General features: G+C 40.5%; 8 protein-coding genes and 1 long non-coding RNA gene across 24 annotated transcripts in view; 4 read left to right on the top strand and 5 right to left on the bottom strand.

The window, feature by feature from the left end:
* Window positions 1-50,925, top strand: part of LOC140492106 (uncharacterized) — a 54,410-nt gene extending 3,485 nt beyond the window's left edge. The window contains exons 2-3 of one of the 2 annotated variants that reach the window (XR_011963494.1): window positions 28,720-28,829; window positions 48,913-50,925. This is a non-coding gene — a long non-coding RNA (uncharacterized lncRNA). Of the gene's footprint in view, window positions 1-28,719; window positions 28,979-48,912 lie in introns of those variants that run through there. The other variant, XR_011963493.1, reaches the window with a different exon arrangement.
* LOC140492105 (DNA damage-inducible transcript 4-like protein) lies at window positions 21,308-23,873 on the bottom strand. The gene is made up of 2 exons (XM_072590855.1): window positions 23,544-23,873; window positions 21,308-22,525 (listed from the first exon to the last, which is right to left on the bottom strand). Exons 1-2 carry the CDS (start codon window positions 23,761-23,763, stop codon window positions 22,038-22,040), a joined length of 708 nt encoding a protein of 235 aa, XP_072446956.1. The 5' UTR covers window positions 23,764-23,873; the 3' UTR covers window positions 21,308-22,037.
* A 23,288-nt stretch (window positions 50,926-74,213) lies between the features above and the next one.
* LOC140492104 (uncharacterized) lies at window positions 74,214-116,272 on the bottom strand. Its single transcript, XM_072590854.1, has 10 exons — window positions 116,143-116,272; window positions 95,543-95,659; window positions 91,992-92,096; window positions 88,271-88,369; window positions 85,023-85,097; window positions 81,897-81,998; window positions 81,414-81,450; window positions 81,224-81,291; window positions 81,042-81,136; window positions 74,214-79,542 (listed from the first exon to the last, which is right to left on the bottom strand). Exons 1-10 carry the CDS (start codon window positions 116,198-116,200, stop codon window positions 79,525-79,527), a joined length of 774 nt encoding a protein of 257 aa, XP_072446955.1. The 5' UTR covers window positions 116,201-116,272; the 3' UTR covers window positions 74,214-79,524.
* A 41,487-nt stretch (window positions 116,273-157,759) lies between these two features.
* sting1 (stimulator of interferon response cGAMP interactor 1) lies at window positions 157,760-187,591 on the bottom strand. The gene is made up of 7 exons (XM_072590195.1): window positions 187,563-187,591; window positions 176,595-176,824; window positions 175,033-175,228; window positions 172,246-172,354; window positions 165,063-165,295; window positions 164,614-164,800; window positions 157,760-158,180 (listed from the first exon to the last, which is right to left on the bottom strand). The coding sequence occupies exons 2-7, from the start codon at window positions 176,822-176,824 to the stop codon at window positions 157,996-157,998; spliced, it is 1,140 nt and encodes a 379-aa protein (XP_072446296.1). The 5' UTR covers window positions 187,563-187,591; the 3' UTR covers window positions 157,760-157,995.
* Window positions 187,592-205,560: 17,969 nt separating this feature from the next.
* LOC140492103 (protein phosphatase 3 catalytic subunit alpha-like) lies at window positions 205,561-632,218 on the bottom strand. 5 transcript variants are annotated; one of them, XM_072590848.1, is made up of 16 exons: window positions 631,991-632,216; window positions 487,197-487,331; window positions 439,915-439,995; window positions 410,558-410,758; window positions 320,873-320,997; window positions 315,251-315,362; window positions 294,104-294,249; window positions 292,999-293,138; window positions 264,868-264,945; window positions 255,394-255,488; window positions 249,447-249,572; window positions 247,433-247,510; window positions 242,649-242,733; window positions 232,583-232,680; window positions 208,574-208,621; window positions 205,561-207,177 (listed from the first exon to the last, which is right to left on the bottom strand). In XM_072590848.1, exons 1-16 carry the CDS (start codon window positions 632,043-632,045, stop codon window positions 206,993-206,995), a joined length of 1,788 nt encoding a protein of 595 aa, XP_072446949.1. In that variant the 5' UTR covers window positions 632,046-632,216; the 3' UTR covers window positions 205,561-206,992. The 5 variants fall into 5 exon arrangements, with proteins under 5 accessions (XP_072446949.1, XP_072446951.1, XP_072446952.1 ...); XM_072590850.1 differs by lacking the exon at window positions 208,574-208,621 and having other exon boundaries at window positions 631,991-632,218; XM_072590851.1 differs by lacking the exon at window positions 439,915-439,995 and having other exon boundaries at window positions 631,991-632,214.
* On the top strand, window positions 632,057-784,569 carry LOC140492319 (nuclear factor NF-kappa-B p105 subunit-like). The gene is made up of 13 exons (XM_072591265.1): window positions 632,057-632,533; window positions 714,649-714,739; window positions 719,166-719,206; window positions 728,171-728,269; window positions 747,006-747,154; window positions 755,732-755,895; window positions 757,920-758,078; window positions 760,505-760,609; window positions 760,845-760,936; window positions 763,385-763,523; window positions 765,715-765,825; window positions 782,241-782,312; window positions 783,658-784,569. The coding sequence occupies exons 1-13, from the start codon at window positions 632,057-632,059 to the stop codon at window positions 783,792-783,794; spliced, it is 1,836 nt and encodes a 611-aa protein (XP_072447366.1). The 3' UTR covers window positions 783,795-784,569.
* Window positions 784,570-832,273: 47,704 nt separating this feature from the next.
* Window positions 832,274-877,791, bottom strand: ube2d2 (ubiquitin-conjugating enzyme E2D 2 (UBC4/5 homolog, yeast)). Of its 3 annotated transcripts, none has more exons than XM_072590845.1 (7): window positions 877,388-877,791; window positions 842,950-843,013; window positions 842,813-842,844; window positions 842,644-842,721; window positions 842,451-842,556; window positions 834,871-834,964; window positions 832,274-833,119 (listed from the first exon to the last, which is right to left on the bottom strand). In XM_072590845.1, the coding sequence occupies exons 1-7, from the start codon at window positions 877,409-877,411 to the stop codon at window positions 833,074-833,076; spliced, it is 444 nt and encodes a 147-aa protein (XP_072446946.1). In that variant the 5' UTR covers window positions 877,412-877,791; the 3' UTR covers window positions 832,274-833,073. The 3 variants fall into 3 exon arrangements, with proteins under 3 accessions (XP_072446946.1, XP_072446947.1, XP_072446948.1); XM_072590846.1 differs by lacking the exon at window positions 877,388-877,791 and adding an exon at window positions 876,583-876,603; XM_072590847.1 differs by lacking the exon at window positions 877,388-877,791 and having other exon boundaries at window positions 842,813-842,867.
* Window positions 877,792-965,493: 87,702 nt separating this feature from the next.
* Window positions 965,494-980,973, top strand: LOC140491791 (CDGSH iron-sulfur domain-containing protein 1-like). Its single transcript, XM_072590194.1, has 3 exons — window positions 965,494-965,572; window positions 966,692-966,891; window positions 980,887-980,973. Exons 1-3 carry the CDS (start codon window positions 965,494-965,496, stop codon window positions 980,971-980,973), a joined length of 366 nt encoding a protein of 121 aa, XP_072446295.1.
* Window positions 980,974-1,087,933: 106,960 nt separating this feature from the next.
* On the top strand, window positions 1,087,934-1,125,041 carry LOC140492100 (CXXC-type zinc finger protein 5-like). 9 transcript variants are annotated; one of them, XM_072590837.1, is made up of 6 exons: window positions 1,087,948-1,088,081; window positions 1,096,638-1,096,759; window positions 1,096,915-1,097,116; window positions 1,098,368-1,098,565; window positions 1,104,456-1,105,412; window positions 1,122,200-1,125,041. In XM_072590837.1, the coding sequence occupies exons 5-6, from the start codon at window positions 1,104,621-1,104,623 to the stop codon at window positions 1,122,242-1,122,244; spliced, it is 837 nt and encodes a 278-aa protein (XP_072446938.1). In that variant the 5' UTR covers window positions 1,087,948-1,088,081; window positions 1,096,638-1,096,759; window positions 1,096,915-1,097,116; window positions 1,098,368-1,098,565; window positions 1,104,456-1,104,620; the 3' UTR covers window positions 1,122,245-1,125,041. The 9 variants fall into 9 exon arrangements, with proteins under 9 accessions (XP_072446939.1, XP_072446943.1, XP_072446938.1 ...); XM_072590838.1 differs by lacking the exon at window positions 1,098,368-1,098,565 and having other exon boundaries at window positions 1,087,934-1,088,052; XM_072590836.1 differs by lacking the exon at window positions 1,098,368-1,098,565.
* The last annotated feature ends 28,392 nt before the right edge of the window (window positions 1,125,042-1,153,433 follow it).

Below are 1,153,433 nucleotides of genomic sequence, written 5' to 3'. Positions count from 1 at the left end.
AACCATTCTGTTTTTGTACCATTGTTGAAAAGTGTAGTGCTGGAAAAGCACAGCCGGTCAGACAGCATCAGGATAAATAGCTTATGTTCGAAACGTCGTCTCTCCTGAACCTCAGATGCAGTCTGACCAGCTGTGCTTTTCCAGCACCACACTTTTCAACATTGATTTTGAGCTTTCTCCTCTGTTTTGTACAATCATCAAGTTGACAACTCATTATCAGTTATGACTTGTTCTGGTGTTGGCATGCCCTCTTGCACTCTTCATTGAACCAGGGTTGATTCCCCTGGCCTAATGATAATGGTAGAGTTGGGGATATGTTGGGCGACGAGTTTGCAAATTGTTATGGAGCATGATTCTACCTGTGCTGATGGACTACAATGGATGCCCAGTTTTGAGTTACTAGATAGGTTTGAAATCTTCCCATTCACTACAGTAACCATGCCACATCATAACTATAGGGTATTTTGTGTGTGAAGTCAGGACTGTCTCCACAAGGAATGTGTGATGGTCATTCTTATTGATACATATCCCCTACATTTACATTGAAAAGGTTAATATATACAACCTGTATTTGCATAGACAATCGTCAATAATGATCCTTTGTTTCCTGCTACAGTCAATTTTGTGTACAGCTTGCTACATTCCCCAGGATCCAGGGGCTTTTACATCTTTAACCAATCTGCCCTATTGGACCTTGTTTAAAAAAAACTAGCTAAAATCCATGTAAATCACTTCAAGTACACTATCCTATGAATTATCCTTTTTATTTGCTCAGTCAATTAGGTTAGTCAGACTCTGCCAAGGGAACAAAGACACACTGTTCTCAATTAATCCCTGTCTTTATAAGCAACTATTTATTCCAATAACTTGCCCAGTACTGACATTAAACAGACTAGCCTGTAATTATTATTTGGTCCTTACCTTGCTCTTTCTTTTTTAAAGGTACAACAGTGCAATTTTTCAGGGGGCAAAAGTGAGGACTGCAGATGCTGGAAACCAGAGTCTAGGTTAGAGTGGTGCTGAAAAAGCACAGCAGGTCAGACCGCATCCGAGGAGCAGGAAAATCGACGTTTCGGGCAAAAGCCCTTCATCAGGAATGGAGGCAGGAAGCCTCCAGGATGGAGAGATAAATTGGGGGGGGTCGCACTGGGGAGAAGGTAGCAAAGAGTACAATAGGTGAATGGGGATGGAGGTGATATGTCAGAGGAGAGGATAGGTGGGAAGGGAGGTTGACAGGGACAGTGCTGAGCTGGTGCTTTTCCAGCACCACTCTAATCTAGTGCAGTTTTTCAGTCCCACAACACAACACCTATATCCAGTGAGATTAGAAAAATAATGGTTGGATCTTCCACTATTTCCTCCTTAGCTTTTTTGCATTTCATCCAACCCTGAGAATTTATGCACTTTTGTGGATGCTAGTATCATTAATCCCTCCACTCTTTCTGTTTATAAAGTCTGAAACTTCACATTCTATCTCTGTATTTACAATGTCTGCATCACCATGAAGACATTCAAAGAATTCTTGAACAACAACTTTTATCTGTGTCAAAAAGGACCTTTTTGGTCCTTTATGAACCCTACTCTTTCCTCAATTTTCTGTTCTCAATGAATTGAAATCACATCTTTGGATACTCCTTGATTTTAATTTACAATATTCTTTCATGCCATCTGTTTGCTTTCCTAATTTCCTGTTCTTCATGTGCCATACTCTTTTCAGCTTTCTTTTGCAGAGTTTTTATGTTGGACACAAGCTTTCCTTTTCTGCTTTACCATAAGCTACAAACTCCTTCATGATCAAGAATCTCTAGATTTTACAATTCCATCCTTTTTCTTTGTAGGAACATGTTTAGTCTAAGCCACTTGGTTCTCCCCATTGAATACTCTTTCACTGCTTTAGACTGAAATAGCTTTTTACTGCACTTTCATTAAATTACTCCAAATTTACTTACCAACACTCATTTTCATTAGTATTTACAAATTGAATGATTAAACTCTCCACTTATGAAATTTTCAGGGTTAGATACCTGGAAAAATATGGTCAACTTTTATGTAAAGTACAGATAGTGTCTAATGTCAAGCAATGCAAATTGGGCATTTATTCTTTCAGTGCTGCTCATGCAAATGCAGGAATGAAGAAACCACGCTTGAGCTATTGTGGAAGAGTGGAATCAGTGAGAGTTGTGAACAGCACATCTGACTCCATTGCAGTATTTTAGGACCTGCTTCCCTGGTCCTCCCTGTTGTCCAGATACACAGCTATTCTCCAGATACACAGATTTCACTGACAAGAACAATCCAATTGCAACATTCCCAGCTGCTTTCAAGGGAGAGTATCAGAAATTAATCATTTCTGTCTGTCCCTATTTTTGCTATTCAAGTGAATGCTCTTTCCTGCAAGAATCACTTCACTGTAAGATTAATAGACTCTTAGAAATGTTCCCATTTCAATTTTTAAAACTTTGTATTTCTGCTCATAACATGCACTTCCCATCCTGTGATCCACAGCAGAGTCATTTTTTATGACATCAATGTGCTTAGGAGCACATTGGATCCAAAATTTGGGAAAATCCAAATATTGTATGCTGTGGTCCTGAGAATACTAAATTTGGGACACCATATCTGTACAAAAAAACAATATTTTCTTAGGCCAGAAATCATAGGATTGACTTTTATGGGATTAAGGTTTACAAATTTTTGTGATAATTGCTGCAGAGAGATTCTGAAACTTAATATAGCCATACATTCAGTTGGATCAAGGCCTATGATGCGATGCCCTCTAACAGTAGTACACATGGTTATGATCAAGGCCTGCCAGTTGAGACACTCAGAAGCTGCAGTTCTGTGCCAAAACATAGCTCTGCACAAGTTATAATAGGTGTGACCTCTGAAAGCAATGATGTGTTTTGACACGGGGTAAACCCTCCTTAATGTAAAACCAGCAACACAGAAAAGATTTATCTCATGCAATAATCTGTCAAAATAGAGTGGCCAAGAACTACTTTAAGAAATAAAGTAATTAATTTTTACTTTAAGTATAACAGAAAGTAATTAACTAACCGCTATTTACAATTTCTTTCTCTAACCTATCTTTTAGCTTCCTTCTATAATACTAGTCCGATTAAAATTTACATAACAACACTTGCTTTCTCAAAACCAGGCAGCTGTAGATTCTTGTCTTCAGATCTTCCTGTGTCTTTTTTCCTTGTTAGGAATTTCTGCATTACAGGTTATTGATCGAAAAGCTACTTTTAAGAGAGAGCTATTTTCAAACTGTCTGGTCACATGCTGGGTCGCGGCAGTTCTACTCTCAACTGTTAAATTTCCACCAGTTTTATACGCTAGAGCATTGGATTTTGTCATTGGCTTTTAAGATTGCCAATATACTCAATTAAAACTTGATTAGAGTTTATTATATTTTGGATATCATTTAAACCGATTGGCTGAATTCAAATTTGTTTTTGTCTCCAAGCAACAAGCTAATCGAGTGATTCGACCCAGTGTTGCATTGTTACCATTAATGAGTACTCTTGGTGCTGGATCCGGTATACTCTCTCAAAGGTATACCCACATCTTAACAATGTATAACTACAGAAATAGAAATTAAAATTAATTTAGGTGAGAAGATTTAATCACGAAAACAGGTATCAGACTTTTGTGTTCCTTAGTACCATTGCACAAGTGAGTTAAATGAATCAACTTCTGTACCTTAAAGCTTCCACAGCTGCTTAATGTTTTTAAATGTGAAATCACTTATTTCTGTAAACCTCTTAATGAAATTAAGAAACAAAAATATAGTTTTTGATGTCCTGAAAATATGGCAAATCTTTCTGTAATACTAAGATTTTCCTGTAGAAGGTGCTAAATCATAGATCTTATTACATTACTGAACATAAAAGTACAAAACAGAGAAAGCTGAGAAAACTTTTTAATAATAGCCATAAAAAAAGGGGTTAGAAATTGTGCAATATTTCAGTGATGTTTGCATGCAATACAATTAAATAATTATCATATTATTTCATCAAATTTAATTTGTGATCTAATGCATAGTTGTCTATTTTTGCCAATTATTGTATCCTTACATTAGTATTAAATGAATCACATTAGAAAATCTCATGGTATGACTTAGTGTGGAGCTAATTTCTTAAGTTGATGCAATGTTGTCAAAATCTTAGTTAAGAAATATGTCATAATACAAAAGAATAATGCTTTTCCCATTCAGGTTTTGCTTCTCTATTTTTTTTTTTCTCCCAGTCTGCCTATTCTGTTGTTGAAGTAACCATGATAGATATATAAATATTAAACTTGGGTGACTGCCTCTCCACCCCTTCCCCCAGTGTCCACTTCTGTTTTGCACACACAATTTCTGGTCCTCACAAACAGTATCTCCATTTCATTCAGCAGCTTCTCCAAATGATTTACATTGGGGGAGCAAGCTGTGCATGGTCAAGGTGTGTGAATCCTACCTTCCTGTTTCTCTCTGGCATAGAAGGCTTATGGTATAACCACATAATCATGAGCAGCAACAGTAAGTGGTGAGGGTAGCTGGAGCAGTTGAACACACCCTCTTTGGAGGAAGGAGACCCAATGAAGAGAAGGATCACACAGACCAGGATTTCTTCAACTATATGTAGTTTTATTTATTTCTGAGAAACTTGAGTTTGTAGCTAATCTCTGATCATTAATAAGTTATGGGCGGCACGGTGGCACAGTGGTTAGCACTGCTGCGTCACAGCGCCAGAGATCCAGGTTCAATTCCCGACTCAGGCGACTGACTGTGGAGTTTGCACGTTCTCCCAGTGTCTGCGTGGGTTTCCTCCAGGTGCTCCGGTTTCCTCCCACACTCCAAACATGTGCAGGTCAGGTGAATTGGCCATGCTAAATTGCCCGTAGTGTTAGGTAAGATGTAGGGGTATGGGTGGGTTGCGCTTCGGCGGGTGCGGTGTGGACTTGTTGGGCCGAAGGGCCTGTTTCCACATTGTAAGTAATCTACTCTAAGTTCCTCATTCACTCTCCAGTGTGACAACAATCGTCTGAGCAACTGGCTGTGTATGTTATTCCAATAGAAAGCATAATATATGGGAATAAAATAACACTTGTTCCAGAAAATAAAATTGAAGGTAGGCCCGGTAATTACAGACCAGTAGTTTAAGTTTAGTGCTGGGGAAATTTCTGGAAACAATTATTTGGTAAAGAATTAATGGACATACGGAAAACATGTAGATAGATTCAGAGAGTCCGCATGGATTTAAGGGAAAATTTGTTTAATTTGCTTGAGTTTCTTGAAGAGAGGGTTGACTCAAACAAGACAATGATGTACATATGGATTTCCAAAAGGCATTTAATATAATACCACCTATAAGAAAATTTATAGTTCATAGGATAAAAGGGACTGTAGCAACATGAATAGAAAATTGCCTGGGTGATCAAAAACAGAGTAATAGTTAAGGCAGTATTTGCTGACACCCATAACTGCACACCAATCTAGAAACACGAATGCGCATGATTTCAAACCCAGTTTGTCATCATGTAGAATTTACATATGGCATCACACGTAAAGGCCACACTGCGCATGCACAGAAGCATGTGTTTTTTTCCAATGGCATTCAGCGGTGGGGTGTGAGGAAGTGGGACAGGATGAGACTGAGGATGTAGGAGTGAGTGCGGAACCAGGATGGGAAGAGGGAGGATGCAGAATGCAGGGTAGTGAGTACAGGGGTTGGGGTGGCAGTGAGTATACAGAACAGAGGGTAGTGAAGATGTGAAGGACACCTTACACTGATGGACAAGAGTGGGGTAGGAATGAGGGTGTCAGCTGTGGAACAGGGTGGGGAGAGTGGCAGTGAGAATGCAGGATATGAGTGGAGAATAGTGAAGATGGAGGTGAGGAAGGAAGTGAGAATATGGGACAGAAAGAGGATGGAAACAGAGGGGGGAGTGGGGATGAGGAAAGAATGGGAGAGTGAGGGCACCGTAACTAGGGAGGCCCCCTCCCAGGTCACCTCCAGTTTGGACCAAGCTAAACCCCTTCAAACATATCAAGGAAGTAGCCTAGACTCTAACTTTTATCTTTCTTAAAGGCAAGTGTAAGGCACTAAGTTCCTGATGTAATTCAATTGGTTATACTACTCTGCTTTAAGCAAAGTACATTTTATTCTTTCCCTGCATTTAAAATACAAATGAAAGAAGAGTTGGTATAGCTTAATTTATTGGAAAACTAAAAATAATAGATTAATAATAGAATAATATAGTAACATCCCATATACACATCATTTGGTAAAGGCAAATTCAATTAAATAGATTGTCTTGCATACATTTTTTCTCCAGTCCAGGAAGAAAGAATATCAAGAAAACATTCTGGCAGAGAGCAAGAATACTCGTGTTTTGCTGTAGCAGGGAGAGATGTATGGCAGCTTCAAAACCCCAACAACTACTGAAAGCTAAAACAAAACCCTGGTACTGTGGGAATCTGATTTCACCCATTCTTGCTGCTTCTAGTGTTCCAACTTTTTTTAAAAAAGCCCAAAGACCTCTCAAGCTGTTTACTTTATTGGGATGGAGGAGACAGCTTTGTTACTATGACTCAAAACCTCTCCTCAAAAAAAAATCATCTCTTAAAGCGACCCTACCTCTTTTAGGTCCCTCTGTGTACATCCTCACTTTTCCTGAATTCCTCTGCCTGACACCTTCCCCCACTTCCCTCTCTCCTGATCCTCTGCCCCCATATCCTCCTGAGTTATTTCTATTCCCCCAGTATCCCGTTTCTCCCATTCTACGATGCACCCACCCCCACCCTTCATCCCTGGGGCCAATGTCTTCCCCATTTCTCCCCTTCCTCCATCCCTTTCCCCATCCTCTCCCTCTCACTTCTTCCACTCTCCCTTCTTCCCCAACCTTCTCTCTTCCCTATCTTCCTTTCTCTTCCCCTCTGCTTCCTCACATTCCCTTCCCCCTTCCTTCTTTCCTCCCATCCACCATTCACCCCCCTACTCTCTCCCCTCTTCCCCACCTCTTGCCCCTTCCCTCACCTCACGCCCCTCTCTCCCTCACCTCAATCCCATTTCTCAAAACCATTTAAACGCATACACACTTAAACCAGCAAACATGTACAGTATTTTTCAGGCAAGAGGAAGTTTTGTAGTTGAGTTCTTCAGAGTTAATGTTGCTTTTCCTGATGGATATAAATGACCTAGATCATGGTGAACTGAGGATAACTTAAGTTTGGAGACAACAGAATATTTTCAACAGAGATGGAAGTAAAAAACTTCTAAATCACATTAACAAGTGGGTGAATAGGTGGTAGGTAAATGGTCATTGTGGAGAAATTATTACAATACAGAGTCATACAGAAAAGAAATAGACCGTTCAGAACAGAAATAGACCGTTCAGTCCAGTTCATCTGTGCTGACCAGACATCCCAATCTGACCTAGTCCCATTTGGCAGCTTTTAGCACATATCCCTCTAAGTCCTTCCTATTCATATGGCTATCCAGTTGCCTTTTAAATGTTGTAATTGTACACACCACCATCACTTCCTCTGGCAGCTCCCTCCATAAATGTGTTGAAAAATTATCCCTCAGGTCCTTTTTAAATCTGGCCCCTCTCACCTTAAACCTTTGCCTTCCAATTTTAGACTTCCCCACCCTAGAAAAAGAGACCTTGGCTATGTAAAGTGATACACTTTGATACAACGAATATGAAGAGACAGTCTAAGGTCTAATATTCCACAGGTTTTGCAGGAGCAGAGAAACCTGAGTGTATGAGTGCACAGATCATTGAATGTGGCAGGATGGGTAGTCAGAGCTGTTTACAAAAATCCATACAGTATTCTATGCTTCATAGTTAGGGACAGAGTATAAGAGGGAAGCAAGGCCAAGCCGAAATGGGACACTGGTTAGACTTGAGCCATAGTCTACAGTTGTGTCTGTCAGACTATAGGAAAGATGTGAATGCATTTTAAAGATCGCAGAAGATTACAAGAATGTTTCAAAGGATGATAAACTTTGGTTGTGAGGATAGACGAGAGATGTTGGGACAATTTTATTTGAAGAGGAGAAGGTTTTGGGGAGATTAGATGGAACTTCTCAATCACCAGGAGCCTGGACAGCATTGGTAGGAAGAATGTGTTCTTGCTCAAATACAGATTAAGAACTAGAGGGCATTAATTTGAAATATTTTGCAAAAACAGCAACTGAGAAATTGGAAAAAAAATTTTGTCATACAATATAGTTTGATTTGGAATGCACTGCCTGCAAGTATACTGGGGTCAGTTCAATTAAGGCATTCAAGAGAGCATTGTTTCAGTTTAAATATCCAATGTGCAAGGCTATGGGAAAAGGCAAGTGTTTGGCATTAAGTTAAATTGATCAGAGAGTTGATGCTGCCATGATGGGCTGAATGACCTCTTGCACTGTATGATTCTGTGAAGAACTAAAAGCAGGAAATGCTGGAAATAGTCAGCAGTTCAAGTTTAAATGGTTCTACAAATAATGATGTAACAATCTGCTACTAAACTTCTCGGTTTGCACCTCTTCAGTTTAGTCTGTTCACTTTTTATGGTGTGTTTCTGAAGGTTACTGGGCCCATACTGACATAGTGTTCTGGAATGTAATACATAGAGTTATAGAGATGTACATGCTTAAAATGCCTTTCTCATCAGAAATGACTGTTAAATCTTTTGCTTAATTGGGTGATACTTGTCCAAGTTCTGAGGCACTGTAGCTTAAATATTAACTCCCAGTGTGAGTGACAAAGGACCTAAGGGTTTAACATTTGATTCGGGGGAAGATTTCCCTAACATGCCATTCACATGCTCTCTGCCTTTTTTTTAAACAGCACCCGATATCGTGATATCCAAGTGTTCTGTTGTGGAAAGGCAGACTACCAAATTATTGTGGGTGCAATTGAAGCTCAATTTGTAAAATTCAGCGCTGCTGAATGTTTTCCACGGATTAAGAATTGGGAGAATAAAAAGTGTCTCTCTTCCCCATAATGTCAGGATAGTTGAACTTCCCTGTTTATTTAGCTGTATCAAATTTCCCTCCTGTCCTCCCCCCACCCCCACGTCATAATGTCTGATCTCTTCTTTCTCTCCTCCTACCTCACAATAACCACAATGACTGTACTCAACTTCTGATCGCCAGCAGCCCATTTCCAATTGCCTCTATACCCTTTCCGTCACCCTCCCAGCCCAAATACCACTCCACCACCCATCAAGGCCTTTTTCTCTGCCAATAAGTTTCAATTATTTCTTCACAGTTGATCCTACTATGTAGTTATACATTACCCATTTCTATTCTTTATGGAATAATACTTACGAATTTCCAATCATGCTTTGAAACTCAACCACTGATCAATCTATTTAATCAAATTTATGTGAAGGAGAATGGCAACAGGAAACCAAGGTTTAAAAAAAAGTCACGTCATAATACCATCTCTTTTTCCATAATAATCTTTTCGAAACTACTAATAGTTCTAACCAAACATGTCAATAAGGCAATTTAGCAACATTGATCAGAAAGGTTGATTCCCTTCACATATTTTTAAAAAAACTAAATTTGTGCATCAACACATTTCAACCATCAGTCTTTCACTGCCTTCTTCCTTATGGTTGCAGATTCTAATATGTAATATCATCTAAGAAATTATTTGAGAAAATGCAGCATATTGTTATTTGTAACTGAGTGAAACTGCTCCACCTGAATACAAACCTACAAAGTTGCAACTTAAAAAATGTTCTTAAAAAATGTTAAACATAATTACACCCTGATTAGTCTGTGCATTTATAAATGGGATGAAACCTCTCCAGGTCAACTGATGAAGGATTTGATTCTTAACGATCCTCATCCTTCTTCAGATGGGTTCTTGTAAACATTACCAAAGATTGAAACTATTTTAATAGTCATATTTAGATTATGATTAACACTGCTCTTAACAATTTTGTCATATTTTAAGATATAATGAATTTCTTGTAATCACTGCCAGATAATCATAGTTCTTTCTGTCTAAGAAACAAATTTGTTTGATAACATATAAACTCAATTATCGTTGAACTTTGCATTTCACACTCATAGGGTACCCCAGAGAGCTTAAAGGTTTTTTTTTGTGAGTAGTCACTGTTTTAGCAGTAGCTGTTGGTTAATTTACACAAGCAAGCACCCCGCAAACAGCAATTATAAAAGTATCTAACTAAGTGCATTGCATACCTACCAAATTAGTAAAATGGAAACTATCATTGCTTCGTAATTATAAAAATTCCATGTTGAAACTCTCTATTTAACTTTCACATCATTTTGGATATAACTTAAAAAGTGGACATACATCTACTTTGGGAAGTGCATGATGTTTTGATGATCATACACAGGAATTTACACCTCTCGTATACTTTATGTCAAATTAGTAGTGTTTAGAATGGAAATTACAGCTTTCATTTGTATAAAATGGAAGTTGGACAACTACTAAGCTACAAGAAAGGGCAATTGTCAATTGATCAGCTTCCTGTTAACAGAGTTTCTTTGACCTTAAAGGATTGTTATGTTATTATGAGGGTTATAGTGAATCTATTCAACCAATGTACATCTAATTTTTTTTATTAATAGTTATTCCATTAGGTTAATCTGTGAATAATTGTGTGATTGTGGGTAAGTTTTAGAACTGGACAATGCAAATTGTATGTGCCAAGAAAAATTACACAGAATTTAACGTTGTACTTACAGAAACTGTTATCTGAACAATTAGGCAATTAACCAAAGCAAAAGGCTGCTTTCAGACAAATGATTAATACATCTTGTTTGATTCTGATGCTTGTCCTATAAAGTTAAGCCGATGCAAAAATACTTCGGAGACATATGGGCTACATTTCTCCGAAATAGCTCATCAGCCCTGATCAGCTGATTGCATCCTAGTGGCTTGTGGGATTGTTTACTACATATTTTCCAGTCTGTGAAAAGAGAAGCTGAATACAGATTAGATGAAGATTTATCCTGCTTTTGGCTTTGTTCAGTATTGTAATGCCTGTCGGACCCATGAGATCTGATGTGGTTTCACTGGACCAATCAGCAAGATAGCCTCTAAACACTTATTCCTTTTGAGGATTATTTTAGCCATGGTTTGTTCAATATGTGGGAAGGTAAAAATACCATTTTTTTGTGCTGGATCAATGGCTTTGCTGAAGGTGGTATCACAATTATAAAACAAAAGTGTGAATCATAAAATCATGAAATAAAAGCCACATTTATATTATAATGTCCAGTGTTTGAATAGATTTGTTAATATTTGCAGAACAGTTTATGAATTATAATGGTTAATTATATAATTGTGATTTTTAATTGATCACTGGAATGATTTGTGATCCACTTTTTATGAATGTGGCTTTATTATAAAGTATGACAGTAATGACAAAAGATTTCCAAATGGCTCTTCAGAAACAAATAAAAATGCTTGACAGTTCACAAATATTGTCTACTTTAGAAGTTTGAAAAGGCTTGCATACATTATAATATTCTTTTGTAGCTCAATGAATCCTAACGTTTCATCTTGCAAAAATGTGTTATATAAAGATGTTTATACTAAGATGAATTACATAACAAATTAAGGGACATCTCTAAAGAAATTTTATTTCTCTTTTATTGCATTTTATAAGAGAAAATGCCTCTGCTTCAGAGTTAGTGACACACTCTCAAAAGCCCAGAGAATAGATGTTAAAATACAAAGTATCCATTTGATGGCAAAATATACGTTGTCAACTCCCTAAAGGGCCGAAACACAAACAAAGTCCTGGAGAAACTTAAGCAGGTTTGGTAGTATTGGTCGAGAGAGAAGAAGCAGAGTTAAATTAGTTTATCAGTAAGTTCTGATGAATCATCACAGGACTTTAAACATTATCTCCACTTCTCTTTGTACAGATTCAAGGAACTATGAACCTGCACTCCAAGGTCTTTTTGTTCAGCAACACTCCCTAGGAATTTACCATTAAGTGTATAAGTCCTGCTCTGATTTGCTTTTCCAAAATGCAACACCTTGCATTTATCTAAATTAAAGTCCACCTGCCACTCCTCAGCCCATTGGCCAATCTGATCAAAACCCATTGTATTCTGAGATAACCTTCTTCGCTGTTCACTACACCTCCAATTTTGGTGTCATCTGCAAACTTACTAACTGTATCTCCTATGTTCACATCCGAATCATTTATATAAATAACAAAATGTAGTGGACCCAGCACCAATCCTTTTGGCACTCCACTGGTCACAGGCCTCCAGTCTGGAAAGGCAACCCTCCACCACCACCCTCCGTCTTCTACCTTTGAGCCAGTTCTGTATCCAACTGGCTAGTACACCCCGTATTCCATGAGATCTAACCTCGCTAACCAGTCTCCCATGAAGAACCTTGTCGAACGCTTTACTGAGGTCTATATGGATTACGTCCACTACTCTGCCATCATCAATCCACTTTGGAAGACTCAGTCAAGTTCGTGAGACATGATTTCCCATGCACAAAGCCATGCTGACTATCCCTAATTAATCCTTTCCTTTCCAAATACATATAAATCCTATTCCTCAGCATTCCCTCCAACAACTTGCCCACAACCGATGTCAGGCTCACTGGCATACAGGTCCTTTGCTTTTCTTTATCACCTTTCTTAAATAGTGGCACCATGTTAGCTAATCCCCAGTCTTCTGGCACCTCATCTGTGACTATCGATGATACAAACATCACAGCAAGAGGCCCAACAATCACTTTCCTATCTTCCCACAGAGTTCTAGAATACATCTGAACAGGTCCTGGCGATTTGTTCACTTTTATACATTTCAAAACATCCAGCACCACCTCCTCTGTGATATAGACATTTTTCAAGATGTCATCATTTATTTCCCCACATTCTACATCTTCCATATCTTTCTCCACAGTAAACACTGATACAAAATACTCATTTACTATCTCCCCCATCTCTTGTGACTCGACACATAGGCTGCCTTTCTGATCTTTGAGGGGCCCTATTCTCTCCCTTACCATTTTGTCCTTAATATATTTATAAAAACCCTTTGGATTGTCCGTAAGTCTATTTGCTAAAGCTATCTCATGTCCCCTTTTGGCCCTCTTAAGTATATTCCGGCTGCATGTTACTCTTAAGGATTCTCTCTATCTCTCTTGTCTATACCTTAGAAATGCTTCCTTCTTTTTCTGAACCAAAACCTCAATTTCTTCAGTCATCCAGCATTCCCTACATCTACCAGCCTGTCCTTTCACCCTAACAAAAATATATTGTCTCTGGACTATTGTTATCTCATGTTTGAAGGCTTCCCATTTTCCAGCTATCCCTTTACCTGTGAATAACTGCCCCCAGTCAGCTTTTCAAGGTTCCTCCGAACACTGTCAAAATTAGCCTTCCTCCAATTTAAAACTTCAACTTTTAGATCTGGTCTATCTTTTTCCATCACTATTTTAAAACTAATAGAATTATGGTCGCTTGCCTCTCGGTGCTCCCCCACTGACACCTCAGTCACCTGCCCTTATTGCCCAAGAGTTTTGCACACTCTCGTAGGAACATCCACATACTGAATCAGAAAGTTTTCTTCTACATACATAACAAATTCCTCTCCATCTTAAACCCTTAACACTATGGCAGTCCCAGTCTATGTTGTAAAGTTAAAATCCCCTACCATAACCACCCTATACTCTTACATATAACTGAAATCTCCTTACAAATTTGTTTCTCAATTTCTCTATGATTATTCGGGGGTCTATAATACAATCCCAATATGGTGAGCATCCCTTTCTTATTTCTCAGTTCCACCCAAATAACTTCCCTGGATGTATTTCCAGGTATATTCTCCCTCAGTACAGCTTTAATGCTATCCCTTATCAAAAATGACCCCCCCCACACACCCTCTATCCTTCCTATCGCATTTGTATCCTGGAGCATTAAGCTGCAAGTCCTGTCCTTCCCTGAGCCTCATTTCTGTAATTGCTATGATATCCCAGTCCTAACCATACTCTGTGTTCACCTGTCTTCTTTGTTAGGCCTCTTGCATTGAAGTAAATGCAGTTTAATTTATCAGTCCTAAATTTGTTCTTTCTGCCTTCCTACCTACCCTGACTGTTTGACTCACTCCCTTTACCAACTGTACCAGTCTCAGATTGATTTCTTTCCTCACTATTTCCCTGGCTCCCACCACCCTCCACCCCACCTCACCTCACTCATTTAAATCCTCTCGAGTAGCTCTAACAAATCTCTCTGCCAGTATATTTAGTCCCTTTCCAATTCAGGTGCAACCCATCCTTTTTGTTCAGGTCACTGTACCCCAGAAGAGATTCCAATGATCCAAAAATGTGAACCCTTCTCCCATACACCAGCTCCTCAACCATGCATTCATCTGTTCTATCCTCCTATTCCTTCCCTCAATAGCTCGTAGCACCAGGAGCAATCCAGATATTACTGCCGTCAAGGACCTTATTTTTAGTTTCCTGCCTAGCCTTTTATATTCTCCTTTCAGAATCTCATTCTTTCCCCTTCCTATGTCATTGGTTCCAATGTGTACAATGACCTCCTACTGGTCCCTCTCCCCTTTGAGAACATTCTGCACCCTCAGAGATCTTTCATCCTGGTACCAGGTAGGCAGCACACCATTCTGATTTTTTGCTGCTGGCTGCAGATGTGTCTGTCTGTGCCTCTGACTAGAGAGTCCCCTATCACAATCGATCGCTTGGAACCCGATGTACCCCATTACATTAGGGCCCGTCTCAATACCAGAAGCTTGGCTGTTCGTGCTACATTCCCCTGAGAATACATCACCCCCTACATTTTCTAAGACAGCATACTTGTTTGAAATGGGATATCCACAAAAAACTCCTGCACTACCTGCCTACCTTTCCTGGAGTTAACCCATCTATCTGACTGTATCTGCAGCTTTTTTCCCTTCCTATAATGGCCATCCATCACATCCGTGAGCCCTTGTAAATTCCTCATTGCCTAACTGTTGCTCCAACCAATCCAGTTGATCTGATAGGATTCACAACCAAAAACACTTCCTGCAGACATAATCCTCAGTAACATGTAAACTTTTCCTAAACTCCCACATCCAACAAGAACAACATATCACTCTACTAAAGGCCAACTTTGTTCCTTCACAATCTACAGACCCAGAAAATAGCACCACTCATTTGTTCTAAAACAAACGTGCTTCAGGGTAACTTAGTACGTATGGTTTGTATTTTTAAAATTTTTAATCGAGACAGATTTCAATAAAACATATACTCAGGAAAGAACCCACGATACTTACTAATGTAGATTTACGGCAAGGTTTCACATTAAACACTATGCACTTATCTGTTCCTATGTTGTGACTGCCCCTACAGATTCCTCCAAGATCAGTTGTGAATTTTCCTGTTTGGTATGTTTTCCTAGATGCACTCTGATGTCCAGAGTTACATTAATTCAAATAGCAAAGGCAGTAACTGCGCAGATTCAGTTAGCAATGTAGGCTTCTTTCTCTTCCCTCCACCCCCCCTTGCTAACCACATGCTCACTGTCTTCATTTGGTTTTTTCCCTTTTAGAAGTGCCGTTGGATCTAGATGGGTATATGAATAGGAAGGGTTTAGGGGGATATGGGTCAAATGCTGGCAAACGGGACTAGATTAGGTTAGGATATCTGGTCGTCCTGGACAAGTTGGATCGAAAGGTCTGTTTCCGTGCTGTACATCTCTGATTCTAGATGCTGCAGACTTGCTGAGTTTCTCCAGCATTTTTTTTTGCATTTCAGATTTTCAGCATCTATAGTTGTTTCCCTTTGCCTTAAGGGATCGGTGTTGTTTTCTAAGCAATCAGCCACAGTGATGTGTAAATTTTTGTTATTGGCCTTTTAACTTCCCACAGCAAGTGTTATTAAATTTTTTAAAATTGATTTGAAAATAAGTTATAAATTGTCAAAGTAGGATAAATGTCAAAAATCTTGGGGAGGCAATAGGATGTCGCTGTATCGTATTCCATTCACGCACTTGGGGAGGGACAGGCCTTCCCTGCATCAAGGACTTCTGGGATTTGGTCCCACTCACTGAGAGCAACCAAAAGGCCAGCTTCACTATTGAACAATGGGAATCAGTCGAAGGGGGCAAGTTTCACAGCAAAGGCAGGGTGTTGGCTCTTAGTGAATAAAGGTAAAGTTACCATTGTCCCAAAGGATCATCTGGCTACTCTCTCATTAGAGAGATAACTGGTGATGAGTTTATGGTAAGAGGGTCATCACATTTCAGGACAGTAGCAAGGCTGGGAAGTTGGGACCTTCATGGTAACCTTATTAGAATTGAACGCATGCTGTAGGTATCACTCTGCTTTGCAAACCAACCTGCAGCCAACTGAGCTAACCAACCTCCAGCAGGACCAATGGTAGTCCAAAAGTCAGACATTGAATGGGTTCGAATGAGTGAATCCCCACCTCACAAGTTTTATTGTTGTGTTGTGTTCCATATGCCATTAAATTGATACCACGCGTGATGGGATAAGCTGTCTAAGTGTGCATTATTTTCCAACTTAAGGGCCTCAATTGACAACAGGAAAGAAGGTATCCATTGACCTTCCTGCCATAGGCTAAGTTCAGGCGAAGGCCAGAAACCCAATACCCTCATACTTGATTAAGGAATTCAGCCCAGACAGACTCATCACAGGGAAAGCTACAAGATTCCAGCCAATGAAAACATAACAAAAAGGAAAGATTCTAATAGTAGTAAAATTTTGTCAATATATTAACAATTTCTTTGATTAGGTTTAACCAAAAATGATTTGGCGAAGATATCTGGAATTGTATTTGCATTGCTGAAGTATGAATTTCTACAGCTTGAACAGTTAGTAAAGTTTTTTGAAGAAATGGTAACTGCAGTAATGATTGACATAAGGCCCACCAGTTTGAGGCTGAAGGACCATCACACAGCAAGTATCTACTTAGATACAACGAAAAGTGCTCTGGATAAATCAAGTTTAATTTAGCCATGACATGATCATAAATCTGAGTTATATCACATAAAAATAATAATGTTCAAATTTGCATCAGCCTCCCGTTAGTAGCATAATCAACAATTTGCATTGATAGTGTGCCTTTAACATAAGGCACATATTATCTTCAAGGAGTATAAATTGGAGAAAATGCACTCCCAGCTGAAATGAATGGGATTAAATACAGATGACAGTTTTCTTTTATATTCTCTGCATTTGTGCTAATATAATTAAATCACAAGATCATTGAGAATCAATCCCAGTAACCTTCGAACTGTGAAGATGAAAATATGGTTTATTTACAACAGTCGGGTGTTAAGCAATCAATCAGGCATGATACGGCTGGACTTGATCATGGTTGTAAATGGGAGCGATATATGTTTGGAAAAAGCACATCAGTACCCCAAATCAATATTCTTCTGAAATAACGTTATTACTTTACATTTCTCAGTCTTCATTTTTAGCTAAGGGGGTTAGAATGGCTGCTTTGTCATCATTCCAATCTTTGATCAAATATATCAAACTGAATTCACTGGAACCTCCCTACCATCCGAAGTCATCTCAAGTTCAAAGAACATGATTGTTAAAGTGGTGCTGGAAAAGCACAACAGGTCAGGCAGCATCCAAGGAGTAGAAAAAAAAATCAATGGGCAAAAGCCCTTCATCAGGAATAGGGGTAGGGAACCTGCAGGTTGGAGAGATAAATGAGAGAGGGGTGGGGGTGGGGGTGGGGAGAGGAGAAAGTAGCATACATTACAATAGGGGAATGGGGGTGGGGATGGAGGCGATAGATCAGAGAGGAGGGTGGAGTGGATAGGTGGAAAGGAAGATAGGCAGGTAAGGACAGGTCATGAGGACAGTGCTGAGCTGGAAGGTTGGAACTGGCGTAAGGTTGGTGGAGGGAGGTGGCAAGGGGAAATGAGGAAACTGGTAAAGTCTACATTGATGCCCTGGGGTTGAAGTGTTAATGGGCAGAAAATGAGGCGTTCTTCTTCCAGGCGTTGGGTGGTGAGGGAGAGGCAGTGGAGGCGGCCCAGGGCCTACATGTCCTCGGCAGGGGGGGGGGTGTGCAGTTGAAATGTTGGGCCACAGGGCAGTGGGGTTGATGGGAGCCTTCCACATCCTCCTTCCTCACCTCCATCCAAGGCCCCAAAGGAGCCTTCCACATCCAAAGTTTTACCTGCACATCCAATGTCATTTATTGTATCGGTTACTCCTGACGCGGTCTCTTCTACATTGGGGAGACTGGACACCTCCTCGCAGAGCACTTCAGGGAACATCTCCAGGACACCCGCACCTATCAACCCCACCGCTCTGTGGCCCAACATTTCAACTTCCCCTCCCACTCTGCCAAGGACATGCAGGTCCTAGGCCTCCTCCAGTGCTGCCCCCTCACCACCCAGAGGAAGAACACCTCATCTTCCACCTCAGAACACTTCACCCCAGGGCATCAATGTGGACTTCACTAGTTTCTTTATTTCCCCTCCCCTCCACCTTACCCCAGTTCCAGCCTTCCAGCTCAGCACTGTCCTCATTACCTGTCCTACCTTCCTTTCCACTCCACACTCCTCTCTGACCTATCACCTTCATCCCCACTCCCATTCACCTATTATATTCTATGCTACTTTCTCCCCCTCCCCACCCCCACCCCACTCTTATTTTTCTCTCCACCCTGCAGGCTCCCTGCCTGTATTCCTGATGAAGGGCTTTTGCCCGAAACATCGATTTTCCTACTCCTTGGATGGTGCCTGACCTACTGTGTTTTTCCAGCACCACTCTAATCCAGACTCTGGTTTCCAGGATCTGCAGTCCTCGTTTTAACCTATATGATTTTTAAAGGTTAGTTGTCGAAGCCCCAGGCTACAAGTCCATGAGGATCTCAGGGCTATATCTTAGGCTTTTTTTAAAAAAAGCTGCTTCATCAGTGGCCTTGACATTCTCATTTCTGAATTTTGTGATGATGTTTACAAACGATTGAATGAATATTCAACTCCATTCAGTTTTAAAACAGCTGTTTAAGATTGGCTAATGACCCTCAAGATATTCAATTATATGGTTTCTTGGTGGGGGAAGAGGAAGAAGAAGGTGGAGAAAAAGAGAGGTTTCACAGTATGAATCACATCATCCAATCTCTAGGGTTTAGTCTGTGTCTAGTGCACTCAAACAATATCTACACAAGAACTTACCATTGTTTGATATCCATTTTGCCTCAGGACCCAAAGGATGAAAGTTGTCAGAGCTAGGAGCCTCACCAACCTTGAACTTTAGCATCATCTTTTGTACTTTCAAAAATGCATGTTGTTTACTTCAAAAATTTACTCCATTCTAATATTTCTTAACACCAACAACTTGGATTTTATAGCAATTTCAAATCTACCTGTTGGGATATGTTACAATACTTGTCTGGCAGATGGGACTTTAACTTGATACGACAACTGTGGCAAGATCCCAATTTACAATTATTTATTTTAATCAACCCATTCAGATGTGTTATGACATCACTGAAGTAGATGAAACTTGGACCCAAGCCTTTGTACTCCAAGATGGGGCACTATTAGTGCCACAAGACCCCGACATACATTTGTACTTATTTTGAAGTCTCAAGAAAGTTTCATGAAAGTAATCAAATACAAAATAGAGACTGATTTTTGTAAACATTGAATGATACTTTCATAAAGTACTAAACTCTTTATTCAGACAATATTTCCATTGTCATTGTTGAGTTGGTTAAATCTACTTCATAACTTGTTTTTCCTGACATATTTGAAGAATGTAGGATTTGTTTTATATAAACAGTAGGAAATCCAAAATTAAAAAAACAGGAAGTGCTGAAAATACACTGCAAACATCTGTTGAGAGAAAAATAGTGGGTAGAATTTACGGTCCTCTCCAGGAAGAGGCTAGGCACAGGTAGGCTGTAAGATGGAATAAGCAGAGAAGATAGAGAGAATTCAGGAAAGGCAATGGACTCAAACAGGAAGGATCAAGGATAGTCTTCTCATTTGATGTTCAGTTGAGGTCCTTAAATGATTTTTAAAACTAACACCGCTGGTACTTTCCTGCAGTAAAGGAAAGGGACCCTTTCCACTCAAACTCCAGAGATCCCCTTGATAGCAAGAGGGGGAAATTTCTTTAATTGAAAAAGTCTTCCCCTTGAAAATACCTGTGCCCTTTAAACTGACTTATGTTCCTCCCTATTCTTCAGGGCATACCTGCCTCACCCTAATAAGTTTACCCCCTGATCTCTGGGTTCCAATGCTCCATTGATGGAGCTGTGGCCTACAGTAGTACTGGCAATGGTGCAACCATTTCCACAAGTTCCAATATGGTTAAAAACTGGGTTGCAACTATGTAATTAGTCATGAGACCAGCCCCTGCACCCCCACCCAGTATTTACATTGCCCCATCATGTGATTTTTGTTTTAGGCTAGCTTTTCCTTCTCTGCAACAGTTTACATTTGTTTACATTTAAAAGCCACCTGCTTTTTGGTATTGCTTTCAAAGCTTTGTTACTGAACCAAGCCTGTTGATTATACCTCTCTGCCAGCTAGATTTCCCAATCACAGTCCATTTCTTTCCATGCCGCTCAACTGCATTTCCATATTATTTCTCCTTATTCCACCTATTCTGAGTTTTGTCAATAATCCTAACTTTCATTGTAATGCTTTCGACAATAACTACAAGAAACAGATATACATTGAGGAGATTTATGTCACTATTTGTATTCTAAAGTGGGAAGTTAGGGGCAATATGATTTTAATACCTTTGAAAAAGCATAGGTTACACAAATTTAGTCTAGTTCTGAGAGTTTTGTCTGAGGGCTTTAGACAAAAAGGTGCATTAAATTCTAGAGGTTTATAAAAGAGGCAAAGAGGAACTTTATTACACAAACTTGATAGGTTTTGGAACTCACTTCCAGGTTCCTTGAAGCACTAAGTGTCAATATGAAAGCTAGATTCAATAGTTAGCTGGAAGAAATGGAGACAAAGGGAAATGAGAGTGTACTGAGTAAATGAAATTAGGGTCATTTGTTTACATGGAAGGTAAATGCTGACTAGGACTAAATGCATTGAATGGGCTCTTCATCTTGTAACTTGTATACATGTTGGCAAGTGAATGACACAGAAGCACACCACTTTAAACATTTGGTGATCTGACCTAAAATTATTTTGCAAATTCATTTTGCAACATTATGTTGTAACTCATTATGGTCTGGATGAGCAGCAGTTTTGGCAATAGTCAGAATTATCCTTGTGGTATAAAATTGGTTGGGAGATTTTATATTTAAAAATAAATTGTTCACAATGTGAAACCAATGGAGAAAGTGTTTATTTTATAAAAAAGGTTTATTGACAATCTCTTACACTTCAAAACCAGACATAATCATAGCACTGCAGTAGATAAAAGGTAGCAATTAACTACCCTGCATCCACTACAGGAAGCTTGCACTGTTTGTATAAATGCAAGGTACTATGTTAGAGCAAGTCCAGCATGCCCATACAAATACAAAAATGGTTCAACTGATCAGTGCAAAAATGTGCAAACATTTAACAATACTGAACATCAGTAAAATAAATATCACAACTTTTAAACTCTATTTTAATCTAGTACCACTTGCAACTAAACATTAATGTAGAGTACCTTCACCTTCCAAAAAAAAAGTTTACAGACTTGTTTCATGCTTTCATTTCCTTTCCCTCAGACCCATACCCCCATGCATTTTGCTCACTATACCATCACTACATGTTTTTAATTGTCCTCATCCATAACCAAAAAAGTCTACTTCTAACAGTGGTATCAGTAAAAAGACAATAGGAAAACTGCATGAAAGTGTCCATTGTGGATCCTCTGCCTACTGCACTACCAACTTAATATGTTGGATGCTAAAGTAGGCATTATATACACACACAATATTCTGAATCCAAAATAATTAGTGAACTTCAAGTTATTAACAGTTGTATTTTAGAGAAACACTTCTATTGCTGGCTTAATAGCACTTAAGTCTTAATCTTAATAGTACAAAAATTACCCTTGAAGAGCAAGTTTGGCATTCAATCAGCATTCTTCAACAATTGGTCCCACAGAAGAATATAACTTTCTTTTGACTAATCTAAAGCCTGGACTAAGTTTCAGCACCCTTCTTGATGAATGAGAGAAACAGGCCCCTATAGCGAAGAAGTCACTCAGACTTGGCCAGCTATTATCATCTTGTTTAAAGACTAGAGTCAGTTCAAAGGTAGGAATGACACTGCTGTCATATACAATTTTGCCCAGCTTCTTACTTGTGTTCTCATGCTCCAGATTGATATAGATCACTGCACCACGCAGTCCACAAGGCTCATTGGCAGCCATTCGGAGTACATCTCGGGCTATTCTCCTACTCATGTACTGAGGGATCAAGAGCTCTTGGCAGTGCAGCTGAGATTTTTTTGAATTAGACAAGCAATGCTCTATCTGCTTAGCAAGATTTTGGCATGTCCTTTCTTCTAAGAATTCCTCCAGAAAAATAAAGTCATTACTAGACTGATTCAAGAAACAGGAATCTGTAAAAAAAAAAGTAATATGTGAAGACCTTTGAAATGAACTTTTAGGTAATGTATACTGACAAATATGATTGGAGATGATCTTATCCAAATCTGAAGTTCACATCCTATGCCCAAAACTAAGAGAATGTGGTACATTATCAGGTTCAATATTAGATATTCCAGCATTCAGGACATCTGAATGTTTTTCAAATAATATTCTCAGAGCCAAAAGTCTGATTGACTTGGAGTTACCATTTTAAAACAACTATTATTCCACATACAAGGGTGCATCTATTATACTTGTTTTTTTTTTAAATCTCTTCACTAAGCAAGAGTTTATTTAAAGTTAATTTGTTGCACAAGTGCACTTACTGGTAATAGTGATACTGCAGTATTAATATTCATGAAAATAAAATGCAATACATTTTAATAGGGTATTACCATATTTAGTTTCAAGTTTGTGATTTCTGCTATGGACCATCCATTTAACTCCACTGAAATCTTTATCCCCTATGTGTTGCTCGTCAAAGCAACTAAAAATGGAGCTTTTAATGCCATCACCTGAACTTAATATTGCAGTTTTACAACATTTAGAATGGTTCTGTTCAATGCTTGAGAGGGGTAAGCGGTTACTATTTATTATTATGCAATTGCTATATCTTTATTCTGAATTCTCGATTCTAGAATAGCGATGATGTAACTGATTAGTTTGAATCGGAATTCAGATGGAAGATATTTTACAGAAGAAATGTGAAACAAAAACGCATGTTACTTCATAGGTTTGAGAGAGAAACAAAACCTCATTTGAAAGGAAACACGTCAGGGTTTGGTCAGAAAAAAAATCCCATAATTCAGTTTTAAGATTGCAGCAGTTTATCTAATTATTAATTTGGACCAATTTAGGAAAAGTTTATATGAATTGAGAAAATTTAGAAAGAACCCCGAGTACTGAAAATGCCAAGACTTTAGTCACTTAGTATCGACTTGTTGCAATCAGCCCCAAGAACAAAGCGACCGAGCGACCCCATCAGCTCACCTGATCCAGGAATAAGGCTTTCGTCATCTGCGTTATGTCTCTCAAAAGGGATGTCACCATGTTTTATCTTCTTTGAACTTGTCACCGCTTCGCCTGCGAAACTGTGCTGAATGAGTTTCTTCACCAACTGGACTACACTATCCCCTTCATCGTCTGTAGGGCTTGTCCTTTTACTGTAAATAGTCGTGCCCCCAAAAGTCTGAACATACATCATCACCATCACTGCTAAGTGATGTGTCCCACCGTGTCCGGCCAGCTCTTCGTCTTCGTTAGCAGTACCGAATACAGATCAGAGCCGACTGCAGCCACCGCTTTCTACTCGAACGTTGCATCAGCTGTTGAGAGGCACATGATCTGATGTCAAAAGACTAGGGCCCAGCCCATCACACTCATTGGCTGTCGTACCAGAATTGATACATTGTAAAACCAATGAGAGAATTGTTACTATGTGCCGCGGGGAGTCCTAGATACAGAGGCGGAGCCTTTGTGACTCACTTTGACTGCAAGACGAGGTGGTAGAACTTTACTGCCTTTTCCCCCTGCTTTAAACCAATCAACTAAGGTTTTATTTTAATACAATTTTGTCCTGAAACAGTCTCCTTTGTACTCTTCTTCTTTGGGATAAAAGTAACTTTCTCTTCAATTGTTCACTATTTTTGTTTTCGTTATTCCATGGATATCGATTATTATTGATCAGGTCCAAAATAGCGAATACATTGATGGTGCTGTTAACATTGATTAATAACGATATCCAATTTCTGACTTAAGGGGCATGTCTTTTGGAGGGTATATTTGTGGATTGTGCCTAACGCATAACAAAGACACATAGAGCATGTGGAGATCTGAAATTCATAATACTTGGTGGTGGTCGTCATAGAGGAAGGGTGGGGAGATGTGGAGACTAGAATGGGTGTAGAAGAAAATTGGAGAATGGGTGCCCAACAACAAATTCCTTTGGCTATATGGGTTGTTTCACGAATAATGGAATTGATGGGAAGTTCAGGGATGGTAAAAGTGAAATGGAACTGACCTGGGAATTAGGGGTAAAATGCCAGGCTCATACAACTACATGGATGGGTATATGAATTGGAATAGTTTAGAGGGATATGGGCCGAATGTTAGTTAATGGGACTAGATTAATTTAGGATATCTGGTCAGCATGGACATATTGGACCTAAGGGCCTAATTCCATGCTGTACACCTCAAACTGTAAGTGTGACAAAATGATGGGAACAATTGATATAATGTGTTCTTCAGAAGCTATTCTAAAAATTAAAGATTCACTAGATTTGAAAGAGAAAGGTTTTTAAAAAGTGTGTTGAATTAAAAACATAAATTAGCATTGATTCTATTGACAAAGAAGATGACAGTAGTCTATATCCTCTAGAAATTCTGTGCAGCCTAACTCCAGTAGACTTGCAATTGCGTAAGCCTAGACTTACTGTGACTATTAAAGAAGAAGGAATTATGGCATTGCTGCAAACCTTGAATCCTGAACAAAACTTTAACATGGAACAAGTTGGTAGATAGGAAACCATTTTACTCAATGGTAGATGATGCAAGTAAAACAGATAGATTTACAAATTCCTAAAATAACATTGAGCCTGTTCCCAATTAACTTTTGATATTCTATGTTGATGGACATGTAAGAAGGGCTCGTGCCTGAAACATCAATTCTCCTGCTCCTTGGATGCTGCCTGACCTGCTGCGCTTTTCCAACAACACATATTCAGGACATGTAAGAAGGCCAAAGTTTTGAAAAAAAAAGTTTATCTGTGTTCTTATGTGTATGTTTGCATATGACTAGCTTAATGTAGATTTTTCAATGTGAGAAGTTTTGATTTTGTTAAAAGTTTTTAGTGAAAGAATAACTAGGCATCCTGTATTTAAAGAGGTACTGTTGCAATAACGATACCAATTTCAGAATCAGCTTAGTGTTATCATGGAGAAGGACATTCAGTCCATCACATCTGTACAGGCTCTCTTAATTAACATTCTCGTTTCATGCTATTCTCCTGCCTTTCCCCCATATCCTTGCATTTGTTTCTATTTAGGTATTCATCCAATGCCTGCTTGAAAGCGTCAATTGAACCTGTCTCCAATATACGTGCAGGTGGTACATTCCAGATCCACACCACCTTTTGTATGAAAAATACACTTTGCATTTGCTTCTTTGCAAATTACTTTAAATCTGTGTCATTTCATTCTTGATCCTTCGACGAGCAGAAACAATTCCTCACTATCTATTCTATCCAGTCCCCTCATGATTTTGAAAATGCTATCAGTTTTATTTTAGCCTTCTTCTCTCCAGCTGTTCCAGTATCTTCATTCTATCATCCCAACTTATCCCTGGAACCATTCTTATCAATTTCTTTTGCACTCTCTCCATAATATTTACATCTTTCCTATAGTGTTGCACGCAGAACTGTACACAATGCTCTAACTGAGGTCTAACATTGCCTTACATAAGTTCAGCATCACCTCATGTACTTTAAATTCTATTATGGCAGCAGGAAGGAGAAGTCACTGGGCAGCAGGAAGAAGGGCAGAATCACCAGTGACCGGAGGAAGATGACCAAAGGAATTAAGGTCCAGATGCCTGGAGGGCAGATTTGGGTGCCTCAGAAAGCAGCCAAGGAGTGCTGAGCTGCTATCTGGGGGGCAGGAAACCCAGCCAAAGTTGGGAGGAGGAGGCAGTGGTCCTGTGGGCTCTGGGCCAGTGGCAGGGAAATGCTGAGGGAGCAGAGGAAATTAATTGACCTGTCAAGTAAAAATAAAAAATAAAAAAAACCCAGGATACTTTTTATTAATTGCTCTCTCAATCTGTCCTGCCACCTTCAGTGCCCGTGCACATATCCACCCAGGTCCCTCTATCTCTGCATCTATTTTAGAATTGTACCCCTTTTTTCTACTGTCTGCCAACATTCGTCCTACCAAAATGCATCAGCACACACTTCTCTGCATTGAATGTCTCTTTTAACTACCTGTACACTCTACCAACTTGTCTTTGTCCCTAGGTAATTCTACACTGTCTCCCTTACAGTTGATAATGCTTCCAAATTTCATATCATTTGCAATCTTTGAAATTGTACCCTGCATACCAAGATTTAGATCATTAATATTTATCAGAAAAAGCAAAGCTGCCAATTTTGACCCCTGGGAAGTTCCATTACAATCCTTCCAACAACACAAAAAAGATCCATTGACCATTACTCACTTTTTCTAATACTCAACCAATTTTTTATCCATGTTTCTACTGCCCCATTTATTCATGAGCTACAACTTTTCACTCAAGGATGTTTTGTGGCACTACATCGAACACCTGGAGCTCAGTATCTATCATGTCAACATTACCCTCATCAATCCTTTCTGTTCTGTCTTCAAAAAACTCCCAAGTTAGTTAAAATGATTTCCTCTTTAAAAGCTTATGCTTGCTCTTCCAAATTAATCCACATTTTTTTCTCATGTGACTATTAACTCTACCCTGAATAATTGTTTTTAGAAACTTCCCCACCATTGATGTTAAGCTGACTAGTTTGTAATTGCTGGGATTAATCTAAAAGTTTTGTTTAATGAACCGGGGTGTGATATTTGCAATTCTGCAGTCTTCTGGCACCTCCATTAAGTTTAGGGAAAGATTATGGCGAGTGCCCCTTCAATTTCCAGTTTAACTTGCATCAATATTTTGGGATACATTTCATCTAGTGCTTTTTCAACTGAAAGAACCAACCAGTAATCCAATGCTTCTAATTAAATTTAAATACTTTTAGTGATAAATAGGGAATGTTTCTCCTGATTTGCCTTTTTATGTCCCTCAGAACATTTGCAGATCCCCCTTCAACCTTCCCTCTCTAAGGAAAATTACTCCAACCTACCTAGTCTCTCTTCATGGCTGAATCATGAAAACAACATCCTGGTGAATTTCATCTGTACCCTCCCTAGTGTAACCACCTTCTTCATAAAATATGGTGACCAAAACTGCACACAGTACTCTAGTTGTTATTTAACTGAGGTAATACACAGCTCATCATAAAATGCTTGCTCTTGTTTTCAATGCTTTGACTAATTATGGCACCTATCCCATATGCCTAGATGTCTTTACCATCTTATATATCTGTCCTGATGCCTTCAAGGACCTATGAACATGCACACCAAGGTCCCTATGATCGTCTGGACTTGCTTGGATCCTATCATTCTGTGTATGCCTTAGCCCTCCCAAAATGCATCACCTCTTGGTGAAATGTATCACCCTCTAATACTCTCTCTTACTTCACACACAAGTTTAGATTAGATTAGATTACTTACAGTGCGGAAACAGGCCCTTCGGCCCAACAAGTCCACACCGACCTGCTGAAGCGCAACCCACCCAGACCCTTTCACTAACACTTCGGGCAATTTAGCCTCGCCAATTCACAATGTTGCTCCTTCGGTCTCTTTTAAATTTCTCCCCCTCTCACCCTAAACTTATGCCTTCTAGTTCTTGATTCCACCACCCCAGGGAAAAGACCTAATCTATTTACTCTATCCATGTCCCTCATGATTTTATAAATCTCTATGAGGTCACCCCTCAGTCTCCAATGCTCCAGGGAAAATAGCCCCAGCCTATTCAGCCTCTCCCTGTAGCTCAAATCCTCCAACCCTGGCAACATCCTTGTAAATCTTTCCTGAACACTTTCAAGTTTCACAACATCCTTCCGATAAAAGGGAGAACAGAATTGCACACAATATTCCAAAAGTGACCTAACCAATGTCCTGTACAGCCGCAATATGTCTTCCCAACTCCTATACTCAATGCTCTGTCCAATGAAGGAAAGCATACCAACCGCCTTCTTCATTATTCTATCTATCTGCGACTCCACTTTCGAGGAACTATAAACTGCACTCCAAGTTCTCTTTGTTCAACAACACTCCCCAGGACTTTACCATTAAGTGTATAGGTCCTGGTCCAATTTGCCTTTCCAAAATGCAGCACCTCACATTTATTTGAATTAAACTCCATCTGCACTCCTCAGCCCATTGGCCCATCTAAAGATGTTGTTTTATATCTTCCTGCTGGTTAACAAGACAGAAACAATATTTTGATGCTAGAAGAGTGGTTGTCAAGTTAAAGGCAGGATTCTAATTAAAAAGAGTTCTCTGTCTCGGATAATGTCAAGTTTCATTCATATTCTAACAGGTGGTAGTATTCTCAAATGTTGGAGGTGGTGGTTCAGTATTAAGGAGTCTCAAGTTGAACTCCTCAGACTCCCCAGCTTCATCAGTGAACAGCCACATGAAGATGACAAGGTATTATTCCAGCTACCAAGACGCTTTACCTTTTGTGAATCAAATTGGCTTTGGACAAAACTAAGTCTCTGTATTTCGATGCACATACCATTTGGAACAAAACAGATTAACCAAAAGCGCAAATAGAAATAAATAAGAATGATCTGATACCCACTACTGTACAGATGAATGTTTGAATATTGAAGAATATAGAACACCAAGAATGGACAGGAAGCCAAGAAAGGTTGGAGGCTGATTCTGTTAATTAATGATGGTGTTTGCAAAATACAGAGAGATGGCCTGAGCTTATGAAACTAGAAAATAGAAACAGTTTAGACCAAAATTAGACCTAAAAGAAAGAAGCCACTTTGGAAGTAGTGTACAGGCTCCCTAACATCAACCAAGCAGTAGGATTGAGTATAAGGGAAGAAACAATGGGAACTTGTCAGGAGAGTATGATGGTAATCATGGAGGATTTTAATCTACATAAAGATTGGAAAAATCAGCTGGATGAAAATAGCATAATTTCTTTGATCAACATGCTCTGAAGCTGACCAGTGAGCAGGCTATACTCAACCTGGTATTTTGCAATGAGAAGAATTAAATAATGACCTCATTGTGTAGATGCCCCTCGGTTGAAAGGAATATAATATGATTGAATTTAGTTTTCATATTAAGGGGAAACAGAGTACACAAAGTCCAAGATTAGACTTTTAAACTTAAAGAAAAGGGCAATTATGAGGCATGAAAGCAAAGTTAGATAAAATAACCTGGCAAATTATATTAAGGGATTGATCAATAGAAATACAGTGGCAGACATTTAATGATACATTTCAGAAGATACAAAACAGATAAATTTTAATGAGAAAGAAAGGTTCCAAGGGAATGACTAACCATGCATTGTTAACTAAAAATAAGTCAAAAATAGTATCAGACTTAAGGAAAAGATTTATAATTGTGCAAAGTTTGGTGGAGAGTCAGAAGATTTAATAATATATACTTAAAAACTAAGAGATGAATAAGAGGGGAAAAATTAAGAGTACGAGAGAGATCAAGCTAAATTAAATAATTGATAAAGAAAAAAGAGAGAACAAAGTAAACGTTGGTCCCTTGGAAAGGAAATCTGGCAAATTAATAATGAAAAGAAAGGAGATGACTGATGAATTCAACAGAGATTTTGTGTCAGCCTTAAGTGTAGGACCTAAAGAAAATTACAATCACCAGGGAAGTGATAACTAAGGAAATTGTTGGAGGTACTTGCTAACAGTCCCCTAAAGTCATTTAGCATCTTAAAAGAAGTGACTAATGAGATACTTGACTCCTTGTTCCTAATTTTCCAAAATTCCCTTGACTGAGGGAAGATTTCATTATATCAGAAAATAGCAGATATAGTTTCTTTATTAAAAAGGAATGGAGACAGAAAGCAGGAATTTATAGGCCAGTTAATTTAACACCTGCCATAGGTAAGATGTTAATGTGTTGAAAGTAGTTCAGAGAAGGTTTACAGGGCTAATACCCAGAATGAGCAAATTGGCTAGAAAGGCAACGTCTTTTTCCTCTGGAGTTTAGAAGAGTCAGATCTGAGGTAATTGAAACACATAAGGTTCCGAGGGGACTTGTCCATGTAGATATTGAAAGAATGTTTCTCTCTTTTGAGAAAGTCTAGAACTCAGAGTTATCATTTAAAATAAGGAGGCAGTCATATAAATTAGAGATAAGGAAACACTATTGAATGGCAGAGCAGGCTCAAAGGGGCCAAGTGGCTTATTCTTGTTCCTTATTTGAATGTTTGAAATATAATTGAATGGCAGAATAGGCCCAAGGAACTGAATAAATGACTCCTTTTCCTGTTGGATGAGGTAGTGCTTTGTAATGCAAATGTTTGTAATGGAAATAAATGCTTCTAAAAATTTGTAATAATTGGCTCCAATTCAATCCTTCACTGTCTGACTTTCTTGAATAGAATATTTGATTGGTTTGCCTTTAGATATACTAGGAAAGTGGACCTCATATTAAACCTTTGAAAGACTGAGGCATATTGATCAAACTGTCAAATGTAAGTGCAGATTGTTGGGAATATACATTATGCTCAGTTTTCCTGAATCTAAAAGGGTCATTCTGACAACAACCTTGCTAGTCTGCTTGAAATTAAAATGTTTGTTAAATAGATGGTGGTATTAATATCTGTTGGTATAACTGGCATGGTTGCTAAATATTTAATCATTTTTATCCTCTTCCTTTTTGGAAACTGGATGAATTTTCATTCCTGTAATTTAACCCAATCCACTACTATTTAGCTTATTTGCCATGTAAGCTTATATCCATGCTTTGTTACCTCTAAACTCAATTACTTAAATATTCTCCTGGATGCAAGTGATTTTGCAATTCGTCCAAGCTTGACTTCATTCAAACCTCTAATTTTGAATCCTACACACCACTACAATACCCAAGGTCTAGCATTGCTTCCCGGTCCAGCACCATTTCCTTTTTAAATTGCCATCATTGTTTTCAAAGCTGTCAACAACCTTGCTCAAGAAGTAGAATGCAGTATTAAATCTTATTGTCATGTGTACTCAATGTATGAGTACAGTAAAAAGTGTATAAAGTCACCGTTCTCCAGTACCATTGTGGTTACAAAGCCAGAATCTCAAAAAAGGGCAGCAGAAATAAAAGAAAACCAAAAGGTAAGAAAAATGTCCAGATCTCGCAAAGTCTAAGTCTTCTCTCCATAAAGATTTTTGGAATCACCAATGCAGGTACTCGGACCTATATACGGCTTGATGTCTCGGGTCATTGAGCAGTCTGACATTGATCGCTGCAATGAGCCATGTTCTCGCTACCGCTGATGCCGTCACCATCTCCGACCACTGGAGGGGCTTTGCCATCAGCGCTGCTGTCACCGACCCCCAAACAACGGGAGATGCCACCATTCCGCACACAGCCCACTCTCGCTACTGTGCTGATTAGCCCCCGCAAGAGGTTTGATCCTTTTGCTTGCCAGGACTTGTCTTTCCATGCCAGGTAGCTTTCACTTGCCGGGACACAGAATGACTTAGCTGATGCTGACTGAAAGTAGTCAGTAAGAAACTAGTCAGGTTCCTCTGATTCCTGCTTCCAAGTCCTTTTCAGTCATGGAGGGAGAGAGCAAGCAAACGTTTTGAGTCCAGATGACCCTTCATCAGAGCAGAAGTGAAGTGTGGAGGGGACAGCATTTATGCAATGGTTTGGCAGGGGGGGAGGGGGGTGGTCTGCGTGTCGGGTGCTAATGGAAAAAAGGATGTTGATAATTCAGATTAAGTGATTGGAATGTGAGAATGGCAGAACCATCCTGCCAGACATTAAAGGACAGATAATCTCTCTTGGGGTGGGGTTGGGGAGGGGGTTGGTGGGGAGATGGGGAGAGTGGATATAATAACAAGCTAAAAGAAAGGGAAGAAATGGGAGCTGGTTCACAATTTAAAGTTGTTGAAAGTCCTGCTCGCATACCCATATGTCTTTCCTCAGCATGCTGCAATGTTCCAGTGAATCGCAGCGCAACTGGAGGAACAACATCTCAGACTAGGCACTTTACAGTCTTCTGGACTTAACATTGAGCTCAACAAATGAATAAGTAGAGACCTTAATGTCTAGGCAAACCAGTTGACTCACAGTGATTGCAATTATTTTTCAGATTTTAACTGGTCTTAGTGTAGTCATTTTATTACACATTTTTATAGTCTTGAAACTTAGTTATATTTAGTTCAAGGTAACTTTAATTGAACAATTTATTATTGAACAGAAGAATTCAACACAGTGGGAATATAGTACTTGGTGTTTGGAACAATAATCAGATTCTGTGTTGGATAGATTTGCTTTCTCAGCACTAATAATGAGTATTGGCTTCTCCCAAGTAGTTTTACAAAGAACATATTGTGTCTTTATCTTTACACTACCACCATATTATTTTGGCAGATCATCCTGTTTTATTAGATTGTCTTTTCTGTGGATAAGTTGTAAATATTCCCAAATGTGCAGCAACACCTACAAGCAATGGTTTTGGTTATGTGAGCATTGTGTCACATAAACAGTGATGTACTGCAAAAAGTTACAAGAAGAACAAAACCAGATGGAGCACATGATGTTACCCTAGGGACTGGACATTACAAAGGCACACTCTAATCCTGCAAAGTTCGACACTCTAACTTTAGGTGATTTCTATCAGAGCTGTCTCACAGCCTATCAAGCAGCAACTGACTTCCCTATCAGACAATGTCCCAAATTATTCCATCAGTATCCCTAGGTATGTTCTGTCCTAAATGCAGAATAGACTTACTATAAGTGGTTGTACAGTGATATACAATTATGGAAGATTAGCCCTGGGCTTCCTCAATTTTGATTTAACATGAAGTTTCATAGCAACGCACCAGGCTACCTGCTGATGAGTCTGTACTTCACCAGATTGAATATCACTGGAAAAAGCAATGAAAGTAGAAATGTAACAGAACATACTTCCAACATGTCCATGACCAAGTGTGACACAGTAGCATCAATACTGACTGAATTGGTCTAGTCCTAAAGGATTTAACTGCCAAATTAGGTTGAAGCAACTGCTGAGAGAACAAACACTGGGGAAAACCAATTTTTATAAATTTGTTTGTTGCAGAGGTCTCTGTCTATGACTATATTGGTAGAAACATCTCTCTGTCCTTTCATGTCTTTTTGTGTTATGTGGAGTAGAATCAAAGCTGAACTAGCAGTTCCAAGCTAGGCGTTCATGCGGCACTGGAAGCTATCAGCAGCAGCAGAATTGTATTCTGTCACAATCTGTAACCTCATGGTCTGGGATATCCCCCACTTTACCACTGCCATCAAGCCAAGTAACTGTTCAATGATGAATGTAGAAGGGTTATGTCAGAAACAACACCAGGCATATCTAAAAATGAGGTGCTAAACTAGTGAAGCTACACTAGTAAAGTTACAATACAAACTCAGTGCATGTTAAATAGCAGAAGCAGTATGCTAGTCACAGAATTACATGAATAATAAAAGATTACTGCACAAGATAAGAGCTCATGATTCTAATATTAATGCATTAGCCTGGCTTGTGGATTGGTTAACACATGGAAAACAGAGAGTCAAATTAATAGGTGTTTTTCTAGGTTGGACAGACGGAACTAGTGGAGTGTCATAAAGATCAGTCCCTGAGTCCGCAATTATTTGCTATCTGTGTTAGTAGTTTGGAAGAGGGACTAGGGAATAATGTATCCCGATTTGTTGATCACACAAAAATAGTTGGGAGGGCAAGGAATAGTTGATGAGGAATAAGAAATCTGCAAAAGGATATAGATAGGTTGAGTAAGTGGGCAAAAACTTGACAGATGGAATTAAATGTAGAAAGTGTGAGGTCATGTTCTTCGGTAGAAAGAATTAAAAGGCAGACTATGACTCTAAAAAATGCAGCACAAAGGGATCTGTGTGGTTTGGACATGAAACACAATAGGCTAGCATTTGGTGCAGCAAGTAATTAGGAAGGCAAATGGAATTTTGACCTTGATTGCTTGGGAGTTGTAGTTTAATAATCGGTAAGTTTTGTTACAGCTGTACAACCATGTTAGTGAGGTAGCACCTGAATTGCTGTGTGCAGTTATGGTCACTCTATTAATGGAACCCTAACATCATACTTACCTTATATACTGTACTTACCACTTTATAGCAATGGTTAAAGTGTCCTTTGTGACCTTTAACTTTCTATGCTGAAAAAGACCTGTTAGCATAGAAGTCTGGTTCTGCATTTCTGAAGGAATTCTGATCAGAATCTTGTATCAGAAATGCGGAGCTCTTTTGTTACATATAAATCTGGGTGAGATTGCCATTCCTTGTAAAATACAGCCCATTGTTCCAAATTATTCTTCTGTGTGGACTAATACATCACTCAAGTAAAACTATCCACAGTCATTGCTCTTGTTGTAATTGGCTGAATGTTTTAAGATGTACTTCCAGTAAATCAAAACATCAAGTTTATGGATTTATCCATGCAGCAGTTGTATTCATTTGAAAATTTAAAAACACAATTAGATCATACTTTTGTATTGATGCATCAGTGTGAAACACGTGCTCATAAATAAATATGTTACATTCCAATTCAATACGCAAACACTTTAACAGCAAATAATGTGAGGCTCGTCAAAAAAGAAACAAGGTTGCTGCTTTGAGGTTGCTTCAGTTGGGGTGCAATATCAGGCTGTTAAAAAATCACATTTGAAATGTTTGAAGGAAATTATCCTGACAAAATCATGGAGAATGTTTTTATTGGTAGATGAAGCAAGCATTCTCATCCATTCTGCAAGCATTAAAAAAACAAGCTACCAGAAGATCAAAGCCCCACAACATGTCAAAACGGACAAACACAACATATCAGTGAAACAGCACCTCAGGGCCAGTTAGGCTGAGATCTGAGAGAGAATATAGTTCTCATATCAATAGTCAGACAATACTGTGATACAGTATTAAAAGCAAACATTGTACTTAGTTTGGTAAACACCAGTCTGAGCACCAGAGCCAAAATCCAGGCTGATAACTTATTTTGTAGTTCGTTACCATTGAAATTGTTAAGAAACATAGAAAATACTACAAATTCCTATATTGAGGTAGGGAAGGTGTACAGAACTGAATGTTCTTAAAAAAATACATACACATATCAATTAAAAACCAAAAGAACTGTGGATTCTGTAAATCAGAACCAAAACAAATTGCTGGGAAAGCTCAGCGGATGTGGTAGTATCTGTGGGGAGAAATCAGAGTTAATGTTTTGGGTCCAGTGTTCCTTCCTCATAACACACATTAATTGATGCTCACAAAACCTCCAATAGCCATAATATATTTCCCAGCTCCATGCTTGGAGTATTTGATGAGAACATCATATGAATGTGAAACAAAAATGAATGGGAAAAATGGATGTTAGGCAAAGGAATGGGCTTTTGGGTCAGGCAGTAAAAAATTTACCTTAATGAATCATTCAAGGAAAGAGCAACAGGGAAGAGGCAAAACATTTTATGACAAAAACTCAAAAGCATAGCGTCATTCTGGCTATAAGCATGGATATAGTTATCAATAGGACAGATCAAGTGAATCCTTAGAAGAGTATAAAGGCAGTAGGAGTATACTTAAGAATGAAATCAGGAGGGCTTGAGATAGGGGAAGAGGGGGACATGAGATAGCTTTGCCAAATAGAGTTAAAGAGAATACAAGTACATTAAGGACAAAAGGGTAACTAGGGAGAGAATAGGGCCCCTCAAAGATCAACAGGGTGGCCTTTATGTGGAGCCGCAGGAGATGGGGCAGATTCTAAATAAGTATTTTGCATCAGTATTTACTGTGGAAAAGGACATGGAATGTAAGGAAATAGATGGTGACATCTTGAAAAATGTCCATATTACAGAGGGCGAAGTGTTGGATGTCTTGAAATGCATGAAATTGGATAAATCCTCAGGACTAGATCAGGTGTGCCCTAGAACTCTGTGGGAAGCTAGTGCAGTGATTGCTGGGCCTTTTACTGAGATATTTGTATCATCGATAGTCACAGGTGACATGCCGGAAGACTGGAGGTTGACTAACGTGGTGCCACTGTTTAAGGAAGGTGGTAACGACAAGCCAAGGAACTATAGACCAGTGAGCTTGACGTCGGTGGTGGGCAAATTATTGGAGGGAATCCTGTATTTGGAAAGGCAGAGACTGATTAGGGATAGTCAACATGGCTTTGTGCGTGTGAAATCATGTCTTAGAAACTTGATTGAGTTTTTTGAAGAAATAACAAAGAGGATTGATGAGGGCAGAGTGGTAGATGTGATCTATATGGACTTCAGTAAGACTAGTTAGGAATGTTAGATCTCATGGAATACAGGAAGAACTAGCCTTTTGGATATAGAACTAGCTCAAAGGTAGAAGACAAAGAGTGGTGGTAGAGGGTTGTTTTTCAGACTGGAGGCCTGTGACCAGTAGAGTGCCACAAGGACCAGTGCTGGGTCCACTACCTTTCATCATTTATATAAACGATTTGGATGTGAGCATAAGAGGTATGGTTAGTAAGTTTGCAGATGAAACCAAGATTGGAGGTATAGTTGACAGCGAAGAAGATTACCTCAGATTCTATCCCTTGTTATTGACCCCACTACTAAAGACAAAAGTGCCACCTTATCCATCCTACATTTGCCCTTCATCACCTTGTACAGGTCTATCAGGTCTCTCTCAACCTTCACTCCCAAGAGTAAAACATTGCCAGTATATCTAATCTTTCCTCATCTCAGAGCCTTCAGCCCAGGCACCATCCTGCTAGATTTTCTTTATACTATTATAATCACATTCTTCCAATAATGTGGTGACCAGAACTTCACGCAGCACCCTAGTTGTGGCCTAACCAGCATTTTATACCGTTTCAGCATAACCTTCTTGATTTTGTATTCTGTACTTAGGCTAATAAAAGGAAGTATCACATATGCCTACTTGACTATCTTATTTACCTGGCCTACTGTCTTCAGCTATCTTAGGATATGCACACAAAAGTCTCTCAGATTTTCAGTACTTTCCAAAGTCCTGTTGTTCATATTGTCATTCTTTGCCTTGTTAATCCTTTCTAAATGTATTACCTCAAACCTTTCAAGTTTGTATTCAATTTGCCACTGCTCTGGCCATCTGACCAGTCTATTGATATCTTCCTGCACCTTATATCTATCTCATCACTATTAATCAGCCTACTAATGTTCATCAGGAATCCTGATGAAGGACTTTTGGTGGAAACTTCAAATCTCCTACTCCTTGGATGCTGCCTGACATGCTGTGCTTTTCCAACACCCCACTCTTGACTCTGATCTCCAGCATCTGTAGTCCTCACTTTCACCTACTAATGTTCATGTCAATCTCAAACATCTTGAACACCCCCCTACATTTAAATCCAAATCATTGGAAACAAATTGATCCTTGTAGAACTCCACTGGCAATAGACTTCAGATCACAGAAACATCCTTCTACAGTCACCCTCTGTTTCCTGCCTCTCAGTCAATTGTAGGATCCAATGTGCCACTTTGCCTTGGATCCCCTAGGCTCTTACTTTATTGACAAATCTGTCAAAAGCCTTTCTAAAGTCCATGTTGATCACACTAAATGCATTAACCTCATCAACACTCCTAGTTACCTCCTCAAAAAAAACAAATTTGTCAAACTCAATGTCCCTTTAATAACCCCACGCTGACTATTTCTGATTACTCCCTGTCTCTCCAAAGCACACATTCTGTCCCTCAGAATTCTTTCTAATAACTTTACCATCACCAGGATTAGACTGACTGGCCTGTGATTTCTTGGTCTATTCCTTCTCTTTTTAAATAATGGAATAACATAGCAGTCCTCACCTGTGGCCAGGGACAATTTGAAAATTGTTGCCCGAGCTCCAGGTAACTCCTCCCTTGTCTCCCTCAGTAGCCTGGGATATGTCTCATTGGGTCTGAGATTTATCCATTTTTAAGTTTGCTAAATCCACCAGTACTTCCCCTCTCTGTGTTAATTTCTTCTAATATTTCATAGTCCTTCACTCTGATGTCTGCATTATTCATTTCCAATGTGAAGACTGTCACAAAGTATTGATGACTGACTGACATTGACAACTATGCCCACATCTTTTGGGTCCACACATCAATCACATCTATTCTTTCCCTAGTTATTCATATGCATTTTATACATTTATAAAATAGGATTTGGGATTTTCGTCATTCTATCTGCATTTCTTTCTCATGCACTATCTTTCCTTCCTAATTTTGTGTTTATATTCCTCTAGTTAAGAATGGATGAGAATGCCTGCTTCACCAAGCAATAAAAACATTCTCCATAATTTTCTCAGGATCATTTCCTTCAAACTTTTCAAATGTGATTTCTTAACAGCCTGATATTGCACCCCAACTGAAGCAACCTCAAAGCAGCAAACTTGTTTCTTTTTCAAGGAGCCTCACATTATTTGCTGTTAGAGTGTTTGAGTGTTGAAATGGAATGCAGCAATTTATTTATGACCATGTGTTTATTTATGATCATATGTATTCACCCTACTGTATTGAGCCCACAGTGCCATAAGCCTCTTTTTTATTTAGTTAGCTGTCAATTAAGTGGAATTATAATTAATTGAACATATTGTTGACAACCCAACTCACCTCATTAATAATCAACTTCCAGTCTTACTAAACTTGTCAAACAAGCTAGACATCAAGAAACTCAGTATGGAAACCAGGACATCCTAGGCATTGGCCTGTGCCAATCTTGGCCATCACTGATACACTTAGGAAGCATAAATCATGTTGGAGGTGCACCAGAAAATAGCATTGAAAAGCTGTCGCTAGGACAAGCACCCAGATCACAGATTGGGATAGGCTGCATGCATCTCAGGGCTGCTTGCTTGCTCTCTTTGGGCTCGCTTAGTTAACGCTTTTCTGTAATGCATCCTTGCAGCATCCATGTCTTTCCATGCTATTAACAACATGCCTGTTAGTGCTTTGCACTTCAACCAGACCCAGAGGAGATTAATATTGTTGTACTGAATTGCTCTTTATTGTAGACAAGGGCAGGTTGGTTTGCTGTGGGAATCTGTCTGGGGATAGGGAGCATCTTGACAATACAACAAGAATCAATCTAACACCTAAAACATGTGCCAGCTGCCTCAGCACAAACGTACTGCATGTTCTTAATCAAAAGGCCATGTTAGAAAGTGGGTACAAGCTTTCCCATCACCTGGCTGGGGGAGGTGAAGGGGTGGGGCGGGGAGGGTGGTGGTTGTTGTTGTGCTGCCAATCGGGGCAGCTGTTAAGGCATAGCCTGCATATAGACCACAGTCAGTCATCAACTTGGGATGCTCATGATCCAGTGATCTGTGCCAGCACAGCTTGAGGCATGTGCAGTGGTCCATACTGTACAGCCTGCATAATCAGTCGAGGCATTATGTATCATCAGCTGCAATGACAGTGGTTAGGCATCTGGTCATTCTTGTCTAGGGGCTGTTCAGTGAAGTTAGTCAGAGATCTGGAGTGAATACAGTCCTGGGAGTCCTTCCATCATTCTTTCAGGAAGGTGCATGGAAGGCCTGTAGGGACATGGGGGGATTCATTGCCAGAAGGAGTGGGTGAATCAAGACTGAGGGAGGGAAACACAGGCATTTGTAGAAGTGGAGACAAGTATGGTAAAAGGGACAGCACAAGGTCTATGAAGGTGTGCAGCACAGCTTTGGAGGACATTGAAGTCTCGTGATCAAGAGCATCTTACCCCATCTTTTATACTTTTCACAAAGGTGTGGAGAAATTCTTGGAAAGCAGTAGCATGATGCCAATTAGTGGAGACTAACATTTGTCAAATGCCTCATTAATACCGAACTTACCTCACTAATCTTACCAAACTACCAAACAAACTAGATGTCGGTAAATCTCAACAAAGAAACTGGAGTGGGCATTCAACTTGCTACTTGCTCCAAATGATCAAATGTTGGAAAGTAGGCACAAACGTCTCAACGTGTACTGATTGGCACTCGCCACACACATATCTTTGTCCATGGATAATGGCATCCAACCATTAGGGCAAATTTCCAATGCATTTACAGGATGCTCCGTACTTCCATACTGCATGTAGGACTGCACCAGTCGCTCATTGCAATATTGTAGCAAGAACACTTTGTGCTCAAGGACTGGATCAGGCTTTGAATCTTTGACTGGTATGATAGACCTTACTCATTCACCTACCTGACTGCTCACACCATTGGCTTACATTACGTTTGTTATGCCATGCTATTTAGTGCAGACACAAAGCCAAGATATTCACATAGTTGTCAGAAGACTTCAGTCAAATCAAAGCGATAGCATTTTTTCAGAGGTTTCTGGCTTAGTAAATCAAGGGCAGCCTCTAATATGAGCATAGGGCCTGCTCAGGGCTGGTCAGTGTCGGCATTGTCCCCTTGTAAATAGTAATGAGCCAAAAGCGAGGCAGCACACCACTTGTTTTCACTCTTTCTGCTCTGATGTGGGCTCTTTTCTTCCTACAATGAAAGAATAGTAGGTCTACTGTGATATGAATTTGGCTGACACAGCTTTTACTTTTGAGGGAGACAGGGAGAATGAGCAGATGCATGATGTATCCATTAAGTTGTCTGAAATATTTAATTCAGGACATTAAATGCAAAAATAAAGTCATGCTAAACCTTTACAAATTTCTGGTTAGGCCTCAATTGTATAATTTGTACAATTCTTTATGCCACATTTGAAGAAATATATAAAATCTTTGGAGTGAGACAAGGGGTTTTAATGAACTAAGTCTCACACACACACAGAAATTAAAGAATCTGGGATCATGCTCCTTACGCAGGGAAGGTTAAGGGCAATCTTGTAGAAATATTCAGAATTATAAGAGATCCCATTCAAAGAGAAGCTACTTCCTCTGGCAAGTCTGTTTGAAATCAAAAGTCATGGATTTAAAATAAGTGGCAAGAAGATAGAGGGGAAATGAAGGAGTCTTTTCTACACAGAAGGTTGTTATGATTTATAACACACTACCTGAAAGTATGATGAAATCAGATTTTATTGGAACTTCCAAAAGGCAATTAGACACTCACTTGAAGATAACTGATGTGTAGAGATAAAAAAAAGGCTAATATGCAGGGTTATATAGAAAATGGTCAGATGAGGGATTAAATTGAAATTAAATGCTTTCAGTTGACCTAGCATTTGCTCAATAGCCGAATAGCCTGCTTCTGTGTTATAAGGTTTTAACCAGATTTTGGAATCTCCTGAATTCATTTCTAGAAGTTATTCCTAAATTTTTTTAGTTTAGTCTGGCTGAATTGGAAATCTGCATAGAGTCTTAGCTGTAAACAATTGTCAAGGTTGCAGATTTTTAATTACTGCAGAATTAAAGGCTGAACGTTATCCCTAATTATTGCCTAATCAAAGGTTGTCTGGATTTACTAAGCAGCCAATTTACAGCTATTTCCATTGTTTTAGTAAAATTGTCATTGAGAAAATGGCAACTTCTGATACATGATAGGCAGATTAAGTACTACAAATACTATGTTGGTCTTTATGAAACAAATGCTTGTACTTTACATGGTGTCTATATAACCTTGGGCCATCAAAGTGTTAATCAGCAAAATGAAAATTCATTAGTGTTGGAATGGAGAATATTAAGTAGAGTTGTAAATATGTGTTGAACAATTTTGGTGCAATTAATATTCCCATGATGGAACTACAACGTAGCACAAACAAAATGAGGATTGTTATACGATTGCATTAAATGGTTCTGACAACAAGCTAATTCCAAAATGGAATGAGCATTAAATACATTAAATGCAGGAAATAGCATGTGAAACAATTTTTTTGTAAAATCAAATCAAAAGGTATGGCTCAATTTCAAAGCAATACTTTAAAAATCATCAAGTAAAAGGTCAAAGAAATAGGCTCCAAGAGCACCTTCTAGCAATGTATTCTATACCAATTGGTAGCTCAGGAATTAGTTCATTTTCCTTTGACATTGAATAATTTCTCAATCTTCCTGTTCTTAATGCTGAGAACCCCCCACAAATAAAGTCAGGTAATTATACATTATTGTGGTATTGTAACAAGCATTTTTTTCAATGGTGATTAGTTGGATTGCTTAACTGTGCAGATTAAGACATAACCTTGTTTTAACTGAATTAATGCGCACATTAAAAAAAGACATATATGGCAGGATTTTATAGAGGCCTAAATGACATGGGCTGTGGTGAGATTGACCTTCTTTCTCCTTTGCTCTGCATTCCAACACTGGCTTAGACTGCATTGACTGGGTGTCAACCTTGGACCACATTGGCATGGTCTGGTGTTGTGATCTCTCCTGTTGGCCTTGAAGGAAGAGGATTCCCTGCATTTTCATTGTCCCATCCAGCAGGACTTCCAGATCCTTGCCTACAAAGCAGGGTACCTATATTTCTCTGTCCACCAAGCCCAGATCAAATGTTAGGAATCATGAACGGCAGGACCAGTGACAGTACATGCCCGGGTGCACAACAGGCTTTTAAAGGTGGTGCCAGTACCAGGGATGCCATCAATTTTAGAGTAGCACGTTGTTCTGGGAATTGCGTGAGGTAAAATGGGAATAGAATCAGATTAGAGTACCAATATAGCAGTGAGGTAAGTAGTTAATGACGTAAATTTAATATATCATGGTGAGAAAATAATGTGCCTTTCAAAACATTTGACTCAATTGGCACTTAACCAAAACACTGTAAGTTTCAGCCTATAGTAATTACGGTATGAAGCCACTTGGTTATTGTATGGAAATTTCACATCTAAAGTTTTGTGCGGTGCTTAGCTAATTGTACCTGTTAACTCTGAAACAGCAAACAGAGAATGCTAGAAATACTGAACATTAATAGAAGGAGAGACAAATATCAATCATTGGTCTTTGGTGGTGCAGAACTTGAACATTATTGAAAAGCAAACATTCTGTCAGGACAGATGCAAGAATGTCAATTTCAAATGAAGCAACAATTTATCCTGCATGAGAAAAAGGTACTGATTCATTGTTAAGTCAATTCTGACTGTTTAAAGTATTGCCATAGAGAACGCACCAGGAATCTATTGTCCTTCACAATCTTGTTCATGTTAAACAAAGTGCATTGCCTGGACTTATTTTGCCGATGTCACTTCCTCCCCATGGACACTGCTGTATGCCCCACTTCTGCCCCCATTGTGAGTGCACTTCTATTGGTGACGTCACTCCTGACCCTCTAATCATGCCCACTCAAGTGACTGTCTCTGCCTTTACACCCAGCTCCAGCCCCACTCCAGATCCTAGCTCCCAGCCCTGCCATGTCTTTACTATTCCCCCAGATCTCCCCCTCACTGAGGATGAAGATTTAGTCCTCACCTTCATCCCGCTACACTCTCAAATCAATGAGTTCGACATGCATCGCAACCTTGAACATTTCTTCCACCATCTCCAGACCCTCTTTTTTCAATCAAGACATCCCACCACCCTCCAAGGACCCCTTCTCTCATCTCCAACACACCCCATCCCTCTGGGCACCTCATGCTGGCCTGTTACCCACCCTTGACCTCTTCATTTCTAACTGCTACCATGACATTGACTGCCTCAACTGGTCCACCCCTCTCACCCACTCCAACCTCCCGCCCTCAAATGCGTAGCTCTCCACTCCCTCTGCTCCAACCCCAACCTCACCATCAAATCCACAGACAAGGGGGGAGAGCAGTGGTAGTTTGGCACACTGACCTCTACACTGCTGAAGCAAGGTGCCAACTCATAGACGCCTCCTCCAATTGTCCCCTCAACCATTACCTCACCTCCCTTCACCAAACCATCTTCGCCCAGACCATCCACAACCTCATCATTTCTGGGGATCTTTCATTCACAGCTTTCAACTTCATTGTCCGTGACCCCCACACTGCCTGATTCTATCTCCTACCGAAGATTCGCAAACCTTACTTCCCCGTCAACCCATTGTCTCAGCCTGCTCCTGTCCCATTGAACTCATCTCTGCCTACCTTGACACCGTCCTGCCCCATAGTCCAGGAACTCACCACCTATGTTCGGGACACCACCCATGCCTGTCACCTCCTCCAGGATTTTCATTTGCCCAGCCCCCAATGCCACATCTTCACCATGTACATCCAGTCCCTGTACACATCCTTCCACCACAATGAAGGCCTCCAATCCCCCCCCCCCCCTTTTCTTTCTCTCACGCCATCTCAACCAGTACCCTTCCACCGACACCCTCATCCGCCTGGCTGAACTGGTCCTCACCCTTAACAACTTCTCCTTTCAATTCTCCCACTTCCTCCAAACCAAAGGGGTAGTCATGGGCACCCGCATGGAACTCAGCTATGCCTGCCTCTTTATCAAGTACATGGAACAGTCTATCTTCCGCAGTTACACCAGCACCATGCCCCACCTGTTCCTCCACTACATTGGTGACTGTATTGACGTTACCTCATGCTCCCACGAGGAGGTTGAACAGTTCATCAGCTTCACTAACACTTTCCACCCTGACCTCAAATTCACCTAGACCATCCCAGCCACCTCCCTCCCCTTCCTGGACCTCTCCATCTCCATCTCCAGTGACCGACTAAACACAGACATCTACTACAAGCCTACTGACTCCTGTAGCTACCTACATTACACCTCCTCCCAACCTACCCCCTGTAAAAAACACTATCCCTCATTCCCAATTCCTTTGCCTCTGCCACATCTGTTTCCAGGATGACCAATTTTACCTTAGAAAATCCTAGATAGTCTCCTGCTCCAAGATCGCAATTTCACTTCCCACATCGTCAACGATGTCTGCCAGCACATCTCCTCCACTTCCCACACCTCCACCTTGAACCGCACCCCTCTGAATGCAACAAGGTCAGAGCTCACCTGGTCCTCACCTTCCACCCTACGAATCTCCATATACATCACACCTACAAACCGACCCCACCACCAGATATATTTTTTCCTCCCCACCCCTATCAGCATTCCGAGGAGACCATTTGCTCCGCAACTCCCTCATCAGATTCACAACCTGCACCAGCCCACACCCCATTCCCGGCACCTCCCCTTGCCACAGGAAGTGCAAAACCCACACCCACACTACTCCCCTTACCTCCGTCCAAGGCCCCAAAGGATCCAACAGAAATTTACCTGTACATCCACCAATGTCACCTACTGTATCCGTTGCACCCAATGTGGTCTCCCCTACATCAGGGAGACAGGATGCCTACTTATGGATCACTTCAGAGAACATCTCTGGGACACCCACACCAACCAACTTCACCGGCCCGTAGCTGAACACTTCAATTCCCCCTCCCACTCCACCAAGGACATGCTTGTCCTGGGCCTCCTCCGTCACCAAATCCTAACCATCCGATGTCTGGACGAGGAATGCTTCATGTTTTCCTTGGGACCCTGCAACCATAGGGGATCAATGTAGATTTCACCAGTTTCCTCATTTCCCCAGTCCCAAGCCTCCAACTCGGCACCACACTCATAGCCTTTTCATCACCTTTCCCAACTATCCACTTCACCCTCCTCTCCGACCTATCACCTTCTCCCTGACCTTCACCTATCTGTCACATTCTCAGCTACCTTCCCCCCAATCCCAACCCCCCTCCCTTTATCTCTCAGCCCCCCGGCCCACAAGCCTCATTTCTTATGAAGGGCTTATGCCCGAAACATTGATTCTCCTACTCCTCGGATGTTGTCTGACCTGCTGTGCTTTTCCAGCACCACACTCTCGACTCTGATCTCCAGCATCTGCAGTCCTCACTTTCTCCTATATCCTCACTTTTAAATACCATCTTGTAAGTGTAAGTGTGGCACATTTTGAGTGCAACAGAAAAATTGGATGTTAGTGTAAATGTGGCACAAGAATCTGGAAGGTCCCAGATGTGGTGAGTATTTCTGTTCCTCTCACCAAGTAATGTGCCCACACCGCACTTGCATAAATGATAAGATAAGATGATTCACCCTGGTCCATGGCAGATATAACAGCAAGAAAGTTGCTTGCCACAAATTTGGAAATTTAAAACATCAAATGGGAAAATCCCAGCCATAGTTTCATTTGCTATGTTGTTTGCTCCCATTTTACCATTTTTCATTCATGACCTATCATAATTCTTTCCCAGAAGCAATTGATGAGATCTCCTTCCTGTTAAATCAAAACCTTTCAGCCTTCTGGCAAGATATCACAGAATCAACACATCGAGAAAAGTCAAAAGCATCCAATAGGGAACTTGAAGTGTATAAAGAGTGAAGCTTGTCCTCCTCTGACAGAGGCTGGTTTTTGGCTACTGTGGAATGATTGTGTTTTTGTGATAATGACATACAGTACTTCTGAATCATATCCAAGTGTATGGTGAGATAGGTAATAACTTTTCATTTTCAACATAGTAACCCCAGAACGTGAAAGTACATCAGGGACAGGAAAGTACTATTCAGTCCATCAGAATTATAGTATTTTAGCCATTATGCTGTAGTACCTTTGTAAATGCTCAAAGTAAATCTTATCTCTTAGAACCTGTCTCATAGCTTTTCTATTTGAAGTTAGGCTCTGTCTCATTGAATTATATAGCACTTTTTAAAATACATTTATTTATTTTATTCTCAATTAAGTAATTATAAATAAAGGCAAAGATGGTATTGGGGAACTTGAGATGTGATGAAACAGACTGCTCTTGAACATAACATAGTGTTCAATTAAATAGTTAACAGTCTTTCAGACTCATTTGATTTCAATTGAATTACTAAAAGCATAAACAATGTTTTATATGTTGTAATCTTTGTTTTAAGAGGTGATATAAAAATTGTTAATAAATTCCTTATTTACTGATCTGATGGAAGTATAACCTTCCACATTACAGATGTACAGAAATTGAACCAAGCATATTTTTCCAAATCACTTACACAGGCCTACCCATTACGCCATTGTAAAGATTTGACATTTCATCTCTACATTTGAGTAAACCTCTTGTGGAAACATGATCAGCGGCAACAGCTCACACCAAGTATGCTGTTGAAACCTAAGGATGAATTTCCATTGATCCTTGAGCTTCTTGGCTCTGATGGTCCCGTGTCATTGAATGCTGAGTCTAATAATCTCAGAACAAATTATATCTGAAAGTGCAGTATTTTTAGATGAACTAAAAGTACAATGAGGTAATTGGTGCCATACACAGGTGTTGTTTGTTAGAACAGAATTAAATATGATGAGGTAATTGTCAGCATGTGCGAACATTGTTTGTTTGTGATAATTCAAGCTGTTATCTTTTAAAATTATGCAGTAATGTCAATATTCCTATTGATCTCAGTATTACATAAGTAAGAGATCATTGAAAAATGAAAAATAATGTAACAACTGATGTAGAAGCTTCATAATTTTATTTCCTTCGTGATTGAAACAAAAGTGTTTTATATAAGTACAAGTAATAAAAATGTGTTTGTATGAATTAAAAATTGAAAGGGTGAACCTAATCATGCAAATTATGTCTTGATCTTTAAATGTCTGTGTCCTATTGCTCTACAGAAGTGCTTGTTTCTTATATTAATTTGTTATCTCACCAGTTGTTTTCACATACTGAACTTTTCAGTTGAAATTGCAAATTACCAATATCTAGATGGCCAAAACTGATTGCAGCATCAGACGTATTGTCTCCAGGATCCTATGTGAACAATAATAACCACAAAAGGTTTGATAGCTTTTCATCCTAGTTCATCAAGATAGAATAATGAGCTAATTGCCTGTATATTAATAATTCATTACCTGAGTTTTATGACAATGGCTAAAGGTAAGGATAGCCTAATCCATTCCCTTTCTTCATTCGGATTATATAACTAACACAGAGAGAGGTCAAATGATACAACCTTTGATAATATGCTTGGATTTGAATTTGAACAGTGATACAAGCTGCTGAGCTCTCTCTCTCTCTCTCTCTCCAATTTAAAAGCTAAGCTTTGAGCCTTGTTTGCTGAGTTTTGAACCATGTTTACATCCCTGCAAGCAGACAAAGTTCCACAGGTAAAGCCGTTCAATTTCTACAACAATTTTCCAGAAGAAAAAGAGACATTCCAGTATATTTTAGGACATCATCTCAAAGGGAGAAAGGCAATGTCATGGTAGTAACATGGATTTGAGTCCTACTGTGGCAGATGGTGAAATTTGAAATCAATAAAGATTGGAATTAAAAGCTGACTAATGGTAACCATGTGACTATTGTTGATTATCTTTTTAAAAATCTGGTACATTTATGTGTTTTAGACAAGGATATCTATCATATGTTCTTGATTTAAACTACATATGACTCCAGACCTACGGCAATTTGGTTAACTCTTAATAGCTCCCTTAATAGCAACACCAATAATCAATGAACGAATATAATAAAAGGTTGAAAAACAAAAGCCTGTGAAATCTGCAGCCAGATCAGACTGCCAGCTATAAACTGTGAATTATTTCTTTTATTTTGTTCACGACTTTGCATTTGGCTAAATATACTGATCTCTACTTCGAATATGCGTTCGTGTGTGTGGATTTGCTTTTGCATTTTTGGGGCCTGTATTAACCTTTTAATTTTTTTTCCAGGTTGGCTTCAAAACAAAAACCTGACCTTGCACTTAAAAATGAAAAAAAAAACTGGTCGAATCTTCACAACTACCATGTAAACAGTCAATTATAAACACGCATTGGCAAATTTGTTTTCTTCAGAAGTTCAGTACATCTATTAAAACCAAATGAGAAGAAAAAGATAGGAAGCCATTCCACCCCTCCTTTCCTGGTCATAACACCGATATGTTTAACAACATGGAAATAAATGTGGGACTAGGTAGCACAAATACTGTTGTCAAGCACAGATGAAAAATAATTAGGTATTGCAGTTAAATAAGCAGAAAATGCCTTTGCAACTTAAGCCCATCATCAGTATTAGGTGTCTGTCTTGGCTTAGTGGCGTCTCCCTGATCTCTAAGTTAGAAATTTAAGTCGTTCTCCAGATAGATAATGCATAATCTAAATTGAGTGTTCAGTACCAAGGGAGTCTGACCTTTGGATGTTTGATCTGTTGGATGAGTTGTTAAACTCATTTGGCCATTCCTTTGGATATAAAATATCCCATGTGCAGAAGAGAAAATGAGTCCTCACCAATATTCACCCCTAAATGGATACAGCAAAAATCTATGCATTCTGCTAACATATCAGTTCTCTTACTGAAGACTTGACTTCTAGAATTAACTGTGCCTATTTTTAAGGTGTTCTAGCACAGCTACAACACATGCATTTACCCAACAACATGGAAAATTGACAAGCTATATCATGCCCACAAAAGACAAGACAAATCCAGTGTGACCCATCAGCACCTGTTCAATTTACTGCACAATAAATAGTACTCAGCAACAACCTACACATCAATGCTCAGGTTGAGTTCTGCCTTGGCCAGCCAACCAGATCTCATTGTGAAAGTGGACCATGTATGGACAAAAATGCAAATTATGAAGATGAGGTGAGAGTAATTATTCTTAACACCAAGGCATTTGAACAATTATGGAATCAAGACCCCTAGAAAAAATAGCCAAGACAAATTGAGGAAAATTCAATACTGGTTGGAATCGTATCTTGCACAAAGAAAATTGCTGTAATTGTTGAGGTCAATTATCTTACATCTCAAGGTTTAACCTTTGGTCCACTCATTTTTACATTTTTCAGCTATTTCATTAATAATCTTTTCACAGTTATAATATCAGAAGTGGGATGTTTGTCAATACTTTCACAGCATTCCATATTTAGATTTAGATTAGATTCCCTATATTATTTGCAACTTTTAGATGATGAAGCAGCAAAGGCCCAAATGAAGCTAGAACTGGACAACATTCAGGCTTAGCCTGATATGTAACAAGTGTCATGCAACTGCCAGAAAATGGTCATCGCTAACAAGAGAAAATCCCATTTTCTCCCCTTGATATTCAATACCAGTACCATTGCTGAATTCCCCACCATCGATATTCCAGGCACAACCATTGACCATAAGCTTAACTTGACCAACTATTTAATTGCTGTAACTGGAAGAGCAAGTCTGAGGCTGGGATTTCTGCAGTAATTAACTCATTTCCTAATTCCCCATAACATGTCCTCTATCCACATATCACAAATCAGGAATGTGATAGAATACTTTCTAGTTATCCGAAAGAGTGCAGCTCCAATCACTACATCAAAGCAGTTTTTAGCCACTATCATAAACATTCACTTCCTCTACCACCAGTGCACATTAGCAGCGGTGTGTACCATCTACAAATGAACTGCAGCAAGTGACCAAGTCTCTTTCGATCGCACCCTCCACACCTGTGACTTCTGCCATTTAGATGAACAAAGAGCAAACACATGAGAACATACCACCTACAAATTTCCTACCAAAGAAATATGTGCAGATATAAATTTTGATGTGGTGGATTTTGAGAATGCTACCGAGGATGTAGGAAATGATTTGTATGAATAGTTAAACTAGATAGAAACAAGTAAAATAAATAAAATACCTTTTTCTCAAATGATCTTTTTGTGGATAAACTTTTGTGTGAATTGAAGTATTTGTGCTTCATATTTGTGGGAAGATAATTGTTAATTAATGTAATTGTGTGAAAGAAATTAATCAAGTGAATTATTGAATGAAATCTAATGGAAATAAGAAACATTTCAAATAAATTATTATGGTCTGGTTTTATATCTACCTTTAATATCTACCTCTATCTAGCTTTAATATCTACCTTATTTTGTACACATGCTCATAGGGCAAATATCTTTGGCATAAGACTTCATTAAAACATTTTCTTTATCTTAATTTTTAGATCTTATTTTTAACCTCCATTTCTTTATTTCCCAGACATAGGATGGGTAGCCCAACTTGTATAATTGCCAGTATAAGAAATAGGGCTAAACAAATTAAAATTAATTGTTAATGAAATCCTACCCTAACTGAATGGATATTTCAAGATTGAAATCTTTTTGTTAGTTTTCCAGTTGCAGTGAGGAAGATATTTGAGACTCAATGGAACTGTAAGTAAGTGTGTTCAGAGCAACTGTCAGCCAGAAAATCTCATCTCCCTTGGTCCCAAGGCTCAAGAAATTAAAAGTTTTTCACTATCCAAGCCAAAAAATTAAATTATTTTCTTCAAATAGCATGCACAAGAATTTTGAATAAAATTCACCCTTTATTGTTTTTTGCTATATTATTACTAAGTTTCTGACTTATTAAAAGCAGCTCTCTCAATTATTTTATGCTAGATAGAAAGCTTAGATCTCTTAGTATGGCAGCACCCTTGCCAAAGTTGCAATTCCTCACAGTTTTTGCTGTACTTGAAAGGACATCTTTAGAACGAATGACAGCCCATTTTGCTGCTGCTGATTAAAACGTTTAGCTCTACAGGGAGTTCCTGTAAGCCCTAATCACATGAGTTCTGCAGCGGGTGTATTTTAGATTTAGATTTGGATTTAGATTCTTTATTTTGTTGGTGCTAACTCCACTGGCTGCTCTTTATTTGTGCTAGATATTTCACTCGGCGATACAACATGTATTTTTGTAATTTGCTGCCATTTCTCATCTGGGAATATCCTTCTTGAAGAGGTTCTGTTCTTCTTGGCACCAAGACTACCAATTGTCTCTTTTACCTTGATCACCTTCATTGTTTCTTGTTTCTTTTCTCACATGCAATCAGGTGTCTCCCAAAATGTTTTTCACAGTCACTTTTTTTCTCAGCAAATATCTCAAGCTTCAACTGAAATTCAACCTCTTATGTTTCAGATTTGCCCATGATCGCTGTTACCTGCAATGAAATTTCATGTTCCACAAACCACTGCACTTGATGCACTCGTATATTCATGCACAACATCACATGCTACGCATAACATCTCCATTTGCAGCATTGATTCATTCTATCTCCACGCTGTCATAGAGTCATAGAGATGTGCAACATGGAAACAAACCCTTCGGTCCAACTCATCCATGCCAACCAAATTTCCTAAATTAATCTACCCCCCTTTGATACCGTTTGGCCCATATCTCTCTCAACCTTTCCTATTCACATATCCATTCAGATGCCTTTGAAATGTAATTGTACCAGCTTCCACCACTTCTTCTGGCTGTGCATTCCATACATACACCACCATTTGTGTGAAAAAGCTGCCTTTTAGGTGCCTTTTAAATCTTTCCCCTCTCACCATAAACCTATGCCCTCTAGTTTTGGACTCCCTTGTCCTGGGGTAAAGAGCTTGACTATTCACTCTGTCCATGCCCCTCATGATTTTATAAACCTCAATAAAGTCACCAGACATTCCAGAGAAAATAGTACCAGCCTCTCCCTATGGCTCAAATCCTCCAACCCTGGCAACATTCTTATAAATCTTTTCTGAACCCTTTCAAGTTTAACAACATCTTTCCTATAGGAAGAAGACCAGAATTGAATACAGTATTCCAAAAGTGACCTAACCAACGTCCTGTATAGCCACAATATGACCTCCCAAATTCTGTACTCAACAATGCACTGACCAATAAAAGCAAGTGTACCAAACACTTTCGTCCTGTCTGGTCCACAGTTCCATTTCACCCTTTACATCACCTAACAAGTTAACAAAAACTTATTTCATCCATTCAGGTGCCAAAGTTTGCAAGCTTCAACAAATCTTACATACCAATATCTTCCAGATACTTTCCTTTGACCCCATCCAATTTCCCAACCTCACATTGTGAAATCTTTTCACTATCTGCTATGATCTTCTCACTCTAACTCTAATTTGCCAATGCTCAGCAAAGGTTCCACTTCATCTCCTACACGCCTCAATATATAGAGATCACATAATTTTTTTTCTTTAATTTGGATAGTGTAACAAAATGGGAAAACTATATTTCTGTAAACCAAGAGTTATGGAAGGAATTATTGCAAATTTAACACGTAAGTTACTAGAACTCATTATTAGTTGTGTTTACACAGTTGTCTTCTCAAGCAGTGAGGCAAGATATTTGAGACTCAATGGAACTGGAAGTAAGTGTGTTCAGAGCAACTGTCAGCCAGAAAATCTCATCTCCTCTGGTCCCAAGGCTCAAGAAATTAAAATTCTCCCTCCTGCACCATCTTCCATCTCTGCTATTCTCCTATTTCCATACCCCGATGCATGGCATTTAATGTAATCAAGAGATTACTATCTTTAAGTTCCTTTTTATCTAATTTCTTTCTTTGCTCCATAAGTGCTACTTAACGACACTTATCCCTCTTTCTACCTAAGTCAGTAGCACTGATATGGACTGTGAACTCTAAGTGGCAACCTTAAAATGCTTACCAGCTGTTCCAGGAGATCAGTGACCCTGGCACAGTGTGCCAAAATAAAACCCTGCTCTGTTCCCCTAAGTAGCTAACTCCCTATCGTTATTCCTTTTCAAACACTCGTCATCCTTTCTTATACAGCCAAACCACAATGAGTAATACCACGGACCTTCTTTGGTAGCATTATGAGTGACTTTGGGTGCAAAATAGCAGAATTGTGGAAGTGCTGCTTTGTTAGAGATGCTACTACCAGATGAGACATAAAACTGAGGTTGCATGTGCTCTCTTAGATTCATGCAGAAGATCCTTAATGTTTACCACAAAGTGCAGGGATCCCTACCAGTGTACTCACCATCAATAGCAACACAAAACAGATTAGTTGCATATTTATTTTATTGCTGTTTTGGGACCTTGATGTGCACCAACCAGATTGATGGTTACATTCCTACTTCACAACAGTGACGACACTTAAAATGTAATTCATTGGCTGTGAAGTGCTTTAGAATGTCCCGAGGTTGCGAAGAGGAAGACGTAAACTTATTTTTTAACAGCTGGAAGGAAATTTAGCTGGTGGTGTATAATCTCACATACTTGGAACTCTCTGCTGAGCAAAGAAGTAGCAATTGATCCAGGGAGGAGCCATGTAATATAACGAGGGTACTGCCTGGCCAGAACCATTCAAAGACCAACAGCTGCAATACAAATCCATTATAAAATTTTGCACTTACATCACACATTGGACTGGCACAAGTCAGCTATATTTGAGAATTACAAAATAAATTTCTCTCAGTAAATATTAATATCATTATTTCAAATGGAAGCTTCTAAGTCTCATCCTCTGATTTCAATATATTTTTGGCAAATCGTTAATGTTCTTCTGAAACAATTAAGTTCAAATCTGAAATAATGTGTGAAGTACTGAGGTGTAGCAAATGTAGAAATAGCCTCTTCCTAACGTGAGATCAAAAACTGTCACTGGAATTTTTCGGAAAGACGATCATATGATTCTCATTTTACTGCAGGTAATAATAGGCTGCATTTGATCTGGACTAGTCGCACGACAGAGTCAGGTGATTTGCACTGTGAATGACTCAGTGTAATTGAGAAGATGTATTGCATAAGCGGCAGCCAAACTCTCATTTCAATCAAAGTTACTCTACACCCCATTACATCCTTGTGTTTTAATAGAAATGTATCACATGCAGACTGGAAGGCACTATGCGTTCTTTTGCAATTTATGAATTGCTTTGCATTTATTAAACTACATAGGAGTGTGGAACCTAGAAAGAAAAAACATGGATTTTTATTCAGTTTTCGATTATAATATTACTGGACGACTAACCTCTATGCAAAAACATGTAATGTATTTGCATTAAATTTATGCCAACAATCACCTTATATTATGCTATTTGACATCATTAGAGCTTGATAGCAATTTTATTAGTGATTTTTTTCAAATTTAAGGTACTGAGACCAACATTATAACTAACCAAAGTGCTAACAGTCTCAATGCACTTGAAGCCTTTCAGGCCATTGAACTTCTAACATACTCAAAAAGGCTAAACAACTGGAATAGCTTCAAAGATCATTCCACTGTTTTGCATAACATGGAATTTGAAAACACAAATGGCTCAACGTTCAGGAAACATTTTTAATAATCATTTTACTATGTATTGTTAATTTATGGACAGCTATGCTTTAGATGCTTGACGGTACAGCGCCATATGAATTCTATCCCCAATAGCTTCAGTGGGCAGGTTACTGCTGAACTTTGCACGCACCACGTCATTGTTTCCATGATCACGGGTCACTTTACCCCAAATGATACCAGTCTTGTTTGGTTTACCAACAGGAGTAACAGTGTTGTTCTTTGCTTTGTAGACCTAATTAGATCTCTTGCCGAGGTAAAATTTTGTTTCCCTGTGGCAATAATTGCCTTCAATGTTCAGTAGGGCAGTGTCCTCTCTCTGGTTCAGTAAGCCAGGTTTACAGCTTGTAAACGCGGCTTTGCACCACAATTTTCTGGGCAATGCAAGCGCAATTCCTCGCAGTTCGAGGGATTTTTCTTATTTCACTGGCATTAGGTTATTACAGATATGAAGCAAAGTTAAGGTAAAACATGGAAGATACAGTACTTATATTGAATTATACCAATGGGTTGCATCTGATTGAGGAATGGAATAACAATTAATAACACTATATGTTACTGTGCATGTGTAGACACAGCCAGTGACATCATCTGGCCATGAAAGGCCTGGCGTATGCCGAGACATCACCATCAGCATACATGCCACTGATGAGGTGTTGGGGACAGAGTGGAGTAGAGAGGGGTGGGCCGTCTGGAAAGGCAGAGGCCATTAATGGGACAAGGAGGGAGGTTGACTACTCCAGAATTAAGAAGCCTCTTTGTCATTTGATGTTAATTTTATGCCTGCTAAGCACCACCTAGGGGTGCTGTGCATGGGATACACAGCTGACTGGCTGATCCTTCCACCCAAGAGGCTTTCTTCCCCCAGAGGTACCCTTTCTACCAGAAAGAGTCTGTTTCATTATGCTGCTTGATACCCTCTTTCACCATAATCACCTGCTGCTGGAGTTTCCATTACTCACTTCCCTTCTGGATGTTTGCATCCCAGCAGTTGCACACAATGACTATTTGTTAAGCAGTTGAGTGATTAGCAGGTTTAATTGCACAATTTTGGCGAGAAGGTGTGGCTCCACATTTTGGCAGGAATGACTTCTTGCGTCATCAATCTGTGCAGATACTGAGGGTTGAGGTGTTGTACAGCATTTGCTCACCAGGATCTCTCTTCTTATCTGTCCTTGTCCCTTCTAATAAGGGACCCAGTCTCAGTGGCAGATCTACCAGCTTTGGGCTCCAGGTCAATCAAGTTCACAAGAGTCATGTGATAGGTAGCTTCAGTTTCTGCCTCTCAGCAAGTCATCAATGCACTATTTACCAGGAGGAGGCTTCCCCACACTGAATGCATGCACCACATTTAAAACACCCAGGTCACTGAAAAATTCCTCACGGCTATTCGACTCCACTTCACTTGAGGCATTATGTAGCACTACCTCAGGCTCTACAACACCACTGAGGTGAGCTGCTTGTCTTTACATCATTCACCAGACTCTGGCCTCAAGAGCTCTCTGTGAACCATGTTCTAACGCTGTCCTCCAGCTATTAGTTCAGAAGCAGATCTGTGGTTACCTATGTGCAGCTGCTTGACATTTCTGGGGCGATCAGGGTCCCACATATTCTAAATTTTATTCTGACTCTGATATTCCAATTTCATAGGTCAGATTTGTCAACCTTACAATCATTCAATGATTTTCTTCTCAATGCGTCTCTCATAGTCATCTGGGTTGCCATCTCAAATGCCTGCCTTAGCCTCGTGTAATGCTTAATTATCCACTCATTGACCTGGCAGTCTCCATCAGAAAGTGTGACGAGCTCAGATAGATGGCCCATCACAATGATCGCATCTGATCCAAAGAAGTGATATTGTGAAGACTAGCTTTTGGATGAATACGGTGGGCTGTAATAAATATAAATCAGCTCCAAAAGTTGAACAACTTCTTGAATGTATTCTCAGGAAGAAAGGTGTGATGACAGGAATGTTGGCAATGCCATAGACCTTTTAAAGCTCATTAGAATAGATTACTTACAGTGTGGAAACAGGCCCTTCGGTCCAACAAGTCCACACCGACCCGCCGAAGCGCAACCCACCCATTCCCCAACATTTACCCCTTTACCTAACACCTAATTTAGCATGACCAATTCACCTAACCTGTACATCTTTGGACTGTGGGAGGAAACCGGAGCACCTGGAGGAAACCCACACAGACACAGGGAGAATGTGCAGACTCCACACAGTCAGTCACCTGAGTCAGGAATTGAACCGAGGTCTCTGGCACTGTGAGGCAGCAGTGCTAACCACTGTGCCACCGTGCCACCCCTAGAATATTACTCATCTAGAATATTACTTTTGAAGTTGCGTCCTGATCATTATGAATCCAACATGGCACACGGAAATAGACAAAGCAATGTCATATTAATAGTCTGGCTATAACAGTGGCCTTTTAGTCACTAATGGGAATGGCTTGTGAAGAATTGATGAAGACATCTATGAGCACAAGATGGTAGCCTGCTTGATCATGAACTTCCACAGTGCATAACACTGAGGCCGTCAGGAAGGATGAATTGCTTCACCTATTTGACCTCATAATGAACCAGTGGGTAGAGAATACCATCCTCTTTCCTGACACTCGTCCAGCACCTCAACAGTTTCTGTGTCTGATGGACTCCCTCTTCAGCTGATGTTGAGTTGGTTTTGGCCCATTCAGGAATGGTGCATCAATCAGCTAAAGTTGTCTGAGGTCCTCTTTTGCGATAGATGGCAAAAGTGAAACCAGACTTGGCTTGACATTATTGGACCTGGTTTGACTCTCACTCAAGTGCTTTGGTGACACTGAATCATAATACTAATATCATTGGAAATTGGAGTTGGAACGGTCCCTTTGAGTTGAGGATGGGCAAATGTATATCATCAGCCACAGCCCCTTCCATCCAGCCTCTTTTATGGTCAATCTTCTCACTACTTTTACCTAACCTGTACCAGATTTGGAGTCAACACTAATTGAGCTCAATGGCCTACTGGGTCTAGGTTGCTACGAACTTGGCATTCGTCTAAAAGTAGCCGAGCAGGTTGTTGTCTGTAAACATATCAAATTCTGCACCAATCAAAATGTCACTGAACTTCTGGAACATAGCTGAACTCAAAGATAGCAGATCGAGTTCCATACTTTAATAAATCTTCACTTTCTTGTTCAGCACCGTTGGTATGAAGAAAGCACTCTTTTATGTCCTTGAACCCATGGCAATACTTCTATTTAATATCTGGTTCAGCGATGGATAACTGATTAAAGCCATAGGCCAAAATCAAGACCACAGAAAGGTTTTGCACATTTGGGAACTTACAGTATTTCTTCAATCCTAGGCAGAGCATAAGCATCCTATGAGTCTTGTTGTTAAGTGCCCAATAACTAACACAGATTCTCAGTTTTACACCTTTCTTCTTCACGAGGACTATGGGGGACGCATATGGTCTAGACAACTTTTAGATGGCATTTTGCTTCAAGGACTTCTGCAGATAGTCCTGACCATGTCTCAGTAATGGGCTGGAATCTAACAAGAATCTTGTCTTTCATCTTTCTGCACACTTCTGTGTTATACCAAATCACAATACCCAGTGTCATTATCATAGTCACTAAAAGTGTCCCAGAATTATTAAAAAAAACAAACAATTTGCATCCTCTGGTATCCTTTAACTCACTAATGTCCATCATTGAATTAAGATTAGATGCGTCTCCTTTAATGGGCCATCTGACTATGCCTGTGGCAAGTTTAAGGACATAGAGTCATAGAGATGTACAGCATGGAAACTCTTGGTTAGAGGTAAACATCTTTGTCACTGAAATTGGCAACCTGCAATCTGATGACTTACATGAGCCTTCAAGAACAGTGATGACTTGGTCAGGTATGAGAATAGCCTGGTTGCCTGCTACTCCTTCAGTTCTAGAATACTGGCCAGACTGATTTATTTTGATTGAATGGAGCAAGGTCAAAGTCTCCTGAGCCCCATTTGCCAAGCTTGTAGCATTGTGCTCTTAACAGTCACAATTCATGCTTTTCAAGAATGGCTAGATATCACTTAGCGTGTTCAACCCTGACATTGAACATCATTTCTGTACTGTCCTACCAATTGGGTCACAAAGTATCAGAAACCCGAAGCTATGGAAAGTATGATTGAGGAAGAATAGGGGGAGCTCACTTTAGCCATAGTAAGGGGTGTCAACCCCTGCAAAACAGAGACCTGGATGAGGGAAGAGATGTTAATCAGGTCACATGCCTCTGTCAGATGATCCTAAAAGGAATGGTGAATAAGAGTTGACACATCTGCTCCTGTGTTAATTAAGCATCATGCTTCTACCTTGCCAAATTTTATGCTCACTATGGGCAAGTCTCTACCACTCTACATAAGATCCTATTTCTTCCTGAAGAACTTCACACCCCACTTGACTATCAGTAGGAGCCCCAACTGAATAGGGTATTTGTACCTCACAACAGTGAAGGCCATGATTTATAAGGGCTGTCATATCTGAAGTGCCCAGCCCTGTCACGATTCCAATATTTCCTTGGAGCATCCGAAGGGGAACTTGATTTATTGCAGTCCCATGTACTTGAGTACAGTGAAAAGCTTTGTTTTCCAAGCAGTACAGGCAGATCATAGCAAACAAGGACACACACATCATAAAATGCTCAGACAGAATGAGCCATACAAGATTATGGCTACACAGGAGGTGCACAAAGCAAGATCAACATAAGCAAGATCAGTTGGATGCTGCCTGAACTGCTGTGCTCTTCTAGCACCACTAATCCAATATAAGCAAGATCAGCTCTATTAGAAGTTAGAGAGATCCATTCAGTAGTCTAATAATAGCAAGAAAGAAACTGTTCTAGAACCTGTTGGGGACTGTGTCAAGCTTCTGTATCTTCGGCCTGATGGAAGAGATTGAAAGAAAGCATTCTGCACTGGGAGGGATCTGTGATGTTGTTGGGAGCCTTTCCATAGCAATGAGAGGTTGGTGTCTGTGATGGTCTGGGCTGCACACACTACTTTCTGTAGTTTCTCATGATCGTAGGCAGAGCAGTTAACATACCAGGCCATGATGAACATGGCTGGAATGCTTCCTATGGTGCATCTGTAAAAGTTGGTGAGGGTCCTTATGGACATATTGAATTTCCTAAGCCACCTGTTGTGCCTTCTTGACCTTCACATCTACTTGGGACATTAGGACAGATTGTCGGTTATCATCACTCCTAGGAATTTGGCACTCTCAACCCTCACCACCTTGATGTCGAGAGGAGCGTATCATTCTCCTTTTTTCCTGAAGTCAATGATCAGTTCTTTTGCTGACCTTGAGAGAGAAGTTGTTATCATTGCGACACGTCATCAAGCACACTATCTCCTTCTTGTATTCTGATTCATCGTTTAATATCCAGCCTACCGCAGTGGTGTGTCATCAGCAAACTTGTAGATGGCGTTCATAAAGAATTTGGCTACCCGGTCATGGGTGTACAGGGAGTACAGTAGGGGGCTGAGAATGCATCCTTGGGGGATTAGTGGAGGAGGTGCTGTTGTCTATTTTCAGTGATTAGAAGAAAGTGAGGACTACAGATGCTGGAGAGTCAAGAGTCAAAAATCAGGAATTTCTGATGAAGGACTTATGCCTGAAACATCAATTCTCCTGCTCCTCAGATGCTGCCCGACCTGCTGTGCTTTTCCAGCACCACAATCTTTGACTCTATCTTCAGTGATTGCAAGCTTTGGATCTGGAAGCTAAAGATTCAGCTACAGAGGGAGGAGGCAATACTTCAGTCTCGAAAGAGATTATGGAGTTGAAGGCTTAGCTGTAGTCGATGAGTAGGAGCCTGGCGTAGATGTCCTTGTTATCTAGAAGTTTCAGGGATGAGTGTAGGGATAGAGAACTGGTGTCTTCTATGGAACAGTTTCAATGATAGACAAAATGCAAGGGCTCAAGGCAGTCTGGGAGGTTCGAGTTGATGTGAGCCATGACCAGCCTTTTGAAGCACTTCATGATTATGGAGGTCAGAGCCCTTGGGTGGTAGTCATTGTTGCATGTTATTTCTTTGGTACTGGGATGATGGTGGCCTCCTTGAAGCAGATTGGGGCTTTGGTTTGTGGCGAGGAGAGATTGAAGATGTCAGCAAATAGCTCTGTCATTTGGTCCACACAAGATCTAAGTGCACAGCCAGGGATTCCATCTGGGTCTGTAATTTTCCTTGGGTTTTATCTCAGGAACACTGATCTGACATTTGCAGTGGTGTGTCTGGGGCTGTTGGGGCAGGTAACACCACACCACTGGCATTCTGCTTGAGCCAAGCATTGAAAGCATTATGCACATCAGGGAGAGACATGTTTCTGATCTTTCCCCCAATCCAGATGATGCAATCTCATGCATCTAAGGCAGACAATTGAGTTTGTCACTATTAAACCACCTTAATTCCATTTAGAGTTTCAAATCCTTCTATGCTTCCCTAGGCTCCTTCAGCTACCTATCTAAAAGGTGAACAAATTCATAGCTCCAGAGATAAGGAGACCGGCCCCTCCCGTTTGTTCGTCCTAATAAGATATTTACACTAGAAGTGTCAGACTACTGTTATTCCTCAAAACACTTGACATTATTTCAAAGATTTGTGGCAGACCTCTTTGCATGTTTGCATCACTTCCTAGTATTTCCTGACAGGCTTTCCGATCTTCCATTGTTAATGCTGTCTGCTTTCTGATGTTGAGGCTTTTGGATGCCCTCAGTCTTTAATTACTGGCTCATTAAATATTTCTGGTTATTGCTGAAATCTGTCCAGCTTCCCCTACGTTGGAAGAAAAATATTCAACCAGGTATACTGCTTCTTTTCTCCATAACATCATGGGGAGCCTATGCCCAGGTTAGGTTATAATATCTGATTTCCTTCACCTATGCCTCAGCTTGGAGCTTTTTAATTTCATCTGCCATGACTTGATGCCCATGCTATGGAGTCCTGCCAACAGTGCAAGAGATGTGGAGCTTTGAACATATGGATAGCCCAAAGATCATAAAGTAGGAATCCTTCATTCCGCTGCATCAAGTCATTCCAAACATGAAAGGAAATTCAGCTGAATCATGGAAGACACAGTAATTACGTGGACTTATACTTGTGCTTTGCTTTGTTTTTAAAAAATCGTCTGTTCCTCAAATTCTTGTAGTCAATATCTGCTTCCCCAAAGAATCCCTTTCATCGAAAAGTATCCTTTTGACTGTTTTCCTGATAGCCTCCCTCATAAGTTTCAGCTTCTGCTGGAGGTTCCAGTATAACTGTCTTAGCTGCCTTGCTCAGGATCCTTCCTCATTATCATGATCTGCTATTGAATGTTCTATTAGATTTACACAGTAATAGAACAGGAAAAGGAATGGCAGAGGCAAAACTGTCTAAGGGTGAGGCACCATATTGCAGAGAATAACAGCCCAAGAATTGTTATACGATACATTTCAGCTTTACCAAATAAACACTGCAAAAATATTGGTGCAAATTCCATCAGAAAGATAGGCATAAGCCTCGAAGTGCTTTATCTGTAATAGTGATCCAGAGAAAATGCAGAGAAAAGGCCTAATCTCAAAATTGAGAACAGTACATCGCCATTTTATTTTCTGTAAAACTGTAAAACCTCCTCCCTCAACTCTATCCAAGGCCCTAAAGGAGCCTTCCACATCCATCAAAATTTTACCTGCACATCCACTAATATCATTTATTGTATCCGTTGCTGCCGATGCGGTCTCCTCTACATTGGGGAGACTGGGCGCCTCCTAGCAGAGCGCTTTAGGGAACATCTCCGGGACACCCGCACCAATCAACCACACCGCCCCGTGGCCCAACATTTCAACCCACCCTCCCACTCTGCCGAGGACATGGAGGTCCTGGGCCTCCTTCACTGCCGCTCCCTCACCACCAGAAGCCTGGAGGAAGAACGCCTCATTTTCTGCCTCGGAACACTTCAACCCCAGGGCATCAATGTGGACTTCAACAATTTCCTCATTTCCCCTTCCCCCACCTCACCTTAGTTCCAAACTTCCAGCTCAGCACTGTCCCCATGACTTGTCCAGACTTGTCCTACCTGCCTATCTCCTTTTCTACCTATCCACTCCACCCTCTCCTCCTTGACCTATCACCTTCATCCCCTCCCCACTCACCTATTGTACTCTATGCTACTTTCTCCCCACCCCCACCCTCCTCTAGCTTATCTCTCCACGCTTCAGGCTCTCTGCCTTTATTCCTGATGAAGGGCTTTTGCCCAAAACGTCGATTTCGCTGCTCGTTGGATGCTGCCTGAACTGCTGTACTCTTCCAGCACCACTAATCCAGAATCTGGTTTCCAGCATCTGCAGTCATTGTTTTTACTTTAGTTTCTCACTGTCCAATGTACCATTCTCTCTACTTCTGACTGGTAAACTGTCATCAATTTTTCCATAACGTCTTTTCCACTGTTTAAGCTATCTCCATTCTATCCGCAATCTTGTTATGCACCAGTCTCATTTACACCCACTTTGTTTCATATAATGTGGTTTAATGGCTGCTCATTTGAAGTTACAGCAGAGATCATATAACCAAGGCATTAATTGTATGATGTACAAATGCGCTTCTCCAGACATCACTCTTATCAAAAAAATGCATGCACTATCTTTTGCCAGTATAAATAGATGATAATGTTAAACCATTCCTGAACAAAACTGTATGTCAGTTCAAGTCAGCCTTTCTTTCATTTGTCTTTGTTAAATTGATGATTTGCAGAACTTGCTGAGCCGTTGCTTCTCATTGAATCTGGAAAGTTTCACACTGTCTTAGTATCCTCAGCTTTCTTCATAGACAGTGCTGTTTCTGACAGCCTATATCCATTTACTTACCTTGTTTTAATATTAATTCCAAATTTTATCTCTGCAAACAGTCACCTTTGAGCAGATAGAGGTTGTTTGAGAAGGATGCTTTGATATGGGCAGTGGTCAGACTCTACTCTTATTTTGACTATTCCAAACAGAATTTGACTGGCATACTCATGAGGAAGGATACTCTTTTGCAATTTGTGCATCGCATCATTCAACTTAGGTTAACACCATGGATGGAAATGCAATTGATTGTCTTTGCTGAATAAGAGTTGATCCAAGACCAGTTTCTGCAAAGTGACTCAATCGTTGATGTTGTTATACCTCTGCGTTGGCATTGTCATCATTAGTTGCATGTTTCAAGTGAAAACTGCTTCTTGATCCTTACCCATATGCCACTGCTCATTCTTATCAATGAGCTTGCCGAGAGTTTCATAGTGACACATTATGTAAGAACGTTGCTAAATCATTCACAAATCCAACACTTTGTTAGATTGCATTTATAGCCAACATTCATCACATTGCTGCTACAGCTTTCACCATGTTAGAATATGGACTAAAACATTTTCACTGTCAGTAAATGACCTATATATTTGACTTAAGGTATCTTCAATTGCTTCTTTTTTGTTCTAGTTTCACTCTTTCTTATCATGGTTTTTCTTCTGCTGTTCGGTTAAGACTGCCTCTTTTACTTTCACTTTTGTATCATCAGTTGCAAGTTCCTCAAAGAATAATTTGGTTTTATTATCTTTGCTTTTCCCTTTTACTTTACTTCTTAGGGTAATAGAACCATTGATTCCTCTATTTTGTCTTTCATGCTGAACTTGAGGACAGAATTAGAATTAGAATTCCTACAGTGTGGAAACAAGTCCACACTGCCCCTTTGAAGAGTATCCCACTCAGACTGATTCCTCTACATTTCCCCTGAATACACCTAATCTATACATCCCTGAACACTGTGGGCAATTTAGCTTGGTCAATTCACCTAACTCTCACATCTTTGGACCGTGGGAGGAAACCGATGCACCCAGAGGAAGCCCATGCAGACACGGAGAGAATGTGCAAACTCCACACAGACAGTCATCCGAGGCTGGAATCAAACCCAGATTCGTGGAGCTGTGATGGGGCAGTGCTAACCACTGAGCCACCATGCTATACCCTAAGCTGTAACACTTCTTAGCAGATACTATGTTGTTTGCGCACTCACATCAACTTTGAGGTTATATTTGCCAGTAAGCCATCCAGTCATGTAAAAACATCTTTATCATTTTCTCAGATCTGTTCAGCAGCGAATGGCTTCGTTTGAACCATTACAGACCATTTATCATCTTTAGATGTGCCAGTGCCAAACTGTTGTATGGTGCAGATAGTTGTCGGAATCATCATTCAGCAGTCATTTTTGCAGATTGGCTTTGCTCCTTCCTACTTGAACACTTGCATGCAAACCGATTCAGCTTCTTGCAGTTCGAGATCTATTTATCTAATGCTGGGCATGTTTCCTATTCTTGTGTATGGTGTGTTTTCCAATACTTATCCCTGTACTCTGGCTTTGATGTTTCTGTTGGTACTTCTTTTCTCTTCAATATGTTGTTCTTACTTAGCCTGAAATGTCTCTCAGCAAAACGTAGAATCTCACCTGTTCTGTTAATATTGTCTAGCTAATGGCAACCTCAGATCTCTGCACATAACAAAAGCACAGCTAACAGAATTATTAATTTTATTGCCTTGTTCAATTTTGAAGCTTGTTCAGAATTTTGTTTCCAATTCTGACTTTCATTTCACTTTTCATTTCCACAACATTGGGACCTGGTAAATTCACAGCATCCTTACTCTCCCAGGGATTACAAAATTGCTGTTCTAATATTTCCTTGCTATGTCTTACAATAATTGTCACTCTCACAGCTCTGAAAGTGCTCACAATTTCAGCTGGACGCTTCCGATACCACATTTCATGTATATGTATTTTAGTGGCTGCTCATTCTAAAGTGAAAGCAAGTTACAGCAGAAGTTACATGACTATGGCACCCCACAGTTTTACAATGTTCAAACACATTTCTCCAAACACTTTAGAGTGTCCTTAAAGCTGCAAAATGCCTCTGTGATAAATGTGCACACTTGTGGGTGTGAATTGCATTTGATGCAATGTTGCAGTGGATGTGTACAGTCAATATCTGCCAAAATGGTACTACTGGTATCAACTCAGCATGATAACATCATGAATTATTTGCCCTCTATAGGTACAAATCCTGTCTCCAGAATCTCCTCATAGGATAGCATTTTTGCTGTTAAATGTTAAAAAGCCTTGACCTCTCATATTCAACTTTCTGTTGTAAAAATGCCTCTGCTGAGTTGTTGACACAGCTTGGAATCTACGCAGTGTTAGGAAAAATGTAGTGTTTGTGGAAGGTTGCCTTTAATTGCTTAATTATCTACCTTAAATTGTTTTCCTGCCATCAGACTCAGTAGCCAGAGGCAGGAACATGTTAGTAAACCAGCCCGATACATTTTCTATTTTGTTCACACCATGCTTCCAAATTCCCCTCCAAGCACAGGATCAAATTCCCCTAGTGTGCCTACATCTGCACTTCAGTGAGAAGGTCCTCACTGAAATCTGCTAGCTGCTATAAACAGAACTGCAATCTCTGAGCAATGCAAGGACCCAGTTGCCAGTGACTAGCATGGATGTGGCATTGAGCCTTTATGTGCCTGAGTCCTTCTAGGCTGGAAGTATAAATATTTGGAACATCTCACTGAGTGTCAACCAATGCTGCATAAGGGAAACTAATGGCACCCTCTATTCATAAAAAGTTATTAGATTCCATTCGCTCATCTGCGACACCCAGATGGACTGAGCAAATGATTGTACCATGATGACAGAAGTTTAAACTTCAGTCACAGCAAAATGAACTTCCTCTGTAGTATTCTGATGTTGGTGGTTATTGGATGTGCTGCAATGGCATTGCAATATTAGTCATCAAGTTGAGTCAACACATGTACTACATGAGTTACAGGGGACATCTATTTCATTTCAAAACTGCAGGATCAGTGCACAGAGTCTTGATGTGAACGAAAACCCACCAGCTTTGAGGACATCACTTGACTATCATCATAGGCTTTGTTGTTTTTCATCTATTTGATTTCTTGTTCAAAATCTCCCATCAATGGAGGACCACTCATTGATTCTACCACTAGGTATGGGGATGACATGAAAAGTATTAGCTATCACTGTGACTTCAATGTTGAGGAGTTCATCTAGAATCCCTATAATGTGGAAACAGGGCCTTCGACTCAACAGGTCCACACCAACCCTCCAAAGAGTAACCCACCCAGACCCATTCCCCCTATACTTATTCCAGACTAATGTACCTAACCTACGCATTCCTGAACACTATGGGCAATTTAGCATAGCCAATTTACCTGACCTGCACATCTTTGGACTGTGGGAGAAAACTGGAGCACCTGGAGGAAACCCACACAGACACCGGGAGAATGTGAAAACTCCACACTGACAGTCACCCAAAGCTGGAATTGAATTCAGGTCCCTGGCACTGTGAGGTAGCAGTGCTAGCCACTGAGCCACCGTGCCACTGCAATGTTGTTATCCTTTCCAACCTTGACAGGTGGTATTGTCATTCTCAAGAAAACACAATCCTGTGAGTGAAGGGGATTTTCATCATTTGAACTTGCTTTGTAGATCACCCTGGTGTTTCAAAAGGACTTCTCAAATCCTGATGGGCACCATAGTATTGGATTTCTTAGGTTTTCTTATTCCACCACTTATACTTTATGAATCAGATTTGCCTTTGGACATCAGCCCTCATCTGTTGTAATACTGCCTTCTTGACTCGTGGCCTTGGGTTGTTCTACAGGCACTAAAGGCTACTTGTTTTCATTCCAGACAGTTGCATATTTCTGCATCATTTTCACCGAAGCAGACCATGTGACAATGATGTTCAAACACAATGGCCTGTCTATTATATCTCGGCTTTATATAATACCACCATAGTGAATCTGTATGTGATGATTTTTCACATTGGCTATAAGCAGTTTTCCATTTAAATTTCACAATCCTCTCAAAATCTCGATATCTAACTTGACATTTTATGACATTTTAAAATTGTCTGCAGTCACTAGTTTACACATATCACTTTTATAACTCTTGTCCTTTCCTCTGTGAGATGGCAGATTTGGCACATTCCAGTAAGTTAACAAGATCAGATATGAAAAATGTATTTGAACATTCTGGTTGAGTGTTAACTTTCCACTGATAATACATTCAATCTAATCTGAAAACACAAGATTGTATTCATATCCTTCATCAGTTTTAGATCTTTCTACTTGCACAAAATGTTACAAATGACAAACAAGGATTTTTTTAACATGCAGGATAAGCATGTTTTCTCATTAAACTCATAGCAGTGCCTTATCACAGACTTCCCAGAAATTACTGCAAGGACTCACACAGCTCTTTGTCACCAACCACAGAAATTCCTGTAAGAATGGTAATTTTCTGAGCTGTCATGAGCTTCCTGTTTTTTGCTTTGTCAATGATGACAACTGTTATAACCTGCGTCAAACAATCACATGCATAGACACAGTAAAGGTATAAATTCCAGTCAGTCTTGTAGAATCCTACTCACTCAAGAAGGGATTTGCGTCAAAATTTGGAAAATTACCCTACAGGTTAGTCAAACAATAGCCTGATGGAGTCATGCTGAGAATTATACCTTTCAGCCAATATCCCAGACTCCCCCTTTACTCTTCTTATTTTCTGCTTTCAGATGTGTAAGTACAGTCACTTGCTGCGTAAGGAAGGATGAGAAGGATGTGCCAGGATTAAGAGAGGAAAGTGCTATTTAGTAGAATTACCTTCACAGGGTTTTCTGCAGATCTCAGAGTCCAAGGCGATAGCCTTCATCCTCCCATTGCAACACCATCAGTTGCCTTGCTCAATTGTCCAAAAATGGTCAGTCGGCTCAATGCCATCCCTGCCACTGGTATAGTTGTGATGACAGCAAAGGGAGATGGGTAGATGGCAGGAAGACTGCCAGCTTGATTTAACAAGCACCTTCCATCAAAGAGGAAGTGTAATATCCGCTTTGTGATTTGCTTCCACTTTGAATGGGATTGATTTCCCTTCAATTAATATGTGACCTATTCCAGATTGGGAGGGTTTCCTTTTATACACAAATTACTCAAATCTAACTTTTTCAATCTTCTTTATTTGTGCTGTAGGGCATTCAACATGTTGAGCCAAGTATACCTCTCTCGTGTAAACCATTCTATCCCCCTTCACAGTCTCTTACACATGACTATACATTTCATTGTTACAACATGACACACATCACAATCCCATTACTCAACAAAATGTAGCTCAAATTCTTTTAACTTTGACTTTGTATTGCTTATGACTCTGCCATGATGCACAGTAACATAAGCAAGTATTTGTCCATGAAAGGCAGCTGAGCTGGTGCTTCCCTTCAACAACGGTATATAAATGATTATGTTTAGATTTTCTTTTCACTTTACCAGAATATCTGATTGTTATTCACCAAATTGTGCAAGTTTAAAATAAAAAGGGAAGAGGGCTCTTGTGGTAGTGTCTTTACCTGGAGCTAGAAGGCTGAGATTCAAGTTCCATCTACTCCAGACTTCAACATTTCTGAACAGGTTGATTTGGAAAATATATACAGGTAAACATAGGTCTGTAATAATATAAAAATGAAAACCCTTGAAGAAATCAGCAGTTCTAGCATGTTTTATTTTTTACTTTTAGTTTTATTTATGATTATCAACATCCAAAGTAATTGGTTATTTTGCAATGGTATCCAAATTTAAAGTCTATTTGTTCTTCCATTTTCCAGAACTATCAAGCAAAAATGAAGTAAAGAAAAACAATCTTCTACTGTTACATGTTTCAAATTTTGGTTTTATTTACAGTGCAGAAATAAAATGTTTGATACATTCTACTGGTCCTTACCAAAAACATTAGCCAACAGTTCTTAAACTTTCATTCAGTTATCGCCACACTTTAAATTAAAAAGTGTGTATGGAGTCTTATAGGGCCATGAATGATATGAATTTTGGTGAGAAATCTGGAACAATTGTGTGAGAGGTCAAGGAAGGGTCGTTTTGAAACTCAGAAGCAATTAGTTGCATTTACCAATAAAATTCTGGATGTCAAGATGAGATCCTCACTAGAGAGCAGCAAGATGCCTATTAACACATAACTATATTAATTATTATAATTAATTATTAAAATCATCAATGCTGAGTCTTGCCTCATTTATATGCATCTTCATATTGTATCACAGAATGAGTGGATGCCCAGAATTCCTGCCATAAACACCAGAGAGGGTGCCTGGTGGTTCCAGTTTATTCCTCCAGGCTGCCATCTTGGATAGTACCAATGTTTCAATGCACACTGCACACTATGTCCACAAACATGGTGTCCAACATATGTCAACCTTTCAGCACCATCGTGGTACATGTTTACTCCACTTGCAGAATGTTTCTGGTATGTAATGCTGCCCAAAGGGACACACTGTCAACTATAATTGCAAAGCAACTGCAAGGGCACCCAGCCTCAAAGACTGGACCAGACTGTTCATGTGCTGTCTCAGTGCTCACTTACTTTGTGCCTACTTGCATGTTCACATTATCCCCGTTTTGTCTTACCATGCCTTGCTGTGTTATGCCTCTTAGCATATTGATGCAAAGATAGGCCAGATCTTAACTATAAGTCTGTCTTGACTTGCTGTTCAGTGCAGAGGATACAGAGCCAGGCTGCTGGTCATGCTTGACAGTTGTGATCAGAGTGAGGTGGGCAGCTTGCTGTAGAGCACTGAGCTACATCAAGCTCACACTTACAGCATTAACAACCTGCATGTGTGGGAAACGTATACAGGAATCTATCAAAAGGCCAAGTGTGAACTTCCAGAGACAGTAGTCCACAGTTGAGTCAAGTCGGACTGCTGTTAACCAGAGCGTCATGTTACAGTCAAGGGCAGCCACTGCACATAGTCCAGGGGCATGTGAACTGTCAATCAGACGCTTGGATGGCTCTGGGGTTTCGTCTTACAATAGGCTGATTAGTGGGACTGGGTCAATACTATAGGTTCAGTGCGGGAGTCAGATAACTTGCAGTATGTCAGTGAGGAAGCTGCAAGGAAAGTATTAAGGGGTCTGCTCAGTCATGCAGCAGGGCTGTCCACTGAAGATCGTAAAATTGGAAGCAGTCAGTCCTGGGACTTGCTGGTTGAGTGTTGTGGTAGGGGGAAATGGGGCAATAAGAAGGTGTTGTTTGGACACAGGGGATAGGAGGCAGAAACCTGGGTTGTGAAGAGGCCAAAGCCACTGATGGGGAGAAATTTGAAGCACTGGGGGCTGGAGCAGTAGTGAATAGGATGGCAGGAGATGCTGTGGAAGATGTGGGAGGAGGAGTCACTGCTACTGTGACCTGTACTGGCAAACAGTAGGACAATAGGCACTTCGAGATTGTAGCGGCAGGGCTCAAGGGGTAAGATGAAATGTTGTGGTTGTACAACAATGTGGTGGGTTTCTACAATGTGGAGATTTGGTAGAGATGGACTGTCCAGGGAGAGCAATCTAGAACATGACATGAAGGCTCCGTGAGATTGTGGGGAGGAGAGGGTGGAGATAGGAAGGGCTTTTACCCGAAACGTCAATTTTCCTGCTCCTTGGATACTGCCTGACCTGCTGTGCTTTTCCAGCACCACTCTAATCTAGACTCTGGTTTCCAGCATCTGCAGTCCTCACTTTCGCCTATAGGAATTTAATGACCAGGTCGAACCTTACCCTGACAGTGTCCAGCATGATCTATATTTCCGGTCATGATTTGCTGATTGCTGAAAGAGCTCTGCCATTAGAACATGCCCAGGGTGGATGCAATCCATGTCCGTGTTTGATAAGCAAAAGTGTGAGTTCCATTTCTGTGTGATAGGATGTCCTTCAATAGGCAAATACACCAATCATGCAACTGCAGAGCGCATGTTCATATAATTTGTAATCATATCTTGGTGAGTATGAAATGCATGCACACAGGTGGAATGCAAATACTGGTTGCAGTCACTAATCTTTGCAAATTGAAGATGGACTTCTCAATGTAGCAGAAGTAACCACAGCTGACATTAAAAGAGGCAGCCATGGGGCCACAATGAACACAGTCGATGTAAGGGTCCAAAGGGGCACTGAACTGAATCCTTCTGCACCTGAACTGTGAGTAAAGAACAAAAGGAAAAGAACAGTACAGCACAGGAATAGGTACTTCAGTCTGCCAAGCCTGCACTGACACATGAATATCTTTCTAAACTAAAAGTGTTTTACCTCCACATGGTCCATATCCCTTTATTCCTTGCCTATTAGACCATAGTGGAGAAGATGATAGACCTGCTGAAGGTGTAGTTTCACTCCTTGGACCTGTCTAATGGGCCTTCAATATATTCCAGCTAGAATGTGCTGCATCATCCTCGCATACTTGGCCTGCACAACTGGTGCAAGCAACAAAGAGATTTGATAGATGCTGAGGAACTAGGAGAGTGGAAGCGGTGTTTCAAAGATTGAGGGTGTTAAGCAGAAGGAACATTATTTTTTGCATGACTCAGTGCAGCTGCGTCAAATGGTACAAGTCAGATAGGAATTAATTGACAAACAGTAACAGTAAATGAAAGCTCAGTGATGACTCACTGACAGTAAAATTGGTGTTGTTCCACATGCAAGTAATCTGTTTGCATTCTAAGAGAGAAATGCAGTTCCTCTTCATTTCCTTTCTGTTTGCTTTTGGTGTTACAAGTAAAAGATTGTCATTTGAAGATTTGCCTGTATATGATGGCCCCTCACTGAATAATGATAAGAGACTAGTCTCCAATGGAAATTGAAGAAACAATAACAGTGATAGGGTGGTAAGATGCGATTTCTCTAAGGACAGGTGGGATGTGTGGCCTGGTGTTTAAGCAGTGATTGTCAGAGAATGGTATTGCTTATGCAAGGAAGTGTCAGCCATGTTAACTATGTGTTATGAGAGTGCTGATTTCTGGCTGTTGTGCCACTGTATTGCTTGGAAAAAGGCAGTTTTGAAGTGCCAGTGCATGTCTGAGTACACAGGATGCTGGTCTATTCGAGGGTATCACAGCAGGGATGGCTTCTTCTGGGTCTGGTGAGAGTTAGAATCCAGCTAACATCGAACAACAGGGGGTGTGACAGGGTCGGTAGTTAATGAGGCAAGTTCAGGGCAATAGCACAAGAAAACCCATTAGGACTCACAGTCAGAAACCCTTTGAGAAAATTGATGAAAATGGTACTTTGACAAAATATGGGAAAATTCAGCCTTTTTATTTAACTGCTGCTCACTTGATCAATGTAAATAAAGGAGAATAAACTGAATAAAATCCTCTTTAACAATAAGTATCTCTGAATGCATTTGTTGTGTTTGGGTACTAGGGACAATGCAATGATAACAGTTAACCCATTGATAATTAAAATGATAAAAATTCTTTTTTGCTTGAGATAATTGATCAATTTAGGCAAAAAGGGTAAATAATTTTTTCACTTGAATTCTGTGTTTTGTACGGAGAGTTGAAATCAACTTACTATCAATTAAGATGTTTTTGTTTGCAAATGTATCCATTTTTAATTGTTACCCACTGCTTAAAATGATCAAATATGTTATAATATCACAGAATCACCAAATTACTATGATGCAGAAGGAGGCCATTCACTCTACCATGTCTGCCCTATCTCCCTTCTCATCTCAGTGCAAATCTCCTGCCTTTTCCCTGTACCCTACACATCATTTCTATTTAAATAATCATCCAATGCCCTCTGAATGCCTTTTCCACATTACAGACTATGCATTCCAGACTCTAATTACTCACTGGGTGAAAAGAAATTTTCCATCTAACATCTGCTTCTTTTGCAAAACACTTTGAAACTGCGTTCCTTGGTTCTTGATTCATTTATGAATGGGGAATTTCTCCCTGTCTACTTTCTCCAGAACTCTCTCACCTAATAAACCCTTAAAATTAATATTTTATTTACAGAAAAAAATCACTTTACCCAACAAATAAGTGTGTTTATGGTTGTGGATTTTTATTCATAAGCACGAATCTATATTTTGTAACAGTAATGACAGCAAAAACAATCAGTATTTGTCATAATTATCCCACCAGAATTGATAGCAATTTTTTACATGAACTATTTGCACAATTGCTTTTTGTTATTTACATACTTAATTATGGCATAACTGATGAAATCAATGTAAAAGTGGTTCATAAACATCACCAATACAGATTTTAATGTTGAGCTGAACCAAATGAGTTGCTGCTTTGCTGTAAGATCTCAAATAATATTGTATGTAAGCGTATACTTTACTAAAATATTATTTTTCTTCAAGCTTATGTGAGACCTGATAGTATTAAAATAACCTCATAAAATTATTTACAATAATGACACTGCTTAAATAATTGGCTCTTATTGCCAGTTGTGATTTTATTCTATTCTGACAGATAGAAATATACAGCCTTAAAAAAAAACTTACTTAACATGCAATAACAGAATTTAGTGCCAAACAGGGATCTAGCAAGAGACTGTTGGTCTTACTCTAGGCAAACTAAATTTTTAAGAACTAAGTTTGGTAAGATTTTACATTCTTATTAAAAGACTAGATAGAAGCAGAAATGATCCTTACTGAGCAAATATGATAGATTGTGTTAAAATATAATGAGTGAGGATGTGAAGTCAAAATAGTATACATAGCACCCAAATTTGGACAGCTTGATGCCACAAATAGCAAAAGAGCTCCAGGAGTTGCTTGGGGTGGTGTCCTAAACCCAACCATCTTCAGGTGCTTCAATGACCTTCCCTCCATCATAAAGACAGAAGTGGATATGTTCACCGACGAATTCACGATGTTCAGCACCAATTGTGATCCCTCAGATACTGCAACAGTCTATGTTCAAATGTAACATGATATTGACAACATCCATGCTGCCATTGACAAGTGGCAAGTAACAGTTGTGCCACACAAATTTCAGGCAATGACCATCACCAATAAGAGACTATCTAACCACCACCCTTTGACATTTAATGGTGTTACCATCACTAAATCCCACTCTATCAACATCCTGGGGTTTACAACTGACCTGAAATTCAATTTGACTTGCCACATAAACACAATGGCTACAAAGCAGGTCAGAGGTTAGGAATACAGCAACAATTAACTCTCTTCATAATTCCCTAAAGCCTGCCAATCATCTACAAGGCACACAAGTCAGGAGTGTGATGGAATACTCCCTACCAGCCTGAATGGTGCAACTCCAACAACACTCAAAAAACATAACACCATCCAGGACAAAGCAGCCCACTTGATTGGCACCACATGCACAAGCATCCATTCCATCAACCTCCAATGCTTGGTAGCAGCAGTGTATACCATCTAAAAGATTTTCCTGCCCTTCGGATGCTGTGCTGCCTGACCTGCTGTGCTTTTCCAGCACCACTCTGATCTAGTCTCTGGTTTCCAGCATCAGCAGTCCTCACTTTTGCCATCTAAAAGATGCACTGCCGACATTCACCAGAGAACCTCAGAAAGCACCTTCAAAACCCATGACCAGTTCCATCTAAAAGGATAACAGTTATAGATACACGGGAACACCACCCCTCCAGCCACTCACCATCCTGACTTAGAAATATATCCTTCACTGAGGCTGGGATAAAATTCTGGAATTCCCTCCCTCATGGCATTTTGGGTCAACTCACAGCAGTTTGAGAAGACAGCTCACCACCACCTTCTCAAAGGCAACATGGGACAGGCAATAAATGCTGGCCCAGCCAGAGATGCCCATATCCCACAAGCGAATAATAAAAGGTAGCTAATTATTTAATCTGTATTTATTCTATCTGTTGGATGAATGTTAACCACCTCATTTGAAGAATTCTGTACTTCTCCTCAAGTACTACATGTACTTTTTACAGCCCTGAGACTGGGCAGATGGGGACTTTGTCTAATGCCCCCTCTATGATCGACACCTCGAATTCAACATTCTCTTGTCCTGAAATGTCATTATTTATTACATACATTATATGGTGATTTAATCAATAAACTAACTCAGAGATAAAAGTGTTCTATTTGAACTAAGTTGATAGATAACTGGTTGCTGAGAAAGGTCATTTAGGAAATCATTTGTTATTATAATAGAATGGTCAGAATGGTATTCTGGAAACATGAGATTAGCTGGCCTTGTTTCAAGCATCTTGTGTTCTTAGTCCAAAACCAAACTCTGAGTGACATTAGTGTTACAAATCTTAGATTGTGCTTTCTGATCTGGAGTGTGACACATCAAAATGATTGTTATGACCGGCTGTGTTCTTTAGGCTAATTAAAATTCAGCTATCATAATCCTCTGACCAAAGAGACAAGAAAACAAAACATGTGATACGGAAGTTTAAGGGCTTTCCAAAGGGGAGTGTGATATGTTAAACTGATCACCATGAGTTCCTACATTGATCAGACAAAATAAAATTTAGTTATCATAATTCCCCAACTAAGGGAATTTATTGTGTCAATTTCTTAACACCGCATCAATTATTACTGTACTTGGAGTAGTACTAGATGCAGTAATGGGTTAGGGGAGCAAAAATCAGACAAGTTTGAAATTATTGAAATGCAAGAAGGTGAGAAAGGAGTGCTTCATTTGCCAATGAACACAAATGGACCTTTGGGTCAACTAGTTACTATAAATAGAATAAGGTTTACAGCAGGCAAAGAAATGTATTATGAATCCATTAAGTATAGATATAACCTAGTGTTGCAAGTAGTGATTTCTATGTTCTTGAAATTTAATGAAATCTGACAATTACACCTTTCAAATTTTTATATTTTTAAGCATTTCAACATTTTATTTCAATCCAATGTAGAAGTCAGGAGAGGAGAGATTTGGTAAGTAATTTTGAAAATGTCATTTTACTTTGAAAATAAGAAATTAAATTAAAATGTAAATTATAAACTGTTTATTCATTTCTTTTAATTTCTTTCTTAAAAGAATGGATAGACTAAATTAGCTACCCAGGAAAACTACAGTTTACAAACATGAAAGTTACTCAAAGAGTTCTAGCGAAATAGAATTCAATGGAAATCAGGAGGAAAATGCTCCATCATTAGACCTAGCACAAAAAAAGATGGTTGTGGTTGTTGGAGGCCAATTATTTCAGCCCCAGGACATCTCTGCAGGAGTTCCTCAGTGTAGTGCACTAGGCCCAACCAACTTCAGCTGCTTTATAAAAGACTTTCCCAACATCATTATGTCTGAAGTGGAAATGTTCACTGATAACTGCACAATTTTCAGTAGTATTCATGACTCCTCAAACAGTGAACCCTTGTCCATATGTAGCATGATTTGGACAGCATCCACTCTCGGGCAGATAAGTGGCAAGTAACATTCATGTCACGCAAGCACCAGACACGTCTGAGAAGAGAGAATCTAACCTTCTCCTCTTGATATTCATTGCATTCCTACCTTTGAATCCTCTGCTCCGAACATCCTCTGGCAACCGAACTGAACCAATTATATAAATACTGTCATTATAAGAGCAGGTTGGGATGTGGGAATTCTGTGACAAGTAATTCAACTGCTGTAACCCCAAAGGCTGCCCACCTCCACCTAAAAGGTTCAAATCAGGAGAGTAATGGAATTGTCTGGGTGAGTAGAGGTCAAAAAATACTCAAGAAAGCTCACAACAATCCAGGACAAAACAGTCTGCCTGACTGGAACCCCATTCACTGCAAAGCACAATGGCATCAATGTGTACCATCTACAACTCACCAAGGCTTCTTCGGTGGCTTTGTCCAAACCCATAACCTCTTCCACCATGAAGGAAAAGGGAAGCAGGTGTATGGAGCCACCATTAATTGCAAGTTTCACTCTAAGCCACATAGCACCCAGACTTGGAATGCTATCACCATTGCTGTTCTGTCACTGGGTCAAAATCCTAGAATACCCTTCCTAACAGCGTTGTGGCCATACCTACATTCCTTGAACTGCAGTACCTTACAAAGGCAGTTCACCACCATGCTCCTAAAGGGCAATAAGGATTGGGTAATTAATGCTGCTCCAATCAAAAACTAGTCTTTAGTGCAGATTCCAGGATTCTAGTAAGATCAATATGAGGGGAGGTAATTTGTAATAGGGCCAATGCATTTAGATCACTGGACTCTTTCTATGTCAGAACTGGGAACTTCCATACCTGGCAGTCTTTGGGGGCTGCTTAGACTACTCCCCAAGAGATTCTATGTAGATCGCCTCTGATCTGTTTTGAATTGAACTGTACTAATATTTATTTTCAAGGATTCATTATGTATCTCTAACCTAAATCCCTCTTGATGACATCCACTGCCATCTTTCTGGAGTTAATATATCTCATCTTACTGGCTTACCACCCCCCATTTTACAAAAAAAAACTTTTGATAGGCCTGAGCCAATCCTGTCTGACAATCCCCAGACTGGCCTCTCACTCATGCATTATTTATTTCTAAGGTTTGGGTTGAAACGTTTCACAAGCAGTGATGTTCAAGCTCATCCACAAGACCTTGCACGTACTTTTGAACCTGTGTAGGACAAAATCTGGTCTGTAAGGGTCCTGTCACAAATTCAGGTTCTACTGCAGGTACATTCATCCCATTTACTTTTATGCATTTTTGCCAGAAAATAACTTTATACTTCCTAAAGGAACTGGAAATGATGCAATGGGGAGATAGAGTCATGAAGGAACTAAATATGTCCAAATGTATTAATTAAACATCTATAGTATTCCACTTCATGTATTTACCTACATGTATTTGTTGTATTGGAAGTTGTAGATAATTGTCTTTTCAACAACAGGACTGGCATTTTTGTGTATACAGATTTGAAAATTGGGTAAACAGAAGTTTAGAAGCAATGTTAAGCTCTATTTCCCTCTCTGAATCTAATCTTCTCAGAACAAATCAAAGTTTTGAATGGAGGACATGCCTCTGTAACATGTATAATAATCAAACAAATTCAAATATCATACATTTAAAATTCTCAGTGTTTCATCTTGTTTAGTCTTCATTATTCTTTACACATCTATTGACAGAAATGATAAGTAACAAAACAATAATTTACAAAGTTACAGCTTATATAAATGTTACTTTAGCTCCCAAAGTGGTGAAGCACTCTGGAATATAGTTCACTTATTAGTCCATAATAGCATGTAAAAATGTTTCAGATATTGCTTTATTTAAAATAAAAGGGAGAACCATGTACTAATAGGGAAGACGAACAGATTGAGTTGACCATGTTGCATTGTAAGATTCTCTCCATGCTTCTCCGCAGTTTATACCTATCTGCAGCATTGGCCTCTGTCAATTTCTTGATACCAACTGAAATAAAGTTCCAGAAGGGTTAATAAATAACAGCAACAGGAAACAGTTTATTGTAGTGACATAGCCACTGTGATTATGGATAGATCAATAATAAGAAGCAGAAAACATCACTCAGGATATGTATCGTTTTGGATCTCAAAACATTTCCAGTGGCATGTCTCCTAATTATGATAACATAGATTATTTTTAAAAGATAGTATCAGTTATATATTTAAAATGCTGAGTGATCACAGGATTTCAAAGCTGTTGCACTTGTAAAGACCCATGAATATAACATTATGTGATTGAGACTAATGAGACAACTGTTAAGTTCACATTCCTTACCCACTCTCACGCTTCAGTCACTCACTTTCCTGATGTTTAGAGTCATGGTTCTCAAAGTTTTAATGTTAGAGACTGCATTAATTTCTGCATAATCTGTTGAGATTAGATAGGGATAAACCAGAATTTTTTAGGATCTCATGGAGTGCAGATGTACATCCACAAGTCTCCTCAGTTGCCCAATAGTTGTCTAATGAACTAATGCAACTTATAACTGATTACCCTCATGTTAAAAACAAAAGCCATTTTTTCAATCTCAATAGTAGTTATTCCTCCACAACTATAAATCAATTAAGCCAATACCAGTAAAACAAAAGATTGTTGCCAATAACCTTTGATCCACAAATGCTTTTTAAGACCTTTCCTTTCTATCTATTTTCTCCATGCACCTCTATCTTCTCTATTTTCATTCACTATTCTTACTTTTAACCCTTGTCCCATCTTTCCTCCTTCTTTGCTTTGTCCTGCTCTTCCCTGTTTCTTTCAATCCCTTCCTCCTGCTTGTATTTATCTTTCACTTCCCTTCTTTCCCTCTCCTCAATTGTCTTCATTTCTCCCTGCTTTCCTCTTCCATTTATCTCCTCCTGCATTTCTCCCTACTATCCATTCAAGTTTTCCTTTTTCTCATTGCTCCTCCTCTCATCCTTGCTATCTTTTGCCATCCCTCTCTTGTTCTTGCTCCTTTCCCTCATCTGTTTTCCTCTCTTCTTCCCCTCTCCCAGCCATGAAAATTATACTTGGTTGCCAGTTTGATGGGTCCTCAATTAATTCTGTAAGGAGCAATTTATTATCATTTTTCTTCAAAATGAAAAGGCCAAATAACACCTAAGGAATAATTTACTTCCTTAATATTTTATATCATTAGATTTAATACCTCTCTCATATTGACCCAAATCTAGGTAAATGGAGAAGAGTTCTCTAAGGAAAGTGAAGTGATTTCTTTTACTATTGTGTACTTAGGCTTTTTTTTAATGAGATAGATTTGCACTAAATTTCAAGAATATGCTATTCTTATTTCAGTTGAAGAACAATTATGTGAGATGAGAAGATGAATTGAAAACAATATAGATTTTTCTTCACATGTAGAAAAGGTAAAACAAGTTGAATAATATGCAAGGGAGTCTTTTAATATGCACCTTATCCACAATGTATTTTGCTGTTAAAAAAACACACACCTTTGTATTATTTATTTGTTGGAAGTTTTTATCAGTCTCACCAGCTTCAACAGCATCATTCTGAAGAGACCTCTGCATTAATGGTTCTGGTCCTCCTGAAGTACAGCATAAAAATAATCACTGCAGAATCCAATTACAATAGGAACAAAATGTTCTGAATGATGTATTCTGTAATTACGCACCAGTTTCAGTACTTAGAGTTCGCATAGATACCAGAGTAATGCTCTCTTTTTCTCCATTAGCCTGAGAGCTGAGGGAAAATGCAGTTATATAGATTTTTAAAAAACAATATTATCTGTATCAATTATTACTTCTCAATTTTTAAGGAATTGTGAAATATAATATTGAATTGTCTAAATGTAACTTACTTACCTTTCTGATGGTGCAGCATTTCTTGCCTTCCTTGAATCTAAAGAATTTTTTAAAAAGATCAATCTATTAAAGAGTCACGAGCAAGATATAGAGTCATGGAGTCATACAGCATGGAAACAGATCCTTCAATCCAACCAATCCACACCGAACATAATCCCAAACTAAACTAGCCCCACCTGTCTGCTTGGTCCATCTCCCTCCAAATCTTTCTTGTTCACGTATGAACAAAATACTTTGCTGAATAGTTTCTTTTTATCTTTTTTCAGTATCTGCTCATATGTTTTTTTTGAAAGATGTAGTAAGTGTATTAACTGATTGTTTCTAATCATTATATAAACATGTTTTGAAATGGAAATGCTAGAAGATACAGTCATATTTTTTCATGACACATTTAAGTTTTTAAAACTGTTTTATCGCTATGTTACAATATTTGTTAACTTGCAGGAACTTTTAGCTAAAAAGTATTGTAAGTGCGTTGGATACCTATTGATGCATCCTGAACACCACGGCATTTAAACCGCAGGCTGATGACACAGACGAGGATCACCACAACTATTACAAGGATCAGGATCAGGATGATCACAGCTGAAAGCACATCCAAAACATCCATAAGGTGAAAATGCTACATCTCACAAGGATGAATTTTAAAATGACAACAAAGAAGATGAGGCTAATTTAGTAGGCAAGTAGGTAAGGTTAGAATAAACATTAAATTAATGGAGTTCCTAAAGATGTTTAACACACAACTGACTTTTGGGGAAAGTTATAGACAATGAAATAAAAGAGGTAGTAGTACATGGTTACACAATGGACTGACGGATAGAACACAATGAATGGTTAATGGACATTTTTCTTCTGGCTGGAGAAGGATTTGGAGTTGAGTTCTCCTGGGGCCAGTTTTGGGACCCTTGCTTTTCCCATTGTATAGATGATCTATATCTGGACAATTTCAATAACAGGAACAATTTCAAAGTTTGCAGGTGATAGAAAACATGGGAGAGTTGTAAAATTTGAGGAGGAGAGTGTAGAATACGGAAAGTAAATTGACAAGTTGGCGTGGTGAGAGAATGGGTTGCAGATGAAATTCAATGCAGGGAAGAGTAAAGCGATGAACTTTGGTACAGTGCATTTGGAGATACAATTATAAGAAAGGGTACATGCATAAAGGTTGTGGAGGAGCAGAAATACTTAGATGTGTACATGCATAAATCATTTGAAGTGGTAGGACTGGTTGAGAGAGCTGTTAATAACATTTATAGTATTCTAGGATTCATTAATAGGGCCATAGAGTATGAGAGCAAGGATTTTTATGCTGAACCTATATAAGACACAAGTTAGACCTCAGCTGTGTGCTATGTATTACGTACTGTTGTAGGTGCCACATGTTAGTAAACATACAAACGCATTACAGAGTGCATATGAAGTTTAGAAAAATGGTTCCAGGGATGTGAAATTTCAGTTATGAGGAAAGCTTGGAAAAGTTGGGATTATACATTTTGGATAGAAGAAGACTGAGGGGAGATTTATTGGAAGTGGGGTCTGGGCGGAGTAGATAGAGATAAACTATTCCAACTTGTAAAAGGACCCCTCAAAAGGAGAAGGGAGGGGACAGTTTTAAAACATTTTGCAGAAAAAAGAAATAAGAAGTGAAAAAGAACTTTTTCAGACAACAAGGAGTTAGGATAGAATTCATTGCATGGAAGTCTGGGGAAGCAGATTCAATTGAGGCATTAAGAGGGCATTATATGATTATTTAAATAGAAGCATTGTGCAAGGATATGGGAAAAGCAAGAGATTGGTGCTAAGGCAAAATGCTCAGAGAACTGATGCATACACAATGGGCTGAATGACTTCCTTTTTCACAATGAGAGTTCTGTGTTTCAGTAATTAATCTGCGACAACGTCCTTCAATATTAGATTTTCAGTACATTTAAATGTTTGTTTGCAAAATCTGGACTTTTATGTACACATCTCTGGAGACAGTATTTCATCCAGCGAGAATCAGGACTGGCAGACTTTTAAAAATAGTAGCCAGATTCAGTTGCAAAGATTCCATCTCTATTTTGACAGATAAAATTTTTGACAGTAGGGAAAAGGCATGATTAGATTAGATTAGTTACAGTGTGGAAACAGGCCCTTCGGCCCAACAAGTCAACACCGACCCTCTGAAGAGCGACCCATCCAGACCCATTCCTCTACATTTACCACTTCACCTAATACTATGGGCAATTTAGCATGGCCAATTCACCTGACCTGCACATCTTTGGACTGTGGGAGGAAACCAGAGCGCCCAGAGGAAACCCATGCAGATGGGGAGAATCTGCAAACTCCACACAGAGGTGGGAATTGAACCCAGGTCTCTGGCGCTGTGAGGCAGCAGTGCTAACCACTGTGCCACCATGCCACCCACAGAACCACAGATTCACACAGAAAAGAAACCTGAATTCTGTAGGGCCATTTGTACTTAGTGCTGAATTCAAAAAGACCCCATTTTGCTGTTGCAAGGGCTTTAATCTACAGTGTGGGAGTCACAAATTCATGGAGTAGACATAAACATACCTGAAGGATAGATAAGATCTATTTAGATTTTAAAAGGCCCACCCTTTAAATATTAAACAAAACTGCAGCTATCACTGAGACAAAAGTAGTAAATCTTATGTGGAACTGCTAGGTGTAGGTAAGAAAAAAAAGCATCTGGTCATGTTGATTCAATAGATTTCTTTTGAGAGTGTGGTGCTGGAAAACACCACCTCTGGCAGCATCCAAGGAGCAGGAGATTCGATGTTTCTGGCAAAAGTTCTTAATTGCCCCGAAATGTTGACTCTCCTGCTCCTTGGATACTGCCTCACCTGCTGTGCTTTTCTAGCACCACACTCTGGACTCTAATCGCCAGCATCTGCAGTCCTCACTTTACCTCAATAGATTTCTTTGTTGACATTTACCTAAGGGCGATTATTATGTCATGAGTGATGCTTGGCTGGGTTTCAAAAGCTACAATTATCTCAGCAGGAGGTTCTGAGTTCACATCTGATTTGCTTGCTAAAGAGGCAGTTCAAGCATTAACTGTCCTTGAACTGGCCTGAATAGAATGTTGGTGGTTTTTTAAGTGGAGACTAGACTAGAGGGCCTAATAGTTTACTTAAAAAAAACTGGAGTGAAGTCCCAGAGAATGGAGGTTGGCATTCTAACCAGTTCAACTTCACAGTTATCTGCTTTTGGTACTGCTTCCAGGGCTGATACATCCAGTTCATCAACCCTGCTCTCCCTAACCAAAGATTGCAAATAGTGGCACATTATTTACTGAAACAGCTTCAGTGAGTCAGGAAATTCCTGACTTGGGCTAATTACTTCATTACTGATAATTTGCTCCTTTGTGTCAGGAACTGAGCCCAGCAAGATTTACCCCGAGTTCTCTAATGCATAAAAAAAAGGTATGATCAAAATTGGGAACCATTTGGTATTCTTTATAAGTATCCATTTCCATTTTGCCCACCTCCATGTTTTTGCTTTTACCCTACCTTTGACAGCCACCCGTGAGAATTGAGCACAAACATAAAAGACAGTGTTAGGTTGACCAATCGAACTGTGTATTCAACAGCATAAAATTACCAAAGGCTAGTACAGACAAAGGACTGGATTCATTTGCAGAAGTAGTTAAAGTTGGCTGTAATGAAGACGCAGGATCTATCAAAAGGAATCAGTACAAAAAAATCAGTAGCATGTTAATTATTAAATGTGCAATTAAGATAAGATACTTTGATTTGAGCTAAGTTTATCAAATTTTGGGATGTTACTACAAACATACAATTGCATTGAATTATTATGCTTAGAAACATTTGTAAACTATTTTAATAGAAATGAGGATTTCACTGTCTCAATTAAGCATGAAAACCTGTTAGACAAATTCTGTATTAAATCCACATGATTATATTTAAACACAAGAAATACTGATAAAAAGAATGAAACTGGACACTGTCTGGCATTGACCAACAGACCAGAAATAACTACAATACGCATATACCTATCAACACTGAAAAGTTCCCCTTATTAATGTCAAGGGACTTGTTCCAAAATTAGGAGAGGTGTCCTACAGAATAATCAAGCAACAGCCTGACACAATCTTCTCATGGAATCATACCTTGCAGACAATGTTTCAGACAGCACCATCACCATCTCATCCCTAGGTAGATTATTTTTCACTGACAGGACAGACCCACGAGAGGTGGTGGAACAATATAAACAGTGGGGGTTGCCCCAATAATCCTCCATTATTAGCATGCTGGGGTTACCATTGCTAATTACTATAAACTGAAATGGACTAGCCATATGAATATGTGATTACAAAAGCAAATCAGAGTCTGGAAATTATGTCACAATTAAACTCCTAATTCCTGCAAGGCTATCTACCATCTATAAGGTATAAGTCAAGAGTGTGATTGAATACACTCCAAATGCTTGGATGCAACTGAACTGATGAAGTTTCACACCATCCAAGACAAAGCTGTCTGCTTGATTTGCACCTCAGTTAATGTCTTCAGCATTCATTCTATCGCTGATGCACAGTGCCAGCAGCAGACCAAACTGACCTTGAGCTATATTGCTATTCCTTCACTATTGCTGTGTCAAAATCCTACACTCCTTCCCTATCAGTATTATGTATGTAGTAGTTCAAGGAGGTGCCTCACCGTAACATTCTCAAGGGCAACTAGCAATAGACAATAAATGCTGGCCCAGCCAATGATGCCAACAATAAATTAACTTTTTAAAAAATAGTCACACTTGCAAATTGCATTGACAATAACTGATTGGATTCTGAGGCAGATTTTTTTCACAATGGAATCTGTATAAGTTTCTCTGCATGTAAATCTACCCACCTCTGATTCCTTAAGATATATTGATAATGCCTTTTGAGCGTTGTGAGAATGAGGAAACACAGAAAGTGAGGGAGATTGCATTACCAGTGTTGTGTCCAATCAACTGCATTATCAACAAAGTATTCAGCCAGGCACTATAAATCTGACAGCAGTTCCCTCAATACAATACATAGGTTTACCATCAGTTCTGAGAGCTGTGCCTTTGTGACACAATATAATTAGCATTAGGATGAGAATTTTCTGAAGCACAGGAACCATAACCAATTTGATGTTCTGACTGCAATTTAATAAGTTGATGAGGAAATTCAATAGGAAAGTTGTTGGCCCAGGCTGGGAGAAGAGAAGTCACGTTTACATTTCCAGAGATAAAAGTGAGGTGACCTGCAGGTGCTAGAGTGTGTAAACCTCAAGACCGTATTTCCTCTCAGGAGACCTGTTCTTTAATTTCATTTAGTAAACTGAGATGATCTCCTTGTCCTCTATTTGTCAAATCTGTAAATCTAATCTTGCCAGACTTTTGAGCTTTTATGTTAATATTTGGACAAGGTGAAGGTAGGAGAATTAAAGATAAAACTATGGGACACTAATAATCCACATATACCAGCTGTCTAGATTAGATTCCCTGCAGTATGGAGGCAGGCCCTTTGGCCCACCAAGTCCACACTGATCTTTCAAAGGGTAACTCACCCAGACCCATGCACCTAACACTATAAGCAATTTAGCATGGCCAATTTACCTGACCAGCACATTGCTGGATTGTGGAGAGGAAAATGGAGCACACCCACGCAGAACATGCAACCTTCACATAGGCAGTTGCCTGAGGTGGGAATTGAACCCCGGTCCCTGGCACTGTGAGGCAGCAGTGCTAGCCACTGTGCCATTCCTTTTTAAAATGACCCCTACGATGGAAAGGTGGGGCATTTAATTTATTTACTTAAATTAAACTTTTGCATTGCAATTGCCAGCCCAGTTTAAACCTCATTGGTATTTTGCCAGTGTTGGTAACTCGAGAAATAAAAACAAGATAGAATCAGTTGTTCCACACAGATATGTGCTATTTACAGAAGTTCTGCTAGGCCAGGAGGAGCAGTAGAACTTTGACTACTCATGAAAGCCCTCCACGTTCCCTTTGCTGATCACGATCACGTCTTTCTCAAATCGACTGAGGGAAATCTGATCCCTCATTGCCTGCCCTCAGACTCATTTAGCAAGCAACCTTCCCCTGGCTAAGATGGCCTCCTCTTCTGACCATTGGTCCCTGAACATTGAAGTCTCCCCTCCCATAACAGCCTCTCTCCTGGTTCACAAAGCACCAATCTGCAACTTCCTAAATTGACAAAGACCTTCCTGGCAATGGTAATTTGAAAGGTGAATCATAGAAAGCAAAAGGAAAGAGTACTATTTTGGCTGTGCCTTTAAGGTTCACAGAAATTGATGTGCCCTGCTTGATGAGGTTGACCATGTGTTCCTCTCCTATTAAATATCAGCGTCATTGCGTCACTCTGGTTTATGTTAGGAATTTCCCAGACTGGAACAATGATATTCCTTATACAATAACTTCTTACCCTTGACAATGCTTATTGTAGCCATTTTAGGTATAGGCTTTGGCTGACAAGAGATTAGCCAAGTCATTTATTTTCTTTATTCACAGAACTATGGTAGATGTTTATTAAATAAATAGACATGTTGGAAAAATATATTTTCATAAAGTGTTTGTTAAACTTAGTTCCTGAGACTGAAAGGATGTTGCTGCAACCCACACTTAAGTTGAGTCAGTGTAGTTGAGATATTTCAGTAAGGATGAAAGGTTTCATCATTTCCATGGTCATTTTTAAACATATTTCACCATCTGCCGTGGTGGAATTTGAATCCGGATCCCCAGACCATTAGTCTGGCTTTACTGGGTTACATATTACTTTATTTGGCCACTTGCCAAATATAGAGTTAATTTAATACGAGAATAAAACCAGTGACAGTCTTTACCTGTTAATTCAGCCTTGCTGATTGACATCATAGAGAGTGTAGCCGGTCTAGTAGATGCCACAGAGATAAATGTCGACTGAGTAGCAGTGGTTGTGTTAACTGTAAGGGAAAATCAAGAAAATTTAATTAATATTTGTAAATTATTAATTGTAATTAATAATTGTAAATATTAACAAATAAGAATGGCGACAAAGGACTTGAACAAGGGTCCATATTACCACAAATCCCCTGAATTCTATTGATTGAATCTTTTAGGCGATGTTCTAAATTGGAGCTCCAGAACAGATAACACCTCCTTCTTTAACTTTCCAGCTCCTCCTTCTTTCCACAAAAAGCACCAGTGCTAGATTTTGTCTGTAGCTTCTCCCTTTGTCATCTAATTTTACCAACTCTGTCCTCTTTAATAGTCTCCATTTTTTTTTCACCGTAATAAATTCCACCCTTAGCCCCCACATCCCAATTTTATTACATTCTGTTCTAATGTATGTTTCGTCAACATAAATTTGCTGTAACATGATTGACGAATTGAGGACACTGTTTCTAAAGCATAAACTTTTAAAATGTGTTTTGGCTGTAACATGATTACATCGCCTACACTCTAAATGCTCTTTCTAAAGCGCGATTTTTCTTTTACGCGGGGTTGTACAAGAACACAACCATCGTATTGTAGAAAACTGCCGAGTGTCTTTTGCTTTAAGAACAGACAGCAACAAAGTACAATACAGGAGCAGGCTTTTTGGCCCTTCAAGCCTGCGCTGACACATTTTTACCTTTCATAATAAAGCTGCCTTCACTTACAGGATCTGTATCTCTCTATTCCCTTCCTATTCATGTATTTATCCAGGTGCTTCCTGAATGCTGCTATTGTGTCTGCTTCCACCACCTCCCCTGGCAGCATGTTCCAGGCACTCACCACCCTTTATGTGTAAAACTTGTCTCACATATCTCTTTTAAACATTCCCCCCTCCGCCTTGAACCTGTGTCCCCTAGTAATTGACCCCTCCACTCTGGGAAAAAATCTCATACTTTCCCCTCTGTCTATGCCATTCATAATCTTATAAACTTTTGTCAGGTCGCCCATCAACCTCCTGTGTTCCAGCGAAAACAAACCCAGTCTAGCCAACCTTTCTTCATAACTAAAATTCCTGATACCAGACAACGTCCTTGTAAACCTTTTCTGTATCCTATCCAAAGCATCCACATCCTTCTGGTAATGTGGTGACTAGAATATTCCTACAATATTCCAAGCGTGACCTAACTAAAGTTCTATAAAGCAGCAGCATGACTTGCCTATCCTTATATTCAATGCCCCTTCCAATAAAGGCAAGCATGCCATAGGCTTTTTTTACTGTCTTATCCACCTGTGCTGCACCTTCAGTGATCTGTAGACCTGCACACACAGATCCCTCTGCATATCAATACACCTAAGGATTCTGCTATTCATTACATAATTCCCACTTGTACTTGAACATCTAAAATGCATCACCTCATTAGCCCGGATTAAACTTGATCTGCCATTTTTCTTCCTATACCTCCAACCTTCTTTTACTATTTTCCATGTTCCTTCTTGCTAACAGGCTTGCTCCCTTTCAGGGACATCAATGCCCCACTCCATTTCATTATTAGATGTTTCCTTTTAAGTAGTGCCATTATTTATTTTCATGTCTTGCGCAAAGCAAACTTCTATGGATGAAGTACTGGGAAGATCCCTTACAGTGGAGCATTAAGAAGCTCAGATTCAGGTGAACTAGCATGTATCACTGGAAGAAGTTGAAGATTAGATTAGATTACTTACAGTGTGGAAACAGGCCCTTCGGCCCAACAAGTCCACACCGACGCGCCACCCACCTAGACCCATTCCCCTACATTTCACCCCTTCACCTAACACTACGGGCAACTTAGCATGGTCAATTCACCTAACCTGCACATCTTTCGACTGTGAGAGGAAACTGGAGCACCCGGAGGAAACCCACACAGACACGGGGAGAATGTGCAAACTCCACACAGACAGTTGCCCGAGGCAGGTATTGAACCCAGGTCTCTGGCACTGTGAGGCAGCAGTGCTAACCACTGTGCCACTGTGCCGCCCCGAAGATGTAGGATGGAGAGAAAAGTTGAGACTAATTTTGTAATTGAGAAATTTAATATCAATTTATTGTGAATCAAGTATTGAATTCTAATTTGTACTAATGTTATTAGCACATTTTCAGCAATAATTTCTGCCGCATGCTGCAAAACCCCATTAACCCTTTCCTGTTCATTAACCAGATACTACCTTTCAAACCCATCTCTTCATGTTTTTCTCACTATATCAAGAACTGGGACCATTTTATGAATTTTCTGTCCTAATTTATAACAATTTTTATTTGATGAGATAGTTACTTAATAAAAATATGCACAAATACATATACAAATTATGTTGATTATTTTATTAGTGACACCTGTCCCTTAATTCAGTAATGATGTCCCCTCAGAGGTGTGAATTTCAATCATCGATCATTGATGTTTTGTATAGTTATAAGAGATGTATGAGTTAGATCTGCTATAGGGAGCTTGCAACGAGTTGCATAATGTTGGCGCTATGAACTTGGAATGAATAAGGCAGTTCTCGAACTGTATATCTTTGGGCACAAAAATCAGGATGCCCCATGAGATAGTGGGATCCAGAGTACAGAATCTGCTTATTCTTCTTTCCTCCTGGTCTTACTATTAAGACAGTGTGCCTTGAAGTGTGAAGCAGCTTGATCGGCATGTTGTTGTCATTCTGACCAATAGGTAAAAATTCCTTCCAATAATTATTATCAATACTACCCTGTTTCAAGGAGAGTTTGAGTATCTTTGAAAAGTTTTCTTTGCCCTCCCCTGGAATATTGACCATTTGAGAATTGAAAAAACAGGATCTGATGAAATTTTGACCATTCAGACATAGTGTCCAGTTTTCTGAAGTTGCAAGAGTTTCACCTCACTGCTCGTGGAGCTGGCTTCAAAGAGGGCTCCCAAATGTGTGTTTGATGTTCCTTACAATAAACCTGAAGGATATGGAAGAGCTTTGCTAATGAACCTTCTGTTTATCTCTTATACATCACTGATGCACAGTCTAAATTGGCCACCACAGTAGTAAGGAGATGACAACTGCTCTCTATACTAAGACTTTGTTTTTTTTATTGTAGTAGTTTGAAGAAAGCTAAACCAGAGCAACCAATTCAAGTGTTGGATCTTCTCACTTTTCAGAAAAGTGGCAGCTGAGGTCTGGGAAATGCTTAACATATTCCAGAGTTTCTCCTTCGACATATGTGAGAGGTAAAATATTAGGCTGACTATGTGTGGGTTGATATATGAGTTTTGTTTTAGCAACATTCAGGGTCAGGCTGGGTTTTGTGTGCAGAATTGAAGAGAGTGAGAGTGACTTTCAAGTCTGGTGGAGAATGCAAAACACCACGATCATCTGCAAACTGTTGATCGCAAATATCTGTTCTATAGTGCATTCCCTATGACTGAAAAAATCCTGCCTGAGGCAAATTGTGACTTTAGATATTCCATAAGAAGATGCAACAGCTCACCTCTTCAAGCATCAACTGTCCTCTTGTGTCACTGCTAAGAACAGTCACATGGAGAAATCTTTAATCTATGTCAAACCCTATCAAGCCTAAAATGACCAGTATAGATGGATTGTTTACACCACATTGAAGTACCAACATTTTAATGGAGTGACAGGTTTTACCTGTTGTTTCATTCTTCTGAGAGGTTATTGTTCCAAATGTTGTGTTTTTGCTTCCTGTAGATGGTACAATGGTGGAAGTGTCTGTCACTGAAGGAATACTTGACACTATAAAATGAAAAGTATTTCTGATTATGATACAAATATTCACAACAGTTCAAAGCAATTGTTTACAACACCATGTCAGAATCCCAAACACTATGGCGTTTTTAACTCTTAATTCCAAAATATTTTTTCAATAGGAAAAAGAGGAATGCAATAGACACAAAATACCCACAGGTATGAATTCAGTGGCTGGCTACCAAAAAAGATTCTGTGTGGAATCAATAGTATTTGACACATAAAGGTGCCAAAGAAAGTTCACACAGAAAGCAACTTGAGATAACGAAGGTAATGATCATCACTCCACCACTTTTCACCCCTTGGCAGTGAACCATCTCTTGCAGATACTTTTTGTGGTTTCCTCTTCCAGGAATATGCAAAAAAGGGGCTGAGTCAATGATTGAGTGTAGTGCTGGACTTCTAATCTGGAACCCTAAGTAATGTTCTAGGGACCTGCGTTCAAGTCCCATCATGGCAGAGACTGGAGTTTGAATTCAATTTAAAAATTGTGGAGTTAAAAGTATAATGATAACCACAAATCCATTGACAATTTTTGGAAAACCCACTTGCTTCACTAATGCCCTTTAGGGAAGGAAACTGTCATCCTTACCTTACTAGCTTACATGTGACTCCAGACACACACCAATGTGATTGACTCTTAACTACCCTCTGGGCAATTACAGATGGGTAATAAATGCTGGCCAGTCCAGTGGCAACCTTATTCTATGAATTTTTTTTTATAAAAAGCCTTAAAAGAAATTAACCACTAGTTAACAGTATTATTAAGCTGCTGTGGACTAGTGCATGCCTATTATGCTCTGGAAATCCCTGCACACAGTTAAAGAAATGAAGGACATATGTCTGTCTCTGACTGCCCACAAGCAATTATTTTTTAAAAAAGGAATCAGGAGAAAAGCATTTTAATCAACCTACAAAGCCTAGGATCTCAAAAATCAACTGTTCAACTGTCAACATCAACTTTACTGGTGTAACCAAATATTCCTGCAATATAGAACAATTCAGATACAACCAAATAACCTGGCTTTTATTCTTTTTTGGAGTAACCTCCTATTTCTAATCCAAGTGCAATTGGCCTGAACCTTACTAAAATTGTCATTTTCATTGAGCTCCATGGAGGAGTAAGTTTTCTCACAGGATTGTCCCTAAACCACCTCATTAACTATATCCCATGAATCCATGCACCCCAGTCACCTGATGCTATTTTAAATCTCCTAGTCATCGTAGGTAAAATCGTCATTGGTGCCAGGATATCCTGAAATCCCAGTGCTGTGACCATTTTTGAAAGGCCCTTGCACAACCAATCGAAAATTGGCAGTGCAGAGCCAGTCTGTACAATTTGCGACATTTACCCCAAACATGATAGACAAAGGGAAATTGTCGCACTATAAATTCTGCACGTCCCCTGCACTGTTAACTCACTTACTTGGGACAGCTTTATCCAACCTGCATGAGCACCAATAGCTGTGCCACCTACTTTCATCTCAATCCCTTCCTTTGTGTCATTCCTGCTAATGAGAGAAAGTGAGGATTGCAGATGCTGGAGAGTCAGAGTCAAAACGTGAAGTGCTGGAAAAGCACAGTAGGTCAGGCAGCATCTGAGGAGCAGGGGAGTTGACATTTCAGGCATAAGATCTTCATCAGGACTGTGGAAGGGGAAGAGGGCTGAAAGATAAACAAGATGGTGGGGGTGGGGCAGGAGGGAGGTAGCTAGAAAAGCAATAGGTGGATACAGGTGGGTGCTGATGATGATAGGTCGGAACAGAGGTTAGAACAAAGAGGTGGAAGGAGGATGGACAGGTAGGACAGTCCAAGAGGGTGGTGCCGAGTTGGCGGATTGGATGTGGGAGGAGGGGAGATGAGGAAACTGGTGAAATCAATGTTGATGCCATGTGGTTGAAGGGCCCCAAGGTGGAAGATGAGGCATTCTTCATCCAGTCGTCCAATGCCTTGGATCTGGTGGTGGAGAAGGCCCAGGATTTTCATATCCTTGGTGGAGTGGGAGGAGGTGTTGAACATGCAGCAGTGATGCATTTATGAACAAATTTTTAAAAAGTAAAAATACTAAGAACGATAATCTCAGTAATAACCTTTCACTGTTCACTAGCAAGAATCTCATCTGGACGGCCAGGATTTAGTTTGAAAACATGACTTTTCAGTGTTAATGTAGAGAAGGGCCCCACTGGACATCTCATCCAATATTTTTACACATAGCCCATTTCATTCATGCTCTGGGAAAATTCTACTGTGTGTGTGTGTTGTGGTAGTATTTCTTCTCATATTTTGTAAAAAAATAAATTCACTCCTTTTGTTAATCCAAAAAAGCCTTGTTAAATTGGCTCCTTTTTAAAGTTTAGATCTTGGAGAAGGTATGCAGAAGTGAAGGAATCCTTTCTAACTTAACCTTGTTGTAATCAATAAAGGGAATAAGTGAATTAAGGAAAGGAACAAGTTTTTCCTTGTCACCTGGGAGCTTAACTGTATGTGATATCCCTCTTGGAACCATATGAATGAGCAACTTTGCCAGCATCTAGTTGCAATATACTTATTAGCAAACAATAAAGTAATAGTTTTTACTGTTTCAATTTATGAGACAAAGATGCCTGCATTCTCAGTTGAGAAATGGAAATTATTTCAATTGATATGCATTCTTATTATCCAGTCGTACCCTGCATTATGATTAAAGGGGTCATTCTATGATCCTATTTTTCCAGCAGGGAGTATGCCATGCAGTGAGTGGCAGTCAGCGACAGGCCTGAAAATTGAACCTCTGACTTGTGCTCTCTGATAATAATGGCTCCCAACTGGGGAACTGCAAAATTACTGTTTTGTTGCAAGTCCCTTGTCATTTGCCTTGACAAAATCCTTCATGTTCTGTCAAATCTTTTATTTTTTTACACCAGCCAACATCTGACTGCCTAAGGTAATAAAAATCTGTACTTTGAAACATCTGTTACATGAACTTATTTTTTGTGTAATTATGATGTCTATTGTACTGTTTAGTGCACTGGGAGGCTCCTTAAAATTAATTATTATTGATCAGGAAAGGAATTTACACTCAGAGAAGCATACCTTTTGTCTCCAAAACATGGCTGCAGTATGGTTGCCTCTGGCTTTCTGGCTGCCAAACAGTAAGCCAAGGCACACCCGCAAAAAAAGCACAGAATCTGCTCACCTTCCTAATTACTAGCTGTACCCACATGCTGACTTCCTGTAATACATATAGAAGAACCCCAGAACCCTCTGTACTGCAGCAGTTTGTTGCCTCTCTGCTTCAAATAAGATTCGGCTTTACTATTCTTGCTGCTGAAGTGGACATTGCTAGAATGCATACAACCCTTTCTTTGGAGTCTTACTGGCCTTAAAGTTAATGACTTGTATTATTCCAAATTCATAAACCTTTGTGTTGAAAGCTGAAACATTAAAACACTTACCTGGAATTCTGGTAGTTTGCTGGCTACCTGCATCTTGTGTACTTGTGTTGCCCCATGTCACTGATGATTCTGATGTATTTGTTTTAACAGTTGTAGTCTCTTCTCTGGTTGTTATTCCTAGGGCATAACATTCATAGAATAGTTTTCTATTTTCTGTTAATAAAAGGTTAATGACCAGAGTCAATGGTAACACACTCAGTTCTTGAAGTTGAGGATGATCAGAGATAGGTACCATTAGCCTATGAAGTTTTTTGTTTTGCTTATCAACATTACACTGGACGATTGTTAATGTCTGGTGTTGATGCAATGAAAATTGTGGGTACGTGGAGAGGAGGTGCACGAGAAAATGGGCAAGGGCACTGATCGGGCATAAGGCACAGGTAATTTATTTTCCTTGAAATTTTACTGGTAAATTCTCTGATCAAATGTTCCACCAGAATATGGTGTAGTTGTCTAATTTGCAATGAAGGCAAGGTCTTAATTAGCTCTGTGAACACATATCATCATCCTTTTCTTCCAATCATTTCCCATTAGATTTCACTATATCCCTGGGACACATTGTGGCCTCCTTTTTGAGCAAGAAAAGGGATAGGCACTTCATCAGAAGTAGCAAAATAATAAACTGTCCATCCTAAAGCGTCACCTCTTCTTTCTCCTTTAGATGGTTATAGAACTGGAATATTTTACAAACTTTTTTCATCAAAATACTTAACAAAGTTGTTTCAATGTATTCATGGTGCAATCTTTATTGTTCACTGGAAATTGAATTAAATTGAATTGAATTTATTGTCATGTGTACTGAGGCACAGTGACCGACGGTAATAGATCATACTTTCATAAAGGAAGTGCTCAAGTTTAAAGGAGACCAATTATAGGGATGTGCTAGTTTACATCCAGAAGCCTAAGGCAAGCAGGAAAGCAATAAAAGGAGGTAAGGCTATAATTTTCCAAAATTCAGCAGATGTTGCACCATTACTAAACCCAAAAAAATGTGACTTATTTAAAATAGAAGATAGATATAAGTTAGGAAAATATTTAACAATTAACTTTGCTCAGAATTTTTTGTAAGTTATTAGAGTTAATAAAATAGAATCATTAAAAGCAATTTTTAAAAATTTGATAGAATTAAGCACGGTTAAACAGTTTGATTTTTCTAAATGACAGGCATGCTAAATCAATCTTTAAGAATTCCTTGTAATGACAATTAAGGATAGGTTTCAAATTAAAAGGATGACATTTTGGCAATACTCCCTTTAATGCCATGTAGAAAAAAACTTCATAAATGAATTTGAATATCTGTGCAACTATCATCCTTTAATTTCAAATCTATCCTAAAATTTTCTTACAAAGAATTCTTTAAGGTTGACTCAGATGTATAGATTGATGAATATCAAAAGGCAAATTAAAATGATAAGAGGAAATCTATAGGACTAGAAATCCAGAAAGTTGTAGACTGTGGTATTTCACAATGGTTTCTGTTAGCTTTGCTGTATATAAATAGTTGGATATAATGTTGGATCTGAGGGAACAATATTGGAATGATCTAGTGTCACTCAATTAGTGACACTAGGTGAGCAGATAAGGGTAAGGGTAAGATAAGGGTAAGAAAAATTTGATTGCTATTTTGGTTAAAAATACTGCAGGAAGACATAGGTGAAGCTTGAATGGATGAAGAAGTGGCAGATAGGGTGCAACATATGGACGACTTAGAAACAAGAGTACACCGTATGTGGCAACTATACCTTACATCATATGGTTTTAAATGTATGAGAAGAACATGATAAAAATGATATGTAAGAATATGCAGAAACAGATACAAGCATACAATAAGTCTATGATCCAAGTGTTATTTATTCTTGTATCAATCACTTTGAATCATGCAACCAGGCTTGTATTTTTTTATTTATTATTAATGAATGTTAGCTTGTTGTGGTGAAGTTCTCTGAGCTAGATTTGTTTTATGGTGGTGAAATGTTCAGTGAGGAAGTAATTGATAACCTGGATGTAGAACTGCAATTATGGGCATGAGGACAGGTATGCAGGATGCAAAAATATTGGTCAAACCACCAATTTTTATTGACAGTCTCTAGTAATTTTCTATGGTGTGTAAGCTGTGAAGGACATTTTTTTTCCGTGATTGGAAAACCGTGACCTGCACTTAATCATTGAGACATATTAGGGATACCATCTTAAACAATTGCTTGCATTTAGTCAAGAATTGCCTTGAAGAAAGGGTCCAGAGAAAATACAGGCTTCAAACACAATAGCAACATCATTGAAAATCACTTGGATGGGATAAAGACAATTGTTACCTTATGTGGCATGGTCGGAACAAGGAAAGGGGAATAAAGAAACAACTTTGTGAACAGTTCAGTCACCTACTTCAGAAGATATGCCAGGACAACTGTTGATGGGCTGACCACTTGAGACACACCATAGTTTGTAAGATGTCTCAGAAATCAGTGTTGTTGTGAGTAAGTAGTATTACTCAGAAATTTAGTAACAGGTAACTCATTAAGTGGAATGAAGTCTGAGTTGTTGTGTGCTATTAATATTTGGACCAGAAAATTTAGACCCAATGAGGAGATTTTACAGGTACAACACAAATTATCAAAGGTGGCAGCACACTTTGGTATATAAGATCATTCAAAGGATATGGGAAACACCAGCTTTGTATCTGGAGACATATAAGCCAAACGTGGAGACAAAATATTGAGCCTGGCTTAGATTTTAATTAAACCACAGCTACACTGTGTTGTATGTAATTTTGAGCAGTATTATTTGAAGTATCAAAAAGAGAGAAAATGTTGTTTATGTTCACTCAGGTATTATTAGGAATGAATACTTATACTAAGATATTTCATGTTAAATTGTTTCTACTTGTATATGATATATAATAAGGGGACAAATATTTAAGTGTATTAAAGAATTAAGGGTGATGCAGAAAAAATATCACTTATTAGAATTTGGAACTCTTTGTCACAAAGCTTTCTAATCATGTTGTGATTGTTAACACTAATTTTGTTTTATAATCTAAACTGGAAGTAACCACAAATTAAAATAATTGTAAGTCTGTATCTTAGGGGAATGAGGGATCAAGTCAATGCAATTTTGTTAATGCCAAAGTATTTGACTGTCTAGTGTAAACAGTGTTAAAAACAAACATAAAAACAAATAAATTAGGAGCAGGAGTGGCTCATTGAGGCCCTCATGCCTGCTCCAACATTTGATAAGATCATGGCTGATTTAACTATGGCCACAATTTTGACCTAACTCCAATAACCTTTGATTCCTTATAACAAATATGTGTTGAGGTTGTTGGATTTATTTCAGTAAATGTCACAGAAGTTGTGGAATTATTTTTGTATTACTTGAAAGAGGAATTGAAGAAAAATGTAACGAGATAATTTTAATAAAATTTAATAAAAGCTGCCCGGGATTCTGTTAATAATTTATTACAAACGGTCTGTTAATTTCATAATTTAAAATTACTTGCATTTACAGTCAGTTTTAACAGAGTTCCCAAAAAATGCCATAAACTAACAGTGTTTTTGATGCAAAAATACATTTGAAGTATTTAGATAATAATGAGATAAAATAATTTCAGTGTACTTCAAGCGATTGTGCTGAAAGCTTCATAAAACAGAAAGGGTCAGCAGAGGATGTTTAGAAATAGCTTTGTTCTGCAAATAGACTCTGGCTGGCTTAGCCAACAGGAACCAAACCCTGTTTCCTTGGGCATAGAGGAAGTTGTTGTATCACCAGCCAGTAGATTGAATCTTATTCATTGTTCAGTTTTGCTGTTTTGGAAGATGAATTTAATTTCATCAAAGCTTTGCATCTTTACAGAAACTCTGGTGAACAAACATTAGTAGGCAATGTGCCAACAGGTTTTGGTTCTGGCCAATAACAGCTTTGGCATGATCATTTTTATTTTGAAATATGAAAGATGCTGGGCAATTTGAATATAAGGGTATAGAGACAAGGCCACAACGAACAAAATCTTGACTCTTCAACAATTAGTTGCAAAGCATTTTTGCATTTTGATTTCTAACTTGTTTATTTGCAGCAATGCAGCAACCCCAAAGGAATCGGACCCATGTATTTAGTTTGCATGCATTACTTTAACTTTAAAGTATTGACCAAAGTAACTGCTATATTTCTTCATTCATTGTTCTGCTTTACACACAGCATTGTATTTGCATTGGCATGAAGACTCAATCCCAATAATTCCACATAAAGATGTTTGAAGGAATTAAGGAAGTTAAAAATTCACCTATGTCACCTATTCACAATGCAAAAGATTTAGTCCTTGCCATAGTCACTGGCTGTCTGTCTGGGTCTCTAGTTTGGATTGGTATTGGTCCTTGGCTGTCTTAATGGTCCTGCGAAGGTCATACTTGGATTCCTTATATTTGAGTAGCTCTCCTGATCTGAAGGCCTCACGCCTGGTTTTTAACAGGTTCTTTATGTCCTGATTCATCCAGGATTTTCTGTTGGGAAATACCCGGATTGACCTCCTCAGTATGCAGTCCCCCACACACTTGCTGATAAAGTCTATGATGGTGGTGGCATACCCGTCCAAGGTACCTGCGGACTGTTTTAACATGGCTCAATAAGCCGATTCCAGATAGCACCGGAGTTGATTCTCTGCCTCCTCCGATCAGCACTGGACCTGTATCCACGAGTTCCACCAGTTTCCTCATTTCGTCTCCCCCCACCTTCTCCCAGTTCCAACCTTCCAGCTCAGCACTGCTTCCATGACCTATCCTACCTGTCCATCTTCCTTCCCACCTATCCACTCCACCCTCCCCCCGACCTATCAAAAATACCCCCACCTTCATCTATCTATTGCACTCTCAGCTACCTTCCCTCTAGGCGAAAGTGAGGACTGCAGATGCTGGAGATTAGAGTCGAGATTAGAGTGGTGCTGGACATGCACAGCAGGTCAGACAGCACCTGAGGAACAGGAAAGGGAACCCATTCAATACAGTAGGGTGCAGGGATGTGATACTTATTATTCCCCGGTAATGATGCATGAGGCATTAAATAAATGTTATAGAAATATATAATTGGATCCTATGCTTAATGTAGGATAGTCATGAAAGTTTGCTCCTTGATTGAAATAAATGCGTTTGCAGATTAGGAAAATACTTAGCCTAAAAGGAGCGACTATACATTGTTAAAATCCCCAACTTCACCCACAACATCACCCTGCATCCACCTCTCCCCACCTCCTCCACCCACAAGCAAAGAAGAAATATTACAACACAGATATAGCAAGCCAACCAAATTAGCATCACTATCATTGGATTCGCAACACAGTGAAATTAAAACATTCAATAACTCTAAACATTTCACATTTCTTCCTAACCAGACTTTACAAATAAAAGAACATCAAGTTTATAACTTAAAAAAAATCAATTTATTATTAACAATGTAATTTTAGCAGAACAAAGATAAAACAAGTGATTGAAGCAATATTTGCAATCTTTGATCATAACTTTCAATCACACACAGACAGACACAGTTAAAGAATATGTTAAAGAGAAAATAAAGGAATTATAGCATGCCATTCAATGAAACAGTTTCAAATGATGAATGCCAAGTCTTCGTGAAACCTTTGGACAATGAGATGTTCACAGGCACAGAGAACTGGATAACTTGCTTGATTCTAAAGTCACAGATTAGTGCAAACAATTTCAGCAGATTCCTAGGAATATTTACTTTTTTTTAGCCAATGGGCTGAGACGTGGCAGATGGAGTTTAATTTAGATAAATGTGAGCTACTGCATTTTGGGAAAGCAAATCTTAGCAGGACTTATACACTTAGTGGTAAGGTCCTAGGAAGTGTTGCTGAATAAAGAGACCTTGGAGTGCAGGTTCATAGCTCCTTGAAAGTGGAGTCGCAGGTAGATAGGATAGTGAAGAAGGTATTTGGAATGCTTTCCTTTATGGGTCAGAGTATTGAGTACAGGAGTTGGGAGGTCATGTTATGGCTGTACAGGACATTAGTTAGGCCACTTTTGAAATATTGCGTGCAATTCTAGTCTCCTTCCTATCAGAAAGATATTGTGAAACTTGAATGGGTTCAGAAAAGATTTACAAGGATGTTGCCAGGGTTGGAGGATTTGAGCTATAGGGAGAGGTTGAATAGGCTGGGGCTGTTTTCCCTGGAGTGTCGGAGGCTGAGGGATGACCTTATAGAGGTTTATAAAATCATGAGGGGCATGGATAGGGTAAGTAGGCAAAGTCTTTTCTCTGAGGTGGGGGAGTCTAGAACTAGAGGGCATAGGTTTAGGGTGAGAGGGGAAAGATATAAAAGAGACCTAAGGGACAACTTTTTCACTCGAAAGGTGGCACATGTATAAAATGTGCTGCTAGAGGAAGTGGTGGAGGCGAGTACAATTGCACTATTTAAAAGGCATCTGGATGGGTATATGAATAGGAAGGGTTTGGACGGATATGGTATAGGTGCTGGCAGGTGGGACTGGATTGGATTGGGGTATCTGGTTGGCATGGATGAGTTGGACAGAAGGGTCTGTTTCATGCCGTACATCTCTATGACTCTATGACTAGGATCCTTTACTTAGATCACTCAAAAAATTGATAACTGGAGAATAAACTAGAGGTAAAAGCAGAACAGCAAGTTTAGAAATGTTTTCTCCACATACAGTTATAGAATCATTGGGTCATATAGCACGGAAACATGTTCTTCAGACCAACTCATACATGCTAACCTGGCTTCCTAAACGAAACTATTCTCATTTGCCTACATTTGGCTGAAATTCCGCTAATCCTTTCCTGTCCACATATCTATTCAAATGTATTTTAAATATTATAATTGCACTCATCCCTACCACTCCTGTAGCAGTTGTTCCATATATGCACCACCCTCTGTGTGATATAGATGCCCCTAAAGTCCCTTTTAAACCTTTCCTCTCTCGGCTTAAACCTATGTCCTTTGTTTTGGACTCCTCTATACTGAGGAGAAAAACTTGGCTATTCACTTTATATATGCCCCTTAGGATTTTATAATGTTCTTAAAGGTCACTCCCCTCAGTCTCCCATGCTCCAGGGAAAGAAAGTCCCAGCCTATCCAACCTTTCCTTGTCGATCTTTTATTCACCCTTTCCAGTTTAATAACATCCTTCTAATAGCAGGGCAACCACTATGTCGTACTCCAAATGTGGCCTTACCAACATCTTGTACAACTGTAACATGACGTCTCAACTCATGTGATCAATGCTCTGACCGATGAAGGCAAGTGTGCCAAATTCCTTTTCCACCACCCTATCTATCACCGATTCCACTTTCAAGGAGCTATCTACCGTCACCCCTAGGTCTGTCTGTTCAGGAACACTCCCCTGGGACCTACAATTAACTGTGTAAGTCTGATCTTGTACATCAACAGAGAGATAAAGAGTTAACATTTTGAGTCTTGTGTGACTCTCCTTCACATCTGTTTCCCTCTCCACAGATGCTGCCAGATTTCAGTTCCTCCAGTAATTTTTCTGTTTGTTTGACATTTCCAGCATCCACACTATTTTGTTATTATTCTTAACACCAGCTCTGTCAAGCCCCTTCAGAATCATATATTTGTTGATAAGATTACCTTCATCTTTCTAAACTCCAATGAGTCGAGGCCTTAACTAGTTTAGCCATTCTTGATAAGTGAATCCTTTCATCCCAGGGATCAGCCGAGTGAATCCCTTTGGATAGTTTCAGATACCAATGTATGATTTCTTTAAAACAGTGACCAAAACTGTACAGAGTCTCACCTCTGCGGCCTCACCTACACCTTGTAAACTTGTACCAAGACTGTCTATTTTTAAACTCCAGCCTGAAAGCGATAAAGGATAAACTTTTTTATATGCTGCACCTGCAAGCTAACATTACATGCTTCATGTATAAGAACACCCAAATCCCTCCTCTGTGCTATGCTTTGTTGGAGGTTCTTTGAACTTAAATAATAGTTCTGTCTTTAATCCTTTTTACAAAAGTGCATAACATCACAGTCTCCTACATTAAGCTCCAAATGTCAAGTTTTTGCCAGTCACTCAACTGGCATGTATCCCCTTGCAGATTCCTTATGTCCTTATTACAATATGCCCTCCCATCTATTTTTGTATCATCAGCAAATTTCGACACACTACATTTTGCTCCCTCCTCCAAGTTACTAATGTAAATGGTAAATAATTGAGGTCTTTAGGCTAATTATTATGGCACTCATTAGTTATAGATTTCCATCCTAAAAAAGACCCATTAATCCCAGATCTCTATCTAGTGTTTGTGTAATCAATTCCAATTCATGCTAATACATTACCATCAACACTGTGTGGTCCTACCTTGAGCAATAATTTTCTTTTTGGCATCTTATACAAAGACGTATGAAAATCCAAATCTGCTACATCTGCTGGTTCTTCTTTATCAATACTGCTTGTTATATCCACAAAGAAAAATGGGAAAATTGTTTTCAATTTTGAAATAACTCGACAGAGGCTGGTGTCCTATCACCTAGTCACACTTTACTTGTATATGTAAAGTACTGTGACGGTCTAGCTGCCTCAGAGCCAACTCTTGGAGTAAACAGTGCCTCTGACATTCCTGTTTATATCTGTCAGCCAGGACTCCCTGAAGGACCGACTGCACCTGAATTGGAATAGGACCAAAATGCTGGCAGGGAAATTTGCTAGAGCTGCTCGGGAGGACTTCAACTAGTAATTTGGTGGGGAGGGTTGGGGTTCACAAGGCAATAGTGAGGAAAGGGTTCAATATGAGACTGGTACAATTGAGAAAAGAAATGAGTCGAACAGTCAGGACAGGCAGGGACAAAGCAGAGAACAAGGTAGGACTGATAAATTAAACTGCATTTATTTCAATGCAAGAGGCCTAATAGGGAAGGCAATAAACTCAGGGCATAGTAAGGAACATGGGACTGGGGTATCATAGCAATTACAGAAATGTGACTCAGGGATGGACAGGACAGGGAGGTTAATATTTCAGGATACAAATGTGACAGGAAGGACAGAAAGGGAGGTAAGAGAGATGGGGAAGTGGCATTTTGATAAGGGATAGCATTACAGGTGTGCTGAGGAAGGATATTCCCAGAAATACATTAGGGAGGTTATTTGGTTGGAATTGAGAAATAAGAAAGGGATCATCACCTTATTGGGATTGTGTTATAGACTCCTAACAGTCAGCGGGAGATTGAGAAACAAATTTGTAAGGAAATATCAGTTATCTGTAAGAATAATAGGGTGGTTATGGTTGGGGATTTTAACTTTCCATACATAGACTGGAACTGCCATAGTGTTAAGGATTTAAATGGAGAGGAATATCTTAAGGGTGTACAAGAAAATTTTCTGATTTAGTCTGTGGATGTCCCGATGAAAGAAGGTGGAAAACTTGACCTTCTCTTGGGAAATAAGGCAGGGCAGGTGACTGAGGTGTCAGTGGGGGAGCACTTTGGGGCCAGCGACCTTAATTCTGTTAGTTTTAAAATAGTGATGGAAAAGGATAGACCAGATTTAAAAGTTGAATTTCTAAATTTGAGGAAGACTAATTTTGATGGTATTAGGCAAGAACTTTCAAAAGTGATTGGGGGCAGATGTTCACAGGTAAAAGGATGGCTGGAAAGTGGAAAGCCTTCAGAAATAAGATAACAAGAGTCCAGAGACATTATTGAAAGGGTGAAAGGAAAGGCTGGTAGATATACTGATTGTTGGACAATTAAAGAAATTGAGGGTTTGATTAAGAAAAAGAAGGAAGCATATGTCAGGTATAGATAGGATAGATCGAGTGAATACTTATAAGAGTATAAAGGCAGTAGGAGTATACTTAAGAGGGAAATCAGGAGGACAAAAAGGGGACATGAGATAATTTTGGCAAATAAGAGTCAAGGAGAATCCAAAGGGTATTTAAACATACATTAAGGACAAAAGGGTAACTAGGGAGCGAATAGGGCCCCTCAAAAATCAGCAAGGTGGCCTTTGTGTGGAGCTGCAGGAGATGGGGAGATAATAAATGAGTATTTTGGATCAGTGTTTACTGTGGAAAAGGACATGAGAGTTATAGAATGTCGGGAAATAGATGGTGACATCTTGAAAAATGTCCATATTACAGAGGAGGAAGTGCTGGATGTCTTGAAACACATAAAGTGAATAAAATCCCAGGACCCAATGGTGTGTACCCTAGAATTCTATGGGAAGCTAGGGAAGTGATTGCTGGGTCCTTTGCTGAGATATTTGTGTCATCGATAGTCACAGGTGAGGAGCCCGAAGACTAACAGAGATTGGCTAATGTGGTTCCATTGTTTAAGAAAGGTGATAAGGACAAGCCGGGAAACTATAGGCCTGTGAGCCTGACGTCGGTGGTGGGCAAATCTTTGGAGGGAATCCTGAGGGACAGGATGTACATGTATTTGGAAAGGCAAGGACTGATTAGGGATAGTCAGTATGGTTTTGTGCGTGGGAAATCATGTCTCACAAACTTGATTGAGTTTTTTGAGGAAGTAACAAAGAGGATTGATGAAGGCAGAATGGTAGGCATGATCTATGTGGACTTCAGTAAGGCGTTTGACAAGGTTGCCCATGGGAAACTCATTAGTAAGGTTAGATGTCATGGAATATAGGGAGAACTAGCCATTTTAATACAGAACTGGCTCAAAGGTAGAAGACAGAGGATGGTGATGGCGGGTTGCTTTTCAGTCTGGAGACCTGTGACCAGTGGAGTGCCACAAGGATCGGTGCTGGGTCCACTACTTTTCACCATTTATATAAATGATTTAGATGTGAGCATAAGAGGTACAGTTAGTAAGTTTTCAGACAACACCAAAATTGGAGGTGTAGTGGACAGCGAAGAAGGTTACCTCAGATTACAACAGGACCTTGATCGAATGGGCCAATGGCTGAGGAGTGGCAGGTGGAGTTTAATTTAGATAAATGCGAGGTGCTGCATCTTGGGAAAGCAAATCTTAGCAGGATTTATATATTTAAAGGTAAAGTTCTAGGGAGTGTTACTAAACAAAGAGAACTTGGAGTGCAGGTTCATAGCTCCTTGAAAGTGGAGTCACAGGTAGATAGGATAGTGAAGAAGGCATTTGGTATGCTTTCCTTTATTGATACAGGAGTTGGAAGGTCATATTGCAGTTGTACAGGACATTGATTAGGCCACTTTTGGAATATTGTGTGCAGTTCTGGTCTCTTTCCTATCGAAAGATGTTGTGAAACTTGAAAGAGTTCAGAAAAGATTTACAAGGATGTGGCCAGGTTTGGAGGATGTGTGCTATAGGGAGAGGTTGAGTAGGCTGGGGCTGTTTTCCCTGGTGCATCGGAAGCTGAGGGGTGTCCTCAATGAGGTTTAAAAAATCATGAGGGGTATGGATAGGATAAATAGACAAAATATTTTCCCTGGTATAAGGGAATCCAAAAGTAGAGGGCATAGGTTTAGGGTGAAAGGGGAAAGATATAAAAGGGACCTAAGGGGCAACTTTTTCACGCAGAGGGTGGTATGTGTATGGAATGAGCCACCACAGGAAGTGGTGGAGGCTAGTACAATTTCAACATTTAAAAGGCATCTGGATTGGTATATGAATAGGAAGGGTTTGGAGAGATATGAGCCGGGTGCTGGCAGGTGGGACTGAATTGGGTTGGGGTATCTGGTTGGCATGGATGAGTTGGACCGAAGGGTCTGTTTCCCTGCTGTACATCTCTTTGACTCTCTGATTCTGTGGACCGGATTAACAAGCCTATTCAGGGAGCTCATATTCCATGGAGTCCACTTGGCTGATCTCATTACATCACTGCATCTTTCACCCAGTCATGTGGGCTCTGGTTGTGCTAAGCTTTTCTCAATTTCTAGGTTTTCTATTCTAGATTTTCTGCTATTTCTAGGTTTTTTTTTCCAGTGATGGGTTTTAGGCTAACTGGCCAGGACTTGCTTGCTTGTGGGTGATCAGTTTACACTAAACAGCCAGGCATTTTATGCACCTATAGAGGATGTTTATTTCTGACATGGAACCAGGTATGTTCTGCCTCCTAGCCTATTTTGGAGACAGGCAGCTTCTCTCTTTTAGGCTGTTTTATAAGCAGGTACCCTCAATGTTTTAGTTTGCTTTTTACCACAGAAGGAATGGCAGGGTGGTGGGGAACATTGAAGAGTAAATCTTTCAGTCAGAGAGGGTGTGGAAATGTGTTACACAAAGTTACGTCAGGATCAGAGCTGCAGCATGTGCCAATAGCTGATTCAGGAAACAGTTTATGCGCTGGAAGGAAATGGTGATGCGTTAAAGCTGAAGGAGATGAATGCTTAGAGAGTGCGGATGAGCTTTAGCCAGTAAGTGGATACTGCCACAATTTGTTAGATATTGGTCCAGAGGTTCAGCCAGAGTCAGTCAGACACTTGGAGTTAGCTGAGTCTAGGAATCTATATCTTTGCAATCCAGTAATTGGGCCACGTGGTCAAGTGTAAACAGTCTAATGATTTACAGGGAGGTCAGTCAGCATCACTCATAGTCTGGGAGCCTATCAGGGTGACATCTTGGAGAAAGTGGGTAGATCAAGTCTGGAGATGAGCTTCGCTGTACTGGCTCACTGAGAGAAAGGTGATGATGAAAGGTTGTAGATATTAGAGTGAGATATCTTAGTGAATGGGACGGGGCTGGGACCTTTTGAAGGAAAGTTCATGTAGGTCATGGTTACTCAGGCTTCTACGCGTGGAGGTTGTGGGGCCAACAAGAACCTCCTGCATCATGGTTTCTGCAGGTAAAACATTCATGTTAAGTGATGTACAGAAGATCAACTGAAACTGTGGGAAGGCTGAAAATTCATCAGGGCCACAAAAACAACATAAAATAGAATTTGAAGAATAGGGGAATGCATGGGTCATAGGTAGTGTCTGCAATTCACATTCACAAACATAAGATGGAACCTCACAACATTGGACTGAAAGTCAACTGTGCAATAGGTTTACAAAATGATGGGATCACACATAAAGTAAAAGGAACAAGTTACTGTTTCCATCTACAGGGTGAAGTTTGGAATATTTGTTTTGTGGCCCTGCGAGAGGCAATTGTAGTTATCATGTCTTCATTGATGAAACAATATTATCTATCTGCCTTCAAATCACCATTCCTTTTGAGGTCAATAATTGTCAAAGATTAGATTAGATTCCTTACAGTATGAAAACAGGCCCTTCAGCCCAACAAGTCCATATAGTAACCTACCCAGACCCATTCCCCTACATTTACCCCTGATTAATGCACCTAACAGTATGGGGCAATTTAGCATAGCCAATTCACCTGACCTGCACATCTTTAGATTGTGGGAGGAAACCAGAGTGCCCAGAGGAAACCCACGCAGGCACAGGGAGAGCGTGCAAACTCCACACAGTCAGTTATCCAAGGCTGGAATTAAACCCGGGTCCTTGGTACTGTGAGGCAGCAGTGCTAACCACGGAGCCACCATGCCGCCCCTGCAGCTTATGATTATGGCTTCAAGCAGTCATGAGCGTAAAATTATTCCCATTGACTACTTCCTTGTTGTGTAAGTTCAACAAGTTCTATTGTAAGAAGGAACTTAAAAGTTAAATCTGACATTCCCATTTGATAGATGGGATTTGTCCCATTGACAATCTATAGCAAGAACTGGAAGACAACTTGTAGCAGCTTCCATAGCCTCACGCAGAAAAGTCAGCAAGTCTATTGTGATGTGAAAGGTACGGTTGCAAGTGAGGTGCATTTCAAGGTGTCTTCCTAGCAGAAGTCTGGGGGCATTGGTTGACAACTGTGCATTTGGAAAAGTCACACATCTTGGAGTTCTTTGTCACAGATTGATAGTTTCTATGCCTTAATATGTGAGAGTATAATAGTCAACATGATTATGATGTGAGGGGTCAGGCATCCCTTCAATAACACTGTGATTCCTCTGACTTTCCTCATAGATTATTTGCTAATGGATCTGATATGTCTGAAGTCCATCCTGCTATTCAGGTGGTCTTGCAACTACTGACAATTAATATGAGTAGAATGTAGCGTCCTTTAGAAAGCCCAGCATGATCAGCAATATCCAAAGAGAAAAGCAGCAGGACAGAATCCACTAAGAATGCACGCAGGAATGCTAAGAACTAGGGCTTATTGGCTTCACTCCAGATATGGACAAATGTTAAAATTGCAGTACTGCAGCAAATTAAGGAGATATGGAGGCTCCGGGGAAGGGGATGGTACCTGGTAACTTGACAGAATCTAGTGCTGACCATGTCTACTGCCATTACTGTCACTTGCTGTTCTCTAGATGTGAAATGCAACTGGAAAACACTGGGGACAATAAAATTGCATGATAAAAATACTGTTTCTTCCAGAGGTCCTCAGTCCATACAGAGATGGCTGTTGGGAGCAATATTCAGGACAGTAGGGTACATCAGGACCCATGGCTCTAGATGGTCTGTAATGTTCACATCAAGGACAGAACCACCGCACTCACATTGGGGTCAGCTAACTGTGCTGAGCTCAGGTTGGGCCCCTGTGCTCCAGTCAGGGGTGAGAGCAGCACTCAGGCTTGTTATTTCTGACTAGCAGACAGATGGTAACCTCTCTGAGACCAGATCATGGCAACTGTAGGAAAGGCACAGATTGCTGCAGTACTATGGGACAGTGCTGCTCTTGCTTCTTGCAGTACCATAGTTGAACAAGCCATAAACCATCTGATGATGAAGTTTTGATGCCTGGTCCACTCCAACATGACTTTATAGTATAACACAGATGTCATTGCAATATGCTGTGCCCTTTCCAATTTGTACAGACAATGGAGGATGTCTTGGATGCAAATTAAATTGAGGAACAAGAAAAATTGGTTCAATTCCAGCCTTGGGTGACTATCTGTGTGGAGTTTGCATATTGTCCCCGTGTCTGCGTGGGTTTTCTCCCACAGTCCAAAGATGTGCAGGTCAGGCGAATTGGCCATGCTAAATTGCCCATAGTGTTAGGTGCATTAGTCAGAGTGAAATGGGTCTGGGTGGGTTATTCTTCAGAGGGTCGGTGTGGATTGGTTGGGCCGAAGGGCCTTTTTCCACACTGTAGGGAATCTAATCTAATAAAAAGAAATCCTCTGAGGCTGAAGATGAAGCTCAGCATCAGGACAGTAACCAAGAGGGCTGTCCATGAGAGAAGGACACAGCAATGATTCAGAGAGATTGAGTGGCCAGATTGTATTTAGTACTGGATTAGTGGTGCTGGAAGAGCACAGCAGTTCAGGCAGCATCCAACGAGCAGCGAATAGTGTCTGCTACTTCCTGGATGACTTTTCTGGGTTCAGATTTTGATTGTTTTCATATCAGAGTGCTTATCTGAACAGTTAGCCCCTGTTTAGTACAAAGGACATGGCTAACTTATAAGTTTGCTGTTCCTCATTTTTCCTGCTGCATATTAAATGTTACGTGATCCATGTTCATATGGAAATTATTTCTTCAGTCTAGCCAAAGACAAAATAACAATGCAGAACCTGCCTTCATTAGGGAAAAGACAACAGTGAGACAGACAGTGGAGTTACATCTCAGTACACTAATGTGATTTAGGTCTGAAAGATATGTGCTGGCCCGACCTTGGAACATTCCCTGGATTTTGTCTTTAATCTCCATGTCTTTCAGATTAACAAGTAACACCTTGACTATAGCCCTTAAATTCAAGGCTCAAGGATTCTTGCAGCTATCTGCAGTCAATGACTCTGTTGCTTTGAGAGATGAACAATGCTAGGTGATTGCAATTTATTACATCTTTGGAACTTACTAAGATGTTCCTCATCATTCACAGGAGTGTAATTTAACCAGGTCCTAAAATGAAAATAATAGTACAGCAAAAATTGTAACAGTGCAAGTGAAAACATATTGACAAAAATAATGGTGCATGTACATTGATGTAGCACCCGTGCCACCTACATTTCCTCAGTTTGTTTTCTTTTTCCTCTTCTTCCCAGCACATCTGAGTGCATTTATGAATTCTGCAGCCAGGGTACTTTGTGATTGATCCTGCTGACTTGGAAGACGTGGGTATTCGTCCTTTAATGTCTTTGGGTTTTTCTCAGAAGGTTATGTGGCTTGGCAGGAAGGGCTGAGGGAAGGGGTTGGTGGTGATGTGAAGTGAACTGAAAGTGACACTTGGTTGGTTGGTTGGTGGACATATTCAATAACTCTGGTGCCTATAAGTATTGAATCATTTCTTTGTTCAGGCTATTTTTGTTAATCTGGCTCATTGCAATCTACAAAGTTGACTTTTATTCTGTGGGAGAAACCTCCATCTAGTGGAACTTAAAGAGCCGTTGCATTTCTGATATATTTTTAAGTTACTTACTTCTGTAAGCAAGTTTCTGGATCATATTTCACCATGATTTGTCATAAACCTATTCCTTGTCTTCTTCCCTTTATGAAGAGACCCCTCTGTGAGTACCATGGGGATGATATAGTATGATAGGACCACACTGTACCCCTTGTCTATAATAAAGCTATTGTAAAGCAGCATGACAGGGAACACATTATTATGTACTCTATCACAAACATACAACTGGAATCCTTAGCATGTCTCATTGGTAAGCATTTATTCTTCCCAGTTCTCCAGTTTAAAAGTCATCACAAGGCTGTGGTTTCCCCGAAAGAATGCTAATATTAGGCGCTGTAAAACTTAAGGGTTGTTATTGGCAGCCAAATGTGAATAAAATCTAACCTCTGAATATACAACTTATTAAACATTGTGCTATGCTGTTTTGTTTCATTGTTCATTGCAAAATTTAGCATACTATCCTCTATGTAGGACTTGTATAGGATTAAGAATTAGTGCATTGTAAATATAAAAGCCAATTATGAAGCAGATTCAAGTGTTCCTTTTTAACTGAAATACAATAACCAGTCCTTTTCTTCATTGTTGAAAATTTCCGACAAAAATACTTTAATAGTACGGTTCTAATGCTTCAAAGGTATGTAAAATAAATGTTGAAGTAACTGTATACTGAAGTTGCTTAGGATAAACAGTATCTCAGGACATGATCCATGGGCACCAACCATGCTCATCCTTTGACCATTACATTGGTACTTAACTTCTCTCTTTCAGACACCTAGTCACATTTTAATTGACCAAGTGGCTCAGGATACCAAGCAAGAGGTGATAACATAATATTACTGCCATATGCACTATTCAGCCATTAGTGAGTTTTGAGAAGATTTGTAGCTCAGGTTGAGGTTCTGGAAGGTTCCAGCTCAGCAAGCAAACTACATCCAGAACTATTCAGCCATCTTTGGCTACAATGCTGCAAAATATTTAAGGATCTTGCACATTGTACTGGACAGGAAACTCCAACATAACTTCATATTAATAATGCATTCCTTCATATGAGTAATATATATTACACCAGAATAGCATGTGGCTACTTTTCATTTACATTGTCAAGGAATATTTTGAATGTTTTGAAAAGAAGCACAGTACATTTGTACCAGTTTCCTCAAAACTAGGTATTCATTCCTTTATGTTTCTAATTATTAATCGCTGATACACTTTTCCATCTACTGTACCTATACTAGAGACTTGCACACCCTTTACATGTATTTCTATGTGTTCTGTCATAATAGGAGAGTACTATGAAAATATAATGCTAGAGATCCACAACAAAGAAGAAGTAGGACACTTGAGTTCAGTAGCCAAATCTCCAGTTCTCTTTTAATCTGAAGAAAGCAGAGCTAAGGCCACCATAGATCAGTTGTGATCTGATTTAATTACTGAGTGGGCTCAATGATCTATCCCTGCTCCTACTTCTTTTGGAATAAAACATACTTTGATGTCAGATATTTCCCCTTTCCCATTATCAGTTTCAATCTGGACAGACATCCAGTATTGAGATATCAACAAACATAGATGAATAGCTAATTACATTTATGTATATTCTCCTCAGACAGCATCTTCTAAACCCACAACAACAACCCTCTAGAAAGACAAGGACAGCAAATACTTGGGAACACCACAACCTACAAGTTCCCCGCAAGCTGTTTACCAACCTAATTTGGCGTCACTCGGTCAAAATCTTGGAACACCCTTCCTAATGGCATTGTGAGTTGACTTACACCAAATGGATTGCTGCGATTCAAGAAGACAGCTCACCATCCCCTTCTCAAGTGCAACCTGAGTGGGCAATGAATGCTAGCCCATCCAGTGATGCCCATATCCCATGACTGAATTGAAAACAAAAGCAAGTGAACAACTAAATGGCATTGATGTTTTTTTCACCATTATCAAAATAACTCATGGAAGACAATCATGGGATTAAGGTAAAAGCTGGTATACTACAAAGGTTTTTAATTTTTTTTAAAAATCATTAGTAAAATTTTTTCAAATCATAATGGCGAAATATGGCATTCCACAATCGAAAATTACTGTTTCAGGACCATAAGCATGTTCAATACTTATTAACTTAAAGGTATACCTCAAACAAAAATGTATAAGTTTTGTAAGGGTGACAAGACTAATTTTGTAAGCAAGACTAATAATGTGAAAGTGGGAGTTCTTACCAGCTCAGTAATTTCCATTTGAGGTTAGTCTGGAACTGAGGTAAGTGAATGTCTGGTGAAATGATTAAAATCAGGGATGATAGCGAGGTTAGCATTAGTTAAGATTCGATATTTCAGAGACCTGAGCTGTTGGAGGAGGTTACAGCAACAAAGGAAAGCCAAGCATGTGGAAATTATTTAAATGTCAAAATCAAAGTGCTGCCTAATCAGGAACCAATATGAGTCGGCAAGCATTGAGGTGGTAGATTGAACTTGTCTTGGTATAAGGGAAACTGGGAAAGGCAATAAAAAGCTTCTTGTCAGTCTTGGCTACACATAGAGTCATAGAGTCATAGAGATGTACAGCATGGAAACAGACTTTTCAGTCCAACCTGTCCATGCCAACCAGATATCCCAACCCAATCTAGTTCCACCTACCAGCACCCGGCCCATATCCCTCCAAATCCCTCTTGTTCATGCACCCATCCAAATGCCTCTTAAATGTTGCAGTTGTACCAGCCTTCATCACTTCCTCTGGCAGCTCATTCCATACTGCTACCACCCTCTGTGTGAAAAAGTTGCCCCTTAGGCCTCTTTCATATCTTTCCCCTCTCACCCTAAATCTATACCTCAAGAACAAATACAAAAAGGAAAGTGTATTTTACTGGCCTATGACAGTCAATCTAGTCAATATGGGAAGGGAAATATGTAATGGCAAGTCACAAAGGTGTCCAGAAGATTGCCTACATAAAAATGGCTTTCAAGGTATGTGTATTTCAATCTTTGCTGATATGATCAATGCATAGACATTCTCTGAAAGAACTTGCTGAGGTGCTTTCTATCCTTTTGGGCTTGGTGTCCCTTCAACATGAAAGCACCCAACAGTAAGAGTTCTCAGTGTGATTAGCAAGGAATAGTTGATCATTGAATGCAGACACATTTATGCTGTCGGCATTTCCCTTCATGAGACGTAAGTATTGGGAATAGTATTTAGCATATTTCCAGTCTGTCTGATATAGTTTGGCAGAGAGCTCAAGGACATGAAGCCAATCAGCAGAGATTGTCATTAGTCAGATGATGTATTGGCACAAGGCTCCAAGTCTTTAAAAGTTCTTGTACTTCTACTTGAAGAAGGGAAGTGAAATTTCCTGTTATCTGGCCATTATTGTTTCTTCAACCAGAATCATAAAATATGACAACTGGTTATTCTTCTCACTTGCTATTTTTGGAAACATCCCAAATGCCACTGGCTGCTAGAACAAGTAACCGTTTGTCAAAAAACAACTAATTGCAATGAGAGCAATTTAGGATGTCCTAATGATATGATAAAATACATTGCAGTCAAGACTTCTTTCCTCTGTCTTCAAAGGTCATTTGTTCCCCTTTATAATACCTACAATAAGGTGTTGTTCATTGTTGAGTAGTTAACAGGAGGTCATTTCAATGATCAATTTTCCAGCTTATATATCTGTAACTTCGATAGCCACAAATTCTCAACAATTCTAAAATGGTAGGTGCTTTGTAAAATTTGCCTGCTCAAGCACAACGACAAAACAATCAATATTCATAATAACTGCATTCAGTGATTTGTAATAAAATAGAAAATCACAATGTTCAGAGTATGAATATAGAGAAACAGTAGCATATTATTGCAGCTATATTGAGTGGCAGAAAACATCGTTTTTAAATATCTGAGTAATAGTATAAAAGTACACAAACAATGAACAGAAAATTACAATTATCTGAGGGAAACTTAAGAAAAAGTTCAGTTTTCTGATGAATGTTTTTGAAGGAACAAACTTAAAATTAATTTTCTCTGACCTTGGTTTGAGAGCAAGAAATATTAAACATGTTATAAGTATAGGATTTGTGGGGGGAAAAAAGTAATGCTTTTGGGAAGGCTGAACACCTTCTTTTGTTTTTTGCAAATACTTCACTAAGCTGTGGTCTGTAGACCTTTAGTAGTATGTGGATTAGCACCAAAACCAGCGTTGTCTCTAATTGAAATAGATTCTCATTAAACTAGCTATTTTAACCTAAAGCAGGACCAAAAGAAGCTAGACATAAGGCACTCCTACCTTTTTGAACCTGAAACAAGAAGAAAATCAGGAAGATGATGACTCTTAAATTTGCCATTTTTCTGTTGCTTTAATGCAGAAAGCAGGACTGAAATATATTTTCCCAACCTTGCTCTGCCTTGGAAGTGGAAAAGGTGTATAAGTGCATGGGTCTGTACTGATTATTCATGGTGTTTCCTTTAAAATAATAGGAGGAAGTAGCATGAGATCACATGGGAATGAAGACCACAGACTGTTTGCTTTTGTAATGCTCTAATCTGATTCAGAGGGTGTGAGAATCCGCATTTAAAAATTCACAAATAATTGACATCAATTTTATTTTAGTTGAAGCCCAGCTCCTAAAATCTTTTTTAAATTATCTATTATCATATAATTAAAATATCAATTCCAATTTTTAAGTGTATTTTTTCTTAAGTCTATTCGACAACAGAATACACACTATCACAAAGGAGCCATTTCTAAATTTGGGCAATATTGTTACATATGTTATAAATGACTTAAGTTTCCAACCCTTTGTTGGATGTTAGGCTTTTCTCTTTGTTCTTTCTCTTGCTGAAAACTACTCTATTCCAAGGCAGTATCTGATGTTGATTTCACTACTTTTCAAGACTTGTCCTTGTCAGCGTCTCTCTTCTAATGCTTACTTTACTTCTGTTTTCCATTTCCTAATGTGTTCAGATCAAAAGTGACCCACGCCTTCAGCTAAATTGCATTTTTTGGCCGTCTTGGCGAACAATTAAGCAAAGAGATGGAGATAGGTTATGTGAGTAGTAAACATTTCGGAGCTGGAGTATCGTATGGGAAAATTGTCTATAAATGTGAACTTGTCCATTTTGGCAGGGAGAATAGTTTATTATTTAAATGGACAGAGATTGCAAATAGAAGGGTGTCTGGCTATCCATCTATATGGATCACAAAACGTTAGCTTTCTGGTATATCAATTGACTTGGAAACCAAATGGAATGTTGGCATGTGCTGCAAGGGGAATAGAATGTAAGGGAAAGGAAATTGCTCTGCAGCTGTACAAGGCTTTGGTGAGACCACACCTGGTGTGTTATGGATAATCTTAGTCTCCTTACTTGAAAACAGATATAAGTGCATTGCATGCAGTTCAGAAAAGACTCACTTAACTCATTCTTTGGATGAAAATATTATTTTACAAAGAAAGGTTGAACTGGTTGAGCCTTTACCCATCGGAGTTTAGACAATAGACAATAAACAATAGGTGCAGGAATAGGCCATTCTGCCCTTCGAGTCTGCACCACTTATGAGTGGGCTTATTAGTGATAGGCAACATGGTTTTATGGAGGGCAGAACGTGAAAAAGGCGATATTACGGAAATTTGTAAGATGCCGAGAGGTCTAGACAGAATGAATTCTAAACTGTGGATGGCAGGAGAAATTGTACGACTAGCCAAGAGGAAAAGAGAAGTGTACTTAAGGTCTAGGCAGCTAAGAACAGAATGGGCCCTGGCGGAATATCAAAAGAGTAGGACAAGTCTTAAACGAGCAATCAAAAGGGCTAAAAAGGGTCATGAAATAGCTTTAGCGAGCAGAACTAAGGAGATTCCCAAAGCATTTTATTCCTGTATAAGAAGCAAGTGGGTAACTAGAGAAAGGATTGGTCCACTAAAGGATAACGAAGGAAGGCTGTGTGTTGACCCTGAGCGAATGGCAGAGATTCTGAATGATTAATTTGCATCAGTGTTCACTGAGGAGAGGAACATGATGAATGTTGTGATTGGAGATAGAAGTTTGATTAGTCTGGATCACATTGATAGAAGTAGGGAAGATGTGTTGGGTAGGCTAGAGGTTATTAAGGTGAACAAATCCCCAGAACTGGATGGGATCTATCCCAGGTTGCTGAGGGAGGTGAGAGAGGAAATGGCTGGGGCCTGACAGATATCTTTCTGGCATCCTTAAATACAGGTGAGGTGCCGGAGGACTGGTGGATTGCTTATGTTGTCCCCCTATACAAGAAGGGAAGTAGGGATATTCCGGGTAACTACAGACTAGTGAGCCTGATGTCAGTGATGGGGAAGTTGCTGGAGAAGGTACTGAGGGATAGGATCTATTTATATTTAGAAAAAAATGGGCTTATTAGTGATAGGCAACATGGTTTTGTGCGGGGGAGATCGTGCCTTACCAAATCAATAGAGTTCTTCGAGGAAGTGACCAAGTTGAAAGATGAAGGAAGGGCTGTTGATGTCATATACATGGACTTTAGTAAGGCATTTGATAAGGTTCTCCATGGTAGTCTAATGGAGAAAGTGAAGTCACATGGTGTGCAGGATATTCTAGCTAGGTGGATAAAGAACTGGTTGAGCAACAGGAAACAGAGAGTAATGGTTGAAGGGAGTTTCTTGAAATAGAGAAAGGTAACCACTGGTGTTCCACAGGGGTCAGTGTTGGGGCCACTGTTGTTTGTAATATTCATAAATGATCTGGAAGAGGGCACTGTTGGTATGATCAGCAAGTTTGCAGATGAAACGAAGATTGGTGGAATAGCAGAAATCATAAGGGACTGTCAGAGAATACAGGAGGATATAGATAGACTGGAGAGTTGGGCGGAAAAGTGGCAGATGGTTTTCAGTCCAGACAAATGTGAGGTGATGCATTAGGCAAGACTAATTCTAGAGCGAATTATAAAATGAACGGAAGAGCCTTGGGAAAAGTTGATGGGCAGAGAGATCTGGGAGTGCAAGTCAATTGTACCCTGAAGTTTGCTGCATAGCTGGATAGAGTGGTCAAGAAGGCATATAGTATGCTTGCCTTCATTGGACGGGGTATTGAGTATAAGAGCTGGCAAGTCATGTTAAAATTGTACAAGACATTGGTTCGGCCACATTTAGAATACTGTGTACAGTTCTGGTCACCACATTACCAAAAGGATGTGGAAGCTTTGGAGAAGGTGCAGAGGTTTATGAAAGGAAGGTGCTAGCTATGAAGAGAGGTCGAGTAGGTTAGGTTTATTTTCATGAGAAAAAAGGACCTGATAGAGGTTTACAAAATCATGAAGGGTAAAGACAGGTGAGAGAGGAAATGGCTGGGGGCCTGACAGATATCTTTGTGGCATCCTTAAGCACAGATGAGGTGCTGGAGGACTGGACGGTTGCTCATGTTGTCCTCCTGTACAAGAAGGGAAGTAGGGATATTCCAGGTAACTACAGACCAGTGAGCCTGATGTCAGTGGTGGGAAAGTTGCTGGAAAAGGTACTGAGGGATAGGGTCTATTTATGTTTAGAAAAGAATGGGCTTATTAGTGATAGGCAACATGGTTTTGTGCGGGGGAGATCGTGCCTTACCAAATCAATAGAGTTCTTCGAGGAAGTGACCAAGTTGACAGATGAAGGAAGGGCTGTTGATGTCATATACATGAATTTTAGTAAGCGTTTTCTCAGGGTGAAGGATTCAAAATCAAGAGGTTACGCTTTCAAGGTAAGGGGGGAAAGTTTAAGGGGGATACAAGCGGCAAGTACTTCATACAAAGGGTGGTGGGTGTTTGGAACGCATTGCCAGCAGACGTGGTAGAGGTAGGCACAGTTGATTCATTTACGGTGTGTCTGGACAGATGCATGAATAGATTAGATTAGATTACATTACAGTGTGGAAACAGGCCTTTCGGCCCAACAAGTCCACACTGACCCGCCGAAGCACAACCCACCCATACCCCTACATTTACCCCTTATCTAACACTATGGGCAATTCAGCATGGCCAATTCACCTGACCTGCACATCTTTGGACTGTGGGAGGAAACCGGAGCACCCGGAGGAAACCCATGCAGACACGGGGAGAACGTGAGGTGGGAATTGAACCCAGGTCTCTGGTGCTGTGAGGCAGCAGTGCTAACCACTGTGCCACCGTGCCACCGAATAGGTGGGGAGCGTAGGGACACAGATGCTTAGGAATTGACCGACAGGTTTAGACAGTACATTTGGATCGGCTCAGGTTTGGAAGGTCAAACTGCCTGTACCTGGGCTGTAACTTTTCTTTGTTTTTTTGTTCTTTGTTCTAAAGCATGTTTCCATGTAGAAGAGATTAGAACTAAGGATACATTTTACAAATAAGAGGTCTCACTTTTAAGATTAATAACAAGGAGAATACTTTTTTCCCCAAGAAGTTCGTTTGTATCTATATTACTCTTCTCCCAGAAAATAGTGGGTGTTGGGTCATTGAATTTATTCAAAGCTGAGTTATAGAGTTTTGATAAACATGGGAGTCAAGGGTGATGATGGGCACACAATAAAGCGGAATTGAGACCATAACAACATGAACCACGAAGTTATTGAATGGCAGAGTAGGCTCAATGGGATGATATTCCCACCTCCTTCATCCCAAGTTCCTATATTTCTGTATCACAAAAAAAATTTAATTCGATCATTGTTCCAAAACTCAGTGTAACTGTATGAATCTTATTTATTTTTCGCCGAAGTCTGAATTGTCTCAAGTTTTTGTTGTGAGGCCTAGTAAGTTTCATCACCTTAGCTTACCAAACTTGCCTCATTAATTGCCTATTACATCCTATGGCATCTCTTATGTTTGATTTCCATCTCATCTTATTACCTGCCACTCAGTGAATATCTGGAATTCACTGGCATCGCTTGTACTCATACCATCTTTAAAAGCTGGTAATGTACCTGAACAAACATTGCCAGTCCAAAGCTACCCTGCATGACTCTAGACAATTGTCTTGAACATGACAGCCGGGGGAGGCGGGGGGGGGGAGGGGGGAGGTTTGGTGCCCTACTCTACAGCAGGGTCCTGGAGACCCAAGGGAAGGTGGTGTGGGGATGGCTGACATCACACAATTTCCTCTTCCTCCAGGACAGGCAGTAGGCCATGCCATTCTGATCTGATGCTGCCAACCACAATATAGCACTCTTACTAACTGGAGGAATGCTGAACAATGCAAGAAGTAGGTCAGTGTCCTTATCTTCTCTGTCACTATAAGTGGCACCATCTTCTCTCCAATACCTTTCACCCCATCAATCTCTGCTAACGTACCCACCTTCCATCGAGGCTCATGCTCCATCACTCTCATTACAGCCTGCAACAACTCTGTCAATCGCTGTCGCCCACCCCAATTGCCAACATCATTATCCTTGCATGTCCTCTGTGTCCCCATTAAAAGTACTAATACTTTTGCAGATAGGTGATTTACTTGGATTTGGGTTTTATCTGCTCATTTCCTTACAAAATAGATAGACGTTTACACCTAGGAAGCAATTTTGAGACAAGCAGAAAAAGAAATCAGTTAGCAGCTGTAGACGAGAAGGAACAGCTGTCAAAAACTGAGTGTTGCCTGATTTTGGAGTTACTAAATAAGAGTGAATCCAATGCCTGAGCTATAGTGTCTATGACATTAAGGTTCTTAAGGCAATTTGGACAACTACCAAATCTGGAGAATGCATCTTTTTATTGGTTTTACTTTTTATTGGGGTCTAAAATTGGAAAAGGATTATTTTAAAACCAGAGACTAAGGAAGGATATCTGCACTTGTTAAAAAGAATGCTGGAACTCATTGTGAGTTATGTTTTCACTGTTGCTTTGCATACACTGGTGGAGGAGAGATAAAACAGCAAAGCACTAAGGTGTATGCGCAGATTCGGAAAGTATGGCACTGGAAAAGTACAGTAGGTCAGGCAGCATCCAAGGAGCAGGAGAATCAACGTTTTGGGCATAAGTCCTTCATCAGGACATTCTTTGACTTTTTGACTCTGATCTCCATCATCTGCAGTCCTCACTTTTTCCTGTATGTGCTCAGTGAGAGTTGTGAGTGTCATAGAGTCAGTGTCAGGTGTCATCAGCTTGTCAACAACTCACTGATTGGTTCTTGGGCAGCTAAAGACCTTATGTCACTCTTGCCTTTTATTACTTTAATCACTTTAATACCATTTCTTTAGGTTAATGACCTTTTACTCAATGGAAAGTGATTCTCTACCATGGTGGCTCAGTGGTTAGCACTGCTGCCTCACAGCAACAGGGCCCCAGGTTCAATTCCAGCCTTGGATGACCGCCTGTGTGGAGTTTGCACATTCTCCCTGTGTCTGCGTGGGTTTCCTCTGGGTGCTCTGGTTTCCTCCCACAGTCCAAAGATGTGCAGATCAGGTGAATTGGCTATGCTGAATTACCCATAGTGCTAGGTGCATTAGTCAGAGGGAAATGGGTCTGGGTGGGTTATTCTTCGGAGAGTCAGTGTGGACTAGTTGGGCTGAAGGGCCTGTTTCCACACTGTAGGGAATCTAACCTAATTTTAAACACATCTGTTATACCTCACTGGATTAATGCTGGAAATCATGCCAGTCATTCAACCCAGAGAATATTTTAAACCTACTTCCAGTGGGAAGCAACATTGCCTAAGTCATACCCTGCTTTTCTTTGGTAAGGACAGAGCACATGTCCACATTTCTACTTCATTCTTCCATTTATCATAGGGTTCAGCTGGGTAAAACACTGATGGGAAATTGTAAGTTAACAGTTAGTTTCAGCCATTTTTCTCTAATGTAACTTCAGTTATAATCTTCTGTCTGAAAAAAACTCAGGTTTGAATCTTCACTTTGGGGAATTATCATTTGCTCCTAATGTCAGTTCAGATTCAAGCCATTTGGTAAATCAGAAATCAAAATGCATATCATCTATCCAGTTTCACAGCTCCTTCCACACACCAGTCCTGCCTGTATCCCTGTTATATGTACACAGTCAATTGATTGATCAATTATATATGGAATGAGCTGCCAGAGGAAGTAGTGGAGGCTGGTAAAATTACAACATTTAAAAGGCATCTGGATAGGTAAATGAATAGGAAGGGTTTAGAGAGATATGGGCCAAGTGCTGGCAAATGGGACTAGATTATGATGTCTGGTCGGCATGGATGAGTTGGACCGAAGGGTCTGTTTCTGTGCTGTACATTTTTTTAACTTTTATGTGTTATTGTTGATTTGTATTCACCTTACTATTTGCCACACTTGGGAGATTTGTATCATGACTTTACAGCATATTTCATAATATGTGTGATTTATATAATTTAGAAGAAGTAGTGGTCCCTGCTCTACTCCTTGGGGGAGATCGCTGTCTACCATCCTCCAATCTGGAAAACAAACTTATCACAAATTTTATATTTTCTGTCCTTAAGGTAGTTTTTATGCAAGCTAAAACAAATTTTCTATTCTATGAGCCTTAGTTGTGTTAACCAACATCTTACGTGGTGCTTTATCAAATGGCTTTTCTCAATTTCAGATAGACATTGCATTCCCTTCCATCAGCGCGTTTTGCTACTTCATTGAAAAATTCACTTCGATTAATCAAACATATTCTGCTTTTTAGAAACCTGTTCTGGCTCTGTTTAATTAACTTTAACCTCTATATGCCCTGATGATTTTTTTTCTAATAATTACTTCTAAAATCTCACCCATTACTGCTGACAGTAAATGACTTTATACCTTCTGCTATTATATTACCACCCCTACTTCCTTTAACAATTGTCCACACCAGGCAATGTATCCACTCTAAGAATAATCAGTCTTTCCAGTACATCCTGCATATCAATTTTCACTCCATTCATCATATTCACCACCATTGTTCCTATCAATGTTCGTCAGTATCCTCTTCCTTAGTAAGCATTATTACAACATACTCATTAGGTTTCCAAGCCTTCTCATGCACTTTCATAATCATTATATCCTTTTTAACCAGATTAACTCCATTTCTTACTACCCACTTACTCTTCACATGCTAGTAGTTGATTTTTTTTGGGTTCACATTTATATAATAAGCTTTCTATTTTCATATTCTTTCTTTTGCAATTTTATTTTCCTCTTTACTTCCCATCCCGAACTATTGTATTTGACTTGGTTCTCAGCTGATGTACCTCACATTATCTCTTTGATTGTTTTATCATTTACACAAAATGCATGAAATGCTGAGAATGACAGAAGTTTTTTTACGAAGTAATCAAGCCAAACGCATTTTTATTTAAATGACGTGATCATTTAGTGCTGTTTTGTTTTAGAAAGGGATGTACCACTTCGATTGCCTAAATGAGATTAGTGACTACGCTTGTAAAATAGCACATTTTGGACAAAGTCCTTTTCCTTTAGTACAAGCTTTATGGATAATCACAAAAGAACATGAAAGTGGCTTAATGGAACTTCTCAGGCTGTTAAGGTCAACATCAAAAGCTAGTCCAGGAAACATTTTGTACAAGGTCAGTTCATTTGGTCAAAAACACTAGGTCAATACTTCAGTGGTCGCAGACAGTCTGAACCTAAAATGTATTATCGATCTGCATATTGGAGAACAATGCATAGAATTAAAATATGTTTAATCTGTGACTGTAATGAGTAAAATGAGATCATGCTGAGAATGTCGAAAGAGTTGGGTCTATCCTCATATTGACGAACAACAATCTATGTATACAATGGAAATAAATGAGGAGGGGAGAGCATTTTTAGAACATTGCAGGCTTAATCCTACTTCTAAGACTGTCCGTATGTCAGCAGGCATCATTGATTGCATATATTATTCATTAGCATAATGGAAACTACTAATTATCCAAAATTGAGCTCCCAGTTTGACTCATGCTGTTATAGAATGGAGTAGAATACTTTGCCACAAAATTAAAATTTTATTGGTAGAATGTTCTTATAGTACAATAGACGGAGTGGTTTATGTACCATAAATAACAAATTGAAACCCAATACTTGCAAGTTTATTAACTTGTAATGAACATATAATCATGCCCAGCACTGGGATTACAAGCTAATACATAAGCAATTTACTGCAAATGTTGGAAATCTGACAGAGTGCTGGAGTAACTCAGCAGTTCTAACAGCAGCTTGGAGAGAGAGAGTTAATATTTCATGTCTATGATCTTTCGTCAGAACAATTTGATGGTTATGATTGTACCCCATTTGTATATTTTTCCAAGCGTCAATCCCTATGCATCCTTCATGACCCTTACACACACTGTACTAATCTTTATCAAGATGTTCCAGGCTATATAAACATTATCTCTATCTGATGTCATATAGTACTAAAAGTTAGCAGGAAATATTGCTATTTATGATTAGAGTTAACAAGACTGTCTTGATGAAGGAAAAACAAAGCAGACTGCTATGTTTCACCGACAGCCACATTGGCAGGTTTCTTATTTTAAACCTGTAAATATTCAGCTTAGTATAAAGTGGATTCTTTCACAAACTGGATTCCTGTACTGTCTTTTTTATCTTGAGCTATAATTGCATGAGATGTCTCCATTTATCCGCCTTCAAGCTGTTTCATGAGTATCCATAAAGTATGTAATAACAAAAAAGGACTTCCTGTACTATACTTTATAAATGTAGTCAGTAATCTTACTCCTACAATCAAAATGGTACATGTTACATAAAATGTACTAAAATTAAGTTGTTAAGCAAGAACAGTCTAGCTAATTTTGGCTCACATTTCTTTTTTACATTACTATCAAGATAAAATGTAATCTCCCTACCAGATGACAGTGAGACACAATATGCTATCTGAAATAATAACTCACAAGAAACTGAATAAGATCTGTTTAATGTTAATCAATTTCCTTTCTAAATGCACCGTGATATCAGTATTCAGTAATATGAACTACGGAACAAGGAAATAAAAGATACTCAAGTAATATTACAAATATGATGGGAGGAATACATTGGCAATCAAGTCACACTTCACCAACAGTTGCACCATTAGTCTAAATGTTTTCATTCTATCATGAAATGGCCAAATAGAGTCATAGCATCATAGACTCACATAGCATGGGAACAGAATGTTCGGTCCGACCCCTCCCACCTGCCTGCCCCTGGCCCATTTCAATCCAAACGTCTCCTATTCCAATACCTATCCAAATGTTTTTTAAACGTTGTAATTGTACCCACATTCACCACTTGCTCAGGAAGTTCATTTCATGAGCGAGCCACACTCTGTGTAAAAAAAAATTGTATCTTATGTCTTTTTTACATTTCTTTCCTCTCACTTTAAAAATGTACCCCCTGGTCTTGAAATCCTCCATCCTAGGGAAAACACCACTACTTTTAATTCTATATATACCTCTCATTATTTTATAAACTTCGATAGGATCATTTAGAGTCATAGAGTCAGAGAGATATACAGCACAGAAACAGACCCTTTGGTCCAACTTGTCCATGCCGATCTGATATCCCAACCCAATCTAGCCCCACCTGCCAGTACCTGGCCCACATCCCTCCAAAGACCTCTTACTCATATAGCCATCCAGATGTATTTTAAATGTTGCAATTTTACCAGCTTCCACCACTCCCTCTTGAAGCTCATTCCATACTTGTACCACCCTCTGCATGAAAAGGTTGCCCTTTAGGTCTCTTTTATATCTTTCCCCTCTCACCCTAAACCTATGCCCTCTAGTTCTGGACTCCCCCACCACAGGGAAAAGACTTTGTGTATTTATCCTACCCATGTCCCCCATTATTTTGTAAACCTCTATAAGGTCACCCCTCAGCCTCCAACACTCCAGGGAAAACAGCCCCAGATTATTCAACCTCTCCCTATAGCTCAAATCCTCCAACCCTGGCAACATCCTTGTAAATCTTTTCTGAACCCTTTCAAGTTGCACAACATCTTTCCGATAGGAATGACACCAGAATTGCACACAATATTCCAACAGTGGCCAAACCAATGTCCTGTACAGCTGCAATATGATCTCCCAACTCCTGTACTCAATATTCTGACCAATAAAAGAAAGCATACCAAATGCCTTCTTCCCTATCCTATCTATGTGCAACTGCACTTTCAAGGAGCTATGAACCTGCACTCCAAGGTCTCTTTGTTCAGCAACAGTCGCTAAGACCTTACCATTAAGTGCATAAGTCCTGCTAATATTTGCTTTCCCAAAATGCAGCACCTCACATTTATCTAAGTAAAACTCCATCTGCCACTTCTCAGCCCATTGGGCCATCGGGTCAAGATCCTGTTGTAATCTGAGGCAACCTTCTTCGCTGTCGACTACACCTCCACTTTTGGTGTCATCTGCAAACTTACTAACTATACCTCTTATGCTTGCATCTAAATCATTTATATAAATGATGAAAAGTAGAGGACCCAGCACCAATCCTTGTAGCACTTCACTGGTCACAGGCCTCCAGTCTGAAAAGCAATCCTCCACCACCATCCTCTGTCTTCTACCTTTGAGCCAGTTCTGTATCCAACTGGCTAGGTCTCCCTGTATTCCATGAGATCTAACCTTGTTAACCAGTCTCTCATGGGGAACCTTGTCAAATGCCTTACTGAAATCCACATAGACCACATCCACCGCTCTGACCTCATTAATCCTCTTTGTTACTTCTTCAAAAAGCTCAATCAAGTTTGTGAAACATGATTTCCTACTCTCGACTATAAATATACATATGCAATCCCTGCACTAACTCAACTTTAAACGTTTTCACTCTCAGTTGGTATCTTCAAGTATTTTGAAGCAGCCAAGGGGAACTGTTCACTTTTGGTTAAAATTTACAGAATGAAATCCATTTAAAACTAAATAAAACCAGAAAGTGGCAGAATTCTCAGCAGACAGCAGCAATGATGAAAGAGAACGATGATGATGAAATGTATTTTATGGCACCATGGATCCCCATCCCCTAGATGATCTGTTTGAAGGTGGAAGGGCTCATAACCCACAGCGCATGGCTTTCCACGTGCCTTCCCAACAACCCTGACCGATTTTACAAAGGATGGAGTAAGTGTCAGATAGACAATTTACCCTTGGGATTAGTGAAGACTTTAAGTAGTCAATTACTCCACATTAAAATGCCTCCCTACCCCACTACTATTATCCATGTTATGGGAAAGCCAACACCAGCTAGATAGCCTGTTTTTTTGTTAGTGCATCAGTTGGTATCAGGCAAGAAAGGGGGTAACTCATTTTGTTGCCTGTGCCTGTCAAAAACATCCCCCAGAGTTTGCATTTGTTGAATGGCATGCAAGCTCACAATGCTGTACAAGCTGCTGCTCTGGACTTGGGTTCTTTTTTCACAGATGTAGGTGGTCACAAGGAAAGAATCATGGTGAAAGTTGGTACCATCATCCTTTTTTAAGTATTACAAAGTATTTTAAGTATGGTAGAGAAACCCACTTAGTGCTCTAACCAGTAGAGTCACTTAGATCGAACAAGATATGACATCTTTATATTTTCAATTAGCTTGTTTACCTTGACATGATAGACATTGCTCTAAAACCTTTGAGGAAGACCAAAGGGTTTCACTCTTTGAGATTCAAAGTCCATATGACACCATTATTGTGGATTTTGCTTTTGGCACTCCTTAGTATTAACCATTTCAGACACTCTCAGATAAATATTCCCTCTGCTAACTCATCCTTTTCCTCTCACTACCAGTGCCATTTTCTTCTTCACTTGCCTTACTGTTGTCTGACAATCAGCTCCTGCCAATATCTTAAACTTACATGAAATTTATTTGATTGCTTTATACTCATCCTTCTCTTTTGGGAATTGGTGTAGTTCCAATAGTGACCACCACTCAAACTTGGCGCTAGTGAGCCTAGCGATCTTACAGCCAATGAGGCTGGCCAACAACTTGCTCAGGCAATACAGGAGGCATCTCACCCTGAGCCAATTAACTGCCGATCAAAAGTTAAATGGCTACGAAGTTTGGATAGTTTGCTGATGGACGTTTTAGTTAGAGATGGATGCGGAGTGCAGGGAATACAGAGTTATGTGAAATCCAGCTCAATGTTTCAAGATAATGACCTTTCACCTGAATTTGAAAAGGTTAGACTGTAATAGACATTTGCATTTAATTTCCCCAATGTAAGGTAGTGAGCAGTGAACACTATCAACAAAACATTGCTTCACTCATTAGGACCAGGACATAAGAAACTAGACTTGGAAAAGTTTGTATGGCATATGAAGATATGCTAATTGGCTGGGCCATCATTGGAACTGGAACAATCAAATGAGCAATGTGTTCATTGAGTAATTCGCCAATGGGTTATTTTACTGAAATTCAATGTTCACTGTCATTGGGATTTCTATAGTTTCATGTGCAACAAGATTGATTTAATTACAGCCCTGTAAATAGGGCCCTAGGCATCTGCTCACCATGTAAGCTTGACACTGAGATAGGGCATATCAAACAAATCCTCCAGGATGTCTACTCTTGTAACATCGTCACTGACTGTATTTTGTGTAAACTCATGAAATGGCCAATGGCTATCTATCATTTTTGGCCCTGAATGGCGCCCAGTCTTCCTTAGATTAATCGGAAAAGGGAAAATGTCCCAAAAACTTGTACAACGGGTGATGCCAGCTGTCTTATGCTGCTACCTTGTCGTAAACTCATGACTGGTTTACTCCCCCAATAGGATGCTGCTGTTAAGTTAAAATGACATTCTGCTTTAAATGAATACATGATGTACGAGTTTCAGTGTTGATGCAATGTCAGGTTTATTGGCCATTTTTATTGGCCATATGTCCTAATAATTGGCAGATCATATCAAACAATCAAACCCATTGATCAAAAGCAGTAACAGCATTCCAGTTATGCTCAGCTATGTTTGTATGCCTCAGAACGGTATGTCCAAACATTCAATGTAATTTGCTATTAGTCAACATTTAATTAGTAATCCAGATCATGGCTGCATTTCCCACAACATTCAAGAAGGTCAACACTATTTCGGACAAAGCAGTTCACATGATTGGTATCCCAAACATTTATTCTTTCCATCATTATAAACAGTGTCAGCAGTATGTAAAATGTAAAAGATGACTGTGATAACTTGCAAAGCCCACGTCCAAATTGGTGACTTCTAACCCCTGGAAGATAAGAGGCATTAGTTGGACAGGAAGCCCACTATCTATCTCCAAGTTCTCCAAATGACTCACTGTCGTAACTTCAAAATATAATATAATTTCTTCGCCATTATTAGATTAATTATACTGGGCATCAAATTAAGTTCGTCAGCCGAGTTCATAGTGTGATGCATTTAGGTGTTCTGGTAGCTTCACATATTAACATACATATTTTACTTTGGTAAAGGTAAATTATACAGGTATTGCATCTTTTTAATCAGGAAAGGGATCATGGAGACTGATAATATCTGCTGAATTCCCTAGACAACTACTTCACCAATCAGATCCTACCTAACTCAGATAAAAACTAAGATTGACAGCTAATTGTCTTGTATATCTCCATGTCAACAAAGATCGACAACACAGCTCTTTTCATACTATACAAATTGGGGTTCTTTCTCAAGTCTATTTCTGTATTCTTGTCCTGTTGACTACTAAATGAAAAGCTTTGACCTTGTGTCTTCCTTTAGTAACATGCAGTATCCTAAATTGAAAACAATATAAATAAACCTGTAAAACAAACACAAAAAACCACAGATTCTGGGAATCTGAAACAAAAACAGAATGCTGAAGAAGCACAACAGGGCTGGCAGCATCTGTAGACAGAGAAATAGAGTCCAATGACCGTTTATCAGAATTTCTAGTCACTGGAATTGAAATGTTCACTCTGTTATTTTGTCTACGGATGCTGTCAAACTTGTTGCGTTTCTCTGGAATTTCTGTTTCTATTGTTGAGTAAGTCATTGTTTTCCCTGGAAAGAACTTTGTAGTTTTGCCATGCAAAGGGCAGAGATAAAAGAACAAGTCATAGAGTCATAGAGATGTACAGCACAGAAATAGACCCTTTGGTCCAATTCGTCTTTGCCGACCAGATATCCTAACCTAATCCAGTCCCATTTGCCAGCACTTGGCCCATATCCCTCTAAACCCTTCCTATTCATACATCCATCCAGATTCCTTTTAAATATTGCAATTGTACCAGCCTCCACCACTTCCTCTGGCAGCTCATCTAATACATGCACAATCCTCTGCATGAAAACGTTGCTCCTTATATCCCTTTTATATCTTTTTCCTCTCACCCTAACTTATGCTTTCTGGTTCTGGACTCCTACCATCCCAGGGAAAAGTATCCTATCCATGCCTCTCATGATTTTATAAACCTCTATAAGGTCACCCCTCAGCCTCTGATGCTCCAGGGAAAACTGCCCCAGCCTGTTCAGCCTCTCCCTAATGACGTCCTTCTGTGATGAATCATGTTCTACGTTTGATACTAATAAATCATATTGTCCCTACTTTCTACCAATAAAGCCAGTGTTAATGCAAGCTTTTCCAAACCCCCAAGCCTATAACATCTGAAATCAACAAAGAGCAAACATGAACAAACAAGGAGCTGAATTTCTTGGACTTTGTGGACTGATTTGCCTTGATTTGGAGGCTGATGTCCAACAAACACTTCATCAATCATTTGCTTTTTCAATAACTTCATACCTGTTTTAAGGAGATGGGGTTGTGTGAAGGGACTAAGCTGACCGAGGTAGCGAGGGGAAGGTTCTTCTGTACGGAAGGTGTAATGGAAAATCTCCTGTGGAAGCAGGTACTGCATCCTGAAGAATAGAAAATGCATTTAACATTAAAAACTGGAGAATCATAGTGTTGTACAGCACTTGCATCTCCTACGTCTTCCTTGGAAGGTACCATTAAAAGGGCAGTTCAGTAAATGTTTGTATTGTTAGTAAGGCCAGCATTATTGCCTATCCCTAACTGCCACTGATTAAACATCCTTTTGATTATAGGTAGGGAGTTCCAAGATTTTTGCTGAATGATGTTACATTTGAGGTTATGATGTTCTCACTTGGAGAACTTGGAGATTTGTGATGGTCTTCCTGTTCAACTAGTGAGCTTTTCTTCCAGATGGTAGAAGTCACTGATTTGGCAGTAGTCAGTTCAGGTTGGTTGGTAATTGGGTCAGGATGGAGAAATAATCAGGGACTCATGCAAGCTTGTTGTATGGTTGGCAGGGGTAGTTGGGTGGTCAGATGTAATGATGTTGTCCCTTTAACAAGGTTATGTTGTCCTTAGATTTTTTTCAAGAGGTGTCATAAGGCAGAGATTCCAATATGTTGGGAAATATATACTTTAAAACAATGCCAGGGGAGTGGCCAGTTATCCCAATTCAGGATTTTTATCTAATTTGGTCTGTTTTAGCAGGCAGTCAGAAATTGTCGAGGACCTAGAGATGCAGCTGCAGTGAAAAGCGATTCTATGCTTCAACAGAGGTCTTACCTGAAATTTCTCTCTAAAATCTCTCCGGCCTGTAAGAACCTGTGGATGTAAGTCTGCTTGCTGAGCTGGAAGGTTCGTTTTCAGACTTTCATTGCCATACTAGGTAACATCATCAGTGAGCCTCTGGTGAAACGCGGGTGTTATGACATGCTTTCTATTTATATGTTTAGGTTCCATGGATTGGTGATGTGATTTCCTGTGCTGGTGATGTGATTTCCTGTGCCGGTGATATAATTTCTAGTTCTTTTTCTCAGAGGGTGGTAGATGGGGTCCAATTCGATGTGTTTGTTGATAGAGTTCTGGTTGGAACGCTATGCTTCTAGGAAGTCTCCTGTGTGTCTCTGTTTGGCTTGGCCTAGGGTAGATGTGTTGTCCCAGGCAAAGTGGTGTCCTTCCTCCTCTGTACGTAAGAATACTAGTAATAATGGGTGATGTCTTTTTGTGGCTAATTGATGTTCATATATCCTGGTGGCTAGTTTTTTGCCTGTTTGTCCGAAGTAGTGTTTGTTACAGTTCTTGCAAAGTACTTTGTAAATGATGCTTGTTTTACTTTGTCTGTGCAGGGTCTTTCAAGTTCATTAGCTGCTGTTATAGTTTGTTGGTGAGTTTATGGGCTACCACGATGCCAAGAGGTCTAAGTAGTCTGGCAGTCATTTCCAAGATGTCTTCGATGTAGCGGAGAGTGGCCAGGGTTTCTGGGTGCATTTTGCCTGCTTGTTTGGGTTTGTTGCTGAGAAATCAGCGGATTGTGTTCATTGAGTTAAAATCAACTGGGAGAAAGTGAGGACTGCAGATGCTGGAGATCAGAGTCAAGAGTGCGGTGCTGGAAAATTACAATTTCGGGCAAGAATCCTTTATCAGGAAAGTTTCTGATGAAATGCTCTTGTGCAAAATGTTGATTCTCCTGCTCCTCGGATGCTGCCTGACCTGCTATGTTTTTCCAGAACCACACTCTAGACTAGGGTATTAAGTACCCTTTCTTTTTGAATACACAATATTGGTGATTTTCCTCTGTTCTTCCTAGTTCCTCTGTGCTGCAATGTGTGGTGGCTTGTTCATATAATGTTCTAATGCAGCTTCATTTGTGGTTTTGGGATGATTGCTTCTGTAGTTCAGTATTTGGTTTGTATGTGTTGTTTTCCTGTACTCACTGGTTTGAAAATCCCCATTGACTGTTCACTCTACAGCGACATCTAAGAATGGTAGTTAGCTGTGGTTTTCCTCCTCTTTTGTGAATCTTCTACCAATAAGGACATTATTGGTGGTCTAATTTGTTTCATTTAGTGATGGCAAATGTGTCATCCGTGTAGAAGACACAAAGTTTGGGTTGGATGGTTGTCAGAGCTGTTTGTTCAAGTCTCTGTATAACTGCCTCTGCTAAGAACCCTGATATCTGAGATCTGTTGCTTTGTCTGTAGGTTTTGTTTTTGAAAGTGAAGTGGGTGGTAAGGCATAGGTCCACTAGCTTGACGATGTTGTTCTTGCTGATGAAGTTGGCGCTGCCTGGTGTATGTGTATTTGGTTCTTCTAATAGTGTAGTCAGTGTTTCTTTGGCCAGGTTGATGTTGATGGATGTGAACAGAGCTGATATGTCAAAAGAGACCATTATTTCATCCTCTTCTATCTTGGTGTCTTTGATGGTGTTCAGGAATTCTTAGGTAGAGTGAATGAAGTGGAGTAAGCCTTCTACTAAATGTTTTAGTCTTTGGTGTAGTTCCTTGGCTAATCTTTAAGTTGGTGCTCCAGGTAGCGAGACGATGTATCTGAGGAGGGCTCCTGGTTTGTGAATTTTGGGTAATCCATAGAGGCATGGTGTATTGGATCTATCTGGGTTCATTTTTTGGACATCTGTCTTGTTTAATTCTCCAGATTTCTGAAGTTTTTTTGAGTAAGGCTGTGATTTGGTTTTCTAGTTGTTTTTGAACCTGTGTTTGAATTTACCATTTGCCAACGGGGTGCGTTTATGGGATGTTGTGGGAATTGGAACAGCTTTGTTAAATTGATAGAGTCGTTTGGGTTATCAAATAAGTTAAGTTATTCTAAATTCTGTTTTCTTTTGTTCTTGTTTAATCTGTAGTGTTTAAATAAATTCTGTTTTGTTTAACGCTGAGTAGTTTGACAAGCTGTATCACTCTATCCACTCTACATCTGCCTAAAATAAAGTTAGGGTCTGGGCTACCTTCTTAAAATGTTTTGTAGCAATGGCTCAGTGGTTAGCACTGCTGCCTCAAAGCACCAGTGTCCCAGGTTCGATTCCATCCTCGCGTGACTGTCTGTGTGGAGTTTGCACATTCTCCCCGTGTCTGTGTGGGTTTCCTCCGGGTACTCCGATTTCCTCCCACAGTCCAAAGATGTGCAGGTCAGGTGAATTGGCCTTGCTAAATTGCCCATAGTGTTAGGGGCATTAGTCAGAGGAAAATGGATCTGGGTGGGTTACTCTTCGGAGCGTTGGTGTGGACTGGTTGGGCCGAAGGACCTCTTTCCATACTGTAGGGAATCCAATCTAAACAACACTGCTGTGGGCCTGGAGTTAGGTCTCAATAGTATCTGCCACCTCGGGCTCTTGGAAGGGCTTTAGTATTCGAGTTGGGAGCCTGGGGCCCAAGCCAGGAGCAGCACTGGCAGCCTGCATTTCAGTCCCTGCTCCTGCCCAGAGTCACATGTCAACAAAAAAAGGACCTCAGATTGCTTCCCTATTATACAATACTGCAGGTATTTCTTTATATAATAATCTGGTAATTTTATGGTCATCACAACTGTTACCAGTTTTTTTTAAATTTGAGGTTTACTTAATTGACTGAAGTTAAATTCCTGAGCTTACATTGTGGAATTTGAACTTTAGCCTGGATCTTTAGTCCAAACTATTTGCTTATTAGTGTAGTTACATAATTATAATGTTACAGTACTTTGTGCTGAGAGCAATTGAAGTGTGGACCAGGCTGAAGGGAGAGAGCAGTCCCTTCAAAATACTGAAAAAGGAATACCATATGTGTTTAATGGCAGCAAGACCCTGGAGATAACAGAAATTGTGAAGGATGGTTCATTGAATGTGGAGGCTGTTGGGAAAATAAGGATGAGGAAAGCCTATTGTAATTCTGGGAGAGAAGTGACAAGGTGAGAGCAAGAGTGTAGGAATGGGATGTACGTGATTGAAGGCCCTGTCTTCTGTGGCTACCTGCTGGATATGGTAGACACAACAGCGCATGTGCCTCTCCTTGTGCAATCAATGAACCCAGTCACATGAGTCATTGAGTCATAGAATCAACAGCACAGAAATTCTTCAGTCAAACCATTCCATGCCGATCATAATCTTAAACTGAACTAGTCCCACGTGCCTGCGCTTGGCCCATCTCCCTCCAAGCATTTCCTATTCACAAACTTATTCAAATGTCTTTTGAACTTTGTTACTGTACCTTTTTCCACCACTTCATCAGTAAGTTCATTTTCACATGAACCACTCTCTGTGTAAAAAAGTTGCTCCTCATGTTCTTTTTGAATCTCTCCTCCCAACTTAAAAATATGTCTCCAGTCTTGAAATCCCCCAATATAGGGAAAAGACACTTGCCATTCACCTTATCTATAACCCTCATGATTTTTTAAACCTCTATAAAGTCACCCCTCAACCACCTCCACTCCAGTGAACACAGTTCCAGCCTCTCCAGCCTTTCTTTATAACTCAAACCTCCTAATTCCTAGCAGCATCCTGGGTAAATCTCTTTTGAATCCTCTCCAGCTTGATAATATCCTTTCTATAACTGGGCAACCCTAACTGGACACATTACTCCAGAAGAGGCCTCAGCTACATTGTGTAGAACGTCAATAAGTCTTTTCCAACTGCTATAATCAAAGGTCTTGCAATAAAGAAAATGCATGCGAAACACTATCTAAACCACCCTGTAAACATGTGATGCAAACTGCAAAGAATTGTGTATCTGAAGCCCTGGGTCTCTTTGTTCTACAGCAATGTCTATCATCGTACAAGTCCTGCGCTTGGTTGTTTTACCAAAATGCAATATCTCGCATTTATCTAAATTAAACTTCATCTGCCACTCCTCAGCCCATTGACCCAATTGATTAAGATCTCCTTGTAAGCTTATATAACACTCTTCACTCTCCACTATGCCACCAATTTTGGTCCATGATTTCGAGATACCGGTGTTGGACTGGGGTGTACAAAGTTAAAAATCACACAACACCAGGTTATAGTCCAACAGGTTTAATTGGAAGCACACTAGCTTTCGGAGCGACGCTCCTTGATCACCTGATGAAGGAACGTCGCTCTGAAAGCTAGTGTGCTTCCAATTAAACCTGTTGGACTATAACCTGGCGTTGTGTGATTTTTAACCAATTTTGGTGTCATCTGCAAACTTACTAATCATGCCTACTATATTCTTATCTAAATCATTTTTATAAATGACAAACAAAAGCCGACCCAGCACTGATCCCTGTGGAACACCATTGGTCACAGGTCTCCAATCTGAAAAGCAGCCCTCCATTATCCAACAGACAGAGCAAGGATCCCCTATGGCCATTCCCCTCAGCAACAAGTATACTGTTTTGGATGCTGCTGGCGGGGACAGCCTACCAGGGGAAAGCCATAGTGGTCAGTTATCTGGCACTGAGCCTGGCACTGTGGCTCAGAAGGGAACGGGTAGAATAGAAAAGCGCTAGTGGTAGGGGACTCAATAGTTAGACAGATTGACAGGAGATTTTGTGGTCAGGAATGGGACCCCTGGAAGGTATGTTGCCTTTCTGGTGCCAGGGTCCAGGATGTCGCCAATCGGGTTTACAAGTTTCTGAAGGGGGAGGGTGAGCAGCCAGAAATCGTGGTACATATTGGCACCAATGACATAGCCGGAAAGGGATTGAGGATCTGGAAAGTAACTCCAGACAGATAGATTAGAAACTGAAGAGTAGTGTTCTCAGGTTTGCTATTAGTGCCACGAGATAGTGAGGTGAGGAACAGTCAGCAAATGCAGCTTAACACATGGCTGCGCAGCTGGTGCAGGAGGGAGGGCTTCAGATACTTAGACCACTGGGATGCCTTCTGGGGAAGGTGGGACCTGTATATGAAGAGTGGGTTGCACCTGAACTGGAGAGGTACAAATGTCCTGTTTGGGAGATTTGCTTGTGTGGTTCAGGAGGGTTTAAACTCATTTGGCAGAGGGGTGAGAACCAGAGCTACATATCTGAGAGGGGGGCAGTTGTAGATGGGCAGTGACAAGATGTAGTGAATCGATCAGGGAGGTTTTTCATGTGATGAAACAAAGGAATTGGTTAAAGTGTGCCTGCTTTAATGCAAGGAATGTCAGAAATAAAAGTGATGAACTTAGAGCGTGGATCAATACTTGGGACTATGATTTATGGCCATAAAGAAGACATGGGTTTCACAGGGGCAGGAATGATTGCTTGATGTTCCAGGGTTTAGAACATTTAAAAAAACAGGGAGGGGGGCAAAAGAGGAGGGGGTGTAGCATTGCTAATCAAACAGTGCGTCACAACTACAGAAATGAAGGTTGTCGAGGAAGGTTTGTCTACTGAGTCAGTATGGGTGGAAGTTAGGAACAGCCACCTCATTGGGGGTTTTCTAAGACCCCCTAATAGCAATAGTGAGATCGAAGAACTCATAAGCTGGCAGATTTTGGAAAAATGCAGATGTAGCAGGGTTGTTGTTATGAGTGACTTCAATTTTCCCAATATTGACTGGAACCTCCTTAGTGCAGATGGTTGGATGGAGCCATTTTTGTCAGATGTGTTCAGAGGGATTTCCTTACTCAGTATGTAGACAGGTTGATGAGAGGAGAGGCCATTTCTGATTTGATGCTCGGCAAATGCTGGGCAGGTGTCAGATCTCGTGGTGGGAGAACACTTTGGTGACAGTGACCACAACTACCTCACATTTACCACAGTGATGGAGAGGGAAAAGAGCAGTAACCAAGGGAAAATATCTAACTGGGGAAAAGGGAATTATGCCACTCCATTTCAGAATGGCAGGCAGTGACCAGTGGGGTACCGCAGGGATCAGTGCTGGGACTGCAGCTTTTTACAATATATATTAATGATATAGAAGATGGTATTAGTAATAACATTAGCAAATTTGCTGATGATACTAAGCTGGGTGGCAGGGTGAAATGTGAGGAGGATGTTAGGAGATTACAGGGTGACCTGGACAGGTTAGGTGAGTGGTCAGATGCATGGCAGATGCAGTTTAATGTGGATAAATGTACGGTTATCCACTTTGGTGGCAAGAACAGGAAGGCAGATTACTACCTAAATGGAATCAAGTTAGGTAAAGGGGCAGTACAAAGAGATCTGGGTGTTCTTGTACACCAGTCAATGAAGGTAAGCATGCAGGTACAGCAGGTAGTGAAGAAGGCTAATAGCATGCTGGCCTTCATAACAAGAGGGATTGAGTATAGAAGCAAAGACATTCTTCTGCAGCTGTACAGGGCCCTGGTGAGACCGCACCTGGAGTATTGTGTGCAGTTCTGGTCTCCAAATTTGAGGAAAGACATTCTGGCTATTCAGGGAGTGCAGTGTAGGTTCACAAGGTCAATTCCTGGAATGGCAGGACTACCTTATGCTGAAAGACTGGAGCGACTGGGCTTGTATACCCTTGAGTTTAGAAGACTGAGAGGGGATCTGATTGAGACATATAAGATTATTAAAGGATTGGACAGTCTGGAGGCAGGAAACATGTTTCCGCTGATGGGAGTCCCGAACCAGAGGACACAGCTTAGAAACACGGGATAGACCATTTAGGACAGTGATGAGGAGAAACTTCTTCACCCAGAGAGTGGTGGCTGTGTGGAATGCTCTGCCCCAGAGGGCAGTGGAGGCCCAGTCTCTGGATTCATTTAAGAAAGAGTTGGATAGAGCTCTCAAGGATAGTGGAATCGAGGGTTATGGAGATAAAGCAGGAACAGGATACTGATTAAGGATGATCAGCCATGATCATATTGAATGGTGGTGCAGGCTCGAAGGGCAGAATGGCCTACTCCTGCACCTATTGTCTATTGTCTATTGTTGGGAAGTACAGATTGGGAGCAATTGTTCCACAGAAACACATATGTGGAAACTGTTTAAGGAGCAGTTGTTGTGAGTGATGCATAAATTTGTTCCTCTGAGACAGGCAAGAAGGGGTAAAATTAAGAAACCTTGGATGATGGGAACAGAGGAGGTTCTTGTCAAAAAGAAGAGACAGCTTATGTAAGATGGAGGAAGTAAGGATCTAGTACAGCTTTAGAGGATTACAGGCTGACTAGAAAGGAGCTCAAAAATGGACTCAGGAGAGCCAGGAGGAGGCACGAGAAAGGCTTGGCGGAAAGGTCTACGGAGAACCCAAAGGCATTTTACTCATACGTGAGGAATAAGAGAATGATCAGGGAGAAGGTAGGGTCAGTCAGGGATAGTGTAGGGAACTTGTGTGTGGAGTCTGAGCAGATAGGGGAAGCCCTAAATGAGTTTTTTGCTTTGGTTTTCACTGTGGAAAGTGACCTTGTTGTGAATGAGAACTTAGAGGAGCCGAGAAACAGGCTTGAACAGATCAAGATTGATGAAGTTGATGTGCTGGAAATTTTGGCAAACATTAAGATTAATAATTCCCAGGGCCAGGCCAGATTTATCCTTGGTTGCTCAGGGAAGAGAGTAAGGAGGTTGGTAAGCCGCTGGCGAAGATCTTTGTTTCCTCACTCTCCACAGGAGACATACCGGAGGATTGGAGGGAGGTGATTGTTGTTCCTCTTTTCAAGAAGGGTAAAAGGGAAATCCCTGGCAATTACAGACCAGTCAGTCTTATGTCTGTGGTCAACAAGGTTTTGGAAAGAATTCTGAAGGATAGGATTTATGACTATTTTGAAAAGCAGAGCATGATTAAAAGCAGTCAGCATGGCTTTGTGACGAGCAGGTCATGCCTCACAAATCTTATTGAGTGATTTGAGGAGGTGACAAGTCAGGTTGACAAAGGTTGAGCAGTGGATGTGGTGTATATGGACTTCAGCAAGGCATTTGATAAGGTTCCCCATGGTAGGCTCATTCATAATGTCAGGAGGTATGGGAAACAGGGAGATTTGGTTCTTTGGATTCAGAATGGTTGGTTGACAGAAGGCAGAGAGTGGTTATAGATGGAAAGTATTCTGCCTGGAGGTCAGTGGTGAGTGGTGTCCTGCAGGGCTTGTTTTGGAAGAATCAGTCAATATTCTGTAAAAAATTACCAGAGGACGCAGAAAATCCTTCACAAAATTAAACTTTATTCTTGCAAACTCAAAGCTGTGACAGCCAGAAAATGTCTTCGCTGTCAGCCCATGAGACCTTTGTTTCTCTGCAGTTTATATAGTTTTAGGTTCCCGTGCTTATCTGATAGCATTAGCATACCCAACCATACTGGCTTGCTTTGTATTCCTAACCTAATCATCTTCTGCCTCACTGGTTCACTACATTACACTTATCCTATTACATTACAACACCATCATCTTCAGTATTAGCTCATCCATCAGTGATTTAACTAGCCTATCACAGTGCACTACCATTATCTGTGACTGGAGCTCTGTAATATGATCCTGTGCATGCATTACAACACTAAGTTAGCCACATAACTGCCAAATTAACATGCATAGGCTCTGTTTTTGGGCCTCTGCTTTTTGTAGTTTTTATAAATGACTTGGATGAGGAGGTTGAGAGTGGGTGAGTAAATTTGCCAATGATACAAAAGTTGGAGGTGCCGTTGATTGTATTGAGGGCTGTTGCAGGCTGCAGTGTGACATTGACAGGATGCAAAGTCGGGCTGAGAAATGGCAGATGAAGTTCAACTTGGATAAATACAAAGGTCGAACTTGAATGCTGAATACAGGATTAAAGACAGGATTCTTGGCAGTGTGGAGGAATGGTGGGATCTTGGTGTTCAAGTGCACAGATCCCTCAAAGTTGCCACTCAAGTGGATAGGGTTGTTAAGAAAGCAGATGGTGTTTTGATTTCCATTCACAGGGGGATCAAGTTGAAGAGCTGTGAGGTTTTGCTGCAGCTCTACAAAACCTCAGTGAGACCACACTTGGAATATTGTGTCCAGTTCTGGTCGCCATCTTATAGGAAAGATATGGAGGCTTTGGAGAGGGTGCAAAGAAGGTTTGCCAGGATGCTGCCTGGACTGGAGGGCTTGTCTTATGAAGAGAGGTTGACTAAGCTCAGACTCTTCTCTCTGGAGAGAAGGAGGAAGAGAGGTGACCTGATCAAGGTATACAAGGTAATGAGAGGCATGGATTGAGTTGATAGCCAGAGACTTTTCCCCAGGGGAGAATTGACTGTCACGAGGGGTCATAGTTTTTTTTAAAAAAGATTTTAAATTGTTTACAAAGTTACAAAATCACTACAAAATAGTGTAACAATTTTATAGTATAATGACAATAACAGAAAACAAACTACAACTCTACTCCACCAACCACTGAAGAGAGAGAGAAAAAAAACAACAAAAATCGCAATTCAATAAATAACTAAGGAAAAAAAAATAAACTAAGTTATACCAGGGTAACTTAAGTTATATTCAACTAAATTACTACACTCAGCACAATCCCACAGAAGCTCCCCACCACCGGGAGCATTAGTAAGCAAACCCGTATTTGTTCAGGACTTTTACCCCCAGGGCCCCTGGACCACCAGACATAGTCCTCATGACTACACAAAGACCCTGATCAATATAGCCGACAGGTCTGCATCTATATAATTCAGAAAGGGCTGCCATGTTCCATAAAACAGTTCATAAGGAGGTCCAGGTGCTCCATAACTAATCCACACCAGCCCGAAAGTCCCGGAGGATTCTCCGACACCCAGCTCATTTGAATGTTCTTCCTCGCACAGCATGAAAGAATATTAAACAATTTCTTCCCATGCAGATTCAAAGAGGGGAGATATGGAAGACCCAAGAGGAGGACACCAGATCCAACTTAACCTCAGTTCCTGAAATCTCTTCCAAAACACTTGCAATGATTAAAAGTGCCAACATCTGTTTTACATTTGGAGCACATTGAGGACACTCCTGTCTTAAATTTCGTAAGCATCTCTGGTGTCAAATGAGCCCTGTGGAATACATTCAGTTGTATAGCCTGCGTCCTGTTACAGATCAAAATCTTCCTTACGTTCTCCCAAATATCCTTCCACACCTCTGACAAGATCTCCACCACCAGTTCCCAAGTCCACATTCCGTTCAGCTGCTCAATGTCCTTCAAAACATTACTTCCTAACCAATGATAGAGAACGCTAACCAAGAGGGCACCCGTAGACCAGAGGACTCTCCTCTCCATCTCCAACTTATAGGACTAACCATTGTTTGTAGACGTTTTTTGTATATAGTCCCTAACCTGAAAGTAATGAAAGAGATCCTTCCTAGATAGCTCATATTTCTGAATCAGCTGCTTGAAAGACATCATGACCTCCCTCAAATAAATCTCCCAAAGGAGACTCCTGTAGGCTCCCAGAACTTAGAGCCATCAACCCTGGTCGGAATCTTAACATTCCCACTATGGCAGTGAAAGGGGAAGTTTTTTGTAAGTTGCCCTCACCATGCCGCATCATTCTCCATGCTTTAACTGTGCTAAGGACAATCGGGTTTCTGCAATGGTCCATAGCGTCCTCATCTTGTCCATATGCAACAAATTGATGAGGGGGCATTTTGCCTGGGAGGCCTCAATGTCCAACAAAATTGTCGTAGGTCCAGGTAGGCTCAGTCAGCCACATAGGATAGTCAGGAACTCAATTGATATTTCTTAAAGTCCGGGAAATCCAAGCCTCCCATCCCATGCAGAAGCTGCAATTTGTCCAGCTTAATAAGAGGCCGCCTATGATGCCAGACGAAAGATCCAAGCCAACTGTAAAGCCTCAGTAGTGCTTGCCTTGGTAGCATCAAAGGGAGCATTCGCAAGGATAATAATAAGTGAGGAAGAACATTCATTTTGACCAGAGCTATTCTACCCAACCAAGATATCAGAAGATCCTCCCAGCACTGAAGGTCCTGCCTTATTTTCTCTAGCAGTTGCACAGAATTAGCTTTATATAATTGATCGAAGGCTGAGGTGATAAAAATGCCTAAATACAAGAAATCTCCCTGTGACCACCTGGAAGGGAAATGAGATCCATCCCCAAAATCGGATATTCTAGTACGGCTCCCCACAGGCATGGCCTCCAACTTCATAAAATTAATTTTGTACTTTGAGAACAAACCAAATAGGATAATCACTTGTATTAAATGGGGCACAGATGTCATCAGATCAGTTAAAAAGAGAAGAACGTCATCCACATTGAAGATGATCTTATGCCTGCCTGACCCTACCTCTGGGGCAATTATGTTGGGATCCCTCCAATGGCCTCGACCAGCAGCTCGAACACCAATAGTAAATAATACCGGCGAGAGAGGGCACCCTTATCGGCTGCCTTTGCCGATACTAAAATTATCTGACTGTATGCCATTAGTGAGAACCGCTGCTTTTGGATCACTGTATAACTCTGCCAACCACCTGGCAAAAACCCGTCCAAGACCAAACCATTCCAGAACATAAAAGAGGTACGGCCACTGCACCTGGTTAAATGCTTTCGCTGCATCCAGGGTGACTCCAAGCCCTTGCTAGCATACCTGGACCATGTTTAATACTCTTCCAATATTATTGGTCAACCTACGACCCTTAATAAAACCTGTCTGGTCCTCTACAATGAAAGGCAAAACCCTCTCCAACCTTAACACCAGCATTTTCAACAGAATTGTAAAATCTACGTTCAGTAACGATATGTGCCTGTGCGAAGTACAATCCTCTGGGGCTTTTCTTTTCTTAAGAATAAAAGCAATATTTGCTTCTCTCAAAGAGGATAGGAGGCAGTCCTGATTGTATGAGTAGTGGTACGTATCCAAGAGTGGCCTGGCCAGCATGTCTATAAACTCCTATAAAACTCACTTTGAAATCTGTCTGGGCCAGGCACTTTACCACTCTGGAGTAGTCTCACTGCCTCCTGTATTTCCTGCATTGTCAGGGGGGCATTCAGAAAGGACGCCTGCTCTGAAGTTACACCTGGAAGGTCTTAAAAAAGATTCCTTCACCAGTCTGTCCTCACAGCTCTCTGACTGGTACAGCTCAGAGTAAAACTTCCTAAATGCTGCATTAATCTTTTTTGTATTGCAAGTAAGAGTGCCAGCACTCTCTCTGATGGATGTGATAGATTGAGGGGCATTCTTCTTTCTGGCCAGGTATGCTAGATACTTACCCTGTTTATCACTGTACTCAAGTAAACACGGTTTCACCAAAGAGACTTCCCTCTTTGCTGTCTGGGTAAGCGCAGCATTCAAAGTAGCCCTGAGGGCTGTAATCCACTGCAATTTGGTTACAGACGGTCTGCCAAAGTATGCTGTCCCAGCTGCCATCGGGCGAGCCTTGAGCAAATGCTGCTGCTGTCCCCTCTGCCGCTTCCAGGTCGCAAAGTAAGAAATAATCAAACCTCGTGCATAGCCCTTGGCAGTCTCCCAGATGGATTATTGGCCCCACCCAAATTCCTGTCCCAAAAGCTTAAATTCCTGTGAAAAATACTCTACAACCTCGCTATCTTTCAAGCGGAAAGAGTCCATGCGCCAGTGCTGGGAGCCTATCCCGTTACCACCGGCCTTGAACTCCATGTGCACTGCTGCATGATCAGAATTGGCCATGTTCCCTATTCTGCAAGACAGCACCAAATTCACAAAGGTCGATGGGACAAAAAATTTGTCATTTATGTGGATTAGAGAAAAAGGTGAAATCCCTACCTTTAGGGTGAAGACATCTGCACACGTTCACCAAGTCCAGCTCCCTGTTCAGGTCCACCAAATGCCTGGATTGCAGGGACATACTTGCAAGACCCCTGGGGCATCCTGTCCACTTTGGGGTCAATAAGATGATTAAAGTCTCCCCCTATAATTGTATGATGGGGAGGCCATCAATCTGGAAAGCGCATCTGTTAAAAATTTAAGGGGTTTGCTGGGGTACAATAATATGTTCAAAATCATATTCTTCTCCATGTATTAAAGCTTTAAAAATTATGAATCACCCATATTCTTCCTTAATTTGGTCTAACATTTGAAATGGGAGATTCTTCCAGATGAGAATAGCAACTCATGTAGTTTTCGAATGAAAGGATGAGAAAAACACCTGTCCAAACCCTTCCTGCTACAACTTCAAATGTTCCTTGTCGGTTAAATGTGTTTCTTGCAGCAGGGCTATATCGACCCTCTCTTTTCTAAAGCTTGACAGTATCTTTTTTCTCTTAATTGGTGAATGACTCCCTTTAACATTTAAACGAATGGCTAGCCATAACCATCCGAAACAGTCCATGGCCTCCCCTCCCCCCACCGCCACCCCCCCCCCCCCCCCCGCCACCCCGCCCCGGGGAGGAAGAACCCCACTCATATCGAGCTTAGTGAAAACAATAATCAGTTCGTATAAATTTAAAAATACAACTTCCAAAACTACCAAATCAAAACTTCCAACAGCTACTTCTGCAACATACCAGCATATAATACAAATGAAAGGAGTCTCCTTTCCCCCTTGCCCACAGGGGGCGATCATAATACCCAGTAACCCCTCCATGGTTCCTTCTAGCTAAAGCAACGCCCTCGCCCCAGACAACACACAGTGAGAAAAAAATACATACATCTTATAACAAGGAAGTTAAAAGTGGGCACTGAACCCGTTCCCTCCATATTATAACCCTAGGAATTCCTGGTAGAACAAAAATATATAACCTCTCCCTGCTTCCCCAAACCACCCCCGCCCCTCCATCCATTCCAGAAAAGACGAACAAAAGGAAATGATAAGAAAAAAAGGAACAAAGGGTGAAGGGAGGGAAGAGAGAAGGGAGAAGAGAGAGAAGAAAATAAACAATCATGACCCTGACATAGATTAAAAAAAAATGCACCCCCAACAACCAGGTAAACCAGGCAAATAACAGAGAAAAACAAAGTAAACATTATTGTCCATATTATTCAGGCCAGCCAGACTATCTCAAAGCATCCAGGAAGTCCTTAGGCCTTTTTGAACACAGATCCTCCATGGCTGAAACATAATATCACCGAGTACCTTACAGAATGCTGGATATTCAAGTTGCTCAGCTGCCTTTTTACCTCATGAAAGGCCTTCCTCTTACGAATCACAACTGGAGAAAAGTCTTGGAAAAGCATAATTTTGTGATCCTTTATATATCAGAGCCAGTGGATCTTACCCCACTGTCTGGAGGCTTCCAACTTTGCTTATCTCTATAATGCAGGAGTTGCACTAGGACCGGGCGGGGGCACTGGTCCAATCCCGGCCTGTGCATTGCAACCCAGTGGGCCCACTCGACCCACATCCAACCTTCCTTGACTTCCAGCTTCAAAACCTGCAGGAACCATTGCTCCAAGAAGCTGATGAGCCGGCTTTCTTCCTCCCATTCAGGAAGCCCCACCAAATGGATGTTCTTCCAATGACCTTGATTTACGAGGTTGTCAACCTGCTCCTCCAAGGCCTGTACCCACTGTTCCAAGGCCTGGATCAGACCTACTGAGGATTCTGCTGCAGTTTCGGAGACTGCAGTCCATTGCTGCACCTCCCCGATATGCTGCCCAAGGCGCTGTATCTCCTGGGCATGCTTCTGCAGCATGACCAAGAACGGTTCAAGCCTGGCCTGGGTTTCCTCCATCAATGAATCAATCTTCTCTCAGAGTTTCCAAACTCTGAGATCAGGCTCTGTTCCATAGTTAAGTCCCCTGAGGCAACCGTGGAGGCAAATGCTGTGACCACAGATGTGTCTGTTGTTGAATGTGGAGAGTCCCTGCTTGTTGAGATCCTCTTGGTCCCTTCCCTTTGGTCATTTTCCTAATGATTTTAAACTGGCACTGAATAATTCTAGGGTCAAAAAATAACTATTTCTACCACATTGTGTAATAAAGGTAGGGTGAGTGCACTACATTGTCTGGGTTCAGGTGCAGAGCTCAGCCAGGCAGACCTACTGGGTTGCCACCATCTTGAATCCCCCGGGGCATAGTGTTAAGGTGTTAGGAGGAAGGTATAGAGGAGATGTCAGAGGTAGGTTCTTTATGCAGAGAGTTGTGAACACATGGAATGCATTGCCAGTGGTGGTGGTGGAAGCAGAGTCATGAGGGATATTTGAGCGATTGCTGGACATGCACATGGACGGCAGTGAATTGAGGGGTATGTAGGCTAGGTTATTTTATTTTAGAGTAGGATTAATCCTTGGAACAACATGGTGGGTCAAAGGGCCTGTTGTAATGGACTTCTCTATGTTCTATGTTCCAGTCATCTGGCACCTCACCCATAGTTACAGTTGATACAAATGTTTCTGAAAGGAGCCCTGAAATTTCCTCCCTAACATCCCACAGTGTTCTGGGATACACCAGATCAAGTCCTGGAGATTTATCCACCTATTTTCTAAGACCTCCATCACATCCTCTTCCGTACTGGGAACTGGTTTCAAAACATCAATATTTGTTTGCTGGAAAAACTCAGCAAGTCTGGCAGCATCTATGAAGAGAAATCAGAGTTAATGTTTCGGTCCAGTGACCCTTCCTCAGAACAGGAGAAGGGCCTGAAGAAGGGTCACCTGAGCTGAAACGGTAACTCTGGTTTCTCTTCACAGATGCTGCCAGACCTGCTGAGTTTTTCCGGCAACTTCTCTTTTTGTTTCTGATTTACAGCATCTGCAGCTCTTTTGCTTTTTAATCAATGTTTATTTCGCTGTGGTCTCTAGCCTCCCTTTCTTTCTCCAAGTAAAATCTGATGTGAAATATTCATTTGATATCACTCCTACCTCATGATGTTCAACACCTCTTTGATGTTAAAGTGGCACTACTCTCTCTGTAGTTGCTCTATTAATATCAAGAACAAAGAGCAAAGAACATTACAGTGCAGGAACAGGCCCTTCAGCCCTCCAAGCCTGTGCCGATCCATATCCTCTATTTAAATCTGCTGCCTCTATTTAGATCTATTTAGATCTAAGGATCTATATCCCTTTGCTCCCTGCCCATTCATATATCTGTCTAGATACATCTTAAATGACGTTATTGTTCCAGCCCCTACTACCTCTGCTGGCAACGTATTCCAGGCATCCACCGCCTTCTGCATGAAGAACTTTCCCCTTATTCTCCCCTAAACTTTTCCCCTCTCACTTTGAACTCATAACTCTTAGTAATTGAGTCCTCCATTCTGAGATAAATTTTCTTGCTATCCACCCTGTCTACACCTCTCGTGATTTTGTAGGCCTCAATCAGGTCCCCCCTCAGCCTCGTTCTTTCCAATGAAAATAATCCTAACCTACTCAATCTCTCCTCATAGCTAGCACCCTCCATACCTGGCAAACCTCCTCTGCACCGTCTACAAAGTATTGACATCTTTTTGGTAATGTGACGACCAGAACTGTACACAGTATTCCAAATGTGGCTGAACCAAAGTATTATGCAACTGTAACATGACCTGCCAACTCTTGTACTCAATACCCTGTTACATTGATAGACAAGACTATATAAATTGGGATTAATTGTCAAAAAAAAATTATATCCCAAATACTTTAATTGGTATTTGACTCAGTCATTTACAGCAGTTGTTTTTGAACTAAAGGCCAATGCCAGTATTTTGGTATTTCAAAGTGACCTGATTGAATGGAATCTCTCATTGTTTCAGAGTTGAACAATGGGCTAATCTTAGCAGTGCACTCAGCTTTTTCCAGAATGTGAGGCGGGAACACAGAGTCATCTGTATCCTGAAGCAAGTTTTCCTGTTCTGAATGCTGCCCTTTGACTATCTTTGCAACACACATCAACATTAATATTATATCCCACAGAGAAACGGATAAAAATAAATACAATTATAGTTAGTGCTGGGTGATACTCATGCTGAGAAAAGCAGTCCTATCATGTCGTAGCCACAGGCCGAGTGAAGCGTTCAGTGCTGAAATTGCACAAGTTCATTACAACTGTAATTCATTTCTAGTCTATATGCACTGGGAAAGTAAAATTGAGGTGAACGATGATCACTAGCAAGAAATAAAATAAGCTCTGTCTATTTGCAACATGAGTGGATTGGACCAGTTCTCTGCAATGTGTAATTTGATCCAGTCACTGACAGGCAGGCTTCAGAGTTTAGACATGGCATCCTGTTAACACTATTGCTTTCAGAGAGGAGACAGTGCTCACCACCACATGTTTAGTGAGTGCTTAGCACTAACACAACCAATTTCAGGGAACGCACAACACTCACAAGGTTAAGGATAAGGTTAAGGGTCATGCAAAGAGATTCTACAAGGGAATAGTGGGAGTAGTGATCACAGTTCCATAAGTTTTAGAATACTCATGGACAAAGACGAAAGTGGTCCTAAAGGAAGAGTGTTAAATTAGGGGAAGGCCAACTATATCAAAATTCAGCACGAGCTGGGAAATATAGTTTGGGAGCAGCTGTTTGATGGGAAATCCACATTCAATATATGGGAGGCTTTTAGAGAGAGGTTGATTAGGGTTCAGGAGAGGTATGTTCTTGTGAAAATAAGAGACAGAAATAGCAAGATTAGGGAACCATGGATGACATGTGAAATTGTGTGACTAGCTAAGATGAAAAAGGATGCATACATAAGGTCTAGGTGACTGAAGACAGACGAAGGTCTGGAAGAATATTGGGAATGCAGGACCAATCTGAACCGAGAAGTTAAGAGGGCTAAAAGGGGTCATGAGATATCCTTAGCAAACAGGGTTAGGGACTCCATTTGGTGGCACGGGAGCTAAGTGGTTAGCGTTGATGCTTAACAGCATCAGCGACCCAGGTTCAATTCCAGCCTCAGGCATCTGTCTGTGTGGAGTTTGCACATTCTCCCTGTGTCTGAGTGTGTTTCCTCCAGGTGCTCTGATTCGTTCCCTCAGTTCAAAAATGTGCAGGTCAGGTAAATTGGCCAAGCTAAATTGCCCATAGTGTTAGGTGCATTAGTCAATGGGGAGTGGGTCTGGGTAGATTGCGCTTCAGAGGGTTGGTGTGGACTTGTTGGGTCTAAGGGCCTGTTTCCACACTGTTGGGAATTTAATCTTAATCTGTCAAAATACTGTTTAGGAATCCATCAGATTATATTCACATGGAAAAACAGTATTTACCCGAATGCCAGTATATTGTGTCCATGTGATATATGATTTTTCTATCAGCTATAGCAACAAAAATATATTTCTAAAACATGTAATCATTATTATTTTGATAAGACCATATTTCAATTGCACATCGATGCTAGGTATATTGGAATAAAAACACAAAGTGTTGTAGATTAGGTTACTTACAGTGTGGAAGCAAGCCCTTCGGCCCATCAAGTCCACACCGACCCTGACCCATTCACCCCACACTACAGGCAATTTAGCATGGCCAATTCACCTAACCAGCACATTTTTTTGGACTGTGGGAAGAAACCAGAGCACCCAGAGGAAACCCACGCAGACACAGGGAGAATGTGCAAACTCTACACAGTCAGTCACCTGAGATGGGAATTGAACCGGGGTCTCTAGAGCTGTGAGGCAGCAGTGCTAACCACTGTGCCACCATGCCGCCCTTGTAACTCTTGTAATTCTGAATGTCCAGCAAAGCATTATGTTTGCATCTATATGGACTTCAGTAAGGCGTTCAACAAGGTTCCTTGTGGTAGATTAGTTAGCAAGGCTTAATCACATGGAATACAGGGAGAAATAGCCATTTAGATATAGAAATGGCTTGAAGGTAGAAGACAGAGAGTCGTGGTTGAGGGTTGCTTTTCAGACTGGAGGTCTGTGACCAACTGTGTGCCACAAGAATTTGTGCTGGGTCCACTGTTTTTTGTCATTTATGTAAGTCATTTGGATGTGAACATCGGAGTTTTGGTTAGTACGTTTACAGATGACACCAAAATTGGAAGTGTAATGGACAGTGAAGAAGGTGACCTCAGAGTACAATGGGACCTTGATCTGATGGGCCAATGGGCCAAGGAGTGGCAGATGGAGTTTAATTTCGATAAATATGAGGTGCTACATTTTGGAAAAGCAAATCAGGGCAGGAAATCTACATTTTATGATTAGGTCCTGGGGAGTGTTGCAGAATAGAGACCTTTGAAAAGCAAGTTCATAATTCCTTGCAAGTGGAATCGCAGGTAGATAGGACAGTGAAGAAAATGTTTGGTATGTTTATCTTTATTGGTCAGTACATTGAGTATAGGAGTTGGGAGGTCATTTTGTGGCTGTACAGGACATTGGTTAGGCCAGTTTGGAATACTGCATGTAATTCTGGTCTCCCTGCAATAGGACGGTATTGTGAAACTTGAAAGGGTTCAGAAAAGATTTTCAAGGTTGTTGCCAAGGTTGGAGAGTTTTAGTTCTGTGGAGAGGCTGAATAGACTGGGGCAGTTTTCCCTGGAGCATCAGATGCTAAGGGGTGACCTTATCGAAGTTTATAAAATCATGAGGGCATGGACTGGGTGAATAGCCAAGGTCTTTTCCCTATGGAGGCAGTCCAAAACTAGATGTCACAGGTTTAAAGTGAGAGGGGAAAGATTTAAAAGAGATCTAAGGAGCAACTTTTTCAAACAGAGGGTGGCATGTGTATGGAATGAGCTACTGGAGAATGATGGAAGCTGGTACAATTACAACATTTAAAAGGCATCGGGATGGGTATATGAATAGGAAGTGTTTAGAGGGATATGGGCCAAATGCTGCCAAATGGGACTAGATAAAGTTAGGATATCTGGTTGCCATGAACAAGCTGGACCAAAAAGTCTATTTCCATGCTATGCAGCTCTATGACTCCACGTTTTTCTGACAGTCTTTCTGCTTGCTGGAGGCATGTGGACTACACCTAATAATGTAATTGCACCCTTTTTGTTTCTTAGCTCTAGCTAAATTGATTATGTTTTTGAACCCTTTGAGGTTTTTTTTCTGCACTGCAAATAATTCCTTAACCAGTACTGCTACCCTCCTTTCTTTATTTTCCATCTTTTGTGAACACCTTGTATCCAGGACTATTTAATACCCAGTATTGGCCTTTTTTGATCCAGGTCCTTGTTATCCTCATTGCATCATATTTGCCTTTGGAAATCTGGGCCTGTAACTCTCAACCTTGTTTACTGCACTCTGCATTCACGTGCAGTAACCTTAATTTACCATCTTCACCTATGAACATGCTGCTCTCTCTCTCTCTCTCTCTCTCAGACAGTCAAATATTTTATGAATTTTATGAACCCTGGTATTCTGCTCTGCTATTCTCTCTTGGTTCCCACACACCTGCCAAATTAGTTTAAAGCCCTCCCAACAGCACTAGCAAAAGATCCCACAAGAAATTAAGCTAGAGCTCTGTACAAGTGCAACCATTCACTTTACACAAGTGGCATCTTCCTCAGAGGCGGTCCCAGTCTCTCAGGAAACTATATCCCTCCCAGCTGCACTGTCTTTCCAGCCACTTGTTCATCTGCCTTTTCTGGGAGCAATCTGAAGATTACTACATTTGAGGTACTGCAAGCTGAATTTCTACCCAACTCCCTAAATTCTGACAATGCTTAGCAAAATCAGGCCAGAATTATAGAGACAAATACCATAGGGCTGGAGAAGACAATTAATGAAGCAGGTTTGGTGAGATATGGTGTGAAAATTTACTAGACTGTGCCGCAAAATACCTAAAAAGACACAATTCAAAAGAAAAAAAACTCAAGGTTCCGCTTGTTGAGTTATTTTTGTTGGATTGTCAGTGTTTTTCAGATGTCTACTTCTGGTCTGCAAGTGTGATTATCTGTGCTTGATCCTCTTCTTAAAAAGTATAGTGTTCAAGGCGACCTTATTGGGAGAATATTCAATATTGATGGCAAATTTTCTTAATCCTGAAAAACGTTGGGATGAAACTGCAGTAATTTGATCTGTTTCTTCCACAAGAATGGAAATCTGGCGAGAATGCCAACCCATTTTGTCTTCGTGCTCCACTTACAATCCAATCACAACTGCTTTATTTTGAGCTTCGGAACAATTACTGCCACCTTCACACTGGGATATTGTCTGGAAGATCTCAAGCTGTGACTCAGAAAAATTCCAAATAATAAACCCTGCACCTGTGGCTAACAGAGATATTATAAAGCTAGTACAAAATTTAAAAGAGAAATAAAGCATAACTGTACCGATACAGGCAACAAGTCAGAAGATTAGACAGATTAGAAATAACAGCAAAGGGTTACCAAAAAACTAGTAAAAAGAGCAGTATGAGAAAAACTAGCCAGAAACACTAAAACAGATAGAGTTTCTATAAATATTTAAAGAAGAGTTATCAAAGTCTGCATCAATTAGTTGAAGGACTGTTTGAAGAATTAATAATAGAAAATAAGGAAATAGCAGATAAATTTAACGGTATATTCACCATTGAGGATACAAGTAATGTCCAAAAAGCAGCAATAAATCAGGAAATGGAAGGTAGCGAAGAACTCAAGATAGATTTCATCCTAGGGTCTTAAAAGTGCAAGTGAGTTCATTAATGCATTGGTTTAAATTTCTTAAACTCCTTGATTTAGGGATGTTCACCTTAGATTAGAAGAAAGCAATATGTCCTTTCTATAAAAAGAGACAAAAAGCATGAAACTACAGGCCAATTAATTTAGCAGCTGCTTTAAGTAAATATTAGAAGATATTCATTAAGACATTGTGGCAGGAAGAATGAAAATGAAGCATATTATCTAAATGGTGACAGATTGCATACCTGAGATGAAGAAGAATCTGCATGTTCTCATACATGAATCACAAGTGGTTACTATGCAGATACAGCAAGTGATGAGGAAAGCTCAGAAAAGATTATTATTTATTGTGAGGTGAATTTAATTCAAAAGCAGCAAGATAATGCTTCAGTAATACAGGGCACTGATAAGAATGCACCTGAAGTACCGTGTACAGTATTGGTCACCATATTTAAGGAAGAATCTAAATGAATTGAAGGTTTACTAGACTAACAGAGCAAACTGCTTTACAAGGAAGGCTTGTATCTGCTGGTTTAGCAAAGTAAGAAATGACTTGATAGAAACATATAAAATCCAGAGAGGTCTAGATTAGTTAATGTGGGAAGAATGTGTCCTCTTATGAGACAATCTAGAATTAGAGTGTATTGTTTAAAAATCACCAATGTAAAATGGAAATTCAGCGAAATTTTGTTTCTAATAATGAATCCTTGGAACTCTCTTCGTGAAAAGCTGGTGGATGCAGAATCCTTGAAAATGGTTAAAGCAGTGGGAGCTAGATTCTTGTTAAGGGGTCAAAATGTTATCAGGCATTTGTTTAATTTCATTTTTCTCAATTTCTTCAGGGGTCTTGTCTTGCCTTCGCACTTTTTGCTTAGCTGCACATTTTAAATCTTCTGAGGTCCTGTCCTGTCTTTGGAGTATTCCCTTTTCCTTTATCTCTCAAAGTCTGTTTCAGGTCCTGGCCCTGGAGGTTTCTTCCCTAGCTATCACTATGCTTTATCTTGCACTTATGTGAAAACTGCTGCCTGCACATTGAGGTACTGGTCTGGAGAAGCTCAGGCTGTGAATAATTGCACAGGCAATGTCCCTTAAACTGCTTGCTCCTTTTTGCTTAGCAAAGCTTTTTAGCTCTTTATATACAGTTGTTGACATGTGTGTGGTGGGTTAGGAAATAGAGCTGTCTAGTGTCAGACGACCTCCTTCACATAGTCATTCAGAATTGTATCTCATAACTTTGACATCAATAAGAGAGATGACCAGATACATCATTGTGATTTATGTGGACCTCATTATTTCACAACAATGAGCTGTTGTTCTCTGAAGTTTTAAGGAACAATTAGAAACCATCATCCAGCTTATAGGTTTTACTGACTTTGGCATGAATTCATTTTTCAATCTTAACATTGCAGTCTTTATAAAAATAAAGATGCTTTTTGTCAAAAATTCTGAAAACAGCAATTTTATTAAAATTGTCAGACTTTAGATAGGTTCTGCTGCTTATCAGTAAATGTCTATAAAATTAAAGCATCACAAGCTATTTTTGATCCAGTTCCTTTATTGCCAACATGGAATAGGAAAACAACAAAATGCTTAAAATATGTGGCAAAGATTTTGATTTGAAGACCTGAACAACATTTTATATTCAATAATAACATACAAGACAGAATTTTGCCAGCAGTTTCAGAGGCTTGGGAATGTCAAATTCTGTTAGTAAACAGCAGGGTGGTAATGCACCATGCCCTACTTCCTCCTTACTTATTCCTGTGGTCACAGTCATCTCACCCATACTGCCAGCAATGCAATCGAGCTAATTAAGAAGATACTTAATTGAACTTATTGTAAGCTTAGCAGCATGAGGCTTCCTCCTCTGTTTTTACCCTGACAAGTGAGAGCAGGCAACAATAGAACATAGAACATAGAACAATACAGCACAGAACAGGCCCTTCGGCCCACGATGTTGTGCCGAACATTTGACCTAGCTTAAGCACCCAGCCATGTACCTATTCAATTGCTGCTTAAAGGTCGCCAATGATTCTGACAATACACCAGCAGTTCTAGTGTACAGCTTAAAGAGATCTAAACACTTCCAGCAGAAAATTGCAAAGCTGCTGTGTTTTTATTCATAGCCTTGTTTTCAGTGACGAAGGGCTGGAGATGGATGTTTCTAAATTGTCATAATACTTGAGCCTCAGCAGAGTCATTCGTAAGGGCTGTTGGCTTCCTTTGGAGTGGGGTGAGCTGGTTGCAGCTTCCTCTGCCAGAACCAACCCACCATCCCTAATTAGATGGCATTGAGGGGACTTCTAATTGGCCACTTTGCATCCAATTGTGCCTGAAACTGTACAGCCACCTTGAGTGAGTTCACGACCTGGAAATTAATCGACAGTGGGTTCCCAATGCACATGGCAAAATTCCTCCCTACAGACTGGCGTCTCAGAATATTGGAAACGGGGACAACTGCCTTTATAAGAATTTGTTTGGAAAATTGAATGGGTAAAAATTCAAATATTTCAAAACACTTAGATTTGTCCCAATTTAAAATCTACCTCATAATATTAATATCTCTAGATTGTAGTTTTACAGCAAAGCACATAGTCCAGTAATAAAGTTTATGTAAGTACCTTAAAAACTCAAGTAATTTAATTCTTCATAGTTCCAATAGTTTCTACTCTGATTATTTATTCTTTATTTACAATAATATAATAATAATAATAAAATCTAGACATGAAAATGCTGCAGTAATGTAAAGCAATTTAACATCCCGATATAAATAGATAGTAATGACTATTTCAGGTTATTGTTTATAATTGAATTGGTTTGATTATTTAAGGTTATATAACTTGAAGAGTTTTGGTTTTCTCCAACATGCATAAAGTCTCTAGGAATTACACTTTGCCAGCAGCACAATCAAAAATAAATAATAAAGCAATGATCATTGGTGTGATGCTTGGAACAATTGCTGAGTACAACAGGTCAGAGGTTAGCACTGCTGCCTCACAGCACCAGGGTCGCAGATTCAATTTCAGCCTCGGGCAAATGTCTGTGTGGAGTTTGCACATTCTCCCTGTGTCTTCGTGGTTTTCCTCTAGGTGCTCCGGTTTCCTCCCACAGTCCAAAGATGTGCAGGTCAGATGAATTGGCCATGCTAAATTGCCCATAGTGTTAGGTGCATTAGTCAGAGGGAAATGGGTCTGGGTCGGTTACTCTTCGGAGGGTCGGTGTGGACTGGTTGGACTGAAGGGCCTGTTTCCACACTGTAGGGAATCTAATCTAATCTAATCTAATCTAATTGAAACACTATTCTCTTTAATTATACATAGTTCAGTTATAGGTGATATTAAGTTGTTACTCTTAGTAAGACTCAGACAGTTGGTTTGGAACATGGTAATATGACATTAGTGCTTCTCTCAGATTGAATAAAAACAGCACTGCTGGGAGTATGAAGTAAACTTAACATGTGTGATATCAAACTTAAGAGGCTAGATACTGAAAGTAAGGTGGAATAAGGAAGAAAACATTGCAGCACCCAGCACTTACATTACAAAATTACACACCAGAAATAAGCCATTCAGCCCAACTGATTCATCTGCTCTTTATGTTCCCCTGCACAATTTGCCTCGTACTCTGTTTCATCTCCCCAAATAAACATAACCTTCTTTTTCAGACATGCACTTACATAGATTTCCTTTAAATGCATCTAATATTTGCCTCAACTACAGCATGTAGTTGCTGGATGAATTTATTTTTTAGTAGCAACAATCTTATTTGTGACCCTCATTTTGGAATACCCTGAAAGCAGATAGCAAGCAAAACAAACTATACCCTAAATATTGTAGTAAATTGGGAATAAATTCAATTTTGAAGCTTGATTGGCTTGCACAATCATGACAGCTTCATGCATGAAGTTTATCGCTATTACAAAAAAGAATTGCCAGCCATTGACCAACCTTGTGCAGTATGATAAATATTTATTAATAATCTAATAAAGCACTCTTATTTTAGACAATATCTCACGCATAGTGGATAGGATAAGAGCTCCTGAGAATTGTACAGAAATTTGGCTGATATTTGTCACTTGAATTTGATATTCCATTTTAATCTCAAAAGGAATATGGACAATTTTTAAATCTAGTATAGGCATCTATAAATGTGTCAACACTGAATAGTGCAATATAATCTTGAAATAAGGCACTAGTAAAAATTACAGTAAAATATATAGATGAAGAAACACCACTTAGTGATTTATACTTTGTAAAGTCTGTGGATCATCACTTTTGCTGATCATTAATTGGTCTTCATTTAATAGTTCATTCCAAGTGGCTTGTTCTGGTACGGTATATTCTATTCTCTCCTGTGCCAGATGCTTCAGGATCAGGGTAGATAAAAAATGTGAGTCCATTTGTCCTTCCTCTAAGTCATCTGCAATGTAAAATATATAGATATGCGATTTGAAATACATATAAAATGCAATGTTATAAATATCAAAGAACTGTTGATTCAGGGACAATAATAGGAATTGTTTCTTCAATGGAAAACCACCTTCTGTTTAGTGCATTTTACAATGTTGATATCTACTGGTTGCTTCCAAGAAGTTTGCATCCTCACCGTCAAGTCTGTTGTTATCCATTGTGAATGAATTTACTGGCAATCAGTGGTATTATTCACTCCCGAATGAACATCTTGCTACGCATTCCATCAAATATTCCACCCATATTGTCACAACACTGTTAGACCATTTATTGCCAAATCCTAAACAGGCCCTACTTTTATTTTTGTTCAAGTTTTTCTGTTTTCCTCAGATATAAATGTATGGAATACAGCACAAGTGAGCCAACTGGCCATTTAGCTCACTGCACAATTTAATACAATCATGGCTGATTTAATTGTAACATCAACTCCACATGCCTGCCTACCCTCAAAGCATCTTCCACTTCACTTGCCAAATCTCTACCCACCTCTGCCTTAAAAAAATGAAAGGCTGTGCCTCCAACACCTTTCAGGAAGACTGCTGATGCTCTGTGAGAAATAAGTCTTCTCAGCTTTACCTTAAATAGCAAAGCTTTTAATTTAAAACAGACCACTAGTTTAGATTCTCCCACAAGCAGAAGCATCCTTTTCCTATCAAGTCACACAATGCCCCTCAAAACCTTTTATGTTTCAACCAGTTGCTTCTTCTTAATCTGGTTTATCAAACCTTTCCTCAAATGACAACATACCAATACAGGTCTAGTAAACCCTTTCTGAATTCATTCCAATGCATCTACTTTCTTCCTTCAAGAAAGAGACCAGTAATACTCTCCTTTTGTATGCATTTCCCTTTGCAGTAACAATAACATTTGATTAACTTTCCTATACTTGCCTTTTGCAATTCACCCTCTCCGAAAAATGTTCCTCTCCAGTCTTGAGCAGATGTCCTAAATCCTAGCATCTGGTATGCATTACAGCCTTCTGGACTCTTGTTCTTTGCTGGAGAGAACATTGTCAGTTCCCCTCACTGTACTGTCCCCTACTTCCACTACATTCCACTTCGCTGCCCCACTTGCTCATCGACCCTGCAACCCCAACTGTCAGCAAAACAAGCTGAACCTCAAACCTGTTGGACAATTCCAAAGACTGAGGTTTCTAGTGCATGCATCCTGGATCCCCTTACCTGCCTCACTTGCAGTCATACTCATCTGTTCAAATCAGAAGATCTTATTCTAAACGGTGTGACTGCCTCTTGGTCCAAAGCATCCAGGAAATTCTCTCCCACCCTGATATGTTACAATGTCTTAAGATCAGCTCCAACTCAAACTCTGAGCCCACACTCCTACAAATGCAAGTGCTTCCTATTGATGTTTTGCCCTGGGTCAGACTGGCATCCATGAGGTCCATATGCTGCAGCTGTGGCACATTGACACTCCTGCCACCTGTAAATTTATTTTAATTAACTGTTTAATCATTTTATTCACTTAGGTGTATTTTCTCAAAATAAATTTTATTAACCTTACCACCAATTCCCATACTATCCAGGTCTTAGGAATAGAACAGACTTTAACCAGTCACCAGATACTCAATAAACAGCTAGTTCCTTCCTCAGTAGTAGAGTAAGAACCAACCTGTAGAAGGTGAAAAAGGTGCTTTCCATAAGTATGTCATTTCAACTGCTTCTCAGTGGAGAATGTGTAAAATCTTAAGCTTTAGCATTTGAGAACTAAAATAGGAGATTTTAGTTAACTGCATACAAAATTAGATTTCTACAAAGAAGTTAAGGCTCTTTGACTCACAATTGCCAGCATCTAGGGCTGCTCATTTCAAAATCCTACTTGAATCCTATCCTTAAAGATGCAATCTCAAATTTTTCACAAAATCTCTCCTTTATTCTCTAATTCCTAATCAGTTGATGACTTCTATTTACACTGAACACTCCTAGTTCTCCTGTTATCCAAGCCACCTATTCTATTAGATTCTATGAGCACTGCCCCACAAGAAATCATCCAGCACCTGAAGATGACCCTGGAGCACCCACCCAACAGCATCCCATTCCCCCCATCACTGCATCCTATTTCCTGCATCCTCAATGTCAGGTTTCCACCTGCTCTGCAATACCCTCAGCAATGCCGTTTGGGACCATTTCTCTCTCATTCCTACATGGAATTAAGACCTTCATCCATCTTGAGGTGAACTATGCACATGATGACATTAAATCTCTTTCCTCTGCTAATATATGCTGCCTTCCTTTACATTGGACAGCCTTCTCCAGGCACCCTGCTTCACTTGGCCAGACTCTGTATCACCTTCAACTGGTGCCACCCAATCCCAATAATACCTGTTTTGGAAACACTTCCCTAAGAGTACAAATCAATGGCTACTCACTTTAAATCCAATTGACACACACTTGCTGCCTGTCACTTATATCCAGTCATGAATCTGAAGGCACGCATTGCATATGCACAGAAAATTTAATTGGGAAGAGAAATAATTCAGGTGACATGGCCTTTCATGAGAATACATGACATGCAAATGCATGCAAGAGGGCTTCATGATGTCTGTCATTTTAAAAATTGAAAGACTTGATTCCCAAGTTCCATGCTGATACCAGGAAGTTAATTTTGGGATTCTTACACAATTAAATTCCCTGACCCATCCTGCTACATTTTTCTGGTGGGATCACAAGATTTTATCCTGGATGTATGGCAAGGGACATAGATAGGGTAAGTGAATGAGTAAACATTTAGAATATGGAGTATAATGTGACAAGTTCTGAAGTTGTCCACTTTGGCAGACAAAAAGACAGAAATGCAGAGTGTAGTGATTGTAACAAGATCAGCCAGGTGGACATCATAGAACATGGTTCCCCGATTGCTGTTAACCTAGTCCAAGCAGGGAGCCCTGGCTGACAGATAAGAATAGGAGTGTCAGGCAGCTTGTTCACACTAAGAGCTAGCTCTGAGAGCTGGATCAAGGTCAAAGACTCTCCACGTGGGTGACTTGGTGAGAGGATATCGGCCTCTGTGGACGTATTTCACAGAGTATTATTTAAACTGAGTGAGATTGCAGAATGCTGCTGTACAGAAAGATTTGGGTGTTCTTTTGCATGAATCACAAAATGTTAGCATCCAGGTACAGCAAGTAATTAGAAGGAAAAATGAACATTGATTTTTCACTGCAAGGGGATGCAAAATGTAAATAAGGAAGTCTTGCTACAGCTTCCCAGGGCATTGGTGAGGCAATAACCTAGACTACTGTGCACAATGTCATGATAGCAATAAAATACAAGGCCATAAGATTTTGGAGCAGAATCAGGTATTTCGGCCCATCAATTCTGTTTCATCATTCAATGAAATCATGGCTGTTCTGATAGTCCTCAACTCCACTTTCCTGCTTTATCCCCATAACCCTTGATTCCTTCACTGGTTAAAAATCTATCTTAGCATTGAAAATACGCAGCCACTCAGCCTCTACAGTAAAGCATTCCACAGATTGATTGAGAAATGGAATTCCTCCTCATCTGTGTTTTAATGTGCAATCCCTTCATCTGAAATTGCGCCTTCTGCTCCTGTATTCTCCCACAAGGGGAAACAACCTCTCTGCATCAAAATATGGAACATTAGTTTTGAATTCCATCATCCGATTTTAATCCCTCTGACTTTAACGAACTGAGATGGTACAAGATCAGTTGACCACGTCACATATATTAGTTACAAGCTGCAAGAAACTAACATGAAATAACTAAAATCATCTAAACTTGAACTAACATTTTATCAAAAGACTCAAACTAGTCCACCCACTCAGGTATGAAAAGGTCCTCACTTATCTATATTTTACATGTTAGAGATGAAAGGCATCATCAAGTTTGGAAACAATGGACTCTGGCATTGAAGTACAGAAACCAGCTTGTATTTCAGGAAACTGCACTATGCAGAACAGGGGAGATGGATTTCTAACATCAGTACTTGAGAAATTTCTCTCACTTGGCATCTCAAGATTGGCTCAAGCTATCCAATAAACGTTCAACTGCATATTCCATTCATCTTCCTTTTGTATCAGGGTCGACTATCCAGCTGTTTGATTAATAACTGATAAAGGGAGTGAAGAGCTTAGGGTGGTCAGGTAGAAATTGAACTTAAGGCCACATAGTCGAGTCAAACATGATTTTATTGTATCGCAGAGCCAGACTGAGGGACTAAAGCAGCTACTCCTGCTCATTTTCTAATGTTTACATGATTTTTATTTGGACAATATTAGGAGACAGTAAGTAGATCAAACCATCTTATACTGAATATAAAGGAACATAGGAACGGGAGTAGGCCATGCTGCCCCTCAAGCCTGTTCTGCCATTCAATGAGATCATGACTGGAACCTTTGGCCCATATCCCTTTAAAACTTTGCTCAACAAAAAAATTATCTATCTCAGATTGAAGATTAACAAATGATCCAGCATCCACTGCCATTTGTAAGAGACCATTCCAAACATCTACCACCCTTCACGTGTAGGAGTACTTCCTCACATCTCTCCTGAACAGACTAGACCTAATTCTCATACAATGCCCCTTGTTCTAGAATCCCAAACACTAGAGACTAATTCTTTTTATCTGCTTTTTATCTACCCTATCTGAATGGCTGTGTTTTATTAATGCTTATACGAGTTAGTAAGAGTGCATCAAATGTTCAGCATTTATCAGCATTTTATACTAATGTGAAAATTGAACTACAGGATCTCTTACATACTGTAATATCTGATTCTCCATATCGAATGCAGAATACAGACAATTTTAATACACTGAATAACTTTCATGCTTACACAGTGTTAGTCAATTTAATGGTCTCTGACCTTTAACGGAGAGAACCCCATAATCATTCACAGTATTTATGACATTTCACTTTATAAGATAGTTGTAGTTAGCAACTGGGATTATACTTACCTTTGAAAAGATTCCCAAATCCTTGGAGCTCTACCCCAAGCACCATGAATTAACTTAGCTGGTGGTGTGCTTCCTACAGTTTTCGGGAATACACCCAGCTTAGTGAATGTAACAATCTAAAGGAAGGCTGTATTTGAACAAGCACTTAAAAGCAACCCTAATATGACTTTAAGTGTATGACTGTTATCTTCCTTATTTTATTTCTACACCATTTTGCAGTGAAAACCAATATTAAATCTGCCTTCTTAATTACTTGCTGTAACTGCAAGCTGACTTTTTGTGATTCATGTAAAAGAACATTTATATTGTTCTGTACTGCAACATTCTGCACTCTCTCTCTCTCTCTGCTAATAATGCTCAGCTAAGGATCCAAAAGATTTTCCCAGGTTTGGAAGGTTGTCTGAATAATGTTGGAGTATCGCATGCAATTCTGATTTCCCTGCTACAGGAAGGATATTATGAAACTTAAAAGGGTTCAGAAAAGATTTACAAGGATGTTGCCACAGTTAGAGGATTTGAGATACACGGAGAGCCTGAATAGACTGGGGATATTTTCCCTGGAGTGCCGGAAGCTGAGGGGTGACCATCTAGAGGTTTATAATATCATGACGGGCATGGATAGGGGGTATAGCTAAGGTTGTTGTTCCAGGGTAGGGGAGTTCAAAACTAGAGGACATAGGTTTAAAGTGAGAGGGGAAAGATTTAAAAGGGACCTAAGGGGTAACTTTTTCATGCAGAGGGTGGTGTGTGTATGGAATGAGCTGCCAGAGGTGGTGGTGGAGACTGGTAAAATTACAACATCAAAAAGGCATCTGGACAGGTATATGAATAGGAAGGTTTAGAGGGGTATGGGGCAAATTCTGGAAAATGGGACTGAATTAATTTGGGATATCTGGTTAGCATGGACAAGTTGGCTTGAAGGGTTGTTTCTCTGCTGTATATCTTTATGACTTTACTTAGTAAACTGCAGCCCCCCCATGCCTCTCATTTGGTTTACCTGGGTGTGTTTGCTCAGTGTCAGGAAGAAAAATCCAGCCCAGACTTCACAGGGAAGTTATCTGTCAGGTATGATTCAGAATCTGTGCCCTTTGATGGCTTTATTTTGATGTTAAAGGGTATGTCAGTGGTTGACAAATGCATGAATCAGAAATGGAGTGAACTCATGAGCATTCTTAAAAAAAGAGAACAGAAGAATAGCAATTTATTTGAATCATGAAACTCTGCATATATTATATAGTGAATTTAGAGTAATGTCTCTTTGCCACCTATGGAAATACATTTTGCTCATATGAAGACTGATGAAAAATTTGAGTTTTGCATCAATTTACATACTTGAATAGGAATTTGATGTAAATCATTTGATAATTGTCTCGATGGACTAAACTTGAGATTCTGTAACTCATATGAATTAGGACTAAACAAGTGCAGAAATAAATACTCATACATACCATCATATGGAATTAGTCTAAAGTAACCTGCACATTCTTGAGAGTTGTTCAGGATATTCACTAAGGTGATATAGAACAACTTGGCCTGCTCTAGGCGCTGTTCTTTGCTAAAGGCTGCAGTGGCATCATTCGACATTTCAAACAGTGACCCCAGTGGTGTGGCATATTCAAGGATACAATGATGAGGCTATGACAAGGAGGAAGGCACAATATTAGTGTTATGGTTAATAGCAAGTTGAAGGAGCGAGTTAATGAACTTATCTATTTTCATATCAATAGGTTAATATTTATTTATCTGAAGTATAATTTTTAGAATTAACGTCACCAAAAATTTTCAGTTTGTAAACAGCTCTTACGCATTCATATAAAATTTAGACCTTAAATATTCCACAGAATTCAACTCTAGAAGGTATAAGATAATCTTTAATTAATTGTAATGCATTCTGTACCCTGTTATTTTGATCATAAATGGTATAAATACTATTCTTGTAACTTCTTGCTTTTATTCCAGCTCTGTCAATACAGATCTCTGGCAGGTTTTGACAGAATTCAATCTTGCTGTCCATCTTCTCCAATTTGCCATAAATCTTACAGCTGAATGGGATTAGGATGTATAACTTCCAATTTTCTTTGCAATCTAGTACATTTTTAACATAGCATTTCTTTATTCTTTCTTCCAGATCTGATAAATAAAACAAAACATTGTTAACTTAAGCAGCAATACAAAATAAATAATGTGAAGTAATATTTTTAATTTCAAAGCATACAGGGAGGCGAGGTTTCAATTTGACTATTTTACTTCAGTTTTACAACTACTGTTAATAGTTTGAATGTTAATGCTTTCTATGTGATGTAAAATGTTACTGTAGTATTTTAATTAATACATCAATTTCATTATTGTTAGAGGTAAAGCAAATTATTTTAATTTTAGAGTAACTCTTAATAAAACAAAATGTAAATGGTCTGAGTAAGTAAATGTACAGTACTCTGTACTGTAAAAGTTAATAAAGTCAGTCCTTATGTAGCTCTGAAGTTAACCAACCTCCAAGTCAGAATTGAATTTGGTGAGGTTTCCTGTATATGATTACTGTGCAGTGCTTTCCAAAAACATTTTGTGTGGAATTTGGATTAGATATAATGATGGCGACTGTTGTATGTGCTGGAATGTCATGAACATTTCCAGCTAGATTCATAGATTTATACAGTGCAGAAAAGGTTCTTCCTATACCAATACAATCACCACTAAAAGTGCACTAATGCTAATTTCCTGCAATTGTTCAATATTCTTGAATGTTATGCTATTTGAAATAGTAAAACATTTTTAAAGGATGTAAGGTTTCCAGTCTTCACTATCTTCCCAGGGATTGCATTTCAGATTCACACCACCTGCTGCGTGAAATGAATCTCCTGCCCCTTACCCTCAAATTATGCCCTCTCATTATTGACCCCTCAACCAAGGGGAACAACTGCTCTCAATTCACTCTGTCCAAGCTCCTTATGTCTCCTCTGCTCTAAAGAAAACAATCCAAGCCTATCTAGTCTCTCCGTATGGCTCAATTTTCTCCAACCCAGGCAACATTGTGATGAACCTTCTCTGTACCCCCTCTAGTCGTATCACATCCTTACTGTAGTGAGGTGACCAATATTCCAGTTGTGGCCTGACCAATGCTCTATACAACTCCAACATTACCCCCTTGCTCTTATGCTCTGTGCCACAACTGATGAAAGCAAGTATCACATATTCCTTCCCGACTATCTTATTCTCGTGCTCTGCCGACTTCAGGGATCTGTGATCAATTACATCAAGATCTTTCTGTTCCTCTAAGCTACCCAGTTTTCAGCCATTCATTAAATATTTCCCTCATTTTTTTTCTTCCTCCAAAGTGCATCACCTCACACTTATCAGGGTTAAATACCATCTGCCACTGGTCTGCCATCTAACTTTTCCATGTATATCTTCCTGTAATCTACAACCATCTTCTTCACTATTAATCACTCTACTAATCTTGGTCTTGTCTGAAAATTTGCTTAACATTTTCATCTATATATTTATGTACATAACAAACAACAATGGTCCCAATTACTGATCCTTGTGGCACACTGACCTTCAGTCTCTCAAACAGTCTCTACCACTATGCTTTGTGTCCTCTCACTGGGACAGTTTCTAATCCATCTCCAGGTTTTCCTCAATTTTCCATGCCTTTTAATCTTCTCACTCAGTTTACCGTGTGGGACTTTCTCAAATGTTTTGATAAAATCCAGACAAACTATATCAACCAAACTTCTCTCATCAGCATATGTGATCACATTTTCAAAAAATTCGAACAAATTTTAATTTGCATAACCTCCCACTGACAAAATCATTCTGACTATCCCTAATTCATTCACGCCCTTCCAAGTGGGTGTTAATCTAGAATACCAAGGGTAACAAATAAACAGGAACAACACCATCTGGAACTTGCCCTCCAAGCCATTCACTATCCTGACTTGGAAATATATCACTATTCCTTCAGTGGCATTAAATCAAAATCCTGGAATTCCCTCCCTAATAATATAATGGGTCAGCCCATAGCATATAGACTGCAACAGTTCAAGAAGATCACTCACGACTACCTTTTCAAGAGCGATTAGAGCTGAGCAATAAATGCTGGTCCAGCAGCAACATGAATAAATAAAAACAAATTCCAACTACTACAAGTTTGTGGTTGGGATAATTTGCTATGATTCTCTTTCCTTTAAAAAGTCTAAGGGTCTACTTGATTAACAGTGGTAGAGGAAAATCACTTGTAAATCTTAACCAGAATATTGTTGTAAACAAAATGTAATTCATTGCATGACACCAATCAGGTAAAAGTTACATCAGGCAGTTGACCATTATTACAAGGATTATGAGAAGACCTAGCATAACAGGTCTGAGATCTGAAAATCTTCTGGCTTTTCCCCACCCAAGACTATATGATGTGAGATTAGGTAGAGCATAATGCAGTCTCCAACATCCTTTCAGGACCATTACCTTTAATAACAGTGACCTTGGAAAAGGTTCAGAGGAAAGCTACAATAAATTTTGTTGCAAAGGAACACCAGTTAATCAGAGATAGGTTGTCCTATGGATAATTGTTTTTATTTTTGCAGCTTGGGGTGAACCAGATGAGACACGGTTAAACAATAGGAACCAGAGTGGATCAGAAATTAGAGATTATTTTAAGTATTTGGAAATCATTGCCCAATGGTGTTCTGATTCTTTATAAATCTCAAGAAGGAGCTGGATCAGGTTCTAGACAGGCAGAGATTACATCCTGTAGAAGGTTTGGCTCAGATGATTTTGTGAAATGATTTTAACTGCCTGAGGGAGCTGTGAATCATTTTACACTTTTATTTGATTCCTTAATGACTCTGGGTATTCTGTTTCTTTTGCCTCTTCCAGGAACCTACAGACCTTGGGAATGCCTGTGGTGTGAAAGACTGTTGGAATGTAATGGTCAAACCATTTTGATGTGGGGTCACTTGAGGGACCAGCTAATCTTTTCCTGCTGCTAGTCTGTAACTAGGGATTGCTAATAAATCTTGGTCTTGCCAATGGAACTCATATTCTAAGAATGAATAGTAATAATAGTGAGTGAAAAAAAAAATCAAAAGAAAATGCAGATGTCAGAAATCAATCAAACCGTGAAAGGGTACATTGGATACTAAAAGTTATTGGTGTGCAAAAAAATATAAAAGGGAAGTACCATATAAAGACTTCAGGGAGAATATATTAACAAAGGGAGTATGAGGAAATGAGAGAAAAACATAACAATAAACTCTCAAGGAAACAAAGTAACTGAGAATCTAAGCAACCAAGGAAATCAAGACATTATGCAGTATAGCTTTTTTACAAGACTGGAAAGTCTATATCTCAATTTGAGCCACTTGGTCCTTCTCCACCATTTATGTTGATCTGATTGTTACCTCATCTATGCTCCAATCAAGTCATGTCTTTATCCTCAAAATTCCAGTGGATAAAGTCTAACCTATCCAATCTTTCCTCAAAAGGAAAAACACTCATTCAGGGAACTGTGCCCTAAACGGTCTCTATTTTGGTCTCTTTATTTGAGGAAGGAGGCTTTGGCTATGGAGGAAGTGGAATCATGGTTTATTAGATAACTCCAGTGATGAAGAACTGACATATGTAGAAAGCCTGGATCAGCGAGGACTATATTCACAGGAACTTCGAAGAATGAGGAGAAATCTCACGGAAACTGTTACAATTCTAACAGGACTAGGGTAGATGGGGGAAAGATGTTCATAATCACCAGTGAGTCCAGAACTAGGGATTACAGTCTAAGGATACTGGATAGGCCTTTAAGACTGAGATGAGAACTTACTTCACCCAGAGAGTGGAATTCTCTTCTATAGACAGCAGTTAAGGCCAAAGCATTGAATGTTTTCCATAAGGGAATTGATGTAGTTCTTAGGACTAAAGGGGAGCAAGGTACTACTTTGGGTGATCAGCCATGATCATATTGAATGGTAGTGCAGGTTTATAGGGCCAAATGGCCTACTCCTGCTTCTCTTTTCTGTGTTGCCCTATTTCCCTTACCCCTATCCACTCCCTGTTCATCCAAGTAAACCATCTCTGAACGATTTCATATGCAGTTACATCCTTTCTTAAATAAGGTGACTCATACTGTGCCCAGTGATCCAAATGAAGCAAAAACTCACTAATTTTATAATGAATTCACTTACAATAAGCAATAACATTCTATTAGTATTCATATCTAATCACTGTTTCTTTTGCAACTAATGCACTAGATCACTGCAACACAGTGCTCTGCTACTCCATACCATTTAGATAATATGCTTTTTTAAAATTCTTCCTGCCAAAATGGTCACATTGCATTCCTTTCCCAAATTTCCCAAATTGCATATCTTTGCCCACTCATTAAGCCTATCTATTTTCCTTTGTGGTCACCTTACTTTTAATTCACAATGTATTTTGTGACCTAACTTGGTATCTACAGCAAATTTGATAATTATAACTTCAATTCCTGCATCCAAGTCATTTATATAAATTGTCTGATTTTCTGTAGGATCAGTGCTCACTTTGTATTTTGTGCCACCTGTGATATACATTGTTCATCATTTTGCTGGTGAGACTGGGAATGGGGAACTTTGGCTGTTGCTGAGGCATGGTGGCATAAGGGAAATAAGACGGTGAGGGGACTTAATATTAATCATCTCAAGAAATGAGAGCAGAAGAAAGCAAACTTGCAATCTTCCAGCTTGCCTGCTCTCCCAAAGTGCTTGTTCCACCTTGTGGCTGACGGCAGGAGCACAGTGGAGCTACACGTGAAACAAGAATCTCAATCTACCAGAGAAGGAGATTTTGGACGCTGCCTATATTGCTGCAGCAGAAACACAAGAAAAACGGCATCCTGTGCAGATTTTAAAAATGGGACAAATAGCTACCTGGTGATCAGTGTGATCACACATCAATCTGGTAGCTGACCATTATTCTGTATTTACACCTGCTGTTTGGAATAGTGAATGCTGTGAGTCAAGCATCTTACACCCTCCCTCTTTCAAATGTTCTGGTGTGATAAAATGCTGCTCTAAGACTTTTAGTGGATTATAAATTGATAGTTTGTGCTGTCATTATGCTTATTTCCTTAATCTCTCAATATTGCTTTGTAATCATATGGTTCCAATTACACTACTTATGCTTAATACCACGTCATGGACAAATTTGCTCATTTGGCATTCTATTCCATGGTCTAAGTAATTCATTAATACACTGAAAAAGCACAGCTCCTTCACAAGATGCTACTTGTCATATTCTGCCAATTAGAGGGCCTGATTATTGTAGTTTTTCCTGGCTTTCAATCCATTTCTTAATCAGGGCAATAATTTGCCTTCATGTCTATTGCATCAACTTTAGCTATTTTTGTCTTATGAGAGCTTTCACCAGGTACTTTCTGCAGTCCTTATAAGTAAAATCCATAAATATTAATTTATCTACAAATTATTGGAGGTTAATGTATCATAAATGTCGAGTTTAGTGACATTCATTGTCAATGATATTTGGAATGCACTATCTGATGTTGAAAAGTTAGGATTCATTAACTTAGAACATATCTGTGAAGTCCTCATTCAATTCTCCTCTACCATGTCCTTAGTATTATCATTGATTGAGATATGAAGTCACAGACTGAGGTTTGCATAACACCTGCTGTTTGGGATAATATACGTCAGGAATTGAGCAATTCTTATGCCGTCAATCTTCTTGGATCCCCTTACTCCTCCCTGTTCTGTTGGGATAAACAGCTCAATAGTTTTTGGACTGTACCAAGTAATTGTCTAATCATTATTGTTCTGCTGGTCTTTTTTTGTTTTAAGGTCATATTGGCCAAGAATGAATTGATTACTTTGTACACATCTCAAACATCTTTTCCTTTTGCTTTGATGTTTCATTAAAATGGTCAATTCCTTCCTTAAAACATCAGAGAAAGGATTTTGATAAGAGCTACCAAATCCTTGCACAAGCTCAGTGCCAGCAATAATGTTTTTAAACAATAATGAATAACAATTCCCAAGGAATCAATCTGTTCATCATGAATGTTGCACATCTGCAAGAAGAACAAAGAATGTGGAATATTTTGTTGACGTCTGGGTATCGATAGACTTATTCTATCAAGTCCATCAACTAAACAGTGACTCATATGTATCATAATCACACTATACAAATTAGGAGCACAAGTAGGCCTCTCAGCCTCTTCAACCTTCTCTGTCATTCAATAAGGCCACAGTTGATCTAGTTACTTCACATTCCTGAGTACTCCTGGTAACTTTTCATGACCTTGCTCATCAAGAATCTATCCAACTCTGTCTTAAAAATACTTAATACTGTTGAGAGAATTTTTCTTGCCTCATTTGTTTTAAATGGATGACTCTTGATTTTTTTTAAACAGTAATCTTTCATTCTAGACTATTTCCAAAGAAGCAATATCCTCTCAATACCTGCCTTGTCAAGATCCCATGGTATCTTACATGATTCAATGAAGTTACCCTCTAAATCTTCTAAACTATGGTGGATGCAAATCTCATTCCTGATGAAGGGCTTTTGCCCAAAACATCGATTTCAAAGCTCCTTGGATGCTGCCTGAACTGCTGTGCTCTTCTACCACCACTAATCCAGAATCTGGATGCAAATCTAGTTTGTCCAACCTTTCCTCATAAGGCAACCTGTCCATTTCAGGTATTAGTCCAGCAGACCACTGAACTGCTTCCAGACAGACTTACATCTTGTCTTAAGTAAGGAATCCAATGCAGTACACAGTACTTCAGATATTATCTCAACAATGCATAATACAAAAGCCATAACCTCCCTACCTTTGTATTCAATTCTCCTCGCAATAAACAATAACATTCTATTAGCTTTCCTAATTACGTTCTATGAACATTGTGTGAATTATATCAGGACTTGTTATGGAATTAATTGATGAATCTAATTAGTTTTTAATATTTATGTATAAAATATACAAGCAAATAGGGTAGATTTTAAATAGTTCATAATGCAATATGGCCAGTGGTCATTGACTGGTATTATAATGGCATCAGTAGAAAACTTACAAAAGAAATGTTATTAATACTCACTTGGCAAAATTAATTTCAGGTAACCAACGTAATAGGACCAAGCCAATCCATGAGCAACATTAAATTTACTCTTCTCACAGATTTCTGAAATTTCAGCTGGAGTGAGATCCTGCAGAATAGTGTCAAAACATATTACTCAGGTAAATACACATATGTGTACTAAAAACAGAAAATATGTATTTCATAGGCACGGGCACATTTATTAGATTTAACACAATAGTGTTGCAATGTCTAAATTGAAAGAAAACATTGACAAAAGTATTCACTCCAAAACTTTAAACATATCAAATGTATTTTTGAGAATGTGAATTTTTTTTCATTCCTATTGAAAATCTACTGATCACCATCTATACCTTTCTGAAACTCACAATATGTCAGTCCAAATGGGCTGAAGTTCCTATATGAAGGTAGGAACAGTGGAGAATGTGTTGGATGGCATCATGTGTGTCGTGGTTCAGAGTGAGATATAATGCATGTGCTTCTCAGCTTTTTATCAACACAAGCAAGATGCTACACAATTCATTCAATACAGTGCACGTTGAATATGTTATGGACTGGACTGGGCCCCCTCAAAGAATATTAAGAAGTTAGCCTACACCCTAACTGTATTTTACTTTAAAGGTAAATATCACATGCAATTTGATTGGTCAAACTACCTGATATTAAGCAAAACACTATTTATTCAAACACTATAGTTAAAATGTAACAAAAGAAAGATGATGTTGGAATAACCGTCAGAAAACCTCACAGAATATGGGAAACGTGTAAAGCCCACAGGGCATAGGCACTTCAAGAGCTAGGAGCCTCAGGGATTGCAGCACATTGTGGGATATGAAGACTGGGGTTAAGTTGTGGATCACAGGCAGAGCTTTACCCTGGGGCCCATAGCTCTTGAGGTGCCTATACCCTGTCAGCTTTACATGCTTTCCATATTGGAACTCTTCCCATAGTGAATATGACTTGCCTTGAGGTCCCCCTACTTCAAGACTACACAGTCCCCAACTATACACTACCAGATCCCATCCATCCTAAGACCAACTGCCTCCCATAACTGTGATCATTCCCTCTGCAATCAAATATAATGAGGCCAATCCCCAGTTTTGAGTTGCCTGCAGCATTGACAACATCATGGATTATCCCTGAAATGCCCCAGATTATGTACATTCCACCCTGCCTGACTGACTGTGGCCTCTGAACTAAATTTAAACCTCAGGACCAGAGACTACTGACTACGCTTCCCAACAAAGCTGCCACAGCCTAACTGATATCATGTTGCCTGATGGACTGAAGCTGTTGTATTGTCCATTGGCCAGTTGTGTAGATTGTAGGATAAGGAGACACCATATCTGATGATCACAGAGATATGAGCCACAATTGTAGAAGTTCCATCTAAAGTAAAGAATAGATACCAAAACAATTGTGAAGTCACATGGACTTGAACCAGGGGAACTAACCCAATGCTTACCTCATTTTTACTGTCGAGTTTTGAAGCATCAAATTTCTCAACTGGGGCGGGAAGGAATTTATTTGGGAAGGGAAGTTAATAGGGTGCAATATTTAAGAAATGAGATACAAATTCATACAAATGGGTTTCCTGTCACCCTATAGTGTGAATTTGATCACACCATCTGAGAAGATAGGACTTATGTCTTCCCAACACACAAATCTGACTTTTGGACTCATTTGATTACACCATCCTGTTTGTCATTATTTTTATCACCTTAGGAAGGTGAAAATGACACCCTGTACTTCTACAGGGTCACAAATATTAACTTTACTTTTAATTAGATTCCTGACTGCAGGGTTTCACAAACTCCCATGTGGGTTGAGAGAACAATTTGTGTTTGAAAGCTCTGAGGCAGCAATGGCTACTGTAGAGCTTAGATTGACCCCAATAAGAACTAATGCCTACTCTAATACACTCAATGACTGAAATCTCTCCCTCCACCATACAATGACTGTCATTCTTTCAGTCCCATCAAAAGTTCATATTGGATAAGAACTCCAAGACATTAACATATAATATGGAGTAACATTGGATAAAAACTTTGGGAAACACTTTCCTACTGTTTCTTAATTAAATAGTTGGGTATTTTAGGAATTTTGTTACCCTTTAAATAAATCTAACTTTCTGCCTATATGTAAAAGCTGATATAAAATAAAACTAACTCACAAAATAACTGTATTACGAACTGTACGTCAAGCTGTTATTAGGGAAATTTTTTATTCACTCACTGGACGTGTGATTTGCTGGTCAGGTCAGATTATTGCCCATCTTTAATTGCCCTTGTATTGTGTGGCTTGCTGGGCCATTTCAGAGTAGACAAGCAGGAGCTGGAGGAACACCACCATTTCAGAGGGCAGTTCAGAATCAACAACATTGCTGTAGGTCTGGAGACGCATGTAGACCAGTCCAGATTTTCTTCCAAAAGGACATTAGTGAATCAGATGGGTTACCTCAACAATCATCAATGGTGGCATGGTCATCATAACTTTTAATTCCAAAGTTTTCACTGAAATCAAATTTCACCGTCTGTCATGGTGGGATTCAAACCCACATCCCAGCATATTAGACTAGGATTCTGGATTACCAGCCCAGTCACACCATCACTTCTCCACCCCATTCATACACTTCTTCTTAGATTCTACTTCAGCCTTAACTAAACATGCCATAGAATTCACCAGCCAATTAGTGTCAAAGAAAGAAAACCTGAAACAGACAAAGATTCCCGAAAATATCTGGGGATTAAGTATTACAAAATGTAGTTTTAGTAAAGAAATACTTACAAGGAATCCAAAAACCTTGAGGAAAGCACAGCAGAAACAGTAACTGCTTACATTCCATGCCAAAGAACTTGTAAAATGAACATCATTAATCCTACAGTGCTGAACAATGCAATAGAATAGTATAAATACTACTAATCGATAGCCATATCCGTTTTGATTAAATGATGCACTAAAAGCCTTCCAGCTATTTTTGTATCTGCAAAATAAGAGTATGATTGAAAGTTCATTATAAATATTAGTAAGAAAAATTAAACTACTTTACTCATACAAGAAATAATTAACCCAGTTTTTACAGTGTCATGCATTTAAATAGATTCTTAGCCAATTAGAAATTGTTCAATCATCAATTTCGATCTGTAGACAGCTATACAAATTAACCATCATCATGTGGAAGGAATTAAGAGGCTTGAAAGTAAAATATTTCTTGGGAGTGGGGTCAAGTCCTACCTGCTCCAGAGGTGTGAAATAGCACCTCTGAGGAGGTTGATTAGAAAATATTTTACAATATTTTTTGCTAACTCTTCAGCAGTTTTTCCATAGATAATGTTATAAGCCAAGGCTTCATGCTCATTTTTTGAGTATGACGAAACTATTGAACATGGTTAGAGAGTCAATGGTCAGAGACTAAGATGTTTCTTAATACTGAGAATTATTGTAGGTTAAAATACTTTATCATGAGCATTGAGTGAGACAGACTCTGTTGCATGTTTTGAAGGGGGTTCTAGATAAGTATTTACGGGAGTGGAAATTACAGGTATACAGAAAGAAAGCAGTTTAGTGGGATTGGTTTTAATTTCTGGGAGATAGACAGCACAGAGAGGATGATCTAATTGACTTCATTCTGTACAGAAAGGATCTCTTAGCATGGAATTGTAAATGACTGCCTAAACAATGTAATTGTCACGAAAGCTTTTGGTATACTTAAGTTTAATATGTTTGTTTGCATGTTACTACAGTGCATACCTAATATAATATCTATATACATTTTGTGACCAATTATTTAATTATGAATGGTATAGCAGTCATTTTATGTCAATATCAAACATGCAGCATTGAAATAGGATTACAGGATTTCTTTTTTAGTTACAGCCCTGTATTATGGCTTATATAATTGTTTTAGAACAGTTATGAGTGATCTCAAGCGGTGTTATTACAAGAACAGATAATTCTTTATCATTTGTAAAATCCGGATTCACTATTTCACAGAATTTATGTGTAAAAATATGAGCAATGTCTTAGTAATATTTTTCAGGCAACAATACTTGAATTAAAGAACAAAATATATTTATTTATATTTGATATCAATTCAAAATCAAGGACCTACCACCAAAGCCTTTATGGTTGGCAACAGAAACATGGACTTTATCTAAAGACCTAATGAAAATTTAACATTTTTTATACATTTATATCATTAATTTTACATTAGGAAACATCAAAAGTCAACAACATGATCCAGCAAATCAAACAGGGCACTATGAATTATAAAAAACTGCTTTGGAATGTTTGGTGCTTACATAACTGCTGATAATTACATTCTTTCTTTAACAACCGAATGTACATACCTGGAAGGAACGTGCCTGCATTCTTCCAGAAAATCACACAGCTTTAACATACTTTGAGCTAATAATGATATAAAAAGCTGAAATATGATTTGCTGTGCAACGATGTTTACTTCAGTGCAAATAAACATATAGCTGAAAGATGCAAGCATCACAAAGATGGATGACCATTTGGCTGCATTACCACGAGGCAGTGGTATGTCATCTGCGAACAGTTGTGATAAGACTACCATCTGTGAGAGTGAAAGAAATCACAAACCAGGAGTTATTGATGCAAATGGTCAAAATAGCCCATTTTACTTACACCATCCAGGAACGTCCTGTACATTCAATTGGTTCTTAAATGATACTAGGGTTTCCACTAGCTATTAACTCTATCTGAAACAGTTCTATTCGTTGATCATTATTTCTCACAAAATGTTTGATAGAAAATTTGCCGCTCATTTTACAGCTAATACAATATGTATAAAAACATGGGAGAGATAAGATGTTGTGAAACTTGAAAGGGTTGGAGGATCTGAGCTACAGGGAGAGGCTGAACAGGCTGGGGCTGTTTTCCCTGGAGCGTTGGAGGCTGAGGGGAGACCTTATAGAGGTTTACAAAATTACGAGGGCATGGATAGGATAAATAGACAATGTCTTTTCCCTGGAGTCGGGGAGTCCAGAACTAGAGGGCATAGGTTTAGGGTGAGAGGGGAAAGATATAAAAGAGACCTAAGGGGCAACTTTTTCACACAGAGGGTGGCACGCGTATGGAATGAGCTGCCAGAGGATGTGGTGGAGGCTGGTACAATTGCAACATTTAAGAGGCATTTGGATGGGTATATAAATAGGAAGGGTTTGGAGGGATATGGGCCAGGTGCTGGCAGGTGGCACTAGATTGGGTTGGGATATCTGGTTGGCATGGACGGGTTGGACCGAAGGGTCTGTTTTCATGCTGTACATCTCTATGACTCTATGTTGTCAACCTATTACTCATTTTACATTGTTGCACAAAGTCAAGATCAAACTCTCTATGTGAAGATAAATTTCTTGACCTCATTCTGAAACTTACATTTTGCTTGTGAACCTGTGTCCCCACCTCCTAATTACACAGATTAGTTTGAAGTGATTTCTTGCATTTTTTTCCTTCCATTAATTATCTGATATAATTATCCGAAATTATCACTTAGACATGGGTATCTTTTTATTGTAAAAGTCTAATGGAGCTAAACTACCTCAGGAATACAAAACTGAAACCAAGGTTAAGGAGCTGACGTATTACTGATGAGAAATTACTATACATCACTGAACCAATCAAGTCTGAAAGAGCAATCAAGAGCACCTAACAATAAAAGGAATGAAGTGAATCATTCAAAACTTTTTTGTATTAGAAATAAATCCTATACCATTTTCTCAGAAATTCAAACTTGTCGGAGGGAAACATTAATTAAATATATGATCGGTTGTGAGCAGATGGACAAGGTAAAAACAAGGGCTGCAGATGCTGGAAACCAGAGTCCAGATTAGAGTGGTGCTGGAGAAGCACAGCAGGTCAGGCAGCATCCAAGGAGCAGGAAAATCGACGTTTCAGGCAAAAGCCCTTCATCAGGAATCTGAAGGGCTTTTGCCCGAAACGTCGATTTTCCTGCTCCTCGGATGCTGCCTGACCTGCTGTGCTTCTCCAGCACCACTCTAATCTAGCAGATGGACAAGGGTGAGGTACAGTGGGAGAAGCCTAACTGTTGTGCACTTCCTTACTTTGCCCAGAAGCCAACCTAAGATGATAGGCTTGGCTTCCTAGTGAAGACGGGGTCATAGGACTAGGCAGGACCAATCTCTAACCCAGTAAGAAGGGGTGGTTGGAGATCTGGAGGGTAGGAGTCCAAGGGGGGATTTTCAGCTTCTGGGGCAATGGAAAGACAAGGGTTGTGTTAGGTGTCTAAATGCAGAAGTTGGTGAAATTGGCAGGCTGAACCCACCGGGTGAGTGAAAAGGTACCTACTGGTTGCAGAAGTTCTAATCCTGTAACTGTTAGATGTCGCAAAGCTTGAGAAATCCAGTTCCCCAGTTAAACTTGAAATACTGTCTAAAAATAAAACATGTAGTCTCACTTTCATATTGAAATTACCAAAGTGCCTCCAGTGAGAGGAACCAACGTTTGTCAAGTTAGGATTCAGATATTTAGATCTTTCATCTCTGATTGGGCCCAACCTCACCCACTTGTTGGAGTTAAAATTTTCTTTGTAAGATTGTATTTAAAATAGGATGTATTTCTTGATGACATTATTAAAAATAACCATCTAGTTGACACAAATTCAGGTATGCAAAACAAATTGTCTCAGGTTCAATGGTATTTATTTCTCCCTTAGAACTTATCCAATTAATGGTAGGGCCCTGGGGAGGGTTGCCAAACAAAGACACCTAGGGGTGCAAGTACATAGTTCCTTGAAAGTGGAGGCACAGTTTGATAGGATGCTGAAGAAGGCGTTTGGCACGCTTGCCTTTATTGGTCATAACATTCAGTATAGGATGTCATGTAGCAGCTGTACACAGCATTGGTGAGGCCACTTTTAAAATACTGTATAGAATTCTGATTGCTCTTCTATAGGAAGGATGTTGTTAAACTTGAGAGGGTGCAGAAAAGATTTACAAGGATATTGTTGGGACTGGAGGGTTTGAGTTACGGGATGAGGCTGAATAGGCTGGTGCTTTTTTCCTTGGAGTATCGAGGCTGAGGACTGACCTTATAAACATTTATAAAATCATTAGGATCGTGGATAGGGTGAAGCCCAAGGTCTTTTCCTAGGATGTGGAGTCCAAAACGAGAGGGCATAGGTTTAAGGTGAGACAGGAAAGATTTAAAAAATACCTATTGGATAATTTTTTCACACAGTGGGTGGTGCTTCTTTGGAATAAGCTGCTAGAGGAAGTGGTGGAGACAGGTACAATTACAACATTTAAAAGGCATCTGGATGGTTACGTGAATAGTTTAGAGAGATATGGGCCACATGCTGGCAAATGAGACTAGGTCAGGTGGGAATTCTGGTTGGCACGGACAAATTGGACCAAAGGGTTTGTTTCCACACTGTGTGACTCTATAATTCTATCTATGACTTTACATAGTAGTCTGATTCACTTCTGTCCAATAACAACATTTAGAATAGTCTCTCCCAGGAATGTTACAATAGCATCCCCTAGTGGTACAGAATGGATATTTGATATTTCTGTCTTCAAAAGGTTGAATCATGAGCAGACTGACACGAGACAAGAGTTTGGGAAAGGTTTCATAGAATCCCACAAACATGCAGTACAGAAGAGGATCTTTAGTCCACCAAATCTGTAATGCCGAAAATATACCACTATCTACACTAGTTCTGTTTAACCGCACTATGCCTACAGCCTTGAATTTTATGACATGTCACATCCTCATTCAAATACTTTTTTAAAGATTAGCGAGATTTCCCATTTCAACTACTCCTCCAGCAATGCATTCTGGACCCAACTCGACCCTCTGAGAGAAAAGTTTTCCTCAAATCCCCTCTAAACCTCCTCCCTTCCTCTTTAAAATTATGTCTCTTTATAGGTGAACAACTGCTTTCTATTTTCAAGGTTGGTATCTAGAGTCATAGAGATGTACAGCACGGAAACAGACCCTTCAGTCCAACTCGTCCATGTCAACCAGATATCCCAACCCAATCGAGTCCCACCTGCCAACACCTGGCCCATATCCCTCCAAATCTTTCCTAGTCATATACCCATCCAGATGCCTTTTAAATGCTGCAATTTCCTCTGGCAGCTCATTGCATATATGTACCACTATCTGCGTGAAAAAGTTGCCCCTTAGGTCTCTTTATTATCTTCCCCTCTCACCCTAAACCTATGCCCTCTAGTTCTGGACTCCATCACCCCAGGGAAAAGAGTTTGTCTATTTATCCTGCCCATGTCCCTCATGATTTTACAAACCTTTAAAGGTCACCCCTCAGCCTCCAATGCTCTCGGGAAAATAGCCCGAGCCTATTCAACCTCTCCCTATAGGTCAAATCCTCCAACCCTGGTAACACCCTTGTAAATCTTTTCTGAACCTTTCAAGTTTCACAACATCTTTCCAATAGGAAGGAGAACAGAATTGCATGCAATATTCCAACAGTGGCCTAACCAATGTCCTGTACATCCACAACATGACATTCCAACTCCTGTACTCAATACTCTGACCAATAAAGGAAAGCATACCAAATGCCTTCTTCACTATCCTATCTACCTATGACTCCACTTTCAAGGAGCTATGAATCTGCATTCCAAGGTCTCTTTGTTCAGCGACACTCACTAGAACCTTACCATTAAGTATATAAGTCCTGCTAAGATTGCTTTCATAAAGTGCAGCACCTCGCATTTGTCTAAATTAAATTCCATCTGTCACTTCTCAGCCCACTGGCCCATCTGATCAAAATCCCATTGTAATCTGAGGTAACCTTCTTCGCTGTCCACTACACCTCCAACTTTGGTGTCATCTGCAAACTTACTAGCTGTACCTCTAATGCTCGCATCCAAATCATTTATGTAAATTATGAAAAGTAGTGGACCCAGCACCGATTCTTGTGACACTCCACTGGTCACAGGCCTTCAGTCTGAAAAACAACCCTCCAGCACCACCCTCTGTCTTCTACCTTTGAACCAGTTCTGTGTCCAAATGGCTAGTTCTCCCTGTATTCCATGAGATCTAACCTTGCTAACCAGTCTCTCATGGGGAACCTTGTCGAACATCTTACTGAAGTCCATATAGGTCACATCTACAACTCTGTCCTCATCAATCCTCTTTGCTACTTCTTCAAAAAAACTCAATCAAGTTTGTGAGACATGATTCCCACACACAATGTCATGTTGACTATCCATAATCAGTCCTTGCCTTTCCAAATACATGTACATCCTGTCCCTCAGGATTCTCTCCAACAACTTGCTAACCACCGACATCAGTTTAACTGGTCTATAGTTCCCTGGCTTGTGTTCCGGCACCTCACCTGTGACTATCGATGATACAAATATCTCAGGAAGAGGCCAAGCAGTCATATCCCTAGCTTCCCACAGAGCTCTAGGATACACCTGATCAGGTTCTGGGGATTTATCCACTTTTATGCATTTCAAGACATCCAGCACTTCCTCCTCTGTAACATGGACATTTTTCAAGATGTCACCATGTATTTACCTGCATTCTATATCTCCCATGACCTTTTCCACCGTAAATACTGATGCAAAATACTCATTTAGTATCTCCCCTATCTCCTGTGGTTCCACACAAAGGCCGTCTTGCTGATTATTGAGGGGCCCTATTCTCTCCCTAGTTACCCTTTTGTTTTTAATGCATTTGTAAAAGCCCTTTGGATTCTCCTTAACTCTATTTGCCAACGCTATCTCATGTCCCCTTTTTGCCCTCCTGATTTCTCTCTTAAGTACACTCTTACTGCCTTTATACTCTTCTCAGGATTCACTTCCTATGGCTAAGACTAATCTACCATGATTGAAGAGTTAAAAATATGCAGATGAACACGTATAGAAATGATTTCCAGCAAATAAAAATATTAATTATGTAACATATGTTAACCACTGCACAATTCAAGGATTGTCAGAACAAACCTAGCATTTGGAAAAAAGCTGCATAGGTTTATTCTAATTAAACTAGGGTTAAGAACATATACTTATGAAAGAAGATTGCATAACCACCTCAGAGTTTACAGTACTAGAATTTCAATTTCCATTTATCCACCCTATCAGCAATCTTACTTATTCTGTTTGTGTTTGGCACACTGTCTTGCACCTTAAATGTTCACTTCGTCCATTACTGTTCAACAATGGCAGCAATGCACACTAACTGCAGCATGTACTGCATCAATTTTTCAAGGCTACATTAAACACACCTTCCACACCCATGGCCCCTACCACCTACAAGATCAAGATCTGCAAGCACATAGGAGCACCACCAGCTACAAGTTATTCTCCAAGTCACATGCCATTCTGACTTGGAAATAAATCACCATTCCTTCATTGTCACTGAGGCAAAAATCCTAGAAGTCCCCAGTGGCACTATTGGTGTACTTACCCTACATGGACTGCAGTAATTCGCAATGTCAAATCATCATAACCTTCTCAAGTAAGCAATGTTTGCTTTGTCAGCGATACTCACATCCCATGAATAAAATTAAAAAGATGTCTTTCTCCAAGTATACTGCCATGTAGCTAAGGGAGACATTTATAGATAAAGGATGGCAAATTAGCTAACACTTCATTGCTTGAATATCTGCTACCTTTACTTTCATTACAACAGTGGATTGAATACACTTCAAAGTCATTGTAGTCTTTGGCATTTCATTGATTCCAAGGAGATGAAAGTGTCAAGGTACAGATTTGAGAGGCCAAGGAAATCCCTTGTGGACGCAGACCTGTAAGCCTCTCTTGGTTCATCCTGGAGATTGTACTCTTTGGTAGTCTGGAATAAAAATCTCTTACAGACAGTTTAGTGTAATTTTAGTCTTTCCCTTTATTTACCAATAGCATCACTGTTAGAATACAACACTGATACCTATAAACCAGGCTAACTAGGTCCTAAAACCTAGTAGAGTAGGGTACCAGCTCTTCAAGAGCCCTCGCAGGCTACTCTCTCTTTCTGTCACAAGCAGGCTTCCTTTATACAAAACGTTTACAAAAACACTGCACGACCTTAATTAGACAGATAACAGTGGAAAGGCAATAACTTGTCAGGAAGGGAAGTAATTGACAGGTTAACTTTTTAGCCATCCATCAGGTGGAAAAACCAAATCCAGCCAAGTCAGGCACTTGTTGGCAAGATAAGTTCCTATCACAAAGCGGCACTAGTCTAAACTAAGTGGGAGATGTCATAAGGTAACCTTGCACAGTTCACATATCCGATACCATTGTTTTACAAAATGGCTTCTTAGCAAGGACAGCAAACTTTGACCATAAAATGGCTTCCTGACAAATTGTGTCAGAATCTCTTCAATATTAGGTTTAGAATAATGTTTAAGCTAGGAGCAGACTCCTCCTTTTTATCTTAAGCAGAGAATCATTCTGTACTCAAGGCTGAAATGTTACCAGAAGGTGGTATGTAAAATGATTTATTAGTCTCGAATTAAACATGCTTTCGTTTCAGAGTTGTGATTCAAATTCAAATAAGACATAAGATCTGACTAGTTAGAATTGAAAGTGAGGCAGTCAACCATCTGTAAGAATAGCAAGTAAGTTAAAATTTCATCAATATTACCTTTTACAGAGTTTGCATTTCATAACCAGCAAAGGCTACTCAAAATCATCGTAAAGTCTCAAAAGGCAATTAAATTCAATCCATTACAAGTAAGCAAGAAAAGTTAATTTTCTACTGGTTTCTGCCATATCAGCTCTAAAATGCTCTCTCTCTCTCTCTCTCTCTCTCTCTCTCTGTCACTGGTGTCTTTTTGAACTCTCAAGTCAGGGACTTGTAACAGAAAAGATGTTTTTCCATCTGATTCTGCCCAGCTTGCAAGGGTGATAAAGAATCCATTGTAATTGATAGGACCTGACCGTTAATTACAAGGCTTTTGATGATACTGAGTTTTGTTTCGAGGTCAGAATCAAACAGTCATTAATTTCACAGGGGAATAGCCGTGAATGTTATCACTCAGTGTCTTGTTTACACAGATTCATTGATGTTAAAGTAAATGTTCTTAATTGCCTTAGAGCATCATGTTATCACTTAATGAGGACAGATGTTTTTATCTTCTGCATATCCTGGGTCCCCCCTTTTTTGTGGCTTGACGCCTCCCTGCCTGTCCTATTTATTTTCTAGTGCGCTGCAAATGTGTTCTATATTCAGTATAACATTTGGTCTAAATGTTTAAGAACAAGTTCTAAGGCTGTAGACTTGCTCAAAAGAAGCTACACAAGTGCAAGTTATTTATTTAAATAATATGACAAATGCTTATTGCTGTGGTGATTTGGAGATGCTGGTGTTGGACTGGGATGTACAAAGTTAAAAATCACACAACACCAGGTTATAGTCCAACAGGTTTAATTGGAAGCACACTAGCTTTCGGAGCGATGGTCCTTCATCAAGTGATAACACAGAATTTATAGCAAAAATTTACAGTGTGATGTAACTGAAATTATACATTGAAAAATTGATTGTCTGTTAAGCCTTTCATCTGTTAGAATACAGTGATAGTTTCTTCAGCACAAGTGCTTACTATCTGTCATCATTTGCCCTTAAACAAGCACATTCCCCTCTGCCACATGCCATGGTAGACACAGCCTTCAATGTCTATTCCATTTCATGCACTCCTTTACCCACCCTTTCACCCCGCTTCCAGAACCACAATAGAGTTCACTTTGTCCTCAACTTCCACTACATCAGTCTCTGTATTAAAAAGATCATTGTCCAATATTTGCATCACCAACTGTGCTATGCTACTTTTAAACACATCTTCCTACCCCTTACCTATTTGGCATTCCAGCATGCTATTCCCTCTGTAATACCTTGATAGGTGCCTCCTTTCATCCCTTTAATTTCCCTGGCATCTTTCTATGCAAGTGCACCAGTCTTTATAACTTCACCCTTCTCACCATCCAATACTTTGAACACTACTTCCAGGTGAAGAAGTGATTTGCTCATATGTCTTGCAATTTAACATATGTATTTGTTGCTTCCCTTTACACTGAGGAGGCCTCATGGCATCTAGATGATTGTTGTGGAGCACAGTCATGCACAGTTTGCAAGAACGATCATGAGCTTTCAGGCATCTGCCCTTCACTTTGCTCTGTTCTGATCTGCTGCGGTCTCCCAATTAAATTCAAAGCATGCTCAAGGACATCATATCTATGTACCTTTGGAGCCTTCTGGACTCAATTTATCCTTGATAGTTTGCAATTTCTGATGCCCACCATTTCTGTTTCCTTCACCTCTGCTGATTTGTTTCTTTATTTCTTTGTTCTATCATTTATTGGCTTTCCCATGGCAACTATTCATGCCATTCACGCCACCTCAAGAACATGAACCGAAGAACATTGAAAGAGTTAATGAATAAAGGGCACAATTCTAAAGGGATGCAAGATTAGAACATCCTGGAATGTATGAGAACAGATCAGTGAAGGTGGCAGGACAAATAGAGAGCACAGTTAGTAAAGCATTTAGTGTCCTTGGCTTTATTAATAGAGGCATAGTTCAAGAGCAAGATGGTGATATTGAACTTATACAAGACACTAGATAGACCTCAGCTGAAATAATATGTACAGTTATGGGTGCTACATTACAGGAAATATGGGAATGCATTGAGGAGAGGGCAGAAGCATTTCACAGTTTTACAGAAATGAGAAACTTCAGTTCTGAGGATAGACTAAAGAAGTTGGGACTGTTCTGCTTGCAGACAAGAAGGCTGAATTAAATTTGATAGAGGTTTTCAAAATTATGAGTGGGCCAGATACAAAAAAATTGGGAGAACCTTTTTCATACAGGGAGTAGTTGATGCACTGCCTTGAGATGTTGTGGAGGCAGGTTCCATTGTGTCATTTAAGAGGGCATTGGATTATTATTTAGATAGAAATGGTGTGCAGGGATTTAGGGGGAAGGCAGGAGTTTAGCACTGGAAAACAGAATCAGAAAAGGCACGATTGGCCAAATGACTTCCTTCTGTGTGTGAATAATTCCAGACCCATCTTTGGTGCTTTATCTGTCCCATTACCACTGCCTTTGACCATGCATCATGAAATTTTTCAAATTTAATCCCTCTTGCCCTCCATCCAGTAACAGATTTCCCTTTTATAAAAGCAAATTACTGCGAAAGCTGGAATCTGAAACCAAAAGAGAAAATGCTGGAAAATCTCAGCAGGTCTGGCAGCATCTGTAAGGAGAGAAAAGAGCTGACGTTTGGAGTCTAACTGACCCTTTGTCAGCTTTGACAAAGGGTCAGTTAGATTCGAAACGTCAGCTTTTTTCTCTCCTTACAGATGCTGCCAGACCTGCTGAGATTTTCCAGCATTTTCTCTTTTGGTTTCAGATTTCCCTTTTACTTTTCCTTCACCACCCGTTTCGTTTGCTCAAAACCCTTCACATCTCGGTGACTTTTACCAGTTCTGAGGAAAGACCTGAAACATGAACTTTGGTTCTCTCTCCACCTGTCGCTGCCAATTTTTTTTACCGCGTTTTGGACCATTTCCTACTTTTATTGCAGACTTGCAACATCAGCAGCAATGACTTTCACCGTAGTACTACTGGCGATGCAGCAAAGAGATTTGCTTTGCTATAAAACACTGAAGTCATATCTTAAAGTTACTTTGCATGCAGGAATGTAATCGAAAAGAAACCACCACAGACACACCCTTAGTGCTCTATACAAACACACTGGCACTGGAGTGAGAGACCAGTATAGCAAGCAATTTTTCTGAAGACAGGATAACCGATCCGCAGTTCGGGGGTCTACAATTCGCACACTCCCCCGATTTACTAGTTTAAAAAGAAACATAGAACAATTACTTGGAAGTCTCTTACTTTCTATTGAAGGAAACTTCCCAATGAACAGGATATCGGTATCTAGCAGGCAACTATCTGCTATCGCTGGCCGCTTGAACGAGTTCACTCACTTCGCTGTCCGTGTTGATGGTTATAGTCCAACAGGTTTAATTGGAAGCACACTAGCTTTTGGAGCGATGCTCCTTCTTCAGGTGATAACCTCCAAATCGTGTTGGTACACAACTCCCTAAAGACCGGCAAGATCTTCCAGCCACTCCCATCCCCTAATCCACTTCTCAACCTGTCTTCAATTTCTGAGTCAGAGAAACAGGCTGGATTTCCGCAAACCCATTGAGAACGCCACGGAAAGATAGGGCAACCCCTTAATCCCAACTGGCGGAATTAAATAAAATAAGATCTAAGTTTCACTTTATACGTTTCTCAGGTGGCGCGAGTGCAGGCAGGAATTCAGTTTTGTTCAGGCCCGACCGCGCCTCTTTTACCTGTGATGTGAAGAAGCTCCCTCTTTGCGGAGAAAAAGTGTCTGAATTCTGCACACAAAGGAATACAGCTTCTACTGAGGTGTTACATGGATGTGGAGGCGGGTTCTTAAACTGCACGTTCAGCAAGCTAGTCCGGGGATTTCTGTTTTGGGATTTTTTTTCTTTGCCTTTATCTGCATATTTCAGTTTTGCAAATCTAAATATGTACAGTTCCCTGCATTTATGTACCTCGAATTCACGACGGAAAAATGTGGTTGAAATCTGTAGAAAACGCAAGTGTGCCTGCCTGCTGTCTAACTGGAACAACTAGAACAGTCAGTAAAGCTCTACAGGTATAATTTTGAACACAGCAACAGATCTCAGTTAGGTAAAAACAATGGACCTTCAGGGTAACCTTTTTCATGCAAAGGGTGGTGTTTGTATGGAATGAGCTACCCGAGAAAGTGGTGGAGGCTGGTACAATTATAACATTTAAGAGGCATCTGGATGGATACATAAATTAGCAGGGTTTCGAGGCATATTGGCCAAACGCTGGTAAATGGGACTTGATTAGGTTTGGATATCTGGTCGGTATGAATGAGTTGGATGGAAGGGTCTGTTTCCATGCTGTACATCTCTCTGACTCTATGTAGTCAAGTTGCCTTATTCTCATTGATTTGTCTGAGCAAATATGCATTTGTATCACTCAAATTCTGTTTTAAAACATCACTGGTTTCCAGTAAAGTTTTTTTTTCACTTACGTTTCATATTAATACCCATGAATGAAGAAAAAACTCAGTTTAAGGAAGTGGTTATATTTCCTCTCCGACAAATGAATCATGCATCAAACTATCAGGTGACATGCATCTGTTAGTTTAGTTTTCATTTGCATTTGACTCAATTGAATCCAATTGACTCATGTCCATACAAGCACCCATCAAAATGATCTTTCTTGGAATGAGTTCAACTTACAAAGAAAGATCTTAGCAAATTCTATTCAATTTGCTGAAACCCCCCCACACCAGTTCTACTGGCAAAGAAAAATCCTCCCATTTCACTGCCAGTTCAAACATCACCAGTGATACAATCACTTCAAGTCATCGTAGTGAGGGAACTGGATTTCTCTTCCCAATTGCTAACTTGTTCAGCATTCCGCTGGTGCCAGATCAAGGAAGTCCCATGAGACAAGAGTTATTCGCAAAATGTTGTTGATCAACTATTGACAGTGTCATGAAAAAAGGAAGCAAACAGGCTTGTTATTCTTCCCAACTATTTAAGAATAACTTAATTATAGTTATAGAATCACAGAGTCATAGAGAACTACAACATGGAAACAGACCCTTCGGTCCAACTTGTCCATGCCAACCAAATATCCCATCCTAGTCCCACCTGCCAGCAACCGGCCCTTATCCCTCTAAACCCTTCCTATTCATGTACCCATCCTGATGTCTTTTAAATGTGGCAATTGTACCAGCCTCCACCACTTCCTCTGGCAGCCCCTTTCGTACACGTACCACCCTCTGTGTGAAAATGTTGCCCTTTAGGTCTCTTTTATATTTTTTACCTCTCACCCTAAACCTATGCCCGCTAGTTCTAGACTCCCCCACCCCAGGGAAAAGACTTTGTCTATTTATCCTATCCATGCCCCTCATGATTTTATACACCTCTATAAGGTCACCCCCTTATTCCTGATGAAGGGCTTTTGCCCGAAACGTCGATTTCGCTGCTCGTTAGATGCTGCCTGAACTGCTGTGCTCTTCCAGCACCATTAATCCAGTAACAGATCTCAGTTGTCAGTTACCAGTTGAAAACGAAATACTGTGGGTGTAGGAAATCTGAAATAAAAACCAGAAAGTTCTGCAGAAACTCAGCCAGCCTTGTTTTGCATGCAGTACGGGCAGATCATACCATACAAAGTGCATAAAGGTAATAGAACAGAGTGAGGAATACAGTGTTGTGCTGCAGAGAAGGTGTACAAACACCAAGGTCAACGTTAAATTTAGAATTTGAGGGACATTCAGAAGTCTAATAACAGCAGACAAGAAGCTGTTGAATCTGTTGGTACATGTGTTTAAGCTTTTATACCATCTATTCAACGGAAGAGGCTAGAAGAGATCATAACCGGGTTGGGAGGTGTCTTTGATTGTGTTGACTGCTTTCCTCAGGCAGCAAGAAGTACTGATGGAGTCAGTGCATGGGAGGTTGGCTTACATGATGGATTACAACTCTCTGTAGTTTCTTATGGACCTGGGCAGAGCAATTGCCATACCAAGTCATGCTGGCTTTATGGACAGGCCAAATTTCCTTATCCTCCTGAGGAAATAGAGGCATTGTTGTGCATTCTTGACTATTGCATCAGCGTGTGTGGACCAGGACAGATTGTTAGTGATCGTCATTCCTGGGAACTTGAGTTCTCAACCATCTCCACCTCAGTACCATTGATGTAGACAGGGGCACGCCCTACACTAAGCTTCCTGAAGTCAATGACTAGCTCTTCAGTGTTGTTGAGGGTCTCGTAGCAACTGTGTAGAGAGAGAAACAGAAAAGCCCATGGGATCCAAAGAAACTTGGTTAATTGGATCCAAATTGGCTGAGCGGCAGGAAGAAATGGGTGATGGTTGAGAGGTGTATTTGTGACTGAAAGCTTGTTGCCAGTGGGGTTGCACAGGGATTACTGTTGGGACCCTAGCCATTTGTCATATAAGTAAATGAATCAGACTTGAATGCAAGAGGATAGATTAGTAAATTCACAGATAATATTAAAATGGAGGTGTTTGACAAGATTTTCCATGGGAGACTGGTTAGTAAGGTTAGATCTCATGGAATACAGGGAAAACTATCCATTTAAATACAGAACTGACTCAAAGGTAGAAGATCGAGGGTGGTGGTGGTGGAGGGTTGTTTTTCAGACTGGAGGCCTGTGACCAGTGGAGTGCTTCAAGGATTGGCGCTGAGTCCACTACATTTGTCAGTAATATAAATGATTTTGATGTGAACATAGGGGGTATAGTTAGTAAGTTTGCAGATGACACCAAAATTGGAGGTGCAGTGGACAGTGAAGAAGGTTACCTCAGATTACAATGGGATCTTGATCAGATGGGCCAACGGGCTGAGAAGTGGCAGATGGAGTTTAATTCAGATAAATATGAGGTGTTGCATTTTGGGAAAGCAAATCTTAGCAGGACTTATACACTTAATGGTAAGATCTTAGCGTGTGTTGCTGAACAAAGAGACCTTGGAGTGCAAGTTCATAGGTCCTTGGAAGTAGAGTCACAGATAGTGAAGAAGGCATTTGAGGGCTGTCAAGGTCCATTTTAAATCTTTCTCCTCTCACTTAAAATATGTGCCCTCCAATTTTTGACTCCTCCACCCCAGGGAAAACACCCTGTCGATTTACCCTATCCATGCCCATCATGATTTTATAAACGTCTATAAGGTCACCCCTCAGCCTCCAGCACTTCAGGGAAAACAATGCCAGTCTATTCATCCTCTGTCGCTAGCTCAAAAACACCAATCCTGGCAACATCCTTGTAAATATTTTCTGAATCCTTTCAAGCTTCACAACATCCTTCCTATAGTAGGGAGACCAGAATTGCACGCAATATTCCAACAATGTCCTGTATAGCCGTAACATGACCTCCCAACTCCTATACTCAATGCACTGACAAATAAAGGCAAGCATACCAAACATCTTCTTCACAATCCTATTTACCTGCGATTCCACTTTCAAGGAACTATGAACCTGTACTCCAATGTCTCTTTGTTCAGCAACGCCCCCCCAGGACCTTACCATTAAGTGTTTTAAGTTGGAAAGCCAGCCATTTGGGTACAGAGCTGGCTTGAAGGGAGAAGACAGGGGGTGGTGGAAAAGGGTAGCTTTTCAGACTGAAGGCCTATGACCAGTTGTTTGCCACATGAATTGGTGCTGGGGTCCACTGCTTCTTGTTATTTATACAAATGATTTGGATGTGAGTATAGGAGGTATGGTTACTAAGTTTGCAGATCACACCAAAATTGGAGGTGTCGGGGACAGCAAAGAAAGTTACCTCAGATTACAACAGGATCTTGATCAGATGGGCCAATGGACCAAGGAGTGGCAGATGGAGTTTAATTTAGATAAACATGAGGTACTGCATTTTGGATAGGCAAATCAGACTACAACTTCAGGAAATGCATTGTAGAAAAATACAAGCAATAATGAAAAGTGGTAAAAAGCAAATTACAGATACATCACCACAATTTAATGCTTAATTTATTGCTGGGCATATTTTGTGTCGATTTTAATTCAAATCTTGTTTTGTTTTTGATGTAATTGTAGACTTTGGAAAATTTTTTGGTACAGAATCCTCACTCAGCCCCTTCCTACAGAAGCAAGGACTTATTGAAACTTGTAAAATCACAATAGAAAGGGGACATCTAAAAACAGGTGAATGAACATATTTAAAAAGCCAGATCAGAAACCTTGGCATGTCTAATGGAGAAATTGAATGCAATTTAAAATAAAAAAGTGCTTGTCAATTGTTAGCTTTGGCAACACTTATCTTCCTTGGTCATTTTCGCACACAGAGGACAACTCTTTGTATTTATTAACTATCTGCACACTCCAATAGGTAGGAGTGTCCCTGAGCACAATGGAACCCTTGATGGGAATAGCTTAACTGGTTACTTAAAACTCTGTTGTTACTCAGGCGTTTCAATGTCACTCAGTGATTGCACCTCCAAGTAAATTCAGAGACGTATTCAGTATCCTACATGGTTTGGGGATTGAACGGATTAGGGGAGGTGATATTTCAGAGTCTCTTAATGGTTTAACAGTGGAAGCAAGTATAAGATTCCGAAAGTCACAAGAGCCAATATAAAATAAATAGTATAATGCAAACAGGGACAGAGTTACCTGAAATTAAAGTTTTATAAGCCATAGTTTTTTGAATGGTAAGCTTGGTCAGGGAAGTGTGTAACGAGGCATAAGGCATCCTGAGTTTTATAAGTAAAGACATAAAGAAAAGCAAGGAAGTCACATACTCTTAACAAGCATGATCAAGTTTTCTCTTAGTCTTCTAAACTCCAACAAATACAAGCCTGTCCAATCTTTCCTCATAAGAAAACACACCGTGCCAGATATTAGTCTGTGAATCATCTCGGAATTGCCTGCAATGTTTTTACATCCTTCCTTAATAAAAGTGAATAATACTGTAGATGCAAGGTCTCCAAATCACGGATTGTGAGCCTCTGGCCACTGGCCATTCAAACCCTCTCCATGATTCAAAAGATCATTGATGTAATTTTAACACTAACTTAAAATTCTTGCTTTCTGATTCCCACCCAAAGGGACGGCTGGAAAATGGGAAGCCTTCAGAAATGAGATAATGAGAGTCCCGAGAAACTATATTCCAGTTAGGGTGAAAGGAAAGGCTGGTAGGTATAGGGAATGCTGGATGACTAAAGAAATTGAGGGTTTGGTTGTGAAAAAGAAGGAAGCATATGTAAGGTATAGACAGGATAGATCGAGTGAATCCTTAGAAGAGTATAAAGGCAGTAGGAGTATACTTAAGAGAGAAATCAGGAAGGCAAGAAGGGGACATGAAATGGCTTTGGAGAATCCAAAGGGTTTTTACAAATACATTAAGGACAAAAGAGTAACTAGGGAGAGAACAGGGCCCCTCAAAGATCAGCAAGGCACCCTTTGTATGGAGCGGCAGGAAATGGGGGAGATACTAAATGACTATTTTGCATCAGCATTTCCTGTGGAAAAGGACATGAGTGAGATAGAATGTAGGGAAACAGATGGTGACATCTTAAAAAATGTTCATATTACAGAGGAGGAATTGCTGGATGTCTTGAAATGCGTAAAAGAGGATAAATCTCCAGGACCTGATTAGGTGTACCCTCGAACTCTGTGGGAAGCTAGAGAAGTGATTGCTGGGCTTCTTGCTGAGATATTTGTATTATCAATAGTCACAGGTGAGGTGCTAGAAGACTGGAGGTTGGCTAACATAGTGCTACTGTTTAAGAAAGGTGGTAAGGACATGCCAGGGAACTATAGACCAGTGAGCCTGATGTTGGTGGTGGGCAAGTCATTAGAGGGAATTCTGAGGGCCAGGATGGACATGTATTTGGAAAGGCAAGGACAGATTAGGGATAGTCAACATACCTTTGTGTATGGGAAATCATGTCTCACAAACTTGATTGAGTTTTTTGAAGAAGTAACAAAGAGGATTGATGAGGACATAGCAATATCTGTGATCAACATGGACTTCAGTAAGGCATTCAACAAGGTTCCCCATGGGAGACTCTTTAGTAAGGTTAGATCTCATGGAATATAGGGGGAACTAGTCATTTGGTGACCGAACTGGCTCAAAAGTAGAACACGGAGGGTGGTGGTGGAGGGTTTTTCAGACTGGAGGCCTGTGACCATTGGAGTGTCACAAGGATCAGTGCTGGGTCCACTACTTTTCATCATTTATATAAATGATTTGGATGTGACCATAAGAGGTACGGTTAGTAAGTTTGCTGATGACACCAAAATTGGAGGTGTAGTGGACAGCGAAGAAGGTTACCTCAGGTTACAACAGGATCTTGATCAGATGGGCCAATGGGCTGAGAAGTGGCAGATGGAGTTTAATTTAGATAAGTTCAAGGTGCTGCATTTTGGGAAGGCAAATCTTAGCAGGACTTAAACACTTAATGGTAAGGTCCTAAGGAGTCTTGCTGAACAAAGAGACCTTGGCATGCAGGTTCATAGCTCCTTGAAAGTGGAGTAACAGGTAAATAGGATCATGAGGAAGGCGGTTGGTATGCTTTCGTTTATTGGTCAGAGTATTGAATACAAGAGTTGGGAGGTCATGTTGTGGCTGTACAGGACATTAGTTAGGCCACTGTTGGAATATCACATGCAATTCTGGTCTCCTTCCTATTGGAAAGATGTTGTGAAACTTGAAAGGGTTCAGAAAAGATGTACAAGGATGTTGCCAAGGTTTGAGGATTTGAGCTAAGGGAGAGGTTGAATATGCTCGGGCTATTTTCCCTGGAGCGTCGGAGGCTAAGGGGTGACCTTATAGAGGTTTATAAAATCATGAGGGGCATGGGTAGGATAAATAGACACAGTCTTTTTCTTGGGGTGGGGGAGTCCACAACTAGAGGGCATAGGTTTAGGGTGAGAGGGGAAAGATATAAAAGATACCTAAGGGGGCAACATTTTCATGCAGAAGGTAGTACATGTATGGAATGAGCCGCCAGAGGAAGTGGTGGAAGGTAGTACAATTGCAGCATTTAAAAGGCATCTGGATGGGTATATGAATAGGAAGGGTTTGGAGAGATTTGGGCCGGGTGCTGGCAGGTGGGACTAGATTGGGTTGGAATATCTGGTCAGCATGGACGGGTTGGACCAAAGGGTCTGTTTCCGTGCTGTACATCTCTATGACTCTGTTTATTGAGACTGTACTAACGGTGTTGGTGTAGAGCAGTAGGATCCAGTTGCGAATGCCTTCCCCAAAGCCAATTTTGGACTCCGTATCCCACATGTAAGTGTGTGATTTCCTGCCAAAAGTCTTTCCTGATCCAGGCTGATCAGGCAGGTGTCCTCCCCATCCTGTTCTGCACGTAGGGGTGATCATATCACTGAGGAGCATGAGGCTCTCAGAGATCATTCTGCACAGTACAGGTCACAGTGAATTACTGATCCCACAGCAGAACTGACCTAGTTGATGATGACCTTTGGCATGATTTTGCAGTCTGCATTCAGCAGTGAGATTGGTTGCCAATTTCTAATTCCCTTCCTCTCTCCCTTCCACTTGTAATCGAGGGTAATGATGCCTTTTCTCATGGACTCACACGTGCTACCTGCTAGAAGCATACTGTTATTCATTGCCAGCAGGTCAGAGAACAGAATGGAATCCCTACAGTCTAGAAGCAGTCCAGTTAGCCCATTGAGTCCACACCAACCCTCTGAAGACCATCGGAGCCACCCCTATGCTATCCCTGCACTCTATGGGAAATTTAGCATGACCAATCCACCTAATCCACACGTTTCTGAACTGTGGGAGGAAGCCAGGGCACCAAGGGTGGTGCCCACAGAGAGAGAGAGAGCGAGAATGTGCAAACTCTACACAGTCACCCAAGCTGGAATCGAACCTGGATCCCTGGCACTGTGAGACAGCAGTGCTAAACACTGAGCTATCATTCCACATATAGAAGTCCTGACCAATAAAGTCCCATAAGGCTGAATGCAACTCAGCCAGTAATCAGTCATTTCTGAGAATTTTAGTTTTTTCTAAGGACTCAAGGGCCTTGGTCAGCTCATCTAGAGATAATGATTGGTTCAGCCTCTCCTGTGCGCTGTTGTCTAAGACGTCCATTACAGAAGACAGGAACAACTGGGTGGCTGCGCTGTCCGCGGGCTTTATGTTGTACAGATTAGTATAAAAGGATATGCTGATCCAGTATGTGTCAGACTGAGATGCTCCCCTTGTGCATCTTCTGCAAGTCTCATCCTGCTCTACAGTGCGGACCCTGGACTGGAAGATTAACTTGGCTTGCTGGTTCTTTACCTCCTGGATCCTCCGTCAAATTGACCACCAGTAGGTTCTGCATGGTTTCCTGGAGTTTGGATAGTTTTCTCCATCTCAGTTTCCTTCTGAACACCATTGAGGATAAAGAACATCTTGATGTTCCATTTGAATGTTTCTCAGCAGTCTGCTGGAGACTCAAAGAGGGGCTTCACCGTTCCCCAACCTGTGAAATCCCTGTTGGGCTCCGCAGTGTTTTCTGGGGTCAACAGTTTCACGTTGAACCTCCATGTCCCTTGCCAGTCTGCTGTCATCTTGACAGTTCACCAGCAGCACACAGTGGTCAGAAAAGAACACCAGCTTGACATTGGTGGACCTAACTGCGAACAGGTGGCACGCAAACAGGAAACCGATCCTTGAGTAGATAGACCCATTTGGCTGCGACCAAATGTATCAATGCTGTCCTCAGTCTGCAGGGGTGCTGATGACGTTGGTGACTTTAATTGTTTACATCAGAAATCTGGACATGGCTTTCTGTGTGCTGTCAGCCCTTCTGGACCATTGATCCGCATTGATGATGCAGTTGAATTCTAGGGCTGGAATGACCAGCCTGGCGTTGTCAGCAGAAGTGGGAACTACTTCAGGACGGGCAGCTGCTTACTCATTACCAATGGGACGTACCCATTAATTAGTCTCAGGGGAGCGTTTCTGTATGTAAAATTGCTATGAAGAGGTGCTAGTGTAATACCTCCTTAACCTCAGAAATGGTGAAGTTGCCTCCTCACAGCAGAATACCCAGGCTGCAGGAACAGCAATCGGCTTCCCCCCAGCCAAATTGAAGGCCCCTGTGTCCATTAGCTTGACCATTTCCTGTAGCTGCTGAGGTGGACTTCACCAGTTTCCTCATTTCCCTCCCCCCACTTATCCCAGTTCCAACCTTCCAACTCAACACCATCCCCATGACCTGTCTCACTTGTCAATCTCCGACCTATCACCTTCACCACCCCATTTCCATCCACCTATTGCATTCTCAGCTACCTTCTCCACCCCCCTTCCACTTATCTCTCCAACCCAGAGGCTCCCAGCCACATTCCTGATGAAGGGCTCCTGCCCGAAACATTGATTCTCCTGCTCCTCGGATGCTGCCTGACCTCCTGTGCTTTTCCAGCACACTCTTGGCTCTGATCTCTAGCATCTGCAGTCCTCACTTTCTTCCAGGCAGATGACTGGTAGTGAGTTTAACTTGAGGGTCACCACCTCAGGTGAGGGGAGAAGTTGAGAAAGTGGGACCTTTGTGGAGATTTGAGCCAGTGCTTTTGGCGCCACTGTCATTCAATCAACTGAGCTAATGGAGCCCCATATGCACTGCTTAACAAAGCTCTCTTTTTCTTAGCTGTCATTCTGGTTTTGAAGTAGTCCTGATATCTTGGATAACATCAAGTGCAAGATTTATTTCTTTATTATGCGGTGTCCCAGAGTGGTTTGTATACGGGCCTCTATATGACTACCAATGTCACCTGATCTGGCTCATTACAGTCTGGAACCTGGGTAAGCTCAAACTTCCTGGAGATGATTGGGTGTCCCTGAAGTAGAGGGAGAGTTAGGTGAGGCAGAGGGCTGGCAGTTTTCTTCTTGGGGGGATGAGCAAGGATTGTAGGTTGGATGAAAATGTCGATTGAAAATGGAGTCGGAGGCTGCATCCAATTTTTAATTGAAGGCTGAATAAGTGACTGCTGGAGGAGTGCAGAGGTAATTGCTGCTGTTTACACAGAAGATGGCGGAAATATAATATCAATGTGGATGAGGAGGAAACAATCGAATAGTCATTGGACCATCAGGGGCTGGATCTTATCTTGTCATCCTTTTCCTTGCTATGGTCTCAGTCTGCCAATGTTTCAAATCTAGCGTTCTCATCCTCTTCCTCAATTAGATTCACTAACATTTCTTAGATCTATGTTCTGTTAATTTCCTGTGTTCCTGTCGATTTTGGCCTCTTGTACATTTCTGATGTCTATCCCCCCTCATTGAGTGTCTATGCTTCAGCCCTAAACTCTACCTTGCCCTTGTTCTAAAAATGACACTTCTTGAGCCTGCGATTTGAACCAAAGCCTTTCCCGTCCCTCTTGATCTCATCTTTTTAGCTCAATGATTTGGTTCCCATACTATTTCATTGCACTTTTTAAAAATGTATCTTTCATAAAAAAAAATCTGAAGTGTATGTGAGAATTTTCAGGTCGACCTGAAATGGCAGATGGAGTTTAATCTAGATAAATGCAAGGTGCTGAATTTTGGAAGAGCACTTACACATTTAATGGTAAGATGCAAGGGAGTGTTGCTGAACAAAGAGATCTTGGAGTGCAGGTTCATAGCTCCTTGAAAGTAGAGTCGCAGATAGATTGGGTAGTGAAGAAAGCATTTGGTATGCTTTCCTTTATTGGTCAGAGCATTGAGTATAGGAGTTGGGAGGTCATATTGCTACTGTATAGGACATTGGTTAGGCTACTTTTGGAATATTGTGCGCGATTCTGGTCTCCTTCCTTTCGGAAGGATGTTTTGAAACTTGAACATGAAACAATGCAGCGCAGAACAGGATTGTCAGCACTTGATGTTGCACCGAATGGTGAACTAATCTAAGCCTATCCCTCTACACTACCCCATCATCATCCTATGTGCAATCTCCCTAATGTGGCTGAGTTAACTACATTGGCAGGCAGGGCATTCCATACCCTTACCACTCTCTGAGTAAAGAAACTGCCTTTGACATCTGTCTTAAATCTATCACCCCTCAATTTGTAGCTATGCCCCCTCATACAAGTTGATGTCATCATCCTAGGAAAAAGACTTTCACTGTCTACCCTATCTAATCCTCTGATCATCTTGTATGTCTCTATCAAATCCCCTCTTACCCTTCTTTCCAATGAGAAAAGACTCTGACAGCCTTTTCTCATAAGACCTTCTCTCCAGATCAGGCAGCATCCTGGTAAATCTCCTCTGCACCTTTTCCAATGTTTTCACATCCTTCCTGTAATGGGGCGACCAGAACTGTACATAATACTCCAAGTGCGGTTGCACTAGCGTTTTGTATAGTTGCAGCATGATATTGCGGCTCCGGAACTCAATCCTTCCACCAATAAAATCTAACACATCGTATGCCTTCTTAACAGCACTATCAACCTGGCTGGCCACTTTCAGGGATCTATGTACATGGACTTCAAGATCCCTCTGCACATCCACACTACCAAGAATCTTTCCCATTGACCCAGTATTCTGCATTCCTGTTATTCTTCCCAAAGTGAATCACCTCACATCTAGCTGCATTGAACTCCATTTGCCACCTCTCAGCCCAATTCTGCAGTTTATCCAAGTCCCCCTGCAACCTGCAATATTCTTCCATACTGTCCGCTACTCCACTGACTCTAGTGTCATCTGCAAACTTACTAACCCATCCACCTCTGCCTGCATCCAAGTTCATTTATAAAAATGACCAACAGCAGTGGTCCCCAAACAGATCCTTTTGGCACACCACTCATAACTGGACTCGAGGCTGAATGTTTTCCATCAACCACCACTTGCTGCCTTCTTACAGAAAGTCAGTTTCTAATCCAAATGCTAAATCACCCTCAATTCTATGCCTCTGCAGTTTCTCCAACAGCCTATCATGTGGAACCTCATCAAAGGCTTTACTGAAGTCCATGTACACCATGTCAACTGACCTACCCTCATCCACATGCTTGGTCATCTTCTCAAAAAACTCAATGAGATTTGTGAGAAATGACCTGCCCTTGACAAAACCATGTTGACTATTTGCAATCAACTTGTTGCTTGTTAGATGATTATAAATCTTATCTCTTATAATCCTCTCCAAAACTTTTCCTATAACAGACGTAAGGCTCACTGGTCTATAATTACCTGGGTCATCTCTACTGGCCTTCTTGAACAAGGGCACAACATTTGCAATCTTCAAGTCTCTGGTACTAAACCTGTAGACAATGATGATTCAAAGGTCAAAGTCAAAGGCTGCAACACCTCCTCCCTAGCTTCCCAGAGAATCCTCGGATAAATCCCATCCAGCCCAGGGAACCTACTTTCACTTCTTCTAGAATTGATAACAACTCTTCCTTACTCATTTCAATCTTTTCTAGTCTAATATCTCGTATCGCATTCTTCTCCTCTACAATATTCTCCTTTTACTGAGTGAAACCGATGAGAAAATTGGTTTAGCACTTCTTCGATCTCCACAGGGTCCACACACAACTTCCCACTTCTGTCTTTGACTGGCCCTATTCCTACCCCAGTCATCCTTTTATTCCTCACATCCAATAGAAAGCTTTAGGGTTCTTCTTTATTCTACCTGCTAAAGACCGCTCATGTCCTCTCTTTGATTTTCTTAACTCTCTCTTTAAATCTTTCTGAGCTAATCTCTAACTCTCCGTCGCCTCACCTGAACAATCTTGTCACATCGTCACATAAGCCCTCCTTCTTCCGCTTAACAAGAGGTGCAATGGTTCCCTTACCTTATCACTTCATCCCTGCCTGACAGGGACATACCTATCAAGGACATGCAATATCTATTCCATAAACTTGAAAGGGTTCAGAAAAGATTTACAAGGATTTTGCTGGGGTTGGAAGGTTTGATCTATAGTGAGAGGCTGAATAGGCTGGCGCTGGTTTCCCTGGAGTGTTGGAGGCTGAGGAGTGACCTTATAGAGGTTTATAAAATCATGAGGGGCATGGATAGGTACTCATGGGGATGGCCTCAACTGAAACCTTGGGTTCAGGTGACAGGTGACCCAACTGCACTACACACAGAAACACAGACATACATACACACGTCTACAGACCCATACACTCATGCAGACCTTCTCTCATACACAAGCTCTCTTTCATACACTCATACATACACTCCCACACTCACACATGCACCCTCTCACAGACTTATTCCCCTTTACACTCACACCCAGATACACATACACAAACTCTCTCTCAAACACTCATACTCTCCTGCACACACACGCACACGCGCACACGCACACACACACACACACGTAACTTTGCGGGGTGAATTTGTACTTGCAGAATTGCATTTTATTTTGCTCAAAAACTGCGTGAATCCATGTAAGATTCTTTAAATCCCTTTTTTAGATTAGAATCAGTCTGAACATTGGGACACAGACAGCCTCACACAGGACACCTCACACCTTCAAAGCATTATCTGGGCCAACATGCCACCTACTGTTAAAGTTCACTTGAGAATGTAACATTAAGAAAGTTATGGGATTTACATAAGAAAGAACTTAAACCAACATGCCCATTATAAAAGATGACAGGCTTAACAAACAGTCCAGGTCTTTTTCAACATATAATTTGCTACATCACACTATAAACTTCTGCTATAAATTTTGTGTCCTACGATCTTATACTCTACAACCACCTGATGAAGGAGCAGTGCTCCGAAAGCTAGTGCTTCCAAATAAACCTGTTGGATTATAACCTGGTGTTGGGTGATTTTTAACTATGGATAGGATAAATAGACAAAGTATTTTCCTTGGGGTGGGGGAGTGCAGAACTAGAGGGCATAGGTTTAGGATGAGAGGGGAAAGATATAAAAGAGACCTAAGGGGCAACTTTTTCACGCAGACAGTGGTGCGTATATGGAATGAGCTGCCAGAGGAAGTGGTGGAGGCTGGTACAATTGCAGCATTTAAAAGGCATCTGGATGGATATATGAATAGGAAGGGTTGAGAGAGATATGGGCCAAATGCTGTCAAATGGTTGGCATGGATGACTTGAACCAAAGGGTCTGTTTCCTTGCTGTTCATCTCTTGACTCTATTTGGACATTGCATTCGGTACAATCCTTTTAACCTTGCTGCAATTGCAATGACTGTTGAAGGAAAGAAATTGTTCTCAGCAAGCCCAGCAACCTCCAGAAGATACCATACAGTATCCAAAGGAAGAAACAGCAGGTGAAGATCCTACCAGGAAGCAGAAGAAAATGCTCTGACCTCACATATACAGACCTCACTGTCATTTGTACAGCTCACAGAAACATAGTGGAGGCAGAGATGGAGGATGTCCCAGGTGATTATCATAGAACTATATCATCTGCTGGAGCAGGGCTTGTGCTCCGAAGCAGTAGGCGGCCATCCCAACCCTGTGACTGTCAAGATTACAGCTGCCTTGAACTTTAGTGTCTGCAGCTTGATTCAGGGAGCAACTGGGAGTTGTGTGGCAACTCCCAACCCTTGATTCACAGATGTGCCCAGTATGTCACTAATGCTTTTACCGTGGTGAGGAGAGTCAAAGCAACTTGGGCACTGGGATTCCCCTCAATCGTTGGCTACCTCAGGGCAGGTCGCCATACCCTGCACTCAGATTGCTTTGAGAGCATCCTATCACCAACTCTGAAAGGTCATCAACAGAAAAACTGTTCCACTCAACAATGAACAACCTATCTGTGACTAGTTTAGAGATGTGTGATGTCCAAGAGCTGCCATGATGCATACATATTGGATAACTCATTGATTCCTCCCCACTTCCAAGGTCCTCATCCATGCAAGGATTGAGAGATCAGGAAGACCTCCTCCATACATGGCTGTTGAAACTTTTCTAAAACCCCCAGACAGCTGCAGAACTAGAGCACAACACTGTCAATGCTTTCAGCAGGTCATTAGTACAGCAGATCATAGGCCTCCTCAACATGAGATTTCAATGCCAAGGCCTCTCTCATGAGGCCTTGCCATGTTGCACAGAAAAGGTGCGCCATATTATTGTTGCCTGTTGTGCCCTTCACAAGTGGAATGTCAGGGGTACAGAGGAAATGAGGATTAACAGCAATGTTCTGACAAACAAGATGAGGATGAGCATGAAGACATTGACTGGGAGGGACATCAAAGACAGCAAGATGGAGCAATGCATCTGCAGGCACAAGAAGCCAGAGGGAACGTATTTGGAACCTGCATTCAGGATGAATGAGGTAGGTTGGATCTTCTTTCATTGCATAACGTTTGGTTGGTTTCATGGCAAGCAGCACCCCTTTAGTGCAAAGATTATGGTTATTTTGGTCATCCTTAATCTTTTCTGTTGCTGAAATTGATCCCACTTTCACATAACTACACGTTATAGCTCTGACTGTTCAGAAGAACGCAGTGGGGAGTGAGAAAGAGCAATAACATTGCATGGTGCGAAGGTCAGCATGAGTATTTGCAGTGATATCTCTCATGATAGGCAGCAGGTTGAGGACAAAGCTGAGGCACCTCCTTTTGAAACTTCCATCATGAGTTAGCCTTCAATATATCAGTGCTCGCACAGACTGAAAAATTGACCCAAAAATGCTTCAGCATCCTGTAGAACAGTGTTTAACCTCAAGAGATAGCCTTTTGTGCGGTTGGTGACAGAACACCACTGAGCTAAGAGGGAGAGTAGAGAGATGACCTTATCTCTCAACAATGCCAATATATGTTGTCTTGAAAATCTGAAAGGTAGAAAGAAACCTTGCCTCCAGCGACGTGTGGAATCATAGTGATTCCATCTTCTCACCTATTATAGGTGTAAGTATAGTTGATTTGTGTAGGGCAGGCACTAACACAATCTCTGCACATTGCTAGTCGCCTCAGTTATACCCACCTTGACTGCAGTGATTGACATCATGAATCAAGGATCTTTGACATTTGAGGCTATCTGTAGTCAACAGTGCTGATTTCCTGTGACTATAGTGATGGAGGTTCATGCATATATCTACTGAGACATGGAGCCAACCGGACTTGGGTCTCTATGTAGTGGCCAGCCAGTCCATGGAAACAGCCAGATGCACATGTCAGAGCCAGCACTGATAATGGTAGTGGACTCCTCCATCCTTCAATCCAGTTTATGACTAGCTCTGACAAACAATTTTGCTGTTCTTGTGCCAACCTGTGAATTTTAACAAAATCAATAATGGCCAAGACTATGGTATCATATTTTGCCTCGAGATGAGCAGGGGCATGGTCTCTGAAGTCTGAGTATTAGAGACCTGGGCTGTTTCTTCCTCAACTTGCTGTGGTGACTGATCTGTGATGTACTCACCAGAACATACTACTGAGCTTCATCTGGTTAGAGAATCCGCTGAGGTTCTCCCAGGAGGGCTGGTTTGAGGGCATCCAATCAAACTATAATTGCTGTTGGTGTGGAAAATCTGAGCAATTCCCAAAATGGAACACAAAATTCAAAATATAGTCTTAGCAATGATTTATGCAATATTTCAGCTGATAACCAAAGTGGGCATGAGAAATGACTTTATAAACGCCAAGATGAAATTGACATAATAGTTTCAGGAAATACTTCATAATTACATAAATCCATCATCGTTTATTAAAAGAACCTAATGAATTGTGCCATGTTTTCTTGCTGTTTAAATTCAAACACTTTAACACAATAATGAGTGATAATTGTGTTTTAAGATATTTTCAAACTAATTTTGGGGCATGGTAAAATTAAATATCAAAACAATTGTTGTAATGGCGAAGAAAGTGCTGCAATACAATCAACCTCATGGGTAAAAGCAGATATATTCATAAGGAAAATGGCACGAGCATTTGTGGAGTTTCACACCATAGTAAGAACTAAGCAAATACGTGATTTTGTTCATGTTATAATCTTGCATCCTGTAGTTTGTTGTAAATTTAAAATAACGTAATTTAAGCACCTTGCAAAACTATAAACATTTCTGGCTGAAATTATCAGGTTGTAAGCATTTTCTCACATTTCCAGTAATGATTTGATTTTCCTAGGGAACCATCCAGGCATTGCTTTTTGATGAGAAATTACAATTAGAATCCTTTTTTTTAAGCAATTTTCTCTTTTGTGTTACTGATGTTTTTCTAATGATAATTTTAGAATTCTATGATATTCTGACATACAGTGAGGTTAACACATCGTGAAGTAATATAGGGCTATACTTACTTTTATAGAGTCGAGGAGTCATACAGCATGGAAACAGACTCATCGGTCCAACTCGTCCATGCTGACCAGGTTTCCCAAACTAAACTAGCCCCATTTGCCGATATTTAGCCCATATCTTTCTAAACCTTTCCTATTCATGTACTTGTCCAAATGTCTCTTAAATGTTGTAACTGTACCTGCATCTACCATTTCCTCAGGCAATTCATCCAACATACGAACTACCCTCTGTGTGATAAAGTTGTCCCTTAGGTCCCTTTCAAATCTTTCTCCTCTCACCTTAAAATTATGTTCTCTAGTTTTGAAATTCCCAACCCTAGAGAAAAGATTTTGGCTTTTCATCTTATCTATGCCCCTCATGATTTTATTAGCCTTCAGTCTCCTGTGCTCCAATGAAGAAAGTTCCAGCCCATCCAGCCACTCGGAATAATTCAAACTCTTCAATCTAGATAACAACCTTATAAATCTTACCTATATAATAATATCCTTGCTATAGCAGGGTGACCAAAACTACCTACTTACTATTCTTCAGTTAGTAAACTTATGTTCATGATGTTACAAAATGGTATCTCCAAAAAATTGATGGGTTCATGCACATTTTATTGAATAGTAAAAAAAGTGTTTTTGAGTTTCCAGAGGGCATGCTCACAATGTCAGTGTTTCAAATAACAAGTTAAATATGAAGCCTCAGTTCCAGATGAGAAAATTACAAGAGGAATTACAAGATCATATCCATGAAAATCTTCAAAAAGTTTTCACGCTTTGACAAAACAAGAGTCAACAAAGAGTGGAAGTAAATGGATGGTATGCTTAATTTAGCTTTTAGTGAGGCACCACACTGTGCCTTAATTAATTTAATAGTTTTGATACCCATGCTATCATGCATTGGCAGCCAAACATGTTGCTTTGGACTAATCAACGTTTCACTGAATATGCTCATTCGTGCTATCAGCCACTCCTTTACATATAGAGAAATTAAAAAATACAAATAATTTTTAACTGTCAAATTAACTGCAATGTTTGTACATCAATTGCGATAACTCAAAAGCTTTACCAATTCTGCAGAGAGAAAGCAAGTAAGAATACAACACAGCCAGATTTTTTTTTAAACACCGCACACATATAGCTCCACATATTGTTAAGAAACTTAACCACATGCATAGTTGCATTCTATAGATGCTGTACAAATCCTAATTCTGGCACTATAGTGGTGCACGTTAAATACTTTACAAAAAATACTGTGCCATTTGTAACTGTTCATTACAGGCAAGTGACAAGCAAAACCTAGTTATTTTATGTCAGAACTTAGCAACAAAAAGATAAATACCAGTAAATTGGATTCCAGTTACAAGCAACATGATCGGATAGTAGGTTACCATCAAACAGACCTGATAGCATCCAAATACGCAGAAATTGGACAGGGGTCTTTATACAAAACAGAATTATCTGGTATTTGGCATTTAAAACATTTTGCAACTTCAAATTTGTTTTTCTAAGACTTACATAATTGCAGAATTTCAATACTAGTAGCAAAATCTTTATTTTAAATTAAGTTATATTAATCATATAACTATATTTATGCATGAAACATTTTTACTTTTAACAGTTTTGAAATGTTTGGTGCTACTCTGAAATGCACCACTGGATGTATCAATGTGAAACAATTTACTCAAGTTTACAAGAGACCTTTGTAAATGTCTACTCTTGTTTTCATTAGGGAAAACAAGTAAACAACTGAACAGCCTCAGATCACGCTTTAATACATAACCTGCATTTATTCTCACCTTGTCTATAAGCACTGATGGCAGTCCCTCTAAACAAGATGGCCAAGGTTTCCAGCTTTCTATCACTAATTTTCTGTGTGGAAATTATGGGATTTGTGTTTTCTTTTATAAATTTATTCAAACTGGTTGCTTCTCAACGAGCAATACACTGTCTTGGATATGAGAGGCTGGAACAACAAACAGTTGACATAGTACAACTGCAGAACTGTTGAAGTCTTATAAGCAGGTCACTGGATGTTGCTGTTGTCATCTGTTCCATTAGACTCTGATGTATTCATTTTCCCAGTTGAATGAAGACTGCCAGAATTGGATACTGCATCTCTTCGAGGAGGCATCCTCTCATTGATACGGTCCAGGCCTTTTGCTTCTTCAAAACTACTGATTTTATGCTGAGGTGTAAATCCTCGAATAGCTAGAATTGGATTATTGTTTTGTGGTTGTTGAGAAGTGAAAAAGAAGAGAAAAATGCAATTAACCACAGATTATATTGTTTCAAGCATATATTTGTTAAAAAAAAATAGAAGTCTTGTCTGATCAGCATTTAGTTTCATTTCCTAAAGCAAATTTGCGATTGAACTTCTGCAGAGGGTTAGTTCTATAAATAGCTGTAAGAAGACAATTTCCCTGTGGTTTTTGCAGATTTGGACATTGCAGAGGACATTTACCACATCCTTTGTTGAAATTTAGTGCAAAATGATTTGGAGTTTTAATTGCAAATTTTTGTTTTGTAACTCAACAACAGTTGCCTTAGTTTGTAAAGCTTGATTAATTGATTAATACCATATTTACTTATTGAATTTCTGTTACTAAATACCATCAGCTGAAGACTTTTCCCGAAACAGATTTTGTTTTCAACAATCTGACATTTTTTATGCATTAATGTTAGTAAGAGCTATAAAACGTGTTACTCTTTTCCATGTGAAACTATAACATGAAAAGCTGACAGAAATTACAACTATCAATTGAAGTAGAAGTCATTGCTGCATACCTCAGTAACTTAGTAATGTTTTCTTAGCATTTAGATGTAGACAAAAGGCCTATATATGAAAGAAATGACAATACACTTCGGCTGCCCTGAGAATTTTCAGTTTAGTAATGGAAATTCAAAACAAATATTATTTAGGATATTGTAAAACAAAGAAAAATCTCTCCATGGGGACAGGCAAAGGTTAATGTCATAAAACATGGAAATTTACAATAATCTTCAAAAGGAAATTAAAATCAAAATCAAAAGCAAACTCTTGCAACCTGCAAGGGTTTGAGGAGCACTTGCTGTTCCTTTGTACAACAAACATCACCAGTCACCAGACAGCCACTTAGTCAACAGTTGTTTTTGCTCTTGTGTATTTAAAACTTATGCTTAAAGAAAAAGAAACCACTACCTGTACAAATTGGTCAGCTGTATTTCTCAGCGATATACTGTTAAATTTAGAAGTAAACAAGAACAAACTGTGCAACTGCAGCTAAATAATGGAAAGGATCAAGACACAAAAATGATGGTGTTTGTTAAAACTGCAGTGTATATCATGGTTATGGCATGTAGCTCACTTTCTACTTTCATAGGCGTAAATACGGCAAATTGAAAACATTTCACGATCCTACATTTTCAATAGGAGATTAGTTATACTATAAATATATTGGCAAGTGGCAAATACATCAACTTTTCTTTCACATTGTGAGCTTGGTTCTCTCACATTAAGAAGCCTATTTACGCCCATGGCTCTTGAACCTGAAGAATGTATGTAAAAACAAAATAACAGCACTAAAGTCTATCACAACAAATACAGTGAACAAATGCCCCATATTACCTTCATGGGTTTCAACACCCTCAATGGCCTCAATAGCCTCAACAGTAGCTGAAGAGAAGAGAAGGGTTGCATGCAAAATGAATGAGAAAATTGAGTGGGTTTTCAGTGTAATAAATATTCAACATGTTGAAAACAGGAAGCCCCATGGAGCACAGTGTGGGAGTGGCAGTTGCATATACAGTACACTTGAAAGAAAGCATTAGCATAGTTTCAACAAAAATATAGCCAATTTTTCTGCATATAAAGAGATATGGAAAAAATAATGGGCAGATTAAATGACATGAAAATTTAATTTATTATCACAAAATGGATCATTTCAGAATTAAATGGTATTATGAAACAATATTATAAAATGATCTTTAGGCAATTCGTAGAGCAGAAGAGATGGCTGACTATAGCTACAAAATACAAAGTCTGTTTGCATGTTTTGAATATATATACTGTAAAACCAGACATTATTCAGAATTAATACTTGCGTATTCTGGTGATTAAACAGATATACACATAGTAATTGTGTTAGTTTTGTCTGATACATGTACACATACATTTTTTTGAGAAAACACCTGTGGTTTTCTTGTGAAATGTTTGTAACTCATTCTTCTCATGGATGAGTAATATTGGAAATTAATGTTTGAAAAATTAACACCAATTCTTATCTTTTGACATCCTTATAAATTCTCCATATTCTGTAGAATTACTATCAATAAGTGAACATATGCTATTTATTTTAAATGCAATCAGGCATCATATCAATTAGAAGCTCTGCTGCACAACATTAATTTAATCACACTACGTGACAGCTGAAACTGTCTATCTTGACCTGCAATTACATGAGACCATTTAAAAGAACATCCTATTGCATGATTTTTAAAAAAGTATTACAAGTGCAACATTAATAGAATATTCTATGTTTTTCATGTTCCTAGTTATATTGAAAAATATAACTGCAGTTAGAAAATAGCTTCCAGTATAATGTGCATGTGAAGCACTGTTGCAGCACCACTGTATTTGCTCTTGGTATTCATTGATCGCCACATTTTAGTAATAAGTTAAATTGTGAACTGTGAGAAGTATAGGGATTTTAATTTTGTTTAAGTAACTATTTTTATTAATTACAAATCTTGACTTGCAATTCGATGGAGTCATCATGAAGGGAAAGAAATATATAGCAGCCTTTATACTGGAGAATAGTCCAAAGTGCATCTTGATCATAATAAAAGCTGCAATTGGCTAATCAAGATGGTAAGATACAAGAATACCTCTATTAATACATTGTGAAGTGCTAGTTTTGTTTGAAAATGTTTATAACACCATATATACAGAATTTAGTTCCTTACTTGTAGACAGAGGTTTTCAGGTGTCTTCTCATAATCAAATGAAACCTTGTCATCCTTTAAAAAAACTGACAAAGGCTACAAAAGTTATGGAATTTCCATTAAAATGTCTAAACATGTGATTCAGGTTTCGAGGAGTCAAAAGTTGCTGAATAGATTATAGTAAATCAATTTTCAGAAATTGAAACTTGTGATCCAACGATCTTTAAATCAGCTGAGTTCTGTGATCAGTATTTTGTTTTTTAAATATGTAGATTATAAATTGGGTTAAAAAACTTTATGCCATACCTAAATTCTTTCACAAAATTGATTATTGAATGATATACAAAATATGAAGCTCACTGTGCAATACTATAACTATGTTTTCCATTTACAATATTAGATAACATTGCGGTCACCAACTTAATCACTCTTCAGCTGATTAATGCAAAAAAGAAGCTAATGATGGAGAACATTTATGTAAAACTTTAATTTAGCCATCAATATTTCTGCCATTATTTACTACACAAGTATTAATTGTTACATAATATATATATTATTTTTCTGAAATAATTGTTAGAAACTGTGGGCTGAATGTTTCCATTTCTGTCAGCAGGTTGCACACCTGCAGCAGTGGGGACTGAGTGCTGCAGGACTGAGTCCTTAAATCTGGGAATTTGCACAGTGAGGGAGAAGGTCTTTTATAAAATATAAGAGACGTGGAGTGGTAGCTGAAGATAGTTGACCTAAGAGCTAAAGTCCAGAGGCATTAATAGTGTGCAGATAGATATTTGAAGAGTTTGAGTGTGTTTTTTCTATTTAAACTGGGTTTCAAACAGTATAGGGCTCGTAAATAAATACTAGGTTACATTTACAGCATAACTAATTGTATAAAAAGCAATAGATGGGCATTGAGTGGCATTTTAATCTTAAAAGCTAATTAGTCAAATACAAATTAAAATCAAGATGATGTGTTGCTGGTGTAGCATGAGGGAACTGGTGGAATCCTGAGTGATTCACAGTAACTACATCTGTAGTCAGTGTCCGCAGTTCAAAGAACTTTGGCTCAGAGTTAATGAGCTCTAGGCAGAGCTTCAGACTCCGAGGTATATCAGGTAGTGGGGAAAAGTACCTGGATACTTTGTTCTAGAAGACAGTTATACTCTTTAAACTAGGCATTTCAGATTTGGTCTATGGTCAGAAACAAGGAGGCGTGCCTTCAACTATGACGGGTATACGTATCCAAAAAGGGAGCAATGGAGGACCCTCAGCCCTTACAAAATGTTCAACATGTTCAAAGTTCTTGCATCTTGTGGATAAGAGCAGGAATTGCAGGGAGTATGAGCAAATTGATCACAGCAACTAGGCGTACCATAGCTGGGGAGAATATTGTTTGGGGGGGGGGGGGGAAGTAGAAACTGTTGTCTGTGGCAAAAAACATGAGACCTGAAGATTGTGCTGCCTACCTCATGTCAGGGTTAATTACATTGCAGGACTAGAGAGGAAATTAGAATGGTTGGCATGGTCAATGTGGGTACTTAATAAATTTACCCTTCGCCATCTTCCACTGGAAAAAGGGTGCAAGCGATAGTCACATTAATTTACAGAAAAGCAACACGTTTTCCTCAAATAAATCTGCAGGGTCCAGGGTGGTGGCAGATATGGTGGTTAGAAGCCTTATGTTAGCAATATACAAATTGTCAAATATTGTGTTGCAGCTTTAAGGAGAGAGAAAAAGATCTTAGAAGTGAACTGAGGTTGAGGCTGGGATATATTTATTGCATTTGGGCTCCAATCTTTCTAGCATTAGGAATAAATAGAAGCAAATGTTTATGCTGATTATCTAGAAGAAAGCCTGAGGGCAAGAATTACATATAAAAGTAACAAGTGGTTGAGCTGCTGTAGGGAAGAATAAGCTCACTTTCCATTGGCCAATAGTTGTAAGTTTTCAGGACTATGTTATTAATTGCACTTAACAGATGCACAGCTTGGGCTGAATGTTGCAAGGGCTGTCTGCAAGAAAGGGTATACAAAGAGGCAGCCGTCCGTACATTAGCCGGGAGGTATCAACTGTCAACAGGACACTTGCTGGAGGGAGCTTTTGCCAGAAATGGAAGTTAAGAGTTCATAGTGGGCACATGACAGGGGTTTAACATCATCAAAAGGTAACTGTCATAGGTTCAAGATTTGACATAATATATCTTGAGACTTTCTGTATGAAACCCAGGTATAGGCAAAATGATTTGCCATTTAAAAAAATGTCCAGGTACAGGTCAAGTAAATAGGCCATAAGACATCTAGACATAGGAATTTGATTAGTGTTTTAATGCACTGTTGGGGCTAAAAGAATTGCCTTGAGAATGTGAAAGCAAAATGTCTTTGTTAGATCAGTTGACAACCTTCAATTGAAGTTTTAGAGAGAGAAGCATTCAGCAACTAGCAGTAGCTACATAGTTAAGGTACACTGGGATGTAGGCTATCAGGTCCTGGGGATTTGTCAGTTTTTAGTTCTAATGCCCCAAAACTTTATTCTTCCTGGTAAAGGTGAATCATTCAAGTTCTGCCTTCCCTTTGACTTCTTGGTTTTCAATTTACTTTTGAAGAGTTTACCTTAAGAGTTTCAATTGAAGAGTTTTGCACTGACTATGTTAAAACCTTGAAGGACATTGTGAGTCAAGAGACCAGGTTCAAGTACATTGTGAGACAAGAAACCAAGAGAAGACTTCAGCAGTTCCAGGATCCATAGAAATACAAGCCAACATGCACTGACCTTGAGAACTATGCCATTAGAGGTAACTGTTTGAATGTTAGGTATTAATCTTTGTTGGCCAATAAAACCTGTTATGTTGCATTCTAAATTACTGAGTAAGGTTATTCCCCAACAAGAATTCTCTTATTCTAGAGTTTAGCATAGAAGGGCTCCCCTCACTTTGGTTTAAGGCGATTTTGGGTGGCAAGCTCCAAAGCAGCAATAGTGGTCTGGAGCTTAGACTGATTCTTAACAGCTCCATGGGCCCTTTAAAAATCTAAGTTCTTTTTCTATTGGAGAGGATTGCTTAATTGCCTGCTCTCTCAGGCCCAATTCCTGCTATGTGACAGCCAGCATGAAAAGGTAGCTGTTCATTCTACTTGCTTTTTCATCAACCGCCTCACGAGGCTGAAGTGAGGAGGAACATAGAACATTACAGCGCAGTACAAGCCCTTCGATCCTCGATGTTATGCCAACCTGTCATACCAATGTGAAGCCCATCTAACCTACACTGTTCCATTTACGTCCATATGCTTGTCCAATGACGACTTAAATGTACTTAAAGTTGGCAAATCTACTACCGTTGCAGGCAAAGCATTCCATATCCTTACTACTCTCTGAGCTGGGGAGCTTGGTGAAGAAGGTATCTGTTGCTGTTTCTTTTAAAACCTGAGGATGTAGGCGATCAGGTCCTGGGGATTTGTCAGTTTTTAGTTCTAATGCCCCAAAACTTTATTCTTCCTGGTAAAGGTGAATCATTCAAGTTCTGCCTTCCCTTTGACTTCTTGGTTTTCAATTTACTTTTCAGTATATAGTCCATCTTTGTCTTTTCCCTTTCCTCCTTTACTTTTCTTTCTCCAACTCTATAGATAAGCAATTAACAAACATTCATTACAACTCTTCCACAATTACCTCAACTTCACTTACTCACATCTGCTTCCTGTGAGGACTTTATTCCATGGTCCCACTCCTCTTTCACCATTACACCTGTTCTCAGGATACAACCTTCCACTCCAATGCTTCAGACTTGGCTTCTATTTCCTGAACCAAGCTTTCTCCCATGACAGTGTCTGACCCATTTCCTGAAATTCTGTTCTCTGCCCCTCCTCTTTCTCTCAGGACCATCATTTCTTTACATCCAAAACCACAATCAATGGATCATTTTCTGACATGTCCATCACCTCATGTTTGATGGCACTACCATCTTTTCCTCTCCTCCCCCGCTTTCAGCTTTCCAAAGAGACTGTTATTTGTGCAACACCCTATTTAATAACTCAATTACCTCTAAAACTTCTTCCCTTTCTCACAACACCTTTCCATGCAAGCACAAGAAATACAACATCTGTCTTTTTAACTTCCTCTCTCCTCACTGTCTAAAGCTCCAAACATTCCTTCCATTTGAAACAATGATTTATGTGTATTCCTTACAACATATACTTGCTGCTCACAATGCAGTTTACTCGAAATCAGAACACCAAACATAAATTATGTAGTGCTTTGCTGAACACCTCTGTTCAGTTCGAGATAATGAGTTATTTTTCATTTTAATTCTCCACCTTATTCTCAGGCTGACTTCTCTGTCTTCAGCCAACAGAATTCCATTGAAACTCAACATAAACTCAAAACACAGCATCACATCTTTCGATTAGATATTTTTCAACTTACAAATACTACACTAATTTGAATAATCTCTGCTTCCATTTTGTTTCATTTCCTTTGAATGCTTCAGTCTGAGTCTTATTTTTGCCATTTTGCTCTCAAACAGAAGCTGTTAATTATTCTGTCAACTATTTTCCTCTGCATAGATCTTATGTTATATTACTTATTCCATGTGTCTCTGCACAACAGACTTTGATCGTATTCAATGTTTCCCAGCAGTAGACGTTTTAGCAATGGAGTGGGAGACTCTGTGCCCCAGTGACAGTTTTGATAGGTTTAAAGGCCTCAACTCATCCATTGTTACTGTTGCCAAGGGCTTTCTCCTCCAACATGATTGGCCATTTTGGCATACTGTCCTTTCTGCAGGGAACTGAAGGAAATCTTTATGTGAGGTACTGTCACATGATACCTGTCTCATCAATGTCCACCCTTTCTCCCAGAATGAAAACCAAGATGGTTCAATATTTAGTAATCTGTATTTAGTGTGATCCATTCTAATATGTTGCTGCTCTTAAAGAGTTAGTATACCTCCCCTAAAAGTGATTTCTTGCCTTTGTCGTTCTTCATTACTACCCAAACTTTTCCAGCACCTTGGTTTGCTGAACCAGAAGGTCATCTGTCTCTAATATGCTAATAACATAAAAAACGAACTGTACTTTTCAAGATTCAGGTCCCAATCCATTTTCATCTGCAACCATGTATCCATAATCGCTACCAGATTATAGTTATTCATTTCTATTTGGCTCAGTTCTGTTTTGTTTTGAATACTTTATGAATTCAGATATTCAGAAATCATCTCTTTATCTCTTTACTCTCTTTTTACATGATAATCTTAACTGTCAGCTGACTCTTAGATTCATACTTTCTATCCCAAGATTTAACACGTCTTCCCAAATTTGATCCCATGCTCACATTATCCAGTTTAAGATTCTCTCTAATTCCCTCATTGTGTACTTGGGAAGAACACCAGCTCCAGCTTACTTCAGATGGAAACTGTCCCATTGGTATAGATCCCACTTTCTGCCAGTACCACAGGAACTGGATATCACTTTTCCCACCTCTATCTTTGAGCTACATGTTTATTTCTTCATCTGATTTGCCCTATGACTTTTAAGATTCGTCTAATTTAGAATCTAGGTCATCATACTGCCTATGCAGAAGCTCCTTCTTTGTCCTACATTTATCATTGATACCTGCATTGACCACAATAACTGAATCCTCTCCCTCCCACTCTAAGTTGCTCTCCAGTGCTGAGTAGATGTCCCAAGCCCTGGTACTAGGCAGGCACTACAGTCATCTGAACTCTCTGACAGTGTCAGTCCCCCTCACTACACTGTCCTTTACTACTTCATTTATTTACAATTTCATTTCTTCATACTCCCTCCTCTTAAGCGGCTTCCTATAACTCAGTGTCATGGTCATCCTGTATGTATCATTTCATTTTTCCTCCTGCTGCACTGATCTCTGAGGTCTGTGTATTGCAGTGATTTCAGGAACTAAAATCAATGTATCTGTATATGCGAATGGTGTGTGAAGACTCTGCAATTGGCTACGTCATTGGTGATCACCCCTGTAGCCATGACTCACATCCAGACAAGCTGAAAATTACCTCAAACTCATGACATTTGCAAAGGCTGAGGTTCCTGTCCTCTGTTTCTCCATACCTGCCTCACTCACAATCACTCTCCTGTCCTTGCACACTGACCAAACTAGACAATGCAAACCTAACAGGTGTGATTGCCTTCTGGTACAAAGATTATTCATAACAGTTGAACTGTTTTTTTCCCTTCTGGACTGGTAATTCTGTCAGCCTGTATCATTGTAGTCCTTTTGACTGGGTCTCCTGACTCTTCCCCCCCCACCCCCCCACCCCCTCCCCACCCCCTGCCTCAGTCTGCTTGCCATCTTAAATGTTCAGAGCTTCTACAGTTAGCTGCTACTTTGCTCCTGCCAGATGTACCACAAATGAAACTCCAATGTTCCTAACATGGAGAAGATCTGCAAATGGACATGAACTAATGGGCCATGTACTGACCTGAATCAGCAGCTATTGCTGTGGCTGTTGTCTGTACTTGCTTTTCAAGAAATTAGAACATTTTCATCTTTAGAATGAGGAATGGGTAAATGGAGAGCTAGGACCAAGATACCTAGTTTGGATAGGAAAAGGCTGGCTAATATAATATAATTACTGCTTGGTAGCTCTTTGCCCAAACTTTCACTTTTTCACATTAAATTGTTTCACACTGTTAAACATGTTGCTGATGGTCAACCAGACTGAAGTCTTAATGGTTTTCCCACCCCCATAAAACTCTTGGAAGTTCAGAAAGTAAGCTCTTAATGATCAGCCTAATTAATGAGTTGTTTGTCTTCACTTCCCCATCTATCACTTACCCATCATGCTCTTACTTGGAAAAATGATCAGAGTTAGGAAAGGAGGTGGCAGACTGGCACATACGTTCCAGTGCCAGATTTTTGTTTTTCTATTCTAACCCACAAGTACCACATTCTCTCTGCTGGTGTAACTGCTGTAACATTCACCTAGTTGTTAGATAAGATTTCCCTTATTAATAAATGTCGAGATCCTTTTGATTTGTGTAACAGCTGCAACTTCCCTTGGAAATAGAGAGAACACTTCTTCCAGTTATTAACACTTGTACAACAATATTAAATGTCATTGCGTATCTATTGATGGTGTGGCTTCCCATTTTGAATCAGCTCAGGCTGTTTATGTGAATTATAACCTTTGAATAAGGTTGTGAAATTGAATATGCAGATTTAAAGTTAATTGTGATAATATGAGAATATTCAGGTTGATTGTTTTGGATGAAAATGAATAACTTTGTTACAGTTAATTTATTGATGTTGGAATGTAATCATTTCTCCACCTGTACCTTACAATGACTGGTATGCTTTTATAGTTAAACTGAAAACACCATTGCTGATTATACTGTGAACTTTTAATCTACTGTTATATCTACGACAAGCTACATTTAATCAAAAAAATTTCAAAAACTATAATCATTTCATATATCTAAGTGTAAGTACCACCACAATATATTAGAAGCATATTTACATTACGTCAATGAGTAATTGTACAAACGCAAGTAAACTTAATGAAGTCTGAATTAGAAAAAAATGTCAATTGTAATATAGTAAAACCACAGATATGTGAGGAATATAATAATTACTTTAATTCATAATAATGTTTGTGTATTTCCATCACTTGGCACAAGATGTTCTGATTTTACAGTATAATAATGAGTTACTCAATATTTGTATTTCAGTAATGTAAAACAATAATGAAATACAATGGTAATTTAAGTGAACATTGTGTCCCACCAGTTTCATTATTTTTGGTATTTTTGGCATCACATTTCCTTGATTAGTTGAGAACCTGGACAAGAAAACCACTGACTTGTCTGCATTCTGTCTTTCCAAGTATAGCTGACAGGTCTACAGCAGACTGCAGAAATGATTAGATGAGACCCTTCATGTTGCATATTGTTACCATCTAGTTGTTCAGTCAAGAATGGACAAAACTAATGAGCTACAAACTTTGGCTTGGCACAGTGAGTGCCATCTTTTCTCCAAACCAATCCCCCCAATGCACATTTCTAGTGCTAGGTTCACAGGCTCACATTCTTGTGATGGCATTAACATGCACACAGGGAGTGTCCAGAAGAAAGAAGTAGGCAGATCAAATTCCAGAGTTGCCATTCCAAAACTCAATTCTTCAGATATATAAAAAATTTAATTTTTCACAGTTGAACCTGCATTCAAGAACATGAAGAATCTTCCACCATCTTCAGCCCACCTTCTATGCTATTGGAAAGAGGACTTTCAGGTGATTTGCTGATTGATTTCTATTCACTGTTATTGTAATTATAACAGTGTTTGACAGTTTCCAGTGTTGTGTAAAGTTGCTCAAGTCCACAGAAATGCTGTGATGGATATTGAATGACTTTAGGAATTCTACACAAAACTCTCACTGGGCTACACCATCAAGGGAACACGCAAAGAGGAAACAAAGGGCAAGCTTCTAGAACAGGAGGCAAGGGAAGGGGGAAAGAAAAGGTCCTCTGGAAGCAGCTATATTTTCCTGGAAGCAATTCTCCAACCTCAGTTTCAGCAATAAACAATTTGTTCAATATTTCTGCTTCAGTCAGAATTTCCAATCTGAAATTTGATACTTACTACAGCCATAACTGCAACTGCTGAGCATGTCCAGTGCAACATTGCCAATAGCAGTATGGCCAGAAACCTTTATGCATCAGATTCATTCCTACTTGGAAATTGTAACTATTTCCAGTTCACTTGTAACATGAGATTTAACACACAGATAATCCGAAGGTCATGAAGCAGAGAATCTTTATTCCACTAGCATCAGGATTTTACAAAGTTATGAAATGAAATTAAACAAGGAAACAGTATTTACATGGAATTAAACCACTGGTTGACATTCGGTTGAGGAATTCATTTGTCTATCCCTCTCCCCATGGTGCCTCATGCGACAAAGATACCCTTTCTTCCAGAGAACTCAACAGCTCAAGCTCTCTGTTTGGCACCCTCTGTCACCACTGTCACCTTCTGCTGGAGGCCCTGTTATAAATAACCCTGCTTTAGCCTTGTGTGACGTTCAGCTATCCATTTGGCCATTCTCTAGTCTGATTTTCAGGATAAACTGTGACAAGCAGGCTAAAGTGATGTTTATTCTGTCTAGGGTCTCCTCAAATATTGAGCTCAAGATGAGCATATTGTTTAGAAACACAAGCAGGAACTGTAAATTAAGGCAGACAACAGTTTTATCTCTCAAATGCATGAAGGTAGCAGGGGAATGACAAAGCCCAGATGGTATTCTTGTATATTTCTAAAGACCCATGGTAACCATTCAGAATTCTGTCTTTTCAATATCTTGTTCCGCGATGGGTAGCTGCTTATAACATTAGGCCAAATCTAGACTGCAGAAATACTTTGCATACTTGAGAACTTGTAAAGCTTTCTTAATCCTAGGTAAAGAGTAAGCAACCTTAGATATCTTTTCATAGCATGCCTGGTAATCATCAGAGATCCTTAGTTTTCAGTTTTTCTTCCGGTCAAAGACTAAGGGGAGACATTGGACTTGATGACTCTTGGATGGCATCTCACTCCAAAGATGTCTGAAAGTAGTCCAAAGTTTCTTCCCTTTGAAGTGGGCGACATCCTTAACAAAGGAATCCTTAAAGCAGATGCGAGAAGTCTGGCCGGTTTTGAAGAAGAACCTGGGCATGAGATGTTCACTTTGCTTCTCTCTTCACAGGTGCTGCCTGACTTGCTGAGTTTCTCCAACGGTTTGATTTTATTTTAGGTAAGGAATTGGTACTGGATGGTCATTTACATTCATAATTCTGTGGCTTCAGCAGATCATAATACCCAATGTCAAATTTAGTTTTATTGAAAGTCATCCCATACTTGGTGACAGAAGCAATAAGTTACCTCCTCAGGGTCTTCTCAAACTCACTAACATCCATCTTTGAAATGAGATTAGAGAGATATTTCAAGCAGTGAGTCCACTGTCCACAACAGTAAGGATACGTTTGGGTTTTCTTGATGGGTTGTAATTGTCACTGGAAATCTGCACCCACCCACAGGATTACAGAGTGGGAGCCCTGCTAGATGTAGCATTCCAACAAAGCCTGATGTTGACCATTTGCAGAGGGCTGGTATGAGCCTTCAAGAACAGTGGTAGTGTGGGTGGGTGAGACAACATCCAGATTTCCTGTTTTTCAAACATTTCAGAGGTTCCATATAGGATGATACAACTGGAGTGTACAGCGCAAGGTCAAAGACTCCTCAGCCCTACTTGCTGAACTTGTAAGGTAGTAGCAGTCACCATTTATGCTTTCCAAGGATGCCTGGATTGTTCTCAACATATTTGACCCAAATACCACCGGTATGCTCAAACTCCTTCCTTCTACTCAAACATTTGCTGCAGACATTTGAATATTTGGACCTCACCCCAATATTTCCCAATGGCCTTCCCAAACAGATATTCTATTGTGAACTCCAATTCCTCTCACACCAAGGAAACTGGACACCATAACCAGTTGTGCACCCTGAGTCCAGTCTTCAGTCACTGGATCTTCGGGTATTTCAGGAATTCCTCACATCTGACCAGTTTCCTACCTATTGTCAAATATAAGCAGCAGCTTCTTTTCTTCATACTATCAAACAAATGCAACTGGGAACCTATTCCGGTTTTGTCTAAAGGTCCAATTTTCTCTGCCAATGCTCAAGCCTCTAATGATACCAGAGCACCATTGACCTTCCTTGAGGACACAACCCATTTCAGCTCTTCCATCATCCACTCCATCTAGGCCAGGTGCTTTTGGCTGCCAGGACCTGTTACCTGTACTGTGGAAATGGAATTGTATGGTCAGCCCATAGATCATGAAGCAGGGATTCTTATTCCAGTGGCAGCAAGTTTCATGAACATGAAGGGGAATTAAAGTTAAACAAGAAAACAAAAGTATTTATGTAGAATTAAGCCTGTACTTCACAACTTGTCAACACAATATTTTGTCTGGCTTTCCTTCTCTCCATGAGACCTCTTTCAGATAAAGGTACCCTTTGTTCCAGAGAGGTTCACACAACTGCTCAACTAATGTGCTTCCTCATTGTTTCCACCTTTTGCTGGAGTCACCATTACATACTGTTGCAAAATACAGACCACTATGGCTCCATATTCCAAGAAAACTGACATTTCCTCCTGTCTTGCCAGCAAGAAGCAGATGGAGTGAGTGAGCACACAGATTTATGAATTTGCTTTGTGGTGCCTGTATATGGCACTGAGATTTACTTCAGCCAAAGCAAATTCATGATCGTAACATCCTGTTAGTGTGTTGTTATAGCAAAGTGTCACACAGATCAAAGCCTGGTATTTTGGGAGCAGTCTTCATTCTGCTGTATCACTTCCATTGAGCCAGTATAACAAACCAGTGGGTTCCAGTGCACAACAAATGAACGTGTTTGCCTTGGGAGGATGCATATAACATTAACCATACTTCTATGGAACTATCAAGCTGTTTAAAAGGTGCATTTGCTCCTTGGACTGCTTTGCAGGTGGTATGTGGCATGCTTCACAACCTCGCCATCATGAGAGCACATCCCTATCACCAGCTACGCGACAAACAACAACGTAAAAGGAGCAGGAGGAAGGGAGGAAACAACCAACAGTTCCTTCCTGGCTTGACTCTATGCAATCATCTCACTTGACAACAGTACCAGGAAAAACAACTTGATCCTCATTCACCACAAGTCCGACACCTTATCTTCCCTCTATTACTGACCATCAGTGCGTTCTTCTGACTACAATGCAGAAGTCACCACAAACTACATGTTCCAAACAAAACTGTAAATCAAACATGCCATATTGCAAACAATCATCAACGCATCTTCCCCTTGCATTTTGCTGTATTCCACGTGTCTATGCCTCTTCTAGTGTTTCTGCATTCTCAGCTCACAGAGTTGATAGCTTTCAAAGGGACAGAGTACAGATTTGCCTTTGGAGAATGACCTCCAGCAACTCCAGTCTTTGATAGCCTAGCTTCAGGCTATATTACCTTTGCATACTTTGTTGCAATCTTGACTGTCAGATTGGCTGACAATAGTGTGGGCACTGGCAAAATGGCAATGGTGTCATCCTGAGAGAGGAAAGTAGATTGATGCTTCATGCCCATTCTGAGACAGCATCTCCAAAATCCAAGGGCAGTTTGCTGCTTGCTGTGATAGACCGCAATTCTCTTTGAACAGAGACTAGTCATACCATCAATCGAGTTTGCGTGACAACAAGTTGAACTTACTTGAGAAAAGTCTTTGCTTGTATGGCAACATATTTGGCTGCATTACTTCAGCCTTGAGTTATCACTGCAGCACCCAAATGTTGAGTGACTTTCACACTTGCTGCAATATAAGCTGATTCATCAGCCATTAGATGCTGCAAGTTGTTGGGATTTGCATGTGTGCAAATGGAGTAGGCCACGATTTCCATGATGGAAAGGATAGGCTAGATGCTCTGCACAATGCCTTGTTTCAAGTTTAAAATCACACAATACCAGGTTATAGTCCAACAGGTTTATTTGGAAGCACTTCATACTGAAATTGATTGCAGGCTTTCCAACAGATCTGCCAATGCAAAAAGCATTTAAATGCATTTATTGGCCTGCGACAGTAAACAGCCTTTTCAAAGCCCCCAGTTGAAAGTCCTGCAGTAGAACTCATGCCAACTTTGACCTCTGGTGAACTAACACATGGATGATGAACTCCCCAACCCTGGCTCTAGCCCAGTCATGCTGGAGCCTCACAACAGGCAAACCCCACCAACGAGTCCAGTATCAGTGTCTGAGCTAGAAGCTGCCAATATGAAAGAGAGTGACAATGTTTTTCTTCATTACTGTCTTCCTGTTGTACCTGACTGATGAGATTGCAGTTTTTTCATTAACTGAAGATGAAAAATACAAAGGTAGGTTGTAGAATGACGGAAATAAGATGTGAGAGAGATAATGATCTGATACAATGATGCCATTATTATCGATGATTTCAGACCCAGTGATTGGTATTTCCTCAGTCTTGGTTGTTCCTCCAACAGTGACTGGTGCATCCTGCAATGTTACAGAGAAGTGAAGTATTGCCAGTTTGGTGTTACTGCCTCTCGTTCTGCACTACCTTGACAGGGAAGTGTGTCAGTGAGTATGGTGTAAAATGATATGGACATGGTTAAACAGTTGACAGTGTTCACAGTGTGATATCTGCGTATGAAATATACAGCACTACTAAGTGTGTAAGGGTAAAGTGAAGGTATGAATGATAGGTATGAATTATGGTTGTTAGAGATTGTGTATAGGTGAGTGTTGGGCGTATGGAATATTTAGCAGTCTCTGAGGCAAATGGTGCAGCTGCCAGAATATTTTATTCCAAGATGCTGCACCATTTGCCTTTGTTAGGCCTTTGAACCTCTTTGGAACTACATCCATATCCTAGATTTTACTCTTGACATTGGCTGCCACAGCTCTTAAAACAGCTGTATAGAGTTTTCCTTCTGAACCTTGTATTCTTCTGTGGACAGATGACATTTTTCCCTTTCCCTCTCTCTCTGGCATCACTTACGGTCTCCTGTTCAGCTTGAGAAAACCTTTAAACAACTCTTTCTCATGGTTTGTCAATGTTCTATCCTTCCTCGGTCATAATCAATTGTGAATGACTTCCAACACCTATTGCAGCCATGAAACACTTCCCCTTTAAGATCTACAGAATCACTTCAGGTAGTGCAGGCTAGCTTTAGCTCTTGTTAGTTTCATAGAACTTGTACCCTCAGAGCAGGTGTACAGTCACTGAACAGCACATTGTTGGCTACATGCAGAATCATTTAAATTAAAAGGCAACACAAAGTTTGTGTATGGCCTCTATCCGAATTATTGAGCATGGGATAATGCCATATTGTGATACTCATCTATTTCTAGTCCTGTCCAATTTCATGCCCATCACTCTGTGGATAGCGAATTAGAGACCAGTGGTTTATTGCTTGTCCTTAAACTTCCAATGTCAGGGAACCCAAACTCTTTGTTTGATGAATATTAATTGCAATGGCAAAGCTACAAAACTAATAATACAGGAAATTCTGAATGGTTAATCAGACAGATGTGAGACTGTGACAAATTGAAGCAGAAAAGAGAGAATACCTGATTGTTCTAAAGGAAGAGATGACAGAAAAAAAAGAGAAACAGTTCAGAGAAATAGAAAGGAGGAAATATTACAGTTGTGACTAAAACAGCATAGAATGGAAGGTTAGCAGGAAGAAAGTTTTAACAAGTCAATAAAATTAGTAAAAGCTAATTAGAAAACATCTGTAACATAGGATTATAATTAACAAACACACACAAAGCAATTTTGACTAATACATTAAAAGAATGTCTGTTCATCAGGCCTATCGTTCTCTGATATTGTAGAAACACAAATTGTTCAAATATATCGGGGACATATTTGCTTTCAACTCTAATCATTCAAAACAAATAATAGAAAATGAGTCATTGTTGTTTTAGCACAAAAATAAAGAAATATTTTAAAAATGCAGTCACAGTTTACAGATCGTGTCATTCAACTACATGTTTTGCATATACACAGAAGTGTTTTTCAATATAAGAAGAAAAACACAAAAACAATTGTATAAATCAGAGCTGCGCCAGTAACGTAGCTTTGGATTGCAATGAAGCCTAAAGGTGCAAAACATTATAACTTCACTTCATGAAAAGCTACCAAGTGATCCATTGGCTGCTCTCGATTTATTTTCCATTGCTGTGAAAGAGCTCATACTCCTGCTCACATTCTCACTCTCAAAGCACTAACATTAAATTTGAAAGAGAATGGAGCAGTGTACATCTTTTTATTGTTGGACAGACAATAAATGAACTGACAAAACAATCCTGTTCTGCCAGCTCCACAACATATCAGACTCTTATTTGCAATTTAACAATGCCCCTAAATTACATGTATTCACTTTGTCCTAACAGTTAATTTTCCCAACGTTAAAAGCTTAATTATATTTGATTGATAATTTAGGATCTCACAGCTCCTTCCATGATCTTGTCATGAAAATTTTCCATCAAGTATCAGAAATGAAAATCAAATAACAGCATTTTTTTTAAGGATACTGTACCTTATAGATAAATTATAATAATTTCTTAACTGTCTCATGAAGTCAGTTTTAATAGGAAATTAAGTTAACCTTTACTTCAACATGAAAAATTTTCAGAAGTCAGTCTGATTTTAAACACAACGTGCATTTTTCATTAGGTGAACTAGCAAAGTATAGAATGGGTTAAAAAAAAATCAATATTTATTTTTACGTATCAATCATTAAAGCTAGAAACAGGCAAGAGTCATTCAGTTGTGTTATGGAGCTATATCACTATACAGTATAGTGGCCCTCGTATTCCAATGGTGCAATAGTCATTAACACAGAATGGACTGGGGTTACTTGTTAGGACCTTATGGAATATCAAACGTAACAGACCATAACTAAAAACGTTAGACAAAAAGAAACCTAATTCAACTCCTGGCTGATTATTAAGCTGAGCCATCAACTTACCACTCACCCCCACCCCCAACTACACCTTACCCAACACTTACATTCCCAGTCCTTGACAATTACACCTGCTCTCCCAACCCCAACTGACCCACCCCTGCCAACTTAATGCATTTCCACAAATGGGTTACAAAAAAAACCTTCATCCACCCACCACTCACCTCAACCATCGGGCAGAACATCCTCATTCCTGTCGGCCCCGCCACCCACTTCCTCCCCGCCTCTGCTCTGCTGGTGGCAACAACCACCTTGCACACTGAACCCCAACAGACACTAAACACTTCACTACTTACCTGGAATCCTAGTCACTAGTGACACAAGTACTTAAAGAACTGCAGCCCTAACCCCACAGTTACATTACACACCGACACAGGTTTGACCTCCCCCAAGTATCCTGCACAATAGATGGTGTGCTGATTTTACGTACAATCTGCGTGTCTGAAGTAACCAGGATCAGACTTCCTGACTAGAAATGCGCATCTCCATCCTAACAGCAAACAAATCTAACTGAGCGCTACTCCTCGGAATATCCAGACTATTATATCAAAATTAATATGAGATTTAAATATTTTGCTAGCTAGTTTTCTATGACTGCAGATAATCCATCCCTAATGGGAGTGCAAAACAGAAATAAACAATTAGCAAAAAGTTATTAATCATGTCTTAAAAGCACCTTTTCAAGTGAAGGGAAACCACAATGCTTTATGTATCCACAGGTAAATGGACATGACTTTTGCTTAATTACAAATATAATTTAATAATCCAATTCATACATCTGTTTAGGAATGGACATTATTTACTGAAATGAAGCTATGAATATTTTAGTTACTGATGATATTTTAACCATGACAGATGCCCAAACAGAATAGCTTTAAGTAAGAACACTTTCTATCAATAAACAATCAGTGTTTTACATATTTTCAGAGCAAACAGTAGCTGCTTTTGCAAGCATTATTAACTGTACTGTTATTCATTTGATTATTTTTCAAATACTTATTCAGCAAAAGACTAAAGAAAAATAGAAAACACTGATATTTCAGAACACAAAGCATAATGAGTCTTCAGAGTATTAATGTGTTACATTAATTATATTTGTCAAAATTAAAATAACTTTGGATACATTTTCTTCTGCTGTTTAAATTACCAGTAGCACAAAGTCAACAACACACATGCTTCATTTCAAATGAAAATTACATTGGGATTCTATGAAAACTTCATTGAAAAAAGTTTAGAAATTCCAATTTGGATCTTGAATTGTGATTACGCTGATTGCAAAGACAATGAGCTCTTTGATGAATTCTAATGGATTATCTCATTGCCTCAATGAAAGAGTGTTCAATAAAAATTAGGAAAAGAAAGAAAAACTGGCTCTGCTCCAGTATAGATCATAGCAGTGAGACCAAAGATCTAATGGCATTACCAAAATGTAACAAAGAATTAGAAATATCTTTGTTATTACATGGCAAAAAACAGCTGAGTGATATCATGGCAGAGAAGAATATTTATTGGTTTTTGGTGTTTCATGTACTCAACAAATGAAAAAAAAAGCCTCCTAAATTTTAAGTTATGCATGTGATACTACCTTCAGAAAATGGTGGTAATGTTTGAATTGTAATTGGTAAATGATTGTCCCTTTAGCTACAGAAATGGACATGAATCAATAATAAAAGTTTTATTCATTATAATTAATTTAACATACTAAGGTCCATTATATCAATAAATGCAAAAGGAACAACTGCAGTGATACACTAATGTTAATTTCAGCCACAAAAGACTATTATTATGTAATAATGACATCATGATATGTAATATGTGACATTCCAATATAAATTACTGGTGCAATGGAGTCAGTGTAGTGTGTTCAGTCAGTCAGTTATGAACATGAAAGTAAAATTACATCAGGAAGCATAGAATTCAGACTATATGTCTGAGCTATCATAATAGTGTGAACAGTGTTGGAAAAAAAGCTTAAGACATCTGTCTCAACAGGGACCCAGTCTTTGTGGTATATGTAACATGAGCTATCATATAGGGCTACACTCAGACCATATTATACTGGCAATGGTATCTGGCTCAAAAAAAATGTCAGCTTTAACTTCACAAAATGTAATAGGATGCATTCTTATAACTTCTAAGAATTTATAAGAAGTTATAACTTGATATCAAGTTCCAATGTTCTAATTTTGTAAAGGAATACAATGCATGATGAGAAGCTTTTAAACATTAAGTTAATAATTAACTCAATAAATAATCTGTGTTTCATCTTCTAAATTCAGGACAAAGGAAGAGAACATTATGCTTGAGATGCCCTGTCTATGATGGGATAGGTGAAAACTCAAATGACCATAATTCTACAAAATTGGAGATTCTGATAATGCAGGAGATGATTGGATTTAACATATCAAAGACTTGGAATAGTTGTCAATGATGATAAGGAATAAAGCACTTTAGATGCAATAACAGAGGAAGTCATCTCTGATCTTGGGTACAGTCTGTAGGTTTTGTGATGTGAAGGTGCCAGTGTTGGACTGGGATTGACAAAGTTAAAAATCTCACAACATCAGGTTATAGACCAACAGGTTTATTTGGAAGTACAAACTTCCATAGCACTGCTCCTTCGTCAGGTAGTCAAGATTAGAGTGGTGCTGGAAAAGCACCACAGGTCAGACAGCATCCAAGAAGCAGGAAAATTGACGTTTCGGGCAAAAGCCCTTCGTCTGATTCTTGATGAAGGGCTTTTGCCCAAAAAATCGATTCTCCTGCTCCTCGGATGCTGCCTGACCTGCTGTGCTTTTCCAGCACCACTCTAATCTTGACTCTAAAGCTGGGTAAGGCATTTCACCACAGGGATGTTGTAAAATGACAAATGCTGTAGCCTACTACTTCAATTTCAGCTCATTTTTATCATCTTTTGGAGAGTATTTAACAATCTGGGGTATCTTGCTTGCTGGGATATACTAGTTGTACTGTCCATCTTCACTCAAATGGCTATTTTTGGTGTGCAATACTAGGCAACTTGGAGTCGTTAAACTGTAACACAATAAGTTTTCAAAATCAAGCTGGGTACTATTCAACCAACATTTGAACACGTGTGCATGCAAGACCTGGATAATAATAAAGAACAGATTTTTTGTCATCTTAACCATGGATCAGTAGGGTAACTGTTATTTCCTCACCACCATTTAGTTAACTAAATGTCAATCAATCAGTTTCAAACATGGACTATTCCGAGCTTTATACTGGCTGAGGCCCATGCAGCACAGTGTAATCAATCACTGAGCTATCAGGAAAGTGTTAAGGAACTTTCTATTTCCAACAGATTCATATTCAATCATCAGAAGTATGGAACATGAATGGATTACTTTAAAACTAAACATAATAAAAACAATGAAATTACTAAAATAAATTTTACTTTGGACTTTAAATTGTAAAATCTAAACAAGTTTCAGTAAACTTCTACAATTATCTTGGAATGAAATATTCCAGCATGTCCTTCTTGGTTTAGACTTTGAAATTGCATTTAATAGTAGCCATTGTTTGAGTACCAAGGGTGGCCATTGGGAATCATAAGGAAATCTGATGCTCACTCATGCACTTCTGCAATAACAAATGCCAAATACCATCTTGGTATGGCCGTAAGCATCCATGCAGCTAACATCCTCCTGAAGTGTGATAGTGAGGCACATCAGGAAGTCACTAACAATATCATTTTGATCAGTATATCAATGGTCTAGCCAATGCCCTCTCCTTATGTCAATTAGCTGAATGCATTTCAAACAGCAAGGAGAATGGGGCATTGTCAAAAACTGTCAACCTGCCTTTTCTCCTGCAGAATAAATTGTTGTGAGATTGTGAAATTTGGCATTCTTACATTTGATCTGCAAATGAAAAGTTTCAGTGGCATGAGTCTGTTCAGCTATGAACTTTTCTTCTTTCAACAGATCATTAGTAGACAAGACCTCCTAACTTAGCATTTACAATGAACCTACATCTATACAGATAAGGAAATTGCATACATTAATATGTGCTGTCACCCACCTTCACAACATTCTCAGTCATGAGTATGATAAGTAGCTAGATTACACTTAGACCATAAAACCAAAAGACATAAGAACAGAATTAGGCTATTCGGTCATTATGTCTGCTCCACATTTCAATTATGGCCGAGATAATCCTCAATCCCATTCTCCTGTAACCCTTGCTAATTAAGAGCATATGTGCCTTCAAGATTTGCCTGCACATTCACTCTAAGAATTTCTACTAACTAAAATTTACCATTTACTAATCACTGCAGGATATTGTTACAGAAAGCAGGCAGAAACTTGTATGAATATTTATTTGCTGACAAATGAGTCTGTTTATAATAGAACATTTAATCACCCAGTCATTCACAAAAATGGGGCCATTATAACATTTAAATGTTAAACATTTGATTTCTATAGAGGAATTATAGAGGATCATAATGCCAGCAGAATTATAATTTTTTTCAGTTTGAGAACATAGAACAATACAGCACAGAACAGGCCCTTCAGCCCACGATGTTGTGCCGAACATTTGTCCTAGCTTAAGCAGCTATCCATATACCTATCCAATTGCCGCTTAAAGGTCACCAATGATTCTGACTCTGCCACTCCCACAGGCAGCGCATTCCATGCCCCCACCACTCTCTGGGTAAAGAACCTACCCCTGACATCCCCCCTATACCTTCCACCCTTCATCTTAAATTTATGTCTCCTTGTAACACTCTTGTACCTGGGGAAAAAGTCTCTGACTGTCTACTCTATCTATTCCCCTGATCATCTTATAAACCTCTATCAAGTCATCCCTCATCCTTCGCCGTTCCAATGAGAAAAGGCCTAGCACTCTCAACCTATCCTTGTACGACCTATTCTCCATTCCAGGCAACATCCTGGTAAATCTCCTCTGCACCCTCTCCAAAGCTTCCACATCTTTCCTAAAATGAGGCGACCAGAACTGCACACAGTACTCCAAATGTGGCCTTACCAAGGTCCTGTACAGCTGCAACATCACCTCACGACTCTTGAATTCAATTCCTCTGCTAGGGAAGTTGAAATGAAACAGGCAGGAGTCTATTCAATTACATTGTGTCTCAAACTACATCTTTTTAAAGCACAATATAAAATAGTGCTTGCCAATTTTTTTTCTGTACTGTTAACAATTTCATAGCTTAGAAATTGCTGGAAGCCCTTGGTGCCTCAGTAAGAACTAAGAAACTAGGATAGAGAGCTGTGGGGTGGGTGTGGATGTGTTAGAAGGTAAAAGGAATTTTTAAAAAACTTTTCACTGGCTCATTTGTGGCAGGCATTAGACCTCAAAGATTGATGAGTTAGGCCACACCTACCATTAAAAGATACTCAAGCACTTGAGGCCTTACAGGTGTAAACACTCAGTCATTGTTGCCTTGGCGCTCACAACTCTCGAACCTCATCTCGCTATCCCACAGGGGACCCCGTCCCAGTATACAACCTTTAAACAAAAATATATTCCTGCCACTAATGGCTCGAATGGAACAAAATTGACTGATTGTCTACATTTACAGCACTTTGAAAATACAATCTTGCAAGTCTTAATTTGTTTTATCTTCATGCTTGTGCAATTGTCCACATCATACACTTATGCCAGCTTAGTGATTGGACGAAGGTTGGCCAGGTGGATCTTGTTGAGAATGACATCCCTGATTGGGGCAATCAGGGTCTCTTCGCTGACAGATATATAAAGAGGAGTCTCGCTCGAGGGAGTGGCACTGAGCTAGCTGATCAGAGCTCATGTACTAGGCAAGTGTAAATAAAGGGTGACTTGGTGATGGGATACCGGCCTCTGTGCAGATATTTCATTTGCCAAAGCAAGAGCTATTCAGTTGGAAGGTTCACAGGAGGACCATGTCTGGCACTTGGGATCTTCCTACATGACGATGGGGCAAGCACCTTGCCTGTACTCACTGCCATCCAGCAGTTTTATGAGGATTTCAAATTCCCTGCACAAAATATTGCTGACACCGAACCAAATCAGGCCAATGATAAAACATATTGGAATTTCAATGCACCTATTTAATTCTTAATGCCCTATAACACTACCTCTCAAAACTGGTAAGTCAAAAAGTAACAGACTAGTCATTTACTGGCTCAATATTCATGTCTTAGATTTTTAATGCACAAGATACTGATGCCTATGAAGAACACAAGAGTAAATTTTAATTTAGCCATTTAAATTTTCAGTCAGGAAGAATAAATGGCATTTAAAGAAAGTATCATAGTTAAGACTTAATCAAAGGAGCAATGACTGAAGTCAGGACTTTAAGTTGCCTTTTTAAATATCTCAGCACTGAGAAACCAATTACACCAACAGTTAGTAGAATGAGCTCCACCCTGAAGTATTGATTATAAATTTTAAGCAAGTCATTAAACCTGGGAGACATCAATTATTGATCCGTCACATCTTCAATCCCAGGTGACTGTGACTAAACTTATAGTCCTAGTCTATAGTTCATTTCTAAGATCTAAAGGCATCCCATGTCTGACTTAAACTTGGAATTACTATAAAATAAGTTATTATTAGTTTATTACACCAACAGCTTTCATTAATAGAACATGTCCCTTTCAAAAGAATCAACCATTATCCAACCCAGAATAACTGGATTCTTACAAATACTTATGTCCTAGTCACATGAGAGCAGCCTAACTGCACCATACAGGAGTGTCCAATATCATGGAGTGACTAAACAGGATTTTATTTCTATAGTTCCTCATAAAGGGAATTCCCAATTTCTGCATGACTTTTGCAAAGGAAATGGTTGTATGTAATGTTCTTGCAGAAAGCAGGAAATAATTTTTAAATTGTCCAGAATTTGCAAGTTGCTTGCAATACTTCATGATTTGTATAACTATTATTGGCAATCAATACATCAAAAACATGTATATTTACCTCCTAGGTTTAACTTTGTTTGTATCATAAAAAATAACTGTGGACATTTTAATGTTAAGAAGTTTTAAAAAAATAACTATTTCTTCTCAGTAGAAGACAATCTGTAATAGAAATGTGTAAAACAGCTTAATAAGAACTGCTAGGGAATAACAGAAGGTTCTTGTCATCAGGGTACAACTGACGTAGGCACAGTAAAGGAATATGAAGGATGGACTGCAAAGCACACCAACCGCTTTGTAAGGTCTGTTTGCCTCCAGAGAGCACTCCACTGGGCAGCATACCGGTTGGAGTCAGGCCTTTTAAAGTTAAAACACTCTCACTCTCCTCTCTGAAAAAGAAACAAAATAGTTGTGATTCTTTTCCTGGTATTCATCAATACTTTGCTTTTTCAAGCTTCTTTCAATTATAAATTTGAAATGTAAAATTAAATACAGTGACAGCAGAGATTACATGCAACAAAAGTAGTGCCCATTCTGTTGGGTCCCACTCATGGAGCTGAATTGTATGATCATAAGCCAGGTGAGCCTCCCAACCATACGCTCACCACAACAAAATGAAATAAGATACGATAAAGGCAGGTCAGCATACACTGCTACAAGCCTCTTAAATTAAAATGATGATTGGGCCTGATAGACCACTTTGAAATGTTTATTTACTGAGCATGTTAATGATCCAATCACAGCAATTTTGCATTAATTTTTTCATGCGTTGATGTAGAAAAAATTGGCAATATTTTAAAATAACTATAATGAGGTAGGGCAATAGTGAGGGGAAAAACGGCCTGCCACTGGGAACATGTCTGAACGTAACAATATTTTCTTCTAGTGAAATGGCAGTACTTAAGATTAATTTTTAAAAAACATTTTGCAGCTTGCCAGAAGAAATAAAGGAAGTGCAAGTGGGATTCTTTGAATTTGTAGCCTTTATTGACATCCTGTTATAAAATTATCAGCCCATTTTTGCATGACACAAGCACACAGGAACTGGGAACAACAGTAGACCATTCAGCCCCTAGAGCCTGCTCTACTATTTACTAACATCATGACTGATTTCATTGCAGTCTCAACTCTATCTATGTCTACCTACCTCTTTATGTCCACCTCCCCAAATTACATTTGATTGTTGATCAACAATCTGACTCAGCATTGAATATTTTCAATGTCTAATGTCTACCACCCTCCACAAAAAAGAATTCCACAGATGAAAGACAATTTGAGAAAAGGAAAGATTCTCCTCCTTCCAGCCTTAAATAGGAGATCTCCAAAATTTTAGTTTGTGGCCCTTAGCTATAGGGATCTACACAAAGGACATACAAATCTATAAGATGTGCACGTTATCTCAGCATCCACCCTGTCAATTCCCCTCACAATTTGATATACTTCAATAAGATCATTCTTCATTCTTCTAAGTTCCAATTGCAGAAACTTCCTTCATAATCCTCTCATCTCAGGAATCAGTTGAGCAAACTGTCTCTGTTGCAATTTTATAATTTTTTAATTAAGGAGATCAAAACTGCACGCAACAACATCAGATGTAGAAGCATAAAGACACTAATCAGCTATAGCAACATTTTCCTACTTCTTTATTCAATTCCTCTTACAATGAATTAGCTGAGTTGGCTGGACAGCCAGTTGTGACGCAGAGTGATGCCAATAGCAGGTGTTCAATTTCTTCATTGGCTGATGTTACCGTGAAATCACTCTCCTTCTCAAACTCTCCCATCACCTGAAATGTGGTGACTCCCAGGTTTAACCCCCAATTGTCATTTCTCTCTAATGAGAGACCAGCCTTATGGCTGGTAGAATAATGGCGACTTTACCATTATCATGGAAGCAGCTGTTACTAAAAACACAAGCAATTTTCATTGCTGGGATTCCACAGGTACTTGCTGTGACCCTGAGAGCTATAATTTCTGCTTAACAGTTTCCAAAACCTTGTCATTGTCAAATTGGGGCACCTGTAAATTTGTTATTTGATTCACAGCTCCAAGTAGTTGTTAGGAGATTAGTTGCTTTGATGTGGAGCTAAGAATACAAATATTTGTTTTCAGAAGAAATTGAATATTTGGGAGACTTTAATGTACTGAATAGGCTTTCATAAACAAGAAATTTATAGACAGTGCCATCTGAAATAAATACTTTGAACTTTGTTTTATTTTGTTGTAGCATGGCTCTTCTGGTCTGCCCAGGGTGGAAACTGGATCAGTTAGTGAGGTGGTTCTGCACAAACCTTGCTTAGGTCTACAAAAGGCTATGAGGTGGTTGGGTGGCAGAGGTTTGTAAGGAAGGTGGTTGAGGGCATTGGTGGGTGTATAGTGTATGGAGGACCTTGGGAGTTGGTATGGAAGCATAGGTTGGCATGGAGGGTGTGTGGGATTATTAGGTGGGGGGGGGCAGTGGGTTAACAATTTTGAACCCTGGAAAGTGTGTCAGAAGGTGAGACAGGGGAGATGTGATTGCTAGAATGCTCTTTATATTTTTTGCTCTTATTGAAACAGGGATGAAGCAGAGAGCTAAGGTGGGCCTTTTAATTAGCCCTACTCCACCACCTATAGCTCCTTCTGCACTGTGTCTGGGATGTGTCAGACCCAACTTCAGTCAGCACCTGTCACCTTGCCAAACCACTTCCGTCCCAACCACCACCACCACCACCACCACCACCATCACCATCACCATCACCAGATCCAATCGAAAATCCCTGAGTCACTGTACTAACCCCAGTGTCAGGTTTGCTAAGTCAGAAATTTTCTTGACTCTGTATTTTCTATGTCTTCTTAACTATTTATTTATCTACCTTTCTTTGTTTCATCAGCAAACCAAGTTGCCATGTCATTGATATGGGGTGTAAATGGATGAAGCCCATGAACTGATGATATGGCACTTCACTATTCTAGGCTTACTAACCCAAAAATGATCCATTGTCCCTTTTATCTGCTTTCTGCTATGTTGATATGAGGAAGTTAGAAAGCTACAAAAGGATCAATTCCATGTTTTACTTCTCTTTCAAGGCATACTGGGGGCTCAAGGGTTAAACACTCCACTGCCAAAGAGACTCACTGCAGTATCAATTGTATGTCTGTCCTCTTACAATATAGACAGAACATCTCAGTAGGGGGGAGGCTGACTGTATCCCAGAAAAAGGATCCAGTGGAGCCACAGATGTGAATTCCTCTGCAGGCTCCTGTTCCCATTGTCTTACATCCCCTCCATATTAGCATAAATACTGTTTTAATCTCTTCCCATCAACACATGCTCATGAAAAATATGATAATCAGTCCCTGTAATCCATTCACAAGTTATCACAGGACATCGACATTCATTGGGTTTTGTAAATTCATAATTGCCTATTTTAAACTATGTAACGACAATCGACCATGTGACTGATGAACCTTTTGTTTTATTCCTTTAAAAAATACTGTCTTTGTGTGTAGGGCAGAGATTCATGAAGAGGTGTCACCACAAGTAGACGAATGACTATTTCTGGTCACATTGAAAATCTCTCACTGGCTGTCCGATAATAAAGCATCTGCTTTTGCGCAAAAATTTGTGTCATCCAGATTTGTGGAAAAAGAGTGGCTTTTCTTGATGTGGCACTTTGCTGAATGCCTTTGGAAACCCAGGTATACCATATGTGCAGGTTCCCCTTTATCTATATTGTTTGTTATCTCCTCAAAGAATTCTAATAAATTAGTCAAACTCAACTTCCCTTTCACAAAGCCATGTTGATTCTGACTAATCATATGATTTTCTAAATTTCCTGCTGTAGTTTGTTTAATAATGGATTTTAGCATTTTTGCTGAGGCAAATGTTAGGCTAACTGGCTGACAGAAAGCAGGAAACCGTCTCCCTCCTTTCTTGAATAGTTAGTTTGGTGATTTGCTAATTGGCTAGAACGTTTCCTTAATTGAGGACATTTTGGTGTATTGTAATGAATCTATCTCCTATTCCTGCAGCCACTTAAATTTTAAGATCCTAGGATGCAGCCAAGAAGATCCAGGAGATCAGCTTTCAGTTCTGATAGTTTTCTCAGCATCTTTTCCCTGGTAATTACAATTGCTTTGAGTACCTCCCTTCTTTTCACTTCTTGATTTTCATGGATTAGAGTCATAGAGATGTATAGCATGGAAACAGACCCTTCGGTCCAACCCATCCATGCCGACCAGATATCCCAACCCAATCTAGTCCCACCTGCCAGCACCCGTCCCATCTCCCTCCAAACCCTTCCTATTCATATACCCATCCAAATGCCTTTTAAATGTTGCAATTGTACCAGCTTCCACCACTTCCTCTGGCAGCTCATTCCATACACGTACCACCCTTTGCATGAAAAAGTTGCCCCGTAGGTCTCTTTTATATCTTTCCCCTCTCAACTAAACCTATGCCCTCTAGTTCTGGACTCCCCCGACCCCAGGGAAAAGACTTTGCCTATTTTTCCTATCCATACCCCTCATAAATTTTGTAAACCTCTATAAGGTCACCCCTCAGCCTCTGATGCTCCAGGGAAAACAGCCCCAGCCTGTTCAGCCTCTCCCTATAGCTCAAATCCTCCAACCCTGGCAACAACCTTGTCAACTTTTTCTGAACCCTTTCAAGTTTCACAACATCTTTCCGAGAGGAAGGAGACCAGAATCGTACGCACTATTAAAACAGTGACCTAACCAATGTCCTGTACAGCTGCAACATGACCTCCCAATACTCAATACTCTGACCAATATGTTTGACATTTGGTTGTGCCTTCTACAGTGAAGACAGATACATAATACCTATTCAATAATTCCAGAGAAATGATTGCTGGGCATCTTGCTGAGATATGTGTATCATCTATAGTCACAGGCGAGGTGCTGGAAGACTGGAGGTTGGCTAATGTGGTGCCACTCTTTATTAATTGCCCAGTCTAATTCTTTAGGGGATCAACAATTAGTTTAGCTACATTAATTTTCCTTTTAAATTCTTATAAAAATTCTTAATATCTGCTTTTATATTTCTAGTTAGTTTGCTCTTATACTCTTATTTCATTCTCTTTTTAAGTCATTTTTTGTTGGTGTCTAAAAACTATCAAATGTTTTGACCTACAAATAATCACTACAGTATTAAATGTTTTTTCTCTTAATTTGATACTAACTTTAACTTGCTTATTTAGCTATTCACAATGCTATTTTTTCATGTACTCTTTTTCTTAAAGGAATATAATTAAGCCATGAGTTATGAAATAGGTCTTTAAGTGGGTGGCACAGTGGCATCATGGTTAGCACTGCTGCCTCACAGCACCAGAGACCCCGGTTCAATTCCTGCCTCAGGCGACTGTCTGTGTGGAGTTTGCACGTTCTCCCCGTGTCTGTGTGGGTTTCTTCCGGGTGCTCCGGTTTCCTCCCACAGTCCAAAAATGTGCAGGTTAGGTGAACTGGCCATGCTAAATTGCCCGTAGTGTTAGATACAGGGGTAAATGTAGGGGAATGGGTCTGGGTGGGTGTGCTTCGGCGGGTCGGTGTAGACTTGTTGGGCCGAAGGGGCTGTTTCCACACTGTAAGTAACCCAAGTAAGTATCTCCCACCATTCTCTACATCCTACCTGTTTACCCAGTTATTTTCAGCCAAATCAGTTCTCAGACGTTTGCAATTCTGTTTACTTAAATTTAACATACTCTTTCAACCCACACTTCTCATCCTCAAACTGACTTTGAAATCTAAAATGTTAGAATCAGTTTTGCCTAGAAGCTCCTTCAACTAGGAGATCGTTAACACATTTAGTTTCATTATGTGATAGCAGGAAAGTAGGTCTAAACTTGTCTAGTCTTTGGTTGGCACTAGAATGTACTGCACTAATAAACTGTCCTAAATAAATACTATGAATTCATCTTCCAGAATAGCTTGGTCAGTCTGCTTGGTCAAATCTGTATGAAGACTAAAACCACCAATAACAATTACCATATCTTTCTTATAAAACTCCACATTTTGTCCCGTATATTCTGTCCTTCAGTGAATTTGTTAGTTGGCCTATAAACTACTCCCATTCATGGTTTTCCAGTCTAACCAAACTGATCCATATGCTAATCTTCTGAACTAAGATAATCTCCCACTGCTGGATAGATGCTTAACAGAGCTATTTCATTGCAATTTCCATCTAAATGGCCTATATTGAAATTCAACCTCATTGACATTGCACACCCATGCCTCAGAGTCACCCTTCACAACCATTTTACCTCCTTTTTCTAAACACAACAATTTCTCACACTCATAACTCTTTGTTTTCTCACCTTTCAGAAGAGAATTCAGAATTCCAGAGAGAGTCAGAGAACTGAGGTTTTCATTAGTGATAACCACCACGACAATAAATGAATGCCAACTGAGGCCAGAGTGAAGGAGGTCTTACTCCAGTAAGTGGCAAATGTCAGTACACGTTGCCTCGAAAGCCTGGCTCATGACACACTATGGTGCACACACACATCAAGAAAGCTTATCTCCAGCTTTTAGATTCTTTCTGTCGGGTATTTTCTCTTTTGATGGTATTAGGCAAAAGCTTTCAAAAGCTGATTGGGGGCAGATGTTCGCAGGTAAAGGGACGGCTGGAAAATGGGAAGCCTTCACAAATGAGATAACGAGAATCCAGAGAAAGTATATTCCTGTCAGGGTGAAAGGGAAGGCTGGTAGGTATAGGGAATGCTGGATGACTAAAGAAATTGAGGGTTTGGTTAAGGAAAAGAAGGAAGCATATGTAAGGTATAGACAGGATAGATCAAGGGAATCCTTAGAAGAGTACAAAGGCAGTATGAGTATACTTAAGAAAGAAATCAGGAGGGCAATAAGGGGACATGAAATAGCTTTGGCAAATAGAGTTAAGAAGAAACTAAAGGGGTTTTACAAATACATTAAGGACAAAAGGATAATTAGGGAGAAAATAGGGCCCCTCAAAGATCAGGAAGGCGGCCTTTGTGTGGAGCTGTAGAAAATGGGGGAGGTACTAAACGAGTATTCTGCATCAGCATTTACTGTGGAAAAGGATATGGAAGATATAGAAAGTCGTGAAATAGATGGTGACACCTTGCAAAATGTCCATATTACAGAGGAGGAAGTGCTGGATGTCTTGAAATGCATAAAGATGAATAGATCACCAGGGGGCCTGATCAGGTGTACCTGAGAACTCTGTGGGAAGCTAGAGAAGTGAATGCTGGACCTCTTGCTGAGATATTTGTATCATCGATACTCACAGGTGAGGTGCCGGAAGACTGGAGGTTAGCTAACGTGGTGCCACTCTTTAAAAAGGGTCGTAAGGACATGCCAGGGAACTGTAGACCAGTGAGCCTGATGTCGGTGGTGGGCAAATTGTTAGAGGGAATCCTGAGGGACAGGATGTACATGTATTTGGAAAGGCAAGGACAGATTAGGGATAGTCAACATGGCTTTGTGCGTGGGAAATCATTTCTCACAAACTTGATTGAGTTTTTTGAAGAAGTAACAAAGAGGATTGATGAGGGCAGAGTGGTAGATGTGGTCTATATGGACTTCAGTAAGGCGTTCCACAAGGTTCCCCATGGGAGATTGGTTAGCAAGGTTAGAACTCACGGAATACAGGGAGAACTAGCCATTTGGATACAGAACTGGCTCAAAGGTAGAAGACAGAGGGTGGTGGTGGAGGGTTGTTTTTCAGACTGGAGGCCTGTGACCAGTGGAGTGTCACAAGGATCGGTGCTGGGTCCTCTACATTTTGTCATTTACATAAATGATTTGGATGCGAGCATAAGAGGTACAGTTAGTACGTTTGCAGATGACACCAAAATTGGAAGTGTATTGGAGAGCGAAGAAGGTTACCTCAGATGACAACAGGATCTTGATCAGATGGACCAATGTGCTAAGAAGTGGCAGATGGAGTTTAATTCAGATAAATGTGAGGTACTGCATTTTGGGAAAGCAAATCTTAGCAGGACTTATACACTTAATGGTAAAGTGCTAGGGAGTGTTGGCGAACAAAGTGACCTTGGAGTGCAGGTTCATAGCTCCTTGAAAGTGGAGTCACAGCTAGATAGGATAGTGAAGGCAGCGTTTGGAATGCTTTCTTTTATTGGTCACAGTATTGAGTACAGGAGTTGGAATGTCATGTTGTGGCTGTACAGGACATTGGTTAGGCCACTGTTGGAATATTGCATGCAATTCTGGTCTCTTTCCTATCGGAAAGATGTTGTGATCCTTGAAAGGGTTCAGAAAAGATTTACAAGGATGTTGCCAGGGTTGGAAGATTTGAGCCATGGGGGGAGTCTGAACAGGCTGGGGTTATTTTCCCAGGAGCTTCGGAGGCTGAGGGGTGGCCTTATAGAGGTTTACAAAATTATGAGAGGCATGGATAGGATAAATAGACAAAGTCTTTTTTCCTGAGGTGGGGGAATCCAGAACTAGAGAGCATAGGTTTAGGGTGAGAGGGGAAAGATATAAAAGGGACCTAAGGGGCAACATTTTCACACAGAGGGTGGTACGTGTATGGAATGAGCTGCTGGAGGAAGTGGTGGAGGTTGGTACAATTGCAACATTTATAAGGCATTTGGATGGGTACATAAATAGGAAGGGTTTGGAGGGATATGGGCCAGGTGCTGACAGGTGGAACTAGATTGGGTTGGGATATCTGGTCTGCATGGACGAGTTGGACCGAAGGGTCTGTTTCCATGCTGTACATCTCTATGACTCTATCTATCTGATCTTTGTATCCATTGACTTTGTCCTGTGGAGAAGCATAAGCTGAGCAAATAGAGGCTGGTGTAGCTGCTGGCATTTCTCCAGCGTTGCTTCTCTTGCACTCACATTAAAGGTCTGCATTAAAGAGCTGCAAATCTCTTCACTTCCTGCTGTGAAGGCCAGCAGTAAAGAAGTACAAATCAAGGTGAGTAAAGTACAATGACTTTTAGAAGTTGGAGGTTATGCATGAAGCAGTGAAATCTTTAGCGAACAGATTTGTGTAGTGAGAATCTTTCATGTAACAGTTCAACTGTTACCTTGTTTCACTGTTCATAAGCAGGGCCGTTTCAACGAACCATATTGCCTCACTGTCCTCTCACCTGTTGACCTGGCTGAGTTCAAAATAACTTGCTGGCTCTTTGAGGTTCGATGGGCTGTATGAACTACTCCTGCTCACATTGCCTATGAATTCTCAATTAAATCACAATTAATTAGTCTACTTTCACACTGAAGTGACTGATTAACATGACAGTTTTCTGTATGCCTCCCAATGCATGTTGGTTAAACTTTGAAGTGGCACAACCACATTGGGTCCCAGACTTTATGTCATTTGTAATTTGCTGTCGATACTAGAACAAGCTTCCCATTGGCAGTTTTTGTTCTGCTACACATGTAAATTAAAATGGAATGAGGTAAGTACTTGAAGAAGAAAAATATAAATCAATATGGGAAAATGACAGGAAAATAGTAAATCGCTTCAGTTAAAGAGTCAATGCTGGATGCAGTAAGAAGAACAACTTCCTCCTGTTTTATAATTTCCATCATTGTATGCATCTCTGAGTTCTGCTTATTACACATATACAAATATATATACATACTGATTACACATAGGATATTGATTTGTGTGGTTTTTTTCGGTGCCTGCTGGAAGAATCTATGTGAAAAATCAGTTTAAATTCATAATTGCGTGCTAAAATTCAAGCTGTGCATTTTTACTTGCAACATTTTTAAAGATAAATTTGGGCGATTAATGGATATTGTACATTAATTATTTTTATGTTTTGTACATTATTAGCAAAATTGATACATAAATAATAACTATTGGATTACTTTTGAAGTAATTATTAAAATGATAGAACACATTTTAAATGATACTTTGTGAATTAATCTTTTTGTGCTTTTGAAGTCCTTTAAACAGTTACAATGAGGTATGGTGGCTCTGTGCCTCACTGCAACAGGAACCCAGGTTCTATTTCAGTCTGGAAATTGGATATTTTCCCCATGTCTGCACGATTTCATCCGGGTGCTCCGGTTTCCTCCCACAGTCCAAAAATGTGCAGGTTAGTTGGATTGACAGTGGTAAATTGTCCATAGAATCCAGGAATGTGCAGGTTGGATGGATTAGCCATGGTAAATATGAGGTCATGGGGATTTGGAGCAGGGGTTTGGGTCTGGGTGTGATGCTCTTCGGAGGGTCGCTGTGGACTCAATAGGTCAAATAGCCTCCTTTCATACTGGAAGGATTCTATAATTCTATACATCTTATGAACATCTTATACATTATTGAAAACAATTTGAGTAAGTACAAGAGATCAGTTAAAAAATCAGTGAAAAGAAAAAGCTTTGTAAACTCTTACCTGAGCACAGAAAATACTCTTGCCATTTTGCCAATGGCTCGAATTTTGTTCCTGATGACCTCTTTACGAGCGGCAGCTGCATTTGCTTGGAACAAAAAGCAGTATTTGATTCAGAAAAGAGAAGCCTAAATTCTCTTCACTTTTTTTTGAAATAACAAAATGGGAACATTTCGAATCAGGCTTCCACCTCGAATAAAGCATCAAAATAATGTATAGATTACCTCCTCGATTATCAAAACACATTAAGGTGTCTTAAACCTCTCTGCCACCCTTTGAGATAATTGTGCAGGTCATCCTCCGCCATTGTCTCATTGCTACTGCCTATCTCAATGGGACTGCTAGAAAAGGATTCTGGATAATCCAAGATGAAGGACGGGGAAAAAATGGTGGCTGTAAGAGCTGCTCCTTTTTTGAGGTATTTTCAGAGTTGGAGCTGATTTCCTTGAATTCTAGGAGCAGTAATTATTGTTTTATAAGCTGTTGCATTATTTTGGAACTTTGGGGAAATAAATCAAAACAATGGCAACTTTAAGAAGGAGGAAAACAAAGGGTAGTGACCACATGGGCATTAATTCAAACAGAGGAAGAAACCTACACTGCTTTCTGACACAGCAGCAATCTGCACAGCTTGTGCATTTGCTGTCTATTTTCAAGTATCTCTGGGCAGGTTCTAAGAAAAATAAACAAACTCTAATCAGTGACATTCACAGAAACCTGTATGTGGGAGCAGGAGCAGCTCAGTGGCTTTTCAAAGTGTAACCTTACTGCTTTTCTTTTGTAAATCTACAATAGTGAGTAGAGTGTTTTTTTATTTGATTACATGTTGTTATTGAGACCAGTCTCTTGATTAAAAATATAAAAACATAGGTACTAAGTTAGCCTGCAGTGGTGTTTTTAGAGTAGTAAGACTGTGGTATTTTCTGGGTCTGTAGATTGTTAAGATGCAAAAATGGCCTTTAGTAGAGTGATATGCTCTTCCTGTTGGATGTGGGAGATTAGGGAGAGTTCCCATGCTACTGATGATCACGTCTGCACCAAGATTGTGAATCCTATTTTATCGCATGGATCGATTGGAGTGGCAGGTAGAAACAATGAGGAATTTACAGTAGCTATCAGGAGTGATGGATGGCAGTTGCAGGGAGGGAGATAAACCGAAGATACAGTCAGGTAGATGGGTGACCTCCAGAAAAGGTAGGAGAGGGAGGCAGGTGATACAGAAGTCTCCTATGGATATTCCCATCTCAAACAAATATGCAATTTTGGAAAATGTAGAGGGTGATGGACTCTCAGGGGAATGTAGCACTGACAGCCAGGTTTCTGGTACCAAGACCAGCTCTTATGAAATGAGGGCCTAACAGGTAAGGCAGAAGAACTTAGGGTATGATTATGGAACTGGGATATCATAGCAATTACAGAGATGTAGTTTAGAGATGGATAGGACTGGCAGCTTAATGTTCCAGGTTACTATGCTATAGGACGGATTGAAAGTAAGGTGGGGGGGGGGTCGAGAGATGAGGAGGAGTGGCATTTTTGATTCGGAATAACATTATGGCTGTATTTAGGGTGGATATTCCTGGGAATACATCCAGGGAAGATATTTGGATGGAACTGAGAAACAAGAAAGGGATTATCACCTTACTGGAATTGTACTGTAGACCCCTCAATAATCAGAAAGAAATTGAGAAACAAATCTGTCAGGAGATCTCAATTTATCTGTAAGAATAATAAGGTGTTTATGGCAGGAGATTTTAACTTTCCAAATGTAGAATGGGACTGCCATAGTGTTAATGGCTTAGATGGAGAGGAATTTGTTAAGTGTGTACAAGAAAACTTTCTAATTCAGTATGTGGATGCACCGACTAGAGAAGGTGTAAATCTTGACCTATTCTTGGGAAATAAGGCAAGGCAGGTGACTGAGGTTCAGTGTGGGAGTACTTTGGGGCCAGTGACCATTATTCTATTAGCTTTAAAATAGTGATGGGAAAGGATAGACCAGATCTAAAAGTTAAAGTTCAAAATTGGAGCAAGGCTAATTTTGACGGTATCAGACAGGGGATTTGAAAAGTTGATTGAGGGCGGATGTTCACAGGTAAAGGGGGGGCTATAAAATGGGAAACCTTCAAAAATGAGATGAGATGAAAGTCCAGAGACAGTATGTTCCTGTTAGGGTGAAAGACAAAACTGGTAGTTGTAGTGAATGGTGGATGACGAGAGAAAGTTAGGTTTTAGTCAAGAATAAGAAGGAAGCAGGTATAGACAGCAGAAATCAAGTGATTCCCTGGAAGAGTATACTTATTAGGGAGATCAGGAGGGCATAAAGGGGACATGAGATAGCTTTGGCAAATAGGGTTAAGAAGAATCCAAAGGGATTCCAGGGACAAAAGGGTGACTAGGGAAGAGGATAGGGCCCCTTAAAGATCAGCAAGGCCATCTATGTGGGGAACCATAGGAGATAGTGGAGATACTAAATGATTATTTTGCTGGTGTTTACTATGGAGAAGGATATAAAAGATAAAGAACATGTGGAAATAAATAGCGACATCTTGAAAAATGTCCATATTACAGAGGGGGTGGTGCTAGATGTCTTAAAACACAAAGGTGATCAGGTGTACCCTAGAACTCTGTGGGAAGCTAGGAAAGAGGTACCTGGGCTCCTTACTGAGGTATGTGTATCATTGATAGCAACAGGCGAGGCACCGGAAGACTGGAGGTTGGCTATTTAAGAAAGGTGTTAAGGAAAAGCCAGGGAACTATAGACCGCTGAGCCTGACAACAGTGGTGGGTAAACTGTTAGAGGAAATTCTGAGGGACAGGATTTACATATATTTGGAAAGGCAAGGACTGATTAGAGACAGTCAACATGGCTTTGTGCATGGGAAACTGTGTCTCAAAAACTTGGTTGAGTTTTTTGAAGAAGTAACAAAGAGGATTGATGAAGACTGAGCAGTGGATATGATCCAAATGGACTTCAGTAAGGTAATCAACAAGGATCGTCATGGTAGACTGGTTAAGCCACATGGAATAGAGGGAGAACTAGCTATTTGGATGCAGAACTGGCTCAAATAGAAGTCAGAGGACTGTGATGGAGAGTTGCTTTTCAGACTGGAGTCCTGTGACCAGTGGTGTGCCACAAGGATCAGTGCTGGATCTACTGCTTTTCATTATTTATATAAATGATTTGGATGTGAACATAGGAATTATGGTTAGTAAGTTTGCAGATGACACTAAAATTGGAGGTGTCGTGGACAGCGAAGGTGGTTACCTCAGAATACAATGGGATCTTAATCAGATGGGCCAGTGGGCTGAGGAATGGCAGATGGAGTTTAAGTTAGATAAATGTGAGATGCTACACTTTGGAAAAGCAAATCAGGGTAGGTACACACTTAATGCTAAGGTCCTGGGGAGTGTTGCTGAACAGAGACCTTAGAGTGCATGTTCATAGTTCCTTGAAAGTGGAGTCACAGGTAGATACGATAGTGAAGAAGGTGTTTGTTATGCTTGCCATTATTTTTCAGTGCATAGTGTATAGGAGTTGGGAGGTCACGTTGCAGATGTACAGAACATTGGCTAGGCCACTATTGGAATACTGCATGTAATTCTGGTCAAACTTCAAAGGGTTCAGAAGAGATTTACAAGAATGCTGCCAGGGTTGGAGGATTTGAGTTGTCGGGAGAGGCTGAATAGGCTGGGGCTATTTTTCCTAAATCATCGGAGGCTGAAGGATGACTTTACAGAGGTTTGTAAAATCATGAGGGACATGGACAAGGTCTTTTCCCCAGAGTGGGCAAGTTCAAAAGTAGAGGGCATAGGTTTAAGTTGAGAAGGGAAAAATTTAAAAGGGACCTAAGAGACAACGTTTTCATGCAGAGGGTGATGTGTATATGGAATGAGCTGCTAGAGGAAGTGGTGGATGTACAATTATCCCATTGAAAAGACATCTGGATGGATATATGAGTAGGCAGGGTTTAGAGGGATATGGGCTAAATGCTGGCAAATGGGACTAGATTTATTTAGGATAGCCAGTCGGCAGGGATGAGTTGGATCGAAGGGTCTTCAAAGTTTGGGAGAAGAGTCTCTTTCTGTGCTGTATATCTCTGTGATTCTAATTTATATTACTTAATTATTTATAACCAGAACACACTGAATAATGATTTCCTTTTGTTTAGCTCCACCTTTACTTCAGCAGTTTGTCTGTTCTTGGCCTTCTTTGCTTTCTAGCTTATGTGCTGCACCTTAGTGACATTAGGTTACATGGGTTGAGTTTCCACATTTGCTGATAATGTTCAATTCAGTAGGTGTGGATCTTATTTGATCTTGTCATTTCCAACACAAAGATTATCTATTCTCACCCATGCCCCACCCACAACCATTTGATAAAATTCACATTTGTGCCGTTGTTATCTCTAGACTTAGCTATTCTGACTTCCCATCTTCCTGCTGCAAGACTTGTTCTCCCATTAGCCTGATCTTTACTGATATATATTGGACACATTCCTGCAACCCCTCCAATTCAAAGTTATCATCTTGATTAAATCTCATTATCTCTGTAACTTATTCTTGTCCCAAGTCTTATCTTCAGAAATCTGCATTTCTCCTGACTGTTAGCTATACACCTTTTTTTCCCCCCCATCATTTAAGATACTATACTTAAGTACCAGAGGTATTTCTATTCATTAGAAGTGTTTTCTAAAGAATTATGTATAGGCCAGAATCTTCACACCATGTCAGCTATATGAAGGCAACTCTTTTTCTATATATTGTAAATTGTAAAAATGTACTCCTACCATCAAATATCTCATCTCCATCTGTCATGAGTTCATCATCAGAGCAGATATTTAGAACATTCACCAACATTTCTGTCACTGAAACAAGAAAAGAATGAAATTAAATTTCAGAACAATGCCATCACCTTGCTAATCTTGACCATCATACCATCATCTTGATCACAACCTCTTTATTGGAAAAGATGCTGATGAGACTAATGAAAATCAGAGAGAGTGGGAAGAAGAAGGATACATCACTTTAGGGTGTTCTTGTGCACTTTCACATTACTGTCTCAAAGCAAATCAATTGATTATCTGTGAGTTGTGAAAACTCCAGAAAGACCAAGATCAAAGATTATAGAGTATGAAATGCATTTCCATGAAAAAGAATTTTTAAAAAAATTAATATTATTGGCAGATTTTCATGTATTGCATGATAATATGAATTAAACCTTCATTATCACAAACAACAGTATTGTTCAATCATTTGAAGTAATGGTCATGTTTTGCACAGTAAGTCAACTGAATTGTAAGACATAAAAAAAATCAAAACTTGTGTGAAATGGCATCTTATGTCTGCAGTTTAAATCTAGTTCATCAAAAAATGTTGTAGTTCTACAATCTTTTAAAGTTTGCTTCATATTTTTAAGAGTTAAGATTTTACTTAAACCTAAGTGAGAATTAAATTATTACAATATTGAATAGCAATTACGAAGGACAATCAAAATCGTATTGTCTGTTATAAATGTTCATTAGCTTCAGTCATGGGCCATTCCTTGCACCTACTGCATTGGTATTTGCAACTGTCTGGAAAGTTATTTGGCTCAACCTAAATGATCCAAATTTCCTTGGATATACCCTAGAAGCCACAAGTACAGAAAACGTCTGTTCAATCACGAATCTGCCATTTAGTCTTGGGACAAGCTTTGCTGTTTCCATGGTGATGATGTAACCAAGGATCTTGATGGCAGTCTGATTAAAATCTGTTTTGACATGCTTTGATCTAATTCTTCCAATTGGTAAAATAATAAAGATAAATATAAAATGAAAAATATAAAAGCTACAATGTGGCAATCTAAGTAATAAATTATAGAGATGACCGACAGTGGTTTAACCTGAAGGTCACTATACCCATGGTGAGAAGAAAGACCTTCATTGTAACCTCGGCTGTTGCAAGAACTGAACTCATGTTTTTAGTGTTACTCTGCATCACAAACCAGCTGCCCAGTGAACTGAGCTAATCAACTGCATTTCTAATAAGCAGGATAACCTAGATTGCTTTGAATCATATTATTTTAGTGAAAACTTAGCTATACTCTTAAATTTTAGGTAGCTTTCTCTTTGTGTGTTTGAAACAGAAGCTTACATTAATTTCCTTTCAAAGTGGAAGGAGACCCACATGTTTAACAAAGCTTATGATTACAGAACTAGAGAATATTTGTTTCTACGTAAAGTTTGAACCAAGGCAACAGATGAAAGAAAACATCCTTCTATAGTTGATAGACAGGATAGGCTTAGCCACATAAATTTATTTTTCCAAACGTATAAACAAACATAAACGATTGACCATTCAATACCAGCAATCACCATGCTACTGAATGACAAAGACATTATCCATAGTATGTGACTGATTACAGATTAAATACTGTGAATATTTAAGTTTTGCTCAAACACCTTTTACATCCCAGTAAAAAGTACTACCTTGGAATTATCCATAAGAATATCATGGAGAAGGAATACAACACAATATTCTCACTTTTCTGCACCCATCCACAATTAAGATTCACATGACACTATTTACAGACGAGTTTTTTTAAAATTATGAGAAAATTGGATTCTTTCTAAATTATTTCACTAAAATTTCAGAGGAGCACATTACTAAAATAATATAATTTGGATTAATCTAACACAACATTTAAAGTGACTCAAATTTAAATCCATGTAATTTACAGACTAAAATTACATTGGAAATTATATATAGTAGCCTTGAGAGTTGTCATCCTGTAAGCTGAAGCTTAAAAGTTTGTTCACATACCTTTCTCACCAACAAAAGGCAAGGACCAAGTAAAGACATCCATAAAATTTGGTAGCCAGTAAGGATGCGGAGAACAGTTGAACTGCCGAATGTTCATAACATTATTCTCGTATTTCAATACTGCAGCTAAAATGAAGTAGAGTAACAGCTTAGCACAGTATCAGTTACTTAGGTTATATACCACAATAGCAGCTGCAGAAACTTCCTTGACTAACTTTTGCAAGGATAATCTCGTGGTTTATTAAGTAACAAGCATTTATTAAGAAATTGCAAAGTAATTCAATGTAAATGAAGAACTTTTGAAGTGTAAACTTATTCAAGGCTCATTGACTTTGTTCCTGAGTTCTCTATTTCTTGGTTCACTGCAGATTAAATATTTGCTATTCAACAAATTTTGTTATCATAAAGCGAGGATCACTGTTATCTTAATTGTCTTTCATGCAAGCTCCTAGTACTCAAAATATATGCAATCTGTGAATTTAATGCCCACTCACCCATCTGGGACCAGGCTGGGAGATGGGGGAATGCATTAATCAGGTGGGTCATCAGAAGGCAAGACGATCCAATTGCATGGAAAAGCTGATGCCAATTGTTGCATTTGTGATCAATTAAGGGTCTCATCACATTAATACTGGTGTACCCTACACATCGATTGATTGGGAAGGAAGGGTTCACCTCTTTCAGTCACCTTTCGTCCCAGCCACCTCCTGACCCTACCACCCAAACAGAAGGCCCAATTGTGGCCAGGGTCACCAATGCAGCAGATCACCAACCCCTCCACTAGGCCTGCCTATCTAATTAATTGTTTCTCTAATTGACTGAACTTAAAGCCCACAGCTGTTTTTCTCTTGTTGAATCTTTCTTTGGACACTGGTTTGTAGGGGTTCCAATGGTGCAATGGGCTGTATCTCCACCTCTAGACCTGCAGGCCTGGGTTCAAGTCTCACCTGCTCCAGAGATGTGTAATAATGTCGCTGAACAGGTTGATGTGGAAATATCCAGACACTGGTTTATCAGAATTCTTATGACAGACTGGTGGTGCCAGAAGGCTTAGGTTCAGGCCTGACCTGCTCCAGAGGTGCAAAACAGCATCATGAGACAGGATGATGGTTAAAAAATATGGAGACTGGTTTGTTGTGCCTTGTTTCTCATGCAGAATCTTTGGGTGAGCAACTTCTGCTCAAACTTCTCGCAAAAACCAGCTGATATGTGATTTTCTTAATTTAAGGAAATGTGTTGCTATTCATGTTAGTGAAGGCCATGGACATTTTCGTCATGTCAATTATCCGAAGGACAAGGACAGGAGTATTTCATTTGGTTAATCAAATTCTGGATAATCGAATGCTGGATAACATAGTTTAGCCAAGCATCGGGACCTTGCGATCTTGCTGGATAATCTGATATTTGGATAATCGAATGTCGGATAATCAAGATTCCTCTGTATATCAATCCAGACTGCTGTGTTCTGAATTTGCAATCATTGAAATTTTGAACTCAGCAGCTTGTGGAGTTGAGTTCAATTTTTTACAAAACCATTTTAGCCAAATCTGAAAATGTGTTGCTAGAAAAGCGCAGCAGGTCAGGCAGCATCCAAGGAGCAGGAGAATCGACGTTTCGGGCATAAGCCCTTCTTCCTGAAGGGCTCTCATGTGGAACATCTACAAAAGTCTTTTCCAGCAACACATTTTCAGCTCTGATCTCCAGCATCTGCAGTCCTCACTTTCTCCTCGAAAATTTTAGCCAAATAGATGGTATTGCCATTGGACTTTCTCCAGTTAGTGATATGTTTGGTGTTTTCTACAAAAACTTGTTTTCTATGGAATGTCTCTCAAGGAGAGACATTTGCACCTTTCTAATAGATACATTTGCAATATTTGAATCTTTCAGCTGTATATAAGACTTTCTTTACACACTTTAATTTACCTCATCCTGTGCTCAAATTCACCTTTGAAATGGAGCAATCCAGTAAGCTCTTTTGTCTTGAAGTGTTGTATGATACATCTGATAATGTATTCCTTATTACTATCTACCACAAGCCTACTTCCATTGATCAATGCATGTGTTGGAAATTGTACAGCTCCATGTATTTTAAGATTGACCTATTCAGCAATCTCATCCATCGTGCACAAGTCATTTGCTCACTCTCCATGGCATATCCATGTCAGTACACAACTCCCAAACCCACAAGGTTTCATTGTACATACTAACCTCTCATGTGGAACATCTACAAAAGGCTTTGGAAAGTCCAAGTAAACCCCATCCCCTAGCTTCCCGTAATCAACTCTGATAGTTCCATCCTGAAAATTCCAGTAGATGTTTCAACCATGATTTCCCTTTTGTAAATTCATGCTGACTCTATCAAATCTGTCACCGTTTTCCAAGTATTCTCTATTAAAACTTTGGTAATGGGCTTGAGCAATTTCCTGACTATCAATGTCAGCCTGTTTTCTCTCTACCTCTTTTTTTAAATATTGGGATTACGTTAGCTACCCTCCAATTAAAGTTAACAGGACCTTGAAGGATGTCCATCAATGCACCCGTTAATTGTAGGGTCACCTGCTTAAGTACACTGGTGACTTTTTGATTTTTAATCCCATCAATTTCCTAACTGTGTGTGTAAAATCAGGGACCATAAAAAAAAGGAGCATGACTCAGTGGTAAGGAAAATAATTGAAACTTTGTATGGGGTTTGGGAGGGGTGGGGTACAAGGAGGGAGCTTGAGTTAATAGAAATGCAGTGGTAGGGGACAGGACAATAAGATGGACAGACACAATTCTCTGCAGCTGAAGTTGAAAAGGCTGTGCTGTCTACCAGTGCCAGGGTTTACATCTACTCTCAAAATTAACTAGTGATGAAAAGGTGAGGATTTTGTTGTCATGATTCATCTAGGTACTAATGACATAAGTAAGATAAGAAAGAGGCTCTACTCAGAGATTATGAGCAGCTAGGGCTACATTAAAAAGCAAAACCTTAAAGGTAACAATCAATAGATTAATAACTGAGTATTGAACAAATTTGAATGAGGTTAATACAATTAGACAGTGAAAGATTAGTGTATTAGAAATTGATTTTGGTTCGTGGAACCACGACTGGGAAAAATGCACAGTCTTCACCCAAACTCTGCTAAAAACAGTATTCCGATCAGTCATTTAATTGAAGGTATTAATTAAACTAAACTGTGGGAACAAGTGAGCCTATGAGGGAAGATGTGATCATTTAACGAGAGTGAAGGAGAAAAGGCAGTAAGGCAGCAATACAGGAATTGATAATCTGAGTGTGGTAGGATGGGACAAACATACAAGCTAAACAGTGGAACAGCAGATAAGGCTAGAGGTTGCAAAAATAATAAAAAGAAAAGATTAAAGGCACTCTATCTAAATTCACATTGTATTCACAACAAACAGGTATGATATAATTACCATTATGGAGATATGGCTGCAGGGCGACCAAGACTAGGAACCGAATCCTCAGGGGCATTTAACATTTTGGAATATTAGGCAAAAAGGAAAAAGGTTGTTTGTGCTCTTAATAAAGATTGAATTCAATCTATTAGTGAAAGAGGATCTTGGTTCAAATGCCAAGACATAGAAACAAAGGAGAAAGTGAGGACTGCAGATGCTGGAGATCAGAGCTGAAAATGTGTTGCTGGAAAAGCGCAGCAGGTCAGGCAGCATCCAAGGAACAGGAGAATCGACATTTCGGGCATAAGCCCTTCTTCACCCGAAACGTCGATTCTCCTGTTCCTTGGATGCTGCCTGACCTGCTGTGCTTTTTATAGAAACAAAGGAGCGAAGAAAGAGAAAAAGGGAAGAACCATTGGTGGGAGTGATGAATAGGACCACATAGTGATAGCAGTGAAAATATAGATCAAATAATTTGTGGTGTATATGTATCACAAAGTATAATATAGAAATCATGGGGACTTGAATCTACTTACAGACTAGGAAAACCAATTATCATAAATGTTGTGGAGGATAAATTCCTGGAATGTATGAGATGACTGTCAAGAACAATATTTTGAAGAACTAAATAGAGGAAATAATGCTTTAGAGCTAATATTGTGCAGGGAGAGAGAGAAAGAGAAAGGGGGAGAGAGAAAGAGACAGGGAGAGAGAAAGAAAAAGCAAGAGAGAGTTTTGAAAGGGGTAGGTAAACAAGTAGATTACGGATAGCAGGCCAACACAGAAAAGTTGAATAAATGATAATAAGAGCTAAAAGGAGAATGGGCAAGCTGGACTGGAAACAATCCACCTTTACATAATTAGGATGCTATCCTAGCTGTGTCACAAAGGGGAATTCCATTAGCATCACTAACTATGACGATAATATTTGTACTTGTAAGCAAAACAACTCAGGATCTCAAAGGAGTGAGACCTAACATCTAGTCATCCATGAAATGCCTATAACAATTCTAAATAATGTAATATTTTAAAATATTGCTTTTTAAAAGAAAATTGTGGACTCTTTGGGTAATAATTGCTTTACAAAAAGGAGGAAGGAATTGCTGCACTTTTAAGAAGCAAGTTGCTGAAACTGATTTTAATAAGCTATTCATCTACCCAGGAACCAGTTGTTGTTGTCAGCAGATGCTGAGTTCTGATGGAGAGTCAGTGGACTTGAATGTTAAGGCTGCTTTTTCCTGACAGGTACTGCAGATGCTGGAGATCTGAAACAAAAACAGAAATTGCTGGCAAAACTCAGCAGGCCTGGCAGTATCTGTCAGGAAAAAGCAGCCTTAACATTTCAAGTCCACTGACTCTCCATCAGAACTCAGCATCTGATGACAACAACAACAACAACTGGTTCCTGGGTAGATGAATGCCTTATGGGTGTGAGCATTACAGTGAGAAACCTCAGACCTCTAGAACAGGAGATGGTCTCTCTCTCTCCAGTAAAATAACTGAAGCTAAAGAAAACCATTTCTTTTCTCTAACCAATTGCTCTAAGCTATTGCTTTTGATTAATACATCAGAGACTTTATAATCTGTGAACTAGCAAATCTGTGCTTTCTGTGAAGTAGTGAAAGAATCTGAAGGAAAAGATTAGAGTACTGAAGGACATGGAAGCAAAAGAAACCCCGATATGGAATTCTGAAGACTAGTGTCATTTAACTGTTTTCCTGTGTGTGTGTGTGTGTGTGTGTGTTCAGAAGAGGGTTAAAATAGTTAAACAGTTCATAGTTATTTACTTATGATTAGATATTATTTATTTTTTAATTGTTAAGTACAGAAATCTGGTCTGAACTTTCTGTTAACTAGAGTCCAATAAACAGGTAAATTGAGGACTAGGTGAACTTTGATAAAATTTTCAACTTCTGTGATGATTCTGGAAATAGTGGGGCTTGATTTCCAGCATGCCATCCCAGTAATGCATGCCTATCATACCAGGAAGTGGTTTTCATTTACCGCACTCAATTAAGGAGGCCTGTAGCTCCCTACACTTAAAGGGGATAGTGTCAGCAATCATCATCATGAGCAGCAGCTCACAGTGAGCTGGCATGTCTAAATAATAGCTGCTTCAGGCTTTTCATTTACTTCCCATCTGTAAAACTGTCCACATTCGATCACCTTTTTTTTAACCTTTTAAGAGGTGTGCAGCTGCTGGATGACATGATTCAAACAATCTTGGGTGAGCAGCTGAGTGACCTGTAAATCAGGTCCAGGAATTATAGCTTTCCCCAGGACTTGATTTGAATCTGTCACCATTCAATTCCTCACCCCAACTCATGGCCATACAACACCTGCTCCCAGTTAAAATGGGTTTTTTTTGCCTCCTTTGCTACCTTATTGAAAAGAAGTAAGACTACTCATTCTTTGATGTTGGAGTAATGGTAATTGCTCACGTGCAACGTACTAAGTAACAGAGAAAGCATGCACCCTTTTAACAAGATTATGTTTTCAAGATTAATATTCATTTGTTGATTTAATTTACAGTTGAACTCCTTACCTTTGTTATTGTAAACATCAAGGTAATTTGGTGCTGAAAAGATTGTGATGAGTGAAGGGAAGCCTGTAGTTTGACTCTTTCTGTACATGCGATAGCTGAAAAGTAAATAAATCTAAGATTTTTATGCATTTACACTATATTATTTACACATGCTCCCTTATGTTTTCCCAGGCTTGCTAGCTATCAAGTCATAAATTTAATGAAACAAGCAAGAACATATTGACAACAGCAATGTTTTTTTTTAAGAATTGGAATCTTAGTAGGATTATATGATGAAGTTGTTTTGAAGCATGTAAAACAAAGCACATCACAGAATCACAGACATGTTGCAAGACAGACCATTCGGTCTACCATGCCTATATTAGTTCTCCAAATGAACATTACAACATATTGCCATTTTCCTATCATTTCACCATACCCTTGCACTTTGCTTCTTTTTATCTAAATATTCATTTAATGCTCTTTTGAATAGTTTAGTTGAATTTGCTTCCACTAGCTGTCAGTGTATTTTAGACCTAAACCATTTGTTGTGTGCAAAAATTATTTTTCACATCACATTTCCAAGTCACTATGTATAAATCACTTTAAATCTGCAGTTTCCTATTTTTGATCCTGTATGAGCAGGAACCTTTTCTCCGTATCTACCCTGCCAAGCCTCCTCACAATTTTGAAAAATTCTATCAGATATTCTCTTAATCTTACTTTCTCCAAAAAGAACAGTCCTAATTTCTCCATTTTTTCTTTGTAACATACATTTCTCATCTTTGGAACCATTCTCATAAACCTCTTATGTACCTTTTCTAATGCATTCCTATCCTTTCTATACTGTAAGGTCCAAAACCGAGCAATACATTCTTGCTGAGGTCCAGTAAAAGTCTTATACAAGTCCAGCATCACCTCCTTGCTCTTGTTCTTTATGTTGCTATTAATAAAACTCAGGGTACTTTATTAATGGCTCTCTTCACCTGTCCTGTCACTTTAAATTATCTGTGCACAAATATACACAGGTCCATTGATTCCTGTATCCCCTTTAGAATTGTATCCTTTCCTTAATATTGGCTGTCCATTCTTTCCTACAAAAAAAATCAGAGAATCACAGAATTGTTATAGCGCTGAAGGAGGCCATTTACCTGCACTGGTTCTATTTCCTACTGCCAATCCCCTGCCTCCTCTCCATATCCCTATGCATTGTTTCAATCCAAATAATCATCCACTACTCTCTTGAATGATCCAATTGAAACTGCCTCCATCGCATTCCCATGCAGTGAACTCTCTACCCTAATAGTTACTGTGAGAAGGTGTTTTTCTCACATTAGCCTTGCTCCATTTGCACTTCTCTTTAACTTTTAACCCTCTTTTTTTCTTCTTTTATGAGCCAGAACAGCTTCTCCCAATCTACTCTATCCAGCCTGCTCATGATTTTGAAAACCTTGATCAATTCTCCTCTCGGTCTTCTTCTCTCCAAGGTGAACAGTCCCAACTTTGTCAATCTATCCTCATAACTGAATTTCTCATTCCTGGAATTATTCTTGTAAATCATTTTTGCACTGTCTCCAATATATTCACATATTTCCTATCTTGTGGCAGCCACAACTGTACACAGTACTCCAGATGAGGTCTAAAATGTGTCTTGTACAAGTTCAACATCACCTTCTTTCTCTTGTATTCTATGGTTCTATTAATAAAGCCAAGAACAGTATGCATTATTAACTTGATTCTCCATCTGTCTTGCCATCTTCATTGGTCCCACAGTTTTGTCAAACTTACATTCCAACATTCTACTCAACGTGCATCCACCTGTTGCCATCCCATCTACCTTACCCCCAGCTCTACCCTCCTATTTATCTCTCAGGCCCCTTTCCCCTTCACATTCTTGATGAAGGGCTTATGCCTGAAACATCGACTCTACAGTTCCTCGGATGCTGCCTGACCTGCTACAGTTTTTCCAGCACCACACTTTTGAACTCGGTCTCTACAGAACCTGTTGTCCTCACTTTCTCCCAGGACTTAATACATAGTACTGCAGGAAATTCTTCTGAACACAATCTAGAAATGCTTGTCCCTTGCTTCCCCATATACTATGAGTATCTCAGTCTATATTTGGGTAATCAAAACCCTCTATTATTACTGCTCTATACTGCTGGTATCTCTCTGCAATTTTCCTGCAGATTTCTTCTTCCACATCCTTCTAGTCAGTGGTCCATAAACTACACTAAGCAATGTAATTGCATCCTTATTGTTCCTTCATTCTAGCCAAATTGATTCTGTCCATGAACTCTGTGGGACATCCTCTCTCTTTCGTGCTTCAATGTTCACTGTAAGCAAAACTGCTACTTCTCCTCCTTTCCTTCCCTTTTTACCTTTTCTAAACTCACTGTATACGGGAATATTTAAGACCCAGGCCTGCATTTCTTTGAGATAGTCTGATTTGCTAGAATATCATCTTTCCACATGCCAATCAGCTCCTTTATCTCCCTAATTTTATGTACTATAACCTGAGCATTCACACTCATACACAATAACCCGGATTTAAACTTCATTACTTTCTCCCTCATGTCGACTTCACCTATTATCTTACATTAGCACCAACAACACAGCTAGGAAAAGGGATAAGGATCTAAAAGGTGTTTTCAGGGAGTTAGGTTGGAAGCGAAAAATCAGGACCAGCAGAATAGTAATCTCAGGATTACTATCAATGCCACATGCTAGTGAGGCAAGGAACAGGGAGCAAATGCAGCAAAATACGTGGTTACAGGGCTGGTGCTGGAGAGAGAGCTTCAGACACGTAGCTCATTGGGGTACCTTCTGGGGAAGGTGGGACCTGTACAGGAAGGACGGATTGCACATAAACTGGACGGGAACCAATGTCCTGGGCAGGAGATTTGCTAGACCACTTTGGGAGGGTTTAAACTTATTTGGCAGGAGGATGCAAACCAGAGCTCCAGATCAGAGGACAGGATAGTTGTTGAACGGGCAGAAATTCAATGCAGAGAGTCTGTCAGGAAGGATACACAGCTGATAGGGCAAACGGATTGGTTAAAGTGTGTCTGTTTCAATGCAAGAAATGCGTTGGAGTCCTCATGAAGGGCTTATGTCTGAAACGTCGATTCTCCTGCTCCTTGGATGCGGCCTGTCCTCCTGTGCTTTTCCAGCACCACAGTCTCAACTCAATGCAAGGAATGTCAGGAATAAGAGTGATGAACTTAAAGCATGGATCAATACTTGGAATTACGACGTTGTGGCCATAACCGAGACATGGATTTCACAGGGGGAGAAATGGTTGCTGGATGTTCCAGGATTTAGATCTTTTAAAAAGAACAGGGAGGGGGGTAAAAGAGAGGGGGAGTAGCATTGTTAATTAAAAAGTGCATTACAGCTGCAGAAAAGGAGGTTGTTAAGGAGGGTTTGTCCACTGAGTCAGTATGGGTGGAAGTCAGTAACAGGGAAGGAGCAGTCACTTTTTTGGATGTTTTCTGTGGACCCCACCAATAGCAGAGAGACAGAAGAACAGATTGGACAGCAAATCTTGGAAAGGTGCAGATGTAACAGAGTTGTTGTCATAGGTGATTTCAACTTCCCCAATATTGATTGGAACCTCCTTAGTGTGGATGGTCTGGATGGAGCTGATTTTGTCAGGTCTGTCCAGGAAGGACTCCTAACTCAACATGTAGGTAGGCCGACTGGGAGGGAGGCCATATTGGATTTGGTGCTAGGCAACGAGCCAGGCCAGGTGTCAGAAATCTCAGTGAGACAGCATTTCTGTGACAGTGGCTATAAGTGCCTCATCTTTACCATAGCTATGGAGAGGGATAGGAACAGACAGTATAGGAAGGCATTTAATTGGGGGAGGGGAGATTACACTGCTATCAGACAGGAGCTGTGGAGTATAAATTGGCAACAACTATTCTCTTGGAAATGTACAACAGAAATATGGAGGCTGTTTAAGGAGCACTTGTCACGAGTGTTGGATAGCTTTGTCCATTGAGATAAGCAAGGAATGGTAAGGTGAAAGAGCCTTGGATGACAAGAGAAAAGGAGCTTCTTGTCAAGAGGAAGAAGGAAGCAAGGATCTAGCACAGATTTAAAGGATTACAGGGTAGCTCGGAAATAACTTAAAAATGGACTGAGAGCAAGGAGGGGGTACGAAAAGGCATTGGCCAGAAGGATTAGGGAAAACTCAAAGGCATTCTACACTTATTTGAGGAATAAGAGAATAATCAGAGAGAGGGTAGGGCCGATCAGGGATAGTGGAGGGAACTTATGCCTGGAGTCTGAAGGAGTAGAGGAGGCCCTAAATGAATTTTTTGCTTTAGTATTCACTAGAAAGACGGACATTGTTGATCATGAGAATACCATTTACCAGGTTAATAGGTTTTATCAGATTGATATTAAGAATGTGGATGTGCTGGAAATTCTGGGAAACATCAAGATAGATAAATTCCCAGGGCCAGACTATATATATCCAAGGTTACTACGGGAAATGAGGAATGAGATTGCTGCACCTCTGGCAATGATCTTTGCATCCTCACTCTCCAAGGGAGGCATACTGGATGGTTCAAGGGAGGTGAATGTTGTTCCTCTGTTCAAGAAAGGGAATAGGGAAATTCCTGGGAATTACAGACCAGTCAATCTTATGTCTGTGGTAAGCAAAGTACTGCAAAGGATTCTGAGAGATAGGATTTATGACTATTTGGAAAACATAGGTTCATTAAATATAGTAAGCATGGCTTCAAGAGGGGCAGGTCATGCTTCACAAGCCTTAGTGAGTTCTTTGAGAATGGGACAAGTTAATGAAGGTCGAGCAGTGGATGTGGTGTACATGGATTTCAATAAGGCATTTGATAAAGCTCCCCCTGGTAGGCTTATTCAGAAAGTCAGGAGGTATGGAATAAAGGAAATTGACTGTCTGAATACAGAATTGGCTGGGTGAAAGAAGACAGCGAGTGGCAGTGGATAGAAAGCATTCCGCCTGGAGGTCGGTGACCAGTAGTATACTGCAGGGATCTGTTCTTGGGCCTCTGCTCTTTGTAGTTTTTATAAATGACTTGGATGAAGAAGTGGAAGGATTGGTGAGTAAGTTTGCCAATGACACAAATGTCGGTGGTGTTGTAGATTGTGTCAAGGGCTGTTGCAGGCTATAATAAGGCATTGACAGAATACAGAGGCTGGGCTGAGAAGTGGCAGATGGAGTTCAACCTAGATAAATGCAAAGTGATTCATTTTGGAAGGTCAAATTTGAATGCTGAATACAGCATTAAAGGCAGGATTCTTGGTAGTGTGGAGGAACAGCAGGATCTTGGGGTCCACGTAGATCCCTCAAAGTTGCCACCCAAGTTACAGTCATAGAAATATACAGCACAGAAACAGACCATTCGATCCAACTTGTTCATGCCAACTTGATATCCTAATGCAATCTAGTCCCCACCGGCCAGTACCTGGCCCATATCCCTCCAAACCCTTCTTATTCATATACTCAACTAGATGCCCATTAAATGCAATCGTACCCACCTCCACCACTTCCTCTGGCACCTCATTCCATGCACGTACCATCCTTTGCGTGAAACCTTTGCCCCTTAGTGCCCTTTTTTACCTTTGACCTTTCACCCTAAACCTATGTCCTCTAGTTCTGGACTCCCCCAGACTGTCTATTTATCCTATCATGACCCTCATGATTATATAAACCTCTATAAGGTCACCCCTCAGCCTCTGACAGTCCAGGGAAAACAGCCCAAGCATATTCAACCTCTCCCTTTCGCTCATATCTTCCAACCCTGGCAACATCCTTGTAAATCTTTTCTGAACCCTTTCAAGTTTCACAGCATCCTTCCGATAGGAAGGAGACTAGAATTGCACGCAATATTCCAAAAGTGGTCTAACTAATGTCCTGTACAGCTGCAGCATGGCCTCCCAAAACCTGTACTCAATACTCTGATCAATAAAGGAAAGCTTACCAAATGCCTTCTTCACTATTCTATCTACCTGCGACTCCACTTTCAAGGAGCTATGAACCTGCACTCCAAGGTCTCTTTATTTAGCAACACTTCCTAGGGCCTTACCATTAAAGTGTATAAGTCCTGCTAAGATTTGCTTTCCCAAAATGCAGCACCTCGCATTTATCTGAATTAAACTCCATCTGCCACTTCTCAGTACATTGGCCTGTTATAATCTGAAATCCCATTATAATCTGAGGTAACTTTCTTTGATGTCCACTACACCTCCAATTTTGGTGTCATCTGCAAACTTACTAACTATACCTCTTATGCACACATCCAAATCATTTATATAAATGATGAAAAGTAGTAATTTCTTGTGGCACTTCACTGCTCACAGGCCTCCAGCCTGAAACACAACTCTCTACCACCACCCTCTGTCTTCACCTTTGAACCAGTTCTGTATCCAAATGGCTAGTTCTCCCAATATTCATGAGATCTAACCTTGCTAACTAATCTCCCATGGGGAATCTTGTCGAACGCCTTACTGAAGTCCATGCAGATCACATCCACCGCTCTGCCCTCATCAATCCTCTTTGTTACCTCTTCAAAAAATTCAATCAAGTTTGTCAGACATGATTTCCCACGCACAAAGCCATGTTGAGTATCCATAATCAGTCCTTGCCTTTTAAAATTCATGTACATCCTGTCTCTCAGGATTTCGTCCAACAACTTGCCTACCACTGACATCAGGATCACTGGTCTCTAGTTCCCTGGCTTGTCCTTGCCACCTTTCTTAAACAGTGGCACCACATTAGCCAACCTTCAGTCTTCGGACACCTCACCTGTGACTATCGATGATACAAATATCTCAACAAGGGGCCCAGCAATCACTTCCCTAGCTTCCCACAAAGTTCTAGGGTACTCCTGATCAGGTCCTAGGGATTTATCCACTTTTATGCATATCAAGACATCCAGCACTTCCTTTTCTCTAACATGGGCATTTTTCAAGATGTCACCATCTATTTCCCAACATTATATACATTCCATGTCCTTTTCCACAGTAAACACTGATGCAAAATACTTGTTTAGTATCTCCCCCATCTCCTGCGGTTCCACACAAAGGCTGTCTTGCTGATCTTTGAGGGGCTCTATTCTCTCCCTAGTTACCCTTTTGTCCTTAATGTATTTGTAAGTGATTCTCCTTAACCATATTTGCCCTCTTGATTTCCATCTTAACTATACTCCTACTGCCTTTATACTCTTCTAAGGATTCACTTGATCTATCTTGTCTATACCTGACATATGCTTCCTTCTTTTTCTTAACCAAACCCTCAATTTCTTTAGTCATCCAGCATTCCCTACACCTACCAGCCTTTCCTTTCACCCTAACAGGAATATACTGTCTCTTGTCTCTCATTATCTCATTTCTGAATGCTTCCCATTTTCCAGCCGCCCCTTTACCTGCGAACATCTGTCCCCCAACAGCTTTTGAAAGTTCTTTCCTAATACCGTTAAAATAAGCCTTCCTCCAATTTAGAACTTCAAGTTTTAGATCTGGTCTATCCTTTTCCATCACTATTTTAGAACTAATATTGTTAGGGTCACTGACCCCAAAGTGCTCCCTCACTGACACCTCAGTCACCTGCCCTGCCTTATTTCCAAAGAGTAAGTCAAGTTTTGCTACTTCTTCTAAAGTTGATAGGGTTGTTAAGAATGTGTATGGTGTCTTGGCGTTCATTAACAGGGGGATTGAGTTTAAGAGCCATGAGGTTTTGCTGGAGCTCTGGAAAACCCTGGTTAGACCACACTTGGGAGTATTGTGTGCAGTTCTGGTCACCTCATTATAGGAATGATGTAGATGCTTTAGAGAGGGTGCAGAGGACACTAACCAGGATGCTCCCTGGATTGGAGGGCTTATCTTAAGAAAGAGGTAGAGTGAGCTGTGGCTTTTCACGCCGGAAAGAAGAAGGAAGAGAAGTAACTTGATAGAGGAGTACAGGTAATAAAAGGTATAGATAGAGTAGATAGCCAGTGACTTTTCCCCAGGGCAGAAATGGCTGTCATGAGGGGTCATAATTTTAAGGAGATTGGAGGAAGGTATAGGGGAGATGTCAGAGGTTCTTTTGCAGAGAGTGGTGGTGGTGAAATGCACTGCCAGTGGTGGTAGTAGAGTCAGAGACATTAGGGACATGTAAACAACTACTGGACAAGCACATTGATGGCAATAAATTGAGGGGTGTGTAGGTTGATCTTAGAGTAAGATAAATGCTCGGCACAACATCATGGGCCAAAGGGCCCGTGCTATTCTATATTCTTTTCTTTATGCTAAGGCTATTTGTCTCATCAAGTATTTTGTGAACCTGGTATTCTTCTCTAATATTGTCCCTCAGTGCCTACATCCTGTCAAGTTAATTTCAAGTCCTCCCAACAGCCCTAGCTAAATACTCACAATGATTTCTGTCTCAGCTCTGTTCAGATGCAATCCATCCAGCTTGTAAAGGGGTCATCTTCCACGGAGTCTGTCCAGTGGCGAGGAATTTAAAGCCCTCCATCCTGCACCATCTTTCCGCTCAGCATTCATCCTCTGACCCTCCTATTTCTATATGCATTTACATGTGGTACGAGGAGTAATCTGAAAATTACTATGTTTGGAGTTTAGCTTGTTAATTTTCTACCTAGCTGCCTAAGTTGCAGGATCACTTTCCCCATCTCCTCCCACCCCCCCACCCCACTCCCTAAATCATCGATACCCAAGTCATTGGGTACTCTTTTATTATGCTATATTAAAATAGAGAATAATTTATCTGGATTCCATATTTTGTTCTAATACAAAGCTGTTATGCAGAAAGATTTCAGTTTCAATTTTACTTTCAGCCTTACTTGTTCTTGTTTTTGATCAAAGTGAAGTGCACTAAGCAGTAAAAAATTCAGTTTTTAATTCTTGACATGTTGCAAATTACTGCGACATTTTGAGTTCATTTTTAAAAAAAGCATAAGACAGGCATAAAGTACAAATTAGAAAGAAGGATAAGTTGACAGCTTGTAACTTTTAGCATCCTAAGCACATTTAGCACTTTTAAGCATATAATCTTTTTCCATAGACTGCATTTTAATGCTAGGTCATTTTATACTGAATAAAATCAAAAAAATTACTGAACTATAGCTGGTGCAGATGGCATAATTCATTTTACCCTAATTCAGGATGAAATACATGGCGCTCAAAATTTATGATTTGGAGAGATTATAAATATAATCAATCCCATATAGAGGAGAAGACGTCAGATTTCTGGGAATTCCAGCAGATTGTGTCTAGAGCAAGAAATATTGATCATGGAAACATAGGCAGATCTTCTGCCTGCTTATCTTGTACCAAAGTGTTAGATTGAGAGGGAAAGTGGGGAGTGGATATTTCTGGGTTACTGTGAATGCCATAGTTCTCTTGCACCAGGAGAAATGAGCGTTGTCCAGCATCAAACACAGGAAGTTCATCCAAGAATATCTAAAATAGCTATACTGAGTATGGGGAAGTTTTTAAACTCACCCTGCATCTTGTGCTTCATGAGCTCGAATAACCGATAATAAATTATTGTTCTGTAAGAATTCACAAACAGCAGGATAACTGAAAAACAGAACATGTACAGTAGTATCAGTAGAAGCCAGTTTTAACCAATTTCATAACAGAAATTGGAGAAATGGGGAGAGCATTAGAAACAGGCTGATATAATTTACTGAAGTCTTCTGCCCATGGATGTAACAAATGGCCTTGAGATAATACACTTTGGCACTATGTCCCCATTAATGCAAATATCTGATTGGATATTGCAGCCTAGATTTTTTTGGGGTATGTTATAGCTTAGACCAGAATGTTGCGTTCTAATACACATGCTAGATTTGGAACTTGTGAGCATAGAAATTGCAAGTTTCCTGAATGTAACAAGGTTCGGGATGATTAAATGGACATCTTGAAATTGAAAGACAACAATTCTGGAAAAACCTTTGTAGCAATTAAAAATCATTTCGATCCACTGGTGGCATTTAACAATACTGACAATTAGAAATTCAGAATGCAAAAAAAGACAAAATTAAACGGCAAGGAAACTTAAGGTTAAGATATATCTGAACACATTTGAGGAAACAGCTCAGCACCTAACAACACTTTGCATACCCATCGCATCATCTAAGATAGAACAAATTCTTGATGCATGACCAACATGTCTCAAACAGAGACATAATTAGTGCATTGTGGAGGGACATAAAACTAACTTGCTGCACAGGAGAATTTAATTTTGATTGATCCTGTGACTATTGAGAGCAGGGGTCAGTCAAGAGTTAGATGGTTTTCATGCACTGCTGAATTTTACAAATGTTAATAGAAAAATTATATTTGATTTAATTTTTTTTGACAATAGTATGCCCGAAACATTGATTCTCCTGCTCCTTGGATGCTGCCTGACCAGCTGTGCTTTTCTAGCGCCACATTTTTCAACTTTGATCTTCAGCATCTGCAGTCCTCTTCTAATAGTTTAGTGCAGCATGAATGAGCTAAATATGGTATCATACATTCAAACACGATACAGTCACTAACCTATACTGAAATGAAGCATCAATTACTTATCTCTATATAAAATAGACTCGATCTTCATTCATAAATATTGATCAAACGGTGGTCGTACTGACACATTTAGCCAAATCCTAAGTGTTTGGACAACTGAACTACAATCGCATTACGGACAGGAATGTCTTAGGGTGAAAAGGTCCTGCTATGACAGCACATTTTAGGGGAGTGGTTACTCTCAATAAGGCTATTGAATTTTGCAGAAGATCAAATTATCAATCATCAGTTACAGTGTATTAGTGTCATACAAACATGGTTTTGCATTAGGTTGAGAGACATTCTATGATGAGCAAACACCATATATTGAAAGAAAGGAAGAAATATTTTCAGAACAGTCTGCAGAAAGACCAAGACTTGAGGGCAGAATGTAAATATTGTGGAGAACACCAGATAAAAGAAATGATCCAATCTATGGAAATCTGTGCTCTAACTACTTGCATCACTTTGTGCACAAATGTCTAGTCAGAAAGAAACAAATCAAGCTAATAAAGATGACTGTTGTAGAGATTTCAGCTGAGTCTGATAAATGATCATTAAACCATAAACAGGTTGGCCCTGTCAGGTCCAAAGGTAATAAATGATTTGTGATGGTTAGAATGGTAACTGCAGAGGGAGAGCTTCAAAGCGTTGTGCAAAATTATGAACTGTGTAGACTTGTATGAAGAGGCTCATGAGATGAACCAAAACAAAGCGCTTGAAGGAAGGTTGAGGCCATTTGATGGAATGATATTTACTCCAAGACGACAAATAAAGTTGAGAGCCCAATGCAACAGGAAGAATAAAAGTCTGCAGTTCGAAGTGGGAGGTGCTCAACAAAGTTCACTCAAGAGCTCAAGCAAGGCTAAAGCTTGGAGTGGTAAACCCAAATTTACCAGAGAAATTTGAGGTACTGATCATTCAGCCATTAGCTGCTGAACAGAATCATAGAGTTGTTATGACAAAGAAGGAGGCCATTTAGCCCATTGTGTCTGTGATGGCCACTTAAATGAGGATTATTACTCAGTGCTAATCTCCTGCTTTCTCCCCATACTCATGCATACTACTTTAATCCAAATAATCTTCCAATGCTTTCGAGAATGCTTCAAATTGAACCTGCTCCCATCAAGTTTCCAGGTTGTGCATTCCAAACCCTAACTACTTTCTGTGTGAGAAAAATGTTTTCTCAAATCACCTTTGCTTCTTTTGCACATGACATTAAATCTCTGTCCTCTTATGCACAGTAAAGCTGGTGCCTGAAAAGCTCATCAGGGTGAGCTAACAAATACACACTTGTTTAAGCTATCACAATATAGGGAGCATGGCCTGGCTGTCTGCTAGATTGGGGTTTAAATGTGGAGATAAAACTGTTGTGAAATGGGTCATACATAATGGTATGTTAATAGGCATTGTGCTGGCAATTCTAGTTGTATCAGAGTTGACACACATTAAGGCATTACATTAATTAGAAATGATATGAGACATCATATGTGAGGAATCATAAGACACTGTCACATTCAGTGGTGATACAATTACATAATAAGCAGCACTTCAAATAAATGTAGAAACCTCTTTGGTAGTGTGTCCACATCTATACATGAGACAGAAGGAGGTACATGCAGGTTTACTGCAACAGCTAACTGTATGATGGAAGCTGTCTGGGCTGCAGTGGAACCTGACTCAAATTGCATATCCCAGTATAGGGAGATACTGCATTTCTATGTGAAAGAGGAGTCACACTTAGTCCTACAAACAGCCAAATTGTGTGTTCATGACCAGAGGTGCAAGTGCTCAAGAGGGCAGCTCACCACTATTTTCTCAAGGGTAGCTAAGGACAGACAATAAATGCTGATCACCACATCCCACTAGAGAATAAAAGAATTATTTTCTCACTTCTGAAAAGACAACCCTCTCATCGATTTCAGGGTGAAACTTTTATTATTTTGAAAGAATGATTGAAGAAACATCAAGAAATTGATTTCCTGACCAAAATGTATCTGCAAAGATTCAGAGACAAATGTGCATGAACAGTGACTTGACCACAACAACTAGTACATTAGTCCAGAAGATTCCACAGTGTTCTATGCTTTATCCTTTTCATCTTCAAGAATAATTGATTGGCTCAAGTGTTTTTTTTCAGAAAGCCAATCTCTGCAGAGAAATCCGTCTTGTGTTCTCTTTATTCGAAGAGTACATGTATTTGCCCATTAATGTTTTGGGGATATTTAGAGGGATAGGCATTTTTTTCTTCTTTAATACTATACATGTTAATCAATTACTGCATCTTTATTGAATACCTTTTGCTTTGATAATAAACCAATAATTGCATTTGTTAAGAAACTTGGTTGATAGATTTTGTTTAAACTCAGATATAGATAAGGTATTTAATTTGTCATCTTGGTAAAAGGAAAGGTTTCTTTGTATTTTTCATTGTGAATGTTGGAGTATTTGGACTTGAGTAATGGTGCATTCATCAGATTTGGTCATGATGCTACTAATTATTTCAAATTCAATCCAAAACCTCTTAGCTCACCATTTGGTCTCATAATATATGGTATCAATGATTTCTATATCTTTTATAAACAGTAATGAACTTTAGTATGATGCTTTTAATTTTGAAACTAAGTTCTCCTTGACCCTCAAGTCTAATTACAGCTCTCTAATATTAGATTGGAGGACTCAGAGGAGAAAAATTGTTTTGATCTTCTGTATCTCAATTCTTGTAGATAACTCTATAAATAGATAATACGGTCCATTGACATCTCGTGAAATAGGGTTAATACTCTGTCTTTTCAAAAATGTGTTGTATCCTTCTGACAGTAGGATATGCCTCGGAAACAGGAAATGTTAGCGATAAATCCCTGCACTTAAATCAGCAAGCCATTCCTTTTCTGTTGATTTCAGCCTACTTTCCTTCTCATTATCTCTCTCTCCATTTCTCTCAATTCCCCCAATTGTCTCTTGAATGTTTTATGTTTTCTGCCTCAGTGGCCTTCCCCTGCTGAAATTAACTCTTCCTGTGGTGTTTAGTTGCTATATTAAGAACTGGTTAATGCTGAAGTGAGTCGAAATTGCTTACAAGTTTTGCACAGGGTCATTATTTTAAAACTTACAGGAGACACCATACAAATTCTAAACAACATTCTGAACTTCTTAAAATACAGATTACAATTTAACGAAGTAGCTAATTAATATGCCAATATCAAAACTGCAGTAATCGAATTAATAATGAATGTCCTCCTCTTCAAACTTTTATGGGTGACTTAGCAAGATGGAGTTCATTTTCTGGCTTATCATGCCACAATATTTCAAATGTTTGGTTCAGATGGTGTCGCAAGACAAATCAATTGTCCATGTAATAAAAACATAACATTTCAGCTTCCTTATTCAGTGGACATTTATAGTCAAGTTGCACACTATATTTGGCATTATCACAGACATTCAGATGCCTGCCAAAATCAAGTCAGACATATTATTCTTGTCATTAGCATCCTGCATGACTGAAACATTATTTAACTAATGGTGGAAGTAAAAAAAAAACCAATGATTCCAGGTCCAATAAACTAAGGGGCAGATTTTGCAACAATAGTGTACCTAATACACTTGGCCATTAGTACAACTTCCCCATCAGCCTTCAGCTCAAAACCCTTTTGTCCACTCACTTCCTAAAAATGCAAGCAAATAGCAGTGTTATGAAAGAAACAGTTCCTAACCAATCAAGAGCATTGGGAAACCAACACGGAAAGGTTGAGAGGGAGGATGCGTTAAGGAATGTGGATTTATTGCCAAAGTGGAAATATAAAGGAGAAAAAGTTTGAAATAGATAAAAAAAAGGAAGAAACAACTGCCATCTTTTAAACTATCCTAAATTAATTCACAAACTAAAACACTAAGAGCCAACAATTATGATAGCTATTTGTAGTAGTGAAGAGGTTGATTGACTGCCATTAACATATTATGGCAGTACGTAAGCGGATATGCTGCCAGTCACTAGCCCTAAACAATCTGCTGCATAAATGCAGCAACGTTATGTATATTAATAGTATGGCTGAAACGAATATGTAATTTTCCCTCGGTTAAAAGTGGAATGGTGAAATCTGGATGCATGGGGTATAATTCAATTTCAGAAGATTTTCAAAAAGGCCCCACACAGTTCAATAAACAAAATGAGAGTATGTGGAATTGGGGGTAATATACCAGAATGGATTGAGAGGTGGTAGCTGGACAGAAAACAGTTAATAGGAATGAACAGGTCATTCTCAGGTTGGCAGGTGGTGACTAATGAGGTACTATAAGGATCAGTGCTTAGGCCATGGGTGCAAATAGTGGTGTGGACCAATTGTAACATTTCCAAGTTTGCAGATGACACAAAATTAGGTAGCGATGCAAGTTATGGGGAATATGCAATGAAGCTTCAACAGATTTGGCTAAGTGAATGGCCAAGAATATGGCAGATGGAATATAATATAAATAAGTCTGAAATTATCCACTTTCATAGAAATTAACTGGAAGACAAACTATGTTTTAAATGAGAAGATACTGTGAAATGTTGGTGTCCTTGTTCATGAGTCACTGTACAAAGCACCAAACTCTTGTAGAATTGACTGCTGATGGGAAGGGGGAGAAGTTGTTAAGCAGTGAAGGAAGGGATCCTAACTGCTGCTTAACATTTGTTCTGTGTGAGATTAAGTACTGCCATGAGGTGGAATGCAGAATGCTAAACTGACACCACTGGTGATTTTCTAAACTATCTGAGTTAAAGAGAATTTCTTATTAGTTTACATTGTTGAGAAGGACTAATTCATGTTTCAAACCTCTGGAATTATTCTGGAGTCAAAGGGACTCGTTTTGTTGATCGTTTGTAAATACGTTGGAGGTGGAAAATGTTGTTTGATTTGGTGAGATGATTGAAGGCAGAGATCATGTCAGAACGATGTCCAACTATATATGACAACCTTAATGTGGGAGGAGGGAAACAGGAAGGAAGCAGGCTGGAAAGGGAAGGGTATAGCATGAGACGGGAGGGGACAAATAGGGACTGGGGTGTCACTGGGGACGAATTCAAGTCCTAACTCTGAACTGGACACGTCTTGAATCCTGGCTCAATTTCTTTCTCTTCACCAATCAGCAGGCTCCAGATTTCTGAACAATTCTCCTAACAGAGTTTTAATTCTGCACACATCTTACTGGACAACAGCATTTTCAGATTGAACTGACTATGTGTCTGCTACCAACTCATTCATGCAGTTGGAAATGACAGAATGGGCCAAAATCTTAAGAAAAAAAAGCAAAAAATAAAATAGATCTTTCAGGATTGAAACCAGGGAGTAATGTTTCATATAAAATTTAGTGAAAATCCAGAATTTGTTATCCAAAATAGTGTGAATGATAGGTTAATTGAAGTGTTCAAATGCAAGGATCAATAGAGTTCAGTTACACACCGGTCATGATCTAATTTGTACGGTAAAGCAAGATCAAGAGACTGAATGGCTTATTCTTATTCCTAAGAACTTATTAAGGAGAACTTAATTGTAGCAAGATATTGTGACACAGTCAAACATATTCAACAAGACCACAACAGGCAACTAAAGCAGTACCAGCTGTGCTAAAAACCACATGACTGCTTATATCCGTTGAACATCAATTCCATCAGTTAATTTAACTTCTATATCTCTTCTATGCACTTCAAACATGTAAAATGTAAATTTAATGTTGTCATTAGATTATGTCTAACAGTAAATGACATGGTGGTATTTATACATTCTAAAAGCTGAGCAAGATGTTTTAAGATTGCAATTTAATAGCATCATAAACTTTATGCATTCCAACAAATCCCTAGTATTGAATTACCCTCAAGTTTAAATGCCACAGCAAACACTGATAATGTACATGTTAACATAGCTGGACCTTAAAACTGCTGAGACTGCAATGAGAAACAGTTTGAAAATTTACTATTTAAGATATGGTTTTGCTACATCAATAACAGGTAACAAGAGAACTGACTGCACCAAAAGAGTGTAACATGCTACTGCTGTTGCATGACTAACTGCAATAGTGTTGCTTGACCGATACAGCAGCATTTATACAGTCATTTATTGGAAACTATTCCTCACAGAAATTATTTCTGTTTCAAGGGCAAATAATTAGCATCCTTCTGCCATTCAAGACCGTTTGACTTAGAGCTAATGGTAGGACATTGGGAAGTGTTGGTGACCAGAGAGACTTAGGGATGAAGGTTCATAGCTCCTTAAAAGTGGTGTCACATCTAGACAGAGTGGTACAGATGGGTGTTTGGCATGGTTGCTTTCATTGGTCAAAGAATTGAATATAGAAGTTGGAACGTCACTTTACAGCTGTACAGGCACCACTCCCCAGCTCTTCCTCTGCTACATTGATGACTGCATTGGCGCCACCTCGTGCTCCCGCAAGGAGGTTGAGCAATTCATCAACTTCACCAACACATTCCACCCTGACCTTAAATTTACCTGGACCATCTCTGACACCTCCCTCCCCTTCCTGGATCTCTCCATCTACCTAATGAGGACCGACTTGACACTGACATTTTTTACAAACCCACCGACTCCCACAATTACCTGGATTACACCTCTTCCCACCCTACCTCTTGCAAAAATGCCATCCTGTATTCCCAATTCCTCCACCTCCCAGGAGGACCAGTTCCACCATACAACACACCAGATGGCCTCCTTCTTTAGAGATCGCAATTTCCCTTCCCACGTGGTTAAAGATGCCCTCCAACGCATCTCGTCTACATCCCGCACCTCTGCCCTCAGACGCCACCCCTCCAACCGTAACAAGGACAGAACGCCCCTGGTGCTCACCTTCCACCCTATCAACCTTTGCATAAACCAAATCATCCGCCGACATTTCCGCTCACCTCCAAACAGACCCCACTACCAGGGATATATTTCCCTCCCCACCCCTTTCCACCTTTCGCAAAGACCATTCCCTCCACGACTACCTGGTCAGGTCCACGCCCCCAAACAACCCACCCTCCAATCCTGGCACTTTCCCCTGCCACCGCAGGAACTGTAAAATCTGCGCCCACACCTCCTCCCTCACCTCTATCCAAGGCCCTAAAGGAGCCTTCCACATCCATCAAAGTTTTACTTGCACATCCACTAATATCATTTATTGTATCCGTTGCTCAAGATGCGGTCTCCTCTACATTGGGGAGACTGGGCACCTCCTAGCAGAGCGCTTTCGGGAACATCTCTGGGACACCAGCACCAATCAACCAAACCGCCCCGTGGCCCAACATTTCAACTCCCCCTCCCACTCTGCCGAGGACATGGAGGTCCTGGGCCTCCTTCACCGCCGCTCCCTCACCACCAGAAGCCTGGAGGAAGAACGCCTCATCTTCCGCCTTGGAACACTTCAACCCCAGGGCATCAATGTGGACTTCAACAGTTTTCTCATTTCCCCTTCCCCCACCTCACCCTAGTTCCAAACTGTCCCCATGACTTCGGGACTTGTCCTACCTGCCTATCTCCTTTTCGACCTATCCACTCCACCCTCTCCTCCCTGACCTATCACCTTCATCCCCTCCCCCACTCACCTATTGTACTCTATGCTACTTTCTCCCCACCCCCACCCTCCTCTAGCTTACCTCTCCACACTTCAGGCTCTCTGCCTTTATTCCTGATGAAGGGCTTTTGCCCGAAACGTCAATTTAGCTGCTCCTTGGATGCTGCCTGAACTGCTGTGCTCTTCCAGCACGACTAATCCAGAAACAAGACATTGGTTAGTCCACTTTTAGATATTGCGTACAATTCTGGTCATCCTGCTACAGGAAGGATGTTGTTAAACTAGAAATGGTGTAGAAAAAAATTACAAGTATGTTGCCAGGACTGGAGGGTTTGAGTTATAAGGAGAGGTTAGATAGGCTGGGGCTTCTTTCCCTGGAGCATCAGAGGCTAAGGGGTAACCTTGTTGAGGTTTAAAAAATCATGAGGAGCTTGAATAAGGTGAATAGCCAAGGTCTTTTTCCAAGGGTCCAAAGCTAGAGGGCATTGGTGAGAGGAGACAGATTTAAAAGGGACCTAAGGGGCAAGTTTTCTACATAGAGGGCAGTGCATTTATGCAATGAGCTGCTAGAGGAAGTGGTAGAGGCCATTACAATAACAACATTTAAAAGACATGATTTGGCGATGCTGGTGTTGGACTGGGGTGTACAAAGTTAAAAATCACACAACACCAGGTTATACTGGACATTGGTTAGGCCACTTTTGGAATAGTGTGTGCAATTCTGGTCTCCTTCCTATTGGAGGGATGTTGTGAAACTTGAAAAGGTTCAGAAAAGATTTACAAGGATGTTGCCAGGGTTGGTGGGTCAGGGAAAGGCTGAATAGGCTGGTGTATTTTCCCATCAGTGTCAGAGACTTTATAGTGGTTTATAAAATCATGAGGGGCGTGGATTGGATAAATAAACAAGGTCTTTTCCCTGGCATGGCAGAGTCACACAGAGGATGGTGAACATATGGAATGCACTGCCAGAGAAAGTGGTGGAGGCTAGTACAATTACAACATTTTTAGGTTAGAATAGATTCCTTACAGTGTTGAAACAGGCTGTTCGGCCCAACCAGTCCACACCGACCCTCTGAAGAGTAACCCAACCAGACCCATTTCCCTCTGACTAATTCAACTAACACTATGGGTAATTTAGCAAGGCCAATTTACCTGACCTGCACATCATTGGAGTGTGGGAGGAAACTGGAGCACCCAGAGGAAACCCACTCAGATATGGTGAAAATGTGCAACCTTCACACAGTCGCCCGAGGCTGGAATCGAACCTGGGTCCCTGGCATCGTGAGGCAGCAGCACTAACCACTGAGCCACCGTGCTGCCCTTTAAAATGCATCTGGATGGGTATATAAATAGGAAGGATTTAGAGAGATATGGGCCAAGTGCTGGCAAATGGGACTAGATCAGATCAGGATATCTGGTTGGCATGGGCAAGTTGAACTGAAGGGTCTTTTTCCATGCTGCACATCTACATTGACTTGGATGAAGGGGTGGGGTGGGGGGGGGGGGTGGGTGGTGCAGGAGGATACACAAAAAAAACTGCTTGAGGAACACAGAATTAGAATTAGAATAGAATCTCAACAGTGTGGATACAGGCCATTAGACCCAACAAGTCAACACTGACCCTCCGAACTGTAACACACCCAGACCCATTCCCCTAGTACTCTACATTTCCCCTGACTAATCCACCTAACCCACACATCCCTGAACACTATGGGCAATTTAGCATTGCCAATTCACCTAGACTGCACATCTTTGGACTGTGGGAGGAAATCTACGCAGACACAGGGAGAATGTGCAAACTCCACACAGACAGGCCCAGGCTGAAGGGCCCAGAGCGAGTGATGTTAGAATCAGAGTTGTGGGTGGAGGAATAGTGGCATTGAAACAAAGATCATAGGGCTGTTCTCAGTGAGACACCTTCTCAATGTTGGGTCCTGCAATCAGGCACAGTGTGCCTCTGAAGGAGAACCTACCTGGGTGTCTGCAAACAACCTGACATGCTAAAACCTCCAAATGGATTAATTACCACGAGTGGTGAGTGAAGCCTTAGGTCAATATCAATTTCTAATTTAACCATCTTAATTAGTTTTGGTGCATGAAAGCCTTTCAGCCATGGACTTGAATTAGGCAAAGGCAGGAAGGTGTGTTGTGTCTCGATTTACCACCCTCCAACCACCAAACTCACCAAGTGGGAGGCATAACATTCTGCTCAATCTTTATGATGGAAAGGATATGGAGTTGAAGGAACAGCCTACGGTCATATAGGTTCCATCCATGATCCTGATTGGAAATTGATGTTCTCTGGGAACAGGCTAGGACCCATTACCCTGATGTTGTATAATGGGATGGGAAAGTTTAGGATGGAAAGCTCATTGCCTTCTCAACTCCTCTCAATAAAGCATGATATTGATCTTAGCACTCCCACCCAAAAGCTAATTGAGTTCCTCAACTGGCCACTTAAGGAAATAATTCTGATGCATCATTGTTGAACCAGCACCAGTTAAGACCTTTGGGCAGTTTGATGCGGTGAGTATTTCCCCTCTCTTTGGCATCCCATGTCCAACAGATTGACCAGCTAGCAGCTAGGGTGGAAACACATCCCTAGTCCTTTATTCCAATCAAACACTGGTCCTGCACCATCATCCCTCTGACAGTAACAATTCTGGCCTATGTCTTTCTTCTTAGCAACTAATATTATTATATATTTGCTGTGTACAGAATTCTGTATGCATCTCCAAAATTTGTTTTCAATTTACATATACACTCACTTTCCAAAATGTAACAAAAGAATTTAAAACAGAAACCATGGTGATGTGTTTTAAAATTATAGATATTGCTCTCATGACTTTAGCCTTTATTTAGTATTTCCCTTCATATTAAAATTATCATGATAGTAACGCCTTGGGTTCAATAAACAGAAGAATGTTGTGTGAGGCAATACCACCAAGAATTGCCGGCATGTTATTCACTCTTAAATATATTTAGGTACTTGTTGTAAAACTTAAAAATGATATTCTCTAAACTGGTAGTTCATTACATCTTCTGTTTTACATTGGCACTTATGTTTTTATTTTTCAAGAACTACTTTTATTTAAATGGATCCTTCCACATTTTCAGGATTTCCTCATAATGCTAATTAATGATTTTAAAAGAGTACTCACTGTTCCTTTTATAGTCAAACAAAGTAGGACATTTGTACATAGGAAGCTTCCATGAAGTGTTGAATTAAATTGAATTTATTGTCACATGTACCAGGGCATAGTGAAAAGCTTTGTCTTGTGAGCAATTAAGGCAGATCACAAAGTTAAGTAGCATAGATAAATAAATAATAAGTAACAGCAGCAAAAACAAAAGCACAGGTACACGAGAATGTTAAGAGTCTGTGAGTCCATTCAGTATTCTAACAACAGTAAGGTAGAAACTGTTACGATTCTGGTGTGTTCTGTGGTGGAACTGGTCCTCCTGGGAGCAGTCCCGGCGGAGGCAGAGGAATTGGGAATACGGGATGGCATTTTTGCAAGAGGTAGGGTGGGAAGAGGTGTAATCCAGGTAGCTGTGGGAGTTGGTGGGTTTGTAAAAAATGTCAGTGTCAAGTCGGTCATCATTAATGGAGTTGGAGAGGTCCAGGAAGGGGAGGGAGGTGTCAGAGATGGTCCAGGTAAATTTAAGGTCAGGGTGGAATGTGTTGGTGAAGTTCCACCACAGAACACACCAGATGGCTTCCTTCTTTAGAGACCGCAATTTCCCTTCCCACGTGGTTAAAGATGCCCTCCAACGCATCTCGTCTACATCCCACACCTCCGCCCTCAGACGCCACCCCTCCAACCGTAACAAGGATAGAACGCCCCTGGTGCTCACCTTCCACCCTACCAACCTTCGCATAAACCAAATCATCCGCCGACATTTCCCCCACCTCCAAACAGACCCCACTACCAGGGATATATTTCCCTCCCCACCCCTTTCCACCTTTCGCAAAGACCATTCCCTCCGCGACTACCTGGTCAGGTCCACGCCCCCAAACAACCCACCCTCCAATCCTGGCACTTCCCCCTGCTACCGCGGGAACTGTAAAATCTGCACCCACACCTCCTCCCTCACCTCTATCCAAGGCCCTAAAGGAGCCTTCCACATCCATCAAAGTTTTACTTGCACATCCACTAATATCATTTATTGTATCCGTTGCTCCCGATGCGGTCTCCTCTACATTGGGGAGACTGGGCGCCTCCTAGCAGAGCGCTTTCGGGAACATCTCCGGGACACCAGCACCAATCAACCACACTGCCCCGTGGCCCAACATTTCAACTCCCCCTCCCACTCTGCCGAGAACATGGAGGTCCTGGGCCTCCTTCACTGCCGCTCCCTCACCACCAGATGCCTGGAGGAAGAACGCCTCATCTTCCGCCTTGGAACACTTCAACCCCAGGGCATTAATGTGGACTTCAACAGTTTCCTCATTTCCCCTTCCCCCACCTCACCCTAGTTCTAAACTTCCAGCTCAGTAACTGTCCCCACGACTTGTCCGGACTTGTCCTACCTCCCTATCTCCTTTTCCACCTATCCACTCCACCTTCTCCTCCCTGACCTATCACCTTCATCCCCTCCCCCACTCACCCATTGTACTCTATGCTACTTTCTCCCCACCCTCACCCTCCTCTAGCTTATCTCTCCACGCTTCAGGCTCTCTGCCTTTATTCCTGATGAAGGGCTTTTGCCCGAAACGTCGATTTCGAAGCTACTTGGATGCTGCCTGAACTGCTGTGCTCTTCCAGCACCACTAATCCAGAATCTGGTTTCCAGCATCTGCAGTCTTTGTTTTTACCCAGAAACTGTTACGAAACTGGCTGGTGCATGTGTTCAGGCTTCTGTACCTTATTCCCGACGGTAGAGGTTGTAGAAAAACTTTGCCAGGGTGGGATGGATCTTTGAGAATGCTGGCGGCCTTTCCTTGACAGTGGGCCTGGTAGATAGATTCTATAGATGGGAGGTAGGTCTTTGTGATTGTCCAGGCTGAGTTCACCACTCTCTGTAACCCATCTCTGATTTTGAATGGTACAGTTGCCATTCCAGGTAGTGATACATCCAGACAGAATGCTCTTGATGACACACCTATAAAAGTTGGCAAAAGCATTCGCTGTCATGCCAAATTTCCTCAGGCACCTGAGGAAGAGACATTGTTGGGCCTTTGTAACCAGTGCATCCACATGAGTTCAAGAAAACTTATTGTGGATGACTACTCCCAGGAGCTTGACACTCTCCACTCGTTCCACCTCTGAGCTGTTAATGTGTAGCGGGGCATGAGTAACATCCTGCCGAAAGTCAATAATGAGTTCCTTGGTTTTGTTGGCATTGAGAGCTAGGCTGTACTCAGTGCACCATTTTCTTCCAGGTCTTCCACCTCCCGTCTATAGTCTGTTACGTTGCCATCTGCGGTTCGACCACATCAGCGAACTTGTAAATGGCATTAGTTTGGTATTTGGCAACGCAGTGTGTACAGTAGGGGCTGAGTATGCACCCCTGGGGGCTCCAGTGTTGACTGTCAGTTCAGATGAAATATTGTCCCCAATCTTCACTGACTGTGGCCTGTGGGTCAGGAAACAGGATCGAGTTGCACATAGGAACCTTTGTACATAGGAAGGTTCCACGAAGTAATGAGGTGAATGATCCATTAACCTACTTTGCTGGATCCAAGATGGCGGCGACCCAGCAAGTCTGAGTCTACAGTGCTCATCCCGAGACTTGGGCAAAGTGGGTCACCAGCCCCCACCACACTCACCAAATCATTTAAAATAGTTTTTACTTAATGTAATTAGTTGCTTAGTATTGAATTTAAACAATTTAATCTCCAGTAAAAATGACTAAAGGGAAGGGAGCCCGCAGTTCTCAGCATCAGGAACCCCTCCCCCACCCTCTCCAGCTGCAGAAGAGGTGTCCGCAGCCGCCCCGGGGGACTTAGCTACGGTGGTGAGCCTTGTGGAAATAATCTCCAAACTCGATGTGAAGATCAACGCTTTCATTGAAGAGTCCCGAAACCGATGGGACTCACTCACGGCCGCGCTGCAAAAGCACGACCGAGACATCAAGGAAATTGAGCGCCGAGTCGGAGGGGCGGAGCTAAAGGCCGCCACCTCCGAAACTACAGCACAATTGGCTGTGGATCAGGTCTGGACTCTCGAACAGCGAGTCCGGTTCTTAGAGAATCACACTGACGACCTCGAGAATCGAGGTTCGTTGAAAAAATATTCGTTTGCTGGGCCTTCCCGAATGGGATGAGGAAGGCCAGCTTAGGGTGTTCCTTGAACAGTGGCTTCCACAGTTTTTAAATCTGGAGGCTGGATCAGGCCAGATAAGGGTGGAATGGGCCTACTGGGTTGCAATACGCGGGCCCGGCTCCAATCAGTGCCCCCGCCCCATCCTGTTCCGGTTGCAGAGCTACAAGAAGAGGCAGATACTCTTAGAAGCCTCCAGAAATCTTGGAAAAGATCCCCAAGCCATGATCTATAAGGGATCCAAAATCATGTTATTCCAGGACTTTTCCACAGCTCTGGTCAGAAAAAGGAATGCGTTTGATGAAGCGAAGAAGTATTTAAGGGACTTAAATATTCAGTACTCCTTGCACTATCCAGCGACGCTACGCTTTAACCATGAAGGGTTCATGTATAACTTCGGATCGCTGGAAAAGGCCAAGGAATGTTTGGACTCTCTTAGATAAATTGTAAGAGTTAATTGATGATGTTTTGCTTTTCCCCCACTCTGGTTTTACATCCCCCTTTTTAAAATATTTTAATCCCTTTTTTTTACTTTACTGTTTAATATAATCTTGGGGAGGGGGGTGGGGAGAGGGATTTATTTATTTGTTCTCTACCTAACGATTTTCTCCCACCTTTTTGGAGCGGGGTTGTTTTCCCTTGTTATTTTGTATTATTATATTTAATTATTACTTGTTGAGACTGTAATTTTATAGTTATATATGTTTATACATGGTATTAACATTACCAAATATATCCAAGTGTTGGTGTGGGTGGGGTAGGGTGCTCACTGTTAACTCTAGCTCTGTAGTATATTTGAATTTTCTTCATCCTATTGAGGAGTGCCTGGGTCAAGGGTGGGGCACTGGTTGGGAGAGGATATGATGGACTTTTGGAAACAAAGTGATATCCCTTGGGAACAAGGGGGAAAATCTCCATTTAAATACATTTTTTTTTAACATAGAAATAGTCTTGAATGTTCCCCTAACAATCCAAGGAATACTTGACGCAATCAGGCAACTTCAGAGCGGTAAGGCACCTGGCCCAGATGGCTTTCAAGCTGAATTCTATAAAGAATTTACAGGAATATTGGCTGGTCCACTTATGGACATGTATAACTACTCATACAGTCAGGGCTGTCTCCCACCCTCGCTGAAAGAGGCGAATATCTCTCTTATCCTTAAAAAAGGAAAGGACCCAGTAGATTGCGCATCATACAGACCAATATCCTTGCTAAATGTAGATTTTAAAATCCTCTCTAAAATGTTAGCATTGAGGCTAGAAAGGGTATTGCCACATATTATAAAGGAGGATTAGACGTGGTTTATTAAGGGGCTTAGATCATCCAATAATGTCAGAAGGGTTTTGAATATGGTTCAAGCCTGCCATCAGGGAAAGATACCAGGAGTAGTAGTCTCATTAGACGCGGAAAAGGCATTCGATAGGGTTGAATGGTCATATTTGTTTTGCACATTGGAAAGGTTTGGCATTGGAAAGGTGTTTACCAAATGGGTCTCAACATTATATAGTAATCCCAAGGCAGTTGTGATTACCAATGGATTAAGCTCGGATAGCTTCAGTGTGGATAGGGGCTGCCATCAGGGACGTCCTCTCTCGCCATTGCTATTTACGCTAATAATTGAGCCACTAGTAGAAGCTATACGGGCTGACCCTAATATAACAGCCCCGAGGATTGGTACAGGTAAACATAAAATTACCCTTTAAGCAGATGATGGTTTTCTATTTCTCGGTAATCCTTTGATGTCCGTACCTCGCTTAATCTAAGTTATTAATATATTTAGTGTATTTTCAGGCTATAAAATTAATTTCTAAAAATCAGAGGCTATGCCAATGGGTGGCCTTGTGAGTATATCCCACTTATTGGACAGATCCCACTTTCCCTTTCGGTGGTCCCTGGAGGGTTTCTTATATTTAGGCAATTTTATTACCCCAGTATTTCGTCAGTTGTACAAGGCTAACTTTGTGCATTTACTGGAAAGGATAAGGCAGGACCTCCAGGGATGGGGAGACCTTCCAATTTCCTGGCTGGGTAGAATAGCACTAATTAAAATGAATGTCCTGCCCCATCTCCTATACTCTATGAGAATGCTTCCGGTGATGCTGCTGAGGCTGGCACTATGTAAATTACATGGCTGGTTGGGTTCCTTTATCTGGAATCATAGACGGCCCCTCATTAAGCTGAAGAAGCTACAGCTTCCACAGGCAAGGGGAAGATTGGATTTCCCAGATTTTAGGAAATATCAGTTAAGTTCCCTATTAAGTTACATAGCCGATTGGGTCTTGTCTGACCCGCAATCAATCTGGCTGGACGTCAAGGCTTCTCAAGTAAAATGCCCACTTATTAACCTTTTATTTTCAGACAAGAGGAAAGTCATTACAGACCACTGTAAAAACCCTATAATACTAAACACAATTAAAGCTTGGAATATAATGCGGCAAATTGAAGGCAACTCACATAAAACATCCCCCTATGTTCCGATAATGGGAGCATAGGGATTTCGACTGGGGCTTACAGATGCCACTTTCAAACTCTGGAGATCCAGGGGTATCTCCTGTTTAGGGGATCTGTTTAAAGCAGGGGTCCTGATGTCATTTGAACAGCTGCGTCAGAAATTTGGATTACCTAATGGAGACCTCTTTCGATACTTTCAAATTCGAGATTACATGCAGAAGAAGACTACGTTATTAGATAGTTTTTATAAATCAGATGGAGAATGTAGAGTGCTATGGCCAATGGGAGTATCTTCAGTCAGAACTATTTATCATTTATTACATGATGAAGTATCGGGAGATATGGACAATCTGCTTAAAACATAGGATCAGGATTTGGGACTAGAAATCTCTATAGAAACGTGGAATGACATTTGCGAAAACGCCAGAAGAATCACCATCTGCAACAGAACTCAGGCCATTCAGTTGAAGATACTTCATAGGGCCCATATAGCACCAGATCGATTGGCAAAATTTAAGGCAGGAGCATCTCCAATGTGTCCCAAATGTAAAATAGAGGTGGGCACTCTTGTACATTGCTTATGGACCTGTCGTAAGATTCATAGATATTGGACTGAAGGAGCAAGTGCTCTGACAGAAATCTTAGGAATGGAAATTAGAGTGGACCCTGTATCTCTCCTTTTGGGCTTTTCGAACTTACTCTCCCTGGACATGTAAGGGAAGAGACTATTTTCTATTCTCCCTTTCTGTGCAAGGAAAACTATTTTGGTAAACTGGGTGGCTGAGGGCCCCCCTGGACTTTCAAATTGGCACAGATTAATTATGGAATGTATTCCCCTTGACTTCCTTACAAATATGGTGCACCAAAAGACCGCATTATTCCATAAAATATGGCAGCCCTTCTTGAATTATATAAATACAGATATTTCGGCCATTCTAACAAGGGCTTTTATTTAATTGAGATGGCGAACCTGGCTGGTCCGGGACCCCTTGGGAGAGGAATCCCGCACAAATACGGATTTTGTTACATTTGATGTTAATATGTTCCGAGCATGTATCGCACTATTTAATTTCTGTGTTATCCGTCGGTTTTTTTTTGTCTTATTTGAATAATGTAGAGACTTAATTATACACTCTGGTTAGTTGTAGGTTAGATTAGTAGTTAGTTGAGTTTTGTTTTTCTTTCTCGGTATTTTTCTTTTGTTAAATGTTGGTTATTATTTATTTAAGATTTAATTGTATATCAATGTTTATACTTGGGTTTTTCTTTGTTTGTAAACTTGTAAAAATATGTTAAATTTTCAATAAAAATATCTATTAAAAAAAACTTACTTTGCTGTGTTATTTTCCAAACTGGTGCTCACTGAAAAATAATTAGTGGCCAGCAAATCAGGAGAATTCCTTGTTGATAAACAGCAACTTCCACACAATCTGAAGAAGCAGACAGGCCTCCGTTTAATATCCCAGTTGGAACACACACAGAAACAACTGCCTAGAATTCATACTCATTTGCTATAATGCACAAACTCAGACCTGATTGTCTTGAAAGGTAGCATGCTATTCTTGAATTAACTGAAAATCCTAAACTGATGTTTTATTTGGAATTTTAAAAATGTTACTGCACGAAAGGAAACAAATAATAATGATACAGCTTGACAGGGTCTGCTTGTTGGTCACTGTTCAATTTCAGTGGAGGTGGGATGTGACCCTTCAGCCTGAAAGCCTTCCTGTACAGGACTAATCTGGGGAAATGGCAAACAGGGTTTCTATTTGCACTCTTCTGCCTTGGAACTAACTTCACTGAGACCAATAAATTATCCTCTAAATGTCAAATACAATCAGAAAATTTTATAATATTCAGTAGGTCTGGCAAGACCTTTGTAAAGAATAACGCAGTCAATATTTCAGGTCAATTCAGAACTTCCATCAAAATATGAAATATCATTAACCTGAAACATTCACTCTGTTTCTTTACACAGATGCTGCCAAACCAGATTACTCCTGGGATTTTCTACCTTTTTCTCCTGATTTCTAGCATCACCACTACTTTACGTTTTTTAAGAGCAATTGTCAGACATCTGGCAAATTCGCAGAACATTGGTTGTTTTGCAAGTTCAGCAGTTACTTTCTATTAATATTCTACTACGGTTACTAATAATTAATCCTACATGTAAAAATAACTTAGCAACAACCTGGAAATCTTTGCCCCTGGGCATCGTTGTCCTCCAGAAATTATGAAAGTAGGTTATAGTGACCATGTTATACAGAATTAGAAAAGACAAACATTTCCCACTGTGAAATAGAGCAGGCCAAGTGAGCGTGAAGAAAACCACTGAGGAATTGCTTTACAATTTCACAGAAAGAGAAGAACAAAGAAATCTGGTGTTTAACCCTTTTTAGTTGGTTGTATCCAATTCAAAATTTATTTTTAATTCAGTCACAGGATTGGATGGCTCTGGCTAGGCCAGCATTTATTGCCCATCCCTAATTGCCCAGAGGGCAGTTAAGAGTCAAACACATTGTTGTGGGTCTGAAGTCATATGTAGGCCTGATCAGGTAAGACAAGATTTTTTTCCCTAAAGGGCATTAGTGAACCAATTAGGGTTAGTCCAACAGTCGACAATAGATTTATGGTTAACATTATTCTTAATTCCAGATGTTTTTTAAAAATTGAATTCAAATCCTACACCTACCATGGTGAGGTTTGAATCTGGGTTTCCGGAACATAAGCTGAGTTTCTAGATGAATAGTTTAGCGTTAATGCTGCTAGGCCATTGAATTTGTATTCAGTTATAAATGACACAACACATTCTAAAAACATGAATAAAACTACCATATTCTGACGTATTTTATGTACAATATTTTAATTCTGGACAAGACTGCCAAATGTATGTTAAGGTTTGATTAGGGACAAATAAACCCTTCTTCTATGAAGATTAGATTCCCTACAATGTGGAAACAGGCCGTTCGGCCCAACCAGTCCACACCGACCCTCCGAAGAGTAACTCATCCAGACCCATTTCCCTCTGACCAATTCACCGAACACTATGGGTAATTTAACATGGCCAATTCACCTGAGACTGCATTTTAGTAATTCCTTAAGTTACACTCAAACACAATTCACCTGACCTGCACACCTTTGGAGTGTAGGAGGTAACTGCAACACCCAGAGGAAACCCACGCAAACATGGGGAGAATGTGCAAACTCCACACAGACAGTCGCCTGAGGATGGAATCAAACGTGGGGCCCTTGTGCTGTGAGGCAGCAGTGCTAACCTCTGAGCCACCGTGCCGCCCCTCAAAGTGAATAACTTTGAGATCCCAGGTATATACTGAGAGAGTAAAACCACAAAATTCACAGTTTTGTTCAAACAAAATCACCACTTTTACACTATTATCCAGAATTAATATAAAGCACACATGAGTTAGCAGACAAACTGTGGTCTAACACCCCATTAAGCATATTGAAGAGTAAACATGGTCAAGTCAGATCCCACATATTTCTCAGGAACCTACCCAAATATGAATGTCAGGATGGGTCACTTACAAGAGACTCTCATTCTTCACTCTACTCTTGAAACTTCCTGAAAAGTTACTTTTTCTTGGTCTGCCTCAATGACTTTCAACATCCTAGTACTGTAGTTCAATCTCTTTTCCCGAGACTGCATTTTAGTAATTCCTTAAGTTACACTTAAACACAATTCTAGCTTTCACAGGCTCAGCTGGCACTGGGTTTCTCCAAGTTACAATATTTCTCAGCTACAACAAGCAAATACTGCTTGGGTCTTCCTTCACCCACACTCTCAACTGCACTGCACTATCAATTGTTTTCAAGTCCTCTTCCAAGCCCCAAATGTTCTAGATGGATCTGAGAGTTTGTCCTGAAGCCTAGCCCCAACTTGCAACTGCACCTAATGGCTGCTATAGTTTTTGTGAACCGTAACTGCCTGGAATCTAGTATACCAGTGTATTTTTAGTATGGAGTTTCATCCCCTGTTTTTGCCCACCATGGGGTCAAGTGGCTTACCTTTTTCCCACTGCCATGGATTATGAAGTCAGGTTTTGACAGCACTTCTCATATGCAGATAGATTATTGTCCCTGGATCGGTCATCCAAGAATCCAGAATGCTGGTTTTGTGCATCCGTATCCTGTTCTGGGCATTAGGACTCTGATGGAAAGCTGGGAATTTGAGTTTGTAGCCTTTACCTAGAACCACATGCCTCAACAACTTCTTCTCCCTCACAGGAGAGACAAAGTAGGTCACTGGTTTTTAACAACAAGTATGTTGGACATGCATTATGTGTATTTTACTATTCTAGTGTCTAATACATTCTCCTTTAAAATGATGAAAGCTGAGTGAGACTCTATCATGAGCTCAAACTAGAGAATTGGGCCTACATTCTGAAGAAATGTCATACTGGACTCTAAATGTTAATTGTGTTCTTCTCTTAGCAGATGCTGCTAGACCACTTGTGTTTCTCCAGCATAATTTTGTTTGTTTCAGATCTTCAGCATTCACTGTATTTTGCTTTTATTTTCATATTCTTACTCCAAGTTCCCAATTTTCAACTCTTTCATTTTCAGAAATAGTTACATTCCCAAGACCTAATTATAAGATAATAAATTATAGCTATAAGCTGCCAAAATAAGTTTTAATATTAAGTAATCAACATAAAAATGTTAACTACAGCAATTTAAAATGCATTTGATATGGTGAAGAGATTATCACATAAAATTAGATTAAATTAGGGTTAATGCATTGGCCTGGATTGCAGAATTGCTCACAAACAAAGGTCCCGTGGAATAAATGGGTCAGTTTTTGGATTGACACACTGTGACTTTTGGATTGCCACAAGAATCACCATTTAAGTTATTTAACTACTTACAATCTATATCAATGACACAGATAAGAGAATTAAGTGAAATGTATCCAAACTTAACGATGATCACGTGGGAAGGCAAGCAGTGAGAGAAACAGGAAAAGGACCTCGATAAGTTCGTGGAGCATGTAAGAATGTGGCAACTGGGATATGATATAGAGATATGTGAAATGAAAAATACTTCTATAACATGATGGTTGCATTCTTGTGCAACTCTGCCTTATAGAAAAGTTGCACTTTAGAACCAGTACTTAAAATGTTGGTGATTGAATCGCATTACAGCCAACACACATTTTAAAAGTTCATACTTTAGAAACAGTGTCCCCAATTCATCAATTGCATTACAATGAATTTGCATTAATGAAACATGTGTTATAACAGAATGACCTGCAGAGCACTTTTTTTTTAAATGGTAAGAGTTTGGGAGATTTCGGTATTTGGGTACACCTGGATATCAATATACACAATAAAGTAAATGTGCATGCAATGTGGAAAACAGATAGCATATTAGCCTTTAATACTGCAAGTGGGCATCAGAGCCACCCCGCATTTGCCATGGGACTATGCCTACATCGGTAAAACTATAGGAATTCATTTTTGTGTTTTAAACGGCAGCCGCAGCTTAAACCCACAGAACTCAGCAGCTGCCGGTCCGCCCACGTGACCAGGAGATGGGAGCCAGAGGACAGATCAAATCCACACTAGGCCAGACACTAACCGTGACTCATAGACCGAAACTCCGGAGCTAATTAATATGGAAACCCATCTCCTAATCAAATCAAGAGACTGACTGAAACACACCCATATTCATCAATACAGAACCATCCTGACACAAAGGACAGGCTTCCACCAGACAGGAACGAACAGACTAATACACACCAGCACCCCAAGGGAACAAAGGGGGGTGCTAGCCCTCAGCCCTCACAGAGAGAGACAAGCAGAGAGTACCCGGATCCGTTTACATAATCCAATTAGCACCCTATTGTGTGTACACTGCAACTCTCCTGGGACGGCAGGAAACCCAACATTTGCACCTACTCCAACGATGATGGGGAGCTATCATCCCATTCATACTCAAAATCCTCACATCCTGACAAAGAAAGGTATATAATGTGTAGCAGCGCGCAGAAACAGCAGAACAGCCAAGATTCAGACCTCGGTTGGTCTCCGCCAGTGTTACTGTATCAATAAACGTTACCGATTGTTGAACTGCACTCTGGGCTCCTACTGATATCATTTCATCAGCGCTAATAATACAAAAAAATTTGAGAACATGAAAATAAAATAAAAGTTTATATAAAAATCACGCAAGGCCTTGGAGTGACCAAATTTAGAGAAATGTGTACAGTTTTGGTTTCCTTATCTAAAGGCAGTCCTTGGGTCATGAACAGGTTCTGTTCTGGAGTTTGTCTGCAAATTGATTGAAATGCAAGTTGGAATGCAATACAGGACAATATAAAACAGCCATTCATAAATGCAGGATATGTTTGTATGTCAGGTCTTTAAAATTACACTCTTGTTTGGGACTGCGTTCCTATGTATGAGTGTTAGTAAGTTGGATGTTTGTAAGAGGGGGATCTCTTGTGTTTAATTGTCTTGGAGGAATGTAACAAGGTTTCTTTGATCCTTGGGATGAGCAGACTGCTTCCAGGTGAATAGGCAATATTGCCCTAAATTTTAGAAGAATGAAAGGTGATCTCATTGAAGATTTAAAATATATCTTAAGAGATTTAACAGGTTAGGTGCAGAAGAATGTTTTTCCTGACGGGAAGTCTGGTTGCAGTCTCAGCAAAGGAGGTCAGCCTGAATGACTAAGATAAGGATAAATCTTTTCATTCAAAGGGTTGTAAATCTTTGGAATTTTCTATTCCAAAAAGCTGTGAATATTTAACCATTGAGTAGGTTCAAGACCAGGATTGTTAGATTTTGGGGTACGACTTTGGGTGTAGATGGGGCAGAACCTTAGCCATGATCTTATTGAATGGTGGAAAAAGCTCAAAAGGCTGAATGGCTTATTCTTTCTCTTTCTTTTATGCTCTTATGTGCTTACTCTATCAAAATGGATAGCAAATTCTGGAGTTTGCACATGACTGGAATAACATAGAAATCCATAAGTTGCCATTAGTGATTCTATGCCAGAGGGTGTGCTGTTGAGGTACACAGACAATGGAATCAATGGAAATCAGTTGAATTGACAAGAGCTTTTTCCTTACGCTGTTTGTCTCATTGCATAACACCCCAAGAGATGCATCTTGTCAAATAGTGACTGAATTTTTCCAGTCTATTAAGTTCTGCTAAACGCCCTTATGGTCCTGAAAAGCTATAGTTCTTTTTGTGGAATCTGAAATTTCTCCATAATTATAATGAAAATCCAATACCAAATAGTTTTTCCTTTAACTCAAACAGCAAACATACCCATATGAATTAAGTACAGGAGAAAGTCGTTTGGCCACAAGAGCCTGTTCATTTATTTTGCTACCTGAAAATGTATATTAAAAGAGTAGGATTTTAAGTTCTTTTAACTTTCTGGTTTTCTGCACGTGAATATTTTAATGTGATTTGCTACTTAGCTGTGTGTTGGCACTGTAGTTATTGCATTCCAATTTAAAGTGCTGTTGGAAAAGGAAAAAAGTCAGATCATAAAGATTGTTAGAAACAGTGAAGTCAAGGAAAGGAAGGGAAGGGTCACAGATGGAACAGGTGAAGGTGAGACAATGATGGAAGTTGGAAGCAAAATTGCTAAACTTTTCCATTTTTCGTGAGCAGGAGGCAACAATGAGATAATTAATATATGAGAAGAGGAGTTTTGGTTGAGTCCAGAGTAGGACTGGAATAAGAAATGTTCCACATACCCCATCAGGGAATAGGCAGAACTGGGACCCAAGTGAGCATCCATTACCATACCTTTGGTTTGAGAAAGTGGGATGAATTAAAGGAGAAGTTGTTCAATGTGAGAACAAAGTCATTCAGGTGAAGGAGATAGAGATAGATGGAAACTGTGCAGATCTCTTCAAGAAAGAAGAAGAAAACTATCCTGATGGGAAATAGATGCATAGAGGGATTGCACATCACTGGTGAAGAGGAAGCAGCTAGAGCCATGAAACTGGAAATTGTGGAACTAACATAAAGGATCAGAACAATTGCTAAGACAAAGTAAATGGGGCAAGCCTGATCAAGGGGCAATAATAGAGCCAAGGTAGCAAAAAAAACATTAATTAAGGTTAGGAACAAGCTGAAGAAATAGATCTGCCAATGTAATCCTATTTGTGGATTTTGTGAATAACAATAAATGCCGGCTGTGTGGGTTGAGGGACTATGAGGTGGGAAGCTACGGAGGGGAGATCGCCAGAGGGTATAAGTTCAGTGACATGCCTAGAAATAACAGTCTTATTTTCAGTGGTAGGGTCATGAGCTAGTAGAGGATGGAAAGAAATATATGACAGCTGGCACTCAGCCTCTGCAAGTTTGATGTCAGCACACTAGATAACACTATCACCTTATCAGCCAGTTTGATCACAGATTTATGGTTGGACCCAAGGAAATGGAGTGCTGGAAGTTCAGAGAGAGACAGGTAGACTGGACGATGGGAAGCACAGAAACCAAGGTGATCGATGTCAATTAGTAGTTCTTGATGAAACAATTAAGTGAAGTTACAAAGTTAGAGGGAAGAGTTCAGGTGGAGGAGTAGTTCTGGAAATGGGTAAAAAGGTCTGCATGGCAGAGATGATTCCTGTCCAAAGAAATAGGCACAAATGACAAGATAAAGTTAAATCTTTGGCTGAGCACAGTTCATTCAACAACAGAGAAGGAAAGGTCAGAGAATATAGTGGACATATGGCAAGAAGTAGGATTATATGAAGGGATGGAATCAAAGGGAACGGGAGGGGAAAAAGATCCAGAGGCATGTCGGTACCACTGCAATATATGGAGATTGCATTCCCGAACAAATAATTAGAACAAAAGAAAATTTGCATTATCATGTTTCACTAATATAGTCTCCATTAGATAATTTTCTTTTTTGATTTTAAAGGCATCAAGGGGTACAGGGAAAAGGTGGGGTATATGACATTTAGATAAAGGTTCAACCATGACTATAGCATCTAAGCCTGCTCCAAGTTTCTATTCGAAGGGAATTTTTTGATAAACTAAGAAAGACAGCTATTGAAAGAAATGCAATTATTCATCTGGATTTTAAAGAAGCATTTGACAAAATACCATACAAAAGGCAGTTTAACAGAATTATGCTTCATGGAAATAGGCAGATCATTAAGTTAGCTTTGTTCATCACTGAATTAAGGACATAAAATAGTGAGTTGAGTAAATAGTTGTTTTCAGAGTGAAACATGGTAGGCAGTAATATACTCCAAGGGTCAATTCTAGGACTTTATTATATATGTAAATGAATGACATGTATATAAAAATACAGAATAAAATTTCAAAATCTGGCAATGATACCATACTTGGTGATGTGACAAACAACTATTGTCACCTCTTGATGAAAATGATGATGCACATTTTTCCTCAGCTTATGAATAATATAATGTTTCTTTCATTTTAGGCTTTTAAAGTCATAACTTTTTTTAACTTTAAAACTAATTCTTAGTTTTTTTAATAATGCTGTTTTCAAATTTCTATTTCCTCAAGGTTCTTTCTCATTTATTTCCACACATGGTATTTTCATAAAATGATTAAAATTAATAAAATCATTAAAATGATAAATCACACTAATGCAAAATATCTTAAGACTTGTTTTGAGCTGTAATAAAATACTAATGAAGAAACAAATATATTGGCAGTCAGTAGATATTTGCATGCAAAGTAAATTTTCTACAAAAGTGCTTTTACTGTACAAACTTGTTTTTCTGCAGCTCTGAGATGGGTTGTGTTGACCTTACTATTAGGTTTAGCAACAGTGAATACTGAAATAAATTTAGTTAAGAAAATAATATTCAAGTTTGGAACTGGGGAAAACTATGATGGCATACACATTATATATCAAATGTTTTCCAGCCCAAGTGTGCAATTGTAAACTTGTAGCTTCATTCTTTACACAGAAATCCATTACAAGTATGTTTCTGTCATTTCCTCTTCTGTCATTGAATTATTTTAGCTGACATTTTGAAAGAGAGGCAATGATTTTTCTAATTTGTAAAGCAGCGTTCTCTATTATATTGAAGTGCTACTTGAAAACCTTTGAAAAGTTTCAACACAAAAAAATTTTACTTTTTACATTTCGCTACTGTTCCTCCCATCATGGAAGAATGGTCATATTGGACTTTGAATATTAACTCTGTTACTGTCTCCACAGAGTTGGCCTGCTGAATTTCTCTAGCACTTTCTTTTTATTTCAGATCTCCAGTATCTGAAGTACTTTGCTTTTTGACCGGTGAATATGGTTGAGCACACTATTGTGGAACTCTCAATGTAAGATTTTGTGGTTGAGGTAATTGGCCTCAACAACTACAAACATTTTTCTTTGTGCTAGCTATGACTTCAGTGAGTAAAAGACTATGACAGACTAACTGAGACTAGATCGAGTTAGTTTTAGTTGCAATGGCCAGAAAAAAACATGGGTGATAGTTTTCAAAATCTCCCATTGCCATTGTCAATCATCATAGTTGTTGCAAAACATTAAATATTTCAAAAAGTCTGCATGAATTTTTCTCCCAACTCAACTGGAATTAATACTTCACCAAGTTGGATTTCATAGAAGAGAAGATGTACCTTTAATTCTGAGATACAGCAACAAAGTTGCCTCTGAGTGAACACAAAGAACAAAGAAGGCGAATAGATTTGAAATGGTCCCTTATAAAAATTATACTTATGAGTTATTGGCATTTCACCTCACTCTTAATCATTGCTAAAATACAACTGTCCATCATAATCAGTTCTGTCACGTTTATAATGTAAACTGATAAATATAATTTCAAGGACTTACCTATAAAAATAAGAGCATCCTCTCACTGTATTATGACTGAAATATTCCTGTGTCTTTTCATTTCCAAAGTCTTCCAAAGGATCTGACCATAAGAGATCACACATTGGACCAAAAGCTGGTGGTTCTTTATATCTGTCTAACTGTGGAAAGAAACACATTGCATTTTCCTCCTGCTGCACCTAATGAGTATAAAACATCCTGATTTCGATGTCAGCACACTACTTATTTTTTTAAAAGCTCATTACATTTCCCAATCACAGAAAACACATTCTGGATGTACTCTAGATGTCTACACTTCATGAAAAATGAATAAATTGTGTTGATAGAGTAGCTTTAATATGATGCTTAATAGACACCTAAAAAGAAAAATGGATAGAAAGCCAATGAAGGAGGCGGCTTCAGAAATCATTGAGACTTGATTCAAGAATTGAGCTCTTCAGGATGATCTTAAAAGAAAAAAATGGTTTATGAAAGGAATTTCAGTCCCAACATTGTGAATGACTTGAACACTTCAGGAACACTTGCTGATTCAGCAATTATTTTTCCATGTCAATAAAGATACATGTTTCTGATTCTCTGCACACAGTTTTGCTGTTTATCAGCCACAAACTACAGCAGAGAGCATAGTGATTAAACAACTCATTTAATCAAAGATGATTAAACACTCCTAACATATTATTCCTCATTAAGACTACTAGCAAACATAGTGTGTGGAAGAGTCATACACCTAATGCATAATATACATAATGCAATTAAAGGTTTGCTCTCACATGTACTGAACCACTTGTCACCATCAGCACTTTTGGGGATGCAGGAAGCAGTGGATGCAGATTTCTCATTGAACACAACTGGTTGTTTGGTCTATACCACCAGACCTCTAGACTATTAGAGCAGTTTTTCTAGGCATCCTATCCCTCACTAATTTAGCAAACATACTTTAAATATCCAGCCACTATCAATCACGTATTTGCCAGTAAATTCTTCGATTTCTTTCATCATTGTTCCAATGATTTTCTTTTTTTTAGTTTTACAGCTTTTGAAAAGCAAAGAGAAAGGTAAGTTTACCACTTCGTAAAATATTAAACCATAACATTGAAAAACTCGCCTTCTTTATATCATCCAGGGTGTGTATTTCAGGGGAAAGACCTCCATGTACACAAAGAAACTGCTGGTTCATCAGTGCAGCAAGTGGAAGACAGTCAAAAGCTTCCATGCATGCATCATATATCTGTTCTGAATACTTGATTTTACCTGAGGAAAAAAAGAAATCCATGTTTATTTTTGTATACTGAAGGTCGAAATGTTTTGCATAATAAATCATGCAAGATTCTATTTAATTACATAACAAGAAAAGAATCATGGGTAAGACCTTTTTCAAAATAATTTCAACTTCAACTTGGACTATAACTTGGTAGTGGATTAACCATCTATTGTAAGACTGATCCAATTTACACAAAAGTTATGTGTGCAAATTAGGCAAAGTCCATGTCAAAAGTGGCATTTCAGACATTCAGCTATCTTACCCTAACAAATCTCAGGGATGAAACTCTACTTTTGGGGTAGAAGTGACCTGTACAAAAAGGACAGGTTGCACCTAAATTGGAAGGGGACTAATATACTGGCAGGGAGATTTGCTACAGCTGCTCGGGAGGATTTAAACTAGTAAGGTGGGACCCAAGGAGATAGTGAGGAAAGAGATCAATCTGAGACTGGTACAGTTGAAAACAGAAGTGAGTCAAACAGTCAGATTAGGAAGGGACAAGTTGGGACTAATAAATTAAACTGCATTTATTTCAATGCACGGGGCCTAGCAGTGAAGGCAGATGAACTCAGGGCATGGTTAGGAACATGGGACTGGGATCTCATAGCAATTACAGAAATGTGGCTCAGGGATGGGCAGGACTGACAGCTTAATGTAGGGGTGGGGGTGGCAATTTTGATTACAACAGTGCTGAGGGAGGATATTCCCAGAAATACACTCAGGGAAGTTATTTGGGTGGAACTGAGAAATAAAAAAGGAATTAGGATTATTAGGATTGTATTACAGACCCCCCAATAGTCAGATGGAAATTGAGAAACAACCTTGTAAGGAGAGCTCAGCTTTCTGTAAGAATAATAGGGTGGTTATGGTAGGGGATTTTAACTTTCCAAACATAGGCTGGGACTGCCATAGTGTTAAGGGTTTAGATGGAGAGGAATTTGTTAAGTGTGTACAACACAATATTCTGATTCAGTATGTGGATGTACCTACTAGAGAAGTGCAAAACTTGACTTACTCTTGGGAAATAAGGCAGGGCAGGGGACTGTGGTGTCAGTGGAGGAGTACTTTGGGGCCAGTGACCATTATTCTATTAGATTTAAAATAATGATGGAGAAGGATAGACCAGATCTAAAAGTTGAAGTTCTAAATTGAAGAAAGGCTAAGTTTGACGGTATTAGGCAAGAACATTTGAAAGCTGATTGGGGGCAGATGTTCGCAGGGAAAAGGATGGCTGGAAAATGGGAAGCCTTCAAAAATGAGATAACGAGAATCCAGAGAAAGTATATTCCTATTCGAGTGAAAGGAAAGGCTGCTAGGTATAGGGAATGCTGGATGATTAAAGAAATTGGGGGTTTGGTTAAGAAAAATAAGGAAGCAGATGTCAGGTATCGACAGGATAGGTCAAGTGAATCCTTAGAAGAGTATAAAGGAAGTAGGAGTATATTTAAGAGGGAAATTAGGAGGGCAAAACGAGGACATGAGATAGCTTTGGCAAATAGAATTAAGGAGAATCCAAAGAGTTTTTACAAATACATTCAGGACAAAAGGTAACTAGGGAGACAATAGGGCCCCTCAAAGATCAGCAAGGCGGCCTTTGTGTGGAGCCGCAGAAAATGGAGGAGATACTAAATGAGTATTTTGCATCAGTATTTACTGTGGAAAAGGATATGGAAGATATAGACTGTATGGAAATAGATGGTGACATCTTGAAAAATGTTCACATTACAGAGGAGGAAGTGCTGGATGTCTTGAAATGCATAAAAGTGGATAAATCCCCAGGACATGATCAGGTGTACCCGAGAACTCTGTGGGAAGCTAGAGAAGTGATTGCTGGGCCTCTTGCTGAGATATTTGTATCATCGATAGTCACAGGTGAGGTGCTGGAAGACTGGAGGTTGGCTAATGTGGCACCACTGTTTAAGAAGGGTAGTAAGGACAAGCCAGGGAATTATAGACCAGTGAACCTGACGTCAGTGGTGGGCAAATTGTTAAAGGGAATCCTGAGGGACAGGATGTACATGTATTTGGAAAGGCAAGGACTGATTAGGGATAGTCAACACGGCTTTATGGATGGAAAATCATGTCTCAAAACTTGATTGAGTTTGAGGGAGGAACAAAGAGAAGAACATTGATGAGGGCAGAGCAGTAGATGTGATCTATATGGACTTCAGTAAGGCATTCGACAAGGTTCCCCATGGGAGACTGATTAGCAAGGTTACATCTCACGGAATACAGGGAGAAATAGCCATTTGGATACAGAACTGACTCAAAGGTAGAAGACAGAGGGTGGTGGGGGTGGAGGGTTGTTTCTCAGACTGGAGGCCTCTGACAATTGGAGTACCACAAGGATCGGTGCTGGGTCCTCTATTTTTTGTCATTTACATAAATGATTTGGATGCGAGCATAAAAGGTACAGTTAGTAAGTTTGCAGATGACCCCAAAATTGGAGGTGTAGTGGACAGAGAAGAGGGTTAACCTCAGATTACAACAGGATCTTGACCAGATGGGCCAATGGGCTGAGAAGTGGCAGATGGAGTTTAATTCAGATAAATGTGGGGTGCTGCATTTTTGGAAAGCAAATCTTAGCAGGATTTATACACTTAATGGTAAGGTCCTAGGGAGTGTTGCTGAACAAAGAGACCTTGGAGTGCAGGTTCACAGCTCCTTGAAAGTGGAGATAGGATAGTGAAGAAGGTGTTTGGTATGCTTTCCTTCATTGGTCAGAGTATTGAGTACAGGAGTTGGGAGGTCATGTTGCAGCTGTACAGGAAATTGGTTAGGCCACTGTTAGAATATTGTGTTCAATTCTGGTCTCCTTCCTATCGGAAAGATGTTGTGAAACTTGAAAGGGTTCAAAAAAGATTTACAAGCATGTTGCCAGGGTTGGAGAATTTGAGCTATAGGAAGAGGCCGAACAGGCTAGGGATGTTTTCCCTGGAGCATCAGAGGCTGAGGGGTGACCTTATAGAGGTTTATAAAATCATGAGGGGCATGGATAGGGTAAGTAGGCAAAGTTTGTTCCCTGGAGTTGGGGAGTCCAGAACTAGAGGGCATAGATTTAGGGTGAGAGGGGAAAGATATAAAAGAGACCTACGGGGCAACTTTTTCACACAAAGGATGGTACGTGTATGGAATGAGCTGCCAGAGAAAGTGGTGGAGGCTGGTACAATTGCAACATTTAAGAGGCTTTTGGATGGGTATATGAATAGGAATGGTTTGGAGGGATATGGGCCGGGTGCTGGCAAATGGGACTAGATTGGGTTGGGATATCTGGTCGGCATGGACGGGTTGGACTGAAGGGTCTGTTTCCATGCTGTACCATCTCTATGACTCTGTAACAGATAGCAAGATCAGAGGGACACTGAAAATCAGTAGGTAAATACGGAATTGGTTGCAATGATATCCAAATGAAGCTGCATTCAGCCATTACGTTTCATATATCTCTAACTCTTCAGGCAATATTTTAAATGGTAGGTTAGGAGGCTTGGATGACAAGTAAAATAGCAGATAACTGCACCAGACATTTCTCAGCAGTGAGTTGTGAAGAACCATATGGAGGCAGACAGCCCATTTCAATAACTTCTCTAAGGAAGCATCTTTCAGGCCCACCTCCCCACCTCAGGGATATGCCCTTTCTGTGGCTATTCAGGGAGCCAGAAGTGGACGTTGTATCTCTGAGACCAGGAATGACAATCTGTGACTCCAATGCTCCCCTGGTGGGAAGTACCCTTCATCCCACATAGCCTTCTCCAACACTCACACATCTAAGGTTGCTACATTTTGAGGCATTACATTTTTAGATTTGCTGGCCCTCTGATTGGACTGGCAGCATTTGCCCAAACTCCTGAATATGATGGTAAGATCAAAGGTGGTCAATCAACTGGCTGCCTCCAAAAATATTGCTGAACTGGTCTTGCAGGCAACTGGCACTGATGGGGACATCCCAAGGCTTGTGGTCAAATCCAGCCCTTTAAAATCTCAGGGGTTGTCCTCACCTATTGTAGACTTCTTCACTGTGACTGATGAAGAGGAAGAAGAAATTGAGAACATGAGGAAAAAGGGAAATTGCTTTTCATGGATAATGCTGATGACATCAACAAGAGGATATTGAGGAAATGGTCACACGGTCATGCTGGAGCAAGATCCTGCCTCACATTCCACAGCCACATCTCTTCATTTGTAGCCCCTACATTACTTTCTTACTTCTATGGAGCAAATCATGCTCTTTAATGCAAAATAATTAAGACAGAATCAGTCAGGATGTGACTCCAGCTGGTTTATAGACCATGGGGGATGCGAGCTTCAGGAAATGTCAATTTTCTGTGGTGACAATTAAGAAACTTTTCTATAGCCTTGGAGTGTGGCACTTACTTGAAAGAAATTCATTTGATGAACATCAGACCAACCTGTAGGCTCTGTGGTCAGCTTCCAACGATGATGACCTCTGACGTCATCTTTCTCAAATCTTAAAACTAATAAATATTTTTCAACTGAATCCTTCTGTGACGTCTACATAGCAAATGTGGTTAATTAAATATTATATTTCTAAAACACAATACTAGCCTCAAAATTCAGTTGAAAAACAAACAACTCATTACAGTTTCAAATAACTATGCATACATTCGATATTGAACATAGAATCCCTACAGTGTGGAAACAGGCCATTCAGTCCAAACCAATCCATCCCCTACCCTATAATTCCCCTGGCTAATGCACCTATGGGGAAATTTAGCACAGCTAATCCACCTAACTTCCACATCTTTGGAACTGCTGGAGGAAACCAGAACAAACCAACATAGACTCAGGGAAACTCCACACGGACAGCCGCCCTTGGCTGGAATCAAACCATGGTCCCTGGCATTGTGAGACAGCAGTGCTAACCACTGAGCCACCATGACGCCTTTAAAAATACACATAGAAATACATAGTATATCAGACAAAATTAATATGGTTTTATAAAAGAAAAATTACACTTGATGTATTCATTGGAGTTTTGAAGGACACAACCAGGATGATAGATTAAAAAGGAACCAGTAAATGTAGCCGATTGGATTATCAAATTGCTTTTAATCAGATGCCATGGAACATTTAAATGCTGTTGGACTTGGGTTGACATGGTAGCATGGATAGAGGTTTGGTTACTAGACAAAAAGTGAAGGGGGCGGATAAATGGGATATTTCCAATTTAGCAAGCTGAATAGTGGAGTGCTGCATACATTGGTGACAGGACCTCAGCTGTTTGTATTCCATATTAATAATTTAAACCAAAGAGGCAGAGGGTAATGTATCTAAATTTGCTGATGATAGAAATCTAGGTGAAAATGTAAGTTGTGAATAGGACACAACAGTGCCAAAGAAATATAGACAGAGAGTGGGTAACAAAGTGACAGATGTTATATTATAAAGAGAAATGTTAGGTTATTCACTTTGGTTGTAAAAATAGCAAAATATTTTTTAAAAGGCATGAAACTTGCAAAGGTTGACTTTCAGAGAGACTTCGGTCTGCTTGTGCATACAGTGAATTCTCCTATGATTTTTGAGCGCTCAGCAAAAAAGTTTACAATCTGCCTGTAGGTTGCTGTTGTCTCTTGCATGACATCAGACCAAGGTTCTATTTGCATAAGCAATGATAAATCTGCTTATGAAGTCAGTGCTGGAGTAATGGATGGAAGTATTGGCTTTGCATTGCACACACTTGTTCAGAAAATATTGTCTCTGTCCTCCTAAAATATTGATGAGAGAGGCTACTCCATCTGGGTCTGTCCAGGCTTGTGTTGTCCCATGTAATGTGATCCAGCTTGCAAACTGAGGTTGGTTTTCAGATTATTCACTCATTGAATGTAGGCATCACTGGCAGGCCAGCATTTTCTGCTTGTTCTTAGTTTCACTTGAGAGGGTGGTGGTGAATTACCTTCTTGAACTGCAGTCGACGTGCTGTTGGTAAATGCACAATGCCATTAGAGAGGGAATTTCAGGATTTTGATACAGAGATAGTGAAGAAACGATGATATATTTCCAAGTCGGGATGATGAATAGCTTGTAGGTGGTGGTATTTCCATTTATCTCTCACTCTTGTCCTTTTAGAGTCAGTGGTCTTGGACTTTGAAAGCTGCTGTCTAATGATCTTTGGTGAATTTCTGCACTACATCTTTTAGATTATACGCACAGCTCCTCATGAGCATCAGTAGTATACGAAGTGGATATTTCTGTATGTGGTACCAATCAATTTGGGTGCTTTGTTGTGGATGGTTTCAAGCTTCTTGAGGGTTGTTGAAACTGCATCCATCCAGGCAAGTGGGCATATTCCACCACATTCCTGACTTGTGCCTTGTAGATGGATGACAGGTTTTGGGGCATTCAGGAAGTTAGTTACTAGCCTCTGACCTGCTCTCATAACCAATGTATTTGTATTGTGAATCCAGTTGAGTTTCTGGTTAATGGTAAGTACCAGGATGTTTATAGCAGGGAATGCAATGATGGCAATGTCGCTAAGTGTCAAGAAACAGTAGTCATAGGAGATCGTTATTGCTTGGCATTTGTGTGGTACAAATGTTGCTTGCCACTTGTCAGCCTAAACCTGAATATTGTCCAGATCCTGTTGCATTTGAACGTGGACTGCTTCAGTATTTGAGGAGTTGCAAATGATGCTGAAAGTTCTGCAATCATTGCTGAACATACCCACTTCTAACCTTTGATATAATTGTTTGCATACCTATTTTTGAGACATCTTCTGGTAAAGGCCACTGTCTTTGGTATCTAGGAATCCTTTATGTGAACCAAAGTTGAGTTCTGACAAAGCATACTTTCGACACCAGGTACACAACACTTTGCAACTATCTTGGAATTGGGAATTTTATCCTGCCATTTGATGTTGAAAATAGATCTCAGACAGCAAAGATGTAATGTTTCTGGTTGCCAATTTTACATGCATAAAGAAATTATGGAAGAACCACAGGTTGGTAGACTTTAGGATTTGTTCTGAGACAAATACCACATTTCTTCCAAAGTCTGTGAGGCAGCCTGTCAAATTGAGCTTTACTTTGTTAGATAATGATTAATTTTGCCATCCAATTGGTGCTAGTGGAGAAGATAGAAAGAAATCTGATGGAACAGGGAGGATATGGTGTTGATAGTGGCTGCAGGACCTTGGAGCATGTGGTCAAGGACTGGTTGATACATGATATTTCTTTTTCCAGACTTATTGTAATGTTCAAGTATTCTGAAACTGGGACAAAGCAATTAACAATAAGTTAAATGCCCTCTGGATTAATAGCAATCAGAGAGCAGTTATCTGAAGTAAGGTTGCACTCAGTCCCCGCTCATTACCTTTTATGCAAGCCTAGTACCTTTCTAAGTTGAAGAGGTTACCACCTGTCCTGAATCAAATACATATCCCATTGTCAAGATCTTTTGAGTGTTTACTCAGAATAGTAAACGAGTACATGACAAAAAAAGCTCAAGCCAATCACCTACTAACCTGTACAACTGTGCACTTCAGAATCCACTGGCCATACATTCTGTGGGTCCTTGTGGCTGATGAACCCAATTCTGAAGCTACGTTTCTGACAACACATTTGGCAGTTGTCTCCGGGAGGTGGAAGTGGTCCTTGGCCTTGATATGGTTCACATTCCTTTCTCCAGTTTCTTTTCCATACATCCACAATGTTAGTGCTCTTAACTGCTTCAGGGATGCTGACGCTATATGCCTGCCTTCCCATCTGAGGCAGAAAATCCATCTAAAAAAACGTTGATGGTATTTCTCAAGGGTCTTGAGGTGGCGTTTATAGGTATTCCAAATTTTGGAGCCATCAGAAGATGATTGCCTGGTACTCAACAATCTTGGTATCAGCACAGATGTCATAGTCTTTGAAGATGTTTATCTTTATATGTCTGGAGGTGGCACTCACTGAGCGGATGCGATACCTATGTCAGCCAGTAGAGGGAGCAGCTTTTCAGGTACGGGAAATATTCCACATTTGGGGGGATTTCTCTATGATTCTTAATGAAGAGATGGACTAGAAACCAAACTAGAGCAGATTGATTAAGGATTTGAGTCTTCTTGAACTCGAAGCTGAGACCAATTCTTTGTTATGCTTCCACGAAGGGATTAAGTAAGACTTGAAGATTCTCTTCCGAGAGAATTGCTATATTGTTATATGTTGACAAATCACTGTTTTCTTCATACTGAAGTTTCACGAGGCAGAATGGTGTTGTTTCCTTCTTGGATTTCAAATGGTTCATGTCAAAAAGTTTTTCATTCATTCTGTAGATAATGTCTGTACCATTGGGAAGCTTGTTCTTGAACAAGCCAATGGCTTCATTGACTTGTAAACGCTTGTACTTACAAATGCAATTCCACACAGAGATGTAACTTTCAAGACCGGACACACAAATATGCAAAAAGCTACTTGATATTGTCCTGCACTGTGTTCTGACTTGCATACAAATTGATTTGTGAACTTACTCAGGAATAGAACCCATTCACAACCTGGGGCCAAGTGAAGAATGAGAAAAGGGTGGGGGCTGATGACACATCTCTGTTTTACCCCTGTCTTTATCTCAAAGGATTCTATCATATTACCATCAGTGAGGACCATCACTGATATTTTGTGGAGAAAACAGAGGATGTTGATGAATTTCCACTGGACAGTTGGCTTTTGACAGGTCAATATACTTCCTTGGAGTTACTGGTGACAAGAAAAGCACCCAATGTTGTTACGTTTTGCATGTACTAACCATCATGCCATCATGAAATGAATGAATGGCGGTGATTATCTTTTCAGGGCAGACATACTTGGATAGAATCGTCCACAAAGCTCCCTATATCACAATGGAAGAACAGCAGATTCTTGTTTTAAGAGATTGAAACTTATCAATGTTGACGTTTAGTGAGACTTTGGTGTATAGGGTGTCCCCAACTTCTACATGTCTGACTTGTGATCCCATACAGGGGCGCAAGTGTAAAGAATTGACACATGAATATTTGCTATACTTGCAAACAGCTACTTTATATTGTCCTGCACAGTGTTCTGATTTGTGGACAAATTGATTTGTGAATGGACTCAGAAATAGAACTCATTCACAACCTGGGGACAGCCTGTATTCATATAAGGAACATACAACTTACTGTACAGATAAAACAAACAATTACAAAAGAAAAGTATTCTCTGGCCTTTACTGGAAAGTCATGAATAAGGATGCTTTGCTACAAATAAAGGATTTTAATGATGCCATCCCTGGACTTCTTTGTGCAATTTTTGTCTCCATACTTAAGGAAGGATACTCTTGCACTGGGGACAGTGCAGTGAAGGTTGACTAGACAGGACATGGGCCAGAAAATCTTTTCCTCTGATGAAAGGCTGGGTAAGTTGGGTCAATATTCAAACTTGTTATAGCCAACTAATGAAGTAGTAGTCTGGGATTCATTCCTTATTTGAATTTAGATGTATTAGCAACGTTAAACATTACAAATTATGATGAAAGGTGTATTATATCATAGTTTAGAAGCTGACGTTTAAAATGGAGACAGATGGATTTGGGTCAGTTCTGTGAAGATTTTTCTTTAAAGGTCAGAAAGTCAATTTGGAACAGTGACTGAAATATATCAGTTCTAACAACACATGTGATTCCAGTTGAGTGCTTGAGAGAATTCCTGTAGTGTTACTGGATAAAAACAAAATGTTTATATTGTCAGTCGAAAAGTGTAGCGCTGGAAAAGCACAGCAGGTCAGGCAGCATCAGAGGAGCAGGAAAGTCGATAATTCGGGCATAAGCCCTTCATCAGGAATGTAGGGGTAGTGGAATAGAGCTGAGTGATAAAGAGAAGAGAAGGTGGGGAGAAGGTAGCTGGGAAGGCAATAGGTTGATGCAAGTGGGGGGGTTGATGGTGATAGGTCAGAGGGGAGGGTGGAGGAGATAGGTGGGAAAGAAGATGGGCAGGTAGGACATTTCAAGAGGGTGATGCCAAGTTGGAGGGTTGGAACTGGGATAAGGTGGGGGTTGAAGTCAACTTTGATCTGTATAATTGGAGGGTCCCAAAGCATCCTTCCTTCAGTCGTCGGGTGTTTTGGATTTGGTGGTGGAGGCAGCCAGGACTTGCATGTCCTTGATGGAGTGGGAAGGGGAGGTGAAGTAGTCAGCCAAAGGGCAATGGGGTTGTTTAACGCCTGTGTCCCAAAGATGTTCCCTGAAACATTCCGCGAGTTGGCATCTTGTCTCCCCAATGTAGAAACCACATCGAAAGCAACAGACACAGTAGATGTGGTGTTTGTATGTGCAGGAAAATCTCTGTCGGGATGTAGAAGAAGAAAGGATGGATGTAAGGGGGAAGGTATGGGTACAGATTTTAGATCTCTTGTGGTGGCAAGGGATGGGGCTAGGAGTGAAGGGTGGGTTGGTGGTGGTGTGAACCTAACGAGAAAGTCATGGGAATGGTCACTGCAGAATGCAGGTAGGGATGGGGAGGGAAGTATATCTCTGGTGGTGGGGTCTGATTGTAGGTGGCGGAAATGGCAGAGGACAATGCACTGTATCTGGAGATTAGTGGGCTGGAAGGTGAGGACTGAGGGGGTCTTTATCCTTGTTGCGGTTGGAGGGGTGGGGTTCGGGAGAAATGTGCGGGAAGTGGAGGAGATGTACTGGAGGGTTTTGTTGATCACATGGGAGGGAAATTGTAAGGGATAGTATTTTTACAGGAGTGGGGGGTGGGAGGTGGTGTAGTCCAGGTAGCTATGGGAGTCAGTGGGTTTGAAGTAGATGTCTGTGTTGAATCAGATGCCAGAGATGGAGACAGAGAGATCCAGGAAGGGAAGGGAGATGCCCTAGATGGTCCAGATGAATTTGAGATTGGGGTGGAAGGTGTTCATGAAGTTGTTGAAGCTCCTCGTGGGAGCAGGAGGTAGCACCGATATAGTCATGAATGTATCAGAGCAAAAGGTGGGGGATGGTACCAGTGTAATTGCAGAAGATGGACTGTTCCATGTATCCAACAAAGAGGCAAGCATGACTGGGGCCCATGCAGGTGCCCATGGCAACCCCTTTGGTCTGAGGAAGTGGGAAGCTTCGAAGGAGAAGTTGTTGAGGGTGATGACAGTTCCACCAATTGAATGAGTGTGTTGGTGGAGGGGTATGGTTGGATTGGCAAGAGAGGAAGAAATGGTGGGCTTGGAGGTCTTTACCATGGAGGATAGATGTGTACAGGAACTGGATGTCCATGGTAAAAATGTCATGGAGGGAAACGGAAGTCATGGAGGAGGTGGAGGTCGTAGGTGGTTTCCCAAATTAATGTGGGGAGTTCCTGGATCAAGGGGGACAGGACAGTGTGAAGATATGAGGAGATAAGTTCGGTGGGGGAGGAACAAGCGGAGATGATGGGTTGCCGGTTTGTGTTTTTTGGGTAGGAGCTTGAACCGGGCAATATGGGGTTCAAGGACTATGAGGTTAGAGGCTGGGAATGGGAAGTCCTCTGAGGCGATGAGGTTGTGGATTGTCTGGGAGATGATGGTTTGGTGATGGGAGTTGAGGTCTTGTTTGAGGGGGAAGTAGGAGGAGGTGTCTGTGAGTTGTCACCTGGCTTCTGCGGCATAGAGGTTGGTGCACCAAACTACCATTGTGCACACACACCGCCACCCTCCCTCCACCCCCACCCAAAACACCTTTGTCCACTGGTTTGAAGGTGATGTTGGGGTTGGAGTAGAGTGGAGGGCTGCATGTTGCGGGGGTGAGAGGTGGGGGGTGAGAGGGGTGGACGGGTTGAGGTGGTCAATGTAAGGGTGGCAGTTGGAGATGAAGAGATCAAGGGCAGGTAACAGATTAGGAAGGGATGTCCAAGTGGATGGAGTATGTTGGAGATGGGAGAAGGGGTCCTTGGAGGTTGGGTGGGAGTCCCAATGGAAAACATAAGTGTGGAGGCAGAGGTGGCGGAAGAGAAGTTCAATGTCCCAGTTCTACTCCTTACTCAAAATCCACAAACCTGATTTCCCCGGCCAACCCATCATCTTTGCCTGCACCTCCCCCACCGAACATACCTCCTCATATCTTGAAACTGTCTTGTCCCCCTTGGTCCAGGAACTCTCCACATAATGTTCAGGACATCACCCATGCCCTCCATCTCCTCCCTGACTTTCGCTCCCCCATCCCCCAACGCCTTATGTTCACCATGAACATTCAGTCCCTATAGACGTCCACCTGCTATGGTGAAGGCCTCTATACTCATTCGATTGGCGGAAACGGTTCTCACCCTCAACAACATCTCCTTCAAATCCTCCCACTACCTTTAGACCAAAGGGGTATCCATGGGCATCCACATGGGCCCCAACTATGCCTGCCTCTTTGTCGGATACCCGTGGAACAGTCCATCTTCCGCAGTTAAGCTGGCACCATCCACCACCTTTTCCTCCGCTACGTTAATGACTGTATTGGTGACACCTCATGCTCCCATGAGGAGGTTGAACTGTTCATCAACTTCACAAACACCTTCAAGGTGACCTCAAGTTCATCTGCACCATCTTAGACACCTCCCTCCCCTTCCTGGACCTCTCCATCTCCATCTCTGGCGACCAACTCAACATGGAAATCTAGTACAAACCCACCGACTCCCACAGCTACCTGGACTACACCTCCTCTCACACCCCCCACCCTGTAAAAGACACTATCCCTTACTCCCAATTCTTCTGCCTCCGCCATATCTGCTCCTAGGAAGAGCAATTCCACTCCAGAACATCTCAGATGGCCTCCTATTTCAAGGACCGCAATTTCCCCTCCCACATGATCAACAATGTCCTCCAGTGTATCTCCTCCACTTCCTGCACCTTAGCCTTTGAACCTCACCCCTTCAACCATAACAAGGATAGAACCCCCACCGGTCCTCACCTTTCAGACCACTAATCTCCAGAAATAGCGCATTATCCTCTGTCATTTTCACTACCTACAATCAGGCCTCACCACCAGAGATATTATTCCCTCCCCACCCCTATCTGCATTCCACAGAGATTATCCCCTCCATGAATCCCTCGTTAGGTCCACACACCCTACCAACCCACTCTCTACCCCAGCATGTTCCCTTGCTGCCGCAAAAGGAGTAAAACCTGTGCCCACATCTTCCCCCTCACCTCTGTCCAAGGTCCCAAAGGATCTTTTCACATCTGGCAGAGACTTTCCTGCACATCCAAACACCACATCTATTGTGTCTGTCGCTCCTGATGTGGTCTCCTCTACTTTGGGGAGACAGGACACCAACTCGTTGAATGTATTAGGGAACATCTCAGGACACACACGCACCAAAAAACCTGACTGCCTTTTGGCTGATCACTCCAACTCCAACTCCCACTCTGCCAAGGAGATGCAAGTCCTGGGCCTCCTCCACCGCTAAATCCAAGACATCTGATGCCTGGAGGAAGAATGCCTCATCTTCCACCTTGGGACCCTTCAACCACATGGCATCAATATCGACTTGATCAGTTTCCTTATTAGATTAGATTACATTACATTACAGTGTGGAAACAGGCCCTTCGGCCCAACAAGTCCACACCGACCCGCAACCCACCCATACCCCTAACCTAACACTACAGGCAATTTCGCATGGCCAATTCACCTGACCTGCACATCTTTGGACTGTGGGAGGAAACCGGAGCACCCGGAGGAAACCCACGCAGACACGGGGAGAATGTGCAAACTCCACACAGTCAGTCACCTGGGGCGGGAATTGAACCCAGGTCTCTGGCGCTGTGAGGCAGCAGTGCTAACCACTGTGCCACCGTGCCGCCCTCCCCCCTCCCCTCCCCCCACCTCATCCTAGATCTAACCCTCCAACTCAACACTGCCCTCTTGAACTGTCCTACCTGGCCATCTTCCTTTGTGCCTATCCACTCTACCCTCCCTTCTGACCTATCACCATCAACCCCCCCCTGCATCTACCTATTGCCTTCCCAGCTACCTTTCCCCCACTCTCCTATTTATCTCTCAACCCCCTTCTCCCCCAACATTCCTGATGAAGAGCTTATATGTGAAATGGTGATTCTCCTGTTCCTCGGACGTTGCCTGACCTGTTGCGATTTTCTAGCGCCATACTTTTTGACTCTGATCTCCAGTGTCTGCAGTCCTCACTTTCCCTCAAGTTTATTATCAGCAGAATCAACAACATTAAGTCAATTATTTTTGTTCTAACAATCAAACAGAAAAGTCGATGCTTTAATTCTGAAGAATCCACAGTTCATTTCAGAAGATACAACAATTTCTCCTCATTGGAGACACAAGTTCAGAGGAACTAGTGTGATGAGGCTGTTACTTTAAAGGTTATTTTGCCCTGGCTTTTTTGAAGCAAGGTTGAAAGGCAGAAGCATAGAACTGGCTATTGAAGAAAGCTTAAGTAAAAAAATCATGTCTCACAAACTTAATTGAGTTTTTTGATGAAGTAACAAAGAGGATTGATGAGGGCACAGTGGTAGATGTGATCTGTATAGACTCCAGTAAGGCATTCAACAGGGTTCCCCATAGGAGACTGGTTAGCAAGGTTAGATCTCATGGAATATAGAGAGAACTAGCCATTTGGATACAGAACTGGCTCAAAGGTAGAAGACAGAGGGTGGTAGTCGAGGGTTGTTTTTCAAATTGGAGGCCTGTGACCAGTGGATTGCCCCAAGGATCAGTGCTGGGTCCACTACTTTTTGTCATCTATATGAATGAGTTGGATGTGAGCATAGGAAGTATAATTCGTAAGTTTGCAGATGACACCACAATTGGAGGTGTAGTGGACAGCGAAGAAGGTTACCTCAGATTACAACAGGATCTTGATCAGATGGGCCAATATGTTGAGAGTCGTAGATGGTGTTTAATTTATATAAATGTGAGGTGTTGCATTTTGAGAAAAAAATATTAGCAGGACTTATACACTTAATGGTAAGGTCCTTGGGAGTATTGCTGAACAAAGAGACATTGGAGTGCAGGTTCATAGCTCCTTGAAAGTAGATTCATAGGTAGATAGGATAGTGAAGAAGGCGTTTGGTATGTTTTCCTTTATTGGTCAGAGTGTTGAGTACAGGAGTTGGGAGGTCATGTTGCAGCTGTATAGGACAGTGGTTAGGCCACGTTTGGAATATTGCAGGCAATTCTGGTCTCACAATTCAATGTTGTGACACTTGAAAGGGTTCAGAAGAGATTTATAAGGATGTTGCTAGGGTTGGAAGATATGAGCTTTGGGAAAGGCTGAATAGGCTTGGGCTGTTTTCCCTGGAGTATCACAGGCTAAGGGGTGACCTTATAGAGGTTTATAAAATCATGAGGGGATGGATAGGATAAATAGGCAAAGTCTTTTCCCTGGGATGGGGGAGTCCAAGGCATAGGTTTAGCATGAGTGGAGAAATATATGAGACCTAAGGAGCAACGTTTTCATGCAAAGGGTAGTACATGTATGGAATGAACTGCCAGTGGAAATGATGGAGGCTTGTACAATTTACCATTTAAAATGAATAGGAAGGGTTTGGAAAGATATGGGCCGGGTTCTGGCAAGTGGGACTAGATTAGGTTGGGATATCTGGTTGGAATAGACAAGTTAAACCGAAGGGTCTGTTTCCTTGCTGTACATCTCTGAGACCATGACTATGTTTATGACTCTAAAAAGCTTAGGAGGCCTTGGGTTTTATTTAAACAGCTTGAATGGGTGCAGCTATCTCTTACAGATCAAGAGTTCTGGGTTTTGTTTTTTTCAGTAGCCTCAGAAGCTGTTTGGGGTCTTAGTTTTGCACTTCTTGCGGTTGCAGGGGAAGGTACCAGGAGTGGAGGTTGGGTTGGTGGGGGGTGTGGACCTGACGAGGGAGTCGCAGAGGGAGTGGTCTCTCTTGAATGCTGATAGGGGTGGAGAGAGAAACATATCCCTGGTGGTAGGGTCTGTCAGGAGGTGGCGGAAATGACGGAGAATGATACGATGTATCCGGAGGTTGGTGGGGTGGAATGTGAGGACCAGTGGGGTTCTGTCCTGGTGGCGATTGGAGGGGCGGGGTTCAAGGGTGAAAGTGCGGGAAGTGGAGAAGATGCAGTGGAGAGCGTCGTCGACCACGTCGGAGGGGAAATTGCAGTCTTTGAAGAAGAAGGCCATTTGAGTTGTTCGGTATTGGAATTGGTCCTCCTGGGAGCAGATGCTGCAGAGGCGGAGGAATTGGGAATACGGGATAGCGTTTTCACAGGGGGGCAGGGTGGGAGGAGGTGTATCCTAGGTAGCTGTGGGAGTCGGTCGATTTGTAGTAAATGTCTGTGTTGAGTCGTTCGCCCGAGATAGAAATGGAGAGGGCTAGGAAGGGGAGGGAGGAGTCTGAGACAGTGCAGGTAAATTTGAAGTCGTGGTGGAAGGTGTTAGTAATGTGGATGAACTGTTCAACCTCCTCGTGGGAGCATGAGGTAGCGCCAATACAAACATCGATGTAGCGGAGGAAAAGATGGGGGGTGATGCCAGTGTAGCTGCGGAAGATGGACTGTTCCACATATCCGACGAAGAGGCAGGCATAGCTGGGGCCCATGCGGGTGCTCATGGCTACTCCTTTGGTTTGGAGGAAGTGGGAGGATTGGAAGGAGAAGTTGTTAAGAGTGAGTTGAAGGAGGGTGTCAGTGGAAGGGTACTAGTTGGGTCAGCGGGAGAGGAAGAAGCAGAGGGCTTGGAGGCCTTCGTGATGGGGGATGGAAGTGTATAGGGACTGGATGTCCATCGTGAAGATAAGGCGTTGGGGGCCGGGGAAGCGAAAATCATGGAGGTGGAGGAGGGTGTGGGTGGTGTCCCGAACGTAGCTGGGGAGTTCTTGCACTAAGGGGGACAGGACAGTGTCGAGGTATGCAGAAATGAGTTCGGTGGGGCAGGAGCAGGCTGAGACAATGGGTCAGCCGGGTTTGTGAATTTTGGGTAGGAGGTAGAAACGGGCGGTGCGTGGTTGTGGGACTATGAGGTTGAAGGCAGTGGATGGGAGATCTCCTGAGGTGATGAGGTTATGGATGATTTGGGAGATGATAGTTTGGCGGTGTGAGGTGGGGTCATGGTCAAGGGGGCAGTAGGAGGAGGTGTCCGCGAGTTGGCATCTAGCTTCAGCGGTGTAAAGATCGGTGCGCCAAACACCACTGCGCCTCCCTTGTCTGCCGGTTCGATGGTGAGGTTGGGGTTGGAGTGGAGGGAGTGGAGGGCTGTGTGTTGTGAGAGTGAGAGGTTGGAGTGGGTGAGGGGGGTAGACAGGTTGAGGTGGTCAATGTCGCGGCGGCAGTTGGATGTGAAGAGATCGAGGGCGGGTAAGAGGCCAGTACGGGGTGTCCAGGTGGATGGGGTGTATTGGAGGCAGGAGAAGGGGGTCGTCAGAGGGTGGGCAAGAGTCCTTGTTGAAGAAGTAGGTGTGGATGCGAAGGCAGCGGAAGAAATGCTCGATATCTAGCCGCGTGTCGAACTCATAGATCCGGGAGCGTAGGGGGATGAAAGTGAGGCCTCTGCTGAGGACTGATTGTTCATCCTCAGAGAGGGGGAGGTCTGGAGGGATAGTAAAAATACAGCATGACTGGGAGCTAGGACCTGGTGTGGGGCTGGAGCTGAGAGTGGGGGAATTAGTCATGGGGGCAGAGTCGGTCATGGGGGCGGAGATCGATGTCAGGGCAGCGTGGTCCTGGAGCAGGTGAGTGACGTCATTGGGGGCAGAAGTGGCTGTGGCAACGGCCATTCCAGGGGCGGAAGTGGTGTGCCAGGCAGAAACAGCGCTGGTCTCGGTGGCCGAGGATCCTGCGGCAGTTGCGTATCTGTCGGCGATGGTCTTCCTGGCGATCGTGGAGGCGGTTGTCTGAGCGGCAATCGTGGAGGCTGCATGGTCAGTGGTGGCTGTTGTCCATGCGGCGGTGGGGGCGGAAGTGACGTCACCGTTCGCCGCGGTGGATGCAGCGGCCGCGTGGGTAATGGCGTCCAAGCTGTTCCGGAGGTCGCAAGAAGATTCTGGAATGGTCGAGGAATCCGGAGTATGGGGTTGGGTTCATGAAAGTTTTTTGTATTTACTTTCTTTGATGTTTGATATGGCTAGGAAAAAACGTTTGTTCAGTGTATGAATCCTTCTGAGGATGAAGAACAGCAAAGGTCCTTTGCAGGTCTGTGAGAGTGTTGTCCTGAGCTGGGGCAGGGCTGACTGCAGGGAGTGTAGGTGGCAGCGCATGGCTTGAAGCGTGGAGCGGAGGATCCGGAGGGAGGTCTGTTTTTGGAAGCTTCGGATTTGTTGTAGGTACAGGTTGTCCTGGTTGGTTCCAAATTGTTATGGTTTGAATGTAGTCCGGAGTCCATGCGGGGTCAGTCTGTTCCTTAGGCAGGTGCTGAGGAAAGAGATGTGGCTGTAGTAGCGAGTTTGTCTCAGGACGTGGCTGAAGAGCTTCAGGGCAGAGGAGATGACCCAGAGAGGGGGGTGGGGGGGGGGGGGATGGGGGGTGCAGTGAGAGAGGGACTCAGTGGAGCTGCAAGTTTCATTTTCAGACATTTCATCACCATACTAGGTAACATCATCAGTGAGCATCCGAATGAGGCACTGATAGCATGGCCCGCTTTCTATTTATGTGTTTAGGTTTCCTTGGGTTGGTGATGCCATTTCCTGTGATTATGCCATTTCCTGTTCTTTTCTCTGGGGGCGGTAAATGAGATCCAAGTCAATGTGTTTGTTGATAGAGTTCCGGTTGGAATGCCATGCTTCTAGGAATTCTTCTGTGTGTCTCTGTTTGGCTTGTCCTAGGATGGATATATTGTTCCAGTTGAAGCGGTGTTCTTCCTCATCTGTGTGTTAGTATACTGGTGAAAGTGGGTCATGTATTTTTGTGGCTAATTGATGTTCATGTATTCTGGTGGCTAGTTTTCTGCCTGTTTGTCCAATGTAGTGTTTGTTACAGTTCTTGCAAGGTATTTTGTAAATGACATTAATTTTGCTTGTTGTCTATATAGGGTCTTTCAAGTTCATTAGCTGTTGTTTTAGTGTGTTGGTGGGTTTGTGGGCTACCACGATGCCAAGAGGTCTGACTAATCTGACAGTCATTTCCGAGATATCTTTGTTGTCGGGGAGAGTGGCTAGAGTTTCTGGACATGTTTTGTCTGCTTGTTGAGAAATCAGTGGACTGTGTTCATTGGGTACCTGTTCTTTTTTGAATACACTGTATAGGTGACTTTCCTCTGCTCTACGTAGTTCCTCTGTGCTGCAGTATATGGTGGCTCATTGAAATAATGTTCTCATGCAGCTTCATTTGTGGGTGTTGGGACGATTGCTCCTGTAGTTCAATATTTGGTCAGTATGTATTATTTTCCTGTAGACGCTGGTTTGAAGATCCCCATTGGCTGTTCACTCTACTGCGCCACCTAGGAATGGCAGTTTGTTGTTGTCTTCCTCCTCTTTAATGAATTTTATGCCAGTAAGGGTATTATTGATGGTCTTGAAGGTTTTCTCTAATTTGTTTTGTTTAGTGATGACAAAAGTGTCATCCATGTAGCAGACCAAAATTTTGGGTTGGATGTTGGCAGACATGTTTGTTCAAGTCTCTGCATTACTGCCTCTGCTAAGAACCCTGATATCGAAGATCACATGGGTGTTCCATTGGTTTGTCTGTAGGTTTTGTTGAAGGTGAAGTGGGTGGCGAGGCATAGGTCCACTAGCTTGATGACATTGTCCTTGCTGGTGAAGTTGCTGTTTGGTGTATGTGTCTTTGGTTCTTCTAACAATGTAGTCAGTGCTTCATCCGGAGGCTTACTGATGATGTTACCCAGTATGGTGTCGAAACATCTGAAAATGAACCTTCCAGCTCCGTGAGCAAACCCACATCCAGAATCTGCGTTTGAATTTGCCTTTTTGCCAAGGGGTGTGTTTATGGCATGTTACTACATTGGAACATGTATTTAGTAACAGGACTGTATCTATTACTTGGTTAAGTGTTCCAGTAGCTAAGTTAATCTAAATTCCTCTTTCTTTTGTTTTTCTAACTATAGTGTTTAAATAAATTGTATTTTGCTTAACATTGAGCAGTTTGACCAGTCGCATCACATCTGGAACATGTCCTTCACATCTACCTTTAAAATAAGACAAAGTTAGGGTTTGGACTACTTTCTTAAAATATCATGAGAGGGTCTAGTCTGGTCCATAACACCAGCCACTCCAATGAAGGCTTTCAGTGCGGAGTTCCCAAGCTAAGACAGCATATATAGAAATGGTCTTGTTGTTAGAATTGGGAAAATTCAGGCCACCAGATTTGTGAAATGTTCATGCTAGTAAACTTGAAAAATAGTAACAAAGCATCTCAGGAGTGTAAGGGAAAGAAACTGGCAAGTGTCAGTTCAGTCAATAATTAAAAAGCTGAAATAGAAGTGATATTTTTCTTCGATTGAGTCTATGTAATGGATGGTGTTGAAAAACAGGTTGAAATTTTGTTTTGATGTTTGTGTTCAGACTTTTCTAAATATCTTCTATATATAGGTTTGTTTGTTTATTTCTTTTGTGTAATAAACTTACGTTCTGTTGTTTAAGAACATCTGCAGCCTTACAGGAATATTTTTTAGTATCTAACCACCACACTAACCAACTGTAATAATTAAATATGTGATGTATGTATAGCTCCTAACTCTACAACCCTTCATCAATGTCAGTAAGTGTCTCTTTAAATTGTACTGAAATTCAAATAAACAAATAAACTAATTAGCTCATGAATCACCCCTTATAGGGACAACGTAGCCAAAAATAACTCTAAAGGAAACATGTATTGAAATGAAAGTTTCACTTTTGCTGGAGGGCAAATTTGGATATGAAGCTTTCTATTCTATCATCCAGATTATTAATAAATATGGCCCCAGTATAAGTCCTGAAGATAGCATGAGTTAAATCTGCCACTTGGAGTTGTTGCCCATTTTCCCTAACTTCTATATCTCCTGCTCTTCAACCAATTTCTGAAACTAACTCGTCTTTAATTTCATGGGCTTCAACTTTTAGCTAAAAACCTTCGTTGTGGTGTTAAGGTACTTACATTCTTGTTTGAAAGTGAAATATTCTGTCAAATGTCTACACTCATGATTTCCACGGAGTAAAAACAGTGTCTTTGGATATAGGATTTTCAATGACCACAGGTATAAAACGCACTGCGAAGAAATAAATACAGGAATTAATTTTAGAATAGTAATAAAAACACCTATATAATATATATATATATTTAAAATTCTCTAATACCATGACAATAAACAAATGCATTCAATATCAATCAACATGCTAGCTTTTATTCACCCTCATTAATGCTCTTTGTATCTGAAAAGGTTCATTTATCAAATGTTATATCGCTACTAATTTTAATGTTTGTTAAATATTATTTGTAATGAGGCATTCACATGTTGAAACTACATTTTGAATTCACTCAATGTCTCATACAATGATAATTGCTTCACTATCACATACACCAAAAAGATCAGGTAGAAAGTCACAAAATTTGATTTTCAATGCAGTAAAGAAACAATTTAATACTGCAAATATGGTGTATATCTCTCTCCTTGTGAATAAAGCAGTCTCTTAGGTCAGTAGTTTAAAATCAAATATTAGGACTTCTACACTTTCCCCACAAGAGAGAGGAGAATGAGGGAGACCAGCCAGAACAACACAAGTATTTCAATTTGCATTTTGTCCTTTGACTATTTAACTGGAACAGGTTGACGTGGTTTAGATCATTATGTGCAGGTAGTCTATTTTTAAGTAGCACTTTCATGGTTATAGGATAGAAAATAAGTCTAAAAGAATCTTTGCTAAGTTATTACAATTTAACTTCAAGGTTACCTTAAAATAGCAGCAACTTCTCAGCTCTTATAATATAGAATAAAGAGAGGGAAGCAGTGTTCAATGTAATGAAAAATCACTTTAATTGTGCTATATGATGCCTATTTCTCACTGAATAATACAGTCTCCTAGATTAGCAGTTTGCAATCATAAAAATATTTATTAAAAATTATTTTCAAGCCCAGGAGCAACAATTTCAAGTTAAGGTTTTTGTGTGATAAAGGTAATGACAAAACCACACGCATTATCCATTTTTAGTGCCTCAAGGCAGCAGTTCAGCCTTCAATTTCAGCAGCTGAAGTCCTTGTGCTTGTGTTAGAAAGGAAATTTCAGGATATTGACCCAGAAACACTGAATAAGGTGCAGCATATCTCCAAGTCAGGATCCTGTGTGATTCAGTGAACGTAAAGATGTCTAAGTTCCTGTGACATTGCTGTCCTGCACTTGTCCCATCAAGGTCTCAAGCTTTTGTTTTTGTTCCAACTTGAAACTATATTTCCTAAGTTCCATCAATTTCATGCCACCTGTCTAAAATTTAACCAGTGTCATATTTGATCCTGAAATGAACTTGTGGTCTTATATTTGTGCTTTCAATAAGACAGCCAATTTCCAACTCCATTTCCCATCTTTGATCATCTGCTGTCATGATCCTCATTCATCCCTTCTTTGTTTCTAGCCTTTACTATTCCAATACAGTCCTGGCTGGTCTCCCACATTCTACTCTCCATGAACTGAGCTCATCTAAAGCTCACCTGCTCATGTCTCAACTCCAGCAAGTCTTGTTTACATATCACCTTGTGCTCAATTACTTACATTAACTTGCATTCAAACAGTGCCTTGATTTTAATATTTGCATCCTTGTTTTTAAACCCCTCCAAAACCTGACTATCCTTTCCACATCTCTGTCACTTTCTCCAAATCCTCAACCCTCCAAGATATCTGCTCTTCTCTAATTTTGGCTGCTTGGGCATTTCCATTGATAACTGCTCTAATATTGGTGCCTTCTGATGCTTTGGCCTCAAACTCTGAAATTCCCTTACTCCACCATGCCACTTTGCTCTCCTCCTCTGCATCACTCCTTAAGGCCTACCATGTTGACCAAGATCTTACCTAATACTATGCTGTCCCCCTTATGTGGCTTCTTTTCTTAGATTATTTTAAACTGTTTTGATGTTTCTAGAGATGTCTTATTATGCAAAAAGTGCTATGTAAATATAAGTTGCTGCTCACGTTGGATTTTCAAGAAATCTTGGCTAGTTAATCTTGCATAAGGTTATGAATTCTGCAGGCCACAGCATGTAAGGGCTGGAAGCCAAGGGAAGAGAAACAAATGAACTCCTACATTGTCCTGTACTGTGTTCAGTTTCTTGACAGTTATTGCACCTACACTCATCCAGATTATTGGCAATTATTCCATTCCAATCCTCCAATTCTGGAAGTTTCAAGGGGGCATCAAGTCAGCCATGTATTATAGGCTACGCAGTCTCTTTCATGACCTAAAGTTCAAACAGTTCGTACTGTTGTGTTTTCCCAGATGACCATCTGTGGGATACCTTGTGGCATTTGTCATCCTTACTAGTGAGAGGTACTGGGTAAGGATTCAGAAGTCATACTCAAAAAGTTAACTCTATTTTTCTCTATACAGATGCTGCCAGACTTTTGAGTTTCTTCACCATTGTGTTTGCTTCAGATTACTAGAACCCATAGTACTTTGCCTTTATCTGGGTAAAGGTTGTTTGAGGAAGTTCATTGCAACCAATCCTCTTCTGACTTTGCTTTGTCTTGGGCTGTCCAGTAATTATTCATAGAGAATACACTAATGCAGAGTATCTGCAGAGAGGGTACTGTTCTTAGATAACAAGAAGATTAATTGCATGATAGCATTGAATACAACTAGATTTGGTCAGGAATAATTACCATTCCCTAAGGGAGCTGGTACTAGGTGAACCTGCTCCCTCTGAAAGCTCCTAGTTTCCAGTCACAAACTTTGTGTGACATTAGATCATTAACTTATACAACAGACACTATTTGTCCAGTTAAGCTTCTGGTGAAACCCGAAGATATTCTTTTGCACTCACATACTGAGATCAATCTTGGCTGAGGATGGGGATGAACCAAGAGTCTCACCTTCCTTTTAGCTGTCCACTGCCAGCTTTGAGGTACAACTATAAGTCATTTCTCTTGAGTGGGATTGCCTGGCTCTGGGGATAGTGCACTGCTGATGCAAAACAATTCACTAAATTGTGATTGATCTTCCTGCTTCATGGTGTTAGAAGACCAAGAAATATGCTGATTCTGCTAGTAGCTCACCACCAGCTTCTCAAGGACAATCAGAAATGGGCAATAAATGCTGACCTTGTCAGTAGTTTACACATCAAATGAGTTTTAAAAAAAAAAAAAAAATCTTTAATTTGATTGATAGTTTATATAAATAAGGGTCAGTAGCTTCATTTTGAGATTGCTAGATCAGTTGTTAAATGCCCCTCAAGGCACAACAGTAACTTCACATTAAGCAATAGTGGGAAGCTAAACTGTGGAAAAAAAACAATCAACTTTCACGTACACTGTGTGATCAAATAAATGCTATCATGGACAAATCCTTCTGAAAAAGTATGTTTGTGAATATGAAGTTGGATTGGTCACTCTCCTGGATTAATCTATCTTCTGTTGAAGACTTATTATGGCAGCTATGTCCTTCAGGATTTAGTCAGTGGTGAAATTATCAAGCTGCTCGATGGTGAACACTGGAGGCCCACTTAGTACATGACCTACATTGTGACTTTCTGTACATTTCTGTTAAGTAGATCTCAACATTGAGAAATATCAATTCAGGAGTTGAGGAAAGGCAACCTGTGGCAGTCAGCAGATTTCATTAGCCTTGTTTGAAATAAGTCAAGGGACTTTGCAGGATCTAGAATCAAGATTTTAAAAACTTCCAAAGCTAATTCAGTGTAGTCTATCATAGCAACAAGGGATAGCCAGGTGTGTGCTGAGTAGTGCCAGTTGATAGGTAACAATTGTTGCTTGCTTGATCTGTGAAACAATTTTCCAAATGTCAAGTGCCATATGTCAGTGAGAATGTTTTGGAATGATTCAACTGTCCTTAACTCATTCCTTTTTTGTTGATCTAGACCTTTTCCTGTTACAGAATACAGAATTTAGTATTGATTATTTACAGCTGATGGTTTACCAGGTCAGTTCAGACACCATTGGTAGTTAGCCAGAGTGTGGGACTGCTGCTGTGTTTATTCTAGTCCAAGTTGGAGGTTTTGGTCTTTGGAGAACTAAACAACTTTAATGTATTTCAGGTTTTAATGACAATCTGACATTGAGATATCTTTTGTTAAACCAATGGCAGATTTACACTTTTGTGACAATCTGACAGATTTATTTTCTTTTTTGCTAACAGCCTATTGATTGCTAGACTTATTCAAGGCAATTTTATAATTTGTCATGATGACTTTGAACTCATGACTGTTGACTTGTTCTTCCTGGATCATTACCGTGACACTATTGTGCCTCTAAAGAGGAGGAAAAGTCATACTCTGAGCCATTAATATGACCTAGAGGCAGGGAGTTTGTTTTAATGTAAATAAGATATGAATGTGGAACAGATTATCATAATGGACAAAAAAAATGGAATGATTTGGTTGTGAATAACAGAGATATGGTTAGTAAATTGGTAATATCATGGACAGCGAAGGAATTACCTCAGAGTACTATTGATCGGATGGGCAAATGGGCTGAGGAGTGGCAGATGAAATTTAATTTAGATAAATGTGAGGAGCTGTGTTTTGGAAAAGCAAATCAGGGAGGCACTTATACACTTAATGGTAAGGTCCTGAGATGTATTGAGCATAGAAGTTGGGAGGTCATGTTACGCTGTACAGGACATTGATTAGGGTGATTCTGCCCTCTGTGCTATAGGAAGGACGTTGTGAAACCTGATATGGTTAAGAAAAGATTTACAAGAATGTTGCCAAAGTTGGACTGCTTGAGCTGTAAGGAGAGACTGAATAGTGCAGGGCTATTTTCCCTGGACCATCAGAGGATGAGGGAGAACCTTATAGAAGTTTATAAAATCACGAGGGGCATGGATAGCGTGAATAGTCAAGGTCTTTTCCCCAGGGTAAAGGAGTGCAGAATTAGAGGGCATAAAGACTTAAAAGGGACCTAAGGTGCAACTTTTTCAGACAGAGGGTGGTGCATATATGAAATGAGCCGGTGGTAGTGGAGGCTGGTAAAATTACAACATTTAAAAGGCATTTGGATGGGTATATGGATAGGAATGCTTCAGAGGGATATGGGCCAAATGCTGGCAAATGGGACTAGATTAATGTAGAATATCTGGTCAGCATGAACAAGTTGGACTGAAGGGTCTGTCTCCATGATGTACACCTCTATGATAGGATGCAAAAAGACTCTTCGCAAATTCTTGTCAATAGGGTCTGTTTCAGGAACCCAATGAGAAAATATAATCGGACACTAGGTTAGATGGATCATAGGACATTTTTACTGACTGATAAGTGTGACTGTGTTGCTATTCAACTTTTATGTTGATATAGAAGCATTAATATGTATTAACATAAAAGAAATCGTGTTGCTTCATCTAAAAATATAACTCCCATGAATTATTTGGATGTAAATTAGGTCATAACTTTCTTGATACTAAGATATAACTAAAAACAATAGAAACTGTATTTTGCCATATGACATAAAATTCTATCAAAAGAACATATTCACTTATGAAGTAAATTAATGTGTGTATATATGTGTGTGTAACAAATTCCACACTATTCAATGTTTTCTATACACATAGAGTACTTGCCTCAATACTGAAGTAGCCCCTGTCCACATAGTCTCCCAGAAAGAGGTAGCGAGTAGTGGCTGGTGACCCACCCACTTCAAAGAGCTTCATCAGGTCAAAGAACTGACCATGAATGTCTCCACAAACTAGGAAACAAAATACAGGAGTTTACTTAACTAGATGGCTTTGTAACTGTACTGTTTGTGAAATTAGGCTAAACTTAGATAAATTGTTCCACTCAAATGTTTACTTTATAAACACTAGCATCTATTATTCATATTTTGCTAAAAATGTTAGGATGCTTACATTTTATATCTACTTGTTTTTGATAAATGAACTTTCTATGAGCTTATAGCGTGTCAACAAAACCCAAATTTAGACTTCTTTAAATACTTTTCATGCACTGTTTCAGATTTTAGGGATGAATAATAATTCAATTGTTCACTAAAAGCCCAGTGATTAAACCAATTAAAATTTCAGTATATTTTATTTACAAAAAGCTGTCTCAAAGCTAATTCTGTTTCAGTGAGGATGCATGATGTCCTAGGATCACATCAAGTAGAAACTAGCACAACGTGCAGGTAAAATAAAATAAAGGCAAATGGGATCCTCAGGACTGATGTTATTGCTTTGGAGAGCCTGCAATGAAGTTTCACTACATTGTAACCTGGGGCAAGAACTGTCCTATGAGGAAGCACTGAGTAGAATGGACCTACATAATTTGCAGTACAGAGGAATGAGAAGTCGTTTCATTAATACTTATGAATTCTTAATGGGTTTGATAAGGAAGAATTTGAGATTGTTTCTTCTGCTGGACAGTCTAGACTAGAAATCATAGTCTCAGGATAACTGGTTAAACACACAGGGCTGAAATGAGGAGAAAGTCATTTCTTCAAGAGAGTTGTGAAACTTTGGCATTTTCTACACCATCGGACTGTGGACAGTCAGTTGTTGACTATATTCAAAACTGAGATTATAGGATTTTGGGCATCAATGGAATATGGGATTAGAATGAGAAAGTGGGGTAGAAGATCAGTCATGATCCTACGAAATAGTGTAGCAGGCTTGAGGGACCATGAGGCTTATTTCTGTTTGTACTTTATAAGTCCTTATTTTAACTCATCTGCTTTCGGTTTCTGACCAGCTATAGAATAGAGATCAATCATGCAAAGGATGAATTAAAGGCCGCATGATTAAAGATTTAAAAATAACAACCAAGATGTATGGGCCCAATTTCAAGAATGTTTAAAATATGTACAGAAGTTTAATTTACACACATCCAACAGGAAAACAATGCACATGCACTATTTTCAGCATAAATTGGAACATCTGCAATGCTGTAGAAACAAGTTCTGAAATATCACAGGAGAATTCCTGTATCCTGTACATATAATTTATGTAATAGCACAAGACTACAACAACATAATTAATGATTTAACCTATAAAGGATCATGAAAAAGGTCAGTATATCCAAGAAATTACATTTTTCTTTCTACAGGACTGTGAAACCTTGAAGGCCGCAATTTCCTTTACGAGGAATGGACTTGTCACAGATATGGTAAATATCTTCACAGCAGTTTAAACTCACCAGAAGAGGAGAAATTGATTCTCCATGATCTCTACACTCAATGTAGCTTTAAGGAAAACTCTCACAATAAGACCCAGTTAGGAAGACTTAGTGAATGGCATTGCAGAATACTTGTCAAATACCAAATTAAAGCATCATTATGTTAACTTGTCTTTGGAATTATTTACTAAATTTCAAACAGCATGACTGGCTAGGCAGAATTTAAAAACTTGTGAAACAAAACAAAAATCCAATTTTGCCCCAATTTGTCCATTATGATTTGGTTAGTAAACTTGGCAAAAAATGAACTAAGATGTTACATTATCAGCTGATTGTTATTGTTCCATTTTCCAACCATGTGGATACAGCTTGGCTGAGCTTTAGAAATTAATGTTTTCACTTCACACAAATACTAAGAGGCAAGAAAACATTTATATAGCACATTGTCACCAATACAGAGTTGAAAATTCCTTGAATATTTGAAGTGGGTGACTATCATTACACACCATAAGTAAAAGAGTACAGAAAATGTTATTCAGGCAAAATAATAGGGCAAAACTAAACATCTTTCAATTTACTCTCAAAGCCTGATCATTTACTTTTATATTCATATCATAAAAATTTGAGAACGTAGTTAGCAAAGGACTATTAATAAAAGGAACACTTTTGAAATATCAAAGTATATGGAATGAAGAGCCAAGCAAGAGTAGCATATAGTACAAGTGCTATTAGGTTATTAAAGGAGAATGAACATGAACCTTAATGTGCAGCTAATATATGTGATCACATCAGCCAAACACTCCTGGTGTGTTCTCAATATCAGGGATCTGTCAGGGCTCTTGCATTCTGGAGCATTCCTAGGTGGCTGACATTTTCATGCCCTGGTCATTTTCAGGACTGGATACTGAGAGACAGAGCATACCTCCAGAAGAGCTAACAGTGAGAAATCCTCATCATGACCTTAAGGAAAAGTACAAAGCTGCATATGCCTCCATCAAAGCCATCAAAATGAGTTTCAGATGCCTGGACCACTCATATGCTATACTAAAACACACCGCATAAAGATTTTTAACATTATTGTAGATTGTTGTGTTCTCTGCACCTCAATTGGCCAAGTGAAATATGCTTGGGAGAAGAAGAGATGGAGAACTAAGCCATCCCTTCCAGTGATGAAAGGGGAAGTGATACAGTGGTGAAGACCAGGATGTTGTTTTTGCTTACGAAGAAGCCAGGGCAATGCCCTAGAAAACCTTACTGTTATCAGATTCTAAGTTGAGTGAGTTAAGAATACTTGGTTTATAAAGATGGCTGGGAGCTTGTGCAACATCTTTGGGACATATGTTATTGAATGAATAACGTTCCAGTTTCATCAGTTGTATTAAATAAAGATAATCCCTTAAACACTTCACATTGCATATAGAATCAAGATTACAGTAGTGCTGGAAATGCACAGCAGGTCAGGAAGCACCCGAGGAGCAGGAAAATCGATGTCTCAGGCAGGAGCCATTCATCAGAATGAAGTCTAGCCTTTGCACTAATTGTGTTCAACTGTACCTGCAAAAGACAGCACACTCCTGGGACCTTCAGAGGAAAGCATGATTGTGGGCCCTGCCTCAGGCAAGACCATATGCACACTATTTTAAAAGCTACATACTGTCTTGGCTCAGCTTGGTTCCTTATAATCCACCATTTCAAATGTTCCACATATCCATCACACCTCACTCTCACCTCATCCAACATGACAACTGATCCCTAAATTGGCTCCTTTGATATGTCAATTCTTTGTTAGGTAAAGAGAACAATATTAAACTTGCACATTGCCGTTGATGCAAGACAATAAAAGGTGTGCTACTGAAAGGCCAGCAATTTCAGATGGAAAAGATGTTGAACTTTCATTTTAGCCAATAATGTAACACCTAGCAGAGTACAGTAATGAGACAACAGCGAGCTTACGTGTGAAGTGAAGATATTTACAGAAGTGCCGATTATATAAATTAAATGCATATCCACGCCACTCGTGCCCTCGAAACATGATCTGTCCTTCAGCACCACTGCATCCCAGTGCAGCTAGAGTGGAGGCATCCTGCTGACTTTGATGAATTTGGCAGATAGCCACTGGGATCTCATGGCCTAGAACGCTTCTGTCACTCTCAATGGCCTAACCTGCTGGAAGTAATGGGTTACAGGCAAAGGTCAAGTTGAGAGGCAGGGCACCTCTGGAATGTTCTGAGATGAAATTCTGGGATGGGCTACTGGTAGTTCCCCTCCTTTTTGGTGTCTGTGGAATCTCCATGACTCCTTGAAGAGAAGGAGCACCTGGAAGGTGAAAGTGGTGCTTCACAACTGCTTTGTCCTGCATTGATACTGTTAAAATAAGATTATAATGATGGAGTACTGGCTCCAAGCATTACTTAAATGGTGATGTATTTGTACATTCACATTTACAAAGGGTCTGAGTATCCTTTTACATCGGTTAATGAAAGTAAACGGACAGGTGCAGCAAGCAATTAGGAAGGGAAGTTATAGTCTGGCCTTAATTGCAAAAGGATTTGAGTTCATCAGTAGGGATGTCTTGTGAAGTTAATAAGAGTATTGATGGGACTGACCTGGACTATTGTGTGCATGTTTGGTCTCCATACCTAAGGATATACTTGCCTAAGAGGGAGTGCAGCAGAGGCTTACTAAGTTGATATCAAGGATGGCAGGACTGTCCTATGAAGAGAGATTGATTTGACTATGCCTGTATTCACGGGAGATGAGAGTCACAAAGTGTGGTGCTGGAAAAGCACAGCTGGTCAGGCAGCATCCGAGGAGCAGGAGGGTCGACGTTTCGAGCACAAGCTCTTCATCAGGAATGATGAATTCTCTTTCATAGAAGGAAGCTGGGACAATAAGTATATTCAACAGAGAGACTGATAAATATTTAGCTATTAAAGGCATCAAGTGAAAGCAGAAATATGGCACTAAGATAGCGGGATCAGCTATGATTATGTACAATGACAGAGTAGGTTTGAAAGACTAAGTGGCTTACTCTGCTCCTAGGAGAAAGTGAGGACTGCAGATGCTGGAGATCAGAGGTGCTGGAAAAAGCACAGCAGGTCAGGCAGCATCTGAGGAGCAGGAGAATCGATGTTTCGGGCATAAGCCCTTCATCAGGAATGAATACTCCTGCTCCTCGTTTTTATGTTTCTGCATGTATGTATTCTGCTGGACCTGGATTACCAATGTGGCTGTCATGCTTCCAATTAAGGCATACCAGAGCCATGACTTGCAAGGTTTCCTCCACCTGTTTAATTCATGGCCCTTGGCATCCATTGCTTGACATTCTGCTGCCTGTCTCTCTGCATATTCAATATATTTTTAATAGACAAATACACGGATTTGTCATCTGCATGGGACTGAGCAGGAGCCTCTGGCTGTTAGAGGTCTTAGGCATTGCTTCCTTCATCAGCCATGGATCCATGCCAACAATATGCTCACCAGATTGTGACCCTGAGCCTACCCTTGATAGTGCATTAATTGAGGTGAATGTCTCTCTGTTGGTGGACAGTGCAGACAATGCTGTGCAACGTTTCCTATGAGACTTCAGAGACATCCTCCTCGAAGATGGTGGTTGTGGTGCTGGGGTGGGGGGAGGTCATTTTCTCTTTTGCTTCCACCTCTTCTGGTATCCATTTGTAGACTGTAGAAGAGAAAGAATTATCTGCTAAACATACACAGTTACATATCTAAACAATGTGCCACTGTCTCCACATCACAGAACAGACAGACTGGCTTCTTGGGAGAGTCCCGGCTCTTCATCTGAATAGGCATTGTCATGTTCTGCTCTACCCCATCAGCTATGGAGCCTCCCTTGAAAAGCCACCCCTCCACTAGTCAAGGCCTGCTCCTTCATGTTGTGGTCAATCTTATCCTACAAACAGAGAAATAGGAGGATTGAATGTGTTGGTAATGGATTCATGAGCACTTTATGAACATCTGTAACCATACCAGCCAAACAATTAGATTTGTCATGTAACTGGTTCAATGCTGACAGCTTGAACTGACAGCTATTCACTGCGCATATCCAAGTGGTGCTGATTCTTGCAGATGATCATCCTGTGACATGCCTGTTCAATGACACAGTTTTGTTGAATGATGCCCTGTGAGTGTGAGCATGTGTTAAGTAGACTCTGCCGCTTATCTTTGCAGAGGACAGGAAATGTTCACCCTCTTCTTGCACTAGCCTCAAGTTCTTGTGAGGTCCATAGACACCAAGCTGTACTGCGACTTTGATCCAGGCTACCTTCAACTGATGGCAGGGTCTCCGAGGGAACATGACCTCTCCTCTTTTTTGAATAGCCTGGATGAGAACCTTTAGGGGTAATATTAAACCAGCGGTCAGGTTCTGCTTAGTGTCAGACCTCTCCAGGAGAGGAAAAGTCAGGGTGACTAACACAGGCTTGCACTGAATGAAGGGCTGTCTGGGTGGTCTTTTAATAGGATGCCTGGGCCTTTGACCCAGTGTAGGTGAGAACATCTTGCCTACTCCACCTCAGTTGCCTTTTGACTCATACTGCAACTCACATGCATATACAATAAACTGAAAACCACATGACTGCATGAGAAAACATGATCCATCCTCAAGCGTGATTGATGCCCAGTACCTGTCTGACTCAGATTACATAACAGAAGAATCCGCCCTCTGTTTCTTGTTGGCCAATCATATAGCATAGATTATAAATAGTTAAGCATTGGTTTTAACAGTGAGATAGTCCATCTCCAAATGGTTAGTACCATTGTGTTAGTATCACTGCCATCTTTGTCGGATCATTTCTAGGCCTCTTGAATACGTACAAACAGATGAATTAAGAAGCACAAATAATCAATTCAATCCCTCAAACATTCTCCGCTATTCAAAAATTATGGTTGATCTGATTGTAACCTCAAATGTTTCACTTCCCTGTTAACAATGATCTACCTACCATTGTAAATAAGGGCTTTGTGACCCTTTGCCAGACAGGGTAGTATCAACCAATGATTCTTTAGCAGCTCCTGCTGCTGTTTATCAAAGGACGGTTGTCAAGTTTTGTTTTGAGTTACCACTTACACTGAAGCAGAAGAAAGGGGGTATTTCCTTAACTCCACAAAACTCACAGTTAACTCCCCCTCCCAGACAACCCAGTTCTCCAATTCCCTCAGAACAAATCCACAACCATAATCCATGAACAATACCCAACTCAGATCTACCAACAAAGACAGCCTGAAACTGATGACTCAAATTGTCTGAGTTGCCTGTGGAGGAGTGACCAGTGATGACAACTCTCTTTAATTATTCAGATGAGGTCCGAGGATAAGAGTATTTCAATCCTCAAGTTTCTTGCTTCATGCGTGGGAACAGACTCAGACTAATTTTCACTCTTTATTGGAAACTTATTCCATTAGTTTTTCCATTAGGTTATAATTCTATCTGCTATTAATTTGCTGTGACTGTGGATGGCTTCTAAAGCAGCTGCTGCTTTTTTTCCCATCCAATTGGCACTGATTTTTGTTGCCCTTAGCTCTTTGTACTGGATTTAAAACAGAGTCTATTCGTTCAGTCAGACACAGTGCTGTTGTAAGATATTAATCAATTATGGTGCTATGCAATTACATTACAGTACATTAACCCTGGCTCAGAAAGCTAAGCAGGAACAACATAAATACCAGACAGTCTGTTCATATTTTTTAGTTAGATAAATAGACAGTCATAGAGCATAGAAACAGGCCCTTCAGCCCATCACATTAATGTTGACCAACAAATTATACTAATCCCATTTGCTTACACTTGGTCCATAGCCAGTGTGCCCTGGCATTTTACATGCTTGTCTAACATGTTAGACTAGCGGCCTCTACCACCCTCTCAAGTAACATGTTCCATATGTCTACTAACCTCTCGGTGAGAAATGTTTCCTCAAATTTCTCTAAACCACTTACTCCTCACCTTAAACCAGTCTTAGACACATCTGCTATGGGGAAAAGATACTCACAATCTACCCTATCTATGCCTCTCATAATGTTGTATAACTCAATTACATCCTCTTTCAGCTTCCTCTGCTCCAACCTATTCAGTCTCTCCTCATAACTCAGACTTTCCATCCCAGGCACATCCTGGTGAATTTCCTCTGCAATTATGTCTTCTGATAGTGTGGTGACCAGAACTGCACAGAGTATTCCATCTATGACTTAACCGTGCACTACAAATTTGCAACGAAATTCCTGCTCTCATATTCTAAGACCCAGCTAATGAAAGCAAGCATTCCATATATGTCTTCGCTATTTTATGTGTGTTGACACCTTCAAGATTCATGGACTTCTCTGCCAAGGTTCCTTTTGTTCCTCAATACTCCCTAGGAATCTACCATTCATTGCGTAAATTCTCTTCTTAACAGCACTCCCAAAGTGCATCACCTCACGCTTATTTGGATTAAACTGCATCTGGCATTACACTGTCGAATTTACTAGCTGATCAATATCGGACTGTAGCCTGACACCATCCTCCCCACTATCAACAACATTTTTCTATTTATCACTCAGAAGTGGTAACTTGGTAAACAGTTTACTGCACTCATGTGAGTACGTGACAATAAAGCTAATTCTATTAGCAATTTTTGCATCATCTGAAAGCTTATTAATTATACCTTCTACATTCACTTCCAAGTTGTTAATGTACATAGCAAACAGTAAGAGTCCTAATACTGATCCCTGTGGTACCACTTGTCACAGGCTTCCAATCACAAAAATAATGCTCCGCCCTACTATTTATAAGCTAATTTTGGATCCAGTTTGCTAACTTGTCTTGGATCCCACGGGCTCTTACCTTTTGAACCAGCCTTCCATGTGGGACCTTGTCAAAGGCCTTATTGCAGTAAATGTAAACCACATCAACTGCACCACCCTTATCAATACATTCAGTCACCTTTTCAAAAAACTCCACTAAATTATGGGCTAGGAACACCTCTAACAAATCCATACTAACTATCCCTGATAGTTAGTATGGATCCCTGCCTTTTCAAGTGCTGTTAATCCTGTCCCTCAGAATTTTTTCCAATAATTTCCCTCACACTGACATCAGATTAACTGGTCTGTAATTATCGGGCCTATCTCTGCTGCCCTGTTTAAACAAAGGAACCATGTCAGCTATCCTTCAGTCATCTAGCATGTCACCTGGGACAAGCAAAGTATTAAATATCTCTGCCATGGTACTAGCAATCTCCTCCTTAACCTCCCATTTCAGTCTGGATTACATCCTATCATACCATGGTAATTTATGCACCTACATGTCAGCTAAAACCTCTAATACCTTATTGATCTTACCAAGCTCTGGAACCTCACCAACCCAAATGAAATTTTCAACAACAACATTTTTCTCCTTTGTCAACACAGATGAGAAATGTTGATTTAAGACTTTACCCATGTCCTCTGGCTTCACACACAAATTGTCCCTTTGGTCTCTAATAGGCCCCACTCCTTCTCTGGAAATCCTCTTACCCTTAATATACTTGCAAAAGATGGCAATGGAGTAGGGCTCCTATGCCAGAGCTCATTCACTCTGAATGCATTTCTTTTTCTCTTTTTTCCCTTTTCTTAACTTACTTACTATGACTTGAGCTTGGATGACATCAGCAGCAGTGACAGCTCAGCATGCAGACCTCAAGCAGGCCCAGCACACAGAAGCATGAGCCCCTACGTACTTTCCCGTAACAGGCACAGAACCTGGAATTGGAAGCTACTATATCAACGCTGGTGAGGTCGGGCCACCGGGAAAATATGGTGCCTGAGGATCAAAAACTTTATTGTTGGTTGGATCCAGCGCTTGCAGCGGCAAAGTTCTGGTGGAAAGGCATCATGGCAACTTCGATGAGATGGGTCCAGTGGTAAGAGACATTAGTTGGCCTGGTGCAGGCAGCAACAAGGTGTGGGAGAGAAGTATTGGCCTAATGGCAAAGATGGCACCCGAAGATCAGCATCTTCAATGTTGGTTTGGGTCCGGTGTAGATGACGATGAAGCAGTGGTGGAGGGACAGAGGTGGAGACGTTGGTAATGGTGATGAGCTGGCTCAGGACTGATGGACTCTCTTCAAGTTATACCTTTCTTTTTTTTCTCTTTCTTTATTCTTAAATTACTCAAAATGGTGCAGTTATGTGCAACAAATGAAAGCTTTTCACTGAATTGTATCATATTCTTACTGTAAAATACATGTGACAAAATCAAAATACCTTGGAGCTTTCCTTAAATCTACCTGCCAAATATACTTAATTAGAGACAAAAAAAAACAGATGCAGGAATCCAAGGTAGACACATAGTAGGCAGGAAGAACACAGCAAGTCACGCTGCATCAGGAGATGGAGAAGTCAACATTTCGGGTGTAATTAATGGCATCTCTTTGCCCTTGTTTTTTTAAGCACCCCCTACATTCTCCATATTTGCAGCAAACATTGTAAATGTAATCATAGCTGCAAGTAGCTGCTCCCAGTCTACGTTTGCCCAATCCTCTCTCATGATGTTGAAATCAACTTTCCCTCAATTTAAACACAACTTCTGCATTATCCTTATCCCTTTCCATAATGACTTTGAAACTGAAGAGCTATCATTACTATCTGCAAAATGTTCACCCACTGACACTAAACTGACTGAACAGCTTCATTCCTGACAATCAATGGCATTTGATTATTGCCAATGAATACTAGTTCAAATTTAAAATCATAATTAAAATGATCAAAATGTTACTAGAAAAGGAAAGATACAGTGTTCCGATGATAAACATATTTTAAATCAATTCAGCTATTTCCCAATCCTAACTGCTTTCCTCAGTTTCTTTTCATTTTTTTTAAACCAGGTTGTGGTGGCAGTATCATTCATTATCAGAGGAAAGACAGTTAAACACAACCAAAATAATTAACCACCTCAGTAGAACTGAATAACATTAAGCTGTAAATAAATGATGTTTGAACATAACAGCCACAAAATTAGTCTCAAGGAGTCATGGACTTTGGCACTATGCATGTCAAGTAAAGAATAAAATGGAGGAAGCTGTTCCCAAAAGCTTGAGTAATGTCCTGCATTAATCACTATGTTGTGGGAAATGAGAGCACGGGAGTCCTGTGCACAGGCCAGAAGCAGCTAAGTAAGCAGACCATGACAACAATCAAGAAACTAACATCGGTTGGACCCCTGACTCACCATATTGGACCTTGTAAGAATTGCTAACACCCTCTCTCATACACACTGCCCATTTCTGGACCAGGCGACTGCAGGAAGAGCAGCAGTAGTTTGAGCTGACTGGCTGATCGGCCAAAGTAGAGGCCCTAGCAAGATGGCAATGATGAGAGGACAAATATTATCATCAAAAGACTGTAATCATCACTATTCCCTGGGCCGGTGTCTCAGGAATCCTAATGATCTGCCAGAACTACTGTGAAACCTTCCATATACCACTGATTATGCAATCTGCTGTGACTGATAGCAACAGTGTCTTTGTAAAGCATCAGGCTGGATATTTGTTAACCACCCTGTTCAGAGGCATTATCATGCACCTCAGAGCAGGTGAGACTGGAACTTGGGACCCCTCGTCCAAAGGTTGAGTTATCACCACTGCATCACAAAAGCCATTTAAAGCGTCATGCTAGGCTTGATGACTTGACCAGAGATCCCATGATTACAATCAGATTTCAATGTAACACTCCAATGCTTCTACCCATTTGCAATGGAAGCTGAGGTATTGATATTAGATGTTATATCAGAGTTGAATTCACATATTCTCAAGAAACTGACCGCTTGGGTTAGACTGCATAGAAAAAGACTCTTCGGTCCACAGAAACATTGAAACATACAGCGCAGTACAGACCCTTTGGCCCTCGATGTTGCGCTGATCCAAGCCCACCTAACCTACCCTAGCCCACTATCCTCCATATACCTATCCAATGCCCGCTTAAATGCCCATAAAGAGGGAGAGTCCACCACTGCTACTGGCAGGGCATTCCATGAACTCACGACTCGCTGAGTAAAGAATCTACCCCTAACATCTGTCCTATACCTACCACCCCTTAATTTAAAGCTATGCCCCCTCGTAATAGCTGACTCCATATGTGGAAAAAGGTTCTCATAGTCAACCCTATCTAAACCCCTAATCATCTTGTACACCTCTATCAAGTCACCCCTAAACCTTCTTTTCTCCAATGAAAACAGTCCCAAGTGCCTCAGCCTTTCCTCATACGATCTTCCTACCATACCAGGCAACATCCTGGTAAACCTCCTCTGCACCTGTTCCAGTGCCTCCACATCCTTCCTATAGTATGGCGACCAAAACTGCACACAATACTCCAAATGCGGCCACACCAGAGTCTTATACAACATAATCTGCCATTGGTTTATACAATTGTCTTATACAACTGCAACATGACCTCAGGACTCTGGAACTCAATTCCTTTACCAATAAAAGCCAGTACGCCATATGCCTTCTTCACAACACTATTTACCTGGGTGGCAACCTTCAGAGATCTGTGTACATGGACACCAAGATCCCTCTGCTCATCCACACTACCAAGTATCCGACCATTAGCCCAGTACCCCATTCTTCTTGTTACTCTTACCAAAGTGAATCACTTCACACTTAACGACATTGAACTCAATTTGCCACCTTTCTGCCCAGCTCTGCAGCTTATCTATATCCCGCTGTAACCTGCCACATCCTTCCTCACTGTCAACAACTCCACCGACTTTCGTATCATCCGCAAACTTGCTCACCCAACCTTCTAACCCCTCCTCCAGGTCATTTATAAAAATGACAAACAGCAATGATCCCAAAACAGATCCTTGCAGAACACCACTAGTAACTGCAGTTCAAGATGAACCTTTACCATCAACTACTACCCTCTGTCTTCTTCCAGCCAGCTAATTCCTAATCCAAACCTCCAACTCACCCTCAAGGCCATACCTCCGTATTTTTTGCAGTAGCCTACCATGGGGAACCTTATCAAACGCCTTACTAAAATCCATATAAACCACATCTACCGCTTTACCCTCGTCCACCTCCTTAGTCACCTTCTCAAAGAATTCAATAAGGTTTGTGAGGCACGACCTGCCCTTTACAAAACCATGCTGACTATCCTTGATCACATTATTCCTATCCAGATGTTCATAAATCCTATCCCTTATAATTCTCTCTAAGACTTTGCCCACAACAGAAGTGAGACTCACCAGCCTATAGTTACTCGGGTTATCCCTACTCCCCTTCTTGAACAAGGGAACCACATTTGCTATCCTCCAGTCTTCTGGCACTATTCCTGTAGACAACGAGAATATAAAAATCAAGGCCAATAGCTCTGCAATCTCCTCCCTTGCTTCCCAGAGAATCCTAGGATAAATTCCATCAGGCCCAGGGGACTTATCTATTTTCACCCTTTCCAGAATTTCCAACACCTCTTCCCTACATACCTCAAAGCCATCCATTCTAATTAATTGTGACTCAATATTCACATCGGCAACAATGTCCTGTTCCTGAGTGAATACTGACAAAAAGTATTCATTCAGTGTCTCCCCAATCTCTTCAGCCTCTACACGCAACTTCCCAACTACTATCCTTGACTGGTCCTATTCCTATCCTCGTCATTCTCTTATTCCTGACATACCTATAGAAAGCCTTTGGGTTTTCCCTAATCCTACCAACTAAGGACTTTTCATGTCCCCTCCTTGCTGCTCTTAGCTCTCTCTTCAGATCCTTCCTGGCTACCTTATAACTCTCACTCGCCCCAATTGAACCTTCACGCCTCATCTTTACATAGGCCGCCCTCATGATTTTCTAAATCTCTATATAAAGTCACTCCTCAACCTCCACCACTCCAGTCTCTCTCCTGAAAACTCAAATCCTCCAAACCTGGCAACACCTTGGTAAATATTTTCTGTAAACCATCTATAGCAGGGTGACCAGAACTGCATACAATACTCCAAAAGTGGCTCCACTAACATACTCTACAACTGGAAAAGATGTCCTGCATCAAGTAGTGTATGAAGTCTATTTCCAGGTTGGAGCTGGAACTCTATGATTCTTCCAAATGCTAATGAACCAAATGTTAGGGTTGTTATGCCTTTTTCTGTGTGCAGTCCATCAATTTCCTCATCTGAGCAAATGAGACTCAGCAAACCTTATTTACGATTTCATCCTGCAGGGACCTGGCACACAGTCTATTCCTTGACCTGGTTTGACTGCCCCCAATTATGCCCATTAACTCATCGCATGTATATCCAGTCACTGAAATAGCCTCTAAGGGATGTATAGTGACAGTATCTGAGCAGGTAGCTGTAAGTGTCAGATTTAATAATGGTGCTTCTTTCTCAGATCTATGCAGTTTTTCTGGGCCTGCATGCTCAGGATCCATGGCTAGCCAGCCAACAGATTTAGACATCTGAGAGCATAAATGGACAGGACTGCATAGGGATAAGGGAAATGCAAAAACATAGAAAAGAGGAGGTGTAGACCATTCGGCCTTTTGAACCTGCTCTTACATTCAGTCTGATAACTTTTGACCATCCAACTCAGTACCCTGTTCCCATTTTCTCCAGATCTTTTGATCTCTTTAGCCTAAATACTATATTTGCTGCTTCTTGAAAACACTCAATGTTTTGACATCAACAGCTTTCCGTGGCAGAGAATTCCACTGGCTCACCATTCTCTGGATAAATAAATTTTTCCTCATCTCAGTTCTAAATGGCTTACCCTGCATCCTTAAATCGTGACTCCTAGTTCTGGACTCACTGATCATCAGTAACATCCATCCGACACTTACTCTGTCTCGTCCTGCCAGAATTTCATAGCTTTCAATGAGATTTCCTCCTTATTCTTCTAAACTTCAGTTAATATAGTCCTAACTGATCTAGCTCGTTTTACATATCAGTTCTGACATCTCAGGAATCCCTTCATAGCCAGAACATCCTTCCTCAGAAAAGGAGACCAAAACTGCACACAATGCTGTAGATGTGATCTCACTAAGACCCTGTACAACTGTAAGAAGACATCCTTGCTTCTGTATTCAAATCATCTCACAATGGAGGCCAAAATATCATTGCTTTCTTCACTGTCTGCTGCATCTGCATGCTTATTTTCAGTGACTGGTGAATAAAGACTTGCTAATCTCGCAGAACCTCCCACTTTACCAATCTAACACCATTCACCAAATGGAGAAGTGAAAAGCAAAAAGTATATGTTTACAGTATCTGCAACTCATAAAACTTATCAGATTGCAGCTTGAGGGTCATTTCAGCAATAGACTCAGCAATAATGCTGAGCACTGTTTCATTGAAAGAGAGATGCAAATGAGCTCAAGGAGGTTAGTTTAATTTATCTTGCAGTGCAAGAGGGAAACAGCTTTCAGTAAATGTGTTGCAATGTTCCTACAGCAGGTTATCTCCCCAATGTTTCTTTAATTTAATCTTACAAAAGAAAAATCACTTTTGCCAAAGTTCTTTTAGGTCCTTCTGTAAAATCGAATGCATTCAAGGTGAGAGGGGGCACGTTCAAACAGATGTGAGGAGTACATTTTTTTACACAGAGAGTAGGAGTCTGGAATGCCCTGCTAGGGGTGATGATGGAGGCAGATATTATAGGGGGGTTAAAGGGAGTTTTAGATAAGCATATGAATATGCAAGGATGGACCATGGGCAGGCAGAAGGGATTAGTTTAATTTGGTGTTGTCGTGTTCGCCACAACATGTGGGTCAAAGGGCCCATTCCTGTGTTATACTGTTAATGTGTTCTAAATGCTGGCCACTTTCATTTGAATGCATAAAGTTTGCTGGTGGATAATAGTGTTTTTTGGAGTGCAAAGTACCATGGATTACTTTTTTGAAGTTAAAGTGGGCAGAGTAAGACAGAATATGTAAGAGGATTAAAAGGGAGAGGGAGGAGTACGCAGTGGGAGTAAATGTGAAATGAGAAAGGGGTGAGTGGGAAAGGGATAAAAGTGTGGGGGACAGACAGAGACACAGAGACAGAGACAGAGAGAGAGAGAGAGAAACAAGCCGTGCGAAGAGAAACTCCAGCTACAAAAGATGAACTACTTCTGACTCCCACTTACACATGAATTCTGCCAAGGCCACCAGAAGGAAACCAAGGTTAGTGTTAATTAAAGCTAACTACTTAGCTCAGCCCATTCACCAACTCCTTCCCTGATGATCATGAATTGAAGCTGATTTTTTTTTTCTCTCTCCTTGCTCTGCTTCTTAACCAAAAAGGATTTTAAAAAGTGGCACTAAAATTAAGCTTTGCTGTTTGACACTTACTAACGTTATTTCTACTGATGATTCATTTAAATTATGAATTTATAGTTTTTGAATATATTTTGAAGAAGTTTATGTTTACTACTGTGGCAACAATGATCTTTCTAAAGTTTTCTCATGAGCCAACCATGGAACAGAATATGCCCTCCCCATGTGAAATGAATTGCCAACTTGGTACAGGTACACTATCCTTTATCCGAAATCCTTGGGGCAAGTTGTTTTTTGGAATTTGAATTCTTCGGATTTCAGAATAAATGACATTTTCACAGTGAAATTTTTTTTAAAATTACCCATCAGCAGACCCGCCTGTGACTAGTATGAGTGCTGAGACACAGTTGACACCTGCCAGTGCTGGGCCACACTGCCACATCACATCTGAGTGACATGATTCGAGTGGGTGTGGAGTTGAGTCACTTGTTCGCACGCCAAAATGACACTACACACTCCATGGAAAATGTTTCAGATTTCTGAGCTTTTCATATTTCGAAATTTGGGATAAAGGATTGCATACCTGTATTATATTAACAAAGACCATTACAAATTCCTGAATTTTTCAGTCCAAGTGCAAATATTCACAAATATTGCGTACCAATTGAGCCCTTTAGTCAGTTCAGAAAATAATTACAAGACACGGATAGATTTTTGTGTTTGCCGGTCTAAGTAAGGAGGGGAAATTTCTGCTACACTCCCACTAGAAGCAATAAATTTTATTTTTAAAAGATGAGGTGATATTTCAAATGCTTTATATATATAAGTAGCAGAAACAAGTCAGCCAGACTCCTATAATTACAAGTAATAAACTAATTTACTTGAAACAAAACCACATACCTACCCACACAAATCTAGGGAGAAAAAAAAATACTCTGTGGATTTTATCTTCCAAGTACTTTTCTCAAGTAACAGTTACATTCAGGCAAAATAATTATTCACAAATTGTCCAGGTGTTTGTCTGTAACTGATGTCACTTTGTGCACAATTTGTTATCACCAGGAGTGTCTTCCTGGATCAGTTGTAATTCAATGAATTCTCTTTTTCTGGGATCAATGATGTAGGTTTGAGTTCTTCTCTGTGAATATTCCACTAATAAATAGTGTCCCAGTTAGTATTCAACTTGCAAACTTTAATAAAAAGGATTCCAGAGAAAGTGTGAACATCGTTAACTCCAGATGAGTTACATTTCTGACTGTAATAAAATTGTTGGATTTTAACACAATGTGTTATGTAATCCCACCCTGAAAGTTTTGTAGATTTTAAACCTCAAATCAAGCAGTTCATATTCTTTATAAATGCTACATTTTTCTTTGCTGTCTCCAGGATTCTTTGCAATGCAAAGTTTTCTTGCCAAAAAAAAATATACAGTTACATATCCAGTTAATAACATTCTAATTTAACACTTCAATAATATGTCTTCATAAAATTGGCTGAATAATATTCTGTAGAGAAGATCACATGTCCTTTATAGCAATTTCTCAGTTTTCATTTCAAAGCAGGTTCCATACAGGATAGCCATCTTTGTTTTCAGGTTATCACCAGGCAGTAAACTTCATGGTAAATGTCTTCAATACATAGTAGAGTTATAATGGAGTAAAAGCTGTAAATTCGACTAGAATTATATTCACCCAGTCTTTATGGTTCTATGACTGTCAGGAGTACAGGAAATAAACGGAGACATCCCTTAGTTGCTTTCAGTCTCGAGAATTATTTTACAAACGTTCACCTAATAATTTTTTGAAAGAGTTTGATTAGAAATGTATGTGATGAACAAGTTGTCATCATTTCCCTTTCCCCAATAATCAGTCATTAAACACGGAATTTAAAAATTCAAGTATTACTATTTACAGCACTAGTCAAACAGTGACAACTTGAAAGATACAATTGGAATGTGAAAATCTATTCATTCTATAAGTCAGGCAGCAGTTAATAATCATTTCATTGCCAGCTAAAAACAGTTTTATCTGTGCTAACAATTACATGGCATTACCTCACAGCTAAGATAGAATATTCTAGCATGCTCATTCCGTACTCAAACTATTAAGCCATAAAAGTTACAAAATTAAATTGTATCAAACTTGAAACATTTTGTACTATTTTGGAAATAATGGATTTTCCACATTAGTCAATCATTATAAATAAATTAGTCTGCTACAGGTGTTTTGTTTGTGTTAAAAAAAAAGAACTGATAGTCTCTAATGGAAGAAAGTGAGACATAAACAGAGCAATTGAAGTATTGTAGTGTATGTGTTTTATATGTGCCATGGAAATGTGTATTTTGCACAAATACTGGGCTTTCTCCTCTGTCATCTTTGGTGAGAGTCTCTTAAGTTATCAATAACTTTGCCACTCTTCTCTATTATGTTTTTAATATAGTACGTTTAACACATAAATATCTGCTTTTTCACATGATAAAAAAAATTCAATTACTAACTGATTTCTTTATGCTTTTATTTCTAGATATGAGTGAATTAAATAATATATTCCAAGACATTTCATACATTGAGCAAGACTAAAAGAAATACTCTCGTGTATTTAGCACTTTTCACAACCACTTGATGCTTCAGGGAGCTAACAGCTGTCAAAGTACTTTTTTGAAGGGTAGCCATTCTTTTAACAGGAAACACACTAAGGAAACTCTCACAATATAATGACTAGATTTTCTGTTGCTTGAGAAGTCAATTGAGGGATAAGTATTTTCCAGGACACGGGATAATTACTCTAGTCTTCTTTGAAATAAGGCCACAGGATCTTATACATCCTGCTGTGCTTACAGACAACGTCACCATTAAGTAGAGCAATTCGCATTTGCACAAAAATGCAGGGTTGCAATGAGAAGTCTGACAAATAGTTTCATGTATTTTATTTCAAACTAAAACTTCCTACAAACAGTACTCATTACCCCAGGCCTAACACCATACTCTAAGTGCATAGAATCTGTAGTGGGAAATTGTAAGACTGGCTTATACAAGTCTGCTCACATTTCCAGCTAGCCTTATAGCTCCCATTGGATTAGTGGTGCTGGAAGAGCACAGCAATTCAGGCAGCATCCAACGAGCAGCGAAATCGACGTTTCAGGCAAAAGCCCTTCATCTATTCCTGATGAAGGGCTTTTGCCCGAAACATCGATTTCGTTGCTCGTTGGATGCTGCCTGAACTGCTGTGCTCTTCCAGCACCACTAATCCAGTATTTGGTTTTCAGCATCTGCAGTCATTGTTTTTACCTTATAGCTCCCATTGTCAATCGTAGCATGAACTCATCTGTTCGCGACTGTCTTTCAGGGAAGGAAATCTGCTGTTCGACCCTGGTTTGGACTATCCGACTCCAGAGCCACAGATATGTGGTTGGCTCTTCTCTCTGGACAATTAGGGATGAGCAATAAATGTAGCGTAACCATTAATGCCTACATCCCATGAATGAATAAAAACAAGATTGGCAAAGTTCCTGCTGAGTGAAGCCCTATTTCCCATAATTCCATGCTCTCATCATCTGATGTGATTAATGAAATATTAAAATGCCACAAACAAGAAGAATACAGAAATTGTTTTCCCCTTGATTGTGAGATTGACGAAAGCAGCATGGCACTCCCTCAGTACTAACTTGAGTCTAATAACATGAACACTAATGAGGTAATCTAAGCAAATACACCACTTGAATTGCAGATCTTAATCATGAAACAAAATGAAAGCTTGTATCTCCTACTGCCGTCAGTGTGGTTGTGAGGCAACGAGAATCGCTCCTCAGGCCTGGGTATCCTGTTGCGGGGAGGCAACTTCACCATCTCAGAGGTTAAGGAGGTAGTGGATGGGCGCCTCCTCATCGCGACTATTAAATACAGAAACGCTCCTGTGAGACTAATCAACGAGTACGCCCCAGCGGGTAAGAGTGAACGGTTGGCTGTCCTGCAACAGCTTCCACTGCTGCTGGCTACGCCCAGGCCGGTCATTCTGGCCAGAGACTTCAACTGTATCATTGATGCAGATGGACGATCCGGCGGGGGGGACAGTAAACTGGACGCCACGTCCAGAGCCCTGATGGAAACGGTCAAAGATGCCAAGCTGCACAACGTCTTCAGCACCCCTTCAGATACACCTGGTCACGGGCAGACGGGTCTATCTGCTCAAGGATAGATTACCTGTTTGTGTCCCGAACGCTCTCGGTCAGAACCACCGACCTCAAGCCAGTGTTCTTCTCTGACCACTGCCTCCTGCTGGCCAACTGTTACCTACAGGACAAGCAGCGGGCTGGTAAGGGAACGTGGAAACTGAACACTAAGTTGTTGACCCCGGGAAACATCGAGGAGCTCAAGAGGGACTACGCAGATGGGAGAACTGTGAAGCCCCTCTTTGAGTCCCCAGCGGACTGGTGGGAAACAGTAAAAGGGAACATCAAGAGGTTCTTCATCCTCAAAGGTGTTCAGGAGGTGAGGGAGAGGTGGGGAAAACTGTCCCAACTCCAGGAAAGTATGCAGAACCTGCTCCTGCTGCAGACATTGGGGGTCGATGTCACGGAGGACCTCCAAGAGGTGAAGGGCCAGCAAGCCTCGCCCTTTGCTTCGGAGGCCTCCAAGATAATCTTCCTGTCCAGAGTTCGCTCCATGGAGCAGGACGAGACGTGCTCACGTTTCTTCTTCCAGAAGGTGCACAAAGAGAGCTCCGTGCTCAGCAGCCTGAAGGAAGAAGATGGCTCGGTAACGTCATCTCAGGCTGACATCATGAGGATCAGCAAATCCTTCTATGCTAACCGACTCGAAGCCAACCGACAGCGCGGCCTCAGCGCTGAAGCTTGAGGCAGCTGCCTCCAAGGCGCGGTGGGGAAAGACCACCATGTAACATCTGCCTGCCTAAGAAGAACAGGGGGCCCATGTAGTCATTTGGGCTCTGCTGGCACCTCAGCTCAAAATATAATCATACCAACCTGTAAATAGGAATGATCACTCTGTTTCGGTATGAAAAGAAATGGAATGTTTACCTATGTACGGCATGTCCAGTTGTATAGATCAAAGTATTTATGAATAAAGTATATTTTTGAAATAAAAAAAAATCTATAATCATCAATGACCTTTTTTTTTTGTTTTACTGCCCAAAAACATCTAAATCCAATGATCTTTGGCTTATACATGTTGAAAAGCCAATAACTATAAATAAAACATCCACTGACAATCTCATTAGTAAAATTAATTTTCTAAAGAGTAAATTGTTACATTTGTCAGATTGCCAAAAGCCCAACTGATAATAACATCCCAGTGAACTGTTACCTGACAAAATATCTTTTTATAAAACTAATCTAGTAATATTTTATTGCCCTTTGCGTCCTTAAATTAAAGATTATAGTCACTACTATAATGTCAGGTTTCAGATTGTTTGGACCATTTTCTAATTGAGAGAATGTAGCAGACCAATAGAAATCCATTCTGGAAATAAAAGTCAAACAGTTTCTATAATGGCAGACCAATCTAGAATGCCATTTTCATGCTCTGGGCAAAGGTAACCATATGTCTGAGTCTCTATAAACCGCAAGAGAACATATAGATTTAATTCAGACATATGTTCATTTGGCAAAGATGAACCTGATTCATCCAGAAGACAATGCAAACTTGAGAAAGATCTAATTAATTTATGTACTTTGGAAAATTGTCCTAATTTGCAGATCACAAGACATTCATTGATTTTCTTGTTGTTAAGTTGAATATTTTGGGCAGATTCAGATATAATTGAGAGATTATTATCTTTCATTATTATAAATCATTACCTTTGCTCATTAACCACACAGAAAATTGACAGGAATTTAAGTGGGTTTGGATCATACAGTTCAGAAGGCATGTTAGCAACCAGGCGATAGACTCAAAATAAACGTCCCTCACTGTCAAAACACAGAGTGTGTGGTCAATATTGGATAGTGGAACTTCAGTCCCTTCATAGCAAGGGGTCCCACCCTCTGTAGCAACTGGCCAATCTCATTGGCCAGCAGTGCCAGTAGTACCAGATCTCCATAGTGGCCACAGCTAGCACTGTGAGTACAGAATGAAGGTATCAATGGATCCCAAACATTGATACATAAGAGACATTTGACTAGGAAGGTTTGGCGACCTTCAGGAGGGTTGAAGGGGGTGGAGAGGTGGGTGTTAAAGTATTTTAATAATATTTGTGGGAAGGAAAGAAGACATTTACTATCTTCTGGAAGGATGCTACTAATGCACAAAGCAAATCTTCCAAAATAAAACCCCTTTCCTTCTTGCTCTTTTATAAGTTTGTTAAAACAGAAGGGCTGCCAAATTCTGCCATGTCAGACAGAGTAATATTTGTGTCAATTGAGTGTTTAACAAATTTCATTGACCTTTAATTGTTTATATTTGGTAGACAGGCAACTGATTCTGGAACCTGCCCACCGTCCATATTAAGTGGGTGAGATCAGGGGTGGATGGGTGGAAGGTAGTGAGCTAGTAGCTGACCTATTTTAAGACACCCCACTAATAATAAATCTGGCAAATTTATCAGAATGATTCTGTTCTAAAGCATGAAGGAGTTCAGCTACATGAAGAAATTGTAACTGTTCATCTCTGGACACATAAGTTAAGGGGAGATGTACTTGAGATTATTCAGAATTATGAAAGGCTTTGATCAACCAACTGGAGAAATACTACTCCCTCTGGAAAGAAAAAGAGAGAGAAATTAGTTATGAAACTAGTAACCTGATGAAATCAGGTTTTGTAGCAACATTTAAATGACAATTCAACATATGCTTAAAGCTGCCAAATCTTGACTGCAATAGGGAAAAGTCTCAAATGTATTACTAAATCAATCAACAAAGCCACCATAATCTTGATGAGCTGAAAAGCTTCCTCTGTGCTGCAATATTCTATGATCGCGCAATCTGATTGCTCTAGATAAACACCATGTCATTCATCATTTACATTTGAAATAATACTAATGCTTGCTTTGAAAACTTAATAACATAAATAATTTCATTAAAACAGATATGACATAAGTAAATAGAATTTGTAATTTTGTCTGAAATGCTTTCAATGCCAATAACTGCATAATCAGCTCAAGGCCTCTCTGTGCAATATTCCATGGGAATATTTTGCCATTCCTAAATTATATTTTATACATAAGTAAACACTCCAATGTATTCATTAAATCTATATTTGATTGAAGCACGTTAAGTCTAGCATCTGCTGTTCAATTATGACATTACAGCAAATACAAGTGGTTGGACTAAAATGGTAGGAGAAAGTGAGGACTGCAGATGCTGGAGATCAGAGCTGAAAATGTGTTGCTGGAAAAGCTCAGCGGATCATGCAGCATCCAAGGAGCAGAAGAATTGACATTTCAGGCATGAACCTGAAATTCCTGAAGAATTCCTGAAGAAGGGCTCATGCCCAAAACATCGATTCTCCTGCTCCTTGGATGCTGCCTGACCTGTTGCGCTTTCCCAGCAACACATTTTCAGGACTAAAATAGTAATCAATATTTTAGAAACACTATCTTAATATTAAAGCATAATACACTAACATTTAACAAATTTCCAGTTGGAATTCACTCAGAAATAAACCGAGTGAAATGAGTGAAATATTTTAGATTCCACAAGCTTGAAGGATCTAAATCATAATATTTCTTTTTATATTCCTGCAACATGAACCACATGCAGGTCTCAGAACTGGCCTATGATCCCAATATAGAATCAAGCAGATCTCTGCATGCATTTTGTAATCAACCAACAAATGATTCCAAGTTTTCATTTATTCATAATACTCTCAAATAGTTTCATTGTTAAGGTTAGATATTTCTTAAAAAACTGCATGACAATTGTATCACCCATATTTGCAGAAACATCAACTACACATATTCACCTTTATTATAAATTGGCTTCAGAATTGTTTGTGTTCAGCATTGCAAAATACTATAAAATATGAATGTAAAAATTGAATTAATATATACAACACAGCAAGCAAGAATTTAAAATATAGAACCATACGTTTATCATGTAGGGAAAGAAAGAGATAGACAAAATGTTATGAAATATCCTCATAGTCAGCACACATTATATGGTATATATTTGATGCTATTTGCCTTCATGCTAGTTAGCTTATATCTCTTTTCATTTTCATCTTATATTAATTACAAAAATAAGCAAAAGGTTAGCATATGTAATCAGTGATTAACAGATGCTTGAAAATTCAAATCTCAGGACTACTGCAAACTGAACGTGTTACATTCAGTTGGGTAACTTATTAAAAGCTAGGGGGTGGATCTATATGTGGACATTGTGTTTTGCACATCTGGTAAAAGAATCTCCCTGATCAAGCTAGTTAATCATAGAAGTACCCAGAAATTACAACATGAAAATAGATCATTCAGTTGAACAAGTCCGTGATTTTAAGAAATGCTTTACTTGTCCTCAGTTCACATATCTACCCCATTTATGTATTAGTTTTTCTCCCCCTCTATTCTTCAATCATTTATTTAGCCCATTCTAAAATACTAACATATTTTGACTTCAATAACTAAATCACGATGTAATATGTGAAACTTGTGAGGATATGGGCAGCTGGAAGATAGGGCAAAATGGCTGAAGGAGCAGCACAAAATGGCTTCTGTATTGCTAACTGAGATTGCACTGAATCAAACAGAAACAAGAAACCGCAAACTGATGTGAATCCTATAAAAATACAGAAGGACAAAGACGATTCTAAGAACAAGTTGTTTACAAGAAATCGTGATAGGCTAAAACAGAATGCATGAGGTCTTTTATGCGATTTCATTGGTTGATACCAAGCGATCATGCTCCATGCCTGACTAGGAACAATATATATGAACCCTATGCAAATGCTGTAAATGGTTGGATTCTTTTAGTTGCTTAGGAGTACACATATTTCTGGGTGGATCAGAGTATACCGACCCGGCTGTATCAAAGAATAAACGATTGCTTGTGTAATTGACAAAGAGTCATTCACAGGCGTGTTTATTGACCGATCACGGAACCGAGCCTCTCCCCTCCACCAGGGTTCAGATCTTCACTTGTACATCTTGGGCCAGACATTCTGTAAGACAGACTGTCATATATGCCAGTGTAGATCGAAGATGCAAATGGGGAACCTGTGGAATTCCCATCATAACACACTCAGAGGGAAATTTCCAGGCAATTCTATTACGTGTTTGGCAATCCCTCTCGATCTGGAATCCTCAAAGTGTCCATTTCAATGGTCAGGCAGGGACAAAGCAGAGAAAAAGGTAGGGCTGATGAATTAAACTGCATTTTTTTCAATGCAAGAGGCCTAACAGGGAAGGCAGATGAACTCAGGGCATGGTTGGGAACATGGGATTGGGGTATTATAGCAATTACAGAATTGTGGCTCAGCAATGGACAGGACAGGCAGCTTAATGTTCCAGGATACAAATGCTACAGGAAGGACAGAAAAGGAAGCAAGAGAGGACGGGGAGTGGTGATTTTGATAAGCGTTAGCATTTCAGCTGTACTTAGGGAGGATATTCCTGGAAATACATCCAGGGAAGCTATTTGGGTGGAACTGAGACATAAGAAAGGCATAATCACTGTCTTGGGATTGTATTATAGACCCCCTAATAGTGAGAGGGAAATTGAGAAACAAATTTGTAAGGAGATCTCAGTTATCTGTCAGAGTAATAGGGTGGTTATTACAGGGGATCTTAATTTTCCCAACATTGACTGGGACTGCCATAGTGTTAGGGGTTTAAATGGAGAGGAATTTGTTAAGTGTATACAAGAAAATTTTCTGATTCCGTATGTGGATCTATCTACTAGAAAAGGTGCAAAACTTGACCTACTCTTGGGGAAATAAGGCAGGACAAGTGACTGTGGTGTCAAATGGGGTAGCACTTTGGGGCCAGCGACCATAATTCTATTAGTTTTAAAATAGTGATGGAAAAGGATAGACCAGATCTAAAAGTCGAAGTTTTAAATTGGAGGAAGGCCAATTTTGACAGTATTAGGCAATAACTTTAAAAAGCTGATTGGGGGACAGTTGTTAGCAGGTAAAGGGAGAGCTGGAAAATGGGAAGCCTTCAGAAATGAGATAACAAGAGTCCAGAGAAAGTATATTCCTGTTAGGGTGAAAGGAAAGGCTAGTAGGTATGGGGAATGCTGGATGGATAAAGAAATTGAGGGTTTGGGTAAGAAAAAGAAGAAAGCATATGTCAGGTATAGACAGGATAGATCAAGTGAATCCTGCGAAATGTCTAAAGGCAGTAGGAGTACACTTAAGAAAGAAATCAGGAGGGCAAAAAGGGGACATGATATAGTTTTGGCAAAGAGAGTTACGGAGAATCCAAAGGGGCTTTACAAATACATTAAGAACAAAAAGGTAACTAGGGAGAGAATAGGGCCCCTCAAAGATCAGCACGGCGACTTTTGTGTGGAGCCGCAGGAGATGGGGCAGATATTAAACGAATAGTTTGCATCAGTATTTACTGTGGAAAAGGATATGGAAGATACAGAATGTAGGGAAATAGATGGCAACATCTTGAAACATGTCCACATTACAGAGGAGGAAGTGCTGGATGTCTTGGATAAAAATGGATAAATTCCCTGGTCCTGATCAGGTGTACTGTGGAACTCTGTGGGAAATAGGGAAGGTGATTGCTGGCCCTCTTACTGAGACATTTGTATCATCGATAGTCACAGGTGGGGTTGACTAGAGGTTGGCTAACATGATTGCACTGTTTAAGAAAGGTGGTAAGGACAAGCCAGTGAGCCTGATGCTGGTGGTGGGCAAGTTGCTGGAGGGAATCCTGAGGGACAGGATGTACCTGTATTTGAAAAGGCAAGGACGGATTAGGGATAATCAACATGGCTTTATGCATGGAAAATCATGTCTCACAAACCTGATGGAATTTTTTGAAGAAGTAACAAGAGGATTGATGAGGGCAGAGCAGTAAATGTGATCTATATGGACTTCAGTAAGACATTCGACAAGGTTCCCCATGGGAGACTGGTAAGCAAGGTTAGATCGCATGGAATACAGAGAGAACTTGCCATTTGGATACAGAACTGGCTCAAAGGTAGAAGACAGAGGGTGGTGGTGGAGGGTTGTTTCTCAGACTGGAGGCCTGTGGCCATTGGAGTGACACTGGGTCCACGACTTTTCATCATTCATATAAATGATTTGGATGTGAGCATAAGAGTTATAGTTAGTAAGTTTGCTGATGACACCAAAATTGGAGCTGTAGTGGACAAAGAAGGTTACCTCAGATTACAACGGGATCTTGATCAGATGGGCCAGTGGGCTGAGAAGTGGCAGATGGAGTTTAATTTAGATAAATGTGAGGTGCTGCATTTTGGGAAAGAAAATCTTAGCAGGACTTATACACTTAATGGTAAGGTCCTAGGGAGTGTTACTAAACAAAAAGACCTTGGGAGTGCAGGTTCACAGCTCCTTGAAAGCAGAGTGGTATGCTTTCCTTTATTGGTCAGAGTATTGAATACAGGAGTTGGGAGGTCATGTTGCGGCCGTACAGGGCATTGATTAGGCCACTGTTGGAATATTGCATGCAATTCTGGTCTCCTTCCTATTGGAAAGATGTTGTGAAACTTGAAAGGGTTCCGAAAAAGTTTACAAGGATGTTGTCAGGGTTGGAGGATTTGAGCTATAGGGAGAGGTTGAATAGGCTAGGACTGTTTTCCCTGGAGCTTCGGAGGCTGAGGGGTGACTTTATAGAAGTTTATAAAATAATGAGTGGCATGGTTAGGATAAATAGACAAAGTCTTTTTCCTGGGGAGGGGGAGTCCAAAACTAGAGGGCATAGGTTTAGGGTGACAGGAGAAAGATATAAAAGAGACCTAAGGGCAACCGTTTCACTCAGAGGGTGGTAAGTGTATGGAATGAGCTGCCAGAGGATGGCAGCCAGAAGCTAGCACAATTGCAACATTTAAAAGGCATCTGGATGGGTATATGAATAGGAAGGGTTTGGAAGGATATGGGCCAGCCGCTGGCAGGTGGGACTAGATTGGGTTGGAATATTTGGTTGGCATGGACAGGTTGGACCGAAGGGTCTGTTTCAGAGCTGTACATCTCTATGACTCTAAAATGTTGCAATTTCGATCAGAGAGTTCCAAAGTAATATAGTTACTCCGGAAAGGTTAGGCTATTAGATACACAGTGTCACTTTTCAGTAACTATTAAAGTTATCAAACCCATCCCCAACATAACTGCCAAGACCCTTTACACACCTCAGACCTTGACTGACATCCTTTTTGGGAACTCACTCCTCCCTGCCATCCAACACTACAGCCCACACCATTCACCCACCCCAATCCAAACCCAACTCCTCCTTTTGCACCAACCCCTCAAACCCTCCTCCACTTGCCAGACCCAACTTGCACCTACAGCATCCCTCACCAGCCTGACCCAATCTGACCCACAAACCCTACTCCCCTACTACCACTGTCCCAACCTAACCCCATCTTAATCTCATCTACCCCTCACCCACTGCCAGACTCGGCCACCTACTCTCCTGCCCCAGCAGACCTGAATCAAACTGAGACTCATCTTCCCATTTGCCAGATCTGATCAAACTCTTCACCCCCAGGCTGCTGACTGGACCTTTAAATTTCATAATAATGGCAACTGCCTGCTGTAGAAAAGTAACTGTGGTTTGTTTTCCACTTACAGTTATGTACTACAAAAGAACTATCAGAATGGAAGTAGTGCCTCACACATCTGAGGCATCTCTGAATGGAATCTCCTCTCTGAAATGCACAGGTCACTTCTTTAATTAAGTGAAAGTGTAAGAGTGGCAAGCTTCATGAGATTGGCCCAATTCTATAATTATTTGGACATTGAATGAGAGACAATTGGGTTTGTTCTACACGTATGAGGGTTTTTAAAAATTAATTTGTCAGCATTTCTGTAGCCATAATTTAAAACTATATATGATATACAGTAGGTGACTGGAGTCCTCCTAGAGTGATAATGTGAGTTTGCTTGTATTGTGAGGGATTTATGATTAGAGAGAACAAATGTTGAAAGGAGTTAGCTTCAGAAGAATCAAGAATTAATCATTTTTACTTAGGAAAGCGTAGATTGGTTGCATTTTGGTTTCTGTTTGCAGAAGACCTGGCAGGGGCCAGATAGAGGTACAGTTTCTCTTAGCGAAAGGAATTAATTCAGAACAGTAAAAAATTAAGAGTTTTAGTTTGAGTTTTCCAGACCAAAAGTGTTTGGGTCGAGACGTGAAGAGGGTATTTGGAGCTTAGAAAGTTTAAGCTCAGTTGTTTGAAGAATCAAGGAAAAGGATAACAAGCTCCCAAGACCAGGATTGAAAGAAACAGGTAAATCAAATCTGTAGACATGACAGAGTAGATACCTTTGGTATTAGGGTACCAAAAGTCATGGTCTTAAGATAAATGGGATTTTGTTCAGCCATCCATTTGGAAATATTTCAAATCATGTTAAATGTAAATAGCTTGATATGTTCTCTTATACCTTAACTTTTTGGCATAATAAACTTTTGTTTATTGTTAAAGCTAAATCTGCAGCATTGTATATTATGCTTCAGTGAAATACCACCACACTAAATAAACAAGAGGAAAATATTATCAATCAAGCTATCTTAGAATGCACATGTCCATTATTAAAATCACAGGGATCATAAAAAAGTGGGGCCTGCTGCAAGATTTGAATTAATTGGATTTAAGGAAGATTTAGGTCTTTTAAAAAAATTAACAGGTATGTGAAGCTCCTCAACATAAAACAGCTATGTTGTGGTCAAGTTTACTGCTCATATTTTGAATGATGCTTAGAATTTTCTGTAAGTGGAAGACATAATGGCAAATTATTTGAAATCTTTGACTAAAGCTGCACTGAGATCAGATAAATTCAAAACAGTATTAAAATGAGGAGGTTCTTCAACTGATTATCCGACATTTAGAATTGGAGGTAGGGAAACCTGAAATTAAGATGTAATGACTGGAACGAGCTAAGATACAGTTTGTAATGAAAACTCTTAACTTAGAGAGAGAAAGTGAAATAAAAGACTTGATGTAGAAGAACAACAGAGAAAAATGGCAAGTGACAAGAGAGAAAAACAAAGGAAGATGAAATTAAACAAAAAGTTAAACTCTAAACAAATGGGGAAATTAGACAACATGAATTGGCAATGGAACAGCTTAGAATAAAAGGAAGGAAGAAGGAGATACTAACTCAGATAATGATTCGGGTTCCAGTGGAGGATTGGTTTGAACTAAAAACTGTTGCTTTGCACTTAAATTGACTGAGGAAGCAGTGAAAAGGTACTTCATAAAGTAGCTGGACAGATGTTTGGACTTTAGTGTTAAGAGAGTTTTGTCAGATATAGCTATGATTGTGAATGCCAGTTTCAGGGCATCAATTTACAGATCATGAAACAATCAAAGAAGCAAACATGCATTTGAGCTTGACCCTTAAGTTTATCAAGAAAAGATTGACACTAGAAAACAAAAACTAATCAGACATGCAGAGGGGTCAGTGGCATTTGTGGAGGGTACAAGCAGGCACCTGATGTCTGTTGATCATGCCATGGGCTAGAGTTTGTCACAGGGAAGATGCATGTCATTCAGAGTAAGAAGTGAATCCTCTACATACCCATTCTGTTGTCCTTGCCAAATTTGCATGATCCCCTCCCTCAAAAACAAGAAGGAACTATTAAGAGGATCTATTAAGATAATGGGAGAGGTTGATAGGGAAGGTCAATGCAAGAAGTTTACACCATGGACCTGCCATCTCTTTTTTCGTAAATGTTCAATGATCCACATGGCTGGTCAATGTCAGTTGATGTATTTGCTTGTAGCATCTCATACACACCACACCTCATCACTCAATTATCCAGAGAACACGGGAGTCAGGACCTGGGCCTTAAATTCAGATACTCCACTTCACCCTAACAGGATGATGATGCCAACCTCACACCCATCTTTCCTTGGCTAAACTTGAAATTGAAATGTAACATCTGGAATTAGCTAAGATAGGGTTTGAAATGAAAACTCTTAAACCTAGAGAGAGAAAGTGAAACAAAAGACTTGAGTTAGAAGAACAGAGAAAAGTGGCAAGTAAGGAGAGAGAAAAACAAAGGGAGGTGAAATTAAACAAAAACTTAAAATGAGTAGAGAAATTAGACAACATGAATTGGCTATGGAACAATTGTTACATTATTCAAACATGAAGCAACATAAATGCTGATATTTTATTATAACTGAAGGAAAACAGGGCCGAGGCAACAGGTGACAGACATGTAAGCAATCACTATGAAATCTATGGAGGAGATGGTGTGAAACATCATGGGTCTGGCAGAGACGTAACGTTTTGATGATGACGTTATTGTTTTATGCTGCTTCACCTACTCTTGGCATGAAGAGAAGTCTACAGTTAGCACTATAGTGGACATATTCCTTTCCAATCCAAACTCCTTCCCTCACTTTTAATCTTATGCTTTCTAATGCCCAAGAATCTCAACACATGGTATAAGGAACAGAGACAGAGCAGCAACACATTATAAATGATGCATTGCATTTGATCTGCCACTAGTTGAAATATTGGTATTGTGCAAATTTTCCAGTGAGCATCAGAACATGATGAATGCCCAACATGATAGGTTGCTGCCAGGTGAGAGGACATTAAGGGCTACTATTGGTCCAGCTCATTGTAGGGACATGCTGCAAGTGGGTTTTGCTTCAGCCGAGGACATCAATAGGGCTCTGTACAATAACCGATTCATAAAGATGATCGGGCAGATAGTCTTTTGTTACTTTCATTGGAGCCAAACCCCTCCATGCTTCAATGTAATACAAGGAATCACACAGCTGTTGGGCCCATCATTTCCATTGTGGAAACAGTGGCCAACAATATGACAATGCTTGCAGAACCAACCTTCAAGTAGAGTCTGGGGTACCCCTCAGCTCACATTGCAGCACAGGCAAAAACAAAGTGTCCAATTGTCTCAGTGCTCCAGTAGACATTCAAATGAAGGTGAGAGGAGTGTCATTTGTTGCCATGCATTCTCAGTTATAATGCATGGCTGTGGATTGCTGTGCTGCAAGGACCATACGGGCAGTTCTCAGCAATCTCTGCTCAGATGACCAAAAACAGTGAGGTATCACACTCTGGGTGTGGCAGTGAGACCAGTGAACACAAATATGCTGCCTTCTCCCAGAATTCCAATAACTGTCCTTCCACCACTACCTTTCCAGTTGGGGTGCCTTTGCTGTTGCTTCTTAGCCAGTCAGCCAGCCCAGACTGCAGTCATCCATGTAGTGATGGAATGCACCACACCTAACTTTGATTTCATCCAATGTAAAAGAAAATATAACTAGTCTAAAATAGGCCACAACTTTATTTTCAGCACAGAGCTGTTCAAACAAGTGCTTCAAAGGACATCTGAAGTTCCCTGGAGTGAATGTCAGCAGCTTTCCACCAATTGTGCTGCAACCATTGCAGTAGAACTAGGCAAATCAAAGGATCCACAAAATAGGAACCAAGGCAATGTAAACCAATTTTTGTTTGCATAAGTGGATCTTTTTTGAATAACAATGAATGAAAACAGCTGCTAGTGGCTTTCATTACAGGAGCTTTGTCAAAAGGGATGTAACTGGGATATTATATATGTACAGTAAAATAGGAATTGGTTCAATGACTGTGATGAGGCAGTGGTGTCTGAGCAGGTCATCTTAGATAGCCTCTCCTGGGAAAAGAAGTCCTGCTGCATTCTCTTGTTCCTAATCTACCTCCTGAGGTGGTCCTCGGACACCTTGTGGAAGGACTCAGATGAGGTCTTCAATGTGACTGAACAAAATAGTTATTGATCAGGTTGTACACAGAGGTATTCACTGAATGGCCAGCCAGCCAGACACTTCCACGATGAAGCAGTTGTGGAAGACACTCCAGCAAGTAATGTAGAGCTGCCAGTATGTTGTGTAGATAGTGGTTGAGAATACTGATCGACTGTTCTATGTTTCTAATGGCTCTATGGCTTTCAGTGATAAGTCTTGTCCCCCGACATGGGAGGTCAGGTTGTGGATGAAGAGTAATTAACCAGTTTCAGCTGGGGCAGGTCTCATCTCTGAGCAGTTAACCTCTGCTTTTTGGTTGGCAAAAAAATGCTTCAGGATGTAACACATTGACATCCCGCAGAACAGTGGGCATTCACTGTTGTTGTTTGTACATGGCTACACAAACTGCAAACTGGTGGAATGCATAGTCTTTGCAGTTCTTGTGCCTCTCCCAGAGGTGCTGGACCAGCGTTCCCACTAAATTTTCTTTCTGGCTGTGCAAGCATCCAAGGGGTATGTGTGGCAGCAATTTTGGAACTCGAAGTTAATGCTGCGGTCACTATGTCAACGCAGATCAGCGTGCATGAAACATTGCACAGCTTAAAGGGCAGGTTGGTGGGGCCCACAGCGCCATGCATATGTGGTCAAGATCCTCAGAAGCATTGGAAATCCTGTTGTTCTTCAAACCTCTCAATGACAGCTTCCCTCTACTCAGACAGAATGTGTGAAAATACCTCTTTTCACATTTAAAAGTTCTATGTGCCCTTGCACATACAGAAACATAGAAGACAGATGCAGGCTATTCAGCCCTTTGAGCTTGGTCTGCCATTCAATATGATCATGTTGATGATCCAGCTCAGTACCCTGTTTCTGCCTTCTCCCCATACCCTTTGATCCCCTTGGCCATAAAGCCCTACATCGATTACTGAAAGCGTAGGCAGGTGAAGCAAGCAATTGAAGGTGGTTTGTTTGCCTTCATTCCATGAGGATTTGTGTGCAGAAGCAAAGAAGCCTTAATGCAGCTGTAGACTGAGGTCAGACATGGAGTATTCTGAGCATCTTTGGGCTACTTGCTCAAGAAAAGATAAACTTGCTATATGGTGAGTACAGCAAAAGTCACTAGGCTGATTATTGGGGTGCCAGCGTTGTTATATGAGAAGAGTTTGGAACAAATTGGCCAATATTCACTGGACTTAAGAATAATAAGAAGGGTTCTTGTTGAAACAGAGAATTTTGACAGGGCAGACAAACAGGATGCAGGGAGGATGTCTTCCCTAGCGGCTGCGGGGCTAGGGCGTGGAATGTTGATTTCCAGAATAAGGGGTTGGACTCTCAGGATATGTGGTCAATATTGCGGACTAAGATAAGGAGAGATTGTTGTGGTTCAGTTCGCCGAGCTGGGAATGTGTCTTGCAAACGTTTCGTCCCCTGTCTAGGTGACATCGTCAGTGCTTGGGAGCCTCCTGTGAAGCGCTTCTGTGCTGTTTCCTCCGGCATTTATAGTGGCCTGTCTCTGCCGCTTCCGGTTGTCAGTTCCAGCTGTCCGCTGTAGTGGCCGGTATATTGGGTCCAGGTCAATGTGTTTGTTGATAAGAGTCTGTGGATGAGTGCCATGCCTCTAGGAATTCCCTGGCTGTTCTCTTTTTGGCTTGCCCTATAATGGTAGTGTTGTTCCAGTTGAATTCATGTCGCTTGTCATCTGTGTGTGTGGCTACTAAGGATAGCTGGTCGTGTCGTTTCGTGGCTAGTTGGTGTTCATGGATACGGATCGTTAGCTGTCTTCCTGTTTGTCCTATGTAGTGTTTTGTGCAGCCCTTGCATGTGATTTTGTACATTACATTGGTTTTGGTCATGTTGGGTATCGGGTCCTTCGTTCTGGTGAGTTGTTGTCTGAGAGTGGCTTTTGGTTTGTGTGCTGTTATGAGTCCTAGTGGTCGCAGTAGTCTGGCTGTCAGTTCGGAAATGCTCCTGATGTATGGTAGTGTGGCTAGTCCTTTGGGTTGCAGCATGTCCTCGTTCCGTTGTTTTTCCCTTAGGCATCTGTTGATGAAATTGCGAGGGTATCCATTTTTGGCGAATACCTTGTATAGGTGTTCCTCTTCCTCTTTTTGCAGTTCTGGTGTGCTGCAGTGTGTTGTGGCCCTTTTGAATAGTGTCTTGATGTTTGTGTGTGTTGGGGTGGTTGCTTTCATAGTTTAGGACTTGGTCTGTGTATGTGGCTTTCCTGTAAACCTGTAAACGGACAGATAACCAGGTCTGACCTACAAAGAATGAAACCTGAAAGCAACAACACCCCCAGATTCTATGGACTACCCAAAGTGCACAAACCAGACATCCCACTCAGACCCATAGTATCACTACCAGGGACACCATCACACAAACTGGCTAAAGAACTACAGCAGAAACTGAAACACCTGATCAGCGGATCCAGACAATCTATACAATCGACACAGGAATTCTTGGACATCATCAGAAATATACACATAGACAAGGAAGAAACTATGGTCTCATTCGACGTAACGGCACTGTTCACCTCTATCGACAAAACCCTAGCCAGAGAAACAATATCCAACCTGCTGGACAGACATAACAGACAACAGGACGTTGAACCTATCAACAAAGACGGCATACTTAAATTACTGGACTTGTGCCTCACAACACACTTCACATTCAACATCCAGATATACGAACAAATCAACGGAACACCCATGAGCTCACCGATCTCTGGACTCATAGCAGAAGCAGTAATGCAAAAGTTAGGACAAACAGTCTTATCGCAAATTCAACCCAAACTCTGGGTCAGATATGTGGATGACACCTTTATAATAATTAAAAACACAGAAATAAAGAACACACACCAGATCATCAACGCCACACTCACAGGAATCCGATTCACTAGAGAGGAAGAAAAGGACAACCAACTCCCATTCTTAGACGTGATGGTACAGAGAACACCGAATGGAGAATTCGCCACAAAGGTTTACAGGAAAGCCACACACACAGACCAAGTCCTAAACTATGAAAGCAACCACCCCAACACACACAAACAAAGTTGCATCAAGACACTATTCAAAAGGGCCACAACACACTGCAGCACACCAGAACTGCAAAAAGAGGAAGAGGAACACCTATACAAGGTATTCGCCAAAAACGGATACCGTCGCAATTTCATCAACAGATGCCTAAGGGAAAGACAACGGAACGAGGACATGCCGCAACCCAAAGGACTAGCCACACTACCATACATCAGGAGCATTTCCGAACTGACAGCCAGACTACTGCGACCACTAGGACTCATAACAGCACACAAACCAACAGCCACTCTCAGACAACAACTCACCAGAATGAAGCACCCGATACCCAACATGACCAAAACCAATGGAGTGTACAAAATCCTATGCAAGGACTGCACAAAACACTACATAGGACAAACAGGAAGACAGCTAACGATCCGTATCCATGAACACCAACTAGCCACGAAACGACACGACCGGCTATCCTTAGTAGCCACACACACAGATGACAAGCGACATGAATTCGACTGGGACAACACTACCATTATAGGGCAAGCCAAACAGAGAACAGTCAGGGAATTCCTAGAAGCATGGCACTCATCCACAGACTCTATCAACAAATACACCGACCTGGACCCAATATACCGACCACTACAGTGGACAGCTGGAACTGACAACCGGAAGCGGCAGAGACAGGCCACTATAAATGCCGGAGGAAACAGCACAGAAGCGCTTCACAGGAGGCTCCCAAGCACTGACGATGTCACCTAGACAGGGGACGAAACGTTTGCAAGACAAATTCCCAGCTCGGCGAACAGAACCACAACAACGAGCACCTGAGCTACAAATCTTCTCCCAAACTTTGAATAAGGAGAGATTTCTTCAATCAGAGTGGTGAATCTGGAATTTTCTAAAACAGAAGGCTGTGGAGGCAAAGTTGCTAAAGAAGTACATGATTTTTAGAGGCTAAAGGTGTCAAGTGGTATGGGGAGAGGATCAGAGTATGTCATTGTGATCAAGGATTCGCCATGATCATGTTGAATGGCAGAACAAGTTTGAAAGGCCGGATGATCTACTTCTACTTTCTGTGTTTCAAGGACTCTGTCACCTCCCAGATGAAATATTGGTCAGTGTGCTAGGAGATGTTCACTATATCACTTACTCTTGTCTCCTGTGATCTGGGCACTTAAATGTTTAATGCCATTGTGACTGTTATAGTCATGAGATGTGCAGTTGTTACCCTGGTGTGATGCTGCAGGTCCTGTTGAAGAAGGTGGCACAGTTATCTATTTGTTGAATATGAGTTGCCTCAGGCATTGTTCTTTGGTGGGGTATAACCATTTCTCTGAATGGTGAGTTAGGGTTAGGGTTAGCTCTTCACATTACTTGTCCCTCTCTGCAGTCTCCACTCCATTTGTTGGTTATATTATGACTCCTGAGGCAGTGCAGCTACAGCTCTGACACCATTGCAGGTTTGATGACTACAGATAACCAAATCTTTTTCACTCCTTGATCGGACGCACAAATTCATCAGAAGACTTCCAAAACATTTCAGAGCACTTCTCCAAATTGTACCACAGCACAAGTCAAAAACAACTCACCGACAGACTATGTGCCAAACCCTTTCGTTTTTTTAATATAAAAGGCCCCCAAGCCCAAGGTTAACAAGTCTCTCGAGTCTGACCTCCAACACCTGCAGTCCTCACTTTCTCCAAGGTTTACAAGGATTAAAGTTTGTAAATGCTCACCAATGATCCTACCATTCCTGACTCTTCTGGTACACACAAAAAACGTGCACAGTAGTGCTCTTTCCAATGTGGCGTACTGCGCAAGCCATGTCAGAAGCACATAATGCACCATGTTCTTACAATTAACTTCATATCAGTACTAAGGAGTTCAAATACACAGTCTAGATTTATACCAGTAACAAATGAAGCATAACGATGTAGCTTAAGGTAAAATACATAATGCAGTGGTTGTAAAGAGATTCTTGTGTGAACTCTATATCAGCTGCAGAAGCCTCATCCATTTTTAATGAAGATGCTACTTTCAGGAGCTATACTGAGCTGTCAGAATTGTAATTACATTAAGCTTGGATCTATCTAGCAAATGAGGCCTTTGATCTGTGTTCTCACAAAGAGCTGGCAATGCTTACAGCTGCTAGGATTTCTCATCAACCTCCTTCCACAGACACCCACACACAGGTACAGATCTTACACAAAAAATTTACTTTGCAGCCCATTATATTTTGACAGAGCATTCTCTCTTCAGTTCTCTTTATTAATGCAGTATTTTTCCACTGAATTATGAAATGTCACCGATACTTTCATCAAATTTAATTAAGTTGCTGCTGAATGTGTTTCATGTTCTTTGTATGGGCAGGTGCATATACCATTTTTCTTACAAATGACCAAGGTTTTTAAAATGCAATATTAACTTAAAAGCAATTAACAGTTTGAGGTTAAGGTGCTATAGTCCCAGATGATGTTCCTCTCATATGAGACAGAGAGAGAGAGAGAGAGAAGAGAGAGGGAAGCAACTGGTGGTATTTTAGCCTCAGAGCTTTTGAGTTGAGGGGTGAGGTTGAGATGATGGTACTTTCAAAGTAACCTCAATACGTACAGATTATGCTGTTGACTCACTCTCCATCACAAAACTGCCATTCCAGCCAATTAACCCCTACATAACAAGTACTAGGATACCAAAAATGTTCTAACTTCTTTTGTCAAAGAGAAAACATATTTCAGCAACATTAAATTATTAAACTGAATAAGAATTATGCTAAAACGGTAGGTTAAAGTAGTCATCAGCAGCACTGTAAAATGGGCCAAAAATAAATTAATGGCCTGTTTTACTCCGGTTATTTTTTTCTTCTCCTTCAGATGAAATCAAAATGACAAGGTGGGCAGTAAGCAGCCAATTTGCTAGCAGCATACTTTGTGCAATTAGCATTGACTAGCTTTTGGGTGAGGGATTGCAACACACGAATACCCTCCACCTGCTCGAGATGCTGCAGGCAGCACCACAATCTTTGGGTCAATTGCTGATCAAAGTGATTATGGTCATCTCATATGGAGCTGAGATCATCCTGCAACATGGAGCAGAGATCAATGATGGTCTCTTTGAAGAGACACAGCTTCTGGAGATACTTAGAAATTGTCAAGTTGTTTCACTTTGAATGATAGATGCTGTCTGGAGGGCAACTTACGTGCTCAGGAATTTGCTTGTGTGCCCCTGTCCACTTCTCCAGCAGCCCATGTTAAGGCAATCCTCCTGTTGTCCCCGCTTTAGCTGTTCCATCACTGCCCCGAATGGATTTCCCTCTTTCTTGGTTTCCCTTTTCCTTAATGGAGGCCTTGCAACCTGAGTAAATGAAGTGCTGCACCACTGTGCTGTCAGTGCAACTCCAAAAGATTGTGAGGATAGCTGAAGTGCATCCCCTAGGAAATGGCATTCTTAGACTACACAATGGAAGTTTACATGGCAATATACTTTTCAATCTGTATTATGGAGAAAAATAGAGTATTAAAAATATCTACTGTCTAACCTACAAGATTCTGAATACTGTCAATTATTTACTGCCCTATTGGCAGCAATGATGGAGGTTAATTAGCTGAATTGCTGGATATACAGTTTGCAATGCAGAATAATAGCAACAGCATGAGTTCACTTCCGCACTGTTGAGGTTACCATGAGGAATTTCCTTCTCAGCCTCTCCCCTCATTTGAGGTGTGCTAACCCTCAGGTTAAATCTCCACCAGTACTTTTTCTCTCTCTCTCAAATAAGAGGGCAGCACTTTTGTCCAATAGGACTAAAGCGGCTTTACCTTTACTACTTTTTTGGAAGCAATGAAGAGTCCACCTACTAACTTTGATATTTCCTTTGATATCTAACAGAATATCTTTTCAGACAGTTCTTTTACACCCCACTATCCCTGTAAACATACCTACGACCACTACAATGACAAAAGACCACAAGCTATTCAGAACTGAGACCAGCAGGAATTTCATCAGCCGGGCGTGGTGAATCTGTGGGACTTATTGCCACAGAAGATCGTGGAGGTCAAGTCCCTGAGTGTATTTAAGACAGCGATAGATAGGTTCTAGATTAGCAAGGGAATCAAGGATTACCACAAGGTAAGAGAATGGGATTGAAAAACATATGAGCCATGATGGAATAGTAGAACAATCTCAAATGGGCTGATTGGCCTCATTCTGTTCCTACATTTAATGGTCTTGTGGAAGGACTATGTGAAAACTGAAGCTTCCCACTCACCCAGTTCTTCAAAACCACCTGCCTTAACTGTAGCAAGGGGCATGGATCAAGGATTAGTCTGTCTTCGGTGAAAGAAAGTGATCCTTGGCATTGAGGGTTTGCCTAAGACTGAAGTTGTAATGCTTAATTTCAACTCTGCAAGAACTAGTACTTGCATGCTCGATTATATCAGTCTGCCAAATTGCTATTATTTCACCAATTTTTAGAAGAGAAATGCATAGTTTTCAGTCTCATCTCAAGATAAGCTCAAACTACAGCCAGGACTCCAGGGAAAGGTAAGAGAAACTTCACTGGAATTTATCAATCCTCCAATAACAATGCCAACTGTGTGCCAGAAGTCTACACCAAGGACGAATGGAATTTATGCGCCACATTTTAAAGGAAAAAAGGTAACATAATGCACAATGGAGAAAATAACTTGCATTTCAATGGTACCATTTGTATGATTAGGACACATCAACTGTAAAGTTGACTAAATAATCTTTTTGGAAACAATGCATGCATACACATCACATTTGCAAGATCCCAGACATAACTACACAAATAAATGTCCAGAAAATTTATTTTGGCTATATTTGTTAAGGGATAAATATTGACCAGAACACTTCCTCTGATCTTCAAGTGATACTATTGAACAGTGAGAGGAACAAAACAACATTTTGTTTTGACCTGACTGCCCCGGCCAACCCATTGTCTCAGCCTGCTCCTGCCCCACCGAACTCATCTCTGCATACCTCGACACGGTACTGACCCCCTTAGTCCAAGAACTCCCCACCTACATTCGGGACACCACCCATGCCCTCCACCTCCTCCATGATTTTTGCTTCCCCGGTCCCCAACGTCTTAGCTTCACCATGGACATCCAGTCCCTGTACACCTCCATCCCCCATCACGAAGGACTCAAGCCTTACCAACCAGTACCCTTCCATTGACACCCTCCTTCGACTGACTGAACTGGTCCTCACTCTGAACAACTTCTCTTTGCAATCCTCCCACTTCCTCCAAACCAAAGGAGTAGCCATGGGCACCCACATGGGCCCCAGCTATGCCTGCCTCTTCGTACGATATGTGGAACAGTCCCGCTTCCACAGCTACACTGGCACCACCCTCCACCTTTTCCTCCGCTACATCGATGATTGTATTGGTGCTGCCTCATGCTCCCACGAGGAGGTTGAACAGTTCATCCACTTTACTAACACCTTCCACCCCGACCTCAAATTTACCTGGACCATCTCAGACTCCTCCCTCCCCTTCCTAGACCTCTCCATTTCTATCTCGGGCATCCAAATCAACACGGACATTTACTATAAACTGACTGACTCCCACAGCTACCTAGACTACACCTCCTCCCACCTTGCCCCCTGTAAAAACGCCATCCCATATTCCCAATTCCTTCGTCTCCGCCGCATCTGCTCCCAGGAGGATCAGTTCCAATACCGAACAACCCAGATGGCCTCTTTCTTCAAAGACCACAATTTCCCCCCAGACGTGGTCGATGATGCTCTCCACCACATCTCCTCCACTTCCCGCTCCTCCGCCCTTAAGCCCCGCCCCTCCAATTGCCACAAGGACAGAACCCCACTGGTCCTCACCTACAACCTCCATATACATCGTATCATCCGTCACCATTTCCTCCACCTCCAAACGGACCCCACCACCAGGGATATATTTCCCTCCCCTCCCCTATCAGCGTTCCAAAAAGACCACTCCCTTCGCGACTCCCTCATCAGGTCCACACCCCCCACCAACCCAACCTCCTGGCACCTTCCCCTGCAACCGCAAGAAATGCAAAACTTGCATCCACACCTCCCCCCTTACTTCCCTCAAGGCCCCAAGGGATCCTTCCATATCCGCCACAAATTCACCTGCACCTCCACACACATCATTTACTGCATCCGCTGCACCCGATGTGGCCTCCTCTATATTGGGGAGACAGGCCGCCTACTTGCGGAACGTTTCAGAGAACACCTCTGGGACACCCGGACCAACCAACCCAACTACCCTGTGGCTCAACACTTCAACTCCCCCTCCCACTCCACCAAGGATAGGCAGGTCCTTGGACTCCTCCATCGCCAGACCATAGCAACACGACAGCTGGAGGAAGAGCGCCTCATCTTCCGCCTGGGAACCCTCCAACCACAAGGGATGAACTCAGACTTTAATGTGAAGCTTGTGAAATGATTTACTGGGTAAAGTTCTAAGTTGAATCAAGGTGCCATAGGACAGGCTTAAAAATATTCTACTAACCATAATCTATCTACATTTTCATTTAAACATTAACCATCTCAAAATCAGTTGGAAAAAAATTATTTCAGCTTAATGTAACACATTAGAAGGGTCACAATCCAAATAGTTTGTGCTATTAGAATGCTATCTATTAGATATACTCAAGAGTTCAGAGGGGACTGGTAAAGATGATTTCAACACTTTGATCTTTAAGATATGAAAATTGTTTTATAGGGTTAAACTGTTTCATTGCATAAAAATAAAACAGTGAAAGGCATGATAAGGTTTCTGTAATTATGAGAATATGTGGATCATGCAGAGGTTAGTAGAGGATATAATTCAAATTGTGGCTGGAGAATAGAGGAGAAAGTATGAAATTAACAAGCCTCAAGCAAGATACAATATGGAATTTTTCTCAATGGAATAATAGTTATGTAGAACACTTCTTTGGCAAAAGTGATCGATCATGCATTCTTTTTAAAAAATCTGATTAAATATCTGCTTAAAACCAACACAATTTGATCAGAAATAAATATAAAAATGTGATAAATTCTTTGTGAAATACGATGGTCCTAGTTTATGGGAAATAATATGTGAGGGTGCAACTGATGCAATCTGAATATTGTAGCTTGTAAATTAGATTGATATCCTGGATTTGCACAAGACTACTTGTGAGAAATGTTGGACAAAGTGACACATTAACTTGCCCTATGGAATTATTACGTGTAGTTAGTCATTTCTGGAAGAGTTTAAATCAATTGTCTAGAGCTAATAAAGGCAAATAGGATCCATGGAACGTACAAGTTAATTGGTTGGGAACATCTGTGAGTTCCTCATTTCTGTTGATCGCGGTACAAGATTGTTATGATCACAACAGATGCAAGTAAAGTGTGTTGCATTCTTAAAAATAAACCACATGAAATATAACATTATATCTTCATAAAATGGACTCCAGACAGTCAGGTGATTAATACTGTAAATCACAGTTAGATGTACCTGAACACATCTCTGGGAAGTTACCTAAAATGCAAATGGACCTCCTTGTTGATTCATTGCCCCTCACAATTTTTAATAGAAATGTCTTAGAATGGCAATAGCAACTACACCTGGCAAACCCACCAGGGTGGGATTTCAAATAAAGTCAGTAAGGAAATCACAGCTGAAACATGAATGGGATGGGTATTTTTGAATTAATCTGTTCAGAAACATTATTATACATCTCTGCTGCAGGCCAGACTTAAATCAAGGCCTCTAGGCTCAGAAGCAGAGAGAGTACACTGTGTCACAGGAGCTCTATTATATTGATGCGATATCAAACTTTACTCTATTGTGTTTCAATCACATGGCTTTAACCTACTCTGTGGACAGTAGATTACATTGATATCATCATCATATGACTGAAACTGGCTAGAGAGGAAGGCAATATTTCATTATTCCAGAAGGCTATGCAGTAAGTTGCTCTAGGACCAGCACTCTGCAGGGAAAGAGCACACCCAACAAAAGGAAAGAATCCTGCCTTGAAAAAAAATCTCAGGTGAAGAGGGGCTAATTTGTTTTACTTGCAATATTACATTTCCCCACTATAAGGATTCAACTATAATATTGCTTGTGTAGTCAGAAATGTCTTACTTACATCTATCTTCAGGGAACCAAGACACAATTCTTAGGCCCTGCAATCATCTTACATTTTTCAAAGGAGAGCGAGTGGACATGATCTATTTGGATTTCCAGAAGGCTTTTGACAATGTGCTGCACAGAAGGCTGCTAAATAAGATAAGAGCCTATCATGTTAGGGGCAGGGTACTAGCACAGACAATGAAATTGAGGGCATCATTGTCAAGTTTGCAGATGACACAAAGATAGGTAAAAGAGCAGGTATGTTGAAGTGGAGAGGCTGCAGAAGGACTTGGATAGGCTAGGAGAGTGGGAAAAGAAGTGGCAGATGGAATACAATGTGGGAAAGTGTGAGGTTATGCACTTTGGTAGGAAGAATACAGGTGTAAACTATTTTCTAAATTTCATTCATTTCAACAGGCTAGAATACAAGAGCAGAGATGTACTGCTGAGGATGTATAAGGATCTGGTCAGACCGCATTGGAATATTTTGAGCAGTTTTTGGCCCGGTATCTCAAGAGGGATGTGTTGTCCTTGAAGGGGTCTAGAGGTGGTATAGAAGAATAATATTGGGAATGAAGGGCTTGTCATATGAGGAGCTGTTGAGGACTCTGGGTCTGTCCTTGATGGAGTTTTAAAGGATGTGGGAGCATCTGATTGAAACTTACAGAATACTGACTGTACTGTAGACATGGAGAAGATGTTGCCACCAGTAGGAAAGACTAGGACCCAAGCACACAGCCTCAGAGTGAAGGGATGACCTTTTAGGACTGAGATCAGGAGGAATTTCTTTAGCCGGAGGATGTTTAAACTGTGGAAATCATTGCTGCAGAGGGCTGCGAAGGCCAAGTCATTGAGTGTATTTAAGGCAGAGATAGATAGATTCTTGATTAGTAAGGGGATCGTGTGTTACAGGGAGAAGGCAGGAAAATGGATTTGAGAACCCCATCAGCCATGATCAAATTGCAGGGCAGACTCAATGGGCCAAATGGCCCAATTCTGCTCCTATGTCTTATGGTTTTAAGGACTATGAAAGTAAATAACCTGTTTCTGTCTTACGCTGCTAGAGATCTGCGATTTACTTGTGTATGCATGTAACATCATTAGACATCGTAATTTCTTATGTGTTTGCATCTGTGTATTTGAGACGGTTCATATTTTGTTTATGTATCAAGTTAATGCAAAGCATCCATGCAATTGCAATCTCTAGTAAATAAACAGCAATAAAAAAGAAATAACTGAGTATCTTGAAGGATGAGAGAGGTGTAAGCTAATGTCAGGTTAAACTTATTCAGACTTAAGGGACTAATTTTTTGGGTCTTCATAAATGGAGGCAGTGAGTGGCAAGTTTACAATTATATCACACCCACAGAACATTTTCACAAAAGTACGATGGGGCCAAATGGCAAGGCTACCTGCCTGTAGGAGATAGCTAGCAAAGTATCCTAATTTATGGCCTATTAAGGTCTATTGTTGGAACAACAGGGATTTTCCTATTAGTCTCCAGGTCTCAAGAAGCTGCAGGGAACAGGGCAGTATTCTAGAGATGATCCACATTCATATGAGAGATTTAGCATTCCAGAGCAAGTTTAACGGCCTTCACTGCCTACCTGGATCCAGTGATAGCTGCAGGCCATCCTGTGGAAAGGATCTCCCTGTTCCCCCCTCAACAGTGGTCTTTTTTCCTTTTAGATTTTTCACAAGTTGAAGAGAAGACACTGCTGTCTCATGCCCTTAGGTATCCCCCAATTTTTGAAGTTCACTTTACACCAGTTCACTTTTAGAAAGACCCACGTTAGTACCTTTAATTTTTGCGAACGGAAAGCGGATTGTTGCTTTTATGAAAAAGGGCGCACAGTGAGAGTAGTGCCGTCAAGCACCTTCCCCAGGAACTACACTCAGCATCAAGCTGCCAAAGCTTTGAACTGTGTGTGTGTGAGCATCTGTGCTTTATCTCGATTTATTTTGTGCATCCATTAGCAAAGATGGGTCTTAAGGTTTCAGAAAAGCCTAAGAGAGCTTGTAAGGCTGTTACACTTAGCGTAAAGAGTTTCTGAGTCTGTCTGGGTACTGATATGACAGTTTTAAAAACATTCGGGCACTTCTCCTAAACTTTATTGGTTACTCACATTACCTCTTAAGGCTCTTGCTCCCTTGCAAAAATGGAGCACCTCCCACATGGGAAATCACTGAAACCAGGTCAGTACACAGCCTGCAGCCTGCCCTAGCAGGTGATACCACTTTCACATCAACCAGATTGAATCTGTTGCCACTAGCTGGCCTGGAAGTCACCCAGGTGGTGTAAGGTCCTGGATTCACTCCCTTATGAAAATGCAGCACTTCCCACATTGGGAAATTGCTGACACTCTGTCAGAACATGTCCCCCCACATGGATCGAGCACGGGACACCATTTGCACGACCCTCTTCCTCTCTCTCTCTTACACCCCAGTCTCCTGTCCTCCCACCAGCCCAACCTCTGACAGTCTTTACTATATGTTAGTGTTGGTTCAGGTTTTAAGTTGGGTCTGTTTTTTTTGGGTCTGGGAACGCTCAAAGATTTTTCCCACATAAATTAATGTTAATTGCTTCTTCGCTTTATGCCACTTCGGCTTTTGAATGGTTTTGTAGGATCACTCTCAGATAGCGGAGGACACCTGTACTTCATTTACCTGTAAGGACATCCTGCTGAAGCTTCCCAGCCTGAGGACATCACAGTGAATTATTTTTCTTCACCAAATATGGGCTTTTGACCCCACCCCCACTTGAACCTGATATTGGGATCATGAAACTCACATGCAAAACACTTTCCAAGGTGACATAATACTTAAAACTCCTAAAGTGGAAGCATACAACTCAGTGGCACCAGCTTGGAACCAAAATCTAATCTGAGTTATTGCTTCTCTTATAAAGGTCTGCCAGATACCAACAATCTATTGGATAAGTACTGACAATTGCTTTCATCAAGGTAGTTTGCATTAATATCACTTTTATAATGGTATAGTTGAGTCATTTGTTAGTATAATCAAGTAGAATTCAGGAATACAAACTTGAAACCAATGCCTTGATATAGGCAGAGACCTATAATATCGAGGAAATGATCAAAACTAGATGGGGGCTCTTCTGGCACAGTGGGCAGCATTCATGTTTCTTAGCCGAAACATCAGGTTCAAATGCCTCTGCAGTACATTATGACCAAGGGAGGTGTATTCATAGTACGGCCAATCAAGTTTACTAATAACTTGCAAATTCTTCCAAGACTTACCAATGATAGGCAGTAAGAGTGAGAGAGATTCCTGGTCGATCTTGTGAAGGCAAGAAGCCATTACCATCACTGCTCTTAGCTCCAGACTAGCATGTGCATGTGGAAGTGCATATTGCCAGAGCAATGTGGATTCCCTGAGTGCTTTATAACACACCAGCAAAACTAGGTGCTTTTTCTTTTTTGCAATATCGGCATTTTCACTGGACAAGAAATTGTATGGAATATGTAGCCTCAACGTCTTTCCAGTAATGAAATCCATTTGTAAATTCATGTGATATACAACCAGATGTTTGCACAATGGATGAAGACTATTCATGATATTGAAATCCAAAACCACCTTTGCTTTCGTGTGGTCTCTCCACACATTTGTATGTACTTTTTCCTTAAGACTAAATTGGTCTCTGCCTCAACAAAGCTCTGTATCAAAAAAAATCTCCGAAGACTTCACACTTTCAATAACAACTTTAACTTTAAGCCACAAAATTACCAACTCCACTAAAAGAAATCCTATTCCCCAATCATACTTTAAAGCTGGATTAAATCTAACCTTCTTGCTCCAGTACAAAACACTGCCAGAATCTTGACTTCTTTCTCATAACATTCCCTGATGTAACAACATGATAAATCATACTATCTCACAAGCTTTCCTACAACAGAGTTCTTAAAAAATGTAGTGTTTTAGCTGTGGCCTAACAGAAGTTTTATATTTAAAAAAAACCTCTTTATCCTTATGCTCCGTGGCAAGATTTTGGTTCCCAATGTAGATATTTCTCAACTTGCCTGACCCACACTCAGTAGAAAAGTGCCTTGATTTGCATAATATTACCTAAGCATTGAGACACCCTTACCTTCAGTCTACAGCCTCAGCAGTAGCCATCTGTCACACAAAACCTTCAAGAAAATTCAGCCCTTTATGCCATAGCAAGTTTGAAGATTGTGCTTCCTAACTCAAAGTCTAAATTATGTTTTTTAATACTGAAAACTTAATGCTGGGACAAATTACTTCCACCCTTCCCCAATCTAAACAAAGCACATTTTATGATACACAAATTTGCTGCTTGTCTGTCAATTTAGTGTTTACATTTCTTTTCATACTATATGCCTTATTAAGCTTCCTGAGAGACCTCTTATCAAATATTTTCTGAATATCCAAACAAATACTGAAATGTAAGTGACTGAATGCACTATGCTGTAATATAATAAAAGCATTAACTTTACGTAATGGATTCATCATCACTGGTCAAAGATTTTTGGAGCTCCTGTATCAAACCAACATACCTAAGGGTTTTATGCTCTCTTTTCTTCTTTAACATGCACAAATCTTTGACCAAATCTTGTTTTATTGTGGTCCTTTGAAACAAATTGAGATGTTCTATTATGTTAAAGGTGTTAGATAAGATACAAGGTTTTGCTGCTGTTGTCTTCAATGGTTGGTCTTTTATTAACTTGTTATGTTCCACAATTGCTTAACATTGCATATTGTGAATGTTTTGCCTAACTCCAGGATTAGCTCAATCAGCTTATGATGGTATTTCCTCCATCAATAGTCTCAATTTATTCTTTCAATCACTCATCCATATGACCAGTTCACTCTCACCCACTATTCAGGGTTAACCAGACACAGGAAGCACTGACTATTGCCATCCAGTGCTGATAATAACACCTGTGCTCTTTTGCTCTTCAATAGTTTTGGAAAAATAATCTTCATTTTACAAATTAGTGGTGGCTGCCTTTAGTTATCCCACACAATTGTAAACACTAACTAATTTTATCATGAATAATGATTCAAAGAGTTTGCTCATTACAAATATGGCTTGCCATTCTTTCCTTCTTGAAAAAATGCATTGGATTGAACTCACTCCTGTCTCAAAACATAATCTGATTAAGAATTCAAAAATTGTGACAGAGTTTTGTTGTCTTCTCTGAATTACTTCATCAGTCTGCATATAATGCCTTCAGGACCTCCTAATTTATCCAGATTGAATTCTACCAATTTTTTTTAGATCAGACTTATTTTTTCTAATATTTTTATAGGATCCTCCAGCACAATGATTTCATTTCCAACACAAATTGTTAAAAAAATGGCTTATTGTTGTATTTATGTTGCTGTTCATGTCAAGATTTGAAATGGACCAAAATAATGGGATCTTCTCCAACACCTAGGAACTTTGATTTTTATCTTGTGTTTCAAATATGTATAATAATACATTATATTTATTAAACAGTAGTCTTGCAAATTAATTTGATTAGTTTTAATCTATTTTTTGGTTTTAATTAGAATGGAGTGAACATAGTAAAATGTCCAAGTGATACCATATGCATGTAGACAACTCAGTTTTCAGTATAGGTAGTCACATTGGCTCTTAAAAGAATAGAAAATGTAATGCCAAAATTGTTGCTTCTGTCAAAAGCACTGTCAATGTACAAGATCACATTAAAGATCTGTAAACAAAACGTGTTTCAAGTAATATATATTGTACGAAAATAAATTTGATATTAACTTATAACGTAAGTTATTAATCCTACTATCATGTTAGATTGTACTTAATTGGAAATTAATCTTATTTTATGAAAAAAATCCTAAAAAATAGAATGATGACTATCACCACAACTTCCAGAAAGCAGCCTTCCCATTAACAGGGAAAGCACAAAGACAATAATTCATCAAAAAGTTTGCTTTTTGCAAACAGAGAATGGTAAGGTTACTTTTATATTCATTAGACACAATTCATTCTTATCTTACTCTGGTCTCAAATTTCTGCACGTGAAGGGTAAAATAAATGTAGTTGCATTATTCCACTTCACAAAAACACAAAATAGCACATTAAAGGAGAAACAGGAAGGGTAAATGGGTTACAGAGGTAGGTTAAAAAACAGAATATCAGACAGATTCTTAATAGAAAACAGCTAATTGTCATTTCTGGTGAGTTTCATGAAGGGTTTCCCTCCATGACTTCTTCGCAAACTCTTCTCATTACTCATCTCAAACTGTGCTCCTCTGTGGCCTTGCTCATCATATTTTACTCCCACTCAATAAATACTGGCCACTGCTGGAACTTCCCAGGATTTCTGGTACTGATGTCATCTTTCAAGCTCAGCCATGCACCAACGAGGTCTAAGTAGTCCAGAAATGCCCTGCACAGTTCCAGTCAATTTCCTCAGACATGGCAAACAGAGGAACATTAGTACCTGGCTTTGCTAACAGGCACCTAGAGATCTTAGTGGATAGGAAAAGTGTGAGATCATTGCCCATGGAATCAAATGTTGGTGACTGATTGAGGGACAGAAGAACAAGCAGCAAGCTGGAGTTACTAGGCTGCCTCTCTGCATATAGTGCTGAGAATTGTTGCTATCTGGTTGGTGGAAGAATGGGAAACTGCACATCAATGAAGTGAGATGATATAACAATGAGGATGCTAATACAGGCAAACAGATCTCCTGCCATTCAAAAGCAAGAATCGCATTTCGCTGTTTAATAATGGTTGGAAAATGGAACTTTTTGCTCTCAGAGTCAGAAAACTTCTCACTGCCAATCTCACGCAGTTTTCTCAACCTCCTTGCCAAAGCCCATGTTGCTTAGAAGTTGGGAAGTTTCTGCCCATGATCTTGCATTTATGTATAATTCAAAGCAGTAAAATGTTGCAAGGCAATTCATAGGTGCATTATCATTCACTGTACCACATAAGGGGATGTTAGGTTGGATGTGCAAAAGCTTGGAAAAACACTTTAAAAAAAAAACTTACAGAATACACTAACAAAAACACAAAGAACTGCAAATGCTGGAAATCAGAAACAAAACAGAAATTGCTGGAAAAGTTCAGCAGGTCTGGCAGTATCTGGGGAGAGAAAGCAGAGTTAACATTTCAGGTCCAATGATCCTTCTTCAGAACTGGGAGGACAAGCTCAACCAGACGGAGGAGGATGATGGTGGATGGGGATGGTTCAGGCTTTTTTCCCCAGGAGGAAGCAGACAGCCAGAGACTATCCTGATGGGTGATGGACATGCAAAGGGTTTTTAACATACATAGTAAAGAGGAGGCAGCTGCAGCCCGCAAACTGCAAATTCTGAAGCTGACCTAAAGCATCAGAAGAACTGGCAAGGGACTGGACAATGGAAGAAAAACTTCGAGTCTAGGTAGGAAGACATCTACTTTGTGGGGCAGGAGCAGGCATAAACAATGGGTCTGCATGGGCAGCCCTGTTTGTGAAGGAGGTAGAAGCAGACTGTGCATTGTTTGGGTACTATAATTTTAGAGGCATTGAGGGTGGCAAGGATCACCAGATGATACGAGATTAGTGACTATTGTGAACACAATAGTCTGCATTTCAATGGTGGGGTCATGGTCCATGGGTAGATAGGAGTAGGTGCTTAGCCTCTGCAATGTCGTGGTCAATATACAACAATAGCACTACCTTTGTCAGCAGGCTTGATTACAAATTCAGGGAAGGATCTGAGTGCGCAGAGTTGATTACACCTAACTGGTTGGAACTATTCTCAACTAGTTCCATTCTTATCTAATTAATTATAGCCAGAGAATGAATAGCTTAATTTCCCCTCTACATCATACCTCTGGTATCTACAAGGAATATCCTTAACCATCACCTGTTTTCCATCTACATGATCCATAGCATCCAAAGGCACAGTATTCATTTTGATATGTACACTGATGACACACAGTTCTACCATATCGTGACAACTCACAACTCCTCTAATTGTTGCTAAATTATCACTTTTTACAAGACATCTAGGATTGAATGAACAGAAAATTCACATAGTTAAATATGGACTGACTGAAGCCACAGTTTTCAGTCCTTGCTCCAAACTCATCTTTCCGCAATAGACTCTATCCCTCAGCCTGAACCCAAAGATGAAGCATGTCAGTTTGCAACTTTGATGTCACATTTGATCTCAAGGTTAGCCTCTAACATCAAATTCACGCCATCATGAAGATTACCTATTTCCACATCAATAATATAATATGACTTCAACCCAATCTCTTTTGAGGCTGAAACCTTCATTCACCCTTTATTATCTGTAGATTGGTATATTCTAATGCCACTCTGTTTGATCACCCACATTCTAGACTCCACAAATGTGAGGGCATCCAAAACTGTGGTGCCTGTGTCTTAACTTGCAGCAACATCCCCAAACTCTCCTGTGTTCACTGACCTATATTGGCTCCAGGTCAAGTAACATCTTGATTTTAAGATCCTCATCCTTGATTTCAAGCCCATCCATGGACCCATTCTTCCCTATCTCTGTAATCTTCTCCAGTTCCATAAGTCCCCAGGATATTCTCTCTGAAATCCTAATTTTAATAGTTCCACAACTGCTGGACTTGCCTTCAGTTGCCTAGGCTCCAAGCTCTGAAATTCTCTTCTTACATCTCACCACCTTTATTCCTCCCTTTCCTCCTTGAAGGTATTACTTAAAATCTTCCCAATTACAAATCCCAATTTTGTCATCTAATCTAATGTCATGGCTCAATGTTATCTTTGTTTTATAATTTACATGTGGATTGTCTCGGTCTATTTCATTACATTAAAGCTCACAATAAATATGAACAGCTGTTGTTATAGAAAACCAAACATTACAGGAGATAAGGTGACAATAACAGAAGAGCAAATATGGAATAACAAGAGTAAAATAGAAAGAGTAACAGAGACATAGTGAGAGTGAAGCACACCAACATAAAAGGAAAGATTAACATCAAAACAGGAGGACAACAAGGTAGCAACCAATTCCACTTTAAAGTATGCTTCCTACTTCACAATGCGACTGTGAATCACAGTAAGTATCTCTGCACCTCAAGCATTTCCATTCAGAAGCATAAAATGCTTTGCAGTCAACATAGAAAACGTGACCTCACTCTCAAGAAATAAACTAACTTTGCAAAGTAAGGTTCCCAATCCTCAATGAAGAATGTAATGAAGATAACACCCTCACCAAATTGGCCTTGAGAAAAGTCCGGAGGATTTGCTAATACTCAAAAGGAATTGCTGGGGTATGTGTAAATTTACCTAATGATTTTACATATTAGAAAGAAACTGGTTATTCATCCTGTGTTACTTGTCGATTTGTTTTTACATTATGAGAACAATTGTAATAAGCAGAATTAGATGATTTGTATCTGGCACTGCACGTCTTGAAAACTGTATTACAAAGAACTAAATTTAATTAAGTATCCTAGATTTTACAAAGTTAGAAATGATCACTAATGGCAAGTGTAACAGATAGGGAATAATGAGAAAAAGCTCAAAATTATTATCAGACTGTTGCTTGTGGCCTTGTGTTAATAATTTTAATTTTATAAACATTTTAAATTACATACTTGCTACACTTAAAAAGCAGGAATGTTATCCTACATAGATGAATTAACAAACAGGGGGCATCACTTTAGCAGGAACTTTGTACATTTCTCATTTTGTATAAAGCAGGAATGACCTACATGGTAGTGATATAACTGTCCATACTGTCCCTATAAAATTTAGATTATTTCATCATCAGAAAGAGAATTTTCCTAAAGTAACAGCTGTAGATTTAAATTTACCATCATGCTAAACTAATGTCATGATTTAATATCCCAGCTCTTCTTCAGATCACCAAAATTCGACCATAATGAACAAACTGCATTTTTATTGGAATATTATTGAAAAAAGCAATGTAGGAGGGAGAGAATGAGCTGGTGATGCAGTTTATAGTTTAGTTTTGGGGGGTGCGGGGCAGTTTTCAACTCGAGGTAGGCAATTAGAAATAGTCGGAATTTTAAAAATGAAAAAGGGAATGATGAGTGAGTTCCAACTTTACTGTGTTATTTAATATTGATGTAACATAAAACCTAGCTACAAACAATATTGACATGCACCTTTCTTCCCCATTTTCCAGGTGGGAAACTGCAGGTCAGAGGTCCATATTAAAAGAAAAATCTGTCATGCTTGAACACAACCGGAAAAACATTTAGGAGCCGTGCCTGATATCTATTTAAATACGATAAGAAATAGGAAATGAGTAGGTCTTTCAGCCCTTTGAACCTGCTCCATCATTCAACAGGATCACGGCTGATCTGACATTCCTCATATACACTTTCCAGTATTTACCCCGTAACCCTTAATTCCAATAGCATATATATCACAGAACAGAAACAAACACCAGCTCTTTTCTAATGAGGGAGCGAATACTGTGTTAGAAACCCCTCCTGAATCAGGCGACATTGCTGGGAACAGGTGTGGCCATATACCACATCAGTTATTTTTTAATCACAAGACATCTGCCTTAACAAATAGGTGCCATGAGAAACATTGTGCTTTGTTTTTAAAAAAAAATTCATTCAGAGCCAAAAGCGGTTGATATGTCATGATTGCACCCAACTTATTTTCTCTCTGCCTCTACCTCCCCTTGCCCCAAAGTGCATTTAGCTAAGAGTGGCTGCTAATGTAGTCGCAAAGAATTGACCTCTGTTCTGCCAGTGAGCTGCTTATAGACTGGTGGTTGTTATTGTTGGCAGCATGCCAGATTTATTCAATTGAGGCCTATATGCAGTGGATCACAAATATGGCTGATGTGTCAGACAAACAATAGGAATGACTTTTTATCCAGTGTTTCAGGTTATTACCAAATTGAAAGAGCGAATAAAAATATTTTAAAAAAGGACTCAAGGGTGTCATGATGGGAAGCTGTAAGGTTACAGAATGGTTTGACAGGATAGGCACAGAGAGAATGTTTCTGTCCAAGTAATTCTATGTCCAGGTATTCCAAAGTGCATTGCAGTACAATCACCTAATTGAAAAAATCCAGGGCTACAATGAACCTTGCATACCGTCATGTCATTAGATATCCTTGGTACAATTTGGCTAGGTGCTATGCAACCCAAAGCCAGACAAATCAATACACTTAATGACAATGTACTACTTTGTGCTGGCATCCACCAAGTTCAGCAAATTATAGTCAGGCTGTTACTCTTTTGTAAATGCACTGAATGGTTGAGTGCTTCACCCAGAAGCCATTCTGGTGCCTGTATTGCAAGTGCTGCTACACGATACCTCAACATGTTTTCATTCATAAAAAGATTCACATAATATAGTACTGATTAAAGTTTAGATATCATTCACTTTCAAAATAATTTCCTGAAATTCTGCATTTTATTGGCACAGGTTCAAATCGATTTATGGCCATGGGAAATAGGTGACATGCCTGTTTGATCACAAGTGCAATTTATCCAGACAAATTACCAATCAAGAGTATGAAACTTTAATGCTGGATGAACATTGCTTTTAGGCCATGAATTTATCATATAAAAAGATGTCTATTAAATAGAAGAAAGAATATGATCAGACAACAGAGTTGGCTCAGAACAACAGAAACTGAGATGGAGTTGTTGGCAGTAAAATGCAAACTGAAGAAGGTTAAAACAGATTATTTTCACGTATTTGTTCCTGAGATGTAAACATCATTAGAAAGGCTAGCATACGTTGCCCATCCTTAATTGCCTGGAGTGCTGTTAAGAGTCAATCACATTGCTGAGAGTCTGGAGATACACATAAGCCAGATTTCCTTCCCTAAAGGACAGTAGTGAACCAGACTGGTGTTCACGACAATTGACAATGGTTACATTGTGGCCATTAGATTAACATTTAATTGCAGCTTTGATAGTGGCTGAGTAATTGATCTACATCATGCCTATTTTATAGGTACAAAATGGATGCCAAATGGTTGACTGCAAGCAACCTACAGTGCACTTTGTGCTAGATGTATGGCACATTGGTAAATGCCAATAAAGTGATGTCCAGTGGCTGCAGCTGAATAGGAGTTGGTTCTGCACCATTCCAAATAGGGGCCGTGAAGCCTGTTTGAGGCTCAGTTTGGACTAATGAAGTGGTGGTGTATTTCTTTTTAAACACTAAGCAGTTATTTGGTCTCTTCTTCTACTTTCCTACTAGCTTTCTTGTTCATGGATCTCATCTTATTCCTCCAGCTCTCAGCTATTTTTTCACATCCTCATTTTCAGCTACCTGCATGCAGCTCAACCCATTCTTCTCCACAAGGTACCTTCCCCACTTACTGAAGGGTTCATTTTTGATCATTTTAATCTCCATTTCAACCCACTTTGCCCTCTGTTTGCATCAACATTTAATATTGGCTGTCAAAGCAAAACCTGTCCAGCAATTAAACAATAATGTGGCATTGTGCCTGGATTTAGTTGTAGTATGTTATTTATCTGATTTATCTCAAAGCAAGGCATAGATGTTTTTATTTCTGAATCAAAAGTCTTTCTAGAAGTGTGTGTGTGTTGTGTGTGTTGTCAGATCAATGAACAGGCCAATATCTTCAATTACAAATCATGATTGTGCAAATGGTGACAAGGGAATTCTACGTTCTTACATCCAGGTGATCACTCATGGTCATGCACTTCTCAGTTCATTTTTTTATGCAAGTGAGAATTTCTATGAGTTACTTGGTGAATCACATGGCGAGTGAGATGAATGTTTTCACCTCATTGGGGCATTCTGGGTCCCAAGGCTCTGCTGTTACGTGTAAAATCAACTAGGCAAAAGTGAGGACTGCAGGTGCTGGGATTAGAGTCGAGAGTGTGGTGCTGGAAAAGTCCTTGATCAGGAATTCACCATTTCTGATGAAGGGCTTATGCCCAAAATGTTGATTCTCTTGCTCCTCAGATGCTGCCTGACCTGCTGTGCTTTTCCATCACTAAACTCTTGACTGTTATGTGTAAAAACCAGCTGAACACTACTTTAGATGCTGCAAGCCAGGAACTGCCCCTTACACCATGGTGGTCAATCCTGAAGTCTCAACAAATGGCTCAGACTTGAAATAAGCTAAATGCTTGCTCATGAGCAAACCATCAAGGTGCTGGTGGAGAGAGTAATAATGAGTAGGTCAGTCCTCTTCCCTGCAGAATGCCACAAGAGGCTGACACAGCCAGTCCTGGAAGCAGAAATGGCTATCTCCAATGTGAAAAGGATCATTCAGCAGTGCATAAAGAGGTGTAATGATCTCCTGTACTCTGGAAGGGTACATGGTACCACCTTCTCTCTGTTATCTCACTCTCACAGGGCCACTCAGTCTTACTCTGCCAATGCATATGACCAAATGTAATGAACTGTAGCCCTCAGCATCACATGAATCATATCTACTCATGACCCCCACCTTATTTTGTATTAATACTCACTCTTCTTGTCCTCTATGCTGCATACTTACTCCTTAAGACATATCACTACCTCTCACAGGGTCATGCATGATCACTAACTGCTCTTGCATGTATGTCCATGGTCAATATTTCCTGTTCTGTCATTTCAGGAATAAATTCTTGCCAATTCCCAGGCCGAGGGTTCCAAAACCATTATAGGAATGGGTGGTAGACATCAGGCTTCTCCATCTCTTTGAGAAAGTAGATGAGCTGATTGGAGAAGACCAAAACTGCTCATGTAGAGACAAGATGACAAGAATGGGCAACCAACCCAGTAAACTCTATTGTGCTGGTCTGCTCTCCAATTACCAACAACACTAACCCATTCTTGTTTTGCACAAGCTTTTATCCATATTCAACAAGTGATTCTCTCTCATCTCTTAAATAGGGAATCTCAGCAATGAAGAGGCCATATCTTCAACCCCTCAGCCATAACTCCACTTCAGACGAAGAATACAATGGATGCCAATTGTTTTTACCATGGCCTCTTCACCTTGCAATGAAACATGATGGGAGAGATAAAGCTATATAGTTTCCAATTAGCCAACCAAGATTGGCTAGCAGCACTGAAAATGCCTGACTGTCACATGACTGAAAAAGGATCTTGTCAAACAGCTTACAGATACAATTCTGGGATTCCAGGTGAGTTACTATTTGACCTTTGGAGGAAGAGCATGATTCAGGGTTGAGTTGGTAACTTCCCAGAGACTTTCTATCCATCTTCAAGTTGCAGGAAAGACACAAACGCTTGTCTGCAAGAAGGCAAACTACAGGATTTTATTTCTCACCTGAATTGATTGTTTTAATCCATGTGGATCAACAAGAATGTCTAATTTATAGTTGATCTTTTCTCCCATCTTGATTTCCTGTATTTTCTGAGTGTTTTGTTATGATTGTGATGGGGAGCAATGTGTTGATCATCAAGCCCAACTCTTCCACACCAGTCTCACCATTAATGCACTCCAACCACTAAAATGGCCAATTGTTTCCCTTGTCCGTTATTACTCAGACAGGGAACACTGACACCAAGCTTTATCAATTAATTCAAAAATAATCTGTCTGCCTAAACCAAAATGTATTCCTAAAACAGTTGAAAAACTGGTTAACAACTAAGCTCCAATCCAGAATTAGAACTGTATACGCTTAAATTGAGACAAACATTCATACAACACAAACAGAAATCAAACACGGCGGAGATGGTATTTGAAAAAAAATCAAAAGACCAAAACACCCTGATTGACCAGTGGTTGGTGAAACAAAGGATAAAGTTTCATGAATCCTCTCAGATACTGTGATTCATGTGAACCAGGCTGAATTGCTGACAGCTGTACACCAATGAAAAATTTATTCATTCCAAGCTTTAGCTCGATGGAAATCCAATCAGACCTATGTCTTTAAATCAAGGTCACAACTTAGCTTCTTTTAGGTTAGCAAAGGTGGTGCAAATATTGTAAAATAAAACACATTTCAAAATTGAGCCAGTACAGTGAGGGGGAGAGAGAGCTACAAATTTTTTCACTTGTTTTCAGCTACCATTTCTCTGCCAACTGTCCACAATGTTACTTTTTTTCTGACCTTCCCAGGTGTTTGGCACAGAAAAAGAAGAGCCTGACCAAAGCTGCGAGATAGCTATCAGCATAATCGGTTCCAATAGTCCAATACCATCCTAATTTTCTTCAGAGTGCACATATATTCCCAACAGTTAATGAGTGAATGGAGTGGTGAAGCCATTACCTTGCTTTTTGAATGCTCTGTTCAAAAGCCCTACCTTTGCTTTCTTGATAGACTTTGCTGAGAGTTAATTTCAAAAATTGGAATTTGCAAATTATGGCTTGGGGACCACCCTCAATAAGGGATAGGTGTAAAAAGCATAAAGGAGTAACCAAACAATTACCTCACTGTTCTGAATAAGAGGAATTGGACTTTAAATGTTAATATTGATTTTGCCAGACATGATTTTATCCAGCATTTTCTGCTTTTAATATCTCACTGTCTTGGGCTCGAGGGATAAGGCAATCATAATTTAAATACATCCCATTCTCCCTTTTCCACAAAACAGGCCTGGGAACATCAGTCATGTATATCAGAAGAATCTGGGAAGCTGGAAGAAAAAATGGTGGTGTCCTTCAACATTTCCACTACTGTGGTGGTTTCAAGCATGTGAACCCTTGGCTGTCACCATGGAAAGGGTGGCAGCCATTGTGGAGACTCAGGTCCAGCAGAATGCACAGTGGCTGCTGGATTTACACTTGGACCTTTGTGCCTTTCCTGTAGCCATAGATGCAAAGTATCAAAGGCAAGGCAGAAGGGGCATAATGGATCTTAACCTTATTCTAGGTGCTCATCCTTCCCAGGGAAAGAGTTGTGCCAGCAGGCAGCCACAGGGAGGAAGAACGACACATAGTCATCTGTAAAAACCTCTTCACAGGATGCTACTGAGATGCCCAATGGCATCATTTCCCCCTCTTCTATGATCCCAAAGACTGCAGCAATTCAAGCTAAGAAGAAGGTTGAGCCAACATCTGGGCAGGAGGCTCTCAACAGGATTGGGCTCTCTAGGCTGGAAGGAGCCAAGAAATGATTGACTAAACATTGCAAGTCAATGGGGAACAACAGACCAGACCTCTCCCTCCCTAGCTATGGAAGTCAGGCCTGCACCCAGACATAGTGCAAGGGGGAGGAAGAGGAAAACACAGTGAGGGCACATAGACAGAACAGGTGTTACGACATTGCAAATAAGCCACCATTTTCATAAACCACTCTTCCTTTACACTGTCATAATATCTGTTGTAGTATAATTGCTGCTATAGGAACAGGTTGAGTGAGACCTATGTGGTAGATTGGTCACATATATTCCGAAGATGTTGTAATAATCAAGCTATGATTATCCCTCACAAGGAATCAAGTCGCTGAATGTCGCTAGCCTCATTCGCCAAGTATCTTTAACATTAACTTTGGAGATTGTAGGCAATGTCTTGCATGCCCATGTGGAAGACACTGAGGCTGAAGGTGATGTTAAAGAAAGGTACCAGGGTCTGACTTGCAAACATAGTTTGACACTTTCATCCAACATACAAGTGCAAGTGTTGATCACTGATGATTCCAATGGGGAAAGGTCATTTCTGTGAGTGAAGTTTTCAAGGGTGTGCAGTGATATTCAATGTCTCGTGGGTAGTTCACACAACCAACGTCCCTTATAATGTAATGGTTTGGATTAATTTGGTGTGGAGAACTTTGGCAAGGTAAAGACTGACATAAAGAATGGTGACACATATTAATGCAATTTTACAGTCCCAGAGCATGCTGAAGTGTTGAAGGGATGGTTGTGTGGTTTAGGCATGGAACCTCATCTTCAGGAGGCCTATGATCTATTGAAAAATAGTCCAATTGGAAGTATTTATCTTTGTTCACTGCTTGTTTGTAGATGTCTTACAGGTCTTATGGAAGCAGTACCCCTTTCTCATGGTAGTCAAACCTATTTGGGGTGAGGACCTTGGAAAGAGCTAACTCACAAGACATCTAAAATTTGATAGATATCACAGTGTTTTCAAAGTGATGCCGTGCTCTCTCATCCTTAAAAGCCAAGCTGAATATTATGCCTGACACAAGGTTGCATGAAGGCTGTCCAAAAAGGTAATAGTCATAGCTAAGTAACAAGATCTGAGCTATGTGACATGGTTATCCACATTCCATTTCAAGTAGGCTTCTGTCAGTAAGCCTCCATGAAATGTATCCCCGAACCTCCTTTCCACATTACAGCCCATGTCCTCACAGACTTACATTTCTGTGTGAGGAGAAGGCAGTAGTTATGTATTATTTTCCAGTACTTGCCACAGATAGATCTGGCCAATTAGGACTTCAACTTCAACTTCAACTTCAACTTTTAAGTTCCTTGTGACATTAAGATTTTAAACTACAAGGTGGCAATCCATGGCCATAAGTTAATACTTATGACTGCATCGAGGCATAATTTATGTATATTCTATGACAAGTATACTGATCTCCAGATGCAAACTTAGTCAGATAGGTATAATTACTTAATCAAAGGAGGCATAATTGGTGTAATTGACCCAAAATGTGCCTCAGAAAAAGTGTTGCAAACTCTACTGTAGCAACAAAAAACAGCAACTTATTCCCAAATCCAAAAATAACTGTGGATGCTGAAAATCAGATACAAAAACAGAAATTGCTGAAAAACGTTAGCAGGTCTGTCCTGAACAAGGGTCACTGGACGTAAAACATTAACTCTGCTTTCCCTCCTCAGATACAGCCAGTCATGCTGACATTTTCCAGCAACTTGTTTTTGTTAGTAACTTTCTCCTCCTAATTTGATTGCAGTTCCAGCCAGTTTTTGAACTTATTGCAGTTGATTTTCAGATCAATATAGGGAGGCTTCAACATTTTGTTTGTGCTAGTAGCTTGCAGGCTCTACCTTTAATTTAAGAATCATCTCATTTCTCCTTCATATTCTCTTTTGTATTGTTGTTCCTAAGCCTATATAACCTTTCTGCTTCCCCAGTTTTGTTCTATCCCTTTACATTATCATCAATTTACCTGCCTTACTCCCAGAGCCTGTGATCTGGGGATGTAGAGGCCAGAGTAACCATGACCTGCTTGAATATGCCCTTTCAAGAGGTACCAGTCCTCTCCAATTTGTAATCAGGTATCACACTACTGTCTCCAAATACCCTTGATGACTTTCACCATTCCATTAGTGACCAAGTAAAATGAGGCACATTTCCAAAATTGAGCCACCCATTTTTCAGAGCAGAAGATGGACTGTACACCAATAAAAACCCTTGAGTATTCATGACCAAAATTTCATGACTGGCTGTGATCCAACTGAGCACAAGCCACCTTCCAGACTGATCTCTCAGCAGCATCACACTGACCAATATTTAATTCTAAAGTGCTTGCATTTGATTTCAAGAACTGACTGTGACCCAATCCCAGACGGCAAAGGCACAGATCCGCAGAATGGAGTAGGGCAGGTGTCTGACTGACTGTGGCCAACACTCCTGCAATGACTGTGGCAACACCACCTAACTGATTGGAGTCCACCCTGGCGTCACTGAACACGCCTATTCTTCAACTTTCATACATTGTCAAATTCTTCAAGCGCTTGCATTGTATTTGCTTTGTAGACTGCTGGCACAAGCTGAACCTCTGACATTCATGCAACCATGTAAGGTAATGTATACTCCTTGATTCAAACATTTACTCTTCAGTGCTCTCCACCACCACAAGCTGCCTGCCTTCCCTGAAGACACTGTTGTAAGATTTTCTCTCAACAGCAAGCACCTAAAGTTTTGAATCATTTATGACTTGTTACTATTCTTGCCACTTGAGAGGAAAATTCCACCTAACACGTGGTCAAACAGCCACATTCACTCAAGCAATGTATACTGGCATTGGAGGTTCACTAGACCAGGTACAGAGGGGCTCTCTTATAAGGAGAGATTGAATAGGTTGGGCCTGTATTTGTTGGAATTTATAAGAAAGAAAGGAGATCCTATTGAAACATATATGATTCATAGGGAACTTGGCAGGGTAGATGCAGAGAGGAGTTGTTTCCCTTTGTGGAAGAGTCTAGGAACAGAGGACATAATCTCAGAATACACTTAAGTCAGAGATAAGGAGGAATTTCTTCCCTCAGAGGTTTGTGAATCTGTTGTATTCTTTTACAGAAGGCCATAGAGGCAAAGTTATTAAGTATATTCAAGGCAGAGAATGACATGTTTATAGTCAAGAAGAAAATCATGGTCTATAGGCAAAAGGCAAGAAAATGGAGTTGAGTGATATCAGATTAACCATGACCTCATTGAATTGTGGAGCAAACTACATGAGCTGAAATACCTACTTCTGCTGTTGTGTTTTCTGGTCTACTTTACATATCTCAAGAGAAACAAGTTCGACAGATACATAATTTGGAGATGCCGGTGTTGGACTGGGGTGTACAAAGTTAAAAATCACACAACACCAGGTTATAGTCCAACAGGTTTAATTGGAAGCACACTAGCTTTCAGAGCATCGCTCCTTCATCAAGTGGTAGTGGAGGGCTCAATCCTAACACACAGAATTTATAGCAAGAATTTACAGTGTGATGTAACTGAAATTATACATTGAAAAATTGATTATCTGCTAAGCCTTTCATCTGTTAGAATACCGTGATAGTTTCACTTCTTTCATGTGTAAATCACAAAACCTTTTTTTAAAAAGTTACATTCTCAGGTTAGCTCTTAACAATGGTGATAGCTAGACAATATGTTGAAGGTGTTAGCCCCCTGTGTTCTCTGTCTATGCCATGATGTTTAGATTGGTTCTCATCTAAAAAGTGAGATAACTGAGTTTTACATGAATGAATGCATGAAACTGCATGAATTCATGTAAAACTCCGTTATCTCACTTTTTAGATTAGAACCAATCTAAACATCATGGCATAGACAGAGAACACAGGGGGCTAACACCTTCAATATATTGTCTAGCTGTCACCATTGTTAACAGCTAACCTGAGAATGCAACTTTTTAAAAAAAGGTTTTGTGATTTACACATGAAAGAAGTAAAACTATCACGGTATTCTAACAGATGAAAGGCTTAACAGACAATCAATTTTTCAATGTATAATTTCAGTTACATCACACTGTAAATTCTTGCTATAAATTCTGTGTGTTAGGATTGAGCCCTTCACTACCACCTGATGAAGGAGCGATGCTCCAAAAGCTAGTGTGCTTCCAATTAAACCTGTTGGAATATAAGCTGGTGTTGTGTGATTTTTAACTTTGTACAGATACATAGGCAAACAAATGAACATTACTCCCTGACAAGCCCTTTGACAAGGTGTGCACATGAGGTTGCTGCATAAGATAAGGATGCATGGTGTTAGGGGTGGATTTTTAGCATGGATAGACAGAAAGCAAAGAGTGGGGATAAATGAGTGCTATTCTGGCTAGCAATCAGTGAATAGTGGTGTGCCTCAGGGATTGGTGTTGGGACAATTATTCACAATTTATATTGATGATTTGGAGTTGGGAACCATGAGTATGGTGTCAAAATTTGCCGATGACACGAGGAATAGTGGCAGAGCAAAGTGTGCAGAGGACTGTGAAACTTTGCAGAGGAACATAGACATATTGAGTGAGTGGGTAAAGATCTGGCAGATGGAATTCAGCGTTAGTAAATGAGAAGTCATCCATTTTGGTAGGAGTAACAGCAAAATAGATTACTACTTGAATGGTTAAAAAGTAGCAGTATGCTGATTTGCAGAGAGACCTGGATGCCCTTGTGCATGAATCGCAGAAGGTTGGTCTGCAGGTACAACAAGTAATTAGGAAGGCAAATGGAATTTTGTCCTTCATTGCTAAAGGGGTTGAGTTTAAAAGCATAGAGGTAATGCTACATCTGTACAGGGTGCTCGTGAGGCCACACCTAGAGTATTGCATGCAGTTTTGGTTTCCTTACTTAAGAAAGAATGTGCTGGCACGGGAGGGGGTGCAGAGGAGGTTCACTAGGCTGATTCCAGAGTTAAGGGGGTTGGTTTATGAGGAGAGGCTGAGTAGATTGGGATTATATTGATTGGAATTCAGGAGAATGAGGGGGATTTTCCAGAAACATTTAAATTATGAAGGGAATCGATAAAATAGAAATAGATAGGATGATTCCACTGGTAGGTAAGGCTGGGAAGACAAGACAAGATTACAGGAAGCAGGTTCAGAACTGAACTGAGAAGGAACCTTTTCATCCAGGGGGTTGTTAATCTGTGGAATTCCTTGCCCAGGGAAGTAGTTGATGCTACTTCAGTAATCGCTTTTAAAGCTAAGGTCGATACTTTTTTGAAAAATAAAGGAATTAAGGGATATGGTGAAAACACGTTTAAGTGGATCTGAGTCCACAAAAAGATTAGCCATGATCTTATTGAATGGCAGAGCAAGCTTGAAGGGCCGGACGGCCTATTCCTGCTCCTAGTTCTTATGTTCTTATGTAATTAATTTTTCTAATCAATCCGTTCAAAGATTTTATTACACACCTCTGAAGTAAACACGGGCCTCCTGGTCCTGAGATTGGGACATTATCTTCAGAGGCTTATATCAGCTGCTTCTTACCTGAAGTTTATCTTTTCTTCAATTTTGTCTTGATTGCTTTCAGGTTCACTGATTCAGCAGGGCGTTTCTTCACAGTACATTAAATCTTCAGACAAGCATGAGAAACTATACACAGGATTCTGAAGGAAGATCTCATTGAAATAATTACTCTGACTTCATTACTCTGAAACATAGAACCCCAACAGTGCCAAATCAGGCTGCATAGCCCATCAATTCCACACTGACCCTCCGAAGAGCATCCCAGTCAAACTCACCCCCATCCCGGTAACCTTGCATTTACCAGGACTAGTCCATGTAGCCTGCATATCCCTGAACACTATGGGTAATTTAGCACGACTAATCCACCTAACATGCACATCTTTGGACAGTGGGAGGAAATGGAACACCTGGAGAAAACCCATACAGACAGGATGTACATGCAAACTCTACACAGTCACCTGAGGCTGGAATCGAACCCGGATCCCTGGCGCTGAGGCAGCAGTGTTAACCACTGAGCCACCATGCAACTCTTCCAGAAAACAATTGGTAAACATACTTGCTAATATTGCAACAAAGTTATTAAATAAGTAAATCAAATCTGTTTATGCAATATGATTGCTGATATAAAGTTGGTCAAGATTGTGTATGCCTAATTCAATTATCTGAGAGCTCAGTGGGGAGATCTCCAATGATATTGTAAATAATTAAGACCATGGAAAATTTAATCATTAGCTACATCCTTTCAGAATTGCTGTCTTGTCAAACTGTATCCGCCCAGCAATACAGGAAGATCGTTATCCAAGATTTTTTCCTGAGATGAACTTCTTCAAAGTCAGCGGTGGGCAATTGTAATATAAAATTCATTATTCCCTTTGCACTGCAGCACTAGCCACCTTAACTCATTTTACCATTGATGCAAAATTTCACCTCTACAATTTTACCTCTACCTCTGACAACCTCTAAATGTCAGTGCAAAGTAAAAATACCAATTAGGTAGTGCAAGTGCAGCATTAAAAATGCATTTTTTTTTTGTCTTCCAAATTATGTTTCATGAAATGAGAAGATGGATGTCTTCTCACAAGCCTTGATTAATTTTGCATAAATGGCTCTAAGTAGCTATAGAAAAGACTCCTAATTTATCTCCCATCCACACATGGGAAACTTTTGGTTGAAGAAATTTCCCTATGGTGATATAAATGAAAACCTGTTTTTCTCCTACTATTCAGCATACAATAAACATTATCATATCTGACTCCTGTAGAGCCCAGAACAAAAAAAACTTATCTAGAGATGTTCCTACTCTGCTGCTATAACTTTTTTTGAAAGTTCAGTGGAAACTAAGTTTTCACTAGCTTCTTTAAAACTTCCACCAGAATTAACAGCCAATGTTTTAAAGCCTTCACCAGATCACTGTTGTGGTACAGTGGTAGTGTCCCTAACTCTGGGTTAGGAGGCCCATGATCTGGTCCCACCTGCTCCAGAGGTGTCTCTCTAAGAACAGGTTGAATAGCCAACATCTAAAGGCCCTATTATCTTGTTTGAAGATGGGGAGCTTCAACATTCTCCTGCCACCTTCGTGCAGGTGACAGCTGATGAAGGGCTTATGCCCGAAATGCTGATTCTCCTGCTCCTCGGATGCTGTCTGACCTGCTGTGCTTTTCGAGCACCACACTCTGATCTCCAGCATCTGCAGTCCTCACTTTCTCATAACTGGTTGCCTATATGCCACTTTGCCTATTGAACCCCTTCAATGGATAATTAATGGCCGCTCAACTGTCTCTTCTCACCCCTGCTAATTTACCCATGAGACAGGGATACCAGGCTAAGCAAGCTTTACTAGTTGAGCTTCGACAGGTAAGGGTTAGAATGGTGACCACTTTTCAGAAACCCCTCTGGCAATTCAAAGATTCAGTCCCAAGACCATGACCTCTCAAGTTGGCTCCTCACCTCAAACCCCTGTTGGATTTGTCAGGCCTTGCCAGAAACAGGACTTGTCTTTTGTCCAGTTTCAAAATTCCTCCCCTTTGGCATGGCCTGTAATCCCAGCTGTAGCTATTGCTCAAATCTGGGGTAGCCAGGATAACAGAGTTGCCAGCAAAGTAGAACTTCCTCTTTATGCTAAAGGGAAACTCTGTAAAACTGGCAAGTGAGACATACTAGCCCAAATTATCTTGTATACTTCAAAATGGAGCTCAAGTCAGACCAGTACCTTAATCTCCAAGAATTACTGTTTGTCCCCTTTGATCAGCCAGGTAATGCCTCTCTGGCAATTAAAATCCCATTTGGGCTGGCTCCTGACCAACTTTTAATTCAAGGTGTGGACAATATGGCACTCTGTAGAATCTAGCATGATGTGTCTTATAGATTTGTATTCTTCTATTTTAAGAACTTATGGTCTAATGCTTCACAGATAACAAAGAAATATGTTACTACAGGTGATCACTGAATGAGTATTTCATCTGAAAACTCTAAAAAGGACACAGATGGAAATATTAGAAGCCGTGACCATAACAAAAGTACAAGTATGAGTATTATTTTTTGTCTGATGATTTGAATGCTAAGGTAGTGAAGAAGGGTCATACTGAGATAAGTAATGGCCACTCAACTGTCTCTTCTCACCCCTGCTAATTTATCCACTACACAGGGATGCCAGGCTAAACAAGTTTTACTAGTTGAGCTTCTATGGGTAAGGGTTGGAATGGTGACTACTTTTCAGAATCTCCTCTGGCAATTCAAAGCGTCAATCCCAAGGCTGTATCCCCACTTTAACATAACCTCTCTGTTTCTCTCTCCACAGATGATTAGATTCCTGACAGTGTGGAAACAGGCCCTTCGGCCCAACTAGTCCACACCGATCTTCTGAAGAGTAACCCACCCATACCCATTCCCCATATTTACCCCTGACTAATGCACCTAACACTACGGGCAATTTAGCATGGCCAATTCACCTAACCTGCACATCTTTGGACTGTGGGAGGAAACCAGAGTACCTGGAGGAAACCCACATAGACACGGGGAGAATGTGCAAACTCCACACAGACAGTTGCCCGAGACGGGAATTGAACCCGGGTCTCTGGTGCTGTGAGGCAGCAGTGCTAACCACTGAGCCACCGTGCTGCCCCTTATGCTGCTAGATCTGTTGAGTTTCTCCATCAATCTTTTTGTTTTCTTCTCCAACTTTCACTGACTTTTCAGTGCATGTGGTCTCCTCTCTTTCTCCTCCTTGTCTTCTTCAAAGATGGCCTCCATATCCCAGGAGGTAGTGTTTGTATCATTATAATTGCGAGGTTATAGAAGTTGCAACACATCACCTTTTCCGAGCATCAATTGCAAAGATTCCTCCTGAGTGATTTAAGGAGCAAATCTCGATGATTCAACCCCACAACTGGGAGCGAGCGAAGACCAACTGGGTAGGAGGGTAGGGGACTGGGTTGAGTGGGTGGTTATATTAGTTTGATAAAAGGTTCTTCATGCCACATGAGAAGAAAATTCGAAAACTGGACAGGGAAGACCAATTGCTCACGTGGAGATGGGAAAATTTAAGTCAACAACCAACCTAACAAGGTTTACTGCCCTGAACTATGCTACGCTCCCATTATCTTCAATGTTAGCTCAATCTTAATCTGCAGTAGTTTTTATCCTTCTTAGACAACCAATTCCATCTCTTCTCTAATGCAGGCTCTTCCAGCACCCTGTGAACATCTGCCATAAAGAGGTCAGCTTCAGAGACTTGCAACTCCACCTCTTTCTCCGCTCAGGACACACATGGCCAGGTTTTCATCTGCACCCTCCACCAGCTCAAAGACTTTCACTTTGATCGGTAGGCATTCAAGGGACACTGGGAGAAGTACAATGACCACTTCACATGCTCAGTCTTCCTCATGGTGTAGGAGTCTGCTGAGGGAGGCTGCTTAAAATGTTGCCTCTCTCAGGTTCAACACTGTCCTACAGGATGCTCATGCATTTCATGGCAACTTAGCAGTCTAGGCATGCTCTGATCTGATACATCGAAGGTTACCGAAGATGGAACAGCAAAAACGAGTTGCCTTAGAATTTCTGTTAACCGGCTGTATATCATGAGAGACTTCACTGTACAACACTGTTACGCTAACTGAAACTTTAAGACCTACCTAACTACAGCAGCATGTGATGTCAATGTTCTGTCTCAATTTTTCTGAACAGTTAATAGACTCTAATGTGCAGATATTTGAAAGTGGGATTACCTGAAGATATCAAACACTGTTTAAATTCATTTATAGCATGTGGGCATCATGCATTGCCCATCCCTAGTTACCCTTGAGGTGATGATGATGAGCTGCCAGTCCTGATGACGTAGTTAACCAAGCCACTCACCATCTTGACGTGCAAGTATACTGCCATTCCTTCACTGTCACCAACTTGCAAAGAGGACAGTGTTCACAAAGCATGCAGGAGCATTGTGGTGAACAAAGAGTTGGATGAAGGCCCAGATAATCAGATAGCTGCCAAACAACAACTCTGATTCTCATGTCAGGATCCAGCACAATCTCTTTTCCCAGGGAATCAGAAATGCCACATAAATAAAGTAAGTTGGGCTAATAATGAAAAGCAAATATCTGGAAATAAGATAGTTCCATTTAGTGACCAGATTCTGAAATCACTGTTTAAAACTTATGGAGAAAATCTGGAAACATTTTCTCAACACTGAGAATCTAATATTTTTGTTCTGTATTTTCCCAACTTTCTAGCCATTGCTCACTCCACTGCACAGAGTGGAAAATTCCACCATATGTCTAACGTTTTTATTTTGCTTAATTTTTACTTTCCTACCTTACCCTAGTGACAATAGTTCAAAAATACTTCTACAAAAACAGAAATTGCTTTAAAGACTCAGCAGATCTGGCAGGATCTGTGGAGAGAATTCAGAGTTAAAGCTTCGGGTGCAGTAACCATTCTTCAGAATTTCTGCACCCAAAACATTGACTCTGATTTCTCTCCAAAGATACTACCAGACCTGCTGAGATTTTCCAACAATTCCTGTTTTTGTGTCAGATTTCCAGCATCTGCAGTTCTTTTGAGTTTTCAAAAGTACTTAATTGGTTGGAAAGATAGCCTGTGGTCCTGAAGGGTGCTATACAAATCAAAGTTATTTCCTCGTCTCTAATGTTCCGCTTGCCTGGTCGTCTGGCCTTTAATCTGTGCAAAGTGCTTCATTCAGCTGTACGCACATTCAATTTAATTGGAGCAAGTCTACTAGCCTGTGGGTGGGATTGTTTCAAAGTTAGATTGATAACTAGGTCAACTGGATTTGATTTATCATTCATGGTTTTTTTGTCATTATACAGAATTGGCACAATATCAGTGCACATGCTCAGCCATTTAATGGAGCATAAAATGAAAATGGACTAGATTATCTACAAAATACGTTACATTAGTATTACAGCCCGTCTCCTCAAATAAAACCAATAAAAACTTTCCCACAGAAAGAAAAACAGTCCAGATATCAAATAATAGAAATAGTTTTTCTGTTCAAAGTCTGGAAATATCTCCTTAGTTACAGCACACTATACCAATTAATTCAATCAGAACAGCATGAATGAGATGGGGGTTTATCCTTCAAAATTCAGGCAAAGGTCTTGATCGTTGTAGCACTTGTAAATTCAATTTTGTTCAGCATCAGATCAAAAATTATGTTCTCTCCTCTGACAAATTCTAAGCACAATATATAATGTAATGAAGAGGAACTGCATCAGATCTCCAGAATCTGGTCAATTGAACTTGTATCGTTACAATCATCAATGTAAAACCTGTATCGGATAGACAAGAAGCAGCTGGACTATCTTAAAACTTCTATATGTTTTTAAAAAAGACAAGTCAGCCTGCACTCATGAGAAGCTGGTTGGGATACATCTATCAAAGATAGAAATAGGACTTAGTTCTTTCCTTTTACTCTCTAAAATCATGATTTTCAAAGGGGCATTGGGTCAAGATTTAGAGGTTGGCTTGGAATGCTGATGACTCCAGGGTAGCTATGAATTTCAAAAGGACAGGCGGGTGAAATAGGCAGGAAGCCACAGTTGCCATTAATGAATGAACAAGCCCGCAAGCTCATTAAGGCACATGTTAAGATGCTTCTCCATTTGAATTCGGAATTATTTTCTCCAGCAAGATTTACCAGCCTAGATAGGCCTGAGTAATATTGTCAACAATTCCTTTGAAATGAAATTTGAGAGGCCAACTATTGCACAAACGTTGCACCAAATCTTTTTGTCCGTGGTCACTTCTGATCTCCTGGCCATCCAGGAGCCACCTGCTCGAATTGGCAAAGCTGTGACAGCTGATGCCAGGCAACCAGTTCCTATATGTTGAAACTGTGCAGTATGACTAGTGAAACTTCTTGGTCAATTAGGCCATCTAAATTTTAAATTAGCTTCATGATACCACCAAGGTTCGGGCATGAAGTGGGACATGGAATTCTTTTGGGTGTCCATTTTCCAAACTGCATTACAAATACACCCCATATCTTAGCAATTGCTTCCAAAATTTCAAAGGAATTATGGCTACATAGTTACTTTACATTTACAGAGGGGCTCAGTTAGCTCAGTTGGCAGGATGGCTGGTTTGCAATGCAGAGTCATGCTAAAATCACCGATTCATTTCCAACACCAGCTGAGGCGGCCATGCCTTCTCTACTTCACCTCTTGGCTGGTGTGTGGTGAGGTTCAGATTAAACTCACCACTAGAAGGGCTCTTTTGGAACAGTGGAATTGTCCTTCCCACTGAGTCGAATCCCAGGTTCAAGATCCACTTGCTCCACATTTGTGTAATAATATCTCTTAACAGGTTGACCAGAAAGTATCTAAACTCACTATCAGTCATCTGTTTCTAATACTAAAGTAGCTCTATCTCAGTCTGCAACAATGGCGACTTTACCTTTTCTTTGCAAAGGGCAGTTAAACCGTGGCACTAAACTAGGAATGAAGAACTTCACTGATTGAGACAACTATATCTTCCTTGAAGAAATTCAAGAAGTACAACACCAGGAAATTCAGTTTTTGGAAAAGTACACAAAAAGTTCATCAGGACTGGCAGGTAAATAACGAGATACCCTCCTTTTCTTCTTTGTCCACACTGGCAAAAACAGACTTTTCATCCTGTTCGAGCAATACCTGTACAATTCATTCTTCATATAGCACTCTATTTAAGAGTGGACCAAGCTCGGCATTTTGCAATAACTACCCACAGCCTCAATAACCCTTTGTCACTTTTAATAGTCTCATAAACCCACAATTTGTACCTCCACTATGTCATAGTATTAGCGCACATTGTACAGCTGCGAACTTTACCCTCATCTATTCAATCTTCTTACAGGACAAAATGGCATAGAAGAGAGGCCATCAGAGAGAATATGACTACCTTTAAATGCCTTATTCCTTTTGGAGACAAACCCCTGTACTTATTTAGTTGATGTCATAGAGATGATCAGAAGTCACATAACACCAGGTTACAGTCCAACAGGTTTATTCGAAATCACAGCTTTTAGAACACTGTTCCTTCAATGGGAGAGAAAGGAGCAGCGCTCCAAAAGCTTGTGATTTCAAATAAACCTTTTGAATTATAACCTGGTGTCACGTGACTTCTGACCTAGTCCAACACCAGCGCCTCTACATCATGGTCATCTGAGATGATAAGGTTGGTGGCAGAGTGATTCATGAACTATCTTGTCATCACAGCATTGCTCAGAAACATTTCACTGCACAGAATTACACAATGCCAATGAAACAACTTGTGTTTATTGTATTGGAGTTCAATATTTGCTAGCTCTGTAATCGCAGCTTCATGAATCAAGTTAAATCTCTGCCAAAAGTAAGAGGCTACTTGAGTCAAGATTGCTCACACAGCTTGGAGGTGACTGTGCACGAACTCTTGGAATAATTCACCTCAGCCTTCAACACAGTCTACACTAATGCTTTAAAATGACTGTACAAGATCTAGCTAGGAGTTCAAACTTAAAGAACAACTACATTTGAGCATTTAAAAAGACCCTCGACAGAGGATATTTGAATCTCCAGGTGGCGAAGATTTAGGCGGAATGGTTTGCAGACTACATCGGCATCATCATTGTTGCTTTATATTCTTAGGAACCTGCCCCTGATCGAACATTCTGTATCTGCTGAAGCAAATAATTGATCTCTCAGCAGAAATTGATAATGCATTGCCACTTGGCAATCAGACTTTACTACTTGTTTGCTGCATCTGTTGACATTTTAGATTCCCTAAATATCATAAAGTGGTAAAATGAAAAGATCCAGCTGGATAGAAAAAAAACCGTCATGTACACTCACTGAAAAAAACGATGGATGTAGAGGTGCTGGTGTTGGACTGGGGTGGACAAGCTAGAAGTGATGCAACATCAGGTTATAGTCCAACAGATTGATTTGAAATCACAAGCTTTCGGAGAGCTATCCTTTTGTAAGGTGAATGAAGGAGCAGCACTCCAAAAGCTTGTGATTTCAAATCAATCTATTGGACTATAACCTGGTGTCATGTGGCTTCTGACCTTGAAAAAACCATGTCTATGACACAATATGGCCATAAGTAAGGTTTCAAGAAATCACATATAGATTATGTGGCCTTCTTTATGAAGTGGGACTACCAAAGCTGGAACGGTTAAATTGAGACAGACAATAGTGGTACTGAACAGCGCATTTTTATTGAACTTGTGAAACACATCATCTTCAATAATTTCTTTTGCACTGGAACTGCAAAAGAAAAGCTATTCCACCCTCATTGGCTCCACAAATGAAATAGTGACCGGAAGCATTGTGCTTATAACAAACAGAGACAGAAAATAAAATTTTAAATATAAAATGTCAGGCCTGAACAACAACAGAAACACATGAATCAAATATAAATGTAGACAACTAATCCTATAGGCAAAGTAACAGAATAAACAACTTTAACGTTCCATTCACCTTTAAGACTTCAAAATCTACAAACAATGTTTTCCAAATACACAAACACCTATTTTATATATAGAGGAAAGTGGCAAGATATCAACAAAATTTATCAAAATATCTATATGAATCATTTTTTGAGCTTTATTGAAGTTTACATTGACCAGCAGGACCCTTAACCAGTAAAGTCTCTCAAAATTGATCACCATATTTTGTCTAAGAGCAATGAAGACTAAATAAACCACAAACATTGGTCAACCATTGTTATAATTTAGAATTAGGAGATAATTTAGATTGACATGGAATTTCAAATACGAGAAGAAGGGCTTATGCCCGAAACATCAATTCTCTTGTTCCTTGGATGCTGCCTGACCTGCTGCGCTTTTCCAGCAACACATTTTCAGCTCTGATCTCCAGCATCTGCAGTCCTCACTTTCTCCATGGAATTTCAAATAGTCTAGTTTGAGGAAACTGCAGTAAAGTAAGTGAATGAACTATTTCTCCACTGTCTGTCATTTACTGTTAATATTTTTGTAGTGAATTTATACTGAAATACTGTAATGTATCTTTTGTCTTGAAAGGAAAACTAATTTGTGACAGTGTATGCACATCTAACCTTGATCTACATTTTTTTTGAAACCTTGGTGAAGTTGAGTAAAAATCCCTTTTGACACATGCAGAAAATAGTTCCTTTAAGTATAGCAATAGTTGTAAACCTCCTGCTAACCAAAGGTAATACTGGCTCTAAAAATTCATGCAAAATCAAGGACAATATATCTGCACTAAAAAAATGCTCTTGAGATAATGGTTAGCAATAGCTTTGTGAAAAGAATAGTCCAAATGAAGGTGCTAGATTGTGCCAGAACAAAATAACTCACAACATTCTGAGTTGCATTCACTCAATAGCAAATTAAGATAGCAGGGCAGAAACAATTCTGAGGAAAGTTCAGGCAGTAATTTTTTGCACATTGTTAGCAACAGTACAGAATTTGGATTACATTTTAGTCTAGATGTGATTTTGATTCAGTGCTTGCTGAATGCACCAAATGTTTCTATTGTACTTCTGTCCACTCTGTACTCTCTCTTCCTCATGGCCAAAAACACAATATAGTCAAAGATATCCTGCCACTCAGTGTCTAAAATTCAAGTTTGATGGGAAGCTTTTGAACTCTAAAGGCTGTAATCCAAGGCCAAGCCCTCTTGAATGACCAGAAAAGATATCTTAATATAAAAGACTGTGTTAATACTGCAGTACACAAAAGAGGACTTTCATGTCACCCTTCACCTGTTTGAAGAAATCCATCAAGCAAATGGTTGTACCTGGATGCCTGTAAGACAAAGGTCCTCCTCCAACCAAAAGCAGGACTCACACCAACTCCCCTAGTATTGTCTTGGCTGTGGGTGTGTTTGCAGAAATGGGAAATTTCTTTTACAGACATTTCATTTCCTGTCTAGGTGACATCTTCAGTGCTTTGGAGCCTCATATGAAGCAGTGTTGCACTGTGTCTTCTGGAATTTATTTGATTCTGTTTCTGATGTTTCTGGTTGTTCGTTGTAGTGGCTGGTATATTGGGTGTTGGTTAATGTTGATGGAGTCCATGGCTAAGTGCCATGGTTACTGTATCCCTGGCTTATGGATTGTTGTTTGGTCTGTATCTGACACAGCGTGGTAGTATGTGATTCCTTTGACATCCATGTTGGAATTGGAGTTGTTCATAGGTAGCATTTAGACTGTTGGCACAGGATTCCCATTTCAGTGCTTGTCTTAGCATCCCTCACCCATAGGTGTTTGAGGTCTGTGTAAAGATTTGTAGACTGGATCCCGATTGTTGTAGTTGTGGGTATGTTCACCGAGCTGGGAAGTTGATTTGCAGACGTTTTGCCCCCTGTCTAGGTGACATCTTCAGTGCACCTGAGCTACAAATCATTACACAAATCTGGAACACCTACGAGCAAGAGACGCTAAGACAAGCAAGGAAATGAAGTCTGGAGCAGAGAGATGGGAGAAGTCCATCTCAAACGAGTGCCACAATATCCCAGGCACCCCCTGTGACATCCACAGAAATGGTGGCCACTAGCATGAAGGTTCAGACACATGCAGGCCGAACCTGACCAATGGCCTGCACACCTGCCTGCCACTTGACACAAGGACGGACGAATGTCTTACCATAGCTGCTCAATGCCTCACTGTCACGCAGCAAAGTACTCTCCTGTTAGAGAAGTGCAGGTGAGTCCCAAAAGTGAGGATGCTCAGTAGGTACTTTGAAATGGGAATTTTAGGAAGACTTCCCACCGCTTTACCCATTTACCCCACTCCTCTCAGACAAAGCTTCACATGCTGCCTCCTTCACCAATAACCTACTCTGTTCCTGCACAAATGGCAGCGTGATCTCCTTTGTAAACTCTTATGCGCTCTAATGCTCAGAGGATGTTTGTCAAGAGCATCTCATTTATCAGAAGGATAGCAATAGCTTGCTTTTAGCTTGACTGAAGCCCCAAGGGTTGCATTATATGTAGAAATAGTAAGAGGCAGAAGGTGAAGGCTTACTGGAATCACAAGAGGATTTGCTTAGGTGGTGTTAATTATATCACTACTGTATCATTTGTGACACAGTAAATAAGAAAGGTTTAAATATAAATATAAATATATATTGCCTTATTTGCTGCAGCATTCTGATTCCACAGTGGACAGAAAACTTCACCAGAATGGCACACCACCTCAGTTTAAATGACAAGTATGAACTGGAATATTTACTTTCTAGAAAACCATGTAGGGAAATCCAGATGGAAAGAGGGAAAGGAAAAGCCAAATTTGAAGTGAACATTCAGACAAGGAGCCCAACAGTTGGAAGCTCACTCCAGGAAAACCCCTAACAAAATATGATAGAGACTCTACAAAACTGTTCATTAATAGATTGAAAGATTGGACAGATCATCTGTAAAGTATCATATTAATTGTACACTTTATTCAAACAATGAGCCATGGTTTATCACTGCAGAATATGGAGAGCCAAATCTTGAGAGAGGCAACAGCAGAAGCATAATTAGTACAGTATAAATAATTCTTCAGTGAAACAGCAGTTCAACATCAATTCTTTAGTAATACGGATGAAGGTTCAGCACATGTGTGGGCTGCTAAGGAACCAAGAAATAGAGCAGGTGGCAACTGAGACTTTTAAATTCAGCAGAGGCATAGTATTTTCAAACTGAAATTTTGAGAATGTACTTAATTTCAGTTCCATGCAAAACTGATTGTCTGGATTGCTGCATGTTACTGAACACAAACAGCAACTGCACATTTTGTCCTAGAATTTTACATTGTTCACATTGAAATAAAAATATCTTCTGAATGCTCTCACTGCTGCTCTAGCTATTTTCAGAGTACTGTACCAGAGATTACTGGCACCGTGTACAACAATAATTCATCTCCACCAGAGGGCACTCCTGGGATTAATACATACATAACTGAGTTACTGGTCATAAATCTCAGCCCTTCATAGTCACAGATAGCCAACCAGTTTCTTTGCAGTAATTCATCACTGTATGCTCTTCAGAAAACCCATTAAGGAGTAGGCTTCAACAATATAAGCTGGAAGTGCAAGAATCATAAAAAGTAACATAAAACATATCAAAAAATCTCCTTAAACATTTATATCACATGCACTCAAGAACCAAATACATGGAAAAATTTATGTACATTAGTTTTAAAAAAAGATTTATCATGTTGAAGTTACCTGGAGCCTGTGATTCATAACTGGACAACTAAAGGAACTCCTGTTCTGCTATCACAGCTTTTCCAGAAGTGTGGTGGTTTTAAATAGGGATTACATCAAGTAGAATTGTGTGTGAAGATGAGGATTGCACATGCCAGTTTAAAAGTCAGTGGTGAGTCAACCTCCATTGCTCAGAGCAAAACCACTTCTGCCCTATTTGAGAGGAAGCTCCATCTCTTGGTGCTGCTAATCAACCATATGGTGAAGTAGAGGGATTCTACTGGAAGTGGGCTGGGAGGATCTAGTGAGGGAGATTAGAGAGCCTGCATGAGGAGGTCCACTAGGTAGCACAAAGAAACAGGTCATACCAAGGACAGGTTGACCTCCAGAGGATTCCCCCCCTCCTCCAAAACCCACTCACAACCCACTGCCCAAAACCATCCCCTCATCAGGATCACCAGGATTTCCTCCTTCTCCAATCCTCAAGGAACAAGCATCAGAAGGTAGGCTCTGCCTCCCAAATGGTTCCCAGGGATAGGGCATAAAGTTCCACCTAGTATTTCTATTACATCTCCAATAAAGTAATGTTTCAGAATGGAGAGTCCTGAGAGAATGTCTCGACAGCATTTCCAAATGTAGAAAAATATTAATAAGTTATTTTATTCAAACTGAATAAATAAGCAACCAGACATTTCATGCTTGTAAATATGTCTCAGTCACAGTGAACCAAAAAAGAATCAGTAATTTCCCAATTTTGCATGGCCTCATCCATTTGTACACATAGTCTAAAACTGACATAACTCTGCATCATTTTCTGACAATTAAATTAAATGGAAAAATGTGAGGGTGAAGCAGAGTTCAGAATATGAAAACTGCTGCTGTTAAAGGGGTTGTGGCACTGCCTTAAGAAACTGGCAATCAGAGTGACAAGAATTGCAGCCAGATTGAAGAAATGAGCAGCAGACATCAGAGGGCTGAACCTGCAGAACATCCTCAGGAAGAAATAGATTATGAGGGATGGATTGGGAATGGAGTGCTATTTATATTTCAACCAATGCCATTTAAAATCAACTGTATGTTAAATTGTTGATAACAATAGCAATATTTCTGGTTATTCCAACAACATAAACAAATTTATTCGGCAATTGTTAGTACTCTCTTCTGCCAGATTAATGCCATCTGTTTTAACAAAACTTGCTTTCTGAAATCTCAACAGACACATTCTTAGCGTGTGAATTGACTTATGCAAGTTATCTAAATAATCCTTACACTTGCCAAGCAAACTTTTAGAAATAGACATCATTTTTGTTTGCAATTTATACACTGGTGAATTGGAATCATTAACCAATTTCTCTTCTTTCCCCTTTCACCTCAATCACAGATTTAAGCATGTATTCTGTTTATATGCTTGTATGAGTCTGCAATTGTATTCAGATGTCACTAACGATTTCCATCAATGCTCGGGGTTATTGGGTTACCAAAAGAAGCAATTTTGGACTTGCACAGAGTTAGCAATGGTCAATCATGGAACAAGACCACAAAAATAAGTGGACAGATTTTGCATTGAATCTTTAACTCAACCATGTCATTAGCATCTCACATGCAAGTACCCTCGCCACAGAAGGCATGCATAACCGTAAGCCATGTTCAAGTCTTAGACTTTCAAGGGAACCTAGCCAGAAGGGACAAAGTAGATCCATTCTCCAAATGTCAGGAGAAAAGTAGCAACTCAATGATGCAGTCTTCTTGTTCTCCATTATGTCACTACTCCATCACTCTCAATACTCTTAGCCCATCGCGCTGTCTAAGTCATTGCAAGAAATCATATTGCAGGCTAGAAGAGTCGCAAGAAAGACTGGAAGAAGATGCTTGCCTTTAAAAGAAAGCAGGGATAGCTGGAAGTCACTGAGGAGGTGAGCAGCAGCAAGTGATTTTGTGATCATGCATACAACACCACAAAAGATTACCTCATCAGAGCAGCAAAGGTGGGTGACCTTCCACATATGTGTACCTGCCACCCTCACCCTGACATTCCCAGTTTTCACCTACACAGTGCTCCATGGACAAAAACACCTACACCATTTTTGTGAGGCATGTTTACCCATTGCCATCTCAACTTATATTGCTTAGACTCACCTTTTATGATTCATACCTAGGTTAGTGCTTTCTCATTCCCGTCCCAAACATTTATGTTCCACAAATGCTGCCATTACGTCCTCTCAACATATTCCATTTCTCACCAGTAAAAGCCAAGCCAATGTGGAAGAATAACGCAAGAGAGATCAGCAGGATGTTAGATTGCAACGTCTTTGAAGGTGTGATGATATTACTCCTTTGACAAGGTTATGCTGTCCTTGGCATTCTTTTTCCAGAGAGGTTGTAAAAGCAATGATTCTGAAAAGGCTAGGTCTGAAGGGTTTTAGGGCCAATTCGATTATTGCTGACAGATACTGCTCTCAAGCAAAAGGCTTTCAAGTTTAAAAAAAACTTGTATATTGAAAGGGGAGTGGTCAGTTTTCTCAGCTCAGCTTATCTTTGGCTTTGTTCGGTTTTATTAGCACTCTGGCTGCTCACTGAAAGCAGTCAGTCAGTTTGAGGTTGCTGGTTCAAGAAACATCTACATGGAAAAAGGTGTTCCATGCTGAGTCCCTCGGTCATCTCTTTCTCTCTCTCTGTCTCTCTCTCTCTCTCCCCCCCTTTCTCTCCTGTAAGATTCTGTGCTTGATTTTACCTTCTTTGCCAAGGGACATTTATGAAAATTGTTGCAGGAATTTGGAACAGCATCATTAAATTGGGATACTACACTGGATTTTCAGATAGGTTAAATTATTCTGTTCTATTTTGTTTGTGCATCATTCAATAATTTTGCAAATACATTCTGGCTCCTGGAATATCCACTTGACACCTGCTTTAACAACCAGCAAAGTTAGGGTCTGCGCTACTTTCTTGAAATGTTTTGGTAGTGGTGGTGGTGGTGGTGGTGGGGTGGTGGGGTTCTGGCCAGGCCCATAACAGAAGTGAAGGTACAGAATATATCATCAAACATTCACATAGAATACAACACACATTCATGTTGACCTGATGTCAGCAGTTACTGAATGATGGTGATCTGCACATTGATGACTCTGAATCCTTTCACCTTGTCAGTTTTAATTAATGTCTAATTAATCTCCAATATTTGTTTCAAGCATCAGGCAGATACTGATTCAAGAGGACAATGACTACTCTCTGAGGAGGTTGTGTACTCTGAGGAAGCAGTGTCACAGGACTCAAATTCAACCTCCATCAGCTCAGAAACATACAACTTGCTGTACATTCCCATGAGAAGCATATGTGTTGTCATATGGTGAGTCACACAAGTAAGCAGGAGCTGGTTTAGACAGAGGGACTCCAGGCTCTGCTCTTCTCCACACAAAGGCTGAGCCTCAAAGATTATTAACAAGCAGTACTATCCAGAAGCAGAAACTCTGTGAGGTTCTATCTGCATTTCCAGAAAAAAAAACTGTGCATCATTGCAATGAGATTGGAACAGACCGAGTTCAGTCTGAGATTCATAAGGCATTAATGCAGATGTCCATTCTATGACACCTGCATGAAGCATCAGATGCAGCCAATAATGGAGTGCAACAGCCTGCATACTCAGTCCAGCAGCTTAATTATCGATGTTGGAACGCCTCTCTCTTCAGCATCTGTTCAACTTTCAAGTATCCAAATCTTAAATAAGCATGGTGGCCTGGGTGGGCCTGGAAAGGGAAAATGTACAAAGAGAAAATGGAATTGGAAACCCTGCTCAAAGTGCTTCAGCTCTTTCCCTTGTTCCTCAACCTGCTCAAGTGACAGTCAATCAGAGTCCCACAGTGGGACAGTCTTTGTCAGGGGTCTCATAAGCTCTAAACTCCAAAGGTCATTGGCCTTGCACATCTGAGTAGTCAAAGTAGGGGCATAACAGGCAGAAGTGGCTACTGCAGATGCTGGAGATTAGAGTCAAGATTAGAGTGGTGCTAGAAAGGCACAGCAGGTCAGGCAGCATCCCAGGAGCAGGAAAATCGACGTTTTGGACAAAAGCTCTTCATCAGGAATCAGCAGGGGCAAAGCAGCCTACTTCTGGTTCTGCAGAAACAACCAGGATAATAATATGGTGAAGTAGTAAGAAAAGGAATACAGTTAGTCCTCATTTTAAATTGTCCCAATTTCAAGTTGGCTTGATTAATGATGTTTTTAATGAGCTGGCACGTATGAACATATGAATTAGAATTGTCACATGGACCTAAACCCTGTTCCGCCATTTAATATAAGGCTTTAGTATTATTGGTTTAATGTTATCAGGGCTTCAAAAGCCTTCAGCTTTTTCTAAATATCATGCAGAGTAAATCAAATTGGATGAAGTTTGGTATCTGTGATGCTGAGGAGCTCAGGAAGAGACCAAGATAGATCACCCATTCAGCACTTCTTGCTGTTGATTGTTGTTAATGCTTCAGCCTCATCATTTGCACTAATGTCTTGGGGTCTTCCACCATTGAGGATGGGAATGCAAGTGTCCTCTCACAGGCCACCATCTCCAGCTTTGAGGCAGTAGTTACTGTCAATGAGTCGTGCTGGGTAGGCCATGCATCCACATGCCTGACACAGACTTCCAAAACAAGCTTTCTATTCTGAGCTCTGTGATGGTAAATGCTTCTCAGCAGGGCAGAGAAAATGATTTAAGGACACCTTTTAAGCCTTCATGAAAACATGCAGTATTTCCACTGACTCATGGAGATCCCTAGGAAGACTGAAAACTGGAGAAGTATCTACAAAAGAGTCAACCATCTTAAGTATCTCAAATAGGTACGGGTGGAAGCCAAGTTCAAAATGTGGAAGGAATGTACAAACATCTGAGAACCTGATACACCCACCTCCTCAAATACCATCTGCCCCACCTGTAGCAAGGTGTGTAGATCCAGTATTGAACTATTTTGTAACTTCATGGCTCCAAACTCCAGGGTGGAAAAACGTTATCCTCAGTTTTGAGAAACTGACAAAGAAACTAGAATTTGAGCATCCGTGTGAAAGAACTTCTGAGAGAGGACACTGATATTGGTGTGTTGAATCTGCCACTGAATTTGCAGGACTTGTGGAGGCATCGGTGCTGATACATTTCTTAATATTTGAGATGTCTGATGCATATTGTCCACATCTCTGATGCATACAGTCAGGCAGCTAACATTACTGTCCTGCAGACAATGAGTTTGGTGCAGAGTCTGAGGTCTTTGTCATTAAACACTCTGTTTCTCAGATGGTTAAAGGTTGCACTGGCACAGTGGAGGTGATCTTGACCATAATCTATGACTCCCTGCACTGGTGGGAATCCAATCACAGTAGCAAATCTGAGGAATTTCTCATTTTGTCTGCTCTCATCAGAAGCATATTGACTAGTGTTGACAGTAAACAAACAATACATCTGTGATTTGAGACATATATTTATGTATATTAGACTGGGGAGTCTAAGGGATATCACCATCTGCTCCCCTGTGATAAAGAAATTTCAAATTGTGCTAATTGAGATAGTTACTGGTAATGCATCCAGAGTGTAGGTCACTTTAAAGGGGCTGATTGCCCAGAAAGCTTCAGGTGTCATCAATGATCTGCATTAAAGACTGGATGTCTGAACAATTGGTGTTAGTCATGCCTAGAAAGCTGACACTCTTCCAATCTGCTTCATAATGTATCATCTGTTGAGAGCAAGAGGTGTGTTTGTCCCTCTGTCCTGCACCTACTGGATTAGTTCCTTCTACTGGTCTTATTGCTGAAGGCTAATCAGAAGCTTTTGAGAAGGATGAACAGCTAAGAAGTACAGATCAAAGGCAAAAAAAGTTCAAGGTAGCAGAAATAATCTCAAATTTTCGAAAATTCCTCTAGAATTTTAAAAGAACATGTCCTGTGAGCAAAAGCACAATGTTTGGGTAAAGAAGTAGCCACCATAGCTTTCAGCCTACCAATTCCTCAATCTCATTAACCATAACAACTCTTTCTCCTAGTTGTACCTGATGAGTTAAAGATAGATAGTCAGAGAAGCCCTTATGCTACTAGTTAAAGCCAGAAGACAAGGTGAAAGTCGGAGTCTTGTGGTGCTGTGAAGGTGTCCCTACCTTTGAGCCAGGAGATCCAAAGTCAAGTCCCGCCTCTCCCGGGGAGTGTCACAGCATGTCTGAGCAGGTTGATTAAAATACGTACAAGTTAAAGCTGCAGTCAATATGCTGTTGAATATTTAAATCTGATTGGTTGCTTGTATGAGGTTTCCTGCATACTTAGAAAAATGTACTTGCACTCACTCCTCACCCCCTCGCAGGTCAAATCTGCTCAAATTGTTACTGCTGTGATTAATATCACTTTCACTGGACTCAAATGAGATTAGCCAATCATATTAATACAGTATTTATATGAGATTTCACCTCTCTGTTCAGATATCCTGCCTTTCTCTGGCCAACATCTGTCGTTTGAGTGAGGTGTTAACTAAGGCCCCATCTGTCCTTTTATATAAAAGATCTTATGAGACTATTCAGGAAACAGCAATGGAGTTCTTCCAGTACCTTGGCTTATAGTCATTCATCAATAAACATCAATAAGAAAATAGATGTTTTGGTAATTATTTTATTGCTGAAATCCTTCCTGATGCCAAAGTTGTACTTTCTTTCAGCTACACACAACACATAGATTTTATTTCAATAAATCATTTCAACTACATTGTTCTTAGAAAGAAATATAAATATCTTATTTGAAAATAATATGAAAGTTAAAAAAAGAACTGATAAATAAAATACATGGCAATTCAAGTTAGGAGCTGGAACAGGTCACTCAAGCACAAATCAGCTCCACTATTTAGTAAGATCATCGCCAATCTCAATACTCCACTTTCCCACCTACTGCTGATAACCTTTCAACTCCTCACTTACCAAGAATCACTGTAGTGGTTGTAATGAGGTCAGAGCTGAAAATGTGTTGCTGGAAAAGCGCAGCAGGTCAGGCAGCATCCAAGGAGCAGGAGAATCGACGTTTCGGGCATGAGCCCTTCTTCCTGAAGTAGGGTTCATGCCCAAAACGTCGATTCTCCTGTTCCTTGGATGCTGCCTGACCTGCTGCGCTTTTCCAGCAACACATTTTCAGCTCTGATCTGCAGTCCTCACTTTCTACTTGTAATGAGGTCAGCCAGCTGGACCTCACAGGATACGAGTTCCCTGATTGGGATTGTTCATCTGGTCCAATCAGGGAGCACTGGCTGCCAGATAAAAAGGGAAGTGTTTGAATAAAGATTCGTGCACTTTGTGTCTTTTCACTGTGTCTCACACTTGCACACACACACCATGGGTGCAGGGGATAAAAATAAGCACTACCGCACTTAGGTGGTAGTGTGGGGGTTAAATTAAAAAATATATAATAAAAAAAAGAAAAAAAAGAAAGAAAAAAAAAATAAACAGGGGATTGGGTGTGGGGGTTTTAAAAAAAAAACAGGAAATTCACACAGCATTGCCCTGTGGTTTGTAGGGCAGTGCTTGTCACTGGCCACTCGGGTGTCTTTCCTATCTTCCTGGTGGTGGAAATTGAATAAAGATTCGTGCACTTTGTGTCTTTTCACTGTGTCTCACACCTGCACACACACACCATGGGTGCTGGGGAAAAAATAAGCACTACCGCACTTAGGCGGTAGTGTGGGGGTTTAAAAAAAAAAAAAAAAGGGAAGTGTTTGAATAAAGATTCGTGCACTTTGTGTCTTTTCACTGTGTCTCACACTTGCACACACACACCATGGGTGCAGGGGATAAAAATAAGCACTACCGCACTTAGGTGGTAGTGTGGGGGTTAAATTAAAAAATATATAATAAAAAAAAGAAAAAAAAGAAAGAAAAAAAAAATAAACAGGGGATTGGGTGTGGGGGTTTTAAAAAAAAAACAGGAAATTCACACAGCATTGCCCTGTGGTTTGTAGGGCAGTGCTTGTCACTGGCCACTCAGGTGTTTTTCAAAAAAAGAAAAAGGGAAGTGTTTGAATAAAGATTCGTGCACTTTGTGTCTTTCACTGTGTCTCACACCTGCACATACACACACCATGAGTGCTGGGGAAAAAATAAGCACTACCGCACTTAGGCGGTAGTGTGGGGGTTAAACTTAAATTAAAATAGAAAGAAAAAAGAAAAAAAAAGAAAAAAAAGAGGAAAAAAAAGAAAAAAAGAAAAAGAAAAAAACAAAGAAAAAAAAGGGAAGTGTTCCTCTCCAACTCTATTTTGATTTAGTCCCTGCCCTCCCCTTCACTGTTTTGATCACACAGCATTGCCCTTTGATGTGAAGGGCAGTGCTTGTCACTGGCCACTTAAGTGTTTTTCATATCTTCCTGGTGGTGGCAATTGAATAAAGATTTGTGCATTTTGTGTCTTTCACTGTGTTTCACACCTGCACACACACACCATGGGTGCTGGGGAAAAAAATAAGCACTACCGCAGTTAGGCGGTAGTGTGGGGGTTAAAGAAAAAAAAAGAAAATTAAAAAAAAGAGAAAAAAGGGAAGTGTTCCCCTCCAACTCTATTTTGATTTAGTCCCTACCCTCCCCTTCACTGTTTTGATCACACAGTATTGCCCTTTGATGTGAAGGGCAGTGCTTGTCACTGGCCACTCGGGTGTTTTTCATGTCTTCCTGGTGGTGGAAATTGAATAAAGATTCATGCACTTTGTGTCTTTCACTGTGTCTCACAGCTGTACACACACACCATGGGTGCTGGGGAAAAATAAGCACTACCGCAGTTAGGCGGTAGTGTGAAAAAAGAAAAAAAAAATAAGCAGGGAAAAAAAAGAAAAAAAAACTAGAAATTTCACACAGCATTGGCCTTTTAAAAGAAAAAAAAGGGAAGTGTTCCCCTCCAACTCTATTTTGATTTAGTCCCTACCCTCCCCTTCACTGTTTTGATCACACAGCATTGCCCTTTGATGAGAAGGGCAGTGCTTGTCACTGACCACTTGGGTGTTTTCCTATCTTCCTGGTGGTGGCTATCGAATAAAGATTCATACACCTTGTGTTTCTCACTGCATCTCACACCTACACACACACGCCATAGGTGCTGGGGAAAAAAATAAGCACTACAGCAGTTAGGCAGTAGTGTGGGGGTTAATAATTTTAAAAAAAAGAACAAAAAAAATTTAACAGGAGTGTCAGAAGTTCTGTTCACTCTGAAAAGTCCAAAACGTGCAGGTTAGGTGAATTGACCATGCTAAATTGCCCGTAGTGTTAGGTAAAGGGGTAAATGTAGGGGAATGGGTCTGGGTGGGTTGCGGGTCGGTGTGGACTTGTTGGGCCGAAGGCCCTGTTTCCACACTGTAAGTAATCTAATCTAATCTAATATAACCTAACTAGCTCTGAGGAAGCCAAAGAAAGAAAAAAAAGGGAAGTGTTTCCTGGTGGTAGAAATTGAATAAAGATTCGTACACCTTGTGTCTCACTGTGTCTCACACCTACTCACACACACCATGGGTGCTGTAAGCACTACCGCAGTTAGGCAGTAGTGTGGGGGTTATATAAAAAAAATAGGAATGAAGCACTATCGCAGTTAGGTGGTAGTGTGGGGGTAGAAATTTTAAAAAAGGAGTGTAAGGGCAAAAAAAAATAAACAGGGGATTATTTAGAAAAAAAATTAAATAAACAGGGGATTATTTAGAAAAAAAAGGAAAAAAAAGATAAACAGGAGTTTTCATTGCCCAAAGAAAAAAAAACAGGAGATTTCACACAGCATTGCCTTTTGTGAAGGGCACAGCTTGTCACTGGCCACTCGGGTGTTTTCCTTTTGAGAAAAGAAAAATAAAAAGAAGAAAAAGGGAAGTGTTTCCTGGTGGTGGAAATTGAATAAAGATTCGTACACCTTGTGTCTCTCACTGTGTCTCACACCTGCACACACACACAGCATGGGTGCTGGGGAAAAATAAGCACTACCGCAGTTAGGCGGTAGTGTGGGGGTTTAAAAAAGAAAAAAAAAACAAAAAAAAAAAAATCAGGAGCATCTGGCCATAAACAGGTCAATAAAGATTCATGCACCTTGTGTCTCTCACTGTGTCTCTCACCTGCGCACACACACAATGTGGGTGCTGGGGAAAAATAAGCATACTGCAGTTAGGCGATAGTGTGGGGGTTAATAATAAAAAAAGAAAAAAAGAAAAGGAAAGTGTTACACTCTTTTTTTATGTAACTGGATTGTCTCATGTACAAATGTCATTGTTGCCTTTTATATGTGGAAGTGGGATTTGAGGTTTGTCCTCATCTCCCTGTAAACTGGTTGAAAGGTAGGGTGTGGGGCCTGGCTTTGCTGCTCCTCTCCCTTGTAAAATTGCTGTTGTATACAGCTGTAAATGTTAACTGTTAACTGTTTTCTTGTAAACTGTTTTGTAATTTGTTAAATAAAAAAAAGGGAAGTGTTTTCACTGTGTCTCACACCTGCATACGTACAACATGGGTGCAGGGGAAAAACAAGCACGACCACAATTAGGTGGTAGTGTGGGGAAAAAAAGAAAAAAAAAGAAAAAAGAAAATAAACAGGAGAATCTGAGAGTCTCTTCATTCTTGAGACTGACTCTGAAAAAAGAAAAAAGGGAAGTGTTCACCTGCACACACACAACATGGGTGCTGGGGGAAGAAATAAGCACTACCGCAGTAGTGTGGGGGTAAAAAAAAGGAGTGTCAGAGATCTTGGCACTCTTAAAGAAAAGAAAAAAAAAAGAAAATAACAGGAATATCAGAGGTTCTGTTCACTCTGAGAGCTGGCTCTGAGGGACCTGGACCAGTGTGGGAAGGACTCTCCTCTTGAAAAAAAAGGGAAGTGTTCACCTGCACACACACAACATGGATGCTGGGGAAAACAATAAGCACTACCGCAGCTAGGTGGTAGTGTGGGGGGTTAAAAAAAATAGAGGATTGTCTAAAGATAAGCACTACCGCAGTTAGGCGGTAGTGTGGGGATTTTAAAAAAAAAGGAGAAACAAAAGAGAAAAAAAGAAAAAAGGGAAGTGTTCGAGATATTGTCATCCTGATAGCTGACTTGGACTGAGGCAGTGCTAAGGTCAAGGACCGTTCATTTCACTATCTACCTATGCCTTAAGAATATCGGTTATTATTAGGGGGCCTGTACGCAAGATCAGGTACAAAATTCACCTATGATCAGATATAAAATGAATAAATAGCTCCAAAACGTAATCCTTAGCTCCATCATTTGGCCAATAGTTTTGTTTCACATGGCATCTCTTTACCTAATCCATACATCTTGGATGTTACATTTATGCATTTGTAGTTTTCTTGGAAACTCTTGCAGTTAGATATCTATCTGTTAACAGCCAACATATCACAGTTATATAATGCTCAAAGCTTAAACATGATCTACCATCAACTCATTTGATGTGAATGGTTTTCTTCAAACTTATTTCAATTTTTAAGAACAATATTCATGTTACAGTTTACATTCAAATTGTCAGGAATTTCTCCCCACTGTTTCTGCACCATTGCCAGAATATTGCCGGATATGCAGCAGAAACCCTATTTACTCTGGACTTTGGAGTTTCTGCTCTGTTTTCAGCAAAGATCCAATGATACGTTAGGAACAGCTTTGAGGAAGTTCTCAATATCTTCTGTTAACTTTTGAAGTGGGTTACACCTAGCATTGCTACGTAACAGTTCATTTCATATTATATTCACACCTAAAATCTGTTTTAAATTTCAAAATGCTAACAAGTCTACACAGTTCTACCTGTCACAGGAGCTTCTATATCCAGCATTGTTTTTTCTTGGCGAAGAATGGAAGCTCCTTCATTAATAATTCGAAGTGCTACAATTTCTTCTACTCGTCCCTCCTTGGTGAGATGAGCCTTTAAAAGATCAACCCGTGGCTTGCCATCACAGTCAAATACTTCCTTCATGGTCAGTCGATGGCTTAGTGGAAAAGGAACAGCTGTAACATAAAAAGAGAAATATGGAACATAGAACATAGAACATAGAACATAGAACAATACAGCACAGAACAGGCCCTTCGGCCCACGATGTTGTGCCGAACATTTGTCCTAGCTTAAGCACCCATCCATGTACCTATCCAATTGCCGCTTAAAGGTCACCAATGATTCTGACTCTGCCACTCCCACAGGCAGCGCATTCCATGCCCCCAGCACTCTCTGGGTAAAGAACCTACCCCTGACATCCCCCCTATACCTTCCACCCTTCACCTTAAATTTATGTCCCCTTATAACACTGTTGTACCTGGGGAAAAAATTTCTGACTGTCTACTCTATCTATTTCTCTGATCATCTTATAAACCTCTATCAAGTCACCCCTCATCCTTCGCCATTCCAATGAGAAAAGGCCTAGCACTCTCAACCTATCCTCGTATGACCTATTCTCCATTCCAGGCAACATTCTGGTAAACCTTCTCTGCACCCTCTCCAAAGCTTCCACATCTTTCCTAAAGTGAGGCGACTAGAACTGCATACAGTACTCCAAATGTGGCCTAACCAAGGTCCTGGACAGCTGCAACATCACTTCACGACTCTTGAATTCAATCTCTCTGCTAATGAATGCTAATACACCATAGGCCTTCTTACAGGCTCTATCCACCTGAGTGGCAACTTTCAAAGAGCTATGAACATATATCCAAGATCCCTCTGCTCCTTCACCTTACTAAGAACCCTACCGTTAGTCCTGTATTCCGCATTCTTAGTTGTCCTTCCAAAATGGACAACCTCACACTTGACAGGGTTGAACTCCATCTGCCACTTCTCAGCCCAGCTCTGCATCATATCTAAGTCCCTTTGCAGCTGACAACAGCCCTCCTCGCTATCCACAACTCCACCAATCTTTGTATCATCTGCAAATTTACTGACCCACCCTTCGACTCCCTCTTCCAAGTCATTAATAAAAATTACAAACAGCAGAGAACCCAGAACTGTTCCCTGCGGAACTCCACTTGTAACTGGGCTCCAGGCTGAATATTTACCATCTACCACCACTCTCTGACTTCGACCGGTTAGCCAGTTTTCTATCCAACTGGCCAAATTTCCCTCTAAACCATGCCTCCTGACTTTCCACATAAGCCTACCATGGGGAACCTTATCAAATGCCTTATTAAAATCCATGTACACTACATCCACTGCTCTACCCTCATCCACATGCTTGGTTACCTCCTCAAAGAATTCAATAAGACTTGTAAGAGAAGACCTACCCCTCACAAATCCTGACCTACCCCTCACAGATCCATATTGTGTGCAAACAAACCCATATTGTGTGCTTCCAACTAAACATAAGTATTATGATAGGTGCGGTGTACTTTGCATTGCAAGTTCCCCCCCTCCTACAAGACTAATCGCCCTGTTCATTTCTCAGTCTGACCTCGTCAGTGAGGAGAGTTCTGCCCAGTGCAGACACTATGAACATGCTGTTTGACGTACACATCATTGGTTTCATCCCCTCCCCAATTCATCCTTCTGTACACTGGATCGGATATTTTCAGCTGAAGTCTCATTCCTGGGAAACATATTTTCTTCTCATGACCATTTAAAAGTATATTTTTTTAAAAATCAAAGTATTGAAGAAAATATGGAATTCTTAATAAACAGTAGCTGGTTGGCATAAGAGAAACATGGCATAGGTGAATCAGCTGTACACTAGCTTGGGCTGGGAATCAAGCTTTTAGAACAGCTTGAGCTTCCTGTTGGTTGGCTGGCTCATCCTTGCTCCCCGTAGGGAGATAAGGACACATTACAATTGTTTATGGTGGAAGTGATAAAGGGGCTTCATGGAGTTTTCTGTCTGGGGAATGTAGAGTCTAGCTGAAATATACCTCAGTATATAAAATATTAACATTTTACAAAGTAATTTAAGAAACAGATTTTACATGTTTCTAAGATGTATTATATACTGACTACGTTATGCAAGTTTTACAACTCTGTTAAATGTTACTCTGCCAGTTCATTGATGTTTTTATTTTGTTGGCATTGGTGGTAATATTAATTCTCAAATGTTAAAGCAAGGTTATAATGGACAACAGCAGAGCAACAATTATCATAAAATTTCAAATAAATCACCAAAATGACAATTTATACAGTACAGTACAATAAAGTTATATATAATTTACTGACATTGGGAAGATCAAACAAATTTTCAGGAAGATTTTGGTTGAGAATCTGCATAGTACCAATTCAGAACTTAATATGAAAAATAATTTTAGTGAAAATTATAAAGACACTGTGGTTTCACCTTCTAAAGTAAACAGCACAGTGTGTTTAGCAACCTAAATATGTATGCATTGTTTATGTTTTGCCCATAAATGAACTTAGCCAACGAAAGTATAACACAGAATGTACAGTAAGAAACAGGTCATTCAACCTATTTGGTCTATATTAGTGATCCTACACTGTCAGCATAGCCGTCTATTCCTTCATCACATGATAATGCAACATCCTCTTAATTCCATCTCTAGCATTCATCTCAAATATTTATTGCAGTACTGAGTTCTACATTCCAAATTCCGTACTGAATTTATTTGATCACTAATATATACTCATAGGCTCTTGTTTCTGACTCCCCACAAGTGGCAATATTTTGTGCACTGAGGTATATTAACAATTTAATTAATTTTAGTTCAACTAAAATTCCCCGTGATTTCAACTGTGGGTGGATTTCAAACTTTTACAGGAAAATCCACAAATGATTTATCGTGACAACTCAAAATGGTATTTCAGAGTTTGTTTGGCACTTATTTGGCTGTATGGAAAGCAATTATCTAGACTGAAATAAAATGACTCTTCAGATTCTGCTAAAATGAATGTTTGTAATATAATGGTCCAATGATTTAATTTCCAATTAATGTAATATTCAGATACAATGAAATATCATAATGTAAGAGATCACATTTTTTTCTTTTTTGGATTATAAACTGAAACAGAAGCATGATCATTATATAGTTTCAATTATCAACAGAATTTTGCAACTTTGGAAAAAGCAAGTGGTGCATAATTTTTGGTTGTGCAATATAATGTTGCTTTTCAAAGCAGTGAGATTGTTATTATGAGACAGATTGACACCAAGAGTTAGGGAAAAACTGCTTGTTCCCTGTCAATATTGTATTCCAATTATAATATCCTTACCAAATCATTTGGCTTCTGTCTGTTGTATTCGTGAATGAGGTTTTGTGGGTTTGGGGCTTTTAAAGGGACATATTTTAAGTTGCATAGTAGCAAACGAGGAAGCACTTTCTCTGCAATTTTTAGATTGGTAGGTTATAATAAATAGAGGTATTTTCTGTTAATGGTGAAACATAGCCCAGATTTTTGAATGGCCAGATAATTTGTTTCTGCAGTGTAGGTTAAAACTAATACGCAACCAACTCCTGGTTGTACTAAGGGTCGATCACGTTGATGCACCTGCTATTTTTCTCAATCTCAGCTGGGAACATAGTGTTATTGTTTTGCAGTTCTATTTGATAATATAGCTAAAATATATTATGTCAAAGAAATTGCAACTGAATATTTGTCAATCATTGTATAGCATAGCTATACACACATTTCAAAATGGGGAATCCTGAGGGACAAGATGTACATACATTGGTTAGGCTGCTGTTGGAATATTGCGTGCAAATCTGGTCTCCTTCCTATTGGAAAGATGTTGTGAACCTTGAAAGTGTTCAGAAAAGATGTACAAGGATGTTGCCAGGGTTGGAGGATTTGAGCTATTGGGAGAGGCTGAACAGGCTGGGGCTGTTTTCCCTGGAGCATCGGAGGCTGAGGGGTGACTATAGTGGTTTACAAAATTATGAGGAGCTTGGATAGGGTAAATAGGCAAAGTCTTTTCCCTGGGGTCAGGGAGTCCAGAACTAGAGGGCATAGGTTTAGGGTGAGAGGGGAAAGATATATAAGAGACTTAAGAGGCAACTTTTTCACACAGAGGGTGGTACGTGTATGGAATGAGCTGCCAGAGGATGTGGTGGAGGCTGGTACAATTGCAACATTTAAGAGACGTTTGGATAGGTATATGAATAGGAAGGGTTTGGAAGGATGTAGGCGGGGTGCTGGCAGGTGGGACTAGATTGGGTTGGGATATCGGGTCGGCATGGACGGATTGACCGAAGGGTCTGTTTCCGTGCTGTACATCTCTATGACTCTATGTATTTGGAAAGGCAAGGACTGATTAGGAATAGTCAACATGACTTTGTGCGTGAGAAATCATGTCTCACAAACTTGATTGAGTTTTTTGAAGAAGTAACAAAGAAGATTGATGAGGGCAGAGTAGTAGTTGTGATCTATATGGACTTCAGTAAGGCTTTTAACAAGGTTAGGAAGGTTAGATCTCATGGAATACAGGGAGAACTAGCCATTGGATACAGAACTGGCTCAAAGGTAGAAGACAGAGGGTGGTGCTGGAGTGTTGTTTTTCAGATTGGAGGCCTGCGATCAGTGGATAGCTACAAGGATCGGTGCTGGTTCCACTACTTCTTGTATAAATGATTTGGATGTGAGCATAAGAGGTATAGTTAGTAAGTTTGTACATGACACCAAAATTGGAGGTTTAGTGGACAGCGAAGAAGACTACCTCAGATTACAACAGGATCTTGATCAGATGGGCCAATAGGCTGAGAAGAGGCAGATGGAGTTAAATTTAGATAAATGTGTGTTGCTGCATGTTGGGAAAGCAAATCTTTGCAGGACTTATACATTTAATGGTAAGGTCCTAGGGAGTGTTGCTGAACAAAGAGACCTTGGAGTACAGATTCATAGCTCCTTGAAAGTGGAGTCGCAGGTAGATAGGATAGTGAAGAAGGCATTTGGTATGCTTTCCTTTGTTGGTCAAAGTATTGAGTACAGGAGTTGGGACGTCATGTTGTGGTTGTGCAGGACATTGGTTAGGTCACGGTTGGAATATTGCGTGCAATTCTGGTCTCCTTCCTATCGGAAAGATGTTGTGAAACTTGAAAGGATTCAGAAAAGATTTACAAGGATGTTGCCAGGGTTTGAGGATCTGAGCTACAGGGAGAGGCTGAACAGGCTGGGGCTGTTTTTCCTGGAGTGTCGGAGGCTGAAGGGTGACCTTACAGAGGTTTACAAAATTGAGGGGCATGGATAAGATAAATAGGCAAAGTCTTTTCCCTGGGGTCGGGGAGTTCAGGACTAGAGGGCATAGGTTTAGGGTGAGAGGGGAAAGATATAAAAGAGACCTAAGGGGCAACATTTTCACGCAGAGGGTGGTACGTGTATGGAATGAACTGCCAGAGGATGTGGTGGAGGCTGGTTCAATTGCAACAGTTAAGAGGCATTTGGATGGGTATATGAATAGGAAGGGTTTGGAGGGATATGGGCTGGGTGCTGGCAGGTGGGACTAGATTGGGTTGGGATATCTGGTCAGCATGGATGGGTTAGACTGAAGGGTCTGTTTCCATGCTGTACATCTCTATTACTCTAAGTCCACCAATAGTTACACTCACACAGGTTGCAATGGGCTCACATTTAGAAGCAGCATCACAATTTCAGGATCACAGCAACTGAGAGAGAATATGATATCCAAAAGTTCTGACACTCAAAAGGACTGGTGGAATCATATTCCTATTTAGTGCCACATTGTTGTACCTCATCATGGCAATGTGAAGCCTGTAGAGATGCAGCAAAAGGTAGAGAAACATATGATATTTCCAGATACCAGAGGTTATGCACAAGTGAGAGCTCTTGCATGCCAAGTGTTCTGCCAAATCTCAGGAATTTAACCATATGCCTTCATTCATGGAGACAATGGCCAGTAACCAACACAGAGAGCCAAGTTGATCACTCCATCCATGCCCACTTGGACCTTGCTTTCATGCCACTGCTTTATCATGACTGCAGAATAGCAGCAGCAAAGCAAGATAGGGAAGCCACACCTGAACCTGCTCTGGGAGCTCCTTCCCCTTGCAAGACAGGGAGCTGCCATTATGGAGAAGCAGGTGACAGCTGTATCAGGGTCATCCTTTCAAGGAACTCATATAGTGTGCAGCCTCTCCATTGCCTCTGCTATCAACCTCACTGCTTCCAGAGGGCAATTCCATGGACGAATCCCTGCAAAACTGCAGTAGATATCAGAAGGCCAGAGTGGTTAATACCTCAGACTTCTAGAAGATGCATAGCACATTCACCAAAGACAATGAGCAATATACTTAGCAGATTGCCTCTCCCCCATCAGATGATGTCATGGGTGCATCAAAACATAGTGACCATAAGCACAAACATAATATCCACTGAGACCACAAAGATTTTCTTCAAATTTAAATGTCACATGCAAATTCTGTACATTATATTGATTTCATTTTAATGTGTCCCTCATTGTCATTTATTCGGACTAATTTAATCAGAGAGTGAATTTACAAGCATGTCTCATGTTTGAAGTGCACTCAATGTTGCATCACGAATTACAGAGTTAGCTTATTGCATCTCCAACCCTACTTGTTTGAAAACAAACATAAATAAAAAATGGAGCTCTGCATTTCTGAGAGGACATTCCACTCAGGGTTCCGTCAGAAGCACTCCATTTTGACAGTTTCTTGTGTAATGTAGAACTGTCAGGGAAAAATAACTCATGCCTTCTTTTCACCATCGTCAGCTGCTGGATTCAGGCATTTAAAGGTCTTGAAAGCTACTGTCAAACGATAAGTACACAAGTTAACGGTGACATTAGGGTGCTGGGTAAGTTGGGCTTTTTAAAAATGTTGAACTTTTATTTTGAACTTCTCCTTTGAAACAAACCCATCCATTCTTATAGACTGAAGTCATTATCAAAGCACTTGAGGCACAAGGTCTCTCTGGTTTTCTACACTCTGAGTAGTCCCACTGAGCTTATACTTCCAATCCTATATTTCCCTTTTGGAAAATATTATCTCACATGCATGCACATTAAAGTGTATCTGTCACCTGCCTTTGCATTAGTCTGTATATATTTTGCTGAAGATTTTCATATTCCTTTTACTGCCTGTCAAGCCCTTGATTGTTCTGTCATGAGGACAAAAAGTGAGGATGACAGATGCTGGAGATCAGAGTCAAGCATGTGGTGCTGGAAAAGCAATAGCAAGTCAGGCAGCACCTGAGGAACAGGAGAATTAACATTTCGGGCATAAGCCATTCCTGAGGAAGGACTTATGCCCGAAACGTTGATTCTCCTGGTCCTTGGATGTTGCCTGACCTGCTGTGCTTTTCCAGCACCACACTCTCGACTCTGTTCTGTCATAAGCAAACTTCCTAGATTATAACAACAGCACTGGTATTAGTAACATTCACCTTCATTTGCTTCTCAGAATATTAAGAACACAAGAGAATGGCTTGAAGCATACACACATTTTACAAATTAATGCAACGTGCAGTCAAAGTATGATATAGACTTTCAAGATTTTTTTTCAGTTAATTCAAAAGCAAGTTGGATGAGTGCCAGCTGCAAAAATCCATAAAGCAAATCAAACAATCATAAAATCGTTAGTATGAAAGAGGTCATTCTGCTAATTGTGTGGGATCATGTCAGGTCCTGAACAACATGGGCTGTGGTGAGATTTGTGAGAATTACATGCGAAGCCTGGCGAGCCCTACACTGACATTGGGAGCAACTCAATGCATTTCTTATGTATCTGTTGGGCATTGAAATGAATTTCTCATTCGGGAGCAGGAAGTTGCCTATTACAGAAGCTTATTGCTTATTAAACACATTACTAACTGTATATCTTACCTCATTAATATGCAGGTTCCCATCTTATCAGATGTTCACCAGTCAAGAATTCTCAACATGTAGCGCAGTGTGTGTACCTGGCTCGCCACTTGCTTCAAATGAATTCCATGTTGAACCCTGGGCACCAATATCTCAGGACATGCTCCATGGACACTAGCCACACACAGTTACATCCACAGACATCCAACATGTACCAGCCTCTAAGAACCCTCATGGCATGTTTCTAATCTGTTTACAGAATACTTCTGCATTTAAAAGCTGCACAAGGAACCACCACTGCAATGCTGCTGCAAGGACTACACTCAGGGACATGCACCCAGCTCACAAACTGATCCAGACTACATCTTCAGCCTTTTCAATTGCTGTCATAGCTCTCACTCACTTGAAAATATGTAGATGCATAATCTATCCCTTCTAGACATTGCCTTTTTATGTTTTGCCCTGTCAGACAGATACCAGACACACAGTGCTACTGTATTGTTGAGCTGTTTAAAGCAGACACTAATCTAGGAAATTTGTCATAGTTGTTAGTACAGTTATCAGTCAAGTCAAGATAGCCTTTCTTCACAGGACCTTAACACAATAAGTCAAGGGCAGCCTCCAATAGCAGTGCAGGGGCATGTCTCTGCTCAATCAGCTGCTCAGAGTGATCAGAGTCAGTATTGTCTCCATATAAGGGGTGAGGACATGAATGTCAGGTAGCCCACCAGCTGCCTTGAGTACTTTTATCCTATTGGTTTGTTTTCCTCCTAGAATGAGACAGAGGCAGGTATTAGAGAAGATGATTGTGGATGGGACAGCTAATACTTTTGGTGCAGATGGGAAGGTGTCCTGAGAGAGTGAACAGTGAGAGGGCAGGCAGGGTGAATGGATTTGGGTGCTGGGGTGGATAAGAAAGAATGAGGGGACATGTTGCAGCCAATAGTGAGAACGGTGGAAGCATCACTGACCTTCTTCCAACATCGCTGTGCATTCTTCCAGGCAGCTGAGACTGCACTGACCCAGGTGGCAACCTGGGACCAGGCTGGTGTGGTCTGGTGTTGTGGCCTCCTCTGCAAGTTTTGAGGAAGAGCTTAGGCAAGCAGAACCTCCAGATCACTGCCTACAAAGTGGGGCAACAATTTTCCCTCATCTGCCATGTCCAGGCCAAATATCAGGAACTGAGCTGGGCAGCTCTGAACTGAAGGTGCGCGACAGACTCTTAAAGGTGATGCCCATGCTGGAAATGCTTGTCCTTTGCAGGATATACTGACAGGGTCACACTAGTGCAGGAATGATGTATGTTAAGTTGATAGGGGCAAGGTGTGTGTGTGTGTGTGTGTGTGTATCCAAAAATTGTAAGACTCAGCTCATCGTGTCTGTAATGGCTGTCTGATCATTTCGAGTTAGTGCAATCTCCTGCCTTTTCCCCATAACCTCACATGTTGTTTCTATTTAAATAATCATCCACTACCCTCTTGAACACCTTGACTGAACCTGCCACCACCACATTTCCAGGCATTGCTTTCCAAATCCGGACCATTTACTGTGTGAAAAAATTTCTCTCTCCTCATTTTTATTTTGCAAAACACTTTAAAGCTGTACCCTCTGGCTCGATTATACTCGAAGGAATGGATAGCTTAACATATAAGTTGGAAGACAGAACTACAGAATCCAAATGAAGGTGATCGGGCTCAGAACTTCCAAGCAAAGCGAGGATGTTGGCATGTTACAATCCTCAGGCCATAATTATGGAACAGTCAGGTAGGTGATGCTAGTTACTTGAAAGCAGCAGATAGCTTGTTAATATCATCAAAAGGATTCACAGGAGGTTAAAATCTTCTAGGAGAAATCAAAAGGCCTATTTACGATAATATTGAGACCAACAGGAACTTTTTAGTCAACCCATGTACTTTTGCACAGTCCAGATCTCAACAGCTACCTGCAGATAGCCGCCTGGCTGCAGATTGGATCAACTTGAGGACTCCACTCTCTTTACAATCACCATACCTACATGCCATGACTGTGGCCATAGATTATTCTGTGGAAAGACTCACCCAATAACTTTGGTTCACCCACTTTTGTCTATTTTTACCCCCAAAAAATGTTACTAAGACGGTGCTCTAACTTGAAGCCCCCTCTCTCCAGGTGGGCTGGATCCCACCTCCAAAACAAAAATCCAGCATGTTTTTTTCCCCCAGGACTCTGAGACCAAAAATTTAGTTACTGGATCTAGCAAGGTTAAAACCAATTTACTGTATTTTAGGGTGAATAATGGCAGAGTTAAAATTTCCATTGTGATTTGGAGCCAAACTCCTACGATGCACCTCAATGCACCAAGAATATTAGATATTTAATAATTATTTTAAAAACAAACACAGCAACTGCCAACTTCAGTGAGTGAAAGACTTTTAATTTAAAACCTGGAATGTGAAGAAATTTTGGCAAGTGCTTCCTAGACTCAGAAAATAACTTTGAGAATGCTCTGTCTCTTACCATGTACCTTAATATAGCTGGATTTGTGTCAGACAGGCAAAGGCCTATGTAACTACAAAGTTATTTTGGAACTACCAAGCCATTTTTGAGTGCACCCACTGTGAAATGTTCTGAGACATACAAATGGGTTTCCCAATGGGTATTCCTTTGTTCGCAATTTTAATGGAGAAACAAAAGAGGGAAAATATCTCGGTAAGCAGAGAAAATTGAGATCAGATACATGGAGGATAGAACCGAAACAGAAATACCCACCCAAAGAATTTACATATAAATATCTCACTGAGGCTTCTGTGAGAAGAATGAGACAATAGTGGGATGCAGCCAGCTAACACAGTCAAGATCATTTGTCCATTGCTGCCAACTGCACTTGACATTGCATGCATGGAAATGCAAATAACTGATAAACCCTTTTGGGGAAACTCAGTGATTTATCTCCTTTGGGTATGATAGCAAGGTAACTGCATAAGACATATTTACTGTTTTATCATACTACTGTATTCTCCACAGCACAATAAACGGCCTCCAAAAACATTGCAAGTTTATGTCATTCAATCCATCAATGTTTATAATGGAAAAGATTTTCATCTCACTGAATGCATCGAATGTATGTGATCACATGTAAAGAAACCATCACAAAGGCCAAATTTATTGAAAGTTGATATAACTTCTGCATTTTTAGGAATTCTGCTGTTCCTGAACGCAAGGAAAATAGTCCCCTTGCCATCATGGATGATGGTCCCTCGATAATGTAGAGTGATAACTAAGCCATATACCTCTAACAGTGTAGTTGTCAAGAGAACTATCACTAATTTAAAGGGGTGCTTTATGCTTGATAGATCAAAGGGTTCTTTGTAATGTGCTTCAGTATAAATTTCATTCATAACTGTGAATTTCTTGCTCCTTATGCAATTCTGCTATGATGAATTGAACAAACGTAGATTGCTGTTAAGTCTTAATCACTTAGAATGTGTTGCAGGTTTTGATTCATTAACATGTAAGTTCCAGGACTTCTTTCAAGTCACATTGCATCAGTTGTATGACACTTTGAGTTTTTATTATTAATTCTGTGTCCTGTGATCCTGCCCCACTAGCTAACTGATGAAGGACCAGCGCTCTGAAAGCTTGAACTCCCAAATAAACCTGTTGGACTACAACCAGGTGTTGTTTGATTTTTAACCTCAATACATCCCAAGTTTTCTGCATTCCTCCATTTCTGGCTTTTTGTGCTCCCTAACTGTCATTGCTCTAACATTCGTGGCAATTTCATTCAGTTGTCTCGGTTCCGAGCTCTGGAATATCTACTCCACCCCTCTCCATTTCATTTTACAATATATGTAAATGATATAGAAGATGGTATCAGCAATAACATTAGCAAATTTGCTGATGACACAAAGCTAGGTGGTAGGGTGAAATGTGATGAGGATGTTAGGGGATTACAGGGTGACCTGGACAAGTTAGGTGAGTGGGCAGATGCATGGCAGATGCAGTTTAATGTGGATAAATGTCTGGTTATCCACTTTGGTGGCAAGAACAGGAAGGCAGATTACTACCTCAATGGTATCAAATTAGGTAAAGGGGCTGTTCAGAGAGATCTGGGTGTTCTTGTCCACCAGTCAATGAAGGCAAGCATGCAGGTACAGCAGGTCGTGAAGAAGGCTAATAGCATGCTGGCCTTCATAACAAGAGGGATTGAGTATAGAAGCAAAGAGGTGCTTCTGCAGCTGTACAGGGCCCTGGTGAGACCACACCTGGAGTACTGTGTACAGTTCTGGTCTCCAAATTTGAGGAAAGACATTCTGGCTATTGAGGGAGTGCAGCGTAGGTTCACGAGGTCAATTCCTGGAATGGCAGGATTGCCTTACACGGAAAGACTGAAGCGACTGGGCTTGTATACCCTTGAGTTTAGAAGACTGAGAGGGGATCTGATTGAAACGTATAGGCTTATGAAAGGACTGGACACTCTGGCAGGAGGGAACATATTTCCGTTGATGGGGGAGTGCCGAACCAGAGGACACAACTTAAAAATACGGGGTAGACCATTTAGGACAGAGATGAGGAGAAACTACTTCACACAGAGAGTGGTGGCTGTGTGGAATGCTCTGCCCCAGAGGGCAGTGGAGGCCCAGTCTCTGGATTCTTTTAAGAAAGAATTGGATAGAGCTCTTAAAGATAGTGGAGTCAAGGGGTATGGAGATAAGGCTGGAACAGGATACTAATTAGGAATGATCAGCCATGATCATATTGAATGGTGGTGCAGGCTCGAAGGGCAGAATGGCCTACTCCTGCATCTATTGTCTATTGTCTATTTTCCTCCTTTAAGACACAGCTTCCCTCTGTGATTAAGTTTTTCATCATCAGACCTAATGTCATCTTTTGGGATTTGATGTAAGTCATAACTTGTTTTATAATGCACTGCTGTGAAGCAATAAGGAACTTTTAAAAAATATATTCTTTATGCATCAGACACTCTCTAATGAAAGGAGTTCAATAAATATTCCTTATCAGTAATTGGGGAACATGGTTATTTATATAATGATACTGCTGGATGTATCTTATTTCTTCATCCTTTTGTTTTAAAAAATGGATAACTAAGACCATACCAGGATCCATACTGACCAATTTTGGCAATATGGTGTTAAAAGGTAGATGGTTAAAAGGTAGTGTATCGACATATCTTTTGACTCACACTGATGATGCTAGTGTTTGTACCCACCCTAATGATGGATGTCGTGCAGGTAGTGATACGTGAGGCTGCAGACTCCCCAAAAAATGGAGGAAGGTCTGGCAGTGCTACGGAACTAAAATTCTCAGACATTACATTTGATATGTTTTGGGTCCTTGCTGTGCAAAAATTGATTGACAGATGTGTTTGTGTAAGAGTACTTCAGAGTTAACTTTCTGTCTGTAAGGTGCTCTGAGATGTCCTGAGAACAGGTGACAATATGATTGAATTTTACATCATTTTTGAAAGGGAGAAGAGTGGGAATACTAAGACAAGTATTTTAAACTTAAATAAGGGCAACTACGTGGTTGTGAAAGCTGAGCTGGTTTAATTGAACTGACATACTAAGCTAAGTGTTAGCAGGATCAATAGAGAAAATGGACGCTTTTAGGGGAATATTTCAAAATACTCAGAAAAAAAATATCCCTATGACAAAGGAAAAATCCGAAATGGAGGACATATGATTTGCAATTAACTGAAAGAATTAAGAAAAGCATCAAACTTAAGGAAGAAGCATAAAATTTTGTTAGCAGATGCATTGTTGCTTATTTAGTAAAATTCACTAGATTCATGAAAGGTCCCATCAAACTGGAAAGTAGCAAATATAAATTTTCTACTACAGAAGGAAGAGTGAACCCAGAACTAGTAGACAGCAGTGATGGAGAGAATTCTTTTTCCCTCCGAGGCTGGACAGACTTTGGAATTCTCTCGCTCAGAAGGCAGTTGGATTATTGCCATTGAATATTTTTAAAGTGAAGTTAGATAGATTCTTGTCAGGCAAGGAATCAAAGATTATCATGGATAGATGGAAATATGGTACTTGCCACACATTCATGATTTTGCTCAATAGTGGAACGGGCTTGATGGGCTGAATGATCTACTTCTGCCTCCTGATCTGCACATTCATTTATGCATTGGACTCAAATGATAGTCTTTCTCCCCAGGATCAGAGAAACATTCTAGTAGTGCTGGGGTGAATATCCTCCAATATTATAGTAACACAAGTAGGTGATGGAGGGAAGTTTCACATTGAAGAACATGTGTGCTTAGGTGTTGTGCTGGGATGGGAGAACTACTAAATTTGTCACTTTTCAAATTTTATAAACAGTGTAATTGTAACAGTTAAAAAAAAAGTAAGGACAAGACCAGACAAACTCATAATTAAGAATCATTTTTGAGCCATTCTGTTTTGAAAAGCTTCATCTTTATTAAATGCAAAATAAGACCACTATTTCTAGTCACACTCTTTCCATTGATTATAAATTAAAATTTGTGCATTGTTAGGGCATTTTCAGTCATTAATTTTAGTTGTTAGCAATATTATATTCATTACTTGCAGTGTTTGATATTTATTGTTTATATCTGCTCATTCCATAATACAAAAAAATCTGAATCATGCCAAATTCTGCCTATTTCTATTAACTATATCAAAAAACTAGAAGCACACTGAATTATTTCTGTCTTTCACTTTGTCATGTCACAGCCAAATGGTTGTACAGTTGTTGTGTCTTCATTATTTGCTATTTGTGACATTTCTATATTGGAATGTTTTGCTAGAATATATATTACCGTGCAAAACAATCATGGATTGAGGCAACACATCTGGAATATCAGCTGGAAGGAGATAGAAATGTTTCTACTTAGGATGGTACATATATTGAATTACTACATGATTTTCCATCACTTCTTAAACCTGATATTTGTTTACTCCATCCGAGCATCATACTATTCCAACCAAATGAAAGGTCTCTCTTCACCATGATTCATGCACTCCTTTTGAAGTCATGTTGGCAATAAAAATTCCCTCACAAGGAAACCTTTTGTTCCTTCACTATCCAACTAGAAAAGAATGCCATTACATTTTTCCTATAGTGGTTAAAACTAAAACATTGCCAGTAACAATGCACTTTATCTTCTGAAGCATGCAGACTGCTGAAGGGCAATTTATCTAACATTATATACTTTTAATTCATTAAACACTGACAAATTTGTATCACTAAGGTTTAGGAAAATCTTCTGTTAAGCACATGAACTGCCTATCAAATCACTATTAATATTATATATGTTGCCACTACAAATTTGACAGAGAGAGATTAGTATGCAGATTAATAGCAGATTAGTGGCAGAACAATCAGATTCATTATAAAAATAAGCATTAAAATATCTTGTGCTGGATGTCACAACAACTCACCCTCCCGAATAAAATATCAGTCAGAAACTGGCAATTGAAATTAAAGGTGTGTGACAACAATAACACAAAGAGGGCAGAAACTGCCCCTCACTGGGAGGAATTCCTACCCTTAAGAGTTGCTATCTGAGTTGTATGTCAGGAACTCTAGCAGTGCCATGTACTCCGTAGGGGGCACCTTTGGGAGGGTGGGTGGGGACGGTGGTGGGGTTGGCAATCTTAGGTAGTGGGGATCAGGGCAAGTGAGTTGGTTTTGGAGATGAGGTGAACAGGATGGAGGTATTATCACACCTAATAGAGAGTGCCCTCTTCCTTCCCATTATTTGAAAATGTACGTAAAATATGCCCACTCCCATCCATCTGCCCATACCAACTGTATTCTGGCATGGACAGTGATTGTTGGGATCAATTCAGCTTGCTTACAAGTCAAATTCACCCTTATTTATTTATTTACATAAGAAGGACTGATTTCTGATTTCAGAGACCACACATTCTTTTATATAGAGGTGAGCTCATGGGTGACTGAGAAGGTGATAGTCTTGCTACCCCCTGGTTTACATTAACACTAACCAAAAACATGTTCAGAGGGACATGTAATATCCAGCCCATTGTTAAAAGTCTTCTTTTTTAAAGCAAATAAATATATCATTTTTGGAAAGTTGAGAACGCTGACATTCAGACCAAATTGATTCATCACGAGTTATATTCTTACATTGAATGCTGCAGAAGAGAACACACTTTTCATTTGATGGTACAAAACTTGAGTCATGCTGAAAGAAAGAGACATTTTGTCAAAGCTTTGTTTTATACTAATCAAGATGATTCACCAGAAATAACAAAGAAGAAACTATATTTATACTCTAAGACAGGATAGTACTGATTGGATGGAAAGTGGACTTTGGTCAGTGGTGGTGTTGCCATGATTTGATGTTGACTGACAGGGGCCAAACTTTGTTAAAATTTTAAATGAGGCAGATTGACTCTGATTGGTCGAAGCTTTGCCCTGAGAAATGGACCGGACATTGGCTATTATCTATTGTGTTGATTTGAAACAGGTAATTCTGTGCACCTATTCTTTCTGTCTACAAAAGAACAGGGTGAAAGTGTACCATACGACAAGCCTGACTACCAATTATAAAATGGTTGTCCACATAATTCTTCACACACTCAGGATTATTTCATGAACGTTTCCCATTGTGGAATCATATCTGATGTTGGATACTATGTTGTGAGTTTTGAGCTTTGACAAAATGGGTCTCTTTTTAGCAATATTAAAAAATATACTTCAGTAAAAGTGACTAGGTGCATCTATAATACGCATTAGAATCGCAACACAATTCTACAATCATTCTGAAGGTTTATCTTGTTAGCTTATCAAAAAGTATGCATTACATAGTTAAATTAAAGTGGAGTTGGCCATCATTTAAATAATTATAGCATATCGTACATAATTAAGTCTAAATTCTATTTGGCCAGAAATGAAACTAGGGTTGATGACATCTTTTGTTTCATCTTACTGAGGATTACATAGAATATAAAGCATAAAAGCAGTTCCTTCAGCCCGACCACTCCATGCTGGCACTCATGCTCCACTTCAGCTGCCTCCTGTCCTTCCTCACCTAAGTCTGATACCATCACTTTTTGTCATTTCTCCCTTGTATGTTTATCCAATCTTCCCTTAATTCACCTTACCTACTCTCTGCAAGTTCCACATTTTCATCATTCTCTGAGTAAAAATGATCATCCTGAATTTCCTTGCATCATGCCAGTGGTGGAAAAGGTGGGAAATTGCTTGTGCCTAATTTAGTCAGGCCGTTCGGCACAGAGAGATCCACCAAGTAAATGCTGGCATCTTTGCAATAGGCTATATAGTTGAATGTGTCATTCCTTTCAAGTACTCTTTGACCCCAAGAGAGCACAATAAGGTCCCCCTCCACTCCAGCATTGTATTCCCTCAGCAACCACCTCTCCTACTCCCATAATGAGTCCTGTCTGACTAGTTTCACTACCCCACAGCCCACTCACTTGACTTTGAGATTGTGGCCATCAGTGCAGCCTCATCCTGCAGATTAACTCCAGTGATGCTGCTTAATAGCAAAACCATACATTGGCTGCTGATGACAAAACATGTCCTTGAATCATGTTCCCCACCAAAATGTGATTAAGCACACATCTATACTTTGCCTTGCAGCAGGATGCCTGCCACCCCTGAAAAGTCTAGCTCTCTGTTTTCTGCCAATTAATTAGTGGCATAAAAACAGATCTGCAATGTATCAGTGCATAATAACATTTCTACAAAGAATACAACATTTATGTTTATCTGGTTTTCCAGATCCTCTTTCTCCCTTTATTGCCTCAACTACAAATCAGCACTACTTGAGGGTGGGAGTTTTATGGGCAAGTGTACACGCCCATCTTTGATTATTTATTTGTTATGTGGGTGTTGCTACATGATTCTAAAGCTAAGTTAGCTGTTTCAGCATATATTGATAGTGAATTTTGATGATGTCAGGTAGAGAATTCTAGGATTCTGATCAAACGACAATGAAGATTTGGAGGATTGATGGTAGTGAAGGATGTTGTTTACGTCGGCTTTGGTTAGGTGTTAACGAGATTCCACATGGCAGAATGGTTGGAAAAATTAAAGACGACAGGATACAAGAAAATGTAGTGAGTAATATACAAAATTAGTTCAGTGACAATAGGCTGAGGAGTGGCAGATGCAGTTTAATTTAGATAAATGAAAGGTGCTGCATTTTCGAAAAGCAAATCAGAGCAGGACTTATACACTTAATGGTAAAATCCTGGGGAGTGTTGTTGAACAAAGAGACGTTGGAGTGCAGGTTCATAGATCCTTGAAAGTAGAGTCACAAGTAGATAGGATAGTGGAGAAGGTGCTTGGTATGCTTTCCTTTATTGGTAAGAGCATTGGGTATAGGAGTTGGAAGGCCATGTTGTGGCTGTACAACATGGTTAGGCCGTTTTTGGAATATTACGTGCGATTCTGATCTCCTTCCTATCGGAAGGATGTTGTGAAACTTGAAAGGGTTCAGAAAAGTTTTACAAAAATGTTGCCAGGTTTGGAGATTTCAGCTATAAGGGAGAGGCTGAATAGGCTGGAGCATTAGAGGCTGAGGGGTGACCTTTTAGAGGTTTATACAATCATGAGGGGCAGGGACATGGATAGGATAAAAAGACAATGTCTTTTCCCTGGAATTGGGGAGTCCAGAACTAGAGGTTTAGAATGAAGGGAAAAAGATATAAAAGGGACCTAAGGGGCAACTTTTTCACATAGAGAGTGCTGTGTGTATGGAATGAGCTGCCAGACGAAGTGGTGGAGACTGGCATAATTATAACATATAAAAGGCATCCAGCTGGATATACGAATAGGAAGTGTTTAGAGGGACATGGGCCAAGTGCTGGCAAATGGGACTAGATTAGGTTGGGATATCTAGTCAGCATGGACGAGTTGGATCGAAGGGTTTGTTTCCGTGCTGTACATTTCTATGATTCTATCACAAAAAACAAACAGCATCAGCCAATAGCTGGCTTTGGGAATGGAAATTGGTTTCCAGGGGATTCCAGGTGTCAGGATTAGGTTCTTTGCTAATGGTGGCAGATAATAATGATTTTAACTTAATGTGGGAGGCATTACTGAGAAATATATAGATGATACAAAAATTGACCAGGCAGTTCATAGTGAAGACCATGAATATCAAATCCAGAGCATAACAATGGTTTGGTTGAGTAGGCAGACAAGTAACAAATGAATTTTAATCCAGAGAACAGCATGGTTGTGTGTTTGGGTAGGGAAAGCAAAGAAAGGGAGTACATAATAAATAGAGGGTATTGAGAAGTGTGATAGAAGTGAGACACTTTAGACTGCACCCCCATGGTCCCAGAAGATATAGGGCAGGTAGATAAAGTGGTAAAGAAGGTATATGGGATGCTTCCATTCATAGGGAATATGGAAGCAGGAATGTGAGGCTAGAACCTTATAATAACTTGCTGGTTAGGGTAATGCTAGGGGTTTTGTGCATAGTTCTAGTCACCATATTACAAGAAGGATGTAATTGCTGTAGCAACAGTACAGAGGAAGTGTACAAGAATGTTGCCAGGGATTGAAAACCGCAACAATGAGGAACGTTTGAATATGCTATGGTTGTTTTCCTTAGAATAAAGGACTCTGACAGATGGCTTAATTAAGGTGTACAAATTGAACTCTATTTTTCCTCTACCTCGTGCAGTTTAAAAATTATACTTAGTAGCCATAGTGTGCTGGTGATGGAGGGAAAAATATTGATTCAGTGCCAAGGATCTCATCAATTAAAATGTTTTGCTTTTCAGTAGTGTCAAATTTCTTGAGTATCGTTTGAGACAAATGGCAATTTATTCAATCACACATCTGATTTGAGCTTTGTAGATACTCAAGAGGCTTCATCGGGTCAATTATCAGAGAAATTCTTTCTTGCATTTGCCATAAACTGTTATGGTTATTCTCATTAAGATTTTGTTCAAATGTTATCTGTGATATGTTGACGGTGGTAACTTGACAAGGAGGCCTCAAACATAAATGCTGTTGTTTTCAGTTTGTTATAGATAGTCATTAACTTGAACCTATGCAACAGTAATGATACTTGTCAATCCATGGTTCGATATTAGAGAAGCTCTGCTGGAGGTTGCATTGGAGACTGACTTGCATAGAATGATCACAGCACAGAAAGGGAGTATTTAGCTATTTATTGCCATGTTCTCTGCAAAAAACGCATCATCCAATCCCAGTCTATTGCCCTTTCTCCACAGCACTGCATGCTTTCCCCTTCAAGTGTTTTCCCAATTCCCTTTTGAAAGCCATGATTGAATATGTTCCTCTCAGACTTTCAGGCAGTACACACCAGACTCTTATCACTTGTTGCATTATAAACGATTTTATTCTTTTTCCTTTGTTTTTTTTTCAAATACCTTAGGGTATATAATCTGATTCTGAATCCTTTTGCCAATATTGTGAGCTCCTCTTTGTCCAGATCTATAAAGATTTTGAACACCTCTATCAAATAGGAAATTGTTAGAGAAGATTCTTAAGGGGCAAGAGTTACTCACATTTGGAAAAGAATGGACCTATTGGGGATAGTCACAATGGCTTTGTGCAGGGGACGTCTTGTCTCACAAAACTGTGAGTTCTTGAGGAAGTGACAAAGATGATTGATGAGGTGTCTACATGAACTTTACTAAAGCATTTGACAAGATCCCTCATGGTAAGCTGATCCAGAAGATTAACTCATATGGGATCCATAAATTAATAAGTTGGATAAAAAATTGCTTGGTCTTAGAAGACAGAGGGTGATTATAGAGGGGTGTTTTTCTGACTGAAGGTATGTGAGCAATGGTGTTTCACAAGAATCATTTCTGGAACCTCTATGTTATATATATAAAAATGATTTGGATGAAAATGTAGGTGGTCTGATTATTATGTTTACAGATGACATGAACATTTGTGCAGTTGTGGATAGTGAGGAAGGGTGTCAAAGGATACGTGTTGGAAATTTGGGCAGAGAACTGGCAGATGGAGTTTAGTTGAGCAAGTGCAAAGTGATGTATTTTGCGAGGTCAAATGCAAGAGGAAAACATAAAGTAAATGTCAGCAGCCTTAGGAGCATTGATATACTGAGGAATCTTGGGGTGCAAGTCCATAGCTCCTTTAAAATTACAAGACAAATTGATAAGGTGGTAAAGAAAGCAAATGGCATGCTTGCCTTCATTTGTTGGGGCAGTGAACATAAAAGTTGGCAAGTCATGCTGCAGCTAGAAAAATTTCAGTTCGGTCACCATGAGTATTGTGTATAATTCGGTTGCCACACTATTGGAAGGATGCAAAGGTTTCGGAAAGTGTGTAAAAGAGGCTTACTAGGATGCTGCGTGAATTGGAGTGCATTAGCTATAAGGAGAAGTTTGTCAAAACTTGGATTGTTTTCCCTCCAGTGTCGAAGGCTGAGGGAACAACTTGATTGCAGTAAATAAAACAAGAAGCATGGACACAGTGGATAGTCAGAGTCTTTTTCCCAGGTGTCAAATACCAGGGGGCATAGGTTTAAGGAGATGTACAAGTTAAGTTTTTTTTATATCGAGGGTGGTAGGTGTACTCATTGTAACACGATCAGCCAGGTGGACCTCAGAGTATGAGTTTCCTGATTGGGGCTGTTAATCTGGCCCAATCATGGTGCCCTGACTGACAGTGTCAGACATCCTGTTCACTCTGAGAGGTGACTCTGAGGGAGCTGGATCAGTGTCAAGGACTCTCCACATGTAAATAAAGGGTGACTTGGTGATGGGATACAGGCCTCTGTTGAGTTATTTTGGTCTGTGCCTGATACAAGCTGCCAGGGGAGGTGACAGACACATAAACAGTCAGGAAATAGAGGGATAAGGACCATGTGCAGGCAGTTGGAATTAGTTTAGAATAGCATCATAATCGGCACAGACAAGGGTCTGTTCCTGTGCCGTACTATTCTAAGTTCTATGTTGTGTTCTAACCTATTCTGCTCTAAGAACTGGCTTATCCAATCTATCCATGTGACTGACATCCTCACTCAGGAACAATCTTATATATCTCCTCTAAAGCGTTCACATTCTTCCAAAATTACCATTCTCAGAATTGGATACATGCTCCAATCAAGGGCAAATTAGTGTTTTATCAAGACTTATCACGACATCCTTGCTTTTGTACTCTATGCCTCTAAGCTGTGACTCAGTAAAGGATTTTGCAGAGCTTCATTTTAAGCAAGTATATTTGTTTCCATATTATTATTTCTTAAGTAACCCAAACTAACTGAAAATGGTATAACTAACAAAACTGCAGTAGTCCCTTGGCTTTACATCTCTTTCATTGTAGTGGCCTCTTGTTACTCACAATCCTGCAAGATAACTTTGCTATATTCAGTTAGTTAGTATTGAGACTTGGTCAGGTTTATTATGCACATAGATCTTTCAAATTTTAAATCATGATAATTTCCAAAAATTGCAACATAGATTGGTTCCCTGGTAGCATTGGAATTTAAATGAGAATATTTTAACATTCATATCATTAGTTTACAATTCATTAAAAAATCTTTAATGTCTAGGTTTGCACAGGAACCAACATAAACAACATTTCTAAACAAAAGTTCAAGTAATTACAATTATACTTGGACAACATAGGATTGAAAATTGGTTGTACTTTCTCATTTTATCTTTCTCGAAGTCAGGAATGTCATAGTTAGACCTATTACAAATCTGTTCTCTCAAATATACAAGATATCATTGCTGCGAGCTATCTAAACAAAAAGCATTAGCATATGGTGCTGAATTTCCTTTCACTATTCCACCAGCAAACTTCCCATGAGCACATTAGGCCCAGTTATATTGATGTGGAAATCATTCAAATTATTCCTGTAGACATTTTAGTGATGTCTATTACCTTGGCACCAGGATGTGGGAGCCCACAGAAACACCAGTCCATACTCTTGAATATCAAACATGCTGGATTTCTATACTTTGCTATACCCCAACAATCTGCCCTCACTTCCCCCAATCTTGTACAATCATTTGCCACAGAGTGCCAACGACACTCTCCCAGGGGTATTTGTATGCACATTCCTATTTAGCACTAAAAATCAACTTGACAATGCAACAAACCTGGTAGATTCCTGTGCTACCTGCCTCTTCCTACAACTTTGAATGGCCAATTATTTATCATTTTCCTGTCCTTTGCAGCTATAGCTCACTACAAAGTGAATACCTCCTAGAACCACTCTGTGGGGAATTCCCAGCATTTCAGATATCCCACTCGGTATCCAGCCGCTCAAAATTTTAATTACTGGAGACACTTCCTGCTACTTTCTGCATGATTTCTAAGGACAAATAGAAAGTCCTGAAAATTTCTCATGACTTACAAACAACATATCTCAGCTTTCCCAACAACTCATTTAAATTTTGTTTAATTATAGGTTGTTTTTAGTTTTGTACACCTATTTATTATTCAATTATTTATGCATAGTCAATTTTTATTTAATGCATTTCTGATCCTATTAACGTTGGTATCATTTATCATCTCATTAAGTCTAATTGATGACCCTGATTTATTTATTTACTGTTGCTCTTGGTTTCAAGTTCTTAGCACTTCTATACAAAATTCCCAGTCTCACCCAATTTACCATAACTTATTTCCAAAAATGCAATTTTGGAAATTATGAACATTACATAGGTTTGATGAAAGTGAAGGATTATTATAGGGAGAGAGTCTTTAGGCTGCAGGCAGAAGGTGGCTGAATGGATTGTCAATTATCCAGAAATTTAAATCTGGCCAACAAATTAAAATAAGCGTAATTGAATAGCGATCAGGATAAAAACCACCAAAGACTGAAGGAACCAAAATAACTGACCCAATCAATGCATACACTCAGCATCAGATAGTGATCCTATGATCATCAGCGCAAGGCAGAACATACCACAAATTAGCTAATAGCCAGCAAAAGTTTTGAATAAACTGATTACATGTTTGGGAATGTTGCACTTGTGTACTGGAGCTCAAAATTGGCATGCATTCATAGAAACTCCTGTGATTAGAAGTTACTTTTGAGCTATCTGTTCTAAGATGTTATAACACACTGCAAGAGCAGGTGAGACTTAAATCTCAACCTTTCAGGCAAGAGGTAGGGTCAACCAATTGGAGAATAAATACATTGGCTTAAGAAACTTTGACCTAATATCTATCATGCAGGGACAAGAATATTTGGTGAGAAAAGCAGATTGTCAGTTAAAGGCTTGGGCCCTTTTGAGCAGCAAATCATGTCATTCAAGAAATTCATTCAGAAATAGCTATGGTCATGTGATTATCGTTTATGTATGTCACAGATATCAATATGTGATACAACCTCCTAAGCAAAGCACTGAAGAATTTGAAAATAGTAGCATTTACTGAACATCTCTACTAAACTAGAAAAATGAGTGTGCTTACAATGCCAGGTGATGTCATATTAGGTCAGGATGATCACTTACCCAAACTGCACTTGCCGAGCATACACGTAAGGAACAAAGGATCAAAAATTGTCCAGCCAAGAGTCTCCATTATCCAATTAAACCACGACTGAGCTGTATTTCAACTCAATTTGCCTGCCTTATCTCCAGCAGTACATTGAAATCAGTTTTATATACAACTGTGCCCGCATACTTTGTTTTATTCACCGTTCTTTGTTGAATATCCTACATTTGCACAAGTTATTAGCACATTCCTCTTAAGACATTTTGAGAAGCTTTGAGAACATTACTCTTAATTAAGTTGTGCATACATTTATCAATAATCTTTCAATGTAATATGGCAAAGAAATAGAAACATTGCCAGGAAATAAAACTGTGCTTTGGAAGGAATTTTTTTTTGTGATTTAACAAAAATATGATTGTGTAGATTAATAAGTCCTAACACATTCCAAACAACAAAATTGGATGGCAGATTCTTCTGTATTTCTCCCAAGGACATGTACGTTGATAAATTAACAAAATTAAAATATATAATCATTGAATTCTACAGTACTACAAGAAGGAAGCCATTCAACCCATCATGTCTGCACCTGCTCCTAAAAGAACAACCCAGCTAGTGTGATTCACCAGCCCTCTAAATGTTTTACTTTCAAATATATATCCAGCTCTTTTCAACCCTCCCATGGAATTCACATGCACTACTCTCTCAGGCAGCGCATACCAAATCCTCACAACTCTCTGAGCAACGAAGTTACTCTTCATCACACTCCTAGCTCTCTTGCTGACAATTTTGAAATTGTGACCCATAATTACTGACATACCAATTAATGGAATCAAAATATTCTTCTTTATCTTGTTAAAATTGTTCAAAATTTTGAACAGCTCAATAAGATCTCCTCTTAATCTCTGCTCCAAGGAGAACATGCCCAAATTCTCTAATCCAATCTGTCATTCCTGTTGTCATTCTAGCAAATCTCCTTTGCACCCTCTCCAAGGCTTTAACACCCTTCCTTAAATCCCATCACTCCCTTGCTTTTATACTCTATGTCTTTATTTATAAACTCAAGGATCTTACAAGCCTTCTTAACAACTGTTTCTACTTCAGAGATTTCTGCATTGAACCCCAAGGTCCTTCTGCTCCTGTACTCTCCGCAAAGTTGTATCATTGAGCTTGTATTGTCTCTGTGTCTCTTCTGAGTCATAGAGATATACAGCATGGAAACAGACCTTTCAGACCAACCAATCCATAATCCCAAACTAAACTAGTCCAACCTGACTGCTCCTGGCTCGCTTCCCTCTAAACCTTTCCTTATCATGTATTTATCCAAATGTCTTTTAAACATTGTAATTGTACCCACATCAACCACTTCCTCAGGAAGTTTATTCCAATGTGAATCACCCTCTGTGTAAAAAATTAGCCTTTTTTTAAAAAAATCTACCTCTTCTCACCTTAAAAATATGCCCCCTTGTCTTGAAATTCCCTGTCCTTAGGAAAAGACAACTATCACAAACTCTATCTATACCTCTCATTATTTTATGAGGACGTCGCCTCTCAACCTCCTATGCTCCAGTGAAAATGGTCCCAGTCTTTCCTTACATCTCAAACCTTCCATGCCCATACCTGGTAAATCTCATTTGAACCCTCTTCAGCTTGAAAATATCTTTCTGATAACTGGGTGACCAGAAGTAATTTTCTTAGGCAGAAAACTAGCCACCCAGGATACACGAATACCAATTAGCCACCAATGGACATGACCCACTATCACTGGTATCCTTACACACAAACAAAGAAGGACACCACTTCGACTGGGACAACACATCCATCCTACAACAGGCTAAACAGAGACATGCATGAGAATTCCTAAAGGCCTGGCATTCAAAACGGAACTCCATGAATAAACCACATTGATTTGGACCCCACTTACCAATCTCTGAGAAAAAGAATTGGAAATAATATCACCCACCTTAAGAGACCAAGAAACATTAACAGAAAACGGGACATAACACCAGCGCTTCACCAGAGGCTCACTAATGATGTTACCAAGCATGGTGACGAAATGTCAGAAAACAAACCTTCCAGCTCAGCGAGCAACTGTACAACCTGAACCTCAACCTGAGCTACAAATCTTCTCAAAAATCACAAATGCCCATCTATAACTTTGCACTGTTTCTTATCTTTTAGCTAATTTCTATTCCTCTGCTGCCAAGAACCCGTCAATCTCAAAGATTTCTAATTTGTTCGTCAACTAGCAATGTAGCATCATATCAAATGTTGTCTGAAAGTCAAAATATATAACTCATACAGCAATACGCTCATCTATTGCCAGTATCACCTTGTCAAAGAATCCAATTAAATGACCTGATGTTGACTGTCTTGATTTAACTTATTTTTCTCTAAGTGTGTATTTACCTTGCCTCATATTACGGTTTCCATCAGTTTTCCCACTATTGACCTCATTCTGTAAGGCCTTTAGCTTCATGGGTTATTCTTTGCCACTTTCTTAAACAATGGTATCACATTTGCAATCCTCCAGTGCCATGGGACTAATCCTGTGTTCAGAGGCACCTGGAAAATTTCTGTCAAAGGCTCTGCAATTTGCTCCTTCATGTCTCTCAGCTACCATCCCAATCTGGCCCAGCAATCTCTCTACCTAGAGTGCTGCCAAATATTTTTGCACATTTTCAGTGTGCTGCTCTGTTGCTCAACACCCACATTTTCAACTCAGCCAATATCACCAATTTCTAATTTGGTGAAGCCAAAAGCAAAGTACTCACATAGTATCTCTGCCATACCCTTTGCTTCAGTAAGCAGTTTACTTTGCTTGTTCCTTATGGGCCTTTATCCTTCACTAATCTTTTAGTATTAATATGTTTTAAGAACATTTTCCAATTTGTTTTCGCACAACTCACAAATCTCTACTCATACTTCCTTGTTCTAGCCTTAGCCTCACTCGTGCATTTGATATACTTTTGCTGATTGCGATTGCTATAATTATTCAATGTGCATCATATACTTCCTTTCTCTTCTTTATTTTCTCATCACTATTCTTAGACATTCAGGGTACATTAGCTTTTGATACCCTGTGTTTATTGTTCACAGGTATGTACCTAGCTTGTACCCTATTTATATCTCTTCTATTGCTTTATCTGCCAAAATGTGTTTCTATATCAACATGCTCCAGTTAAACTTTTGGACACCTAAAGTCTGCCATTTTCCAGTCTGGGATATTAATCATTGACTTTTATCCTTTTCCAACTTAATATGTTACCCATTATATTGTGATCACTATTTCCCAAATGCTCTCCCACTCTCATATTCTCCATCTAGTCTACCTCATTCCTAGAACCAAAACCAGCACAGTTTCTTCCTTGTAGGGCTGGAAATATACTGTTCCAGAAAGTTCCCCTTCACACATGCAGAAATCTCTCCCCTTTCGTACCCCCCACAATACCTCTTTCCCACTCTACTCTCAGCTAATCGAAATCACCAACTATCACAACTCTACTTGTCCTGCAGATTTCCATAATCTATCTACAAATGCTCTCTTCTACTTCCTCCCAAATATTTGGAAGCCTATAATAAATAAAAACAAGGTAACTGCTCCCTTCCTGTTTCTCACCTCCAACCATATAGATTCTAATTCAGTAACTGCATCTCGTTCAAGCTCAACAACACTATATTTGACCAAGATTGCTACAGCTCCTCCCTTTTTACCCACTCTGTTTCTACTAAAAACCTTATAACTGGGATGTGGTATCCACTCCTAGCTTGAGCCATGTTTCTCTTAATACTATTTTGTCATATCATCCGGAGCAATTTCAGCTTCTAATTCCCCAATATTGTTCACGATACTCTGTGTACTTACATACATGAAATTTAAACCTGCCCCACCTCTTTCTTGCCCATTGGAAGGTGACCTTTTCTTTGTTCACTGTCAATACTCAAGCCTTCTTTTACTTATTTTCCTCCATCTTGTCTCCTTTGCCCTCCCTGGCACTTTCAAAACAAGGCCCATTAGTCAACCCACTCCCCTGTCTTCTAAGTATAAATTCACTATTCTATTTACTTTCTCAGCCAGGAAACTAGACAATGTTACCCAGCATGGTGACGAAACATCTGAGAACAAATTTACCAGCTCAGCGTTCAAATGTATAACCTGAATATTTCAATTCATTTACAAGCAAAAAAAGTCAAAAGTTATATTTTTGCACTTAAATATAAATTTTGACCAACAGTCATAGTGCATTTAAATGTCTGAATATAATGTTCCATTTATTCAGTAGTACTTTTAACTAAATATGCAACAGATAAAATAAATGATTTAAACATAGAATTATATAGAATTATCAGCACAGAAACTGCTGTTTAGTCCATTTGACTAAAAGGATCTCTGCTGGTGTTCAGTCCTCATACAAACCCCTCCCCTTTAAATCACCACTGCCAATTCTATTTATATTTTTCTCTTTAATATGCGCATTAAGATGCTCTTTAAACACACTTATTGTTTAACGACTTCATGTGACAATGAGATCCACATTTTCAGCATTGTCTACATATATATGTCCTTCCTAAATCCATGCATATCCAATATCCATTGTTCTGGACTTACCTACAGTTCGAACAGTTTCTCCAAATCAACCTAATTGAAATGCTTCATTATGTTAAATAGTTCGACCTGTCAAAATCTTGAGTCTCAAAAGTAACAGAGAGTAGGGAGTGGGCAGAGGTAGGTAATGTGTGGGGGAAGGCAGACATGGTGGTGCTTATGGAGATCTATCATTCAGCAGTGATCCTTCCAAATATATACTGAAGATTTGAGAATGGTGTGGGATGGGATTTTGGGTTCAGACTCAGGCACTGGAAACAGAGAAATCGTGCTGGGTAGTGGTAGGGGTGTCTGATCAAGGGGATGGAAACAGGTAAGCTTGGCGGACTAGGGAAGCACTCCTGCTCCTCCTGACCCACAAGTAGTGCTGGAAAGGCACTTACCTGTTCCATCCAGCCGTTCGCGCCTCCCTTCACCTTTCGGATTTCCCGAGGTTCGGGAAACCCGGTTTGCCATCGTTAAATCTGCAACAGAGATAAAATCTTAGGCACGCAGCCTCATTATAATAATTTAAATGACCAATCTGCCTGAAGAGGACAGATGAGTCACATTTCTAACCTACCTCAATTAATACTGGAAGTGGGCCTATCAAAGGTGGGTTGAGATTAGTTTTCCCATTTTTCTCTATTTTCTCACTTGTTGTGGCCATATCAAAATTTTGTGTTGCTATTTTTAACAATGTAGATATCTGTTATAGCAAATTTGTTTGCTGCTTTACTCCATTTAATTTCTAACCTTACACAGAATAAATGAGCTCCATATTATGTCTAACAAAATACCTCCCTTGACTTCCATCTTATTAACAGCACCAATGTAGTATTATTAAAGAATTTTAACATAAGACTTCCAATTGCAGAGTCCAAATTATTTGTGTATGTGGTCTTAATACACATCCCAAATGGGATGACACTTTGAATCTCCTACAACACCAAGAAATCTCCCTTAACTTTCATTGTCTGCTCTCAGTTTTTTTTGGCAATCTTCCAATCTATTCCATTACTTGGCCACTGACTCTACCCACTTGAAACTTTGTTGTGAATCAGTTAAGTGATATCCTGTCAAGTATATTTTATAGTTTTTCAGATAATCAATTATTTTCGATTGTAAAAATGGAATGTGAGCACAGAATACTTAAATATTGGAAAATATTGCCTGAGCTTTTCGTCCACTGGCAGATTAGCAGATAGCCAAGGCTAACACCTTTGCTCGTGTTATTGCCGCTAACCCACTGCTAATTTCATTCTGGGAGATAATACTGTTTCTCATAGGCTCACAGCCACCAGGATAGAGATGAATTCAATGCTACACCCTTCTTAAAGGTCCACATGTTTCTGCAGATCAGCAATCAAAACACCAAGCAGCCTTAAGAGTGTCAGTTGTTAAAAGGGCTGACAGATCTTTGGAGACATCCACGCAGGTTCTTTTGATGAAGCTGATTCCTGCTCTATCCATCGACAAAGAAGCAATTAGCGAGTTTTGATAAGATTTGTAGCTCAGGCTAGGTTCTGGATGTAGGTTTACTCGCTGAGCTGGGAGGTTCATTTCCAAATGTTTCATCACCCTACTAGGTAGCATCTTCAGTGGGCCTCAGGCAAAGCAGTGTACATGATTCCTGCTTTCTCTTTATATGTTTGGGTTTATTTGGGTTGGTAATGTCATTTCCTGTGGTGATGTCATTTCCTGTTCTTTATTTCAGGGAGTGATAGATGGGGTCTAACTCAATGTGTTTGTTGATAGAATTCCTGTTGGAATGCCATGCTTCTATAAATTCTCATGTGTGTCTCTGTTTGGCTTGTCCTAGGATGGATGTGTTGTCCCAGTCGAAATGGCGTCCGTCCTTATCTTTATGTAAGGATACTAGTGAGAAAGGGTCATGTCGTTTTGTGCCTAGCTGGTCTTCATGTATCCTGATGGCTAGTTTTCTGCCTGTTTGTCCAATGTAGTGTTTGTTACAGTTCTTGCACAGTATTTTGTAAATGACATTAGTTTTGCTTGTTGTCTGTATAGGATCTTTCAAGTTCATTAGCTGCTGTTTAAGTGTTTTGGTGGGTTTATCGGTTACCATGATACCAAGGGGTCTGAAATGACCGCCAGACCACTCAGACTCCTTGGCATCATGGGAGCCGACAAACCCATCAACACACTAAAACAGCAGCTAATGAACTTGAAAGACCCTATACAGTTATCAAGCAAAACTAATGTCATTTTCAAAATATTGTGCAAGAACTGTAACACACACTATATTGGACAAACAGGCAGAAAACTAGCCACCAGGATACATGAACAACAACTAGCCACAAAATGACATGACCCTCTCTCACTAGTATCCTTACATAAGATAAGAAAGGACACCACTTCAACTGGGACAATACATCTATCCTAGGACAAGCCAAACAGAAACAATGATGAGAATTCCTAGAAGTATGGCATTCCAACAGGAACTTTATCAACAAACACATCGAGTTAGACCCTATCTACCACCCCATGGGAAAAAGAACAAGAAATGGCATCACCACAGGAAATGACATAACCAACCCAAAGAAACCCAAACATATAAATAGAAAGCAGGAATCATGCACACTGCTTTGCTTGAGGCCCAATGAAGATGTTACCTAGTAGGGTGATGAAACGTCTGGAAATGAACCTCCCAGCTCAGCGAGCCAACCTACATCCAAAGATGCAATTATTTTTAATCAAAGGTACCTGCCATCCAGGCTCCCTTTGAACCATACTCTTGCTTTTGGCAAATGAAACTAAAGGGTTTGCTATCACTGCTCCCTCAGTACAGTTTTAGGATAAAACAGCAGATTATGATCACAGTTAAACAACTGGAGCTCAAAAGGACCATGACACTGTTAGGCAGCATTCTACAATTTAGTGCTGAAGTTACCCAGTTAAGGGCAAGAGGCCAGTGAGTAAACCCATGACCACGTATAATTGTTAAAAATCACACAACAGGTTGTATTCCAACAGGTTGATTTAGAAGCACTAACTTTTTGAGTGCTGCTCGTTGATCTGGCGGTGGTAGTGTGTAAGATCATAAGGCTACAGATTCTGTGTCTTATGATCTTATACTCTACAACCACCCGATGAAGGAACAGTACTCCGAAAGCTAGTGTTTCCAAATAAACCTGCTAGCCTAAAACTGGTGTTGGGTGTTTTTTAAATTTGTCCATCCCAGTCCAACACCTGCTCTTCCACACCTTTTATTGTCTACTGCCAGATTTTTGATAGTTGGATGAAGTTAAAATCCAGCTCAATATTTTTATGTTACACTTGAAGCGTACTGCCGGTTTCATTATTTTAACTGTTAATCTACTTTTGTCCTGAAGATTAACGTGAATTGTTCAATCCATAATATTTTAATGTTACTAGCAAGGCTGGATGGGCAACAGTCACTAATATTGCAAACCAGAGAGCCCATAGTTAACTCAGGCAAATTGCAAAGGTCAAAAGTGGGTGTTTGATAATTATTGCACAGTTCAAATTCCTTCACAGTTCCTCAGATAATGAAGCAGTTCCACATGCATCAAGACAGGGACAACATTCAAGTTGAGGCTTATAAGTCGAAGAGGTAGCATTCATGTCATACACAGGTCTCAGAGAGAGCCTCGTCACCTCATCTTAACATTGAATGGTTGAAATCTCCCAAAAGCAACAACCAGGGGGTCCCTAATGGCCAGAAACTCATTGGACCAGTGACATAAACTTGTACCAACTTGAGTAGGTCAGAAGCTAAGTATTCAGTGATGTGTGACTCATCTCTTGTCTACCCAAAGTCTCACAGAAACCTGCAAGGCACCCAGATCAATACACTAAGAAAGCTTGGTATCATCTGGGTCAAAGTCATCCTCTTTTTCCATCACCAACATATCATTGCTAGTGCGTGTACAGGAATGAGTTGCAACTGTTTGATTGGCAATAACTTCAAAATGGACAAGCCATACATCTAGAAGTATCAGGGCAACACGCAACCTGGAACACCACTAACTACAATGACCAGTTCAAGTGACGCACCATCCCAGCTTAAACACATCACTTTCCCCTCATTTTATTTGGTTAAAATTCTAGAACTTCCAATCTCTTTCAGCTTGTAGACTGCAGTAGGTCAAACGACAATCACAATCTTCTGAAAGGCAGGTAGGGATGAGCAATACATGCTAATCTAAACCTGCACCAATCATATCCCAAGAAAGAAAAGAAAAACTTCACAGTAGCAAAATGCTATAGGAATCATATGATGTATGGAATGATATAGATTTATTTCTAGTTCTAGTACACGGTGCTGGATAGTTACTCAAAGCCAGAAAGAGAGGAAGGTTGGATCGTGCAGGTGGTTCGAGAAGAAAAACATTTAGACTAGAAACACAAAATTAAAGATTTCTTTCACATCCTGTCAAATTTAATAGCAGGATGACCAGTAAAGGCTTGTGGCAAGTTTCCTGCCTGACAACTATCCAGTTTGACAGACGTGTTAGGCTGGATGCCACTTTTCTGCTCCAATCTGGACAACCAGAAAGGCAAAAAAGAACTCAGGATGCAGCCCTCCTTCCCTCTTTTTAACAATTTCTATTCCTGCATTTCAGCAGGTAGCACTACATTTAAAATAAAGTAAAAGGAGATACATAGCCTCCTTGAAAGATTATGAATCCATGCCATCTTGACCATGGCCTTCAAGCACATTCACGTTGTGAACAATGTACAAACCAACTTTAACATCAATTAAAATGCCTGTTAAGATAATTATTGGAACACTCAATATGTCCTTAACATTAAAATATTATTGGTGGTCATGGGGGAAAAGATCTGCTACCTTGCAGCATGACCACATACAAACAACATGTGAAGCACAGAGATCAAGCCTGCCAACACACACAGAACACACCCACAATGCCCCAGTCTCGGCCAAACAGGCTAACAGAGAAACCAGACATGGCCAAGCTACTCCCAGGCGAGAGAATACACTTCCCAAATAGCCTTCCCAGTAAGCTCCCAGCCCCTATTAGCACTGTGGTCCCACCACCGTAAGGGCAGGCTCATTTCCCATTCAAACCAATACCACAAAAACAAAGAGGCAGACCTAAAGGCCCAGAAGACTTTGCGCGCAGGAGGAACAGAACGGACAGACCTGGATTCCAGGAAAAGGGATATTTGCACATATTCATGCGGACGGGAAATACAATAAAGAATCTTCAAGACATTCTCACCTACTCACAGAGATGGCTGGAATCTCCTGTGTTAATTGCAAATGAATTGCTACTGCTGGACACTTGATTAATATCCGTTCAGTTTGTTCTTGTTTTAATCCCTCTATAATTATCACCATTATACTGTAACTGCTTTACCATTTATCACCTTTGTGTTGTAACCTTATGAAACCTACCGGCACCTTCCGCTCGGGGAAGAGAATTCTGGCCGCCTGTGCGGAGAATCAGGATTAGTGGTGCTGGAAGAGCACAGCAGTTCAGGCAGTATCCAAGTAGCTTCGAAATCGACGTTTTGGGCAAAAGCCCTTCATCAGGAATAAAGGCACTGCCTGAACTTGGATGCTGCCTGAACTGCTGTGCTCTTCCAGCACCACTAATCCAGATTCTGGTTTCCAGCATCTGCAGTCATTATTTTTACCTGTGCAGAGAATCAGTTCTGTGTCAGCCTGGTCAATTTCTCTTCTGTGATATCATTTTATTTTTAATAAACCGCTTGTCAAGTTTCGCCGCGATTCTTGTTTGTGGTCTCTGAATCATTGGGCTGAATTTCTCTGACAGTTTGGCGTAGTCAGCAGGCCCTTTCTATCAACATTTGAGTGGGAGCAGCGGCCGAGGAAAAGCGAACCCGGGATACTACAGCTAAGGTAAGACAGTTTGTTTCAAAATTACTTACCTGTAGCGGACAGCGGAAGTGAGGTTGGAGCGCATAGCTGGGCGGGAAGGTAAGTGATTAGTATTTGAGTGGGTGTGTTCTAGACCCCAGGTCCTACTTTCGTAGGGCCTCCTCTAACCTAACTTTAAAGTCCACAGGTTATTGACTCAGTGTTCTTGTTTTTGGAGACAAAGTGTACAGTCATGGCAGCGCAGGCGGTGGAATGTTCCTCCTGCAGGATGTTTGAGGTAGGGGTGACCACCGATACTCCTGCCGACTTCGTCTGCAGGAAATGCAGTCAGATCCTGATCCTCACCGAACGAGTTAGGGAACTGGAACTGGAGCTGGATGAGCTGAGGATTATTCGAGAGGCTGAGACAGTGATCGATAGAAGCTACAGGGACATAGTTACGCCGGAGAACAGAGGTAGCTGGGTAACAGTTAGAGGTGGGAAGGGGAAGAAGCAGGCAGTGCAGGGTTCCCCCATGGTCGTTCCCCTAAAAAATAAGTATACAGCTTTGGAAACTGTTGGGGGGGACAGCCTTGCAGGTGTAAGCTGCAGTGAAGGGGTCTGTGGCTCTGAGACTCAGAAGGGAAAGGGGGAGAAGAGGAGAGCGCTAGTTATAGGGCACTCTCTAGTTAGAGGGACGGACAGGCGGTTCTGTGGACATGGGCGAGACTCTCGGATGGTTTGTTGCCTCCCGGGTGCTAGGGTCCGAGAATCCTTAAGGGGGAGGGTGTGCAGCCAGAAGTCGTGGTACACATTGGCACCAACGACATAGGTAGGAAGAGGGGTGGGGAGGTCATTCAAGAGCTCAAGGAGTTAGGCTGGAAGCTAAAAGCTAGGACAGACAGAGTCGTCATCTCTGGGTTGTTGCCGGTGCCACGTGACAGAGAGGCAAAGAATAGGGAGAGAGTGCAGTTGAACACGTGGCTGCAAGGATGGTGTAGGAGGGAGGGCTTCCAATATTTGGACAATTGGACTGCATTCTGGGGAAGGTGGGACCTGTATAAACAGGATGGGTTGCACCTGAACCAGAAGGGCACCAATATCCTGGGGGGTAGGTTTGCTAGCACTCTTCGGGGGGGTTTAAACTAATTTGGCAGGGGGATGGGATCCGGACATGTAGTCCAGCAAGTAAGCTAGCTGTGTGTCAGGATGCCCAAGACTGTAGGGAGGCTGTGGAGAAGGTAGCACTGACAGGGACTACTTGCGGACACAGAGATGGGCTCAAGTGCGTATACTTCAACACAAGGAGTATCAGAAATAAGGTGGGTGAATTTAAGGCGTGGATCGGTACCTGGGACTATGATGTTGTGGCCATCACGGAAACATGGATAGATGAGGGACAGGAATGGCTATTGGAGGTTCCTGGTTACAGATGTTTCAGTAAGATTAGGGAGGGTGGTAAAAAAGGAGGAGGGGTGGCATTGCTAATTAGAAATGGTATAACGGCTGCAGAAAGGAAGTTTGAGGGGGATCTGCCTCTGGAGGTAGTATGGGCTGATGTCAGAAATAGGAAAGGTGCAGTCACCTTGTTGGGTGTTTATTATAGGCCCCCCAATAGCAGCAGTGATGTGGAGAAACAGATTGGGAAACAGATTTTGGAAAGGTGCAGAAGCCACAGGGTCGTAGTCATGGGCGACTTCAACTTCCCAAATATTGATTGGAAGGTCTTTAGATCAAGTAGATTGGATGGGGCGGTGTTTGTGCAGTGTGTCCAGGAAGCTTTTCTAACGCAGTATGTAGAGTGTCCAACCAGAGGGGAGGCCATATTGGATTTGGTACTCGGTAATGAACCGGGACAAGTGGTGGGCTTGTTAGTGGGTGAACATTTTGGTGATGGTGACCACAATTCTGTGACTTTCACCTTGGTTATGGAGAGAGATAGATGCGCACAACAAGGAAGATTTTACAATTGGGGGAAGGGAAATTACAATGCTGTAAGACAGGATTTGAGGAGCATACGTTGGGAGCATAGGCTGTCAGGGAAGGATGTGGTGGAAATGTGGAACTTTTTCAAGGAGCAGATACGACGTGTCCTTGATATGTATGTACCGATCAGGCAGGAAAGAAATGGTTGTGTGAGGGAGCCTTGGTTGACGAGGGAGGTTGAATGTCTAGTAAAGAGGAAGAAGGAGGCTTACATAAGGTTGAGGAAACAGGGTTCAGACAGAGCAGTGGAGGGATACAGGATACCCAGAAGGGACCTGAAGAAAGGGATTAGGAGAGCTAAGAGAGGGCATGAAAAATCCTTGGCGGATAGGATCAAGGATAACCCCAAGGCATTCTATGCGTATGTGAGAAACCTGAGAATGACGAGAACGAGGGTAGGTCCGATCAAGGACAGTAGTGGGAGACTGTGTATTGAGTCGGAAGAGATAGGAGAGGTCTTGAACAAGTACTTCTCTTCAGTATTTACGAACGAGAGGGACCGTATTGTTGAAGACGAGAGTGTGAAACGGACTGATAAGCTAGAAGAGATACCTGTTAGGAAGGAAGATGTGTTGGACATTTTGAACAACTTGAGGATAGACAAGTCCCCCGGGCCTGACGGGATATATCCTAGGATTATGTGGGAAGCAAGAGAGGAAATTGCAGTACCGTTGGCAATGATCTTCTCGTCTTCACTGGCAACGGGGGTGGTACCAGGGGACTGGAGAGTAGCGAATGTTGTGCCCCTGTTCAAAAAAGGGAATAGGGATAACCCCGGGAATTACAGGCCAGTTAGTCTTACTTCTGTGGTAGGCAAAGTAATGGAAAGGGTACTGAGGGATAGGATTTACGAGTATCTGGAAAGACACTGCTTGATTAGGGACAGCCAGCACGGATTTGTGAAGGGTAGGTCTTGCCTTACAAGTCTTATTGAATTCTTCGAGGAGGTGACCAAGCATGTGGATGAGGGTAGAGCAGTGGATGTAGTGTACATGGATTTTAGTAAGGCATTTGATAAGGTTCCCCATGGTAGGCTTATGCAGAAAGTCAGGAGGCATGGGATAGAGGGAAATTTGGCCAATTGGATAGAAAACTGGCTAACCGGTCGAAGGCAGAGAGTGGTGGTAGATGGTAAATATTCAGCCTGGAGCCCAGTTACAAGTGGAGTTCCGCAGGGATCAGTTCTGGGTCCTCTGCTGTTTGTAATTTTTATTAATGACTTAGATGAGGGAGTCGAAGGGTGGGTCAGTAAATTTGCAGATGATACGAAGATAGGTGGAGTTGTGGACATTGAGGAGGGCTGTTGTCGGCTGCAGAGGGACTTAGATATGATGCAGAGCTGGGCTGAGGAGTGGCAGATGGAGTTCAACCCTGCCAAGTGTGAGGTTGTCCATTTTGGAAGAACAAATAAGAATGCGGAATACAGGGTTAATGGTAGGGTTCTTAGTCAGGTGGAGGAACAGAGGGATCTTGGGGTCTATGTACATAGATCTTTGAAGGTTGCCACTCAGGTGGATAGAGTTTGTAAGAAGGCCTATGGAGTATTATCGTTCATTAGCAGAGGGATTGAATTCAAGAGTCGTGAAGTGATGTTGCAGCTGTACAGGACTTTGGTTAGGCCACAGTTGGAGTACTGTGTGCAGTTCTGGTCGCCTCACTTTAGGAAAGATGTGGAAGCTTTGGAGAGGGTGCAGAGAAGATTTACCAGGATGTTGCCTGGAATGGAGAGTAGGTCGTACGAGGATAGTTTGAGAGTTCTCGGCCTTTTCTCGTTGGAATGGCGAAGGATGAGGGGTGACTTGATAGAGGTTTATAAGATGATCAGAGGAATAGATAGAGTAGACAGTCAGAAACTTTTTCCCCGGGTACAACAGAGTGTTACAAGGGGACATAAATTTAAGGTGAAGGGTGGAAGGTATAGGGGAGATGTCAGGGGTGGGTTCTTTACTCAGAGAGTGGTGGGGGCATGGAATGCGCTGCCCGTGGGAGTGGTAGAGTCAGAATCATTGGCGACCTTTAAGTGGCATTTGGATAGGTACATGGATGGGTGCTTAATCTAGGTTAGAAGTTTGGCACCACATCGTGGGCCGAAGGGCCTGTTCTGTGCTGTATTGTTCTATGTTCTATGTTCTATCAACAGTGTAAGTGAACCTGACTTTTCATCTTGTGCTCAATTCAGAACCGGCAAGCTAGCTTTGCTCCAGCGGGTCATACCTACAACAAGTTGGGCAGATGGGGGGGTGGGGGAGTAGCCACAATTCTGATCTACTGCGGCAGCATTTTTGGCACTGAGCTGTTTTCCCTGCTGGAGTGAAGCAGGCTAAATTATACCCCAAATGGTGCCCATTTACGCAGATGCACAATCAGAACTGAGCCTGACAGCCCCGTGCCTGATCCAACGGGGGGACAGACGGACCTGCAGGACTTCCCAGTGAGACAGAAGGAAAGACCGTCCATCAAATCCTTGCTTAAAAGAGCTAAAGAACGGGAAAAATGACAAGGGCAGCAGCTGATGGCCTGTTTGTTTGTCTTGTGGGGTTTTTTTTTACCTGCATGTTTGTGGTTTTCAAGTGTTTATTTTGCAGTTTGTAAATATGTCCATGGTCTGTCACTGCATGCCCGAGTAGTTTTGGGAGCATTCTTCTGGTCAATTTCAGTCTCTGGCTTGCGCTTGTACACTGTGTGATACTACGGCTAAAAGGTTGTTGACATTACGATCGACAATTAACCTGTCCTGCGTTTGATTGTTTATTTAACTAGTGGTGACTGACAGCTGTACTGTCTGGAGGCAGGTGAATTTGCTGAATTCCTTGAAATCCACGTTCGCAGCCTGCAAGCTCGACTCAGAAACCGTTTCACAGTACGGGAGCACGACAGTCCACTCTCTGCCGGGAGGTACCACTCGCGGGTACGTTGCTGCCCCAGTAGCGCGGGGAGAACGGTTCACGAACGCCAATCCTGGACAACAAGACACTTGGGAGGCACGGTATATACGTTACCTTCAAGACAAAGATAGGAGATCCTCTTGTAACACCTGGGTCCCCAGCAGACACAGTGCTCAAGGAGACAGAGGACAGCCGATACATTATCCCCTTCACTGGGGGGGACATGTACACCTGGGTCTGACTGAAACTGGTGATATGGGGAGGAGGGGTCCTTTAAATTTGAAAAAAATTGACTATTGAAGCATGGCCATTGCGGGAGGGAAGGGGAACCCCTCCTGTGACACTGCCTACATGTTAGTGTCTGGGAAAATTCAGAAATTGCGAGCCAGCACCAGCCCCTTAAAGTGAAAGATCACTGCCAGACCCCCGTAAAACGGAGCCCTCCCTCCCCACAATGCCCAGTCTTGAAGGGCTTTTGCCCGAAACGTCGATTTCGCTGCTCGTTGGATGCTGCTTGAACTGCTGTGCTCTTTCAGCACCACTAATCCAGTATTTGCTTTCCAGTATCTGCAGTCATTGTTTTTACCCCGCCGCCCAATACCCCGCAGTACCCCAAACTGCCCCTACCACCATCGGAATCAGACCTGCTGCATTAGCCGACACCTAATCCTGGGAGGGGTCGCAGCGGGACACAGCAGCCTGATACACCACCACCGCCAGACACCACCAAAAACTGAACTGCTGCTACTACCTAAAAACACAGGGCACAGACCATCAACTGCACTGCCTCATGATCGGCTCCACTCCGATGCATAAGCCCTGGACCCATGCGGAAGTCTGGACCATGCTGCAGGATGCCCCAGACTCCTTAAAAAAGGTCCAATGCCATTCCACAATTGACGACTGCAAACTTCAGCCATCTACAATTGCCTGCCCTAAGACATACAAAGGTAAAAACAATGACTGCAGATGCTGAAAACCAAATACTGGATTAGTGGTGCTGGAAGAGCACAGCAGTTCAGGCAGCATCCAACGAGCAGCGAAATCAACGTTTCGGGCAAAAGCCCTTCATCAGGAACATCATACAAACCCTGCTGCAACTTGCAAATGGATCCCACTGGGGAACTGTTCGTTCCACCATAGAATTCCCTACCCGACCCTGGGACTCCGCCTCAGACTGTGAGCGGGGGCTCGACAATATTGTAATAGAGGCCATAGAAAACCAGTGCAAGGCAGCATGCAGATTTTGGTGCTGTAACCCGGTGTAGATGAATCCCAACCAGACTTCATAGCCCGCTTCAAAGAAGTCTGGGATTGTTCAGCAGGCATCCAGTTATTGGAAAACCAACCCTTGTAAACTGCCCAAATATATAAGTCACACAACTTGACCTGGCAACAGCAGAATGGGGGGGACACGTTAACGACATTGAACAAACTGGACAGAAATGAGTTGCTGGGCGGAAGTGAGGACTGCAGATGCTGGAGATCAGAGTGGTGCTGGAAAAGCACAGCAGGTCAGGCAGCATCCGAGAAGCAGGTAAATCGACGTTTAGGGCAAAAAGCCCTTCATCAGAAAAGAGGCAGAGTGCCTGAAGGGTGGAGAGATAAATGAGAAGGGGTGGGGGTGGGGAGAAGTAGCATAGAGTACAATAGGTGAGTGGGGGTGGGGATGAAGGTGATAGGTCAGGGAGGAGGGTGGGGGAAGGTAGCAAAGAGTACAATGGGTGAATGGGGGTGGGATGAAGGTAATAGGTCAGAGAGGAGGGTGGAGTGGATAGGTAGAAAGGAAGATAGGCAGGTAGGACAAGTCATGGGGACAGTGCTGAGCTGGAAGTTTGGAACTGGTGTGAGGTGGGGCAAGGGGAAATGAGGAAACTGGTGAAGTCCACATTGATGCCCTGGGGTTGAAGTGTTCCGAGGCGGAAGATGAGGCATTCTTCCTCCAGGCGTCGGGTGGTGAGGGAGCGGCAGTGGAGGAGGCCCAGGACCTCCATGTCCTCGGCTGAATGGGAGGGGGAGTTGAAACGTTGGGCCACGAGGCGGTGTGGTTAATTGTTGCGGGTGTCCCAGAGATGTTCCCTAAAGCACTCTGCTAGGAGGCGTCCAGTCTCCCCAATGTAGAGGAGACCGCATCAGGAGCAACAGATACAATAAATGATATTGGTGGATATGCAGGTAAAGCTTTATTGGATGTGGAAGGCTCCTTTGGGACCTTGGATGGAGGTAAGGGAGGAGGCGTGGGTGCAGGTTTTACAATACCTGCCAGGACGGGAGAGTGGGTTGTTGGGGGTGTGGACCTGACCAGGTAGTCACAGAGGGAACGGTCTTTGTGGAAGGTGGAAAGGGAATGTAGGTCAGGAGCTAGGCATGGTCACCCAGCCACCCCACACCTCCCCAGCACACCCCACCTCCCTCCCACCCCCAGCAATGCAACAGACCACTGCCCCCTAGTGGTAGCCCTGACAGGCTGCATACACTATGACTGACCCCCTTTTTCTGCACCCAAGAACCCAACTAGGGCTGCCACGGGAGAGAAGCTCCGCAGGCGGTTTCAATATATCTCTCCCACTCCCCGTCCGAAAATCCTGTGATGCATGTCGAAATTGGGGGAACAGCTCATTTCTTTCCTGGTGGACTCCGGGCCCACCCATTCGTCTGCACCTCCCTCAGCGGAATTTACCCTGAGCTCGAAAATTGTATGAACCGTGGGAGTTTCGGGAGTACTCATGGTGCAGCCACTTTCCATCCCATGCAGTTCAGCATAGGGCCTGCCACGGTCCCAGACGCTGCCATCATCTCTACTTCCTGAGTCGCCAGACACTGTGCAAGTTAAATGCCAGCATCCACTGCTCTCCCCAAGGACTTATGCTTGAGATCCCAGATGCACACTACTCCATGCTGTGGGCAGCCATCTCCCGCAGCCCGAGCCTCCTGACCAGGCAAACTCTCGCTATGCCTGGTTGTGCCTGCCAGAACCTACCCCGCCCTTCTTGACTCTCTCCTCTCCTGGCTATCAACCACCCCTTCATCCCCCACATTATCCTTCTTCTAGTGGATAATTTGACAGGCCGCTTTGTCTGTCTGTTCACTGTGCAGCTTCTGGCCTGTAGGAACCAGCAGCAACATATGCTGTACTCGCGAACTCACATCTCGAGCTCACCTCCCCAATAACGATCACTGGCAGTTACTTTTGTCGGACCACAGGGTGTTGCAGCAGAAGTACAACTCAGCGTAGAGCAGGCTACACTGGCCTGCAACAACCCAACTGCGGTTCCACATGTTCCTTGATTGTTAAGAGCCCATGGCTCCCCAAAGATCTAGGAACCATGACAGTGCAGCTCATGCAACTACCACTATATTTCACACCCCTTGGGCAAGACACAGACCTCTTAGTAGAGGTTGCATAGATTAGACAAGATGAGTTCTGCATGCACTGCACTCATGCATTACTACAAGCTACTTTTACAAAACAGAGCCTAGGCGCTGCCCCCTACAAAAGCCCCCTCTTATTAGCTGATCTCCCAAACTCACTGTGGGCACAGCATTCAAACCATGCAGGCCAGGTAATGTCGGCCCCACAACATACAGTTACACTTGGACAGGGAGCCATCCTACCATCAATACCACAACACCAGTTATCACCCACAGCAGTAGAGGGAATCAAACCAGGTATTGAGTCACTTCTGTAACAGGGAATCCTAGTGCTCACATGCAGCCCATGCAACATGCCTATCGTACCTATCCCAAAGCCTAGGAGAGCAGGAAAATGGCAATTTATGCAAGACTTAGGACTGTTAATGCCACTTTTATTTCCTGCTCCCCAGTAGTCCCAGACACAAACGCTATCCTGACCAGTATCCCTGCCTCTGTCACCTGCTTCTCTGTAATCGACCTATGCGCAGCCTTCTTCTCGATTAAATTGTCCCCTGAGAGCCAATACCTTTTTGCTTTTACATACGGTGGCTGCCAATATACATGGACCCGACTTCCCAAAAGGTATCCAGAGAGCCGCAGAGTTTATGCCACTGCACTACACTGCGCCATGCCACAGCACCCTCCTCCAGTCTGCAGATGACCTGCTATTGGCTTCCACCTCCACTGCTGCATGCGTACAGGATATGGTGGCCTTGCTCCACTGTCTGGCACAGGGTGTCTACCGAGAAATTGCAGTTCTGTCAGCAAAAGGTCCAACACCTGGGGTACGACCTTTTGCATGGCCTCAGAGCACTGTCCAAGGAGTATGTGGCAGCCATCACCCAACTTCCCCCACCTGCCACAAGGACTCAGTTGCAAGCTTCTCTGGGGATGGTAAACTACTGCAGACACTGGATCCCTGATTACCATGTCATTGATGCACCCCTGCGGGGGGTAACTTCGCCTAAACATCCAGCCAATGTGAGGTGGATGTCCAGAATGGAATGGGCATTCACTGAACTGAAGCAACAACTAATTTCCGCTCCTGCTCTGGGAATCCCAAACTACTCACAACCCCTCTATCTTTATGTAACCGAGTCAGAAGGGTTCGCATCCGGTATTTTAACGCAGCTTCATGGCATCTCCATCGCCCTGTTGCCTTTTATTCTGTACGTTTCCCACCTGTTGGGAGGGGAATGCCAGCAGGTTTGCACGTGGTGGCAGCAGCTACAGGAACAGTGGAAAAGGCCACCCCCATTGTACTGGATCACCTGTGCACTATTTTGGTCCCACATTCGGTCTTCTTGCTGCTCAATTCAGCAGCAACCCACCATTTTACTGCAACTCGGAGAACTGGTGATGATGTCACTTTGCTATCTAAGGCAAATCTCTCCCTACAGAGCGCTCCAGTCGTGAACACCGCCACCCTACAGCCGCTCACCCAGCACGATCCTGCGGACGACCATGACTGTTTTAGACCTGATTCAGCATGTTGTTACACAACGTGAGACACCATTAGAAAACCCTGACTTAATGCTTTACACCAACAACTCTTCCTTCTGGCCATCAGACCAATGCACATTAGCAGGATATGCCACCTGCACCTCCTTCACCACCCTTGAATCAGCTGCATTACCAGACGGGACATCTGCACAAGCTGCAGAGCACTTTGCTCTCACCAGAGCCTGCATCCTGGCAAAGGGTAGCACAGCCAACATCTACACAGACTCCAGATATGTCTTTAGAGTCGTTCATGACTTTGGCACAATATGGAAGCAGAGGGGGTTCATCACGTCAGCAGGGAGACCACTCGAACATTCTGCACTCATTGCCAACCCCCTAGAAGTAGTCCTGCTACCCTCCACTGTAGCAATTATAAAATGTGAAGCCCACACCTCTGCCACTGATCCCATCACCCAAGGAAATGCCTCAGCTGATGCAGCAGCCTGGGAAGCTGCACTACATCCGGCCACTTATGTCCTGCAGACCCCCAAGGTGGCTAAACTGCCAGAGTCCCCTGACCCTCTTGATCCAGTCCAAGCAACTCAGCAAGCTGCTCCACCAGAAGAGAGGGTCGCTTGGGCCTGTATTGGGGCTGTACAATCATCCTCCCTACAGTTACTTAGGATGGCCGCATCATTTACCCAAAAGCCCACCTGTACTTACTGTCCCTGGCAGCACACTGAATCAGACACATCGGCAAGAGAAGCATGATACATGCTGTCAGCCATTCCTGGTATGCACCGGGATTTGCTGCAGCTGCCCAAGTCCTGCTGTCACAGTGTCTCATCTGACTGCAGAACAATGCAGGGAAGCCTGTGGCCAAAAATGACCACTTATCAGTTCCCGAGGGGCCCTTCACCCATCTCCAGATTGAGGCATGTGGGCAAAACCAGAAACAGGAATGCAAATACGTCCTAGTCATTGTAGACATGTTTTCAAAATGGGTAGAGGCATTCCCCACCAAAAAGGATGATGCCTGGACAGCGGTGAAATGTCTCCTGCGGGATGTTATTCCAAGATTTAGTGTCCGGGGAAACATAGAAACAGACAGGGGGACCTATTTCACCGCAAAGCTCATTACTGTGATTAGTGAAGGAGAAAGTGAGGACTGCAGATGCTGGAGATCAGAGCTGAAAATGTGTTGCTGGAAAAGCGCAGCAGGTCAGGCAGCATCCAAGGAGCAGGAGAATCGATGTTTCGGGCAGGAGCCCTTCTTCAGCCCTCCTTCAGGATAAAGGACTGACTCAGCCAGACGCCCTGCCAGTGGTGCTGTACACAATAAGAGGACAGGTAAACTGAATGACAGGATTTACGCCCTTTGAGGTGCTAGTGGGATGACCCATGTCCACAGCTACCAGACCCCCCCAAAACTAGCCACTGACACAGTGCTGCTCCTAACACAGGAGGCTCTCTTTGATTACATTTAAGCCCTTGGTATAAGGATCACTTTAAACCAAGATTTGGTAAAAGCTACACTGCCCACACCACAGCAGGAACCACTTCACCCATTGAAACCTGGGGACTATGTAATGACAAAGTCACTGCCAAAAGATCCTGTCTTCCCTCGGTGGAAAGGACCATACCTGATCTTGCTCACAACTAAGACAGCTGTCAAGCTCCAAGGGAGACCCTAATGGAGACACACGACCCAATGCAAGAGGACTCCACCTCCGCAGGACGACAACCAAGCAGGACAGGATACACCTCCAGACACCGCAGAGGGATCCAGCTACCCGGCACAACCATCGGGATCATCAGTCTCTGTCTGACCTACACATCACCATGGATTGGGAACAGGGGACACAGAATGAGGCTCTTAATCCGCTGTGAGCTGAAGGCAAACACTTTCCTTAACATGACCCACGGGTATGACCAGAGGGTAAACTAGACCAGCTGCTGGGTCTGTGCCCACGTCCCTGTCCATTTCCATGGTGATATTCCCCCAGCCACAGTCCCTTCTAACACCGCAGAGGTGGCGGAATGGTGGGCTGGAACCAGACAGATCTGCTGAGGTCACAACACTCAGCCTGCTAACCAGACTGGCTACTGACGGAACCAATAGCCCAGATTGCTGGAAATCCACAGGGTCACACCGAGACAAATTCACAGGATGGTTCTACCCAGCCTATAACCTTTCACACAAACCACCAGCTTTGACCATCACTGACACCACCAGACAGAGGTCACCCATAGGAACCATGTGCCTGACGAGAAGCCAGCTGTATGGATGGGAGGCTGTCTGGAGCTGGTGCACTAACTCACTCCTCCTGACCCCACAGTGCACTGATCCACACCAGAGCGCAGCATTTACTTGCCCCCAACAAGTCGGCCCACAATTCCACTTTCGATACCATGTGGACAGGAACCCAAACTCACCACTTAAGAACATATAATGGCACTTATTTTGACTGCGACCACAAGGCATACCCTTGGCTGCCATTGTCATGGACTGTGAGCTGTTGCGTCGGATACATGGTACCATTTATTTACCACTCCCAGTCTTCTCCCTTCTGGAAGCTTGTTACCCGCAGAAAACGCACCCTTCACTGGCCTAGGCGACGTAGTCTCCCTATTTGTGCCCACTTACGCAACCCTGTGCCTGGACATAGAGGCACATCAGCCGGCCACCACGCTACAGAAGATAGAGAATGGCACAGTTGAAGCACTTGCCCAGCTGAATGCAGAGACTGTCACTATTCGCACTGTCGCCCTACAAAATGGAATAGCCTCGGACTACTTGCTGGCCAAAAGGGGACACATGCGCCCTCATTGGTGCAGACTGCTGTATCTACATCCCTGACCCCAGCAAAAATATAACAGAACTGACGCATGGGTTGGCTCATGGGGCACAGCCTTGCTGCAGGGACTGATAGCCCTTATTGTCATTCTTGTTGGTATTGTAGTCCTGGTCATGGCCCTCCATTTGTACTGCTCCCATTGCACATATTTGCACGGACAGGAAATACAATGAAGAAGAAATTCTCACCTATTCACGGAGATGGCTGGAATCTCCTGTGTCAATTGCAAATGAATTGCTGTTGTCGGATGCTTGATTAATTTCCATTCAGCTTATTCTTGTTTTAATCATTTTACAATTTTCACCATTGTACTGTATCACCTTTATGTTGTAACCCTATAAAACCTACCGGCACCTTCTGCTCGGGGAAGCGAATTCTGGCCATCTGTGCAGAGAATCAGTTCTGTGTCAGCCTGGTCAATTTCTCTTCCGCGATATTACTTTGTTTAATAAACCGCTTGTCAATTTCACTGCGATCCTCATTGGTGGTCTCTGATTCATTGGGCTGAATTTCTCTGACAGTGGCATATAAATCTTTCAGATTTCAGAAATCAAATTGAAAGCAAAGGTTATTGTCTCACACTGACGCATTATTTTGCAATGACTCATTCATTCCATGTGTGCAACAAGATGCAGCAACAGAAGGTACATGAAAGATGGATTTGCAAAATTATGTGCTTATGGAAGGCCAATTCACATGCACTATTCTTAACTGACCTGCACAAGTTGATTCTCACTAGGTGTCAGGATGCAATCCCTGCTGAGCATTAATCTGCACAAAGTTAGCTGCAAATGCTCACATGACTCTGGCTAAACTGTATATTTATTTTCAAGAAAAAATTTTTGACTCAAAATCATGAATACAGGCAAATTGGCATACTTACCATCTACAAAATATATACCACCATATCAATCACATGAACAGCAATGCTGAATGTAATGCTGTTTAAGTTGGATGCTTTGCCTCATCAGAGTATTGAAATCGGAATGTGCCCTGACCTTCGTTAAACAAACTTACTCTCATCCTTAACAAGAAACTATCGACCCACTCACAGTAAGACTGAGAGTTTGGAATGATGAGAAACATTAGGATTTCCCAAATTTGCTTTTTCATTGGATCAGCTGAATTCAACAGTACTCTTCACATCAATGTTTTGGAGGTGCCAGTGTTGGACTGGAGTGAATAACGTTAAAAATCAAACAACACCAGAGAATAGTCCAACAGGTTTATTTGCAAGTACTAACTTTCAGAGTGCTTCTCCTTCATCAAAGTTACCCGATGAAGGAGCAGTGCACTGAAAGCTAGTACTTCCAAATAAAGCTGGTCTATAACCTGGTGTTGTGTGATTTTTAACTTTCTTTACATCAAATCCTCTGCTTTCTCTACAAGCTGTATTTCATTAAGAATCAATAATAAATTCCATTGTTAGTCAGCTTATTTTCAAGAGATACAATTGCAAAGGTTTTCCTGCTTGCTGTCACACTGCCACTGCTGGATCCTTCATGGATTTATTCTTGACTCCTTTTTACTTCTCATTTACATGCTGCCCCTCAGCAACATCATTCCAAAAAAAGATATTTTTTGAACATGTACATTGATGACCTCACTAGCACCTCTCTTGACCCCCTCTTCCGTCAGGCAGAAGGTACGGAAGCCTGAACCAGCAGGTTCAGGAACAGCTTCTTTTCAGCCATTATGAGACTGATAAATGGATTCTTACCTCAAATAATGCTGATCTTCTAACATTGATCTCACCTAGCGCACACTCTGTGCAATGCAACCTACATGCCTCTAAGACATTTTACAATCACTGATCTGTACATCCTTGCCTACTATGAGCTGCCTGTACTGCTCATAAACAAGGCTTTTCACTGTATTTCAGTAAACATGACAATAAATCAATCAACTATGTTTTAAAATTGTAATACAGTATGAGCAGGAATTTCTTTTAACTGAACCTTGAGAATAATAAAATCACGGTCTTTGGTTTTCCTTAGATTCCAAATTCATCCCTCATCCTGATTTCATTAAGTTGCCTGGCAAATATGTGAGAGATGGAAACAAACTGTTCACATCCTTGGTGTCACATCTGACCCTTGAATTACTCTAACCACATATCCACATCATCACCAAAGCTACTGATTTTCCCTTCCACACCCAGCTCCATCACTGCCTCAACTCACCTCTGCCGAAACCTGTACTTATGCTTTTGTTACTTCAGATTTGACTATTTGAATGCACTCATAGCCAGCCTTCCACATTTTATCTTCTGTAAGCTTGTGATCATCTAAAAGTCTGTTACTTAAGCCCTAACCTGTCGCATTTCTCATTCAATTACCCTTTCTTTGTTGGTTTACCTATCTGATGAAGGGGCATCAACCTAAAATGTCACTCTGTTTATCTCTACAGATACTGCCTAACTAACTGAGTGTTTTCAGCATTTTCTGTATTTGATTTCAGAAGGAATTCAGAGGAAGTTGAAATTGAGAGGAAATGTCAGAGTCTATTATAAAAGTCACGATATTAGAACATTTGCAAAGTATTAACATGATTGGACAAAGCCAGCATGGATAATTGAAAGACAAATTTCACTTAACAAATCCATTGAGAGATCTTTGAGAATACAACAAATAGAATAAGTAAGGGAGAACCAGTGGTTGTGGTGTATTTGGATTTTCAAAAGGCTTTTGATGAGTTTAGTGTGAATTGTTTAAGCATGGGGGTAGTATATTAGCAAAGGTTGAGAACTAGCTGATGGACGGGAAATAGAAAATGGGAATAAGTGACATTTTTCTTTTGAGTGGTGGCAGTGATGAGTTGTATACCACAAGAATCAGTGCTTAGGCCTCACTAAACTCATATATATTACATAATATATATATGAATGCAACACTTCCAAAATTTGCTGATGACACGAATCTGGACAGGAATGTGTGTAGGCAAAAAGTCTTCAAAGTGATTTAATCTTGAGTAGGCAAATCCAAGACAGAGGCAATAAAGTGTGGCGAAATGTGAAGTCATATTTCAGTGAAAAACAGAAAGGATGAGTATTATTTTAATGGTGATGTATTGGGAAATGGGATTTACAAATGGATTTGGGTAGAAAGTTCACAAGCAGATACAGCAGACAATTAGGAAGGTAAATGTTATATTGACTTTGATTGCAAGTAGAGTTGAGTTCAGAAACATGGAAATTGTACTGCAGTTATACAGGGCCTAGGTGAGACATATCTGGAGTATTTTGTGTGCAGTTTTCATCTTCCTACATAAGAAAGGATATACTTGGCATAGAAAGAATGTAGCAGAGTTTCATTTGGGTGATGGCAGGAGAGATTGGTTTGACTGGGCCTACATTCAGTACAATTTTGAAGGAGATGGTGGGAATCCGATTGAAAGTATAACATTATAACAGGGCTGGACATACTAGATGCAGAGAGGATCTTTCTCCTGCTTGGGGAGTCTAAAACCACAGAAACCACAGTCTCAGGACACTGTCTTCAAAGGGCAGCAAATCTCTGGCTGAGGAGTCTAAATCAATGGATATATTCAGGAAAGGTGTACGTAAGTTTCTGCATCTTGAAAGGTTCAAGGGTATGAGGAAAATGCTGGAATAAGGCATTGAGTTACAGGATCAGCAATGATCAAATTGAATGGTGGAACAGGCTCTTAGATTACACCATAAGACCATCAGATATAGGAGTAGCATTAGGCCATTCAGCCCATTGAGTCTTCAATGACATTCACTGATGGCTAAAATGTTTCTCAAACCCATTATCCTGCCTTGCCCTGTAACCCTTGATCCCCTTACTAATCAAGAACCTAGCTATCTCTATCTTAAATACACTCAATGACTTGGCCTCCATAGCTTTCTGTGGCAATAAGATCCACAATTTAACCACCCTCTGGCTGAAGGAATTTCTCCTCATCTCAGGTCTAAATGATCATCCTATCACTCAGACTGTGCCCTTGGGTCCTAGTCTCTTCTACTAGTGGAAGCATCTTCACCATAACCAACCTATCCAGTCTCTCAGCATTCTTTAAGTTTCAATGAAATCCCCCCTTTATTCTTCTGACTACAGACCCAGAGTCCTCAACTGCTCTTCATATGGCAAGCTTTTCATCCACAAATCATTCTTGTAAACCTTCTCTAGAGAGATCCCAAAATGGCTATCAATATTCCAAACAGTCTCAGCAGAGTATCTCTGCTCCTCTATTCTTGTCCACTGGAAATGAATGCTAACATTATATTTGCCATCCTAATGTCCAACTGAACCTGCAGGTTAACCTTGAGAATCCTGAACTAGGACTCCAAGTCCCCTTGGACCTCAGATTTCCAAAGTCTTTCCCCATTTAGAAAAAAATCCACGCCTCTGTTCTTCCTACCAAAGTTCATGACTGCACACTTTCCTGCATTGTATTCCATTTGCCATTTTTTTTAACATCATACTTGTCAAATTCAATCTGTGCTATAGGCTCATTTACCTTTTCTTGTATACTGTGTGCATTTAAGTCCTGTGTTGATTGCTCCCCCGCACACCCCTTTTCATTGCTGTCCCCTTATCTGTTGTGCCTAAAGTAAGATTCCTGGCACTCTCCATACTCTCTATCTTATCATTCATTCTGGAAACTTTACGAACCTCTGTTGAGCCCTCCCCCCTTTAACGTTTTGCATAACTTTCCATGCAACTGACCCCACTCCCACTACTTAAAGTTCATCCACAGCTCCAGTTAATATCTCACTAGGACTCCAGTCCCAGAATGATTCAGGTGTAGCCCATTGCATTGGAACAGTTCACTCCTTCCACCATACCAGTACCAATGTCCCATGAATTCAAACCTGTTTTCTCCACACGGATCTTTAAGCCCAACATTTACCTCTTCAATCCTGTTGGCCCTGCACTGAATTTCCACTCTGCTACCATATTCCCCAACTGTACACTTATTGGGCTGTTTCTCACTCTGGATTTGATTTCTTTCCTTCCTGACCACGCAAAGCTTATTGATTTTCTATGTTTCATTTAAGATGACATTTTTAAACTGAAGTAAGGGCAATAGTATAGAAGACAGAGGGGGCTAAAATAAACTGGCAAATTATGTTATGGGATAGGTTACAGAGATGCATGGCAGATATTAAGGAGATAGATCAAAATATTCAGTAAAGATACATTTTCCATGAGTGAGAAGGAGTTTAAGATAAGGATGCACCATTTGTGGCTAACTGAAGTACTTGAAGGTATTTTCTAGTTGAAAGGTAAAGTCTATAATTCCACAAAGATGAGTGGCAGGTCAGAAAATTGAACAGAATGTAAAGAACAGCAAAGATTGGCTTAAAGCTGAACAGGGAGGGAGAAATTAGATTATGGGAGAAAGATGGCTAAAAATATAAAAATAGATAGTAAGAGTTCCCAGTGGTATTTTAAAGGAAAAGAATAAATAGAGAGAGCATTGGCCTTTGAGAGTGTGTGTCTAGGGAATTAATAATGGAAAAACAAGGAATTAGTAGATTAATTGTGTGCATTATTTTTAAGCTGTCTTCACCATTGATGACACAGACAACCCAGAAATAATCATAAATCAGGAATTGAAGGCAGGCAGGAATATGTAACAGTTACAATCATGAGGGAAATGGTACTGCAGAAATTATTGGACCTAAAAGTTAACAAGTTCACAGAATCTGATGGACACTATCTTAGAATCTTACAAAAATGGTTGCTGGGAAAGTAGATACATTGGTTTTAACTTTCCAAAATTCTCTATTGGCTCAGTTTTGGAGGGCCGAAAGGTCTGTTCCTGGGCTGTAAATTTTCTTTGATTCTGGAAAAGCTCATTAGAATGTAAAATAGTGTGATAGAAAATGTGGTCCTCTATTAAAGGAAGGCAGGGGGAGGCAGATAGCAGGAAACTACAGACCTTAACATCAGTCACAGGGAAAACACTTTAATCTATCATTAAGAAGAATATAGTAAAGCCTTTAGAAAATCTCAATATAATCAGGCAAAGCCAACATAGTTTTTTGTGAAAAGGAATTAAAGTTTGAATAATGTATTGGACTTCCCTGAAAAGTAAGAAACAATGTGAATTAAGGGAAAATCTGTGAATGTGCTGTACTTAAATTTCCAGTATGCATTTGAGAAATAGTGCATCAACATTTATAAAGCAAATATGAATACATTCTGATAGGATGAACATATCATATGGATAAAAAAATGGTTAGCTAATGGGAAATAGACATTAGGCAGAACTAGGTCATTTTTAGGTTGGCAAGATGTAATGAGTGATACGTCACAGGACTCACGAGGACTTGTGCTGAGGACTCACGAATCACAAAATGTTAGAATGCAAACAGAGCAAGTAATTTGGGGGACAAGCGAATCATAGAATCCCTACTGAGCAGAAGTCATTCAATCCATCGAGACTGCACAAACCCTCCAAAGAGCATCCCACCCAACTAACATCCCCCTATCCTATCCCTGTACTCCACATTTACCATGGCTATTCCAGTTAGACTGCACATTTTTAGACTATGGGAGAAAACTGGAGTACCCAGCGGAAACCCACACAAATACAGGGAGAATGAGCAAACTCCACACAGTCACCCAAGGCTGGAATTGAACCCAAGTCCCTGGTGTTGTGAGGCCGCATTGAGAACCATTGAGGCATGATGCTGCCACAAGTGAAATGTTGTAATTTATTGCAAGGGGAATAGAATAGAAAAGTGGAGATGGGTGAAAGTGAGGACTACAGATGCTGGAGATGAGAGTCGAGAGTGTGGTGCTGGAAACATTGAGGAGCAGGAGAATCGGGCAAAAGCCCTTCATCAGGAATAAAAGTGGGGATATTTTGCCACGCTTAGACAAGACATTGATGAACCCACATCTGGAGTACTGTATATCGTTTTGATCTCCTTTTCTTAAAAAAAACTGAACTGCAGTAGAAGTGGTTCAGAGAAAGGGCACTTGACTGATGCCTGGGACAGAGGGATTATTTTACAAAGAAAGATTGACAGGCTCGCCCTGCAACTAATGGCATTCATAAGAATGAGCGGTAATCTCATTGAAATACGTAAGATTTGAGGGGACTTGACAGTGGCACTCAAAGGAGGTTTAATATTTTGGGAGCACATCAGTACTGCGCAGACGAGACAGTAGAGGACAGAAAGCAGGCCTAATAAGGTACTGCTTTGCATATCATCCCATTCACTGAATCTGCTTCCTTAAGTTTAAGCAATCCTTATATGCAGTTACTTCCATGCTCACCCAAAAATCACTGTAGAATTTTGGCAGAAAAAGAGTTGGAAATGAAAATTGAAAATGCTTGAGAAACTCAGCAGATCTGGCATCATCTATGGAGAGAGAAACAAAGTTGACATTTTGCATCTTATATAATTTCTTCAGAATAAAAGAGTCAGACCTGCTCAATTTCTCCAGTGATTTCTTTTTTTTAATTTCATATCTCCAAAATCCATAGTATATTGCTTTTAATTAAAAGAGGAAATGGGTGGCTGCTTTGCAGTGTAGGAAGACCAGGCTGAAAGTGCAGGACTCCCCTGGGTGTATCTCAGTCACTAAACATTGTTCATTGTATAGGCAGGAAATACAGAAACAATCAAGCTTGTGATACAACAACCGGCTCAGCTGCACGTGATATGGAGGAAGAATGGAAGGCCAATAGTAGCAAATGATCGGATAGTTGGGGAACAGAGAGTTATTTTTGTGGCCATCGATGTGGCTCCAGAATATTGCTTTCCTGGTGCTGGGATCAATAATGTCACAGATTGGCTGCAGGATATCTTTTGGGTCAAGGTAAAGAAAAAGGAGTTGTGGTTCACTTGGATTCCTACAACATAGGTCGAAAGAGGGATGAGGTCCAAAAAGTACAATTTTGGGAGTTAGGGAAGTGTTTGAACATCAAGACTTCTTAAAGGAGCAGTCTCACCATTACTCTCAGTACTACCATACTAGACAACATAAAAATATGAAGACTGAGAAAATGAATATGCCAAGAAATTTAGGGCTGTAGGGATAAAATTTCTGAGGCTTTGGGTCTGGTTCTAGGCAGTTGGAATTTTAGAAGGAGGACAAGTTACATATTTGTAGGACCAGGAAAATATTCTCAAAGGAGATTTGCTAGTGCTGTTTTGGAGGGTTTAAACTAACTTGACAGGGTGATGGTAATTCAAATGGAATAAAATCAAAGCTTGTTATGGGAAACAAAAAAAAGTTGCAAATGAAAGTGGAAAACAGCAGCAACAAATTCAATTATTTACCACCATTAATGTACAGAATAGCATTCAAAACGGTACAATTAAAAGCACTCAATGTGAATGCACACAATATTCACAACAAGATAAGTGAACTGATGGTGCTTGTAGAAGTGAATGTGTATGATTTAACTGCCATAACAGAGATGTAGTTGCAGAGTCATCAATTCTGGGAACGTAACATGCAACACTTAGGAAGGATAAGCACAATGGAAAAGGTGGTAGTGGAGTGCTGATAAGAGGGGATAAAAACCAGTCTATTTGTGGGAGATAATCTCTGATAAGAAAATAGGATATAGAATTTGTTTGGGTGGAGCTACGAAACAACAACATGCAGCAAACGTTGGTAGAAGTGGTTTATAGGCCACAAAATAGTAGTAGTAATGTAGGGCATCACATCAACCAGGAAATTAGAGATGCTTGTAGCAAGGAGAATGCAGTAATCATGGCCGACTTCAGTTTATATATAAACAGGGTATATCTAATGGGCACCAGGGCTATGAAGGAATGTGATGAAAATAATTTTCTGAAGAAATATGTTGAGGACCAGCTAAGACACAGGTTATTTAAGATATAGTATTGTGCAATGAGAAAGAATGAATTAGTAACCTCCAATGTCCCTATGACAGGAGCAGTAACAAAAGGAAATGAGAGATTTGCAATTTCACAAGGGAATGCATGAGTGTATTATAAAATGCACTGTCAAGTTTCTATTATTTAGCTAAATGACATACATTTTATTCACTTTCACCTTGACAGTTGGTGTGTTATGAAACCAGGACTATTTTCAGTGAGGTTCTGCAGGACTCAATAATAGTTACAAAAATCATTTTGAGAATGAGAGATTTAATGTCACAGATTGGCTGTTTTCTCCAGAGCAGAAAAGGTCGAGAGGAGATTTAAGAGAGATGTTCAAAATCATGAGAGAGGTTTAGACATAGTACATAGGTACTTGTTCCTATGTGCGGAAAGATCATGAATCAGATGACCTCGACTGAAGGCAACTCGCAAAAGAACATGATGGTTTACACTCATTTTACATGATTGAAACCTGAAATGCACTGCCTGAGGGCATGAGGGGTGTAGGCAGTTTAAATGAAGGCTTTCAGAAGGAAGTTGGATAATTATCTGAAGAGAAAACATTGTAAGGCTACTGAAAAAAAGGGCAATGGGACTAGGTACACTAGTCAGTAGAAAACTTTTGCTTAGCTTGTTAAGCTTATAGCAGAACCTAAACAGAAAGCTGAATGCCTGAGGTATGGAAAGCTGGTGTGGCTGAAATGTTTTCCACTGCTATCAAAGTGAAAGTGAGTTCAGGCATCAAGTGGCAAGAAGCAACAACTGAACCATCTACATCACTTGAGATTTATCTTAACAGATAAGAAAAAAGGAAGCATCGACAATTGAATAGAGGCAGATTGCCACATTGCATAGTGACCAACTATCTACTCCAAATTCATGCGTGCTGAGATGATGCTGCTCCTTTAACAAGGTTATATTGTCCTTGGCGTTTTCCTCAGAGAGGTCGTAAAAGAGACAGACTCCTTAAAGTCTAAGTTTGAAGGGTTTTAGGGCCAGTATGATTATAGTTAACAGATACTGCCTCAGGCAAAAAGCTTTCAAGTTTAAATAAAACACTTGTATAACGAAAGGGAGTGGCCAGATCCCCCAGCTCAGCTTTTCTCTGGTTTGACTTGGCTTTTGGCAGTCTGGCTATTCACTGAAAGCAGTCAGGCAGTTTTGAAGCTGCTGAACTCAAAGAAGCAGGTCCAAACTAATCCTCTCTCTCTCTCTCTCTGACTTCTCTCATAGAAAAACTTGTGTTTGATTTTACCTTTTGTGCCAAGGGGTGTTTTTCAGGATTGTTGCAAGTATTGGGAACAGCATCACTAAGTTGGGATGATCTGTTGGGTTTTCAGATAGGTTAAGTTATTTTGTATTTGGTTCTCTTTTGTTTGTGTTCCATTCGGTAATCTTGTACGTAAATTTTGTTTTATTTAGAACTAAGTGGCTTGACCAGCTGCATCCCTCCTGGAATATCCGTGTTACACCTGCTTAAAACAGCTAGGAATGTTAAGGTCTGGGCCATTTACTTGAGATGTTTTGAGGGAGTCTAGCCAGGTCCATAATAGATTGGGGCTCTTTGTGGGATTTGTTCTGTAGTTCCAAATTGGAATTAGGGTTGTTGGACTCGAAGGCAGCGAGCAGTAGGTGTTAGTGTCTTTTGTTCTGGGTGTTGAATTCGATTGGTTTCAAGAGTGCTTGGAATAGCAGTGGCTCTTGCAGTCACCAAAAGTTTGCTGGCATGAAAGAAGTGACCTTGAGTGTTTTGCAAAAGGTGATTAAGGCCAAGCTGCTGGAATTAGCAGACAAGCTGAAGCTGGTGCTACCTCCTTTCATAAGGAAAGGAGACAGAATCACAGCAAAAGCTCAGCATTTAATTTTGCTGGAAAAACCATCAGAATCTTTAGAGATAACTAAACTTCAATTGAAAATAAAGCAGCTTGAGTTAGAGGCAAAAGACAAGGAAAGGGCAACAGAAATGAAACAGTTTGAATTACGATTAAAACCAGAGGAAAGAGAAAAAGAACACATCATCTTGGCAGAACAAAAAAAATGAAAGGGAGAAGAGAGAGAGAGAGAGAGAGAGAAAGAGAAAAGGGAGAAAGAAAGGGAGTTTGAAGTTCAGAAATTGGCATTTAGACAGGAGTTCAAAAATTCACTTTCTGAAGTAGTGAGAATGCATTTGGAAGAGCAGAGAGTTAAACTGGCAAGATTAGTTGCTGAAGTGGCTGATGATTATGAGTTGATCCATCAATCAAAGTTTCCCCAAAATCAATTTCAATCTGTGAGGGATAGAAATTGGGGAAAAGAGAAATCCTGAAATGGAAAGGGAAAGGTAGATCTCAGTGAAGATTATAAGAATAACTTACAACAGGGTAAAAAAGAAACTCTTGAATGGGAAAGAGAAGTTAAAAAGCTCTGATGTTTTCCCTGCAATAAAGTAGACCACATGAAATCAATGTGTAGATGGGTTAGGAAAAGCACTGGGAAGCCAGATGTCGGAAAACAGGATAAGACAGTGAATTTTACTGGAGAGGTAATGGAAAGCACATTGGAGGCTAGAAAACTGCATCAGACTGTACAGCCTGGTCAGAGGTCAGTAAAGGCGGAAGTGCCAGATCTTCTTAAACCATATACCTGTGAAGGTAAAGTTTACTTGCAAAGGCCAGGAGCAGCAAGTAAAGAGGTTATAATATTATGAGACACAGGATCCTCTCAATCTGTGATGTTGAAAGATGAGGTATGTACCTCTGAAAGATTCTTGCCAGAAAAGGTACTAATAACAGGAATTGACGGTGAGATGAGAAGCGCTCAATTATTTAAAGTGAGGTTAGAGTGTATTGTGAAGAATGGAGAAGTCGTGAAAGGAATACTGGACAAGCTCTCAGTTCCAAGAATACAATTTGTCCTTGTGAATGATATAGGTGGTTCACATAGGACTGCGGCCACTGTAGTTAAAAAGCCCGTGGAAACTCAAGCAACTGAAATATTAAAGGATGCATATCCTGGGATTTTTCCCAAATGTGTGGTAACAAGGTCACCATGTCACCAGTTGAAATAGGAGAGATCAAAGAGTATAGGTAAGAACATTGAAATGGAATTAGCAGAGACCCTGTTTGATCAGATGGTTGAGGCAAGCCAGGAGCAGATAGACGACAAAGCAGACACTTTTAGCTCAAATAAATTAACTGTGTTACAGCAGGAAGTTCATCAAGTCGTATTGCCAGTGGGTTATAGGAAGAAGGAGCTGTGAGTGAAGCATTAGCTACCTCTAAGGGGTCATTTAGGAGTGAGAAAAACTCAAGCTAAAATACAAAAGCATTTTTACTCGCCTGGATTGCAAAAGGATATAGTTGAATTTTGCTAGACATGTCATACATGTCAGGTAATTGGAAAACTATAGGCAGTAATAAAACCCACACTTTTAATACCTAGAGTACAAGAGTCTTCACTGTTTGTGTAGGACCCCTACCTAAAACAAAAAGTGGGAATGAGTATTTGTTAACAATAATGGATGTGAGCACTAGATTTCCAGAGGCCATTCCACTATGCAATATCACCACTACAAGAATTGTACAGGAGTTACTCAAACTTTTCACTAGATACAGACCATCCACAGAGATACAATCAGATAAAGCGTCAAACTTTATATCAAAATTATTCAAGGTTATGGACAGCTTAGGAATGTAACAATTCAAATATACTACATACCATCCAGAGTCACAGGGAGCATGAGAAAGGTGGCATCAGACATTAAAGACCATGTTGACAGCTTATAGTCAAGACAATCCAAATGGTTATTGTAAGCAAATTCTGTTTGTGCTTTTTGCGATCAGAGATGCAGTGGTGCTAAATTGCCCATAATGTTCAGGGATGTGTAGGTTAGGTGCATTAGGAAGGGGTAAATGAAGATTGATAGGGTAGGGGAATGGGTCTGGATGGGTTACTCTTCAGAGAGTTGGTGTGGACTTGTTGGGCCGAAGGGCCTGTTTCCACACTGCAGGTATTCTATGATTCTAAAAAGGAATCGACTAAGTTCAGTCCATTTGAATTAGTTTTTGGCCATGAAATGAAATTGATTGAACAGAAATTGGTAAGTCAAGGTTCAGTGACCACAAATTTGGACTATGTGTCAAATTTTCGGGAATGATTAAATAGAGTGGGGAAGTTGGCTAGACAGCATTTAAAAGTATCACAGCGTATAGTGAAACAGGAAGCAGACAAGAAATCAATAACTGACAATTTTGCTATCAGAGATAAGGTTACTTCCAGTGATAGGTGAACCTTGGTTTAGTGGACCTTATCAAGTCAAAAGGAAATTGAGTGAGGAGAGCTATTTGATAAGGACTCCAGACCGAAAGAAATCTCAGTGTGTGTCATGTGAATATGCTCAGAAGGTACTTTGGCAGGAAAGGAAAGCCAAATGAGACTGTTATTAGTTACAACATGGAGGGAAGGACTAAGTTCAGAGAATTCTGAATTGGAGATTCCTCAAATTAAATTGGACAATGAGCAAGTTGTCAAAAATTGGGATAAATTATGGAGTTACTTTCCAGAGGAAAATCGAAATGACCTGAAAGAGTTATTACTATCACATGGGAAGATATGTGAAAATAATTACTGGGAAATACTAACCTAATTATAAATGATGCAGACATAGGAGAACCTGTTCCAATTAAGCAACATCCTTAAAGGCATAATCCTCAAAGTTGGCACAGGTTCAAAAGGAGATTGAATGCATGCTTCAAGATGATATAATCAAAATGACTGAAGCTCTTCCATAGTAATGCTGCCAAAACCAGATGGTACCCAACGGTTATGTGTGGACTATCTCAAAGTCAATGCAGTTACAGAGACTGACGGATATCTGATTCCATGTTTGGAAGTCTGTTTTGAGAAGGTGGAACCAGTAACTTATATTTCTAAGTTGGACTTGCTCAGAGGATACTAGCTTGATCTGAAACAGCGAAGACAATTTCAGTTTTTGTAACGCCGAATGGTCTGTGTCAGTTTAAAGTCATGCCATTTGGTAGGAAAAAGGCACCAGTTTCAAAGACTAACCAATAAGGTCCATTGCCGGATTACCCAATTGCGTCTCATATATATAGATGACCTGGTGATTTTTCGTCACACATGGAAGGAACACGTGTTCGATCGACTTCGGAAGGCAAACCTGGTGGTAAACCTGGCTAAAAGTGAATTTGCAAAAGCCCAACTTACCTTCCTGGGCCATGTTACTGGACATGGACAAATGGCACCATGGGATGCAAAAACAAAGGTAATTGGGGAGCTTCCCATACCTTGGCAAAAACAGCAGTATTACAGTTCCTGGGATTGATAGGATTTTATCGAAAATTCGCACCAAATTGTAGCAGTGTGGCTGCTCCACTCACTGAATTGCTAAGTAAAGGCAAGAAGCTTCAGTGGACAGCAGACTGACTGGAGGCATTTGACAGTCTGAAAGCTGTGTTAACCACTGTCCCAGTATTAGCCACACCTAATTGCACAAAGCCATTCAAGGCGGCTATCAATGCAAGTAATGTAGGTGTCGGTGTTGTGCTCTTGCAAGAAGATGACAAGAAGATAGAAAGACCTATTAGTATTTCATCAGGAAACTGAACATTCGTCAGCAGAAAGATTCAACAGCTGAGAAGCAGACTTTGAGCTTGGAGTTGGCGTTACAACATTTCAATGTTTATGACCAGTAATGTATCTGAGGCAATCATATACACTGATCATAACCCATTGAAGTTTGAGGAGAAATTTCAGCACAATAATGCCAGACTGTTTAGATGGAGCTTGTTGTTACAGCCATTCAATTTGAAAATTGTGCATGTGGCAGGACAAGAAACCGTGATTGCTGATGTATTATCAAGACTTGAATAAGAAACTGAGGTGTTCAATAACAGGAGTAAAATAGACTGAAACAAAATGTTATAGTGCATGTATGCATGATTATTGTCCATGTAATGTAAATGGGTGTTGCAGAGTACGAGCCATTTAAGATGATGGGGCTTTAAAATGAAGACATCCTTGGATATTGATTTTTTTTGAGGGGGAGGGTGGAGGGGAAGTTGTGATGGTGCTGCTCCTTTAACACGATTATGCTGTCCTTGGCTATTTTCTCACATAGGTTGTAAAAGACACAGACACAGAAAAGTCTAAATTTGAAGGGTTTTAGGCCCAGTTTAATTACAGATAACAGATACTGCCTCAGGCAAAAAGCTTTCAGGTATTTAAAAAAAACACTTGTACAATGAAAGAGGATTGGACAGTTCTCCCAGCTCAGCTTTTCTCTGATTGTCAGCAGTCTGGCTATTCACAGAAAGCAGTCAGGCAGGTTGAAGCTGCTGAACTCAAAGAAGCAGGTTCAGACTAATCCTCCTCTCTATCTCTCTCTCTCTCTCTCTCTCGCTCTCTCTGACTTCTCTCCTGTAAAAACCTGTGTTTGATTCTACCTTTTGTGCTAAGGGGTGTTTTTCAGGATTGTTGCAAGTATTGGGAACAGCATCATTAAGTTGGGATGATCTGTTGGGTTTTCAGATGGGTTAAGTTATTCGGTATTTGGCTCTCTTTTGTTTGCGTTTCAATCGGTAATCTTGTAAATAAATTGTCTTGTTTAAAACTAAGTGGTTTGACCAGCTGCATCCCTCCTGGAATATCTGTGCTACACCTGCTTAAAACAACTAGCAGGTCCAGGCTACTTTCTTTAAATATTTTGAGGAGGTCTGGCCTGGTCTATAACAGTGCTATGAGGAGTTAAGGTGTTTGGGAAGTACCAAGGTGAAGCAAAATGTCCAACCTCCCCACTTACAAAGAAGAATCAAGAGCAACAAGAAAGGATGTCACATCAAGTATGAATGCACTTTCAAGTAACATGACTGAGGAAGTGATCAAGTTGGTTTCACAAATAATTCAATGACTAAGAGAGAAGAAACCTCAAAATGCCCAGGTAGTTGAAGTAATAAATCCACCCACTTCAACACAAAGCTACTTGCAGAATGAGAAAAACATTCCACTGAAATTACTCAAAGTTGTGATGCGTGGAACTTCCACAGAAAACACATCTAAAAAGTGACTAACAATATGGAAAATTTAAAGATACTGGAAAGAAAAACAAACTTCCTATCGCAGGAATTGCATGATAACTATTAAAAACAACAGTGCATTACCAAAGTCATTTCAAAAGAAATGAAGTTGTCTAAAGACCATGCAGAAAAAGAGAGAACGACAGATCTCAGATCATTTGGAAGTCAGTCTAAGTCTGAAGCAATGATAGTTTATTGCAGAATTACATCCAATATCACACACTGCGTTGCGATTTGTGAACTCAGACCAGCTGGGTGCGGTCAGTACCTTGCTCATTTGTGTGATGGGCAGCATGTTTTATTGACTTGGGGGCAGCATTTTGTTAGTGGCAAACATACCATTTGTTGCTAATGCAAGTAAGTTACTTAGCATATGAATTTCAGTGCCAATGTGTCGATAGCTTTGCAGACTGATTTGGTGATCATATTAAACAGTTTGCAACTAGAAAGGTAATTATGTGGGTGTGAAGAATTATGCATATAGCCAGTTTAGGATTGCCAGTCAGACATGTAGTATTACTTTAGCTTTACTGGAAGCTACATGTGTTAAGCATAGGGCATTGTTCTTGGTGGACAGAAAGAGTATGTACATACCACTGTGTCTGTTTCAATGCAAGACAATAGGTGATAGCCATTTTTTGGTTCGTTTCTCAGGGCAATGCCTTGACCAATGCAAGGCCTTCTTTAAAGTTAAAAGAAAGCTAGGCAGTTAATAGTCAATCATTGTCAACTGTTGCTTTCTCCATCTCAATGCCTCAAACAATCAGGGTCTACATACCAACTAGCACTTTTCTCTTGTATAGTATACTTTCCCTTATGAACTGTCCTGATGAGTGCATGATGAAAAGCTTCGATAAAATGTGTCATTTCAGCAATATATTTTTTGGAGATGAATAGTTGTATAATTTAGAAGAAATTATTTGTACAGTGATGGTTTGAATTTCTCTGGATTAGTGGTCTATACTAACTATTCGGATGTACTGATCTCACTATTAGCCACTGAGGTTACTAATGGGAACTGTAGAAACAAACTTCCTACTAATGCATTCTTATGACATCATTCCTATTTTGTGTAATTTTTATATTTATATTTATCATGTAGCACCTAGAAAGGACCATTGTCATCTGAGTGACTGCAGAAATCCTTGTTTGCTTCCTAAACCATTTAATAACCTACCACTATTACATTCCTAAATTTCCCTTTTATCGTGAGCTTGACCATCTTGGTTCCATGGGCTACAGAAATGAATACAGGATGGAGACCAAGTTACACTCTAAGCTCCTCCACCACCTGGTTGGTCCACCTTGACTGATAGTCATCCACTCCCCTACACTGGGCTACCTGCTTAAAAATGTTTTGAGGAGTCGAGCTACACAGTTGTTAGGGTCATCAATGTCATCAAGCAGATGCATAACATTCCAAGCATAAACAGCTAGTGATTATGGTTCAGAGTGGTACCAGTGACAAAGGTAGGTTGAAGGAGGAGATTCTGAGGGCAGGTTTTAGGGAATGAAAAAGGACACTCGTTAGCAGGATCTCAAAAGGTAGTAATTTCTGAAGTATTTGCAGAGAGTGCAGAAATAGCAGATTGTATGTTAGGAGAGTTTTTGCCAAAAGCAATGATAAAGAACTCTGTGACGCTGGGAACAGTTCTGGAGAAGGAAGACCGTTTACACCTGTCCAGGACTAGGATCAATGTTCAAGTTGGATGGTTTGCAAGAAGGAAATGAGAGAAGGTCAAAACAAAATTGACAACGGGGGTAGGCACCAGGATGAAACAAATAAGTTTGTGGAAGGCTTGGAATAAATAAAGTGTCAATAGCAAGGACATAGCTCAAAAAGGTAAGACTAGATTCTAAATATTTCAATATACGGTGCTCAAAAAAAGAGATGAATAATGATTATGGAGAATATATGAGGCTCAGCATTCAAACATGCAACGTGCAGGTTGCCTAGCATATGGACAAAATCCTGATATTCATAAATCAGACTTCGCTCATGGATACCTTTTAATGCAGGAGGCAGAAGCAGTGACCCAGATGCAAATACTATGACCCTCATCCAGAATACGAATGAGAGCAGTGATTCTAACATGAGACATCTCAGTATCGGAGGAAATGTATTTTGCCATGTTGCCCTTGCCCCTCTATAGGTCTTGGCTGAAAATATATATATTCCATATCCAGTATAGTTTCAGACCTGGACCATTTATAATTGATATTATGTCCAACAACTGCAGGAGAGGTGCTGTGAACAAATGAGATCACAATATACTTGCCTTTGTCAATCTCACAAAGGCACATTTTAAATTCATGAAAAATTGGTTGCCCTAAACAGCTAGTCAACATGGTCTCCTCTGTCCATAAAAACATGATGGGTCAACTCTAATGGGACAACAGCAAAAGTTGAGATCTGCAGTGTGGTCACACAGAGTTTATATTCTGACACAAACATTTTAACATATTCCTGTTTGTGCTGCCATCATATGCCTTGCAGTCATCTATTTTTGTGGCTACTTGCATACCAGATGCAGAAAGCTCTTCAGCTCTGCTCACCTGAGACCCCAATCAAAGGTGCAGCAAGTTCCCATCCATGCTAATAATATTACCCAAATATTCAACATAGAAATATCTATAGTGGCAACCGGTCACGCTCTCATACACCTGTAAAGACTTTGATCTGACTATCAACATCCAGGACAGTCATCATCCAGGATATCCATACCACCACTGTCACCATTTAAACTACAACACTGGCAGCTTCACGTATCTAGGCTCCATAATTACAGCAATGAATAACTTGTTATTGCCAACAACTTCAGTTTTTGCTTCCAGCAAAGTGTGGAACAACAGAAACCCACCAAGCCTGCATCCCAGTGCACTTCTCAATAGTGGAGACCTCTACATACCAACTGCCAGGCAGGAGAAATAACTGAACAGTTTCCATCATTGTTTAAGGCATGTCCTCAACATCAAAAACAGAAATTGCTGGAGAAAATCAGTAACTCTGGCAGCATCTGTCAAGAGAAAGCAGTGTTTATAGTTTGGATCCAGTTCTGAAGAAAGGTCACTAGACCCAAACTATAAACCCTGCTTTCTCTCCACAGATGCTGCCAGACCTGCTGAGGTTTTCTAGTAATTTGTTTCAGATTTTCAGCATCTGCAATGCTTTTTTAAAAAAAAAATGTCCTCAGCATCTCTTGACACATTAAGGTCACTGTTGCAAAGGCTTCGAAACATGCTCTTCCATCCATCATACAATCACTGCTAAACCAGCAACGTCTACACCAGTTTGGTCATACTCTTCTGGTTGATGTCAAACATATATCCAAAAACCTACTTGTTGTGAATTGACCAGTGGATCACAACCTCCTCGGCATCCATTCTGCAATAACATTTGTAAGTGAGATATGAAGACACTGGCAACTGCTAATAATGATTATAACCTCTTCAGTAATGTTCCTGGTAATAGATTAGATTAGATTCCCTACAATGTGGAAACAGGCCCTTCGGCCCAACAAGTCCACACCAACCCTCCGAAGAGCAACTCACCCAGACTCATTCACCTACATTTACCCCTGACGAATGCACCTAACACTACGGGAAATTTAGCATGGCCAATTCACCTAACCTGCACATCTTTGGACTGTGGGAGGACACTAGAGCACACGGAGGAAACCCACGCAGACACGGGGAGAATGTGCAAACTCCACACAGACAGTTGCCCGAGGTTTTTGCCATTGTGTGACTCTCCAAAGTCCAGGTATGGAACACACTGATCATTGTGCTTAGAGCTTCTCAACAATGGGATATTTCTCTGGATGCTGAATGCTTGGAAGAAGTAAGCAGAAACTAAAAACTCATCAAGCTGAGCAGAGAACTGAGAGAAAACAGAGGCCACAGAATTGTGTATCATTTTTATGCACTGCCTTCCTCTGTAGGAAATGCTTCAGACTGTGCCATGCAAGAGTGGGGCCTTTCAGCCACCCCTGGCAATGCGTAATTGCATTGATCATGACAGCAAAAATCATTGTCTTGATACAGAAATCTGAGACCAATGGAAGATAAGGGACAGTGTCACCACTGTTACAAATATGGTGGAGTGACAGGAAACAGAGCATAGTGTGCAACAGTGTTTGTCAGACTGGAGGAAAGTGCATAGTGGGGGACTGTTTCGTTTTTTTAAATTCATTTGTGGAATCTGGGTCTTGCTTGCTGAGACAACATGTATTGCCCATACCTAACTACCCTCAAGAAGTTGGTAATGAGCTGTCTTCTTGAACTGATGCAGTGCTTGGGTGAAGATATATCCACAGTGCTGTTAGAAAGGAATTCCAGAATTCAGACCTTGCAGCAGTAATGAATAATGAAATAGTTCCATATCAAAATGGAGTATGGCTTGGAGGAGAATATAGTGCTCCCATGTATCTGCTACCCTCATCATTCTACGTGGTAATGGTCATGGATTTGGAAAACACCATTGAAGCTGCCTGATTTACTGCAATGCATCCTGCAGATGGTACACACACTGCTTCAATGATGATGGGAGTACATGGTGCAGCTGGGAGAAGGGCTGACAATGTAATAGGCTTTGTCCTGAATTTGTTGTACTTATGACCAAGTGTTGTTGGGCCTGCACCCATCTTAGCACAGTGGTTAGCACTGCTGCCTCACAGCGCCGGAGACCCGGGTTCAATTCCCGCCTCAGACGACTGACTGTGTGGAGTTTGCACGTTCTCCCCGTGCCGGCGTGGGTGCTCCGGTTTCCTTCCACAGTCCAAAAATGTGCAGGTCAGGTGAATTGGCTATGCTAAATTGCCCGTAGTGTTAGGTAAGGGGTAGATGTAGATGTAGGGGTATGGGTGGGTTACGCTTCGGCGGGGCGGTGTGGACTTGTTGGGCCGAAGGGCCTGTTTCCACACTGTAAGTAATCTAATCTAAGACCAAGGCCGGATATTTTCCATTTCGGGTAGTATATGGACATGAACTGTTTTAGTATTTGAGCAGTGACAAATGGTATCATACATTGTGCAAACATCAGTGATTCTCTTCATTTCTGACCTTATGATGAAGGGAAGATTATTAAGAAGCTGAAAGTCATACCATCTAGGATACTACCCTGAGAAACTCTAGCAAGGATGCCCATCAACTAAAATGATTGACTTCTAATAACCATAACCATCTTCCTTTGTGTTAGGTATGATTCCAATTAGCTTAGAAATCTCCATCTGATTCCCACTGACTCCAGTTTTGCTCAGATGCCATATGATTGCCTGAATAGTCACTCTCACCTGACATCTGAAATTGAGCCATTCTCATAATGTTTGGGCCATGATTGTAAAGAGATCAGGAGGTAACTGACCTAGCAGAATCAAAACTGAAGGAGGAGGGAGTGGATACTTGTGGATGTAGTATCAATCAAACAGGCTGCTTTGTCATGGATGGTGTCAAACCTCCTGAATGCTGTTGAAGCTGCATCTATCCAGGCAAGTGGGGAATATTCCATCACGCTCCTGGCTTGTGCCTTGCAGATGGCGAACAGGCTTCAAGGAATGAGAAGGTGAGTTACTCACTGCAATATTCACTGAATAATACAACCAGACCACACAGAAGAGGCCTTTCAGTCCATGGAGTCTGTACCACCAAAAATATGATATGTTGGACTGGGGTGTACAAAGTTAAAAATCACACAACACTAGGTTATACTCCACAACCACCTAATGAAGAAGCAGCGCTCTGAAAGCTAGTGCTTTCACATAAACCTGTTGGACTATAACCTGGTGTGTGTGATTTTAAACTTTGCACACAAAAAAAAATTACAATCTACACTAGTCCCACTTTCCTGCACTGGGGTTCATAGCCTTGAATGTTTCAAGTACTTTTTCAAATTTGTAAGGTATCCTGTCTGAACTATCCTCCCAGGCAATGCACTTCTAATCCCCTCAAATCTCCTCCATACCCCCTACCTTTCACTTTAACATGACGCCACCTTGTTATTGACCCTTCAACCAAGGGGAACAGCTGCTTCCTATTCACCTCAATCTTATACACCTCTATCAAATACCCCCTCAACGTCCTCTGCTACAAAGAAAGCAACTTGAGCTTATGCAGACTCTCTTCATAGCTAAAATGCTCAATCCCAGGCAATTGGCTTGTGAATCTCCTTCGGAACCCCTCTACTGCAATAATATCCTTCCTACCATGTGCTGACCAGGACTAAGCACTCCAGCTGTGGGCCTAACCCAAGTCCTATATAGGTCCAACATGACTTGGCTGCTCTTACAATCTATGCTATGACGAATAAAGGCAAGTATCCTGTATCCCTTCTTAACTACCCTATTAATATATCCACAGATCCTTGAAGTGCCAGGATAAGTAACCCAAGATCCCTCTTTTCCTCTGAGTTTCCTAGTATCTCACTATTCATTGAGTACTCTTTTGACTTGTTCCTTCTTGCAAAGTTGAATACTTCACATTTATCAGGGTTAAATTCTACCTGCCATTGATCTGCCCATCTGATCAATGGCAGGTAGTACTTTCCTGGAACCGAACACCTTCCTGCTTATTGTCAACCACCCAGTCAATTTTTGTATTAACCACAAACGTACTTATCCCATATTCTAACATGCATCATTTATGAATATAACAACAATAAGGAACTCAGCACTGATCCTTGTTCATCACTGCACACCAAGCTTCAGTCACACAAACAGCCTTCTACCACCACCCTGTCACCTAGCACTAAGTCAATTTTGGATCCATCTTGCTAAGTTACATTGGATCATACAAGCTTTTACCTTTTTCATTAGTTTCCCATGCGATAGCATATCTAAGACTGGAAGAACATTTATTAAGCTGGAGAGGATTCAGAAGAGATTTACCAGGATGTTGCTGGAAGTAGATGGTTTGAATTATAATGAAAGGTTGGATATGCTGGGACTTTTCTCACTGCCATGATGGAAGTTGAGAAGTAATTTTATAGAGGTTTACAAAATCCTGAGGGGTATAGATAATCTTTTCCCAGGATGGAGGATTTCAAGAGTAGGGAGTATATTTTAAGGTGAGAGGAGAGAGGTTTAAAAAAAGATGTGAGGGGCAAATTTGTTTACACAGAAGGTTGTTCACATGTAGAATGAACTTCCTGACAAAGTGGTGGATGTGGCACAGGAAAAGCATTCAAAAGACATTTGAATAGATACATGAATAGGAAAGGTTTGGAGGGATTATGGCAGGAGCAGAAAGGTGGGACCAATTTTGTTTGGGATTATGTTCGGCATGGACTGGTTGGACCAAAGGGTCTGCTACTGTGCTGTACGACTATGATTCAATGAAATCAATAAATTACATAAATTGCCTTACCCTTATCCAAAAACTTGGTCAGTTCCTCAAATATTTCCACCAGATTTGTTAGGCATGACTTCCCTCTGACAAAGCTATGTTAATAGTCCCTGATCAAACCTTGCCTGTCCAAATGAAGATTAATTTTTCCTTCACTAATTTCTCCAATAGTTTCCCCAACACTTAGGTTAGACTCATTGGTCTATTGTTCTCTAGTCTATCTTTACAAGAGGGGTGGTTAAGTGGAACCATATTAACTATTCTCCAAGCCACAGATTATTTAAAAATTTGGGTCAGGGCCCCTCATCTCCCACAATAGCCTTGGATACAATTCATCTGGACTTGGACTTTTATCCACTTTCAAGTTCACCAAAACCTCCAATTCTTCCTTGCTTCCTTTACCAATCTGCTCGAGAACTTCACAAACCACCTTCTCAAAATCTGTACTTGCAATCTCTTTCTCCTGAGTAAAGGTAGATGTGAAGTATGTCTCCCTGGCTTCATGCACAAATCGCTCCTTGATTCCTTATGGACCCTATCCTTTCCCAGGTTATTTTCTTCCTCATGATATACTTGCAGAATATCTTGGGATTCTCCATAACCTTGGCTACTATCTTTTTTTTATCCCCCCCCACCCCCACCTTTGCTGTCATAATAGTTTTCCTGAATTCCCTCTTACACTGTCTACACTCCTCTAGGGCCTCCACTGCCTTGCTCCCTTTGTATCCATTATACATCTCTTTTCCTTTATATCCGGTCCTCAATATTCTTAGATATCCAGGGCTCTCCAAGCTTGTTGCTCCTATATTTCACCCTAAAGGGAACATATTGGGCCTACTCTACCCCTCACCCCCCCCACCCCAGTACCTTAAATGAATGTCTCCCAATGTTCTACTGTAGATTTACCTTCATATAGCTTTTCCAGCCTCTTTTGGCTGGATGCTCCTTTATTTTAACAAAATCTGCCTTAGCCCAATCCAAAAGCCCTTTTTGCAGACAATCTTTTTCCTTGACCATAACAAACTTAAAATATATGATGTTGTGGTCGCTATCATTAAAATGGTCTCTCACTGTCACTTCGAACATCTGTCTGCTTCATTCCCCAGAATTAGTCTGGCTCTGCACTGTCACTTGCAGGACCATCTACATATTGATATAAAAGGCTGTCCTGGATACATTTCAATTAATCTGTCTACTCGAAACACTATGATTATCCCAATTAATATTTGGAAAGGGGAAATACCCTAGTATAATTGCCCTATTGTTATTTTTACACAGTTCAATGAAATGACGACATATCTGCTCCTCAATTGCCACTGACTATTTGGGGGCCTATAGTATAACAGTGTGACTGCATGCTTGCTATTCCTAAATTCTACTCACAAAGTTTGATTTGACCCCTCTATCATCCTTCCTTACTGCAGTAATTGATTCACTACCTAATAATGCAACACCACTTCTACCTTAGCATGCTTGAAGATCCTATAATTGGAAACTGGTTAAGTTGCCAGTCTTGTTCTTCCCTCAACCACTATCTGTAATGTCAACAACATTGCAGTTCAATGTGGCAATTCATACCCTTAACTTATTTGCCTTATCTCGAATATTCTAGCTGTTAAAGAAGTAATCCAGAATCACCTCAGCACCTTGAGACACCACATGGCTGAATTCACTCTGCCTTGGCTCTTTTTCTAAGTTATGCTGTGATGCAACTGAAGTAACAAATTGTGATCCTGCCCTTACAGAACCATTCAAATTCCTCCTAACAACACTAGCAAATGCCCTGCAAGGAGTTCAGTCCCAATCCAGTTCACATGCAGACTATCCTGCTTGTAGAGGTCCCACCCCAAAATGGTCCCAGTGATCCACTTCCCTGTTGCACCAACTTTGCAGGTATTCATCTGCTCTATTATCCCATTCTGTGCTTGCTCCCCATGGCATGGGAGTAATCCTGAGATAAGAACCTTTGAGGTCTTGCTTCTTACCTACTGCCTAGCTCCCTGAACTCTTGATGCAAGACCTCATTCCTCATTCCACCTATGCCACTGGCACCAATGTGCACCAAAACCTCTGTCTAATTAGTCTCGTCCTTCATGATTGAAAATGTGTTGCTGGAAAAGCGCAGCAGGTCAGGCATCATCCAAGGAGCAGGAGAATCGACGTTTCGGGCATGAGCCCTTCTTCAGGAATGAGGAAAGTGTGCCAAGCAGGCTTAGGTAAAAGGTACCACCTCTCCACCTATCGCATTTCCAACGCCCCTCCCCCAAGTCCCTCCTCCCTACCTTTTATCTTAGCCTGCTTAGCACACTTTCCTCATTCCTGAAGAAGGGCTCATGCCCGAAACATCGATTCTCCTGCTCCTTGAATGCCGCCTGACCTGCTGCGCTTTTCCAGCAACACATTTTCAGCTCTGACCTCCAGCATCTGCAGTCCTCACTTTCTCCTCGTCCTTCAGGATGCCCTGCAGCCACTCAGTGCCATCCCTGATCTTGGCCCTAGGAATCAACACCATCCTGGAGTCATATCTGGGTCCACAGAAATGCCTGTCTGTTCCTCTAATTAGTTAATCTCCTAACATTTGCTTCTGCTTTCTTCTTCCTCCGCTTCTGTACAGTCGGACGTCTTATGGTGCCAGAAGCTTGGCTCTGACTGCACTCCCTTGAGGTACTAGTGTTCTCCTCAGCTTCCAGAACAAAAAAACAAGTTGAGAGGGAACCACAGGAGCTCCTGCACTCCCTATCTGTTTCTTTTTGACTGCCATTTCCTCTTGCCTTCAGTCCTTTCACTACAGTATGACCATCTCTTTTCATGCCATCTGTATAAATTTCAGCCTTGCAGATGTGTCACACTGTTCTCCAGCTACTGCTCAAGCTCTGAAACCTAGAGCTCAAGTGTGTGCACTTCAGAGCACCTCCTGCACCCATGGTCACCTAGAATGCAAGTAAGGGAGCCTGGCCTCTGATCGCTTCCTGTCGTTACTATATGTATATAGCAAATCCAGTCGTGTTTCCAGACAATGGTAATACCCAGGGTGTTGATAGTGGAGGATTCAGTGGCAGTAATGCCTTTGAATATCAAGGGACAGTGTTCAGATTGTCTCTTGTTGGAGGTGGTCATTGCCTGGCATTTGTGAGGTGCAAATGTTACTTGCCACTTTTCAGCTCAAATCTGATATTGTCTGGGTCTTGTTGCATTTGAACATGGTTCAGTTTCTGAGAAGTCGTGAATGGTGTTGAACATTGTTTGCTGATGATCGCACATCACCACTTCTGATCTTTTGATGGAGGGAACATCATTGATGAAGGAATGTTACATCAGGTGGTGAGGCCTGGGACATCCCACCTGTTGAGGATGGGCCACAACTTTGAGTTTTCTGGGAGGTGTTCAGGGAAAAGGGAAAAGGGAACAACTTGACAGGTCACCTTGTTTGGCCTTGGGTAGGCAGAGGGGCAGCTCTATTAAGAGGCCCCTTTGTACATCAGGGATCCCCATCAAAATCTCCCCACATCCAGCCACAGACCTCTCCATCAATACTGCCACCTCTCCCTATTCTCCTGAGCCTTACCTCATCTCCGCAGATTTCAAACTTTTAAGAAGTGGAATTCTCTTGTTCTTGCACAGATGTCCTATAATAAGACTAGATTTTCTAATTATAATATCATTGGCATTTCAGTCAGAAAATGTAGGCCATCGACTCCATTTTAAAATAGCTGAGCCTGTAACTGAGAGCCAGCTGATGCCTTTGCTGAAATTATCTGATATGTAGGACGTCTGCGACAGAAGTAAACTAGAGTGCAATAATTCTCTTACACAAAACAGAAATGCTATAAGCAAGCTGACAATCCAAAAAAAACTTTACATTCAGCCTTCAGTAGAAGACAAGAGTACAAATATTAGCTCCTTTTTTTTTGTAAGAATAGCATCACGTTCCTTAATTTGAATGATCTACTGGCAGGAGTTCACCCAGCCAAACCAACTATTCCAACATACTTGAAAATGCTGATTGTAAATTCTATTTTACTGCACAAAAAGTAATAACTTTTCATGAAGTAAGTGTACAAGCAGTTCAGATTGAAATACTCACAAATTTTATTTGTGACCTCATGTGACCTCAAGTCCCTATCTTCGGGACTTGCTTAGCATATTTTTGTATTTAATGGATGTCTTCATAGCAATGTAGGCTCTAATATCGCATGAAAATGCTCAGCACAAAATGGAGCATGTCTTGCCAATAGGCAAACCAGATCACTTTCCAAATTTTACAGTCCCATTCTTTACATTTAAAATAACTTCAGGGAGCTCTTGCAGCACAATATACTCAGTGGAAAACAGTGCTATTCTCAAAGAAAGTCTTACTAAGCCACATAACAATATATTAAGGCAGATAACCAGAAACTTGCTCAAAGAGATAAGTTTTAAGGGGTACCTCAAAGTGGCGAATCAATGGTTGAAAGGCTGAGGTTTAGAAATATGATTTCCAAGATTAGTGCTTGCACAGAAGACATTAAGTCAAAGTCGGGCAATTAAAACTGGGGACACTGTCAAGGTGAGAACTAGTGACTGAACATAATTTTAACACTGAGGCATTGTTTAACTATGAATTGGTGTAGGTAAAAACAATGACTGCAGATGCTAAAAATCAAATACTGGATTAGTGGTGCTGGAAGAGCACAGCAGTTCAGGCAGCATCCACTCGTTGGATGCTGCCTGAACTGCTGTGCTCTTCCAGCACCACTAATCCAGTATATGAATTGGTGTAAGCTAGTGAGCATATGGTGAACAGAGTTTTGTGTGAGATAGGACATACAAATTATAAATGGCTTCTACAAAGGGTAGAGTGTGATATGTCTCAAATCTCAATAGAGTATGATGACATATAAGGATAACTAAACATTCTTGATGGCATCACAAACATTAAAAATAACTATGTGAAAATCATCAATTCTGTTTAGTTTAAAAGGATTTCAATTCTGACAATCTCGATGGAATAATTCCAAATAAGTTTAAATGCAAATAAACGCACTGCTTTATTGGATATCTTTCATTACCAGGGTAATTAACCTACAAATCTTTCACTCTACAGTTCAAAACAGAATGTGAATTTCACATGTTTCAACCAAGCAGACTAGACTCTGTTATGTTACAGCTTGCTCCATGCAATAACGTGACATTGAAAATCATGCAATATTGTAAAACTAAGAATCAGCATGGCATAACTGGTAGCAGTCTCACCTCTAAGTCAGAAGACCATGCACTTATTCATAAACTCGGCTGATCTTTTCCCCCATAGAGTTTCAAAGGACTGCTTCATTATCAGAGTTCTTTTGTTTGAGATAAGACATTAAAGTGATATCTGCCTTTTAAGGTGAATGTTACATCCTGTAACACTATTTCAGGCAGTTAAGGGAATTTCCTTGGTAACATAGGCAACTGTTATCTCCACATTCAGCATCACCCAAGTCACTTTATTGCTGATTGTGGAATCTTGCTATGTGCAAATTGAATGCTTGAGGAAATGGTAAGGCATCACAAACATTTCGATTTTGCCTTTCATTGTTTACTGATATCCATTGTAGCCACCATTAACAAATATTAAAGAGTGAGTAACTGGGGGGAAGAAAAATGTGGAGCAAAGAAATGTGGATGTTTGTATTTTAAAGTTAGAGTTCATTGTTTTAAAATCAAAAACTATTTCATTTTACAATTATTTTTAGTAAAAGATATTTTTCTAAATAGTATTATTTTACAGCAAGTTTTAATATTTCAAGGGAAGCTTTCCGCTTTGTGAAATGTGATACAAGGGAAACATTTGAAGTGGTGCCACATGTTCAAACGGGGCACGGAAAACATTTCATGATATATGTAAGGCATGCAGGTCATCCCAAATAACTTTTTTTCTGCATTCTAGTCACTAACCCATAACATTCCATGTATGCCATGTTTGTTATAAAATGCCAGTAATTTTTGCATCTTCAAGTGACGAGAATGAAGAAAAACTCAGGAATTAACCATTCACTTACTTTTACGTTGAAAGGAAGAATCCTTTGTGACTTCATGCTGAGCTGTTGGATTCGTGCTATAAGCGGAAGTCTGGCTCAGGATGGTGCTGCCGTCCGTAGAATAGGGGTCTCTGTTCTCAGTTTGAGCTGTATACACTAAAACAGAAATTTGTGTGATGTATGTGTGCATATGAAAATAATTTATTTGGAATTGTTTAAGTTATCAAATGGTAGTTAAAATTGCTACTATATCTACTGCTACATCAAAAGGCAAATGTTGCTTCATCTTTGGTGATTGTGAATTGGATTTGAAAACTAAAGGATTTGATACAACATATTTCATAAAATAAATATCTTTCTTAAAGAAAATTACACTCCATGCAAATTATGATTGTTCTTTTTAATATGAAGGTCTACATTTGATTTCAATTGCCTTTTCCAAATGTCTCAGAAATGACTTTACATAAATAAATGAAAAAAATGTTTGTACTCTAGAAATCCAGTTTGTCAACTTAATAGCACAATATTTTGTATTTTTTTATTGTTTCTCATGGAATTTGGGGTGTTGCTTGCTAGGCTAGCATTTATTGCTTATCCCTAACCGCCATTGAGAAAGTAACGGTGATCTGCTGTCTTGAATCACTCCTAGCCATCTGTCATTGCCACACCCACACTTCGAATAGGAAGTTAGACAGTGATGATAACAGTTGAAGGAAGGGTGTGGTTCCTGGTCTGAACGGTCTGTGGCTTGCAATGGAACTTGCAAGAGGTGGTGTTCCCATGCATCTGCTGCCCTTATAAACACTTGCACCTGGAAGGACAACTTTGAAAGGTACTATCAAGGGAGCTTTAGGACCCGCTGCAATGCATTTTGTACATGGTACATATTGCTGCCTCTATGCATCAGTGGTAAATGTGGTACCAATCAAGCAAGCTTTGTTCTGGATACAATCAAGGTTCTTAGATGCAATTGGAGTTGCACTCAACCAGGCAAGTGCAGAGTATTCCACCACACTCTTAACCTGCACCTTGTAGATGGAGGACAGGGTTTGAGACATTAAGAAGTGAGTTATGTTGCACAGAATTTGCAACATCTGATGTAATGGTGTAGCCACATGCTTGGTAATTGTGTGGTACAAATGTTCACTTGCCACTTGACAGCCCAAGCCTGGATATTTTCCAGGTCTTGCTGCACATGGACGCTGAATCCTTCAATATCTGTTAAGCATTAAATGGCGTTGAACATTCTGCAGTCATCAGTGAACATCCCACATCTGAGCTTATGATGATGGAAGATCATTGATAAAGCAGCTGAAAATGGTTGAGACTAAGACATGACCCTGAGGAACTCCTAATGTGATATCCTATGGCTCAGATGATTTAACTCCAACTATTTCAATCACCTTTTAATTTTTGGGAGCTCTGTGAAGCCAGTCTTAGTCAAATGCTGCCTTAATATCCAGGGTGGTTATTCTGATGTTATTTCTTCAGTCAAGCTCTTTTGTCCATGTTTGGACCAAGATTGCAATAAGGTCAGAACCTAAATGCCACTTGTGGAACTGAAATAGAACATCAATGAGCAGATTAATGATATGTAAGTGTAGTTTTATAACATAATTGATGACTTCATCAATCATTTTGCTGTAATTTAGAGTATGGCTGTAACTGGCCAGTTTGGACTTGTCCTGCTTTTTGAGACAGGACATTCCTGGACAATTTTCCATTTGGGAAAAAGTGAGGACTGCAGATGCTGGAGATCAGAGCTTAACAATGTGTTTCTGGAAAAGCGCAGCAGGTCAGGCAGCATCAAAGGAACAGGAGAATCGACGTTTCGGGCATAAGACCTTCTTCAGGAAATCTTCAGGATTTCCTGAAGAAGGGCTTATGCCTGAAACGTCGATTCTCCTGTTCCTTTGATGCTGCCTGACCTGCTGCGCTTTTCCAGCAACACATTTTTTAGCAATTTTCCATTTGGCCAGGTAAATTCCAGTGTTGAACCTGTACTGAAATAACTTGGCCAAATGCACAAGCTAGCTCTCTGGCACGCCTTCAGTGCTGTCACTGGAACTTATGAAGGTACAATGCCTTTGCAGCATCCAGTGCCTTTAGGCATGTCTATCAGAGTGAATCAAATCGTCTGAAGAATAGCATCTGTGATGGTGGGGACTTCTGGAGGTGGCTAAGATGGATCAGCCAAACAGCACCTCTAGTTGAAGATGGTTGGAAATGTGGTATAAGGCTTTGGCCTTGTCTCTTGCACTAATGTGCTGGGTTACTCCATTACTGAGGATGGGAAAATTTATGAAGATGTCACCTCCTGTTAGTTGTTTAATTGTATTCAGCACCATTCACAGCTGGATATGGCAGTATTTAAGTCTGAATCATTAGTTGATGAATTGCTTTGTTCTATGACTTGCTTATTCAGCTGCTTGGCATGCAAACAGACCTCTTTTGCAGCTTCACTAGGTCGATACCTTATTTATAGGTATGGCTAGTGCTGCTCGTCACATGCCAGCCTGTACTCTTCATTGAACAGGGCTGTTACCCCCAACTCAATAGTATCTATAGAGCAGGGGATATGCCAGAACATAAGTTTGCAGACTGCGGTTGAATACAATTCTGCTACTATTGATGGACCACAATACCTCATGGCTGCCTAATTCGGAGTTTCAAGATCTGCCCTAAATCTATCTGATTTAGCATAGTGGTAGTGAAACACAATGGGGTGTTATGTGAAGATGGAATTTCAGGATGTTGACTTCACTAGGACTGTGAAGTGGTCATTCCTCCTGATGGTGGCATGGATAGATGCATCTATTACAAGTAGATTGGTGAGGACAAGGTCAGGTTTTCCCTTCTGATTAGTTCCCTCATCATCTGCCACAGATGCAACCTAATAGCTTTTCACTTCAGAACTGAGGGAAGTTCATCATTAGTGGCACTCTTGATGACAAATGGAGTCCATCAATCAGTCTAAGTTTTGAGTCTCTGCCACCCTTAAGACCTCCTCCAAGTGTCTAAAAATTTAGGAGTTTCAGATTGGTGGTGGTGGTTGGTGGGGTGGGGGGGGTGGTTGTTGGGGATGCAATAGATGATCATCAACAAGTTTCCTTTGTCATGTTTGACTGATGATATGGAATCCAGATTTATTATTAAAGCTCCCAAGACAACTTGCCACCATGTACATGCCCCTGAGCCTCAAGCTCTGTTAGGCCTATTTTACCTTTGAGACAGGACATACTGATGTTGTGGTGATATCTGGGTCACTACCTTTAAGGTATGATTCATTGAGAATGCCTGTGTCAGGATGTTGATTAACATAGCTCTTCTAAATTTTGGACATGTCCCCAAAGGAGGGGGTGCAGGGTCAATAGGACAGTGTTAACCATTGTTCCAGTATATAAGTCAATAGCAGATGGCCCATCCAGTTTTATTCTTTGTAACTTTGCAGCAGTTTGATACAACTGAGGGGCTTGCTAGGTCATTTCCAATACATTGCTATGGGCCTGGAATCACACAGACCAGATCAGATAAGGATAACTAAAAGCAGACTTGTCAACTAAATAGGTCTTTTTGATCAACAGTTTCACAATCCTGGTATTATCATAATCATTACTAAGGGTAGTTTTTAATTCCAGATTTATTAATTTTAAATTCCGCCATCTACCATGGTGGGATTTGAACTCATGGCTCAAAGCGTTAGCCTGAGCAGTTAGATTAGCAGGTCAGATTACTGCTCCACCATCTCTCCTTGAAACGATTAAGATTTATTTTTTGTTAGGTTAATCTAAAACTTGAACTAACACTTCTAGCATTGAAAATCTTTTGACATTGCATTAGAATTTTTAATTATGCCACTATATTTTTTGAATTTTAGTGTATTCCTGTTTTTATAACTGGCTGGTCTGCTTACTCAGTTTAAGAGTACAAGTCTATTCTGATATAACACAATAGTTCCTTCCCATGCGATCCCTTGTTATAAGAAAATCATGTAATAGCAGCACCCATTTAAACCAATGGGACTGGAATCACATTATAGCCAATACAAAGTTTGCATTCTACAAACATTATAGTCAATTCTCATGGAAGAAATGTGCATTATTGCAGAACTAACTGTACAATATTTAGACTGTAATACAATAGCTTACAACTGCATACACTACAATGTTTACATCGATCAAACACAACGATTAATCTACAATGTAATGATGAGAATGGGTGCATAAAGCAAAACTGCTTACTTAACAAGATATGTAAAAGATTAGATGCAAATAACTGAGAAATACATAAATGAGCAATAATCCAGTAGCAATGAGCAGAGATGTTTTATGATAAAACAATTTTTCTTCTTTTTATGCCTATCTGGAGGAAGTAGTTGGCAAAAACATAGTTTTCAAAAATAATGTGATTTTTGTTGCAAAAACTTTCACATGGGCTACATTTAAAGTGTTTGTAAGTTTTGTTTTAGATTCATACATCTTTTTGTGTTTTACTAATACAACCTCTTTTATTCCAACAATTATCACTGAAAACTTCTGTAATCAAAGCATCTGGTGTGAAAAGATTGTCGTTTCATGGAGTTCCGTTATGAATTTTGGTCAAATGTATGAAAATACCATGCAAGTAACATCACTACTATATTTGTGCATATGTCAGGACCTCAGGTTACAAGGATGAAAACCCCTTTCAAGGAGCAATCATCTTGGGATAGCTGCTCCACTCTTCCATTTTAAGCAACAACCAAGTTCCATATTTTTAATCAGAATTGCAATGCTGGCCTCTTCAAAAATATGGAGTACCGTGTAAATAGGTCTCCATCTTCATAGTGCAGGGTTATCACTGGAAGCCAATCTACAGGATTTATGGATTCTGTATGAACAGGTCTCGCAATTGTGTATCTTCTTAATCATATTGAAATATTGTGAAATGATTACTATAGCTCAGAACTTCAAGTCATTCAATACCTTTGAACTAGAAGTGTTACACTCCTGTGAGAGCAATGAGGTTTCAGATAGTTGTATTTCCAGTGACTTGATTGGAAGGATCACAAGATTTCATCGTTGTATACTTTTGGTATAACAAATAAACTAAATGCAACATTGTCTAAATGCTAATCAGTTGGCAACTTACACAATAGGATAAAAAACTCACCATTTTTTAACACGGCTAAATATTTCAAGCTATGGTTATAAATTACCATGAAGTAGATACCTCATTCTCCAGGAACCAGTCCAAAGTTCTTAGCTCCCAATGGTTTCCTTCCTTCTTCCTTTTCCAGCTGAGTAACCTTTAACTCTGGAACTGATTTTCACTGAGAAGATTAACTGGAGATTCTTCCCTTTAGTCCAAGCTAAGCAAATCTTCCAACCTCCTTTACATCTTCCTGAATTTAGTCTCCTTGATGTGAGCATGAGCTTGCACCTCCATTTTGCATGGTGACCAAGAAAGTCATCATTTTCCCTACTTTGGAGCAGAACTCATTGCTTCTATTTGCCTCCTCTCTCTCTCTCTCTGAGATACTTGCAGAGTGACTTGTGTCTGTGGGCTTCAGCAGCAAAGCTTAAAGAAGAACTGCAACCAATATCATAAAAACTTTCTCCTGACTTTTCCTTTACAAAAATCACCTCCATAACGATATGAAACACGTGCCTCATATCCAAAGACAAATGCTATTTTCCAACTCCATTCTATTTTGAAATAAAAGTGAGTTTGAAATATAATCACTTACAAAGCTTACTTTCCTAACACGTCTCTGAGAAACCTGGAAAACATATGACCCAAATACAATGCGAGCAGCGGCCCTTGCCATTGTCTAACTGAACATCTGGCACTTTCTTCCATTAAGACAGCCAGGGCTCCCCTTCTATCTACTGCAAACAAGCCATCCAGACTCGATGTCAAACAGAATATGGAGCCAGTCACACGGCATCCATGATTACCTCATTATTTTTCTTAAATTAAAATGATAGTCCCAAAGCATAACAATCTTCCAAAACACTGTATTCATAACAGGAGCCAGATGCCATTTTCACAAAGTTAACAGCATAGCAACATGTCTCAGAGAGCAACTTCCAGACAAACCCTAACTGAGAATTGACATGACCTGCACCTTTATAAAAAATATGGAGGAGCAAAATTTTGTTTTGGAAAAATGGCAAGTTAAAATTACCATAGAAATTCTCATCATGAATTACACTTAACTGAACTCAAACTCAGAATTTCACATGTTCCCATGATGCAAATGTAGGTAAATCAGGGATATATCTACAAGTTAAGGAAAGGAGCTAGGCTGTCCATAAGTGAGAAGAAGAGTGGCAGATAAAAAATAATATAAAATATAATAAACATTTTAAAAGTCCAGTGGCGTATTCTCTACACATAGCGTAGAAACGGTCAAAGATAGGTTGAGAGAAATCTAAAGCTATTTCTAGATTTGGTACATGAATGTCAAGTCACTATGGAACTATATTGTAAGGTTGAATAAAAGAGTAATATGCCAATCTAAAAAACCAACAAAACATCACAACTTCAAAGATGATTACAGAGCTGCCAAGAATGATACCATCTTTCAACCAATGTGAGAGAAAACATGATAATAATTAAGAATTGTGGATGCAAGAAATCTAAACCAAAAACAAAAAGTGTTGAAGTAACTCAACAGGTCTGGCAGTAACTGTAGGGAGAAAAACCAAAGTTAACATTTTGAGTCCAGTGACTCTTCATCAGGACTGAAAATAGTTGGGATAGGGTGGTATTTATGTTAATGACAGGATGAATAAAGCTTAGAAATTAATAGAGTATCATTAGCAATGCCTTTGTTTGCTTATCTCCTTTTCTCTCTCTCTGGACACTATCTCATGTATGCGATTTGGTTCCTCACTGTCCCCAAGCCAGACACCAACATAAATACCACCCTTATGCAAGCTATTCTCAGTTGTGTCAAAGGGTCACTGGACTTGGAACAATCAATTTGCTTTTCCCTCCACAGATGCTTCAGACACAAGGACAGGACAGAGGCTATGAACAGGAAAAGACTTGATAGATAAAAGTTCACTATTTCCTCCGGTTGGGGATTCCAGAACAAGGGGTCATAGACTACTGTGAATTAGGATCAGACCATTCAGGAGAAATGTTAGGATGCACTTCTACACAAAAAGAGTGGCAGATGTTTGCAACTCTGTTCCACAAAGGGCAGTGGATGCTGAATCCGTTGTTAATTTTATTTCAGCGATAGATTTGATTTTGTTAAGCAAAGTATTAGAGGATATGGGCCAAGACAAATGAATGAAGTTAGGCCATAGATCAGTCATGATCTCACTGAATGGTGGACAAAGTCTGAAGTCACATGACACCAGGTTATAGTCCAATGGGTTTATTTGAAATCACAAGCTTTCAGAGTGTGCTCCTTCATTAGGTGAAGTGGAGGGAAATGCACAGGCACAGAATTTATAAGCAGAGGGATAATTGACTGATGATTGCAGGTAATTAGTAGTGCCAAAAGATAGTATAAATGCTGTGAGTGCAGTGTTGACAGGCTGAATAACAAATCTTTGCAGGTGATCAAAAGTGTCAAATGGTGTGAGTAAAGTGTCAACAGCTGGATAGTAAGTGAAGGGATGACTTATGGTCTGATTAATTAAGGCAAAGAGATAATTATAAAAAATCAAAAATAAGATGATGCTACAGACAAACCAAATGGCTGGAATAAGGGTAGGTATAAGGGTCGCATGACAACAGTCTAACCAAAGTAGCAAATAATCTGAAACTGTTAAGAACTTGTAAAAGGTAGAGAGATAATAACCAGCTATCAAGTTGATGGTGTTAAAACAGAGCAGTAAGGAAGACTTTATGAACACAGAACAGTATGGTGGAGTTACATGTAACATGACATGAACTCAAAATCACGGCTGAGGCTGTCTTTATGGGTATGGAACTTGGCTATCAGTTTCTGCTTGATGATTTTGTATTGTTGCATATGTCAAAAGCCACCTTGGAGGATGCTTACCTGAAGATCGGAGACTGAATACCCCTGACTGCGATGAATTTCTAGTCAATGTTTGGAAAGTTAAAGACCCCATAACAACTATCATGTTGGTCTCGCTCCTGTCCAAAATCATCTCTGCTATCCTCCCAGGATATTGGTACTCCTCTGGTTCAGGTGTAGATCATCCTGTTTGTAGAGGTCCCACTTACCCCAAAATGAGCCCCAATTATCAAGGTATCCGAAACCCTCCCTTCTTGCAGTCCTACTCCCAATTTATGATGGCATTTCTATCCTAACCATTTCCCTTCTCCCAGTTAATGCTTATATATACTCATCTCCTGAATATCACTCCTTGCTTCACCTTTTCCCATCTTCAATAATTTTTTTTTCCCTCATTGTTATTTCCATCTCTCTTTTTGCCCCTCCATCTTCCATACAATGTCATCTAGTTACCATCCTCCCATTGCCATGTGTACTTCTCCAACTCCTGTTGCTTAGGGACTGAAGGAGAGTTCCTCAGTGCTGTTTCTGCGCAACTTATCAATGTATAATTTAGACAGGAGTTCATGACTCTCCTCTATGTCGAGATGAAAGGACCTCAGTCCAAATTCAAGTATGAACAGGAAAGACTGAGTTGGGTAGGGAGCTGAGATGCAACTAGAATCAGGGAATAGGAAAAATGAAAACAGCACTGAGAAAAAGATGTGGACCCAGTTAATACTGATTTTTGTCAGCAAATGTAGAGACAAACAAAAGGCCATTGTTTAATACCTCATCCAGCTATGTGGCCTCCTGCAGAACTGCATTGAAGAGACATCCTAGGTTTAATAGTTCCATCACAAGCTTCACATAAAAATAATGAAACTTCAGCAGTTTGTGAGTAGCACTTCATTTATGGTTGAATCTACAGGATCAAGAACAACAACTTGAATTTGTATGACGCTTTTCATGTAATGAAATGTCAAAAGGAACTTCAATGACAACCACCATAAAGCAAAATATTACACCAAACCATATTAGTTGATTTAGGGAAAATTAACAAAGGTTTGGTGAAAGAGATAGGCTTTTGAATTGATTTGGAGGAGGAATAAATGATGGAGATGCAGAAAAGTTCCAAGAGGAAATTCTAGCTCAAGACACAGAAACTAATGATGAATCATTAAAATTAGGGATACTTAAGTAACCAGAATTAGCTTGCAATATATTTTGGATGTTTGTTGGCCTGAGATGATTACAGAAATAGAGAGCGCTGTAGAGGAATTTGACAACAGGGACGACAATTTTAACACAAAAGCATTGTCGGAGAGCCTGTTTAGATCAGCAAGATCTGGGTAATGGTTGTATATGATTCAACACAAGCAATGGCAACAGTTTTGGAAAACCTCATGCTGACAACATTTTATCTTAAATGGTGAGTAATATTAAAGGAAGAATTCTAATTTATGTTTGGGAATAATTCGATTTTTATCATATCTTATGCGTTTTCTTGGGTCAAACACCTCAGCCAACATGATATTGTTGCTTTTTGTCCTGTGTGTTAGCTCATGTAACATATACTATGAAGAACAGAGTCTTGTTGAGACAGATGTTTTGACATTTATTAAAACTAACAGTTTGCAGACTTACCATAGTCTGGGTTCTGTGCTTACTGATGTTACTGTACATTGCATACACATAATTGACTGACTGAACACACTACAGTGACTCCTTTGTACTAACAGTATGAATGAAGGCAAAGTGGGGATCTTGAAATGTCACCTGTTATGATGTCATGTAATTCTCTTAAAGGGACACTGCCTGTCTGATCTGAAATCGATACAATTACACGACGCCTTCCAGTCACAAATACGGATGTGCTTTAGAGTTGCCGATAAATTGCAAGTAGATTTGAAAAAAAAAACATCATTTTGAATTAATACTGTGGGAATAAGCTACCAAAGACAGGTTAGGGTAGATCTTCAAGTGCAGTTTACACTTGATGTGAAATACAAAATGAACTCTTTGGAACCTTTTTTTGGTATGACAAGCTCATTAGAGTTTCTATGACTTATGAACAGACCTCTCATATATTAGAGCTGATCTTTCTATGCACCTTTTCTGCAACTGCAACACTATTTTGCACTCTGTTCTATTACCCTGATAAACTTATATAAGATATGATTTATCTGGTTTGTGTGCAAAACAATACTTTTCATTGAATCAAATCAAATTATGCAAAAAGGAACAGATTATTGAAAGCAAATACAGGTATATGTCCTTTATAGGTTACAGTAGGAGAAATTATGGGCAATACAGAAGTGGGCAAGATAGTAAGCATTTTACACTGGGTTTTGAGTTTCTGTCTGAGCCAGGTATGGAAGTGAGCAGACACTGAAAATAGCGCCACTACACTGCACTCCGGATCCCCAGCTCTATTCTACCTCTATATGTCTGAGGCAGGATGGGGTGACCTGCTGTGCTTTTCCCAGCGTCACACTTCATCGACTGACTCTCCAGCATCTGCAGTCCTCACTATCTCCTAGAAGAGCAATAGAGTTACCCACGCACATATAATATGTAACTGATTAAACTAAATAAAAGACCAATTCAATCAAAGATCTAATGAAAGTGAGAAATTGAAAGTAATTAACAAAAATAGAGAAGTCCTGGAGAAATTAGTTGAGCCAAAAATCAAATATCCACTGGACCCAATAGTTTGTATCCAAAGATTTTAAAAGTAGTGGCTGTGGGAATATTAAAGTTATTGATTTGGACCTTACAAAATGTAACTGATTCTGGGACAGTCCCAGTGGATTGGAAGACTGTGAATGTAATGTTTCTTTTAAGAAGTGGGCAACCAGCAGCCAATTAATCTGATATCAATGTTGGGAAATGCTAGAACCCAATTTAGAAGTAGCAGCAACTGGACACGAGAAATCATAACACAATTAGGCAAAATCAGTATGGCTTTATGAAAGAGAACGAGAGAGCCTGTCAAACAAATCTAATCAAGTTTTTGAGAACGTAACAACAAGAATAGATGAAGAAAATGAGAGATGTTGCACAGATTTTCAAAAAGCATTTGATAGGATCTCAGAGAAAAGATTTCTGCCTATGCTCCTATGGGACTGTCAGATTTCTGCATGACAAGGCACTCAGACATGGTGTATGATTCCTGTCAGTGAGCCACAGGGATTGCCTATAATGAAAGCCATGCAGCTATCAGAAACATCAGAATCAGACAGTCTCGAGCAATGTAATGGCTCCGTAGACCATTTAAAAAGAGCTTTTCACTATAATCCTGAATCCAAATCTGTGACCAAATAGCATATACGGTGTGATTTAATAACAATAATGAATTAACCTTCACCACTATTACCTGTGCGGCAAATAGATCAGGAGCAGCAATAACCACATAGATCTTACCACATTTTACAACAAATATTAACAACAAGACCAAATATAGAGAAAAAAAAAACAATTCCCCACCTGCCTATAACAATTAGGGGAACAATTAAGATGCATCCTTGTGTGCATATTTCTATCTCCTGGTGTCCCTACAAAGTATATGTCCAATGGCAGCAGAAATGGAAGTGAAAAACTGCTGAGCTTCTACCTAAGGCACTTCAATTCATCATGAGCTGCCCTGGGCATTGGGGAGTAGTCGTTAGACTGCAGCCTCTCAGAGAACTGGGGGAGCCAGTTGTGTGTGAACAGGCATACTGTTATCCTGAAGAAAAGACAGACGTGGCTCTTCCATGCAGCCAAGGCCATGCTTCTGGTTCCAGTGGAAAGCAGAGTTCAAGAGTAAATGAGGAAACTGATTTAAATGTATTGTGCACAAGTCTAAGTGGGAGAGAAGAAAGTGATACTTGTGGATTGGGGTTCAATATGGAAGTCAAGGGATGTGAATAGCAACAGGAATACTCCCAATTAGAATAAATGTGTGGAGCACATGCAATGGAAGAAAGTTTGGCTGCAGTATTTGCCAGCTGAATGAAAACATTACATTGGCAGTACAAGTGAGGCTGGAAACAACACAAAAGTTGGGAATAGGAATAGATCATTGAGCTCATCTAACCTGTTCCTTATTCAAGATGGCTTAGTAGGAGTGATAATGTACCTCAATTCCACCTTCCAACATTCTCCTCATATCCTAATTCCTACAATATCCAAACATCTGTCAATTAACTTTCAATTTGTCTTGAACAAACAAGTTTTCATGACTAAACCCCCTACAGCTCTCTAGACTAAAGAATTCCAAAGGTGCACCAATTCTGACAGAAAACAATTATCATTTCAGTTCTACACGGCTGATTTCTTTGTATGAAAATGTGAACTCTAGTTCTAGATGCCCTGGAAGGATAAACATTCACAACATTTACTCTAGTAATCTCTAAAAGAATTTTATATTTTCAATAAAACTTGTTTTTAATTTAAATTCCAGAAATCGGAGGTAACATCCAGTCAATTCATGCATCTCATAAATCACTCTAGTTAAACTGCATTGCACCACCACCCCCCCCCAAAAAGGTTAGCATAACTCTTCTTCCATGGAGAAGGAGACCAAAATTGTCCAGAATGCTCTAGGTGTGGTCTCACCAAGGCTGTACATAATTGCATCTTCACCATTAGCCTTTCTTTCAAAGGAATTAACGCATAATATAGCATGTGTTTTTTCTCATTTCTTGCTTGTATCTATATGTTAACTTTCAGCTGCTCATGAAAAAGGACACCCTGGTCTCTATGCATACCAATATTCATCCAATATTGGGAGAAAGTGAGGACTGCAGATGCTGGCGATCAGAGTGCAGTGCTGAAAAAGCACAGCTAGTCAGACATTTTCAAGGAGTAGGAGAATCGATGTTTCACACGTAAGCTCTTCATCAGGAAAAAGCTTATGTTCGAAATGTCGATTCTCCTGCTCCTTGAAAATGCCTAACCAGCTGTGCTTTTCCAGCACTACACTCTTTGATTCATCCAATATTGCCAATCTTGAATCTGCAATCCAATTCTAGAATGCTTCTGTACTTTGACACTGTGCCAGCAACCACCAGTGTGATTTTGCTGCAAAGATACTTTGTACTTGCACCCAACTCATGGACTGGACCAGGCTGCATCTCCACACATAGGGTACCTGGAATCTCACAGCATCCCTTCTTTGCTTAATGCCTCAGCCAGATGTACAAACATGTAATACTGATGTCTTGCCTTGCTGTTTAGAGTATAAACAAAGTTAGGAACCTTGTCAAGTTGCTAGCAGGCATCAGTCAAGGTGCTAGCCTTCGCTCTTGGGTTTCCAGGATAGCAAGTCAAGGGCAGCATCCACTTCCAGTCCAGCGCCTACTTGTGGAAGTCAGAGTCAGGATCCTCTCTTTGTAAGGGGTGAGATGATGAATGATGGGCAGCCCACTACCTCTTTTAACTCTTTCTGCCCTGGTGTGGGTTCCTTTGCTCCAGGAATGAGAACGGTGTTATGGGGATGAAAATGGGTGGCACAATTGTTACATTTGGAGTAGGTGGGGAGGTGTCCCAAGCAAATGAATAGGTAGCACTGTGGCCATACTCTGTTAGAGGTGTCAGGGGTTATGTGACAGCAACAGGGAAGATATGACAGTGAGAGTAGTAGAGTACAAGTCTTGGTGGAAGCTAGATGCAGCAGCAGAGTTATAGTGAATGTGAAATATCAGGATGAAGGGGTGGCACTTAGCCTGGTGGATTGGGAAAATATGTTGGCTATAAATTCCTCCAGATGGCTGAGACTGCTCTAACCTGGGTGGCAACCCAGCCTAGTTGGCATTGTCTGATGTTGTGGCGTCCACTGCAGGTCCTGGGAAAGAGGAAAGTCCCATATCAACACCACCCAGTCCAACAAGACCTCTAGGAGCCTGCCCACAAAGTGAAGAACAAATTCCCCTGTCTCCCATGTCCAGGGCAAATGTCAGCAACAATACAGACTGACAGCACTTATCCAGGTACACCACGGGCTTTTAAAAGGTGGTGTGAGGGCAATTGTTGCCAGTCTTTTGACAGATATCCTCTGATGGCAAGTTATCCTGGGAATTACACATGGTAAGATAGGGAAGAAACCAAACTTGAGAGATTATGTGGGGGGTGTGTTATTCAACTAATGTGGTCACTGTGGTAAGGTGCAGTGAGAGAGCCTGCTAGATCTCATGGCAGCAAATCCTCCAAAAACAAAATCAACTCAACTCAGACTTAGCCAAAGTCATTTAGATTCAGCCCTAAGTTTTTGGTTGTTTGTGTTTAAGAATTCTAAAATACTCAGAAAATTGGTTGGGCATGAATATCACTACTGAAAATGTGTTGCTGGAAAAGTGCAGCAGGTCAGGCAGCATCCAAAGAGCAGAAGAATTGACGTTTCGGGCATGAGCCCTTCTTCAGGACTTCTTCGGGCTCATGCATGAAACGCCGATTCTCCTGCTCCTTGGATGCTGCCTGACCTGCTGCGCTTTTCCAGCAACACATTTTCAGCTCTGAAGCTCTGATCTCCAGCATCTGCAGTCCTCACTTTCTCCATGAATATCACTAGCCAATATCAGTTTGTGTCTGAATAACATTCAGGTCTTACTCCATGTAGGCAGGGTCTGCCTAATTGTCTGAAGGATTTTAAACGAAGTGCAGTATCGCAATCATCAGCGAATAATTCCCCTTTTGATTTTGTGAAGGTTATCACCGAGGCAACTGCAGATATTTGGGACCTGGAATGTACAAAGGAAGAGAAGAACAAAAACTGGCCATTCAGCCCAACTTGCCCACCAACCATTCTTCATCATCTCCTCCTTGCCATTTTCCCATGCTATTGCCGAATGTCTCAATTGCATAGTGTCCATAAACCTATTGATTTCAGTCTTGAACTAGTTTAATGATCGACTTTCACAGCCCTCACTATTCTCTGAGTAGAAAAATTCTTCCCTCATCTCAGTCTTAAATAGCCTGGTCTTTATCTTGAGACCATCTCCCCACGTTCTTGCACATGGGACTGGAAATAATCCTGAAAACATTAACACTGTTTTTATCTCTCCACGGATGCTGCCAGAACTGCTTAGTTTCTCCACCATTCTCTATTTGTTTCTAAAGTACATAATTAACTGTAAAGTACTTCAGGGAATGTGAGATGAAGAAAGGCACTAAATAAATGAAAGTCCATATTTTCTTCTTTTCCTAAGTTCCTCACACCAGGCTACTTTTTTATTGTAATTCCACTTGTACTGGTTTGGGAAGATTCTGCAATTGGTTTCACAATCTTTTGTAGGCATGTTTTAAAAGTATTTTCAGTGAAAACTTGTTTCAGTTGCTTAGAAAGTATAGTACACTAAATAAAAAATAATTTTAAAATAATTTTCAGTGGTTTAAACTTGGGTTACTCAGACAGCAAACTAAACACCCTTCCTAAAATAACTGGATTTTCAATGTGTTCATGCTTTCTTTTTGACTTAACCTTTTCAGGTACTGAATAGGAACAACAAGACTTCCACTCAGATTGACATTTTTACACATGTTACACAATTTATCACTGTGCACTGCAGGAAAGCTCTGTAGATAGCTTTGCACACTCCACAGACCACAGGCTTCTGATGTTGTTTCTCTGCTATCTATTATTTAATGATCTCTGTCAGTGAGTTGAGCTTCTCCAAGAACTCTTGCAGATCACAAAGACTGTAAAGCCACAGTTGAGCTCGAGACATCAAAGACATTGATAATGGTTTCATGCTGCAACCTGAAAAGTCTGCATATCTAGTACTGATTCCCATCCTCCTAAGATTTCATCCTGACCCAACAGAGAGACAGAAATGCTTTCCTGTATGTGTGCAAGAGATAGCTGATTTTATTCATACCACAAGATGAGGATTTAAAATGACAGTTTTGGCTTTCACTCTGTTTTTGCACAGTCTCACCTCTCACAATTTTGATGATCAGATTTTTGATAATGTCAGAGTGATTGCTACAGGGAGGTAGGGCCATTTTTTTGTTTTAATTGTTGTGGCCCCTGTCATGCCTGTAAGATATGTTTTTGTTTAAAATACTCTCCAAGTGAGAAGAAGTCATTCAAACTAGATTTTAAGATGAAATGAGAGTGTAGACTATGGGGGCCTCTTTCCCCTGTGGTGTCTTGGCTAGCTAAAAGTATCCTGTAGTCGTGTGAGATATCAGCATCAAGAGGCCTCCAGTGGAGATGTGAGGGAATGATCCATCATCCTTCAGGTAAGATGAAAGGTCAGCAGAAAAGTGTAGGAATAGGTGGCTGTGCGGATAATCCCACTGACCCAAAAGATGCAGTTTTGAACCTTTTTGTTTCCACTCATGTGTCATAGCCAATATCATGACTGGGTTTGAAGCTGTGTGATTGCATTCATTGGCTGTTAAGTTGCTTTTTCATCCTATTGGTATGGCAGGAGTCAGAATGATTTTAAAAAAGTCTCTGCCTGCCTGCACCATCCATTCCGACATTATCAAAAATCCGATCTTCAAAAGAACGTTTATTCTTTTTGATCATAGTTTCCACAATTACTGCTGAGTCCAGTTTTGCTAGGGTCGCTTGATGTCATACTTAGCCAAATGCAGTCTTGATGTCAAAGTCAGTCATTATCACTTCAGGTCCAGAGTTGAACTTGATTATCTATGCTTGGACGAAAGCTGAAATGTAGTCAGGAGCTGAATGGCCTTGGTAGAACTGAGCATCAGTGAGTGGGTTACTGTTAATCAAGTGCTGCTTGATAGCTTTGTGGCAATCCCTTCCATCATTTTGTTCATGATCAAGGTAAACTGATAGAGCAGGAATTGGCCACATTGGTTTTGTCCTGTTTTTTGAACCCAGGACACATTTGGGTAATTTTCCACATTGGCAGGCAGATGTCAGTGAATGGTTATGCTTTTAAAAAGCATTGGAAATGCAATACAGGAGTTTAAAAACATGAATTGCAAGCTCCTGACTTCCACATCAACATGTATGCCAGTTTTCAGCCAATCTAATTTACGACAGAGAAGGTTAGTAAGCTCTTGGTGTATTGGACACAATGATAGCTACAGATGATTATAAAATACCATTTATATTCCAGAAGCCTGTACAACAGAGCTGTCTGTTTTTCTAACCAACCTGTTTCGGTACAGATAAAACATTTGCATTAACACAGAAATATGTCAAATGGTACAGTTAAGCCTTGTCCACAAAGCACAAAACAAAGTCAACATCAGCTATGGCCCTATGAGCCTGTACTCATATAATAACTCAGGAAGCCTGACTGGAAAGGTACATCCTTTATTATTGAATATCAAAATGCAGCTGCTAGTCTTCTGGGTCTACCCTATAGACATTTTCTTACTGATTTGTTCAAACATGTTCTTTTATGCCTCTGAAGCAGGCCTCATCAGCCCAAAGACAGGGACATTACCACTGTGCCACAGGGACTCTGTGTGTCTGTTTTATAGATATTTCAATCAGCATGTTCTGATACACACCTAGAGCAGGTGGGATGGAACCTAGGCCTCCTAGCTCAAGTAGGGACACGATCACTGAACCACAAGAGCCCCCAGGATCTAATCAATTTGTTCAGAGAAGTCATTACGTATGTCTAGAGCAGGTGGGACTTGAACCCAGGCATCTCTGGTCCAGGGACAGGAACAGGGACACTGCTTCTGCCCCACAGGAGTGCCACTCCCCAACATCACTGGGTAAAGGGCTCAGGTAATGAGTTCCAAAGATAATTCATTCTCATCAAGCTCCATAGGGAGATTGATTTGTGATTCCCCATTGGCCTTAAAGGGTTTACTACGACCCATTTATCAGAAAATTAACAGATACTTTAACAGTGTTATTAAATGCCACTAACTTACCAGTAGCAGGTGAGTTTATTTATCAAACTCCATTTGAGCTCCAGTAGTCAACAAACTCTAAACTTCATTGCAACCTTAATCCAAACATAGAAACAATAGCTGAATCTCAAATGAAATCAGAGTAACTGCCTTTAAGATCAAGGCAACATACAACATAGAGCATCAAGGAGCCTTGACAAAAGTGAAGTGACCAGGTATTTGCAGTAAACTCTCAAGAGCGGAATTCATACCTGATAAAAAGGAAGATGGCTTTGATTGTGGGATCATAAGTAGGTTATTTATTGATGATTACAATACAGACTCATGCAAAATTCTTCATTTAAACAGCTTTTGCTCACATGCAACAAGACCTGGACATTATCCAGGCAAAGTTGAGAAGTGGCAAGTAATATTTCTGCCTCACTTTTTTTTTTAAAACTACTTTTGAATTTTTAATAGAACCAAACTGAACAATCTCTTTGCATGAAAATGATTTATAATGTTTCAAGATGATTTGTTTTTATTTTAAGAAGTTTCTTCAATTCATTTGAAAATAAAGCAACTCAGAAATACTGTTCCAAACTTTGATGATTACACTGAAAAGCAGTCTGTTTGAAGTGTGACTTGAGCCAGTTAAAAAGAAAATGGAGAAACAGTCATTCCATTTGCTAGCTGCAGGAAATATAATCAATCGGGCCTGAAAGTCAGCGAGCAGGGAATTCTCCAAAGGATGATTTGTAGTTTGGAGATACAGATAGAGATCACTGCAAAATTAACAATTGTTAAAAGCTTTAATGCTTGAATCTTGTTGCTTCTAATCTACTAATCTTCGAACATAATAGGTTGGTGAAATAATTCCCATCACCAAATCACAATTTATTTACACATGGAGAGTCCATGACACTGATTCAGCTTTCTCAGAATCAGCTCTCAGAGTTCACAGGATATCTGATGCTCCTTATCTGACAGCCAGAGTTCCCCGATCGGACCAGATTAATAGCCCTAATCAGGAAAATCATTCTGAGGCCTACCTGACTGACTTTGTGACAATCATTACATCCCATCCCCCTGAGTCCTAAGACATAGGTCAGTTCTTTAAAAAAAAACTCCTCCTGGTGCACTGAGTTTAGAAAGGATGAGGAGGGATCTAATTGAAACATCTAATTGTAGATGGTGGGAAGACATTTCCATTGGTAGGAAAGACTAGGACCCGAGGGCACAGCCTTTGAGTAAAGGGAAAACCTTTCAAAACAGATGTACATGTATTTGGAAAGGCAAGGACTGATTAGGGATAGTCAACATGGCTTTGTGCATGGGAAATCATGTCTCAGAAACTTGATTGAATTCTTTGAAGAAGTAACAAAGAGGATTGATGAGGGCAGAGTGGTTTATGTAATCTACATGGACTTCAGTAAGGCATTCGACGAGGTTCCACATGGGAGACTGATTAGCAAGGTTAGATCTCATGGAATACAGTGAGAACTAGCCACGTGGATACAGAACTGGCTCAAAGGTAGAAGATAGAGGGTGGTGGTAGAGGGTTGCTTTTCAGACTGGAGGCCTGTGACCAGTGGAGTGCCATAAGGATCAGTGCTGGATCCTCTACTTTTTGTCATTTACATGAATGATTTGGATGCGAGCATAAGAGGTACAGTTAGTATAGTAAGTTTGCAGCTGACACCAAAATTGGAGATGTAGTGGACAGCGAAGAGGGTTATCTCAGATTACAACAGGATCTGGACCAGATGGGCCAATGGGCTCAGAAGTGGCAGATGGAGTTTAATTCAGATAAATGTGAGGTGCTGCATTTTGGGAAAGCAAATCTTTGCAGGACTTATACACTTAATGGTAAGGTCCTAGGGAGTGTTGCTGAACAAAGAGACCTTGGAGTGCAGGTTCATAGCTCCTTGAAAGTGGAGTCGCAGGTAGATAGGATAGTGAAGAAGGCATTTGGTATGCTTTCCTTTATTGATCAGAGTATTGAGTACAGGAGTTGGGACGTTATGTTGCGGCTGTATAGGACATTGGTTAGGCCACTGTTGGAATATTGCGTGCAATTCTGGTCTCCTTCCTATCAGAAAGATGTTGTGAAACTTGAAAGGGTTCAGAAAAAATTTACAAGATTTCAAAGATTTGCCAGGGTTTGAGGATCTGAGCTATAGGGAGAGGCTTAACCGGCTGGGGCTGTTTTCCCTGGAGCGTTGGAGGCTGAGGGGTGACCTTATAGAGGTTTACAAAATTATGAGGGGCATGGATAGGGTAAATAGGCAAAGCCTCTTCCCTGGGGTTGGGGAGTCCAGGACTAGAGGGCATAGGTTTAGGGTGAGAGGGGAAAGATATAAAAGAGGCCTAAGGGGCAACTTTTTCAAAGAGAGGGTGGTACGGGTATGGAATGAGCTGCCAGAGGAAGTGGTGGAGGCTGGTACAATTGCAACATTTAAGAGGCATTTGGATGGGTATATGAATAGGAAGGGTTTGGAGGGATATGAGCCGGGTGCTGGCAGGTGGGACTAGATTGGATTGGGCTATCTGGTCGGCATGGACGGGTTGGACCGAAGGGTCTGTTTCCATGCTGTACATCTCTATGCCTCTATGACTCTATAACAGAGATAAGGAGAAACCTATTTAGCCAGAGAGTGGTGAATCTATAGAATTCATTGCCACAGAAAGCTGAAGAGGCCAGGTCATTGAGTATATTTAAGAGTGAGATAAATAGGTTCTTGAGTATCAAGAGAATCAAGGATTATGGGGACAAGGCAGGAGAATGGAGTTAAGAAGCAATCAGCCATGATTGAATGGTAGAGCAAACTCTGAAAGGCTAAATGGCCTAATTTCTGCTCCTATGTCTTATGGTCTCATGGCATGTTAGCACCAGGTCAGGTTCCTCCAACTCTCCTCTGATATGGGCAGCATATAACACAAAGTCGCTTGGCTCTTGCACCAGAGCAACTCGAAAGAAAATCATTCTCTTCTTCAGGCTGCAAAGGCATCGAGGCAGTGATATCCACTGTGTCTATCTCAGATTCCAAAGGTATTTTCAATGCTTGATGGAGATGGAGAACCCATGGGTTCCACAATAGTCAGAAAGGCTGTTGAGGAGCTGGCCACATTTTGCTCCCACACCGTTTGCGAGTTTGCAGCTTTCGTATGGTCCACATGCTTGGTCAGGACCGTTGCACCTACCCAAACCTTATATATCACTGGACCTGACCTCTAGTTGACCATGCCACTTACTCATATAGGGCTATTCCCATGGTGGCTACACTAAACTTCAACCCCTGAAGTAAACTGTCTCTCTCACATGGCAGAGTCTTGTGTCTGACATTGGCATTCTTGAAGCCTTTTCGCCCTCCTCCCCCAGGTTGAGAAAGATCAGATGTGATCTTGTATGGAGTCTTCTCCCCTTTAGGAACTCTGTTAGAACTATCCCTGTAGTTGCATGAGTGGTGGAACAGTAATCACATAGGAACCCGGGACAGTTTGGTATTTAGTGAAGCTACAGAATGATTCTTTAAGTCTGCCTTCAAAGTTTTGGTTGCTTTTTTTCTGCCAGACCATTGGGTGATGGATGGAATGGAGCTCTCCTTGTATGACAAATATCTTTCCACTTTAGGAAGTACTCAGATTCCCTACTAATTCCCTACTAATAAATGATGGTCCATTATCTGTGATTAACACTTCTAGGAGTTTGTGTATTGCCAAAGATGTATGCAGTCTTACTATTGTCGTCCCGTGTGTGACAAATGAACTCCATACATGTCCAGCCACTTTGAGTGGGCATCCACAATGACTAAGAGTGTTGAGCTAATGAAAGGACCTGCATAGTCGAGTCCAGGATTTACCAGGCCATTCCCACAAATGTAATTGAGCTGCCAGTAGTAATGTTTGAGCTTGTTGGCACTCTGGGCACTAGCCCACCAAAGTGACTATACCTGCATCCAATCCTGGCCATCAGGCATATGTTCTCACCAACATCTTCATTTTGGAAACCCATGGATGACCCCGGTGGAGTTCTGCCAGCATCTGGCACCGGTCTTTGTTGGGGCAATCACACTTGCTACCCATAACAATATGTCATCCTCAACTGTGATCTAGTCTCTCCGGGTCCAAAAGGGGTTCAATTCTGCTTGTGACAGCCCTTTGGCTTCCCCCATCACTATGAGCTGTTTCAGTTTTGCTAGGACAGGATCTTTCTGCATCCAAAGTCTGTCAGCTGTGACTGGAACTGTGTCCAGAAAATTTAAAGCCATTACAGACTCTTCCAGTGGTGATACCACTGGTGGTGTACCTGCCAGTGTGAGGCAACTCAAGGGATCCACATTTGTCACTTGGCCTCCCGGACCACGTTCCAACTTGTAATTAAACACACTTAGTATTAGAGCCCACCACTAAATCTGGCGTGAAGCTATGGGTGGCACTGCCTTGTCCTATTTAAGTAGACCTAGCAGGGGTTTGTGGTCCTTTATTAATAAAAGTTTACATCCGTAAAGGTATTGGTGGAATTTTCTGACTCCAAATATGATCACCAATGATGGGGTATTATAGAACGGTTAGCTTAATTTCCGTACTGGGGAAAATGCTTGAGACTATTATCAAGGAAGAAATAGAAAGGAATCTAGATAGAAATCATCCCTTTGGGCAGACATAGCATGGGTTCATGAAGGGCAGGTCATGCTTAACTAAGCTACTCAAATTCTACAAAGACATTATGAACATAGTGGACAATGGGGACCCAGTAGATGTGGTGTATCTAGATTTCTAAAAGACATTTGACAAGGTACTACACAAAAGGCTGCAGCATAACTTAAAGATGTAAGGCATTATGGACAATTTATTAGCATAGATAGAGGATTGGTTAATTAACAAGAAGCAAATATTGGGAATAAATGAGTGCTTTTCTGGTTGGTAATCAGTGACTAGTGGCACGTCTCAGGGATCAGTGTTGGAACTGCAATCATTCATAGATGATTTAGAGATGGGGACCATGTGTACTGTGTCAAAGTTTGCGGATGATAGTAAGATGAGAGTAAAGCAAAATGTGCAGAGGACTGTGTAACTTTGCAAAGGGACAGAGATAGTGAGCAAAGGTCTGGCAGATGGTGTACAATGTTAATAAATGTGAAGTCATCCATTTTGGCAAGAATAACAGTAAAAAAGATGATTGCTTGAATAGTAAAAAAAATTGCAGCACGTTGTTGTGGAGAGGGGCATGGGTGTCCTTGTGCATGAATCACAGAAGATTGGTCTGCAGGCAATTAAGAAGGCAAATGGAACTGTCCTTCATTGCTAAAAAGATTGAGTTTGAAAGCAGGGAGGTTATGTTGCAGCCTTCTGATTTCTGCCTCTACTTTTGCCCGTTAGGCAATTGGCACTAGGTGGAACTTGCAGAATCGTAGAATTCGTTCCTGGTCAACGAACAGGATGGCCTTGGCTCCCTTTTAATTCCTAGACTTTCTTGAAAAAAGACCGGATATTTAATTAGGATTTCACTCAGGCAGCCATTTTCTTATCAAAAAATGTTGAACCAATCTAAGTGAATCTTTCTCAAACAATATCAACCCATCAAGCCTGGGCCTAAGTCCTTTACTAAAATTTGTGGTAACTGAACCAGCTGCTTCTCATAAGAGACCAGTATTGATGTTATACCCTTGATCTGTAAAGGTTCCCCGGTGTAGGTTCTCAGTCTAGCTGACATCATGTGCAAACTTAAGGGATGGAATCCAGCATGAATTTTGTTCAAGGCATGTTCTCATTTGGATGTTTGACTGTTCCAAACAGATGTAGGTGGATTTTCCGCAATCTGCACTCTCCTGCATTCCAGCCTGTGAGTTCTCTTACTTAATTTAGGATGTGAGAGACTCTTGCTGTCTTGAACCCGCATACCAGTAGTGAATACAATGGCTTGCTGGCCTGGATCCTGAAGAAAACTTAACTGTTTGGCCGAGTTTTGGTTTTGTTTCAGGATTTTGCTGTAGGCTGACCTAGAGTACCTCTGATCAGGATATGTCCTCATTGAGGCTACACAATTGCTTTCACTCAAGTGGTGTCCCACAAGCTCAAATCAGACTGGTGAGGGTGTCCACCTCCACTGTAATACCCTGCAACTCATCTGCTCCACTTGCTGCATTTTCTGATGATAAAGCCAGTTTTAGTGCCTGTTTGAAGTCCAGTTGGGCTTCAGCTAGTAGGCTCTTTTGCACAATTGCATTCTTATCCCACATATCAAATAATCTTTCAGCATCTCACTAAGGATTAAACCAAGGTCACGTGCTTCTGTCAGCCGTTTTAACCTAGACAAAAATCCTGATATGGATTCCCTTGGTTCTCAAATTGCTGAGTAAAATCGATGGCATCTCAGAATTAGAGGTGGCTGGGCTCATAATTTTCCTTCACAAAATCCATCAAGTCTTGAAAGGTTTTAGTATCTGGTGCCTCAAGGAAGGTTAGGCTCCTAATAATCAAAAAAGCTGCACGTCCACAAGTTGTCAAGAGAATTAATCATTGCTTCTCATCTACCCAGAAAAAATGCACTCTTGCCATGTACTGGGCCTAGTCTTTGACAGGATTGAACATGTCAAACCTCTCAAATTACAGCAAGGTGCCAGAAATGCTTACCCCAATTCAAAGATGACTGTTGCAGGCAAATTTCCTCAGAAGTGTGCTTTTCTCTCATCGCTACTGAAGTAACTCTAGGTACCAGTTTCCTATCACCAGGTCACCCTTTATTTACTTCTGAAGAGTCCTTGACACTGATCTAGCTCCATCAGAGCCAGCTTTCAGAATGACCAGGATGTCTGACCCTCCAGTTGTGGTCAGCCAGGGTTCTCTGATAGGACCAGATTAACAGCCCCAATTAGGGAACTCATATTCTTAAAGGTCTACCAAGCTGACCTCTTCACAATCACTGCAGTTGGATAAGCAAAAAAAGCAAATGTAAACATGGCAAAATTTGACATGACTGCAGATCAGATTATATTGGAAGGTCATTGTACCACTCCAGCTCAAAATCACAAATATAATGTGACAATACTATGGCTTTATGCATTTTATCCTGTTTCATTTTTATGAAGAGAAGTTGAAACATAATTCAGAGTGGTCTGTTCAAAGCCAATAAACAGCTTATGTAGTCTTGGCTTTTTTAAAGTTGGAACAATAGAAGCAGCATGAAGGTGTGAGTTCAAACTCCCACAGAACCAAGATTTCATTTTAATTTTCAGTAGTTGGAGTCTTAAAGCTAGATGTCCAGCTGTTATTCCTGTCACTGTTACAGCTAAAAGCCTGAGTTCTCTTCATACCTCTAGAATTGCATGTGAGACAATCTATTTCATCAAGTTTGCCTTGGTCAAGGGTTTGTTTATAGGATGTTACTATATTGAAACAATTATAGAGTCATGGAGTGAACAGCACGGAAACAGACCCTTCGGTCCAACCCGTCCATACCGACCAGATATCCCAACCCGATGTAGACAAACCTGCCAGCGCCCGGCCCATATCCCTCCAAACCCTTTCTATTCAAATACCCATCCAGATGCCTTTTAAATGTTGCAATTGTACTAGCCTCCACCACTTCCTCTGGCAGCTCATTCTATACACATACCACCCTCTGTGTGAAAAAGTTGCCTCTTAGGTCTCTTTTATATCTTTCCCCTCTCACCCTAAACCTATGCCCTTTAGTTCTGGACTCCTAAACCCCAGGGAAAAGACTTTGTCTAGTTATCTTAACCGTGCACCTAATGATTTTATAAACCTCTACAAGGTCACCCCTCAGCCTCCGAAGCTCCACAGAAAACAGCCCCAGTCTATTCAACCTCTCCCTGTAGCGTAAATCCTCCAACCCTGGCAACATCCTTGTAAATCTTTTCTGAACCCTTTCAAGTTTCACAACATCTTTCCGATAGGAAGAAGACCAGAATTGAATGCAATATTCCAATAGTGGCCTAACCAATGTCCTGTACAGCTGCAATATGACCTCCCAACCCCTGTACTCAATACTCTGACCAATAAAGGAAAGCATACCAAACATCTTTTTCATTATCCTACCTACCTTTCTGTTTAGTAGTTAAATAATCTATTATTCTGTTACATTTTCCAATAGTGTTGCTATTCCAATTCTTCTTCAAGCCTGGTAGTTTGACCAGAGAATCATGAAATCCCTACAGTGTGGAAGCAGATCATTCAACTCTGAGTCCACATTGAATTACAAACTCCATACAGGCAATAGGCTGGAGGATGGAATTGAATCCAGGTCCCTGGTGATGTGATGCAGTAATGCCAACCACTGTATGATCATGCTGCCTTTGTTGTCAGGTTAAGTTTATTAAATTATCATTCATAATTATTTGAATAATTATCCCAGAGCACAATGCCATACATTTGCCTTTAAAAATATGAATAAGTTCAAGTGTAGGCTACCTTCTTAATATATTTTGATTGAGTTTGGTCTGGTCCATAACAATATTGCTACAAGGTAGTGAGATATTTATGATATCTAGAGTCCTTATTTCAATACATCATCGGGACAGCCAGGAGATGAGATCTCATTTTTCCCTCTCTAGACACAATGTAAAAAGTGGCAAAGGAGTTTGGGAGTAAATTGTTTGCTGCACTTTCAACAGGGAATGATTTGCACCTTGAGGAAGAGAACCTGCAAAAGTAACTAGCTGAGCACTCCAAAAAAAAACTTCTCAATCAGACATGTCATTCAAAATCCTCTACTCCTGATTTCAGAGAAAACTTCTGTACAGTACCGCTAAACATCACTGTCTGACATCACTAGGTGGACCACATTAACTTCCATTTATTAGATCAAAAATTGCATTCATCAGTAACTTTGGTAATGCACTGAAAACAGTGTATATACAGTGTATAACAGTGGATAAAACAAAAATACAGGTAATATACAGTGGATAAAACAAAAATACTGCCATTTGTTGAAAATGCACTTCAAAGAACATTTGCTAAAAATGTTATACCTCAAAGAATGCTTCAGAAATGATCTTATAAATATTCCACCAGAGGGAGTTTTAGTGTAATCCAAGAAATCTTGGAGATCACACTAGAAAAAAACTACTACAGGCATGAAATTCAAATAGAAGCTTACAAAATTATACTATTTCTGATGGATTCTCCTTTTAAAATATAAACAATCTATTACTTCATTCAGGAACACCTCAGTATCTTTATTACAAATATAATGTTATCACAAAAAAGGAACACTGACAATGATTAAAAGCCATCACATATTTTTCGCTGAATAAGTAATACAAAGTCCCTTTAATTGAGAGATCAAGAAAAACTTTCTTTTGTCATAAAATTCAGACTTACAAGAAATGAAGGGTAACCTAGTCAATAATGTAATTAATGAAATTAAAGTAATTCATATCAACAGAGAAATAGCACTGGGGAAATTTAAAGAATAGCGTCAGTCAACTTGCTAAGTACATTACTCAAAATTATTCAAATGCTAGAAAGCTCTCTACAAATTACAAGTCATCAAATTAAATACCATTATTCAAGAAAGGAGGGAGAGTGAAAAAAGAACTACAAGCTAGTTAAGCCTGACATGAGTGGACTGTGCTGGAATCCAGTATTTAGGCAGTCTCAGCAATGCAATTGGAAAATCATAGTACGATTAAAGGCAACCACACACTTGAGGATAAGGGAGGTCATGTCACAGACAGCTCAGTATCATGAGGAACAGGTCAGAAAGCAAAAGTTAGATCAAATTGTATTCAATATCAGAGCAGACTAGGAGGATCAAATGCTCTTTCCTACTCTTATCTTTATGTTCTTATTGCACACTGGTTGAGTAACGTCAAAAATGGAAACTGAGATGCATGCAGAAAGTTTAGGGGCAGTTGTTCTGTGTTCCACATTGCCAAGCATAGTAAAAAGCTTGCAAGGAAGGTCTACCAGAGCGATACTTTACAGGTAGATCATGACATCAGTCTATTATGCTGATTTGGTGTCACGCTGCCATTTTGGAGTTCAAAGCTCTAACTATCACCATCTCTGTTTTTTTTCATCACACATAACCGAACAAGGCATTCAACAATAGGAAGGACACTCAACCAGTGTTAATTAATTCGATCATTAACCACTTACAGTTTAGTTGCTGGCTGATTTCCTCTATCTGCTGCTATGATCCACAAATATTTATAGCATTCTGCAGTTATTTGTGGTCAAGAGGCAGTGATGTGACAACTGCTGACCTTTTTTTTTCTAACTTCAGGCTTCCGAACAAACCAGTTGCTCCCAGAAATGGGTGCATTAATTGGCTTTCCCCTTGATTTACAGTATGACTGGGAAAATGACATGAAGAGGACATGCAGAGCAGAGGAAATCGCTAGAAAGGTGAGGAGAGATGTGGAAGAAAGGCTGTCAGGAGGAGGACATCATCACTCAGAATGTTCAGTGAGCAATTCTCCTTAACTGACCACTAAGAAGGAACTGTTCGCCGAGCTGGGAATTTGTGTTGCAGACGTTTCGTCCCCTGTCTAGGTGACATCCTGAGTGTTTGGGATCCTCCTGTGAAGCGCTTCTGTGATGTTTCCTCCGGCATTTATAGTGATTTGTATCTGCTACTTGTGGTTGTGGACAACGGAATGAGGACATGCCACAACCCAAAGGACTAGCCACACTACCATACATCAAAAACATTTCTGAACTGACAGCCAGACTATCCAGGCTGCCAGACTGACAGCCAGGCGCTGCTGCCTCACAGCGCCTGAGACCTGGGTTCAATTCCCGCCTCAGGCGACTGACTGTGTGGAGTTTGCACGTTCTCCCCGTGTCTGCGTGGGTTTCCTCCGGGTGCTCCGGTTTCCTCCCACAGTCCAAAGATGTGCAGGCCAGGTGAATTGGCCATGCTAAATTGCCCATAGTGTTAGGTAAGGGGTAGATGTAGATGTAGGGGTATGGGTGGGTTACGCTTCGGCGGGGCGGTGTGGACTTGTTGGGCCGAAGGGCCTGTTTCCACACTGTAAGTAATCTAATCTAATCTAATCTAATTACTACTGCGACCACTAGGACTCATAACAGCACACAAACCAACAGCCACTCTCAGACAACAACTCACCAGGATGAAGGACCCAATACCCAGCATGAGCAAAACCAAAGTAGTGTACAAAATCCCATGCAAGGACTGCACAAAACACTACATAGGACAAACAGGAAGACAGCTAACGATCCATATCCATGAACACCAACTAGCCACAAAACGACACGACCAGCTATCCTTAGTAGCCACACACGCAGATGACAAGCAACATGAGTTCGACTGGGACAACACTACTATTATAGTGTGTTGACAAGCCAATCAGAGAACAGCCAGGGAATTCCTAGAGGCATGGCACTCATCCACAGATTCAATCAATAAGCACATTGACCTGGAACCAATATACCAGCCACTGCAGTAGACAGCTGGAACTGACAACCAGAAGTGGCAGATACAAATCACTATAAATGCTGGAGGAAAGATCACAGAAGCGCTTCACAGGAGGCCCCCAAGCACTGAGGATGTCACCTAGACAAGGGACAAAATATCTGCAACACAAATTCCCAGCTCGGCGAACAGAACCACAACAACGAGCACCCGAGCTACAAATCTTCTCCCAAACTTTGAACTAAGAAGGAACATTTATGTGAGATATCTGCTCCTCAGTAAAGCTAACTTCAACATAGTCCTACTATTGACCACAGGGCTGCTCTTTCATCAGAGAGAGTACTGATGGTGGATTAACCAGAAACTCACCACTCTCAGGTGAGGTGAGAAGAAGAGTCCTTCATGGTAACTTCAGCCAATACAGAAATTGAACCCACAACTAACCAACTGAACTAATGGATAACCTTACTAAAATATGATACTTGCAATTGCAACCACAGAGGAGGGCAAGAACCTTGTTACCAGTATCCCTGAAGTTGACAATGGGGGTGAACTCGTCAAATTCCTTCCAAGATGGAACTTGAGATACTTGCAACATTCAGTTTGCTGCCCATTTTTACTACCAGAGCAGGGGGTGCAGGTATACAAATTGCTAAGATTGCAGCATTCCACTTGGTGCAGGGTTCCAATAACTATACACACATCACTTATGAATGCACACGGTAACTCTGTCCTGTAAACTGAAGTTTATTTCACTCCTTCAGCATCCATTTGATGTGAGACCATACACAGAAAATCACAAAGGTCAATATCTGGTCTGCAGACAGCTGTCTCAGTCCCTTCATCCTGCAGCATTCCACCATTCTGTTTGTATTGGAGTGTCTGCAGGAGTTAGCTAGTAGTAGATATCCATGTCAAGCACACAACAAGATATGCTTGCACAGACTGATGTTGGGCAGGAATGGGGCATGCTTGTTAGTGGTCAGTTAAGGAGATTTGCTCACTGAACATCCTCTGCCTATTGGATGGCCCCACTCAAGTTGTTACCACTCCCCAGTTTTCAGTATACACTAGGCATCTCTAACCCCATCTCCCAAGCACCACACAAACATCCCCTCCCTGGGCCCTTCCAAGTTAGCCCTTGCTGGGATTCCCAAACGTATGTCCAAATAGTGATCCAATACCATATATCAATGTCTCGAAGTGCTGGGGAGCTGCCAGTTCTTGACTGGATGTGGGGGGGAGGGGGGAAGATTTCCTGAACCAAAAGGGCAGAGCTCCCACCTCAAGTTTATTAATAGCAACTGAACATTAAGTGGCTGTAAGAGAGCTGATATATTGGGTGGGGAACCCAATTCTTCGTATAATTTAGTCCACTGTTTTGTATTAGTCTGTGTATCATTATTGCCTAAATTAAACTAAATTATATTATTGCAGAGGTTCGCAGTTAGGACATTAATAATTAGTTATTAATTAACTCAAAGTACTCATGTTTACTGTACAAATTGATTCAATACACTGTTACTAAATTCTCTGTTAAAACAGAAAATAAAATTACTTCACTATACAACTTAGGATATCTCTAATTAAATACCGACACCATTATGCTCTATTTAATTTTCTAAACTGTATCACATAGATATTATAACACAAGAACAAGGAGCAAGAGTAGGCAATTCGGCCCTTCAAATCTGTCCTGCCATTTGATATGATCATGGTTGATCACATTTCAGCCCCAAATCCAATTACCTGCCCATGCTCCACCATCCATCAATCCAATATTAATTAAAAATCTATCTCCTCTTTAAATTTACTCAATGTCCCAGCATTCATTGAAGTTCAAGGATGTGAATTCCACAGGTTCACAATCCTTTGACAGAAGGAATTTCTGCTCATCTCTGTTCTTAATTTGGTTAACTCCTTCCGAAACAATAACCTCTCGCTCTAGATTGTCCAACAGGAGGAAATATTCTTTGTACTACTACTTTGTCAATCCTCTTTTAGCATCTTACATATCTCAATTAAATCTCCCTCATTCTTCTAAACTCCAAACAGTAACAGTCTAAATTGCTCACCTTTGTTCATCAAATACCATATCTCTGAAATTAATTGAGTGAACCTCCTCTGAGCTGATTCCAATGTAACTACTTTCCTCCTCAAGGGACACAACAGTGTATGGAATACTCCAGGTGCAGACTTTACAATGCCTTGTACAGGTTAAAAACATGTAACAGCCATTAAGAAGCAAATTTATAATTGCAATATAATGGAATATTTGTACAGTGTTTGTTTTACTCAAAGACAGATTACCATAATGTATTAAAAACATGACCTACCATCAAAAATACAGCCAGAAAACTTTCATTTCTGTGAGTTTGAAAAATGCATCTCTGTGGTATCAAAACCTCTCCAGGTGACCACTGTGGGACCACTCAAGGGATTATTCATTAGGTCATTGCCTGCAATTAGGGGGAGATGGTCTCATTCTCTACTTGTTACAATTATGAGCTTTACCTCAATTTAAAGTAAAATGAAGGAAGTCACGTGATCTAGTCGCCATCTGTCCAAATACAAGCCTGGATTCTTTGTTACTCAGAGATTAAAAGCAACACATAATTTTTTACCGGAAAATATCTGCAAGGATTTTACAGTGGCAGCCTATGTGTTAACAACAGATACATTATGAATCTCCAAAGTCCCAGAAAAATGTGAATGTTGGGTTGTAACCAGTTATACCTTAAACTAACCATTTAGCTCTAAGCAGAAACAGAGTTGGGCTCTCATTCTCTTGCTTTCTTGCTAACCAATCTCCCATGGGGAACCTTGTCGAACACCATACTGAAGTCCATATAGATCACATCTACAGCCCTGTCCTCATCAATCCTCTATGTTACTTCTTCAAAAAACTCAATCAAGTTTGTGAGATACGATTTCCCACGCACAAAGCCATGCTGACTATCCCTAATCAGTCCCTGCCTTTCCAAAAACATGTACATCCTGTCCCTCAGGATTCCCTCCAACAACTTGCCCACCACCGACATAGGCTTCACTGGTCTATAGTTCCCTGGCTTGTCCTTATCACCCTTCTTAAATAGTGGCACCACGCTAGCCAACCTCTAGTCTTCCGGCACCTCACCTGTAACCATCGATGATACAAATATCTCAGCAAGAGGTCCAGCAATCACTTCTCTAGGCTTCTCATAGAGTTCTAGGGTTTACCTGATCAGGTCCTGGGAATTTATCCACCTTTACCGGTTTCAAGACATCCAGCACTTCCTCTGTAATATGGACATCTTGCAAGATGTCACCATCTATTTCCCTACATTCGATATCTTCCATATCCTTTTCCACAATAAATACTGATGCAAAATACTCATTTAGTATCTCCCCCATTTTCTGCGGAACCACACAAAGGCCGCCTTGCTGATCTTTGAGGAGCCCTATTCTCTCCCTAGTTACCATTTTGTCCTTAATGTATTTGTAAAAACTCTTTGGATTCTCCTTAGTTCTACTTGACAAAGCTATCTCATGACCCCTTTTTGCCCTCCTGATTTTCCTCTTAAGTATACTCCTACTTCCTTTATACTCCGGTCAACATGGACAAGTTGGACCGAAGGGTCTGTTTCCATGCTGTATATCTCTATGACTCTATGACTTTTAGTATACTCCTACTGCCTTTATACTCTTCTAAGGATTCACTCGATCTATCCTGTCTTTACCTTACATATGCTTCCTTCGTTTTCTTAACCAAACCCTCAATTTCCTTAGTCATCCAGCATTCCCTATACCTACCAGCCTTCCCTTTCACACTAACAGGAATATACTTTCTCTGGATTCTCGTTATCTCATTTTCCAGTCGTCCCTTTACCTGCGAACATCTGCCTCCAATCAGCTTTTGAAAGTTCTTGCCTAAGACCATCAAAATTGGCCTTTCTCCAATTTAGAACTTCAACTTTTAGATCTGGTCTATCCTTTTCCATCATTATTTTAAATCTAATAGAATTATGGTCACTGGCCCCAAAGTGCTCCCCCACTGACACCTCAGTCACCTGCCCTGCCTTATATCCCAAGAGTAGTCAAGTTTTGCACCTTCTCTAGTAGGTACATCCACGTACTGAATCAGAAAATTTCTTGTACACACTTATTAAATTCCTCTCCATCTAAACCCTTAACACTATGGCAGTCCCAGCCTATGTTTGGAAAGTTAAAATCCCCTACCATAACCACCCTATTATTCTTACAGATAGCTGAGATCTCCTTACAAGTTTGTTTCTCAATTTCCCTCTGACTATTAGGGGGTCTACAAAACAATTCCAATAAGGTTATCATCCCTTTCTTATTTCTCAGTTCCACCCAAATAACTTCCCTGGATGTATTTCCAGGAATATCCTCCCTCAGCACAGCTGTAATGCTATCCCTTATTAAAAATGCAACTCCTGGTTGTCTTACCTTTGTAATTTGCTCCAGGTCTTCAGGAGTTGATGATACCTAGTGTGCTGTTCATCGCGCTTCCTTTTTTGCTGTTTCAGCTCTTCACTCAACTTCAAACAAAGGTATATCTTAAAGAGTTGTACATCTTGGAAGTGATATTCTCAAGTTTGGATTTATCTATCCTGAGCCTTTTTCTCTTGAACTTACATTTTACTTTCTCTACAGCACAAGGCTGAGATTTTAACTCTGCGAACCTCAGAAGGAAGTAACAAGTTTTCTTTTTCTTCCATATTTTGTTTTACACGTACTTTTTCAATAGTGTGTTGCAGTTTCTGTTGTCATTTTCATTTGACTAATTCTATGGATTGTGACTAAGGCATTGGCCTGTTCAGTATCTCCAGCAATTTCTGCCTTTGTCTCAGGTATTGACATTTTGTTACACTGACAATTACTGATCTAGCAGCAGCTACAATGTGAAACATTGTGTGGTCTAGGCAGATTGTGGTATACTTGCCCTCCAGTGCTGTTAATCTTGCACATTGAATTGGCAAACTGCTTTGCTGTCAAAGATTAACATTTGTTGGTTTAGTCATGGCTTCTCATGTTTGCGTACACATATTTTTTAGAACTATCAAGGATAGCATATTGGCATTTGTCCCTGCATCAATGTGAGTGAATGACAAACAACAACTTTCTCAAGCCAAAAAATATGAATTTTTGCAAAATGTTTGGATGGCTTGATGTCTTCCAAAAGAATGACTATGTGAACTAAGTGTTCACCATCCATTGTCTTCTTGGATACATCGGCAGGTTCAATCAACTAATATATATCCATATTGCAGGATTCTAGACAGTCTCAAAGGTAGCCTGAAGGTACTGTGAGTATGATCTGTTTTAATTAGTATATGGCTCTTCATAAACACAACTGCCTTAGCTCTAGTGCTAAGCCAATAGCCTTTCTTTGCCATATGTCTTGCAAAGTTGATTCAAAGTAGAATGCCACATACAGAGCTTATTATGTTTGGGTGTTCTAGAGATTATTTAAATCATTTAGTTTATACTTAACAATCTTGGTTGAGCTGTGAAGATCGCTGACTGAGGTTCATCATTCACTAGTTGTTGGCTACTGGAAGTGTTCAGTTTGGCAGATCTTTTTGGAAAGCTTCTATGGGAATGTGTGCGATCACCAAAAACAACTCTGTTTGCGAGTTCCTATCCGAAAAGTCACATACTAAGTCCTTTCCTCTGCATCTACTCATGAAGTGGTCTGTCTGCTCTTTACGCTTCTGAATAAGTGACAGAAATTCTAGTTGATGAACATGGGAGTTTAATCTGACTGTGAACTAATCTTCTTATGTCGTCCATATCCTTTGGGGATCTTTTAGCCCTTTGGATCTTACTCCTGGCATATTAAGTCTGGTTCTCAATTGCTAAGCAAATCTCAATTACCTGATTCTCTGAATCAGACATATGTGAATGCAAAATCCATAGCTCTGACCATTGTTTGAACATTTTTAATTTCATTAGAAGGGCTGCTGTATCCCAGAATAAACTAGGAAATTTGTGAACATTCTATCAATATGCCTTTGAACTTGCCTTGCCTACTATCAATCAAGCATCTGCACTCATTTTTCCTGCTGTTCTCTTTTAAAATGTACTTTTCTATGGAAACTGTTGTATTTGTAAGTTGTTTGAAGGCTTGAATCTCTTCAAAGTAACAATGTTATTGTAATAGGCTCTTGAATCTGCTCTAAATATAGGAGTATTATTGCAGCAAAACTTGAAAGCTTTTAAAAAACATTTTCAAAAATTTTAAATCTTCCTAGCCTTCTGATAGCCAAGAAATATACTTTTCAGTTGCCTTTTAACTTGGAACAAAATGGTCGATATGTGCCTTTTGCTGTTTTCAAAATGATGGCCATGGGCTTTCCAATCCCAACTTCAGGATGAGATTTTCATGCAACAAAACTATTTCCCTGTTCTGACTGATTTATTTCAGCTCTTGAAACAGATTTCCAACAAATCAAGTTCAGCTCTGCAGCCACTGCTTCCAGTACTCAGTTTAATTATTTTTTCCCCCGAATCATTTTGGATTCAGATTAGATTCCCTACAGTATGGAAACAGGCCCTTTGGCCCAACTAGTCCACACCAACCCTCCGAAGAGTAAACCACCCAGACTCATTTCCCTCTGAATAATGCACCTAACATTATGGGCAATTTAGCATGGTCAATTCACCTGACCTGCACATCTTTGGATTGTGGGAGGAAACCGGAGCACCTGGAGGAAACCGACGCAAACACGAGGAGAATGTGCAAACTCCACACAGACAGTCTCCTGAGGTTGGAATCGAACCTGGGACCCTGGTACTGTGGGGGCAGCAGTGCTAACCACTGAGCCACCGTGCCACCCTGAAGAAATTTCTTTACTCATAGGGTTGGAAATCTTTGGAATTTTTTACCCCAAAGGGTTCTGAATGAACTATTGTTGAATATATTAAAGACTGTGATAGACAGACTTTTGATCACTTAGTGATCCCAGGGATATGCAGAGCAGACTGGAAAGCGAAATTATAGCAAAGACCATATTGAATGCCAGAGCAGACTCAATATGTTATACGGTCTACTTATGACGTTTATAACTGCAAATTTGATGTTACACATTAAGAAAATTAGTACTGGAAGCTAAACTTACCTATGTCCTATATTAGGAAAAATAAGATTGCCTTAAGATTTTCTGATCAGTAACACGCCTAATGAAAACTGCAAATGGTTGCTGCCAAAATTACAATAATTTCCATTCATTTGTTGTAGAGAAGTTGTAGGTATGTTTCCAGATATGATTATTCTCTCATTAATATTTGAAATTCCCTCCTTTCTCTGGTTGTATGCCCACCTTTTCTTCAGTCCATGCAGATTTTTTTTCTATCTGACTCTTGTATCACATTGGCACCCTTACTACAAATTGCTGTCCACAGATTTCTCCCCCAACTGGCATCCTACACTTCCCAGAGTAGCATCCACTCTCCTACAATTTATACTCACACTATTTGCCCTCCATCTACACCTCCACAATTCAAAGCACCAGTCTTCTCAAATTAAGTGTTCACCACTGACTTGTTTCTTTTACTCAATAGCTATTGCTATATATACCAAACATCCTGCCTGCTGTCAGTAAGAATCTTATGATACTTCTATGAGATAAGAAACTTACGAACACTGTGTTCCCTTCTGAAACTGCTAAACCATCAGATTAATTTTAGCGTCAATGTGATGAAGTCCAGGGAATGGAGCAACAAAATTCTGATTGTTGAGGGAAGATAAATGAATAATTCTCATTTAACTACCTTGGGTTTTTTGTTTTTAGTTTACACAACCATCTCTGGTTGCTGAATACTTTTCCAGGAAAATTTCAGCAATTTGATTTACATATTATAAAAGTCAAGAAATAATTTAGATCATCACTATCCCTTCAAACGTATGCATTCCCTTTTGGTTTAGGAATAAAGTCATACAGCACAGAAACAGACCATTCAGTCCACCTTGCCCATGCTGACCAGACATCCAATCTGACCTAGTCCAATTTGCCAGCATTTGGTCCATAATCCTCTAAACTCTAAGTCATTTTTGGTATTAATGCTTCACTTGAAATAGTAAAGGACTCCATGAATCTGCAGCCATCTCACAAAGTACTAATTTACAGTTCTGAAGTTATATTTAACTTGTTTAACTAAATTTGCCCAGATTTTGTGATGTAATGCCAAAGAAAAATCTCAGTTAACACCATCATTATTCCTCTGAATTGACAGTAACTTCTAGAACTAAGTTCTGGTCACTTAAACATATAAACCTAAAATAACTGTTAGTATTTTACATTTCATGATGGGGTGTACTGTTGCAATTAAACCAAAATCATAGAACTAATAAAAAATTACTTTTTTACACTATTAATTTTGATGCAAAATGTCTTGAAAAAGTTACATCTATCTGAATGAGGTGTAACCGAGTTTTTAGCAGCATATTAAGTTTATAATTACGCAAAGCCTCACTGGCTGTGAACAGCTAATTTTATATTTCCCATTATAATAAAAAAATTTGAAAGCAAGTTTAGTTCTTAGTATAGGAGCTCTGCCTGGGGCATTCCATATTGCCCCTCATTTAATCTTGCTTGCTGCCTTTCACATTCATTGTATTGTAGAACAGTTAAAACCTAGAAGGAGTCCATTCAGCCTGTCAAGTCGATGTTTGCTCTCTGCAAGAACAATTCAACTCTACAAGAGTTAATGATTTTAAGAATGCTAACTATATCAAAAGGAGAACATATTCTATATTCTATCTGTATATTTCAGTACTGCAACTGTCTCTTTGGTCATCTATTCATTCTTATACACTCACCATGTTATCAATGCTTTAGCAATAGTTGCTATTCATCATATGAATCCATCAGATAATTACTTTTTCCACTTTTAAGTTACCTGTGATAGTATCATCATATTTAATTTTATTAGCAGTGATCTGCATTACCTTAATTTCCAGTATCATATACCATCAGCTGAGGTGATTAACCACAGCAATCTCAATCAAATATTTTTAAAATGAAGAAATTCTCAAACTTGACTGTACTTCCAGAGTTTCATTAAGGGGACAATAAACAAAGTTCCACATAAACATCTAACTATTAACCCATTTGTAAATTTTATATTTAATCAAGAAGGCACAAAATGCCTCTTCTTATTCAGGTGGTTCAGGAAATTTGGCATGTCCATAAGGACTCTCACCAGCATTGACAGATGCACCACAGAAAGCATACTATCTGGGTGTATAATGGCCTGGTACGGCAACTACTCTTCCCAGGATCGTAAGAAACTACAGAAGGTTATGTGCACAGCCCAGACCATCACGGAAGCCAACCTCCTATCCATGGACTTCATTCACACTTCTCATTGCTGCAGAAAGGCTGCCAACATCACCTATCCCACTCCGGTAATGCCCTCACATAACCTCTTCCATCAGGCAGGAGATACAAAAACTTGAACACATGCATCAGTAGTTTCAAGAACAACTTTTTCCTTGCCATTATTAGACTGATGAATAGACTCTCAAACTTCAAGTCATGTTGATCTTGCTTTGTGCACATCTGTACGGTGTAGTCTGGATGCCTCATTCTGTCCAAGTTCTTTTCACCCCATGATCTGTATGTCCTTGCTTACTATGATCTCCTGTACTGCTCGCAAACAAAGCATTTCATTGTACTTAGGCACATGTGACAATAAATCAAATCAAATCATACATTTTTGTATATTCAGCACTGTACTTCAATGCACACACTGTATTCCTTGGTTGCTGTGCTGATGATGCTCATTCAGCAAGGTTATATTGTCTTTAGTTCTTTTTTCAGGAGGTCATAAAGACAGATTCTGAAATGTCTGGGGTTGATCTACTTAAAGAGGCTTTTAAGTTTAAAAAATATTTGTACAATGAAAGGGAAGTGGCCAATTGTCCCAGCTCAGCTTTTCCTGGTTTGGGTTTGGTTTGGTTTTAGCAAACAATCAGTTCTGAGGCTGCTGGTCCAAGAAACAGCTACATGAAAGAAGGTGTTCCATGCTGAATCTCTCTGCTATAACATTCTCTCTCCTTAACACTCTGTGTTTGAATTTACCTTTTTTGCCAAGGGGTGTCCATGGAGATTGTTGCAAGTACAGTACAACCTCGGTTATCCAAACATCAATTATCCAAATTTTGGATTATCCGAACAAGATCTCAGGGTCTTGAAGTTTGAGATCTGCAGAACCTGCAGAAATTCTCTTTCCAAGGCAGACAGCCCACAAGTGCACTCAGCAACTTCTATCTATGTCTGCCTGTGTCTGTGCCTGCCTGCCTGTCTTTGCCTGTCTTCTACATCTAACAGGAATGGCAGTGAACTATAAGAGCATTTATTGACATGTATTTAATTAAACAACCTAAGCATTTGCTTTATGAACTACTCACTACCACAGCCACTAAGAAATTGTCCTTGATCTGAAAACAATGTACCGTACCAAGACTTATTGCAAAGATAATCATATACTTTCCATTGCGCCAAATGTTATTTTGCAGTAACACTTTTACTGAGTGGTTTTCATTTCATAACGCGTTAAAATGCTGATAAACTCTACAGTGTAAGTACCACCTAGCGGAAAGGATGTTACAAACAGATTGTAGCTCTGCATATTCCAAATTAGTCCTGCTGATGAAACTTTTTCACTTTTTGTTTCGGGACATCTACTTTCCATCATTATCAACCAGTATTCCCAGCATAGATACAAGTAAAATTGTTTATGTTCAAAATGGGAAGCTGATTTCCAACAATGCAGGACAAATTCAATTTAGCATCTTGGTACTTCTTACATAAAATGTAATTAAAACTCTTTCAGAAAGCTTACTGGAAAACACGTAGAGACCTTACACTTGTGTTGTAGACCTAAAACTACGTCTTGGTGTTAAAGGAACTGGACTGTGCTTGCAAATGTTCAGAGTTATCTGGGAAGCTCTGATCCACTTTAACGTTTCTTTAAAATATTTCCATTTAAATCATGGAACAATTCAATCTATTTTAACCATTTTCAAAATTATCGGCCATAATAACTGCTCTTGTTTTGATTGATCAAGTTGACTAGTGTAACACAGTGCTTCTGGCCATGGCTGTGTGTCACAGGGTTCCATTTACACTTGAGAATGCTTCTTTTGTTTACAAATAGATCAGTTATCTGAACAATCAATTATCTGAACAAATTACACCCTGCCCATCTCATTCGGATAATTGAAGCTGCTCTGATTTGGAACAGCATCATTAAGTTGCAATAGTCTGTTGGGTTTTCAGATAGATTGAGTTATTCTATATTCTGTTCTCTTTAGTTTGTGTTTCATTCAGTAATCTTGCAAAGAAATACTGCTTTGTTTAAAACTAAGTGGTTGGGCCAGCTGTATCAGTCCTGGAATATCCACTTTATATCTTAAAACAACAAGCAAAGCTAGGTCCAGGCTACTTTCTTGAAGTATTTGGAGGGGATCTGGCTTGGTCCATAACAGTTGCAATGAATGCAGCAAAATATTTTTAATAATGTACTTCCTTCATAAAATTTATCAATACTTGACATTTTTTAAACTGGCATATATTTCTCACAAAGATGGATTAATTTTATGATAACTTGTGCAGCCTTTTACTTGGTTATTTCTCCCCTTATAGTTCAAATCATGATTAGAAATTGATTTCATGGTTCAGAACATTGACCTGAGACTTATCCTTCAGCAGAAGTTTAAATCATATCAATGACTTGTTCAGGATCTGACAAACAATTGAATTAATTGCTCTGTAAAAGGACAGGATTCATACATTGCTGATTTTCCCACTTAAAATATGGTTTCCTATAACCGCTAAAGCATAAATAATGCAAGATATACTCTATTTGTTAATTTATTTTCTGAAAAAGTGTAAGTGCAGTGCAGTTCAAACTTTGTCATAATTTTGTTCACCTCACGGACTTGGTTGACAGAGGGTCAAACATGACAGAGCTTGGAAGAGGTACAAATTAAATATTTTAGGAAGATTTGATTGATAGTTTTCAAATATCAAAATACTACACTGCAATATAAATAGACTACTTCAAGCAATTTTAACCCATTCAAAATTCAACGAGAATCAGAATTAGGCAAATTGAGTTAGATAGGGCACATGCAGAAATTGGATAAATTTAGAATTAGATGTGATGTTAGGAGGTTTCTCTTTTCACAGAGAGTGACCAACATATGGAAGAAGTTGATGGGACATGAGATTGCAGACTCACTGCAATCATTCAAATTGAAGATACAATTGTTGGCAGATGTGAGTGGCATCGTGACATGTAAAAGATAGGTTGAAATTGGCATGTGGGTCACAATTTTAATTTTACAATGCACAAGGAGTGACAGTGCAGAATAGGAACATAAGAAATACAGGCAGACACATGCCAAACGTACACCAATATTCAACTAGATCATGACTGTGAAGGAAATCCAGAACCACGTGCAAATCACTTGTCAGCTTTTTAAAAAGATTCAGTCACCTTATTGTTATTTCATTTCCAGACATCCTGTTCAATCAGCAGCAGTGACCATGATGTTTACATACATTATAATAATGGAGATCTGCAGCAGCAGAGTGTGTAGCCCAGAGAACAGCTGAATGACCTAAACAGGTCCTGTAGCTGCATCCCGCTGTCCACAGCATCCCACACTTTACTCTGCCCTGTCATGCCTTCGCCAGTAAACCAATCCCATGCCCAATAATCCTGCACGTGTAGCAATCATTGTCTATGTATTCCTTCACATTCCCATCTACTCATCCACCAATCCCACTCACACAACTTCATACCCACCCCTTTTAGTGTCTATGGAAGCAGTTCCCTATCCATTTCAAGATGATTTTTCTTTGTCTCCTTGCTGAAGAAAGAACAGCACATCAAAAAGTGGGAGAGCACTGGGGGAGTCCTCCAAATACTTGTACCTTGACTGAGTGGAGTGGTGAAGCATACATTAAAGATCAGAGGAATTTCAGTGTTCCTGTTGCTGGCGATGAGACACAATATAATTAAAAGCCATTCAAATATCAATTCATACTCAAATATTTCAACTAGGTTTCATCAGTGAGTGAAATATTTCTGTGATTTTGGGGAAGATTTGTAGCTCTGGTTGTGGATCAGGTTGTAAGTTTGCTCGCTGAACTGGTAGTTTTGTTCTCAGACATAACATGGTGATGTTACCAAGCATGGTAACGAAATGTCTAAGAAAAAAATCTATCAGCTCAGTGAACAAACTTACAACCTACGACAACTTGCAGCATTTATATACGTTGCCAGGATTAATTCATGTATTTTATATCCCATTGGGCCTTCCAACCCCATAAAGGAATAAGCGGAAATCATCAATGATGCTCACAGGATCTCAATGCTTCAATTCCTGATGAAGGGCTTTTGCCCAAAACGTCGATTTTCCTGCTCCTCGGATATTGCCTGACCTGCTGTGCTTTTCCAGCACCACACTCTCAACTCAATGCTTCACCAGCATAGTACTAATGCAAATCATGCCCCAACTCAGGTACATTTCAGTGGGACTATGGCAGACAGCAAGATTTTCACCTGGAAACTAACTCTTCAAAGTGAACAAGAGGAGATGGCAAAGAAAAGTACAGTGAAGAGTCTGACTTAGACAGATAATATAATGTATTATTGTTTTGAATCTTTTATTTTTTCACATTTATTAAATGAGAGAAAACTGGCAGTATCTAAATCTGCTAATAGGATGCAGTATACCTAGGAGTTAAAAGCAACAAGGTAAATAGGTGCTAAGAACTAATTAGGTAATTGCATTAACATGAACATAAAGATGAGTCAGCCAGAGGTTTGGAGGATCTAATGGCATGTGGTTGGAAAAAACTCTGATTAGAAAGTAAATGCCTGGACTCTGCCTAAAAGCACTTAACTTAGAGTGTATGACTGAGGGTGCCAGACAGTAAATGCCCTTTCAACTTATCTGACGATGAATATAAAGTCATGATTGATTAGACCAGTGGGGGTGATGTTAAAGCAATAGATTATTAATTTAAGGGCTCCTTTGTAAGGCTGCATTGAGCATATTGTGTGATAAAAGAGTGAATGTTACATTTTCTGGTGACATTGCTATATGGTGGAAACAAGTGAATCTTACATTAATAAAGCATCCCTAATATCTAAAGAAGGAATGTAAACAAATAAGACAAAAATAGAAATTGCTGAAAAAGCTCAACACATCTGGCATCATCTGTAGAGGGAAATCAGACTTCGCATTTCAGATCGAGTGAGCCTTCCTCACTCGACCCAAAACATTAACTCTGATTTCTCCTCACAGACGCTACCAGACCTGCTGAGGTTTTCCAGTAATTTCTATTTATGCTTTTGATTTACAGAATCCACAGTTCTTTCAGTTTTTATGTAACAAATGAGGCTGTCCTCATCAACTTTCTGTCACAAATGGTGTTGAACATTGCATAATCAGGAGTGAGCATGCCCACTTCCAAACTTTTGACTGAGGGAGCATCATTGATGAAGCTGCTGATGATAGATGAAGATGCTCTGAGGAATTCCCGCAGGGAGATCCTGAAGCTGAGGTGATTTACCTCCAAGGACCACAATCATCTTACTTTGTGTTAGGTACCAATTCCAAGTGACTCTAGGTTTACTAGGCTTAATGAGACTTTTACATCAAGGGCAGTCTTTCTCTCCTCATCTCTTTGATCAATGTGTGAGCCAAGGCTGTAATGAGGTCAGGAGTTGACTGGTCCTGGTGTAACTCAAACTGATGGTCACTGAGCAAGTTATTGCTAAGCAAGTGTTGCTTGATGGCACTGTTGATGACACCTATCATTTTATAGATGACTAAAAGTAGTCTGATGGGTCAGATGGGATTTGGTATACAGGACATCCATAAGCAATTTTCAACATTGGTGGATAGATACCAGTGTTGTAGCTGTACTGGAACCACTTGGCTATGGGCACAGTAAGTTCTGGGACACATGTTTTCAGTACTATTGCCAAAATGTTTACTAGGCTGAGTTGTATCTTGATATTATATGCTGTGAATTGAACTGACTGGCGACTTGCACCTATCATGTCAGAAATTTCTGGATGAGGCCAAGATAGGTCATCAACACAGCACTTCTGGCTGAAAACTGAAGTGCCACACCTTATGGGCTTCAAGCACATCTAGCAGCTTATGACTGGGCATCCTTGAAGTGCTGTGAAGCATCAGTAGCAGTAGAGTTGTAATTAATCATAATTTGCAACCTCACGGCTTGGGATATCATTCGCTCTTCAATGATCATCAAACCAAGGAATCAACCAAGTTTAAAAGAAGAGTGCACTTTTCTGTTGAAATACCCCATCATTAATGATCAGAATATTTGTGGAGTACCTCCTCCGGTGAGTTGTTTAATTTTCCACAATCAGGACTGCAGAGCTTAGATCTGATCTGTTGGTTGTAGAATCACTTAGCTGTGTCTTTCGCTTGTTGCTTATGCAAATAGTCCAGGTTGACACTTCATGTTTAGATAAGCCAGGCGCAACTTCTGGCAAGCCCTCCTGCACTCTTCTTTTAAACTTGGTTGATTCCCTGGTTTGATGATCATTGAAGAGCGAAGGATATCCCAAGCCGTGAGGTTGCAAATTATGATTAATTACAACTCTACTGCTACTGATGCTTCACAGCACTTCAAGGATGCCCAGTCATAAGCTGCTAGATGTGCTTGAAGCCCATAAGGTGTGGCACTGGAAAAGCACAGCCAGTCAGGCAGCATCCAAGGAGCAGGGGAGTCAACGTTTTGAGCATAAGACTCTCCTGCTCCTAGGATGCTGCCTGACCGACTGTGCTTTTCCAGCACCACACCTTCTGACTCTGATCACCAGCATCTGCAATCCTCATTTTCTCCTGCTTGAAGTCTATCCTGTTTGGCACGGTGATAGTGCCACACGACCCAAAGTAAGGTATTCTCAATGTAAAGGCAAGACTTCATCTGTACATAGACTGTGTAGTGGCCACTCTGATACTAACATGGTCAGATGCATCATTAGGACAGATTAGTGAGAATGAGGTTAATATGTTTTCTGTCTCTTGGTAGTTCGTTTGTCACCTGCCGCAGACCCAGCCTAGCAGCAATGTCCTTTCAGACTCATCCAGCTCAATCAGTAATGCTGTTTCCTAGCCACTCTTGGTTATGGACATTGAAATCCCACACCCAGAGTATGTACTGCACCTTGCCACCATTTGTGCTGATGCCAAGTAACATTCAACACAGAGCAGCACTGATTCTCAGCTGAAGGAGGAGTGGCTAGTAGGTGGCTAGTAGGTGGAAGCTCCTTAACATGGCTGACCTGATGCTAGGAAGTGTCATGGGGTCTGGAATAAAAGTTGTTAACTCCCACGACAACTCCCTCTCAACTATATCTCACTGTGATAGAGATGGCATTGAGTAGGAAATTGTATGAAATGTATAAATCCTTGAGTATTCTATATGTCAGGCTATTTCTTATTTAGTTGTGAGCCACATCTCCAAATTTTGGCACTTGCACCCAGACACTGACACCTTACTTAACAGTCAACAGAACTGAGTTTGCTTTTGTCATTTCTGTTGCCTAGGTCAATGCTAGATGGTCAGTCTCATTTCATTCCTCTTCAATGGTTGAAACAATTAAATAGCTTTCCAGTTCATTTCAGATGGCAGTTCAAAGTCAACCATATCATTGTGGTCTGGAGTCACATAGAGTCATAGAGATATACAGCATGTTGAAATTTCTTCCTCTAAAGAACATTACAGAATTAGATGGATTTTCTTTTTACAAATTTCAACATTAATTTCAGAGTCATCATGAGACTTTTAATTCAAAATTTCATCTAAAGTGAGGTTCAAACCCAAGCCCCTGAACATTACCCGGGTCTTTGGATTATAAATCCAGAATCAATAACATTATACCATCACCCCGCCCCCAATCCATTAAAATAGGAAATGAGCGCTTCTCCCCTCCTGGGGGCACTATGTACACAAAGCTTAACTTACTCTAGTGAAATGCAAAGGTCAGTGGTTCACAGCTGACCTTATGAAGAGTTATTCATTTCACCAGGCTTAAACTTCTATTCCCATCAAATTCCACTCATATTTTCATAGCAAAGTTCAGTTAGTAAATTGTGTATTATCCTGGAACTCATTCTGGATACTACCTGGGTGCACCAGGCACCACATCTGCCATCCCCGCCCCACCAACCTTCTCCGGAACTCCCCCACAAATCCCATGGACATACTGATTCCAACCTTGACCACCTACCGCCAACAGACCCAAACACCCAACTTATTCTGACTTGACCTTCCAAATTATCATAAGCCCATGATGCCACCCTAACAAGCTCCATAACAACCCATCTGGCACTCTGCCCTTCCTCCTCCAATGTTATTTTTTTAAATTCACTCATAGGATGTTAACATCTTTGGCTAGGTCAGCATTTATAACTCATCCCTAATTACCCAAAGGGTAGTTAAGAATCAATCACATTAGTGTCGGTCTGGAGTCCCTCCCTAAAGGACATTCATGACACCAGATGGGCTTTGCCGACACTCAACCGGTGCTTCATGATCATCATTACACCCTTAATTCCAGATTCTGCCATGGCGGGATTTAAACCCTGGTCCTCAGAACATGAGCTGAGCTTCTGGATTAATGGTCGAGTGACAATGCCACAAGGCCATTGTCTCTCCTTAATATTCTGTATTCTCTGACACTATACACCTTCATCAACCTGGCACCCAAACACTCCCACCCATCCTTCTACCTCTTGTACACCAACCTCCTCACCAACTTAGCGCCCCATCCCTCCTTACACACCTGGCAATCAACCCCCTCACTTATCTTTTGTCAGGAGCTGTCAAAATTTAGGATTCTGGTTTTAGGACCTGTGCTGGGGTCTGAGCGGACACCTGACCTCCACTGGACTGTCACAGCTGAGAAAGCTCCTAGTCGAGACTGCTATCCAGAAAATTCCTCCCACGGTACTGAATAATGTTTTGGCTGATCAGTGTCAGACATTGGGATCCCCAACCAGTTTGGAAGATTTGGGCAAAATGTCATTCATGATTCACTCTACAACTAGCAAATTATCATTATTTTCCTTAAATAACTTTTAACCAAACCTTGGCTGCTTTGGAAAGATGTCTCTACAGTGTTATGATCCCAGCTGATATTATCACTGGACAAGTCAGATTCTTGGCTGAAATCTGGTTTAATAGGTCATATCTTCTTTTTCACAATTTAACGGGATCATCTTTCATTAAAGCACAAGTATGCAATGTTGCAGATTTGGTTTTAGCAACATACTGTTCATTTCACAAACATTTTAATTGGAAAATGATTTAAATATTATAGATGAAAATATGCATATGTACACAAGTGACATTTAATTTTTTTAATATAAAATTTTGCCCCACACAAATCCAGTACATAACTGTTATTGAGTCAATTAGATTGGATTGTATATTTGCTGCTTGGTGTAATTTTAAACTCCAAGCTAATCCACTTAAGCAAGGACAATAAGTTCATGTACATAGCTTACCTATTTATTTCTATGGCATTAAATTCCTGTTAAAGTCTATAACACCAGTATTTAATCAGCAAAGGAGTCACTTATACCCTTATAAAATTTCTAGTAAATGGAAGTTAGTGTTTAATAGTACAATTCATGCTAATCTCCAACAAAAGTTACCCTGGCAAAACAGTACAGGTATGGTTTAATTGCTGCTACAATAATGGATGCTTTTTTTATTAAAATCTTTGCTGGAAGGTATTTTTGACTTGCAATCACAAAATTTAAAAGTATACTAAAGTGTCTTGCTTTTTAAAGGTTATTCAATTTCTACTCACTTTCTGGTCCTATAACTATTTAAAGCACTAAAGAAAAAAAATTGAAAACCAGATATCACAAATACAAACACATATCCATGATTAATACCCTCAGAAAATATATATATTTTCCTATATCTAAAATAAAATTGAGGCTTTTTAAAATTTATTACAGCTTTCATATTTGATATTATTGAAGTGATGTCAAATGTGGAATTTATTTTTTACATTTCTTCATATATGTACTTTTCCAACATTACACTCATGCTCATGATTGTAGTGACTAAAGTGAAAATTGTAGCAACATTTTTAGGGAATCTAAAAAAAAACATTGTTTTTATCCATCAATTCCATTAAACTAATACAACAGATTATCACCAAAAACTGACTACTAAATTGGTACACACATTTAAATGAAAATCAACTGCACTCCACACCAAGCAAATAATTAGCACGTGCTATAAACATCTCTCCTCCATAGCAATTAAGATATCAGCAGTAAAGACAGAAGAGGTGCTGTCATGTCAGATACTTACTATATGAGTATTTAACATGGACAAGTTGGCCTCTATGGGTGAACAAATGGTTTGGAAATCTTTTTTAGCAATGCTATAAATATAGTAAATAGTGGCCAGGACAACAAAAAACACCCCACCCTGGAAAGGTACAATGGAGCTTTTTGTTTAAACAACCATCTCAACAGACAAATAAAGCTTTACTTTGACTTATACAGCAAAAGACAGCAGCTTCATCATTCTCAATATTGCACTGAGTCAACTTAGATGTGCCGTAAAGAACTAAAATTAAACTGTGACCTGCAATCTTTTGGCCAATGGTAAGCGGTATTAGCACCAAGTGACTTTCAAACCCACAATTGTAAGATAAAAAGCAAACCAAAAAAAAGAGGAAAATCAGTTATACCAGATGCAAATCACATAGTGCAGATATTATAGGCAAATAACATAGCAGCACATTATACTGATAGGTGGTCAAATCATACATTAAAACAATGATTTTGCTCCAAATACGCAAATCAAATACAAGCATGATTCTTGATCAGTGATCACGTCCTCCCAATGTAAATGGAAACACAATGATGAGAAAACCAGGAATAACTCATTTTGCCAAGGTGTGATGTAAAGAATGTTATTTGCTTCTTCACTTCATTCAAATGGATTAGAATGGGGATGATTTGAAACTTATTGGTAGGAAGAATAAAAAAGTAATAAATTATTGTAATGGAGAAAGCCTGCAAAACATGGGAGTGCACAGTTAGCTGTGCCTAGAACATGAATTACAGAAGTTAAATATGCATATGCAATAAATACTTAAGGCAGCAAATGGAATGTTGCTGTTTATTGTGAGAAAAATGGAGTCTAAAAGTAGGGAAGTGGAGCTAGAGCTGCATAGAGCCTTAGTTATATTGCATCTAAAGTGCTGTGTATAGTTTTTGTTTATTTGTTCACTTGACTGATTCCTGGGATGAAGACATTATTTTATGAGGAAAAGCTTGACTCATTGGAATTTAGAAGAATTAAATGTGATCCTTTAGAAGCACATAATATCCTGAGTGGACTTGACAGGTGGATGCTAAAAGGATGCTTCCCCTTGCAGCAGTTTAGAACAGGGGACTGTTCAAAAATTAGGGATCGTCCATTTAAGGTTAGAATGAAAAGAGTGCCTTCTCTCAGGAGGGTTGTTAATCTGTGCACATCTCTTTGCCACAGGAGAGTCAAGGCTGCATCACTAAATAAATTCAAGGCTGATTTTGATAAACTTTTGATCTATCATTGCAGCTTTCATAGTAAAGAGTTCTGGGGAACAGACAGGAAAATTGATTTAATTAATTAATCATGAATTTATCAAATGATGGAGCAGGCTCAAGAGGCCTTACCCCGTACTCTTGTTTCTAATTTTTGTATTTTATGTCCAATTGTGGATAATGTACCTTAGGAATGATGGGAGCACTTATAGAGTGGATGCGCAACAGATTTATGAAAATGGTTCCATGGATGAGGGATTTCAGTTACTTGAATTGACTGGTGGAGCTGGGATTATTTTCCACCGAGAAGAACTAATTGAGATAATATTTCATAGAACTTTTCAAAATCATGAGCTATCCAAGAAAGAGAAATTGTTCTTGCTAACTGATGGTTTAAAAACCAGAGGGTACTAATTGAAGGTGACTGGTAATAGAAACAATAGTCATTTCAGGAAAAACATTTTCGCACAGGGAGTGGTTAGGATCTTGAATGAACTGCCTGAGAAGGCAGTGGGGGTGATGGAGAAAATTATGTATCTGAAGTGAAAAATAATAAAACAAAATAAATCAAAACAGGTCTATTTCAGTAAATTTATTTTGGACATCCAGGTGCAACTCTGGACAGTTGAAGTAATCCTGTGGGTATGATCCAAGGACAACTTGAGGAAGAAGCAGGGTAGTAGTTGTCAGGTTCCTTAGCTGCCTCAGGTGTATTTTGGCAGCAGGGGGACAGATGAACTTGGGGATGGGAGGACTGAGGTAGCCTTTGACACTGTTTAAAGTAGACAAGAACTTGTCTAGCAAGTGCATAAACCCATGAAACTTAAACAGTCAAAGAACTATCAGTCTATCATAGTATCACAGATTCTGAGAGTCAGAGTCATACAGCATGGAAACAGACCCTTCAGTCCAACTCGTTCACACTGACCATGTTTCCCAAACTAAACTAGTTCCATTTGCATGCATCTGCCCTCTGAATCTTTTCTATTCTTGTACCTATTAAATGTTGCAATTGTATCTGCATCCACCACTTCCTCTGGCAGTTCCTTCCACATACGAACCACCCTCTGTGAAAAAATAACTCCTCAGGTTGGTCATAAATCTTTCTGTTCTCACCTTAAGAATATGTTCTCTAGTTTTAATCTTCCCTACCCTTGGAAAAAGACAATTGCTATTCACCTTACCTATGTCCCTCTTGATTTTATAAACCTCAATAAAGTCATCCTTCAACCTCCCATACTCCAAAAAAGTCCCAAACTATCCAATCTTGGCGACATCCTTGTAAGTCTGTTCTGAACCCTTTCCAACTTAATAACATCCTACCAATAAAAAGACATGTCAGGGCAGCACAGTGGCTAAGTGGTTAGCACTCCTGCCTTGCAGCACCAGGGACCCAGGTTTGAGTCCAGCCTCGGGCGACTGTCTGCATGGAGTGTGCACATTCGCTGTGTCTGCATGGGTTTCCTCCGGGTGCTCCGGTTTCTTCCCACAGTCCAAAGATGTGCAGGTCAGGTGAATTGGCCATGCTAAATTGCACATAGTGATAGGTGCATTAGTAGGGAGTAGGCAAATGGGTCTGGGTGGGTTATTCTTCGGACAGTCGATATGGACTTGTTGGGCCGAAGGGCCTGTTTCTGCACTGTAGGGAATCTAATCCAATCTAATCAAACTGTCAAAGAACCATCAAAGCTGCAAAAGAAGTCAGGATACATCTTTCATGAAAGATTAATTATAAGGAATTTCAATGTATTATATGATTTAACTTAATCAATGAGAGGGATTTCTATTAAGACTTGCCAATAGCCAGAACTTTATTTTATATCAGTATGCCTTCTGTGGTTTGCCCAAGGTGGATAATGGATAAGTTGACATCAAAAAAAAGGGAAAAGGTGGGTGAGTGGGAACACAGATTGGCACAAACCTTTGGCACAGGGGCCTTCAATGGCTCTGTAACTCAATGGGGCATGGTATGCATAGGAGATGTTGGGGAGCTGTGGGTGTGGGTTGAGGAAATAGGAATAGGAACATAGGATGGTATAGGCGCCTAGGGGAACATGGAGTTGTGTATAGGTGCATAAAGGATGCATGGAGATCTTGGGGCCATGTGGTTGGTTACAGAGCATTTGCATGGATGGGGAGCAGGAGAATATGTGAAGGAGAAATTGCGTAATGTAAAGGCTGCAAGGCTGTTTTTGATTTCATTAATTATTTTAACAAACTTCTACAGATTACTGGTGCACCAATTTAAATTTGCAATCAGCAGTCTCTGTACTCATTCTCGAGTCACCTGGCCCAACTACCAGTGCTGCCACAGTGGAATGAAAATCCAATCTCCAAGACCTATTTTCCCTCGGTCCAGTTTTTTGGGAGGTGTAGTGTCCTGTATCTGTGTACCTAACCCTCAGCGGTTATGCTTCCCCATCTTGCACGGTAACACTGGGATCATCTGCAGTGTCAGCCTAGTTATTAACCACAGATTTATTAAAGAATAACTGAAGCAGGGATAATGTGTTCATATATTTTTCTGATTACTAGCACTTGCAGTAGACCAAGCTGCCCACTTCTATAAGGGACAAAATAAAAGTGTCACAGGTGACATTCATATGATCAACCTGCGTCATTTCCTGTGCATCAGCAACAAATCATGCATTTTCCGACTTTCCAAGTGGAAAAGATTTGCTGAATGAATCACTATTCAGATATCAGACAATCAACAATGTCAAATGGAACTTGCATTCTTTAAATGTGCAATGCTTTATGTTTGACAGCATTTTAGCTTTTGGATGGGGAAATAATAAAATATTCATAAGATTTATGGCATTCGTGACTGGAATAGATATTTGTCATTTAGTTTAGGATTTGTTTGTGCAGCATTATCAGCTTCCTTCAGATCTGCCATTTCTTGCAGTTGCAGTTGGAGCCACTGAATGTAACAGAGAAGCTGCCAGATATCTCCTGTCAAATCTGCTGAACAATGCTTCTCTGGAGAAAACACAATGGAGTTGTGATCAGGGCAAGTCTCTTTACTTCACTGCACACGTCATCATCTCCAAGGCATCATCACATTAACACCCATACTCTTTCAACATTGGTGTGAAATAGTGTCAATATTTTAAAAACTTCCCATCAGTTCAAATGAAATGAGAATTACATTCAAGGGATTCACTAACTTGAATTTTGAAATGGTGCTTTCATGTCTTTGATCAATGACTTTTCTTGCAATTTACAAAAGAAGATCTTAAATAAGATTTTTATTGCTGGTGCTTACTTTATACTGTCTTAACAACTTACAATATCTCAGAATTAAATAAACAGCTAAAACGTCATCCAAGTAACATAAATGTCTAAATTAAACATTTTCACACCTTTATGAACTGCCATATTTAAACTCTTCCAAACTGAAAACAATGCACACTTCTTTGATTTTTGTATACCTCACCATGTTTTATATTAACAACTTGTACTTATGTAATACTTTTAGTATAGAAAAACGTCATAAGGAGTCTCATAGAACTGTAGTTGGAGAAAAAATTATAGAAGCAAAGAAGTAATGTTAAAGAAAGTTATGGAAACCTCAGTTAAAGCTGACATTTTAACTGCGATTACACTAGAGAATGATAGGGAACAGAAAAAGGAAGCATTTAGCACTTCTTGGAACACTCAGAAATCCTTGTTTGCATATGCAGACTCCTGAAAGTAAATGACACTTAATATGCATAATTAAAAATCACCCAACACCAGGTTATAGTCCAACAGGTTTAACTGGAAGCACACTAGCTTTCGGAGCGACGCTCCTTCATCAGGTGATTGTGGAGGGCTCGATCGTAACACAGGATTTATAGCGAAAATTTGTAGTGTGATGTAACTGAAATTATACATTGAAGAATTGATTGTCTGTTAAGCCTTTCATCTGTTAGAATATAGTGATAGTTTCACTTCTTACATATGTAAATCACAAAACCCTTTTTTTAAAGTTGCATTCTCGGGTTAGCTGTTAACAATGGTGATAGCTAGACAATATGTTGAAGGTGTTAGCCCCCTGTGTTCTGTCTATGACCTGATGTTTAGATTGATTCCAATCTAAAAAGTGAGATAACAGAGTTTTACATAAATTCATGCAGTTTTTGAGCTCAGAGTTCTACATGAATGTATGCAGTTTTTGAGCAAAGTGCAATGTAACTCTGCATGTACAAAAAAATTCACCCCACAAAATATATGTGTGCATGTGGGTCTTTGCCTGTCTGTGTGTGTGTCTGTCTGGGGTGGGGGTTGGGAGTATGAGAAAGTGTGTGTGGTTATGTGTGTGTGTGTGTGTGTGTGTAGTGAGTGCAGAGTGTCTTAAGTCTGTGAGGGGGTGCATGTGTCTATAAGGGTGTGTGTGGGTGTCTGTGTGCACGTCTGTGTGTACCTGTGTCAGTGTGTATGTGAGAAAGAATATCTGTGTGTGTGTGTGTGTGTGTGTGTGTAGTGCAATGATGATCACGTGTAATGTGACATGAACCCAAGGTCCCAGTTGAGGCCCTCCCTATCAGCCTCTGTTCGGCCACTTTTCTCTGCTGCCTGTCCCGAAGTCCACCTTGGAGGATGGTCACCTGCAGGTCCGAGGCTGAATGTCCTGGACCACTGAAGTGTTCTCTAACTGGGAGGGAACCCTCCTGTCTGTTGATTGTTGTGTGGTGTTCATTCATCCGTTGTCGTAGCCTTTGCCGACAACTGATGAATGAGCACCGCACAACAGTCAACAGACAGGAGAGTTCCCTCCCAGTTGGGGAACACTTCAGTGGTCCAGGACATTCAGCCTCAGACCTTCGGGTGACCATTCTCCAAGGTGGACTTCGAGACAGGCAGCAAAGGAAAGTGGCCGAGCAGAGGCTGATAGCTAAATTCGTTACCCATAGGGAGGGCCTCAACCAGACTGTGGGTTCATGTCACATTACATGTGATCACCATTGCACTACATACACACACACACACACACACACACACAGATATTCCTACACACACACACACTCTCACATACACACGGACACAGGTATATACAGGCGCGCACACAGACACCCACACACACCCTTTTAGACACACACACTCCCACACATGCACCCCCTCACAGACTTAAGACACTCTGCACTCACTACACACACACACATACACACACACACACTCTTTCTCACACTCACGACCCCCAACACAGACAGACACACACACAGACAGACAAAGACCCACATGCACACATATATTTTGTGTGGTGAATTTTTTTGTACTTGCAGAGTTACATTGCACTTTGCTCAAAAACTACATACATTTATGTTGAACTCTGAGCTCAAAAACTGCATGAATTTTGTAAAACTCTGTTATCTCACTTTTTAGATTGGAATCAATCTAAACATCAGGTCATAGACAGAGAACACAGGGGGCTAACACCTTCAACATATTGTCTAGCTATCACCATTGTTAACAGCTAACCCGAGAATGCAACTTTAAAAAAAAGGGTTTTGTGATTTACACATGAAAGAAGTGAAACTATCACTGTATTCTAACAGATGAAAGGCTTAAAAGACAATCAATTCTTCAATGTATAATTTCAGTTACATCACACTGCAAATGTTTGCTATAAATCCTGTGTTACGATCGAGCCCTCCACAATCACCTGATGAAGGAGCGTCGCTCCGAAAGCTAGTGTGCTTCCAATTAAACCTGTTGGACTATAACCTGGTGTTGTGTGATTTTTAACTTTGTACACCCCAGTCCAACACCAGCATCGCTGAATCATGACTAATATGCATAAACAGCCATGAGCAAATCGAACGTTGTAGGGTGTAATACTTTGCACGGATAGGACCCAAGGGAATGTGCATTCTAAAGTTTTCTTACCAAGAACTTTATCAAGACTCAAGATTAAAAAATTTGAAGTTTTTTTTGACTTAGTACTTCTCTCTGCCCTGTTACCATTTTCATCTCCTTCAGAAAGGATCTTCTCTCCATCAGATGGAGGTTGTAGATATTTATTTATCATTACGCTATGTTCAATCCCATTCTTAACTCCTCAGATAATGAAGTGGTCTGTCCCCAGATGCAGAAAGATCTGGACAATATTTATTCATTCGTAGATAGCAGGCAAGTTACATTTGTTCATCTCCAATCAGAAAGTGTCTAACTATTTCCCATTGATGCTCATGAGTATTCACATTATTGACTCTACCGTCGTCATCTACCTGATGTTATTCACAAACTTAACGCTATCAGCCACATAAATACTGTGGTGAAAAGAACAGGTTAGACTGTGGAAATAACTCACTTTCTGACTCCCCACAATCTGACTATCTATAAAGCACAAAGCAGGAGTATGATTGCAGATTCTGAATTTGCCTGCACCTCCAACCCCATTCAAGTAATCCAAGCCATGCATGAAAACAACAGCTGCCTCTCTTAGTGTCCCATTCACACATCAAACACTCACTCCCTTCAATACGTGAGCAATGGAGAAGCAATGTTCTATCTACAAATTGCAACTAAAAGCTACTTTGACAGCATCTCCAGACACAGAATATTTATCACCTAGCTAATCCAAGGCGGCAAGCACATGAGGAATTATGCATTTGTAAAATGCAGGTAATGCTTAGGGGTAAAAACAATGACTGCAGATGCTGGAAACCAGATTCTGGATTAGGGGTGCTGGAAGAGCACAGCAGTTCAGGCAGCATCCAAGTAGCTTGGAAATCGACGTTTCGGGCAAAAGCCTGATGAAGGGCTTTTGCCCGAAACGTCGATTTCGAAGCTACTTGGATGCTGCCTGAACTGCTGTGCTCTTCCAACACCACTAATCCAGATGCAGGTAATGCTTGCCTAATCTAATTTTTGGTAAAGCTAAAACGGTCAATGTTCCTTATCTGCTGCTGAAACCCTTAGAATATTTTTATTACCCCAGAAGAATATTCAATAACATTCCTCGCTGTTCTCCCATATCCTACCATCTGTAGTTGAGTATCCCACATCTGGGGACATGGCAGGTGTCAGCACATCCAAAGTGCAATTTGATAGCCTTGTTCTAGGAGAACCACCTTCACGATCTCTTCCTTGCAGGAAAGCAAATTTGAAATCATCCAAACTCTTTTGCCTGCATCTTAACTCCAAGTCCCATTCCCATGTCACCTGATTCCCATATCGCATGACCTACATTGGCTCTGGATCAAGCAACACGTTTATTTTGTAAAATTCTCATCTTTCATGGCATTACTCATTACTGTGTCTATAATCTTCTCACTTCCACAGCACTGAGATATCAGTGCTCCTCTAATTCTGACTTTTTGAACATTCCCAAATATAATTGCCCATGATTAGTAGCTATGCCTTCAGGCAACTGAGCCTTTGGTTTGCCTGACCTAAGAGCTTCAAATGTAATTTGATATTACACTTGGTTACTTAATCACATTAAAGGCATTACGTAAACATAAGTTATCATCAATAAGACTTTTAAGAAAGTATTTGACAAAAAATTACATAAAAGTATACTTAATGATTTGTTTCATATATTTGTTCATGAGATGTGGACATCGCCCGTGAGAGCAATATTTTTGCCCATCACTGATTGTGCTTAAGAAAGAGATGGTGAGCTGTCTTTTAGAACTGTTGGAGCTCGAGAGTTAGTGCCCTCTTGGATAAAATAATGCCTTCAATATAGAAAAGAGCAAGTCATGCTAAATTATTTTCATTAACTCAAAATTGTTAGACAGTAGAATGTCCAAGTTTCCACACTTGAATCATTTTTTTCCCCTCATATAGGGTGGTATGGTGGCTCAGTGGTTAGCACTGCTAACCCACAGCACCAGGGACCTGGGTTTGATTCCATCCTTGGGTGACTGCCAGTGTGGAGTTTGCATATTGTCCCTTTGTCTCTGCTGGTTTCCTCGAGGTGCTGTACTTTACTCCCACAGTGCAAAGATGTGCAGGTTAGGTGGATTGGCCATGGGAAATACAAGGTTAAAAACTGGATTAGTGATGCTGGAAGAGCACAGCAGTTCAGGCAGCATCCAACGAGCAGCAAAATCGACGTTTTGGGCAAAAGCCCTTCATCAAGAATAAAAATAAAAGAGTACTAGGATAGTGGGTGTAAGTCTGTATGGGATCTCTTCAGAGGATTGATGTGATCTCGATGGGCCAATTGGCTTGCTTCCATCTTGTAGGGATTCTATGATTTTATCTTTTATGTAAATGATTTTGATGTTGGAATACAGAGTAAAATTTGCCAATATACTAAATTTTGAGATTTGGCCAAACAATAAGTCTAATACACATTGACTGCAAAGGACATCGATGGGTAGGCAGAATGAGCAGATAATTATCAAATGAAATTAAAAACAAAATTGTGAGGATTTTGTCAGTAAGGGAGATGCAAAGATTTAATGGCACAGTTCTGAAGAGTGCGGAGGGATGGAGGGAGCTGGGGGTTCATCTCTGAATACAGCAGCAGCATTGCGAGAATACTTAGAATATTCTATGGGGCCTTAGGCTTCATAAATAGAGATTTTGTCCTTTTTTTTTCAAGAGAGAGCACCTCCACAATGGCAAAAATATCAAAAATCCTTGGAAACCTCAAGTCCCACACATAAACATGGTATTTTCTCTTGTCATGATGTGGGAATGAAGTAGGTTCAGGATTTGGACAGGCACAGTTTGCCATTTAAATCATCAGCTGCCTCCAATCCTGTGTGATTTTAGTGAGATATCTGAAATGCAAAATATGCAGATTAGATCAGTTAAGAGCAGGTCTGAATCTTATGGATGCATTTGGATGAGTGGCACCCTTTTACAGAGCTATGGTAACCCATTGGATCTGGTCCAAGGACACACTTCTGAGGGAACTAAGCCTCCCGTTGTGAGAGGTAAGGCAGCCTTCGGGGGATGTACGGTATCTCTTCGGAATGTTGAAAGTGTGGTGTTTGTAGTGAGTTCAGCAGCTAGACCTCATAGACTTTGAGTTCCCTGATTTGGATTATTAACCTGGTCCAATTAGGGAGTCGTGGCTGGCACTCTGGGATCAGGGATACAGATGCCAGACTCTGTAAGAGACAGAACTATAGTCAAGGACTGTTCATGTATAAATAAAGGGTATCTTTGTGACAGGATACTGGCCTCTGCAGAGTTATGTCAGAAAGTAGACAAACTTATCTGCAAAATGTACACTGGGGTTGTCAAAGAACCATCAAAGCTGTCCAAAAAATGTGTGGGCTAGATATTTCTGTGTGCCCATTGACATAAGCCATGATAGGTTGCATGACTTTATTTCCCAAACCATCACTTAGTACCTGTCAAATGGGCATTTTGATACTCAGCTAAAATGACATGTAAAATAGAAATGGTTACTTTCATAAGAGATTCTGTACTGAAATTTGTTTCCATGTGAGATAAGTTGAAGGAATTTCATTGTGTTGAATGGATTTTTGTATCAATAAGAATTTTTTTAAATTTAAAAACAGCAATAGACATTCAATTATTTTAACTTATCTCATGAGATTTGGCCATGGTGGAAATTAAATGACTTGGTTTGGAAAGGAGAGGGCAAAGACTGATGGGTGGACATACATCCAATAGGTGCTAAGTTTGCATTGGGTTTATAAACAGCCATTTGAATGTTTGGAGTCACAGGTTGGCAGTAAGGATATATGAGGGAACATATTTGATCATTTGAGTGTATTTGGGTGCCAAAAGAGTATGAGAGGCTACAGGGAGGCATGTAGAGAGATATAGTGTAGTATGAGGGAGCATGGGGGTTTTGGGGGAAAGAGGGATTGAGAGGACTAGCTGGGTGTTTTAATTTTTTATTATTAAACTGCAGTTGAGCGTAAATGCAGTAAGTCAGGTCTTGTGGCCAGCGAACAGCTTTTCATCCTGTTCCAGATTCCCAACCTGCCTTCAATGAGCTCCACCACCTAAAATGAAAATCTGACCTCCCTGATTAGATTTGCACAGTTGGGAAGTGTCCCATTTCTGCACTTCTGAACAAGGGGGAAAAAAATTGGGTTGCTCTCCTAGAAGCAAAGAAGATTGAGGGGAGACTTGATCATGGGTTACGAGTTCAGATGAGTAAACAAAGAAAAGTTGCTTCCATTAGCTGACAGTATAAGGACTAAAGGATTCACAAATCTTTTCAGAAAAAGATGCAGGGCGATGTAAGGAAGAACTTTTTGATGCAGTAAATACTTTATGTGTAACCTGTTACCTTCAAGAGTGGAAGAAACACAGATGATCAATGATTTCCAAAGAAAACTGAAGAACTTAACAGTAATAAGCTTATGGGGCTATAGCAATTTTTTTATTCATGGGTTGTGGCTAGGTCAGTATTTATTCTCATTCCAAATTGCCAGAGCTGGAGACTAGAAGCGACAGTTGGCATGGACTTGGTGGACCATATAATTCCCTTCTGTGCATAATGACTCCATGACGAGGACCTGCAAGTCCCCTCATCAAGTCTTGCACCAACCTGACTTGGAAATATTTAGCTCTTCCTTTACTGGGTCAAAATCCTGGAACTCCTTTCATAACAGCCCTGCAAGTGTACCTTTATCATATAACAACTTGCATTCCCTGCAAGTAGGGATGAGCAATCAATAATCCTGCTAGTGATATCCACAATCAGTGAAAAAATATCATCTGATGAAAGAAAATCAAATATATTTGAAACAAGGGCTTGAATGATTGAAGTCTATTGAAGGATAATGTTCCTCCTTTACAGCAGGAGATTTTCTCTTAATTATGATCTCGTAAAGCGATGCACGCATTCCTACTTGTGAATACAATAGTCTTAAAATAACTACTATCAAAATTAAAAATATCTTGATAACATGAGAATGTTGGCACAGTCTCACCACACTACCAAAACTTTTGTTCATTAATTCCACAGTATACCTCAATCTATATTCACTCTTATCTATCTTCCTGGAAGATACTTTAGTGCTATTAGCTGGATAGCTCTCAATCACAATAGTGCCTTTGAAGTACCAGAAGAAATGTGTCTGCAATTTGAACCACAATAAATCTTAGATGTCGAGTTGAAACACATTTTTTAATAGATCAATATTTTAGGTATAGATCCAACTGATCTTATTTTATCTAAATCTAATTACTTAATTCCCATGAATAGCTTGCAATGAAAAATAACTGAAATGTTTCATGCTTTGATTTAACGCACCCTCCCTATATCATCATAATATTATTAGCACTATACATCTGTTCTGATATAATGTGATCGTTCCATTCTCAAGCGAACTCGCATTATAAGAACATTGCACAATAGCTGCGCCAGTCAAACTAATGGGGCTGGAATCGCATTATAGCCAACACAGGGATAGTTCGCATTCTACAAATAACGGTCCAATTTCTTCAACTGTATTAATGCCAATTCGTGTTATAGCAGTACAAACTATATACTGCAGCTTCCTGCCTTAGTCCTTATTTAAATTGGATACTGTATATTGATCCCTCAAATGCTACATATAGTATTTCTTCCTGCTGTCACAAGTCATGATGTGCAATATCTGTTGGGCACTAACATCAAAGAAATGATTAATTGCATCTGGTGTACAGTGAGTCCTGGGTCTGTCACTACTACAGTATACTTTGTTTTGAAATCACTCTTCGCCTATGAGTTGATGCTTCAAAATACCTGAAGTGCGATGAGCAAAGTTATTTATTACAAAAATAAGATTTAAAATATAACATGAAACTTTTTAATTTCCCAATGCTCTCATCCTTATTGCCCCATAACAAAGCTTGAGATGGTAAAAGCAAATTAACTTAAATCGGGTTTATGTAGCGCTGTAATAAGTAGAAAACAAATCAGTCTTGGCTATTCGGTATGGGGGTTGATACATTTCCAAATGGCAGTTCAGTAATAGTATCATAAAAATATTACAACAAAGAGGGAAGCCATTTAACCTGTTACCTCTCTGCTGACTCTGCCAGAGTAATCCAAAATAATTCCACCAGTCACTCTTTCCCACATATCTTCCTGCTTCTTCATTTTAAAATAATATATTAATTTTGTTTGTTCATAATTGTCAATATATCTTATAAATCACCCAGATGACAATTACAAAGTTGCAATTTCCACATATAACTGATTATAGACAAATAATGCACAATTTTTGCATTTATTTATATTTGGAGACACAATTCCAGCGACTGTGAGGATAGTAAAAGCATCCCACTGAAGTCAAAGTTAGAGCAAGTTTCTGCCCAATATTTCCAGGATACTTTCAAAATCCTGGAATACCCTTCCTCAGTGGATGTACCAAAACCACATGGATTTTGGCAGCCCAACAGCAACTTCTCAAAGTCATTTAGGGATGGGTAATAAATGCTGGCCTCGACAAAAATGCTAATTTCCTGGGAAAGAATAAGCAAAGTTAATCTGCCAAATTATGTATTCACTTAACCTATCCATATCACTTTGCATATTCTCTACCTTACTTTCCTACCTTTCCTAGTAGCATTGGCAAATTGAACTACTATACATATGTCCCCTTCAGGACTCTCCAGTCTGATTAGATTAGATTACTTTTTAGATTAGATTAGATTACTTACAATGTGGAAACAGGCCCTTCGGCCCAACAAGTCCACACCGACCCGCCGAAGCGCAACCCACCCATACCCCTACATTTACCCCTTACCTAAAACTATGGGCATTTTAGCATGGCCAATTCACCTGACCTGCACATCTTTGGACTGTGGGAGGAAACCGGAGCACCCGGAGGAAACTCACGCAGACACGGGGAGAATGTGCAAACTCCACACAGTCAGTCGCCCTAGGCGGGAATTGAACCCGGGTCTCTGGCACTGTGAGGCAGCAGTGCTAGCCACTGTGCCACCGTGCCGCCCACTGGGGCACAGACAGACATTTCTGTGGTTGTACAGGATGTGGTGGGGCCACTTCTGGAATATTGTGTAGAATTCTGGTTGCTCTTCTGTTGGAAGGATATTGTTAGACATGACAGGTTGCAGAAAAGATCGATAACAATGTTGCTAGGACTGGAGGGTTTGATCTCTAGGTATAGGTGGAATAAACTCAGGATTGTTTTCTCTGAAGGGGTAACCTTATAGAGGTTTATAAAATCATAAGGGTCATGGATACAGTGAATAGCGAAGGTCCTTTTTCCTAGGGTGGGGGAGTCCAAAACTAGAGGACATAGGTTTCAGGTGAGAGGGAAAAATATTTAAAAAAAGACCTGAGGGGTAACTTTTTCATGCATAGGATGGTATACGTCCGGGATGAGCTGCCAGAAGAACTGGTGGAGGTGGGTCTAATTACTATATTTAAAAAGGTATCTGGATGGGTCGATGAATAGAAAGAGTTTAAAGGGATATGGGCCAAATGTTGGTAATGGGACCAGGTCAAATTGAGATGTCTGGTCTGCATAGATGAGTTGGACCTTAGGGTCTGTTTCTGTCCTGTATGACTTTTTGACTAAGTCACTTATATAGACTAGAAATAGCTGAGACCCCTGGACTGATCCACAAGTTGCGAAGATGAAAAAGACACATTTATCCCTAATCTCTTCTTTCTGTTAGCTAATCATCATTAATCCTTGTTAACATGTTAACAACTATACAATATGCTCTTATCTTCTGTAGTAACCTATAATGTGGCACCTTATCAAATGCCTTTTGGAAATCCAAATACACCACAGCTACATATCCACCATGCACACTACTTCCTCAAAGAACTCTATTAAATTAGGTAAACACAGTCTCCCTTTTTCAAAATCACAGGCCGAGAATGAGGCAGTGGCCACTGCACAGCTGAAAATATTTAAGGGTGATAATACATTCCACACTAATCTATTTTTGCACATCTCCCTCCATCCTTATCCTGCAATCGTTTTATGACTTACAACCTGCATGTTACAATAACCATGTACCACGTTTTGCCATGCCACTAGACAACGTTCAATTACAGCTATAACATTGGCATCTACTAAACAATGTAGAAAATTGTCCAGAAAATTCTGTACATAACAAGCAGGACAAATCCAACCATACCAATTACCTTCTACTCTCAATTGTTAGTATAGCAGATGTCATCAACAGCACTTTCTCAACAATAATCTGCTCAGTGACACTCAGTTTGGGTTCTACAAGGGCCACTCAGCTCCTGACCTCATTACAGCTTTGGTTTAACCATGGAAAAAGGGCTGAATTCCTGAGGTGAGGTGGCAGTGATATCTAGACAACATTTGAACAAATGTAGCATCAAGGAGCTCTAGCAAAACTGGAGTCAGTTGAATTCGGGGAAAGTTCTCTAATGACTGGAAGCACAAAGTCAGATGGCTGTGGTTGTTGAAGGTCAATTATCTCAACTCCAGCATATGTATGGAGGAGTTCTTCAGTGTAATGTCCTGAATAATATATTGAGCTATTTTATCGATGACCTTCCCTCATTTCAAGGTCAGAAGTTAAGATGTTCACTGAAGATTTCACAATATTCAACACCATTCATGACTCCATAAATACTGAAACAATTCATACCTAATTGTAACAAGACCTGGACAATATTTTAGGTTTGAACTGACATGTAAGAAGTAACTTACGGGCAATGGTCAACTCCAAGAGGAGATAATATAACCTTCATCCCTTAGCATTCAGTGGCATTACCATCATTACATCTCCAGTATCCACATCTTGGAATTACCATTGACTAGAAACTGAAATGGACTAGCCATATGAATGCTGTGGCTATACAAATAGATCAGAGACTTGAACACCTGCACCGAGTAATTCACCTACTGATTCCCCAAAACCTGTCCACCACCTGTAAAGGTACAAGTGAGGAGCACAAGCAAATACACTCAATTTGACTCTCCAAATGAAGTTCCAATAATCAAGAAGCTTGACACCATCCAGGTCAAAGCAGTCCGCTTGTATGACACCAAATCCACAAATATTAAGTAATTCCACTTCCAGTGCTCATTAGCAGTATTATATGTAATCTATAAGATGCACTGCAGAAAATTACCAAGGCTCCCCAGACAGCATCTTCCAAACCCATTACCACTTCCAACTAGAAGGACAAGGGCAGCAGACACACAGGAACACCACCACCTGCAAGGTCCCCAGCAACTCACTAAACATCTTGACTTAAAAATATAACACTGCTCCCTCATTGTCATTGGATCAAAATCCTAGAACTCCCAGTCTCAAGGCATTGTGGTTCTATCTACACCAAGCAAACTGCAGCAGTTCAAGGAGGAAGTTCACCATAAACTTCTCAAAGGCAATTAGGATGGGCAATACATGCTGACCAATCTAGCTATGTTCACAGTCTATGAATTAGTAACAACTTCTGAATTATTGAGAAGAAAACATCAGAAACAGACAACAATGGAAGATATTAGTTCAAGAAACTCGTGTTAAGTAATAAATGAATGGTTGTAGCATTTTTAGAGGTCTCAAGAAGAAACATGAATGCAGACATTTGCAAAAGATTTACAGCCATGTCAGCGAAACAAGGGGCATTTAAGTGGAGACAGGGTGATCCTTTGCTGAGGTTTGAGTATCTGTAAGATTCTGGTGAGGGTAAAAGGGTTGACTCTTTCTTTTGGATACTCGCAAGAAGACTGTTACAAATCATTGTTGCAAACTGTAATGTACTTGGAACATTTATTCCTTTTATGGAATATGTTTTATGTCATTTTGTTAAAAGTACAGGGGCAGTCTCTGCTGAATATCAGTAACTGCTAACTCTAATAAAGAAATTGCAAAAACTGATGTTTTATCAAACCTGGCTTCAATTTGGTATCTGATCTGTCAGGTACGACCATCAGCTGGGATCATAACAATGAGTCAAATACACAATCTGGATATAAGCACAGTCAAATGGCATGTTTATAGACAGCCCAACCAATGCTATCATGTGCCACTGCCTTGTTGTAGCCACTCCTCCTCCTCTTGAGGTCATTGTCAAATCTATGGTCAGGGCAATGTCATCATGATTGCTATTTTATGGAGATTGCAGCACATCCCACAAATTAGAATACCCACTCTGGTGATAACTAGAGCACTGCTCCAGAGTGATTTTGGGAGTAGAGTCATTGCTTCAGCACTCTAATCAAATATTCTTGGGTAATGAGACTAGCAGTAGTGATGTCTCATTAGCCCTAAGCCAATCACTCCCTTTACCCTGGTGACTTGTATAAGATTTCCAGTAGCAAACAGTAGCACTGCAATGATCTACCAACTCGTATCAAAATACCTCCAAATACAGTCAGGTCAGTCAATCACTATCAGCAAGTGAACAGTGAGACACAAACATACCCTGAAGTAGCCATTCCAAATTTCACCAATTACCTTGTATTACATTGGTTCTGATGACTGGTGTTAGGAAAGGAGGGTAAGCAACGAAATAGGCATGAAATAATACATGCGCAATCTTTAATGAGCTTTAGGGGCCTTTTTAACTGGCATTCGAGAACTCAAACATACTCAGATACCATTCCTTGCACACACAAAACATGCTTTACCAAAATAACCCTTTGAACTAAGGATGGGTTAACCAGGTCCAGAAACTTAAGGCACAATCCTGGCCACTTTGGAGACTTTATTAGCACCTCAACTATTAGGACTAAAGTGAGAAATATAGCCCCATTTACATGCATCATTAAGAATAGCATTCAAATACAGACATCAGAAGTAAAAGAATAATGTGCTCCATTGCAGCATACAATTTGCTAGCTTTCTAAATTAGTGAAATTATTTCACGTAAATATTAGGCAATTACCTCCATATGTTATCCTATAAACATTTCGCAATCTTGAAACAATTTTTCTATTTTGTTGAAGTAATCACTAATATTTAGAATATAAACTTTAAATACATACAGATGTGTACATCCTGAAACTATTAGTTACTCAACATTATATATTGTATATATCATGCTTCAAACATATTCCACACAATAAAAACGAAATGAAAGTCTGACAAAAATCAAAGGCTATCGGCATCTTTAAGAGACTTCTGAGAGAATTTCAATAAATTTCAATACATGATGGTTGGAAGTGAGGCAGAGGTGGATTAAAGTTCTTAAATGCAAAAGCTGAAGCCAAACTACTTCCTAAATACCTACTCCAAATTTTAACAGATCAAGGTTGGAGACAGATGACCCAGATACCCTCCAAATGTGGTCTCGCCATTTAATTGTATTGAGGGGATTGAATGCCTCAGATTTTAGGTCAGGGTTAAATTTAGTTATTAAGTGCAAGGTTTCCTTGGTTCAGGAAATCCAGCAGCTGAATGGAAGTGAGATTGGCGACATTTAACAGTTTGTTTTTTTTTAAAGCAATTCTGGGCACTTGGAGGATAAGGAAAGCTCCCAGAATCAGCCCACTAACACAAACTCCATTTTTCCTCACAACTGAAACCCCCACACTACCACTAAAATTCAACCTCTTCCTCCATCCACTAACCCGCCACCCAACGCTCATGACTCCCTCTCCCTCCATCTCCTTCCATACCACAATCTCTTCTCCAAATCCCCCAGCCCCAATGACTTCTTTGCCATCACTCTGGTAAACCCCTCACCCCTCTCCCCTGCCCACCCACTGTTTCTCCACAACATCATCAAGACCATAATCTCTCGTCTTTACTCTCAGCCATCCCGCTATCACAGGACTTCCCACTTGGTGCCCAGCCAGCCTCTATGTTTGGATGGTAAGGAAGATTGGTTGAAGGTTTCCTGGCTGCTTTTATTCTGTGTATCTATACCAATTCCCAAGTCCTGCTCCCTCTTCCCATTCTATACTGATCCAACCTGAGGAATGACACTCTCGGCCAGAATTCACATGGCCTTCTTGAACTGAATACACGAAAAAATATCCCCTCAGGAGCTCAGCCTTCAATTCTTCGGCCGATCAGCAGGCCTTAGCAACAAGATATTTTAGTCCTTGTCATTATTACACATAGGAAAGGTAGGAAAATATCCTTTACATAAAACAAGTACAATTTATAGGTTTACAAAATATGTTACTCTCTATATTAATCAATTTATTATTGTGCTAACAGAAAACAATTTTAACTGAAGCATTAAAGTATTGTTTTTTTTTAAAGGAAGGTTTAAACACTCTCACTATTACAAATTGGAGCCTTGAACACTGTGACATGATTATGCTTGTGCACATTAGTATCACACAGCAAGTTAATCCATATTGCAGGAAGGGAGAAATTCTACTACATGAATATCCTCAGTCATTGGCTCGTGATTTATACATTACAATGACATTTTCTTTTCTTTATTTATTCATTACAAAATATATATAAATTAACAGACAATTAGTCAAACCTATCTGTAAACCTGAGCAGTTAGTATGTTAAAATTAATCTCCTGCAGCAATTGAATCAAATAGATTACTGCAGATTATCAATTGCACTATGGCGATCATGACTGAGGTTATCCCAAAAAGAAAGAATCACTCATGTTGAACAGCTTGCAATTGATTGCATTTGGAGACTGGAGCCACTTAAATGGCAAATGCAGCAAAACAAATGAGCAAGTCATAAAATACACACATTTCTTTTCATAAGGCATGGAAGGATGGGGGCATTCTTGGTTTCAAGTGTTGGAAACATGAGCAGCAGTCATCCAAAACTCTGAGCGTGAACTCACATAATTCTTATCGTTCAGCATAATTAACTATTATGATAAAGTTGGAAGGGAGTCACAGTGAGGATTGGAAGCTCACTTATTAAATTGTTTAATGCTGCAGCTCTGAAAGAACTTTAAAGGGGCATTGTTGCAGGAGTTGAGAAAGTTCAAAAAGCAGAAATATGGCTACACAGCCAAGTTTCTGATAGGTTTTGTAAATGCTTTGCTTTTTTAAAAATTATACAGTAGAAATTGGTGCAAAGGAGGGAGGTTACATTCTCTGTAGGTAACCACTTCCCGACATTTTAAAATGGGTGGAATTTTCCCAGCCCTGAGAGGCAGAAGCTAGAAGGGAATGGTGAGCTGCTGGGTAAGTCCCCAATGGCAAGGCCAATTACGGATCAGCAGAGGTGAACAGGCAATTTAAGTCTTTTAAGCACTAATAAGGGCAATTTTCTCAGATGGCAGGCTGCCCGCACATCAACTATCCACAAATTCCTCAAGTAAGTTTCTTGTCACAGTCCTGAAGATCTTTGAGCTGGAGGCACCATGTCCAAAAGAGGAGGCTACAGCTTAGGAAGGATATCTTCAAAACTCCCAAGGGTCCAGGACATGCACATAGTTCCCTAAGCTTAAAACATTGACATGCCTGTCTGATAGCCCCTCAAAATGAAGGCATATTTTTGATCCCAGTTGGTTTGCTGAGATTTCAGAACTCCCAGGGATCATCTTGGGTCAGCAACATTTGCATCATGCCCAACATTGTTAATTGGCCAATGAGTCCAAAGATAGTGATTGTTATTTAAGAACTTACCTCGACGCCAACGGTCTTTTTGCAGCAGAGAGCGGCGGGAGCTGGGCAGAAGTGAAGTCGGAGCGCAAAGCCAATCGGGAAGGTAAGTGATTGTTATTTGAGTGGAGAAGGAACCCAAGACACTACACGTGTAGTGTCTCCCACCCTCCCTCCTTCTCTAACCTAAAAAAAAGGTAAGCTACTTAGTGTTCTTGTTTTGGAGACAAAGTTTAGAGTTATGGCAGCGCAGGCAGTGGAATGTTCCTCCTGCAGGATGTTTGAGGTAGGGGTGACCACCGATGCTCCTGCCGACTTCATCTGCAGGAAGTGCAGTCAGCTCCAGCTCCTCACAGAACGCGTTAGGGAACTGGAGCTGGAGTTGGATGAACTGAGAATTATTCCAGAGGCTGAGAGGGTAATAGATAGAAGCTACAGGGACATAGTTACACCAGAGAACAGAGGTAGCTGGGTAACAGTTAGAGGTGGGAAGGGAAGGAAGCAGGCAGTGCAGGGATCCCCTGTGGTCGTTCCCCTCAACAATAAGTATACCACTTTGGATACTGTTGGGGGGGACGGCCTAGCAGGGATAAGCTGCAGTGACCGGGTCTCTGGCACGAGGTCTGGCTCTGAGGCTCAGAAGGGAAAGGGGGAGAGGAGGAGAGCACTAGTTATAGGAGACTTTATAGTTAGAGGGACAGACAGGCGGTTCTGTGGACATGGGCGAGACTCTCGGTTGGTTTGTTGCCTCCCGGGTGCCAGGGTCCAAGACATCTCGGACCGTGTCTTCAGAATCCTTAAGGGAGAGGGTGTGCAGCCAGAAGTCGTGGTGCACATTGGCACCAATGACATAGGTAGGAAGAGGGGTGGGGAGGTCATTCAGGAGCTCAGGGAGTTAGGCTGGAAGCTAAGAGCTAGGATGGACAGAGTTGTCATCTCTGGGTTATTGCCGGTGCCACGTGACAGTGAGGCAAGGAATAGGGAGAGAGTGCAGTTGAACATGTGGCTGCAAGGATGGTGTAGGAGGGAGGGCTTCAGGTATTTGGACAATTGGACTGCATTCTGGGGAAGATGGGACGTGTACAAGCAAGACGGGTTGCACCTGAACCAGAAGGGCACCAATATTCTGGGAGGTAGGTTTGCTAGCACTCTTCAGGGGGGTTTAAACTAATTTGGCAGGGGGATGGGATCCGGACTTGTAGTCTAGCAAGTAGGTTAGCTGTTTTTCAGGATGTCCAAGAATGTAGGGAGGCTGTGGAGAAGGTAGCACTGACACGGAATACTTGCGGACACAGAGATGGGTTCAAGTGTGTATACTTCAACGCAAGGAGTATCAGAAATAAGGTGGGTGAACTTAAGGCGTGGATTGGTACTTGAGACTACGATGTTGTGGCCATCACGGAAACGTGGACAGAAGAGGGAGAGGAATGGTTGTTGGAGGTTCCTGGTTACAGATGTTTCAGTAAGATTAGGGAGGGTGGTAAAAAAGGAGGGGGTGGGGCGTTGCTAATTAGAAATGGTATAATGGCTGCAGATAGGCAGTTCGAGGGGGACCTGCCTTTGGAGGTAGTATGGGCTGAAGTCAGAAATAGGAAAGGAGCAGTCACCTTGTTGGGTGTTTACTATAGGCCCCCCAATAGCAGCAGACATGTGGAGAAACAGATTGGGAAACAGATTTTGGAAAGGTGCAGAAGCCACAGGGTAGTAGTCATGGGCGATTTCAACTTCCTAAATATTGATTGGAAGCTCTTTAGATCAAGTAGATTGGACGGGGTGGTGTTTGTGCAGTGTGTCCAGGAAGCTTTACTAACGCAGTATGTAGAGTGTCCAACCAGAGGGGAGGCCATCTTGGATTTGGTACTCGGTAATGAACCGGGACAAGTGATGGGCTTTTTAGTGGGTGAGCATTTTGGTGATGGTGACCACAATTCTGTGACTTTCACCTTGGTTATGGATAGAGATAGGTGCATGCAACAGGGTAGGTTTTACAATTGGGGGAAGGGTACATACGATGCTGCAAGACAGGATTTGAGGAGCATAAGTTGGGAGCATCGACTGTCAGGTAAGGATGTCATTGAAATGTGGAACTTTTTCAAGGAACAGATACGACGTGTCCTTGATATGTGTGTACCTGTCAGTCAAGAAAGAGATGGTCGTGTGAGGGAACCTTGGTTGACGAGGGAGGTTGAATGTCTTGTTAAGAGGAAGAAGGAGGCTTACATAAGGTTGAGGAAACAAGATTCAGACAGAGCATTGGAGGGATACAGGATAGCCAGGAGGGAGCTGAAGAAAGGGATTAGGAGAGCTAAGAGAGGGCACGAAAAATCTTTGGCGGGTAGGATCAAGGATAACTCCAAGGCCTTTTATGCATATGTGAGAAACATGAGAATGACAAGAACGAGGGTAGGTCCGATCAAGGACAGTAGTGGGAGACTGTATATTGAGTCAGAAGAGAGAGGAGAGGTCTTGAATGGGTACTTTTCTTCAGTATTTACAAATGAGAGGGACCGTATTGTTGAAGAGGGGGGTATGAAACGGACTGGTAAGCTAGAGGAGATATATGTTAAGAAGGAAGATGTGTTGAGCATTTTGAAAAACTTGAGGATAGACAAGTCCCCTGGGCCTGACGGGATATATCCTAGGATTATGTGGAAAGCAAGAGAGGAAATTGCAGAGCCGTTGGCAATGATCTTTTCGTCTTCACTGTCAATGGGGGTGGCACCAGGTGAGTGGAGAGTGGCGAATGTTGTGCCCCTGTTCAAAAAAGGGAATAGGGATAACCCCAGGAATTACAGGTCAGTTAGTCTTACTTTGGTGGTAGGCAAAGTAATGGAAAGGGTACTGAGGGATAGGATTTACCAGTATCTGGAAAGACACTGCTTGATTAGGGACAACCAGCACAGATTTGTGAGGGGTAGGTCTTGCCTTACCAGTCTTATTGAATTCTTTGAGGAGGTGACCAAGCATGTGGATGAGGGTAGAGCAGTGGATGTAGTGTACATGGATTTTAGTAAGGCATTTGATAAGGTTCCCCATGGTAGGCTTATGCGGAAAGTCAGGAGGCATGGGATAGTGGGAAATTTGGCCAGTTGGATAGAGAACTGGCTAACCGGTCGAAGTCAGAGAGTGGTGGTAGGTGGTAAATATTCAGCCTGGAGCCCAGTTACAAGTGGAGTTCCGCAGGGATCAGTTCAGGGTCCTCTGCTGTTTGTAATTTTTATTAATGACTAGGAAGAGGGAGTCGAAGGGTGGGTCAGTAAATTTGCAGACGATACGAAGATTGGTGGAGTTGTGGATAGTGAGGAGGGCTGTTTGTCAACTGCAAAGGGACTTAGATATGATGCAGAGCTGGGCTGAGGAGTGGCAGATGGAGTTCAAACCTGTCAAGTGTGAGATTGTCCATTTTGGAAGGACAAAGAAGAATGCGGAATACCGGGTTAACGGTAGGGTTCTTAGTAAGGTGGAGGAGCAGAGGGATCTTGGCGTCTATGTTCATAGCTCTTTGAAAGTTGCCACTCAGGTGGATAGAGCTTGTAAGAAGGCCTATGGTGTATTAGCATTCATTAGCAGAGGGATTGAATTCAAGAGTCGTGAGGTGATGTTGCAGTTGTACAGGACCTTGGTAAGGCCACATTTGGAGTACTGTATGCAGTTCTGTTCGCCTCACTTTAGGAAATATGTGGAAGCTTTGTGGAGCATGCAGAGGAGATTTACCAGGATGTTGCCTGGAATGGAGAATAGGTCGTACAAGGATAGATTGAGTGTGCTCGGCGAAGGATGAGGGGTGACTTGATAGAGGTTTATAAGATGATCAGGGGAATAGATAGAGTAGATAGTCAGAGACTCTTTCCCCAGGTACAACAGTGTGCTACAAGGGGACATAAATTTAAGGTGAAGGGTGGAAGGTATAGGGGGGATGTCAGGTTCTTTACTCAGAGAGTGGTGGGGGCATGGAATGCGCTGCCTGTGGGAGTGGCAGAGTCAGAATCATTGGTGACCTTTAAGCGGCAATTGGATAGGTACATGGATAGGTGTTTAAGCTAGGACAAATGTTCGGCACAACATCGTGGGCCGAAGGGCCTGTTCTGTGCTGTATTGTTCTATGTTCTATGTTCTATAGCTTGGAGACAATTTGGAGGATCTCTCTGGAAACATTACTAGCCATTGCCACTACCGGTGTGTGTAGGTATGTGACCGCCATGAGGGGGTCCAACATGAGATCCCAAATCCCACAGTAAAATTTAGCCCAACAAATGAGGATACACAATGTACCAAATCAATTTAACATTGTTTTGCACACTTGGCTACATTAATGGAAAGAATTCCATGAGTTTCAATGCACCACTTCAACAGCACTATCTACATCAGCACCCCACCTCATTCTACCAGCAATTATGTATTATACATGAATGTGAAGCATAACAATACTGTTAATGTGTAGTGCCCTTTCACGAATATTGTTACCTCAAACAAAGCTTCTTACATTTGTGAGTTGTGTGAATAAAGATGTTTTTGCACCTCATTTCTGCTTTACTAGATGTTTGCCTCATCTTACTTTCTTGGAAACTTTGCTTATTCCAACAGAACCTTATTTTTTTCAATGGAAGATACTTCCGAAACTGCAATTATTAACGTCCACGATGGCTATGAACTTTTAAGCACATCGAAGTGTTATCTATGGTTCAATTAGTAGGTTACACCTCTGAATCAGAAGATTGGGGAGTCAAGTTCAATTCAATTCAACACAAAACTCCAGGCTGATATTCCACGGAGATAATACTGCACTGCAAAAAGTACCATATTGCTGAAAAAACATTAAACTTGATCCAGTAGAAGTGAAAGACAACAGGAGAGTTATCCCTGATATTTAGGTCAGTATTTATTCCTTAATCAACATTACAAGATCAGAATAAAAACAGAAATTGCTGGTGAAACTCAGAAGGGTTGGCAGCATCTGTGGGAAGAAAGTAAAGTTAACTTTTGGAGTCCGATGATTCTTCATCAGAACCGATAGCAGCTAGGGATAACTGCTATTTATGCTGAAGACAAGGTTGGGGTTGGGGGTTAGGGGAAGAGAGAGATACAGAGAGAAAGAAAGAGAGCGAGCGTGAGAGAAAAAGAGAGAGGGGGGTAGAGAGAGAGAGAGAGAGAAGAGGTAAGTTGACAGATGGAGGTGAAGCCCAGAAGTCGGGGCAGAGTGGAGGTTGAGAGGATTGAAAGCGCCAAGTTGCTACAAAGCTTTTCACTGTATTTAGGTACACATGATAACAAGTCAAATCAAATCAAATCAGAGAAAGAGATGAAAGGGATAGGTAAGTGAGAGCATGATGGATAGCAAGCCAGGACAGAGGAGAAGGTGACTAAGTGATAATAACAGGTGACAGTTGCACAGAATAGGTAGTCTGTGCTGAAAGCAAATGATGTAATGTGAAAATGGGTTGACTGTACTAAAATCATCCCACGTCATAACACACAAAAATAGAAATTGCTGTGAAAGCTCAGCAAGGCTGGCAGCATCTATGCAGAGAAATCAGTGTTAACATTTCAGGTCAAGTGACCCTTCCTCAGAACTGATGGTAGCAAGGAAGATGTTAGTTTATATACAGAAGACAGGAGGGGGGGAGAGAGTAAGGAGTAAATGATAGGTGGGGATAGAGCCCAAAGAGAGAGAGGAACAGTTACACAGCCAAATGATTGGATAACATGTCTTAACAGGACTGGGTATGGGAATCAGTAAAAAGCAGAGAAGCACAAAATCAAGCTGTAAAGTTCTTGAACTTAACATTGAGTTCTTTGAGCTTGCACTGAGGCTTGCTGGAAAACCTCAGCAGATTTGCAACAGAAATATTACTGTGAGAACAGGCTGCTATGTTGAAGCGGCAAGTGACTAGAAGCTCTGGGTCATTTTTAAGGACAGAGCATAGGTGTTCTGCAAAGCAGTCACACAGTCTGCATTTCATCTCCCCAATTTGGAGAAGACCAATGTAGAGGTGAGTTTTAGAAGTTTACTGTGCACAAGTTGGTTGCTGTGTTTCTTACGTGATAAGTGAACCCCTCAAAAATACTTTATTGGCTCCAATACTTTTGGACATCCTGGCTTTTGGCTCGGGCTATACAAATGTAATTATTTTTCTTTTACTGTGGAGGACACAAACAATTCACATTGTGGTGTTTGGATACAAGAGATAACATTTTGAAGTCAACCATGAAGAATGCAGAGATAATTGGCTAGAGTAGACCATTCCTTCTCTCAAGACAGAGTGTACAATTAATAGATTTTCAAAAAAAAAGCTATCCTTGAACAACACTGGTGAGGTCAATATTTATTACTCATGCCTATTTACTCTTGCAAAGCTGACAGTAAGTCGTCCTCTTGAACTGCTGCTGCCATATAGAAGACTGTGTGACTGCTTTGCAGAACACCTATGCTCTGTCCTTAAAAATGACCCAGAGATTCTAGTCACTTGCCGCTTCAACATAGCAGCCTGTTCTCACACTAACACTTCTGTTGCAAATCTGCTGAGGTTTTCCAGCAAGCCTCGGTGCAAGCACCTACAGTGCTGTTAGGAAGGAAATTCCAGGTTTTCAATGAAGTGGCAAGGGAGGAATGGTAAAACCTTTTCATCTCCACCTTACAACCTCTCATACTATATCTTTCCAAAACTCAAACTTATCCAAAACCCTTACGCTATTTCCTGTTTCACCATCAGACCTTTTGACTTACATTCCTCAGTATATCAAGTAACAGAATCCACCACCTCATTCACAGACACCTCTACTGGTATTCTCCATCCTGTCCTTGTATCTATCTAACCCTGAAAACTACCAGCGGTTTTACAATCCAAAATCTTTCGAGCTGACTTAGCTTCCAAATTTCAAACTCTACTTTCTCTCTACCTAATGCCATTGGCAGTCTTCTTGGACTCAATAAAATTTTAACCCTTAATAAAATTGTTCTCTAATTTAAAAAAAGTAAGCATCAAAAGTCACGAAGTGTTGATGATTGGAAAGAACTCAGTAAGTTGCATCATAAAAAAAAATTGCCTTTGACAAACTGAAAAGATATGAGAGCTTAATGGTTGGAAATCATACATTAAATTTGCTTGTGATACAAGTTGCAAAGTTCATCCAAAGTTTAGATGTAAAGTTGGCTTTCTTGAATTGTAGTTGTAAAAGGACCATAAGATTTTAATCATTGATACTCGGTGAACTTAATTAAGTTCACTGAATTATGAGATCAGCTGAAACTAATCAACTAACAATGTATGATTTATCACATAAATAACAGAAGGATATAACATATGGCAGATCAAATGTACATTAGCCCAGGATACAATACACACTTGTACGTATAAAATTCAGAACAGCACACTGAAGATTTAGCTACAGAAACTACAAGCTAGCTGAAGGGAGAGTGTCTTGAGGTCAAATCATAAATGTCTCATCAGGAGAATACTACTGCTGAGTAACAAAATACTGCCAATAGCTATACCCCACATCACAGGTCTATTAACCCGCCATGCTTCATTTGTCTATTAATTTGCATAACAAGTCTTATTTTTCTCCAATTGTACAAGTACACGGAAATCTGTTCAAAACATTCATTTTGCCACCAAACAAATACATCTGCATAAAATAATAGGGGGTCAATTAACTCATGTGGTTTGATGGCTGGTTGGCGATGCAGAGTGATGCTAACTGTGAGTTCAATTCCTGCACTGGTTAAGGTTACACAAAGGATTCTTCTTCTCAACTTCTCCCCTCGCCTGAGGCATGGTGACCTTTAGATTAAACCACTACCAGGTGTCTCAGAACAGTCCTATGGTATGGTAGAACCATGACAAGTTTATCTTTATTGAAGAGCAGACATCTTGCACAATGTTCCTCATTAGGGTTCAGTTAAGGAGAATTGCTCACTGAACATCCTGAATAATGTTGTTCTCCTCCTGACAGCCTGTCTCCTACACCCCTCCTCATTTTTCTAGTAGATTCTGTTTGTCTTATAGTCCTTCTCCAAGTAATGCTGTAGACCAAGGGGAATGCCAATTAATGCCATTTCCTGGAGCAACCAGTTTGTTTAGAGGCTCGAAGTCAGAAAAAGTTGTTCAGCAGCTATCGCATCACTGCCTTTTTCAGAGTCAGAGTTCACTGCAAACTCTGTAATGGAAGTTTGTTATTGTTTTGGAAAAAGAATTGGATCTGATCTAGATCAAGTTTTACAATTTACATTTCTGACTGTTAAGTTTTTAATCTATTCATTTCAGATGAACCATCAACTGGAATGCAAACTATTCCTCTTATTATTTTAGAAATCTTAATCACATTGTATCCATGTTCTACTTCTTTAAAGTGTAAAATACCAACTTTGTTTAAGCAATACTGATATCAAAGAGACTTTACACCATCAAATAGTTTCACAACCCTGTTGTAAACTCACCTGCATTCCTTTATACAGTTTAAATAGCTCCCCAGCATAAGGAGTTCAAAATGGTATACAGTATTCCAAGGATACTTGATCAAGTTCTTAGACTACGTGCAAGCTATGCATCTTTGTTCGGATCATCCTTTTCAAAAACATTTGACAAAATAATGGTACTGCAATAGTATGACAACTGGGCTACATTTTATTTTTAAATTAACACAGACTGAAATAAACTAAGCATTTGTAATGGGAATCATAAATAAGTCTGAAAGGCAGCATTTCCAAGTGTCAGTTGGCACTAAAAGTAGTTGCAAATCACACCTTATTTTCATATTGTTACAAGTACTGAAAATAAAGCAACATTAAATACTCACAGAATATTTTTAGGAATAAGCATTCAAATCTGTTTAGCGCTAGCTTCAAAATCTCCAAAACGTAAATCCTTCTGAACTCAAAACCAGTGAAATCTGAAATGAAAATTCAGATTTCAATAGCCGTATCAGGGACAAATGTTGCATATTCTTGTGACCGTTAAACTAACAAGGATCTGGGTTACATTTGTGCTAGAGGTGTGTATAATCAAGGAGTCCAGTAAACTTGAGCAGAACTGTTTTGATCTTTTATGATCATCTACCAATGCTTGAGAATGAATGGCCACCCGACTCAAAACATTAACTCTGATTTCTCTCCACAGATGCTGCCAGACTTGCTGAGGTTTTCCAGCAACTTCTGTTAGTGTTTCTGATTTCCAGCAGTTATTTCAGTTTTTTTTGGATGAATGTATCTTTGTTCATTATAATTAAGGGCAAAATTCTAACAATCACACTAATTCAAAATGCGTATAAGGTTAAACCTGGAATTTTAGCTGTAGCAATAAGTAAGCTGATTTTTCCTATTGTTTATTAAGTGGAACCTTCCAGTAGTGCGACATAGTGTAGTTTGGTGTGTTTTTGGTCAGCATAGACATAGTGAGCTGAAGAGCCTGTTTTTATGCTGCATGACTGATGCCAGGATATCACAGTGTTTCAAGTGGCCTAGAATCTACAAACAATAAGGACGTCACAGGTCCATATGCTGAACTGCTCAATAACCCAGCTTCTTTCCCTGAATTTGCACCAACCACTACCTCATCGTCAGCAGTTTGCTTGTCAGAGGACACATCTGGCACTGCCACCTCCCCCTTTGCAAATTTATCCCTACCATTGCTGAGCAATGTGTTAGATTCTAGGTGTTCTGAACCATAAATACATACTTTTGTAGTCAACCATTCCCAAGGCCTTTTCAAATAATTTATTGCGTTTGTTAAGAAACAGCTATTTAAATATAGTGCATTAATTAATTGGACAGATAACGCTCTGTATGATCTGTGACAATAGAGGATGAATCACTAATACTAGAGCACAAAGAGGAATTGGCACAGAGTGTGTCAGTCTTATTAAAATTGTGAAAACAGCGTTAATGTTCTTTCATCAAGTGATCAGAAAATCTCCTCTGGGATTTCCTTCTTTCTTCTTCCAAGTCCATCTTCCATCTGAAGGGGATGTCATCTTATGTGGACTGCCCCTCCCACCTAGTTCTGAGCACTTGTTGAAATACCCTATTACAATCAGGGCTAGTAGTTTATGCTATGTAAATCAATAACTTTATTCCTTCTGGTTAATTTTAATCTTTCCCATTCTGCTCCCCAAGCCATTTTCCAGAGATCAAATCAGGGACACAACAGCAACCCATTCATCAAGGATAGATTATTAAATAAATTAAAAGCCAATTATCTGAAGCACAATGGAACACCACAGTCAGTATTGTAGCATCGTGCAATGTCATGTGCATGCCAAAACGAAGCCTCAGGGATAACTGCATTCTAACCAGGCTCCCGGCCTACTGGCCACATTTGAGACCACAGGTTGCCATATGGAAGAGTTTCCCCTCAACAATGGTGTAAGACTGCTGTGGCCAAGTCCTTCATTTGCTGTCGTAGCAGCGAATTGTAAATTTCATTTGAAGACCCGCCACGGAGACAAGAGTGAAATTAGAAGATTTCACACTGGAGTAGAAAGTCATACTCATGCAATGTTGATTCAAAATTAAAGAATTATTGAAGTATCAGTGAAGAAATGTTTACTGTGAACCAAACTAACTGGGTTCAAAAGTCTTCAATTCTCCAGCATTAATGTCCTTCACCTTAATGAATTTGGAATTTATCAAAAGATTAACAGATAAAAGCAAATCTAATTTACATGTTGAAAAAAATGGTAAAACCATGTCTAATTATTACAGTTAAAACTGTTAAGATTAAAACCTGCTTGCATCAACAAACCATAATTCAGTTCACTTGTTTTAGTTCTTAAATTCAAAGTACAATACAGAAATGGTCTTCTTCTTAAGCCCAGTTGTATTGGGCCACAATTGTCCTCACTACAATAAATATATTAATACACTACACAACTATATTATTGCTTTACTCATATGCAGATGGCTGATTATAGTGGGGGTACACCTTCAGATCACCTTGATTATGGGTTATAGTTTTATCCACGCATCATAGATGGGCTAGATGAATCTTGTGCATAAACACTGGTTCAGATTTTGCTAGATGTGGGTATTTCACACCTTGCCCAGTCAATTCATGTATAATTTTCAAAGTAGCTTCTAAGAAAGCTGCAGGAAGCATGAACTGGTATTGATGTGATGAAGACAATAGGGTATAAAATGCTTTGATCAACAATGGACCAAACGATGTGACTCCCTAACCAATAAATTTATGAATTGATAAATAAACAGTTGAAGGAATAAGAAGGAAGATTGTAATCTGTGGTGAGTTGGACTGTTAACAAATTGTTAAACAAGCAGTAAAAAGAGCTAATTGGGAACTTCCTGCTCCCTAGTGAGAATCTCTCTATACCATCTGAGCAAAGAGCTGGGGAAGTCACAATGAGGTAATATCTTGACATCAAGATTATGATCTCATCCAACTCTATCCAAACTCAAATCATTCAGTTTCTTCGACAATTGCACTGTTGTTAACGAATCTTACCGTCTTCTCGCAACAATTCGATCTCTTCCATATCCTTTACCACTGAACACAAGGACAAGAACATACTATACAACATCTTACACTCATTAATCTCATCACTTCCCTTCAATTTTGACAGTAATCATGAGAATATTTTCCTCATATATGGTTTGCTTAGCAAAGCCACTAACTTTTCTTATGAGTCCAGGATCACCACTTTTCCAGTTGTTCCTTTCCCTTCAAATCTCACATCATTTGCTTTTTACTCTAATATCTGCACAATAAATAGAAACCCCACACATTTACATTCCCACTGCAAAAGACACTCTCAAGCCTATCACCCTTTGCAGAAAAAGACATCCCATACCCAGCGGAAGATAATCGAAAACCAATCTCACCAAATTGGAAAAGGAAATGCTGCAAATCAATACCCCTTTTCAGAGATGTTGGAATAAATACATTACAATGTGAGGAATTTCTCTGAATGGGGTTCTCCATGTTTTATTTACATTCCTTCATAAACCTTAGGAAAACACATAATTTGCACCTTTACTACATCATGCTGCATTATCAGCATATCAACTTTATCCATTCTAATAGCATCAACCCAAGAAAAACAACTGAAATAATATCTCAAACAGGGGGCTCTCTTTCTGAAGGGGCACCATCATGCACAGCAAAATTAGCAAACACAGAAAGTGGCACCCCACTTGGTTCAAAGAGAGAGAGAGACAGACCTCTGCTTGACATTAGGGGGAGAAAAGAAATAACTAAAGCAATGCTGACAAAGACATGCTACATTAAGAAATAGGGGAAACTTAACACATCAATTTTGTTTGATGGTCTTTGCAGGAGGTCTGTCATCTGAATGAAAATCACTATCACACCACCAAAGCAACTGGCGGTTTGTGCCCGTGAACGTGCAACAATAAAAAAAGGTAGGAAAATGGAATTCAGGTTCATCAGATCAGCCACAATCCCACAGAATGGTGAAGCAGACTCAATGGTCAAATGTCCAACTTCTGCTTCCACATCTTATGATCTATTAAGTTTATGTCTTTTATGCATGGTGACGTTAAACAGGGAACAGTCACCACAGCAATCTAAACCACACAGCTGATGTTTACTCAACCCGCTTTATAAAAATAGCCTTTACAACTTTGATCATCCTCCCAATGATCATTCTGGTTCAGCCATATGCTTCACTGTCATGCTTCTCTGTTGTGGTTCACATAGTTCGGGTGGGGACATTAGCTAGTGGCTCAGCTGTAGACCAAGAAATTGCAATGCTGGTTTTGCATATTTGTCATGGGTTGTTCACATGACACTTGGTTACATGGAATTTGATCGTGTGATTCTCAATCCCATTTCACTTTGCAACAGTTATTTTGTTTAACTATAAAGGCAAGAGGCTGTCTTTGCTTTCTGCGAGACTAACAGTGTGTACTGCAAAATAACATTCCAGGCAAGCGAAAAAGGACTCATAAAAGCACACAAACCAACAGCCACTCTCAGACAACAACTCACCAGGACGAAGGACCCAATACCCAGCATAAGCAAAACCAATGTAGTGTACAAAATCCCATGCAAGGACTGCACAAAATACTACATAGGACAAACAGGAAGACAGCTAACGATCCGTATCCATGAACATCAACTAGCCACGAAACGACACGACCAGCTATCCTTAGTAGCCACACACTCAGATGACAAGCAACATGAATTCGACTGGGACAACCCACTACCATTATCGGACAAGCCAAACAGAGAACAGCCAGAAAATTCCTAGAGGCATGGCACTCATCCACTGATTCAATCAACAAACACATCGACCTGGACCCAATATACCGGCCACTACTGCGGACAGCTGGAACTGACAAGCGGAAGCGGCAGATACAAATCACCATAAATGCCAGAGGAAACATCACAGAAGCGCTTCTGAGGAGGCTCCCAAGCACTGAGGATGTCAGCTAGACAGGGGAGGAAATGTCTGCAACACAAATTCCCAGCTCGGCGAACAGAACCACAACATATATTTTGGTTCCATAAATTTCATAACTTTTTCAGGATTTGAATTTTCATTAGCATGTGAACAGAAATATATATGCAACAGAGAAAAAAAAAAATCAGAAGCTCATCACCTTCATTATCCATCAAGGAGATAGTTCAGAAATAAAACATTTCTGATACTACAAATATATATCTCTGATATTGAATGATCAATACTTTGTAAAAGCCTCATCTCCATCCTGTTGTAACTCGCATCAATGAATTGCAAGCCCAAAATAATGAACTTTTCTTCCATCACCTTTGCACCTTTGCACCTTTACTAGCCAAGAGTATTTACCCTTTGCCAACAGACCTTTACTTTCATCTTCAGAATTGTTATTCCAACCAGGCTCCCTTGTTCTGGATGTACCATCTTTATATTATTTCATTGAGGACCACTGTCTTGACTGTAGATTTCTCTATTCCTTTCACTCATTTTAACATATCTTTCCTATGAATTAGCAATACTCCATTCTCTCAGATTTAAACCTAACATTGTCATCACGTTTACAAACAAGAATGGTGCTGTTGTTGTTTTGCATATTGATCTCTACATTACAGAGACAGAACATAAACTATCCAACACCTCATCCTGCATGCACTGTGATCCCTACCACCAAATATCAAACCATTGTTCCCAAGACAGTTATTAATCTCATCTCCTCTGAACATATTCCCTCCATGGCTCCAACCTCAATATGCCACACAATAGAGCCTTTTTATGTCTACTTTCATTGATACAAATGAAGAATTAATCTGGTAGATTCATTGTCTTAGCCAACTCTTGTACCACTAAATTAATATCTTCCTACTTCAGTCTATTTGTTTTCTTCTTATGTACTTACTTTACTAATATGTGCAACCTTTCTGATGCTCCCCAGAACTCTAATGATTTTCTGGCCTTGTTTCCTTTTCACCATGGAAGTTCAATCACTACACCTCAATCACCACCTCAATGGCCCAAAGATTCTCCATTTCTTTCTTAAACTGAAGCTCAACTAGCCATCACCCACCACTGCACTGCTCTGTGGGCTGAAGTTCCCCCTCAACTGATGAAAAGTTATTTAGATTAGATTAGATTAGATTACTTACAGTGTGGAAACAGGCCCTTCGGCCCAACAAGTCCACACCACCCCGCCGAAGCGCAACCCACCCATACCCTACATCTACCCCTACCTAACACTACGGGTAATTTAGCATGGCCAATTCACCTGACCTGCATATCTTTGGACTGTGGGAGGAAACTGGAGCACCCGGAGGAAACCCACGCAGACATGGGGAGAATGTGCAAACTCCACACAGTCAGTCGCCCGAGGCGGGAATTGAACCTGGGTCTCTGGCGCTGTGAGGCAGCACTGTGCCACCGTGCCGCCCACAACTTAAAATGTTAACTATTTCCCTTGCCAGAGTTCAGAGAACTGAATTCCCAGATCATGCAAAGTGCTTCTACCATTTTCTGTTTTTATTTCAGACATGCAGTACTGAAAATATTCGGTTTTGTTCCTTTTTTAACTCACTTGTTTCTTCCAATGACTTTTCAATTGGGAACACACACAGGCCCTAGAATGCCTTTTTGAGAGATAAGTGGAAAATTCCACACCCCAGGCCTATTCAGGTATCCTCCCTCATTTTTCTTTCAATTGTATTTCAATTGGTGCCATTCTATGTTCACAGCCTGAAGTGGAAAATATCATCAACATTGCTTCCAATTTCGACCATTCTCTTGGTTTCACATGGCATAATCACTGACTTTTTTTTCTGGACTTTTCTGTCTCAGTTGCTAGGTATGGCAATACACCAACATCCACTACAAACCTACAGATCTGAAGGATTACCTCAATTACACTTGTTCACATTTCAGGTGGCATTTAATGAGAAGCATGAGAGATAGTGGAATGAGATATGACTGTCACTTCTACTTGTGTCAGGATCCTGTGTTCACACAAGTCAAATTTAAATTTAAAGTGCATACTGCTGGCAGGGGAGATGTGTGTAGTCATGCAACAAGGCTAGGTATTTTATGTTTATTCATTCATGCGATGCTGACTTGACCAGCATTGATTGCACATTTGTAAATGCCATTCACCACTGATGGTAAGCTGTGTCTTTTTGAACCTTTACAGGAAGGAGCTACATCCACAGTGCTGTTAGGAAGGGGGTTCCAAACATTTTCCAAACAGTTAATGAACAGCAATACAGTTCCAAGTCAGGATGGTGTGTTTTGAGGAGAACTTGCATGTAGTGGTGCTCCCATATATCTGCCATCCACCACCTTTTAGGTAGGAGAGATCACCAGTTTGAAAGGTTTTTTTTTCCCCACTTACCACTGCTCTTGCTTGAGAATGGCACACACTGCTGCCACTGTGCGTCAGATGGAGGGAGTGAATGCTGAAGGTCTCTGATGAGGTGCTAGCTCCTCCACTGTGCCAAGCTTCCTAAGTTTTGTTCGAGCTGCACTCATCAGATAAGTGTAGAGGATCCCATTAAGCTCCTGATTTGTGTCATGTAGATGGTTGACAGACTTTGAGCAGTCAAAATCATAGAATCCATAGATTCCCTAGTGTGGATGTAGGCCATTGAACCCATCGAGTCCACACCCAGCCTCCGAACAGCTCCCACCCAGACCCACCACCCCACCCCCCCTCAATCTATAACTGTAATTTTACATCTCCCATGGCTAATCCACCTTGTCTGCACATCCCTGGACACTATGAGCAATTTAGCATGGCCAATCCACCTGACCTGCATATCTTTGGATTATGGGAGGAAACCAGAGCACTCGAGGAAACCCATGCAACACGATAAGAATGTGCACACTCCACCCCAGTTGCAAAAGGCTAAAAGCGAACCCAGGTCCCTGGTATTGTGAGGCAACATTTTTAACCACTTACCCACCATGCCGCCCCATCAGGAAGGAAGTTACCTACTATACAATATCCAGTCTTTTTCCCGTTCTCGTCGCTTCAGCATATATATGGCTAATCAGTCTCTGATCTGAAGTAAACCCCAAGATGTTGGCAGTGGAGGATTCAGAGATGGTAATGCCAATGAGCAATGGTTGGATTCTGTTCCATTGTAGATGGTCATTGTTTCGCACTTGTGTGGCACAAATGGCACCTGACAGTTGCAGTCCAAGCCTGGAAACTGTTAGGTCTAACTGCATTTGGACATGTATTATAATCAGCATTTACAACTGGGGCTGAACAGTGGCAATCATCAACAAACATCCTCACCTCTGATCTCATGAAGGAAGAAAGGTCATTGATAAAGTGCCTGAAGATGGTTGGTTCTAAGATACTACCCTGAGGGACCTTTGCAGCTATGTCCTCCGGCTGAGATGATTGGCCTTCAATAACAATGCAGAGGGCATGGGGGAGACACGTTATAATGGAACATCCTGGAGAAACAGGGATGTTCTGCATCACAGCCCCAACCCAACATCCCCATTCTTCAAGGCTTTTGTTCCCCTTCATGGTTTAAACACACGTGGTACTCTTCCTTGAAGGCCTATAGCTCCCAAGAATGCCCTTAAATTCCACAGTTCCTCAATTCCATGTCCTTTGATATTTCACCTCTTTGCACCCACAACTGCTCGCAACCCCATCCCCACCCCTCACCCCATCCAATCTGGTCATTTGTTCCCATCCCCTTTGTCACAGACTTCCATAAAAACAATAGCCCAGCTGAGATCCAAATAGATAAACCCGACTGATGCACACCAATTTTCAATGATGGCAAAATCAGTGACAATAGACAATAGGTTCAGGAGTAGGCCATTTTGCCCTTCGAGCCTGCACCACCATTCATTATGATCATGGCTGATCATCCTCAATCAGTATCCTGTTCCTGCCTTATCTCCATAACCCTTGATTCCACTATCCTTGAGAGCTCTATCCAACTCTTTTTCTTAAATGAATCCAGAGACTGGGCTTCCACTGCCTTCTGGGGCAGAGCATTCCACACACCCACCACTCTCTGGGTGAAGAGGTTTCTCCTCATCTCTGTCCTAAATGGCCTACCCCTTATTTTGAAGCTGTGTCCTCTGGTTCGGGACTCACCCATCAGCGGAAACATGTTTCCTGCCTCCAGAGTGTCCAACCCTTTAATAATCTTATACATCTCAATCAGATCCCCTCTCAGTCTTCTAAACTCAAGGGTATACAAGTCCAGTCGCTCCAATCTTTCAACATAAGCTAGTCCCGCCATTCCAGGAATTGACCTCGTGAACCTATGCTGCACTCCCTCAGTAGCCAGAATGTCTTTCCCCAAATTTGGAGACCAGAACTGCACACAATATTCCAGGTGCGGTCTCACCAGGGCCCTGTACAGCTGCAGAAGAACCTCTTTGCTTCTATACTCAATCCCTCTTGTTATGAAGGCCAGCATGCTATTGGCTTTCTTCACTACCTGTTGTACCAGCATGCTTACCTTCATTGACTGGTGTACAAGAACACCCAGATCTCTTTGTACTGCCCCTTTACCTAACTTGACTCCATTTAGGCAGTAATCTGCCTTCCTGTTCTTGCCACCAAAGTGGATAACCATACATTTATCCACATTAAACTGCATCTGCCATGCATCTGTCCACTCACCTAACATGTCCAGGTCACCCTGTAATCTCCTAAAATCCTCCTCACATTTCACCCTGTCACCCAGCTTTGTATCATCAGCAAATGTGCTAATGTTACAATTAATACCATCTTCTATATCATTAATATATATTGTAAAAAGCTGCGGTCCCAGCACTGATCCCTGCGGTACCCCACTGGTCACTGCCTGCCCCCAGTACTTTGCCCCCAATACTGTGCACCCTAATTTTGCTCACTAACCTCCCATGTGGGACTTTATCAAAGGCTTTCTGAAAGTCCAGGTTCACTACATCCACTGAAATTCCCTTGTCCATCTTCAGAGTTACATCCTCAAAAAATTCCAGAAGATTAGTCAAGCATGATTTCCCCTTCATAAATCCATGCTGACTCTGACCTATCCTATTACTGCTATCCAGATGTGTCATAATTTCATCCTTTATAATTGACTCCAGCATCTTTCCCACCACTGAGGTCAGACTAACTGGTCTATAATTTCCTGCTTTCTCTCTTGCTCCTTTCTTAAAAAGTGGTACAACATTAGCCACCCTCCAATCTGCAGGAACTGATCCTGAATCTCTCAAACTCTGGAAAATAATCACCAACGCATCCACGATTTCTCAAGCCACCTCCTTCAGTACCCTGGGATGTAGTAGATCATCAGGCCCCGGGGACTAATCAGCCTTCAGACCTAACAGTCGCTCCAACACCAATTCCTGGCAAATATAAATTCCCTTCAGTTCAGGTCCTTCAGCCACTGTTACCTCTGGGAGATTGCCTGTGTCTTCCCCAATGAACACAGATCTGAAGTACCAATTCAATTCTTCTGCCATTTCTTTGTTCCCCGTAATATATTCCCCTGTTTCTATCTTCAAGGGCCCAAATTTAGTCTTAACCGTTTTTTTCCCTCTCACATACCTAAAAAAGCTTTTACTATCCTCCTTTATATTTTTGGCCAGTTTACCTTCGTACCTCATTTTTTCACTGCGTATTTCCTTCTTAGTAATCCTCTGTTGTTCTTTAAAAGCTTCCCAGTTCTCTGTTTTCCCACTCATCTTTGCTATGTTATACATTTTCTCTTTTAACTTTATATGTTTCTTAACTTCCCTCGTCAGCCACGGCCACCCCTGCCTCCTCATAGGATCTTTCTTCCTTTTTGAAATGAACTGATCCTGCATCTTCTGCATTATACACAGAAATATCTGCCATTGTTCCTCCACTGTCATCCCTGCTAAGGTATTGCACCATTGAACTTTGGCCAGCTCCTCCCTCATAGCTCCATAGTTCCCTTTGTTCAACTGAAATATTGTCACTACTGATTGTACCCTCTCCCTTTCAAATTGCAGATTGAAGCTTATTGTATTATGGTCACTACCTCCTAATGGCTCCTTCACTTCAAGGTCCCTGATCAATTCTGGTTCCTTGCATAATACCAGATCCAGAATTGCCTTCTCCCTGGTTGGCTCCAGCACCAGCTGTTCTAAGAATCCATCTCAGATGCACTCCACAAAGTCTCTTTCTAGAGGTCCAATACCATTCTGATTCTCCCAGTCTACCTGCATGTTGAAATCCCCCATAACAACTGTAGTAACATCTTTGCGACAGGCCAATTTTAGCTCCTTATTCAACTTACACCCTACATCCATACTACTGTTTGGGGGCCTGTAGATAACTCCCAAGAGGGTCTTTCTACCCTTAGAATTTCTCAGCTCTGTCCATAATGACTGTACATCCCCTGATTCTAGGTTCCCCCACGCAAGGGACTGAATATCATCCCTTACCAACAGGGCCACCCCACCCCCTCTGCCTGTCAGTCTGTCCTTACGATAGCATGTATAACCTTGAATATTCATTTCTCAGGCCCTGTCCACTTGAAGCCACGTCTCAGTTATTCCCACAATATCGTAGCTGCCAATTTCCAAAAGAGCCTCAAGCTCATCCATCTTATTTCTAATACTTCGTGCATTCATATATAGTATTTTTATATTGGTACTGCCCTCACCCTTCCTATCAACCCCTATTTCACTCAACCTTACGGCATGATCCCTTTTTGAGTTTTCTGCTTCATTGATACCGCTGTCTTTCTTGACTTCCCTTGTTCTAACTTTCCCTTCAATTTCCTTCTTAAACTTCCAGTTTGTCCCCTCCCCCCTTCCGCTATTTAGTTTAAACGCAGTTGTGTTGCAGTTGGTCCCCAACCTATTAAGGTGCAAACCGTCTCTTTTGTATAATTTATGCTTATGTGCTGGTGAGTTATTCTTAAAGGTAGGACTGAATTTTAAAAGGTTTCAAGATAATGAGCACTCATGGCTGCAAATGTATTTGAACTAGAAAGCTGCTATTGGATGGCATGAGGCCTGACCTATCATTACAATGAAACTGACTTAATCTTTACATTTGAACTCGTTATCAGCAGAGATTTCAGTTCATATGTAATTAAGACACCATCCCCACCACCTTTTCTACTGTCCTTTAAATTCTAGTGCACACTTGCTTGAAAAATTGTGTTCCATTTTCTTAGGTCCTCCAATTCTTTTGCATCTACTCCAAAGATGCAGTCTCCCACATCTTGAAATGCCTACACACATTGCTTGTAAGTGAAGCCTGCTGTCTTTGATTTCACATTCAGAAAAACTGGTTCTCTACTTTTAACACCAGTCTGACAGACAGAAACTTGGCTTACTGAGAAGGGGAATCAAATGATTTTGTTTTCAAAATTTGTTAAAAATTCATCACAGATTCGCACATTTAACAATTTTTTTTAGATAAACTAGCTGTCATAAAGAGATACAATTATTTTAGAATAGCTACCTCAGTAACCAATATCTATTGCAGCCTGTTATATCTATGGACGTTTGTTGAAATCCAAATTATTGTTATTTTGGGGGTACTCTATCTTCTACTTCATGATTATAGAAGTCAAATATATTTTTCGTCAAATATCAATAACTCACAAGAACAGTTTCAACATTTTTTCCCTGTTAAAAAAAAGCCTGCTTAATCATGATTACCAACTCAACAATTAATTAATTGCAGTCTGAAGGGCTCAATTTCTTTTTAAAGTGTGTACTTGAAATATTCCAAATGTGGCCTCACTTGATTCATCACATTATAAGATACACCTCTGCCCTCATGCTCAAACTACATTAGTAGCAATAGAGTGTTCTGTTTACATTTTTTTGAAAAAGAAGCAAGCATTCCAATCACAGTACAAAGAGATTTTACAGTAATGGATTTTGACGCAATCATCGAACCTTAGAAATATAAAACACACAAAGAGGCTATTCAACCCAAGCTACTCATGCTGATCAGAAAACAGCTATCCAGACATTTCCAATTTTCCAGCTTTTGATCTTTAGCCTTGCTGGTTTCAGCTCCTCAAGTAATATCTAAGCAATTTTAAATATCTAAAAATTTGCCTCTACCATCTTTGCTGGTATTGAATTCCAACACACTGAGTGGAAAAAATAAAGACTTCCTCAAACTTCCTCTAGTCCTCCTACCAGTTAGCTTAAGTCTTCATCAATAACCAAAAAGCGTTCTCTAAACGGAAATAGTTCTTGCTATGCACTCAATTGTGGCCCCTAATTTGATACCTCTCAATTAAATTTCCCTTGCCTCCTCTGTTGCAAAGAAAACACAACCTATCCAATCTTTCCTCGCAGCAAAGAAAAATTGCCAATTCTGAAAATATCCTCATAAATCTCCTTTGTCCCCTTTCTAGTGAATTCACATCTTTCCTTGCAGAAAGAAACCAATGCAGAACCAAAGCTATACACAGTACTCAGCTGTTACCCTGCTAGTGATTTTACATAATAGAAGCATAACCTCCCTGTTCGTACATTCTGTACTTATGCTAATGAAGGAAAGTGTCCTGTATACTTTTATAATCACCTTATCTAACTGTCCTGCTACCTTCAAAGTGCTGTGAATGTGTCTTCTGCTCCTTTATACTTCTCACTACTAAATATTTTTTTGTGGGTTTCTTTGGCTTGCTTAGCCTCTTCACCTCACAGGTCTCCAGAATGAATTCCGTTTATCACTTTTTCTGTTCACCTGATCAATCCATCGGATTCTTTGAGCTGTCTCCAACTTCCTTAAATTCTGCATCATCTGTGAACATTTTAATTATACATCCTACATTTAAGGCTCAATGATTCTCTTTAAATAAATACCATAAGAGGCAACAGAAGCAATACTGAGCCCTGTGTTTCCTACTAAAATCAGCCTTCCATATTTTTTTTGCTATTGAGCCAATTTTGAATTGCACTAGTCAGTTCCTTTTGGATTCCATGGGCTTTTAGCACAGTGGCCAGTCTGCCATGTAGGACCTTATCAAAATTGTTGTTAAAATCCAAGTTCACAATATCAAATGTGTTACCTTCATTGAATTTTATGGAGTAGTAACAAAGAGGATCAATCAAACTGGTTGAAAACAGCTTTCTCTTAATAAATCCCCACTGACTATCAACTAATCCCAACCTTTTTAAGTGATGATTAAAACTGTCACTCAGAATATTTGCAATATAATCCCACATTGATATTAAGATAGGAAACAGTGTAGCTTTCCAAACACCTTTCAGAGGTGTTCTGAGCCATAAACTACATGGAAGGTGGCGAAGTTGGGAGGGATGCTCAGCATGCCAGGCTGTGCAACACAAGTATGCCGCCAAATACTTTCCATAGACCCTCACTCCCATACCAGGATATCCAGGGACACCACTGTTAATCAAGTGAAATTTGGGTGTCAAAATTTTAAATGGATATGGCAACTCTCAGACAAGCATTATCCATTGATCGTCATCACAACTCTTTGATTCTGTAACTTAGATGAATAATTTACATCATTAATGCATGTAACTGCTCCTTCTCCAGACTTACCATTTTCAAAGAACTACCTTGTCCCACTGAGGCAAAGAAAGGATGGCAGGGCGAAGGAACCTTGGATGACAATAGACGTGGAACATATCATCAAGAGGAAGAAGGAAGCAAGGATCAGACATTGCTCTAGAAAATAACAAGGATTAAGGAAAATCCCAAAGCATTCTACACATATGTGAGAAACATGAGGACAGCTAGACCGAAGGTAGGGCTGATCAAGGATTGTGGAAGGAACTTGTGCCTGGAGTCGAAGGAGGTAGGGGAGATCCTTAATGAATAATTTTCTTCAGTATTCATGACTGAGAGGGACCTCATCGTTTGTGAGGACAGCAGGAAACAAGCTGATATGTTCAAATAAGTTGATGGTAAGGAGGATGTGCTGAAAATTTGGAAAAACATGAGGATAGATAAATCCTCTGAGCCAGACAGAATATGCCCAAGATTACTGTGGGAAGCGAAGGAAGAGATTGCTGCACCTTTGGCAGTTATCTTTGCATCCTCACTCTCCACTAGAGTAGTACCAGATGATTGGAGGGTGGAAAATGTTATTCTCTTGTTCAAGAAAGGGAATATAGATAACCCTGGGAATTACACATACCGTCTTATATTGTGGTGGGCAAATTGTTGGAGATGATTCTGAGAGACAGGATTGATGACTATTTGGAAAAGCATAATTTGATTAGATGTAGTCAACATGGTTTGAAAAGGGCAGGTCATGCCTCACAAGCCTTATTTAATACTTTGAGGATGTGACAATACACATTAATGAAGGTAGAGCAGTGATGGAGGGTAAATGGATTTTAGCAACGAGTTTGATATGGTTTCTTATGGTATGCTCATTCAGAAAGGAGACATGGGATACAGGGAAATTTGGCTGTCTAGATACAGACTTAGATGGGCCATAGAAGACAGAGGGTTGTAGTAGATAGAAAGTATTCAGACTGGAGCTCAGTGACCAGTTGTGTTCCACAGAGATCTGATCTGGGACCTCTGCTCTTTGTGATTTTTATAAAAAACTTGGATGAGGAAATGGAAGGGGGGGTTAGTAAATTTATCTATGACTCAAAGATTGGTGGAGTTGTGAATAGTGTAGAGGGCTGCTGTAGGTTGCAACAAAGCCTTGGCAGGATACAGAGCTGAACTGATAAGTGACAGATGGAGTTCAACCTAGCAAAGTGTGAAGACATTCATGTTGGAAGGTCAAATTTGAATGCAGACTATAGGGTCAAAGGCAGGATTCTTGGCAGTGTGGAGGAGCAGAAGGATCTTGGGGTGAAGGTCCATAGATCCCTTAAAGTTGCCATTCAAGTTGATAGAGTTGTTAAGAAGGCTTATGGTGTATTGCCTTTCATTAACGGGGGATTGAGTTTAAGAACTGCAAGGTTATGGTGTAGCTCTGGTTACGGCACACTTGAAATATTGTGTTCAGTTCACGTTGTCCCATTATAGGGAGGACATGGAAGCGTTAGAGAGGGTGCAGAGGAGGTTTACCAGGATGCTGCCTGGACTGGAGGGCGGGTCTTATGAAGGAAGGTTGAGGGAGATCAGGCTTTTCTTATTGTGAGACATGATTTTCCATGCACAAAGCTATGTTGACTATCCCTAATCAGTCCTTGCCTTTCCAAATACATGTACATCCTGTCCCTCAGGATTCCTTCCAACAACTGACCCACCACCGACATCAGGCTCACTGGTCTATAGTTCCCTGACTTGTCTTTACCACCTGTTTTAAATAGTGGCACCACGATAGCCAATGTCCAGTCTTCTGGCACCTCACCTGTGACTATTGATGATACAAATGTCTCAGCAAGAGGCACAGCAATCACTTCTATAGCTTCCCACAGAGTTCTCGGGTACATCTGATCAGGTCCTGGGGATTTATCCACTTTTATGTGTTTCAAGACATCCAGTATTCCCCTTCTGTAAAATGGACATTTTTTTCAAGATGTCATCATCTATTTCCCTAAATTTTATACCTTCCACGTCCTTTTCCACAGTAATCACTGATGCAAAATACTAATTTAGTATCTCCCCCATCTCTGCAGCTCCACACAAAGGCCATTTGCTGATCTTTGAGGGGCCCTATTCTCTCCCTAGCTATCATTTTGTCCTTAATATATTTGTAAAAACCTTTTGGATTTCCTTGACTCTACTTGCCAAAGCTATCTCATGTTCCCTTTTTGCCCTCCTGATTTCCCTCTTAAATATTCGTATCATCGATAGTCATAGGTGAGGTGCAGGAAGACTGGAGGTTGGCTACTGTGGTGCCAGCATTTATGAAAGGTTGTAAAGACAAGTCAGGGAACTATAGACCAGTGAGCCTGACGTCGATGGTGGGCAAGTTGTTGGAGGAAATCTTGAGGGACAGGATGTACATGTATTTGGAATGGCAAGGACTGATTTGGGATAGTCAACATGGCTTTGTGCATGGGAAATCATGTCTCACAAACATGACTGAGTTTTCTAAAGAAGTAACAAAGAGGATTGATGAGGGCAGAGCGGTAGATGTGATCTAAATGGACTTCAGTAAAGCGTTCGACAAGGTTCCCCATGGGAGACTGGTGAGCAAGGCTAGATCTAATGGAATACAGGGAGAACTCGCCATTTGGATACAGAATTGGCTCAAAGGTAGAAGAAGAGGGTGGTGGTGGAGGGTTGTTTTTCAAATTGGAGGCCTGAGACCAATGGAATGTCACAAGGATCAGCGCTGGGTCCTTTACTTTTCGTCATTTATATAAATGATTCGGATGTGAGCAGAAGAGGTAGAGTTAGTAAGTTTGCTGATGACACTAAAATTGGAGGTGTAGTGGACAGAGAAGAAGGTTACCTCAGGTTACAATAGGATCTTGATAAGATGGGCCAACGGGTTGAGAAGTGGCAGATGGAGTTTAATTTAGACAAATGCGAGGTGCTGCATTTTGGGAAAGCAAATACTAACAGGACTTATACACTTAATGGTAAGGTCCTAGGGAGTGTTGCTGAACAAAGAGACTTTGGGTCTGTTCATAGCTCCTTGAAAGTGGAGTTGCAGGTAAATAGGATAGTGAAGGCGGCGTTTGGTATGCTTTCCTTTATTGGTCAGAGTATTGACTACAGGAGTTGGGATGTCATGTTACGGCTGTACAGGACATTGGTTAGGCCACTGTTGGAATATCACATGCAATTCTGGTCTCCTTCCTATTGAAAAGATGTTGTGAAACCTGAAAGGATTCAGAAAAGATTTACAAGGATATTGCCATGGTTGGAGGATTTGAGCTCTAGGAAGAGATTGAATAGGCTAGGGCTGTTTTCCCTGGAGCATTGGAGGCTGAGGGGTGACCTTATAGAGGTTTATAAAATCATGAGGGGCACGGGGGAGTCCCTGGGGTGGGGGAGTCCAGAACAAGAGGGGATAGATTTTGGGTGAGAGGGGAAATATATGAAAGAGACCTAAGGGGTAACATTTTCACGCAGAGGGTGGTACCTGTATGGAATGAGCTGCCTGAGGAAGTAGTGGAGGCTACTACAATGGCAACATTTAAAAGGCATCTGGATGGGTATATGAATAGGAAGGGTTTAGAGTGATATAGGTCGGGTGCTGGCAGGTGGTACTAGATTGGGTTGGGATATCTGGTCGGCATGGACAAATTGGACAGAAGGGTCTGTTTCCGTGCTGTGTATCTCTATGACTCTAAGTATACTCCTGCTGCCTTTATACTCTTCTAAGGATTCACTTGATCTGTCCTGTCTATACCTAACATATGCTTCCTACTTTTTCTTAACACAACATTTAATTTCTTTAGTCATCCAGCATTCCCTATACCTGCCAGCCTTACCTTTCACCCTAACAGGAATATACTGTCTCTGCACTCTTGCTATCTCTTTTCTGAAAGCTTCCCATTATCCAGCCATCCCTTTACTTGCGAACACCTGCCCCAATCAGTTTTTTAAAGTTCTTGCCTAATACCATCAAAATAGGCTTTTCTCCAATTTAAAACTTCATCTTTTAGATCTAGTCACTCTTCTTCCATCTCTATTTTAAATAAATGGTATTATGGTCACTGGCCCCAAAGTGCTTCCCCACTGACACCTCAGTCACCTGCCCTGCCTTATTTCCCAAGAGTAGGTCAAGTTTTACACCTTCTCTCATCAGTACTTCCACATACTGAATCAGAAAATTTTCTTGTACATACTTAACAAATTCCTCTCCATCTAAACCCTTAACACTATGGCAGTCCCAGTCTATGTTTGGAAAATTAAAATCCCCGATCTTAACCACCTTATTATTCTTACAGATAACTGAGATCTCCTTACAAATTTGTTTCTCAATTTCCCTCTGACTATTAGGGGGTGTATAATACAATCCCAATAAAGTGATCATCCCTTTCTTATTTCTCAATTCCACCCAAATAACTTCCCTGGATGTATTTCCGGGAATATCTTCCCTCAGTACAGCAGTAATGCCATCCCTTATCAAAAATGCCACGTCCCCTCCTCTCTTACCTGCCTTTCTGTCCTTCCTGGAGCATTTGTATCCTGGAACATTAAGCTGCCAGTCCTGTCCATCCTTGCGCCACGTTTCTGTAATTGCTATGATATCCCAGTCCCATGTTCCTAACCATGCCCTGAGTTCACCTGCCCTCTCTGTTAGGCCCCTTGCATTGAAATAAATTCAGTTTAATTTATCATTCCTACCTTGTTCTCTGCTCTGTCCCTGTCTGCCTTGATTCACTTTGGCTCACTTCCATTCTTAACTGTACCAGTCTCAGATTGATCTCTTTCCTCACTATCTCCCTGGTTTCCAAGCCCCCCACCTCCCAACCTTACTCGTTTAAATCCTCCTGAACAGCTCTAGCAAATCTCCCTGCCAGTATATTAGTCCCCTTCCAATTTACATGCAATCCGTCCTTCTTGCACGTCACTTCTACCCCAGAAGAGAGTCCAATGATCCAAAAATGCGAATCCTTCTCCCATACATCAGCTCCTCAGCCATGCATTCATCTGCTCTTTCCTCCTATTCCTACCCTCACTAGCTCGTAGTACCAGGAGTAATCCAGATATTACTACTCTCGACGACCTCCTTGTTAAATTCTTGCCTAACTCTCCGTATTCTCTCTTCGGAATCTCAACCTTTTCCTTTCCTACTTCATTGATTCCAATGTGTACAATGATCTCCTGCTGTGCCCTCTCCCCCTTGAGAACATTCTGCACCCTCTCTGAGACATCCTTGACCCTGCCTCCAGGGAAGCAACACACCATTCTGATTTTTCACTGCTGGCTACAGAAACATCAGTCTGTACCTCGGACTAGACAGCCCCCTAACACAATCGATCTTTTGGAATCCAATGTACCCCTCATTGCGTTAGAGCCAGTCTCAATACCAGAAACTTGGCTGTTCGTGCTATATTCCCCTGAAAATCCATCTCCCACCCCCCTACATTTTCCAAACAGCATACTTGTTTGAAAGGGGGATAGCCACAGAAGTGCTGACTTGATAGAGGTGTACATGATGATGAGAGGCAGAGATACAGTGGATAGCCAGAGACTTTTTCCCATGGCTGAAATGTCTATCACAATATTGCATCATTTTAATGTGACTGGAGGAAGGTTTACAGGAGATGTCAGAGGTAGGTTCTTCACACAGTGGTAGGTGCATGGAATGCACTGTCAGCAGTGGTAGTTGAGTCAGATACGTTAGGGCTATTTAGGCGACTCTTGAATAGGCACATGGATGATAGTAAAATGAAGGGTTTATAGGTTTTTTTGTTCTTAGAATAGGATGAAAGGTTGGCACAACACTGAGGACCAAAGGGCCTGTACTCTGCTGTACTGTTCTATGCTCTAACAAACTGTCTTTTGTGTCTTTTCATCTAAGAATTACATTTTTAAAATGTATCATTTGTATTGAAATAAGGACAGACCTCCTGGCTCCAGTAAAAGCCACAAATAAGGTTGCTGTTTGGGTTAAAATTTCCCATGTTTAAAGAAGAGTTTTTTTGAGAGTTATTGATGCCCCAGGTATGGCACGGCCCATTGCAACTTTCCTCATGCTACATTCCTTCCTTTATCTTATTAATTACGCAACCAGCCTCAACAGTGCTTAGTACACAGACTCATGCAGGAGGACTGGTGGAAAGATTCACACTACCAACAGTTTGCTACATTCATGCTACTGCTGTCATATTTAAATAACAGCTGCACAGCACTTCAGACCATTTAAGCTAGGAACTGTCCTTCACACTGTGGTCCTGTACCATTATCCCCACAGAAATGGACAAGAAAGGCAAGTTATCACCTCAGTTTGTGAAAGGTACCTTAAGGTGCTGGTGAATAAAGGCAGTCAAGGGCAGTGCTGCATCCTGTTGACTAGCGAAGGTCGTTATGTCACAAGACACTGCCAGTCTCAACCCAAATAGCAACCTGACTTAATGCAGTGCGCTAGGTGAAGCACAACAAAAAATGCAGTGAAAGAAGGAGGTTATTAAGCTTCTGTAGTCCATCAGGGTAAGTGCCCACATCTTCTGTGCTCACTCACATTTTCAGGGGTATCATTCACTCTAACTCTGTTATAAACACACATCTCTCACCAAGGCAAATGAACTGCAACTCTCAATATTACAGGCATTATGTCCACTCAATGCTGACATTCAACTACGAACCCCTCCTGGCCTCTGCACTTCCTACTCACTCACTGGGCACATGTCACTGTCACTTCTGCTTGTGCTTAAATTGCTCTTCCATTCACTTCCATCATATCCCCTGTTTTTGTTTCATTGCAGGAAAAACTGACCCATTCCCTGGACTGATGTATCTACAGCACCCTGACTGATGTGTCTGTGATTCCTGGCTTTCTTTCACTGGACCTGTAGCACGATCACAGCCCAGTCCCCAGACTGCAAAGTTATGGATCATTGGATTTAGTTGAAGCAAGAATCTGACTGACCCTGGTCAACCCCTGAACTGAAATCACATGCATCCCTTGACTGACCATGGCAGTTTCCCCTGACTGACTGTCGGGTTCCCTAATGCCACTAAGGACAGTCCCCTTGGACTTTCAGGTATGACTATCTAGTTGAAACACGTGCAGTTTCTTAGCTGTGTAAGCTGCTGGCATATGCTGCAAGTGTGACAATGATGTTGCACAAGACGATACAGCAACTTGTCCATCTCCTTTACTGCAATGTTCTAAATTATGACAAGATGCCTTTCCCAACTCTGTGGTAAAAAGCAATGCAAGCCGCAGAGGTTGGCAGCCTGCAATAAATACAAAGTGAGTGAGCACTGAGAAACCCAGCTAAGCAGCATAAGATGTTTCTATGTTGATGCATAAGTGCCCCTGCATTAAAGTGACCTGGTAGAAAATTGTAAGTATCCCTGGGCTCTAAAAGGATGTCCTGAACAATTGAAATGGTATGAAAGTTGGCCCAAGAACAGGTTGTGAGGTGGTGGTTTGCCAATGTACTTACATGGACCTAGTGTGGAAAAGGGTGGTCTCCATAGAATATGCAGGGATGCTGTGATGAATATAGAGTTGATGAAGACACAGAGAAGCAGATGGTAATTTGCAGCTGCCAGGTAACCATACTGACTTTCATGTCAGGAATTGGCACCATCTCATTTCTTGGGAAGGAGAGGAGAATTGGAAGCTGAATTGAAATTAGGGCAAGTGGATTATTATTAAGATGCAAGGATTGTTAAATAAAGGAAGTCACCATTCATTATAGAGATTCCAAACTTGCCATTTGTACTTTAAGAGGGAAATCTGAAAGGTTTCCACTTACCTTGCATTTAACACTATTTCCAAAAACTAAAGACAATATTCCATAATACATGAATACTAGATAAGTCATGGAGTTATAGAAATGTACAGCACAGAAACAGATCTTTCAGTCCAACTTGTTCATGCAGTCCAACCAGATATCCCAAATTAATCTAATCCCATTTGCCAGCATTTGGAACATATGCTTCTAAACACTTCCTCTTCACATATCCATCCAGATGCCTTTTAAATGCTGCAATTGTACCAACCTCCACCACCTCCACTGGCAGCTCATTCCGTACATGAATCACTCTCTCAGTGAAAATGTTGCCCTGTAGGTCCCTTTTAAATCTTTCCTCTCAAACCTTAAACCTCTGCCTTCCAGTTTTGGACACCCCCACCCTGGAAAAAAAGACCTTGTCTATTAACCCTTGTCATTATTTTATAAACCTCTACAGAGTTCAGCCTCCAACTCTCCAGGGAAAACAGTCCCAGCCTATTCAGCATCTCCCTGTAGCCCAACCCTGGCAACATCCTTGTAAATCTTTTCTGATGCCTTTCAAGCTTAACAACATTTTGCCTATAGCAGGGAGACCAGAATTGCACACAATATTCCAAAAGTGGCCTAATCAATGTCCTGTACATCCGCAACTCCTACACAGTGCACAGACCAATAAAGGCAAGCAAACCAAATACCTTCCTTCCTAGCCCATCCACCTACAACTCCATTTTCAAGGAGTTATGAACCTGCACCCCAAGGTCTCTTTGTTCAGCAACACTTCTGAGGACCTTACCATTAAGTGGATAAACTCTGCCCTGATTTGCCTTTCCAAAATACAACACCTCACATTTATCCAAATTAAACTCCATCTGCCACTCTTCGGCCCATTGGCCTATATGATCAATGTCCCATTTTACTCGGAGATAACTTTCTTCACTATCCACTAGCCCACCAATTTTGGTGTCATCTACCAACCATACCTCCTATAGTCACATCCAAATAATTTCTATAAATGACAAAAAGCATTGAACCCAGCACCGATCCTTGTGGCGTACTACTGGTTACAGACCTCCAGTCTGAGAAACTACCCTCCATCACCATCTTCTGTCTCCTATCTTCAAGCCAATTTTGTATTCATTGCAATAAACTTCAGAAAACAACTTTGGATTTTTATTTTACCTGCTAATAATTTTATATGTCCTCCTTTAGCTTTCAAAATTTTCTTTTTGTCTCTGCACTTTCTATACTTCTTTAGGATCTCTCCAGCACTCCACTCGTGGTATGAGAAAAACCTTTTTTTTTGTCTTAACCAAGTTTAAAATAATTATTCTAGCCTTTCTATATTGTCATATGCAGAATTAACTAAAAGGTAGACCAGTACCCGTGATATGGTTTCTTTTTTTCATCAACCAAAGGATTCTCCTGAGGTTGACAAGTCACATGATTCTGTCAAACATATTTCCAACAGATCTTCTCTTAACTCTTCCCTACTTCCCTTAACCAGGACAGAGTAACCATTGTCCTCACTTTCTACCTCACGATACTTTGTAAACAAATTATCACTACCATTTTCATCAATTCTATCATGATGCTATCACCAAACATATCTATCTCTCTGTAGTGACTGTGATGAGGTCAGCCAGATGGATTTCTTAGAAAATGAGTTCCCTAATTGAGGCTGTTGATGTGGTCCAATCAGGGAGTTCAGGGTGACAGATAACCTCATGATTGACCCGTTTTAAGGAAGAACCCTTCAGAGATTGACTATTTTATTCAATTATGTCACCGTGATGTGGAGAAAGAATTCTAATATGCTCTGGTTCATCACTTCATTTAATTTATTAACGATAACATTTACACTGTTTGAAATACGTTTTTGCATTTAAATTCCCAAATTGTAAACATTTTCCTGTATAATGTTGCCACAATTAAAATGGATATTTTTCTCAAAAAAAAACTAAACAGGAGTGTCAGAGATTCTGTTCGCTCAGAACTGGCTCTGAGGGAGCTGGATATCAAGGACCCTCCACATGTAAATAAAAAGAGACTTGGTGATAGGATACTGGCCTCTGTGGAGGTTTTCTTCATCCTCCCCTTCCATTTCAGCGTTTTAAACAGATTCATCCCTGTATGACACATTGATTCACTTAATTGCCCCAACATCATCTTCCTTGCCCACTGCACCTTCCCATATATATAGGAGATGGGAATACACTGATCTCAGAGATGAGGAGAGATTGAACATTTGTTGTATGAAGAGAGATTGAACATTTTAGGCCTATACTCCGAAAGTTAGAAGAATGAGGGGGAGATCAAAGTGAGGTATTCAGCACAATAAAAAGTGTGGATTAAATAGATGTCAAGCAAATGCTTCCTGTTGTAGGCATTCGAGAATGAGAGGTCATTGTCTTAGGATAAGGGGTAGCAAATTTAAAACAGAGTTGATGAGAAACTATTTCTCCCAAAGGGTGGTGAATCTGTGGAATTCGCTACCCGAACATGCAGTGACTGCTGGGACAATGAGTACATTTAAGGAGGAATTAAACAGATTTTTAATTGGTAATGGGTTGAAGGAATATGGAGAGAAGGCAGGAAAATGGGGGTGAGGATCATATCAGCCATGACCGACTGGCCTAATTCTGCTCCTATATCTTACAAACGTATATCCTTTTACCTTCTCTTCTCACCCAAGCTATTCTTCCAGGCAAAAGTGATTTCATAAATGTCTTTCACTTCAGTATGTTGCACTCACTGCTCACAATGTGGTGTCCTCTGCTGACACAAAGGAACACAGCCCACAAGCTTGTTTGCCATTTCAATTTTCCACCTTACCCTCACACCGAATCTCTGTCCAGGCTTCCAAAAAGGCTCAATGCAAGCTTGAAGAACAGAGCATCATATTTCATTTAGCACTTGTTCGTCTTCTGGGCTCTGTTCATTATTCTGCCATTCATAACTCCTCTGGGCTCATCTTTTGTTTCTGCACTGTTCTCCTATCTCCTCTCTTGGACTTTGCTACACAACTCTCTTGCCATTTATTATCCCGTGTCTTTCACCCCTTCACAGATCTTTCCTCCTTTTTCCACCTTCCCCCATCTCACCCACATAACAACTACTGCATTTCTTACCTTTCACCAGTTCCGATAAACTGAAACATTAACTCTGTTGCTCTTTCTGCAGATGTTAACAGACCTACTATTTCTAGCATTTTCCATTTAAATAAACAGTTACATCAGGTTATAATCACAAACATCTTTTAAGCAGAAACATTCCTTTATTCCTGCAATTATCATAGATTTCACTATATTCTTCTTGCTGAAGAAACATATTTTTTACCTGCAGAGTTGCCTTAATTCAGGAATCACTAGACCAATCAACAAGTGGGACCCAGAGAATTATTTGCTCCCAAATCTTCTAACTGCCAAGAAATGTATAAGGGCAACCACAGGATGCTCGCTCATTAACCATGCATTCATTGCAAAATAGCAGAGTATGTTTTTTCCAAATTATACTGGAGCCAAATATCTGTATTTTTGTCTATTAGAAATATCCACTTCACATTTACCCTGTATGGATTTATAATACTGCAGGAATATATCTCCTACACTGAAAATTTGGAATTACTTTAGACATAGGACTGGTTTTATTCATGGTTTTGCCTGTTATAAATCTGCTGTGCTGATTAGGTTAAAGTGACTTACAAAATACACAAAGTAAATCAGCAACAGTTTACGAAAGTTGAAGTCAATACATGAAAAATAATGTTGAGAATGTATTAAAATGACATAAGATTGTCTACACAATGAGGCAAAAAGACTTGCAAGAGCCCATGATCCAACTCGCTATCAGCCCATTTTACTTGGAAAACATTGAACAATTCATTGCCTTTGCTTCTATTTATAATTAGTCTGAAAACAGTTAACCAACTCAATTGTATTGTATAGGGTTATGTTTACATGTACTTATAATAATAGGATCATCGAATTAGTGCGGAAAGAGGCTATCGAGTCTGCAGCAACCCTCCGAAGAGCATCCCACCGAGCCCGCTAAACAAGCCCCATAACCCCACATTTACAATGTCTAAATGATCTAACCTACACATCTTTGGATGTGGGAGCAAACACACACTGACACAGGGAGAAAATGCACACAGAGAATCACCCGAGGCTGGAATAGAATCTGGGTCCGTGGCGCTGGGAGGCTAACCACTGAGCCATTGTGCTGCCCATTCCTTACAACTAATTATTTTAATTATCAGTTTATTAATCCTGTGTTTCACATAATTATCAATTTTCTGCACTACATATACAGTACTGAATTTAATTTTTAAGAAAGTTTATTTTGGACTCTCTTCTGTTCTTTACCCCAGCAAAAATATTTTCAACTGAAATCATGTAATCCCACCAGCTAGGAAACAGACAGGTTCAGGTCAGTCACACACATTACAGGTTTGAATCATAAACCCTGATTCACTCCTCAATCAACCCAACAGCTTATCTTTTGCCCTCTGCACATTCCCATGTCTGCAAAGGAGATCGAACACCTTTCCTTTTACCTTCTCTTCTCACCATCTTAGGACCCAAGCACTTATTGCAGATGCAATGATGACTTACGTGTATGACTTTCAATTCAGTATTGAGTGTTCATTGCTTACAATATGATGTTGTCAACTTTGGTAGAGACCAAATACAAATGGCATTGAGAAACACATCTATTCAGCCACAAGCTTGCTTGCCATTTTAATTTTCCAAATTGCTCTCATGCTGAGATCTCTGTCCAGTGTTCCAAAACGGTTCAATGAAAGATTGAAGAACAGCAACTCATATTTCAAATATAAAATAGACGCAGAATCCAACCCTAGTCCACTTTCTACCTAATGCGTTAAGTTGAAATTAATCCCAAGTGTATAACTTGCAATTATTAGAGTTGCAATTTTGAGTTAGAATTTATATTAATTTTCCATTGGTGGGCTTACAATTATACATTATAGTGTGAAAATTGATCAATATTTTGTACACAGTGGATGTAAACATTAAATATTGGCTACTCAATGGGCAACTGAATGACATGTTACCCAATTAAAACCAAAAGTGCCTCAACGCATTCAGGTTTAAACATAAATGTGAAGCTGCCAAACCTAATCATAATAGATCATAGTCAACAACACATCAACATTTATTCAATTATAATCCCTATTTAACTCTAATTTAATAATTTAACAAAAATTCTTCTTCAAACACAACAATTTTTCAACAATTAAAGTGAATAAGTTGAAATTCAGAGTCTGACAAGTGCAATATTGGAATTATTAGCTATTAGTGTTGGCACATGGTTGTGTTTTCCAGATGTCAAAAATGTTCTTCTTAAAATATTCCAAACGAAACCCTTTCTTTTATTAGCTGAACGCAACATTGCAAAGAAGAATTATATGATTTTGATTTGTAACAACTGGAAGGTGGAATGAGCGAGTTTAATTAGATGCTGAGACAACAGAATCATAGGATTGCCACAGTACAGAAGGGGACATTCAGACTGTCCTATCTGTGGCCGTTATAAAAGTTAAACATGAATTCAACTCCCCTGGCTTTTACCCTGCAAATAATTTATCTTTGGATCATCCAAGTTTATTTTAAAAGCCAGGATTGTGTCTGTTTCCTCCACTTTCTCAGATTGTGTATTACACGTCCTAACCAATCATCGTGAAAAATAAAAGTTTTCGCTCATGTTGCTATTCTGTCTTTTGCCAATCACCTCAAATCAATGCCCACTGGCTTTCCACCTTTTCACAAATGGGAACAGTTTTTAAGAGTGCCAAAGTCAGAGGATACTTTTCTTATGCAAATACCAAAACTGGACCATTTCAGATGTTGATCTTGCAGCATTTTTGTCAGAATAAATAACTTTAGAATTTACCATCTCAGTATTCCACTAATTCTAAATCGAATGAAAATTGGGCAGGCTCTACAGTAGGCAAGGAACCACTCTGCCATACCATTGTCTCAATGGTAACGGTGAAAATGTCTTTGCTCTCTGCTTCATCAGCCAAATAAAGTAATGCAAGAAAAAAAAACAATGCAAGACAAAAATATACACAAAGGAGGAAGTTGAAAAGGCATACTGTTTCAGTGGTGTAGTGCATCCTCAGGCAATGTTTGGCCATTATATTGTCAACTCTTCACTACACCTCATCATGGAATACATAATTCTATGTGCAAATGCTAGGCAATCATAGAATGAAAATGCATTCCTGTTTCATTCATTCATGTCCTTTGGGAAATCATTTTATTTATTTGTTTCATTTCTTTCTGAATAATCATTGAGATCAATAAAGAAAAATGAAAGCCAGTAAACAATATTATACAGTGTTATGTTTAATCAATTTAAATTTTGCTGTAAAATAAAGCAATAAACTTCATTTTCAAAAAACCCAGTAACTCCTTGGGATCAGAACATCTCAGCAGCAGAAAAGAATAACAGTGAATAAATGGCATTATTATTATTAATCTGACAATTAATGATTTTGTCTCCACACTTCTGAGTTTACACTGTTTTGGTGTCACTGTCGATCAATGCCTGAACACACAAAACTGACTTATAAAACACTAAGTAGTACTCTAAATAATCCATCAAAGATTTGGCACATTGTCAACAAAGTTTTTCACTATCTTCCACAATGTTTGAGGCCCAAATAATTTAGCAGTTTTAGTTTGACAGGCATTCACTCATCGCACAATGTGCTAGTGATAAAAATAAACATTTGAAGAAAAAAGAAACATAAATGCGTACAGAACATCTGATACAATGTTTTAAATATATATTCATGGGACTTCGATATTGCAAGGCCAACATTTAATGCTAACTCTAATTGCTCCAATCAAAGGTACTGATGCTCTGTCTTTCTGAATGGTTAGAGTAAAGTTGCTACAGTCCTAAAGAATCATAGGGTTGGTCTCTCAGCAGAGAGAGGTGACTGATGGTGAGTTAAACGTGAGGGTCACCAGACCTCAGGCAAGGGATGAGGTTGAGATGTCAACATGCTTAGCTAGTTTGGAAATTGAACCTACACTGTTAGTATCACTCTGCATCACAAACCAGCCTCCCAAACAAATTAGCTTATGCGGTGTAGTTATGCCTTTAGTACTTTTAGGGAAGGGCTTCCAATATTTTGTTCCAGAGTAGACGAAGGAACTGCAATTGAGTTCCAAGCCAGTAAATGACTTGAAAGAACATTTGAAGGCAATAGTGTTCCCATGCGCTTGCCATCCTTTTTCTATATATTAAAGATTGCAACTTTGCCTGGTGCTGTCGAAGAAGCCTTAGGGAGTTGCAACACTATGGTTTAAAGAGCAACACATTGTTCCTACAGTGCATCAGTGATTGAGAAAATGTGGATGAAGAGTCAGTTAATTGGATTGCTTTGTCCTGGATGATGTTGAGCTTCTTGGTGTTGATGTCACACACCTCAAGGTAACCATTCCATCACACATCTCATGTTGAAGAGTCTTTCAGGAATCAGAAGATGAGGAGTTCATGGCAGGATTCCCAGACTCTGACTTGCTCTAGAAGCCACAGTATTATATGGCTGGTCAAATTAAGCTTCGGTCAAAGTCATCCCACATTGCCTGAGGCTTATGTGACACAAATGTGACTTTAACATGTTAATGACTGAACAGAAATCAGCATTTCAGATGACAATACATAAATTGTTTTCAGACCATTAGCCAAAGATGTTTCATTTATATAACATTTTATTTGAAACATATATTAGTCTTTGTACTTTTAAAAAAACATTATTAATTACTTAATTACATTTTATTACTTAGGGGTCACTTGCATAAGTGATGATAGAGGGATTGTTAATGTACAGAAACTATGTATTCATAGTGATTAAAACTTTTTTTAATTCACTTGTTGTGGCTGTCCAGCAATTATTATCCATCCCTAGTTTCCCTCAAGAAGGTGGTGTTGAGCTGTCTTCTTAACTGATGCAGTCCTGATGCTGTAGGTTGAACCATAATACCCCTAGGGAGGAAATTCCAGCAACAGTGAAAGAACAGAAATATATTTCCTAGTCAGGACGGTGAGTGCTAGGTGTTCTGATTCATCTGCCGCCCTTGTCCTTCAAGATTTAGGTGATCATGGGTTTTTTTAGGATCTTTGGTGAATTCATGCAGTACACCTTGTAAACCCACCCTCCAATCCTGGCACTTTCCCCTGCCACCGCAGGAACTGTAAAACCTGCGCCCACACCTCCTCCCTCACCTTTATCCAAGGCCCTAAAGGAGCCTTCCACATCCATCAAAGTTTTACTTGCACATCCACTAATACAATTTATTGTATCCGTTGCTCCTGATGTGGTCTCCTCTACATTGGGGAGACTGGGCGCCTCCTAGCAGAGCGCTTTAGGGAACATCTCTGGGACACCCGCACCAATCAACCACCCCGCCCCGTGGCCCAACATTTTAACCCCCCCTCCCACTCTGCCGAGGACATGGAGGTCCTGGGCCTCCTTCACCGCCGCTCCCTCACCACCAGACTCCTGGAGGAAGAACGCCTCATCTTCTGCCTCGGAACACTTCAACCCCAGGGCATCAATGCGGACTTCAACAGTTTCCTCATTTCCCCTTCCCCCACCTCACCCTAGTTCTAAACTTCCAACTCAGTAACTGTTCCCATGACTTGTACGGACTTGTCCTACCTGCCTATCTCCTTTTCCACCTATCCACTCCACCCTCTCCTCCCTGACCTATCACCTTCATTCCCTCCCCCACTCACCCATTGTACTCTATGCTACTTTCTCCCCACCCCCACCCTCCTCTAGCTTATCTCTCCACGCTTCAGGCTCACTGCCTTTATTTCTGATGAAGGGCTTTTGCTCGAAACGTCAATTTCGAAGCTACTTGGATGCTGCCTGAACTGCTGTGCTCTTCCAGCACCACTAATCCAGAATCTGGTTTCCAGCATCTGCAGTCATTGTTTTTACCTTATAGATAGTACATACTTCTCTTACTGAGCAGTGATGAGGAAATGGGTGCTTGTAAATATGATGCCAGTCAAGTGGATTGCTTTGTCCTGAATGGTGTCAAGCTTTTTAGAGTTGCACACATCCAGGCAAGTGGGGTGTCTTTCATCACACTCCTGACCTGTGCCTTTTTGATGATGGATACACTTTGGGGAATCACGAGGTGAGTTACTCACTATAGTATGCCTCGCCTCTGACCTGTTCTTTGTAGCCATTGTGTTTATGTCACAAGTTTAGTTGAGTTGCTCATCAATGGTAATTCCAGCGATCTTGACAGTGATGGTAACACCATTGAATGTCAAGGGGCAGTGGTTAGATTGCCTTCTTGGAGATGGTCATTGCACAAATGTTACTTGGCACTTGTCAGCCCAAGCCTGGATAATGTCCTGGTCTTGTTGCATATAAACCTATATGAAGGCAGAACACCTTATCTCCCGCCTTGTGACCCTCCAACCATACGACATCAATGTCAACTTCACCAGTTTCCTTATCTCCCCTCTCCCAACCTCATCCCAGATCCAACTCTCCAACTCAGCACCACACTCTTGAACTGTCCTACCTGTCCATCTTCCTTTCCTCCTATCCTCTCTACCCTCCCCGCCAACCTATCACTATCACTCCTCCACCTGCATCTACCTATCACCTTCCCAGCTACCTCCCCCCCACCCCAAACCTCCTATTTATCTCTTAGCCCCTTTTCCCCCTGCTACATTCCTGATGAAGGCCTTATGCCCAAAACGTTGACTCGCCTGCTCCTCGGATGCTACCTGACCTGTGCTTTTCCAGCACCATACTTTTTGGCTGCATACAAGGCAGCAGGTGCTATATAGAATGAGATAGAGACGTCCCTGGACGAAGCAGTGCTGGCTATTATCAGGACACAAGTGCAAAAACCAAGGTCTTAGGTGAGCTATATTCATTGAAGTTGATTGTATCCCCATATCTATTCCTTCTCACAATCCACTCTCTATTCTGATTTGCAAGCACCAGGATGAGTAAGCATGCAACTCTTACTTATACCCTCAGCTCCTCATTCTGCTTCACAGTTTTATTGTATTCCTTCAGATACCCAAAAAGTGACCCCTGGACCAGGCAATGGAGGAAGATTGAGAAGTGACAATTAAAAAACATTGACACTTGTTACCATTGGCAGCCTCCAATTCAAGTACGGGCACTACATGAATCACATAGGATAGCAATGAGGCATGATATGCATTAGTGAGACACCAGGGGTAAGTTCATTCCAGTTAGGCGAGGGGGAAAAGGATATCTTAGGTGAATCCCGACAGAGGGTAAGGCAGCATATGAGTTCAGCTGCAGAGATTTATATGAGGACTTTGATAGGCCAGGTTAAAGGAAAACATACAGAATTCTCACAGAATGTTTTATGCCTGTCAAAAGCCTATCAGAAAACGTGAGCTGTATTTGATGAGACTCAACAGTTCCTGCGTCCGCTGATCAAGTTGGTTGGAAGCCCAACCTTGAAAAACTCAGTTGCCCCACAGCCATTTTATACTTGAAGGGACATTGATTGGCTCAAGGAGAGACTTCTAGTGCACCTTTGGAGAAAATCCTGGTTTAAAGAGTTTACAGTGAATCTGAGTGGATGTCAGCTCTGTAGTTTCAGCAGCACCAGCACCAGCAGTTGACTATTCCTTAGGTCAGAGCCATTACCTGAAGAGGAGGAGGAGCTGGTTATGGAAGGTGGTGGAAGGTGGTGGAAGGTGGTGGAAGGTATTTCTGGAGTATTACAGGAACAAAGGAAAAGTCTCTTCAATGTGCTCTGTATACTACGAGATAATGGTTGATCTTCTGGCTTAAATATTCTTTTCTATAGCCATATGACGTGATGCTTTTAACAACTAGATATCTACAGGTATTCCCCCACTTTCAGATGTTTGCTTTACACCAATTCATTTTTATGGAAGATCTACTTTTGTACCTGTTATCACTAACCATAGAGGGTTTTTGCTTTTACGAAAAAGCGCACACAGTGGAGTGACGCCACCAAGTCCCTTCCCTGGAAATTACAGTCAGCATCAAGCCACCATAGCTTTGAACTGCGTGTGTGCGCATATCTGTGCTTTATCTCAATTTATTTTGGTGCATCCATTAGCCAGATGAGTCCTAAGGTATCAGAAAAGGCTAAGAGAGCTCGTAAGGCTGTTTTGCTTAGCATAAAACTGGGCGTAATTAAGTGTTTCGCTCATGGTCAATGAAATAAAAACATTGTGTGTGCTTTGAACTTGTCTGCATCCACCATTCGTACTATTTACATGCAGAGAGAAAGAAACTTGAAAGCTGCAGAGGTTACAATTGGTTCTGCTAGTAGCAAAGTTGTCTCTTTTAGTCAGCATCCAGTCATGGATAAAATGGAAAATCTATTGCTTAACTGGACTGATGGGAGTTCAAAGCATGGTGTTCCATTAAGTTATCTCATACTTAAGGAGAAATCAGTCAGTCTTTTTCATAAGTTGAAACAGATAACACTGGACGATGGTGATGAAAATGTTACAAAAGTGGAAGTTCAAGGTAGTCATGGATGGTTTGATCGGTTTTTGAGGCAAAGGCAGCTTCATCACTTCAAGGTGACTGGAGCAAGTGTTTTGGCTGACTCTGAAGCTCCAGAAAAGTTCCAGAAGAACTGAAGAAAATAATTACAGAAGCTGGTTATTCATATAAGCAAGTGTTTAACTGTGACAAAACTGGAATTTACTCAAAAAAATTGCTGAGCAAGTCATTTATTTCAATAAAAGAAAAGCAGGCTAAGGGACACAAGGCACCTAAGGACAGGTTTACCCTAATGCCTATTATTAACACCACTGGTGATGTTGCCCTTAGGCTTCTACTAGTGTACCATTCAGATAATCCGAGGGCACTTAAAGGTGTTGATAAGAATACACTTCCTATTGCGCTTTGTTCATATCTAATCGGGTGGAATACCCAAGTGAGTTTTTCTGAGTACGAGTGGATCCATTAGTCCTTTAGTTGAAACATTTTGTAGAGAAAATAACCGCAGTAATAGGTGTCTTGTGATTGTCGATAACTGTGCTGCTCATCCACCTGGCTTTGCCAAGTATAGCGGCAACATTCATGTTGTGTTCTTACCGTCGAATACGATGCCATTGCTGCAACCATGTGACCAAGGCCTAATAGCCACAATTCAAGCCTACTTTATGCAAAATGTGATGCGTTTTATTGTAAGTGCCATCAACAGACAGGGCAACCACGAAGCATCTCTGAGAGAGATATGGAAACAGTATAATATTAAATTGGCAATCGCCAACCTTGGAGATGCTCTCAATAGGCTAACAGACTTGATGAGAAATGGCATTTGCAGAAAACTGTGTCCGGAAGCAGTGAACGATTTTAAAGGCTTTGAACCGACAACACTAAATACAGCAATTGTAACTTTGGCTAAGGAGGCTGGGTTTGTGCAAGTTGATGAAGATGATGTTGAAGAAGTTTTGGCATCCCATGACCAAGAAGTGACAGATGAGGAGCTGATGCAATTGCAAGAGGAAAGGATACGAATCAAAACTGAATGCAATTGCAAACGGCCCAAAAATGAACTCATTCAGGAACTGAAAGTGAAGCACTTGCATGAGATTTTCGCTATGATTGACAGTGTTGTAATGATTACAGAAAGGTATGACCTTTAATTTTGAAAGGGCACGTAGGTTTAGAGCAGGTTTGCAGGATGTTTTGAGTGCCTACAAAGAACTGTATGACAGGAGAATGCATGAAGCTTAGCAGTCAAGTATACTATCATATTTCAAGCCTTCCACATCAGCCACAGCAGACGACAAACTTCGACGTTGAGGCAGGCAGACAAAGAAGAAAATGTAGAGGTCTGTGGCCTGCGTGTCCTAATGGATTCAGACGACGATGAGATGTTAATAGATGACCTTCTTCCTCTCTCTCCTACATTCCAGTCTCCTTTATCTTCCACCACCCCAATGTCTGAAGGCCTTCACCATACATTAGTGTTAGTTTATGTTTTATGTGTTATTTGGTAGGTTTTTTTGGGTCTGGCAACTCTCAAAAATGTTTCACAAATAAATTAATGTAATTGCTTCCTTGTTTTATGCCATTTCAACTTACGAACAGTTTCATAGGAACACTGTACTTTCAGATAGCAGGGGACACCTGTATTGATCTCTATCCTGAAAATGCTCAATGACTGAACATCAAAAACCTTTAAAGGTAGACATTTCCAAAGATTCACCCACCTCTATATGCAAAGATTCCTTCTTATCTGAGCCTTAAGTAGTCCACCCCTTATGATGGGACTGTATCGCCGTCACAAATATTCGAGAACTCCCCCAAGTCAGTGGAAGCATTTTCTCCTCATCAATATTTTGAGCCCTGTAGGAATTTTGCATGTTTCAAAACGATTACCTCGAATTCTTCGAAACTGTGGAACATATAGACCAATCACTCGCACAATACAAAGATAGCTGGAGGAACAAGAAATGTTGACGAAACAGAGAGATTGCAGAAGAACTTGGACAGGTCAGGAGATATGGCAAAGAAGTAGCAGATAGAATACAATTTGGGAAAGTGCAAGGTTATCCACATTGGTATGAACAATAGAGACGAAGACAATTTTCTTAATGGGGAAAAACTTCAGACATTTGAAGCAATTGGGGGTCCTAGTTCAGAATTCTCTACGTTAACATGCAAGTTGAAGGCAAATGCAATGTTAGTATTTATTTTGAGGGGACTAGAATACAAGAGCAGAGATGTACTGCTGAAATTGTAGAAGGTTCTGGTCAAACTACATTTGGACTTTAAGGAGTCTGGGTGTGTACTCAATGGCACTTAGAAGGATGAGGGGAGGAATCTCATTCAAGTTACAGAATATTGAGAGACGTGGATAGAATGGACTTGAAGAGACAATCTCAGAGAGAAGGGATAAGAATTGAGAATTGAGGCGAGAAGGAACTTCTTCAACTAGAGGATGGTTAATTTGAGGCTATGGAGATCAAGTCTCGAGTACCTTTAAGAAAGAGATGGATACGTTCTTGATTAGTAAGGTAATCAAGGTTTACAGGTAGAAGGCAGGAAAATGGGATTGAGAATCATATCAGCCATGATCGAAGGATGGAACAACTCAATGAACCAAATGGCCTAATTCTTTATCTCTTGTCTAATGGTCATGGTCTCATCAATCTCTCTTTATAGGACAATCCTGCCATTCCAGGAATCGATCTCATGAGCCTCTGCAACACTGCCTTGCTGGCAAGTAAAACTTCCCTTTGATACAGAGACCAAAACTGCACACAATATTCTAGGTGCAGTTTCACAAAGGCATTATACAATTCAGTAAGACTTCTTTGTGCAATAAAGAGGAAATCAATTCACTTCAAGAAATGAAAAAATCCAGCACAGGCTTGTAGAAAGCAGTCCTTTATTGAGTAACACATCTACTGAGGACATGAAAAATAGTCTAGATGAAAACTAATGTCTTACTGTACCCAAACAATTTTGTCAATTAAAATAACTAAAACTAGAAGTAAAAAAGGATATGAATAACAAATCTGGGTCAAATGACAGCAAGTCAAATGTCACTTAGAGTCTTGGAGTCATAGAGATGTACAGCATGGAAACAGACCCTTTGGTCCAACCCGTCCATGCTGACCAGATATCCCAGCCCAACCTAGTCCCACCTGCCAGCACCCAGCCCATATCCCTACATCACAACTTAGAGACTAAATATGCAACGCATATGCAGACACTGATGGAAGCAAAACTGACTAGTTAACACATCGTTCTGTCATTCTGTTAATTACTAATAATTTTCTTTGCCACTATGTATATTGGGAACTTGTAACTGCAAATGATAGTGTATGTAATTCATTCATAGAAAAGGAATGTTTGATGAAATACATTCACACCTTTATTGCACTGGCTGGCTTATTGTAGTCATGTGACCTCTACTTCTGCTGTTAATGCTTTCATATGCAATCAGTAGCAGACATTAAACACTAGGCACACCATCCAAGCTCAGAATGCAGTCACGCAAGTTCATTTTGCTGCCATTAAAACTGTGGATTCAGTGTTCAAAGTAACATGCAAGATGACAACGTCTAGCAATCTTTTTTCCAAAACCAGTTTCTCAGCATCTAATTTTCAGTGACATGTACCTTCTTAACAGTGTAATTGTTTTTTGAATAGAGAAACTAAGACCCAACCAAATTGTTGTGATTCTTGAATCACGTGGGCCAAATCTCCTTCCCTAAAGAACATGAGTGATCCAGACGTTTTATATTTATTTAGTCATATTTTTATCATTAGACTAGCAATCTATTTCAGATTTTAAAAAAAACTGCATTCAAAATTTTGCTCTCTGCCAGGCAGGGATTCAAAGCTATGTCCCCAGAAGATGAACCTAGTATTATTGATCCCAAACTTCTCCACTGGTATAATATTTTATTTATAAATTTGAACATCACTAATTTTTACTTAGCAACAAGACAGCAGAATTCTTAAGGTTTATTTAACATTTGGTTAGTTGGCTTATAACTCAAGTTCATTCCATTTCAGAATCTGTCATTGTAAGTTCGAGAAATTTTTAAAAATCAGTCCACATTTGTAGAATTAATTTAACTGTCTGTTCAAAGGGAAAGGGCACTTCCTCCACTCTTGCACATGAGGATGGTTGAAAGACACAACTGCATTGAAAAGGGTGAGAGCTTGATGGTACAGTTCACAGAAAATTGCATTTGAAGACCAATTCACTGACAGTGACCCCCATGTAAGTTCATGGACATTTTTCCAGCACTACTCCCAGGTTGTTGGAGCCAGATTTCAGGAATTTATCTTAGTCATCACCTGTTCCTATTAGTTTCAGACCTTATGTTTTGAGGACCTCCTGATCCCATGTGAAAAAATTACTTCTCTCCTTCTCTTTTCCATCTGCACTAGGACCTGCAATACAGGGAAACTGGAACCACCTTCTTTGATCTGTTGCTCCATTTGGAGTCTCTTTCCTTCCCTTAAACAGACTGTGACAATTCCAGCTACTCTGTAGCATGAGCTAATCTTGCTTTAAGGACAAGTAACCTGTAACAAATGCAGACTAGCTATCTACTAGCCATGCAAATTTCTGGGCTTTCTACTAAACTTGCAGCCATTCAGCAGCCTGTTTCAAGTTGGGCTGCATGTCACCCAAAGCTCCTAAACTGCCTGCCTCGACTCAATCAGGCATGCAGCAACTCTACAATGCAGCTTACCGGCTCCACTCTCATGGGTCGAATTCAGTTTTTAGGAGAAAGTGAGGACTGCAGATGCTGGAGATCAGAGCTGAAAATGTGTTGCTGGAAAAGCGCAGCAGGTCAGGCAACATCCAAGGAACAGGAGAATCGACGATTCGGGCTTGAAGAAGGGCTCATGCCCGAAACGCAATTCTCCTGCTCCTTGGATACTGCCTGACCTGCTGCGCTTTTCCAGCAACACATTTTCAGCTCTAATTCAGTTTTTAGCCTAATTTTCTCAGAGATGCAATTGCAGCATTAGCAGATATTGCACATTGCTACAAATTCCATACAATGTACAAAAATAGCTTTAAAATTTTAAATTACCTGAAACACTGTTCTTATAAATCTCCTTAGCAGGAATTTTCTCGTGTGTTGTGCACAGAATTGAAATGATGAAAATAGATATTTTAATGGGCTATGATCTTAAAATAAATATATAATCCCAGAGGGATTCCACTTATGCTTGTTTCCTCTTTTACAACTCGGTCTGTCCCATTTTCCATTACCAATACCAATCATTCTTTTTTTGAAGTCACTGTGCTCCAATTTCATTTTGGTGTATACATTAAATCTTAACAACACATTAAATATTCACCTTCACAACAACTTGAAAATTTGGAGGTTGATGCCACCAAGGCAACAAGTACAGATATTGGTAACCCAAATTCATTGGCAAGAAAATGTCTCAGTTAGATGTTTGAGAACTTCAATTTTATCAAAGTCAGTTGATCTAAGTCATTCATGGATTGTAATGATAAACTAATTATAACTTTTGGATTTACAATGTTACCACGACAAGTAAGGCAATACTGCATGTACTGTTTAAGTTTTTCTAAAATCACACAGTTAGCTGTAAATCACACTCATTAAAGAAAGATTAATTCTAATAGACCAACTGATCCATAGTGCAATATATCAGAGTGATTTATAATCAATGACAATGGACAATAACCTTTTGACAGTAGTATTATAGTGTTAAAGTAATTATATTGGGAAGTAAGTCAGAGCTTCCTTATACTAAACTCTTCTTACAATTCACTTTGAGGTTTCAGCTTTCCTGTTTTCAGAGTTCTGAAGAATCATATTGGATTTGAAATGTATTTCTGCTTCTTTTTCCACAGATTCTATAGGACCTGCTGAATTTCTCTGGTACTTTCTGTTTTTATTTCAGATCTCAATTATCTGCAGTATGTTATTTATATTTTCTACAAAGGGTCATTGCTTTGAGTATGAGGTGTTTGCAAGGATCAATTCCATCATATTTATTTTCAATTATGACCAGGTATTATGAGGCAATTCTGTTCTCTTTTCAAATCATTCACTGATCACAACTAAGATTCTTAACTCTTCTTGGCACACAGCTATATCTAACTTGTCAAAATGCTAGTACTAGTCAAAATTAAGGATAACTAACTCAATCTGAAAATAATAATAAAACACAATATTTAACAAAGATGCAAGCACTGACATAAATTTTAAAAAGGGGACATTATCAATTACAAAAAAACCAAGGATAGATCGCTTAAAGAGCCCTTAGATCCTTTGAGATGCTAGGTTTTAACCCGAGACAATAGTAAGTGAAATACTGCAGATGCTGGAATCAAAAACAAACTCAGGGGGATATTGCTGGGGAAACTCAGCAAGTCTGACAGCATTTGTGGAAAGAGAAATAGAGTTAATGTTTTGAATCTGGAATGAGTCTTCTTCAATTATTTTACTGGTGTCCTGTGTATCCTCAGCAATGGCGGAATTTGTAGAAAACCTTGCGTTCTCAGTGAATGGATGTGTCTCCAAGTTGTTTATCATTGGTCACTGTATTTTGAAAGGCTGCGAAAGAGAGAGAGAGAGAGAGAGAGAGAGGATGTGCAAGCCTGCTGTTCTGCCTTGAATCCATTATGCCCTCCCTGTTGTGTCCCAAAGCTGTTGGCTGAAACACATTTCCTTTGTGCATTTCTATGCTTGGCTACGTTTTTCTCCCTATGCGAAATAATTGGCAGATGATTCTTTCTTCCAATTTTGTAAATTATGTACAAAGTTGTACATTGGTCAGGAGACAGAGATGGGAGTTTTGATGTGTTAATTTTAATTCAGACTGGGTCTTATGAATTGATAGCTTCATAACCTGGGCTCAACCTGATCAGGTGATCACTGTGGCCATCTTAAGTGAGTGTGGCAAGATCACACATTTTAAAATCAGGTGTCAGAAGTTAAATCATGATAGTGCATTCATAATGGTCCATTCATACCACTATCATAATGTTATTGAAGATCTCTCCTTGTAAAACACCTCACTATCAAATTTAAACCTCAATAGATCTCTATTGCCTCACCTTAGTTAAAAATGTAAGCTTTGCGACTGAGAGAAATATGTGACCTTTTGTGGAAACCATCACCTTCAACTTGTTACTTCAATACTGCAGTCTATTTCAGGAGAACTTAAATGACTGCAATTTCTGTCAATTTATGCATTAAAATATTAAATTTAAAGCACTGTTCATAACTCCAGCATTAATATACTACTGAAATAACTGAATTTTCATGATTAAAAAATATATAAATGATATTTGTATGTAGGATAGATGCATCTAGAATAATATTCCCAATAATAAGGTTGCACATTTATATGCAACTATGTCAAGTATTACTACTTAATATGTTCATTTGTGGATGTGCAACTTTAGCTTTGTGTGTTCTCATTTACACCTTATACCACAGTCCAAAAATATGCCTGCACCTGCTGAAATAAGCTGCACCTTTTGGTTTTGAAACACACTGCACTGTTCACTCATATTTAAAATTGATAACCAATCATAATTCTCCTCCAAATCCAATTCACAGCAACTGAGAAAAGATGCAAGCTTGTATCACTTGTATGAATTTTCACTTTCAATTATGTCATTCTGAAAGAAACCATAGAGAATAGCCACCTCCCACCAGGAACAGGCAAAAATAAGACAGAACCATGCGACATTCACTTTAAACACTTAACAGCTAATTATAGATCATCATTCACAGTTGCTTGGGAGTACGTAGCAAACTCACATTTTTGGCTAGGTAAGATAGTTGCCATGGAAATATCGCAAAGCTAATATGAATGCTGCATCATATAAATCTGTCAAAAATATTGCTCAAGGTTTGTTATTTGAATATAAAAAGTGCAAACAATCTCTAACTTCAATCAAGAGTTATAAAGAACATTCAGTATCAACAATGCTTTAATCATCGTCATATTTGTTCATTTTGCCAGTCACTTATGTAACTTTTGTTAGCTGCTTGCAGATACGGAGTGGAAGTTACTATTCTTCATATGCAAGTTCAGACAGTGAGTGGGAAATTCTAATTTCTAATGTACAATTATGTCTTTTGAATGATGTTAAGAGGGCATCTGTTCTCTTTCAACTAAATGTATGTTTTTTGCAGTCAGATTTCATTAACTTGGAGCCAGATTTTGCAGCCTGATGGCAAAGCAGGGCACTTGCCTCTGACCACTAAGCTGATCACATCCAGAGATCTATAATCTCTCTGGCAAGATCTTCAGGTTGAGCACTTCGCACTGGTTCTGCCAGTGCCTTGTAGTGTTCTTGAAGAGGCATTCATAGCATAGAGCAGTATAAGGTCACTAGTCAGTCCAAGCATCATACACATTAAGTTTTTCACAGGAGTTCATACCAAGTGACAGACTAGAATGTCAGGATTTCCATAATAGTCTGAAAATGCCTAATTATCCTGAGGATTCTTTCCAGTAAGGATCACTGATTACTAAAAATGATTGGGAATCTTAACTGATTTTGAGAGAGACGATATATACAACAGTTCTCTATCATCTACTGTTGATTATCCATTGATTTGCTCTTTACATCAATTTGGAGAATAATCTGTGCATCAATTTTTTAAAAACGTCTAACCTTATGGACGTCCCACTTAATTTAAATTTTTATGTATATTGTGCTACTATTTCTTTTTGAGTTTAATAATGAATAAATTCACTCTTTTATTAATTCAAAAAAGCTTAGTTAAGTTGACTCCTTTTAAAACTTAGGTTTGTGGGGCCTGGGAGTAAGGTATGTACAAGGGAAGGGATTTAAATTTACCTATTGCGACCAATAAGGGGTGGGTTAATACAGAAGGAGAGCCAGTTTATCCCTCCTCACAGATGTGCCATCTGAAACCATAACAAATAAGGGAATCTTGCACTTGGCCTGATTGTAACAGCTTATCTGCACACTAAATTTAAATTGCTTAACTGAATCATGATTTATGCCTGTGCACTTCATTCCCTGGCTCCTTTCCACTATCAGCGAAAATGGAACATGGCAAAAAATGGAGGAAGGACTTCCAGACCCGTCATTTATAAAAGGTCCACAATCTAAAAAGAATCTGCAAAGGGACAGAAATAACTGAAATGATTGGGCAATAGTTTAGCAGATGGAGTATAATATGGAAAAATGTGAGGCTATCCATCACCAAAAAGAATAAAAAAGCAGAATATTAGATGGAAAGAGCCTTCAAAATGCTGCGATACGTGAATCTGGGTGTCCTTGGACATGAAACACAAAGTTGGCAAGGATTTTCAGCAAGCAATTGTGAAGGTAAATAAAATTTTGGCTTTTTTTGCAAAGGGCATGGAGCATAAAAGTATGAAAGTCTTGTTACAACCGTGCAGAGCCTTGGTGAAACCATAACTAGGATGCTGATATACAATATTGGTCACCTTAAAGAACAAAATATCTCTATCAGAGTTCAGGGAAGAATCACTAAGAACAGTTTACTTCATGAGGAAGGGTTGAGCATGCTGGGCCTATATGCACTGAAGTTTAGAAAATTGAGGGTTGATCTTATTGAATCATATAAGGTGCTCAGAGACTTAAACATAGGAACATAGAAATGTAAAAACTCAAAGCAGGAGCAGGCCATTTGGACCTTTGAGTCCATGTCGCCAATTAATATGATCATAGCTGATCTTTTTCCTCAATGTCATATTCCCAATTTCTCTCCATGCCCCTTCCAAATCTAAAAACCCTCTCTTTCTTGAATATATTTAGAGACCTGGCCTGCACAGCCTTCTATGCTAAAGAATTCCACAGGTTCATTAGCCTTTAAGCAAATATTTTTTTCCATACTGCAATCCCAAATAGGTGATTCCATATCCTGAAACTTTATCTCCTGGTTGTAGACTTCCCAAATGGGAAAACATGCTCCCTGCATCTAGTCTGTCCAGCCCTTGAAGAATTTTGCACATATCAATCAGATCCCATCTCAGCCTTCTAAACGTTAATGAATAGAGGCCCAATCAAACCAATCTCTCCTAATAAGACAGTCCTGCCATCCCTGGTACCAGGCTAGTGAACCGCCACTGCACTCTCTCCCTTGGGTAGAGACACCAAAGATTGCAGACCATGGTAAGACTTAAACTACTATAAACTCAAATCCAATTGCCTTTCTGATTGCTTACTACACCCACATACCTACTTTCATTAACCAGTATACAAGGACCCCCAGATCCTTTTTACATCCACACTTCCCAATATCATTTACATCGTACTCTTTCTTTCTGTTTTTCACACCAAAGTGTTCAACTGCACATTTACCCACGTTCTACTGTATCAGCAATATGTTTGACCATGCACTCAACCCATCTAAATCACCTCAAACATCCTCCCCCACCGCCCCCACCCCCACCCCCTCCCCTGCCTTGCCTATTTCCCACAACTTTGGCATCATTGGCAAACTTGGACACGTTGAATTTGGTTCCCTCATCCATCATTTTTATATATCATGAACAGTGTGAACCAAGCACTGAGCATTTCAGTACTTTACTAATCTCTGGCTACCACTTCAAAAATAACAACCCATTTATTTCGTTTCCTGTCTGTCAACCAATTCTTGATCCATGCAAACATCCCATGTGTTTTAACTATACCCTCTGATGAGTATCTCATTGAAAACCTTCTGAGAGCTAATTACACCACATCCACCAGTTCTTCCCTATCTACCAGCAGATTTGTTAAGCATGATTTGCCTTTTGTAAATCCATGCTGGTTTGTCCAATCCCTTTAATTTCTTCCAAATTTTCTGTTATTAAGTCTTAAATAATATACATCAGCATTTTTTTCTCAGCTAATTTTCTCAGCTACCTCTTTTCTCTCCCTCCCTTTTCAAAGAGTGTGGTTACATTTACCACCCTTCAATCCGTAGGAACTACAGAGTCTATACAACTTTGGAAGATGACCACCAACGTATCCAATATTTCCACAGCCACTTCCTTCAATACACTGGGATATAGATTATCAGGTGCTAGTGATTTGTTAGCCTTTAACTTCATTAATTTCCTCAGGACCATTTTCCTCCTAATACTGATTTCATTTGATTCGAATTTCTCACTAGGCCTCTGATTTTCTAACATTTCTGTGAGATTGTGTGTGTCTACTCTTGTGAAGACAGACCAAAGTATATGTTCAATTCTTCTGCAAGTTTTTTCTCTCCATATAGTTTTCCCAGTTCCTGATTAAGAGGCATCTACATTTGTCTTTACTAATCCTTTTTTCTCATCATATTCTTATACAAGCTTTTACTGTCAGAATACAGGGGAACCTCGATTATCTGAATACCAATTATCCGAAAATCGGATTATCCGAAGGGGATCTCAAGGCACCGACAGAAATATCACATCAAAGACTTGTGTCCAACGCTGATCGTGTCTTTTGTTTACAGTGATTAAAAGTGCTGCCGAGAACAGTCTTAGACTGATGGGAGCATAGGCACCAACTCTAAATGACTGACCTCCACCTCCCTCTCTCTCTTCCCTCACTTTCCCTGGAGTTCTACACAGGCATGTACCCTAAACCCCCCTTCCCTAGATAATCTCTCTCACTTTGACCTGGACAGGGCAGAGGTGGAACCTGTCAAAAAGTTGAAGCAAAGAGTTGTGTGTGTATGTGCATGCTATTTGGAGTCATGCCCCCGCCCCCCACCAAAGGCAGTAACAGCAGCAGTCTTGTTGTTGGTGTGTAGTTTGGCTGCCCCAGAGAAAGGGTGGGGGCAGAAGGGGGTAGGAGCAGACAGATGTCGCACAGGACGGGGTGGGGTGTGGCAGGGGCAGACAGGGACAGTGTTAGATGGGTGTCGGTGGGGGGCAGTGTTAGACGGAGTTTGGGGGGTGGGCAGGCAAGAGCTCGCTGCTAATCTCCTGAATGAGGAGCAGACTTAATAGAAACTCCTAGCCCCAGAGGAAAGGCACAGTTTCAAAGAGACTTCAGTCTTTGAGTTTCTCTTCCACAGACACAACAAAGGCTCGACCATTGAATATATTAATGACTGAGTTAGACAGATTTTTGATTGACAAGAGAACCTAGATTGAGGAGGATGAGCAGAAAAGTGACTTCAGGATCACAGTCAGGTCAGCAAAGATCTCAATGAATGGTTGAGCAGGATCAAGATGATGAATGTCTTCCTTCTATTCCTGTTTCTTATGTTTTTTCTTAATAGGATTGTTGCAGGTCACTAAAAATAAATTGGTTGATCATTCTATTTGCTAACCTTAATGTGTAGTGTCATCACAATGTATCAAAATTGTTAAGTACTCATGGTTATAATGAACCTTTAATTTCAGCATGTGGTTTTTACAGTGCCTGACTAATGGATTCATGGACCCCTGAAAAGTCACATCTACACAAAGTCAGGGAAACTACAAACAGGAAGACTCAAAAGGAATGGATACCAAGAGGCTGACTAACCATCAATGTCAGCAATACAAAGGGGCTGGGCATTGACATCAGGATGCAGAGTGAAGGACATGCCCCTGACTGTATCAATGGTGCTCAGGTGGAGATGGTTGAGAGCGTCAAGTTACTAGAACTGATCATCATCAACAATCTATCCTGGTCCATCCACACTGACATCATGGTCAAGAAAGTACAGCAACACTTCTACATCCTCAGGACAGAAAGGAAATTCAGCATGTCCATGTATACAAATTTTTATAGATGCACCACAGAAAGCATATTATCTAGATGCATCGCAGTGTGGAATGGGAACTGCCCTTCTCAAGACTGAAAGAATACAAAGAGTTGTGAACACAGCTTAGTCTATCACACATGCCTCCCATCCATTGGCTTCATCTATACTTCTTGCTGCACTGGGAAAACAACCAACATAATCAAAGACCCCTCCCACCCTGGTTATACTCTCTTCCACCTCTTCTGTCTGCCAGAAGATGTAAGTGTTTGTAAACAGATATGGACAGATTCAAGCACAGCTTCTTTCCCACTGTTATCAGACTTTTGAATGGACCTGTTTAATGTTGATGTTGATCTCTCTCTGCGCCTTCTTGGCAGGTGTAACACTGTACCCTGCACTCTGTTCTGTTATACAGATGCACTTATAAAGTGTGATTTCCCTGGAAAGCAAGAAAGACAAAGCTTTGCAATGTAATTCAACACACGTGACAGTAATAAATAAAATCAAATGAAATCAAATCATCCTCTCAGCAGCAAATCATTTTCTGCAGTAATGGTTATGTTGATTCTTACAGGGTTATACAAAGGAAAGGTTAAAAACTGACTGCAACTCCTGGCCTGTGTTTGTTAGCAGCCTGATGTGCTAGTGTGTGGACAAATGTGCTGTAAAGATCACAGCTTGAGAACAGCTATTAAGCACCCCTGCAGAGCAGATAAAGAAAGGGAAAAGACATTCTTTCATTTTGAGTGTTGCCAACTAGCTACTGTTGAAAGGAACCAAGGCAAACTCATTTAACTACTATCAAAGCTATCATGGGATGACTGCAATGTTCCACTGTCTTTCCTTCACTAGAGACTCAGATTCACTTTGTAAAAGCTTTTGCGCAATTCTTCTTCTGTGTGTATGTGTGCATGCGTGCATGTACATGAATGTATTTTCTAAATTTGTGTCGGATAAACACATGTTTAACTGAATAAAGCAAAGTTTCATTTATTCTGAGATAACTTATATGCAAGGTAAGGATTCCCTTTTAAGTTAACCTTTTTGTGACCAACCAATGGGGTGGATGAAAAAGAAGATGAGCCAGTTGCCCTAGTGTTCAATGATTTGGGGATCTCCTGTCTTGGAGCAGAAAAAAAATTGGAGAATCTCATCGGGGTCTAGTCCTAACTGGAAGAAAGTGAAGACTGCAGATGCTGGAGGTCAGAGTCAATAGTAGGGTGCTGGAAAAGCACCGCTGGCCAGGCAGCATCTGAGGAGCAGAAGAATCGAAGTTTCAGGCAAGGGCCCTTCATCAAGAATGAGGCTCATCATCTTAACTGGAAACCAAGCAGAGTTGGAATCATTCTTCATCCACATTAATACTACATATTGTTGGCAGCTATATTTCCACATTATCTGCCATTTACTTCTGCATTTCCTCGTAGGATAGATCAGATTCCAAATTGATCAAACTAACTTAGTAAAGCATAGCTGGGACTCTACATTAGATTGCCAAATTGGCAACTGCAACTCTTTGGATTTTTCTCAAAGAAAGTCTAAGGACTGTCCTAAAGTCTTTCTTCTGGCATTTGATCTAGTGTACCAGCCATTCTACGTTCAGGTACCATCAAATTTGGACTCCTGTATGTCTGCATTCATGTGCCATCTTCTGCTCCTCTTTTTATGCTGTCTTGGTTATTCCATCCAACTTACTAATGAAAAGAAAGGCCCCTGATAGAACAAAGCCTGACTTGGAATAAAATATTCAGGGCTGATTCTTATGAAATTTGGCTATGCCAGAGCTACATCAAGCTCTTTGGAGGGTTTGTCACCTTGAGATTCAACAAGTTCTCTCCCATATCCTAACAAACTCACCTCATTAATAACCAATCACAACTGTATAATATCGCTCATGTCTGAATTCCGACCCATTTTACTGTGTGTTGTTCTGGAACAACATAACACTTTACAGATCTCCTAGAACTAACCAGCATCCTTTGCACTAATGCCATTTTAAAAATCCCATTGTGCACCCAAACATCTGACATGGCAGACAGAGGGAAATTGGTGCCTTGCTTTGCAGGTAGGAGCCTTAAGGTCCTGCTGGATGGGGTGGTACACAGGTAGGAAATCCTCTTTCTTCCAAAAACCACAAAACCATCTGGTCAGAGATTGCCAGCTGGGTCAAAGTAGTCATCTGGAGGTATGCCCAGTACTATAAAAGAAGGTCAACAATCTTTTCCATTCTCCCACAATCTTCTGTCTGGTATCACACGCTTATTCTGTCTTTGCTATTTTACCCACTCCCATGAAAATTTGTGCTCCTACCACTTGCATTATTGCCTGACCACTCACTCTCACCCATGCCAACCCAGCATGTCTTCTGCGCTGCCTATTCACTCACTCGGGACACTTTAACACCTGCAACATTGTAGGGAATCTAATCTAATCAAACAATAGTAAAGCTGTGCCATCCACATTCATCTCCCATTTTGTGTGCTTCCTTCTGATTCCTTGAGGAGAAAAGCTCACAAGAGGGCAAATACAGTCAAGACGAGTGGTGTGCTGCCTATCATTGAGCTCCTCAACCCTTATGGTGAGTGGATACTGACACTGATCAGCCCAAGGAGGCCCTGGACCAACATCAGAGGCTTCCTTTACCTTACACGGCCGGGAAACTCTGAGTGAAGCTATCTCTTTGACTTGACTGAGACCTGTTGACAACTATCAAAAGCTTCCTGGCTTTGAGTCTGGGCAAATGATAAATCAGAATAATATGAGCAAGGCATCGTTGGCTTATAGGACAAAGCACAAAGAGACAAGGCAATGCAGGACTGAGATGTTGTGAGCATCCAAGTAGTGACTGCTATGACAGCAAGCAAAAAAGCTAGAGATGCAGCCTAGTCTAATCCATCAGAGGGGTACTTGTCCCTGAGCACATAAAGTCCTCACTCTAATATTACAATGATAGCTGCCGGTGCAGCCTGCAATGCAGCAGAGAAGAGTCTTGTAAATTGACTGGAGATATACCCAGATGGTTTTGAGAGGCTGGTACATGGCTTTAGATGTGGGGTATGCATGGTCTAATACAGTGGACTATGCTCTGAGACGTCAGTTGCCGATATTAAACATACAGATTATTCAGAGCAAGCAGATGTTTGAATCTACCAACTGCTCACTCTGGTTTTCTTGTTGAGTTTTCCTGACAGCTCCTTTGGCGAGTTTGTTCAAATGAGAGCTGAATGTTAATGAGGTGATGGCCTAATGGTATTATCACTGGACTGTTAATCCAGAGACCATTAATAATCTGGGGAGCCAGGTTCAAATTCTGCCATGGCAGACAGTGAAATTTGAATTCAATAAAAATCTGGAATTAGGGTCTAATGATAATTTATGTGTTAAGTGTTAATCCCAATCAATTAGCACCTCATCACACCATGTGATAAGCATCAAAAGATGGTGCCGGTTGTTCACAACATTGAGATGGGCCATGCTGGACCTATCACCCAATTTCACCACATATCTTGCCATAGCTCACAGACCCCGATAAGATTACATGCCCACTTTTTAATCTGATTGTGATCTACAGGAATGCTACATTATATTTAAATCATTTATGAGTAGTTAATGTTAAAATTCTTTATCTTTTCTTTCCTTACTGCTGATTTAATATTTGTTAATTCATTCCATGAGATGATTGGAGCTACTGTGATGAAGATATGACTTTGAGAGGTATATTTTGCCTCATGGTGCTTTTTAACGAAGAAAGGTTATGACAGATGTGCTGAGTAGTGTGCTCAAAGCCAATAAAGTACACATCTTTTGAGGCGTTGGGTTTTATTTTAAAAAAAAAGAACAATAGGAACAGCCTGAATGGGGGGGGCGGGGGGGCAAGCTCCCACAGAATCAGGATTTTAGTTTTAGCTTTCAGCATTTCCTGGGGTCTTGAAGCTGGATATGGGAGCTCTTATTCCTCTCTTGGTCACAGCTAAAAGCTAGGGTTCCCTTCCTGATAAGAGAAATGCATGTGAGACAATATAGTTTACTGAATTTCCCTTTGCCAAGGGTGCGTTTATGGGATGTTCCTATATTGGAACAGTTAATTAGAAGTAGCTAATATGTCTATTATTTTATTAAGGATTTTGATAGAGTTTAGTTAAGCCAATGCATTAGTTTTATTTTTATTTTGTCTGTATTTTAACTGTAGTATAAAATAAAGTGTGTTTTGCTTAAAGTCAAGTAGTTTGACCAATCAAATTGCATCTGGAACATAACATCTTACACTTTTCTTTAAAATAAGAAATAGTTAGGATCTAGACTATCTTCTTACTATATTTTGAGGGGACCTTGTCTGGTCCATAACACCATGGAGAAATATCTACCAGCACTTTCTACCTGCAGATCACTTTTTAAAAAATGGTTTTAGATTTTTGTGACGGTAGAAGGTAGCAGGAATATCAACTTTTGATACACTATGGCATTTAATTGATATGTGAAACACGTGGTACATTACCAGCTATCAACATCACATAACAATCATTTCAAAAATTGGTATGCATAACTTCCTTCCAAATTGGGACAAATGGTCTTATTTTACAATTAGCTGCCAAAATGTAAACAAACCCTCTAGATAGCAATGTGACTGCAGCTTTGTTATCATGTTGTTATCAGAGGTAAGTAACTATGTTTATTTACACTTCTTAAAGAAATGTATTGCTTGGATTTTTATCATCCATTACGGTAACCTTGTTGACCTAGAAAGAAAGATATTGCTGTAAGATCAAGACAAATCCAATTAAATATTTGCAAGATTGTGTAATTCTTAGACAATCATAAGTAAAGATTGATACCAACAATAGCAACAGTTTTCACTTCAGCATCATCACCAATTTCATTTAGATAATTCAGCACAGTGTTATAAGGGTACAGCTTTGTTGAAGTGTTGCACTATTGTTTAGATTTTAATGCAACTGTAAAGGGGTACCAATAACTCAATTTTATAATAAATTTATTTTTAAAATATACTCAGTTTTGTTCCAAATGAAGATATCCCATGTCCAATTAACTTACCTTTCATATTTCCATGTACAAAATGATTTTTTTCTCAAATATCCCCATAATTGGCATATGTTTTAATGTTAAAATACAGCTGATTGACAAGGAAAGATTTACTTTTGCACTTTAGTTATGATGAAGGGTCACTGGATTGAAACGTTAACTCTGCTTTCTCTCAACACATGCCTTATGAGTTTGTCCAGCAATTTCTGTTTTGTTTTACTTTTGCACAGTGTATTTACACATTCAGATAATAGTATTGTGTCTTGTTCATGTGGATACATGCTTTTTAAATTGATTTGGCTGAAATGAATATAAATTCTGCCAATTATTCTTCAGAATAATAACAAAATTCTAAAGGAATGAATTGGAAGAGAAAATATTACATGCAAGTTTGTATCTCCAGCATACCCCTGTGTTAGCTTACTACATTATGGTAAAATATTTGCACCTTAAAACCATTTATATATTCCCTGCTTTAAAAGGCCCCATTTGCATGAGGCAAAAGTTGGCTGTTAAGATTGACTGAAGCTTTCCTTCAGGTAATGGTCTAAAAATTGGCTTGCTCATGTTTTTGGGTCACAATTTGCAATCATCTCAGCCCTGGTCCAGTTGAAGCATGCATACTTTACATGGTGCATCCTCAGTTGAATGATTGTGGCATTCAGCCAAACTGCCCAACAGAGGGCCCTGCAGCTAGTGTGCTGCCATGTGTTCCAGCTAGCCTGTGCTTCTTTAAAACAGCCTGCTCCTCTAAGAAGGAAGCTGCACTCGTAAAGAGGCTGTTACTGATTATCTCTGGTGCAAGTGGCTGAAGGCTATGAGTAGCAAATAGAGGAAGAATAAACAGATAGGCTCCCAGCAAGAAAATCAATGGGTGACCAACGTAAAATTTTCCCTTCCTGGTGCAGCAAAATGTGTGACCAATAAGGCCGAGGATGAACAAAATCAGATTCTCAACATCAAGAAAGTTTCTCCCAATTTCCTCCTTAAGCCTTAAATAGTGGCTTCAAAGGCTTATCCTTGAGTGGTAACAACCAAATTTTCATGTATTTGCCCCTCATTAATCTACATCATTTATATCTCACCTCTAAATCTCTTCTTCTCCTGAACTAAATTTAGTTTAGTCCAGAAATCAAGTGATGCAAATTCACAGCAGGTAAAGCACAGTGGGTAACTGGCAACTTCAGATTGTTGAATATCTGTCCTGTCAATCATGGATTTGCTTCTACTACACAATATCCTTTATGCTTCATGGTCACCATTCTCCTTGACCCTTCACCCACTGGCCATGTCTATTTACACAACTCACGTGCACACTATGCACTGCATAAATTCATACGTGTGAAACAATGCATACCAAATACAGCCTTAAACTTGTTGCAGCTGTGAAGTGAGGAGAGGGGTTTGGCTGTAAAGGGGCAAAAGAAGGGTCTATGAAGGGGGAGAATGAGGAGTGAAAAGAGAAAGGGTTGGTGGCCCCTCTCACCCTCTCTGTTCACCCCCGCACCTCACCATCACCCCACTCCTTCTCTTCACCAACTTCAATCCCCAAACACATGCTTATTTCCCCCTCCCATACATCGTCACTCCTGTCCCATCCTCCCTCATGACTCTACCCTCCCTCCTACCCTGCTCTCATTCTCCTCACCCTCCCACCCACACCCTCCCACCCCGTCCTCACTCCCACTCTCCCTCCCTCCCCCAGTCCTCACTACACCAAGCCACACTCCCTGACTCTACCCCTCCCTCACTCCTCCTATCCACACTCCCTTACTGCCCACCTCTGTCACTCTTTTGGTTCTCTTACCCCAATCACACCCAGTACCCTCATGCTCTCACTTCGCCCTTCATTTCCCTACCCTCACTCCCTCAATCCTCCTGCGCTCACTTCCAATCTCCACGTTTCCTGCGTTCACTCATTCCTGTTGTTGAATTGTTTCAATACTGCACTTCTAATCTGATCCTGTGCAGTTGTTTTAGATATGAAATCATTAGAATTCTGTGTGTTGTCACAGCATTCCCACATTGTTGCATATGCAGTTGCAAGTGATGCCGGGTGTCAGCATACACTGACTTATCCTCAACTTGCTCTCAGACATCACTTCAGTCCTTTAACATTTTGTTTTGGAACTGACTAACAGCTATGATCTGCATGCTTCTGAAAGGTTGTTTTGCATGCAGTGACAACCATGCAGCTCATGAACCTGCATCTGTACAGGACGCTTTTGTGCTGACATGAACATGCGCTTTTCACTTGCTTTTTTATTGCTCACTGACTTAAGCACTGAATACAGATGCCAGTAGGATATAGGGAATTGAAACAGGAAATTGACTCTCTGTAATGATACTTACTTGAAGAACCAACCCAGGCACGATGAGTCAAATGGCCTCCTTCTGCACTACGACAATTCTGTAATTCCATCATTCAACTGAGTTACATGATAATTTGACTCTGCAATTTATCTTGCTTTTTAGCTCAGAGGGGGAAGTGGGAATTTGTGACAGTAGGGAGCACTGAACAGTCAATCTTTCAGTCAAAGAGTGGACATGTTGCTTTACCAAACTGTGCTACACCAACATTACAGCTGCAGCATATGCCAGCAGCTTATGTAGCAGACACACTAAATGTCCTCAAATAGATGTTGATCTGTCAAAGTCCAAATGGAAGAGTCCTTTGTGGAATGAAAGGAAAATGCAGTCTGTACGATGACACTGCCACTGGTGGTCAAGGAGCTCATCCAATTACAGTACAGGTTTGTCCACAGTCAGTCCTGCAGATCCAGTGCAAGCAGTCTGAGAAGTCAGTCGGAAAGCTGTTGAGATATTAGTCTGTCTTAAGACAGTAGGTTCTCCTGCGATGAGACCATGCAAGAGATTCAGCCTGTTGGAAGTAGGTTTAAGAGCAGATAATAGTCATGCATGAGCAGGAAAAGCAGTGAGGTGAATGGGAAACATAGAGAGCATGAAGGATTAGTAGACTTAGCAGAGAAGCTGGGTGCAATCTCTTGAGTGGACATGACCATGCAGACATAGATTAAGGGTAAGGGATCACCAAATTAAGACAGAGATGTGGAAACCTTTTTCTATGAGGATTGAGAATTATGTTCGGAATTGTCTTCCTCAAAAGGCAGAACAGGTAGACCCTTGATTACCAAGGGGATGAAAGTTTATAAAGCAGATGCATGATCTTACTGAACAGTGAAGTGGGCTTGAGGCACCAAGTGGCCTACTCTTGTTCGTATGTTTGTAAGATGCATGCAATACTGAATATTGAGTCCATCAGCCTAGGTAGGAAACATGTGCAGAAACAAAGTCAGACTAAGTGTTGATCTTTAAACAAGTTAGCAGACAAAAATAATGGTACTTACCCTTGAGAAACATAGATGATCATTCAGCTCTTGCATCCATTTCGGTGGTGGGACACGCTCTACACAATGATTCATGCTCTATACAAATTTCTGTACAGGTTGGCCATATCTGTTGGCATGGCCCCCATTGGCAGTCAGCAGGAGAAAGGGGTGCTGTCCTTTCCACTGCCCCATCAACCAGCATTTTCACACTTCTGTCTTGGAAGCAGGGAGGTAGCTTATTATTTCCCAGCAACATTTTCAGTGGTGAGCCCTGCAGTGTGAGGAATTATTCCTGTTTTGCAATGCATGAAGCATTGTACACCTGGGCTTTAAGTATGGCAATAGAGGTATGTGGTCCCAGCAATAGCAAGCATTTTCACCTCACTCACTACGTAATTCCCCAAGAAATGCATCCAGTATTTTGGTTACATAATTCATGATGTGAAAAGCTGAAGAAAATTCACCATGGGTCACAGTAGACTGTATGCTGTTAAACTCTACTCACCACTACACGAACTGCAAGTAGGTAAATTTAGCCCACGTTTACATTATGTTGCCATAAGGCTCACCATCCTTTCAAAAAGGGAGATCAATTCCCAGAGTTTCTTCCCCACAGCCTGACAGGCAGCTTCACATGACATCTCCAACCCATCATTCACTAACACTGCTCAATGCACTATATCACATTACTCACTTATCAACAGTCCCTCAATAAAGTCACTCAACATTGTCCTTGCCTCAGCTCGTTTATTGCAGAAATCCTCAACAATACCTTCATTGGCTAAAGATTTGAATATTCCAGTGGAGTCCTGTTTAGGTGCTTGCATTTAAACCTTTGTAAACTCATACTTAACCCAGCTGACTGTTTTAATTCACAGTGAGACCTGCTTCTCTTCTCTTCTCATCCCTGTGCTCACTAGTTCACATTGGTCCCCATTCAAGCAGCATCTTGATTTTAAAGTTCTTTTATTAAAGAATAGCTCCATAGCTTAGCTCTCCCTATTTCAATGATCTCCACCAACCCACATTCCTCCCAAATAATCAGTACTCCTCTAATTCGAGCCTCTTGTGCATTCTCAATTGTAATTGCTTCACCATGAAAGATTATGCCTTCTGTTGTCTTGATTCCAAGTTCTGGAATTCTCTCCCAACATCTCTCCAGCTGTCTACATCACTTTCCTGCTGTAAGCCACTCTTCAAAACATACCTTTTAAAGCAAACTTTAGTTCATCTAATCTAATACAGGCTGTTCTCCATCAATGTTACCTTATTCAAGATAATTTTTATTTCAATGTTGTCAAATTCAAGGGACCTGTAAATGCTTTGAGCAGAGTGAGTTTTGAGAAGATTTGTAGCTCAGGTTGAGGTTCTGGATGTTGGTTTGCTCGCTGAGCTGGAAGGTTCATTTCCAGACATTTCATCACCCTACTAGGTACCACTCCCTGAGAAAAAGAACAGGAAATGAAACCACCACAGGAAATGACATCACCAACCCAAAGAAACCCAAACATATAAATAGAAAGCAGGAATCATGTACAATGCTTTGCCTAGAGGCTCACTACAGATATTACCTAGTAGGGTGATGAAATGTCTGGAAATGAACCTCCCAGCTCAGTGAGCAAACCTGCATCCAGATGCTTTGAGCATCTCAATGCAAATTTTAATGTTGTTTCTGGCATGTTCTGCTCTCTAGTTCACCAATTTGTGGCCTCTCGCTATGTCCAACCATCCAAATAACAGCCTCTTGATGTACTTTCCCTGCAACCTGTGAACACTCCGTGCAATTTACTGAAGTTTCAATGCAAATGATGCTGACAAGAGGCAGGAGCATCTTCAGTAGTCATTTTACATAAGAAGTGGTGATCACAATAGCCTTGTATGAGCAAATTCAGAGCTTTTGGAAAAAAATGGAAGTGCAGTGGAAGAGATTCCAAAAAATGCCAATGAATTGACTGAAGGATTAGCCATTGCATAATGAATCAGAAAATAAGGATGGAGGATTGCACTGGAGAGAAAGATACAATGGCATTTGACTAGTTCTGTGTAAGTAGAATTTTTTTTATATTTCATTTCATAATGTTGGAATTTAGCAACATCAAATGTTTCAACTTACACTTACTTCTGAGGAGTTTAATTTCAGCTTTTACATTTACTTCTATGGAGACCTATATTTCACTGAGAGTTTTTTGTTAAAAATAGCAATTCTCAGGAATGGAAATGCAATTTTAAGGGAGAACTATCTGTACCAAGATATGTGGCTGATATCAATTTTCTTTGTCTTACAATACTCCCTTGAAGCATTTTAGGACCATTCATTACGGTATAATCACTACATAAATTCAAGGTTGTGTTTATCATTCTTAACAATTGGGATTTAGGCCTAACATCCAGGTATTCCTCCTCCGCGTCCTGCCCATGTCTAGCTGTTTCTAAACATTCTACAGGTATTCAGCTGTACTGGCATATCAACAAACTACAATGCAACATTATCAATTACGTTCTTCCTTCTCTCTTGAAGATAAAGTGACCACAAATGCAAACAGCAGTGCAAAACTGACGGGGAATATGCATGTATCTTCTACTAGGGCAGCTGGTGAAAAGTGTGTTCAACAGTGTGTGCCCAGCTTTCTCAGAAACCGTCGCATGCACTAACACAAGTACAGTCAGCATGATGGTATGTTCTTGTCCTATAGATACACCTAATTGACACTTCACCCTCACCCTGGTATCTGACATGAAATGAAAACTGCAGATAATGTGATTATGGATCTTTGTTATCCATTCCATCATCCCTGTCTTCCCTCACCCAAACCTTCGCCTTCTGATATTTTATCATCCGATACACAAGAACAGCTGCCAAGAACAGGCAGCGCAGCTCCATGACCAAGACAGACTTCTAAAGGCAAATTGTCATTCTATCAAATAGACAGTCATAGCCACCAGGTCAGATACTGGCATTGCACATTCTTTAGAGGATGATATGGCATCAGGATCTGCATGTTGCGCATCACCATGCATAAGTGGGCTGCAATCAGATTGGAACTGAAGAATGTGGATGTATCTTCGAGAGATGGAGCAATATTTGACCGTTTGTTAGGAAATAAGGCAAGACTGAGGTGTCAGTGGGGGAGCACTCTGAAGCCATTGATCATAACTCTATTAGTTTTAAAATTGTTGTGGAAAAGGATAGAACTAATAAAAATGTTCAAGTTCTAAGTCCGAGTAAGGCCACTTTTGATGGTATTAGAAATGAACTTGCAAAAGTTGATTGGGGGAGGTCTTTAAGATTAAAATAGAGAGAGTTCAGGAACAGAATGTCCCTGTTAGGGCAAGGCTAGTAAGTGCAGGGAATGCTGGATGACTAGAAAAACTGAGGCTCTAGTCAAGGAAGAGCAGGAGGCATATATCAGGTATAGACAACTGGGATCGAATGAATCCCTACAGTAATATAAGGGCAGTAGGAGTATACTTGACAGAGAAAACAAAAACGTGAAAATGCGATATATGTTAGCCTTAGCACATGGAGTTATGGAGAATCCAAAGAGATTCTATAAATACATTAAGGGCAAAAGAGTAACTAGGGAGAGAATAGGGCCCCTTAAAGATCAACGTGACATTATGTGTGGAACCATAGGAGATGGGTGAAACATAAAATGAATAGTTCTCATCAGTATTTACTAAGGAGAAGGACATTACTAGGGAACTTGGAGAAATAAAGGCTAATGTCGTGAAAAGCATTCATATTATGGAAGGTGTTGGAGGTCTTAAGATGCAGCAAGGTAGATAAGTCCCTGGAACTTAATCAGGTGTTTCCCAGAACTTTATGGAAAGCTGAGGAATAGATTGCTGGGCCACTTGCTGAGATCTTTGTATCATTGATAGCTACAGGTGAGGTGCTAGAAGACTGGGGTTGGCTAATGTGGTGCCATTATTTAAGGCAGTAAAGAAAAGCTGGGGAACTATAGACCAGTGACCCTTATATCAGTAGTTGCAGAGGATTCTAAGCCACAGAATTTACATGCATTAGGAAAGGCAAGGACTGATTAGAGATTGTCAACATGGCTTTGTGTGTGGGAAATCGTGTCTCACTAACTTGATTGAGTTTTTTGAAAAGGTGACAAAGAAGATTGAAGAAGGCAGAGCAGTAGACATTGTCTATGTGGACTTCAGCAAATTGCTCGACAAGATTCCACATGGCAGACTGGTGACTAAGGTTAGATCACATGGGATCTAGGGGGAGCTAGCCAATTGGATACAAAATTGGTTTGAAGGCAGAAGACCGTGTGGTGGTAGAAGATTGCTTTTCAGACTGGAGGCCTGTGACCAGCAGTGTGCCACAAGGATTGGTGCTGAGTGCACTGCTTTTCGTCATTTATATAAATGGCTTGGATATGAATAGAGGAGGCATGGTTAGCAAGTTTGAAGATGTCACCAAAATAGGTGGTGTAGTGAAGAAGATTGCCTCAAGGTACAATGGAACCTAGATCTGATGGGCCAATGGGCCAAGGAATGGCAGATGGAATTTAATTTCACAAATGTGAGGTTTTGCATTTTGGTTCAGCAAACCAGTGCAGGACTTGTACAATGAATGGAAGGGCCCTGGGTAATATTACTGAACAAAGAGACTTTGGGCTGCAGATGCATAATTACTTGAAACTGGAGTCACAGGTAGACAAGATGGTAAAAGTAGTGTTTGGCACGCTTACCTTCATTGATCAAAACATTGAGAATAGGAGTTGGGACGTCATGTTGTAGTTATACAGGAATTGGTAAGACCACTTTTAGAATAGTGCTTACATTTATGGTTGTCCTTCTATAGGAAGGATGATGTTAAATTTGAGAGGCTGCAGAAAAGATTTACATGGATGTTGCCAGAACTGGACAGTTTCAGTTATAAGGAGAGGCTGAATAGGCTGGGACTTTTTTTCCCTGGAGCATTGGAGGTTTATACAATCATGATGAGCATGGATAGAGTCTTTTTCAGAAGGTGAGGGTGTCCAAAACTAGAGCACATAGGTTTAAGGTGAGAGGTGAAACGTTTTCACGCAGAGGGTGGTGCATGCATGGAGTTGTCATAGGAAGTGGAGGCAGGTACATTTACAACATTTAAAAGGCAACTGGATGGGTATATGAACAGCAAGGGTTCAGAGGGATATGGGCCAAATGGCACTTGGTCAAATTAGGATGTCTGGTCGGCACAGACGAGTTGGAAGAAAGGGTTGGTTTCCATGCTGTGTGGCTGTCTGACTAAATTCTTGCCAGCTCCCTGAAGGACAAGGTCAGTGTCAAATTCCACAGGGGATTCAGTCTCCCAGCATGCTGCAACCATGGTGTAGCCTGACTAACAGCACAGGCAAAGGCACCTGCAAGGCTGAGACAAAATATTGTTGAGTACTACATGTATTATTGATTTGTGTTGTTGGACAAAGTTGTAATGGGTACTTTTTTCTGGATGGCTTTATTCACAATTTTGGCCAAAAGAATGCTGTGGCAGAATGTCACAGATAGATGGAAAAATGTGGACTTATGAAACAGTGGAGATGATAGAATGCGATGCTAAGAGAACGGGGTCTTATTAGCTTCTCTGAGAGTTCATCCATGGTGAAATGGTCACAGATGCCTTCTCCTGCCTTCTCTTCCTTCTCCAGAGGTTTTCTCCATAATCCTGGTGACAACAGATGCATCCACATAACAACAAGACTTGGCTGATGCAGATTACACAAACATGGAGAAATGCCATTGGGAGCACTGTAGGACTCTGTCCAAGTAATCAGGCATTAGAATCATTGCTTGAAAATACAGATGTTCTGATCCACAATCGTCTAAATGGATGATGGCTCTAAGTGGATGGTTTCTACAATTGGCAAAAAGGTCATATGCCATGCGTATAGTTGATCAATATCTAAACAACCAGCCTCTGGTATTCTATAGTGCTCCAAAGACAACAGGTTTGGGATCAAGGCTGCTACCAAGAAAGAGGGTATTCACTGACATGACACCTAGGCATGACTGCACATAAACTGCACATTAATGGGTTAAACAACTTGATGCTCCTGTACCTCACCCATTTAGGTGTCCTGGCTTCAGTGTTATGAGCATTCAGTCAATTACTTTCTACACAATTGGAAATCCCACGACCTTGGTAAAGTAATGTGACTTCTAATCCCATCTTTCTCTGGTTAGAAAGGAAATGACAAACTCATCTCTCATCAAGTGTAAGGACTCCATCACCTCCTGAAAGCATCATAGTAGGATACCTTTTTAATGTTACTGGTCCCAATCTGAATGGATGCAGGTTGAGAATGATAGGAACTTAGGTCACCAGCACTGTTCCTCCATTGTTGTGAAGCTACAGATCCTTTCGAAGTGGATGGCACATTTCTGTAACTACCTCCTTGATGAATATCAAGGATCTCAAGCATGGCTTTTGCTTGAAGTGGAGGTTGGGGAAATGCTTCCTGAAAATCATTGATGGGTAGGGACTAGACAGATAATCTTGCTGGGAAAGTCTGTATACTGACATGAAATATGTAGTAAAGATTAAATCAATGTGAGAAAAATAATTACATATCAAATGCATGCAAGTGCACTACATGACTTCATTACCTTACCACAGGAAACACTGCCTGTTCATTATGGCATTATTAGCTTAACAACAGGCCTACTTTTGATCTGGCTCTGATTCAATTTCTATGATGTTTTACATAACTAAATAAAATATTCCTTTTAGTCTGACAATCAAAATTATGATATATGTTTTAGTTTTTTATGCAATCAGATCATGCTTTTGTTTAACACCATCTGAATTATAGAGGGAAAAGGAAATAGCATTTCATGTATTCCAGAGCTTTTTTTTAAAATGTAAGGTGGTGGAGTGGGTCTAGGTGGGTTACTCTTCGGACGGTCGGTGTGGACTTGTTGGGCTAAATAGCCTGTTTCCACACTGTAGGTAATTTGTAGGCAACCTAATCTTAACTGTCATCTTCGACTTGTACCTCTCATCTTAAATCTATGTCCCTAATTATTGACCCTAACAAACAAAATGCCTTCCTAACAACATATCTATGCCTCTCGTGATGTTATACATCTCTATCAGAACCTCTCAACCTTACTATTCCAAGGAAAATACTACAGATTATCCAAGCTTTTCTCATAGCTCAAAACCACAAGGCCAGACAGAATCCACTTAAATCTCTTTTGCACCTTCTCTCAAGCAATCACATCCTTCTCATAACATGGTGACCAGAACTGCATGCAGTACTCCAGTACTTAGCAGCATTTTACACAGTTCCAGCATTTTCTACTCATTTTATATTTGACAATATAATGTAACAGATAAACAAGACAAGTACCTAAGATTTATTGGTAGGAACAATGCAGGGAGGGACCTGAGAAAGAAGAAATTGTGGAGGTGTTACTCATAAACCACAAGAAAAATTATTTACTTTTCAGTCCAAAGATGGAGAGAATCTCATTCACAAAGCTGGCATTTTACTCAAATCTCAATCATGTTGGCAAACTTCATTCTGTACTTTTAAAATGAATATTGGTGAAAAGAAGTCTACATTGTCTATATCGCCAGAAGCATTGCAACTAATTATTTAAAGCAACATTGATCAGTTTTGAAATTTTGTTCACTTGGTTTTCTTAACCTCAGACTACTTGCTTGTAAAATTAAAACTGTAAGTGCATTATTAATTCCTATGTTGGATGGTTAAAGCCATGATTTTAATTAAAGGTGCAGCAAGTTGTGATCATTTGGTTCTGGCACGCGCAAGCACATATGTGTTCAAGCTGCAAAAAAACCTCAACTATAAACTGTATTTACAACTACCGAATAACTCAAAGTGCTTCACAATCAAGTGTAGTACTTTGTGAAGTTTAACCAATAATCTAACTTAGGAAATACAGCAACTCTTGTGCACTCAGCAGATTTCCACAAAAAGCAATGAGATAATCTGTTTTTTCTAATTTGATTGAGGAAAAATTATTGACCAGGATAGCAGGGATAACTACCCTGCCCTTTAGTTTGAAATAAGGCCTTGGAACATTTTATATCCATCCAAGAAGGCAGATGGAACACTGTCTTTAGGATGAATCTAATTCAAAGTCCAACAGTGCAATTCACCCACGGCTCTGAATTTGAGTGGTATTGAGTTTTGTGCTCAAGCCCTGGAATGGGTCTTTAAGCTCGGAATATCATCATTCAGGAATGAGTGAGCTCCCAACAAAGTCAAGTTGAGATAGATGACTCAAACACAAATTATAGGCTTGCACTCTGGGATTATAGTACTGAGCAAGTAAAGCATTGTTCTAAGTACCATGTTTCAGATGTTAAAAGTAAGGTTTTGTTTGTCTTTTCAAGGAGACATAATAGCTTCCATGGAACCACTTCAACAAGGAGTAGGGATATTTTCCCTGGAAATTGTTCCAATACTTATCTCACAACCACTAACACATTGCTATTTGCAAGACTTTGCAGTTGGCAATTGGCTTCTGCCTTACCAACAATACAAATGTGACTCTGGTACAAAAATATTGGAAAGTGCTTTAGGACATCTTGAGATCATGAAAGACATTATATAAATGCAAGCTTCATTCCCCCCCCCGCCCCCATTACGTATTTATCCAGGGCTGGAGAAGTATACCTAAATGTGACACTAAATACTGGAAATACTCAATAGGCCTACCAAAAATTGTAGAGAAAGACAATGCACAAATTAAAATTTAAGTTGCGGACTCTTCATCGTGACCTATTTGGGTGAATAAACTTCACCACCTTTAAATGCAATCTTGTTAGTTATCTCCAAAGCATTTCCATAATTTTCTGTTTCCCATTAACTGCAATATTTTGCTTTCTAGTTGTGTTTAGTGTATATTTAGTACTTCATTTTGGTACCTTTTGGACAGGATTTCTTCTGCACCTAATGTTTTGATGGAACTTTGAACCATTCCACTTAGTAGGAATGGAAAATAGAATTCCATTCTATAAAAATGCAAGTTGTTGTTGCTAAGCTACTGATTTCATCACCATTCTTTAGAATTAATTTCTTCTTGGTCAGAATTGTAACAGATTTTGGCAAGTAACTTGGAACTGAAAAGAATCCAATTTGTAAGATGTCACTGACAGTGACAAAATATAATCTTGTAGCTTTTAGTGTTAAATCTGTACTATGACAAAATTATTTTACCAAAATTAGTGTGAATAAAGGATACAAAGTTGTTACACATTTTTGTTTTCATATACAAATTTGACTTCTCGAAACGAACAGGAAAAATTACATATCAGTATTAAACTTGTAATTCATTATTGGTCATTATGTTGTTTTATATTTTAACATATTTATTCACTTTTATAGATGGCAGAAAAGGTTTTTTATTGTTACAGCTCAGCATATGGAGTCAAGCACAATAATCCAAGGGAGTTACCGGAACACTCAGCTGTATACTTGAATTCTTATCAAACCTGGAAACAAGTTGACATGGAGATCTTGAAGTTTATAAGGAGTATTGTGAGCAAGGAGAAAGTCTTTTGAATTCTGATTTTATGTAGGAAGGTGCACACATGTTATTTGTAGACGTACATCAAGAGGAATTGGAGAACACAAGGTAGAACTCTGACGAGAAAATGTATGAAATGTCCAGTTTAAGATAGAATAGATAAATGTGAAATATCTGTAATGGATACTATACAGTCAACTATCATTGAACTGAATTGTGATACCACCAGTATATAATTTTTATTTCCAAATCCTTTTTGGCAATTTACAATATAATTTGGTGTTCAATTTTATTTACACAAAGGTTACAAAAGCATATATTGATATGCAATAAGTGATCTTAGAGTCTTTTAGAAAATTTTTTTGGAGAAAAATGTGCAAACCTATTTTACTTTGTATTTTTCCAATGTTTGGCGAAGGCCAAACCTGTATCAATGTAGCTGGTATTTGCCTTAACTTATTTATGACTGAGGGCAGGGCGAATATTGTCACGACATCAATAGAGTCGGCTGGCTATTTGTAATGTAAGTTATACAACCTTGCCGCCCAGTGGCCAACCACTTCAACTCCCCCTCCCACTCCACCAAGGACATGCAAGTCCTGGGTCTCCTCCACCACCAAGTTCAAGCTACCCGATGAGTGGAGAAGCAATGTCTCATCTTCCGACTTGGAACCCTTCAGTCACATAACATCAACATCGACTTCACTAATTTCCTAATCTATCCTCCCCCTACCTCATACCAGATCCAACCCTCCAACTCGGTACTGCCCTCTTGAACTGTCCTACCTGTTCATCTTCCTTCCCACCTATCCCTTCCATCCTCTCCTCTGACCTATCACTATCATCCACCACCTGCATCTACCTATCATCTTCCCAGCTACCTTCCGAGTCCCCACCTCCCTATTTGTGTCTCAGCCCCATCCCCACCCCACATTCCTGATGAACGGCTTATGCCCTTAATGCTGACTCTCCTGCTTCTTGGCTGCTGCCTGATCTGCTGTGCTTTTCCAGTGCCACACTTTTTGATTCTAATGTCTATGTTGCTCCAACAATTAATCTGATGAACACATTAGAGACATCTGTATTTTCCCTCCGTTTGGACATCTCAATACTAAACTGTACTTTGTCTTAAATAATGGGTAGGGAGTGTGAATGAATCAATCCCACCATCCCTCCACTTTAATCAGCCTTTAATTTATTCCATCTCCCACTCAAATTTCTATTTATATACTTTTAAAAATCCAAATGCTATATATTACAATGAATGAACTAATAAATTACTCTCCTGAATTAGCAACATATTAGCCAGTGCAACTGCAGAACAATTACATGAGAAAACTGTTTAGCATGCTTGGGTAAATAGTAACATTTTGAAAAAACTGAATAACATTTATGTAGTTTGCATTTTATTTGCTGCCTGATAATTTTCTGTACCACTTTGTTAAGGATGATTGCGTATGCACAAAATGTACTTATCATTAAATGACAGTAAATAATATCTCCACGTTAATACTTTCTCAAGAGTATGGATGCAGTACAGCAAATGCATCTGGAAAACCAACCGAGTCCAAGATCATTCGACTCAAAATGTTGTTATTCATCAAAATACTCTAAATTTGAACAAGCCATTGAAACATAAGATTCAAGATAATACCAGAATAATTTAGTTGCATAGCTTTTTAAACGGCAATTATTCACTGACAGTGCTGTTGCATTGAGAAGATGAACCAATATTACACGCAACACGTGAAGATTATCGCATTCTGACGTCTTCTACCCTCCGGTACAGGGATTTTTTTTCATAATCAGATTCCAATTAACTCCAAAGTACCCGGTATTTCCATAAGCATCTCCCCACTGAACAGTGTAGAATCATGGTGTGGAATACACGACTGCCACACAGGTAATCCCACTGACTCATTCCACTAATAGCTATCAATCGTGATCCAGTTCCAGGGCGAACACTTACAGCGTTTGCACAAGAAACTGATTATTGTTTTTTTTTAAATCCACTTCGAAACAGCAATCTGCAGTGATGCCTATTGCGTAGATGTTCTAAATTCCAGGGGAGACCTTTAAATGAGGGAATCACCCACTCACTGAAATGGTCGTTGCCGCGAAGCCACTGCAATAAAACGCATATTCCACTCGGGCGGTGGCTTTAAATGCGAAAATCAAAACAAACGGAAAGACCTTACTATATAAAATAAACAAAGCTAACTGTCATTAATCATAAGAGAATTGCAACTCAAATCTATTTTTGTACACGTTGACCAAGTGATGTGCGTGCAGATCAGCAGCTGACACTTGGACAGCGCCAGTCTGCTTATAAAAAAAATCCTAAATAATTGGACTCGGAAATAGGTATAAGGTTGACTGCAATAAAATCAAACAAGCGACAGCCATACTCAAAAAAAAATCAGAGGAAAACATAACTAATAGAATTAAAGGCTTTACACAGTGCCGCAAAGACAGAATGTGCAATATTAGAACATGCAATCATGATAACATAGTCTCGGCCAAATTTGATTAACATCGAAAAATATTCAACAGCAATTTTTTTTAAAAGTGCAGTATCAGTGTCGACTGCTACACGTTCAGTATTTTAAAAACGAATGGGAGCCAACGCTGTCTATAAGCTCCTATAGCTTCCTCAACTCAACGATATCACCATTATCACTTAGGCGTTCAACCGTTTGTAATTTTTCCAGCGCCCGATTTATATATTTGATTATCAAAATGTGCATTGCATTGCTCCTGAGCTGGTACTCACATTTGACCATCCTCTCCGTGGTAGCTATGTTTATGTCATTGTTGGACATCTTCATGAGCGAATGCAATGGGTTCAGGCAAGTCTCCGTGCTCCCGACTGAAGCGTGCGGCAGGGCTGCAGTTGCTACAGCATCACCGGGGCAGCGCTGCTCCACTCAGAAGCAGCCAGTCACGGCAGGAAGGCGGGCGACCAGGCACGCGCAGCGCCGCCACGAGCCGCGTGTGTGCGCGCGCGCTCGCTCACTCGCTCGCGCGAAGCCTGCGGGTAGGGAAGACGTCCGGTCCCGCGAAGCGCGGCTGCGCGCGGAGCCCTGTCCTAGTTTGGGTCCGGGGATGGTGGGGTGGGAGGGGGAAGGGTCACGTGACGTCGGGCCGGGCCATCCATCAAGATGGCGGCTGCTGGGGAAACTCCTACGCATTTGACGCCAGGGTCAGCCTCTTACTGCCCTCTCACGGAGGCGCAGGGCTACCCCCTCCCTCCCAGACAACCAACCGCTGCTCAGTATTGCTGTTGGTATTTCGAAGGAGACTCCAACGCCAGCAGGTATTGCGGGGGTTGGGGTAGTAACGCACAAGCGAACGCGACATTGCTGAGCATCGTATAATAAAAATGTACGACGTGGACTGCGGGTGGTTACTTTTTTACATCATGTCTGCCTAAAGGGAATGAGGAGGGGTGGACATAAGAGCTAAAATCAGAAAAGCTGGCAACTGCTCAACAGTTCAGATTCTAGCATCTGTTGAGAGACTATACAGCAATATTTGGCTGCTTGATTCTTCATCTAAATTCAATGCATATCTTCATTGTGCATAAATTCTTTCAAATGTCTACGTTTTTTTTCTTGCCAGATTGTTTTAATGAGAGTTACAATCCAAAACGTTAACTCATCTGTGTTCACGGCAGATGCTGTCTTGCCTGATGAACGTTTTTAACATTTTGTTTTTATTTTAGGCTTACAGCTTTTTGCATTATGTTTAAGTTGAGTTGCCTTCAGTGAGTTTTCTTTTTAAGTAGTGTCGATGGTAGCCCTGATGTGGAGAAATCGCTGTTGGACTGACCAGGTTATATAGTCCCAACAGGTTTATTTAGAAGCACTAGCTTTTGGAGCACTGCTCCTTCATCCAATGGTTGTGGAGTAAAAGATCATAAGACACAAATCTTATAGCAAAAGATTACAGTCTACAATAATATATTGAATAAACCTGGACTGTTAAATCTTTCATCTTTTAGAATGTGTTGCAAATTTTGGTTCATTAATATGTAAATCCCAAAGCTACTTTAAAGTCACCTTCTCGAGATAACTTAAAGTTTTTATAACAAAGGTGATATCTCAGCTCAGAAAATGTATTAAAGGTGTGAGGTCAGAGTTTGTCTGTATCCCAATCTTGAGTTAGACTGGGTCTGTTTCCAAAGTGAAATATACAAAATATTACATGCATTGACTGCCTGCAGATTGTGCATTTTTTGAACAAAATAGAATGTATTGCCAAATAATTCTGCAAATACAAATTCACCGTATAGACACACCTCATGTCTGTGTGCGTGCATGAGCGAAAGAGTCTGTGCATGAGTGAGTGCAAGTGCACGTGAGAGTGTGTGTTTGTGTGTGAAAGCTTGGTAAAGTGTGTGGGTGTGTTGGAGTATAAGCCTGTGAAAGGGTGTGAGTGTGGGTGTGTGCGAGTGAGTAAGGGTCCTCATGAGTGTGTGCGTGTGTGAGAGAGAGTATGTTTGTAGTGTAGTGGCTTCACCTGTAATGTGACGTGAACCCAAGATACCGGTTGAGGCCATCCTCATGGATACAAACTTGGCTGTCAGCCTCTGCTCGGCCACTTTGCATTGTTGTCTATCCCAAAGTTTGCCTTGGAAGACGGTCGCCCGAAGATCCGAGGCACAATGTCCACAACCGCTGAAGTGCTCCCCGAATGGATGGGAACATCCCTCCCTGTTGATTGTTGTATGGTGTTCATTCATCCATTGTCATAGCATCTGTTTGGTCTCACCAGTGTACCCTGTGGCGTATGAAATAGACAACGTTGGCCGAGTCACATGAGTACCTACTGTGTAAAGGGTCGGTGGTGTTCCCACGGGTAATGGTAGTATCCGTATTGACACATCTTGCAGTGGTTGACATGACACAATTGTGGTCGATGTTGTCCTGAAGGCTGGGCAGTTTGCTGCGATCGATTGTCTGTTTGAGGTTTGGTGGTTGTTTAAAGGTGAGAAGTTGAGGCATAGGAAAAGTCTTGGTGAGATGCTCACGCTCATCAATAATGTATTGCAGGCTGCAAAGAACATGGCATAGTTTCTCGGCCCCCGGGAAGTACTGGACAACCAAGGGTACCCTATTGGTTGCATGATATCTGCCTCCTGAGGAGGTCATTACAATTTCTAGCGGTGGCACATCAGAACTAGCAATCGATGAGTTGAGGATTGTACCCTGTTCTTATGAGGGCATTCTTCAGCACCTTCAGGTGTCCATGACTTTCCTCCTCATCTGAACAGATCCTGTGTTTGCATAGGGCTTGTCAGTATGGAATGGCTGTTTAAGTATGTTTTGGGTGGAAGCTAGACAAGTGTAGCATTGTGAGGTTATCTGTGGGTTTGCGGCAGAGTGAGATTCTGAGGTACCTATCCTTGATGGAGATGCATGCGTTCAAGAATGAGTCAGATACTAAAGAGTAGTCCGTGGTAAGTCTGATGGCGGGATAAAACTTGTTGATACTATTGTGTAGTTGTCAGTGACTCCTCGCCATGGGTCCAGAGGAAGAAAATGTCATCAATATATCTTGTGTATAGAGTTGGTTGGAGGTCCTGTGCAGCAAAGAAGTCTTGTTCGAACTTGTGCATGAAAGTGTTGGCATATTGGGATGCAAATTTGGTCCTCATGGCTGTTCAGTGTGTCTGGATGGAGAACTAGTTGTCAAGGATGAAGTGGATGAGTTGTAAGATGGTGTTTGGAAATTGGCAATTGTTGGTATTGAGCACTGAGGCTGTTGCAGCAATGTCATGACCATGGGGGTGCTGGTGTAGAATGCAGAAACGTCCATTGTGACAAGGAATGTTCCCAGTTTGACTCATCCATGAGTGCTGAGTTTCTGTAAGAAATCTGTAGTGTCGCAACAGAAGCTGGGGGGGTCCCCTTTACAATTGGTTTCAAGATGACTTTGACATAGCCAGAGAGGTTCTCACACAGGGTCCCATTGCCTGATACATTGGGACATCCAGGTGTGTTGGCTTTATGTATCTTCGGAAGGACAATTTCGACCACAACATTGTACAACCTTGTCACGTCAACCACTGCAAGACGTTTCAGTGTCAATAAGGATACCACCATTACCTTTGGGGACGCCCTCCAATGTGTAGGTGGCAGGTACTCGTGTGATTCAGCCAATGTTATCCATCTCATATGCTGCAGGCCAGGATGTCCTGAGGCTTGATATGTTGGCGAGACCAAGCAGACACTATGACAACTGATGAATGGAGACCACGCAACAATCAACAGACAGGACTGTTCCCTCCCAGTCGGGGAACGCTTCAGTGGTCACGCATATTCAGCCTTGGATATTGGATTATTGTCCGCCAAGGTGAACTTTGGGTTAGGTGACAATGCAAAGTGGCTGAGCAGAGGCTGATAGACAAGTTTAGTATCCATGATGTTGGCTTCAATCAGTATCTTGGGTTCATGTCACACTAGAGGTGAAGCAGCTCTCTCTCTCTCTCAAGTTTTGTTTTCAAGGTTACATTGAGAACATGTACATAAAACTAAGGGACCTCTTGGTCATACAGCACTGAAGCAAATACTTTGGTCCAACCTGTCCATGCTGACCATAATCCCAAACTAAACTACTCCCACTTGTGGTGTTGTAATAGTATTCCAATTTATTGGAGATTCAGATTCAAGTCCCACCTGCTCCACAGGTATGTCTCAACAGGTTGATTAGAAAAATGGATTAGTGGTGCTGGAAGAGCACAGCAGTTCAGGCAGCATCCAACGAGCAGCAAAATCGACGTTTCGGGCAAAAGCCCTTCATCAGGAATAAAGGCAGTGAGCCTGAAGCGTGGAGAGATAAGCTAGAGGAGGGTGGGGGTGGGGAGAAAGTAGCATAGAGTACAATGGGTGAGTGGGGGAGGAGATGAAGGTGATAGGTCAAGGAGGAGGGAGTGGATAGGTGGAAAAGAAGATAGGCAGGTCGGACAAGTCTGGACAAGTCAAGGAGACAGTGCTGAGCTGGAAGTTTGAAACTAGGATGAGGTGGGGGAAGGGGAAATGAGGAAGCTGTAGGACTTCAACAGCTTCCTCATTTCCCCTTCCCCCACCTCATCCTAGTTTCAAACTTCCAGCTCAGTAACTGTCTCCTTGACTTGTCTGACCTGCCTATCTTCTTGCTACTCTATGCTACTTTCTCCCCACCCCCACCCTCCTCTAGCTTATCTCTCCACGCTTCAGGCTCACTGCCTTTATTCCTGATGAAGGGCTTTTGCCCGAAACGTCGATTCCGTTGCTCGTTGGATGCTGCCTGAACTGCTGTGCTCTTCCAGCACCACTAATCCAGTATTTGGTTTTCAGCATCTGCAGTCATTGTTTTTACCGTGATTAGAAAAATGGGTCAGTTAGAAATAACGTTATCTTTCATTCTATTTGGGTATGTTTTGATAATTCTGAGTGACAATTTAAAATGTTTTTGAATTTTCAAAATAATAGAACAAGAGAGGATAAAATGAAAGAGTCAACATCACTTTTCATTAGACTTGAGTAATTGTATATATGTTCTACATTGTAGAACATCAATAACCAAATCACAACATGGTGTAAATTAAGCTGAAAAATAGGAGTTACGTGCATTTGGAGAGGATTCCATAAATGATTTGGGATATTCAGCATGGTTTTTGTGGGAGGGAAACTGTGTCTCATAATCTTGATTCAGTGCGATTAACATTGTTTACTTGGACTTTACTAAAGCCTATGATGCGGTACTTCAAGAAAGACTCCGAAACGTCGATTTCGCTGCTCGTTTGATGCTGCCTGAACTGCTGTGCTCTTCCAGCACCACTAATCCAGTATTTAGTAAAGTTAGATCACATGGGATTCAGGGAGAGCTTGCCAGCTGGATACAAAATTAGCTTTACAGTAGGAGACAGAGGATGGTGGTAGAGGGTTGTTTTCAGACTCTAGGCTGTGACCAGTGTTGTTCCACAGGGATCAGTACTGGGTCCACTTTTGTTTGTCATTTATATAAATGATTTGTATGAGAATACAGGAGACATGGTTAGTAAGGTTGTGGCTTACACCAAAATTGGTAGTAAAGTGGACAGTAAATCTAAGATTACAACAAGATCTTGATCGATTGGGTCATGGGCTGAAAAGTGGCAGATGGAATTTAATTTGGATAAATGCGCAGGATTCATTTTGGCAAAACAAACAAGGGCAGTGCTTAAACAATTAATGGTAGGGCCTGGGTAATGATGTAGAACAGAGAAACCTAGGGATTCAGGTACATAATTCTTTGAAATTTGCATCACAGGTAGACTGGGTGGTTAAGCAAGCATTTAGCACACTTGCCATTGTTGCTCAAATCTTTGAGTACAGGAGTTGGGACATTGTGTTGAGATTCTACAGGATGTTGGTGAGGCCCTTTCTGGAGGACTGTGTGCAGTTTTGGTTGCCCTGTTACATGAAGGAAGTTCTGAAACTGGAGAAGGTTCATAAATGTTGCTGGGAATGGAGGGTTTAACTTATAAAAATAGGCTGGGACTTCCTTCACTGGAGTGTAGGAGGTTGAGAGTGACCTTTATAAAGGTTTATAAAATCATAAGGTGAATAGTGAAAGTCTTTTCCCTAAGGTGGGTGAGTTCAAAACTAGGGAGCGTATTTTTAAGATGAGAAGAAAAAGATTTAAAAAGGTCATAAAGGACAACTTCTTTACACAGAGAGTGGTTAGCATGTGGAATTAAAGGCCAGAGGGAGTGGTGATGCAGGTACAGTTATAAAGTTTAAAAGACATTTCGATAAGTACTTGAATAGGAAAGGTTTGGAGGGATGTGGTCCAAGTTCAGGCAGGTAGGAATTTAGTTTGGGAATGTGGTCAGCATGGTCTAGTTGGACTGAAGGATCTGTTTCCATGTTGTATGACTCTATGACTCGAGACCATTGTGAAATAATAGCACAAGACAACAGGATGTCAATTCTCACACTTTTTTAGTATGTGTACATTACATCTCAGTATTTTATAATCAAGCAGATACACATTTCAAAACAAACATAGAAAGTGCTGGAGAAACTCAGGTCTAACAGCATTTGTGGACACAGAAACAAAGTTAATGTTTCAAGTCTGGTTATGATTCTTCTGTTCTCACGTTTTTTCAGATCAATTTCAGATTTCCAACAACTGTAATGTTTTGTCTTTCCAAATAATTGTAAGATCCACTCATTTATATTTGTTTATTAATGTGTGTATCTTAAAAACTGATGTACTACTTTGCGAAACAAAATTTCCTAGCTTCGAGTGCATTTGTACTGGTTGGTACTGAACCTGATATTAAATTTGAGCCAAATTACCTGATGTCAAAAGGATATTTTGTGAATCTCACTATTGACCTCTTTCAAAGATTGAGATAAATCAGCTCAGTTTTCCTCTCCTCCATGTTATCCAATAAGGGGTAGGTTAGCTCAGTTAGTCGGACTTCTGGTTTGTAATATAGACTCTTGCCAACAGCATGGGTTCAATTCCTGCATTGGCTGCAGTTGCCATGAGGGATTCTCCTTCTCAATCTCTTCCTCACCTGAGGAGTGGTGACCCTCAGGTTAAACAGTCACCAACTGTCTCTCTCTAATGAGAGAGTAGCTCTATGATCTGGTAAAAGTGACTTTATCTTCACTATCCATTAATGTCTTCGTAAATGCATACAAGATCATCAGTGAAGGTAGGAACAAATTTTTTGTAATAACCGTTTAATTGAGTAGTTAACTAATGCTTCATCTGGGTTAGTGGGTAAAGTCTCATCACTCAGACAAGATATCAAAGCACATCCGTGAAATTATACAAGTCCGTACTTTTAATTAAGCATTTTCAAAAAGGGCTTCTAAAGAAACAATAAATATTTTGTGTGTTTAACAATGCAGCTTTTCTTCATAGATAGACTTTTGTTTGTTTACAGATATTTTTAATGCATCAATCCACTTCATGTGCTGATATATATTTTTAACTTAAAAAACCTTTCTATTATTGTAAAATAAAATTGAAGAAATTTATTTCCAGCAGCAGAAAATTTAATCCCATAATTCTACCAATTGCAAACATAATAGAATAATGTCAATTCTTTGATGAACATTTATCAGAAAAATGTTGCTTCCAGCAAATCCAAGATAATTTTATTTCAAAAGATTGTTGAATAATATTATTTTAAAAACTTATGATTTGTTTCCTGTTATATCATACATCTTGAGCTAGACAATCCAAGTTTTGCCATGACTATCTAGCGCTATTATTTTAGTAACCTTTTGGAAAAAAAAGTCTAACTAAATTTCTTCCAAACGAATGTAGATTTAAAATTAAAGAAATACATTTCTGTGTGCATGCCAATTCTTCATTGGTAATGTAGCAGGAAACAGCAAGGAAGAGCCAACATAGATTTGTCTTCTCTGACAAGCCTGGATGAATTTTTTTGAAATAATCGATAACCTTACTGTAAGGGAATTGCCCATTTTTGTGAACTTCCAGAAAGCCATTGATAATTTTTTAAAAATAAATTGTTGCTTAAAATTGAAGTTCATCAATTAAAGGCAAATTGTTGACCTGGTTAGGCAGTTGGTCGAGCAGTGGAAGACAGTAAAAATAATGAGCAGGTGTTGTAATTGGCAGGATCGCCTACAAATTTCTCTTTGGGGCCTCGGTTATTCCCTGTATTCATTAACAATTTATATGATGGGATTGAAAGCCACATGTCAAGTCTCCTGATGACTCCAAAATAGGCAGTATTATATATGGTGTAGATGCAAGCATAAAATGTAAGACCTTGATAGATAAGTGAAGGGACAAATGTAACAAAATGATTTCCATATAGTCAGATGTGAGGTCACCTGATTTGAACCTAAAACAATACATCAGGATACTTTGTAAATGGTAAAAAGCTCAAAACTATGATGGTCCAAAGAAGTTTAGTGATCTCGATTCATAGCTTGTTAAAATGTCACAAACGGGTATAGAAAATAATTTTAAAAGGCAATGAAGCTAGTTCCTTTATATCTAAAGCATCAAAACAAATGTTGGAGCAACAAACTTTGAAGTGTATTTCTGAACCAAGCAGCAGCTAAATAAGCTGAGAAATTGGCAGTGCTTGAACTTTAATCACAACTTCAATTGGTAATTGCAGATGCTCTGTCGAATACCCCCAGGGTATCAAAGCAATTAACTGGTTAGCTATCTAAGGTTTTAATTTTAATAAATCTCACCAGTTATAATAACATTGTATTGTGATTATTACTAGAGTCAATAATCAGCATTCATTAATACTGATGTGTTGAATTGTCAGCCTAAGTTCTGCTGCTCATTTTGTTAAATAGCTGTCCATTCATGATTTGCTATTCAAGCTTCTGTTTTTTCCTCTCTCAGTCAAGTGCTTTTGGATATAGTTTTCCATTACCTGTGAAAGTGCCATCTAGCAAAACTAGAGTCATTTGGGAATCAGGGGAAAAATTCTCTGAGATTAATAGTGAGCACAAAGGAAGATGCTTGTGATTGTTGGAGGTCAGTCATCTCACCTCCAAAACATCTCCTCAGGAGTTCCTCAGGGTGTTGTCCCATGTCCATTCTTTGAGGTGTTTCATTAATGAAGTTCTCTCTATCAGAATGTCAGAGTGGGGATATACACTGGTTGCACAATGTTCAACACCACTTACAACTCCTCAAGTACTGGAGCAGTTTAAGGCCAAATGCAACAAAATCTGTATAATATCTAGACTTGGTCTGAAAGTGATACCACACAAGTGCTAGGCGATGAATACGTCCAGCAAGAGAGATTCTAAGAATCAGCACTTGACGTTCAATGGCATTACCATTGCTGAATCCCCACTGTTAACATTTTGGGGGTTACCATTAACTAGAAACTGTACTGGGCTAGCCATATAAATATTGTGACTATAAGAGCAGGTCTGAAGCCTCTCAACTACAATGGAGCCAGGAGTGTGATGGAATATTCTCCTATTTGTCTAGGTGACTGTAGCTCCAACCATATTCAAGCATCGTGGGGCAAAATTTCCCATGTGATTTACCCACATCAACAAACATTTACTCCCCCCACCATCATGCATACTAGCAGCAGCAGTTTGTACCATCTAAATGATGCAGTGCAGAAAATTGCCAAGGCTTGCATGACAGCACCTTCCAAACCCACACTACCATCTAGGAGGACAAGGGCATCAGATACCACCACCTGCAAATTCCTCTCCAAGCAATTCGCTATCCTGGCTTGACATACCGATAGTATCACTAAGTAAAAATCCTGGAACTCCTTTCCGAGCAGTATTGTGGGTGTACTTCCACCAAATGGACTGCAGTGGAGGCAGCTCAGCACCACGCCTGAAAAGCAATCTGGGATGAGCAGCAAATGCTGGCCGAGCAAGTGATGCCTACGTTCCATGAATAGATTAAAAAAGTAAGTTTGTATTGTATCTTTTATTAATATTTAAATGAAGTTTAAATAATGCCTGTATTCTAATTGTTAGACGGAAACTGAAACAATAGTTGATATGGATGCATTTCAAACAGCCATATAGACACAGAAGCCTGGACTTTCCAATTTGTAGGGTATGATTAGATTTACTATCCTGGATTATGACCACTTTACAAATCTGAGTTGCACAGTGAAATATATGTGCACAGAAGACATCTATTAAAACAGCTGACAGTTTTAAAAAAAATATTTTCACAATTGGGATGTTGGATGCATTATGTATCTGTGAACCAAACATCCAAAGTTACATAAAATCACATATTATTTTACAGGATGAAACATTAATAATCTAATGTTACTTTTGCCATTTCTTAACTATGTGGATGCTTTTATTCTGGGATTCTTATGAACACTTGCCCCAATTTTTTTTTTGCAGGACACTTGCTTGCAGTAGTAATGGAATTCCCACTGGGGATCTTCTATACGACATTATGATAAGTGGAGCACCAAAGGTGAATACCAAGCGGGTAGAACTGAACAAGATGACTTGCCCATTATCTGTATTTGCAGTAAAAACTGAATATAACTAATTTCCAGAATTTGTAGTACCTACTTCCCTTTAATTATTTTCAACTCTTCAATCATTGGAGTGGAACGGTCAACATGAAATACATTTAATGTGCTCCTTGTGGTTGTGCAGGTCTGCTTAAAAAAACTGATCTTGGAAATTGGATGCAAACAACATGCTGCAATTCTATTGTTTGTTTAATTGAGACCCACTTCTAGCCATTTGAGTCTAAACTACATCAAACTCAACCAAACTTAATATGCAATTATATTTTTCATTTTGAATGGTTGAGCATTTTAAAGAGAAAGTGGCCCCATTAAATTTCTTTCATTTTATCAAAAGTAACAAAAACAGCTCCACACTGGAGCATGAGACTAGAAATAGGATTATCCAAAGTGAAACCACTAAAGATTTTCCATTCACTGCTGTTCATTGCAATTCAACTGATATGACATGTAACTAGCAGTAATGGTTTGAAACATAGTATTACTCTGCTTGCCCGAAATGACAGAATTGCTTTTGAGTACCTATACATAAGTAATCTTAATATGTTAAGAAATAACACTCCTGTGGTGCTCAAGTGTTTTCCATTTTTTCATCAAAGAATGTGCAAAACCACTTAATAGTCCATAAACGAATCAACAAAGGACACATTGACTGTCTTGAGTGAATATATATCTCATGATATTATTTAAAGAAGAACAAGAGATGTTTCATTGTAACCTTGACAGTAATTTAAGCATCAATCTCTTTTATCTTTAGATATTTTAAGATTGCAAAAATAAATGAAAATGGAAGATGTTCTTTAATGAATAGATTTCTGATTGCCAGTTCTGGAATTTCCGTATGTTAATTATCATTAAAATTCTTTTTCTCCTCAAAGTTTCTGAACCACTGCTACATAGATTGCATGATATTGGCACTGGTGGCCTGTAGTGATTTGACAGATGTGATTTATGGCTCCAAGATCATTCAGAAAATAAGCAACGTTGATATAGTATGCTGGGATACCTCTTGATTGAAACTACAAACTTTTTAAAGTGAGAAAGGTAGCGAATGGAAAATTGTCACACTGTGCTGCAGTACAAATGAGAGTACTTGTAACATGGAACATCTTTTTATTTCCAAATATGATATGTGTCTTCTTGGATAAAGCTGAATCTACAGTTATTAAATTCAAAACACTGATAATTTGCGCAACATACTTATTTATTGGGTTTATAACCAAGATCTAGAGCAAAATTCTTTGTGGCCTACTAGGACTTGGTTAAATTTACACAACAGCAAAACAGTGCTGATACACCAATGGGAAATCATAAGTTACTAAAACAAATGAAAATGAAAGCATAAAATGTGCTTCAATTACTGGATATAATTGCAGCACATTTATTGCTCATTCCCAAGTGTCCTAGAGAAGAAGATAGCGAGCTGCCTTCTTGAACCATTGTAGTCCTTGGATGGAGGGATACTGTTAAGGAGTTCCAGGATTTTGACTCTGTGATAATGAGGGATCCGTGGTTTTGTTCCAAGTCAGGATAATGTGTAGCTTGCAGAGGAACTGGCAGGCAGTGGTATTCCATGCATCTGCTGGTCTTGTCCTTCAAAATGTTAAGGTGACCATTTTGAAAGGTAATGTGGAGAATCCTTGATGAGTTACTGCAAAGCATCTTGTAAATTGTACACATTGCTGCTATTAGGCATCTGTAGTAAATGGGGTGAATATTGAAGGTGGTGCATGGAATGCCAGTAAAGTGGGCTGCTTTGTCCTGACGATGCTGACCATCTTCAGTATTATTGGAGTTGCACTTTTTCAAGTGAAAAAAAGAGTACTCTCACACACCTGACTTTGACATTGAAGAGACAGGGGCTAAGTTACTCGCTGCAGAATACCTAGTCTCTGTTATTGTCACTCAATTTATGTAGCTAGTCCAATTTTGTTTTTGGGTCAATAGTAACCCTCCAGAATGTTGATAGTGGAAGCTTTAGCAGTGGTGATGCATTGAACATCAAAGGGTCAGTGGGTAGATTCTCTTTTGATGATCCTTTTCTTTAACTAATATGCTGGAATATTATAGGGAAACTTGCTTCAAAAAAGATAATGTATTAATTTATTTGATAATGTGGACATACTGATTTAATATATTTCTAAAGGTTTTGGACTATAATTCCTCTGCCTTTGTCCTGACTGTACAGATGAGAAGATATACTTTGATTTTCAGTTTTCAATCAAGTCTATTTCTATCGAGGGAAAAAAATTATCGAATAGAAATGACTTGAAACAGAACACTGGCAATGATCATTCGTGTTGAATCAAAATTGTTGAATAAAAAGGTTATATGAAACAATAATGTTTCCATTATTATTTATGAAAACTGAGGAAATTTATCATTTTGCCAATTTGTAATGTCAAGCTAGATGTTTCTTATGTTGCAAACTGATCTTTTTCAAATAGACAGTGAGACAATCCAGTGATTGATAGAAAATAAAATGACCAAGTAATTGGGAACCACTTACATTCCTTAACAATGATAGTGTTCCAAAGTACATTATTCAATGTGATTGTTAAGCATTAACCATTCTACAGGGCTGTAAAGTATATATCACTTTATAGAGAAACAAAGTCACACTGCTATGTGCTTGTAAGCTATGAAATGATACAATGCATTAAATATACTGTTTTTAGTTTTGTACTTAGGACTTTTTTTGTTTTTATAACTGCCTTACTGCAATACTTTATCTGATTTTTTTCCTGTAAAACATATCTGTTCAAAATATAATTCATGATCGAACCAATCTTACATTTTTCACTACAAAGCACATCACAACTGATGTGAAAGACTTGTACTCCTGTAAATTTTCAGAGAGCCATAGAATCATTTGGCAAATTTTTACTGTAAGCTTCAGATCATAAGACAATAAAATATGGGAACAGCAATTGGCCATTTGGCCCATGAAGTCTGCTTTTCCATTCAATGAGATCATGACTAATCTAATAATCGGCAACTCCCTTTTTCTGCCTTCTCCCTCTAACCCTTGATTCCTATGCTGATTAAATCTGTCTACTTTTACCTTGAATGTACTTCATGACTCAGTCTCAACAGTCCTCTGAGATAAAGAATTCCCTCTGAGAGAAAAAAAAATCGTCATTGCTGTCTTAACTGGGTGACTGTTTACTCTGAGATTACAGCCTCTAGTCTTAGACTCTCCCAGAGTGGGGTACAACCTCTGCATCTACATTGCGAAGCCCCCTAAGACTCTTACATGTTTCAATAAGCCCTAATGGAGATCCTGAGCAACTTTCTCACTAAGCTATATGGTTGCATGCGCAGCTGCCCAAATGTTTCACTTGTGATCAGCCTGCTGATGAGTATCACTGCATTGAGTTCAGGTTTCAGAAGTTGCTATTACTGACAGACTTTGGACATTTGCACCAAAGAAGAGCACATTAGATGGAGTGCTGATTCTGAGCTGACACATGGCAACTGTGGGACCAGCTGTTGGTGAATTCCTGATTGGCTGTGTTCCAATGAAGGACTCCTCATTTTTCCAGCCGTATCACGTGGCTGTCAGCTCTGAAACATCAGCAACCCCACTGGGAGATGCTGGTGCTGCTGAGGCAGCTAGGAGAACTGTGGGACATCTCGCAATAGCGGTTTTCTAAAGTCGTAGGTATAACTTAAAATATCTAGATGGCTGACAGCAGAAGGCCCTCAAAGGGAAAACCATTTTGGGGGGGGGGTCATTAGGGTCACACAGACTGCCTAACCTGTTCATAGTGCCCTCTGTGTAATGCCTCTGGTTCTGATTATTCTCCACTGCTACAGATAGTTTTCCTCCTTTAATTTGCCGCCTCCCCAATTTGCCCATGTAGCAGTATGCTGGTGGCTATGTAATTATAGTTCCAAATTAGAGACTTAATTACACCTTTGTAGGGATCTACACATAAGGACTGCAGCTCCCACACTACCATTGACCCTCCCATCACCTGCCAGATTTCTGTTACTGCCACTGTAGGACCCATAACTTTCTTTATAATTGGCTGCAAAGGGGCAACAGCTGGGGGGGGGCAACTCATTTGGTTGAAATATTAGCGATGCTAGCTCATCAGAAACCCAATGTAGTCCCAGGCACTTCAGCATTTAACTGGCTTGCTTTTGAAGGTTTATGGAAACCCTCTAATCTTAGGTTTGTGAATTTAATGTAATTAATGGTAGAAGACATTTAAATATCGAAATGACAGCTGCTTCCTTGTGTGGATGCAAAGCTTTGATTTCTAAAAGTATGATTCAACTATCTTACAAACCATTTCAAAGGGAAGGTGATGGCCAGTGAAATTAGTACTTTAGTGATAATCAGAAAGCTCAGAAAACATTCTGGGGACCTGAGTTCAAATGGCCGATGATAGAATTTGATTTTTTTTTAAAGTCTGGAAGAAAGAATCTACTGATGACTATCAAACCATTGCTGATTGTGGGGGAAAAAAACGTATGGCTCAGTAATGTCCTTCAGGGAAGGAAATCTGCCCTCACCTGATCTGGTCTACATGTGACTCTCAACTGCCCTTTGAAATGGCCTAGCAAGCCTCTCAACGCAAGGGCAGCAAGGGACAGGCAATAAATACTGCTGCAAAGCCCACATTCCATGAGTGAATAAAAAAGATTCTGCTATCTTAGACTTTTCTCATTTGCATCTCAACTTTCCTGTTATCAGTCTTCACTATAATGAGGTGCAGCTCTACGTTGTATCTATGATGAAGAACAAGAAGTGCAGCATGAAATCCTGCAGCTAAGGATGGTAGTAGTGTACTGGTAATGTCACCCAGAATCCCAATGTAATGTTTCTGGGCAATTGTGTTCCAATGCCACAATGGCTGATGGTGAAATTTAAATTCAATAAAATATGGAATTAAATCCAACCTCATGGCAGTAATGTAACCACTGTTGGTTGTCATAAAAACTCATCACATTCACTTATATCTGTGGGGGAATAAAATCTTCTGTCCTTAAATAATCTGGCATTTATCTAATTCTAGAGCCACAGCAATCTGTTTGTCAGTTAACTGTCCTTTGAAATGGTCGAATTGGCTACCTAAGTCTAAACCAAGGAACAAAACCATTCTGACCATTGATATTGATCTAGTCACTCAAAGAGATGACAAATATTCAAAGTTTGGGAGAAGATTTGTAGCTCGGGTGCTCGTTGTTGTGGTTCTGTTCGCCGAGCTGGGAATTTGTCTTGCAAACATTTCGTCCCCTGTCTAGGTGACATCCTCAGTGCTTGGGAGCCTCCTGTGAAGCGCTTCTGTGCTGTTTCCTCCGGCATTTATAGTGGTACTATAAATGCCGGAGGAAACAGCACAGAAGCGCTTCACAGGAGGCTCCCAAGCACTGAAGATGTCACCTAGACAGGGGACGAAATGTTTGCAAGACAAATTCCCAGCTCGGCGAACAGAACCACAACAGATGACAAATATACACTTTTTTTTACATAACCCTGCAAAGTCATCTTTGTTATCTTGTTCATGTTGAAATTGGGAAAGCTGTCCATAAGTTAAGCAAATGTCTAACATGGTCATATTCATTAAATCATACTTTACAGTTAATGTCCCAGACCCACCAGCACCAAACTTAGGTGTGTTCTGTCCCACTGACAGGCCTGACCTATAGAAAAGGCAGCAAAGTAGTAGCCAGTTGGGATGGAATTGAATTGGGAGTTGTCAATGTTGACTCTGGACCCCGTTATGTTTAATGGCAATTAGTTAGCCATGACAAACAAAGCTTTTGCTGATGACTACATTGTGGCCCCACCTCATCCCCTCAGATAATGAATCAGAATACCACTTAGTGAAAGCCATTACCAAGAGTGGTTCAGAAGCATCACTGCCGACAAAGCTGGCCAAATCCTGAAGAACATAGCTACTAGTTTTGATCTGCAGCAAACGGTGAGGTAACCAATCAAAAGAGGAAAAAAATGCTGGACCTACCCTCACCAATTTACCTGTCACATATCTGTCCATGGTAGTATCCATAAGAGTGACCACCTTGAGGAGGCAAAGTCTCATCTTCACGTTGAGGATTCCCTTCATAGTGTGTGGCACTGCCACTATGATAAATAGTACAAGCTCCAAACACTAACTCAAAATTCGGTATCTATGAGGTATTGTGGACCATTGACAGCAAAATTGTATTTGACCCCAATCTGTAAGTTCATGGTTTGGCATATACCCAGTTCTACCATTACCATCAAGACAAGGAGATCAACCCTAGTTCAATGAAGAGTGTGGGAGGGAATGCCAGGAGTAGCACCAGGCCTGCCTAACAACTTGGTGAAACCACAACAGAACCAGCATGCAGTAGACATGGCTGACCGATCCACAACCAATTGGTCAGATGTTAGCCCTGTAGTCCCAGAGGACTACACCGCACAAATAGGCCTTTTAGCCCATCACCTTCAAGCTGAAAAAAAACAATCACCCAACTATTCTAATCCAATTTTCCAGCACTTCTCCGCCCCCCCCCCATAGCCTTGTATGCATTTCTATTGCAAATGCACGTCTAAATACTACTTAAATGTTCTGAGTGTTTCTGATTCTACCACCACAGTAAACTCCACACTCTGGTTGAAAAGAATTTTCCTTACATCTTCTCAAAGGTTTCTGTCCCTTACCTTAAATCAGTGTACTTTGGTCATTGATTCCCACATTAAGGGAAGAAGTTCCTTCTTGTTTGCCCTATTAATGTCACTTATAATTTTATACATCTCAGCAGTGACCCACCCGCCGCCACCCCCCCCCCCCCACCCCACCTCAGTCTCCTCTACCCCAAGGAAGCAGTCTGTCCACCTTTTCATCATAACTAAAGTTCTCCAGCCCAAGCAACTTGCTTATAAGTCTTCTCTGTATTGTCTCCAGGACAATCACATCCATCCTATAACATGCATTTCAGAAATGCGCACTATAGCAATGGTCTAATGTTTTGTACAGTTTCAATATAACCTCACTGCTATTAAATTTTATGCCTCACCTAATAAAAGCAAGTATCTCATATGTCTTCTCAAGTGCTTTATCCACCTGTTCTGATACTTTAAGGGACCAGTGTGCATGCAGGGTGGCACCATTGTTTGTCTTGCATCACCTCTAATTTAACCAGATTGAATTCCATTTGCCACTGATCAGCTCATCTGAGCAGGCTGTCTAGGTGCTCATGTAACCTAAAGCTGTCCTCCTCACTATTTACCACCCCATGATTCTTTTGTATCATTTGCAAGTCCTTCCACATCTAGTCAGGAATGGTGGTGGACAATTAAACAGCTCACAAGCAGTTGAGACAAATAGCCCCATTCTTAGCAGTTGGGGGGAGGGGCCATCACCATCAGTGCAAAAAACGGGGCTGAAGTACAGTACTTGCACCCATATTCAGCCAGAAATGTACGTTTTCTGAATACTCGGACATTTTTACTCTCACTTACAGCAATTGACTTTGGTATGTCCAGTTTTACTATAATGGGAGCATTGTAGTTACTTCTTTCATATCATGTTTTGGTTCTAGACTTTCTCATTTATTGTGCTGGCATCTTCTCTCTTTGTCTGTAAGGCTAGTACCTCTTCCATCCACAGACCTTGTATTCATCCATTTTCCCAGAGGATTTCCTTATGATCATCACTGTACCTGTAATTTTGTGAGATATCATCTCTATCTACCAGAACTGCTGAATACTCAACATTCATCTAAATAAGTTTTTAAGTTTTCAAAAGAGTTGTCATAATTTCTCTTATGTTCTCAATTTCTTTGCGTAGTTTAAGTGATTTAGATCATTGATCCCACGATATTTCTTCCTTCATTGCCTGATTTTGTTTCTTTCTTGTAGTCATAAATTTTAATTGATAAGCTTCTGGTACAAGCTCATTAAGCTCACACTCTGTAGATTATTAATCTAACAAAATGGCATTTACAGTTGTAGCTGTGTATAGGAAAACACTTTGTAATATTAAGGTCCAAACACAGTTTGGCCTCTCTATCTGTCCAACAACTTTCGAAAGTAAGGTAAAATACTTATGACTCCATTCTCCTCAGTAAATTAGTCCCTCACTGGAATCAGAATCATTATCCAAAATATTATTTCCTTCTTTACTTAAGCTTTTCTTAGGCCAACTCGCATTCTCTAAGTTTCTTTTCACCTTGGAATTTGAATTTTATTAATTCTATTTCTGTGTTTGTCTCTTTCTTCATTTTCCATCTTCTTTTTTTCTTCATCCGACCTTTCCACTTCAAGTTTTCTTAACTCTGTGCTTGTTTTCCATTATTCTCTGCTTTCTTCTCCCTTTCCATCTCCTCTGTTTATCTTCCTTCAATTTCCATTATCTTGTATTTTTCTTCTTTCCAAGTTTTTTTTAATTTGAACATGTATTTTAGCTGATTCCAGCAGTGACATCCCATATTCAGATTTCCTTGAATGATTACCTGAAAGATGCCATCCTTATGAGATTCTGCTTTCACTTTTACTCAATTTATGTGCTAACCCTTTCAGTTTAGCTTCAGTCAAAGATTTCAAATAAACCCGTGTCATTGTCTTCCACTCAAAAATCTCCTAGCAACGTTCAAAGTCACCTTCAGATTCTATCCAATAAACTGCACCCACCTTATGGAATCATGTCCAGGACTACCACATACCTTTTTACTTAAAAAAGAGGACCAGATCTCTCTCAAATCAAATGAATTCAAATCTCACAATAGCTACCAATTGTAATGATCCCAATCCCAGCTGATGCTATTACTAGATAAGAGAGATCCAATACTGAGGTCTGGACTGATGGATCATGTGTTCATTTAATAAGGTGGTCTTTCATCGAAGTGCAAGTACACAATAAAGCTGAATTGATTTTGCAATGAACAAGTTTATTACATAAAAGAAAAGGAGATAAAGTGAAATAAACAAAGCAATTTACATATTGCACAATTTAAAAATTTAATCCTATTGCTTTACAGTATTTAGATGCCAGCGAGATTTCACTTTTTTAAATCACATCTATAGGTTTAACTTTGTGGTTTCTTTCAATTTTTGATCTTGAGCTTTGATAGCCTCTTCCTTGATTAGTCACACAACTGAGCTTAGACCCTCTTAAATTAAAACAAGCCCTTCAGTGTTCTAATCAAACACTCTTGGTATGGAACTTTTAAATTGAACTCCTGAATGAATGAATGAATGATTTGTTGTCATTGTGTATTTTACAATGAAAACAATAAAATACAGTGTAAAGCTTTCATTTGTTGTTATCTTGTTAGCTTCATGATAAGAGAAAATGAAAAGATATGGCTTAAAGAGATGTCCATCTATGTATGAGTTTTGAGCCAGTTCAGAATCACTAACGTCACAGTTGCCGATCTTCAAGTGCCCTCTTTCACCATTGGGCAAATTCATCTTCATCATTGCCATGCCAGGCACAACAATGTTGGAGACTATCACCATGGTTGAGGTTGCCAAGGTGCCTTCCTGTCACTACTTCCCCACTGCCAGCATAGACTCAACTGATGACAAAGCCTCTGATCCTCAAATGTCATCTTTTGCTGCTGGGCCTACCTTGCTGACATCGCCTCAGGGCTCAATCTACTCCGCACTAGGCTTGTTCTCTCCTCAGTCTGGGCCCATTCTTTCCTCCATACTGGGCTTGTTCTCTCTGCTTTGGGCTTGCTGTCCCATCTGCAATAAACTTGCTTGCCTATGGACTGGGATCACTCTCCCCTCCACACTGAGCTTGTTCTCTCTTCTGCGCTGGGCTTGTTCTTTCCTCTGCGTTGGGCTCGTTCTGACCTCCACGCTGGGTTTGCTCACTTCCACACTGGGCTCACTCTCTCTTCCATGCTAAGCTCACTTTCCTCTGCACTGTGCTCACTTTCTCTTCCACGCTGAGCTCGTTCTCTCATCTGCGCTGGGCTCACTGTCATCCCCAACAAGTCTCGTCACCACTGATGCCTGCAGGAGCCAACTCTGTTGCCACTGAGGCACATGCTTCGGAGGCCAGGCCTGCTCTCACCCTGCCGAAGATGCTGGATAAGTCTTTAAAAGAGGGAGAGAAAAGGCAAAAAGAAAAAGGGCAAAAGTAAAGAGGAAAATAAAAGAAACAAAGAAAGCAAATGTAAGTGGATGAGCTCCAGGTCAGGAGCTCAAATGTAATGCTACTAATCCACTGCCATCTTTCATCTCAACCTCTGGTGAGGGAACCAGAAGTTAATGAGGAAACCTATTTCATAACTGTTCAGAACTAACTCCTTTGTTCTACACATCTGGTTTGCACCAGGATCTCTGCAAACTGAGAAGCAAAAGCTTTCTTGGCTTTTCCTAAAGAAAAAAATAAACAGCCACTTCTAATCCAAAGGCAAGCTAATGCTCTTCAGTGTTAATCTGTCCACTTGTAAAATTCCCAATGCAGAAAAATTTCCATTATAACCCCAGGGATTCCGCCTCATACTGGTTATAAAAAAGATTAATGACTTCAGAAATACTAACAATTTATTCATTAAAACCTCCCACACACACAATCCAAAACTCTCACACCAGCAGTTCAGGATCCAGACTCTAACATAAGTTGTATTTGAATATATATCAATTCCACAGAATACATTGCAATGGTCTCTTGTAGCCATTACCATCTCACTTTTCACTACATTTCCATGTTATGTATCATTTTGTGTTAAATTGCATTCTCTACATTCAATTTCAAGTTTTTAGTAAATATTACATAAATTCTGACTACGGAAGGGATGTTCTACTGTACACCTTTACTGCACTCCTGTCCTTTATCTAATTTCCTATTTTTGCTGCCACTGACCTTTTATTCAATGTACTCAAATTTGGTGGCAAATTTATTATGTAACATTTTTTCAAATGGACTTTGGATGTTAATAAAAAACATATCAACCAATTGCCCTAACTAACACGCAACTCAGTAAAATAGAAACCCAGTCATCTGGTTGAACACCCTTTGGCTTTTATAAAGACATATCCCACTTGAATCTGTTAACTGATCTATCTTAGATCAGTCAACCTTTCTAATGTCTCCTCTAACAAGCCAATGTTAAGTTTCCTTAATTCACACTTATTAAAGTCTCTGTTATTTCTGTGCAGGGTTATTGTTTCTAAAAGCTTCTTCTATACTGATGTAAAACTGCCTTATATTTGATGGTTGTATCCTTAAATCCTTTTTATGAATAAGAATGTAACAGCTGAAATTCTCCAATCATAGAGTCATACAGAATGAAAACAGACCCTTCTATCCAACTCTGGCACCATCCGTCTATCCGCATAGCACTGCAAGATTACCGGTATCTCTGTAATTCACTCCTTTCCTTAGCAACCTAGGATGCATCCCATCTGGACTTAGTGCCTGATCTAACTTCAGAACTGCCTGTCTTTCCACCATCTCCCTTTACCTTTTTTTTCCAGTTTGCCCAGTAACCCACTTCCTACTTTACTGTGATCATCCTCCTTAATAATAGAAGAAATAAAGTACTCATTTAGTGCTTACGCCAGGCCCTTTGCCTCCCCATGTATTGGCCTGTCCGTCTACATCTTTTCTGACCATGTCCTGTTTATTAGACCATAGGAAACTTTTGAATCTCCTTTCATTTTACTCTCCCATTGCCTGTCACATTTCTCTTTGCATTCTTCTCTGAATTATCCACATTCAGCCTAGTTCTCACTTTTATAAGTAACCAAACATCTGTTGGAGTTTTTTTTTCTGCTTTGATTAGCTCTATCTCTTTTTGTAATCCGCAAAACTTTGGTTTCCCCACCTTTCTATTAGGATTTGGAGATGCCCGGTGTTGGACAGGGGTGGATAAAGATAAAAATCACACAGCACCAGGTTATAGTCCAACAACTTTCAGAGCACTGCCCCTTCATCAGGTCAAGCAACTAGTGCACCCAAATAAACCTGGTGGACTATAACCTGGAGTTGTGTGGTTTTTAACTTTCTCTTTGGAATATATCTCAACTATATCCAGATTATCTCCTGTTTACAGGCTGTCCAATTTTGATTCAAAGTTATCCAACCCAGATGCATTTTCAACTTGCTAAAATTGGTGTTCCTCCAATTAAGTGTTTTCATCTTGTGATACAATGCTCATTGTACTCCAAATGTTCACCTAATGATACTTGTTCCTGTTGACCCACCTTATCTTCTAGAATTAGGTGCAGCAAGATTGTCATTTTCATTGGGATAGAATTGACTGATCAAGCACATTTTCTTGAACAGACTACAAAAATTCTTCCACAACAAAAATAGAGATTAAAATAGAAATAGATCAGTGGATTCTAGCAGCACCTATAGAGAGAAAGTAGAGATAACATTTCCGGTACAATGACCAATTCTGAAGGAGGGCCACTGCATCCAAAATGTTAATCTGCTTTCTATCCACAGATTCTGTTAGACCTGAATTTCTCCAGTAATATCTGTTTTTGTTTTAGATTTCCAGCATCTGCAGTTCTTTGTTTTGTTTTCAAAAATTTTTCTCCCTTTTGGACCTTTGCGTTGTTGTTACCTCAGTCTCCACTACAATAATTGAAGTTCCCTGTTATCATTATTTATATAACTTTCATCTGTCTCTCTAATGTGTCTGTACATTTGCCTTTCTATAGTTTTCCCGCTAGTTGATGTCCTAAAGTTTATTCTCAATGGCACTTCATTTATTTTCTTAACTTAAGCTAAATAGATTCTGTTCTTGACCACTCTAAGACTTAATCTCTCTAGTCCAGGCTTGCAATATTTTGTTAAGCAAAATTGCCACTCTGTTTCTTTCCCTATGTATCCTGAACATTTAATATTTAATCCAGTCTTTTATGACATAATTTTCTAATGTGGCTGTATTTTGCTACATGTCACCAACCTTATTTAGCACACTTTATTTACATATATGCACAACAAATCTGTTCTGAACTTTTCAACATTCTTCCGTGGCTGATCCCATTCACCATTTTAGGTTTCTTATTGTTCACTCTGCCTCTCCTTCATACACCTCATTTCTCTTGTAATGCTGCATCTACCTAACTATTTCTGTCAAATTACTTTAAGCCAGTATTCTCTCCAGCACTAATCATTCTCTACATGAGGACATTGGCTCTGGCTCCTTTGAGTGCAAACTACATGCTCTGTGCATCTCCCCCAACTGTTTACCCCAGAACTGGTTCCAAAGATCTAGGAATCTAAAGTCCTCTCTCCTGCACCGTTTCTCCATCCACACATTTGTTTGCTCTGTCTACATATTCTGACATTCCAGCATGTGGCACCAAGAGCAGTTTGGAATGTACTACCTTTGCAATCTCACTATTAATCTTTTACCTAGCTCCTTAAAGTTTGTTTGCAATACCTCATGCCTCTTTTTACTCACGTTGTGGATAATGGCTCTAGCTATTCACCTTTCTCCACAGAACGGTCTGCAGTTCCTCATTGATATATTAAACCCTGGCTCCAGGAAGGTGATATAGCATCTTAGGCTCCCATCTGTGGCCAATGAAATACATGTCTTTGATCATGTCTGTGACTTCTGAAGCATCTGTCTGTTCAATGCTCGGTAGCTATTTGACTAGAAGATTTTCATGCACACCGGTGAAAGATATCCTGCAAGTTGCCATAATGCTTTCATGATATTCCAGTCATGCCTCCTGTAGATCTTTGCACCTTCATACAGTGAACAGATGGCTACCCTTCAAGCATGGGGCTGATAGTAACTGGGATTGATACAGATACCATTGATACAGACAAACAACATCTGGAGGTGGATGATCACAAGAACAGTCTTAGAGAAAGCCAATCTGTTAGGAAAGATAAAATTCTGGTGCCGAGCACCCACCATTATGTACTAGAAAAGGTGACCCAAATGGTTACGGCCTGTTGTGCCTTGCCTCAATTGAGATCCAACTTCCAGCAAACTTGGAAGTATAAACTTGCCAGATTTTGGGTTTTTCCCAATTTTTTACATGGTTCTTGTAATCAATGAGAGTGGACATGAAACCAGCACATCGCACATATCTGCTCTTTATCCACAGGCAACTTGGCAAAGGCTATTTTAATTTAATGGTGCTAGGTGTCTCAAATAAGTGTTGAGTGAAAGAGTGAGCTAGAAGCGGGGGTCAGTAACCAGGAAGGCAGACAAGGTAGCAGTCAGAAACAGGTGTGACCAGTGACCAACAGCAACCCATGCTTTAGTGCAGACCTTCACTTGCTGGCTTCTATTTCATGCAAATATGTTTACCTTTTCCTATGGAAGGTACCAGTAAACTATAGGCAACTACTGCAATTGTGTCATCTTTGATTATGCAATATAATCAACTGCAAAGGCTGTTGTAGTACGGTAGTTGTGACCTTACCTCTGAGCTAGAAGAACTAGGTTCAAGTCCCACCTACTCCAAAGGTGTGTAATACCATCTCTGAACAGCTTGATTAGAAATCTTGATAATCAACTGCATGCAATGGTGGTGGGCAATAAAGTAAGCACAAGGTCTTTTGTTGCAAAATGGGAGGATGGTACTTGATAATTGAGACACAAATCCATCGCATCCAACACACTCAGGATGTGTGTACACTTACAAAATAGATTGTCATCACCATTTAATTGAATATCAAAAAATTTGCAGTTTTGCTGGATTTGGAGTACTGCCCCTACATAGTATTGCAGAGAGGACAGGAGCTACAGAAAGAAGGTGAACATCACTCTGCATCTTCTGAGGAGGAGAAACAGTATGATCAAACCCCTGAAGTTGCCAAGATTCCTGGTGTCGATGCGTCTGTATCAGAGAAGCCCACAACGGTACAATGCAGACACAAACCATCTAATTTGAGTAATCATAACAATGCTGAATCCATTGCTTCTAATCTGAAAACCCCATACAAATCAGTAATACTTCCACCCTCCATCAGTACCTTATAGTCATCGTCTTCTCTTATCATATCATTCTCTATTAACAAAACAGAGCAGCAATAGAGATGAAAAAAAAAGTTTGCTGAAAAAGCTCAGCAGGTCTGGCAGCATCTGTGAAGAGAAATCAGAGCTAACATTCCAGGTCTGGCGATCCTTCCTCAGAACTAATGGTAGCTGGGAAAATGTCAGTTTATATATACAGAAGATAGGGTGGGGGAGGGAGTAAGGAGTAAACAATAGGTAGGGATAGAGCCCAAAGAGAGAGGAGCAGTTGGTGAGTAGCTGTTAATGGAAATGTTAGTGGCTAATAATAGGTAGTGTGTCATAGCATACTATGTGATGACAAGGCAAAAGTGAGTACTGCAGATGCTGGAGATTAGAGTGTGATGCTGGAAAAGCACAGCAGGTCATGCAACATCTGAGGAGCAAGAAAATCAACAGTTCGGGCAAAACTCTTCATCAGGAATGAGGCTGGGAGCATCGGGGGTGGAGAGATAAATGGGAGGGGTTGGGGCTGGGGCGAAGGTAACTGAGAGTGCAATAGGTGGATGGAGATGGAGGTATAGGAAATAGGTCAGAGGGGAGGGTGGACTAGATAGGTGGGAAGGAATATGGACAGATGGGATGGGTCATGAGGACAGTGCTGAGCTGGAAGGTTTGAACTGGGGTAAGGTGGGGGAGGGGAAATGAGGAAACTGGTAAAATCCACATTGATGACATGGAGTTGGATGGTCCCGAGGTGGATGATGTGGCATTCTACCTCCAAGTGTCGGGTGGTAAGGGAGTGGCAATGGAGGAGGCCCAGGACCTGCATGTCCTCAGCAGAGTGGGAGGGGGAGTTAAAGTGTTCAGCTACGGGGCGGTGGGGTTGATGGGTGCGGGTGTCCTGGAGATGTTCCGTGAAGTGCTCTGCAAGTAGGCAACCTGTCTCCCCAATGTAGTGGAGACCGGATCAGGAGCAACAGATACAGTAAATGACATGCATGGGAGGCAGGTGAACTTTGATGGATGTGAAAGGCTCCTTTGGGGCCTTGGACAGAGGTGAGGGGGGAGGTGTGGTCACAGGTTTTGCAATTCCTCTGGTGGCGGGGAAGGTGCCAGGAGGGGAGGGTGTCTTGTTAGGGGGCGTGGACCTGATAAGGTAATTGTGGAGTGAATAGTCTTTACAGAAAGCGGATAGGGGTGGGGAAGGAAGTATATCTCTGGTGGTAGGGTCCATTCGTAGATGGCGGAAATGGCAGAGGATGATGCAATGTACATGGAGGTTGGTGGGGTGGAAAGTGAGGACCAGCGGGGTTCTGTCCTTGAAAGGGTGGGGTTCAAGGGTGTAGGTGTGGGATGTGGATGAGATGCGTTGGAGGGCATCATCAACCATGTGGGAGTGGAAATTGCAGTCTTTAAAGAAGGAGGCCATCTGGTGTGTTCTGTGATGGAACTGGTCCTCCTGGGAACAGATGCGGCAGAGGCAGAGGAATTGGGAATAAGGGATAGCATTTTTGCAGGAGTCAGGGTGGGAGGAGGTGTAATCCAGGTAGCTGTGGGAGTCAGGGGGTTTGTAGAAAAGGGCCTTGTGATAACAAGGCCTGGTGTGTGAGGTAGCAGGCTAGGACATGGGAGAGTTCTGGCCCTAAAATTATTGAACTCGATATTGAGGCCAGAGGGCTCCAGGGTCCCCAAGTGGAAAATGAGTATTGTTCTTCCAATTTGCGCTGAGCTTCACTGGAACATTGCAGCAAGCCTGAGACGGAGATGTTGGCCAGGGAACAGGGTGGTTAGATAGAGATTACTCGATGCTGGAATCTTGGAATGCACACTTAGTTAGTATTCCATTGGAAATTTCAAAAGCATAATATAATGACATTGTTGTAAATCACTAACAGATTTCTTTCTCAAATTACTTCTGCATGATACAGCTAAGCTGGAGGAGGCTCTTTATTCTGTTGCTGCCACAACCGAGGTGCCTTCAGTACAGATGTTTTGGGGGTTTTGGTGCAAGAAAGGACCTCATTTAAGATTGCTACACCCACATCTATGTCTGGTCAACCTCGATTACAGGATTCAAACTGACAATCCTGAATGTAGGAGGGGACACAGCATGAGAAGTCAGAACAGAGTTCCTGTTTCCATGTTCCATTTCTCCATTCCATGGCCAACATACATTATTCTGCTTCTCGAGCATCACTTACTAGACAGCAGTAATTGGTTTTGCATTGTGGTTTTCTAAATTTCAAACTTCAACTTGTTTTTTTCACTTAGGTTTAAAACTCTCACACAATTCTTAGTTTTCTTATTTTTGACCTAAAAGCTTGTTCAGAGTCATAGAGTCATAGAGATGTACAACAAGGAAACAGACCCTTCGGTCCAATTCGTCCATGCCGATGAGATATCCCAACCCAATCTAGTCCCACCTGACAGCACCCGCCCCGTATCCCTCCAAACCCTTCCTATTCATATACCCATCCAAATACCTTTTAAATATTGTACTAGCCTCCACTACTTCCTCTGGCAATTCATTCCATACACGTAACACCCTCTGCATGAAAATGTTGCCCCTTAGGTCTCTTTTATATTTTTCCCTTCTCACCCAAAATCTATGCCCTCTAGTCCTGGACTCCCCCACCCCAGGGAAAATACTTTGTCTATTTATCCTATCCATTCCCTCATGATTTTGTAAACCTCTATAACGTCACCCCTCAGCCTCCAATGCTCCAGGGAAAACAGCCCCAGCCTGTTCAGCCGCTCTCATGGCTCAAGCCCTCCAACCCTGGCAACATCCTTGTAAATCTTTTCTGAACCCTTTCAAGTTTCACAACATCTTTCCGATAGGAAGGAGACCAGAATTGCACACAATATTCCAAAAGTGGCCTAACCAATGCCCTGTACAGCCGCAACATGACCTCTCAACTCCTGTACTCAATACTCAGATCAAGAAAGGAAAGCATACCAAACACCTCCTCACTTTCCTATCCAACTGCGACTCTACTGTATTCAAGTAGCTATAAACCTGCATTCCAAGGTCTCCTTGTTCAGCAACACTCACTAGGACTTTACCATTAAGTGTATATGTCCTGCTAAGATTTATTTTCCCAAAATGCAGCACCTCACATTTATCTGAATTAAACTCCATCTGCCACTTCTCAGCCCATTGGCCCATCTGATCAAGATCCCGTTGTAATCTGATGTAACCTTCTTTGCTGTTCACTACACCTCCAATTTTGGCATCATCTGCAAACTTACTAACTTTGCCTCTTATGCTCACAAACAAATCATTTATATAAATGATGAAAAGAAATGGACCCAGCATCGATCCTTCTGGCACTCCACTGGTCACAGGCCTCCAGTCTGAAAAATGACCCTTCATCACCACCCTCTGTCTTCTACCTTTGAGCCAGTTTGTATCCAACTGGCTAGTTCTCTCCATATTCCATGAGATCTGACGTTGCTAACCAGACTCCCATGGGGAACCTTGTCGAACACCTTACTGAACTCCATATAGATCACATCTACCTCTCTGCCCTCATCAATCCTCTTTGTTACTTCTTCAAAAACTCAATCACATTTGTGAGACATGATTTCCCATGCTCAGAGCCATGTTGACTACCCCTAATCAATCCATGCCTTTCCAAATACATGTACATCCTGTACCCCAGGATTCCCTCCAACAACTTGCCCATCAACCAACAGCAGGCTCACTGGTCTATAGTTCCCTGGGTTGTCCTTATCACCTTTCTTAGACAGTGGCACCACGTTAGCCAACCTCCAGTCTTCCAGCACCTCACCTGTGACTAACGATGATACAAATATCTCAGCAAGAGGCCCAGTAATCACTTCCCTAGCCTCCTACAGAGTTGTAGGGTACACCTGATCAGGACCTGGGGATTTATCCACCTTTATGCGTTTCAAGACATTCAGCATTTCCTCCTCTGTAATATGGACATTTTTCAAGATGTCACTATATATTTCCCAACATTCTATATCTTCCATGTCTTTTTCCGTAGTAAATACTAATGCAAAATATTCATTTAGTCTCTCCCCCATTCTCTGCAGCTTCACACAAAGGCCGCTTTGCTGAACTTTGAGGGGCCCTATTCTCTCCCTAGTTACCCTTTTGTCCTTAATGTATTTGTAAAGCCCTTTGGATTCTCCTTAATTCTATTTGGCAAAGCTATTTCATGTCCCCTCTTTGCCCTCCTAATTTCCCTCTTAAGTATACTCTGACTGCCTTATACTCTTCTAAGAATTCACTCGATCTATCCTGTCTATACCTGACATCTGCTTCCTTCTTTTTCTTAAACAAAACCTCAATTTCTTTAGATTAGATTAGATTAGATTACTTACAGTGTGGAAACAGGCCCTTCGGCCCAACAAGTCCACACCGCCCCACCGAAGGGCAACCCACCCATACTCCTACATTTACCCCTTACCTAACACTACGGGCAATTTAGCATGGCCAATTCACCTGACCTGCACATCTTTGGACTGTGGGAGGAAACCGGAGCACCCGGAGGAAACCCATGCATCCAGCATTCCCAATACCTACCAGCCTTCCCGTTCACCCTAACAGGAATATACTTCCTTTGGACTCGCGTTATTTTTCTGAAATTTCTGAAGACTTCCCAGTTTTCAGCCATCCCTTTACCTGTGAACATTTGCCCCTAATCTGCTTTTGAAAGTTCTTGCTTGATCCTGTCAAAATTGGCCTTTCTCCAGTTTAGACTTTCAACTTTTAGATCTGGTCTATCCTTTTCCATTACTATTTTGAACTAATAGGATTATGGTTGCTGGCCCCAAAGTGCTCCTCCAGTGACACCTCAGTCCTGCCTTATTTCCCAATAGGTCAAGTTTTGCACCTTCTCTAGTAGGTAGATCCACATACTGAATCAGAAAATTTTCTTGTACACACTTAACAAATTCCTCTCCATTTAAACCCTTAACACTATGGTAGTCCCAGTCTATGTTTGAAAAGTTAAAATCCCCTACCATAACCACCCTATTATTCTTACAGATAACTGAGATCCCCTTACAAATTTGTTTCTCATTTTCCCTCTGACTATTGAAGGGTCTGTAATACAATCCCAATAAGGTGATCAATGCCTACTTATTTTTCAGTTCCACCCAAATAACTTCCATGGATGTATTTCCAGGAATATCTTCCCTCAGTACAGCTGTAATGCTATCCCTTATCAAAAACGCCACTCCCCCTCCTCTCTTGCCTCCCTGTCTATCCTTCCTGTAGCATTAAGCTGCCAGTCCCGTACATCCCTGTAGTACTATCCCTAAGATCCTTTGTAAGCTATGGTTGAACATAAGAACACAAGAACTAGGAGCGGGAGTAGGCTATCTGGCTCTTTGAGCCTGGTCCGCCTTTCAATAAGATCACGGTTGAGCTTTTCGTGGCCTCAACTCCACTTACTCGCCCTCTCACGTAATCCTAAATTCCTTTATTGTTCAAATAAATCTGTCTTAGCTTTAAAAACAGTCAACTACTTCACTAGGCAGGGAATTCCATAGATTCACAACCCTTTGAAGAAGTTACTTTTCAATTCAGTCCTAAATCTGCTCCCCCTAATTTTGAGGCTATGCCTTCATGTCCTAGTTTCTCTTGTCAGTGGAAACATCCTCTCTACATCTATCTTATCTATTCCCTTCATAACTTTATATGTTTCTATAAGATCCCCCCCTCATTCTTCTAAATTCCATTGAATATAATCCCAGCCTATTCAGTCTCTCCTCATAAGCCAACTCCTCAACTCCGGAATCAACCGAGTAAACTTCTTCTGCACCCCCTCTAGTGCCAGTTCATCCTTTCTCAAGTAAGGAGACCAAAGCTGCACACAGTACTCCAGGTGTGGCCTCACCAGCACCCGATACAGCTGAAGCATAGCCTCCCTGCTTTTAAACTCAATCGCTTTAGCAATGAAGGACAAATTTCCATTTGTCTTCCTAATTACCTGTTGCACCTGCAGACCAACCTTCTGTGAGTCATGTCCAAGGATACCCAGGTCCCTCTGCATACCAGCATGCTGCAACTTTTTACCATTCAAGTAATAGTCCTTATTGCTGTATTCCTATCAAAATGGATGACTTCACATTTATTAACATTGTATTCCATCTACCAGACTTTTGCCACTCACTTAAAGTATCTATGTTCCTCTGCACAGTTTCACAGTCCTCTGCACTTTACTCAGCAACTCATTTTAGTGCAATCTGCAAACTTTGACACACTACACATGGTCCCCAACTCCAAATCATCCATGTAAATTGTGAATAACTGCAGTCCCAACAGTGATCTCAGAGGCATAACACTAATTATTGATTCCCAACCAGACTAGCATTCATTTATCCCCATTCTTTGCTTCCTGTTAGTCAACCAATCCTCTATCCTTGCCGATACTTTATCCGTAATGCCATGTATGCAGCAGTCTTTTGTGCGGCATCTTGTCAAAGGCCTTTTGGACCTCCCTTTCCTATTTTATTTTGCACTCGCCAGCAATAAATAACTACTGTAATTCATCCACACCATTAAGCATTGCCGACTCACCATCTTTCGGTTAAGTTCTCCAATCTGTCCTTGCCAATTTCTGCCTCAAATGCTTAAAGTTCCCTTCAGTTTGATTGAGGACCCTAGTTTCTGATTCAACGACTTCATTCCCTATCTCAACTGAGCTACAAGTTGAGCTTGAAAATACGATGAATCAGCAACTTTGGCTGACTGAGAATTAATGTGTAAGTGGGAGTGTCTGTTGGCACTTTGGGGATGCTCCTCCATCATTAGGATTGACGTTAGGAATATTATGTGCCATTGCATAGCATCGATTTAGGAAATGGATTTATTATATTTAATATGCTGGGCACTGGTAAATGTAAATAATTAGGGAATATTAAATAGATGATTCTCCTACATGCCAATGATATGTTTTGTGCATGAGGGATGGATAGGGCATAACATTGAACTTTTAATTTGAAGTACACAGGACTGAAAATATGTGAATGGCCTCTGCACCTGAATGTGTAGCCTGAGTCAGATATGATGTAAAAAATAAAACGCATTTAAATGAAACTGAGATTGGCATTGCCATGTGGTGTTGTTCAATTGTGTAATTTACCATTGAGTTTTATCTTATGATCCACTGAAGTGCTCAACCTCATTATTGAATACCAGCAGCTGGAAGTGGCTATTTTACAAAATCGGGAAGGCCAAGAGGTCAAGAACGAATGAAGATGTGTGTCAAAGAGCAAATATTCAGATTTTTAAAAATATCTGTCTTCTGAGCACATGATGTAGACTGTGACAGGTGTCTAATTCAAATAAATAGTGCTAATTGAGTTTAGTGTGTGACTTGTATCTTGCAGATTTCAGAGTTCTACAACCAATTTTAGATTATGAAAAAAACCGTGGCCTGAATCTTATGTTTTTTATGGTGAAATGTCAGTTTTGTTGAGGTCACAGAAGTATTATCTCCGTAAAGCCAAGAAACTTCTCACTGCAAATTAACAAAACAGTCTCATTAACTACCTACTCTAGGTGTCCATCTCATCTTCCCCCATTCTTCCATGCGCTATACCCAGAACAAATCACCAATGTCAGGAATTCCCGGAATGAATCTGCGTCTCCCATGCCGGCACTCTGTAAAAGGCCAGTGTGCTCCTGGACAAGCAATGTCAGTCCAGAGCTGCTTTCACAGTATAAAGGCAATAGGAGAAGGGAAAATTCGTGCCTCGCTTTGCAGACAGGGACCTAGTGGATGGTGGTGCAGCGATGAGATGTCTTCGTCACCCAGGAATAGAGACAACAAAACTAGACCATGTCAGATTAGTTTGGGTCTACAATCCAGGTCAGTACTTACTCAGCTGACTGGAGGAATACACAGCTCTGTAGGCAGAGATCAATGACCTCTCTGTTCTGCTAGCATAAGTGTCACAATCTTCTCTCTGATACACTCACCCACTCTATCTTTGCTACTTCACCCATTTTGCCCACCTCCACCAAAGCTTGTGCTTCTCTACTGTCACTAGTCCCTGCAACATCCTACCTCACTCACGATCACCCACCCCATTCCTGAGCACCACTAACCCTACATGCCGTCTGTGCTGCCTACTCATTCATCTGTGACATCACCTCACCTGCAACAAAAGTAACAGCTGTGCCACCCACTTTCATCTCCTTTAACACCTGCCTCTCTCTCATTCTAGGAGGGAAATAGTCCCCGATTTTGCAGAAAGCAAAGTGATGTGCCACCTGACATTTAGCTCCTCACCCCTAATGAGGAGAAGATCCTGATTCTGACCACCCAGAAGACTAGCTACCATGCCAAGCCCCTGGACTGCTATCTGAGGCTGCCTTTGACATACTGTGCCAGGACCACATAACCAAAGGTTATTTCCCTTAACTTATTGACCACTATTGACAACCATGACAAGTGTCCTGAGTTTATGTCTGCACTAAATGGCATGGCACAGCAGTAGTGCTTTGAGCAAGGGCAAGGCACAAAAAGGCAAGGTGAGCAGGGATGCTGCGACCATCCAGGCAGCCTTAAAGTGAGTGGTGACTAAGAGACCAACCATCAGGCAGAAGATTTAGCCTGGTCTAGTGTATGAGCTGGGTGCCTATACCTGAGTGCCAAGTGTTCTTGCAACAGCATTACAATGATAATTGCCAATGCACCTGAGGTGCAACATTGAATTCCAAAAGCTTAAACTAAATGGATCAGAGATTTGCCATGAAAGTTCTTAGAAGCTGGCACATGTTGGATACTAATGTCCTTGGGCATGATTTGTGGGTAAAAGTGAGGACTTCAGATGCTAGAAATCAGAGTCTAGATTAGAGTGGTGCTGGAAAAGCGCAGCAGGTCAGGCAGCATCTGAGGAGCAGGAAAATCGATGTTTCGGGCAAAAGCCCTTCATCAGGAAGCTCATTCCTGATGAAGGGCTTTTGCCCGAAACATCGATTTTCCTGCTCCTCAGATGCTGCCTGACCTGCTGTATTTTTCCAGCTCCACTCTAATCTAGGCCATGATTTGTGGGTGATCGATACCCGTAGAATGTGCCCTGAGATGTTGGTGCCCAATGTCACATATGAAAATCCTTTGGAGAAATCAACAAGCTGATGTATCCACACTGACATCCATGTTGAGAGTTCTTAGCATCCAATTTGCTCCCAGCAGGTGGTCCAACAGAGAGCTGCATATTAGAGAGGTAAGATCTGCAATTAATAAAGTCTTTAACAAGCAACAATTCCCTTTGCTAGGCAGCAGTGAGTTGTCTTTTGAGAATCTTGCCTCAGTGCTCAGAACTTAGTTGAAAGATGTAGTGAGGTGAAAGTGAGGACTGCATATGTAGAATCAAGATTAGACTAGTGCTGGAAAAGCACAGTGGGTCAGGCAGCATCTGAGGAGCAGGAAAATCGAAATTTCGCACTACTCTAATCTTGACTTTAATCTCCAGCATCTGCAGTACCCACTTTCACGCTGCTGGAGATTAGAGTCAAGAGTGTGGTGCTGGAAAAGTACAGCAGGTCAGGTACATCCGAGGAGCAGGAAAATCGACGTTTCGGGCAAATTTCCTGATGAAGGGCTTTTACCAAAACGTCATAATTCCTGCTCCTCATCTGCTGCCTGACCTGCTGTGCTTTTCCAGCACCACACTCTCGACTAAAACATGTAGTGTGTTCTGTCCAACTTCAAGAAAAAGGGAATATAGCCTGCTTTGTGTATGACATGTAGGTTGCCTGATCATGTTAGGTAATCAGAAGAACCATTTCAGGTCCATAATGTCCCTTTTAAAACTATGTTTGGTCCAAGAATACCTCAGGTATTAAAGCCAAGTGATGAAAATTGAATGTTGATATTCTGAAGATCACACAGGGGTTCTGCTCCTCAATGTGCAAATAGTTTGTGACATTGAGCAATGGGTCATGCACATATGTATCAAGTTCCTGACATTGGTCACAATAGTTTCAACCTGCGTGAATCATCAATACTATATTATTAGATCTAGACTATCAGGTGTCAGGTTAGCATCTTGAAGGCAGAGACTTACCCAACATATACCTTATGAGTCTTGTCAAGAACCAATCTGAAGAGCACTATAGTCAGAGCTCTTTCTGGAACAAATATTCTTCTCCCAAACAGTTCTGGAGATAAATCCACAGTGGAGCATCTGGGTTGACTGCTGCAAATAGCATTATTTCATCTTGCAAAAGAACTAATCCTTGAACCACCTGCACTGGAAGAAGTGCTGAAACAGGAAAATGAGGATGAAGAAAACAGGGTTAAACTGTCATGCAAACTTTCAGAGCAATGCAGCTGCATCATCGACAAGGTTTACTTAAGAAAATATTGCATTCCCCAATGACCAATATCATGGTCTTCTCACTTCTCCAAGATCTTTACACAGTAATACACTTAAAGTATAAAATTTCCTCAGTAACATAGTACCCTCACTCAGAATGATAGCATGAGGTGACCACATATGAGTTATTCATTTGTTTCTGTATTACTGTAAGTATGCTGGAGATTGGTTTCATGTGCATGCCTTCAATTCACTTCAGCATAAATTGCTTCTACACTGCTGTGTATCATTCCTTCATGGCTGCTTGCATTTTGCCATTTCTGCCCATGAGGGTTTAGCCTCTTCTGTCCTGAGAGCACAGCCTGAGAATGAACAGGTTCTTTTTAATAACTCATGACTTCTATAGTGATTAACATAATCATGTAAGTACTATGCATGGTACAATGTTAACACTGCAGTTAAATTATGTAAGATGCTCTAGCAGTGTCAAAATAGATTTATTGTGCATGGCTTGTCTAACACCATGTATCTCCTAATGATCACAAAATTGCTGACAATGTTGTCTGCTCAGCAAGAAGTTCTTTGATAAAAATCTCTTCAAAATGTACTCTAGTGTTTTCATGGGGTCATTGAAATGTGTCTGCAACCATTTGCATCCTTATCATTAATCACTAATCATAAGTAACAATTATTTTGACAACAAGTTTATGATATTAATCTGAAAACAGTATTTAACATTTAAGATCCTTTTTGTGTCACACTGCTATGCAATCAAATATGTTTCAGGCAAGCTTTTATCATTCAAAATCTCTCAATTTTAAACCATCACAATGATATCAGTTGCTGCAGCTCATATCTATCATAAACTGCTAAGGAATAAAATAAAATCTAGTGTTATTTTCAGGATCAAGGAATGTAATGAGAATAATGCAAAAGGGTACTTTCTATGAAATGAGATGGTAGTTATGTTTATCATAGAATCCCTACAGCGTGAAAATATTCCATTCAGCCCATCAAGTCCACACCAACCCTCCAAAGAGCATCTCAACTAGACCCACTCCTCTGCCTAATAACTCTGCATTTCTCCTAGCTAATCCACCTAACCTCCATACTATGGTCAATCTAGCACAGCCAATCCACCTAACTTGCATGTCTTTGGACTGTGGAAGGAAACCAGAGTACCCAAAGAGAATATGTAAACAGTCACGTGAGAGTGGGATTGAACCCGGGTTCCTGACATCGTGCGGCAGCAGTGCTGACCATTGAGCCACCATGCCATTTATCTCACCAAAGTACAGATTTTATTTTCCAAAGTATTCATTATCCATGAGGATAAATTCATGTTTTTGCTGCTCTGAAATCTATTTTTAAGTTATCCTCAATGGTCATCTCCATAAGTGAGAAAAAAAATGCCTTTAGTCTGATTCACTGCCACATCCATTGTGTAACTGGTTTGTTATGAAATATAAGCATATTTACACATGTTATCTACCTGTAAAATTCTCCTTCCTCAGTTGGTATGCCTCCATTTGATATCTCTCAACAATGTCATGGTTATTAAAAGCACTTCAGGTGGTCAGTGCTGGTACTAATCCATGAAGCCTATGTCAATAAATCGACCAATAGATGCCTTTTAAATTATAACTTCAGTATGGCAACAATCTGTTCTTTGGCCTGTGAAATCAATGTAATTACCTATTTGTACAGCAGTCATTTGAATAAAAAGCATATGATACAGACGTATTTCAATAAAAGCTTCAGCAATTTTTCCAAACATCATCCAAATGTCAAGTAGCAAAGAAAAATGAATTCTAGGCTAAATATCACAAAAATTATTATTGCAAAGAGATCTTTTCAATCAACATCAAGAACAGGTGAAGGAATTTAACAATATGGAAGCTGTAAATAAGAATTTAACCGAACCTGGAGTAAACTCCATTTTAAACCAGCCTAAAATGAGTTCCCTGAAAATGAACTATTATACTGTTTCCTAATTATTATGTATTGAGGTGAATCCCATTGTGTTTTTCCTTTGCTTTGTGAACTGATGTCTGGATCATGATCTGCTGGATGTCCGTAGGTCTGCTACAGGGACACCTGGAAACAAAAATAAGATATGAAGGTGAAAGATATTGACCAAGCAATTGGCAGAATCGTTGGTGGCTGCCTGAATGTTGAATGTCTGCCAGAGTATTAAAAAAGAATTGAGGTGAAACAGAAAGCAGAGAAATGGACCTACAGTAGACAAACACCGACATATTCTACACCTTCTCAGCCCACTGTCTTCATAATGCAGCAAATATGCCAGAGACTGTCATGGCAAAGTATTTAGCACTGAGTTAACTAATAAGGTGTAAGCCATTGTCTCACAAAACTCAAGGTTGCCAAAGGTAGAATGCCAGTAACCTTGTGGGGAGCAATAATTCCAAGTTGTAAATCCTTTGCATGGAAAAAGTACTTCCTCACCATACTCCTTGCCCTAATTTTAAGATTATTCACTATGATTCTGGAATCTTCCACCAGAAGAAGTAGTTTCTTTGTAGCTATATTGTTTAATTATTTTACAATTTGAAACACCTATGCCATGGATACAGGCAGGAAGGAGAAGAAAGGCAGATTACTTGTAAATGGAATTTACGTACAAAATGTAACTATAACTTTGCCATTTCTAGCGAGAATGTAACTATTGCTAAAAGGAGAATGTGAACAATTAAAACAGTGACCTATCAATATTAATTCTCAGGCTAGGCAGGTAAATTATGATTGGCTAGGGTGTTGCTATAGGGATGTAACAGAGACTGACTGTCTCCATGATCACTTCTCAGAAAGGTGCAATGTATGTACAAATTCTTTCAGCCTACATAAAAATAAAAAATACTGTGACCCTGACTAATGATTTTGAATTAGTTTCCAGTGTAACTCTTAGCAGAGTCCAGATTATTTAATAAATTAATTCTAGTATCAGTTTTGTAGTCTAAATGTGGTCAGAAGGAATTTGGAAATACGTTGCCCAGTTTTGAAATAAAAATAATCTTAGAGACAGTCAGTCTCTGCTATATCTCTATGGCAACACCCTTGCCAATCAGCATTTACCTGCCTGCCCTGAGAATTAAGATTTACAGGTAACTGTTCTTGCTGCATCTTCATGTCAATGATGACCTAACCAATCAGCACCTCTTCTCATGCTGTATCAAATGATCTCCCTTTGCTTAGGTCTGTTTCTTGTTTCCTAGTTCTGATGAGTGTAACATGAAAAGCTTATACCTTTTTAATAATGTTCATAAGTACAACAAAGCAACAATTACAACTGGAATAGCAGCAGAGGAAGGGGACATTACCTGTGGTTCCTGCAGAATGTGGGAGTTTAAAGTAACAGTTGTTAACTCTGATGAATGTACCTCTCTTAACTGAAATCATTTGAGCTCAAGATCTCAGTGGTTAGCACTGCTGCCTCACAGCGCCAGAGACCCGGGTTCATTTCCCGCCTCAGGTGACTGACTGTGTGGAGTTTGCACGTTCTCCCCGTGTCTGCGTGGGTTTCCTCCGGGTGCTCCGGTTTCCTCCCACAGTCCAAAGATGTGCAGGTCAGGTGAATTGGCCATGCTAAATTGCCCGTAGTGTTAGGTAAGGGGTATATGTAGGGGTATGGGTGGGTTACACTTCGGTGGGGCGGTGTGGACTTGTTGGGCCGAAGGGCCTGTTTCCATACTGTACGTAATCTAATCTAATCTAATCTCAGAACATGATGTGGAGCTGAAGATACTTAATTCTTTATGAGCAAAAGTTTCAGAGATTAGTCATCCTGTGAGAGATAGGGAAATGGCAATGGTAGAAGAAGTGGGAGCTATCTGAATGTGGATCAATGAAAACATAAGTCAGTCAAAGTTGAAATATCCAAAGGAAATTACTCTCTCCAATGAATTTGAAGCACTATATTTCTATAGGAATAATGATGAATCTTCAGGATCATCAGTGAATCTTTTGTAGTCCACATAGAGAATTCTGAATCCTTTTTGTTCCTCAAGACAGTAGAGTTTGGGAGGTACTACCAAGAAACATTTCCACAAGATTGGAAGAAAAAGAGCAGAACAGCAACACTTATTGATTCAAGTAGAGCAACCAATTTTGGATTGATAAAGTCTGAAGTCTTGTAAAAGGAATTTAGGTAAGTAGTAACCTAGGTTCTGAAGATGGACTTAAATGGTGGTAGTCCCTCAGATATTAGGAAAGGAAAATTAAAAGAATTCAACAGATAAATGTAAGGAGGTTGCAGCTGGAAGGTTTTTGTTTTTTGAGGCAGTGGTGTTGAGATTGGGTTTTGGGTGTCACACATTGAAATGATGCTGAGATGATAGAGATGACTAGCACAATTCATGAGGAAGCTTGTGTGAACAAATGCAAATAGAAGGAGAGACTTGAAAAACCTGTGTTATTTCATAAAAGCAGAGAAGATTATATTGTGATTCATCAGAGGTGTTTAAGGTGATGAAAGGCCAGGGCAGGGCTTTCTTGTTTAATTTTCTCTGTGCTGCAAACTGGTCCTAAAAAACAATCATCTTGAACCAAGTCAACTAGGAACCATCCCCATTTTACTGTGATGTTTATGGAATAGAGTGTTAATCAACTTTGCTCAAACTTTTCACTGTTTCGTAAAAAATGCACCACTTTTTATAATTCTGGGCAATGTCAGCCAACCTAAATGCTCCAGCACGTAGATGATAGAAATGAGCAATGATAGTGATAAGGAAGGAAAATCAATAAGACTAAAAATTAAATTATGAAAATAATCAAATGATGGAAAGAGTGTTTTATTCTTATCCATGCAGATTAACAAATAAATAGCAACAATTCAATACATAGAATAAATCCATAGAAATGTGATGTTGACCTGTATTATTCATCTGTTCATGGTGTGGCTTTTTACAGTGAAGACTAAGAAATGAACATTTTCATTTAATGTTTTTATATTTCCTTCTTCTATATCAAACATCTCTAATGGCCATCAATGAAACACTTTGAGCCAAAGTGTTTAGCAAAACATTTGAACTTAAAGACTTTTCTTTACAATCCCCTTGAAATTTGAATTGCTCAGCCCTAATACAATTTGTCACTTGGTTTTCTTATACACGCACAATAATTGATTTTAACTCTCAATGTAAACAAATAAATAGACAGTTGTTGAACCATTTATGGTACAATGCATATTTGGAGATTCCAGTTCAAAGAGTCATACAAGTCTGCAGCAGAGAAAACGCCTGTTGGCCCAATGAATCCATGCTGGTCGAAACGAACTACCTAACTACTCTAATTCCATTTCTCAGCACTTTGCCCTTGGCCATACATGCCTTGGTATTGCAAGTGTACATCTAAATATTTCTTAAGTGTTATGAGGATTTCTGCCTCTGCCATCCTTACGGGTAATGAGTTTTAGGTTCTCACCAAATGAAAAAATGTTTTCCTCATATCCCTCTAACCTTCTGCCCCTTACCTTAAATGCCCCCTAGTCATTTATCGCTCCACTTAGGACAAAAGTTTCTTCCTGTCTATCCTGTCTATGCCCCTTATAATCTTAAACATCTCAATCATATTGTAATAGTATGCTATAAAAAACCATGGATTACGCAAACTTAATAATTTTTAGGGGGAAAAAGCATCTTTGAGAAATAAGGTACCTCGTGCAAAAATAAATTCTGGCTACATTCACTGATAAATTTCAAAATTTGTTGGTCTTTAGATAGTTACAAACTTTCAAATATCAATAAGTGTTCAGTTTAGTGGAGGAAGCAAATGCAAAAAATAGAAAAAAGTATTTGGCGTTATTTTATTATCACAAATTCACATTTCTTTTTTAGTAGATTTTATTATATTTACCCCTCCTTAGCAGTAACTAATTGACATTTTTGCCGCTATGTTCTTTATTTGCAGATACAGAAGCATGGTAGTTATATAATTCCATTCATACTCTAGACACCTGGATTAATAATCCAAAAAATGAGTTCAAATTCACCATTCAATTTAAACTTGTCTAGGACATTGTCAGACTGTCATAATATCCATTTAATTCACCAAAATCCTTTATAAAAGGAAGCTTAGCATCTTTACCTTATCTGACCTACATATGACCTAATTCGTACACTACACTCTTAAGTACTCTCTAATGTGGTCTAATAAATCAGGAGGTTGTCTAAGGCCATAGAAAGAAATAAAAGCATAAATAAAGAGTCTGACAGAGTAAGAGGGTGGTGTGGCACTGTAACACAAATCAAATCCTTAAAAGAAACTTAACAAAATAAAATGTTGGTTTGGACTGCAATGGTTGCAAAAGGCCTCAAGCACATCAGTGGACATGGCTTGCTACCACTTACCAAGCCATCCAAGTGTTGCGATCACTATGGAAGAGAGGCAGGCAGTCGAGTCTAATGACTTCCTCCCTAACCCACTGCTTGGTGCAGCTAGTGACCATCTTAGCCAGGTGCAGGAGCAAACCACAAGGAAGTCCTCTGATCTGCCCATCCCTCTGCACTGTAAAATTGAGGATCAGACCTTAAAAGAATAAGACAAGGGCTTAGCTACCACAAACCATATATGAGTGGAACACAGACTCCTCAAGGTCTGGAGATCCATGAACCAACTTAGCCATCTACAGGTATTGTATATGTGTTATCTGCAAGTTTGTTTTAAGATCTGGGCATTCAATCTTTCTTAGCACTAGGTGGCAATATTACAAATGAGTATACATATAGCTGCACATATATAAGGAAAACAGAAATGAAGCATGAATAGCAATGTAAGTTAAAGGAAGACAGCATTAGAGTTGAGAATATTTGAATTGACACTGATATTGTAAAATACTATGTTCTATCATTTCTACAGATCACCTCAGACATAGGTCTCCCTATTAAACTCATAGTTATGAGTTTTATGCAGAGTCATTGTTTTGAGTCTATGTTAGTTTAATAAATCATATATTCTTTCTTTTGTCATTGCTTTTGAAATGCTCATTCTGTCGCAGGCTGTACCTTACACCTTGAAATGTGAGAAGAAAACAACAAAATATATGTTCAACAATCATAAGGTGATTATGATAAATAGCTGTGTTTAGACCTTGTACACCCAAAAGGCAATGCAATCACAAAAGCTTTTCAGAAATACGGGTTTTCAATATGACTGTAGGCATGATTGCAGAGATAAACGCAGCTTTTAACAAACTCTTTGAACCATAAACCGGAGAATCAGTTGTTGAATGAATCTAAACTCACGATAAATAATTTACTGAAATCTCATAGTTAATGTGGAATTTTCTGCCTCTTCATATTTAACAGCTTTATGAAGTTCCCATGATGTACTTCTGGATTTTATTCAAAGTTGTATAAATCTAGCTGGATTCTGCAGTTAAAGAGTTTATTATTGGATAATTGTCTCAATTTGTGCTGTAATTTCTCTGATTTTTGCCTTAAATACAACTCCCACCAGTCACAAGAACATAAAGAAGCAGGAATTGGATTAATTGGCAGGACTGAAACATTTCTTCTGTTTAACAGAAACCAGACTTTCAGATACTAGAATTCCATGCTTTGGATTTATTTTTCCAATCTCCACCTCCCCTGGGGAGCTGTCCCTCAGCCTCCCTCCATTTAGTTCACTGCCAGTTCTGACCTGGTTTTGACTCACTTTCTGTGACTCAGAGACGTAGACACCCTCAGCCAAGAGAGTGCTTTCCTGGAGCCAGCTCCATAATGGACTCACTCATTTTATTAATTGAGCAACTTGACCCTGAACCAACTGCAGCCCACCACTCAGCTTCAGGCTCCAGCCTCAAAACGTGAGAGATTTCAGTCAGCCATGGCTTTGAAAAGGTGGATGCTAGAAAATTGTTTCTGTTAGGCAAGGAGACTAGGACCCGTGGACACAGCCTTAGAATTAGAGGGGGTCATTTCAGAACGGAAATGCGGAGACATTTCTTCAGCCAGAGAGTGGTGGGCCTGTGGAATTCATTGCCACGGAGTGCAGTGGAAGCCGGGACGCTAAATGTCTTCAAGGCCGAGATTGATAGGTTCTTGTTGTCTAGAGGAATTAAGGGCTACGGGGAGAACGCTGGCAAGTGGAGCTGAAATGCACATCAGCCATGATTGAATGGCGGAGTGGACTCGATGGGCCGAATGGCCTTACTTCCACTCCTATGTCTTATGGTCTTATGCTCTCTGCCTCATCCTACCCAGGTCAGCAGTTGCAACTTTGTGTCACCTCTGGCTCAGCCTGGCTTAGGACCATGGAGATACTCAAGAACATAGTGATGGAAGAGGCTGTATTCCCTTGACCATGGGTTCTGTGCCCCTGGGACCATAGCTCCTATCCCTGAAGCAGTTGGCTTATGCTGACAATGCAGTGCAGATCCACTTGGTTGAATATTTAATCCATGTCATTAATATGTGCTTGTTTGAGGTGTTTGGTGGGAAAGGCCATGCGGAGGAGTCACTGGATGAAAAAGATGCAGTTAAGGGAGTGGGATTCTCCACAGTGTAATACTGGGCTAATATTAATTAATTTCAGTAATTTGGTGCCAGCCAAGGTGGCTATGACAAAGGCAAAGATATGGGTCCGAACAAAGAGAAGAACTCCAGATGGAGAAGGGTGGAGAAGGAGGAGGGTGTGAGTGAGTGAGGTTTGTGTGGGGAGGGAAACAAGGCTGGGTGAGTGACGTTGTGGAGAGAAGGAGGGAAGATAGGATTGTGGAGGTGGTGGGTGTGCAGGGTGGAGTGGGTGGGGTGGACAGCTATGGAGATGGAGGACAAACATGGGGAGGAAGGCATGTATAAGTGAAGGAGAGAAGGTTTAGGAACAGGAACTGCTGAATGTGTGTGCACGCGTATGCATTGAGGGGGAAGAGGTGATTACATTGTAAAGGTGGGGTTGAGAGGCTCTCCACAGAGTCTTCTGTCTTGATGGAAAATGGAGAATTTAGTTGAAATCTACAGGGCTATTTAAAATAATAACAATATTACAAAGTACTTAAAATACATATATGTTCATTTTTATATGCAATCTGAGTAATAACACAGCAAGGGTTAACATGTTGCTTCATGCTGTTATGCTCTATACTGTTTTCTTTTCGCTGGCATCTGGTCTCATGCTAATTTTGACAAGCTTTATTTATAAACATTTGTTCATGAGATGTGGGCATCACTAGCAAGGCCATCATAAGTTGTCTATTGATAATTGTCCTTGAGAACGTAGTGGTGTTAAAATGGAGTCACGTTGGAAAGTTGTTTATGAAGAACTGCCATAGTTCTTTGTTTCACTTTGCAGGTACATTATTTAGCAAGGTCATGTTCTTAGCATGAACTTCATCCTGTATTACAGATGCCAAATGCATTGAATGCTGAAATGATAAGGTCACTTTAGTTAATGCATATATTATCATCAATACTGTGAATCAAAAAGGAAATTATTGCCTGGAAATTTCAAATGGCCAGATAATCGTTTCCGCAGATGGCAGTTGCACATTAGTAGCCTGCAGGATACCTGATATAGCTGACTCCAGGGGAATTACCAGTGCAATTGGACATTCCACTGGGCAATTCCCCCAAATTCTGGAACTCTCTGAAAGTATCCAGTTAAACTGGAGATTACAGAGGGTTCCACTGCAGTTAAGGAAATAACTACACAGAGCTATTGAATGCCTTGTCTGTAGTAACTTTTAAACTGATGTCCACAACTTACCACAAATACTCCCATTAGACATCCGCAGACCACTCATACCATCCAGACCCTGACCCAACAATCCTGTCTCTACCCGATAACTCATCTGCAACCAGGATACAACAGCCTGCTTTCTCCCCAGGACCGGAATACCCCTACCTGTGGGACCCCAAACCTCTTGCCAGCAGATCTGACAACATCCCCTTCCAGGCTAGGATCCAAAACCCTCCCTCCCCCAATACTGTACCCATTTCTCAGATGCTGGATCCAATACTCTCCCCTACCACTGCCAAACCCAATCTTCCTCCCTCCAATGCTGGATCCACCACCCTCCCATTGTTTTATGATCTGGTAGCTCCTCTCCTCATGGGACCTAACATCTTTCCTCCCTCAGGACTGGACTCAACAACACTTTCCGCAACTACTGCCAAACCCAAAAGCTGCCACCATCCCAAACCTATCCAAACCGCTCCATCAATTACCTGGCAGGGTTTTCACTTTGCACCCTGATATCCAACTATCTGCCACCCTAATTTCACAATTACCTACTTACCCTTTCACAAGAACTGTCCAAATGGCTGTTTGTGATGCTAGACATTTAAATTATACAGAAATTGACAGTTATGAAACAGGAGACATAGCTTGCTTTGCCCCATTATCCTGCAATACATGGGACTTATTCATTAAAGTACAGCTCCGTATTTCTGAAAGAGACCTGATTGGAATGTTCTGTCAGATGGAATGCTCTTTCTAAATGTAAAAATGGAGTGGAGTACCAACTAAGTGTGATTTCCTCAGATAATATGGACCATAGGTTGTTCAGGCTTGAAGTCGAATAACCGACTCATTTGAAGTGGATTAGAAGTATTTACATTTGACTCTTGATCATAAGAATTGCTATAATTGCATAACTCTTCAGCACAAACATTCTCAGACCTTATGACCTTCAACCTCAACAACTCTCTCTTATGAAATTCCCAAATATTCTCCCCATATCTCTAAAAAGAACTCGGCAACAACCATAGGTGCTTACTTTAATGCAGAATTTTTTTTTTTAAATGCTCCTTTTTTAGGGTAGCCTAATATGAGTACCCCAAAAATTCAGTTTTATTGGATTCTTTTTAAGAGGTAAAAAAATAAAAATTGTATAATTTACAGTTTAAGGACAAATGGATACATGTTGCACTCTATTAATGACATACTGTCACTTAAAGCTGGTTTTTATTTTTCTGCATCATCAGCTCTCATCTTGCTACTAAGTCTTATGCTTTGAGTTTGTGTGCGTGTTATAGAAAAAAATAATCACACCAGAGACAAGAGATTTGCTTGCATCAACTCTGATGCGGTCAGTTCATTACAATTCTTATTAATATTTATTGTCTGTATACTTTTTTGTGGGCTTTAAATTGGGTTTATTAACACTATATAAAAACAGCTAATAGCTCTTAAAGGGGAGGGTGCATATTTGCTGTGACCGGAAAGAATGGTTCTAAATGAACAAACAGCTTCCAGGTTCCCTGGTTGCCTTGGCAATTGTGATCCAGGAGCAGTGAGGTCTTGGTTGCTGCAGTGGGCAGAAAACCCACCAGGCAATACCTCTGTCACCAATAGGAAGAGGCCATAGAAGAAGTTAATATCAATAATTTTGGTGACAGGACATGGGTTAGGCAGAATTTTAGTGTCCTGGGGAAACAAGTGATATGGGGAGTAGGCAAGAATGTAGACCTGAAGCACAAAGTAGCCATGGTCATCTTGAATGACAGAACAGGCTCAATAGGCCATGTGGTGTTTACCTGCTCCTATATCATGTTCTTGTTTTCCCTTGAGCATTGCTTCATTGCGCTGGCATTCCCTAATGGAATTGCAACATGTTTGTCCCCATGGTTCTCTGAATCTTCCTATTTCTCCTCATCTGAGAAAGAATGTTGTCCCTCCATCTCTCTAGTTGACAGATCTTCATTAATCACAATGGCCTGGATATCCACTGAGATGCATATTGTAATGTCATGCCTGATCAGTCCAAAAAATGAAAGCTCACCTTTAACAATCCATTAGTCTGCACAATTCTGTTGTGGAGCCATGGGAAGCACTGCATCAATCCTTCACTAGGTGGTGCAGTACCAAACAGTTGGCATGAGCCATGTTTGTAATGACAGCTCCTGTCATCAAGAATCTATCTCTGTATTCATGTGGGAGTCTCAGGAAGCTGTGGCACTTCCGTGTTTTAACATATGTAAGAATATGAGAGCTCCCTGGGAACCAAGCTCACATTTGGATGATTTGTTTGTGGTAGTCACAGATGACTTGCACCTTGATGGAGTGGAACCCTTTCTAGCTAGTGAATGTTGCTGGCTGTTCCCAGGGAGCTCTGATCACCACAAGAATGCAGTCTTAACACCTTGTCCTTGTGGGAAACACAAAATAGCCCCAAAGCTGACAATTCTGGCAACTTGACTCACAGAATCTATCGTAAATTTAACCAACTCATTGGCAATTCTGACTGAGTATTGGTAACCTCTCAGATGCATCTATAAGTGGCTGCCTGTGAGATGCCACATGTTTGCTCTGGAGTTCTGGAATGATTTGGGTCATAAAACAATGGAATGCTGCAATGACTGGACCAATACATTGAGGATACAGCTGGAGAACTGGACATCTGAGACAGGACATTCTGTAATGAGAAAAGAATAATTGGTAATGTAGTTATAAGTGATCTCTTGAGGATGAGTGACCATTATATAATTGAAGATGCAGAGTGAGGTAGTTGATTCTGTGACTGGATCGCTAAATCTTAATAAGGGAAACTATGATGGTATGAGGCATTAGTTGGCTATGACAGATTGAGGAATGTTTCTGAAAGGAATAACACGAGATAGGCAGTGGCAAAAATTCAAAGAACAACAAAGTGATCTACAAAAAATGTTGATTCCTGTCTGGTGCAAGATTGTGAATAGAAGAATGGCCAAACCTTGCCTTATGAAGGAAGTTGAAAATAGTAGATATAAAAATGAAGCATACAAATAGGCAAGAAAATGCAAAGACCTAAGGATTGGGAACTGTTTAGAAGTTAGCAAGGGAAGATCAAGAAATTGATTAAGAAGGGGAAATTAGATTATGAGAGTAAACTTGCAGAGTACCTAAGAACTGACTATTAAAGTTTCCATAAGTACATAAAGAGAAAAGGATTGCTGAAAACTAAAGTGGGTCCTTTACAGTCAGAAAACAATGACTTTGTAATGGGAAGCAAGGAAATGACTTATAAGCTAAATTCATATTTTGCTTCTGTCTTTGCAAATGCGGACAAAATTAATGTACCAGAAATGATGGGAAGCATAGGGTTTAATGAGAGAGAGGAACTGAAGCAAATCTGCATTAATACTGAAGTAATGTTGGAGAAATTGATGGGATTGAAGGATGATAAATTCCCAGGGTTCAATAATTGACATCCTGCAGGGCATAAGGAAGTGGCCCTAGAAACGGTAAATGATCATCCAGGATTCTTAAAACTCTGGAATACTTCCTAAAGGTTTGAGGACAGCTAATGTGACCTCACATTTAAAAAAGGGAAATAAAGATAAAAAGGGGAATTATAGACCAGTGAGTAGCGGAGACGTTGTGAGAGTCCATTATCAAGGATTTTATCAACAAGTAATTATTGACAAGTTTCATCCCACCATCAGACTTAACATGGATTACTCTTCTGAATCAGCCCCATTCTTGGACATATTCATTTCCATCAAGGACGGAACCCTCAGTACTTTACCTTTCAGCAAGCCCATAGAAAGCCTCACGATGCTTCACTTCTCTAGCTTCCACCTTAAGCATATTAAAGAAGCCTTCCCCTACTGACAAAACCTACATATACACAGGATGTGCTCAGACAAGGAGGAAAACGACAGCTGCCTAAATATGCTGAAATCCACCCTCATAAGAATGGGATACAATGCTCAACTCATTGATCGACAGTTCCGACATGCCACAGCAACAAATCACAACAACCTCCTCAGAAGACACGCACAGGGCACGATTGATTTTGCTTCATCATTCAATACTTCCCTAGAGTGGAGAAAGTACGCCATGTTCTTTGCAGCCTTCAACAAATCATAATGACAATGAATATCTTGCCAAGCCATCCCCTTTGCCTCCACTTCTCGCCTTCTAACAGCCACCTAATCTCAAGCACACCATCGTTCGCAGCAAACAACCCAACTTTCAGGAGAACAGTGACCATAACACCACACAACCCTGCCACCACAACTCTGCAGGACATGTCAGATCATCGACATGGATACTATCATCACATGGGAACACTACTCATCACGTGCGTGGTACGGACTTCTGTGACTCGGCCAATGTTGTCTACTCATACACTGCAGGCAAGGATGTCCTGAGACATGATATATTGGCAAGACCATGCAGATGGTAGGGCAATGAATGAATCAACACCACGCAACAATCTCAAGACAGGAATGTTCCCTCCCAATGGAGGAATACTTCAATGGTCAAGGACCTTCAGCCTTTGATCTTCAGCTAAGTGTCCTCCAAAGCAGCCTTCAAGCAGAAACTGATAGCTAAGTTCTGTACTCATGAGGACAGCCTCAATAGTGATCTTGGGTTTGTGTCACGTTACATGTAAGTCCTCCATAGTGTTCTGTGTTTGTAAGATCTTTCTTACTGCTCTGTTTTGACATCATAATTTTGCTAACTTATTGTGATCTATCTACCTTTATTAGTTTGTACAGTTTTGGATTACTTGTTACTTTGGTTAGTCCCTTGTCATGTGACTCTGATACCTATCGAGTTATTCCAGCCATTTAGTTTATCTCCAGCACCATCTTATTTTTGACTTTTTGTAATTATTCTCGACCCTAATTAATCAATTCATAGGTCATCCCTTCACTTACTATTCTGCTGCTTATTCACACAATTTGACACTTTTGATCACCTACAAAGACTTGTTATTCAGCCCTCGACACTTCACTCATATTATTTGTACTTATTTGTTGACACACCTAACGACATTGAATCATCTTGCCATTATCTCTCCGTCTATAAGTTCTGTACCTGTGTACTTCACTCCACTTCATCTGACAAAGAAGCAGTGCTCTGAAAGCTTGTGATTTCAAATGAAACTGTTGGACTATAACCTAGTATTGTGTGACTTCTGACTTTGTCCACCCCAGTCCAACACCAGCACCTCCACATCAAGGATTTTATAGCAGACTGCTTAGAAAACAATGATAGAATCAGACCCAGTCAACATAAATTTACATAAGGGAAATCAAGCTTGACCAATCTACTGGAATTCTTCAGCGATATATTAATAGAGTTCATCGGGAGGGGCCAGTGGATGTGGTTTATTTTTTTGGACCGACAGAAGGCTTTCAACAAAGTCCCAGGTAAGAGATTAGTGTATAACATTAAAGCACATGGGATTGGGGTAATATATATTATGGGGTAATATATTATTGGGGGTTATATGTAATATAGCTGGATAGAGAATCAGTTAGCAGACAGAAAACAAAGAGTAGGAATAACTTTCTTTTTCTGAATGGCAGGCAGTCACTAGTGGGGTAACGCAGGGATTTGTACTAGGACCGCAGCTATTCATAATGTATATTAATGATTTGGTGAGGGAACTAAATGTAATATCTCAAAGTTTGCAGATGGTGCAAAGCTGGTGGAAGAGGGAGCTTTGCGGAGAATGCAGAAATGTTGCAGTGTGATTTGGCAAGCTCAGTGGGTGGGCAAATGCATAATATTAATAAATGTGAGGTTAACCACTTTGATAGCAAAAAAAGGAAAGCAGATCATTATTTGAATGGCTGCAACTTAAAAGCGAAGAATGTTCAATGAGATCTTGGTTTTCTCGTGCATGAGTTGCTGAAAGTGAACACACAGGTGCAGCAGAGCAAACTATACGTTGGCCTTCACAGTGAGAGGATTTTACAGGTAAATGGATGTCTGGATGCAATTATCCAGAGGCTACACTCAGAATATTGTGTGCAGTTTAGTCTCCTTATCTGAAAAAAGTTGTTCTTGCTATAAAGATAGTTCAGAAAAGATTTGCCAAATTGTTTTCTGGGATGGCAAGACTGACACATGAGCAGAGATTGAGTCAATTAAGACTGGATTCACTGGAGTTTAGAAGAATGAGAGGAAGGAGATCTCATAGAAACCTGTAAAGTTCTAACAGTACTAGACAGGTTCAATGCAGGAAGGATGTTCCTAATGGTGAGAGAGTCTAGATCCCGGGTCATCATTTTAGGATAATGGATAAACCTGTTAGGACTAAGATGAGAAATGTCTTCACCGAGAGAACGGTGAGCCTTTGGGATTCACTATGATAGAAGGTGTTGAGGCCAAAACAATATGTTTTCAAAAAGGTGCTGGTGTAACTTTTGTGGCTAAAGGGATTATGAATCAAGGGATATGGGGGGGAAGATATGATTGAGGTATTGAGCTCATTGATCAGCCATGATCATGATGAATGGTGGGGCAGGCTCGAGGGGTTGAATGGCCTACTCCTTGTCCTATTTTATTTGTTTGTATGTTTCTATCTTTAGTGAGCACTTAAAAGATGGAAGCAGTGTATTAGGTGCTGCACTCCATTGAGGAGGTGATCTCAAAGGCAGTCACACCTCTTCAGAGAGAGAGACTGAGCTAATAGCATGACATATATGAAGCATGGTGTGCGGCTGCTTTTACATGTGGGAGTTGTTTACCAGAAAAACGCCTTTGGGTGTGATCCAATAATGTGATCATGGTTCAGTCTATTCAGTGGCAGAGCACCAGAAAACGTTCTGGAAAGTGAGAGAGTTTGGGATAGTCTTTAGTGAGCACTTCTGAGATGGAAGTAGTGTGATGGGTGCTGCACTCCATTGAGGAGGTGAGCTCAAAGCAATCGCACCTCTTCAAACTGTCTTGATTTGGATTCAACGTATTGTCCAGCTATCACTATTGTTAACAGCTAACCCGAGAATGCAACTTTAAAAAAAAGGGTTTTGTGATTTACACATGAAAGAAGTGAAACTATCACTTTATTCTAACAGATGAAAGGCTTAACAGACAATCAATTTTTTAATGTATAATTTCAGTTACATCACACTGCAAATTTTTGCTATAAATTCTGTGTTACAATCGAGCCCTCCACAATCACCTGATGAAGGAGCATCGCTCCGAAAGCTAGTGTGCTTCCAATTAAACCTGTTGGACTATAACCTGGTGTTGTGTGATTTTTAACTCTTCAAACTGGATCTGCAGCATCATAGTAGGGGAAGAATGCTACTCTCTGTGGCTTTCAAGGTGGTCCTCACCCATAATTTTGAAGCAGCTGGTCCTTCCAGGCTGGTTCATTTGACATTTCCAGCATTTTACAGTTCACTATTCTGGGAATTCTCAGAGTTCCTGTATACATGGAGAGGAAAATTTATTGTTGTCTTTTGTTCCAAAAGCTTAAATGCATAAGAAGAGATTTGGGGAGAGGGAGCAGGGTAGGGAGGGGGAGAAAATCATACCATGTTACAGCATCTGTACTTATAGATTGCGGGTTGAGGGTGAAGTGAGGCAAGTTGGTGCACACACTGAGGTTGAAGCTGAATGACTAATGGAGACAAGGCCCTTATCATTGGGGTGCTGCATGTCTTACAGTATGGAGGAGTATGTGCAGCCCTTATCTGCATGGTATGACACCACTGAGTATGCTTATAGCTAACGTATTTATTTGTACCTCATGTTCCTAACACTGGGAATTTCCAGCAAGTCATGCACTGAGCTGCGGGTGGGATGTTAGTCATTGTGAATACCTTCCTAAGAAGATAAAGGTGAATGCAGGGGATCAGGGTTGAGGGCAGCTCAGGAGTAAAAGCAGGCAGTGTTGAAGGTGAGGAGCGCCCAACTCAGGCAGAGTTTGCAGTCTCAAAGCACCTCAGGATGTGTCAGATTTGCAGTAGGTGTAGAACTTTCCACTCCCACCTCCATTTTCTGGGGATGAATGAGACATGGTGTTGACACAGTCTCATTCAGTCCTTGGATATTAATGAAATGGTGCTCGAATACTAGAGTGGGGCCTGAGACTGCAAGTGTTGAAGGCCATCCTCTCATTTTCTTTCCAAATGATGAAGTCAGTGCTGCAGCCTAGGCAGTAGGATTTGGGGCCTTAAGTGTATTTCCCCAGCATTCCATCAATTGCACATAGGTGGCATTAAGAGAGCCCTGTCACAACACTGCAGAATTCATCAATAGGAAAGGCTTCCATTCAATAGTGTTCACATGATCTTTGATCACTGTAATCACTTCCTGATGGTATGTGCCCACTATCTAGGCAGCTGTCATGATGCCTATGTCCTGGAGTATTTTCATGTACCTGATGTGCTTGAGGATCCAGGTGCCTTACAGGTTTGATTATTGCATGACAACGGCTACCCACTGTGACATGTGTAACTCCCTGACTGATAAGGTGTGGAGATGCAATGCTACCCATGCTTAGACCAGAGCCATGGTAGAAGAATGATAGAGTTCCTGAAGATGTGTTTTTGCTGCTTGGACTGATCTGGGGGGCTCCTCCAGTATAGTCTGGCAGCGTATCACATAGACTCAGAGTCATAGAGATGTACAGCATGGAAACAGACCCTTCGGTCCAACCCATCCATGCTGACCAGATATCCCAACCCAGTCTAGTCCCACCTGCCAGCACCCGGCCCATATCCCTCCAAACCCTTCCTATTCATATACCCATCCAATTGTACCAGCCTCCACCACATCCTCTGGCAGCTCATTCCTTACACGTACCATCCTCTGCGTGAAAAAGTTGCCCCTTAGTTCTCTTTTATATCTTTCCTCTCTCAGCCTAAACCTATGCCCTCTAGTTCTGGACTCCCCGACCCCAGGGAAAAGACTTTGTCTATTTATCCTCTCCATGCCCCTCTTAATTTTGTAAACCTTTATAAGGTCACCCCTTAGCCTCCGACGCTCCAGAGAAAACAGCACCAGCCTGTTCAGCCTCTCCCTGTAGCTCAAATCCTCCAAACCTGGCAACATCCTTGGAAATCCTTTCTGAACCCTTTCAAGTTTCACAACATCTTTCCGATAGAAAGGAGACCAGAATTGCACACAATATTCCAACAGTGGCCTAACCAATGTCCTGTACAGCCTCAACATGACCTCCCAACTCCTGTACTCAATACTCTGACCAATAAAGGAAAGCATACCAAATGCCTTCTTCGCTATCCTATCTACCTGCGACTCCCCTTTCAAGGAGCTATGAACCTGCACTCCAAGGTCTCTTTGTTCAGCAACACTCCCTAGGACCTTACCATTAAGTGTATAAGTCCCGCTAAGATTTGCTTTCCCAAAATGCAGCACATCGCATTTATCTGAATTAAACTCCATCTGCCACTTCTCAGCACATTGGCCCATCTGGTCAAGATCTGAGGTAACCTTCTTCGCTGTCCATTACATATCCAATTTTGGTGTCATCTGCAAACTTACTAACTGTGTCTCTTATGCTCACATCCAAATCATTTATGTAAATGACAAAAAGTAGAGGGCCCAGCACCGATCCTTGTGGCACTCCATCGGTCACAGGCCTCCAGTCTGAAAAACAACCCTCCACCACCACCCTCTGTCTTCTACCTTTGAGCCAGTTCTGTATCCAAATGGCTAGTTCTCCTTGTATTCCATGAGATCTAACCTTGCTAATCAGTCTCCCATGGGGACCTTGTTGAACGGCTTACTGAAGTCCATATATATCACATCTACAGCTCTACCCTCATCAATCCTCTTTGTTACTTCTTCAAAAAACTCAATCAAGTTTGTGAGACATGATTTCCCACACACAAAGCCATGTTGACTATCCCTAACCAGTGCTTGCCTTTCCAAATACATGTACATCCTGTCCCTCAGGATTCCCTCCAACTAATTGCCCATCACTGAGTTCAGGCTCACTGGTCTGTCGTTCCCTGTCTTGTCCTTACCACCTTTCTTAAACAGTGGCACCACGTTTGCCAAGCTGCAGTCTTGCAGCACCTCACCTGTGACTATCGATGATACAAATATCTCAGCAAGAGGCCCAGCAATCGCTTCTCTAGCTTCCCACAGAGTTCTCGGGTACACCTGATCAGGTCCTGGGGATTTATCCACCTTTAACTGTTTCAAGACATCCAGCACTTCCTCCTCTGTAATCTGGACATTTTGCAAGATTCACCATCTATTTCCCTACACTCTATATCTTTCATATCCTTTTCCACAGTAAACACCGATGCAAAATATTCATTTAGTATCTCCCCCATTTTCTGTGGCTCCACACAAAGGCCGCCTTGCTGATCTTTGAGGGGCCCTATTCTCTCCCTAGTTACCCTTTTGTCCTTAATATATTTGTAAAAACCTTTTGGATTCTCCTTAATTCTACTTGCCAAAGGTATCTCATGTCCCCACTTTGCCCTCCTGATTTCCCTCTTAAGTATACTCCTACTTCCTTTATACTCTTCTAAGGATTCACTTGATCTATCCTGTCTATACCTGACATATGCTTCCTTCTTTTTCTTAACCAAACCCTCAATTTCTTTAGTCATCCAGCATTCCCTATACCTACCAGCCTTCCCTTTCACCCTGACAGGAATATACTTTCTCTGGATTCTTGTTATCTCATTTCTGAAGGCTTCCCATTTTCTAATTGATCTCTTTCCTCAAGATCTCCCTGGGTCCCCGCCCCCCCGGTCCCCCCTCCCCCAACCTTACTAGTTTAAATCCTCCCGAGCAGCTCTCACAAATCTCCCTGCCAGTATATTAGTCTCCTTCCAATTTAGGTGCAATTCGTCCTTCTTGAACAGGTCACTTCTACCCCAAAAGAGATTCCAATGATCCAAAAATGTGAATCCTTCTCCCATACATCAGCTCCTCAGCCATGCATTCATCTGCTCTATCCCTCTATTCTTGACCTCACTAGCTTGTAGCACTGGGTGTAATCCAGATATTACTACTCTTGAGGACCTCTTTTTTAAATTCCTGCCTAACTCTCTGTAATCTCCATTCAGAATCTCAACCTTTTCCCTTCCTATGTCATTGGTTCCAATGTGGACAATAACCTCTTGCTGGCCCTTCTCCCTCTCGAGAACTTTCTACACGCTTTCTGAGACATTGTTGATCCTGGCACCAGAGAAGCAACACACCATTCTGATTTTTCACTGTTGGCCAAAGAAACGTCTGTACCTAGAGAATCCCCTAACTCAATTGATTGCTTGGAACCCAACGTACCCTTTGTTGCATTAGAGCCAGTCTCAATACCAGAAACTTGGCTGTTCGTGGTACGTTCCCCTGAGAATCCATCACCCCCTACATTTTCCAAAACAGCATACTTGTTTGAAATGGGGATAGCCACAGAAGACTCCTGCACTATCTGCCTATCTCCCTTACCTTTCCTGGAGTTAACCCATCTATGTAACTGTATCTAAGACTTGCCCCCCTTCCGATTTCTGCCATCCATCACATACTGTTGCTGTTGCAAATTCCCCGTTGTTTCTAACTGTCCCTCCAACCGATCCATTCGATGTGATAAAATTCACAACCAACAGCATTTATTGCGGATATAATAATCCGCAGGAACCCTTTAACTCTTTTTGAACTCCCACATCTGACAAGAAGTGCATATCACTCTACTAAAGGCCATTTTTGCTCCTTCACAATCTACAGACCCAGAAAATAACACCGTCTTTTTCCTCTACAAAACATTGCCCTAGGTTCAATTAATAGTTATAGCTTATATTTTAAGTTTAATCAAGAGACATATCTCAAAAAATATAATCAACAAAGAACCCACTCTACTAACGACTGCAGACTTTCTGTAGGCCACACTTTAAAAAATCACTTATCTGTTTCTGTGCTGGTGAACTTCACCCAAATAGTTCTTCCAAATTTCCAAGTTGCAACTTTCACAGTTTGTTAATTTTTCCAGATACACTCTGATGTCCGGCGATACATGAATTCAAACAGCAAAGGCAGTAACTGTACAGGTTCGCTGCTGTGTCAGTTTCTTTCTTTCTCTCTCTCTCTCCTGCACTGACGTCACCATGTGCTTTCTTTGTTTGTTCTTCTCCCTTTTAAAACTGTTGTTGCTGTGACATTTTTTTCCAAAGTTCCAAAACAATGCAACAGCATATAAAACAGTAATTGCTGCTCCTGGAATTCGAGGAAATCACCTCCAACACCTAAAATACCTCAAAAAAGGTGCATCTGTTATAGCCAGAAATTTTTTCTGTCCTCCATCTTGGATTACCCAGAAGTATATGATAATATCACTTTATAGATGCTTTTAATGGCATATAATGCCTTTTACTGGGAGACCCTTTTATACATGTTATAGTTTTCCTTTTACTTCCCCCTCTGTTATAAGGTCTTTGACTTCAGCCAGTTGTCAACCTACAGCTGGCCTTCTTCTCTTTTAAGTAAAAAACATTGACCCTACTGGCACAATCTGCTTTTGAAATGTTATAGCCAAACTTTGTGCTGTCTGCTCATTTCCATGGTTTTGGTGTGCAGACCCAGGTTTAATACACTATTGAGCGATTGTTGGCAACAGCAAATGGCTCAATTTTATGACAGACTGGCGTTACTTAATTGTAGAATGTACCTCTTAAAGGTGAGGGACTGGAAGTGACTGTAACATTGTAAAAGCTTGAGTAAGAACTCAAGAGTTTGAATAAAACCTGATGCAACAGACAAGAGTATGCCACCAGATTTTGATCCAAGTGAACAACTTACTCATACGGTGGAAAGTTGATCTGCTTCCTGGGACAGGAAGGGGCAGGTGGCATGATACAACTGTATTACATTCTTGGAAGTTTAATGGAAGGTTGGTAAGCATTGGGAAGCCTTTTTGCATATATTTGTTGTCATGCTTCATTAAAAGATAATCTCGTGAGAATTAAGTACACCTTTCCAATTATCATCCAGTACAGATGAGAAATGAATTCTAACTCCCTTATATGCATGGAACTGGCAATATAATGACCATTCAACGTACATGACTAAAGTAAAGTTTAACGTATATTTACAAGTGAAATGCATCAATACAATGAATGGACACTTATGCCAGCTTCGTGCCATTAGAACTCTTAGATTGAATCTTAGTGTTTTTTTGGCATAGTGTCAATTTCCTCAAATTTCATGGAGGATTTCTCTCAAGTCCTAGCAAGATCTCTCACCATATCTTGCCAAACTTGCTGCATTAACTACCTACACCCTGCCCCTATTGCACTCCTCTCACTCAATCCTAGGCCCAATGAACCACTTGCCATTCCCAGAACTCCTCACTCATCGAATATCCATTGTAAGACCAGCATCTGATATCAACATGCACTCAAAAAAGTGTTGACAATGCAGTGTTGCCCAAGCAGCAGCCACAAAACTGTGCTGGTTACAAAACATAGCCAGGGTGCTTTAAACTCTGTTGTTCTTTCTCTCACTAGGCTCCGACGTTCATCTGTTTAACCACCAGGCCACACAATTCACCTCTCTTTAGTTACATTCTAGCTAAATATCCCCTCTAAGTCACAGCTATTCTGGCCCCAGTGTCCACAGTAGATCCATATCTTGTCATTGTAAAGTAGTAGAACATTAGTGGCACAGTGGTTATCAGTGTTGCCTCACAGCGCTAGAGACCCGGGTTCAATTCCTGCTCTCAGGCAACTGTCTGTGTGGAATTTGCACATTCTCCCCATGTCTGTGTGCGGGTGCTCTGGTTTCCTTCCACAGTCCAAAAAATGTGCAAGTTAGGTGAATTGGCCATGCTAAATTGCCTGTAGTAGTAGGTGTAGGAGAATGGGTCTGGGTGGGTTGCTCTTTGGAGGGTCAGTGTGGACTTGGGCCGAAGGGCCTGTTTCCACACAGTAAGTAATCTAATTACACACTGGCAAGCAATTAGATAATTCCAAACATGAACTTTTACTTACAGCCAGCAAAAGTAAACACAAATAAAATGAATAGAGGGCTGTTGTTCGCCGCAACAGTACAGACTAAATACTGACATCATGACCACAACTGTCTGCTGCATCCAGCTCTCATCTGTTGGAACCAGGTTTCAGTCAGGTCTTGTGATGCCTTGTACAGCCCAATGCAGTTAACCCTAAAGAATTGAGGATTTGGTTAAGAAAAAGAAGGAAGCATATATAAGGTATAGACAGGGTAGACTGAATGAATCCTTAGGAGAGTATAAAGACAGTAGGAGTATACTTAAGAGGGAAATCAGGAGGGCAAAACTGGGACATGAGATAGCTTTGGCAAATCGAATTAAAGAGAATCCAAAAGGTTTTTACAAATACATTAAGGGCAAAAGGGCAATTAGGGAGAGAATATGGCTCCTCAAAGATCAGCAAGGCGGCCTTTGTGTGGAGCCGCAGAAAGTGGGGGAGATAATAAACGAGTATTTTACATTAATATTTACTGTGGAAAAAGACATGGGAGATATAGGATGTCGGGAAATATATGGTGACACCTTGCAAAATGTCATATTTCAGAGGAGGAAGTGCTGGATGTCTTGAAACACTTAAAGGTGGATAAATGCCCAGGACCTGATCAGGTGTACCCTAGAGCTAGAGAGGCTAGAGAAAGGGAAGTGATTGATGGGCTTCTTGCTGAGATATTTATATCATCGATAGTCACAGGTGAAGTACCAGAAGACTGGAGGTTGGCTAACATGGTGCTACTGTTTAAGAAGGGTGGTAAGGACAAGCCAGGGAATTATAGGCCAGTGAGCCTGATGTCGGTGGTGGGGAAATTGTTGGAGGAAATCATGAGGCAAGGACTGATTAGAGATAGTCAGCATGGCTTTGTGTGTGGAAAATCATATCTCACAAACTTGATTGAGTTTTTTGAAGAAATAACAAAGAGGATTGATGAGAGAAGAGCGGTAGATGTGATTGATATGGACTTCAGTAAGGCGTTTGATAAAGTTCCCCATGGGAGATTGATTAGCAAGGTTAGATCTCATGGAATACAGGGAGAACTAGCCATTTGGATACAGAACTGGCTCAAAGGTAGAAGACAGAGGTTGGTAGTGCAAGGTTGTTTTTCTGACTGGAGGCCTGTGACCAGTGGAGTGTCGCAAGGATCGGTGCTGGGTCCTCTATTTTTTGTCATTTACATAAATGATTTGGATGCGAGTAAAAGAGATACAGTTAGTAAATTTGCAGATGACACCAAATTGGAGGTGTAGTGGACAGCAAAGAAGATTACCTCAGGTGACAACAGGATCTTGATCAGATGAGCCAATGTGCTGAGAAGTGGCAGATGGAATTTAATTCAGATAAATGCGAGATGTGCATTTTGGGAAAGCAAATCTTAGCAGCACTTAAACACTATGCCTGCTATGCCTGCCTCTTCATCGGACCCAGCTATGCCTGCCTCTTGGGCGGACCAAACCAAAGGAGTAGCCATGGGCACCTGCATGGGCCCTAGCTATGCCTGCCTCTTCGTCGGACCAAACTAAAGGAGTAGCCATGGGCACCCACATGGGCCCTAGCTATGCCTGCCTCTTCGTCGGACCCAGCTATGCCTGCCTCTTAGGCGGACCCAGATATGCCTGATTCTTGGGCGGACCAAACCAAAGGAGTAGCCATGGGCACCTGCATGGGCCCTAGCTATGCCTGCCTCTTCGTCAGACCAAACCAAAGGAGTAGCCATGGGCACCCACATGGGCCCTAGCTATGCCTGCCTCTTTGTCGGATTACATCCGCCATCACGGAGGCCTCCAAGCCCTCCGCTTCTTCCTCTCCCGCCGACCCAACCAGTACCCTTCCACTGACACCCTCCTTCGATTGACTGAACTGGTCCTCACTCTTAACAACTTCTCCTTCCAATCCTCCCACTTCTCCCAAACCTAGGGAGTAGCCATGGACACCCGCATGGGCCCCAGCTACGCCTGTCTCTTTGTCAGATATGTGGAACAGTCCATCTTCCGCAGCTACACTGGCACCATCCCTCACCTTTTCCTCCGCTACATCGATGATTGTATTGGCGCTACCTCGTGCTCCCACGAGGAGGTTGAACAGTTCATCCACTTTACTAACATCTTCCACCCGACCTCAAATTTTCCTGGACTGTCTCAGACTCCTCCCTCCCCTTCCTAGACCGCTCCATTTCTATCTCAGGCAACCGACTCAACACAGACATTTACTACAAACTGACCGACTCCCACAGCTATCTGGATTACACCTCCTGCCACCCTGCCCCCTGTAAAAACGCCATCCCATATTCCCAATTCCTTCGCCTCCGCTTCTCTGCTCCCAGGAGGACAAATTCCACTACCGAATAGCCCAAATGGCCTCCTTCTTCAAAACCGCAATTTCCCCTCCAATGTGGTTGACGATGCTCTCCACTGCATCTCCTCCACTTCCCGCACCTCCGCCCTTGAGCCCCGCCCCTCCAATTGCCACCAGGACAGAACCCCACTGGTCCTCATCTTCCATCCCACCAACCTCCGGATACATCGTATCATCCTCCATCATTTCCGCCACCTCCAAATTAGACCCCACCTCCAGGGATATATTTCCATCCCCACCTCTATCAGCGTTCCGGAGAGACCATTCCCTCCGCAACTCTCTCGTCAGGTCCACACCCTCCACCAACCCCATCTCCACTCCCGGCACCTTCCCCTGCAACCGCAAGCAGTGCAAAACTTGTGCCCACACCTCCCCCTTCACCTCCCTCCAAGGCCCCAATGGCTCCTTCCATATCCATCGCAAATTCACCTGCACCTCCACACACATTTATCCGCTGCACCCGATGTAGCCTCCTCTACATTTGGGAGACAGGCCACCTACTTGCGGAATGTTTCAGGGAACACCGCTGGGACACCCGCACCAACCAACCCAACCGTCCCATGGCTGAACACTTTAACTTCCCCTCCCAATCTGCCAAGGACATGCAGATCCTTGGCCTCCTCCATCACCAGACCCTGGCCACACGACGCCTGGAGGAAGAGTGCCTCATCTTCTGCCTAGGAACCCTCCAACCACACTGGATGAATGTAGATTTCTCCAGCTTCCTCATTTCCCCTCCCCCCACCTTATCTCAGTCCCAACCCCCAGATTCAGCACCACCCTCTTGACCTGCAACCTTCTTCCCGACCTCTCCGCCCCCACCCCCTCTCCGGCCTATCACCCTCACTCTCACCTCCTTCCACCTATTGTATTCCCAGCGCCCCTCCCCCAAATCCACCCCCCCACCTTTTATCTCAGCCCACTTGGCACACCAGCCTCATTCCTGAAGAAGGGCTTATGCCTGAAATGTCGATTCTCCTGCTCCTCAGATGCTGCCTGGCCTGCTGTGCTTTTCCAGCACCACACTTTTCAACTCTGGTCTCCAGCATCTGCAGTCCTCACTTTCTCCCAGTTGATCTTAAACACTTAATGCTATGGTCCAAGGGAGTGTTGCTGATAAAAAAAAGAGGTTGGATTGCAGTTTCATAGCTCCTTGAGAGTGGAGTCGCAGGTAGATAGGATCGTGAAGAAGGCTTTTGGTATGCTTTCTTTATTGGTCAGAGTATCGAGTACAGGAGTTGGGAGGTCATGTTGCGGCTGTACAGGACATTGGTTAGGCCACTGTTGGAATATTGCATGCAATTCTGGTCTCCTTTCTATCAGAAAGATGTTGTGAAACTTGAAAGGGTTCAGAAAAGATTTACAAGGATGTTGCCAGGGTTGGAGGATTTGATCTATAGGGAGAGGCTGAACAGGCTGGGGCTGTTTTCCCTGGAGTGTTGGAGGCTGAGGAGTGACCTTATAAAGGTTTATATAATTGTGAGGGGCATGGATAGGATAAACAAACAAAGTCTTTTCCCTGGGGTGGGAGGGGAGTCCAGAACTAGAGGCCATAGGTTTAGGGTAAGAGTAGAAAGATATAAAAGAGACCTACGGGGCAATGTTTTCACACAGAGGGTGGTACATGCATTGAATGAGCTGCCAGAGGAAGTGGTGGAGGCTGGTACAATTGCAACATTTAAAGGGCATTTGGATGGGTATATGAATAGGAAGGGTTTGGAGGGATATGGGCCGGGTGCTGGCAGGTGGGACTAGATTGGGTTGGACTATGTGGTTGGCATGGACGGGCTGAACCGAAGGGTCTGTTTCCATGCTGTATATCTCTATGACTCTATATACTATTGTGAAGAATAAGTTGCCAGGATAGGAAAAGCCACAATTAGGAAATGCCATGATTGGATAGCTAAGAGAAAAATGTATTTATTGTAATAAAGCACTATACAGAAATAAATTAAACAGCTTTGAAATATGAATAAATTTTGCCACTGAGTAATTTCAACGAAAAATTAAACAAGACTACTTGTTTTCCTTTTGATAATGATATTAATGTATATTTATAAACAGACACATTTCTATCTGAACCTGAAAGTCCATTGAATTCTTTGTCAGATAACATCATTGACAGAAATATCCTGTTGCTATCGAAGCATGTCAGCCTTACATCTTTCAGCCAATTATATTTTGAAACGGCAAAATAATTTGCTTAACAGAAATCATAACCGCCATTTGGCTTAGGTGGTTAGGATGGACAGTGATTCAAGGCTTTGCACAACTGATGAATTCTACCAGCTTAAAAGTCTGCACATTCCTTAATTTTACAAAGGTATTGTATAATTTTTTTGGTTTACGTTACAGACAAATGTAGTTGTGTAATGGAATAGAATTGTGTCAGAATAAATGGTTGATTACTCTTCTAATTCATTGGTATTTGTGTATTTTATGTGACATTATACAGGCAATGAAGATATTTTTAAAGTCCAATATTGGTGCCAGTTTTTGTGTAGTTGTGAATTTTAAACATGAAAACTGTATGATGTTGGTATTTTGGTTTCTTTGTGTCATGTAGTTGGACTTTTGACCTACGTGGTTTTGGAAAACATCTTTTTTTTACAACCGCTTAAAGAGAGCAACATTACTTTCGCATTTGTCGCTGCAGATTCGTGATTTCATAAACAAAAGTGCCCATTTGGGGACAATTTCTGCAGGGGAAAATTGACCTTAACAGAGAGATGGGAGGGTAAGAATAAGATCAGTAGCACTCTCTGATAAATTCCACAGATGATAGTCAGACAGAAGCCCAGCTAATGCAGGTTCGAAATTATTTTTGTGGAATCAAACAGAGCAAATGTACACCACTCAACCACAAAACATTTTGAACCGTTGCTGCCCAGAACAACTCCCTCGCAACCACCCACCCCAGACTAATCTTACTGCGAGGTGGGGAGCCCAACATTAGTCAGCCTTAATCTGATGAGCTCTAGTGGAACATCTGTTTGTCTTCTTCAGCTCACCAGTCCAATACAAATGCTATAGCCTCAAAATTGCAGGCAGTTTATTGTTATCAAGGCCAGTGATCAATAATCAACCTCTTTGTATGTTTATAGATGAAAGGTGTTTTTTGTATCAACTTTCATCCATGTCCTTTTGTTACAAAAATCCATTAGCAGCAAATTTTAAAAGTTCATTTAATTCTTTATGCCAGGTGGCAATCTTTAGTTTGTTACCACAGTTTTATGTTAAGGTTTCACTTCTGCTTTATAACCGCCTTGCAAATAGTAAACATTACTCAAGGAAGTGACTGAACAAGTGAGCAGAGTTGCAGCTTACTAATAACATAAAGCATTTTGGTGTTTCTCTAAATTAAGAAATTTGTGCACTGTCTTTTTAAATAATTAAAAATATGTCTGCAATCTCTAGCAAAAAGTCATAAATTCCATGAAAGGTTTTAAGATTGAAACAAAGTGCAGAGTTGCAAGATAATTTTTGGTTTGTAGTTTATTAAAGAGCTGTAGCACTCATACCATTATTATTATTGTACCATTTTTAATGGCAAAACAGTAATATCAGAAAATTATATCATTCAGATCAATACATTCATTTGTACATTTTGCTGTTCACTTATCAATTTCTTTATTGTGGAGGCAAAGATTATACTGAAGGGATTCCAGACTATTCTGGAATGTTATTGTTGTATTCAGATTGTGTCACTAAATATAAATACTTGCAGAGATTGTAGAACGTATAGATTTTTAGATATATTTAAGATGCAGGTCAGGATATTTTTTAGGACATCAACATCAGGTTGTCAGTGATCATGGTATAAAAGTCAAGTCAATGTGTGCACATTTTCCAAAGAGGTGTCATAATGTGCTTATACTGCCCTACACCTCCAGCAGGTTAAGCGGTACATGGATGACTGCAAAGTCATAAGGGTTATCTTGTAACATCCCGTCCATTGACACTGCTATTCTGCTTTCACTCTCTTGCTGACAATCATGTGACCACAACCACAGAAAGAACAATGCCATCATCTAGCCTGTCATTAGAATTTTTGAACACTAGTTAAAGTATCTAGATGACCATGGAGAAGCTTGATTTAAGTCTAAGAGAATTCTGTGCAAAATGATGGCATGTTACTTTCTCTGCAGTATGGTCATGCAGCACAATTAGATCCTCGACTTTCACCAGTTGGAAACTTTATATAATTCTGAAGAAGAGGAAAGTAATGAAGTTGCAGACCGTCAGCAGTCAGAAGCTTTTGCTGTGACAGGCCATCAGTTCACCTTGCAATTCTCTTGAATTCTCCCACTGCACTTGTACCTAGACAACTCTTCCTCGATGCTTTGTCTATTTCTTACACCGTTCAAGATGAAATGCAAAACAAAGCTAGTCACTCATGTGACATTGCATGCCATGTATACAGTTGTATAAGATCTGTTTCTTTAAAGGTTGCAACAGTGGTCTGAAAATAACATATTCACCCATGTGTTTATCATTAACATCATAGAGTCATGGAGTCATAGAGATGTACAGCACGGAAATAGACCCTTCGGTCCAACTCGTCACATGCCGACCCGATATCCCAAACCAATCAAATCCTACCTGCCCGCATCTGCCCCATATTCCTCCAACCCTTCCTATTTATGCACTCATCTAGAAGCCTTTTAAATGGTGCAATTGTACTCGCCTCCACTTCTTCTGGCAGCTCATTCCATACACGTACCACACTCTGCATGAGAAAGTTGCCCCTTAGGCCTCTTTTATATCTTTCCCCTCTCACCCTAAACTTATTCCCTCTAGTTCTGGACTCCCCCTCCCACCACAGGGAAAAACTTTGTCTATTTATCCTATCCATGTCCCTCATGATTTTATAAACCTCTAGAAGGTCACTCTTCAGCCTCCGATGCTCCAGGGAAAACAGCCCCAGCCTGTTCAGCCTCTCCCTATAGCTCAAATCCTCCAACCTTGGCAGCATTCTTGCCAATCTTTTCTGAACTTTTTCAAGTTTCACAACATTTTTCCAATAGGAAAGAGACCAGAATTGAATGCAATATTCCAACAGTGGCCAAACCAATGTCCTGTACAGCCACACTATGACCTCCCAACTCCTGCACTCAATACTCTGAGCAATAAAGGAAAGCGTACCAAATGCCTTCTTGACTATCCTATCTACCTGCAACTCCACTTTCAAGGAGCTATGAAGCTGCACTCCAAGGTCTCTTTGTTCAGCAATGTTCCTAGGACCTTACCATTAAGTGTGTAAGTCCTGCTAAGATTTGCTTTGCCAAAATGCAGCACCTCACATTTATCTAAATTAAATTCCATCTGCCACTCTCAGCCCATTGGCCTATCTGATCAAGATCCTGTTGTAATCTGAGGCAACCTTCTTCACAGTCCACTGTCTTTTCAAAGAGTTATTTTACTGCTGCTATTACTTGGTTTTATTCACACTATCTTCAACATACTTGGTGGAAGGCTGTTGTTCCTCACACGAAGGAGTTGGATGCTCAGAGTTGGCAAACTCTACAGACTCTTACAAAATCTTCAAATGCTTTATCCCACCAATTTTGCCCTCAGAGTCTCCAGTGCCTCCTATTCCATGGGTATTATGACTGGAGGAAAAGTGAATCACCTTAATGTAGGTCTCTCTGTTTAAGTTATGTAGCATCTCTGTCTGTGAGTGCAACCAAGCTGTTGATGTTTAGTGCAGAAAAGGATTATGCAGATCTTAGTGACATCATGATATACCTTAAATACTGACAATTAGGTGCAGCAATGAGTGCATATAATGAGGTGTTAAAGTGCAGAAACTGTTTGGAAGTTAATCAATCAATTACAGAGTGTTAAGTTTTTCTAACAAGTACAGCGTGTGATATTATTGGTGACGTTATAGGTTCTTGGATAAGAGAAGAAAGTTCCACAGCAACCTTTAATGCAAAAAAAACCGACATAGTATGAGATGAACCTTTGACAAGCGGTGAAGTCATTCAGGGTAATTTTGATTTTGGTGGATGGTCTAAACCATGCATATCAGCTGACCCACCTGTTAAACAATTCTGCAGACCTGTGTTCAATTCCAGTCTTGGGCAATTAGAATCCCTACAAGAATTAGAATGAGCCCTTCTAGTGTTTGGAAACAGGCCCTTCAGCCAAACAGGTCCACACCAACCCTCTGAAGAGTAACCCACCCAGACCCATTCCTCTACCCCATCATCCCACATTTATCCCTGACTAATGCAGCTAGCCTACACATCCCTGAACACTCTGGGCAATTTAGTATGTGCAAACTCCACACAGACAGTTGCCTGAGGTTGGAAATGAACCTGGGTTCCTGGCACTATGAGGCAGCAGTGCTAATCACTGAGAGCCACTGTGCCCTCCTCCCCTCCCCAAGAGTTTGCATGTTCTCCCTGTGTCTGCATGGGTTTCCTCCAGGTGCTCCGGTTTCCTCCAACAGACCAAAGATGTGCAAGTTAGGTGAATTGGCCATTCTAAATTGCCCGTGGTGTTCAGGAATGTGTTGGTTGGGGACATTAGTCAGGGGAAATATAGAGTTATAGGGCAGAGGAATGGGTCTGGGTGGGTTTCTCTTCGGAGGGTCGGTGTGGACTTGTTGGGCTAAATGGCCTGTTTCTACACTGCATGGATTCTATGATTTTGATTTCTACTGAAAGGGAGTGTGGGGTGGTGGGGAGGGGGGGAGAAGCAAGTTTACATTGTCTGCCAAAGTCAATGTTATACCCATTAAACTTTTTCTTGCTTTGGATCCATGTTCTGCATGCGATGAGTGTGAAAACTAACATGTTCCATAAACTTCTTACAAGCCTGTTGTTCTGTTGACCAAATTTGTCTTATATGCCCAGAAGTCCCACTCCAACCTAATCAAGGGAATCAAGATCTCCATAAAGACCATGTCATGCTTCAATCTTATTGCATCATATAAAAACCTACAGACCCTTGTTTATGCAATGACAAATCCATGTCACTTCAATGGAAGTGATGGCTCCTCTCTTGAATTATGAACTGAGCCTATTGGAAATCCCCCCTCCTCATTGGCAGTAATCCAGCTCTTGGCATATCGCTTTATCATTACTATTTATTTAGCTGTGCATTTATGGATTGGATAATTCTTTGAGACCCTTTTATAGCACACACAATCCTACATCATGATAAAATAACTTCAAAATGTTTTCAATTTTTTAGGGTAAGTAGAAGTGATCTGTACAAGAAGGACAGATTGTATCTAAATTTGAAGGGGACAAATATACTTGGCAGAGAGCTTTGCAAGAGCTGCTCAGGAGGATTTAAACTAGTAAGGTGGGGGTGGGTGGAAACCAGGGAGATAGTGAGGAAAGAGATCAATGTGAGATTGGTACAGTTGAGAAAATAAGCGAATCAAACAATCAGGGCAGGCAGGGACAAAGCAGAGTACAAGGTAGGACTGAAAATTAAACTTCATTTATTTCAATGCAAGGGGCCCAACAGGGAAGGCAGATGAACTCAGGGCATGGTTAAGAACATGGGACTAGGATATCATAGCAATTACAGAAACATGGCTCAGGGATGGACAGGATTGGCATCCTGAAAAATGTTTCAGGATACAAGTGCTACAGGAAGGACAGAAAGGGAGGCAAGAGAGTAGTGGGAGTGGCGTTTTTGATAAGGGATAGCATTACAACTGTACTGAGGGACGATATTCCTGGAAATACATCCGGGGAAGTTATTTGGGTGGAACTGAGAATTAAGAAAGGATTGATCACGTTATTGGGATTGTATTATAGACCCCCTAATAGTCAGAGGGAAATCGAGAAACAAATTTGTAAGAAGAACCCAGTTATTTGTAGGAATAATAGGACGGTTATGATTAGATTACTTACAGTGTGGAAACAGGCCCTTCGGCCCAACAAGTCCACACTGACCCACTCCCATACCCCTATATTTACCCCTTCACCTAACACTACGGGCAATTTAGCATGGCCAATTCACCTGACCTGCACATCTTTGGACTGTGGGAGGAAACCCACACAGACACTGGGAGAATGTGCAAACTCCACACAGTCAGTTGCCTGAGGCGGGAATTGAACCTGGGTCTCTGGCGCTGTGAGGCAGCAGTGCTAACCACAATAAATTTGTTAGGGTTCTTTAATGAAGTGAACAGGAAGGTTAGATTACTTACAGTGTGGAAACAGGCCCTTCGGCCCAACAAGTCCACACTGACCCGCCAAAGCGCAACCCATCCAGACCCATTCCCCTACATTTACCCCTTCACCTGACACTCCGGGCAATTTAGCCTGGCCAATTTACCTAACATGCACATTTTTGGATTGTGGGAAGAAACCCACGCAGACACAGGGGGAATGTGCAAACTCCACATAGAGAGTTGCCTGAGGCAGGAATTGAACCGGGGTCTCTGGCGCTGTGAGGCAGCAGTGCTAACCACTGTGCCACCGTGCTGCCCGTCGTTATGGTAGGGAATTTTAACTTTCCAAACATAGACTGAGACTGCCATAGTGTTAAGAGTTTAGATGGAGAAGAATTTGTTAAGTGTGCACAAGAAAATCTTCTGATTCAGTATGTGGATGTACCTACAAGAGAAGGTGCAAAACTTGACCTACTCCTCGGAAATAAGGCAGGGCAGGTGGCAGAGGTGTCAGTGGGGAGCACTTTGGAACCAGCGACCATAATTCTATTAATATTAAAATAGTGATGGAAAAAGATAGACCAGATCTAAAAGTTGAAGTTCTAAATTGGAGAAAGGCCAATTTTGAGGTATTAGGCAAGAACTTTCAAAAGCTGATTGGGGGCAATGTTCGCAAGTAAAGGGATGGCTGGAAAATGGGATAGAAAGATTGCAGAGACAGTATATTCTTGTTAGAGGCTAGTAGGTATAGAGAATGCTGGATGACTAAAGAAATTGAGGGTTTGGTTAAGAAGAAGAAGGAAGCATATGTCAAGTACAAACAGGATAGATCAAATTAATCCTTAGAAGAGTATACAGGCAGTAGGAGTATACTTAAAAGGGAAATCAGGAGGACAAAAAGTAGACATGAGATAGCTTTGGCAAATAGGGATAAGGAGAATCCAAAGGGTTTTTACAAGTACATTAAGGACAAAAGGGTAACTAGGGAGAGAATAGGGCCCCTCAAAGATCAGCAAGGTGGCCTTTGTGTGGAGTCGCAGGAGATAGGGAGATACTAAATGAGTATTTTGCATCAGTGTTTACTGTGGAAAAGGACGTGGAATTTAAAGAATGTAGGGACATAGATGGTGATACTTTGCAAAATTTCTATCTTACAGAGGAGGAATTGCTGGATGTCTTGAAATGCTTTAAAGTGGATAAATCGCCAGGTGTACCCTAGAACTCTGTGAGAAGCTGGGGAAGTGATTGCTGGGCCTCATACTGAGATATTTGTATCATTTATAGTCACACGTGAGGTGCTGGAAGACTGGACATTGGCTAACGTGGTGCCACTGGTTATGAAAGGTGGTAAGGACAACCCAGGGAACTATAGACCAGTGAGCCTGATGTCAGTGGTGGGCAAGCTGTTGAGGGAATCCTGAGGGACAGGATGTACATGTATTTGGAGAGGCAAGGACTGATTACGGATAGTTAACATGGCTTTGTACATGGGAAATCATGTCTCACAAACTTGATTGAGTTTTTTGAAGAAGCAGCAAAGAGGATTGATAAGGGCAGAGCGGTAGGTGTGATCTATGTGGACTTCAGGAAGGCATTCATCAAGGTTCCCCATGGGCAACTGGTTAGCAAGGTTAGACCTCATGGAATACAAGGAAAACTAGCCATTTGGATGCAGAACCTGCTCAAAGGCAGAAGTCAGAGGGTGGTGCTGGAGGGTTTTTCAGACTGGAGGCCTGTGACCAGTGGTGTACCACAAGGATCAGTGCTGGGTCCTCTACGTTTCGTCATTTATATTAATGACTTGGATGTGAGCATAAGAGGTATAGTTAGTAAGTTTGCAGATGACACCAAAATTGGACGTGTAGTGGACAGCAAAGAAGGTTACCTCAGATTACAACGGGATCTTGACCAGATGAGCCAATGGGCTGAGAAGTGGCAGATGGAGTTTAATTTAGATAAATATGAGATGCTGCATTTGCAAGCAAATCTTAGCAGGACTTACACACTTAATGGTAAGGGAGTGTTGCTAAACAAGGAGATCTTGGTGTGCAGGTTCATAGCTCCTTGAAAGTGGAGTTGCAGGTAGATAGGATAGTGAAGAAGGTGTTTGGCATGCTTTCTTTTATTGGTCAGAGTATTGAGTACAGAGATGGGAGGTCATGCTGCAACTGTACAGGACATTAGTTAGGCCACTTTTGGAATACTGCGTGCAATTCTGGTCTCCTTCCTATCCGACGGATGTTGTGAAACTTGAAAGGGTTCAGAAATGATTTACAAGAATGTTGCCAGGGTTGGAGGATTTGAACTATAGGGCGAGGTTGAATAGGCTGGGGCCATTTTCCCTGAAGCATTGAAGGCTGAGGGGTGACCTTATAGAGGTTTATCAAATCATGAGGGGCATGGATTAGGTAAATAGACGAGGTCTTTTCCCTGAGGTGGGGGAGTCCAGAACTAGAGGGCATAGGTTTAGGGTGACAGGGGAAAGATATAAAAGAGACCTAAGGGGCAACTTTTTCACAGAGAGGGTGGTGCGTGTGTGGTATGAGCTGCCAGAGGAAGTGGTGGAAGCTTGTACAATTGCACCATTTATAAGGCATCTGGATGGGTATATCAATAGGATGGGTTTGGAGGGATATGGATCAGATGCAGGCAGGTGGGACTCGATTGGGTTGGGATATCTGGACAGCATGGATGAATTGGACCGAAGGGTCTGTTTCTATGCTGTACATCCCTATGACTCTATGACTCTATATTTAAGTCTTCCTTGAAAATAAATCATGTATTTGTGACACATGTTATTAATGCACAAATTGGTCTGCAGATCCAGAGAAAGAAAAAATATACAATGATGTTACGACTGATGTTGGAGTCAGAGTCATACAGTCATAGAGGTGTACAGCACTGAAACAGACCCTTCAGTCCAACCCGTCCATGTCGACCAGATATCCCAACTCAATCTAGTACCACCTGCCAGCACCCGACCCATATCCCTCCAACCCCTTCCTATTCATATACCCATCCAAATGCCTTTTAAATGTCGCAATTGTACCAGCTTCCACCACTTCCTCTGGCAGCTCATTCCATAGACGTACTGCCCTCTGCGTGAAAAAGTTGCCTCATAGGTCTCTTTTATATCTTTCCCCTCTCATCCTATTCAATACTCTGACCAATAAAGGAAAGTATACCAAATGCCTTTTTCACTATCCTATCTACCTGTGACCCCACTTTCAAGGAGCTATGAACCTGCATTCCAAGGTCTCTTTGTTCAGCCACACTCCCTAGGACCTTACCATTAAGTCTTGCTATGATTTGTTTTCCCAAAATGCAGCACCTCACATTTATCTGAATTAAACTCCACCTGCCACTCCTCAGCCCATTGGCCCATCTGATCAAGATCCTGTTGTCATCTGAGGTAACCTTCTTCGCTGTCCACTACACCTCCAATTTTGGTGTCATCTGCAAACTTACTAACTCTATTTCTTATGCTCACATCCAAATTATTTATGTAAATGACGAAAAGTAGAGGACCCAGCATCGATCCTTGTGGCACTGCACTAGTCACAGGCCTCCAGGCTGAAAAACCAACCATCCACCACCACCCTCTGTCTTCTAACTTTGAGCCAGAGAGAATAACTGTTTCCTTTTCTAGTCCCAATCCTCAAGGGGTCACAACAAATATTAACCATAACCAGGTTGATGAAATAGCCATTGATATAGGTCTCAGTCTCTATCAAGTTCAGTATTGATAACAAATCAATTATGGTCCTTTAACGAAGACCTAATAATTAAAATAAACATATGCAAAGGTTATTGACAAACATACTGGACTATGTGAATATCCATATCTCCCTTTCTGAAAGTACAAGTATGCATAACAACACACTTGGAAGTTTGAGGATAAAGATTCTGCAACATGTTAATTTTAAATTATTTTGGCTGAGTAAATGATAAACTTGTGAAAAAAATTAAAGTCACAGATTGTTCCAGAAGGTGTTTCGTGTCCAAAGTTATTCTGCACACACAAGCTGCTAGCACTGGGGTTTCTTCCTGGAGCATTTCTGAAGATGGTGGGATAGATTCCAAAAACCTTTCCAAAAATGCTCCTTGAACAGTACAGATTACTGCTGGGTTTTGCTGAGAGAAATTGCAAAGAAAGAGAGGGAAAACAATGGGTTGTTGCTTTCTTGGCAAGACAAATGCTTTCTGTATTAAAAAAGTTGCCTTATTGCACTAACTGGGCTATGTCATCTCTCTCTGAAAGTCCTGCAGACTGATTAAGTCCATCCAACTTATCGAAAAGATGATTTACAACTTATCGAAAAGACAAGGTGGTGGGCAGAGGGGGCGGGGTTGCCTTATTAGTTAAGAATGAAATTAAATCTATGGCATTAAATGATATAGGGTCAGATGATGTGGAGTCTGTGTGGGTGGAGTTGAGGAACCACAAAGGCAAAAAAATGACAATGGGAGTTATGTCCAGACCTCCCAGCAGTGGTCAGGACCAGGGGGTGCAAGATGTACCAGGAATTAGATAGGGCATGTCAGAAAGATGAGGTCACTGTGATCATGGGGGACTTCAGTATGCAAATGGACTGGGTGAATAATGTTGCCGGTGAATCCAAAGAAAGGGAATACATGGAATGCTTACAGGATGGCTTTTTGGAACAGCTGGTGATGGAGCCCACAAGGGAGCAGGTTTTTGGACTTGGTGCTATGTAACAAGCCAGACTTTATAAAAGATCTTAAAGTCAGGGAACACTTAGGAGGCAGCTATCATAAGATGGTAGAATTCAGTCTGCAGTTTGAAACAGGGAAGGTAAAATCAGATGTAATGATGTTACAGTGAAATAAAGATAATTACAGGGGCATGAGAGAGGAACTGACGAAAATTGACTGGAAGCAGAGCCTACTGGGGAAGACAGTAGAACAACAGTGGCAGGAGTTTCTGGGTGTAATTGAGGACACAGTACAGAGGTGCATCCCAAAGAAAAGAAAGATTACCCGGGTGAGGCATTAGATAACCATGGCTGAAGAAGGAACTCAGGAAATGTATCACAGAAAAAGAGAGAGCTTATAAAGTTGCCAAGAGAGCTAGGAAATCAGAAGATTGGGAAGACTACAAAAACAAACAGAGGATAACAAGGAGAGAATCAAATATGAAGGTAAGCTAGCCAGTAATATTAGATTACTTACAGTGTGGAAACAGGCCTTTCAGCCCAACAAGTCCACACCAACCCACCACCCAGACCCATTCTCCTTTCACCTAGCACTACAGGTAATTTAGCATGGCCAATTCACCTAACCTTTTGGACTGTGGGAGGAAACCAGAACAAACCCACACAGGCACAGGGAGAATGTGCAAACTCCACACAATCAGTTGCCTGAGGCAGGAATTGAACCCAGGTCTCTGGCACTGTGAGGCAGCAGTGCTAACCACTGTGCCACCCACTGAAATGATAGTAAAAGTTTCTTTCAATACATAACAAATGAGAGGCAAAAGTAGACATTGGACTGCTCCAAACTGATGCAGGAAGGCTAGTGATGGGAGATAAGGAAATAGCTAAAAAACTTAATAAATACTTTGTGTCAGTTTTCACAGTGGAAGGCATGAGTAATATCCCAACAATTAAGGAGAGTCAAAGGGCAGAGTTGAGTATGGTGGTCAGTACAAAGGAGAAAGTACTTGATAAACTAAAAAGGTCTAAAAACTGATAAACCTCCTGGCCTGGATGGGCTACATCCTAGAGTTCTGAGGGAGGTGGCTGAGGAAATAGCAGATGCATTGGTTGTAACCTTTCAAAAAACACTGGAGTCAGGGAAAGTCCCAGATTATTGGAAAATTGCTGTTGTAACCCCCTTGTTCAAGAAAGGATCAAGAAAAAAGATGGAAAAATATGGGCCGATTAGCCTAACCTCGGTTGTAAGTAAAATTCTAGACTCTATCGTTAAGGATGAGATTTCTAAATTCTTGGAAGTGCAGAGTCGAATTAGAACAAGTCAGCATAGAGTTGGTACGGGAGGTTGTGCCTGACAAACCTGTTACAATTCTTTGAATAGGTAACAAGTAATTGTAGCAGGGAAACCCAGTGGATGTTATCTACCTAGACTTCCAAAAGGGCTTTGATAAGGTGCCTTGTGGGAGGCTGCTGAGTAAGGTGAGGGCCCATGGTGTTCAAGGTGAGCTACTGGTGTGGATTGAGGATTGGCAATCTGACAGAAGGCAGGGAATTGGGATAAAAGGTTCTTTCTCGGAATGGCAGCTGTTGACAAGTGGTGTCCTGCAGAGTTCAGTGTTGGGGCCCCAGCTGTCCACTTTATATATAAATACTCTGGATGAAGAGACTGGGGGCATTCTGGTGAAGATCGCCAATGTGCACGTGCAGGTAATTCTGAGGAGGTGGGGAGGCTATAGAAAGATTTAAACAGTTTAGGAGAATGGTCCAATAAATAGCTGATGAAATTCAATGTGAGCAAATACAAGGTCTTGCACTTTGGAAAAAAGAACACAGGTAAGGACTATTTTAAAAATGGCGAGAAAATTCATAAAGCCAAAGTACAAAGGGATCTGGGAGTGCTAGTATAAGATTCTCTAAAGATTGACTTGCAGGTTGAGTCGGTAGTTAAGAAACCAAATGTAATGTTGTCATTTATTTCAAGAGGGTTGGAATGTAAAAGCAGTGAGGTGCTACTAAGACTGGTTAGGCCCCATTTAGAATACTGTGTCCAGTTTTGGATCCCACACCTCAGGAAGGACATACTGACACTGGAGTATGTCCAGCAGAGATTCACATGGATGATCCCTGGAGTGGTAGGCCTGACATACAATGATCCTGAGATTGTATTTGTTAGAGTACAGAAGGTTGAGGGGAGATCTAATAGAAACTTACAAAATAATGCATGGCTTAGAAAAGGCGGATGCTGGGAAATTGTTTCCATCAGGCAGGGATACTAGGACTCATGGGCACAGCCTCAGAATTAAAAGGAGTCAATTTAGAATGGAAATGAGGAGATATTTCTGCAGCCAGAGAGTGGTAGGCCTGTGGAATTCACTGCCATGGGGCGCAGTGAAGGCCGGGATGTTAAATGTCTTCAAGAGACAGATTGATAAATTCTTAATCTCGCAAGGACTTAAGGGATATGGGGAGAGTATGGGTAAGTGGCATTGAAATGCCCATCAGCCATGATCTATTGTCAGAGTGGAGTCATGGGGCAAATGACCTTACTTTGACTCCTATTTCTTATGGTCATATAGTCAACCTTCCTGCTCCTTACATAGTAAACATTGTAGTGGTTGTACTTAATTTAAAAGTTCAAGGTTTATTTATATGGACACACAAACTTTTAAACATTAATATTTGGATAACATCTCTTCATTACACCTCCATCCTTAGGAGAGATGAAACATTGCTTGGATATATTTCATAACAAATTATTACAACGTAAGGAAACATAAAAATACAAGAAACACATATGCACTCCTTCATTCTTTCATCCAAGTCTAAGTAATGCTATTATGCTTTTTCTCCTTTTTGGAACTTTGGAACAATGGAACAATGTTAAGTTTGCAATTTTGGAGAAGAGTTGTAGATCAGGTTGTAAGGTTACTTGCTGAGTTGCCTTTGTCTTGCACTTTGGAAAAAAGAACACAGGTAAGGACTATTTTAAAAACGTTGAGAAAATTCATAAAGCCAAAGTACAAAGGGATCTGGGAGTGCGGTAACATCATCAGTAAGCCTCTGATGAAGCACTGATGTTCTGTCCTGTTTGCTATTTTTGTGTCTTGATCTGTTGTGGTGGTGTTGTCACTTCTGGTTCTTTTTCTGAGAGGTTGGTAAATGGGATCCAAATCAATACGTTTGTTAATGGAGTTCTGGTTTGAATGCTAGGCCTCTAGGAATTCCCATGCATTGAATTCCCATGCAAGAATTCCCATTGGCATTGTTTAGCCTGTCCCAGGATGGATGTATTGTCCCAGTCGAACTGGTGTCCCTCTTCATCTGTGAGTATGAATACTAGTGATTGTTGGTCATGTCTTTTAGTGGCTCGTTGGTTCTCATGTTTCCTGGTGGCTACTTTCCTTCCCGTCTGTTCAATGTAATGTTTATTGAAGTCCTTGCAGAGTATTTTGTATATGACATTCGTTCTGCTGGTTGTTGGTTCAGCGTCCAATGAGCAAACTTACAACCTGACCATGTTAAATTCTGTACAAAGCATTAGAAATTACATTATTATCTCCTGTAATGTGGAAAATCTTTAAGTGATAAGTTTGCAACAACAGACCTCATCAGAATAATTTGGCGTTCTAGTTTCTGAATGTTTCAAAGTTGAGGGGTTATAATTAGTACATACCAGTGTCTCCCTGTTTTCATGGTGGACATATATGTAAACGTTTTTAGAATCAGTAGCAGTCCCATAATCTCCTTCTCCAAAGAAGTATATCTGTATGATGTAGATTTATTTTTTTTAAGAAGTATCCCATTGGCCTTTCTATGCCTGACCCATCTTCTTGAAGCAGGACAACACCTACCTGCTATTCACTAATATTAATCACTATCTTAAAAGGCTTAGTGAAATTTACGGCGACTAGCAGTAATTCATTAATTAAAATGGCTTTCAGTCTCTCAATCTGATACATGGCACGAGCTTGATCATGAAAGCTTTGTTATTTTCTGGAACAACAACTCTGTCAATGGAGCAGAAGTGCTGAAGTTTGGTACAAACTTGCAGCAGAAACCACATATCCTCGAAGACCATGTGATTTTCTGTTTGGTCCTAGGGATAGAGAAATCCATCAATGCTATACTTTCGCTGTTCTTTGCAGTACTTGCCTCAGCCATAGAAAGGTTACCTAAGATTTTTAAAATTTGTGTTTTGACAAGGTTTACCATGTTAGTTTTATTGCAGTTTGGAGGTTTCCCGCAATCTAAAATGTTAGGTGCATTTTATTAAATTGCACTGAGACCTTGTGGAGGCATGGCCAGTTAGAATATCAAATTACATGCTTGGGTCTTCCAAATCCCAACATGTCCAGCCATGCAAATTTCATGGACAATCCTCAATATCTCTAGATTGTGTTTTTTTGGCACCACAATCTGCCGACCCACTTTTTGTCCACAGGCCTAGGAGGAAGTCTCCACTTCCTGATCAGAATACTATTTTTAATTTGGTAGCATTCTGGAACTCGGTCAGAACAATGTTCAGCATCTTTCCTGGCTCCTCATATACTGAAGCAATTCATCTCTATACATAGCAAAACCTTGACACCATTGAGGTTAGGATTGAAAAGCAACAAGTAACATTTGCACTATGCAAGTGCCTGGCAATGACCACTTCCAACAAGAGAGAATCTAACCGTTGCCCCTTGATATTCAATGACATTACTATTGTTAAATTCTCCACTATCAACGCCCTGGAGTTGTTATCCATTCCACCATTTTGCTACTGTTTGAGAGTAGACTAATGGAATGGTACTTATCCAGGTTAGATTTATCTCGCTTTTTACGCACCGTGCATTCCTGTTGTTGAATGGACGCCAATGTTGTAGTTGTACTGGAACTGCTTGATAAGGGGCATAGCACATTCTGGACCACAAGCCTTCAGCACTATTGCCAGAATGTTGTCAGGGCTCATAGCCCCTTCAGTGCCTCCAGCCATTTCTTAATGTCACATGGAATAAATCAAATTGCTAGAGACTGCAGGTGATGGCTGTATTGTGTCAGAAAATTCACAAAGAATCATTGTTCTTTACTCTCTTACTTAGCACATTTCCATACTTTAAAAAATAGTTAACTGTCCCTAGCCAGGTCATAACACAAATTTGGTGATCTAATCTGCATGCAAATGTAATTTAGAAGTTCTTGCAGCATTTGAAATCCACATAAAACTAAAAGTGTTGGAACTTGCTGAGATTGAGTTAAGACTTTCTAGTGAATTTTACACTACATATTGAAAACAAAAAAATGCCTTTGTCTATTGCTATGACTTTTCTGGAAAGGCAAGATTTAGACCTGTGTACTTTGCAAGAACTACCCAAGACTAGGTTAATAGCATTCACAGAAAGGTAGTGGGTACATATTAAAACAGGTGCTAAGAGAGCAGAGATAGTTATGGTAATAGCACAGCAACTTGGATTGTAAGGAGAAGAGTCCAAACCAGCCAGAACAGAGCTTAGGTTGACTAGAATTCATCTGCAAATATCAATAACCAGCATAATTCAGCATGAAATCAAAAGGGATAAGAAATGAGAAACTGTAAACTTGAAAGTGAAATGAGTAAAATTTGAACTTGAACTCCAGGGAGAGAGAGTTCGGCAATGAAAGAAAGAGATGAGGAAAGAAAGCAAGAGCCAAGAATGAAGAAAGACAGGAACAAGGCTATACTAAAGGAAAATTGGGCATTGTAGAACACCATCTTTCATGTGTTGAAGTTGAGTTTGCAAGTGGAAAATGAGAACCTGTGAAGATACTTGAGGATTGATGACAAGAAGTAAATTTGAATGATTTGTTTGGAAGCAAATTCAATTGGGATAAATCTTCAATTAAAATGTGATGACCTTCAAATAACAGAAGGCTCCATGAAGTATCATTTAAAAAACACCTTGAACATGTGAAATTGCTGATGAATGTGAACAGTTGGTTGAATTACAAACTCAAATTGAAGAACTGTTGGAACTTAATAATATTTGGACCAATGAAAGTTTTGAATTCCAATCTGGCGCACAGGAATGATGAGAATGTATGGTATGTAGATGCAGATACTGTCTGTAAAAGAAGCTACAGAAAATCTTAAGGAATGGGATTAGTTGTGAATGAGTAAATTGAAAGTGACTAAGGAACCATCAGTAACCATGAGAACAAAGTTCCAAAATGAACAGAACGCCCACGTGCAGTTGTCAAACCTGTGTAAGAGTTTTTGCATAAATCTGTAATAAAAGCAACTGAACTGGTTGGAGCAGTTGCTAATATGAATGAATTGATCAACAAACTTCAAAAGGAATTGAAAAACAAGACTGTAAACAAATATTTGAAAAATTTGTAAAGAAGTGAAAATGAAGGCTCCACGTTTGAAATATCAGTGAGAAGAAAATTAATTTGTGCGGAACGCTGTGACACATCTCTTTAAGAAATTAGAAAATGACTTGGATCAAAAGAACAAAGCCCCATTGATTTTATTCATCTGAAACAATAAAATCTGATATAGAGGATGTGATTGAAGGAGGAAGCTTTAATGCTCTTGTCAAATGTATAGTCTTCATAACAAATGTAAAGAACCTATTGAAAGTGTATTTCAGTCAACGGGGAGAAGAGTTAGAAAAGACCTATGTTCTTCTGCATTAAACATGAGAAATCTTAATTTGCATCATATAGCATGAATAATACCCAAAGTATTGGTTTGCATTTACATCAAATGGTTAAAAATCTATGATAGAAATTAAAATCCAAATTGGTCAAAATGTTTTTAAAGAATCTTTGATAGACTGTATGTTGATTGCATTTGGTTGATTTTGAAAAAAACCGTATAATTCTTGATATTTCTGGTGCAGACACAATGGGCAAAAAACACCCGTCTTAACTTAACAATTCTGTAATGAAAGGGCAGGTGTAAAAAAAAACTTCAGCACTGAGTTATTTCATGATATAGTGTGTATATCGTGCTTGTTACAAGTAGCAGCTTTTGTTTCAGTTGAGCTTTTATAGGTTTACTAATGTATTGACTTTTTAAACCTTTAACAAATGCAAGAAAAAGATTACTACGAAATGCTGCTCAGTGGTTTACATGATTCCCTTCCAGAGGTGGAGTGCTTGCTTAGCATTGAATTAACATTGCAATGAAAATGAAACTTGAGAGATCCAAGATGGCAGTGATCTGACTGGTCTGCTGTGCTGGGCTCTGTGCCATACCCCGGGCAAGGTGGACCTTTACCCCCCCACCTCACCAACCATCTGCAGGAGAAAAAACTGCTAATTTAAACTTGCTGAGCATCTGGAGCTGCTAAAATTGTGATGTGATGGCTTTAAGGACAGAATGAAAACAAATAAAGGAAAGGGGCCTAAAGGATTACAGCAGACTGGGCAGACCCTATTGTATCAGGGTGCCTGCAGCCAGTGCTCAAACTCCTGGATTTAATGGGACAATGAAACTTGTTAAGGTCAAGACATTGCAGCATTATTTTGGAATTTTGTTCAGTCCATTCCTTTTATTCATTCTATGACATGAAGTAACATAGGCATTTCTGTGAGAGAAACAATTGGCTACAGAACTTAATGCGTACCATGCTCGAAGGAGGGAGGAATTAAGTCTGTCTCCACTATAATGAAAATTAAACCTACATTTTTGATATTAATCTGAATAACACATCAACCATCTAGTCAACCAAGTTAATTGATGCTATGATGTCTTGCATGAAAAAACTTACACAACCAATTCTATTTGAGTATATGGTATAACACCATCATTGCACAATGTCATTGTAGCATCACCCTGGTTATGGATTATAAAAGGCAGTCACATTTTGTGAAGAAATAGCTGACAAAACACAAAGTATAACCAATATAGTATTAGCTTCTGATCAAACTATTGTTCAATAACCTTTGTGTATAGTTTTCCCTGATTTTTCCAACAATTGACCCTGTCTCAAATCTCCCCATACAATGGCACATCCTTTCAAAGGCTTCTGTAAATGCTGTTAATTGCTGTAATTTTGGATCTCTTTCCACAACTTGGACTTCTGTTGCTATGCTTGTCTGACTACTGCCAGTGAACAGGCAGTTGGAACTGCAGGATCTGCACATGTCTGTTAGCAATGCAGAGTCATGGATCAAAAAGCAAGTGTTCAATCTAATTAGATGCCTTGCAAACTTGCTTGACTGAACTGACAGAATCCATCATATGAATGTCAAATAGATTGCATAAAACACCCTGTCATGGTCAGTCATTAGTTTATTGGTTGGCTAGCATTTTTATATCAACATTAATAAAAATTTATGTTGTAATATTTAAAAGGATGTATTGTGCAAAGCACTTAACATTTTGAATCTGTATAATTCTATGTTGACTTTTTTTAATAGATGGAGAGTATGAATCACTACAATAGTGCAGACATTGACTTTGGTCTTAACTGTCAAGATTTGAACTATTCAGATCCTGCTCCACATTTCAGTAAGTGACTACTACTGTTATTACTGGATGACAAGGAATGTTTACTGTTTATAGCATATGGAGACAGACAGCATTGTTACAAAGATAAGGGCAATTTCCTTCACTAGGTATGATTCAGACTTTCTTACCTAGTTACTGACACAAGTCTCGCCAATAATGAAATCAGATAGCTGTCTCTGACATTTTGTGGTAAACATACTTGAATGATTAATATAAAACAATATAAAGAACTGTCAATGCTGGAATTCTGAAACAAAAACAGAAAGAAATTGCTGGAGAGATTCAAAACTGGCAGCATCTGAGTAGAGAAAGCAGAGTTAATGTTTCTGGTCAAGAGAGCTTTCGAAGTAAGATCACTGGATTCAAAGTGTTAACTCTCCTTTTTCTCCAGCAATTTCTGATATTTGAATGATTGTTCATTGCTGCCTCCACAAAATGAATAGTGGAAATTTACAAGAAAGTACAGATTTAAAGGTAAATGATTATTTAAAAGGAAATCTCAGTCTTTGTAGAGATTCAGAATTAATTTATAATAGCATTTTGAAAGGTTGTACTTCCAAATAAACCTGTTGGACTATAACCTGGTGTTGTGTGACCTTTAACTATGTCTACCCCAGTCCAACGCTGGCACCTACATAACATGGCTTAAAATATTTTGTCAGCTGTTGCCAAGGCCAGCAGAAGGGGGAGAGATGGGAAAAGCAACATTTAAAAATGAAGTAAAATGAAACTCACTGTAAAGATATGAAGTAGACTATTTGTGCAAGTACTCACGTTGGAGCAACCATGGATAAAAATATGGATGGGTATTGCTCAGAAAGAGTGAGAATACGATTGTCCTGTTTGAAACTTCAGAGCAACTCTCCTTGAGACATCTACACATGAGTTCTGTCAGTAACTAGGGATTAAGCCAATTGCTGCCAACAGAACTATAAAATAAATGCTCAGAAAGTCAGCACAATTAAGACAAGAGAAGACTATCCAACAATAAAATGCTTTGGGTCCACGTTTGCAAATCACAAATGTTACCTCACAACCTGATGCACATTTATTGTTCAACCGTGCAAAGTCCTTAAACAACCTAAAGGGTATTTTTAAAAATCCTATCTCACGCATACTGAACTTCAAGGTACAATGTACAGTTGAAGATTTACAAAGTAATTTCTTTTAAAGAGCTTATATTCAAGGCATAGTTACATACTGACTTAAGTTTGATCATATAAAATAACTTATTGACATGTAGGTTAATTTGCAGATTGACCTCCAGTTTGCCTGTTGATATAAAAGTGCCCCTTCAAGTTACAACATCTCAAGACAACTTGTGTATGGATTCACATATTTGTGTAACCCTGCATTCTGTATTAAATCCATTCGACATTATTTTCTTTATTCCTATAGCTCAGTGGGGCCAAAACGAATTGCCAACAGAACTCTGATGCAATATGCAGAGGCCGCTTCAGTAGATAGAGAAAAACACAAAGTGAAGATAAATGCAAAATTGTGTTAGTGAAATGTAATTCATTAAAAGCTAAAAGTTATTGTATTGCATATTGTCACAGAAACTCTTTGTACTTTGAAAATCATGCAATAAGCTGTGAAGTGAATATGATATTGTACCTGTTTTATACTGATCCTCAATAATGATTTTGTATTTTGAGAATAAATACAAAATGTGCAGAGGAGGGATGCCTTGCTGCCTTTTATGTACTCTTATTGTGTAAATTCCATATTTTATTGCAATAAGATATTGATGGAGTAGATGACCAGACCAAACCATGGGAGATAGAATTCAATGTAAGCAAGTGTAAAGTTATTAATTTTCAACCAAAAAAAGATAGCAGGGTACTTTCTCGATGGCATGAAGTTAAATACAATGGTGTCCAAAGAGATTGGGTGGTTCAGGTGCACAGATCTTTAAAATGCCACAAACAGGCACAGTAGCACAGTGGTAGCACGGTAGCACTGCTGCCTCACAGCGCCAGAGACCTGGGTTCAATTCCTGCCTCAGGCAACTGACTGTGTGGAGTTTGCACGTTCTCCCCGTGTCTGCGTAGGTTTGCTCTGGTTTCCTCCCGCAGGTCAGGTGAATTGGCCATGCTAAATTGCCTGTAGTGTTAAGTAAGGGGTAAATATAGGGGTATGGGTGGGTGGCGGGGCGGTGTGGGCTTTTTGGGCCGAAGGGACTGTTTCCACACTGTAAGTAATCTAATCTAAAATAATCAAGAAGGTTAATGCTGCCCTTTATACATATAAGGACACTGCGGGATAGATTAATCTTGGAGGGAGTAAAAAGTAGGTTTACAAAAATGATACCTGGACTTCAAGTGTTAAGCTATGAGGAGAGACTATACAAATTACAGGTGTTTTCTCTAGAATTTAGCAGATTAAAGGGTGATCTGATCAAGTTCTTTAAGATATTAGCAGGAAACGACAGTGTAGATAAAGATAAACTATTTTAAAAGGTTGAAGATTCGAGAACTAGAGAAAGTGTTAGGAATCACTTCTACACACAAAGGATGGTAGATGTTTGAAATTCTCTTCCACAACAGCAATTGATGGTAAGTCAATTGTTAGTTTTAGATCTGAGATAGTTAAATATTTGTTAAGCAAGATATTATGGGATGTGGGCCAAAGGTGGGTGTGTGGTTTTACACCACAGCTCAGCCATGATTTCATTGATTAGGGTCTGGGGCTGAATGACCCGTATTGCTGTTCCTTTATGTTCACTTCTCACCAGGAGACTCAGCCATTGTCAAATTGACTAATTCCAAGCCAATAAAAATGTGTTGAATAAGCTGCCAATTTTGATGCAGAGACCTGAAGTTTTTTTGGTCTCCACTCAACCCACAATATGGGTTGCAATTAGTGTAGACCTATGGGTGGCACGGTGGTTCAGTGGTCAGCACTGCTGCCTCACAGCACCAGGGTCCCAGGTTCAGTCGGGTGACTGTCTGTGTGGAGTTTGCACATTCTCCCCGTGTCTGCATGGGCTTCCTCCGGATGCTCCGGTTTCCTCCCACAGTCCAAAGATGTGCAGGTCAGGTGAATTGGCCAAGCTAAATTGCCCATAGTGTTAGGTGCATCAGTCAGAGGGGAATGGGTCTGGGTGGGTTAATCTTCAGAGCGTCAATGTGGACTTGTTGGGCCGAAGGGCCTGTTTCCACACTGTAGGGAATCTGATCTAGTCTATAGAAAATTTCCATTTAACGTCTGAGGTACTTGCACCACTCAACAAAATTAATTTGACCAAAAGTATACATTGTTGAGAATGTGGTGCTGGAAAAGCACAGCAGGTCAGGCAGCATCCGAGGAGCAGGAGAATTTACGTTTCAGGCATAAGCCCTTCATCAGGACCAGCATTAATTGTCCATCCTAATTGTTGCTTAAGTTGTGTAGTTTCTAGGCAGTTTCAGAGGGCAAATAACAGTCAACACTTTGTTGTGGGCCTGGAGTCACATGTAGACCAGACCAGGTAAGGATGACAGATTTCCTTTCTAAATGACATTAGTGAATCAGATGCATTTTTTCAACAATCAGCAGGAGTTACATGCTTGCCAATAGACCAAGTCTTTGTTCCAGATTTTCATTGATTGAAATTTCACCATCTGCCATGGTGGGGTTTAAAACCATGTTCCCAAAGTATTAATCTAGAACTGCAGACAATTAATCCAATGACATTGTCACTACACCACCACCACCACCACCACCCCTGTAAACTTAGCTTATTAATATGATAATATTTGCATGGTTCTTTTTGAAAATTGAAGGTTGAAATTAATTTTTATCATTCTGTATAGTTCGTTAAAAACAATTTCTGGAGCAATTGATGATAAATCCATTATGAGAACATTGAAATTGATTATTCATAGATATGTTACGTCAAGCAAGCCTTGGGTGAAGTGATCACACCTCTGACTCGTAGGCTGTAATGTGATGTGGGAGCCATTTTCATGGTGAATGGGTTTTCATTATCATTTCAATTTTGTTAGAATAGGTTTAGTGAATTGCTAGTATGGGCAGGCATCTGTTTTAAAAGAGCTGAGAAAATCCTAGTGACAAAGAGAACTGAGCATCTGTCATCCAGTGGCAAGATTTTGTGGAGCCAGAAAGAGCATTCAGTCTTTGATAACTCTTACTTTAAGCTGATCTAGATCTGGAAAGCTGGATGGATCATGCATATGGTCTAACTATTGGAAGTTGGACATTATGTCAGGTTCTTATCAAGGGTGTAAAATACCAATTATAATATTTTATTGAGGCTAGTCATCTGTTTTCAGTAAATTATATTGCTTTTTAAGATTTTTGTCTGTCATTGCCCATTTTTCAGTGTGAATGAAGGAGGCAATCGGATAACCATTATCCCATTCTTTTCATTTATAACTGCAATAGCTTGTTGACTAATGGCTAATACTTTTATCTCATTCAGGATGTGATCCCTACATTGAAATAATTGAACAGCCAAAGCAGGTGAGCTACAAGTCATGTGAACAATTATTCATTTTTGATGAAACTGTAAATATGTACGCTTCAACAAACTTGAGTATTGTTATGAGGACTGCACAAGCAATTTCATCACACACTACTAGAGTCAATAGTATTGTATAAAAATGTATGGAAATAGACAGAGAACTACTAAAACCATTAAGTAAAATCTTCATCTTAAAGCATAGTAATTCTTTAACAAAAATGTAAGAAAATCAAGTGCAAGCTAAACCTTTTGGATAATTAAACCAACTCCATCCAATATGTTTATCCTTCCTATAACCCTCCTGATCCCTTTCACCTTGAAAGAATAATAATCTGCAAGTTTGGCAACAACAGCCACCAAACTTTAAAGTCTATCCTGGGTGGAATGTTATGAAATAAAATATTACACTTGTCATTTGAATCATCAGGCTACTCCCAAGATGCTTGCTTTAAGATTATCTGTTACTATGATATTTATAATTAATACTGTGTACTTTGGTGAAGAGAGCACATATTCCACCATCACATTTCTCCAAGTTCCCTTTCACTGCTGAACACAATTACACATTAAGAGGAATCTGAGGTGGGAAGAAGGGGATGTCCACTCTGCCTTATTTTCATAGTTTTGCTGGACCTGTCCATACTTGAAGCACAGTTTCGTTGAAATCATCTGGGGAGTCCCAGGAAATCCAAGGATATGTAAGTGTACATCTGTATTTGCTCTCAGCTGTGACTGAGAACTGAAAGCAAGTGCAATGAAGTGGAATGCCTTTCATCTTTTGTTGCCTAATGATGATTGTTCAGACTGAGTTCCATTTTTATCAAAAACATATTTCATGAAAGAGGAAAAAAAACTTTTTGTGCAATCAAATATCTAACACATAACACAGTGAATGCATTATATCCATTGTGTTGAGTATTCAAGCTGAGTGGGCGGATGAGGAAGAGGCAAAAGTAGAAGTTGCTGGGGAAGCTGCTTACCAAAAAGTAAGTGGTTTCTACAGGATGTGAGGGACTATTCAAGATAAACTAAGCTTGATAATCTGGCGTTCTAATATCAGAAGATTCCTGGGAGTGATTCACCATTTGGAATTTTCAAAGAACTATGTGATTGAGATCTGATGGGACAGGTTTGAAAATTGAGATCCCAGTGGTAGAATTGGAATCCGGACACCCACTAGGTAGGTTTGGATTTCAATGGACCAGCGGCCAGAAGGCAATGGAAACTTCACCAGAGACCAATAAGTTTATTTAGGAACCCCACTTGAATCTGAAGTATTAAAACATTTTTTCCCAGCAGACCTGAACATTGTTCTGCATGTTAGTGTTATTCTGTTTGTGTCATAGTAGCCCAGCATGCAGCTGTCATTGTATTGTAATGGAACATTGAATCACAGAAAGGGCAGATGCAGAATGCATGATGAGTTCTTGATCTCTACTGTTCCACTTGTACAGAAGATAACTTTCTTTTCTAGATAAATAATTGGCTACTGGCTCCTGGAATTTTTTTCTGACATCACTTTGAACTGAAATCTAACTAGTGCTGATAAGGGTACTGCACCAAATATTGTATGCATCATTGTACCTGCAGGCTTATGGAGATGACACTTTTATTTTAAATTCAAAAATAAAAGAACAATACGGCATATCAACATTTAACTCTGATCCTAGATGGCTGCCCTTCTTTGATCTTCCTTGATCTCACGGATAAAGGACTAACTCATGTTTGAACATAATTCTGTCAAGTTCTAAATTGTGAGAGATGGAGTAAGGTCTCTTTCCTTCAACGAATACACCAAGATAAAAAAAACATTGATGGAATTAGACGTCCTATTATTTGTGAACTTACTCAAAGCTCAAAATCTATCAGTTCCAGGAAGGATTGTCTCAGCGCTTGAAACTTATGAATGAGGTCTATGAAGAAACCAGTCAAATGATAAATAGATGTGGAAGGCCATTATCCATTCTCTGTTGTACTGCACAGTCTTAAAACTTTAAACTATTCTGGTAGGACACTAGAAGGGTTGAACATACGATTGAAGGCTAAGTCAGATAATAAATCTTATAAGCGCAAATACCAGAGGTAAACCAGTCAGTATAAAAAAACAATAGCAGGGGGACAGTTCCTCTAGCCAAAAGAATCCTGCTTAACAACCAGTCAACTCCAGAAATTCAACAAGAAACAATTTGTTTTCAGCAGAGAAAATTTTCCTTTACAGAAACCCGCTATAACCTTGCCTGCTTAATTCTTCAGAATCTATCTTTCCTTTTGTATATGTCTGCATGAGTGGACAATTGTGCTTCTTATATTTACAGGTCATTTTGAGATGTTGTTTGAATAAACATTTAACTTTTCATAGAATTTCTGTGGTACAAAAAGAGGCCTTCAGCCCATCAAGTCTGCACCAACCCTCCAAAGAGCATCCCTTCCAGACCCATACCATTCCCTGTAATACCACATATACCATTGTCAATCTACCTCATCTGCACATCCCTGGACACCATGGGGTAAATTAGCATAACCAATCCAACTAACCTACACATCTTTGGATTGTGGTCAGAAACAGAGGAATGTGCAAATTCTACACAGACAGTCACTCGAGGCTGGAATCGAACTCTGGTCCCTGGTACTGTGAGGCAACACTGCTAACTGCTATGCCATAGTGGTGCCCTTCTGACTTTAACCTGCTCGAATATCTGCTGTATGCTTATTATCAAAAAGAAATCACAAAATGTTTGAAACACTCCCTCTTTTGCAGCTTTTCTTTTCTGGTAGCAGATAGTTCACTTCCAAATCCTGAAGCCAATCCCAATTAGGTCATTTAAATTTAAAGAGAGCAAAACACCCCTACTGCACCTACCACCACCACAACTCAGCTAGTTTAAAAATGACAAATAATGGAGGGAATTCAGGAAAAGGATAAAACAATTTAAATAATACTAGTAGAACTCAAATAAAAGAAAGGCCTAGTTTTTTGATTGTTGCTCTTATTGAAGAGTAACATTAAATAATGGCTCCACTTCTCACAACTGTTCATCTTGTCAAATTAATTGAGCACTACTTTCGATAGTTGTGCCAAAATAACTCTGACCATATTGATCATTGATGTACCCTCAACTCTGAAAACTAGAATGAACCTACAACCTGCAAATAAAACTACAATTCCATTCTGTAGAAAGGTCATTGGATTCGAAATGTTAATTTTGCTTTCTGTCCAAAGATGTTGTCAAACTTGCTGAGTTCCTCCAGCAATTTCAGTTTTATTTATGAAAAACAAGGTTCTTTTGGACTCGCCTTCTTGACTCTATTTAGTTGTATGGACCTTTCAGCATAGATCCTAACATGAAATATGGTTTGTTAGATAATTTTATTAAACGTTTGATGGAGTGGTCTTGCACTAAACCAGAAGAACACCAAGCTACAGGTGTGGATTTAACCATAAAACAAGTTTGTACCAGAAAAGAAATACAAATGAAATAATATAAACATTGTCATGCCTTGCCTTTTGGCACTTTGTTGCCTCTGCAAGAGTTTATAAGCTCACATTACTTCTGTCTGGACTTGCGTTTTAGGACATATATAACGCCAGCCAGCTTGTCATGGTAATTAGTGATGGTCAGTAAGTATGTGAGTTCGCTCGCTGAGCTTGAAGGTTTGTTTTCAGATGTTTAGGTAACATCATCAGTGAGAATCTCTGGTGAAGCACTGGTAGTATGTCCCACCTCTCTATTTATAGGTCTTGGTTTCTTAAGGTGGGTGATGTCATTTCCGGTTATTTTTTCAAGGGTAGATAATAGTGATGATCAGTCAAAAGAGTGGACATGTTGCTGGATATCATGATGCTATGCCAGTAACATATGTGGTAAACATACTGAATGTTGTTCAACCAAATGGTCAAGACCCAAAGTTTAAAGGGAGTACTTTTCAGTCACCATGGAAGACAACCTTCAGTCTGGGTTGCTGGCACAGTAATGCAAAGGTATCACCTGCTATCACTGCGGAAATGTGGATATGTTCAACAGACTGTGTGGGTTGATTAGGGTCATGGACTCTGAAGAAAGTTCATATTGCCTCAAAACATTAACTGTGTTTCTTTCTCCACAGACACAGCCAGATCTGCTGAGTTTCTCCAGCAATTTCTGTTTTTATTTCAGGTTTCCAGGATCCACCATTCAGGAATAATATCATTGCTTAGTTTGTGGAATTTAGAACTCTTCTTTGAAACTTGGATCGATGCATTTTATTTTACAAGAGTTTTAGGAGATATAAATGGAGGCAGATTAGTGTGCAGCGCAGTCAGCATCTAATTAAGAAATGAAACATTACAAATATTCTCATGGACAGAATATGTGTGTTGCCTCTACTGTCCATGATTAGCGTGTTTTACAAGCAGGAAGTAGGCTTTATCTTGTCCTCAGAGTGTGGATTCCAATTAAATGATTTCAGAAGAAGTGCCTGAGAAGTTAAAATACAGAAAGCTATTTCTTGTCAGACACTTTCCCTGAATTTAAAACATGATTTCTCAACACACTTGTTCTCCCACACATACTCACACAAGGGGATTGGTCACAAGTTAACTTTTAAAAATTATGTTTAACTAAGCACCTAGTTTTTGACTTCTGGTGTCCACGTGGCAGGTCTGGTTTTTTGAATTGAAGTGATGCTTTAAAACCAGAGTGAAAGTCTTGGAAAGTGAAATGTTCTCAGCAGCTTATGACATTTCCTCTCATCAAAGTTTGAGTTGTTTGTACTCAAGTGAACTTTAACTGGAATGAGGAGAAAATGAGGACTGCAGGAGCTGGAGATCAGAGCTGAAAATGTGTTGCTGGAAAAGTGCAGCAGTTCAGGCAGCATCCAAGGAACAGCCCATTCCTGAAGAAGGGCTGATGCCCGAAACGTCGATTTTCCTGTTCCTTGGATGCTGCCTGACCTGCTGCGCTTTTCCAGCAACACATTTTCAGCTTTAACTGGAATGAGTTGTGTATTTTGGCTGCCTGAGGTGACACAGCTTGTTTCCAATGTTGATTTGAAGACTGGCTGTACCAAGGGCTTTGATGGTTCCACCAGCTTCTTGATGTTCTCACAAGGAGGCGAGAAAACGTTTGACATTGTCACAAGTTGTAGTAGTTGGTCCTTTAAGGATAAGCCCTGAGGGAGGAGTCATGTAACCTGCTAGTCCAATCAGGGATAGAGCAATGAATCTGCACTAGGTGTGTTGGGACTTGCCCAATAGTTAGATCAGGGAGTGAGGCATGTAAGGACATGTAGTTAATTGGCAGAGTCAAACTTTGAAGTTATTACATTGGTGATAAATGCAACTCAAATGTAAAAAAATACCAGACAAATCCAGCCTGCATGGAAGATAGCAGTCAAATTATTGTTTCAGAAAATTGGAACTGTTCAATCTGCCTGCAGAAGTTTGGGCAAAAGGTAATGTCACAATAGTCCTACTGAACCATAGGGCTGCTCTCTCATGAGAGAGAGAGATGACTGGTGTTTTAACCTGAGGGTCATCAGCGGTCAGCTCGGGAGGATCATTAAAAAGGAAAGTCCTTTGTGGTAACTTCAGTCAGAGCAGGAATTCATTCCACGCTGTCAGCATTAGTCTGCATTACACTCTGCCTTCCAGCCAACTGATCTTTTGCAAACTTAGAACTGGATTTACAAAGGTTGATAAGAGATTGCTTCAGCTATGGATAGTGCAGAGTAGGATGCCCAGGAGTTGTAAAGTGCTCTGAGTAGCGCAGTCCACCAGTTTGAGCGAGAAACCACAAGAAGCAGTGGCATCCAGAAGTGAAGGTCTAGATGATGCACAGAAATGAAATGTTTTAAATTAATTCACAGGATAGCTAGACCAACATTTATTGCCCATCCCTAATAGCCCAGAGGGCTGTTAAAAGTCAACCACATTGCTGTAGGTCTGGAGTTACACATAGGCCAGACCAGTTTCCTTCCTTAAAGGACATTAGTGAACTAGATGGGTTTTTCAACAATCATTTTATGGTCATCATTAGACTCTGAATTCCAGATTTTTGAAATTGAATTCAAACTTCACTATCTGCAGCAGTGGGATTCAATCCCACATCCCTGGAACATTATCTAAGTCTCTGATACCACGAGACCAACACCTCCCCATATGACTGTGGGAATTGGAAGAGCCAGAAAGTACAGAAGATTAAACCAATAGCCTTGGATAGACCATAAGTGCGTAAAGTGTTTCAGATGTGGGGGAAGCTAAATGCTTCAGATATCAAATAAAAGGTACATTTGAGGCATAAGTGCAAGGATAAGCTGAGCCTTCTCAGCACATGTAAATCAAATAGTACAGTACCAGTGTACCTTATAGAATATGTTCCTGAGGTGGAGTAGACAGTTATGTCTGTCAATAATGTAAAAGCAAACAAAGTGGTCCCCATCACAGTGGAGCTATTGGCAAATGAAAAGGCATTATGAAAGGAGTGAACACTGGGGTCTCCACACCACTGAGGGGAAGGAAACCTACTGCTATCTTCAAGAAGGGGTCCATCCCATGAGGTTAAACAGCATTGGAATCGGGCTGACAACACACATGTGGGAGGCCATTAAGATAGTAGGTACCATAGTGGCTCCAGTGAGCTATCAACAGCAGTCTGCTCAGCAGCCTTCATTCATGATGGCTGGTCAAAGATGGAGTTTGACTGGGTGTGATTGGCTCCAAGATATCAAATTAAATTGGCGAGAGATTTTCAGCACCAAAGATGAAATCGTCAGAAAGCACCAGGATATTTTCCGGGAAGAATGGGAAGAAATCAAAAAAGTGAAAAAAGTACAGCGATTATTGCCAATTTCAGCAGAGATTGCCTCTGCTACTCAGCTACATCCACGGAAGTGTCCAGGTCAACTACGTGGGACTGTTTTTGGAGATGATGTTTATGTCACTCGTTCAAAATGGATGGAGGTGCTTAAAATGAGATCCACAGTTGTGCCAGTGTTTTGCAGTCCACCAAAGGTCCCCATTTTGGATATTGATACCAGTTTTAACAGTGCGAAGTTTCAGACGTTAATGACTTACAACAGAATAAAACATACCAGAATGGCATCTTACCATCCTTCGTCTAGTGGACTGGCTGAAAATACAGTGCAGAATTTCAAGGCAAAGAAGCAACCACCCTCTTCTTTAAACACCAAGTTAACTAGGTTCCTGCTATCATCTACGGTCACCCCATAAATGACTACTGGCATCTGTCCTGCTTAGTTGATAAGAGATTGTCAGTTGAGGACCAGGTTAAACCAGGTGTTCCCAAACTTCGTGGGAAGGGTGGAAACAAGCCAGAGGAACCAGGTGAGGAACAATGATTTATTTGGAAGTACAAGAACATTTGAGATAAATGATGCAGTGTTAATGAAGAATTTTAGTTAATGGAACAAATTAAGTTCCAGTAGTCGTTGCAGCCAGAACATAGCCAGTGTCCTTCAAAAGTAGCGTACAAGACAAAAATGTTTAAAAACCATTTTGTCCACTTGCATGGGAAAGAGCCATCCCAAGAACCAATGTTATGCCTTGATTCAGTGGTACTGGCAGGAAGCATTGTGGGTTGTCTGGGGAATGAAATGTCAGATCAGCCAGTAACAGTCCAGACTGCTGTCCCACTGGAAACAATTGAAACAGGGTGGTGAAACAATGACACGAGGCATAAGTCCTTGTTGAATCCAATAGTGACTATTTCATTGGAAGAACGTCAGTCAGTTAAGCAAGAAAGAAGTCATCTGACAAAGTTATTGATGGACTAATGTTACCACTACTGCTTACAAAATATCTTGAAAGAACTATAACAAACACTAAATTGGACAAACAGGCAGAAAACTAGCCACCAGGATACATGAACATCAACTAGCCACAAAATGATATGACCCACTCTCACTAATATCCTTACATATAAATGAGGAAGGACACCACTTTGACTGGGACAAGCCAAACAGAGACACACACAAGAATTCCTAGAAGCAAAGCATTCCAACCTGAACTCTATCAACAAACACATTGACTTGGATCCCATTTGCCACCCCCTGAGAAAAAGAACAGGAAATGACATCACCACAGGAAATGGTGTCTCCACAAGAAATGACATTACCAACCCAAAGAAACCTAAATTCATAAATAGAAAGTGGGCCATACCACCAGTGCTTTATCTGGAAGCTCACTGATGATGTTACCTAGTATGGTGACAAAACATCTGAAAACAGACTTTCCAGATTAGCAGCTAACCTACATCCAGAACCTCAAGCTGAGCTACAAATTTTCTCAAAACTCACTACTGCTTTGGTAACTTTGTAATTTTATAATTCTGATGTGTTATAAGGGACTTTAAGAAGTGGAAGAAAATAATAGTTGGTCCTTTTAAGGATGAGATCTGAGGGATAGGTCATGAGATTTGCTAGTTCAATCAGGTACAGAGTGGTGAATCCTCATGAAACTTGTGGGGACTTGCGCAGCAGTGGAATTGGATATCTTGGTATGTAGGAATATGTAATATACCCCGTAAATAAGTGTTATTAAGTGTGTGCCTGTTTCATTTCAATAAAATAGGTTTTTATTTTTTCTCTGATTCATTTCTTGATCTGTCTGAATAAATCTGTGCTATTTAAAATTTAATCAAAGCCTAGCAGTTAAATTTCAGTCGTAACTATCTGGTCCATTCAAAACAGATTCTGGATTAGTGGTGCTGGAAGAGCACAGCAGTTCAGGCAGCATCCAAAGAGCAGCGAAATCGATGTTTCGGGCAAAAGCCCTTCATCAGGAATATAGGGTCCACCTGTCAAGCAATCAACATTCTTCTCTCCTATAATATAATTTTTTTTCACCTTGCATTGATATTTCTTGCAAATTGTCCTGTTGAATGCAAGACAAAAATCTTGAACAAAATTGTAATAAGTTGCATTAATTGTTAAACAAATAATCAGTTCATATTATTTCTGCTTTTAAGCGAGGTTTCCGCTTTCGTTATGGATGTGAAGGACCATCTCACGGTGGCTTGCCAGGAGTCTCAAGTGAAAAGAACAAGAAAACCTATCCAACAGTGAAGGTACTTTTGTTTACCAAACAATGACTATGACCTATCAAGCTTACATTAATCTTCAAACTTTTTAAAGATTTGTTTTTTAAGATAATTTATACATTTCCACTGTAAAATAAAATTATAAAGTACTGTAGAAGCTAAAAGAGCAAGGAAATTTTAAAATGTTTGGCAATAAATCGACACTGAAATGATTTTGACCCTTATTAGAAAATAAGTACTCCTGTCCCTTCAGATTACACAAAAAAAACTCTCAAAAAATGGTTGAGGTACCTCCTAGCAATGCTTTAAAAGCTGGGAATCATATTGTTCACTGCCTTGAATAAATTATTGGAACACACTCACGCATCATCCTCCATTTCTAATTTAACATTCTAAAGAAAGTCTTACAACTGTCTCCAATTTTCCAGTACTAATGTATATTTCTTGTTTCAGATGTTAGTGCTGGGTATTTTTGGCCTGTATTAAAAGTGCATTTTTGGGTTTTGAGCATCACAGAACAGTTGCTAATCTCAACTGTCAGGCATCCCTTGAACAGAGTGATCTGTCTTTGGAAATTGCCCCACAGGCTGTTTATTCTAAATGGAATCCCAATGGAATTGTTCCCAATGGAATCTTTCATACCTTTGATGAGTATTTTAAATACGTAGTAGACTCATGTGGGCCAAATGAATTTATGATAAGCATTTTCATGATAGTGTAGCAAATATGCTGACTGTTGTGTACTTTTGGAACAATCAAGACTAGCTCATAACTTGTACTAATAAAATTACTGTAGATTTTACAGCAGACAAACAGTTTTATTGAAATATAGTAAGGCATTTATACATTGGGTATCAGTCTAATATTGTTACACGCGCTTAATAAGTTTGTCAATATCTGTGTCGTGAGGAGACTTGGAAACATATTGAAACAAAAAAACTTGCGGTACATCAATTCTGTTGTATCAGTGTAAGATAGACAGGACAGAGATATATGAAAAATACCTGTTGGGTCTCTGATTATTTCATCACCTGTCATGCAATTTGTTTTGACAGGAAAATACATGCTTTCTCATTCACACGCTTAGATTAGAATCCAAACCAGTTGACAGGCTGGGGTGGGGGGGTGGGGGGGATGGGCGCGGGGGGGGGGGGGGGGGGGGGGGGGGTGGTCACTGGCTAAGTGTTGCAGGGGGTTCAGAAGAAAGGGCAGGGAGTAGTTCTCAGTGGGCTGCCTCCTTTCTAATGCCAGGTCTCTTGCTCATCCACTGAATACTGATCAATGAGAGACAACCCCATTCCTGGGAAGAAGTTGTAAGCAAATACAGCAGGGAGGAAGAAGCCCTTGAATGGAAATATGTTGCCCTCTTAATAGCCCGAATTGGCCCTGGTTCGGAAAGCCACCCTCAAGAACTCCCACCTAGGACTTAATTGAACTAGGGCAGGAAGACAGTGATCCACAACCAATACCTCCCATTCAATTAAATGCTGTTGACTCCAAACTCACCTCAGGAGAAGCTTCCACCCTTACTTTCAATATTTATTTGTCCAGTTATAGGATAAATGAAAAATACTGCAGACTTTGGAAATTAGAAATTAAAACAAAGTGCTGAAAATGCTCAGTAAGTCTGGTGGCATCAATGGAGAGAGAAACATGAGTCAAACATGACTTTTTCTGAACTGAAGAAAGGGTTCTTCAGTTGGAAGAATATGATAGAATTTATTCTGTAGATAGGGAGGAGGAAGGAAGTACAACAAGGAAGGCCATAGCCCTGGAGGGTCACAGGGCTGCTCTGTCATCAGAGGGAGATGCCTGATAGTGGTTTAATCTGAAGGTACTATGCCTCAGGCAAGGGGAGAGGTTGAGAATGGGAGTCCTTCAATGGTAGCCTCAGCCGATGTAGGATTGAATCCACACTGTTGTCATCACTCTGCATTGCAAATCAGTCATCCAGCCAACAGAGCTAACTGTGTTAGCGATTTTTAAAAAAACTGCAGATGCTGGAATCCGAAGTAGACAGGAAGGAGGCTGGAAGAACACAGCAAGCCAGGCAGCATCAGAAGGTGGAGAAGTCAACATTTCAGGTGTAACCCTTCTTCAGAACTTGGGGTGGGTGTAAGGGTGGTGGGGCAGGGTGGTGAAGTGAAGACAGGTGGAGGGTACAATTGGTTGGTCAATGGGAGGATTGAATCAGGTTGGTGGCAGGGAGGGGGAGGGGCTGGGAAGGGAATCAGGGGATGGGGAGGGGGGTTATTTGAAATTGGAGAATTCAATGTTGAGCCCTCTGGGCTGTAGGCTGCCCAGGCAGAAGCTGAGATGTTGTTCCTCCAATTTGAAGTTTTGTTTGTTGTGGCAATGGAGGAGACCAAGGATGGTCATGTCAGAAAGGGAGTGGGAAGGGGAATTAAAATGGGCAATGACTAGGAGGTCTGGTCAGCCCCTGCGGGCTTGAGTAAGATGTTCATGCAAGGACTGTTCCCTTTGACAGTCCTTGGTTTGCGCCACTCTCCAAACCAACCAACCTGAAACCCCAGGTACCTTCCCCTGCAACTGGAAAAGAAGCAAAACCTGCTGGTACAACAGCCCCCTCACCTCAAACAGTCCTTCCAGGTGAGATAGAGGTTCACCTGCCTCTCTTCCAACCTAGTTTACTGCATCAGGTGCTCCCGGTGTGGTCTTCTTTACTTCGGGGAGACCAAACATAAACCAAATTAAACGGAACAATTAGTTGAGCATCTCAGCCCAGCCTGTAGGGGCCGACCGGACTCCCAGTCACTGCCCATTTTAATTCCCCTTCCCACTCTCTTTCCAACATGACCATCCTTGGCATCCTAAATTGCCACAATGAACAAAACCACAAATTGGAGGAAGAACACCTCACCTTCCACGTGGGCAGCCTACAGCCCGGAGAACTCAACATTGAGTTCTCTAATTTCAAATAACCTCCTTTCCCATCCTCAACTCCTTTCCCAGCCCCTCCCCCTCCATTCCACTCCTTCTTGCCACCGCCTGGATTCATTCCTCCCATTGACCAATCAGGTCGTACCCTCTGCCTGTCATCACCTATCTCCACTTCATCACCCTGTCCCCACCACCCCCTTTGTCTGCAGCTCCCCCCATACTCCCACCCCCAGACCCGAAGTAGAAGTCCACCTGAAACGTTGACTTCTCCACCTCCTGCCTAGCTTGCTGTGTTCTTCCAGCCTCCTGCCTGTCTACTAACAGAGCGAACTGACCTGGGATAAGATGGAGGGTATGTAGATTAAATGACAAAGATATCATGGAACAAAGGGAATGGGAGTGGTAATAATTATAGCAATGAAGCAAAGCATTGGTCCAAAGCATTGTTCTCTCTGAAAGCAAAAATGTGAAAACAAGATATAGATTGACACTCAGCAAGAAGCTAATCAATATGGAAGACAGTGTCTATGAAGTTATTTTGACAACAGGGTTCACTATATTTTTTCTTTTTTTTTGCAATTTTCTCAAGGGATAGTGTTTGATTTTAGGGAGTTGCTTTTTCATTCTCATTAACTGATTTTTTAGGTGATACTGACATATAGCAGAAACCTTCCATATATGTGTTGATGTATAAGGTATCTGGACTGTCACAGGTGCAGAACTAGAATAATTTAACAATATTCTCAGTATCTCCAATCAATATAAATCATTAATTTACTGGATACCTTGGTATTTGAACTGGTACAAAACACAATTTAACAAATGTTTTCGAAAAGCAACTGACACACTTCTACATATGAAAGGTCATCATCCTCAAAACGCTCCTGCAGACTACTGAAATTATAACCAGGCAGTTACTACCCTATTTACTACATTTTGTCTCTTAATCTCTTAGTTATGTTTAAAAATTTACATTATTCATTACAGTAGGCTCCACACACATCCCTGCTTTCCTCTGTCCTATGACGCCACCTTGGATCTAACAAAAGGGAACTTCTGGATCCAACAAAAGACCTTCGTCCTTAGCAGAAGGCTGCCGCATCAAAAGACTCTGCCTTCTGGCCACTGGTAGCTCTTGGTGCAACAACAACTCCTGCCCCAACTCTCATTTCTCCAAGTCACAGTATCTCCCTCCAGTGCAGTACCAATTATTGGGCCCAACTCCCTGGTCCCACCTCTGTTTTTTAAGCACTACTGCAGAAGACTGTAAAGTACTTAATCAAAGTATGAGGTGCTGTTCCTCGAGCTTGTGTTGAGCTTCACTGGAACAATGCAGCAGGCCTAGGACAGAAATATGAGTGTAAGAGTAAGATGGTAAATTTAAAACAGGAAGGTCCGTGTCAGATTTACAGACTTGAGTGGTAGTGTTCCATGAATGCAGTCAACTGAATCAAAAGAAATATGAGTGAATAGCTTTTTCATTTGAAAGGAGTGTGTTTGGGGTCTTAGACAGTGAAGAAGCAGGAGCTAAATACTAAGTGTTACACCTCTTAATTTTCCAATTTTTAGTAACTGTCTGACCTGAGTTTTGGGGCGTCAGCATAATGGGGGTAGAAGAGAGATTGGATGAGATCAATTTGGAGTCCATTGTACTTTTAATATCGTTATTGTAAGTGATATTTAATTAGGTCATGTTCTTTGATTGTGGGGTAGATCAATGCTTTTGTTTTAAACTATAATTCTTGCAGTTTAATTAATTGAATGTGTATCTTTGGTTTTGGATTCTAAACAAGATTAAATACATGAATGGTCTCTACCAATAAGGTTCTGTTCATGCAAGACCTGCAGCCTTTTCCCTTCTAGGTGCAAGAGGTTGAAGTTGCTGGAGGGAATCCTGAGGGATGGGATTAACATGTATTTGGAAGTCAAGGACTGATTAGAGATAGTCAACATGGTTTGTGTGTGGAAAATCATGCCTCACTAACTTGATTGAGTTTTTTGAAGAAGTAACAAAGAGGATTAACGAGAGTAGAGCAGTAGACATGATCTATATAGACTTCAGTAAGGCATTTGACAAGGTTCCTCATTGTAAACTGGTTAGCAAGATTAGGTCACATGGAATACAGGGAGAACTAGCCATTTGGATACAGAATCAGTGCAGGGTTCAATGCTTTTTGTCATTTACATAAATGATTTGATATGAACATAGGAGGTATAGTTAGTAAGTTTGCAGATGACACTAAAATTGGAGGTGTTGTCAACAGCGAAGAAGGTTACCTCAGAATATAACAGGATCTTGATCAGATGGGCCAATGGGCTGAGAAGTTTAACTTTGATAAATGTGAAGTGCTGCATTTTGAAAAGGCAAATCAGGGCAGGACTTATACGCCTAATGGTAAGGTCCTGGGGAGTGTTGCTGAACAAAGAGACCTTGGAGTTCAGGTTCAAAGTTCCTTGAAAGTGGAGTCCCAGGTAGATAGGCTAGTGAAGAAGATGTTTTATATACTTTATTGGTCAAAGCTTTGAGTATAGGAGTTTGGAGGTCATGTTGTGGCTGTTCAGGACATTGGTTAGACCACTTTTAGAATATTGTGTTCAATTCTGGTCTCCCTCTTATTGGAAGGATGTTGTGAAACTTGAAATGGTTCAGAAAAGATTTACAAGCATATTGCCAGGGTTGAAGGATTTGTGCTATTGGAAGAGGCTAAATAGGCTGGGGATGTTTTCCTTGCAGCTTCGGAGTTTAAGGGGTGACCTTATAGAGGTTTATAAAGCTACAAAGGGCATGGATAGGGTGAATAAACAAGGTCTTTTCCCTGGGGGTGGGGGAGTCCAGAACTAGAGGGACTTTTAAGGTGAAAGGGGAAAAATGTAAAAGAGACTTTTGGTGTCATCTGTAAACTTACTAACTTTTCCTTACTTGCCAATCACACCTTTTGAATGGCTTCTGTCAGGCGCATTCTGGCATTGAAATCACCAAAGAAAATCAGATCATCTCCCCTTGTAACTTAGGGCCTTGTGTAATCAACACTTGAATAAAACTCCTCTCTGACCTCATCCATTGCTTCTATGAATTGGGTACATGCATAATGATGGTGGCATACTGATTTTGAACAAGGATGAGCCTCAGTTTTACCTTTCCAGAATAAAGTTTATGCACTCCCTTGTTATTTGAGTAGATCTTGTCCTGACCATAGTGTCTCACTGAGGGTAACAATGTCAGTGCCATAGTGCTTAAGTTCCTGGGCTAAGATAGCAGCGTGACAGTCAAGTATGTCACTGTTAGGCTGTCCATGAGGGTTCTGCTATTCCAGGCCCAAGACATTATTTTCAGGAAGTGAACAATTCCTATATATGAATTATTTTGCTTTCTTTCACTCAAGAAAATATTGTGATTGGCTGTGTATTGCTATAATAAAAATAGTTAACTATCTTTTAATTGGACAGGTGTAGCTTTGTGCAAAGTGAACTTGAACCTTTATTGTGATCAGTACTGGATAGAGAATGGAAACTTCACTGGGCACAAGCCTTGGATCACAAATAAAAGTCTTAACAGATAATGGAGGTGAATTTGTGAATAACAAATTTTGTGATATGTAAGAACTTAAATGTTATAGTAGTAATACGTTCTTCTGCAGCACGTCGATTCAATATCAGTTTGTGAGTGAATCCGCGCAATAATTGATGAAATGTTACTCAAAATATGAGCAAATCAGGTAAACTGTAGGTTACAAATGGCACTGCCAAATGCAGTACATGCCAGAAAATCTCTTACAGATAATTGGGAGTATCGTCAATTCCTATTAGTATACAACTAGAATTCAAAACTGCCATCACTATTGTATGATAATCCTCCAGCACTATAGGGAGCAACTCTTTACTCTGCTTTCTCCATCCTTTGACATGTGCTACATGCTGATAGAAAAGCATTCATCAAAGCTGAAGTGTCAGAAATGTTAAGAGAGAATTGAGACATTATACAAGACCATCAAGGAGAGATTTTAGTTCTGGTAAAAAGGATTTATTGTAAGGCAGAAGGACACAGAGAACAGAAAGTGCCAGGAAAATTTATTGGCTGTGACAGAAAATGGTTAATAATACAACATGGGAATTAGACTTTTAAAATGGATGCTCTGTGAGACATGGGGTAATTTGGGAATTTTACTTATGAAATTCATTATGAAATATGACATAAAGTAAGCTGGGTGGGCAAACTATGAGGAGAATGCAGAATTGCTTCAGTGGTGAAGCAATTTTGGGCTGCATGGTGGCTCAGTGATTAGAACTGTTGCCTCACAACACCAGGGACCTGGGTTCAATTCCAGCCTTGGGTGACTGTGTGGAGTTTGCATGTTCTACTGTGTGTGTGTGGGTTTCCTTCAGGTGCTCCGGTTTCCTCCCACAATCCAAAGCTGGGCAGGTTAGGTGTATTGGCTGTGCTAAATTGCCCATGGTGTTCAGGGATGTATAGGTTAGGTGCATGAATCATGGGTAAATATAGGGGAATGAGTCTGGGTGGGATATTCTTCGAAGAGTCAGTGTGGGCTTGTAGGGCTGAAGGGCCTGTTTCCACACAGTAGGGATTCTAATTCTAGTGAGTGGGAAAATGCACAATAGATGGACTGTAATGCGGATCAATGCAATATTACCATTTTAATATCAAAAACAGGAATGAAGATTATTATCTGAATGGCAATAGAATGTGAAAGGGGATGGTGCAATGAGATCTGGATGTCCTTGTACACCAATTATGTGTCAATAGTATGTTGGCCTTCAGAACAAAAAGATTGGAGTGCAGGGGCAAGGATGTCTTACTGCAATTGTACAGGGTTTTGCTAAGGCAACACCTGGAGTACTGTTCATAATTTTGGTCTCCTTATCTGAGGAAAGATGTTCTGGTTATGGTGGGAGTTGAACAAAAGTTTATCAAACTGGTCATGGGAATAGCACGACTGATGTATGAAGAGAGATTGGATCAATTAAGAATATATTCACTGGAGTTTAGAAGGGTGAGGTGGGTGAGGTGGGGATCTCATAGAATGAATGAGGAGTACAGAACTAGGTTTCATAGTCTAAGGATACAGAGTGGGCCATTTAGAACTTGGGTGAGGAGAAATCTCTTCCCACAGACAATGTGGAATTCTCTGCCACAGAAAGGGGTTGAAGGCAAAATATTGAATGTTTTCAACAAGGGGTTAGATATAATTCTTAGGGCTAAAGGGATCAGAGGGTATGGGATGAAAGAGAGAAGAGGGTACTGAGTTGGATGATCAACTGTAATCTTATTGAATGGCAGAGCAGACTCGGAAGGGCCGACAGACCTACTCAGAACCATGCAGTACAGAATAGTCCCCTTGACCCATAGTCTCTGCATTGACCAAAAAAAACACTAAATCTAAAACATTTCACTTTCTAGCACTTGGCTCATTGCCTTCAAATGCTTATCCAAGTACTTTTAAAGGTTGGTCAGGTTTTCCACGTCAAGTAGCCTACGTTTCTGTGTAAAGGAAACAGACAGTGTATTCCAGATTCCAGCTCTCTGGGTGAAAAAGAAATTTCCTCAATCTCCTATAAAATTCCTACCTTGCACCTTAAAAGTCTGGCCCCTTGTTATTGATCCTTTAACTAAGGGGAACAGCTGCTTTCTATCTACTCTGCCCATATCTCTCACAACTGTATCAAGTCAGGTTCCCTCTTAGTCTACTCTGGTCTAACACTTACCAGGCTCTTTTCATTGCTAAACTATTCCATCCCAGGCAACATTCTTGGAAATCTTCTCTGTATCATCTCCAGTGCAATCACATCCTTCCTACAGGGCAGCAACCAGAACTAGACATAGCCTGCCAGCTCCAACATAACCTCCCTGCTTTTATAATCTATGCCTCCATTGATAAAGGCACATGTCCCAAATAGCTTGACTACTCTATTAATCTGTTCTGTCAACTTCAAGGATCTGTGGACAAACATTGCAAAATCTTTCTGTTCCTCTGAGCTTCCTGGTGACCTGCCATTCATTGAGTACTCCCTTATCTTATACTTCTTCCAAAGTGCATCACTACACGTGGCACAGTATTAAACTTCATTTGCCACTGATTTGTCTCTCTGAACGTTTCATCAATACCTGCAAATTGTCCATGAATTTTAAATTGCTGTACTAATGGAACTCTGAATTTAAATATTTGATTTAGACATCCTGAAAAGGAAACAGTATGTCACATTCAAATTGTTAAATCTCCCATTGCCTATTGTTGGACTGGTGGGGAAATCTTGACAGTCTATCAGTAAAATACTAAGTTACTGAGAAAATATTCAACATTAATAGCAAAAGGAAAATTCAGAAAATAATCATATACAAAGAGAGGTAACAAGCCACTTATAATACTTTAACAAATTATGGTGGTTTGAAAAGGAGAGCACAACATGTATGTGGGATCATCGGTCTCGATATGCATGTCCTATATTTTAACTTAAACAATGATGCTTTCAATGGATGTATTGAGGTTTGTAATGATAATTCAGAAATGAGGACCCCTGGTGAACTTATGTTGTTAATATATATTTTTTTTCATGGCACATTAAATAATGTTCTATGAATGAAGAAAAATGTAACCTAACATTTTGAGGGGTATATTATATTTTGGGAGAGAAACAAGTGGTAATAGGTTTGTTGCACTGCATTCTAGAACTGCTGCGGTCCATGTAACACATAGTCAAATGGTGTTGGTTTGAAAAATTATCGGCCAATTTAAGGATCATGAATTCCAACTTGCCACTGTACAAGTCGACATTTATTGTCAGTCCTAATTCCTTTAGGGTGGTTGTGTAAGCTACCTTCTTCAACAACAGTTATACCCACCGTGTAATAATGAAAGAATTCCAGAATTTTGATTAAATGACAAAGAAGAACCAGCAATGTAGCTCCAAGCAAAAGCAGTATTTGACTTAAGGGGAATTTGCAGCGAGTGGTGTTCCCTTGCACCAGCAGCCCTTGTCCATCTAGATGGTTGGGATTGTAGTCATAGAATTGTAAAGATGTACAATACGGAAACAGACCCTTCAATTCAACTCATCCATGCTAACCAGATATCCTAACCTAATCTAGTCCCACTTGCCAGCACTTGGTCCAGATCCCACTAAACCCTTCCCATTCATGTACCCATCCAGATGCCTTTCAAATGTTGTAATTGTACCAACTTCCACCACTTCCTGTAATAGCTCATTTCATACATGCAGCATCCTCTGCATGGAAAAATTGCCCCTATTATATCTTTCCTATCTCACCCTAAACCACCCAGTCCCTCTAGTTCTGGACTCCTCCATCCCAGGGAAAAGACCTTGTCTATTTATCCTATCCATATCCCTCATGGCTTTATAAACCTGTATAAGGTCACCCCTCAGCCTCCAACACTCCAGGGAAAACAGCCCAACCTATTCAGCCTCTCCCTATAGCTCAAATCCTCCAACCCTGGCAACATCTTTGTAAAACTTTTCCGAACCCTTTTAAGTTTCACAACATCCTTCCAACAGGAAGAAGACCAGAATTGCACACAATATTCCAAAAGTGGCCTAACCAATGCCCGCTAAGCCACAACATGACCTCCCAACTCCTATACTCAAAGCACTGACCAATAAAGAAAAGCATACCAAACGTCTTCTTCACTATCCTATGCAGCTGCAGCTTTACTTTCAAGGAACTATTAACCTGCACTCGAAGATCTCTTTGTTCAGCAACACTCCCCAGGATTTTACCATTAACTGTATAAGTCCTGCTCTAATTTGCTCTTCCAAAATGCAGCACCGCATATTTATCTAAATTAAAATCCATCTGTCACTCCTCAGCCCATTGGCCCATCTAATCAAGATCCAGTTATACTCTGAGGTAATCTCCTTCACTGTCCACTATACCACCAACTTTGTTGTCATCTGCAAACTTACTAACTATACCTCCTATGTTCACATCCAAATCATTTATGTAAATGACAAATTATCTAACAATAAAATCTCTGAAGATATACAAACAAATTTTGAACAAAATGAAGTAAAATTAAATAAAATGATATATTTTCATATTCCATATCTTATGTTGCAGTACAAATGAACAGTAACAAAATTACATACATGTTATTTTCCTATTCCATATGGTGCAGTTAGCCTCCTATATGCTCCATTTTTTGAACAAATAAAACACATCTAATCACAAAGCAACTCAAATAAACATTGATTTTTCTTTCAATTTTCTATGACTCCTCTTAATACCGGTCATTCCTCTGTAGGAATATCCAATATTTTCTTGAAACAAGCACTTCTTTTGAGAAACACTCTGACAACTGGTTATTTGTGTGACTAACTTTATTTTGGAATGTGTTCTTTCCAACAAATATCCTATGCCAGGAGAGTCAATTTTCAACCTTTGTCACCAATTTCCTTTGTAGAATGGACATTGTCCCAAAGAGAATAACTGTGCACATAATATTCTATGGTCAAACTTAGCTCTGATTATTAAATGAAAGCTGAAGGTACTGCAGATGCTCTAAATCGGAAACAAAATCAGAATTTGCTGGAAAAGCTCAGCAGGTCAGGCAGCATATGTGAAGAGAAATCAGAGTTAACGTTTTGGCTCAGAACTTAGGAAAGGTCACTGGACCCGAAACATTAAATCTGATTTCTCTGCACAGATGCTGAACTTTTCCAGCAATTTTTTTGTTTTTGTTACTTCAAATTACACCTTGTATTACAATTTCCTATGCCATATTGGATAAATATACCCCTGTATCTAAGCTGCTACAGGCATCTATGTTTCAGCAGTTAAGACACTTTTAAACTATCTTTTTTTCGGAGCTTCCCAAGTCAATAGACAGCATTCTTTTCTACCAAAAATATGATAAGTCTTGCTATATTGAAGTAGTAATTTGGAATATTGGTGTGCAAAGCATCACAAAAAAAAAGCTTCATATATTCTGTGTCACCCAAGGCTGAAAACCTGAGTGTACATGGCTCTGATTTTAATTTCTTTAATGTTTTATTTGCTTACTCCAGATTTCCAGAACAATAGCATATGTCAACTTAGGGTTCAATTTCAATATGACATAATTGGCATTGGGTTAGGTATGAGTACCTGATTCAATTTATCAGGATGTGATGAACATTTTCCAACAGTCAAGCTTACTGATCCAAAGTTAGTCCTGACTTCCCCTGCTTAAGTTTAATCTTAGATATTTAAAGGCCCCCAGAAGGCCGACTTCCAATTTTAAATTTCCATTTTGTTTTGTTTACCAAACATTGCTCAAGATCTGTAGCAAATTCTCACAGAAAATTATTGATATATTTAACATAGAACGTTACAGCGTAGAACATTACAGCACAGTACAGGCCCTGGCCTGTACTCTGCATCATAAAGGTGTCTACCAGTTTCTGTCTGCGATACCATTAGAAAATTACTGGGTCAGTTTCAGATGAGTGCAACCTACTTTTAGAAAAGATCTAACTGAGAAATATGTTAGCCTCACTGCACCATTCAATATATAAACACTTGTTTAATTTCAATAGCTTCCCTTCTAATTTATCTGGTTCTTGAGGGAAACCTTTCCTTTGAAAGTTTTCACCATGCAAATCTACTTTTTTTAAAATTTAATTGACATACATTCTCAGGGCTACATTGCTGAAAAAGCTAAAGAAATCTTAAAGTTTCACTTTTCCTGCATGAGGGGAATCTAGTTCAATGTCTTGATCACCAAATTTCTCTTTGAAACACTGAACCACTGCTTTGGCTTCAGCATATGTCCCATCAGGGAACATTTTTTTCTGTGCATGTCTACCTTTATGTTAAGGCTGCTTATCTTCTATCTGATACCTCCATTTATGCAACTAATTATTTCCAGCTGTCCAAATCTTTTTGGTTGTCATCATTAACTTATTTCCTAATTTGTTCATAGCCACTAAAATTTCATAATCATAATGGCTCTTACTTTTCTTGGTATTGCCAGCTTGATCCAAAGCCCAAGTTCTTAGCAAGCTTTGACCTCTACTTTCCATCTTATCACATTCTGGACTACTACCTATCCTATGAATACCTTTTGCAAGCTTGGGAAAGTCGCCGAGGGCATGATCACTTCCAAGTCCAGTCAGAGCCCATAATGCACTTTCACGCCTTCATTGTCTTCACCTCATTTTGCCCATCATGGCTCATGCCTACCATCCCTCTTCTTGCACATTCAGCTAAAGTTTACTTTAGCCGGTTGTTTTCCCTGCTCCTGTTAAAATAGCATTTATCACTTCACAGGCCCCATCTGGCATTAATGTTACTTTGGCGCCAACATTTAGTAGTCGTCCTCGAAGGAAAATAGCCTTGTTATGTTCCATGACCAGTTTAATTTGAACACTTTCATGGACAACCCGCTCAACAATAAGAGTTTTTAACTTGGAACTATGTCTAAAATGGTCTACCCAGCTGTTGTACAGAGAATCACTACTCTTTTTAATGGTTTCAGCACAGTGATATCCCTAAACCTGAACCAGGTAGTACTCTCACGTTCCTTAATCTTAGCTTGATCTTTGTTATTTAAAAAAATCTAAGGAATGAAATTATATACAGGTCTGAGCAATATGGATTATGGTAAGATGGCAGAATCAGAAGAGAGGACTAGTAAGGCCTCAATTGAAGTCATGAGCATCTGGCTACAACTGTTGTACTTTTGCCAAGTGGAAGGCTATTTTCTTGCTGGTAATGGTGAGTAGCTAATTAAGGAAATTATAGCTTGTTAAATGCCTTATAAATTCAGCTTCCTATCTTCCCAAATGTACCAAACAAGCTAGATGTCAAAAATTCTCGACTTGAAAGTCAAACGAATACCTGGCGACTTCAGCTCATCCTTAGCTGCAATCAGCCTCAGCTTAAACCAGCATCTCAGGGCAGGATCCATGGGTACCAGTTCCGTGCACCCCCCATCCTCAGTCATTTGATATTTGCCAACCCCTCATGCCATTGTGCCACCTCTCCAATCAACTTGGAGAACTCTTAGGAAGCACAGGCCTCTGCTGTAGTGTGTGCCAGTAGCTAGCATTGAAAGGCTCCTACATGGCCACTTTGCATGCAGGGATGGGCACCCAGCTCATGGATTGGACTATGCTACATTTCAAGGCTATTTGCTTGCACTCTTTGCTTTTGCTCACTAAGTGCATACCTGCACCATCCATGCCTTGCTGAACCATTTAGCACAATTACACAACCAATCAGCCTACCTTGTTGATCAGCAGTCCTTAGTCAAGGGGCATACGTCTTGCTCTATGGCAGTGTACTGTGACAACCTCACACTTGCTCCATGTGTTAGTAGTTTACATAGAAAACACATTTCAAAGTCTTAGGTGAGTTGCCCTCACCAAAGACCATGGAGTTACATGTTCCCAACACAATAAATGCTTCCAATACTGCACCAAGGGATTGGTCATGGGCAGGCATCAAGTTGGAGTGTTATTGGTCAGAGGATCTATGCCTTAGCATTCCAGACAGCAGTTCACGATCAGTCCTGTGGCTGCATAGAGACCAGTCCATGGTGTTTGACTAACATAGTCAGTGATATACAACCACTAGTCAGGGGTCTGGGTACTTGTTGTCCAGGTCTGTGCAGATAGGTCACTCCAGGAGGAACCAAAGAACTGCAAATGCTGGAGATCAGAAACAAAAACAGTAACTGTTTGAACAACTCAGCAGGTCTGGCAGCATTGGTGAAGAGAAAGTGGTGTTAACATTTCAGATACAGTGACCTTTCTTTAGAACTGAATGTAGCTAGAAAAAGGTTGGCCTGTATTTTGCTCTCAGATCTAATGCTGAGTTTGTAATAAAGTCTGCAGACAAGGATGATGCTGTTGTTGTCTGTGTATATCACAGAGGCTGAGTGCCAGCTCTCAAATACCTTCTCCTATCTCCCTCTGATCCTTGGCCCTATCATGTAACACCAGGCTATTGTGTCCACCATGGTCACTGATCTTATTTCATTTCAATGTGTCCCCTACTTAGTCCAGACTCATGGTACCCCAAACTCTCACTGCCCACTTCCAGCTCCTTCCCAAAATCCACAAACAGGATTGCTCATGCACACCTATGCCCCTGCTCCATAGAACTCAACTCTTCCTATCTTGATTCAATATTTTTCTTTCCTTGCTCCATCCCTTTCTACTTTCATCCATAATTCTTTTGATGCTTTATGCAAGTTTCAGAATATCCAATGTGAGGGCTCAGCCACCTCTTCTCTACCATGGACGTACAATCCCTTTACATGTCCATCCTCCATCAAGATAGTTTTAGGGCTGATGGTGTCTTACTGGAAAAAAAGGCCTAAACTATCCCCATCCACCACCACCCTCCTCTACCTGGCCAAGCTCATTATCCCTTTGAACAACTTCTCCTTTAACTCCTCTCACTTCATTCAGGTCAAAGGTCTCAGTTATGCCTATCCCTCTGTGGGGTACATTGAACATTTCTTGTTTCGATCCAACTCTGGACCCCAACACCCACAGCTCATTCTCTGATATGACATAATCAATTCTGCTTCCTCTTCTCATTCAGAATTGGAAACATTCATCAATTTTGCTTCCAATTTCCAACCTGGTCTCATCTTCACCTGGTCCATCTCTGACTCCTCCCTTCCTTTCTTCAATATCTGTTATGATTTCTGGGGATAGGCTCAGCACGAATATCTACTATAAGCCCACCAACTATCACAGTTACCTTAACTATACATCCAAACCCTATTCCATTCTCCCAATTCCTCTGCTTCCATCACATCTGTTCCAATGATGCCAGTGTCATCAAAGGGCCTCCAAAATGTCCACCTTCCTCAACCAAAATTTCTCAATCATCAGGTTTAACAGAGCTCTCAGCCAGCTCACCCAGTCCAACTTATCTCCCGTTCTTCGGCCTTCACCCTCTCTTTTCCCTCCCACTTCAGGTCCCTTTGGTCCTCACTTACCATCCCACTAGCATCTACATTCAAAGGATCACTAGCCATTATTTCCCCTCCAGCAGGATTCCACCCCCAGACACATATTTCCCCTCCCCTCCCCTTCGTTTTCAGCCTTCCAGAGGGACCACATTCTCCAGTTCACTCCTCCTCCCTTTGCAACACCTCCCCATACCCCAAAGGCATGTTCCCATGCAATCACAGAAGGTATAACACCTTCCCATTTACTTCCTCCCTCCTCACTATCCAACACCCAAGACACACCTTCCAGGTGAAGCAACAATTTACCTGCACCTCGTTCAATCAAGTCAATGGTATTTGCTGCTCGGAATGTGATCCCCTCTACGTTGGGGAGACAGACTGAATGACTGCTTAGCAGAACACCTACATCCTGTCTACAAAAATGACACTGAGCTTCCAGTTGCCTGCCATTGAGTGCACGACCTTGTTCCTTGGTCAACATTTCTGTCTCAAATCAAAAATACACAATGGGAAAGAAATTAACTGCAACCACACCTGAAGTGGTCAGGGTACATGTGTTAGTTTATGGGTGTGTTGTCCCTAATCCCTGGCCATCCTAATGCATTGGCTGCCTGTGTGCTACATACCTCCCTGCCCCAGACATCACTGACTACCTCATTCACACCAACAGTTTTGGATACAGTGGATACAGAGATCCAGGAAAGAATAAGGATGCTGTAGAACAAGGACCGATGGTATCAGCAGGACTCATTGCCTTGTATGTGCCTTGTTCATTTTGCTTCCACATTCTATAGCAGGCTCTCAGCACACACATTGATCCATGATATATCCTGTATTGACATAAAGTTAAGCATCATGTTGGCTCAGTCACATTCAGGGCTACACAAAGACTCAAAAAAACAGATGTGGATGCAAACAATAATATTTTTTAAAAGTTGAAATTTCATGTAATGTTATGCATCCTACCCAAAGTGCCCTCAATATGTTTTCTGCTTTCTGTGTTACGGAAAGGATATTATTAAATTGCAGAGGTGCAGAAAAGAGTTACGCAGGATGTTCCTGGGGCTGGAGGGTTTGAATTATAAGGAGAGACTGGATAAGCTAGGACTTCTTTCACTGGAGCATAGGAGGTTGAGAGGTGATCTTATTGAGGTTTATAAAGTCATGAGGGACATAGGTAAGGAGAATAACCAGGGTCTTTTTCTCCAGTGTAGGGGAGTTCAAAATTTGAAGGCACATTTTTAAGATGACAGCAGGAAGATTTAAAAGGGACCTGAGGGAGCAACGTTTTTCACACAGGCGGTGGTTCATATGTGGAATGTACTGCCAGAGAAAGTAATAATGTAGGTACAGGTACAACATTTAAAAGATATTTGGACAGGTGCAATTGGAAAGTTTTGAAGGGAAATGGGCAAAATGCAGGCAAATGCGACAAGTTTAGTTTGGGAAACTTGATTGCCACGGATGAGTTGAACTGAAGGGTCTATTTCTGTGCTGGATTAGAGGTGCTGGAAAAGCACAGCAGTTCAGGCAACATCCGAGGAGCAATAAAGTCGACGTTTTGGGCAAAAGCCCTTCATCAGGAATACAGGCAGAGTGCCTGAAGGGTGGAGAGATAAAAGAGAGGAGGGTGGGGGTGTGGAGAAAGTAACATAGAGTACAGTTGGTGAGTGGGGGAGGGGATGAAGGTGATAGGCCAGGGAGGAGGGCAGAGCGGATAGATGGAAAAAAGGGTAGCAGGGTGGACAAGTCATGGGGACAGTGCTGAGCTGGAAGTTTGGAACTGGGGTGAAGTGGGGTAAGGGGAAATGAGGAAACTATTGAAGTCCACATTGATGCCCTGGGGTTGAAGTGTTCCGAGGCGGAAGATGAGGCGTTCTTCCTCCAGGTGTTGGGTGGTGAGGGAGCAGCGGTGAAGGAGGCCCAGGACCTCCATGTCCTCGGCAGAGTGAGATGGGGAGTTGAAATGTTGGGCCACAGGGCGTTGTGGTTGATTGGTGCGGGTGTCCCAGAGATGTTCCCTAAAGCGGTCCGCGAGGAGGCGTCCAGTCTCCCCACTGTAGAGGAGACCGCATCGGGAGCAAAGGATACAATAAACGATATTGGTGGGATATGCAGGTAAAACTTTGATGGATGTGGAAGGCTCCTTTAGGGCCTTGGATGTGATGGATGTGGAATGCTCCTTTAGGGCCTAGGATGTGATGGGTGTCTGTGCTCTAGGACTATGACTCTGCCTACTATTACAGCTCAGTGTAGTCCCTACTTCTGCAGCTGATGTGGAGGGAGCATTCTCGGCAATGGAGCCCAATGTCCCTAGAAGTTTAGTCAGGTACCCAAGGGTGGTTGCAACTGCACAGCCCTAATAATGCTGAGAGTCATCTTGCCAGAGGCAAATGAGCACTCCTCTGCTTCACTTCAAAGAGTCAGAGATGCAGATTGGGTGGAGGCAGAGGACCAGACCATCTCTGGGGTGTTCTGAGAGGGGAATTCTGAGAGGAATGTATGGTTCCTTCTCAATTTTACAGGTGTTTCCACACACCAGTTCCATTTATTAACCCTTCATATCTCCTATGTTAATTTTTATTTTCTGATTAGCCTATTTATACAATATTGCTCACCTCCAGAGTAGGAACCCAGGCCTCCTAGCTCAGCGTTGGAGCACCATCACTGTGCCACAACAGCCCTCATCTACCTTTTCATTTAAAAAAATTACGTCTATTTTTCTAATCAACTTGTTCAGAAATGTTATTACACACCTATGAAGCAGGAGTGACTAGAACCCAGTCCTGCTATCCATGAGTAGGAACCCCTCCTCATCTACCCAGTCAATGAATGAATTAACCCCAGTCACCTGCTTAACTACTTGTTACATTAACACGATTTCCCTACATGATCATCAATCTCAATCTCTGTTTCAATTATAGATACACAACTATACTGGACCTGTCAAAATTATTGTACAGTTAGTGACCATTGATGAGCCTCCACTTCTACATGTACACAGCCTAGTTGGAAGACAATGTGAAAATGGAATCTGTGTAATTCAAATGGACTCTGAGGACATGACTGCTAGGTGAGAATGTGGTTTTACAGTAATACAAATATTCAGTAATTTATTTCAAACACTTGCAGCAATCATATTTGAGATTAGAATTTGGAGATTGGATAAGTGTTATCTAAAAACTTTAGTTGCAAAGGTATTTACTTCAAAGTTTTGAAAATTGATCGATTTTCAGTACGACATCCCCAGAACCAAGTACAAGAATTGAATATTGGTTGGGTTTTTGCACTTTAGGACAGAAAAATAAACAGCATTTCTGGTCATTTTAAAGGGGAAAAATGTAACCAAACCTACTTACTGAGTTGATTTAGTCACCAACTTTACATTTTATTCGATTTTATTTTCCATTGCATTTAGCAGGGTGATGGATAGCCAATTTTGTCAATTACTGACTGTTATAATTCTAGCTGGACAAGTCAGATCCCTGTCTGAAATCTGGCTTGATACTGTGTTGTGTTGATTTTAATGAGGTGGTCTTTTATACAAACAGACAATGCTGCAGACTCAGTTTAGCAATAAAACAAATTTATTATACAAAAGAAATTAAGATAAAATAGAATACCTCCTTTTCTCAGGAGCAACAGCTTACACAGCTTCACCCAAGACGTCTAAACTTCCCAAACTAAAAATCTTTCTTTCACCCAAGCGATAGTGTTTCAGCCAAGCCAAAAAGAAATTCCAGAATCTTCTATTCAAAAGCTTAATACACCACACTGTTTGCTTTGTTCACTGTAAACAAGTTGTCATTAACCTCCCTGAACTCTCTCTCAGTCTGTTTGTTTTAGAAAAACATGCCATGGCTATAGAAATATCTACAAGTTAATCATTAAACTCTTCAGATGCGCAGAAAATTCACATACAATTACTTCAAAACTCTCAAGTGACAATATATGAATCCCATACATTGAAAAATCATGTTACTGGTAAAGGTGGGGTGAAAATAGTCAGTGTAATTGACCATTATGTTTGATTTGTCTGTCTGACAAAGTCAGTAGAAAGAAAAGTGGGTGAGATGTAGTAGAAATGGTTGACCTATTTTCACCAAATTATGTCCACACCAATGTCAAATTTTTACAAAATGTAATATTTTGAGGTAACATTCTCTGGCTATAAATAAATTTTCCCTAGTGATATTGCGATCTCATATTGGATGTTCCTGCTGTCTCGAACAATTTCCAGAGCATCAATGTTTCTTGGAACTAGCAGTTAGTATTTTGTGATAGCGACAGAAGGGACAAGATAAACTAAAGGATCGAAAAGGGGTGCTTAGCAACTGGTATAAATAAGATAACCTTACTGAAGCACAAATGCACTTCATGTGTTAAAGTATCCTGAATCAGTGTGTTCATGTCTTCATGTGTTAAAGTATTCTGAATCAGATGAAAAATGTTGTATTTGATAAGATAGTAATCATTGGATCAAATTGATTGTCAGGGTTTCTCTAATGTAGATTCTTAGTATTGAATGGAAAACAATCAAAAGAATATAATGTTATAACTTCTATCTTTTTTCATGTGGAGACAACATAAAGTAATTCCAATAAACTAGTGTGTTGTAAAGGAGTGAGCGTAAACACTTAAAATTACAGTTTTAAAAATATTATTTCATTAGGATATGGATATTATTTTAGAAACTAGGTCACATACATCTAATTTAAAATCCAAATACTTGTCTAAGTATGAAAACTTGAATCTGAAAGAATTTCAATCCCTGGGAACTGTAGAAATAGCAAGATACTTCTTCAGTCTCAATCTTTCAAGATTAGACTTAGGTTTTCCTGACTTGTTTCCACCTTACTTAAAACATACTTACCAATTTTGTATTTCAGTCTTGAAATCTTCAATTGTCCAGCATCCACAACCTTTTGTAGAAAAGATGTTTTACATTTCTAATGTCCCTTCTGTTAAAATCTGCTTCTTGATTTCACTCCTGAGTTACCCAGCTTTAACATATATATGACCCCACAAGGGAAAATAATTTCTCCATACCAAAATCTCTTTATTTTAGATAACTTCAATCTCAGATACCCAAGAATTTATGAAGGAAATTTAAGCAACCTAGGTTCAATTTGATCCTCTTGGTCATTTTGGGTCCAACTGATGTCAACAGATCCTAGAGCATATTTTTAAACTGAACACACACAGTACATGAAAGAACCTGGAAACAGAAAACTCCCCAGGCCATAACAAAATGATCTGATATTCTTCACCTGAACGTTCCTTTTTATATTGGTTTCTACTTTGTAGATTTACAATGTTTGCAGATTTCTCAAGGCTTAAATGTGAGTCCCATGATTTTAAATTAGATGATAATGAGGAGTTAATTGACATTATTGGATTGCATTTCTGATGGTCACCCATCATGAAATTCAGAGCTGTAATGTTTAAAATGATGTTGACAATTTAAAACCACAACAATAAACACTCAATGTTAATCTCTCATTGGCCTCATATCTGCTTTCCTAATTAGGCTAAAATCAATTCATGGTGTTTATGCATTAGGATAACTGATGTTGCAGCTGTTAAATGAATCAATTTAACATTTTGAGGACTCTCCTGCTCATCTTCACCACCAGTAAATTCAGGATAATGGTTTCTCCAGTTGAAATTTTCTACTCCCTGGAGTTAGGACTAGTGAAAAAATGAAAAAATTAGAATCTCAACATTGAGGAGCAAAATACCCAATTTTAACTTAAACTTTAACCACTGACTTCAGAATCTCACTATTAAGTGGTGATTACTTTATTTCCAGGCATTTGCAGTTTATTACTAATCCAGTTCATCGCATTTATATGCCACTTTCAATTCTCATCTCTTTTGTCAACAAGTACATGGTACAAATTCCCAACATAAAAGTCAGAGTGGGAACCTGGTGCTAGCGACTCAATACTTTCTTGTCCTGGTCTTCAATTAACTCTAAGTTCACCACAACATCCCTACATGCTCCATGGACAGGGCTCACATCTGAATTTGGTCCACGTAAACAGTATCAGTCATCAGCCTCACCACATCATATGTGCTGTTTGTCACAATCACTCTGGAATGGAAAAAGGAGGTAGAAACAATGGCATGAGAATTAACAAAGTCATGGGCTCCGGGGGTCATTAATGTGTATATAAAGTGATGAAAAGAAATGGGAGAGACCGAAAGTTCGTCAGAGACAGGAAAGAAAACAGGGTACATGAAGGATCATGGGAATATCCTGCAACTCAGGCACAGCCTGAAAGTCACTCACAAGGACATGAATTTGAAACCTTGCCATCTTTGATCCAGAGTCAACTGAGCAATAATGATACAAAATGGCTGCCACTGCATGCAAAGTGCACTGAGTAAGTTAATAGTTTTCTTTTTGGTGTAATGAATAAAATTAATTGAATGTGAGACTCTGCTCAGGGCAGTTGTATTAATCATGCATCCACTGATTCAGTAATGCCACCCATTTGGGCTCAAATTGCACTCCACTGAAAGATAATTCATCATCCAGAATGTTCATTGTAAGTTATGGCCTCAAGCAATCATGCGTATTACATTGTTTGCATGAATTGTCTCCTTGTCAAGTTAGCTCAGCAAATGCAATCAGACACTAATTTAAAAGCATCACCTGGGCTTAACATTTCTTAAAAATATTCCATTGCTGTCAATGGAAGTCAACGCTTCAGAACAATCACATTTGCACATTAAATTATAAGCATGCAAGAACATGGTCTGTGTCATTCAAGGCTGCCTATTTTGGAAGGGGGTGATGTGGTGCTATAATAGTTGCCTACTGCCAAAATTCTACTCTCTTACTGTAACCTAACTACTTTGGTTCTATAACATATATTTGGTTAAAGGTACATGTCTCAGACTTTCTTATTAGGGCGTGACATTGGCCTCCTTGCGAAGCCTCCATATCGCACTTTATCAGGGCTTAACATGAAGCTTCATTGTAATTGATGTGAAGCCTCAGGAGTACCATTCATGAAACGGTGCTCCTTATCTGACATTCTCCACAGATTATCTGCTCTTGCATCTGCCACGAACATCACTGTGGCTCCTTGTGGCATTACTTCAAATGCAAAGACAGCATTGAGCAGCAACCTCCAGTACAGCCACCAGAGGGCGAAGCCGCAAGTGAAGATCCCTGAAGGAGGTTGAAGAGAATGCAGACCTCACTGTCAATATCTATAGCTCTCCAAAACACTGCGTAGGTGCATATTAGGGATGTCCCAAGCCGTCAGCACAGAAGTGTGTCATCTGCTGGAGCAGAATTTGCACTCTAAAGAATGGAGAAAGGTGCCCATCAAGGTTACTGGATATTTATGTCAGCAATTCATTTCAACAAATAACTGGAAACCTCTATAACATCTCCCAATCCTCAACCACTAAGTCTATCTGCAAGGCATCTGATACCATTTTACCCTGATCGCAGCTGTTCATATCTTTCCCCAGTAAAAAAGAGACAGAAGTAGCCTCACTGGCTTTCCCAACTGCAGGGCATTACAACCTGCACCTATGCTACTTTGGGAGCACCCTCTCATCAGCCCACAGTGTTAGTCAAAAGAAAATGGTTCCAATCCATCCATGTTCAAATTATGTGTGATTATGAAAGCCAGATTTTAGTGGTCTTCCCCAAATATTCCAGTAATTGCAATGATGTGCACATGCTAGAGATTCTTGCTTCCTCCACAGTCCTTGGGCCAAGCAGCAATGGTTACTGGGAGGCAAAGATGACCCCTCCAAAGATGGATCAGGACACCTTTGTTAAACCTTCAGACTGACGCAAAATAATGATACAATGCTTCCACTAAGTCAGGGTGCAATAGATTATAGGTCTATTTAAGATGTAATTTCAGTTCCTGGATGACTCTGGTGGGGCATTGCAGTTTAACCCAGAAAGGGTGTGTGCATTTTTATGGCGTGCTGTGCTATTCATTAATAGAGCAGTAAAAGGGGCAATGTCCTTGCTGAAGAGGAAATGGGGATCAACAGCAATCTTCTGATGATGACCAGGTTGGCCAGGAATGACAGAGCAATTCATTGTCAGCCTGAGAAACCAAGCACAACTTAAATGAAAACTGCTTCCAAAATGAACGAGTTGGGTTTGAACTTACTTTAATTGTGTAACCTTTGTCAGTTATATGGTAAGCAGCCCCTGCTTAGTACAAAGGACGTATGCTGATTATTTTTGCAGTCCTTGACCTTTTCAGTTGCTGAATAAATACCTTGTTAACCATCCGACTGTACACTTAACATCTTGACACTTTCAAATCTACGCATTAAAAATCTAACTGATTTTTAGAGAAAAGGCAGCAGTCAGTAATATAATGCTCTAAGATTAGGTGGATATTCCAGTAATGTGCAGTGAAGTTTCTCATAAAAAGCAGCAGACCAAGTGGAACCCTAAGGCAATTGACCCTTCCATTGTTGGTTGACCTTCAATGTTTCTGAGTCCATGCAGACTGTTAAACAACCCTGAAATGCTTCAACCTTCTGTTGGATAGTGTTGAACCTGAGAGGGACAGCATTTTGTGCAGCTTCTCTTGGCCAACCTCCATGCTATGAGGGAAAATGGACATGTGAGTTCCCAGTCTTGGATGGTAACACTTCAACATCTGATAAAATGAAAATTTGCCTTCAGAGATGTGTAGTATTATCACTGATTTTGTATTCTCACTCACAAGGCAGGTATAAATATGCAAAATGTTTGCAGCCAGGCCTTAGTATGATCACTGCACATTGTATTTAGCCTCAGTGCCTCTATATTGACATGCGATCCTTCACTACAGTCATCAATGCCATGGTCCAAAGCTCCCTGACATCCCGAAGCTCTCTATGGTTAAGATTTGGTTTCTTGTGAGAGTTGAGCAATTCCTTTATATTGTCTTACTTCCTTGAGATACTAAACTGGCTGCTCATTCCTCACATGAGTGTGACTTCACTAGGTCTGACAGTGATCAAGGCACTAGATGAGGCAATTTAAAAGTGTGAATGCATAATTATTTACAAGAAGCAAGATTGATTTACAATTGTGTGTCACTGCACTACCCATGTGCCCTCAGAAGTGCTTTCATCCTACATCTTCTACTTTACCTAAGTGCAGTCCTGTGTTTCGCAACTGGGTTGGAGAAGACCTAATCTGTAGTTGCTCCTTTTGGCTTGGAAGAATTTGTGTATTCCTCCCTGGGCCATTTGGGCCTAGAATTTCTGATGAGATGTAGGCTCACCCTCCTTCAATTTGGGATCATAGGGATGATGGGGATAGATGTGTAATGGGTGCAATCGGGCACCTCTGGAGACTTCTAAGAGCAAGCTTCTGGGGTACTGTGTGTACCTCCTCCGAAGTCCCTCTTAGTAGGAGTTGGCATAACTCAGACTCACTGAGAGGAAAGAGCACGAGTTCAAGGATTTATATGCTATAAATTCAATTTTACATTTACTTTTACAATTTACATTTTACATTTCCACCATGGTCTCACAATCCCCCACCCAACACCTGCAACCTCTGAGCCTGAGACTGAACAAATTCTCCTTTAATTCATCTCACTTCTACCAAACCAAAGGAGTAGCTATGGATACCTGCATGGGTCCCAGTTATGCATTGCCTCTTTATGGGATATGTAGAACAGTCCTTGGTCCAATCCTACAGTGACCGTTTCCCACAACTCTTTTTCTGGTACATTGATGACTGCTTTGGTGCCACTTCATGGTCCCACAGGACCTTAAAAACTTCACTCATTTTGATTCCAATTTCCACCCCTCTCTAACTTTCATATCATCCATTTGCAACACTTCCTTCCTTCCCTTGACCTCTGTCTGTATTTCAGGGAATAAACTGTCCATTGCCATCCACTAGAAAGCCATTGACTCCCATTGCTAAAGCTCAGCACACCATGCATTCCACAAGGACTCCATCCCATTCTCCCAGTGTTTTTGCCTACATCGCATCTGTTCAGACGATGTCACCTTCCAAAACAGCTACTGACTTGGCTGGCTCCTTCCATGACAGTGGTTTCCCACCCACTCTGGTTGACAGGGCCCTCAACCGCGCCCGACTTTTCACCCGTGTTTCCGCCTTGCCCCTTCCCATCACTCAACAGCGCGATCGGGTTTCCCTTGTCCTTATTTTTCATCCCACCAGCCTCCACAATCAAAGGATAATTCTCTGCTATTTTAGACAACTCTAGTAGAACACCGCCACCATCTACCCCTCACTGCACCTGTCTGCATTTCGCAGGGATTGGTCCCTCTGGTACACCCTAGTCCTTCCCACAACCACCAATACCACCCCCCCCCCCCCCCCCCCCCTCAGCATGGCACCTTTCCATGTAACCACAGAATGTGTAACACCTGACCTTTCACCTCCTCCCTGGTCACCATCCAAGGGCCTAAACAGTCTTTCCAGGTGATGCAACATTCACCCGTACCTCCTCCAATCTTGTGTGTTGTATTCGCTGTACCTAATGTGGCCTACTCTACATTAGAGAAACCAAACGCAGACTAGGTGGCCACTTTGCGGAACACCTCCACTCTGTATGCATTTTTCAGCCTTCTGAACTTAAAATTGAGTTCATCACCTTTAAACTGTGAACAATTTCTTCCATTTCTTTTAGCTTGTTTTCATGTCTTCTCCTCCTCCCATCCCAGTTACTGTCCTTTCAAGTCTAGCAGGAGACATACCATCATTGTTCTGCCTTCTCACGTTCTGATCACTTAATCTGAACTATCAATATCTCTTCTCTATCTGCATCCTATACACACTAGCCTACCCCTCCAAACTGCAGCATATGCTGTTCTCTCCACACTTCAATGCTGATGAAGAGTCATCTTGACTTAAAATGTTAGCTTGTACTCTCTCAATGGATGCTGTCTGACCTGCTGTGATCTCCACCATTTGTTGTTCCCTGCAACCATCATACCCAGCTAGACTTCCCTGATATTATGAAACCTTGATGGTTCATTCCCTTTTCCTGAACAAAAACACAGCTCTCTGCAATTTACGTTGATATTTTTATTAATGTTCCAGCTTTTCTATGAGGTGTGAAATTTCATGGAGATCCTTCCGTTACCTTTTGACTCAATGATTCTCCACATTTTCTTCAAAATGTCCTGGCTGTGGACTTCTTATCTCAAACTTAAACTTCACTGCATTCTGCAAGCTAACTGAAAATAACTAGATTTTCTCCTCCAGCTTCAAGCTAATTGAAGATTGCAGTCATCTTTTCTCTCAAGAACTTAAAATGAGCTGCCACCCAAGACCAGACCTGCAGTTGCCCTCTCTGAGAAAACCCCAGATAAATGAAGCTTCTAATCTCTATGATGCAGCTCTCTGCTAATATGCCGTGCCTTTGGGAGGTATTCCTAATCTAATTATGTTATACTCACAACCCAACTCTTTGATTCTGGGATATACATCAAGAATTTATATTTCTATTGGATATGATTACCCTCATTTCAACTTGTGTTTCCACTGAGAGGTTCAAGATTGGCCATTCATTGTTTAATTTTCTCACCTTCACTATAAAATAAGCACAGTTTACCTTTCTACTGGAGTAAGATTTTCTTTTGCATCTCTCTGTGAGAGTGACTAACAAATGTATTTTCTGATTAGCTTTCCCAACCTTGGAATCCTTCATGTCCCTAAGAAGGATGTAGTAGCAATTATAGAACAACAACTGATTAAGTCATGGACCTCAGATGCCCAAAATGGGAATGCTTCACTTCTTAATGGAAATAATGAAAAGGAAATGGAATTGCAACAGAAACAACTAAAGAGTGAGTTAATATTATTCAGCTGCATTGTTCATTCAGTATTGAAATCTCTCAATATAGAATACTCTGTAAACGTTGACATGTTAGTTGCTGGTAGTTGGCTTCACCACCAATTGTAAAGCTATGAGCTCCTCTTTTCATAATCAAAATGCACAATTGTTGGGGCTTTACACAAAATGTTAGTTTGTTTTTTCAGTTGTTAGAGGCATTTTGTAATAAATAAAGTATAAGTTCTGAAATCTAGTTTTGGCTCGCTGAATGGAAATGCTTCTTCATAAATTAAATTTGGATATTGCATTCCAGTAAAATAGCTGTAAGATACACAAAAATGCTTACAATTTTACTGGCAATTGGTCATTGACTAAAGTGAGAAATACAACTATTTTCCTGTAGAAAAATACTCAAGCATGGAGTTGAAGTTCTATAAATCTAATTACAGTACTTCACTACTGGGAAGAGGCAATTGAAGGCAGGATAAGACAACAAATCTTATATTAATTTTGCAAATGTGGATTCATTGTATACTTTTTCAAATTGACTGTCACCAGCAAAAAAAAACACAAAACTGAAAGACAGATTTTGTTCAATTAAAACTGTAGGAAATAACTTTATTACTCAAGGCCAAGTTATTTTAAAATGAAATCTTAGCAAACATTTCTATATGTTACAACCTTGATCAGCATTCATACATATTGGGTCATAAGTTGCTGTCAAAACAACTGTAGAGATTGGAACAAGGTCAGCCAGATGGACCTCATAGAATATGAGTTCCCTGATTGGGGCTGTTATCCTAATCCAGTCAGAAAGGCCTGACTGATAGCTATAAACAGGGGTTCTGTTCATTATAGGAGCTAGCTATGGGCTAGCTGGATCAGTGTCTTGTAATATGCACTTATAAATAAAGGGTGACTTGATAACACACTAACGGGCTTTATGAAATTAATTCAACAACAGTGTGGATAATGGTGCTCACTGTTTTATACAGAAATACTACAGCAACTTCAGGTAAGTGCAGACTTTCAATGCATAAATCTAAAGGTTGCTATCATAGATATGATAGACTAGTGTTAGCCATAAAAAAGCAATTTGCGCACTCTCTTCAGCCTTAGGAATACATTAATTGACATAAAGTAACTGTATTTGCACCTTAGATACTAAGTGAACTTACCATTGAAAGTCATGTTTATCTATTTTAGTCTAAATACCCTTTTAGCAATATAAAATTAATGTTATAATTAACAAACAACCTGTCTAGCACAAAAAATAAATTAATGTGCAAAATATTTCTTTAAGTTGGAGATGTTAAAAGTGTAAACTTAAAAAATAATTTTTAAAATTCTCTTTCAAGGCTAAAACATTGTATGATTTCAATGAACAGTTGCATATAGCATTTAGGGGTTAGTGGATCAAAGGATAAAGGAGGGTAAGGTGGGAACAAGCTATAGAGATGGGTAATCAGCCAGAATAATCATGAATGGTGGGGCAGGCTCAAGGGGCCAAATGGCTTACTCCTGCTCCTATTGTCTATATTTCTATTTTTCTCTTTCCTCACATCTTCTCCACCTGCTTCTCCCTCCATAATCCAATCTTCCATTGCTTCACTTTAGTTCTCTTTCTGTACCTAATTTGGCATTGAATTCACTCACTTAAATTATATTTCCTTCTCACTTAGTGTATTGTGAATTTTGCAATCTTTAAATTTGATTAGCTGTTTCCTTCCCTGTTTTTCTTGCTTCAATATAACTCTTCTGTTTTGGAATGATCTGCCTGTACTGCTCACTAAACAAAACTTTTCACTGTACTTCAGTATACATAACTACAATAAATCAAACCAAACTCACACTTTCAACAACATTGGACGTTAAATATTGTCACAGCTAAATGGGCAAGAACAAGTCTAACAAATGTCAGGTGCTATATTTGTTGCCCCATAACATCAAATAATTGACCCATGTCTGATAGTGGCAGTCCTTGGAATTAGGTAACAATTATGGAGTTAATGCTATATTGATCTGTTTTGCTGTTAGAAGAAGACAGGGAAAGAATCCGCCAGCAAGCACAGAAGCAAACCAAGTATATGGATCTCAGTGTCGTTCGTCTGATGTTTACTCCATATTTACCAGGAAGTGATGGCAAATTTACACGTAGACTTAGCTCTGTTATGTCAGATCCCATCTTTGACAGCAGTGAGTGCTTTTAAAATTATATACATGTATGTGTTTATTAAATAAGATGTTTTTATCTCATGAATTATTCTTGTGCAGTCATTTGAATTTTCCTTGATGGCTCAAATTATATTAAGGCAAACATTTCAGTGCACACTTACAACATATAATTATAAGAAGTATGGGGCATGTATGACTTTCATGAAATTGGACAAACTAAATCCAAATTTTGAATAAGTGAATTATTTATTATTCAATTTTGTTAGTGTCATCAGTAATGCAAAGAACTTGCCAATACCTGTGTGAGTTTATATTAAGGGGTGAATTTCAAACTTCTTAATTTACTCCAGGAAAGCACTTTAACAGCACTCCAAGTAACAGTTATGTCTTCCCAACTGTCAGCAAAACATTTGGAGGACAAAATGATGTGATGATGTTTGACACTGAGACTCATAAAGAGCAAAAGATGTTTGGGCCTTTTGTTTCTTCACTTGTTGTGCCAGTGTCTCTTTATATATAATCAATATGCTCTGAGACTATTTACCCCCATTGCTGAGATGCATTCTGGGGCCATTATTAGGCTTACAATAGAACTCACAACAGACATTATCTGGCAATTGTGTGTGTTTAGGAGTTTTTCCCACACACACTTGCTTGAAACTGTCCCAGATACACCCATAAAGCTTCTGCTGATGTTGCATGCTACCAATATTTGGACCTGACTAAATAGAAGCCTGGCAAACCGATGCCCATTCCAAATTTGATACACTCTATATGATACCAAGAAACAGTGGAGGCACCGGGTACTGCAAAGCCTATGGCCCCTGACAACATTCTAGCAATAATACTGAAGACTTCTGCTCCAGAACTTGCTGCATCTCTAGTCAGGTTATTCCAATATAGCCACAGTACTAGCATCTGCCCAACAATGTGGAAAATCACCCAGATATGTCCTGAAGACAAAAAACAGGACAAATCCAACCTGACCAATTACTGCCCATCAGTCCAATCATCACAATAGTGATGGAAAGTGTCATCAATGGTGCTATCAAGCAACACCTACTCAGCAATAACCTGCTCACTGGAACCCTGTTTGGGTTCTGCCAAGCCCACTCAGTTCATGACCTCATTACAACTTTAGGTTCAAACATGGGATAAAAAGGCTGACTTCCAGAGATTGATGGCATTTGACATCAAGACTGCATTTGACTGAGTGGGATATTAAGGTACCCTAGCAAATCTGGAATCAATGAAAATCAGAAACAAACTCTCTTTTGATTGGAATATATCTGGCATATAGGAGAATGGCTACGGTTGTTGGAGGTCAGTCAACTCAACTCCAAAATATCCCTTCAGGCATTCTTCAGGCTAGTACCCTAAGCTCAACCATTTTCAGCTGCTTCATCAATGACTTTCTCTCCATCATAAGATCAGAAGTGGGGATGTTCACCGATGATTACACAAAGTTCAGTACCTCAGATACTGAAGCAGTATGTGTTCAAAAGCAACAAAACCTGGATAATATCCAGGCTTGGTCTGAAGAGTGGCAAGTAACATTCATGCTGCACAATGCAAAGCAATGACCATCTCCAATAAGAGGCTATATAACTACTGTCTCTTGACATTCAGTTGCATTACCATCACCGAATCCCCATTATCAACACCCTGGGGATTATGTTGATTAGAAACTGAACTGGAATTGCCACATAAAAATAATTGCTCCGAGAGCAGGTCAGAGGCTAGGAATATTGCAGCAGGTAAGTCACCTGCTGACTCCCCAAAGCTTGTTCATTGTCTACAAGGCACACATCAGCAGTGTGATGGATTACTCCCCATTTACCTGAATAAGAGTACCTCCAACAACACTCAAAAAACTTGACACCATCCAGGACCAAGCAACCCGTTTGATTGGAACTATATCCATTCTCTCCACCATTGATACTCAGTATCAGCAGTGTGTATTATTTACAAGATGCACTGCAGACATTTGTCAAGATTCCTGAGCATCATTCAAACCCATGATCACTTCCATCCAGAAGTACAAGAGATGCAGGTACATAGGAACACCACCACCCACAGTTTCCTCTCCAAGCCACTCACCATCCTAACATAACAACATATCTCCATTCCTTCACTGTAGCTGTGTCAAAATCTTGGAACACCCTCTCTTGTAGCATTAATGGTCTACCTACAGCACATGAATTGTCATAGTTCAAGAAGACAGCTCACCACCACCATGTCAAGGACAACTAGAGCTGGGCAATAAATGCCAGCAATGCCAACATCTCAGGAGTTATTTAAAAAAAATTCTGCCTTCCCCAAACATTATAATTAAATTTTCTGTTAGTTAACCATTTTTTTCTGGTATATTGCTTTCCATCTTTGGAAAGAATTAAGTGGCAGATTTTACACAGAATGAGTTTTAAATATTCTGTTTTGTTTTATAGAAGCACCTAATGCATCAAGTTTGCGAATAGCAAGAATGGCCAAAACAGCTGGGAGTGTCATGGGTGGGGATGAGGTCTTTCTGCTTTGTGATAAGGTTCAAAAAGGTAAACCATCTGGTAATTAAAATTTCACATTATTTCTACTCTTCTTTCAGATATTTTGATTTGTCATTTTAAAGATTAGTAGATAGTTTTGTGAAATGTTATTATTTGACAGTTTTTTTCTTACGTTTTACTGTTTTGCATGTAAGCTGAACCGCATTATTATCCTTTTATTAGTGTGAAATAAAAGGAACTTAGATAGTTATCAATGCTTGAATTAATATATTTCTTTCCTCAGATGATATTCAGGTACGCTTCTATCAAGAAGATGAGAGTGGCCATATTTGGGAGGCATTTGGAAAATTTGGTGCAGCTGATGTTCACAGACAGGTAGATAGCCCCAGAATATTTCATAGCTCTACACAAAATAGATGTTCAGGTGTTAAACTACAAACTATTAATTTTTAAGAAGTAAAATTAAGATAATTATTGAAAAAATCCAGCAATTAAAAGAAAAATTTGCATTTTTAAAGAATAAAGCTCAATATACTTTCTGTGCACTTAAACAATTTGTGTCATTGATTAATTATTTTAACCTTGAGTAAAGTATGGCCATGAGAATGATCTGCTTCATCAGCTCCTGAAAATAAATGTTTTGTGTAGAGGATGTATTTATCACAAAGTTAAACATAAACTCCTCACAATTTGAGTATTTATATTAATGAACAATGCATTATGGGTATTTTGCGTCAGATTTTCCTTTGTGGTTGGAATCATAATTTGAGCCATTTCCCAACATCGCATCCAGCCTCTTGGATGTCCTCCATTTTCCAACTTTCAGAGTCTGAGGAAGTGGGCTGGAGTTGGGGCTGCACTCCATCATTGCCCGCACCCTTTCCCCCACGCCTCCCCCCCACCACCACCCCCCCGCGCCCCCAATCCAAGGGTAGAAACAGAAGCAGGTGTAGTCCACTTCCAAAGAAAAACATTAGAAGGCCTGTTCCAATTTGCTGGAACATTGATCCTTTTTTTTTGATGATTATGAAGTCCCCTATCCTTCCCATCCCTCCTGCCTCGCTTTCATTCTCCATATTCCTATTCCCCCCTCATCCTCCACCCCCATATAGCCAATTGCCATTCCCCTCAACTTTCCATGCTGACTCAGTCAATATTCAGCTTTGTAGATACCGGGAGAGTCTTTGAGATGCCCATGTCTAACTAAGAAACGTCAATTTAAAAGAATTCAAAAAGATAATCCTATTTGGTAGTCATAGAACTATCTAGTAAATCAAATTCATTGTTCTCTTGACATGACACGATTATTGATTTTAAAACAAAACCAAAGAACTGCAGATGCTGGAAATCTGGTACAAAAGCAGAAATTGCTGGAAAATCTCAGTAAGCCTGGCAGCTTCTGTGGAGACAAATGAGAGTTAATGTCTCAGGTACAGTGACCCTTCTTCAGAACAGGTTTTGGTCTGCCAGACCTGCTGAGATTTTCCAGCAATTTCTATTTTTGTTCCAGAAATATTAGTTTTTGACAATTCTGTTCTGTCCCTTTCAAAGAGCAACCAATTAATCCCTTAGACTGACTCTGTTATAGCTGTTCTCTTCTTCATATATTTATTTAATTTCCTTTTGAGGGTTGCTATTGAATTTTTATCAATCAGCCATTCCAACCTTTGTTATGTGCAAAAGTGTTGCTTTGGAATTGGGCTGAGAGGTGACAAATGGAGCTCAATGCAGCTAAATGTGAGGTGATGCACTTTGGGAACAGTAACAGGAAGGCAGGGTACTGGGTCAATGGAAAGATTCTTGGTAGTGTGGATGCGCAGAGGGATCTTGGAGTTCATTTACATACATCCCTAAAAGTTGCCACCCAGGTGGATAGTGCTGTTAAGAAGGCATACGGTGTGTTAGGTTTCATTCGTAGAGGGATTGAGTTCCGGAGCCGCAATATCATGCTGCAACTATACAAAACGCTGGTGCGGCCACATTTGGAATATTTCGGGAAGGATGTGGAAGCATTGGAAAAGGTGCAGAGGAGATTTACCAGGATGTTGCCTGGTCTGGAGGAAAGGTCTTATGAGGAAAGGCTGAGAGACTTGAACATGTTCTCATTGGCAAGAAGAAGGCTAAGAGAGGATTTGACAGGGACATACAAAATGATCAGAGGATTAGATAGGGTGGACAGTGAAAGTCTTTTTCCTAGGATGAATGAGGGGCATAACTACAAATTGAGGGGTTATAGATTTAAGACAGATGTCAGAGGCAGGTTCTTTACGCAAAGAGTGGTAAGGGCATGGAGTGCACTACCTGCTAATGTAGTCAACTCAGCCACATGAAGGAGATTTAAACAATCCTTAGATAAGCACATGGATGATTTTGGGATAGTGAAGGAGTATGAGCTGAGAATAGTTCACAGGTCGGCGCAACATCGAGGGCCGAAGGGCCTGTTCTGCGCTATATTGTTCTATGTTCTATGTTGTTGCACAACAAAGCCAAGAATTTATTAAGTCTCTTCTAAATGATTAAAAGGCCAAAATATCTTGTTATACACTGATGTCTATAAATTTCTGAATGATATATTGAACTAACATTTGCTCAATTTTTTGTTAGGTACATTAGTTTAGAAATAATTTCACTTCAAAATAAGTGGCTTGACAATAAGTATTGGAACCATTTATAATGATGGGGCAGCAGGTTTGCAGGCAAATTGCCCTTTTATTTCAGTTGCTCTATTTGATCTTAATAGTGATTCTATTCACAGATTGAGGGATTGCATTTTGTTTGTTCTCAGAAAATATAGTAAATTGTAAAATTTGTTATGTTTTCCAGTTTGCCATTGTCTTCAAGACGCCAAAATATTTTGACATTCACATTACAAACCCTGTCTCAGTATTTGTCCAGTTACGTAGACGTTCTGATGGTGAAACCAGTCAACCAAAACCATTTATATATTACCCACATACAAAGCGTAAGTATTATTAATTTATAATTCTGCTTTCTCATAGTTAATTGCAGTTCTTAAAATATAAAATTCTATATACTCTTTTGTCAGATATTTATGTAAATTATTTACTTGTGAATTCCTATATGCGAATAATTTATAAAGCATATGATGTTTAATTTCTGTGCAGTTTCCATATAATATTTTTGATTGTCTACTTTTTATAAGCTACTTTATTAACCCACCACCCCTTTGGCTATAGTAGTTCACGGATTTCTCTCATGGCGTTTCATTAATAATCAGTTATCAGAAGCTGTCGAGAGTGTGGTGTACACTTCAGTATTTCCCTGCAAGAGGATGATAAAATTCAAACTATTTATTCAGCCTTTACTATCTAATCCCATTGCATAAAATAAATGGATTTGAGATGACAAACAGATTTGGAATCAAAACCTGATTCTGTGTTTTCGAGAGTTTACATTAACTGGCCACTTTCTGGTAAAATAGTTATCTGGCAAAAATTAAGCTTGCTACTAGCCAGTGGTCTACTTTTTGTTATCTCTAAACAAAATATGTCACAACTACCGAAATAAAAGAATGATGTTTTCATTGACAAGCTAGGCAGTAGGTCCAATAGGTAATGCAAAATTATATTGTGTACAATTCTGGAAGGGTTAATACAGAGTGCCATAAACCCTATGATGGTGTCATGTGGGCTTGTGGATAGAGCATCTTAGGGTCTTAGTGATTTTTGAGAATATTTGTAGCTCAGGTTAATGATATGGATGTAGGTTAGCTCACTGAGCTTAAAGTTATGTTTTCAGATGTTTTGTTGCCATACTAGCTAACATCATCAGTGAGAGTCTCCAGTGAAGTGCTGGTGGTATGTCCCGCCTCTCTATTCATAGGTCTTGGTTTTGTAAGGTGAGGGATGTCATTTCTGTTTCTTTTTTTCAAGTGGAGTTAGCTCTTTAAGTGTGTTGGTAGGTTTATAGGCTACCATGATGCCAAGGGGTCTGAGTAATCTGGAAGTCATTTCTGATATGTCTTTGATGTAAGGTAATGTGGCTATAGTTTGGTTGCGTTGTGTCTGCTTGTTTGGCTTTGTTTCTGAGAAATTGGTGGATTGTGTTTATTGGTACCCGTTTTTCTTGAAAACATTGTATAAATATTTTTCTTCTGCTTTTGTAGTTCTTGGGTTCAGCAATGTGATGTAGGTCATTGAAATAATGTCTTTACGCAGCTCTGTTTGTGGGTTTTGGGATGATTGTTTCTGGAGTTAAGTATTTGGTCTGGGTTTGTTGTTTTTCTATAGATGCTAGTTTGAAGCTTTCTGCTAATTGTACGTTCAACTGTCACATCTAAGAATGGGAGTTCTCCTCCTCTTTTGTGAATTTTATGCCTGTCAGGATAGTGTTGATGGTGTTATATGTATCCTCTAATTTATTCCGTTTTGGGATGGCAAAGTGTCATCTATGTCGTAGACCCAAGGTTTGGGTTGGATAGATGGGAGAGCAGCTTGTTCAGGTCTCTGCATTACTGCTTCCGCTATGAGCCCTGATATTGGTGATCCCATAGGTGTTCCATTGATTTGTTTGTAGGTTTTGTTGTTGAATGTGAAGTGGATGGTAAGGCATAGGTCTACTAGTTTGACTGGGACAACACACACATTCTAGGACAGGCAAAACAAAGACACGCACAAAGATTCTTAGAGGCATAGTAGTCTCACCGAACTCCACCAATAAACACATCGATTTAGATCCGATCTACCTCCCCTTGAAAAAAAGAAACAGAAATGACATCACCCACCTTAAGAAACCAAGACGTATGAATAGAAAGGTGGGACATACCACCATTGCTTCACCAGAGACTCTCACTGATGATGTTAACTAGTATGGGGACGAAACATCTGAAAACATGCTTTCAAGTTTAGTGAGCTAACTTACATACTTACCATCTTAGGATCTTGCAGAAGTGAAATCTTGACAACTGATCCTCCTCAAACTTTCTGTAAAAATGTCTATCATGTCAATGTGACTTGTAAGTAATTGATAAATGCAATAAACTATATCTTGTTAATTTCAAAAAACTATAAAAGTGGTAGTCAATTCTCTTCAGTCAAATGTTACCCAGTGCTAAAAGTTAAAAATATCACAACTAATAAGATTGAATAACTTTTTGATTTCCTTTCCTCCCCTTTATTTCTTTATTTTTCCAGACAAAGAGCACATTCAGAAAAAATGGCACAAATCTTTACATAATTGCTCAGATAACTTTGAGGGTACACCAGAAGGTCACGCAGGAATATATAGTGATGATCTGGGAAGGGGTGAGTAATTAAACAATAACAGTAACAATTCAGTATTTTTGGAGCTTGCTGAATCCAGCAAATGTCCAATTCACGGGAGCTCAGTTCTAGTCTTACGACAACCAAAGAAACACTTTCAATTGCTCCTCTTCCTGCTCCCTCACTTTCACCCTCAACCTCTTCCAATCCTGGTCCCACACATTTCTCATCTACATGCTCACCTTTAGTGACATCATCCGTGAGTACAGCATTAGTTTACTTAGGCAGAATTTTACAGAACCCTATCAATGAGTTGAGGGTGGGCATTTCTGAAAGGTTTCCCAGTTGGCCGAGGAAGGTCCATTCATTCTTTTCCTATTAGAGACTCTTAAATAGTCATATTTTATTATTTAATGCCCCAGCTGCAATGTTGAAGTGGGAGTGTACAGAGGCAGGAAGGAAACCCAACAGGTGATCCCTCTTGGGTGGAAAGGTGGACACCTTCAAAGCATGACACCACATTCCTCAGGCCTCCATCCTACGTTTGCAGCATTTTGATTGGTGGTACCAGTTATTGTTGCAACAATTTGCCAATGCTCCTGTGGCACTACTGAGACTACAGAATTGGTGGCTGATCAGATTGTGTGGCAACTCTCTAGGATCGACTGTATCCTGGTGGCAGAAAACATGCCTCCAGCCAACTAACATTCCTTCCTGCCATCAGACAATTCTGCTGTATACAAACACTGATAACTCCTCGCTCCAACACATTATCATCTCTCTTGAATCTTTCACTATTGTTAAACTGTAAGATTTTTGTTTGGTTCAGATTTCTCAGAGAAATTGTAACATGATGTAAAGACTTAAATTTGCAAATATAACACTTAAATTCAAATGTAATTGTCAGGTTTAGATAGGCTTTCCTTTGTATTTCCTTTGAGGGGCATGCAGACTGGGATCACATCTCTCACTTTCGTAACTTCTACCTTGTAGTTTTTGCACCATTGTCGACCAAACTTGATCAGAAGGTGCTCTTTTACCCACACTCATTCCAATTAATCCCTCCCTCTCTTGAATCATCACTGAATTTATGGTTGATCATTCATTGAAGAGGCCCTTTTGACCAACCAGGTACAGTTCATATGACCCTCACACCACAATGCTTCTTCCATCCAACTTCAAGGTCTTCCTCTGAGGTCTACTTTCTTGTATTCCATTCTGATCTGTACAAAGAGTTTTAATCTCATATGAGAGGCACTGTGGGCTCCCACACTGTAGACTCTGGGGTTCCTCATGAAAGAATACTTCTTGTTCCAAACCAGTTAGGAGGGGTAAACTAATTAATTGACAAAAAAAAGTGAACCAAAGAAACAAAACCTATTAAGTAAGATTTTAAAAATGCAAATATATTCAACTACCTTTCTTGAAAATAGCACACACAGACATGAAGACAACCTCTCCAAGTTTGGAACAAAGATATAAAACTCTAAGAGTATTACGTTTAAAGTTATTTTGGCCAAGTAATGGTTGAAGTCAAAGAAAAGAACTGTTCACAGATTGTCCAAAAAAAACTGGTCTGTAGGCAAAGTAACTTTCTAAGTAAGCTTTTGATGCTGGCGTTACTTTTTGGATCAGTCAAGGCTAGTTCAATTCTATTTACCTGGAGATAATATTGTAGATTCAAACCTCTCCTTTAAGTATCCTCCATTTGCAGTACTGACGCCTTCCAGGCGTTTTCAGCTCACATACATTGATGAGATGGTTTTCAGATAAAGAAGGCTGTGCCCTGTGACAAGTTCTCTCTGTCTGTCTGTGCCATGTGACCTCCTTCAAAGTGCTGTAGCCCAAGCAACTAGCAGCTTGTGTTCTGTGTAAATATGGCATTTTTGCTGAGGTAGAAGTATTCACTATTTTTTAAGTGCTTTTTTTCAATAAATTCAGATTAATATACGTTTATATATACACACTTATCCAGTCAATTACATTAATTAATATTTTACAATACATCTTCATGACAAATATAAAAACAATAAGCACATATATGATTTTATCCAGTACAAAATGATAGAGTCATTAAAAGGTTAAACAGGATTTTATTTAGAAAAATCTATTGCATTGCTTATTCAAACTGCAATCCTGGATGAGCAGAAATTTCCTCCATTAAATTTTGGGAAGGTCAAAGCCATCACTTGTGCACACCACTCCAAATTCTGTTCCCTAGCTACTACTCTATTCCTCTCCATGGTAACAGTCTAAGATTAAGCCAGTTTGTTCACAACCTTGTGTCACATTTGACCCCAAAATGAACTTCTGACCTCACATTCATGCCGTTGCTAAGAATAAGACTGCTTATTTCTACTTCTGTGATATTTTCAGACCTTGCCCAATCTTAGCTCATTTGCTGTTAAAGTCCCCATTGATGCCTCTGTTACCTCTAGATTTGACTGACCATTCCAGTACACTCCTGGCCAGTCCACCACATTTTACCCATTTTAACCTGAGATTATACAAAACTCTGCTGCCCATGTGTTAACTTGCATCAGTCACTTTTTGACCATTTGCTTACCGTTTGCATTAGCTCCTTGTCAAAACCATAACACCATAAGATATAGGAGTAGAATTAGGCCATTTGGCCCATTGAGTCTACTCCACCATCTGATCATGGCTGATAAGTTTACCAATCCCATTCTCTTTCCTCTCTTCATAACCTTTGATCCCCCTACTGTCAAGAACTTATTTATCTCTGTCTTAAATGTACTCAATGACTTGACCTCCACAACCTTCTGCTGCAATGAGTTCCACAGATTTGTTACTATATGGCTGAAGAAATTCCTCCTCATCTTATTCTATAGGATCATCTCTTCAGGTTTGTGATACTTGTGACCCAGGTTTGTTTCCAGCCTTGGTACCTAGCAGTGTGGAGTTTGCACATTCTTCCCATGTTTGCATGGGTTTTATCGGGTTGCTCCAGTTTTCTCCCACAGTCCAAAGATGTGCAGGTTGGGTGGATTGACTATGCTAAATTGCTCCGTAGTGTCCAGAGTTACGCAGGCTAGGTGGCTTAGCAATGGTAAATCTGGAGTTAGAGGGGTGCGATACTCTTTGAAGGGTTAGTACAGACTTGGTGGGACAAATGCCCTCTATATTCACTGTTGAGATTCTATGATGATTTTGTGATTCTGCAGGGTCCAAAACTGCTCTCAGTATTCCAAATGCAGTCTGATCAGAGCCTTATACAACCTCGGAGCCTTATGCAACATCACTGCTCTTGTATTCTAGCTCTCTTGAAAAGAATGCTAACATTGCATTTTCATTCCTACTTTCAACTGAACCTAAATTTTGACCTGATGAGAATCTTGATTAGGACTCCTTTGTGCTTCAGATTTCTGAAGTCTTTCCTCATTTAGAAAGTGGTCCACAACTTTGTTCTTCCTTCCAAAATGCATAACCTCACATTTTCCCACATGGGTATTCTATGTGACACTTCTCTGCCCACTCTCCAAGCCTGTCCAAGTCCTTCTGCAAACTCCGCACCTCCACAACACTACTTGGCCATCCATCTGTCTTTATGCAATCTACAAATGTAGCAGCAGTTCCTTCGCCTAGATCATTAATGTATAACACAAATGGTTTTGGTGTCAAATAGACCCCTGAGGAACTCCACTAGTTACCAACTGCCATCGCTTTATACCCACTCCCTGCCTTCTGCCAATCAGCCAAAATCCTGTCTTTACATTGAAGATACCCTCCATCATATTGAATGGGACTACCACGATACTCAATGGAAAGATTTTGAACAAATCTAGCAACTAAAAAGTGGATATCCATTAGGCAGTGCAACAGCAGTAGTATCCCATTCAACCACAATCTGTACCTTCAGAGTCCTTCATATTTTCCAGTATAACAATATGATGAAGCCAGGGTGTCAATGCTGGTTCAAGGAAGAATGCAGGTGGGTATACCAGGAGCAGCACCAAGCATACAAAAATGAGGAGTTACAACACAAGACTACTTCCGTGCCAACAAACATAAGCAACAGTGCTAGATAGAGCTATGTGATTCCACAACCATGGATTAGACCTAAGCTCTGCAGACCTGTCACATCAATCCAATTGGGCAACTAATCAAGTGCTTGGAGGATGGAACCCCAAAAATATTCCCACTTTCAATGATGGGGGAGCCCAGTATATCAGAGCAAAAGGTAAGGCTGAACATTTGGAACTGTCTTCGAACAGAAATGCCAAGTGCATGAAAAATCTTGGCCTCCTTCAGAGATCCCTAGTATCACAGATACCAGTATTCAGCCAAATGAATTCACTGCAAGATATGGAAAAAGATGGATACTGGATATTGTAAACGATCTGACAGTATTCGAGCAATAGGACTGAAGCTCGAGAATATGCCATATCCCAAGCCAAGCTGTTCTAGTACAGCTACAACACTGACAACTCTGATGAATACCCAGCAATTTGGAAAATTACTCTGAGAAACAAATCCTGGCCAGTCAGTCATCATCCTACAAGTCTATTATTGATCATAGGTAAAGTCATGAAAGGGAGCAGCATTTTGCACAGAAATAATCTGCTCCCTGATGCTCAGGAGAAAGTAATGACTGCAGATACTGGATATCAGAGTCAAAAGGTGTGGTGCTGGAAACGACTCTGTGACTCTCTTGTTAGGTCCACGCTCCCCACCAACCCACTGTCCACTCCCGGCACCTTCCCCTGCCATCGCAAAAAGGGTAAAACCTGCGCTCACTGCTCCCCCTCACCTCCCCCCAAGGCCCCAAAGGATCCTTCCACATCTGAAAGAGATTTACCTGTACTTGCACACACATCATCTTCTGTATCCATTGCTTTCGATGTGGTCTCCTCTACATTGGCGAGATAAGCCGCCAACTTGTGGAACATTTCAGAGAACATCTCTGGGACACACGTGCCAAACAGCACCACCACCTGATGGCTGAACACTTTAACTCCCCCTCCCACTCTGCCAAGGACATGTAAGTATTGGGCCTCCTCTACTACCAAACTCTAGTCACCTAACGCCTGGAGTAAAAATGCCTTATCTTCCATCTTGGGACCCTCAAACCACACAGGATCAATTTCAATGTCACTAGTTTTCTCATTTCCCCTCCCCCCACCATATCTCAGATCCAACCTTCCATCTTGGCATCACCTTATTGAACTGTCCTACCTGTCCATCTTCCTTCCCACCTATCAGCTCCACCCTCCAGTCTGACCTATCACCATCACACACCCACCTTCATCTATCTATTGCATTCCCAGCTACCTTCACCAAAGCTCCACCCCATACTTATTCTCAGCTCCCTTAGGCCACCACTTCATTCCTGATGAAGAGCTCATGGTTGAAATGTTGACTCTCCTGCTCCTTGGATGCTGCTTGACCAGCTGTGCTTTTCCAGCACCACATTTTTAGTCCTTGATGCTCAGTTCAGATTGTGTCAGGACCTCTCAGTTGTAACCCGATTAGAGCATTGATCCAATCATGGACAAAAGAGCTGAATTCAAGAGGTGGTAGGGGTGATTGTCCTTGAAAATGAGGGAGCCCAAGCAAAGCGGAATTCAATGGGAATCCAAAGGAAAGCTTGACACTGGTTGTGGTCATACCTGGCACAAAAAATATCGTTGTTGTGGGTTAATCATGACAGTTCCAAAATCCACTGCAGGATTACCTCAGAGCAGTGTCTCAGGTCCAACCATCTTTCTCTGCTTCTTAAATTGCTTTTCTTTAATCATTGCCAGATATTCACTGACGATTACACATTATTCAACATGATTTGCAATGCCTCAGATACTGAAGCAAGCTGTGTTCATCTGCTGCAATACTGGGATGACATATAAGTACTTTCACTTAGCTTGGCCCCAAGCACTGGAATATCCTCCCTACTCCTCTAAACGTTTCTTTTTGCTTCTAACACACTCCTTAATATAGAGTCACAGAGTCATAAAGATGTACAGCATGGAAACAGACCCTTCAGTCCAACCCGTCCATGCCGACCAGATATCCCAACCCAATCTAGTCCCACCTGCCAGCACCTGGCCCATATCCCTCCAAACCCTTCCTATTCATATACCCATCCAACTGCCTCTTAAATGTTGCAATTGTACCAGCCTCCACCACATCTTCTGGCAGCTCATTCCATACACGTACCACCCTCTGCGTGAAAAAGTTGCCCCTGAGGTCTCTTTTATATCTTTCCCCTCTCACCCTAAATCTATGCCCTCTAGTTCTGGACTCCCGACCCCAGGGAAAAGACTTTGTCTATTTATCCTATCTATACTCCTCATAATTTTTTAAACCTCAATAAGGTCACGCCTCATTCTCCGACGCTTCAGGGAAAACAGCCCCAACCTGTTCAGCCTCTCCCTGTAGCTCGGATCCTCCAACCCTGGCAACATCCTTGTAAATCTTTTCTGAACCCTTTCAAGTCTCACAACATCTTTCCGATAGGAAGGAGACCAGAATTGCACGCAATATTCCAACAGTTGCCTAACCAATGTCCTGTACTGCCGCAACATGATCTCCCAATTCCTGTACTCAATACTCTGACCAATAAAGGAAGGCATACCAAACACCTTCTTCACTATCCTATCTACTTTCAAGGAGATATGAACCTGTACTCCAAGGTCTCTTTGTTCAGCAACACTCCCTAGGACCTTACCACTAAGTGTATAAATCCTGCTAAGATTTGCTTTCCCAAAATGCAGCACCTCACATTTATCTGAATTAAACTCCATCTGCCACTTCTCAGCACATTGGACCATCTAGTCCAGATCCTGTTGTAATCTGAGGTAACCCTCTTCACTGTCCACTACACCTCTAATTTTGGTGTCATCTGCAAACTTACTAACTGTACCTCTTATGCTCGCATCCAAATCATTTATGTAAATGACAAAAAGTAGAGGACCCAGCACCAATCCTTGTGCACTCCACTGGTCACAGGCCTCCTGTCTGAAAAACAACCCTCGACCACCACTCTCTGTCTTCTACCTTTGAGCCAGTTCTGTATCCAAATGGCTAGTTCTCCTTGTATTCCATGTGATCTAACCTTGCTAATCAGTCTCCCATGGGAACCTTATCGAACGCCTTACTGAAGTCCATTTAGATCACATCTACTGTGCTGCCCTCATCAATCCTCTTTGTTACTTCTTCAAAAAACTCAATCAAGTTTGTGAGACATGATTTCCCATGCACAAAGCCATGTTAACTATCCCTAATCTGTCCTTGCCTTTCCAAATACATGTACATCCTGTCCCTCAGGATTCCCTCCAACAACTTGCCCACCACCGAGGTCAGGCTCACTGGTCTATTGTTCCCTGGCTTGTCTTTACCGCCCTTCTTAAACAGTGGCACCATGTTTGCCAACCACCAGTCTTCCGGCACCTCACCTGTGACTATCGATGATACAAATATCTCAGCAAGAGGCCCAGCAATCACTTCTTTAGTTTCCCACAGAGTTCTCAGGGTCACCTGATCAGATCCTGGGGATTTATCCACCTTTAACTGTTTCAAGATATCCAGCACTTCGTCCTCTGTAATCGGGGCATTTTGCAAGATGTCACCATCTATTTCCCTACAATCAATATCTTCCATATCCTTTTCCACAGTAAATACTGATGCAAAATATTCATTTAGTATCTCCCCCATTTTCTGTGGCTCCACACAAAGGCCGCCTTGCTGATCTTTGAGGGGCCCTATTCTCTCCCTAGTTACCCTTTTGTCCTTAATATATTTGTAAAAACCCTTTGGATTCTCCTTAATTGTATTTGCCAAAGCTATCTTATGTCCCCATTTTGCCCTCCTGATTTCCCTCTTAAGTATACTCCTACTTTCTTTATACTCTTCTAAGGATTCACTTGATCTATCCTGTCTATACCTGACATATGCTTCCTTCTTTTTCTTAACCAAACCCTCAATTTCTTTAGTCATCCAGCAGTCCCTATACCTACCAGCCTTCCCTTTCACCCTGACAGGAATATACTTTCTCTGGACTCTTGTTATCACATTTCTGAAGGCTTCCTATTTTCCAGCCGTCCCTTTACCTGCCAACATCTGCCTCCAATCAATTTTGGAAGTTCTTGCCTAATACAGTCAAAATTGGCCTTTCTCCAATTTAGAACTTCAACTTTTAGATCTGGTCTATCCTTTTCCATCATTATTTAAAAATTAATAGAATTATGGTCACTGGTCCCGAAGTGCTCCCCCACTGACATCTCAGTCACCTCTCCTGCCTTATTTCCCAAGAGTAGGTCAAGTTTTGCGCTTTACCTAGTAGGTACATCCACGTACTGAATCAGAAAATTGTCTTGTACACACTTAAGAAATTCCTCTCCATCTAAATCTTTATCACTATGGCAGTCCCAGTCAATGGTTGTAAAGTTAAAATCCCCTACCATAACTACCCTATTATTCTTACAGATAGCTGAGATCTCCTTACAAGTTTGTTTCTCAATTTCCTTCTGACTATTGGGGGATCTACAATACAATCCCAAGAAGGTGAACATCCTTTTCTTATTTCTCAGTTCCACCCAAATAACTTCCCTGGATGTATTTCCAGGAATATCCTCCCTCAGCTCAGCTGTAATGCTATCCCTTACCAAAAATGCCACTCCTCCTCCTCTCTTGCCTCCCTTTCTATCCTTCCTATCGCATTTGTATCCGGAACATTAAGCTGCCAGTCCTGCCCATCCCTGAGCCATGTTTCCGTAATTGCTATGATATTCCAGTCCCATGTTCCTAACCATGCCCTGAGTTCATCTGCCTTCCCTGTTAGGCCCCTTGCATTGAAATAAATGCAGTTCAATTTCTTAGTCCTACCTTGTTCCTGCCTGCCCTGACTGTTTGACTCACTTCTGTTCTCAGCTGTACCCATCTCAGGGTCCCACCCCCCCCCCAACTTACTAGTTTAAATCCTCCCAAGCAGTTCTAGCAAATTTCCCTGCCAGTATATTAGTCCCCTTCCAATTTAGGTGCAATCCGTCCTTCTTGTACAGGTCACGTCTACCCCAAAAGAGATTCCAATGATCCAAAAATGTTAAACCTTCTCCCATACACCAGCTCCTCAGCCATGCATTCATCTGCTCTATCCTCCTATTCCTGCCCTCACTAGCTCGTAGCACCTTTGAGTTATCCAGGTACCACTACCCTTGAGGACCTCCTTTTTAAATTTCTGCCTAACTCTCTGTAATCTCCCTTCAGAGTCTCAACCTTTTCCCTTTCAATGTCATTAGTTCCAATGTGGACAATGACCTCCTGCTGGCCCCTCTCCCCTGTGAGAACATTCTGCACCCTCTCTGAGACATCCTTGATCCTGGCACCAGGGAAGCAACACACCATTCTGATTTTTCTCTGCTGGCCACAGAAATGTCTGTCTGTACTTCTGACTACAGAATCCCTTATTTTTATATGTTTTTTTGGTGGGGTTCACCCGGTCCTTGTCTCGGTGAAGGATCTTGTCTCACCATTTACGGTTATTTGCTCACTTGTCACTGAAGAGTTATAAACGTTCGAGTGTCAGTCTACCCTTTGGATCAAACTTTTAATCATGGGATCTGATCTCTCCTTACTTGACTTTGTGCAATATTTTGTCAGATAATACTTCAACTTAGGATGTTTTATTATGTTAAAATATTTATATAAATATATACTGCTATACTCGATGTTGAGCTAAACTAAGCAAATTCCAAACTTAAAAAGATTTGTCGAAATTCATACAAAATTTTCATCAGCTGTCCGAACTGTAGGCATTGTTGTTGACACCTTCCATCACTTTACTGATGAACGAGAGTGAACTGATTGGGCAGAAAATGGCCAAGTTGGATTTATCCTTTTTTTTTTGTGTACAGGACAGACATGGGCAATTTTCCACATTGTTGGGTAGATGCCAGAGTTGTAACAATAATGAAACAGCTTGGTTAGAGTGTGGCAAGTTTTGGAGCACAAGTCTTCATTACTATTGTTGAAATATTGCCAGACCCATAACCTTTGTAGTACCCAGTGCCTCCGAACATGTCTTAGTATCACATGGAATGAATCAAATTGGCTGATGACTGGTATCTGTGATGTTGGGAACCACTGAAGGAGGCTGATATGCATTCGGCGCTTCTGTCTAAAGTTTGTTTGTGAATGTTCAATTACCCACCCTCGACCTCTTCATTTCCAACTGCTGCGGGGACATCAACCGCCTTGTCATTTACATAAATGATTCGGATGCGAGCATAAGAGGTACAGTTAATAAGTTTGCAGATGACACCAAAATTGCAGGTGTAGTGGACAGCAAAGAGGGTTTCCTCAGTTTCCAACAGGATCTGGACCAGATGGGCCAATGGGCTGAGAAGTGGCAGATGGAGTTAAATTCAGATAAATGCGAGGTGCTGCATTTTGGGAAAGCAAATCTTAGCAGGACTTCTACATTTAATGGTGAGGTCCTAGGATGTGTTGCTGAACAAAGAGACCTTGGAGTGCAGGTTCATAGCTCCTTGAAAGTGGAGTCGCAGGTAGATAGGATAGTGAAGAAGGCGTTTTGTATGATTTCCTTTATTGGTCAGACTACCGAGTACAGGGGTTAGGAGGTCATGTTGCGGCTGTACAGGACATTGGTTAGGTCACTCTTGGAATATTGCGTGCAATTCTGGTCTCCTTCCTATCGGAAAGATGTTGTGAAACTTGAAAGGGGTCAGAAAAGATTTACAAGGAGGTCGCCAGGGTTAGAGGATTTGAGCCACAGGGAGAGGCTGAATAGGCTGGGGCTGTTTTCCCTGGAGTGTCAGAGACTGAGGGGTGACCTTATAGAGGTTTACAAAATTATGTGGGGCATGGATAGGATAGGATAAATAGACAAAGTCTTTTCCCTGGGGTCAGGGAGTCCAGAACTAGAGGGCATAGGTTTAGTTTGAGAGGGGAAAGATATGAAAAAGAGACCTAAGGGACAACTTTTTCACGCAGAAGGTGGTACGTTTATGGAGTGAGCTGCCAGAGGAAGTGGGGTGGAGGCTGGTACAATTGCAACATTTAAGAGGCAATTGGATGGGTATATGAATAGGAAGGGTTTGGAGGGATATGGGCCGTGTGCTGGCAGGTGGGACTAGATTGGGTTGGGACATCTGGTCGGCATGAACAAGTTGGACCGAAGGGTCTGTTTCCATGCTGTACATCTCGATGATTCTCGATGATAACCTGTCTACACCCCTCCCCACTCCAACCTCTCACCCTCACAACACGCAGCCCTCCAATCCCTCTGCTCCAATCCTGACCTACTATCAAACCAGCAGATAAAGGGGGTGCAGTGGTAGTTTGGTGCACTGACCTCTACACCGCTGAAGCCAAACGCCAACTCGAGGACACCTCTTCCTACTGCCTCCTCGACCATGATCCCACCACCCCCATCACCAAACCATCATCTCCCAGACCATACAGAACCTCATCACCTCAGGAGATCTCCCACCCACAGCTTCCAACCTCATAGTCCGGGAACCCCGTACTGCCCGGTTCTACCTCCTTCCCAAGATTCACAAGCCTGACCACCCTGGCCGACCCATTGTCTCAGCATGCTCCTGCCCCATTGAACTCATTTCTACCTACCTCAATACTGTCCTATCTCCTCTAGTCCAGGAACTCCCCACATACGTTCGAGACACCACCCACGCCCTCCACCTCCTCCAAGACTTCCGTTTACCCGGCCCCCTGCACTTCATCTTCACCATGGATATCCAGTCCTTCAACACCTCCATCGGCCATGACCAGGGCCTCCAACCCCTCTGTTTCTTCTCTCCCGACGTTCCCCAACAGTACCCTTCCACCAACACTCTCATTCGTTTGGCTGAACTGGTCCTCACCCTTAACAATTTCTCCTTCGAATCCTCCCACTTCCTCCAAACCAAAGGGGTAGCTATGGGCATCTGTATGGGCCCCAGCTATGCCTGTCTCTTTGCTGGTTACGTAGAACAGTCCATTTCCCGTAATTACACCGGCACCACTCCCCACCTCTTCCTCCGCTACATTGATGACTGCATTGGCGTCACCTCGTGCTCCTGTGAGGAGGTTGAGCAATTCATCAACTTTACCAACACATTCAACCCTGACCTTAAATTTACCCGGACCATCTCTGACACCTCCCTCCCCTTCCTGAACCTCTCCATCTCCATTAATGACGACTGACTTGACACCGACATTTTTTGCAAACTCACTAACTTCCACTCCCTACCTCCTGCAAAAATGCCATCCCGTATTCCCAATTCCTCCGTCTCTGCTGTATCTGCTCCCAAGAGGACCAGTTCCACCACAGAACACACCAGATGGCCTCCTTCTTTAGAGACCGCAATTTCCCTTCCCACGTGGTTAAAGATGCCCTCCAACGCACCTCATCCACATCCAGCACCTCTGCCCTCAGACCCCACCTCTCCAACCGTAACAAGGACAGAACGCCCCTGGTGCTCACCTTCCATCCTACCAACCTTTGCATAAACCAAATCATCCGTTGACATTTCCACCATCTCCAAACGGACCCCACCACCAGGGATACATTTCCCTCCCCACCCCTTTCCGACTTCCGCAAAGACCGTTCCCTCCGTGACTACCTGGTCAGGTCCACGCCCTCCCTACAACCCACCCTCCCGTCCTGGCACCTTCCCCTGCCACCGCAAGAATTACAAAACCTGCGCCCACACCTCCTCCCTCACATCCATCCAAGGCCCTAAAGGAACCTTCCACATTCGTCAAAGTTTTACCTGCACATCCACCAATATCATTTATTGTATCTGTTGCTCCCGATGTGGTCTCCTCTACATTGGGGAGACTAGACGCCTCCTCGCGGAGCGCTTTTGGGAACATCTCTGGGACACCCACACCAATCAATCACACCGCCCTGTGGCCCAACATTTCAACTCCCCCTTCCACTCTTCCGAGGACATGGAGGTCCTGGGCCTCCTTAACCGCTGCTCCCTCACCACCCGATACCTGGAGGAAGAATAACTCATCTTCCGCCTCGGAACACTTCAACCCCAGGGCATCAATGTGGACTTCAACAGTTTCCTCATTTCCCCTTCCCCCACCTCACCTCAGTTCTAAACTTCCAGCTCAGCACTGTCCCCATGACTTGTCCTACCTGCTATCTTCTTTTCCACCTATCTGCTCTGCCCTCCTCCCTGGCCTGTCACCTTCATCCCCTCCCCCACTCACCTATTGTACTCTATGCTACTTTCTCCCCACCCCCACCCTCCTCTCATTTATCTCTCCACCCTTCAGGCACTCTGCCTGTATTCCTGATGAAGGGCTTTTGCCCGAAACGTCGATTGTCCTGCTCCTCGGATGCTGCCTGAACTGCTGTGCTTTTCCAACACCACTCTAATCCAGAATCTGGTTTCCAGCATCCGTAGTCATTGTTTTTACCTTGTGAATGTTTGAGCCTTATCTTTTGCACTGAAATGTTGTGCTCTTCTGACATTGAGGCTGGGGATATTTGTGAAACCTTCTCCTCCAGTGAGTTGTTTAGTTCACCATCATTTGTGACTAGATGTAGCTGACTGCAGAGCTTAGATGTGATCTGTTGGTTATGGGGTCATTTAGCTCTGTTTACCATTTGCTACTTATGCTGTTTGGCATGTATCTAGTTATGTTTCATAGCTTCACCAGGTTGACATCTCATTTTTTGGTATGCCTGGTGCTTTTCCTGGCATGCCCTCCTGCATTTTCTGTTGAACCAGGATTGATATCCTGGTTTGCTGGAAGTGGTTGTTTGGGGGATATGCCATGGGACTTCATCTCCATGACACTCAATTCTGTCATGGACAGATGCATTTTCAGCTGGCAGATTGGTCAGTCATAGAGCCGTAGAGATGTCCAGCATGGAAACAGTCCAGCATGGAAACAGTCCTTCAGTCCAACTCATCTGTGCCAACCAGATATCCTAAATTAATCTAGTCCCATTCACCAGCACCTGGCCCGCATCCCCCTAAACCTTTCCTATTCATATACCCATCCAAATTACTTTTAAATGTTGTAATTATACCAGCGTTCACCACTTCCTCTGAGAGAAAGTGAGGTCTACAGATACTGGAGAGTCAGAGTGGAAAAGTGTGGCATTGGAAAAGAACAGCGTGTCATGTAGTATCCAAGCAGCAAGACAGCCGATGTTTCGGGCATATGCCCTTCATCAGGAATGGGGGGGAGGGCAAGGGGCCTGAGAGATGAATAGTTGGATGGGGGTGGGGCTGGGGGGAAGATAGCTGGGAAGGTGGCAGTCCTTGTGGAGGGAGGATGTCCTATCTGTTCATCTTTGTTTCCAACTATCCACTCCATCCTCCCCACTGACCTATCCACAATCACCCTTCCACCTGCACAAACCTATTGCCTTCCCAGCTACCTTCTCCCCAGCCCCACCCTCACCCTCCTATTTATCTCTCAGTCCCCCACCCTCACATTCCTGAAAAAGGGCTTATGTCCGAAATGTCGACTCTCCTGCTCCTTAGATGCTGCCTGACCTGCTATGCTTTTCCAGCACCACATATTTCAATTCCATCACTTCCTCTGGCAGCTCATTCCATACACCCACCACACTTTGCGTGAAAACGTTGCCCCTTAGGTCCTTTTAACATCTTTCGGGATGAAGTCAAGTATATTTTTCCTCTTATTGGTTTCCTCACAAAGTCAGAAGTCATACAACAGCAGGTTATAGTCCAACAAGCTTATTTGAAATCACAAGTTTTTGGAGGGCTGCCCCTTCATCTGGTTAAGTGGAGGGAAGTGCACAGGCACAGAATATATAGGTGGACATGCTAGGTTTGTAACTGTATTGGAACAGCCTGGCTACCATGTGGAAAGTTCTGGAGGACAAAGCTTCACTACTATTGCTGAAATGTCATCAGGGCCAATAATCTTTGTGGTATCCAGTGCCTCTATCTATATATTCTGTGCCTGGGTGCTTCCCTCCACTTCAATGAATCCGACTCCCCAGAACATTACCTGGGTCTCTGTATTAATAGTCCAGTGATAATACCAGTAGACCATTGCCTCCCCTCTTTCCTTAAACTAGGGGACCAAACTTTCCCACAGTTTTCCAGATGTGGTCTCACCAGCACCTTGTACAGTTGCAGTAAGACTTCCCTGCTCTTATACTCCAACTCCCTTAAAATAAGTGCCAACATACCATTAACATTCCTGATTATCTGCTCGACCTGTGTGCTAACACAGTCTATCAGTATCTCCAAGAGCTTTTTTTTTGCAGCTTTCTGCAGTTTTACTCAAATAATATTCTGTTCTTTTGTTTTCCCTTCCAAAATAAACAACTTCACATTTTCCCACAGGATACACTAGATTTCTTATAATTATTAATGGCTTGTGATTAAAATTTGTCAATGATAGCAGAATTGTTAAAAACATTTTTAAAACTCCTGAACAGATGTGCCAAGCAATTACATTAATGACTTTGTTGAATTATATTATCTTAAAATGAAATATTATGATCATTGTGCATTTTTATATAGTTTAATTAAATCCTCAATAAATGACGCAGAGCTAAAACAGCCAAGCATGTAATAAAGGGCAAAAAAAGTCAAGTTTGAAAGTTAACCATATTTCATTTTATTAAGAAAATTTAGAGGTATATTTCAAGAACAATGTTTTTACAATTCTTTTATAAAGAAAGACTTGTCAATTTTGAAAAATAGTTATAGGATTAATTTTCAAGGTGTAAGAGCGACTATTATTCTTATGAATTTGAAGAAATGCAGAGCTAAAATCTTCTCAATTTGACTGTCTCAGTGAATGGGAATGCGGATTAAGTACATGTTGAGAAGAATTATCTCATATACAATACTACATCATTTTTATTCGGGATTCCGATATATTTTAAACCTTGTCAGCCTTGATTTCTGCAGAAAATCTTTCATAAAAACAGAAAGTGCAGGAGAAGCTCAACAGGTTTGGCAGCATCTGTGGACAGAGAGACACAGAGTTAATGATTCATGTCTGATATTTCAGAACTGAAAGGGGCTATAAAATTATGTTTATTATGCTATTAATAGAGGGCAAGAAGAAACAGGTAGAACAGGAACAGGTGTTGCGGGTGCCCAGAATAAAAGACGAACAAGTATTAATGATAGTAAGCAAGTGCACAAAAGACAACCTGACTCCATTCTGTTCCCATGAAAATGAGAAATACCATGTTTAGAGATGGACTCTGCTTTCCTGCCTTTTCCTCCATTTATCCCATGACAGAGAGCCTCTTTGTCAAGGCAAACGTCTGTGCCAAAATGTTTTCTTAGTACTTGTGAAGAGCAGGGTTATGAGACAAAAGAAAACTTACAGAAACGGTTTTACCAAAATATTTTGAGGAACAGAATCATGTGGAAAGGATTATCCACTGTGATTTAGAAAAATATTGTTCCAAACATAACAAGAATGTTGGTAACATGAGTAATGGTGGAATCTTCTTTCAGAAATGACAGTTTTAAAAAGACCTGGATTTTTCATGTCACCTTCATATACGGAAAAAGATGAGAATACAGAAGGTAATCCTATTGTTTTATTTATCCAATACCATGGATTGCACATGACTAGAAGTATTCTTCATCTTCTATTAATGAAAATAGTAATCATGTTATATATTAAAATGTTTCTAAAATTTGGTTTAGATTGGATTACTTACAGCGTGGAAGCAGGCCCTTCGGTCCAACCAGTCCACACCGACCCTCCGAAGAGCAATCAACCCAGACTTATTCCCCTACATTTACCCCTTCACCTAACACTACAGGCAATTTAGCATAGCAAATTCACCTAACCTGCACATTTTTAGAATGTGGGAGGAAACCAGAGCACCCGGAGGAAACCCATGCAGACATGGGGAGAATGTGCAAATTCCACACAGACGGTTGCCTGAGGCAGGAATTGAACCCAGGTCTCTGGTGCTGTGAGGCAACAGTGCTAACCACTGTGCCACCATGCCGCCCATATAAGGTCAAATGTACCTTATATTTTCTTCTAAGTATGTGAAACTATGATAATCAACTTCTGTGATAGATTGCTAGGTATGAGCCAGTGCAGTACAGACCAGTAAGCAGCACAAAATGCCAACTACAATATTTGAGTTTGTTTATCTAGACCAAAGCAGCTGTTGTCCACAAGAATTTGTTTTGTGCCATTCCCATTCCCCAGAGCTCAATTAGAAAAATGTATATGATGTTTGAGTGCATCATTATGCTGCCCATGAGTGAATGGTCTAATTATACTATGCTCCAACATCTCAAGTGGTTTATCATGAAATGCTGTGCTATTTCCTCACATAATTTACTTGCTCTTTATTGTTGAAGTGGTTTAAGCTTTAACAGAGCTAATTATAACTCACACCTTTAAGCAGCATAATTGCATGATAAAATTTTTAAGAAATATATTAAAACTCACAACCATTTGCCAAATGAAAGGAGCTTGATTAAAACCTCAGGTAGACGCTTTGACAAAATATTGATAATGCATTATTTATACTTTTGTTTTCTAATTCCATGTTACATTTTCAATATTTTCTAATTTTGTTTTTGATAATCAGAATTCGGTTGCTGCTTTATTACTACTGACTATTCATGAATGTCCTCAAAAAGCAACAGCAGTCAATTCACACCACTGCTCAGGAAGGACAAGGCAGAATATACTATTTATGAATAAATCAATTTAGAACTTGTGGCTATATCCAACTAGTTATTCAATTATAATATAATGATTTATTTTAACATTGTCTGAGCCATTTGAAAACATTCTGAATATCTTTCAAAGTTATGTATTTGATTATTAGTACCAGTCATAGTTTGTTAATTTATCAGTGCAGATATGAAATGAGCTTATATCTGAATGTTTTATCCACAGGTTTACAGTTTCCTGTGGATAATGACATAATGACCTACTTTCCTGCATGTGAGCTGCCAAGTTATGGGGAAATAAAAAAGCCATTGGCTGTTTACAATCACATGGTAACAACACAGGATGCCAGGAACAATGTGTAAGTTCTCCATCAGGTTGGAGAACTTTCGTAGTAATAATGTTTATGCTCACATTTAAATAGGATCAATGAAATATATAGTAACGCTACATATTTCATAACTCATTGAAAACAGACATTGCATGGTTATATAGCAAAATAATATATATCTATATTTTTACATACAGTTACGTGTAATTAAATGGGAATACCATTTTGTGAGACATTATTGTAAATTGCAAAAAGACTCTTTTAAAAAAGTAAGTTCTCCATTAGGAAAAAAAGCTGGTCATATGTTTGGTACAGCTATGGACTGTTATTTTGAAATTTCCACTACAAATTTATGATGTTGATTACGAGTTGCATTGATTACAACTAATTTTCTCCTGGAATGATGTGGTTATTTTCCTGGGCATGCTTTAGTGTCTGTACCATTGCTTACAAATTTGATTTCAAACTTCAATATTGTTTTGCAAACTATTTTAAATAATAGGTAAGAAATATTAAATTAATACTTTGCACATCAAAACCTGATTCTAATCAGAGCTTAACTATTTTAATTTAATCTATTTCAGACAAATTTAATGATAATATGCTTACTTAGGCACAATTAAATTTAGTTACATGAATACCATTCTGAAAGCCAACTGTAAAATGTATACAGTCCTATGTTATATGTCAGCAGCCAATAAATTAAAGTATTGACTCCTGAAAGTGACAATTGTCCTGATCTCTGCAAGCATTGTTCATGCAGTTTGTGTGATTGTGGATGGCCTGGATTAATTAGCCTTTCACATAGAAGACGTTTCAGGATACATTCACACAATAATTGCAGCATCAATGCACAGTATCTTCACTTTGCAGTGATGCTGCAGTTATATTGTAAACGCATTCTGAATCTGGAATCAGAGCACAAATCAACACTGAGTCATCTATAGAAATGTAAGACATAAAAATTTTGGATATAAGAGCTGGATTAAATCATTTGGTGATTTGAGTCTGCACTGTCCTTCAGTTACATCAAGGCAAAGCTGGTCATGATCCCAATCCCACTTTCCTGTTAGCCCTCTCACTTCCACCCCTACCCCACAACCTTTGACTTCCTTTTCTATCAAAAAATCCATCTAACTCTGTAATATATTTAATGACGAAGCCTTCACTACTTTCTGGGCAAGAGAATTCGGTAGAGAACAAGCTCTGGGAGAAAAACATTCTGCTCATCTCCATCAAAACAGTGCCACCTCTTGTTCTTAAACTGTGTCCCTGTGTTCTAGCCCACCCACACAAGGGGAGTGCTCCCAGTACTCACCTAATAAATTCCTCTTGTGGCTGAATGTGTTTCAATAAAATCACCTCTCATTCTGCTGAACTCCAGTGGGCATGGCTGAACCTTTTCAACCTTTCCTCATGGGACAATTTATTCATCTGAGAAATTAGTCAACTGATCTTTCTTTGAATGATTACTAACACAAGCGCATGCTTTTTCAGTAAAATCCCTTTATTCTTGTATTCCACTGTCCTTGCAATAAATGCCAACATTCCTTTTGTCCTTCTGATAACTGACTCTATAAGCATAATAATCTTTTGGATTCATATATACCAGTATGTACCCAGATCCCTCTGTGTCTCAGAGTTCTGCAATCCCTTCCATTTAAATAGTACTTTTTTCTATTCTTCCAGTCAAAGTGGATAAGTTCACATTTTTCCACATTTCACTCCATTTCTTTTTACCCACTCACTAAAACTAACTGTATCCCTTTGAAGACACTCTATCTCTTCTTAACCACTTACCATCCTAACCATCTTGGTATCATCAGGAAATTCATCTACCATTCTTTCAGTGCCTGCAACCATTTCATTGATATAGATTGTAAATATTTGAGACCCTGACATAGAATTCTGTAGGACTCTACAGTCTACGAATCATCCACTGTTCTTCAGGTATATTTCAGGCCTTGAGGTCCATTTTACAAAACTGTCACCATTGCGAAGTCAAAAGGACTTTGCATTTAATGTTAACCAGCAGTATGACTGCGCCATTTAATAAACTTAAAAATGGTTTGAACTATGAAGTAATTCAGGTAATAGCACTTACTCTCCATATTCAAGTGATATAAATGTTTTTTTCCCTAATTGTTTCAGTTGCAAATAAAATGTAATGGTTTCATAGGGAGAATGTTTTATTTAAATAAATGGACCTTAACAGTTTATTCTATTTTATTTGAAAATATGCTGAGAATTAGTTTTAAATTTAATGAAAATATTATCAAGATTTTCAAATTATCTTTCTTACCATGAGCTTTTGTTTTTGCATTTTTAAACCATTTTCTTGCTTTTAACATGAAATCTGTCTAAAGCAAAAGAAGAGCCAAAAAAACTCTGTATTCCTTTTGTACAGATATTTTCAATTTATTGAAAGATTGCAACTCTTTTAATACCTTTTTTCTTGAAAGCTCACTGATGCCAAATATCTGTTTTCAGTCTCAATGACTATGTGCCACACCTCTGTGTCCCCATCCGTTGTATCTTTCCACTTGCCATAGGCATTTCCTTCTGTGATCCCTGGAAGTCATTTTTAAAACCCAGATCAAACACTCCTAACCATTGCTGTGCATGAAGTGGAAGAGGAACGAAAAACAAATGAATCTCATAGATTCATAGATGGCACAACTCTTACATCATTGCAAATACAAGTGTCCATTCATAAATTCATTGCTATTTAAGTACCAAGCTACATAGCTTGCTCGCACTTAGCCTCATCCTATCTTAGAACTCTAAGTACAGCAATGCTACTCTTTCCCCAATTCCCAGTAAAGTCCAACATTGTTCAATGTGGACCTTCACGTATTGTAAAGCTATCAAAGAGTTGAAAACATCCAATTTTACTCAATAACAGCAAAAAAAAACTAAACAAGAGCTGCTGGGAACAGATAAGTCTCTTGCTTTTCATTCATCTACAAATTTGCAGTCAATGAATATCCTTAAGAAGTCACTACACCTAGCTCTCATCTACTGGAAATGGGTGTCAATTAAGTCTCATCTGGTTTATTGCACTTGATGTTGTAGCATTCCATCATGTAAAAGATGATGTTCTTTCTCCTCAGTGTCTTCATCCTCCTCCTCAAAAGTCTCTCAGTTGGTAGAAGGTGAAGGTGAAAACTTTGCTGGTACATTCTCTGAGGGTTCTTCCTCAGAGATGGAGATGGAGTTGAGAGTCCCTGTTTAAGATAGATGTTTGGTGGCCTGTTTAAGATAGATTTTTGCTGGGAGCTGCTAATGTCTGCATAAGAGATGAAAAAGAATTAGTTGTCAGAGAGGATTAGAAGCTTTTGAAAGTTAAGAATGAGTTAGCACTGGTCATAGTAGGAGGATAACACAACCCAGTGAAATTGAGCTGTCTGATTGATTGTACATTGAGATCACCCCAACCCACGTGAGTGGTCATGTTCTTCCCGAGACAGCTCAAGAATTTTCTTATGGCATGTGGTGCCTTATATCTGCCACCCACCTCCCCTCCTCACTCAGTCCTAGCTCTTTCAGCCTGAATGTGGGGTAAATCTTCCTTTAATGGTACAAAGGAAGGGATTGAGTAGGATGGAACTGCATGCAAGAGCCATTATTGATGATAGAGAAGCAGGAAAAATGGTAATATGTCCCCAGCAAGTGAGTTGTGAAGTGCAGAGAACAGGAGTGGGAGGATGAGGTGAGTGAGAGCAATTGAGTGGATATGTTGCATGCAATCATGAATTATAGTCAGTGAGCCTTGGTGCAAGGTTTGTATAGTGTGAACATTAGACTGAGTGATAGCTGTATGAGAGTTGAGATGGCAGTAAAAAGATGCAAGTACTTACCTGTATTGGAAGTGGAATTGGAAAATTTAGCCCAATGCTACCATTAAATGAATATATTGAAATGTAAGTGCAGAAAACAACTGACTGGCTAGCCAAGCTAAGCAGGATACATAAACCCAAGAGCTATGTTTTTATTTCTTTAGAGGTGATTTAGAACTTTAATTTATGATATTAGCTTGGCTTTAAAGTAGAATTAATAGTGCATTTATCAGCACTCACTTATTGAAAAGTAATTTGGACAGCAACTTCTACCAAATAGAAATATGCAGTCAAACACAGACATCAGGAAGTTGTTGTCTATTGGCCTACTCCTCCAGAAGTTTCCCTATATCTGCATCTTGTCAAGAGAAGTGGATTAAATAATGTAGTGAAGTTGTTGTACTTATAAGATAGATACCCATTAAGTTCACCAGAAATGCCCAGGATTTGTCCATTCTGGTGTAAGTAAATGTTCAGCAGAGTGATCTTTCTCAATCATTTTCAAGCATCCACAGTGGTACAGAAATTAGTTTATTTTTTAAAACTGTTAAATCCCATTCCTGAGATTTTTAGTTGTTGTTGGAGATTTTTAAAAAATTAATATTTAAGCAAAACATTTGCTTTTAATTTTTCTTTCTATCATTCTTTCATATTTTGCTTTCTGATTATGATTAGCACTGAATTCAATATTCTTAAGTGACACTTCAAATTGGTTCAGACTTTGTACAACTCATTTATTTTTCTCCAATCTGATTCGTTAAGGAAATGTACAATTGCTTATCCTGCTCACACAGATTTCAGATATCTGACTGAGGTGTTCCAGCTAAACTAACCTTTGAATCAAAATCAAAGAACTGTGAATGCTGGAATTCAAGTTCACTGGACATGAAACATTTATCTCCACAGATGCTGTCAGACCTGCTGGGTTTTTCCAGCAATTTCTGTTTTTGTAACTCTTGGATTTTTAAAAATTAATTCATGGGATATAGAAATCACTGGCTATGTCAGTATTTGTTCCCCGGCCCTAGTTGCCCAGAAGTCAGTCAAGAGTCAGCCATACTGCTCTGGGTCTGGAGTCATGTAGACAAGACCAGATAGGGATGGCCAATTTTCTTCCCTAATGAATGTTAGTGAATCAGTGGGTTTTTATGGCAATCAACCAGCTTTTATTTCCTCATTCCATATTTTTTTTAAAAATTGCTCATTTACCATGGTAGGATTTGAACCCAAGCCCTCAGAACATCAATTTGGATTTCTAGCCATGGTGTTATCAATGACCCCCATATTGTTTCAGTGCAAAAGTCTATGGACGATCTGTGACAAATGGAAGTACAGGAGTCTTTGACTTTAAAATCTAATACTTTGATGTTATAAACAATGTGTTTTTGTACTTTGCAGAGACTTTAGTAAATTTGCTTCTTTTATGAACTCTTGTTGTTGAAGATTTATAACTGTGAAATGTTAGTTCACAGCAAGGAGAAGTAAACCAGAAAAACAGACCAGAAATAATGCTTTAATAAGTGCTGCTTCACAGCACCAGGGACCCGGGTTCTATTCCAGCCTCAGGCGACTGTCTGTGTAGAGTTTGCACATTCTCCCTGTGTTTGCGTGCGTTTCCTCCAGGTACTCTGGTTTCCTCCCACAGTCCAAAGATATGCAGCTTAGGTGAATTGGCCATGCTAAATTACCTATAGTGTTCAGGGATATGTAGATTAGGTGCATTAGTCAGGGGAACTGTAGGGTAACGAAGAATGGTTCTCGGAGGGATACTGTTCGGAGAGTTGGTGGGGACTTGTTGGACGAAATGGCCTATAGGGATTTTATGAAAAGCAAAATACTGCCGTTGCTGGAAATCTGACATATACACAGAGAATGCTGAAGAAACTTAGCAGGTCTGGCAGCATCTGTGAAGAGAGGAACAGAGTTAATGTTTCTGGTCTAGTAGGAGAAAAGAATACATATATCAGACTCAAAACAAATTATGCTTAGTTTCTCCAGAATTCTCATTGTTTTAGAAATAATGCTTTTGTCTGGTGAATAATTTAAGTAATAAGAAGTGGCAACTGGAAAAAATGAAATTATAACCTACTTTTATTATTTACCTCCATTACAAAAGAGAAAAATAAGTTATAAAGTGCAAGACTTGTCCAATATAAAAAGTCACTGTTCAGACATATACCGAGAGTATATCTAAAGAATGACCATCACAGAAATCTCCCTTAACTGAAATGGAAAGAAACACTGCATATTTTGTGATGGAACTTTGAATTGAATGCTCATATAGCTCAATCTAGAATGGTCATAGTTTTAGGCTAAGAGGTGGTGGTTATAACACAGGAAGTCTCTCAAAGGCTCTTGAATCTATGGAATTCATCACTGCAGAGTGTGGTGAATGTCAGGACACTGAGCAAATTTAAGGAGGAGTACAATGGATTTTAATTGGGAATGGGTTAAAGTATTATGGGGAGTCAGCAGCAAAATGGAGTTGGGGACCAAGAAAAGATCAGCCATGAGTATATTAAATGGCAGAGCAGGCTCGAGAGGCTGAGTTGCCTACTCCTGCTCCTAGTTCTTAGGTTATTGTGAAACAATTAATAATAGTGTCAGCAAAGTAATTTCCTGGAAATTAAAGTAAAAGAAAAGTCAAATTTGAGTGATTTAGAAAAGGATATAAGACATAGAACTCATTAAAACCAAATGTATAAAAACTATTGGCTTGTTCTTGCTCACTTTTTTTTCTCTCTCTAAGCTATTGTAAGGAACCAAGTAGATTTTAACCTTGAGGCAATTTACGTGGGCTGGTGCATTACAAATTACACCTATACGATAGATTTCAGATGTGGTACATTTTAACACCCAGACCTCATCTAAATGCCAGCAGTCAACTACCAGCCCAAAAAGAGGAAGGTCAAAAGAACAAAGAATAAAGAAAATTACAGAACAGGAACAGGTCCTTCGGCCCTCCAAGCCTGTGCCGATCCAGATCTGCTATATAACCCTGCTGCTTATTTTCAAAAGATCTCTATCCCTTTGCTCCCTTCCCGTTCATGTATCCCTTCCATTTCCCTTCTCACTGCAAACTTGTGACCCCTAGTAATTGAGTTCCGCACTCTGGGAAAAACCTTTGTGCTATCTGCCCTGTCTATATCTCTCATGATTTTGTAGATCTCAATAAGGTCCCCCCTCAACCTTTGTCTTTCTAACAAAAATAATCCTGATCTATTCAACCTCTCTTCATAGCTAGCACTCTCCATACCAGGCAACATCGTGGTGAACCTCCTCTGCACCCTTTCCAAAGCATCCACGTCCTTTTGGTAATGTGGAGAACTAAAAGCCATATTCCAAATGCAGCCCAACCAAAGTCCTGTACAACTGTAACATGACCTGCCAACTCTTGTACTCAATACCCCGTCCAATGAAGGAAAGCATGCCATATGCCTTCTTGACCACTTTACTGACCTGACTCGCCACCTTCAGGCAACAATGAACCTGAACACCCAGATCTCTCTGTATGTCAATTTTCCTTGGGACCTTTCCATTTACTGTATAGTTTGCTCTTGAATTGGAACTTGGTCAGTTGTTCCCAAGACGTTAAACACCAATTTTAAAGGAAGGCTTACTGACATATAGTTTGGACAGCTGTTTGGCAGGAATGCATTGTTACGATCAGACCCAAGCAAGGTCTCCCAGTTCATTATGGTTCAAACTGTTAAGCCCCCAGCTAAGGAGGGATAAGCTAGCTCCCCTTCTTTATTCACTCACTTCCTCAGCTGGTCACACCAAGAGCAATTTAAAAAGAATATTTTCTCTTCTGGATATCTTTCTGCTTGATTCAAATGAACTTCTGTTTTAACCAAGGTAAGAGTATTCATTACAAAATGCAAGGCAAATTAAGAATGCAATGCATGTATACATGGATTAAAAAATAAAAAGTGAGACCAAAAAGACAAAAGCTTTAAAAAAAGATGTACAGATCAATCTCAAAATAGTTTGGGGAGAGCAGATATTTGAACATTGAGGTCATTTAGTGAAGGTTACCGGTCGTATTGATATTATGGAATCATAGAATTTTACAGAACAGGTGGAGGCCAGTCAACCCATCATGGCTGTACCAGCTCCCAAAAGAGCTACCGAACTAATTCCACTCTCCAGCCCTATCTCCATAGCCTTCTAAATTCATCATTTTCTAATATATACCCAACTTTCTTTTGAAACTTCCCATGGAGCCTGCCTCCACCACTCGCTCAGGCAATGCATTCTAAATGCTAACAACTCTCTGAGTAAAGATGTTTCTCCTCATCTTGGTCCTCGCTCTCATACAGAAATCTTGAAATTGTGATCCCTAGTTACTGACATACCAACTAGTGCAAACAAAACATCCTGCTTTACCCTTGTTTGTAATTTTGAACACCTCAGTTAGGTCACCCTTTAATTTTCTCTGCTCTGAGGAAAGTAAGCTCAATTTCTTTAATCTTTCCTTGTATCTAAAATCCTGATACCATTCTAGCAAATCTCCTTTGCATTCTCTCCAGGACTTAAACATCATTTTTATGTCAAGTGCCCAGAACTGAATGTGCCCACTATACTCCAAATGTGGTCTCACCAATGATTTGTAAGAGAATAGCATCACTTCCTTGCTTTTATACCCTGTGCCTCTACTTATAAACCCAAGGATTGGATAAGACTTATGAACAATCGTTTCAACTTCCTTGGCCACTTTCAGAGAAGAATTCACATGAATCCTGAGGTCCCTCAAAGTTGTACCATTGAATCCGTATTGTCTCTCCATATTTTTCCCACCAAAATCATCACATGTCTCTGCATTGAAATTCATCAGCCAGCTTCTGCCTATTTGACCAACTTGTCAATATTTCTCTGAAGTCACTCAGCATCATCCTCACAATTCACCACTCTTCCCAGCTTAATATCATCTGCAAATTTAGAGACTTTGCCCTCCATACCCATATCCAAATCATTTGTCTGGATGTGTTTAACACTTAAGAAGCTTGAAACTAGATTCAAGTAAACAAAACTGTTCTATAGGTCTTTTTCTGGTTGGCAAGAAATATCTAGTGGGGTGCCACAGGGTTTGGTTGTCAACCCCTAACTATTTACAACCTATATTAATGATTTGCATACAGGCATAAAAGGTACTATATTAAAATTTGCAAATGATACTAAAATAGGTGACAAAGTAAGTTGCAGTGAAGAAATAAATAATTTACAAATGATATGAATAGATTAGACGAATGAGCCAAAATCAGGCCCTTGAAATTTGATGCGGATAAGTGTGATGTTATCCATTTTGGTAGGTGCAATAGAAAATCTAAAGGAGAGAAACTTAAGAGTGCTTCACTGAAGAGGGATCTGGATGTCCTTATGCATCCAGATTAGTATGAAGCTACAGGCAGGGATTAGGAAGACAAATGGAATTTTTGCATTTATTGATAAAGGACTAGAGTATAAGAGTAGGAAAGTGTTGCTGCAACTATGCAAGGCATGACTGAGGCTGTATCTTGAGTATCGTGCACAATTTTGGGCCCCTTACCTGAAGTGGGATATAATTGCATTGGAGGCATTTCAAAGGAGGTTCACTAGACTGATTCCAGAGACAAGGAGTTTGCCTTATGAAACGAGATTGTGCAGTTTAGGCCTATACTATCTAGAGTTTAGAAAATGAGTGGAGATCTAATTGAGGTATATAAACTAAGAGCGATTGAAAAAGAAGATGTAGAATGGATGTTACTTGATTTGAGGTAATCTAAAACAAGACATCATAATTTTAGGCTAATGGAAAGCAGATTTAAAACAGAGATGGGGAGACTTTTCTTCTCTCAAAGGGTCATGAATTTGTGGAATTCACCAACCCAGCAGGCAGTGGTTGCTGGAAAATTCTGTAAACTTAAGAAGGAGATAAATATATTTTTAATTATTAATGGGTTAATGGGTTATAGAGAGCAGGCAGGAAAGTGGAGTTGAGGTCAAGATGAGATTAGCCATGATTGTATCAAATGGTGGAGCAGGCTCGAGGGGTCGAATGGCCTATTCCTGCTCCTAGTTCTTATGTTTAGATCCTAATGTATAACTTACAAAACAATATCTAATAACATGTCCATCAAAGTCATAATTCATTAATATTGGGGAAATGTTCTCTCTTTATTCATGTATTGAGAATTTTGCCATGAATAGCATAGCAGAAAGCCTCCTCCAAATGTTACTGAGGCCAGTTTAGAAATGCAAACCATTGGGTGTTACATAGAATTACATAGATGCAGCACAGAAGCTGGCCTTTCAGAGCACCAGGTTGTGCTAGATAAAAGAAAACACGAGCTGATGTGAGTACTAAGTTCAAGGGATGCAAAAAAATGAAATAATATGTCTAGTGAGCTATTATAGTTTCCATTATGCCAAAAATTAACTGATCAATTTCTTACCAATAATTTTCATGTAGATCTTTCTGGAACAGGGCATTGCATCGTATGTCCTGTTGGTTAAACAATCGGTTTCCCCTATTTTTGCAAAGGCAACAGGACAGCCACCATCTTGGTGAACGTTAGGATTAAGAATTCTCTTTAAACAATGAAGCTTAAAGATTATAAAAACATTGAGATGAAGGGTATGGAGGAAATAGAATTAATTCAAGTGAAATCCAATAAGCAAAGAGAAACAATGAGAAAAAATCAAAGATTGTTTTCAGAAAAAGTGGAACAAAGAAACAGAAAGAAAATATAAGTTTTCTTTAAATGTCTCCAGCAGCAACTTATTATAAGAATGAAATTTTACAATTTGAAATGTTCCTGTTCTAAGCTGAATAGTACTGTGTTTGCCTCTGAGTAGTTTGGGTATAGTACGGTCACCAAATCTGCTTTCCACTATTTTAAAGTGGTCAGGTGGTGAAAATAATCAAAATTATCACAGACAACCCTTAAGTGGTATTGTAACAAAACTCAGCATTTCAAAGGAATCATACTTATTTCAAATTAAGATATTATTTTCAATGATACACTTCAGCCCCATGGTGCCTACTGTCATAGATGGCCTGAAGCATACTGGCAGTCACTGCATGTTCCCTTTCCAAGAAAACACGGGTCCAGATTTAACCATAGAAGTGAGGCAGACTGAGGTGAACAAAATTCTCCTTTGTTTCTAAGGGCCTGCCTAATTAAAGGTGAGAACTGGTAGAACACTGGCCGACTATTAACAGCCAGAGATGGAATATCTGTCTCTATTGGGACCTTCTGCTAAACTGTCTGATTTCTCACCTAAAAATGATGTCACATCATCAGAATTGGTGGAGCCCAACAGAAAATTAACAAAAACAGCTTTGTAAACATTACCTTTTACAACAGAGAATTGGTTGACAGGTGGAAGAACAGAATTTGTTTTACTTAAATGGTAATTACACTGTTAATTACCAGCACTTCCTTTCTGAGACCTATTTGTTTGGCAATTAATGTGTAAGTGCAGTGATTTCTTGAAACTCATGAGAAAGTTGAGTATTAGTTCCTATTTGCAAAACTAATGGTGGAGTGGAATAAATCACTCAACAACATTGTGAAATCTCTAAATCACAGACAATGTCTTCCCAAACATAAATTGCCGAACGACATGCCCATTATTAACAACAAGCAACATTAAACTCATTGTTATTTTAGTAGTAAAATCTTGACCATTATTTAATAATTTCCTTGCTATTCAGCTGCCTAGTTCTGTCATGCGAAGATAGAGCTTGTGAAATTACTTTGAATTATTCAATTTAATGGCTCACAAGCAGCTTCAGTTTAACAATTAGAAAAGGTGCAAATGGATTTGAAGGGAAGTAAAAGTCCTGCTATTCATAGGATTGAGAGCACACCTCACATCAGCTGACAAAGTTACATCAGTTACAGGGAACAAAACTTAACTGATCTTTCATTTGTTGATCTGAGTTTTAATTCATCCATCATTAATGTATGTGAACAAAAGCAAAACACTGCAGGAACTGGAATTCAGAAAAAAGAAATAAAATTCTGGAAATCTGGAACTCAGCATTTATGGAGACAAAAGATGATTTATTGCTATAGGATGAGTACCCTTCATCATGACTTATATCTTTCATTTACATTTCAAAGAAAACTATGCAGAAAAATTATACATTAATTCTAATAAAATGGAAACTGTCTTATTAATCTGATGTCAATTTATTGCAGGAAATTCAAACTAAAAGTTGTTGATTATATAAAAGCTATCAATGAGATCTAAATTTCAGGAGCAAATTAGTTGGCTATTTGAACTTTAGTTTTTTTGGAATCATGATCCTTTATAAACAAGTCCTGATATAGCCTTCATGACCAGACATGTGGATTGAATGCAACCATTGCTAAAGATTGGAAATGATCCAGTCACATTTGATTACCATGGAAACCGTAGCTTACACATATGCTCCAAAGCTCAGTGATGTTTCGTCCCAGAAGACAATTCTACAACTCATACAATTGAGCATATCAATTCAGTTCAAATTTTGTGACAATATTTTTAATATTTCTACGGGCAGAATGTATTGTACTCCCATTGGAGCTGCTGGGCAGCCATCTCTGAGATGGTTTCTCCATCCCTTAGCAGGCAGAAATCTGACAAAAGGCCCTCCCCAAACAAAGTTTCAATTGTTGTGGAATGATGAGATTGGATGGGTGCAGACAATACGCCTATTTGCACTTCTGCATATGTCACTAGTGAGCTTACCATAAGCTTCTGTTCTTTATTTTTTTTTACTTCTTTTAAATTATAGTGTATTAAATAATGCACACATTATTTTGATATGTAGCTTTTGTTGTGTGATTAATTTGGTAATAGAGGTAATAGAGGTAACTTAACTAACAAATATTATCAGAGTAACAACAGCCCAGGACAGAATAAGTGAACAACAAGTGGGGGTGTGTACAGGAGCCCGGATGTTCCAATTTGGTAGAAACCCTTAAAATGTGAAGCTCACAGGGAGAGGTGAGAAGATTTACATCGATCAATACTCTGATGTCTCCTATAAGGCCCAAGGGAAATCACTAATTAATCTCCTTGTTGAACTCATTGAGTATGTATTGCTCTCTTTCATCATCGTCCATCTGACTGTCCATCATTGTAACTACAATAACAAGAATTATGTTACACAGGCTGCCCATCCTTAGCATCATCCCATCTTAGAACCCTGAGGAAAAGAATGTTGCTCTTTCCCAGTACCCAGCATACCATCTCAATGTGTCATTACCAGATACTGGCAAGCCTTCAAAGGGTTGAAAATCTTCATTGGATTCAACAGCAGCAAAAGCAAAGAAAAAACAAACAAAAGCTCCATTTGCGTGTGGAACTAAACAAGGACACTTGCCTTTTGGGCAACCACAAATTTACAGTTCATGAACGATCACTGCACCCAGCACATATCTACTGGAAGAGTGCATTAATTAAGTCCATTCTGGATTGTTGCACCCAAAGCTGCAGAGCTCGATCATGCAGCAGGAGATGTTCCTCCTGTTCAAAGTCCTCAGCTTCCTCCTGGAAAGATGGCTGTCACAGAAAATAGAAGCTTATAGTGTAGGAGTTGGTCACATTGATATTAACAGGGATAGAAGATTGACTGGCTAGCTGGATGCAGACAGCAGGAGGAATTAGGTCTTTTTGTGGCTGATAGGATGTCACAATTAGTGTGCTACAGAGGTCAGTACTAGGGCCTTAATGCTTTACAACTTATATAAATTATTTGAATGAAGGGATCAAAGATATGATAGTTAAATTTATTGATGACAAAAAGTAGTATGAAAGTGAGTATTGAAGTGGACATGAGGAGCCTACAAAATGATACAGATAGGTTAAGTGAGTGGGCAACGATCTGGAAAATGTGAGGAAGTGTGAAATTATCTGATCTGGCAGAAAGAAATAAAGAAAAAAGCATATTTTCTAAATGGTGAGCGATCTGGATGTCCTAGTGCATGAATTGCAGAAGGTTAGTATCTAGGTCGATAGATTTTTGATTATCAAGGGGATAAAAGATTCTTGGAGATAGATCATAATTGTAGAGTTAAGGTTAAAATCAGAGCAGCCGTGATCTTATTGAATGGCAGGGCAGGTTCAAAGAGCAGAGTTGCTGACTCTTCTTCCTTGATTTTTTGTTCATATGTCACTGTCCCTGTCATTCAAAGTCCAGCACATCCCTTCTTGCCTGCTCCAGTTATGCTGAACATACCATGCTACGTTAATGGGACTCACTTTGCATGGAATATGCTGGAAGGCCCATCCAGACTATCCAAACATTGGAAGCTTAGCTTTCGGAGACCTATCATCTGTTATATGATGGACTTGGTTGAAGAATCAATTGCATGGCGTCTATATCAGCCTCAGTCGGGGGTTGGTAAAAGAATCATCAGCCATTGTTGCAGTGGATAACCCTAGTTTCCAAGTAACCATCCTTGTATGCAACTGGCTCTTCAAATGAAGGCATTCTGAACGTTTTTTTTCCTTTTTCTCTGTGGGATGTAAGCACTGCTGGCTGGCCAGCATTTATTACCCATCCGTGGTTGCCCTTAGGAAGGTATTGGTGATCAATCTACAATGTGCTTAGGAGGAAATTCCAGGATTTTGACCTGGCAACAGTGAAGGAACAGCGATATATTTCCAAATCAGGATGATGAATGACTTGGAGGAGATCGTGAATGTGGTGGTGTTCTCATAATTCTGCTGTCCTTCTCCTTCTAAATGGAATTAGTAGTGGGTTTGGAAGTGTCTCAGGATCTTTGGTGAATTTCAGCAGTGTATCTTGTAGGTAGTACACACTGCTGCTACTGACCATCGGTGATAGAGGGATTGGGTGTGGTGCCAATCACGCAGGCTGCTTTCTCTCGAGTGTTGTTGGAGTTGCATTCATCCATGCAGGTAGGGACTATTCTATCACATTCCTGATTTATCCCTTGGAAATGATGGACAGGTTTTGGGGAGTCAGGAGGTGAGTTACTGACCGTAGTATTCCTAGCCTCTGACCTGCTCTTGTAGCCACTGTATTTATCTGGTGAGTCCAGTTGAGTTCCTGGTCAACGGTAACCCCCAGAATGTTGACAGTGGGGGATTCAGTGATGGTAACACCAATGAATGTCAAGGGCCAGTGGTTAGATTGTCTCTTATTAGTGATGGTCATTGTCCAGCATATGTGCACCGTAAATGTTACTTGCTATTTGTCAGCCTAAGCCTGGTGACTGTCCAAATCTTGTATTTGAACATGGCATGGATTGCACCAGTGTGTGCAGGAGTGAGATGACTGATCTCCATCAACCACAACCATCTTCTTATATGCAAGGTATGACTTCAACCAATGGAGAGTTTGTGCCTGATACCCCATTAATTCCAGTTTTGCTGGGACTCCTTGATGTTACACTCCATCGAATGCAGCTTTGATGTCAAGGGCTGTTTCTCTCACCTCAGCTCTGGAATTAAACTCTTTTGTCCATGTTTGAATCAAAGCTGTAATGAGGTCAGGAGCTGAATGTTCCTGTGGAACCCAAACTGGGTATCATTGAGCAGGTTAGTGCTGAGCAGGTGCTGCTTGATAGCGTTGTTGATGACACCTTCTATCACTTCACTGATGATCAAGAGTAGACTGATAGGGCGGTAATTGGCTGGGTTGAATTTGTCCTGCTTTTTATGTACAGGACCTAGGCAATTTTCCATATTGTTGGACAGATATCAGTGTTGTCATTGTACTGGAAGAGCTTTCTTCAGTACTATTGTCAGGGTTCATAACTTTTACAGTATCCAGTGTCTCCAACCACTTCTTGATATCATTTAATTGGCTGAAGACTGGTATCTGTAATGTTGGGAACCATTGATAGAGGCTGAGATGGATGATCCACTTGGCATTGCTTGCTGAAGATTGCTGCAGATACTTCAGCTTACCTTTTACACTGATGTGTTGGGCTCATCCATCATTGAGGATGGGGATATTTGTGGAACTGCCTCCACCAGCAAGTTGTTTAATTGTTCCCCACTATTTATGAATGACTTTGGCAGGACTGTAAAGCTTATATCTGATCTGTGAGTTGTGGAATCACTTAGCTCTGTCTATCACTTGCTGCTTATGCTGTTTGACATGCAAGTTGTCCTGTTTGGTAGCTTTACCAGGTTGACACCTCATTTTCAGGCTTGTCTGGTACTGATGTTTACCATTGACCAGAAACTGAACAGGACTAGTCATATGGCTGCAAGAACAGATAAGAGGCGAGAAGTGAGTAACTCATCTGACTCCCCAAAATCTGTCCATCAGCCAAGACAGGGGTGTAATGGAATACACCCCCATCTGCCTGGTTGAGTGCAGCACCAACAACACTCAGGAAACTTGATATCATCCAGGACCAAGCAACCCGCTTGATTGGCACCACCACATCCATAAACATCTGTTCCCTCCACCACCAATGTTCAGTAAAAGCAGTGTACACTATTTACAAGATGTACTACAGAAATTCAGCAAGGTTCCTTAGACAACACCTTCTAAACATACAATCACTTTCACCTAGAATGTCAAGGACAGCAGGTACATAGGTACACAATCACAGTCAAGTTCTCCTCTAAGCCACTCAGCAACTAATTTGGAAATATATCACCATTTCTTCAGTGTTCTTGTCAAAATCTGAGAACTCCCTTTCTAACAGCATTGAGGGGCTATCTAAACCAAATGGACTGCTGCAGTTCAATAAGACAGCTCACCGTCACCTTTTCCAGGGCAAATTCCAGGGATGGTCAATAAATTCTGATTTAGCTGATGATGCCCATGAGTGAATTATTTAAAAAGTGAGCAATGTATTGTCTTTAAAATTCTCATCCTTTATTTTAAATTCTTTCATGGCCTCTGCACTCCCTATCTCTATGATCTGTTCTTGGACATTACTCTAATTCTCACTTCTTGAGCATTCCTGATTCTAATCACCCCAGTTTGCTTGCCAAGATCTGAATAGAAATCTCATGCAAGTGCACTTTTCTTCCTCAAAGATTTTTCAAAAACTTTGATCTCCTGACACATTTCAGGTAAATTGAAATCACGACTAGCTTCCATTACATAAGACTGCTCGTTTCTTTCATTGTTTCACAAAATGCATCTGAATCATATTTCCAGGAATATCAAGAAATGGATGCCCTCTCCTGTTGCTTCGCAGTACTGCAAGTAGCCTGGCTTTTCAGAATACTTCACAAGAATGAAGTGTGACCAAGTATCCAACAGCATTTAAGGATTTTCTTCATAGTACATTAAAAAATGTTAATTTTTAAAAATAACTGAGTGAATTGTAATGACAAGGAAAGTTATCAGGAGTGTGGGTGTTTGAGATTGTAGGTTGTACATTTAAGTTGGCTTGTGAGGTCGTGAAATAATGCCTTTCAATTATAGGGTATCTTTCATGTCCCCAGCACACATAAAGTTACTTTAAGTTCAATAAAGTACATTTGAAGTGTAATCTGTGGGATAAGTAATTTTCCTGTATGAACTTTTAAGCAGCTGAGAGGTTCTACTCACTGACAAGCTACCCAATTGTATCCTGCAGCAGGTCCCTTCTACTTTGAGGGTTGGACATCATTAGTTTCAGGTAACGAGAAAAATAAGGAAGCCAAAATGGATCTGTATATCTTGAAAAACACCTGTTCTCACCATCCCCTTTATAGCTGGACTATCAGCTGATGCTCTACAAGAGAGCTGTCCTTCCCCTACCCTGTACAGACTCCAGTTTATGTTAAACTCTCTCTGTCCATGCTATTGCCCAACAAGACAGCTTCACTAATCGCACTGTCAACTAATATTAGTCAGGATTTAAGTCATCTAGGCCATACTCACCAACCACCCCACCTCTCCCCGCTTACTTCCCCCTTTTTTACTTCCCTTATATCCTTTAATATCCTCCATCTCCCCAAACACCTCTTTAATCCAATTTTAATCACCTCTTAATCTTTTCTTCTTTGACATTCATTTATAGGAATGAGCATTATAGTTGAAATTTAGCACAATGTATTATTAGTTCATTTGGCAGCAATTTTGATACCTCTACACTCGGGAAGTGTTATCAGCCTAATAATAATAGCAATCCCAAATTTAAATTGCTACAAAATGATTAAATGCATTTGCAAGACAGGAGGCACATTTTAAAACAAAACGCAATTGCTTTTCCTGGTGGTGCTATCCATGTGACATTGCAGTAGCCATCACAAAATGTTTCCTCCTGTCCAAATCAAGATGTGAAATTCGGCCATAGTAACATTGGACTCTGGCCAAATTATTTATATGAAGCATCAATTGCAAGAAATTGGCCAAAGATCGTGACCCATATGTAGATAAGACCTAAATCTCATTCCATTGTAGAGTCTTCTCTATTCTTGAGGACAGAAAGATCTTCCTAAGTGAAACTACCGAACCAAACTTAATAGGACCTTTAAAATTTTGGTTGTTGCCAATATTTTAAAAAAAGTTGAAATTTAAAATTTGAAAAGTTTGAAAATTTGAAGAAGATTTTGAAAAGTTTTAAAATTTGAAAAAGTGAAAAAAATTAGCCTTTATGACGATATTTTTATTTACCTCCTGATATAGTTTGTGACACCTTTTTAACCAGACAACATTTGTATTTCTGATGTGAATATGAAACAGGATTTTATGAATATGGCACTGCATAATCATCTTTCACCCCCAACTCCATTGTTGTCATATAGATTCAGTTGGATTAGGCTGAAGATAACAGGAACTGATAACAGACTTTACAATGGGCTGCTATGTGAGTGCAATTATGCTGAGTCATTCAGGTCCGCTAACAGATAAGATTGCCAGAATTCAGGAACTGCTATCTCTACCAAATAAAGATGAAATATTTGAGATTGGTCATGTGTATAGATAATTCCAAATAAGGCCTACGCTTGGCACAGAGACCTGTGCATTGAGAGCTTAAGAAAATCCTTTGTTCAACAGAATTTCAAAGATTAACACTGCAGGAGGTACCCCATATTAGGAGGCCTGGTGAAGACGTTGAGAAGATTTCCAGCCTGGCCAGCTACCAATTGTCGCAGGCAATAATGTTTTGGATTAGTTATAGAAGCCAGGGTAATGAAAGACAGTGGTTCAGATATCTCTAGTAGTCAAACGCGTATGTTATTTGTTGAAGTACTTAATAAATTAATTGAGTTTTATAGTGCTCTGAAATATCGCCACTGCTTCTTTGTCTACATATACACTGTTGTCTCTCAGAGACAGGCAACAATTCCAAGTGACAACATAAAGATGGAATGAAATTACATTCTACACATCACTAAATTACAATTCCCTAACCTACAACTTTCTATTAATTTTTTTGGAATTTCAGCCTTTGCATTTTCAGATTAACAAAATGTACTTCAGGAACTGAATTTCATATGTCTCTGTTTTGAAACTAACCTGCACTACAAGTATCAAAATATAACCATTTCATCCATTAGCATCAAAGGAGCAGTTGTGCATTTTGGCTCACACTCACAAAATACTGTATTTGTGCATGATAGTAAACAGACCCATTATTAATGGTTGTTTGACTTATTAAGGGTATGTTAAGAACCAATTTAAAGGTGATGGTGCAAACTACTTACGTTTTTCCTTGAGTCTTCATTTCTTCAATAAAAGCCACTTTGCAAATATTGTTATGTGAGTGGAATGTGTCAGAGATTGTTACAACCAGACGCTAAGTAATGTTGCCTAACTCATTACAGTTCTAGACAGGATATACCAAACAATTAGGCTCCCAGGCAATGAGGAATAAACTGGTTGCCCTTCTTTACTTAAACATCACGTTAATGATAACAAATGGTTAAATTAAAATAAAGAATTCCTTCCCTTGTGGTCACCTTTCACCTTGATCTAAATTCCCAAGAGAGGTTAATTGGAAAGAATTGAAAAGCTTCAATCATGGTACATCATGGTGAATTAGCAAGTTTCACTTTCATTGGACATGTTGGAGGAGAAAGTTAACAAATTGAAAAGTACTGTATTAATATTGCAAAGGACATTTAATGCTAAAAAAAATCCATTTTATGTCATTACTTTTGACCTTGCATTTTCCTCTGATGCCAATAGACAGAGCTGTAAGTTTCAATGTAAATTTGATCACTTGCTCATAATGTCTGACCTGTAACATGCTGTCCACCAGATGGCAGTATTTCCTACACAGAAGGCAATTCCAAGAAAACATTAAAATAAGGGAACTGCAGATGCTAGAAATCTGAAACAAAACAGAAATTGCTGGAGAAATTCAGCAGGTTTGGCATCATCAGTGGAAAGAAACCAGAGTTAATGCTTTGGGTTTAGTGAGACTTCTTCAAAACATAAACATTGGAAGTAAGGAAGGAGAGTAAGTTAGGAAAGGGAATTCAGGATTTTGACCCAGTGATAGGCAATAAAGGTGATACATGTTTGAGTTAGGATGGTTTGAGCATTAAATGGAACCTGCAGGTGGTGGGGGTGGACCCATTTATTTGTTGCTCTTGTCGTTTTAGGTGGTTGAAATAACTCCATGAACGCCAGTATCCTGTCATCAAGTCACCCTTTATTTATATGTGCATAGTACATGACACAGAACCTCTGACACCCCTGTTTATATCTGTCAGCCAGGGTTCCCTGATTGGACTGGGTTAACAGATCCAATCAGGGAACTCATCTTCCATGAGGTGTACCTAGCTAACCTTGTTACATTCACTACATCTAAGTTTTGCGACATAGGGTTGTTCTTTGTCTGGTAGCTTTTCCTGGGGTATTTTCACACCAGGTCCACTTCCTCTGCTTCCGCCATGGAAACTGGCAGCATTTACAGGACTGCAGCCGCCTCTTGCATCTTGGCTGAAATTAATTTTCTTGTTCAGGCGGTAACAGCATCAAGGCTGTGATATCTGTTGTGTCAATGTCAGACTCAGAGGACTCATTGATGCTAGGCAGAGGGGGAGAACCCATGGGCGCTGACAGGCTTGCCGAATGTTCTGAGGGGCTGGGTATGTTTTGCTCCTGCCCTGTTTGTAGCTTTCATGTGGTCCATGTGCTTGTTCAAGATCACCTTTCCTCCACAAGCTTTGTATGACATGGGAGCTGACCTCACATTGACCATGCCTGTTACACATGCAGGGACATTTGACTAGCTTCAACACCAAACTTTATTCCCTGAAGTAAAGTGCCTCCTTTGCTTAGAGGAGTCCTGTGTCCGGCATTGGTGTTCCTGACGCTGTTTCACCACTGTCCCCCATGTCTGGGAAGATCAGGTTTAACCCCATCAGCAAAACTGCTGGAACTGTCCCTATAGTTGTATGAGGGATGGTCCTATAATCAAACAGGAACTGGGCTAGTTTGATATGGAGTGAAGCTGTAGACTGTGTTTCTTTAAGCCGGCCTCCAAAGATTGAACTGCTCTTTCTGCCAGACTATTGGACAATGGATGGTATGGAGTTCTCTCTCAGCAACTTTCTTTGGGTTAAACCAAAGTCACATGCCGATACCAATCATCTTACCCTCATCAAAAATCCCAATATGGATTCCCCTCATTATTGAACTGTTGAGTTAAAGTGACAGTGTCTCTGAATTAGTGGAAGTTTGGGGTCATAATATTCCTTAGCTAAATCTGACAACTGTTGAAAGATTTTAGTATCTGGTGCCTCTGGGAAAGTTAGACATCTAATAGCTGAAAATGCTGCAGACCCACAAGCAATCAGAAAGATTACTCATTGCTTTTCCTCAGCCCTAATGTTATTTGCCCGGAGAAAATCGCACATTCTTTCGACATACTAGGCTCAGTCTTCGACAACAGGATTGAACGATTCAAGTTTCCCAAATAGTGGCATGATGCCAGAAATGCTTATTCCAATTCAAAGACAACTGTTGCAAGAGAAACTATTCATTCAGTGGCTTTTTTTTTCTCGTTGTAACTGAAATAATTCCACGACGGTCAGTACCCCATCATCAAGTCATCCTTTATTTACAGATGCGTAGTATATGACACTGATCCAGCTAGCAAAGAGCTGGCTCCCAGAGTGAACAGAACTCCAACACTGCTGTTTATATTTGTCAGTCAGGACTAGATTAACAACCCCAAACAGGATCATTGATGGGTTACTGCAGACGTGTCCATTAGGAAACTCTGTTGCTCTACAAATGGCATTGTAGCTCTGGACACTGAACAAGGGTGGTTATGGTAAGGGATTTTAACTTTCCAAACATAGACTGGGACTGCCATAGTGTTAAGGGCTTGGATGGAGAGGAATTTGTTAAGTGTGTACAAGAAAATTTTCTGATCCAATATGTGAATGTACCTACTAGAGAGGGTGCAAAACTTGACCTACTCTTGGGAAATAAGGCAGGGCAAGTGACTGAGGTGTCAGTGGGAAGCACTTTGCAGCCAGTGACCATAATTATATTAGTTCCTAAAAATTGATGGAAAAGGATAGGCCAGATCTAAAAGCTAAAGTTTTAAATTCGAGGAAGGCCAATTTTGATGGTATTCAGCAAGAACTTTCAAAAGTTGATAAGAGGTGAATGTTCCCAGATAAAGGGCAGGCTGGAAAATGGGAAGCCTTCAAAATTAAGATGATGAGAGTTGGGAGACAGTATGGTCTTATTAGGGTAAAGGGCAAGGCTGGTAGTTGCAGGGAAGTCTGGATGACAGGAGAAATTGAGGTTTCGATAAAGAAAAAGAAGGAAGCATATTTTAGATATAGACAATAGGGATTAAGTGAATCCTTAGAAGACTATAAAGGCAGTAGGAGTATACCAAAGAGGAAAAACAGGAGATCAAAAAGGGACCATGAGATAGTTTTGGCAAATAGGGTTAAGGAGAATCCAAAAGGCCATTAAGGACAACAGAGTAACAAGGGAGAGAATAGGACCCCTTAAAGAGCTATATGTGAAACCTCAGAAGATGGAGGAGATACTGAGCAAGTATTTTGCAACAATTTTTACTGTGGAGAAGGATAGGGAAGATAGAGAATGTGGAGAAATAAATAGCAACATCTCAAAAACTGTCCATGTTCCAGAAGAGGAGGTGCTGGACATCTTAAAATGCATAAAGGTGGATAATTCCCTGGGACTTGATGAGGTGTATCCTAGAACTCTGTGGGAAGCTAGAGAAGTGATTGCTGAGTCCTTTGCTGAGATATTTGCACCCATCGATAACCACAAATGAGGTGGCAGAAGACTGAATGCTGGTAAAAATTGTGCCACTATTTAAGAAAGATGGTAAGGAAAAGCCAGGTGAGCCTATCATCAGTGGTGGGCAAGTTGTTGGAAGGAATCATGATGGACAGGATTTACTTGCCTTTGGAACGGCAAAGAATGAATAAGTATAGTCAACGTCGCTTTGCACATGGAAAATTGTTTGTCACTAACTTGATTGAGCTTTTTGAAGAAGCAATGAAGAGGCTTGATGAGGGCAGAGCGGTGGACATAATCTACATATTAAATTCAGTAAGGTGTTCGACAAGGTTCCACGTGGTTAGCAAGGTTAGATCTCATGAAATACAGGGAGAACTGGTCATTTGGATACAGAACTAGCTCAAAGGTAGAAGACAGAGGGTGGTGCTGGAGGGTCGATTTTCAGACTGGAGGCCTGTGACCAGTGGAGTGCCGCAAGGATTGGTGCTGGGTCGTCTACTTTTTGTCATTTACATAAATGAATTGGATGCAAGCCTAAGAGGTACAGTTAGTAAGTTTGCAGATGACACCAAAATTGGAGGTGTAGTGGACAGCGAAGAGGGTTACCTCAGATTACAACAGGATCTGGACCAGATGGGTCAATGGGCTGAGAAGTGGCAGATGGCGTTTAATTCAGATAAACGTGGGGTGCTGCATTTTGGGAAAGCAAATCTTAGCAGGACATATACATTTAATGGTAAGGTCCTAGGGTGCGTTGCTGAACAAAGAGACCTTGGAGTGCAATTTCATAGCTCCTTGAAAGTGGAGTCGCAAGTAGATAGGATAGTGAAGGAGGTTTTTGGTATGCTTTCCTTTATTGGTCAGAGTATTGAGTACAGGAGTTGGGAGATCATGTTGCGACTGTACAGGACATTGGTTAGGCCACTGTTGGAATATTGCGTGCACTTTTCCTTCCTATCAGAAAGATGTTGTGAAACTTGAAAGGGTTCAGAAAAGATTTACAAGGATGTTGCCAGGGTTGGAGGATCTGAGCTACAGGGAGAGGCTGAACAGGCTCATCTATGTATATATATGTGATTTGATTAATAAGCTTTTAGATGACATGGAAACTGGTGGAATTGAAGATAATGATAATAGGATACATTAAGATATGAATCACTTAAAGTTAGGCAGAGAAATGGCAGATGGCGTTTAATCCGGATAACTGTGACATGATGCAGTTTAGGAAGTCAAATGCAAGAGGAAAATATACAGTAAATGGCAGGAGCCTTAGGCACACTGAAATACAGAAACATCTTGAGACCAAAGTCAATAGGCCCCTGAAAGTGGCAACACAAGTGGATTAGATGGTAAAGAAGAGGCAGTCAGGCCATTGAATGTAAAACACGTAGGTGTATAAAACTTTAGTTAGGCCACATTTGAATATTGTGTGCAATTGTGATTGCTATACTATAGGAAGAACATAGAGGCTTTGGAAAGGGTGCAAAAGAGGTCTATCAAGATTGGAGTGTACTAGTTATAAAGAGAGATTGGACAAAATTAGACTGTTTTCGCTAGAGCATCCAAGGCTGAGGGGTGACCTGATAGAAGAAAATAAAATTACGAGATGTGTGAATAGGGTAGACAGTTACAGACTTATTCCCAGGGTGGGGATGTCAAACGCTCAGGAGCATAGATTTAAGGTGAAAGCAGTAAAATTTAAAGGTGATGTACGAGGCATGTTTTTTTGCATAGATGGTGTTAGGTACCTAGAAAATGCTGCCAGAAGCAGATGCATTAGCAAAGTTTACGATGCATTTAGAGAGACAGATGAACAGACAGGGAATTGAGCATGTGCAGATGGGATCATTTTGGAATGGCATCATGGTCAGCACAGATTTGTTGGGCTGTAGAGCCTGTTTGTGTGATGTACTGTTCCATCTGAGTAAGGTCATACCAGGAACAGACTGGAGCTGAAAATCTAGTATAACCAGTGGCAAGCCACAGGCACAGTGGCAAATAAAATTTCCTCAGTCACTATCGCGGGGAGATGGTTGTGCTGATAGGATGGTCCTGCTGGTAGGATGGTGGCGGTGGGGGCGGAGAAGGGCAGGCTGCACATGGCCAAAAATGCTTCAAAATATAGCAAAAGGCAGCAGATTAAAGTCAGATGCTGGTCTTATTGCCTAGCTAATCAAATGCAGAAATATGATTTTTATGTCAAGACAAGCCCAGGAATTTGATGTGTAATTTGAAAGATAATCAAGATCCAGATCTTTTCCAGAACTGACTCAGGGCATGGTTAAGTGTCAGGAGCTCAAACTAAGTGGCAACCAGGAAAACTAATTAACTCGCTGTTAGGTTAAAATGTGCTGTTGCAACTAGGGAGCCAGAGGAAGGGGAAAAGTCGAGAGACAGTAAAGTAAAAGAATGCATGGATGATCAAGATGATACGCACAATAAAAAAAACTCCCAAAAAGTGTTAACTACCCAAAACTAAATCTGATCTTTTGCAATAAGAGTTAATGTTTCCTATATCTGTTTTGCCAACAGACCTTATCGGTTTTTTAACTATAAACTCATTCTAGTCTTATCCTCCACATATTCTAAAACAGCAGAACGCCTGAGTATCTGAGTCATTGACACATTATTTGCCAAGGTTAACTAACTAATTGTACTTTGAGTCAGGAATTCATAATGCATCCTTGTGTACAAGGCATGATAAAGTGAAAAAAACTTTTATTTATCTGCAAGAAACAAAGCAAGTACTAAAGTGCCGGTATGGTTCTGATGATTTGATTTGGAGTCAGAGACGTACTGCACAGAAACAGACCCTTCGGTCCAACTCGTCTATGCCCACCAGATATCCCAACCCAATCTAGACCAACCTGCCAACACCTGGCCCATATCCCTCCAAACCCTTTCTATTCATATATTCTCCCAGGTGCCTTTTAACTGTTGCAATTGTACTAGCCTCCACCACTTCCACTGGCAGCTCATTGATACATGTACCACCGTGTGTGTGAAAAAGTTGCCCCTGAGGTCTCTTTTATATCTTTCCTCTCTCACCCTAAACCTTTGCCCTCTAGTTCTGGACTCCCCACCCCAGTGAAAATATTTCGTTTTTTTTATCCTGTCCATACCCCTCATGATTTTATAAACCTCTATAAGGTCACCCCTCAGCTGTTTTCCCTGGAGTGTCAGAGATTATTTATCATCGATTCCCTACAATGTGGAAACATGCCATTTGGCTCAATGTCCACACCAACCCTCTGCAGAGTATCCCAGCCAGACCCATTCCCCTATCCAATTACTCTACATTCCCATGACTAATACACCTAACCTACACATCCCTGAACACAATGGGCAATTTAGCATGGCCAATTCACCTAACTTCACATCTTTGGACTGTGGGAGGAAACCGGAACACCTGGATGAATCCCATGCAGACACAGGGAGACCGTGCAAATTCCACACAGTCATCAGAGGCTAGAATCGAACCCAGCTCCATGGCACTGAGGCAGCAGTGCTAACCACTAAGCCACCATGCTTCCCAAATTATTGTCACATGTACCTAGGTACGGTGAAAAGTTTGTTTTGTTTTGCAGTAGTGGCTGATCATACTATACAATGTGCATTAGGGTAATAGAACTGAGTGAAGAGTACAATGTTATGACTACAGAGATAATGCACAAAGAGTGAGATTAACATTAGATTCAAAATTGTAGAGGTCCACTCAGAAGTCTAATAACAACAACAGGAAAGGAGCTGTTCTTGAATTGGTTGGTAGGCATTTAAGCTTTTGTATCTTCTACCTAACAAAAGAGGTTGGAAGAGAGTAGAAGCAGGGTGGGAGGGGACTTTGATTATATTACCTGCCTTCCCAAGACAGCAAGAACTATAGATGAAGTCAAAGGATTGCTTGTGAGATCAGCTGAGCTCTTTTTGCAACTCTGTAGTTTCTTGTGGCTCTGGACAGACCAAGCTGTGATCCATCTGGATAGAATGCTTTCTGTGATGCATCTATAAAAAATTGGTAGAAGTTTTTACTGACATGACAAATTTCCTTAGCCTCCCAAGAAGTAGAGGCATTGTTGTGCTTTCTTGACAGTCATGGGTAGACCAGGACAGATTGTTGATGCTTTCAATCATCTCCATCTCAGCCCCACTGAAGTAGGTAGGGGTATGCCCTCCACCTTGCTTCCTGATGTCAATGACCAGCTCTTTCATTTTGCTGATGTTGAGGGAGAGCTTGTTATCTTTACACCAGGCCACTAATCACTCTCTCTTTCCAGTATTTGGTCTTCTCATTGTTTTGAGATCTGGCCTAAAATAGTGGTGTCGTCAGGCAACTTTTAGATTAAATGTGACCACTCCCACTGTCACATACAGCATCTTCCCTTAATGGATTTCCAAAGTTCCTTTCTGAATTAAGCAGCAATGCACCAAAATGCAAAGCGGATATTCTGTGAGCATCCAAAGAGAGGAAAAGGGAGTGAACACTAAGATAGCAACCGAAGTGGCCAGAGACACATCCTGTTTCAATGCATGATTGTGCTTGGAGACAGGCACCAAGGAGTCTAACACTACCATTACAAAATAAAGCATAACAGAGCTCCAAAAAGCAGTACTGAAGTGCTAAACTGTATTCAAAAATGTGCCATGATAATGTGATGAGGCTGCTTTGCCAATGCCAACTGCTGAGGATGGATGGTGCAGACAGCTGCTATCAATGGAGCATGCCCTTAGATGTTGAGGAATTCTGGACATGGTAAACACTTGGAGTAGATGCCGATGAGCTGCAGGCACTTGTTAACAACTAGACTTTCAAATCAGGATTCACCCAGTACCAGTATCTGGGAAAGTAACAATCTGCAAATAAATGAGGTGGGATTTTATGATTGGGTGATAATGAGATGTTAATATATGCAACTGGGCACCTCACCTCTCACTAGGAGGAGTCTCATCTAAAGGTTAAACATTGAGTAAAACAGTCTGATTTTCCACTTAATGTCAAGAATCCCATTTTCTTAAAAATTCTCACTGTATTGTGCAAACTCTAGAACAATTGCCCATGTTGTTCAGAGGCTGGGAAAGAGTCACAGGAGGCTACTAATATACTTTGAGACAAAAAACCCTGCAAATGCTGGAATGCAAAGTAGACAGGCAGAAGGCTGGAAGAACACAGCAAGCCAGGCAGCATCTAATTTTCAGGTGCATTATACCAAAAACAGACTTCTCCACCTACTGATGCTGCCTGGCTTGCTGTGTTCTTCCAGCCAATGTACTTTTAAACAGACAAGTTTATTTAAACAAGAGAATTTATTTTTAAAACCAAGCCATATTTTTTATTTATATATATGGCAATGTGAAACAATTTTAAATCATAACATAGGAAATGTCTTTTGACTTGTGGACTCCATGAGGAAGAGCTGTCATTGAAATACAAACTTACCAGGATGGCTGCACTTCACAGCAATGAATTTGATATCTATGGTGAGTTATGTTTAGGGGCGACAGGCTCCTGTTATGTGGAGTGGATCAGTACCTGAGGAGCAATTTACAAATGAAGTAGATCGATTCTCAGTTAACTGAGCAGGTTTGAATCTAAGCCAGTTAGAAACAGACACACAAGGAAACAGATGTGTGTAGTTGCTCTCCTGTGGTTTAAAAGAAAAACATCTTTGAAGAAAATGAATAATCTTTCCTGCAGCAGTTGTTATAAGCTGTGACCTTTCAATTTATAAATCAGAGACTTTTCCCAAGTCAATCAGTCACTCTGTACTTCTGTAGAGAAGAACCCATGGGTTTGTCACACATCTGACCTGGGTCTGGCCAGCTGAAGGGTGATATCATCAGAAACAGGAGACAAATACCACCAATATTACCACTTTGCTATCTCAGCCCATAATCTATCTTCTTGGATTGTGTGCGTGTATGAGTGTGTCAGGGTGGGAAAGGTGGACCTTAAGGGGATTAGAGTGCTAGTCAATGATTTATATCTGTTTATTGGCAGTTAGTCTAATGACTTGTAATAAAACCATTCTTGGTTAGCACAGGTTTCTGAAAGTCAGACTGTGCACACTTTTAAAAACATTTAACATTTGGATACAATTCTGGGAGTACTGAAGCTCGATTTACAGAATGTCACCCCAATGAGTTGCAATAAGTTACAGCAAAAACAACTTTCTAGCATTATCCTTTACAGATACTCAAACCCAGTCAAAATGTCAGTCCAATTTTTAAAAAAAATCTTACTCAACTAATAAGATCACAGTATTTTGGTGATGTTCTGCATAATATGTACATACAAAGTCAGAGCAGAAATATGCCACTCAACCCCTTGAACCTACTCTAATCATTATCATGGCTGGTCTGATTGTAATTGCAAATTAACATTCCTGTCTACTGATGAAAATCTATCTGACCCTCACTTAGTAATAGTCCATCCATTTCTGCCTTTAAAAAAAAATTCAATGGGGCAACATAGTGGTTAGTAGTAGGGACCTGGGTTTGATTCCAGCCTTGGGTGATTTTGTGGAGTTTGCAGGTTCGCAGTGTCTGCATGAATTTCCTCTGGGTGCTCTGGTTTCCTCCCACAGTCCAAATATGTGCAAGTTGGGTGGATTGGCCTTGCTAAATTGCCCAATGTGTTAAAGGATGGGTAGGTTAGATAGGTTAGCAATGGTAAAATGCAGGGATAGGGTGGTGGAGGTTTATCTGGGTGGGATGATCTTTATCAGGTCACTGTGGACTCGATGGGCTGAATGGTCTCCTTCTGCAGTGTAAGGATTCTATGGATCTATGACTGCTCCTCTCAACTTTCCAAGAGAGCTTACAACTCAGAAAGAAGCCCACCCCACTGCTGTTTTCAAAAGGAAGACACCTCAATTTAATAATGAACTTTAGCTCTCAATCCTCTTAAGAGGAAACATTCTAACTAACCTGGCAAGATCCCTCAAATTTTATATTTATCACTCAATCACCTTTGACAATTCTGAACTCCAGGACTAACAAATTTTACTTGGCCTTTTCCATCTTAAATACCTATAGAAACTCTTGCTATGGTTTTACATTTCTAGCTAGCTTCCTCTCATACTCCAATTTGCACCTCGTCTTATTTTAGTCACTCTCTGCTGGTCTTTATATTCTTTATTAGTAAATATCATTTTGGCATATGCTCCCAGGTTTTAGTTCAACTGACCGTCCAGACCACTGATAGGTGTCTCATCTGGTTTTGTTCCTTAGACTTGAGTAATTAGATAGAGTGACTTGCTAGATAAATTTCAGATGGTAATTAAAAATCAACCACATTGCTGAGGGTCTGAAATCACACATAGGCTGGATTAGATAATGAAAGCAGATTTCCTTTCATAAAAAAGGATAACAATTAACTCAGTTGGATCTAATGATATTTCATAATTACCATTTGACATGAATCCATGTAAGACTCTGTTAACTCACTTTTAGATTAGAATCAGTCAAAACATTATGGCACAGACAGGGAACACGGGGGTTAACATTTTCAACATATTATCTGGCCGACACCAATTGTTACAGTTAACCTGAGACTTTAAAAAAGTCTTGTGATTCACATGAAAGTGAAACTATCATGGTATTCTGACAGATGAAAGACTCAACAAAAAACAATGTATAATTTCAGTTACATCACACTGTAAACTTTTGCTATAAATTCTGTCTTACAACTGTGTCCTCCACAACCACCTGATTAAGGAGCAGCACTCCGAAAACTAGTGTGCTTCCAATTAAACCTGTTGGACTATAATCTGGTGTGGTGCGATTTTTAACCATTTGACTAGATTTTAATTCTGCCTTTATTGAATTCAAAATCCATCATCAGCTATGCTGCTGTCCAGATCATTTCACTGGGACTCTGGATTAGTAACATGCTGGGCCACTATCTCCCAATTTGGAATTACATAGAACATTACAGCGCAGTACAGGCCCTTCGGCCCTCGATGTTGCGCTGCCCTGTCATACGAATCTGAAGCCCATCCCACCTACACTATTCCATGTACATCGATGCGCCTGTTCAATAACTACTTACATGCACTTAAACTTGGCAAATCTACTACCATTGCAGGCAAAGCATTCCGTACCTTTACTTCTGAGTAGTTGTATCACTGCTGCTTTACACAGCCACAGTTACAGGATTTATATCCTGATACTTAAGTCACTGTGAATATACCTGCATGACTTGGTCTGCATCAGTACCATAGTTACCATAGGCAATGATGGTTTCCCTGGCTACATCTCAAAATCTAAAAAATCTAGGTCTCAGCCTTACAAATATTCTACCAATTGCTATGATAAAGCTTCAACTCCTTGAATGAACTCAAACAGCCGGCACATGGTTAACCAAAACACATAAAACATTGGATTTCCTATCTGGCACAGAATTTGCATTGATGAAAGAGGTACCCGACCATGCCTGAACTTAGACTATTCTAACACCTGTTGCTGACTCAAAAAAGGTGGATAGTCAGCCTGGTTTCAAGCTGCTAGCGATTGTATAGATTTTCCCCAAAGTGGTAACTGGAGACCATTGCAAAGCCAATTTAAAACTACACCAACCACCACTGAATACTATTTCTTTTGATTTATTGGCACAAGTTGAAGTGAACAAAAATCAGTAGGTTCATGCAGAAAATTTCTACAGTCCAGATAACTCCGTTCATAGATAAAGGGACTTGAGCCCAGAGTTATGGCTTTGAATTCATATTAAGTAAAACAAACAAATATATTTGATTCAATATTTGAATACTTGTTCAGCATTGGTCCAAAAAGAATTAAGGATATTTTAAACAAAGTTGTCATTCTCAGGTTCATCTTGACAAACCTCAAGTTGAAGGGAGGCAAGGACCACTTTAAAGGAAAAGGCCAAGTGCTTTTATTGCAATGTTTGATAAAATTTAGTTTGTTCCACAAGATGGCACCAAGCTACTTAGTAAAATTGATTTTATAATTTTCTTCCTATCATGCTTAGATTAACAAATGAAATGCCTCATTACTCTTGCGATACCATTACACAGCTTGTCTGACATTGGAGGAGCAGAGCGTTCCTGGTCTTTAGCACCCCTCTAAACTCAGTTACCTAGTTATAAACTTCACTACACCTCTTAACAGAAGTGAGGGTTGAGTCAGATGCTTTTGCTACCTCCAGATGACTTGACTATTCCAATGGTCTCCTGCCTAATCTCCCATGTTCCACCCTCTCCATACAAGAGTAATCCAAGAATTCTGTTGCTGGTGTCTTCAACTCAAAACATACTGATCACCGAACACATCTGTACTAGCTGACCTACACCTTGGTTGACTGCAACAAACCTTTTCAATTTCTCATTATTTCCAATTTTCTGCTTTCCACCACACACCCCAAATCACTAATTGCCTCCAACCCCACAAACCTGCATATAAAAGTTTATAGTACTGGAGGCCATTTGATCCATTTTATCTGTACCAGCTCCCAATCTACTCAGCTTGACTCCATCTCCAGCCCTATTTCTGTAGTCCTTTAGATTAATCACTTTCAAATATCTATCCAACTCTTTTGAAACCTCCTACTGAATCTGCCTCCTCTACTCGCCCATACAACACATTCCAAATTGTAAATAATGTTTTTTGTCATCTCACTCCCAGCTCTCTTGCTGGGAATCTCAAGATTTTGACCCATAGTTACTGACATAACAATTAATGGAAACAGAATATCCTTCTTTATGCTGTCACAATTTTGAACACTTCATTAAATGAAATGCTCCACGCACAATATGCCCAAATTCTCTAATCTTTCTTTACAAATGAAATCTCTCATTCCTGGTATCATTCCAATAAGTTTCCTTTGCACTAACTCCAGGGTTTAACATTCTTCCTTCAATGAAGTTACTCAGAACAGAGCAAAATGCTCCAAGTATGGTCTGACCAATGACTCATTCAGGTGTAGCATCACTTCTTTTTTTTACACTATGCTTCCATTCATAAACCCAAGGATCCTATTGGCCTTCTGAACCACTGTTTCAATTCACCTAACTTAACCAAGCATTCAGTCACATTTTTCACCATCTTCTTTCCGGCTTGACATCCATTTTTAATCTAATTATAATCATTTTGGAAATGAAAGCTTATTTCTTTAGTAAGATAACCTTGTCTTAGGTTGACTGCTTTTATTTGTGCTCTCATTTGCAGTCTACACATTCTCCTGTTTGCTTTTATCTGTAATCTCATGCTACTGAGACAACTCAAAACCTTATTGATGTATAGATGCTAATGAATATAGCCCATCATAGGGAAAGGTACGTTTGTTTAGAAACTTTTTTCCCCATTAATTCCTATTCCCTGCCAACAACCTTCCTATCAAGTTATTCCCACTGAGATAAACATGATTAGCGTAAAAAAAGCCAGCTCTGCTTCATTCTGCAAAGAAACAAGCTGCCTTAACAGAACCTATATCAAACAAAACATGCACTTATTTGTTGTATGGAGTGTGCTATGGCCTTTGGATATTTAACATATTAGAATAAGCTAGAAAGCACAGCAGAGGGTATTAAACAGAACCGCCAACTTCGGACTCTGAAGCGATTTTTCTTTGAGCCAGCAATTTTGAAGAATTTTTATTTCCTCTGCTTGCCTTCTCAAAATAGAAGATCCCTCTTAAGCTATTACCCCTTCTTCAAATGGTCCTTTTTTTGCTGCCTCAGATCTTGCTCCAGTTCTGGATTTTCCTTTTAGTAAGAGTAAGAGAAAAAAAACTAGTGCATACTTTAAAAAGTTATTTAATACAAATAAAACAAATATGCACTAAAATACTGTGAAAAGCAAATTAAGTTCAGAACATTAACTTTTAAATTAAAGGGAAAATAGAGAAAGCAACCAAAAATTTAAAGCAAGACACAATTTTGTCCTAAAACATTTCAATAACTATTTCCGTGACACTTCACCCAAAATAGCTGCCACATTCACAACTAAATAAAAGTCTTCTACATTTTTGGTGAATGAATGCATGATGCGATGTTGCAGTGGCTATTCAATGTAACCCAACACTCAAAAGAAATCGCAAACTAAAGGAAAAATTAAAAACCTGTCGGCTCACTGAATAAAAAGTGTATGACTGAATAAAAACAGGAATTTGATCTCAAAAGATGCAGCCCACAAAACAAACTGAAATTAGTCTACAAAGTGTAGTGCCGGAGTAAGTTAACACTTACTAGATGAGCTGACAAAAAAGTGTTCAAGAAATGGCTATTTGCTTTCAATGCAACTTCAGATTACAACAGGATCTTGATCAGATGGGCCAATGGGCTGAGGAGTAGCAGATGGAGTTTAATTCCGATAAATGTGAGGTGCTGCATTTTGGGAAAGCAAATCGAAGCACGACTTATATACTCAATGGTAAGGTCCTGGAGAGTGTTGCTGCACAAAAGAGACCTTGGAGTGCAGGTTCATAGCTCCTTGAAAGTGGAGTCCCATGCAGACAGGATAGCGAAGGTGGCGTTTGATGTGCTTTTGTTTATTGGTCAGAATATGGAGTACAAGAGTTGAGAGGTCATGTTTCGGCTCTACAGGACATTGGTTAGGCCACTGTTGGAATATTGCTTGCAATTCTGGTCTCCTTCCTATCAGAAAGATATTGTGAAACTTGAAAGGGTTCAGAAGAGATTTAAGGATAAAGTAAGGATGGGAGGATTTGAGCTACAGGGAGAGGTTGAATAGGCTAGGGCTGTTTTACCTGGAGTGTCGGAAGCTGACTCTACACAGAGGTGTATAAAATCATGAGAGGCATGGATAGGATAAATAGACCTGGGGTGGGAGGAATCCAGAACTAGAGGGCATAGACTTAGGGTGAGGGGAAAGATATAAAAAAAAAGAGACCTAAGGGGTAACTTTTTCACGGAGAGGGTGGTGCGTGTATGGAATGAGCTGCCAGAGGAAGTGATAGAGGCTAGTACAATTGCAACATTTAAAAAGGCACCTGGATGAGTTTCTGAATAGGAAGGGTGTGGAGGGACGTAGGCCAGGTGCTGGCAGGTGGAACTAGATTAGGTTGGGATATCTGGTCGGCATGGACAAGTTGGATCGAAGGGGTCTGTTTCCGTCCTGTACATCTCTATAGTACAAGACAATGAAAACATCCATGCCACTGATTGCCAAATGAAGACAGCCTGGTGTTTAAGATGACCCTATGCTTTGGAGCCAAAAATCATGCTTATGCCTATGTTTGGCCTTAGCTGATTCCTTTTCCTGCTGAGAAATAATATACTATTTTTTCACGGTCATCCTCAATTTTTAACTTTAAAATGCATGGTGGAACAATGTTATAAATTGGCATATGGGATTAAGTAGATATGAGCCTTGCTGCCGAGATGCACAGGAATAAATACTTCCACACTGAAGTAATACAAATGAACAGAAATGTGCTCCCCAGGAGAATGAATCAAGTACAAGACTTCATGTTAAAAGTTATCACATTTGGTAATTTGTCAAATAACTATCTCGAACAAATTCAATGTCACAAACACTGAAAGGAGAAAAAGTGCACCCTGAAGATATTCAAAACCAAATTGTGGCAAGACGATAGGGACCTGCTATTAATCACATATCGGAGATACATAGATTGGAGGTGTCCAATCATCAGAATGAATTTCCGGGGATCATGAATTCGATGCATATATATGGTCAAGTGGTTTGAATCAAATTCGAAGTTTCACAAAGATTACAGAACTTTAGCTGAGTCATCCAGCACAGAAACAGAACCTTTGGTCCAATCAGTCCATGCTTACCATAATCCCAAGCTAAACTAGTCTTGCCTTCCTGCACTTGCCCATATCCTTAGAAACATTTCTTATCCATGTACTTACCCAAACATCTCAAACATTATAACTGTACCCCCATCCACCACTTCCTCTGGAAGTTCATTACATACATAAGCCATTGTGTAAGTTGCTAGTGTCCTTTGTAAATCATTCTCCTCTCAAAACATGTCCCATCTTGAAATCCCTCGCCCTAGGGAAACGACACCAGATGTTCACCTTTATTTAAGCTCATGATTTTATAAACCTAAGGTCACCCCTCAATCCTCTATGCTCTAGTGAAAAGTCCCAGCTATTTTTAAAACTTAAAACAGTTTTTGAAAAGATTTGTAGATTAGGTCATCGACTCGTTCACTAAGCTTATGGCGTTTTTCTGCAGATGTGACATCAATGAGCTGATGCAATCAGCGCACCTCCAGTGAAGTGTTGGAGGTCTATCCCACCTGACATTCGTGTCTGTTTTCTGGTACTTCCAGTTCTGTATCTGAGTGGTTTGTTTATGGGGTCCAGTTCAACACGTTTATTGATTGAGTGCCAGGTTTCAAGGAATTCTCTTGCATGTCTCTTGTGCTAGGATGATTACATTGCCCCAGTGGAATTTATGCCCTTTATTCTGTGTAGGTGGAAACAAGAGAGTACAAATGAAGCTTTAAGTAGGTGAAGGCACACTGCAGCAACCCAGAATTCCACAAGCAGAACAGGAATACTTATTCCAAGGATTTAAACAGAATGGGTACTCCAAGAGCGCTACTCTCCAGTACTGTATTTGTACAAACAAACCTAATGAAGAAAACACTACATGATAGTGACCATACCCTACATCAAGAACATATCAGAAATGACTAGAGCCATAGAGATGTACAGCATGGAAACAGACCCTTCGGTCCAACTCCTCCATGCCGACCAGATACCCTGACCTAATCTAGTCCAATTTGCCAGCACTTGGCCTGTATCCCTCCAAACCCTTCCTATTCATATACTCATCCAGATGCCTCTACCGCTTCCTCTGGCAGCTCATTCCATACATGTACCATCCTGAGTGCGATAAAAATTGCCCTTTAGGTCTCTTTTATATCTTTCCCCTCTCACCCTGAATCTATGCCCATTAGCTCTGGACTCTCCCACCCCAGGGAAAAAGACCTTGTCTGTTTATCCTACTCATGTCTCATGATTTCATAAATGTCTAAGGGGTCACCCCCTCAGCTTCTGACACTCCGGGGAAAACAAAAACTCAAACCTTCCAATCACGGCAACATCCTTATAAATTTTTTCTTAACCCTTTCAGGTTTCAAAACATCCGTCCTATAGGAAGGAGACCAAAATTGCAGAGTTTTCCAAAAGTGGCCTAACCAGTGTCCTAGGATTCAGTGACCCATTAACCAGTAAACACCTTTCACCAACTCCTGACAGAAGTTAAAGACCCAACACCCACATCCAACAGCATGAACATAATCTACAATATACCCTGCAAGAACTGAAACACATCGGACAAACAGGAAGAAAACTGACTATACAACTGCCTGAACATCAGCTCGCCACCACCAAACACAACCAGTACTTTGATTCCAACTCACACAAAGGACAAATTCAACTGGGACAACATAACCAACCAAGCAAAACAGACATGCGAGAGAATTCCTTGAAGCCTGGCACTCCAACTGGAAAACACATAGGTCAGACAACATCCGAGGAGCAGCAGGATCAACGTTTTGGGCATAAGACACTCTATTCTGACCTCCAGCATCTGCAGTCCTCATTTTCTCCCACTCCAATTAGAATTCAATCAATAAACCTATTGAACGAGGCCCCATATACTAAAGAAAAACTCAGATACAGAACTGGAAGTACCAGAAAACAGACAAATACCAGGCAGGACAGACCTCCAATACTTCACTGGAAGCACACGGACGACATTACTTAGTGAGGGGATGAAGCATCTGCAGAAAAATACATCAGCTCGCCGAATAAATCTACAACCTGTTTGTCATTTTTATAAATGACCTGGAGGAAGGGTTAGAAGGTTGGGTGAGCAAGTTTGCGGATGATACGAAAGTCGGAGGAGTTTATAGACAGTGAGGAAGGATATGGCAGGTTACAGCGGGATATAGAGAAGCTGCAGAGCTGGGCAGAAAGGTGGCAAATGGAGTTCAATGTAGCTAAGTGTGAGGTGATTCACTTTGGTAAGAGTAACAAAAAGATGGATTACTGGGCTAATGGTAGACTACTTGGTAGTGTGAAAGAGCAGAGGGATCTTGGTGTCCATGTACACAGATCTCTGAAAGTTGCCACCCAGGTAAATAGTGCAGTGAAGAAGGCATATGGCGTACTGGCTTTTATTGGTAGAGGAATTGAGTTCCGGAGTCCTGAGGTCATGCTGCAGTTGTTTAAGACTCTGGTGCGGCCGCATCTGGAATAGTGTGTGCAGTTTTGGTCGCCATACTATAGGAAGGATGTGGAGGCACTGGAACGGGTGCAGAGGAAGTTTACCAGGATGTTGCCTGGTATGGTAGGAAGATCCTATGAGGAAAGGCTGAGGCACTTGGGGTTGTTTTCATTGGAGAAAAGAAGGTTTAGGGGTGACTTGATAGAGGTGTACAAGATGATTAGGGGGTTAGATAGGGTTGACAGTGAGAACCTTTTTCCACGTATGGAGTCAGCGATTACAAGGGGGCATAGCTTGAAATTAAGGGGGGGTAGATATAGGACTGATGTTAGGGGTAGGTTCTTCACTCAGCGAGTCGTAAGTTCATGGAATGCCCTGCCAGTAGCAGTAGTGGACTCTCCCTCTTTATGGGTATTTAAGCGGGCATTGGATAGGTATATGGAGGATAGTGGGTTCGTGTAGGTTAGGTGGGCTTTGATCGGCGCAACATCGAGGGCCAAAGGGCCTGTACTGCGCTGTATTCTTCTATGTTCTAACCTCAATGTAAACCTTCTTTACCTGGCAACATCCTGGTTAATCTCTTCTGATTTCCAGAGGGGAGGGGAGGTGAGAGGACAGCTCTTGACATCCAGGCTGCATTCGACAGAGGGTGACATCAAGGATCCCTAGAACCATGGAATTAATGGGTATCGGGTCAAACCCTCCGGTGGTTGGAGTCATGCCTGACATAGAGGAAGATGGTCATGGTTACTGGAGGTCAGAACCTCAACTCCAGGAAATCTCTGCAGGAGTTCCTCAGGGTAGTGTTTAGGCCCAACATCTTCAGCTACTTCATCAATGAGCTTGCCTCCATCATAAAAGTCAGAAGTGGGGATGCTTGCCAATGACTGCACAATATTCAGCCCCACTCAAGATGACTCAGATACTGAAGCTGTCCATGTGCAAGATCTGGATATCCAAACTCTGGCTGACAAGGAGCAAATAACTTTGTACCACACAAATGCCAGACTATGTTTGTTATTGGTGATGGCCAATCTAACCACCTGGCCTTGACATTCAGTGGTGTTAACATCACGGAATCCCCCATTATCAACATCCTAAAAGTTATCAACCAGAAACTCAGTGAGACTCATCACAAACAGTAATTACAGAGCAGATCGGAGGCTAGGAATACTGCGGCTACTACCTCAGCTCCTGACTCCCCAAAGTCTACCCATCATCTCCAAGGTACAAGTCAGGAGCATGATGGAACAACTCCCCATCTGCTTGGATGGGTGCAGCCTTAACACTCAAGCAACTTGCCACCACTCAGGAGAAAGCAGCCTTCTTGATTGGCACAACCACTCCCTCCAAAGGAGCAATGTGTACTACCTACAAGATGTACTGCAGAAATTCAAAGAACCTCAGACAGCATTTTCCAATCTCACGACTACTTCCATCTAAAAGGAGAAGGGCAGCAGAGGTATGGAAACATCACCTTTAAGTCCCTCAAGCCACTCACCATCCTGACTCGGAAGTAAACAATTACTGTTACTTGGTCAAGATCCTGGTATTCCCTCCATAATGGCATTGTGGGCCAACTCATAGCACGTAGATTGTGGTAGTTCAAGGCAGCTCATCACCACTTTCTCAATTTTAATGAGGGACAGGCAATAAATACTGGCCAGCCAACAATGCTCACATCTCACAAAGTGAATTAAAAACAAGTCTCCAGCTTATTACCCTTCCTACAACAGATCAGAACTGGACACAGTACTCAGGGTAGGTTTAATTAAAAGCAAAAATGCCTAATGTTGTGGAAGATGACAAATGAACTCAAAAACTATTGAAAGACCTTGTAGCCAAAACTGAATTGTTAAAAGTAGAGGAATAGCAAAACGCCTCCTACCCATGTCACATCAACAGCATGGATGAAAAATCCATTAATTCTGATATACCAGAAATCAAATGGTAAAGTGGAAACATTCAAAAGCAGTTCTAGTGAAAAGCACAGGCCATAAGATTCATGGTGGCAGCAGCCTGCATGTCAGATAGAATGAAAATAGGTGGCATGGTGGGTCAGTAGCTAGCATTCCTACCTCAGGAAACTGTGTGGAGTTTGCAATTCTAGGCTCATTAGTCAAAGGAGGATGGGTTCCTCTTTGGAGGGTCGGTGTGGGCTTGTTGAGCAGAAGGGCTGGTTTCCACACACTGTCAGGAATCTAAGTTAATGGGCTGCGTGGTGGCTCAGTGGTTAGCACTGCTGCCTCAGTGCCAGGGACCTGGGTTCGATTCCGGCCTCGAGCAACTGTGTGTGGAGCTTGCACATTCTCCCAGTGTCTGCGTGGGTTTCCTTCAGATGCTCCGGTTTCCTCCCACAGTCCAAAGATGTGCAGGTTAGGTGAATTGGCCATTCTAAATTGCCCATAGTGTTAGATGCATTAGTCAGGGGTAAGTGTAGGGAAATGAGTCTGGGTGGCTTCCTCTTTGAAGGGTTGGTGTGGACTGGCTGGGCTGAAGAGCCTGTTTCCACACTGTAGGAAATCTAATCTAAACCCAGAATAGAAAAACATGCTTAAAATGAAGGTTGCTATAGGTCTTTTTTGTGCATGCCCGGCTTGATGGAACACGTATCTTAGAAGATACTATAGAAGGAATTTTCATAAATTGCTGCGGAGTATTTTGCACATGCATATAGTGGCGGGAGAGAATGTTCATGGCAGTGAAAAGGATGCCATTAAGAGGGCTGGCTTGCTCTGGGTGCTGAGTCTTGGCTGTTGTTGAAAGTGCACTCTTCTAGGCTAGTGAAGAGTATTGCATCACACTACAAAATCTGAGTCAGAAAACAAAAAAGAGATTCATGTTTTTAGTTAGTCACCACAGAACTCCCAACTCACCTGCTTTTGCAGCCAATGAAATTTATATGGCTGGACAAGTTCAACTTCAAGTCAACATCCAGAAGCTGAAAGTAAGGATTCATTGATGGGACAATACCACAGAATGCCAGAAGGTGATGACTCTTGTGGATTATCACTGCCTGGCAGTTGCATTTGTTGTTACTTATTAGCTCAAGCCTAAATGTTATTCAGGTTTTGCAGCATATGGACATGGATTGCTTCAGTATGAGTCAATGCATAACATTCAGTACTAGTCACAAACAGCAAACATCCCCATTTCTACCTTGACAATGGAGAGCATTGACATCGCAGTCAAAGCTAGTTGGGCTAGAGAAACTCATACAGGATTGTGCAGGAACAAAGATCGACCATCAACCACCACCATTTCTGCTAACCAGAGAGCTTTCTATTTGATTCCCAGTAACTCCTGTTCTGCTACAATCCTTCGAGGCAGCATTTGAAAAATGTGGCATCGATGACAGGGAGTTTAGCTTTGTAAACCAAACATTCCAAGAAACAGAAGGATTAAAAAGAGATAATATAAAAGGAGGAAATAAAGAACATTTATCACATTAAAGTTGATGAATAAATGCATTCGTTGGACATAAACAGTGATCAGAAGGAAAAAAAGTAAAAGTTGGTTCAAAGCAATTTTTCATATGTAACTAACAGTAGTGGCATTTAACGAGGCAAGATATTTGAAAAGGGCTGTACGATAAAACAGCCAGTGCTTGAAAGTATTTAGGATATAACAGGTCTTGAATAATAGCAAAAAAGAACGGCTGAAGAATCATATCCATGTAGACTTATGGAAAATTCAGTTTGTGGGAGAGATTTACATAAGCCCCGCAAGAATTCAGCTTCATTATCTTCCAAGCTACTAAAATAGATTTGTATAAAGGGATGTGAATAATGAAAAACAGTAAACACTGGGATAGATTTTGCTCTTCACCTGGTTTCAATACCCCTTTAAGGGTAACTAGGGATAAACAATAAATGCAGGCCCAACCAGCAATGCCTACACCCCAGGAGTGAGTTAGAACAGCTAAAGAGCTGTCCAATTTTCATTTCATTCACTTCCACTGGGTTCTGCAGACAGGCAGATTTCCTTTGCTCCATCATAAGATTGGTCAGGACCAAAATTTGGGGGTATTATGGAGTAGTGTGGCAACAGGACAAGTTGTATACAAAATTTAGGTGAAATGTCACTTGTTCTTAACTGTAAGTTCCTGCTGCTGATAATGGTTATTTGGTGCCTAGCTCTACGGCACCATTTCAATCAATTTGGAATGACTCAAGTTAGTAGTTTTTTGTAGAAAAAAAATTATTAAAACATGTTAATCATGACAAACCATAATAAAACTGCTTTAAAGCTCAGAAGTTGCCCATATTACAGGTAGCTGTTTTGAGTTGGAACAAAAAATATTTGGGGCATCTATAAGTTTCAAATGGGTAGGGGGAAAGAGCACAATATGGAAACTTCTGCTATTCCCAAGCTAAATGGCTGATCTGCAAATTAACCCATGTCCACCTTTGTCCCTTGAATATCTTTGGTCAACAATTTTAAATTAGATTGATTTAGCATTAACTGCCATTGGCAGAAGAGATTCACAAACTCCTACCACCTTTTGTACTGTCAAATTTCACTCAAGATTTGGTTCTAAATACCATGCTCTAGTTCCAGATTCCTTAACTGGCGGGGAAAAATGCTTTTTTCCAATTCATTCTTTTGAAAATACAAATATGTAGTGAAAAAAATCACAACCTAAATTTCATGAAAGCAATCGCCTGCTAGCTTAACCCTTGGAGCTCACAGATCACTCTGGATATTGCATATGACACTTCAGATGTGGATTAAACTCGGTAGGATAGATATAAAACAAACTAGATGACTTCTCTAACAAGACAGACTCCGTTCCGATGCAACTACTCGCCATGAATACAGCAACTCGAGATCACATTTGAAACAAAATTTTATTTTTTAAAAAGGACCTACAAGATGTACTGGCCCTGCAGCCTATACTGTAATGGAATAGAGTTTTCTTCCATTAGTTCAACTCCTGAGTGTTCAGAATGTTATTGAACAGATATAGTGGGAAATTGTCAATATGACTGAGTCATTCAGTGTTACTGAATTAAAAAAAAAGAATGAGTTACACAGGGATGAGTGTGTTCCCAGGTAGCTCTTCAGTGTGCAGCAGTGTTTGACACTACTTACAGTAAAATTATAGTTTTGCCTTCACTGGTAATTTTGGATTAGGTTCCATAATATTCATTTTTATCCAAAATCCTACTTTGATTACTATAATGATCCTAAAAATAAATAATTTACTTACCATTTTGTTCCATCAGATTGTAACAGCAACTGACACCAACCTGGGATCAGGTATATTGGGGAAAAGCATGCTTAGAACATCTACCACTTCTAGAATGATTGAGTGGGGAGGAAAAAAAAAGTGATAAAGATCCCATGCACAAACTGTAAAAACAACTCCTTTAATAATTTAACAAAAGCATAGCTTAGAAACTAGCAAGGTTCAAAAATTAAGTTCACTGTTTCCATGGATCAAAGCTTCAAAATATTGTTTGAACAGCAATGTTTGCATCACAGACTGTAGTCAGGATTTAGAAGACTGGGCAGCTTTTAAAGTTCACCAACTTTTAACATTCATCATTCATGGTTAAGCCCCTACCCACCCCCAAAATATTGTCAGATGAATGCTTCCCCACTAAAATACAAGGCAGTAGGAATTACAGCTGGTGCCAACAGAATGTCAATTAATTTAATGGGAAATAATTCAGCTAAATTCAATGCTAGAATAAAAAACTAACACTACCACTGACATGAGTAACAAACTCAGGAGGAACCATGGCCATGAACCATCAATAGAAAGCTCAAAACCTGACCCAATAATTAAAATTTATCTTGGTATGACAAAGCAGTTTAGCTTAACTTCACATGATACCGAGTGATGTTTAGTGATTTCAAGAATTGGTTTTAGCTAACACATACTGCTTCATGCAAAAAACAACAGAACCACTGGATTTTATTACAACCCCTTTTTAGCTAAACAATCTGCTCAGAACAGAACCATCTTGCAAAAAGACCAGTGGGACATAATGCAATGTGTCTTGCAGAGAGCTGGATTCTTACATACACCATAGGCCTGGAGCATCACAAACTTTGCACCAGTTCATTACAATATCTGAGTGGTCCATCAGTACGCTAACTTAAGTTTTCATGGCCTGAGGTTTGCCATTACCTTGCCAGTCTAAAACAACAACATTCTGCCAAGCACGATCATCTAGTTTACATGCATTTAAGTGCGCCAATCTTAAATCTGGAAATAGTTATTAGGCTCACCAAAAGAAAAACAAAAAACAACGCAACATCTCATCAATTATTCATTTCTCTGAACCTGCAATTTAGTACACAAAGGGTACATATAAAAATGGGGATATGGGCATTTAGTTTTACATCCATTGTGAAGAGGTCTGGCCAAGAATTGGAGAGGGGCAAGAGAAAGGCCAGGTAGAAAAAGAACCAAGTTGACTCATTTAAAATAATGGACTAAATTTAGTCTGACCTCCAGCCTTCACAATTGTCTAAAAACTATTACCAATCTAAAGAATTCAGAAATTGTACCCAACCTTTTCTAATTAACGAAAAAGGTCCAAGCTCCCAATTTGTACTAAATTTTTGCAAATGTACTTTTTTTGCAACAAACTAATTGCATCCAATGAAGCATGTGATTAATGGTTCTTCAGAGATGCACAACGTCTTTAAATGCTCTAACAATTTTTGCAACAGCAAAGATTGATTGAAAATGTGACTGCAATGTTGGTTTAACAAAATGTTATAAGAATTTCTACAACTATTTCATTCCTCCAACTTTAGAAAAGGTCACCAATCAAGACTATCTACATGCAACCAAGAATTTAAGTCAGATTTTCAATGTTAGTTTGATAACATGACCAAGAATAACCCATGTTCATACAACTACCTGACAGTAGATTTTTAAAAAAAAGGCAAAAGTGCAGATGCTACAGATTAGTCAAGAATGTGGTGCTGGAAAAGCACAAACTGGTCAGGCAGCATGAGGAGCAGGGGAAAAAAAAAAGGCGTTTCAGGCAAAAGCCCTTCATCAGGAATGGTAAATAGAACAGTAGATAAAAATACTGCAGACCAACGTTTCAGCAAAGCGAAGTGTTTGCTTTCAGAAAGATTTTAGTCATAGAACCACCTAACAGTGCAATACAAAGTGCATGCAATGCATTTCAATGCACCCAATTGACCAAACAGTCCATTTACTTCAATCTGTATGCTATTCTTTTATCTCGGCCCAAGCTATAAAGCTACCTGTCTACCAACCTCAAGAAACGTTGTACAAACTTGCACATGGTTGTACTCAAGAATGGTCCATATGCTCAGTTCAAACTACTGATGCATTTAATGGTTTGTGATAAGACATCAGTCTAAAAATAAGCCAATTGTAACTAGGAATTGAATTCTTAGTCGTATAAAGAGACTTTAAAAGTGTAGTGGCGAACTAAAATACAGCAAGACTTATTTTTTATATCAAATATGCTGGAATATTAATTCTCAAATATGAAAAACATACTTAAAGATTAAATCTCTAAATCAGGAGCCACCTTAAATACATGGAGATTTTATTTTTGCTCTACTTTAAATTCAGCCAATTTCTGCCAGCAGGGCATTTGTTTAAATGTTTGCAGTCAACTTGGGGAGCAACAGAGCTGTGGAGATTTATAATCACAACTATATAGATACTTGAATAGCATAATACAGACGTTTAACCATGATAAAAGTGCTCTGACAATGACCAAGCACTTACTGTCGAGACAGGACAGGAAAATGAAAGAGCATTGACCACATTCCTTTAATGGTTTGGATTTGATAGCAACACTCCTTAAAATGCCAGTATGTGCAAAAGTAACTTACAGTCTTGCCCACAAGTTACATTTAAAATAAATTTGTATATTTTGTACACATACACAAAAAAGGGGATCGAAATAAACTAATTAGCATTTGTCTCTAAAAATAATAATGATTTCAATTTGGTTATATGGCAACACCCTCAGAACAGGTTGACACCATTCCACATCCTTGTAAAATCTATTGTTTCAATGCATTATCCAGTTTTACTTTTAATTGGGGATTAAATACTTGCAAAATAAACTTCACAAAGCGAACTGGAACCAAAAAAGAGATCAGTGAGAGGGGTGGAGCTAAACATGTGGAGGAATCCAAAATCTCTCAAGGAAAATATGAACTGGGCCAAAAAAAAGCATAGGCCACTGAATTTACTAAGTTACTGAAAAACCATTGACAGTCTTGCAATAATGAGCAAATTTCTAAAGGCCCTGGCTGAACAGGAATGCTTTGTAGTGATGCTAAAAATTAATCTCCATATCCAACATGCTGCAGATGCAACAAGAATTCCAGTATGGAAGGTACATAATGTGATAGGCCTCTAGAAACCTCTTTCAAATTTGCAGTGGTCATCCAAACAAGATGCATTCAATTTCACAGAGGCAAATATGGACTGGAGATAGCAGCAGCTTTGGCTGCAACCTTCTATTCCTTCTTAGAAAAAGCAAATAGAGCAGTGGAGGATTGCAAGTGTTAAATGCTCAAATTAAGGACAGGACAAACCCAGCTACTACTAGCCAACCTGGTGAATGCCTGTGGCAGGGAAATTGACAGGCTGAAGAAAAGTGATCAACTGAAAAAACTGCAGTGACAGGCAAAGATTGTTACAGGCAAATTATGGTTGCCTAACTGAAGTTTAAATAACGTTTGACAGAGTAGCTCAAGTGAATGAGCCAAAAAAAAGTGAAATTCATGGAATTATATGAAATTAGCCAAGAGCTAAAATTAATTTTTTGATAAATGGAAATTTCCCAGTCTGGAGAGAAGCAAAACGCATGTCCTGCAGCAACCTGAGCAACTGTTACCAGCATGCATTTTTAAAAAATATATTAATGACAGTCTTGGGTAGACAGCACACAATTTGTAGATGACAATTCTGAAAGGTAGTAAATCGTGAAGATAGTATAGACTTCTGGAAGGCATACAGGTTGCTGAAACTAAGACAAAATTAAATACAGAGTGTGAAGTGACACTGATATCAAGAATTGTTTGGGGGCAATAACATTTTAAATGAAGTGTAAAAATCAACATTCAAGTTACATACATTTAAACCTTTTACGATGGCTAAGAAAAGTTGTCATTAAAGAGTGACAATCTTGATCAGAGATCCTGCATACAAAAGCAAGTTATACTGACGTGTTATGATACATTAAGGATCCAGCTGGAGCACTGGAGCCAATTCTGGGCACATTTTAGAAAAAGATGTCAAAATTTGGTTAGGATGCAGAGAATGCAGATTTGTGCCAGGGATATGAAGAGACTAGTAAGGATAGGGCTGATTTCCTCAGGAGCAGAAAGACCTGCAGAGAAATTTAACAGATATTCAAAATATTAAAAAGATGGTTTGAGAGTAAATGAGTGTCCAAAGGACTGGCAACCAAAGGGCACAGATTTTAAAAGGTGAATGCTTAAAGATCCAAACAGGAAATTAACTTTTTGGTTAAAAACCTACAGGGAGTTCCTGATCTAGCATACAACACCTGAAGAATGAATTTACAGCCACCATTAAAAAAGGTCAAAAGGGAAAACGTGGAAGGCAATAGGGAAATGATACAGCAAATTTGAACACACTTTCAAATGAGGTGGTACAGGCACTATGGGTAGTTATAGCCTCATTTCTGATTCAATGATACGAATCAGGATAGAAGAAAAAAATGGTTTAACATTTAAGCATAGGCAAAAAGTTAAAAGCAACTACTGGCACTTCCAGAAGTAATCCTTCCTCAATAAATACACACACACAAAAAACCAACTTTTAATTTTTTTTTGGGGGGGGGGGGGGGGGGGGGGGGGGGGGGAAGCAATGACTTCAGCTATAGCATATCTAATGCACCATAGGTTCAGGGTGCCATGTGGCAACAGGCAAACTCTAAATCCAGAGGATAATTTTACATAGAACAGAATATTTAATGGATTTGTTGCAATGCTGCAAGATTTGTGCAATCACGCATGATTTCTGTACTATGACATGTATTGCAAGTTTATCAAATCCTATGCAGGTTTCTAAGGGAAAAAAAAAGGACTTTCGGAGGTCAGGTGCCCATTTTTGTAAAAATGGACAAGATACAATTTTAGCAGTTGAGACATAAATCTCTACCATGTAACTACCAGACTCAATAGGAGAACTCTAGCAAGTTAGTCACTGCACAACAGAATGCTATCAATAAAACAACTGCAGATTATGATCTTAGTTGCCACATGGTTATTGCTTGAACTCAAGTACTAGCACTCTAATTAGTTACTGAAGATGGCAGTGTTCAATTTGCCTTTTATCCTGTTCACAGAAATACTTAATGACTTTAGTAATCAGTTTATTACACAGATTAATCATTTTGAACATACAAGCTCCAGTAGAGCCTTTGGGTCATTAAATATACACAAGTTCTGTCATGAATTTTTACCCTTACATCCAGATGAGACTTCTAAGATTAGTTAACAAAACAAAAAAAAAATTAGAGCTATTAGCTACTCATTCACTGTAAGCCAAATATAAACCCAAAAAGGTATTGAAAATTGAATGACTGGCTAACTAATAGCTCCAATCCATTTAACTGTTATGGGTGATGATTCAAATGGCTGTTCAATTTTATAGGACACAAGTATGCTTTCAACTTTCCATTCCAACGTTTAACTAGAATGTAGATTTGCATTCTTCAGCATAAAAATTGCAAAACATTAAACAAATTAAAGTTCTTCATTCTATTATTCATAACCATTATGAGTTTAAAAGAATTCCAACATACATCTTATAAAAGGAAAAGTTCCCACCCCCGGAAGCACTTAAACCCTGAATTTTTTAAACCATCTTGTTACAATGACTAGGAATGCTTTTAGTCTCACAAATGTTATGATCGAAGAACTGGACAATTAACACTCGCTTTGTAAGTAGTCTGAATTTCAAACAATTGAGAAAGGGGCATTTCTATCAGCTGTTCCAAATATGTACACAATACAACGCAGCACTGCTGGATCAGGTGAACATGTGCACAGGGGAAGAGGCGTGGGCTCAAAGAAAGCAGTCAAATGGAAACCAAAGAAATTTGTTTTGCAAGTTCCCCCAGCTGTATAAGAGGTTCGTCAACATTTTAATGTAATCACATTGCATACTTCTGAGTCCATTCCCGAGCTATTTTGTTGTACCTACAAGGAAAAGGGGAAAAAAAAAGTGTTAAATATATCCAAATTTTCAGCAATTTTGCTTTAAACTTTTAAGTCAGAATCAGCTAACACAAAGTGAGCCCATTCAAAGAACAGGCATAATGGGCCAAATAATTCCTCCTCCTCCATATTTCTGCAAAATTTTAATCAAACATCAAATTTTTAACATTATTAATAGTTAAAATAAAATTCTTTAATAGTAAACCTGTTTAATCCATATTAAATATTTAATCCCATTTGTGGAACAGTGATGTGCTCAAGTTCAAGTTTTGAATTTATATTAATGTGCTACTGTTGGTACTGCACAACTCAGTTATGCCAACTGTCATAAATAGCAAAATCATAGAAACAGAAGGACATATACTTTGCAATTTGCAAATTGAATAATAAAGCCTTAGCCTGATTTAAAACTGCGTACATTACCAAATAATTTGTAGTTGCACACACCCTCATTATAACTAATTTAGCGTTCTAATCAGAAATATTCAGGTGTAAGTTGGGTACAATAAAGCAGGAAGGAAAAGATCCAAAACATGTCAGAATACAATTACACATTTGTGGCTGACTTGTTGGCAGCCATGAGACAAATCTGCAAAAAAAAAGCTAAACATTAAAAGCACTACTTCAACTTTTATTTAAATAAAAAAGGTTTATCAGCCTATTTCAGCATGCAACATTTTAAACAAGGCAGGAGTAACCATTGTAGAATTAGAAATTTGGGTAAATGCCAGTAGTACGTCAACGTAAAAATCAAATGAGTAAATCAAAAAATCTACAGAATCTCTTTCCATCATTTACAAGCATAATTACAGAGGAACCTAGTTATCTGAATGAGATGGGTGGGCACTATTTCGTTCGGATAACTGATTATTCGGTTAATTGATTCAATGGGGCTCGGAGTTTTCTGAAGTTTCCTTTTTCCTCACTCTGCCTGCCTTGCTCCCTCTTTCTGTCTCGTTTTGTTTCGGAGCAGACACACGTGCGTAAGGGAGCTGCAGCATTGCTGAAGCTTTGCCTCCGCTTCCCCCCCACCAACAATCAATGGGATTGACACAGCGAGCACTTGCTAAGTCCACTCCCTGTTCAGGAGACCAGGCAGCAGCACACCGCATGCAAGTCTCTGCCCCCCCACGCCCCCCCCCCAAACCCAAACCCTGCGGGCCAACTAAACTGGACACCAACAGTAAGATTGCTGCTGCTGTTGGGGTTGACTCAAAAATAGCACACATGCAGCTTTTTTGACAAGTTCCACCTTTGCCTTGTACGGGACACAACGTTGGTAAGATTATCTGAGGAAGGGGGGTTTAGGGTATACCCCTGTGTAGAACTCCAGGGAAAGTGTGGGGAAGAGAGGAAGTGCGGACGATCAGTCATTTGGAGACAGTGTCTGGGCTCCCATCGATGTCCAAGACTGTTCTTGACAGCATTTCAGAAATGAGAGTTCATTTTTAATCATTGTGAACAAAAGACAAGATCAGTGTTGGAAACACCTGATGTAATGTTTCTAACGGGACCTTGAGATCTTCTTTCGATAATCCAAAATTCAGATAATTGATATTCAGATAATCAAGGCTCTTCAGGAGATACTTATGGTCAGTCTCATTACAGAGTTCCACAACACATTTTGCTCAGACACTGGTTTCTTCAAAGTATTTCCTGTTCAGGGTAAGTAAGGCAAGGTACTTGACTTAGTTAACACCTTTGAGTTTAACTACCTGAAACATAATACTCACTTTTCTCTATCTGTTTTATAGATACGTGCAATCTCAGGCACTAGGGGATCATCTGGATTTGGATCACATAACAGTGAACAAATGGACAAAAGAACTGGAAAAAAAACATTAAAGTTAAATTGTGATGTGAATTCTACTATTTGACTTGCCTTTATTTTTTACAGCATAATTTTAAATCCTTAATTTATTAAAATGTTTGAATAGTGTATACGTTTGCATCCAGTCTTAGAAATACATTGCAACTGATCATACCTTAAAATATATGGTACCAGTTTGAAATTCATTTTCATTTGTGCATTATTTATCACTGCAAAGATAGTTAGTGAACAAGTCAACATGACATTTCATTTTTATTAAAATGATTAAAGAAAAGATTAAAGTATGATGAACCTCAAGAGGAAATCTGGAAGTAAAAACCTAAATTGAATGGTACACGCAAATATTTAATCCCATAACCCATCTTATGGAACAACGACATGCCCAAGTTCCAGAGTTTTGAATATATAATATGTGCTACTGCTGGTACTACACAATTCAGCTATCCCAAATGCCATAAACAGTCAGGTAACAGAAATTGAAGGTCATTTACTTTTCTATGTCTCTGCTAGCTTAGTTGCAGCAATTGAGATTTTAATTCCAGTTCTGCAATCTTTTACAGACATTCTGAAAGTGGAACTAGCTCCTTTGAACATGTTACATAGCCTTGCCTCAATATCTATATTTAAATCTAACCACCCTGTTAAAATCCTCTTTAGGTCATTTTGTCACCAATTTGGAAACCAGAGGTCATAGCCTGAGCATTCAAAGATCTAAAATCTATCAGAAATTAATTTTAAAATTTGCAACTTAAATCTCAGTCATCAAGGTCCAAATCAAGTCTAACAAGTTATCAACTTACCCCTTTCCAGTGTTCTCATCTTTCAAGAATGGCATTTCATCTGCTGCACAGTTGCTCCCTTATTTGTATGTGAAAGAACTGGATTTTGTTTTCCAGCAAATGCAAACTCAACTGTGACAATTCACTTATTTCAATACTGTATTTAAAATCGCCATGCTCAAAAATCCCAGAAAACATCCAAGTCTTGCATTTTAGGATGAAATTTCTTTCACTCCTTAAATGTTACCTTTCACATTTCTCTGCAATGAACTGCATCCTCTCCTAAAATATCTAACGACCTTCCTGAGTTTAATTTGCTGTATTTTTCCTCAGTTTGAGAACTGCAATTTTGTACCAAAGCTTGGCAATTCACAATCTTCTTTAAATTTAGATTTTGCTTGTTAACTAGAGGAGGGGTTGATTGAATTGAATCGGAGGTGGCATGGGTAAAATGGAGCCAAAAGACATGCAGAAATTGAACATAATGTACAACCTTTAAAATAGTAATGGTTTGTTTTTGATACCTTCCAGATCTATTTCTCCCTCATAGGAATGCAAAGTGGACCAAAGTCTTACTCTCTGGACAGTAAGAATTAGAAAATAGGAAGCAATAGAAAAAAGGGCATTTCAAATAGCAGCTTTGATAATACAAGGAAGAACAAACAAGGCTGATAAGTACAGTGCACATCTGACAAAAGGAAATAACATCAGCACAGAGACAGTAAAACCAAGACTCCACTACATAATTGCTGAAGTGTTTCTATGGATCTATTCAGTAAAAAGAAAATTCTTACAAAGAGCAGTGGGCCTGATTAAGTAGGCAATGTACTTGTATCGGTGACAGCAAATGACATGGTCAAGATACTCAATGGAGTATCTTGCATTTGTGTTTTCCAAGGGAAAGAGCAGCAAAAGCTTTGTTAAATGAAGAGTTGCCAGGTTAGTGAATAGATAAAAAAATTAGTAAGAGTTGGCATTAGGAAGAAAGGGCATTACTTCAAATAGATAATTCATCTGGTCTGGATGGGCCAAAGTTGCAGAAGAAAACAAAGGACAGACTTTTTAGAAATGTTGGCCAAAATGTCAAGTTCTTATGTACAAGGACAATGCCAAAAGACTGGGGAGGTGAAAATATAATACCACACTTTAAAGCAAAAAAAAAAGGACGAAGGAAAAATCTGACCAATGTAGCAAAGTTAAACAAACAAAATTCTGGAGGAAATGGTCAGCTACTTGGATGTGCATGGATCTTCATTATTAATCAAACACATTCATTCAAGACAAATTATGTATGGAAAAATATGACTGCAGTTCTTGATCTACAAATTGGGGAAAGACAGCACAGGAAACATGGGAATAGATCATCAAGGGAATTTGATTAGTTCCAACTATTTAGCTTGTCAGCAAACTTGAAGCCAGTGGGGAAAATAGGACTATGGATACAAAGTTGTTAAGACGTGCTGAGTCGCTGTTTCCCAATATTTAGTACTTGGGACATTGTCGCTTTTGATAATGATTTATTGGAAATGTTAATGCATTACAATTCCAAAATTTGCATATGACAAAGTTGCAAGTATAGAAAACTTAAGTTAGATAGGTCTTCTCATCACGAGAGAAAATACATGCCAAATGATACAACTTTAAATGGGGTGCAAGATAGATGGATACAGGATTGCACAGACTACTAAAGGTGCAAGGATATATTGAAGCATAAAATGAACCTGGGCATCATAAATAGGGGCAATGTGGACAATGATAAAAAGTGGATAATCATAAATGGTTTTGCATTTGGATTTCAAAAATGCAGATAGATGGTTGTAGGTCAATTCTGAGAAAGTGATATTTCATTAAACAAGTCATTTGGAAAGATGACAAGTCCATAAATTCCATGAAAATACTCATGTTTATACTGCTGAGTTTTAAAACAGAAAGCAATTGGGCTTTGCTTGACCTCAAAACAGAAGAATCAGAAGTTCAGTTCAGAAGGGAGAACAATTCAGTCTAGCTTGAGAATGGAGTTTAGTTGAAGGGAACCAGTCACCCAAGAAGTGGTTTAATCTGTGCAGTTTCTACAACAGGACAAACTGGGTAGAAAGGTACTGTTGCTAGAATTGAAAAAAGTTGAGATCAGAATTTTGAAAGGTTCATACCAGTGGACACAGAAGAAAATCTTAACATTGTTTGTACAGACCCAAGGAAAATAAACTGGAGGATAAAGTAAAAATGCAGAATTGAGACTGGGAAGTTATTTGGAATTGAAGTTGTGTGAAAAGATATTACTGGGAACAAGGAGCAAGAGTTGGTCACTCAGCGCTTCCTGTCTCTACGCCATTCAATAAGATCATGGCTGATCTGATTCCAGTCTCAACATACTCTCAATATCATTCATCCCTTTGGTAACCAAGAATCTGCCTTTAAAATATTTCAAGATTCTGTTCAGCTGCCTTTTAAAAAGGGAATTCCAAAAACAATACTTATAACATTAAAATAGCAATACCACTCAATTTAGACAAATTAGGAAATATTCTAGGAGGGGCAACACAGTGGCTTAGTGGTCAGCACTGCTGCCTCACAGCACCAGGGACACAAGGGGAGACTCCACCCTTGGGTGAGTGTATGCAGTTTGCACATTCTCCTGTCTGCATGGGTTTCCTCCAGGTGCTCCAGTTTCCTCCCTCAATCCAAAGATGTGCAGGTTAGATAGATTAGCCATGGAAGAGAGGAGAGGGGTGGGATGCTCTTCATAGGATCAGTGTCAACACAATGGGCCGAATGGCCTGCTTCCCTGTTGTGATTCTATGGACCCCTAGTGCTTTACTCTCCCTAAAGAAGAATCGCCCTACCGAAATGCACCCAAGAGGTGCTTGTATATTTCTATCAAGTCATCTTTTACTCTTCTGAACTCCACATGCCACAGGTTAAACCTGTCTAGAAACCTCCCTTATACAAGGCAATCTGCTCTTTCTAGGTATTAGTCTAGTAAACGTTCTCAACTGCTATCAATGCATTCATATCTTTACACAAATACAGTGACCAATATATCAAAGTACATTGGATGAGGTCTTCCCAATACCTGGCATACTGAAACATTACCTCCCTTTGCTTGCATTCAATTTCCCTCACAATAAAACACAACATTGTTGAAACATGTGGAAATTTTGTTTTACTGTCTGCACTAAGATCAACCATTTTAGATAAGTGGCTGCACGAAATAGAATTCTTTTATTGAAGAAGATGGACAGCCTTGTCTACCTAAATAAAACAATAGGTTTGCAGTCTTCATCTTTTTGTATTGCATTCACTGTGCATGATGCAGTCTCCATTCCACTGGGGAAATGAAACAGATCAGACGATGGCTTTCCTAAAGACATCTTTTCAGTCCACATTCAGTCACTACCTTTTGAAGTCTCCCAACTATTCTGTCTCTGAACCTTCCATCCTTGGTGAAACTTGAAACTGAAGCATGATGAACAGTACTTTAAGCTTGCAAAGTCACTAACTTCAGAATATAACCATTTCTTTTTGTCGTCTTGTCCATATCCTACAACCAGCACATCCAGCAATGAGTGTTGGCTGGAGTTATGCTGTCATCACTACAAAGTGCCTGGACCCATCGCTTGCAATTTGCGCTGTCCTATTACCTGTGGGGCTCTAAAGTAATGACTCCTCTTGTCTTGGTTGTTTTCAAGAAATCTCAGAAACTTATAAAATTCTAACAGGACTAGGCATGGTATGCACAAGTATATTCCAATCACCATGCAGTTCAGAACCAGTGGTCAGAGTCTAAAGGAGAGGGTAGGTCATTTAAGACACTGGTATTGGGAGATATTTCATTACCCAGAGAGAGTGGAAGAGCCAGATGGCTTACTCCTCCTGCTCCTATTTCTGTTCCTTATGTTGCTGTTTTACAATGTTAGCGCTCAACTGCATTTTAATTGTACAACTACAGACTACAAAGCATCATTCCTTGATCTTAGAAATTATGCATTTGCATACCTGACCAAAAAAATTACAGGACATGCATCCAATCCGAATAATTTGGCACAATAAAAAACTAAATGACAAATTAAATTATTCAAATAGATACAGAATTGATGAGGTGATGGTGGGTCATGATCCAAATGTTAAAATCTTAAGAACTGTGGATGCAGTTAATTAAATGAGCACATTAAGATATTTGAACAAATAATTTAAGGAAACGTTTACTACATGCAGCCCACCATGCTCCAAAAGCAATTGCAAAGAAAATCTGGATGAATTTCTGGCTGACAATATAGTTGTGCGCAAAGTATTTAACAAAATGCTGAGTGTACCAATTCAAATTTGGTACCACATTTACAACTAAACATGGCCTTTGCCTTAAAGCAGGCCATTATAGTTCGGTACTCTTCCAGTAAAAGCAACTTCTAAACAAGACGACAATTATTAAAAGATAAATTTATCCAACTAATCTCTATTGGTTACATTGATTAAAAATAATGGAACACAGACCAGGTCATAGTGTCAGTTATACAGCATGGAAACAGATCCATCAGTCCATGCTGGCATGCCAAACATAATCCTAAACAAGACACAAATGCCTGCTCCCAGCCCTTTTCCCTCCAAATCTTTTCTACTCCTGTATCTATCCAAATATCTTTTAAATGTTGTAATTGTACCTGCATCCATCACTTACTCAGGAAGTTCATTCCACAAATTACCTGCGTAAAAAACTTCCCTTCATTTTTTTTCCAGTCTCTCTCCTCTCACTTTAAATATCTCCAGTCTTGAAATCCCCAATCCTAGAGGAAAGACAACTACCATTAATTCTATCTATACCTCTCATTATTTAATTTTATCAAGTCACCTCTCAATCTCCTTACTCATGAAAAAAACTCCAGCCTTTCTTCACAGCTCATATGCAACAACCTGGCAAACTTTTGAGCTCTCTCCAGCTTGAGAATATCCTTCCTGCAATTGACAAGAACTGGACACAATATTCCAGACAAGTCCTCGCCAGTGTCCTGTACAATCTCAATGTGACTTCTCAACTCCAATACTCAAAAGTAATGAGCAAAGGCAAGCATGCCAAAAGCCATTTTAACCATCTTGTCCATATGTAACAAACTTCAAACAAATTATGTACCTGCACCCCTAGGTCATTGTTCTACAACACTACCCAAGGCCTTACAATTAATTGTACAAGTCCTCGCCTTGTTTGTTGTGCCAAAGTGCAACACCCTACATTTATCCAGACTGAACTCCATCTGCCATTTTCAGCTCATTGACCCATTTGAAGCTCATTTTTGGTGTCATCCATGAGCTTATTTACTACGTCTTCTTTATTCTCATCCAAATCATTTATATAAATGAAAAACGAGGACTTTACTTATCAGTCTACCATGCGAACCTTATCAAAAACTGTTTTACTAAAATCCAAATAAATAATATCTACTGCTCTGTCAAACGTTTTGGTAACTTCCTCAAAAAACTCAAATTTGAGGAGACATTATTTTCCTTACAGAAAACCATGCTGACCATCCCTAAGCAATTTCTGCCTATAAAAGACAGGATTTAATAACATTTTATAATCACTTCCAACAATTTATCCATAACCAAAGTCAGGCTCACAGGTCTATTGTTGTCTGGTTTCTCCTTACAACTTTAGCCACCCTCCAGTTATCAAGGCACCTCACTCAAGTGAAGTGATGCAAATTTCTGCAAGGAGTCCCATAACTTCCTCCCTTATTTCCCACAACATTCTGAGATACATTAGATCAGGTGCTGGTGATTTATCCACCTTTATATTCTTTAAGACCTCCCAAAATGCCCACTTCTGTAATGTGAACAGTTTTTAAAATATCAAAGTTTATTTCTCTGCATTCTCTAGACCCAGTTTCCTTCTCCAGTCAAGTCTGCCATGAAATATTCATTTAATGTCTCTCCCATCTCCTAAAGTTCAAAACAAAAAAAAACACCTATATTTTATGCATTTCACTTTCAGGCCACCACACAACTCTAGGTAATAGCTCTATAATGGCTGAATCAGAATACTTCTACACTCAGCCACAAATGCTTGCATCTATCTTTGTTCTGAGAGAGATTTCAGAAGATAACATCAGCAATTAGTGTCTCAATTCCAGCTAGTCGAAAATCAGGTGACTGACAAATGATGCTTTTACAAGCTGCCATGCATACATTTTAATTCTCATTAGCTTAGTCAAATAACTTACTAGCTTGTTTGGTTAGGTATGGTATCAATGCAGGCTAGTTATTGGCTTCACGAGCAAGTCTTTGCCCACTGTCCAAGTCTTCAGAGCAATTCACAATCCCACCTGACTTGACCTAACCATGTCTATCAAACCTAGTCAGAAGCACTAGGCGTGAAAAACTGGTAGGATCCAAAATTCAGCATGGACTTGGCCCCAAACTATAGTACATATATTTCTCAAGTTGCAACTTCGGGAAGCAATTCAGAGTTGAAGTGCAAGGGAAATCAATTCTTTCAATGAAACATTTCACAAGCTCGTTAGTTGCTAGGACAAATGAGCATTGTACTTTTTGCTATGAAATATATTTAGGATTTCAGTGCAGAATGTTTCTTAATGTTACAGTATTTATAGCTGGACATCATGTTAACAGTTTGTTGGTGAGTCCTGGAGATTAGTACTTGAAGAACATTCATGTTAAGATCAGCACCAGATTTCAACTAAACAACAAATACCTTTTGAAATAGTTAACGCCGGAGACCATTGCGACCGTAGAATATCAAGACAGATGCTGCCATTACTGTTAATATTTGGATGATAAATTCTTGTTGTAAATGCAACCTAGCAAAACGCATAGATATGAAAGTTATTTTAATATCAAGGCAAAGTTATATTGATGAGATACTTGATGCTAACAAGTATACTTGCCTTAGGTGGTTTAAAGGGGTAATCTGTGGGGAAATGAATGGTCAAGAAAAATACACCACCCTGGTAAGGACTGTCATTCTGTTGGAAAGAAAGAAAACGGTTTTAACTTGAATCCAATGTGTTTAAGACCGCACTCATCCCTTATGGTTAACAGAACTAACTCACTCACCGGTCCCATTATTGTGGCTTGCCAGTGGAACACTGCAGAAAGAATTTTAAAAAGTCTTCAGTCATATATTAGTGTTGCTGTAGAAAGTATTAAGATTTCTTTCATATTTCATTTACCAACTTAGAAAGTGTACTTACTGTCGTCACCAACTGGACCTGCTGAACACTGTGCTGGTGGATCACGGGCCAAATCATTCAACTCCTATAGGGAGGATTTGAAAAAAGCTTCAATATACTCATTCCAAGATACAATTAGGAGCTATTTATCCTGCTCTGATCAATAAAATGAGACCACATAAAACAGTTACAAATTTACCAAAAAAAAATTCAAATAGCCACATCACTAACAGGCTTATGTTCTTAAAATACTTGATGCCTGGTATAATATACAAGAGTATGATGATAGGACTTTGAAATAAACATTAACTTGAACTGTGAAATCAACCCGACACAGACAACTCTTCCAAATAAACTTGCACCCACGGGTGGATAAAAAGGATGGCAAGTGAAGGGAAAACATGATGCCCAATGCACAGATCAGATGCTGTGGAGCTTTAAACCACAACTTCAACTGACTAAAACACAGAATCCAAGCTCAACATTTGTAAAGTACTGAAGTAGCTGAGCAAGATATAGTACCTCTCTCAAGATATTAAACAGAGGGTCCATCTAACCTCTGTTACAAATAGTGTTGGTTAACAAATCGTTAACCAGAAAAATATGACACTGTGGAATTTGTTGTGTATAAATACATCTGTGACCCTACATTTCCCAATTTATAGTGATTACAAGATGACTTATGATCATGTGAAGCACTTGATAAATGCAAGTCCTGAAGCAAGTTAATGAAATTCACATTTTATTTCTGGAATTACTTTACACTTATCATAGCAAGGGAACAAACTAAGAACTGTAGAAATCAGAAAGCAAATCAAATGGCTGAAGAAAAATCAGTAGGTCAAGCAGCACCTGTGGAGAGAAGACAGTCAATGCTTCAAGTTCAGTTATTCAGAACTGTTGCCAGCAAGGAAAACAGCCTTTTGTCTCCCTAGCCCTTGTTCTCTACCTTCCTGGGCTCTATCACTGCCAATCCTCTCACTCCTCTTTCCCTCTCCACATTCAGCCTAAGTGCTGCCAGACCAGAGTTCCTCAAATAATTTCTGTATTTGTTTCCTTGTAGTTCTTTCGTGAAGAAAACTTACCTTGCTTAGAGAAAAATTGATGGCTCATCACCACTAAAAAACATCATTGCTCAAGATCTGGGGAATAGATCATTTGAAAAAGAAGTGCTAACAGGACCAAAATGATCAAATATTCTGATATAAATCTTTCTGAAGAACAGGAGTAGGGAACTAGGTTATCTGTGAAGGGAAGTGCATGAGGAGCATGAAAATTTCATGATTCCCTTTGTATTTTAATGTAAATATTCTGACCTTCAATCAAGAGATTACACAAGGATGGACTGCACAGTGAAAGGAGTGTTTAAGTTGGAAGCATGTTTTCATTCCAAAATTACAAAATTAAGACCCACACTCCCAACTCTTATTTTCTCCATTGAAACATATCAGTTTATACAGCAAGTAGCCAGCTTTAAAATACACACATTACAAAAGGATATGAAAACCATGCCAAATATTTCAGTTTGCCCACACCTCCATCCAAGGCTCCAAAGGAGCCTTCCACATCCTAAGTTTTACCTGCACATCCACCAATATCATTTATTGTATCCGTTGCTCCCGATGCGGTCTCCTCTACTTTGGGGAGACTGGACGCCTCCTAGCATAGCACTTTAGGGAACATCTCTGGGACACCCGCACCAATCAACCACACCATCCTGTGGCCCAACATTTCAACTCCCCCTCCCACTCAGAGGACATGGAGGTCCTGGGCCTCCTTCACTGCCGCTCCCTCACCACCCGACGCCTGGAGGAAGAACACCTCATCTTCCATCTTGGAACACTTCAACCCCTGGACATCAATGTGGACTTCAACAGTTTCCTCATTTCCCCTTCCCCCACCTCACCCCAGTTCCAATCTTCCAGCTCACTGTCGCCATGACGTCCTACCTGTCTATCTTCCTTTCCACCTATCCAGTCCACTCTCCTCTCTGACCTATCATCTTCACCCCCACCACCACTCACCTATTGTACTCCATGCTACTTTCTCCTCACTCCACCCTCCTCTCATTTATCTCTCCACCCTTCAGACATTCTGCCTGTATTCCTGAAGGGCTTTTGCCCGAAACGTCGATTCTCCTGCTCCTTGGATGCTACCTGAATTGCTGTGCTTTTCCAGCACCACTCTAATCCAGAATCTGGTTTCCAGCATCTGCAGTCATTGTTTTTACCTCTTGCACTTCCAAGTCTAAACCACAGAGGCCTGGGTGCAAAGAACATGATCCATAAAAATACACAGCAAAAATCAGTAAGAATTGGGAGATGGAAGAACCAATATAAAATGCAGTTTATTAAATTTCCAATGCCCACCTTCCCAGAGGTTGGCAAATATGACATTAGTTACTGGTCTAGTATTAGTTGACAGGAGTGGTAGGAAGAGAAAGAAAATATTCCTGGGTCGGATTCTGCAAGTGCATGGATTATAACTGCAAAGGAATAAAAGTAATGAGTAAACTAAAATCGAGCTACTCAGCCATTAGAAGCTGTTCAGCTTATTTGCTACCTGAAATTCACTTTCAAGCCCTCACTTCTTTAGGAATCCCTCAATTTGTGTAGGATCCATAAATCAATTGATCTCCATCCAGAATACATTAACCAACGAAACTGAGAAACAGGATTGAAAGCTTCATAAGCCCTAGAGTAAAATTATTTGAAAGTAGCAAAATTTAAAATCATAGAATATGGCCCTTTAGATCTAGAATTTCCAGCCAGGAAAAAAAAACTTAGCACAGTTTAAAGCTCCTTTATTTAAGGATTTAAATTAAAGCATCTCTCATTCGTTTGGAATCAATTTATCAATACTTGGCTGCATCCCTTCCAAGGCAAATACAATCTTACATTGACAAAGGACAAAACTGCCCACAACATATCAGGTACAATTCTAGAAATTATACCACAAATGTATTACAATCTCATTTCAAACAGCAAAAAGATGAGAGAACCCTTACCGATGATTTAAAAATTAAATGAATTAATTTTGAATTATTAGCTGGAAAGGACTGATGGATGTTTGGGCAGCTTGGATTGAAAAGAACAGACCAAGCAAGTTTGCTTGAGGGACCAAGCCTGCAAGCTGAACCTCGATTTAAAGGTTTTAACAGACTGAGAAGAGCAGAGCTGTCTGTTTTTAATAGATAGCAGAAGTTTGCGATTAACGAGGTCAGTACCTGGGAATTAGATCTTCTCTAGCCTTAATGGAACCATGTTCAAGCAGATGGCAGTTAGTGAATGGTGATAGAGAGTGTTGATCAGTCTAATTGGGTCAGAAAAGTTGTTTGTTTTGAACTGCTTTCAGACACTGTTCTGGGTTACTGCTTATACAGCATGAAGATTTGAAAGGTCCCTGCCCAAATGTGATAGACCAGCTTCTGGAAGCTGGTAGAATGTGCATTAAAACTATTGCTGCCTTTGCATGGGTGAACTGAAGTGAGCCCGATCAATGTTTCGGGAAAAACAAAGGAATCCACATTTATACCCGTGACAACATTTAAATATCCTGGCCAATTATTTATTGCAACAAACTTTGTTTTAAGCAACACTCTATACACTACCAAAAAATAATTACATACCGGAAATACCTGAAACGTACCATTTTATGATCTCCATGATATCCCAGTTGTTAGTCAAGGGTGAAAGTGAGAAGATGCTTTGACAGTCTGTCTGTCCTTGGCATGCTGCAGTGTTCCAGTGAAACACAGCGCAAACTGGAGGAACATCATCTCATCTTCAGACTAGGCACTTTATAGCCTTCTGGAATTAATACTGAGTTCAACATCTTGAAATTGCGAACCATTTCTTTCCGTTCTTTCAGCTTATCATGCCCACCCCTCCCCCATTCCACTGGGCAGGAGACACACAAGATTGTTCTGCTATTCTCACATTCACAATGAACTATCAACATATTTTTTCCACCAACACCCTACACCACTAGGCCCACCACCATGTCCTGAGGTACAGCACAAATGCTGTCACAGAGTCATAGAAAATTACAGCATGGAAACAGACCCTTCAGTGCAACCCACCCATGCCGACCAGATATCCCAACCCAATCTAGTCCCAACTGCCAGCACCCAGCCCATATCCCTCCAAACCCTTCCTTTTCATATACCCATCCAAAAGCCTTTTAAATATTGCATTGTACCAACCTCCACCACTTCCTCTGGCAGCTCATTCCATACATGTACCACCCTCTGCATGAAAAAGTTGCCCTTTAGGTCTCTTTTATATCTTTCCCCTCTCACCCTAAACCTACGCCCTCTAGTTCTGGACTCCCCCACCCCAGGAAAAAGACTTTGTCTATTTATCCTATCCATGCCCCTTATGATTTTGTAAACCTCCATAAGGTCACCAGTCAGTCTCTGACCGTCCAGGGAAAACAGCCCCAGCCTGTTCAGCCTCTCCCTGTAGCTCAAATCCTCCAACCCTGGCAACATCCTTGTAAACATTTTCTGAACCCTTTCAAGTTTCACAAAATCTCTCCGATAGGAAGGAGACCAGAATTGCACGCAAAATTCCAACAGTGGCCTAACTAATGTCCTGTACAGCCACAACATGACCTCCCAAATGCTGTACTCCATATTCTGACCAATACAAGCATACCAAATGCCTTCTTCACTATCCTATCTACCTGCGACTGCACTTTCAAAGGAGCTATGAACCTGCACTCCAAGGTCTCTTTGTTCAGCAACACTCCCTAGGACCTTAAGTGTATAAGTCCTGCTAAGATTGGCTTTCCCAAAATGCAGCACCTCACATTTATCCGAATTAAACTCCATCTACCACTTCTCAGTCCACTGGCCCACCAGATCAAGATCCCGCTGCAATCTAAAAGGTACCATTCTTCCCTGTCCACTACAGCTCCAAATTTGGTGTCATCTGCAAACTTACTAACTATACCTCTTATGTAATCATTTGTGTAAATGACAAAAAGTAGAGGACCCAGCACCAATCCTTGTGGCACTCCACTGGTCACAGGCCTCCAGTCTGAAAAACAACCCTTCACCACCCTCTCTCTACCTTTGAGCCAGTTCTGTATCCAAATGGAGAGTTCTTCCTGTATTCAGTGAGATCTAACCTTGCTAACCAGTCTCCCACAGGGAACCTTGTCAAACGCCTTACTGAAGTCCATATAGATCACATCTACTGCTCTGCCCTCATCAATCCTCTTTGTTACTTCCTCAAACTCAAATCAAGTTTGAGACATGATTTCCCACACAAAGCCATGTTAACTAATCCTAATCAGTCCTTGCCTTTCCAATACATGTACACCCTGTCCCTCAGGATTCTCTCCAACAACTTGCCCACCACAGATGTCAGGCTATAGTTCCCTGGCTTGTCTTTATCACCTTTCTTTAACAGTGGCACCATGTTAGCCAACCTCCAGTCTTCTGACACCTCACCTGTGACTATCAATGATACAAATATCTCAGCAAGAGGCCCAGCAATCACTTCCCTAGCTTTGCACAGAGTTCTAAGGTACACCTGATCAGGTCCTGGGGACATATCCACCTTTATGAGTTTCCGTCCATACTTCAGCTCTTAAGTGTCATCTGGACTCTAAATGTTAGCTTATTCTCTCCAGGGATGCTGCCTGACCTGCTTTGGTCTCCAAGAATTGGTTTTCAGTATAGATTCCTGCATTTGTAGTAATTTGTTACTATATTCTTACATTTAATTTCAACGAAGGACTTTTGTGAACTGAAACCCAAAAGTTTTCCAAACTACATTACAAAACTTTTAAAACAATTCTTGACTCTATATTGAGAGCTAGCTGGTGCTTGTCAATATTTATAACTCTCACAATACTAATAAAGTTCAAGAGCCTTCTCTCCAATACCAGTTGACACAAATCATAGGTCCAGAAAAACCAAATTTGATTAAAACCCCTTCACAGACAAAAGCCTACACACCACCAGTTCAAAATCCAAATTCTGAAATAAATTACATTAAGTTATATAAAACTCATACAGTGCATCACATTAATTTTACTTGTCCAGTATTAAATAAAACAAGCTATAACAAAGGTAGACATGCAAGATAGAAAGCAGTGTCCATGTTCTGTTATTATTGTACATATTTTGAACAAAAGGATTCTGGGTAATCCAAAATGGAGGATGGGAAAAACATGGCCGTAAGAGCAGCTCCTGTTGAGGTAGTTTAGGTGTTGGAGGTTATTTCCTCGAACTCCAATAGCAGCAATTACTGTTTTATAAGCTGTTGCATTGTTTTGGAACTCTGGGGGACAAAGATCAAAACAACAGCACATTTCAAAGGAGAAAGACACAAAGACAAGGAAAACATGGCCAGTGAGGAGGAGAGGGAGGAGAGGGAGGAGAGGGAGGAGAGGGAGGAGAGGGAGGAGAGGGAGGAGAGGGAGGAGAGGGAGGAGAGGGAGGAGAGGGAGGAGAGGGAGGAGAGGGAGGAGAGGGAGGAGAGGGAGGAGAGGGAGGAGAGGGAGGAGAGGGAGGAGAGGGAGGAGAGGGAGGAGAGGGAGGAGAGGGAGGAGGAAAGAAATCTGACAGCTGTGCATTTGCACAGTCACTGCCTTTGCTGTTTGAGTTCATGTATCTCTGGACATCAGAGTGCCTCTAGGAAAAAAAAAACGCAAAATTCACAGCTGAACTTGGAGGAACCTGTGAGAGAGAGCTCACAGCACAGGAACAGATAACTACATAGATTCTAAGTGTAATCTTGCTGTAAATATACAATAGTGAGTCGAGTAGGTTGTTTCTTGATTATGTTTTATTGCTATGTCTCGATTAAAAATTTTAGAAATATAAACCATAAAGTACTAAGTTAGCCTGGAGCACGGTTTTAAATCAAAATACAGTGCTATTTTCTGGATCTGTAGATTGTGAAGGAACAAAGATGGTTGTGATGTGCTCTTCCTGTTGGATGTGGAAGATTAGGGTGAATTTCCATGTTACTGATGATTATGTCTGCAGCAAGTGTTTGGTTGCGAATCCTGTCAGATCGCATGGATCAGTTAGAGCAGCAGTAAGAGGCAATGAGGAATTTATAAGAGCTAGGGGCGTGATGGTTGGCAGTTATAGGAAGGGAGAAAAGCTGCAGATACTGTCAGGTAGATGGGTTAACTAGAGGTAAGGTAGAGGGGTAGTAGGCAGGTAGTGTAGGATTCTTCTGTGGCTATACCCATTTCAAACAAGTATGCGGTTTTGGAAAATATAGGTGATGATAGACTCAGGGGAATGTAGCATAAACAGCCAAGTTTCTGGTATTGAGACTAGCTCTAATGTAAAGAGGGGTACGTCTGTTTCCAAGTGATCGATTGCAATAGGGGACTCTAGTCAGAGACACAGATAGATGTTTCTGCAGCCAATAGTGAAAAATCAGAATGGCGCATTGTCTCCCTGGCACCAGGATCAAGGATATCTACAAAAGGGTGCAGAATGTTCTCAAAAGGGAGAGGAACCAGCAGGATGTCATTATATGCCTTGGAACTAATGACATAGGAAGGAAAAAAGATTAGGTTCTGAAGGGAAAATATATAAAATTAGGCAGGAAGTTAAAAAGGAGACCCTGGGAGGGTAGTAATATCGGGATTACTCCTGGTGTTATGAGCTAGTGAAAGTAGCAGCAGGAGGACAAAGCAGATGAATGGCTGAGGAGCTGGTGCAGGGGAGAAGCATTCACATTTTTGGATCATTGAAATCTCTTCTGGGGGTAGACGTGACCCATACAAGGAGGACAGATTGCACTTGAACTGGAAGGAATTAATATACTGGCAGGAGATTTCCTAGAGCTGCTTGGGAGGATTTAACACTTCGAAGGGACCCAAGGAAATTGAGGAAAGAGATCAGACACTGGTACAGTTGGGAAAAGAAGAGTCAAACAGTCAGGGCAGACAGGAACAAAGCAGCGAACAAAGTAGGACTGATAAATTAAACTGCATTTACTTCAATGTAAGAGGCCTAACAGAAGGCAGATAAATTCAGGGCATGGTTAGCAACATGGTCTGTGATATCTCAGCAATTATAGAAACGTGACTCAGCGATGACAGGACTGGCAGCTTAACGTTCCAGGATACAAATGCGATAGGAAGGATAGAAAGGTGTTTTTTTTGGGGGGGGGGGGGGGGGGGGGAGGCGGGAAAAGAGTGGTCAAGAGAAGAGAACGAGTATTGTTTTTCGTGATGGATAGCGTTACTGCTGTTCTTAGGAAAGATATTCCTGGGAATACATCCAGGGAAGTTATTTAGGTGGAACTAAGAAATGAGAAAAGGATGATCACCTAATTGGGATTTTATGAGATCCACCCGAGTAGTCAGCAGGAAATTGAGGAACAAATTTGTAAGGAGATTTCAGTTATCAGTAAGAATAACAGGGTGGTTATGGTTGGGGATTTTAAGTTTCCAAACAGACGGACTGCCATAGTGTTGAAGGTTTAGATGGAGAGGAATTTGTTAAGTGTGTACAGGAAAATTTTCTGATTCAGTATGTGGATGTTCCTATTAGAGAAGGAGCAAACCTTGACATATTCTTGGAAAGTAAGGCAGGGTGGGTATCTGGAGTGTCAGTGGGAGAGCACTTTGGGGCGAGCGACCATAATTCTATTATTTTTAAAATAGTAGTGGAAAGGATAGACTGGATCTAAAAGTTGAAGCTCTAAATTGAAGGAAGGATAATTTTGACGGTATTAGGCAAGAACTTTGGGGGCAGCTGTTTGCAGGTAAGAAAGGACGGCTGGAAAATGGGAACCATTCAAGAATGAGATAACCAAGGTCCAGAGACAGCATATTCCTTTTCAGATGAAAGGAAAGGCTGGTAAATGTAGGAAAGCTGGATAACCAGAGAAACTGAGGTTTTGGTTAAGAAAAATAAGGAAGCACATGTGAAGTATAGACAGGAGAGATAGAGTGAATCCTTAGAAGAGTATAAGGCAATAGGAGTATACTTAAGAAATCAGGAGGGCAAAGAGGGTACATGTGATCGCTTTGGCAAAGAGTTAAAGGAGAATCCAAAGGGATTTTATAAATACATTAATGACAAAAAGGGTAACAACGAACAGAATAGGGCCCCTCAAAGATTAGCAAGGCAGCCTGCATGTGTAGCCAGAGATAGCAAATGAGTATTTTGCATCAGTATTTACTGTGAAGAGGAACATGGAAGATACAGAATGTGGGGAAATAGATAGTGACATCTTCTGGGGGGAGGGGAGGCAATTTTACAGAGGTGGCGGTGCTGTATGTCTTGAAATGCATAAAAGTGGATAACTGTCCAGGACCTGATCAGGTGTACCCTAGAAATCCGTGTGAGGCTAGGGAAGTGATAGCTGTCTCCCGTGCTGTGATATTTGTATCATCAATAGTCAGAGAGGAGGTGTTTTAAAGACTCGAGGTTGGCTAATGTGGTACGACTATTTAAGAAAACGTGGTAAGTACAAGCAAGGGAATTATAGACCAATCTCTGATACCGATTATGAGCAAGTTGATGCAGGAAATCCTGAGGGACAGGATGTACATGTATTTGGAAAGGCAAGGACTGATTAGGGATAGTAAACATGGCTTTGTGCATGGGAAATCATGTCTCAAAAACAGAGGATTGATGAGGGCAGAGCAGTAGACGTTATCTATGGGTTTCAGTGAGGCATTGAACAAGCTTCCTCATGGGAGACTGGTTAGCAAGACTAGATCTCATGGAATACATAGAGAACTAGCTATTTGGAAGGTAGAAGACAGAGGGCGGTGGAGGGTGGCTGCTTTTCAGATTTCAGGCCTGTGACCAGTGGTGTGCCACAAAGATCGTGCTGGATCCACTACTTTTTGCTATTTATAGAAGTGATTTGGATGTGAACATAGGAGGTATAATTACTAAGTTTGCAGATACAAAACTGTGGACAACGAAGATTACCTCAGATTACAATGGGATCTTCATCAGATGGGCCAATGGGCTGAGGAGTGGCAGACGGAGTTTAACTTAGATAAATGAAAGGTGCTGCATTTTGGAAAAGCAAATCAGAACAGGAATTATACACTTAACGGTAAGGTCCTAGTGTCAGAGTCAGAGATGCACAGCTGCTGAACAAAGTAAAAAAGACCTTCGAATGCGGGTTCAGAGTTCCTTAAAAGTAGAATTGGCAGCAGATAGGATGGTGATGGCAGCATTTGGTATGCTTTCCTTTATTGGTCTGAGCATTGAGTATAGGAGTTGGGAGGTCATGCTGCAGCTGCACAGCATGTTGGTTAGGCCACTGTTGGAATACTGCGTGAAATTCTGGTTTCCTTCCCATCAGAAGGATGTTGCGAAACTTGAAAAGGTTCAGGAAAGATTTACAAGGATGTTGCCAGGGTTGGAGGATTTGAGCTATGGGGAGGGCTTGAACAGGCTGGGGCGATTTGCCCTAAAACATTGGAGGCTGAGGGGTGGCCTTATAGAGGTTTATAAAATCATGGGGGACATGGGTAGGATAAATAGACAAAATCTTTTCCCTGAGGTGAGGGAGTCCAGAACTAGAGGGCATTGGTTTAGGGTGAGGGGGGAAGATAAAAAAGAGACCTAATGGCCAACTTTTCCAACAGAACATGCTGCGTATATGGAATAAGCTGCCAGAGGAAGTGGAGGAGGCTGGTGCAATTACAAGATTTAAAAAGTATCTGGATAGGTATATGAATAGGAAGGGTTTAGAGGGATATAGGCCAAGTGCTGGCAAATTGGACTAGATTAGGTTGAGATGTCTGGTCGACATGGACGAGATGGACCGAAGGGTCTGTTTATGTGCTGTATCTCTCTATGGCTCAATCCAACTTGTTAAATGTTGAAACAGGCTCAAGATTTAGAATTGAAATCCTATAAAAAGGACAACCAAATAATCAAATCTACTATAAAAACTTAATGCAAATATTATTTATTTCACACCAAAAGGAGTAGAGAGCGCCTTTGGTTTATGTTAACATCCAGATCTTCCAAGTCAGCATGTGCACAATCAAGCCCAAATTTAAAACCTAACTGTACAGAATCAACTAAACAGTCAGAAAAAGTACCACAAACTAGCTGCAATCCTAAATGCTCACTGAAGGTTGGAAAGACAATCGCAACACAGCAGTTGTGAACAGTTTTTTCCTGATCAGCCAACCAAATTGGAGTTTGGAACCAAGTTATAAATCAAATCAAGACTACAATGGTACAACACAAACTAAAGGCTACAGGCCTATTTAGAAGTACAGCAAGTACGCTCTCTTCATTAAAAAACATAGGCGTTTTAGAAGTGATGGAGAACCATGATCAAAAATACAATCCTTGCGTTAAGTACAAAAAGTAAAAATATTTTCATACTAAAAGTTACTTACCTATGTCTAGATTTCAATTGAAACTGCCATTTTCTTTTCCAAAACCTGATAAAAGGTCATAAGAAAAGTGCCACTGATTCTGAATTTCATCTTTGAGTGACAGTCTGCTTAACTGGGCAGCAACTCAAAGCTGCAGTAACAAAATAAAAAGCCAATGAAACTACATCGCAAAAAAGGATTTTGCATGATTTTTTGAGTATAAACTAATCAAAAGAAAGATGGAAAGCAATATCTAACCACAGACTAGCAATCATTGACATTGTTGGAACTTCAGCTATTTAAACAAATTATGGAGCAGCAGGTAACTGACAAAGAACAAATTAGAGAGTCATACTTATTTTGGGAAATGAAAGGGTTGGGAAGAATAAAGTTTCAGTATTTCTAACTATGAAAACAAAGATCATGAAAAAATATTTCAGACTACAGATCAACTTGCAGCTTGACTCAGTTTCCAATTGCATGTTTAAGTTCATGTCATTGATAACAGTCAGGTGAAGTTGACACGATGTTAAGCTGAAAGGCTTAGAGAACTGGCATTTCCTCTATATCCATAAGTCCTTCAGAAGATAAGGAGGTCACCATTGATGTTCTACTAGAATAAGGATGCAAGTTTGGAACATTCACAGATAAAAACAGTTACATACGAAAGATGACATTGAATTCAGTTTTTACCTTTCTCAAAAAAAATGCAGCATGCATTCAAGGCAAGCTCAAACTGGAACTGGATTCCATGATGAAAAATCCAGAAAGTCAAGCATCATACTAATTGATACATGGTCAATTATGTACATTTTTAAAGAGACAGTAATGTGCATGTGTTTAGATCTAAAAATGGTCTAATAATGCACAAAAATGCATGTCTACACAAGATATGTAATCACCAAGAGCTTAATTCCACATTCTAAGGAGCAAGTATTTGCGCAACCTCAATGTCAGGAATGGATGTTGGTCCACACATCTTCCCCCAAGATAGGAACAGTTAACTTCTTAGAACACCTTTTGGTAGATGTTTCCAGATTCCCATTTCGTTCATCAGTTAAGACTCATTCTAACAAATGCATCAGCTTGCTGCCAATCTACTAACGATTGTATCACATGATATAGCAATTCTAAAAAACTAAATATAAGCATGATATAAAGCTTCCCATTAGTGGTAATCAAGTACAGAGAAACCTAGAATACCCGAATATCAGATTATCCGAAGGAGATCGAAGTGCTGATGGAAACATTACATCAAAGAGCTGCTTCAACCCTGATCACGTCTTTTGTTTACAGGTACAAATGATGAAAAAGTGAACTTGGTTCACTGAAATGCTGCAGAGACAGCCCAGGACAGTCTGGGCGCTGTCTCCAGATGACTGACCTGCTGACACACACACAGTCCCTGGAGTTCTACACCAGAGTCTACCCTAACCGCAACCCCATCCCGCCAGATAATCTCTCCAACATTGTACGGGGCAAAGGTGAAGCCTGTCAAAATGTTGCAGTTAAAAAAATGGTGTGCGCGCGTGTGCTATTTAGAGACTTACCCCACAAAGGCAGCAGTCTTACTGTTAGTGTACAGTCAGACTGCCCCATGGTGGCGGGGAGAGGGTCACCCGGGGGTGGTATTGGAGATGTACGGGGTGGGAGCACAAGCAGACCAAGTATGGGCAGGGCAGGGTTGGGCAGGCAGGAGTGGAGACGGGGTTGGGGGTCAGGGACTCGCGCATGGTGGGCTGCTGCCTAGTCTTCTGCACGGAGAGCGGACTTCACAGAAAACCTCAAGCCCCAGAGGAAATCAGTTATACAAATGAAATAGTGCCCGCCCATCTCGTTTGGAAGAAGGGCTCATGCCCGAAATGTCAATTGTTCTGCTCCTTGGATGCTGCCTGACCTGCTGCGCTTTTCTAGCAACACATTTTCAGCTCTGATCTCCAGCCCTCACTTTCTCCCTCAAATGACTGACAGTCATGTTGATCCTCCTATACATCATAACTTAGAACCAAGAACTGCTCTCTGTTCAACACATTTCATATCAGTCAGAAACATGTACAGCAGGAAAGGGAGCTACAGATTGATGCATGAAAACGACCAGGATTTTAAATGAATATCATGAAAGATTTCGTACCAATTGACAACAAATGGGGCTCCCGAAAACTTTCCATCCATGGAAAAGCTTCCTCAAAAAAAAAATCCAATGTTACAACATTGAGTGCTGGTGATACAATGGCAGTATTCTGCACCCCTGCCAAACCCAAAAAAAAATCTCTGGACCAGACACTTGAGCTCGTCCCAAATGTTCCAATGATGTATCGTAACGAATCTGAACAGGTTAATTAAAAAGATGCACATCTCACATAAGGGTTCTTGCAAAGCAAAGGTGACCTGTGGGTCAGAAGGCCAGCCAGAGGCAGATCATAACATGTCTGAGTGATTGTTTTAAAAGTGAAAATGCATACTTTCACCTGATGTTAGGGGCAGGCTCATTGATGAAACAGCTGAAGATTATTAAGCTGAGTCCCACCTGCTCCAGATGTATGTAATAACCTGTCTGAACAGGCTGAGTAGAAAATACCTACCCAGAGGAATTCCTCAGTTGATGCCCTGGTACAGGGATTATTAATCCTTTTGTATTGTGGTTATAGATCATACGATCCCTACAGTGTGGAAACAGGCCATTCATTCAGACCAACACATCTTCACAACCCACTCAGATCCATTCCTCTGTCACTCTACATATACCCCTAACTAATGCACCAATCTACACATCCCTGAACACCATGGGCAATTTAGCACAGTCTGTACATTTTTGGATTGTGGGAGGAAACTAGAGTACCCGGAGGGAACCCATACACACACAGGGAGAATGTGCAAATTCCACACATTGCCAGAGGTGGGAATCGAACCTGGGTCCCTGGCGTTGAGGCCTACTGACACCACCAAGACACATTGTACAGAATGGAGTAATGTCCTGTCCTCTTACTTGTTGCATGCATTTGGGTGCCATGATTTTTAAGGCCTGAGCATTTGACGAAGTGGACATGCACAGACCTTTTCAGCCATGCCAGGAGACATAGCCTAACTTTGATCAAGACCACAAGTAGTAAATTGCTTAGCAAGCATTTGGGGTAATAACTAAATCATTGATCAAGTGTTCAGGCACTATAGATATATTCAACCTTTTAAATCCCAGATACCTTCTGCATCCACTAATGAATTACAAAGTGCACTCCCTTCTCAAGTTCCAAGGCCCTCTTCCACAACAGGAACATCTCAAGCTTGAGAATTATAAACCATGCCTGGAGGTTTCAGTTAAGTGGTAATCTTAACAAAACCCACCAAGTAACTATGGCAGCTTCCAGATCAATCTTTGGCTACTTATTTCTTAGTAATAGGGTGCAGAAATAAAAAGAGGATAAACCACTTCAAGTGTTATCATGAGCAAAACGGAATCAAGCTGGATAATCAAAGAGGTGCTTGATATGGCCATCCATATCAGGTAAGGCAACGAGCAACCTTACGTTTAGATGGAAGCAATTTATTTATACTACATGAGTGATGGAAATTTGTTTGGTGGGATTTAAACATGCAATCGTGGGGCAAGAGTATAAACTTCAGACCAAATATTTTCAAGGACTCGCAAGGAAAGCGAGTTTGAAACTGAATTCTAATTTAAAAGGATGGTGGAGTCAAGGATGTGGGCTTGAGAAGACTGGAGACAGTAAAGCAAGAGGGGAAATGATTACATTATCAGCTAACATGGAGGCCAGGATTTGGCTGCCAACAGTTTAATGGGAACAGGAAGTGAACCAGAAATGGTGACAAAGAGAAAGTAGGTGAGAAACTAGGGGAATCTGAAATCAGGGAGGGACAGTAACTTCTAGCATTATTAGCAAAGTTATTCAGTCTTGCACCTGAGCCACTGCAGAGCGTTGCCAAGGCTGTGTTATTCAACATCTTCAAAGCGGAGACAGATTTTCAATCAGGAAGAGAATCAAGGCTTAACCGGCAAAAGGCAGGCAAGTCAGTTAAAAAGGATCAGATCAGCTATGAACTTACTGAATGACAGAAAGACTCAATGGGCTGAATAGCCTACTTCTGCTCCTCTGCCTTTATGGTTATATCCTAGAGCGAAGAGGGATAAAGTGCAAAAATTATTTTGTTTGGGTGGGGAGCTTAGGAAATAGTCATGGTTTACCAGATCAGTTTAATAGAGGATGCTACGTGTTGTGAGCTAACGGATAGTCCTCTTCACTTTGTTTTCCACTTTTTCACTTGATATGCATGGGCACAAATGAGTTCAGCAGAACATTTAGTATAACCATAGACTCTGATCACAAGTTGTAGGAGAAATTCAAATTATAAAAAATAAAAATCTTCATCAAAAGTAGGTTGTACATAGAGATTTCAAACTTCTACTTCTGGACCAGATTAACTATTGCCAAACTCTCCTCAGTCTACTGGAAGAATCACATGATGTTCATCAATCTAGTTTCTAGTGGCAATGCCCCTACAGCACACAACCATTAATTTAGCTCTGACAAGGAAGTGATAAAAATCCTACTTAATGCAATAGGCAATAAACGGTGATCAAATTTCAATCTGTTGTATTATCTGGAAGTAATAGTATGATTATGAAATAGGAGGATGTTTAATTCCCAAGAACTAACATTAAATGCAAAGCAAGAGCTCTTGTGCAAAGAACCAGATGTCAGATAAAGTCATCCCCTCAAAAAACTGAACTTACTGGCTTATAACTTAGTAATTAAATATCTAGCAAAAAAAAAAATCAGAATTGGGTAAGCATCATAAAAAAATAATGATTTCAGTGCTCAACTGCACCAAGAGAAGCATTTCTTTGGCTCTGGTTGAGTTCCAGAATTCACCATAGCAAGTCATAGCATCACTGTGAAGCAGATGGGAAGAAGCATGCAGCAAGTCAGCATCAGTGAAGCAGACTAGGAAAGCAGACCTGCATGAGGTGGTCAGCAGCAGCGAGATGAAAACAAGAGGCAGTGTCCCTTCAAATGCTACCTGTCAAAGTGGGATATCACAGGAAAACAGCAAGGTGATTGGTTGGTATTTATTCTGTTTTGCTTCATACTGGCTGAAGAGTACCTTGGGAAATTCACTAAATATTTAACATTCGCAATTGATTAATTAAATTAAATAAAGATGACTAGGCAGGGTTGTGTGTTCTAGTTATAGTATATGTAAGGTGCAGAACACTGGTGAAATCCACAGTGACCATGTCTGCAGCAAATGCTGGCCACTTGAGGAATTGTGGCTCGGGAGTAATGAGCTGGAGTTTGAACTGTGGACACTGACCTGGCTGAGGGGGGTGGGGGAGTAGAGATTATCAGGACACTGTCTCTTGAAAACATAACACCGCTTAAATATGGTCCTTAGCTTGAGATAGGGAGGTGTGCTAGGTATCCTTAGCTAGGCACAGAATGAAGTATTGGGATCCTGAATTTAACTTTGGATGAGACTCAGCCAGTGCCATTGTTCAAATAGGATGGTCCACCTCTCAGCATGGACAACAACACAGCCTGCAGGCAGGATGACAAAGTTAAGTGAATCAGTGACACAGAACATTCAATAAGGTGGAGGAAAAAGAAATGTATTAGCAATAGGTGATCACAGTTAGAGCAATATTTGCTGTTTTTTCAGAAGACACATCCCACAGGTTGTGTTGCCTATCTTGTGCCAAAGCTCAGAACATCTCTTCTGGGCTGTAAGGTAACTTGGGAATGGGAGAAGAATCCATTTGGTACCAATGACACAGGTACCAACAGGAAGGAGATTCTGAGGGATTACAAGCAGCTCGACACTAAAATTAGAAAGAACCATAATGGTATAAACATAATGGCATAAACAATGATAATGAAAATTGGCATGCAGTAAATATGTAGCTCAAAGAACAGTGTGGGAGAAATGGGCTCTGCTGCCAATTCTAGGAAGAGAGAGCTGTCCTGTGACACAGCCTTTATTTGAATCATGTTGGCACCAGCATCCTCGCAAATCATTACTCGGGCTGCCATTAAGGCTTGGGAGGATTGGGTAGATTGATAGTGAGGAAGGTTAAATTAAAAAAACATCAAAAGGAAACAAGACAGCAGAGGTGCAGGGAGTGAAGAGGTGAATGATAATCAAAATGAGACAGAAAAAAGGCAGACAATAGAAGCAAAAGAATGTGTCAAAAATTAGAGTCAGAAGTAATCATAAATAACAACCATGAAATCTAAAAGCTGAATGTTCTTTACCTGAACATGCATGTTGCATTTTTATTTAAAAAGAGTTGCAAAAATAGAAATAAGTGAATACAACTGAAGAAGAAGTAGAAACAGGAGTTGACCATTCAGCTCCTGCAGCTTGGTCCATCATTCAATAAGATCATGGCTGATCAGACGTTCTTCGTGTCCACTTTATTGCCCTGGCACTGTAATCCTTGATTCCCCTGCCCATCACTAGAGGATTTTGTAATATGTGGGTGCAGGGTGAATGGGACTGGGAACTCAATAGTCAATTGTATTCGGTATTTTGAAAAATAGGCAATAAGGAATTGGAGTAACCTTGTTAATAAACGAAGGCATCAGTAAAAGGTGAAGTGGTATAGATGCAAATAACTGTAGTATGAAATCAGTGTCGAAATAAGGAATAGCATGGGAAAGAAATTATAGGTGAGCGTCGTCTATAGGCCCCCAAAAGGATTGTCTCGCTGTAGAAGAGAGCAGAAAACAGGAAATACTAGAAGCAAGTGTATTCTGACTGTTACTGATTATTTTAATTACATACTAACTGGACAAATCAGATACACATGGGTAACATGAGAGACTAACTTTTAGTATATATCAAGGATTGTTTCTTGGAGTGGTACTTTGTACATCCTACACAGAAACAGGGAGCTTTCAATCTAGTTATGTGGAATGAGGGACAATTTTTAAAAAATCACTCTTTGTTAAGGATCTATAGAGGATAGCAACCACAACTCAGTATAAATTCAAGTTCAGTTTGAGGAGGGTAACGCTGGTTTGAAAGTGTCATTAAAGGCAAGAACTGAGGCATGAAGAAAGATATTTTGAAGTTGGCTGGGAAAATTGGACTAAGGAAGTGGTCAGTTGATAAGCAGCAAACATTTAAGTAGACATTCCAGAATAGCCAGTAAAATATTATTCTGGTCAAGAAGGAAGAGTCAATGGGAAGGATGAATCACCTGTGGTTAACAAAAAGGTGGTCAAGGAGAGTATCTAATCAAAAACGAAGGCATTCATAAATGGCAGGCCACAGGATTGGCAACTTTGTTTTAAGGTACCAGATGTCAAATGAGCTATTACAGAAAAAAATTGATTGAAGAAAGAAAATGGGCAAAAAAATAGAAGTATGAAGCAAGAGCTTCATGTCAAAAGCAAACAGCTGGAGTATGGGACCCTTGGAGATGTGACTGGGGAATTGATAACGGAATATAAAAATGCCAGACAATTTAAACAGATACTTTGTCTTCCTAGTGGGGGGGAGGGGGGGTTTACTAAACAGCTCAAAGATATCAGATAAGCAAGGTGCTAACGGAAGCAACAGTCTTTAAACAGTCTCTACCACAAATGACAAGATATTTGACAAATTAACTAAAGCAGTCGAAACATGGGGTGCTGGAAAAGCACAGCCAGTCAGGCAGCATCCGAAGAGCAGGAAAGTCAACGTTTCCAGCATGAGCTCTTCTTCATCAGGAATGAATGAGTTGCGGAGGATGATGCATTGTATGCAGGAGGTGGGGGTGGGTCTGTCCTTGTTGCTATGAGATACAACATGTCATCCTCTACCATTTCCGCCAGCTACAAATAGACCTCATCCCCAGGGATATATCTCCCACCCCACCCCTACGTGTGTTCCACGGAGACCTTTCCCTCTGCAACTCCCTTGTTAGGTCCACACACCCTCCACCTTCCCCTGCCACAAGTAGTGCAAAACCTGCGCCTACACGTCCACTCCGCCAAGAACATACAAGTCCTGGGCTTCTTCCACCTCCAAATCCTAGTCACTTGACACCTGGAGGAAGAATGCCTTATGATCTGCTTTGGGACCCTGCAACCACACAGGATCAATGTCGATTTCACCAGTTTCCTCATTTTCCCTCCAAACACCTTATCCCAGGTTCAAGCCTCCAATACAGCATTGACCCTTTGAACTGCCCATCTTCCTTCCCACCTACCCGTTCCACCCTCCCATCCCCACCTTCATCTACCAATCATATTCGCAGCTACCGTTCCGTCCTGCATCCAAGACCTTTTGAAGAATGGCTCCAGAGATAGCAAAGTTTGAATGGCTGAAATGTTCCAGAATACATAGGATTCCAGTGATTAGAACACCTCTAATGTGATGTTGCTGTTGAAGGGAAGGTTGGAGACAAAACAGGAAACTTCAAACAAACTTCAAACCAAAAGATGATAGGCAGAGCCCATTTATAAAGAAAACTATAGCAGCACAATTTTAAAAAGCTTAATGCAATCAGAATCAAACAACTTTGTAATAGAGAAATCATTTGACAAATTTGCTGGAATTCTTTGGAGGATAACAAGCAGAGTTGCTAAAGGGGAAAACAAACATATGACATTTGAGAAGATGCCTCCATCCCACATATAAAGCAACTGCCCAAGATCTCTGTATTGGGGCTAACATTAGCATGGCTGGAAGATTGTTTATCACACTAAAGACAGTCAGGATTAAGAAGTCTTTTGCAGTTCAGAAAGACAGAGCTTTCTATGGAATGTCACAGGACCAGTTCAAATCTCAGTATTTACCAGCTACATGCATGACTTTGAAGAGGGACCAGAGTCTAATCAATTCAAATTTATGGATACTAAAATAGATGGGAGGGAATATTGTGATGAGATAAGGGATATGGATAGGGTGAACAAGCAAGCAAAAATATGGCAGATAGAATACATGAAAGAGAGATTATACACTTAGGAAAAATTAAAAGGCAGACTCATTTTAATGGAAACAAACTTCAAAAAAATTCATGAGGAATTGGTGATATTGTACAGAAAACAAAGCCAGCAAGGGAGATGCAAGTAAATACGGAAGCAGTGGAAATTTGGCCTTCATTACTTGGACATTGAAATTTAAAAATAGAGTTGTCTTGTTAGTACTGTACACTGTGTGGCACACCTGGAGTACTGTCGTCCCCATATTTAATCAGGAATTACTGGCTTTGGAAGTCTTTCAAAACAGATTAATTAAGCTGATTCCTGGGAAGAAAGGGTTGATTTTAAAAGAGGCCTTTATTTATTGGAATTTATAACAAGGGCTGATCTTTTTGAAACATCCAAGACTCCGATCTTGACAAGGTTGATTGAGAAAATATTTTACTTGAGGGAATCTCAACTACAACAATTACAAAGTGAGGGAATATTGATTTTAAAGAAAAGATGTGAAGCAACTTCTGAGGGTAGTAAATGTCTGGAATCTTCTAACCCAGAGAGAGTTGCAGAAGCTAGATTAAAATATTAAAGAGGAGGTAGGTAGAGTTTAGAAATTGAAGAGTTAGGAGTTACAAGGAGCTGACATGATAGAGTTGAAGCCTGGGCCAAATCAACCGCGATCTTACAAGGCTCAAGGTGATGAATGCCCTACCCCGCTTTTTCTTTTTATGTTCTTACCCCAACTCCATGACCTAAGTGCAACTATATGCAGAACCATAAGACCATAAGACCTAGGAGTGGAAGTAAGGCTATTCGGCCCATCGAGTCCACTCCGCCATTCAATCATGGCTGACGGGCATTTCAACAACGCTTACCCGCATTCTCCCCGTAGCCCTTAATTCCTCGAGACAACAAGAATCTATCAATCTCTGCCTTGAAGACATTTAGCGTCCCGGCTTCCACTGCACTCTGCTGCAATGAATTCCACAGGCCCACCACTCTCTGGCTGAAATGTCTCCACATTTCTGTTCTGAATTGACCCCCTCTAATTCTAAGGCTGTGTCCACGGGTCCTAGTCGCCTCACCTAACGGAAACAATTTCCTAGAGTCCATCCTTTCCAAGCCATGTATTATCTTGTACGTCTCCATTAAGTCTCCCCTTAATCTTCTAAACTCCAATGAATACAATCCCAGGATCCTCAACTGTTTCTCATATGTTAGACCAACCATTCCAGGGATCATCCGCGTGAATCTCCACTGGACACGCTTCAGTGCCAGTATGTCCTTCCTGAGGTGTGGGGACCAAAACTGGACACAGTACTCCAAATGGGGCCTAACCAGAGCTTTATAAAGTCTCAGTAGCACATCGCTGCTTTTATATTCCAACCCCTTTGAGATAAGTGACAATATTGCATTCGCTTTCTTAATCACGGACTCAACCTGCATGACCTTTAGCGAATCCTCGACTAGCACTCCCAGATCCCTTTGTACTTTGGCTTTACGAATTTTCTCACTGTTTAGAAAGTAGTCTGTGCTTTTATTCTTTTTGCCAAAGTGCAAGACCTCGCATTTGTTCACGTTGAATTCAATCAGCCATTTCTTGGACCACTCTCCCAAACTGTCTAGATCCTTCTGTAGCCTCCCCACTTCCTCAGTACTACCTGCCTGTCCACCTAACTTCATATCATCTGCAAACTTCGCTAGAATGCCCCCAGTCCCTTCATCCAAATCATTAATATATAATGCGAACAGCTGTGTAGCACTGATTGAGGTAGGTCAACACACCATCAAGTCTCAGAACACAGGAGGCCACTCGTGCCAATGATGGCTGCGCCGGCTCTTAGAGGGAACTATCCAATTGGTTCCACTGCCCTGCTCTTCCTCCATGTCCCTATATTGCCCCCTTAAGGCATATCCATTCTCTTCTGAAACTTATATAGAATCTTCTTTCCTCACTTTCTCAGGCAGCATATTCCATATACTTGCTGTATAAAGAAAACATCATTCTTCTCACCACCAAACCCCAAGGATTCTTTTGCTAATCACCTTAACTGTATCTGCTAGTTAATATTCCAGTAAAATTCTCAGTTTTGAGCTACTCTATTTGGCCTTCCTATGAACTTCACTCTAAAGAAGAATTCTCTTTTCGGTTGACAAAAATGATATAGTCTACAGTCATACATTAGCCAAATCTCAATGTTTCTTTCTTTGCGTAGGGGAAAAATTGCTTATTTAAACAAACTGAACTGCAGTTTTAACTTTTGATTTCAGCAACCAGGCCTCTCCCTTCTCACAGCTCAGCCCCCAATATATATCAAGGGCTTTTTTTTTTAAAAACGTTCAGGCGTTTCATCATTCACATTAACTCTTATTAGGTCACAGAGGTCATTACTGTTACAGAGTAGTATTACCTTTTGTACTTGTGCTGACTTGTGCATTGTAAACGCAGAATTGGAAGTATAATTATCAATTGCCCATTCAACGTAAGCCACAACACAAGGAAAATATTAACTTTCTAGATACCACAGCAGATAAACAGGCACAACGAAAGCAGCCTAAGTTTGCAAATTTTATTTTTCCAAAGCAGCTGACAGAAACTTTTGCATTAAAATAAGCCATCACCCTAAACACACCTTCCAGCCCAATAAGGTCATATATACACAAAAAAGTTTGATACTTAACCCTCCCAGTCTCCACTTCTCATAAGATCATATTTGATCTGTGACCTGATTTCTAGACTGTCAGTAGCCTTCTTGACCTTCGATTCCCTTCTCTAAGAATCTACCTCTGGCTTAAAAAAATTTCATGGACCTGCCTCCACTACCACCTGAAGCAGAGTTTAAAGTATCATAGCCCTGAAGGAAGAAATTTACATATGTCCTAAAAGAGAAACGTTTTCCTTTTCAAAAAAAAAGCATCCCTTTGTCCTGGACTCCAAAGGAAATATATTTTCCGGATCCTCCTTGTCAAGGCCATTCAGAATCTTGTATACTTCAACTCATCCATCACTAATATTCTATTTCAATAAACCTAGATTATCTATCCTCAAAACAACCCACTCATTGCAGATATCAATCTGCTAACCTCCTCTGAACCAGACTAAAACTGCACACATTTGAAACATGTTTTACTAATAAGCTGTGCAATTGAAACATGGTCTCCTTACTTTCACATTCAGCTAATGTTTCCATCGTGTTCACAAAGCTGGAATATTTTGGCTCATTGACAACCTGTAAGTTTCACAGATCTTAGTATCAGATTTAAATTTAACAATTGACAAAAAGTTTATTGCAATACAACTGACATATCGCCCAAACCACCTCCCAACTCCTAAACACATAAACCAAGATACCACATTCATTTGTAAATAATTAATTATTTTATGAATTTCATGTACTCCTTATTCCTAGTTAGCCAAGTGGTCCTTTATTCACAAGTTTTAAATTGTTCTCTTTTTGCAGCCTCTCCATTCCAGTCCAACTTCAACAGGGAGATTGTCACCTCACTAAAACAGCTCTTCCTTCCTTTGGCAGGATGCTTGCTCCAAGCCCCAACAAATTAGCTATGGCAGCCCCCATCATCTCTCATTGTTCATCCAAAAAAATGCCAATTCTCTTACTTGAAGGTGAGATCTCACCCTTTCCTTCCATTCACATTATAAAGAAATGGTTTTCCTAAGAGTTAATTATCCAGCAGGCTGACCAGAATGTTGTGAAGGACTTGGGGGCAGGCTCACCTACCACCTCTGATGTAGGTGTGTTTCAAATACACATACTGAACAGGTTAACTTTTTAAAAAAATTCTATGGCTACATTTAAAATCTCACAGCTTAAGTCAATTGGTGCAAAAATGTTAGTGCCCTATCTAATACGACTGTAACTTGTTCTATCCTTCTCTCATAACCAAACTTATGCAAGTTCTTTTTTAAATTAGCAGGGAAATCGTACTGCTGAGTATGTTCAAGTTGAATTTCAGTTAAGATTATTGCTTTCCTTAAATGGGAATATGTCAAAGCACAATCATAAACCACTGCCCTAAAAGGATCATTGGTGAAGACAAACATTTTCAAATGGCTTTGGTACATGCATCCTGATTTATTTTTACATCAAGTACATCTTTGAGGAAAAAGGGCAAAAGTAAAAATTGATTTTCTCATTAGTTTTTCTGAAGCAATTCTTTTTATTTATATCTTGCATTGTTCACAAAATAGGCCAATGAAAGAAAGGCTTTTGCACAAATTAACATATCCCATTTATGCAAACAGCTATTCTACACAAAGTGAAATAGAACTGATTGTATTCAGCAACTGCTTGGTACATTTGTTTTTATTTTCTGCATATACCTAAACTACACAGTTGCAGCACTCCATTGGCAGTTAACTGCTCAACTAGAATAAGGCAATCTATTACCTTAAACATGCAGTGAGCTCAAATCCACCTGAGTAAAAAGGGTTACCATTAACCGAAGCAAGTATTCATTTAGGGCTCTGACGTGTCTGCATGTGGTTATGAGATACCACAGAACAGCTGCCAACATACATACCAAACAGATCATCATGTGCTTTTGCACATGTGACATTTGCAGAGAGCATTTCAGTCTTGGAATTCTTCACTTCAATTCTCAACTGCTTCTTTGAACACACCACAAAGATTACAATATCAATACTTTACATCAATACATCAAATATCAATGTTACACCTCTAACTTAAAGCATCCCAGCACATTTCAAAGCATAATCAAACAAACCAACCAGACAAGGAAATATTACAATCGGATGACCAGAGCATAAGAGCCCAAGCAGCTATAGGTACAGCTACCACCAGTGAAACAGTAAAAGTTCAGGAACTGAAAGATTAGATGACAGCAGGCATCAGGGGCAGTTGCGGGATGAGAAGATATTTGAGAGCAGGGGCAAGGCCACAGAGGGAATTGAAAACAAAGATGACACTTTACAACAATGTTCCTTCACTGGACATTACTTAATGCTTAATGTGCCTTATAAAGGGAATTCTTATACCTCCAACTAATCTTGCAGCCTTTTCAAATTCTCATTCCTGGACAAAAGTTTAAAAATGCTAACTTCTTCAGGTCACCAAATGGAACGATTTGTTTTTGGCAAGGGTAGGAGGAAACAACTGAAAATACAGCTATCCCTATGACACCTAACACTATTCAAATTCTAATAGGTTTCATTTACGTTGCATTTTCTATTGCATTTTTATACATTCATTTGTGAAAATGCAATAAAATAAAACACAACACACTGACTTCCATAACTAGGCATCGAATATATTCCAGAAAGCCCAGTAAAGGAAGTATTAAAGACATTGGACAGCACTGATTCATATGATGCCAGGGATGAAAAAAATTACGACACAGGATACTTTGGCTATTTCCACCCCAGCCAAAAAAGGTCAACAGACAATAGGTGCAGGAGTAGGCCATTCTGCCCTTCAAGCCTGCACCACCATTCAATATGATCATGGCTGATCATCCTTAATCAATATCCTGTTCCTGCCTTATCTCCATAACCCTTGATTCCACTATCCTTGAGAGCTCTACCTAACTCTTTCTTAAATGAATCCAGAGACTGGGCCTCCACTGCCTTCTGGGGCAGAGCATTCCACACAGCCACCACTCTCTGGGTGAAGAAGTTTCTCCTCATCCCTGCCCTAAATGGTCTACCCCATATTTTTAAGCTGTCCCCTCCGGTTCGGCACTCACCCATCAGCGGAAACATGTTTCCTGCCTCTGGAGTGTCCAATCCTTTAATAAAAGGTCAGAAATTTTTAAGTTACACTATTGTTTGGTATGATGAAACATTTCTTATCCCAAATCAGAACAATAGAGGATATTCAATTCAAAATGTTCACTGAAAGGTTTTAAGAGATGGCTAGTTCAGGAAGTTATTAAAACTTGGAATGCTTTATCAAAGAGTGGTTCAGCCAAACATATTGCATTTTTAAACTGGAAGGTGAGTGGTAATATTATGCAGAGAAAAGCCAGCTTGAAGAAATTAGTTTTGAAGTTTGCTAGCACACAAGGGAACCAAAGCAGTGCTTTAAACAAATAGGGCTTAAGCACATGTCACATGTTTAACCAGGAGCAAAAAAATAAACACAGATGAGTGTTTTGGGACTTCAGAATATATCTGTCTTTGCAACTGGAAAGTTACAAGTCTGGTGTCTACGATATAATGGATCAAAGTTAAAGGCAATGCTCCCTTTAAGTGATATGTGAGATTACACAGTAACTTTAAATGTCTGGAAAGCCACAGAAGTTCTTCCTTTTTAACTGTTGCATATGCATATGAAAACATTTAGAGGCCAGACACAAAGAAATTGAGTACCCAGGTACTCAAAAACAGTTAATATTGTTTAAAAATTAAAACCAAAAAAGTGTAACTATGTAAAAGCCAAAGAACTTGAATGATTTGTAGCTGGATTTCAGGCTTTCAAAAGGGAAATATATAAACAGGAGAAAAAAAAATTGCTAAACTACAAGGACAAAGGGTGGAGAAAATTGGATGAGCTAGTCTTACTCAAAGACAGTTGGCTGATAGTCAATGGGATGGATGCCTTCCTGCATTTCAACACTGCAGAAACCTCGCATCCTTATTTCATTAGAGTTTCAGTACATCTTTCCTTGGTCTAAAGTATTAAAAACATACAAAATTAAGTTAGAGGAAAAACAAAAACTTTGAACTGTCAATCCTGCATTTAAGTATAATATCTGAATACTTGTCAAATGCAAGATCAACTTAAAACATCAATGCTCTGAACAGCAAGTCACAAAACATCTTTGTTTGAATTTTCAGCAAAATAAAGTGTTGATCCAAGGGGAGAATTGCTTTCCAAACCTACCAATAACCTGTACTCACCTGGGAAGAGCATACTAAGTTTGATTTAAAGACATTCACGCACAAGTCAGCTGAACAAATCACCTTTCTTTCTCTCATGACATTACCACTTCATATTCTGGACAGAAAGGCCATTGAAAGTCCAAATCAGCAGTACGAGAATGCACTGGGTACAGGTGCTCTTTTTAGTAAGATCTGAAAGAAACCAGAACTAGATCCTGCTACTGCTTAAAGTAATGACTAACTTCAAGCCACCCCCCAAAAAAGACAAAAAGGCATGATTTCATCAAGGATGGAAAACTGGCAAGAAGAAAAAAGAATCAGCCACCCTTTCATTCATTATGAAAACTGGGTTGAAGAAACAGCCAACTGATCTAACAGCTTGCTTTCTATCCCCAAAGGTGAAAACCATTTATAAAATGTGAACTATATGGCAATTGTTTAGACCAAATGTATACCTTTAACAAAGTTTCTCAAAGTGACTCAGAACCGCAATAGCATTTTAGATGATATTTGGCATCAGGTAAGACCTCAGTATGGTTATGAATTCCAGTCTAAGGAAAACAATCCACTCTAAGCAAATAAGACATCCAAACAGCAATTTCAATACAGTTTTTGTCATTAACACAGGCAAGTTGCCTATGATCAATGACAATGAGTATTTCTAGGATCAAGAGTTCATGCATGGATCCAACTGATTAGAGACAACATGGAAGCAGGAGCAAGTCAATTCACCTGCATTTGATGCAATTCTGATTAAACCACTGGACTTCAGTACAACCACAGCAGATTCCAGATCAAAGGATACATTACCTTGAGGTGTAAACCTTACGTGAACAGCAGAATCCAAGATTCATGGCTTACAACTTCATTTACATTCCAAGTTGTCTCAAATCCACAAATCATGAATACAGCTTTTCTTGTAAGCAGGGTGCATCTGACTATATTGGCATTAAAGCACACTGGAGATGGTTGAACTTTAACTCAATTTCCACAATAAATAAGCAAATGCACCTTGGAAGCTTCAAAAGAAGTTTTCCCAAAGTAACAATCTTCTCCACAACTTGCAGAACAACAACTGGGTGGCAAGTAAAAAGTGATTAGGTACGAAGTGTGGTTTGATCCTGACCTTCAATGAAACACTTTAGCAAATATTTTCACACAACTGCACAATTTTCTGATATTTCAGCAAACTTTGGAATTAAAGTGAGGAACTCTCTTCATGAACGTAGAAATGTTGCACATTGCAAAAAAGATTATCTTCCCATGTCATTTTCTAGGCAAAGTCTTCAATTTCAAGAGTTAACAGAACCAAAAGCGAAAGTGGCTGAATAAGTATGCAGGTACCATTAATTACAGTTCCAAAAACCTAGATGCCCAACATCACAACTACAGTAGGAAATCAGTAATAGAAACTTGGCATTAAGTTCACCAAGCACACAGGTAACCTTTTCATATCAGACGAACTTTCAGAATTTAAAATGGATAATGCAAAACTTTTAATTTCCACTTTCACAACTATTTGCAATGGCTGATATTAAGGCATAATGCAACAGGTATCATTAGCTCGTGATTACGTCATTTCAAGAGGATTTGACAAAAACAAGCTTTAAACTGCAAGTATACAAACACTGCAGAGCCTGGACTCTCAAGCCAAGAGTGATAGGTCTTTCTCAATATCTACATATTTTGCTGACTGTCAATTAAGAATATGAACCATTATCACCCTCCTCATTCGCAAGACTCCCCAGGATCTTACCATTAAGTGCTTTGGGACGAAGTCAATTAAGCTTTCCAGGAATGAGACTTTTTAAAAAAGGAAAAAAATGTTATAATTGAGTCAGCAAAATTTCGGAAACTATATAGGAATAAAGCCTTGAAAAAAGGGTTTGTTTAACTATAGAGTCAGATGCACAGCATGTAAACAGACCCTTCGGTCCAACTTTGCATTGCCAACCAAATACCCTAAATTAATCTAGTCACATTTGCCAGCACTTAGCCCAAGTCCCACTAAACCCTTCCTATTCATAAAACCATTCAGATCCCTTTTAAATGCTGCAATTGTACCAGTGTCCACCACTTCCTCTGGCAGCTCATTCCATACACGCACCACCCTCTTTTCACCCAATGAAATAGTTGCCCCTTAAATCTTTCCCCTCACCCTAAATCTATGACTTCCATTTCTGGACTACCCAGCCCAGGAAAAAGACTTTTCTATTTATCCTACGCATACCCCTCATGATTTTATTAACCTCTAAGCTCACCCCTCAGCCTCTGACACTCCAGGGAAGACGACACTAGTCCTTTCAGCCTCTCCCTGTAGCTCAAACCTACCAACATGCTTGTAAATCTTTTCTGTACTCTTTCAAGAGTCATAACATCCTTCCAATATAAGGGAGACCAGAAATGCAAGCAATATTCCAAAAGTGACCTTTACAATGTCCTGTAAAGCAATGACATGACCTCCCAACTCCTATACTCAATGTTCTGATCAAAAAGGAAAGCATACCCAACACCTTCACTATCCTATCTACCTGCAACTCCACTTTCAAAGGAACTGAACCTGCAACCCAAGGTGTCTTTGTTCAACAGCACTTCCTCAGACCTTACCATGAAGTGTTTAAGTCCTGCCCCGATTTGCCTTGCCAAAATGCAGCATCTCATTTATCTGAATTGAAGTCCATCTGATCAAGATTCCCACTGTAATCTAAGGGTAATCTTCTTTGCTGTCCACTACACCTCCAATTTTGGTGTCATCTGCAAACTTACTAGCTATACGTATGCTCACATCCAAATTGTTTACATAGATGTTCTTTCCACCTGCTTTTTAACAACACCCCCAAGAAACTCATCAGGCTGATCCAATGGGTATGAAGTGATCTGTAGTGCAGGCTACTAGAAATGTAATTGTTCAGCCAACTTGTAAATGAAAGGTTGTTAATTTCAACATGTCATTCCCAGATGGGTGCAGATTATTGACAGGTTTAGACAACATTTACTCCCTTGGATCAGCATTTCATATTTGATTTTTCACCAATAATTTTCAAACGTATACTGTTCAAGAACATTGAAATTTTAAGTTAGGCTTGCTTTGGAGTTTGACAACCATACTGATGTGATTTTTAGATGTTGAATTAACAGCAAGGCAGATTTTTTTAAAGTTAAAAATCAACAGGTTAGAAATAAATCCGAATAAATGTAGAAAGTAGACAACTTGGGGCAGGTGGAGACTACCAGACTTGACAGGCCAAATGGTCAGCTTCATATCTTGAACACCCGAGTGGTTACAATCACCTCAAAAGAACAATACATTTCCAAATTCAACTTGTTAAATTTTGCAAACTATCATTACCTTACACAGGTTGTATTAATCTCAGGAACATACAGCACCAGATTCCAAGTGCTCTGTAATATACTTACAACAACAAGGACATGAAACAATGTCAATTAGAACCTGTGGTACATCAGAATGTGTCTAACAGTTGAAAGGAACAAGAATGTGTCATTTGAGTGAAGCACATGCTGTTGCACACTGTTCTAAAAAAAAAAGTACAGATAAAATCTAGTTTTAACTACAATAGCAAGTATTTTTAAAACACTGCAAATAAATACACTTCATCTGTTAACTAAACTCCAAAAAGGTGGCTACAGCGCTAACTGTTTTTGTAATAAGAATTTTTACACTGCAACACTTCATAGGTGTTAGACAAAAATCCAACACTGAATCACAAGAGGACATTAAGACAGGCAATCAAAATACTTGTTCGGACTAACCTCTGAACAAGGACCTGACAGGAACAGAGAAGAGACATCGGGAGGGGGGTGCGCCAATTTAGGAGCTTATGGTCTTTACAGCTTCAGAGAAAATAGCCAATTGATGTGAAAAAGCGAAGATGCAAATTTGAAAAATATTTCAGTTGTTGGACTGAAAGAATTTGCAGAGATATGGAGAAGTACAGGAATTTGAACTAGAGGAAATGTTTAAAATCTGTGACATTGCTACTCAAGGACACAATATACATCAGCAAGTACAGGGTGATGGGTGAATGGGATCAGATGTAAAAATGAACAATTTCAAAATGTGTATTGTTTCTGTGAGTACTGAATACATCCATGGATTAGTGAAACAAATGTCAAAGCAACATACAAATCAGAAAAGATCACTGTAGTTCCTTTGGCCAGCTTGCAAGGACTGGGAAATACATACCACAACATCCATCATTACCTAGAGAACAATTCAAGTTAGGCTAGAAACCAATTTTCCTGGTACATAAACCAGCTCCCTCTGACTCCCGTGTAGGTCATTCCATCTACTTTGTAACCTAGCACAAACAAAACCATTGCGAGGCACCATGTCCCCCAACCCAAGCTTAAGATTATGCTTACATGTGCAAAAACCTGCGACTTTGTTAAATGTTTTGGTGTCCATCAAAAGATCTTCAACAGAAAAGACAGTCAGATTACCTCAGCACTTGCAGAGTAAACAATTCCAGCTTCACAGTTTCCCGTGGAAACTCAGGTGTCTAATCACTACTACTAATTTAGCTGTCCTTTACTGCACCATTCCTAAAGCATACTTGCCTTCAGGGGAAAAAAAAAGAGTCCAGAGTTCTTTAATGGTCAGAGTATTGAGTATGGGAGTTGGGGGATCATGTTACAACCGCGCAGGACATTGGTTAGGCCACTTTTGGAATATTGCATGTAATTCTAGTCTCCTTCCTATTGGAAGGATGCTCAATCTTGAAAGGGTTCAGAAAAGGTTTACAAGGATGTTGCCATGGTTGGAGGATTTGAACTATAGGGAGAGGTTGAATAGGCTTGGGCTGTTTTCCCTGGAACATTGGAGGCTGAGGGTGGATCTCAGAGGTTTATAAAATCATGAGGGGCATAGATAGGATAAATAGACAAATATTTTGCCTGGGGTGGGGGAGTCCCAAACTAGAGGGCATAGGTTTAGGGTAAGGAGGGAAAGATATAAAAGAGAGACCTAAAGGGAAACTTTTTCATGCAAAGGGTGGAACGTGTACGGACTGAGCTGCCAGAGGAAGTGGTGGAAGCTAGTACGATTGTAACATTTAAAAAGCATCTGGATGGGTATATGAATAGCAAGGTTTTGGAGGGATATGGACCAGGTGCTGGCAGGGGAGACTAAATTGGGTTGGGATATCTGATCAGCATGGACGAGTTGGACCAAAGGGTCTGTTTCCCTTCTAAGGGTCTCCATGACTACAATTGCAATTGAAGCAGAAACAACATGTTTTCTTATAAAGCAAATGAACAAAGCAGCTTGACTTTGAAATTAATTTGCAACAAAAGATTTTTTAAAAAGTGATTATGATCTTGATGATCACAGCAAAGTACAACCTCATGGAGTGTCACAAAAGTTGACTAATTCCAAAAACAATTAAACATCAAATAATTTGCTCAACATATTGACTTTAAAGTAATAAAGCATGCCATAGTGCTTCATACGCACACTATTAGCCAAAAGCTACATCAAGTAGTGCAGAGGTTATTGAAGGGAAATTTTAAGATTCCACAGATCTGAAACATTAGTTGTCAATGTTGGAGCAAGATAAAAATCAGGGATGCACAAGAATACAGAATGAAAGTAATTCAGAGTTCTCAAAAGGATTGTATGGATAGGAAGGTTCAAGCCATGAGACTTAAATGCAAAGATGAAAAATAAATTCAAGGCACTGCTTGCTAGTTAATACAGGTAAGTGGTGCAATATGCCAATATTTAAGAACCAGTTTTAAAAAAGTAATCAAGAAACTTTTGATTAATTGAACAATTGCAACCCATGGTAAATATCATCAAAGACTCAATACATCCATATTTTAAAGAAATAGTCAACTATTCATAAAGAGCTCCCACAGGACATAACCCAAATCAAGGATGTCACATTTTAAAGTTTTCATTGTAGTCATTATGTACTTGAAGGTCATTTGACGCAAAAATCAGAAAACTTTTCAAAGTAAATGGACTTAAAGACTAACAAGTAGGTTAACTTAATTACATAAGAAACCAGTGTAATAAGATCAAAATTTACCACATAAATGAGAATCTTAAAAACAAATCCCAAAAACAAATCCCAACTTGCACAATTACAAAATGCCAATTATGAGTATACAAATCATCACTAATCAGATTCAAGTAAAAAGAACGAATCAAACTTTCAGAAATCTTATGCTGCGTTACTGTGGATAATGGGAGTAACGACAATAATACAAAGTGTAAATTAAACGTGATTCAAGTTTTCCTTTCGTACTAATTCTTCGCTAAGAAAAAGACAGATCAAAAGACTCAGATTCACCAATGAAAACTAGCAAATCCACACGCTCTGTGCAATCAATAGAAATATCTTTTCATCTTTAGTTACTTCAAAAAAAAACTCATCCTATTATTCATTAAAAGTTAGTTATTGCTTCCAGTTCCTACTCATCAACTGAGACAGTGAGGACGGATATGGGATTTTGATTTCTGCTTTTCGGAGAGGAATCTAATAGAGAATACAAACAGCGCACATGGAAACAGGATGCAAGAAACCAACTTCCAGAGTAAGAACACCGAGAGAGAAAAAAAATGGGCGCCCCAGGGTCTTATGTCCTCCAGCATCGCCCTGGGCTTGTGTGAAGAAACGCAGTAGGCCCGGGACTGGCCAATCGGACCCGGAGACAAACTCCCGCTGCGACCCGAGGCCCAGCTCCGGTGCTGGGGGGGGTGGGGGAAGGAAAGAGGGGGGGCTGAGGGTCACTCTGACATTACGGCGCGGCCCGCTACCTCCGATGGGATCCGCACGGCCAGCCGCTAACCACCCCCACCTTCCCCCCCAGTCCCCACCCGGGTGGTGGCCGGGCCCCCGCCACTTCCTCCTGAACCCCTAGGGCGTGGGAGTGAGAAAGGAAGCGCCTCGGGGCCGGCCTACCTCCCTCCCTCCCTCCGCCTCGCTACCGCCGCCCGCAAGCTGCACATAACCGAACCGTTGAACGGGCACCTTTTCCCCAACAACAACAACAACAAAAAGATAACCCTGAACCAACCCCTCCACCCGGGTACACTGCGGCCTGGCATTGAGGCCTGGTCTCCCCCCCCTCAACCCCAACCGCAGGCCTCAGAGCAAATGGCGGTCGGGGAGGGGGAGAAAGAGAAGGAAACAATCGGATGGCGAGGATTGAGGATGGTCGGCTGGGCCCTGCGGTCGGGAAGGTGGTGGCGAGCAGGAAAGGAGGGGGTAACGTCTTGAATAGAAACAACCGAGAGCTGTAGAGAGAAAGAGAGAGAGAGAGAGAGACAATGAACGGCGGGTGTGGGTGCCGCTTCCCCCATTACCTTGTGGATTCTTTTGAGAGCCATGTTAGGAGTGCCGGGCCGTTAGCTGTGATTATCGGGCTGCGCTGGACTACACTGGAGTGCAAATGGGCTGGGGCTGTGCGGTGCTGGGTCTGCTCTGGTTAGATTTCGGGCCAGGGCTGGGGCTGGGGGGGGTCTGTGTTTGCTGTACTTGCCCACTCCCTCTCTCTGTGTATGTGTGTGGTGCTGCTCAGAGCCGGGTTTAAAGGCGAACCCGGAAAAGCCGCCGAGTCCGCTCGGAGACACCGAGAAAATAGAAGGAAAGGACCGGCCGCTTTAAAGTAGTCCCCGTGTATCCGTCCGCCAGCTGCAGGGGAGGCGCTGCTGAGGGGGGAAAGACACTCATTTCCACACACACACACCAATCACCCACCCCCGCCCTTTCCCTCTCTTTTCAGACACTGCCTGCCCACCCGGCTGGAATTTATGTGTGTGTGAGTGACATTTCCCAATACAGCTGCCCGCCTGCACGACCATCCCCCCCCTCCCCCGCCTTAAGAAGCAGCTCCCCCCCTTGTCCCTCTGGAAAAGGAAGTCAGCGGCGGACCCACACCGATGGAGGTGATGCGGCTCGATTGTCTCCGAGTTCTCGCGAGCGCTGGACGCTGCGCCCCCTCCTCCAGCAGCGCGCAGGCGCAGTCAGGGTCGGCGGCTGGAGGCAAAGAGGGACAACCCACCCTCAAGCAGGTTCACACCGAGGGGGGTCAGTGTCCTCAGGGAGTGAGTGAGGGTCATCACTGGGTTCACTCTGAGAGGGTCAGTGTCCCTCGGGAGTGAGTGAGGGTCATGGGGTTCACTCTGGGCTAGTCACTGTCCCTGGGCAGAGTGAGGGTCATCACTGGGTTCACTCTGAGTGGGTTAGTGACCCTGGGGAGTGGGTTAGTGAGTGAGTGAGGGTCATGGGGTTCACTCTGAACAGGTCAGTGTCCCCGGGGTGTGAGAAGAGTCAGCAGTAGATTCACTCCGAAAGGGTTAATCTCTCCGGTGATTAATAATCTAACGGGTTTATTTTGAAACCACAAGCGTTTGGAGTCCCCGCTCCTTCCTCAGGCAGTTAGTGAGAGGGAGTACATCAGACACAGAGGGTTGTCAGGAGAAGTAAGATTACTCAGTATGGGTTCATCTCACACTGGGGTGTGAGCATCAGCAATGGGGCACATCATGTAGTTCTGGCATCATCTTTGCTTGGTGTCAGTCTGTCTCGTCTTGCGAGTGAGAAGCAGGAGCTGCAATTACTGTGAGTCTCTCTTTCTTCGGATGAGAGCTGCAGCAGTTCTCAGTGTAACTCCATCAGCCTGAGAAGTGAGGACTACAACCAGCTTCGTTCAGTGTGCTGCTCATGACCGTCACAGTTTTCTACTTCAGGGAACAGCTATCAATTCATTTTGCAAGGATTGGCAAAGTTCGTAAAACCTGGGACAGGCAATGTGATGCTCTTAGCTATACAAAAGTAGTTTGTCAAGTAGTCATATTCACAGATCTGTAAATAAGATTTTGGCATCTATTGAATGATGCTTGGCAATTTTGGCGAATGAATACTAATCAGCAAATTAGAAACTGGTAAAATTAAGGGTAGCCTTGATCAGACTTCAGTGTCGAAAAGTGATGCTGGAAAATCACAGGCGGTCAGGCAGCATTCGAGGAGCGGGAGCGTCGACGTTTCAAGCATGAGCTCTGCATCAGGAAAGAGCTGATGCTGGAAACGTCGATGCTCCTGCTCCTCGGATGCTGCCTAACCGCCTGTGATTTTCCAGAACCTGTCGTCCTCACTTTCTCCTCCTTAGTCAGACTTCAGGAATGCGTCACTTGTTATTGTAAGCACAATTTTAACTAAATAAATATGCAACCAATGCAGATTGTATCAATTTATGAATACCTAAGTTAATTTTTTCACAACTTATTTGTAAAGATTGGCTTTTGCTTTCATAAAATGATACTGTTTATTTGTTTTGTAGTAATCTATGATCAAGCTGTTTATTGGAATTGTTTTACATTGTATCCTTTCTGTTTTGTGGAAAGCATTTCCAACATGTTACAAGTGTAAAATCTCCACTTAAGACTCGAATGGTACATGTGTGCAACATGAAATACCCAAATGTAACTATTTGCCAATCACTGTACTGTACAGAAGAAATATTCACTTTGCTCAGTCATTGCACTACTGTTTAAAGCTGTAAAAAAGAATCTCTGTGTTTGATTGTCCATATTGTTATAATAAGTTTTCATTTTACTGAACCTTTAGATTTGAAATACTGGATATGCAGTGGTAATATTTAAAGATATATATTGTCATCTGTGCCTTATTGAACATAGGAACTAGGAACAGGAGTAGTATGTAGAGCCTGCTGTACCATTCAATAAGATCATGGCTGATCTTTTCGTGGACTCCGATCCACTTACCCGTGCTCTCGCCGTATCCCTTAATTCCTTTATTGTTCAAGACAATATCTACCTTAGCTTTAAAAACGTTTACTGAAGTAGTGTGAACGTTTCATTTACAAGTTGGCACTGATGCAAAATGGGTGGCACGGTGGCACAGTGGTTAGCACTGCTGCCTCACAACGCCAGAGACCCGGGTTCAATTCCCGCCTCAGGCGACTGACTGTGTGGAGTTTGCACGTTCTCCCCGTGTCTGCGTGGGTTTCCTCCGGGTGCTCCGGTTTCCTCCCACACTCCAAAGATGTGCAGGCCAGGTGAATTGGTCATGCTAAATTGCCCGTAGTGTTAGGTAAGGGGTAGAAGTAGATGTAGGGGTATGGGTGGGTTACGCTTCGGCGGGGCGGTGTGGACTTGTTGGGCCGAAGGGCCTGTTTCCACACTGTAAGTAATCTAATCTAATCTAATCTAATCTACTTCACTGGGCAGGTTATTCCATAGATTAACAACCCTCTGGGTGAAAAAGTTCCTTCTCAATTAAGTCCTATATCTGCTGTCTTTAATCTTGAGGCTATGCCCTCTTGTCCTAGCTTCACCTGCCAGCAGAAACATCCTCTCTACTTCTATTTTATCTATTCCTTCATAATTTCATATGATGTTATAAGATTCCCCCTTCCCCCCCCCCCTTCTAAATCCTAATCAATATAATCCCAGTCTACTCAGTCTCTCTTCATAAGCCAACCCCCTCAACTCCAGAATCAACCTAGTGAACCTCCTCTGCATCCCCTACCAGTGCCAGGGCATCCTTTCTTAAATAAGGAGATGCTCTATTGGGATGCTGTAAATACAAATTTTATTATTTAGAACGCTTCACAGCTAACTTTTTTTCTGTTATATATATTTATGATCCTAGGATTGATAGAGCCAATTCAAATTAGATGGTCAAATGATTTAGTGCATTGCCCATTCCTTTCTAATAGCTGAGGTTAAAGTCAACCCAAGCTAATAAAATGGAACAAACAAGAACAGAAATTGCTGAAGGAATTCAACAGGTCTAGCAGGGAAAGCACAGCTAACATTTTGAGTCTGGTGACCCTTCTTCAGCTGTGAAGCATTAACTCTGTTTCTCTCTTCATAGATACTGCCAGACCTGCTGAGTTTTTCCAGCAATTTCTGTTTTTGTTTGTTTCAGATCTTAAGCATCTGAAATCCTTTGTTTTATCTAATAAAATGGAACTGTTTTACACAGGAAATTGTGAGGAGTTAGGAAGTGCCTTGTCATGATGCTCCAGAAATTATGAATGTCCAACAACCTGTTGCTTGTCATTCTGAAATTTTCCTCTGAAACCATAGCAGAAATGCAGACATTTATTGATAGTTGATTTCCCCATTCAAAGTTTGATGTTAATTGCTTTTAAATTTTTTTTAGACAACCTATATTAGCTTGTCCAGAATAATTAGTTATCATATTAATGCAGGAAACATTTCTGATTTGAGACTGGAGTTGAGATAAACTGTCGATATGAAGCAGTACCTTACATTTGATGATGCTGCTGCGCCTGTCATAAAGTTGAGATGAATTCATTATCCAAAACTGACATCCTAATAGGTACAGAATCTGACCAAAACAAAATGTTGGGTAATTAAAGATGTCTGGGCAAAGGTTGCAAAACAGTGGTGAAATTTCTCAGTTGTAGTTTTGTTTCTAATACCTCATACAATGGATTTTATTTAGTGGTGGGATCTAAAATAAATCTTAAAATAAGACTATCTCCTCTGTAACATTTCTACCACATCCAGCCATGGATGTTAGTGGACAAGTTAACAATCAGAAAACAGAACAAATAATCAAAGGAGGAAACTCCATAGACACTTCTAGCCTCAATGATAGGGCAGCCCACCACATCAACGCAAAAAACAACACAAACGCATACAAATATCTTTAGCCAGAAATAATTTGATGTTCCATACAGGCTTCATCCTTAGGTCCCCAGGATCTCAGCTAGCAGTCTAAAACTATTTTAATTTATTTTATGTGATATCAAGACAAATCATTTTTAGTCTGGAAACTGAAAGAGTAAAGGTTATAGTACTGAAGACCAGTTGGGGTCATACCTTACATAAAAGAAGCCAATGGTGTTAATTTGAGGTCAGTCATCTCAGCTCCAGAACATTGCTGCTGGAGGTCCTTAGGGGAGTGTCTTAAGCCTAGCAATCCTGAGTTGTTTCATCAATGGTCTTCTCTCCAGATTGGGAATATGCACTGATGATTGCACAGCATTCTGTGATGGTTCAGAAACTGAAGCAGACTGTACATAGCAATATCTCCACAAACATTTCAGCCATGTGTGGTAAGATTGTTATTTGCCACTTAAGTGCTTGGTATTGGTATTGACCATTTTCAACAGGAGAGAACGTCTTTCCTTGACAGTCAAAGATATTACCATAATTGAATCTATCACCATTAACAACCTGGGGCAACCATTGACCAAAAACTTAACTGGACCAAGAACATTTTGGAGACTGGGAATTCTGAGGTGTATAATTCACCTCCTGACTCCCCAAAGCCTTATGACACCTGGAAGGCGCAATTCAGTAGTGTGATAGTATACTATATATTTGCCTAGAATGATTGTGGTTCCAATAAGATCCAACCCCAAAATCATCCAAAACAAAATAGCCTGCCTCACCGCACAACATAGACCACCTTAAATATTCAATTCCTCCAGAAATGGCATCAAGGAACAACAACATCCACAAACATCCTTCAACAGTACTTTGCAAACCCATGACTTCTGCTGCCTCTTGGGCAAGGGCAGCCAATTTACAATAACATAAGAAATAGGAGCAGGAGTCGGCCATCTGGTCTGTCGAGGCTGCTCCACCATTGAATAAGATCTTGGCTGATCTTTTTGTGGACTCAGTTCCACTTACCTGCCTACTCTCCATTACCCTTAACTCCTTTACTGTTCAAAAATCTATCTATCTTTGCCTTAAAAACATTCAATGAGATAGCCTCAACTGCTGTACTAGACAAGAAATTCCATTGATTCACAGCCCTTTGAGTGAAGAAGTTCCTCCTCAATTCAGTCCTAAATCCGCTCCCCTTTATTTTAAGTCTATGCCCCTTGTTCTAGTTTCACCCACCAGTGGAAACAACCTCTCTGCTTCTATCTTATCTATTACCTCCATAATTTTACATGTTTCTATAAGATTCCACCCCCCCCCTTCTAAATTCCAATAAGTGTAGACTCAATCTACTTAATCTTTCCTGATAAGCCAACCCTCTCAAATCCCAAATCAACCTAGTGAACCTCTTCTGCACCCCCTCTGTTAAAGTATCAATTTTTTGATGACGGAGAGAATCCCTAAAGGACTCGACCTGTAAGCCTCTCTTGGTTCATCTCTGAAATCAAACTCTGTGGTAGACTGTAATATAAAATTCTTACATATAGTTTAGTTTAAATTATTAACTTTATTTACCAATGGCATAAATGTTACACTATAGCATAGACACCTACAAGCCAGGCTTGATATAAGGTTTTAAAACCATTAATAGAGTAGCGGTGTCAGCTCTTACCCCTAAGAGATTTCTCAGGCTACTCCCCCTTATTGCTGCAAACCAGCTGTCTTTATACAGAAATTGGTATTAAAATTACAAAAACACCACATGTCCTTAATCAGATAAGTAGCAATAGAATGGCAAAGGTTTGCAGAGGAAGAGAAACTCATTGACACGTCTGAGTACGCTTGACTAATTCAGCTGCATGCACATCAAAATGGGAACCTTAATCAAGCCAGGCCAAATGGCCAATTCGGCAAAAGTTGCAGATGCTGAAGATTAGAATCAAGATTAGAGTGGTGCTGGAAAAGCACAGCAGGTCAGGCAGCATCCGAGGAGCAGGAAAATTGATGTTTTGGGCAAAAGCCCTCTTATTGCTTTGGCTAGATATCCTTCCCTTTTAACAGTACATCATAATGAGAGACTAGTCTAAACTATGTGGAAAAGGTCATGAGGTAACCTTGCTCAGCTAACATGCCCAGTATCATTGTCCTACAAAATGGCTTTTTCTTTTAAAATCATCTTAAATTCCCAAAATGCTAATTAAATTCATAACATTCCTGGATCTTGAGCTTTAGGGAACAACACACAAACATTCAATCCATGATAAGCATGTGTACACTCAAATCAGACCACAAAGGGTTAACCTTTCTACCAGCTTCTGTCCTATCTCTCTCTCTCTATCTATCTATCTATCTCCATCTCTCTCTCTCTCAGTGTCCCTTGAACCCTTCAATCAGTGCATGTAATTAATAGAAAAATGCTTTGCTCTCTCTCTCTCCCTCTCTCACACGCACACACATACACACACACACACACACACAAACATCTTCCAACTTTCTTACTATGTTTGTTTCAGCCTTTGTGTTTTCCTAGCTTGTAAGTGTAATGAGACATTCATATTCCAGAACAGTCAAGATTAGGGAGCTGAGCTTCATAAATTCAAACCTGCTCAGTGTAGTATGAATGAAAATGTATCAGGATTGTTCCATTATGTTCATATTCCACTCGTACTCAATAGGAAAAGAACTTGTAATTTAATAGGCTGAGTTTTGTTAACAATCTTCAATATAAACCAGAAACAGTTATCCAATATCCTACTGTGAAATACGTGCAGCTTCCAGCCCCAGAGTGAGAAGGAAGTACTGCCACACATTCCACAAGTGAACAAATGTTATCATCTTATTTACACCGATCCATTGATACTAAGAAGAGATGTCCTTAATTCTTCTGAACAAATGGGCCCCTCCCCGTGGTCAAGTGCTTTCCCACATATCCTGAGAGATGTGTAAGGTTACCTGCTTTCTCATTCCCTCCTTTTATCATTTTATCATACCAATACAGAGTAGACAAGTATAATTAGTCCATTCAGTCCATTTGTACTGCCAACAAGTCAAGCGCCTCTTCTGGCGAGTCATCATCCGGAGAAGCAGAGTCAGAAAGTTATCTGATTTTAGCATAAAAGTTTGGACGTGGTGCTACAGGAGTGAACAATGGTCGATTAACAAGTTTCCTCTTTGGCTTAGGTGAAAAGCAATGCATTGTCCATTTTATGCATAAGTGGACAACAATGTATTGGTTTTGGTCTGATAAATGCACGCATCCCCGCATGGGTCAGCGCTCATTTGCATGTATTAGCTCTAGAATTACCACAGTTATCCAAGTAACGTTTGGAGCGATCCAAGTAACGTTTGGAGCGATCCAAGGAACCATAACTGATTTAATGAGCCATTCGCAGTTTCACTGAACTGTCCGTGAGTACTTAGACATGCATGGCTTAATCTTTGAGACAAGCAAATGCTACTCGCAGGATCAACCAGGTAACAACAATGTATAATCCTAAAATGAGACCAAGGATTATCAGTGCGTTCCACATGAACCATCTGCACAGTGACCATAACCAGAAGGTAGGACTCCGTCCACATGAGTCGGACAATGGTCAGGCAGTTATCTTCCCTGCATCTTGTTGATGATATCTGTGTCATATAAAATGTCTTTAGAGAAATTGTCTATGTAGGTGCAACATTGTGGGCCAATGATAGAACAAGCGTCTCCTTTAGCAAGGAGGAAATCTAGCACTAATCGATTCTGAAGCATTATCATCCACGTCTCTTGTAGTTCTTTGTTGATGAGTTTTAAACATGGTTAGTTGAGTTGGCAAGTTTTTCGACATCATACACAAGGCCACCTATTTGATCTTGGGCCATCTCAACACCCCAGCCAGGGATAAGGCCTCCCATTAACCTAGACCACCAGGTTTGTTGATGGAAGAAGTCATGCAAGTCTTGTTTTGTTTTTCCTCTAATTTTTGTTCTGTAGCAATTCACATATTGATGGGCTTTCCATTCATCATCTACCTTAGGTATTTTATGGTGGAGGGCAAAAAGTGGTAAGGTGTGCACTAAAGCACAATGTCCATACTAATCATTGGGTAAATATGGGTAGGCCTTGTTTTCGCATAGCCAATGAAGGCTAAACAGAGTTCCGAGACTGCACTTCTGTGCGTGAATGATGAGTCCACCCAGAGCAAGGGCTGAATCTTGTAAATAGTGGATGTTATCAAAAGTTTGGTTATCCAAGTGTATTAGCAGATGGAGAGTAGGAGTATGACCAGTGTATTTTATAACATTTTTACACAGTACTTGTTTCTCTTGCCCCATGTCATGGGAACTGGAAGAGTCTTTTAATGCACCATTCTAACAGTGGAACAACCTTAATGTTGAATCCTTCAGGTTTGTTAGTGCACTTCACACAGCGATGCGCTTCTTCTACAGAATGGGTTTTGTCATCGCAGGGGAAGGGTTGCATAAGTGGGTAAGTCTTATTGATACATTATGCATCAGAATGATGGAAGAGTGAGCAGACAACACATGGATTGGTGTGTTTACCTTGAATAAACAAACTGTTGGCAACAGAAGAGGGATTAGAGGTGCAAAGTATTTTTGGTCTTTTTTCACCTTTCTAGCTTGTCTTGTTAACTACCATAGCTACTGATTGCAGAAGCTGTATAAATGTATTTCTGCCAGTAGCACTAGGTTGGATAGGAGAAGATTCCATCCATATAGGTTGACAGTCTCAGAGCAATAGATGCCTCAGGGTTCTGTGACATCGGTATTATGTGTTCAATGCTGCAATTCATTTGGTTTATTTTGGGAGGGGAACAGACAAACATTTCAGCTGATGGAGTGGATGAAGTTATGGAATCATGCCATCTCATGACAACTGACATAGATGTATTGTAAGGGTGACAATAATGTCAAAAGTGATGTTTGGATGTGCAATGTGAAAAGCTTAAATGAGTTTCAGCTGGACAGTAGTTTTCAACAGTATTGGTATACGTTTCATGGAGCTGGCAAATTCTATCTTCAGGGGGAGCAGTGGGGAAAATAATACATTCATCGTCATCGGAGCTACCCGAAGCACCAATGCCATTGCCAATATAGCTGTGATTACATTGGCATTCTACACCTAAATTGTTGGTTTTGTTTCTGCAAGTGGCATTGGGGTCACAAGTGGAACGTGTTAGTGTTCTCACGGTATCAAGGGTAGTGTTCAAAATTGCAATCGGTAGTGGCTAGCAGAGTGAGTGTTGTTAATTTCTGCTGTTTCGTGTCATGAGTGGTGTAATGAAATAGGTGATAGTGATGGTCGTTGGTGTAAGAGGACAAGCCATTGATGGGCATCTAATGGTCTCATTGTTTCAGTATGTGATATCCTCTGAAGTATCGTTTAGATTGATGAAATTAATTGCAATGTCCTTTGTAGACACATGTTGAACATTCTTCTAATTTTACTGCAGTTTTAGTTGTCAGAAGGATCTTTCCAGAGATGGCCCAATTTTTCCTGATTAGAGTCTTTCAATAGTACGTGGTCATCAGGGTTGATATCTTTAAACATTGGACCTCTTCCTTCTTCCTTCCCTGGTGCCCGGTAAGCTTCTTTGACCTGTTGATAAGACTACAATGCTTTGGTTAGCTTAATCAGGTACATGTGCATTTCTTCTGCCATGACCTGCACATCGATAGGATGTTAGACCATCAATGGTACATAGCAGAGAGTCCTCAGGGACTTTCCCTATACTAGTTCAGCCGCCGAAAATCCCGTCATTTTCTTGGCCATGGTTCTCATATTAAAAAGGGCAATTGAGAGAACGTGCAGCCAATTAAAGCCCGTTTCCTCTACCAACTTGCTTAGTTGGCCTTTTAAAGTACCATTTGCTCTTTCTACAATTCCCGCTTCTTGGGGACAGTTAGCACAATGGAATCTCTGATTCATATTCAAACTCTTACATAGTGCCTTGTTTAGCTCCGCACAGAATAGGGGCCATTAACTGAAGAGTCCGTTATTGATATTCCAAACCTGGGTACTATTTCCCTGAGTAGAATCTTACAGGTTGTTTTTGCTGTGCAGTCAATCCAGGGGTAAGCTTCAATCCATCTACTAAATACATCAATTATCACCAAGCAATTCTTATAACAATGGCATCTTGGTAATTCTATAAAATCCAACTGGATAGTATCAAAAGGTGGACACTTTACACCTTGCCAGAATTATGCTTTTGACAAATTAGGTCAAAAATTTGGTAGGGATTCCACCAAGTTTGGGGAATTCTGTCCAACATTCCCTCCTTACCTACCTGCGTATGGATATGAACATAATCAACTAGAATAGGCAAAAGTTAATCGGACAGATGTGTCTTTCCTACTGGCATAATGCAAATTTCTGTATAACAATTTACATAACAGTCATGGTTCATCCATTTTTGTTTTTCCTCATCAAAGGTGTTATTTGTCCGAGGTCAGGCATGGTCGAGGTATCAGAAGAGGGGAAAGGAGAACTTTCCTTTGGTTTCCTGTTTGTCATTTGAGTGACCATATCTCTTTGTTCAAAAGCTGCCTTCTTAGCAGCCACATCAGCAGCATGGTTGCTTTTAGTGACATCAGAAGCATCAGAGGAGTGAGCAGAACATTTGATAATTGCCAATTGAGAGGGAAGTTGAATAGCACAGAGGAAGTTAGCAACGTAGGCAACATTGAGGATAATGGTTACTGATGAGGTAAGAAAGCTAGAGTTGACCAAAATCCAAAGGTCTAGTGAGCGTCATAATGTAGACATTAGCTGACTTCCCTTCAGCAAGTATGCAGGCATGGGTGAGAGCAAGGAGCTTGGCTTGTTGAGCAGAACAGGGTGGAACGATGGAATAAGCTTCTATCTTTTTAAGACAAAGTGACAATCGCATATCCTACATGCATTTGTGTAAGAATTAGAGGAACCATCAAAACCTTATAGGGCTTCAACATCGTCTGAGATTTGAAAGTCAAAGACATTTACAAGATTAGCGGGAAGTGATGAAACAGTGGCTCGGTGTGTCGACATGAATTCAATATCATGATCATTAACATTAAGGTTAGCATAGGTTCATCCTCAGGGCTAGAGGTAACCACAGGAAGATTCAAGGAAGATGAATGACCTACGTCAGGGAGTCAGGTTCAGAAAGGGCTCTGTGCAGTAAAAGAAGCAACCTGGTGGGGTCCCTGGGGAGGGGGATCAGAAGGTTGCTGGCTTCTTCCATTCTGGTAATCAACAGGGATTACCGGCAGTTCTTGAACCAATGTCCTGGTTGATTACAGTTGAAGCAAATGTCTGGTCATTTAGGGGCTCTAGGGTGTGGAAGAGTAGAGAGGAATAGTAATAGTGAGAGGATGTATAGGGAGTAAGGGGCATCATGGACTGTTGGAATTTTGTTGATGTACAATTGTCTTGCCATACTGGATGACAGTATGAGGGTTCTGTTCATTAGTCTAGCTGGTCTTGCAAACAGGAAGATCTATTTTGAGTTCTGGTTTTAGATCTAGCCCCTGCAGTTTGGGCAAATTCAGTCTTGACCTTAACAATCGAGGCCTTACTGTTGGGGTCCTTTAGTTCCCAGAAGTAACATACTTCTCGGCTGAATTGTTCAACATTGCCAGTGCATATTATGGGTTTTAATAGCTTTCAGTACCTGGTCAGGAAGGATAGTCATACATAAGGCATTAAATTGGGGCGATTGTCCTTGTGGGTACTGAGCGTCACCAGAGTAAGCACCATACCAGTCCTTAAAGCGAACAAGGAAATCCTCACCTCCTTCGCTTGGACGAGGTTTATATGTGAGGACCTTACTCATGTTGATTGTATGGCACACTGCTTGATGAACACAGGTAATAAACCAATCTGACCTATTAGGTTCACCTGGATGCATACACATGAGTTGGTTATGATTATTACATTGTAAAATTTCTAAGAACTTAGTCCATTTTTCATGGGAAAGAGCACATTCTATGAGGTTAATTAAGTCTTGGGAGGCCATTTTGTAAATAGTCCTAGTCCTATCAATATAATTATCAAATCCTTCTGGAATCTTTTCATAGTCTGGAGCCTTATTGATGAGACTAGAGAGTTCATGAGACTTCCAAGGTTGATAAAGATTAACCAATGGATTTTGTCCCTGATTCTGGGCAAGTGGGTTAGGGACTCTCCTATTCGGGAAATTTCCCCTTGGCCATTTCATGTCATGGTGAGTGCGAGGACTAACATTAAGGTCGCTAAACCTGAATTGTAATTCATCAGTGTCTTCAGGACTCTTTTGTGGTGGGGCAGTGGCATTTGAAGGTACCTTCTCAGGGTTTCCTTCATGTCTTAATCTTAATTGATTTTTAGTGCAGGTGGCAATGGGATTATGATAACCTCAATCATCCGAATTTTCAATGTGCTGGACAGGAGAGGCAAATGAGGGAAAAATGGTATGGCCCTTGGCACGGTCATCCTCAGAATTGGAAGGGGGGGATTAGATGTTTTTGTTTTGTAGCATGTTCGTTTTGGTCTTACAATGGGTATGTTTCGAGGACGTCGGAAGAAGTCGGTTTACAGGAGGGAAGGGGCATAATAAAAGACCTCCTCCTCTGAATCTGATTCGAATTCCTCACTTGCAGGAGAATCATTATCCTCTAATAATAGATCTTTGGGATTGGTGGGGTATAAGGAGTTGTCCTTGTTGTCTCTCTGGTGCTGTGTGGCGGCAGATGCAGTCTGAATTTTATTTACCAGTTTCCGTTTTCACCGGTGCCCCCGAAATTTCAGATTAGCTTGTGGTTCTCTGCCTTCTTTATTTTTTGCTGTTTTTTCTCTAGCCAACTCCAATTCTGTTTCTAAGTCACGTGCTTCACATTTGTGTTTTAGTTCTGTCCAACCTAATTCAAATCCTTCCTCAGTTAATGGACTGATACCCCTTTTAATACAATTTTGTCTCCATGATGACTGTATGGATTATTCCCACTTTTCTTTAGCTGCATTTTCCCACACTTATATGGCTTCTTTCTTTTTATTCCTACAACCTTTTTTTGCAATATCTCTTGTTCAGCTTCCATAAGTCGATTTAGGTCATGTGTGCCCCCCAGAGGCCAGTCCTTGTTCTGTTGGGCAGTTACACCCGATAGTCCCCTTAATTGTTTCTAATAATTAGGATACATACTCACTATCTCTATTAAGGGACATTTGCCCTCTATCTTATATAGGGTCACACCCATATTTATTCTATTTATTGTATACCTTAAAATACCCTAAAATTCTTACCATTGTCTCTTACCTTCGCAAGGTCTCTATTTTTAGTGCCAATTTAAACGATCTCATTTGGGGTTCCGTCAGGGTATGTGAGAGTGAAATGGGGGAGTGGCACACAAAAATGCAGACAGAGAACAACCAAGGTATAACCTTACCTTGTGGGCCCATTGGTCTTGCGTCCGACCTTTAGATGAAGCTCCTCCTTTCCAGTTTCACTCACACTTATCCTTTGTTGGAACCCCGCTTGCAGCACCAAATTGTTAAAGTACCGATTCAAGATGGCTCAGGCCCTTATGGACTCGACCTGTAAGCCTCTCTTGGTTCACCCCTGAGATCAAACACTGTAGTAGTCTGGAATATAAAACTCTTACAGATAGTTTAGTTTAAATTATTACCTTTATTTACCAATGGCATCAATGTTACACTAAAACATAGATACCTACAAGCCAGGCTTGAGTAAAGGTTCTAAAATCATTAGCAAAGTAGCAGTGCCAGCTCTTACCCCTTAGAGCTCTCTCAGGCTATTCCCTTATTGCTGCAAACAAACTGTCTTTATACAGAAATTGGTATTAAAATTACAAAAACGCCACATGTCCTTAATTAGATAAGCAGCAATAAAATGGCAAAGGTTTGCAGAGGAAGAGAAACTCATTGACAGGTCTGAGTATGCTTGACTAAATTAGCTATATGCACATCAAAGTGGGAACCCTGATCAAGCTAGGCCAAATTGTCAATTGCTTTTGCTGGATAACCTTCCCTTTTAACAGTACATCATAATGACAGACTAGCCTAAACTATGTGGAAAAGGTCATGAGGTAACTTTGCTCAGCTAACATACCCAATATCATTATCTTTTAAAATCACCTTAGATTCCCAAAATGCAAATTAAATTCATAACATTCCCGGATCTCGAGCTCCCGGGAACAACACACAAACATTCAATCCATGACAAGCAAATGTACACTCAAATCAGACCACAAAGAGTGAACCTTTCCACTAGCTTCCATCCTCTCTCTCTCCACCCCACCACCCCCCACCCCCCAGAACAGTCAAGATTAGGGAGCTGAGCTTCATAAATTCAAACCTACTCAGTGTAATATACATGAAAATATATCAGGATTGTTTCTTTATGTGCATATTCCACTCAACCTATTAAATTACAAGTTCTCTTCCTATTGAGTATGAGTTATTTTAAGAGTCTTCAATATAAAGCAGAAATTCAGTGAAATATGCACAGCTTCCAGTCCCAGGGTGAGAAAGAAGTACTACCACACATTCCACGTGAACCTTATTTACACCGATCCATTGATACTAAAAACAGATGTCCTTAATTCTTCTGAACAAATGGGCCCCTCCCTGTGGTCAACCGCTTTCCCGCATATCGTACAGCAGACGTGTAAGGCCACCAGCTTTCTCACCTCCAGTCCAGTACATCCTTTCTCAAGTAAATAGACCAAACTGTACTCGGTACTCTATGTGTGGCCTTACCAGTATGATATACAGCTGCACCATAACCTCCTTACTTTTATATCCCTTCCCTCCAGCAATGAAAGAACATACTAGCATGGGAACACACCCTACACAACTTTTCCTGCAAGCCACGTGTCATCTTGACTAATAAATATAGTCATTTCTTCGCTGAGGCTGGTAAAAAACTTGAAATTCCCCTCCTCAAGGGTGTACCAACATCACATTGTTAAGGCCAAGTGAGGAGAAGTGATTAATTCCCTTCTTTTTTTATTTTGTTTTAAGTACATAACAATTACACTAATTTTAGTTTACAAGACCCAAAATTAAAGAGAGCTAATTCCAACGCTTACCTGAGAGAAAGAGCATGGTGCTTTGTTAGCACATCCAAATAAGAAAGAAAATTTGACATCTAACAAACACCTATAGGGCATATTTTCCCTAGATACTGTTTCATCAGTGTTGTTTGGAAATTGAGAGGGACAGGAGTGCTTTCAATATCTTTGCACTTACCTGTCCATTTTTCTCTCCTTTGTGACTCAAAAGCTGCTGTTGATGTACCTTTCATTTATGGATTCTTATAAGTGAGGATGAATCCAAAGCCAGCTAGTTTGCTGACACCTTGAAATACATCAACAGCAGTCTACCAGGAAGCTTATGACATCTCCAAGGTTACCGTGAACGAGCCCCTATATCAAAAGTTGGTGTCATTTATTTTCAGATTTAGTAGAAGCTGAAATGTTTACTTTCCAGATTTTAGGTTCTAGGTAGGAAAAAGCAATGAATGAATTAATGGGGATTTCAAGGCATCAGTTATTTCCTCATTTTTCTCTTTCTTGCAATGAGAGATGAGCTGCTGATTCATAGAAATGCCAGCATGTCTGCTTTTTCATGACTGTAAGCCAACAGCTGTAAATATAGCAGAGCCAAGTTGCCTAAGTTGCAGTTTATTTGCAACAATTTACATCTGGGTCTTCACACACTCAACTGCTCAAAGTTTTGTACTCAATATTTGTTGCATGTACGGGGTTTAACTCTATTTAATTGCTTGAAATATTCATGCTTGAATCCATGGAAATTCTGGCAAGAATTCTCTATTTACAATTTGGTCTATCCAAATATTCTCTCAACACCAAGAGTTTCTGCTCCCTCCTAGTTTGCTCGACATAATCATGTAGGACTGACACCATTATACATCATCAGTATATAATAGCATGGTTGTCTTCATTGGTCAGAACATTGCGTGTAGGAGTGGGATGTCATATTGCAGCTGTACAGGACATTGGTGAGATTACTTATAGAATATTGTGTACAATTTTGGTTGTCCTTCTATCAGAAAGATGTTAAACTTGAGAGGCTGCTGAAAAGACTTAAGGATATTTCCAGAGTTAAAATTTTTGAGCTATATGAAGAGGCCAAATAGGCTGGGGCATTTTTTCTTGGAGTGTTAGAGGCACTGGGGCAACTTTTTAGAGGTTCGAAAATTATGACTGGCATGGATAGGGTGAATAGTCAAAGTCTTTCTCCTAGTGAGGGAGTCAAAAACTAGTGGACTTAGGTTTAAGGTGAGAGGGGAAAGATTTAAAAAGGACCCTTGGCATAACATTTTCACGTAGAGGATGGTGCATGTATTGAACGAGCTGCCAGAGGAAGTGGTGGAAGTGGGTACAATTACATCATTTAAAAGGCATCTGGATGGGTTTTAAATAGGAAGGTTTTAGAGGGATATGGGCCTAATGCTGGCAAATGGGACTAAATTAATTTATGGTATCTGGTGGGCATGGTCGAGCTGGACCAAAGGGTTTGTTTCCATGCTGTAAAACACTATGACTCCATGACTCTCTTTATTTGGAAACCTTGTTCAAAATCGTATAATACTGTTTCTGTGACCAGAGATGAGCTTTGTATGATTTGAGTGATAGTGTTTCCTACTTATGAATTCTTTTGATTGTTTTTTTATGAATGTTCCTTGTGTCTTGGTTAGAAGCACTGTTAAATCAGAGGTTGTGGATTTAATTACTTCAGAGATTTCAGCATAAAACACTAGGCTAATTCTTCAAGTCAGTGCAGAGGGAGTGCACCATCAGTGTCTTTCAGATGAGAAGTTAAACTGAGGTGTCGTCGTACACTTTCAGGTAGATGTGAAAAATCCTATGACACTATTTTGAAGAACCAGGACGCATTGCCCCCAATGGCCTGACTCATTTTATCCTTCAGTCAACATCATCGAACAGACTTTATCCGGTCATTGTCATACTGTTGTTTGCGGGAGATCATCATGTGCAAGTTAGTTGCCTCTTAGTTTGAACTCCCAATTCTCGACCATGCACTTCATCAGTTCTTGAGAGCATGTGGAGCTTGATTTATTAAATTTCACTTCAAATTCCTGGACGTCCCTAATACACGTTCAATGCATTTGATGCTCATTTCAAACAGGCCAGTGAGACGATGTCATGGCCAACAGCCATGGATGCCCCTGTTCCCTCAGTCACCGCTGTAGACATCAGAATGGTCTTTTTGAGAGTGAACCATGGAAAGTAACTGGCCCAGATGGAGTCCCTGGCCATGCACTCAGATTCTGCACGTACCAGCTGGTGAAGTATTTACTGACATCTTTAACCTTGCCTTACCATGATCTGAAATCCCCAACTGCTTCAAGAAAACCACCATGATCATGGTGCCAAAGAAAGCCCATGCAGCATGCCTCAATGACTACTGCCCAGTGGCTCTGACCTCCATAATTATGAAGTGCTTTGAGTGGGTAGCTACGGATCTCATCAACTCTAGCCTCCCAGCCTGCCTTGATCCCTTGCAATTTGCCTACTGCTGCGATAGGTCTACAGCTGATGCCTTCTGCCTAGCCCTGTACTCATTCCTGGAACATTTGGATAACAAGGATACCTACATCAGGCTCCTACTTATTGTTACAAAGCTGAAAGAGTGTATGATCACTTTAAGAGAGAGGGGGCTCTACTGAGCTGAGAGATTGTGACAGCACATGTGTCTGTGACTAGCTGACAGATGCAGAGTGCTGAGAATTGATAATATGTAACAATCAACTTGGGGTTGTGTTTGATGTTAAGGCGACTGGATTTAAATTTAACCAAATAATTTAAATTATGCCCAGGATACCAAAAACCAATTGAATTTGAATTTGATTGTATTGATATCAGACCAATGACAGGGTATGAGTCTTAGGGATGTAATTAAGGAAGGGCATTTTGAATATATTAGTCAGAACTAAAGGCCCATCAAATGTGAGAGCACACGTCATCTGAAAGGGCTCACAACACTCTGAAAGAAATCTCTCAGAAAGCACCATCTATTAAAGGTACCAAGGAATTTTATACAAAGACACCCGCAGTTTAAAAATAACATAGAAGATGGCCCATGAAGAAGAGAGCAGAATCAGAGAGACGGAAGAAAGCAGCAGATTCAGAAGACCGGAGGGAAGACAGCATAAGAGACTGTATGGGTTTTGAGAGATTAAGTTAATTTAATGTTTAGTAATTGTGTTATTGGAGCAGCATTTTAATAGAGTTGGGGTCAGATAGTGATTAGTTAAGAAGAAGAGGGCTTGATTTTGTTAAAGCTTTGTTTTAGGAATTGGTTTAGATCAGTTGGCTGGATTATTGGTTTACAGAGCAGTGTGATGCCAACAGTGTGGGTTCAATTCCCATCACCGCTTTGAGGTTACCATGAAGGGCTCTCTTTCTCACCTCTTCCCTCACCTGAGGTCTGGTGGTCCTCAGTTTAAATCACCACCAGTCACTTCTCTCTGATAAGAGAGCAGCCCCTACGATCAGATAAGACTATGGTGACAGAACATAACATGCTTTTGTTTAGTGTTCACTGTTACAGTTAGGAAAACAAATTGTTAGTATTTCTTTAAACAGTCAAAATCAGGGGTTTTCTTTCACTTACTCACACTTTTAGCACATTACGAGGTGAGGCAAGTTTTTCAGGGTATTTAAGTTTTAATTAGCAGAGGCGTTTGACCTTCACACCATAACATTATTGATGAGAGCTCTGCTTTCAAAACCATAATTCTAACTAACCTAATCTTCAAACCCCAAGTCCTAGGTCTCTGCTCTGCCCTCGACAACAACATCCTCGATTTCCTGACCCATAGTCCACCATCAGTGAGAATGGGCAATACCTCCTCCCCAGTAACCCTCAACACCGGTGCCCTGCAAGGCTGTGTACTCAGCCCTTGCTATACTCGCTATACACTCATGATTGTGTGGCCAAATTTCATCTACAACTTCGCTGACCGACACCACCATTTTAGGCCAGATCGCAAACAATGAGAAGACTGAATACTGGACAGAGGTAGAGTGCTTGGTGGCATGGTGTAAAGATAACAATCTCTCCCTCAATGTCAGCAAAAAGAAAGAGCTGGTCATTGACATCAGGAAGCAAGGTGGAGGGCACACCCCTATCTACATCAGTGGGGCTGAGGTGGAGATAGTCGAGAGCAACACATTCCCAGGAGTGATGATCACCAATAACCTGTCCTTCATTTCGGATGAAAGGCTTTTGCCTGAAATGTCGATTTTCATGTTCCACGCATGCTGCCTGACCTGCTGTACTTTTCCAGTACCACAGTCTCAACAATAATCTGCCCTGGTCCACCCATATTGATGCAACAGTCAAGAAGCACAACAATGCCTCTATTTCTTCAGGAGGCTAAGGAAATTTGGCATGTCAGTAAAAACCCCTACCAATTTTTATAGATGCACTATAGAAAGCATTCTATCTAGATGGATCACAGCTTGGAATGACAATTGTTCTCCCCAGGACCGTAAGAAGCTGCAGTGAATTTCAGAAAGAGCCCAGTTGATCACGCAAGCCAACCTTCCATCTTATGACTCCATCTATAGTTCTCGCTGTCTTGACAAGGCAGACAACATAATCAAAGACCCTTCCCACCCTGCTTATAGTCTCTTCCAAACTCTTTCATCAGGTCAAAGGTACAAAAGCTTAAACACATGTACCAACAGCTTCAAGAACAGCTTCTTCCCCACTGTTATTAGACTTCTGAATGGCCCTCTCAAATTTCAAATCTAATGTTGTTTTTGGAAATATATTTATTAGTAAATTTTTTTAACTTTACAAACATATAAAGTTATTGAAAAATAAAATCAATAACAAATAATGGTATAATAAAGAGAAAAAACCCCACAAATTACAATACAACTGCTGTCTACTAATTACTGACCTACTCTACAACACAAAACAAACTTGAAGATTGTATAAAGCAACACCAATAAATAAGTAAGTAACGAAGAGATCAAAAAAAAGCAAAAAGAAAACACAAAAAAACCACAAAATACAAAACACCAATGCTCGGCGCAAAGCTCCCAAACAAAAGAACAAGAACGCTGCATATATGCCCGTATTAACTCAGGAGACTTCCTTCAGGCTCCGGGGCTCAACAAACCTAACCATCCTGGTTAAACAAACGCTCTAGTTAAGATAGCTAACAAATCTGTATCCAAATAACTCAAGTAGGGCTGCCATGTCTTCTAAACATGGTCTGTTGTGTGTTTGTAAAAAAATCCAAGAGAATGTGCTCCATAATTACTTTCCTCCATCCCAGCAACCCCGGCGGGTTCTCAGTCACCCAGTTCATCAGAATATTCTTCTGTGCACAGTATGCAAGAATATTATGCAGTTTCTTCCCATGCCCATCTAAAGATGGTAAATTTGGCAGACCTAAGAGGAGAGATATCAGGTCTACTTTAACTTCAGTCCTCAATACTCTCCCACCACAGCGCTCCAATAAACATGGAGCCTGTAGCATGTCCAGAAGCAATGGGTAGGAGTACCTTCACTTATTTTACATTTGGGGCACATTGGAGATGCCTCTTTTTTAAATTTTGCCAAATGGTCCAGTGCCAGATGAACCCTGTGCAGGACTTTTAACTGTGTAGCACATGTCCTATTACAGATTGAGATCTTTTGAGCATTCTTCCATATGTTCTCCCATGTTTCAAAAGAGATCTCCACTCGTGTCTCTTGCTCCCACAGCTCACATAACCGGTTCATATCCTGCCAGGCCATGCCACCCAGCAGGCGATAGAGGGCACTAACCAAAAAGGGTGCTTGTCGAACATTGCAACAACCTCTCTGTATCGGGCTTATATGGCTTATTGAGAAGTGTAGTCTTCTTCTCGATGAAATCCCTAACCTGAAAAAAAACGTAAAAGATCTCTGCTGGGCAACCTGTAATTGTGGCTCAGTTGCCCAAAAGACATCATAACCTCCCCCTCAAACAAGTCTCCCGAAATGGAAACTCCTCTTGCTGCCCATAGTTTGAATCCTGAGTCCATCATCCCTGGTCAGAACCCTGACATACCAACTAAAGTGTAAGTGGCGAAGTTTTGGATAACCAACCCTCACCCTGACGCACTGCCCTCCATGCCTTGACTGTACTAATGACAATGGGGTTCCAGCAGTGGTCCATAATTGTCCTCATCTTATCCATGAACAACAGGTTAATAAGAGGGCACTTTGCCTGGGAGGCCTCAATATCCAGCCATATTGAGTTCGGATCGTTACCTACCCAATCGCAGACAAAGGACCACAGGAATTCAATTGATACCACCTGATGAGAAATCAACTCTTCCCCCTCCTTGAGGCAACCGCAATTTAGAAATTTGATGAGGGGCCGAGCATGATGCCAGACAAAGGAACCAAACCATCCTATAAGTTTCCACAGTGTTGACTTGGGAAACATTATAGTGAGCAAACGAAGAAGAACATTTACCTTAATGAGAGATACTCGGCCCAACCATGAAATTGGAAGAGCCTCCCATCTCTGGAGATCCCGCCTAATATTGTCGAACAAGTCCGAAATAACTGATCAAATTTGGAGGAAATAAAAATGCCTAGGTATTGGAACCCCACCCGTGACCACTTAAAAGGGAATTTAGGGCCATTTTCAACCTCCAGCACATCTTTGAGGTTCCCCAAAGGCATAGCCTCTGATTAAGCAAAGTTGATCTTATATCCTTAAATAGCCCCAAATGAATTGATACATTGTGCTAGAGGTCATCGGGTTCGATAAAAACAGAAGGACATCATCCACATACAGTGTGCCCTCGATCCCACTTCTGGAGCGGTTATATGGATATTGTGATGAATGGGGTTTGCCAATGATTCCATCACCAACGTAAACAGCAACGGTGCAAGGGGGCAGCCTTGACGACTACCCCCACCAATCCTAAAATTCCCAGACTTCACCCCATTGGTGATGACCACGGGCAAAGGGTGGCGATATAAATCTCCACCCACATAGCAAAGACCCCACCCAACACAAACCGCTCTAAGACATAAAAAAGATACGGCCATTCCACACGGTCAAATGCTTTCTCTGCATCTAAGGAAATCACTAACCCTGAATCGATCATTGTTGACAAACTTGGATCATATTCAGCAACCTTCTAAGATTATTGGAGGACCTATAGCCCCTTATAAAGCCTGTCTGGTCCTCTTTAACAATATAAGGCAACACCTTTTCCAATCTCAGTGCCAGGATCTTACACAGAATCTTGAAATCTGAATTTAATAGCGAGCTGGGCCTGTATGAGGCACAATCCTCAGGAACCTTCCCCTTCTTAAGAATTAAGGAAATATTAGCTTCTCTCATAGATGGTGCGAAGCATTCATGCATTCATTAGGGCGGCATGGTGGCACAGTGGTTAGCACTGCTGCCTCACAGCGCCAGAGACCTGGGTTCAATTCCTGCCTCAGGCGACTGACTGTGTGGAGTTTGCACGTTCTCCCCGTGTCTGCGTGGGTTTCCTCCGGGTGCTCCGGTTTCCTCCCACAGTCCAAAGATGTGCAGGTCAGGTGAATTGGCCATGCTAAATTGCCCGTAGTGTTAGGTAAGGGGTAAATGTAGGGGTATGGGTGGGTTGCGCTCCAGCGGGGCGGTGTGGACTTGTTGGCCCAAAGGGCCTGTTTCCACACTGTAAGTAAACTAATCTAATCCATATAGGAGTGATTGTACATCTCCAACATTGGCCCTGTCAGAATCCCTATAAACCCCTTACAAAACTCACCCAGGAGACCATCAGGGCCAGGCGCTTTCCCACTCTGAAGTTGCCTAGCTGCCTCCTGTATTTCCTGAATTGTCAAGGGGGCTATAAGGAGAGAGGCCTGTTCCAAGGTTACCCCAGGGAGGTCCAGGTTCTTAAAAAAGGCCTCCATTTTAGCCTTCCTGTCCTCACAACCTTCAGACCGATACAATTCAGAGTAACAACTCCGAAAAGCCTCATTAATCCTTTTGGCATCGTATGTAAGAACCCCGGCGCTGTCTCGGATTTGCGGTAATGGATTGGGGAGCACGCTTTTTCCTAATCAGGTATGCGAAATATTTTCCTGGCCTATCCCCATACTTGAATAGCCTTTATTGAGCAAAAGCAAGTTCTTCCTTTGTGCTTTGTGTAAGTACTGAATTCAACGCAGCCCGATGGACCACGATCTGCTGTAGCTTAGTCACCGAAGGCCGCGCAAAATGTGCTGCCTTGCCAACTTTCAACTGCGTTCCCCCTTCTGTTGTTTCTGGCTAGCCAAATAGGAAATAGCTAATCCCCTAGCAAAGGCCTTAGCGGTCTCCCATAGTACAGACGGACTACTAACCGTGCCTGAGTTGATAATCAAGAATTCCTGAAAGTCCTTCAAAAAGTATTGCACAAATTTGGAATCCTTAAGGAGGAAAGGGTCCAAACGCCAGTGCCGGAAATCTAGCCCCTCACTCTTGGTCTTAACTTCCAAATATACCACCACATGATCAGAGATAGCTATATTCTCAATTTTACAACCCACAACCAAATCCAAAAGGGCTGAGGGAACCAGAAAGAGATCAATCCTCATGTGACATTTATGTGGGTTTGAATGAAAGGTGAAGTCCATGCTGGTAGTGTGAAGACATCTCCAAATGTCCACCAGCCCCAATCCCTCGCATAAGTCAGCCGCCTGCTAGGCCTTCGAAGAACTAGTTGAGGGCCCACTAGGCATTCTCTCCACTGTTGGATCCAAAAGACAATTAAAATCCCGCCCTATAATAATCCCCCCTATACTTCAGCAAGGCATTTGATAAGGTTCCCCATGGTGGGCTCATTCAGAAGGTCAGGAGGAATGGAATACAGGGGAACCTAGCTGTCTGGATACAGAATTGGCTGGCCAACAGAAGACAGTGAGTGGTAGTAGAAGGAGAATATTCTGCCTGGAAGTCTGTGGTGAGTGGTGTTCCACAGGGCTCTGTCCTTGGGCCTCTACTGTTTGTAATTTTTATTAATGACTTGGATGAGGGGATTGAAGGATGGGTCAGCAAATTTGCAGATGACACAAAGGTTGGAGGTGTCGTTGACAGTATAGAGGGCTGTTGTAGGCTGCAGCGGGACATTGACAGGATGCAGAGATGGGCTGAGAGGTGGCAGATGGAGTTCAACCTGGATAAATGCGAGGTGATGAATTTTGGAAGGTCGAATTTGAAAGCTGAGTTCAGGCTTAAGGATAGGATTCTTGGCAGTGTGGAGGAACAGAGGGATCTTGGGGTGTAGGTACATAGATCCCTTAAAAATAGCCACCCAAATGGACAGGGCTGTTAAGAAAGCATATGGTGTTTTGGCTTTCATTAACAGGTGGATTGAGCTTAAGAGTCATGAGGTCTTGTTGCAGCTCTATAAAACTTTAGTTAGACCACACTTGGAATACTGCGTCCAGTTCTGGTCGCCCTATTATAGGAAAATTGTGGATGCTTTCGAGAGGGTTCAGAGGAGGTTTACCAGGATGTTGCCTGGACTGGAGGGCTTATGTTATGAAGAGAGGTTGACTGAGCTCGGACTTTTTTCTTTGGAAAAAAGGAGGAGGAGATGGGACCTACTTGAGGTATACAAGATAATAAGAGGCATAGATAGAGTCGATAGCCAAAGACTATTTCCCAGGGCAGAAATGACTAACATGAGGGGTCATAGTTTTAAGCTGGTTGGAGGAAAGTATAGAGGGGATGTCAGAGGCGGGTTCTTTACACAGAGAGTTGTGAGAGCATGGAATGCGTTGCTAGCAGCAGTTTTGGAAGCAAGGTCATTGGGGACATTTAAGAGACTTAAGAGACTACTGAACATGCATATGGTCACAGAAATTTGAGGGTGCATACATGAGGATCAATGGTCGACACAACATCATGGGCTTAGGAGCCTGTTCTGTGCTGTACTGTTCTATGTTCTATGTTCTATGTTTTATAATGTGCCATGTTCCAAGGGCGCTCAGCTTAGAGAAAGCACTAATCAAAAATTTGAGGGGGTGCGCCGGAGGACAGTAGACATTTAAAATGTCATATTCCTCCCCATGTATCAGAGCTTTAAGTATCACAAACTGACCCTGCTCATCTTTCACCTTCTTTAATAATGTGAACGGAAGATTTTTCTGGATAAGTACTGCCACTCCCCTACGTTTAGTAGTAAAGGATGAAAAGAATACCTGGTCATAACCCCCCTGTTGTAGCTTCAGGTGTTCCCCATCATCAAGATGGGTTTGCTGCAATAAAGCGATATCAACCCTTTCCCTCTTAAGGATAGAAAGCACTTTTTTCCTTTTAACAGGCGTATGACTTCCCTTGATATTCCAGGTGCACCATTTAATAAGACACTTAGCCACATCCCCTTTCAGAGGCCCTTGAACCCCTAGGAGGGAGAACCCTGCTTACAAAGCTCCAATCACAAGTAAATAAAGACTCATAGAGTCAAAGAATTATGTATACAAAAACTACTCTATCATGAGTAAAAACAACAATTACTAACAAAAAACTACAAGAAAACCAACTATAAATCCTTGAACAGAAGACTCTCCCCCCTGCCCATAGGGGGCACTCATCCTACCCATCCCCTCCTTCACAGCTCCTTCAAGCCTGGGCTGTGCCCCAGCCTGAGGTGAAACAAAAACAAGGAGATGATCCTTAAATCAACAGAGAAAAGACAAAGTCAGGATAAGCACTCCACCCAACCCTGGCTTCATGTCACTCCGACTTGTGACTAAAAGAGAAAGAGAACAAACAAAAAAGGGGGGGACAACAAAGAACATCCACAAAATTTCCCATTATTAAATCCAGTTATAAAAACAATTTAACAACATATTCCAAGCTTTTTTCCCAAAAATAAATGATTGGGGAGAAAGAAAGGGAAAAAAAGGAAGGGAAAACATGGGGAAAGAGGACGAACATTAACCGTATTCTCCAGACTAGTCCATCTATTTTAAAGTGTCTACAAAGTTTTTAGCTTTATCCACTGAACCAAATGTATAAACCGAGTCCTCGTGGCTGAAACGAAGCATTGCAAGGTACCTCATTGAGTACTGGATATCCAGGTTCCTCAGCCTCTTTTTAAAGTCATCGAAGGACTTCCTCTTTCGAATTAAAGCTGCCGAGAAATCCTGGAAAAACATGATTTTTGACCCCTTGTACAGTAATGCCTGCGGATCTTTTCCCAGTAATCTGGAGGCTTCTATTACTTTTTGCTTGTCCTTGTATGAGTGGAAGTGCACCAGGACCAGGCAAGGGCACTGTACTGGCTCTGACCTGGGCACTGTAACCTGATAAGCCCTTTCAATTTGCAGTTGGCTGGACTCAATTTGAAGGCCCAAAACTTTGGCAGCCAGCTTTCAAAGAAGCTGATTAGTTGCTCACCTTCCTCACCTTCTGGGAGCCCGACAATTTGAAGATTTTTCCTCCAACCTCGATTTTCGAGGTCGTCGATGTGTCTCTCAGGGCGTGTACCTCTCGCTCCAGCACCTGGATCCGATTGCATGAGGTCTCCATCGCTGCTTCCAAAGCCTTGGTTCGACCCTCCACCTCCTCCAGCCGCTTCCCGAGGCCCTGGATTTCCCACTCATGCTTCTGCAGCATGGATATGATGGATTGGACCTGGGCACGAATCTCCCCACAGATCTCCTCAATCGCAGCCCCAACCTTCAAGGTAAGTCTCTCCATCGCCGCAGCCAATTCCTGTGAGTGTCGGGTCTCTGGAGCGGTCAGGAGAGGCTGCTGCGTCTGCAGTCTTTGGTGTGCTAGGTGCTGTAGGGGAGTGTCCTCCCTGCTGCTGTTTGATTGCTCCTTTTCCCTTTGGGCATCCTTCCCACTCGCAATAATGAACAAATATGTGTTCTGTGAGGTTTTAAATATAAGTTGGCCAGAGATGTTAGGCAGAGCTGTCCACAGCAGTTCTACAGAATCACCGCCATCTTGCCGAGTCCCAAATCTAATGTTAATCTCTGAGTGGATCTTCCATCTCAGACTCCTCCAGTGGTCCCTAGCATCATAGATACCAGTTTTAAGCTGACTTGATTCATTTTTTGTGATGTCAATACATGATTGGACGTACTGGATGCTGCAAATGCCTTGGCAACATTCCAGGAAAAGAATTGAAGTCTTGTGCTCCAAAACTTGCCACTTCCCTAACCAAGCTATTCCAGCACAGTTACAACACTGGGACAATACCTGATGATGCAAGAAATTGCCCAGATATGTTCTATATGCAATAACAAGACAAATCCTACCTGGTCAATTTCTGTCCCATCAGACTACTCTTGATCATCATAAAAGTGATGGAAGATATTATTAGCAGTGCTACCCAGCAGCAACAATTTGCTCAGTGACGCCTGGCTTCATTTCCACCAGGGCCATACAACTCATAACCTTGGTTCAAACATGGAGAAAAAAGCTGAATTCCAGAGGTGAGGTGGGAGTGATAACCCTTGACATCAATGCCACACTTGGCTGAGTTTGGCATCAAAGAGCCATAGCAAAACTGGAATCCGTGAGTATCGAGGGGCAAAATTTCTACTCGTTGGAGTCATACTTGGCATATAGGAAAAGGATTGTGGTTGTGGGAGGTCAGTCCTCTCAATTCCGAGGCATCACTGCAGGAGTTCCTAAGGGTAGTGTCCTTCAACTACTTCATTAATGACCTTCCTAAGGTCAGAAGTGAAGATATTTGCTGATGATTGCATAATATTCAGCAGAGTTTGTGATTCTTCAGATCCAGAAGCAATCCATGTTCAAATGGAACAAGATCTGGACAAAGTCCAGACTTGAGATAACAAGTGACAAGTAACATTCATGCCACGTCAATGCCAGGCGATAACCATCTCTAATAAGAGACAATCTAACCACCACCCCTTGACATTCAATGGCATTACCGTCACTGAATTCCCCCCCAATCAACATCCATGGGGTTTTAATTGACTAGAAACTGAACTGGACTCACTGTACAGTGACTACAAGGGCAGGTCAGAGATTAGGAATACTGTACTTGTTGGCTGCTTCTCACCACCTTGCTTGACCTCTGCAATGTTGCTCAATTATCAGGCTGATTATCCACAATACAATACGAGATGAAAAGAGATTTTCTCCAATTAAACATTGGGATGGTGAAAGCCATTGTCTTCTGACCTTGCTGAAGACTCCATACCCGAGCTACCAACTCCATCCTTCTCCCTGTTAAGAGTCAGAAACCGAACCAGGCTTTCTGTAATCATTGTGCTTTATTTGATCATCAGGTGAGATTCTGACATGTTCTCCCTATCACTAAGAATAATCCTTTCTATCTCTGCAAAGCATTGCTCAGTCTGGCCATGCATCAGCTCGTCTGCTATTGAAACTCATATTAATGTTTTTGTTATGTTTAGACCCAACTATTTCAAAACAGTACTGGCGAGCCTCACACATTCTATCTCCCATAAGCATAAGGTCAGACATAATATCTGCTGCCCTCACCCATTCATGCAATTTTTAAAAAATTCAGCCACAGGAGATGGGTCTCCCTGGCTAAACCAATGTTTATTGCCCATCTCCAATTGTCTGGAGAGCTGTAAAGAGTCAAACACATTGCTGTGGGTCTGGAGTCACGTGCACACCAGGCAAGGTGAGGACAATAGTTTCCTTCCCTATGATTTGATCTACTATTGTCACACGTACCTAGGTACAGTGAAAAATTTTGTTTTGTATGCAGTAGAGCAGATCATAACACACAAAAACACAAAGATCTGAGGGTGATTGAAAACAGCAAGGAATGCAAAGTTATGGCTGCAAAGAAGATGTACAAAAAGCAAGATCAAGATGAGATTTGAAATTTGAGCATTCCATTTAGACGTCTAATAACTGTGAGGAAGAAGCTGTTCTTGAACCTGCTGGTTGGTATGTTTAAGCTTTTGCATCTTCTGCCTGACAGAAGAGGTTGGAGGAGATTATAACCTGGATGGGAGGGGTCTTTGATGATGTTGTCTGCCTTTCCATGGCAACAAGTAATGTAGATGGTGTCAATGGATGGGAGGTTGGCCTGTGTGATGGTCTGGGCTTATTCACAACTTTTTGTAGTTTCTTACAGTCGTGGGCAGAGCAGCTGCGATGCATCTAGATAGAATGCTCTCTATGGTGAATCTGTAAAAGTTGATGAGGGTCTTTGTGGATATGCCAAATTTCCTCAGCCTTCTGAGGGGGAAGAGATGTTTCTTGAATGTCACATGAATGTGGGTGGTCCAGGACAGATTGTGGGTTCTCGTCACTCCCAGGAACTTGATGCTCTTGACCATCTCCACCTCAGCACCATTGATGTAGATAAGGACATGTCCTCCTCCTTGCTTCCTGAAGTTGATGATCAGCTCTGCAGTTTTGCTGAGATTGAGTGAGGAATTGCTGTCTTTGCAGCAGGTCACCAAGCATTCTATCTATTGTATTGTATTGTACTGTATTGTTTTGTATTCTATTCTATTCTACGCTGTACTAAAGGTCATCAGTGAATCAAATGGGATTCTCAAGCAATCAACAATGAATTCATGGCCACAATTAAACTCTTAATTCCAGATTACTATTGAATTCAAATTTCACCATCTGTTATGGTGGTATCCAAACCAGATCCACAGAACATTGTATGGGACTCTGGATTACTCGTCCAGCAATAATATCACTAAGCCCATGCTTCCCCTGAATAATACTTCAGTTTTAAAATTCTCACCCTTGCTTTCAAGTCCTTCCACGGATTGACCTCTGTTCATTTCTGTGGTCTCCTGCGGCCCGAATGCTACCTGAGATATCCACACTTGTCTGTTCTGGACTCTTGCATATCCACGATTTTAATTGCTCCATCATTGGTAGTGGTGCCGTCAGTAGCATTAGCCACAATCTCTGGAATTTCCTCCTGAAACCTCAGCTCCAAATCTCTTCTCTTTCCATTAAGATGATCCTTGAAGCTTACAACTGATATCAAGTTTTGAAAACTGCCCCATGTCTTATGTAGCTTAGTGTCAAACATTACTGTGTAATGCTCCTGTGAAATACAATGGAACATTTTAGTAAAGTTTAACTGTTGCTGTTATAGAGTCATAGAGCTATACAGCATGGAAACAGATCCTTTAGTCTAACTGGTCCATGCCAACCAGATATCCATAATAAATTTAGTCCTATTTGCCAGCATTTGGCCCATATCCCTCTAAACCCTTCCTATTCATATACCCATCCAAATGCCTTTTAAATGTTGTAAATCTACCAGCCTCCACCACTTCCTCTGGCAGCTCATTCCATGCATGCACCACCCTCTGCATGAAAAAGTTGTGCCATAGGTCCTCTTTAAATCATTCCCCTCTCATCTTAAGTCTATGCCATCCAATTCTGGACTCCCCCAACCCGGGGAAAAGACCTTGACACTTTACCCTATCCATGCCCATCAACCTCTATAAGGTTGTCTCTCAGCCTCTGACACTCCAAGGAAACTAGCCCCAATGTATTCAGCCTCTCCCGAGAGCTGAAACCCTTCAACCCTGGCATCATCCTGGCAAATCTTTTCTGAACCATTTCAAGTTTCACAACATCTTTCCTATAGTAGGGAGACCAGAATTGCATGCAGTATTCCAAAAGTGGCCTAACCAATGTCCTGTATAGCCACAACGTGACCTCCCAACTCCTATACAAAATGCTCTGACCAATAAAGGCAATCTTCCCTACTGTCTTCTTCACTATCCTATCTACCTGGGACTCCACTTTCAAGGAACTATGAATCTGCACTCCAAGGTCTCCTTGTTAATCAATATCAGGATATTACCATTAACTGTATAAGCCCTGCCCTGATTTGCCTTTGCAAAATGCAACACCTCACGTTAACCTAAATTAAACTCCATCTGCCACTCCTCAACCCATTGGCCCATCTGATCAAGATCCTATTGTTTTCTGAGGTAACCTTCTTCACTGTCCAGTACATCCCCAATTTTGGTGTTATCTGCAAATTTACTAAACAAACATCCAAGTTCAAAACTAATTCATTTATGTAAATGACGAAAATAGTGGACCCAGCACCAATCCTTGTGACACACCACTAACTCCAGTCTGAAAAGTAATCCTCCACTAATCCTCTGTCTTCTACCTTCAAGCCAGTTCTGTATTCAAATAGATAGTTCACTCTGTATTCCATGTGATCTAACTTTGCTAACCAGTCGATCATATGGAACATTGTTGAACACCTTACTGAAGTCTATATAGGTCATGTCCACTGCTATGCCCTCAACAACCCTCTTCGTTACTTCTCCAAAAAACTCAGTCAAGTTAGTGAGCCACAATTTCCATGTACAAAGCCATGTTGACTATCTTTAATCAGTCCTTGCTTTCCAAATACATGTAAATCCTGTCCTTCACGATTCCCTCCAAAAGCTTACCCACCACTAAAGTTAGGCTCACCTGGCTTTTCATTACTACCTTTCTTAAATAGTGGCACAATGCAGTAGAGCTTATTAAGTTGGAGTTAGTAGGTCAAAGAAGATGGTGTATTCATCTTTGTGGAGTGTAAAGGTTCACTGACATTCTTGAGACTTTGTTGGGCAATTTTTCCACATTGTGATCACTGCACTGATCTTGGTACTTATCATGGTCCAAGCTTTCAGGGTCTTCTCAGGTTGTCCTGGGAAAAGAAGATAGCCCTCCTCTCTGCCATCCATCCACCAACACCTTCAGATCCCTGTTAGCAGTTTGGAATGTCAACATGCCTCTCTCAACCATCTCCAGGGCAATTGTTCCCATGCTGCAACTATGAAATACAATTTATATCTTGCTGCATTTGAACTGGTGAGCAGCATAAAATTGGATGAGAAAACTCACAGCAGCTGACAGAAAGAAACCCTCCATGAAAATAACATTTTAGTTGAATTTTCCTGAAAATTGGCAATGGCCTATCAAGGCAGATTTCACTCTGGATTCTGGTCAATACTACATCAGCTGGAATCATAACAAAGTAGGTTCTATTAATGGAACACACTTTGGAGTATTATCGCTAGACTATTAATCCAAGGACCCCTAATAATGAGCTGGGTATGTAGGTTCAAATCCTGCCATGACAGATGGTGAAATTTTGATTCAAATATAAATCTGGAATTAAGAGGCTAATGATGACAATGAAACCAAAATCATTGTCAATTGTCAGATTGATCTGGTTCATTAATGTCCTTTAGGATCACCATTTTCCTGGTCTTGCCCATATGTGATTTCAGATCGACAGCAAAGTGATTGACTGTCGACTGACTTCTGGGACAATGAAGGATGATCAGTAAAATGCTAGTCTAGCTAGTGACGTCCACATACTGTGAATTATTGAAATGAAAGAAGTTGAATTTGAAATAAATTTCTAAATCTTTAAAGAAATTAGTATATGTAAACCTCAAGTATTGTCATGAAATATATTATGTAAATGGGACTTTCAAAATGACTGTTGCTAAGATTATCCGAGGAGTCAAAAATAGAACTAGATTATTTGAAGTTAGTAATTAATGCTACACAGAAAGTTAGCAGATAAAGTGAAGATAGTATTAAAAGCTGAAAGTGATTATTCAAATTTAGAATGAAAAGTTAACCAGAACTTAATTTGCCACAGTGACAATTAGCTAATGTTAAGTTAAAAACGGAAAACTTGACTCTAAGAGAGAAAAAGAGCTTAGAAATTTGAAGTAGTTGAGACAGGGAGAATTAAGAAACGAGAAGGAAAGATGTCAAGAGAAATAGAAAGGAAGAGAATGAAAGGAAAAGAAAACTCCCACGAGCCTGCAAGTTTTGAATGAACTGGATTTTGAAAATGATAAACTTAATAACAAAAGAGAAATAAAAAAGGAGGAATGGCAAGGAAAATCAAATTTAAAAAGCTAGATCTTCAAAGAGAGAGAGTCCATGCTGCTGAATCATACATTTCTTTTACTAAATCAGGTTGCACTGAGTTTTCTGGAGGGTTTTTCACCACGGAGCATAATAAGATCTCTTGTCATTCCTTATCAAAGTGAATACACAGCATTCAAGAGGTATCCTGGAGTTTGCTGGCTCTCTTGCATTTGTGTCGACTTTGAAAGCCCAATATGTATCTGAACAAGCACTGTCTGACTAGAGCTGCCTGGCATGATTCCTGACATTTGCCCCGGACATGGCAGTCCTGTTGGAAACACATCATTTCCTTTCTCCACACCATCAGATTTTTGCCATTATCCTCTCTCTGATACCTCACACTTCCCTTAACTCTGCTACTGTACCAACTTTCCAACAAGACTCATGCTCTCCTGCTCTCAGTAATTAATGGCAGCTCTGAAGCTTTCATGGAAGAAAAAGCAGCTGGAAAAAGTAATTTAAAACTGTTTTCAACACCTTTGTGCAAAGATGAGTTGATTTTGTGATTTTTGTTTCTATCCAATTTGGCATGAAAGGAGAGGGAAACACAACAGACACATTCCTTGTTTTGTATGACCACCATCTAGTGGCTGAAATCAGCAATTATACAAGCCTGTACTTGATGAAAAGCATAAGCCTGTTATCACAGAGTCATATAGATGTACAGTATAGAAACAGACCCTTCGGTCCAACTTGTCCATGCCGACCAGATACCCCAACCCAATCTAGTCTCACCTACCAGCATTCCTCCCATGTCCCTCCAAACCCTTCCTATTCATATACCCACATCCAGGTGCCTTTTAAATGTTGCAATTGTACCAGCCTCCCCCATTTCCTCTGACAGCCCATTCCATACACGTACCATCCTCTGCATGAAAAGGTTGCTCCTTAGGTCTCTTTTATAGATCTCCCTGTTCACCCTAAACCTATGGTCTCTAGTTCTGGACTCCCCCAGGGGAAAGACCTTACCTACTTACCCTATCCATGCCCCTCATGATTTTATAAACCTCTATAAGGTCACCCCTCAGCTTCCAACGCTGCAGGGAAAACAACCCCAGCCTGTTCAGCCTTTTCCTATAGCTCAAATCCTCCAACACTGGCAACATCCTTGCAAATCTCCTCCGAGCCCTTTCAAGTTTCACAACATCCTTCTGATAGAAAGGAGACCAGAATTGCACGCAATATTCCAACAGTGGCTGAACCAACGTCCTGTACAGCCACAACATGACCTCCCAACTCCTGTACTTAATACTCTGACCAATAGAAGAAAGCATATCAAACACCTTCTTCACCATCCTATCTACCTGTGATTCTACTTTCAAGGAACTGTGAATCTGTACTCCAACTTTGTACAGCCACACTCCCCAGGACCTTACCATTAATTGTGTAAGTCCTGCTCTGATTTGCCTTTCCAAAATGGAGCACCTCACATTCATCCAAACTCAACTCCATCTGCCACTCCTCAGCCCACGAGCCCAACCAATGAAGATCCCTTTGTACTCCAAGGTAACCTTCTTCACTGTTCACTGCACCTCCAATTCTGGTGTCATCCACAAACTCACCAACCATACCTCCCATGTTCACATCCAAATCATTTATATAAATGATAAAAAACAGTGGACCCAGCACCGATCCCCGTGGGACACTACTGACCACAGGCTTTCAGTCCAAAAGCAATTCCCCACTACCACCCTCCGTCTTCTACATTCAGCCAGTTCTGCATCCAAATGGCTAGTTCTCCCTGTATTCCATGATAACCTTGCTAGCCAGTCTCCCATGAGGTACCTTGTCAAATGCCTTACTGAAATCCATTTGGATCACATCTACCACTCTGCCGTCATCAATCATCTTTGTTACTTCTTCAAAAAACTCAATCAAGTTTGTAAGACATGATTTCCCACGCACAAAGCCATGCTGACAATCTGTAATCAGTCCTTGCCTTTCCAAACACATGTAAATCCTGTCCCTCAGGATTCTCTCCAACAACTTGCCCACCAGCGAAGTCAAGTTCAACGGTCTATAGTTCCTTGGCTTTTCCTTACCACCTTTCTTAAATAGTGGCACCATGTTAGCCAACCTCCCGTCTTCCGGCACCTCATCTGTAACTATCGATGATACAAATATCTCAGCAAGGGGCCCAGCAATCACTTCCCTAGTTTCCCACAGAGCTCTAGGGTACCCCTGGGGATTTATTCACTTTCATGCATTTCAAGACATCCGGCACCTCCTCCTTTGTAATATGTACATTTTTCAAGATGTCACCATTTATTTCCTTACATTCTATATCATCCATGTTCTTTTCCACAGTAAAGACTGAAGAAAAATATTCTTTGAATATCTCCCCATCTGCACAGCTCCACACACAGGCTGCCTTGCTGATCTTTGATCCTATTCTCTCCTTAGTTATTCTTTTGTCCTTAATCTATTTATAAAATCCCTTTGGATTCTCCTTAACCCCATTTGCCAAAGCTATCTCGTGTCACCTTTTTGCTCTCCTGATTGCCCTACTGCCGTGATACTCTTAGGATTCACTCGACTGCTCCTGCCTATACCTGACATATGAACATAGTCATAGAACAGTAAAGCACAGCACAGGCCCCCTGGCCCTCGAAGCTGTGCTGATCTTTTATCCTACTCTAAGATCAAACTGACCTACATACTTTCAGTTTACTATGTACCTATCCAAGAGTTGCTTAAATGTCCTTAATGTATCTGATTCTACTACCATTACTGGCAGTGCATTCCAAGCACCCACACTCTCTGTGTAAAGAACCGACCTATGACATCTCCCCTAATCCTTCCTCCAATCAACTTAAAATTATGTCCCCTTGTGTTAGTCATTTCTACCCTGGGTAAAAGTCTCTGACTATTTACTCTATCTATGTTTCCTTCTTTTTCTTAACCAAAACCTCAATTTCCCTAGTCATCCAGCACTCCCTACACCTACCAGCCTTTCCTTTCACCCAAACAGGAATGTACTGTTGCTGGACTCTTTTTGAAGGCTTCCCATTTTCCATCCATCCCATTACATGCGAACATCTGCCCCAATCAGCTTTTGAAAGTTCTTGCCTAAAACTGAAAAAATGAGCCTTTCTCCAATTTAGAACTTCAACTTTTGGATCCGGTCTATCCTTTTACATTACTATTTAAAACTAATAGAATTATAGTCGCTGGCCCCAAAGTGCTCCCCCACTGACACCTCAGTCACCTGCCCTGCCTTATTTCCCAAGAGTAGGTCAAGTTCTCTAGTAGGTACAGCCACATACTGAATCAGAAAGTTTTCCACTTAACAAATTCTCTCCATCTAAACCCTTAACACTATGGCAGTCCCAGTGTATGTTTGGAAAGTTAAAATCCCCTACCATAACCAACATATTATTCTTACAGATAACTGAAATCTCCTTACAAATTTGCTTCTCAATTTCCTGCTGACTATTAGGGGTCCACAATAAAATCTCAATAAGGTGATCATCTCTTTCTTGTTTCTCAGTTCCACCCAAATAACTTGCCTGGATGTATTCCCAGGAGTATTCTCCCTAAGTACAGGCGTAACACCACTCCCTTTCCTGTTTTGCCTCCCTTTCTAACCTTCCTGTACCATTTATATCCTGGAACATTAAGCTGCCAGTCCTGTCCATCCCTGAGCCAAGTTTCTATAATAGCACAGTCCCATGTACCTTCAAATCAATTCACTTAAAGAAATCAATATAATATGAAATGGAAGGGAACCACCCAATTATGGACCGGGCAGCCAATGATGTCTTCACTGAATGATGACTTTGTAGGTAACATGCGGTTTTGATCTACACTTCGTATTAAAAAGAACTCTGAAAATCTTGCTTGTCATCAATAAGGGGGATCTTTGAAGATTAAACACAAAAAGAATGGATGCGTACAATCATAAAAATCCAGAAAAGTCGTGGAATGCATTCAGCTAGGTTCCATTGACTAATGCAGTAAAATAAATTATCAGCTTTGGAACATCAAATGGACCTTATCAGTGTAAAGTTATGCTGTTTTGAATGGAAAATGCACCAGTAACTTTTCAATGATTAACCATAAAGGTCAAAAGGATTATGCAACTGTGTTGTGTGTATAGATGACTTAATTGTGGTCAGCCAAATCTGCAAATAACCTGGCTCAGTGGTTAGCACTGCTGCCTCACACTGTTAAGGATGTGAGCTCGATTCCACTCTAAGTCAACTGTCTGTGTGGAGTTTGTACATTCTGCCGGTGTCAATGTGGGTTTCCTCCCACAGTCCAAAAATGTGCAGGTTATGTCGATTGGCTACGGAAAATACAAGGTTATGGGGTGGGGCAGTATGAACTCAATTAGCCAAATAGCCTGCTTCCACACTTTGTATGGACTGATTATAAAGAATTTACATAACTGTGACTTAAAGTACATTTGTCAAGTCAAAAGTGACTTTTTGGGCCACATTGTGGGGCAAGATAAAGTAGAATTCAAAGATGTAAAAACAGGGGCTGTCTTGAATTATTATATATTATTGATATATCAGCAAGTGTAGATTTTATTGGAGTTCATTCAACATTAAACCAGGACCATTTGAATCTCAGCACAACAGTTACATAAAGAAATGTTAATGGATGAAAGTGCTGGAGTGCCTTTGATAGCTTGAAAGCTATACTGACCAGAGCTCCAGATTTAGCAGTATTGAATTATGATAAGCCATTTAAGAATGAGCCATGAAAGACCCTGTACAGACAATGAGCAAAACTAACGTCATTTACAAAATACCATGCAAGGACTGTAACAAACACTACATTGGACAAACAGGCAGAAAACTAGCCACCAGGATATATGAACACCAACTAGCCACAAAAAGACATGACCCTCTCTCACCTAGTATCATCACATACGGATGAGGAAGGACGCCACTTCGACCGGGACAATACATCCATCCTAGGACAAGCCAAACAAAGAAACACACGAGAATTCCTAGAAGCATGGCATTCCAACCGGAACTCTATCAACAAACACATTGAGTTAGACCCCATCTACCACCCCCTGAGAAAAGGAACAGGAAGTGACTTCACCACAGAAAATAACATCACTACAGGAAATGACATCACCAATAAAAAAAACAAACATATAAATAGAAAGCCGGAATTTTCAGCATTGCTTCACATGAGGTCCACTGAAGATGCTACCTAGTAAGGTAACGAAACGTCTGGAAATGAACCTTTCAGCTCAGTGAGCAAACCTATATCCAAAACCTCAACCTGAGCTCCAAATCTTCTCAAAGCTCGATAAGCCATTTAAGCTGAGTATTGATGCTGAAAGTAAGCATGTAAAGTCCATCCCATTTTGTGGAATATTAAGGGTTGACACACACTTTTAAATACTGGCTAATGTTTAAAATTAATTTGATAAGAGTTGATCTGCAATTAGAGGAGTTGAAATGACTACAAGGAAGAGAAAAATATGAAATGAAAATCAAGAATCCCAAAATGAATGGATTAATTCATTTGCGTTCATCTACATTTTGGCTGGTTTCCTGTGTGCCTCATTTGTGATTGTGTTTATTTCACAGTCAAATGACATGTTCATGGTATCATCATTGCATCATAGCATGTATCCTGAGAGAACAAAGATCTTAAAATCCTCCATTTCTTGGGTTACTTTAATCATGAGACTCTTCTGTTACCATGCTCTTTCGTTTTAAACTACTAGCTTAATTATAGCCCAGGCACAAATGTGCCTGAGGAATGTAGTGTTTGTTCATAATACTTTATTACAATACATGTCTTTTGGATTCTTCAGTAACACATTATCCATGCACAGTTTCTTCTGTTATGCAGGAGAAAACACATGCATTGTAACCTTAAGTAAAATGCCTTGTTTGAGGTGAACTCACCCTGTTAGCAGTGTTGGCCACTTAGAAAAGACTTCAATGTCTTGGCTGCCTTAAAAAAAAACACCATTTGGATAATACAAAGGGCCTTACAGTTGGCATATTACTTGAGGATGGATGCAAGCATGAAGTTTTTGTGGCAGGCCAACTATAATTGCATCCTTTAGGTGCAGTTAACACTGCTGTTACAGACAGCAAAGTATACCAAACCAACAATATTTATTACAGGTGTGATGTGCAATGCCCACTCAAAAGCAGTCTAGCTTTTCTCAATATCTGAAAAGCACGTGGCAACAAGCAAAATATGCAGGAAATCTGGTTCCATAGACTCTCAAACCCCAGAAGAATAAAGAAGCAGCCCGGCAGACAGTGCAACTGTTCAATGTTAGAAACATAGGAAGTGTTAGAAGGTGCAGAAACATAAACACATCAGTTAAGTTCAGAGTTAACTAAAAAAAAGACAAAATTCAAAAGATGACCAAGCTTTTCATTTTTAATCTCACAAACGATGTGAATTGTAATAAGATCAGAGACTTCTGCAATCATTAGTATCATATGTTCTAAAAGGTAGGACAGCAAACAGTAATAACTAAGATTGAGTCAGAGGTTAGTGCTGACACATTAACACTGCATATTCTGAAAGAAATATACCTCAGCAAGTGGCATTCCATGGTGAAGTCTACTAAAGACGATCTCAAAGCTTATGATGGCTCACCAGTTCTGTGCTTTGGCAGAATTACAATGCAGTGCCAACACAAAAATTCATCTTCACTTCCAAAAATCTTCTGTCTGGTAGATACTACCACTCCTGCAGTTGCAGCAATATCAATATGCACAGATCTCAGTTTAGTCACAATTCATGAAATTCAAACCATACCAATTGTGGTGGAACAGACCAGATGCAAACACAATCATATCAATTAAAGTTTTGCAATGCCTGCAGCCAGATGATTTGACATGTTTGATCATTTTAGGGATGATAAAGTTGCATCTTTGGATTACTGATTGTCCAAGGAGGTATAATGTGCACTTTCAGGGGAAATTTTGACGATAACTGAATGAAATGGAGTGAAATATTACAGTTCAGAAGGTCAGCCACTACACAGATTTGTAGCTCCATCACTTTCATCTTAAACTAAGGTAGTACTTTAAGAATATGCAAGATCCAAGACCCCTCAACCTTTCATTTAACAGATGTCCACACAAAATACTGAGAGTGGAAGAATTAAATCCCAAATTTTCCAGTGGAAGATTATTTTCCAAGATAATAAAATGCATAGAAAATGGCCTGCTCACTTAGCAGAATAAGAGCTCACAACATTTAGGATGTCATTGGAAAATACTGTTTACAGCAGCACATGAATAGGATTATTGAATATGTACTTGGCTGTTTTTGCATAGCTGATGGTAATATGGTTATGGGTAAGATAAAGACAGAGCCTGACCACAACTTTCACCTACTGATAACAGCAGTGTGACAACAAGGACTGCTATGTAACACCATCAAGCTGCAAGTCAACATCAGCCAAATAAACTTCTTTGGGTCCATTTAATCTGCCCATGGAGTCCATCCCAATTCAATAAAGTGTGAGGATGTTAAATAAATGTTAAATATGTTAAATACTATCCTCACAGGAGAGTATAGAGGATCTGCAATGTTGTCTTGGATATTAAATTTCCTCTTAGCTTATGGTCCCAACTTCACTGAAAAGGTATCTCGGTTGAGAGATTTGTTCAAGGCCATTCCATATGCGTGACAAAAATGACCATTAAGATTCTCTCAAGTAGGTTCTATTAGTCAAATCCAGCCCAATACAATACAGGTATTACAATACCCAGAGGATATAATATCTGAAGTGGATGTACTACAAAACGTCCTAGGTGTGTGTCTTTTACAAGACATGAAACCTATTGCCTTTAGTTTCAAAACCCTATCATCTGCACAAGCCAGCTATTACAGAATGGAATATTTAACATTAGAAACAAAAACAGAAATCGCTGGAAAAGCTCAGCAGGTCTGGCAGCATCTGTGGAAAGAAATCAGAGTTAACATTTTGGGTTGAGTGAATCTTCCTCAGAAGGATATGGATATGGCCAAAGATTTAACCGAACTCAAAGTAAGGGCATAAAAACCAGCTCTTGGCTTCTTCATTGCTTGTAATGAATTACGCTATTTTCATGATAATGCACACATTCCTCCCATCCTTTGCCCTATGGGAGACTGGTTAGCAAGGTTAGATCTTATGGAATATAGGGAGAACTAGCCATTTGGATACAGAACTGGCTCAAAGGTGGTGGAAGGTTGTTTTCAGACAGGAGGCCAATGGAGTGCCACAAGGATCAATGCTGGGTCTACCTCTTTTTGTCATTTGCATAAATGATTTGGATGTGAGCATAAGAGGTACATTTAGTAAGTTTGCAGATGACACCAAAATTGGAGGTGTAGTGGACAACGAAGAAGATTACTTCAGAGTCCAACAGGATCCAGATCAGATGGGCCAATGAGCTGAGGAGTGGCAGATGGAGTTTAATTTAGATTAATGTGAGGTGCTACATTTTGGGAAAGCAAATCTTAGTAACACTTATACACTTAATGGTAAGGTCCTAGGGGGTGTTGCTGAACAAAGAGACCTTGGAGTGCAGGTTCATAGCTCCTTGAAAGTAGAGTCACAGGTAGACAGGATAGTGAAGAAGGCATCTGATATGCTTTCCTTTGTTGGTCAGAATATTGAGTACAGGAGTTGGAAGGTCATGTTGTGGCTGTACAGGATATTGGTTTGGCCACTTTTGTAATATTGCATGCAATTCTGGTCTCCTTCCTATCGGAAGGATGTTGTGAAACTTGAAAGGGTTCAGAAAAGATTTACAAGGATGTTGCCAGAGTTGGAGGATTTGAGCTATAGGGAGAGGTTGAATAGGCTGGGGCTGTTTTCCCTGGAGCGTCGGAGGCTGAGGGGTGACCTTATAGAGGTTTATAAAATCATGAGCAGCAAGGGTAGGGTAAATAGACAAAGTCTCTTCCCTGGGGTGGGGGAGTTCAGAACTAGAGGGCATAGGTTTAGGGTGAGAGGGAAAGATATAAAAGAGACTCAAGGGGCAACGTTTTCACACAGAGGTTGCTGCATGTATGGAATGAGCTGCCAGAGGAAGTGGTGGAGGCTCGTACAATGGCAACATTTAAAAGGCATCTGGATGGGTATATGAATAGGAATGGTTTGGAGGGATGTGGGCCGGGTGCTGGCAGGTGGGACAACGTTGGGGTGGGATATCTGATCAGCATGGACAAGTTGGACCGAAGGGTCTGTTTCCATGCTGTACATCTCTATGACTCTATGTAGCACTGGTTACACTATAGCTAGAGAACTGAGTATAGTTCTGATCAAAACTGACTGAAAGGTCTGGATCACACTAAAAAATCAAATCCCACGTTATATCTCCTGAATGATATTTTGAAATGAAAATCGTGTCATCAGCAATCTGTAAATGTGGCTTTGTCTTGCTTTTTAATTCCTACTGGAACGATAACATTACAACTCCCAATTTATTTCATTTGGGAATAATTGTTTTAAAATGACTGCTTGCTCCTGAGGTTGATTGACCTCTGGGTATACAGGTCAGGCAGCCTAATTGTGATGGTGGAAGAAATTGAGTGACTATCCTAATTGACTTAGGCTGGTTTATTCAGAACAGTCAGCAAAAACTTTTTTCAGAGAAAGTCATGTCTGATTAATATGATTGATCTTCCTTGCTGCCTCCTCAAAAAATTGAATGAGGGTACTGTATCAAATGAACAGTCTATATGGATTTAAGAAGATTTGTGACAGTTCCACATGGTAGACTAATCAGGAAATTAAATGGGATATTAGAAAAAGTGGCAAGTTAAATCACAAATGTGTTCAGTGGCATGAAGCAGAGGGAAATGGATGGCTGTTTTTTTGACTGAATAGTTCTTTCCAGAGGTTTTTGAGGATTTAGGACTAAACCGTTTGCTTTCTGTAGTATATATCAATGGACCAAAGTTTAATGGCATGGTTAAGTAGTGTGGAGATGGTACAAAAATTAGTTATGTGGCAGACTGTAAGAAGTTATCAATGGACTGGGCAAGGTGGCAGAGGAAAGTAACAAATGGATTTCAACAAAGAGGAAACAAGGAAAAGGAATATACAATAAATGATTGAATCCCAAGAAATTCAAAGAAACTTGGATCTTGCAAATTGGCATACATGGCCACAGATTTCTAAAGGATGAAGGACAGCAAGAAAAAAATAGTCAAGCAGGCATTTGGGTTACTTGCCATTATTTGATGAGGTATAGATCATAAGACCAAAGAGATTATATCAGAATTGTATAATTTGTAGCTGGGGTACTTTTACAGAAAGGTTTGATCAGACTAGAGGGGGGTGCCACAGACATTTACAAGGATATTGCTAGGACTGGGGAATTTAGCTATGAGTAATGGTCAGGCTAGAGCTGCCTTAGTACAGTGGAGACCACAGGATCATTATAAAACTGATAGAATGGATAAGAAACACCTATATCCCTTCTCAGAGATAACTAGCCATGTGACATAGATTAAACATTTTTGTTAGGATTTTTTCCCCATCATAAAGTCACCCTCAGTATTTTTCACCTATTAACCACCACCAGTAAATCACCCACTCTAATTGATTAATTTATATGCAAAGCCCATTAAAGGCAATGCATACCATCAAAAGTGCAGAAGGTGGGCATAACCGGTGGGACGAGAAGTTAAAGGGATAGTTTTTCACCTAAATATTATGGGTGGTCTCAAGTCTGTTGCCTGAAAGCTTGACAGAGGCACAAACCCTCATGAATTAAAAAAGTAATTAGATATGTACTCGATGGTCTGTAACTTGAAATATCACAAACCAGGAGACACATCATGGGACTTGGCTTTCTAGTGCAATCATGACCTTCCACTAAGGTAGTGATCAGAACTGTACTCAGTACTCTAGCTATAGTATGACCAGTGTTTATACAATTCTAACATAACCATTCCATTACACTGTCTTTTACAGCTAGCACATACATGAAAGGTTGAATGACCTCCTGATGTGCTGTAAAGTTGCTAATGGTTCTAAATGAGAGGACTGGGATTGCATTTGGGATTTTTAAAATGTTAATATCTTACTTGAATCCAACTCCACTGTGTATGGTGTTAAAACTCAATCCTTTTCTTTTCACCTTAATGCCGAGGAACTTTTATCATTGGTTCTCAACAAGTACTGTCATATTCTACACAGTGCTGCTCCTATACTAGTTACATTTTCTTGACATGTCAGCCACCTTAAAAGAGGAAGAGTAGATAGTTCAAAGGCATTTGTTTGTCAGAGACACTTCCTTTTTTAATTGCAAAAATATACTCTATTCATAAATAATTATCTATAAGTATGTACAATCTCAGTCCACTCAGTAGTCTTTGCAGAGAGAAACTAAACAAATAGCATATTGGAATTTGGCATTCAACAGCGTTACCATGCAGTTACAAAAACAAAGCCCTTTTTAAATCATGCAGGAAGAATATTTACATACATTCTGAGGCAAGGGGAATCTGGCCCCTGTTATACTTTGGCGGAAAGACCTTAGACCATCCCAAGTCTTTCCCTATTACTCCTTGGCAGCAGCTGCCCCAGGCAGGTGATGTAGAATGATCCAACTACTTGCAGTATTCAGCAGCAACAAGGTCAAGCCCATCCTTCGTAACACTGGGGACAGCTAGAACCTTAATATGTAGTGACACTTAACATTTGTGTACTGAGGGTCTATGCACAGCCTGAAACAGCTGAACACAAAAGTGGCTATTAGGATGAAAGTGACATTGGGTACAACCTTACTCCCTTTATCTGGAGCTTTGTGCATGGTGTCCTTGTGAACATGGTCCATCTTTGACTTTCAGATGAAGTGGAAGGTGGATTGGGTGATGACAGAGAGAGACTTCATTTCCTATGACTTAATGCATCTTACATAATGAGGTATGGAAGTGCTTTCTCCTTTTTAAATGAAGTATAATTGAAGTGTAGCCTTTGTGACAGACTGGCTTTATAGACTGGTGTATGTGCTTGAGTGAGTTTGGTGTAAGTTATGATGATACAGCCATCACATGATTTTGATAGCAATAAGAGAGAAAATACCAATTTAGTGAAGACAGGTCTGAGACACTATGTTAGAGAGCTGTGTTTGAGAACCTACTATGTACAGATTAAAATGAAGGAGTACTTATGGAGTTGAAGAACCAAACTTAGAGATAAGGATAAAGTAGCCTCAGGGAAAGTGTATGTGCAGCCACCCATCGCCTATACTAATAGGCAGGTAGCAGCATTGCCCTAAAGCACAAGATAAATCATAGCAGTGGCTTGGGCTCAAAGCCTCCAGGGCCATAATCAGGAGTTAAAACAGAGTCCAGGGAACACAGCTGAAAGGAAATACATCAAAGACAGGTCAAGGTTGATGTAAAGAGAAAAAAAGAGTGGCAAAGGAGAGTCTCCAACAGCTGGGAAAAGACCTCAGAAGACTTTGACTACAGATCTACAGAACACAAAGACTTTGATGGACGCGGAAAAGAACTTTGGCAGCTATAAACCCTAGCCACAAACCAGCAATATTGTGGGGAGGAATATCACAGGATTGGAGCATCTTGTCAGAAAGAAGGACAAATCCAAGCATCCTCCTAGTTCTATCAAGCACATGAGGGATGGCAGCTCCATTGAAGATTTTGCTTTTACCTCAACCACTCGACAACATGGAATGCCATAGTGCGGCCAGAATAGGAGTTTAGGAAGTGGCAATGTCAGTGCTATAGGACAATTTCAGGCTGACACAAGGAAATCATCATCTAGTCAGCATGTGCTGACTTTATATGCTGTTGGGCCAATAGCTAATCTTCTGGTTAGACAAAGCATGGAAGAAAATACTTTTGGAGTATGATGCATTAATTAAACCATTCAATGCATATGGTAGCTTGAAAAGAAATTTTGTGATAGAAAGGGTGAGATCCAATGCGCAATTTGAACATTTTGAAGAATCAATAGAAAGTGTTTTTAATGGATTTATACAATCAGGTTTAACAATGCATTAGAAATTATAGAGTAATTGTTGGGATGGATGAGAACATATTAGACTTTCCTCAATACATGCATTATTTAGTACCGGAACATATGTCCTAATTTGCTATGCAGACAGAAATCAGGACCAAAATTGGGGCAGTGCAGTTTGGAAACATTTGGGATTTTTCTCATATTGTCACATCAAATATTTCAGTCCCCAATATAGCATCATTACTGTCCTGAATGCCTGCCAAAATACCAAAGAGGTGTAATTTATGTAGTTGTGTGTGTGTTGCCCTGTTAAAAGAGGTGACCTAGAGGCAGGAGCTAGGGGATGTAGTCCAAAGAGGGATTACAACGAAGTACTCCCTGTTAAAGTTTACCTCATGTTCTATTTATGATTCTAGTGAATCATAAACATAATATTAGGTTATACAAGATGTGCATCCAAACAGAATTTCAAGTATAACAAGTATCGAGCAAGAGAGATGAGTGCCAAAAGTGTGACCAGTTGAGAAACTTTAGAGAAAGTTGTAAGTTAGCAACATGTTTATCATCTCAAAGGAATAAGTTTAAGATAAAGACCTGGAGCAGAAGGTAACCCAATAAAAGAAAAGCCACAAAAAAACAGCAGCAGAAGTAATGCAACTCTAGATACAAAACAAAAACTACAAGCCTTGCAAAACCTATACTACATGAGACAATGTTCTGAGAAGTATAACAATTTCAAACTTGGTACAATTAGATCACCCTAGTGTTGATCTCCAAGGAGACAGATCAATACACCCAGTCAGAGTTCCAGATGATCTCAATCTGTGAAATTTGGACTTTGTATGCTGACGATGGTGACAATGGTAATAACAGTAATAATGGTAATAAAGATGTTAATAATTATGTTGTTGATTACAAAGACTATGCAAGTAATTAAAAGTAAACAGCTGGGATAACATAGACCAAGGAAACAGAAACAAGTAGGTGTGTTTATAAACTCATATAAATCATGATGAAGTAACTAATCACATAATTATGACATCAGTAAGAGAGAGAAGGCATAAGCCTAGCAGGAGCTTGAAATGAGAGTGATCTTAGACAATACACTAGAGAGCTATATATGAGAGCTTACTGCAGACAGATATAAATGAATGAAGTGTTACTGTAGATAAACAGTTAAGGGCCTTAGAGATGATGAGCAAGAAGTCTCAGGGACTGTGTGTAGAGACCCACAGCTTGAGATACTCCAGACATATCTTGTAATGTGCAGGTGGCAATATTAACTTCAAGCACAGGATAAAGCAATTTGAGTAAAGAAAGTGCTCCAAAGCATTTGTAGAGATTGCTCTTTAATTCTCTTGATACCCAGATGTTAAAAGGAAAACGTATGCATGAAAACTGAAGGTGCATTGGCAGCTGTACTGAGACTGACACTGTCATGTTAGTCAGCATTGAAAATCTCACTGATGCTCAAAAGCCTCTCTTTAGAAGATCTCATTCATCTATCTTCCTAAATAATGGTTTTGATTTCCATACAAGAATATTTAGGGATACATCTGCGAATATGGAAGACCACTCATTGTTAACCACCCCTATCTAATCCTATCCTTGCAAAACTACCACCTACTTAGCCATTTTTGAGCAAAATGTTGCTGCCTTTTAATGTCTACACATAGTCAAAATTTCCTTTCTTCCAGCACTATCATGATTTATGAGTGTTTCCGCTTCAATCCTACCTTGTCCATCAAATGAGAGCATTGGAAAAAACTTGAAGGGTTAGAAGTAGATTAGTCATTCATAGTATGACGTGGAGGAGTATGGCCACCCTACTGATTCCTTACAATGGAAGCAAATTCGGAGTTTGGTCTGAGTAGAGTTACGTAGGAAGGCTGTTGAAATGTGGGCTGGAGAACTTTGGAAGAAGATCTCTGGGAGGTGATTTGTATAGGCCAAGTAAAGGAATGAAAATAGCAAAACCAGAATATCAATTCAAATGAGATTAGGACAATAAGAGTTACAGCCCAGGCCAACATTAATTTATGATGTATACACAGAGTGAGCAATACATGGAATAAATTGCCGAATGAAATAACGAAGGCAAAAAGCCTGGAATGGGCTAATAAGTATTTGGATGCTGCCGTGGATGAAGGTTTGAACCTTTCTGAATGTATGAATGCAAATAAGCTCATAGCTTTACTCACTGTATGATCACAGCGCTAAGAATCCTGTCAGAGTGTGACAAGCTGCTGTTGCTCACGTTTCTTCTGTTGCCATTTCTTCAGGAGATCAGCTGCTGCTGCTCATTCTGGCTGGCACTATAATGCACCATTACTTGTCAGCTCTCATAAAAAGCTCTGAGAGTTTTGCAATGCCGACATTCAAATTACGTAGCTGAACCTTATGTTGATCACAGATGTAACTAACGATGACTCTACATATCCTATTTCTTTATTTTTGTCCTGCTTTCAAATTGGAAATGTACAATCATAGGACGGGTGAGACCAATTAGGAATCAAAAGGAGTGAAGACAGAGAACATGGCTGAAGTGCTTAATGAGTGCTTTGTATTTGTCTTTCCAAAAGAAGGTGCTGCAATGTCCCTCAAAAGAAGGAAGTTGTAAAGGAAGTGGATAGGATCAAAAGAAGAAGAAACATAAGGAATAGGAGCAGGAATAGATATTTGGATATTTTATCTTGCCCCATCATTCATTAAAGATCATAGCTGAACTGACTGTGGCCTTATCCACTTTCCAGCCTGTCCCCAGTAGCTCTTACCTCCCTTGTAGATCTAAAATCTGGCTAAAACACTTTCTTTTCAAATGTTTTCAAACAGTTATAAATGCTGAAAGTGGAGGAGTCATTCTGGATTAGATTTATCTAGGTTAATGAGGAAAGTGGAACTTGTAAAGGGGTCTGGTGATAATCTCTCCTTGTGAATAGTGCCAGAGGTCTTGGATGTATTCAAACATTACAACACCATTCAAAGAAAAGGAGAGTGACAATTACACATAAACCAGCCTGGTCACAGTGTGAAAACATTTAAAGACAGTTACCCAGCACAATTCATTAGGCCGAATCTTATTTTTCTTTAGCTAAGAGCAAGTTGTGTTTAGTTCTTTGGAGGGCTTTTCGCTATGAAGCATAGAGATCTCTCACCCTATCTTGGCAAATTCGCTTCATTAGTTACCTATCATGCCTATGTCAGATTTCCGCCCCATCTTATCACATGTCATTCTCAGAACAACTGGCCACTCAGTGAATATGCATTGAACTGTTGGCATCCCTTGTGCCAATGCCATTTCTGAAGCCTGTTGTGCCCACTGACAAGATGGAGCTGTGCCACATGGTTGCTGACATTTGCCCGAAACATGGTTGACAGGGGGAGATCACCTGTTCCCCCAGCCCCCCTACTTACGCAGCAGGGACTTCCTCCTTTGCCAAGACTAGCCTAGTCTGAGGTTGCCACCTAGGTTAAAGCAGTCTCAATCTTCTCCAGGAAATCTAGAAATCTTCCAGCACAGGACAGGACAAAGTTGGAGGCCAAGCTGCATCTTTCCCTGACCTATTTGGTTATTGGGCTGCCAATCTGCATGTCCACTCAGCTGTCAACTTCCAGCCCCATCCCCATCCAGCAGGCAAACTGTCCTTTGCAGTCTCCCCAAACAACTGGAATCACAATTCCATTCTTGGTGCCCAGGAGGTGGGAACGTTTACAGCTCATTGCTTCTTCAATCACAGGCCATTTCTTTCTACATTTGGCTACTCATCAGCAGCCAACAGAAGTGTGGGAAAAATGGCCTTTGATTGGAGGAACAGCTTCTTGCAAACTTTCCCACATGTACTTTCCTGGATTTGAATGATGTGTTGTAGACAGGTAGGACTCGTAGATGTGCCATATTCTGGCTCATGGGCTATCTGTCAAGCAAATCTGTATTAGATCATGGCTAATCTATATCTCACGTTCATTGCCAGTGATGTTGCTCAATGTTGTTTGATACCCCACCAAACAAAAATCAACTTTGTCTTAATTTCAGTTGATCTCCCAGCCAAACGTTTTGGAGGACAGTATCCAGACATTTACTACCCTTAGCAAGTTTTGAGAAGATTTGTAGATCAGGTTGAGGTTTTGGATGTAGTTTTGCTCGCTGAGCTGAAAGGTTCATTTCCAGACGTTTCGTTACCATACGAGGTAACATTTTCAATGGACCTCATGCGAATGAATGCTGAAAATTCCTGCTTTCTATTTATATGTTTGGGTTTCTTGGGGTTGGTGATGTCATTTCCTGTGGTATGTTATTTCCTGTGGTGAAGTCACTTCCTGTTCCTTTTTTCAGGGGGTGGTAGATGGAGTCTAACCCGATGTGTTTGTTGATAGAGTTCCAGTTGGAATGCTATGCTTCTAGGAGTTCTCGTGCATGTCTTTGTTTGGCTTGTCTTAGGATGGATGTATTGTCCCAGTCGAAGTGGTGTCCTTCCTCATCTGTATGTGAGGATACTAGTGAGAGAGGGCCATGTCTTTTTGTGGCTAGTTGATGTTCATGTATCCTGGTGGCTAGTTTTCTGCCTGTTTGTCCAATGTAGTGTTTGTTAGAGTCCTTGCATGGTATTTTGTAAATTAAGTTAGTTTTGCTACCCTTTGTGAGAAGAAATGTATTAATTTCACCCAAAATGCCCAACCCCTAATTTGAAATTTACACCTAATTGTTCTAGATTCCTTCACCAGAGGAAATAGTTTCTCTTCCTCCATTCTATTTAACTGATCTATTATTTTAAACACTTTAACTTGCTAAACACAAAAGAATACAGCAAAATGTATGCAATTTTTCCTCATAATTTAATTATTTAATCACTAATACAACTCTGATGAATTTATACAGTGCTATTTGCAAAGTCAATATATCTTCTGAGATTTTATAGATTCTTCATCAGATGAAGTTGAACAAAAGCTTTGAAGCCAAACGTCTTCACTTTTGAGTAGCATACCCTTGGAGATAAAGATCAACATTCCATGAGCCTTTTGATCACATTTCAAACCTGTGAACATTATTGTGATTTATGTAGATAGACACGCAAGCCCTTTTGATTTTCTCGATACCCAGTGAATGACATTATAATGGTTTTAGCCACTTATTTAAATTGTGAATGTCTCTTTGTAACACCGTGCTCCGACCTACACAACTTGTTGTTCCTCCTTAATCTCTGTCATTGGAAAAGTTGGATATATATCCCTCTGTGTTCCTTCACCTTCTTCATTGATAGATGTGGTAAAATACTGAGTCAATAGTTCAGATACATGGGGAGCACCACGCTAGCAAAGAGAATGTCCCTTTTATCAGTAAGAGTGAATCTTAATGAGAACAGGCTGTCATTTTTGGTAGGCGAAAGTGAGGACTGCAGATGCTAGAGATCAGAGTCAAGATTAGAGTGGTGCTGGAAAAGCACAGCAGGTCAGGCAGCATCTGAGGAGCAGGAAAATCGACGTTTCGGGCAAAAGCCTTTCATCAGGAATGAGGCAGGGAGCCTCCAGGGTGGAGAGATAAATGGGAGGGGGTGGGTCTGGGGAGAAGGTATTTAAGAGTGCAATAGATGGATGGAGGTGGGGATGAAGGTGATAGGTCAGAGAAGGAGGGTGGAGCAGATAGGTGGGAAGGAAGATTGACAGGTAGGACAGGTCATGAGAATGGTGCTAAGCTGGAAGGTTGGAACTGGGATAAGGTAGGGGTAGGGGAAATGAGGAAACTGGTGAAGTCCACTTTTGGTCATTTTTGGTAAGTCATGGAGTTTTCTCCTGACTAGGTTTAGTGGGGTTTTCTCACACTGCTGACTCAAATTAGCCTCATTATCTGTGCATCATGCCCCTATGGTGCCCATCTCATATATTCTCCAACTTATTGAACGACTTGCCATTGTTGGGACATCCCAGGACATCCAAGAACACCATATTTAAAAGCCCTTGTGCACCCAGTCAAATGCATGTCAACTAGGCACTACCCTGTCAGTTTGATTTACTTGTTATAATCACATTGGTGCCCTAACTTTGCAAACACAGATCTGGAGGTCCTGGTGAAAAGATTAGGTTCAGAAGAGGACCAACCTCTTCCCCAGGACCGGCAAGGGAGACCACATCACTAGACACTGTCAGCAGGGTCTGAGGATGCCACTCAGCTCTGTGTGGTCTCCATGTTCTGGAGAAATCCCCAACAGTATAAGAAGAAGGTCAGTGACCTTATCTGCTCCATCAGGTTAAGTGGCACCATCTTTCCTCTGATCCATCAACATCATTCTATCCCTGTTACTGCACCCACCTCCTACCAATGCTCATGGTCTACCACTTACAATATTGCATGCAACATCTTCCCTCATCTACTCTTATTCGCCCCAAAGCTCCCATAGTATTCACTCAGAATAGTCTCTATACTTTTTACTCAGCTTCACTCGGGATACCTTTCTTCCCACCTGCACTAGCACTAACAGCAGGACCATTCACTTTCATCTCACTCAATCCTTTCCTTTTGCTCATTCCAGGATAGGGCAGAAAGAGCCAAGACAGATGGTAGGACACCTGACTTTCTGTCCAATCATGATGTAGGTGCAAGCCTCTGTGCACAAAGACTGCATGCAGTAAAATTGCAATGAAATGGTACACTCTAAGGTGCAGCATTAAAGTAAAGAACCATACTGTAAGCAGATCAAAGATGTGAGGCTAATAATCTGTTGAATACCACTGTCCATGTATGGGGAGATGTGTACATGGCTGCTGGGATGTTGATACCTGGTACCTGAAATGGGGGTCCAAAGGAACAAACGATAATCTGGAGTCACGCTGACTTTCATGTCTGGAATCAGTATTCTTCTTTCTATCCCATGGGTAGACAACTGAACATTAAAGAGTGTCTTTAGGTTATAATGAGATGTGAATGCATTCAGATAGACTTATCCATGTTATGCATTAACAATATGGACAAAGGACTGAGGGTATTGTTGTTAAGTTTGCAGATGACACTAAGATAGGCGGGAGGACAGGTAGTGTTGAGGAGGCAGTGAGGCTGCAGAAGGACTTGTCCACAATTTAGGAGTGTGGACAAAGAAGTGACAGATGGAATTCAATATGGGAAAATGTGAGTTTATGTACTTTGATAGAAAGAATAGCCTATTTTCTAAATAAAGAAAGGCTTCAGAAATCTGAAACACAGAGACTTAGGAGTACTAACTCAGGATTCTCTTCAGGTTAACATACAGGTTCAGTTAAGAAAGCAAATGCAATGTTAGAATTTATTTAGAGAAAACTGGAGTACAAGAGCAAGGATGTACTGCTGAGGCTGTATAAGACTCTGGTCAGACCACATTGTGAGCAGTTTTGGACCCTGTATCAAAGGAAGAATGTGCTGGCTTTAGAGGGGGTTCAGAAGAGGTTCACAAGAAATATCCCAGGAATGAAGGACTTGTCATATGGGGAATGATTGAGGACTCTGGGTCTGCACTCCATGGAGTTTAGAAGGATGAGTGAGGGGAGGGGGGGGGGGGAGGGGGAGTCTGATTGAAACTTACAGTATACTGAGGGGCCTAAATAAAGTGGATGTGGAGAAGATGTTTCCACCAGTAGGAGAGACTAGGACCTGAGGGCACAGCCTCAGAGTGAAGAGACGATCCTTTTAAACTAGGATGAGGAGAAAATTTGTCAGCTACAGGATGGTGAATCTGTGAAGCTCATTGCAGTAGAGGGCTGTGGAGGCCAAATCACTGAGTATATTTAAAACATAGGTCGTTTCTTGATTGGTAAGAAAATCAAGGTTACCATGAGAAAGCAGGAGAATGGGATTGAGAAACATATCAGCCATAACTGAATGGTGGAGCAGGCTCAATGAGCCAAGTGGGAGAAAGTGAGGACTGCAAATGCTGGCAATCAGAGTCGAAAAGTATGGTGCTAGAAAAGCACGGTGATCAGGCTGTCGACTCTTCTGTTCCTTGGATGCTGCCTGAGTGGCTGTGCTTTTCCAGCACCACACTTTTCGATTCAATGAGCCAAGTGGCCTACTTCTGCTCCTACATCTTAGTGTCTCTCACTGCACACTAGCAAGAATCTTGTCTTACCATTCAATATTTAGTTGGAATGTCAGCCATTTTGCTCAAGATAGACATCTAATATGATTTTCTCAACTTTCTTGCCATTGCCCATGCCCTCAGTTGATGGAAAGATTCTGACTTTTAGTCTTTGTCTCCTCTTTCCCAACTAATTTATCAACCTATATCACATGTTTAAACATAATCCTCATTCAGCAATCTGAACATGATTAAAAATGATGTGCTCTTTCATCTTTTCATCTTAAAATCCAAAATCAAAAGTACCAACAGGTACTTCAACAATATTTGCATTCAGATCTGGTGACTTTGCCCAGTGACATTTTCAATTTTTTTTGTTCTATATAAGTTGGTCTGTGATTGTAGTTCTTTGTTCTTACCCTTAGATGGCAGTACTTGCAAAGAGATTTGTCACCCTTCGAAACAATTTTCATCTGATTTTTCTTCAAAGGAAAGAAAGTCTGAAGCAAGATCTCCTTTTTAAAAATATAACTGTTACATATGTCATAACAGCATGATTAATTGCAAAATTTGAATGGCCTTTTAAGTCTTTTAATATCCTCACAAAAGTTTTTATTTGAAGGTCTTAGCCCCTTTACAATCTCTTTAATCAGTGGCAAATCTACTATCGCTGACTAACACGTAACTCTGGGATTCTGAGCAGGTTCAGCTTTGCAAACTCTTACTACCATGTAAACCTTTATGAGTTGAAGGGTTTGTCTGGATCTTGTAAAGACTTGGGAGCTTCTTTCCAAATGACTTTGAATTTTAAAGGTTTTGTTGATGGATGACTACAAACTTTGTCAAAGATGTGTTTTTAAGGTACATCTTAAATGAGGAAAGAGGTTTGAAAGGTCTGGAGAGGCAATTGGAGATCTTAGTATCTTGGCAACTGAAGGCTTAGCCACCAATGGCAAGCTGATTGAAATCAGGGATGCTCAAGAGTCCAGGAGGAATGACTGGACATAACTCAAAGTATTGGAGGGATGGAAATTGTTCCTGAGATATGGAGGAGGAAGGTATGAAGAGAACTATAGGTCAGCATTGTTTGCAATGCTTATCTAGGAACCTTTGAATGGTGAATAGAATTTGCTGCACCTTTGCATGACCTCAAAAGTTTGGAAGACAAGTATTGAGAGGCCAGCTAGGCAAAAGTGAGGACTGCAGATGCTGGAAACCAGAGTTTAGATCAGAGTGGTGCTGGAAAAGCACAGCAGGTCATGCAGCATCCGAGAGCAGGAAAATTGAAGTTTTGGCAAAAGCCCTTCATTATTCCTGATGAAGGGCTTTTGCCGAAATGTCGATTTTCCTGCTCCTCGGATGCTGCTTGACCTGCTCTGCTTTTCCAGCACCACTCTGATCTAAACTCAGGTATTGAGAGGCCAGCCTGTTGTGCATTGGGATAGATCAGTCTAAGCATAACAAAGACACAGATAAGAGCTTCAGCAACAGATACACTGAGACACACTAAGAGTCAGGTGATGTTGTTAAGGTGAACATAGTTGCCTTTAGTATGGCATTCACATGATCAGAAATGCATCTCAGACAGAAACATGGCAAAATATAGAGACTGTTTATAAAAATACGACCATAAGAAATAGGAGTAAACGTAGCCCACTGTCTGCTCACACATTCAATGAGATCATGGCTGATTGATTTGTGTTTTGAATTCCACATACCCACCTACCCATATTAACCCTTAATACCAATGCCTAACAAGAATCTATCCAATGCTGCCTTAACAATACTCAATGACTCCACCCCTGTCACTTTCTGAGACAGACCATTCCAACATTGCCCAATTCTCTGAGAGCAAAAACTTCTCCTAATCTCTGACCTAAAAGAATTACCTCTAATTTTAAAGAATTCCCCCTTAGTTCCAGACTGGCCCACAAGAGCAGACATCCTGTCCATTTCCAGCTCATCAAGACCATTCAGCATCTTATACATTTCAATCAAATCAGCCTGCAATCTTCTAAACTCCAGTGGAAACAAATTTATTGTGTCCAACTTATCCTCATAAAACAATCCACTCATCCAGGAATCAATCTAGTAAATCCTCTTTGAATTGCCCCAATGTGTTTACATACTTCCTTAAATAATGGAAGAAAATATTCCAGATGGGATCTCACCAATACCCTGTAAAACAGAAGCATTACATCTTTACTTATCTATGTGGTTCCTCTACTAAATCCATATAAACTACATAATTCTGCAGTTGTTCTCCATTTAAGTAATACTGTGTTTTTTTAATTCTTCATGTCAAAGTGATCAACTTCATCTTTTCCCACATCATACTCCATCTGCCAGTATTTGTGCACTCACTTACCTGTAGATGTCCATCTGCAACTTCCAGCTATCTTTTTCCCTGTGAGATTTCCTTCATCACATCCTGCCAAATAAACAAAAGCCCATTGATACAAGCCTTCTGTTGTCTGCCAGCCAGCCAGTCTTCTACCATTCTAATTGTTACTTGCTACACCATGGGTATTTTATTTTCCACAATAATCTTTCATATGGCACCTACTCAAATGCATGCTGTAAATCCAAAAGCAGTGTCTCAGACTCCCCTAGATCCACGGTATGTTTTATTCTTTTAAAGAACATCAACGGATTGTCTAGACATCATTTCCCTTTGAAGAAACCATGTTGACTCTTGCCAATTACCTTGACAATTTCAAAGCTCTAAATTCATTTAAAAATCATTTCTAACAACTTCCCCATAACAAGCTAACCAGCCTAAAGTTTTTGTTTTCTGCCTCCATCACTTCTTGAATAAAAGGAGTTATATTTGATACTTTCCAGTTCAATGGAACCTTTCCTGAATGGGGTAAAATATCTACTACCTCATTAGCAACCTCTTTAGAGACACTAGGATTTAAACCACCTCATCCTGGGGACTTATCAGTCAACAGCTCCAGCATTTGTTTAGTACCAATCTCTAGTGGTTGTAATTTTACTAAGTTCCTTCTCACTTCTACCCCCTGATTTAAAGATTAAAGATTTCAACTCTAGTAAAATTTCAGAGATTATAACTTAACGATTCAGTTTTAAATTTAGTGGCTAGCTTCTAATACTCTCTACTTAAAGCATTTTCCTTGGTCTACCTGCACCATGACCACCCAGTCCTCCCCCTTCCCACTGCAAGATCTTTTTCAGCCATGAGCAGATGTCCTGAAACTTGGAACAGTGCAGGCAACACAGCAGTCTGGACCCTCTCTCTTTGCTGCACAGAATGGTTCCAATTCCCTCCAGTGTGCTATCATCTAATAGAACCACATTCCTTGTTGTTCCACCCACTTTAATGGTTCCCAGTACATGGCCAGATTGCACATCCCCCCTGTATGACCTGGACTCATTCATTCAAACTGAGAGATCCTAAAAACTATTTGACAATTGCTGGGGCTAAAATTCCTGTCCTCTGACTCTCCATACCTGCTCGTTCACAGTCATACTCTCCTGTCCCTGACCACTGACCAAAACAGGAGATTCTGTCCAAAGTGATGTGACCGACTCCTGGAACAAACAGTCAAGGGGAAACCCCTTGGTGATGAATTGCTGTGCCTGTAGTTCATAAATCTGAAGCTGAAGAACATCATGAAACGTCATGAATTTACTTCAAACATGTTTGTTAATGAACATTCTCCTCTTTCTTTTTCCACTACTCGGACCGCCAAGGTCTGTATGCAGTAGCAACTTCTACTTGCAGAGGTCAATGTGTCAGCATTTGATTGGTTTGCAGGGGACTTCTGATTGGCTGCTGGGCATTACAGGGAATGTTGATCACATTGGTATTTAGGAACACTTACATATTGGAGTAACACATCACCGGAACTGCCATCTTTGTAGATTTTAATTGTTTAATTTACATCCATTGTCTTATATATACTTTACAGACTTTACCACCATTTTGTGCACTATGTTTAAATTTAAGAATTGATAAGATCTTAACCATGCAGTAGACAATCGTTAAACAGCTAGCTACTTTTTCTGAAGTAGAGAAAGAATCAATTCAATCAGTGTCAATTAAATTAGCTTTGTCTCTGACTGCTTGCCACAAAACCCTCACCTTGCCCACTCTCTTTGTGTTATTGGACTGCCTGTTGCTGTGCCCCTAACTCACCAACTCCTTTTCGTACTGTTGGACTGCCTATCTCAAAGTGCCCACCTCACCTATTCTTCTAGGTGCTGCTGTTCCAGGGTCCATAACTCATCCATTCCTTACCTGAAAGAATAGATCATGCAAAAATTGCTTTTAATGTTAAGTACTCAGTAAAGATCTATGTTAAACAATTGAGGTTGTTGATGATACCTAGAGAGACCAACAACCTTTAGAAAGATATCTGAATTTCTAGTGACTGACTGGAAAGATTGAAAACACAGCAAAATTTCAATTTTTAAGATTTTTATTGTAAAACAAAGCTAAAAGTAACATTAACCAAACATTGCTTTGGAAGATAACTTATACTCATAGTTGTTAAAAAGGATCCCCAACTAGCCACTAAAATTGCCAAAATTGTTATACCTTATGCTGTCCTTAAGTCTTGGAGCCATCGAATCAGACAACATGAAACACACTTTTCAGTCTAACTCATCTGTGCCAATCAGACATCCCAGTCTGACCTAGTTCAATTTCTTAGCATTTGGCCCATATCCCCCTAAACCCTTCCTATTCATATACCCATCCAGGTAGCTTTTAAATGTTATAATTGGACCAGCCTCTACCACTCGTCTGGCAGCTCATTCCATAAGCACACGGTCCTCTGCATTCCCTCAGGTCCTTTTTAAACCTTTCACCTCTCTCCTTAAACCCATGCCCTCACCCTAGGAAAAAGACCTTGGCTATTTTCCTTATCCATGTTCTTCGTGATTTTATTGACGCTCCAGGAAAAAAGAAACCCATCTATTCAGTCTCTTCCTACAGCTCAAACCCTATAATCCTGGCAATATCCTTGTAATCTTTTCTGTACTCTTTCAAATTTAACAGCATCCTTCCTATAGGACACATAGTATTCCCAAAGTGGCCATACTAATGTCCTGTACAATCACAACATGACCTCCCAAGTCTTATGCTCAATGTTATAACCAATGTATAGCAAGTGTGCCAAACACCTTGCCTAATTGCAACTCCACTTTCAAGGAATTATGCATCTGCACCCCTAGATCTCTTTATTTGGTAACACTCTACTGGGCCTTTCCATTTACTGCATAAGTCCTGCCCTGGTTTGCCTTACCTCACATTTATCAAAATTAAACTCCACCTGCCACTCCTTGGCTCATTGGCTGAGCAGATCAAGGTCCCATTTTTCTCCCATTTTACACCACTTATTTTGGTGTTATCTGCAAACTTACTAACTATACCTCCTATATTCACATCTGAATCATTTACATAAATGATGAAAAGCAGTGGATCCAAAACTATTCTTTGTGGCACACCACTGGTCACAGGCCTGTAGTCTGAAAAACTTCCCTCCACCAGCACCCTCTGTCTCCTATCTTCAAGCTGATTTTATATTCAATTCGGTAGGTCCCCCAGGATTCCATGTGATCTAACTTTACTAAGCAGCCTTACATGCAAAACCTTGTCAAACACTTTACTGGAATCCATATAGACAACATGCACTGCTCTGCCTTCTTTAATTTTCTTTATCACTTCTTCAAAAAACTCAATCAAGTTAGTGAGACACAATTGATCTACATTAATCCTTAAGAACCAGTTCAAAGTTATAAAGCAAACAAGCAAATTTCTGAAGATGACTAATTGAACCTGAAACATTAACTCTACTTCCTCTCCACAGATGTTTCCAAACTTGCAGACTTCCACCAGTAATTTCTATTTCATTCCAAAGTTATTTTTGGGTTTGAAGTGCTTACCTCATTTTGTCTTGCTGAATAATAAGACCAGAACTGATTTTCACTGTGAAGATTACATGGGAGATCCCTTCCCTAAAGCCCAAGCTGGGGTTATCTTAAAACTTCCTTTGCATCCTTACAAGCAGAGTCTCTTCAGGTGGGTCTGAGCTCCCATCTGTGTTCTGCATAGTAAACAGTAAGAAAGATTTTCTTTTATTTAGGGACAGGACTAGCTGCCTCTACTTTCTGTTTTCCCTCTCTCTGATTTTTTTGCAGACTAACCTGTGTTCAGGGGTTTCAGTGAAAATGTTAAAAAGCCTGTTAACCAATCCATGAGAGATGCCGATGTAGCTGTAAGGACTGAATGTCACTGGACAAATAATAGAGGCTCAGGCACATGATCTGTGGGCATTTGTTCAAATCCCAACTTGGCAGTTGGTATAACTTAAATTAAATTTAAAAATCTGGAATTAAAAAGAAATTGGTCTAATATAAACCATGGTCATCACAAAAAAAATCATCTTTTAGGTATCAAAACCTGTCAACCTTATGTAGTCCAGAACCACAACAATAACGTCACTGACTCTCAATTGCTCACTGAAATTGTTGAACAAACCATTCAGTTCAAGGCAAGTTAAAGATGGACAAAAAATGTTGACCCTACCATGATGCCTAGAACCCAAATCTCCACGGCAACATGAAACACAGAGGCTTTGTATCCAGTTAGAAATGATAATAGCGACGATTCATTCTTCCTTCTCCACACTATCTTGGAATTTAACCGAGAGTTTAAAGTATAATATTTGAAAAATCCTACATTCTCAACATCTACCAGTGAGAATTGGAGACTAACATTCTAGCCATTGTCAGCACAGCTGGTCTTGAAGTTGTCCACAGGTGTGAATAGCTTACATCTTCTCAACACATCTCTTGACTTGAGTTTCCCATATCCTTACATCAATCAAGCTGATGTGGCTTGTTCTTAGGCAGAGTTCAGAGCAAGTCATATGACATCCTTTATTCTTCCATTTTACCTTAATAAAAGAGGCAACATTCAACTGCTCCTGATATGAAACATGGATTTCCATTAGCTGCTATTGGGTACACTCACTGAGCACCTGGTCACCCTAGACATTGGATGTGTCCCTGACCTCCCACTTCATATTGGAGGAGAATTCCACTGGGCCAAGCTGCTGTGCCACAATGTACCCTTAAATTACTCTTGTTCCTTTTACTTCTTAGAGTCATAGAATCATAGAGATGTACAGCATGGAAACAGGTCCTTCGGTCCAACTTGTCCATGCTGACCAGATATCCCAACCCAATCTAGTCCCACCTGCCAGCACCCAGCCCATATCCCTCCAAACCTTTCCAATTCATATATCCATCGAAATGCCTTTTAAATGTTGCAATTTACTGGCCTCCATCACTTCCTCTGGCAGCTCATTCCATACATGTACCACTTTCTGCCTGAAAACGTTGCCCCTTAGGTCTCTTTTACATCTTTCCCCTCTCACCCTAAACCTATGTCCTCTAGTTTTGGACTCCCCCACCCCAGGGAAGAGACTTTGTCTACTTATCATATCCATGCCCTTCATAATTTTATAAACCTCTATAAGGTCTACCCTCAACCTCCGATGCTCCAGGGAAAATAGCCTCAGCCTATTCAACTTCTCCCTATAGCTCAAATCCTCCAATACTAGCAACATCTTTTTAAATCTTTTCTGAACCCTTTCAAGTTTCAGAGCATCCTTCCAATGGGAAGGAGACCAGAATTACATGCAATATTCCAAAAGTGGCCTAACCAATGTCCTGTATGGCCGCAACATGACCTCCCAACTCCTATACTCAATACTCTGACCAATAAAGGAAAGTATAACAGATGCCTTCTTCACTATCCTATCTACCTGCGACTCTACTTTCAAGGAGTTATGAACCAGCGCTCCAAGGTCTCTGTTCAACAACACTCCCTAGGACCTTACCATTGAGTATATAAGTCCTGCTCTGATTTGCTTTCCCAAAATGCAGCACTTCGCATTTATCTAAATTAAACTCCACCTGCTATTCCTCAGCCCATTGGCGCATCTAATCAAGATCACATTGTAATCTGAAGTAACCTTCTTCATTGCCCACTACACCTCCAATTTTGGTGTCATCTGCAAACTTACTAACTATACCTCTTATGCTCTCATCCAAATCATTTATATAAATGACAAAAAGCAGTGGGCCCAGCACCGATCCTTGTGGCACTCTACTGGTCACAGGCTTCCAGTCTGAGACATCACCACCCTCTTCCTTCTACATTCGAGCCAGTTTTGTATCCAAATGGCTAGTTCTCCCTGTATTCCATGAGATCTTACTTTGCTAACCAATCTCCCACGGGGAACCTTGTTGAATACCTTACTGAAGTCCGTATAGATCACATCCATCGCTCTGCCCTCGTCAATCTTCTTTGTTACTTCTTCAAAAAACTCAATCAAGTTTTTGAGACATGGTTTCCCACACACAAAGCCATGTTGACTATTCCTAATCAGTCCTTTCCTTTCCAAATACATGTAAATCCTGTCCCTCAGGATTCCCTCCAACAACTTTCCCACCACCGATGTCAGGCTCTCTGGTCTATAATTCCCTGGCTTATCCTTACCGCCCTTCTTAAACAGTGGAACCATGTTACCCAACGCCCAGTCTTCCTGCACCTCACCTGTGACTATTGATGATACAAATATCTCAGCAAGGGGCCTAACAATCACTTCCTAAATTCCCACCGAATTCTAAGATACACCTGATCACATACTAGGGATTTATCCACTTTATGCATTTCAAGACATCCAACACTTCCTCCACTGTAATATGGACATTTTTCAAGATATCACCATCTATTTCCTTACATTCTCTACCTGCCCTGTCCTTTTCCACAGTATGCACTGATGCAAAATGGGTGGTACGGTGGCACAGTGGTTAGCGCTGCTGCCTCACACCACCAGAGACCCGGGTTCAATTCCCACCTCTGGCGACTGACTGTGTGGAGTTTGCACATTCTCCCCGTGTCTGTGTGGGTTTCCTCCGGGTGCTCCGGTTTCCTCCCACAGTCTAAAGATGTGCAGGGCAGGTGAATTGGCCATGCTAAATTGCCCGTAGTGTTAGGTAAGAGGTAAATGTTGGGGTATGGGTGGGTTGCGTTTCGGCGGGTCAGTGTGCTCTTGTTGGGCTGAAGGGCCTGTTTCCACACTGTAAGTAAATCTAATCTAAAATACTTGTTTAGTATCTTTCCCATCTCCTGGGACTCCACACAAAGGCCACCTTGCTGATCTTTCAGGGGCACTATTCTCTCACTAGTTACCCTTTTGTCTTTAATGTATTTGTAAAAACCCTTGGAATTCTTCTTAACCCTCTTTGCCAAAGCTATCTCATGTTCCCTTCTTGCCCTCCTGATTTCCCTCTTAAATATACTCCTACTGCCTTTATACTCTTCTAAGGATTCATTCGATCTATCTTGTCTTTACCTGACATATGCTTCCTTCTTTATCTTAACCAAATCCTCAACTTTCTTTAGTCATCCAGCATTCCCTACTCCTACCAGCCTTTCTTTTCACCCTAACCGGAATATACCGTCAGTTTAAAGAATATTAAATATATATCAGGAGCTTTACCTTTCTTAACCCCTTGTCATGGGATTCTCACCTTACCTGCTCCTCTGAGTGATTCTTGGCCTGTTAAAAGGAACTCACCTTGCCTTCTGTCAGTCAGGCTGACTGCCCATCTCAGGATCTTCACTTTGCCTCATAAAAACCAAAAGGACTGTGGATGCCATAAATCAGAAGCAAAAACAGAAACTGCAGGAAAAACTCAGCAGGTCTGGCAGTATCTGTGGAGAGAAATCAGAATTAACATTTCGGGTCGAGTGACCCTTGCCCGGCTCTGAGGAAGGGTCACTCGACCTGAAACCTTAACTCTGATTTCTCTCCACAGATGCTGCCAGACCTGCTGAGCTCATCCGGCAATTTCTGTTTTTGTTTCTCATTTTGCCTGTTCCTTTTGAAATAAATGATAATTCCAGACATTTTGAAATTAAATTCACCACCTGCCCACGATGCAAGTCATAGAGTCACACAGCATGGAAACAGACCCTTTGGTTCAACTTGTCCAACCAGTTTGGTTCCCCAGAGCATTACTGGGTTTCTTGCATACGAGTCCAACAATAATAACACTATGTCATCATTCCAGCCCCCTTTCCCTTCCCCACCCCCACACAAAATAAATATGAACTTCATATTTTTAAACAATGTATTAACCTTTTTATGAAGACCATAAAAACTGTATAAATAATAAAGCTTGCATTGTCTTACAAGATAATTAGTTTTATTAACAGAAGTGTTAACAGACGCTTTAAAAATTGACAAATTCACTACAAGAGCACTTCCTGTGTATCTTGGGAACATATCTGTTGCAATCGTGAATTCCTGTCTATTAATTTAACTCCTTGACGGCAAGGCAATACATTCCTGTTCGGGTGAAAGGAAAGGCTGATAGGTGTAGGGAATGCTGAATGACTAGAGAAAATGAGCTTTTGCTTAATAAAAAGAAGGAAGCATATGGCAGGTATAGATTCACTTTAGTGAATCTTTAGAAGGGTATAAAGATAGGAATATATTTAAGAGGGAAATAAGGAGAGCAAAAGGGGGACATGAGATAGCTTAGGCAAATAAGGTTAAGGAGAATCCAAAGTGTTTTTACAAATACATTAAGGACAAAAGGGAAACTAGGGAGAGATAGGGCCCCTCAAAGATCAGCAAGACAGCCTATATGCAGAGCTGCAGGAGATGGGGGAAGATATTTAACAATTATTTTGCATCAGTGTTTATTGTGGAGAAGGACATGGAAGATACAGAATGTAGGGAAATAGATGGTGACATCTTGAAAATTGTCCATCTCACAGAGGAGGAGGTGCTGGATGTCTTGAAATGCATAAAGGTGGATAAATCACCAGAACCTGATCAGGAGTACTCTAGAACGCTGTGGGAAGTTAGGGGAGTGATTGCAGGGCCCCTTGCTGAGATATTTGTATCATCGATAGTCACAGATGAGGTGCCTGATGACGGTGGTAGGCAAGAATTTGGAGGGAATCTTGAGTGACAGGATTTACACGTATTTGGAAAGGCAAGGACTGATTAAGGATAGTCAACATGGCTTTGTGTGTGGGAAATCATGTCTCATGAACTTGACTGAGTTTTTTTGAAAAAGTAAACAGGATTGATGAGGGCTGAGTGGTAGATGTGATCTATATGGACTTCAGGAAGGCGTTTGACAAGGTTCCCCATGGGAGACTGCTTAGCAACATTACATCTAATGGAATACAGGGAGAACTAGCCATTTGGATACAGAACTGGCTCAAAGGTAGAAGACAGAGGGTTGTGGTGGAGAGTTGCTCTTCAGACTCGAGGCCCGTGACCAGTGGAGTGCCACAAGGATCAGTGTTGGGTCCATTACTTTTATATAAATGATGGAGTGGTTTAGATGTGAACATAGGAGGTATAGTTAGTAAGTTTGCAGATGACAGCAAAATTGGAGATATAGTGGACAGCAAAGAAGGTTACCTCAGATTACAACATGACCTTGATCAGATGGGCCAATGGGCTGAGGAATGGCAGATGGAGTTTAATTTAGGTACATGCGAGGTGCTGCATTTTAGAAAAGCAAATCAGAGCACTTAATAGTAAGGTCCTAGGGAGTGTTACTGAATAAAGCGACCTTGGAGTGCAGGTTTATAACTCCTTGAAAGTAGAGTTACAGGTAGATAGGATAGTTAAGAAGGCATTTGGTATGCTTTCCTTTATTGGTCAGAGTATTGAGTATATGAGTTGGGAGGTCATGTTACAGCTGTATGGGACATTGATTAGGCCTCTTTTGGAATATTGTGTGCAATTCTGTTCTCCTTCCTATCAAGGATGTTGTGAAACTTGAAAAGGGGTCAGAAAAGATTTACAAGGATGTTACCAGGGTTGGAGGAATTGAGCTATAGGGAGAGGAAGAATAAGCTGGGGCTGTTTCACTGGAGTGTCAGGGCCTGAGGAGTGACTTTATAGAGTTTTATAAAATCAGGAGGGGTGTGTAGAGGGTAAATAGACAAGGTCACTCTCACTGGGGTGGGGAGTCCAGAACTGGACGGCATAGGTTTAGGGTAAGATGAGAAAGATATAGAAGGGATCTAAAGGGTAGCTTTTCATGCAGAGGGAGGTGCATGTATGGAATGAGCTGCCAGAGGAAGTGGTGGAGGCTGGTACAATTGCAACATTTAAAAGGCATCTGGATGGGTATATGAATAGAAAGGGTTTGGAGGGATATGGGCTGGGTGCTAGCAAATTGGACTAGGTTGGGTTGGGATATTTGGTCAGCATGGACAAGTTGGACCGAAGGATCTGTTTCCATGCTGTACATCTCTATAACTCTATGATATCTGAGAAGAAGTAATTGATGATAAAAAAAAATGCAAGGATAGATTGATTGTTTTTAAGCAAGAAGGGTGAAAGTTTCTCAGTGTCGGTGGGAATCTGGATTTGAAGTTACAGTCAGATGAGTCATGATATTATTGAAGGCAGAATAGGCTCAAGTGGCTAGAGGACCTACTCCTGTTTCTAGTTTGTATATTCAACCCTCACAAGTGGCTAGGCTGCATTACCGGTGCTGCCCAATTCTAGTATCAAAGTGTATTCCTAGTCCCATTAACCTTTGCAAAGCTCTCAAACTCCTTTCCTAATATTCCTAGGACCAGGTTACCTCTCCAAATGATATCAAATCCCATAACCGCAACAGGGATCCTAGGATCTTAAATTTATGGATTTGGAAGACAAGCAGTTGTCTTTCTGTAGTCTCAGACTCAGCATGTGGTTGCACTTTGAGAAGGTTATCCAGATGTTTGTAAGACGAAATCACCGAAAACTTCAAATTCTGTAGTGATTTGTATTATGTCCCTGTTCTTAATAAACTTCTAAGTCACTGTGCACAATGCTCAGGAGATCTATTATAGAGCTGTTTATGTGTAACTGTCCATACAATCATTTACTCTATGTAGGTCAAAAGTAAGCTGCTGTAGGTGCTGGAAATCTGAAATAGAAAGAGAAAGGCAGCTGCTGAAGAAAGAAACACAGAGTTAACAGGAGACTACTGTCATTATAAATTGTTCCATCTCTGAGAAGATGAAGAACAAAAAATGTCTCCCTGGCACTGCAGTTTGTTACATGTTATGGTTATCAAAGGATGATCTTTTTTGAAAAGAATGTACTATGCACTTCCATAACTATTCTCAGTTGTGAATTCTTGAATATGCTCATAATAAAGAGAAACTGAAAATATATATTTTATACTAATAAATAGTTTCAGTTCTAAAATATACGTTTGATGCCAGTATGAGGTAAATCTGAACCAAGAAAATGTACCCCATATCCAGAAGAATTCCTGGATATACTGATATTTTAGTGAGTTCCAGGTGAGAATGAATGTTTACTCATTATGAATCCCAGAAGTGTTGTCATTTTACCAAATGCCATCAAATCTGTTATAAATAAATATTCATCCTTTTCTTTATTTTATTTTCTATTAAATAATCAATTGCTCAGTATTATAGAGCTTGAAAGTTCCCGAAAAAAGAGATGTATAGCCACAGCTTTTCCTCTTCCACTTGTCAGTACAAATGGAAATTTCAAATTATCATAATAATTTATACTAAAGGAGAAAAAGGGGCTGATTTGTCAGCAGGGGGCAAAAAGCTAAACATTGTATACTTTGTGGTTTCAAATAAATATTTTAACAAATGCATGATCATGTTCTAAATATCCCATTTGGATGGCATAGCTACACCATGGTTATAATTATTGCTTTCAGTTTGAGGAGTAGGTTTTAGAAAGGTTTTTTTTAAAGAGTGTGACTGGTTCTGAAGCTCAAGTCTTCAGCACAGATATTGAACTCTATTCAGGTATTCAGGGCTCACAGACTTTGTGGTATCCAGTACGTTCAGCAGTTTCTCAATATTATGTAGAATCCCAGATGCTTTGTTGATCTTCCTGTCATATTGTCGCACTGCCAATTGAAGTACACTCAAAGTCAATAGTAAAAGTATCTCTATTGTCAATGGATGGACAGTTAGGGTTGGATTTTCATGGTGTCAGAGAGAGTCCATGGACGGATGAAAATAGTGGCCAGATTTGATTCCAGCTTTCCAAATCCCTTTCTCTGGGTTTCCCATTTTCAATCAGGACAAGGCACAGATGGGATCAGAACACAAGCCCACACGTGAACTATTGACAATGGGTGAGTGGCAAGCTCCATTGTGGAGATAAGTATGCCCTTGTCATCTGAATTTTCCATGGAATCAGGCAAGCTTTTAAAGGATTCATGATTTACGGAGCCTCAGAGGTGATAGGGAAGGTTTTGAAAGGTTTCATCAAGGTCTTACCCTTGTCCACATGCCAATCTATAATTCTCCACGCTCTGTCATGACTCTTCATATCTTTCATGTTCAAGCTATGGTTCTCCACTTACCCCATTGCCCTCATATGTTTCACACCAGACTACTCCTCTCCATACCCCTTGTGGGACCTCCACATCAATCACCTGACCACACATTGTAGTCAAGTTTCATGAAGTCAGCAATTCTAAATTGAAATGTTATCAAAGACACAATTACTAGTCTACCCTGTCAGCACTGAAACAGCCCTCATGATCTATTTTGGTTCATACTTGTATGGAAATTTTCACCTGATGACAAGACTGATCAAAAAGAAACTTCAGAACATAGAACTCAAAGGGCTACTGAAAGTAATCACAATTACTGATGGTTTAAATAAACTACCATGGTCTCAGACTAAAAATTTATGCCTTAAGGATACCTTATATACTTTAAAGTGTATATTCCTTCAGTTTTCTTTTTGTACTGGAAAGCATCATTTTTAAAAACTTTTTTTAACAGTGTGTATGCTTGATACCATGTCTTTATTATTTTTCTCAGGATTAGCAGGCAATAAATTTGCTCTCTCTCTCTCTCTCTCACTCAAAACAAGCATGTAACTGGCTCCTTACCACTGCACTAAAAATCATTGACCACATTTTTATTGGAATGAGATATAGCCTCATGCAAAAAAGAACATTAAATATTGGTTGCAGCAAACCAGGGAGTTTGAGAAGAAGGCCTGCTGATTCACCTCTTCTCACCAGTTGTAGCAGGATTCAAGGCTCTGCTGTTTTTGTTCAATCATATCCTGATGAAACGCAAAATCCTCCTGCTCAATATTAGGATGCTGTTATCGTCAGTCATAGCCATAAACTCTGTTCATTTGCGACCAGTCTAGTCTTTTGAACTAGACTATTTGTGATCTTTGCATTAAACCTTGAGCTTTATACTCCATAACATTCTATGTGGAACGTTACCCTTAAAACACACTACTGAACTTTGGAAAATGCTGACTAATGTAAAACTGTTTTGTAAAAAAGCTAATTTTAAAGAACCCTTATCCCCAGATGCTTCTAACCGGATATATCTAATTAAGAGTTGAGTCACAGTATTGTAAACACTGTCAAAGTTGCAAGCCAAAAGATTAATTGATGGGTCACAGTCTCTGTATAAACCACCATCATATAAACAGAAAGGCTTTTAGGAAGACATTAGTGTCAGATGATGGCCCTCAGGTGCTGGAAAGGGGATTTGGTCTCTAAAATATTGATCCTGCAAATGAACTTGTCTTCACAGAATTTAAAACAGAAAGCTAAGCTTTTCTTTTCCCAGGCAAAGTCAAAAGGAACAGAATCAGGAGGGTACAAAGAATGAGCAAGATTGTCTACAGAGGGGTAGGTTTCAGCAGGGAGAGCCTTCTGGAGTCAAAAAAAGACTGAACCTCATTCAAATCTGACCAATGAGTTGTCAACAAATGGACACCTCAAGGCAGCTGAGATAGGTTTTGTGCTGCAAAAATGTCATACAATGGGTTGCTGGCTGTAGCGGCTGAGGAAAAAAATAAGGTTAAGGTGATTAGGGGAGGGAAGGACAGGGGAAGATAGGGCTTGGCTTGGAGCAGTCCACAGTAATTTTGTGAACCCTACAGAAACAACTCTACCCATTCTCATCCCATAATGTTAAATGAACATAGAACATAGAACATTACAGCGCAGTACAGGCCCTTCGGCCCTCGATGTTGCGCCGACCTGTCGTACCAATCTGAAGCCCATCTAACCTATACTATTCCATGTACGTCCATATGCTTGTCCAATGACAACTTAAATGTACTTAAAGTTATCAAATCTACTACCGTTGCAGGCAAAGCATTCCATACACTTACTACTCTCTGAGTAAAGAAACTACCTCTGACATCTGTTCTATATCTATCACCCCTCAATTTAAAGCTATGCCCCCTCGTGCTCGCCGTCACCATACTTGGAAAAAGGTTCTCCCTGTCCACCCTATCTAACCCTCTGATTATCTTATATGTCTCTATTAAGTCTCAACCTTCTTCTCTCTAATGAAAACAGCCTCAAGTCCCTCAGCCTTTCCTCGTAAGACCTTCCCTCCATACCAGGCAACATCCTAGTAAATCTCCTCTGCACTCTTTCCAAAGCTTCCACATCCTTCTTATAATGCAGTGACCAGAACTGTACACAATACTCCAAGTGTGGTCGCACCAGAGTTTTGAAATTCACTGATTTACCCAGTAGTGCCCTAAAATGGAACTCTGGTCTCTGTTTATATCATAGGACCACGGTTTCTTTTATAAACAATTCATTTGTCTGATGCAGGGAGGCCACCCTGGTCACCCAGTGGTGTCACAAAGAGAGAATTACTGTTTCCAGTTTCTAATTACAATTCTTTTAGGGGCATCAGTGCCTCATTTTCATCATACAGGGAGCCTCAAAATTCAACACAGCTTCTCTTTTAAAACAAAATCACCATAAGTGCTATGGGGGTCTTTCAGCAGAAAACAAAAATCAGAAATGTTCATAGATATTGTGAAGAATCTTTGCAGTTTTTCTGGAGAGACAGATAAAAACAGTCAGTTCAGCAGCCATAGCTCCCAGCACATTCTGTTCCACCTTTGTAACATGCTGCAGACACAATGATAATAGGCAGTTTTGCCCTCATGCTGTTGTCAACTTTATAAGTACTTTTTAATCAACATATTCAGGAATGCTATGACACACCTCTGGAGCAAATGAAACCTGAACCCAGGTCATGTGGCCCAGTGGTAGAGACACGACCACTATGCCACAACAGACCAATGTTTTTATGTAGCAAGTAAGACTTGAACCTAGGGCTTTAGGCCCAGAGGGAAGGACATTGCTAGTGCAGCAGAAAAGCTACCTTTATATGGTTGCCCACTTCTGTGCATCACCCAAAACAATCACACTAACAGTCTTTAGCAAATGCAAGAAATCTCCACAATATCCCCAAAAATATTTCAGAGCACTTCCACATGTTTTACACTGAGAAAACTTTCATAAATCTACCAATCCTTTGCTAGGATTAGAATTGCTCAATTACAGTTGGCATCACTTCGGTCAGTTGGGATGTGCGATTTCAGGACAGCAATAATTCAAGGTGTGCTTGCACCTGATCCAATCAGAACAGAATGCAAGATGCAGCCAGCCCTGCAAGGCACCACACACAATGGACTTCAGTCTCTAATGGACCTGCTACACATCCTATGTACTCTCCTCACATCTTGCTTCCCTGCTTAACCCAATATTGTCAGTAAAATGAATATGTTACATTCAGTCTGAATCATTGCCACTGAGAAGATTCAGCTCAATCACCACCGAAATGCTACTCTGCTCCTACTTATTTTACCCAACAATGGAGGTTTGCGCTTTTGGTTGGGACTTCTCAACATCAGCATCTTTACAAATTCAAGTGGTGTTACAACTAAGTCCTTCTTTGTGGTGCAGGATTGTCATGGAAAGACAAGCTAAGCTAACTTTATACAACACTAACTGTCATATTCTGGTAAGTCATCATTCACGAATATTTTGCAAAGCTTTCGGATATTTAAGTAGCTCCTCTCCGTATTAGAGAATATTGATTGAAGTAATAGAATACGGTGCGAGCCATGTAGGGTGAAAGCATGGCAGACAGGCAGAGTGAGTGGGGTGCCCACGAGGATAAGTGAAAAGGTAAGCAATTTAGCAGGGTGGTGAGGTCTAGTCATGGACAGGTTGGGGTGATCAGAGAGTCAGAAGAAGATTTAGAGATCAGGAGAGTGTCAGATGATTTTGGGGAGATGAAGGGTAATATTGGACAGTCAGGAAGATTCAGAGGGTCAAAGCCTATTAGGAATTGGGGAGAAGTCAGAGATTTAAGTAGAGATCAGAGGGACAGGACTTCTCTGAGGGTCAGGATGGATGTTGGATGGTGATGAGGAGTTACAGGTCTTGAAGGTCAGGGAGAGAGTCAGATAGCCAGAGAATGTCAGAGGTCAATGGGAAGTCAGAGGCTCAAGTGGGAGTCAGAGAATTGGGGGAGTTTGGAAGTTTGAGAGATCAGTGATGGGTCAGGCATTCAGGATGGATTAGTGGGTAATTATGAGAAATTATAGTTACCTAGGAGTTAAATATCTAATATTTCCTAAGTAACTAGGTACATAAGTTGCAACGCTTCTAAGTCTCCTGCTCTGACTCAGAGTCAGAGACAAGTTAAAATGTCTTGTTTAATACCTGGGAAATCAGTAGATTGGGATTTCCAAGTGAGTGGGATTTCTTCTAATCGACAAAAATAACAAGCTTGTGATGAAAGGCTAATTTGTGTGCTGTCTGAAAAAATGTGTCATGAATGAAAAATCTAGTGATCTCATGTCCTGTTGAGTTGATTAAAGGTTTCTTCTCACAGAGAGAACTTTGATAAGTTCAGTGATACAACATACTGAAAAAAAAACTTAGAGGGCAAGCAGCAGTCAGAAATGAAAAACCACCAACCAGCCTGTAAATACTGCATGATCCCTTAAAGTTGCATTGTGAAAAGTTCTTCAACTCAACTGTGTTGTGCAAAGTCAGTGCCTGATGAGCGATGTGCTGGGTTGATTGAAAAAGCATGCTGATCCTGCAAAAAACTGTGTGTGTGTTAGATCATGCTGAGCCAGTTTTGTGGTATGTTCAGGTTCAAATTGAAAAAAAAGCAAGGTCAATTCATTCAGCTGAATGTTAAGACAGGATGTCTATATTCTCCTTAAGACGAGCAAGGTAATAAACCAACACCAAAAGGAAAACAGGGAGGCAGACAATTTAATTCAGAGGCATTCTGGTGAATCATGACTGAAGAAGAACGAATATTAGGCCTCCCACTTGGTAGAGAAAAGGACAAGGAGTCACAGGATCACTCAGTCAGTCGGTAAATTAAGTCAGGTGTGAATTTGCTTATCTTAAATGCAGAGCCAGTAAAAATGAAAAGATTGACTTGGAAACATGAAGTGTACAGTACACGCTGTCTGTAAAATAAAGCAGCTTAACGATTTCGACATGACCTTGTCTCATTTTAATATTGAAGTCTGGATCAAAGAGGGACTTATTGTTGCATCTATGGGTTATGCTATAATTAAATATTAGGCAGATTGGACAGATATGAAAACCCTGAATAAAACATAACTCACACAGAACTAACTCAGTATGAAAATGCTGAGTATCATAATTCACTGGGATAGTGTTCAGGAAATCAAGCCCCACTTTTCCCAGATGTAAAAGATTTAATCAAATTATCCAGAGTCCCCAACTTAAACAATTGACAAACCCAGGTTACAAGAAAAGACACACTTTCAATGCTAAAGGGATGGGTTTTTTAAATAGAGAAGTCTTGTTACAATGGTACACCTTGATAATGAAACCATACCCAAAGAATTGTGTACAGTTTTAGTCCCCATATTTAAGAAAGGCTAGACTGATATTGGAGGCATTTCAAAAGCTAATTCCTGGGATGAAGGGATTTAAAAAAAACTTTTTTTAAAAATCAGATTAGGCCTTTATTCATTAGAATTTATAAGAGGAGTGATCTTATCGAACCATGCAAGATTTTGAGGGAGATTGACAGGGTGGATGTTGAGAAGATGCTTCCACTAGTGGATGAACTAGGGGACATATTTATAGAATAAGGGAATATTCATTTAAAACTAAGATTCAAAGACACTTCATCTCTCAGAGGATGGTAAATGATTAATGTTCTCTACCTCTGACAGTTCTAGATGACTGGTGGTGTAGGGAATGCTGGATGACCAGAAAAAGAGAAAGAAGGAAGCACATTTTAGGTATAGTCAGTGGAGATCGAGTGAATCCTGAGAAGAGTATAAAAGCAATAGGAATATACTTAAGAGGGAAATCAGGAGGGCAAAAAGGGGACATGAGATAACTTTGACAAATAGGGTAAGGAGAATCCAAAGGGATTTTATAAATGCATTAAGGACCAAAGGGTAACTCGGGAAAAAATAGAGCCCCTTAAAAATCAGTAAGGACGTCTATGTGTGGAACCACAGGTGGTGGGGGAGATACTAAACGCATATTTTGCATCAGTGTTTACTGTGGAAAAGGTTATGGAAAATATACAATGTGAGGAAATAAATAGCAACATATTGAAAAATGTCCATATTACAGAGGAGGAGTTGCTGGATATCTTATATCACATAAGGTGGATAAAACTGCTGGGTGTGATCAGGTGTATCCTAGAACTCTGTGGGAAGCTAGGGAAGTGATTGCTGGGCCCCTTGTTGAGATATTTGTATCATCGATAGTCACAGGTGAGGTGCCAGAAGACTGGAGATTGGCTGACATAGTGCCACTATTTAAGAAAGATGGGTAAGGAAAAGCCAGGGAACTATAGACTGCTGAAGTTGACATTGGTGGTGACAAAGTTGTTTGAGGGAATCCTGAGGGACAAGATTTACATGTATTTGGAAAGGCAAGGACTGATGAGAGATAGTCAATGTGGTGTTCTGTGTGGGAAATTGTGTCTCACTAAAATGATTGACCTTTTTGAAGAAGTAACAAAGTGGATTGATGAGGGAAGAACAGTGGACTTGATCTATAGACTATAAGGGGGCGTTCGACAAGATTCCTCATGGTAGATTGGTTAGATCACATGGAATACAGGGAGAACTAGCCATCTGGATACTGAACTGGTTTAAAGATAGAGGACAGAGAGTGATGGTAGAGGGTTGCTTTTCAGACTGGAAGCCTGTGACCAGTGGTATGCTACAAGGATCAGTGCTGGGTCCATTGCTTTTTGTAATTTATATAAATGATTTGGATGTGAACATAGGAGGTATAGTTAGTAAGCTTGCAGATGACACCAAAATTGGAGGTGTAGTGGACAGCAAAGAAGCTTACCTCAGAATACAACAGGATCTTGATCAGATGGGCCAATGGACCAAGTAGTGGCATAAGGAATTTAATTTAGATAAATGTGAGGTGCTGGTTTTGGAAAGGCAAATCAGGGCAGGACATATATACTTAATGGTCAGGTCCTGGAGAGTGTTGCTGAACAAAGAGATCTTGGAGTGCAGGTTCATAATTCCTTGAAAGTGGAGTTGCAGGTAGATGGGATAGTGAAGAAGGCGTTCGGTATGTTTGCCTTTATTTGTCAGAGCATTGAGTATAGGAGTTAGGAAGTCATGTTGCAGCTGTGCAGAACATTGGTTATGCCACATTTTCAGTACTGTGTGCAATTTTGGTCTCCCTGCTATAGGAAGGATGTTGTGAAACTTGAAAGGGTTCAGAAAAGAATAACAAGGATGTCGTCAGGGTTGGAGAGTTTAAGCTATTCGGAGAAGCTGATTAGGCTGGGGCTATTTTCCCTGGAGTATCAGAGGTTGAGAGGTAACCTTATTCAGGTTTATAAAATCATGAGTGGCATGGATATGGTAAATAGAAATTTGTGCCTAACATAGCAGCCTTAGAAAGATGAGCAGGAGCAGGGTGTTCATCTCTTCAAGCATGCCCTACCATTCTCTTGAGATCATGGCTGAACTGCCCCAGGCCTCAAGTCCCCTTTCATGCCAGCTTATTATATCACTCAATGTCTCAATATTTCAAAAACTTATCTACTTCCTCATTAAGTTGTCATAGAGTCATAGACATGTACAGCATAGAAAAAAAACCTTTCAGTCCAACTCATCCATGCCAACCTGATATCCGAGATATATCTTAGTCCCATTTGCCAGCATTTGGCTCATATCCTATCAACCTGCGGCTCCACTTTCAAGGAAAAAGACCTTGTCTATTTACCCTATCCATGCCCCTCATGATTTTATAATCTTCTAAAAAGAACCCTGCAGCCTTTGATGTTCCGGGGAAAATAGCCCTAGCCTATTCAGCCTCTCTTTATAGCTCAAACCCTCCAACCCTGACAACGTCTTTGGGAATCTTTTCTGAACCCTTTCAAGTTTCACAATATCCTTTCTATAGCAGGGAGACCAGAACTGAACACAACATTCCAAAAGTGGCCTAACCAATGTCCTGTAAAGCCACAACATGACCTTCCAACTCGTATACTCAATGCTCTGACCAATGAAGGCAAGCGTACCAAATATATTCTTCACTATCCTACCGACATGCGACTCCACTTTCAAGGAACTACGAACCTGCACTCCAAGGTCTCTTTGTTCAGCAACATTCCCCAGGATCTTACCTTTAAGTATATTGTAACGGACCTGAAAGCAATAGTCTCTTGTAATAGGATTCTCATATTAATGGTAAGATTATACTGATGTTCTGCTTTCGTTTTGGGTAATGGTGCTACAAAATCTATCAACACTTGAATAAATAGCTCTTTAAAAGCTGGTATATGTATTACAAGTATGGTTTGATTACGTGATTATGCAGAATTGCACACTGTCTTAATGCAATCTTGGCTATGTAAAATGCCCAATTGTGAATGCTTGAGTTTTCCATATTCCTGCATGTGCTGCTGTAGGAATTTTATGTGCTACTCACAACATCTCCATATAATATTTGGGTGACACCACTATCTAATGATCAACGTCCTTTTCTCATGTCTGAGAGATAAAATAATTTCTTCATCCGAACTCTGTTCCGGAAAGAATAATAGTAATCCAAGTTTCAGCTACTTCACATCTGCTTGTAGTATTACTTTGACTTCTGGTGATGGACTTTGCTTAGTCATTGCTCTGGTCACTACACACAATAGAACAATACCTGCAATCTATTCCAACTCTTTAACCTCCCTTGGGCTTTCTGTGATTATGGGTGAAGTTATAACTTTTACTTCAGCCAAATCATTACTCAGAATAAGTCCTTCCATAGGTATTTTCTTAACTACTGTGTTACCACTGTTTCAGACAATAAGTCATGCTCCAATTGCACATTTGACAATGGAATTGAGAACGTTTTTGCATTAATCTTGTTTACCAGTGCTTAGGCTTTCAATTAACACTCTGGTGGCAAAAAGTCTGAGTAGCTCCTTAATATAGTTATGAGTTTCAGTGCATCATTAGAAGAAAAATAGAACTATTTTCCCTTTTGATAAAAACCCTTTATATTTCTTATCTACCCTATTCACCTCAATTGCATTCATAGTCTATCATTTCTATCTCCTGACTTCTGATTATCATTAAAGCTACAATTTGACCTGTGATATTGTTTTCAGATGTTCCTTTCCAGACAAAACCCTAACAAATTCCATGTGTTTCCCTAGTAATTTCGAGCATTCTGTTCAAAGGTTTCCCGCTTTATTATAATAGTAACACTTTGGTCTTCAATTTTCACCCCACTACCCTCAGCATCTTCATTTCTGACCTGCAGAGTACATTTCCAGCTCTCCTTTCTTTATCCTGGCTACTTGTCTTCCTTTCACTCTTCCATACTCTATCCTTCTCGAGTTTAGAGGGATGATGGAAAAAAGGTTCAGTTTTATGAATCAGCTCATTATTATAAGCCATAACTGCAATCCTTTGGTCTCCAACTTATTGCAAAAGGCAGTGAGTTTTCAAATTCTTCTAAACAAATGATCCCTTGGAGAACATCTAATCGGTTTAACTTCTAATACTGGTATTTACTTGTCAAAAGTATTTTGCTTAACTGTTTCAGATTCAAAGTAAATTTATCTAGGCTTTATTCCTGAAATTTGAGCACTTCTGCCCATATACTTCCAAATGGGAAGTAACTCAAATGCACCCAGCATTTTTTTTCCCTAGAAACCTTCTCCAACAGTGGAAAATACCCATCACTTGCTCCATATAAGCAATGACCAGTTTCCATTGGCCAATTCATTTGTGTCATATTTTGTCAAAAGACATAGAGAGTGCTGCTTTATCCTCAAACTTTGGTAAGGCTTGTACAAACTTAAAACATCATCTGACTGAACTTCAGGTTATGACGAGGATTCTCTCTATCAGAGTCTGCATCAGTATCCTCTATTAAACTGCAGCATTTTAATCCTCCATTCTTCTTCCCTGCCTTTCTCTTGTCTTTGTGATTCTAATTACAGTTTTCTCAATTCCATCTCCCTTTCCTATTTTTTTTGAAAGCTGTAGTTCCTTTACCTCATGTTGTTTTAACTGTGACTAAATATGAATGGATTCTTATGTTTCTCTAGGTAAAAACAATGACTGCAGATGCTGAAAACCAAATACTGGATTAGTGGTGCTGGAAGAGCACAGCAGTTCAGGCAGCATCCAACGAGCAGTGAAATCGACGTTTCGGGCAAAAATCTACCAGGTCTCTCTTGTATTTCTATTAAACTGAAATATTTTGCTAGTTCTTCAATTAACTCTGCCTTCTTAGCTCTGGCAGGCAATTCCACTCCTAATTTACCTGCAACTTCAAATAACCTGGCTTCAGTGATCTCTTTTACTTTCATCAAAGTTAGCTCCTCCACTTGCAGAAAAGCTTTAGCAGCTTCTAATGTCATCTTATTTCTGTATATACAAGACAAATTGTTTATTCTTTTAACTTTCTCTCTTAGCCTAACTCCACAACCAATGTTCTGTTGTCTTTGTTTCAAAATCCCATAAGTTCCCCCAAACTTTATCATGACTGAGCTAGAGCATTGGAAATCAAGCCCACTTGTAATATTTGTGTCTCGTCTTTTGTTTTTTTTTGTCTCTGCATGTGCAAGGGAAATTCTTAACTCGGACAGAATTTAAGTTATACAAAGTAATTTCTTAGTACTTAATAGTTCATTGTATCTGCAGTCATCACAAATGTGAAAAGATCGAATTATCCAAAGTCACCAATTTACCTACTGAATAAAAGAAAACATTTTTCAAATTTCTGTACTTCCCAATTAAACAGCTATTTATTGAAAGCCGATTGTTTTTAATACCTATATAACTTAAATTCTGTCCTAGTTAAGAAATTCCCTTGCACGTGCAGAGACAAAAAAAAACAAAAGGCAAGACACAAATATTACAACTGGAGAAGAAACAAACAAAAAGTGAAGCACTGTTTTCGCAGTAGTTCTAGATCGTAGGTGTCGACAGGATGTTTTCCTTCAATACCCTTCTGATTCCTTTCAACTCTTTGAAAAAGACATGACGTTGTGTACACACTGATTCTCAGCAGTCATTCAATGATCGTGGATTCAGCCTTTCAATGTCTCTGCAGATAGTTTTTTTTCACCCCATTTTCCTTTGAAGAAAGGGATTTTCAGAGACGGTAGTTAGCTGCTTGTAATGTTCTTTATCTCTCAGTTCACTGAACAGAGAGAGATATTTTCTCCTTTCCGGGCTGCATGTTTCTGCCGTATAATCCAAACATCGAGCTGCAGTCACTTTTCCAGGAACCAATCAAAAAGTTGTTACCATGCTGAGTACTCCTGACACACACAACTGGGTCCTCTGAACAACAATCAAACGTCTGCCGCTGAGCAAAAAAATGCTACCCTGGACACATAACTACAGAGTAGAGGCGTCTAGCATATTTCCTTCCGGTTTGACTAGGGCAACATTGTAGATCTACACACAATGATTTCTGGTATTTCCTTTTTTAAAAACATCAGCAACATTCTCTTCTAGTTTCTTGATCTAATAATAATTTCCAATTTTTAAGTCTACACTTCAGAAGAACAACATTTGCCCTCACAATAGTTATACTCATGAAATTGAGCTTGGGAAGTCAATCTTATCAAACTCATATATTTCACCTTCCTTTAAAAATGTGTAAAAAAACCGTCTAGATTTTTGCGATAAAAGAGGAAATGAGTTTTATGTTTGAAATAACATATTTACAGTAGAGCAGATATTTTCATACAATATATTAGTAATGCAATAAATTAGAACTTACATATTTTGCGAATAACCAAATTTGCATCATAGTATACTTTTTATAAATAATCTCCACCTGATTTACATTGACGTACTTACTTCAATTCCATTTCCTAATCCATCTTCTAAGAAGTATTCAACAAATGAAACATTTAAACCAGTAATGATTAACAAATTCAACCAAGTGGTCTCCTATAATGCTGTGTTCCAAGTTAGTACCAAGACAATTTTGCATCTGTTGATGTGCTGATTACTCCTGGAAAGTATACAAACAGAAAATATTAATGAAATCAACAGAAGTAGACAGACTATTCTCCTTGAAATTGGAGAGTTTGTTCCATTTTACTCTGTACTGTAAATCTCAAGGTATATTAATGAAACTATCGATTAAAATTTAATGAGCTTAATTTCAAAGGTAGAGAAAAAATAAAATATGTTAATATAGGAATAGAAATAGAAATTTCAAGTCTTATTTTAACAACATGTTGATTCATGGATATGGGGCATCACTGGATAGGCTATAAATTAATGAGCATCTTGAATTACACTTGATAAGGTGGTTGTGAGTTTCCTGCTTGAACCACAGCATTTGGAATAGTATAGATAGATCCACAGTGCTATTGGAGAGGGAGTTCCAGGACTTTGACCCAGTGACAGCAAATGCACTCCAATATATTTCCAGGTCAGAATGTTATGTAATTGTGGTGGGGAATTTGGGGGTGGCAATGTTCTCATGTCTCTGTTGCCCTTTTCTTTCTTGGTGGTGGAGGTTGCAAGTTTGGGAGATGCTGTAAAGGAAGGTTTAGAGAGTTGCTGCCGTGTATAGGTAGAGGGTGCACACTAATATGCGAACTATATGCTGGTGGGGGAGGCATTAAATATTTAAGGTGGTAGATGATTTCAATTAAATGGGCTGCTTCCTCTTAAAGCTCCTTGGGTGATTGTTGAAATTGTACAAATCCAAGTAAATAGAGAATATATCATAAAACTCCTGGCTTGTGTTTGTAAGGTACTAGACAGACTTGGAGTTGGGAAGTGAGCCACTCACTGCCGAAGACTGAGTCTCTGACTTGGAATTTAACCATAGCATTTATGTGACTGGTGAGGCTTCTGTCAATAATAATTCTCAGAAAGTTGATGTTAGAGATTTTCATGTTGGCAATGCTTCTGAATGTCAAAGAGAGATTGCTAACCTCTTTTTCTTGGAGATAGTACTTGCAAGTAATGTGTGGTGTGAATTTTGTTTGCCTCAAAACAGCTCAAGATTCAAGATGTAAAGAAAACCTAAAACTTATAACAACAGGACACTATTGTGATTAGGATATGTTTGGTCTGATTATGAATGCTGAATATAAAAAAAAGAATAGGAAACAGTCTACCATTAAAATCCAAAGTCCAAATCTCGGATAAAGTTACTTAGGGAGAGTAGAATCAGGCTTGAGCACTGACAAAAACAAAGAACCGCAGATGCTGGAAATTTGAAACAAAAACAGAAAGTGCTAGAGAAAGTCAGAAGGTCTGGTAGCATCTGTAGAGAGAAAGCAGAGTCAATGTCTCATGTCCTATGATTCTTGCTGAGTTTCTACACCATTTTCAGTTTTCATTCAGGCATTGACAAAACTGTTGCCCAGATATGGAGACAGTTTTGGAAGGCTGTTTCATGGATAGTATTGATGAAGGAACTGCAAAGATATTTCTCTGGAATGAAGATCCAGAAGGTGCTCAGAATTCCATACAGCATAATGTTTAAGGTAACTAAGATCTAGAAGTAGTTAAGAAATTGAATTGGGCTCTCAAGAATGAAATCCCTGCTAGGAAATATACTGCAGCTGAAGAGTCAGTAGAACCAGGATAATCATCTGTGGTAACTTTTATGGGGGCGTGGTTGGAGGGCTGGGTCCATAATAGTTCCCCTCCTCAAGCTAAAACGTACTACAACAGAAGTCACATGACCATGGCAAGGCACATCATCTTCCAGACCACACAGAACCTCATCACCTCAGGAGATCTCCCACCCACAGCTTCCAACCTCATAGTCCGGGAACCCCACACTGCCCGGTTCTACCTCCTTACCAAGATCTACAAGCCTGACCACCCTGGCCGACCCATTGTCTCAGCATGCTCCTGCACCACTGAACTCATTTCTACCTACCTCGACACAGTCCTATTCCCCCCCCAGTCCAGGAACTCCCCACATACATTCGAGACACCACCCACTCCCTCCACCTCCTCCAAGACTTTCATTTCCCCGGCCCCCAATGCCTCATCTTCACCATGGATATCCAATCCCTCTACACCTCCATCCACCATGACCAGGGCCTCCAAGTCCCCGTTTTTTCCTCTCCCGACGTCCCCAACAGTACCCTTCCACCGACACTCTCATTCGTTTGGTCGAAATGGTCCTCACCCTTAACAATTTCACCTTCGAATCCTTCCACTTCCTCCAGACCAAAGGGGTAGCCATGGGCACACGTATGGGCCCCAGCTATGCCTGTCACTTTGTTGGCTACGTAGAACAGTCGATCTTCCGTAATTACACCGGCACCACTCCCCACCTCTTCCTCCGTTACATTGATGACTGCATTGGTGCCACCTCGTGCTCCTGCAAGGAGGTTGAGCAATTCATCAACTTCACCAACACATTCCACCCTGACCTTAAATTTACCTGGACCATCTCTGACACCTCCCTCCCCTTCCTGGGACTCTCCATCTCCATTAATGAAGACCAACTTGACACTGACATTTTTTACAAACCCACCGACTCCCACAGCTACCTGGATTACACCTCTTCCCACCCTACCTCTTGCAAAAATGCCATCCCGTATTCCCAATTCCTCTGCCTCTGCCGTAGGAGGACCAGTTCCACCACAGAACACACCAGATGGCCTCCTTCTTTAGAGACCGCAATTTCCCTTCCCACGTGGTTAAAGATGCCCTCCAATGCATCTCGTCCACATCCCGCACCTCCGCCCTCAGACCCCACCCCTTCAACCGTAACAAGGACAGAACACCCCTGGTACTCACCTTCCACCCTACCAACCTTCGCATAAACCAAATCATCCGCTGACATTTCTGCCACCTCCAAAAAGACCCCACTACCAGGGATATATTTCCCTCCCCACCCCTTTCCGCCTTCCGCAAAGACCGTTCCCTCCGTGATTACCTGGTCAGGTCCATGCCCCCCTACAACCCACCCTCCCGTCCTGGCACCTTCCCCTGCCACCGCAGGAATTGCAAAACCTGCGCCCAAACCTCCTTCCTCACCTCCAACCAAGGCCCTAAAGGAGCTTTCCCCATCCATCAAGGTTTTACCTGCACATCCACTAATATCATTTATTGTATCCATCGCTCCCGATGCAGTCTCCTCTACACTGGGGAGACTGGACGCCTCCTAGCAGAGCGCTTTAGGGAACATCTCCGGGACACTCGCACCAATCAACCACACCGCCCCGTGGCCCAACATTTCAACTCCCCCTCCCTCTCTGCCGAGGACATGGAGGTCCTGGGCCTCCTTCACTGCCGCTCCCTGACCACCAGACGCCTGGAGGAAGAACGCCTCATCTTCCGCCTCGCAACTCTTCAACCCCAGGGCATCAATGTGGACTTCAACAGTTTCCTCATTTCCCCTTCCCCCACCTCACCCTAGTTCCAAACTTCCAGTTCAGCACTGTCCCCATGACTTGTCCTACCTGCCTATTTTCTTTTCCACCAATCCACTTCACTCTCCTCCCTGACCTATCACCTTCATCCCCTCCCCCACTCACCTATTGTACTCTATGCTACTTTCTCCCCACCCCCACCCTCCTCTAGCTTATCTCTCCACCCTTCAGGATCTCTCCCTTTATTCCTGTTGAAGGGCTTTTGCCTGAAACGTCGATTTACTGCTCCTCGGATGCTGCCTGAACTGCTGTTCTCTTCCAGCACCATTAATCCAGAATCTGGTTTCCAGCATCTGCAGTCATTGTTTTTACCTACATTACGAGTTTGGCTACTAATCTGTTTTTTTAAAAAAAAGCATGCACTATCCTTTGCAATTACAAACTGCCCAATCTTTATTTAAAGAAAATCATCATTCATGAACAAAATTGTTTTTCCCCAGTCACACCTCCATTAATTTCTGCACACTCATTCTAGATTTAATCCTTAAAGTGTTCAGGACTTTTAAGGATAGGCATGGGTGTCATCAATTATTCCATGGATTCTTATTCCCACAGTGAGTGTTGCTACAATCATAGCTGTTGTTGCTAATCCATTAATTTTGTTGGAGCAAGTGGAACTCTGGGATTGATGATCATTCTGTACTCTGTGCAGTTAATGGCATCATATATTCCACATCAGCTGCCTGCAGCAAAGGGGCAGCTTCTTCACTGTTAGGTATATGCCTGCTGTTGTGATTATATAGTTGGTCATTCACGTTCACCATGGATGATTGAAATTGATCCAGAAGGAGTTGTCACTTCCCTTGCATCTCCTCTAGCTTTTCCTCTACGTTGGACTTGAGGACAGCTAGAAAGCTCCTTGGCATATACAGAATTGATCTTAGACTCACATCTACTCTGCGATTATTTTCACGAGAAAGACATCCAAAACTTATAAAATTATTGTAGTAATTTTTGAAGATCTTTCTAGATACGTTGATGACCCGCTGCCCTGCAAAAACACTGCAACTTTATTCTGGTACATGTAAATTTACTGGTCCAAGTTTCAGATTTGTTTCAGCTGAGATGAGCAGATTTGCTTAATGCCTGCTATTTAAAACTATAGATCTTCCTACTGAATTAGGCTCTCAGCTTCATTTGTCCTTTTGTGTTGAGTATTGTTACATCATCCACCCTCAAATTTACCTTCATTGGTGTAATTTCTCAATCATCATCTTGAGCCACACCACACAGATCTGTCAGGATCAAAATATTGCATGAAGCAGTGATATCTAACTGACACTACACCCCCACCTGCACCCCCCCACCCCCGGCCGGCCCAATCACTTGATACTCTAGTTTTGTATCAACTCCAATGTTACAAATCAAACTAGGAGACATAATTGTGCCAAATTCTTGTAGGTTACTCTTCATAGGTTTGCTTTTCTACTTTGGAGTGAAACACTTCGGTGTAAAGTGATACAACTTGTTATAGCTGACACACTGGTTTCCCCATGATGGATATGCTTCCTTTTCTGTGGTGTCCTTTACAATATTTACATCTCCTATGCCAGCCTTGACCTTTCTGCAAATATTTCTTAGAAACATAGAAAATACATGTATACTGTTCATTAGTAAAGATCGTATAACGTTCGAAATGGATCTTCAAAGCCTTCAATATTTCACCAGTTTGACTTCTCTGCTTCTCAGGTCAAGGGTGTGATACAGAGTGTTGCATTCTATCCCCAGCACTGGTAACGGAGTTGCACTCTTACATATTCAGGTTTTCTGCTTAACTCTGTGGCTATTTCATAAGTTTGTCCATTGAGATTGGTTTAAAAAAAAACACTCCAGTTTTGTTTCTTATCACCACAGGAACAAGAACTGGAAAATTCAAAGCCATCTTGACTCACAGATGGCAGTTCTAATTAATTGTTACAGTTTCTTACAGTAGCTTGCTCTCCTCCAGTTATCAAAATCCTCACAATTTCAGATGCTCACTTCTAACAGTGTTCCATATGCAGACTTTAATAATTTCTCTCCCTAAACTGAAAGCAATTATGAGAGAATTCACATGACAAGTCACGGTGTACCATGTAGAAGTGCACTTCTACAAACAGCTTGTAAGCTAGACAAGGTAAACTTGAAATTTAATTAACTGATGAGCAGATCTTTCAATATCTTTTGTAATTTTTCAATGTAATCCAACAATGAAATGCAGCTGTTCTAAACAGTGATCTGATGCTCAACCTTACTGAAGGAAACAGGCAGCAAGGATGCTGTAGGTGGGCAGTCAGTGGTTAGTCACCCAGATAAACTAGTCACTAACTTACAGCTAGAACTAACAGTTGAAGCCAGATGAACTAACAGTGAAAGCAGAAAGCTTATCATGACTACTGAATATCAGAAAGTAGTCTACAGCCAATGAAGTTTAGATTACTTACAGTGTGGAAACAGGCCCTTCAGCCAAACAAGTCCACACCGACCCACCACCCACCCAGACCCATTCCCCTACATTTACCCCATTACCTAACACTACAGGTAATTTAGCATGGCCAATTCACCTAACCTGCACATTTTTGGATTGTGGGAGGAAACCGGAACACCCGGAGGAAACCCACACAGACACGGGCAGAATGTGCAAACTTCACACAGAGAGTCACTTGAGGCGGGAACTGAATCCGGGTCGCTGGCACTGTGAGGTAGCAGTGCTAACCACTGTGCCACCGTGCCGCATAATGAAGAGCAGTCAATTTTGTAATGTGAGAAATATGGCACCTAATTTGCATGAACACTCAGAAATGTGTTAGTCACCAGGGTTTTGTGATGCTTGAGATAATAAAGTATCTATGGTGCAGTTAATTAAAATCATTTTCATCTGCAATCAGTTGCAATGATAAAAAGGGAAATGAGCAACTTTCACAACCACCAGGCATTGCAAATGTTTTGCAGCCAATTACATTGAAGTGTAGTCATTGTCGTAATGTGGAAGTGACCATATAATTTTCTTTTGTGATGTTGATTTGAGGGATAAATCCTGGCCAGGTCACGAGAGATAACTTCCCTGCCATCCCTTGGGTTAGTGCCATGGTTTTATTTATATCCATCTGAGAGAACAACAGGGCTTTGGTTTAGACTTTGCATCCAAAAGACAGTTGAGTCGAATAGCACAGCACTGCCTCAGTACTGCACTTGAATATCAGGATTGAAGTTGTGTTCAAGTCCTGTAATTAGAAAATCTGAAAAGTAAGATTTTTGACCCTGAAAGGTCTTGAAATAGCTGGTTGTGTTTTATTAATATCAGAGACATGGTGGAATGTACACAGGAAATGAAAGTTTAGAAATTGTTTATAATTAAGGTGCCACATTATTATCAAAGTGTGGTGTAATTTTCACACAATAGCTGTGACAATAAACTCCAGTGATGTGTCACAGGCATGAGGTACTATGTAACACAATCACAAATGGGCAGAAGCAGAATTAATTTACCAGCTGATAAGTACCAGCTTGCACAAGGGATTTGCACATCTAACAAGGATACCAGCCTGACCCATGCACAAGTTTTCCTGTTGACAGGAAGACAGTAGTGGAGGGCACCTCTGGATCTAATCCTGGTAGCCATGACAGACAAGGTGGACAACGTTAAAAATCACGGAATAGCCCAGCAGGTTTATTTGGAAGTACTAGCTTTCAGAGCGCTGCTCTGTCATCAGGTAACTAGTGGTGGGGGGCGGGGGGGGGGGAGAGGGGGCAGAGAGGGTGGGGATAGACAGGGAGGGGCAGAGAGGTTGGGGGGACAGAGAGGGAGGGGCAGAGTGGGTGGGGGTCAGAGTGGGTGGGGACAGAGAGGGAGGGGCAGAGTGGGTGGGGGTCAGAGTGGGTGGGGACAGAGAGGGAGGGGCAGAGTGGGTGGGGACAGAGTGGGTGGGGGTCAGAGAGGGAGGGGCAGAGTGGGTGGGGGTCAGAGTGGGTGGGGACAGAGAGGGAGGGGCAGAGTGGGTGGGGACAGAGTGGGTGGGGGTCAGAGAGGGAGGGGCAGAGTGGGTGAGGGGCAGAGAGGGTGGGGGTCAGAGTGGGAGGGGCAGAGTGGGTGGGGGTCAGAGTGGCTGAAGGAGGTAGTAACCGCCCCCCCCCCCCCCCCGGGTGGAGCAGCCATGTCGGAGGGGCAGGTGCAGGGAGGTACCCGGGTGGAGGCTCCTGGACAGACATGGGCCTCTGGTCTCCAGCAGAAACGTGCGTGTCTTCAATTCTCTTCAAATCGCCAGTTTGAAATTCTGCGGCAGATATTTGCAGGAATTAACACCTGTAACAAATAGTCTGTCTGTTACCCCCCCCACCCTCACAGCGCCAATGTAGAAATTAATAATTACCCGCGGGCGGTTATTTTTTAAAAATAATTTTACGGATTTGCCTTTTCTCTCCATCATCGGATTGTCTGTATTTTTATCCACTTTCCCATTTTGGTTGTTCCAATCATAGACCCTGTCCTCTGAAGTAGGTAATAACACTTTGTTTTGTAATGTTTTCCGACGGCCATTTGGGCGCTAACAATGCATTTTACAGAATTCAACATTTTATAATTTTGATGAAAAGTATGAAAAGTAACGTTGTGTGCTAATTGGGCAAACCTGAGGTAAACGTACAGAATCTAAATTAAATATATAGGAATTAAAACTTTCCTAAACCACATTAAAACACACCGATTAGTTTACAAGGATGACTGCAGTAAAACTGTTGCATAAACTGTAGTCAGTATGATTTGCCTGTACTTTTTTCTACTCAAAGGAGAACTTTAATGTTTTATGGAGATTTTAGGTATGAGATATTACTTATACATTCTGGGGAGATGAAATTTGTATTATTGGACGTATACCCTGCAATTAATTTGAATTGTCAATAATATGCACGTGGCGATCCGATCCAAATTCCCACTCTTAAGATCATGCACATAATGTGAAAAAGAACGCTTTCATATAATTGTAGATATAGACTACGCCTTGATTTCAAATGCATGCTCCAATTTAAAAAGACATGCATTAAATAGATGGTGATACAAAACCTTGATAAACCTGTTGCAAAGTTACATTATTTTACAAATGATTAGGTCTTCCAAACTTGAAAGTTTCCTATCATAGGAATAGCCTGATTATATTACACAAACTGCAAAAGAATTGAATAGTGCCAGCTATTCTAGCATCCTGGTAAAAGAGAAAATAAATTTGAAATTGGTTAAATTACTAGAAAATTGAATTAAATTAATAGAAATCACATGCATAAAGGAATTGTTAGGTAATGGTCTCGATCATGTTAATTTCTGACTTAAGTTGTATTAATTTATTTTTCTAATTGTAGCTCACTGGATTATATTACCATTAACTGTTGGAGTAATGGTTGGTGGCTATTTTCTGTATCGAATGATTAGGAGTAAAATAGAAAGGAACAGCAGAGTGAACAGAGCAATCAGCAAAGATGTTGCCAAAGTGGTTCATAGTTTTGATATAGAAGATTTGGGTGACAATACGGCCTTTTGCAGATGTTGGAGATCTTCAAAGGTTAGTGATTTTAGACATTTAAAGTACGATTCGTAATATGGGGAGCAGACATAAAACAGTAAAGTTACCTCGAGTTTTAATCTTTAGCCAATGTTGGTAGTATGTTGTCTTAATTGAACTTGGATTCTTTTCTGGTTAAGAAATATACAGCAAAGGTATTCCAATGTTGCACACGTCAGTCTACAGCCCTTTATCAGGTATGCAGTGTTACCAAGGTTATTGTGTAGATAAAGTTGGAGTAGGATTCTTATGTAGTGGTAGATTCCCTAGCTCTGAGCTAGGAGGCCTGGATTCAAGTCCCATCTGCTCCAGAGGTGCATAATAACATCTCTGAACAGGTTGATTAGAGAACAGTTGTAGATAAAGATGGAAATTTCCCCAACTCAGTGAGTGAAATAATACAAGTCATTTAGGCCTTAGAGTTTTTAACTTTTTGATATCAACTTGTGCCAATATTTCTTATGTTAACATGGGTGATTTTAGGAGCTTGCATCTGGAGCATAATATTTTAAAGTTCTTTGAAATGGCTACACTTCAACTGCAGCTATCTCATTTGTTATAAAGCACTTTGCCTGTTTGAAAGTCGTGAAAATGCTTTTGTGAGTGCAAGTTCTTTCCTTTCCATAAAGCCTATTATACCAATCTTTTACAATCTGAAACTAGGAAAAGGAGATTGGATGAGGAAAAAAAAAGACCAGCTCTCAATAATTCTTTCTTGTGTTGTTAACTTGAGGCTAATATTTAGTTTATTTTGTTTTTTTTAATTCATCAAAATTTAGGCAGAGCATTTTGTGTGTCTGCTGGTCTACACCATAATAACATTTTTTCTAATAGATAAATTACTAGTACTGTGTCACATTTTTACTTGTAGGGGGATCTTTATTCTTTAAAGCCTGTGCTTCACTTCATATGCAGAAAGCTCTGTGAAACACCCTGCCAGTAAATCGTGAAACAAACTCCTACCTGCCTATCTCCTTTTCCACCTATCCACTCCACCCTCTCCTCCCTGACCTATCACCTTCATCCCCTCCACCACTCACCCATAGTACTTTATGCTACTTTCTCCCCACCCCCACCCTCCTCTAGCTTATCTCTCCACGCTTCAGGCTCACTGCCTTTATTCCTGATGAAGGGCTTTTGCCCGAAACATCGATTTCCCTGCTCCTTGGATGCTGCCTGAACTGCCGTGCTCTTCCAGCACCACTAATCCAGAAAAACATGGTTCTGCTCAAATAACCACAATAGATTTGAGTGAATAGGATAGAATGACACCACTGGCAGGGCTGGTAGAGGTATTATGTAGGCGTGATATGCACATATAAATGAGACCATTTTGACAAGAGTGTCTGTGCAAATGTGCCCTTGTCAATGAGGAGTTCAGAGCTCTCCAGTCATAGCTGGTTTCTGCCATAAGTTGTCTCAGTTTGGTCAGCAGACATTAAATGAGAACATCAATAGGAGCTTCAGTGTTCCCAGTACCAGATATTTTTCAAAGGACACAACTCATATGATAAAGTTCAGTAATGAAGTAATAATATTACAGTTTTTGTTAAAATTTAATGTTTACTTTCTCAAATAATTTAATACCTTCAAAGTTTTGGCTTGATCGCATTGACCAATGTAATTTTTGGCCGAATGTAATAACAAAATGTTTGAAATACCCTTGTATTAAGCAGTGTCCATTGAAAAGGGAATATTAACATATTCTCTGGAAACGCTGTTTGATTTGAGTATTTCCAGCAATTTTGCTAATATTTCAAGTTTCTGGAATCCATGGCAGAGTCTTAATTTTTGTATTATTATTTTTCGCTTGATTTTTGCAAACTTTTATCATATTGCTGTCTTAGACATTTCTAAAACTCTGCCTTTGAGCAGTTGTAATTTGTAATTAACTTGAATGTCTGCAAACAGTCTGATCTTCTGCATTTCTAATAAAGTTATCAGCAAAATACAACACAAGATTTGAACATATGGATGACCCAAGGATCAGGAAGCAAGGATTTTTTTATTCCATTGGCATCAGATCATTACAAATATTGAGGTTAAACAAGGACGTTTTTATTTGGAACTAGGCATGCAAATTAAATTGAGTTGACGAATCCTTTGCTTCTTCCCATCAGCCCTCTTTTTTTTCTCAAAAGACCTTTTATCCAGAAAGGGCCCAGTCAACTGCTCGAACTGCCTTCTCCCCCTCGCCATCATCGTCTGCTGCTGGAGGTCACAGCTCAACTACTCAAGTTACCCTGCTCAGTGTCCTCCCTTACCAATGCTGCTTGTTACTGGAAGTTGTGTTACAAGATAATCTACTTTCAGTGCTGCATTTGTGGTTACATAGTTTACTTTTAAATTGTTCATTATCTTGACTTCTTCAATGTGTGTGTTCTCTATTTCTATTTTTACCTTTAAATCAATGATGTATGAAAGGCATCAGTTATATCTGAATGATTGTTCCTGGCTGTGTGCAGCCTCTTTCAAACCCTACATGTAGAGCTTTTGTAAACTGCACCCCTTTCATACTTAAACAGATTAATCATTACATCATAATGTTTTAAGTTTCTTTAGGACGTTAAATCTTGTTTCTTTAATTCTTAAGTAGCTTCCTGTGCTTCTCACAAACTGAAGCAATTGCTGATGCCTCATATCTATGCTGACTCGACACTTTCCTGTCCCAAGTTTGGAAAAAATGATGGCAGATGGCAAAAAAAAACCGATGATAGCTCAATAGGATGGCCAGAGGACCCACCTCTGTTTCTAATGGCAGTAAATCTACAAAGGCAGAAAAGATTATGGAGACCAATCATATTGCTGCCTTTCAAATTTAAGCTGTTTGAGGTTGCGATAACTGACCCCAAATTAGTAATTTTCCAGGCGATGACTGAGAATCATGAGCCCTCAGTTGAATGGAGATGAGTCTGGCAGAATTATGTCAATAGGCAATGAAAGTATTTGTAAACTTTTGTTTATTATTTGAACTGGCTGAAACATCTTATTTTATGTACTGAAAAGCTGCCAAAGCTCATCATGCTGCAACCTTGGGCTGTGAAGATAATTGGTATACGTCGGGCTTTTGGACATTGTACCAAGCCTGCTTGGATGTCACTTGAGCAACATGCAGTGCACCTGAAGTTACTTGTTTCATCATGCACAGAAGCTGTTGAAATATTGCAGCAGCAACATACGCAGTGAGAAAGGATTGCTTAGCATCAGTTATGCAGAACCACAGAGGAGAAGAGACTCTACCCAGAGCACAAGATATATAAGAAAAATTGCAAGTAAGCATGTCAGAAAAACAGTGCTGAAGGCAACTGTGATGCTCCAGCTGGTTGCAAACAACTGTGCCCTTGTCAATGAAGAGTTCAGAGTTCTCCAGTCATAGCTGGTTCCTGCCACAAGTTGTCAAGGTAACTGTGGTCTTGAATTTTTTCAGCTCTAAATAATTTCAAAGTTTAGCTGCGGATCTCAATGGCATTTCACATTTGGGTGTATGCAATTGCATAACTATGGTTATTGTCTTTATGTGAATGTTAGAGTTTAAATAAAATTTCTCACTGGGGACTTCCATATTCTGAATGTAGCTGGATCTGCTGCAATTATCCGATTCCTACAAATAAAGGAGTATCATTGATCGTATCTATGTGATCATTAGGGCCCCTAGTGATAGGTCAAGCAATGACAATGGATAGGTTTAACACTATACAGCTGGACCACAATTTCAAAACTGCTTTCATCTTTGTGCAAAATTTCCTGAAATCTGCCATTGATACAAATATTCTCCACTCTTCCATTCCACATTTCATGGGACAACAACTATCCTCTGAGGTGATGCATTCTTTTCACTGTATCTCTGCCACAACTGCACTCCTAAGGCATTACAATAACAGCCATCTTGTGACAAGAATCTTCATCAAACAGAGTTTCCCTGTTCAAAGTGCACTTTTGTTACCTAAATCACTCAGATGAACCCTACAATACTCACCTGCAAGATTTTGTTGTATATCATGGTGTGCTATATGCTTCGTAATATGGTCCAGCAAAGGCAAGTGACACTTAAACGGGTGGAGATAAGAGGTTGGAGTTATGCTTTGCAAGGGAAAGGATCAGCAAGATGTGGGAGAGAATGGAGCTTGTTACACATTGTTAAAGCTTCCTCCCAGCTTTAGATTCAAAAACATTTTCCTCCACTATTGTTAACTAGCTATAAATTTAAAATAATTTTAGATCTGAATACAATTTAGACCAGGTGAAAGTTAGCCTAATGTTGCTTTACAGTCTTGAACAAGATATAAGAAATAGTTTTTTATCTAACACATAATATCTGAATCACATCAGATCTCCAACTTCTTCTCTGGTGCTATTTTGAAAATGTTTTGTTTGAACTAGAAACACTAACTGTGTTAAACTAACCTCTCAGGTTGCAAATTCACTGCCCCTCATGATTATTGTGCTCAAATCAAGACTGATCACTGAAATTGATAGACTTGAATATCGTGAAAATTTACATAATTTTAAGGGTGGATCTATGGTAAAGGGGATTATGATGGTGAAATCTAGGTCATTATCGCATGGGTGACATAGCATTAGGTATGGCATGTCATAATTTGTTGGGACAGGTACATTATCTCACAGAGATCCTCACAAAAAAGAGGTGGACAACTGATTTATCATCTGTCCACTCCACTCCTCTTAATATCAACTACAAGAGCAAATTTACTCTGTTAACAATATTGTGATGCTTCAGAGTTCAGAATCAGTATTCAAATACATAGTATGTAATTGAGTTTGTTTTCTGACTTGCTTTAATAACTTAATTGAAATCTTTAAACTTTAATTTAAATAGTGCTTCAACAACTGGAAATGTTTTAGGTTGCTTTGTGGTTTTATGTGTGGATTGCAATCGGTCATGAAATATGGCTAATGATAAAATGCTTTATAGGAGACAGCTGTATACATACGCATCCCTTTTAAACATCCATTTGAGCAGCTTTGTTATTTCATGAAAAGCCTATTGATCAACTACATCCGATCTAGGCATTCTGTCTGAACTGTGACCCATCCTTGTGCTTTCAGATCAGACAGGTTACATTGTAAAAATTAAAGAGTAATCAATTCTTCTGTGTCAGACTCCGTACCTTCAATGTGAATCAAATACTGGACACTACTCCATGCTATGGTTGCTATGGTGATTTCAAATGTGGTGTGAATTTTCCAATGAAGGATTGGGAAACACTGCAGTCTAACCCAGTCTTTGTACTAATAATGCTGAGGCTATTAGAATTTACAGTTAACCGAGTTAAAATTGGCAGCAACTTTTATCATAATATTTTGGACAGTGAGGCACACAATTCCAGTATTTCTTCCAGTGATACTCAGCTCTTTCAGAAGCAATGCTGTTGCAGTCTTTGCGAAGGAAATCTACATATAGATGCTGTGAACTTAAATTTATTACATTATCACATGAAAGACACTAAGACTGAGAGGCTCAAGTGTTGCTCAGTTATTTCTAACTGAGTGTTCAGTGCAGAAATCATAATTACTGCTGTACAATTTGTCTAACCTTGAAAATTAATGTGCAAGAATGGACTTGTTCCCTCAGAAAATTAGTGTTACAGATACTGCATAGTTGTGTGTTTGGTCTTGTGTCTTTCACTTCACCTTGAACAGGTGTGTAATCCCAATCTTTATTTTGCTTCCTACACAATTATTTAAATTAATTTGCCAATTTTTGGCCATCTATACAGGTTTTTCAATTTCATTAGTTGGTTGAAAGGTTCTCCTGATGCTGCCCATATTAAAGACAGGTTTCCTGAAGAATGGGCGAGACTTAAACAGATGGTAAAAAACTGGAAATCCATACTGGCAAGTTCGCTCAATGTGTGTCGGCAGCTGTGTGGTGTAGGGCATAATGCTGTTCCTTCACTGCTAACAGCAGTATCCAGGACAATCAGTCACCAGTATTACTGAAAATTCTGTGTCATTGTTTTAATATTTCTCCTTCAGACTTGCCTTCCTTCTATAGTAATATTTTTCTATCTATTCCCTATTTGTAAGCCTAACCCTTAATAATCATGCACGAGGGAAAATCCAGCTGCTTTTGTCTTTAAAGCAAAGTTTGATATATAATTTCAGATTTACTTCAACCTTGTGTTCTTCAGTATTGGCAGCATCCTCCATTATCAACCTTACCTCCTTCAGCATTGTTTCAAAACAAAAATCGTTTTTTAAATTGTAATGGTAATGTTAGAAAGTGTCTGTTAAGAGGGGTCATTTCTTTTTATTTTTTTCTGTGGTTTTATCTGTATTTAATCCTTCATTTTTATAAACATTCTCTTTTTTTCTGCCTTTCATGCCTTGTAAGCTGGTGCTCAAAAGCTATAAGTTAAAAACTGGGAAAAAAAAACTGTGGATGCAATAAATCAGAAACAAAAACAGAAATTGCTTTAAAAGTTTAGCAGGTCTGGCAGCACCTGTGGAGAGAAGTAATAGTTAATGTTTCACATAGAGTGACCCTTCCTCAGAACCTAGTTCTAGTTCTGAGGAATGGTCACTCCACCTGAAAAGGTAACTCTGATTTCTCTCCACAGATGCTGCCAGACCTGCTGAGCCTTTCCAGCAATTTCTGCTTTTGTTGCTCAAAAATATAAAATGTGTCTGTTTGGTAAAGATATTAGTTTGGAGGACTAATTTATAAATTTTGTTCTTTTCCAATTAGTAAACTGATTACTGTAAGACTAGTTGACTGTCCATTTGACCTGAAAATTAGGTCATAATTTGATATGATCAACATTTTGTTCCCTGACCCCTTGAATGAGCAGCATAGGGATTATTATGACTCGCGGTATCTTGCCTCTGGAACTTGAAACAGTTTTAAGTAGTTTATTTGCTCACTATTTGTAAATGCTTGTTTATAATATAAATAGAAATATTACTTAATAGCGGGGACTAGCTCAGTTGGGGACTAGCTGAGTTTTAAAAATAAATCTTCATTTTGATGTTGGTTACAGCCTGAGACTGAATTATACAAAGCAAACTTGTATACTATGTGATGTCTTTTTGGTGATTGGATCTCACTAACAGAAAAACAACTACACCTACCTTACCAGGCAGATACAAATGTTCCTCAAAAGGAGGGTAGATGAAAGGTAGGAGAACCAAAGTATCATTCTCGGAGCATTTCCAATAATTGATTAAAACAGTTTGTGCAAGTCCGACACATTTAAATTGTGAGGCTGCAGAGGAAAAATCAAATAGTCTGGCAAAGTGAGAAAAAAATTTAGACAAAAAAAAAACAATTTCTATCCTTTATAAGTGCAAAATACTGAGGATGCTGGAGTTCTGAAAGTGTTGGAGAAACTCATCAGGTCTGGCAGCATCTGTGGAAAGAAGAAACCAAGTTCAGTTTGGCTCTTGGGAACGGAAGAGAAGTAGAAATGTGATTTTTGTTTTGCTTTTGAAAAGGAGGGGTTTCAAGTGGGACAGAAGGAAAGGTCAAGATAATGTTAAAAAGCAAGAGAGATTAGAGATCAAAGATGTTATGGAGCAAAAGGCAAAGGAAGTGATAATGGCTGTAGAGAAGAGACAAAGGAGAGTTTTAGACTAAGTATTTAGAGCAGACTATAGGTTGGCTCGAACCAAAAGCAATAAATGAAACAAAGGCATGCACACCAGGAAAGAAAAAAATACCAAAGTGAAGGAGTTCAGATTCTAAATTTTTTGAACTCAAATATTGAGTCCAGAAGGTTATATAATGTAGTGACTTAAGTGGAAATGAGTTGTTACTGAACCTTGCATTGGGATTTGCTAATACTACAGCAGGCCTGGGACAACAATGTGAGCATGAGGGCAAAATGGTGCACTTAAATGGCAAAGGACTGGATGGTTTGAGTTATGCTTACTGGCTAAGTATTCTGCAAGCACTCACCAATCTACATTTGGTCTTGCTATTGTTTAGGAGACTACATTGTGAGCAATGAACACAGACGAGATTGAAATAAGTACAACTCGTTTGCTGCTTCACCTAAAAGAAATGTTTGGGCCATTGGATTGAAAAGAGGAGGTAGAATGACAGCTATTCACCCCATTAAATTGCAAGGGAAGGTGCAATGGGAGGGGAATGAGTTGTTGATGATAATAGAGGAGAGACCAGAAAAAGTTCCCATTTAGAATGCTGACAGAAAGTCCAAGAGAAAGTGTATTTGGCATAGTGTTCAAAGTGGATGGTGTAACTAAGGATGATCACTAGAATGTAGAGGCTGGTGGTGTAGAAAATGAGAACTGTAGGACTGGAACAAGAAATGCTCTACATAGCTACACTTTTTTTTATTTGCAGGAACCATGAAGAGTAGAGGATAAATTGTTCAATGAGTGGACAAACTCAGCCATGCAAAGGAGGAGGGTGATGCATAGGGACTTCTCAGGCCTCCAGTCAAAGTAGGAGAACATGCTGTTTGGGGGATTGAGGCTTAGAAGGATTAGACACCTGTAGTGAAGAGAAGGCAGTTAAGGCCAGGAAATTGGAAATAGTTGAAATGACGTGTTCAGAAGAATCACAAACATAAGTGGAAAGAGACTGGACAAGGAAGGAATAAATAGAGTCAAGATAAGAATAAATAAACTCAGCGAGGCAGAAGGCTGAAACAGTAGGTCTGCAGGGTGGTCCTGTTTGTGGACTTTGAGAAGTAAGTAGAAGTGAGCTGTTTGAGTTTGAGGTTCAATGAGGTCAATTGCTATGGAGCAAAGATTTCAGGCCAGTCACAATTCTGGAAGCAATGGCTTAATGTTCGGTGGTGGAGTCATGATCTGGAGGAGATATGACACTTTAATTGGATTCGGTATTTGGCCTCTCCCAAAGTAGAAATCTGTACTCCAGATAATGACATCACACTTGTCAGCAAGTTTAATAACAAAATCAGGAGGAGACCTGAAAGAAGAGAGTGCAATGAGCTCAGAAGGGTAGAGGTTAGAGGAGTGGAGTGGAGAAATTAAGGTGGCCATGAACATGCCAACAGCTCTCGATGAAAAGATCAAAAATGGGTAAGAGGCCAGAGGAGTCCAGGTGAACAGACAGTATTAGAAATGGGTGAAAGTGTTGGTTGAGCGGGACGAGGGCACCAGCTCCATGAAGTGGCCACAGAGTTCTTGTGATCAGATTAGATTCCCTACAGTATGGAAACAGGCCCTTCAGCCCAACAAGTCCACACCAACCCTCCAAAGAGTAATCCACACCAACCCATTCCTCTACCCGATCTTTACCACTGACTAGTGCACCCCACACCATGGGCAATCTAGCATGGCCAATTCATCTGACCTGCACATCTTTGGATTGTAGAAAGAAGCCGGAGCACCCGGAGGAAACCCATGCAGAACTGGGAGAATGTGCAAACTCCACACAGACAGTTGCCCAAGGGGGGAATCATACCTGGGTCCCTGGCACTGTGAGGCAGCATTGCTAACCACTGAGCCACCATGTGAATGCAGCAAAAGAAGAATTTAATACCATGCTGCACCCAAAATTAATTGATCCAGGCCCATGTGGGGATAAAGCTGAGTTATTTGCTAAGCACAGATTGTTCAGCAGACAGCAGCTGAGAATACACAATGAAAAGTGATTAGAAGAAGAAATTGAGTCAGAGGAAAGGGCAGGAGAGGAAGAATCCGGAGAAATGTTGGTCCTTATATATGGTTGGAACTTGTGTTCCTTAACACTTGAAGAGAGAGGAATGTGGTAATCTGTGAAAATTTGAAGTCAAGAAATATTCCAAAAGTCACTATTTAAAGTAAAAATTAACAACTTTAATTATTCACTGTCAGACTTCTAAAAAAAATAGCTAACGACTATTTACAACTCCTTTCTCGAACCTATCTTTTATTTCCCCTTATACGGTACTGGTTCAATAAAACTCCCGATTAAGATTTAACAAAAAAACTCAAATTTCGAAATGAGCCAGCTGTTTAATCTTCTCTTTGTATCTCCTTCTGTCCTCTTCTTGGGAATTATGTTTCACAGGTCGTTGATGGATAAAAATACATCTAATAAAGCTATTCTGCAACCAGTCTGTATGTGTTGTTGGAATGGCAGTTCTCCCCTCAACTGTTCAATATTTTTTTGTTTTATACTCCAAAGCATCTGATCGTTTAATTGGTTTTAATATTGTCAAAATACAAAAATCAAACCTGATTGGAGTTTGGTATCTTGTGCATAACTCAAACTGATTGGCCAAATTCAAATTAGTTTTTGTATCCAGGCAACTCAGCTAATTAGCCATTCGAGCAAATGTTACATTTTAAGTTTTCCAGTTTTGAGTTTGAGTGTGCTTCTCTAAGTCCTTCAACTCTCTTAAAGGTAGAGTACTCCTATATCTTCATAACAGTGAACCACGTGAAAAAGACAACATCTTGTCGTACAGAAGAGCATAACTTTTTCAAGTTTGACATTCGTGAAAGAGAGGTGGCAATGAATTAAGAATTAAACCAAGAGTAAAATTATTGCAGATGCTGGAGATCTGAAACAAAAACAAAGTTTTAGAGATCTTCAGGTCTGGCATCTGCATAGAGAGAAATAGAGTTAGTGTTTTGAGCCCAATATGAGTCTTCATTGGAACTGAGGAGAAGTTGATAAAAATATTTTTTTTTCTGTTGGAAAAGGGGAAAGGAGCAATTGTAACAGAAGGGAGGTATCACGGCTGTGCTAAAAGAAGACACTATGGAGGGCTTGAGCAGTGAGGCATTATGCATAGAGCTAAGAAATAAGGATGCAGTTACATTGTTGGGGCTGTATTACAGGCCTCCCAACAGTGAGCGTGAGGTAGAAGAACAAATAGGTAAACAGATTATGGAAAGATGTAGAGGCAACAGAGTGGTGGTGATGGGAGATTTTAATTTTCCCAACATTGACTAGGATACACTTAGTGTCAGAGGTCTGGATGGGGCAGTTTTTGTAAGGAGCGTCCAGGATAGTTTTCTGGAGCAGTATGTCAATAGTCCGATGAGGGAATGGGTCATATTGGAATGAGCTAGGCCAGGTGGTAGAAGCTGCAGTGGGGGATTTCTTTGAGAATAGTGACCACAATTCTATAAGTTTTTGAATATTTGTAGGCAAAGATGAGAGTGGTCCTAAGGGAAGAGTACTAAATTGGGCCAAGTCCAATTATATCAAAATTCGAAAGGAGCTGGGAAATGTGAATTGGGAGCAGCTATTAGAAGGAAAGTCCATGTTTGAAATGTGGGAGGCTTTCAAAGATAGTTTGATAGTGCAGGATAGGCATGTCCCTTTGAAAACAAGGGATAGAAAAGGCAAAATTTGTGAACCATCGACGACAGGAGAAATAATGTGACTAGCCAAGAGGAAAAGAGGTACATAAGGCTCAGGCAGTTAAGAACAGAACGGGCCTTGGAGGAATATCAGTAGAATAGGACCAATCTTAAATGAGGAATCAAGCAGGCTAAAAGGGGTCATGAAATTACTATAGCGAGCAGTATTAAAGAGAATCTCAGGACCTTTTATTCTTATATAAGAAGCAAGATAGTAACTAGAGAAACGGTTGGTCCACTAAAGGATAAGGAAGGAAGGTTGTGTGTCGAACCTGAGAAAATGGGTGAGATTCTCAATGATTGCTTTGCATCAGTGTTCACTGAGGAGAGGGATATGATGAATGTTGAGATTAGAGATAGAAGTTTGTTTACTTTGGATTACCTTGACCGAAGGAAGGAGGATGTGTTGGGTAGGCTAAAGGATATTAAGGTGGACAAGTCCCAGGACTGGATGGGATCTATCCCAGGTTGCTGAGGGAGGCAAGAGAGGAAATAGCTGGGGCCCTGGCAAATAGCTTTGTAGCATCCTTAAACACAGGTGAAGTGGCGGAGGACTGGAGGATTGCTCATGTTGTCCCCCTGTACAAGAAGGGTAGTAGAGATATTCCAGGTAACTACAGACCAGTGGAGTCTGACATCAGTGGTGGGAAAGTTACTGGAGAAGATACTTAGGGATAAAATCTATTTATATTTGGAAAAGAATTGGCTTATCAGTGATAGGCAACATGGTTTTATGCGGGGGAGATTGTGCCTTACCAACTTAATGGACAACTTTGAGGAATTGACCAAGTTGATAGTTGAAGGAAGGGCTGTAGATGTCATATACATGGACTTTAGTTAGGCATTTGATAAGGTTCTCCATGGTAAACTAATAGAGAAAGTGAAGTCATATGGTGTGCAGGGTTGATAAAGAACTGGTTGAGCAACAGGAGACAGAATAGTAGTTGAAGGGAGTTTCTCGAAATGGAAAAAGGTGACCAGTGGTGTTCCACAGGGATCAGTACTGGGGCCACTGTTGTTTGATATACATAAATGGTCTGGAAGTGGACCTTGTTAGTATGATCAGCAAGTTTGCAGATGACACGAAGATTGGAGTAGCAGAATGCATAGGGGACTGTCAAAGAATACAGGAGAATATAGATAGACTGGAGAGTGTGGTGGAGAAATGGCAGATGGAGTTCAATCCAGGCAAATGAGAGGTGCTGCATTTTGGGAAGTCTAATTCTAGAGTGAGCTATACTGTAAATGGAAGTGCCTTGGGAAAAGTTGAGCAGAGGAATCTGGGAGTTCAGATCTATTGTACCCTGAAGGTGGCTGCACAGGTGGATAGAGTGGTCAAGAAAGCATATGGTATGCTTGCCTTCATTAGATGGGGTATTGAGTATAAGCTGACAGGTCATGTTAAAAACACACAAGACTTTAGTTCGGCTGCATTTACAATACTGTGTACAGTTCTGGTCGCCACATTACCAAAAGGATGTGGAAGCTTTGGAGAGGGTGCAGAACAGTAATTATGAGGATGTTGCTTGGTATGGAAAGTGCTAGCTATGAAGAGAGGTTGAGTAGGTTAGGATTGTTTCCATTAGAAAGAAAGGAGATTGAGGGGGTACCTGATTGAGGTCTACAAAATCATGAAGGCTATAGACGATGGATAGAGGTAAGCTTTTTTCCAGGGTGAGGGGTTCAATAATGAGAGGTCACGTGTTCAAGGTGAGAGGTGAGAAGTTTAAGGGGGATACACGCAGAAAGTACTTTACACAGGGTGGTAGGTGCCTGGAACGGGTTGCCAGCAGAAGTAGTAGAGGCAAGCATGGTAGATTCATTTAAGGTGCGTCTGGACAGATGCATGAGTAGGTGTGGAGCAGAGGGATACAGATGCTTAGGAATTGGGTTTGTGACAGTGGATTTGGATCAGCTCAGGCTTGGAGGGCCGAAGGGCCTGTTCCTGAGTTATAAATTTTCTTTGTTCTTTGTTCTATCAAGGAAAGGTTAGGAGACAGGCAGATCAAAGATTAAGTGGAACAGAAGGCAAAGGGAATGGTGATAGGTTTTGGAGAAGGGATAAAGTATAGATTCAGAGCAAATGGTGACAGCAGAGCTTTTGGTCAACTTCAAAAGTACAATCATGGAAAAAAGACAGTGGAACAAAGATAAATAAAAAATACAGCAAAATGGAGGACGGATCTAATGATCTGAAACTCCATGTTCAATCCAGAAGGATTTAAAGTTCCTTTGTGTAAAGTAAAATAGAAATGAGGTGCTGCTGCTCCAGCTTGAATTGGGCTTTATGAACACTGCAGCAGGAATGTGTACAAGATAGCATTTTGAAATGACAAGCAACCAGAAGCTCTGGGTCATGCTTGCAGAACTTTTCCACAAAGTGGTCACCTATTGTTTGTTTGGCCTCCCTCGTGTAGAGGAGGTTGCATTCTGAGCAGTGAATCGAGTAATTGGATTGACAGAAGTACAAATAAATCAGTGATTTCCCCTGGAAAGTCTGTTTGGGGCATTCAACAGTGAGGAGGGAGGAAGTATGTTACATATCCTGGTTTTGTTTGTTTGCGACTTCCGTATCTTCAGTAAATACTAAAATGAGCTAATGATATATTTTATAAATCTTGAATAGTCTTAACCTGGGGATGGTATACTTTTCAATTCTGAATAATGATCTCTGATTGTCTTTTGCAGTTCCCTTACTGTGATGGATCTCACGAGAAGCATAATTTAGAAACTAGAGATAACGTTGGACCTTTGATCATAACAAAACTCGCTTGAGTTACTGGATACTCTGGAATCATTTCTAGCCTTTGCATGCACATTGTAATTACAGTTCTCGTTTAAAAGGTTGAATTGATATATGGTGCTTTTTAAGTTACAAGTTCAGCATTTTCAAATCTCATTGCAAGGATGAATTAAGAAAAAAGGTAAGGCACTTTGCAGAATGAACTACTTCTGAAATGTGGAGGCTATATGCAGCAAAGTGTTATGAATATAACTACTTCTGTGTCTATCACACAGGGGAAAGAAATGTTAAACTCATTTACAATCTTCTAATTATATTGTTTTATTCATTTCCAAACAAAAAAGGGTTCCATGTTACATGGGTACTTAATAGGGGTTGTGTTCACTACAAAATTCATAGTGCACAATTTTTTAATTTGATTTGATAAACATGAGCTTTAGTGTCTGCAAGGTAAAATATATTGAATCTCTTTTTTTTGGATAAATGTAGTAGCTAAAATTTTATTCTGGTTTTAGTGGTTTGTCTTTGTTTGGATATTAAAGAAAATCAGGTATTTTAATGCAAAAAGTATAGCTTTCTTTAATATCGGAATAGATACGGAGTAATAGTTGCAACTGAGGCAAAACACCACTTTTAAATAATGAAAATTTAAAGAAGTGCTGATACTGAAAATCTGAAGCAAAAACAGAAATTGCTGGGGAAACTCAGCAGGTCTAGCAGTACCTGTGGAGACAATGCAGAGTCAGCATTACAGGTCCAGTGACCGTTTTTCAGTTCTGAAGAAAAATCATTGGACCTAAAATGTTAACTCTGCTTTCTGTCCACAGATTCTGCCAGATTTCTCCAGCAATTTCTGCCTTTTAAATTATGGTCCCTTACCATAAATGATAGCATTTCATTTGCCTTCCTAATCAGTTGCTGTACTTGCATACTAACCTTTTGTGATTTGATATACCTAAATACCCAGAGCTATTTGTACCACAGTGTTCTGCAATTTCATCCTGTTCAAGCAACATTTTCTTTTAATTCTTCAAGCTACTGGTGGACAAATTTTACATTTTTGTACATCATACCACATATACAAATCTGTGCTGCAGTTATGCAAACTTTCTCCAGTTCAATAAGGTACTAGTTCAAACACCTCTTGGATACCAATCTGAGTTGCTAGATCTGGCCTTGTTCTGCTTTGAAATAGTAGCATGATTGAGGACCTCATTATGAGGGTGAAAGTTTGCTTTGAGGAGGACTGTACATTGATCACTTCTCCCAGTACCATCATTAAAGGAATGTGTACAATAGGTTGTTGGGACTGTAACTAGTTTACTTCCTTAATTTGGCTGCCTTACCATCTGATACAGGCTCAGGCTTATATGGTGATTGAGAGTTCCTTAACTTGATTTGATCTGAAGCCGAGATTGCATGAAATCTAAATTGCATAATCCCCAAGTTTAGTTCAGTTTAACTACCCTGTTAATGTGACAGAACATACTTAAGAGTGAAGGCCATAAGGGATGCATGTAAGTTTAGTATAAGTTATGATGATTTAAGGTAGATCATATGTTGAGTGCATCTTCACACCACCCAGATGAGAAAATCCATGCGTTGTTATCAAAGCTATTTTTTTTCCCTATTTGAAGCAAAGACCAGGAAACAATAACATTTAATATCTTCAGTGACTGGGATGTATAATGCTGAATTTTCTGATACTTTGCTGTTGTAATATTTTATTTGCAAATATGTTTTAAAAATAAAATTATTTTGCCTGTTTTTGAACAATTGTTTCCAGATGTCTCATCCATATTTATACAACGTTAATGTATTGAATATCCTCAGTGTATTTTCTTTTGTAAATCTATCCAAACCACCATCCGTTTTTGTAAGTACATACAGTCAACTTGGTCTCTGACTTTTGTCAGTAAAGTTTTTGAATTCACTGTTCCCACTTTGGCGTGTTTTTTGCAGGATCTGTGCAGCTCTTCTGTTGAACTTAAAGTAGATGGGCAGGAGAACAAATGTGAAAATTAACTGCCCTGTGGTATACATTCAGCTCTCTCTGGTTGAACTGAACTTCTGCAGTGCTTACACATTGTAATGACTCCAAAAGCAAATGTGATTGGTATCAACTTTGGATTTTTAAAAATTGACTTGTGGAATCTTTTTTCCCCACAGCAGATAAATTTATGAGCATTAAAACCTTTGCAGTTCAATTGATCAAAGTATCATATTCTCTTGTGTTTATTCTTTCAATTTAGAAAAAATAACTAATTAGTACCATTCAGGTTATCTTCTAATATTTTGATCTTGTGCACATTGAAAAAGACAACCTTCACAAGCTAGCCTTTGCAATGTCAGAAAACAAAGATTTACAATCCATTTACAGCCTTAATTTGCATCTGCCAGCCAATGAATCCTCAGTTTCTGCCTTAGTCAGCCACTCATATTCCTGTCAAATTTGATACTTTTTCCAATCAGCACCACAAGCTGCCATGGAGAAGAAAAACCTGCCTTTGAATGATACAGGTATATGCAACCTTCTTTATTGAAAAAGTGATTTAGGAATACTGGATTGTGACATTTCAGTGATTTTAGATAATTTTGCATTCAACCTTTTTTCAAAGTAATCTCCAGACATCTGCACTGTAGATCTGCAGTCATAATGTGAATTTACATATTTTTTCATTCATGGGATATGGGTGTCACAGCTGGGCCAGCATTTAATGTCTATCCCTAATTGTGAGCTAAAACAGCTAAATAACAAAGAACTGGTTTGTACGTTAAGGAGAAAGCATCATTTAATCACTATTAATACAGATTTAATGACTCTTCGTTAGACACATGGAATGTAATGAAGGGTATGTGGGTTAGTCTGATCTTAGTAGGATAAGAGGCCACTACAACGTCGAGGGACCAATGGCCTGTGCTGTACTGTTCTATGTTCTTTATCACATTTTTCCCATTGTAATTTTACTTGATGTTCCGGATTCTTTCTGGAAATCAGTAACTTATAGATATGTAGAATGTCTTGACACATTTAAGAGCAATATCACAAAGACCGTGGATAAAAATAGCAGGACAGAAGACCAAAGCTTGATTAAAGGTAAATTTTAAGCATCTTACAGTGAGGCAGAGATCTTTGGGGAGAGTATTCTAGGGATTATGACAAAGGTGTTTGAAAGTGTAGCTGTCAGTCTTGGAGCTGCTAAAATCAGAGATATATGAAAGGCCAAAATTTGAATAGCTCAAAGGCTTACTTGGAGAGCTGAAGGAGGCAGCAGAGACAGGGAGTGAGAAGGCCATTGAGGGGTTTTTAAACAAGATCTTAATTTGAGTATTGCTGAAAAGACACGTTTTATTGAAGCTTTGCAGTTTGCACTCATCAGGACAGTTCATGAGAAATACCAACGTAAAGGGAAGTCAGTCCACTTGCCAACTTTCTTTCATGCAGCATAAAAGCTCTGATTTGTAGAGGCCTCATCATGGAGAATGCACCATTATATGGTAAGTAACAGTTGAATGTCAAGCTTTGTTTAGATTTTAAACTAGGTAGGTTGAATTTGATTGGTTAACCCCACCCCCTGAGGGATGGTTGTCACCTTTTTTAAAAATTGAAATGTGCAGTATGTGTATATGTTCTCTTTGTCTGCAAAGAATGGGCCAAATTCCAGTGTGCACAAGCATTTTATACTGCAAGGTCAGTGATGCTCCTAAGCCTGACAAAACCTGGCTTTGAACTGTAGACTTCATGTTGGTGTGTGTGTGTGTGTGTGTGTAAGGCGGTGGATGTAAGACCAAACATAAACTTAGGGAACGGTTCACCGAGCATCATAATCGGGCCCACAGGGGCCAACTGGACCTCCCAGTCACCACCTATTTCAACTCCCCCAACCACTCCCTTTCTGACATGACCACCCTTGGTCACCTCCGTTACTAAAACAAGCCACAGGTCCTATTGGAGGAACAACACTTTATCCTCTGCCTGGGCACCCTGCAGCCTGGGGGACTCAACAATTTCAACTAACCTCCCTCCCCATCCCTGACTCTCTTCCCCTCCCATTGCTCCCTGACACCAACCGGATTCATTCATCCCATTGAACAACCCTCTACCTGTCTTCACCTATCCCCACTTTCCCTGCCCCACCTCTCTTTTATCTGCAGTTCCCTCCGCATCCACCCCCCCCCCCCCCCCGCCCTGAAGAAGGGTTACACCTGAAACATCAACGTCTGCACCTCTTGATGCTGCGTGGCTTGCCGTGTTCTTCCAGCCTCCTGCCTGTCTACTCAGGAGAGCATAGGAACGGTCATTTATTGAAGCAACAAGTATGTTGAGAGTTTCAGTAGTCGAGATAAGGTGATGTCAGAATCAAATAACAATGCAGAGGTGAGAAACAGTGTTGATGGTTGAGAGATGTCAGAAAGTTTCATTTCAGAGTAAAATACAAATTTGCATTGTGACTGGTCTTAGCTTATTCATTGCAATGGATGGAAATATGACCATGGGAACCACAAGCAATGACTTCAGTTAGACACATAGTTGGATGAAATTTCAGTTAATCTAATATTGGCTGTCAGACAATGTGGCAAACCAGAGACATTTAAGGGCCAAAAGTGCATCTGGTGGAATAGAACCAAGCCTTTTGCATGTACGTGGAATCTTTGTAGAAGTTGTCATGAAGGAGGAACATGTAGTTGAAAAAAAGAAAGGAGATCCTTGAAGAATTACAAAAACAACAGTGCAGAGGTAAGATCTATTGTGGATGATTTTCTAACAGCAATTCAATAAATAAGAATCAAACCAAGTTAAGGCAGTTCCATGCTGGATTACAGCAGGGAGGCATTAGAGGAGGGTGGTGTCGTAATTAAAGAAAACTGAAGCTAGATGAAGAAGAATGAAATAAGCTGCAAGTCAAAAAGGATTCCGATCACTGTCACACAACGTAATGTATGATTTTGACAAGTATGACTTTAAGACTGTGACCTGGCCAAAAACCTGATTGGGGGGGATTTAACTAAAGAATTGCTAAAAGAATGGACACAGATTTGGGAAATGATCATGTGTTAAAGGTCTTTGGAGATGAAAAAGTTTGGAAATGGTACAATAGTTAGCAAGGCCAAAGGTATCAAGGGTAAATGTTTTTTGAGGATGGGGTGAGAATAAATGGTTGTGTTATTTATGGCAGATAAGCCTATGAGCTCTTTACATTTATTGTTAGACGGTGAGGGTGAAAGGGGTATGTGGCGAAGAGAAGCCAAGGATTTTCTTTGCATGCCTAAACGATCTTTCAATAGTAATTTTTCCATAAAACAGCCTAATTTGATAAATGCTTTGTGGCTTTTGCCAGATCTGGAGATGGATACTTAAGCAAGTTGCTCAGCAAGGACATTCAAGTACTGTGCTCTTTGGAAAAGAGAGTGCAGATAATGTTTACTCGTGATAATGATAAGCGTGAAAAACAACAATAGTTCTAATGAAAACAAAGACATGAATAGATCAGGGGACGATCTGACATAGCTGTAGAAATTTCATGATGAATTGTAGCCCAAAGGGAAGTTTGTTGGAAATTTGAAAGTGAATTGTTCAGAGGAAGATTTTTTACCAGGGTGGGCACAGACAGAAGTGAGTTTGAACCAGGGGTAAAGGGAAATATTGGTAGAGAACAACTAAAACAAATAGTCATAGACTGCACAATGAGTGATAACAGTGATGGAAGTAGCAAAGACATTTGGCTTGATAAGCTCAAAACGGTTGGCATCTATATGTATAAGAAAGTTTATATGTAGATACTTAGGAAGAAAGGAGGATGGTAACTGAGTGGAGAGAGAGCAAGAAGAGCTGAGATGGAGATTGAAATCAAGGGAAAAGAGGTTATTCAGTGAGAGGCTGAGGAAGGAAAACAGAAGTTTTCTTAGTGAGAAACTTGGAATGAGTGGTACAGAACAAGGATTTTAAATGAGAAGTGTGAAGAAAGAAAAGAGAGAAAGATGAGATGTTGCCAGAGGAGGAGAAGGTCAATCCAGGTGTGCGTTAAAGGTGCCACAATACAGGGGGTCTTGGATTTACAAACATTTGAATTTGGAACAATTGTACTTACAATACTTTCTCATACAGGGTCCAAATTTAAAGATCCAACCTCCAAATATTTCTTGTATTTACAAACAGCTTCTGTATATTGTCTTGCATCGTGTTCTGACATGTGTACAAACCAACTTGCAAACAGACTCAAGAATGGGACCTATTCACATCTGAAGGCAATCTGAAGTTTACTTGAGGCAAGTGGTGGAATGTATTGCCAGGCATGGAAGCTTCTTTAAAGGGAAATGTATCATCACTCTTGAGCCATGTCTCCATTAAGGCCAATGTCAAGATGATTGTGATGGCAAGGGCTTTATTCACAAGTGAACATATATTCTGGAAGGGGTGTCAGGGTTCAAGATATTATTTGTACATGGTTAATAAAATGAACAGAACCATGTATAGCTTTAGGTTTGATTTGTATTTATGTTGTATTATGAAGGGAAAAAATAGGATTCATTTCATTTTAGACTCTGAGTTCTGAGAGTGGTTTTGGATTATCTATAGTTTGCTTATGAGTATTTAAATATATCATTAAGTTAGAAATGAATAATTAAGTGCTTAGAAAATAAGGGCCAAGGTAGATGACAAATTGAGTTGTTGCCTAATAGCAAGATGTCCTATGACACATGGAGAGAGAGACAGAAATTTATTTTAAAGTTTACTTTAAAACGAACTATCCAGAAAGTCAGTGGTTGTATGGGTTTTTTTCAGAGACAGCAGGCATTCTGAGATAAAACGTCATTCCAGCAGCAGGAATTGTGGGAGCGTCGAGCAGGAGGCTGTCAGAGAAGTCACAAGGTTACATATTTGGGTGGTTAGTTTACCCGAAACACTACTCTGGTAGTGTCTCCTGCTCATCCTCCTCCTCTAACCAAAAAAAATGTTCTGTGTGGTGGTTGGTTAGGTGGTAAGTATTTTTGTTTCATGTTTCATTTTTTCAGCAATCTATTTGAAAATTTAGAATAGTGGGAATGGAGGCTAGGGCAGTTGAATGTACTTCCTGCAGTATCTGGGAGATAAGGGTCACATCTAGTGTCCCTGCTGACTTCATTTGTGGGAAGTGCACCCAACTCCAGTTCCTCTAGAGCAGTGTTAGGGAACTGGAGCTGGATGAACTTCGGATCATTTGGGAGGAGGAGGGGGTTATTGAGAGGAGTTGCTCCACAGCCTCATTAAGGAGGTAGATGGGTTATCGTCAGGGGTAGGAAAAGGAACTGGCAGGCAGTGCAGGGATCTCCTGTGGTGGTTCCCCTCAACAACAAGTACACTGTTTTGGGTGCTGTTGGGGGAGGGTGTGACTTACCAGGGATAAGCAATGAAGCACAGGTCTCTGGTGCAGAGTCTGTCCCTGCTGCTCAGATGGGAAGTGAAGAAGAGCAGAGCTTTAGTCATTGGGGACTCTGTAGTTAGGGGGACAGACAGGAGATTTTATGGGAATGAGAGAGACTCACAATTGGTTTGTTGCCTCCCAGGTGCCAGGGTTCATGATGTCTCTGATTGTGTTTTCAGGATGCTTGAGGGGAGGGAGAGCAGCCCCAAGTTGTGGTCCACATAGACATTAACGACATAGGTAGGAAGAAAGGTGTGGATCTAAGGCAGAAATTCAGGGAGCCAGGGTGAAAGCTTTAGAATAGAATCAACAGATGTTATCTCTGGTTTGTTGCCCATGCCACGTGCTGGTGAAGCAAGGAACAGGGAGAGTGTGGAGCTGAACATGTGGCTGCAGTGATGATGCATAAGGGAGGGTTTTAGATTCTTAGATAATTGGAGCTCTTTCTGGGGAAGGTAGGACCTCTGCAAACAGGATGGTCTTCACCTGAACCAGAGGGATACCAATACCCTGGGGGGGACATTTGCTAGTGCTCTGTTGGGGGTTTTAAACTAATGCAGCAGGGGGATGGGAACCTGAATTGTAGTTCCAATGTACAGGAGGTTGAAGGTAGTGAGGTCAGGGACAGGTTTACAAGGTTGCAAAACACTGGTAACAGAATGTTGGTTTGAAATGTGTGTACTTCAATACCAGCAGCATCCAGATTAAGGTGGGTGAACTTGCAGCATGGGTTAGTACCTGGGGTTTCAATGTTGTGGCCATTTCAGAGACGTGGCTAGAGGAGGGACAGGAATGGTTGTTGCAGATTCTGGGATTTAGATGTTTCAGAGATGATGGTAAAAAAAGTTGGAAGGGGGAGCAGGTGGCATTGTTAATCAAGGGTAATATTACAGCAGCTGAGACAATGTTAGAGGACTCATCCACTGAGGTAGTTTGGGCTGATGTTAGAAACAGGAAAGGAGAGGTCACCTTGTTGGGAGTTTTCTATCAGCTCCAAACTGATCCAGGGACGTAGAGGGAAGGATTGCAAAGATGATTCTCGATAGGAGCAAGAGTAACGGGGTGCTTGTTATGGGGGACTTTAACTTCTCGACAATTCACTGGGAATACTATAGTTCACATAGTTTAGATAGTTCGGCTTTTGTTCAATGTGTGCAGGAGGGTTTTCTGACACAGTGTAGAGATGCCAACAAGGGAATGATGCCATATTGGATTTGGTACTGGGGAATGAACCCAACCTGGTGTTAAATTTGGAGGTGTGTGAGCACTTTGGCAATAGTGACCATAATTCGATTAGGTTTACAATAGCAATGGACAGGGATAGGTATATACCACAGGGAAAGAGATAAAGCTAGGGGAAAGGCAATTATAATGTGATAAGATTTAGAATGCATAGGATGGGGAAGGAAACTGTAGGGGATGGACAGACTTGAAATGTTAAGCTCATTCAAGGAACAGCTACTGCAAGTCCTTGATTAATATATACCTATCAGTCAGGGAGGTAGTTTCAAGAGAGGGAGCCATGGTTTACTAAAGAAGTTGAAGCTCTTGTCAAGAGGAAGAAAAAGGCTGATGTGCGGATGAGGCGTGAAGGCTCAGATAGGGAGCTTGAGAGTTATAAGTTGGCTAGGAAGAGCCAGGAGTGAAATTGAGAATATGTTGGTGGATAGGATCAAGGAAAACCCAAAGGCCTTCTATAGGTATATCAGGAATAAAATAATAACTAGAGTAAGATTAGAGCCAATCAAAGATAGTAGTACAAAGCTGTGTGTGGAATCTGAGACATGGGGGAAGTGCTTAATGAATATTTTTTTGTCAGTATTCACATTGGAAAAGGGCAATGCTAGTGAGAATACAGAGGTAGAGGCTACAAGTGGGTTTTGAGAAGATTTGGAGCTCAGGTCGAGGTTCTGAATGTAGGTTTGCTCGCTGATCTAGAAGGTTTGTTTTCACCGAACCTGTTTCACTGAACCACTGAAGCTCAGTGAGCAAACCTACATCTATACAGGCTACAAGATTAGGTGGGATTGAGGTTGACAAAGAGAAGGTTTTAGCAATTTTGGAAGATCTGAAAATAGTTATGATCCCTGGGTCAGATGGGATTTATCCTCTGATTCTCTAGGAAGCCAGGGAGGAGATTGCAGGGCCTTTGACTTCAATCTTTGTCATCACTGCCAACAGCCAGAAGACTGGAGGATAGAAAATGTTGTTCTCTTGTTTAAGATGGGGAGTTAGGACAACCCTAGTAATTATAGGCCAGTGAGCCTTACTTCGGCTGTGTGGAAGGTGTTGGAAAAAGTTGTAAGAAGATTTTATAACCATCTGGAAAGGAATAATTTGATTGAGGATAGTCAACCCAGTTTTGTGAAGGGTACGTAGTGCCTCACTAACCTCATTGAGTTCTTCAAGAAGGTGACAAAACAAGTAGATGAAGGTAAAGTAGTTGATGTGGTGAATATGGATTTCAGTAAGACGTTTGACAAGGTTCCACACGGTAGGCTATTGCACAAAATAAGGGGTTTTGGGATTGAAGGTGACTTAGTGGTTTGGATCAGAAATTGGCTAGCTGAAAGAAGACAGAGTGGTGGTTGATGGGAAATGACCATCGTGGAGCTCAGTTACCAGTGGTGTGCTGCAAGGATCTGTTTTGAAGCCACTGCTGTTTGTCATTTTTATAAGTAATCTGGATGTGGGCATAGAAGGATGGGTTAGTAAATTTACAGATGACGCTAAGATATGCAGAGTTGTGGATAGTGCTGAAGGATGTTGTGAGTAACAGACAGACATAGATAAGATGCAGAGCTGGGCTGAGAAGTGACAAATGGAGTTTAATACGGAAAAATGTGAGGTAGTTCACTTCGGAAGAAATAACAGGAACACAGAGTACTGGGCTAATAGTAAAATTCTTGGCAGTGTAGATGAACAGAGATCTCTGTTTCCTGGTGCACAAATCCCTGAAAGTTGCCACCCAGGTTGATAGGGTTATTAAGAAGATATATGGTGTGTTGGTGTTTATTGGTAGGGGGATTTATTGTGTGCAGTTCTGCTCACTGCACTACAGGAAGGATGTGGAAGCTTTGGAAAGGATTCAGAGGAGATTTACTAGGATGTTGCTTGGTATGGAAGGAAGGTCTTACAAGGAAAGGCTGAGGGAACTGAGGCTGTTTTCATTGGACAGAAGAAGGTTGAGAGGTGACTTAATTGAGCAGTAGAAGATAATCAGAGGGTTAGATAGAGTGGACAGCGAGAGCCTTTTTCCTCCGATGGTGAAGGCTAACACGAGGAGACATAGCTCTAAATTGAGGGGTGATAGATTTCAGATAGATATTAGGGGTAGCTTCTCCTGCCTGCAACAGTAGTAGACTGGCTGATGTTCAGGACATTTAAATGGGCATTGGACATACATATGGATAATAATGGTGTAGGTTAGTTGGATATCAAGGGCTGAAGGGCCTCTACTGCACTGTAATGTTCTATAAAGCCTATAAGAGCAGAAGTACATTTTGGTAATCTCCAGAATATTAAGGGCAGAAGAAAAGCAGTCCTGAATTGCTTAGAAGTTATTAAGAGAAATGCGCCAGAATACAGTGACTCTGACACTTCACTAAGGTTTGTGTATCTGTAACGCTATTGAGGGTAAATTCCTTCATTCTTGATATTTGTATTAAAGCTGTTTCACATAGTCTTTACAGAGGAACCTCCATTATCTGGCTTTCGATTATCCGGATATCCGATTATCCAGCAAAAACACAAGGTCCCGATACTTGACTCCACTATGTTTTCCAGCATTCGATTTTCTGGAATTCAATTAACAGAATGAAATACTGCCTGGCTTTCTCCTTCAGATAATCGAGGCTCCTCCGTATATTGTATGAAATAGTTTGTTTCCTTTTCCTTTTGTGTGTAATAAATATTAATATTATTTTGTTCAAAGATATGCTGGCAGACTTTCGTAAATATTTTCAATGACAGATCACTATGTTAACCAAATTGCAAAGATCAAACAAGTGGCATTATCAATCTAGATTTTCCTCTGGTGTTTGTCTTGTCCAGTGTTATCAACAGCTGGGATTATAACAAGAGAAATGTGAAGAGTGACGATGATAGTCACTCCACTGGCAGAGTCAATAGAACACAACTGGAATCATGACAGTAATAGGGAGGACAATGGTGAGATGATACTGGCAGCCAAATAGATTTGGAAGGGCAGTGAAAGAACGTGTTGGGACAATTGAAGTAGCTGCTCCTTAGAATGCACCACCAAGTCTCACTGGCCCTTTCAGAGGGAAACTGTAGAATTATTTAAAGTCATAGAGGGGTACAGCATGGAAACAGACCCTTCGGTCCAACTTGTCCCTGCAGACCAGATATCCCAACCTAATCTAGTCCCATTTGCCAGCATTTGGCTCATATCTCTCTAAACTCTTCCTCTTCATATACCCATTGAGATGCCTTTTGAATGCTGTAATTATTCCAATATCCACCATTTCCTCTGGTACCTCATTCCATCTGCAGTGGCCTGCAGTCATCCGTGGTTTTAGCGCAGGTGGGGTGATCTTTTAATTCTTCCCTTTGTAAGGTTCCAATGGACCACGTTACCAGTCCATCACTGCAATGTAAAGACTTTCCTGAACTTTAACTGTGCGTCGCATGGTTAATCAAGCCAGTGCCCCAACCCCATCCTATTCACCATCCTCATCAGGATCTGTGAACTCAAACATACACAGGCTCCTCTGTGTAGAGGCCACTCTCTTTCAACAGAAATCCTACCTCCAACCACTTGGTGCTAGTGGGACCACTGTCAGGATGGCAAGTGAGTTCACCCTGACTTCTAAACCTGGTAGGGGTGGTGGGGGTTCCTGTTTGAGGACTACAGTGTCCAATAAAATCAAACCCATTCTGGCTCATAAGAAGATGATTCAGCCTACCAAGTCCATGTTAGCTCTTTGTAGTGAATTCCAGTCAGTCCTAATCCCCCACTCAAACCACAAAGTCCTGAAAGCTTATTCCCTTTGAGTTTCCATTCAATTTCTTTTCAAAATCATTGACTTTTTTTACTTCTTCCAGCACTCTCACAGGCAGAGAGATCAGAGTAATTACCATTTGTTAAGAAAACATTTTCTGCTTCACAATCCCTTGCATCCCTTGCCCAAAACCTAAAATTACACCCCTGTAATCCTTGCATGATCAGATAATGGGAACAGTTTTTCCTTGATCCTCATTTAAATCTGACATAATCTGGTCCACCTCCATCAAATTCCCCCCTCAATTTCCTTTGCTCCAGGGAAAACATCTCCAAACTGTAGCTAAGAGTATGTCAAATCTTGAATGATGACAGAAGCACATGAAAATTATTGGTGCTGAAAAATTTACGTTTGTTAGGCAAGATTCCAACAGAGGACAAAACAAAGGAGTCCTGATGACAGCGATAAAAAGACAAAAGGAAGAGAAAGGCAGAAGCAGACGTATTTCCTTTGCTGTACATATTAAGATAGGTGTTGCTGGTTCCAAGATTTCCTCATGAAGATAAGAGGGTACCTGTGGGTGGATGCCTCAGGAATCAGTATTAACAAATCTAAAAGTCAAAGTAACACAGTGGATTTCTCCGATCCCCAAAGTAGTGAAAATTGTTTCAGTGAGGTTAATAATTTTGTAACAATTTTAAAATAACTTTTAAATCTGGAAAGTTAACTAATTAAAAATAATTACTTTCCGACCTGTTCCTGTCAGTAATTTAAATGGCATAATGGGAAGTTGATCCAAATGCCAGTTTTATTTAATAGCGGAGTAGCCTGGAACTGTCAAGCAATTTCTTCACCAAAAACTCAGCCTTGAAAACCTGGCCATGTTTAAATGATCCAGGGGGAATATCATGTCTCCTCGACGTGAGCATCCAATATGGCCGCTCTGAAATAGAAATAAAGCTAAATGTTTAAACACAGGTATAAAACAAACTATATTTGTAGTACATCTGACACAATTCTTCCTCCTTTGTGTTTCGTTAACTTCTTCACACCATGAGCATCAATCCTATTCCTCACTTGGTGAGATTGAGTTAATGTATTTCTTGATGCCCCGATTCTTCACAACTTCACAACTCCACAACTTCCTCAAATCGCTTCACACAATCATAAGCTCCGGAGGAGATGATTCAGCCTCTTGTATCTGTACCAGCTCTCTGAATGAGCAATATACCTAACGCCATCTCCGCGTATGAAACAAAGCATTTGTAAATCATTTTAGATGAATTAAATATTAAAATATTCATATTTTTCTTCCAATATTGTCTCCAGTTCTGTGTGAGAGTCTTCACTATCATCTTGATCCCTGAACTACGGTTTGCATTTGTGGGTTAATATTTACAATAGATGTCACTACAACAACCATGTTACACAGAAATATTGATAGAGAAACTGGAATAATGTTAAGAATTATTTTGAACATTGTTTTGTGGATTTAAAACATAAAATAAATAAATCTAAACATTTTTCGTAATGTGAATGGTTCCAATAGATTTGTAAATAATGTTTCACTAATCTGGTACAGTTTTAATGTTGGGGGGTTTTCACAATTTTACAATTACTGGAAATATTATGGTTAGCTTCAATACAATCTTCATGCTGTGAATTCTCTTCATGCAATACCCATTTGCCTTTAGCGATTCCTGAACCTGTACAGCTTGTCCTTTAATACCGGCTATCCCTTGTTCATAGTTCTCTTTGCTTTATCATTCACGAACATCCATTCAAACACAGGTCTAAAATATCAGCAGAGGATGTAGTCCTGCCAAAAGAACAAAAGCAGAAGTCAATCCTTCTTCAACAAGACCCTGGCATGACAATTTGTGGCTAATTAACAGGTGGCTGCCTCAGTTGGATGGAGGCCAGTCCAATAGAGTTGTTATTCCAATTAGAGGGAAAGCAACTCAGTTCTCTTACTGGTGCCGGTGCTTATTGGAGGCAGCAGCACAAGCATGAAGATGTATTTTGGTAAGTTTCTTTGGGAAGGAAGGGCAGGCCTAGCCAATAGGGTGAAGGTGAATTCACCTTTAATTCTTATCCTGAAGAGATTAAATCAATTAAGACAACAGGATGCTTGGAGACTTATCTCAGAAACTTACTTTACAAAATTATATCAAACGAACCTCTGATAATGGCTTTATATTCAGTTGTGCTTTCTGATTATGGTTTGGTCACAGTGCATTCAACAGTCTCCTCTTCACCTCTGGTCTTGGTATTTCACACGTGTGGAGAAGCTCTTTATTCCTCAGAATGGGCTGTTATAACTACAGTCTTCTATTGATTCTGTGTATAAGGACTTTATGAAACTCCATTTTTTAAACCCCTTTCTGTCCATAGCACCATCTTGCAGTCAGAGCCAAACTGGAATAATTATTAGCTCTGATTGTTACTAATTTGATTTTATTTTAATTACAAATTCAAACTGATAAGAAACCTGTGCAGCAGTAAATAGGGCCCTATTCATTATGTGCAACATCTGTTCACTTCCAGTGATACAACCTGATTAATCTTGACTGGATCATAGTTTCTAGCTTTTGACTCAAGGGTTGCTGGAGTTTGCAATGCCTTTATATAACCATCAGGTATGTATCTGCACTACAGTGAATCACTGATTTACTGAGTATTCTGACGTCTGTATCATATAGCTAATTAATTAATTTTATAACATAATCAATACATACTCACTCAAACAAATACATAACTCAATCAGGCTTTCAGAATGAATTGCTATTGATTGATTTTTCCAAATGCAGTGATATAAAACAAAACTAGTTAACCGATAGATTAATATTATGTAAAGAAGTGAGGTCTAATAACCCAAATTGACTTGGAGGTGAGGTGAAGGTTGTTCTGGTGTCACTCCCTTGGGCCTGGGGCAGCCAGTAATACTGGGATCCTCCACATGGACCATGGAGTGTCCACCAAGGAGGAGTTCTTCCTCCTCGGAATCTGCTGAGAGGCCAAATGACATGGTTCAAGCTGACTCTGATATTAGACCTCCAAAGATATGCAAGTTAGGTGGATTGGCCGTGCTAAATTGTCCATCGTGTTCAGAGATCTGTACGTTAGGTGCAGTAGTCACGGGGTTACAGGGATAAGGTAAGGAGATGGGTCTGGGTGGGATGCTCTTCGGAGGGTTGGTGTGGGCCTGTTGGGCGGTATGGCCTGTTTCCACATAGTGGGCATTCTATGATTATCAAGGCGCAAAATATATTTCACTGAATGAGGTGAGAATTACAATTAGTCTCACAATCTGAGCAAATCACAATGATTCAACAAACCACAGAACTTTGGAAAGACAGCTAAACGTAAATCAGATTTTGATGAAGAAATATTAAAGACAAATAATATTTGATTAAAATGAAGGAGCTTAAAGTCTTACAGATGACATTTCCATCCTGTTGTTGTATTAACTCTGGCAACTATACTTAAACTGATTATCATGCCGTAAGGTGATCAAAGCAGTTTCAACAATTTTCCATGTTATCCTGTACTCAGTTAATGGACTGTATAAAATTGTAAGTTGAATATCGATGGTTGATTCAAAGTTTCTTTTCTTTATCTTGGGCAGTTAATTCCTAATAATGTCACAGTTCACTTGGCACAATGTAGAAATAATTAACTGAGTGGTGAATGCTGCTAAAATGATGTTGATTTCCTGATAAACTTTGAATAATGACTGACGACTGGGTAACTATTTACTGCTGATTTTAGAAATTGTGCAGGATTTCTTATTGTTGCAAGTATAAATAAGAAAATGTGTCTATGTATGATACTCCATAAATGGCAATAGATGGGATTTAGTATAAAGAAAAGGTGATGCTGACAGAAAACAGGTCAGCATAAGGCTGGGAACTAGCGATGAATAATACATTAGGCACTATCTAATATACTGCAGATTAAGTGGAATTTTAAAATCTTAAGGCTTGAATAATCTCAAATAGTCCATTTCAAATGTGCTATCGTGTTTTTTTCAATTCGTCATAGGTAGTGATGTGAAATAGGATTGTCCATAGGAAAGATGAGAGTTAAGTATGTGGAAGAATTGTTGTAAAGCAGCTACTGAAGTCAGAACATCATTTTACTTAATAAAACCCCATCAAGAGCAAATAATCCAGCCTGGAAGAGTAGATTCTCAACAGTGAAATTTCTGATACGTGAAAATACATGGAAACATAAATGTGTCAATGTTGGATTCACATGGTTCCTGTCTCATACAAAATAATTCCAATTCCTACAGTTTGGTTACTAACATAAAACATGCAACATTTTAAAGGTTCTGAGTATCATTAGGTAATTTTAGGTGCATTCAAATATTTTTGAGATGACTTCATTCAATTATATACCAGACACACAAACCTGTTATAAATATTTCTAAGAACAAAGTTTCATCCTTGGAGTTTTTAAAAGTTCATTTATAGGATATGGGTGTTGCTAGCTGGCCAGCATTTATTGCTCTCCCTACTTGCCCTTGAGAAAGTGGTGGTGAGCTGTCTCTTGAACCTCTGTGGTCTACCTGCTGTGGGTTGACTCACAATGCCATCAGGGAGGGAATTCCAGGAGTTTGACCCAACAGCAGTGAAGGAATGGTGATAGACTTCCAAGATGGGATGGTAAATGGCTTGGAGGGGAACTTGACAGTGGTGATATTTCCATATATCTGCTGCCCTTATCCTTCTCGATGGAAGTGGCTATGGGTTTGGCAGGTGCTGTCTGAGGATATTTGGTGAATTTCTGCAGTGTGTCTTGCAGGTAATATACAATGCTACTCCTGAGTATTGGTTGTGGAGGGAATATTTCTGGATGTAATACCAATCAATGTGCTGCTTTGTCCTGAATGATGTCAAGCTTCTTCAGTGTTATTAAAGCTGCACTCATTCTGGGAAGTATTCCATCACACTCCTGACTTGTGCTTTATCGATGACACAGGCTCTGGGGAGTGAGGAGGCGAGTTACACGTCAAAATTTTCCTAGCCTCTTACCTGCTCTTATGGCCACTCTGTTTATGTCATAGAGTCATAGAGATGGTACAGCATGGAAACAGACCCTTCGGTCCAACCCGTCCATGCCGACCAGATATCCCAACCCAATCTAGTCCTACCTGCCAACACCCGGCCCATGAGTCCATTTTAGTTTCTGTTTCAATGGTAACTCCAGGATGTTGATAGTGGGGGATTAGTGATGGTAACACTATTGAATGTTAAGTGACAGTGGTCAGATTGTCTCTGTCTCTGACTGGTGAAGGTCTTTGTGTGGCAAAAATGTTACTTGTCACTTGGAAGCCCAAGCCTATATAATTTCCAGAACTTGTTGCATTTGAACCTGGACTACTTCAGTATCTGAGGAGTAACGAATGGGGCTGAATATTGTTCAATCATCAGCAAACATCCCCACTTCTGACATTAAGATGGAAGGAAGGCCATTGATGAAGTGGCTGGAGATGGTTGGGCCTAGGACACTACCCTGAGGAATTCCTGCAGAGGTGTCATAGAGATGTACAGCACGGAAATAGACCCTTCGGTCCAACCCGTCCATGCCGACCAGATATCCCAACCCAATCTAGTTCCACCTACCAGCACCCGGCCCATATCCCTCCAAACCCTTCCTATTCATAAACCCATCCAAATGCCTTTTAAATGATGCAATTGTACCAGCCTCCACCACTTCCTCTGGCATCTCATTTCATACACGTACTACCCTGTATGTGAAAACGTTGCCCCCTAGGTCTCTTTTATGTCTTTCCCCTCTCACCCTAAACCTATGCCCCCTAGTTCTGGACTCCCCGACCCCAGGGAAAAGGCTTTGTCTGTTTACCCAATCCAAGCCCCTCATAATTTTGTAAACCTCTATATGATCACCCCTCAGCCTCTGACACTCCAGGGAAAACAGCCCCAGCCTGTTCAGCCTATTTTTGTTATAGCACAAATCGTCCAACCCTGGCAACATCTTTGTAAATCTTTTCTCAACCATTCCAAGTTTCACAGCATCTTTCCAATAGGAAAGAGACCAGAATTGTACGTAATATTCCAACAGTGGCCTAACCAATATCCTGTACAGCCATAACATGACCTTCCAACTCCTGTACTCAATACTCTCACCAATAAAGGAAAGCATACCAAATGCCGCCTTCACTATCCTATTTACCTATGACTCCACTTTCAAGGAGCTATGAACCTGCACTCCAAGGTCTCTTTGTTCAGCCACACTCCCTTGGACCTTACCATTAAGTGGATAAGTCCTACTAAGATTTGCTTTCCCAAAATGCAGCACCTCTCATTTATCTGAATTAAACTCCATCTGCCACTTCTTAGCCCATTGGCCCATCTGGTCAAGATCCTGTTGTAATCTGAGGTGACCCTCTTTGCTCCATTACATCTCCAATTTTGGTGTCACCTGCAAACTTACTAACTGTACCTCTTATGCTCGCATCCAAATCATTTATGTAAATGACAAAAGGTAGAGGACCCAACACCGTTCCTTGTGGCACTCCACTGGTCACAGGCCTCCAGTCTGAAAACAACCCTCCATTACCACCCTCTGTCTTGTACCTTTGAGCCAGTTCTGTATCCAAATTGCTAGTTCTCCCTGTATTCCGTGAGATCTAACCTTGCTAACCAATCTCCCATGGGGAACTTTGTCGAATGCCTTACTGAAGTCCATATAGATCACATCTACCACTCTGCCCTCATCAATCCTCTTTGTTACTTCTTCAAAAAACTCAATCAAGTTTGTGAGACATGATTTCCCACACACAAAGCCATGTTGACTATCCCTAATCAGTCCTTGCCCTTCCAAATACATGTACATCCTGTCCCTCAGGATTCCCTCCAGCAACATGCCCACCACTGAGGTCAGGCTCACTGGTCTATAGTTCCCTGGCTTGTCCTTATCACCCTTCTTAAACAGTGGCACCATGCTAGCCAAACTCCAGTCTTCCGGTACCTCATCTGTGACAATCGATGATACAGGTATCTCAGCAAGAGGCCCAGCAATCACTTCTCTAGCTTCCCACAGAGTTCTAGGGTACACCTGATCAGGTCCTGGGGATTTATCTACCTTTATGCGTTTTAAGACATCCAGCACTTCCTCCTCTGTAATATGGACATTTTGCAAGGTGTCACCATCTATTTCCCTACAGTCTATGTCTTCCATGTCCTTTTCCACAGTAAATACTGATGCAAAATACTCATTTAGTATCTTCCCCATTTTCTGTGGCTCCACACAAAGGCCGCCTTGCTGATTTTTGAGGGGCCCTATTCTCTCCCTAGTTACCCTTAATGTATTTGTAAAAGCCCTTTGGATTCCCCTTAATTCTATGTGCCAAAGCTATCTCATGTCCCCTTTTTACCCTCCTGATTTCCCTCTTAAGAATACTCCTACTGCCTTTATACTCTTCTAAGGATTCACTCGATCTATTCTGTCTATACCTTACATTTGCTTCCTTTTTCTTAACCAAACCTTCAATTTCTTTAGTCATCCAGCATTCCACATACCTAACAGCCTTTCCTTTCACCCTGACAGGAATGTACTTTCTCTGGATTCTCATTATCTCATTTGTGAAGTCTTCCCATTTTCCAGCCGCCCCTTTATCTGCAAACATCTGCCCCCATTCAACTTTTGAAAGTTCTTGCCTAATACCATCAAAATTGGCCTTTCTCCAATTTAGATCTTCAACTTTTAGATCTGGTCTATCCATTTCCATCACTATTTTAAATCTAATAGAATTATGGTCACTGGCTCCAAAGTGCTCCCCCACTGACGCCTCAGTCACCTGCCCTGCCTTATTTCCCAAGAATAGGTCAAGTTTTGCACCTTCTCTAGTAGGTACATCCATATACTGAGAAAAGTTTCTTGTACACACTGAACAAATTCCTCTCTATCTAAGTCCTTAACACTATGGCAGTCCAAGTCTATGTTTGGAAAGTTAAAATCATCTACCATAACCACCCTATTATTCTTACAGATAGCTGAGATCTCCTTACAAGTTTGTTTCTCAATTTCCCTCTGACTATTAGGAGGTCTATAGTACAATCCCTATAAGGTGATCATCCCTTTCTTATTTCTCAGTTCCACCCAAACAACTTCCCTGGATGTATTTCCATGAATATCCTCCCTCAGCACTGCTGTAATGCTATCCCTCATCAAAAACGCCACTCCCACTCCTCTCTTGCCTCCCTTTCTATCTTTCCTGTAGCATTTGTATCCTGGAACATTAAGCTGCCTCTCCTGCCCATTCTGTAATTACTATGATATCCCAGTCCCATGTTCCTAACCATGTCTTGAGTACATCTGCCTTCCCTGTTAGGCCCCTTGCACTGAAATAAATGCAGTTTAATTTATTGGTCCTACCTTGTCCCTGCCTGCCCTGAATGTTTGACTCACGTCTGTTCTCAACTGTACCAGTCTCAGATTGACCTCTTTCCTCACCACCTCCCTGGGTGTTTCCCCCCCACATTACTATTTAAATCCTCCTGAGCAGCTCTAGCAAATGTCCCAGCCAGTATATTAGTCTCCATCCAATTTAGGTGCAATCCGTCCTTCTTGTACAGATCACTTCTACCCCAAAAGAGATTCCAATGATCCAAAAATGTGAATCTTTCTCCCATACAACAGTTCCTCAGCCATGCATTCATCTGCTCTATCCTCCTATTCCTGCCCTCACTAGCTTGCAGCACTGAGAGTAATCCAGATATTACTACTCTCAAGGACCTTTTTAAATTCCTGCCTAACTCTCTGTAATCTCCTTTCAGAATCTCAACCTTTTTCCCTTCCTATGTCATTGGTTCCAATGTGGACAATAACCTCTTGCTGGCCCCTCTTTCCCCGTGAGAACATTCTGCACCCTTTCTGAGACATCCTTGATCCTGGCACCCAGGGAAGCAACACACCATTCTGATTTTTCACTGCTTGCCACAGAAACGTCTGTCTGTACCTCGGACTAGAGAATCCCCTAAAACAATTGATTTCTTGGAACCCAACATACCCCTCGTTGCATTAGAGTTAATCTCAATACCGGAAACCTGGCTGTTTGTGCTACGTTCCTCTGAGCATCCATCACCCCCTACATTTTCCAAATCAGCATAGCTGTTTGAAATGAGTATAGCCACAAAAGACTCCTGCACTAGCTGCCTACCTCTCTTACCTTTCCTGGAGTTAATCCAGCTATGTGCCTGTGTCTGAGATTCCCCCCCACCTTCCTATAACTGCCATCCATCACATATTGTCGCTGTTGCAAATTCCTCATTGCTTCTAATTGTCACTCCAACCGATCCATTTGATCTGATAAGATTTGCAACCAACAGCATTTACGGCAGATATAATCCGCAGTAACCCTTAAACTCTCTTTAAACTCCCACATCTGACAAGCAGCACATATCACTCTACTAAAGGCCATTTTTGTTCCTTCACAATTACAGACCCAGAATATAATACCATCGTATTCCTCTACAAACACCGCCCCAGGTTAAATTAATAGTTATGGCTTATATTTTAAGTTTAATTAAGAGACATATCTCTAAAAACATGTAATCAAGAAAAAAACCACTGTACTCACTACTGCAGACTTTCTGTAGGCCACTTAAAACAATACACTTATCTGATTCTGTGCTGTGAACTTTGTCCAAACAGTTCCTCCAAGATCAGTTGTGAATTTCACTGTTAATTTTCCCAGACACACTCTGATATCCAGCGATACATGAATTCAAACAGCAAAGGCAGTGTCAGTTTATTTCTCTCTCTCTCTCTCTCTCTCTCTCTGTCTGTCTCTCTTCACCCCCCCCCCCCCCCCGCACTGACTTCATCACGTGCTTCCTTTGTTTGTTTTTCTCCCTTTTAAAACTGCTGTTGTTTTGACTTTTTTTTCACAAAGTTCCAAAACAATGCAACAGCATGTAAAACAGTCACTGCTCCTCCTAGAGTTTGAGGAAATCACCTTCAGCACCTAAAATACCTCAAAAAAAGGAGCAGCTGTTGCAGCCAGAAATTTTTCCCACCCTCCATCTTGGATTACTCAGAATCCGTGTCCTGGAGCAGAGATGACTGACTTGGGTGCAATTTGCACATCCTCCCTGTGTTTGCATGAGGTTTCCTCCATGTGTTCTGGTTTCCTCCCATAGTCCAATTATGTGCAGGTTAGGTGGATTGGCCTCATTGAATTGTCCCTTAGTGTCTGAAGATATGCAGGCTAAGTGGGTTAGCCTTGGGAAATGCAGGGATAGGGCAGAGGGATGGGTCTGATTGGGTTGCTTTTGGAGGGTCGGTGTGGACTTAGAGTCATAGAGCTGTACAGCATGGAAACAGACCCTTCAGTCCAACTCATCCATGCCAACCAGATATCCTAAATTAATCTAGTCCCATTTGCCAGGACTTGGCTGACATCCCTCTGAACCCTTTCTATTCATATACCCATCCAGATGCCTTTGACATCTGCCCCCAATCAACATTTGAAAATACTTGCCTCTACCACTTCCTCTTGCAGCTCGTCCCATACATGCACCACCCTCTATGTGAAAAAGTTGCCCCTTCGTTCCTTTTTAAGTCCTCCTCTCATCCTAAAACCTATGCCCTCTCGTTCTGGACTACTCCACCTCAGGGAAATGACCTTGTCCATTTACCCTATCCATGCTCTTCTTGATTTTGTAAAGCTATAGAAGATTATGCCTCAGCCTCTGACACTCCAGAGAAAACAGCCCCAGCCTATTCAGTCTGTAGCTCAAACCCAGAAGAGAGTGAGGACTGCAGATGCTGGAGATCAGAGTCAAAAAGTCCAGCGTTGGAAAAGCACAGCCGGTTAGGCAGCATCCAAGGAGCAGGAGAGTCAAATTTTCGAGCATGAGCTCTTCATCAGGAATACTGCTCCTGCTCCTTGGATGCTGCCTGACCAGCTGTGCTTTTCCAGCGCCACATTTTTCAACTATATCTCAAACCCACCAACTTCGGCAACATTCTTGTAAATCTTTTCTGTACCCTTTCAAGTTTCACAACATCCTTCCTATAAGAGGGAGACCAGAATTGCACACAATATTCCCAAAGTGGCCTATCCAATATCCTGAACAACCATAACATCTCAACTCCTATACTCAATGCTCTGACCAATAAAGCCTTTGTCGCTATCATATCGACCTGTGACTCAATTTTCAAGGAACCATGAACTTGCACTCCAAGTTCAGCAAAACTTCCCAGGATCCTACCATTAAGTGTATAAGTCCTGCCCTGATTTGCCTTTCCAAAATGCAGTACCCCACATTTATCTAAATTGAATCATTGGGCCATCTGATCAACCTGCCATTGTACTGTGAGGTAACCTTCCTCAGTGTCCACTACAACTCCAATTTTGGTGTCACCTGCAAACTGGTTTACTGTATCTTGTAAGTTCACATCCAAATCATTCATATAAATGACTAAAAGCAGTGAACCCAGCACTGATCGTTGAGGCACACCACTGGTCTGAATAGCAACCCTCCACAACCACCCTGTCTTCTACCTTCGAGCCAGTTCTGCATCCAAATGGCTAGTTCTCCCTGTTTACCATGTGATCTAATCTTGCTAACCTGTCTACCATGAGGAACCTTGTTGAATGCCTTACTGATGTCCACATAGATCATATCCATCACTGTGCCCTCAATCTTCTTTGATACTTCTTCAAAAAACTCAATCAAGTTAGTAAGACATAATCTCCCAAGCACAAAGCTATGTTTACTATCCCTAATCAGTCCTTGCCTTTCCAAATACAGATAAATCCTGTCCCACAGGATTTCCTCCAACAATTTGCTCACCATTGATGTCAGGCTCACCGGTATATAGTTCCCTGACTTTTCCTTACCACTTTTCTTAATTAGTAGCACCATGCTAGCTAACCTCCAGTCTTCTGATATCTCACCTGTAATTATTGATGATACAAATATCTCAGCAAAGGGCCCAGCAATCACTTTCATATCTTCCCACAGAGTTCTCGGGGACACCTGATCAGGTCCTGGGGATTTATCCATCTTTATGCGTTTTAAGACATCCAGCACCACCTCCTCTGTAATATGGATTTTTTTAAAAATGATGTCGCCATCTATTTCTCGTCTTCCATGTCCTTCTGCACAGTAAACACTGATGCAAAATACTCATTTAGTATCTCCCCTATATCCTGCGGTTCCACACATAGGCTGCCTTGCTGATCTTTGAGGGGCTTGATTCTCTCCCTAGTTAGCCCTTTTGTCCTTAATGTATTTGTAAAAACTCCTTGGATTCTCCTTAACTCTATTTTCCAAAACTATCTCATGTCCTCTTTTTGCCCTCCTGAATTCCCTTTTAGGTATACGCTTCCTGCCTTTATACTCTTCTAAGGATTCACTTGATCTCTGCTGTCTATATCTGATATATGTGTCATTCCTTTTCTTGACCAAAACCTCAATTCCTCTAGTCATCCAGCATTCTCTACACATACCGATCTTGCCTTTTGCCCTTACAAGAACATACTGTCTCTGGACTCTGCTTATCCCGTTTTTGAAGGCTTCCCATTTTCCAGCCAACCCTTTATCTGTGAACATGTGCCCCCAATCAACTTCTGAAAGTTCTTGCCTAATATCATCAAAATTGGCCTTCCTCCAATTTAGAACTTTAACTTTTAGATCCAGTCTACCCTTGTCCATCACTGTTTTAAAACTAATAGAGTTATGGTCACACCCCTGATCAGCCGAATGGCTTGTTGGGCTTCTGTGATGATTCTATGATTCTGAAGTCAAATGGGTGTATATTCTAATTTCTCAGAAAAAGATGAGTGTATTTCCATATTGAATTGTTCACCCAGTGGTATGCACCATCTATGACATCTTGAGGTATTGTCATTGTAATTGACTTTCAAATCAAAGAAAGAAGCTAATTTCTATATCCTACTGCATAGGTTAATAACAGGTACTGAGTTCAGATATCACTACTCATACCATTAGTAAAGATTATTATTTTATGTTTATTGGCCTTAGTAAATATCAAATTATTATTTCACATGATAATTCCTTTTGCTAATGAATGGATTCCTGTTCATGAAAGAAATAAAATGTCATAGTCCATTCTATTAATCTCCCTGCTCATCACCTAGAATTTTTTTTGTGTGTTTAGACCTAAGCTTCTCATGCTTCTGGGAGGCTCTGATCATTATTTACATTGATGTCTGTTCTCCCCTGCTGAGGTTGTAGCTTAATATTGAACATTAAAAACTTGTGCTTGCTCAGTCAGAAAGAGTAAACTGTGCCTGCAAATTGCTTTTAACATTGAAGTGATCATGCTTCATTCCCTTTTACAACAGAAGTGAAACATTTTGTTTTCAGACCTTGAATTAAAAATTAATAGGCATTCAAGCATGGAATTGTAATATGCAAGAACAACTGAGAAAAAAGTAAAATGACATAAAAGAAATGCTTAAAATATCAAGTAAAATAACATCAAATGGGGAAAATATGTATAAAGCAAGTTATAAATACTAAAGATGGAATCCTATAGAAGCAAAGTGGTTATGCTGAGAAATGTGGCAGAATTGGACAAGAGTCTATAAGGCCTATCCCAACCTCAGAAACAACTTGTTGCATATATTATGCATTTGCCAAGTGACACAGTCAGTTTCTAGTCAGCAACGGTGAGTTGCCAATTAAGTGGATTATAGCTTTTTAAATGTGCTTATTAATGCTTATTAAAAAGGTGTCTTGCCTCATTAATATTCAGCTTCTTATTTTAACAAATGCACCAAACAAGCTGGATATTGAAAAATCTTGACATGGAAATCAGAGCAGGTACCCAGCAACTTCAGCTTACCACTGGCTGCAAGCAACTTCCATGTTGCCCAGCACCAAACAGCATTTAAAGGCAGCAGCTGCATGTCCCTCTTTTTCATGGACATAGCCAAATGTTGCATGCCAATCTCTCATAACCGTTGTGTATTACTTCTGATTCATTTGCAAATCTCTCTCAGGCCATACAGACTTGCACTGTATTTGCAACTAACATTGAAAGGCTGCAAAAGGACCTTGTGTGCAGAGAAAACACCCACATTGGACCAGGCTGCATCTCCGGGCTGCTCACTTGCTGTCTTAGCACTCACTCATTTAGTGCCTGCAATCAGCAACTGTGCCTTGCCTTGTCATATGATGTCTGTTAGCGCGTTAGCACTACAACCAGTGCCAAAGACTTTCAGTATTTCTATACTGACGTGCTATTTTGCACAGATACACTGACAGGCTTTTGCCATTAAGAATCTGTCCAGTGGAGGAGGAAGGGGCTGGTTGCGGAATATCTTGCTGTATGGTACACCAAGAACATCAGTTTAACCCCAACAGCATGTGTCACTTGCCTGAGCAGGAAACATTGAGAACAATACAGCACAGGAACTGGCCCTTTGACCCTCCAAGCCTGCACCAACTAATTTTTCCTTTTCATACTAAAACTGTCTTCACATACAGGATCCATATCCCTCTATTCTGTATAATTTCCACATGTACATCACCTTCCAAAATGCATGACCTCACATTTTTCCATATTAAACTCCATCTGCCATCTTCATACCCATGCCTCCAACTGATCTATATCCTGATGTATCCTCTGACAATTCCCCTCACTGTCCACAACTCCACCAAACTTCATGTCATCTACAAACTTACGATTACACCAGCCATGTTTTCCTCCAAATCATTTGTGCAAACCCAAACAGCAGAGGTCCCAACACTGATCCCTGTAGAACATGACTACTCACAGCCCTCCATTCTGAAAAGCATCCTTCCACTGCTACACTCTGTCTCCTATGACTAAGCCAGTTCTGTATCCATCTTGCCAGCTCAGCCCTGACACCATGTGACTTCACCTTTTGTACCAGTCTGCCATGAGGGATCTTGTCAAAAGCTTCACTGAAGTCCATATAGACAACATCAACCACTTTCTCTCTTCAATCATCTTTGTCACCTCCTTCAAAAAAGTCAATCAAATTTTAAGGCACAACCTCCCCTGACAAAACCATGCTGTCTATCGCTAATAAGTCCATTTGCTTCTAAATGCATACAGATCTTATCCCTGAGAATCTTTTCCAATAATTTCCTTACCACTGATGTAAGGCTCACAGGTCTGTAATTCCCTGGATTACCACTGCTACCCTTCTTAAACAATGGGACAACATTGGCTTTTCTCCAGTCCTCTGAGATCCCACCTGTGGCCAAAGAAAATACAAAGATGTCTGTCAATTTATTCTCTTGTCTACCTTAATATTCTGGGATAGATCCTATCAGGACCAGAGGACTTAACTAACTTAATACTTTTTAGATGTGCAACACCTCTTTTTTTTTAATACTAACTTGGCTTAACAATTCAACACTCCCTTCGCTGAGATCATCCTCCACCAATTCATTCTCTTTGGTGAATATCGACATAAAATATTCATTTAGGACATTACCTACCTCTTCTGGCTCCACACACATATTCCCTTCTTTGTCCTTGAATAGGTCAACCCTTTCTCCTGCCTACCCTCTTTTTAGGTATGTATAAAATGCCGTGGGATTCACATTAATCCTGTTTGCTAATTACTTTTCATGACCCCTTTAAAGAAAGAATTAGAATTAGAAAGGTTTAAGTTCCTTTCCACTTTCCTTTATATACTTCAATACATTGTACTTTTGTACATTGAATGGTCAAGTTGAAACTGGGTAAGAGGCCTCAGTCCAATCGGGAAGGGCTGCTGTCGACCAGGGTGTCCTGGTACTGTTAGGGGCACAATCTGCACACTGTAAAAGGGTTTGGTCATGGGCTGTCAACAGCTTGGGTCATCAGCTGTCAGAGGAGTTTTCTGACTTCGTTGCACAGAACAGGAAATGTTCCATTCAGTGAGGCCAGCAGCAGTCAAAGGAACCATGTAACATTAGTCATGGAGCAACAAAAATGGCAGTTGAGGTTCTGGTTAGGACTGTCTTGTTCAAGTTGATCAAAGGTATGAGGGGGAGGGGTGAAAACAGTCCTGGCGGGGGGTGGTCAGTCTGTTGGTTGTTAAGGAAGGTGTGAGGAGATCACTGCCAAAAGAGATGGGAATTCAAGGTTTGGGGAGAAAAGCAAAGTCAACACAGCATCAAAGGGCACAGTAGGCCCTAAGGTGAATGGTTATTGGCAACGACCACAACCATAGATAAAGCATAGAGGACCAGGGTGGGTATCATTAGGTAGAATGTGGGGTCTAGAGGGCAAGGAGGACAGATTTAGGTGAAGATGTAACATACACTGTGGGAAGGAAAGTGCAATGGGTGGAAATAGGCTGTCAGGATAGAATGAGGGGAAGGGAATAAAGCTACCTGGCAACCAAATGGAGCTGATGGTGTAATGACAAGCTGCATTCCTTGCCACCACTTGCCATTCTCTCCATATAGAATGCAACAGGGAAGTGGTTTTCCAGGATGGTTGAAGTCAGAGTCAGTTTGATGGGCAAAAGCACATAAGCCACATCTGCTGGACATTAAGACGTTGCAGGGCAAATACATGAAGCAGCTGTTTCAAAGCAAATTCCAGCTGTACTTAATTTGCACATATTACTTTCCTCATATGCCAAGTGAATGTGCTTATGCATCAAACGCAAGTTAAAGACAGATTGTGTTATGGTACTGATGCTGGCTAAACTAACATTGTCATTTCAGTGATGCAGAAATTAGTGCAATAACTAAAAGGAAGTGAATGCTGTCCAACGGTGCCTGTCACTTGTGGAATTTGCAGAACCGTTATGGAACAAGGGACACAATGCTGCATTACGTATGATAATAGTCTCCATTGAGTGCAATGAAAAGAGGAATGGTCATGGGTCTGGGGTGGGAGGGGGGTCAGAACACAGCAGACATTGTCTTTTTGATGTAAAGTGTGCTCATTTAGCTGAAGCAGCACCTTTAATAAGTTGGTGCACATGTTGTGATCAAGGTCAGGGTGAAGCAAACTATGGGATCACTGAAGATACATTCCACTGCTTGGACTAGTCTGGGAGGGCCCTACAGTATAGTCCAAACAAAGATGCTGCATTGGCCAACCTATTGCTGATAGGGGGAAGGAGCTAATGGTGGCTGTAAATCCAGCCAATGTTGATTTTCTGTTAATTTTTATTAGAATTTCCATGAGTCTTAGTACTAAAACTTGGGTTAAAGATCTAATTTACTGTGATTGCATTGTTAATTTTTAGTTTGATATTGCATCCTTCTTACCTCCTTTCGTAATTTGTACATTTCAAAGAGAGTGAACTCTATTATACAGACAGTACTTATAATGGCTTGCTGGAACTTTTCATTTTCCTTTGCAGATATGCTGGCAAGGAACTACCCCATATTTCCTGGATATCTGAATTTCATAGGATCAGTTAAAATAAACACTGATCCAGCAAGGTGCCTTGATATGATATTGCAGTGGGGAAACATATGATTGAGAAATAGGAAGGGGCTACAGCATTGATTGATATTAAAGGTGATAGCCTGGGAGTAGGCGGGAATTCATTGCTATGATTTAAGCCAGAATGTGTGTCCCACCCAACTAGATAACATTGGACAGGCACTGGATAAAGATGGTGTGGTCAACCATGTTGGATATTACTGACAGGTAGAAAAAGACAAGAAGGGAAAGTTTGCCTTTGTCAGAGTCATTTCTAATATCATTGCGACTTTGGCTAAAAATTGGCATGAGTTTGTGCAGATGTTAGGGTTGGTTTGCTAGCTTCAAATGAGTATTACATCATTCAAGTTTTAAATCAAGACATTTTAGAACCTCCTTCAAACACAATTGCTGGTGCATTCTTCCAGAACTTGAATCTGTAGCTTCGTCTCTCAATTGTGAATGAAACATAAATAAATCCTGTTGATGCAACAAATTCAAATAAATTAAAACATAAAGACCTACTCTGAGCTTTTCCTGTGTGAAAACATCTCTGCTGATTGATTTCCTTCTCATCAGTCTCAGTATTGTCTGTGCAGCAGATCAGCTGGCGTTTTTGCCTTCCAAGTTAAGGTTTATCCAATTTACAGTACTTATAAGTGTGTACATTACAGTAAGTGTGCACTGGGAATGTTCTTTGCGGCAGAGACACACAGTGAGAAGGGGTGGAGGCATGATCGTTGTTGGAGCAAGACCCCCTATTCAGCCACAATTTAAACATTGAGGAGCTAAGTTCTAAAATTTCCTCCTTTAACCACACTCTCTCTCTCCTCTTTTAATGTGCTTCTTAAAACTCACACCATTGACAAAATAAATTATTGCTGTGTAAAAGTGCACTGCTAATGAATGGAAACCATTAGAGGCTGAATTCAGATCTATATACTACAAGTTATAAACTGTAGAAATCTGAACTACTCTTTTAGAAACATGCAAAAATGATTCAAACATTTAAATTGGAAAAAGCAACTGATCACTTGCAAACAAATGCATATTTTGTATATTAGGAAGTCTGAATTTGTAATATTCACTCGTCATGTGAATATTACAAATGCAGGGCATTTGTGAGCTACAAGTATGGCAGGGCTTGGAGGTGGTGTGAAAAAGATCAAGAAATCAAACTGCAGAAATGGAAAAGAATAAAAACGGATAAATATCATTTCATGAAGGAAACTGCAATGAAACAAGGCAGTAAGATGAAGAGTGCTGAAGTTTATAGGAAGGTGCTGACACTTAAATGATCTGCAGTAGCTTCTGAGATAAGCTGTAACATTTATAAATCTTGACTTGGTAAACTAATATATACAGATCAATTTCAAACATCATACCACTGACTTGGCACCTTGTCTAGCAGAAGTGTAGTTTGGAAATTCAATACTGCACTGCTGATGGTCTTCTGACCATTTTAAATAAATATTTCTGGCAAGCACACACATTTCTGATGTGAGTTACTTAATGGATGAAAAGATCCAGAATTAAAGTTGTTCCATATAAATATAAAGGGGAATTCCAATGAAACAACCTTGCAAACAAGGACTGTGAATTGCGGAAAGGCCAATATGATTTTAGTCTTATTTTTGTGACCTTCACCTGCTGTAGGAAAACAGGTATGAGGAATACATGGAATTAATGATAGTATTAACTGTTATCCATGATAAATGCAGAATCAGCCAATTCATTTATAAAATTTTCAATTTAAATAAACATTATGAATTGTTTTTAACTACTAGAAGGTAGAAATTTAACTGGAAATTAGTTTTTATGTATACTTAATGGAGACATGATTGCATTTTCACATATACACTGATGGTTCAGGGAAAGGTGGGTGCTGCAGGGAGTGGAATGCATTATTTCCCTCCAACTCTATTTTGATTTGATCCCTGCCCTCCCCTTCACTGTTTAATCACACAGCATTGCCCTTTGATGTGAAGGGCAATGCTTGTCACTGGCCACTCGGGTGTTTCCTTTCTTCCTGGTGGTGGAAATTTGAATAAAGATTCGTGCACCTTGTGTCTTTCACTGTGTCTAAAGAAAAAAAAGATTTAAAAAGTACACTGATGGCACCCAGCTGTGACCTTAAAATTGACACTCTCTATTACTCCACTATTTCTAAATTATCAAACTTGTTTGTCTGATAACTTGTACTGAATAAACAGAAACTTCCATCATGTAAATACAAGGAAGCCTGAAGCCCTATCTTCTGTTAAAACTTTATTTGCGGATTCCACTGATGTTAAGTTGGCCAGGCAACCTAGAAATCACATTTTAATGCAGTGACAGTGTTAAATGCTACTGCAGACGTTTAGATCGCAACTGCACATTAGAATCTAATCCTACAGGCAGAAAGTCATGGTTGTGGACTGTTCTGAAGTGAGTCAATAGATAAAGAACAAGCCTGCCCCACACAATAACAGCCACACTCTGGAACTGCAAATCAATCTAATTGGCTGTCAGCTGCAGCAATGACAGAGCTCTGCAGTGGTCTGATGGAATTCTGGATCTGGCCATTTGGGGGCATGGAAGGCTTTTCCACTTTGGGTAGGGCAGAACAAGGGTATTGGATCAGTGTGTATTGAGGTCAATGCATATTGAAAAGATGGGGGGGGGAATGTGGGGGGTGGGGGGGTGGTGGGCAGAGTGGAGGGCGCAGGCTTTCTCTCCTGGGTGAGGTTAAAGAGCATCCTTGGAACATTCCCACCAAATTAAAATGTCTTTTTTAAAGTAATGGCAGCCCATTCCTCCTCCCTGTCCACATGGTCCAAGTTAAGGCAATGCCAGGGTGATATTAAAGTCAGTTGAACTTTGAACAAACTCAATTGATTTGTTATTATTTATCTACATAAGGTGGTGGGTTGAACTAACTCTAAACAAAAATTATGCTTCAACCATAGTTAACAGCAAAGCTGGAGTGGCAAGGGATTAAAGTCAGAGGAAATCTAACTTGGCAGAGCCATATGGTTACTCAGGATCACATCAGAAACTGTGCTATGTTCAAAGTCTATGGAAACTTAATGTGTTTCTTTTTGTATTCCTTTATTGGTCTCTGCAACTCAAAGGTCAGGACTGAGCCACTCCTGGAGAAAATAAACATTCCACCTCCAAGGAAAATGACACCAGTCACACATTGGTACGCAATCACCTGTCTCACCTGCATCTTCCATCAATGCAGCCGTACCCATCCAGGGCGTGGAGAAGTTGCATTTCGAATTAGGGCTGCATTCATTGTGAGCACAGTACAGACATATTCCAGCAACTGATGGAAACCGTGACTGTCAAGACCACAGACACAAAGGGGACAGGCCTTTGGATGATGACAGGTCTTTGGAGCTTGTGGTCACAAAGAAAAGACTCTGTCTATTTCTAAGAGTGTGTACGGGAATATACAACAGAGCTTCCAGTGGTTAAAAGCACAGTTTTGCTTTGGTCATTGAGGAGTCTTTGCAGGCCACGAGCTCTCCCACGGTTTAGACATAAAAGCACATATCTTTGTCAATGGAAAGGTTGGCCATTGCACTGGGACTACCCTTCAATGCGCATTCTTGTCAGGGTGTAGTATCAGATAGAGGAGGATCACATGCCAGCAGGCCAACGGGCTCCTCTCAGGCAATTCTATGGTGACCAGTTTCCTCTACTTTACTCTGACTACCCTCAATCCCCCGCCAACCAGGCAGATGGAAAACACCAGTGTCTCCTCACTGTATACTTTCACGTTCCAACCCAACCCACTCTTCTAACTTGAAGTCTCCTGCCATTTCTCTAGGTCCCTATCAGAATCCTATCCCCAAATCACCCCTGATTTCTCCTTGTTAGTCTTGGGTTTTAATTAAGGCTGGCATTCTCCTGAACCCCTGCTCATGGCACAGCATTCAAAAAAGACTTCCATTTACCTAATCATCATGCTTTAATTTTCAATGGCATTATTATCACTATCAACACCATTGAGTAGAAATTGAACCTGGACTAACCATATAAATACAGTGGCAATAAGAGCAAGTCAGAGGCTCAGAATCCTACAGTGAGTAACTCACCTTCTGAGTCCTCAAAGCCTGTCAACCATCTACAAGTCACGAGTCAGGAGAGTGATAGAGCACTCTCCACTCGCATAGATTGGTGCATCTCCAACAACACTTGAGAAATTTAACACCACCCAGGATAAAACAGCCCACTAGATTAGCACCAGATCAATAATAACACTGTCACTCAAAAAGAGCAATGTGTACCATCAACAAGATGCACTGCAGACATGCACTAAGGCTCCTTTGACAGTACTTTCCAGACCCACAGTCAATCCCATCTCAAAGGATAAGAACAGCACCTTTGAGGGAAAATTAATATCCATCAATTTTCCCTCTAAGCCACTGACTGTACTGATTTGGAAATATATCACTATTTCTTCATTGTACCTACAGTCAGTATTCTGGAATTCCTGTCTAAGGGCATTTTGGGTCTACTTACATCATATCGACTGCAGTGGTTCAAGAAGACAGATCATCGCTACCTTCTCAAAGGCAACCAGGGACAGGCAATAAATGCTGGCCTAATCAGCGATGCCCACATCCCATAAATGAACCAAAATAAATGCGGGTTGTTATGAAGTTGTGGAAGTTTTTGTTATCATAATACAGAAATTTGACATTTCACAATTATCAAATTATTGTTTCAGGACGAGTGATTGATTAAATATTATTTCACAATTCTGTTTCCTGCCTCTAGCTTAAGTAAAGTTAACTGTTTTAATGCCTATGTTCATTACCTGTTGTAGATTGGGACTTCAGTCAGTCAGAAGTACTCAGACCAATATTCACTGATGGCAGATGAATTTGATAAGCAGACTAGAAAAACAGATAGTGACAATGTTGTTCATGTTGTCTCCACTTCTCAGGTGATGTTGACAAAAAAGACAGCAAAAGATAGCATGTATCATCAATCATCTTCTTGGCAAATGCCTTTATTTCGATGGTGTTGCTTTAGGTCATCGTGTTCATTAAGTTGGCTGTGGTTGAGGTTATTCTGCTTGTGTCGTTTTAGTGCTCAGGCCTAATTTGAATTGAAACAGTAAGCTTTTCCTGAGAAACTGGCTCCCCACAGGAAGCTTGAGAACGGAAAGGTCATGAAGCAGTTTCTTGGTAAGCAGTTGCTTAATGGCATTGTTGCTGAATCTCTCCATCACTGCTGATTATTGGGAAGATGCAAATGGAATGGTAATTGGCTGAGCTAGATTTGCACTGCTTTTTAATGGACAGACATAATTGGACAAATTTCCACATTAGCAGCTCGATTCTAGTCTTGTAGCTTCATTCTGTAGCTTTACTGGAAAACAGTTATTGCTTTTGTGTAAATCTGCAATGTACTACAGCTGGGATATTGTCAAAACCTATAAGCTTCACAGTGTTTTAACTCAAGATAAGAATTACATGTTCATTGTTGTTTGCAATCATTATGTATCTACTGTTATAGTAAAATCCTTACAATTATTGTTCACAAGTTAGAGATATCGATCTGAAACATAAAATGCACACCACTAAAGGAACCATCAAGTGGCTCGTGTTTTATCTTGTGCTTTAAAGCAACACTGCTACCTGCATTTTGTGATAATAGTCTGGAGTATTTCTGGTGTCTGCACATATGTTATCCCTGAGGCTGCTTGCTATCACTAAGTATTATTAACCTCCCTTACTTCTGTCTGTTGGTAGTAAGTTGTCAAATACAGCTCTCTAGTGTAAAGTCCAAAGATCTTTCTCTTCAAAGTTCATTCTGGACTGGCATTTTCTTTCTTATTGTTCTCACAGTCATGAGGGGCGGCTCAGTGGCTCAGCGGTTTACACTGCTGCATCTCAGCACCAGGGACCTGGGGTTCTATTAGATTAGGTGGATTGGCCATGCTAAAAATTGCCCCATAGTGTCCAGGGTTTTGCAGGCTAGGTGGGTTAGCCATAATAAATACAAGGATGGAGTGCAGGTGTGGGATGCTATTCAGAGGGTTGGTGTCAAGTCACTGGGCCAAATGGCCTCTATCTACACTGTAGGGATACAACGATTTTAACATTTCATGGAAACATGTAGAATGTTTGCATTTTTACAATTGAAGCTGAATGCAATTTCATTTTGTCACAAATGTACCAAACTGAAAATTACATGCACGTTGATGATTGGCAAAAAACAACTTGGCGCATCAGTTAGAGATGGCACAATCACTGCACCTGAGACAAAACTAGTGATATATTGAATGATAAAACACTCCGTTTATACAACACTTACAACACATCATTCAGAAACAATATTCACAAACAGTGAATTATTCTTAACTGCAGTGACTCTTATGTGGTCAGTAAGGCAGCCACAATGCACAGAACAAATTAAATTAAATTAAATTAGTGGCCAACATAACATTAACCGGTAATTAAATAATAGTCTCAGCAACTGTTATCTTTTCTCGAAATTAGCTTTTCATCAGTTATATTTTACATCCTAATTTTTCATTAGACATACATTGTTGGCTTTACTTAGAATCTGAATTAATTACTCATTTTACTTGTGGTGACTGATACAATTATTTTATTATGTATAGTCTACATTATTCTTGCAACATGCAATGATTTTCAGAAGTGCATGGCAATAAGCAAATCTCAATTCAAGAACTCAAATGTACTCAATTGAAGTGAAATGAAACAAAACATTTGTGTTTTAGGTATAAAGTTAAGTGCTTGATGAAGGACTTATCTTTCTCCACTAAGTCATATAGATTTATTAAATTCTGTTTTTAAATTTTGATTTTTGCCCCTTTTCCTTCAAATTGAAATAATGCTGCTTACAACACTGCCATGTGAATCGTGATTAATGCATTTATGTGCAGTATTTTAAAATCACCATTAGGTGGCACCTAAGGTGCTATGATGGAAAATTGACTTTTCCATGGTAAAGGGGAGAATGTGTAGGGTTGAATTTTACAAACGAAAAGAAAATCAGCTGAGTGCCAATTTCCTATGGATTTCTTTGTTTATTGAACTCATTCAACATTCTTTCTTTTACATTCCTGACTTCTGAATATTTAAATTCACAATAAAAGTCAACATGCCAAATTATAGCAATTGTAAAAGTTCAAAGGTCTGACCTGAGGTTGTTCTAATTTTTATCATTTTTGGGGAACAATAGCAAACCAGGAGAGTGTGGCAGTGAAGTGGGAGAGAGCTGAGGTGAAATGGAAATTGCTGCTGATAAGGAGACATGTCTCAGTAACAAGAATAACCTAGTTGCAGTTCTCCAATATCAATATGTTTGGAGACAGAGTGGTGGAGGGTTGTTTTTTGGACTGGAGGCCTGTGACCAGTGGTGTGCCACAAGGATCCCTGATGGGTCCACTGCTTTTTGTCATTTATATAAATGATTTGCGTGTGAATATAGGAGGAATGGTTAGTAAGTTTACAGATGACACCAAGATTCGTGATGTAGTGGACAGTGAAGGAGGTTACCTCAGAGCACAATGGGATCTTGATCAGATGGGTGGATGGGCCGAAGAGGAATTTAATTTAAATAAGTGTGAGGTGTTGTATTTTGGTAGGATAAATAAGGGCAGAACTTTATAGACTTAATGGTAATGGTGAGTGTTGACAAACAGAGACCTTGGGGTGAAAGTTCATAGTTCCGTGAAGGTGGAGTTGCAGGTAGACAGGTTAGTGAAGAAGGTATTTCGTACACTTGCCTTTATTGGTCTGTGCACTGAGTATAGGAGTTGGGATGTCATTTTAGGGCTGTATATAACATTAGTTAGGCCACTTTTAGAACACTGCATTCAATTCTGATCTCTCTGATATAGGAAAGATGTTAAACTTAGAGTCATAGAGTCATACAACACAAAAACAGACCCGTCAGTCCAACTCATCCATGCCAACCAGATATCTTAACCTAATCTAGTCCCATTTGCCTCCACTTGGCCCATATCCCTCTAAATCCTTCATATTCATGTACCATCCAGTAGACTTTTAAATATTTTAATTCTACCAACTTCCACCACTTCCTCTGGCAGCTCATTCCATACCATCCTCTGCATGAAAGGGTTCAGAAAAGATTTACACGGATTTTGCTGGGGTTGGAGGGTTTGAACTAAAGGGAGATGCTGAATAGGCTGGGGCTGTTTTCCCTGGAGTATTGCAGGCAGAGGAGTGACCTTGTACAGGTTTATAAGATCACGAGGGGCATGGATAGGGTGAATACCCAAGGTAGGGAAGTCCAAAACTAGAAGGCATACGTTGAAGGTGAGAAGGGAAAGATTTAAAAGCAACCTAAGGGACAACATTTTCATGCAAAAGTGGTGCGTGTACGAAATGAATTGCTAGAGGAAATGGTGGAGACTGGCACAATTATAAAATTTAAGGCATCTGGATGGGTACATGAATAGGAAGGGTTTAGAGGGATATGGGCCAAATGCTGGCAAATGGGACGAGATTAATTTAGGATATCTGGTCGGCATGGACGAATTGCTGCACAACTCTATGACTCTAAATTAGTCTGGCAGTTCATGATATGAAATCTGCAAAACAAGATGAAAATAATTTTCACATTTCATAAGACACAATGAAAAGAACAGCTTTAGAATTCTTATGAGACACTGAACAATTAATACTTTATTTTCCATCTTTGACTCTTGATTCTACTTTAAGCAAATAATAATAAAATACAGATTTTGTAGCAGCCAAAATAAATTATTGTTCTAACAGATTTAAAATGAAAAGATCTTCTGAAAAATAAATGGAAATTTGAGACTACTAGCCATATTAAGAAATTAATTTTGAAATTGCATTTGGCCTGGGAATCAAACTTGCCATAGACTTTCTGCAGTTTGCAGTTTTATTTCTTCGCCTCAGTATAAATGAACTAATAATCCCTAAGAATTCAATGGATGTGACATGTTTAAAAATAAATCTATTATTAAATATGTGGAGATTAAGTTGCTTGAAAAAGTTAAATGAACCAAAAATTTTGTCTCTTGTTTGTTGAAAGCCAGTCAATATTTCAAACATAACCAGGAACAATGAGTTAGAAAAGGCCAATGGAAACACTTTAAAGATTTCCCAAAAATTATTTTATGACAAGGAATATAGGATTGTGTAGTTAGTGGGAATTTAGACTGTTGTGATATTGCCTGTATTTGTAATCAGGCAAGCATGCACCTTTAAGAGAGTTAAGTGATGGCATGAGTATGATATCATGCTTTGTGATATTCTTGTATAATGATAACAGTTCTATCTTGAGTAACTGCTGCTGTACTTTGTAATTCATCAAGGAAGTCAGTTAGTCAACCAGCTTGAGCCTAGACTGTAATAATGTCTGTGAAAGAGTTATAATGTATTTTGTTGCTCTCTACGATATTTGTTCTCATTAAGAACCCAATTTCAGTATTCATTTTAGCAAAGTTAACATAATGTTACCTAAAGTCACGCAACTCTGAACACATCAATAAAAGAGACTTAAATTCAGAAAGCTTTCCAAGAATCTTAAAAGGCATTATCTTTGGCCTTTGCTAAGTCTTATGAGATGATTAAGGCTGATTACGAAGTGGCAGATCAAAGTGAAGGTAAGGAATCCTCAAATACAACTATACATTTTTCGGCAGGTGACAGAGCGGCTCAACACCCAGCTCTGTGTTTGAAGGGTGCTGAAGTTGAGGTGATATTATGTAAACTTTAAGCTGTCTTTCAGTCTCACTCCACAGCCCTATTCCTGTAAAATAATATGTGAGAAAAGAAAGTGCAGTAAAAATTTAGGTCCCAATTGTGCCTCTCTTGTGCGGCACAAGAGTGTTGTTGCAAAACAGAAATAAAATCTCAAAAATCTAGAAATATGCAACATGTCATCAGCATCTGAAGGAAGCTCACCCCTCTCCAGCACCAAATTTCAGTAATAGGAGATAGCCAGGCATATTAAAATGATCAGAAATATACAAAGAAACCAAACAAACAAGATGTTATCAGTGGAATGATATGACAGGTATATCAGCCAATTAATAGACAGAATTAAAGTAATAATAAAAGACTTTGAAGAAACAAACATGAATTTTGCTAACGCAGAAGTGAGAATTCAGGGAAAAATGCAAAATAATTGGGAGACAAGAGTGTTTTGTATGCATTCTGCTGAGCATGTTTTTGAGTCAAAGAGTGTGGTACTGGAAAAGCACAGCCAGTCGAGCAGCATCCAAGGAGCAGGAGAGTCGACGTTTCGAGCATAAGCCCTTCATCAGTAATGAGCCGCACCCACTTCCGCCCCCACTGGTGCCAGCTCACTCTTGATGAAGGTCTTATGCTTGAAATGTCAATTCTCCTGCTCCTCGGATGCTGCCTGACTGGTTGTGCTTTTCCAGCATCACTGTCTTCAACTCTGATCTCCAATATCTGCAGTCCTCACTTTCTCCTGAGCATGATTTTGAGACAATAGATAATCTCATAATGTTCACATAAGGTGAATTAATGTCTGCAGAAATTATTTTGTAGGTACAGCTAAGAAACTAACATTAGCCAATGGTTACACTGACATAACTTCTCCCATGCACCACCATGTAAACATTGACATAGTGTGACTGAGACATATCTGAAGAACTCGACAACAGAACTGTTTGTAGATTCTTTCAATGTCATAATAATGATTGGTGGTGGGGGGACAGATTGACGCTGGTGCAAACTCCTTTGTGAAAATGCACTTTGCAACACCTCCAAAGGAAAGTGAATGTTAACATTTCACTGTACTCATTGGGGTTATAGAAGCCAATAGAAATATCACTTGGGCACCCATGCGTGGCAGTGGAAGTCCTTTACCTCTATGTTTTCAGCTTAAATGATCTTCAAATCTGAAGAAGCTATACCAAAAAAAAATTGGCTTAAGACAAATGAAAACTTAAGGGCCAACAGAAAATAAAAAGATTTATAAGAAGGGCTTACAAAAGGCCTAAAATTACTGACTATCTAATGATCTCTATACCTTCCAACTCATGTTCAGGCCACATTCTACAAGATGGAGGGACAAGTAGCTTCTGGATGTAGATTTGCTCGCTGAGCTGGAAGGTTCATTTTCAGACGTTTTGTCACCATACTAGGTAACATCTTCAGTGAGCCTCCGGATGAAGCACTGTTGGTGTAGCCCACTTTCTAGAATATAAATAGATATACATTATTTATATGTGTAACTATTTAAATTCTACCATATAAAAGGTGACGAAAGGTCTGAAAACAAACCTTCCAGCTCAGCGAGCAAACCTACATCCAGAACCTCAACTTGAGCTACAAATCTTCTCAAAACTCGCGCAAGTAACTTCTCTATGAATTTGGTAACTTGGTGTTCAGCTGTTTTATTTTCCAGGAAATTGGCAGTATCACTCACCCTCCCTGTTTCACATTGTCAAAATGAAGCAGGTTCTTTAAGTACCACAAAAATCCCCTCCTCAGAAAATTGGGAGTGCTGAAAATCTAATAAAAGTTGAATGAAACCAATTTCCATCCAAGTTGCTATTCACTACCTATTAGGGGAGTAATAGCATGGAAAACAGCACTCCAATAAGTCTTACTTTTTTCTTTCAGCTCTGGCAAAATTGTGGGAGGTTTGTTGTACAGCATCGATGAAAATTATACTATTGCCATGGTGATGAAGGAGTCTTGCACAATCTGACCCGCCAGTTGATATAGACAAGCAGTCTGTCTTTTCAGACAAACATTAATAGCAAAAGCCTAAGTATAATCAATAACATACTTTCAAATTGTGTCTTTCCCTTCTACAAATGTCCAGAGGTCCAAAATTCACAACTTGCAAAGGATAAACAGTCACATCCAGGCAGGAAGGTACTTTTAGAACCCATCAGGTTCCAAAAACATCTGACTTACACTCATAATCCAAATCAGCAATGGGATGGGGTTCGTCTTTTGCTCAGCACTCTTTCTTTGTTTACAAAAAGCTTAGCAGGGAGAATTCTTAGGTTAGCTAAAGAATTTTGTCCAGTGTTTCCTCCAGTGCATGATATGCCGGCTGGGATCAGCTAAGTTGATGGTTAAACTGGGGACAGCGTCTGTGCCTCCAGTATAAATGTCAAGCAATCATCAAGCTCACCCGGCCTGTACTATAGTCATTTAATAGCTGGTATATCACTGGGCCCCAGCTGTACCATTGGAAACAACGGCCACTGCTGGGATTGCAATGAGACCCAGAGGAAAATGAGTTGCAACTGAGTTAAGCTTGAAGGTGAGTCCAGGGCTAGGCTATGGGTCTTGTTAAAGAAGATGAGGGAGTGGAGTTGGCAGGGTGAGGGAGAGGGGAATTCAAGCAGGAATACCCGAAAGATGGGAATGGGCATCCAACTGACACAGGGAGTTTAAAAAGGAGGTATGAGCTGTACTGTCTCTTGCTTGGCCATCAGTCTGGCAGGTTTCATTACATGGGCTGGTCACTGGTGCCAGTCTGTCACTGCCTATTGGTGGTGGGTGCAGGCCCTTAAGTGGCCAGGAGGTTTTCACAGGATGAGTGGGCCTCCTTATCCCTCTCTCACTGCAGGTCAAATTGCAGTAAGAGTGAGGAAGAGTGGAAGTAGTAGGGTAGGTACTAAGAATGTCACCATGCCATCCATCCCTGGACAGTGGACAGTAGGGACAATGCAAAATCAGTCCCCTGTATGAGTTGGCAATTGAGTTTCCAAAGACTTTAAACATGTTTTCCAGCTAAGATAATCAGTCCCAGGGGATATTTAAATGTAAAAAGCAAGCCATGTTCTCTTTTCAATGAGGTAAAACAACAGCTGATCTCTGGACCATCTAATGCCTTCATCCTCCACCCTTGAAATGATTGTGTGTCACGAGAAGTTTCCACAGAGTGAGAAATTACTACCTTTGCTGTTTGAATTCATGTATCGCTGGACATTGGAGTGCGTCTGAGAAAATTAACAGTGAAATTCACAACTGATCTTTGAGGAACTGTTTGGGCAAAATTCACTGCACAGAAGCAGATAAGTGTATTGTTTTTAAGTGTGACCTACAGAAAGTCTGTAGTAGTGAGTAGAGTGATTAAACTTGATTAAACTTAAAATATAAGCCATAACTATTAATTTAACCTGGGGCAGTGTTTTGTAGAGGAACAAGACGGTGTTATTTTCTGGATCTGTAGACTGTGAAGGAACAAAAATGGCCTTTAGTAGAGTGAAAGAGAGTTTAGGGTTTACTGCAGATTATATCTGCCATAAATGCTGTTGGTTGCGAATCTTATCAGATTGAATGGATCGGTTGGAGAGACAGTTGGAAACAATTAGGAATTTGCAACAGCAACAGTATGTGATGGATGGCAGTAATAGGAAGGGGGGGGGGGGGGGGAACACAGCTTTAGTCACATAGCTGGGTTAACTCCAGGGAAGGTAAGAGAGGTAGGCAGATAGTGCAGGAGTCTTTTGTGGCTATACTCATTTCAAACAAGTATGCTGTTTTGGATAATGTAGAGGGTGATGGACTTTCAGGGGAAAGTAGCATGAACGGCCAAGTTTCTAATATTCAGACTGGCTCTAATGCAATGAGGGGTGCATTGGGTTCCAAGAGATCAATTGTGTTAGGGGACTCTCTAGTCCGAGGTACAGACAGACGTTTCTGTGGCCAGCAGCCAAAAATCAGAATGGTGTGTTGCTTCCCTGGTGCCAGGATCAAGGATGTCTCAGAGTCGGTGCAAAATGTTTTCATGGGGGAGAGGGACCAGCAAGAGGTCATTGTCCACATTGGAACTAACGACATAGGAAGGGAAAAGGTTGAGATTCTGAAGGCAGATTACAGAGAGTTAGGCAGGAATTTAAAAAGGAGGTCCTCGAGAGTAGTAATATCTGGATACCTCCCGGTGCTACAAGCCAGTGAGGGCAGGAATAAAAGTATAGAGCAGATGAATGCATGGCTGAGGAGCTGGTGTATGGGAGGATTCACATGTTTGGACCATTATAATCTCTTTTTGAGTAGAAGCAATCTGTAAAAGAAGGACGGATTGCACCTAAATTGGAAGGGGATGAATATACTGGCAGGGAGATTTGCTAGAGCTGCTCAGGACGATTTAACCTCGTAACTTGGCGGGGGGGGGGGGGGAGGGGGAGTGGGTGTGGGCGGTGGGATGGGACGCAGGGAGATAGTGAGGAAAGAGATCAATCTGAGACTTGTACAGTTGAGAACAGAAGTGAGTCAAACAGTCAGGGCAGGCAGGGACAAGGTAGGACTAATAAATTAATTTCAATGCAAGGGGCCTAACAGGGAAGGCAGATGAACTCAGGGCATGGTTAGGAACATGGGACTAGGATATAATAGCAATTACAGAAACATGGCTCAGGGATCTGAGGATTCCAAATGTCGAGTATATGCCCATTGGAAGATTAAATTCCCATGTACTTTTCTTGTTCTCTCACTCCTACCCCATTGCTGCATAAACATCAACAAACCCAATGGAAGTTTGAATGTCCAAGGTGGTTACCATAGCGTCAGTGTGAGGACATCCAAGAGGCCACAACACATATCCATTGGAAATGATCCAATTTCTTTTTAAATGGTGTGATCAAATTTGATGCCACATCCACAATTCTGACAACTCACTATGTAAAAAGACTTTTCCTCTTTTTGCAAATCATATTAAATCTATGCCCTCTGATTTTTCATTCTCTCGCCAATGGGAGTTGTTTCTCCCTCTCTATTCAGCCAGAAGCCTCATGATTTTAAATACTTCTGATAAATCTCTGCTCAGCCTTCTCCTCTCCAAGGAGAACAGTCCCAGCTACTCCAACCTAACTGCATAATCGAAGTTCCTCATCTCTGGACCAATTCTTGTGAATCTTTTCTGTACCCTCTTTAAAATCTTCACATTCTTCCTAAAGTGTGGCACACAGAAGTCGACAAAAAATCTAGTTGAGACCAGACTGATGTTTTCAACAGGTTTCTAATTTCCTTTCCTTTAGTTCGATAGTCCTATTTATCAAGCCTATAATTCTATATGCTTTAACTGCTCTTTCAATCCATCCTGCCACCTTAATTGATTAGGGCGTCTATACACCAAGGTATCTTTGTTATTGCTGGTCAAGCTTTTATAAGCCTTCTAGGTTCACAGGTGGAAAGATGAAATTTAACCCAAAGTCTCAATTCCCTTCACTCCAGGCATAAATGCAGATTGTAGAACTGGAAACTGAAATTCAATTATGATGGCACAATTTTGCTTTGATGTTAAAGTAACTGCCTGATTCCAGAGAAGAGTGTGTTGGATACAGCTTGAAACTAAATAGGTTGGGGGTGGGAGAGGTTTCATTGCATGGAAAAATTATGGAAAATGTTTGATATGGGGAGGACTTAGCAGAGGTTATTAAAGTTTCCACACCAGAAATAGCACAGCAAATATGGAAAGGGTCAGGAATCTAGCTTCAGGCACAGCAGAAAAATGGACAACTATGCAAGACTGAGGGTATTATATTTAAATGCATGCAGTATGCAAAGCAATGTAAATGACCTTGTAGCGCAGTTTGAAATCGGCAGTTATGATGTTGTGGTTATCACAGAGATGTGGCTGCAGGGGGATCAGGGAGAACTAAATATCCAAGGATACATGTCCTATTGAAAGGACAGGCAGGTAGGCAGAGACAGTGAGGTTGTCTTGCAAGTAAGAAATGAAATTAAATCAATAGGAAGAAGTAATATAAATTCAGAAGGTGTGAAATCTGGGTGGGTAGAGAAGGAGAAAAGACACTGATGGGAGTAGTGTACAGACCTCTTAGCAGTAGTCAAGGTATAGGGAAGAAAATACATCAGGAGATTTAAAAAGCTCATGCAAGAAAAGTACTATTACAAAAATCACGGGAGCTTCAATATGCAGGTGGACTGAGAAAATTAGGTTGGTAGCAAATTCCCTAAATTCCCTGAAATATCTATAAGATGGTTTTGGTGCATCTTGAGGTAGAGCCCACAGGGGAATGGCCAGTTCTGGATTTGGTGATGTGTAATGAGGCAGTCTTGATTAGGGACCTTAAGAGGAAGGAATCTTTTGGGGGCAGTGGTCATAACATGATAGAATTTACCTTGCAGTTTAAGAGAGAGAAGCTGGAATCAGATGTAACAGTATTACGTTTGAATAACTGTAACTATAAAGACATGGGGAAGGAGCTGGCCAGGGTTGTTTGGATGGGGAGCCGAATAGAGAAGATAGTGGAGAAGATGATAGGGGTTTCTGGGGTAGCTTGTGAGGTACAGCAGAAATTCATCTCTAGGAAGAAAAAGCATACTAAGGGGAGGATGAGCAAACCGTGGCTGACAAAGGAAGTCAGGGACAACATTACAACAAAAGGAAAAGTATAAAATGTGGTGAAAGTTAGTGGGAATCCAAAAGATTGGGAAGCCTTTACAAACCAGCAGTGGAATATTTTAAAAAGCAATAGAGTCATAGAGATGTACTTCAGTCCAACCTGTCCATGCTGACCAGATATCCCAACCCAATCTCGTCCCACCTACCAGCACCCAGCCCATATCCCAAATACCTCTTAAATGTTGCAATTGTACCAGCCTCCACCACTTCCTCTGGCAGCTCATTCCATACACGTACCACCCTCTGCATCAAAATGTTGCCCCGTAGGTTTCTTTTATATTTTTCCCCTCTCACCCTAAACCAATGCCCTCTAGTTCTGGACTCCCCGACCCCAGGGAAAAGACTTTGTCTATTTATCCTATCCAAGCTCCTCATAATTTTGTAAACTTCTATAAGGTCACCCCTCAGCCTCCGACGCTCCAGGGAAAACAGCCCCAGCCTGTTCAGCCTCTCTCGATAGCTCAAATCCTCCAACCCTGGCAACATCCTTGTAAATCTTTTCTGAACCCTTTCAGATACGAAGGAGACCAGATTTTCACACAATATTCCAACAGTGGCCTAATCAATGTCCTGTACAGCCGCAACATGACCTCCCAACGCCTGTATTCAATACTCTGACCAATAAAGGAAAGCATACCAAACGCCTTCTTCACTATCCTATCTACCTGCAACTCCACTTTCAAGGAGCTATGAACCTGCACTCCAAAGTCTCTTTGTTCAGCAACACTCCCTAGGGCCTTACCATTAAGTGTATGAGTCCTGCTAAGATTTGCTTTCCCAATATGCAGCATCTCGCATTTATCTGATTTAAACTCCATCTGCCAATTCTCAGCCCATTGGCCCATCTGATCCAGATCCTGCTGTAATCTGAGGTAACCCTCTTTGCTGTCTACTACACCTCCAATTTTGGTGTCATCTGCAAACTTACTAACTGTATCTCGTATGCTCGCATCCAAATCATTTATGTAAATGACAAAAAGTAGAGGGCCCAGCACCGATCCTTGTGGCACTCCACTGTTCACAGCCCTCCAGTCTGAAAAACAACCCTCCACCACCACCCTCTGTGTTCTACCTTTGAGCCAGTTCAGTATCCAAATGGCTAGTTCTCCCTGTATTCCATGAGATATAACCTTGCTAATCAGTCTCCCATGGGGGACTTTGTCGAACGCCTTACTGAAGTCCATATTGATGACATCTACTGCTCTGCCCTCCACAGTCCTCTTTGTTACTTCTTCAAAAAATTCAATCAAGTTTGTGAGACCTGATTTCCCACGCACAAAGCCATGTTGACTATCCCAAATCAGTCCTTACCTTTCCAAATACATGTACATCCTGTCCCTCAGGATTCCCTCCAACAACTTGCCCACCACCGAGGTCAGGCTCACTGGTCTATAGTTCCCTGGCTTGTCTTTACCACCCTTCTTAAACAGTGGCACCACATTTGCCAACCTCCAGTCTTCCGGCACCTGACCTGTGACTATCAATGATACAAATATCTCAGCAAGAGGCCCAGCAATCACTTCTCTACCTTCCCACAGAGTTCTAGGGTACACCTGATCAGGTCCTAGGAATTTATCCACTTTTAACTGTTTCAAGACATACAACACTTTATCCTCTGTAATGGGGGCATTTTGCAAGATCTCACCATTTTTTCCCTACAGTCTATATCTTCCATATCCTTTTCCACAGTAAATACTGATGCAAAATATTAATTTAGTATCTCCCTCATTTTCTGCAGCTCCACACAAAGGCCGCCTTGCTGATCTTTGAGGGGCCCTATTCTCTCCATAGTTACCCTTTTGTCTTTAATATACTTGTAAAAACCCTTTGGTTTCTCCTGAGAGAGAAAATGAAATAGGAGAGTAAGCTATCTTATAATATAAAAGAAGACTGCAAGATTATTTTTAGATATATAAAAGATAAGAGAGTGACAAGAGTTGACATTGGGCCACTAGAAAATAAGGCTGGAGAAGTAGTAATGGGGAACGAAGGAATGGTGGACGAACTGCATCAGTTTTCACAGTGGAAGATACTATCAGTATACCAGAGCTTCAGGAGAGACAAGAGGCAAAGATGAGTGTAGTGGCCATCATGGTGGATATTATTTATTTGGATTTCCAGAAGGCCTTTGACAACGAGCCACACAGGAGGCCGCTAAATAAGATAAGAGCCAATGGTGTTAGGTGCAAGGTACTGGCATGGTTAGTGGTTTGGCTGTCTGGCAGAAGGTAAAGAGTAGTCATAAAGGGGTCCTTTTCAGGATGGCAGCTGGTGATGAGTGAAGTTCTGTAAGAGTCCGTGTTGGGACCACAATTTTCCATTCTTTACATTAATGACCTGGATGAATTTACTGAGGCCATTGTTGCTACATTTGAAGGTGACACAAAGACACGTGGAGGAACAGATAGTGCTAAGAAAGTGGGGAGGCTGCAGAAGGACTTGGACAGACCGGGAGAGTGGTAAAGAAATGGCAAATGAAATAGATTGTGGTAAAGTGTGAAGTTATATACTGTCGTAGACAGCGTAGAGGTGTAGTCTATTTTCTAAATGGGGAAAGGTTTCAGAAGTCTGAAGCACAAAGGGACTTGGGAGTGCTAGTTTGGGATTTTCTTAATGTTAACATGCAGGTTCAGTGGACAGTTAGCATTCATTTCAAGAGGCTAGAATTCAAGAGCAGAGATATACTGCTGATGCTCTGGTCAGATCACATTTGGAATATTGTGAGTAGTTATGGACCCTGTATCTAAAGAAGAATGTGCTGTCATTGGAGGGGTTGCAGACAAGGTTTACAAGAATGATCCTGGGCATGAAGAGCTTGTTATAAGAGGAGCAGTTAAGGACCCTGGTCTGTATTGATGGAGTTTAGAAGGGTGAGGGGGTATCTAATTGAAACTTCCAGAATACTGAAAGAATTGGACAGAGTGACATAGAGAGAATATTTCCAAAAGTAGGAGAAATAGGAAGCTGACAGGTCTGGAGTTGGATAAATCACCCAGACCATATGGACTACACCACAGAGTTCTGAAGAAGAAAGCTGAGAGGATTGAGAATTCTGAAGGAGATAACTAAGGGGATTGAGAGTTCTGAAGGTGATAGCGGAGGGGATTGAGAGTTGTGAAGGAGAAAGCTGAGGGGATTGAAAGTTATGAAGGAGATAGATGAGGGGATTGAGAGTTATGAAGGAGATAGCTGAGGGGATTGAGAGTTATGAAGGAGATAGCTGAGGGGATTGAGAGTTATGAAGGAGATAATTGAGGGGTTTGAGAGTTCTGAAGGAGATATCTGAGGGGATTGAGGGTTGTGAAGGAGATAGCTGAGGGGATTGAGAGTTCTGAAGGAGATAGCTGAGGGGATTGAGGGTTGTGAAGGCGATAGCTGAGGAGATTGTGAGTTATGAAGGCGATAGCTGAGGGGATTGAGTTCCGAAGGTGATAGCTGAGGGGATTGAGGGTTGTGAAGGCGATTGTTGAGGGGATTGAGAGTTCCGAAGGCGAAAACTGAGGGGATTGAGAGTTCCAAAGGTGATAGCTGAGGGGATTGAGGGTTGTGAAGGCGATAGCTGAGGGGATTGAGAGTTCTGAAGGAGATAGCTGAAGGGATTGAGGGTTGTGAAGGAGATAGCTGAGGGGATTGAGAGTTCTGAAGGAGATAGCTGAGGGGATTGAGGGTTGTGAAGGCGATAGCTGAGGAGATTGTGAGTTATGAAGGTGATAGCTAAGGGGATTGAGAGTTCCAAAGGTGATAGCTGAGGGGATTGAGGGTTATGAAGGCGATAGCTGAGGGGATTGAGAGTTCCGAAGGTGATAGCTGAGGGGATTGAGGGTTGTGAAGGCGATAGCTGAGGGGATTGAGAGTTCCGAAGGCAATAGTTGAGGGGATTGAGAGTTCCAAAGGTGATAGCTGAGGGGATTGAGGGTTATGAAGAAGATAGCTGAGGAGATTGTGAGTTATGAAGGAGATAGCTGAGGGGATTGTAGAGGTACAACCTCAGTAAAGGTATGGAACTTTAGAACTGAGATGAGGGGGAGTTTCTTCAGCCAGTAGGTGGTGAATCTGTGGAACTCATTGCTGCAGAGAGCTGTAGAGGCCAAGTCACTGACTATTTAAGAGAGAGATCGAAAGCTTCTTGATGAGTAAAGGGATCAAAGGTTAGGGTAGAAGGCAATAAAATGTTGTTGAGAAACATATCAGCCATGATCAAAATTGAGAAAACTCGATGGGCTGAATGGCCTAATTCTCTTCCTGTATCTTATGGTCTTATGGTCTGAGTTAGTGAATTTGAGGCACAAGTGTAATTAACATAAATCCAAGATAATAAACCCATGTTTATATTACTGTATAATATTTCATCAACATAAATTTGTGCTTTTCTATCACTTGTAAGATACCTTTTTCATAATATGCTCCACTAAATTGCCACTACTAAATTGCCAAGTCATGATCATGTATCATTTGTATAAGATTAGTATTTTGTGTCAGTTTCTAAGTATTTTCAGCAATAATCTGTGGCAGTTATCACATAGTATTTACCATATGTAATAAGGGGAAGCAGTGTGTAAAATTTAGTTGCAATTCTGCTGAAAATTGTATTTCAAAATGGTCAATAGCTTTCTGTTTCAAGATACCAAAACACAGAACACATTCTTAAAGGATTATCATCCAGCAAATTTGCACAGACCTGTCAGATATGCATTGCTCCTGTAAATTAAGATTTACCAAGCAGATTCAAAACAATCTGTCAAAGAACTTAAAAGAAATTTATCACTTTCTCACAAATTTTACCTTTGTTATTATCAGCAAAAATTACTGTAACATTTACCATTCTGACTATTAATATTTTATTGATCCCTGCAATTCATTGCTATAAATGCTAACCTACTTCTCTCAATTCACCTCTTTATTATTGTGAAAAGTTGACTTATTTTCCTACTTCTCTCTAATCTTATAACTGCAAGATCCCATCGTTTAATTCACCACAGCAGTTGTCCCTCCCCTCTCCCCCAAAATATTTTATTTAGTGGAACTGTTTTCTGGAACTGTAAAGTGTTTAACAATTCCAAAGCAGCTCTGTTTGCAATTTCCCTGGCTTCATCTTAAAATCCTTCTTCAATTTGAAGATTGTTTTAGCTTGGAGAAGTGTTTAACGTCTCCCTCCCAGAGAAAGAAAAACTTATCCTTCCATTCTGTTTCCTTACATTCATTTGCTTCTTTCATAAGTAGCAGTCATTACAATGTGAAGCTGTGGCTCATAAATTCACAAAGCTAAATCCAATTGTAAAGTAATCAAGCACATAAGCAATATGGTTCTGCATTATCAAAAATCAAATTATAGTTGGCTTAATGTTCATGAAACTCAATGTCAGAACAAACAAAAAGCCAGCCTCTTTGGTTATGCCTCTGACTCCAGTTCCATCAACTTCCCTGACTGCCAGCTCAACTAAACTGATCTTCAAACTCAATATTCAGTTAAAGCTGTTTTCTGTAGTTTAGTTCTGTAATGTTTTTGTTTGTTAAGTGCAATCTATTTCATCTTCTGCTATAATCCTTAACCATGGCTTCATTTCTTGAAGAGATCATTACAAATGCTGTTCATGAATATATTCCCTGCCTTTGCACTCCTAACCCCTTCTGTATGAATGTTAACCAACTCCAGACCCCCAAAGATATGATTTTTTAAATGACATCCTTTCCTTTTCCATCGATGTAGTTTTGATGACAATTATTCTGGTGAATGGACCACCAGGGATTTTTCATATTCCATCACATACTCACCCATCTGTCTAAGATCTTCTCTTTAAAATTATTTAATCTTTTCAGCCCTCCACAATTGATCTGTTTGTGTCTTCTTTGACTATTTGTCGTATAGTAACTGGAATCGATCAAGAAGAGACATCACATGGAGAAGGATGAGCTGATTAAAGTGGTCCAGAAAGCTTTTTGAAGGGTATGATTTTTTTGACTAATGTAAGACATTCCTGGTTATGGTAGATAGAGGAGTATCTGCTTTGTCTGTATTTATTACAGAAAGATAAGGTGAAGTTTGGTTCATTCAGTTGGCTGAACAGCTGGTTTGTGCTGCAGAGTGATGCAAACAGTGTGAGTTTAACTCTTGTAGAGGCTGAGGGGACCATGAAGGTCCCACCTTCCCAACCTCACCCATCGCCCAATGATCCTCAGGTTAGACTCACGACCAGTTGATTTTCTCGAATCAAAGGACAGCCTTCTGGAACATGGTGACTTTCCTTTTTATTGTCTATCACAGAAATCATTCCACAACATTTTAGGGAAGAGATTACAAACAAGATTGGTCAGAATCTAGCAATGTGAGTGACCTAGACTATGGCACGTTTTGTTGCAAAGTTGGATGAGAAGCATAGCGACATCAATCTTAATACTGAGATATAATCTCACTCCAATTTTTATGTTTATGCTGGTGTGTTGTGAGTTTCTCACTTGGTAGCAGTGAGTGGACAGTTGAGGAGGATTATAGCTTATTTAACGCTTTGCTGGGAGTCAAACTCAGCTCACTAATATTTATCTTCCCACCTTACCAAACATGAAAGCCATCTGGATGTTGAACAATTTCCATATCGAAATCTGATTACGTACATGGCGAATTCAACTCACCATTTTCTCTGAAAGACCTTCACGTTATCTAAGACCAGACAGCATCTCAGGGCAGGATTCACAGGCACCAACTACATGCACACCTTGTTCATGAACATTGGAATCTGGCATTTTCCACCTCCTCGCCATCATCGTACTTCTCCAATATGCTTACAGGACTCTCAGAAAGGACACACTTGTTTTGCAGGACACACTGGTACCTGGCATTGAAAGGCTGCAACAGAGTCAGGCACGTAGGGTCAGGCACCTGGCTCACAATTGCAACAAATTGGAGCTCAGAGCTGCCCACTTGCTCTGTTAGCACCCACTCACTTAGTGTCTACAGGCATGCTCACAGCATCCACGTCTTGCCTTGCCTGTCATAGCATGCACTCTGTGTATTGACATGTTCTTTGGTCCAGACAGACAGACTGCCAATCATGCTTGTCAGGAAGTGTTGTGGGAAGGGGTAGGGAACAAACATGTTGAACGTCACAGCAAGATGTCAATCTAACACCTAAAGTATGTGCTGGCCCATGCATGACAAACATATTGCACGCTAATTCAGTCAAGTCACCCTGATGGAAACTGTTTGGAGGCTAATCCTCAATTCAGTCAAGGGGCAGGGGAAGCAGGGGGGGCTCTTTGTCGGGGCATCCCAATATCATCAGTCATGAGCAAAATCTGCACAGAGTTCAGGGACTAGGCCATAGTCACACTTGAGGCACTCACTGAGGGAGATCTGTCCAACTATTGTTTGTAGAGTAGACAGTGGTCAGACCATAGAGCCATCATCGGTGAAGCCACCATAATCCTAGCAGACCATAGGCTGGTTTATCATTAGAGAGAGATGGTTCGTGGTGGATTAATGTCTTAGGCCAGGAGTGAGGTTGAGAAGGTACTCTCAGCCAGTGAAGGAATTTAACCTAGTTGTTGGCATCACTCCGCATTGTAAACCAGCTGTCCAGCCAACTGAGTTAATCAACACACACACACACACACATACACCCTTCAAGAGCAATCACAAATAGTCTGGGGAATCACATACCATCAGTCAGGAAACTTGGTCAGTGAGGTCCAGCAGCTGTTTGTTGAAGTTGATCAGAGTCCTGGGATCTGTTCATCAATCGGATGAACATCCAGTGGTGTGGATGTGGGGGATATAGAGGTGGGCACAAGGACAGAGATGAGTAGGAGCTCCAGATATATTGGGGGAATGAAGGTCAGCATTGGCGAGCATAGTAGGGGGTGTGGGGGGGGGGGGCGTGGGGGGTGGGAAAGGGAGGTTAGTTGATGGCAGTGACCACCATCATAATGTCCATAGGGAGAACACAGAAGAAAAAGGTGAGCACCTTAAAATGTACAAGGAGCAAGGCGTACAATTGTTGGCAAAATACAATGTGGTGTCTTCAAAAGGGGATGATGGGGGAAATGGATTGTTGGGGTAGTGTGATGTAAAAGAGGACATAGGGGTTAGGGAGGGTTTGAGGTAGTTGACAAACAGGTGGAAAATTATACTGACCATGTCCACCATGATCTGTGTTTCCTGACATCACTTGTGATTCTCTAGATGCAGTTTGATGGCAAAAGTGCACTTCCATCTTTGCCAGTTGCTAGGACATTGAATGAGCTATTTGTAAACCTTAGCTGCAATCATTTTATTACCCATTTGCTGTGCATGAAGAGTGAAGGTAATTAGGGGTCTCTTTTGGGTCAAAGGCGATTTTCCCTGTGTCGTTGGTGCTCACCAACTGAACATCTCAGTGAGGCTGAAGTTCAGAGCAATGATTTATAAAGACAGTAATGCTGTCCAAAAGAAAACCATTATTTGTGCAATGTCCAAGGGTGCTGTGCATAGTGCATAAGATCGCTTCAACATCTCTCATAGGAACAGGACTAGGCCATTTAGTCCCTCAAATCTGTTCTGTTCTGCCATTCAATGAGATCATGGCTGATCTGTGGCCTTACACCCTATTTCCACTGCAACTCACTCATCCCCAGAAAATGGAATCACAGTCACCAAACTCTGAGCTTCCTGTGGATCCCTGCAGCTGGGACCTGCCCCTGAGCTGAGTGTTCCTTGTGGTCTATTGCTGCTCCTGGACTTGCCGTCAGCTCTGGTCCTGCTGCACCTAACTTCACCTTCTTAAGAAAGTAGCCACAGCAGCCATCATCCCACCAATGGTGTAAGGCTGTCAGTGGAGATGATTGGAAACTCAAATTGGGAACAGAGGAGTGAAAGAGATTTTTGACTTTCAGGAGAGCAATTGGCGGCATACCATAGAATCAGAAAATCCTTAACAGTGTGGAAGTAGATCAATCAACCCATTAATTTCACACCACCAACTCTCTGAGGATCATACCAACTACCTAACCTATTCCTGCATTTCCCAAGGCCAACCCACGTAGCCTGCACATCACTGGACACTGGGCAATTTACTGCAGCCAATCCACCTAACCTGCACATCTTTGGACTATAGGAGGAAATTGGTGCACCAGGAGAAAACCCTTGCAGACACGGGGAGAATGTGTAAACTCCACACAGACCATTGGCCAAGGATGGAATCAAACCCAGATCCCTGATGCTGTGAGTCAGCAGTGCTAACCACTGACCCACAGTGCTCTGTTCAGCATACATCTCCAATCAATGAGACACAGCATCCCAACCATAAGGGCCACATTGCTATTGTTTATTCAGCTTTAAACTCAGCTGGATGTGCCACACTGGCTGAGTGACCCACACATTACATCTAAAGGGAGTACCTGCTGTGCTCCAAACGCCCTCCCTTCCCACATTCACATTAATCATTCAACTTCTCACTGCATTATTTACATTCTGGCTTTTATATCAAGATGTCTGGAGTACAAGGATGTAGAAGCTATACTGCAATTATACAAAACCCACTTGGAGTATTGTGAACAGATCTGGGCACCACACTTTAGAAAGAATATATTGACCTTGGAGGGTGTACAAGAATGATACTTAGGTTTCAAAAGTTAAGTTATGAAGAGAGATTATACAAATTAGCTCTGTTTTCTCTAGAACTTGGAAGGTTTAAGGGCTGATCTGATAGAAATCTTTAAGATAATAACAGGAAAACGGTGGACAAAGATAAGCTATTTCCACTGATTGGCAATTCCAAATCTAGAAGGCATAGTCTGAGAACCAGCGCCAGACTGTTCAGGAAAGATTGTAAGAAGACGTCTGCAGATAAAAGGTGGGAGATGTTTGGAAATCTTTCACAAATAGCAGTTAATGCTCATCTAGTTGCGAGTTTTATATCTGAGATAGACAAGCTTCTGAAAAGCAAGGGTAATAAGATATATGGGCCAAAAGTGGAAATGCAAGCTCCAGACAGCTCAGGACATTGTGATGGAACTGTCACAGCTGATGGAGCAGGACCTGAGGGCTACAAGAATAGGAGACCACCCTCTCCTGGTAGCTGTGAAGGTGACTGCCATTTTCAACCTCTATGTGACTGGTTCCTTTTAGGGAGTGGCAGGTGACCTCTGTAGGACTCTGAGTTATGTACCACAAATGCTTCAGGACATTGAACAATGCAATCTGTGCAAGATCACACCAGTTCATTCATTGACCCTTGACAAGGTCAGTGCTTCAGCCTAGGCAGTAAGATTTTGGAACATAGTTGACTTTGCCCAGGTGTAAGGTGCCATAGAATGTAGATATGGCACTGAGGAGGCTATATCACAATGCTGCGGAATTTGTCAACAGGAAAGGTTTCCATTCCATTATTGTTCAAGTGATCTGCTATCACTATTACCACTTCCTGGAGGTGTGTGCCTACTACCCTGGCAGATGCCATGACTCCTGTATCCTGGAGCACTCTTGTGTACCTAGTGCGATTGATGGACCTGACACCTTACATTTCTGATTACTGGAGGCCAAGAAATACCAATATGGATCATGGTTGATGACACCATTGCACAATTGCTGATCCTGACTGGTACGGACTGCAGGTTTAAACCGCCATGCCTTGATCAGCTGGCGATTGCTAAGGATGCAGTTCTGCTGTATGAACCAGTCTGAGGAGGGAGTCAGAGCTTCCACTAAAGTTTGGACAGAGTGTGCTGCATCATCCGGCAGTACTGTGCACAAGGGGAGCAAGTGACAAGGTGATGTTTGGAGGCTGAGGAGCTGGAGAATGGGTGCAGTCTTCTGAGAAGGAGGAGGACAAGGACATATGAAAGGAGGAAATTATCCTTGCCTATTACAGAGCTCAGCAGCATCAGGCAATAAAAGCCAGACAAGACATCATTGGCACTTGATTCTGATAGATAAGAGTTGGGTCCAGCAGACAATCATGGATTGTAAAATAGTCATTGGCCATAATCTCAGAATTTGGTTCGCATTTAGTTCAACCTCTATTAGGTTTTTTTTTGGTGTTCCTTTTTGTTATCTGTAAATGGAAGACTGTGTTTGGATTTTTCTAATTACTATATGTGCTATTCCACACTAGACAATGACAATATACAGATCTGCATGGCCATTGAAGGCAGGCAACTTAGTGATTTTCAGATGGATGTAGCTACGGACAGGTAAACTGGGAGCTCCTGGTTAAACAGTGATGACGGTGAGAAAATAGAAACATAAAAAAAAGGAGCAAGAGTAAACCACTCAACCCACCAGTCCTACTCCACCATTCAATATGATCAGAGCTGATCCCCTATCTCAGTGCATGTTCCCACTTTCTCCTCATACCCATTGATACCTTGAAAATCTAAAACAGTATTGATATTTTTCTTGAATATATCTAGTGATTTGGCATCCACAGTTTTCTGTGGAGAGAAATCCATAGGCTCGCTATTGTTAGTGAGGAAATGTTTGTTCACCTTTATCCTCAATGTTCTGCCCCATATTGTGAGACTGTGACCCCGATTCTAGATTCATCAACCGGGGAAAACATTCTCCTTGCATCTAGTCTGCCCAGTCCTGTGGACCTTTTTTATATTTCAATTAGATCTCCTCTCATCCTTCTAAACTCTAGAGGATACAGGCCCAGTCAAACCAACCTCTCCTCAAAGGACAGTCCTACTGGCCCCAGTAACAGCTCAGTGAAACTCTGCTGCAAAACTTCTATGGCAAGTGTATGCTTTCTTATGTTGGGAGACAAAACTGCACATAATACTCTACGTATGGTCTCACTAAGACCCTCTATAACTGCTGTACGATATCTACACATCAGAACTCAAATCCTTTTGCAATGAAAGCCATTTTACTACTCACCTTTTAAGTGTTGGTTTACTTTCATTGGCTGGTGTACAAGGATACACAGGTTCCTTTTTACATCCACACTTCCCAATATATCACCATTCATTCTTTCTTTCTGTTTTTCACCCTGAAGTATATGACTTCATATTCAGCCACATTGTATTGCATCTACCAAGTGTTTGCCCGCACACTCAGTATGTCTAAATCACCTTGAAGACACCTTGCATTCTCCTCACTCGTCTTAATCACACCCAGTTTGCGTCATCAGCAAACTTGGGAATGTTGCATTTGTTTCCTTCATCTAGGTCATTTATCTAAATCATGAATAACTAGGGCCCAAGGAACTGACACTCACGATACCCTCTAGTCAGTGCCTGCCACTTGGAAAGGATGTATTGTCGGTTTCCTGTCTGTCAATCAGTTCTCAATCCATGCAAATATATTTACCCCATCCCATGTGCTTCAATTTTGTCTACTAATGTCTTATGCAGCACCTTATTAAAAGCCTTCTGAAAATTCAAATGTATCACATCAAACAGTTATCCCTTATTTGTTCTATTAGTTTCAACCTCAGTAAACTGCAGTAGGTTTGTTAAACATGATTTGCCTTTCATAAACCTATACTTTACACAATACTGCTAATGCTTTTCAAATATTCTGTTATCGTGTCTTTTATAACTAGCATTTTCCCACTACTGATGTTAGGCTAAATGATTTGTTATTCACTGTGTTTTCTCTCCTTTCCTTTTTAAACAGTGGAATAGCTGGACCCCAGGTACTAATGCTTGCAATACCCCTATAGTCAGTGTCTGCCACCTGAAAAAGCTATTTCCTTTTAAACAGTGGGATTACATTTGCCACTCTCCAATCTGTAGCAACTGCTCCAGACTATAACATTTTGGAAGATGAACCACTGATGCATCCAAAATTTCCAGGGCTACTTCCTCTGGGGTGTAGATTATAAGGCCATCTTGATTTGGCAGCTTTTAACCCCATTACATTACCAAGAACCATTTCTTACTGATACTAATTTTCTTCAAGTCCCCCTCTCAATAGACCCCTGGTTCCCTAATGTTTTTGGGAGGTTATATGTGCCCTCATTTGTGAAGACAGAAGCAAAGTATGTGTTCAATTCTTCTGCCATTTCTTTGTTTCCCATTATAATTTCCCAGTTTCTGACTGTAATGGATTTACATTTGACTCTACTAATCTTTTTCACTTCAACTAGTTATAGAATGGGATTGTAGAAGGATTGTAAAAAGATGGAGGATAGGAGAAAATTGTGGCTGTAAGAGATGTTTCTTTTTTGAGGTTTTCTCAGTGTTGGAACAGTAATTACTGTTTTATAAGCTGATGCATTGTTTTAGAACTTCGGCAAAAAAAATTAAAACAATGGTGTATTCAACTAAGAGATGGATCAGGGACCATGTCGGAGGTGAAATCAAAGTGGTGAACCTGCACAGCTGACTGACAAGGCAGTGAACTTTCACAGCTGACTGCCTCTGCTGTTTACTTTCCTTTATTGGTCAGTGCATTGAGTATAGTAGTTGGGAGGTCATGTTGTGGCTGTACAGGACATTGGTTAGGCAACTTTTGGAATACTGTGTTCAGTTCTGGACTCTGTGCTGTAGAAAAGATGTTGTTAACCCTGAAAGGGCTCAGAAATGATTTACAAGGGGTTGCTAGGGTTGGAGGGTTTGAGCTTTAGGGAGAGGCTGAAGAGGCTGGGGCTGTTTTCCCTTGAGTATCGGAGGCTGAGGGGTGACCTTATAGAGGTTTATAAAATGGTGAGGGGCATGGATAGGGTGAATACTCAAGGTCTTTTTCCCAGGGTAAGTGAGTCCAAAACTAGAGGGCATAGGTTTAAAGTGAGAGGGGAAAGATATAAAAGGAACCTAAGCGGTAACGTTTTGTCGCAGAGGATGGTGTGTGTAAGGAATGAGCTGCCAAAGGAAGTGGTGGAGGCTGGTACAATTACAACCCTTAAAATGCTGGCAGGGTATATGATTAGAAAGGATTTAGAGGGATATGAGCCAAATGCTGGCAAATTGGACTAGGTTAATTGAGGATATCTTGTTGATATGGATAGGTTGGACCGAAGAGTCTGTTTCTGTGCTGTATATCTCTATGACTCTATGTGCAAAGGAGTATCAGCCATGTTTGCAACAAGGCTTTACAGCTGCTGGGCCATAATTTGATTTGATTTGATTTATACTGTCATGTGTATCCAGGTACAGTGAAAAGTGTTTTCTTATGTGCTTTACAGACAGTTCATACTACACAAGTGAATCAGGATAACAGAACGTAGTGCAAGATTTAGTGTTACAGCTGCTAAGGTGCAGAGCAAGATTAACATTAACATTAAAGAGGTCCATTCTAAAGTCTGATAACAGCTGGGAAGAAGCTGTTCTTGAATCTGTTCATACATGTATACAAACTGTTATATTTATGTCCAGTGGAAGAGAGTATAATGAAGTTGGGAGGGGTCTTTGATTTTATTGGTTTCTTTCCCGAAGCAGTGGCAAGTATAGATGAAGACAATGGGTAGCAGGCTGGTTTGTATGATGGACTGGGCTGTGATCATAACTCTCCGTAGTTTCTTTCTATCATGGGAAGAGCAATTGCCATACTGCACTGTGATGTATCATGTTAGGATGCTTTCCATGATGCATTTCTAAAAATTTGTAAGTCTTTATGGACATGCCAAATTTCCTTAGCCTCCTGAGCAAGTAGAAGTGTTGCTCTGCTTTCTTGTCCATAGTGTCAATGTGGGTGGACCAGGAGAGATTGCTGGTGACCATCACTGTCAGGAACTTGACACTCTTGATTATCTCCATCTCAGCCCCATTGATGTAGATAGGGTGGGATGCCCTCCACTCCACTTCCTGAAGTCAATGACCTCGACTCCTTTGTTTTGCTGATATTGATAATGAGATTCTTGTCTTTACAACATGCTGCTAATAATCAATCTCTTTCCTGTAATCCATCTCATCATCATTTCAAATCTGATCTACAATGGTGGTGTTATCAGCAAACTTGTAAGTGGAATTGGTGTGGAATTTGGCCACACAGTCATAAGTGTGTAAAGAGTATAGAAGGGGGCTGAGTACGCAGCCTTGTGGGGCATCGGTGTTGAGGATTATTGTGGAGGAGGTATTCTCACCTATCATTACTGACTGAAGTCTGTTGGTCAGCAAGTCAAGAATCTGGTTATAGAGGGTGGCACAGAGACCTCTGCCCTGGAATTTAGAGGTGAGTTTATTTGGAATTATAGTGTAGAAGGCGGAGCTGTAGTCAATAAGAGGAATCCTGATATAAGTATCCTTCTTGTCCAGCTGTTCCAGGGATAATGTAGGACCAGAAAGAGATGGTGTCAGCTATGGATCTATTGCACCAGTCGGGGAATTGCAAGGGATCAAGGCAGTCTGGGATTCTGGAGTTGATGTGAGCCATGACCAAACTCTTGAATCATTTCATGTTTATGGATGTCAGAGCCACTGGGTGGTAGTCATTGAGGCATGTCATGATTTGTCTTTATTGTCAGTGAAGGGCCATGCTTGTATGGGTGCACAGCAGACTGTCAAAGGTGGCACAGACAACACAGATGGTGTAAGCTGAATGGTAAGTGGTTCTGGAAATGGCACATGGCAAGATTGGGCTGAAATTAGATGTAAGGAAGGTCTTAGAGGTTCAGTATGCAATTAATGAGGTGAGTTTGGTAAGGTACAGTAGAAAACTCACTTGGCCTCATTATAAAACTCCCTCCAAAAAATTCCAACTTGCACTTAGCCAAAATATGTAAGATTCGGCCCAGGGAAGCTTGAATTAGACATAACTTTGGAACAGGAGTGGGTAATTGGATGGGAAGTGGGAGACAAAAAATAAAGATAAAAGGAACAAATTTTGATTGGTCCTATAGAACAATATTCATTCCTTAGGGATCAGCATTGGTGCTTCAGATTCTCTCTTTATTGGTGAAGAGATAGGGACTTTAAATCCAAAGGAATGCAGGAACAGAGGGACCTGAGTGTACATGTGTACAGATCATTGAAGATGGTAGGACAGATTGAGAGAGCAATTAATAAAGCACACAAGTGACTTTGGCCTTGTTAATAAGGACATAGATTTCAAGAGTATGGAGATAATGGTTAACATGTAAGACACTTTTAGAACTTGCCTGGAGTTGTGTGTACAGTTTGAGGCACCATATTACTGGAGAGATGTGAATGCATTCGAGAAAATTGCAGAATGCAGAACTAGTTTACCAGACTTAGCTTAGTTAATGTATTGTATTGCAGCACACAAGCTAGGATTTTTCTGGGTCAGTGGTTGCTCTGCAATGCAGGGGGAACCCACCGAGCCATGGAAGGAAATATCTGAAGAGGGTTGGATTCTGAAATTTGCACTTGATTGACAGATCTGGATTTGCATCTCTCAGCTGCAGGGGAGTGATGCCCCCCCCCCCCCGACATGATACAATCTCCAATTAGCAATTTACAGGATGAATGCAAATCAATGGAGTTTGAAGGAGCTGAAATGGCAGGAAATTTAGGAGAATGGCTCTGAGTGAAAGATTTCAGTTATGAGGATAGAATAATGTAGGATTGCTGTGTTTGGAGTGAAGAAAGCTGTGCTGATATTACTAGAGATTTTCAAAATAATGAGTGGATTGGACAGAGGAAATGGGAATAAACTGTTGCTGTTTGTAAGAGGATCAAGGATCAGAGGGTACAGATTTTCAGTGATTTTTGCAAAGTGATTTGCAAAAGAAGCAAATGCAATATGAGAAAAAGATTTTTCACGCAGTCAGTAGTTATGGAATGCACTTCCTGGAAGTGTAATGGAGACAGGCTCAACTGAGACTTGCTGGGGCGCAGATTTAAAATGATTTGTAAAAGAAGAAAATTCAGTGTGAAGAAAAGCCTTCTCACCCAGTGAATAGTCAGGGCGTCGAATGCACACTGCATTATTACTTAGATAGAAAACATGTGAGGATGTGAGGAAAAAGCAGGAGATTGACAGGAAGTAATGATGTTCATTTTAGGAGCCAGTGCAGAGACAATGTGTCTTTGGGGTTCTGTGATATCCAGGTTTGTAATGATGTTAACATGGTAGGCACATTAAGCGGTGGAGATGGCAACATCAAGTTACAATATCACATAAACTAAATGAGTGTGCAAAACAAAGGTAGATGGAGAACAACGTGCTTGGCCTGGCACTCTGGACATGAAGGGAACAAATTAGAATATGTTCAATGGTGAAAGATTTGGACTGTGGGATGAAAAGGAATCTGGGGTCCACACACAAAAGTGAGTGTGTGGCACTGAAAATGATCAGATTTTTGATTAGGGATAACTTATGAGGACACATTATTTAAATTTAGTCTGTATTCCATCAACTTTTGAAGGCTACAGGATAATCTAATTGGCATGTTTAAGATGGTAAAGAGATTTGATGTTCTCAGATTTGTGAATGCAAAATGAAGGGGCATAACCTTCAAGCTAGAGTTGGTTATAATAATGAACCAGGAAGCACATTAACTTACAAAAGATAATGCAAATCTGGAACTCTCTCCCTCAAAAACCTGTAAGTCCTTGGCTCAAATGAAATATTTAGAATAGAGACAAATAGATTGCTTGCGAGCTAAAGAATTAAAGGCAAGGAGACGATACTATAATATAGAACCGCTATGATCTAATTAACTCACAACAGCTCTGAGAGGCTGAACATCCTGTTCCAATGGTCCTTATTTTAACTCATCCTCCAAGCATCTTTATACTTCCTTTGTTCATATCTGCTGTGAAAAATACAAATATTTTTACATATGTCATGCTGGAAAAAGAATTCCTGATGCTGCATAATAGTAAAGCATACACTGAGGTATTAATGATTTGTGCTATTTCGATTTAAGTTATCACGTCTTGGTCAAACCTAATATAGGTTTACACTTTATTTGTGTTGCATACTGAATCATCTGTAGGACTTTGTTAAAATTTATAGAATATTGACATGCCATTCACCCCTCCCATGAGCAGGCTGATACTGTGTTGGAATAAACATATATTTCCATTTCTATTTTTTCTTTTGGAAGCCACAACATAACTGGTTAATCAGATTTAGAGTTAGTTAATTTATTGCGCTGCAGTACACAGAACTGGGGTTTTATGTGTCAGTGGTGGTCCTGTTCATTAGCAACAATATAGGGGAAGCTCTCACCCTGACCAATTGTGGAAGAGAATATTTTAAGAGGGTTGGGTTCTCAAATTTGCACTTGATTGACAGATTTGACATTTTCCTTCTGGGGTTTCCTCCTGCAGAGTAGGAGTGATAGCCAACATATGATCTTCAAATGACTTTTTAGAGGATGGATGCAAATTGATAGGGTTTGAAGAAGCTGGAATAACAGCAAAAATAAATAAATCCTAAGTTATTTTACTTTAAATACTCTGCATTAAGGGTAAAAGTTTAACAGGCAAAGAAATAAAGCCCATTAAGGACCATTAAGTGGCCATTTGTGCAGGGAGCCAGAGAGTATAGGCAGGGTTCTAAATGAATAGTTTGTGTTTCTGTTCACTAGAGCAAGGGACAATGTGGGATATAAATCAGGGAGAAGGATTGGTGATATAATTAATGAAATTAGCAGAGAAAGAGGTCCTGAGTTACCTGTCTGGTTTAAGAATTGATAAATCTCCATAACCTGATGAAAGGTATCTGCTAAGGGTGGCAAGAGAAGAAACAATTTTCAATTTTTGGAGTCAGGGAGATAGTCTGAGACTGGTACAGTTGGGAAATGGTATAAGTCAAACAGTCAGGGCAGGCAGGAACAAAGCAGAAAATGAGGTAACACTGATAAATTAAACTGCATTTGTTTCAGTACAAGAGGCCTAATAGGTAAGGCAGATGAACTCAGGGCATGATTGCAAACGTGAGATGGAATATCTATCATAAGAATTACAGAGATGTGTCTTATGAATGGACAGGACTGGCAGCTTAATGATCCAGGATATAGATGCTGGATATAGAAAGGATAGAAAGGGAATCAACAGAAGAGGGAGAGTGGCATTTTTGATTAAGGATAACATTATGGCAGTACTTAGGGAGGATATTCCTTGGAATATGTTCAAGGAAGTTATTTGACCGGAACTGAGAAATAAGAAAGGGATGACCATCTTATTGGGATTGTAATATACACCCCCAATAGTCAGCAGGAAATTGAAAAACAAATTTATAAGGATATTTCAGTTATCTTAAGAATAATAGGGTGGTTATTGTAGGGGATTTTAACCTTCCAAACATAGACTGGGACTGCCATAGTGTTAAGGTTTAGGTGGAGAGGAATTTGTTAAGTGTGTACAGGAAAATTTTCTAATTCAGTATGTGGATGTACTTACTAGACAAGGTGCAAAAGTTAACAATTCTTGGGAAATAAGGCAGGGCAGGTGACTGAGGTGTCAGTGGGGGAGCACTTTGGGGCCAGTGACCATAATTCTATTGGTTTTAAAATGGTGATGGAAAAGGATAGACCAGATCTAAAAGTTGAAGTTCTAAATTGGAGGAAGGCCAATTTTGACGGTATTAGGCAAGAACTTTCAAAAGTTGATTGGGGGCAGATGTTCGCAGGTAAGGGGACTGCTGGAAAATGGGAAGTCTTCAAAAATAAGATAATGGGAGATTGAACCACGTTCCTGTTAGGGTGAAAGGAAAGGCTGGTAGGTGTAGGGAATGTTGGATGACTGAAGAAATTGAGGTTTTGGTCAAGAATAAGAAGGAAGCATATGTCAGGTAGAGACAGAAGAGATCTAGTGAATTCCTAGAAGAGTATAAAGGCAGTACGATTATACTGAAGAAGAAAATCAGGACGGCAAAAGGGGACATGAGATAATTTTGGCAAATAGGGCTAACGAGAATGCAAAGGAATTCTGGGCGGCACAGTGGCACAGTGGTTAGCACTGCTGCCTCACAGCACCAGAGACCCGGGTTCAATTCCTGCCTCAGGCAACTGTCTGTGTGGAGTTTGCACATTCTCCCCGTGTCTGTGTGGGTTTCCTCCTGGTGCTCCGGTTTCCTCCCACAGTCACAAAGATGTGCAGGTGAGGTGAATTGGCCATGCTAAATTGCCCGTAGTGTTAGGTGAAGGGGTAAGTGTAGGGTAATGGGTCTGGGTGGGGTGCTTTTTGGAGGATCCGTGTGGACTTGTTGGGCCGAAGGGCCTGTTTCCACACTGGAAGTAATCTAATCAAATACATTAAGGACAAAAGAGTATACAAGGGAGAGAATCAGGCCTCTTAAAGATCAGCAAGGCTGCCTTTGTGTGGAACCACAGGAGATGGAGGAATTACTAAATGAATATTTTGCATCAGTATTTAATTTAGAGAAGTATATGGAAAATAGAAAACATGGGGAAATAAATAGTAACATAGACAAATGTCCATATTACAGAGGAGAAGATGCCGGATATCTTAAAATGTATAAAGGTGGATAAATCCCCAGGACTTAATCAGGTGTATGCCAAAACTCTGTCGGGAGCTAGGGAAGTGATTGCTGGATCTCTTTCTGAGATACTTGTATCATCACTAACCACTGATGAGTTCATGGAAGACTGGAGGTTGGCTAACATGGTATTTAAAAAAGGTGGTAAGGAAAAGCCAGGGAACTATCGACTGGTGAGCCTGACATCAGTGGTGGGCATGTTGTTGGAGGGAATCCTGAAGGACAGGATTTACATATATTTGGAAAGGCAAGGACTGATTGGGGATAGTCAATATCGCTTTGTGTGTGGGAAATTGTGTATCGTTAACTTGATTGAGTTTTTTGAAAAAATAACAAAGAAGATTGATGAGGACAGAGCCTTGGATGTGATCTATATGGATTTCAGTAAGGCCTTTGACAAGGTATCTCATGATAGACTGGTTAGCAAGATTAGATCACTCAGAATACAGGAAGAACTAACTTTTATTTATAGAGTTGTCTTGAAGGTAGAAGACAGAGGGTATTGGTGGAGAGTTGCTTTTTAAACTGGAGGCCTGTAACCAGCGATGTGCCACAAGGATCTGTGCTGGGTCCACTGCTTTTTGTTATTTATATAAAGGATTTGGATGTGAATATAGGAGGAATGGTTAGTAAGTTTGCAAATGACACCAAAATTGGAGGTGTAGTGGATAGTGAAGAAGATTACCTCAGAGTACAACAGGACCTTGATCAGAAGAGCCAATGGGTCGCAGAGTGGCAGATGGAGATTAATTTAGATAAATGTAAAATGCTGCATTTTGGGAAGGCAATTCAGGGCAGCACATGGAGTGATGGTAATGGAGTATTGTTGAATAAAGAGACCTTGGAGTACAGGTTCATAGTTCATTGAAGGTGGAATCACAGATGGATAGGATAGTGAAGAAGGCGTTTGGTATGCTTGCCTTTATTGGTCAGTGCATTGAGTATAGGAGTTGGGAGGTCACGTTACGGCTGTACAGGACATTGGTTAGGCCACTACTGGAATACTGTATGCAATTCTATTCTCCCCATTTCAGACAAGCATTTCAAGGATGTTGCCAAGTTTGGAGGGCTTGAGCTATCGAGAGAGGCAGAATTGACTAGGGCTATTTTCCCTGGAATGTTGGAGGCTGAGGAGTGACCTTATAGATGTTTATAAAATCATGAGGGACATGGATAGGGTAAATAAACAAGGTCTTTTCCCTGGGACGGGCAAGTCCAAAACTAGAGGCCATAGATTTAAAATAAGGGGGAAAGGTGAAAAGGGACATAAAGAGCAACTGTTTCATGCAGAGGGTAATTCGTGTATGGAATAAATTGCCAGAGGAAGTGGTGGAGGCTGTTAGAATTACAACATTTAAAAGGCATCTGGATGTGTATATGAATAGAAAGGGTTTAGTGTGATATGCCCCAAATGGCTTGGAGAGGGTGGACGCTAGGAAATTGTTTCCATTAGGCGAGGAGACTAGGACCCGTGGACACAGCCTTAGAATTAGAGGGGGTAAATTCAAAACAGAAATGCGGAGACATTTCTTCAGCCAGAGAGTGGTGGGCCTGTGGAATTCATTGCCACAGAGTGCAGTGGAGGCTGGGACGCTAAATGTCTTCAAGGCAGAAATTGATAAATTCTTGATGTCACAAGGAATTAAGGGCTACAGGGAGAATGCGAGTAAGTGGAGTTGAAATGCCCATCAGCCAGGATCGAATGGCGGAGTGGACTCGATGGGCCGAATGGCCTTACTTCCACTCCTATGTCTTATGGTCTTATGGTCTTAAATGCTAGCAAATGGAACTAGATTAGTTTAGGCTACATAGTCGGCATGGATGAGTTGGACCAAAGAGTCTGTTTCCATGCTGCATATCTTTATGACTCTGAGTCTATTCTCAAATTTTCAATTTCTTGTTGGCCACAGAGAGGATCGAGAGGACTAGAGGTCAGCCTATGTGCAGTACTGTGATTCAAGAAGGCAGCAAGTGATAAACTAAGAAACTACACGCCAGTCAGTTTAACATCAGAGATGGGGGAGCTATTGGAAGAAATTCTGAGAGGCAGAATTAATCTGCACTTGGAGAGGCAAGAATTAATTATGGAAAGTCAGCATAGCTTTATTAAGAGATCGTGTCTGACCAGCTTGATTGAATTTTTCAAAGAGGTAACCTGATGTGTAGATGATAGTAATGCACTTGACCTAATCTACTTGGACGTCAGCAAGGCTTTCGATAATGCCCCACATTTATGAGTAATAATAAGGTAAGAGCCCATGCCATCCAAGGAAATTTGGCTATTTGAATCCAAAATGGGCTGAGTGACAGGAAGCAGAGAGTAGTGGTCGAGGGGTGTTTTTATGACAAGAGGTCTACGTCCATTGCAGTTCTGCAGGGACCAATGTTGGGATCTTTGCTGTGTGGTAAAAAAAGATAAATTAGAATTGAATTTGGAGGGTTAATCAGTAAGTTCGCAGGTGGTATAACAACTGGTGGAGTGGTAAATAGTGAGGAGGATAGCCTTACATTATTGGACAACATAGTTGGACTGGTCAGATGGGCTGATCAGTGACAAATGGAAGTCAATCCGGCTAAGCATGAGATAATGCATTTGGGCAGGACGACCAATGTGATGGGAACACATGATGAATGGTAAGACGCTGGGAACACAAAGGATTGGAGGGAACTTGGTGTCCATGTTCACCAGTCCCTTAAATAGTGGGCCAGTTAGTTAAAGCAGTTAAAAAGGCAAATGGGATACTTGCCATTATTAGGAGAAAGTGAGGACTGCAGATGTTGGAGATCAGAGCTGAAAATGTGTTGCTGAAAAAGCGCAGCAGGTCAGGCAGCATCCAAGGAGCAAGAGAATCAACGTTTCGGGCATGAGCCCTTCTTCAGGAAGAAGGGCTCATGCCCGAAACGTCGATTCTCCTGCTCCTTGGATGCTGCCTGACCTGCTGCACTTTTCCAGCAACAAATTTTCAGCTTACCATTATTAGCCCAGGTATAAAATTGAAGAGCAGCGAGGCTATGCTGGAACTGTACAAAATGTTATTCAGGCCACAGCTAGAGTATTGCATGCAGTTCTGGAATGCATATTTTAGGAAGAATGTGATTGCACTGGAGACGGTAAAAAAGCTTTGCCAAGATTTTGCTGGGGCTGGAGAGACTTATTTATGAAGAGATTGGATAGATTAGGGTTGTTTTCTGTGGAGTAGAGACTGAGAGGTGACATAATTGACATGTATAAAACTATGAAGGGCATTGATAAGATTGAAGGAAGGAGCTTCTCCCATTGGTGGAGTGGTCAAGAACGAAGAGGCATGGATTTAAGGTAAAGGCCAGGAGGTTTAGAGGGTATGTCAGGGAAAAATCTTTTATCCAATGGGTGGTGGAAACACACTGACTGTAAGGAGGGTAGAAGTAGAGGAAGTATTTAGATGATGCAAACACTTCTGATGCAAACACAAGTTTATGGGCCAAGTGCTGAAAAATGGGATTAGAATAGTTTGGTGGCTGTTTTTGATTGGTGCATAATCGATGGGCTGAAGGCTTTTGCTGATGCTGTAGATTTCTATAATTATCAAAGGTGTCCAACATGGATTCATGGGCTCAGATACAAACATTTTCTCTTCAATTGTCACTATGTGCTCTCAGTAGCCAGTGTGGTGATGTGTTTCCCCAACAACGAGAAGAAGTAAATTACAAACGTGTTGTGGCTAGAGATATTAAGAGGTTAGTAAACAATACCAGCATTCTGGCCCTGTCTCTAATGCAAAGTTCAATGGTCAGGTCAGGAAAAGTGAGTACATATGCTGATTCACCTACATCCTGTGATCTGCACTCTGGTTGGAACCTTGTGCCAGCAGTGTGGATTTGGATAATGCAAGACCACTGCTTAAGCGGGAGAGTAAGATTGGACAATCAGGGAATTTCCCTGGAATCAGCACCCTTGTGCGTAGGAAGGGGGGTTTTGGTGAGGGGTGTCCCACTTATTGAAAGCTGGCTGCCAACCACAGACTGACAGATCATTTGAACAGCACTGACACCAGGGAAGTATCAGCAGCTGTTAGAATGGCAACCAGCTGAAGCTCAGGACGACAATTCACAATAGTGCTGATAGGAGTAGCTGGGTGGAGGTATGTCCAACGTAACAGAAATTGCTGGGTCGAGGTGGTGGATAAAGATACAGCCTTCAAAGACATTAAGCCTGGAGCTGGAAGCTGGTCAATCATTGATGAAGTGACAATCTGGTAACAAGCTCTTGTATGTGGAAATCCACTGCACAACTGGTGTTGAAAGCATATGCTGCTATTTGTTGTTTTAATAAAGGTTGTGTTAAGTGGAAGATTCATCCAAAGTTGTGCTTTGTATCATTGATACCAAAATATGGGCAAAACGACCTTAGAAGGTGGGAAGATCCTGTGCTTGATTTATGTACACTCCATCAGATCCCAAGTTTCACTCAGTCTTTTGTAATATGATACATCTTTCTGATAGTCACCCACACCAATTCAGTGGATCTATCAGTTAAACATATAACCATCAATAAACAACAACAAGAACTTACCTTTAATGTAATAAAATATCCCAAGGCACTGCAAGAAGTATTAACAAGCAAAACGTGTTGCTGAGCCACAGAAGGAGATACTATAAAAGATGATTTAATGCTTAACCAAATAAAGGAAATTCTTAAAGGTAGAAAGAGTTAAAGAGCATAAACCTTAAGGGAAGAAATTTCAGAGTTAAAGGCTAGGCAGTTGATGAATTGGTAAGCATAAAAGCAAGATGTTGCTGAAACAAGGAACAATATAGATTAGTGAGCAAACATGTGATAAATAGAAAGGAATTGATTTAATCTAGGTTACAGAGTGTGTGGCAGTGCCAGAAGGTGTTTTACATTTAACATTGAAGGACTTAAATTTTGAAGGATTGTGGGAGAAGGAATTTGTTTCAAGTTTTCATAAAATCAGAGAATCCTTTCGGTGTGGAAGCAGGTCATTTGGCTCAACAGGTGAACACCAACCCTCCGAAGAGTATCCCACTCAAACCCATTCCGCTGCTCCTATTACTCTACATTTCCCCTTACTAATGCACCTAGCCTACACATCCCTGAACATTATAGTCAATTTAGCATAGCCAATTCATCTAACCTGCACATCTTTGGACTGAGGGAGGAGACCAGAGCACCTGGAGGAAACCCACGCAGGCATGGGGAGAATATACAAGTTTTGTGGGCATACCTAGAATAACTTATTTAAAAGAAGTCAATGAAAGTTCACATTAGGAATTTTTTAACAAATCTTCCTTGTAACCACATGAATGGTTTTTGAATAGTGATTAGCTTGGAGGGCTTCTTGTTTTATCTGGCTGAGTTGAAGGCAAGCTGCTCAGACCGAGCTGAGTGTGGAGGAAAACTTGCTGTGACGAAGCTGCTCAGTTGAGCTCACCCATTTCTGAAAAGGAAACCCTCTATATTAGTTCAGGGTGAAGACTATTTGCTCTTTTGAAGGGATATCTCAAGATTGTATTTTCTGAGCAAGCTGTGTGTGCAGGACATCAGAGCCAACTTATATGATTAATGACTTGACCACACATGCAAGAACACTAGAGAAACAGATTCTAAAACATTTTACATTTTATCCATTTGTCTGAAAGAATGATACTTTGGTCAAAATGTTTTTTTTCAGAAAGCCAATCTCTGCAGAGAAATCTGTTTTTTACTCTTTTCCCGAAGAGTGTGTGTGTGTGTGTGTGTGTATATATTTTGGCAACATTTAGGATGATGACATTTATACTTCTCAATTTTAACCAAATTTTTAATCTTTATTGAATAGGTTTTAGTTTGAAACTAAACCCATATTATGTGTATTAAGAAACCTGATTAATAGATCTCAGTCTTGAGGTATCTGTTATGCCTCACTGGGGTAGTGCATTGGAAATCAAGACTTGAATTATCATAAAAGTTAAAGATTTTATACAAGTACTTATAATTCCCTAGCTTACCTGGCTTTTAAACCAAGGTTGACTGATGTACTTAACAAGAACAAATATTTATTGCAATTAAATAGGTTCTAACAACAGATAATAAACATATAACTCTAGTTAAAACCCTAGCCCACTTATAAACACAAACGCACACACACAATGACAGATACAGACAGCCACGAAAAACGGGGTGTTTTGGGTGAAGGGGAAGGCTTTTCAGTGGCCCCTATCCACAGGGTTCACTTAGATGATTCTTTTACTGATTGGAATGCTGTTCCATAGTTTTCCTTTTCTGAACACTTTTCATTTGTTTGCAGGAGGGATAGGATGATTGGTTCACAATTATAAAGATTAGATTAGATTAGATTCCCTACAGTGTGGAAACAGGCCCTTCGGTCCAACAATTCCACATCGACCCTCCGAAGAGCAACCACCCAGACCCATTCCCCTATATTTACCCCTGACTAATGCACCTAACACTACGGGCAATTTAGCATGGCCAATTCACCTGACCTGCACATCTATAAAGGTGTCTGACTGATTCATTAAAAATAACAGCTTACAGCAACTGATGTTGGAAAATAAATTGGCCATCTTCAGGTTTACCATATATTTTACTGCAGACCAAAAAGATCTTCTTTCCTTCAAGAGGTCCAATGGCTTCTCCCTCAAACATTCACAACACCCACGCTGTTGGCAGCCAAACACGTTGTTGGGAAGCAGGAGGTCTTGGTCATCAATAACTGGTCACACATCCACTGACCAATGGCTATTTGTTGCCAGCTGCATGTAATCCCTTGGCTCCAGCTTGTCTGCAAACTAGGCTTCCCCACTGTTTGAACCAACAGCTGAATAAACAGCATTTTCAATAAGGGTCAGGTAACTTGCTTTTAAAAGGTGTGCCAATCCCTTCAACAATCCTTGGCTTCTAAACTAGGCTTTTTCCCATTTCATTCCTCAATCAAATAAAAAACAGAAAAACAAAATAATACCGTCTTTACATGACAAAGTCAAAGATGAAGATTTCAGCGTGGATGAGCTCAGGCAGAGACCTTTCTGTGTTGAGGTGAAATCAATAGCCTTAATGATGTTGTGAGTGTGTAGTCAGAAGTCATATTAAGGTCATCGGGATTGCAATGAACCATTAATCCACCAGATTTGTTCTGATGCATACAACACACAACTTTGGTGCTGCCTGCTAACTTAAATGATAGCAGCAGCACAGCTGAGTACTGAGTGTAATGCTGAGAGGCTGCATCCTCAGCAGGAATCCTAAGTTCACATCAGGCAAGCATCACCTAAAGCTAGCCTGACTTACTTAAGATAGCCTGCAACTCGTAAAGTTAAAATTCACACAATACCAGGTGATAGTCCAACGGGTTTATTTAGAAGTACAAGCTTTCTACTAGCTACCTGACGAAGGAGCAATGTTCCAAAAGCATTTCTTCCAAATAAACCTGTTGGATTATAACTTTGTGTTGTGTGACTTTTAACTTTGTCCACCCCAGTCCAACACCGGCACCTCCGCGTCATGCGTCTCTTAAAGTAGAGGTGCACTTTGTCTGTGACATACTCCAGAACTAGTATGAGAAGCTATCTGCAGCATAAATGGCTGAAAATGGTGCAAAAAGGTAGAGAACATGCTAAAGATTTCACGTCAACACTGGAGATCTTGGTGCAAGAACTGGACAGGAGAAGAGAGCTCTGCTTCGCCAGGGGACCAGAGGCTGTTCTGATAAGCACCGATAAGACAATGGAAGCAGATGGTCATCATGGTTAGTGCCAACAGTGTAGCCTCAAGCAGCACTTCATAAAGTCAGTCAAGATCAGTAAATACATTTTCAAATAACATGAGCTGAACTTCACTTTTATTTTGGCTTACTGTGAGTTGTATTGTGTTTTTGGAGAAATTCTCACCACAAGGCTCAGCAAGATTTCTCACTGTATTTTAACAAATAAGCCTCATTCTCAACCTAACCTGCCTCTATGCTATGCCTCACATCTGAATCTATCCCCACTTTATGCTGTGCCTTTCACAGAACAGTTCGCCACTCACTGGATATCCACTGAAAGTCCAGCAGTCCTTGCACTAAGGCAAATTTTCAAAAATTGCTGTGCACCCAGACAGGCAACAGCATTCTGAAGCTGCCTTGCTCCATCAATATAAACATGTCGGAGAATAAGAAGCTGGACCCTACAACAGGGACCCGTCGGGGTCCTGGTCAAGGGGTTGGTGTAAAAGGAGAGGTGTCCTCTTCCTGAAGGACTGGTGGAGTAGGCCTTACCACTACACCCTGGCAACCTGGTCTGAGATCACTACTCAGGTCAGTGTAATGTCAATGGTAAAGAGCTGGTTCGAGCAGTGTAAGAAGGTCAATGACCTTTTCTGCTCCACAAGGGAAAGTGCCAGACTCTTCCCTCTGCCACCTCACACTCACTCTATCTGTGCCACACCCACCTCTCACCAAAGGTAATGCTCCTGTTGATCTTAGTATTGCCTGAACAATCTTCCTTTTCTTGATCTCACCAACTTACAACCACACTCCACACTATTAATTCTGGATGGTCTTTCACTCACTCGACACACATCACAATCCATAACTACCTGCACCAGCACTACTGGTTGTACCAGCCCATGTTCATCTCACTCACTCCCTACATTTCTCTCATTTATAAAGACGACAATTCACAATAGTGCTGATAGGAGTAGCTGGGTGGAGGGATGTCCAACGTAACAGAAATTGCTGGAAAAGTTCAGCAAGTCTGGCAGCATCTGTGGAGAGAGATAAGAGTTAATATTTCAGGTCCAGTCACCCTTCCACAGAACTCCTCAGGCCCAATGAGGAGAGAATTCTGGCCCTCACAGGTTCAAAACTGGGACAGTACCTGTGGGAATGTGGAGATATCCATGCCCTGGCAAAATATGCAAGTATCACTCTGCATTCAACTGCAACTCTCATAGTAACTCTGATGCCAGTGCCATTCATTGTACAACACTTCTAACCTCTGGCCACAATACCCTCTCTCTCCTGTGTCTTGCAGGTGCCACCACCTCCACGGAGAACTGATCTTTTACACTAGATGCCACCTTGTTGATCTCAGAGGATGAGGGCACAGAGGCCTGAGGCAGCATTGGCAAGCCAGTGTCCTGCTCACCACCCCCCAAGCCCAGATACTGATACCTCAGTGGGAGTGTCAGACTGAGAAAAGTCGGAGCACGAGCTGGCAAGCACTTCGTAGTGATAGCTCCGGGGCCTGTTGAGGAAGAAACACCAAGGCCGCTGGCACTTAGAGGCCTGCCAGAGACTGGCACCTGCTCAGCCCCAAGGAGGACAGGAACCTGTGGTGTCAGTTATCAGGCACTTTGTCTGTATGCACAGGGAGGAGCATGAGTGACAGACAGGGATGTGGGAAGCAATAGCACTCATAACCCAGGCACTGGAGCAAGTCATGCAACTGTCTAGCTATCCCCGATGCTGCCATACAGAGCGAGTCTTGCACCTCCAGGATCTGTTGGAGAGAGGCAAACACCTGCCCCAGCCATTGGTCTGAAGGCATGACAATAGATTGGGCATTTCAAATGCCCTTTCCTCACAGGTAGACCAACAGCAGGCTGGACAAACACAGCAAGCCAGGCAGCATCAGGAGGTGGAGATGTCGCTGTTTTGGATTTAACCCTTCTTCAGGAAATGGGATGGGTGTAAGGGGAGCCCCAGGTGCCCCTTATTCACAGGGCAGTGCCAGAGGGCGCTCAGCCAGAGGAGAGACCACAGGCAGGCCCCTCTGAAATCTCTCCTTAGGACACTCTGAGGTGGACAGACACTACACCTTCACTCTGTCTGCCCCGCCCACCCCTGTCACTGGACCCTTGGACATTGAAACCAAGGAGGATTCACCTCTCTCTGGCAAGTATCTTCTCAGCATGTGTGTGCTATCCAGGTGCAAAGACCTCCAGGGCCAATGGTGTCCACTGAGGAACAGGCCCCCACAACCATCCTGTAGAACCAGGGACTATACTGAATCATAGTGTGGGGGAGAGAGAAAGAAGAAAACCTATTGAGGGCACTTTGCTGACATGGGTGACTCTGCCTGTACATGAATTCTCACATTTGTTTTACATTTCACTGTTTTTGCCTCAATATGTCTGTTTGAATCACTTCGTAGCTGTGAATTTAACTGTGACATGAATTTAGTTTTGGCATGAATGAGGTGGTAAGTGATGTCTGAGGTAGGTAGGTGGCACAGCACACAGGGAGCGAATATATCAGAATTGCCAGGATTTAGAGACCCCGACTGGTCTGCTTTCTGTACAATGTATGGGCCTGTGTGTAATGTTGTTTCCCTTTAAAAGTCTTTGCATCAGTGGGTTTTGCAGCCCCCTCCCTCACAAGTCTAGAAACTATCCAGCGCACTCTGAGTGCAGTAACAGCCATTTCTTTTCCCATTGTGTCCTTTCAATTTCCAGTAAGATAGAAGGTGAATGTGAGTGGCCTTGGGCTAGTTGTTTCCAGCCTGGTAAAGTCACACCCATTTGAGAGAAGAGCAGCCTCTTCAGACCCCCAAGCATGAAGGAAATTATAATGATCATTGATCATTTCTCACAAGCATCTGACTGAAGATATCATCAACCACTGGGGATGCTTGAATGAGGACATTGATAGCTGTAATCCAGGGCTTGCATTTTAATTTGGACAACACAGAGGCTACAAGCAATGCACAAGGTTTGTGCTAGGTCCTGTCCTGTGCAGATTGCCCATGCTTTCACCCACCCAACGAGTGAGAGGACAGAATTGGTGATAATTATACACAGCTCTGCAGATCATGCTTAACTCCAGTTTGAGAGTGAACTGCCATTCATGACTGGGGGTGTACAATGGGACATTCACATCTCCAGTCTCCTTCATACTTCAGTGGCCTATTGAGAAAAACCTGCCTCTCTCATGTTAAATGCATCATACAGGATGCTGAAACATTTCAAGGCAATTTAGCAATCAACACAAACTCTGAAATGTTGAAAGCTAACTGATGATAAAAGGGTGAAAAGGAAGTGCCTTGTGATTGCTTTCAACCTGCTGCCTATTGGCGACTACACGATACAATGCTCAGCCATTTGCTGATTGAAGCATTAAACCTAACCTCAGTGCCATTCCAGGTTACTTCCTGCCTCAGGAACTGCTCGTTCCTCCTGAACAGTGAGGAGGGGTTGAAAAATGCCAATATTTTATGGGAAAATATTTATTCAGCCACAAAATAATTTGAGGAATGCAGAAATAACCAGGTTCACAAATACAATGCAAAGACCAGAGGCTTTTTGCCTTATAACCAATGGAACATAATACAATGAAATTAAATCCAAATCTAGTTCACTCATCCTCAAAGTGGGCTTCACTTAGGTTTTGTATAGCCTCTCACTGAACAATGCAGGACTCCATCATGGTTACGTAGATATGCCTCCTGTTCAATGACCTAATCGTCATTCTAAGCCTTGCTCATGCTCATAATCTCTTGAGGATTGCTCTTGATCTCCTGTTTCAATTGATGTAGCAGGTGCTTTTACTTTCACTCATATTGCAAGGCTCCATCAGAGCATCCTGGCATTGAAACCTTAACATAAAGAAGCCTGTGATCTGTTGCACTGTGGTCCTGGTGGAAGCTTAGACAGCATTGTTTCTCATTTTGCATCAGTTCCATAATAGTTCCATCCACCATGTTTGAAGGAATTAGGCCTTGTTTCCTAGCAGTCGTTTCTGTATGACCCAAGGACTTTGGAAGGAGATAGAAATCTGTGAGTTCTCCAGTATGTATACATCATGGTAGTTTCCAGGTTATTTGACATTCACCTTCATAACTAGGCATCGATGGTCACTGAAAAAGTAAATATTGATGGAGTAGAAGACTTGTGGGTTAACAAACTGTACAGACTGCTGACAAGGATGCTCTCAAAAGCAATGTAGGTGTAACCTATAGTTCACACAAAATGTCTTCAAACTTAAATACTAAATTACAAGTGAAACAAGTAAATATACTATTGTATCTGATAGGACCTACAACTGATGAAATCAGATCTCATTAAAGACAAAATTGTTATTGCAATTATTGATGAGTCTTTGTCAGATTGATTATGTTTAAAGATGAGTTAATTTTGAAAAAAAAACTAATCAGTTTTCAATTCCAACCTAAGTGGAAGCATGTAAAGAGTCAAAGAATACACACAACAGGCTAACACAACAAAAAAGTCCATACAATTCATACAATAATTCCTGCTGTAGAAGAAGGAAAACCTCATAAGCACAAGATCTGCCTAGCTGTGGCAAACAGTGTTACCTCTTAAAACTATAGGTTACTTCCAGATGATACGCAGAAATGAGAGTTCAGAGCAATAAAATGTCAAATGCCTAATCATATAAAGATGTCAATGTTACAGAACTACCAGCAGTAGAAAAGATACCCCAATGTATTCTTATGGGAAAATTGATGATCCAATGTATTTGAGTTTGGTAGAACTTGTCAATGGACAGCTCATTAATTTTAAGCTTGATATAAGCTTAACTTACTTCATCCTATCAGAGCGAATAACATGGCCTACAGAAATGAAAGCAGCTGGCATACATCTCAAAATTGAAGGTAAGCTACAAGCAAGTCTGAAACACAAAGTTCTGAGAATGTATATGTGAATTACAGTCAACACTTTTCACTTCTGAGCCTGCATATATATCTTCATCTCAGCATCCTTGAGGTAGCCAAGGAGTTCAGTTAGTTATAATGGATAGTAACCAGATCAAGAGAGACCAACTTATGTTCAACAACAAGCCAGCTGGAGTAGAGTTAGTCCAGGAACAAACAGTTGTTGAATGACAAGTGAAGGAACAATTAATAGAAGATTTCATTAGATTCCCTAGACTCATGACAGAACTCAAAAATATGAAAGATTAGCCAATTTTGCACAAAAGAAATGCCCCATATGGTCAATGAAAACCAATAGCTAGCAAGCCAAAATAGGCTCATGCAAATTCAATAAGAGCAAAAGACTGTCTGAGAGTCTGCTATCATTCATAGGACCTATTTTCAAAGATGACCAGATCAAATATCTACCTTGAGCCATCTTGGCATTTCACACTCATAAGCAACTTGTTAATGGATGATGGGAGACTAGTTATTCCAGTTGTCCTTTGGCTGAGGAGAAAATACTCTGGGTATGCCTAAGGGTCACCATATATACAGCAATGTGGTAGCCACAGATCTCAAGGAAATTGAAGATCTCATTGCGAAATGTGTGTTTATACAGTGTTGTCACTAATGGAAAGTACCTCTATCATCACTTAAATAAAATCAGGTGACAGAACCAATACAGTTTGTGAGATGATCCAGATGATGAAAAAAAAATGAGCTGTATAATCCACTTGAATTCAGTTTCTTCAGTTACCAACCCAGCCTGGTGAACACATTTGATGTTAAATTATGAAACATCAAAAGTTCAAAAGGAATATTTTAATTATTTGCCTCCCCAAAAGTACAATGATTAGTACCAGTAACAGGGCTAAATCAGCTGTTAACCTAAATGGCTGAGGATGTGAACCTAATGAGGGCACACAAACTAATCTACATGTTGAAGTAAAAAGTTTACATTCTTCAACATTAATCTTTCCACAGATTGAGAATAAAAGCTTACTTACACAAAATGAAGATGAGATGCATATGACTCCATGGAAATCTAAGCTCAGACTGTGATGAGGGAGAAGGCATCTTGGACAAAGATACAGGGTGCTTTCATTTAGAAGTGACCTGGCTCAGAAATCCAGAATGCGACAAAGAAGAAAATATTTGATTCCACAATGCAACTTTCCACAGTGTTGGAAATTCATGTTGTTAAATGTCTCCAGGTGATGTTATGGGACAACTACCTGATTCAGCAGGGAAGAATTTCACTGTGGAAGAAGTTCAAGGAATAAATCTCCTCCAGTAAAGACAGACTTTACAGGCCATGCAGGCTCGAGAGCGGAGCCAAGTCTATATTGCTCAAGCCAAAACCTACTGATTTTCCAAGTTTGAAGCAAAAGCATTCTGGAAGAATGAAAACTGCCTGAATTTGTGAAATCAAAGAATTTGGATGGGCAGGGGTGAGTGGAAATTGGGCCATAAGACACTGGGGGGGGGGAGGTTAAATGAATATATAAATGTTAATAATGGAAAAATAATTCTGAGGCAGATGCTGCGTGAAATAATGGTTCTGAAAGAGTTTGTGTTGGAGACTCTGTGAAGCTCTATCCATATTGACGATGGCATACTAGTTTGGGTGGAGTTAGGCATCATCTAAAAGACTTGCATAGTTAAGAGCTGTACCTAAGGCCTGTTCATAATGTAAGCAACAATGTTTAACTGACTAATGTAATTTCTACCTGATTACTGTCACGTGTTGACTTATATCTTATTAAAGATAAGGATCTCTTGTTAAGGCTCACTGGTGACTGTTCCTCTTCCACTGTAACAGAGCCTTAGACCCAGTCAAGGAAAGGAAAGAGGAAAGGCTGCAGTATCTTGCGACCCACAGATACCACAATCACTTCTTGCTGTGAGCAATAGTTTCTGGGATTAGGAGAACAGTTTCCCTTTAAGAGAGTCAGGCTGCTTTTGAGACATGCAGGCTAACTGAAATACATATTGGCCATGCACACAACTGGGCTCCCTTTCGAGCATGCAGTCGGTGCACACTGCAATCATTCAAATGAGGAGACAGCATGAGACCTGGATGCTCCTTATCTGCAGCAATCACACATCATGACCACCGTGCCTGAAAATGGGTCTAATCCAATTTTCTCCCTTTCATGGATTCTCAAATGAAACAGTCCCTTTTTTTTATTATTTATAGTTTCTGTATGCTTTAGTTAGCAATAGCAAGCAGTGTGTCACACCATCTGGTGACTTCGGACTTTTAAGCAAATTCTTCAATTACTACAAAATAAATCCTGGAGAAATGGAAATCAAATATATAATTATTTTTTCCAGAATTGGCAAAATAATGAATTAAACTGGGAACTGGACATTGATGAAGTTTGTTTTATTAAAACAACATTGATTCTCTTAAAATATTAAAGATATTGTATACTAAACAGTAGCAATCAATTATTGCAAGCTATTGAGGAGAACTTGAAGAATTTGTTAATTTCTGCTACAACAGTAAGGAGACATGATTGTGTGATTAACATTTAGATTTAATTTTTGTTTGGTTCTTGTTAATAGAAAGTGAATTAATGCTTCTGCCAAGCAAATCTTTTACTCCACAATGCCTGGGAATGGGGTCAGCCTGCAGGTTGATGGAAAGACACAGCTGCAGTTTACTCTGCTTGTCCAGCTACAAAAATAGCTGCTTCATGTAAGTGTTGCTTCTATGAATACATTTTTATTTGTAATTTTTATATGGTTGTTTCGATTGGTATGATTACTAATGTCTAGCTTCCTAACCCTTACATTTGAAAAATATCCATATTTTTAATCTTTATTTTATTTGTTGTTTCTCCTTTCCCTCAGCCATGAGCTGTTCCCAAGAGCTGTTTGTAGTCAAATGCCTGGAGGTGCTGGTCTCCAGATTTTCAGTTCCTCTCATTGAGCAAGCATCTGATCCGCACATCCCTCAGAAGAAATTGGGAAGTTGTCGTGTTTGGAATTTAAGCCTAAGCAGCTTTTTAACAGATCATAGCAACAGTCTGCATATTCCATGCCCTTTAAATAATATTGTTTATGCAAAGGTAAATCCAGAGGGAGGCTTATCATAATATTTCATTAGACAACCTAGAACAACTAAGGCTCTTAACCTATACTGCAATGTTTTAGGGTCAACAGTGGAGACCAGGATCACAAATTGGCTATAAATATGTTCTGTTTCATTAGTTTGGTGTTAACAGCAGTGAAAGAGGACAGATAAAGCTGAGGTAAATGAGACAAAGATTTAACACAATTAGGAGCTTGCTGGCTGGCATATGATAAAGGAAAATAGAATTGATCAGTATGACTATCAAAAATGTAGTCAAACAACACAATGCAAGAAGTATATGTGGAAGAGTGTACAAGGAATCCAGACTTTTAAGATCATGATGACCAAAGTTGGGCAAAGTTTCCTTTGGAAAAGAAACCTTGAACTTAAATGTATGTTGCAGAATATTTGGAATACCACTACTGGAAGGGTTGAGGACAGCGTGCTGAAGGAAGGAGAGGTTATCTCTAAACTCAGACACACTGATTGGAATCTGTCTTCTCCTGTTGTATGGATCCTATAGTGAAGCCTCAGCTCTCACAATCAGAACTGCATCATTCATGGATGGGACACTGAAAGCCTATTGATTTTGATGCACAAAGACCAATTTTGTCAGTATAGCTGCCAGATCACTGACAAGTTAAGTTAGAGAGTGTGTGCAGAAAGGAAATTATTCTTTCTATCATACAGCAGAAAGGATTAGTTTCAGTAGTGTTCAATTTTACGCCAAGAAATAATTCCTGCAATTACTAATTATTGATTGCTCTAAAGGGCACAGCAACATAAGTGATTGTGATGGTGCAGCAAGTTAGTGTATGGATAGGCTGTTTCACAGAAAGTCATGGTTTTAGTTTGATCATTGATTTCCCTCACAACAAATGTCTCGTCTCAATTAGACTGCTGGGAAGAATTGCTGATGTGATATCAGGTACCTTCCCCTGAAAAAAAAACTGAGAGACCAACTTAACTGTGCAGGCCCTGCTCATTTGCGCTGAGCAGCATTTATGCAGAACTGGAATAGATGACTGATTGATCTTCCCAGCAGAGAAACAGTACGCATATTTTGGTAACCAAACAAATATCTGCATTTTGCCTGCAAACTTTTATGTAGAAAGATAGATTCTGGAAATTTATATCTAATCTAGCTAGAGGAGGAGGCCAGCTCTACTGCCAGTTGTCAAAGCCAGTTCTGAGAAGAATTATTTTGGAACCAAAATGTTAACTCAGCTTTTCTCTCCATGGATGCTGCCAGACCTGCTGGGTTTCTGCAGTACTTCCTGTTTTATTTCAGATTTCTAATATTCATAGTATTTTGTTTTGTTTGTCAAGGCCATTGACAGTTTTGATGCTTTTTTGAAAAGAGACATACAGTCACTTGGGAGTACTCTACATTATACACAAAAATCTTCAAGTGAAACAACTAAATTAAGAAAAAGCATGTGCCATCCTTTCAGAGTAAATTTTGATCTCAGAAATGGTAATAAAAGTTGTCAAGTTTGCTTTGTTTTTCTTTTCTGAAGATGAGTAGCAGATTCCTCGAGAATTCTCCTCACTGATTCCCACAACCCATGGCAGATACTCTTTCTACACCTCTACCTGGGTTTCCATGTGAGTGACCAAACATGGGAAACCCAAGGAAGCTGCCAGCGCATTTGAAAAAAAAATCAATATCATTATAATTATGGGTTAGAATGCCAAAGTACTGTGGACATTTTTAGCCTTTAATTCCATTTTTTTAATGAAAAGGACTGCTACAGAACAATAAACGTTGGTGTAAACAGAATTCTGTATGAGATATAATACCCAGAAATGTCAATGAAACTTCAAACAGACTTTGTAAGTAAAAAGCTAATGGGTCTGCTCAAGCCCCTACCCAACAGTAAGCCACCCCTGCAGACCACCTGTTTTCCAATCTACAGACACATTTTGTATGCTTTTGCTTTGAAGTATACATGAACAGGAGTTATAAAATGAGTTTCTACTCTTCTGGAGTAGACTAATGGGACTAAATGCTCTTATCTGTCCCCATCTGAGTTTTAATGTTACCTTCCTGTGATGATTACAGTTTAAGAACTCTTCTCTAGTTTCCCCAATGTTGCAGATAAAGACAATCTCTCATTATAAGAGCTGCAAATCAGTGTCGTAAAAAAAATTAGGACAAAGGAGCTTCTTCAGCCTCAAAACTAAGAATCTTAAATCAGCTGTTCGACAGTCAAATTCAATGCAACTGATGCAATCCAACAACAGTTCCAACTCTCATAACTGCTCGTCATAAACTATTCAGAGAACGTATAGCCATTTCTTTACATTTAACTTTTTGGACTGACCTCTTATTTCTAATCTATGTGTATGTGCATTGATTACTAATTCTTCTTGTGTTTAGTAATTAATAAACTCACTTTTTATAACTCATGAAAACCTGGTTAAGTTGGCTCCTTTTAAAACATAAGTTAATTTGGGTCTGAGAGAAAGGGATGGGATCATTTGTAAAGTCATCTTACTAAACCAACTGATTGGGTTGGTGAATGAAGGAGGGGAGTCAATTCACCTTCCTCATCTGGTATTTTAACAGTTTGGGGATCCCGGCGTGAGCCGTAATGAACTATGGAATGCCCCGAGCCCTGGCATTAACAATATCTGGGTAAAAACAATGACTGCAGATGCTGGAAACCAGATTTTGGATTAGTGGTGCTGGAAGAGCACAGCAGTTCAGGCAGCATCCGAGGAGCAGCAAAATCGATGTTTCGGGCAAAAGCCCTTCATCAGGAATAAAGGCAGAGAGCCTGAAACGTGGAGAGATAAGCTAGAGGAGGGTGGGGGTGGGGAGAAAGTAGCATAGAGTACATTGGGTGAGTGGGGGAGGGGATGAAGGTGATAGGTAAGGGAGGAGGTTGGAGTGGATAGGTAGAAAAGAAGATAGGCAGGTAGGACAAGTCATGGGGACAGTGCTGAGCTGGAAGTTTGGAACTAGGGTGAGATGGGGGAAGGGGAAATGAGGAAACTGTTGAAGTCCACATTGATGCCCTGGGGTTGAAGTTTTCTGAGGCGGAAGATGAGGCGTCCTTCCTCCAGGCGTCTGGTGGTGAGGGAGCAGCGGTGAAGGAGGCCCATGTTCTTGGCAGAATGGGAGGGGGAGTTGAAATGTTGGGCCACAGGGCGGGGTGGTTGATTGGTGCAGGTGTCCCGGAGATGTTCCCTAAAGCGCTCTGCTAGGAGGTGTCCAGGCTCCCCAATGTAGAGGAGACCGCATCGAGAGAGTAGAAACTCGTTAACAATATCTGCCTGGTGATTTGCTGGTTATTTTTCAGTGTTGTAGAGAATGAGAGAAGTAAACCTTACAATTAATGAAATATTTTTATTATATCCCAATATCACTTGAAAAATTCACAGAGGACTGTTTCCATCTAATGAATAACTTTTATCCTAAATTGCTTACAGCTAAATTTTTTAAAAAGGGCTTGCAAATCTAGCGATGCTCATTCTCCTGGTTACCAACTGGAACAACATTCTGCTCACTGCCTTAATTAGAGAAGAGTCAGCAGCATATGTGATGCATTGATTAGCTTTACTTCATGGCAAAACATATAGGAAGGAGTACACTTAGCTTTTTTAAATCTGCTTCAGCACTAAAGAACGTATGCTTGCCTAAGTACACATTGCCAAAATTTGAATATCTCCTGTTTAGTGAAAACAAACGCAGACTAACTGACCACATTGCTCAACATCCTCCTCTGTCTGTAAGAATGACCCCGAACCTTCAGTTCTTGCCGTTTCAGTGCACCATCTTGCTCTCATGCTAACATTTTTGTCCTAGACCTGCTGTAGTGTTCCAGTGAAGCCCAGTGTGAGCTGCAGGAATGGCACCTCATTTTCACCTCAGGCATTTTACAACCTTTCAGACTCATCATTGAGTTCAACACCTTCAAAGCATGAACACTGTCCTCTATTTTGATTATCCCCACTTACCCCTCCCATGTAGTGTCTTGTTTATATGGGTTGCTCTCGGCTTCACTATTAACACCTACCATTTTTACCTGTTCTGTTTATATATCTTTACTACCATTAGTACTACCTTTGCAGTTTGTACTGGGTACCCACACTAGCTGTTCCACTTGCTCCTCAGGCCACTTTGTCAACAGCATAAAAAACATAACTTTCCAGACCCCTTCACTTTTTAATAAGCATCATATTGAGCTCTCCACTGATGCTACCAGGCCTGCTGATTTTCCACAGCACTTTCTGTTTTCATTTGAAGATCAACTTTGAGTATGAAGCATTAGTCATGATACAAATGGATTTCTGATTTTGGAACTCATTAGTATCAAATCTGATACAAAGTTGACCTCAGTCACTCTGACTTGGGGAGGGAAAGTTTAGTCTGATTTCCTGATTAATATTCAATGACCTCTCCTTAAAGTATTGTGCAGATGTTGAATAAGAATAGGGGTCAAATCAACAGTCAAACAATTTAATGTCATTCGCTATATGTTTACATCTCTCACATAGTCACACGGACAAGGTACAGATGGATAACTATGATCGTGGAATTATATCAATGCAGAAAGTAATTTGCTAGTTATTGAATCTTTCTCTACCCTGGTTACAATCTTAGATTAAGCTAATATGTTCACAATTTTGACCCCATGATGAGCTTCCGATGCCATATTTGCCCATCACTAAGATGACTACTTTCAGCTCTGTAACATGACCCAACTTCATTCCTGCCTCGGTTCATGTGTTGCTGAACCTCCTGGTCATGTCTTCATAACCTTGAAACTTAACTATTTCAACATAGTCCTAACTGGTATCCTATATTCTACTTTCCATAAATGTGAGGCCATCCATAACTTTTGTTTCCTGTGTTTTCATTTGCAAAAAGTCCCAATTCCCCAATGTTTGTTCAGATACATTGTGTCCAATTTGGGCAATGTATTGTCTTTTAAGATTCTCATGCTTGTTTTCAAATTCCATCATGGTCTTGCCCCTTCTGATCTCTGGGATCTGTTCTTGGACATTTCTCTAATTCTAGCTTATTATATATTTCTGATACTAATCACCCCACTTCCCCAGCCCCAAGCATTGCAATGCTTCTTGACATCTCTCTGCCTCTCCACCTTGCTTTCCTTCTTTAATGTCCATCTCTTTGGCCAGGGATTTGATCATCTGACCTGATATATGACAGTTTTTTTATATATAATGCTCTGGTGAAATGTTTTGTGGTGTCTTCATCTATTGAAGGTGCTGTATAGAGTTGAGTTGATGTTGTTATGCTCCTATCCACAGATACCACTGAATGCACACACTGTACTACTCACTGACCAACGCAGCCAGTAAGATTTTATAGCGAGCATTTGTATGTTCCACAGTACCTCTTGCTTACTTAGCACTGATAAGCTTACCTTATAGCTTGCAAATACTATAAGATATTCAATCTTCAGTCACACCACTGAAATGCCTTGCTTGATGCTCACTTGCACATTTTTTATATATAACCAGTGACATTAAGAGCTAGCCCTCATTTACCTTTGTGTCATTTTCCTTTCAGATACTCAAGGACTATAACCTGTTCAGCAGGAACACAACAATGCTGAAGACACTTGATTTCACACAGTCACAAGTTCAAATACACATACTGTATATAATTTCACACTCCATGGGACATCAGGTATGTGTGGCCTGCAGACCAGACAGAGGGAAAGGTGCCAGTTCACCAGAGGGTGAGGTTGCATGTGAACTCTGTTCTTAAAAACCAGGTAAATATTTTAATGATGGAGCCCACAGAAGAACTCTGATCATTATGAACATCAAATTTCTTGGGACGCTTATCAAAAAGTCTGCATGCAATGTCAAAGAGCAATGTTCAAGGATTATAGTGTGCAAAAGGGCTTACAGTTCAGCAATTTGCTGTCCAACAAAGAATTGTTGAGGCAATTTCCTAGGGGTTGGTATTAGATCTCTTGCTTTTCCTGATGTATATGAATGATCTAGATCTTGATGTACAGGAGACAGCTTCAAAGTTTGCAGATGATACAAAACATGGAAGCATTGTAAATTTTCATGGACAGAGTCGAACTTCAAAAGGGCGTAGACAAGTTGGTGGAATGGGTTAATAGGAGGCAGTTGCAGTTTGATGCAAATAAGTTTGATCTGGTATATTTTGGTAGTGAGAAAATGGACAGACAAAACAAAATAAGAGCTACAATTCTAAACAGAGTACAGAAGCAGAGGGACCTGGGTGTTTTTCTGCACAGATAACTGAAGTGACCAGGACAAGTGGAGGGAGCATACAATTAATAAAACATACAATACCCTGGGCTTTTTAAAAATCAGGGCATAGAGTACAAGAGCATGAAGGCAATATGAATGCTTGTTAGACCTCAGGTAGATATTGTGTATAGTTCTGGATACCATACAATTGGAAGGATAATACATTGCAAAGAGTGCAGAAGAGATTTGGAAAAATGGTGCCAGGAATGAGAAACTATATTTGTGAGGATCAGTTGGAAATGTTTGGACTTCCAGAGAAGAAAGTAAGAGGAGCCCTGATAAAAGTTCTAAAAATTATAGGGGAGCAGGTCAGAGTAGATAAGGAGAAACTATTATAATTGTAAAAGGAAGAAGATTGAAAGGGCATAGATTTAAAGTGATTTGCAACAAAAGCGAATGTAATGAGAGAAAATTACTTTTTCACTTAATGAGTGGTTTAGGTCAGCCTGGAAGTGTATTACAGGCAGGGTTCAGTTTATGCATTCAAGAGGGCAATGGATGATTATTTGAATAGAAACAATGTACAAGAGTGTTGGGGAAAGGCAAGAGACTAGAATTAAACCATGGTGCTCATTTGAAGAGCTGGTGCAGATTCAGTGGGTTGTAACACATCTAAGACAAATGAAGGGAGAGGCACACGAATCAGCAAAGGCTTATAGAAGACATGCTCAAAGGGAATGCATAAGCAAGATCAGTTAACTTCTGTGTATAATATGGCATGATTTCTAAGTTCAATTTGGTTTGAAATCTTATTGGATGGTGTCTTTTATTTTTGCATTGTGCCTAAGCGATTGCTATGAAAGCAGAGGAGGAAAAGTACAATGTAAACAGATACTGCATTCAGGTATATTTATGATGATTTGGAGGTGTTGGTGTTGGACTGGAGTGTACAAAGTTAAAAATCACACAACACCAGGTTATAGTCCAATGGGTTTATTTAGAAGTACTAGCTTTCGGAGTGCTGCTCCTTCACAACCACCGGATGAAAAAGCAGTGCTCTGAAAGCTAGTGCTTCCAAATAAACATGTTGGTCTATAACCTGGTGTTGTATGATTTTTAATATTTATGATGGACAATTGGGGGCAGCAAAGAGGAACTGTATTGATTGTCTCCCCTCTTCTGCTTCCTCCTACCTTTGGTACTCAGCTGGCATTAGGGGCTGCTCCCCATTGTTGATGAAATTGTGCAGCATGCAGCAGACCACCTTGAATCTTTATACATGCTCTGGAGAGCACTGCAGAGCTTATCCCAAGTTTCCCATACAGTGGAAGTGTTGTTTCCATAGTCTACACTATGACATGTCGCATGGTAGTATGGCATTCAGTATACACATGCTGCATACATCTAAATAGACTATGTGCTGAAGTCATCAATTATTGTCACATCATAGCTATATTTTAGTTTGCTGTCAGGGTCTGTATGCAATTGTTACTATTATGGACAACACAGAATAAAGGCATTGTGAATATGGCAGGATCCAGACATTAACCTACATGACTCCTGGTATGTAGTGACATACCAGGATATTGACGGTTTCAATTCCTAAAAAAGAAATGTGTCAATGATACCCTGCATCAATAAGAAGCTCCAATCCTAGCAAAGCCACATGTCTGTATATCTCTTTTGTCTGGCATTAAAGGATATTCAGCTTTCAATCAATAGAGAAACTCAGTGACTTCCCTTATATGGCACTAGACTCAAACTGTGAGTTACTGCAAATATTGTCAGCAGCAGTTAGGAACGAGCTACATGGTTGACATGGTATAATATACAACTTTACCTGCAGTATCTCCTCTGGAGTCTGAAGGGTTGTACTGAGCTGATCTTTTCCAAAGGTGGCAGGAAAAGGGCAAGCTCTCCAAAAAAGCAGACATTCCTTTTCCCCTCGTGAACCTGTCCCACAATTCCATGAGATCATGGCTAATCTGCGACCTAACCCCATTTACCTATTTCTACTATATTCCTTAATTTTTAAAAAAATATTAGTCAATTTTTATATCCTATTACAATCCATTAACAGTTACTTCAGATGAACGGTAAGATTGTGTGGTTTGCTGAAAGTAAACTTGCAGGTATAATAGGCAGTGAAGAAGGCAAATGGTCTTCCTAGTGAGAGGATTCAAGTGCAGGAACAAAGGTGTCTTGCTGCAATTATATACGGCCTTGGTGGGATCACATCTGCAATATTGCATGCATTTTTGGTCTCCCTATTGAAGGAAAGATGTTCTGGCTAAGGAGGTAAACCAGGTTGATTCTTGGGATTGCAGGATTGACATATGAAAAGAGATTGGATTCATTGGCACTACATTCACTGGCATTTATAAGAATAAGAGGGATCTCATAGAAACCTATAAATTTCTAAAATGACTAGACAGCATAAATGCAGGAAAGATGTTTTTGATGACCAGGGAGTCCAGATCCAGCAGGTCATAGTCTAAAGATATGGGTACGCCGTTTCGGGCTGAGATGAGGAGAAATTTCTTCACCCAAAGTGTGGTAAGCCTATTGAATTCTCTGCCACAGAAAGGGATTGATACTAAAACACAATATTTTCAAGAAGGAATCAGATATCGTTCTTAAGGCCAATGCAATCAAAGAGTATGGGGCAAAAGCAGGAACAAGGTACAGCGAGGAGGTGGAGGCTGATGCAGTTGCAGCATTTGGAGGGCATCTTGGTGGATGTGTGAGCAGGAGCGGGAGGGGTACTGGCAGATGGGACTCGATTGGTTTGGAGTATCTGGACAGGTTGGACCGGGGTGTGTGTTCCATGCTGTATATCTCTATGACTCTATGAATGGGAGTAAAGGTTTGAAGGGCCGAATGGCCTACTTACTCCTGCTCCGATTTTCTAGGTTTCTATATTATCTCTGATTTTCTCCAAACTTAAACCTGAAACTCTTCAGGTCACAATGTTAAATAAGGGTTAAATAAGGTGTGGCATTTTGGAAAGACAATTCAGAGTAGGACTTAATGCTAAGGACCTGGGGAATTTTGCTTAACAAGGAGACTTTGGAGCGCAGGCTCATAATTCTTTGAAAGTGGAGAGCTAGATAGATAGGATCATGAAGAAGGTGTTTGGTATGTTTGCCTTTATTGGTCAGAGCATTGAGTGTAGGACTTGTGAGATCATGTTGCGGCTGTGCAGGACATTGGTTAGGCCACTTTTGGAATATTGTGTGCAATTCTGGTCTCTTTCATATAGGAAGGATGTTGTGAAACTTGAAAGAGTTCAAAAAAGATTTACAAGGATGTCACCAGAGTTGGAGGGTTTGAACTATAGGGAGAGACTGAATAAACTGGGGCTATTTTCCCTGGGGAAAGTGAGGACTGCAGATGATGGAGTACCAGAGTTGAAAAATGTGATGCTGGAAAAACACAGCAGGCCAGGCAGCATCTGAGGAGCAGGAGAATTGACGTTTCGGGCATAAGCCCTTCTTCAGGAATGAGGCTGGTGTGCCAAATGGGCTGAGATAAAGGTTAGGGGGGAGGGAATTTGGGGGAGGGGCGCTGGGAATACGATAGGTGGAAGGAGGTGAGGGTGAGAGTGATAGGCCGGAGAGAGGGTGTGGGGGCAGAGAGGTCGGGGAGAAGATTGCAGGTCAAGAGGGTGGTGCTGAATCCAAGGGTTGGGACTGAGATAAGGTGGGGGGAGGAGAAATGAGGAAGCTGGAGAAATCTATATTCATCCCGTGTGGTTGGAGGGTTCCTAGGTGGAAGATGAGGCGCTCTTCCTCCAGGTGTCGTGTGGTCAGGATCTGGCGATGGAGGAAGCCAAGGACCTGCATGTCCTTGGCAGAGTGGGAGGGGGAGTTAAAGTGTGCAACCATGGGGCGGTTGGGTTGGTTGGTGCGGGTGTCCTAGAGGTGTTCCCTAAAATGTTCCGCAAGTAGGCGGCCTGTCTCACCAATGTAGAGGAGACCACATCGGGTGCAATGGATACAGTAAATGATGTGTGTGGAGGTGCAGGTAAATTTGTGATGGATATGGAAGGATCCATTGGGGCCTTGGAGGGAGGTGAGGGGGGAGGTGTGGGCACAGGTTTTGCACTTTTTGCGGTTGCAGGGGAAATGTCTGGTTCGATATGGCTAGGAAAAAGCGTTTGTTCAGTGTATGAATTCTTCTGAGGATGAAGAACAGCAAAGGTTCTTTGCAGGTTTGGGCGAGTGTTGTCCTGAGCTGGGGCAGGGCTGACTGCAATTCGATATGGCTAGGAAAAAGCGTTTGTTCAGTGTATGAATTCTTCATACCATCCCCCACCTTTTCCTCCGCTACATCAATGATTGTATTGGTGCTACCTCATGCTCCCACGAGGAGGTTGAACAGTTCATCCACTTTACCAGCACCTTCCACCCTGACCTCAAATTTACCTGGACCATCTCAGACTCCTGACTCCCCTTCCTAGACCTCTCCATTTCTATCTCGGGCGACCGACTCAACACAGACATTCACTACAAACTGACCAACTCCCACAGCTACCTAGATTACACCTCCTCCCACCCTGTCCCCTGTAAAAACGGCATCCCGTATTCCCAATTCCTTCGCCTCCGCTGCATCTGCTCTCAGGAGGACCAATTCCACTACCGAACAACCCAAATGGCCTCTTTCTTCAAAGACGGCAATTTCCCCTCCGACGTGGTTGACGATGCTCTCCACTGCATCTCCACTACTTCCCGCACCTCCGCCCTTGAACCGCGCCCCTCCAATCACCTCCAGAACAGAACCCCACTGGTCCTCACCTTCTACCCCACCAACCTCCGGATACATCGTATCATCCTCCGTCACTTCCGCCATCTCCAAACACCACCACCAGGGATATATTTCCCTCCCCACCTCTGTCAGCATTCCAGAGAGATCACTCCCTCCGCGACTCCCTCGTCAGGTCCACACCCCCCACCAACCCCACCTCCACTCCCGGCACCTTCCCCTGCAACCGCAAGAAGTGCAAAACCTGCGCCCACACCTCCCCCCTCACCTCCCTCCAAGGCCCCAATGGATCCTTCCATATCCATCACAAATTCACCTGCATCTCCACACACATCATTTACTGTATCCATTGCACCCGATGTGGTCTCCTCTACATTGGGGAGACAGGCCGCCTACTTGCGGAACATTTTAGGGAACACCCACACCAATCAACCCAACCGCCCCATGGGTGAACACTTTAACTCCCCTTCCCACTCCGCCAAGGACATGCAGGACCTTGGCTTCCTACTTCGCCAGACCCTGACCACACGACGCCTGGAGGAAGAGCGCCTCATCTTCCGCCTAGGAACCCTCCAACCACACGGGATGAATGTAGATTTCTCCAGCTTCCTCATTTCCCCTCCCCCACCTTATCTCAGTCCCAACCCCTGGATTCAGCACCGCCCTCTTTTCCTGCTATCTTCTTCCCGACCTCTCTGCCCCACCCCCTCTCCGGCCTATCACCCTCACCCTCACCTCCTTCCACCTATCGTATTCTCAGCGCCCCTCCCCCAAATTCCCTCCCCCCTACCTTTCATCTCAGCCCATTTGGCACACCAGCCTCATTCCTGAAGAAGGGCTTATGCCCGAAACGTCAATTCTCCTGCTCCTTGGATGCTGCCTGGCCTGCTGTGTTTTTCCAGCACCACATTTATCAACTATTTTCCCTGGAGTGTTGCAGGTGTTGTAGGGGTGTCCTTGTAGAAACTTATAAAATCATGAGGGGCATGGAGAGGGTAAATGGGTAGGGTCTTTTGCCTGGAGTGGGAGAGTGACAAACCAGAGGATATAGGTTTAAGGTGAGAGGGGAAAAATATAAAAGGGATCTAGGTGGCAACTGTTTCACGCAGAGGGTGGAGCATGTATAGAATGAGCTGCCAGAGAAAGTGGTGGAGGCTTGTACAATTACAACATATAAAAGGCATCTGAATGAGTATATGAGTAGAAAAGGTTTAGAGGGATATGGGCCAAATGATGGCAAATGGTACTAGATTTATATAGGATATCTAGTTGGCATGGATGAATTGGACCAGACAGTCTGTTTCCATGCTGTACATCTCTATGAAACTATGACTATGACTGTATGGCCAGTTCCTCAGCTACTGGCAGTGTAGTCCTTACACAAGCTTTCAAGTTGCAATTGTGGTTGGATTGGTTTAAAGAGTTGGGTGAGGATGTCCTTACTGAAGTGGAGATATTTCACACATCCCACTGAAGTAGTCCAGGCCCAATTGTGACAGGACCTGAGCAACATTCTGGTTTTGGCTGATATGTGGTAAGTAATATTTACATTACACAAGTGTCAAACGGTAAACATCTCCAACAACAGAGAATCTAATCATTGCCCCTTGATATTCACTAGCTGAATATCAGCATTGTTGAACCCCCATTATTGATCTCCTGGAGTTACCATTGACCAGAAACTGAACTGAAATGGCCATATAATTTTTATGGCTATGAGAACCGGTTAGAGGGTGAGAATTGTGCAGTGAGTTACTCACCTCCTGACTTCCCAAAGCCTGTCCACTGTCTGCAAAGCATAAATCAAGGGGTGTGGTGATATAATCTCCACTTGCTTGTACACATGCAGCTTCAACAATACCCAAGAAAACTGAAATATCCAGTGTGTAGCAACCATGCTGGATGGCACCCCATCTATCATCTTCAACATATGTTATCTTCAAAACCAATGTAATGGCAGGAGTATGTATCGTCTACAAGATGCACAGCAGTAACTTACCCAGGCTGATGGATCAGCACCTTTCAACTGTGTGGAGTCTATTACCTAGAAGAGCAGCAGGACAAGGGAACACTACCATCTCCAAACCGCACATCATTTTGCTGTAGAACTGGCACCATTGTCACAGGGTCAAAATCCTGAAGCTCCCTTTGTAACAAGGTTCCACATAGTAGACTAATTAGTAAGGTTAGATCACGTGGGATTCAGAGTGAGCTTGACAAATGGATACAAATATGGCTTAATGGCAGGAAACAGAGAGTAATTGTGGAGGATTGTTTTTCAGCGTGGAGGTCTGTGACCAGTAGTGTTCGACAGGGATCAATGCTGGATTCATTTTTGTTCAACATTTCTATAAACAATTTAGATGAGATTATAGAGCGCATGGTGAGTAAGTTTGTGAATGACACCAAGATTGGTAGTATAGTGGACAGTGAAGATGGTTATCTAAGATTACAAAGAGATCTTGATCAATTGGGTCAATGGGCTGAAGAGTGGCAGATGGAGTTTAATTTGGATAACTGCCAAAAATGCATTTTGGTAAAACAGACAAGGGCAGGACGTATGCAATTAAAAGTAGGGCCTTGATTAGTGTTGTAGAATAGAGAGACAATAGACAATAGACAATAGGTGCAGGAGTAGGCCATTCTGCCCTTCGAGCCTGCACCACCATTCAATATGATCATGGCTGATCATCCTTAATCAGTATCCTGTTCCTGCCGTATCCCCATATATCATCAGCAAATTTGCTAATGTTATTACTAATACCATCTGCTATACCTGGGGGTTCAGGTGCATAATTCTTTGAAGTTTGCATCACACACATAGATAGGGTGATTAAGAGGCATTAGCATACTTGCTTTCATTGCTGGGACCTTTGAGTATAGGAGTTGGGACGTTATGTTGACATTGTACAGGATGTTGGTGAGGCCTCTTCTGGAGTACTGTGTCCAGTTCTGGTGGCCCTGTTATAGGAAAGATATTATTAAGGTGGAGAGGGTTTGGAAGAGATTTATCAGAATATTGCTGGAAATGGAGGGTATTCTAATCCAATTTAGTCCCATTTGCCAGCACTTGGCCCATATCCCTCTAAACCCTTCCTATTCATATCCCCATCCAGATGCCTTTTAAATGTTGTAATTGTTCCAGCCTTCACCGTTTCCTCTGGCAGCTCATTCCACACAAGCATCACCCTCTGCTACTTGGATCCCTTTTAAATTTATCCCCTGTCACCCTCAACTTATGCCCTCTAGTTCTGGACTCCCCCACCGCAGGGAACTGTCCTTGTCTATTTACCCTATTCATACCCCTCATGATTTTATAAACTTCTATAAGGTCACCCCTCAGCCTGCACTACCACCTTCTATCTTTGAGCCAGTTCTGTATCCAAATGGCTAGTTCTCCATGTATTCCATGAGACCTAACCTTGCTCACCAGTCTACCATGAGGAACCTTGTCGAACACCTTACTGAAGTCCATATGGATCACATCCACCGCTCTGCCCTCATCAATCCTCATTGTTACTTCTGTAAAAAAAACTCAGTCAAGTTTGTGAGACATGATTTCCCATGCACAAAGCAATGTTGACTATCCCTCATCAGACCTTGCCTTTCCAAATTCATTTAAATCCTGAACCTCAGGATTCCGTCCAACAACTTGCCCACCACCAATATCAGGCTCACCAGTCTATAGTTCCCTGGCTTGTCCTTAACAGCTTTCTTAAGTAGTGGCACCACATCAGCCAACCTGCAGTCTTCCGCCACCTCACCTGTGACTGTCGATGGTACAAATATCTCAGCAAGGGGCCCAGCAATCACTTCTCTAGCTTCTCATAGAGTTCCAGAATATACCTGATCTTGTCATGTGTACTCAAGTACAAAAGTACAGGAGTACAGTGAAAAGTGTACAATGTTGCCATACAAGGCCCCATCTTAGGTAAAAGTATTAGATTCAGAACCTTAAGAACAGGGTAGGAAGAAAGAACAAAGTTAAATGTTAAACATTGCAGTTATTATACTATAGTGTAAAACATGCAAAGCATGGTTAAAAGTTACACATTGCAGACCTTCTTAGTTTTAAGTTGAAAATAACAAAATAAAGCTGAAAGTGCAAACCTTGCAGCCTTTCTTAAGTGCTTAGCCATGGAGGGACTGCACATCAAGGAATCACCTGGAGACTGGAAGTCCATGCTGAGGCCACACTGAGTTGAAAGACCACTATATACCACTGAAAAGCTACAATGCTTGGCTGAGAGTTTGCCACACCGGGCTGAGAGATCACCATGCCAGGCCGAGAGTCTACCGTGCCAGGTTGAAAGTCTGCCATGCCAAGCCATCTGCTTATCCTGCGTACTTCTGTTAGATTTCTATGTGTGCACAATGATGACCACATTAATATTGATCCACTATAGTTCTTCCCAAGAGTGCACGTGGGTGCTGCAAACAGCATTTCAGAGCTCTACAGTCACCCACAGCACGTGGAAAAATGGGTTCTAAGGAGCCACATTATACTGATCAAGTGCCTTATTAGCATTTCCAGATGCAAGTGAATTTAATTGCTACAGGAATGTTACTAATATTTTCTCTTTGACCGGAATGAAATTATGTTTATCATAGTCAGCCAAACACTCCTGTGAAAAGTTCACTGTTTCATCAAAAATTACCGAAGCACGTGTTTGCAACCGAAATTTGATGAATGGAAGAATACAAATCCCCATGGCCCCAAAAGAAAAGGTTTTATCACTTTTTCTATGTAAATTTTATATCTCTTTAAGCTTTCCATATGTTAGTGCTTTTTGTTGGCATAGCTGTTATTTGAAATCTGCGATAATTATGAGCTTATCATCATAATCACTTAAACGTAATATTGTCTGAAAACAATCCATCACTGAGATAGACCTGGTTCTATTCGAACCATTGTAGATCATTGTAGATTTAGCCATCGAGCTGGTAATATACTCAGACCTCTGAAGTGGATAGTTATGAGTTCAAGACTCTCTCCAGGTCTTCAGCACATCCTATTTGCAGTATTGAGGAAATGCAGTAGTGCCAATGTCAGAAGAGCCACCTTTGAACAAAGTGTTAAGCCCTCTTAGGTGATCATAAAAGATCCAATGGTACTATTTCAGAAGAGCCTGAGAATTCTCACTGGTCAATAGTTATGTTCAATCAACTTTAAAAAGCTGACTTATCATTATCACATAGCTGTTTGTGGGAGCGTACTGTGCCCATGTTGGTATTGTGTTTCTTGCAATACAGCAATGACTATGATTCATAAATACTTCATTGACCGTAAAGCACTTTGGGATGTTGTGAGGTTATGTAAGGTGCTATATAAATGCAAGTAATTTCCTTTACAATATGTTGTTGACAGCCGCTTTTTCACGTAACCTTCAGGTGCCACCTTCTCATAATATATCCTTTAACCATTCATGACATCAGCATAGGATTGGTTTTAATGACAACTAATAATATCAAGTCCTCCATTTTCACATTGACAACCAAAATGATCCTCTTCAATTCTCTAACATATACGTTAAGCCTGCCTCAAATTCATCGGCTTCCCCAGCTGTAATATCAGGCAGAACCAAAAAGTGCAGAACTCTGGTGTACGACTCCACCTCAACGGAATGTTGCAGCTTCTCTCCCCATTGAATCACATACTTGCCTGTTGCTGCTGCATGTACAACAAGCACTGCCAGAATTCTGTCTGTGCCTGGTAGCTACCACAAAAAAAGTCAATCATTTGTTGATTGCTTTCATATTTCACAGTGAAAGCACTTCTTGTACATATTATCACTTCCACTTCTCCTTCTCAGCTGCCTTACACATCTGCAAAACTCTTTAATAGAAGCATACATTTACTCATTTAAATTCTTTCATGCAGAATGAGATGGGTCCTAACTGCTGAGAGAAGACCAGAACTTTCAGCCTTTATTTTAGCACATTCTAGACTGGTGTGGAAACCCTGCTGATCCTATCTGTTGGCAGCAGAAGGAGCAGTTGGTGACCACCTACAACAGGCTGTCTGCCTATTATTCTTACCAGGAGAAAGTGAGGACTGCAGATGCTGGAGATCAGAGCTGAAAGTGTGTTGCTGGAAACGCGCAGCAGGTCAGGCAGCATCCAAGGAACAGGAGAATCGACGTTTCAGGCATCAGCCCTTCTTCAGGAATGAGGAAAGTGTGTCCAGCAGGCTAAGATAAAGGGTAGGGAGGAGGGACTTGGGGGAGGGGCGTTGGGAATACGATAGATGGAGGGAGGTCAAGGTGAAGGTGATAGGCTGGAGTGGGATGGGGGCAGAGAGGTCAGGAAGAAGATTGCAGGTAAAGAAGTCGGTGCTGAGTTCGAGGGATTTGACTGAGACAAGGTGGGGGGAGGGGAAATGAGGAAACCCGGACCAACCAACCCAACCACCCCGTAGCCCAACACTTCAACTCCCCCTCCCACTCCACCAAGGACATGCAGGTCCTTGGACTCCTCCATCGCCAGACCATGGCAACACGACGGTTGGAGGAAGAGCGCCTCATCTTCCGCCTGGGAACCCTCCAACCACAAGGTGCTGGGAGTGTTCTGAAAAGACGACTCCCTTTGTGACTCCCTCGTCAGGTCCACACCCCCCACCAACCCAACCTCCACTCCCGGCATTTTCCCCTGCAACCACAAGAAATGCAAAACTTGCGCCCACACCTGCCCCCCTTACCTCTCTCCAAGGCCCCAAGGGACACTTCCATATCCGCCACAAATTCACCTGCAGCTCCACACACATCATCTATTGCATCCGCTGCACCCGATGTGGCCTCCTCTATATTGCGGAGACAGGCCGCCTACTTGCAGAACGTTTCAGAGAACACCTCTGGGACCAACCAACCCGGACCAACCAACCCAACCACCCCGTAGCTCAACACTTCAACTCCCCCTCCCACTCCACCAAGAACATGCAGGTCCTTGGACTTCTCCATCGCCAGACCATAGCAACACGACGGTTGGAGGAAGAGCGCCTCATCTTCCGCCTAGGAACCCTCCAACCACAAGGGATGAACTCAGATTTCTCCAGTTTCCTCATTTCCCCTCCCCCCACCTTGTCTCAAATCCCTCGAACTCAGCACCGCCTTCCTAACCTGCAATCTTCTTCCTGACCTCTCTGCCCCCACTCCACTCCGGCCTATCACCCTCACCTTGACCTCCTTCCACCTATTGCATTTCCAACGCCCCTCCCCCAAGTCCCTCCTCCCTACCTTTTACCTTAGCCTGCTGGACACACTTTCCTCATTCCTGAAGAAGGGCTTATGCCCGAAACGTCAATTCTCCTGTTCCTTGGATGTTGCCTGACCTGCTGCGCTTTTCCAGCAACACATTTTCAGCTCTGATCTCCAGCATCTGCAGTCCTCACTTTCTCCTCGCAGATACTACAGTACTCCTCCTGAGAATTCCAGCTCAGGCTGTCGAATCTCATCTTTAGAAATTGCTGAAGGGGAACAAATGCACTTGAATTCTGATATCTGTGAGTGATTGAGGATCTAAGAGTCATTGACAGCTTCCTGGAAAGTCAGTACACACCTGAAGGATTTATTTAGGGTGCTCATATACCCACCCCACTTTGAGTAGACTAAAAGCCTTTTCAGTTTATGAAGGCTGATGGATGATGCCAGAGGGCTGTTAGCCCAGAATTTAGGCAAATAAATGCCCCCTCTAGCTGTGGAGGTCCAGCAATGATAGTAAAACTCCCAGCTTTGGCTGTCTGGCTCTCAGGATCTGTGATGAAACACACAAAATCATTGACTCCTCTAATGGACTTTGGTGCCCTTCCTGGTGTATTTGAGAGTGGCTGACTGTGAGGTGCCCATGTTCCCAGTGTAACCTTGGAGTGATCCAGTGATGTAGAGATTCACCATTGCAGTGACTTTTAAAAATACTGCCATCGGATTACCTCCCAGTCCACTGAGAGGTGGGTCCTCCTGAAGCAGCTGAGAAAGGTGAGTAGCAATATCCCTTGACATTCTGAACCACATAGCCTCCTTGACATTTGCAGTCATTTCCGTCTCTGGTATATTCAATAAAATGGCAATGCTCAGTAACTGACTCCTGATTGCATAAAGGAAATTGTGGACATAAGACAAAGGTCTGGCAAGCACAATCATAATGTGCCCCTCCTGATCTGAGACATTTTGTCCTTTGGAGAGCCTCATACTTTGCATCAACTACACCCTGGTCCCTACACACTCACTGTTTGCCTGTACTTCAGAGCCATCTTCATGTTGTCACCGCTATGTCTCTGGGCATTCCCACATTGACTTTGGAGCTGAAGCCATCAGTCTGCACCCTCCTTTACATACTTTGACCTTCCCTTTATCAACCTTGAATTTCATTACAACAACCTCTTTCTTGACCCTCATGTTTCTTACCAGCCCCTTTAGTTCACCGGACAGTTGCCTTCAACATTACCTATTGGCGTCCAGCACTTTGGCCTTGCTTTCCTTCCCATTTCCTTGATGTGCCATCCTTTATCAATAAACTTCCATCATCGTTGATCTACCCTCTTCTATCCCCGACTCTCAGAAACTCACGAGTAACCTGGATCTTAATTCCCATTCCTGATAAAGGGCTTTTGTCCGAAATGTCGATTTTCCTGCTCCTCGGATGCTGCCTGTGCTTTTCCAGCACCACTCTAATCTTGACTCTGATCTCCAGTATCTGCAGTCCTCACTTTCGCCTGGATCTCAATCCTGCCAATCATGTTTTACTTCCCATCTGTAGATATTCATCTTCCATAGAAAACATTGAAACATACAATATAGAAGCAGGAATAGGCTATTCTGCCTTTTGGGTCTGCTCTGCCATTCAATATGATCAAGATTGATCATCCAACTTAGTATCCCTGTTCCAACCTTCTCATCACATCCTTTTATCCCTTTACCCCTAAGAACCGCATCTGACCATATCTAATATAAAAACATGCAATGGTTCGGCCTCAACTGATTTGCCATGACCCATCTGCCCACTACCAGTAAACCAAACCCCAATCCGCTTTCACTGCCAAAAGCCAATGTTAATGCATCAATATCTCCTCTCCCAAAGTCCAACGAAGCTTCCCATGAAAGAAAAGCAGCTCCTACTCAATCCAAATCCACCAGGCAAATGATTTCACTTGCTGTCCACCACCTTTAAATCATGAACCTGAAAGCACATGTTTTTGGAGAGTTACTTGCAAAGTTGCCATGTAATCTGGTGATATTATGTTTTCATGAGCACATGTGAAATGTTAATGAATTAAAAATAGACTCCCACTGCTTGTTGTTGGTGAGCTTGATCTGCCTTCAATGTACCTCAATCTTAATTCCTTGCTTTCATCCCAGCCTCATAAAGCTGACAATTTGCCTTCTATACATTTAACTCCACCAGCCCATCCCGTTTGTTTTCCTGCTGCCAGATTTTAAAACAGTTTTATATTTATAATATCTAATATAAATTATAGGCTAACTAGTCTACAGAGGACCAAACTGAGGAGCAGTATTTTTTCGTTCCTATTATTTCTCTGAAAACTCATATCGGAAGTCAGCTCAATGCAGATAAGCTGTCTAGAACCTTACCAAACTAGCCATTCATTAGATACTTGACAATCAGTAACCACAGCCAATTTGATCAAGGAATATTTTTAATCAAAGTATGATTCTGTTCTCATGTTATACTTACATATATGCACTTCCTATTATTTTCTATCGTGATCTGATCTTTTTCTTAATCCAAGTTCACAAAGGTTAATTGTAAGACTCAACCTGAATGAAATCAGGGATGAAATATTAAATTTCCTAGTGTGCACTGCTGTAACTGGCAGCATCATCAGCCTGTTAGCCATCAGGGAAACTCAATTCTGATTCTACTCATTGTGATAGAGAAGGAACGTTGAATTAATATTCTGGTGACATGCCAAATGTTCCATAAGTCATCTTCCATTGCCAGAAAGGAAGATTGTCAAAGAACAAAATTTATATACGTGCAAACAAGTTACCCCAGAAGCTGTTATTCAGAAATGTGAACAAAGGGGACCAAATTACATTGCCATTGTGAAACGTTTCACTGATCTGTAGGCAAATACAAGCATACATGTAGAATTCCACTCAACAGCCTTTGACTGCATCTGAAAAAGCAATAGGTGGTCCACAAAATCTGGCAAGAATTCTGCCCACACAGGTCATCTGAATGCCACATATTTGCACTTGCATAAGATGTAGAAGGTGGATGCTGATATAGGCAAATGGATTACACATATTTTTTCATACCAACAGATGCATAACTCTATCTGCATGCAGATGGCTATAAGCAGCAACAGTGAATGTACAAGTAGGTAATATATTAAAGTCAAAGCCTCTTTCTCCTTTGTGAGGAAGACTGCTGGCAATATAGGGTATGAAGGCACAACGAGTGGGGACCAACAGACTGGAATGATCCTTCACAATTATGGTAATTACCTTCCTTTTGTTTTCATACTTTACTTCTTTATTCATTTGCTCATTCATTTTGTAACATACAAATAGAAACTGTAATATAACAACTTTACTGAAGGAGGAGATAAGCCAAATAGATAGTATCAGTAGCATACCTCATCACACTGTTTGATTATCTTTAACTGGGAAGGGAGGAGCACTTTGTGTGCTGCAGCTGGTAAAGTACAACTGAGAGGAGCAAGGGGAATTAAAAGGTGAAGTCTTTTGGACAGAGAATTAGCTTAAGGGCTTTAGCAGCTGTTGACCCCAGAGCTTTTGAGGTCACAGACTTGCCCTCAAGTTGGTAGGTCAGCATCAGCAGTGACTTTTCAATAAGTTTGGAGACAACTGTCCAACTATGGAGGAGTCCGCAATCCCTGCCTGATCCCCTCCTCCACCACTTTTGTGGTTTCCCAACTCTCCCTCTGCCACTTACCTTTCCTGCTGCCTCTGTTGGCTGCTGCCTTAGGCTGATTCTGCTTGTGGCTTTTTCTACCAATGTCATGGCAAGACCTCATCTACAGCAAGCATAACAATCAATTTGGACACTTTAGTCAATCTGTCCTATGGTGTATCCTCAGTTCATTCCAAGAATCTAAACTTTTACTTCAGAGTGCCAATGGCTTGCTCTATCAAGATTCTGGTATCAGCTTGCCCCATTAATTAAGTTCATTCCACACAACACCAGAAGGAGCCTATTCAGTCCACTGAATCCATGCCAGGTCTCTGTAGAGCATCTAATCAGGCATATTGCTGCACTGTGTTCATGTAGGCCTGCAAATTCCTTATCTGGATGAAGATTTTCCGACTATATAGTAAGAACACAGCTGTGAGTCTATGCATGTAGTGTTATATTTTTGAGATTGATTGGCCCCTATACACTACTTGCCAGTGCTCTCATCTTGTCTTCAGTGTCTTGGGAAGCCTTCAAAACTTGAGGATATTTTGTTAAAACAAAATTGAAATATTATTCTAATCAAGCAGTTACCATACGTTAATAGGTAACTTTTCTCTCTCAAGGAGATCACATGCAAGCAACCTGCCAGCCCAGTTTGAATTGCTGAATGGAAACTACCTTCTCAGCATATTCACATTTTCACCAAATGTAACTATCCACTAAGGTATTTGTACCTGAATGACTCAACTGTGCACTGCAACCCTGAAGATCTTGCAGAGATTTTGCGATGCTGCCTTAGTGTAGCATGAACGTTCAGTCCACTTTTATTTTCTGAACTACAGATAGTAATCTTTGTCCACGAGTGATTTACGGAATGAACAAGAGCTATGTAAAGTTCAGCGGCAGTTTCGATAAGTAATCATTGCCATTACAAATGTGTTTGAACATAAACAGGGACAATTCTTTGCCTCAGTACACATCCACTGTGACACATCCCCTATTTATTCCAGGATGTCAAAACTCTACAGGTATAAAGGTGAGTCTTAAGCGAATATCAAAATTGAAAACACATTTGCCTGGCATGTCATTTGTGCATACCTTTCCCTCCAACTTGTCCAAAAATGGGCAAATACATCTTCAAATTGGAAGGAAAATTTGCAATGCCAGCCAATGGTGCTTAACTATAGGAAATTGTGCGTTTAATAATGTGGTGGAAATAACTAAACAGCAAAGAGCACAAAATGAATGAGAAATATAAATATGAAGTACAAAACAAATCCACTCATAGAACAACGATCCAACATAATGGAATGGAACTTTCACGCTGTGTCAATTTTTATACTTGCTGAGCATTTGAAGTGCTTTCCGGTGAGCAGGATAAACATATTCCTGTGGCATAAATAAGGTGGGTTTCTCATAAAGTTTATAGGTACTTTGTGCGGGAAACATTTCCAGAGTGCATTTTGCCATATTCTGCACAAAGAATACATGGCATTAGTAACTAACTACTTTGTAAACTCTTAATTTGTATCAGGTTAAATATTTCGATTTTTATGTTAGCATCAAGGATTAAACGAATATATTTTGTTAACCAGTGCTCCTACATATCCCTCAGATTCTCTGAGATTAGAAAACAACTATCCAACGCCCTAACCCTACTAAGTATTCATTTGCCCAAATGATTGCAAAGGGAAAACAGCACTACCATAAATTTTCTTTTGAACTGAAAATTATGGAAGAGAATTCCATTGGCATGGAAAACTGTAATATCTTAATTGAGTGACAAAAAGCCCTTCAGCAGGTCAAATCACCCAACAGTAATATTCAAGAAGCCTCATTCAGCCTGGTTATATATTACATTTGCTGACACCTCGAAGCAATGATTATCCAGAACACAGAGCGGTTATCCAGAATGTCATGGGAAAATCAATGGACCATGGTGACCTTACCAAACACCTCAACAAAATATGAGCATCATTTTTCAAAAAATGTTAACGAATTATTTTCTTCAAGTAAAATGAAGTGGGTAAAACTTTAGCCCATGGTTTCCTGCCTTTAGTTGTAATATTAACAATACTGTTCAAGCTTTGTTGAAGCAATGTGCCCACATTAGCAGGATGACCGTGCCTAATTCTCCTCTATGCACGTGATTGTAAATTCCGAATCGACTGTTCATTCAGATATTGTCACTAACAACAAAGCCCCCTGTAATAACGGGGCATGAGGTGATATCTTAAAATAAACTGTGTGCAACTGGACTTCATCACGGAAAATATGGAGACTGCCTGAAGTGAGAATGCAGAGAGCGTCTGTGTGAGGGGAAAAAAAGGCTTCGACAGTCCGACTGTGAAACGAAAGATGAAGGCAGTCAGTGTGTGGTGGCTGTGTGTTGATGTGTTGTTTGCTCATTGCAGAGGCTCAGCCCGATCGATGCTCATTGATTGTCCCTGACGAGCTGCTCCAGTTTCCAACCAATGTCAGCGTGTCTCCGGCTCGCCAGGATGGGGAGAAATGAAATTAAAGAAAATCTCTGCCGCTCTGGCAGTGTCGTTTCCACACACTTCACTTGGCAGTGTGCCAAATGCGAGGGGAAGCACATCGAAAAGCTGGACTGGTAATCTGCATTTAAGGATCAGAAACGCTTCAACTGTTCTCCTGAACTCCGAGCCACGCTTTCCACACACTGGGAATGCTTCACTGGCCTTCCTGCTAAACAGATTGATGGAATGAAATGTTCCCAAAGACGGTGTTTCTTAAAAAAAAAACAGGAAATAAAAACTCGTTTCTGGACAAACTTCTCCCGCTAGTTTTTTTTTGTTTAGACATTTGAGCGATTCTGCAAAACTGAATTACATGTTTGGAGGCGCGGTTCCAACCAAGTAAAATTGTTCTCACTGGCTGCGTCGGATTACGTTTCAGTTCAAAAGGTTGGGTCTTCGGTTCACGGTGATCCACTTCGGTTTTTGTGGCAAGCTCCAAAATTCTATGAAATGTATTTGCATGTACTTCCAGAGCGATCTGGGATGTAGAGGAAGGCTTGCAGGAATCGGAAGGTTGTAGTCCTCTCACTTTGTGTTATTGAGTGAGTTTTTGCAAGACCGTTACCTTGTTGCAGAGTTTTGCACGGGATTGTCGTTGCTGCTTTAAAGTGTGATTGTGATCTGGGTCTCTGGGTTTGTTTGATCCTCAGTGCTGCAGCTGTTAGACACTGGCTGCTTCAGCACATCCCTCCCTCTGTTGGATCTGCCTTTGGTAGGTGCGGGGGAATAAAAAAAAGGGCCTGTGTTTGCAAATATGCAGATGTTATCATTGCTGAAATCTTAGTGCGCTGTGGTGGATCAGAGGCAAATAAAAAATGCAATTTTTTGGATGGCCGGTGGGGAAGGAAAGTAGTTGTTTTCTAGCGGATATTGGTTGTATCGTGGCGGTGGTCGCTGTAAACATACGGGTTTCAGCTCATTGTTGGAAATTAAGCAAAAAAAAAGAAACAAAGTATTTAATGTGAAAATGTGCACTCTGCTAAGCTTGTAACTCGTTTAGTTTGACGAAGGTGTGTTTACAGATTTTTAAAAAACAATGTTTGCATCTCCTTCTTTTTCACTTCGTCTCTTTTTTTTTCCTTTTATTTTCTACCCCCGTAGAGTTTATCGAGGGCAGTGTTTTCCAGCTCCACCTTCTTTTAAGCGAGGCTTTCCTCTCAAATCTGTATTAATCAAGAAGTTGCGGGTTTTGTCAATGGGGGGAAAAAGTCTCCGTGCTCGTTTTATTTCCTTCGCCAGAATCACCATGTCTTTCTGAAACTAGTTGTTGGAATGCTGTTGTGGTTCAGTTCAACGGGATAAATAAATTAGCTGGTAGTTTGCTGAACATGAACAGTGCGCGGGATCAAAGCAGAGCTTGCCTAGTGGTTATGCAAAATGTTATCGCTTCCTTTTGAATGGACAACCTTTTATGTGGATCGAGGACTCCCGAGTGCTGTGGCAGCGATCATGTGAAGTTAGATAGCATGAAACGCTTGAAGTAAATCTTGGAATAAGGAAAAGAGGATCAGAATGCAATGGATATTTATCCCATATTGCTGAGCAATATTTTATATAACACCTCATTCTTGGAAACAGAAATGGGTAGAATTTCTGACCGGTCTCAGTGGCTTTTTTGGGTCTTTGAATCACGACTGTATGGAGCAGTTGTGAGGTGCGAACAATTGGCAACATGTTAAGATCTGCAAGATAATGAGGTGGATATCACGGTACATTGTAACAGTTGGTCGGTGCGAACAGTTGGTAAAGTGCAGGGTTTTACCAAGTAATTAGGTGCAAAAAAAAACACCTTATTTTTACTGGTTTCATAAAGCAAAAAAAAAGTTAAATACAAAAGTCAAAATTGAGATCCTACATGATGATGTTAATACATATTTTGGTGAGTTACCTGGATTATTTTAGGGCCAATTAGGACATTAAATATAACTGTTTTAAGTCATGCCAGGTATCATACATGTGTTGAAAATATACCATTAGTTATTACATAGTGTAACATCAAAAAATAAAACATGTTATAAAGTACTGATTTATGACAGTCTTTAGTGCGTGAGAAAGTAGTTACGCTTCATAGTCCATTGAGCAGACAAGAAAGGTATGACTGGAATGCTGGTCTGCTTAGTTGTTATCAGTTGGCCCAGTAGGAGTGTCATTATTGTCCTCTGGGAAGGAGAAAAAGAGAAAAAGGAGAGTCCCCCTTCTTTATCTGCCAGACAGTTACGTACTTCATAAAACATTCGATAATACCAAGAGGGAATAGAAGCACACTTGATGGTATCCTTTATCCAGTGATAGTATAGCTTATCAACATCTAGTGGTAGGTGAAGAGTATTTATTTGGCTGAGGTTTTGGAAGACAGTTGGGGCCCATGTGCTCCTCAATGTGAGCCATTGTCTTCAGGAAGGGAGAAAATTGGGAACAAATTGTAATGAATATTGTTGTATCCCCATAAAGATATTACAGTTCAGACTTTTGCATCTGGAAGTGTTAATTTTGGCTCACATGAGTAATTCCTTTGCAAGTAAAGGCAAAGAATACATGGCAAAAAAGCAAAGCAACACCAGGGATATATTTTGCTCTGTGGAGGGGAATGAAGCCTGGCAATAGTGGATCAAATGTTTCATATGTGCAATTCCCAATTTTCCCTTCCATCGATTTCAATCAAAAAGAGTTTGACCTTCACCACCAAAATTAAGATATTCCCATTGTCTTTAAGCAACTATGTTACTGCCATGACAATTGATTATGCCCTGTTCATTTCAGTAACAGTAATAATAGTCTTTAGAACCCATCTCAAAACTATGCATCAATGTTTGGTCTTTAGTTATCTGGAGAACGTTATGCTGCTGTTCTGTAGTAGGCATATGCTTGTTGAAAAACTACATATAGTGTGACGAGTGGAACCTGCTTTTGAAATGTAAGGATTTAGTGCAGAGCAATGTTCCAAGGAGTGGCTAGCCAGAAAGGGTAATCATTCGATTTTTGGGTTGTAAGTTTAATTTTAAGATAAAAGGTTTTGTTTGGTCAATTGGAAACATGTAATGTAATCTTAAACTTTTTTTTTATACTGGGCGATGAACAATCCACACATGTATTTAGTTCATATCAATTAAGATCACATTTATAGTGTAATTAATTATACTTGTAAATAAAATATATTGCTGCAATCTTTTAGTTTGCATTGATTTTACATACCATCTATCCTTTATATACACTTCACTTTACTGTGACTGCACAGACATCTTACCCAATAGCTGTGATTCAGCCTTCACTGACCTCCACTACTGATTAGTTCGGTCTGCAGCAGAAGGAACGTAAGGAGGACTCTTACCTCTCATATTTTTTCACAGGACTCCGGGCTAATGATTCTGGTAGTTCAGTGCTAATACTGGATGAGGCATTTTTCCTATTTCTAGAGATTTGTTATGGGCCTTACATGACAAGGATACTTAATTACCACTTAACATTAGTGGCTCCACTTTTGGCCCTTTCAAATGAGTATTTTTAAAGAAACAAGGAATATGTTTAGGCAGAGATATCAAGCAGATAATATTGCTGAAGACAAATAGCTGTATTGTGAAGCATTTTTGGAAAGTGTATGATCAAGTATCTGAATGAAAATAAAGAACGTCTCTAGTGGAAGAGGTACATGTCTAATGATTTAAGTAGTACACTTCCCTAATAGTCATCCTCCCTTGCTAGATGCAGTCGCCCCTCCTTGACTGTGGTAGCAGTTTCAGTATGAAACCCAATACACTGTCAGAAGAAGCATTATAACAGCTTTTTTTTCTCCTTGCCTTTATTTGAACTGTTATTCATTTATTAAGTACTGAAGATTACTTTGAAATACAGACGCAATTTGACATTAATTTTGATTGTGTTTCTCAAATGCCTAATGTTTGTTGGAATTTGTTAGGAATATTATTAATTTGTTAAATTAAGTGTTTTGGTAAAAGTAGAGAGAATTTTTATTGGTAAAAAATATTTTAAAAGTGTTAACTCTTGATTCCCTTAAATGTCTGTAATTGTTACTTAGAAAATGTTTGAAGGTAGAAGAGAAAACAGTTTTTCCAATCATTAAATCTAGGAGTTATCAACAGTGTGCCGATAATACAGTATTTTCTCATTTATTTATCACATGCATGTTGCCCTTTTCTTATTGTCGACAATGACTTTGTTAACACTATTTTGTTAAAATTAGTATATTTTAACAGTGCAATCTATCTGTTCAGAAATATATCAATATTCTAAGTGCCACAGATAAAGTTTCTCTTAAAACTGTCAACATTTTTGTTTATTCATAGAACTCGTAAGTGAGGAAGAAATTGAAAATCCTAGGCTGTTATTTTTAAGCTTAGAGTTATTTATATAATACTGACTTTGTTTACAATATAAACATAGTCACCTGCAGGTAATGGTTTACAGTCAAAAGTATATGTCAGATTTTTTTGGTAATTAGTACTTGTTAATTAATATGTAATTATAAATATTGTGAATTGAAAAGATACTATTACAGAAATAAACATGTTGAAATAGCAACACATGACCTGAAGTATGATTATTGCAACATTAAAATACTTGTACACTGGTAAAATAACTGTTTAAAATAAAGCATAGGTGCAGCTTGTAGGCAAGGAAACATTTTAGTTAAATATATGAATCAGTTGTTCTTTTAACATGAGGAGATCAGTAAGTATGTAACTCGTATTTTTACACAACCCGGAGAGGGTGTACACCTGATAGTCCATGCAAACTTGTAGTGAAATGCTAAGGTGGTGTTTTTATTTTAGTTCCTTTTTGACTTCAGCCCTGCTTGCCTATCCTGGTCAGGTGAGAGAGTAACATCCAGTGTAGCTCCCTCATTTCAGCAGACTTGTTTCCTCAGTGAGTCTTCACCCCCTACATTGTGTGTGCTTATGTAAAGAAGTGCCTTGGTTCTGAAGGAGCCAAGTTGCTGAGGCAGTTTGTCTTCACTACAGCTTGGGGAGAGAAGTCTACCCCACCAGACCCATGTCATCATACTACACATATGTTCCATTTTTGCCTGACAAAATTACAATCTTAAATGTAATTCCAGGTGGCTGCCAAAGTATGAATGATATGTTAATAAATGGAAAACAGCAACCCAATTTTGAAGATCAGGAAAGCTGACCAGGCTAAAAGTTGTTGAAAACTTAACAGCAAAACTTTGCCCCAACTTTTACCTGCTAACCAATTGAATTCCCTTACCTGTCCTTCTAAAAGCTGCAGGCAGTTGCATCCATCATTTCAGTTTCTCCCTCTACAAATACTGCCAGATTGTCTGACTATTTGAGCATTTTCTGATCTTATTTCAGACTTCAAACATTGTGTCTTTTTACTTTTGTCATAACTTTACACTTTGATTCAGTTCTAGATTTTCTGCATTAAACATGGAAATCAAATTTTGCCAGATAATTCCTTTAATCAATAGAATGTTGGGAAAATATAAAACCAATTTACATCTGAGGAAAAAGGGCTGCATTCGTTAAATCATTTTCTTCAGTCAGTTGCCTCTGTCCTTCAGTCAAGACTTGGGAGACAGCTCAGAGATTTTTTCATAATTTTTTTTTCACTGGTCCAACCTGTATGGGTCATTGGCTATTGCATCTTCACTTCTTGTCTCATGACGTGACTTGTTTTACATGTATTTAGTGTGTTGTCTGAAGTCAGAAAATAAAATTATGTGCATTGAGTACATGAAGAAGAACAAGCACCAACCAGGCACAAGACCTTTTGCAGAATATGCTTAGTTTTGCTTTGTTTGTTTGTCTTGACTGAAGTAATTAAACATTACAGAAAAAACCTATTCCCGATGTTTGTAGATACCTAATTAGCTGTCCAGGTTACGTATGTTGTCCATTTCTCCATTGTTAATACTGTTAGCACAGTAGACAATTTATTCCTCTTCTCCTCTTTCGAAGACATTAATTTTTGCTATGAGTGATTCTGTAGATCTGTGCTCAGTGCTTTATCTAAGTGTTTTTTTTTCATTTGTAAACCTAGATTATAGTTGTTGCAGGGAATGTTCCACCATGGGATATCTACAGAAGACCTGAATCCAACCTCAATCAATGCCCACATTCACATTCTTAACCAGAGAAAAATGATAGCAAGATTTCTGCTCTTGATTGCTGACTTTAATCTCCTTAACTGAATTGTGATTCTTCCTGTAACCAATCAGGTACAGATTGGCTAGTTCAACCAATGCTGTTCTTTAAGACAATTTACTCCTTTAACCAACTGAGACTATGGAGCGATTTTTATGTGGAGCTTGTGAAGAAAATCATTCCTTTTACTCAACCATGCCAACTTCACAGTAAGACTCACAAAATAGTTTATTTTAAGGAGGGAAATGTGTTCTTAAAGTGTTTGGGCGGAGCTAATAACCTCTTTGGTATTCAGGTTGATGCTTGTTCTTCTTCAGTAGAGAACTGTTAAAGAGAAAATTGAGTATTGTCTGTGTTAACAAAAAGGAAAAATCCACCATGATTTAGACTGGCAAATCCCAGAACACAGCAGAGAAATACATATGCAAGTTAATAGAAAATAAATATTGTTCTGGTCCAACTTAATAGGCAAGTGGAACAATTATTATCGTGGCTTAAAACTTTCTCACCTAATGCTCAATTAAGCAGAAAATTAGAATGTTGCTTTATGCATGTAAAAAGAATAGAACAAATGGAGACAGGATTTTCCTTTCAGCATGATCATATTGTTTCCTGACCTGGACCTGATCCAGCCTCTGGGTGGAGATAGTGAAAACCCCTGATTTTCACAGAGAGTGGGATTGGTGGCCTGTGAGTGGCTACAGGAAGTGTGAGTGAGTTTGAAAGAGTGCTATCCTTATTTAAACCTATTCCAGCAGGTACACTTGTGGTTGGCATTTCAATCCATTATTTGATGGGTTAAAATGGGGCAGCACTGATGGATACCTGGAACCCAAGCTAGAACTAGTCCTCAATTTGTGGATATAGATTGCATCCATGTTCATCCACAAGATTCTCTAGACTTTGGAACAGTTTACATGGATCATGCAGTGGTTAATGTAACCCCACTGTTTAAAAGAAGGAGGTGGAGGGAGAACAAAGTTTTTAGACCAGTTAATCTGACATCAGTAGTGGGGACAATATTGTACTTCATTATAAAAGATTTGATAGCAGACTACTTGGAATACAGTGACAGGATTGGACAGGCTCAGCATGGATTTATGAAAGGGAAATCATGTTTGACAAATGTGCTGTAATTGTTCAAGGATGTAACTAATGGAGTTGATAAGGAGAAACCAGTGGATATGACTTCTCAGAGCTTTTAGAAGGCTTTTGATAAGAACCCACATTAGACATTAGCATGTAAAATTAAAGCACATGGGACTGGGGGTTGTGTACTGAATGGATAGAGAACTAATGGCAAAGAGGAAACAGAGTGGAAATAAACAGGTATTACTCCGAGTGGCAAGGAAGTGACTAGTGAGGTACTGCAAGAATTAGTGATTAGAGCCCAATAATTCACAATATACAGTAATGATTTAGATGAAGGAACTAAGTGTAACAACCCTTAACTTTGTAAATGACACAATACAAGGTGGGAGGGTGAACTGTAAGGAGGATGCAGAGATGCTTCGGTGTGATTTAGACAAATTGACTAAATGGGCAAATGCATGACAGATGAAGTCTACTGCAGATAAATATGAGATTATCCACTTCAATAGCAAATACAGGAAGGCAGATTATTATCAGAATGGTGATAGATTGGGAAAGTTGGAGGTGCTACGAAACCTGGGTGTCTTTGTACACCAGTTGCTGTAAGTAACATTGCAGATGTGGCAGGCAGTGAAGAAGGTAGATGATATGTTGGCTTTCATAGCAAGAGAATTCAGCTACAGGAGCTGGCATGTCTTGTACAGGGTCTTCATGAAACTACACCTGGAGCACTGTGCAGTTTTGGCCTGTTCCTCTGAGGAAAAAAATGTTCTAACTGTGGAGGGAGTGCAATAGACCATTTCCTGGGATAGCAGGACTGACATATGAAGAGAGACTGAATCAGTTAAGCCTGTATTTACAGGAAGTTGTGATTTCATAGCTACGTCTAAAATTCTAACAGAACTAGACAGGGTAAGCCCAGGAAGTGTGTTCCCGATGACCAGGGAGTCTCGAAACATGGGTCATAGTTTAACGATACATTTGTAAGCTAATTAGGACTGAGAGAATGAAATATTTTTTTCACCCAGAGAGTGGTGAACCTGTAGAATTCTCTGCCACAGAAGGTGGTTGAGGCCAAAATATTTTGTTTTCCAGAAGGGGTTAGACATACAGGTCATTCTGCTATAATGTGACAGTTATGTTCCTCTGCAATCTCCTGCTATAGAAAATCATGCTATGCGAAACCACTACTGAAATCACGCTGTGGAAGATTGCATTATGGAAAACCCAGTATACCCATTCAGAAAGTTTGCATTATACAAACAATGTCCACAGTTTATGTATCACATTATAGCTAATTTGTGCTGATGAAACGCATGTTATAGAGGAACTACTGATAGTTCTTGGGGCTAAAAGGATCCAAGATTATTGGGGAGAAAACAAGGAAAGGGTACCAAGTTGGATGACCAGCCAATACCATACAGAATGGCTGAGCAGGCTCAAAGGGCTGCTCCTATTTTCAATGTTTTCAGACCTATGTGATCTCTTCAGTGAAGGAGCAGCAGGTGGTAGGAGGAGATTAGCCCTTGTAGACCCAGCAGGCCGGATGGAGGCTGCTGCCGCAGTTAGCAGACCATGTGTAGTGCACAGGAACTGAATCAGTTGCAGGAAGAGGTTCAATATCTTTATTCGTTCTGGCACTGAACGTTCAGGACAAACTTTGCAGACACCCTCCTGTAGACAGTCAGGAGCCTGAGATCTAATGCAACTCCTGAACATGGGAGGTATGTGTAAGAGCTCTTACCATATAAACAAAGCTCAGAACATCATGCTGCTGAGATCCTACCAGCATTAATATTTGCAACTTCTCATCTGTATGAGCTGTTGGCATTGGCCAGAGAGGCCAGCAATGCCTTATCTCTTTCTCTTTTGTTCTTATAGGAGAAAATTGGCACATAATATCCATGAGTGGGCCCAGGTGGGCAGAAATATTCCCTGGCTGTCAACTGGAAAAGGGAACAATGGAGATGCTAGGGCTGCTGGCGAAGAACAAGTTGGGGAAGGTGAGAAGGGCTTTCCTCATTACAGATTCCAATGCATTCATTAAGTGGTGCATTGTATCCATTTGTCCACCTGACAGTATGTATTGGGAAATATGCACTGTGCAGAGCTTCTGTTCTTGAAGGCTAGCTCTCATGGTTTCTTGTGTCTCCCGTAGGTTCTGACCTGAGGTGCCACGGCAGACTCCTTCACCAAGTCTGGGACAGCCAATGCCAGAGTAGAGCTCAGTCTAAGCACTAACACATCTCAAAAGTGCACCCTCCACCTGTGCAGGTTCTGGCTCTTTGGAGGTCCTTATATGTGATTACATAACATGGCGCTGGGTGATGAGTGAGCACTTCATGGATGAGCAGGAAAAGGTAAAAGTAGCAGCAATGGGCAGTGCCCCCTTTGGAGGATTGAGGACAAACAAAGCTCTGGTCAGCTGAATACAGATGCATGACACAGGGAGTTGGAAAGGATGCTACAATTAGATTAGCTGTAAGAGAGGTACTCCTACAGGTTAAACGTCCCAGTGGCAGTGAGCAGACATGGACTCAGTGTTGAGGAATCCATCCAGCTCATGTGTGCCATTGTGGCCAATGGGATTTGACTGTATTAACTCTTCATGGACAGAGTGACCAATTTCATGGGGAAATCATGTGTGGCAGCATTTGCAGTGCATGCAGGAACTGTGCATTGATGTTCGTATGCCATGCTGAGGCTCTGATTGTTCTGTGGTTCTAATGGTGGAGAGATACTTGGGGGAAATGCCACTTGTACCTCAGCTGGTGCTCTTCTGTGGTAGTCTGGAGTGCTAGACAAGAGCTGAGGCTGTCACTGAGGAGGATGAGAGTGCCAGCCTCATGGGGCACAATCATCATTGGCCCCCTTAGGTCCTCTGATGCAGTATCCACTTCTCCCTGCAGTCCTGTCAGTGCAGCACACAGTAGAAGTGCATTCATTCAAAACCTCCTTCCACACTGCGAGGTCCACATTGGGAATGACTGCCACATGTGTTTCAGCCAATTGAAAAAAACAGTGAGCTGGATGACCCTACCAGATCTAATGCAAAACTGGGAACACTGCAGAGAAGGTGCTGAAAGCAGAGACCAGTAAATATTGCAGAGCACCAAGTGGGTTATTGTGCAGTGTTTGCCTTTTTGAACAACGTGTAAATATTGACACATGAAGCCAGATGTGTGTGAGCCTTTTATTAATGATGTTACATTGAAGGAGGGATGAGGGTCTGTGATTAGTGACATTGAAACTTCTGGACAGATGTGTTTTAATCATTGTTGGTAGGAGTTAAAGTTTCTTGCAGATATGTTCTCATAGGCATCTTAAAGTGAGTTCCATCCAGTGTTTGGGTTGGAGGGGTCTCGGCAGAAATTAGATTAGATTAGATTACTTACAATGAGGAAACAGGCCCTTTGGCCCAACAAGTCCACACCGCCCCGCCGAAGCGCAACCCACCCATACCCCTACAAATGTGCCTGGATCAGATGATCCTGAATGCCAATGTTGTCCTGATATCACTCTCAAACCTTGTTTGCTTTCCTGTGCAGTCAGGAAATTTCTTCCTTCTCCTCATCCTTCCATCAATGAGCTGTGTCCTTTGAATGTTTCAGTGTCTTCAATCTGGAGAGCTATGTTTGGGGAGCTCAGCAAATCACCACTATACATGAGGGCTTTACAGGAGTGTACTGTCAGGTACCATCTGACCAGTCCAGGCACTGAGACCACACCTTTAGAATCCACATGGCCTACTGGTTAATGCTTTTGAGATGATGACTTTTAACATCTCTGTTTTGAGTTCTCGAAGAGGGGTGAGTAATCATCTCTTTAACAGATATCTCCTAAATCTATCAGTTGTGTTTTTGGGGTTGAATAAAGAACTAGAGCACCTTGGGCTGCCATTGAGTGAAGTGATCATGGCTGCAGTCAGAAAGGTGAACACTCAGATACAGGAAGCTCTTGTTGTGGTCACAGACCGCTTCAACATTGAGAGAGTAGAAGACCTTCTATTGATGAATCTCATCGGACATTCAGATAGTGTCTTAATGGTTACTTCGGTGCAATTGATACAGTTCTGCATCTGGGGGAATTCAGCGATGGAAACAGAACGCACTGACTGATTTGGTTTTGAGGTCCAGTTGTCTGGAATTGTATGTACTGCTTAGATTTCTCAAGACAAATGGGCATTTATGAGATCTGCAGCTGATTCTCGGAAGGAGCCAGAGCAGATGAGATTACTGGCCACAGTGACTGATGGCAGCTTCCAGTGCAGAGCAAACAGTGCTGTTAGGTGTGAGGTTTTCCACAATAAGGGAACACATTTCTGTGACTATCTGCCTGGAGCGTTGAAGTGTCCTGCAGTGCTGTGCTATTTTTTTGGTTTTCTGCATGTATCTCTGTCTTCAACATCCTATCTGATGCTGAGGAATGGTCCCCTTTGCCCCCCTATCCCCTGTCATTCTTATCTACCTGCATGATGCCCAGGAGGATGTTGCTTTTTATCAAAGTCAGAGAGTGGCGCATCTATTTGGCAGCTGCTGTTTTCTTTTTGTTGGGCGGCCTCTCAGTTATGTTTGAAAGCCTTGCCCCCTCCTCTTATGCCACCGTGGTTCCAGCACAGCAGCAATCTCATGCACTGCCCAAGTGCTTTCTGATGACTCTTGCTGCACTGTGCCAATACTAAATCTGCCTTTCTACCATTCCAGCTTTCACCTGATTCTCAGAGCTTGCTATAACTGGCTCCCCACTGTCTGTCTGGCTTCATTTACATAGTCTGCCTGAGCAGACAGCTGCTATCAACATCTGAAAACTGTCCTGAATGAGCTTTCAGATGGGCATAACTGCAATTATTGCCAGATTAGGAATGTTCTGGGCACCACCCTCCCACTGCATGGGTGAAACATGCTGGTGATGGAAAACCAGCACATCATTTGATGACAGTAGTTTCAATCACTATTCAGTTACTTTCCTAACTATGTGGGTTCTAAAATCCTTTTTTTTTAGTGGCATTATCTTGACTATTCAGTGCTTTTTATTTGAACAGAATAGAACACTCGAGCATTACTGATGTGCAGAGAAATATATTGTGCAACCATCAAGAGTGGTGTAGCAAATTTTAAAAGTGCAGTGACTTCTGATATAACTGCTAAATGTTTGAATTTGTTTATATAAGCTTTATACCCTAACTGTAGAGCCACAGCCTTATATTTTAATATATTCATTACATTATCCAAACTGTGGTTTAACCATTAAATAAAATCTTCCAGACAGTCGTCAGAAAACTCTCTATCAATGCAGTAAATGAATCTTAAAAAGACGTTTTTCATCTGTTGAAGATAGAATACATTGTTTTTATTCAAATCATGGACAGGTTGTTTGAATATGTTAGCATATTACAAATTTGTCAATCTTCAGATGAATTTTCGGGAGAAAGAATAATAATTTTAATGAAGACTTCCCATGGGAAAAATTGCAAGTTTAAAAAATAATGCAGCTGCCAGCATTTCAGAAGTTGTCCTACTCCATGGAAGTTACCACTGACACTTGGGATTATTTTGAGTAACATTTGTTTGTTACTTACTCGTTGCTTAAACAAAATAAAACTCATCTCAAGCAAAATGAATGATTATTCTCATTCAGTTACTAAAAATATAGTGTGAATGTTTGTTAGGCCTTTTAAATAGGCACTGGTTGACTGATATTATTCTGTAGATTTCAATACAGTAATGCAGAATTGTCAACCTTGCTCAAAAGCTACCCTAGTTTTTTTTTAAAACCCTGTTCTACTGGAGAAAAAGTCAAAATTCTGACATATCACATGAAAATTGAAATATGACATCTTATCCAAATTTATTAACTTTCATGTAGTTTCTGTACTGAACTGATTTCATTGGATGTGTGTGTGTGTGCGCGTGTGTGTGTGTCACTGGCAAGATCAGCATTTATTGCCCACCCCTAATTATCCTTGAACTGAGTGGCTTGGTAAGCCATTTTGGAGGACATTTAACAGGCAGCACCATTACTGTGGATCTGGAGTCACATATAGATCAGACCAGGTAAGGATAGCAAATTGCATATCATAAAGGACAGTAATGAACCAGATAAGTCTTTACAACCAATAGCAGTGGTTTCATGGTTGCTATTAATGAGATTGGCTTTCAATTCCAGCTATTATGTAATGGAGATCAAAGGAACATAGAACATAGAACATAGAACAATACAGCACAGAACAGGCCCTTCGGCCCACGATGTTGTGCCGAACTTCTATCCTAGATTAAGCACCCATCCATGTACCTATCCAAATGCCGCTTAAAGGTCGCCAATGAATCTGACTCTACCACTCCCTCGGGCAGCGCATTCCATGCCCCCACCACTCTCTGGGTAAAGAACCCACCCCTGACATCTCCCCTATACCTTCCACCCTTCACCTTAAATTTATGTCCCCTTGTAACACTCTGTTGTACCCGGGGAAAAAGTTTCTGACTGTCTACTCTATCTATTCCGCTGATCATCTTATAAACCTCTATCAAGTCACCCCTCATCCTTCGCCGTTCCAACGAGAAAAGGCCGAGAACTCTCAACCTATCCTCGTACGACCTACTCTCCATTCCAGGCAACATCCTGGTAAATCTTCTCTGCACCCTCTCCAAAGCTTCCACATCTTTCCTAAAGTGAGGCGACCAGAACTGCACACAGTACTCCAAATGTGGCCTAACCAAAGTCCTGTACAGCTGCAACATCACCTCACGACTCTTGAATTCAATCCCTCTGCTAATGAACGATAATACTCCATAGGCCTTCTTACAAACTCTATCCACCTGAGTGGCAACCTTCAAAGATCTATGTACATAGACCCCAAGATCCCTCTGTTCCTCCACCTGACCAAGAACCCTACCATTAACCCTGTATTCCGCATTCTTATTTGTTCTTCCAAAATGGACAACCTCACACTTGGCAGGGTTGAACTCCATCTGCCACTCCTCAGCCCAGCTCTGCATCCTATCTAAGTCCCTCTGCAGCCGACAACAGCCCTCCTCACTGTCCACAACTCCACCTATCTTTGTATCATCTGCAAATTTACTGACCCACCCTTCGACTCCCTCCTCTAAGTCATTAATAAAAATTACAAACAGCAGAGGACCCAGAACTGATCCCTGCGGAACTCCACTTGTAACTGGACTCCATGCTGAATATTTACCATCTACCACCACTCTCTGACTTCTACCGGTTAGCCAGTTTTCTATCCAATTGGCCAAATTTCCCTCTATCCCATGCCTCCTGACTTTCCGCATAAGCCTACCATGGGGAACCTTATCAAATGCCTTACTAAAATCCATGTACACTACATCCACTGCTCTACCCTCATCCACATGCTTGGTCACCTCCTTGAAGAATTCAATAAGACTTGTAAGGCAAGACCTACCCTTCACAAATCCGTGCTGGCTGTCCCTAATCAAGCAGTGTCTTTCCAGATACTCGTAAATCCTATCCCTCAGTACCCTTTCCATTACTTTGCCTGCCACAGAAGTAAGACTAACTGGCCTGTAATTCCCGGGGTTATCCCTATTCCCTTTTTTGAACAGGGGCACAACATTCGCTACTCTCCAGTCCCCTGGTACCACCCCAGTTGCCAGTGAAGACGAGAAGATCATTGCCAACGGTACTGCAATTTCCTCTCTTGCTTCCCACATAATCCTAGGATATATCCCGTCAGGCCCGGGGGACTTGTCTATCCTCAAGTTGTTCAAAATGTCCAACACATCTTCCTTCCTAACAGGTATCTCTTCTAGCTTATCAGTCCGTTTCACAAGGAGTTGCATCCTTGTTTATTTTTTTCTCCATGCTTTGTCAATAAGAATATGGTTTTTGCAATGTCTTTAGCAGAAACAACAACACAAGGTACTTCACAGAAACATAATCGTAAAAAGAAATGCCAGTTGAAGTGTAGAGGGAAGGAAATATTAGAAGTAGCTGAAAAATGAGTTAAAGAAATGGGTTTTCGAAAGGTCCTGAAAGTGAAATGAGTATAGGAGAGAAATTAGAAATTAATCTGAAAGCAGAATCCAGAAATAAATTAAGATTTGGCAGTGTGAAGCATGCTGAAGAATAAGGGATTACAGCAAGCACTTTTTCAGAATTTCCTTTAATCAATTGTCTTTTCCTCCCTTAAGCAAAAGGAATGATTCATTTACTAAAAAAGATAAAGTGTGAATGTGTGATAATAAACACTGATCTACTAATGTATTGTAATTCTGTATGTTGTGGACACAGTAATGCAGAATTGTCATCCCTGCTGAAAAACGAGTCAATTCATGTGGTACTAAAGCTAAATAAGTGAATGTCGTCATAGTCCCAGAGGCTGCTTTTTCATGAGAAAAAAATGATTGACAGTGACTTTAACCTGAAGGTCACCATGCCCCAAGCAAGAGGTGAGGTTGAGAAGGTGGGACCCTCATGGTGACCTCAGCTCTTACAGGAATTGAACCATGTTGTTGGTATCTCTCTGCATTCCAAACTAACCAAGCAATCCCAAAGCTAAAATTAGTTTTGTGAGACAATAGTTTGTCCATCAAGAGAAAGTAGTCTCTGGATACTTTGAAAACCAGCAGTTCACAACAAGAAAGAGGTTGAAATTGAATTAAGGAGAGCTGCAAATTGGTTACCAATTACAACCATTTTACTTTCCATTAAAGCCAACTCTGACTGTGTAATGGACAGGGAATGCATTACCAGCTGTGGTGTTCCACTGGCCAAAGTTGGATTTCACTGCCAGCTGTTTTCTTTTTCTATGCTAAGGTCTGGAGATGTCCTAATCAAAAAAAAATTAATAATTTATTTTGTTTAGGATTGAGGTAACAGGAGAAAATAAGCCAGAAATTAAACACATACCAGCCCTCTTTTGGAACTGGTTTCCTTCCATTTCTCCTGTTGTCGCTAGCTCATACAAAGCTATAGCCAGGAAATAGATGGCCTGTTCCAAGGCCAGCACCAATGCATTTGTGAACATGTTGCTGGTTAAACAAAACGTACTTCCAAAATGCAGTTTTCATTTGCCTCCATTGCCACATGTTGTGGGGAGAAACTAGGCTGTGCCCTGTAACTCAAATAGCAAAATGGCTGAAATTGAGAATTCATGACTGAAGAATTGAGTGTATTTCCCCCTGACTCTCTAAGCCCCTATATTGGTGATCTCAGATTAGATGTATTTATGAAATCTGCACTTAAGTAAAACAAGTAGCCAGTGACAAGAGTTCACGAGTGTCTCCAGCATGAAATACTGAACTGTCGAATGAGTGCTACAGTAGCTGCTTTGAGGTAACAAATGGAGATAGTAGTTGAATATCTTCACAGAAACTTTTCTTAAATTTTTGATTTTGAAATTTAGTTTGTAGCACAGTTATTTGTAATTTAATTTTTTAAACTAATTTCATACAGCATTTGTTGCAAAGTTATGAAAATTTAAATGCATAAATGTGTCAGGAGTTCTGATGAAATATATGAATTTATAGAATGTTAAAAATGGTCATGAAATTCTGCAATCCCTTTGCATATCATTTCAAAATTATGAAACATTTGGAAAATTATTTTAGTAATGTCTTGTTTTATCTAACAAGTAAGATGACACATTAGTAAAGTTTTTTTTTAAGATTTGCTGTAAAGGTAAGGTCAAGGATAACTATTTTTTATTTCCTTTATTTAAAGAGCCTCCTCGTCCTTTGGGTAACTGCAGAAGGTTCACAGAGGTTCTCGAATAAGCTGTTCAGTTAGTGAAGATTTGCAACATTTTTCCAAGTGAATTTGGTAACCGAGAGCTGCTTCCCATAGATACTTCAAAATTTTGGTTTTCACAATACTTCCGAATCTTTAATGATGTCTAATGCCAGCAAACTTACTGAGCAACAGATCTCTCAGACCATAGATCCTTTGGAAAAAGATAACTCTAAGGATGATGAACTTACTGCTGAATTGGAAAAAAGGAGCAGAAGTGGTATAATAAATGAGCCATTAAGCAAAGTTCTAAAGAAACCTCGTACATCAACTCGCTTTTCTACATTTGGCAGTACTAGCTCAATGATTGGGCAGTTGCAGAATGGAAGTATCTTAGTACATGGAAAAGAATCAACTGTTGTTCCAAATAGTACTACCTCAAAGCACAAAAGAGTCTCTCACTTGCTAGACAAATCTGACAGGTCACTGGAAAGCTCATCAGAAATACAGAATGAAGTGCACATTGCTTCTTCAGACCTTCAAAAGCAGGTAGAACCTGAGCATATTTTCCTCTCTAGTGAGCGAGAAGCTGGGATTTCTGACATGGAGGTGGTATCTGCTGCCGAAGCTATCAGCAGTCCTGTTGATCTACCCTTCATGGGTGGAATTCCCTTGAATCCTGGTGTTTTTATTATGACTCCTGCTGGGATATTCATGGCAGATAGTGCACTTCAAATGGCCGGTCTGGTAGAATATCCATTGCAGAATGACCTTGCTTCAGCCATTCATTCTGGGAAAAAGAAGAGAAAGAGATGTGGCATGTGTGAGCCCTGCAGAAGAAGATTAAATTGTGAGGAATGCAGTAGCTGTAGAAATCGCAAAACCGGCCACCAAATTTGCAAACTGCGAAAATGTGAGGAACTTAAAAAAAAGCCAACAGCGGCGTTGGAGGTAAGGGTAACTCAAAAGATTTTTGATTAAGTTATTTTCTTTTCCCCCATGTTTGAAAAAAAAATCTGGGTGATTAAATGGTGGTGCTTGAATGATTCACATAGTCATCAGTGCATTGAGATTGTTTTTGATATCTCTGCTAATTATATAATAATATTTATTCTATAGAATTTCCCTTTCAGGAGCACAAATTCTGCTTCAACAAAAATTTCAATGTTTCTGCATTTGCACAAATGACAATATGTTCTGTTTCTAAAATTGATTCTCGATTGTTGTAAAACCACCCTTTTTTAAAAAGAAATCTGCAGTCTGGACCTTAATTATCAATTATTGATCCACAGTCACACAAGATATTATTAAAAATAACCCCTGAATGTTGTAAATATTTGATCTTTTAAAAATGTGAGTTTTACTGCGATTGGTAGGTTTGTTATAGCATTATACAGCATGGAAATGGACCCTTCAGTGCAAGTTGTCCATGCCAACCAAATATCCTAATATGATTTAGTCCCGTTTGCTAGCATTTGTGCCTTGTCCCTCTAAACCCTTCCTATTCATATACCCATCCAGATGCCTTTTACATGTTGCAATTAAATCAACCTCCACCATTTCCTCTGGCATACACGTACCATCCTCTGCATGAAAAAGTTGCCTCACCCAGGTCCCTTTTAAATCTTTCCACTCTCACCTTTTAAACCTGTGCCCTCTAGATTTGGACTCTCCTCCTCTTAGGGGAAAACTACCTTGGCTTCACCCAATCCATGCCCCTTATGATTTAAAACTTCTGTAAGGTCATCCTGCATCCTCTAATGTTCCACGAAAATGGCCCCAACCTATTCAGCCTCTTCCAATAGCTCATACCCTCTAATCCTGTCAACATACTTGTAGATCTTTTTCTGAACCTTTTCAAATTTCACAACATCTTTGCTCTGCAGGGGGGGAGACCAGAATTGAATGCAGTCTTGTAAAGGTAGCCTCACCAATATCCTATACAGCCACAACATGACATCCCAACTCCTATTCTCAGTGCACTGATTGATGAAGGCAAGTGTGCCAAAAGCCACCTTCACCATCTTGTCTACCTGTGATTCCACTTTTGAGGAACTATGCACCGGTACCTGCACCCCTAGGACTCTGTTTGGCATCGCTCCCCAGGACCCTACCATTAACTGTATAAGTCCTGCCCTGGTTTGCCTTGTTGCTACTATATTCCTAAACAAAAAGATAGTTATTAATTTTCTTTTCAATAAACATACCATGTTTTAATTTTGTTTTGTATTTGCAAGTGTGTAACTAAAGATTAATTTGATATGTGTAATTCTGTTACTAATAGTGGAAAAAATTAATTCCAAGAACAGAATAGACATGTATTATGTTGGGGAAATGTATTTACGATTACAAAAAAAATGGTATGGGCGGGAGTAATTTTAAAAACGTTAGCTGGCTTATTAATCTCTGTCTTCAAGGCTTACAATGACTCACATTGCATAGATTTCTGTACCTTCGCATTTTTGTCATTCAAGTTTATGTTTCACTTTTCCATTGGAAACTTAGGTGTTTGGTCGGTATCTTCTAATGACATATTTCATTTGGATTCTGATCATAAGTAAATAATTATAACTTTTTGACAACAGAATATAACAACTGATGTCTAACATCTATCCTGATACCTCCAACAGGATTGTAGTCAGTGGAACTGAAAGTTGGGATAGGTGTGGAAATGGCACAGTTTTCACTACTGCTTAGAATCATCTGATCTAATAACATTCTTTTATGAAAGGAATTGTGTCATCCTTACCTGGTTGCCCTATATGTGACTCCAGATCCACAGCACTGTAGCAAACTCTTACCAGTGCTCTGGTATGACATAAGAAGCCACACAGTTATGCAAATGGCTAGTGATAAAACATAACAAAAGGACAGACTAATCACCTTATCTGATTTGGATATAGTAAAGGTGCACTTTGCCCAATAGACCCTAGGAAGACTTTCTCACTGATACATGGGAACTTGTACCAAAATGAAGAGATCTGACCCATAAATCAGGCAACAACTTGACAGACAAAAGCAAAATATTTCAGATGCCTGTTAGAAATCTAACATAAACACAGAACATGCGAAAACTAATCATATCAGGAACACACATGGAGAGAGAGAAGCAGAATTAATGGGAGATGTTTTGTGATGGAAGATTGAAGAGCTGTTTTATTGATCTGAATCTGCTGAGCAGTGGCTGTCTATATTGCCAATTTGGTAAGGATTACACCATGCAGCTCTCAGGAAGTCTGTCAACGTTGAGTGGAATTGGGGAAAAGTGGAGGCTCCTTCTTTTTACAACAATGACTCTCCTGTTGCAACTAATATTTAAAAGGCCTAGTCTTTTACTTAATGGATGAATGAATGTTTGGTAAGTGGTGGATGATGGGAGGGTAGATAGGATAGACATGTGAGGTGAATAGGTTGGATAGGTGGGTGAATTAGGTATGAAGTTAGAAGGATGAGGAGATTAGTGAATTGGGGAGCTCGGTTGGGGATATTCGGGTCAGGTTGAATGGTTAGTCAGGGTAGGGAGTCAGTATGGTCTAGATAAGTGAACGGACTGGTGTTAGTCAGATCTTCACAAGATAGTTGGATCCAGTTAGAAAGAACTAACCATGGGATACTCAAGTAGGTTCAGTGAGGGACTGTAGTCAGGCTGTCACATGGATGTATGTGAGGTTAAGGAGGGTGTGATCAATGACAGTGGGAAGGTGTTTGGATTATTGAGAGGTAGAGGGTATAACTGGGTGTCAGTTATGGAGTTACCTAAGTGTTTGACTAGGATATGGAGGGTTGGATGACTCCTCCCACTTGAGCTAAAAGCCTGCTGGCTGGGAGCCAATAGGGAATCCAGCTGCCCCACAGTGATCTTCTGCCAAGAGGGTCAACCTTCATTGTCTGACAGTGGAACATTTGCATTTTGGGGATCATAAACCCTATTCTAGAGAGCTGCGAATAATGAATATATAAAATATTCCAGCAATAGTAACAACCTGTGCTCCAGAGCTAGCCACGTCCTTAATCATGCTGTTCCAGTGCAGTTACAACACTGGCATCTAGCTAGCAATGTGAAGAGTTGCCCAGGTATAACCTGTCCATAAAAGGCAAGACAAATGCAACACAGCCAGTTACCACTATCAATTTACACTCCATCAGCAGCAAACCAATGGAAGAGGTCGTCGACAATGCTGTCAGGTGGCACGCGGTCAACATTAACCTGTTGTTCCATTCCTGATCTCGAACATCAACAAAGCTGAGCTCAAGAGGGGAAGTGAGGATGGCTGCTGTTGACATCAAGGCAGCATTTAAGCAATTGTGGTATCAAAGAGACTTAGTGAAACAGATGTCAGTGGGAATCAGAAGAAAGCTGTCTGCTGGGTGGAGCTATACTTAACACAAAGGAAATAGGTGGAGTTGTTAGTCCCAGGGCATCATGACAGGAGTTCCTCAGGGTAATGTCCTAGGTCCATTCATCTTTAGCAGCTTCATCAATGACCTTCCCTCCATCATAAACTGGGAAAGTTGGCTGATGGTTGCATGATGTCCAGCACCATTTGTGACTCCTCAGATACTGAAGCAGTCCATATTGAAATGAAGTAAGATATGGATAACATCCAGCTTACACTGATTATTGGCAGATAAAATTTACATCATAGAAATGCCAGCCAATGATCTTCTCCAACAAGAAAGAGTCCAACCATTCTCCCCACTCTTTCTCCTCCCCCCCCCCCCCCCCCAACTGATGTTTAATGGTGTTATAATCACTGAATCACCCACTATCAACATTTAAGGGGTTACCATTAACCAGAAACTGTGGCTACAAGAGCAGGTATCTGCAGTAACTCACTTCTTGACACGTTTTGAAGTGTCAATCATTCACAAAACGCAAGTCAGGAGTATGATGGAATATTCACCATTTTCATTAATGGGTGCAGCTCCAACCACACTTAATAAAATTGACATGACTTGCATCAAAGGAACATATTCACCATTCACCACCATTACGGATGGATTGTGGCAACAGTGTGTATCATCTAGAAGATACACTGCAGCAATTCACCAACCATCCTAACCTCTGACTTTATACCACTTACCAGGTCAAAGTTAGCTGATATATGGAAATACCACCACCTGAGGATTTCTCTTTAACCCACACCCAACCTGATTTGGAACTAATTTGCTGTTCCTTCCATGTCACTGGGTCAACATCCTGGAGCTCCCTCTCTAACAGCACTTTGGCTGTATCTACACCATTTTGAATGCGAGAGTTCAAGAAGGCAGTGCACCACCATCTTCTCAAAGATCATAAATACTGGTCTTTCCAGCAATGCCACATTCTATGAACAAATATTTAAAGAAACACTGAATCATAGCAGTGTCATGGCACTGAAGGATGCTATTTGGCCAATCACAACAGTGCTGCTGGGAATACTGGCAGAACCTGAGAAGGAACAAGGTATCTCATGTTCTTGAAGGAACGTTTGAGCATTTGAAGTGGAATGGGATTGGAGACTCAAATGAGCTGCAATGGGTCTAGTTTTAGAGGGGGAAGCATAAAGGAGTGCTACCATTTCTGGGCAGAGAGGCCCTGGATGGACAATTAAACCTCGCTTCCTTCCAAAAAATAAAGGTGTGGATGAAAGTGAGTCACCCTTATCTCGAGGACTGAAAGTTGGCACTTTCCTTTCACCTCCCAACTGCGTATCTTAAAGCAACAGATGCAGAATGAGCTTGTCAAATACCTCTATTGTCATTTAATTTTCTCAGCAGGGCTAGGGGTGGGTGGGCTGCCTAATGCATTGTTGACTATGTGTCAAATGTCAAGGATCAGTGGAAAAATGGTAGCCTGGCCACTTGCTTTATGTGATCGCCCTCCACCTCCAATTTTAGGCTGTCTAGTATTTTCTGGGCAACCATCCAGGTAATTATAGTAATCTTAGAATCATAGACATTCACATAGGGTCCTGGGCAGAGGGGCAATTGCCTGTTAGAAGTTTAAGCTTTGCAGGTAATTTCCTTGTAAGTTCACATTAAGAAACCTTCTACAAGGTCTTGATGTGCATCTTTCATCATCCGTTCGGTGTCCAGTGATTCAGAGAGCAGAAGATTTGTGTTTCTCTCTCCAAAGGTGCTGCCGGATTTCCTTAACAGTCTGGATTAGAGTGGTGCTGGAAAAGGGTCCCAGCTCCTAGCCCTGCCGGGTTTTCACCATCCCTCCAGACCTCCCCCCTCACTGAGGAGGAACGATCAGTCCTTAGCAAAGGACTCACCTTCATCCCCCTCCGCCCACGCATCAATGAATTTAATACACGCCGTGACGTCGAACACTTCTTCAGCTGCCTCCGCCTCCGAGCTTACTTTTACAATCAGGACTCCCGTCTACCTTCTGAGGACCCCTTCACCCACCTCCAACACACTGCATCCACCTGGACACCCCGTGCTGGCCTATTACCTGCCCTCGACCTCTTCATTTCCAACTGCCGCCGGGGCATTAACCGCTTCAACCTGTCTACCCCCTCCCCCACTCCAACCTCTCACCCTCACAACACGCAGCCCTCCACTCCCTCTGCTCCAATCCCAACCTCAGCATCAAACCAGCAGATAAAGGGGGTGCATTGGTAGTTTGGCACACTGACCTCTATACCGCTGAAGCCAGACGCCAACTCGCAGACACCTCCTCCTACCACCCCCTCGACCATGACCCCACCCCCCCAGCACCAAACCATCATCTCCCAGGCCTTCCAGAACCTCATCACCTCAGGAGATCTCCCACCCACAGCTTCCAACCTCATAGTCCGGGAACCCCGCACTGCCCAGTTCTACCGCCTTCCCAAGATCTACAAGCCTGACCACCCTGGCCGACCCATTGTCTCAGCATGCTCCTACCCCACTGAACTCCTCTCTACCTACATTGACACTGACACTGTCCTATCCCCCTAGACCAGGAACTCCCCATATAAGTTCGAGATGCCACCTATACCCTCCACCTCCTCCAAGGCTTCCATTTCCCCGGCCCCCAACGTCTCACCTTCACCATAGAAATCCAATCCCTCTACACCTCCATCCGCCATGACCAAAGCCTCCAAGCCCTCCGTTTCTTTCCTCTCCTGACGTCCCCAACAGTACCCTTCCACCAACACTCATTCGTTTGGCTGAACTGGTCCTTACCCTTTACAATTTCTCCTTCGAATCCTCCCACTTCCTCCAAACTAAAGGGGTAGCCATGGGCACCCGTATGGGCCCTAGCTATGCCTGTCCCTGTGTTGGTTACGTAGAACAGTCGATCTTCCATAGTTACACCGGCACCACTCCCCACCTGTTCCTCCGCTACATTGATGACTGCATTGGCGCCACCTCGTGCTCTCGCGAGGAGGTTGAGCAATTCATCAACTTCACCAACACATTCTACCCTGACCTTAAATTTACCTGGACCATCTCTGACACCTCCCTCCTCTTCCTGGACCTCTCCATCTCCAATAATGATGACCGACTTGACACCGACATTTTTTACAAACCCACTGACTCCCACAGCTACCTGGATTACACCTCTTCCCACCCCACCTCCTGCAAAATTGCCATTCTGTATTCCCAATTCCTCCGCCTCTGCCATATCTGCTCCTCGGAGGACCAGTTCCACCACAAAACACACCAGATGGCCTCTTCTTTGCTGCCCTCCAATGCATCTTGTCCACATCCTGCACCTCCGCCCTCAGACCCCACCCCTCCAACCGTAACAAGGACAGAACCCCCTGGTGCTCACCTTCCACCCTACCAACCTTCGCATAAATCAAATCATCCAACAACATTTCCGCCACCTCCAAACAGACCCCACCACCAGGGATATATTTCCCTCCCCACCCCTTTCTGCCTTCCGCAAAGACCATTCCCTCCGTGACAACCTGGTCAGGTCCACGCCCCCCCAACAACCCACCCTCTCATCCTGGCATCTTCCCCTGCCACCGCAGGAATTGCAAAATCTGTGCCCACACCTCCTCCCTCACCTCCATCCAAGGCCCCAAAGAAGCCTTCCACATCCATCAAAGTTTTATCTGCACATCCACCAATATCATTTATTGTATCCGTTGCTCCCGATGCGGTCTCCTCTACATTGGGGAGACTGGATGCCTCCTAGCAGAGCGCTTTAGGGAGCATCTCTGGGACACCCGCACCAGTCAACCCCACCGCCCTGTGGCCCAACATTTCAACTCCCCCTCACACTCTGCGGGATGACATGGAGGTCCTGGGCCTCCTTCACCGCTGCTCCCTCACCATCCGACGCCTGGAGGAAGAATGCCTCATCTTCCACCTCGGAACACTTCAACCCCAGAGCATCAGTGTGGATTTCACCAGTTTCCTCATTTCCCCTTCCCCCACCTCACCCCAGTTCCAAACTTCCAGCTCAGCACTGTCCCTATGACTTGTCCTACCTGCCTATCTTCCTTTCCACCTATCCACTCCACCCGCCCCTCTGACCTATCACCTTCATCCTCACCCCCAATCACCCAGTGTACTCTTTGCTACCTTCCCCCACCCTCCTCCCTGACCTAACACCTCCATCCCCATCCCCATTCACCTATTGTATCTATGCTATTTTCTCCCCATCCCATCCTCCTCTCATTTATCTCTCCACCCTGCAGGCACTCTGCCTCTATTCCTGATGAAGGGCTTTTGCCTGAAACGTCAATTTTCCTGCTCCTCGGATGCTGCCTGAACTGCTGTGCTTTTGCAGCACCACTCTAATCTAGAATCTGGTTTCCAGTATCTGCAGTCATTGTTTTTACCTTAACAGTCTGGCATAGTCATACTCAGAATGACATAACTTTCAGACAATGCCTCAGATTCCTCTGATCACTGGGTCTATCCTGTCCTATCAACACTACAGACTCACCGCAACTAGTGGCCCAGTGGTAAACAAAGTGAGGGTGGGGAGTCCCCAGTGTAGTTGTGTACCTATATGAAGTTCCAATGTTTCATATCAAAAATGGACAAGGCAAACTGCCGATTACCACCTATATCTGTCCCTCAGCCGTTGAATCAATGTTCCATTATGTTGCCAACAACTTTGAAGAAGTGCTGATGACAAGAAAGAAGTAGAGTAACAAGGATGTCAAAGTCCATCGTCAAGGGTGGCTCAGTAGTGCTACTGACCAAGCTGGCTGAGTTGTGAGGGCAAAAATTGGATCTGTGGCAATTGGTGAGAACCAGAACAAGGGAAGAAAATTGACTTAACCTTGTCCTCATTGATCTACATGTTGCAGATGCATCTATCCATTATAGTATTGACAGGAGTGACCACTATGCAATCCTTGTTGAGTCCAAGTTCCATTTTCACACTGAAGGCACTCTTCATTGTGTTGTTTAACACTAACATTATACTAACTAAAATAGATATGAAACAGAACTATTGACCATAAGGCAATTATGCTTCACAACAATTTCTAAGCTTATAGCCCAGGATATCCCTTACTTCAGCAGTACTGGCAAGCAAGGAGACGAACTTTCATTCAACAATGAGTGTAGAAGAGTATGTCAGAGATGGCACTCAGTATTCTTAACGTTGAGGTTCAGATCTAGCGAAGCTGTTGCACAGCATTACGTAAGTGTTAAGCTATAGAAGCAGCATGCTTTTTCTTAGTTAAGTGATTGCACAACCGTCAGATCAGTAGATCAGAGCAAAGCTTTGCAATTCTGCCACACCTAGTCATGAATTGGCACTGAATGATTAAATAATTAACAGAAAGTGGAGATTGTATGAATATTCACACTGATTATGATGCCAAGGCCTAACACAGCAATGCAATAAACAAAACTGTGAAGTTTGCATTCATCTTTAGCCAGAAATGCTGAATGGATGATCCAACTTTCCCAACTCCTTCAAATCCCACCATTGTCAAAAGTTGGTTTTCAATAATTCATTTCATACCACAGGATAGCTAGAGACAGCAAAGGGGACACTGTGATATTTCAACGTCTATTGGCCTTAATGATTTTCTGGCTCAATGTAGTAATTCCACAACTATAGCTATGCCTCTAGCCAAGCTCTTCCAGTTCTGTTTGACATTGGTATCTACCTAATGACAAAAAAAATTAGCTAACTTCTATCTGTTTCCAAAAGCAAGATTAGATTAACCTAACTCGACTAATTACCACCTCATCTGCCTATTCTCAGCTATCAGCAAAGTGATGGAAAAGATTGTTGACAATCAATTGATCTTTATTAAAAGAATACTTAGTTTGGTTTCTGACAGGTCCACTCAATCCTGGTCTAATTTCAATTTTGGTCCAAACTGGACAGAAGAGCTGATTTTCATTGGTGATATAAGAGTCATTTCCCCTGGTGTCAAGGCAGCATTTGGTTAAGTATGGTACCAATGAACTTTAGTAAAATTGTATTCAGTGGAAATTAGAGTAAAGACTCTACTGGTTAGAGTCATCCTCAATATAAAAGAAGATAGTTGAAATTGTTAGAAGCTAGTCTTCTCAATCTGTGAAAATTACTTTGAAACTTTACTGCAGCAATGTTTACCAGGCAATTTCATAATCTTAATCAATGGCCTTCCATCATTAGGTCAGATGTTTTTCCTAATATTAGCGTAGTGTTCAGTTCCATTCATAACACCACAGACAATAAGAAGCAGTCCATGCTAGCATGAAACAATACCTGAATAACAATGATAAACGGCAACTAACATTGGTGCTGTGCAAATACCAAGCAATGACCATCTTCAAGGGAGAGTCAACTTGCCCTTTACATTCAATGGTTTGACATTGTTGAATTCCCAATCATCAACATACTAAGGGTCATCGTTGACTAGAAACTTTACAGGATGAGCAATGTGAGTACTGTAGTTACAAAAATAAGTCTGAGTCTTGGCATTCTGCAGGAACTAACTTACCTCTTAACTCACCAAATCTTCCTCAGAGTCACTAGTTAGGAGAGCGATGGAATATGTTCCACTTGTCTAGGTGATTACAGCTCCAAGTACATTCATAAAGCTCAGCACTATCCAAGGCAAAGCAGCTTGTTTGATCACCTGAACATCACCTTAGTTTTTCATTCCCTACACCCTCATGCACCATGTCTGTGACATAAATCATCCAATGGATGCACTGCAGCAATTTTCTATACCTTCTTCTGCAGTACCTATCAATCCCACAGCCTGTGCAACTTGGAAGGATAAGACACCAGATGAAGTCTACCGTCTGCAAAATCTCTCCAAGTTTCTAAATGCTAATGTTGCTAATGAAGTACATGAATGAAAAAGATTGTTGTGTCTAACGAGTGATAATATTCAGATACAATAATAGTATTTCAGTTAATGCTGTAATAAAGTAATAAGTATTATGATTTACTAATTCACTGTTTTGTAGGTATTATAGCATATTTTTGATAGTAAGATCGTCTTACTCCCTAAGCTATGCTAAGAAATTAAAGTACATGATATGTTGGATTTTGCTAATATTGTTTGCTAATATTGGCAGAATACCTTGGAGCAGTGACATGCAGCACAATGCATGATTAGGACAAGGATTGTTTAAATTTCTCCCAATTAGAGGGCTCAGTAGGTTCACTTATAGTGATATTAAATGCAGTGGCACTTCCAGAAAAGGAAAAAATGGGCGAGAAGTGCCTAAGTGTTAAGGATGTGGGAGATGATTATTGGATGTGTGTCCATGCATTTAATTGGCGATGTAATATAGCATTGTGGCAAATCAGAGTGTAAAAATATCTGTAAATGCTTTAATGTTTACACAGATGAACATAAATGTTGGTTTTAACACTGTTTTGGATTACAAGTAAATCTTTATTAATGTTTTAATTCCAGTAATTTTTTTGAGATTAGATTAGACTCCCTACAGTATGGAAACAGGCCATTTGGCCCAACAAGTCCACACAGACTCTCTGAAGAGTAACCCACCCAGACCCATTCCCCTGCCGTTATTTACCTCTGACTAATGCCCCTAACACAATGGCCAATTCACCTAACCTCCACATCTTTGGACTGTGGGAGGAAACCGGAACACCCGGAGGAAGCCCACACAGACACAGGGAGAATGTGCAAACTCCACACAGTCGTCTGAGACTGGAATCAAACCTGGGTCCTTGGGACTGTGAGGCTGCAGTGCTGACCACTGTTGAAAATTCTTCATATTTTTCACTGTTATCTGTATTGACTGCAATTCAATAATTGTATGTATGGGTAGAATTTCTGCTTGGTTTTGGTCATTAATTTGGATACAGATCATGCCCGACAGTGTGTTACTTTTGAGAATTTCTTCTCCAGTTTCTAATCAAATCTATTTGCATGTCACCCAAATGTAAAATTTACCATGAAACAGCACAATAGGGAAGTATTTAGTTTTATTTTTAAAAAGTTGCTTTAAAACCATTGTTTCATTATTTGAGTGGTAACTTGGTTTAAGTTGATTTAATACAGATGAATATGTGCTAATCACAAATATTCATAATTTTTCATCTCTGTTTAGTCATAACTTTTAAATAATCCAATTTTAAATACCTGATAACGGTTTAAAATATACAGAGTAATTTTTTAGCAATAATGTCTACAGTAATCAGTATCTCGTCAATTTAAAAAGGTGGATTTCTATTCAGAAGCTTAAAAGCTTAATTTCCAGAACCTCCTTGAAAGTTTGGAAATTGATGTTTTTTTAGCAGAAAGTAGCAATTTTGATAAATTCAGTTTAATAGTATGGCCAGTTTTGAGGACAAGGTTAGCTTCTGATGCAATGATTTTTAAACTGTTGAAAAATGTTGCAGAAGCTGTTTACACAAATGCAATTGTGCTTGATATTCCGCAATCTTTTGCACTGTTTTGATTAACTAAGGGTAAATTACACTGACAAAACATCCAGGCCCTTATCACTATTGGTGGAAATTTAGTGGGAGTTGTAGAATCACATAATTATGCCATGCTCAATCAGAGTTTTAAAACAAAAAAAAGAGGTCTTTAAGTGTAATTTTGATATTGGACTAATAGACTGAAAAATTCCTCTGATCTATGGAAAGATGCTAATCAGAATATAAGTTATATCTTTGGGAAATCCTATAATAATTACTCAGTACTCTGCATTCAGAAATTACTATGTTTCATAATCGAGCTCTTCCTTGTTTCAAACTGAAATATTATAGTGCTTCTATTATGGCAGGAAAAAAAAAGGCTAATAATTGTCTCCAAAACTTATACTGTTGAACCTCACGATATATATGTTAAAGGAGGATGAAACTTTATTAAAAGCAAAAAAAAAAGTCAATTCTGGAGATTTGAAATAAACAGTGAGGGCTGAAAAAAAAAATTCAGCTAGTCTGGCAGTATTTGTGGAGACAGAAGCAGAGTTAATGTTTCGAGTCTGATGTGACTTCTTCAGAAATAAAACTCAATTGTTGTTAAATATGTCATTGAAAATAAAACAATTGTCATGAGAAGCAACTGAATTTTATTAATGACTGAGTTTAAATACTTTCAGAATACTACCATGTACTATTGTAAGAAAACATTATTTCATATATCACTGTCTAAAATGTAGATTACATTGTGCATTCTTAGAAAATTATTCATTTTCACAAAGCATACCTTCAATGTCTAATTTTGCATCCAGCCAACTGTAAATAGAATCGAATTCTGGTCTTAATAAGTTTATTTCTAATTGTCTTAATTGTCGTAGTTTTATTTGAACATTTGCTTGGGGCCAGTTTACCTTACGTTAAGAACAACATTGTCAGGCTCTGTCAGTGGCACATTGAGCACCTGAGATAAGGAAACTGAAAACCATCCCTAGTCTGTGCTGAATTGGCTGGTGAGTGTGCTGCTGGTAACTGCAATAGCCTTGCTTAGATGTAGGAACTCAAACCTCTGGGATTGTATGTGGCTGCATTTTAAGTAAGATTAAGATCTGCGTTGGTACATCTCATGATTGAATATTCGATCAGCATTCACTGTTAAAATACATGCAGAAATAATAGTCACGTGGACAGGTTGCTAAGGGCAAAGAGAAGTCTGCTCTTGTGGAACCCTTTGGACTCATCTCTTTCAAAATGAGGAGGGGAAAAATTGTGAAGAAAACATTTTTAATGAGTATTGCTTGCCAGCTGATATCTTTAGCATCCTGAAATTTATGTTCTGTGAAATTTATTATGATTAGGCTTAAATGAAATTATATTTTATTTCATTACATTGGAGAAATGATGTTGTTCATGGTGTGGCACACCATGCCCCAGAAATGTTATTACATTGTTAACTGTATCTTTAATATCTTTTTCCCTTCTAATTGCAGTGTAAATGTAGAAGTTTATGCAGCAATGCGTAAACATCAGATACAGTCTGCTCTGCTATAACGCGGTAGATGTGTTCTTGTGTGACCTCGTGTTATAGGAAATGGCACAATTGAAAAAACAGGGTTGGGGCAAACCACCACAAATATTAGTAAAAATTAGAACAAAAATTGTAGTTAGCCTGATACAACTGATAGCACAGACTAAGTAAAAGGTAAAATTGTACATTTTAATGAAATAATGCCATAAATTTAACTTCAAGGGGTTTCTGAGTTAGCTGAATTACAGTACTGAATTAAGACAGAGGCTGAGGGTCATCATCGCCACTTTCAGGTACAGTGCTGGGTGCACGGTTATGATGAAAGAGAATATTTTGTCCAGAAGTGGATGACTTTGGTTTATTGTCCTCAGACTGTTTCTTGAGGGTTGGCTTAAAATAGGCACCTAGTTTTTTTTTTGCTGCTTTGCCATTTTTCTTCTTTCATGAAAAAGTTGTTTGTAGGGTGCCAGATAAAACCTTATGCCACAAATTACTCTCCTGCTGTGTTCGGCATTGTAGTCATTGTCTTCTAAGAGCTGCAACTACTCATCATCCCTCAGATAGAAGACAAAAGAGCAGTGGAAAGTTCTTGTGGTGTGTAACCTGGACCTTTTCTTCTTCATCTCGAACTTCAATTTCCCCCGCAGCAAGAAATTGTTGTAAATCAGTCTCTGCTTCCTCAAATCCCAACTTGCTTTGCAAGAGCGACACAATGTTCTTTGATTGCTCGAAGCTCCTCTGATATTTCAACGCCTTTGAAATCATAAAGAAAATTTTGGAGAAGTTTTCACCAAACTGCGTGCAAGCAGTCCTTACTGACGTCACCCCAGGCCTCCACAATGATGTCAATAATGTTAAAGCTCTTCCAAAATTGAAGAACGCTATCCGGATTATCCACCTCAGCAGCTGCAATCAGCTTCCCAATATGCGCCTGAAATAATAAGCTTTAAAAGCTGCCATTGTACCCTTGTCTGTGGGTTGAATAAGAGAGGTTATTTTCATTGGTAGAAATAGCACTTTAATGTTTTCAGAAAGCTCAGCAATGGGGGGGAGGATGGCTTGGTGCATTGTCCCCAGAATGATGAGAACCTTGAAATCCAAATCTTTTTTCCTGCGATAATTTCTAACAACATCCTTGAAAACATTAACAATAAAGTCAGCAAAAATTTGCCTCGTCATCCATCCTCTTTTGCTTGACCTGAAGTAAATGTCCTGAAGTTGACTGAAGGTAACCAGGGGTGGAATCGTGTAAAAGCCAATGGGAGTTCATACTTTATAAAAATCGTTCCACAAGTCACCAATCGCATTACAGTCAAATTGCATTGACGAAATGTGCATTATAGGAAGACGACCTGTACTTTAAGAGTTTTCCTTTGTGGCTAACTTTTCTGACTTTGAATAGCATTTCCACAAGAGGTGTTTCCAAAAGCTAGTGGTAAAAGTGGTGATGAAGACTCTTCTTAATAAATGGTGAATGGTTTCCATGCAGTTTCCAATAAGATCAACTGTTTTATTTATGGTGAGAATGCTGCAGCATGAATGAATTAATAATACAATATTTTTATGATACCATGGATATGTTTGACTAAATGTTCAACTTTTAAATGTGCATTTAATAGATGCAGAATGCAGCATTTCAGAAAATGAGTCTCATGTTACAATCAAAGCACAATTACAGTCTGATATCAAAGTATATTTCATTCTCTTGCTTATTGATAATCTGGACTCACCTCTATGAATCAATTCATCATCAGCAGGGAGGAAGAAATAGGCCAATCTATTTCAACACACAGTTTACAGATAACAATTGATATCCATTCCTCTGCTGTTGCCTAAAGAGCAAGCTTCCTATGAAGGCAATTGAAGGCTGGACTGCCAAGGCTTTGTCCTTGACCAAAGTGATATCAGCTTCACACATTGACATCCAGCATTGTGTTTTAATGTGTTTTTAAACAGTATTGTTTGACAAACATTATGGATTTGGAACAACCTAGTCCTAGAATTTAGTGTCCCTCACAGAATATAAATGCCTTCACCAGTGTAGTTTTGTCCCCTATCGAGGGATCACCTTGACAGATTATTACTTGGGTGAGTACAACTTTTATTGTTGCATAACTACCATTATAATTTGAAGAAAATCCCATCAGAAGAAAAGAAGCAGATTATTCATTGTTTTTATAATTCATTTTAATTCCTCTGTGAATTTATCATTTTACAGCTTCACCGTGGATTGCAATTATGTTTGACAGTTAAACAATTTATTTTAAACTTCTGGATGTCCTATTAGTAAATCTTTTGTTTGATGTGCATAGATAGCAACTAACAAGGATTATTACACCTGAAATCAACTACAGTTGAAACTACATATTTAAAAAGAAAAGCTGTTTTGTGTCGTACTGTGATGAGTTAACTATTCTACTGTGGTTGGGTGGCATTCCTAGAATGAAGAAAGGAAAATTAGCCTGGATTCCTACTAGCGTCTTCAGATTCAAGTGTGGATGTATAATTATTAGCTTTGGAGAAGGTTGGTGAGCTCAACTGTGATTGCTCCCTCTACTGCAGACTCCCACCGACTAAGCTGTTATACGAAGTATTATTGTAATGACAGGGTGCAGGGCTCCTATCTTCAATTTTCAATCCTCTCTCTGATATATAGATACAGATTTCTGCCAGAAAGAAAAGAGGGAACTAGACTGGAAGACTCAAAATAGAAAAAAAAAAGTATTGCCACAGTACTTTTTTTGGCAGATGTTAACATCTTTTCTTTTCGCAAACAATCATTTTAACAGTTGGAACTCAGAAAAAAGGCATGAAAGTTAGATGAAGGACTGCTTCGCTATCTGGTTTCATACTTGTGACATTAGTAACAGGCAAGACGAAGCTGATCTTCACAGTGCAACTGATGAACAACTTGGGACAAGTCGAGTCTTTGTGGCTTTAATTGGATAGAAGGCCACTAAACTCTGTATAACCTTATGACTAGACGTATATATTTAAATCTAGATTTTTAAAAAAATCACAACTCAAAACAAAATATGCTGTACCAAATATGATGAAGTAACATTTTCTTTCTAGTGCAGATATAAGAAAATGATTGGTACAGTCTGTTTTTCAGAATATAGGTGGAAAATGTGATGCTGAGGAGAGTTTTATTTATTTGATAATAGCAGAAATGACACAAAAGATTTGCTGTCCATTATAGGGTATGGGTTCCTATGTACCTCTTGTAAAATCTGAGTGGTTATCCTAAATAGTATAATTAAGTCTAATATTTTAAAAAAAACATCCTTAAGGTATTAAACATAACAGAATCTTACTTTACTATGCTGGGGATATTGTATGCAGACTCTTAACAATTACTACTGATTAGTTGTTATATTAAGTACAATAAAACTTTCCCTTTTCTTCTGTTTTCAGAAAGTGATTCTTCCTTCAGGAGCAGCATTTCGATGGTTCCAGTAGATGTGAGCACGCAATTCCCAGAGTTGTGTCATTAAGTGCAATGTGTCTGCTTGCTTGTATTGTCTCAGGCAAACATTGTTGGCTGAAGTAAATGGACGCACCCTGTGTTTTCTTAGAACCAAAACTCTCTTTCTGCAACTTTCATTCCAATTTTTATGGAGGTGAATTTTATGTTGTAAGAATGAATATCTTTAGTCATTGTACAATGTGTCAGTGCTATTACAACAAATCTGTAAAATGCAGTACCAAGACAAAATGGGCACAGTATGGACAATCAGATTTTATTTGTTTGATGTTGATGTCTGTTGCGTATATTGGAAAGTGCTAGGAGTGTTTAGAAAGTTAATTTTACAGATATCTTTTAAGACTAGTTGACTGAACACACTGTTCTAGACATAGCACAATGGTTAAATTACATGCCTTTTCCAACCTACCTGTATTCAATATTTTAATGCATATTTCCCCAGCTGTCATTGAGTTGATCGTTGTATCATGGCACTCTTGACATTGTAGTCTTGGACACTTAAGTAGACGTTAGAATATAATTTTCATAATTTTGTTTATAAACATTTTTGTAAATTGCTGAAATAACATCACTTCTGCGGTGGCCATTAAGCCACTGGTTTTCATGTAAAATCACCAGCTTCACACCTATTGCATGGTGCATTTCGTAATGATTTGGCTGTTTTTGGCTGTTTTGTGTAGAAAATTAGTGTTGTTTCTTTTGTGTGTGTCAAATTTCAATTTGCAGCTCATAATCTTGCATGTGGCACTTGGCATCCTTTAATGATGAGCAGACTGATTTCTGGAAATGCTTTTTAGAGAGGTTAGCTTTTTATAAGCTAGCAAACTTTATGTTGCTTCTAATACAATGATACACGTAAGACCCTTGTTTTAATTGCCTGCCAAAGAAAATCAGTGCCCCAGTAATATCTAGGCATGGAGAATCATTGGACCCCCTTGTTTGTGAAATCTTCCAAACGTAATTGCTGTTGAATCACAAAAGATGTTGTTTTAATGACACCGTATATTACAGAAACCTTTTAAAGATGAATAAGGAATCAAGGAGCTATACTTGAGAGGAATAGTCAAAATGTTTGTCAGCAGGCAAATACCTTTCCTTTCAGATAAATTTTATTTTGTTCATTAATTTGTATTTTGTTGAAAGATAAACAGAGAGAATTGTACTTATATTTATACAACTTACATTGAAAGGGGAAAGAACTACAGTACTTTAAAACAAATTATGCCCACCTTGGCTATAAGAATACTCACAGCTTAATTACACCCCATCAAATTGAGCACTGAATCTTTACTGTACTGCTAGTCCTCTCCACATAAATGTATGTAATAAAACACAGATGCAAAACATAATTTTAAGTAAAATAGCTGATTTAGGGTGTGTTCACACACCTAGTGTATGATCCAAGTGATCTGTTTTAAGCTTCAAGCAGCTGTCTAATTTATGTGTAAATCCAGAGTCGGGGTCCAATCTGACTCATCAACAATGTGGATTTAACAAGTAGTCTCACAGTTGATACCTGTGGAGTGTAGATTCAGTGCAATAAATCCCGAGGACTTTGTAAATCAATTTACCTCGGTTGCAAAGTTTAGAGAGAGATTCCCCTCCTTACTTCCTTGACATTGGGATGACTAATTCTTGTGGGAGAACTTTGGACATGTGACTATTTCAGACATGCACTGTTCTCTCTCTTATACAGGACAGTTGATATTTCAGTCAGGTGGAAGCCAAGCAATGTAAGCCAGAAGTGTGAACAAGTGTGCATGCTGTAAACACACCCATTAATGCACGCAATTGTGCTGTTTAAGAACTGGAGCCAAACATTCCTTTATTAAAAAGCACTGATATCAGTAAACATCGCCTTTTTGAAACACTGGTGAGGTTGGTGGATTAAGAGAATCCTTTTGGAAGATAGCACAAAATAGCCAATAACAGAGGGATTACAAAATTGGGCAGAGTGGAAAATTGCCTGTTTTGATCCATCTCCCAAGAAAAATTGTACCCACAAGAAGTCTCAATGGATGACATCAGTTATCTTTATATGGTATGTTTAAAATAAAAACAGATCTCTGTCTGACACCCATTACAAATGACTGCTAAGCTGAACTGGTAAAATTAGTACTGACAAGAGCCAGGGTCTAGAAACAACCTGTGATGATCCCAATATGATTACTGTGCCATGTCTAAAATGTATACTTTGTTTTTTTTTAGTTATACTTATTGAATAATATATTGGATACCAAAATATGGTGAAATGTGTTTGTTTCCCAGGAATCACAATGAAGTTTTTAAAGTCCTCAAAAGATTATGAAGAGAGAAATAAAATGATTGTTGTAAAGTCACAATTCTAAGTATGTACATATTTTTCAATGAATCAATATTGGTTCAGGGTGAATCATGATAATGTGCAAGAATATATAGCTTTATGGAAAGGATTCAAACTACTTCAAAATAATCACTGTTTAAGGGCCCTTGGCTGTTTTGTTTCATCTTGAGCACTGATTTTTTTTTAATGTTAATTCAGAAAAATGCCTTCCAGATATTGTGAGAGATGGCAATGCAAATGATTTTCAAAGAAACACACAAAATATATGGATATAGTTTTTTTTCCTAGTTATGTAATTAATTTCAGTGTTGTAAACTGGTCTTAAGATTTGTTTGGTATGTTTAAAGCAAAAACAGCAAAAGGAAATGGAACAAATTATATGCATCAGCAATATGGTGTCTCGTCTGTAGCAATTCTGTATACAAATAAACTAAGTACTGTAAAATTTAGGTTTCTCATTTTTGTTTTCATATTGTTTTAAATTCAGTGCTGAATTAGTGAATGCAGTATAAAGAGTGATAATCATCAAATACTGGTAATAAAAGCAAATAGCCATTGAGTTTAGTATGAATACTGTATGCATGAAAATGGCTGCTACTTTCAGTCTGGCAGTGATCTTGTTAGGGTTGTTACAGCTCTGGAAAACAACATTACCAGGGTGATAGGGTCTGACATGTTTTTTCCCATAGTTATGCTTTCCTGAAGCATTAAATATTGTTTGCAGTTCTGTAAATGTCTCATGTCACTATGGTTTGCAATTAAACGCCTATTTACAAATTTGTAATAAGGGCTTCTATTACAGAAAGGTCAAGTCAATATACAGTGCCTTTACTTTTTGTCATTTCCTTATTCCACAAAAATAGCTTTATACTTGGTAGTGGAAGATGAATAACAACATAATTACCACATTCCTAAATAAAAGTTGGTAAGTGATCTTGAAGTAACTGATCTGATAAACACAATACTCTTCTGGCTTCCCTCAAATTGAATTTCACTGGGGGATATTCTAACTCTACATTCTCACCTATCATGTCTGTGTTCACTGACTCAGTTTGGTTTGTGGTCTGGCCACACTTGTACTTTAACATTTTCATCCTTGTTTTCCTTATTCCTCCATATTGCTGTAATTCCTAGAACCTGCTGATAGCTCTGTACTTCCCTAATTCTAGCCTCTTTTGTATTTCTGATTTTGATTACTGTATCATTGGCAAATGTACCATCAACTACATGAGCTCCAAACTAAGGAAATTCCTCCCTAAACATATCTGTCTCTTTAATTCTCCTTATAAGATGTACGTTAAAAAGTTTTATATAAATGCATTTTGTTATACGTTACTTCAGGTAACATTACTTTAGGTATTGCAAAAGGACTTAATTAGCTAAAATGCTTTGGGATGTCCTGAAATTACAAAAGGTACTATATAAATGAACATCATTTATTTTGCACAATATCTGCTTTTCATTTAATTTGTGTGTGATTGTATTTGTGAATCAATTGGATAGAATTTGACACAGCTAGGTCAACCAAGCCAATACCTGAGGGTAATGGAATTTCCAATTTATCTACGATCATTAGTGTCAGTGTAAGGTTTAATAGAACATAATCTAGTCACTTGGTAGTGCAGCATTTGAGTATTGTTGAAGAAAAGAGAAATGCTGTTGAAACACATCAGGAGAGACGCAAGAATACTGTATTTCAAAGGGATGAGAAGAATTTTGCTGAATTGTAGCAATGTGACTCACTGACACTTGCTAGAAGTTACATCTGTTTAGACACACACCCTTTCCCTCTACAAACTGAAAAAACATCATCAGATATTGTGCATTTTTCAGTCAAATAGAAGTTTGGGGGGGGGGAGGGGATGCGATTGTGCTGGTGTAACCTATATAGCCCATATAATGTAATAAAACAAGCAAAAGTGCTTCACAGGGGCATTAGGAAATATAATACTACCCTGAGCCACATGAAATATTGGAGCAGATTGTGGTGGGTGCTGGTGAAGAGCACTCCCACTTTTTGGGTAAGCATTGTTGAAGTTCAGGTAGGGATGCGGGTTGTATTATGAACAGATGAGAGAATGAGTTTCAAGAACAGTGATGGAGAGTAGGTCAAGATTAGCAATTCTTCAAAGAGTCAGCTTTTTAAAGAAGTTTAAATATATCATTAGGGATCACTGTCCTCTGTTACATCTTCCATGGAAACTACTGGATCAATCAGAGTCATCTTGCCAACTAATCAGTAAATCTTTTTCTCCTGCAGTAGAACTTGCATTTCTCTTTTAAATATAGTGCTTCAGATAACCCCTACAAGGATCATGGCAGCGACTAATTAGTCGTTGAGTATGAGTTCCCTTGGTAACAGGCAATGGCCTGTCCAGCTGAAATGGAGTCCTTAATAAAACAGACCTAATTTGAAAATAAAAAAGAAGACCCAGCTGGAGTGGGGACCATATCTGTGGACTATCCGCGTCCCTTCCACGTCCCTTCCACGGTTAGTATGATTGGGCTGTTACTTAGAAAATGTTATTTCTGGTAAAGAACAAGTAAACATGTAGAATTTATTTTAATGGTGTGGGTTGGGAATTGAACATGTGCCTGTGATAGTTGAGTGAGGTGATTTGCAGTAAAAGTTAAAGTGAATTGTAATAAGGCTTTTGTTATCATGTGTATTATGGAATGGAGATCAAGATTTTATAAAGAAACTTAGCTTAAAATCACTTGGATCCAATCAGGAATTGAGTGTACACTATTTAGGTAAAAACAATGACTGCAGATGCTGGAAACCAGATTCCAACTTAATCCCACAAGCTGATTGGTGTAAAAAAAATGAGTTTGGAAAGCCATGAGTAGAGGATTTAACTACAGATACGCTGAACTGGGGCAGCCATGAGTGATTTTATGATGGCGAAAGTGGGTGCTGTTTGTGATGGAGAGGATATAGATTCAGAAACTACGTTCAGGGCCAAGTTGGATGAGGTTGCAAAGTATGGTCAGTGAGGAGATTTTAAAAGTATTTGGGAAGAGGGCATCATTGGTAAGCATTTATTACCCATCCCAAATTGTCCAGAGGGCAGTTAGAAGTCAACCACATTGCTGTGGGTCTGGAGTCACATGTGGGCCAGACTGGGTAAGAATGTCAGATTTCCTTCCTAAAGGACACTACTGAACCATGTTTTACTTTTTAAGGGCCATCGACATTGCTTACATGTTACCATTAGGCCATCATTTGAATTTCACCATCTGCCATGGCTTCCGGCAATAGCCTTAGCCTTTGTTTAACATTTCTACTGGAGGTTAATAAAGTTGAAATAGAGGAGGGGTCCAAAAATATATCCTTGGTGAACTGCAGAGGTCTGGCACAGGGGTGGGAAAAGAACCTATAGCAGGTGATGCACTGGTTATGTTTGAATTGATAATACTGGAACTGGACAAGGGCAACCCCACTTCACTGGATAACAAATTAAAGCCATTGGAGGAGGACTGATTTGGTCAACTACTTCAAAGACTAGAGAGTTTGAGTTGGACAAGGCAGCATCCACCAGGGTATCTGTGACTGATTAGTCTTGTAAGAGGAGAGGTGGTGGGTGTCAATTAGCTTATTGGCTGGATGGCTGGTTTGCAATACAGAGAGATGCCAACAGAGTGGATTTAATTCCTGCAGCGGCTGAGGTTATCATGAAGAAGGCTCATTCTCTACTTCTTTCTTTGCCTGAGGTGTGGTGGCCCTCAGGTTAAACCATCACCCGTCATCTCTCTTTAATGAGAGAGCAGCTCTATGGTCTAGTATGGTAACAGGAGTGAATGCCAGCTTAGAGAACTTCAAACAGGGAAGTAAATGGAGTTGGGAAGTATACACCCTTCAAAGAATTCATAGGGGAAAAAGGTCAGTGATTTGACAGTAGTTTTCAAAGGAACAGGGGTCAAGTGAGGAGACATTGATGGGAGAGTTTTGTACAGGAGAGGGACAATACTTAAAATAGAACTTTCCAATGCCAAGCTGGTATTAAAAGATCAATATGTGTATCAAATAAGCAGTTGACAAGTAAACACAAAGCTTCGGTAGAACTGTGATTTTTTGAAGCCTGGGAATCACCAATGACAGACCATAACACCTCAATTTGAGCTCATTTCCAAACGGAGTTAGAAAAGAGCTAAAATTTCACTCTGATCTGATATACACAAAAGGTTTTCTGGACACTCGATACTACAACCTGAGGTAATGTTGCCCTATTTTGGTGCATTGCAAGCTAACTTGCCTCAATGCTTAGTTACCGAACTAACCACCCAACCAAAGCTGCTGAATTTTTTTAAAATCAGTTTTATATTGAGTCCTAAGCTTTGTAATCATTACTGCAATTATTACTATGTAGTCTCTGCTGGAACTGAACAAAGTTTTCTGCCAGGTCAACCAGCAACAAAGTGGACAGGAGTCAAAAGAACTCAATAAATATTTCATTTCAGTTATGAGATCAACAGATCTGGAATGTCAACAGTGCTTTCATCTCCTCTACGTGATCTCATCCTCTGCGCAGGAGATAGTCAGTCCGTCAACACAGCCTGGCATTTGACACTCTCACCACCGTTCAGGTTATGTTTCTGTCACTTTCTTTCTTAGAATGGACAAGATGTCAGCTGGTGGGATTTAATTGAGACCCAAATTATGAATTCGGTTGGGACTTATACAAGGTCGGAAATGGAGGTTGAGTTTTGTGAAATTTCTGGATGCTTTGATTGGCAGCTGGCTCCTTGCCGTGGTCCACACTCTCAACCATTTCCCAGAGTGGGAGAGGCATGGCAGCTGCCAATTTGTGAAAGTCAATGAAGGTAATTGATTAGAGGCTTAGTGGAATTTTCCATTTTAACTGCAGGATCTGTGCTGTGTCCAAACTGCAACAGATATTTTGAGGTGCCAATATGGAGGCAGACCTTGGGTATGGGAGATGGGTCCATATTCCAGGATTTCTTACCTAACTGTAGCTGTGGTCCCCAGCCACCCAGCAAATATCTCCCTTCCATTTCAGGTGCGGCCCATTTTAATTTTAAAAAATAACCTATTTTTCTCATCAACCTTTTCAGCAATGTTATTACACACCTCTGGCACTGGAATCTGGGGCCTTCTAGTCTGGGGTAGGGACACTACCACTGCACCGCAAGAGCACTTGTTCTGTGGCTAATTTTATGTTACAACTATATGCTGAGACGATACCTCAAATTGGAATTTGCAACAACTGGACTTTCAGTACGGGGGAACCACCTCATTGAATGATGAATGGCCTTCTCGCCAGTGATTTATCAAACATCAATATTGAATTATTACTTCTGATATTGTATGTAGTTGGGACTAGCATTGGTCCCTGACGGCGAGACCTGACCTAAAGCAAAAAGTTCTCCTGCCCAGGTCTCCCTTGCATCCGAATGTGTTTTGTGCAAAACTACTTGGTATTATTGTCGAGAAATATCACTTTTGACTTTGAAGGTATTATGCATATACTGTACCAGATTTTGACCTATTTGCTTGGTTCCATATTTTTTGTCCTTATTTTAAAAAGTAGATTTTCTTTATCGAACACCATTCTGTCCACTAGTAAATGTGTTCCTGTTGTAAGAACAGCCTTCTTTGCTACATTTGTCTCAGTTTATTGCTAAGATAGTTTTGACAGGCCTGTCAGAATGATTTAGTGCATTGTCTTTTCATTGTGAAATGCTCTGAATTTCCTTAGGGCTACTAGCCACCGTGCAACTAGGATCTGATTAGTTTTGTGAACGGAATTCTTGACCAGAAATGTGTGAAATGCTTCTGTCATTGTACTGAAATCTTTCCTGACAATTGTCTATTATGGGAACTGGATATAGTACATTTATACTCAAAGCAAACTCCAAGCTTGCGTCATCATTACGGTTTAGGTTGAGGCCCTATATATTTTACTAAGTATTTGTGGGATCCAGACAGGGTCTTACAGAATTGCACTAGTCACACTCTCCTAACATCACCTTGCTGTCTTACATTTTGACCAGTGATCATTGCTTTCTTGGAGGGTCTGTATCTTTACCACAGCTGTTTGGTTGTTAAGAATATTCAAGACATAGATTTTTAATCAGTAAAGGAATGATTTATAGGGTAAAGGCAGGAAAGTGGAGTTTAGGATTATCAGGTCAGCCATGACCTTGTTGGAGTAGCAGAGCAGTGTTGATGGGCCAAAATAGCCTACTTCTGCTCCAAATATTTTGGTCTTCTGGTTGTGTGTTGAACTGTGTGGCTTTTATAGTCTGCGGTCCCATCATAGTTGAATATCTACCAACATATGTATTGCAAGACCTTTAGAGAATTAAAATTGTACTTAGTACAGTACACTAATTGGCTTGCTGTGTCCACCTGACTATCTCTACCATAGTTGCCTTTGTGTGTAGTCTACACAGATGCACTCCACTTGTATTATAGTGTCAAAGTGGTGTAGCTGAAAATATTTGGATCTTCAGAGCTGCAACAGAGAAAGTTACTGAAAGAAACAGCAAGGAGAAAGCAAACAAACAAAACAATATTCTGCAGTTTTGGGTGAATCAAAATAGTTGTACATTTTCCATTCCATGAAATGAAAGGAGATATGAAACAGAAGTTTTTAACAATTTCAGGCTAAATGAGAACAACTGACTGAAAGAAAGGAAAACATTTCTGCAGAAAATCCAGCAGAATGACCAAGGTCAGAGGATAGGATCTAAGTATTTTGAACAGTAACACACAAAAGTAAAAAGTAGTCTGGCTAGCATGGAGAAATCAGTGCTCTAAATACAAGAAACTGCATTACATTGCACAGAAGTATTTAGCTGGAAAGAAGCAAAACAAGCCTATAAATATGGCTACAGGAGAGATATCTGCTGATGATTCACTTTACACTATGCAACAGATTGATATCATCATGTCTAAAGGTGAAAAATGGTCTGTGACTGTTCAAGCAATGATAGCAGAAGGAGAACATTAAGAGAACATAAAGTATCAGATAGACACTGCTGTATCATGAGTGTTGCCAGCCTCGGTGAAGTGGCTCAACCTGGCAACTCACAAACAAAACCATCAAAAATAAGATTGAGGCTATTGATGGAACAATACTCAAACCAAGAGGATGAATTAAGCTGAGAGCCAAATGCTAAGGGAAGATGTTAGGCAAAATCCACTAATCTCAGCTGAAGCAAGTCTAAAACCTGAACCAGCAACCCTAGATTTGCAAGAAAAGATTTGCATTTCCATTACAGCATAACTGTTGAACAGATCTTGGAAGATTACAAAGATATCTTTGCGGGATTTGGATGTTTTACTGGTGAACATCATCTGGAAGTATATCAAGTATGCATTCTACTTGACACTTGCTGGGGAGAATTCCAGCTGCCGTCAAGACTAGCTTGAAAAATAATATAGAAGAGCTGGAACAGAAGGGAGTAATTAAGACAGTGGCAACTCCTACAAACTGAATTAGCAGTATGGTAGCTGTGAAAAGCATATGGAGATATGTATAGATCAAAACGATCTCAATAAGGAGATCTTACTATCCAAGGGTATCAAGTAATTAGGAAGGATAGGCAAGAAGATAAAAGAGGTGGGGTCACATTCCTTAATGAAGGATGAGATTAGGGTGAAAGGAAAAGACAATATATGATCGAAGGAGCAAAATGTTTGGCTGAAGATCAGGAATAGTAAGGGGAAGAAGTCACTGCTGGAAGTAATCTATAGGCCACCCAATAGAAACGCTATAGCGGCACAGGCGATCAATCGAGAAATATCTGATGCATGTAAGAATGGAATGGCAGTAATCATGGGGGCCTCTAACATGCACATTGATTGGATGAATCGAGGCGGTAGAGGCAGTTTTGAAGTGGAGTTCATCAAACCCAGCCGTGATAACTTTCTTGAACAGCATATTACCGAACCTACAAGGGATCGTGCAATCTTAGATCTGGTCCCATGTAATGAGACCGGTAAAATTAATGATATTGTCGTTAAGGATCCTCTTGGAAAGAGTGATCACAGTATGATTGAATTTCAGATACAAATGGAGGGTGAAATAGTACCATCTAAAACCAGGGTGTTATGTTGAAACGAGGGAGACTATAATGGGATGAGGAAGGAGTTGGCTAAATTAGACTGGGAACACAAGTTACATGGTGGAACAATGGAGGACTTTCAAAGAGATTTTTCACAGTGCTCAAGGAAAGGATATTCTGGTCAAAAACTAGGATAGCAAGGGTAATAAGAGCCAACCTTGGATAAGCAAGGAAATAAAGGAAGGCATCCAATTCTGGGGAAATTTGAGGCCTATGCATGAAGAACGGGTAGCACCTGAATTGGAGTGGCACAAATGTCCTGGTTGGGAGATTTGCTTATGTGGTTCAGGAGGGATTAAACTAGTTTGGCAGGGAGGTGGGAATCAGAGCTACATATCTGAGTGGGGGTAGTTAGATATGGGGTAGTGACAGAACGTAGTGAATCTTTTGGGAAAGTTATTCATGTGATGGAACAAAGGGATCGGCTAAAGTGTGTCTACTTTAACGCAAGGAGTGTCAGAAATAAGACTGATGAATTTAGAGCATGGATCAGTACTTTGGACTATGATGTTGTGGCCATGGTGTTTCACAAGGGCAAGAATGGTTGCTAGATGTTCCAGGGTTTAGAATGTTTAAAAAGAACAGGATGGGTGGAAAAAGAGGGGGTATAGCATTGCTGATCAGAGAGTGTATCACAACTACAGAAATGAAGGTTGTTGAGGAAGGTCGGTATGAGTCGGTATGGGTGGAAGTTCGGAACAGCAAAGGAACAGCCACCTCATTGGGGGTTTTCTACAGACCCCCTAATAGCAGTTGGGAGGTTGAAGAATTCATAGGCAGGCAGATTTTGGAAAAATACAGATGTAACAAATTTGTTGTTATAGATGACTTCAACTTCCCCAATATTGACTGGAACCTCCTTAGTGCAGATGGTTTGGATGGAGTCATTTTTGTCAGGTGTGTTCAAGAGGGTTTACTTACTCAGGCCGACAAGGGGTGATGTCATTTTGGATTTGGTGCTCGGCAATGAGCCAGGACAGGTGTCAGATCTCGCGGTGGGAGAACACTTTGGTGACAGTGATGACAGCTGCCTCACATTTACCATCACCTTAAAGAGAGAAAGGAGCAGTTACCAAGGGAAGATATTTAATTGTGGAGAAGGAAATTATGACGCTATCAGACAGGAGTTGGGAAGTACAGATTGGGAACAATTGTTCCACAGAAAAGGCACCGCAGACATGGGGAGACTTTTTTTTGTTTGTTTGTTTAAGGAGCAGTTGTTGTGAGCGATGCACAAATTTATTCCTCTAAGACAGGCAAGAAAGGGTAAGATTAAGGAGCCTTGGATGATGAGAATGGAGGAGTTTCTCATCAAAAAGAAGGCGGCAGCTTATGTAAGGTGGAGGAAGGAAGGATCTAGCACAGCTTTAAAGGATTACAGGCTTACTAGAAAGGAGCTCAGAAATGGACTGCGGAGAGCTAGGAGGGGGCACGAAAAAGGCTTGGCAGGAAGGATTAGGGAGAACCCAAAGGCATTTTACTCATACGTGAGGAATAGGAGAATGATCAGGGAGGGATGGTCAGGGATAGCATAACCAACTTGTGTGTGGAGTCTGAGCAGATAGGGGAAGCCCTAAATGAGTTTTTTGCTTTGGTTTTCACTATGGAAAGGGACCTTGTTGTCAATGAGAACTTGAGGAGCTGGGAAACAGGCTTGAACAGATCAAGATTGATGAAGTTGATGTGCTGGAAGGTTTGGCAAACATTAAGATTGATAAGTCCCCAGGGACAGACCAGATTTATCCTAGGTTGCTAAGCCACTGGCGAAGATCTTTGCTTCCTCACTCTCAATGGGAGACATACCAGAAGTTTTGGAGGGAGGCGAATGTTGTTCCTCTTTTCAAGAAGGGGAATAGGGAAATTCCTGGCAATTACAGACCAGTCAATCTTACATCTGTGGTCAGATGGAAAGAATTGAGGGATAGGGTTTTTGACTATTTGGAAAAGCATAGTGTGATTAAAGGCAGTCAGCATGGCTTTGTGAGGGGCAGGTCATGCCTCACAAATCTCATTGAGTACTTTGAGGAGGTGACGAGACAGGTCGATGGTAGAGCAGTGGGTGTGGTGTATCTGGACTTCAGCAAGGCATTTGATAAGATTCCCCATGGTAGGCTCATTCATAAAGTCAGGAGCTATGGATTACAGGGAGATTTATCTATCTCTATTCAGAACTGGTTGGCTTACGGAAGGCAGAGAGTGGTTGTAGATGGAAAGTATTTTGCTTGGAGGTCAGTGGTGAATGGTGTCCCGCAGGGCTGTGTTCTTGGACTTCTGCTCTTTGTAGATTTTATAAATGACTTTGATGTGGAGGCTGAGGAGGGGTTATTAAATTTGCCAATGACACAAAGGTTGGAGGTGCCGTTGATAGTATTGAGGGCTACTGCAGGCTGCAGCGTGACATTGATAAGATGCTGAGCTGGGCTGAGATATGGCAGATGGAGTTCACCCTGAATAAATGCAAAGTGATGCATTTTGGAAGGTCGAACTTGAATGCTGAATACAGGATTAAAGACAGGATTCTTGGCAGTGTGGAGGAACAGAGGGATCATGGGTGTTCAAGTGCAGAGATCCATCAAAGTTGCCATCCAAGTGGATAGGATTGTTAAGAAAGCATATGGTGTTTTGGCTTTCATTAAAGGGGGATCGAGTTTAAGAGCCGTGAGGTTTTGCAGCAGCTCTACAAGTTCTTTGTGAGACCACACTTGGAATATTGTGTCCAGTTCTGGACACAATAGGAAAGATAGGGAGGCTTTGGAGAGGATGCATAGAAGGTTTGCCAGGATGCTACCTGGACTGGAGGGCTTCTCTTACGAAGAGAGGTTGACTAAGCTCAGACTTTTCTGTCTGGAGAGAAGGAGGAGAGAGGTGACCTGGTCGAAGTGTACAAGGTAATGAGAGGAATGGATAGAGTCGATAACCAGAGACCTTTCCCCAGGGCAGAATTTATTAGCATGAGGGGTCATAGTTTGAAGATATTAGGAGGAAAGTGTAGAGGAGATGTCAGAGATAGGTTTTTTACGCAGAGAGTTGTGAATGCATGGAATCTGTTGCCAATGGTGGTAGTGGTGGAAGCGGAGTCATTAGGGACATATAAGAGACTGCTGGACATGCACTTGGATAGCAGTGAATTGAGGGATGCATAGCTTAGGTTATTTTATTTTAGATTATGAATAATCCTTGGCACAGCATTGTGAAACAGGAAGATTGGGGAAAACTTAAGCAAAGACCCACGAATCAAGCAATAAAGAAAGGAAAGATAGATTATGAATGCAAACTAGCAAAGAATATAAAAACATGTAGGAAACATTTTAAATAGATATATAAAACTGAAAAGGGTGGCTAAAGTAGACATAGGTCCCTTGCATGATTAGAAAGGGGAATTAATATTGGGTATTGCTGAAACAGCAGAGGCCTTGAATAACTATTTTGTGTCCATCTTCACAGTGGAAGATGTGTCTAACATGCCTAAGAATGATGTGAGGGATATAATGGGAGGTGAGGACCTCAATTCAATTATCACTGAAGGGGTAGTGTTGAGCAAACTTGAAGGTCTAAAGGTAGATAGGTCCCTGATCCTGATGGAATTCATCCTAGGGTACTGAAAGAAATGGCAGAAGTTATAGTAGATGCTTTAGTGGTAATTTACCAAAACCCATTGGACTCTGGGCAATTCTTGGCAGTTTGGAAGACAGCAAATGTCACACTGCTGTTTAAAAAAGGGTGTAGGCAAAAGACAGGTAATTATAGGTCAGTTGGCTTAACATCTGAAGTCGGAAAGATGCTGGAGGTTATCTTTAAAGAAGAAATAGTGAAACATCTGGATTGAAAGAGTTCCATCAGGCAAACGCAACATAGATTCAGGAAGGGAACGTCATGTTTGATAAACTTACTGGAGTGCTTTGAGGATGTAACAAGCGCGGTGGATGGAAGTGAACAGGTCGATGTTGTATACTTGGATTTTCAGAAGGCACTCGATAAGCTGCCGCATAAAAGACTCATCCATAAGATAAGAATGCATGGAGTTGCGGGGAATGAACTAGCATGGATAGACGACTGGTTAACTGGTTAGCCAATAGAAAGCAGAGAGTTTGGATAAATGGGTGTTTCTCTGGTTGGAGATCAGTGGTGAGCGGGGTGCTGCAGGGGTCAGTGTTGGGTCCAAACTGTTCATGATATATATAAATACTCTGGAAGAGGAGACCGAGTGTAACGTATCCAAGTTTGCTGATGACACTAAATTAAGTGGAAAGGCAAACTGCAGAGGATGTGGGGGGCCTGCAGAGAGATTTAGACAGATTAAGTAAGTGGGGCAAGGGTCTGGCAGGTGGAGTACAATGCTGGTAAATGTGAAGTTATCCACTTTGGAAATAAAAATAGTAGGTCAGAATATTATTTAAATGGTGAAATATTGCAGCATGCTGTTATGCAGAGGGACCTAAGAGTGCTCGGATTATGAATCACTAAAAGTTGATTTGCAGTGCAACAGGTAGTCAGGAAGGCAAACAAAATATTGCCTTTAATTACTAGAAGGATTGAATTTAAAAGCAGGGAGGTTCTGCTACAATTGTACAAGGTGTTGGTGAGGCGACACTTGCAGTGTTGTGCTCATTCCTTGCGGAAGGATATACTGGCTTTGGAGATGGTGCAGAGGAGGTTCACCAGGTTGATTTTGGAGATGAGGGGGTTACCTTTGAGGAGAGGTTGATCTGCCTGGGACTGTACTCACTAGAATTTAGAATGAGAGGGAATCTTATAGAAACACATAGAATTATGAAACGGGTAGATAAGATAGAGGCGGGCAAGTTGTTTCCACTGGTGGGTGAGACTAGGATATGGGGACATGGCCTCAAGATTAGGGGGAGCAGATTTGGGACAGAGATAAGGAGGAACTGCTTTTCCCAGAGAGTAGTGAATCTGTAGAATTCTCTGCCCAAGGAAGCAGTAGAGGCAGCTTCATTATATAAATTCAAGACACAGTTGGATGGGTTTTTGCATGGTAGGGGAATTAAGAGTTATGGGGATAATGCAGGTAGGAGGAGTTAAGATGATGTATTGATCAGCCGTGATCTTAATGAATGACCGAGCAGGCCTGATGAGCCAAATGGCCTACTCCTTCTTCTATTACTGTTAAACTATGAAATCTCATGGTCACTCCCATTGAAGAATTTTTGCCGCAACTTGCCAATTTAAAAGGTTTTCGCTACCCTTAGCTTGAAAAAGTTATTGGCAAGCTAAGCTGGATGAAAGCAGCAGCTTTTAACTACATTCTGGATGCCATTTGGGAGATTAAGATGATTGAGAATATCATATTTTATTTCTACTTTTTCAGAAGCGTGTCAATGCAGGTGGTACAAATAGTCAGTGATCTTCTTGGATTGCTTACTGTTATGGATGTCAAAAAGTGTGGTGCTGGAAAAGCACAGCTGGACAGTCAACATTTTAGGCATTAGTCCTTCATCAGGGCTTATTCCATTCCTCGATTCTCCTGCTCCTTAGATGCTGCCCAACCTGCGGTGCTTTTCCAGCATCTGTAGTCTTTACTTTCTCTTTACTGTTATAGATGATCTGCTAATCTATAGATGTGGAAACATAAAGGAAGTAGCCACTGCATCGGAATCCAGGAAATGAATGGAAAGAACTCACCAGATGAACCTAAATCTAAACAAGATAAAAATGCAATAGACGATGCCCGCACTCAGGTGCCTAGTCATGTACGTTGCCTAGACCTTGACAAATAGCAAGATGTAGCTGAGTTGTGGAAAGCAACTGACTTGAAAGCAGTGTCATGACTTGTTGGACTTGTGAACTACTTGGCAAAGCTCTTGTATAATTTGTTATCAAAGTATGAAATGCTACGTAAACTAACTATCAAGATTATGCATTGTATTGGGGCAGGGAACAAGAAGTAGCCTTCACTAGATTCAAACAACTCGTGACAATAACACCAGTGCTGAAGTATTAAGTCAATGGGCAAGTCACCTTGTAGTGTAGTGTTAGCAATATAGAATGTTTGAGCAACTATTGTGCAGCAGGAAAAACAATTTGCATATGTATCCAGGGCATTTATACAGCCAAATGACACTACACTCCTGATGAAGGGCTTTTGCCTGAAACGTCGATTTTGAAGCTACTTGGATGCTGCCTGAACTGCTGTGCTCTTCCAGCACTACTAATCTAGAAAAAGAGGGCCTGTCTATTGTCTTTGCACATGAGCACTGTAATCAATACCTGTTTGGGAGAGATGAAATGTCAGCGCAGTCAGACCACAATCACTTCAAAGCACCATTTTCAATCCACTTCTATCTGCTCCTAGAGAACTGCAAAAGGTTCATATTCCGAGGTATCAGCTGGACATAACAAATAAGCAGGGAAAACCGATGTACTTTACAGACATGCTGTCAGAGCAGTATTCCCCATGAAGAAAGTTGAGGATGCTAAGACCCAGAGTGCGCCATAAACCAGATTCAATGAAATGCAGCAGCTCAGCATGCTCATTAATACAGCAGGAAGGTTCCATCTGAAAGAGGAGTATCTTGCTCAAATCAAGCCAACCATGCAATAAGATACAGCTCTGCAAATTCTGCAGGAGTTGGTGACAAAAGTATGGCCTGAAAGCACCAAGGACACACCTGTTGTTAGAACAGAGTTTGGGGGCATAAAGAAATGAAGTAGATGCCCAAGGTGGTGCATTGTGCAAATTAATTAGAGCCAACATCTATAAGGAGATGAGAAAAGGAGAAAAAAAAGAGCTGAAATACATCCCTGGAAACCAATCAAAGAATTGAGTCTAATCTGAGGAAGGCAACAGAAGTGCTCCACTGGCCAAACAGGAGTAAAAAGATGAAGGCTCACATGACTCACTGCAGTGCTTCTAATGAATACAGTCAAGCAGGTTAAAGAGCTGCTTAAAACATAGGGCATCCCAGATAGACCATTGATGAAGCTTGGAGTAGACCTTGTCACTCTTACAGGAATTGATTATCTTGTTACTGCTGACTGCTATCTGACTGCTGCGAGTTAGACCAGTTAATATCAATGACCGCTAGTGAGAATGTAGAATGCCTCGAAGCTCAATTCAGTCATTATGTCATTCCACACATTGTAATGAGTGGAAATGTCCTAAAATTTACAAGTGAAAAGGAACGGTCATCCTATAGTCCCCTTCAAATGGGAAGGCAGAGGCAGCAGTGAAATTGTCAAAGAAATCAAGTATGTCCAGCAGAGATTTGTACAAGGCATTCCTTGAGTGGAAAAATAATCTACTGAAGGTGTGGAAGTAATACACTTGCAGTGCTCGCAAACTGTTCTCCCAATAGCAAAAGCAATACTGTTGAAGCAAGAAGTAACAACAGTTCTGAGTGACAAAGTCAATGTGAAATAAGAAGAAGTCATATTTCACTTTGACTAAACTGTGAACTAATTGCTAGAGTTGAGCGTTGGAGAGCCTGTTGAAGTACAGCAATGTTCTCAACAAAAGTCAGGTGTGTACTACATGATATTATCATTTGGGAATTTGGATTGTGAAAACAGAAGCAGATAGATTTTGTTTTCAGTTCTGTAAATGTAACTTTTTTTTTTAAGAGTCCACCAAGCCATTTAGAAAAGTAACCTAAAGACATAATGTCTAAGAAAGTGACTCAGTAAGTGCCTAGTCAAATCCTATGAATTTGTTAATTGATGAAATATTTACTTGTTTGAATTTATGTTATACAAAAAAGCAAATTACTGGGGATATTGGTAGTTCAGTTTCAGATCAGTTCAGAAGGATCTGTTTCAAGTTTCTTCCTACCAGAATAATCAGTGTTTACGTTCAGGAGAGAAGTTTGGAGGGTTCATTAGGATTACAGAATCTCCAGATTGGGGATTTGTAGAAATCTCTTGACTATCAAAACTGAAAAGGAATCCAGGATATTTAAACTTTAAGTCTTAAAACTGTTTCAGCAGCATGGAAAGGAAAACAGGCAGGAGTCAGTTAAGTAGGAATTTAAAGAGTTAATGTTTCTCCTGGACTGAGTATCTGGAAAGGGATATTACTGGGAAAAAGATTTAATCTTTGTTGCTGATTATGATCTTTGCAAATTGACTTACATACACACATTATATATATCATTTTTTTTTGGAACAAACTTGTGTTCTTGCGTTAAAAGAATACTGACGACCTTGTGTGGGTATATTTAATGACTAACTACAATAGTAACAAAGTTAAAAATCACAACACCAGGTTATAGTCCAATAGGTTTAACTGGAAGCACTAGCCTTCGGATGATTGTGGAGTATACAATTGTAAGACACCATATGTGAGGGTTAAATGGTCTAAGTCTGCGAGAGGTGCATGCATGATTGTGGGAGTGTGTGTGTCTGTAGGAGTGTGTCTGTGTATAGTTATGTGCATGTGTGTGTACATATAAGTGCAATGGTGGTCACCTGTAGTGTGACAGGAACCCAAGGCTGGCTGAGACACTTAACAAACAATCCAGGTATTTTTCAATGTATAAGTTCAGTTACATCACACTGTAAACTTTTGCTATAAATTGTGTCTTACAATTGTGTACTCCACAACCACTTGAAGGAGCAGTGCTCCAAAAACTAGTGCTTCCAATTAAACCTGTTGGACTATAACCTGGTGTTGTATGATTTTTAACTTTGTACACCCGAGTCCATCACCAGCATCTCCGAATCACAATAGTAACCATTTACAAAAATAAAATCTATCAATTGTGAGGACATTTTCATTATGAGGTAGGTTGGCAAGTTATGAGAGACATGAAAGGGAGAAGAACAAGGTTCCCAATGTCAATGGCATATTCAAAATCAAGTGTTCTGCTTGCTTTTGAATGCAGGAAAGGAACTGGCAAAATGAATGATTTTAGAAGGGCATTACAACAGGTAATAGCTGAGTGTAAGAAAAGTCCAGTGCCAAGTAGCAAGTTCGAGAAGTGACTATCAAAGTAGTAAAAAGGCAGACAGGAAGGTGCACTAAAGAATGTTACGATGGCTTAGAGGGATGGCATGGTGGCTCAGTGGTTAGTATGCTGCCTCACAGTACCAGAAACCCAGGTTCAATTTCACCCTCGAGCAGTTGTTTATGTGGAGTTTGCACATTTGGCCTGTGCCTGCATGAGTTTCTGTCGGGTGCTCAGGTTTCCTCCCACAGTCCAAAGGTGTGCAGGTTAGGTGGATTGGCCATGCTAAATTGTCCATAGTGTTAAGGGATGTGTACGTTAGGTGTGCTATGCAGGTAATGTACGGTTATGGGGATGGGTCTGGGTGGGATACTCTGATAGTAAGTATGGACTTGTTGGGCTGAATGGCCTGTTTCCATACTGTCTGGATTCTAATGAAGATTAGGTAAAATGAAGACTGTAGAACAATTTGACAGGAACAATAATCGGAGTCATTTTGCCAGGATGCAGAAACCAGTGTAGATAGGTGACAAAAGTCGTAGTGTGAATGATAATGTAAATCCAAGATTTGCGGAGAGGTTTAACTTTGAAGTAGGATATCAGTGGGAAAAAAAAGAGAATTTAGCATAAAGACAGTGAAAGGAGGAATGGTTTTACAGCATTTTCTAATATCTGAGCTGATCTGAAGAGGACATGTCAGCATGCTTGTCCTGTTCACCAGTCTCATTAAATTATCTCAGAAACATGAAATGTTGCAAAAGAAGTCAGTGATCACTATCCCACTCACAGCATCCAGTCAAGTGTTAGTTTGGCACACCAATTATATTACACAATTTGTGCTGGCAGAAGTCAATTTCAGCTTCACATTGATGCGACCTTTATCGTGTGACTCCTCAGGGCAATGTCATTCAGACTGAATTCTGACAAGCAGAGAGAAAGCAATATTAGTTTGTGATACTGTATTTCTGAGCAATCATTTGCTTTGTGGATCAGACCCTCTTGAAGCTTTTTAACAGTTGTATTAGTTGCACAATCCTAAGCCAAGGAGTGATCTAGAATTGCTAACATGGTCGCTGGCATTCCTGCAGGTCTGATCATGTGACATTTTGACTGTGAGATGACGTGAATGTGTGACATTTAATCACATAAAATCTGAATATCATCCATTGGTTTCCATTTTTCTGTAACCATTCAGTTTTTCATGTCTGTACACACAAACTTCAAGGATTCATTGTTACAACCCAGCAAAGGGTGTAACCCCTTCTTGGGTCTCCTTCTGGAAAAAAAATGTGACAAATAGAAAAAAAACACATTTGTTGAAACTTTACATTTTATATTCATCAGGACAATTCACAAGAATACCTATGTAAAGGGAAAACAACATTTACACGGCATGAGAGAAGAATGCTGATCGATTGGCAAGTTGCCTCTGATTCCTGCACCATATTAAAAGACCACAGTATACTACCCTCACAGGCTCACCATTGCCACAGCATTGGTCCTCAGGACTGAAACATGGGAAAAGGTCAACAGACAATGTGGCATACATGCCAGGTGTCCCTTCCTCATAAGGAGACAGGGCATTGCCATGTGACACCCAGTTGGTAGAAGAACTACACACAGGCCCTTTAGAAGTCTCTCAGGATACTCCAGAGTTTGCTTGTCTCCCTCTGACCTATGGAACTTGAAGCCAATGATGGTCCACTAGGTTCTGGCAAGAGGATCTCAGACACAAATACCCCAGGATTGCATGACCAACCCCCAAGCTATTGGGCTCCACCGTTGTGCAGGCTCTCTCTACATGAGCTACAAAACTATTGTCTACACTTAGATGTAAGAGAGAGGAAGCAGAAAAGAAAACCTATTCAGGTCAGTTTGGTGGTATAGGTGAAATTGCATTGGGTATAAATTCTCATGTTTCTGTAAAAGTAAACATTTTGTCCCTAAACCTGTTTGTCTGAGTTGTTACATCAAAATCCTGAAATTGCCTTCCTAATGGTGTTGTTGGTCAATCCACAGCAGGAGGACTCTGGAGGCTTAAGAAGGCAACCTCCTACAAAGGCAACGAGGAATAGGCAATAAATGCTGGCCAGCCAGCAACTTTTTAAAAAGATCTCTATGTAGCCCCACATGTAGCTTCCAGCATGATGCCTAATGCCGTGTCTACATGGGATGTAGCATGGATCAATGTTTGGCAGCCACATGTGGAAGCAAGATAAGCAAGGTGTATACAGGGCAATGGGTTCTGCTGACAACATTTCTCCCTGTCCTACAGTATTCCTATTCTTTCCCTGGTGTGTCAAGTGGTGCTATTGTGAATGAGGAGTTCAGAGATGTCTGAGGCAAAGTTCATAATATTGCAGGGAGTACCAGTGACCACTTGACACTTTGGTGCTATCATTCTGCTGTACTCATTGTAATAGTTACAATCATTTTCCTATTTTAGACTTGATGTAGCCAACCTGCTATCAGGTATGGAGTAAATCATTTGGACTTTCATCCTAGAACTCTCTAGTACCCATTCTTCATTTGTCTGAATTGTCACCATCATCTCTTCGAAATGACTCAATCTTTTTGAAGATTTTTGTTCTGGTTCTTCGATAAGTACACAAATTGTTTCCACTTCTCAGTTTTCCCCATTCTGGGCATGCTTTCCTTTGTTTTATTTGAATATCTTCAAATATTTGCCACTTGTTGTTAAACTCTAATCTTTCTATTGACTTTGCTCTGGACTTTTGTTTTTTTCTTATTTGGAAAGTCTAGGCTACTGTTTTGAAGAGGACATCTCCAAACTGCTTATCAAAACAATGCATACATTTGAACTGCTTCTACATAATGTTGTCAGCCTTGCCTCTCATGTCTGTGCCATAACTATTCAGTTGCAAGCTCAGAGCTTCTGTACACTCAACTTCTTTGATAGTCAGATCCTTTTCTCATGAATAGCACTGTCATAGTAAAATCTCTTATGGCTAAAATAATTCTATTTTTGATTAAATCAGCTTTCATTTGTCTGAATTCATGTGTTTCTTCAAGCCATGTTAATGCAATCATATATCTATCAGGCACTTTTTCACATTGAGCTTTAATATTGGAACTCATACATACACTTGGAGTTCAAAATGACGTAGATAGCTTTCAAAATTTCTGTAATACGTACTTTTCAGTATTTTCAGTGCGACTTAGGATAGAATACACATTGAAGCAGACTCTTCCTAATGGTGTTACAAGTGTGGCTGTGCTTAGCTGCTCAGGCTTATTAATTAAATCTGTCACGATCTGTCTGTTCTGCACAGCAAAAACAAAGCCAGTTCTGCTTCAGATCATCTTTCATTTTGGCCAGAGTTGGGGAAGGAAATGTTGCAGCCATTGTTAGTTCATCCAATGTTTCAGTTGTGACATAATTTTGTTTTTTCCCCATTTGGGTTTCAGTGTCCTTTTGTCAGTGCAAGCTGCATTCTTGTGTTCCACTTTCAGAAGCAGTGTTTTTATATAGTTCTTTAACATTTAATCTCAGTTCTCACTCCTAATACCATGTTCTGTGTTCATAGAAAAAATGTACTGTCCTGATTGAAGTGCTTATAAGATGGCTGCTCCCAGTGTACACAGTAGGGGTACCATGATGTCAGCAGACCAGGAAGGACATTTGTACATTTCAAAACACACACCCTAATTCAGTCTAGTTAGGAGGAGGAACAAAGTTCATGGGATGAGCTGCTATAAGGAGTAGATGTCCCACACCGGAGACTAATGGAGGAGCAGTGCTTCATAGAGTTGAAGCTTGGAGGCAATGACACAGGTGTACACTGTCTGTGCAACCTGCAAGAAAAGCAAACTATCTCAGTAAATAATCTAGTGAAGGTCACCACTGCTGTTAATTTTTATGCCGGAGGGAACCATCCAACTTCCAAGATGATAGTACAGAAGTCAATAATTAAGCTATCCATTCCTGTGTTAAAGCACAACAGAATCACTTTTTTAAACAACAAAATAAAAGACGTAATTGAGATATTTCCATTTATATACAAGATCTTGATGATTGCATGATTCATGCACCAAATCAACAATCCTGTGGCATTCTTAAATTGGGATGGAATATTTATCCAACATCAGGCAAATAATCTTCAATCACTGACAGACAATAATATGCATCAATACAAGCTTCAAGGAGGATACATGACGTTTTCAATCTTGTTACAATCTTATAAAGCTTAAAACAGTCATTTTTGGAACATTTCTTTAATTTGAAAGGAAACTGTGTTAATGGGGTGAAGTTGTAAGTTGTTCATTTTATTTGCAAAGTGGAGAGAATAGTTTGAGTTCACAATGTACCAACTTTAGTCTGGATTTTCTTGGAGTCATGGAGTCTCCATGTCACATGGAAAATGGCAGATGGACCTAGATCCCACAGAAACCATTTTAGCCCATGGGGAACACAGACAGGATGTGACTCCCATGTGTGGGGAACTGACATGTAACAGAGCCATTTATATTCAGTGCCAAGTTCAAACAGTCCCCATGCCTGGTTAGTAAAAAAAAATGAAATTGATAGCAATAAACACAGTAAGGTCAGGTGATGCAGAATCTGTGTGGGTAGAGTTGAAGAACCACAAAAGGTAAAAAAAAAATTGAAATAGGAGTTATCTACAGGCCTCCGAACAGTAGTCAGGATTTGGGGCAATAAGATACACCAAGAGGTAGAAAAGGTGTGTAAGAAAGGCAAGGTTATAGTGATCATGGAGGATCTGAAATGCAGGTGGACTGAGAAAATCAGGTTGGTAATGAATCACAAAAAGGAATTTGTGGAGTGTCTGCTAGATGGTTATTTGGGGCATCTTGTGATGGAGCCCACCAGGGAACAGGTAATATTGGATTTAGTGTTGTGCAAGGAGGCAAGGGAGCTTAAGGTGAAGGAACCCTTAGGAGAGGGTGACCATAAGGTGGAATCAGATGTAACAGTATTGCAGTTGAATAAAGACAACTATAGAGGCACGAGGGAAGAGTTGACCAGAATTGACTAGGAGAGGAGCCTAACAGGAAAGACAGCAGAATAGCAATGACAGGAGTTTCTGGGGGTAATCTGGGAGACATAGCAACATTTCATCTGAAGGAAAGGGAGGATGAGGCAACCATGACTGACCAGGGAAGTCAGGGACAACATAAAAGCAAAAGAGAAAGCATATAATATGGCAAAGGGCATTGAGATTGAGAAGTCTACAAAGACCAACAGAAGACAATGACAAAAGAAATAAGGAGGGAGAAGATTAAATGAGGATAAGCTAGCCAGTAATATTTAAAAATACTGCAAGCGTCTCTTTAGATATATAAAGGGCAAAAGTAGTAAAAGTGGATATTTGGCAGCTAGAAAATTATGCTATAGAAGTAGAAATGGGGAACAGAGAAATGGCTGAGGAATTGAATAAATACTTTTTATTTATCTTCATGATGGAAGACATGAGTGATATCCCAAAAATTCAAAGGAGTCGGCAGGGCAGAGGGGGCAGAGATGTGTATCGTGGCCATCACCAAAGAGAAGGTGCTAGAAAAATTGAAAAGCCAGAAAGTGGATAAATAAACTGGACCAGATGGGCTACACCCTAGAGTTCTGAAGGAGATAGCTGGAGAGAAATAATAGAGGCTTTAGTAGTGATCTTCTCGGGATTAGGTAAAAACAAGGACTGCAGATGCTGGAAACAAAAGTCTAGATTAGAGTGGTGCTGCAAAAGCACAACAGGTCAGGCAGCATCCGAGGAGCAGGAAAATTGACGTTTTGGGCAAAAGCCCTTCATCAGGAATAGAGGCAGAGTGCCTGAATGGTGGAGAGATAAATGAGAGGAGGGTGGGGGGAAAGTAGCATAGAATATAATAGGTGAATGGGGGTGGGGATGAAAGGTGATAGGTCAGAGAGGATGGTGGAGTGGATAGGTGGAAAGGAAGATAGGCAGGTAGGACAAGTCATGGGGACAGTGCTGAGCTGGAAGTTTGGAACTGGGATGAAGTGGGGGAAGGGGAAATGAGGAAACTGGTGAAGTCCACATTGGTGCCCTGGCGTTGAAGTGTTCCGAGGCGGAAGATGAGGCGTTCTTCCTCCAGGCGTCGGGTGGTGAGGGAGCAGCATTGAAGGAGGCCCAGAACCTCCATGTCATTGGCTGAATGTGAGGGGGAGCACATTGGTGACAGTGACCACAATTTAGCTACATTTACTTTAGCAATGAAAAGGATAAGTATATATCACAGGGCAAGAGTTATAACTGGGGAAAGGCAATTATGTGATTAAGCAAGATTTGGGATGCATACTGTGGGGAAGAAAACTGCAGGGGATAGGCACAATAGAAGTGTGAAGCTTGTTCAAGAACAGCTACTTCCTGCCTGACAGGTACATACTTATCAAGGACATGAAGTGTTCAAGCGAGAGAACTGTGGTTTACTAAAGAAGTTGAATTTCTTGCCAAAAGGAAGGTGCCTTATGTAAAGATAAGTGACGGCTCCGTTATGGCACTTTAGAGTTACAAGTTAGGTAGGAAGGACCTGAAGAGCCAGGAGGGAATAGGAGATGTCTTTGGCAGATAGGATCAAGGACAATTCTATCTACCTGTGACTCTTTCAAGGAGTTATGAACCTGCACTCCAAGGTCTTTGTTCAACACCATTCCTGAGGACCTTCCCACTTAAATGCATAAGTCCTGCTAAGATCTACTTTCCAAAATGCAGCACCTCTCATTTATCTAAATTAAACTCCATATGCCACTCCTCAATCCATTGAGCCATCTGATCAGGATCCCATGTAATCTGAGGTAATCTTCTTAGAGTAGTGAAAATGGCATTTGGTATGCTTTTTCTCTACTGGTCAGAGTATTGAGTACAGGAGTTGGGAGGTCATCTTGCAGCTGTACAGGACATTGGTTAGGTCGCTTTTAGAATATTACATGCAATTCTGGTCTTCCTATTGGAAGGACGTTGTGAAACTTCAAAGGGTTCAGAAAAGATTTACAAGGATGTTGCCAGGGTTGGAGGATTTGAGCTATAGGGAGAGGTTGAATAGGCTAGGGCTGTTTTCCATGGAACGTTAGAGGCTGAGGAGTGAGCTTAGAGATTTATAAAATCATGAGGCATTGATAGGGTAAATAGACAAAGTCTTTTCCCTGGGTTAGACGAGTCCAGAACTAGAGAGTATAGGTTTAGGGTCAGAGGAGAAAGATATAAAAAGAGACCTAAGGGCAACTTTTTCCACACAGAGGGTGGTGTGTATATGGAATGGGCTGCCAGAGGAAATAGTAGAGGCTAGTACAATTGCAACATTTTAAAATGCATCTGGATGGGTATATGAATAGGAAGGGCTTGGAGAGATATGGGCCAGGTCCTGGCAGGTGGGACTAGATTGGGTTGGGATATCTGGTTGGCATGGATGAGTTGGACCAAAGGGTCCATTTCCATGTTGTACATCTATGACTCTAAAACCCTAAAGTTTTTTTATAGACGCATCAGGAATAAAAGAATGACTAGAGTAAGATTAGGGCCAGTCAAGCAAAGTAGTGGAAGTTGTGTGTGGGAGTCTGAGGAGATAGGAGAAGCACTAAATTATTATTTTTCATCAGCATTCACACAGGATAAATACAACATTATTAAGAATACTGAGATACAGGCTACTAGACTAGACAGGATAAAGGTTCATAAGGAGGCAATGTTAACAATTCTGGAAAGTGCAAAAATAGAATAGCCCCTTTGGCCAGATAGGATTTATCAACTGATTCTTTGGAAAGCTAGGAAGGAGACAGCAGAGCCTTTGGCTTTGATCTTTACATCATTATTGTCTACAGGAATAGTGCCAGAAGACTGGAGGATAACAAATGTCCCCTTGTTCAAGAAGGGGAGTAGATACAACTCTGGTAATTATAGGCCAGTGGGACTTACTTTGGTTGTGGGTAAAGTATTGGAAAGGAATATAAGAGATAGGATTTATATTCATCTAGAAATGAACAATTTGATTAGGGATAGTCATCACTGTTTTGTGAAGGTTTGAAAACCTTCTTGGGTTCTTTTGAGAAGGAGACCAAACAGGTGGATGAGGGTAAAGTGGTTGATGTGGTGTATATGAATTTCAGTAAAGAGCTTGATAAGGCTCCCCATGGTAGGCTATTGTAGAAAATATGGAGGTATGGGATTGAGGGTGATTTAGTAGTTTGGATTAAAAATTGGCTAGCTGTAAGAAGGAGAGGTTGTGGTTGACGGGAAATGTTCACCCTGGAGTTCAATTAGTAGTGATGAACCGCAAGGGTCTGTTTTGGGGTCATTTTTATAAACTACCTGGATGAAGCTGTAGGTTAGTAAATTTGTGGATGACACTAAGGTCAGTGGAGTTGTGGATAGTCCAGAAGGATGTTGCAGAGAGATTAGACAAGCTGCAGACCTGGGGTGAGAGGTGCCAAATCAAGTTTAATGCCAAAAATGAGGTAATTCACTTTGGAAGGAGTAACAGGAATAAGAATACTGGGTTAATGGCAAAATTCTTGGTGGTGTAGATGAGCAGAGATATCTCAGTGTCAAAGTGCATAGATCCTTGAGAGTTGCCAGAGTTGTTATTGTGTACAGTGTATTAGCTTTTGTTGGCAGAGGGATTGAGTTTTAGAGCCATGAGATCATGTTACAGCTTTACAAAGCTCTGGTGCGACTATTATTGGAATATTGCATATAGTTCTGGTAACTGCAAAAGGATGTGGAAGCATTGGAAAGGGTACAGACGAGATTTACCAGGATGTTGCCTAGTATGGAAGGAAGGTCTTAGAGGAAAGGCTAAGGGACTGGAGGCTGTTTTTGTTAGAGAGAAGGTTAAGAGGCTACTTAGAGACATACAAGATAATCAAAGATTTAGATAGTGTTGACAGAGAGACACCTTTTCCTTAGATGGTGATGGTTTGCATATGGGGACATAGCTTTATATTGAGGCGTGATAGATATAGGACAGATGTCAGAGTTAGGCTCTTTACTCAAGAGTAGTAAATCAGGGAACAGTAGTAGACTCACCAACTATGAAAGCCTTTAAATGGCCATTGGATGATCATTGAATAGTGTAGGTTAGGCTGACCTTGGACTGGTTTCATAGGTTCACAACATCAGGGCCAAAGGACCTGCACTGCACCATGTTCTATGTTCAGGGAGAGTCCCAGATGACTGGAAATCACTAACATGATACTCCCTTAACAGGGGTAAGGTAAAAGGAAATTATAGGCTGATGAGCCTGACCTCAGTTGTTGACAAGATTTTGGAATACATTGTGAAGGATGAGATTTCTGAATACTTGAAAATGCATGGTAAAATATGGCAAATTCAGCATGTTTCAGTAAGGGGAGGTCATGTCTGACAAATCTGTTAGAATTCTTTTGAGTAGGTAATGAACCAATGGATGTTATCCATCTTGACTTCCCGAAGGCCTTCCATAAGTTGCTACATAGTAGGCTACTGAGCAAGATAAAGGCCAATCATTTTCGAGGCTAGAAGCTAGCATAGATAGAAGATTGGCTGTCTGGCAGAGGGCAGAAAGTGGGGATAAGAGGGTCCTTCTCAGGATTGAAACAGGTGACAAGTGGTGTTCTACAAGGGTCAGTATTGAGACCACAGCTTTTCACTTTATACATTAACAATCTAAATTTAGGAACAGAGGGCATTCTGGCTGAGTTGCAGATAATACTAAGATAGGTGGAGAGGTGGGTAGTATGAAGACAACTATCTAAATCTTTCTGCAGCCTCCCTGCTAAGAGAGTGGGCAAAGTGGCAGATGATACAATGTGGGCAAGTGTGAGGTCATGTACTTTAGAAATAAGAGGTGTGGACTATTTTCTAAATGGGGAGAAAATTCAAAAGTCTGAAATGTAAAAGGGACTTGGAAGTCCTAGACAAGGTTGCTCTTAAGGTAAACTTGCAGGTTGAGTTGGTAGTTATGAAGGCAAATACATTGTTGTCATTCATCTCGAGAGGACTAGAATACAAAAGCAGGGATGTACATCTGAGATTTAAGGTTCTGGTCAGACCACATTTAGAGCACTGAGCACTATTTTGGGCCCCATAACTCAGGAAGGATATATTGGCCCTGGAGTAGGTTGAAAGGAGGTTCATGAGAATGTCGCGGAAATGAAAAACAACATAAGGAAAGTTTGAGGACCCTGGGACTATACTTTATAGAGTTTGGAAGGATGAGGGGGCATCTAATTGAAACTTTGAGAATACTGAATGGACTGGACAGAGTGGATGTTAGGAAGATGTTTCCATTGGTGGGAGACACAGGACCCAAGAGCACAGCCTTTGAGTAAGGGAAGGCCCTTTAGAACAGAGGTAAGGAGAAACATCTTTAGCCAGAATGTGGTCAATCTATAGAATTCATTACTGCTGAAGGCTGTGGAGGCCAGGTCATTGACTATATTTAAAACAAAGTTCTTGATGACCAAGGGGATCAAAGGTTACAGGGGAAAAGTGAAGCAAACTCAATGGGCCAAGTGGGCTAATTCCTACTCCTATGTCTTATGGTCTTATTTTCACTGGAGCATGCATGTTTTCCTCCTTTGTGTGAATTATGCATTTTTAGACTAAGCTAAAATACTCTTGGTGGATAAGGTGTGCATAACTGTCAAGCTATCAAGTTATTTAAATACCCCACCCTTTACAATTTGAAAAACACCTGTCAGTTAATAAAAATAAAATCTAGTAGTTTCAACTGCTGTTTACAACTTTATCCCCACTTATTTACTGCTTAGAGTCCAAGAGAGAGAACTATCCAACTGTTCTTCTCCCTCTTTAGGCTCTAGCCCCATCTATTTTTTTTAAGCCTCTCCACCCAACCTATCTTCTGCACATAAACAGATACATTCATAGCTTCCATCAGATCTGATGAAAGTTCACTGTACCCAAAATGTTAACTCAGATTTCTCTGCACAAATGCTGCCAGACCTGCTCAGCTTTACCAGCTATTTCCTTTTGGTATGTGGTAATAACTGTCCATTTACTTTGATGAAAAAAATGATGAATAGCTAATCAGCATTTCTAATTGGATGCAAGACTAATATTTGACATCATCAGGGGAAAGTGTGCAATGGAAGCCATAAAGTACAGGTTGCCCTATAAAACTCAATGACTTTAGACAGGACAGCAGGATTTAGTGAAGTCAGAAGAGGAAATGGTCTACTTGGGTTTGCAAACAGCCACAGCTGCACATGTGACAGGTAGCAGAACCACCTAAGAATTCCAGGGGATTTGTCCTGATGTGCCAGTGGGAAGGAATCAGTAGGACTAACTTTAGTGCTGGTAGTGGAAATAAAAGTGTTCCAAAAACTAGATCTGGTACCTGGAGGCAGTCAGTTGGAGATAAGACTTGGCAAGCAAGAACTATAAAAATGATTGCAAGCAGAGAGCAACTTGAGTGTAACTGGACTTTTTGCACTCTTCATGGAATTATGGTCTCTGCCAGCAATATATTTTTTTTATATGTACTTTTTTCCTTTTTGTAGTTTAAACTACAAGTTGCCCACAAGAAATAGATACTATCAAGTTTAAGTCCTTTTTAAATAATAAAATCATAGATCCTGAAATCTTGTTACTATTAAAATGAATGTTAAAATTTACATTTAAACATCAGTTGCTATCAGAATTGTAAGATTCTGAAATCAAATGTAACAACTGTATAAAAAGGAGAATGTGATTAAATACTGACTGACAAAACATGCCTGATCTATGTTAGAGGAGAAAGTGAGGACTGCAGATCAGAGCTGAAAAATGTGTTGCTGGAAAAGCGCAGCAGGTCAGGCAGCATCCAAGGAGCAGGAGAATCAACATTTCAGGCTCATGCTCCTTGGATGCAGCC

This window comes from Chiloscyllium punctatum, chromosome 20, assembly GCF_047496795.1.
Source record: "Chiloscyllium punctatum isolate Juve2018m chromosome 20, sChiPun1.3, whole genome shotgun sequence".
Lineage (NCBI taxonomy): Eukaryota > Metazoa > Chordata > Chondrichthyes > Orectolobiformes > Hemiscylliidae > Chiloscyllium > Chiloscyllium punctatum.
The sequence above is the reverse complement of the archived record's forward strand: the minus strand, read 5'-3'. Positions and strand labels throughout refer to the sequence as shown.

Bases quoted from the DNA above. Each gene is read 5' to 3' on its own strand.
- LOC140492104 (XM_072590854.1), bottom strand. From the start codon at position 116,200: ATGGCAAATTTAAGAGTCATCATCTTCCTGATTTTCTTCTTGTTTCAG. The intron at 88,370-91,991 runs GTAAAACCTGTC...TTTCCCTTACAG, and splicing joins TCAGAAGAATGAAACAACAG to TTAACACAACCACTGCTACT. The intron at 81,999-85,022 runs GTAATTTTATGC...ATGTGCTTTCAG, and splicing joins TTTGTCTGTACTAGCCTTTG to CTGTGATCATCCTGATCCTG.
- LOC140492105 (XM_072590855.1), bottom strand. From the start codon at position 23,763: ATGGTGATGATGTATGTTCAGACTTTTGGGGGCACGACTATTTACAGT. The intron at 22,526-23,543 runs GTGAGCTGATGG...TTTTTTTTACAG, and splicing joins AAGCCTTATTCCTGGATCAG to ATTCCTGTTTCTTGAATCAG.
- LOC140492319 (XM_072591265.1), top strand. From the start codon at position 632,057: ATGGGTTCAGGCAAGTCTCCGTGCTCCCGACTGAAGCGTGCGGCAGGG. The intron at 728,270-747,005 runs GTACTTTTGTTT...TTTCAATTATAG, and splicing joins AAACCTATCCAACAGTGAAG to ATACACAACTATACTGGACC. The intron at 782,313-783,657 runs GTAATCCTATTG...TTTTATCCACAG, and splicing joins AAAAGATGAGAATACAGAAG to GTTTACAGTTTCCTGTGGAT.
- LOC140492103 (XM_072590848.1), bottom strand. From the start codon at position 632,045: ATGAAGATGTCCAACAATGACATAAACATAGCTACCACGGAGAGGATG. The intron at 439,996-487,196 runs GTAAGTGAATGG...TCTCTGTTGCAG, and splicing joins TTCTTCCTTTCAACGTAAAA to ATTTAACGATGGCAAACCGG. The intron at 315,363-320,872 runs GCAAGTACTCTA...ATTTCTTCGCAG, and splicing joins GGGGCTACTTCAGTATTGAG to TGCGTTTTATACCTGTGGTC.
- LOC140491791 (XM_072590194.1), top strand. From the start codon at position 965,494: ATGTCGGAGGGGCAGGTGCAGGGAGGTACCCGGGTGGAGGCTCCTGGA. The intron at 965,573-966,691 runs GTGCGTGTCTTC...TTCTAATTGTAG, and splicing joins CTCTGGTCTCCAGCAGAAAC to CTCACTGGATTATATTACCA. The intron at 966,892-980,886 runs GTTAGTGATTTT...TGTCTTTTGCAG, and splicing joins GATGTTGGAGATCTTCAAAG to TTCCCTTACTGTGATGGATC.
- sting1 (XM_072590195.1), bottom strand. From the start codon at position 176,824: ATGGTAGTCTTATCACAACTGTTCGCAGATGACATACCACTGCCTCGT. The intron at 175,229-176,594 runs GTATGTACATTC...CTTATTTTGCAG, and splicing joins TGCAGGCACGTTCCTTCCAG to ATACAAAAATAGCTGGAAGG. The intron at 165,296-172,245 runs GTGAGTATTAAT...TTTATTTATCAG, and splicing joins CCTGAAATTAATTTTGCCAA to ATCTGGAAGAAAGAATAAAG.
- ube2d2 (XM_072590845.1), bottom strand. From the start codon at position 877,411: ATGGCTCTCAAAAGAATCCACAAG. The intron at 842,845-842,949 runs GTAAGTACACTT...TTCTTTCTGCAG, and splicing joins AGGTCCAGTTGGTGACGACA to TGTTCCACTGGCAAGCCACA. The intron at 834,965-842,450 runs GTATTTGTTGTT...TTTTTTTTCCAG, and splicing joins GGCGTTAACTATTTCAAAAG to TTCTTTTGTCCATTTGTTCA.
- LOC140492100 (XM_072590842.1), top strand. From the start codon at position 1,104,621: ATGATGTCTAATGCCAGCAAACTTACTGAGCAACAGATCTCTCAGACC. The intron at 1,105,413-1,122,199 runs GTAAGGGTAACT...TTCTGTTTTCAG, and splicing joins AGCCAACAGCGGCGTTGGAG to AAAGTGATTCTTCCTTCAGG.